Source organism: Pseudophryne corroboree, chromosome 4 (genome assembly GCF_028390025.1).
Source record: "Pseudophryne corroboree isolate aPseCor3 chromosome 4, aPseCor3.hap2, whole genome shotgun sequence".
Taxonomy (NCBI): domain Eukaryota; kingdom Metazoa; phylum Chordata; class Amphibia; order Anura; family Myobatrachidae; genus Pseudophryne; species Pseudophryne corroboree.
In genome coordinates, this window is record NC_086447.1 from 834226685 (window position 1) to 835380117 (window position 1153433).

The 1153433-nt window shown below is 46.9% G+C and overlaps 5 protein-coding genes and 1 long non-coding RNA gene across 14 annotated transcripts in view; 5 read left to right on the forward strand and 1 right to left on the reverse strand.

Annotated features, from left to right (window-relative positions):
• Positions 1–137419: 137419 nt before the first annotated feature.
• SLX4IP (SLX4 interacting protein) lies at positions 137420–618456 on the reverse strand. Of its 3 annotated transcripts, none has more exons than XM_063918550.1 (9): positions 617885–618456; positions 571272–571445; positions 393071–393240; positions 367078–367167; positions 338923–339046; positions 226017–226094; positions 213955–214034; positions 139074–139180; positions 137420–138320 (listed from the first exon to the last, which is right to left on the reverse strand). In XM_063918550.1, exons 3-9 carry the CDS (start codon positions 393098–393100, stop codon positions 137600–137602), a joined length of 1230 nt encoding a protein of 409 aa, XP_063774620.1. In that variant the 5' UTR covers positions 393101–393240; positions 571272–571445; positions 617885–618456; the 3' UTR covers positions 137420–137599. The 3 variants fall into 3 exon arrangements, with proteins under 3 accessions (XP_063774620.1, XP_063774618.1, XP_063774619.1); XM_063918548.1 differs by having other exon boundaries at positions 213955–214052; positions 617885–618453; XM_063918549.1 differs by lacking the exon at positions 393071–393240 and having other exon boundaries at positions 213955–214052; positions 617885–618451.
• Positions 618457–618773: 317 nt separating this feature from the next.
• Positions 618774–631987, forward strand: LOC134910477 (uncharacterized). 3 transcript variants are annotated; one of them, XM_063918553.1, is made up of 2 exons: positions 618774–618795; positions 631788–631987. In XM_063918553.1, the coding sequence occupies exon 2, from the start codon at positions 631802–631804 to the stop codon at positions 631985–631987; it is 186 nt and encodes a 61-aa protein (XP_063774623.1). In that variant the 5' UTR covers positions 618774–618795; positions 631788–631801. The 3 variants fall into 3 exon arrangements, with proteins under 3 accessions (XP_063774623.1, XP_063774622.1, XP_063774624.1); XM_063918552.1 differs by lacking the exon at positions 618774–618795 and adding an exon at positions 619010–619102; XM_063918554.1 differs by lacking the exon at positions 618774–618795 and adding an exon at positions 619200–619221.
• Positions 631988–632652: 665 nt separating this feature from the next.
• On the forward strand, positions 632653–632941 carry LOC134910478 (uncharacterized). The gene has a single exon (XM_063918555.1). It carries the CDS (start codon positions 632653–632655, stop codon positions 632803–632805), a length of 153 nt encoding a protein of 50 aa, XP_063774625.1. The 3' UTR covers positions 632806–632941.
• Positions 632942–632989: 48 nt separating this feature from the next.
• Positions 632990–664580, forward strand: MKKS (MKKS centrosomal shuttling protein). Its single transcript, XM_063918551.1, has 4 exons — positions 632990–633983; positions 638941–639116; positions 651363–651473; positions 664112–664580. Exons 1-4 carry the CDS (start codon positions 632993–632995, stop codon positions 664553–664555), a joined length of 1722 nt encoding a protein of 573 aa, XP_063774621.1. The 5' UTR covers positions 632990–632992; the 3' UTR covers positions 664556–664580.
• A 45323-nt stretch (positions 664581–709903) lies between these two features.
• On the forward strand, positions 709904–758226 carry LOC134910479 (uncharacterized). 2 transcript variants are annotated; one of them, XR_010176210.1, is made up of 2 exons: positions 709904–709956; positions 757617–758226. It is a non-coding gene; the product is annotated as an uncharacterized LOC134910479 (long non-coding RNA). The 2 variants fall into 2 exon arrangements; XR_010176209.1 differs by lacking the exon at positions 709904–709956 and adding an exon at positions 739083–739446.
• Positions 758227–1135757: 377531 nt separating this feature from the next.
• SNAP25 (synaptosome associated protein 25) overlaps positions 1135758–1153433 on the forward strand; it is a 195284-nt gene continuing 177608 nt past the window's right edge. Inside the window, exon 1 of one of the 4 annotated variants that reach the window (XM_063918560.1) lies at positions 1135758–1135895. The gene's annotated coding sequence lies outside the window, so the exon portion shown is untranslated. Of the gene's footprint in view, positions 1135896–1136829; positions 1136853–1137402; positions 1137502–1153433 lie in introns of those variants that run through there. The other 3 variants (XM_063918557.1, XM_063918559.1, XM_063918558.1) reach the window with 3 other exon arrangements.

The following is a 1153433-nucleotide window of genomic DNA, read 5'->3' on the forward strand; positions in this document are numbered from 1 at the left end:
TCTGATGGTGAGGTGGTTTGTTTAAGTCAGGCACCCAGGGAGACACCTGTTGTCCGTGGGAGGAATAGGGCCGTTGACATGCCTGGTGAAAATACCAAAAAAATCAGCTCTTCGGTGTGGAAGTATTTCACCAGAAATGCGGACAACAGGTGTCAAGCCGTGTGTTCCCTTTGTCAAGCTGTAATAAGTAGGGGTAAGGACGTTAACCACCTCGGAACATCCTCCCTTATACGTCACCTGCAGCGCATTCATAATAAGTCAGTGACAAGTTCAAAAACTTGGGCCGACAGCGGAAGCAGTCCACTGACCAGTAAATCCCTTCCTCTTGTAACCAAGCTCACGCAAACCACCCCACCAACTCCCTCAGTGTCAATTTCCTCCTTCCCCAGGAATGCCAATAGTCCTGCAGGCCATGTCACTGGCAATTCTGACGAGTCCTCTCCTGCCTGGGATTCCTCCGATGCATCCTTGCGTGTAACGCCTACTGCTGCTGGCGCTGCTGTTGTTGCTGCTGGGAGTCGATGGTCATCCCAGAGGGGAAGTCGTAAGCCCACTTGTACTACTTCCAGTAAGCAATTGACTGTCCAACAGTCCTTTGCGAGGAAGATGAAATATCACAGCAGTCATCCTGTTGCAAAGCGGATAACTGAGTCCTTGACAACTATGTTGGTGTTAGACGTGCGTCCGGTATCCGCCGTTAGTTCACAGGGAACTAGACAATTTATTGAGGCAGTGTGCCCCCGTTACCAAATACCATCTAGGTTCCACTTCTGTAGGCAGGCGATACCGAGAATGTACACGGACGTCAGAAAAAGACTCACCAGTGTCCTAAAAAATGCAGTTGTACCCAATGTCCACTTAACCACGGACATGTGGACAAGTGGAGCAGGGCAGGGTCAGGACTATATGACTGTGACAGCCCACTGGGTAGATGTATGGACTCCCGCCGCAAGAACAGCAGCGGCGGCACCAGTAGCAGCATCTCGCAAACGCCAACTCTTTCCTAGGCAGGCTACGCTTTGTATCACCGCTTTCCAGAATACGCACACAGCTGAAAACCTCTTACGGCAACTGAGGAAGATCATCGCAGAATGGCTTACCCCAATTGGACTCTCCTGTGGATTTGTGGCATCGGACAACGCCAGCAATATTGTGTGTGCATTAAATATGGGCAAATTCCAGCACGTCCCATGTTTTGCACATACCTTGAATTTGGTGGTGCAGAATTTTTTAAAAAACGACAGGGGCGTGCAAGAGATGCTGTCGGTGGCCAGAAGAATTGCGGGACACTTTCGGCGTACAGGCACCACGTACAGAAGACTGGAGCACCACCAAAAACTACTGAACCTGCCCTGCCATCATCTGAAGCAAGAAGTGGTAACGAGGTGGAATTCAACCCTCTATATGCTTCAGAGGTTGGAGGAGCAGCAAAAGGCCATTCAAGCCTATACAATTGAGAACGATATAGGAGGTGGAATGCACCTGTCTCAAGTGCAGTGGAGAATGATTTCAACGTTGTGCAAGGTTCTGATGCCCTTTGAACTTGCCACACGTGAAGTCAGTTCAGACACTGCCAGCCTGAGTCAGGTCATTCCCCTCATCAGGCTTTTGCAGAAGAAGCTGGAGGCATTGAAGAAGGAGCTAAAAGGGAGCGATTCCGCTAGGCATGTGGGACTTGTGGATGCAGCCCTTAATTCGCTTAACAAGGATTCACGGGTGGTCAATCTGTTGAAATCAGAGCACTACATTTTGGCCACCGTGCTCGATCCTAGATTTAAAACCTACCTTGGATCTCTCTTTCCGGCAGACACAAGTCTGCTGGGGTGCAAAGACCTGCTGGTGACAAAATTGTCAAGTCAAGCGGAACGCGACCTGTCAACATCTCCTCCTTCACATTCTCCCGCAACTGGGGGTGCGAGGAAAAGGCTCAGAATTCCGAGCCCACCCGCTGGCGGTGATGCAGGGCAGTCTGGAGCGACTGCTGATGCTGACATCTGGTCCGGACTGAAGGACCTGACAACGATTACGGACATGTCGTCTACTGTCACTGCATATGATTCTCTCAACATTGAAAGAATGGTGGAGGATTATATGAGTGACCGCATCCAAGTAGGCACGTCACACAGTCCGTACTTATACTGGCAGGAAAAAGAGGCAATTTGGAGGCCCTTGCACAAACTGGCTTTATTCTACCTAAGTTGCCCTCCCACAAGTGTGTACTCCGAAAGAGTGTTTAGTGCCGCCGCTCACCTTGTCAGCAATCGGCGTACGAGGTTACATCCAGAAAATGTGGAGAAGATGATGTTCATTAAAATGAATTATAATCAATTCCTCCGCGGAGACATTGACCAGCAGCAATTGCCTCCACAAAGTACACAGGGAGCTGAGATGGTGGATTCCAGTGGGGACGAATTGATAATCTGTGAGGAGGGGGATGTACACGGTGATATATCGGAGGATGATGATGAGGTGGACATCTTGCCTCTGAAGAGCCAGTTTGTGCAAGGAGAGATTAATTGCTTCTTTTTTGGTGGGGGTCCAAACCAACCCGTCATATCAGTCACAGTCGTGTGGCAGACCCTGTCACTGAAATGATGGGTTGGTTAAAGTGTGCATGTCCTGTTTATACAACATAAGGGTGGGTGGGAGGGCCCAAGGACAATTCCATCTTGCACCTCTTTTTTCTTTTCTTTTTCTTTGTGTCATGTGCTGTTTGGGGAGGGTTTTTTGGAAGGGACATCCTGCGTGACACTGCAGTGCCACTCCTAGATGGGCCCGGTGTTTGTGTCGGCCACTAGGGTCGCTAATCTTACTCACACAGCTACCTCATTGCGCCTCTTTTTTTCTTTGCGTCATGTGCTGTTTGGGGAGGGTTTTTTGGAAGGGACATCCTGCGTGACACTGCAGTGCCACTCCTAGATGGGCCAGGTGTTTGTGTCGGGCACTTGGGTCGCTGAGCTTAGTCACACAGCTACCTCATTGCACCTCTTTTTTTCTTTGCGTCATGTGCTGTTTGGGGAGTGTTTTTTGGAAGGGCCATCCTGCGTGACACTGCAGTGCCACTCCCAGATGGGCCAGGTGTTTGTGTCGGCCACTAGGGTCGCTTAGCTTAGTCATCCAGCGACCTCGGTGCAAATTTTAGGACTAAAAATAATATTGTGAGGTGTGAGGTATTCAGAATAGACTGAAAATGAGTGGAAATTATGGTTTTTGAGGTTAATAATAATATGGGATCAAAATGACCCCCAAATTCTATGATTTAAGCTGTTTTTTAGGGTTTTTTGAAAAAAACACCCGAATCCAAAACACACCCGAATCCGACAAAAAAAATTCGGTGAGGTTTTGCCAAAACGCGGTCGAACCCAAAACACGGCCGCGGAACCGAACCCAAAACCAAAACACAAAACCCGAAAAATTTCAGGCGCTCATCTCTAATAACTACAGGGGCTAAACTACTGGGGGCATTACTACAGGGGGCATTACTACAGGGGGCATTACTACTAGGGGCAAACTACTAGGGACAAACTACTAGGGACAAACTACAGGGGCGCATTACTACTGGGGGCATAAATACAGGGGCACATTACTACTGGGGGCATAACTACAGGGGGGCATTACTACTGGGAGCATTACTACTTGGGGGCAAACTGCTGGGGGCATTACTACAGGGGGCTTTACTACTGGGGGCAAACTACAGGGGCACATTACTACAGAGGTCATAACTACAGGGGGCATTACTAATGAGAGCATTACTACTTGGGGGCAAACTACTGGGGGCATTACTACAGGGGGGCATTATTACTGGGGGCTAAACTACTGGGGGCATTACTACTTGCGGCAAACTACATGGGGCTAAACTACAGGGGCTAACTACTGGGGGCAAACTACAGGAGCGCATTACTACTGGAGGCATAACTACATGGGCACATTACTACTGGGGGCTAAACTACTGGGGGCTTAACTACAGGGGCTAAACCACTGGGGGCATTACTACAGGGGGCCTAAACTACAAGGGGACAAACTACAGGGGGGCATAACTACAGGGGCAAGCTATATGGGGATAAACTACAGGGGCGTTACTACTGGGGGGCTAAACTACATGGGGCAAACTACATGAGGACTAAACTACAGGGGCTAAACTACTGGGGGCATTACCAATGGGAGGCTAAACTAAAGTGTGGGTAAACTACTGGGGTCATAACTGCAGGGGCATAACCACTGGGGACTAAACTACTGGGGGCATAACTACTGGGGCTAAACTACAGGGTGCTAAATGACTGGGGGCATTACTACAGGCGACATTACTCCTGGGGGCAATACTACACAGGGGCATTACTATTAAGGGCATTACTAATGGGGGCACTACTAATGAGGGCATTGTAAAGGGGGCACTTCATAAGGGGCATCACTCCTAGGGACATAAGGGGCACTACTACTGGGGGCATTGCATAAGGGGCACCACTACTATGGGCTCTATATAAAGGGCACTACCACTGTGGGCACTACCAGTACAGTGGACATTGCCTAAGGAGCACTACTACTGTGTCACGATCCTGACTGTAGTTCTCGTATTTGGTGACTTACCCCTGCCATCTGTCCTGGATCCTGTGTCTTTTTACTCACTGAGTTAAACAGCTTGTCAGCACTATGAGTTTTCCTGAGTTCTCTGCCTGAAAGGTAATAGTTAATTAGCTCCACCTGTGGTGATCTCCTGTGTGAGGCTGAATTCAGTAATCTGAAGTTTAGGCCTAAAAGCCAGCATCTCATGTTTTGCAGAAGTTCAGGCTTCAGTGTTCTCTTGGCCTGCTAGGCCTCATTCTACATCACAGCCTAGTCTAGAGTACTCATATGACAGTGACTGTTCACCTGACCCAGAGTTGTCCAATCCTCTGCCAGCCTGAGACTCTCTGCATCACCTAATCCTGCTCACCAATCACCAAGGACCAGGAAGTATAAATTGGGAGACTGAGTTGGAAACTGGGCCAGTTCCTCGTGTCACACTCAGCTCTGTGTGAGTTTTGAAGCTGAGCTCCCTAAAGGTAACCTTTGTACTTTAGTTCCTGTGAAAACTCTGTTCCTTTGTTTCCCAGTTTGGTTTACTTTTGTGTTGCCACTGATATTCACTATTTCCACGAATCTCAACGTAAGGCACAGCTGCAGTGGTTCATCTTAAAGGCACAGTACAGTATTCCATAGTCTTAACTGTAAACCACAGCTGCCGTGCTTTCATCTTTACTGCTGTTGTAGTTGTGATCTCCAGAGCTCCCGTATCCCTGTGGCTTCAGTGCCTCCGAGCACCTCCGTGCCTCCGAGCACCTCCGTGCCTCCGAGCACCTCAGTGCCTCCAAGCACCTCAGTGCCTCCAAGCACCTCAGTGTCTCCAAGCACCTCAGTGTCTCCAAGCACCTCAGTGTCTCCAAGCACTTCTGCACCTACAAGCACCTCAGTGTCTCCAAGCACCTCAGTGCCTCCAAGCACCTCAGTGCCTCCTAGCAACTCTGCACCTCCAAACACCCAGTGCTCACAAGCGTAATTGGTGTCTCCAGCATCCGGTACTCCTTCATTCATTCCCTCAGCACCTTTTCAAGTTCTGTCTTTCAGGAGACCTCCAGCATCCATACGTGCCTCCTGTCTGCCGACCAAATCCTGCATGAGGAAAACCTAGATTCGGTCATCTCAGCTGCGGTTCCTCTTCCCGGTCACCGGGAGAAACCCGGAGTCCACAACACTCCCAAACCAGGTCAGTAATAGTATTCACATTGTCCTCCAGTCGCCCGCACAGACTTCACTAACACCGAGTCCACAAAACCACAGTCCTGACAGTAGGAACTGGCCACATGGACCCGGCCGAAAGTGTTTGTCTGACGCAGGACCTCCTAAGCAATATTGCAGGACGCTTGGAGGGTTTGGAGTCGACTCCAAATCAATTGGCACAGTGTCTGCAGCGGAATTCGTTCTCCAGAGATTCTCAGACTTTCTGCACTAAGACTCCTGACCAACTGCAGGTTTTCTACCAGATGTTATTACAGTTACAAGAACTTTTGTTTAGTATTCTTTCTGTGATGCCTGATCTCTTCAGGAATACTACCAACGTTGTTGAACCTGTTTTGTCCCATCCAGTTAAAAAAGTCTCTTTCTCTGTGCAAGGAAAAGTTGTTCATCAGAGCTATCCACGGCCCAAGCTCTCTGAAGCTGAACGTCAGCAGCGTAGGGAGCTACATCTCTGTCTTTACTGTGGAAATTCCGGTCATTTTGTTAAAGACTGCATTCTTCGCAAGCCAGGGAATGGTGACAAATCTCAGTATCATGGTGCTCATGTCTTCAAGTCGTTCACAGTAGCCGATCCTGCTACTGCTGACAGGGGTATCAAGAAGGCTACTCTGAAAGAGACTCAAATTTATGACTGGGGTCCGGTGATTAAAAGACCTTATCCCAAGTTGGGTGTCCAGAGTAGAATGTTCAAGCCATAAAGAGTCACAGAGGAGTCCGTGTCTACAGCCCAAGGAGTGGCGTCCGTGTCTACAGCCCAAGGAGGGGCATCCGTGTTTTCAGCCCCAGTGAGGCGTTCAGAGCGTCCAGCCCCAGGAGGGGGGTCTTCAGAGCGTCCAGCCCAAGGAGGGGCGTCCATGTCTACAGCCCAAGGAGGGGCGTCCGTGTCTACAGCCCAAGGAGGGGTGTCCGTATCTACAGCCCAAGGAGGGGCGTCCGTGTCTTCAGCCCCAGGAGGGGGTTCTTCAGAGTGTCCAGCCCCAGGAGGGGGTTCTTCAGAGTGTCCAGCCCCAGGAGGGGGTTCTTCAGTGTCCAGCCCCAGGAGGGGGTTCTTCAGAGCGCTGCCCAGCCAGAGAGTCTTCAGAGCGCTGCCCAGCCAGAGAGTCTTCAGAGCGCTGCCCAGCCAGAGAGTCTTCAGAGCGCTGCCCAGCCAGAGAGTCTTCAGAGCGCTGCCCAGCCAGAGAGTCTTCAGAGCGCTGCCCAGCCAGAGAGTCTACAGAGCGCTGCCCAGCCAGAGAGTCTACAGAGCGCTGCCCAGCCAGAGAGTCTACAGAGCGCTGCCCAGCCAGAGAGTCTACAGAGCGCTGCCCAGCCAGAGAGTCTACAGAGCGCTGCCCAGCCAGAGAGTCTACAGAGCGCTGCCCAGCCAGAGTGTCTACAGAGCGCTGCCCAGCCAGAGAGTCTACAGAGTTCTGCCCAGCGCCGTGAAGTGGGGGCTCTTGCCTCAGCCCAGCCCCGTGAAGTGGGGGCTCTTGCCTCAGCCCAGCCCCGTGAAGAAAGGGCTCCTGCCGGTCCAGCAATATTCCAGGCTCCGCCTGGTCAGTCCGTCCCGGTTCCATCCGGTCCAGCGATACTCCAGGACCAGCCTGGTCAGTCTCCTTTGGCTCCAGCCAATTCAAGTATCCTTGGATCCAATCCAGTCCTACTCGTCCAGCCAAAGATTTCTCCAGTTTCAGTCTGTTCAAGCTCATCTGGACTCAAACCGATTCCAAGCATTGGCTTGAGTAAAGAACTGTTGACAGTTGGTCACAGTAAAGGACTTCCACCATCTAGTTCTAAAATTAGACTTCAGTCTGTCTCTGATTCTGTTTCCTCGTCTTCCAGCATTGAGTCCACAGCTTCGCAGGGAAAACTAATACCTCTTCTCATCAATGTCAGAATAATTCTGCTGTAGCCACCAAAGTCAAGAAAAATACCAAGGCTATTGACCTTATGTCTGAATGTGTACCTCAGTCTAATGTTTCAGTGGCATCGGTTTCCATGAGTCCAATTTCATCCTCCACTCAGTCTTCAGAACATTCAGCCAATGCTCCGTTTTTTTGACCCATCGCTTTCTGAGCAAGATAATGCCTTGATGAACCAATACCTTAAGAATTTCAGTGATGCCAAGAATTGGAAAACAGTACAAAGACAACAGCCTGTGGATTTAAGAATTGGTTATGTTTCCATTGATTCCACTCCAAATTCCTTGTGTTGTTCAGAACTTGTTAATGCAGCTTACAAAACGGATGTAGTTACTCCCAAAGACGACTGGTATCTTCCAATAGACTTGGACTCAGACTCTGAATTTGATCCAGTTTATGATGCTACTCCTTTCCTGGGAGGTCCCATTCATTCCTGTTATGCTTTAACGCATGAAGAGATTCCAGAATTACCAAAAAACTCTAAAGGTCTCTGTATGAAAAGTAGAAACGGCTGCGCAAAAGTGGAAGAACAACCACCAATGGCTAATGGGGAATAATGAATAATAAGAGCTGACGTAGAAAAAGAAAAGATTTATTATGTTAATAACATTAATTAAGACATTCGGAGTCTACATATAAAATGCAATAAAAAACACATGAAAATAAAATTAAATATGTCAACACCTAGATCATAAGATGTATGAGCTGTAAATTCTCAATCTGCTTATTGAGAATGGGAACCACAGAGTCCAGAATTGATGTGATTGGAATGTCCACAGTTCCAGATAAACAGCCGATCAGTGTGTGGCTGATGATAGATGTCTTGAGAGATTTTCACAGGCAGGTGGGCAAATGAATAATTAAATTATGATTACCTTCTCTTAGGGCTGGTCCGTACCGAGCGTCCTCGGTATTGCGGTCCTACAATGCCCAGTGTCCGTCTGCGCGGCGAGGAGATGACTGTGCGGTAACCAGGCAACCAGCGGTAAAGAATGTAGTTTCAGCCGCGTTATAAGAGAAGATGTCAGCAGCCGTGCACAGGGCCGATGCGTGGGGCTGAAAAACCGGATGGCTTACGGGCAATTCACTGCCTGATACATGGTGGTCTCTCCAATATAATGAAAGGAGTAGCTGACGGCCGTATAATGAGCCGGGATGTGCAGCCGGGATATCTGTGGTTCAATGAGCAGTTTGAGCCAAGATGTAGGGCCGGTGTAGAACCAGGATTTCTGTGGCTCAGTGTGCGGCTTGCTACCTAATAGGTAGAATGATCCAGGTGTGCAAAGAGGTGGGGTTCTGACGCGTTTCGTCACAGATCATGTGACTTTGTCATGATACCTTTGACAAAGTCACATGATCTGTGACGAAACGCGTCAGGACCCCGCGAGTAAAGGAGTGACTCCACGCTGGTGCATGGCCTGGAGGAAGCATGTCACCTAAGCAGCAGTTTGGATTTAGCAGGAGATGTACTAAGCAGTAAAAAGAGTGGAGAAGTGAGCCAGTGGAGATATATTGCCAAAAATCAGCTGCTCTGTATACTTTTCTAGTTGCAAATTAAAAATGTTACTTCAGTGCTGATTGGTTGCCATGGGCAACTTCTCCACTGGCTCACTTCTCCACTCTTTTCACTGCTTAGTACATCTCTCCCTTAATTCTCTCTTCTGAACGAATGGAGGCACAGTGCACCCTTTTGTTTGTCTGTTTAAAACACAGCCCAGAAGGCATCATATGGTAAAACAATAAAATAGCACCAAAGGAGCTGGTGAAGGTCATAGGGCTACTTACAGTAGGAGCTTATCTGCAAGTGATGCTGCTCTGATGCTGTAAGTGATTTATGAATAAATTGGCAACTGTACTCATTATATGCACATACCTTGATCTATAGTGGCAAAGATGGAACAACTCTCTTGTTCACCAACTGCTCAGCTGAGCACGGGTGCAGTGCAGCAATGGCCGCTCATTTGGAGGGGAGTATGGGGCCGCCTATTGTTTGTCAGTATGAAGCATACCCCGAGAAAGTGCCCTTGTCCTAATATGGCGTAGACATGCTCTAGTTGGTCATGGTCCTGTCTCCTCCATCACCTGGACTTGGCCACCCGATTCACGCATCAGAGTTTTTGGTAGGAATGCATGCACACAGCCCTCTGCTTGTTTCATTTTACTAGAAAAGAACAAGTGGTTGGAAGGAACCTGTTGGATCAAATAACAGGATTTTAATACCTACCGGTAAATCCTTTTCTCCTAGTCCGTAGAGGATGCTGGGGTCCACTTCAGTACCATGGGGTATAGAAAGTTCCGCAGGAGCCATGGGCACTTTAAGACTTTTCAAGGGTGTGAACTGGCTCCACCCTCTAAGCCCCTCCTCCAGACCTCAGTATAGGACCTGTGCCCACGGAGACGGACATTTCGAGGAAAGGCTTTACTTTTAAATTAACGGTGAGATTCATACCAGCTCACACATCAACCATGCCGCACAACATGGCATTCATCTTAACACATGCCAACAGGCATTAACAATTGCAGCAACATGCTGAAAATAATCGTAACACAACACTTGTGTAACTACAAAACTAACAACTGCAGGTAAAGTACGCACTGGGTCAGGTGCCCAGCATCCTCTACGGACTAGGAGAAAAGGATTTACCGGTAGGTATTAAAATCCTGTTTTCTCATACGTCCTAGAGGATGCTGGGGTCCACTTCAGTACCATGGGGTTATACCAAAGCTCCAGTACGGACGGGAGAGTGCGGATGACCCTGCAGCACCGATTGACCAAACTTGAGGTCCTCATCGGCCAAGGTGTCAAACTTGTAAAACTTTGCAAACGTGTTTGCCCCTGACCAAGTAGCTGCTCGGCAAAGTTGTAATGCCGAGACCTCCCAGGCAGCCGCCCAGGATGAGCCCACCTTTCTAGTAGAATGGGCATTTACCGACTTCGGTATCAGCAATCCTGCCGTGAAATGAGCGTGCTGAATCCTCCCTCTGATCCAGCGCGCAATGGTCTGCTTAGAAGCAGGACACCCAATCTTGTTGGGAGCATACAGGATAAACAGAGCCTCTGTTTTTCGTATCCTAGCTGTTCTTGCAACATAAATTTTCAAAGCTCTAACAACATCAAGAGACTTTGACCCAGTGAAGGTGTCAGTAGCCACTGGCACCACAATAGGTTGGTTTATATGGAAAGACGAAACCACCTTCGGAAGAAACTGTTGGCGAGTTCTCAATTCTGCACTATCTTCATGGAAGATCAGGTAAGGACTCTTGTGAGACAAGGCCCCCAACTCAGACACCCGCCTTGCCAAGGCCAATAGCATGACCACTTTCCAAGTGAGAAACTTCAATTCTATCTCCTGTAGAGGTTCAAACCAATCCGATTGAAGGAATTGCAACACCACATTAAGGTCCCATGGTGCCACCGGAGGCACAAATGGAGGTTGGATGTGCTGCACCCCTTTCACGAACGTCTGAACTTCTGGAAGGGAGGCCAATTGTTTTTGAAAGAAAACCGATAAGGCCGAAATCTGGACCTTGATTGAACCCAACCTTAGGCTCGCATCCACACCCGCCTGCAGAAAATGGAGAAAACGTCCAAGTGAAACTCCTCCGTAGGAGCCTTCTTGGATTCACACCAAGACACATATTTTCTCCAAATACGGTGGTAATGTCTAGACGTTACTCCTTTCCTTGCCTGAATAAGAGTGGGGATGACTTCCTTGGGAATACCCTTTCGGGCTAGGATCCGGCACTCCACAGCCATGCCGTCAAACGTAGCCGCGGTAAGTCTTGATACAAGCACGGCCCCGGCTGCAGCAGGTCCTCGCGAAGAGGAAGAGGCGGAGGATCTTCTATGAGCAACTCCTGAAGATCTGGATACCATGTCCTCCTTGGCCAGTCTGGGACAATGAGGATCGCTCGAACCTTTGTTCTTCTTATGTGCTTGAGAACTTTTGGTATCAGTGGAAGTGGAGGGAAGACATACACCGACCGAAACACCCACTGTAACACCAGTGCATCCACTGCTATTGCTTGAGGGTCTCTCGACCTGGAACAATATCGCTGAAGCTTCTTGTTGAGACGAGATGCCATCATGTCTACTTGAGGAACTCCCCAAAGACTTGTCACCTCTGCAAAGACTTCTTGGTGGAGGCCCCACTCTCCTGGATGGAGATCGTGTCTGCTGAGGAAGTCTGCTTCCCAGTTGTCCACTCCTGGAATGAAAATTGCCGACAGAGCTCTTGCATGCCTTTCTGCCCAGAGGAGGATCTTTGTCACCTCTGCCATTGCTGCTCTGCTTTTCGTTCCGCCCTGACGGTTTATGTATGCGACTGCTGTTACATTGTCCGACTGGATCTGCACGGGTTGATCTTGAAGACGATGCACCGCTTGTAGAAGGCCGTTGTAAATGGCTCTCAATTCCAGAATGTTTATGTTAAGACAGGATTCCTGACTTGACCATTTTCCTTGGAAGTTTCTTCCCTGTGTGACTGCTCCCCAGCCTCGGAGACTTGCATCCGTGGTTACTAGGACCCAGTCTTGAATCCCGAACCTGCGTCCCTCTAATAGGTGAGGCTTTGGAGGACAGGATTATCTTCTGGTGCATGTGTAGGTGTGATACGGACCACTTGTCCAACAGGTCCCACTGGAATACTCTGGCATGGAATCGGCCAAACTGTATGGCCTCATAGGCCGCTACCATCTTTCCCAACCGAATGCATTGATGGATCGACACTCTTGTTGGTTTCAAAATTTGTTTGACCATTCTCTGGATTTCCAGAGCCTTTTCTACTGGAAGAAATACTCTCTGTACTTTTGTGTCCAGTATCATCCCCAGAAAGGACAATCTTGTCGTCGGTTTCAACTGCGACTTTGGAAAATTCATGATCCAACCGTGTTGTTGGAGTACTGACAGGGAGAGTGCAATGTTCTGCACCAACCGTTCCCTGGATCTCGCTTTTATCAGGAGATCGTCCAGGTAAGGAATAATATTGACTCCTTGTTGTCGAAGAAGGACCATCATCTCTGCCATCACCTTGGTGAATACCCTCGGTGCCGTGGAGAGTCCGAACGGCAACGTCTGGAACTGGTAATGGCAATCCTGTACTGTGAATCTCAGATAAGCTTGATGAGGAGGATAAATGGGAACATGCAAGTAAGCATCTTTTATGTCTACTGACACCATGAAGTCCCCTTCCTCCAGACTGGAAATCACTGCCCTCAGAGATTTCATCTTGAACTTGAATCTTTTCAGGTAGAGATTCAGAAATTTCAGGTTTAAAATTGGTCTGACCGAGCCGTCCGGCTTCGGAACTATGAAGAGGCTTGAATAAAAACATTCTCCCTGTTGTGACAAGGGTACCAGGACAATGACTTAATCCTGACATAATTTTTGAATTCCAGATGTTACTACTTCTCTGTCCGGAAGAGAAGCTGGCAAGGTCGATTTGAAAAATCGGCATGGGGGGACGTCTTGAAACTCCAGTTTGTATCCATGGGACACTATTTGCAAGACCCATGGGTCCAGGCCAGATTGAACCCAGAGCTGACTGAAAAGTTTAAGACGTGCTCCCACCTGAGCGGACTCCCGCTCGGGAGCCCCAGCGTCATGTTGCAGATTTGGCAGAAGCAGGGGTTGATTTCTGCTCCTGTGATCCTGGAGACGCTGTGGACTTTTTTCCTCTTCCCCTCCCTCTACCTGCAAAGAAAGGGGAACCTTTACCCTTTTTGTATTTGTTGGGCCGAAAGGACTGCATCTGAGAGTGATGTGTCTTTTTTGCCGGCGCAGGAGCATAAGGCAAGAATGTCGACTTACCTGCAGTAGCCGCAGAGACTAAAGCATCCAGCCCATCTCCAAACAAGGCCTCACCTTTATACGGGAGAGCCTCCATATTTCTTTTGGAATCTGCGTCAGCATTCCATTGGCGAATCCACAACGCCCTCCGAGCTGAGACTTCCATGGTAGCGGCTTTTGAACCCAAGAGCCCAATATCTTTCATGGCTTCTAGAATGTATGCAGCAGCGTCTTTAATATGACCTAACGTTAGGAGTATCTCGTCTCTATCTATCGTGTCAATTTTTGATGACAAGTTGTCTGACCATTTTTCGATAGCACTACTCACCCACACACAAGCAATGGATGGCCTGAGCAGTGTACCATTGGCCACATAAATAGATTTTAACGTAGTCTCCAACTTGCGGTCTGCCGGCTCCTTTAGTGAAGCCGTCCCAGGTGCATAGAGAATCACCTTTTTAGTTAAACGTGACCGGGCACTGTCTAGAACGGGGGGTGACTCCCATCTTTTCCTGTCCTCTCCCGGGAAAGGATAAGCAACCTGAATTCTTTTGGGTATCTGAAATTTCTTTTCAGGGTTTGCCCAAACTCCCTCAAAGAGAGTATTTAGCTCGTCAGAAGGAGGGAACGTTACATTAATTTTCTTTTCCTTATAAAAATAAGCCTTCTCCTGAGGTAAAGGAGGGGCTTCCGTAACTTCCAAGACCTCCTTTATAGCAACAATCATATATTGAATGCTTTTTGCCAATTTAGGATCTATTCCCCTGGAATCACTAGTGTCGACACAGGAATCAGAGTCCGTGTCGGTATCAGTTTGTACTATTTGTGCAAATGGTCTCTTATGTCACCCAGAGGGGTCTCCTATGGATGAAAAGGCAGAACTATGAAAAATCACATCTTCCACTGATTTTCTCCAGTTTTCTGCATGAGACTCAGACTTATCCAATCTCTTACTGATATGATTCACACTATCACGTAATTCTTTCACCCATTCAAGCTTGTGGTGTGCCGGCGGCGCCACCACATTACAACTCTGTGTCCCTAAAATGGCTCCCTCAGGGAAAGAGCTCCCTGCCTCAGACATGTCACACACGTGCACAACCACACCACAGATACTCCGGGACTTATAGGGGACAGACCAGAGCCGGCCCTAACCAATATGATGCCCTAGGCAAGATTTTGGCTGGTGCCCCCTAGCACCGCCGCTAGTTCCACCTCTGACCCTACACCCCTTTCCCAGCACCATCACCCCCCACCCATAGCAGTCATTTTCTTTTTTTCCTACCCCCTGCAAATTAAATAAGAACAGTATGCACATTCGGCATACAGCCCAAAAAGGTATGTGTTTTTGCTGGCAAGGGGCATGGCCAAACAATAGTACCCCCAATTCAAATTATGCTTCACAGTAGTGCAACTTTATTCACAATTTATCATGCGATAGTGTCCCTTATTCACATTACATCACACAGTAGTACCACTTTACCTTATATACGTTACTCCTCACAGTAGTGCCCCTCATTCACATAACATCATACTGAATTGCTCCTTATTCACATTACACCACACCATATTGCTCTTTATTCACATTGTTAATGCCCTTATACACATAATGACACACTTAATGTCCCTTACACATATGCTGCACATTATTAGTGCCCTTATACACATAATGACACACATAGTGCCCCTTACACATATGTTACACATTATTAATGACCTTATACACATAATGACACATATAGTTCCTGGCGTGAGTTAACTGGCAGCTCTGCTAATGCCGGGTGCCTATTATTTATGAAAATGCATCTTATTTGCATTGCTAAGTGGCTAGGATGCACAAGCAGCTTCTGCTGATTAAAATGATATGCTGTATGCCTATATACTGTGTGCGACTGTGGCTGTATCTGCATACAAAATGCTACACACAGAATATAGGCATCCCGCATATCATTTTAATCAGCAAAAGCTGCCTGTGCCCCTAGGCATACCAGATGCCCTAGTTTGCCTATACCTAGGGCCGGCTCTGGGACAGACCCACAGTAAAATCTGTCAGAGGGACACAGAAGGATTTGCCAGCTCACAACCCAGTGCCAGTGATAAAAACCCTGTGTAACACAAAAATGCCCACAGACCTGTAGCGCTTTTATAATGATAAATTCACAGTACAGCACCAATTTACACTGTGCCGCCCCCCCCCCCTCCGTTTTGCACCCTGATACTTGTTCAGAAGTGGAGGAGGGCCAGCGTTCTTCTCTGCAGCTTGCTTGGAGAGAAAATGGCGCAGAGCAGTGTGCTGGCTGAGGAGGAAGCCCCGCCCCCGTAATGGCGCGTTTCTCCTCAGCAATTTCAATACTAATTTTTATACTGGCGGGGGTAGGACTGTGCCTCAGCAACTTATGTGCCATTATTAGCCAGTTTTGATTAGGTTTCATGCTGCCCAGGGCAACCCCCCCCCCCCGCGCCCTGCTGTGCCTGTGTTGAAGGGTAGCATGGCGCGCAGCATTCCCGCCCGCTGCGCGGTACCTTTTAGCCATCACAATGACTGAAGAGCCTCTCTTCTGTACACTCACCTGTCTTCTGACTTCTGGCTCTTTAAGGGGGGTGACGGCGGGCTGTGGGAGTGAGCGCATAGCCGCAGCTAGTGTTCAGTACCCTTCAGGAGCTAATGGTTTCCTGTCAGCCAGAAGCAGAGCCATGAAACTATTCAAGAAGTTGGTTTCTACTTCTGCCCCGTAAGTCCCACGAAGCAGGGAGACTGTTGCCGGCAGTCCTCCTTGAAAATAAAAAACCTAACAAAGTCTTTCAGAGAAACTCAGTAGAGCTCCCCTGGAGTGCATCTAGTCTGCCTGGGCACATTTTATAAACTGAGGTCTGGAGGAGGGGCATAGAGGGAGGAGCCAGTTCACACCCTTGAAAGTCTTAAAGTGCCCATGGCTCCTGCGGAACCGTCTATACCCCATGGTACTGAAGTGGACCCCAACATCCTCTAGGACGTATGAGAAAATAAAAAGAGTTAAAGGGGAAAAATAATCACACATAAAACCATTACTATGCTGCCCTTTCTGCAGTACTGCCATAGACGGTGTCTAGTTTGCTCATATAGCAAGCGCAGTCCACACTTGCCATCTTTTTACCTGTGCCCCTCTGGTAATGCCAGAGAAGAGGGCACAGGTGGGATGTGTGGGGTTATGACGCTGTGAATTACATCATTGTGCACCTCGATTCCCATCCACGATGGCGCGTTTCATCAGGAATTGCTTCATCAAGACCCCAAACCACCTGCTTCTCTGGGGAAGTGAGTGAATCCAGGAGGCTGACCTATTCTCTCAGGAGGCTGGGAGACCTTCCCTGAAATTTAGGGGTCTCCTGGACATTCCACAAGAGGAGGCAAGTATGGTAAAATCCCTGGTGTCACTAGCTTACAAGAAAGGATACAGTACTAGAGCATACAGTGTGTTGTGTGAGTGCAGAAAGATGTGAGCTGAAGTCAGGTGGCTTATGTTTGTTTTAGAGTAGTTAAGGCGATAAGTCTATTTCTGGAAGGCCTGTGTGTTTACAAGATCTGCTATATTTTAAATCTATAAATTACAGGTTGATCCACAGGCCTGTGAAACGTGAGACATTCTAAAAAGATCAATGCAACTCCGCAGAATCCTTTTACGTAATTTACTTCCCTCTGTGTAATACCAGCAGACGGCAAGCACCCTAAGAGTCACTCACTGTCAGAGCGTGCACTGTCATGCCACTGCGTAGGCAGCACTACACAGAGACCAGATGTAATGAACCATAGAAGTAACTTAAGAGCTCACTTTAAAGAGGAAGCTAAAACAATCAAATGAAACTCGTAATTATATAAAGAAGATACAAGATAGTAGAGCTATTACCGAAAAACTCAATTGCAAAACAAACTGTTTATACCTTCAAGGTGCCAAATAAGTATTTAGAGTATATTATCCTGTTGTCAAACATGAACTATTAGAATGCATTAATACCAGAGGTTAAAGTGAGCCAGAACGGGGCGGAACTGCGTTCCGTCAGTTCCACTTGGAGACAGAACCAGTTCCACCTCCTCCAGCTCACCTAACCCAGGAGGGAGATGTCGAGATTGTGTTACCAGCGGGCACCCGACTTCTTACCCTCAGTGGCTGCCAGCTCCGGCTTCCGGCTCAGGCAGTGTGCGGCTGGCCGGCGCTATGGGAGAGCCGTCATGACGTCTCCCCCTTAGTTCCGAGGAACAGGCGGCCAGACGGAGGACAGCGAGGTCCGGAAGCAAGAGCGGGGATGGTGAGTATAGTGGGTTGTTGTTGTTTTTTTTTTTTGGGGGGGGGGGGGGGTTGTGTATGTGTATGTTTAAGCGGCGCTACTATTGGACACATCTGCTGGGGATATAACTACAGGGGCACATCTGCTGGGGGCATAACTAGTGGGGGGCATATCTGCTGGGGGCATAACTAGTGGGGGGCATATCTGCTGGGGGCACATCTACTGGGGCATAACTACAGGGGCACATCTACTGGGGGCACATATAATAGGGCATAACTACAGGGGGCAAATCTACTCGGTCATAACTACAGGGGCACATCTACTGGGGGCATAACAAATGGGGGCACATCTACTGGGGCATAACTATAGGGGGCATAACTGCAGGGGCACATCTACTGGGGGCACATCTATTGGGGCATAACTACAGGGTGCACTGCACATCTACTGGGGGCAAATCTACTAGGGGCATAACTACTGGGGGAATTACTACACGGGGCATTATACTGGGGTCATTGAGGGCATTGCATAGGGGGCACTTAATAAGGGGCATCACTCCTGGGGACATAAGGGGCACTGCTACTGGAGGGCACTGTGTAAGGGGCATTAATACTATGGACACTATCACTACAGTGGACATTGCATAAGGGACACTACTACTGAGGGCATTGTATAAAGGGCACTACTGCTGTGGGCATTATGTGTATTTGGGGTGCTACTACTGTGGGATTTGTATATAAGGGGCACTAATGTGTGTCAAGAATAAAGGACACTACTATGTGGTGTTAGGTGAATAAGATTGTGCTACTGTGCAGCGTAATTTGAATTGGGGATACTATTGGGTGACCACGCCCCTTTTGTTTTGAGACCACACCCCTTTTGTTGCAAGTCTATACACCTTTTTTGCGGCACGTGCACTCCCTTTATTTCACAGGCGCCTTCCCCAGAACACCGCAACGACAACTTCCTTGTCAATCACATTGTGGTTGCATCCATCACGGATGTGCAGTTTTTAAACACTGCCAAATTGCACTGCGCGCCGCAACAGCGTCTGAGTCTGAATGACCCCCATAGAATTTTAACCATTTGATAACAAAGTTGCTCACATTTGTTTTCCGTATCACCTTTCTCCCTTGAACTGCCCCCCTGTAAGCTTTGAACTGTGGTAATTCAAGAGTTGAAAAGGTTTCTCTAGAAAGGACACAATAAAGAGCTGTAATGTCAGTCTGCTGTTAGGTGCCACTCTGCCCAGACAAGCTTTTCTCATTGGTTCAGTTTCTAATACCAGAATCTCTTAAGCACACATCTTAGGGACACTGCTACCTCTACTGTCATTTGTTTCTCCCTGTTTATGCACAGTGACTTAAGGTGCATACACACGGTGCGATGTGTGCTTACGATTTTGACTATATAGTCAAATTCGTAAGAAAAGTGAGCACATATCACACTGAGGGGGTCATTCCGAGTTGATCGCTCGCTACCAACTTTTTGCAGCGCTGTGATCAGGTTAAAACTTGGCAAAACTGCGCATGCATATGCACCGCAATGTGCAGGCGCGTCGTACGGGTACAAAGAGGATCGGTGCTGGGCGATGGATTTAACAAAGAATCCATTTGCATAGCCGATCGCAAGGTGATTGACAGAAAGAGGGCGTTTATGGGTGTCAACTGACCGTTTTCTGGGAGTGTTTGGGAAAACGCAGGCGTGTCCAAGCGTTTGCAGGGCGGGTGTCTGACGTCAATTCCGGGACCAAAAAGTCTGAAGTGATCGCAGCGGCTGAGTAAGTCCAGAGCTACTCAGAAACTGCAAAAAACGTTTTTGTACCGCTCAACTGCAAAAGCGTTCGCACATTTGCAAAGCGAAAATACACTCCCCCATAGGTGGCGACTATCTGATCGCAGCGCAGCAAAAAGTTGCTAGCGAGCGATCAACTCGGAATGAGGGCCTGTGTGTACACAGCTTGCGATACTGATGCATGCTCCCACGGGGTTGGTATCACAAGACATAATGCAGGCTTGACAATTTTGACTATATTGTGTACAATCTAGTTTCTAGTATAGTCAAAATTGTATATAGTCAAAATTGTACATAGCCAAAATTGCACCGAGTATATAGGGGGTCATTCCGAGTTGATCGCTAGCTGCTTTCGTTTGCTGCGCAGCGATCAAGCAAAAAAATGGCACTTCTACGCATGCGGCACAATGCGCACGCACATCGTACTATTACAACGAATGATGTAGTTTCACACAAGGTCTAGTGAAGATTTTCAGTCGCACTGCTAGCCGCAGAAAGAGGGCGTTTCTGGGTGTCAACTGACCGTTTTCAGGGAGTGTTCGAAAAAACGCAGGCGTGCCAGGAAAAAAGCAGGCGTGGCTGGGTGAACGCAGGGCGTGTTCGTGACATCAAAACAGGAACTGAACAGTCTGAAGTGATCGCAAGCACTGAGTAGGTCTGAAGCTACTCAGAAACTGCACAAAATTATTTTGTAACCGCTCTGCAATCCTTTTGTTCGCACTTCTGCTGAGCTAAAATACACTCCCAGTGGGAGGCGGCATAGCGTTTGCACGGCTGCTAAAAACTGCTAGCGAGCGAACAACTCGGAATGACCACCATAGTCAATATCGGTGGTTCTGGGCTCCGAGGAGTTCAAGGGAAATCACATAGTCAAAAATGGCATTTAGTCAAAATGTCACTGTGTGTATGCACCTTTAGTAGTCAGTAGAGAAGTTGAAACTATTCCAGTTCAACAACCAACCTTGACCTTTAATTCAGACAAAGAGGTATATTTACTAAAGTGTGGGTTTTTAGAAGTGGAGATGTTGCCCATACCAACCAATCAGATTCTACTTATTTATTTAGCACCTTCTAGAAGATAATAGCTAGAATCTAATCAGTTGCTATCGGCAACATCTACACTTCTAAAAATGTGCACTTTAGTAAATATACGGGTGTGGTATGCAAGATCGACCACACTTAGGTCGTCAGTGTCTAGGTCGACCGCTATTGTTCGACAGTAAGTAGGTCGACATGGTTTCTAGGTTGACATGTACTAGCCTAGGTCGACATGAGTTTTTGCACTTTATTTGGTGTAGTTTTCTCCGTACAGTGACCGGGCTCCCCAATTAGTGCACCGTGTCCCCTCTGCGCTTGACACAGGTTACCGTTCCCAACTGTAGTCCGTGTGGATCGTAAAGTATGAAAGAGTTCAACAAATGGAAAAAAAAAGTGAAAAACTCATGTCAACCTTTTTGTTATGTTGACCTAGTACATATCGACCTAGAGTCCCTGTCGACCTAGAAACCATGTCAACCTACTGTCGACCAATAGTGGTCGACCTAGTAGACAGTGTCGACCTAAGTGTGGTCAACATAAAGAACGGATACCGTTTGATATCAGTTTCCTGTTACATAGAAACACGGAATGTGATGGCAGATAAGAACCACTTGGCCTATCTAGTCTGCCCATGTACATGCACATACTTACACATTAGGGTTAATTTTTTGGCGGGAGCCAATTAGCCTACCAGTATATTTTTGGATTGTGGGAAGACCTCGGAGTACTCGGAGGAAACCTATGTAAGCTCATGGAGAACATACAAACTACACATAGAGGCTGTGGTGAAAACCAAACCTATGGCCTCAGTGCAGTGAGGTAGTAATGCCAACCATTACACCATCCGTACTGCAATGTCTATACTGTATGGCTAAATTTTATTAGTTTTTTTGTTAAAAAAATTCTGTGTTTTGAGTTCAAATTCAGTGAAAACTTGCATAAACATTTTTCGACGTTGCTATTCAAATTCAAACAAGCTCGAACATGTCCAAGCCATCACATACTGGCTGCACCTGTTTGCCTTGCTCAAATTTTTTAAGTCTGTAGGATGTTTGAAAATATATTCATGAGAACTACTTTAACAAACCGGCTTGAGAACATCTTTGAAATAATTTCGAATATCTTTAGTGATGAGCCGCTGTTACATTTTCCCTCAGTCTGAGTTTATTGTGCGTGGACTCAATAAGGGCATTCACAGGATGCTGGACCAAGTTGACTTAATTTGGCCTGATTCAGAGATCTGTGACTGTTTTCAAAATCCACTACAGAGTCCTTTCCCTGGTGTACATCCGTGTGTATGAATATGCAAGGACTGAGTAGCCCACTTTGAGCTACTTCAGATGCTGTAATACCACTTGGTGCATCTTTAGATGCCAGCATTGGTCGTTACATTGAAACTTGCAGCTGCCATATTTGCCATCTGAGTATGGCCTCCAGAGTGAGTGATTGCGCATCTGTGTACCCAACCACTTCAGCAACATGCCCCATAACAGACCCATAAGAAGACCCAACTCCATGCATCTGCTTAGCCACGGTTCAATCACTGCCCAGGAATGCCCAGAATTATCCAAGACATTTCTGATACCGTGCTATAGTTGTTACTCAGTATGTGGTGGCAGAGAACAGTTTATTCCATCCCATTTTATTTATTTTGGATTGGACTGAAATGTTGACTGTAGTGGCTGACAGAATTGCCTGTAATATTCCTGGAATCATTGCAGTACCATACAGTACTTAGACTTGTAGAATGATATTCAAGTACGCTGTGGGTACAATGCTCTGTTGAACAGCAACGATGGCCTTCATTCCGAGTTGTTCGCTCGCTAGCCGCTTTTCGCAGTAGTGCACACGCTAAGCCGCCGCCTTCTGGGAGTGAATCTTAGCTTAGCAGAATTGCGAACGAAAGATTCGCAAAATTGCGAATAGAAATTTCTTAGCAGTTTCTGAGTAGCTCGAGACTTACTCTGCCACTGCGATCAGTTCAGTCAGTTTCGTTCCTGGTTTGACGTCACAAACACACCCAGCGTTCGCCCAGGCACTCCCCCGTTTCTCCAGCCACTCCCGCGTTTTCCCCAGAAACGGGAGCGTTTTTTCACACACACCCATAAAACGTCCAGTTTCCGCCCAGAAACACCCACTTCCTGTCAATCACACTCGGATCACCAGAACGAAGAAAAAACCTTGTAATGCCGTGAGTAAAATACCAAACTTCTTAGCAAATTTACTTGACGCAGCCGCAGTGCGAACATTGCGCATGCGCAGTTAGCGGAAAATCGCACCGATGCGAAGGAAAATAACGAGCGAACAACTCGGAATGAGGGCCAATGTGTGGGACGTAAACATTACTCTGCCCTTCCCAAAGAACCTAATGTGTGCCGCTCATCATTATTCTGCAACCACCAGCCAGTTCCCCACCCAGCAGGATGTACAGTATCTATGGACCCATGTTTTATTTTACCATATCCTTGTCTGCAGATCAAAGCCGCAGACCAGGGAATGTTTCTCTAGTTCACCAGTTCTCAAACTCGGTCCTCATTTCCAGGTCTCCTCACAGAATTGCAAGTGAAATAATTAGCTCACCTGTGGAACTTTTTAAAATGTATCAGTGAGTAATGAATACGGGTGTGGTTCATCAAATCGACAGTGTCTAGGTCGACAATGTTTAGGTCTACCACTATAGGTCGACAGTCGCTAGGTCTACATGGATGGAAGGTCGACAGTGTTTCTAGGTCGACATGTGCTAGGTCGACAGGTCTAAAGGTCGACATGAGGATTTATTTATTTTTTGGTGTCGTTTTCTTCGTAGAGTGACCGGGATCCCAAATTAGTGCACCGCGTCCCCTCGCATGGCTCGCTTAGCTCGCCATGCTTCGGGCATGGTGCCTTCGCTCCGCTACCGCTTCACTCGGCACACTTTACCGTTCCAATCGTAGTCCACGTGGATCGTTAAGTATTAAAAAATAAAAAAAGACCTGTCGACCTAGCACATGTCGACCTAGAAACCCTGTCGACCTTCCATCCATGTCGACCTAGTGACTGTCGACCTATAGTGGTCGACCTAAACATTGTCGACCTAGACACTGTCGATCTTCAGACCGGATCCCAATGAATACATGTCAGGGAATAAATCACTAATATACCTTGCTGAACACAGAGTCCGTTAGACCAGGCATTCCCAACCACGGTCCTCAAGGCACACCAACAGTGCAGGTTTTAGTGATATCCAGGCTGCTGCACAGATGGTTAAATCAAAATAACTGAGCTACTAATTAAGTCACCTGTGCTGAAGCCTGGATATCACTAGTGATGAGCGGATTCTGTTTTGGATAGCCAATAAGATTCGGTTTTGAGAACAGAGTAAAACCAAGTAAAACCGAATCCGCTCATCACTAGATATCACTAAAACATGCACTGTTAGTGTGCCTTGAGGACCGTGGATGGGAATGCCTGCGTTAGACAAACCTTTATGTGCTTTTTTATGTTTACCAATATGAATAATACTTAGCCATCCTTTGAAGACAATTACAAGACAAGAACACTTGTTGGTAGGACCCTTAAGCTGGCTGCAGACTGCCCAATCGTGCATACAACTAGAGAACAGACGAGGGGAAGAGCAACAGGATGATAATCTGAGCCAGACTCTGTTCTCAAAGCCATGTTTTAAGCATATCCATGATTAAGCACAGGTGATTTAATTGGTACCTCACTCATTTTGATCTAAACGTATGTGCTCAGCCATGGATAACCTGGTGCCTTGAGCAGGTCCGCCATCAGGGGGTGCTGCGGGCACAGTAGTCCCGGGCCTGGCCTCTCTAACAGAGAGGAGAGGGCCCGTGCCGCTCAGGCCATCATCTGCCCGCCGCTCTGTTCCACCACCTTTTCGTGCCCGAGATCTGACAGTCACAGGAGGGAGAGAGGACACTGCAAGCATCAATTGTAAGTGTCCCTCCCAAAATGGCCGCCGCCTCAGAGTAGACAGTTATTAAAGATACTAGTGGAGGCTCCTCTAGTATCTTTAATACCTGTCTCCTCTGAGGCGGTGGCCATTTTGGGAGTGACGTTTTCAATTGAAGTTTGCAGCATTCTCTCCCCCCTCCTGTGACAGTGTCAGAACTCGGGTATGAAAAGGGGTGGGGCTACTGCAAATGGAGGGGGTGGGGCTACACGGGACCAGGCTGGCTGCTAGCACAGGTGACAGGAGAATGCTCTGCAACAGCTCCTGTGATAGGTAAGTTGAGGAAGCGTGAGTAAGAGTGAGAAAGTGTGTGTGTGTGTGTGTGTGTGTGTGTGTGTGTGGGTATGTGTGTATCTGTGTGTGTGTGTGTGTGTATGGGTATGTGTGTATCTCTGTGTGTGTGGTCATTACGTGTAAGCAGCGCTACTATTGGAGGCATGTATAAGTACCACCTCTACTGTTCAACGGATTTATTTATTTATTTTTAAAAACTATATTTATTTTTTTACCTTATATACATACATATATATATATGGGGAGGGCCTGCCTATATTTTCAGTCCTGGGCCCCACAATTTCTGATGGCAGCCCTGGCCTTGAAGACTTAGTTTGGGAACCACCAATCTAAGCACCTCCATACACAGCAAGATAGAGACGTTCTCCATTTAATGTTCAGCTTATGGCCATGTTAACTCATAGGTGATATAACCACCATGATCAATCCCACAGGTATTCTACATGGAATTCTAGTTCAGGAAATAATAAGAGTGTACAATAAATAGGGAAAGGTTGGGGAGATTACGCATGTTATTACCAGGAGTTAAATCATAACATAAAAAGGGCACATAGACACAGCAAAGGACATCAGACCAAACTGGAGCAGGAATAACACAACGATGGTTATGAGAAAGAACATGTCACCCAGAACATCACTGGAGGACCACGGTCCCAGTCTCAAAATGATCTTGGACCTACAACAGCTGTCTTTACCGTCAGCATGACCTTTGCTTACTTGGACATCCTGGAAAGCACATGCGACTTCAGGTCTGCAGCAAGGCAGCAAAATGAGGAAGATAGGACCATAATAGAGAAATACGAATAGGTAATAACAAGACAAGTCATGGGTCAGGCAAAACAGCAAACACAAGATGCAGACTAATATTAAAGCATAAGTCACAAGGAATTAGGGCTAAGACAAGGACACAGTAAGTCAATATACAAATGTTGGGAACAACGTTTGGACTAGTTAGGACACAGGAGACATACAAATAATGGAGGGACAACACACATACACACGAGGTGACTAAAGAGAAATATACAATAGAACAGTGATGCACAGAGGTCCAGAGGCCATCGGACCCTCATGCAAAAGCTACAGCTACTGACACTTACTATACCATTTCCCCAGACATAACCAGCAAAGCACCCACGGCTCAGTATGCCAAGGTTTGTAACATTGGTGTCCGTGACAAGTAGCAGATTTTCTTGTAACATTAAGTGATTATAGCATAGCAACCAGGGTATAGATGCCTGATGACACACAACTCATCAGTGTTCTCCATTGATGTTCCAGACTGAGAACTTATTTTGGATGCATAAAGCATCAAAGAAATAGAGTATTTAAAAATAAATTCTTGAAAGAAAGCGGTTCATTATTTTTGTCTGTTTTGTTAATTTCCTGCATTAATTTATTATAGAACATTATACATCTCTACCAGACTGAATTAAATTAAAGTTGCAGTGGCTCAAGGGCAGGGCAGCAGAGGATGTGGTGCATAATCCTTTTGTTCCAGACATTAAGGGTCTTCTATATGAGGAGACAAACAGTCTGGAAAAGGCTTCCACCCAATTCTCGCTCTTGATAAACCAAAAATAGATGTTGCTCCAAAAGGGAAGACATGTTCTGCGATGTGATGATTACCTGATTCCCCCAAATGGTACACATTGATAGTGAGCCAGCTCAGCCCCTAAAATGATCAATTAATATCAACCTCAGAAGATGTCAGTCAAATCAAAGTGAGCTAATTTATATATGTAATTATGAATCCTATATTATAAAAGCCAAGTCTGCTCCTCACCTCTGTTATGTGCGTTGGTGGCCACTAGAGGCCGCCACACGGACCAAATGATTCCTTTGTGTGCTGGAAGCTGACACAGCTCAAAGTAAATCTAATACTGCAGGGAGATGTTACAGCCTCCTACCCTACTGCTGCTAATATTTATAATACTAATCTGTTTCACACTTGCTGCATATGGAGAGAGGGGGCTGGGGAGAGAGAGTGGGGGTAGAAGCAGATAGGGACTGGGATGGAGAATGGAATAGGGGCAGATAGGGACGGGGGAGAAAGAAAGAGGGCAGGAGGATTGGGGACAGATATGGACTGGGTGTAGAGGGGGGGTAGGGGCAGATAGGGACTGGAGGGAGAGAGAGGGGGATGACTTGGGTTAAGATAGGGACTGGGGAGAGAGTGGCATGGTAGGGGCAGGTAGGAACAGTGGAGAGAGAGATGTAGATTTTTTCAATACAATCACCTCTGTATGACACGGACACACACACTCTCTCTATGTACACTGCACCCTCCACCGTATACAGCCCCTATATACACACTGCACCCCCATACCACTCCATACAGTACCCCTCTCCATATACTGCTCCCATCATATACCGCATACTCTGCACCCCCTCTTCCATATACTATGCTGCAACCCCAGGTTACATGCTATACCTGGACTCGGCAACAAGTAGCAGCAGTAACCAGGAAAAGGATGCAGGAACCACCAAACGGTCCCGCAGCGCTCAGAGTGGAGGTATCAGGGGACACGTGTGGCCACTTACCAGCGGTGGGAGATGGTGAATCAGTCTGGCAGGAAGAGGTGAGACCCTGTGTCAGATGAGCAGTGCGGTGAGCGGGAGGAGGTGGGGTCAGTGCTGGGGCTACAGATGATGCTGGTGAGGAGGAGGCAGATAACCAGCAGAGGGATGGGGACATGTGTTCGCTCCTCCCACACCCTGCAAAGGGCATGCCCAGACTCCTCAAGCCAGCTGCTAGTGGCTACTGCTGTCCTCTACCCCTCAGAGTCGTCGGGAGCTGTGCAGGCACTGGTGAGCTTACATGTGCCAGTACTGGTGTATATAGTGCAGCATCTTTATACACTGCCCATTACAGATTTACAGCATCTATATTTATAAAAGGTTAACGCTACACACACACATCGCATGACAGAGCCCCGGCTCCCAGCCGCAGGACTTCCAGAAATCCGGCAGCTCCTGTGTGATTAGCGACCTCCCCCCCCCATAATCCGGCCCTGATGGCCGTCATTTTGATGGGCTTTTAATTAGTATTAATATAAATTAGCACAAATCAGCAGTAAGGTGAAATAACTTAGGGGAACATTTACTAAGCAGTGATAAGAGCGGAGAAGTGAGCCAGTGGAGAAGTGGCCCCATCAACCAATCAGCAGCTCTGTATCATTTTATCGTATGCAAATTATAGATGTTACTTCAGTGCTGATTGGTTGCCATGGGCAACTTCCTCCACTGGCTCACTTCTTCGCTCTTATCACTGCTTAGTAAATTTCCCCCTTAGTTTTCAGTTAGTAAGTGCCCTCCTGCAAACTTTGCTCCATACATGACCCTAACCCTTGATTTGCATCTCTTTCAACAAGCCTTTTATATTATATAATCGTAGTTTTTGTTCATGTTTTACAGTCTATGCACTGTGGGCCTAATTCAGATGTGGCTGAAGGTACTGCTACTGCTGCAGCAATGCACTAGAATGGTAATGCAGCAGAACACGTGCTTACTCTCCCGGAACCTGTGGGAGATTCCTGATATTTTTGTGTAGTATCCCACACCCCCTGAAGAGTGGGCACCACTCCCGCATTCCACCTGCATCCTCATGAAGTCTGCAGAATAGGGAGATAAATGCTGTGACTCTGCGCTCCTTCGGGAGGGGGTGGTGCCTGGTGATGTAATACTATTAATTTTAGCTCTACCCTCTATTCAAATCTGTGCAAACTGCGTTATTTTACCATGAAGGGGTGGGGCCTGATGACGCAGCTAGCTGAATAGACGGGGAATTCCCCAGCTAGCTGAACACTGCTGACAGTGCTAAGACGTGATTTTCCGCCCATCGGAGAATCCTTGTGGCTTCTGCCATCGCCATCCTGCTTCTTGTGCCGCCCTGTCGGTTTACATGGGCGACTGCCGTGATGTTATCTGATTGGATCAGTACCGGCTGGTTTTGAAGCAGAGGCCTTGCCAGACTTAGGGCATTGTAAATGGCCCTCAGTTCCAGAATATTTATGTGTAGGGACGACTCCTGACTTGACCAAAGTCCTTGGAAATTTCTTCCCTGTGTGACTGCCCCCCAGCCTCGAAGGCTGGCATCCGTGGTTACCAGGACCCAGTCCTGTATGCCGAATCTGCGGCCCTCTTGAAGATGAGCACTCTGCAGCCACCACAGTAGAGATACCCTGGTCCTTGGAGACAGGGTTATCAGCCGATGCATCTGAAGATGCGATTCCGACCACTTGTCCAAGAGGTCCCACTGAAAGGTTCTTGCATGGAACCTGCCGAATGGAATTTTGCTTCGTAAGAAGCTACCATTTTTCCCAGGACTCGTGTGCAGTGATGCACCGATACCTGTTTTGGTTTCAGGAGGTCTCTGACTAGAGATGACAGCTCCTTGGCTTTCTCCTGCGGGAGAAACACTTTTTTCTGTTCTGTGTGCAGAACCATCCCCAGGAACAGCAGGCGTGTGGTAGGAACCAGCTGTGACTTTGGAATGTATAGAATCCATCCGTGCTGTTGTAGCACTTCCCGAGATAGTGCTACTCCGACCAACAACTGCTCCATGGACCTCGCCTTTATAAGGAGATCGTCCAAGTACGGGATAATTAAAAACTCCCTTTTTTCGAAGGAGTACAATCATCTCTGCCATTACCTTGGTAAAGACCCTCGGTGCCGTGGACAGTCCAAACGGCAGTGTTTGGAATTGGTAATGGCAATCCTGTACCACAAATCTGAGGTACTCCTGGTGAGGATGGTAAATGGGGACATGTAGGTAAGCATCCTTGATGTCCAGGGATACCATGTAATCCCCCTCCTCCAGGCTTGCAATAACCGCCCTGAGCGATTCCATCTTGAACTTGAATTTTTTTTATGTATGTGTTCAAGGACTTCAAATTTAAAATGGGTCTCACCGAACCGTCCGGTTTCGGTACCACAAACAGTGTGGAATAGTAACCCCGTCCTTGTTGAAGTAGGGGCACCTTGACTATCACCTGCTGGGAATACAGCTTGTGAATTGCCTCTAGCACAGCCTCCCTGCCTGAGGGAGTTGTCGGCAAGGCAGATTTGAGGAAACGGCAGGGGGGAGACGCCTCGAATTCCAGCCTGTACCCCTGAGATACTACTTGAAGGATCCAGGGATCCACCTGTGAGCGAGCCCACTGATCGCTGACATTTTTGAGGCGGCCCCCCACCGTACCTGGCTACGCCTGTGGAGCCCCCGCGTCATGCGGTGGACTCAGAGGAAGCGGGGGAAGAATTTTGATTCTGGGAACTGGCTGACTGGTGCAGCTTTTTCCCTCTTCCCTCGTCTCTGTGCAGAAAGGAAGCGCCTTTGACCCGCTTGCTTTTCTGAAGCCGAAAGGACTGTACCTGATAATACAGTGCTTTCTTAGGCTGTGAGGAAACCTGAGGTAAAAAATTTTCTTCCCAGCTGTTGCTGTGGATACGAGGTCCCAGAGACCATCCCCAAACAATTCCTCACCCTTATAAGGCTCTATGTGCCTTTTAAAGTCAGCATCACCTGTCCAGTGTCGGGTCTCTAATACCCTCCTGACAGAATGGCCATTGCATTAATTCTGGATGCCAGCCGGCAAAATATCCCTCTGTGCATCCCTCATATATAAGATGACGACTTATGTTCGCAAAATAGTATCCCTGTTTGACAGGGTTACAGACCACGCTGCAGCAGCACTATCTGCAGGTCTCAGTCTAGTACCTGAGTGTGTAAATACAGACTTCAGGATAGCCTCCTGCTTTTTATCAGCAGGTACCTTCAAAGTGGTCGTATCCTAAGACGGCAGTGCCACCTTTTTTGACAAACGTGTGAGCGCCTTATCCACCCTAGGGGATATCTCCCAGCGTAACTTATCCTCTGGCGGGAAAAGGTACGCCATCAGTAACTTTTTAGAAATTACCAGTTTCTTATCGGGGGAACCCACGCTTTTTCACACTTCATTCACTCATTTGATGGGGGAACAAAACACTGCCTGCTTTTTCTCCCCAAACATAAAACCCTTTTTTAGTGGTACTTGGGTTAATGTCAGAAATGTGTAACACATTTTTTATTGCCGGGATCATGTAACGGATGTTCCTAGTGGATTGTGTATATGTCTCAACCTCGTCGACACTGGAGTCAGACTCCGTGTCGACATCTGTGTCTGCCATCTGAGGGAGCGGGCGTTTTTGAGCCCCTGATGGCCTTTGAGACGCCTGGGCAGGCGCGGGCTGAGAAGCCGGCTGTCCCATAGCTGTTACGTCATCCAGCCTTTTATGTAAGGAGTTGACACTGTCGGTTAATACCTTCCACCTATCCATCCACTCTGGTATCGGCCCACAGGGGGCGACATCCCATTTATCGGCATCTGCTCCGCCTCCTCATAAGCCTCCTCATCAAACATGTCGACACAGCCGTACCGACACACCGCACACACACAGGGAATGCTCTGACTGAGGACAGGACCCCACACAGCCCTTTGGGGAGACAGAGAGAGAGTATGCCAGCACACACCAGAGCGCTATATAATGTAGGGATAAACACTATCACTGAGTGAATTTTCCCCAATAGCTGCTTGTATAAAAAATATTGCGCCTAAATTTAGTGCCCCTCCTCTCTTTTTAACCCTTTGAGCCTGAAAACTACAGGGGAGAGCCTGGGGAGCTGTCTTCCAGCTACAATGTGAAGAGAAAATGGCGCCAGTGTGCCGAGGGAGATAGCTCCGCCCCTTTTTCGCGGACTTTTCTCCCGCTTTTTTATGGATTCTGGCAGGGGTAATTATCACATATATAGCCTCTGGGGCTATATATTGTGATTATTTTGCCAGCCAAGGTGTTTTTATTGCTGCTCAGGGCGCCCCCCCCCAGCGCCCTGCACCCTCAGTGACCGGAGTGTGAAGTGTGTATGAGGAGCAATGGCGCACAGCTGCAGTGCTGTGCGCTACCTTGGTGAAGACAGAAGTCTTCTGCCGCCGATTTTCCGGACCATCTTCATGCTTCTGGCTCTGTAAGGGGGACGGCGGCGCGGCTCCGGGAACGAAAACACCAAGGACGGGTCCTGCGGTCGATCCCTCTGGAGCTAATGGTGTCCAGTAGCCTAAGAAGCCCAAGCTAGCTGCAAGCAGGTAGGTTCGCTTCTTCTCCCCTTAGTCCCTCGTTGCAGTGAGCCTGTTGCCAGCAGGTCTCACTGTAAAATAAAAAACCTAACATATACTTTCTTTCTAGGAGCTCAGGAGAGCCCCTAGTGTGCATCCAGCTCGGCCGGGCACAGAAATCTAACTGAGGTCTGGAGGAGGGGCATAGAGGGAGGAGCCAGTGCACACCAGATAGTACCTAATCTTTCTTTTAGAGTGCCCAGTCTCCTGCGGAGCCCGTCTATTCTCCACTCTATTCCAATCTCCCGAAGAGGAAACTTCAAGTGTTAGAAAGTACATGCAGCAGGAGGTTTCTGATATAAGTAGACGTGACCTACTTGCATTAGTAATCCGTGCTGCATCCCAGATGCAGCATTACCATGGGGCCACACAAGCCAGACGCCGCAGTTCCTACAAAGAGTCCAAGAAATCTCCATCTTCCAAGGAGATCCTGGCCTCTACACTTCCTCAAAACAGTGGCAAAACGGAGGCCATTGCTGCCCCCCCCCACTTCCTCCCCCAATCTAGTCACATCTGCAGCCGTAGTGCGTCCAGTGATGAAGGACATGTTATGAGCAGGCGCAGTATGTGTCCAGCGCATTCAGAAAGTACCGAAAATCGTTACACTGCGTCATGCGACTCAAATCGGATGGAATCTGAATTAAGCCCTATGTCATAGAACTGGTGTGTAGATATAATTGTACCCAAGGCACACAGCAGAGCTAGGCTGTGACATATATCGCCTGGTACTCTCTTGTGTAGATTAAACAATGCATGGTTCTGAACTCTCCTAATATTTTTGTCTCCCCAAATATGTGTCAATTCTTCACCTTTTGAGAGGATTTGTTAATAAAAATAAAGACAACTTCAAGCAAAATATATGTAAAAAATAAATGTCTATTTTTATTTTAAGTAAAATGTAGTTCTTCTTCTTCTATTATTATTATTATTATTATTATTTACTCTGCATTATAAAATAGGGAATTTCAGACTAAGATTGGTCCAGTAACCTTACAAACTCGTCCTATAAGAGGAACAAGATGGCGGAAGCCTCATGAGTCATGGAGAGTCATCCTTCAGCACTCAGGAGAGGAAAAACCCCCTTGTGGAGGAAACCTCTGGGGACCCATGGCTGAAGGACTGCCTGTCCCTCTAGGCATTAAGAGACTATTACCGCATTCAGATCGCAAATGCCGGATCCCACCCGGTAAAAGAAACGTGTACTTACCGGGTGGGATCCGGCATTTGCTCCCCTCTGCTGGCTTTCCGACCCGGCAATATACCTGGTCGGTTGCCATAGCAGCAGGGGGGGGGGCGCAGCAGCAGCAGGGGCGGGGGTGGAGGCGGCGCTGGGAGATGAGCTCATCTCCTGCGCCGCCTCTCCCTATGCTGTGAATGGGAACCGTGTCGCATCGACGCGGCTCCCATTCACACTGCACCTGACCCGGTATTCAACCCGGGTATAATCCTTCTTTTATACCGGGTTGAATTACCGGGTCAGGCGACCCGCTAATTCCGGCAGAGTGCTTTCACATCGCACACTGACCCGTGTCGACACGGCAATATGCCGTGTCGATACCGGGTTATTTGTGCGATGTGAAAGGGGTATATGCAGAGTTTGCCCACGCCACCCGCCCACCCACTAACCTTGCATAACCCAGTCATCCCTTCTGACACCTAAAATCTACTATTTTGTCCTTTTTTCCAGCCGATGAGGAACGCACCTACACATTGGTGAGAGTGAAAAAAAAGCGCAAGAGATGAACAGGGAAGGTGGGGGAGGGGGGTAGTGGGACAGTCATAACCACCTTAGCACTCATTTCTGATGCTAATAGGGGTTCAACTGTACACATATAGCCAGTCTCGTCGTGGCTACATCTCACAGCGATTTCGCCCTTGTTAGGCACGACCGTGCTGCGTACGTCTGGACGTCTAAGATGTGCATGCACCCCATTTGCATGAATGGGAGCGGCAAATATGCCGCAGCTCGGTCAATATACCGCAGCTTGGCTCGGCTAGGCGCAAGCACACATAGCTGCGCCGAGGGTTTACCGCAGATGTAGCCATGATCGGTGTGGCTACATCTGTATATAGTATTGGATAAAAACAAAAGTAATGATTAAAGCACAATATAATTCTCATACACCTCTGCACATTAATAAAAAGGGAACAGCCTGGTACACTGGGATTTAGGCAGGCAGATAGAGAGTGAAGGATTTATGCCCAGATTTATCAAGCCTTGGAGAGTGATAAATTGCACAGTGATAAAGTACCAACCAATCAGCTCCTAACTGCCATGTTACAGGCTGTGTTTGCAAAAATGTCAGTTAGGAGCTGATTGGTTGGCATTTTATCACAGTGCAATTTATTACTCTCAAAGGCTTGATAAATTTGGGTATTAAATTTGCAACATTATAGGCTCACCAAACAACCATAAGGAGATGTCATAGGTGCAGCTGCACATAAAGGATTTAAGGGTCTATTTATGAAGCAGTGAAAAGAGTGGAGAGGTGAGCCTGTGGAGAAGTTGCCCATGGCAACCAATCAGCTGTTCCGTACAATTGTATAGTATTCAAATTATAAATGTTACGTCAATGCTGATTGGTTGCCATTGGCAACTTCTCCACTGGCTCGCTTCTCCACTCTTTTCACTGTTTCATGAATAGAGCCCTTAATTAGAAACATTATAGGCCCATCTAGACAGGTCTCTTCAAATATTTCCAATGACCCATTGCAGATGCTTGTGGTTAAGTAATAGCACTGTCCCTGTAGGTGTGAGATTTTGTTTTTATCTAATACTATGCTGTCCCCAAGGGCATAAGTCATATATTATAATAGTCATGCTAAAAGTCTGCCGACGCTTCGAACTAAACTGCCCTTATGTGTGTCCAGTCACTAAACTTCTGCCGGTGTGCTGTGCCGTGCCAAGCCTCTGGAGGTATATGCGAAAGACAGCAACAGCACGGCCCTGATATAAGCAGTTGCCATTATGACATCACAGCATGACCTCACACACCCCACCAGACCGACCAAGACTGGTTATTTTATTTTTGGTTTGAGGCTCCTGTTGTCTTTTACATGAGTGACCTAAGGGAAATGTGATTTCACTTCCTATTTAAAACTATTACATTCAGAATAGAATATTATTTATTACTAGCGTTTGCCCGCGGCTTTGCTCACGTGGATGTCTGTTATTACTCAGCAGAACTAATTTTACAAAGACAATAGTATCATTTAATATTGTGATGTATATTTTATAATGTACACATTGACCACATTGATCACAAAATCTCTTTGTACACAATATTTGCAGTTTTTCTTCAGGGACTAACGCAAAAGGATGCTTGAGGCTACTAATGCGTGAGCAAGCCAAGTAAAGCTGCCCATGGGAGAAGCAGCTGATCCTAAGATTTACGCCTGCAGCCCTGAGTGTTTGCCCCTGTGACTTGTTGATCGTCATTGAGAACCAGATCCTTACAGGAACTGCAGGGGCTTGGACTGAAAAGAAAGATTGATGGGGATAAGGAGTATACGTGGTATAAACACAGTCTCACCTACACCACATCCCGTTAGAATCTCTGCCTCAATTAGGTTCCTCTGCAGAGCAGTGGGGGTTCTGTTGTATAACTTCGGCAGAGTCAAGTTCCGCAGAACCATGATCGGAACACCAACTTTCAGTGCAGTGCTGTACGCTGGAAGTCCAGCTGCACTAAGGGGCTAATTCAGACCTGATCGCTGCTGTGCGAGTTCGCACAGCAACGATCAGGTCTGAACTGCGCATGCACCGATGCCGCAGCTGCCTGAGTAGCGATGAGTAGCTCCCTGCCAGCGTGAAGGAGCTGCGCTGGCTGGGAGCTACTCTACAAGTACAAAAGCATCGCCGCTGTGCGATGCTTTTGTACTTGTGCAACGGGACAGGGCCTGAGATGCGGGGCGGACTAGCCCTGAGCTGGGGGTCCCCCTGCATGTCAGAGAAGCTGATCGTAGATGTGCTAAGTTTAGCACATGTACGATCAGGTCTGAATCACCCCCTAAGTGAGCTTAAAAATTCCGCTCATAGGGCCTAATTCTGACCTGATCGTAGCAGCAAATTTGTTAGCAGATGGGCAAAACCATGGCCCTCATTCCGAGTTGTTCGCTTGCAAGGCGATTTTAGCAGAGTTACACACGCTAAGCCGCCGCCTACTGGGAGTGAATCTTAGCTTCTTAAAATTGCGAACGATGTATTCGCAATATTGCGATTACAAACTACTTAGCAGTTTCTGAGTAGCTTCAACCTTACTCAGCATCTGCGATCAGTTCAGTGCTTGTCGTTCCTGGTTTGACGTCACAAACACACCCAGCGTTCGCCCAGACACTCCTCCGTTTCTCCAGCCACTCCCGCGTTTTTTCCGGAAACGGTAGCGTTTTTATCCACACGCCCATAAAACGCCGTGTTTCCACCCAGTAACACCCATTTCCTGTCAATCACACTAGGATCGCCGGAGCGAAGAAAAAGCCGTGAGTAAAAATACTATCTTCATAGCAAAATTACTTGGCGCAGTCGCAGTGCGAACATTGCGCATGCGTACTAAGCAGAAAAACGCTGCGATGCGAAGAAAAATACAGAGCGAACGACTCGGAATGAGGGCCCATGTGCACTGCAGGGGGGGCAGATATAACGTGCAGAGAGAGTTAGATTTGAGTGGGGGGTGTTAAAACGGAAATCTAAATTGCAGTGTAAAAATAAAGCAACCAGTATTTACCCTGCACAGAAACAATATAAGCCACCCAAATCTAACTCTCTCTGCACATGTTATATCTGCCTCCCCTGCAGTGCACATGGTTTTGCCCATCTGCTGACAAATTTGCTGCTACGATCAGGTCTGAATTAGGCCCATACTGTATAGTAATTTTGGACTTGAGGAGCCTGCACACTGCACATGCCAAGTGTCAAGCGCCTGATTTTTTCCTTTATTGCTCCTCTCCCTTATGTCACATTGAGATCATACTGTACATCATACATACCTCAGTCTGTCACTAAGCTATACAAAAGTGAAAACAGGATCCAAATCCATACAGTAGTTTTTGCGTGGAACGTAGACAAACAGACGGAAATTTCAGTAGAAGTATAATTTAAAAAACAAACACCCTTTTACTATTATAGTGTGTCAGTAATAACCTCAATTAAGGACAAATGACAAAAAAAATCAGAAGCAAATCTGTGAAAATCACAAACATATTCCAAATGGTCTGATTCTGCATATGCCATGCTGTTATAAAAACGCCAAAAGATGTGCATTGGTGGCGTTTGTTCAGCCCACAGGACTCAATATCCTGCCACAGCCATGCTGGTCAGCAGAAAGAGGGGGCTGCAGCTGATTGGCCTTTTATAAGCATCCTGATTGAGATTGTGCAAACACGATTTTTAAAACAAATACATTGATTTTGTGCATTGTGTTGCGATTTTGGTGCGGGTTCGGTCGATTTTGCAAATAAAATGACATGACACCATGCATCCCACCTGTGCCCTCACCCTGTGTACACTGGTACTGTGCATCCCACCTGTGCCCTCACCCTGTGTACACTGGTACTGTGCATCCCACCTGTGCCCTCACCCTGTGTACACTGGTACTATGCAGCCCACCTGTGCCCACTGACACCATGCATCCCACCTGTGCCCTCACCCTGTGTACACTGGTACTATGCAGCCCACCTGTGCCCACTGACACCATGCATCCCCCCTGTGCCCTCACCCTGTGTACACTGGTACTATGCAGCCCACCTGTGCCCACTGACACCATGCATCCCCCCTGTGCCCTCACCCTGTGTACACTGGTACTATGCAGCCCACCTGTGCCCACTGACACCATGCATCCCCCCTGTGCCCTCACCCTGTGTACACTGGTACTATGCAGCCCACCTGTGCCCACTGACACCATGCATCCCCCATGTGCCCTCACCCTGTGTACACTGGTACTATGCAGCCCACCTGTGCCCACTGACACCATGCATCCCCCCTGTGCCCTCACCCTGTGTACACTGGTACTATGCAGCCCACCTGTGCCCACTGACACCATGCATCCCCCATGTGCCCTCACCCTGTGTACACTGGTACTATGCAGCCCACCTGTGCCCACTGACACCATGCATCCCCCATGTGCCCTCACCCTGTGTACACTGGTACTATGCAGCCCACCTGTGCCCACTGACACCATGCATCCCACCTGTGCCCTCACCCTGTGTACACTGGTACTATGCAGCCCACCTGTGCCCACTGACACCATGCATCCCCCATGTGCCCTCACCCTGTGTACACTGGTACTATGCAGCCCACCTGTGCCCACTGACACCATGCATCCCCCCTGTGCCCTCACCCTGTGTACACTGGTACTATGCAGCCCATCTGTGCCCACTGACACCATGCATCCCCCCTGTGCCCCCACCCTGTGTACACTGTTACTATGCAGCCCACCTGTGCCCACTGACACCGTGCATTCCCCCTGTGCCCCCACCCTGTGTACACTGGTACTATGCAGCCCACCTGTGCCCACTGACACCGTGCATTCCCCCTGTGCCCCCACCCTGTGCACACTGGTACTATGCAGCCCACCTGTGCCCACTGACACCATGCATCCCCCCTGTGCCCTCACCCTGTGTACACTGGTACTATGCAGCCCACCTGTGCCCACTGACACCATGCATCCCCCTGTGCACTCACCCTGTGTACACTGTTACTATGCAGCCCACCTGTGCCACTGACACCATACATCCCCCCTGTGCCCTCACCCTGTGTACACTGGTACTATGCAGCCCACCTGTGCCCACTGACACTGTGCATTCCCCCTGTGCCCCCACCCTGTGTACACTGGTACTATGCAGCCCACCTGTGCCCACTGACACCATGCATCCCACCTGTGCCCCCACCCTGTGTACACTGGTACTATGCAGCCCACCTGTGCCCACTGACACCATGCATCCCCCTGTGCACTCACCCTGTGTACACTGTTACTATGCAGCCCACCTGTGCCACTGACACCATACATCCCCCCTGTGCCCTCACCCTGTGTACACTGGTACTATGCAGCCCACCTGTGCCCACTGACACTGTGCATTCCCCCTGTGCCCCCACCCTGTGTACACTGGTACTATGCAGCCCACCTGTGCCCACTGACACCATGCATCCCCCCTGTGCCCCCACCCTGTGTACACTGGTACTATGCAGCCCACCTGTGCCCACTGACACCATGCATCCCCCTGTGCACTCACCCTGTGTACACTGTTACTATGCAGCCCACCTGTGCCACTGACACCATACATCCCCCCTGTGCCCTCACCCTGTGTACACTGGTACTATGCAGCCCACCTGTGCCCACTGACACTGTGCATTCCCCCTGTGCCCCCACCCTGTGTACACTGGTACTATGCAGCCCACCTGTGCCAACTGACACCATGCATCCCCCCTGTGCCCTCACCCTGTGTACACTGGTACTATGCAGCCCACCTGTGCCCACTGACACCATGCATCCCCCCTGTGCCCTCACCCTGTGTACACTGGTACTATGCAGCCCACCTGTGCCCACTGACACCATGCATCTCCCCTGTGCCCCCACCCTGTGTACACTGTTACTATGCAGCCCACCTGTGCCCACTGACACCGTGCATTCCCCCTGTGCCCCCACCCTGTGCACACTGGTACTATGCAGCCCACCTGTGCCCACTGACACCGTGCATTCCCCCTGTGCCCTCACCCTGTGTACACTGTTACTATGCAGCCCACCTGTGCCCACTGACACCGTGCATTCCCCCTGTGCCCCCACCCTGTGTACACTGTTACTATGCAGCCCACCTGTGCCCACTGACACCGTGCATTCCCCCTGTGCCCCCACCCTGTGTACACTGGTACTATGCAGCCCACCTGTGCCCACTGACACCGTGCATTCCCCCTGTGCCCCCACCCTGTGTACACTGGTACTATGCAGCCCACCTGTGCCCACTGACACTGTGCATCCCCCCTGTGCACTCACCCTGTGTACACCGGTACTATGCAGCCCACCTGTGCCACTGACACCATACATCCCCCCTGTGCCCGCACCCTGTGTACACTGGTACTATGCAGCCCACCTGTGCCCACTGACACTGTGCATCCCCCCTGTGCCCTCACCCTGTGTACACTGGTACTATGCAGCCCACCTGTGCCCACTGACACCATGCATCTCCCCTGTGCCCCCACCCTGTGTACACTGGTACTATGCAGCCCACCTGTGCCCACTGACACCATGCATCTCCCCTGTGTACACTGGTACTATGCAGCCCACCTGTGCCCACTGACACCATGCATCCCCCCTGTGCCCTCACCCTGTGTACACTGGTACTATGCAGCCCACCTGTGCCCACTGACACTGTGCATCCCCCCTGTGCCCTCACCCTGTGTACACTGGTACTATGCAGCCCACCTGTGCCCACTGACACCATGCATCCCCCTGTGCACTCACCCTGTGTACACTGGTACTATGCAGCCCACCTGTGCCCACTGACACCATACATCCCCCCTGTGCCCTCACCCTGTGTACACTGGTACTATGCAGCCCACCTGTGCCCACTGACACCATGCATCCCCCCTGTGCCCTCACCCTGTGTACACTGGTACTATGCAGCCCACCTGTGCCACTGACACCATGCATCCCCCATGTGCCCTCACCCTGTGTACACTGGTACTATGCAGCCCACCTGTGCCCACTGACACCATGCATCCCCCCTGTGCCCTCACCCTGTGTACACTGGTACTATGCAGCCCACCTGTGCCCACTGACACCATGCATCCCCCCTGTGCCCCCACCCTGTGTACACTGGTACTATGCAGCCCACCTGTGCCCACTGACACCATGCATCCCCCTGTGCACTCACCCTGTGTACACTGTTACTATGCAGCCCACTGACACCATACATCCCCCCTGTGCCCTCACCCTGTGTACACTGGTACTATGCAGCCCACCTGTGCCCACTGACACCATGCATCCCCCCTGTGCCCTCACCCTGTGTACACTGGTACTATGCAGCCCACCTGTGCCCACTGACACCATGCATCCCCCCTGTGCCACCACCCTGTGTACACTGGTATTATGCAGCCCACCTGTGCCCACTGACACCATGCATCCCCCTGTGCACTCACCCTGTGTACACTGTTACTATGCAGCCCACCTGTGCCCACTGACACCGTGCATTCCCCCTGTGCCCCCACCCTGTGCACACTGGTACTATGCAGCCCACCTGTGCCCACTGACACCGTGCATTCCCCCTGTGCCCCCACCCTGTGTACACTGGTACTATGCAGCCCACCTGTGCCCACTGACACCATGCATCTCCCCTGTGCCCCCACCCTGTGTACACTGTTACTATGCAGCCCACCTGTGCCCACTGACACCATGCATCCCCCCTGTGCCCTCACCCTGTGTACACTGGTACTATGCAGCCCACCTGTGCCCACTGACACTGTGCATCCCCCCTGTGCACTCACCCTGTGTACACTGGTACTATGCAGCCCACCTGTGCCACTGACACCATACATCCCCCGTGCCCCCACCCTATGTACACTGTTACTATGCAGCCCACCTGTGCCCACTGACACCATGCATCCCCCCTGTGCCCTCACCCTGTGTACACTGGTACTATGCAGCCCACCTGTTCCCACTGACACCGTGCATTCCCCCTGTGCCCTCACCCTGTGTACACTGGTACTATGCAGCCCACCTGTGCCCACTGACACCGTGCATTCCCCCTGTGCCCCCACCCTGTGTACACTGGTACTATGCAGCCCACCTGTGCCCACTGACACCGTGCATTCCCCCTGTGCCCCCACCCTGTGTACACTGGTACTATGCAGCCCACCTGTGCCCACTGACACTGTGCATCCCCCCTGTGCACTCACCCTGTGTACACCGGTACTATGCAGCCCACCTGTGCCACTGACACCATACATCCCCCCTGTGCTCCCACCCTGTGTACACTGGTACTATGCAGCCCATCTGTGCCCACTGACACTGTGCATCCCCCCTGTGCCCTCACCCTGTGTACACTGGTACTATGCAGCCCACCTGTGCCCACTGACACCATGCATCTCCCCTGTGCCCCCACCCTGTGTACACTGGTACTATGCAGCCCACCTGTGCCCACTGACACCATGCATCTCCCCTGTGTCCTCCCCCTGTGTACACTGGTACTATGCAGCCCACCTGTGCCCACTGACACCATGCATCCCCCTGTACCCTCACCCTGTGTACACTGGTACTATGCAGCCCACCTGTGCCCACTGACACCATGCATCCCCCCTGTGCCCTCACCCTGTGTACACTGGTACTATGCAGCCCACCTGTGCCCACTGACACCATGCATCCCCCTGTGCACTCACCCTGTGTACACTGTTATTATGCAGCCCACCTGTGCCCACTGACACCATACATCCCCCCTGTGCCCTCACCCTGTGTACACTGGTACTATGCAGCCCACCTGTGCCCACTGACACCATGCATCCCCCCTGTGCCCTCACCCTGTGTACACTGGTACTATGCAGCCCACCTGTGCCACTGACACCATGCATCCCCCATGTGCCCTCACCCTGTGTACACTGGTACTATGCAGCCCACCTGTGCCCACTGACACCGTGCATCCCCCCTGTGCCCTCACCCTGTGTACACTGGTACTATGCAGCCCACCTGTGCCCACTGACACCATGCATCCCCCCTGTGCCCCCACCCTGTGTACACTGGTACTATGCAGCCCACCTGTGCCCACTGACACCATGCATCCCCCTGTGCACTCACCCTGTGTACACTGTTACTATGCAGCCCACCTGTGCCCACTGACACCATACATCCCCCCTGTGCCCTCACCCTGTGTACACTGGTACTATGCAGCCCACCTGTGCCCACTGACACCATGCATCCCCCCTGTGCCCTCACCCTGTGTACACTGGTACTATGCAGCCCACCTGTGCCCACTGACACCATGCATCCCCCCTGTGCCCTCACCCTGTGTACACTGGTACTATGCAGCCCACCTGTGCCCACTGACACCATGCATCCCCCCTGTGCCCCCACCCTGTGTACACTGGTACTATGCAGCCCACCTGTGCCCACTGACACCATGCATCCCCCTGTGCACTCACCCTGTGTACACTGTTACTATGCAGCCCACCTGTGCCCACTGACACCATACATCCCCCCTGTGCCCTCACCCTGTGTACACTGGTACTATGCAGCCCACCTGTGCCCACTGACACCATGCATCCCCCCTGTGCCCTCACCCTGTGTACACTGGTACTATGCAGCCCACCTGTGCCCACTGACACCATGCATCCCCCCTGTGCCACCACCCTGTGTACACTGGTACTATGCAGCCCACCTGTGCCCACTGACACCATGCATCCCCCTGTGCACTCACCCTGTGTACACTGTTACTATGCAGCCCACCTGTGCCCACTGACACCGTGCATTCCCCCTGTGCCCCCACCCTGTGCACACTGGTACTATGCAGCCCACCTGTGCCCACTGACACCGTGCATTCCCCCTGTGCCCCCACCCTGTGTACACTGGTACTATGCAGCCCACCTGTGCCCACTGACACCATGCATCTCCCCTGTGCCCCCACCCTGTGTACACTGTTACTATGCAGCCCACCTGTGCCCACTGACACCATGCATCCCCCCTGTGCCCTCACCCTGTGTACACTGGTACTATGCAGCCCACCTGTGCCCACTGACACTGTGCATCCCCCCTGTGCACTCACCCTGTGTACACCGGTACTATGCAGCCCACCTGTGCCACTGACACCATACATCCCCCCTGTGCCCCCACCCTGTGTACACTGGTACTATGCAGCCCACCTGTGCCCACTGACACCATGCATCCCCCCTGTGCCCTCACCCTGTGTACACTGGTACTATGCAGCCCACCTGTGCCACTGACACCATACATCCCCCCTGTGCCCCCACCCTGTGTACACTGGTACTATGCAGCCCACCTGTGCCCACTGACACCATGCATCCCCCCTGTGCCCTCACCCTGTGTACACTGGTACTATGCAGCCCACCTGTGCCACTGACACCATACATCCCCCCTGTGCCCCCACCCTGTGTACACTGGTACTATGCAGCCCACCTGTGCCCACTGACACCATGCATCTCCCCTGTGCCCCCACCCTGTGTACACTGGTACTATGCAGCCCACCTGTGCCCACTGACACCATGCATCTCCCCTGTGCCCCCACCCTGTGTACACTGGTACTATGCAGCCCACCTGTGCCCACTGACACCATGCATCCCCCCTGTGCCCTCACCCTGTGTACACTGGTACTATGCAGCCCACCTGTGCCCACTGACACCATGCATCCCCCTGTGCACTCACCCTGTGTACACTGTTACTATGCAGCCCACCTGTGCCCACTGACACCGTGCATTCCCCCTGTGCCCCCACCCTGTGCACACTGGTACTATGCAGCCCACCTGTGCCCACTGACACCGTGCATTCCCCCTGTGCCCCCACCCTGTGTACACTGGTACTATGCAGCCCACCTGTGCCCACTGACACCATGCATCTCCCCTGTGCCCCCACCCTGTGTACACTGTTACTATGCAGCCCACCTGTGCCCACTGACACCATGCATCCCCCCTGTGCCCTCACCCTGTGTACACTGGTACTATGCAGCCCACCTGTGCCCACTGACACTGTGCATCCCCCCTGTGCACTCACCCTGTGTACACCGGTACTATGCAGCCCACCTGTGCCACTGACACCATACATCCCCCCTGTGCCCCCACCCTGTGTACACTGGTACTATGCAGCCCACCTGTGCCCACTGACACCATGCATCCCCCCTGTGCCCTCACCCTGTGTACACTGGTACTATGCAGCCCACCTGTGCCACTGACACCATACATCCCCCCTGTGCCCCCACCCTGTGTACACTGGTACTATGCAGCCCACCTGTGCCCACTGACACCATGCATCCCCCCTGTGCCCTCACCCTGTGTACACTGGTACTATGCAGCCCACCTGTGCCCACTGACACTGTGCATCCCCCCTGTGCACTCACCCTGTGTACACCGGTACTATGCAGCCCACCTGTGCCACTGACACCATACATCCCCCCTGTGCCCCCACCCTGTGTACACTGGTACTATGCAGCCCACCTGTGCCCACTGACACCATGCATCCCCCCTGTGCCCTCACCCTGTGTACACTGGTACTATGCAGCCCACCTGTGCCCACTGACACTGTGCATCCCCCCTGTGCACTCACCCTGTGTACACCGGTACTATGCAGCCCACCTGTGCCACTGACACCATACATCCCCCCTGTGCCCCCACCCTGTGTACACTGGTACTATGCAGCCCACCTGTGCCCACTGACACCATGCATCCCCCCTGTGCCCTCACCCTGTGTACACTGGTACTATGCAGCCCACCTGTGCCACTGACACCATACATCCCCCCTGTGCCCCCACCCTGTGTACACTGGTACTATGCAGCCCACCTGTGCCCACTGACACCATGCATCCCCCCTGTGCCCTCACCCTGTGTACACTGGTACTATGCAGCCCACCTGTGCCCACTGACACTGTGCATCCCCCCTGTGCACTCACCCTGTGTACACCGGTACTATGCAGCCCACCTGTGCCACTGACACCATACATCCCCCCTGTGCCCCCACCCTGTGTACACTGGTACTATGCAGCCCACCTGTGCCCACTGACACCATGCATCCCCCCTGTGCCCTCACCCTGTGTACACTGGTACTATGCAGCCCACCTGTGCCACTGACACCATACATCCCCCCTGTGCCCCCACCCTGTGTACACTGGTACTATGCAGCCCACCTGTGCCCACTGACACCATGCATCCCCCCTGTGCCCTCACCCTGTGTACACTGGTACTATGCAGCCCACCTGTGCCACTGACACCATACATCCCCCCTGTGCCCCCACCCTGTGTACACTGGTACTATGCAGCCCACCTGTGCCACTGACACCATACATCCCCCCTGTGCCCCCACCCTGTGTACACTGGTACTATGCAGCCCACCTGTGCCCACTGACACCATGCATCCCCCCTGTGCCCTCACCCTGTGTACACTGGTACTATGCAGCCCACCTGTGCCACTGACACCATACATCCCCCCTGTGCCCCCACCCTGTGTACACTGGTACTATGCAGCCCACCTGTGCCCACTGACACCATGCATCTCCCCTGTGCCCCCACCCTGTGTACACTGGTACTATGCAGCCCACCTGTGCCCACTGACACCATGCATCTCCCCTGTGCCCCCACCCTGTGTACACTGGTACTATGCAGCCCACCTGTGCCCACTGACACCATGCATCCCCCCTGTGCCCTCACCCTGTGTACACTGGTACTATGCAGCCCACCTGTGCCCACTGACACCATGCATCCCCCTGTGCACTCACCCTGTGTACACTGTTACTATGCAGCCCACCTGTGCCCACTGACACCGTGCATTCCCCCTGTGCCCCCACCCTGTGCACACTGGTACTATGCAGCCCACCTGTGCCCACTGACACCGTGCATTCCCCCTGTGCCCCCACCCTGTGTACACTGGTACTATGCAGCCCACCTGTGCCCACTGACACCATGCATCTCCCCTGTGCCCCCACCCTGTGTACACTGTTACTATGCAGCCCACCTGTGCCCACTGACACCATGCATCCCCCCTGTGCCCTCACCCTGTGTACACTGGTACTATGCAGCCCACCTGTGCCCACTGACACTGTGCATCCCCCCTGTGCACTCACCCTGTGTACACCGGTACTATGCAGCCCACCTGTGCCACTGACACCATACATCCCCCCTGTGCCCCCACCCTGTGTACACTGGTACTATGCAGCCCACCTGTGCCCACTGACACCATGCATCCCCCCTGTGCCCTCACCCTGTGTACACTGGTACTATGCAGCCCACCTGTGCCACTGACACCATACATCCCCCCTGTGCCCCCACCCTGTGTACACTGGTACTATGCAGCCCACCTGTGCCCACTGACACCATGCATCCCCCCTGTGCCCTCACCCTGTGTACACTGGTACTATGCAGCCCACCTGTGCCCACTGACACTGTGCATCCCCCCTGTGCACTCACCCTGTGTACACCGGTACTATGCAGCCCACCTGTGCCACTGACACCATACATCCCCCCTGTGCCCCCACCCTGTGTACACTGGTACTATGCAGCCCACCTGTGCCCACTGACACCATGCATCCCCCCTGTGCCCTCACCCTGTGTACACTGGTACTATGCAGCCCACCTGTGCCACTGACACCATACATCCCCCCTGTGCCCCCACCCTGTGTACACTGGTACTATGCAGCCCACCTGTGCCCACTGACACCATGCATCTCCCCTGTGCCCCCACCCTGTGTACACTGTTACTATGCAGCCCACCTGTGCCCACTGACACCATGCATCCCCCCTGTGCCCTCACCCTGTGTACACTGGTACTATGCAGCCCACCTGTGCCCACTGACACTGTGCATCCCCCCTGTGCACTCACCCTGTGTACACCGGTACTATGCAGCCCACCTGTGCCACTGACACCATACATCCCCCCTGTGCCCCCACCCTGTGTACACTGGTACTATGCAGCCCACCTGTGCCCACTGACACCATGCATCCCCCCTGTGCCCTCACCCTGTGTACACTGGTACTATGCAGCCCACCTGTGCCACTGACACCATACATCCCCCCTGTGTACACTGGTACTATGCAGCCCACCTGTGCCCACTGACACCATGCATCCCCCCTGTGCCCTCACCCTGTGTACACTGGTACTATGCAGCCCACCTGTGCCCACTGACACTGTGCATCCCCCCTGTGCACTCACCCTGTGTACACCGGTACTATGCAGCCCACCTGTGCCACTGACACCATACATCCCCCCTGTGCCCCCACCCTGTGTACACTGGTACTATGCAGCCCACCTGTGCCCACTGACACCATGCATCCCCCCTGTGCCCTCACCCTGTGTACACTGGTACTATGCAGCCCACCTGTGCCACTGACACCATACATCCCCCCTGTGCCCCCACCCTGTGTACACTGGTACTATGCAGCCCACCTGTGCCCACTGACACCATGCATCCCCCCTGTGTCCTCACCCTGTGTACACTGTTACTATGCAGCCCACCTGTGCCCACTGACACCATGCATCCCCCCTGTGCCCTCACCCTGTGTACACTGGTACTATGCAGCCCACCTGTGCCACTGACACCATACATCCCCCCTGTGCCCCCACCCTGTGTACACTGGTACTATGCAGCCCACCTGTGCCCACTGACACCATGCATCCCCCCTGTGCCCTCACCCTGTGTACACTGGTACTATGCAGCCCACCTGTGCCACTGACACCATACATCCCCCCTGTGCCCCCACCCTGTGTACACTGGTACTATGCAGCCCACCTGTGCCCACTGACACCATGCATCCCCCCTGTGCCCTCACCCTGTGTACACTGGTACTATGCAGCCCACCTGTGCCCACTGACACTGTGCATCCCCCCTGTGCACTCACCCTGTGTACACCGGTACTATGCAGCCCACCTGTGCCACTGACACCATACATACCCCCTGTGCCCCCACCCTGTGTACACTGTTACTATGCAGCCCACCTGTGCCCACTGACACCATGCATCCCCCCTGTGCCCTCACCCTGTGTACACTGGTACTATGCAGCCCACCTGTGCCCACTGACACCGTGCATTCCCCCTGTGCCCTCACCCTGTGTACACTGGTACTATGCAGCCCACTGACACTGTGCATCCACCCTGTGCACTCACCCTGTGCACTCACCCTGTGCACACTGGTACTATGCAGCCCACCTGTGCCCACTGACACTGTGCATCCACCCTGTGCACTCACCCTGTGCAAACTGGTACTATGCAGCCCACCTGTGCCCACTGACACCGTGCATACCCCCTGTGCCCCCACCCTGTGTACACTGGTACTATGCAGCCCACCTGTGCCCACTGACACCATGCATCCCCCCTGTGCCCCCACCCTGTGTACACTGGTACTATGCAGCCCACCTGTGCCCACTGACACTGTGCATCCCCCCTGTGCCCTCACCCTGTGTACACTGGTACTATGCAGCCCACCTGTGCCCACTGACACCATGCATCCCCCCACCCTGTGTACACTGGTACTATGCAGCCCACCTGTGCCCACTGACACCATGCATCCCCCTGTGCACTCACCCTGTGTACACTGTTACTATGCAGCCCACCTGTGCCCACTGACACCATACATCCCCCCTGTGCCCTCACCCTGTGTACACTGGTACTATGCAGCCCACCTGTGCCCACTGACACCATGCATCCCCCCTGTGCCCTCACCCTGTGTACACTGGTACTATGCAGCCCACCTGTGCCCACTGACACCATGCATCTCCCCTGTGTCCTCCCCCTGTGTACACTGGTACTATGCAGCCCACCTGTGCCCACTGACACCATGCATCCCCCCTGTGCCCTCACCCTGTGTACACTGGTACTATGCAGCCCACCTGTGCCCACTGACACCGTGCATCCCTCCTGTGCCCTCACCCTGTGTACACTGGTACTATGCAGCCCTCCTGTGCCCACTGACACCATGCATCCCCCCTGTGCCCCCACCCTGTGTACACTGGTACTATGCAGCCCACCTGTGCCCACTGACACCATGCATCCCCCTGTGCACTTACCCTGTGTACACTGTTACTATGCAGCCCACCTGTGCCCACTGACACCATACATCCCCCCTGTGCCCTCACCCTGTGTACCCTGGTACTATGCAGCCCACCTGTGCCCACTGACACCATGCATCCCCCCTGTGCCCTCACCCTGTGTACACTGGTACTATGCAGCCCACCTGTGCCCACTGACACCATGCATCCCCCCTGTGCCACCACCCTGTGTACACTGGTACTATGCAGCCCACTGACACCATGCATCCCCCTGTGCACTCACCCTGTGTACACTGTTACTATGCAGCCCACCTGTGCCCACTGACACCGTGCATTCCCCCTGTGCCCCCACCCTGTGCACACTGGTACTATGCAGCCCACCTGTGCCCACTGACACCATGCATTCCCCCTGTGCCCCCACCCTGTGTACACTGGTACTATGCAGCCCACCTGTGCCCACTGACACCATGCATCTCCCCTGTGCCCCCACCCTGTGTACACTGTTACTATGCAGCCCACCTGTGCCCACTGACACCATGCATCCCCCCTGTGCCCTCACCCTGTGTACACTGGTACTATGCAGCCCACCTGTGCCCACTGACACTGTGCACTCACCCTGTGTACACCGGTACTATGCAGCCCACCTGTGCCACTGACACCATACATCCCCCCTGTGCCCCCACCCTGTGTACACTGTTACTATGCAGCCCACCTGTGCCCACTGACACCATGCATCCCCCCTGTGCCCTCACCCTGTGTACACTGGTACTATGCAGCCCACCTGTGCCCACTGACACCATGCATCCCCCCTGTGCCACCACCCTGTGTACACTGGTACTATGCAGCCCACCTGTGCCCACTGACACCATGCATCCCCCCTGTGTCCTCACCCTGTGTACACTGTTACTATGCAGCCCACCTGTGCCCACTGACACCATGCATCCACCCTTTTCCCCTTACCCTGTGTACACTGGTACTATGCAGCCCACCTGTGCCCACTGACACTGTGCATCCCCCCTGTGCACTCACCCTGTGTACACCGGTACTATGCAGCCCACCTGTGCCACTGACACCATACATCCCCCCTGTGCCCCCACCCTGTGTACACTGTTACTATGCAGCCCACCTGTGCCCACTGACACCATGCATCCCCCCTGTGCCCTCACCCTGTGTACACTGGTACTATGCAGCCCACCTGTGCCCACTGACACCATGCATTCCCCCTGTGCCCTCACCCTGTGTACACTGGTACTATGCAGCCCACTGACACTGTGCATCCACCCTGTGCACTCACCCTGTGCACACTGGTACTATGCAGCCCACCTGTGCCCACTGACACTGTGCATCCCCCCTGTGCGACCACCCTGTGTACACTGTTACTATGCAGCCCACCTGTGCCCACTGACACCATGCATCCCCCCTGTGTCCTCACCCTGTGTACACTGGTACTATGCAGCCCACCTGTGCCCACTGACACCGTGCATTCCCCCTGTGCCCTCACCCTGTGTACACTGGTACTATGCAGCCCACCTGTGCCCACTGACACCGTGCATTCCCCCTGTGCCCTTACCCTGTGTACACTGGTACTATGCAGCCCACTGACACTGTGCATCCACCCTGTGCACTCACCCTGTGCACACTGGTACTATGCAGCCCACCTGTGCCCACTGACACCATGCATCTCCCCTGTGCCCCCACCCTGTGCATACTGGCAGGGCTGTTTCTAGCCAATTTGGCTCCCAGTGCGAGATTTAAAAATGCGCCCCCCATGACATTAAAAAATGTGCCCCCCCCCCCCCCCCCCACACACCTAGATGGGAAAAAAAAAAAAACCTTGCGCGCACCCGAAAAGGGGGCGTGGCCTCATCTAAATGGGTGTGGCCTCATTTAAATGGGCATGGCCTCGTCTGAAAAGACTACCTCACAATCCAGTTTTTGACCCTGCTCCAACAGATCACGACCACCACAGGAAAAAAAAATTCTACCATATTAAGCCCCACACAGTAATGCCCCCTGCACCATATTATGCCACACACCGCAATGCCCTTGATACATTAAATCCCCACACTACGGCAGGCAAGAGTCCCCATTTCACACATACGGCAGGTGTCCCCATTTTACACATTGAGAGAGAGAGCGAGAGAGAGAGAGAATACTTACAGAGGCGATTACCGCTCTTCGGCCCGCCTCACCAGTCGCTCCTCACGCCGGCCTTTCCCTCTTCCTAACTTGGATCCCCCTCTGTACTCCGCTCGGGGGGTTACTCGGGGAGAAATAGGAGGGAGAAGCAGGGAGCCACAGTTAGTGCCGCGGCGGGCACTGCACTGCTCGCCTGCCCCAAGAAACGGCCCTGCATACTGGTACTATGCAGCCCACCTGTGCCCACTGACACCATGCATCTCCCCTGTGCCCCCACCCTGTGCACACTGGTACTATGCAGCCCACCTGTGCCCACTGACACCATGCATCTCCCCTGTGCCCCCACCCTGTGCATACTGCCATACTGGTACTATGCAGCCTACCTGTGCCCACTGACACCATGCACCTCCCCCCCTGTGCCTCCACCCTGTGCATACTGGTACTATGCAGCCTACCTGTGCCCAATGACACCATGCATCTCCACTGTGCCCCCACCCTGTGCACACTGGTACTATGCAGCCCACCTGTGCCCACTGACACCATGCATCTCCCCTGTGCCCCCACCCTGTGCATACTGCCATACTGGTACTATGCAGCCTACCTGTGCCCACTGACACCATGCACCTCCCCCCCTGTGCCTCCACCCTGTGCATACTGGTACTATGCAGCCTACCTGTGCCCAATGACACCATGCACCTCCCCCCCTGTGCCTCCACCCTGTGCATACTGGTACTATGCAGCCCACCTGTGCCCACTGACATCATGCAGCACCACTTGAACATCATCAGCAACTTGATAGGTGCTATAGTTTTTGGCAAAAACAGATTTGTGTACATGCATTACCTCTATACACTATAAACTGATGCTCCATACTGTGTCATCTGTATGCTGCTGGAACAGTGGTGTTCATGGTTTATTGTGATTTATGAATTGTTTATTCTAACGCCCTAGTGTTGTGAATGTGTTTGTTTTGTTCTGCACCTTTTTACTTTTTTTTGTCTTGATATAAATTTTATGTAATTTGAACACTGAAGGAGCTGATTATTGTACAGTATATTGGACCTCATTCTGATCCACTTGATGTTGCTTCTTATTATTGGTACTTTGCTCATGCACAGGACCCGCTGAGTGCATGCACAAATGGGACCTGTGATGCAGTGGTGCAAGTAAAAATATTTTCGTAGTGTTACTGAGTGCCGAAAAATGGGCTTGGTCATGTAACATAGTATCTGAGGTTGAAAAAAGACAATTGTCCATCGAGTTCAACCTATTTGTGGTGTCCTCTGCATGATGATTTGACTAAATAGTAACTATAATGCATGACTATGCACCATACCCCTGGATATCCTTATCCAATAGGAATTTATCTAACCCATTCTTAAAGGTGTTGACAGATTCCGCCATTACAACTCCCTCGGGCAGGGAATTCCAAACACGTATTGTCCTTACCGTGAAAAAGCCTTTACGCCGTATTGTGCGGAATCTCCTCTCCTCTAACCTGAGCGAGTGTCCACGAGTCCTCTGTGTTGATCTAACCAAAAACAGGTCCCGCGCAAGCTCTGAGTATTGTCCCCTTATATATTTGTAGATGTTGATCATATCCCCTCTTAGTCTCCGCTTTTCCAATGTAAACATGCCTAGTCTTTCAAGCCTTTGTAGTGAGGGGGCGTTGCCACATGCTGCTAGTGGGAGTGGCGACATGACACTAGCGGCATGGCCACACGACAGCCCCTTTTTGGGGGGGAATCTGGAGGCAAGGCAAAAAATGTATAGTAATGCCTCCAGTATAATAGAAATATATAGTGATACCTCCAGTATAATAGAAATATATAGTAATGCCTCCAGTATAATAGAAATATATAGTAATGCCCCCAGTATAATAGAAATAATAGGATTTTACACTTACCGGGAAAATCTATTTCTCGTAGTCCGTAGAGGATGCTGGGACTCCGTAAGGACCATGGGGAATAAACGGGGGTCCGCAGGAGACATGGGCACTTTAAGAAAGACTTTAGACTCTGGGGGGTAAATTTACTAAGATTCGTGTTTTCCCGTTTGAGGTCAAAGTTCAATCACGAATGACATCGAAAGTGTAAATATGCAACTTTTTGAATTGATTACGACTAATTTACTAAGCTGCCGTATTCTGCATTTTCGGGTTTTCCGATGTCGATGTCATTCGGTTTTTTTGGCAGTGTTTTACGTGAGTGACTTGTAAAACACTGCCGACTTTAATACAATGAATCTCGGCCGGATCTGAGAGATCCGTGCTGGGCTTCATTGTGCACTTTGTTTAACAAAAAAATAAAGTTTAAATGTAAAAAAAAAATTGCGTGGGGTCCCCCCTCCTAAGGCAAACCAGCCTCGGGCTCTTTGAGCCGATCCTGGTTGCAGAAATATGGGGAAAAAATGGACAGGGGTTCCCCCATATTTAAGCAACCAGCATCGGGCTCTGCGCCTGGTCCTGGTTCCAAAAATACGGGGGACAAAAAGAGTAGGGGTCCCCCGTATTTTTGAAACCAGCACCGGGCTCCACTAGCTGGACAGATAATACCACAGCCGGGGGTCACTTTTATACAGTGCCTTGCGGCCGTGGCATCAAATATCCAACTAGTCACCCCTGGCCGGGGTACCCTGGGGGAGTGGGGACCCCTTCAATCAAGGGGTCCCCCCCCCCCAGCCACCCAAGGGCCAGGGGTGAAGCCCGAGGCTGTCCCCCCCATCCAATAGGCTGCGGATGGGGGGCTGATAGCCTTTGTGAAAAGTGATTGATATTGTTTTTAGTAGCAGTACTACAAGGCACAGCAAGCCTCCCCCGCAAGCTGGTACTTGGAGAACCACAAGTACCAGCATGCGGCGGAAAAACGGGCCCGCTGGTACCTGTAGTACTACTACTAAAAAAATACCCCAATAAAGACAACACACACACACCTTGAAAGTATAACTTTAATACATCCATCCACACCTCCATATACACATACTTACCTTATGTTCCCACGCAGGTCGGTCCTCTTCTCCAGTAGAATCCATGGGGTACCTGTAGAAAAAATTATACTCACATAATCCAGTGTTTTCGGCTCCTCGGTAAATCCTTTTGTAATCCACGTACTTGAAAAAATAAAAAAACGGATACCCGACCACGAACTGAAAGGGGACCCATGTTTTCACATGGGCCCCCTTTCCCCGAATGCCAGAAACCCACTCTGACTGATGTCTAAGTGGGTTTCTTCAGCCAATCAGGGAGCGCCACGTTGTGGCACCCTCCTGATCGGCTGTGTGCTCCTGTACTGTCTGACAGGCGGCACACGGCAGTGTTACAATGTAGCGCCTATGCGCTCCATTGTAACCAATGGTGGGAACTTTCAGGTCAGCGGTTGACCGAAAGTGACCTCACCGCTGACCTCAAAGTTCCCACCATTAGTTACAATGGAGCGCATAGGCGCTACATTGTAACACTGCCGTGTGCCGCCTGTCATACAGTACAGGAGCACACAGCCGATCAGGAGGGTGTCACAACGTAGCGCTCCCTGATTGGCTGAAGAAACCCACTTAGACATCAGTTAGAGTGGGTTTCTGGCATTCGGGGAAAGGGGGCCCATGTGAAAACATGGGTCCCCTTTCAGTTCGTGGTCGGTATCCGTTTTTTTATTTTTTCAAGTACGTGGGTTACAAAAGGATTTACCGAGGAGCCGAAAACACTGGATTATGTGAGTATAATTTTTTCTACAGGTACCCCATGGATTCTACTGGAGAAGAGGACCGACCTGCGTGGGAACATAAGGTAAGTATGTGTATATGGAGGTGTGGATGGATGTATTAAAGTTATACTTTCAAGGTGTGTGTGTGTTGTCTTTATTGGGGTATTTTTTTAGTAGTAGTACTACAGGTACCAGCGGGCCCGTTTTTCCGCCGCATGCTGGTACTTGTGGTTCTCCAAGTACCAGCTTGCGGGGGAGGCTTGCTGGGCCTTGTAGTACTGCTACTAAAAACAATATCAATCACTTTTCACAAAGGCTATCAGCCCCCCATCCGCAGCCTATTGGATGGGGGGGACAGCCTCGGGCTTCACCCCTGGCCCTTGGGTGGCTGGGGGGGGACCCCTTGATTGAAGGGGTCCCCACTCCCCCAGGGTACCCCGGCCAGGGGTGACTAGTTGGATATTTGATGCCACGGCCGCAAGGCACTGTATAAAAGTGACCCCCGGCTGTGGCATTATCTGTCCAGCTAGTGGAGCCCGGTGCTGGTTTAAAAAATACGGGGGACCCCTACTCTTTTTGTCCCCCGTATTTTTGGAACCAGGACCAGGCGCAGAGCCCGATGCTGGATGCTTAAATATGGGGGAACCCCTGTCCATTTTTTCCCCATATTTCTGCAACCAGGATCGGCTCAAAGAGCCCGAGGCTGGTTTGCCTTAGGAGGGGGGACCCCACGCAATTTTTTCCCAGAAAATTTATAACATTTCCCCCCCGTTCCCACTGAAAAACATGCACGGATCTCATGGATCCGTGCATGCCTATACAAACACGGGATAAAAAAGCAGGTCTGTTTTTTTTTAGCACTTTTTCACGATTTGTATTTTATCACGGCAGTGTTTGGCTATTGTCGGCAGTGTTTGTGTTTTGCACTTTTTAGTAAATTCCCGATTTCTAGCAAATTGCAGGCGTATTTGACCGATGGTGTATTGATTCGTGATTTTTTCCTAGGACTTCCAAAATATTACGAATGCCCTCATCACTGCCGTGATTTTTGCTTAGTAAATTACCGAGATGACACTTTGATGAAAAAACGGCATCTTGGTCAAAATCGGGACCTTAGTAAATATACCCCTGGGTGTGCACTGGCTCCTCCCTCTATGCCCCTCCTCCAGACCTCAGTTAGAGAAACTGTGCCCAGAGGAGATGGACAGTACGAGGAAAGGATTTTTGTTAATCCAAGGGCAAGACTCATACTAGCCACACCAATCACACCGTATAACTTGTGATAAACTACCCAGTTAACAGTATGAACAAACAACATAGTCTCGGTCCAAACCGATGAACTACAATATAACCCTTATGTAAGCAATAACTATATACAAGTCTTGCAGAAGAAGTCCGCACTTGGGACGGGCGCCCAGCATCCTCTACGGACTACGAGAAATAGATTTACCGGTAAGTGTAAAATCCTATTTTCTCTAACGTCCTAGAGGATGCTGGGACTCCGTAAGGACCATGGGGATTATACCAAAGCTCCCAAACGGGCGGGAGAGTGTGGATGACTCTGCAGCACCGATTGAGCAAACAGGAGGTCCTCCTCAGCCAGGGTATCAAACTTATAGAACTTTGCAAAAGTGTTTGACCCTGACCAAGTAGCAGCTCGGCACAGCTGTAGTGCCGAGACCCCTCGGGCAGCCGCCCAAGTCGAGCCCACCTTCCTAGTGGAATGGGCCTTAACCAATTTCGCTAACGGCAATCCTGCTGTAGAATGCGCCTGCTGAATCGTGTCACGGATCCAGCGAGCAATAGCCTGCTTTGAAGCAGGGCCGCCAACCTTGTTGGCTGCATACAGGACAAACAGTGCTAATGTTTTTCTGATCCTAGCCGTTCTGGCCACGTAAATTTTCAAAGCCCTGACCACATCAAGGGACTCGGAATCCTCCAAGTCACGTGTAGCCACAGGCACGACAATAGGTTGGTTCATATGAAAGGATGAGACCATCTTAGGTAGGAAATGAGGACTGGTCCGCAACTCCGCTCTATCCATATGGAAAACCAGATAGGGGCTTTTATGTGATAAAGCCGCCAATTCCGAAACTCGCCTAGCCGAAGCCAAGGCTAACAACATGACCACCTTCCATGTGAGATATTTCAACTCCACTGTTTTAAGTGGTTCAAACCAATGTGACTTAAGGAAACTTAACACCACGTTAAGGTCCCAAGGCGCCACTGGAGGTACAAAAGGAGGCTGAATATGCAGTACTCCCTTCACAAAAGTCTGTACTTCAGGTAAAGAGGCCAATTCCTTTTGTGAAAATGGATAAGGCCGAAATCTGAACTTTAATGGAGCCTAATTTTAGGCCCAAATTCACTCCAGTTTGTAGGAAGTGAAGAAAACGGCCTAGATGGAATTCTTCCGTAGGAGCATTCCTGGCCTCACACCAAGAAACATATTTTCGCCATATTCGGTGATAATGTTTAGACATCACGTCCTTCCTAGCCTTTATTATCGTAGGAATGACCTCATCCGGAATACCTTTTTCCGCTAGGATCCGGCGTTCAACCGCCATGCCGTCAAACGCAGCCGCGGTCATTAGGGCGTCCACAGCTACCGCCTGAGGGTCTCTTGACCTGGCGCAATACCTTTGTAGCTTTGTGTTGAGACGGGATGCCATCATTTCTATTTGGGGTAGTCCCCACCGACTTGCAATGTGCGCGAAGACTTCCTGATGAAGTCCCCACTCTCCCGGATGCAGATCTTGTTTGCTGAGGAAGTCTGCTTCCCAGTTGTCCACTCCCGGAATGAACACTGCTGACAGAGCGCTTACATGATTCTCCGCCCAGCGAAGAATTCTGGTGGCTTCCGCCATTGCCACTCTGCTCCTTGTGCCGCCTTGGCGGTTTACATGAGCTACTGCGGTGATGTTGTCTGACTGGATCAGAACTGGTCGATTGCGAAGTAAGATCTCCGCTTGACGTAGGGCGTTGTATATGGCCCTTAGTTCCAGGATGTTGATGTGAAGACAAGTCTCTGGACTTGACCAAAGTCCTTGGAAATTTCTTCCCTGTGTGACTGCTCCCCAACCTCGGAGGCTCGCGTCCGTGGTCACCAGGATCCAGTCCTGAATGCCGAACCTGCGGCCTTCCAGGAGGTGAGCACTGTGCAGCCACCACAGGAGAGATATCCTGGCTCTGGGAGACAGGGTGATCCTTTGATGCATTTGTAAATGAGACCCGGACCATTTGTCCAGTAGGTCCCATTGAAAAGTCCTCGCATGGAACCTGCCGAAGGGGATGGCCTCGTACGATGCCACAATCTTCCCCAGGACACGGGTGCAGTGAAGCACTAAAACCTTTTTTGGCTTTAATAGGTTCCTGACCAGAGTTATGAGCTCCTGAGCCTTTTCCATCGAAAGAAAAACCTTTTTCTGTTCTGTGTCCAGAATCAGGCCCAAAAAGGTCAGACGCGTTGTAGGAACCAGCTGGGACTTCGGAATATTGAGAATCCAGCCGTGCTGTTGCAACGTCCTCACTGACAGTGTCACGCTGTCCAGTAACTTCTCTCGAGATCTCGCCTTTATGAGGAGATCGTCCAAGTATGGGATAATTGTGACACCCTGCTTGCGCAGGAGCACCATCATTTCCTCCATTACCTTGGTGAAAATTCTCGGGGCCGTGGAAAGCCCAAACGGCAACGTCTGAAATTGGTAATGACAGTCCTGTACCGCAAATCTCAGGAACGCCTGGTGAGGAAGAAAAATCGGAACATGTAGGTAAGCATCCTTTGTGTCCAGGGAAACCATCCAATCCCCCCCTCCAGGCTGGCGATGACCGCTCTGAGCGATTCCATCTTGAACTTGAACTTTTTCAAGTACAGGTTCAGGGATTTCAGATTCAAAATGGGTCTGACCGAACCGTCGGTTTCGGAACCACAAACAGGGTTGAGTAATACCCCTTTCCTTGCTGGAGAAGAGGAACCTTGACTATCACCTGTTGCAGGTACAATTTTTGAATTGCAGTTAACACTAACTCCCTTTCTGACGAAGAAGCTGGCAGAGCCGATTTGAAAAACCGGCGAGGAGGCATCTCTTCGAATTCCAGCCTGTATCCCTGAGAAACAATCTCTATTGCCCAGGGATCCACCTGTGAGTGAACCCAGACGTGGCTAAAAAATCGAAGACGTGCCCCCACTTGATCTGGCCCCCCCAGGGAAGCCCCAGCGTCATGGGGTGGATTTTGCAGACGTAGGGGGGGACTTCTGCTCCTGGGAACTAGCTGTGTGCAGCTTTTTTCCCTTGCCTTTACCTCTGGCAAGAAAGGACGATCCCCGTACCTTTTTGCTTTTATTTGAACGAAAGGACTGCATTTGGTAATGAGGTGCCTTCTTAGTATGTTGTGGGGGAACATAAGGTAAAAAATTCAATTTACCAGCCGTAGCAGTAGAGACAAGGTCCGAGAGGCCTTCTCCAAACAACTCCTCCCCCTTGTAAGGCAACGACTCCATATGCCGCTTTGAGTCGGCATCCCCCGTCCACTGTCGGGTCCACAAGAGTCGCCTAGCAGAAATAGACATAGCATTTATTCTGGAGCTTAGTAAACAAATGTCTCTTTGAGCATCCCTCATATATAACGCAGCATCCTTGATATGCTCTAGGGTCATTAGAATGGTATCCTTATCTAGGGTCTCAATCTCCGTAGACAAGGAATCTGTCCATGCTGCGACAGCACTACAAACCCAGGCTGATGCCATAGCCGGCCTAACCATAGTACCAGAATGTGTGTAAATGTACTTCATGGTAACTTCCTGCTTACGATCCGCAGGATCCTTGAGGGTAGCAGTATCCTGGGAAGGCAGTGCCACCTTCTTGGATAAGCGTGTCAACGCCTTGTCTACTTTAGGCGAAGATTCCCATCGTATCCTGTCCTTTTGTGGGAAGGGATACGCCATAAGAATCCTTTTGGGAACTTGTAGTCTACTGTCTGGAGATTCCCAAGCCTTTTCGCACAATTCGCTTAGCTCAAATGAGGACGGAAAGGTGATCTCAGGCTTTTTCTCTTTATACATGTGTACCCTCGTGTCAGGGACAGGGGGTTCCTCAGTAATATGCAAAACCTCTTTAATAACAATGATCATGTAACGAATACCTTTAGCCACTTTTGGCTGTAATTTTGCATCCTCATAGTCGACACTGGAATCTGAATCCGTGTCGGTATCTGTGTCAGTGATCTGGGATAATGTGCGTTTCTGAGACCCAGAAGGTCCCGGTGCCACTGGGACAGGCATGGTCTGACTACCTGACTGATCCCTAGCCTCAGTCTTGTCTAATCTCTTATGCAATAAATTTACATTAGCATTCAAGACATTCCACATATCCATCCAGTCCAGTGTCGGCGTTGCCGACGGCGACCTGACAATCATGCACTCCCCCTCCTCCTTAGGCGAGCCTTCATCGTCAAACATGTCGACACACGCGTACCGACACACTCCACACACACAGGGAAACTCTTTTCTGAAGACAGGTTCCCCTTTAGGCCCTTTGGAGAGACAGAGAGAGAGTATGCCAGAGTATGCCAGCACACACCCCAGCGCTATATGACCCTGGAGAAAAACACAGAATGTTTACCCAGTAGCGCTGCTGTAATGTATAATCGCCAATTATGTGCCCCCCTCTACTTTAAAACCCTCTTTCACCGTGTGTCAGGCAGGGGAGAGTCCGGGGAGCTTCCTCTCAGCAGTGCTGTGGAGAGAAAATGGCGCTGGTGAGTGCTGAGGGAGAAGCCCCGCCCCCTCGGCGGCGGGCTTCTGTCCCACTCAAACTTAATAAAATATGGCGGGGGCTCTTTTATATACATGTACAGTGCCCACCTGGCTGTGTGTGTGTGTGTATGGACTAGGGAACAGGCTTTGTGTGTGTATGTGTAGGGACTAGGGAACAGGCTGTGTGTGTGTGTGTGTGTGTGTGTGTGTGTGTATGTGTAGAGACTAGGGAACAGGCTTTGTGTGTGTGTAGGGACTAGGGAACAGGCTTTGCCTGTGTGTGTCTATGTGTGTAGGGCCTAGGGAACAGGCAGTGTGTGTGTGCGTGTGTGTAGGGACTAGGGAACAGGCTGTGTGTGTGTGTGTGTGTGTGTGTGTGTGTATGTGTGTGTAGGGACTGGGTAAACAGTTTGTGTGTGTGTGTAGGGAGTGGGTGGGGGAACAGAGTGTGTGTATGTGGTGACGTGCATGTTGGTGGGCAACGACGGACTGGGGCCTTAATTCGGCCCTGGCATTCGTGAAGGCGGGTGCGCATGAGTCACAGGGGGTGCGCCACATGACGTATGGGGGTGTGCCACGAGTCATGGGGGCGCTGACTCGTGGCACGCTCCCATTACCATGGTGACGGCTGCTGGGGGGACCGGGCGCACCACGAGTCCAGGGGCGTGGACTCACGGCACGCCTCTATTTTCATTTCTATTTGGAGACCATGGAACCAGAGAGCCAGAGGCTGTGCTGCGCGTGGCCATCCCGGCTCTCTGAGTGACCGGTTCGGCTCACCTGCCCATCGGCCCTTCTGGCATGTGCCAGAAGTGCCAGATGGCCAGTCCAGCCATGTTGGTGTGGATGGTTGCGTGCACAGACTCTGGGTTGCTCACATTGGAGGCTATGCTCAGGCAGGTGATCTACACGTATATGGACGCTCAGTCCATGTGCATTCGGCTGCACTATGTGCACTGGGAGCGGCAGCGTTGGAGTGTTGGGAGGGTCGCTGCTCGTCCAGCTCAGGGTATCCTGCCAATGGCGGTTTTAGGTACGGGCTAACAGGGCGGGCACCTGGGTCGCTGCGGCCTGAGGCCCCCGCCTCTGCCATCAGCACCCGTCTGCTGCCTGCACCACAGTGCCCCCCATCGCTTCCTGCTCCGGCCGGCCGCCCCCCATCCTGGCCACTTCACGCTGCCCGCACCCCCCCGCGGAAGTATGACAAGAACATAGAGCCGGGGGACCACAGGCGCCGAATGATGAGTGACGGCTAGCTAGTGCAATTTGTATAATGGGCTACCTGTTGCTATGTGTATATGGTGCTACCTGGTGCAGTTTGTATAACAGGCTCTACCTGGCGAAACATGTATAAAAGGGGCTCCACCTGGCATAACGTCAATAACAGAAAGAGGCTCTACCTGGCATAACGTGAATAAAAGGGGCTCTACATGGCGTATTGTGTATAAGGGACACTACCCCTAGTCACAACCCCCCTGGCCAGGAATCTCTGCAAGCTGTCCGATGGGGAGTCAGTGATCCGATGCCTGCGTCCTAGGATGCAGGTCAAATCACTACTGCAGCAGGAGGTGTCTACTTGTAACAAACGCTTCCTCCTAATTTCTCATCTTATTGTTCCCCTTTCCCTGATATTTTCATTCTTCTGTCTCTTTTTGTATTATTTCAGCCTTCTCTCTCTAAATATATATAATATAATATCTCATAAAACTTTGCATTCTATGGGAAGACTAATCAAAGCTTGGAGAGTGATAAAGTTCAAGCTAATCAGCTCCTAACTGCCATATTACAGGCTGTGTTTGAAAAATGACAGGAGCTGATTGCTTGGTACTTTATCTCCCTCCACTTTATCTCTCTCTAAACTTTGATAAATCTTCCCCTAAATGTGCAACTCATCACTAGGTTATTGTAGTTATTATACACATATTAACGTAATTCGCTTTATAATATGTAAATATGGGTGTGTATTACCGATGATAACCATCTCTTATTGATGCTACTACCAATTAGTTTCCCATCAATTAAATAAAGAAAAATATAATGCTTAAAATAAGTAAGATTATATCAAGAATGTAAAAGGAAAAACAGTTAAAATAGGATTTTAATTCCCAACCGGTAAATCCTTTTCTCGTAGTCCGTAGAGGATGCTGGGGTCCACATTAGTACCATGGGGTATAGACAAGTCCTCTAGGAGCCACTGGCACTTTAAGAGTTTGAGAGTGTGGGCTGGCTCCTCCCTCTATGCCCCTCCTACCAGACTCAGTCTAGAAACTGTGCCGAGGAGACAGACAACTTCGAGAGAAGGATATTACACAGATAGTGGCGAGATTCACCAGCTCACACACACAAGGCAAACCAAGCTAACCAGCTTGAAAAATCAACGGCTTAACAATATTACTTAACCAAGTGACAAAACAGTACTTAACCAAGAACTAAGCAGTACTGAACTAAGTAACCACTGCAGGATAACGAAGCGCTGGGCGGGCGCCCAGCATCCTCTACGAACTACGAGAAAAAGATTTACCGGTAGGTAATTAAAATCTTATTTTCTCTTACGTCCTAGAGGATGCCGGGGTCCACATTAGTACCATGGGGATGTACCAAAGCTCCCACAATGGAATGGAGAGCGCGGAGGCTCCTGCAGAACTGATTGACCAAACTTCAGGTCCTCAGAGGCCAAAGTATCGAACTTGCAAAAATTTGCAAACGTGTTCGACCCAGACCAAGTAGCCGCTCGGCAAATCTGTAAAGCCGAGACACCCCGTGCAGCCGCCCAGGAAGAACCCAACTTACGAGTAGAGTAGGCCTTAACAGACTTAGGACACGCCAATCCTGCCGTAGAATACGCATGCTGGATAGTGAACCTGATCCAGCGAGAGATCGTCTGCTTAGAAGCAGGACACCCAAGTTTCTTTGGATTATACAGGACAAACAGAGAGACCGATTTTTCGTGACGAGCAGTCCTCTTCACATAGATTTTCAGAGCCCTTACAACATCCAAGGACTTTGATGAAATTGAGGCGTCAGTAGCCATTATCACCACAATAGGTTGGTTGATATGAAATGCCGACACAACCTTCGGAAGGAACTGCTGACGTGTCCGGAGCTCAGCTCTAGCTCAAGTAGGGGCTCTTACAAGACAAAGCCCCCCAACTCCGACGCACGTCTAGCAGAAGCTAAGGCCAACAAAGTGACAGCCTTCCACATGAGAAACTTGACCTCAACCTCCGGTAGAACCAATCCGATTGGAGAAACTTTAACACCACGTTAAGATCCCAGGGCGCCGTAGGCGGCACAAAGGGAGGCTAGATGTGCAGAACCCCTTTCAAGAAAGTCTGAACCTCAGGGAGAGAAGCCAATTGTTTCTGGAAGAAAATGGATAGGGTCGAAATCTGGACCTTTACGGATCCCAACCTCAGGCCCATATCCACACCTGCTTGCAGGAAGAGGAGAAACCATCCAAGTTGAAACTCCACCATACGAAACGTCTTGGGCTCAAACCAAGATACATATTTTTTACAAATACGATGGTAATGATTAGACATTACTCCTTTCCTAGCCTATATCAGGGTAGGAATAACCTTGTTCAGAATGCCCTTCCGAGCTAATATCTGGCGTTCAAACTCCATGCCGTCAAACGTAGCCGCGGTAAGTCTTGATAAGCGAACGGCCCCTGCTGCAGCAGGTCCTCCCGAAGAGGAAGAGGCCTCGGCTCTTCCAGCAGTAGATCCAGAAGATCCGCGTACCAAGCCCTTCTTGGCCAGTCCGGCGCAATGAGGATTGCCTGAACTCTTGTTCTCATAAGGAGAGTGGATGAGTGGAAGTGGAGGAAACACGTACACCGACTGGAACACCCACGGAGTCACTAGGGTGTCCACCACGGCTTGCGGGTCCCTTGACCTGGAACAATACCTCCGAAGCTTCTTGTTGAGATGAGAGGCCATCATGTCTATTTGAGGTACACCTCAAAGATCTGTTACCTCCGTGAACACCTCCGGATGGAGTCCCCACTCTCCTGGATGGAGATCGTGTCTGCTGAGGAAGTCCGCTTCCCAGTTGTCTACTCCCGGAATGAAGATTGCAGACAGCGCCAAAGCGTGCTTTTATGCCCAAAGGATGATTCTTGTTACCTCTAACATTGCAGCTCTGCTCTTCGGTCCGCCCTGTCGGTTTATGTCCGACTACACTTGAATGCCTTGATCTCGCAGACGTTGTAGACAGCTCTTAGTTCCAGAATGTTTATTTGAAGACTTGATATCAGGCTTGACCACCTTCCTTGGAAGGTTACCCCGAGTGACTGTGCCCCAGCCCCGGAGACTTGCATCCATGGTAAGAAGGAACCAGTCCTGAATCCTGAACTTGCGGCCCTCCAGAAGGTGAGGCATTTGCAGCCACCAGAGGAGTGAAATCCTGGCTTTCGGCGACAAACGTATTCTCTGGTGCATGTGTAGGTGAGTACCTGACCATTTGTCTAGGAGATCCAGTTGGAAGGAACGAGCATGAAACCTTCCATACTGTAGAGCCTCATAGGAGGCAACCATCTTCCCCAGAAGGCGAATGCACTGATGAACCAATACCTGGGTTGGTTTCAGGACATCCCGGACCATTGTTTGAATCACCAACGCTTTCTCCTCCGGCAGAAACACCCTCTGCACTTCCTTGTCGAGGATCATCCCTAGAAAAGACAATCTCCTTGTTGGCTCCAAATGTGACTTTGGAAGGTTCAGGATCCAACCGTGTTCCCTGAGCAGATGAGTCGTGAGAACAATGGACTGCAACAACGTCTCCCGGGACGATGCCTTTATTAGCAGATAGTCCAGATATGGGATTATGTTCACCCCCTGTCTGCGGAGAACCATCATCTCAGCCATCACCTTGGTGAACACCCTCGGTGCTGTGGAGAGGCTGAATGGCAGTGCCTGAAATTGATAGTGACTGTCTCACAGTGCAAATCTGAGATAAGCCTGGTGTGACGGCCAAATCGGAATGTGGAGGTACGCATCCTTGTTATCCAGGGATACTAGGAATTCTCCCTCCTCTAGATCTGAAATCACTGCTCTGATAGACTCCATTTTGAATTTGAACACCCTCAGGTAAGGGTTCAACGATTTCAAGTTCAAAATTGGTCTGACCGAACCATCCGGTTTCGGTACCACGAAAAGGTTTGAATAATAACACTTGTTTTGCATATGTGGTGGAACTGGGACAATGACCTGTGACTTTTCCAATTTTAGGAAGGCTTCCCGTAGGATAGCCCTGTCTGTCAGCAAAGCAGGCAAGCCTGATTTGAAGAATCGGTGAGGCGGGAGTTTTTGAAACTCCAGTCTGTACCCCTGGGACACAATATCCTGCACCCAGGGATCCAGGCCGGACGACACCCAGACGTGTCTGAAACGTCTGAGTCTCGCACCCACCAGCCCGTCCTCCAGGCTGTGCGGTCCACCGTCATGCTGAGGATTTTGAGGAACCAGAAGCAGGGTTCTGGTCCTGGGAGCCTGCGGGTGCAGGCTTTTTGGATTTTGCACGATCACCTCTAATGAAAGTGGTAGGAGGCTTAGACTTTTTTGCCTTAGCGGTCCGAAAGGACTGCGACACTGCTGACGAAAATAAGAATTTACTTACCGATAATTCTATTTCTCATAGTCCGTAGTGGATGCTGGGAACTCCGTAAGGACCATGGGGAATAGCGGCTCCGCAGGAGACTGGGCACAAAAGTAAAAGCTTTATGACTAGCTGGTGTGCACTGGCTCCTCCCCCTATGACCCTCCTCCAAGCCTCAGTTAGGATACTGTGCCCGGACGAGCGTACATAATAAGGAAGGATCTTGAATCCCGGGTAAGACTCATACCAGCCACACCAATCACACCGTACAACTTGTGATCTGAACCCAGTTAACAGTATGATAAACGTAGGAGCCTCTGAAAAGATGGCTCACAACAATAAACAACCCGATTTTTGTAACAATAACTATATACAAGTATTGCAGACAATCCGCACTTGGGATGGGCGCCCAGCATCCACTACGGACTATGAGAAATAGAATGATCGGTAAGTAAATTCTTATTTTCTCTGACGTCCTAGTGGATGCTGGGAACTCCGTAAGGACCATGGGGATTATACCAAAGCTCCCAAACGGGCGGGAGAGTGCGGATGACTCTGCAGCACCGAATGAGAGAACTCCAGGTCCTCCTCAGCCAGGGTATCGAATTTGTAAAATTTAGCAAACGTGTTTGCCCCTGACCAAGTAGCTGCTCGGCAAAGTTGTAAAGCCGAGACCCCTCGGGCAGCCGCCCAAGATGAGCCCACCTTCCTTGTGGAATGGGCTTTTACAGATTTTGGCTGTGGCAGGCCTGCCACAGAATGTGCAAGCTGAATCGTACTACAAATCCAACGAGCAATCGTCTGCTTAGAAGCAGGAGCACCCAGCTTGTTGGGTGCATACAGGATAAACAGCGAGTCAGATTTTCTGACTCCAGCCGTCCTGGAAACATATATTTTCAGGGCCCTGACTACGTCCAGCAACTTGGAGTCCTCCAAGTCCCTAGTAGCCGCAGGCACCACAATAGGCTGGTTCATGTGAAACGCTGAAACCACCTTAGGGAGAAATTGAGGGCGAGTCCTCAGTTCTGCCCTGTCTGAATGAAAAATTAGGTAAGGGCTTTTATATGATAAAGCCGCCAATTCTGAGACACGCCTGGCTGAAGCCAGGGCTAACAGCATGACCACTTTCCATGTGAGATATTTTAATTCCACAGTGGTGAGTGGTTCAAACCAATGTGACTTTAGGAGACTCAACACTACATTGAGATCCCAAGGTGCCACTGGAGGCACAAAAGGAGGCTGTATATGCAGTACCCCTTTGACAAACGTCTGAACTTCAGGCACTGAAGCCAGTTCTTTTTGGAAGAATATTGACAGGGCCGAAATTTGAACCTTAATGGACCCTAATTTTAGGCCCATAGATAGTCCTGTTTGCAGGAAATGCAGGAAACGACCCAGTTGAAATTCCTCTGTAGGGGCCTTCTTGGCCTCACACCACGCAACATATTTTCGCCAAATGCGGTGATAATGTTTCGCGGTTACATCCTTCCTGGCCTTGATCAGGGTAGGGATGACTTCATCTGGAATGCCTTTTTCCTTCAGGATCCGGCGTTCAACCTCCATGCCGTCAAACGCAGCCGCGGTAAGTCTTGGAACAGACAAGGTCCCTGCTGGAGCAGGTCCTTTCTTAGAGGTAGAGGCCACGGGTCCTCCGTGAGCATCTCTTGGAGTTCCGGGTACCAAGTCCTCCTTGGCCAATCCAGAGCCACGAGTATAGTTCTTACTCCTCTCCTTCTTATGATTCTCAATACTTTGGGTATGAGAGGCAGAGGAGGGAACACATACACTGACTGGTACACCCACGGTGTTACCAGAGCGTCCACCGCTATCGCCTGAGGGTCCCTTGACCTGGCGCAATATCTGTCTAGTTTCTTGTTGAGACGAGACGCCATCATGTCCACCTTTGGTTTTTCCCAACGGTTTACAATCACGTGGAAGACTTCTGGGTGAAGTCCCCACTCCCCCGGGTGGAGGTCGTGTCTGCTGAGGAAGTCTGCTTCCCAGTTGTCCACTCCCGGAATGAACACCGCTGACAGTGCTGTCACATAATTTTCCGCCCAGCGAAGAATTCTTGCAGCTTCTGCCATTGCCCTCCTGCTTCTTGTGCCGCCCTGTCTGTTTACGTGGGCGACTGCCGTGATGTTGTCCGATTGGATCAATACCGACTGACCCTGAAGCAGAGGCCTTGCTTGACTTAGGGCATTGTAAATTGCCCTTAGTTCCAGGATATTTATGTGAAGAGACGTTTCCATGCTTGACCACAAGCCCTGGAAATTTCTTCCCTGTGTGACTGCTCCCCAGCCTCTCAGGCTGGCATCCGTGGTCACCAGAATCCAGTCCTGAATGCCGAATCTGCGGCCCTCTAGAAGATGAGCACTCTGCAACCACCACAGGAGAGACACCCTTGTCCTTGGAGATAGGGTTATCCGCTGATGCATCTGAAGATGCGATCCGGACCATTTGTCCAGCAGATCCCACTGAAAAGTTCTTGCATGGAATCTTCCGAATGGAATCGCTTCATAAGAAGCCACCATCTTTCCCAGGACCCTTGTGCATTGATGCACTGACACTTGTCCTGGTTTCAGGAGGTTCCTGACTAGCTCGGATAACTCCCTGGCCTTCTCCTCCGGGAGAAACACCTTTTTCTGGACTGTGTCCAGAATCATCCCTAGGAACAGTAGACGTGTTGTTGGAATCAGCTGCGATTTTGGAATATTTAGAATCCACCCGTGCTGACGTAGCACTACCTGAGATAGTGCTACTCCGACCTCTAACTGTTCCCTGGACCTTGCCCTTATCAGGAGATCGTCCAAGTAAGGGATAATTAAGACGCCTTTTCTTCGAAGAAGAATCATCATTTCGGCCATTACCTTGGTAAAGACCCGTGGTGCCGTGGACAATCCAAACGGCAGCGTCTGAAACTGATAATGACAGTTTTGTACCACAAACCTGAGGTACCCTTGGTGAGAAGGGTAGATTGGGACATGGAGATAAGCATCTTTGATGTCCAGAGACACCATATAGTCCCCTTCTTCCAGGTTCGCTATCACTGCTCTGAGTGACTCCATCTTGAATTTGAACCTTTTTATGTAAGTGTTCAATGATTTCAGATTTAAAATCGGTCTCACCGAGCCGTCCGGCTTCGGTACCACAAACAGCGTGGAGTAATACCCCTTTCCCTGTTGTAGGAGGGGTACCTTGATTATCACCTGCTGGGAATACAGCTTGTGAATAGCTTCCAGTACTGCCTCCCTGTCGGAGGGAGACGTTGGTAGAGCAGACTTCAGGAACCGGCGAGGGGTAGACGTCTCGAATTCCAATTTGTACCCCTGTGATACTACCTGCAGGATCCAGGGGTCCACTTGCGAGTGAGCCCACTGCGCGTTGAAATTTTTGAGACGGGCCCCCACCGTGCCTGAGTCCGCTTGTAAAGCCCCAGCGTCATGCTGAAGACTTGGCAGAAGCGGGGGAGGGCTTCTGATCCTGGGAAGAGGCTGCCTGCTGCAGTCTTTTTCCCCTTCCTCTGCCCCGGGGCAGAAATGAGTGGCCTTTTGCCCGCTTGCCCTTATGGGGACGAAAGGACTGAGTTTGAAAAGACGGTGTCTTTTTCTGCTGAGAGGTGACCTGGGGTAAAAAGGTGGATTTCCCAGCCGTCGCCGTGGCCACCAGGTCCGATAGACCGACCCCAAATAACTCCTCCCCTTTATACGGCAAAACTTCCATATGCCGTTTGGAATCCGCATCACCTGACCACTGTCGTGTCCATAAACTTCTTCTGGCAGAAATGGACAGCGCACTTACTCTTGATGCCAGGGTGCAAATATCCCTCTGTGCATTTCGCATATATAGTAATGCATCCTTTAAATGCTCTATAGTCAATAATATACTGTCCCTATCCAGGGTATCAATATTTTCAGTCAGGGAATCCGACCAAGCCACTCCAGCGCTGCACATCCAGGCTGAGGCGATTGCTGGTCGTAGTATAACACCAGTATGTGTGTATATACCCTTTAGGATATTTTCCAGCTTTCTATCAGCTGGTTCCTTGAGGGCGGCCGTATCAGGAGACGGCAACGCCACTTGTTTTGATAAGCGTGTGAGCGCCTTATCTACCCTAGGGGGTGTTTCCCAACGCGCCCTAACCTCTGGCGGGAAAGGGTATAATGCCAATAATTTATTAGAAATCAGCAGTTTTTTATCGGGGGAAACCCACGCTTTGTCACACACCTCATTTAATTTATCTGATTCAGGAAAAACTATGGGTAGTTTTTTCACACCCCACATAATACCCCTTTTTGTGGTACTTGTAGTATCAGAAATGTTCAAAGCCTCCTTCATTGCCGTGATCATGTAACGTGTGGCCCTACTGGACATTACGTTTGTCTCGTCACCGTCGACGCTGGAGTCAGTATCCGTGTCTGGGTCTGTGTCGACCATCTGAGGTAACGGGCGCTTTAGAGCCCCTGACGGTGTTTGAGACGCCTGGACAGGCACTAACTGATTTGCCGGCTGTCTCATGTCGTCAACAGTTTTTTGCAAAGTGCTGACACTGTCACGTAATTCCTTCCATACGACCATCCAGTCAGGTGTCGACTCCCTAGGGGGTGACCTCACTATTACAGGCAATTGCTCCGCCTCCACATCATTTTCCTCCTCATACATGTCGACACAATCGTACCGACACACAGCACACACACAGGGAATGCTCTGATAGAGGACAGGACCCCACGAGCCCTTTGGGGAGACAGAGGGAGAGTTTGCCAGCACACACCAGAGCGCTATATATATACAGGGATAACCTTATATAAGTGTTTCTCCCTTCTATAGCTGCTGTATTTGTATTATCTGCCAATTAGTGCCCCCCCTCTCTTGTTTTACCCTGATTCTGTAGCAGGACTGCAGGGGAGAGTCAGGGAGCCGTCCTTCCAGCGGAGCTGTGAGGGAAAATGGCGCTTGTGTGCTGAGGAGATAGGCTCCGCCCCCTTTTCGGCGGCCTTTTCTCCCGCTTTTTTTAGGAAAACTGGCAGGGGTTAAATGCATCCATATAGCCCAGGAGCTATATGTGATGCATTTCTTTAGCCATATAAGGTTTAAAACGTGTTTTATTGCGTCTCAGGGCGCTCCCCCCCAGCGCCCTGCACCCTCAGTGACCGGAGTGTGAAGTGTGCTGAGAGCAATGGCGCACAGCTGCAGTGCTGTGCGCTACCTTATTGAAGACAGGAACGTCTTCTGCCGCCGATTTTTCCGGACCTCTTCGCTCTTCTGGCTCTGTAAGGGGGCCGGCGGCGCGGCTCCGGGACCCATCCAAGCTGAGCCTGTGATCGTCCCTCTGGAGCTAATGTCCAGTAGCCAAGAAGCCCAATCCACTCTGCATGCAGGTGAGTTCGCTTCTTCTCCCCTTAGTCCCACGATGCAGTGAGCCTTTTGCCAGCAGGTCTCACTGAAAATAAAAAACCTATTTAAACTTTTACTCTAAGCAGCTCAGGAGAGCTACCTAGCATGCACCCTTCTCGGCCGGGCACAAAAATCTAACTGAGGCTTGGAGGAGGGTCATAGGGGGAGGAGCCAGTGCACACCAGCTAGTCATAAGTGCCCAGTCTCCTGCGGAGCCGCTATTCCCCATGGTCCTTACGGAGTTCCCAGCATCCACTAGGACGTCAGAGAAAATGGTTTCTTCGTAGGAGGTGCAGCAGAGGGAAGGAAAGGTGTTTACCCGCGGTTGCCGTGGAAATCCACGCATCCAACGCTTCCCCCAAAAGAGCCTGACCTGTGTAGGGTAGGTTCTCCACACTTCTCCTGGATTCCGCGTCTGCAGACCATTGGCGTAGCCAGAGTCCCCTGCGAGGTGAGACCGACATGGAAGATATCCGTGCAGTCAGAGTACCCAGGTCCTTCATGGATTCCACCATGAACCCTGCAGAATCCTGTATGTTACGTAGAAACAATTCAATGTCACTTCTATCCATTGTATCCAAATCCTCTAGTAATGTGCCTGACCACTTTACTATGGCTTTAGAAATCCATGCACAGGCAATAGTGGGCCTTAACGCCACTCCTTAAGCAGTGTATATGGATTTGAGCGTAGTGTCAATCTTACGATCAGCCGGTTCTTTTAACGCGGTAGATCCAGGGACAGGTAAAACCACCTTTTTAGACAGTCTGGAGACAGATGCGTCAACTATGGGTGGGTTTTCCCACTTTTTCCTATCCTCCTCAGGGAAGGGAAAAGCAACCAGAACCCTTTTCGGGATATGGAATTTTTTCTCTGGGTTTTCCCAGGATTTTTCAAATATAGCGTTTAATTCTTTTGACGCAGGGAAGGTTAGCGAGGCTTTCTTATTGTCAGTGAAGTAAGCCTCCTCAACCTGCTCAGGTGGCGTGTCATTAACGTTTAACACATCTCTAATGGCCTCAATCGTGAGCTGCACCCCCTTTGCAAGGGATGCCGCCACCCTCAGCACGTCCCCATCACCGTCTGCTGTATCAGAGTCGGTATCCGTGTCATCTTGCATAATCAGGGCAAGTGCACGTTTCTGTGGGAACATACTAGGGGATTTTGCAGGAATAGGAACAGTACCTGACCAAACTGCCATAGAGTTCTTTAACACCTGAGTTTCAGTCTCAGAATGAGCTACCCTGGTAGAGATCTGAGAGATCATCCCCTTAATAGAGGACAACCACTCAGGCTCATTAATTGGGATCTGAGACGAAACATTACATTCCTGTGTACATGGAATGGATTCCTCCTGAGAGGAAATATCCTCTGCAGCATATGACACAGAGTCCCTAGACATGGTTACGTGAGACAACACACACACACACGGAAATGTCAGACAGTTTCCCCCCAAGTATGCCACAGAGAGACACAGAGATTGGAGCCAACCCACACACAGCGCTTACTGAGGTAGATATAACACAACTACCTAGTGCTTACTGTGTACCTTAATAGACTACACAGTATTTACACAGATCCCCCCCCCCCACCCTTCTACAACCCCCTGGTACCGTGCAGGATAGCTGGAGTTGCTTGGAGGGACAGCTCTCCCTGTCAGCATCTCTGTATAGGATCTACAGGCAGGAAAATGGCGCTGAACGCTGCTGGGTACGCTCTGAGGAGAAGCTCCATTCCCTGAACATGGCGCTGCTTCCCGCTTTTCCATTCTTTATACTGGCCTGAGGATTTCTGCTGACAATGTAACCGAGGTCCCTGACAGGCTTGCTGACCAGTGTAGGGTATAGGCGCTGGCTCAGGGCGCCCCTCACAGCACCGCACTATGTACCGCTGAGCCTTTGGAGCAGTTAATACTGCGCTCCCACCCTGTTGCCATCTTCACACCGGCACCCCGTTTGCTGAGGGGGCTGGTGACTCACTCGCCACCAGAATTTTCTGGCTCGGTTAGGGGGTGGCGGCATGCTGCGGGAGTGAGCAGTCGCCAGGGGCGGCTAACGATCATCACCCTCAGGAGCTAATGTCCTGTCAGCGGAGATAGTGGTTTAAAACCCCTCAGGGCGGAAACTACTCCCCCCCCCTAAGTCCCACGAAGCAGGAAGGCTGTTGCCAGCAGCCTCCCTGTGCCTAACTTACTCTTAGAAAAATAATAAAACTAAAGAAGCTCTAGGAGCTCCTTTAGCTGTGACCGTCTCCTCCCGGTACATTTTCTAAACTGAGTCTGGTAGGAGGGGCATAGAGGGAGGAGCCAGCCCACACGCTCAAACTCTTAAAGTGCCAGTGGCTCCTAGTGGACCCGTCTATACCCCATGGTACTAATGTGGACCCCAGCATCCTCTAGGACGTATGAGAAATAATATATTTTAGATCACAAGGGCCTAATTTAGGGGTCTATTCATGAAGCAGTGAAAAGAGTGGATAAATAAGGCAGCTGAGAAGTTGCCCAAGGCAACCAGTGTTGAGGTAACAGTTATAAAGCATTCTATAAAACGATAAGTTGCCCATGGCTGCTGATTGGTTGCCGTGGGCAACTTCTCCTCTGGCTCACTTCACACTTTTCATTGCTTCATAAATAGACCCCTTAAAGTTGTAGGCAAACCCAATGGGTTACATACATCTCCAATGGTGTGAGATCTGAACATGCACCCATGCCGCACTGTGTATGTACAGATATTGGTGGTCATTCCGAGTTGATCGCTAGCTGCATTCGTTCGCTGTGCAGCGATGAGGCAAAAAAAATGGCACTTCTGCACGCGCAACGTACTATTACAACGAACTATGTAGTTTCACACAAGGTCTAGCGAAGCTTTTCAGTCGCACTGCTGGCCGCAGAGTGATTGACATGAAGTGGGCGTTTCTGGGTGTCAACTGACCGTTTTCAGGGAGTGTTCGAAAAAACGCAGGCGTGCCAGGAAAAATGCAGGCGTGGCAGAGTGTGTTTGTAACGGCAAAACAGGAACTGAACAGTCTGAAGTGATCGCAAGCGCTGAGTAGGTCTGAAGCTACTTTGAAACTGCACAAAAAAACTTTGCCGCCGCTCTGCGATCCTCTCGTTCGCACTTCTGCTAAGCTAACATACACTCCCAGTGGGCGGCGGCATAGCGTTTGCACGGCTGCTAAAAACTGCTAGCGAGCGAACAACTCGGAATGACCCCCATTGTTTTGAAAGATCACTCGCAGTGCCCTGGATGCTGCATCCTGACTGACAGGGGTGGAGACAGCCAACGCCCCTGAAAATGTGGGCATTGGCCCCGTATTCTGGATGTGCTGCAGCCAGCGTCTGAGTCCTTGGACACAGCTTTACTGGCTTCAGCATGGTGAATTCCCCAGTCATCCTATGTAACCTGAGGATCACTCAGATGGCCCTCTGTCACGCATATGAACCAATGCTATGTCCTCAGACACGGCAGCAGATCAGAGAAGCCGGCAGGAGGCACCATTAGTATATTATCACACAAATGCTACGTACAGAGACACAGCAGCTGTGCTGTAGTGTACATCTCTGAACAGGCTCAGAAAGCAGAACAGTCCAGGCGTATTCCGGTCGTGCGACTGATACAATGGTAATGAACAAGAAAAGGACACTTTTTTTGTATCAAGTCATATGCTAATTGTGGTCTTGGGGCCCTTAGCGTTATAAATATGTTTTCCATGATAAATGACTGTTTAATTGTGAATTGTATAGTCTCAGGCAGTACAGTATATATGTAAACTGTATAATTACCTGCATAATTCAAATGAGCTCTTCTATGTTACAATCATATGTCCACTGTTATACCCCTTTCACAATGCCGCCGGTTATTGCTGGGTTAACCCAGGTCGTAGCACAGTGTGAAAGGGTCCCCTGAAAAATTACCCAGGAGTCCAGCCCGGGTAGCTACTGAGGTAGGTCCAGGAAGGACTCTGGTTACAGAACCTTAGGAAGTGATAAACCAGTGATATGTGCAAGGTGATAAAGGCACCAGCCAATCAGATCCTAACTGTTCATTTACATATTGGAGCTAATTGGCTGATGCCTTTATCACCTTGCGCATATCACTGGTTTATCACTTCCTTATGCCTTCTCCAGGTTAATACATCTGCCCCAGTGTCCCAAATCCCGGGTCAGATCCAGGACTTCGGTGTGAAAGGGGTGTTAGATGATATTAACTGGTTATTCTAACCAAGGGGTTAATATATTTGGTACACAGCACAGACACCATATGGAGATCATATGATTATAACACATACTTCTTATTATTTTATGCTTAATATTTCACTCATCCAGTTATGCATACTCCTTAAAAAAGTTTAGCTAGTAATGAGCAGTCAGGTTAGACTGAGTCTCTCCTGTTATGCTCCAGTATACTTTAGAGTTTTGACTATAAAAATGATAAGAAAAATACAAAGAAGATATGATAAATACAGATATTTATATAAGCCTACCTTAATAATAATAATGCCCACCTTTACCCTTGGGCTCATTTATTGTGTGTAAATCTGGCTCTGGTACTAGCCAGTGCCTTCCCAGCCATTTACCTCAACGTACATCACTAGGTTTAGCCAATTAAACCAATTTAAATTGTTTTACTTTTTTGTTACAATGGGGGTTATTCAAATCTGATCTCTGCTGTGCGTTTTCGCACAGCGGACAATCAGATCCAAACTGCGCATGCGTCTGAGCCGCAATGTGCAGGCGCATCGGACGGCTACAACGGGCATCGGCGGTTAGTGACGGGATGGTGCGAAGGATCCATTTGCACGGGCGTATGCAAGGTGATTGACAGGAAGAGGCCATTTGTGGGTGGCAACTGACCGTTTTCAGGGCGTGTCCGGAAAAACGCAGGCGAGCTCAAGCGTTTTCAGGGAGGGTGTCTGACGTCAGCTCTGGCTCGATCAACAACATTCAATCGCACTGGAAGAGTAAGTCCTGAGCTGCGCAGAGACTGCACAAAGTGATTTTGAGCAGCTCTGCTACACATAGGATCGCACACTTGCACAGCGAAAATACACTCCCTGTGTAGGAGGCGACTATCTGATTGCAGGATAGCAAAAAACGCAGCCCAGCGATTAGATCTGAATTAGGCCCAATGTGAGAACAGCTTTATTTACTGAAAAAACTTTCAGTTATTTACTGAGAGCTGCCATATTTCTGTGAAGTCACTGATTTGGATGAGCAGGTGACCTGCCTTGTATATTTATCACCTATGCTACACATAGAGCTTGGCAGGTATGTGTCTATTGATAGATGCATTCTGTAACTTGTGTCACATAATGGATTTTGAAAGGGACCTTTTCTCAAGTATAAAGTGATCAACTCAAAAGAGCACAGCAATGCTTCATACCCTTGTAAAAGCTCATCTAACAAAGAACAAACAATTTTCCTTACTATTGCAATTTGTTATCTTGGACCCATCTATAGGACTCTTGGGATACTTTTCATTTGCAGAGCGTACAAAGATCTATGAACATAATACAGAGGTATACATTTACAGAAGATACAGGAGCCATAAACATAATACAGAGGTAAGGCAGCCATCTTGGGTCATTAGTTGCAAGAATTGTTCAGCATACCCAAGAGAATACCAGGAAAGGCAGCCATCTTGAGCACACAACGTAAGCTACACTGGGCAGAGATGACACAATAGAGGGTGCTGCTACAGAACACTAATGCTAGATATACTATATCCTTATAAAATCAACATTCATTCATTTGCATCCTACCCACAAGAGTACCAAGTGAGGCAACCATCTTTGGCACACATCTTATAGGATGGGATGTAGTGGACATGCCAGCGTTCGGGATCCCAGTGGTCAGAATACTGGTGCTGGAATCCCAACAGCTGGAATCCTGAATGTAAGTATGCCAGGAGGGTTAGGCTGCGGGGTGGGAGGGTTTGGGTTAGAGTAAAGATTAGGGTCCCTTTGCTCCAGCTCCCCTGTTGGGATTTCAGTCTGTCGGGATGCCGGTTTAATTATTCTGACTGCCGCCATCGTAACTGCAAGCATCCCATACCCAGGGCCGGATTGGCCATCTGGCACATGCCAGAAGGGCTGATGGGCAGGTGGACCGATCCGGTCCCCCAGAGAGCCGGGAAGTGCGCTCGCAGCCTCCGGCTCTCTGGTTCAGCCGCCCCCACCGGTGCCATGAGCCCACGCCCCCATGACTCGTGGCACGCTCCCTTACATCGCGGCAGCGCACCCCTGTGACGTACGCGCGTGCCCCCGTGACGTACACATGACCGGGCCGATTTACAGCCCCAGTCCGTCGCTACCCATACCCAACTTGTTAGGATGGGTGAGGTGATATATGATTGGGGAAATAAGAGAATAAAAGACCGGTATACATGTTAATCACACAATCAATTGAATCCATGTATCGTTCATCCCGCTAAATGACTATGCGTGTAAGCATAGGCGTTTCTATAATGGGTCCAGGGGGGCCCACAACGCACCCATATAGTATACTTACCCCTCCGGAGTCCCGCAGTATCGTCCTGCAGTGCGGGCACAAATCACCTGGAAAATGGCCACCACGCCCATTTTCCAGTGATTTGAGTATGCACACTGGAGATGTCCACGGGAACAAGGCACGGGCGCCATGTTTCCGGAGACCTGCGCATGCGCTGTAGACGCTGGCTTTATGACAGAGTCTACAAACTGCCACAGAGAAGGGTCCCCTCCTCTCTTAAAACGCCCCTGCGAGAAAGCCTTCTTGGGTGCACTACATAGATTACAGTGTAAAAGATAAGCAATACATGGATATTGGACGTACAGTGGTTAAAATCTGGGACTTCTCTATACAGCCACCTTTGCTTGTTTGAATAACTTCCTATCCTTGCAGAGCCTGCAAAGCTCAGACATTAGCCATACCAGTGATCTTCAAGAAGTATCGATGGGGGAGTACTACTTTAAGATATTTAGACATTTCCATCCCTACAAGTGCATGACAGAGCAGGGATTCTAGAGCAAGGACGTGAGAAAGTAGATGTTCTGTCCTAGCTCTGCCATTTAGTATGTCGCTGTGTGCACTGCCAGTTATTCCATAGCAATTATTTCTATCTGAGCATCTTCACTCCTCTATTCCCCTCAAAAACAGGAACATATAAGAAATGGATAGAAAACCTGAGCCCCATGAAAACATTTGCTGATATGTCTCTGCCCCAGCGGGTGCGGTCACTTAAGAAAGATCCGTTCATGAATTCAAATACGCAGTTCTTTATTGCATCGCTTTGTGTATTAATACAGAACAGGTACTGTATGGCTATAAGGGAGCCTTACATCTGCTGCCTATAACAGAGGTTCTCAAAGGCACTCCAAAGGTCCAGGTTTTCGGTATATCCATCGCTCAGCACAGATGGTTAAATCAAATTGACTTTGGTGCTAATTAAGTCAACTGTGGCTAAGCATGGATATACTTAAAACCTGGACCTTTGAGGTGCCTTAAGGATCGCATTTGGCCTACAATAATACTTCAGGGTGAGAGTTTATTTTCAGTGTAAACAATTAATTTCTGAAATATTTTTTTAGGGTGATTTGAAAGTTTTGCAGCTTACTTTTGTTATAGTTAAGATACTGAGCAGTATTATGCATTCTTTATGTTATGCATAGAAATACACATTTTGGTTGTTTTGCAGCCTCCAATGTAGTTTTAACATCAATTACTTTCTAAGCAATTAGCATTTCCCCATTAATAGGAATGTTGTGAGCTGCTAAATCATACCACCCATTGACAAAATCCAGCCCTACAGTCTATTCCACAGCCACACAAGTATACAAACCACAGACATGATACTGGGAAATGAAATGTGGTCTGTGAGAGAGATCTGACCACAGGAACAATGGCACAATAGCGCTCTGTGATCATTAAGCCATGATCCTCATTAGTGCTGCCTGTGAGAAGGAAAATAGCTTGGTAACGAGTCTGACAAGATAGGTTTCTTTCCAAGCCATTTGTACAGTATGTTACATAACTAGTTTTTGTTTTATTTTTGCATGTGACTTATTCATCTTTTAAATGTATTCACAAAGCAGAGCACTATATTTAGTGGAAAACAACTACAGATATTTGAGGCTAATATTTGGCTGAACGTAAATACATGCTATTATATAGGGCAGAGGTTCTCAAACTCGGTCCTCGGGGGCACACACAGTGCATGTTTTGCAGGTCTCCTCACAGAATCTCAAGTGAAATAATTAGCTCCACCTGTGGACCTTTTAAAATGTGTCAGTGAGTAATTAATACACCTGTGCACCTGCTGGGTTACCTGCAAAACATGCACTGTGTGCCCCCGAGGACAGAGTTTGAGAACCTCTGATATAGGGTGTTACAAAAGTCAAGCAACCGTATGGGGAAACAATTTATTTCACAGTAAGGGCTGGAAGTGGCTGCCATTCTGTGCTGCACGCAAATGGACACGGTTAAGGCATACCTTCCAACTTTTGTTCTGCATAAGGAGGGACATTGGCGCGCCGTAGAAGCGCCCCGTCGGAAAAATGGGCATGGCCGCGGGGAAGGGGGCGTGGCTTCGTGGGAGTGCCGCGATCATGAGCCACGCCCCCTGATTTTCATCAGTGAGGGGGCATGCCCAGCGCTCTGTGAGCCGCTGGCATGCCCCCTCTCCCTCTGACTACAGTCAATAGATGCTGTGCGCATGTGCACAGCGTCTATTCACCGCTGCTCTGCTAAGCAGAGCAGCGAATGACAGAGCCTCCCAACTGCCCCTCCCCCAATGCGGGACACTGTGGCCCGCGGGTGGGACAGCGGGACAGTCCCCAAAAAACGGGACAGTTGGGAGGTATGGCTAAGGGGGTAATTCAGACCTAATCGCTGGGCTGCTTGTTTTGCTGCCCTGCGATCAGATAGTCGCTGCCTACAGGGGGAGGGGAAAAGGTCTGTGCAGGTGTGCGATCGCTTTTGTAGCGGGATACGGTCATTAGGTCAACAGCCATTAGGTTGACCACTATTCTTTGACATGCATTAGGTCGACATGGTCACTAGGTCGACATAGAAAAAGGTCGACATGCGTTTTTCAATTTTTTTCTTAATTTTTTAAAACTTTTTCATACTTTACGATCCACGTGGATTATGATTGGGAATAGTAACCTGTGCCAAGCGCAGCGGAGCAAGGCACCTTGCCCAAAGCATGGCGAGGGGGCAAGGTGCACTAATTGGGGTTCCCGTCACTTTACGAAAAGGACACCAAAAAAAGTAAAAAAACCTCATGACGACCTAATGACCGTGTCAACCTATTTTAAGTGTCGACCTAGTCACTGTTGACCAATAGTGGTCGACCTAATGACTGTCGACCCTATGACCCATACCCTTTGTAGCAGAGGTGCACAAACATCAGTTTGTGCAGTCTCTGCTCAGCCCAGAACTTACTCAGCCGCTGCGTTTGCATCAAGCTGATCGGGGCCAGAGCAGACGTCACACACCCTCCCTGAAAACGGTTGATCCCGCCAGCGTTTTCCTGGACACGCCTGTAAAACGGTCAGTTGCCACCCACAAACGCCCTCTTCCTGTCAATCACCTTGCGAACACACGTGCAATCGAAATTTTAGCCCCATCCCGTCACTAGGCACCGATGCCCAATGCAGTAGTTCGGCGTGCCGGCACATTGCGGTGCATACGCATGCGCAGTTCAGATCTGATCGCCCGCTGATTCAGACCTGATCGGTGCTGTGCATTTTTTCGCACAGCAGTGATCAGGTCTGAAGTGCGCATGCACCGGCGACGCAGTGCGCCTGCCAGACAGCCGACGGCTGATTGACAGTAAGAGGCGGTCGCTGGGTGGGATGGGGCGGGCCGGTGGTGTTTGGCCGCCATTTAGGTGGCGTGGTTTGGGCAACGCAGGCGTACCCGGTCTGCGTGGGGGGGGGGGGGGGGGCGGCGCGGCGGCTGCGCTGCCAAGGAGCTACTCCTGAAGTACAAAAGCAACGCAGGTGTGCAATGCTTTTGTACTTGTGCGACGGGGCAGGGACTGACATGCGGGGTGGGCTAGCCCTGTGCTGGGCGTACCCCCGCCTGTCTGTGTGACTGAACGTAGATGTGCTAAAGGTCTGAATTAGCGCCATGGTTCTGAATGTTTGCTTGCAGTTCTGGAATACAGCGCCTGATTCATGTTTGTAAGTGAAGCAGTAAAAAAACATGTAACGTTGTATCTGGAACAAACCATGTTGCCATGCAAGGGGAGCAAATACATGTTATTGATTTCTGTGCAGGGTAAGTACTGGCTGCTTTTGCATGTAGCCCACAGATGTTAGACAGATACATTTTTACACTGCAATTTAGATTTCAGTTTGAACACACCCCACCCAAATCTCTCTGCACATGTTACATCTGCCCCACCTGCAGTGCAACATGGTTTTGCCCAGTTGCTTGCTTTTTTGCTTTACTTACAAACATGAATAAGGTTCCCTGTGCAGGCGAGTTCCTTCAAGTACCCCCACAAGAAAAAGTTGAGGGGTGTTAAATCCGGAGATTGCACTGGCCACCAGCCCTGTCAGAGGAATCATCCAGGAAAACACTCTTCCTAGTAAGCCATAGTGTTTCTGGCTGTGTGAACTTTGGCATTGTCCTGTTGAAACCACGGGTTGACTGAGATACACCTCGTTCTGATGTGTACATGGCCTTACATGCAGATACACAGAACCACGGGCAGTATGGGGTGCAATGATTAGCTGGCTGCCTTACAGCACGGAGGTCTTGGGTTTGATTCCCACCAAGGCGCTGTCTGTGTTTGTGTGCATATCATATGCCAATGATACCTCTCTGTTTGCAATTACACTATGCACTATTACTGTACTCAGCCTTTGATGATACCCCAATTCCCACCTCTTCAGTCTCAGAATCATGGCAATATGCATGTGGCTTGATTTGTAGGCATGTGCAGTACACTACGGAAACACGCATACATGTGCATACACTACGGAAACAGGCATACGTGCAAATTGGCATCAGGCCCTACTGGTATATACAGTGTAATGGGCGACCTACTGTACGTACTTTGTATATTTGTTCATTCTTGGATAGTTCGGCTCTTTATAGTCTACGTGAAGCACACAAATATTTCCTGGCTGCTGCAATGTTGTGAACAGTAAGATACCCACCAATAAATATATTAGTTGATAGGCAGTGGTATGTATGGATTGTGTGCACACTGCACATTGGGCCTGACTCAGAGTTGTACACACACGCTTTAGCAAGTGCGATTTTCTAGGCTGCTAATGTTAGCAAGTGAAGCTGCCTCCCAGGAATGAGAAGAGACGACTAGCGGAGCCACCCCAAACTCATTCGCAATTGCAAACACATTCACAGCCTACAGTGCATCCGGAAAGCATTCACAGTGCTTCACTTTGTCCACATTTTGTTATGTTACAACCTTATTCCAAACTGGAATAAATTAATTTTTTCACTCAAAATTCTACACACAATACCCTATAATGGCAACGTGAAAAAAGTGTTTTGAGATTTTTAAAATTTATAAAAAATAAAAAAACTAAGAAATCACATGTACATAAGTATTCACAGCCTTTTCTCAATACTTTGGTGATGCACCTTTGGCAGCAATTACGGCCTCAAGTCTTTTTGAATATGATGCCACAAGCTTGGCACACCTATCTTTGGGCAGTTCCGCCCATTCCTCTTTGCAGCACCTCTCAAGCTCCGGTTGGATGGGAAGCGTCGGTGCACAGCCATTTTCAGATCTCTCCAGAGATGTTCAATCGGATTCAAGACTGGGCTCTGGCTGGGCCACTCAAGGACATTCAGATAGTGGTCCTGAAGCCACTCCTTTGATATCCTGGCTGTGTGCTTAGGGTCGTTGTCCTGCTGAAAGATGAACTGTCGCCCCAGTCTGAGGTCAAGAGTGCTCTGGAGCAGGTTTTCATCCAGGAGGTCTCTGTACATTGCTGCATTCATCTTTCCCTCTATCCTGACTTGCCTCTCAGTTCCTGCCGCTGAAAAACATCATCACAGCATGATGCTGCCACCACCATGCTTCACTGTATGGAGGGTATTGGCTTGGTGATGAACAGTGCCTGGTTTCCTCCAAACATGACGCCTGGCATTCACGTCAAAGAGTTCAATCTTTGTCTCATCAGACCAGAGAATTTTGTTTCTCATGGTCTGAGAATCCTTCAGGTGCATTTTGGCAAACTCCATGCGGGCTGCTATGTGCTTATTACTAAGTAGTGTCTTCCTTCTGGTCACTCTACCATGCAGGCCTGATTGGTGGATTGCTGCAGAGATGGTTGTCCTTCTGGAAGGTTCTTCTCCACAGAGGATTGCTGTAGCTCTGACAGAGTGACCATCAAGTTCCTAGTGGAAAAGGCTGCAATTCATCCTTTCATCATGGACAAATACAACATTTTCATTTTTAATTCTACATATGACATTCCCTGACTAGGGCCCTTCTCCCCCGATTGCTCAGTTTAGACGGCCGGCCAGCTCTATGAAGAGTCCCGGTGGTTCTGAACTTCTTCCATTTATGCATGATGGAGGCCACTGTGCTCATTGGGACCTTCAAAGCAGCAGATATTTTTCTATACCCTTCCCCAGATTTGTGCCTCGAGGCAAGCCTCTCTCGGAGGTCTACAGACAATTCCTTTGACTTCATGCTTGGTTTGTGCTCAGACATGCACTGTCAAGTGTAGGACCTTATATAGACAGGTATGTGCCCTTCCAAATCATTTCCAATCAACTGAATTTACCACAGGTGGACTCAAATTAAGCTGTAGGAACATCTCAAGGATGATCAGTGGAAACAAGATGCACCTGAACTCAATTTTGAGCTTCATGGCAAAGGCTGTGAATACTTATGTGCATGTGATTTCTTCATTTTTTATTTTTAATAAATTTGCAAAAAATCTCAAAAAAAATGTTTTCGCGTTGTTTTCGTATTGTGTGTAGAATTTTGAGGGGAAAAATTAATTTAGGCTGCAACATAACAAAATGTGGAAAAAGTGAAGCAATGTGAATACTTTCCGGATGCACTGTATATGCAAAAACAAGGAACATCAACTGTAAGGGTAACCCTATAGCTACGCAAAAAAACTACAGACAGCGCTTGCAGATTTCTTATTCTAATGAATTTATTGATAAATTTTTAACTCAGTAATAAAATTTCTACTAGTATTATTATAGTACCGAAACTAATAAAAACCTTTCACTTGCTTTGACAACAAATTTACAAATAAAATTACTAAAACCACATTAATATTTCATATTGCATATAATAAAACATTCAATGCTCTGCTCCTTATAACAATTTCGCTAGCCCTTTTAATGCAAAGAAGATACAATGGTTACAATGAATCCTAGTGTTGCATTTAATTGCTACAAACGTTACAGCAGCTGAGTCCGTGGTTTGATTACTTATTTCCACTCGATTCTCTGCTATAGCATGTCTTGAAATAGTGGTAATCTTGAGCTGGATATTATGACACTAAGTGAGATATATCATGGGTGGAAAGGGTTTGCATTTACCACACACAATCCGTGTAATATCCAAATGGCTTTTTTTTTTTTTCTTTTCTCCCCCTCCTCACTTTAAAGTGACGCTGATCCAGTTAGCAATAATTTAGTAATGCATAGCTTTATGGAGCAGTAGATTAGTGAATAAAGTCACAATTTATATAAACATGGCCATCTTGGGTTTTAATTACCACTCCGCCTCAGGTTACTGATTCTGTAGTTCTCCCGGCTCTGGTGCTGATTAACCGTTCGTAGTGAGCCCTATCCGGAGATACATCCAAATGCCTCCTGATGCTCGGCGGTGGTAAGTGAAGTTGTCACTGGCAGGTGAAGTGAAGAGACGCGTTTCACTGCCTACGGGCATCGGCAGCTTCCATCAGTCTGATGACATCAGATTGAGGAAGCTGCCGATGCCCGTAGGCAGTGAAACGCGTCTCTTCACTTCACCTGCCAGTGACAACTTCACTTACCACCGCCGAGCATCAGGAGGCATTTGGATGTATCTCCGGATAGGGCTCACTACGAACGGTTAATCAGCACCAGAGCCGGGAGAACTACAGAATCAGTAACCTGAGGCGGAGTGGTAATTAAAACCCAACATGGCCATGTTTATATAAATTGTGACTTTATTCACTAATCTACTGCTCCATAAAGCTATGCATTACTAAATTATTGCTAACTGGATCAGCGTCACTTTAAAGTGAGGATGGGGAGAAAAGAAAAAAAAAAAAAAGAAAAAAAGCCATTTGGATATTACACGGATTGTGTGTGGTAAATGCAAACCCTTTCCACCCATGATATATCTCACTTAGTGTCATAATATCCAGCTCAAGATTACCACTATTTCAAGACATGCTATAGCAGAGAATCGAGTGGAAATAAGTAATCAAACCACGGACTCAGCTGCTGTAACTTTTGTAGCAATTAAATGCAACACTAGGATTCATTGTAACCATTGTATCTTCTTTGCATTAAAAGGGCTAGCGAAATTGTTATAAGGAGCAGAGCATTGAATGTTTTATTATATGCAATATGAAATATTAATGTGGTTTTAGTAATTTTATTTGTAAATTTGTTGTCAAAGCAAGTGAAAGGTTTTTATTAGTTTCGGTACTATAATAATACTAGTAGAAATTTTATTACTGAGTTAAAAATTTATCAATAAATTCATTATAATAAGAAATCTGCAAGCGCTGTCTGTAGTTTTTTTGTTTTTAGTTTCTATATCTGTAGGGGGTTGGGAATTCCCTCTTCCCTCTGTATATAGTGAGCTGCATGCAGATTTAAGACATATACATGTGATTAATTGAATAAATTTTATGTTATTGGCGCTAGGGGAGCTACTTCAGTGTAGTTGTTTTTTTTGTTTCTGTTATAGCTACGCAAACTGAACATCGCAGTAGCGATGCAGATGCCATCTTTTTGAATGTACGAGTTCGCCATGGGCGGCATCTATATATACCCTGAAAATGGCCATGACATGCCTGCATTTTTCCAACCACTGCTGGTTAACACCTCCAAACGGTCACATCCTGTCAATCACTTTGCGATGAAATCTTAATTTGGCACTTTGACGCATGCGCAAAACAATTGCAGCACATGCGCAGTCTGCAGGTAATCGCTCACTTGCGTGAACATCAGCCATAGCGTACAACTCTGAATCAGGCCCAATGTCCGTACCTCACACCGGAACACTCAGTCTTTCAGCGCATTTAATTAATCTCTAGAAAGTTTCATAGAGAAGCCCCCAGGCTGCCGCGAGTATACTTCATGTTTTGACCTAAAAAACTTTTCATGCTCCTAATGGTACTGTCGCATATAGGCCCTCATTTCGAGTTGATCGCAGCAGGAACTTTGTTAGCAGTTGGGCAAAACCATGTGCACTGCAGGGGAGGCAGATATAACATTTGCAGAGAGAGTTAGATTTGGGTGGGTTATTTTGTTTCTGTGCAGGGTAAATACTGGCTGCTTTATTTTTACACCGCAAATTAGATTGCAGATTGAACACACCACACCCAAATCTAACTCTCTCTGCACATGTTATATCTGCCTCCCCTGCAGTGCACATGGTTTTGCCCAACTGCTAACAAAGTTCCTGCTGCGATCAACTCAGAATTACCCCCATAGTGGGATGAACAGGGATTTTATTGTACAGATAATAGTGGGTGGATGCCACTGGCTGGTAGCCAGGCAGAACAGGTAGTTTGGAGGGGAAGAGGTACAGGCAACAATTGTGGATGCCCCAGACTTGAGGAACGGGTACTGTGGAAGCTGGGCACAGGGAGAGGTACAGCGAGGAAGCAGCAGAAATTGAGTACAGACTTGAGTAGCAGAGGAGCGCTGCATTGTAGGAAAAGCCTTGGGATGGCAATCGACCATGGATGGATAGTAACCATTGACGGTTTGCCAGCAATGGTCAATGGTTTGCCATCGATGGCGCAGATATGATGGTTCTCTGCCATCAATGACAGAGGCACAGTGATTATTTTATTTATTTAGACAGAACAAGAAGCATAAACATTAGCCCCCTCCAATGCAACTTCTAGGTCTCGTCCCCGATTGGCCGGCCACCCACTGTGCAGCATAAGCAGTGATGTCCATTTTGGTTGAACCGCTCATCCCAAGAGAGATACAGAGGGGACTTTGGAAACCTCAGCACAATAGCATATAGCAGTTTTTCCAAACATCAGTCCTCAGGGACCCCTAACAGTCCATGACTTACTGATCTCCTCGGTATGACTGGGTACACACTTAACAGATTTATCTGCCATGGTACCTACAGATGGGCTGATTAGGTAAGCTAAACACACTTACCAATCGGCCACTCAACATGTTGGGCCAGACATCACAACTGGGCGGACATTTACATTTTCCCGCCCAGTTGTGATATCAGTGTTGGCTGTCCCTGTAGCCCTCGGGTCTCCTGTACATACATGCAGATATATTGACATTGGCTGTGCTGCAAGGCTGACATGATATATCTGTGAACAACATTATTCATAGGCATATCGGGTGTACACACCTGCTGACCCACTACCGATATATTGTTTGTTGCTTGAACAAACTATATCTTTCTAGTTTGTTCCAAGCTTATCACATGTGAAATAATTATCACCACATGTGGGTCTTATAAAATCTGTCAGCCAGTAATGTACATCTGTGCACCAACTAGCAGACCGGTATAGCATGCACTGTTAGGGGTTCCTGAGGACTGCAGTAAAGAAACACTGCTGTAGAGGCTTCAGAGCAGTCAGAATATCCAGAAGTCACGGTTAGGGGTGCCAAAGATCAAAAAGTAAAGGAGAGCTATGGGTATTATAAGTCACCGCTGCGACTTATTCATGTTTGTATTCCGGCTGTCTCCTAGCAACTAGCATGCTGGCTGCTACATGCAGCAGCATAACTGTTTGGAATGCCTCGTTACCTGACTCCAGTCTGATTTCTCTTGTGATTGGTCTGGCTCTCTTTTATTAGGGATTCTGGCCAGTTCCTGTTGCCGGTGATATTGCCAAGTTCCTACACCTAGTGAGCTCACCACACAGTCGCTGTACCCTGTACAGTTCCCAGTCTGCCTGTCTGTTCCTGTACCTTAGTCTGTCCTAGTCCTGCATCCCGATACCCTGCCTCAGTCCTGTTATGATTCCCGTACTCCAGACCAGAGGAGATCTAATGGCAGAGGTCTGAGTACTGGGAAGATTTGCTGGTTGTGGGAGCAGGAGAGCCTAGTAACCCCTGGCGCCCTAACTCCGTTGTCTCGCCCGTGTTATCAGAAATCCCCTGCGAGACTATGGTTGCTTGAGCCCATGGCAGCCGCGTTCGAAGGGCGGATTATGTCTGCCCAACCCCGATGCCCCCTCAGGTCTTAATGGGAGACAAAGGGAAATCCGAGACAGGGTGATAACAAGGGGCCCTCTGACTAAGCAACCAGGCCAGGGGTTACAAGCTAACTAACTTAAACCAAGGTATGTGCGGACTAGCCGCCAGGGAAAAGGACAACCAAAGATCCACTGATCCGTTACTCCTATCCAGCACCGCTGGATACCAGAGTGGATCTGTGGGAGCGGAATCCTCCGCAAAAGCTCCAGAACACAAATATACAAAATAATAAACAGTAAGCGGACAAGCCGCAACACACGGCTGCGCCGCGACTCACGAACACCACAGGATGTTAAAGGTGCTCGGTCAGACTCCAGGAATAGATGACAAATATCCGAGTACAGGACCACTGAGGACAGGAACAACCGGATTGAGCAGGACTGGAAACTCTCTGCAACTGACAAAGGCAAACAGGAAGCTATCACCGGCGTCTGTGAGAAGTCCAAAGGGTGCTTATAAGTGTGAGCTCCCCAATCAGGAGCCAGACTGGGTCATCACAATTAATGCCGTGCAGCTTGCATGCTGCACGGCCAGCACACCATGATACAATCAGCACATCATGATACAATTAGAACAGACCCAGCAACGGGGAACGCGGCCCGAACGTGGCGTCCCCGTTGCTAGGGTCAGAGCGGCTCCGTGCGCCCGGCGTCTAGCGTTGCCATGGAGCCGGCGGCTGTACGCGCACGGCGTCCCTGGTTGCTAGGCGCCGGGCCGCACCGACGAGCGGACCCCGGCGCCTAACAGTACCCCCCCCTTGAGAAGGGGTCAAGGAACCCCTAAAGCCAGGTTTCTGAGGAAATTCTCGAAAAAATGCCCTTTTGAGCCTCGGGGCATGAAGATCCTCATCCAGGACCCAAGACCTTTCCTCTGGCCCATAACCTCTCCAATGTACCAAAAAATAAAGCCGACCCCGGGACAACTTGGAATCGAGAACCTTCTCCACCAAGAACTCCTGCTGACCCTGTACATTTATAGGTGATCTCCCCTGAGATATTTTACGAGGAAATCTACTGGACGAAACATATGGTTTCAGCAATGAGCAATGGAAGGTATTTCCGATCCGTAAAGTTTTTGGTAAACGTAACCGGAAAGCAACTGGATTGACTTTTTTGATAATGTGAAATGGTCCAATAAATTTGGGGCCCAATCTGGCTGAGGTTTGTCGAAGTTTAATGTTGCGAGTCGACAACCACACCTTATCTCCTACTTTAAAAGTGCACGGCCGCCGGAGCCTGTCAGAAAATCTTTTTTCCCGGAATGCCGCTTTTCTGAGAGCCAGGTGCACTTTTCTCCAAATAAGTTTAAGATGAGAGGTCAGGGCCAGTGAGGAGACAGAGGAATGTTGAAAAAATGAATTAGCTCTGGGGTGAAAACCAAAAACTGCAAAAAATGGAGACACATTGGTGGAAGAATGACAGGCATTATTATAAGCAAACTCCGCCAATGGAAGAAACTCCGACCAGTCATTTTGGAGTTTGGCCGAGTACAAACGCAAATATTGTTTTAGAGATTGATTAACTCGCTCAGTCTGCCCATTGGATTGGGGATGATAGCCGGACGTTAAAGATAACTTCATCTTTAATGAAGCACAAAAAGACTTCCAAAATTGTGCAATGAATTGTGGACCCCGATCAGAAACAATATCAGTGGGTAAGCCATGGAGTCTGAAAACATGGCGGAGGAACAAGACTGCCAATCCCTGGGCAGATGGCAATCGGGGAAGAGCAATGAAATGGGCCATTTTGCTAAAACGGTCCACTACCACCCATATGACTCGGCATCCGGCTGACAGAGGGAGGTCCACCACAAAATCCATGGAGATATGCGACCATGGCCTAAGAGGAACATTCAAGGGCATAAGTTGACCGATGGGTAAAGAACGGGGAACTTTATGCTGTGCACAGACCTGACACGAAAAAACAAACTCTTTAATGTCTTTGGAAAGACCAGGCCACCATACTGAGCGGGAGACTAATTCCAAAGTCTTAGCGATTCCCGGATGCCCGGCAACTTTGCTATCATGAAACTCCGTCAAAACAGTTGCTCTCAAAAACTCAGGGACAAAAAGACGACCAGCAGGAGTATTTCCAGGAGCTTGATGTTGAAGCAGCTTTAACTGGGTAAATACATCCTGTGTGAGGCCTGCCCGAATGGTTGAAGACGGCAGTATGGGAGTAACAGGACTGTTGTCTTGAACTGGAAGAAAACTGCGTGACAGGGCATCTGCCTTAGTATTCTTGGAACCTGGCCTGAAGGTGATAATGAATTTGAAACGAGTAAAAAATAAAGCCCAACGAGCCTGCCGGGCATTCAGTCGCTTAGCTGATTCAATGTATTGAAGATTTTTGTGATCAGTCAAAACTGAAATAGTATGAGTCGCTCCTTCAAGCCAATGTCTCCACTCCTCGAAAGCCCATTTAATAGCCAGCAATTCCCGGTTACCAACATCGTAGTTGGATTCTGCAGATGAGAATTTCCTGGACATAAAGGCACAAGGATGTAATTCAAGGGAATCCGGATCCTTCTGAGATAGGATAGCCCCCACTCCAACCTCCGAGGCATCAACCTCAACAATGAAAGGCAATTCTGGGTTGGGATGTCTGAGGACAGGGGCTGAGACAAAGGCTTGTTTCAAGGCCTGAAAAGATAACTCAGCTTCACGTGACCAATTGGTAGGATCTGCTCCCTTCTTAGTTAGTGCCACAATGGGAGCAACTAGGTCAGAGAAACAGTGAATAAATCTTCTATAGTAGTTCGCAAACCCTAAAAAGCGCTGAATTGCTTTTAAGTTGGTGGGTTGCGCCCAACTAAGGATGGCTTGGAGCTTCTTTGGTTCCATACAGAATCCCCGAGGGGAAATAATGTACCCTAAAAAGGATACCTCCGTAACATGAAATTCACACTTCTCCAGCTTGGCATACAGGTGATTTTCACGTAATTTTTTTAGAACTTGACGCACCTGGGTAACATGTTGTTCTACAGAATCAGAATATATCAAAATATCGTCTAAGTAGACTACAACGAACCTTCCAAGAAATTCACGGAGCACATCGTTAATGAGATCCTGGAAGACTGCCGGAGCGTTAGACAGGCCAAATGGCATGACCAGATATTCATAGTGGCCTGACTGAGTACTGAATGCCGTTTTCCACTCATCCCCTGACTTGATTCTGATGAGGTTATATGCTCCTCTCAGGTCAATCTTAGAAAAAATCACAGCCGAACGTAGCTGATCAAAGAGGACAGAGATCAGCGGCAGAGGGTAAGTATTCTTTACTGAGATTTTATTCAAAGCTCTAAAATCAATGCAGGGTCTGAGAGAACCATCCTTCTTCTCTACGAAGAAGAAACCTGCACTTAAAGGGGATTTGGATGGCCTGATAAATCCTTTCCCAAGGCTTTCTTTCACATACTCATTCATGGCCACAGTTTCAGGACCAGACAACGCATATAACCTTCCTTTAGGCAACGTGGCACCAGGAATTAGCTCAATGGCACAATCATAAGGCCTATGGGGAGGCAGAATATCCGCATTGCCCTTGGAAAATACATCAACAAAATCCTGGTATTCCACAGGAATGGGTGCGGGAACGGCGGCAGCTACTCGGATAGGAAGCGTAATACATTCTTTATTACAGATGGTACCCCATTGTAAGATCTCCCCCGACTGCCAATCAATGATGGGATTATGAAAGGCCAGCCAAGGGTGACCCAGAACCACAGGAACTGCTGGACAATGGGTAAGAAAAAACTTAATCTTTTCAGAATGCAGAGCTCCTACCGAAAGTAAAACAGGAGGTGTACAGAGAGAAATAACCCCATTGGACAAGGGACTCCCATCTAAACCATGCATGGTGACACACCTACCCAAGGTTAACTGAGGAATACCTAAGGCCTTGGCCCATGTTAAATCCATAAAGTTCCCTGCAGCTCCACTGTCCACAAAAGCAGAGACCGAGGAACAGAGGCTGCCAAAGGAAACTTTAGCAGGAACTAACAGTGAATTATTTGAGGAGATAAGCTGCAGACCAAAGTGAACCCCCTCACAACTCACTTGGTCGGGTAGTTTCCCGACTTGTTCGGACAACTACGGGCAAAATGTCCCTTACCTCCACAGTATAAACAAAGACCAGAATTTTGCCTCCTGGTTCTTTCTTCAGGAGACAATTTGGAGAGACCTATCTGCATAGGCTCCTCCATGTCCACAGGAATGGAAAAAACACAAGGAGTAGATCCGACAGATGCTCCTTTTTCAGCCCTCCGCTCTCTGAGCCGACGATCTATCTTAATAGAGAGCTCCATGAGTTTATCGAGAGTCTCAGGAGCGGGATACTGAAGGAGACTGTCTTTTATAGATTCAGATAAGCCGAGGCGAAACTGACTGCGTAAGGCTGGGTCATTCCATCCACAGTCGTTCGACCAACGGCGAAACTCCGTACAATAAATCTCTGCGGGATTCCTACCCTGTCTGAGAGCACGCAACTGACTCTCAGCGGACGCCTCCTATCAGGGTCGTCATACAATAGCCCTAAAGATTTTAAAAAGGCGTCTACAGACAATAAGGCCGGATCGTCTGTCTTTAAACCAAAAGCCCAGGTCTGAGGATCCCCCTGAAGCAGAGAAATAATAATTCCAACCCGCTGAGCCTCCGTACCTGAGGAGACTGGTCTTAAACGAAAATAAAGTTTACAAGACTCTTTAAAATTAAAAAACTGTTTTCTATCCCCAGAAAAACGGTCAGGCAGATGCATTTTTGGTTCAGGGATGACCCTCGGGGAAGTCCGTAACAGATCTTCCTGTGACCTCACCCGGAGGGACAGATCCTGAACCATCTGAGTAAGTTCTTGAATCTGACTAACTAGAAGTTGGCCAGGATTTGGCCCAACACCGGTGGGATTCATGAGGCCGACAAAAATCTCCCAACTGAATAAGTGAAAAAAATTAACTCCTTTTAATTTTCTTTTTTTTTGTCTGGCCGGTGATAATGTTATGATTCCCGTACTCCAGACCAGAGGAGATCTAATGGCAGAGGTCTGAGTACTGGGAAGATTTGCTGGTTGTGGGAGCAGGAGAGCCTAGTAACCCCTGGCGCCCTAACTCCGTTGTCTCGCCCGTGTTATCAGAAATCCCCTGCGAGACTATGGTTGCTTGAGCCCATGGCAGCCGCGTTCGAAGGGCGGATTATGTCTGCCCAACCCCGATGCCCCCTCAGGTCTTAATGGGAGACAAAGGGAAATCCGAGACAGGGTGATAACAAGGGGCCCTCTGACTAAGCAACCAGGCCAGGGGTTACAAGCTAACTAACTTAAACCAAGGTATGTGCGGACTAGCCGCCAGGGAAAAGGACAACCAAAGATCCACTGATCCGTTACTCCTATCCAGCACCGCTGGATACCAGAGTGGATCTGTGGGAGCGGAATCCTCCGCAAAAGCTCCAGAACACAAATATACAAAATAATAAACAGTAAGCGGACAAGCCGCAACACACGGCTGCGCCGCGACTCACGAACACCACAGGATGTTAAAGGTGCTCGGTCAGACTCCAGGAATAGATGACAAATATCCGAGTACAGGACCACTGAGGACAGGAACAACCGGATTGAGCAGGACTGGAAACTCTCTGCAACTGACAAAGGCAAACAGGAAGCTATCACCGGCGTCTGTGAGAAGTCCAAAGGGTGCTTATAAGTGTGAGCTCCCCAATCAGGAGCCAGACTGGGTCATCACAATTAATGCCGTGCAGCTTGCATGCTGCACGGCCAGCACACCATGATACAATCAGCACATCATGATACAATTAGAACAGACCCAGCAACGGGGAACGCGGCCCGAACGTGGCGTCCCCGTTGCTAGGGTCAGAGCGGCTCCGTGCGCCCGGCGTCTAGCGTTGCCAGGGAGCCGGCGGCTGTACGCGCACGGCGTCCCTGGTTGCTAGGCGCCGGGCCGCACCGACGAGCGGACCCCGGCGCCTAACAGTCCTCAGTGTGCGGTTCCTGCCAGTCCTGCTCCCGTGCCCTGCTGGATTCTGCCCTGCACCTGTGTTTATCCCAGCTCTGTGTCCTAGCCTTGCCAAGACCCTCCAGCTTACCTTCTGTGTCACCTGCAGTCTGTGTCCTGTTACAACAAGTTCCTGTGGATTCACCCTGCCGGCTCAAGTCACACCTAGTCCTGGTTCCATGCACATACAGCTTCTCTGTCTGCAATTACCATTGCTGTGTCTAGTCTGCTTACGCTTAACTCTTGCCTTGCCAGCTGCTATACTCCAGGTTACTACCTTGTGGTCTCTAGCCTATTGTGTGAGCCCCTACTGCTAGAGGTTTAAGAACAGGTGGCATCTCAAGTACCGGTGAGTGCGTTTAGCTCTATGGGAACAGGAAAGGTTGTTATTGGCAGAGGACCCTTTCCCCAGCTCTAGGGGTCTCACACAAATCGTGCTGGAGTTTCCGAACAACAGGTTAGCAACAGGTCAGCAGGTATCGGACAATAGGGACTAAAGTCTGATACTGGAAGTAATTTCTCCATCTTACGGGAGTTAATTCTGTGATGACAGCTCCTGTTAGATCCCTTTAGTACACCCTGCCATGTAAAAATCAATTTTTAAAAATAGAATTTTCCTTCACAGTTGCCAAATTCCCAATTTCATTCCTTTGTCTAGGCATGGTGGTGGACACAAGATCTGTTGTTTGGCCAGAACAAAACTATATGACCAAGTTGGTTATGGTTGACACAACAGTTATAGGCGAGTGAGCATTATCAACCAGAATCTCAACATTATGCAAATATCAAGCCATGTCTGACCATTTTAAAACAGCCTAGTTACCCCAAACAATGGATCTAATAAAAGCAGCTTGATCTCTTCTACTCTAAACAAAGATAGGCAATAATGGTAAGGTGTTTAGTCTAAATTATCTCGTTTGTACGGAAGTCCATCCCTGGATGAAATTTTGCATCCATCTCTGCTTTCAGAACAATCACAATAGTTTTTCCACTCCACGGTGTGAGGTTGCTTCCATGGCTTGCTTCACTCAGACGGTCATTTACCGAAGTTTGGCGATGTAATTCCTGCTGTGTACACTATGATCTTAGCAAAAGAATGTTATCCTAATTTTCCTTCCGCCACCGGTTACCTGCAATTGTTTTTTTCTTCTTTCTCTCTTCCACCTCCAGTCCTCCACTGATTGCACACCCTGCCATTGTGCCCTACATACAGGGCCGGTGCAAGGTTTTTCGGCACCCTAGGCAAAATGTCTTCCTACTGTCGTCCCCCCCCCCTTGCCCAAACCCACAAACTGCCCCTCCAAAAATATATGGAAGAAAAACCACACTATGTGTGACATATTGCGGTGACTCCAGGCAGGTAGTAGTGGTGTATGGGGGAGGAAAGGGGGAACACAACTCAGCAGGATATGTACTGTAGATAGATAGATAGATAGATACATGCATACATTACATACATAGACAGACAGATATGTGTGCAGGAACTGGGGGGTATATTCAGATTTTTATATGGAGATATGTGTGTGTATATATATATATATATATATATATATATATATATATAGATGTAGTTATGTGACCGGTGGTCACGAGACTGCCGATCACATTACCGACGGCTACATCCCGCCCCCCTCTAAATCCTGTCAGTCGGCATGCCGACTAGCAGGGACTATTCCCACTTGCGGCGAGTTTGTGTGTGTGTGTGTGTGTGTGTATTCAGTGGTCGAAGTGGAAATTTTGAAGTGGGGGTATGCAAAAGTCAAGGATGCAATTATGTGCGCGCCAAAGGCGCCCGCGCTCCAGGAAAAGGGGGCGTGGTCACCTAAAATGGGGCGTGTCCAGTGTAGTAGAACCCCTTATACCAGGCATGTCCAAACTGCAGCCCCCCAGCTGTTGAGAAACTACACATCCCAGCACGCCCTGACATAGCTTTAGCATTCTCTGACAACAAAACTGTGTCAGGGCATGCTGGGATATGTAGTTTCACAACAGCTGGAGGGCCGCAGTTTGGACATGCCTGCCTTATACTATCTAGTACTGGTGCCCCTTTCACCTTATAGCACACGGTACGAGCTGAAATTCACCTTATAGCACACGGTACGAGCTGAAATTCACATTATAGCACACGGTACGACCTGAAATTCACATTATAGCACACGGTACGAGCCGAAATTCACATAATAGCACACTGACTGAGCCGATAGTCACATTGTAGCACACTGACTGAGCCGAAATTCACATTATAGCACACTGACTGAGCCGATAGTCACATTGTAGCACACTGACTGAGCCGATAGTCACATTGTAGCACACTGAATGAGCCGACAGTCACATTGTAGCACACTGACTGAGCCGATAGTCACATTGTAGCACACTGACTGAGCCGACAGTCACATTGTAGCACACTGACTGAGCCGACAGTCGCATTGTAGCACACTGACTGAGCCGACAGTCACATTGTAGCACACTGACTGAGCCGACAGTCACATTGTAGCACACTGACTGAGCCGACAGTCACATTGTAGCACACTGAATGAGCCGACAGTCACATTGTAGCACACTGAATGAGCCGACATTCACATTGCAGCACACTGAATGAGCCGAAATTCACATTATAGCACGCTGAATGAGCCGAAGTTCACATTGTAGCACACTGAATGAGCCGAAATTCACATTGTAGCACACTGAATGAGCTGAAATTCACATTGTAGCACACTGAATGAGCCGACATTCACATTGTAGCACACTGAATGAGCCGAAATTCACATTGTAGCACACTGAATGAGCCGAAATTCACATCATAGCACACTGAATGAGCCGAAATTCACATTATAGCACACTGTATGAGGCGAAATTCACATTATAGCACACTGAATGAGCTGAAATTGTGACAGCCAGAGTGACAGCAGGGACAGGGAGAGAGAGAGTGACGACAGGGAGAGAGAGAGTGACGACAGGGAGAGAGAGAGTGACGACAGGGAGAGAGAGAGTGACGACAGTGACAGCAGGGAGAGAGAGAGTGACGACAGTGACAGCAGGGAGAGAGAGTGACGACAGTAATAGCAGGGAGAGAGAGAGTGACAGTAACGACAGGAAGAGAGGGTGACAGCAGGGGAACATTACCTGACTGGTCGGCGGAGGCACCCATGGGCAGCGGCAGTGATAAGGAGGCCTTTGGTGGGTTAGGTCCCTCTGACCGCCATTTGTTGCGGGTGAGCGGCTGGCGGCGGTGAGCAGCGGGCGGCTGGTGGCGGTGAGTGGCTGGTGGCGGTGAGCAGCTGGTGGCTGGCAGCGGTGAGTGGCTGGTGGCGGACGGCCAGAGACGAAAAAGATCATATTGCCCCCCCCACTCGGTCCAGTTCAGGTATACACACAAAACCACATATACACGCATACACACACTTACATATATAAAAATACACACCCAGCCACATTTACACACAGCCATATACACACACACACACACACACACACACACACACACACACACACGTACACACACACACACACACACACATTATATCACTTATACACACATAGCCACATATCTACATACTCACAGTCACACACAGCCAGATTTACACACACACACACATCACAGACACACACACACACATGTCCCCACACTGACACTCTCTTACATCAGTTCCAGACTGAGCTGGGCAGCTGCGCTGTCAGGGTGGCGGGAGCCAGGCTGGCGGCGGCTGGGCAGCTTTGAGCCGTGGAGTGTCACGCGTGAGCCGGGCTGGCGGCAGCGGGTGGAGGGCGGCTGTGAGCTACAACAGCACTCTACACAGCCGCTGGCCATCGAGCAGGGACAGGAGCACAATGTGCAGCAGGATGGCGACTTCCCTCGCCTCCTGCTGCACATTTTCATTTCCGGGTCAGTGGAAGAAGTGGCGGCATACCATACCACTGTATACTGCCCCACTTCGACCAGTGTGTGTGTGTGTGTGTGTGTGTATGTGTATATATATATATATATATATATATATATATATATATATATAGAGCTGTGGGGATATACTGTACATATATATATATATATATATATATAATGTGTGTGTACAGTATATCCCCACAGATATATATATATATATATATTACACCCAAAATCACTACAATCAGCCCATGAAAATGTATAGTGGGGGCCAGGCCAAGGAGAACAGATTGCAGGCTGCAGGAATTGGTGATCCACGCATGGAACAACAACAGCAGGAGGCCGCCTGCAGTCTCCTCTGTAGCCGCTGTCTCTCACTTACCGAGAGCAGCTGAAGCTGATCACCCCCTCCGGAGATGTTACCAGCGGGACGTAGAGACGGGCGGCAGCAGGCGAACACGGACAGCGGCACCCGGGAAAGCGTGAGTGGAGCAGCCCAGAGCAGCTTACAGGGGCTCTTAACTCACAGGGCAGAGGCGGCGCTTGAGGGACTTCCCTTCAGTTACTGCAGTAGAGCGGGAGCCGGCGGAGCTGACGGAAAATGTGACCGTCACATTTGCCGGGGAGGCCGCTCACTCATACTTAATTTTTTTTCACAGACAGCCACATGCCCCAGCGACAGCGACCAGCCCCCTCAGGTTCTGGCGCCCATAGGCAGCTGCCTAAAGCTGCCTAATGGAAGCGCCGGCCCTGCCTACATACAGGGTACATCATACTACTACACAAGTGTCAGTTTTCTCATATGTGAACTGAGCCCTTGTATGGCTCACCTCCCACAGTGTAACCTTCAAAGTGCACTCAACATGGCTGCCTCATGCAGAACGCTTGTGGATGGGATGAAAAATACATAGACCTGGTGGTTTTGTTGGAACACTACTCTGAACTGTAGGACTCTGAAATCACCCCCATTTTGTGTCATCTCTTCTAGAGGTAGATTATTCCACCCTGGACAATCCTACGCTTTGCGCCCAAGATGGCTGCCGCACCTGGTATCTTGTGAAGGTGGAATACACAACCCTTGGAAGTTATTACCCAAAATGCCTACACCAATCATGCATTATGCTTCTGTGTGCTTAAGGTTTTCTTTTATGTCTGTGTGGCTTATCTATTGCTGTAGTACTTAAATCCTCTGTATTATGTGCATTGTTTTTGATGTCTGTAAAGCGCCTTGAGTCCTGTTGGAGAAATAGTGCTATATAAATAAAATTATTATTATTATTTCACCATAAGGAGAAGCGTGGAGTCTGTGGAAGAGCTCCCTCTTCATGTACCACCATGCTATTGCTGGCTCAAACCACCTAATGATTTTGAAACAACAGTCACAGACCATCGTTAAGTAGAAACGATGGCGGATAAACTGAAACAATTTGATAGCGCCCTTCCGATGTCCATCCCTACTTGGTTGCCCTAAAGTCAGCAGAACGGATAAATACACTTTAGATTACAGTCTTGTTCTGGACAGAAAAAATAGGACTTTAATACCTACCCGTAAATCCTTATCTTGTAGTCCATAAGGGATATTGGGGGAAACAAGTAAGATGGGGTATAGACGGGGTCCAAAGGAGACAGTGCACTTTTAATTTCTTCAACTGGGTGTGCTGGCTCCTCCTCTCTATGCCCCCTCCCACAGGCAGTTATAGGTAAAAACGTGCCCGAAGGAGAAATGACAGATGAGAGAAGGAAACATGATAACAAAGGGTGGTGAGATTTACACACCAGCACACAACAAACATATAACAACCAGCAACAGCTGGTAACAACAACAGCAACAGCTGAACAGGTAACTATAGAACAAGAACCTGCAGAAATGTCAACGCACTGAGGCGGGCGCCCAATATCCCTTGTGGACTACGAGAAAAGGATTTACCGGTAGGTATTAAAATCCTATTTTCTCTAGCATCCATAAGGGATATTGGGGGAAACTAGTACGATGGGGACGTCCCAAAGTTTCCAGAACGGGCGGAGACTGCTGCAGCACCGCCTGTCCAAACTAGGTATCCTCTTTGGCCAAAGTATCAAACTTGTAGAATTTCACAAAAGTGTTCTTCCCCGACCAGGTAGCAGCACGGCATAGTTGCAAGGCCGAGACTCCACAGGCAGCTGCCCAGGAAGAGCCCACTGATCTAGTAGAGTGGGCCTTTAGAGACTTAGTAACAGGTAAGGCTGCCGACATATAGGCCTGATGGAAAGTAAGCATAATCCAATGAGCAATGGACTGCTTTGAAGCAGGGCAACCCTTCTTCTGCGCATCATAAAGCACGAACAAGGAATCAGTCTTTCTGATCCGAGCTGTACGCTTGACATAGATCTTCAAGGCACGCACAGCATTCAATGTCTCCGGAGGAGCAGAAGCGTCAGAACTGGATGGAACCACAATAAGTTGATTCAGATGAAACGTGGAGACAACCTTCGGCAGGAACTGCTGTCTAGTCCGGAGCTCCGCTCTGGCCTCATAAGAGACCAAGTAGGAACTTTTACACAATAAGGCCCCTAATTCTGAAACATGTCACGCAGAAGCCAGGGCCAGTAACATCACCGTTTTCCACTTGAGGTACTTGTGTTCTATCGTCAACGGAGGTTCAAACCAGGAGGACTGTAGAAATTTCAACACTACATCCAAATCCCAGGGTGCCGTAGGCGGCACAAAGGGAGGTTGTATGTGGAGTATCCCTTGCAAGAAGGTCTGAACTTCTGGCAACACTGCCAATTTCTTCTGAGAGAAAATGAGGAGAGCGGAAATCTGGACCTTCCACACCAGCCTGCAGAAAACTTAGGAAACGTCCCAAACTCTGCAGGCGGATACGTGCGTTCCTCGCACCAACAGACATATCTCCTCCAGATATGATGATAATGTTTTGCCATCACAGGTTTCCTGGCCTGAACCATGGTTGCAATAACCTTTTTGGAAAGGCCCTTGTGAGCTAGGATGTTCCGCTCATCCGCCATGCTGTCAAACGAAGACGCCGTAAGTCCGGGTAGACGAACGGTCCTTGTTGAAGAAGATCACTCCTGAGTGGTAGAGGCCAAGGGTCTTGGACGGACATGTCTAGAAGATCCGCGTACCACGCCCTTTGAGGCCAATCCGGGGCAATTAGAATTGCATGGACACCTTGATTTCTGATTCGCTTTAGCACTCTTGGGAGTAATGGGATCGGAAAAAACAGGTAGACCAGCCGGTAAGGCCAAGGCGACGTCAGTGCATCTACTGCCCTCGCCTGAGGGTCCCTAAGCAATACCAGGGAAGTTACTTGTTGAGACGACAAGCCATCATGTCTATTTGTGGGCAACCCCACCAGTCGATGATATGCTGGAACACCAGACATCCCCCAGGTGAATATCGTGACGACTCAGGAATTCCACCTCCCATTTGTCCACATCCGGAATGAAGATTGCTGACATGGCTCTTGCATTTCTTTCTGCCCAGAGGAGCATTTTTGACACCTCTTGCATGCAGGTTCTGCTTTTGGTCCCTCCTTGTCGATTGATACAAGCCGTGGCGTTGTCCGACTGTACCTGGATCGCATGATCCTTGAGCAGAGGAGAGGCCTGAAGCTCCAGAATGTTGATTGGCTTTCATGGGCTGACCACCTGCCCCTTGGGTGACAGCTCCCCATCCTCTCAGACTCTCATCCGTTGTGAGGAGCGTCCTATCCTGAATTCCTAAACTCTGTCCCTCCAGGAGATAGGAGGACTGTAGCCACCACAGGAGGGAAATCCTGGCCTGAGGTGACAGCTGAATCATACGGTGCATCTGGAGATGTGATCCGGACCACTTGCTCAGGAGATCCAACTGAAACGTTCTGGCATGGAACCTACCATACTGGATTGCCTCGTAGGAGGCAACCATCTTTCCCAACAATCTTGTGGAGATGTACGGACACTCAAGTAGGGCGGAGCACCATATGGACCATCTCCTAAAGTGTTGTTGCCTTGTCCTCTTGTAGACACACCTTCTGGACCACAGTATCCAGTAACATCCCCAGGAACAGGAGCCTCTGAGTTGGCTCCAGGTGGGACTTCTGTAAGTTGAGGATCCACCCATGGTCGGACAGAAAATGGATGGTGCGATTGATATGGAGCAACAAAAGCTCCCTGGATCTTGCCTTTATCAGAAGTTCCTCCAGATAAGGGACCACATTGATCACTTGGACTCGGAGTTGAGGCATCATCTCCGCCATCACCTTCATGCATATCCTCGGGGCTGTTGACAGGCCGAAGGGCAGTGCCTGGAATTGGAAGTGATCGTCCAGCAGGGCAAACCGCAGGTACGCCTGATGAGGAGACCAAATCGGAATATGGAGATAGGCATCCTTGATATCCAAGGAGACCATAAATTCCTGTTCTTCCAGGCCCGCAATCATTGCTCGCAGGGATTCCATTTTGAATTTGAACACCCTCAAGTAAGGATTCAAGGATTTCAGATTCAGAATGTGTCTGACCGAACCGTCCGGCTTTGGCACCACAAACAGGTTTGAGTAAAACCCCTTGCGCGGTGCGGTAGTGCTACTGGACCAACTTTCGGATAGCCTGTTGTGATGTAACTTGCATATCCTCCAAGGCTGGTAAGCTTGATTTGAAAATTCGTTGGGGGGGGAGTACTGTTGAATTCAAGCTTTTAGCCTTGAGAAACCAGGCATTCCGGCAGGAGATCACCCAGACGTGGCTGAAGTGACGCAGTTGAGCTGCCACCTTGATATTCCCTCGGGGTGGGTGGGCACCGTCATGCTGAGGTTTTAGTGGAAGCAGAACTGGTGGACTGTTCCTGGTACTTGCAGGTTTTCTGGACTTACCTCTGCTGCCTCTAGCCGCATTGGAGGCACCTATGGCCTTTGATCGAAATGTGCGAGACCGAAAGGACTGGACAGACTGTCCAAATAGGAACATCTCGCCGGCGGGGCCCCATAGGGGAGAAACGTGGATTTCCCAGCAGTAACCTTGGAAATCCATGCATCCAACTCAACCCCAAAAAGCCATTCCCCAGAAAAGGGCTGGGACTCCACATTACGTTTTGATTCTGCGTCCGCAATCCACTGATGCAACCACAAGGCCCTGCGCACTGACACCGCCATGGCCGGCATCCGAGCACTTACGTTCCCCATCTCCTTGAGGGAATCACAGAGGACACGGGTAGTGTCCTGAATGTGCTTCAGGAGGGTTACCATGGTAACTAAGGGCATATCCCCCGAGAGGCCCACCTGAATTGTGTGGCCCAAGAATGAATGGCATGGGTCATCCAGCAACCCGCAATGACCGGTCTTTGTGAAAGGCTGGCTGCAGTGTATATAGATTTTAGGGTAGTTTCTATCTTTCTATCCCCAGGATCCTTCATAGTAAAGGAGCCCAAGACAGGTAGCACCGCCTTCTTAGAGAGGCGAGAGACTGAGACATCCACCCCAGGGGGTTCCTCCCAAAATTTTCTATCTTGAGGAGCAAATGGGAAAGTGCGCAAAAACTTTTTAGACACTTGGAATTTTTTGTCTGGATTTTTCCAGGCCTGTTTGAATAAGTCATCTAACTGTGGAGATTCAGGGAAAAGGACATTGGGCTTGTTTTGTACAAAGAAAAACGACTGCTGTGAAGCAGCGTCCTCTAGAGGGAGCTGTAACACATCCCTTATAGCCAAAATGAGGGGTTCAATACCCTGAGTAGAATCGGGATCCCCACTAACGGGATCCAGGTCATCCCCATCATCGTGTATATCATCATCTGTATCAGATAGCAGAGCAGGTAAACCATGCTTCTGGGGTCCTGCATGAGAGAGGGGGGGCTGTGCATCAGCCCGAGCAGCTAAATCTGCAACAGCTTGTTGCAGTAGATGAGTTTTCTGCACATTAGCAGTGAGCTGGGATGACATATCTGACATAATAGTTTTAAGAGACCCTAACCAGTGGGGCTCTGTATCCTCTCCCTCAACCTCTTCACTAATTTGTGAAGATTGACTGCATTGCTCACAGGAAACAGAGTCATTATATAATGGATAGAATCTGGTGTGACAGATACTGCGCAGCTTGTGCTTACCCATATTTCACAGTAAGTGCAAAACATACACACAGACCGTTATAATGCAAGCCTGCCCTACTGTATGTGAGAGACACAGGGGGTAATTCCAACCCGTTCGCACGATGCAGTTTTTCGCAGCCATGCGAACGGGTCAGAACTGCGCATGCGCGCGGGTGGCAATGCGCAGACGCATCGCTGCCTGGCAACGGCCGTCGCCGGGCAGCGACAAAAATAACAAAGAAATCGTTTGCAGCTGCGAACGCAAGAAGATTGACAGGAAGAGGCCGGCAACTGACTGTTTTCTGGGAGTGCCGAAGAAAGCACAGGCGTGTCCGGCCGAATGCAGGGAGGGATCCTGACTTCAGCTCCAGGAAGGATCATCGCAGCGAGTGAGTAAGTCTTGAGCTGTGCAGAGACTGCACAAACTTTTTTGTTTGTGCAGCTCTCTGCACAGCGGATCGCAGCCCTGCTCAGCTAATCCCCCCTCCCCTGTAGGCGGCGACTACCTGATTGCAGTAGTGCTAAAAGTAGCCTGCTAGCGATCAGGTCGGAATGAGGGCCACAGAGAGAGGGGAGAATACCAGCACACCCTGAGCTGCACAGCCCCAGTGAGACTGTCAGCTCTGTAATCACAATAACACTAATAAATGCAGTCCTAAATAGGCTCAGAATAGTGTACACAAGCGGCTCTCCCCCTTAGCTACACCCTGTACCAGTTTCCAGCGTGTCTGTGAGGCAGGAAGCGCTGAGTGTGTGCTGTTGATGGCTGCTGTAAGCAGAGGAAGGCGCCAAAACGCAGCTGATCCCGCTCTAAAGAAGCTCCGCCCCCTCCCATGGCGCCGGAGCTGTACATATTATTTATACTGGCAAAGTCTCCAAATAAGCTTAAAACCTCACACAAGTGCTTAGTTAAGCAGTTTTGTGTCAGTGTACACACGGGGGATCCTAGCGGGACCCCCCAGAGAGGGTCCTGTACGCCTGTGAATGCCAAATTGCTTTCTCACAAATATTTAAAATGCCCACTCTAATATATACTGCAGACGCCAGGTGCATCTTATTACCATATACGATAAAAGTGCGCTGTACATCGCAAAACACTGCATCCCATAAGAGAAAATAATACACCCACACATTATCTGAGTTCCAAAGCTCATTGATGTATATATTTGTTATTAAAAGGATATGGATTCAATATATTACAATGTACAGTATACCTATAGTTACAACTAATACAGTAAGCAGTTAATATATACAGTTACATACAGTTACAGGCCAGCGATACAATTACCATATATTTCAATGCATCCTCCTCTTAATATTTCTCTCTCTCAGCAAATAAATACAGGAACTGATCTGGCAATAACTCCATCATCGTCTAGTCCAAAACAGCAACTGACCTCCTGTGTGATCAGCAATGTGTTATCTAGTTTTTTGGGGGAGGGGACTCTCATTCATGATGAGTCACTGCTTTGTTCGTGTGCTGATCAGGTTCAGCCTTGGGGATGTCTGAGGGGGCTGGCTTGAGCTTCCTGTCCACTACCTGTTTGGAATATCTATTGTTCTAATAAAAGTAATTTTAGCTTACATACATTTAATCATAACTATTTGTTGCAATGTCCTATAACTTAATAACAAGTATCAAATTAATCTACACATTAATCTGGTTGCTTTAATAGTAAATATGACAGGTCTATCTTGCTTCATTCAAATAATACACATACATGACATTACTTCATTATATAATTTTAAATCATCATGATGTCTGGCGCTTGATATTATTATAGTTATGTACTGTATGAAACAAGTGTCGAATCCATCTCTGTGGCATGTCCGTGTAAATGCGTGTGTTACCATATAATGCTGTGCTCGCTGCGCGTATTTGCAAGTATAGCGACTTATAATGTGTGTAGTTTGTATGTTCTTTTTATGTAATATTTTTGACTACTACACTTTGAATCCGGGGACCCCCTTAGCAGGGCCCCCGGTTTGTACTCACCACCGATGTCACCTTCAGGCAACGTTAGGGGTGTGCGGCGAGCTGCGGCTGTGACAGCCAAGGCGCAGTGTCCCGCTGAACAAACAGCCCCTCAGAACGGTGGTCCTGCAGCAGGGAAGCGGCTCTGCACCTCGCAAGGCTGGTGACCGAACTCCCACGCCCCCCAAATCCCACGGTGCAGGTATGCTGTTGCCCAGACAGCATACCAAAAAACATAAAAGTTTTATAATAGGATTTTGGTACTCACCGTTAAATCCTTTTCTCCTAGTCCGTAGAGGATGCTGGGGACTCCAAAAGGACCATGGGGTATAGACGGGATCCGCAGGAGCTTGGGCACACTAAAAAGACTTAAGACTGGGTGTGAACTGGCTCCTCCCTCCATGCCCCTACTCCAGACCTCAGTTAAAGGAACTGTGCCCAGGAGAGACGGACATTACAAGGAAAGATTTTTGTCATAACTAAGGGCTACCAAATTACCCGCACACACCAAAAACATACCGTACAACCGGAATAACGCCAAACCAGATAACAGTATGCATAAAACTCCAGCAACCAGCTGCAACAAACCAATACACAAGTCGTGTATAAACTAACTTAACCAGTAAGAAACTATATAATGCCAGTAATAGTCCGCACTGGGACGGGCGCCCAGCATCCTCTACGGACTAGGAGAAAAGGATTTAACGGTGAGTACCAAAATCCTATTTTCTCTTACGTCCTAGAGGATGCTGGGGACTCCAAAAGGACCAAGGGGATTATACCAAAGCTCCAGAACGGGCGGGAGAGTGCGGACGACTCTGCAGCACCGACTGAGCAAACGCCAGGTTCTCATCGGCCAGGGTATCGAACTTATAGAATTTAGCAAAAGTGTTCGAACCCGACCAAGTAGCCGCTCGGCAAAGCTGAAGTGCCGAAACACCTCGGGCAGCCGCCCAAGAAGAGCCCACCTTTCTGGTAGAATGGGCTTTAACCGACTTCGGCACCGGCAATCCCACCGAAGAATGAGGTGGCTGGATCGTACTACAAATCCAGCGTGCAATAGTCTGTTTTGACGCGGGATGACCAACCTTGTTGGCCGCATACAAAACAAACGCTTCAGTTTTCCTAGTAACAGCTGTCCTAGAAATGTAAACTTTTAACGCTCTTACAACATCCAGAGATTTTGGAATCGCCACTTCTTCCGTAGCTACCGGAACCACAATAGGTTGGTTAATGTGAAATGACGAAACCACCTTTGGTAGAAATTGTTGACGAGTCCTCAATTCCGCCCTATCCGCATGAAAAATCAAGTACGGACTCTTATGAGATAAAGCTGCCAATTCCGATACTAGCCTGGCAGATGCCAGCGCCAAAAGCATAACTACCTTCCAAGTGAGAAATTTTAATTCAACCGTCCACAAAGGTTCAAACCAGGAAGACATGAGGAGCCGCAAGACGACATCAAGGTCCCATGGCGCTACAGGCGGTACAAACGGTGGATTGATACGCATTACACCCTTCACAAAAGTCTGAACCTCTGGGAGGGCAGCTAACTCTTTTTGAAAGAAAATAGACAAAGCCGAAATTTGCACTTTGATGGAACCCAATTTCAGGCCTGCATCTACACCCGCCTGTAAAAAGTGGAGAAAACGACCCAAGTGAAAATCCTCCGCAGGAGACTTTTTAACCTCACACCAGGAAACATATTTCCTCCAGATACGGTGATAGTGTTTCGCCGTAACCTCTTTCCTAGCCTTAATGAGAGTTGGAATGACCTCCCTGGGAATACCCTTACGAGCTAAGATCTGGCGCTCAACCTCCATGCCGTCAAACGCAGCCGCGGTAAGTCCGGAAACACGCATGGACCCTGTAACAACAGATCCTCTCTTAGAGGAAGCGGCCAAGGATCTTCCACCAGTAAGTCCTGAAGATCCGGGTACCAGTAAGTCCTGAAGATCCCTTCTTGGCCAGTCTGGAACGACGAGAATCGCCTGAACCCTTGCTCGACGAATGATCCCCAGCACCTTTGGAATGAGAGGAAGAGGAGGGAACACATACACCGACTGGAAAACCCACGGAGACACCAGGGCATCCACCGCCGTGGCTTGTGGGTCCCTTGACCTGGAACAATACCTCGGGAGCTTCTTGTTGAGCCGAGACGCCATCATGTCTATCAACGGAATTCCCCAGCGTCTTGTCACTTCTGCAAAAACCTCTTGGTGCAGAGCCCACTCTCCCGGATGGAGGTCGTGTTTGCTGAGGAAATCCGCTTCCCAGTAGTCCACTCCCGGTAGGAAAACTGCTGACAGTGTGCTGACGTGTTGTTCCGCCCAGCGAAGTATCTTTGTGGCCTTTGCCATTGCCGCTCTGCTCCTCGTTCCGCCTTGCCGGTTTATATGGGCCACCGCTGTGATGTTGTCTGACTGTACCAGGACCGGTCGACCCTGAAGAAGACTTCTTGCTTGGAGCAGGCCGTTGTAAATGGCTCTTAACTCTAGAACATTTATGTGGAGACAGGCTTCCTGGAGCGACCATTTTCCCTGGAAATTTCTTCCTTGGGTGACTGCGCCCCAGCCCCGGAGACTTGCATCTGTTGTCAGAAGTACCCACTCCTGGATACCGAATCGGCGTCCCCCCAGGAGGTGATTAGTTTGTAGCCACCACAGGAGAGAAATTCTGGCTCTGGGAGATAGACTTATCTTCCGGTGAATGTGTAGATGAGACCCGGACCATTTGCTCAGCAAGTCCCACTGAAACACGCGGGCATGAAATCTGCCATATGGAATGGCTTTGTACGCCGCAACCATCTTCCCCAGAACCCGAGTACAGTGATGGATCGACACACTTGACGGCTTCAGAAGTTCTCTGACCATCGTCTGCAATTCCAGAGCCTTTTCTTCTGGAAGGAATACCTTCTGTAACTCCGTGTCCAGAATCATGCCCAGAAAAGTAAGCAGAGTGGTCGGAATCAACTGGGACTTCGGCAAATTGAGGACCCATCCGTGTTGTCGCAGAACCGATAGAGACAACTCTACACTTTTCAGCAATCGTTCCTTGGACCTCGCCTTTATCAGGGGATCGTCCAAGTACGGGATAATTGAAACCCCTTGTTTGCGAAGAAGAACCATCATTTCCGCCATGACCTTGGTGAAAATCCTCGGAGCCGTGGAAAGCCCAAACGGCAACGTCTGAAATTGGTAATGAGAATCCTGTATCGCAAACCTGAGAAAAGCCTGATGCGGAGGATATATCGGGACATGTAAGTAGGCATCCTTTATGTCGAATGACGCCATAAAATCCCCCCCTTCTAGGCTGGAGATAACATCTCGAAGGGATTCCATCTTGAACTTGAAAACTTTCAAGTATGGATTGAGGGATTTCAGATTTAGAATTGGTCTGACCGAACCGTCCGGTTTCGGCACAACAAAGAGGCTCGAGTAGAACCCCTCCCCCCGCTGAGACGAGGGAACGGGAACAATGACCCTCTGTAGACACAGTTTTTGAATCGCTGCTAGCACCACCTCCCTGTCCGGAAGAACTACTGGTAATGCCGAAATGAAGAACCGGTGAGGGGGCATCTCCTGAAACTCCAGTTTGTATCCATGAGACACGATCTCTAGTACCCAGGGATCCAGGCCTGATTGAATCCAGAGCTGACTGAAAATTCGTAGACGGCCACCCACCGTTTCGGACTCCCCCAGGGAAGCCCCAGCGTCATGCGGTGGACTTGGTAGCAGCAGGGGAGGACTTTTGGTCCTGGGCGCCCGAACCTGCAGAAGGTTTCCTTCCCCTTCCTCTACCTTTTGAAGCGAGGAAGGACGAGCCTTTTCCACGCCTGTATTTATTGTGACGAAAGGACTGCATGTGCTGATGTGGTGCCTTTTTCTGTTGTGTGGGAACATAAGGAAGAAAAGAGGACTTACCCGCAGTCACGGTCGAGACCAGGTCAGCCAAGCCGTCCCCAAACAAGAAAGTACCTTTGAAGGGTAGCGCTTCCATAGCCCTCTTGGAGTCGGCATCAGCGTTCCATTGATGGATCCACAGGGCCCTCCTGGCTGATATCAACATGGCATTGGTTCTTGAACCCAAGAGACAGACGTCCCTCGCCGCATCTTTTATGTAATCTGCCGCGTCCTTAATATAACCAAGAGTTAGAAGGACATTATCTTTATCAAGAGTATCCATATCATTAGCTAAATTCTCAGCCCATTTAGCAATAGCACTACTCACCCATACTGACGCCACAGCGGGTCTGATCAATGCACCCGAATTAGCGAAAATGGACTTCAGAGACGTCTCCAGCTTGCGGTCCGCCCGGATCTTTGAGAGCTGTCGTATCAGAAGACGGAAGTGCCACTTTCTTAGACAAACGAGATAAAGCTTTGTCAACATTTGGAGATGCCTCCCATTTTTCCCTGTCCTCAGAGGGGAAAGGATACGCCATGTAAATTCTCTTGGGAATCTGCCATTTCTTATCCGGCGACTCCCAAGCCTTTTCACAAAGAGTATTCATTTCATGAGAGGGGGGAAATTTTACCTCAGGTTTTTTTCCCTTGAACAAGCAAATCCTTGTTTCCTGAACCGCAGGTTCATCAGAAATGTGTAAAACATCTTTTATAGCCACAATCATGTACTGAATACTCTTAACTAAACGTGGATGTAACGCTGCCTCAGTGAAATCGACATCGGAATCAGAGTCCGTGTCGGTATCAGTATCTACCACTTGAGTAAATGGCCTCTTTTGCGACCCGGATGGGGTCTGTACCTGAGACAAAGCCTCTTCCATGGACTTTTTCCACACCTGTGTCTGTGCCTCAGACTTATCTAACCTCTTTGATAAGGAAGCTACATTCCAGTTTATCGTACTGAGCAATGCTAGCAAATCAGGTGTCGGCTGCGTCGACAGTCCCAACTCTAGCTCCGCATCCGCTCCCCCAATAACCTTCTCCGGTGAATAACCTTCAGCCTCAGACATGCCGACACGTAGTACCGACACGACACAACACACAGAACGTCCCTGCTAGGTGACAGGCCTACAATAAAGCCCAGATAGAGGACACAGAGGGAGTATGCCAGCTCACACCCCAGCGCCCATATATCGCAAAAAACGATAAATGTACCCAGCGCTGCCTTATGCCACTATTAAGCACCACACTGCGGCCCCACTCTGAAAATGCCCCCCCACCCCCGTTACTTGGAGAAGCGTGGAGGTCCCGCCAGCGTCTATCCCTCAGCCGCGTGTAGCAGGGAAAATGGCGCCAGTGAGCTGCGGGACGAAGCTCCGCCCCCTTCCCGGAGCGCTTCGGCCCGCCAAATTCAAAACTGTGTAAAAATGCCGGCGGGGGTCTGTACACGGTGCCGAGGCACCCACAATCTTTCTTCCGCCCCAAACAAGCTCCAGTAACATGCTGCCCAGGGCGCCCCCCCCAGCGCCCTGCACCCAGTGAATACCGTTGGTGATGTGTGTGGGAGCATGGAGCACAGCGTTACCGCTATGCTGTACCTTCCGTTACTGAAGTCTTCTGCCGTCCTAAAGTCTTCTGATCTTCTCATACTCACCCGACTTCTTTCTTCTGGCTTCTGTGAGGGGATTGACGGCGTGGCTCCGGGAACAAGCAGCTAGGCGAACCAAGTGATCGAACCCTCTGGAGCTAATGGTGTCCAGTAGCCGAGAAGCAGAGCCTTGAAACTCACAGAAGTAGGTCCTGCTTCTCTCCCCTCACTCCCACGCTGCAGGGAGCCTGTAGCCAGCAGGTCTCCCTGAAAATAAAAAACCTAACAAAAGTCTTTTCTAGAGAAACTCTGTAGAGCTCCCCTAGTGTGCATCCAGTCACTCCTGGGCACAAAGTCTAACTGAGGTCTGGAGGAGGGGCATGGAGGAAGGAGCCAGTTCACACCCAGTCTTAAGTCTTTTTAGTGTGCCCAAGCTCCTGCGGATCCCGTCTATACCCCATGGTCCTTTTGGAGTCCCCAGCATCCTCTAGGACGTAAGAGAAATGAAATTGAAGAAAACTCTCTGGATCTGGAAGAAATTTAAAGTGTACTGGCTCCTTTGGACCCCGTCTTTACCCCATCGTACTAGTTTCCCCCAATAACCTTTATGGATGCTAGAGAAAATTAATTTAAGGCATATCTTATGAAAATGTCCAACTATTTGGTGCACTATGGCCCTCATTCCGAGTTGTTCGCTCGTTCTTTTTCATCGCATCGCAGTGAAAATCCGCTTAGTACGCATGCGCAAAGTTCGCACTGCGACTGCGCCAAGTAACTTTACTATGAAGAAAGTATTTTTACTCACGGCTTTTTCTTCGCTCCGGCGATCGTAATGTGATTGACAGGAAATGGGTGTTACTGGGCGGAAACACGGCGTTTCAGGGGCGTGTGGCTGAAAACGCTACCGTTTCCGGAAAAAACGCAGGAGTGGCCGGAGAAACGGTGGGAGTGCCTGGCCGAACGCTGGGTGTGTTTGTGACGTCAACCAGGAACGACAAGCACTGAACTGATCGCACAGGCAGAGTAAGTCTGGAGCTACTCTGAAACTGCTAAGTAGTTAGTAATCGCAATATTGCGAATACATCGGTCGCAATTTTAAGAAGCTAAGATTCACTCCCAGTAGGCGGCGGCTTAGCGTGTGTAACTCTGCTAAATTCGCCTTGCGACCGATCAACTCGGAATGAGGGCCCATATACACTATATTGAAAGTAATAAAACACTGTTTTCACAGCCCACAACCCAAATTTCACAGCCCACACCCACACCATCTGCGAGTCTAAATCTAACCACTCTTCTAATGATACAGCATAAGGGTGGAGAGAACAGCTGGACCAACCATAGAGGGCAGCACTTATGCTAATGAGGTCATGGTGGTGGGATTTCATTGGAGTACGCCTCGTCTCCACAACGGCTGTGGGCATGGACATCACTTGTGACAATATGTTCGAGTGTTCCAGAACCTCGGAAAGTAGAAGTGTAGCTTTCCCCGTAACTAGTTACCTGGGCTCGTTGCAATGTCAATGCCTTGCAGAAGCCTCAGGTGCTGGCATTTACACCACACCCCTAATTCTTATGTAATCTCACTTCTAAACAATACATATCAAAGGTATAACCCCAATAGAACTGTAGGCAGGGTAGCCTGTGTTTAGAAAGGGGCAAGAGAATGCCGTTGATTTCCGGGAATGAAGCCCACCTGTTGCGGAGCTGTTGTGGTTATTCATTTACTGTAAAGGGGTCTAATAGTTTATTTACTGGCAAGCACCTGCAACACCTATTGCTGTTACACCATTCATAAGTGAAGCTGCCAACTCCTCTTATCTGTGATATGCTGTGTGTGGTTAACGTAACCCATTTGTTTTCCCTTGTTTTTTTCCACCACTTATCTCCAATAAGTAAAACGAAAAATTACAGATAAAAGAAAACCCGAGATAAACATTTACCAATAACAGTAACATGTACAATATAAGATCTTGAGGGACTAGTTCTCGCCTAATGCCTCAATAAAGGAATGTCAATCTCATCTGCATAATCGTGTGTCCCCTTATCTATAGCATTATATGATATGTTAGGGTGTGATCAATGAATACAAAGCCACAAATAAGTAACAGAACTTTTATAGTGTAACCCATAAAGGTTCAACGTAAGTTTAGACAGTGAATGGACAAACAGTCAAATCGCCTCCTTTTCAGGTGTAAAAACTGAGTCACATTTTTGGAATGCTCTACAGTTAAATGCCGTTTAGGCGTGCATGAGTGAGACACGGAGGCAGGTGTGTATGTTTATATGTATGTATATTCAATGTGCTGCAGTGAGTGCTACTGTTAGCCTCTGTTATTACCTATGACTAAGCTTGACTGCACCGTACACAGGGAAAGCAGCCTGTACTCTCTTGTCTGCAGCAGTCTACTCACTTTGAGTAACATTTCTGGAATCCTGGATTGCACAGAGCAGAGAACATTGGCTAAATTGATGGAGGTATTATAGGTCTACTAACGAAACATGAATTCCTGTAAAAGGTCCTGTTACTCCAAATTTTTCAAAAATAAAAATATATATCTATATCTATCTATCTATATATAAAATGGGGTGTGACGGGCGGCACTCCAGCATGTAGATAAATCAAACAGAAGACCAAAGTAGTAGCCAACGTTTCGGAGCTATGCTCCTTTATCAAGACTTGATAAAGGAGCATAGCTCCGAAACGTTGGCTACTACTTTGGTCTTCTGTTTGATTTATCTACATGCTGGAGTGCCGCCCGTCACACCCCATTTCATACTGCTCTTTAGAAGGGCACCCAGACCGGTTGATCACAGTTCTATTGGAGTGCCGGACACCATCCCTGTCTTTTTATATATATATATATATATATATATATATATATATATATATGTAGGAATAATGGGCCTAATTCAGACCTGATCCAGCAGCAAAATTGTTCTCTAATGGGCAAAACCATGTGCACTGCAGGTGTGGCAGATATAACCTGTGCAGAGAGAGTTCGATTTGGGTGAGTTATATTGTTTCTGTGCAGGGTAAATACTGGCTGCGTTATTTTTACATTGCAATTTAGATTTCAGTTTAAACACACCTCACCCAAATCTAATGGGCCCTACACACTGGCAGATAACACAGAACGATATGAACGTTCTCGTTCATTGTGTAGGCACCAACGATGATCGGCCCTGCGCTCGTTCATCGTTGGTACCCCGTTGCTTATGCATGCAGGCCAATATGGACAATCTCGTCCATATTAACATGCAGTGCTATGGAGCCGGGTGGGAGTGAAGAAACTTCACTCCCCCCGTCACCGGGTCGCCCGTCTCCGCCATCGAGAGTCTGTAGTGGGCATAACTCTCTCTGCACATGTTATATCTGCCCCCCCTGCAGTGCACATGGTTTTGCTCATTAAAGAACATTTTTTTCTGCTCCAATTAGGTCTGAATTAAGCCCAATATTCAGTAATAGCATACCTCCCAACTGTCCCGATTTTCACGGGACAGTCCCATTTTTTGAGGACTGTCCCGCTGTCCCACCCGCGGGCCGCAGTGTCCCGCGGTGGGGGGGGGGGGGGGCAGTTGGGAGTCTCTGTCTCTTGCTGCCCTGCTTAGCAGAGCAGCGGTGAATAGACGCTGTGCTCATGTGCACAGCGTCTATTCACTGGAGTCAGAGGGGGCATGCCAGCGGCTCACAGAGCGCTGGGCATGTCCCCTCAGTGACGAAAACGGGGCGAGGCTCGCGATCGTGGGTTCTCTGTGAAGCCACACACCCTTTTCTTAGACCACACCCCTTTTTGGGAGCACGCGTGTGTGTCCCTCTTTCAAATAATGAAAAGTTCGGAGGTATGGTAATAGTAAAATGCATAAAAGCCATTTAACAATATGCCGTTTACAAAAGTTATTTTGTGCAACCTAAAATACTGCATTCATAAAAATTATAAAAGAAACGCTTTCAAACGGGTTAAAGAAACCTGGGGGTATTATTTACTAAACATCAGTGTTTCAAAGCCGTCAATCCACAGTGGCTAGGACAGCTGGATTTAAAAGGGCAATAGTAATATATGCAAAATCAGGCTTGTTGTGCATGGATTACGATTGCCTTTTTAAAACCAGATTGGCCTCAAACAATGATGTTTAGTAACTATACCCCCTAGTGTGAGTGAGTCCTAAAGCCCCCTACACACTGAGCAATACAGTATGAACGATTTATCGTTCATTACTGAACAAGATCGTTCATATCGCCCATACACATCGCCCAGTGTGAGTGAGCCCTTACTGTTACTACATCTTTGCTACATTTCTCTTTCAAATGCTAGAAACAGAGGATAGTCACAAATAAATGTCCCAGTCATCTGCACAGTGGACACGGTCGCGTTTCCTGGAGTGAACCAACATTTTTGAAAATGCTACATTTTATTTTACTAGAACCCGAACACATTTATTTTGCTCTTTGAGCATTTAAGCCTTTATTTGGTATTGCTGCTGTGGATATACATGTTTCACAACAATAATCATATCAATGATTTAGTAGTTGGATGAGTGCACCTTAAATTTATCTGGTTTCTTTTTCTTTTCCCCTTTCTATGGGGATTTGACTCCATATCCTTGTTTAAACCAGTTGGTAGCACTTTCATGAGCCTTTAAACCTTTTCTCGTATATATATATATATATATATATATATATATATATATACATACAGCGGGTTGGTGCGGCACTCCAAGCGGCTATCACAAATAGGCAAAAGGGGTCCTCGGTGTGGACAACGTTTCAAAGCAATTTAATATAGCTTTTTCATCAGGTCATATACAGCAAACAAAGTGTACTCACCTAAATACCCAGCGTGTGCGTCGCTCACCACGCGCTACCGGAACTCAGGCACCCGCCAGGCTCGTCGGCGCTATGTGGTGACGTAATCGGCCAGTGCCCATCACCATAGAAACAACTTCAAACAACAAAAACACAAAAAGGAACATTGTGCTATGTGCATACAAATAGAGATCGGCACATAGATGAATATATATAACCGGCCAAGGCTTAATAAAATTAGCATTACATAATATTAGTCAAGACAAATTGATATAGTGGAATAAGAAACATATATGCACTTCGCGGCTAAATAAGCACTACCTACCAAGCGAGTGCTGCTCATAAATCACTGCCACCCTATATGGGTGTTGCAAATTCCACAACTATATGGTCATTAGCTAAGTTTAAATGCTAGCATATAGTAAATGTCTGGAATTCCCTTAGGAAGATTTTTTTCAAAAGGATTCCTCACAATAGTGCATGCAGACCTAGCTGTTCGTTAAGGCCCCTTGGGTGGAGAGTTCCCAACCGATGGATCCACCTTACCTCACATTCCAGTAATTTATGTCCCCGGTCACCTCCACGTATAAGGGGGGGGACATGGTCTATCATACGGTAGCGTAGTGACGTTAATGAGTGCCGCGCCAACGCAAAGTGTCGGGCGACCGGCTGGTCACTAGAACCCTTTGCGATAGCTGATTTTATTGCCGACCTGTGGGCTGCCATACGTTCCTTGAACATACGTTCGGTCTTACCAATGTATGACAGCCCACAGGGGCATAAAAGCTGGTAAACAACTAATTTCGATGAGCATGTCAAGGTAAAATTAATAGTCCGAGAGCGGCCAGTGAGGGGATGCTGGAAGGTCCTACCACCAATCATAAACTGGCAGGTGACACAAGTACAGCGGATGCATCCGCGGGGGTTAGAACACATATTGGTTTGGGGTTTAGGAGTAATATTATTATTTATTATTATTTATTTATTAGCAGTTTCTTATATAGCGCAGCATATTCCGTTGCGCTTTACAACTAGAACAACAATTTTAGAACAAAATTGGGCAAAGACAGACAGACAGACAGACAGAGGTAGGAAGGCCCTGCTCGCAAGCTTACAATCTATAGGGAAATAGGCATTGATACACAAGGATAGATGCTACCTGTCACATAATGGTTCCCCAGGTTGCTAGGTTCTTATATGATATGATCACCCAGCAATGTTGGAAGACAAAATGTGAGTTTATGTGGACTGTACAGAGGGGATGTAACTTGATAGGGAAGCTGTGAAGGTTATGTGTGTGGGTCTGAAATTTGGTAGGCTTGTCTGAAGAGATGAGTTTTCAGAGAACGTTTAAAGGTTTGGAGACTAGAGGAGAGTCTTATTGTGCGTGGGAGTGCATTCCACAGAGTGGGTGAAGCCCGGGTAAAGTCCTGTAATTTTGAGTGGGAACAGGTAATACATGTGGATGAGAGACGCAGATCTTGTGCAGAGCGGAGAGGTCTGGTAGGGAGATATTTTGAGATGAGTGAGGAGATGTATGATGGTGCAGTTTGGTTAATAGCCTTGTATGTAAGTAAAAGTATTTTATATTTGACACGGTAGAATACCGGTAACCAATGGAGGGACTGACAGAGCGGATCAGCAGATGAAGAACGTCTGGAGAGGAAGATTAGCCTCGCAGCTGCATTTAAAATGGATTGAAGTGGTGATAGCCTATGTTTGGGAAGACCAGTAAGGAAACTATTACAATAATCAATGCGGGAGATGATGAGTGCATGGATTAGAGTTTTTGCAGTGTCTTGTGTAAGATAAGGGCGTATTTTGGATATGTTTTTAAGGTGCATGTAACATGATTTAGAGACAGATTGAATGTGTGGAACAAAGGACAGTTCAGAGTCAAGGGTGACACCTAGGCAACGAGCTTGTGGGGTGGGGTGGATAGTTGCATTGTCAACAGTTATAGAGATATCAGGTTGGTAACTACTCTTAGCTGGTGGGAAAATAATTAATTCGGTTTTGGAAATGTTGAGTTTGAGGTGGCGAGATGACATCCAAGATGAAATGGCAGACAGGCATCCAGTGACACGAGCCAATACTGGTGGTGACAAATCTGGGGAGGATAGGTAGATTTGAGTATCATCAGCATACAAATGATACTGAAATCCAAAGGAGCTGATTAGTTTACCAAGAGAGGAGGTATAGATTGAGAAAAGCAGAGGACCTAAGACTGAGCCTTGCGGTACTCCAACTGATAGAGGTAGAGAAGAGGAGGTAGAATCAGAGAAGTGAACACTGAAAGAGCGATTAGATAGGTAGGATGAGAACCAAGAAAGGGCTGTGTCCTGAAGACCTAGGGATTGTAGTGTTTGTATGAGAAGAGAGTGGTCAACAGTGTCAAAAGCAGCAGAGAGATCTAGAAGAATAAGTAGTGTGTAATGGCCTTTTGATCTAGCAGTGACTAGATCATTCACTACTTTGGTCAGTGCCGTCTCTGTGGAGTGTTGGGCACGAAAGCCTGACTGAAGTGGATCCAATAAGTTGTGCGAGTTAAGAAAGTGTGTAAGGCGAGTGTAGGCAAGCCTCTCAAGTAGCTTGGAGGGACTGGGTAGCTGAGAAATGGGACGGTAGTTAGAGAGTGTGTTTGGGTCAGAGTTGTGTTTTTTTAGAATGGGAGTAATGACTGCATGTTTAAACAGAGAGGGAAAGATACCAGTAGAGAGAGAGAGATTACAGATTTTAGTTAAGGTTGGGATAAGCACAGGAGACAAAGTTTTACTGACCTGTGAGGGTATAGGATCAAGAGGAGAGGTAGTGGAGTAGGAGGATGAAAAGAGTGTTGATACTTCATCTTCACTTGTGGGATCAAATGAAGAGAAAGTGCCAGAGGGTTCAGGTAAGGAATTGAGCAGGTCACTGGCTGAGTTAGAGCATACCATTTCATCTCGGATTTTATCAATCTTATCCTTGAAGTAGGAAGCAAGTTCTTGTGCACGGATAGTAGCTAGTGGGGGAGGTGAGGGAGGGTAAAGAAGTGATTTAAATGTATTAAAAAGTCGCTTGGGGTTGTTGGCATGATAAGAGATGAGAGATTGGAAATATGTTTGTTTGGCAGTGTCCAGGGCCTGACGATAGGAGTGGTAGGTAGTCTTATATGTGAGAAAGTCACTTGGATTCTGAGATTTCCGCCACTGACGTTCTACTTTACGTGACAGCTTTTGTAGGTGTCTTGTTGATTTAGAGTGCCATGGTTGGCATCTAAGCCTACGTGGAGTGTGATGGGTAGCTGGAGCCACTTCATCAAGGGCACTCTCTAGGGTCTGGTGCAGGTGTGATACAGCAGTGTCAGGTGTAGTAAATGTCGAGATTGGTGAGAGCAGTTGTTGCAGAGAAGTGGAAAGTTGTTTAAAATGTATATTGTTAGTATTTCTGCGGGTTAGAGGAGGCTTGCTTGGTTTTAGTGTCCTAGAATTTAAAGTAATAGAAGAGATTGTGAAGGTGATCAGGTTGTGATCAGAGAGAGGGAAAGGAGTGTTAGTGAATTCGGAAACTGAGCAGAGCCTGGTGAACACAAGATCAAGGCAGTGGCCCTCATGGTGAGTAGAGGAGTCGGACCATTGGGTTAGGCCAAGAGAGGAGGTTAGAGAGAGGAGTTTGGATGCATGAACAGATTGTGGACTGTCAAGAGCTATATTGAAATCGCCCATAATGATGGTGGAGATGTCAGAGGATAAGAAGTGTGGGAGCCAGGCAGAGAAATCTTCTAGAAATTGTTGTTTAGGTTGCCCAGGAGGGCGATAGATAGCTGCAACACGCAGAGAGAAGGGGGTGAAAATCCTGATAGAGTGAACTTCAAATGAGGTGAATGCGAGTGATGGAACCTGAGGTAGAACAGTGTATGTGAAAAACTGTGACAGTAAGATTCCGACCCCACCACCTTTACTATTATTAGGCCTAGATGTGTGTGAGAAGTGGAAACCACCATGTGACAGTGCTGCAGGGGAGGCAGTGTCTGATTGTGTGAGCCATGTTTCTGTTATAGCCAGCAGATTAAAGTTGTGAGATATGAAGAGGTCATGGATGGATGTTAATTTGTTACAAACAGAGCGTGCATTCAATAAGGCACATTTTAGTGATTTGGAGGGGGATGGGAGACACGTGATATTTATGAGGTTAGATGGATTTCTATGTTGTTTTGAGACAGCAGAGTGTGAGAGGGAAAGGTGGTTGGGGCCTGGATTTGGTGATATGTCACCAGCTAATAATAGCAGAAGAGTGAGATAAATCTTGGTGGATGTTTGCGAGTGTTTGTACTGGTGGCCAATTGTGGTTGTCAAAGTACTTGCAGAGAGGAAAGTATAAATCTCATGAGTGTTTAGAAGAGGGGAGTGGAGAATAGAAGCTGTAATGTGTACAGAGGGGTGAGTTTCAGGGTGAGTGTAGAATGTGTTAAATTTGGTGAGAATTCCATGAATTGAAATTAGACACAGTAGTTTGATGAACATGCTGAGGTTGTTTGTGTTTTATGGGTTAAGTGGAGTTAGAGTAAGTTGTTAAAATAAGTTACCTTTTCTTGATGTTTTTCAATGTTTGTTCAACTGTTTTTTTTAACTGTTCGGATAACACACTTATTAATTCACACTTAAAAAATTCCAGCAAGCTACCCCCAGCAAGCTGACCCCTTAACTGACTCTAAGGAAATACTGTCTCTGATTAGGAACAGGCCTACCTCTGAACATTTGGTCACCTGATTGAAATGCAAATTGATCATAGAACAAATTGCACAGGGTGGGTCAACAGACTAAAACTACTCTAGCTATTCACAATAAATTCAATCACATACATAGGAAATTACAAGAAAAACATCACATACATTCAAATATAAGATGTGGTTTGTACGCAGCATGTGTGTCAGTCTGAGCCTGGTAGCATAGTAGCAATGAATTCACATACATTCAAATATAAGATGTGGTTTGTACGCAGCATGTGTGTCAGTCTGAGCCTGGTAGCATAGTAGCAATGAATTCACATACATTCAAATATAAGATGTGGTTTGTACGCAGCATGTGTGTCAGTCTGAGCCTGGTAGCATAGTAGCAATGAATTCACATACATTCAAATATAAGATGTGGTTTGTACGCAGCATGTGTGTCAGTCTGAGCCTGGTAGCATAGTAGCAATGAATTCACATACATTCAAATATAAGATGTGGTTTGTACGCAGCATGTGTGTCAGTCTGATCCGATTTAACCAAAATATCCCTTATGTTACGCCGCCGAGTATAGCAGGACATGAGGCGTGTGTCATGCAGATCTAAATCGGGATCCGATTGCACAATATTCCACAGTGTCTTAGACACCTGGTTGATTTCTTTACTAGCGGGGCTAAATTGGCCTACCCATGGGATGATTTTCTCGCTTTGGGACATCTAGATTCCTGTTGTAATAGTTGGGCTCGGTCTAATGCCATAACTTTCAATTTAGCTTGTTGCAGTAGCTGCATAGGGTAGCCTCTACAACGGAATTTATCAATCATAGTGGACATTTGTGCCTCAGCTTACTCAGGATCAGATGTAGGCCCTCATTCCGAGTTGTTCGCTCGGTATTTTTCATCGCATCGCAGTGAAAATCCACTTAGTACGCATGCGCAATGTTCGCACTGCGACTGCGCCAAGTAACTTTACTATGATGAAAGTAATTTTACTCACGGCTTTTTCATCGCTCCGGCGATCGTAATGTGATTGACAGGAAATGGGTGTTACTGGGCGGAAACACGGCGTTTCAGGGGCGTGTGGCTGAAAACGCTACCGTTTCCGGAAAAAACGCAGGAGTGGCCGGGGAAACGGTGGGAGTGCCTGGGCGAACGCTGGGTGTGTTTGTGACGTCAACCAGGAACGACAAGCACTGAAATGATCGCACAGGCAGAGTAAGTCTGAAGCTACTCTGAAACTGCTAAGTAGTTAGTAATCGCAATATTGCGAATACATCGGTCGCAATTTTAAGAAGCTAAGATTCACTCCCAGTAGGCGGCGGCTTAGCGTGTGTAACTCTGCTAAATTCGCCTTGCGACCGATCAACTCGGAATGAGGGCCGTAATCCGCCGAATTCGCAGTAGTTGGGAATAAGGTAAGCCCCGTTTCAATGATGGTGGGTGAAAGCTGGCAAAATGCAAGAGGTTGTTTCTATCGGTAGGTTTGCTAAATAATGATGTATAAACACGGCCGTCACTGATAGATATGTTGACATCAAGATACTGTATTGATTGTTCACTCATGGTATAAGTGAATTTCACCGGATGATTCCTACCATTATGGGTGTCGATGATCTGTTTTAGCCGTTCAGGACTACCCTTCCATATGATGAGTAAATCATCTATGTAGCGGTAGTAACTGATAATATCAGCAGCTATCGTAGGGTCATCGAAGAACACCTCCTGTTCCACTTGGAACATGAAGATGTTCGAGTACGATGGGGCCACAGGGGACCCCATCGCACACCCAGTTTGCTGTAAATAGCATCCATCATATGGAAGGGTAGTCCTGAACGGCTAAAACAGATCATCGACACCCATAATGGTAGGAATCATCCGGTGAAATTCACTTATACCATGAGTGAACAATCAATACAGTATCTTGATGTCAACATATCTATCAGTGACGGCCGTGTTTATACATCATTATTTAGCAAACCTACCGATAGAAACAACCTCTTGCATTTTGCCAGCTTTCACCCACCATCATTGAAACGGGGCTTACCTTATTCCCAACTACTGCGAATTCGGCGGATTACATCTGATCCTGAGTTAGCTGAGGCACAAATGTCCACTATGATTGATAAATTCCGTTGTAGAGGCTACCCTATGCAGCTACTGCAACAAGCTAAATTGAAAGTTATGGCATTAGACCGAGCCCAACTATTACAACAGGAATCTAGATGTCCCAAAGCGAGAAAATCATCCCATGGGTAGGCCAATTTAGCCCCGCTAGTAAAGAAATCAACCAGGTGTCTAAGACACTGTGGAATATTGTGCAATCGGATCCCGATTTAGATCTGCATGACACACGCCTCATGTCCTGCTATACTCGGCGGCGTAACATAAGGGATATTTTGGTTAAATCGGATATTACTCCTAAACCCCAAACCAATATGTGTTCTAACCCCCGCGGATGCATCCGCTGTACTTGTGTCACCTGCCAGTTTATGATTGGTGGTAGGACCTTCCAGCATCCCCTCACTGGCCGCTCTCGGACTATTAATTTTACCTTGACATGCTCATCGAAATTAGTTGTTTACCAGCTTTTATGCCCCTGTGGGCTGTCATACATTGGTAAGACCGAACGTATGTTCAAGGAACGTATGGCAGCCCACAGGTCGGCAATAAAATCAGCTATCGCAAAGGGTTCTAGTGACCAGCCGGTCGCCCGACACTTTGCGTTGGCGCGGCACTCATTAACGTCACTACGCTACCGTATGATAGACCATGTCCCCCCCCTTATACGTGGAGGTGACCGGGGACATAAATTACTGGAATGTGAGGTAAGGTGGATCCATCGGTTGGGCCTTAACGAACAGCTAGGTCTGCATGCACTATTGTGAGGAATCCTTTTGAAAAAAATCTTCCTAAGGGAATTCCAGACATTTACTATATGCTAGCATTTAAACTTAGCTAATGACCATATAGTTGTGGAATTTGCAACACCCATATAGGGTGGCAGTGATTTATGAGCAGCACTCGCTTGGTAGGTAGTGCTTATTTAGCCGCGAAGTGCATATATGTTTCTTATTCCACTATATCAATTTGTCTTGACTAATATTATGTAATGCTAATTTTATTAAGCCTTGGCCGGTTATATATATTCATCTATGTGCCGATCTCTATTTGTATGCGCATAGCACAATGTTCCTTTTTGTGTTTTTGTTGTTTGAAGTTGTTTCTATGGTGATGGGCACTGGCCGATTACGTCACCACATAGCGCCGACGAGCCTGGCGGGTGCCTGAGTTCCGGTAGCGCGTGGTGAGCGACGCACACGCTGGGTATTTAGGTGAGTACACTTTGTTTGCTGTATATGACCTGATGAAAAAGCTATATTAAATTGCTTTGAAACGTTGTCCACACCGAGGACCCCCTTTGCCTATTTGTGATAGCCGCTTGGAGTGCCGCACCAACCCGCTGTATGTATTCATTCCATGTGAGGGCACCCAGCGCTTTTGTGATCCTAATGGGAGAGCCGGACCTGCCTGCTGTATATATATATATATATATATATATACGCATCCCTAAAATAGGGTTTAATTAGATACGATAATAGGCACTCCAACTTTGTGACTTACAACATAACTTACAAATCTCGGTGCGGGTTACCCTCCAGAACTGGTGGAAGCTTTTTGCCTGACCAGTACTGGAACTTTTAGATATCTAATACTATTCAATGTTCACCACTCAGGGACCCATTTACAGTATTTTGTACTTGCTGGTGTTTACAAAGGAACAAAGATTGTCTATTTCCATAGACAAAACGGCCCAGCTGGTTTCTATTTCTTGCCAAATTTGTTTTGATATGTAGCATTAAGCGAGGGAAATGGACAAATTTTTTAAAATAGAAAATATTTCTTAGATTTCATAAATATAACTGACTGCGGGCAGGATTTGCTGGGATTCATCTCATTTTCCGAGACACTTGAAAGCAGCAGAAAGTAGGTATTTCAGTTTAATCAGAACTATGTCAAACTATGGGATTCTGAATAGACTTTTCCAAAAATATTATGAATCCCAGATTGTGCAGCTGTCGGATGGCAAAGATTCAGTTTTCAATCGGCATGTCGCAGGACTGCGTGTGGAATTCAACATATAAAGAAGCACTAGAACGGAGAGGCACAAAAGGAGCTCACGTCATTCAGAAATAGGTTAAGTATAGTTACTATAGGATACAACTGTGTTTATGTGGGTGGGCAATCAAGAGGTCTACTTGATATATATAAGCCCATAAGCCATAGAAAATGTGCGTTAGCACTGGAAATAGGTTTTCTCCCAATTTTACACACCTCCATCGGTGGCTTCTCAATCGAAGTATGGGGGAACCTGCTTATGGAAAGGAGGTCTGTGGTTGCGAAGAGGGATCCAAGCAGCTCTTCCTGCTGCCTTTCACTGCGTGACCTTTGGCTGTATGCATGCATGACCTCAGGTCACATGCGCAGCAGGCTGGCACAGGGATGGTAAGTATCACTGCTACGGTATCCGGTCTTTAGGTTGACACTCATTAGGTCGACATGGCAAAGATCGACACATGATAATGTCGACGTGCATTTTTCACATGTAAAAAAAACTTTTTCATACTTTACGATCCACGTGGACTAGGATTGGGAATAGTAACCTGAGCCGAGCGCAGCGGCACCTTGCCCGAAGGAACACGGTGCACTAATTGGGGTTCCCGGTCACTTTACGAAGAAAACGACACCCAACAAAAAACAAAACCATGTCGACCTATTTCATGTGTTGACCTAGTCACGGTCGACCCTAACGATCCACACCCCACTGCTACTGAAGCTTTTCTCAGCAGTTGTCTCCTCACCGGAGCAATGCTCAGCAATTAAGTATCCCCAGCGCAATGTGCCACAAATTGGATACTTAATCCAGCGCCCAATGGTGACTAGGCCCCTAAATGTATTAATTTTGACTACAAAATATTTGCATTGATTCTGTGATTTTTAGACATGTTCTTCTAATGTCAAGCACATCTGTGTTACCCTTGGATATGACACACCACTTCTGCGTTAAATACAATTAGAAGCAGCTACATGCTGTATTCAAGTAAATAAAAATAAACAAATGTACATGTGATACAGAGCGAATACAGCGGCAGCTGGCGTAGCACATCTTATGGTTTCTGTCTGGAATAAACCAGGTGCAGGTGTTGCTGACCGGAAAGCAGCTTAAGCTGTGAATATGGGCATAAACAGCACCTATATGTCATGATATAAATGCACAGCACAAAACACAAAAGCTACATATAGGCCCCTTTAAGGATATCTTGATGCTGTACGAGCCCAGTGTACAGGTGACTGGTCTATTATAGTATGTGTCCCTCTACTAATAGGCACATTTTACGATGTCAGGATTCCAATATTTTGGCAAACAGGACGTAACTCCTAAGCGGGTTCTCCATCTGCAGACTACAACCAGCAAATCAAATAACCAGTTTGTTTCCCTTTATATGTTATAATTTCTGAGCAGGAGGGGGGAGGGAGGGGAGGTGATTGGAGGACACAATAGTACAGCACAGTTAAACTGAAAGGAAAAATAGGATTTTAATACCTACCGGTAAATCCTTTTCTCCTAGTCCGTAGAGGATGCTGGGGACTCCAAAAGGACCATGGCGTATAGACGGGATCCGCAGGAGACATGGGCACACTAAAAGACTTGGACTGGGTGTGAACTGGCTCCTCCCTCTATGCCCCTCCTCCAGACCTCAGTTATAGGAACTGTGCCCAGGGGAGACGGACATTTTGAGGAAAAGGATATTTGTTAAACTAAGGTTGAGATACATACCAGCTCACACCACAACACACCGTACAACTGGATTAGCAAGAATACCAGATTACACTATGAACGAAAAGAACAGCAACAAGCTGAACGTAACCGATACACAACCATCGTGTAACCGAAAACAACAACCAATAATACAACTGCAAGTAACAGTACACACTGGGATGGGCGCCCAGCATCCTCTACGGACTAGGAGAAAAGGATTTACCGGTAGGCATTAAAATCCTATTTTCTCTTACGTCCTAGAGGATGCTGGGACTCCAGAAGGACCGTGGGGTTTATACCAAAGCTCCAGACCGGACGGGAGAGTGCGGACGACTCTGCAGCACCGATTGAGCAAACATGAGGTCCTCCTCAGCCAGGGTATCAAACTTATAGAACTTAGCAAAAGTGTTTGAACCCGACCACGTAGCTGCTCGGCAAAGTTGAAGTGCCGAGACCCCTCGGGCAGCCGCCCAAGATAAGTCCACCTTTCTGGTAGAATGGGCCTTTACTGACTTCGGCAACGGCAACCCAGCTGAAGAATGAGCGCGCTGAATCGTATTACAAATCCAGCGTGCAATAGTCTGCTTGGAAGCAGGATTTCCAATCTTGTTGGAAGCATACAGGACAAACAGTGTTTCCGTTTTCCTAACAAGAGCCGTTCTGGCGACATAAATTTTCAAAGCTCTTACGACATCAAGAGACTTTGGGACTGCGACAGCCTCCGTAGCCACAGGTACCACAATAGGTTGATTTATGTGAAACGAAGAAACCACCTTCGGCAGAAATTATTGACGAGTCCTCAATTCCGCTCTATCCACATGAAAAATCAAATATGGGCTCTTGTGAGACAAAGCCGCCAATTCTGACACACGTCTGGCAGACGCCAAGGCCAAAAGCATGACCACTTTCCAAGTGAGGAACTTTAACTCATCCTTTCGCAAAGGTTCAAACCAGTGAGACATAAGAAACTGTAACACCACTTCAAGATCCCACGGTGCCACGGGTGGCACAAATGGAGGATGGATATGCAGCACTCCCTTCACGAAAGTCTGAACCTCAGGAAGGGCGGCCAATTCTTTTTGAAAGAAAATAGATAAAGCCAAAATCTGCACTTTGATGGAACTCAATTTCAGGCCTGCATCCACGCCTGCCTGCAAAAAATGGAGGAAACGACCCAAGTGAAACTCCTCCGCCGGAGCTGTTTTGGTTTCATACCACGACACATATTTTCTCCAAATACAGTGATAATGTTTCGCCATGACCTCCTTTCTAGCCTTAAGGAGAGTGGGGATGACTTCCCCGGGAATACCTTTACGAGCTAGTATTTGGCGTTCAACCTCCACGCCGTCAAACGCAGCCGCGGTAAGTCCGGAAACATGCACGGCCCCTGCAGTAACAGGTCCTCTTTTAGAGGAAGCGGCCAAGGATCTTCTACGAGTAATTCCTGAAGATCCGGATACCAGGCGCTCCGTGACCAATCTGGAACGACGAGTATTGCCTGAGCCCTTGTTCGTCTTATGATCCTCAGCACTCTTGGAATGAGAGGAAGCGGGGGGGGGGGGGGGGGGGGGGGGGGACACATACACCGACTGAAACACCCACGGAGTTACCAGGGCGTCCACTGCACTGGCTTCAGGGTCCTTTGACCTGGAACAATACCTCGGAAGCTTCTTGTTGAGGCGAGACGCCATCATGTCTATTTGAGTAATTCCCCAACGTCTTGTCACTTCTGCAAACACCTCTGGATGAAGGGCCCACTCTCCTGGATGGAGATCGTGTCTGCTGAGAAAGTCTGCTTCCCAGTTGTCCACGCCCGGAAGGAAAACTGCTGACAGAGCGCTCACGTGCTGTTCCGCCCAGCGGAGAACTCTTGTGGCCTCCGCCATTGCCGCCCTGCTCTTTGTTCCACCCTGGCGGTTTATGTACGCCACCGCTGTTATGTTGTCCGACTGGATCAGGGCAGGTAGACCTTGAAGAAGGTTCTTCGCTTGCAGGAGGCCGTTGTAAATGGCTCTTAACTCCAGAACATTTATGTGGAGACAAGATTCCTGGCTTGACCATTTTCCCTGGAAACTTCTTCCTTGTGTGACTGCACCCCAGCCTCGGGGACTTGCATCTGTGGTCAGTAGGAGCCAATCCTGGATTCCGAATCGGTGTCCCTCTAGAAGGTGAGAACCTTGCAGCCACCACAGGAGAGAAATTCTGGCCCTGGAAGAAAGACTTATTTTCCGGTGCATGTGCAGGTGAGACCCGGACCATTTGTTCAGCAGATCCCACTGAAACACCCGGGCATGAAACCTGCCAAACGGAATGGCTTCGTAAGCCGCAACCATCTTCCCTAGCACTCGAGTGCATTGATTAATCGACACTCTTGCTGGTCTCAGAATCTCCTTGACCATGGTCTGGATTTCCAGAGCTTTTTCCCGCGGAAGAAACACCCTCCGTAGTTCCGTGTCGAGGATCATGCCAAAGAAGGGCAGCCGAGTTGTCGGAATCAAGTGAGACTTTGGCAAATTTAGAATCCAACCATGATGTTGCAGAACCGTCAGGGAGAGTTCCACATTTCTTAGCAACTGCTCTTTTGATCTCGCCTTTATCAGGAGATCGTCCAAGTACGGGATAATTGTGACCCCCTGCTTGCGTAGGAGTACCATCATTTCCGCCATCACCTTGGTGAAGACCCTCGGGGACGTGGAAAGCCCAAACGGCAAAGTCTGAAATTGGTAATGACAATCCTGCACCGCAAATCTTAGGAAGGCCTGATGAGGAGGATATATCGGGACGTGTAAGTAGGCATCCTTTATGTCAACTGACGCCATAAAATCCCCCCCTTCTAGGCTGGAGATCACAGCTCGAAGAGATTCCATTTTGAACTTGAAAGTTTTCAAGTATGGATTGAGGGATTTTAGGTTCAGAATCGGTCTGACCGAGCCGTCTGGCTTCGGCATGACAAAGAGGCTCGAATAGAACCATTCCCCCCGTTGGGACGGGGGAACCGGGACAATAACCCTCAGTTGACACAGCTTTCGTATCGCAGCATTTACCACTTCTCTTTCTGGAAGAGAAACTGGCAAGGCCGATTTTAAAAAACGGCGGGGGGGCATCTCCTGAAACTCCAGTTTGTACCCTTGGGACACTATGTCTAAGACCCAAGGATCCAGGGCCGATTGAAACCAGACCTGACTGAAGATTCGGAGACGGCCCCCCACCGGCATGGACTCCCGCAGAGGCGGGGGAGGACTTCTGGTCCTGGGCGCCAGACACAGCAGGCGACCTTTTTCCCCTTGCTCTACCCTTTGAAGCGAGGAAGGACGAGCCCTTTCCTTTTTTGTATTTATTAGGCCGAAAGGACTGCATCTGATAATGGGGCGCCTTTTTCTGTTGTGTGGGAACATAAGGAAGAAAAGATGACTTACCCGCAGTAGCGGTAGACACCAGGTCAGCAAGGCCGTCACCAAACAAGACACTACCTTTAAAAGGGAGACCTTCCATAGCTTTTTTGGAGTCGGCATCAGCATTCCATTGATGAATCCACAGCGCCCTCCTGGCCGAGACCGCCATGGCATTGGCCCTTGATCCCAAGAGGCCAATATCCCTCGCCGCATCCTTTAGGTAATCTGCAGCGTCCTTGATATAACCAAGAGTCAAAAGAATGTTATCCTTATCAAGGGTATCCATGTCAGAAGCTAAATTATCAGCCCACTTAGCAATAGCACTACTCACCCACGCCGACGCCACAGCAGGCCTGAGGAGTGCACCAGTAGTAACGAAAATGGCCTTCAATGTTGTCTACTGCTTGCGATCCGCCGGATCCTTGAGGGCAGCCGTGTCAGGAGACGGAAGCGCCACCTTTTTGGACAGTCGGGACAGAGCCTTGTCCACATTGGGAGACGACTCCCATTTCTCCCTGTCGTCAGAGGGGAAAGGATATGCCATAAAAATTCTGCCACCTTTTGTCAGGCGACTCCCAAGCCTTTTCACAAAGAGCGTTCAGTTCATGAGAGGGGGGAAATGTCACCTCAGGCTTTTTTCCCTTATACAAACAAACCCTCGTATCTGGAACAGCAGGCTCTTCAGAAATATGTAAAACAACTTTAATACTCTTAACCACTTTCGGATGTAAACTGGCCTCATTGAAGTCGACACTGGAATCAGAGTCTGTGTCAGTATCTGTATCCACCATCTGGGTAAATGAACGTTTTTGTGACCCTGAGGGCGTCTGTACCTGAGACAAAGCGTCCTCCGTGGATTTTCTCCATGTCGGTGTCTGAGAATCAGATTTATCTAGCCTCTTAGACAATAATGCCACATTTGCATTCAATGTACTCAACATATTCACCCAATCAGCAGTCGGCTGTGCCGACAGTGTCATTCCCAAATCCTTCTCCGCACCCCCAGTAACTTCCTCCGGGAAGGAGCACTCAGCCTAAGACATGTCGACACGCAGTACCGACACACTTACACCGGCCAAAAGGGGACAGACCCACAGGGAAGCCTGTAGAGAGAACACAGAGGGAGTATGCCAGCTCACACCCCAGCGCCCATATACTACTAAATAAATAATATATGATGGCTGCGCTGTAAATACATATACATATATAGCACCAAATTGCCTGTGCGCCCCCCCCCCCCCCCCCCAACACACCCCCCCCCCCCCCCCCCCGTTTTGCTCCCTTGTACTTGTAAGGAGAGTGGAGGTCCGGGCCAGCGTCTCTGCATGCACTGTGAAGAGATAAAATGGCGCTGGTAAGCTGTGCGGCTAAGCCCCGCCCCTTCCCGCCACGCTGTAGTCCCGCTTAAATGTAAAATTTTTTATACTTGCGGGGGTCTCGTACACAGTGCCCGGGCACTGAATATGTATTTTGCCAGTCAAAAGAATCTCAGTAACTTGCTGCCCAGGGCGCTCCCCCCCAGCGCACCCGGTGAGTGCCGTTGGTGTGTGTGTGTGGGAGCATGGAGCGCAGCGCGACCGCTGCGCTGTACCTCCGTTACTGAAGTCTTCTGCCGTCACTGAAGTCTTCTGCCTTCTGCATACTCACCCGGCTTCTTAATAAAAAAGCCTAACATAAAGTAACCTTCATAACCTTCAGTGCTTCCCTATCTAATTACATCCTCTGTAGAGTATTCATAACATCACATATCTTGTCTTTCTTTAGTCTCACACCCACCTGACACTTGGCCAACTTTGTGGGGTATCATCATACAACCCATTAAGAACCTAGCAATCTAGTGGACCATTATGCAATAGGTAGCATCTATCCTTGTGTATCTATGCCTATTTCCCTATAGATTGTAAGCTTGCGAGCAGGGCCTTCCTACCTCTATATGTTTGTTTTTACCCAGTTTTGTTCTATTACTGTTGCTCTAATTGTAAAGCGCAACGGAATATGCTGCGCTATATAAGAAACTGTTAATAAATAAATAAAGTCTTTCCAGAGAAACTCAGTAGAGCTCCCCTAGTGTGTGTCCAGTCTCTCCTAGGCACAGAATCTAACTGAGGTCTGGAGGAGGGGCATAGAGGGAGGAGCCAGTTCACACCCAGTCAAAGTCTTTTAGTGTGCCCATGTCTCCTGCGGATCCCGTCTATACCCCATGGTCCTTTTGGAGTCCTCAGCATCCTCTAGGACGTAAGAGAAATTACCAATTCGTTGCTATGGGTTACTTCTGATTTTTTTTTGTAGTCACCTGTTTCCATTAGATTTGCCCCCCAATATCTTTATTTAATGCTGTGACTAGCTACTTCCAACTGAAATGTTACTCTAACCACACTGCCTTTTATATGAAATGGTTTAACACACTGTTGTGCCCAAACTATGCATTGATTCATGCCTTCCATACCAGTAATCAGTATAATTAAGGGGCGAAGGTAAACTCAGGGAAATGCTTACGGTACTTACGAGCTATAATTATATTTTTCGTTAGCTGCTGTGATTGCATTATTTACATAATGTGTGTATATAAAATTACATTTTATTACAAAACGATTGAAGCACAAGTATTCAACTCTGGTATATCCTGCCTGCAATTGTAAGTGTCTAATTATGTCAGCGCTCAGTGCATTAGCATTGTTTGTACTGATGCATATTTATATGGATGCAGCAACTTTATGTGATTTGAGGTAGGTTCATGGTGTACTGTGCCATTAGGCAAACCACATGGAGTCTTGGATTGTTCGGAAAGCCGGCAGTCGCAGACAGCAATTAGCACAAAGACTGTGCAGCAATATCTGTCCTTGGATGACGTTCTGCTTTCCTTTTCTTTTTTCACGTTGAACAAACTTTTTTGATATTCAACAGAGAAAAAGCTTTGATGTTAGCCGATTTGTTAAAACACAAAGGAAACAAGCAAGTACATGCTTATGTTTATGTTTGCACAAACACATACAGGTGTGTCCTCAAACACCTACAGAAGCCGCCAGACGCGAGTGAGCCGTGTGAGGTCTCTTTCGCCCGAATGTGCATCTTCGTCGCAATCGGATGCGACAAAACCGCTTTATGAGACTGCATTGATTCATTTGATATGCAACACTGTATAATACTGGTATATCTGTGTGTGACGGAGCCTGAATCTATGCACAAAGCACAACGGAACGTGGCGTGAAACAGAGCCGCAGCTGCTACATCGTAGCCCTTTGTATACAGTCTCACTCGCACACAGATATACTTGTGTCGCATATCAAATGAATGAGTGCAGTCTCGTGAAGCAGTTTTGTTGCATTATTATATTGTGATTAAGATGCACATTCAGAAAAACTCAGATCGGCTCTCAGTAAATATATTCCTCGGTGCGCCAAGAAAGGGTGTTTGGTGCAACGGTAGCAATAGTGTATGAGGACACATATGCACACGGTTATGGTATAATAGGTTGACAGTCAAAAGGTCAACATGCATACAGTAAGGTCGATATGTGAAAAAGGTCAACACTGAAATGGTCGACACATGAAAAGTTTGACGCCATTTTTTCATTTTTTTGGGGTGTCAAATTTTACCTTCCAGCACATGGAACCCCAATCAGTTCACTGCTTCGCTCGCCATGCTTCGGCCAGGTTACCGTTCCCAATTGTAGTCCAAGTGGAGGGTAAAGAATGAAAAAAGTTGAAAAAATTAAAAGAATTCTAAAAAACTCATGTCGACCATATGCCATGTCGACCATTTGAACCTGTCAACCTTTTCGCCATGTCAACCATTTGGTGTCACCCTATTGACTCTCAACCTATCATCCGGAAACCATGCACACATAAATAATATATACTTAAACAATATAGAAATAATATATAACAATGTCATTTTAACAGAGTTTTATTGATAAGAGTTACAAGAACCAAACAGATACACAGGTACTTATTACAATACTGCACTGGAAATGCCATATGTGGCATAAGTAAATGAGAAATAACAGACAATGGGGGTAATTCCAAGTTGATCGCAGCAGGACATTTTTTAGCATTTGGGCAAAACCATGTGCACTGCAGGGGGGGGGGGGGCAGATATAACATTTGCAGAGAGAGTTAGATTTGGGTGGGTTATTTTGTTTCTGTGCAGGATAAATACTGGCTGCTTTATTTTTACACTGCAATTTAGATTGCAGATTGAACACACCACACCCAAATCTATCTCTCTCTGCACATGTTAAATCTGCCCCCCCTGCACTGCACATGGTTTTGACCAACTGCTAAAAAATTTCCTGCTGCGATCAACTTGGAATTACCCCCCAATGCTTTTTGAATCTCACAAGTCACCATTGAGTTTTGTAGCCAGACACTTGATACTTCTAAACAGTTTATGGAACATTAAGGTAACATATTTACATAATCTAAATTAGTGTGGGTTATATGTTCAAAGAGGGATGTAGTTAATATACCGGCTGTCGGGATCCTGGTGTTCAGGATCCCGACGCCGGAATCCCGACAACCGGCAAAATGCCGGCGGACAGAATACCGACTGCCTCCCGGTATTTCCACTCGGGTGGTGGATCCACGCCACCATCCGAGGTAGAATAGAACCTCGTGGCGAACGCGTGAAGGGACTCACTCTGCTTGCTGCCGGTATTACGGATGGCAGGATACGCAGGGATATCGTATCCAACCCGTTCAAATGTATATGTACCAGCCAGGAATGAAGTTATTTTAATTAAAATGCAAGGATGGAACTAATGTCTCAAGTAATTTAAACAACTGTAATCAATAAAGTTGTTCTGATAGGGTCTATTGTGCAGGACTGAAGGTGTGTGCGGAGCACCTGACTGGATGTGGCCAATCACACGACTGCAGCTACAGTGTGCCGAAGACTAACACACACACACACACACACACACACACACACACACACACACACACACACACACACACACACACACACACACCCCTTCTGTACCTTAACTATGGTTCTTGTAGATTCTGACCGTTCAAATTCTTAAGAGATCTCACATCTATCTTATGTTATGTTCAAAATAAAACTGGGTAACAAGATTTATGGTTTGAATGTATGATGTTCATCTTTAAGGTAGGACCATGATCAGACTTGTTTCTATTGCTCTGCCCAGTAAATTTAGAGATGTAAATGTAATGATGCTTCATTATAGTCCAATGTTGTCTGATCCCTGGTGATGTTACCTTAGCACAGGTATTTTAAGAATATACATGACTTCATCCGCCTACAGCTGTCGGATGAAGTCAAGAAACGTTCAGATGTCATCACTAGGATATTACGGAACCCTACAAACACATGAAAGTAGTTCTCCTACCAAGGTCTGTAATATCAGAAACATTCATAGTAATCTGTAGGGATCAGTTCCAGCATCATATACACATGCTGTCTCTGCTGTGACTCCTACGTGGTCTGGATAAAGCAAGTGAGAACGAGTCTTCATCAAATCTTGGAAAACAGAGATTGATTTAATACTGCCTCTAGTTAGTAACAATACCTAGAGAACATTGGGGCAGATGTATTAACCTGGAGAAAGCATAAGGAAGTGATAAACCAGTGATATATCAAGGGGATAAATAAACCAGCCAATCAGCTCCATTATGTAAATTAACAGTTAGGATCTGATTGGCTGGTGCCTTTATCACCTTGCATTTATCACTGGTTTATCACTTCCTTATGCCTTCTCCAGGTTCATACATCTGCCCCAGAGTTTGATATATAAAAATGAATAGACGTTTAACATTAGTACTTGTTTCGCTATGGGATACTCTACAGATAGCAGGAACATTATTAGGTCGATGTCTCAGTCAGTGCAGCCCGCACATTCAGGACTCAATTAATGCAATTTTTTGGACCGCTGAAGTTTTAACCTCTTTGGCTGGCCATCAGTAGGCCGCCTGGCATCTTCACGGGTTCTTTCTTCAGGTATGCTATTGGACAATAAGCCTAGCTTGTTCTCACTAGTGATTGGCTCAATTTTATTAACCTCTGCTGTCTTTCCTGCTTGCACTACTGCGCCAACGGTGACTGTTGACAGCTTCTGAATGTTACGGATCCTTAGAGCTAAAGGTATGTTCTCTACAGGTTCTGCTGCCCCCTTGTCAGCTGTGCTTAGAAACGTATCATCCCTTAAATCTGCTTTCTTACAGCCGAGCGTAGTTTTCCCTTCCGAGCTGTGCCGTCTCCTCTTCTGTTGCGTAATACTTGTTCGGAGAGTTTGTTTTTGTTTTGGCAATGCTGACTCACAGATCCAGGAAAGAGCCTTGCTCGGCTCCTGTGCCTGTAACCGCTCTGTAGGGCTGAGTCTCTGTTGGCTGCTAGCAGTGCATGGCTGGCTGTGATTAACATCATTTTCCACTTCAGTATCAGGAAACCCAGAGCTGCTCTGAGCAGTATTTATGCAGTCCTCTGCTTGCTCCGCACTCCTACTCTCTGATTCAGATTGCGGATTACTCTTGTTTCCTTTCTCGGAGTCCGCTTGCCGAAGACGAGAGCGAGCGTCACAGTCCCTGCCAAACTTGGAGCAGTCATTCTTTGTAGGTTTTACCTTCTTTACTCTGTAAAAAAAGAAAGAAAAAAACAAGATTTGTTCTTCCCTCTACCGGTAATTTATTATGAATTTAATAGGCTCGCAAAACATCTGTCCCGTAACATAACAGAGCTGCCATACATATATCACCGTGACGAGAAACATTGTTTGCAGTGGAGGAATCGTATCATACTCCATAATCTGATTTTCTCTCGACATGCGGGGATATACATATATACATATTTAGTCACTCGGCTATGGAGAAGTTCAGATTGTACTGACTAAATTTGTTACAGATGTTAAGGTCAATATTGCATACCGGGATCACGTTTCAGTAGAGGCTGAATAAAATATTATAGCACAAATAGGGCTTTTTAAGGAATGCATCCCAAGATACTTAATGATATTACTCAATACGCATTAAGACAGTGCCATAATTTTTTTCACCGTGTATGTAAGAACGGAGATGGAACCGCTAGGGGCCTAGAACAGTGTATAATCAATCTAGTTTATCAACTGTGTTTGCCACATGCCAAGCTTTTTACACAACCCGAAACGGAGCTATGCAAATGAGCGGCCCCTAAACGTGACTGGGGGCGGGGGGGTATGACATCATCGGAGAACAGCTGTCCCAACTTTGTTTCTTGATGACACAATGCAGCTTAGCAGCAATTCCACCTAGGGTTGTCTGGCAAACATTGCTACACAGTTTTGGAATGGAAGGCTGAGATTCAGACATCACAATCACCTCATGATATCGTCACCTCGGAGGAGAACTTACATGTTTTTCAGCACAGCTTGCTTCCCGGCTGCGGCGGATAATAAGTTGTTTATTTCGCTTTCCCTGTGTTCAGCAAAATACTCGGATGTTCCGCTGGAAGCCTCCTTCTATGTAATTACAGAGAGAATAAAACGGTGACATAAAAGCAGACGTTACTTTGGAAACTGACCCAGGAAAAGCTGTATTACGAGATGAAAGTTCAGCTCTTTTTGTCCAAGACTTACAGATGTTGCTTGCTGAATTATTCATATTTGAGGGATGGATGGTTTTTAAACGAGTCCTGGTGCTAATGAGGCAATAAATGGCTGTTGTGAGCTTCAATTAGGGAGTGACATGATGTTTACCAGGGTTACAGTATAGCTTAAGATTGTGAGAACATTATAGATCGCTTAGTAGTCTCATGACCATGCATATCACCAGGCCTCAGAACTCCAAGGGGACTTGTAATCTAAACAGTGCATGATACACAACTCCTTATACTACTAAACATGTATTGTGTATCATTTTACCAAACACGAATGACAAACAACCATTGGGAAGTGAATGAGAAAGTAGCGTGGGAAATTTAGATGATGAATTCACAGTTTATTATTAGCTGTCTTTTAACAAAAGCAAGAAGTTTCCTTTGTGCCTACCGGATTCCGTCCATTTATAGAGAAGAAGAATTTCCACCATTTGTACAGATGTAGCCATGTGCGATGCGGCATGGCGGTCCAGGCTGCGACTATTCGCAGCTGGCGATTGCTCCATTAATCCCCAATGGAATGAATGGAACGGTCGCTGGCTACGAATAGTCACGGACCAGCGCGCCACACCGCATCGCAGCAAGATGATCATGGCTACATCTGTACCAAACTGCTGCTTTTAAATTGTCCCATGAGTTACGGGTCTATTTATTATGTAGCAATATCACAATCTTCTCTTTCTTTTATCGCTGCTTATGGCAGCAATAGAAACACAGTAATATCCATAATATTAGCAATTCACTGAGGCAGCTGAGAGTAACCCTATGCTGCCAGTCTTGGTGGATTTGCATATGCGTGACCCGCCTTTGCTTTCACACATGTACGGTAAAAAATAGGATTTTAATATCTACCGGTAAATCCTTTTCTCTTAGTCCGTAGAGGATGCTGGGGACTCCAAAAGGACCATGGGGTATAGACGGGATCCGCAGGAGACATGGGCACACTATAAGACTTTGAATGGGTGTGAACTGGCTCCTCCTTCTATGCCCCTCCTCCAGACTCCAGTTAGAGAACTGTGCCCAGGGAGACGGACATTTCGAGGAAAGAATTTATTGTTTAAACACAGTGAGTGTCATACCAGCTCACACCTCGAACATGCCGCAGAACATTCAATAGAACACCAGCCGACGGCATGAAAAATATACAGCAATATGCTGACCGAAAATGTAACACAACCTGTGTGTAAACACGACCAATAATAACATACCGCATGCCATGGCATGAATAACGTCAGCAACAGACTTGACTGAAAAAAAACACCACATGAGTGTAACCACAACCAATAGCTGCAGATACAGTACGCACTGGGACGGGCGCTCAGCATTCTCTACGGACTAACAGAAAAGGATTTACTGGTAGGTATTAAAATCCTATTTTCTCATACGACCTAGAGGATGCTGGGGACTCCCAAAAGGACCATGGGGTTTATACCAAAGCTCCAGACCGGGCGGGAGAGTGCGAACGACTCTGCAGCACCGATTGAGCAAACGTGAGGTCCTCATCAGCCAGGGTATCAAACTTGTAGAACTTGGCAAAGGTGTTTGAACCCTACCAAGTAGCTGCTCGGCAAAGCTGAACCGCCGAGACTCCTCGGGCATCCGCCCAAGAAGAGCCCACCTTCCTGGTAGAATGGGCCTTCACCGACTTCGGTAACGGCAATCCAGCCGTAGAATGAGTATGCCGAATCGTATCCCAGAACCATCGTGCAACAGTCTGCTTAGAAGCAGGGGCCCCAAGTTTGTTGGGGGCATACAGGATAAACAGAGCCTCTGTTTTCCCAATCTGAGCCGTTCTGACGACATAAATATTCAAAGATCTGACTACATCGAGAGACTTCGAATCAGCCAAGGCTTCAGTAGCCACAGGCACCACAATAGGCTGGTTCCTGTGAAACGCAGAAACTACTTTTGGCAGAAATTGTTGCAGAGTTCTCAATTCCGCTCTATCCACCTGGAAGATCAAATAAGGGCTCTAGTGAGACCAAGCCGCTAATTTCGACCCCCGCCTTGCGGACGCCAGGGCCAATAGCATGACCACTTTCCAAGTGGGAAATTTTAACTCAACCTTTCGCAAAGGTTCCAACCAGTCTGACATAAGAAACTGCAACACCACGTTAAGGACCCATGGTGCCACTGGGGGCACAAATGGAGGGTGGATGTGCAGCACTCCTTTCACGAAAGTCTGAACTTCTGGAAGGGTGGCCAATTCTTTTTGAAAGAAAATTGATAAGGCCGAAATCTGCACTTTAACGGAGCCTAAATTTAGGCCTGCCTCCACACCTGCTTGCAAAAAATGGAGAAAACGACAAAGCTGAAAATCTTCCGTAGGAGCTTTCTTGGATTCACACCAAGACACATACTTCCTTAAAGCTTGGCCGTTACTCCTTTCCTAGCCTGAAGCAATGTGGGAATGACTTCACCGGAAATACCCTTTCGGGCTAGGATATGGCGTTCAACCGCCATGCCGTCAACCGCAGCCGCGGTAAGTCTTGATACACGCCTGGTCCTTGCTGTAACAGGTCCTCTCGTAGAGGAAGAGGCCAGGGATCTTCTATGAGTAAGCCTTGAAGATCTGGATACCAAGCCCTCCTTGGCTAGACCGGAACAATGAGGATCGCCTGAACCTTTGTTCTTCTTATGTTTATCACCTTCGGAAAGAGTGAAAGTGGAGGGAACACATAGACCGACTGAAACACCCACGGTGTCACAAGGGCGTCCCCTGCTATTGCTTGAGTGTCCCTTGACCTGGAACAATATCCTTGAAGTTTCTTGTTGAGGGGAGACGCCATCATGTCTAATTGAGGAATCCCCAAAGACTTGTCACTTCTGTGAAAACTTCTTGATGAAGACCCCACTCTCCTGGATGGAGATCGTGTCTGCTGAGGAAGTCTTCCGTTGTCTACACCCGGAACGAAGACCGCTAATAGAGCGTTTACATGCCTTTCCGCTCAGCGGAAAACTTTTTCGGCTTCTGCCATTGCCACTTTGCTCCTCGTTCCGCCCTAGCGGCTTACTTACGCCACCGCTGTTAAGTCGTCCGACAGAATTAAGACGGGCAGATCGCGAAGAAGATGTTCCGTTGTAAATAGCTCTTAATTCAAGAATGCTTATTGCAGACAAGCTTCCTGGCTTGACCTTTTCCCCTGGAAATTCTTCCCCTGGAAAGACTGCTCCCAGCCTCGGAGACTTGTATCCATGGACACCAGGATCTAATCCTGGATCCGCTGTCGCTCCGGCATATCCCAATGTTATCCTGTGGATAACCTGTGGACATAAGAGAAATTACGTTATCAACGGTAAGTTCTTACCATAACGTGTATGTTGACCCTTTAGCTAGGCTCCAGGAGCGACATAGCCTAGTGTGTCCCCTCACTGGTCGGGTCGCCCGACATGGGCGTACACACTGTACAATATCACTTTATTTATGGGTTTGTTTGTTAGTTTTCTCAAATCTGAAGACCAATAAATTAAATTTTTGTTGTTTATTTATTAATTTTTCTCATACGTCCTAGAGGATGCTGGGGACTCCAAAAGGAACATGGGGTATAGACGGGATCCGCAGGAGACATGGGCACACTATAAGACTTAGAATGGGTGTGAACTGGCTCCTCCCTCTATGCCCCTCCTCCTCCAGTTAGACTCTGTGCCCAGAGAGACTGGACACACACTAGGGGGGAGCTCTCCTGAGTTTCTCTGAAAAGACTTTGTTAGGTTTATTATTTTCAGGGATACCTGCTGGCTACAGGCTCCCTGCATCGTGGGAGTGAGGGGAGAGAAGCAGACCTACTTCTTCTGAGTTCAAGGGCTCTGCTTCTTAGGCTGCTGGACACCATTAGCTCCAGAGGGTCTAATCACTTGGTTCGCCTAGCTGCTCGTTCCCGGAGCCGTGCCGTCACCCCCCTCACAGAGCCAGAAGAAAGAAGCCAGGTGAGTATTAGAAGAACAGAAGACTTCAGTGACGGCAGAATACTTCAGAGTCTCTGAGGTACCGTGCAGCGGTCGCGCTGCGCGCCATTGCTCCCACACACAAGAGGCAATACACGGGTGCAGGGCGCAGGGGGGGGCGCCCTGGGCAGCAATTATACCTCATATATACTTCCTGGCAAAGAAGTATACAGTGCATAGGCACTGTATACAGACCCCTGCCAGTAAAAAACGGAAAAATTAGCGGGGCTGAAGCGCGCCGAGGAGGGGGCGTGGCTTAGTCCTCACAACTCTATACAGCTCCATTTTCTTCTCACAGAGACGCTGGCCCGCCAAAACACTGTGAAAAAAAACTAACAGTGTAAAACGGAGAGGGGCACAGTTGCTTAGTGCACTATGGGCTCATATAAGAAGCACTATATATGTATAAATGAGTGTGTGGGTAAGGAGTTGTTAAAAAAGTTTCTGTGTTTTCCATGTCAGAAGCTGGAATCTACCCACTATAGCGATTTAGTACACGTGTGTCGACATGTGTGAGTGCTCTGCCACAAACAGCTTTGGGAATCCCTCTGTCGGCGTTGCCGACTCCTGATGGTACTTGATTCAGTAGATGAAGTGTCAGCATGTCGGTAGTTGCAAGCTTTTCCAAAGTGAACACTGTATGGGAAGACACAGTCGTATGTGGGTGACCCTGTCGGCACCAACTATATTACTGGGTGTAAATTAACATGATAATGTAAAAAACCTGTGTGTGTGTGTGTGTGTGTGTGTATATATATATATATATATATATATATATATATATATGTATGGTACGGATACATTGAGCTGTAGCTTGAGCACAGACATGGTAGTATTTGTGGGGGAGTGATATTAACATTATTTATATATATTTCCCTCAGACCCCTCGGGGTCGCAAGAATGTTATTTTGCCCGGTTACTACTCCCTGTTGTCGACGAATACTATGTTTTATGTCGACCATAATGTTTCCTGGTTAGATCCACAACAATGGCATTCAGTACATGTTCATACACATTAAGAACACATTAATGTCACTAGGGACCCTGCTGTTCCTGACAAAATACATATACGTATGATGTATATATAGAATATGTGTATTTAAATATGTATATTCATATTACGATTTCTAATGAATGTGCTGGTCGCTCTGTTGATAAAGCTCTAGGTCAGCCATGACGAGATGGTCTTAAATCTTCTCGAGGAGTACGAGTGTTTATTCTTTTCCCGCCGTGGATAGAATAAAGTGAAAGTCAACCCCTGGTCTGCATGGGGCCCTATCACAAAGGATCGCATACAGGAAGCTAAGTGATATTATAATTTTATGTTTTGATGATATTTGCATTACATACACATGGGGAAGGGCTTGTATACTGAAATGGTCGGTTACCTTGTTATCCGATATAATTACCCTGGGGAGAGATGGGATATTCCTTAAGTTGGGACTTATCTAGAACATTGCAGCATCAGTGGCGGATTTAGCGGGGGGCGATCAGGGCGAACGCCCCCCCTACATATACCGGCAGCGGGATGGAGGCCGGGTCCTGCTGCGGTATTGGGAACGGGTTGGAGAGCTCTGCAGCGCGGCGGGGGACGAGGAGAGAGAGGAGCGTCCTGACGCGCGTACAGTGACCTCTGATCTGAGCACGCCCCCTCCTTCCTGTACGCGCGTCAGGAGGACGCTCTCTCTCTGTCTTCGTCCTCCGCCTCGCTGCACCGCTCGGCACCCGTTCCCAATATCGCGGCGGGACCCGGCCTCCATCAATGATTAGGTGTGTGTGTGTCCCATTTCTCCCCCCTCCTCTCTTCTCCCGGCATTATGTCCCTGCATTCTGTTGCCTCATTCAGCGTGCTATAATGTGCACTTCGGCTCATACAGTGTGCTATAACGTGAATTTTGGCTCATACAGTGTGCTATAACGTGAATTTTGGCTCATACAGTGTGCTATAACATTGGCTCATACAGTGTGCTATAACGTGAATTTTGGCTCATACAGTGTGCTATAACATTGGCTCATACAGTGTGCTATAAAGTGAATTTTGGCTCATACAGTGTGCTATAAAGTGAATTTTGGCTCATACAGTGTGCTATAATGTGCACTTCGGCTCATACAGTGTGCTATAACATTGGCTCATACAGTGTGCTATAACGTTGGCTCATACAGTGTGCTATAACATTGGCTCATACAGTGTGCTATAACGTTGGCTCATACAGTGTGCTATAACATTGGCTCATACAGTGTGCTATAAAGTGAATTTTGGCTCATACAGTGTGCTATAACATTAGCTCATACAGTGTGCTATAAAGTGAATTTTGGCTCATACAGTGTGCTATAAAGTGAATTTTGGCTCATACAGTGTGCTATAATGTGCACTTCGGCTCATACAGTGTGCTATAACATTGGCTCATACAGTGTGCTATAACGTTGGCTCATACAGTGTGCTATAAAGTGAATTTTGGCTCATACAGTGTGCTATAAAGTGAATTTTGGCTCATACAGTGTGCTATAATGTGCACTTCGGCTCATACAGTGTGCTATAACATTGGCTCATACAGTGTGCTATAACGTTGGCTCATACAGTGTGCTATAAAGTGAATTTTGGCTCATACAGTGTGCTATAACGTTGGCTCATACAGTGTGCTATAACGTTGGCTCATACAGTGTGCTATTAAGTGAATTTTGGCTCATACAGTGTGCTATAACGTTGGCTCATACAGTGTGCTATAACGTTGGCTCATACAGTGTGCTATAAAGTGAATTTTGGCTCATACAGTGTGCTATAACGTTGGCTCATACAGTGTGCTATAACGTTGGCTCATACAGTGTGCTATAAAGTGAATTTTGGCTCATACAGTGTGCTATAAAGTGAATTTTGGCTCATACAGTGTTGTATAAAGTGAATTTTGGCTCATACAGTGTTGTATAAAGTGAATTTTGGCTCATACAGTGTGCTATAACGTTGGCTCATACAGTGTGCTATAACGTTGGCTCATACAGTGTGCTATAAAGTGAATTTTGGCTCATACAGTGTGCTATAACGTTGGCTCATACAGTGTGCTATAATGTGAATTTCAGCTCATACAGTGTGCTTCAATGTTGAATTTCTTTGTAAGAATATCCTTATGTCTATCCCATGCATGTTTAAATTGCCCTACTGTCTTATCCTCTACCACCCCTGATGGAAGGAATGGCGATTCGCCAGTCTGTATCACCAGTGCGCAGGGTTCTCTCTACTAACTGGCAACATTTTATTAGTAATGGCAACAATAGGAAATTTTAGAAGCGAACGGGAAGGGCATTACTAAGTGGGAGGGGCTATGATTAGGGGGAGGAGTCATAATTCTTAAACCGCCCCCCCTAAAAGTTAAGTCTAGATCCGCCACTGTGCAGCATGCACTGACTCCGAGAAATACTGGAGTATCTTCCCTATGAAGGTGTAACCTGGTTTGGGGATGGCTTTGTTAAGTTGATCTCGGCAGATACCACTGGTAAGTCTACCTTCTTGAGCTATGTTCCCTCACAACGGTTGGTGACGCATTTTTTGTGGGATGCAGTAATTTTGACCGGTTGGATACCGTGTTTTCTCTGACGTCCTAGTGGATGCTGGGGACTCCGTAAGGACCATGGGGAATAGCGGCTCCGCAGGAGACTGGGCACAGCTAAGAAAGATTTAGGACTACCTGGTGTGCACTGGCTTCTCCCACTATGACCCTCCTCCAGACTTCAGTTAGAATCCTGTGCCCGGCTGAGCTGGATGCACACTAGGGGCTCTCCTGAGCTCCTAGAGAGAAAGTATATTTTAGGTTTTTTATTTTACAGTGAGATCTGCTGGCAACAGACTCACTGCAGCGAGGGACTAAGGAGAGAAGAAGCGAACCTACCTAACTGGTGGTAGCTTGGGCTTCTTAGGCTACTGGACACCATTAGCTCCAGAGGGATCGACCGCATGGAACCGGCCATTGGTGTTCGGTCCCGGAGCCGCGCCGCCGGACCCCTTACAGAGCCAGAAGCAAGAAGAATCCGGAAAATCGGCGGCAGAAGACATCAGTCTTCACCAAGGTAGCGCACAGCACTGCAGCTGTGCGCCATTGCTCCTCATACACACTTTACACTCCGGTCACTGAGGGTGCAGGGCGCTGGGGGGGGGGGGGGGGGCGCCCTGAGAAGCAATAAATACACCTTGGCTGGCAAATATATCACAATATATAGCCCCAGAGGCTATATATGTGATAAATACCACTGCCAGAATCCATAAAAAAGCGGGAGAAAAGTCTGTCGAAAAAGGGGCGGAGCTATCTCCCTCAGCACACTGGCGCCATTTCTCCCTCACAGCTCCGCTGGAAGAAAGCTTCCTGGCTCTCCCCTGCAGTCTACACTACAGAAAAGGGTAAAAAAGAGAGGGGGGGGGCACTAAATTTAGGCGCAATATACATATAGCAGCTATAAGGGGATATAATTTAGTTAATCCCTGATTTATATAGCGCTCTGGTGTGTGCTGGCATACTCTCTCTCTGTCTCCCCAAAGGGCTTTGTGGGGTCCTGTCTTCTGTCAGAGCATTCCCTGTGTGTGTGCGGTGTGTCGGTACGGCTGTGTCGACATGTTTGATGAGGAGACTTATGTGGAGGAGGAGCAGGTGCCTATAAATGTGTTGTCACCCCCTGCGGGGCAGACACCGGAGTGGATGGACTTGTGGAAGGAATTACGCGAAAGTGTCGACTCCTTACATAAAAAATTTGACGACATGCCAAATGCGGGGCAGCCGGCTTCTCAGCCTGTGCCTGCCCAGACGTCTCAAAAGTCATCAGGGGCTCTAAAACGCCCGCTACCTCAGATGGCAGACACGGATACTGATACCAGTGTCGACGACGAAGAGACTAATGTAATGTCAAATAGGGCCACTCGTTATATGATTGAGGCAATGAAAAATGTTTTACACATTTCTGAGGTGACCCCAGGTACCACAAAAAATGGTATTATGTTTGGGGAGAAAAAACTACCAGTAGTTTTTCCCCCTTCTGAAGAATTGAATGAAGTGTGTGAACTAGCGTGGGCTTCCCCCGATAAAAAATTGGTAATTTCAAAAAAATGACTAATGGCGTACCCTTTCCCGCCAGAGGATAGGTCACGTTGGGAAACACCCCCTAGGGTGGATAAAGCACTTACGCGCTTATCAAAAAAGGTGGCACTGCCGTCCCAGGATACGGCCGCCCTAAAGGAACCTGCTGACAGAAAGCAGGAGGCTCTCCAGAAAGCTATATATACACACACTGGTATTATACTGAGACCAGCTATTGCCTCAGCATGGATGTGCAGTGCTGCAGCTGCATGGTCAGACTCCCTGTCAGAAAACATTGACACCCTAGACAGGGACACTATATTGCTAAACGTAGAGCATATTAAAGACGCTGTCTTTTACATAAGAGATGCACATAGGGATATTTGCCGGCTGGCATCAAAAATAAGTGCACTGTCCATTTGTGCCAGGAGAGGGTTATGGACCCGGCAGTGGACAGGTGATGCAGATTCTAAAAGGCACATGGAAGTTTTGTCTTATAAGGGTGAGGAGTTGTTCGGGGATGGTCTTTCAGACTTCGTGTCCACAGCAACAGCTGGGAAGTCAGCATTTTTGCCACATGTCCCCTCACAACCAAAGAGAGCACCGTATTATCAGGTGCAGTCCTTTCGCCCCCAAAAGAGCAGACGGGGAAGAGGCGCGTCCTTTCTGCCCAGAGGCAGAGGTAGGGGAAAAAAGCTGCAGCATACAGCCACTTCCCAGGAACAAAAGTCCTCCCCCGCTTCTTCTGCTAAGTCTGCCGCATGACGCTGGGGCTCAGCAGGCGTAGCCAGGTACGGTGGGGGGCCGTCTCAAAAACTTCAGCAATCAGTGGGCTCGCTCACAGGTAGATCCCTGGATCCTTCAAGTGGTATCTCAGGGGTACAGGCTGGAATTCGAGACATCCCCCCCCCCCCGCCGTTTCCTCAAATCTGCCTTACCAACGACTCCTTCAGAAAGGGAGGCTGTGTTAGAGGCAATTCACAAGCTGTATTCCCAGCAGGTGATAGTCAAGGTGCCCCTACTTCAACAAGGACGGGGTTACTATTCCACAATGTTTGTGGTACCGAAACCGGACGGTTCGGTGAGACCCATTTTAAAATTGAAATCCTTGAACACATATTTAAGAAAATTCAAGTTCAAGATGGAATCGCTCAGGGCGGTTATTGCAAGCCTGGAAGAGGGAGATTACATGGTATCTCTGGACATCAAGGATGCTTACCTGCATGTCCCCATTTACCATCCTCACCAGGAGTACCTCAGATTTGTGGTACAGGATTGTCATTACCAATTCCAGACGTTGCCGTTCGGCCTGTCCACGGCACCGAGGGTATTTACCAAGGTAATGGCCGAAATGATGATACTCCTTCGGAAAAAGGGAGTTTTAATTATCCCATACTTGGACGATCTCCTGATAAGGGCGAGGTCCAGAGAGCAGTTGTTGGTCGGCGTAGCATTATCTCAGGAGGTGCTACACCAGCACGGTTGGATTCTGAATATTCCAAAGTCTCAGCTGGTTCCGGCGACACGTCTACTGTTCCTGGGGATGATTCTGGACACAGTCCAGAAAAAAGTGTTTCTCCCAGAGGAGAAAGCCAAGGAGCTGTCATCTCTAGTGAGAGTGAGAGGCCTCCTGAAACCAAAACAGGTGTCGGTGCATCATTGCACGCGAGTCCTGGGAAAGATGGTAGCTTCCTACGAAGCGATTCCATTCGGCAGGTTCCATGCCAGAACCTTTCAGTGGGACCTGTTGGACCAATGGTCCGGATCGCATTTTTAAATGCATCGGTTGATAACCCTGTCTCCAAGGACCAGGGTGTCTCTGCTGTGGTGGCTGCAGAGTGCTCATCTCAGAGAGGGCCGCAGATTCGGCATACAGGACTGGGTCCTGGTGACCACGGATGCCAGCCTTCGGGGCTGGGGTGCAGTCACAAGGGGAAGAAACTTCCAAGGACTTTGGTCAAGTCAGGAGACTTCCTACACATAAATGTTCTGGAACTGAGGGCCATTTACAATGCCCTAAGTCAAGCAAAGCCCCTGCTTCAAAACCAGCCGGTTCTGATCCAGTCAGACAACATCACGGCAGTCGCCCATGTAAATCGACAGGGCGGCACAAGAAGCAGGACGGCGATGGCAGAAGCCACAAGGATTCTCCGATGGGCGGAAAATCACGTGTTAGCACTGTCAGCTTTGTTCATTCCGGGAATGGACAACTGGGAAGCAGACTTCCTCAGCAGGCACGACTTCCACCCGGGAGAGTGGGGACTTCATCCAGAAGTCTTCCAACTGATTGTAAACCGTTGGGAAAAGCCACAGGTGGACATGATGGCGTCCCGCTTAAACAAAAAGCTAGAAAAATATTGCGCCAGGTCAAGAGACCCTCAGGCGATAGCTGTGGACGCTCTAGTGACACCGTGGGTGTACCGGTCGGTTTATGTGTTCCCTCCTCTTCCTCTCATACCCAAGGTACTGAGGATAATAAAGAAAAGAGGAGTAAGAACTATTCTCATTGTTCCAGATTGGCCAAGAAGGTCTTGGTACCCGGAACTTCAAGAATTAATCTCAGAGGACCCATGGCCTCTGCCGCTCAGACAGGACCTGCTGCACCAGGGGGCCTGTCTGTTCCAAGACTTACCGCGGCTGCGTTGGACGGCATGGCAGTTGAACGCCGGATCCTGAAGGAAAAGGGAATTCCGGAGGAAGTTATCCCTACGCTATTTAAAGCTAGGAAAGAAGTGAACGCTAACCATTATCACCGCATATGGCGGAAATATGTTGCGTACTGTGAGGCCAGGAAGGCCCCAAAGGAGGAATTCCAGCTAGGTCGATTTCTGCACTTCCTACAGTCAGGGGTGACTATGGGCCTAAAACTGGGTTCCATTAAGGTCCAGATTTCGGCTCTGTCGATTTTCTTCCAAAAAGAACTGGCTTCACTGCCTGAAGTTCAGACATTTGTCAAGGGAGTGCTGCATATTCAGCCTCCTTTTGTGCCTCCAGTGGCACCGTGGGACCTCAACGTGGTGTTGGGTTTCCTAAAGTCACATTGGTTTGAGCCACTCAAAACCGTGGATTTAAAATATCTCACGTGGAAAGTGGTCATGCTTTTGGCCTTGGCTTCGTCAAGGCGTGTGTCAGAATTGGCGGCTTTGTCATGTAAAAGCCCCTATTTGATTTTCCATATGGATAGGGCAGAATTGAGGACTCGTCCCCAGTTTCTTCCTAAGGTGGTATCAGCTTTTCACTTGAACCAACCTATCGTGGTGCCTGCGGCTACTAGGGACTTGGAGGACTCCAAGTTACTGGACGTAGTCAGGGCCTTGAAAATTTATGTTTCCAGGACGGCTGGAGTCAGGAAGACTGACTCGCTATTTATCCTGTATGCACCAAACAAGATGGGTGCTCCTGCTTCAAAGCAGACTATTGCTCGCTGGATTTGTAGCACAATTCAGCTTGCGCATTCGGTGGCTGGCCTGCCGCAGCCTAAATCTGTAAAAGCCCATTCCACGAGGAAAGTGGGCTCTTCTTGGGCGGCTGCCCGAGGGGTCTCGGCTTTACAACTTTGCCGAGCTGCTACTTGGTCAGGGGCAAACACGTTTGCAAAATTCTACAAATTTGATACCCTGGCTGAGGAGGACCTTGAGTTCTCTCATTCGGTGCTGCAGAGTCATCCGCACTCTCCCGCCCGTTTGGGAGCTTTGGTATAATCCCCATGGTCCTTACGGAGTCCCCAGCATCCACTAGGACGTCAGAGAAAATAAGATTTTACTCACCGGTAAATCTATTTCTCGTAGTCCGTAGTGGATGCTGGGCGCCCGTCCCAAGTGCGGACTGTCTGCAATACTTGTATATAGTTATTGTTAACTACAAGGGTTATTGTTGAGCCATCCTTTGAGAGGCTCTGTTGTGTTCATACTGTTAACTGGGTATATTATCACGAGTTATACGGTGTGATTGGTGTGGCTGGTATGAGTCTTACCCGGGATTCAAAATCCTTCCCTATTGTGTCAGCTCTTTCGGGCACAGTATCCTTACTGAAGTCTGGAGGAGGGTCATAGTGGGAGGAGCCAGTGCACACCAGGTAGTCCTAAATCTTTCTTAGCTGTGCCCAGTCTCCTGCGCAGCCGCTATTCCCCATGGTCCTTACGGAGTCCCCAGCATCCACTACGGACTACGAGAAATAGATTTACCGGTGAGTAAAATCTTATTTTTTTTTCCCCTTCTTTGCAGGTAGAGGAAGGTGAAAAGGTAAGAGGTCTGCGGCCTTTTCAAGTTCGCAGAAGCAGATATCGTCCTCTGTTTCTACCACATCCACCGCAGGTCGCTGGGTCTATCTTGCTGGAGCCCACACCTGTCTAATCTAATACTCTTCAGTCAGTCCTGGAATGGACTTGACATAGTGAGTTAAGAATAAAGTCCAAAGGGAGACATACTCGAATTTTCCAGATGATTCCCCTCACTGATTTTTAAAATAGATCTCACCGGTTCTCCTCGAGACGGGGAGGTAGTATGCGACGCCATACAAGGGTTGGTTCAGGATCAGGACATTGTCCTGCTGTCCCTGTCACACACAAAAAAAAATCTGTTGTTCAAGCTTTTTCGTGCTTCTGAGCCCGGACAGCTCGGTCAGCACAATCCCAAAAAGATTTCTACTTAAGAAGTTGAACTACAAGATGAAATCTCTCAGGGTAGGGAACTCCAGCCTGTAAAAGAAGAAAGAGGATTTAAATGCGGTTTCATACGCATTAAGCTTACCTGGGTTTGCTATTCAGGATTGTCATTGTCATTTCACCGGAGTGATGGCAGTATGATGGTTTTCCTTCAATAGTAAGAGCCATTATTATTCTGTACTGGGACGCTCTCCTGACTACGGTGAGGTCAAGAAACAAGTGGTACAAATAGTTGTTTCTCTCTGACAGTTCTTCGACACAGAGAATCGCTGTTGATCCCAACGACGCAGATGTCGGAGTTGGGAATAAGATTAGATACTGAACTGTTGAGAGTTTGTTTTTTCCTGTGGAAAGAGATTTGAGGATCCAGAGTCGGATCAGATTTGCAACAGTGTAAACCCATCAATACGTTCCGTTGATGAAGAAGATGGTTGCGGCCTACGAGGCCATTCAGTGAGCAGGTCACATGCCAGAGTGGTTTTTGCGGGACCAGTTGGACATGTGGTCCGGGTCTCACCTGCACATGCATCGGAAAATAATCCTATTCTCCAGGACCAGGATATCTCTCCTGTGGTGGCTTCACAGTTCTCACCTAGTACGATCTATGTAGATTCTTAATGCTCGGACTACGTCCAGCGACGCTTCTCCCGCAGAAAGTTCTGATACCTGAAAAGCTGGGACTACAATCTCTTCATTAAGGTGAAACTTTGAAACCACCTTTGGAAGATAACCAGATCTAGTTCTGAGAACTGCTCTGTCTGGAAAAAAAACTTAGGTCAGGAGACGTACACGATAACGCTCCTAAATCTGACACTCTTCTGGCTGACGCCATTGCCAGTAGAAAAAGTACTTAAGCCGTTAACCATTTAAGATCTGCTCTCTTAAGTGGTTCAAACGGAGGTCCCTGAAGGAATTTAAGAACTACATTCAAATCCCAGGGAGCTGCAGGAGGAACAAATGGAGGTTGAATATGTACAACTCCCTGAAATAAAGTACGTACATCCTGTAAATCAGCAATCTTACGCTGAAACCATACAGTTAATGCTGATACTTGATCTCTCAAGGAAGCTACTTTCAAACCTTTATCCAATCCTGCTTGAAGGAAATCCAGAATCCTGGATACTTTAAAAGAACTTGGATTCAAACTTTTTTCAGTACACCAATGAATATAGGCTTGCCATATTCTATGATACACACGAGCTGAAGAAGGCTTTTTTGCTCTAAGCATAGTTTGGATTACTTGCTTTGAAAATCCTCTAGCTTCTAAGATAGAGGTTTCAACAGCCACGCCGTCAAAGACAGACGATCCAGATGACTGTGACAACAAGGACCCTGCATTAGCAGATCTGGACGTTGAGGGAGCAGAATCGGTGCTTCCACGGACATTCTCAGTAGATCTGTGTACCAATGCCTTCTTGGCCAAGCTGGAGCTATTAGAATTATGGCTCCCTTTGCTTGCTTTATTTTTCTCACTACCCTGGGTAACAGAGATATTGGAGGGAACAGATACGCCAGACGCAATTTCCATTCTACTGACAGTGCGTCTACAAGGACCGCTCCGGGATCCTTTGTTCTCGATCCGTACTTCAGAACTTTGTTGTTTAGACGAGACGCCATGAGGTCTATCTCTGGTAGACCCCATCTGTTCACTATTGTCTGAAACACTTCTGGGTGTAATGCCCATTCGGTTTCCTGAATGGTGTGTCGACTGAGAAAATCCGCTTCCCAGTTCAGTACACCTGGGACAAATACTGCTGACAATGCTGGGAGATGGAGTTCTGCCCATCTTAGAATGGGAGTTACTTCCTCCATCAGTCTTTTGCTGTGAGTTCCTCCTTGATGATTGAGGTACACTACTGCTGTCGCATTGTCTGAGCGAATCTGGACCGGTCTTCCTTGCAGACTGTCCTTTGCCTGAACTAGAGCCATATAAATGGCCCTTATTTCCAACAGATTTATTGGCAGGCGACTTTCCCTTACGGTCCATTTTCCCTGGAACCAAAGGCTTCCGAGTACCGCACCTCAGCCTTGCAGACTGGCATCTGTTGTCAGGACTTGCCATTCTTTTATCCAAAAGGGTCTCCCCTTGTTTAAATGGTCTGTCTGTAGCCACCACGCTAGAGACCTTTTTACGTTTACTGGAAACTTTATCATCTGCTTTTTTATCGTCTGATGATTTCTGTTCCATTTGGTCAGAATAAGGTGCTGTAATGGTCTGGAGTGGAATTGCGCATATTCCACCATGTCGAAGGCTGATACCATCAGACCCAACAGTCGCATTGCTGCATGGATTGACATTGTCTGGGTGTGCAACGCTTCCTGAGTCATGACCTGCACCGTGACTGTCTTTTTCTCTGGTAAGAAAACTTTCTGCAGACCTGAATCCAATATGGCCCCCAAATGAACCATCCGCTATGACGGATTCAGAGACGACTTTTCCCAATTTATAAGCCACCCGTGTCTCTGTAAACAAACTACTGTCTGTTGAAGATGGCTCAAAAGTAACTCCTGCAAATGTACTAGCATTAACAGGTCATCTAGGTTTGGGAATATCCTAATCCCCTGCTTGCGGAGATAAGCTGCCATAACCACCATAATTTTGGTAAACACCCTGGGTGCTGTTGCTAGCCCGAAGGGCAAAGCTTGGAACTGGAAATGTTCCTGGAAGATGGCAAACCTGAGGTAACACTGATGCGACCGTGCTATAGGCACATGTAGGTAAGCATCCTGTACATCCAGAGATACCATGTAATCTCCCGGTTCGATAGCCAACATTATTGAGCGTAATGTCTCCATGTGGAACCTTGGAATCCAAATGTATTTGTTTAACATTTTCAGATTGAGAATTGGTCGAAATGACCCATTTGGTTTCTGAATCAGAAATAGATTGGAGTAAAACCCCTGTCCCCTTTGTGATGGCAGTACTGGAACAATCACACCTGGCTGCATTAATTTTTGGACTGCTTCGACTCTATACGAGACGGGCTGGTGCAAAAAAAATCTTTGAGGAGGCTGCCTCCTGAATGGGAACCCATACCCCTGAGATACCACCTTCTGCACCCAAGCATCTGTCGTCAACTGTTGCCATATGTGTGCAAAATGAAGGAGTCGGCCCCCAACCCTGGAATCCTCCAGGCGGAGGCCCGTCTCTTCAGGCTGATGGTTTCTGTTCAGGCTTGGAAGCTGATTTTCTACTAGCCCATTGCTTCCTACCCCTGGCCGATCTATTGGACTGGGGCTGCTTAGACTCCTCTTTAGCTTTCGCTTTGCCATCGAAATGGGCGAAACTTTGAACCCTTAGACTTAGGGTTATAACTAGCCGGAAATCTGACCTTCTTTGATTCAGCCTCTGATTCTAGGATATCAGATAATTGTTTTCCAAACAATATATTACCAATGAAAGGCAATGCTTCCAATTCTTTCTTGGAATCCGCATCTGCTTTCCAGGTACGTAGCCAGACTGCTCTACGAGCGGCTACTGTCAAGGCTGAAGCTTTAAAAGCAATTGTACCCATATCAATTGCTGCTTCTTCCAAGAATTGGGCAGCTTATCTTAAACGGCTTAAATGATACTCTTGCTCCCTATTAGGAGGAGAGAGGCCATTCTCTAGTTCCTCTAACCATTCGCCCATTGCCTTTGCTATCCAGGCCGAAGCCATAGCAGGTCTTATCACTGCTCCTGAGAGAGAAAATAAGAATTTACTTACCGATAATTCTATTTCTCGTAGTCCGTAGTGGATGCTGGGGACTCCGTAAGGACCATGGGGAATAGCGGCTCCGCAGGAGACAGGGCACAAAAGTAAAAGCTTTAGGATCAGGTGGTGTGCACTGGCTCCTCCCCCTATGACCCTCCTCCAAGCCTCAGTTAGGATACTGTGCCCGGACGAGCGTACACAATAAGGAAGGATTTTGAATCCCGGGTAAGACTCATACCAGCCACACCAATCACACTGTACAACCTGTGATCTGAACCCAGTTAACAGCATGATAACAGCGGAGCCTCTGAAAAGATGGCTCACAACAATAATAACCCGATTTTTGTAACAATAACTATGTACAAGTATTGCAGACAATCCGCACTTGGGATGGGCGCCCAGCATCCACTACGGACTACGAGAAATAGAATTATCGGTAAGTAAATTCTTATTTTCTCTGACGTCCTAAGTGGATGCTGGGGACTCCGTAAGGACCATGGGGATTATACCAAAGCTCCCAAACGGGCGGGAGAGTGCGGATGACTCTGCAGCACCGAATGAGAGAACTCCAGGTCCTCCTCAGCCAGGGTATCAAATTTGTAGAATTTTGCAAATGTGTTTGCCCCTGACCAAGTAGCAGCTCGGCAAAGTTGTAAAGCCGAGACCCCTCGGGCAGCCGCCCAAGATGAGCCCACCTTCCTTGTGGAATGGGCTTTTACATATTTTGGCTGTGGCAGGCCTGCCACAGAATGTGCAAGCTGAATTGTACTACACATCCAACTAGCAATCGTCTGCTTAGAAGCAAGAGCACCCAGTTTGTTGGGTGCATACAGGATAACAGCAAGTCAGTTTTCCTGACTCCAGCCGTCCTGGAAACCTATATTTTCAGGGCCCTGACAACATCTAGCAACTTGGAGTCCTCCAAGTCCCTAGTAGCCGCAGGTACCACAATAAGCTGGTTCAGTTGAAACGCTGACACCACCTTAGGGAGAAACTGGGGACGAGTCCGCAGCTCTGCACTGTCCGAATGGACAATCAGATATGTGCTTTTGTGAGACAAAGCCGCCAATTCTGACACTCGCCTGGCCGAGGCCAGGGCCAACAGCATGGTCACTTTCCATGTGAGATATTTCAAATCCACAGATTTGAGCGGTTTAAACCAATGCGATTTGAGGAATCCCAGAACTACGTTGAGATCCCACAATGCCACTGGAGGCACAAAAGGGGGTTGTATATGCAGTACTCCCTTGACAAACATCTGGACTTCAGGAACTGAAGCCAATTCTTTCTGGAAGAAAATCGACAGGGCCGAAATGTGAACCTTAATGGACCCCAATTTGAGGCCCATAGACACTCCTGTTTGTAGGAAATGCAGGAATCGACCGAGTTGAAATTCCTCCGTGGGGGCCTTCTTGGCCTCACACCATGCAACATATTTTCGCCAAATGCGGTGATAATGTTGTGCGGTCACCTCCTTCCTGGCTCTGACCAGGGTAGGGATGACCTCTTCCGGAATGCCTTTTTCCCTTAGGATCCGGCGTTCAACCGCCATGCCATCAAACGCAGCCGCGGTAAGTCTTGGAACAGACATGATCCTTGCTGAAGCAAGTCCCTTCTTAGTATCTCTTGAAGTTCCGGGTACCAAGTCCTTCTTGGCCAATCCGGAGCCACGAGTATAGTTCTTACTCCTCTCCGTCTTATAATTCTCAGTACCTTGGGTATGAGAGGCAGAGGAGGGAACACATACACCGACTGGTACACCCACGGTGTTACCAGAGCGTCCCAGCTATTGCCTGAGGTTCTCTTGACCTGGCGCAATACCTGTCCAGTTTTTTGTTCAGACGGGACGCCATCATGTCCACCTTTGGTCTTTTCCAACGGTTCACAATCATGTGGAAGACTTCCAGATGAAGTCCCCACTCTCCCGGGTGGAGGTCGTGCCTGCTGAGGAAGTCTGCTTCCCAGTTGTCCACTCCCGGAATGAACACCGCTGACAGTGTTATCACATGATTTTTCGCCCCGCGAAGAATCCTTGCTGCCATTTCCCTCCTGCTTCTTGTGCCGCCCTGTCTGTTTACGTGGGCGACTGCCGTGATGTTGTCCGACTGGATCAGCACCGGTTGACTTTGAAGCAGAGGTCTTCCTAGGCTCAGAGCATTGTAAATTGCCCTTAGCTCCAGTATATTTATGTGGAGAGAAGTCTCCAGACTTGACCACACTCCTTGGAAATTTCTTCCCTGTGTGACTGCTCCCCAGCCTCTCAGGCTTGCATCCGTGGTCACCAGGACCCAGTCCTGAATGCCGAATCTGCTGCCCTCTAGTAGATGAGCACTCTGCAGCCACCACAGAAGAGACACCCTTGTCCTTGGAGACAGGATTATCCGCTGATGCATCTGAAGATGCGATCCGGACCATTCGTCCAGCAGATCCCACTGAAAAATTCTTGCGTGAAATCTGCCGAATGGAATCGCTTCGTAAGAAGCCACCATTTTTCCCAGGACTCTTGTGCATTGATGCACTGACACTTGGCCTGGTTTTAGGAGGTTTCTGACTAGCTCGGATAACTCCCTGGCTTTCTCCTCCGGGAGAAACACCTTTTTCTGGACTGTGGCCCTCATTCCGAGTTGATCGCTCGGTATTTTTCATCGCATCGCAGTGAAATTCCGCTTAGTACGCATGCGCAATATTCGCACTGCGACTGCGCCAAGTAATTTTACAATGGAGATAGTATTTTTACTCACGGCTTTTTCATCGCTCCGGCGATCGTAATGTGATTGACAGGAAATGGGTGTTACTGGGCGGAAACAGGCCGTTTTATGGGCGTGCGGGAAAAAACGCTACCGTTTCCGGAAAAAACGCAGGAGTGGCCGGGGAAACGGGGGAGTGTCTGGGCGAACGCTGGGTGTGTTTGTGACGTCAAAACAGGAACGACAAGCACTGAACTGATCGCACAGGCAGAGTAAGTCTGAAGCTACTCTGAAACTGCTAAGTAGTTAGTAATCGCAATATTGCGAATACATCGGTCGCAATTTTAAGAAGCTAAGATTCACTCCCAGTAGGCGGCGGCTTAGCGTGTGTAACTCTGCTAAAATCGCCTTGCGAGCGATCAACTCGGAATGAGGGCCTGTGTCCAGAATCATCCCTAGGAACAGCAGACGTGTCGTCGGAATCAGCTGCGATTTTGGAATATTTAGAATCCACCCGTGCTGTCGTAGAACTACTTGAGATAGTGCTACTCCGACCTCCAACTGTTCTCTGGACCTTGCCCTTATCAGGAGATCGTCCAAGTAAGGGATAATTAAGACGCCTTTTCTTTGAAGAAGAATCATCATTTCGGCCATTACCTTGGTAAAGACCCGGGGTGCCGTGGACAATCCAAACGGCAGCGTCTGAAACCGATAGTGACAGTTCTGTACCACGAACCTGAGGTACCCTTGGTGAGAAGGGCAAATTGGGACATGGAGGTAAGCATCCTTGATGTCCAGGGACACCATATAGTCCCCTTCTTCCTGGTTCGCTATCACTGCTCTGAGTGACTCCATCTTGATTTGAACCTTTGTATGTAAGTGTTCAAAGATTTCAGATTTAGAATAGGTCTCACCGAGCCGTCTGGCTTCAGTACCACAAATAGTGTGGAATAATACCCCTTTCCTTGTTGTAGGAGGGGTACTTTGATTATCACCTGCTGGGAATACAGCTTGTGAATTGTTTCCAATACTGCCTCCCTGTCGGAGGGAGACGTTGGTAAAGCAGACTTCAGGAACCTGCGAGGGGGAGACGTCTCGAATTTCCAATCTGTACCCCTGGGATACTACTTGTAGGATCCAGGGGTCCACTTGCGAGTGAGCCCACTGCGTGCTGAAACTCTTGAGACGACCCCCCACCGCACCTGAGTCCGCTTGTACGGCCCCAGCGTCATGCTGAGGACTTGGCAGAAGCGGTGGAGGGCTTCTGTTCCTGGGAAGGGGCTGCCTGCTGCAGTCTTCTTCCCTTTCCTCTACCCCTGGGCAGATATGACTGGCCTTTGCCCGCTTGCCCTTATGGGGACGAAAGGACTGAGGCTGAAAAGACGGTGTCTTTTTCTGCTGAGATGTGACTTGGGGTAAAAAAGGTGGATTTTCCAGCTGTTGCCGTGGCCACCAGGTCCGATGGACCGACCCCAAATAACTCCTCCCCTTTATACGGCAATACTTCCATGTGCCGTTTGGAATCTGCATCACCTGACCACTGTCGTGTCCATAAACATCTTCTGGCAGACATGGACATCGCACTTACTCTTGATGCCAGAGTGCAAATATCCCTCTGTGCATCTCGCATATATAGAAATGCATCCTTTAAATGCTCTATAGTCAATAAAATACTGTCCCTGTCAAGGGTATCAATATTTTCAGTCAGGGAATCCGACCAATCCACCCCAGCGCTGCACATCCAGGCTGAGGCGATCGCTGGTCGCAGTATAACACCAGTATGTGTGTATATACTTTTTAGGATATTTTCCAGCCTCCTATCAGCTGGCTCCTTGAGGGCGGCCGTATCTGGAGACGGTAACGCCACTTGTTTTGATAAGCGTGTGAGCGCCTTATCCACCCTAGGGGGTGTTTCCCAACGCGCCCTAACTTCTGGCGGAAAAGGGTATAACGCCAATAATTTTCTATCGGGGGAAACCCACGCATCATCACACACTTCATTTAATTTATCTGATTCAGGAAAAAACTACAGGTAGTTTTTTCACACCCCACGTAATACCCTTTTTTGTGGTACTTGTAGTATCAGAAATATGTAACACCTCCTTCATTGCCCTTAACATGTAACGTGTGGCCCTAATGGAAAATACGTTTGTTTCTTCACCGTCGACACTGGAGTCAGTGTCCGTGTCTGTGTCGACCGACTGAGGTAATGAGCGTTTTAAAGCCCCTGACGGTGTTTGAGACGCCTGGACAGGTATTAATTGGTTTGCCGGCCGTCTCATGTCGTCAACCGACCTTGCAGCGTGTTGACATTATCACGTAATTCCCTAAATAAGCCATCCATTCCGGTGTCGACTCCCTAGAGAGTGACATCACCATTACAGGCAATTGCTCCGTCTCCTCACCAACATCGTCCTCATACATGTCGACACACACGTACCGACACACAGCACACACACAGGGAATGCTCTGATAGAGGACAGGACCCCACTAGCCCTTTGGGGAGACAGAGGGAGAGTTTGCCAGCACACACCAAAACGCTATAATTATACAGGGACAACCTTATATAAGTGTTTTCCCTTATAGCATCTTAATATATAATAATATCGCCACATAAAATGCCCCCCCTCTCTGTTTTAACCCTGTTTCTGTAGTGCAGTGCAGGGGAGAGCCTGGGAGCCTTCCTAGCAGCGGAGCTGTGTAGGAAAATGGCGCTGTGTGCTGAGGAGAATAGGCCCCGCCCCCTTTTCGGCGGGCTTCTTCTCCCGTTTTTCTGACAACCTGGCAGGGGTTAAATACATCCATATAGCCCCAGAGGCTATATGTGATGTATTTTTAGCCAGCATAGGTACTTTCATTGCTGCCCAGGGCGCCCCCCCCAGCGCCCTGCACCCTCAGTGACCGTTGGTGTGAAGTGTGCTGAGAGCAATGGCGCACAGCTGCAGTGCTGTGCGCTACCTCATGAAGACTGAGAAGTCTTCAGCCGCCGGTTTCTGGACCTCTTCTCTCTTCGGCATCTGCAAGGGGGTCGGCGGCGCGGCTCCGGTGACCCATCCAGGCTGTACCTGTGATCGTCCCTCTGGAGCTAGTGTCCAGTAGCCTAAGAAGCCAATCCATCCTGCACGCAGGTGAGTTCACTTCTTCTCCCCTAAGTCCCTCGTTGCAGTGAGCCTGTTGCCAGCAGGACTCACTGAAAATAAAAAACCTAACAAAACTTTTACTCTAAGCAGCTCTTTAGGAGAGCCACCTAGATTGCACCCTTCTCGGCCGGGCACAAAAACCTAACTGAGGCTTGGAGGAGGGTCATAGGGGGAGGAGCCAGTGCACACCACCTGATCCTAAAGCTTTTACTTTTGTGCCCTGTCTCCTGCGGAGCCGCTATTCCCCATGGTCCTTACGGAGTCCCCAGCATCCACTTAGGACGTCAGAGAAAAAATATTTTTCAAGAAGCTGTCTACCCTTCTGTCTGTGACATCATTTAGTGAGGTAGATGACAGTGGTAAAGCAGATTTATGCACAAGTCGCAGTACATGTGCATCTACTTTTGGAGGAACTTCTCTTTTCGAACAATCCGCAGCTGGAAATGGATAATAAGAATCCCATTTTTTCGGAATCTTATACTTTTAACTGGGCGTCGCCCAAGATTCTTCCATCATTTTCGTCAGCTCATCTGATGCTGGGAATTCAGTTTTAACTGACTTTGTTCGTTTAAACACAGGTGCTTTAGACTTTAACACTGTTTTGGCTGGCTCTTCCAAAGAGAGAACAGCCTTCACAGCATCAATAAGTTCAGCTACATCCTCTGAACTAAAATTCTGCGACTGATCATCATACAGAGTATTTGAATATACTGTATCATCATCTGTTGTATCATCTTGTGTAGTCTGCCACATAGACGCATCTGTCTTAGTCTTACCTGTCCCTTGGTTACATGTAGAGGCTACTGGAACCAAGCCGTAGGAAGGGAGCTGCATGTATGGGTTAATAGTGTAACCTAACCCCTGGGGTGGTGCTACCGGAGTTAACCTGTCCGCTATTGAAGACAAAGTCTTTGCGAACATATTCCATGGTGGCTCTGTTGGTGGTTGAACCAAATCCTGTTTTTTACTTTGCTGAAAAGCAAAACAGTTCGAACACAACCCCTCATAAGTGACCAGCTAATTCATACCAATTAACCCTGTCTTACAAGATAAGCATGTTAGGGATATAGGAGTGCCTGATAAATTCTCCTCGTCACTTTTGCCGCTCACAGACATGGTAATATTCTGTTTATGACTACACAATTTGTGACTGAAAATCACCTATATATGGATATATAGAAGTGAGATCAAGCTGACCACAACCGTGCACCTGATTTGAGGGTCAGAACAGGACTGACGACATAGAAAAGTCAGCACACATACTAGCAGTCAGTCACATGTTAAGGCATTAGACATTGTCATATGAGAATACAACCCCCATAACAACTTACAAGTAAGTAGGAAAATTGTACTTCTGTTTTTAACTGATTCTTTTCAAATATAACATGCAGAAACAACAGTAATATACAGGTCTCATATGCAATATGTACTAAAATTAATAATTCATACTAACAAGTAGAGAGAATTTTTAGTACTGTATACCCTTCCTCCATAGAGCGGGATACAGGGAGACTCACCACACTTCCATATCCAAACAAATACGCTCACAAGACGCTGAGTGGATTCAGACGCTACTGGTGTACACTGCCTTTCTGATAACTGATGCAAGACACGGACGCTCACTAACGGACACGGACGCTCAGTGAAATGCCACGTGTATGCAGACGCTAAGGCCTGCGACTCGGTCTAGGCGGATCTCTAGTGTACACAACCGCAGCGTCTAAGCTGCGACGAGTACCCCCCGTGGTAGCGTCTGAGACGGAAGTGAGGTCATTCAGTTCATGGACGGGAGACGAGCGGAAACTGGTCATGAACTTGGAGGAGGGACGGCCAGGAGAGCGTCTGATTCCCCCCGTTGACTTAAACTTTAAGGATCGCGGCCTCAACCTAGTCCTGGCGCCTATGATCCCTAAAGCGTAGCGGTGTCGCACCTGAGAGTGTTCGGCGCATCAACACACTGTTTGTAGTCTCCACCAATGTGTCCGGACCCCCCTAGTAAGAGGAAATCCATACACTTACCTTCCCCCCATGCTCCGGCCACAGCCTGGTTACGTCTGCTGGACCTGCTAGAACATCAGACACAGACGCCCGTCGAGACAGCACTGTACTGCGAAGGTAAGCGTTGTTGCGACCCGGTGGGGAGTTGTTGGAGCAACTCTTTCTAGTATGCATTTAAGACGCTGTTAAGAAAAGTCGCTCAAAAAAACATAGTAAGACTATAAAAATAACATAATAAAAGCTTCAGGCTGCTTTATTAACAGCAGCCCTGTGACAATGGTCCGGCTCCTGCTGCACCAAACAAAAAACTGATTTGACTGAGTCAGTGGGCGGGATTATATGGTGAAGCCCCGATGCATCCTGGGAGGCCAGAAAGCTCGTGACCGTTTGGTGCCATTTCCGCTGTCGCTCCGGCATATCCCAATGTTATCCTGTGGATAACCTGTGGACCCAGCCAGAGAAATGTGGAATAACTGTATTGCTGGTGAGTTTACATGTACAATTTGCCAGTCTTAGGGGTAGATGTATCAAGCCTCGGAGAGATATAAAGTGGATGGCGATAAATGGGTCTATTTACTAAGCCGTGGACAGAGCTAAAATGGAGAGATAAAGTACCAGCTCCTAACTGACCATTTTTCAAACCCAGCCTGTATCATGGCAGTTAGGAGCTGATTGGCTGGTACTTTATCTCTCTCTAAGGCTTAGTACATACAGTAGACTCCTTATATGTATTAATACAGTTACAACAGACAATGGGCACTAATATACAGAGCCGGCCCTGACCAATATGATGCCCTAGGCAACATTTTGGCTGGTGCCCCCTAGCACCACTGCTGGTTCCGCCTCTGACCTTGCACCTCTTTCCTAGCACCACCACCCCTCATCCATAGCAGTCCTTATTTTGGTGTTTGTACCCCCTACATTTTAAATAGGAACAGTTCGCACATTTGGCGCATAGCCCAAAAAGGGGTGTGTTTTTGCTGGCAAGGGGCATGGCCACACAATAGTAACCCCAATTCCAATTACGCCACACAGTACTGCAACTTTATTCACATTTGATCATGCGATAGTGTCCATAATTCATATTACATCCCACAGTAGTATCACTTTACCTCATAAACGTTACTCCTCACAGTAGTGCCCCTTATTCACATTACATCACACTGAATTGCTCCTTATTCACATTACACCACACCCTATTGCTCTTTATTCACATTAGACGACACAGTAGTGCCCTTTCTATACGCAATGCCACATAGTAGAGCACCTTATACACATAATGCCACACAGTAATGCCCCTTACACATATGAGACACATTATTAATGTCCTTATAAAAATAATGTGCCTTACACATTATGACAACCTTTATTAATATCCTTATACACATGACACACGTAGTGCCCCTTACACATATGTTGCACATTATTAATGCATTTTTACATGACACACATAATGCTCCTTACACATATTCCGAACACTACTGCACAACCAACCCACTCACATGCACACAGCACTCACACTGCCACTAACACTGTGACCTCTGCCTCTGCTTGGATACAGATGTGTCCTCATAAATCTTGCCTCAGTGCTAAAGTTGGGCATATTTTTTTTATGAAAATGCATCTTATTTGCATTGCTATGTGGCTAGGATGCACAAGAAGCTGCTGCTGATTAAAATGATATGCAGAATGCCTATATACTAAGTGTGACTGTGGCTGTATCTGCATATGAAATGCTACACACAGAATATAGGCATGCCGCATATCATTTTAATCAGCAGAAGCTGCTGATACCCCTAGGCATATCAAATGCCCTAAGCAATTGCCTAGTTTGCCTATGCCTATGGCCGGCTCTGCTAATATACAGTATGCATAAACTTATGCACACAGCTCTAAGCCATATGAATACTGATGATGTCCTAGTTTATAATCATCAGTATTTTGTCTGTTTTGATTATGTTGGTAATCAGGAACACTCATTAGAAGGGAAAGATTAATCTAGAGAGAGTAAAGTACCAACCGTCATTTTTTTAAGCACAGCCTGTAACATGTCAGGTAGGAGCTGATTGGATACAGGCTTTGATATTGTAAATCTCTCCCTCGCATGCTGGCTATTAGAAGTCACAGAGGCCCATTCAATTGTTTTGAGGTGTCTAAATTTTCCCCTCTAAACGGGAATGTTTAGATGCCCAAACAATTGTCACTATTCAATTAATGTTTGGGCGCCCATACATACCGTGCCCAAACCGATAGGGTTTAGCAGCATAATATGGCTAAACCCGTCTGAAGTCCTGCTTTGGGCATCCAAACTCCCGTTCGGATGCCTAAAGTGCACATTTTTCCTCACACCTCAGGAGGCTGCGAGCAGAAATGTCATCCCTGTGGCTACTGGGCGTCTAAACAGATCAACAATTGAATTGTTCCATTTTGCACCCCCTAGTGGTAGCCGTGGGGTAAAACAATTGAATCGGCCCGACAGTGAAGTTATTTGCATTGTGTAACAACATATGGCATGAAAGCTGTAAGTGACTATACATAGCTACGTAATATAATCTCAATAAATTCAATACATTTCTGAAGTAAGCCCTATAATCTAGCAAGCTTCGTCCCATCTAGAGTCACAGGTTCCCTGCTCAGACAAGCAGCATTTTCTGTCCATGGTTCCATTAAGCATTGGAAATTGTGGCGTTAAACCACAGGCCTAACATTTGGATGATCATGGTTTGTGCTTGTTGGCTACACTTCCTGCACAAACCACAGGAGATTTCATGTTGTCCATGCTAAGAAAGAGAATCATTGGAGAGCTTCAAAATTTGCTGAAATAAACCCAAAACATAAAACAAGGCAAAACTATAAAAACCTATGTACAAAAAGTAAAATCCAGTTTCACCCAGAGACAGATACCTAGTGGTTGCATGCAGAAACTAAATGTTGCAATCTTTTTATTAGCTTGCTCCTGCTCCATATCCTTCTTTACTTGAGAAAAAAAGTCTTCTCTTCCCTTCATTTGGTAGTACAACAATATTTATTACCAGTTATAGTATATAGAGCACACACATATCAGTGGCGCGCGGTGAGGTCAGTGGCTGGTGAGGCATTACAGCCATAATGTCCACTGAATCTGCCGATGACCCCTACCGCCGCCGAGTAAATGCCCGCTACTGACCCTGAGTCGATGCCCTGTGCCACCGCCAATGGTTTACAAACTCACCCACCATCAACTGACCCAGCCCTCCGCCACTAATTTGCATCTCAGTCCGATGCAGCCAATGTCCGCTGCCTGCCTGCTCATCATACTTGTGATATATTGTACATTTTTATAGAAAAAAAATTAGTGTTTGGGAAGGGAGTGGGAGTAGGACATGAATGCAATTTTGTTGTCCAGGGCTTCCATTAACTTAATGGAAAAGGGTCTGAATGGGTTAAAAAAAAAAAATGTGTGAGGTCCCCCCTCCTAAGTATAACCAGCCTCGGGCTCTTTGAGCCGGTCCTGGATGTTTAAATACTGGGGAAAAATTGGACAGGGGTTCCCCGTATTTAGACAACCAGCACCGGGCTCTTAGTCCGGTCCTGGTTCAAAAAAATACGGGGGACAAAAGACGTAGGGGTCCCCCGTATTTTTGAAACCAGCACCGGGCTCCACTAGCCAGGGACATAATGCCACAGCCGGGGGACACATTTATGTAGGTCCCTGCGGCCGTGGCATTACCCCCCCAACTAGTCACCCCTGGCCGGGGTTCCCTGGAGGAGTGGGGACCCCTTAAATGAAGGGGACCCCCCTCCAGGCACCCAAGGGCCAGGGGTGAAGCCCGAGGCTGTCCCCAGCACCCCTAGGCGGTGGGTGCCAGGCTGATAGCCATAAGAGTGTTAAAAAAAGAGTATTGTTTTTTATTGTGGAACTACAAGGCCCAGCAAGCCTCCCCCGCTTGCTGGTACTTGGAGAACCTCAAGTACCAGCATGCGGGGAAATAACGGGCCCGCTGGTACCTGTAGTTCTACAACAACAAAAATACCCAAATAAAACACAACTCACACAGCGTGACAGTAAAAGTTTATTAAAAACACACTTACACACTCACACATACTTACCTACATCCCACGCCGGTCACGTCCACTTGTCCAGTAGAATCCAATAGGTGGTTCCTGTAAAAATGAGAGAGAGATTACTTACCTACATCCCACGCCGATCACGTCCACTTGTCCAGTAGAATCCAATAGGGGTACCTGTAAAAATGAGAGAGAGATTACTTACCTACATCCCACGCCGATCACGTCCACTTGTCCAGTAGAATCCAATAGGGACCAGGCACCTGGAAAAAGAATGAAAATAAATACTTACAGAGGGGCTGGGGGAAGAGAGAGGGAGAGAGAGAGAGAGAGAGAGAAGACCCGGCCTCACAGACAGCTCCCGGCCCATTGCTTAGTAACGAGACGCGCCTGGCAACACAAGTCACAGTGCCGCAGGCAGGAAGGAGACGGCAGCGGCTGGAGGCGGAGGGCCAGGAGGAGAGGTGAGCACTGCGGGGACTTAGCTGCGAGACAACACAAACATAGAACTCACCCCTCACTCTTGCTTCAGGCCCGTCGCTCCCACGCCAGTCACAGCCGCCGGGTCCCGCCGCCTCTTCCCCCTCCAGCGTCGTGTGGGTGATTGGACAGCGGATCCAGCACTGGATCCGCTGCCCAATCACAGGTGCCTCGCTGACATGGGGGTGGTGTCCCTGTCAGCGAGGCACTTGTTTCAGTGCCGCTTTCCAGCTCTGTTTTAATGGGCTTTTACAGCCCCGCCCCCCGCTCTGCCCCCGTTCCCATTATCCACGGGAGGCACTGCTATCAGTGCCTACCAAAGTAATTTAAACTCATCAAATTCTTACAATTAAATAAAGAAGATACTTATGACACAGACTGTGTGTCATAAGTATCTTCTTTGTATGATTTTAATAATTAATCACAGGGGAGGCACTGCCTCCCCTGACTGCACGTCCCTGACACATATTCCGCAACGCTTTACACTAAATACTTGGCCAATCACATCAGCCCCTGCTTGAGTGGAGCTTACAATCTATATTCCCTATCACATACACACAAATGTAGGGTTCATTTTTGTCAGGAGCCAATTAACCTATCCAGTATATTTTTGGATTGTGGGAGGAAACCAGAGCACCAGAGGAAACTCATACAAGCAATATATAAAGTCCACAGTTAGGGCCGCGAGGCAGTAATGCTAACAATACCACCAACTGTGCTGTCCATTATTCTTACTGTAGTTGACCACGTTTTTGTTTCGGTAACCCCTGGTACCAGGGCTATACAGCACGTTGTAAGCAGAACATCCCCGGAGAATAGAAGGTTTTGTCAGCAAGACTCTAGGGCAGAGGTTCCCAAACTTGGTCCTCAAGGCACCCTAACAGTCCAGGTTTTCAGGTTATTATCCATGGCTGAGCAATCAAATTGATCGAGGTACTACAAAACAAACAGGGTTGAAGCTACCAAAAGGATAAAAGAAAAAAAGGCAGAGTAGATTGGCTAAAAAGTTCTTATCTGCCGTCAAACTCTATGTTACTAATTAAGTCACCTGTGCCCAAGCTTGGTTATCCTTAAAACCTGGAATGCTAGGGTGCCTTGAAGACTGCGTTTGGGAACTTCTGCTCTAGGGGCTATATTTATGAAGCGGGGACTCTTGCAAGCTGCGATTTCTTGGCCATTTGGCCCTTGAAATTTAAAGCGGCAATTAAATTCAATGTAAAGCTTGGCATGCTTTATAGTGAATGTTATCGGTGCTTTAAATTTACAGCTCCAACCCATCGAGCCGCATAAATATAGCCCTAGGATCAGGTTCTTCACAAATGTAGAGGAGGACAGTAGTCACTGGATATATTAACAAATTTAAACACTGGGCTGGGTATTGTACATCTGTTTTTGGAGGGTATTTTGGGCCTAATTCAGATTTGTACGTAAACCTGATAGTGATCCGAGGCTGCATCCTCAGACACAGCACTGGGATCTCGCAGATGCATGGAGGAGGTGTATATCTCCTCAGATACAGCACTGGAATCTCGCAGATGCATGGAGGAGGTGTATATCTCCTCAGAAACAGCACTGGGATCTCGCAGATGCATGGAGGTGTATACCTCCTCAGACACAGCACTGGGATCTCGCAGATGCATAGAGGAGGTGTATATCTCCTCAGAAACAGCACTGGGATCTCGCAGATGCATAGAGGAGGCGTCTATCTACTCAGACACAGCACTGGGATCTCGCAGATGCATGGAGGAGGTGTACAGTATATCTCCTCAGAAACAGCACTGGGATCTCCCAGATGCGTGGAGGAGGCAGCTATCTACTCTAACACAACACTGGGATCTCGCAGATGCATGGAGGAGGCGTCTATCTACTCAGACACAGCACTGGGATCTTGCAGATGCATGGAGGAGGTGTATATCTCCTCAGAAACAGCACTGGGATCTCGCAGATGCATGGAGGAGATGTATATCTCCTCAGAAACAGCACTGGGATCTCGCAGGTGTGTGAAGGAGGCGTCTATCTACTCAGACACAGCACTGGGATCTTGCAGATGCATGGAAGAGGTGTCTATCTCCTCACACACAGCACTTGGATCTAGCAAATGCATGGAGGAGGTGTCTATTTCCTCAGAAACAGCACTTGGATCTAGCAAATGCATGGAGGAGGCGTCTATCTCCTCAGACACAGCACTGGGATCTCGCAGATGCATGGAGGAGGTGTATATTTCCTCAGACACAGCACTGGGATCTCGCAGATGCATGGAGGGGGCATCTATCTACTCAGAAGCCTCGTCCTGCATTTGAATTTTAAATACATGAATTGCACAGCTGCTTCCTTGCGGCATGAAGATTGACAGCATGAAGATAGACAATTCGTACGTACCCTGTATGTACACATCAGAAGTGAAGTGTAGTGTTGGAAAGACGATTCTTCACAATGATGCTTACAGTTAAAATTCTGCCTCTAGTGTTGGAAAACACTTTGTGGGGCACAGATAAAAGCTGGAGTTAACACTAGACGTTCTCTATGGAGTACAGCAGGCCTGGCCAACCTGTGGCTCTCCAGCTGTTGTAAAACTACAAGCCCCATCATGCTTTGCCACAGTTTTGCTATTAGGGAATGCTAAAACTGTGGCAAGACATGCTGGGATGTGTAGTTTCACAACATCTGGAGAGCCACAGGTTGGCCATGCCTGGAGTACAGGATGCAATGGCTGGTGGGACACACAAGTCTTGCAAGTTTCACTGGAGTGGAGGAGATAAAAGTAGTAACTTTGCACCTGGGTGCACCATGCCACAATGCAAAGGTCACAAATGCGTTTGGATGTAGCTTACAAATATTGGACAGTTTTATTTTTACATTGCAAATTAGATTTGAACTTGGACACACCCCTCCTAGATCTAAATTGATCTGTCCATTATAATTCTGCCCTACCTGTCTGAAAGACATGGGCCCTCATTCCGAGTTGTTCGCTCGTTAATTTTCTTCGCATCGCAGCGATTTTCTGCAAACTGCGTATGCGCAATGCTCGCACTGCGGCTGCGCCAAGTAAATTTGCTAAGAAGTTTGGTATTTTACTCACGGCATTACGAGGTTTTTTCTTCGTTCTGGTGATCAGAGTGTGATTGACAGGAAGTGGGTGTTTCTGGGCGGAAACTGGCCGTTTTATGGGTGTGTGCTGAAAAACGCTGCAGTTTCTGGAAAAAACGCGGGAGTGGCTGGAGAAACGGGGGAGTGTCTGAGCGAACGTTCGGTGTGTTTGTGACGTTAAACCAGGAATGACAAGCACTGAACTGATCGCACTGGAAGAGAAACTGCACAGAAAAATCTTTTCGCAATATTGCGATTCTTTCGTTCGCAATTCTGCTAAGCTAAGATTCACTCCCAGAGGGCGGCGGCTTAGCGTGTGCACTGCTGCGAAAAGCGGCTAGCGAGCGAACAACTCGGAATGAAGGCCATGGTCTTTCTGAAGTGTAAAGTTGCTTGTTTTCGTGCGTTGCTTCCAACTTCGCACCTGCACATATATGTGTGATAATTATCTAATGCCGCATTGCTGTGATTGCCTATGTTTTTTTTGTAGATATCTTTCCTAGTAACTGTTTGGTCAGTGATCTTAAATATACCACCTGTGCTGTCCCAAAGCATTTTCCTTACCCAGGACACCAAAGTGTATTGCATAGTACATCACACTAATGTTACAGCTCTAAAAAGAATATCCCTGTTGCCCTGCCTCCCTGTCTGGTCATGGAGTATAGAAGGAAGGTGGACCAGTACTCCTGGTCCTGGCAGGGATGAAGGTCCCAGTTCACATCCTACATAACTGAACATATTGCATGTGGCATAAATTATCTATATTCTACAGATATTGTACCCATTATACACATGGACCCGACATCCAGCACTAAAGATATTGCACCCATTATCCACAGTGACCAAAAGTCCTATAATATCCTGAACTTGAGAAGATTGAGGACAATTATACTGCAATATACTGCTTTAATAAAGGAATAAGCAAACATGAATCCGTTGTATACAGAGGTGAAATCACGAGGATGATTTTTATGAGTGATTTCTTTCTATAATGCCGTTGTCTGAGCAGGGCACATCATATACAAAATTAAAGCTCTTGGTCTGTAGATGTGCAGAATTGTGTTTGGTTGCTTTGTTTCGGAGTTATGTGGCAAAATATTCGCCAGCCAATTACAATCCATCTCCACTGAGCTCTTTGAAAATGTGACAGTTGGTCAACTCTCCCTGTGAACCTGCTGGGTGACCTGGAACAAGTAACCTGCCGGGTGGACTGGAAACTGTGGGTTATGTGCAGCCACCCACTAAGGAGGGATACTACGGGGTATAAACTCTCAACCTCAGGTAATAGTACCCTCAGGGGTACTCCTCGCTGTGACATTCAGTTGTATTTGAAAACATTTCTGTAATGGTGCGGTGGGACATGCAGCAGATCACTCAGCACACATGGAAGCAGTGTCCTAGGTATCTTTAGCCCCATGTAAGACCCTGAATACAAAATTATACAAAGTAGAAAATGATTAAGAACCACTTTATTAGTGGTAATGTGAAAGTACTAGGAGGCACTAAAGTAAATATTTTGCAACAATTTACAGATCCTTCAATATGTATCCAACAACTGTTCTGATTATTTTTGATTATGGTATAAGGTACACCCAATTCATCCACATAAATGAGATTCTCCTATCAAAATGCAAAGATTTCTGTACAATTTCTTCAAATTTTGGGAGTTTGACAGAATTTTGTGAGTTTCCAGCATTTGACCTCTGGAGTCTCACAATTTTACCTCTCAATATTCCAAATGTCAAGAGACCAAGACATAAGGGGTCCAATACTAAAAAAAAGCTTTAAGGGGTGCTGCTAACACAATCTAGCTACAGGAGTAATTCCAGAGGACTGGAAAAGGGTGACTGTAGTCCCACTGCACAAAAATGGAAGCAAGGAAGAAGCAAGTAACTACAGTGAGCCTTACATCAGTAGTAGGGAAACTAATGGAAACACCATTAAATAAAAAAAAGGACACAGAATATCTCAAATCCATCAATTTACAGGATCCCAAACAGGCTGGATTTACTGGGAGATCACGTCAAACAAATCTTACTGACTTTTTTTTACTGGGTAAGTAAATTAACAGATCACAGTGGGGCAGTAGATGTAGCTTATCTAGACTTTAGTAAGTCTTTTGACACTGTCCCATATCGCAGACTGCAAAGTAAACTTAAAAGCTTGGAATTGAATTTGAAGATGGATGAATGGATATGATCTTGGTTACAGGATAGAAAACAGAAGGTTGTAGTAAATGGAGTACAATCACAGCAGGGAAAGGATACCAGTGGAGTACCCCAGGAATGCTTGGTTGTATAGAGAGAGGAATCAGCAGCAGGGAAAAAATAAGATTTTAAACCTACCGGTAAATCTTTTTCTCCTAGTCCGTAGAGGATGCTGGGGACTCCGTAAGGACCATGGGGTATAGACGGGCTCCGCAGGAGACATGGGCACTACAAAGAACTTTAGAATGGGTGTGCACTGGCTCCTCCCTCTATGCCCCTCCTCCAGACCTCAGTTAGAGAAACTGTGCCCAGAGGAGACGGACAGTACGAGGAAAGGATTTTTGTTAAACTAAGGGCAAGATTCATACCAGCCCACACCATCCACACCGTATAACCTGGACTATACGCAAACAGTTAACAGTATGAACAAAACAATATCAGCCAACGACTGATCTTAACTGTAACATAACCCTTATGTAAGCAACAACTATAAACAAGTCAAGCAGAAATATGTCCGCACTGGGACGGGCGCCCAGCATCCTCTACGACTAGGAGAGAAAGATTTACCGGTAGGTTTAAAATCTTATTTTCTCTGACGTCCTAGAGGATGCTGGGGACCCCGTAAGGACCATGGGGATTATACCAAAGCTCCAAATCGGGCGGGAGAGTGCGGATGACTCTGCAGCACCGATTGAGCAAACAAGAGGTCCTCATCAGCCAGGGTATCAAACTTGTAGAATTTTGCAAAAGTGTTTGAACCCGACAAAGTAGCCGCTCGGCAAAGTTGTAAAGCCGAGACGCCTCGGGCAGCCGCCCAAGAAGAGCCCACCTTCCTAGTGAAGTGGGCCTTTACCGAATATGGTAACGGCAATCCAGCCGTAGAATGAGCCTGCTGAGTCGTGTTACAGATCCAGCGAGCAATAGTCTGCTTAGAAGCAGGAGTGCCAACCTTATTAGCTGCATACAGGACAAACAGTGCCTCTGTTTTCCTAACCCTAGCCGTCCTGGCTACATAAATTTTTAAGGCCCTGACTACATCCAGGGACTTGGAATCCTCCAAGTCACCCATAGCCACAGGCACCACAATAGGTTGGTTCATATGAAATGAAGAAACCACCTTAGGCAAAAATTCTGGACGAGTCCTCAACTCTGCTCTATCCACATGGAAAATCAAGTAGGGGCTCTTGTGAGACAAGGCCACCAATTTGGACACCCGCCTTGCAGATGCCAAGGCCAACAACATGACCACCTTCCAAGTGAGAAATTTTAATTCAACCGTTTGAAGAGGTTCAAACCAGTGTGATTTTAGGAATTGTAACACCACGTTAAGGTCCCATGGTGCCACTGGGGGCACAAAAGGAGGCTGGATGTGTAGCACTCCCGTTACAAAAGTCTGGACTTCTGGGAGAGAAGCCAATTTCTTCTGGAAGAATATAGATAAGGCCGAAATCTGTACCTTAATGGAGCCTAACTTTAGGCCCATATCCACTCCTGTCTGTAGAAAGTGGAGAAAACGGCCCAGATGGAAATCCTCCGTAGGAGCATTCTTGGCTTCACACCAAGATACCTACTTCCTCCAGATATGGTGATAATGTTTCGCCGTCACCTCCTTCCTAGCCTTTATCAGAGTAGGGATGACTTCCTCCGGAATACCTTTCCCAGCTAGGATTCGGTGTTCAACCGCCATGCCGTCAAACGTAACCGCGGTAAGTCTTGGAATACGCAGGGCCCCTGCTGCAACAGGTCCTCCCTGAGAGGAAGAGGCCATGGATCTACTGTGAGCATCTCCTGAAGATCTGAATACCAGGCCCTTCGCAGCCAATCTGGAACAATGAGTATTGTCTGCACTCTTTTTTGTCTTATGATTCTCAATATTTTTGAGATGAGAGGAAGAGGAGGGAACACATAGACCGACTGAAACACCCATGGTGTCACCAGGGCGTCTACTGCTACTGCCTGAGGGTCCCTTGACCTGGCACAATACCTCCAAAGCTTCTTGTTGAGGCGTGACGCCATCATGTATATTTGAGGAAGTCCCCAAAGCCTTGATATTTCTGCAAAAACTTCTTGATGAAGTCCTCACTCTCCTGGATGGAGATCGTGTCTGATGAGGAAGTCTGCTTCCCAGTTGTCCACTCCCGGAATGAAGACTGCTGACAGAGCGCTTACGTGATTTTCCGCACAGTGAAGAATCCTGGTGGCTTCCGCCATTGCCACTCTGCTCCTTGTCCCGCCTTGGCGGTTTTACATGAGCCACGGCTGTGACGTTGTCTGATTGAATCAGAACCGGTAGGTCGCGAAGAAGATTCTCCGCTTGTCGTAGGCGGTTGTATATGGCCCTCAATTCCAGTACGTTGATGTGTAGACAAGTCTCCTGGCTTGACCACAGTCCCTGAAAATTTCTTCCTTGTGTGACTGCTCCCCATCCTCGGAGGCTCGCGTCCGTGGTCACCAGAACCCAGTCTTGAATGCCGAACCTGCGACCCTCTAGAACAGGCATTCCCAACCACGGTCCTCAAGGCACACTAAGGGGCCCTACACACTCGGCGATGCGCCGCCGAGGTGCCCGACGGCCGATACGGCCGACGAGCAACCCGGCGGCGGGGGGGCAGTGACGGGGGGAGTGAAGTTTCTTCACTCCCCCCGTCACCCGGCTGCATTGAAGTGCAGGCAAATATGGACGAGATCGTCCATATTGGCCTGCATGCACAGCCGACGGGAGATCAGCGATGAACGAGCGCGGGGCCGCGCATCGTTCATCGCTGGAGTCTCCACACTGAAAGATATGAACGAGTTCTCGTTCATTTATGAACGAGATCGTTCATATCTTTCAGAATATCGGCATGTGTGTAGGGCCTATAACAGTGCAGGTTTTAGTGATATCCAGGCTTCAGCACAGGTGACTTAATTAGTAGCTCAGTTATTTTGATTTAACCATCTGTGCTGCAGCCTGGATATCACTAAAACCTGCACTGTTGGTGTGCCTTGAGGACCGTGGTTGGGAATGCCTGCTCTAGAAGGTGAGCACTCTGCAGCCACCACAGGAGAGACACCCTGGCCCTGGGGGACAGGCTTATTTTCTGATGTATTTGTAGATGGGACCCCGACCACTTGTCCAGAAGGTCCCACTGAAATGTCCTCGCATGGAACCTGCCAAAGGGGATGGCCTTGTAGGCCGCCACCATTTTTCCCAGAACTCGAGTGCATTGATGAACTGACACTCTTTTTGGTTTTAGCAGGTCTCTAACCATGTTCTGGAGTTCCTGGGCTTTTTCCATTGGGAGAAAAATAAGAATTTACTTACCGATAATTCTATTTCTCATAGTCCGTAGTGGATGCTGGGGACTCCGAAAGGACCATGGGGAATAGCGGCTCCGCAGGAGACTGGGCACAAAGTAAAAAGCTTTAGGACTACCTGGTGTGCACTGGCTCCTCCCTCTATGACCCTCCTCCAAGCCTCAGTTAGGATACTGTGCCCGGACGAGCGTACACAATAAGGAAGGATTTTGAATCCCGGGTAAGACTCATACCAGCCACACCAATCACACCGTACAACTTGTGATCTGAACCCAGTTTACAGCATGATAACAGAAGGAGCCTCTGAAAAGATGGCTCACAACAACAATAACCCGATTTTTGTAACAATAACTATGTACAAGTAATGCAGACAATCCGCACTTGGGATGGGCGCCCAGCATCCACTACGGACTATGAGAAATAGAATTATCGGTAAGTAAATTCTTATTTTCTCTAACGTCCTAGTGGATGCTGGGGACTCCGAAAGGACCATGGGGATTATACCAAAGCTCCCAAACGGGCGGGAGAGTGCGGATGACTCTGCAGCACCGAATGAGAGAACTCCAGGTCCTCCTCAGCCAGGGTATCAAATTTGTAGAATTTAGCAAACGTGTTTGCCCCTGACCAAGTAGCTGCTCGGCAAAGTTGTAAAGCCGAGACCCCTCGGGCAGCCGCCCAAGATGAGCCCACTTTCCTTGTGGAATGGGCTTTTACAGATTTTGGCTGTGGCAGGCCTGCCACAGAATGTGCAAACTGAATTGTACTACAAATCCAACGAGCAATAGTCTGCTTAGAAGCAGGAGCACCCAGCTTGTTGGGTGCATACAGGATAAACAGCGAGTCAGATTTTCTGACTCCAGCCGTCCTGGAAACATATATTTTCAGGGCCCTGACTACGTCCAGTAACTTGGAATCCTCCAAGTCCCTAGTAGCCGCAGGCACCACAATAGGCTGGTTTAAGTGAAATGCTGAAACCACCTTAGGGAGAAATTGAGGACGAGTCCTCAATTCTGCCCTGTCCGTATGAAAAATTAGGTAAGGGCTTTTATAGGATAAAGCCGCCAATTCTGAAACACGCCTGGCTGAAGCCAGGGCTAACAGCATTACCACTTTCAATGTGAGATATTTTAAGTCCACAGTGGTGAGTGGTTCAAACCAATGTGATTTTAGGAACCCCAAAACTACATTGAGATCCCAAGGTGCCACTGGAGGCACAAAAGGAGGCTGTATATGCAGTACTCCCTTGACAAACGTGTGAACTTCAGGAACAGAAGCTAGTTCTTTTTGGAAGAATATTGACAGGGCCGAAATTTGAACCTTAATGGACCCTAATTTTAGGCCCATAGACAGTCCTGTTTGCAGGAAATGCAGGAATCGACCCAGTTGAAATTCCTCTGTAGGGGCCTTCCTGGCCTCGCACCACGCAACATATTTTCGCCAAATACGGTGATAATGTTGTACGGTCACATCCTTCCTGGCTTTGATCAGGGTAGGGATGACTTCATCCGGAATGCCTTTTTCCTTCAGGATCCGGCGTTCAACCGCCATGCCGTCAAACGCCGCCGCGGTAAGTCTTGGAACAGACATGGTCCCTGCTGGAGCAGGTCCTTTCTTAGAGGTAGAGGCCACGGGTCTTCCGTGAGCATCTCTTGAATTTCCGGGTACCAAGTCCTTCTTGGCCAATCCGGAGCCACTAATATAGTCTTTACTCCTCTTCTTCTTATGATTCTCAGTACTTTTGGTATGAGAGGAAGAGGAGGGAACACATACACTGACTGGTACACCCACGGTGTTACCAGAGCGTCCCCAGCTATTGCCTGAGGGTCCCTTGACCTGGCGCAATATCTGTCCAGTTTTTTGTTGAGGTGGGACGCCATCATGTCCACCTTTGGTTTTTCCCAACGGTTCACAATCATGTGGAAGACTTCTGGGTGAAGTCCCCACTCCCCCGGGTGAAGACCGTGTCTGCTGAGGAAGTCTGCTTCCCAGTTGTCCACTCCCGGAATGAACACTGCTGACAGTGCTATCACATGATTTTCCGCCCAGCGAAGAATCCTTGCCACTTCCGTCATTGCCCTCCTGCTTCTTGTGCCGCCCTGTCTGTTTACGTGGGCGACTGCCGTGATGTTGTCCGACTGGATCAACACCGGCTGACCCTGAAGCAGAGGTCTTGCCTGACTTAGGGCATTGTAAATGGCCCTGAGTTCCAGGATATTTATGTGAAGTGACGTTTCCATGCTTGACCACAAGCCCTGGAAATTTCTTCCCTGTGTGACTGCTCCCCAGCCCCTCAGGCTGGCATCCGTGGTCACCAGGACCCAATCATGAATGCCGAATCTGCGGCCCTCTAGGAGATGAGCACTCTGTAACCACCACAGGAGAGACACCCTTGTCCTTGGAGACAGGGTTATCCGCTGATGCATTTGAAGATGCGATCCGGACCATTTGTCCAGCAGATCCCACTGAAAAGTTCTTGCGTGGAATCTGCCGAATGGAATCGCTTCGTAAGAAGCCACCATCTTTCCCAGGACCCTTGTGCATTGATGTACTGACACTTGGTCTGGTCTTAGGAGGTTCCTGACTAGGTCGGATAACTCCCTGGCTTTCTCTTCCGGGAGAAACACCTTTTTCTGTACTGTGTCCAGAACCATTCCTAGGAACAGCAGACGTGTCGTCGGAATCAGCTGCGATTTTGGAATATTTAGAATCCATCCGTGCTGTCGTAGTACTACTTGAGATAGTGCTACTCCGACCTCTAACTGTTCTCTGGACCTTGCCCTTATCAGGAGATCGTCCAAGTAAGGGATAATTAAGACGCCTTTTCTTCGAAGAAGAATCATCATTTCGGCCATTACCTTGGTAAAGACCCGGGGTGCCGTGGACAATCCAAACGGCAGCGTCTGAAACTGATAGTGACAGTTCTGTGCCACAAACCTGAGGTACCCTTGGTGAGAAGGGCAAATTGGGACATGGAGGTAAGCATCCTTGATGTCCAGAGACACCATATAGTCCCCTTCTTCCAGGTTCGCTATCACTGCTCTGAGTGACTCCATCTTGAACTTGAACCTTTTTATGTAAGTGTTCAAGGATTTCAGATTTAAAATGGGTCTCACCGAGCCGTCCGGCTTCGGTATCACAAACAGCGTGGAATAATACCCCTTTCCCTGTTGTAGGAGGGGTATCTTGATTATCACTTGCTGGGAATACAGCTTGTGAATGGCTTCCAATACCGCCTCCCTGTCGGGGGGAGACGTTGGTAAAGCAGACTTCAGGAACCGGCGAGGGGGAGACGTCTCGAATTCCAATTTGTACCCCTGAGATACTACCTGCAGGATCCAGGGGTCCACTTGCGAGTGAGCCCACTGCGCGCTGAAATTCTTGAGACGGGCCTCCACCGTCTTGCCTGAGTCCGCTTGTAAGGCCCCAGCGTCATGCTGAGGACTTGGCAGAAGCGGGGGAGGGCTTCTGTTCGTGGGAAGAGGCTGTCTGCTGCAGTCTTTTTCCCCTTCCTCTGCCCCGGGGCAGATATGAGTGGCCTTTTGCCCGCTTGCCCTTATGGGGACGAAAGGACTGAGCCTGAAAAGACGGTATCTTTTTCTGCTGTGAGGTGACTTGGGGTAAAAAGGTGGATTTCCCAGCCGTTGCCGTGGCCACCAGGTCCGATAGACCGACCCCAAATAACTCCTCCCCTTTATACGGCAATACTTCCATATGCCGTTTGGAATCCGCATCACCTGACCACTGTCGCGTCCATAACCCTCTTCTGGCAGAAATGGACATCGCACTTACTCTTGATGCCAGAGTGCAAATATCCCTCTGTGCATCACGCATATATAGAAATGCATCCTTTAAATGCTCTATAGTCAATAATATATTGTCCCTGTCCAGGGTATCAATATTTTCAGTCAGGGAATCCGACCAAGCCACCCTAGCACTGCACATCCAGGCTGAGGCGATTGCTGGTCGCAGTATAATACCAGTATGTGTGTATATACTTTTTAGGATATTTTCCAGCTTCCTATCAGCTGGTTCCTTGAGGGCGGCCGTATCAGGAGACGGTAACGCCACTTGTTTTGATAAGCGTGTGAGCGCCTTATCCACTCTAGGGGGTGTTTCCCAACGCGTCCTAACCTCTGGCGGGAAAGGGTATAATGCCAATAATTTTTTAGAAATTAGCAGTTTTTTATCGGGGGAAAACCACGCTTCATCACACACCTCATTTAATTCATCTGATTCAGGAAAAACTACGGGTAGTTTTTTCACACCCCACATAATACCCTTTTTTGTGGTACTTGTAGTATCAGAAATGTTCAAAACCTCCTTCATTGCCGTGATCATATAACGTGTGGCCCTACTGGAAAATACGTTTGTTTCCTCACCGTCGACACTGGAGTCAGTGTCCGTGTCAGTGTCTGTATCGACCTGAGGTAACGGGCGTTTTATAGCCCCTGACGGTGTTTGAGACGCCTGTACAGGTATTAACTGATTTGCCGGCTGTCTCATGTCGTCAACAGTCTTTTGTAAAGTGCCGACACTATCACGTAATTCTTTCCATAAGACCATCCAGTCAGGTGTCGACTCCCTAGGGGGTGACATCACTAACACAGGCAATTTGCTCCGCCTCCACACCATTTTCCTCCTCATACATGTCGACACAGCGTACCGACACACAGCACACACACAGGGAATGCTCTGATAGAGGACAGGACCCCACTAGCCCTTTGGGGAGACAGAGGGAGAGTTTGCCAGCACACACCAGAGCGCTATATATATATACAGGGATAACCTTATATAAGTGTTTTTCCCTAATATAGCTGCTGTATATATTTATATGCCAATTTAGTGCCCCCCCTCTCTTGTTTTACCCTGTTTCTGTAGTGCAGGACTGCAGGGGAGAGTCAGGGAGCCTTCCTCCAACGGAGCTGTGAGGAAAAAATGGCGCCAGTGTGCTGAGGAGATAGGCTCCGCCCCTTTTTCGGCGGCCTTTCTCCCGCTTTTTTATGTAAAAATAGGCAGGGGTTAAATACATCCATATAGCCCAGGAGCTATATGTGATGTATTTTTTGCCAAAAAAGGTGTTTTTATTGCGTCTCAGGGCGCCCCCCCCCAGCGCCCTGCACCCTCAGTGACCGGAGTGTGAAGTGTGCTGAGAGCAATGGCGCACAGCTGCGGTGCTGTGCGCTACCTTAGTGAAGACAGGACGTCTTCTGCCGCCGATTTTCCGGACCTCTTCAGTCTTCTGGCTCTGTAAGGGGGACGGCGGCGCGGCTCCGGGACCCATCCATGGCTGGGCCTGTGATCGTCCCTCTGGAGCTAATGTCCAGTAGCCTAAGAAGCCCAATCCACTCTGCACGCAGGTGAGTTCGCTTCTTCTCCCCTTAGTCCCTCGATGCAGTGAGCCTGTTGCCAGCAGGTCTCACTGAAAATAAAAAAACCTATTTAAACTTTTACTCTAAGCAGCTCAGGAGAGCCACCTAGATTGCACCCTTCTCGTTCGGGCACAAAATCTTAACTGAGGCTTGGAGGAGGGTCATAGGGGGAGGAGCCAGTGCACACCAGGTAGTCCTAAAGCTTTTTACTTTGTGCCCAGTCTCCTGCGGAGCCGCTATTCCCCATGGTCCTTTCGGAGTCCCCAGCATCCACTAGGACGTTAGAGAAAACCCTCTTCTGTTCTGTGTCCAGAATCATGCCTAGGAATGATAGCCGAGTCGTTGGAATCAATTGTGACTTTGGTAGATTTAGAATCCAACCGTGCTGTTGCAGCACTCTCAGGGAGAGCGACACGTTTTTCAGCAATCGATCTCTCGATCTCGCTTTTATCAGGAGATCGTCCAAGTACGGGATAATTGTGACTCCCTGCCTGCGCAGGAGCACCATCATTTCCGCCATTACCTTGGTGAAAATCCTCGGGGCCGTGGAAAGGCCAAACGGCAACGTCTGAAACTGGTAATGACAGTCCTGTACAGCGAATCTCAGGTACGCCTGATGAGGAGGATATATGGGGACATGAAGGTATGCATCCTTTATGTCTAGTGACACCATAAAATCCCCCCCTTCCAGGCTGGAGATCACTGCCCGGAGCGATTCCATCTTGAATTTGAATTTTTTTAAGTACAGGTTTAGGGATTTTAGATTCAGAATGAGTCTGACCGAGCCATCCGGTTTCGGGACCACAAACAGAGTTGAATAGTACCCTTTCCCCTGTTGGACTAGGGGAACCTTGATAATTACTTGCTGTTGACACAGCTTTTGAATTGCAGCTAACACTATTTCCCTCTCTGGGGGAGAAGCTGGCAAAGCCGACATGAAAAATCGGCGAGGAGGCACCTCTTCGAATTCCAGTTTGTAGCCTTGGGATACGATTTCCATCGCCCAAGGATCCACGTCTGACAGAACCCAGACCTGGCTGAAGAGTCGAAGACGTGCCCCCACCGGTGCGGACTCCCTCAGTGGAGCCACAGCTTCATGCGGTGGATTTAGTAGAAACTGGGGAGGACTTCTGCTTCTGGGAACTAGCCGTAGCAGGCATTCTTTTCCCTCTACCCTTACCTCTGGCGAGGAAGGAAGAGTCCCGACCTCTTCTGGACTTATGCGACCGAAAGGACTGCATCTGATATTGTGGAGTTTTCTTTTGCTGTGGGGGAACATAAGGCAAAAAAGTAAATTTACCCGCTGTAGCTGTGGAAACCAGGTCCGCTAGACCTTCCCTAAATAAAACCTCACCCTTGTAAGGTAAAACCTCCATATGCCTCTTTGAGTTGGCATCACCCGTCCATTGGCGGGTCCACAGGGCTCGCCTAGCTGCAATCGCCATGGCGTTGGCTCTCGAACCTAGCAGCCCAACGTCTCTCTGAGCATCTCTCATATATAAGACTGCGTCTTTAATGTGACCTAAGGTCAATAAAATGGTATCCCTATCTAGGGTGTCAATGTCAGCTGACAAGGTATCTGTCCAAGCTGCTATAGCGCTACAAACCCAAGCCGATGCTAATGCCGGTCTGAGTAAAGCACCCGTATGTGCATAAATAGATTTTAAGGTTGTTTCCTGTCTGCGATCAGCAAGATCCTTGAGGGCTGCCGTGTCTGGAGACGGTAGCGCCACCTTCTTGGACAAGCGCGTTAAAGCCTTGTCCACCCTGGGTGAGGATTCCCACCGTACCCTGTCCTGTGCAGGGAAAGGATACGCCATAAGAATCCTCTTGGGAATCTGCAGCTTTTTGTCCGGAGTTTCCCAAGCCTTTTCAAATAACGCATTCAGCTCATGAGATGGGGGAAAGGTTACCTCAGGTTTCTTTTCCTTAAACATGTGTACCCTCGTGTCAGGGACAGAGGGGTCATCTGTGATATGCAAAACATCTTTTATTGCAATAATGATATAATGAATACTTTTTGCCACCCTTGGGTGTAACCTTGCATCATCGTAGTCGACACTGGAGTCAGAATTCGTGTCGGTATCAGTGTCTGCTATTTGGGATAGGGGACATTTTTGAGACCCTGAAGGGCCCTGTGACACAGTCAAAGCCATGGATTGACTCCCTGCTTTTTCCCTGGACTCTGCTTTGGAGACACCACAATCATCTGCTCCAGTGGCGTAACTAGAAATTTTTCTCCCCCAAGCCAAAAAATTATCCCCCCCCCATCCCCCATAATTGGCACTAGTGTGGCTTCGTTGAAATGGGCGTGGCTTCGCATAAAGGGGCGTGGCATTGCAGGAAAAGGACTACCTTATACCCTAGTTTTGCAACCTGCACGCCCAGACGTTAGCCACCACAGGAAAGAAAAAATAAGATTTTACTTACCGACAAATCTATTTCTCGTAGTCCGTAGTGGATGCTGAGAACTCCGTAAGGACCATGGGGGATAGCGGCTCCGCAGGAGACTGGGCACATCTAAAGAAAGCTTTAGGACTAGCTGGTGTGCACTGGCTCCTCCCCCTATGACCCTCCTCCAAGCCTCAGTTAGGATACTGTGCCCGGACGAGCGTACATAATAAGGAAGGATATTGAATCCCGGGTAAGACTCATACCAGCCACACCAATCACACCGTACAACTTGTGATCTGAACCCAGTTAACAGTATGATAACAACGAAGGAGCCTCTGAAAAGATGGCTCACAACAACAATAACCCGATTTAGTTAACAATAACTATGTACAAGTATTGCAGACAATCCGCACTTGGGATGGGCGCCCAGCATCCACTACGGACTACGAGAAATAGATTTATCGGTAAGTAAAATCTTATTTTCTCTGACGTCCTAGTGGATGCTGGGAACTCCGTAAGGACCATGGGGATTATACCAAAGCTCCCAAACGGGCGGGAGAGTGCGGATGACTCTGCAGCACCGAATGAGAGAACTCCAGGTCCTCCTCAGCCAGGGTATCAAATTTGTAGAATTTAGCAAACGTGTTTGCCCCTAACCAAGTAGCTGCTCGGCAAAGTTGTAAAGCCGAGACCCCTCGGGCAGCCGCCCAAGATGAGCCCACTTTCCTTGTGGAATGGGCTTTTACAGATTTTGGCTGTGGCAGGCCTGCCACAGAATGTGCAAGCTGAATTGTACTACAAATCCAACGAGCAATAGTCTGCTTTAGAAGCAGGAGCACCCAGCTTGTTGGGTGCATACAGGATAAACAGCGAGTCAGACTTTCTGACTCCAGCCGTCCTGGAAACATATATTTTCAGGGCCCTGACCACGTCAAGTAACTTGGAGTCCTCCAAGTCCCTAGTAGCCGCAGGCACCACAATAGGTTGGTTCATGTGAAAAGCAGAAACCACCTTAGGGAGAAATTGAGGACGAGTCCTCAATTCTGCCCTGTCAGAATGAAACATTAAGTAAGGGCTTTTATATGATAAAAGCCGCCAATTCTGACACACGCCTGGTTGAAACCAGGGCTAACCGCATCGTCACCTTCCATGTGAGATATTTTAAGTCCATAGTGGTGAGTGGTTCAAACCAATGTGACTTAAGGAACCTCAAAACAACATTGAGATCCCAAGGTGCCACTGGAGGCACAAAAGGAGGTTGTATATGCAGTACCCCTTTTACAAATGTCTGAACTTCAGGTACTGAAGCCAGTTCTTTCTGGAAGAAAATCGACAGGGCCGAAATTTGAACCGTAATGGACCCTAATTTTAGGCCCATAGACAGTCCTGTCTGCAGGAAATGGAGGAAACGACCTAGTTGAAATTCCTCTGTAGGGGCCTTCTTGGCCTCACACCACGCAACATATTTTTGCCAAATGCGGTGATAATGTTTTGCGGTTACATCCTTCCTGGCTTTGACCAGGGTAGGGATGACTTCATCTGGAATGCCTTTTTCCTTCAGGATCCGGCGTTCAACCGCCATGCCGTCAAACGCAGCCGCGGTAAGTCTTGGAACAGACAAGGCCCCTGCTGGAGCAGGTCCTTTCTTAGAGGTAGAGGCCACGGGTCTTCCGTGAGCATCTCTTGAAGTTCCGGGTACCAAGTCCTTCTTGGCCAATCCGGAACCACGAGTATCGTTCTTACTCCTCTCCTTCTTATGATTCTCAGTACTTTTGGTATGAGAGGCAGAGGAGGGAACACATACACTGACTGGTACACCCACGGTGTCACCAGAGCGTTCACCGCTATTGCCTGAGGGTCCCTTGACCTTGCGCAATATCTGTCCAGTTTCTTGTTAAGACGGGACGCCATCATGTCCACCTTTGGTTTTTCCCAACGGTTTACAATCAGTTGGAAGACTTCTGGGTGAAGTCCCCACTCCCCCGGGTGGAGGTCATGCTGAGGAAGTCTGCTTCCCAGTTGTCCACTCCCTGAATGAACACTGCTGACAGTGCTATCACATGATTTTCCGCCCAGCAGAGAATCCTTGCAGCTTCTGCCATTGCCCTCCTGCTTCTTGTGCCGCCCTGTCTGTTTACGTGGGCGACAGCCGTGATGTTGTCCGACTGGATCAATACCGGTTGACCCTGAAGCAGAGGCTTTTCTTGACTTAGGGCATTGTAAATGGCCCTTAGTTCCAGGATATTTTTGTCTCCAGGCTTGACCATAAGCCCTGGATATACCTTCCCAGTGTGACTGCTCCCCAGCCTCGCAGGCTGGCATCCGTGGTCACCAGGACCCAGTCCTGAATGCCGAATCTGCGGCCCTCTAGAAGATGAGCACTCTGCAACCACCACAGGAGGGACACCCTTGTCCTTGGTGACAGGGTTATCCGCTGATGCATCTGAAGATGCGACCCGGACCATTTGTCCAGTAGGTTCCACTGGAAAGTTCTTGTGTGGAATCTGCCGAATGGGATTGCTTCGTAGGAAGCCACCATTTTTACCCAGAACCCTTGTGCATTGATGCACTGAGACTTGGTTCGGTTTTAGGAGGTTCCTGACTAGCTCGGATAACTCCCTGGCTTTCTCCTCCGGGAGAAACACCTTCTTTCTGGACTGTGTCCAGGATCATCCCTAGGAACAGAAGACAAGTCGTCGGAACCAGCTGCGATTTTGGAATATTGAGAATCCACTCGTGCTGCCGCAACACTACCTGAGATAGTGCTACACCGACCTCCAACTGTTCTCTGGATCTTACCCTTATCAGGGAATCGTCCAAGTAAAGGATAACTAAAATTCCCTTCCTTCGAAGGAATATCATCATTTCGGTCATTACTTCAGTAAAGACCCGGGGTGCCGTGGACCATCCCTACGGCAGCGTCTGAACTGATAGTGACAGTTCTGTACCATAACCTGAGATACCTTTGGTGAAAAGGGTAAATTTTGACATGAAGGTAAGCATCCTTGATGTCCCGAGACATCATGTAGTCCCCTTCTTCCAGGTTTGCAATCACTGCTCTGAGTGACTCAATTTTGAATTTGAACCTCTGTATGTAAGTGTTCAAAGATTTTAGATTTTAAAATCGGTCTCACCGAGCCGTCTGGCTTCGGTACCACAATAGTGTGGAATAATACCCCGTTCCCTGTTGCAGGAGGGGTACCTTTATTATCACCTGCTGGGAATACAGCTTGTGAATGGCTTCCAAAACTGCCTCCCTGTCAGCGGGAGACGTCGGTAAAACAGACTTTTGGAAACGGCGAGGGGAATACGTCTCGAATTCCAATTTGTACCCCTGAAATATTACCTGAAGGATCCAGGGGTCTACTTGCGAGTGAGCCCACTGCGCACTGAAATTCACTGAGAACGGGCCCCCACCGTGCCTGAACTTGTAAAGCCCTAGCGTCATACTGAGGGCTTGGCAGCGGTGGAAAAGGGTTTCTGTTCCTGGGAACTGGCTGATCTCTGCAGCCATTTTCCTCTCCCTCTGTCACGAGCAGAAAAGAGGAACCCTTTTGTCCGCTTGCCAACCAGGACTGCGCCTGATAATACGGCGTCTTATTTTGAGAGGCGACCTAGGGTACATCCCCTTTTTTAAGGCAATACTTCCAAATGCCGTTTGGAATCCCTGACCACTTTACTAGAATACAAAACACTTATACTTGATGCCAGTCGGCAAATATTCCGCTGTGCATCATGCATATATAGAAAAGCATCTTTTAATTGCTCTATAGGCAATAATATACTGTATCTAGGATATCAATATTTCCAGTCAGGGAATCCGACCACGCCACCCAGCACTGCACATCCAGGCTGAGGCGATTGCTGGTCGCAGTATAACACCAGTATGTGTGTAAATACATTTTAGGATACCCTCCTGCTTTTTATCAGCAGGATCCTTAAGGGCGGCCATCTCAAGAGAGGGTAGAGCCCTTGTTCTTACAATCGTGTGAGCGCCTTATCCCCTGTAGGGGGTGTTTCCCAACGCACCCTAACCTCTGGCGGGAAAAGGTATACTGCCAATAACTTTTTAGAATTATCAATTGTTATCGGAGGAAAACCCACGCATCATCACACACCTCATTTTATTTTTCAGAGTCAGGAAAACTATAGGAAGTTTTTCCTCACCAAACATAATACCCCTTTTTTGGTGGTATTCATATTATCAGAAAAGTGTAAACATTTACCATTGCCTCAATCATGCAATGTGTGGCCCTATTGGAAATCACGGTTGTCTCTTCACCGTCGACACAGGAGCCAGTATCCGTGTCGGCGTCTGTATCTGAGGTAACGGGCGCTTTAGAGCCCCTGTATGAGACGTCTGGACAGGCACAAGCTGAGTAGCCGGCTGTCTCATGTCAACCACTGTCTTTTATACAAAGCTGACACTGTCACGCAATTTCAACAGTACATCCACTCAGGTGTCGACCCCCTAGGGGGTGACAACACTATTACAGACACTCTACTCCGTCTCCACATCATTTTTCTCCTCATACATGTCGACACAAAAGTACCGACACACAGCACACACACAGGGAATGCTCTGATAGAGGACAGGACCCACTAGCCCTTTGGGGAGACAGAGGGAGAGTTTGCCAGCACACACCAGAGCGCTATATATATACAGGGATAACCTTATATAAGTGTTTTTCCCTTTATAGCTGCTGTATTGTTTATACTGCGCCTAATTTGTGCCCCCCTCTCTTTTTTAACCCCTTTCTGTAGTGTAGTGACTGCAGGGGAGAGCCAGGGAGCTTCCCTCCAACTGAGCTGTGAGGGAAAATGGCGCCAGTGTGCCGAGGAGATAGGCTCCGCCCCTTTCTCGGCGTCCTTATCATCCGTTTTTTTATATGTTTTGGCAGGGGTTAAATGCATCCATATAGCCCAGGAGTTATATGTGATGCATTTATTTTAGCCATATAAGGTTTTATCGATTTATTGCGTCTCAGGGCGCTGCCCCCCCAGCGCCCTGCACCCTCAGTGACCGGAGTGTGAAGTGTGCTGAGAGCAATGGCGCACAGCTGCGGTGCTGTGCGCTACCTTATCTGAAGACAGGATCGTCTTCTGCCGCCGATTTTACCGGACCTCTTCGCTCTTCTGGCTCTGTAAGGGGGACGGCGGCGCGGCTCCGGTGACCCATCCAGGCTGAACCTGTGATCGTCCCTCTGGAGCTAATGTCCAGTAGCCTAAGAAACCCGATCCACTCTGCACTCAGGTGAGTCCGTTTCTTCTCCCCTTAGTCCCACGATGCAGTGAGCCTGTTGCCAGCAGGTCTCACTGAAAATAATAAACCTAAACTAAAACTTTCACAAAGAGCTCAGGAGAGCCCCTAGTGTGCACCCTTCTCGTCGGGCACAGAAATCTAACTGAGGCTTGGAGGAGGGTCATAGGGGGAGGAGCCAGTGCACACCAGCTAGTCCTAAAGCTTTCTTTAGATGTGCCCAGTCTCCTGCGGAGCCGCTATCCCCCATGGTCCTTACGGAGTTCCCAGCATCCACTAGGACGTCAGAGAAATAATCCTGATTCATGCCCCTTACATTATTTGTCATTTCTCCTCCTTATAGTAATGCCCAGTATACATTATGCCACATACTGCAATGGCCCTTAGACATTATGCCACACACAATAATGCACATGACACAATATGCACACACAGTAATGCCTGTGACACATTATGACAGGAATCGCAATGCCCGTTATACATTATGCTACACACTGCAATGCCCCTGATACATTATAGCACAATGTGTGTGACACATTATGACACACAGCGCAATGACCCTGAGACATTATACCACAATGCCCGTGATATAGTATACAACACACCGTAATGCCTGACACATTATGACACACACCGCAATGTCAGTGATACATTATGCCACACACTGCAATGACCCTGAGACATTATACCACATATCACAATGCCCGTGATATAGTATACCATACACCGTAATGCCTGTGACACATACCGCAATGCCCGTTATACCCTATGTCACACACCGCAATGCCCGTTATACATTATGCCACACTGCAATGCCCCTGAGACATTATACCACATATCACAATGCCTGTGACACATTATGACGCACACCGCAATGTCCGTGATACATTATGCCACACACCGCAATCCCCATTACACGCCACGGCAATCCCCATTACACATTAAGTCCTACAGTAAGGCTTCTAATTACTTTTAAATTACCTGCTTGTTGCCAGGGGTTTCATGCTCTTGGTTCCATGCACGGTGCCAGGGGTTTTCATGCTCAGGGTGTCATGCTCGTTGCCAGGGGTTTCATGCACTGGTGTCATGCTCGTTGCCAGGGGTTTCATGCACTGGGTGTCATGCTCGTTGCTAGGGGGTAGTGCTTGTTGCTAGGGCTGTGCTCCCAGTGCCACATATGCCCCCAGTGCCAGATATTCCCCCACAGTGCCAGGTACTCACATGCCCCAGTGCCAAATATAGCCAGCCCCCCCCATGTGCCAGGTACACATATACCCCCCCCCCCCAGTGCAACCTCCCCCTGTGCTGCATATGCTCCCCCAGTGCTCTTCCCCCCGGCTCCCCCGCTGTTTTGTGATGGAGGGACACGGAGGGCGCAGCGCGCGCCTCTCCTGTGTCCCTCCTGGGTCTCAGGCGGGTCTGTTAAAGGAAGTGCCGGTTCATGAGACAATCAGAGCTCACGAACGGCACTTCCTTTATTAGACCCGCCGGAGACCCAGGAGGGACACAGGAGAGGCGCACGCTGTGCCCTCCGTGTCCCTCCTTACAGCAGCGGAGGGTTAGTGAGAGCAGATTGACATGCGGACGCTCGTCCGCATGTCAATCTGCGCTAAAGTAGTGGCGGCGCCCCCGCAGCCCCTCGCCCCCAAGCCTCCGCGAGGGCTGCGGGGGCAGTAGTTACGCCACTGATCTGCTCCACCTCCTCCTTAGATGAGCCTTCCGCTTCAGACATGTCGACACACTCGTACCGACACCCCCCCACACACAGGGATATATTTATATGGAGACAGTTCCCCAATAAGGCCCTTTGGAGAGACAGAGAGAGAGTATGCCAGCACACACCCAGCGCCAACTGACACTGGAAACAAATTCCCAGATAAATAGCGCTTTTATATAATTATATGTATATAATACACTCACTGCGCCTTACAAGTGCCCCCCCCCCCCCCCCCTCTTTTCTGCCCTGTGTCACCGTGTTCAGCAGGGGAGAGTCCGGGGAGCCAGCTTCTCTGCAGTGCTCTGTGGAGAAAATGGCGCTGGTTAGTGCTGAGGGATCAAGCTCCGCCCCCCCAGCGGCGTGCTTCGATCCCGCTCAATTTTGTAATACTGGCGGGGGATTATAATATATACTGCCTCCGCAGCCTATATATGCCTGGTAGCCAGTCCTAGAGGTTTATTATTGCTGCCCAGGGCGCCCCTCCCTGCGCCCTGCACCCATCAGTGCCTGCCGTGTGTGTTGTGTGTGGGAGCAGTCTTCTGCCGCCTTTGAAGTCTTCTTTCTTCTTATACTCACCCGGCTTCTAACTTCCGGCTCTGTGAGGAGGACGGCGGCGCGGCTCTGGGACGAACGGCGAGGGGAGACCTGCGTTCCGACTCCCTCTGGAGCTAATGGTGTCCAGTAGCCTAAGAAGCAGAGCCTATTATTTAAGTAGGTCTGCTTCTCTCTCCTCAGTCCCACGATGCAGGGAGCCTGTCGCCAGCAGTGCTCCCTGAAAATAAAAAACCTAACAAAATTCTTTTTCAGAGAAACTCAGGAGAGCTCCCCTGTAATGCACCCATTCTCCTCTGGGCAAAGGATCTAACTGAGGTCTGGAGGAGGGGCATAGAGGGAGGAGCCAGTGCACACCCATTCTAAAGTTCTTTGTAGTGCCCATGTCTCCTGCGGAGCCAGTCTATACCCCATGGTCCTTACGGAGTCCCCAGCATCCTCTAGGACGTAAGAGAAATAAGTAATAATGCCACTGTATAGGTTATTGGTACGGCCTCATCTAAAAATTCTGGCGGAAATTTACTAAGCTCCCGTTTTTATTTGAGTTTGCACTGTCATACGAAAATGCAACTCGTAAATTTACTAAACACAAATCTCAGCAGTGTTGGGGCAATTTGTATTGAGATACACTGCCATCCACACAAATACGAATCAATAGACCATCGATCAAACATGGCAGTTTTTTCGGGATCAGTACTAAATGCCGCCGGCCGGAATCCCGGCAGTCGAAATACCGACGCCGGAATCCCGAACACACAATCCCGACAGGGGTGGCGAGCGGAATGCAGCCCCTTGCGAGCTCGCTTCGCTCGCCACGCTGCGGGCACGGTGCCTCGCTACGCTCGGCACACTATTAGATTCTCCCTCTGTGGGTGTCGTGGACACCCACGGAGGGAGAATATGTCGGGATTGTGGCGGTCGGGATTCCGGCGTCGGTATTTCGACCGCCGGGATTCCGGCCGGCGGCATCTTGACCGTATCCCGTTTTTTCACATACACCTCATACAACATAGGAATTTACTAAGGATTCGTATTCTCAATCACTGGCTACAATAGCCATACACTGCCGGAAATGGATGGAATTCATACAGAAATAGAACTTTTAAATAGACCTGCTTTTGGCTGGTGTGTTTGGAGAATCATGCATGGATCAGTGAGATCCGTGCATGATTCTCTGTATAAATACTTACCTACATCCCATGCCAACATTCACGACCACTTGTCCAGTTGAATCCTTAGGGTATTTCCAGTGAAAATTAGTCCTCTTTGTTCCCATGTTCCATCCAGGGGTAAAAAAAAAAAAAAAAAAAATGTAAATGCAAAAAACCCGGTCCACGCAATTTAAGGGGATCCATGTGTACACATGGTTCCCCTTTCCCTGAATGCTGGGACCCCTCATGACTCCTGTCACTTGGGGACCCGCCAGCCAATCAGGTAGCACCAAGTCATATCGCTCTCCTAATTGGCTGTGCGCTCCCTGCCTGCCAAAAAAAAAAAAAAAAACCGGAGCGCATAGACAGTAATAGGGAATGAAATCCCCATTATCGTCTATAGTGGAAACCTGCAGTCGGAGGTAGACCGAAAGGTTAATTGAGGTCACTCGTGAGGCTTTCCCTCCCGCTCATGCGCAGTACAGGGGAAATAGCAGGATTTTACTGTGCACGTGCACTGACTCATTACTAAGTAGTATTACTCTTTAAGGTAAGAAGACTGTAGGAAGGCTGGATTTTCAGGGCTGATCTCAGGGAGGTCCTTTACATTGTATTGCTGCAGTATAATGAGATAACAGACTGTTACTGTAAGTACCACTGAGTCCTTAATATATGGACCATCAAATGCCGATTGGAAATGGACGTTGTTTTGGGCAAACCATCTCTACAACCTACATGTACAGATTGGCCTCCCAAATTGCTGTGTGCGCGAGCTGCTCGAGTTCAATCCTTAGAACTAAAGGTCTGTAGAGATGTTCTGCACAACTGAAAGTATGAACTGGGATATCGTGGTTGAGAGCAACGTACAGCGAAATAAAACGGAAAAGCTTGCTGATTTGTAGCTCACTGTTGGCTCCTTATGAACTTGGACAATTCGCCAATCTCCGATGCTTGGAAACCTGAGGCTTGAAGGACAATGTACAGTAGCACTAATGATTGATTCAGATATGTACCTAAAAAAAGAAAAATCTCAAAATGAATGTACATCAGCTACTAATACATCCTACCTGGTGATAACATTCTGTAACATTTCTGTTTTGATAACTGTATTCACTGTTAAGAGTTAATTAAAAAACAAAACACAAAACTTAAGCTTCCTTCCAGTATACAAACAAAAATAAGAAAATTGAATTCTAAAATAAGCACAGAAACAATATGGGGCTGAGCTATCAGCTTGTGAGCCTGCAATCAGCCAGTCAGAGGCTCTTAGCTCGTGCTGGCACCCATCTCCATCATCATTATTTGCACCAATCCTCAGGCACCTGCAGGTGATAGGACTATTGACCGCTGTGTATATTTCTTAGTGCAGGTCTCCCTTATGGCACAATGACGCAAACACCCCCCTTACCGCATTTTAAGCCCGATTCGGCAGCAGACACATCTGAGATGCATTTGCATTCTCCCCTAGACTGCCGTAGTGCACACACGCAGTACCTGCACTCACTGCGTGTGTGCGGGCCGAGGAGATGCGGTCGCATCCCTGTTATGCTGCAAACACCTCTGCTTGATTGACAGACAGAGGCGTTCGTGGGGCGGTGACTCAGCGTTGCATGAATGGTGCAGGGAATCCGGGGGCGGGTTGGTGCCATCTTTTGGGCCGGCTGCATTACGTCGACCTTCACCCAAAGGTTCTTATGGAGCTTAACTCAGAACTAGCAAGGCCTTTATATTTGATTTTTCTATGACTCAATTGAAACAGGCATGATACCAAAAGGACTGGCGTATAGCAGTGGTAATCCCAATATATAAAAAGAGTAGCAAAACTCATCCTGGTAACTATAGACCGGTGAGTTTGACATCAGTTGAGGGGAGAATATTGGAAGGAATATTACAAGATAGCATACAGGAGTACTTGGATACGTCCAATGTTATTAATAGGAACCAGCATGGTTTCATGAGGGACAGGTCATGCCAAACTAACTGAATTAGCTTCTACAAGCAAGTGAGCAAAAATCTTGACCAGGGTAATGCAGTAGATGTGGTCTATTTAGATTTTGCAAAAGCCTTTGACACAGTGCCACATAGGAGGCTGATTTTCAAACTAAGAGAGCTCATCTAGGTAACACCATTTGTACTTGAGTAAGTAATTGGATAGAAAATAAGGATCAGCGAGTTGTAGTTAATGGGATGTTCTCCAACTGGGCCACTGTATTCAGTAGAATACCGCAGGGGTCAGTACTCAGGCCACTACTGTTCAATATATTTATTAATGACCTAGTAATAGGTCTGGAAAGCACAGTATAATTTTTTGCAGATGATACCAAACTATGTAGGGCAGGCATGTCCAAACTGCAGCCCTCCAGTTGTTGTGAAACTACATATACCAGCATGCCCTGACACAGTTTTGCTGTCAGAGAATGCTAAAGCTGTGTCAGGGCATGCTGGGATGTGTAGTTTCTCAACAGCTGGAGGGCACCAGTTTGGATATGCCTGATGTAGGGTAATTAACTCAGCCAAGGATTCAGAGTCCCTACAGAATGACTTACTTAAAATGGAAATTTGGGCAACTAAATGGAGAATGAGATTTAATATAGATAAATGTCAAGTCATGCAATTTGGAACTAAAAATAACAATGCAACCTACAAATTAAATGGATAGAATGGGGGTATATTTACTAAGGTTCCGATTTTGACGAGATGCCGTTTTTTCTTCAAAGTGTCATCTCGGTAATTTACTAAGCAAAAATCACGGCAGTGATGAGGGCATTCGTAATATTTTGGAAGTCCTAGGAAAAAATCACGAATCAATACACCATCGGTCAAATACGCCTGCAATTTGCTAGAAATCGTGAATTTACTAAAAAGTGCAAAACACAAACACTGCCGATAATAGCCAAACACTGCCGTGATAAAATACAAATCGTGAAAAAGTGCTAAAAAAAACCAGACCTGCTTTTTTATCCCGTGTTTGTATAGGCATGCACGGATCCATGAGATCCGTGCATGTTTTTCAGTGGGAAGGGGGGGGGAATGTTATAAATTTTCAGAAAAAAAATTGCGTGGGGTCCCCCCTCCTAAGGCAAACCAGCCTCGGGCTCTTTGAGCCGATCCTGGTTGCAGAAATATGGGGAAAAAATGGACAGGGGTTCCCCCATATTTAAGCAACCAGCATCGGGCTCTGCGCCTGGTCCTGGTTCCAAAAATACGGGGGACAAAAAGAGTAGGGGTCCCCCGTATTTTTGAAACCAGCACCGGGCTCCACTAGCTGGACAGATAATGCCACAGCCGGGGGTCACTTTTATACAGTGCCTTGCGGCCGTGGCATCAAATATCCAACTAGTCACCCCTGGCCGGGGTACCCTGGGGGAGTGGGGACCCCTTCAATCAAGGGGTCCCCCCCCCCAGCCACCCAAGGGCCAGGGGTGAAGCCCGAGGCTGTCCCCCCCCATCCAATGGGCTGCGGATGGGGGGCTGATAGCCTTTGTGATAAGTGTTTGATATTGTTTTTAGTAGCAGTACTACAAGGCCCAGCAAGCCTCCCCGCAAGCTGGTACTTGGAGAACCACAAGTACCAGCATGCGGCAGAAAAATGGGCCCGCTGGTACCTGTAGTACTACTACTAAAAAAATACCCCAATAAAGACAACACACACACACCTTGACAGTATAACTTTAATACATCCATCCACACCTCCATATACACATACTTACCGGATGTTCCCACGCAGGTCGGTTCTCTTCTCCAGTAGAATCCATGGTGTACCTGTAGAAAAAATTATACTCACATAATCCATGGTTGAAGGCTCCTCGGTAACTCCTTTTGTAATCCACGTACTTGAAAAAATAAAAAAACGAATACCCGACCACGAACTGAAAGGGGACCCATGTTTTCACATGGGCCCCGTTTCCCCGAATGCCAGAAACCCACTCTGACTGATGTCTAAATGGGTTTCCTCAGCCAATCAGGGAGCGCCACGTTGTAGCACCCTCCTGATCGGCTGTGTGCTCCTGTACTGTATGACAGGCGGCACACGGCAGTGTTACAATGTAGCGCCTATGCGCTCCATTGTAACCAATGGTGGGAACTTTCAGGTCAGCGGTGAGGTCACTTTCGGTCAACCGCAGCCCATTGGATGGGGGGGACAGCCTCGGGCTTCACCCCTGGCCCTTGGGTGGCTGGGGGGGGGGGGACCCCTTGATTGAAGGGGTGCCCACTCCCCCAGGGTACCCCGGCCAGGGGTGACTAGTTGGATATTTGATGCCACGGCCGCAAGGCACTGTATAAAAGTGACCCCCGGCTGTGGCATTATCTGTCCAGCTAGTGGAGCCCGGTGCTGGTTTCAAAAATACGGGGGACCCCTACTCTTTTTGTCCCCCGTATTTTTGGAACCAGGACCAGGCGCAGAGCTCGATGCTGGTTGCTTAAATATGGGGGAACCCCTGTCCATTTTTTTTCCATATTTCTGCAACCAGGATCGGCTCAAAGAGCCCGAGGCTGGTTTGCCTTAGGAGGGGGGACCCCACGCAATTTTTTTTTTACATTTAAACTTTAGTTTTTTTTTTTAACAAAGTGCACAATGAAGCCCAGCACGGATCTCTCAGATCCGGCCGAGATTCATTGTATTAAAGTCGGCAGTGTTTTACAAGTCACTCACGTAAAACACTGCCTAAAAAAACGAATGACATCGACATCGGAAAAACCGAAAATGCAGAATACGGCAGTTTAGTAAATTAGTCGCAATCAATTCAAAAAGTTGCATATTTACACTTTCGATGTCATTCGTGATTGAACTTTGACCTCAAACGGGAAAACACGAATCTTAGTAAATTTACCCCAATGTAGGGGAAACTGTAACAGAAAAAGATCTGGGGGTGCTCATTGATAATAGATTTAACAGCAGTACCCAATGTCAGAGTGCAGCAACGAAAGCAAATAAGATATTAGCTACAAAACTGCTAAAGGGGTTTGAGGAACTGGAAAACGAGGAAAGGCTTACTAGGTTAAATATGCTTACACTAGAAAAAAGGCGTCTAAGAGGAGACATTATTGATATGTATAAATATATAAAGGACAATACATGGAGCTATCAGGAGATTTGTATATTACGAGATCTCTACAAAGGACATGCGGACACCCTCTGAGGTTAGAGGAGAGAAAATGTCATACCAAAAGAAGGAAGGGGTTCTTCACAGTAAGGGCAGCAAGGAACTGGAATTCTTTACCAGAGAAGGTCGTAATGGCGGACTGAGTCATTCAATTTAAGAATGGGTTGGATAAATTTCTAACTGAAAAAAAAAAATCCAAGGATATAGCATTTAAAAAGATTCTATAGAAGAACAATGAGTATATCTGTTTTTATAGAATAGTATAGGACAGAGGTTCCCAAACTGTGTGCCGTGGCTCCGTGGGGTGCCTCGGGACCAGCGGTGCAAGTATGCGGGTACGGGTGGGTACGGCGTACACTTAAGAATTTCGCCGTGGGTACGCCGTACCCACACCGATGGGCCGCTGCTCGCTCGCTACCGCTGATGTGAGGGGAGGAGAGCGCAGCCTGCGCCTCTCCTGCCCCTCAATGTCTTCGTTCAAATCAGCGCCGCCCGTGAGCCAATCAGAGCTCGCGGAGCTTTGATTGGCTCACGGATCGGCGCTGAATTGAACTCACCCGCCGGAGACTGAGGGGAAGGAGAGGCGCAGGCTGCGCTCTCCTCCCCTCACACACGGGAGACAAGACAGCAGCAGCGGTGAGCAGAGGAAGGGGGGCACTGTGAGGGGCAATGTATATCTGGCACTGTGGGGGGCAATGTATACTTGGCACTGTTGTGGGCAATGTACACCTCGCACTGTGGGGGGCAATGTATACCTGGCACTGTGGGGGGCAATGTATATCTGGCACTGTTGTGGGCAATGTATATCTGGCACTGTGGGGGGCAATGTATACCTGGCACTGTATACCTGGCACTGTGGGGGGCAATGTATACCTGGCACTGTTGTGGGCAATGTATACCTGGCACTGTGGGGGGCAATGTATATCTGGCACTGTGGGGGGCAATGTATACCTGGCACTTTGGGGGGCAATGTATACCTGACACTGTGGGGGGCAATATATACCTGGCACTGTGGGGGGCAATGTATATCTGGCACTGTGGGGGCAATGTATACCTGGCACTGTTGTGGGCAATGTATACCTGGCACTGTGGGGGGCAATGTATATCTGGCACTGTGGGGTCAATGTATATCTGGCACTGTGGGGGCAATGTATATCTGGCACTGTGGGGGGCAAAGTATATCTGGCACTGTGGGGGGCAATGTATATCTGGCACTGTGGGGGGCAATGTATATCTGGCACTGTGGGGTATTCGTGTATCTGGCACTGTGGGGCATTCGTGTATCTGGCACTGTGCGGCAACGTGTATCTGGTACTGTGGGGCAACGTGTATCTGGCACTGTGGGGCAACGTGTATCTGGCACTGTGGGGCAACGTGTATCTGGCACTGTGGGGGTCATATGTGTATCTGCCCCTCCCCCATATGTGTACCACGCCCACATTTTCATTGGCCACGCCCCATATGGCATTTGGCCACACCCATTTTTGGCGCGCGCACACAGTACCTGTAAGATATTTTTTCTACTTGCACCACTGCTCGGGACAGTTGGTGGTCCAGGGCCAATTCAAATTATTCATGGTCAATATAATAGGCAAAACCAGTGCTGGTGGCTGCCAGTCATAAAATATGTGGCCAAACAGAAGCAAATCTTGTCCCTCACCACACAACTGACCCTAAGGATGACATATAAACGCGATCTACTTAATGTAATATTTCTTTCTAAATTTCTCAATAAGAAATGTTTGGCCTAGGGGTGCCGTGAAAAAAATTCTGATATTCTAGGGCGCCGTGATTCAAAAGTTTGGAAACCACTGGTATAGGATCTAAATAATGGTTGAACTCGATGGAAAACTTGTCTTTTTTCAGCCTTATTAACTATGTTACTGTTACACGCAGCCGTTGCGAGTCAAAACATGGCCGCCCTTCACCTGCCTTCGCAGCCCTGCTGCGGAGCCAGGGTGCTTCCACAATTCAGCAATGCGATTGAAATTGTACTGCGATCGCATTGCTGACGACCATTAGCATGCTGGGCGGCCTTGCCCTGTGCTGGGTGGCCCCCAGCATGCGATCGCAGCCACTTACAGTTTTGAAGCTGAATAAGGTTCTTGGTCCACACTTGCAAACCTCCCCACCTATCCAAGCATAAGTGGGCGTAAGTGCCTAGTCTGCAGAAGGACGGAAGCATACACTTTTGGGTATATTTGGTGGGCATGAGCAATACAAAATCAATCAAATTAGTATACACCCTGGCATGGACCTTTCGCAGTCTCCAAGCATGGGCAACCTGTGGATCATCAACTACCTTGGAACTTGTGGTTCCACGACGGCTGGGGAGCCACAGGATCCTGTTACACAGCTGGATCACTCTGTGTACAGCACTAGGTAAAAGCTGCAAGTACTATATAAAATTAAAAGATTACAACAGTAACTTCGGCTCCTCCACTGCAGCATTACACCTAAGGGAGCATTAAACGTTAATTCATCCCTGACAACTGGAGCACTCTGTACTGTATCTGTATCCTTCACTTCACAATACGGCTGGCTAGTCCTTGGAGACTGAACCAGCGCTCACAGCCAGCACGTGAGGAGGTAGCCGTGCAAGGTCGCTCTTTCGCTTTAAGTTGCGAGTGTGGCATTTTTAAGTGGAACAAAAACATGATTTATGTGTGAAACATTTCTGAACATGCCCTTTAAGTACAGTAGACTTTCCTCTCTGGCCACACCCTTCAAGTGCTGAATTTTGAGAACAATTAACACAGACCGTGAGTCAGTCTTTGAACAGCTCTGTGGGAACCAGAGACTCAGCTATGTGCAGTGATGTAAACTCCCTGAGGCTTTCAGAGCCTACAAGAGAATTCAGAAACAGACATAAATAAGAGAGACGGAGCACTGCGTCCAGTCACACAAACAGAACGTCTCGGCGCAGTGGGCCGTACGTTGCGTTGTACTCTTGTTTATCCCTGGCCTTCGAGCATCTTTACGGGATCTGTAACGCAGATGTGGAAATTCATTTTTATCCGGAAATAAGCATGTAAATGGAGCATGAGAAATGATGTATCATGCACGTCGATGTATTGTATCAACACTGGAAGGGGAGAACCTTGCAAGTAACAAATGCCCCCCCTTCCCCCCCCATCCTTAAATTAAAAGCACGTTTGCTGGCATATTCACGCTTGCGTAAAAAGGCTGGGTGGGCACCGCACATTACCTAGCCTTTCCAGCCCATGGACTGTCAGCTCTTATTAGGCTTTCAGCGCACTGACTCCTCGCTTCTGACCGACTCTTGGGAAGGGTTAAGGCCCTGACATCCCTTAGGGAAATGAGATTATGGGGAAAGTGAAGGTAATGCTGATACCAGGGCACTTCTAAGTGATGTAAGAAGTATGCAGTCTTTTATAAACTGTCCCCTGACAGATCCACCTATCACTCCTCTTAACATGCAAAGAATTTGGCTCTGTATAACGTAATCTAATTATTTTAGTCAGTTTATTGCCGGTGACCTATGCAAGGCTTCATATAACTAGCTTTAAGCTCTAAATAGCTAAAAAAAAGTAAAGAAAAAAAAAAGGAGAAAACAAGTTTCGATATTTAAATTAAAAAAACAAAACAAAACATAAAAGTTCATGGTCTCCAGAGAATTATTACACAGCACAACTTAAGAAAATAAGATGCAGTTGAAATGAGCTCTATTTCATAAAAAACATTTACATTTTTTATAGTGTACTAAAGCTGGTTTAAAAAAAAAAAAAAAGTTTATGCTCTAAATGATGATCAGGAGGTAGAGACACCGAGCCTGACCCGACCGTAAACTCCTATGGGGTGTATTCAATGCTTGTCAGATCCTTTTTTCAGACGGAAAGGATCCAACATTGCAGTATTCAATGAGCGGCCAAATCTGAAAGGAATTGCCCGTTCCCGACAACTATAACAAGTGCCTACCGCAAACGCTACGCGCAAGAGAATTAAGTGTATGATGTATAACTGCGCCGCGTATGATGTAATAATGCTCATTGCCTGTTTATGATGTAATAATGCCCTATTACGCACATCCTGGGTAGGCAGAAGCCGCTCATACCCCTTGCTGTCACCTATTTCTGACCTGTACGGCGGGCTGGTGTGTCCTCTAATGCTGAGCACCGGTGTCCCGTCCGTGCTGCTGCTGTCCCGGTGTTTCCCGTCACTGACCCGCTCCTCCTTTCTCCTCGCCCGACCTGCTCCTCTCCTCACCTCCTCCTCACCCGTCACCGCTCCTCTCCTCACCCGTCCGCGCTCCTCTCCTCACATGGTCCCCGTCCCCTCCTACCTGTCCCCGCCCGTCCTCCTCACCCGCCCGCCGTCTCTTCCTCCTAATCCTTCCCCATCCCCACACCCCTGAAACATGTCCCGGCCCCCCTCAGACATGTCCCCGCTCCACCATTTTATCACCTCATTCCTACTTTTTTAAAGTCAGATAGACATTGTTGGAAACGGGGCCAAAACCTGTCAGATTTGGCCGCGGAATCCGACAAAACACGTGGATCCGTGGCTAATCCCCCGATCAACTTGTCGGTATAAAAAGCAGGGGGATTGAATAGGTCGAAGCAGTTTTCCGACCTAAAAAAGTCGTAAACTGCCGGCTTTCCGTCAAGACAGCAGTTTCCGACTGCAATTGAATACACCCCTATATATGCACATTATGGACACGTGAGAAGTGCCAGAGTTTCAAAACTTAGACATTTTAAACAAAAGATATATATATATATATATATATATATATGTACACACACACACACACATATATATATATATATATATACATACATAAGCACTATATATACTGTAATATATATATCTAAAAGTGTAAGACTTGCATCTATACACAGCAATTTTTTTGAGAAATGTATTTCAGGGGACTGTTTATGGCGATGAAAAATGTTACATCAGCCCCACCTGCACATGGTTTTGCCCAATTGCTAACTTTTTTGGTTTGCTGACAAACCTGAATACGGCCGTATGTTGTTTGCCTACTCTTGTTCTTACTACCAGAGAATGTGAAGATGTATAGGGCAACTGGGAAGAGTGAATGTCTCTGCCAATCGGACCACAGCTGGCTGTTGGGTGGTCACACACACACTGTTCATCCCAATCCTTCTCAAGGCGTAGTTTATTCTGCCTGTAGGACTGGGAGGATGAGTGCGGTTTAAGGCCTGGCCTGGCTGCAGCATACAAGCAGAGCAGAGAAAAATGATCAGCTTCCCCTGAGGTCCACATCCACCCGCGGCCAAGGATTTCTGCTGTAACTCCGTACGGCTGCTCTTGAAGTTCTCCATGGCAGGAGGCCACTGGTATGTTTTTCAGTGATCATAGGATCCCAAAAGGACTGATATGGTTACATATCTTCAAGGAAACCAACTGCAATCGTTCCAGGAGGAAATAAATTGTGGAACTGGGCCAGTTCTATCCATGGAAAACACACAGTGCTAACTATAAATAAAGGTGATGACATAAACAATATAGAATTCAGATGGCCGAATTATAAAAATATTTATTTTACTGAATTATGTCAAAGGATGCTAGAGAGGCCATATTGGACTCACTGGACGACTGCACCTCTGGCGTTAATACAGCTACCTTCTTAATTGTTATTGTGTGTTGTAGGAGGCGACTCTGGCACCTGTCCCATAAACACTGCTTAATTTGTACTTTGGCACTTACGTTCCATAATTACTTGGATAACTGACAGGTTGACTTCAATGGATGTATAATTGTAACTCCTGCATACATCATGCACATTGTTTATTTTTCCTAAACTGATATTGCACCAACACACAAGGGTATCCAGGAGCCGTACTACACTTGTTGTCCTGGAACAGACCCTTTTCTCATTGCGGGTCCAAACCAGGTCATTTCCGGGTTGGAGCTAGGGTGGCCAATCCCGGGCCTTTTTTTTTCAATCCTGGGAATCGGGATACCCGGTGATTGGCTGCAGTTCAGTCGCCCACCCCCTTCCCCACCCAGCTCAGATAAAGCACAATAATCTCACCGGGCGGGTGGGAGGGTCACTTCCGCTGCATTCTTGCGGCTGGGCGGGCAGTGCGACGGTAAGGTCCTGCGGCTGCGCAGCGTGACGTAAATTCAGAGGCCACCCTGCGCAGCTGCTGGATCTCACGGGAGGTGAGCAGAAGGAGCCTGGGGACCCTCAACGCTGCCCGACATATCCAAAAATAGGTTGCCGGCCAATCCCGAAATCCCCGGCCAATTTTAGGGTGAAGTCCCGAGATCCCGGGATTGGCCACCCTAGTTGGAGCTGTTTACACTGCCTCAGATGTTACGTGTTGATGATACCCTCTCCAATCCCCGGGGTTCTGGGTCGGACCATTCACACTGCCCCGATACACGGGTCATTCCCTTGCAGTCCCCACTACAGAACACTGCTATACGCAGCAACAATGTAGCGGGACATATTCTTACAGTATACATTTTGCTGTTCCAGACTGTAATCGTGCAGGGCGTCCACCAAGGGCTGCAGCCATTACCTGTGCTCAGAGGACTCTTGATGAATACTGCTTAGCCACATTATAGAACTTAGAGAAAGTATAGGGATGTGTAAGTGCGCAGTCAACAGCAGCTGGTAAGGGGATGGTCAGATCCCCCAATATACTAAAGATAAAAAACACAGGATACCAGCGCTGGCTGTAAGGATTGTAAAAAGACGGTTTGCTGAATATAAAATAACAATTTATTAAACCATTAAAAAAACCAGGAATAGATTCCTATTACCTATTATTAATAACACTTTTGGTCATAATCTCCCCCTGGATAAAATAAGAATTTACTCACCGGTAATTCTATTTCTCGTAGTCCGTAGTGGATGCTGGGAACTCCGTAAGGACCATGGGGAATAGCGGGCTCCGAAGGAGGCTGGGCACTCTAGAAAGATCTTAGACTACCTGGTGTGCACTGGCTCCTCCCACTATGACCCTCCTCCAAGCCTCAGTTAGGTACTGTGCCCGGACGAGCGTACACAATAAGGAAGGATTTTGAATCCCGGGTAAGACTCATACCAGCCACACCAATCACACCGTACAACTCGTGATATGAAACACAGTTAACAGTATGAAACAATAGAGCATCTCAACAGATGGCTCAACAATAACCCGATTTAGTTAACAATAACTATGTACAAGTAATGCAGATAAACCGCACTTGGGATGGGCGCCCAGCATCCACTACGGACTACGAGAAATAGAATTACCGGTGAGTAAATTCTTATTTTCTCTAACGTCCTAGTGGATGCTGGGAACTCCGTAAGGACCATGGGGATTATACCAAAGCTCCCAAACGGGCGGGAGAGTGCGGATGACTCTGCAGCACCGAATGAGAGAACTCCAGGTCCTCCTCAGCCAGGGTATCAAATTTGTAGAATTTTGCAAACGTGTTTGCCCCTGACCAAGTAGCTGCTCGGCAAAGTTGTAAAGCCGAGACCCCTCGGGCAGCCGCCCAAGATGAGCCCACCTTCCTTGTGGAATGGGCATTGACAGATTTTGGCTGTGGCAGGCCTGCCACAGTATGTGCAAGCTGAATTGTACTACAAATCCAACGAGCAATAGTCTGCTTAGAAGCAGGAGCACCCAGCTTGTTGGGTGCATATAGGATAAACAGCGAGTCAGATTTTCTGACTCCAGCCGTCCTGGAAACATATATTTTCAGGGCCCTGACAACGTCTAGCAACTTGGAGTCCTCCAAATCCTTAGTAGCCGCAGGCACCAAATAGGCTGGTTCAGGTGAAACGCTGACACCACCTTAGGGAGAAACTGGGGACGAGTCCTCAATTCTGCCCTATCCATATGGAAAATCAAATAAGGGCTTTTACAAGACAAAGCCGCCAATTCTGATACTCGCCTGGCAGAAGCCAAGGCCAATAACATAACCACCTTCCATGTGAGATATTTCAGATCCACGGTTTTTAGTGGTTCAAACCAATGTGATTTTAAGAAAACTCAACACCACGTTGAGATCCCAAGGTGCCACAGGAGGCACAAACGGGGCTGACTATGCAGCACTCCTTTTATAAATGTCTGAACTTCAGGTACTGAAGAGAGTTCTTTTTTGAAAGAAAATCGACAGAGCCGAGATCTGTACCTTAATGGAACCCAATTTAAGGCCCATAGTCACTCCTGCTTGCAGGAAATGCAGAAATCGACCTAGTTGAAATTCCTCTGTTGGGGCCCTTTCGGCCTCACACCATGCAACATATTTTCGCCATATGCGGTGATAATGAGTTGCTGTAACCTCTTTCCTGGCTTTAGTAAGCGTAGGAATTACTTCCTCCGGAATGCCCTTTTCCTTCAGGATCCGGCGTTCAACCGCCATGCCGTCAAACGCAGCCGCGGTAAGTCTTGGAACAGACAGGGCCCCTGCTGCCGCAGGTCCTGACTGAGTGGCAGAGGCCATGGGTCCTCTGATATAAATTCTTGAAGTTCTGGGTACCAAGCTCTTCTTGGCCATCCACGGGTATCGTTCTTACTCCTCGCCTTCTTATTATTCTCAGTACCTTTGGTATGAGAGGCAGAGGGGAGAACACCTAAACCGACTGGTACACCCACGGTGTTACCAGAGCGTCCATAGCTATCGCCTGAGGGTCCCTTGACCTGGAGCAATATCTTTTATAGCTTTTTGTTAAGGCGGGACGCCATCATGTCCACCTGTGGCCTTTCCCAATGGTGTACAATCCTATTGGAAGACTTCTGGAGTCCCCATTCTCCCGGGTGGAGGTCGTGTCTGTTGAGAAGATCTGCTTCCCAGTTGTCCACTCCGGGAATGAACACTGCTGACAGTGCTAACACATGATTTTCCGCCTATCGGAGAATCCTTGTGGCTTCTGCCATCGCCATCCTGCTTTTTGTGCCGCCCTGTTGATTACATGGGCGACTGCCGTGATGTTGTCTGATTGGATCAGTACCGGCTGGTTTTGAAGCAGAGGCCTTGCTGGCCTCAGGGCATTTTAAATGGCCCTCAGATCCAGAATATTTATGTGTAGGGAAATAACCTGACTTGACCAAAGTCCCTGGAAGTTTCTTCCCTATGTGACTGCCCCCCAGCCTCAAAGGCTGGAATCCATGGTCACTAGGACCTAGTCCTGTATGCCGAACCTGCGGCCCTCTTGAAGATGGGCACTCTGCAGCCACCACAGTAGAGATACCCTGGTCCTTGAAGACAGGGTTATCAGCCTATGCATCGGAAGATGCGATCCGGACCACTTGTCCAACAGGTCCCTCTGAAAAGTTCTTGTATGGAACCTGCCTAATGGGATTGCTTCGTAAGAAGCTACCATTTTTCCCAGGACTCGCGTGCAATGATGCACCGCTACCTATTTTGGTTTCAGGAGGTCTCTGACTAGAGATGACAACTCCTTGGCTTTCTCCTCCGGGAGAAACACTATTTCTGGTTTATGTCCAGAACCATCCCCAGGAACAGTAGACGTGTCATAGGAACCAGCTGTGACTTTGGACTGTTTAGAATCCACCTATGCTGTTGTAGCACTTTCCAAAATAGTGCTACCCCGACTACCAACTGCTCCTTGGACCTCGCCCTTATAACGAGATTGTCCAAATACGGGATAATTACAACTCCCTTTTTTTTTTGAAGGAGTATCATCATTTCGGCCATTACCTTGATAAAACACCCTCGGTGCCATGTACAGTCCAAACGGCAGTGTCTGGACTTGGTAATGGTAATCCTGTACCACAAATCTGAGGTACTCCTGGCGAGGATGGTAAATGGGGACATGCAGGTAAGCATCCTTGATGTCCCGGGATACCATGTAATCCCCCTCGTCCAGGCTTGCAATAACCGCCCTGAGCGATTCCATCTTGAACTTGAATTTTTTTATGTTCAAGGATTTTAATATAAAATGGGTCACACCGAACCATGCGGTTTCGGTACCCCAACCCGTGTGGAATAGTAACCCCGTCCTTGTTGAAGTAGGGGCACCTTGAGTATTACCTGCTGGGAATACCGCTTATTAATTGCCTCTAGCACAGCCTCCCTGCCTGAGGGAGTTGTCAGCAAGGCATATTTTAGGAAACGGCTGGGGGGAGACATCTCTAATTCCAGCTTGTACCCCTGAAATACTACTTGGAAGAAACAGGGATCCACCTGTGAGCGAGCCCACTAATTGCTGAAATTTTTGAGGCGGCCCCCCACCGTACCTGGCTACACCTGTGGAGCACCCGCGTCATGGTGTGTACTCACAGGAGGCGGGGGAAGAATCTTGATTCTGGGAACAGGCTGACTGGTGCAGCTTTTTTCCTCTACCCTTGTCTCTGTACAGAAAGGAAGCGCCATTTGACCCGCTTGCTTTTCTGAAGCCGAAAGGACTGTACCTTTTTCTGTGAGGAAACCTGAGGTAAAATTATTTCTTCCCAGCAGTTGCTGTGGATACGAGGTCCCAGAGACCATCCCCAAATAATTCCTCACCCTTATAAGGCTCTCTATGCGCTTTTTAAGTCAGCATCACCTGTCCAGTGACAGGTCTCTAATACCCTTGGACATTACATTTATTTTGGATGCCAGCCGGCAAAATATCCCTCTGTGCATCCCCCATATATAAGACAACGTCTTTAATATGTTTTTATGTTTGCCAACTATTATCCCTGTTTGACAGGGTCACCAACCACACTGCAGCAGCACTATCTGCAGGTCTCAGTCTAGTACCTGAGTGTGTAAATACAGACTTCAGGATAGCCTCCTGTTTTTTATCAACAGGTACCTATTAAAGTGGCCGTATCCTAAGACGGCAGTGCCACCTTTTTTTGACAAACGTGTGAGCGCCTTATCCACCCTAGGGGATATCTCCCAGCGTAACTTATCCTCCTGGCGGGAAAGGGTACGCCATCAGTATTATAAATTACCAGTTTCTTAACGGGGGAACCCACGGTTTTCACACACTTCATTTATTCATCTGATGGGGGAACAAAACACTGCCTGTTTTTTCTCCCCAAACCTAAAACCCATTTATAGAGGTTAAAGTCAGAAATGTATAACACATTTTTTATTGCCGGGATCAAGTCACGGATTGGATTGTGTATATGTCTCCACCTTGTCGACACTGGAGTCAGACTCCGTGTCGACATCTGTGTCTGCCATCTGAGAGAGCGGGCGTTGAGCCCCTGATGGCCTTTGAGACGCCTGGGCAGGCGCAGGCTGCGAAGCCGGCTGTCCCACAGCTGTTACGTCATCCACCCTTTTATGTAAGGAGTTGACACTGTCGGTTAATACCTTTTACCTCTCTATCCACTCTGGTGTCGGCCCCACAGGGGGCGACATCACATATATCGGCCTCTGTTCCGTCACCATATAAGCCTCCTCATTCAACATGTCGACACAGCCGTACCGACACACCGCAGACACACAGGGAATGCTCTAAACGAGGACAGGACCCACAAAAGCCCTTTGGGGGGACAGAGTGAGAGTATGCCAGCACACACCAGAGCGCTATATACTGCAGGGACTAACTGAGTTATGTCCCCTATAGCTTTATATCTATATATATAATGTATACTGCGCCTAAATTTAGTGCCCCCTCTCTCTTTTTTTAACCCTTGTAGACTGCAGGGGAGAGCCAGGGAGCTTCCCTCCAACGGAGCTGTGAGGGAAAATGGCGCCAGTGTGCTGAGGAGATAGGCTCCGCCCCTTTTTCGCGGCCTATTCTCCCGTTTTTTATGGACTTCTGGCAGGGGTATTTACCTCATATATAGCCCCTGGGGCTATATATTGAGGTATTTTTGCCAGCCAAGGTGTTTTTATTGCTGCCTCAGAGCGCCCCCCCCCAGCGCTCTGCACCCTCAGTGACCGGAGTGTGAAGTGTGTATGAGGAGCAATGGCGCACAGCTGCAGTGCTGTGCGCTATCTTGGTGAAGACTGAGTCTTCATGCCGCCGATTTTCCGGACCATCTTCTTGCTTCTGGCTCTGTAAGGGGGACGGCGGCGCGGCTCCGGGACCGAACATCAAGGCTGGGCCTGCGGTCGATCCCTCTGGAGCTAATGGTGTCCAGTAGCCTAAGAAGCCCAATCCGGCTGCAAGCAGGCGAGTTCGCTTCTTCTCCCCTTAGTCCCTCGCTGCAGTGAGCCTGTTGCCAGCAGGTCTCACTGAAAAGAACAAATTCTAAGACTATAACTTTCTAAGAGCTCAGGAGAGCCCCTAGTGTGCATCCAACCTCGGCCGGGCACGAAATCTAACTGAGGCTTGGAGGAGGGTCATAGTGGGAGGAGCCAGTGCACACCAGGTAGTCTAAGATCTTTCTAGAGTGCCCAGCCTCCTTCGGAGCCCGCTATTCCCCATGGTCCTTACGGAGTTCCCAGCATCCACTAGGACGTTAGAGAAATCTATTTTGAATCCACTCTCCTCTGGGACATATGTTGTTACGGCTAGGACAATCTCCAGATGGCATTCACTGTAGCACAAGATAGTTACCAGTTCCACAATAGATGTATATGATGGCATTAGCTTTAGGAAGAGTCCATTGCTAGCTGTGTGTGTGGATCAGGTCCTTGTTTGTAGAAATTTCCCAGTGATAGGAGCAATGTCCAATTATGGCCGAAGATATCAAAGTCCCAATAAATATCGGAGAGTGATGTCCAGGTGGGTGAATGGGCTCAACGCGTTTCGCTGGCCACAGAGTGATCCAGCTTCCTCAGGAAGCTGGATCTACATCTATTGTGGAACTGGTAACTATCTTGTGCTACAGTGAATGCCATCTGGAGATTGTCCTAGCCGTAACAACATATGTCCCAGAGGAGAGTGGATTCAAAATAGATTTATCCAGGGGGAGATTATGACCAAAAGTGTTATTAATAATAGGTAATAGGAATCTATTCCTGTTTTTTTTAATGGTTTAATAAATTGTTATTTTATATTCAGCAAACCGTCTTTTTACAATCCTACAGCCAGCGCTGGTATCCTGTGTTTTTTAACATTATAGAACTTGTTTAAGTACAAAAGGATTCTCATGTAATTTGCCTGAAAAATCTAACGCAGGTGTGTGCGAAATCCAGTGCTGGAGTTGCTGAGTGATGTAGTGCAGCAACAGTTCTACTGTATGACTAACATGAGTTGATTGCTATGATTTAGAGATGTACACTAATGCATTCGCAGCTGCGCCTTTGTACGCAGCGACTGTGCAAAAATATGCAAATAATCCAGCTTTGCCAATACCAGCGGCTAATCCATATCATACTATGACTACTACATTGGTTTTAAGGATTATCATACTATAGATGTGTGTTTCTTATTATAAATGAAGGGTCTGAATCACATGTAAATCCAAATGAAGCCTCCCATAGATTGTGAGCTCCTTGGAACAGGGTCCTCTTCCCTCGCACTTCAATTACAGCTCTCTTCTACTCAGCAACCGTCTACACCCGCATCGCCTCTCGCTCGTTACTGTCTATCTCTTCCAATGGCTGCCCACCCCTAGTAGTATGCCAATTACTCCTTTCCTTCCTTACAGCTCAGCTGTATAGTGTACTGAGAATTGTGCTGCTACTTGTTACCTGTGCTCTGTTTTAGTGTTTCAGTTACTGTAACGTTGAGTTCTGTGTACCCTGTATTGTTCTAATGTCTGCCGCAAGTATGGCGCTGCAAAATACTTGTGGCGTGGCGCCTTATAAATAAAATGTAATAAGATTTTGTGATTATTAAATATATCTTGCGAATGATTCAGAATCAGATGTATCTCGGTTGATACTTCGATCGCAGATGGGGGTTTGAGTGGACAGCATCAGTGGTAGTGCACATAAGAGAATTGTTCTGCGGGCGTGTAGCCAGAGCTACTTCCTATTCGGTGTCATGCATATGCAAAGCCGACATCAAATTCAGATGATCTCCTGTACCTAGCATGGGGCAGGTGTAACTGCCAATGACAGCCGCTCTTGCAGACGGAGGAGTGGGGCGACCAAGCATACGGGCGCTATTAACATTCCGTTCGCAATACGTGCGTCTCAGAATCGGCCCTAACACCACAATTCCCCAAGCCTCATTTTGTTAATTCAACATTGGCCCTAGCTTTGTTGCTTGTACCTTTAAACATCTGTTGTGTATGACAACAAAGAACACAATTTTATTTTTATTTAAAAATATACAATTAAAACGGTAAAAGTGTAACGGATGATAGTGGACTTTTTGGGGTTCTCTTTGCTCTTTTGACAAAACATGTTACAGTATTTCTTGTCCACCAATCACAGGTTCACAACATGGATAATACAAATATAGATTCCCATATTTAGAAGGTTAAAGGGGCCTACACACTGGGCGATATCTTGAAAGATATGAACGATAAATCGTTCATATTTTTCTGTGTGGATGCATAAACGATGAATGATGCGCGTGCCCGCAATCGTTCATCATTGATACATGCCAGTCAATTTGGACGATGTAGATGTATGTACTCTCATACTGTCCCACTGGACCATCGATATCGTCCAGTGTGTAGGTAAAATCGGCCATCGATAATATCGTTAGTCAATAATATTGACAGTCGAAAACATCGCCAGTGTGCAGGCCCCTTTAGTGCAAAATGTATTATCTAACAATTCTATGCAAGCATGTTTCATGATTTCACCACTAGGGGTACTATTCCATTGGACTATTTGATACTCATAGCAATGCAGATATAGATATATATGACTAATCAGTATAAAAGGTGTAGATTCATGATAATGCTACAGACAAAAAAAACAACACATCCATATAGATGAGTTTCCCTATGAGCAAAGTAAGCAAGCCTAGTTTACTGTACACACTCACCATGCTGACAGGTTTGCCCGTCCCGGCTACCCACATGTTGGAATCAGGTTCTAGTTGACTCGCGCAGACCACAAATCTGTCTGGAAACACATACAGCTCTGCGTAACGACAAAGATTGAGGAAATTGCTTACTTATTCAACATGCTCTTGTTCCTATAAGCGCTGCTGGTAGTTTTTCCTATTATGCATTATTTGGATAAAATATGAAGCACAAACCATAGTTAATCATAACAAATCTCTGACTGCGAGTAAGTCCAACCAGTCCTCCAGCCCCATAATTACATATTTCATCATCGGCTTACTTGGTGAAGTGGATAATATGTGGTTGGACCACTGGCAATAGCCAACTGTGATCATGTTAGGAACTTAAGAAAATCTGTCATCCTACAGGGTGAGAGGGCGGACGGAGTTCACCACCAAAGTAAAGCACTTTTAGCGTAGAACGGCAATATTCATTTTACAGGGGAAGAGCTCAGTTCTTATGTCTGAAGCCACAAAGTACTTGTTTCAGCATCTTACCCAGACAGATAATAGGCTGCTTTTGCTAAATGGCAAAAAAACATAAAACAGCTGCAAACGAAACCTATGTTCATTTGAAACAGAATATTTTAGACGGTTAATTTTATATTCTGTGGACTAAACATTTAACATAATCAGACCACGCTTGTCATTTTTATTTCATGAACGTCTGTTCGTAAGCACAAACAACCCCTACTGAATTTAGCTATGTTGACCACATAAGCTTCGATAGCTTCACTGTCCAATTAGGGCACACAAGTGGGCGTCTATACCAGCGTATGGGCACACGCTCCTCTCTCTACGTATCCTACAAGCAGGCCGAGCAGGTAGTGGTGCTCCTTAAACATTTACTTTGACCGAGGTGCAAAGCTTAGTGAGATCAGGCCAAGGCAATTTTTCTTTAATTTTCTAGAGTCATTTGATGACATTATTTCAAACCCACCTAAAACAACATTGCGTCTTGGGTGGAGTCTTTTAAAATGTCAACAGTAGGTTGACTTATCCTTTAAGCTAACTGCTATCTCTCAGTAAAAAGGCATCAGCTGACCAGAACAATACCCCCCCATGATCCAGTGGCTTGGCATAGGAACCAACCACTGGGATGAACTCAACACCATAGGACAGTGGTTCCCAAACTTTTTTGAATCACGGCGCCCTAGAATATCAGAATTTTTTTCACGGCACCCCTAGGCCAATAATGTCTTATTGAGAAATTTAGAAAGAAATATTAAATTAAGTAGATTGTGTTTATAGGTCATCCTTAGGCTCAATTTTGTGGTGAGGGACAAGATTTGCTTCTGTTTGGCCACATATTTTATGACTGACAGCCACCAGCACTAGTTAGCCTTTTATATTGACCATAAATAATTTGAATTGGTCCTGGACCACCAACCCAGGGCACCCCTGCAAGTGTCCCGAGGCACCCCAGGGAGCCACGGCACACAGTTTGGGAACCATTGCCATAGGACCACCTCTCATGTGCTTCAGAACTCTGATGCGAAGATAAATCATGGCAGCGACACAAAAGAATTCTAGACCTGTAGAAGGCAAGAGCTATACTATCTTTGCTGCAACATCACACGGTTATGAATTCCAAGCGCTAGCCTGAGAAAAAAAAAATTCCTTTGATAATACCACCTAAAGGTTGGTTTTAGGTTACATCGGACCAATAATGAGAACAATGTGGACTCGGGTTTCACAGTCTCAGAGCTTTGCTATAAAAGGAGTTAGTTGCCGCTGTCCAGCTGATTTACCCTGAAGGGTGGAACCTATCTCAGGTGAAGCTCTTATTGCATTTTTTCATTACATAGATGCACATTCTGCTATGCTGATCTGTAAAGCTGTCAACCGCGGTTCCCACAGTAAAACATTAGCCCTACAAAGTAACATAGTAAGGAGGAAGGAGAAATTTTGTTTGCAACAAATCACTTGCGATGGCATCTTAAAAAAAAGTAAAAAAAAAAAAAAAGATTGTGTTACCTTCAGATATTTATGACAGTTAACATATGACGGATGGATGTACAGATAGCCGACGCGAGCTGTATTATGTTACAGCATATAGTACAGGTTGAGTATCCCATATCCAAATATCCGAAATACGGAATATTCCGAAATACGGACTTTTTTGAGCGAGAGTGAGAAAGTGAAACTTTTGCTTTCTGATGGCTCAATGTACACAAACTTTGTTTAATACACACAGTGATTAAAAATATTGTATTAAATGACCTTCAGACTGTGTATATAAGGTGTATATGAAACATAAATGAATTGTGTGAATGTAGACACACTTTGTTTAATGCACAAAGTTATAAAAAATATTGGCTAAAATTACCTTCAGGCTGTGTGTATAAGGTGCATATAAAACATAAATGCATTCTGTGCTTAGATTTAGGTCCCATTGCCATGATATCTCATTATGGTATGCAATTATTCCAAAATACGGAAAAATCCGATATCCAAAATACCTCTGGTCCCAAGCATTTTGGATAAGGGATACTCAACCTGTACTACAGAGCACCATTCATCATACAGAATATTGAGGGTGTCAAATATCGATTTCTTACAACATACCTAGAAAAAAATAGGTTTCCTCTAATGAACCATCGCTGTAATCAGCTATACAAATAGAAGACGAGCTGCCTCGGAAGTGTCGGACAATTGTCCATAATTATAGTTCCATTGGGGAGGGGGGTGCACAAAATGCTGTTAATGTACGTGGCAAGAGACATGGGGAACATGTATCAAGCCTTTGAAAGAGTGGTGAAGTTATCCATCAGCAAAACAATCAGCTTCTGCCTATCATTTGATAGAATGCACTTGATACAGTAATTACTAGCTAGAAAAGGACTGGTTTACGGGCAACTTCTCAACTCTTTAGAAGGCTTGATACATTGGCGTTTCTATAATGTGTGCGGTGCACACGGGCCGCACCCATTTAAATACTTACCTAACCGTAGTCCAGCGCCAGGCACAGCGTCCGCGGCGGAAATTGCTGCCAAAATGGCCGCCGCGCATTCGCGGTAGCCAAATTGGTCTCTGGATCATGGTGGGCGCCAGGTTTCCGGAGACCTGCACATGCGCAGTAGACTCCGGCACATTGCCGGAGTGTACAGTGCCGTTCAGAGGAGGGGGCCCACCCGGAGGTGCACACGGGCCCCCTCCTCTGTAGAAACGCCCCTGCCTTGATACATCTAATGGTCATTTAAAGAATCTCTCAGTAGGATTTGGGGATTTAGTAAAAGTATTTAAAACGGATTATAAATCTACATTCTCTTTTCCACGTGCCAGTTATGTCACCAGATACAGTGGGAGATGCTTCCAATGATATAAACTGCATGAACGGGAGGAGGGAGGAGGATACTTTAAAATGTGAAGACCGTATTAAACTTATGCATCTAAGAACATAACTATTCAAATGGATGATTACTTAGAAGTATGGTGGCACCACGGTTAGTATTGCTGCCTCATAGCAACACGTGCAATACCAACCAGGGACATAATCTGTTGTAGGTTATACCCATATTTGTGTGCGTTTCTAGACATTAAAATTTACTCACACTCCAAAAACATACCGGTAGGTTAAATTGGACCCTAATGTGTGTGTGTGTTGGAGGGAATTTGGATTGTAAGCTCCAATGTTTCAGGGACTGATGTGAATGATTAAATAGGTGTTCTGTACAACGATGCATAATATGGTGGCTCTATACTGTAGTTGCTATCTGCATTCCTTTCATTCATTAAAGTCTCATAAGCCTAGTTCTTTCAGGAGCCCCTTACACTGTAGGGGCCCCTCTCGATGGCACAAGTCATTTCAGAACCACTGGGTGGATCACAGGGTGGGGACAGGGCACAGGCAGAGGACCTGTCTTTGATGTGGGGAACCCTGCGCACAGATTAGATACACTGTTCTAGAGAATGTGTATAACCGATGATAAACGACAGAGGGGGTGATGTATCAAGCCTCTGAGAGAAATAAAGTACAGTACCAACCAAATATCTGCTATCGTTTTTCAAACACCGGCTGCAAAATGACAGAAGCGGATTGGTTGGTACTTTATCTCTCTCCAAGGTTTGATACATCTCCCCCAGAGTGGGCTTAACATTTATAAAATATTATGCACATTAAATGGGGGGGGGGGGGAGGGGGAGAAGTACACAAAGGTGAATTTGTCACTTAAGATTATTGGGTTGTGCTGCGCCGCTGTTGATTTGTTTCTTTCAAATAAATGTAATGAGCACAGCGCAGTCAGCCTGACATACTGTAAATACATGCATACCAGACATAAATCACATACTCACATATTGTATACTGCAATTTCTGCATTTTGAATACACTTCCAGGGGCACATACCATCTGCATAGTCATTTATTCTTTTGTTTGCAACAGCATTCTGACTTTTCCAGGTATTGTTCCAGATATGCATAAACATTGGCCCTCATTCCGAGTTGATCGGTCGCAAGGCGAATTTAGCAGAGTTACACACGCTAAGCCGCCGCCTACTGGGAGTGAATCCTAGCTTCTTAAAATTGCGACCGATGTATTCGCAATATTGCGATTACTAACTACTTAGCAGTTTCAGAGTAGCTCCAGACTTACTCTGCCTGTGCGATCAGTTCAGTGCTTGTCGTTCCTGGTTGACGTCACAAACACACCCAGCGTTCGCCCAGGCACTCCCACCGTTTCCCCGGCCACTCCTGCGTTTTTTCCGGAAACGGTAGCGTTTTCAGCCACACGCCCCTGAAACGCCGTGTTTCCGCCCAGTAACACCCATTTCCTGTCAATCACATTACGATCGCCGGAGCGAAGAAAAAGCCGTGAGTAAAAATACTTTCTTCATAGTAAAGTTACTTGGCGCAGTCGCAGTGCGAACTTTGCGCATGCGTACTAAGCGGATTTTCACTGCGATGCGATGAAAAAGAACGAGCGAACAGCTCGGAATGAGGGCCATTGTACGGAACGAAATGTATGAAAAGTAAAGCTGGCCTTTAAGATGCCTTCTCACACTTTTATAATTAGTAATTTATAGAAGTAATTATCATTTCAGGGGTCAACTCATTGGTAGGAATATTACACCCAGTTGCAGACTTATAGGTAAACAGTCTTATCTCCATGATGCCGCCTTTACCTTACTAGCGCCTGTAAGTGGAGTCAGCCAATCACAAGAAGAAAGACCAAAACCAGTGAAGAGATGGTATAGCTGATAATTAGGAAAATATGACGGTACTAAATTATTTCTCATCTCACTCATGGCTATAGCAGCTGCACGTGTATACGTTGCAGATGTCGCTCAGCATAGGTAAGCTCCTACCTTTGTATTTCCCTGCCCACAGTCCTCTACAGGTAGGCTTATCCTGTATAGAATGAGGTGCTTTGTTTTCAGATGTACAGTGTATCAATACTCCTGTCATTGTAATGGAGGACGTGCTGGGGTGGCCCTCATTAGTGAGGTAATAATAAGATTTTACTCACCGGTAAATCTATTTCTCGTAGTCCGTAGTGGATGCTGGGAACTCCGAAAGGACCATGGGGAATAGCGGCTCCGCAGGAGACTGGGCACAACTAAAGAAAGCTTTAGGTCACCTGGTGTGCACTGGCTCCTCCCACCATGACCCTCCTCCAAGCCTCAGTTAGGACACTGTGCCCGGACGAGCTGACATAATAAGGAAGGATTTTGAATCCCGGGTAAGACTCCTACCAGCCACACCAATCACACCGTATAACTCGTGATACTATACCCAGTTTAACAGTATGAAAACAACTGAGCCTCTCAACAGATGGCTCAACAATAACCCTTTAGTTAACAATAACTATGTACAAGTATTGCAGACAATCCGCACTTGGGATGGGCGCCCAGCATCCACTACGGACTACGAGAAATAGATTTACCGGTGAGTAAAATCTTATTTTCTCTGACGTCCTAGTGGATGCTGGGAACTCCGAAAGGACCATGGGGATTATACCAAAGCTCCCAAACGGGCGGGAGAGTGCGGATGACTCTGCAGCACCGAATGAGAGAACTCAAGGTCCTCCTCAGCCAGGGTATCAAATTTGTAGAATGTTGCATACGTGTTTGCCCCTGACCAAGTAGCAGCTCGGCAAAGTTGTAAAGCCGAGACCCCTCGGGCAGCCGCCCAAGATGAGCCCACCTTCCTTGTGGAATGGGCTTTTACTGATTTAGGATGCGGCAGTCCAGCCGCAGAATGCGCCAGCTGAATTGTGCTACAAATCCAGCGAGCAATAGTCTGCTTAGAAGCAGGAGCACCCAGTTTGTTGGGTGCATACAGGATAAATAGCGAGTCAGTTTTCCTGACTCTAGCCGTCCTGGAAACATAAATTTTCAAGGCCCTGACTACGTCTAGTAACTTGGAATCCTCCAAGTCCCTAGTAGCCGCAGGCACCACAATAGGTTGGTTCAAGTGAAAAGCTGATACCACCTTAGGGAGAAACTGGGGACGAGTCCTCAATTCCGCCCTATCCATATGGAAAATCAGATAAGGGCTTTTACATGACAAAGCTGCCAATTCTGACACACGCCTGGCTGAAGCCAAGGCCAATAACATGACCACTTTCCACGTGAGATATTTTAGATCCACGGTTTTAAGTGGCTCAAACCAATGTGATTTTAAGAAACTCAACACCACGTTGAGATCCCAAGGTGCCACTGGAGGCACAAACGGGGGCTGAATATGCAGCACTCCTTTCACAAACGTCTGAACTTCAGGTAGTGAAGCTAGTTCTTTCTGGAAGAAAATCGACAGAGCCGAGATCTGTACCTTAATGGAGCCTAATTTCAGGCCCATAGTCACTCCTGCTTGTAGGAAATGCAGAAATCGACCTAGTTGAAATTCCTCTGTTGGGGCCTTTTTGGCCTCACACCAAGCAACATATTTCCGCCATATGCGGTGATAATGCTTTGCAGTTACATCTTTCCTGGCTTTAATCAGCGTAGGAATGACTTCCTCCGGAATGCCCTTTTCCTTCAGGATCCGGCGTTCAACCGCCATGCCGTCAAACGCAGCCGCGGTAAGTCTTGGAACAGACAGGGCCCCTGCTGCAGCAGGTCCTGTCTGAGCGGCAGAGGCCATGGGTCCTCTGAGATCATCTCTTGAAGTTCCGGGTACCACGCTCGTCTTGGCCAATCCGGAACCACGAGTATTGTTCTTACTCCTCGTTTTCTTATTATTCTCAGTACCCTTGGTATGAGAGGCAGAGGAGGGAACACATAAACTGACTGGTACACCCACGGTGTCACTAGAGCGTCCACAGCTATCGCCTGAGAGTCCCTTGACCTGGCGCAATATCTCTCTAGTTTTTTGTTTAGGCGGGACGCCATCATGTCCACCTGTGGCCGTTCCCATCGATTTACAATCAGCGTGAAGACTTCTGGATGAAGTCCCCACTCTCCCGGGTGGAGGTCGTGCCTGCTGAGAAAGTCTGCTTCCCAGTTGTCCACTCCCGGAATGAACACTGCTGACAGTGCTAGTACGTGATTTTCCGCCCATCGGAGAATCCTTGTGGCTTCTGCCATTGCCATCCTGCTTCTTGTGCCGCCCTGTCGATTTACATGGGCGACTGCCGTGATGTTGTCTGACTGGATCAGTACCGGCTGGTGTAGAAGCAGGGAATTTGCCTGACTTAGGGCATTGTAAATGGCCCTTAGTTCCAGAATATTTATGTGTAGGGAAGTCTCCTGACTCGACCATAGTCCTTGGAAGTTTTTTCCCTGTGTGACTGCCCCCCAGCCTCGAAGGCTGGCATCCGTGGTCACCAGGACCCAGTCCTGTATGCCGAATCTGCGGCCCTCTAGAAGATGAGCACTCTGCAGCCACCACAGCAGAGACACCCTGGTTCTTGGAGACAGGGTTATTAGGTGATGCATCTGAAGATGCGATCCGGACCATTGGTCCAACAGGTCCCACTGAAAAATTCTGGCATGGAACCTGCCGAAAGGAATTGCTTCGTAAGAAGCCACCATCTTTCCCAGGACCCGCGTGCAGTGATGCACCGATACCTGTTTTGGTTTCAGGAGGTCTCTGACTAGAGATGACAGGCTCCTTGGCTTTCTCCTCCGGGAGAAACACTTTTTTCTGGACTGTATCCAGAATCATACCCAGGAACAGTAGACGTGTCGTCGGAACCAGCTGTGATTTTGGAATATTCAGATTCCAACCGTGCTGGTGTAGCACCTCCTGAGATAGTGCTACTCCCACCAACAACTGCTCCTTGGACCTCGCCTTTATTAGGAGATCGTCCAAGTACGGGATAATTAAAACTCCCTTTCTTCGAAGGAGTATCATCATTTCCGCCATTACCTTGGTAAACACCCTCGGTGCCGTGGAGAGTCCAAACGGCAGCGTCTGGAATTGGTAATGGCAATCCTGTACCACAAATCTGAGGTACTCCTGGTGAGGATAGTAAATAGGGACATGCAGGTAAGCATCCTTGATGTCCAGGGATACCATGTAATCCCCCTCGTCCAGGCTTGCAATAACCGCCCTGAGCGATTCCATCTTGAACTTGAATTTTTTTATGTATGTGTTCAAGGATTTCAAATTTAAAATGGGTCTCACCAAACCGTCCGGTTTCGGTACCACAAACAGTGTGGAATAGTAACCCCGTCCTTGTTGAAGTAGGGGCACCTTGATTATCACCTGCTGGGAATACAGCTTGTGAATTGCCGCTAGCACAGCCTCCCTGTCTGAAGGAGTAATCGGCAAGGCAGATTTTTGGAACCGGTGGGGTGGAGACGCCTCGAATTCCAGTTTGTACCCTTGAGATACTATTTGCAGGATCCAGGGATCCACCTGTGAGCGAGCCCACTGATCGCTGAAATTTTTGAGGCGGCCCCCCACCGTACCTGGCTCCGCCTGTGGAGCCCCACCGTCATGCGGCGGACTTGGAAGAAGCGGGGGAGGACTTTTGCTCCTGGGAACCTGCTGTTTGTTGCAGCCTTTTTCCCCTACCTCTGCCTCTGGACAGAAAGGACCCGCCTTTTCCACGCCTGTTTTTCTGAGTCCGAAAGGACTGTACCTGATAAAACGGCGCCTTTTTAGGCTGTGAGGGAACATGGGGTAAAAATGCTGACTTCCCAGCAGTTGCTGTGGAAACTAGGTCCGAGAGACCATCCCCAAATAACTCCTCACCCTTATAAGGCAAAACTTCCATGTGCCTTTTTGAATCTGCATCCCCTGTCCACTGGCGAGTCCATAAGCCTCTCCTAGCAGAAATGGACAATGCACTTATTTTAGATGCCAGCCGGCAGATCTCCCTCTGTGCATCTCTCATGTATAACACTGAGTCTTTTATATGCTCTATGGTTAGCAGAATAGTGTCCCTGTCAAGGGTGTCAATATTTTCTGACAGGGAATCTGACCACGCAGCGGCAGCAATGCACATTCATGCTGACGCAATAGCTGGTCTAAGTATAATGCCTAAGTGTGTATATACAGACTTCAGGATCGCCTCCTGCTTTCTATCAGCAGGTTCCTTGAGGGCGGCCGTATCCGGAGACGGTAGTGCCACCTTTTTAGACAAACGTGTGAGCGCTTTATCCACCCTAGGGGGTGTCTCCCAACGTGACCTATCCTCTGGCGGGAAAGGGAACGCCATTAGTAACTTCTTAGAGATTACCAATCTTTTATCAGGGAAAGCCCACGCTTCTTCACACACTTCATTTAATTCTTCTGATGGGGGAAAAACTACGGGTAGTTTTTTCTCCCCAAACATAATACCCTTTTTAGTGGTACCTGGGTTTATATCAGAAACTTGTAACACCTCTTTCATTGCTTCAATCATGCAACGCATTGGCCTTAGTGGACATTAGACTAGACTCATCGTCGTCGACACTGGTGTCAGTATCCGTGTCGACATCCGCGTCTGCCATCTGAGGTAGCGGGCGTTTTAGAGCCCCCGATGGCCTTTGAGACGCCTGGACAGGCACGAGCTGAGAAGCCGGCTGTCCCGCATTTGGCATGTCGTCAAATTTTTTGTGTAAGGAGTCGACACGTGCACGCAATTCCTTCCATAAGTCCATCCACTCAGGTGTCTGCCCCGCAGGGGGTGACATCCCTTCTAAAGGCATCTGCTCCGCCTCCACATCATTATCCTCATCAAACATGTCGACACAGCCGTACCGACACACCGCACACACACAGGGAATGCTCTAACAGAGGACAGGACCCACAAAAGCCCTTTGGGGAGACATAGTGAGAGTATGCCAGCACACACCATAGCGCTATATAATGCAGGGACTAACTGAATTATGTCCCCTATAGCTGCTGTTATATATACTGCGCCTAAATTTAGTGCCCCCCCCTCTCTTTTTTACCCTTTTCTGTAGTGTAGACTGCAGGGGAGAGCCAGGGAGCTTCCTTCCAGCGGAGCTGTGAGGGAGAAATGGCGCCAGTGCGCTGAAGGAGATAGCTCCGCCCCTTTTTCGCTGACTTTTCTCCCGCTTTTTTATGGATTCTGGCAGGGGTAATTATCACATATATAGCCTCTGGGGCTATATATTGTGGTATTTTTGCCAGCCAAGGTGTTTTTATTGCTGCTCAGGGCGTCCCCCCCTAGCGCCCTGCACCCTCAGTGACCGGAGTGTGAAGTGTGTATGAGGAGCAATGGCGCACAGCTGCAGTGCTGTGCGCTACCTTGGTGAAGACTGATGTCTTTTGCCGCCGATTTTCCGGACCTCTTCTTGCTTCTGGCTCTGTAAGGGGGACGGCGGCGCGGCTCCGGGACCGAACACCAAGGCCAGTTCCATGCGGTTGATCCCTCTGGAGCTAATGGTGTCCAGTAGCCTAAGAAGCCCAAGCTAGCTGCAAGCAGGTAGGTTCGCTCCTTCTCCCCTTAGTCCCTCGCTGCAGTGAGCCTGTTGCCAGCAGGTCTCACTGTAAAATAAAAAACCTAATTATATACTTTCTTTTTAGAAGCTCAGGAGAGCCCCTAGTGTGCATCCAACCTCGGCCGGGCACAAAATCTAACTGAGGCTTGGAGGAGGGTCATAGTGGGAGGAGCCAGTGCACACCAGGTGACCTAAAAGCTTTCTTTAGTTGTGCCCAGTCTCCTGCGGAGCCGCTATTCCCCATGGTCCTTTCGGAGTTCCCAGCATCCACTAGGACGTCAGAGAAATGGGATATTTCCCACAGACCAATCCACAGCATGGCTGTATTACATTACCAGTTGGTGTGAGACAAGAGTGAGCTACAGTATAGTTGGGCTAGCTAATGAGCAGAAAAGATGGTAGCTGAACAGTGTCCATCCATATATGACCTCACTCTGACAGAGAAACCTGCTGGGATTAAATGAATGGGTGAATTATTATGGGATAGCACAGTGGTTTGTTTGCTGCCTCTGAATCCTAGGGTCATGGGCTTGGTTCCCATCAAGGGCCTATCTATGCAGACTTTTTGTATTCTCATTGTGTTTGCATTGGGTTCTTCCCAAAAAGTTCAAAAATATACTGGTATACTGACATAACTGAACAGCGTGTGTGTGGGTGTTACGGAATTCAGGGGTCAATTTACTAAGTCATGTAGAGAGATAAAGTGGATGGAGGTAAAGTATCAGCCAATCAGCTCCTAAATGCCCTGTTACGGGCTGTGTTTGAAAAATGACAGGAGCTAGCTGGTTGGTACTTTATCTTCGTCCACTTTATCCCTCTCAAAGGCTTCGTAAACAGACCCCTCATATTCTAAACACCAGTGAGGCAGGGACTCATGTGAATGACCCAGAACTAAGATAGATGCTTCATCCTCTGCAAATATGTAAAGTGAATCCTACTTGGAGAAAGATGTTATATAAATAAATAAATAAACCACATTATTATTATGGAGCCTCCTTGTTAACAGCTATCTTCACTATTAATAAACTATTATAAAAAACAACATATGTCCAGTTCTTTGACTGGTTTCAAAACACAGACACCCATTAAAGAGGGTCCCTCTTATGCTCAAAGGGTCTAAAAATGTCTCTCTCACTGACTAAATATGTAGATAGGCAGAGTGTCACAGACGATACAGGAGTATAGGAAGAAAACATGCCATACCTCGATACTGATGTTTTACAACACAACGAAGGTTAACCCATCTTTTAATGAAATAGGCCGCAATCCGTATGCTGCTTCCTGCAAAATATAGATGCACATTTATTTTTAATAAGCATTTGCTATTTACCAGTTATAAACTGTGAAAATTATACAGATGTTTAAGTTACAAATGGGGGTATGCAATTAGTTCCGATCGTTTTGGAGCTAACGAATTCGCCCCACATGAGTATTCAATTAGGGCTGTTTTTGGCCATTTTGAAGGCATTTTCGTCAATACCTTTTCACCTTTTTTATTAAGTGAAAAGGTATTGGAGAAAAATGCCTCAAAATCTGCGAAAACAGCCCGAATTTTCGACGGAGAACAAGTGGATTCGCCGATCCACGTGTTTTCCGCACCTGCCACATTTTTTGCATAGGGTGAATCTCCATTCGCACTTAAAATAGCGAAAAAGCCCAGTTTTTTCACATAGGTGAAAAAAGAGCTAAATGTATACCCCCCAAATAGTATTATGCATTGCTTTAAAAAAAAAAAAAAAGTAAAACGCGTAGGTACAAATGATAAAAACTTTAAAAAATCGGTGTTACAACAATTCCACAAAGCAACGGACAAGATGCTTCATTAGAAGTTATGTTAAATATTAATTCATAATTAGAGACTGACGATCAATCATTGAGAAATCTGTTTTATAGGCAGTGTTCCAACTACAACTAAATTTAAAATGTGACATTTTTTTATGACTCAAGAGGGTGAAATTAATTTTCACTCTTACTGTGAATGTCACTGTAGCTTAGTTAGGAAAGTGCCAACATAAAAACACATAATTAGTTCATGATCTATGACTAAGAAGATGGGTCAAAAGGTTAGGAGCACACATGTCCCTTTGGACTTGAAGTGATGTTTAGTCATACCTGTAACGTCATTAGCTTCTGAGCACTTAACTTCCTCCCCATAGAAGCAGCAAATTACATTTAACACTGTGTGCTAGCCATCAGCAAAGGAACGGGACTGAGATCACGCTGGACAGTTTAGGAGAATATAAATCGACCAAGCAAATGCATTGGTATAAACAGTATTAAACAGGACTCTAGCCCAGAACTTAACAAATTTATCTAAAATCTAGGAGCCAGGATGAAAGTGTATAGCCAGAACATCGACAGTACCCCCCCCCCCCCCCCCCCAAAAGAAAAAAAAAAAAACAACAACAAAAAACTAAAAAACCTAACTGAAACTCCCCCCGCAGCCACATTAATGAGCAGCTAACCCCCTGGGATTTGTTGAGCCCTTCTCTAGCCACATATAAAAGTACGTTATAACCTAGCAGTAGTATTTAGGTCTCCCAATATTCACAAGATATTCACCCCCCAGGATCAAGTAACAGTCTGCATCACCTCCTGGTAGAGAATTTTAAATCCCTATGCTCTCCCAACCTCTTGTGTCGTGTGCACTGATTGGACGGCAGCTGCACCTACAAGCACAGTAGCGCAGGGTGGGGCGCTCGGAGAACAAAGAATTAAAACACTCCTGTAGCCAGAGAATTCTAGCGGATAAGTATCTCACAAATGCAACTTTCAGCTTATACTTTAAATAAAGCGTCCACAGTCTAGGCCGAAACATTAGCTTGACAAGTTAGTAAGGAAGCAAACCCGTATAATCGTTTGCCAGGTCACATGAGCTGCAGATGGGGTATTTGTTATACAAAAATCACTTATTATCTATGAGGACGCAAAAGAATCATTGGGGTGGCCAATATATAAGAGCAGATGGAGATTATGCCATATATTTCTGTTTAAATGACCATGGCTTTCTGCCATTAAAACGATAAATCACACTTAGTGCTCATTAGCATCACTAATTATCCACCCACACAATAATCTATGCTTTAGCTATGTGTTCCAGCAGGAACTGAAATTCCTAACATGTCAGATGATACTGTGTCTATGGTATACTGGCCTGATACACCGAAGGCCCATGTTATGTAGAATGTCTGAAACCTCCTAAATTGCACACCTGGCTAAGACATTCAGGGCCCAGGAATCGTATAAAGGGGTACAATACACTGGGGGACAACTACGTATGTATAATAAAGCAGCAAAAAGTGGCAAGAGGATGCAAGTAATCAACATAATCATAATAGCTGTAAAAAAAGGCAGCTGAATATCTCTGGTACATAGCATCTACGCCAGTGACAAGGTGACATCCCTAAGAGAAAGAGTTAGCACCGAGAAGACAGCTCGTGCCAAAGAGTGTGAAGAGAAATGGAAGAGTTGGTAAGACAGAATCCAAAGTAGGGTTGAAGTGGGGACCGGACTGAAGAATTTCCTTGAAAGGGTTCAAGGCTTGTCAGAAAAGAAAAACAAGTCAGTATAGAGGGAGGGTTGGAAAATGAAAAAGGACACCACATAAATTGATAAAATAAGATTTTACTTACCGATAAATCTATTTCTCGTAGTCCGTAGTGGATGCTGGGACTCCGTCAGGACCATGGGGAATAGCGGCTCCGCAGGAGACAGGGCACAAAATTTAAAAGTTTGACCACTAGGTGGTGTGTACTGGCTCCTCCCCCTATGACCCTCCTCCAAGTCTCAGTTAGGATACTGTGCCCGGACGAGCGTACACAATAAGGAAGGATTTTGAATCCCGGGTAAGACTCATACCAGCCACACCAATCACACCGTACAACTTGTGATCTGAACCCAGTTAACAGTATGACAAACGTAGGAGCCTCTGAACAGACGGCTCACAACAATAACAACCCGATTTTTTTGTAACAATAACTATGTACAAGTATTGCAGACAATCCGCACTTGGGATGGGCGCCCAGCATCCACTACGGACTACGAGAAATAGATTTATCGGTAAGTAAAATCTTATTTTCTCTGACGTCCTAGTGGATGCTGGGACTCCGTCAGGACCATGGGGATTATACCAAAGCTCCCAAACGGGCGGGAGAGTGCGGATGACTCTGCAGCACCGAATGAGAGAACTCCATGTCCTCCTTAGCCAGGGTATCAAATTTGTAGAATTTTACAAACGTGTTCTCCCCTGACCACGTAGCTGCTCGGCAGAGTTGTAATGCCGAGACCCCTCGGGCAGCCGCCCAAGATGAGCCCACCTTCCTTGTGGAATGGGCCTTGACAGATTTAGGCTGTGGCAGGCCTGCCACAGAATGTGCAAGTTGAATTGTGCTACAAATCCAACGAGCAATCGTCTGCTTAGAAGCAGGAGCACCCAGCTTGTTGGGTGCATACAGTATAAACAGCGAGTCAGATTTTCTGACTCCAGCCGTCCTTGAAATATATATTTTCAATGCTCTGACAACGTCCAGCAACTTGGAATCCTCCAAATCGCTAGTAGCCGCAGGCACCACAATAGGCTGGTTCAGGTGAAACGCTGAAACCACCTTAGGCAGAAAGTGAGGACGCGTCCGCAGTTCTGCCCTGTCCGAATGGAAAATCAGATATGGGCTTTTATACGATAAAGCCGCCAATTCTGACACTCTCCTGGCTGAAGCCAGGGCCAGTAGCATGGTTACTTTCCATGTAAGATATTTCAAATCCACCGATTTGAGTGGCTCAAACCAATGGGATTTGAGAAAATCCAAAACTACATTAAGATCCCACGGTGCCACTGGGGGCACAACCGGGGGCTGTATATGTAGTACTCCTTTTACAAAAGTCTGGACTTCAGGAACTGAAGCCAATTCTTTCTGGAAGAAAATCGACAGGGCCGAAATTTGAACCTTAATGGACCCTAATTTGAGGCCCATAGACAATCCTGTTTGCAGGAAATGTAGGAATCGACCCAGTTGAAATTCCTCCGTCGGGGCCTTCCTGGCCTCACACCACGCAACATATTTTCTCCAAATGCGGTGATAATGTTGTGCAGTCACCTCCTTCCTGGCTTTTACCAGGGTAGGGATGACCTCTTCCGGAATGCCTTTTTCCCTTAGGATTCGGCGTTCAACCGCCATGCCGTCAAACGCAGCCGCGGTAAGTCTTGGAATAGACACGGTCCCTGCTGAAGCAGGTCCCGTCTTAGAGGTAGAGGCCACGGATCTTCCGTGAGCATCTCCTGAAGTTCCGGGTACCAAGTTCTTCTTGGCCAATCCGGAGCCACGAGTATCGTTCTTACTCCCCTTTGCCGTATAATTCTCAGTACTTTTGGTATGAGAGGCAGAGGAGGAAACACATACACTGACTGGTACACCCATGGTGTTACCAGAGCGTCTACAGCTATTGCCTGAGGGTCTCTTGACTTGGCGCAATACCTGTCCAGTTTTTTGTTGAGGCGGGACGCCATCATGTCCACCATTGGTCTTTCCCAATGGACCACAATCATGTGGAAGACTTCTGGATGAAGTCCCCACTCTCCCGGGTGCAGATCGTGTCTGCTGAGGAAGTCTGCTTCCCAGTTGTCCACTCCCGGGATGAACACAGCTGACAGTGCTAACACATGATTTTCTGCCCAGCGGAGAATCCTTGCAGCTTCTGCCATTGCCCTCCTGCTTCTTGTGCCGCCCTGTCTGTTTACGTGGGCGACTGCCGTGATGTTGTCCGACTGAATCAACACCGGCTGACCCTGAAGCAGAGGTTTTGCCAGGCTTAGAGCATTGTAGATTGCTCTTAGCTCCAGTATATTTATGTGAAGAGACATCTCCAGGCTTGACCACACGCCCTGGAAGTTTCTTCCCTGTGTGACCGCTCCCCAGCCTCTCAGGCTGGCATCCGTGGTCACTAGGACCCAGTTCTGTATGCCGAATCTGCGGCCCTCTAACAGATGAGCACTCTGCAACCACCATAGCAGAGACACTCTTGTCCTTGTGGACAATTTTATCCGCTGATGCATCTGCAGATGCGATCCGGACCATTTGTCCAGCAGATCCCACTGAAAAGTTCGTGCATGGAATCTGCCGAATGGAATTGCTTCGTAAGAAGCTACCATTTTTCCCAGGACTCTTGTGCATTGATGCACAGATACTTTTCCTGGTTTTAGGAGGTTCCTGACTAGATCGGATAACTCCCTGGCTTTCTCCTCCGGAAGAAATACCTTTTTCTGAACAGTGTCCAGAATCATCCCTAGGAACAACAGACGTGTCGTCGGGATCAGTTGGGATTTTGGAAAATTCAGAATCCACCCGTGTTGTTGGAGCACTACTTGGGTTAGTGCTACTCCGACCTCCAGCTGTTCTCTGGATCTTGCCCTTATCAGGAGATCGTCCAAGTAAGGGATAATAAAGACGCCTTCTCTTCGAAGAAGGATCATCATTTCGGCCATTACCTTGGTAAAGACCCGGGGTGCCGTGGACAATCCAAACGGCAGCGTCTGAAACTGATAGTGACAGTTTTGGACCACGAACCTGAGGTACCCTTGGTGTGAAGGACAAATTGGAACATGAAGGTAAGCATCCTTGATGTCCAAGGACACCATAAAATCCCCTTCTTCCAGATTCGCTATCACTGCTCTGAGTGACTCCATCTTGAACTTGAATTTTTGTATGTACAGGTTCAGAGATTTTAGATTTAGAATCGGTCTTACCGAGCCGTCCGGCTTCGGTACCACAATAGCGTGGAGTAATACCCCTGTCCCTGTTGTAGGAGGGGTACCTTGACTATCACCTGCTGAGAATACAGCTTGTGAATGGCCTCCAATACCGTCGCCCTGTCGGAGGGAGACGTTGGCAAAGCAGACTTTAGGAAACGGCGAGGAGGGGACTTCTCGAATTCCAACCTGTAACCCTGAGATACTACCTGCAGGATCCAGGGGTCCACCTGCGAGTGAGCCCACTGTGCGCTGAAATGTTTGAGGCGACCCCCCACCGCCCCTGAGTCTGCTTGTAAGGTCCCAGCGTCATGCTGACGCCTTTGTAGAAGCCGGGGAGGGATTCTGCTCCTGGGAAGGAGCTGCTTGTTGCAGTCTCTTACCCTTTCCTTTGCCTCGGGGCAAATAGGAATGTCCTTTTGCTCGTTTGTTCTTATAGGAACGAAAGGACTGCGGCTGAAAAGCCTGCGGCTTTTTCTGCTGGGAGGTGACCTGGGGTAAAAAATAAGAATTTACTTACTGATAATTCTATTTCTCGTAGTCCGTAGTGGATGCTGGGGACTCCGTCAGGACCATGGGGAATAGCGGCTCCGCAGGAGACAGGGCACAAAAGTAAAAGCTTTAGGATCAGGTGGTGTGCACTGGCTCCTCCCCCTATGACCCTCCTCCAAGCCTCAGTTAGGATACTGTGCCCGGACGAGCGTACACAATAAGGAAGGATTTTGAATCCCGGGTAAGACTCATACCAGCCACACCAATCACACTGTACAACCTGTGATCTGAACCCAGTTAACAGCATGATAACAGCGGAGCCTCTGAAAAGATGGCTCACAACAATAATAACCCGATTTTTGTAACAATAACTATGTACAAATATTGCAGACAATCCGCACTTGGGATGGGCGCCCAGCATCCACTACGGACTACGAGAAATAGAATTATCGGTAAGTAAATTCTTATTTTCTCTAACGTCCTAAGTGGATGCTGGGGACTCCGTCAGGACCATGGGGATTATACCAAAGCTCCCAAACGGGCGGGAGAGTGCGGATGACTCTGCATCACCGAATGAGAGAACTCCAGGTCCTCCTCAGTCAGGGTGTGCCCCTGACCAAGTATCAGCTCGGCAAAGTTGTAAAGCCGAGACCCCTCGGGCAGCCGCCCAAGATGAGCCCACCTTCCTTGTGGAATGGGCATTTACATATTTTGGCTGTGGCAGGCCTGCCACAGAATGTGCAAGCTGAATTGTACTACACATCCAACTAGCAATCGTCTGCTTAGAAGCAAGAGCACCCAGTTTGTTGGGTGCATACAGGATAACAGCAAGTCAGTTTTCCTGACTCCAGCCGTCCTGGAAACTATATTTTCAGGGCCCTGACAACATCTAGCAACTTGGAGTCCTCCAAGTCCCTAGTAGCCGCAGGTACCACAATAAGCTGGTTCAGGTGAAACACTGACACCACCTTAGGGAGAAACTGGGGATGAGTCCGCAGCTCTGCCCTGTCCGAATGGACAATCAGATATGGGCTTTTTTGAGACAAACGCCGCCAATTCTGACACTCGCCTGGCCGAGGCCAGGGCCAACAGCATGGTCACTTTCCCTGTGAGATATTTCAAATCCACAGATTTGAGCGGTTTAAACCAATGTGATTTTAGGAATCCCAGAACTACGTTGAGATCCCACAGTGCCACTGGAGGCACAAAAGGGGGTTGTATATGCAGTACTCCCTTGACAAACTTCTGGACTTCAGGAACTGAAGCCAATTCTTTCTGGAAGAAAATCGACAGGGCCGAAATTTGAACCTTAATGGACCCCAATTTGAGGCCCATAGACACTCCTGTTTGCAGGAAATGCAGGAAACGACCGAGTTGAAATTTCTTCATGGGGCCTTCCTGGCCTCACACCACGCAACATATTTTCGCCACATGTGGTGATAATGTTGTGCGGTCACCTCCTTCCTGGCTTTGACCAGGGTAGGAATGACCTCTTCCGGAATGCCTTTTTCCCTTAGGATCCGGCGTTCAACCGCCATGCCGTCAAACGCAGCTGCGGTAAGTCTTGGAACAGACATGGTACTTGCTGAAGCAAGTCCCTTCTTAGCGGCAGAGGCCACGAGTCCTCTGTGAGCATCTCTTGAAGTTCCGGGTACCAAGTCCTTCTTGGCCAATCCGGAGCCACGAGTATAGTTCTTACTCCTCTACGTCTTATAATTCTCAATACCTTGGGTATGAGAAGCAGAGGAGGGAAGACATACACCGACTGGTACACCCACGGTGTTACCAGAAACGTCCACAGCTATTGCCTGAGGGTCTTTTGACCTGGCGCAATACTTGTCCAGTTTTTTGTTCAGGCGGGACGCCATCATGTCCACCTTTGGTCTTTTCCAACGGTTCACAATCATGTGGAAGACTTCCCGATGAAGTCCCCACTCTCCCGGGTGGAGGTTGTGCTGAGGAAGTCTGCTTCCCAGTTGTCCACTCCCGGAATGAACACTGCTGACAGTGCTATCACATGATTTTCCGCCCAGCGAAAAATCCTTGCAGTTTCTGCCATTGCCCTCCTGCTTCTTGTGCCGCCCTGTCTGTTTACGTGGGCGACTGCCGTGATGTTGTCCCACTGGATCAATACCGGCTGACCTTGAAGCAGAGGTCTTGCTAAGCTTAGAGCATTGTAAATTGCCCTTAGCTCCAGTATATTTATGTGGAGAAAAATCTCCAGACTTGATCACACTCCCTGGAAATTTTTTCCCTGTGTGACTGCTCCCCAGCCTCTCAGGCTGGCCTCCGTGGTCACCAGCATCCAATCCTGAATGCCGAATCTGCGGCCCTCTAGAAGATGAGCACTCTGTAACCACCACAGGAGAGACACCCTTGTCCTTGGAGATAGGGTTATCCGCTGATGCATCTGAAAATGCGATCCGGACCATTTGTGCAGCAGATCCCACTGAAAAGTTCTTGCGTGGAATCTGACGAATGGAATCGCTTCGTAATAAGCCACCATTTTTCCCAGGACTCTTGTGCAATGATGCACTGACACTTTTCCTGGTTTTAGGAGGTTCCTGACTAGCTCGGATAACTCCCTGGCTTTCTCCTCCGGGAGAAACACCTTTTTCTGGACTGTGTCCAGAACCATCCCTAGGAACAGCAGACGTGTCGTCGGAAACGGCTGTGATTTTGGATATTTAGAATCCACCCGTGCTGTCGTAGAACTACTTGAGATAGTGCTACTCCGACTTCCAACTGTTCTCTGGACCTTGCCCTTATCAGGAGATCGTCCAAGTAAGGGATAATTAAGACGCCTTTTCTTTGAAGAAGAATCATCATTTTGGCCATTACTTTGGTAAAGACCCGGGGTGCCGTGGACAATCCAAACGGCAGCGTCTGAAACTGATAGTGACAGTTCCGTACCACGAACCTGAGGTACCCTTGGTGAGAAGGGCAATTTTGGACATGGAGGTAAGCATCCTTGATGTCCAGGGACACCATATAGTCCCCTTCTTCCTGGTTCGCTATCACTGCTCTGAGTGACTCCATCTTGATTTGAACCTTTGTATGTAAGTGTTCAAAGATTTCCCATTTAGAATAGGTCTCACCGAGCCGTCTGGCTTCAGTACCACAATATAGTGTGGAATAATACCCCTTTCCTTGTTGTAGGAGGGGTACTTTGATTATCACCTGCTGGGAATACAGCTTGTGAATTGTTTCCAATACTGCCTCCCTGTTGGAGGAAGACGTTGGTAAAGCAGACATCAGGATCCTGCGAGGGGGAGACGTCTCGAATTTCCAGTCTGTACCCCTGGGATACTACTTGTAGGATCCAGGGGTCCACTTGCGAGTGAGCCCACTACGCGCTGAAACTCTTGAGACGACCCCCCACCGCACTTGAGTCCGCTTGTACGGCCCCAGCGTCATGCTGAGGACTTGGCAGAAGCTGTGGAGGGCTTCTGTTCCTGGGAATGGGCTGCCTGCTGCAGTCTTCTTCCCTTTCCTCTATCCCTGGGCAGATATGAGTGGCCTTTTGCCCGCTTGCCCTTATGGGGACGAAAGGACTGAGGCTGAAAAGACGGTGTCTTTTTCTGCTGAGATGTGATTTGGGGTAAAAAAAGGTGGATTTTCCAGCTGTTGCCGAGGCCACCAGGTCCGATGGACCGACCCCAAATAACTCCTCCCCTTTATACGGCAATACTTCCATGTGCCGTTTGGAATCTGCATCACCTGACCACTGTCGTGTCCATAAACATCTTCTGGCAGATATGGACATCGCACTTACTCTTGATGCCAGAGTGCAAATATCCCTCTGTGCATCTCGCATATATAGAAATGCATCCTTTAAATGCTCTATAGTCAATAAAATACTGTCCCTGTCAAGGGTATCAATATTTTCAGTCAGGAAATCCGACCAAGCCACCCCAGCGCTGCCCATCCAGGCTGAGGCGATCGCTGGTCGCAGTATAACACCAGTATGTGTGTATATACCTTTTTAGGATATTTTCCAGCCTCTCAGCTGGCTCCTTGAGGGCGGCCCTATCTGGAGACGGTACCGCCACTTGTTTTGATAAGCGTGTGAGCGCCTTATCCACCCTAAAGGGTGTTTCTCAACGCGCCCTAACTTCTGGCGGGAAAGGGTATACCGCCAATAATTTTCTATCGGGGGAAACCCACGCATCATCACACACTTCATTTAATTTATCTGATTCAGGAAAAACTACAGGTAGTTTTTTCACACCCCACATAATACCCTTCTTGTGGTACTTGTAGTATCAGAAATATGTAACACCTCCTTCATTGCCCTTAACATGTAACGTGTGGCCCTAAAGGAAAATACGTTTGTTTCTTCACCGTCGACACTGGAGTCAGTGTCCGTGTCTGTGTCGACCGACTGAGGTAAATGAGCGTTTTACAGCCCCTGACGGTGTTTTAGACGCCTGGACAGGTACTAATTTGTTTGCCGGCCGTCTCATGTCGTCAACCGACCTTGCAGCGTGTTGACATTATCACGTAATTCCTTAAATAAGCCATCCATTCCGGTGTCGACTCCCTAGAGAGTGACATCACCATTTCAGGCAATTGCTCCGCCTCCTCACCAACATCGTCCTCATACATGTCGACACACACGTACCGACACACAGCACACACACAGGGAATGCTCTGATAGAGGACAGGACCCCACTAGCCCTTTGGGGAGACAGAGGGAGAGTTTGCCAGCACACACCAAAAACGCTATAATTATACAGGGACAACCTTTATATAAGTGTTTTTCCCTTATAGCATTTTAATATATATATACATATCGCCAAATAAGTGCCCCCCCTCTCTCTGTTTTAACCCTGTTTCTGTAGTGCAGTGCAGGGGAGAGCCTGGGAGCCTTCCCACCAGCATTTCTGTGAGGGAAAATGGCGCTGTGTGCTGAGGAGAATAGGCCCCGCCCCCTTTTCGGCGGGCTTCTTCTCCCGTTTTTCTGAGACCTGGCAGGGGTTAAATACATCCATATAGCCCCCAGGGGCTATATGTGATGTATTTTTAGCCAGAATAAGGTACTATCATTGCTGCCCAGGGCGCCCCCCCCCCAGCGCCCTGCACCCTCAGTGACCGCTGCTATGAAGTGTGCTGACAACAATGGCGCACAGCTGCAGTGCTGTGCGCTACCTTATGAAGACTGAAGAGTCTTCTGCCGCCGTTTCTGGACCTCTTCACTTTTCGGCATCTGCAAGGGGGTCGGCGGCGCGGCTCCGGGACGAACCCCAGGGTGAGACCTGTGTTCCGACTCCCTCTGGAGCTAATGGTGTCCAGTAGCCTAAGAAGCCAATCCATCCTGCACGCAGGTGAGTTCACTTCTCTCCCCTAAGTCCCTCGTAGCAGTGAGCCTGTTGCCAGCAGGACTCACTGAAAATAAAAAACCTAACAAACTTTTACTCTAAGCAGCTCTTTAGGAGAGCCACCTAGATTGCACCCTTCTCGGCCGGGCACAAAAATCTAACTGAGGCTTGGAGGAGGGTCATAGGGGGAGGAGCCAGTGCACACCACCTGATCCTAAAGCTTTTACTTTTGTGCCCTGTCTCCTGCGGAGCCGCTATTCCCCATGGTCCTGACGGAGTCCCCAGCATCCACTTAGGACGTTAGAGAAAGGTGGATTTTCCGGCCGTTGCCGTGGCCACCAGATCCGATAGACCGACCCCAAATAATTCCTCCCCCTTATACGGCAATACTTCCATATGTCGTTTGGAATCCGCATCACCTGACCACTGGCGCGTCCATAAACTTCTTCTGGCAGATATGGACATCGCACTTACTCTTGATGCCAGAGTGCAAATATCTCTCTGTGCATCTCGCATATAAAGAAATGCATCCTTTAACTGCTCTATAGTCAGTAAAATACTGTCCCTATCCAGGGTATCAATATTTTCAGACAGTGACTCCGACCAAGCCACGCCAGCACTGCACATCCAGGCTGAGGCGATTGCTGGTCTCAGTATAACACCCGTATGTGTGTATATACTTTTTAATGTATTCTCCAGCCTCCTATCAGCTGGATCCTTGAGGGCGGCCGTATCAGGAGACGGTAACGCCACTTGCTTTGATAAGCGTGTGAGCGCCTTATCCACCCTAGGAGGTGTTTCCCAGCGCGCCCTAACCTCTGGCGGGAAAGGGTATAATGCCAATAACTTCTTTGAAATTAGCAGTTTTCTATCTGGGGTAACCCACGCTTCATCACACACTTCATTCAGTTCCTCTGATTCAGGAAAAACTATCGGTAGTTTTTTTCACACCCCACATAATACCCCTTTTTGTGGTACTTGCAGTATCAGAGATATGCAAAGCCTCCTTCATTGCCGTGATCATATAACGTGTGGCCCTACTGGAAAATACGTTTGTTTCTTCACCGTCGACACTGGATTCAGTGTCAGTGTCTGGGTCTGTGTCGACCGACTGAGGTAAAGGGCGTTTTACAGCCCCTGACGGTGTCTGAGACGCCTGGACAGGTACTAACTGGTTTGCCGGCTGTCTCATGTCGTCAACCGACTTTTGTAGCGTGCTGACACTATCCCGTAATTCCATAAACAAAGCCATCCATTCTGGTGTCGACTCCCTAGGGGGTGACATCACCATTACAGGCAATTGCTCCGCCTCCACGCCAACATCGTCCTCATACATGTCGACACACACGTACCGACACACAGCAGACACACAGGGAATGCTCTGATAGAAGACAGGACCCCACTAGCCCTTTGGGGAGACAGAGGGAGAGTTTGCCAGCACACACCCAAGCGCTATAAATATATATAGGGACAACCTTAATAAGTGTGTTCCCTTTATAGCAGCTCAAATATTATAAATATCGCCAATAAGTGCCCCCCCTCTCTGTTTTTACCCTGTTTCTGTAGTGCAGTGCAGGGGAGAGTCCTGGGAGCCTTCCTCGCAGCAGAGCTGGGCAGGAAAATGGCGCTGTGTGCTGAGGAGAATAGGCCCCGCCCCCTTTTCGGCGGGCTTCTTCTCCCGGTTTTTTTGGAACCTGGCAGGGGTTAAATACATCCATATAGCCCCAGGGGCTATATGTGATATATTTTAGCCAGAATAGGTATATTACATTGCTGCCCAGGGCGCCCCCCCCAGCGCCCTGCACCCTCAGTGACCGCTGGTGTGAAGTGTGCGGAGAGCAATGGCGCACAGCTGCAGTGCTGTGTGCTACCTCATGAAGACTGAGACGTCTTCTGCCGCCGGTTTCTGGACCTCTTCTCTATTCGGCATCTGCAAGGGGGTCGGCGGCGCGGCTCCGGTGACCCATCCAGGCTGTACCTGTGATCGTCCCTCTGGAGCTAGTGTCCAGTAGCCTAAGAAGCAAATCCATCCTGCACGCAGGTGAGTTCACTTCTTCTCCCCTAAGTCCCTCGTTGCAGTGAGCCTGTTGCCAGCAGGACTCACTGAAAATAAAAAACCTAACAAACTTTTTCTAAGCAGCTCTTTAGGAGAGCCACCTAGATTGCACCCTGCTCGGACGGGCACAAAAACCTAACTGAGGCTTGGAGGAGGGTCATAGGGGGAGGAGCCAGTACACACCACCTAGTGGTCAAACTTTTAAATTTTGTGCCCTGTCTCCTGCGGAGCCGCTATTCCCCATGGTCCTGACGGAGTCCCAGCATCCACTAGGACGTCAGAGAAAAGTAATAAGGTATGTGACAGTGTGTGTGTGTGTGTGTGTGGTGGGGAAGGGAGTGCATGGAGAATAAAAAGCACCAATTTAATGTAAAAAAAATACAGGTGGGGGGTTGGAAGACAGAAAATGGGTCAAAATCAATAAAACAAAAAATGTATAAGCTGGTGGACGAGAGACGAGGTTTTCTTGACACACATTCTGCCAGCATCCATCTTGTTTTTTTGCAGCCCTATACAAGTCTGAAACAGCTGTTCTACCCAGTTCTTTTTAGACAAGGAAGGAATCACTTAAGCTGATCATAATGCCATCATCTTAATACTGTCCGGGACAGGGACGGAGCTGCCACAAGCGCAGTGGACACCCCCGACAAGTATGAGGCCTTCAAGCACAAATGTTTCTTTTTCTTGACTGACTCTATTTTATTGTTCATATGTAAACAACTTCCAGGTGCATCTGTTGCAAACTGGCTCCATCACTGCGGTGGTCCAGTGCCCCATGTTGACCAGCTAGAGAACACAAGACAGTGATGACCAGTGATGCATCAGGAGCGGCAGCGGACATGGAGTGGTCTGTGTTCTCCCCAGGGCATTTTTGATGGGTTCTTCACCCAGCAACCATGGCCAGTCTGACATGTAGAGTACACTGGCACCAGCCAGAAGAGGGCGCCATGAGCAATAGTAATTCTCACTGCACAGAGCCGCCCCCCGCCATAAGGAGGATCCTGACCGCCCCCTCCAGCTTCATCCTGGTCCACCTGAGGCAAGCATTGCAGACTCATAATCTCTACCTCTCCTAGCAGGAACCCTGTCAAATCAGTAAGTGAGATGTCGGATGGGAGGGTGCACGATTGGCTGCTGTTTACCTCATAATGCCACCCAGGCTTGAAAAATATTCTGTGGGGAGAGCACTGAATATAATAATCTCAACGGTTTCTCATAGTGCCATGTGCACTAAGGGCATCATTTAACATTACAAGCAAGTCTGTCTATGCAAATGCATGTAGTGCTGCTACAATAGGAAGGGACTGTGCAGACAGATCTATAGCTGGGGTTGGGGGGTGTCGTGTCATCAGAGCTTATCTCTAATCTGCAGTATAACAATGAAGTCGCCCGGTATGTGCCTGCTACATGCAGAAGGAGGAGGTACTTTTCCTGCATGCTAGAAAAACAAGATTACAAGGGCTACCTGGACATCACTGCTGACACTGTGTGACCCCTTATTACATCATGCTATTTGTAAACGTCCTCCGCCGGTGAGCCACATGTCTATTCCCTAATTCCCTTTCCGGGGCTGAGCAATAACAGACGGGAATCCACAAAGAGGAGACATCCAAAGTAAACATCTATAGAAGCCAACTTCTAAAAATGACTGGGGGTGCTCTCTGTACCTCCCCTCATATGACTGATACATACCATGTATAGACACGGCACATGTATTGGGGGGTAACACAAGGCTGATCTAGCTCCTATAATAACAGTAACACATAACAACTACAGGTATTAGCAATAGTAGCATCTTTGCTGATCCTATGCTCAATACATATACTGTACATACATATAACTGTATGCAAGACGGATGCAGGCAGTGTTAAAATACAAAAATTAGAAACTCATTGCTTTATCGTATTGTAACAAGCTCAAAAATGCTAGATTTTTGTATACATAAAAAAAAAAAAAAAGGATTTAACTTTCTGCCCCCATCCACGATAAGTACGTACTTCATACACTCTTATATACCATGTTTAAACTTGCTACAAGTCTCGGCAGGGCTTCACAGATAAGTCTCCACAGTACAGGCCGACACTTTACAAATGTATAATAAATCTCCAATTTCACTCCACAGTTGTTTATTTATAGATTATATGATTAGGCTTGTACGAGAACCTGTGAATATATACGTGTGTGTTCTTTTCTTTATATAATGGCGAATTGTTTAGTTTAGCATTAGTGGTTTTAAATCAAGTATGGTTAGCTCCACCGGTGGAGATTAAAAAGAATACTTGACAGCTGCTCCAAACAGGAAACACCTGTCTCATCCGATATTTTTATGTATTATTGCCAAACGGGGAAAGTAGACAGTGAAACCAAAGCCGGTCTACAGCGGAGGAAGATAACCTATGACTCTCGCTCACTAGCTTGTGGAACTACAAGGTCCAGCATGTTCTGCCAACAGATGGGGAGCGACACGTTGTCTAAGCCTGGTCTTCAATAACTAGAAGAGTTTATATATAATATAATAGATGACCAAGAATCTAGAATAAGTTTCATTTATTAGAAACTAAAATATAAATTTCAGAATGCAAATAACATTTCCAGTAATCATTACAACAACGTAGCGTTTAACTAGGACGGTATGGAAACACAGTTGGCCAAGCAAGGTGAACATCAATAGCAGATCAAGGCAATTACTTCCTCTTCATATTCATGAAACACCGCTAACTAATATGTATAAATGAAGATACATTTCCTAAATGATATGGAAAGGTAAAACTGCTATAAAATAAATACAAATGGATAATTCTAACTTTAAAGTGCGAGAAAGAAAAATATTGAAAAAAAAACCATAAAGACGTATAAAACTGGCAGATTTTTTGATTTGTGGTCATTTCCTCTAATTGTGAAGGCTGTGTTAAAAAAAAAAAAGTGATTCATTGTCTGTGTATTCAGAAAGACAGATTTTCAGACTAAATACACCCAGCGCGAGGGCACCCAGACTTGTGAATCCGCTCGGAGACTAAATGTCATCGCTCCACAATTGTAATGCTGTCTTATGTCACACACTCAGACCCTGCCTGGATAAAATGGCACAGCACTGTCAAAGCGGCGGATTGTTTTATAGAAAACAAGATTCCCCTTGTGTCCACAATCTTGAATGGAATTAGAAGATTATGAATTGGCAAAGTGAGAGGGGAACACAAAGAGGCCTTGGAATTACGCTGGACATCTCAGTTCCTCCAATTTTCTTGCAGGAATAAAAACTTGCTAATTATTAATATGAAAACAGGTGAGCTTTGTTTCACGGATTCAGAGTGATTAAATGCTGATGCAGTTCTTTAATCGGAATTTCAACTATTATGGGATATATTTCCTATAGAGGAACTAAAGCCTCCCCCCAAAGAAAATAAAAAGTCTTCTTGGGAGTTAAAGGAAACCCAGACACTTCCGCCCCCCATAACCCCTCCACCCCCCTAATCCTGTTCTAGAGGCAGTGGTGCCAGTCCCAGAGCTGGCCAGTGTGCCAAGTCCATAGTGATGCAGAATGTTGGCAGCTCGAAGTATGTGAAGCCAGGATCTCTGGGATGAAACATGCTACATCCACACATAACATTACACACACAATGCACTCTGTTTGGGGCAGACTAAAGCTTGTTATGCTAATTATACATCCTTCATGGGCTGGCGACAATCACTCTAGCATCAAACATTTGAAACCCCCCAGAAATCCTACGATAGCCCCTGCCAAGTGCAGGTCACCGGGATCTCTCTGTATAAACATACTGCTTTTGCATGCTATTACGATGAAGAGTTGGGTATGAAATCAGACAGCTTCCGGGTAATTATTTTACTATTACCCCTAATCCACCCATTCTGCAGCCTAATCCTAACTCCCCTTCCGTAGCATAACCCTAACCTCCCACATCCCTGCAGCCTAACCCTGACTACCTTCTCCTGCAGCCTGATCCTAACTGCCCCTCCCCTGCATAACCCTAACCTCCCACACCCCTGCAGCCTAACTCGAACTGCTCCTCCGCAGCATAACCCTAACCTCCCACACCCCTGCAGCCTAACCCTAACTGTACCTGTGCAGCATAACCCTAACCTCCCACATCCCTGCAGCCTAACCCTGACTACCTTCTCCTGCAGCCTGATACTAACTGCCCCTCCCCTGCATAACCCTAACCTCCCACACCCCTGCAGCCTAACCCTAACTGTACCTGCGCAGCATAACCCTAACCTCCCACACCCCTGCAGCCTAACCCTAACTGCCCCTCCACAGCATAACCCTAACCTCCCACATCCCTGCAGCCTAACCCTGACTACCTTCTCCTGCAGCCTGATCCTAACTGCCCCTCCGCAGCATAACCCTAACCTCCCACACCCCTGCAGCCTAACTCGAACTGCTCCTCCGCAGCATAACCCTAACCTCCCACACCCCTGCAGCCTAACCCTAACTGTACCTGTGCAGCATAACCCTAACCTCCCACATCCCTGCAGCCTAACCCTAACTGCCCCTCCACAGCATAACCCTAACCTCCCACACCCCTGCAGCCTAATCCTAACTGCTCCTCCACAGCATAACCCTAACATCCCACATCCCTGCAGCCTAACCCTAACTACCTTCTCCTGAAGCCTGATCCTAACTGTCCCTCCGCAGCATAACCCTAACCTCCCACACCCCTGCAGCCTAACCCTGACTACCTTCTCCTGAAGCCTAATCCTAACTGCTCCTCCACAGCATAACCCTAACATCCCACATCCCTGCAGCCTAACCCTAACTACCTTCTCCTGAAGCCTGATCCTAACTGTCCCTCCGCAGCATAACCCTAACCTCCCACACCCCTGCAGCCTAACCCTGACTACCTTCTCCTGAAGCCTGATCCTAACTGTCCCTCCGCAGCATAACCCTAACCTCCCACATCCCTGCAGCCTAACCATAACTGCCCCTCCACAGCTTAACCCTAACATCCCACACCCCTGCAGTCTAACCCTAACTGCTCCTCCACAGCATAACCCTAACCTCCCACACCCCTGCAGTCTAACCCTAACTGCTCCTCCACAGCATAACCCTAACCTCCCACACCCCTGCAGTCTAACCCTAACTGCCCCTCCACAGCATAACCCTAACCTCCCACACCCCTGCAGCCTAACCCTAACTGCCCCTCCACAGCATAACCCTAACCTCCCACACCTTTTCTTTGTAGCTCCTGAGGCGGTAGGAAACATCCACCTTCAGAGGCTTAGCGCAAGGGGTTCCCACAGCTGACTGAATCGGGCAGCTCTGACCATTAGCTAGATATACCCTTCAGTGGTATTAAATAAGGAGTTGTGCAAATGATGCTCATTGAGACCATCAGAGACCACACTGGACACTAGATTTTGAAAGCTGTTGCGTGTGTTGGGAAGGCAGAATGCCAACATCTTCAGCTAAGGGCAGAACTGTGCATCGCCGCAAAATAAGGGCTATGGGATATTAAGAAGAAAACTGAAAAGGTAAAAAAAAAAAATCAAGATACCCAAAGAAACTCCTCCCCAACCCCCTAAAAAAAATAATAAGATTTTAAACCTACCGGTAAATCTTTTTCACCTAGTCCGTAGAGGATGTTGGGGACTCCGTAAGGACCATGGGGTATAGACAGGCTCCGCAGGAGATATGGGCACTCTAAAGAACTTTTAGTATGGGTGTGCACTGGCTCCTCCCTCTATGCCCCTCCTCCAGACCTCAGTTAGAGAAACTGTGCCCAGAGGAGATGGACAATACGAGGAAAGGATTTTGTAAATCTAAGGGCAAGATTCATACCAGCCCACACCAAACACACCGTATAACCTGGAATATACGCAACCAGTTAACAGTATGAACAAAAAACAGTATCAGTCAAAGACCGATCTTAACCGTAACATAACCCTTATGTAAGCAACAACTATATACAAGTCTTGCAGATTTAGACCGCACTGGGACGGGCGCCCAGCATCCTCTACGGACTAGGAGAAAAAGATTTACCGGTAGGTTTAAAATCTTATTTTCTCTTACGTCCTAGAGGATGCTGGGGATTCCGTAAGGACCATGGGGTTTATACCAAAGCTCCAAACCGGGCGGGAGAGTGCGGATGACTCTGCAGCACCGATTGAGCAAACAGGAGGTCCTCATCAGCCAGGGTATCAAACTTGTAGAATTTTGCAAAAGTGTTTGAACCCGACCAAGTAGCTGCTCGGCACAACTGTAATGCCAAGACGCCTCGGGCAGCCGCCCAAGAAGAGCCCACCTTCCTAGTGGAATGGGCCTTTACCGAATTTGGTACCGGCAATCCAGCCGTAGAATGAGCCTGCTGAATCGTGTTACAGATCCAGCGAGCAATAGTCCGCTTAGAAGCAGGTGCGCCAACCTTGTTGGCTGCATATAGGACAAACAGAGCCTCTGTTTTCCTAACCCTAGCTGTCCTGGCTACGTAAAATTTCAAGGCCCTGACCACATCCAGGGACTTGGAGTCCTCCAAGTCACCCGTAGCCACAGGCACCACAATAGGTTGGTTCAAATGAAAAAGAAGAGACCACCTTAGGCAGAAACTGAGGACGAGTCCTCAATTCTGCTCTATCCACATGAAAAATCAAGTAGGGGCTCCTGTGAGACAAGGCCGCCAACTCCGACACCCGCCGTGCAGATGCCAAGGCTAATAACATAACCACTTTCCAGGTGAGAAATTTTAATTCCACCGTTTGAAGAGGTTCAAACCAGTGTGACTTAAGGAACTGTAACACCACGTTAAGGTCCCATGGCGCCACTGGTGGCACAAAAGGAGGCTGGATGTGCAGCACTCCCTTCACGAAAGTTTGGACTTCTGGGAGAGAAGCCAATTCTTTTTGAAAAAAAATAAGATTTTACTTACCGATAAATCTATTTCTCGTAGTCCGTAGTGGATGCTGGGACTCCGTCAGGACCATGGGGATTAGCGGCTCCGCAGGAGACAGGGCACAAAAATAAAGCTTTAGGATCAGGTGGTGTGCACTGGCTCCTCCCCCTATGACCCTCCTCCAAGCCTCAGTTAGGATACTGTGCCCGGACGAGCGTACACAATAAGGAAGGATTTTGAATCCCGGGTAAGACTCATACCAGCCACACCAATCACACCGTACAACTTGTGATCTGAACCCAGTTAACAGTATGACAAACGTAGGAGCCTCTGAACAGACGGCTCACAACAATAACAACCCGATTTTTTTGTAACAATAACTATGTACAAGTATTGCAGACAATTCGCACTTGGGATGGGCGCCCAGCATCCACTACGGACTACGAGAAATAGATTTATCGGTAAGTAAAATCTTATTTTCTCTGACGTCCTAGTGGATGCTGGGACTCCGTCAGGACCATGGGGATTATACCAAAGCTCCCAAACGGGCGGGAGAGTGCGGATGACTCTGCAGCACCGAATGAGAGAACTCCAGGTCCTCTTTAGCCAGGGAATCAAATTTGTAGAATTTTACAAACGTGTTCTCCCCCGACCACGTAGCTGCTCGGCAGAGTTGTAATGCCGAGACCCCTCGGGCAGCTGCCCAGGATGAGCCCACCTTCCTTGTGGAATGGGCCTTGACAGATTTAGGCTGTGGCAGGCCTGCCACAGAATGTGCAAGTTGAATTGTGCTACAAATCCAACGAGCAATCGTCTGCTTAGAAGCAGGAGCACCCAGCTTGTTGGGTGCATACAGTATAAACAGCGAGTCAGATTTTCTGACTCCAGCCGTCCTTGAAATATATATTTTCAATGCCCGGACAACGTCCAGCAACTTGGAATCCTCCAAATCGCTAGTAGCCGCAGGCACCACAATAGGCTGGTTCAGGTGAAACGCTGACACCACCTTAGGCAGAAACTGAGGACGCGTCCGCAGTTCTGCCCTGTCCGAATGGAAAATCAGATATGGGCTTTTATACGATAAAGCCGCCAATTCTGATACTCTCCTGGCTGAAGCCAGGGCCAGTAGCATGGTTGCTTTCCACGTAAGATATTTCAAATCCACCGATTTGAGTGGCTCAAACCAATGGGATTTGAGAAAATCCAAAACTACATTAAGGTCTCACGGAGCCACTGGGGGCACAACCGGGGGCTGTATATGTAGTACTCCTTTTACAAAAGTCTGGACTTCAGGAACTGAAGCCAATTCTTTCTGGAAGAAAATCGACAGGGCCGAAATTTGAACCTTAATGGACCCCAATTTGAGGCCCATAGACAATCCTGTTTGCAGGAAATGTAGGAATCGACCCAGTTGAAATTCCTCCGTGGGGGCCTTCCTGGCCTCACACCACGCAACATATTTTCTCCAAATGCGGTGATAATGTTGTGCAGTCACCTCCTTCCTGGCTTTTACCAGTGTAGGAATGACCTCTTCCGGAATGCCTTTTTCCCTTAGAATTCGGCGTTCAACCGCCATGCCGTCAAACGCAGCCGCGGTAAGTCTTGGAATAGACACGGTCCCTGCTGAAGCAGGTCCCGTCTTAGAGGTAGAGGCCACGGATCTTCCGTGAGCATCTCCTGAAGTTCCGGGTACCAAGTTCTTCTTGGCCAATCCGGAGCCACGAGTATCGTTCTTACTCCCCTTTGCCGTATAATTCTCAGTACTTTTGGTATGAGAGGCAGAGGAGGAAACACATACACTGACTGGAACACCCACGGTGTTACCAGAGCGTCCACAGCTATTGCCTGAGGGTCTCTTGACCTGGCGCAATACCTGTCCAGTTTTTTGTTGAGGCGAGACGCCATCATATCCACCTTTGGTTTTTCCCAACGGTTCACAATCATGTGGAAGACTTCTGGATGAAGTCCCCACTCTCCCGGGTGTAGATCGTGTCTGCTGAGGAAGTCTGCTTCCCAGTTGTCCACTCCCGGAATGAACACTGCTGACAGTGCTATCACATGATCTTCCGCCCAGCGAAGAATCCTTGCAGCTTCTGCCATTGCTCTCCTGCTTCTTGTGCCGCCCTGTCTGTTTACGTGGGCGACTGCCGTGATGTTGTCCGACTGGATCAACACCGGCTGACCCTGAAGCAGGGGTTTTGCCAGGCTTAGAGCATTGTAAATCGCTCTTAGCTCCAGTATATTTATGTGAAGAGACATCTCCAGGCTTGACCATACTCCCTGGAAGTTTCTTCCCTGTGTGACCGCTCCCCAGCCTCTCAGACTGGCATCCGTGGTCACCAGGACCCAGTCCTGTATGCCGAATCTGCGGCCCTCTAACAGATGAGCACTCTGCAACCACCACAGAAGAGACACCCTTGTCCGTGGCGATAAGGTTATCCGCTGATGCATCTGCAGATGCGATCCGGACCATTTGTCCAGCAGATCCCACTGAAAAGTTCGTGCGTGGAATCTGCCGAATGGAATCGCTTCGTAAGAAGCCACCATCTTTCCCAGGACTCTTGTGCATTGATGCACAGACACTTTTCCTGGTTTTAGGAGGTTCCTGACAAGTTCGGATAACTCCCTGGCTTTCTCCTCCGGAAGAAACACCTTTTTCTGAACCGTGTCCAGAATCATTCCCAGGAACAGCAGACGTGTCGTCGGGTTCAATTGAGATTTTGGAAAATTCAGAATCCACCCGTGCTGTTGCAGCACTACTTGGGTTAGTGCTACTACGTCTTCCAGCTGTTCTCTGGACCTTGCCCTTATCAGGAGATCGTCCAAGTAAGGGATAATTAATACGCCTTTTCTTCGCAGAAGAAACATCATCTCGGCCATTACCTTGGTAAAGACCCGAGGTGCCGTGGACAATCCAAACGGCAGCGTCTGAAACGGATAATGACAGTTTTGCACCACGAACCTGAGGTACCCTTGGTGTGAAGGGCAAATTGGGACATGCAGGTAAGCATCCTTGATGTCCAGGGACACCATAAAGTCCCCTTCTTCCAGATTCGCTATCACTGCTCTGAGTGACTCCATCTTGAACTTGAATTTTTGTATGTACAGGTTCAAAGATTTCAGATTTAGAATAGGTCTTACCGAGCCGTCCGGCTTCGGTACCACAAATAGCGTGGAGTAATACCCCTTTCCCTGTTGTAGGAGGGGTACCTTGACTATCACCTGCTGAGAAAACAGCTTGTGAATGGCTTCCAATACCGTCGCCCTGTCTGAGGGAGACGTTGGCAAAGCAGACTTTAGGAACCGGCGAGGGGGAGACTTCTCGAATTCCAACCTGTAACCCTGAGATACTACCTGCAGGATCCAGGGGTCCACCTGTGAGCAAGCCCACTGCGCGCTGAAATTCTTGAGTCGACCCCCCACTGCTCCTGAGTCCGCTTGTAAAGCCCCAGCGTCATGCTGAGGGCTTTGCAGAACCCGGGGAGGGCTTCTGTTCCTGGGAAGGAGCTGCTTGCTGCCCTCTCTTACCCTTTCCTCTGCCTCGGGGCAGATATGACTGTCCTTTTGCCCGCTTGTTCTTATAGGACCGAAAGGACTGCGGCTGAAAAGACGGTGTCTTTTTCTGTTGGGAGGGGGTCTGAGGTAAAAAGGTGGATTTCCCGGCAGTTGCCGTGGCCACCAGATCCGATAGACCCACGCCAAATAATTCCTCCCCTTTATACGGCAATACTTCCATATGCCGTTTGGAATCCGCATCACCTGACCACTGTCGCGTCCATAAACTTCTTCTGGCAGATATGGACATCGCACTTACTCTCGATGCCAGAGTGCAAATATCCCTCTGAGCATCTCGCATATAAAGAAAAGCATCCTTTAATTGCTCTAAAGTCAATAAAATACTGTCCCTATCCAGGGTATCAATATTTTCAGTCAGGGAATCCGACCAGACCACCCCAGCACTGCACATCCAGGCTGAGGCGATGGCTGGTCGCAGTATAACACCAGTATGTGTGTATATACTTTTTAGGGTAGTTTCCAGCCTCCTATCAGCTGGATCCTTGAGGGCGGCCGTATCAGGAGACGGTAACGCCACTTGTTTTGATAAGCGTGTGAGCGCCTTATCCACCCTAGGGGGTGTTTCCCAGCGCGCCCTAACCTCTGGCGGGAAAGGGTATAATGCCAATAACTTTTTTGAAATTAGCACTTTTCTATCTGGGTTAACCCACGCTTCATCACATACATCATTCAATTCCTCTGATTCAGGAAAAACTACAGGTAGTTTTTTCACACCCCACATAATACCCCTTTTTGTGGTACTTGCAGTATCAGAGATATGTAAAGCCTCCTTCATTGCCGTGATCATATAACGTGTGGCCCTACTGGAAAATACGTTTGTTTCTTCACCGTCGACACTAGATTCAGTGTCCGTGTCTGGGTCTGTGTCGACCGACTGAGGTAAAGGGCGTTTTACAGCCCCTGACGGTGTCTGAGACGCCTGGGCAGGTACTAACTGGTTTGCCGGCCGTCTCATGTCGTCAACTGATTTTTGTAATGTGCTGACATTATCACGTAAATCCATAAACAAAGCCATCCATTCCGGTGTCGACTCCCTGGGGGGTGACATCACCATTACCGGCAATTGCTCTGCCTCCACACCAACATCGTCCTCATACATGTCGACACACACGTACCGACACACAGCAGACACACAGGGAATGCTCTATTGAAGACAGGACCCCACTAGCCCTTTGGGGAGACAGAGGGAGAGTTTGCCAGCACACACCCAAGCGCTATAATATATATGGGAACAACCCTATATAAGTGTTGTATCCTTATAGCAGCTTAAATATAGTAATATCGCCAAAAAAAGTGCCCCCCCTCTCTGTTTTACCCTGTTTCTGTAGTGCAGTGCAGGGGAGAGTCCTGGGAGCCTTCCTCACAGCGGAGCTGAGCAGGAAAATGGCGCTGTGTGCTGAGGAGAATAAGCCCCGCCCCCTATTTCGGCGGGCTCTTCTCCCGGAGTTTGTGAGATCTGGCAGGGGTTAAATACATCCATATAGCCTCAAGGGCTATATGTGATGTATTTTTAGCCATAAGAAAGGTATTATACATTGATGCCCAGGGCGCCCCCCCCCCAGCGCCCTGCACCCTCAGTGACCGCTGTGTGAAGTGTGCTGACAACAATGGCGCACAGCTGCAGTGCTGTGCGCTACCTCATGAAGACTGAAAAGTCTTCTGCCGCCTGTTTCTGGACCTCTTCATCTTCGGCATCTGCAAGGGGGGTCGGCGGCGCGGCTCCGGGACCGGACTCCATGGCTGGGCCTGTGTTCGATCCCTCTGGAGCTAATGGTGTCCAGTAGCCTAAGAAGCCAATCCATCCTGCACGCAGGTGAGTTCACTTCTCTCCCCTAAGTCCCTCGATGCAGTGAGCCTGTTGCCAGCAGGACTCACTGAAAATAAAAAACCTAAAAACTTTTTCTAAGCAGCTCTTTAGGAGGGCCACCTAGATTGCACCCTGCTCGGACGGGCACAAAAACCTAACTGAGGCTTGGAGGAGGGTCATAGGGGGAGGAGCCAGTGCACACCACCTGATCCTAAAGCTTTATTTTTGTGCCCTGTCTCCTGCGGAGCCGCTAATCCCCATGGTCCTGACGGAGTCCCAGCATCCACTAGGACGTCAGAGAAATATAGATAGGGCCGAAATCTGTACCTTAATTGAGCCTAATTTTAGGCCCATATCCACTCCTGTCTGTAGGAAGTGGAGAAAACGGCCCAGATGGAAATCTTCCGTAGGATCATTCTTGGTTTCACACCAAGATACATCTTTCCTCCAGATACAGTGATAATGCTTCGCTGTTACCTCCTTCCTAGCCTTTATCAGAGTAGAGATAACTTCCTCTGGAATACCTCTCTCTGCTAGGATCCGGTGTTCAACCGCCATACCATCAACCGCAACCGCGGTAAGTCATGGAACATGCAAGGCCCCTGCTGTAACAGGTCTTCCCTGAGAGGAAGAGGCCACGGATCTTACGTGAGCATTTCCTGAAGATCCGAATACCAGGCCCTTCGAGGGCAATCTGGAACCACGAGTATTGCTTGTACTCTGTTTCGTCTTAGGATTCTCAACACTTTTGAGATGAGAGGAAGAGGAGGGAACACATAGACCGACTGAAACACCCATGGTTTCACTAGGGCGTCTACCGCTACTGCCTGAGGGTCCCTTGACCTGGCACAATACCTCCGAAGCTTTTTGTTGAGGCGTGACGCCATCATGTCTATTTGAGGAAGTCCCCAAAGACTTGCTATCTCTGCAAAGACCTCTTGATGAAGTCCCCACTCTCCTGGATGGAGATCTTGTCTGCTGAGGAAGTCTGCTTCCCAGTTGTCCATTCCCGGTATGAAGACTGCTGACAGAACACTTACGTGATTTTCTGCCAAGCGCAGAATTCTTGTGGCTTCCGCCATAGCCACTCTGCTCCTTGTCCCGCCTTGGCGGTTTACATGAGCCACTGCTGTGATGTTGTCTGATTGAATCAGAACCGGTAGGTCGTGAAGAAGATACTCCGCTTGTCTAAGGCCGTTGAATATGGCCCTCAATTCCAGTATGTTGATGTGTAGACAAGCCTCCTGGCTTGACCATATCCCCCTGAAAATGAACCCAGTCCTGAACGCCGAACCTGCGACCCTCTAGAAGGTGAGCACTCTGCAGCCACCACAGGAGAGACACCCTGGCCCTGGGGGACAGGCTTATCTTTTGATGAAGGTGTAGATGGGACCCTGACCATTTGTCGAGAAGGTCCCACTGAAACGTCCTCGCATGGAACCTGCCGAAGGGAATGGCCTCGTAGGCTGCCACCATTTTTCCCAGAACACGAGTGCATTGATGCACCGACACTCTTTCTGGTTTTAGCAGGTCCCTGACCATGTTCTGGATGTCCTGGGCTTTTTCTATTGGTAGAAAAACCCTCTTCTGTTCCGTGTCCAGAATCATGCCTAGGAAAGATAGTCGAGTCGTTGGAAGCAACTGTGACTTTGGCAGATTGAGAATCCAACCGTGTTGATGTAACACTCAGGGAGAGTGACACGCTTTTCAGCAATTGATCCCTTGATCTCGCCTTTATCAGGAGATCGTCCAAGTACGGGATAATTGTGACACCCTGCTTGCGCAGGAGCACCATCATTTCTGCCATTACCTTGGTGAAAATCCTCGGGGCCGTGGAAAGCCCAAACGGCAACGTCTGAAACTGGTAATGACAGCCCTGTACCACGAAACGTAAGTATTCTTGATGAAGAGGAAATATGGGGACACGTCCAGTGACACCATAAAATCCCCTGCTTCCAGACTGGATATCACAGTCCGGAATGATTCCATCTCGAATTTGAACTTTTTCAAGTAAAGGTTTAGTGATTTTAGATTCAAAATTGGTCTGACCGAACCATCCATCTTCGGAACCACAAACATTGTTGAATAGTACCCTTTTCCCTGTTGGCCTAGGGGAACCTTGACAATCACTTGCTGTTGACACAGCTTTTGAATTGCATCTAATACCACTCCCCTCTCCGGGGAAGAAGTTGGCAAAGCCGACTTGAGAAATCGGCGAGGGAGCACCTCTTCGAACTCCAGTTTGTAACCTTGGGACACAATTAACAACGCCCAAGGATCCACGCCCGATAGGACCCAGACCTGGCTGAAGAGTCGAAGACGTGCCCCCACCGGTGCGGACTCCCTCCGTGGAGCCCCAGCGTCATGCGGCGGATTTAGCAGAAGCCGGGGAGGACTTCTGCTCCTGGGAACTAGCCAAAGCAGGTGTTCTCTTACCTCTACCCTTACCTCTGGCGAGGAAAGAGGAGCCCCGACCTCTTCTGGACTTATGCGACCGAAAGGACTGCATCTGATATTGTGGGGTTTTCTTTTGCTGTGGGGGAACAAAAGGCAAAAATGTAGATTTACCCGCGGTAGCTGTGGAAACCAGGTCCGCGAGACCATCCCCTTGCAGGGAAAGGATACGCCATAAGGATCCTCTTGGGAATCTGCAGTTTTTTGTCTGGAGTTTCCCAAGCTTTCTCAAACAATTCGTTCAGTTCATGAGATGGAGGAAACGTTACCTCACCCCTTAAACATGTGTACCCTCGTGTCAGGAACAGAGGGGTCATCTGTAATATGCAAAACATCTTTTATTGCCACAATCATATAATGAATACTTTTGGTCACCTTAGGGTGCAACCTTGCCTCATCATAGTCGACACTGGAGTCAGAATCCGTGTCGGTATCAGTGTCTACTATTTGTGATAAGGGACGCTTTTGAGACCCTGACGGGCCCTGTGACCCAGCCAATTCCGCGGATTGACTCTCTGCTGTTTCCTTGGACTCAGCTTTGTCCATTCTCTTATGTAATAAGGTCACATTAGCATTTAAAATATTTCACATATAATACCAATCATGAGTTGGCGTTGCCGACGGAGACACCACAATCATCTGCTCCACCTCCTCCTTGGATAAGCCTTCCGCTTCAGACATGTCGACACACGCGTACCGACACCCTCACACACACAGGGATCTATCTATAAGGGGACAGGTCCCCAACAAGGCCCTTTGGAGAGACAGTATGTCAGCACACACCCAGCGCCAACTGTCACTGAAAACAATTCCCAGATATAGCGCTTTTATAATATGTCAATCGTGTAATACACTCACTGCGCCAAAATGTGCCCCCCCCCCCCCCCCCCCTCTTTTTCAGCCCTGTATCACCGTTCTGCAGGGGAGAGTCCGGGGAGACAGCTTCCTTCAGCACACTGTGGAGAAAATGGTGCTGGTTAGTGCTGTGCGACCAAGCTCTGCCCCCTCTAGTGGCGGTCTTCGGTCCCGCTCAAATTTACAAATAATGGCGGGGGTAAACATATTCACTGACTCTGCAGCCCATATGTGTTTATCATGCCAAGAAAAGAAGTATATATTGCTGCCCAAGGCACCCCCCCTGCGCCCTGCACCCATCAGTGCCTGCTGTGTGTGTAACGTGTGGGAGCAATGGCGCGCAGCGTTACCGCTGCGTGCTTACCTCAGTGAAGATCAGAAGTCTTCTGCCGCCTTAGACGTCTTTTCTTCTTATACTCACCCGGCTTCTATCTTCCGGCTCTGCGAGGAGGACGGCGGCGCGGCTCTGAGACGAACGGCAGGGGGATACCTGCGTTCCGATCCCTCTGGAGCTAATGGTGTCCAGTAGCCTAAGGAGCAGAGCCTATCATGTAAGTAGGTCTGCTTCTCTCTCCTCAGTCCCACGATGCAGGGAGCCTGTTGCCAGCAGTGCTCCCTGAAAATAAAAAACCTAATAAAATTATTTTATCAGAGAAACTCAGTAGAGCTCCCCTGTAGAGCACCCATTCTCCTCTGGGCACAGAATCTAACTGAGGTCTGGAGGAGGGGCACAGAGGGAGGAGCCAGTACACACCCACACTAAAAGTTCTTTAGAGTGCCCATATCTCCTGCGGAGCCCGTCTATACCCCATGGTCCTTACGGAGTCCCCAGCATCCTCTAGGACGTAAGAGGAAAAAAAAAAAAAGAGGTCAGTCTGGATGAACCTGAAGTTGAATTGTGCCATCATATTGTGGAGAAGTGATAAAGAATCACTGCTTTATCACTACTCCAGGATTAATACATCTGCCCCAGTGTCCCCTCCCAGCTCTCTGGCAGAGAGCAGTTACATTCTAATGATGACGGAAAAGGGTCTGATTGGCATGGATGTCAATCCCCTATTGAAATAGTGAACCATACGGTCCATGCATGCGACATAATACCAGAGAGAGAAAAAGCACTTAAAGGGATCAGTATGAAATACCTACAATCAAAATCCCGACAACAACTGACCAACGGTCAAAATCCAGACAAGGTCAAAATATCGACATTTAAAATGACAACAGGTCAAAAAGTTGACACAAGTTTGTTCATTGTTTTTTGGTGTGTATGTCGACATAGGTTGACATGGACACTGTATAAGTGTACCGCGTCCCCACGCATGGCTCGCTGTGCTCGGCACACTATCATATTACCCATCCAGGTCCACTGGGATGGTGAAGTATGAACATGTCGGTTTCAATAAAAAAAATCATGAAAAACTCATGTCGACTTTTTGAACTGTCTACATTTTAAATGTTGGTATTTTGACCTTGTCGGGATTTTGGTCAGTGGTCAATGGTTGTCGGGATTTTTGCCGTCAGGATTTTAATTGTAGGTAAATTGACCGCATCCCCTTATAAACACTCTCCAATGAAAACAGCTGGCAGATAATACATACATTAAACACTTTGTGGGGTCAGACTAAGGAGTCGAATAAAATATTTCCTTATACACAGATAAGTACCAAGTGGACTACATCTTGAAGTTTTGGATTAGTACATTGCCTAGGAAAGAAGATTAGGTATGATCTGTAACAAGAATTTCACATCCCATGGCTCTACAAGCATTAGGCAAAACAGTTTGTTGCTTTAATCTCCGTTTGACACCTTCCAAACAAAGAAACAAGGCATGCTTCTCCAAGTAAAACAGACAAACACTCCACGGACAGTTAGCTAAGAGAATCGTAATACCATAACCATGAATACAAAAATGCTCTGACTGCCAAAAGTACAACAATTTGGGTGGGCAAGCTAGCTAATTGAACAAGTGACTATAAAAGGCTGATCACTTTCAGATGCTCCTGACGATGTTCCGTTCCCTGCCTTTCATGACTCATATAAGAACACTGAAAGTAGTGATTCCTTTGAGTTTACCCCACAGGATGGGAGCTAGATTTGCCCTTACCTCCACAGTAGTTTTGTAGCTTTGTACACCTCTCTCAACAGCTATTTGTTTCCATCCCTACCGCTCATCTCCCACTCCCCTTATTTCAGCCATACTTCTGTCATTTGGTCCATCTCAATATCTTTAGTTTACTGTTCATTTAATCCACATTCCATTCACCACACCTTTCTAAGTTACTAATCCCCCTTGAAGTATCGTTCAATTTATTTCCTTCAGCAACGTCACCTTTTCAGTTATTTTCCTCTTAGCTCCCCAACTTTCCCACTAATATAATCTAGATAATTTCCTCCTGTCACTGCTCGTTTAATTTGATAAAAATTCTTTCCAATGCCTTTATTACACCCATATTCAATGTACATACAAATAACCAATTACCTTTGTTCCTCAGATACAGCTGACTGTTGGTAGCTGTAACAGCCTGCCTGTACAATGGCTGTGGAAACACAGGTGGTGGATTAAACGACATTCTAGACCAGTGGTTCCCAAACTCCCTTCATGACACCCTAAAAGCTAGGTACACATAGGGACAGATAGGGACTGGAGAGAGAGAGTGGAGTGGTAGGGGCAGTGGAGAGAGATGCAGATTTTTTCATTAAAGTCACCTCTGTGTGACATGAACACATACACTCCCTAGGTACACTGCACCCCCACCATATAGTGATATATCGGTATATTCAATAACTGTCGGAAGCTGCCGTCTTGTTGGAAAGACGGCAGCTTCCGACAGTTTTAGCTCGGAAGGGGTTCCGACCTATTCATCAGTGCCCCGTTTATTCAGACAAGTCGGGAAATCCGACTTGTCGGAATGCACGCTTTTAAAAAAAGTCGGATTGAGATGAGACTAGTGGTGCTGCGGGCGGCGCGGGTAGCAGAGATTGGCGGCTGGCGAGAGGAGCAGGCTGCGGGGTGACATGTCCCCCGGCCAGGCACCTCCATCCCAACTGCATGTCGGAATGGACCCGACTCTTATTGAATATACCCCATAGTGTTCCTATAGACACTGCACCCTCATCCTCTTCCATATTCTGCACCCACCACCATATACTGCCCCGATATACAGGACACCCTCTCCTCCAAATACTGCTCTCGCCATATACCGTATACTCTGCACCCCCTTCTCCATAAACTATGCTGCAACCCCTGGTAACCTGCCATCCTGGGACTTGGCAACAAGTAGCAGCAGTAACCAGGAAACTAATGCAGAAACCACCAGATGGTCCCACTCAGACCGGAGGCATCAGGGACATGTGTGGCCACTTACTGGCAGGGGGATAATTGAATCAGTCTGGCAGGAAGAGGTGAGACCCTGTGTCGGGTGAGCAGTGCGGTGAGCGGGAGGAGGAGGGGTCAGTGCTGGGGCTGCAGATGATGCGGGTGAGGAGGAGGCAGATAACCAGGTCAGCTGCTTTATATATACTGCACACCGATGGAGGGGCGGGGTCCTGTGCTCGCCCCTCCCAGGTCATGCCCAGACCCCCCGGCCACCTTCTGGTAGCTACTGGTGTCCTCTACCCCCCAAATTGGCCGGGAGCTGTGCAGGCACTGGTGAGCTTACATGTGCCAGTACTGGTGTATATAGTGCAGCATCTTTATACACTGCCCATTACAGATATACAGCATCTATATTTATAAGAGGTTAACGCTACACACACACTCAGCATGACAGAGCCCCGGCTCCCAGCAGCAGGACTTCCAGAAACCCGGCAGCTCCTATGTGAATAGCGACCACCCTCCTAATATAATCTGGCCCCAGTGTCAAATTGACGGGCTTTTAACTAGTCTGATAATAATGACGGGAAAAGGACCTGTCCCTTCTATATGTTGAGTACAATATATTCAAAGACTATAGGAAGAAAGGAAAAACCCCCTCTCCTTGGCTCCCCTGGACATGGGTCAGGCAGAAAGAACCCAGAGAGCCGCTCACAACTATCCTATTAGACAGACTGCTTTGCATGCTGGTTGGGCTAATTAGCATATTAAATAGCCTGATTGGCATACTAATCACCTGATCTAACGGGGAATCCTTTGGGTACAACCAGTGTGGGCACTGGGTATAGAATTCGTTATAGCCCGTTACTAACAAAGCAGGATGTGACCGTTCTGCTGTCACACACGGCATACTTACAAATGTTTAATTGTCTGCCAGTACGGGGGTGGCTAAGGAATCCCTTCTGTGTTCTACTGCAGATGTCACAGGTCCTGCAGGGCTGCCATGTGGCAGGAGGGGTGTTCTCTTTCTACCGGCTGAGCTTTCCTATCATAGGATCACAGAGCTGGAAAAACGGATTTTGATGACACAGAATAGCAGAGTGATCTAATAGCAAAAGGCCCCCAGACATACTAGCTGACAAAAAGCCACAAACCCATTGATTCCTGAGCCTTCACAATTGCAATTTAATAAAACTGACTTTAAGTCATAGTGAGGGAGAGCCATCAGCGTTATTACGTTCTGCAACATCTGGTAGGATCTGTCAATCAACTTCGATATGGATACTGGAAATGCCAAAAATGTTAACAACTGCACTTCAGGGGGAACATAAGCATGTTCTCAACTAAAAAGCTTCTTAAAGTGATAAATAAATGTAACCTACTGCCTGAAGCAAGAGACACTGGATGAGAGATCCACATACACACCTGACCTACAGTAACTCCGAGCAGGGCTGATATTGGTGTTCCCTAGCAGGTGGGGAGCAGATGGCTGACTTACACTGAATGTTAAGGGTTTTTTTCTTGGGTGCACCCACAAAATCTGGCCAGTTCCTCCAAAGAGCAAAATGACTCAGCCGCCATGACAAATCAACGTCAGTAGAGAGCAGCTAATGACGACATATGTATGCTGGAGCGTGTTCAAGGAATGCTGCAGCAGGAACCAGAAACATAGTTATACGTGTGAGCGCACATATGATTAGAATATACGGTTAATTAGGCTGCTGGTTTAATAGAAAGAATCTTTTATTTCTTAAAAACAGACTAAATAGACATTACCAAAATTAAAAGAACATCACAATGGAAATCACAAAGTGAAAATATGCATATATCCCCGCTATGGCCAATTGGACTTTAAGCAATTAGTATTTTGCATGCATGCCAATAGATTTAATGATTAGTTATAACAAGACATAGTCCTTAAGCACAGTCTTAATCGATAGAACTGTTTTCTCCCTCCAGGGAGTTTTTGTTAATAGTGTTAGTATTTGGTTAAGGATTGATTATGCTGAAGAACCAAACGTCCCTTAATGCGTATTGATGGCACAGTCCGTTAGTGTGTAACAGCTTTCCTCAGATAGTATTGTGTGGTACCAGCTTGCACTGGTCAAGGGTGTGATACTGATAGATTAAATAATCAGTTAGTCCCCCGTCGTGACACTCATATGGGCAATGCTTACCCTCCCACTCTGCGGCGGTTCTCGTGTCTGCGGCTGGGCTATATCACACTGGAGGCATGTAACTTTGTCCAGCTGAGCGGTGGCACGCTCAAGGTGATCTAAGGACGTCAGGTGGAATGCAGGTGGAGCGCATCAGAAGCCGGAAGCTCCGCCTAACCCGGAAGCCGCGGTACGCGGCCGAGCGCTCCCTGCTATACTACACGCCTTGAGCGTGCCACCGCTCAGCTGGACAAAGTTACATGCCTCCAGTGTGATATAGCCCAGCCGCAGACACGAGAACCGCCGCAGAGTGGGAGGGTAAGCATTGCCCATATGAGTGTCACGACGGGGGACTAACTGATTATTTAATCTATCAGTATCACACCCTTGACCAGTGCAAGCTGGTACCACACAATACTATCTGAGGAAAGCTGTTACACACTAACGGACTGTACCATCAATACGCATTAAGGGACGTTTGGTTCTTCAGCATAATCAATCCTTAACCAAATACTAACACTATTAACAAAAACTCCCTGGAGGGAGAAAACAGTTCTATCGATTAAGACTGTGCTTAAGGACTATGTCTTGTTATAACTAATCATTAAATCTATTGGCATGCATGCAAAATACTAATTGCTTAAAGTCCAATTGGCCATAGCGGGCATATATGCATATTTTCACTTTGTGATTTCCATTGTGATGTTCTTTTAATTTTGGTAATGTCTATTTAATCTGTTTTTAAGAAATAAAAGATTCTTTCTATTAAACCAGCAGCCTAATTAACCATATATTCTAATCATATGTGCGCTCACACGTATAACTATATTTCTTAGGTGCAGTGTATCTTTTAGGAGGACATCCAGATCCTCCTTGTGTGAGCAGCCATCTAATATCTTAATTGTCAATATACCAAATTTTAGCACCCACTTTGTACTGTATATTGTTTTGAGGAACCAGAAACAACCGAAATACTGCCTCCTGGACTAACTGAGCTGGTGATTAACGCTGAGTGCACACATATATAATCAGCCGATATAGGTGTGCATGCAGAAGCGTTGGCCGGTAACCAGCTTAAACCGCTTCTGCAACGGTCAGATCAGGAGGTCGCATTTTATGTGCAGAGTAGGCTGGGTGCACACTTGGCTGACTGCGCCATTGACCGATTTTGGTAAGCATACACACTTACCAATCGACCGCATAATATGTCTGGGTAGGTATCACAACTGGACGGGCATATCAATTTGCCCGTCCAGTTGTCGAGTCATTGCCAACGGTTCCTGCAGCCAGCATACCAGATCGATCGGTCGGTCAGTCATCCATACACAGGCAGATGTAGATATATATTTTGCAAATGTATCAGCATGTGCCGTGCTGCAGGGCTGCTGCAATTGGTGTGTGAACGACACTGTACATAGACAAATCGGAGCGCGCACGAGCCAATGCAAGTGACGATACATTGCGTCAGCTGTATGAACGATTTATCGCAGAGGGTGTACCCAGCATAATATTTCAGATGCCTGACCTCCTGATCCCATAGAACGTCGTACACACTGAGCTACAGTACCTCTAGTGTTGCATCTCATCTGCCAAGTGATTGGTGATCAATTATTATAGTGTGTACCCAGAATCCTTTGTTTATTTGGCCAGGATTACTTCACCTAAACATTTCTACAATTCCCTCCTAGGAGTATATTTAATATTGTGTGGGTTCATAGAAATGGAGATGTGACCCACCACAACCAATCAGACTCTATTTATTTAGCACTTTTTAGAACATAAGAGCTATAATCTGATTGGTTGCTATAGGAAACATCTCCACTATAAACTTGCACTTTAGTAAACATATCCCCTAGAGTCCGAAACTACATGGACAGCAGCAGAGGGGAGGGAAATGAGACCGCAATCTCCGCTTTATTCAGCATTCTATCTAGATTACAAGATGGCAGCTCAGGTCACAAACCATCTCCCTGGAACCCCAATAGCAGCAGATCTCAGTGGACAATTATAGATCTTTACATACCATACACCTGATTGAACACACACTAACAGGTGCTACTTTAGTGCACACTTATGTCGTCCTAGCAGTGACTGTGAGAAAAGTCACAGGGGTCACCAGAAGGTGCTCACCAACCTGAGTGCTGCCTAGAGGAGAGGCTTTATTACAAGAACCTCACTGTCATTAATATTGGTTTGGCCTACAAACTAGTAGCCTAGACTTTGCGCAGGCAAAGATTACACATGATCATGTCATACAACTACATGGATACGGTCACTGACTCCAGAAATCCCATAAGAAGACTGCAGAACACATCACTGATTGGCCACCACTGGAGCCAATGACTGTGAAATTTTAGAAAGTTCTCATATCAATTAGCACAGACTAATCTAGTTCCAGGGAAAGCCTAAGGCGGTTTACAGAAGTTCCACTTGTGTTACAAACATGCTATTATTGTATATTACTGTTCTATGTCCCGTCATAAGGTGTCTACAGATAAATCTAATAAAGAATCAAATAATAATAATTAGAAAATGTATTTTACTATAGCTAATAGAAACGCAGTATGGTGTCATGTAAAAGTTCATCTTACAGAAACCAAATTTAGTTTATAGTGCCAATGATATCTATTCTTTGTAAACCAAGTGGCACTGGGACTTATCTAGACATCCGCGGCCACAGTTGGCTACTTACCTTCTTACGCTAATAAGGGAACCCGCCCATGTATACTAAATTACCGTACGCCTGTATGTGGAAGCCTTTCCCGCCCACTGCTTTTACAGCTACAGCGTGGTACCTGGATTTGCACCCACAGTGGGATACGTCTGAAACATGCGTCCAGTTTCCGCTCGCATGCTGCGATTGGACAGGAAAACCGGCTTACACTCCCAAGAGATGGAACAGTTCCGTGCGTTCACATGGTTGCTGCACAGTTACAGCCACTTTATGGCTAGTGCACTGCGTCGATGGCGGATCAATCACCACGCATTAGGGAACTCCATTCGTGTGTGTGTGTGTGTGTGTATATATACCTGATCCAGCACAAGCACAAATTTCTCTTTGGCGCCTGCGCGGTCCTCATTCTCACAACCCACTCAGAATCAGGCCCACTGTCTGTTAACGCTGCTCTGTATAGTAGATTCTGTATACGCCATACTTTCAAGGAGCTACAAACACGTTTAAAGTATTTAACATTTCCACAACAGATGTAGAAATTGACAGAGACCATGTTTTAATTAAAGCCTGAATTTATTCTTTAGCATTGAATGTTTGAGAATGAGTAATGGTATGAAGGGAGTGGTAATCTGCTCTGCTTGCTATAATGCATGGTCCCAGGACAGTGAGAGGAAATATCAGACACAAAGTTTTCACTGTAAAACTATCCAGCAACACTTGTTTTCCAGTGGAGTCACAGCCAAGTTGACTCGGTATTCCACATGGCTGCCAAACAGAGTCTGTGGTACACTGTAGAACAGTGGAAAGGCCTCTCCCACGGCTATTAGTGACCATTCATTTGGGAGCCTGGGAAAGTGTGTCTGAGCTGCACAGCTATCTGGAGTTGCATAGCAGGTGCCTGCTTCTCACAAAAATCTGGCACCTGCTTAACTCTCTTGTAGCATCCAGTTAAGTCTTCCCCAATCATGGCACAGACCATCTAAGATTCAATACACCAGGAAAATGCTTTACAGGGGCCACAGTCCTACAGGCAAGAAATAAATGCACAGAGGCTGCAACATATCCCTGACATGCCCCAAGATACGTCATTAGATTGTAAGCACCTGGGAGCAGATACCTCTCTGGCACTCAACCTCAGTCACCTGTATATCTTTCAATGACATTTCTTGCATGTTCCCTACCTCACATTGTCAAGTGCACATACGCCGGATCAGACTTACACTAACTGACGGGACTAATTAAGGCGTCTGTTGGCGGACCACACTCTCTGTGAAACGGGCGTTTCTAGGCAGCAACTGTTTGTTTGCAAGGAACAGCCCCATTTTTTTTTGAGGTGTCATGGGAGGGTAACTAAACTTCCGTGCTTGATCATAGCATTCATACGGAGAGATAGGATGGATATTTTGCACATATCATGGGGCTGGTGTCCGTCCAGATACGGATGACTGCGTTTTCAGATGGATACCCATTGGGTAGTCCTGTGGATTGTCTGCACACTTTGGCGGCTTTTCGCATTAGCATAGTAAAAGGAAGAAGAATGTTGTGTGGGTACGAAAAAGAGGTTTGATCTGCAAATTACTTATGTCTCATAGATATGTGTTATTATTTTTTTGTTACCATTTCATTCCTGAATCATGAATGCTCTGCATATTGATTAAAGAACAGTTTTATTTACAAAGCTCCAGTTACCTACTGCATAGAGAATAAGTAGTCAGAAGCGGAATAGTGTGTAGTGACATATGGAAAGGTACACCCATATATGTCATGCACAGTGCACCCCAGGACGACATACCGTATGGAAATACATTCCAACCGGACGGCAGCCCTGCTATGACCATTATACTGCTATATCTAAATAAGGGTTGTGTATGTGTGACAAGACCGCCACTCACATAACTAAATCCCTTAAATAACATACGTATACTGAAATTAATATCTATACACAGAACAAGAGTTGTGGCACTGAGCACCTAGACAACGGACTGCCATAGAACAGTATATTAGAGAATTAATGCAAGGATGCAATTAAATTACAGTCATGTGTAGTGTCCTGGTCTCTACACAGAGAGTTTCACACAGACAGTACATGATACAAACACACACCGAAGAATAATTTAGAACAAGAGACAACAATAAAAACAAAAATGAAAAAAGAAAACTGTAATAAGTACACAGACTACAGTTTCGGAAAACCTATTTATTTTACTGCTACAAGAATGTACGTCCACACACACATTTCTAGTTTGTGCCTAGCTTATTAACATTAAATGCAAATAATGGAATAATTAAAAGAAGTCAGGTTGCACACGTGCATTGTGGCAACTGTGCGTGCACAGTGTCCCAAAAAGTGCCTGTTTGTGATTTTCGGGACACTGCGCCCATCTCTGAATAGCCCCCTTTGTTCTCTTCACTGTACGTTGGCTGTTGAGCACCGGGCATCAAGGGATCTAGTACTGAAGCAGTGAAAAAAGTGGAGAAGCCTGCCTGTGGAGAGGTTGCCCATGGCAACCAATCAGCTGCTCCGTACAATTGTACAGTATGCAAATTATAAATGTTACTTCAATGCTGATTGATTGCCATGGCCAACTTCTCCACTGGTTACTTCTCCACACTTTTCACTGCTTCGCGAATAGACCCCCAAGTGAGGAGCCAGGTGAGAAATGCGGCTTTCCTGCAGACAATGTACTGTGCTTGGCGAAGAGGGGGAGGAAGCATCTGGGAGTGCTTGGGGTGTGGGACACCTACTGGGCAAGTGCTGTGGGGGTGTAAGACAGCGGCCGGGTAAGTGCTTCGGGGTGGGGAGGAATAATAATAATAATAAATTATCCTTTTAGTACCAAGGACAAAGTACTATTCATTTAGCAGATAACCAATAAACATCAATGTCTTCTTATTTACCATCATCTAAATAAAATGAAGAAACAGGAAGAATCATTTATTGTAATATATTGTGATAATACATTACAATAAATTATTCATCCTGTGTCACCATTTAAATAAGATTATGGTAAACTAGAAGACATTAATGTTTATTGGTCACCTGCTACATTAATAATACGTTATCTTGGTATGTAGTTATGTGACTGATGGTCAGGAGACCGCTGGTCACATAACCGACGGCTACATCCCGCCCCCCTCTAAATCTCAACAGTCGGCATGCCGACTAGCAAGGACTATTGTAAAGAGTTCTACTACTGCCTGTACATTATGTTTAAAGGAGCACTAGTACTGTGGGCATAATGTGTATAATGGGCACTACTGTGGCCATTAAGTATATAAGGGGCACTACTACTGTGGGCATGTGTATAAGGAACACTACTGTACTTTATGTGGATCTGGCTTTTTTTTTCAATGTACATTATGTGGATGTTTTTTTTTTTTTTTTTCATTAATTTATGTGGAAGTGTCTTTTTCAGTGTATTTTATGTGGACATAGCCCTTTCAATGTATTTTATGCTGGCTCTAGCTTTTTCAATGTATTTTATAACAGGGGCATGGCCTTGTACCCGCTAGGCCACACCCCATTCGCGTACTCGATGTTGGCTCTTTGATGTACCATAATATATTTTTTGCCTCTTTATTTCGACTTGTTGCCACCCCTGCCCTATTTTATGGAATTACTCTTGGTCCTATAAAAAAAAAAAAAGAGCCTGCTGGTCAACAGACCCATGCCCCATTAGGGCTGCTACCAGAAATTTCCCAGACTGGTTTTCCAGCCCAATCCGCCCCTGGTGCACAGTTGTGTTTCTGATAGTCCACATGACTTATGACTGGCAGCCACTAGAACTGGTTTTGCCTATCATTTTGACCATAAATAGTTTGATTTGGTCCTGGACCACCAACCCATGGCACCCCTGCAAGTGCCTCGCAGCAACCCAGGGTGCCTAGGTAGACAGTTTGATGCGTGGCCTGCTAGACGTACCCACCTCCAAACTGACCACCGGTCTGTGCCTTCTGCCTGTGTTGGTGTCCTGACGAGCCGTGGCGTTGTCCCATGAGCCGCTGGCGTGGTGTGAGGTCCCGGTTCCCAGTGCAGCACAGCTCTTACTGGCAGGCAGAGGTTGGAGCTTTCATTATGTATACATCATGTGGTAACCAGTCCACACGGGTGAGAACCTCGGTACGAGTCTCATTCATTTAATGTGGATTCTATGTCACAGTGATTCTATGTGTTAATTTGTATCCTTTGTTAAAGGGATTTTTTTTGTTTTAAATAAAAGTGATTTGCACTATGGGGGTCATTCTGAGTTGATCGCACGTAGCAACTTTTTGCTGCTGGTGCGATCAACTAGATGCCGCCGCGATCACTTGTACAGCCCTGCTATGCTAAAAAAGTTTTGTGCAAAAGAAGACCAGCCCTGCAGTTATTTACCCTGTGCAATGAATCCAGCGATGAAGGTCCCGGAATTGACGCCAGACATCCGCCCTCTAAACGCCTCGACACGCCTGCGTTTGGATCTCCACGCCCGGAAAATGGTGAGTAGACGCCCACGATCCACCTCCCGCCTGTCAATCTTCTTGCGATCCACGCTGCGACCGCTTTCTACGTTCCCCGCGTCGTTGCCCAGTGACTGCCGTCGCTGAGCAACGACGCACCTGCTGTGCAAGCGCAGAACCGACCCGTTTGCACCGCTGCGATGAACCGCAGCGTGTGAACGGGTCGGAATGACCCCGTATGTGCGTCCCCTACTTTTGTTTCTGTATCTAATATATATCTATCTATCTTACAATAAGGAACCAGTGTTAAAAGCATGCGCTTAAATCAGCATAATTATTATAGTTTCATTTTATGTAAATGCTCATATAGCTTTTCATGTTAGATGAGAGTTGGTTATTTGCAGCGGACATACAGCATAATCTGAATAGCATTTTGCAGATAAGGAGAAATATATTCTTAATTTAAGGAGAGAATTACCATTTGGAAGATAACATAGCGTTCAGGCCACCCTTGTTTCTGCAGTTGTAGTTACTGGGGGTTATTCAGAGATGAACGCAGATTGCTGCATACAGAGCCCGATTTGCGTTCATCTCTGCACATGCTGGGGGCCGCCCAGCACAGGGCAAGACCTCCCCAGCATGTGTAAGGCTGCCTCCCGATGCGTTCGCAACCTAACTGCAAACTCATCAGATCTAAGGTTGACCCCTAGCAGCGCGGCCTGGCTGCCATTTTTTTCCAGAGCCACTGCACGTGATGTCACGCAACCACCTCGAAAACTGTCCCAGCCCGCTCCCGTTCACCCCACCCACGCCACGTTGCCGCCCAGAAAAATGTCCGCCACATTGCAGTCGCATCCATCGGGTATGCGACCAGAATGTATGTGGCTGCTGTGCATACGCAGTTTGCCGATATTGTCAAACTGCGCTGCGAGCCGCATAAGCGGCAGGGTCTGAATGACCCTCACTGTACGCTATTGCTATATAGGACATTTGTCACTTGCTGATACGGACACACTGCAAATTTGCTCTCAGTACTTTGGGACATGTCATAACTAGGCTTATACAGCAGGAGCAGAGTTTATTATAGTCAGCTGCCACTGAATTATCTCCCTTCACTGTGATTAGGTATCACTGTAACTATTAGCAAATGAGCCAAACCCATTTTGTAACCAGCAGTTAGTAAAAAGTAAATAGCATGAGTGGGGATTGGCCAGTAGATACAGTATTGGATTACTGTACTCTGTCAGTCATGGTTACTGTGTGCCTGTCTGCACTGGATGTGTACAGCATCTACTACTGACAGCAGCTGAAAACTACAAGAACAAGACCATGCTGCTATCTAAGTGATGTATGGGGGTAATTCAGACCTGATCCCAGCATCAAATTTGTTAGCAGTTGGGCAAAACCATGTGCACTGCAGGAAGGGGGGGGGTGGGGGGTGGCAGATGTAACATGTGCAGAGAGTTAGATTTGGGTGGGGTGTGTTCAAACTGAAATCTAAATTTCAGTGTAAAAATAAAGCAGCCAGTATTTACCCTGCACAAAAACAAAATAACCCACCCAAATCTAACTCTTTCGGCACATGTTATATCTGCCACACCTGCAGTGCACATGGTTTTGCCCAAATGCTAACAAATTTGCTGCTACGATCAGGTCTTAATTACCCCCTAGGGGGGTCATTCCTAGTTGTTCGCTCGTTGCCGATTTTCGCTATGCTGCGATTTGTTGCTAAATGCGCAAGGCACGCAGGGCGCATGAGCTTAGTTATTTAACTAAAAACTTAGCAGATTTGCTGTGGATTCTGTGGCGCTTTTCAGTCGCACTGCTGATCGGCAAATGATTGACAGGAAAGGGGCGTTTCTGGGTGGTAACTGAGCGTTTTCCGGGAGTGTGCTAAAAAACGCAGGCGTGTCAGGGGAAAACGCGGGAGTGTCTGGAGAAATGGGGGAGTGGCTGGCCGAACGCAGGGCGTGTTTGTGATGTCAAACCAGGAACTAAACGGACTGAGCTCATCGCAATCTGTGAGTAAGTCTGGAGCTACTCAGAAACTGCAAAGAATTATTTATTAGCAATTCTGCTAATCTTTCGTCCGCTATTCTGCTAAGCTAAAATACACTCCCAGAGGGCGGCGGCTTAGCGTGTGCAATGCTGCTAAAAGCAGCTAGCGAGCGAACAACTCGGAATGAGGGCCTATGTACGGTCTCTCAGAGTGTGTCTGGTGGATCAAAGGCGCAAACAATGTAGGTTAAATGGTTCTAAGAAAAATATTTATTACTTATGGGGTTTTAGACCTAATAATTCTAAATTGTTATAGTCGTTTTTCGCAGCGAGAAGAAATTATTACCCTGAATCAGATTAGCGAGCTCTTCCGTACTTCTTTGAGCACCGTGCGCATGGCTGAACATACTCCGTTCAGTTCAGTGTTTGGGTAACCCCCCCCCCAAAAAAAAAAAACAACAAAACAAAACGGGATATCCTGCAAAACATTTGTCAAGGTGTATGTACGTTTGTTGCAATTAAAATTACATTGTACGTTCCACTGGGTTGCGGTCTTTAGGTCGACATGCACTAGGTCGACAGGTTCATTAGGTCGATGAGTTTTTCATGATTTTTTTAATTTTTTTACTTTTCATACGTTATGATCCACATGGACTACTAATGGGAATGGGAATCTGTGCTGAGCGCAGCGGTCGCGGAGTGAGGCACCTTGCCCGAAGCATGGCGAGCGAAGCGAGCCATGCGAGGGGATGCGGTGCACTAACTGGCGGTGCACTAACTGGCGTCCCAGTCGCAGAAAACGACACCAAAAACAGTAAAGAAAAACATGTCGACCTTTTACATGTCGACCTAACGACCCTGTCGACCTAGTGCATGTCGACCCAATGCATGTCGACCTAATGTGTGTCGACCCAACGACCCATACCTGTTCCACTGAGGTAGTTGTCCTCATACAGGTAAGGCGCTATACGGTACAGGACTCCCGGCAATGAGTGAGCCGCTCTGAGAGGTGCCGCGTACTGTCTTTATTTACATTCCACATCTTATTCGGATCACACACCCAGCAAAGCCCCCACTCTAAGTGAGACATCGGGCTGCGGCTAACCGCACAGGAATTAGTTTTAAACACGTAAAGTCCCAGATGAAGCACAGCAGAGTTTGGCGTGATAAAATGTCATAGCATCATAGCACTTTCTATAGAGAATCCGACTTATTCGCACACAGATGTACAAATGTCTCACATCAAACTGATTAGTGTAATCTAGCAATGCAGGCTTGTCACTCCCAGTTTTATTTCTGCGAATAAGATGCATATTTTCAGTGAGAAAGACACTGCACAGCCTGGCATGCTGGGTTTGGTATGCTATACCACCGCCCAGGATGCCAAACATCAGGATCCTGAGCAGTAGAATGCCAGCAGGGGGGCGAGCACAGTTCAGCCCCTTGCGGGCTCAGTGGAGAGCTGTGTTTGCCACAGGTTCTATTCTCCCTCTATGGGTGTCGTTGACACCTATAGAGGGGGAATCACCTACCTCGCCGGTATACCGGTGGCGGTATGGTGCCCTTGTTGGGATCCTGGTATTGTGACAGGCGGGATCCCGACGAGCGGTATGCTAACCGTATACCGGCGTGCAGAGAGGGGCTGTTTGGTGCGATTGCAGCTACAGTATAGGGGAACACACCTGTAAATTACAACACATTTGCTAGTTTGCAGTACATTTATAACACTGTAAACACATGCGTATCAAGTCTGTCATTTCAATATTTCCAACTTCAGAATCAAGAGTCAAGGCCATTGCCCATTCACACCTTAATGTACTTTGAAGTTACTATATACTGCAATTTTAGTTTTAGTCACACACTTTGGGGATATGTAGCAAACCTTCTGAATAGAAAAAGCGGAGAAGTTGCTCATAGCAACCAGTCTGGATCAAATTGATCTGCTGCACCCAAAAACAAGTTAAAAAAAATCAGCAAATATATGCAAAATTATATTATTTTATATATACACTCACACACATATACACACACACACACACACATTTTCCATATGTCCTTCTACAAAGGAACGTTCATTAATAATAGCCTGTTTCTGTTTGATGTGAATATTCAACAACAACATTTAGCCGAGCGTCTTAAGCCTTTAATAAAATATTCAAGTGTGAGGTCATTGCCCTTATATCCCAGGGGTCCTACTTATGTAACAGAAGGTATAGAAGATGTAACACTGCCCTCTGAAACGTGCACTGTAGTCATTTTGGGTTTTAAAAAGGTATTAGTGTAGCATTCCTATGTAAGCTCAGGGCACACCAATAACATTGATAATTCCAGAAGCCGAGCTGTTAGCTCAGAACTCAACACTAAATTAATGAAAGAATTAAGACACAATAATACCTTGAAGAATGATAGGTCCTTGGGGAATCTGCCTATTATGTCTATTGCTCAAGAGATAGTTAGAGGAGAGGTTCCACCATTGTTTTGGTATCAAAACTACGTATTACACCGTCTGCCTTATAGAGGTCTATTCAACTAAAGTCGGAACTGCTGTATAGTTGGAAAGACCTATTCAATGGTCCTGACGTTTTTCCGACTTGTCGGAAAACGCGTGGATCGTCGAATTAGCCACGGATCCATGTGTTTTATTGGATTTGCGGCCAAATCCGACAGGTTTTAGTCCCATTTTCGACAACGTCATTCCAACTTTTTTTTAAGTCGGATTGACATTGTCAAAAACAGGACTAAAACCTGTCGGCTTTGGCCGCAAATCCGACAAAACACGTGGATCCGCGGCTAATCCGACGATTGTCGAAAACCCGCAAATTGAATACTGCATTGTCGGATCCTCTCCGTCGGAGAGGATCTGACATGCATTGAATAGACCCCATAGTGAGAGCACACCCTCTGACCAGCCTGAGAGCCCTGGACATTGGGTCAGTCGGGTGTCGTAACTGCAGCAGAGTGGTGCCGGCCTATGTTGATTGCTAAGCTTCCCATACTGTAGATGTCAATTATATACTGAATGGTTTGTTGTATCTCAACCAACAGATGCTTGATTGGTTTGATATCTGGTGACTGGGGAGGCCGGAACATTAAGCTGGTGTCACGTTTTGTAGGACCACCACAGACCTTTTGCAGCCTAATAGCTAATAAATAGATGTGCATGGACAGTAATTATGTTAAGATGTCACTTTACTTTTATTAAGTAACCCAATGTGTGCAACAAAAACACCTCCAGATACCATATCCATCAGCTTTCATTGCTCACGTGTAGCAGGATTCAATTTGTAGATGACATTTTTGCCGTATTGGCGGCCTCTCACATACAGAAGTATACTGTAGATCTTACAAGGGGATGCAGTTGATTTATCAGCCGTCAGGTTCCCCGCGTTCAGGATACAGCTGCCAGAATCCAACAGCTGCCAGAAACCCGACAGTTGCCGGTCGGAATTATTATTATTATTATTACCAGTTATCTATATAGCGCACACATATTCAGCAGCGCTTTACAGAGAATATTTTGCCCATTCACATCAGTCCCTGCCCTTACATTGTCCCTTACAATCTATATTTCCTACCACATGTACACGCACACACATTCATACTAGGGTTCATTTTTGTTGGGATCCAATTGACCTACCAGTATATTTTTGGATTGTGGGAGGAAACCGGAGTACCCGGAGGAAACCCATGCAAGTACGGGGAGAATATACAAACGCTGCACAGGTAGAGCCATGGTGGGAATTGAACCCATGACCTCAGTGCTGCGATGCAGTAATGAGAACCATTACAACATCCGTACTGACCAAAGCCCAGTATTCCCATTCGGGTGGTGGTCCACACCACCATCAGGGGGGGCCCGAAGAGTGTCGAGCGCAGCCAACCCGCGAGGAGAGTCGTTGCGCTCGCCTTCGGGATTATGGCTTCGCTCTCCTAAACGCCAGGATCCCAACTTCATACCGGATCCCTTACAAGGATAGTAACCCCTAGCTGATAGCTACAAAAGGGGGCACTACTTCAGATGAATAATATCTGACGGTGAACATACTGAATGGATTTTTCATTTAATAAGAAACACATTTTGCGGGTATAACGCTTTTGCTGGGTTGGTTGTTTGATTTACACAGAACTACTTAAGTGTTTGACCTTATTGGTCCATTTATCATCAAATATTTATGGCTTTTTCACCAAAATCACTTGTGTTTGGGGGAATAGCCACATATATTTAGCATCACCTAAATGTATGAGAGAGGGACCGCAATAGATATCTCCGATACTTTCTGCGGTCCCTCCATTCCAGACAGATGCGATGCTGTGAGACTTACCAAGCTCCGGAATGTGAAGCATTCCGGAGATCGGCCCCCGCAGCTAACGCCATCTGGGGATGGCATTCGCCTATTGTAGCCTATTGGGCTGCAGATTGCAAACTTAGCCGTCAATGACATGCATGGTCAGCAGACTGCGCATACACAGGAGTCCCGCTACCACTGTGATAAATGCACCCAGATAGCAATGAGATTATTGATAAATGAGCCCCTATATTGTCTTGTGGCATCCCAACCCATTGTCTTCATGTTACCTTTTACAATTTCAAAAATATTACAAATTTATTTTGTTAAAGAAGATATGAGGAGCTTGGGTCACCTTTAAATGCTAATATGGCAGCAGGATTCCAATTAAAGTAGACAAAAACAAAAAGTTCATACCTCAGCACCTGTATTCCACGAAGACATCTTTGTTATCTGTTTTTTGTAATTATGCCCTACAGGTGTCACTGTACTGTATGTACTAAATGAATAGGTATTTGTTGGCCAAATGCATTATAGCAATACATACGACAGCAACAACAACAAATGGGCAAAAGAACAGAGCACATTATTTAAAAACCAAGGTCATAACAATATAATTAGACATTTTACAGTTTCTAATTAATTTGCAATGCAAAATAATATTTAGACTTTACACCAAATATTTACTTTTGCAAATATATACACAATAAAAATAATATATGCAACAGCAAAGAATATTGGAAACCATTGCAAGCTTTAAAAACTTAGGCGTTTCCAATATAACATTTTTGATGCTGGATTTAGAGCAGTGATTTTATCCAAAAGGCAAATTTAAAACATGCGCCAATCTTGTAGAAACCCCCCCCAACAAAATACAGAAAGCAGAAGGTTTGTTAAAGTGCTATTTGGTAAACAAACAATATGCCATCTTTGTTAAATTACAGTAGTTTACCAGACTGGACGTTGACAACAGGAATGACTGACTAAATTGTAGTTTAGTTAATTTGAAATATAGGCCCAGATTTATCAAGTCTTGATAAATTGCATGGTGATAAAGTACCAATCAACCAGCTCCTGTCATGTTACAGGCTGTGTTTGAAAAATGATAGTTAGGAGCTGATTGGTTGGTACTTTATCACCGTACAATGTATCACTCCTCAAGGCTTGATAAATCTGGTCCATAGGGCCTAATTCAGACCTGATCGCTAGGCTGCATTTTCGTACAGCCTGCGATCAGGTCTGAACTGCGCACGCACCGTAATGCACATGTACGTTGGTCCGCAGCGACGGGGATCAGCAGGCTGTGCGAGAAAAGCGATCGCAAGGTGACTGACAGGAAGAGGCCGTATGTGGGTGGCAACTGACCGTTTTTAAGGAGTGTCCAGAGAAACGCAGGAAGGACCAGGCGTTTGAAGGGAGGGTTTCTGACTTCAGCTTCGGCCCCGACCATCACACTGGAAGAGTAAGTCCTGGGCTGTGCAGAGACTGCAGAAACATCTGTTTGTGCAGCTCTCCTGCACATGCGATCGCACCTCTGCACAGCGATTTCCCCCTCCCACTGTAGGCGGCGACTACCTGATCGCAGGGATGCAAAAAACGCACCCTAGTGATCAGGTCTGAATTAGGCCCATAGTTTGTAAATATTGTGTTCTTTGCAAAAGTTCTGCATATCTATGTTATGGTGAAAAGACTCCTACAATATTTCTGAAACCAGACTGCCATAATATCACCATCTGAAAGATGTATATACTGTAGAGGAGTTTAATTTTGCTTTAACAAAGAAAATGTGAGTTTATGATGACTGAGCCACTTGGAAACAAAGCTACAAGCCCTAGTTCCTCTGCACTCTTGTTCTATCAATAATACGTTACAAGATGATGTGATTTCCTGCGTACATCAATTTGATGAAGAATTATGGATTCAGGGTATTTTATATCTGCGATAAGATAGCATTATTAAAACAGAACCGGCTAGATAAAAAAAAATGCCTGAAGTCTATAACTCCGTGACTTCTCATGCTCAGAATGCGAACGCTTTGATCTGACTGATAGCCACACACAATACAATCTGCCCTGGTGAAAAGATACAGCCAGACGTCTGGGTGGGTGTCCCGCGTTCTCACACTTTGGCTGATGCCTACACAATGCATGGAGGAAACGGTGCAGCAGAGGTCGCAACATTTCATTTCCAGGTCCCACTTCTGGTTGTAATTATGTAAATTCTTATTTTTAATAACTGTCAGGTTTCATAAACACGTAGAAGAAAATGGCCAGAATACTGCAGGCATTGTGAGCAGAGTTTCATACTCTTGGATTAGAAATGACCGAGGATCTTTAAGCATGCAGCCTCTCGTACAATGGACAGGCTGGGTATTCGTTAAGTCTGCAGAAATGGTAATAGGAAATCCAGTCTGTCACAATATTTACATCGACAACAAACTTTTCTTTTTCTTTTAATGCCCTAATGACTATCACAAACTCCCCGGCTTGGCTTGCAGTCGAACACGTCAAGTCAAAATGTTCTTTGTGAGCCAAAACGTACTCCCACATTTTTTTTCTCTTTTATGACAAATGTTCAACACAGATTTATGCGTGTTCCAGCGTGTGCAGGAGAACGGCCCTTTGTTTCGGGAATTTTCTCCTGCCCAGTGCGGATTTTCATATAAATTAAAGATTTAAGTTTAATTCTTTCTATATTTACTTGTCGTGTTTGATATTCTTGAGTTCAAGACAACGGAAAAAAGTGTTGTTCTCCCATATACTGGCTTGCCTCCAAACCAACATTTTTTTTTTTAATGGGCATCCATCTTTATAATGTTAGCTGGTGGAAAATAAAACACCCACATCGGTAATTAGACATGCAATAAAACAAAACAGAGAAGGTTAGTGAAATGTTTCTTCCACTACAAACTTTTTTTACTGTTTCCCCCCTTAATGAAGAGAACTTCTCAGATGGCTCTAAGAAAACTTTTACTCACAGCAACATCCCACCCAGCTGAACCTCAGCAAGGGGCCAAGTTCTTTTTTCCAACCAAAATCCTGCTGTTCACTACCCATATATGTCCTTGGACACGTTAGCATCCAAACATGCATTATGGTTTCTGAATTAACCATAATTATGCATAATTATATGCACTTGTAACATAAACGTACGCTTTAAGAGTTTGTGGCTGAGGATGGCTGTGCCTTATGTTCACTTCTGGAAGTTTGTCAAGGGCGCTTAAATACTTTGGGGGAAATGTTTCAAATCTTTTTCAAGAGTAGAGATCTGGACAAAGTGCAGACAGCAATCAGCTTCTAGCTAGCATTCATCAAGTAAATGATGTAAAATGATACAGAAAAGCTGATTGGCTGGTATGGGCAACTGCTACACTTCTCTACTTTTTAGAAGGTTTAATACATCCCCCTCCATGTATGTTATTTGTTAATCACAAAATGGTGAAAGGTACAGTGGCTAGCAGTGCAGCCTCACAGCACAGTATTCATGTATTAATTGACCTCTGTAAACCCGGTTGCTGTTGCAGTAATGGGGCAAAAAGCCAAGTGTTAGCTCTAAAACCATTTAGAATTCTGAGGGGGGTATCCAATTAGGTGCGATCCTTTTTCGGCCGATACAAACAACTTGATGGTCATTATCGCGCTATCCAATTAATTGCAGTTAACAGGGATTTATTAAGAGCCTGAGTAGACTCTAAAAGACATCCCCGATAAATAGTCTATTTTCAGGTGCCGCAACCATGTTGTTAAACACACAGGTCCAGGAACTTATTCCAGGTTCTGTGTGCAAATTAAGGTGCATTGTTTCAGAAACTGTCTCACGGCACTGCTAAGTCACAAAGCCCATGGCGCACCAAAGGGGGCTATTTGGCACAATTTGAGATAAAACTATTACAGAACCAATTATTCCCCTATAAGCAACACAGAACAATTACTTATTTTGGAGAACAGCATATGGCAGCTCTCATAAAGGCATGTATGTAGATGAATGCATACGACAGTCTCTGTACATAGTAAACTGCCCACACAACATTTTAGGCTACATTAATTGTGAGTGTGACGCCTAAAGCTTAAGCGTGTAATATCACATGACTCCATAAAAGTTGGGTTATAGGAAGTTAGAATTATGTTTAAGTTCTAGCTCCAGTTCTTGAACTCTCCACATTTAAATGCGGTATATTTTTCCTTTACATAAATACCACCAGACAGTTGTACCTATGCCACGGAACCATTGTGCATCTCAAATATCATTTGTTTCGTTTCACTGAATTCAGCAGTCCTTGATGCAGCCATCCTTTCCCATCCTGCTCCATGCCAGTCCAGTTCACACCACTTAATAAACTCAGTGGAATATATTCATTCAGAGGTTAATGCAGCTTGAAGGAAAATTGCTGAACGTAAGGTATTAGATTGCAACGCTATTAAATTCCCACGGGCAAATTCCTTGTAAACAAAGAAAAATGCTTAAATAGCTTCATTATATATATTTATACATTTAAACGTTCCTAACTAGTCATGTTTTCACAGTATTGTGTTTCATTTTCCTCCGAGCCGTGCTGCAGTCAGTGCTTATTACACGTCAGGTATGACAGGAGCCCAGCATACACTGTTCTTACAGTACTGACTCAGCAGTCTGACTAGTTCCTATGTGTAACACTGGGATGTGTTGAGTGAGGAGAGATTTCATTACTCAGGCTGGACCAGAATGCAGCTTCATGGCTCTGCAGGCTGTAGACCCTGTGCACGCCATCGCTGATCAATGATCTACTGCAGTACTAGGGCAGCGCTGTTTTACATGCAGTAAAAACCTCCCTTTACTATTTGCAAGGACAAAGAAAGCCTCCTATAAGAAGCAGTCAGTTACCAGGAGGGGAGCTTGTGACTTATTACAAAGTAAACACCGTGAAAAACATTGTTCCAAACAAATGTTCACATCCAGTTTTCCCACCATTGTTTAGCCTTACCCACTTTAAAACAAGTAAAAAGGACCCAGCATCTGCAGGGTCACCACAGTCTAACCCTGCCCATGCCCCACCCCATAGGCTGATGGACCCTCTCTCTCCTGCTACCTCCCCAATTCCCCCTCCCACATTCCCTATGCGCATACTTACCCTGTTCCTTGCAGTGGGTGGGTCCTCCTCCTAGGCTACAGTCTGTCATGTCTCCCTAGCAGTGGGAGTATTTGGGGCGCTCATCCCGCTTCCCACTGTGCATGCATGTTGGAGACCTACTGTAGATCTTAATAATGACTAAACCAAAAAAACACAAGCACTCCACCTAGTGGCAGTACTCTCTTTGGGCACCATGTAAAGCGTGGGTCTTCAACCTTTGGCCCCACAGCTGCTGTGAAACTACACATCCCGGCATGCCCTGCCACAGTTTTGCTATTAAGGTAAGCTAAAATGGAGACAGGGCATGCTGGGATGTGTAGTTCCACAGCAGCTGGAGGGCCGCAGGTTGAAGACCCATGATGTAAAGCCTCCAAGCCGTCACCTGCAGCCTCCCGCTTTTTCAAGCTTTACCGTCAGGTTTGTCACAGCTTGTGACACTTGCGTAGAATGCCTGCTGATGTGTTAGTACAGACAGGAGTTTATTTCCTTGACTAAATGTATAGTTTTAACTTTTTACCGAGATTAAAAGGAATGTGCGGCCCTTTTGAAGGTTACAGGGCCACCCGCTGCAGCCTCGGAAGAGTATCAGGTTGCCTATTACTGATGTACATAAGCGTAAACAAAGAGAAGTTACGCACTTACCTTATATATTATAGGTAAGTAGGTATTAATAGTTTAAAGAAACCAACATTTGACAGAATACACTCTAAGGATGAATTAGGTCAGAATCTCTCTGTTGGTGGTGCCCCCTAGAGTCATATACCTGTATTGCATACAGTAACAATGAAAAAGAGAAAAAGAAGACTCTTTTTGTTGGGGCACACTTGAAAGAAATAACAAGATATAATCAAGTATAAAATTATTTAAAGTTTATTGATATGCATTAAAAATAAGTATCCACGTGGCTACCATGTGGTTGGGCAGAGGGTGCTCTGACAAAGATCTATGAAAAAAAATCAATCACAAACAATTATGAAAACACACACCTGAGAAACATTTGTAACATTATGATAATGATTGCTTTATATATGGCATGTATTTCACAAAAGATTCAATAGCATACAGGTTTCTCAGCTGTTATTTCAACAAATATATATAGGGGTATATGCAATTGCGGTCGAATTGCCGCAAATGTCGAAAAACGGGGCATTTTCGACAAAAAAAAACCTGTCGAATTGGATTCGACAATGCAATACAGTACTTTTCGACAAAAAACCTGCCGTTTCAGATTCGACTTTTTGCAATTCGACATTTGTCAGATTCGACATGTCTGCAATGGTAAAAATGCGGCTTTTTGACAAAAGTATATTCAATTGAAGAATGTCGATTCGACATCAGTGCTTTTCGACAGTAATTTCGTCAATTTCATTCCGCCTCATTTTGCTGTCGTGATCTAATAAAAAAAATGTAAAACATTTTTTTTTGTGTTTTTTTTATTGCTAATAGCATATCTATTTATATTAGAAGGGATTATCTACTTGGTTTGTCTATTTAGGATCCACAAGTATTATTTAATATATTTTTTAAAAGAATATTTTTTTTTTTTACTGACTAAAATAATATGGAGAGCTCAGAGCATGTTTTTCAGTGGGAAGGGGTGGGAATGGGTTAAAATTTCAGAAAAAAAATGCGTGGGGTCCCCCCTCCTAAGCATAACCAAAAATACGGGGGGAAAATGACATGGGATCCCCCGTATTTTAACAACCAGCACCGGGCTCTGCGTCCGGTCCTGGTGCCAAAAATACGGGGAACAAAACACGTAGGGTGCCCCTGTATTTTTAACACCAGCACCGGGCTCCACTAGTCAGAGAGATAATGCCACAGCCGGGGGACACTTTTATATAGGTCCCTGCGGCCCTGGCATTAAATCACTAACTAGTCACCCCTGGCCGGGGTACCCTGGAGGAGTGGGGACCCCTTAAATCAAGGGGTCCCCCCTCCAGCCACCCAAGGGCCAGGGGTGAAGGCCGAGGCTGTCCCCCCATCCAAGGGCGGCAGATGGGGGACTGATAGCCATGTGTCAGAAAAAAGAATATTGTTTTTTGTAGCAGAACTACAAGTCCCAGCAAGCCTCCCCCGCAAGCTGGTACTTGGAGAATCACAAGTACCAGCATGCGAGGGAAAAACGGGCCCGCTGGTACCTGTAGTTCTACTACAAAAACCCCCAAATAAAAACAGTACACACACACCGTGACAGTATAACTTTATTACATACATGCACACCAACATACACACATACTTACCTATGTTGACACGAAGTGTCGGTCCCCTTCTCCACGTAGAATCCACGGGGTACCTGTAAATAAAACTATACTCACAACAATCCAGTGTAGATCGGTCCTCTTCTTAGTTTGTAATCCACATACTTGACAAAATAAAAAAATGGAAACCACGGACCACGCACTGAAAGGGGTCCCATGTTTACACATGGGACCCCTTTCCCCGACTGCCGGGACCCCCGGTGACTGCTGTCAAAGAGGGTCCCTTCAGACAATCAGGGAGCGCCACGTCGTGGCACTCTCCTGATTGGCTGTGCGCATCTGAGCTGTCAGGCGGCGCACTCGAGATACACTGTAGCGCATAGGCGCTCCATTGTATTCAATGGTGGGAACTTTGCAGTCAGCGGTTGACCGCGAGGTTATGTGGGGTCACTCTCGCGGTCAACCGCTGACCGCAAAGTTCCCACTATTGGATACAATGGAGCGCCTATGGAGCTCCCTGATTGTCTGAAGGGACCCTCTTTAACAGCAGTCACGGGGGGTCCCGGCAGTCGGGAAAAGGGGTCCCATGTGTAAACATGGGACCCCTTTCAGTGCGTGGTCCATGGTCTCCATTTTTTTATTTTGCCAAGTACGTGGATTACAAAGAGGACCGATCTACCCCGGATTGTTGCGAGTATAATTTTATTTACAGATACCCCGTGGATTCTACGTGGAGAAGGGGACCGACACTTCGTGTCAACATAGGTAAGTATGTGTGTATGTATGTTGGTGTGCATGTATGTAATAAAGTTATACTGTCACGGTGTGTGTGTACTGTTTTTATTTGGGTATTTTTTTTGTAGTAGAACTACAGGTACCAGCGGGCCCATTTCCCCCCCGCATGCTGGTACTTGTGGTTCTCCAAGTACCAGCTTGCGGGGAGGCTTGCTGGGACTTGTAGTTCTGCTACAAAAAAATAAGATTTTACTCACCGGTGAATCTATTTCTCGTAGTCAGTAGTGGATGCTGGGAACTCCGTAAGGACCATGGGGAATAGACGGGCTCCGCAGGAGACTGGGCACTCTAAAAGAAAGATTAGGTACTATCTGGTGTGCACTGGCTCCTCCCACTATGACCCTCCTCCAGACCTCAGTTAGGATACTGTGCCCGGAAGAGCTGACACAATAAGGAAGGATTTTGAATCCCGGGTAAGACTCATACCAGCCACACCAATCACACCGTATAACTCGTGATACTATACCCAGTTAACAGTATGAAATATAACTGAGCCTCTCAACAGATGGCTCAACAATAACCCTTAGTTAGGCAATAACTACATACAAGTATTGCAGACAATCCGCACTTGGGATGGGCGCCCAGCATCCACTACGGACTACGAGAAATAGATTTACCGGTGAGTAAAATCTTATTTTCTCTGACGTCCTAGTGGATGCTGGGAACTCCGTAAGGACCATGGGGATTATACCAAAGCTCCCAAACGGGCGGGAGAGTGCGGATGACTCTGCAGCACCGAATGAGAGAACTCAAGGTCCTCCTCAGCCAGGGTATCAAAATTTGTAGAGTTTTGCAAACGTGTTTGCCCCTGACCAAGTTGCAGCTCGGCAAAGTTGTAAAGTCGAGACTCCTCGGGCAGCTGCCCAAGATGAGCCCACTTTCCTCGTGGAATGGGCTTTTACTGATTTAGGATGCGTCAATCCAGCCGCAGAATGCTCCAGCTGAATTGTGCTACAAATTCAGCGAGCAATAGTCTGCTTAGAAGCAGGAGCACCTATTTTGTTGGGTGCCTACAGGATAAAAAGCGAGTCAGTTTTCCTGACTCCAGCCGTCCTGGAAATATAAATTTTTAAGGCCCTGACTATGTCCAGTAACTTGGAATCTTCCAAGTCCCTAGTAGCCGCAGGCACTACAATAGGTTGGTTCAAGTGAAAAGCTGATACCACCTTAGGGAGAAACTGGGGACGAGTCCTCAATTCTGCCCTATCCATATGGAAAATCAGATAAGGGCTTTTACATGACAAAGCCACCAATTCTGACACACGCCTGGCCGAAGCTAAGGCCAATAACATGACCACTTTCCACGTGAGATATTTCAAATCCACAGTTTTAAGTGGCTCAAACCAATGTGATTTTAGGAAATTCAACACCACGTTGAGATCCCACGGTGCCACAGGAGGCACAAAAGGGGGCTGAATATGTAGCACTCCCTTTACAGATGTCTGAACTCCAGGCAGTGAAGCCAGTTCTTTCTGGAAGAAAATCGACAGAGCCGAAATCTGGACCTTAATGGAACCCAAGTTTAGGCCCATAGTCACTCCTGACTGTAGGAAGTGCAGAAAACGACCCAGCTGAAATTCCTCTGTTGGGGCCTTCCTGGCCCCACACCACGCAACTATTTTCGCCAAATACGGTGATAATGGTTTGCGGTTACTGCTTTCCTGGCTTTTATTAGCGTAGGAATGACTTCCTCCAGAATGCCCTTTTCCTTTAGGATCCGGAATTCAACCGCCATGCCGTCAAACGCAGCCGCAGTAAGTCTTGGAACAGACAGGGCCCCTGCTGTAGCAGATCCTGTCTGAGCGGCCATGGGTCCTCTGATATCATTTCTTGAAGTTCTGGGTACCAAGATCTTCTTGGCCCATCCGGAACCACGAGTATCGTTCTTACTCCTCGTTTTCTTATTATTCTCAGTACCTTTGGTATGAGAGGCAGAGGAGGGAATACATAAACCGACTGGTACACCCACGGTGTCACTAGAGCGTCCACAGCTATTGCCTGAGTGTCCCTTGACCTGGCGCAATATCTAGTTTTTTGTTTAGGCGGGACGCCATCATGTCCACCTGTGGCCTTTCCCAACGGTTTACCAACAGTTGGAAGACTTCTGGATGAAGTCCCCACTCTCCCGGGTGTAGGTCGTGTCTGCTGAGGAAGTCTGCTTCCCAGTTGACCAGTCCCGGAATGAACACTGCTGACAGTGCTAAGACGTGATTTTCCGCCCATCGGAGAGTCCTTGTGGCTTCTGCCATCTCCATCCTGCTTCTTGTGCCACCCTGTCGGTTTACATGGGCGACTGCCGTGATGTTGTCTGATTGGATCAGTACCGGCTGGTTTTGAAGCAGAGGCCTTGCCAGACTTAGGGCATTGTAAATGGCCCTCAGTTCCAGAATATTTATGTGTAGGGACGACTAATGACTTGACCAAAGTCCTTGGAAATTTCTTCCCTGTGTGACTGCCCCCCAGCCTCGAAGGCTGGCATCCGTGGTTACCAGGACCCAGTCCTGTATGCCGAATCTGCGGCCCTCTTGAAGATGAGCACTCTGCAGCCACCACAGATAGAGATACCCTGGTCCTTGGAGACAGGGTTATCAGCCGATGCATCTGAAGATGCGATCACGACCACTTGTCCAAGAGGCCCCACTGAAAAGTTCTTGCATGGAACCTGCCGAATGGAATTTTGCTTCGTAAGAAGCTACCATTTTTCCCAGGACTCGTGTGCAGTGATGCACCGATACCTGTTTTGGTTTCAGGAGGTCTCTGACTAGAGATGACAGCTCCTTGGCTTTCTCCTGCGGAAGAAACACTTTTCTCTGTTCTGTGTCCAGAACCATCCCCAGGAACAGTAGGCGTGTGGTAGGAACCAGCTGTGACTTTGGAATGTATAGAATCCATCCGTGCTGTTGTAGCACTTCCCGAGATAGTGCTACTCCGACCAACAACTGCTCCTTGGACCTCGCCTTTATAAGGAGATCGTCCAAGTACGGGATAATTAAAACTCCCTTTTTTTCGAAGGAGTATCATCATTTCTGCCATTACCTTGGTAAAGACCCTCGGTGCCGTGGACAGTCCAAACGGCAGTGTTTGGAATTGGTAATGGCAATCCTGTACCACAAATCTGAGGTACTCCTGGTGAGGATGGTAAATGGGGACATGTAGGTAAGCATCCTTGATGTCCAGGGATACCATGTAATCCCCCTCCTCCAGGCTTGCAATAACCGCCCTGAGCGATTCCATCTTGAACTTGAATTTTTTTATGTATGTGTTCAAGGATTTCAAATTTAAAATGGGTCTCACCGAACCGTCCGGTTTCGGTACCACAAACAGTGTGGAATAGTAACCCCGTCCTTGTTGAAGTAGGGGCACCTTGATTATCACCTGCTGGGAATACAGCTTGTGAATTGCCTCTAGCACAGCCTCCCTGCCTGAGGGAGTTGTCGGCAAGGCAGATTTGAGGAAACGGCGGGGGGGAGACGCCTCGAATTCCAGCTTGTACCCCTGAGATACTACTTGAAGGATCCAGGGATCCACCTGTGAGCGAGCCCACTGATCGCTGACATTTTTGAGGCGGCCCCCCCACCGTACCTGGCTACGCCTGTGGAGCCCCCGCGTCATGCGGTGGACTCAGAGGAAGCGGGGGAAGAATTTTGATTCTGGGAACTGGCTGACTGGTGCAGCTTTTTCCCTCTTCCCTCGTCTCTGTGCAGAAAGGAAGCGCCTATGACCCGCTTGCTTTTCTGAAGCCGAAAGGACTGTACCTGATAATACAGTGCTTTCTAAGGCTGTGAGGAAACCTGAGGTAAAAAATTTTCTTCCCAGCTGTTGCTGTGGATACGAGGTCCCAGAGACCATCCCCAAACAATTCCTCACCCTTATAGGGCTCTATGTGCCTTTTAAAGTCAGCATCACCTGTCTAGTGTCGGGTCTCTAATATCCTCCTGACAGAATGGACATTGCATTAATTCTGGATGCCAGCCGGCAAAATATCCCTCTGTGCATCCCTCATATATAAGACGACGTCTTTAATATGCTCTTATGTTCGCAAAATAGTATCCCTGTTTGACAGGGTCACAGACCACGCTGCAGCAGCACTATCTGCAGGTCTCAGTCTAGTACCCGAGTGTGTAAATACAGACTTCAGGATAGCCTCCTGCTTTTTATCAGCAGGTACCTTCAAGTGGCCGTATCCTTAGACGGCAGTGCCACCTTTTTTGACAAACGTGTGAGCGCCTTATCCACCCTAGGGGATATCTCCCAGCGTAACTTATCCTCTGGCGGGAAAGGGTACGCCATCAGTAACTTTTTAGAAATTACCAGTTTCTTATCGGGGGAACCCACGCTTTTTCACACTTCATTCACTCATTTGATGGGGGAACAAAACACTGCCTGCTTTTTCTCCCCAAACATAAAACCCTTTTTTAGTGGTACTTGGGTTAATGTCAGAAATGTGTAACACATTTTTTATTGCCGGGATCATGTAACGGATGTTCCTAGTGGATTGTGTATATTTCTCAACCTCGTCGACACTGGAGTCAGACTCCGTGTCGACATCTGTGTCTGCGATCTGAGGGAGCGGGCGTTTTTGAGCCCCTGATGACCTTTGAGACGCCTGGGCAGGCGCGGGCTGAGAAGCCGGCTGTCCCACAGCTGTTACGTCATCCAGCCTTTTATGTAAGGAGTTGACACTGTCGGTTTATACCTTCCACCTATCCATACACTCTGGTGTCGGCCCCACAGGGGGCGACATCACATTTATCGGCATCTGCTCTGCCACCACATAAGCCTCCTCATCAAACGTGTCGACACAGCCGTACCGACATACCGCACACACACAGGGAATGCTCTGACTGAGGACAGGACCCCACACAGCCCTTTGGGGAGACAGAGAGAGAATATGCCAGCACACACCAGAGCGCTATATAATTTAGGGATCAACAATATATTGAGTGAATTTTTCCAAATAGCTGCTTGTATATACAATATTGCGCCTAAATTTAGTGCCCCCCCTCTCTTTTTAACCCTTTGAGCCTGCAAACTACAGGGGAGAGCCTGGGGAGCTGTCTTCCAGCTGCACTGTGAAGAGAAAATGGCGCCAGTGTGTTGAGGGAGATAGCTCCGCCCCTTTTTCGCGGACTTTTCTCCCGCTTTTTTATGGATTCTGGCAGGGGTATTTATCACATATATAGCCTCTGGGGCTATATATTGTGATATATTTGCCAGCCAAGGTGTTTTTATTGCTGCTCAGGGCGCCCCCCCAGCGCCCTGCACCCTCAGTGACCGGAGTGTGAAGTGTGTATGAGGAGCAATGGCGCACAGCTGCAGTGCTGTGCGCTACCTTGGTGAAGACTGATGTCTTCTGCCGCCGATTTTCCGGACCATCTTCTTGCTTCTAACTCTGTAAGGGGGACAGCGGCGCGGCTCCGGGAACGAACACCAAGGCCAGTTCCATGCGGTCGATCCCTCTGGAGCTAATGGTGTCCAGTAGCCTAAGAAGCCCAAGCTAGCTGCAAGCAGGTAGGTTCGCTTCTTCTCCCCTTAGTCCCTCGATGCAGTGAGCCTGTTGCCAGCAGGTCTCACTGTAAAATAAAAAACCTAAAATAAACTTTCTTTCTAGGAGCTCAGGAGAGCCCCTAGTGTGCATCCAGCTCGGCCGGGCACAGAAATCTAACTGAGGTCTGGAGGAGGGTCATAGTGGGAGGAGCCAGTGCACACCAGATAGTACCTAATCTTTCTTTTAGAGTGCCCAGTCTCCTGCGGAGCCCGTCTATTCCCCATGGTCCTTACGGAGTTCCCAGCATCCACTAGGACGTCAGAGAAACAATATTCTTTTTTCAGACACATAGCTATCAGCCCTTGGATGGGGGGGGGGGGGGGGGACAGCCTCGGGCTTCACCCCTGGCCCTTGGATGGCTGGAGGGGGGGACCCCTTGATTTAAGGGGTCCCCACTCCTCCAGGGTACCCCGGCCAGTGGTGACTAGTTAGTGATTTAATGCCAGGGCTGCAGGGACCTATATAAAAGTGTCCCCCGGTTGTGGCATTATCTCTCTGACTAGTGGAGCCCGGTGCTGGTGTTAAAAATACGGGGGACCCCTACGTGTTTTGTCCCCCATATTTTTGGCATCAGCACCGGACGCAGAGCCCGGTGCTGGTTGTTAAAATACGGGGGATCCCATGTAATGTCCCCCCCCCCCCCCCCCCCCCCGTATTTTTACAACCAGGACCGGCTCAAAGAGCCCGAGGCTGGTTATGCTTAGGAGGGGGAACCCCACACAATTTTTTTCAGGTTTTTTTAACACTTTTATGCCGTCCATGAAGTCGAATCCAGGACGCACACTATCGTCAATTGGTCTGTTTTCGACAGCGGGACTGTCGAATCCGTTTTTTATTGAATATGTCAAATTCGGGTCCCGGCGGCCGGGATTCGACTGTCGAATTGTATTGAATCCAAAGACGGTCGAATTCCAGCCGGAATTCGACTGCAATTGCATATACCCCATAGTGTGTGACAGCCAGTGTTGTAGGAGACTTTCAATGGTATTAGTCACTTTTTGTCACAGCTGTATTTATTAGACATGTATGTTAAATACATACAAAAGAAAAAGCTACATATAATAATAAAAAAATAATAATAATAACAACAACAACAACAACAACAGCAACAACAACAACAACATCTGGCGAAATAACTAGGTTATATATCAGAATTGAATTAACCTGTAATAGTACTAGTATTAGTCATTAATATGTGATATCCAACAAATTTGCACAGCCGCACAAGTCACAGATGTGTATATATAAAAATTATTACTATATTATCATGTAGATCTTAATATCTAATGAGTTTTTGAAAAAGTATACTATTGTGCCCTAAAGGGTAAGTAGTGGTGGTATACCTGTGATAATGTGCACTATATATGTGTGTAAGTGTCAATGACCCTCATTACGAATTGTTCGCTCGCTAGCCGCTTTTCGCAGCAGTGCACACGCTAAGCCGCCGCCCTCTGGGAATGAATCTTAGTTTAGCAGAATTGCGAACGAAAGATTTGCAAAATTGCGAATAGAAATTTCTTAGCAGTTTGAGTAGCTCGGGACTTACTCTGCCACTGCGATCAGTTCAGTCAGTTTCGTTCCTGGTTTGACATCACAAACACACCCAGCGTTCGGCCAGGCACTCCCCCGTTTCTCCAGCCACTCCCGCATTTTTCCCAGAAACGGCAGTGTTTTTTCACACACACCCATAAAACGGCCAGTTTCCGCCAAGAAACACCCACTTCCTGTCAGTCACACTCCGATCACCAGAACGAAGAAAAATCCTTGCAATGCCGTGAGTAAAATACCAAACTTCTTAGCAAATTTACTTGGCGCAGCGCGAACATTGCGCATGCGCAGTTAGCGGAAAATCACAGCGGTGCGAAGGAAAATAACGAGCGAACAACTTGGAATGAGGGCCAATGTGAACCTTCTGATATACGTATTGCCCCAGTTGTAGTTTAGTAGATTGGAAAAGAAGGCTCACTTAGCTCCTGTTCTGCATCTACTGCCTACCCGTGTGTTCCTAAAAACCTGAACGGGTAGGTGAGATTACAGAGAACCATGCTGTTGAGCCTGCGGCCCCCCCGTTGGGAATACCAGCGCAGGGGGTGTGCCCCGGTCCAGGTCCAATGAGAGTCCCCCAGAAAACAGTATGCAGAGATATAGAGGTATCAGGAGCGGTTCTTGGTGTGGGCAAGCACTGCCTTCGCCCGGGGCGCTGTGGCCTGGGGGCGTGGCCGCAGTCTCCGCCGCCTACCCGCCCCCCGCTCCATGGCTGCAGCAGACGCCGTGGACTGTGTGGGCGTCCGCTGCAGCCGGCTCCAGGGACAGACACTACAGGTCAGTTTTGACCTCTAGTGTCTGTGCGGCGCTGCTATGGGAGAGACGTCATGACGTCTCTCCCATAGAGAGGAGCCGGCGGCCAGTGACGGAGCAGCAGCAGCAGCAGCGGTCGGGAAGCAGGAGCGGGGCAGTGGGAAGTATTATTTTTTTTATTTTTGTGTGTGTTTGTAAGCAGCAACAGGGGGCACAACTACTGGGGGCAAAGAAAGAGGGGGCACAACTACTGGGGGCAAAGAAAGAGGGGGCACAACTACTGGGGGCAAAGAAAGAGGGGGCAAAGAAAGAGGGGGCACAACTACTGGGGGCAAAGAAAGAGGGGGCACAACTACTGGGGGCAAAGAAACGGGCACAACTACTGGGGGCAAAGAAAGAGGGGGCACAACTACTGGGGCACAACTACTGGGGGCAAATAAAGAGGGGGCACAACTATTGGGGGCAAAGAAAGAGGGGGCACAACTACTGGGGGCAAAGAAAGAGGGGGCACAACTACTGGGGGCAAAGAAACGGGCACAACTACTAGGGGCAAAGAAAGAGGGGGCACAACTACTGGGGGCAAAGAAATGGGGCACAACTACTGGGGGCAAATAAAGAGGGGGCACAACTACTTGGGGCAAAGAAAGAGGGGGCACAACTACTGGGGGCAAAGAAACGGGCACAACTACTGGGGGCAAAGTAAGAGGGGGCACAACTACTGGGGGCAAAGAAATGGGGCACAACTACTGGGGGCAAAGCAACAGGGGGCACAACTACTGGGGGCACAGCAACGGGCACAACTACTGGGGGCATAGCTACAGGGGGCAAAACTACTGGGGCATAGCTACAGGGTGCACAGCTACAGGGGGCATATCTACTGGGGGCACAGCTACAGGGGGCATAGCTACAGGGGGCACAGCTACAGGGGGTAAAACAACTGGGGGGCACAACTACTTGGGGCAAATCTGGGGGCACAGCCACTGGGAGCATAACTGTGGACACGCCCCTCCCCTATGAAGCCACACCCCTGTATATATTTTGCGTGCACTGTTTTGCCGCGGGGGAAGGGGGGGCACCAGTGGAAATTTTTAAACTGGGCGCCACAAGGTGTAGAACCGACCCTGAGAGGTATAATGGTGCACAAAGGTATAGGTCAGGCAAGTGGTAGCAATTCAAATATAAATATATAACTTAACAAAGGACTTGTGTTGTGTGGTGTTCCGGTCCTGTGCACAGGACCTGGAACCTCCAAACACGGTTGCGCGTTTTGCCAGGTTGGCTTGTTCACCAAGTGTATGGGCACCAGAGTGTGTTGTGCAAGACATACCAGTACTATACCATACTCAAAGTAATTTCAATGTTTTCTCTCTTACGTTCTTTATCCACAGCAAGCAATCAAGACGCAATGAAATGCTCTTACTGATCTTACTATATATGCGGGGGGGAGGGGGGGGGCTGTACACCTTAATTGTAAACATAAGGAGAGGTGCTACCATGCTGAGACTCGTAGTGCCACGCAGAAAGAGAAAAAAAGAGAAAATGCATTTGATGTCAACCTGGAAACCTATCAGGTATTGAGGCCATAGGCATCCTGTAGAATGATTGACAGCAACCATTTTAACAGTCATAATGTTAAAACCACAATGTCTCCATCAGAACGTTAGTGTTAGACACCAGTGGGAGGAAGATATTGGGGTTAGGGGGAGAAAAAATTTACTGAAAACACTGCAGCGTCACAGGTTCACACTGGAAGTGACTGTCACAGACCAGACGCTGCTGACGCCAGGACAAGGTAAGAGACCACTAGACCACCTGGGCACTTTGTGGACCGTTCATCATGTCGACATATCATCCGGGTAGACATGATGAAAGTCAACAAGGTCACTGTCAACATGCCGACATGCTGCATGTTGACATTACAACCCAGTCAATATTCTCGTGTTGACCTGATAACTGTCGACAAGTCAAACCGCACCAATGTTCAGATCAGTCAGGCAACGTTGGAAAATATTTCATGCCCGACCATCAGTGGTCGGTCGTGGTCATACACTATGCAAATATAGGCCTCTGCCAGCTTTAGATATTGGACCTGCTGCTATATTCTTCATGCTGTATTTGCAATGTAAGAGGCGTTGCCCATAGGGGTTCACTATGGTATGCCGGCGGTCGGGCTCCCGGCGACCAGCATACCGGCGCCGGGAGGCCGACCGCCGGCTTACCGACAGTGTGGCGAGCGCAAATGAACCCCTTGCGGGCTCGCTGCGCACGCCACACTACGTGCGCCACGCTATTTTATTCTCCCTCCAGGGGTGTCGTGGACACCCACGAGGGAGAATAAGTGTCGGTATGCCGGCTGTCGGGATCCCGGCGTCGGTATACTGTGCGCCGGGATCCCGTCAGTCGGCATACTGAAGACCACACACCCATAGCAACCAATCAGATCCTATTTTCTCTATCGTCCTAGTGGATGCTGGGGTTCCTGAAAGGACCATGGGGAATAGCGGCTCCGCAGGAGACAGGGCACAAAAAGTAAAGCTTTTCCAGATCAGGTGGTGTGCACTGGCTCCTCCCCCCATGACCCTCCTCCAGACTCCAGTTAGATTTTTGTGCCCGGCCGAGAAGGGTGCAATTCTAGGTGGCTCTCATAAAGAGCTGCTTAGAGAAAGTTTAGCTTAGGTTTTTTATTTTACAGTGATTCCTGCTGGCAACAGGATCACTGCAACGAGGGACAGAGGGGAGAAGAAGTGAACTCACCTGCGTGCAGGATGGATTGGCTTCTTGGCTACTGGACATCAGCTCCAGAGGGACGATCACAGGTACAGCCTGGATGGTCACCGGAGCCGCGCCGCCGGCCCCCTTGCAGATGCTGAAGACAGAAGAGGTCCAGAATCGGCGGCTGAAGACTCCTGCAGTCTTCTAAAGGTAGCGCACAGCACTGCAGCTGTGCGCCATTTTCCTCTCAGCACACTTCACACGCAGTCACTGAGGGTGCAGGGCGCTGGGGGGGGGGCGCCCTGGGAGGCAAATGAAAACCTATATAAAGGCTAAAAATACCTCACATATAGCCCCCAGAGGCTATATGGAGATATTTAACCCCTGCCTGTATTCACAAAATAGCGGGAGACGAGCCCGCCGAAAAAGGGGCGGGGCCTATCTCCTCAGCACACGGCGCCATTTCCTCTCACAGCTCCGCTGGTCAGGACGGCTCCCAGGTCTCTCCCCTGCACTGCACTACAGAAACAGGGTAAAACAGAGAGGGGGGGCAAATTAAATGGCAATATCTTGATATATATAAAGCAGCTATAAGGGAGCACTTATTATAAGGCTATCCCTGTCATATATAGCGCTTTTTGGTGTGTGCTGGCAGACTCTCCCTCTGTCTCCCCAAAGGGCTAGTGGGTCCTGTCTTCGTTTAGAGCATTCCCTGTGTGTCTGCTGTGTGTCGGTACGTGTGTGTCGACATGTATGAGGACGATATTGGTGTGGAGGCGGAGCAATTGCCAAATATGGGGATGTCACCTCCTAGGGGGTCGACACCAGAATGGATGCCTTTATTTATGGAATTACGGGATAGTGTCAACACGCTAAAGCAGTCGTTTGACGACATGAGGCGGCCGGACAATCAATTAGTGCCTGTCCAGGCGCCTCAAACACCGTCAGGGGCTGTAAAACGCCCTTTGCCTCAGTCGGTCGACACAGACCCAGACACAGGCACTGATTCCAGTGGTGACGGTGACGAATCAACCGTATTTTCCAGTAGGGCCACACGTTATATGATTTTGGCAATGAAGGAGGCGTTACATTTGGCTGATACTACAGGTACCACTAAACAGGGTATTATGTGGGGTGTGAAAAAACTACCTATAGTTTTTCCTGAATCAGAAGAATTAAATGACGTGTGTGATGAAGCGTGGGTTGCCCCTGATAAAAAGCTGATAATTTCAAAGAAATTATTGGCATTATACCCTTTCCCGCCAGAGGTTAGGGAGTGCTGGGAAACACCTCCTAGGGTGGACAAGGCGCTAACACGCTTATCAAAACAAGTGGCGTTACCTTCTCCTGAGACGGCCGCACTTAAAGATCCATCAGATAGGAGGATGGAAAATATCCAAAAAAGTATATACACACATGCAGGTGTTATACTACGACCAGCTATAGCGACTGCCTGGATGTGCAGTGCTGGGGTAGTTTGGTCAGAGTCCCTGATTGAAAATATTGATACCCTGGACAGGGACAATATTTTACTGTCGTTAGAACAAATAAAGGATGCATTTCTTTATATGCGTGATGCACAGAGGGATATCTGCACACTGGCATCACGGGTAAGTGCTATGTCCATTTCGGCCAGAAGAGCTTTATGGACGCGACAGTGGACAGGCGATGCGGATTCAAAACGGCATATGGAAGTTTTGCCGTATAAAGGGGAGGAGTTATTTGGAGTCGGTCTATCAGATTTGGTGGCCACGGCTACAGCCGGGAAATCCACCTTTCTACCTCAAGTCACTCCCCAACAGAAAAAGGCACCGACTTTTCAACCGCAGCCCTTTCGTTCCTTTAAAAATAAGAGAGCAAAGGGCTATTCATATCTGCCACGAGGCAGAGGTCGAGGGAAGAAACAGCAACAGGCAGCTCCTTCCCAGGAACAGAAGCCCTCCCCGGCTTCTACAAAAGCCTCAGCATGACACTGGGGCTTCTCAAGCGGACTCGGGGACGGTGGGAGGTCGTCTCAAAAATTACAGCGCGCAGTGGGCTCACTCGCAGGTAGATCCCTGGATCCTGCAGATAATATCTCAGGGGTACAGGTTGGAATTAGAGACAGATCCACCTCGCCGTTTCCTGAAGTCTGCTTTACCAACGTCCCCTTCCGAAAGGGAGACGGTTTTGGAAGCCATTCACAAGCTGTACTCTCAGCAGGTGATAGTCAAGGTACCTCTTCTACAACAAGGGAAGGGGTATTATTCCACTCTATTTGTGGTACCGAAGCCGGATGGCTCGGTAAGGCCTATTCTAAATCTGAAGTCCTTGAACCTGTACATAAAGAAGTTCAAGTTCAAGATGGAGTCACTCAGAGCAGTGATAGCGAACCTGGAAGAAGGGGACTTTATGGTATCCTTGGACATCAAGGATGCGTATCTCCACGTTCCAATTTACCCCTCACACCAGGGGTACCTCAGGTTCATTGTACAAAACTGTCACTATCAGTTTCAAACGCTGCCGTTTGGTTTGTCCACGGCACCTCGGGTCTTTACAAAGGTAATGGCCGAGATGATGATTCTTCTTCGAAGAAAAGGCGTATTAATTATCCCATACTTGGACGATCTCCTAATAAGGGCAAGGTCCAGAGAACAGCTAGAGATGGGATTAGCAATATCTCAAGAGGTGCTAAAGCAGCACGGATGGATTCTGAATATTCCAAAATCCCAATTAATGCCGACAACTCGTCTGCTGTTCCTAGGGATGATTCTGGACACGGTTCAGAAAAAGGTTTTTCTTCCCGAGGAAAAAGCCAAGGAGTTATCCGACCTGGTCAGGAATCTCCTAAAACCAGGAAAGGTGTCTGTACATCAATGCACGCATCTTCAGATGCACCTGCGGATAACCCTGTCTCCAAGGACAAGGGTATCTCTTCTGTGGTGGTTGCAGAGGGCTCATCTATTGGAGGGCCGCAGATTCGGCATACAGGATTGGATCCTGGTGACCACGGACGCCAGCCTGAGAGGCTGGGGAGCAGTCACACAAGGAAGAAACTTCCAGGGAGTGTGGTCGAGCCTGGAAAAGTCTCTTCACATAAACATTCTGGAACTAAGAGCAATCTACAATGCTCTAAGCCAGGCGGAACCTCTGCTTCAAGGAAGACCGGTGTTGATCCAGTCGGACAACATCACGGCAGTCGCCCATGTAAACAGACAGGGCGGCACAAGAAGCAGGAGTGCAATGGCAGAAGCTGCCAGGATCCTTCGCTGGGCGGAGAATCACGTGATAGCACTGTCAGCAGTGTTCATCCCGGGAGTGGACAACTGGGAAGCAGACTTCCTCAGCAGACACGATCTTCACCCGGGAGAGTGGGGACTTCATCCAGAAGTTTTCCACATGCTAATAAACCGTTGGGAAAGACCAATGGTGGACATGATGGCGTCTCGCCTCAACAAAAAAAAAAAACTGGACAGGTATTGCGCCAGGTCAAGAGATCCGCAGGCAATAGCTGTGGACGCGCTGGTAACACCTTGGGTGTACCAGTCGGTGTATGTGTTTCCTCCTCTGCCTCTCATACCAAAGGTATTGAGAATCATACGGCAAAGCGGAGTAAGAACGATACCAGTGGCTCCGGATTGGCCAAGAAGGTCTTGGTACCCGGAACTTCAAGAGATGGTCACGGACGATCCGTGGCCTCTACCTCTAAGACAGGACCTGCTTCAGCAGGGACCGTGTCTATTCCAAGACTTACCGCGGCTGCGTTTGACGGCATGGCGGTTGAACGCCAGATCCTAAAAGGAAAAGGCATTCCAGAAGAAGTCATTCCTACCTTGATTAAGGCAAGAAAGGAAGTCACCGCGAAGCATTATCACCGCATTTGGCGGAAATATGTTGCGTGGTGCGAGGATCGGAGTGCTCCGACGGAGGAATTTCAACTGGGTCGTTTCCTACATTTCCTGCAATCAGGATTGTCTATGGGTCTCAAATTGGGATCTATTAAGGTTCAAATTTCGGCCCTGTCAATATTCTTCCAAAAAGAATTGGCCTCAGTTCCTGAGGTCCAGACTTTTGTCAAAGGAGTACTGCATATACAGCCTCCTGTGGTGCCTCCGGTGGCACCGTGGGATCTAAATGTAGTTTTAGATTTCCTCAAATCCCATTGGTTTGAACCACTAAAAAATGTGGATTTGAAATATCTCACATGGAAAGTGACTATGTTACTGGCCCTGGCGTCCGCCAGGAGAGTATCTGAACTGGCGGCTTTATCTTATAAAAGCCCTTATTTAATTTTCCATTCAGATAGGGCAGAGCTGCGGACGCGTCCGCATTTTCTCCCTAAGGTGGTATCAGCGTTTCACCTGAACCAGCCTATTGTAGTGCCTGCGGCTACAAGCGACTTGGAGGACTCCAAGTTGTTGGACGTTGTCAGAGCTTTAAAAATATAGTCAGAAAATCTGACTCGCTGTTTATACTGTATGCACCCAACAAGTTGGGTGCGCCTGCTTCTAAGCAGTCGATTGCTCGTTGGATTTGTAACACAATTCAACTTGCACATTCTGTGGCAGGCCTGCCACAGCCTAAATCTGTTAAGGCCCATTCCACAAGGAAGGTGGGCTCATCTTGGGCGGCTGCCCGAGGGGTCTCGGCATTACAACTCTGCCGAGCAGCTACGTGGTCAGGGGAGAACACGTTTGTAAAATTCTACAAATTTGATACCCTGGCAAAGGAGGACCTGGAGTTCTCTCATTCGGTGCTGCAGAGTCATCCGCACTCTCCCGCCCGTTTGGGAGCTTTGGTATAATCCCCATGGTCCTTTCAGGAACCCCAGCATCCACTAGGACGATAGAGAAAATAAGAATTTACTTACCGATAATTCTATTTCTCGGAGTCCGTAGTGGATGCTGGGCGCCCATCCCAAGTGCGGATTATCTGCAATACTTGTACATAGTTATTGTTAACTAATTCGGGTTATTGTTTAGGGAGCCATCTTTCAGAGGCTCCTCTGTTATCATACTGTTAACTGGGTTTAGATCACAAGTTGTACGGTGTGATTGGTGTGGCTGGTATGAGTCTTACCCGGGATTCAAAATCCTCCCTTATTGTGTACGCTCGTCCGGGCACAGTACCTGGCTGGAGTCTGGAGGAGGGTCATGGGGGGAGGAGCCAGTGCACACCACCTGATCTGGAAAAGCTTTACTTTTTGTGCCCTGTCTCCTGCGGAGCCGCTATTCCCCATGGTCCTTTCAGGAACCCCAGCATCCACTACGGACTCCGAGAAATAGAATTATCGGTAAGTAAATTCTTATTATTTTTTAGATTGTACAATTGATGGCTAGAAGCTCATTACTTCCACTTTTCCTTTTCAAAAGGTTTGTTAAATCTCCTCCTGCTATGAATCCGCACAAGACCAGTTTATGTCATATCCTGCCATTGTACATTTATGTATTGCTACACACCATGATCCACTATTAATGGTGGTTTGTGCAGTATTGCAATTTCATTTTGTGACTTTTTTTGTATTATTTACTAATACTTTTCTTTCTCTAGCATGTTTCCTACACTTGTCACAGCTTCTATACATGTAAATCATAAATACAAGTCATATGCCCTGACATGAAGACTGAGTAACATCACAATTTGGACATCCCCAAGTCTCACCTTGAAGCCTGGCTCTCTACAAGCAGATGTGAGAAAATGTAAAAAGCTTTTCTAAGAGACTAACTTTTGCTTTTCAAAAACACTCCCAGTCCGGCTGATAAATGAGAAATATCATGGCAGAAAATAACAAACCCAAGACTCTTGTCAAGTCACTTCCTATACTAGAACATGAAGGATGAGGTCTCCTTCCCACTGGCTCATTGTAGATGTGCATTTCAGAATAATAAAACTTCATTTGTTCTCTTCTAGCATTGTAAAGAACTAATAATTGAACATATTATATATACACAATGTAATTAAAGCCATTTCGCAACATCAAATGGAGTGCTACCAGTCATTACACAAAAAAGGTTCCTACTACACGCATTGAAGATTTGAGGAAATTATTTAAATAATTGTTGACAAAGCCTTGCAAGGAAGTTTGGGTTTCAGACACAACAGGTCTCTATAGGATGTCTGAATGGCAGAAGGTCCTCGGTGAGGTCATCCGCATATGTAATGATCCTGGATGCCTTGGGCAACGATGCTGAACAAATGTATCAGATGTTCCAAAGCCTCCTTTTACACAGTTTACCAACAAGGCCAGACAATTCCCTTGGGTTGACTATTATATGAAACGCGTCGAGTGTCCATTTCATCGGCAAGAAAACATACTCCAATGACTTTGTAGTCTGGACTAAAGAAAGTACTTGCCTTCACTTTGAAGCTGTAGTTAAACATTTCTATAGCAAGGTCAACCAATACAAACTCCTTTTAAATTTCCCAGTAGGAAACCCAATATTAAATTTTTAATAATAGACATTTAAATCAAAGTATCACTATCCAGTTTTGTGGCATCTATTTAACTGCATTGTGCAATAAAAAAATGTTCAGTATCTACAGATACTTAAACTGAAACGTTAAAATTATGCCATTCCATGAAAACTGGTAAAAATAAATAAATCTGTAACTGTGTATCTTTAGCGTTTTCACCACAGGTTGGCAAGTTACATTATAGCTTTCCATTATAGGTTTTCATAAAAAACATGACATAGGCTCTTTGGGGTTGAGGGGAAATACCATCTGTATAGAGCAGTGGTTCTCAAATACCCCTGTAACGCTGCACAAATAACCCGGTATCGAACCGGTATATTGCCAGGTCGACACGGGGCGCTGTGCGGTGTGAAAGGGTCACTCTAGGAATCCTGGGTCGCCTGACCCGGTAATTCAACCCTGGTTGTAAGAAGGGTTATTCCCGGGGTCAGGCGCAGTGTGAACGGGTTACCCAGGCCAATGGGACCTGGTACCCGTTCACTGCATAGGGAGAGGCGGTGCGGAGATGATGTCATCTCCCTGCGCCGCCTCCGCACCTGCCCCTGATGCCGTCTCTGTCTCCGCCCCCCCCCCCCCCCCCTGATGGCAAACCGTCCCAGCATATTGGCGTGTCGGGATTGCGGTGTGTAGGGTCCAATGCCGGGTCCCACCCGGGAAGGATCAGTTTCCAATTTCCCGGTAGTACCCGGCATTGTGATGTGAAAGCGGTAAAACTGTGTGCCTAGTTGGGGTTTTTTCAGGGGTGCCTTGAAATGGTTATCCAGCACCAATTCAAAAAGTTTTATAGTCAATGTAACAGACAAAACCAGTGCTGGTGGCGGTCAATCATAAAATATGTTGACAAACAGAAGCAAATCTTGTCCCTCACCACACAACTGAACCTACAGTAAAGATGACATCTAAATACAATTTACTTAAATTTAATATTTCTTTCTAAACTTTCAATGAGAAACTTTTGGCCTAGGAGTGCCGTGATTTAAAAAGTTTGGAGAACTACTGGTATAGAGCCTCCCCCCTTATATAGAAAATGGCCAATCAGTCTTATGCATGAAAAGTTCTCTTCTGTACACCTCCCTTTCCTCAACATCCCCATAATAACTTTGCCTATTATATTCAGATATATATTGTTAGACCATACAAATGATCAATGGTTGTAATTATTCTAATAAAGTTGCCTTTGGTTAACCACAAAAAAAAAAATCGGCCTTACAAAGTTCCATTCATTTTAGTTCCACATTACGGAGTGGACCACTTACAGAGATGTTAAAACAATTACTTGTTCTGTTTTTATTTGAGAACAGTAACCTGATTATATGGAAAATGGCGAATGTAATTTTAGAAAATGTCACAATGCCTTTAAATATCCACCGTGAATAATTAATTGTCTCTCTCGCATTAACAGTTAGCTCTTTTAGCGAAATGCCATCCTGTGGCCAAACGACGTAGGAGGGTTTTCTGCAGTAGCATAAGATGCCCATTGCAAGCGGTCACATCGTATGATGCAATAATATGTGAACATGTAATTGTCCTTCGCTTCACAAACATATGTATTATGCACATACAGTATGATCAACACTAACATGCTGTTGTTTTCTCATCTCTACCTTACATTTATGGAAGGAACTGCATTGACCCTATATTGAATTAAGGTCCATCTTTTTTTTTTTTTTCCTATAAATTCATACAAATTTTGAATTCTTGAAAGGTCAAGATGAAAACAAATTTAGTAGATAGCTTTACTTTTAACTAGTGATGTGCACCGGACATTTTTTCGGGTTTTGTGTTTTGGTTTTGGATTAGGTTCCGCGGCCGTGTTTTGGATTTGGACGCGTTTTGGCAAAACCTCCCTGAAAATTTTTTGTCGGATTCGGGTGTTTTTTTACAAAAACCCCTCAAAAACAGCTTAAATCATAGAATTTGGGGGTCATTTTGATCCCATAGTATTATTAACCATAATTTCCACTCATTTCCTGTCTATTCTGAACACCTCACATTATTATTTTTAGACTTAAAATTTGCACCGAGGTCGCTGGATGACTAAGCTAAGCGACCCAAGTGGCCGACACAAACACCTGGCCCATCTAGGAGTGGCACTGCAGTGTCAGACAGGATGGCAGATTAAAAAAATAGTCCCCAAACAGCACATGATGCAAAGAAAAAAAGAGGCGCAATGAGATAGCTGTGTGACTAAGCTAAGTGACCCAAGTGGCCGACACAAACACCTGGCGCATCTAGGAGTGGCACTGCAGTGTCAGACAGGATGGCAGATTAAAAAAATAGTCCCCAAACAGCACATGATGTAAAGAAAAAAAGAGGCGCAATGAGATAGCTGTGTGACTAAGCTAAGCGACCCAAGTGGCCGACACAAACACCTGGCCCATCTAGGAGTGGCACTTCAAAAAAATAGTCCCCAAACAGCACATGATGCAAAGAAAAAAAAAAGAGGTGCACCAAGGTCGCTATATACTATATATATACTGCGCACAAAAACTTAAATGCACCACAGGTATGGATGGATAGTATACTTGATGACACAGAGGTAGGTAGAGCAGTGGCCTACTGTACCGTACTGCTATATATTATATACTGGTGGTCAGCAAAATTATGCACTGTCATACTACTGTATATATATACTGCGCAAAAAAACTTAAATGCACCACAGATATGGATGGATAGCATACTTGACGATACAGAGGTAGGTAGAGCAGTGGCCTACTGTACCGTACTGCTATATATTATATACTGGTGGTCAACAAAATTATGCACTGTCCTACTACTATATATATACTGCGCACAAAAACTTAAATGCACCACAGGTATGGATGGATAGTATACTTGACGACACAGAGGTAGGTAGAGCAGTGGACAACTGTACCGTACTGATATAATTCTGGTGGTCACTGGTCAGCAAAATTCTCCACTGTCCTCCTACTATATACTACAATGCAGCACAGATATGGAGCGTTTTTCAGGCAGAGAACGTATAATACTGGTGGTCACTGGTCAGCAAAACTCTGCACTGTCCTCCTACTATATAATACTGGTGGTCCCCAGTCCCCACAATAAAGCACACTGAGCACAGATATTTGCAGCACACTGAGCACAGATATGGAGCGTTTTTCAGGCAGAGAACGTAGATATTTGCAGCACACTGAGCACAGATATTTGCAGCACACTGAGCACAGAAACTGAGAGAACGCCAGCCACGTCCTCTCACTATCATCTCCAATGCACGAGTGAAAAATGGCGGCGACGCGCGGCTCCTTATATAGAATACGAATCTCGCGAGAATCCGACAGCGGGATGATGACGTTCGGGCGCGCTCGAGTTAACCGAGCAAGGCGGGAGGATCCGAGTCGAACCGTGCAAAAATGGATGAAGTTAGGGGGGGTTCGGATCCCGAGGAACCGAACCCGCTCATCACTACTTTTAACCACTTAACTGACGATTTACCGTGTATACGCGAGTATAAGTCGACCCGAATATAAGCCGAGGCACCTAATTTTACCACAAAAACCTGGGAAAACTTATTGACTCGAGTATAAGCCTAGGGTGGGAAATGCAGCTCTAGCCGTACACAGCCCTCATACTGCCAGATATGCCCCCACAGTGCCAGATATGCCCCACAGTGCCAGATATGCCCTCACACTGCCAGATATGCCCTCACACTGCCAGATATGCACCCAGTGCCGGATGTGCCCTCATACTGCCAGATAATCCCCCAGAGTGCCAGATATGCCCTCATAGTGCCAGATATGCCTCCACAGTGCCAGATATGCCCTCATAGTTCCAGATATGCCCACAAAGTGCCAGATATGCCCTCATAGTGCCAGATATGCCCCCACAGTGCCAGATATGCCCCCACAGTGCCATATATGCCCCCACCCCAAGTGGCAAATATGCTCCCCCAGTGCCAGGTATAACTTACCCTTCGCCGCTCCCGTGCTGTCTTGTGAAGGAGGGATACGGAGGGCACAGCGCGCGCCTCTCCTGTGTCCCTCCTGCGCCTCCGGCGGCCGCGGGTCTGTTAAATGAAGTGCCGGTTCGTGAGACAATCAGAACTCACGAACGGGTACTTCATTCAATAGACCCGCCGCTGCTGCTGGAGACGCAAGAGGGCCACAGGAGAGGCGCGCGCTGTGCCCTCCGTGTCCCTCCTTCCCACTGATTCGAGTATAAGCCATGGGGGCTTTTTCAGCACAAAAAAAAAAGAACATGAATTTAACCCTATCCCAAATGATTTTAGTTAAAAATAATAATAATAGGATTTAAAAACCTACCGGTAAATCCTTTTCTCTTAGTCCGTAGAGGATGCTGGGGACTCCATAAGGACCATGGGGTATAGACGGGATCCGCAGGAGACATGGGCACACTATAAGACTTTGAATGGGTGTGAACTGGCTCCTCCCTCTATGCCCCTCCTCCAGACCTCAGTTAGAAAACTGTGCCCAGGGAGATGGACATTCGAGGAAAGAATTTATTGTTTAAAACACGGTGAGTGTCATACCAGCTCACACCACGAACATACCGCAGAACGTGGCATTCAAAAGAATACCAGCCCACGGCATGAACAATACACAGCCACATGCTGAGAGAATACGTAACACAACCAGTGTGTCAACACAACCAAAAATAAGACACCGCATGCCATGGTATGCACAACGTCAGCAACAGCCTGACAGAAAAGAAACACCACAAGAGTGCAACCATAACCAGAACTGCGGACACAGTACGCACTGGGACGGGCGCCCAGCATCCTCTACGGACTAAGAGAAAAGGATTTACCGGTAGGTATTAAAATCCTATTTCTCTGACGTCCTAGTGGATGCTGGGGACTCCGTAAGGACCATGGGGAATAGCGGCTCCGCAGGAGACTGGGCATAGCTAAGATTTAGGACTACCTGGTGTGCACTGGCTCCTCCCACTATGACCCTCCTCCAGACCCCAGTTAGAATCATGTGCCCGGCTGAGCTGGATGCACACTAGGGGCTCTCCTGAGCTCCTAGAGAGAAAGTATATTTTAGGTTTTTTATTTTACAGTGAGATCTGCTGGCAACAGACTCACTGCAGCGAGGGACTAAGGGGAGAAGAAGCGAACCTACCTAACTGGTGGTAGCTTGGGCTTCTTAGGCTACTGGACACCATTAGCTCCAGAGGGATCGACCGCATGGAACCGGCCATTGATGTTCGGTCCCGGAGCCGCGCCGCCGGCCCCCTTACAGAGCCAGAAGCAAGAAGAATCCGGAAAATCGGCGGCAGAAGACATCAGTCTTCACCAAGGTAGCGCACAGCACTGCAGCTGTGCGCCATTGCTCCTCATACACACTTCACACTCCGGTCACTGAGGGTGCAGGGCGCAGGGCGCTGGGGGGCGCCCTGAGCAGCAATAAAAACACCTTGGCTGGCAAATATATCACAATATATAGCCCCAGAGGCTATATATGTGATAAATACCCCTGCCAGAATCCATAAAAAAGCGGGAGAAAAGTCAGCGGAAGAGGGGCGGAGCTATCTCCCTCAGCACACTGGCGCCATTTCTCCCTCACAGCTCCGCTGGAAGGAAGCTCCCTGGCTCTCCCCTGCAGTCTACACTACAGAAAGGGTAAAAAAGAGAGGGGGGGGGGGGGGGGGGGCACTAAATTTAGGCGCAATATACATATAGCAGCTATAAGGGGATATAATTTAGTTAATCCCTGTATTATATAGCGCTCTGGTGTGTGCTGGCATACTCTCTCTCTGTCTCCCCAAAGGGCTTTGTGGGGTCCTGTCTTCTGTCAGAGCATTCCCTGTGTGTGTGCGGTGTGTCGGTACGGCTGTGTCGACATGTTTGATGAGGAGACTTATGTGGAGGAGGAGCAGGTGCCTATAAATGTGTTGTCACCCCCTGCGGGGCAGACACCGGAGTGGATGGACTTGTGGAAGGAATTACGCGAAAGTGTCGACTCCTTACATAAAAAATTTGACGACATGCCAAATGCGGGGCAGCCGGCTTCTCAGCCCGTGCCTGCCCAGACGTCTCAAAGGTCATCAGGGGCTCTAAAACGCCCGCTACCTCAGATGGCAGACACAGATGTCGACACGGATACTGATACCAGTGTCGACGACGAAGAGACTAATGTAATGTCCAATAGGGCCACTCGTTATATGATTGAGGCAATGAAAAATGTTTTACACATTTCTGAGGTGACCCCAGGTACCACAAAAAAGGGTATTATGTTTGGGGAGAAAAAACTACCAGTAGTTTTTCCCCCTTCTGAAGAATTAAATGAAGTGTGTGAAGTAGCGTGGGCTTCCCCCGATAAAAAATTGGTAATTTCAAAAAAATTACTAATGGCGTACTCTTTCCCGCCAGAGGATAGGTCACGTTGGGAAACACCCCCTAGGGTGGATAAAGCACTTACGCAAAAAAAAGCGCTTATCAAAAAAGGTGGCACTGCCGTCCCAGGATACGGCCGCCCTAAAGGAACCTGCTGACAGAAAGCAGGAGGCTCTCCTGAAGGCACACTGGTATTATACTGAGACCAGCTATTGCTTCAGCATGGATGTGCAGTGCTGCAGCTGCATGGTCAGACTCCCTGTCAGAAAACATTGACACCCTAGACAGGGACACTATATTGCTAAACGTAGAGCATATTAAAGACGCTGTCTTCTACATAAGAGATGCACAGAGGGATATTTGCCGGTTGGCATCTAAAATAAGTGCACTGTCCATTTCTGCCAGGAGAGGGTTATGGACCCGGCAGTGGACAGGTGATGCAGATTCTAAAAGGCACATGGAAGTTTTGCCTTATAAGGGTGAGGAGTTGTTCGGGGATGGTCTTTCGGACCTAGTGTCCACAGCAACGGCTGGGAAGTCATCATTTTTGCCACATGTCCCCTCACAACCAAAGAGAGCACCGTATTATCAGGTACAGTCCTTTCGCCCCCAAAAGAGCAGACGGGGTAGAGGCGCGTCCTTTCTGCCCAGAGTCAGAGGTAGGGGAAAAAAGCTGCAGCATACAGCCACTTCCCAGGAACAAAAGTCCTCCCCCGCTTCTTCTGCTAAGTCCGCCGCATGACGCTGGGGCTCAACAGGCGGTGCCAGGTACGGTGGGGGCCCGTCTCAAAAACTTCAGCAATCAGTGGGCTCGCTCACAAGTAGATCCCTGGATCCTTCAAGTGGTATCTCAGGGATACAGGCTGGAATTCGAGACATCCCCCCCCCCCCCCCCGCCATTTCCTCAAATCTGCCTTACCAACGACTCCCTCAGAAAGGGAGGCTGTGTTAGAGGCAATTCACAAGCTGTATTCCCAGCAGGTGATAGTCAAGGTGCCCCTACTTCAACAAGCACGGGGTTACTATTCCACAATGTTTGTGGTACCGAAACCGGACGGTTCGGTGAGACCCATTTTAAATTTGAAATCCTTGAACACATATTTAAGAAAATTCAAGATCAAGATGGAATCGCTCAGGGCGGTTATTGCAAGCCTGGAAGAGGGGGATTACATGGTATCTCTGGACATCAAGGATGCTTACCTGCATGTCCCCATTTACCATCCTCACCAGGAGTACCTCAGATTTGTGGTACAGGATTGTCATTACCAATTCCAGACGTTGCCGTTCGGCCTGTCCACGGCACCAAGGGTATTTACCAAGGTAATGGCCGAAATGATGATACTCCTTCGGAAAAAGGGAGTTTTAATTATCCCATACTTGGACGATCTCCTGATAAGGGCGAGGTCCAGAGAGCAGTTGTTGGTCGGCGTAGCATTATCTCAGGAGGTGCTACACCAGCACGGTTGGATTCTGAATATTCCAAAGTCTCAGCTGGTTCCGGCGACACGTCTACTGTTCCTGGGGATGATTCTGGACACAGTCCAGAAAAAAGTGTTTCTCCCAGAGGAGAAAGCCAAGGAGCTGTCATCTCTAGTCAGAGGCCTCCTGAAACCAAAACAGGTGTCGGTGCATCACTGCACGCGAGTCCTGGGAAAGATGGTAGCTTCCTACGAAGCAATTTCATTCGGCAGGTTCCATGCCAGAACCTTTCAGTGGGACCTGTTGGACCAATGGTCCGGATCGCATCTTCAAATGCATCGGTTGATAACCCTGTCTCCAAGGACCAGGGTGTCTCTGCTGTGGTGGCTGCAGAGTGCTCATCTCAGAGAGGGCCGCAGATTCGGCATACAGGACTGGGTCCTGGTGACCACGGATGCCAGCCTTCGAGGCTGGGGGGCAGTCACACGGGGAAGAAACTTCCAAGGACTTTGGTCAAGTCAGGAGACTTCCCTACACATAAATGTTCTGGTACTGAGGGCCATTTACAATGCCCTAAGTCAGGCAAAGCCCCTGCTTCAAAACCAGCCGGTTCTGATCCAGTCAGACAACATCACGGCAGTCGCCCATGTAAACCGACAGGGCGGCACAAGAAGCAGGACGGCGATGGCAGAAGCCACAAGGATTCTCCGATGGGCGGAAAATCACGTGTTAGCACTGTCAGCAGTGTTCATTCCGGGAGTGGACAACTGGGAAGCAGACTTCCTCAGCAGGCACGACCTCCACCCGGGAGAGTGGGGACCATCCAGAAGTCTTCCAACTGATTGTAAACCGTTGGGAAAGGCCACAGGTGGACATGATGGCGTCCCGCTTAAACAAAAAGCTAGAAAAATATTGCGCCAGGTCAAGAGACCCTCAGGCGACAGCTGTGGACGCTCTAGTGACACCGTGGGTGTACCGGTTGGTTTATGTGTTCCCTCCTCTTCCTCTCATACCCAAGGTACTGAGGATAATAAGGAAAAGAGGAGTAAGAACTATTCTCATTGTTCCAGATTGGCCAAGAAGGTCTTGGTACCCGGAACTTCAAGAATTAATCTCAGAGAACCCATGGCCTCTGCCGCTCAGACAGGACCTGCTGCTGCAGGGGCCCTGTCTGTTCCAAGACTTACCGCGGCTGCGTTTGACGGCATGGCGGTTGAACACCGGATCCTAAAAGAAAAGGGTATTCCGGAGGAAGTCATTCCTACGCTCATTAAAGCTAGAAAAGATGTAACCGTACAACATTATCACCGCATATGGCGAAAATATGTTGCGTGGTGTGAGGCCAGGAAGGCCCCAACGGAGGAATTCCAGCTAGGTCGATTTCTGCACTTCCTACAGTCAGGGGTGACTATGGGCCTAAAACTGGGTTCCATTAAGGTCCAGATTTCGGCTCTGTCGATTTTCTTCCAAAAAGAACTGGCTTCACTGCCTGAAGTTCAGACATTTGTCAAGGGAGTGCTGCATATTCAGCCTCCTTTTGTGCCTCCAGTGGCACCGTGGGACCTCAACGTGGTGTTGGGTTTCCTAAAGTCACATTGGTTTGAGCCACTCAAAATCGTGGATTTAAAATATCTCACGTGGAAAGTGCTTTTGGCCTTGGCTTCGGCAAGGCGTGTGTCAGAATTGGCGGCTTTGTCATGTAAAAGCCCCTATTTGATTTTCCATATGGATAGGGCAGAATTGAGGACTCGTCCCCAGTTTCTTCCTAAGGTGGTATCAGCTTTTCACTTGAACCAACCTATCGTGGTGCCTGCGGCTACTAGGGACTAGGAGGACTCCAAGTTACTGGACGTAGTCAGGGCCTTGAAAATTTATGTTTCCAGGACGGCTGGAGTCAGGAAGACTGACTCGCTATTTATCCTGTATGCACCCAACAAGCTGGGTGCTCCTGCTTCAAAGCAGACTATTGCTCGCTGGATTTGTAGCACAATTCAGCTTGCGCATTCTGTGGCTGGCCTGCCGCAGCCTAAATCTGTAAAAGCCCATTTCACAAGGAAAGTGGGCTCTTCTTGGGCGGCTGCCCGAGGGGTCTCGGCTTTACAACTTTGCCGAGCTGCTACTTGGTCAGGGGCAAACACGTTTGCAAAATTCTACAAATTTGATACCCTGGCTGAGGAGGACCTTGAGTTCTCTCATTCGGTGCTGCAGAGTCAAGATGAGCCCATCTACCTAGTAGAATGGGTCACCACCGACTTCGGTAACGGCAATCCAGACGTAGAACGAGCACGCCGAATCGTATCACAGATCCAGCGTGTAACAGACTGCAGAGACGCAGGCGCCCCAATCACACTGGGGCATACCGTACAAACAGAGCCTCTGTTTCCCCAATCTGAGCCAAATTGGCGACATAAATATTCAAAGCCCTGACTACATCGAGAGGCCTTGAATCAGCCAATGCTTAAGCAACCACAGGCATCACCCAAACCACTTTTGGCAGAGCTATTATCCGAGTTCTCAATTCCGCTCTATCCATCTGGAAGATCAAACAGGGGCTCTTGTGAGACCCAGCCGCTACTTCCGACATCCGCCCTGCGGACGCCAAAGTCAAAAGCATGACCACTCTCCAAGAGAGAAACTTTAACACAACCTTTCATAAAGGTTCCAAACATTTTGACCCAAGAAAACGCAACACCACGTCAAGGTCCCACGGTTCCAATGGGGACACAAATGGAGGTTGGATGTGCCGTACTCCTTCCACGAAGGTCTGAACTTCCGGAAAGGGTGCCAATCCTTTCTCGAAAGAATATTTACAAGGCCAAAACTGCATTGAAATGGAGCCTAACACCTGCTTGCAAAGAATGGAGAAGAACAACCCAGTTGAAACTTCCGTAGTAGCCTTCTTGGATTCACACCAAGACACACATTTTCTCCAAACACAGTGGTAAGGCTTTGCCGTTACTTCTTTTCTAGCCCGAAGAAGTGTGGAAACTACTTCACTGGGAATACCCTTTCTGGTAGGATATGGCGTTCAACCGCCACGCCGTCCAACGCAGTAGCGGTAAGGTTTGATACACGCCCGGATCTTGTTGTAACAGCTCCTCACGTAGAGGAAGAGGCCAGGGATCTTCTATGAGTAAATCCTGAAGAACTGGATACCAAGCCCTCCTCGTTTAGACCGGAACAATGAGGATCACCTGAACCTTTGTGAGTGAGAACGGAGGGGACACATAGACCGACTGAAATCACCCAAGGTGTCCCGAGGACGTCCACTGCTATAGCTTGAGTGTCCTCTGACCTGGAACAATATCTCTGAGATCTCTCGTTGAGGCGAGACGCCAACAAGTCCAAATGAGGCACTCCTCAACGACTTGTCGCTTCAGTGAAAACTTCTCGATGACGACCGTATTTCTCCCGGACGGAGATCGCGTCTGCAGAGGAATCTATTTCTCCGACTTTCACATCCGGAACGAAGACTGCTAATATAGCGTTTACCAGTCTTTCCACCCAGCGGAAAACATTTTCCGGCATCTGCCATTGCCGCTTTGCTCCTTGTTCTGCCCTAGCGGCTTACTTACACCACTGCTGTCAATTCGTCCAACCGAATCAACACAGGCAAATCACAAAGCATATGTTCATTGACAATAGCCCTTAATTCAAGAAAGCTTATTGCAGACAAGCTTCCCAGCTCGACCTTTTCCTCTGGAAATACTTCCCTTGCAAGGACTGCTCCCCAGTCTCGTAGATCTGCATGCATGGACACCAGGATCTCATCCTGGATTCCGAACCTTCGTCGCTCTAGTAGGTGAGAACTGAGCCGACATCACAGGAGCGAAAACCTGGCCATTAGGATTATATTCCGGCGCATGCGCAGGTGAGACCCGGACCACATTTCCAACTGGCCCCATGAAAACCACTCTGGCATTTGACCTGCTCACCGAAAAGGCCTCTTACGCTGCACCGATCTTCTTCATCAACGGAACATATTGATGGATTGTTGCTGCAAATCTGATCCGACTCCGGATCCTCAGACCTCTTTCCACAGGAACACACAGAACTTCAACCGTTCCGTATCTACTTTGATACCCACCTCCGACGCCTGCGTCGTTGGGAATAACAGCCTTCCTCTGTGTTGAAGAACAGTCAGAGAGAAAACAACGATTTGCACCACTTGTGTCTTGGCCTCGCCTTAATCAGGAGAGTGTCCCAGTACAGAACAACAATGGCTCTTACTATTGAAAGAATACCATCCCACTGCCATCACTCCGGTGAAATGGCAAAGACAATCCTGGATATCCACCCAGGTAATCTGAATATGGAGAACAACGCATTTAAACCTCTAGTTTTGTTTTTTTTTAAACAGGGACAGCAGGACAATGCCCTGAACCTGACGCACCTCTGGTATGGCGTCGCGTACTACCTCCCCTTCCAGAGGGGAAACGGCAAGATCTATTAGAAAAATCAGTGAGGGGAAACCTCTGTAACGCCAGAATGTCCCCCTTTGGAGTCTATAATTAACTCACAGGACCTAGTCTATTCCCGGACTGATTGAAAAGTAGTAGACGAGTTCCCACCGGAGTGGGCTCCAGCCAGATAGACTCAGCGACATGTGGTGGATGTGGTAGAAACAGAAAACGACATCCGCTTCTGCGAACGTAACAAGGCTGCAGAACTCTTACCTTTTCACCTTTCACTGTCTGCACAGAAAAGAAAAAAAGAACGGTATCGAACCGGTTAAAACGACTGCATCCCACAAAAGAATGCGTCACCAACCGTTGTGAGGGAATCTAACTCACGAAGTTAGATTTACCAGCAGTATCCGCCGAGATTGACTGAATTGAGGCATCCCCAAACAGCGGTACACCGTCCCAGGGAAAAAAATAAGAATTTACTTACCGATAATTCTATTTCTCGTAGTCCGTAGTGGATGCTGGGGACTCCGTAAGGACCATGGGGAATAGCGGCTCCGCAGGAGACTGGGCACATCTAAAGAAAGCTTTAGGACTATCTGGTGTGCACTGGCTCCTCCCCCTATGACCCTCCTCCAAGCCTCAGTTAGGATACTGTGCCCGGACGAGCGTACACAATAAGGAAGGATTTTGAATCCCGGGTAAGACTCATACCAGCCACACCAATCACACTGTACAACTTGTGATCTGAACCCAGTTAACAGCATGATAACAGAGGAGCCTCTAGAAAAGATGGCTCACTACAGCAATAACCCGATTTTTTTTGGTAACAATAACTATGTACCAGTATTGCAGACAATCCGCACTTGGGATGGGCGCCCAGCATCCACTACGGACTACGAGAAATAGAATTATCGGTAAGTAAATTCTTATTTTCTCTAACGTCCTAAGTGGATGCTGGGGACTCCGTAAGGACCATGGGGATTATACCAAAGCTCCCAAACGGGCGGGAGAGTGCGGATGACTCTGCAGCACCAAATGAGAGAACTCCAGGTCCTCCTCAGCCAGGGTATCAATTTTGTAGAATTTTACAAACGTATTTGCTCCTGACCAAGTAGCTGCTCGGCAAAGTTGTAAAGCCGAGACCCCTCGGGCAGCCGCCCAAGATGAGCCCACCTTCCTTGTGGAGTGGGCATTTACAGATTTTTGGCTGTGGCAGGCCTGCCACAGAATGTGCAAGCTGAATTGTACTACAAATCCAACGAGCAATAGTCTGCTTAGAAGCAGGAGCACCCAGCTTGTTGGGTGCATACAGGATAAACAGCGAGTCAGATTTCCTGACTCCAGCCGTCCTGGAAACATATATTTTCAGGCCCTGACAACGTCTAGCAACTTGGAGTCCTCCAAGTCCCTAGTAGCCGCAGGCACCACAATAGGTTGGTTCAGGTGAAACGCTGAAACCACCTTAGAGAGAAACTGAGGACGAGTCCTCAATTCCGCCCTGTCCGAATGGAAAATCAGATAAGGGCTTTTACAGGATAAAGCCGCCAATTCTGACACGCGCCTGGCCCAGGCCAGGGCCAACAGCATGACCACTTTCCATGTGAGATATTTTAACTCCACAGATTTAAGTGGTTCAAACCAATGTGACTTTTGGAACCCAAAAACTACATTGAGATCCCAAAGTGCCACTGGAGGCACAAAAGGAGGCTGTGTATGCAGTACCCCTTTTACAAACGTCTGAACTTCAGGGACTGAAGCTAGTTCTTTTTGGAAGAAAATTGACAGAGCCGAAATTTGAACCTTAATGGACCCCAATTTCAGGCCCATAGACACTCCTGTTTGCAGGAAATGTAGGAATCGACCCAGTTGAATTTCCTCCGTCGGGCCTTACTGGCCTCGCACCACGCAACATATTTTCGCCAAATGCGGTGATAATGTTTTGCAGTTACATCCTTCCTGGCTTTGATCAGGATAGGGATGATTTCATCCGGAATGCCTTTTTTCCTTCAGGATCCGGCGTTCAACCGCCATGCCGTCAAACGCAGCCGCGGTAAGTCTTGGAACAGACAGGGTCCTTGCTGGAGCAGGTCCCTTCTTAGAGGTAGAGGCCACGGATCCTCCGTGAGCATCTCTTGAAGTTCCGGTTACCAAGTCCTTCTTGGCCAATCCGGAGCCACGAATATAGTGCTTACTCCTCTCCATCTTATCAATCTCAGTACCTTGGGTATGAGAGGCAGAGGAGGGAACACATACACTGACTGGTACACCCACGGTGTTACCAGAGCGTCTACAGCTATTGCCTGAGGGTCCCTTGACCTGGCGCAATACCTGTCGAGTTTTTCCCAACGGTTTATAATCATGTGGAAGACTTCTGGGTGAAGTCCCCACTCTCCCGGGTGGAGGTCGTGCTCAGGAAGTCTGCTTCCCAGTTGTCCACTCCCGGAATGAATACTGCTGACAGTGCTATCACATGATTTTCCGCCCAGCGAAAAATCCTTGCAGCTTCTGCCATTGCCCTCCTGCTTCTTGTGCCACCCTGTCTGTTTACGTGGGTGACTGCCGTGATGTTGTCCGACTGGATCAACACCGGCTGACCTTGAAGCAGAGGTCTTGCTAAGCTTAGAGCATTGTAAATGGCCCTTAGCTTCAGGATATTTATGTGAAGTGATGTCTCCAGGCTTGACCATAAGCCCTGGATATTCCTTCCCTGTGTGACTGCTCCCCAGCCTCGCAGGCTGGCGTCCGTGGTCACCAGGACCCAGTCCTGAATGCCGAATCTGCGGCCCTCTAGAAGATGAGCACTCTGCAACCACCACAGGAGGGATACCCTTGTCCTTGGTGACAGGGTTATCCGCTGATGCATCTGAAGATGCGACCCGGACCATTTGTCCAGCAGGTCCCACTGGAAAGATCTTGCGTGGAATCTGCCGAATGGGATTGCTTCGTAGGAAGCCACCATTTTACCCAGAACCCTTGTGCATTGATGCACTGAGACTTGGCTCGGTTTTAGGAGGTTCCTGACTAGCTCGGATAACTCCCTGGCTTTCTCCTCCGGGAGAAACACCTTTTTCTGGACTGTGTCCAGGATCATCCCTAGGAACAGAAGACAAGTCGTCGGAACCAGCTGCGATTTTGGAATATTGAGAATCCAATCGTGCTGCCGCAACACTACCTGAGATAGTGCTACACCGACCTCCAACTGTTCCCTGGATCTTACCCTTATCAGGGAATCGTCCAAGTAAGGTAACTAAAATTCCCTTCCTTCGAAGGAATATCATCATTTCGGTCATTACCTTGGTAAAGACCCGGGGTGCCGTGGACCATCCATACGGCAGCGTCTGAACTGATAGTGACAGTTCTGTACCATAAACCTGAGGTACCCTTGGTGAGAAGGGTAAATTTTGACATGAAGGTAAGCATCCTTGATGTCCCGAGACATCATGTAGTCCCCTTCTTCCAGGTTCGCAATCACTGCTCTGAGTGACTCAATCTTGAATTTGAACCTCTGTATGTAAGTGTTCAAAGATTTTAGATTTAGAATCGGTCTCACCGAGCCGTCTGGCTTCGGTACCACAACAGTGTGGAATAATACCCCGTTCCCTGTTGCAGGAGGGGTACCTTGATTATCACCTGCTGGGAATACAGCTTGTGAATGGCTTCCAAAACTGTCTCCGTGTCAGAAGGAGACATCGGTAAAGCCGACTTTAGGAAACGGCGAGGGGGAGACGTCTCGAATTCTAATTTGTACCCCTGAGATATCACCTGAAGGATCCAGGGGTCTACTTGCAAGTGAGCCCACTGCGCGCTGAAATTCATTGAGACGGGCCCACCACCGTGCATGATTTTGCTTGTAAAGCCCCAGCGTCATACTGAGGGCTTGGCAGAGGCGGGAGAGGGTTTCTGTTCCTGGGAACTGGCTGATTTCTGCAGCCTTTTTCCTCTCCCTCTGTCACGGGGCAGAAATGAGGAACCTTTTGCCCCTTGTCCACGAAAAGACTGCGCCTGATAATACGGCGTCTTCTCATGTTGAGAGGCGACCTGGGGTACAAACGTGGATTTCCCAGCTTTTGCCGTGGCCACCAGGTCTGAAAGACCGACCCCAAATAACTCCTCCCCTTAATAAGGCAATACTTCCAAATGCCGTTTGGAATACGCATCACCTGACCACTGACGTGTCCATAACCCTCTACTGGTAGAAATGGACAACGCACTTAGACTTGATGCCAGTCGGCAAATATTCCGCTGTGCATCACGCATATATAGAAATGCATCTTTTAAATGCTCTATAGGCAAAAATATACTGTCCCTATCTAGGGTATCAATATTTTCAGTCAGGGAATCCGACCACGCCAACCCAGCACTGCACATCCAGGCTGAGGCTATTGCTGGTCGCAGTATAACACCAGTATGTGTGTAAATACATTTTAGGATACCCTCCTGCTTTCTATCAGCAGGATCCTTAAGGGCGGCCATCTCAGGAGAGGGTAGAGCCCTTACAAGCGTGTGAGCGCTTTATCCCCCCTAGGGGGTGTTTCCCAACGCACCCTAACCTCTGGCGGGAAAGGATATAATGCCAATAACATTTTAGAAATTATCAGTTGTTATCGGGGGAAAACCACGCATCATCACACACCTCATTTAATTTCTCAGATTCAGGAAAACTACAGGTAGTTTATCCTCACCGAACATAATACCCCTTTTTGGTGGTACTCGTATTATCAGAAATGTGTAAAACATTTTTCATTGCCTCAATCATGTAACGTGTGGCCCTACTGGAAGTCACATTTGTCTCTTCACCGTCGACACTGGAGTCAGTATCCGTGTCGGCGTCTATATCTGCCATCTGAGGTAACGGGCGCTTTAGAGCCCCTGTCGGCCTATGAGACGTCTGGACAGGCACAAGCTGAGTAGCCGGCTGTCTCATGTCAACCACTGTCTTTTATACAGAGCTGACACTGTCACGTAATTCCTTCCAACAGTTCATCCACTCAGGTGTCGACCCCCTAGGGGGTGACATCACTATTACAGGCAATCTGCTCCGTCTCCACATCATTTTTCTCCTCATACATGTCGACACAAATGTACCGACATACAGCACACACACAGGGAATGCTCTGATAGAGGACAGGACCCCACTAGCCCTTTGGGGAGACAGAGGGAGAGTTTGCCAGCACACACCAGAGCGCTATATATATATACAGGGATAACCTTATATAAGTGTTTTTCCCCTTATAGCTGCTGTATCTTTAATACTGCGCGTAATTAGTGCCCCCCCTCTCTTTTTTTAACCCTTTCTGTAGTGTAGTGACTGCAGGGGAGAGACAGGGAGCTTCCCTCCAACGGAGCTGTGAGGGAAAATGGCGCCAGTGTGCTGAGGAGATAGGCTCCGCCCCCTTATCGGCGGCCTTATCTCCCGTTTTTCTATGTATTCTGGCAGGGGTTAAATGCATCCATATAGCCCAGGAGCTATATGTGATGCATTTTTTGCCATCCAAGGTGTTTTTTATTGCGTCTCAGGGCGCCCCCCCCCAGCGCCCTGCACCCTCAGTGACCGAAGTGTGAAGTGTGCTGAGAGCAATGGCGCACAGCTGCAGTGCTGTGCGCTACCTTGTTGAAGACAGACGTCTTCTGCCGCCGATTTTCCGGACCTCTTCTGCCTTCTGGCTCTGTAAGGGGGCCGGCGGCGCGGCTCTGGGACCCATCCAGGCTGGGCCTGTGATCGTCCCTCTGGAGCTAATGTCCAGTAGCCTAAGAAGCCCAATCCACTCTGCACGCAGGTGAGTTCGCTTCTTCTCCCCTTAGTCCCTCGATGCAGTGAGCCTGTTGCCAGCAGGTCTCACTGAAAATAAAAAACCTAAACTAAAACTTTCACTAAGAAGCTCAGGAGAGCCCCTAGTGTGCACCCTTCTCGTTCGGGCACAGAGATCTAACTGAGGCTTGGAGGAGGGTCATAGGGGGAGGAGCCAGTGCACACCAGATAGTCCTAAAGCTTTCTTTAGATGTGCCCAGTCTCCTGCGGAGCCGCTATTCCCCATGGTCCTTACGGAGTCCCCAGCATCCACTTAGGACGTTAGAGAAACTCCAGTATCTCTCTGATTCAGCCGCCGCATTCCCCCGGCCACACCTCCTGTATACGTACGGCAGCCTGATGCAATGTTATAGAGAAGAACCAACATAAGGAACATCCCCTCTCTTTTTAGGGTAATTCTATTGGATGCCTTTCCGAATATAAACACTCCCTCATGTGCATGTAAAGCAAATAAGCCCAAAGCATAGAAATAAAATATCACTTAGCTTCCTGTATACGATCCTTTGTGACAGGGCCCCGTGTCGACCAGGAGTTGACTTTCGCAGAATTCTATCCGCGGCGGGAAAAGAATAAACACTCAGACTCCTTGAGAGGATCTGAGACCAACTCGTCACGGCCGACCTAGAGCTTTACCAACAGAGCGACCAGCACATGAGAAGGAATACTATTACTTCAGCATTCATTATAAATCATAATATGAATATACATAATGTAATACACAATTGCGCACATATCCTATATAATAAGATTTTACTTACCGATCAATCTATTTCTCGTAGTCCGTAGTGGATGCTGGGGACTCCGTCAGGACCATGGGGATTAGCGGCTCCGCAGGAGACAGGGCACAAAAATAAAGCTTTAGGATCAGGTGGTGTGCACTGGCTCCTCCCCCTATGACCCTCCTCCAAGCCTCAGTTAGGATACTGTGCCCGGACGAGCGTACACAATAAGGAAGGATTTTGAATCCCGGGTAAGACTCATACCAGCCACACCAATCACACCGTACAACTTGTGATCTGAACCCAGTTAACAGTATGACAACGTAGGAGCCTCTGAACAGACGGCTCACAACAATAACAACCCGATTTTTTTGTAACAATAACTATGTACAAGTATTGCAGACAATCCGCACTTGGGATGGGCGCCCAGCATCCACTACGGACTACGAGAAATAGATTTATTGGTAAGTAAAATCTTATTTTCTCTAACGTCCTAGTGGATGCTGGGGACTCCGTCAGGACCATGGGGATTATACCAAAGCTCCCAAACGGGCGGGAGAGTGCGGATGACTCTGCAGCACCGAATGAGAGAACTCCAGGTCATCTTTAGCCAGGGTATCAAATTTGTAGAATTTTACAAACGTGTTCTCCCCCGACCACGTAGCTGCTCGGCAGAGTTGTAATGCCGAGACCCCTCGGGCAGCCGCCCAGGATGAGCCCACCTTCCTTGTGGAATGGGCCTTGACAGATTTAGGCTGTGGCAGGCCTGCCACAGAATGTGCAAGTTGAATTGTGCTACAAATCCAACGAGCAATCGTCTGCTTAGAAGCAGGAGCACCCAGCTTGTTGGGTGCATACAGTATAAACAGCGAGTCAGATTTTCTGACTCCAGCCGTCCTTGAAATATATATTTTCAATGCCCTGACAACGTCCAGCAACTTGGAATCCTCCAAATCGCTAGTAGCCGCAGGCACCACAATAGGCTGGTTCAGGTGAAACGCTGACACCACCTTAGGCAGAAAATGAGGACGCGTCCGCAGTTCTGCCCTGTCCGAATGGAAAATCAGATATGGGCTTTTATACGATAAAGCCGCCAATTCTGACACTCTCCTGGCTGAAGCCAGAGCCAGTAGCATGGTTACTTTCCAAGTAAGATATTTCAAATCCGCCGATTTGAGTGGCTCAAACCAATGGGATTTGAGAAAATCCAAAACTACATTAAGGTCCCACAGAGCCACTGGGGGCACAACCGGGGGCTGTATATGTAGTACTCCTTTTACAAAAGTCTGGACTTCAGGAACTGAAGCCAATTCTTTCTGGAAGAAAATCGACAGGGCCGAAATTTGAACCTTAATGGACCCCAACTTGAGGCCCATAGACAATCCTGTTTGCAGGAAATGTAGGAATCGACCCAATTGAAATTCCTCCGTGGGGGCCTTCCTGGCCTCACACCACGCAACATATTTTCTCCAAATGCGATGATAATGTTGTGCAGTCACCTCCTTCCTGGCTTTAACCAGTGTAGGAATGACCTCTTCTGGAATGCCGTTTTCCCTTAGAATTCGGCGTTCAACCGCCACGCCGTCAAACGCAGCCGCGGTAAGTCTTGGAATAGACACGGTCCCTGCTGAATCAGGTCCCGTCTTAGAGGTAGAGGCCACGGATTTTCCGTGAGCATCTCCTGAAGTTCCGGGTACCAAGTTCTTCTTGGCCAATCCGGAGCCACGAGTATCGTTCTTACTCCCCTTTGCCGTATAATTCTCAGTACTTTGGGTATGAGAGGCAGAGGAGGAAACACATACACTGACTGGAACACCCACGGTGTTACCAGAGCGTCCACAGCTATTGCCTGAGGGTCTCTTGACCTGGCGCAATACCTGTCCAGTTTTTTGTTGAGGCGAGACGCCATCATATCCACCTTTGGTTTTTCCCAACGGTTCACAATCATGTGGAAGACTTCTGGATGAAGTCCCCACTCTCCCGGGTGTAGATCGTGTCTGCTGAGGAAGTCTGCTTCCCAGTTGTCCACTCCCGGAATGAACACTGCTGACAGTGCTATCACATGATCTTCCGCCCAGCGAAGAATCCTTGCAGCTTCTGCCATTGCTCTCCTGCTTCTTGTGCCGCCCTGTCTGTTTACGTGGGCGACTGCCGTGATGTTGTCTGACTGGATCAACACCGGCTGACCCCGAAGCAGGGGTTTTGCCAGGCTTAGAGCATTGTAAATCGCTCTTAGCTCCAGTATATTTATGTGAAGAGACATCTCCAGGCTTGACCATACTCCCTGGAAGTTTCTTCCCTGTGTGACCGCTCCCCAGCCTCTCAGACTGGCATCCGTGGTCACCAGGACCCAGTCCTGTATGCCGAATCTGCGGCCTTCTAACAGATGAGCACTCTGCAACCACCACAGAAGAGACACCCTTGTCCGTGGCGATAAGGTTATCCGCTGATGCATCTGCAGATGCGATCCGGACCATTTGTCCAGCAGATCCCACTGAAAAGTTTGTGCGTGGAATCTGCCGAATGGGATTGCTTCGTAAGAAGCCACCATCTTTCCCAGGACTCTTGTGCATTGATGCACAGACACTTTTCCTGGTTTTAGGAGGTTCCTGACAAGTTCGGATAACTCCTTGGCTTTCTCCTCCGGAAGAAACACCTTTTTCTGAACCGTGTCCAGAATCATTCCCAGGAACAGCAGACGTGTTGTCGGGGTCAACTGAGATTTTGGGAAATTCAGAATCCACCCGTGTTGTTGCAGCACTACTTGGGTTAGTGCTACTCCGTCCTCCAGCTGTTCTCTGGACCTTGCCCTTATCAGGAGATCGTCCAAGTAAGGGATAATTAATACGCCTCTTCTTCGCAGAAGAATCATCATTTCGGCCATTACCTTGGTAAAGACCCGAGGTGCCGTGGACAATCCAAACGGCAGCGTCTGAAACTGATAATGACAGTTTTGCACCACGAACCTGAGGTACCCTTGATGTGAAGGGCAAATTGGGACATGCAGGTAAGCATCTTTTATGTCCAGGGACACCATAAAGTCCCCTTCTTCCAGATTCGCTATCACTGCTCTGAGTGATTCCATCTTGAACTTGAATTTTTGTATGTACAGGTTCAAAGATTTCAGATTTAGAATAGGTCTTACCGAGCCGTCCGGCTTCGGTACCACAAATAGCGTGGAGTAATACCCCTTTCCCTGTTGTAGGAGGGGTACCTTGACTATCACCTGCTGAGAATACAGCTTGTGAATGGCTTCCAATACCGTCGCCCTGTCTGAGGGAGACGTTGGCAAAGCAGACTTTAGGAACCGGCGAGGGGGAGACTTCTCGAATTCCAACCTGTAACCCTGAGATACTACCTGCAGGATCCAGGGGTCCACCTGTGAGCAAGCCCACTGCGCGCTGAAATTCTTGAGTCGACCCCCCACCGCTCCTGAGTCCGCTTGCAAAGCCCCAGCGTCATGCTGAGGGCTTTGCAGAACCCGCGGAGGGCTTCTGTTCCTGGGAAGGGGCTGCTTGCTGCCCTCTCTTACCCTTTCCTCTGCCTCGGGGCAGATATGACTGTCCTTTTGCCCGCTTGTTCTTATAGGACCGAAAGGACTGCGGCTGAAAAGACGGTGTCTTTTTCTGTTGGGAGGGGGTCTGAGGTAAAAAGGTGGATTTCCCGGCAGTTGCCGTGGCCACCAAATCCGATAGACCGACGCCAAATAATTCCTCCCCTTTATACGGCAATACTTCCATATGCCGTTTGGAATCCGCATCACCTGACCACTGTCGTGTCCATAAACTTCTTCTGGCAGATATGGACATCGCACTTACTCTCGATGCCAGAGTGCAAATATCCCTCTGAGCATCTCGCATAAAAAGAAAAGCATCCTTTAATTGCTCTAAAGTCTGTAAAATACTGTCCCTATCCAGGGTATCAATATTTTCAGTCAGGGAATCCGACCAGACCACTCCAGCACTGCACATCCAGGCTGAGGCGATGGCTGGTCGCAGTATAACACCAGTATGTGTGTATATACTTTTTAGAGTAGTTTCCAGCCTCCTATCAGCTGGATCCTTGAGGGCGGCCGTATCAGGAGACGGTAACGCCACTTGTTTTGATAAGCGTGTGAGCGCCTTATCCACCTTAGGGGGTGTTTCCCAGCGCGCCCTAACCTCTGGCGGGAAAGGGTATAATGCCAATAACTTTTTAGAAATTAGCCCTTTTCTATCTGGGTTAACCCACGCTTCATCACATACATCATTCAATTCCTCTGATTCAGGAAAAACTACAGGTAGTTTTTTCACCCCCCACATAATACCCCTTTTTGTGGTACTTGTAGTATCAGAGATATGCAAAGTCTCCTTCATTGCCGTGATCATATAACGTGTGGCCCTACTGGAAAATACGTTTGTTTCTTCACCGTCGACACTAGATTCAGTGTCCGTGTCTGGGTCTGTATCGACCGACTGAGGTAAAGGGCGTTTTACAGCCCCTGACGGTGTCTGAGACGCCTGGGCAGGTACCAACTGGTTTGACGGCCGTCTCATGTCGTCAACTGATTTTTGTAATGTGCTGACATTATCACGTAATTCCATAAACAAAGCCATCCATTCCGGTGTCGACTCCCTAGGGGGTGACATCACCATTACCGGCAATTGCTCTGCCTCCACACCAACATCGTCCTCATACATGTCGACACACACGTACCGACACACAGCAGACACACAGGGAATGCTCTATTGAAGACAGGACCCCACTAGCCCTTTGGGGAGACAGAGGGAGAGTTTGCCAGCACACACCCAAGCGCTATAATATACATGGGAACAACCCTATATAAGTGCTGTATCCTTATAGCAGCTTAAATATATTAATATCGCCAAAAAAAGTGCCCCCCCTCTCTGTTTTACCCTGTTTCTGTAGTGCAGTGCAGGGGAGAGTCCTGGGAGCCTTCCTCACAGCGGAGCTGAGCAGGAAAATGGCGCTGTGTGCTGAGGAGAATAAGCCCCGCCCCCTATTTCGGCGGGCTCTTCTCCGGAATCTGTGAGATCTGGCAGGGGTTAAATACATCCATATAGCCTCAAAGGGCTATATGTGATGTATTTTTAGCCATAAAAAGGTATTATATATTGCTGCCCAGGGCGCCCCCCCAACGCCCTGCACCCTCCGTGACCGCTGTGTGAAGTGTGCTGACAACAATGGCGCACAGCTGCAGTGCTGTGCGCTACCTCAGGAAGACTGAAAAGTCTTCTGCCGCCTGCTTCTGGACCTCTTCCATCTTCGGCATCTGCAAGGGGGGTCGGCGGCGCGGCTCCGGGACGAACCCCGGGGTGAGACCTGTGTTCCGACTCCCTCTGGAGCTAATGGTGTCCAGTAGCCTAAGAAGCCAATCCATCCTGCACGCAGGTGAGTTCACTTCTCTCCCCTAAGTCCCTCGATGCAGTGAGCCTGTTGCCAGCAGGACTCACTGAAAATAAAAAACCTAAAAACTTTTTCTAAGCAGCTCTTTAGGAGAGCCACCTAGATTGCACCCTGCTCGGACGGGCACAAAAACCTAACTGAGGCTTGGAGGAGGGTCATAGGGGGAGGAGCCAGTGCACACCACCTGATCCTAAAGCTTTATTTTTGTGCCCTGTCTCCTGCGGAGCCGCTAATCCCCATGGTCCTGACGGAGTCCCCAACATCCACTAGGACGTTAGAGAAATATATATATATACAGGTTGAGTATCCCTTATCCAAAATGCTTGGGACCAGAGGAATTTTGGATATCGGATTTTTCCGTATTTCGGAATAATTGCATACCATAATGAGATATCATGGTGATGAGACCTAAATCTAAGCACAGAATGCATTTATGTTACATATACACCTTATACACACAGCCTGAAGGTAATTTTAGCCAATATTTTTTATAACTTTGTGCATTAAACAAAGTGTTTGTACATTCACACAATTCATTTATGTTTCATATACACCTTATGCACACAGCCTGAAGGTCATTTAATACAATAGTTTTAATAACTTTGAGTGTTAAACAAAGTTTGTATACATTGAGCCATCAGAAAACAAAGGTTTCACTATCTCACTCTCACTCAAAAAAGTCAGTATTTCGGAATATTCCGTATTTCGGAATATTTGGATATGGGATACTCAACCTGTATATATATATATATATATATATATATATATATATATAAAAAACATACATATAAGCGGATTGTCCGGAACCATCGGGTCCCTAGTGACATTAATGTGTTCTGAATGTGTATGACCATGTACTGAATGCCCCCGTTGTGGATCTACCAGGAAATATTATAGTCGACAGAAAACCTAGTATTCGTCGACAGCAGGGAGTAGTAACCAGGCAAAATAACATTCTTGCAACCCCGAGGGGTCCGAGGGAAGTATACATAAATAATTTTAATAACACTCCCCCACGTATACTACCATGTCTGTGCTCAAGCTACAGGCCCATGGAACCGTCCCATACATATACATATATATATATATATATATATACAGGTATAAGGCAGTTACAGCATGTTAATTTACACCCAGTAATAACAGTTAGTGCCGACAGGGTCACCCACACACTACTGTGTCTCCCATAGTGTTTACTTTTTACAAGCATACTACTACCGACCTGCTGACACTGTATCTAGTAAATGAAGTACCAACAGGCGTCGGCGATGCCGACAGTAAAGACCACAGGTGTTTGTGACAGAGCACTCAGGCATGTCGACATATGTGGACTAAAAAAGATAATAAGAATTTACTCACCGGTAATTCTATTTCTCGTAGTCCGTAGTGGATGCTGGGAACTCCGTAAGGACCATGGGGAATAGCGGGCTCCGAAGGAGGCTGTGCACTCTAGAAAGATTTAGGACTACCTGGTGTGCACTGGCTCCTCACACTATGACCCTCCTCCAAGCCTCAGTTAGAGACACCGTGCCCGGACGAGCAGACATAATAAGGAAGGATTTAGAATCCCGGGTAAGACTCTTACCAGCCACACCAATCACACCGTACAACTCGTGATACTATATCCAGTTTGACAGTATGAAAAACAACTGAGCCTCTCAACAGATGGCTCAACAATCACCCTTTAGTTAACAATAACTATTTACAAGTATTGCAGACAATCCGCACTTGGGATGGGCGCCCAGCATCCACTACGGACTACGAGAAATAGAATTACCGGTGAGTAAATTCTTATTTTCTCTAACGTCCTAGTGGATGCTGGGAACTCCGTAAGGACCATGGGGATTATACCAAAGCTCCCAAACGGGCGGGAGAGTGCGGATGACTCTGTAGCACCGAATGAGAGAACTCAAGGTCCTCCTCAGCCAGGGTATCAAATTTGTAGAATTTTGCAAATGTGTTTGCCCCTGACCAAGTAGCTGCTCTGCAAAGTTGTAAAGCCGAGACGCCTCGGGCAGCCGCCCAAGATGAGCCCACCTTCCTTGTGGAATGGGCATTTACAGATTTTGGCTGTGGCATGCCTGCCACAGAATGTGCAAGCTGAATTGTACTACAAATCCAGCGAGCAATAGACTGCTTAGAAGCAGGAGCACCCAGCTTGTTGGGTGCATACAGGATAAACAGCGAGTCAGATTTTCTGACTCCAGCCGTCCTGGAAACATATATTTTCAGGGCCCTGACAACGTCTAGCAACTTGGAGTCCTCCAAATCCTTAGTAGCCGCAGGCACCACAATAGGCTGGTTCAGGTGAAACGTTGACACCACCTTAGGGAGAAACTGGGGACGAGTCCTCAATTCTGCCCTATCCATATGGAAAATCAGATAAGGGCTTTTACATGATAAAGCCGCCAATTCTGACACTCGCCTGGCTGAAGCCAAGGCCAACAACATGACCACTTTCCACGTGAGATATTTCAGATCCACGGTTTTTAGTGGCTCAAACCAATGTGATTTTAAGAAACTCAACATCACGTTGAGATCCCAAGGTGCCACAGGAGGCACAAATGGTGGCTGAATATGCAGCACTCCTTTCACAAATGTCTGAACTTCAGGTACTGAAGCTAGTTCTTTTTGAAAGAAAATCGACAGAGCCGAGATCTGGCCTTTAATGGAGCCTAGTTTTAGGCCCATATTCACTCCTGCTTGCAGGAAATGCAGAAATCGACCTAGTTGAAATTCCTCTGTTGGGGCCTTTTTGGCCTCGCACCATGCAACATATTTCCGCCATATGCGGTGATAATGCTTTGCCGTAACATCTTTCCTGGCCTTAATAAGCGTAGGAATGACTTCTTCCGGAATACCCTTTTCCTTTAGGATCCGGTGTTCAACCGCCATGCCGTCAAACGCAGCCGCGGTAAGTCTTGGAACAGACAGGGCCCCTGTTGTAGCAGGTCCTGTCTGAGCGGTAGAGGCCACGGGTCCTCTGAGAGCATCTCTTGAAGTTCCGGGTACCACGCTCGCCTTGGCCAATCCGGAACCACGAGAATGGTGTTTACTCCTCGCCTTCTTATTATTCTCAATACCTTTGGTATGAGAGGCAGAGGAGGGAACACATAAACCGACTGGAACACCCACGGTGTCACTAGAGCGTCCACAGCTATCGCCTGAGGGTCCCTTGACCTGGCGCAATATCTTTTTAACTTTTTGTTGAGGCGGGACGCCATCATGTCCACCTGTGGTTTTTCCCAACGGTTTACCAGCATCTGGAAGACTTCTGGATGAAGTCCCCACTCTCCCGGGTGGAGGTCGTGTCTGCTGAGGAAGTCTGCTTCCCAGTTGTCCACTCCCGGAATGAACACTGCTGACAGTGCTAGTACATGATTCTCCGCCCATCGGAGAATTCTTGTGGCTTCCGCCATCGCCATCCTGCTTCTTGTGCCGCCCTGTCGATTTACATGGGCGACTGCCGTGATGTTGTCTGACTGGATCAGCACCGGCTGGTGTAGGAGCAGGGATTTTGCTTGACTTAGGGCATTGTAGATGGCCCTTAGTTCCAGAATATTTATGTGAAGGGAAGTCTCCTGACTCGACCATAGTCCTTGAAAGTTTCTTCCCTGTGTGACTGCCCCCCAGCCTCGAAGGCTGGCATCCGTGGTCACCAGGACCCAGTCCTGTATGCCGAACCTGCGGCCCTCTAGAAGATGGGCACTCTGCAGCCACCACAGTAGCGACACCCTGGTTCTTGGAGACAGGGTTATCAAGCGATGCATCTGAAGATGCGATCCGGACCACTGGTCCAACAGGTCCCACTGAAAGATTCTGGCATGGAACCTGCCGAAGGGAATTGCTTCGTAAGAAGCCACCATCTTTCCCAGGACCCGCGTGCAGCGATGCACTGATACCTGTTTTGGTTTCAGGAGGTCTCTGACTAGAGATGACAACTCCCTGGCTTTCTCCTCCGGGAGAAACACTTTTTTCTGGACTGTATCCAGAATCATACCCAGGAACAGTAGTCGTGTCGTCGGAACCAGCTGTGACTTTGGGATATTCAGAATCCAGCCGTGCTGGTGCAGCACCTCCTGAGATAGTGCTACTCCCACCAACAACTGTTCCTTGGACCTCGCTTTTATTAGGAGATCGTCCAAGTACGGGATAATTAAAACTCCCTTTTTTCGAAGGAGTATCATCATTTCCGCCATCACCATGGTAAATACCCTCGGTGCCGTGGACAGTCCAAACGGCAGCGTCTGGAATTGGTAATGGCAATCCTGTACCACAAATCTGAGGTACTCCTGGTGAGGATGGTAAATGGGGACATGCAAGTAAGCATCCTTGATATCCAGGGATACCATGTAATCCCCCTCGTCCAGGCTCGCAATAACCGCCCTGAGCGATTCCATCTTGAACTTGAATTTTTTTATGTATGTGTTCAAGGATTTCAAATTTAAAATGGGTCTCACCGAACCGTCCGGTTTCGGTACCACAAATAGTGTGGAATAGTAACCCCGGCCTTTTTGAAGTAGGGGTACCTTGATTATCACCTGCTGGGAATACAGCTTGTGAATTGCCGCTAGCACCGCCTCCCTGTCTGAGGGAGCAATCGGCAAGGCAGATTTTAGGAACCGGTGGGGTGGAGACGCCTCGAATTCCAGTTTGTACCCCTGAGATACTATTTGAAGGATCCAGGGATCCACCTGTGAGCGAGCCCACTGATCGCTGAAATTCTTGAGGCGGCCCCCCACCGTACCTGGCTCCGCCTGTGGAGCCCCACCGTCATGCGGCGGACTTGGAAGAAGAAGCGGGGGAGGACTTTTGCTCCTGGGAACCTGCTGTTTGTTGCAGTCTTTTCCCCCTACCTCTGCCTCTGGACAGAAAGGACCCGCCTTTTCCACGCCTGTTTTTCTGGGTCCGAAAGGACTGAACCTGATAAAACGGCGCCTTCTTAGGCTGTGAGGGGACATGGGGTAAAAATGCTGACTTCCCAGACGTTGCTGTGGAAACTAGGTCCGAGAGACCATCCCCAAATAATTCCTCACCCTTATATGGTAACACTTCCATGTGCTTTTTTGAATCTGCATCTCCTGTCCACTGGCGAGTCCATAAGCCTCTCCTAGCAGAAATGGACAATGCACTTACTTTAGATGCCAATCGGCAGATTTCCCTTTGTGCATCTCTCATATATAAGACTGAGTCTTTTATATGGTCTATGGTTAACAGGATCGTGTCTCTGTCTAATGTGTCAATATTTTCTGACAGTTTATCTGACCACGCAGCGGCAGCACTGCACATCCAAGCTGACGCAATAGCTGGCCTAAGTATAATGCCTGTGTGTGTATATACAGACTTCAGGATCGCCTCCTGCTTTCTATCAGCAGGTTCCTTGAGGGCGGCCGTATCCGGAGACGGTAGTGCCACCTTTTTAGACAAACGTGTGAGCGCTTTATCCACTCTAGGGGGTGTTTCCCAACGTGACCTATCCTCTGGCGGGAAAGGGAACGCCATTAGTACCTTCTTAGGAATTACCAATTTTTTATCAGGGAAAGCCCACGCTTCTTCACACACTTCATTTAATTCATCTGATGGGGGAAAAACTACGGGTAGTTTTTTCTCTCCAAACATAATACCCTTTTTAGTGGTACCAGTAGTTATATCAGAAATGTTTAACACCTCTTTCATTGCCTCAATCATACAGTGAATGGCCTTAGTGGGCATCAGGTTTGACTCATCGTCGTCGACACTGGTGTCAGTATCCGTGTCGACATCTGGGTCTGCTTGAGGTAGCGGGCGTTTTAGAGCCCCTGACGACCCATGCGACGCCTGGGCAGGCACGAGCTGAGAAGTCGGCTGTCCCACATTTGGCATGTCGTCGATTTTCTTATATAAGGAGTCTATACGTGCACTCATTACTTTCCATAAGCCCATCCACTCAGGTGTCTGCCCCGCAGGGGGTGACATCCCTTCTAAAGGCATCTGCTCCGCCTCCACATCATTATCCTCATCAAACATGTCGACACAGCCGTACCGACACACCGCACACACACAAGGAATGCTCCGAATGAGGACAGGACCCACAAAAGCCCTTTGGGGGGACAGAGTGAGAGTATGCCAGCACACACCAGAGCGCTATATAATGCAGGGACTAACTAAGTTATGTCCCCTATAGCTGCTTTTTATATTATATATGTATTGCGCCCAAATTTAGTGCCCCCCCTCTCTGTTTTTACCATGTTCTGAAGTGTAGACTGCAGGGGAGAGCCAGGGAGCTTCCTTCCAGCGGATCTGTGAAGGAGAAATGGCGCCAGTGTGTCTGAGGGAGATAGCTCCGCCCCTTTTCCGCGGCCTATTCTCCCGCTTTTTTCTGGATTCTGGCAGGGGAATTTACCACATATATAGCCTCTAGGGCTATATATTGTGGTATTTTTGCCTTATTGCAGCTCAGGGCGCCCCCCCCCAAGCGCCCTGCACCCTCAGTGACCGGAGTGTGAAGTGTGCATGAGGAGCAATGGCGCACAGTTGCAGTGCTGTGCGCTATCTTGGTGAAGACTGATGTCTTCTGCCGCCGATTTTCCGGACCTCTTCTTGCTTCTGGCTCTGTAAGGGGGACGGCGGCGCGGCTCCGGGACCGAACACCAAGGACTGGGCCTGCGGTCGATCCCTCTGGAGCTAATGGTGTCCAGTAGCCTAAGAAGCCCAATCCGGCTGCAAGCAGGCGAGTTCGCTTCTTCTCCCCTTAGTCCCTCGCTGCAGTGAGCCTGTTGCCAGCAGGTCTCACTGAAAATAAAAAACCTAAAATTATACTTTCTTTCTAAGGGCTCAGGAGAGCCCCTAGTGTGCATCCAACCTCGGCCGGGCACGAAATCTAACTGAGGCTTGGAGGAGGGTCATAGTGGGAGGAGCCAGTGCACACCAGGTAGTCCTAAATCTTTCTAGAGTGCCCAGCCTCCTTCGGAGCCTGCTATTCCCCATGGTCCTTATGGAGTTCCCAGCATCCACTAGGACGTTAGAGAAATAGGGGGTATATCTGACAGGGAACACACAGAGATATATGCACAACAATGATTACATGCCCATTATCTAAAAATAGTGCTATATCTTTATATAGCGCTAAACACTGTGCCCCCCCTCGTTTGCACTGTACATTGCTTTTGGCGGGGACATGGAGAAAATGGCGCTGAATCCTGTTGTGAGAGCTAAGCCCCGCCCCTTATCGGCGCGCTTCAGCCCCTCTATCAATATAGCTTACAGTGCTGGCGGGGGTCCATATATAGTGTCTACACACTGTATACCTGTCTTACCACACTCAATGAGGTATATTTTGCTGCCCAGGGCGCCACACCCCCTGCGCCCTGCACCCTTGTAAAGCCGTTGGTGTGTGGGAGCAATGGCGCGCAGCGCGACCGCTGCTTTACACTGGCGGGGGTATCGTACACGGTGCCGGGGCACCGAATATGCTTCTCATGCCTGCTGTATTTTCTAGACCCTCAGTAACTTGCTGCCCAGGGCGCTCCCCCCCAGTGCCCTGCACCCTGTGAGTGCCGTTGGTGTGTGGGAGCATGGAGCGCAGCGCGACCGCTGCGCTGTACCTCAGTTACTGAAGTCTTCTGCCGTCACTGAAGTCTTCAGTTCTTCTATATACTCACCCGGCTTCTTTCTTCTGGCTTCTGTGAGGGGGGTGACGGCGCGGCTCCGGGAACAAGCAGTTAGGCGCACCAAGTGATCGAACCCTCTGGAGCTAATGGTGTCCAGTAGCCTAAGAAGCAGAGCCCTTGAACTAAGAAGTAGGTCTGACTTCTCCCCCCTCAGTCCCACGATGCAGGGAGCCTGTAGCCAGCAGGTCTCTCTGAAAATAAAAAACCTAACAATAAAGTATTTTAGAGAAACTCAGTAGAGCTCCCCTAGTGTGTGTCCAGTCACTCCTGGGCACAATGTCTAACTGAGGTCTGGAGGAGGGGCATAGAGGGAGGAGCCAGTTCACACCCATTCAAAGTCTTATAGTGTGCCCATGTCTCCTGCGGATCCCGTCTATACCCCATGGTCCTTACGGAGTCCCCAGCATCCTCTAGGACGTATGAGAAAGGGAAAAAAATAAAATCTATATATTTTTTTAAATAGTTTTTTCCAAACATCGATCGGGAACATCGCGACCATCGAGAACATTGCGGTTTTCATTTTGAAAGCTGGGACAGCCTGCAGGTATACAGGGGGGGTCCGGGGGTGGCTTGGGAGGGTTCATTTACACTCCCCAGCGGCTGCCATTGTCTGCAGCCGCTGGATGGGGGAGGTGCTGCCGATCAGCAGTGATCGACAGCACGGCAGACACAGGGGGAGAGTGCAGGGAGGCAGAGGGACCTTCCGGTCCCTCTGACAACAGCAGCGGAGGGAAGTTTATCTTCCTTGCCGCTGCTAATACTCTCTATCTGACTGGTCCCATCCTGTGCGACCAGGTCAGATAGAACACTTGCAGGCATGGTCGCATCTGATGTGACTATGCCAGGCAAGTGGTTAAGGCACACCTTCTACTGACTTTATTGGCATGTATACATACTTGCAAGTCTTCCAAAAAAAAAATTAAATAATAATTTTACCATATAATGGTCTAATACAGGCATATCAAACTCACAATCCCAACTGGGCCAACTTATCAAGGTCTAAGTCTTGTGTGGGCCGCAAGAAAATAAAAATAGATAATTCCCCCAATACACCCCCATCCCCTTTCCAGCATTCCCCAGAGACTTATATTAGCATGATGCGCCTTCGTGGGCATGCTGCTTCAGGTGTCTGGGCGTCAGGGCTCTCTGGCTGTAAGGGCTGCAGCTGTCTGTCAGGGCTCCCCGGCTCCCTGCTTCACCCCACGGCATGGGTGCCGGTGGACAGTGCAGGGCGGGGATGCCGTTCCACCCCAAGTTAACCCCTGCCAACGGGACACAAAAGGACCCCTGCCCCCCTCTATATGCCCCCCTCTCAATGCATACATGGCAACAGCAGCAGCCTGGCACCATGTTATCTGATCTGACTAGCACTAGAAGGCTCTGCTCTCACCCGGCCATGTGCAGGGACTATACTGGTTACATTACTCATTACAGTATAGTTATACGGTGATGGCTTGGTATGAGCATTACTGTACGGTGCTCTCTACGGGTGAATGGGGCACTGGTGCTGTCGGTATACCAGGCTGGTACTCTGGATGTGGCACAGGCACTGCAGAGACCGCAGCGCCTCATGTCTGCTCTATTCTAAACACAGCCAGCACGTGTTCCTCCATGGAAGTCTCCCCCAGGTCGAGAGCCGGAGAGAGAAGAAGGAGGAGTTGGCCCAGAACAGCAGCTGCAGCAGTGGGGAGGCGGCCATAACTGCAGCATCAAGCCGGTGAAAGAAAGATGGACGGGCATGTCTCTTCCAGCAGCCTATGGGCGCCGGGGCCGGCCTTGTGTATTGCCCGGCTGTTGTCATTCTCCGAGCTCTGCCCTTCAATAGCCCTTTGCCGGGGGAAAAGCAATTTGGCCCCGTTCTGGCCCAAGTTAACCCCTGCCAAATGGGCCACAAAAGGACCCCTGTCCGCAAAAGTATGCTGCTTTTTTTAATGATTGAATTAGGTCAAGAACATCTATTTAAAACACATCCAACAAAATAAAAAATAAGATTTTACTTACCGGTAAATCTATTTCTCGTAGTCCGTAGTGGATGCTGGGGACTCCGTAAGGACCATGGGGAATAGACGGGCTCCGCAGGAGACATGGGCACTTTAAGAAAGAATTTAGATTCTGGTGTGCTCTGGCTCCTCCCTCTATGTCCCTCCTCCAGACCTCAGTTAGAGAAACTGTGCCCGGAAGAGCTGACAGTACAAGGAAAGGATTTTGGGAATCCAGGGTAAGACTCATACCAGCCACAGCAATCACACCGTATAACTTGTGATAACTTTACCCAGTTAACAGTATGAACAATCACAGAGCATCAGATAAACTCTGATGCAACTATAACATAACCCTTATTTAAGCAATAACTATATACAAGCATTGCAGAAGAAGTCAGCACTTGGGATGAGCGCCCAGCATCCACTACGGACTACGAGAAATAGATTTACCAGTAAGTAAAATCTTATTTTCTCTAACGTCCTAGTGGATGCTGGGGACTCCGTAAGGACCATGGGGATTATACCAAAGCTCACAAACGGGCGGAGAGTGCGGATGACTCTGCAGCACCGAATGAGCAAACACAAGGTACTCCTGAGCCAGGGTATCAAACTTGTAGAATTTTGCAAAGGTGTTTGAACCTGACCAAGTAGCCGCTCGGCAAAGCTGTAATGCCGAGACCCCTCGGGCAGCCGCCCAAGAAGAGCCCACCTTCCTTGTGGAATGGGCCTTAACTGATTTAGGCAGCGGCAACCCAGCCGCAGAATGAGCCTGCTGAATCGTGTTACAGATCCAGCGAGCAATAGTTTGCTTTGAAGCAGGCGCCCCAAGCTTGTTGGAAGCATACAGGATAAACAAAGATTCTGTTTTCCTGACCCTAGCCGTTCTGGCTACATAAACCTTCAAAGCCCTGACCACATCCAGTAACTCGGAATCCTCCAAGTCAGTAGTAGCCACAGGCACCACAATAGGCTGGTTTATATGAAAGGATAAAACCACTTTTGGCAGAAATTGTGGGCGGGTCCGCAATTCTGCTCTATCCGCATGGAAAACCAGATAAGGGCTTTGATGTGACAAAGCCGCCAATTCTGACACACGCCTAGCCGAAGCCAAGGCTAGTAGCATGACCACCTTCCACGTGAGATATTTCAATTCCACCGTCTTGAGTGGTTCAAACCAGTGTGATTTCAGGAAACTCAACACCACGTTAAGATCCCAAGGTGCCACTGGAGGCACAAAAGGGGGCTGAATATGCAGCACTCCCTTTACAAACGTCTGAACTTCAGGCAGAGAAGCCAGTTCTTTTTGAAAGAAAATGGATAGGGCCGAAATCTGGACCTTAATGGAACCCAATTTTAGGCCCAAAGTCACTCCCGACTGTAGGAAGTGAAGGAAACGGCCCAGCTGGAATTCCTCCGTAGGGGCATTCCTGGCCTCACACCAAGCAACATATTTTCGCCATATACGGTGATAATGTTGAGCCGTCACGTCCTTCCTAGCCTTTATCAGCGTAGGAATTACCTCATCCGGAATGCCTTTTTCTGCTAGGATCCGGCGTTCAACCGCCATGCCGTCAAACGCAGCCGCGGTAAGTCTTGGAACAGACAGGGCCCCTGTTGCAACAAGTCCTGTCTTAGAGGCAAAGGCCACGGGTCCTCTGTGAGCATTTCTTGCAGATCTGGATACCAAGTCCTTCTTGCCAATCCGGAACAATGAGTATTGTTCTCACTTAACTTTTTCTTATGATTCTCAGCACCTTGGGTATGAGAGGAAGAGGAGGAAATACATAGACCGACTGGAACACCCACGGCGTCACCAGTGCGTCCACAGCTATCGCCTGAGGGTCTCTTGACCTGGCGCAATACTTCTGTAGCTTTTTGTTGAGGCGGGATGCCATCATGTCCACCTGTGGCAGTTCCCACCGACTTGCAACCTGCGCGAAGACTTCTTGATGAAGTCCCCATTCTCCCGGGTGGAGGTCGTGCCTGCTGAGGAAGTCTGCTTCCCAGTTGTCCACTCCCGGAATGAACACTGCTGACAGTGCGCTTACGTGATTCTCCGCCCAGCAAAGAATCATGGTGGCTTCTACCATCACCACCCTGCTCCTTGTGCCGCCTTGGCGGTTTACATGAGCCACTGCGGTGATGTTGTCTGACTGAATCAGAACTGGGTGGTCGCGAAGTAAGGACTCCGCTTGGCGTAGGGCGTTGTATATGGCCCTTAGTTCCAGGATGTTGATGTGGAGGCAAGTCTCCTGACTTGACCACAGACCTTGGAAATTTCTTCCCTGTGTGACTGCCCCCCACCCTCGGAGGCTTGCATCCGTGGTTACCAGGACCCAGTCCTGAATGCCGAATCTGCGGCCCTCGAGGAGGTGAGCACTCTGCAGCCACCACAGGAGAGACACCCTTGCCCTGGGGGATAGGGTGATTAACCGATGCATCTGAAGATGTGATCCGGACCATTTGTCCAGTATATCCCATTGAAAGGTCCTCGCATGGAACCTGCCGAAGGGAATGGCCTCGTATGATGCCACCATCTTTCCCAGGACTCGCGTGCAGTGATGCACCGACACCTGTTTTGGTTTCAATAGGTTTCTGACCAGTGACATGAGCTCTTGAGCCTTCTCCATCGGGAGATAAACCCTCTTCTGGTCTGTGTCCAGAATCATGCCCAGGAAGGGCAGACGAGTCGTAGGAATCAACTGCGACTTTGGAATATTTAGAATCCAGCCGTGTTGTCGTAACACTTCCAGAGAGCGTGATACGCTGATCAGCAACTGCTCTCTGGACCTCGCCTTTATGAGATCGTCCAAGTATGGGATAATTGTGACCCCTTGCTTCCGCAGGAGTACCATCATTTCCGCCATTACCTTGGTAAATATTCTCGGTGCCCTGGAGAGCCCAAACGGCAACGTCTGAAATTGGTAATGACAATCCTGTACCACAAACCTGAGGTACGCCTGATGAGGTGGATAAATGGGGACATGAAGGTATGCATCCTTTATGTCCAGAGACACCATAAAATTCCCCCCTTCCAGGCTTGCGATGACCGCTCTGAGCGATTCCATCTTAAACTTGAACCTTTTCAGGTATATGTTCAGGGATTTTAAATTCAATATGGGTCTGACCGAACCGTCCGGTTTCGGTACCACAAACATGGTCGAATAATAACCCTTCCTTGTTGAAGGAGGGGAACCTTGACCACCACCTGTTGAAAATACAATTTGTGAATTGCAGTTAACACTATTTCCCTCTCGTGGGGGGAAGCTGGCAGGGCCGATTTGAGGTATCGGTGAGGGGGCATCTCTTCGAATTCCAGCTTGTATCCCTGAGACACAATATCTAATGCCCAGGGATCCACCTGGGAGTGAACCCACTTGTGGCTGAAATTTCGGAGACGCGCCCCCACCGGGCCTAGCTCCGCCTGTGGAGCCCCAGCGTCATGCGGTGGATTTAGTGGAAGCCGGTGAGGACTTCTGTTTCTGGGAACTAGCTGTGTTGTGCAGCTTCCTTCCTCTGCCCCTGCCTCTGGCAAGAAAGGACGCACCTCGGACTTTCTTGCCTTTTTGTGATCGAAAGGACTGCATTTGTGAGGAAACATATGGCAAAAAATTTGACTTTCCAGCAGTAGCTGTGGAGACCAGGTCCGAGAGACCCTCCCCAAACAATTCCTCACCCTTGTAAGGTAAAACCTCCATGTGCCTTTTTGAGTCGGCATCACCTGTCCATTGCCGAGTCCACAGGACCCTTCTGGTAGAAATCGACGTTGCATTTATTCTAGAGCCCAGTAGGCTAATGTCTCTTTGAGCATCTCTCATATATAGGACAGCGTCTTTTATATGCCCCAGGGTCATTAAGATAGTATCCTTGTCTAAGGTATCAAGTTCCTCAGATAAGGTATCCGTTCATGCTGCTACAGCACTACACACCCAGGCCGACGCAATTGCCGGCCTTAGTAAGGTACCTGAATGTGTATAAATGGACTTCAGGGTACCCTCTTGCTTTCTATCCGCAGCATCTTTTATGGTGGCCGTATCCTGTGACGGCAGGGCTACCCTCTTGGATAAGCGTGTTAAAGCTTTGTCCACCCTAGGGGAGGATTCCCAGCGTAACCTGTCCGTTGGCGGGAAAGGATACGCCATAAGCATCCGTTTGGAAATCTGCAGTTTTTTATCTGGAGATTCCCAAGCCTTTTCACATAACTCATTTAGCTCGTGTGAAGGGGGGAAGGTCACCACCTGCCTTTTTTCCCCATACATATGAACCCTCTTGTCAGGGACTGGGGTTTCCTCTGTGATGTGCAACACATCCTTAATTGCTATAATCATATAACGGATGGATTTAGCCAATTTAGGTTGTAACTTTGCATCATCGTAATCGACACTGGAGTCAGAATCCATGTCGGTATCTGTGTCAACAATTTGGGATAGTGGGCGCTTCTGAGACCCTGACGGCCTCTGCGACATAGGATCAGGCATGGGTTGGGACCCTGACTGTCCTAAGGTTTCAGCTTTATCCAACCTTTTATGCAAGGAATTAACATTATCATTTAAAACCTTCCACATATCCATCCAATCAGGTGTCGGCGCCGTCGGCGGAGACACCACATTCATTTGCTCCCGCTCTGCTTCCACATAGCCTTCCCCGTCAAACATGTCGACACAAGCGTACCGACACACCACACACACAGGGATGCTCTTTTTGAAGACAGTTCCCCCACAAGGCCCTTTGGAGAGACAGAGAGAGAGTATGCCAGCACACACCCCAGCGCTATATAACCCAGGAATCACACAGTAACTTAGTGTTAACCCAGTAGTCGCTGTAATAATGATTTTTGCGCCTAATTATGTGCCCCCCCCCTCTCTTTTTTACCCTCTTCTACCGTGTATCTGCAGGGGAGAGCCTGGGGAGCTTCCTCTCAGCGGAGCTGTGGAGAAAAAATGGCGCTGGTGAGTGCTGAGGAAGAAGCCCCGCCCCCTCAGCGGGGGGCTTCTGTCCCGCGTTTATGTACAATATTATGGCGGGGGCTCATACATATATACAGTGCCCAACTGTATATATGTCCAACTTTTGCCAAGAGGTCCTAATTGCTGCCCAGGGCGCCCCCCCCCCCCTGCGCCCTGCACCCTTACAGTGACCGGAGTATGTGGGTGTAGTGTAGGAGCAATGGCGCACAGCTGCAGTGCTGTGCGCTACCTCAGTGAAGACTGGAGTCTTCTGCCGCCGATTTCGAAGTCTTCTTGCTTCTTTCACCCAGCTTCTGTCTTCCGGCTCTGCGAGGGGGACGGCGGCGCGGCTCCGGGATCGGACGACAAAGGGTGAGATCCTGTGTACGATCCCTCTGGAGCTAATGGTGTCCAGTAGCCTAAGAAGCAGGACCTATCTGCAAAGAGTAGGGCTGCTTCTCTCCCCTCAGTCCCACGATGCAGGGAGTCTGTTGCCAGCAGAGCTCCCTGAAAATAAAAAAAACTAACAAAATACTTTCGTATAGCAAGCTCAGGAGAGCTCACTAAACAGCACCCAGCTCGTCCGGGCACAGATTCAAACTGAGGTCTGGAGGAGGGACATAGAGGGAGAAGCCAGAGCACACCAGAATCCAAATTCTTTCTTAAAGTGCCCATGTCTCCTGCGGAGCCCGTCTATTCCCCCATGGAGTCCCCAGCATCCACTAGGACATTAGAGAAATAAATAAATAAAAACATTGATTTGACGATCGATGGGCGAAATATCAGACCATCGATGATTGGACCATTGCGGCTTTAGAGTTTTCCTGGTGGCTGATCCTCTGTACAGGTGTCGGATGTACACCGGCAAGCTAAGGGCTGCTTCTTTGACATGTTCCAGTGATCAGTAGCACGGCAGGCAACTGGGGAGGGAACAAAGAAGGACAGGGGCCGGGAGGTCCCTCTGAGATTGGCAGCTGCTGGTAGATTATATACCAGCAGCCGCACAGTGGGGGTACTTCAGATGTGGTCGGATTTGCTTTGTGTACCACACAGATTATTGGTACTTTGCGCATGTGCAGGACTTCATACTGTTTTGGACATCTGCCCCATACTGTTTTGGGCAAGGAGCTATATATATTTTTATTTTTTAAGGGGGAGGAATATGGGTTACAGGGGTTTTTGTTGGGTTGATTTTGCCTTTAGTAAATCTAGTTTGAAATAGCAACAAAAAAAAAAAATAATCAGTCTAAAATCACAAAATTGATCTTTAGTAAATATACCCTCTGCTCGCCTTTAAAATTGGTATGCTGAAGGTGATCGACTCTTACCTTTTAGAAACAGGGGGCTGGCCTGCGTGTATTCTTTGTGTTTCACCTGTACCTGTTGCCTGCGACTTTCAATATGCCTCTTCACTCTGGATTCAATCGCGTCTTTCAGTAATGCACAGACTTCCTGAGAACAGAAAGCCAAAATATTTATAAAACTCTGATGCGTAATACACTGTGTACCGTACGTTACATTAATTGGATAACACACACATCACAAACTAATATTTCCTTATATGGTGGGAGATGGAGAGAGATAAAGTGGAGATAAAGTACCAGCCAATCAGCTCCTAACTTCCATGTCACAGGCTGTGTTTGAAACATTACATTTCTCTTACGTCCTAGAGGATGCTGGGGTCCATTTAGTACCATGGGGTATAGACAGGTCCTTTGGGAGCCACTGGCACTTTAAGAGTTTAATAGTGTGGGCTGGCCACTCCCTCTATGCCCCTCCTAGCAGACTTCGTTTAGAAAATGTGCCCCGGAGGAGCCGGGCACAGCTAGGGGAGCTCCTAGGAGTTTTTCTAGTTTTATGATTTTCTAAGAGTTGTTAGGTACAGGAAGGCTGCTGGCAACAGCCATCCTGCTTCATGGGACTTGGGGTGGGGTGGGGAGTAGGAACCAACTCTAGAAATTAATGGTTCTCTAATTCCACAGACAGGACCCGGTTAGCGGGTCGCCGGCGGGAATGGCGGCACAAGGGTGGGAGCGCAGCACTGACAGGCTGCGCTCCATGAAGGCTCAGCACCATGTATATGTCGACGCTGCGGAGGGGCGTACTGGGCCAGCACGATCACCCTAAAACTGGTAAATACAGCTAACAGGGGCTAATCCCGCTGTTAGCATCAAAGACCTCAGACCAGTATAATCTAATTGTGCGGGAAGCCGTGTGCCATTACAGGGGGCGGGGCTTCTCCTCAGAGAGGATCCAGCACTCACCAGTGCCAATTTCTCCCTGCAGATCACTGAAGCTGGACACTGACAGGGAGCGCTGAACCCCACATAACTCCAGTTATCCTCTGCGGTACCAGGGTGTTATAGACAGGGGGGGAGAGTGTAGTAAGAACTAATTAACCTATTGTTAGTTAGTCAGCGCCGGGCTTTTATCATAATAACTGCAAACAGGGGCGCTGTGTGGCTGGCTCCTTATACTCTGTGACTCTCTGAAGGTACTCTGGTGGAAACAGTCTGACATTTTCCTGAATGTGTGTTTAAGTGTATATATTCACATTACCATGTCTAAGGGCTCTGTATCATGTGCTGCAGAGTGTGTATCTTCTCCTGAGGAGTCAATTCCATGTACTCAGGACTGCAATGTGCTTTCCCAACCTTCTGAATCCGAACCCCCATGGGTGGATTCTTTAAGGGGAATGATATCCCAGATTTCATAAAGGATGTCACATAATGAGAAAGAGACACAGTTTTTGAGAAAATCTGTAGAGGGTTTGAAGTATTCAGCTCCCACTACTTCCTCGGATACCCCACCTACATATCCGAAAAAACGTACACTTGCCCAGATAATGCAAGTTGACACTGATACCGACTTGGATACAGGGGACGGTGATGGGGATATGGAGGAAGGTGATGCATACCTTGCTGAAGGGGTGCAGCTAATGATTGAAGCCATTAGGGATGTTTTACATATTTCTGAGAAGGTACCTGAACAAGTAGAGGAATCTTATTTTACAGAAAATAGGAAATTCTCGCTTACCTTCCCTGCTTCTAAGGAGTTAAACTCTTTATTTGAAAAATCCTGGGAAAACCCAGAGAAAAAAATCCAGATCCCTAAAAGAACTCTCATTGCTTTCCCATTCCCTGAAGAGGATAGAAAGAAGTGGGAAAACACACCTATAGTAGACGCTTCTGTATCTAGGTTGTCTAAAAAGGTGGTTTTACCTGTCCCTGGTTCAACCGCCTTAAAAGAGCTGGCTGACCGCAATATTGAGACTACGCTCAAATCACTATACACTGCTACAGACGTGGCTTTAAGGTCCACTATTACTTGTGCGTGGATTTCTAAAGCCATAGTAAAGTGGTCAGGCACATTACTAGAGAAGAAATACAAAAGGGATTTTTCCCACGCACTCTGCTGGCTGTTAGTAAGAAGAGCTATATACTATGTAATAATAGGAAATTTAGAGCTCTTCGTTACATATGTTTTGCAAAAGATATGATAAGCCTCCAGGCCACTTCACGGCTGCTCTATTACTGGAGGTCCCTATCTAAGCATAGGTCCAGGGCTTGGACCCCACAAAGTCGGCTCAGGCCCGACCACCCCAGGGCAGCACACCATTGAAATACTAAAGTGTTAATATGTGTTAAGAAAGAAGCAGAAGCTATGGGTTAGAAAGTGCTACAAAAATAAGGGTGTTAATAAAATACTCAAAAGAGTAATGTTAGTGAAAAAATAGGAGTGTTACATAAGTGCTAAATAAATGATATGGCATGCTACCCCAAGGTGGCCCAGCCCCACCAGACCCGGGGGGTACCACTCCCCAAACCCATACACAGCATAATAATAATAACATCCACTATGGGTCATACAATTGCTTAATGTATGGCCACATGATAATGGCACATACAGACCATATCCAGGTTGAGAGCTAGTTTACCTGGAGGCACCCCTGTATCCTCCAAATGGCACCACAGGACCCAGCATGCCCTCCTAATGCTGGCTCCATCTATGCCTCTCTGAACTGCAATAAATAGTGGAAAACTGCTCTAATCAAGCTGGTAACAATCCCCAGGTGCTGCGGGAGGGGGTTACTCTAGACAAGAAATACAAAAGGGATTTTTCCCACGCACTCTGCTGGCTGTTAGTAAGAAGAGCTATATACTATGTAATAATAGGAAATTTAGAGCTCTTCGTTACATATGTTTTGCAAAAGATATGATAAGCCTCCAGGCCACTTCACGGCTGCTCTATTACTGGAGGTCCCTATCTAAGCATAGGTCCAGGGCTTGGACCCCACAAAGTCGGCTCAGGCCCGACCACCCCAGGGCAGCACACCATTGAAATACTAAAGTGTTAATATGTGTTAAGAAAGAAGCAGAAGCTATGGGTTAGAAAGTGCTACAAAAATAAGGGTGTTAATAAAATACTCAAAAGAGTAATGTTAGTGAAAAAATAGGAGTGTTACATAAGTGCTAAATAAATGATATGGCATGCTACCCCAAGGTGGCCCAGCCCCACCAGACTCGGGGGGTACCACTCCCCAAACCCATACACAGCATAATAATAATAACATCCACTATGGGTCATACAATTGCTTAATGTATGGCCACATGATAATGGCACATACAGACCATATCCAGGTTGAGAGCTAGTTTACCTGGAGGCACCCCTGTATCCTCCAAATGGCACCACAGGACCCAGCATGCCCTCCTAATGCTGGCTCCATCTATGCCTCTCTGAACTGCAATAAATAGTGGAAAACTGCTCTAATCAAGCTGGTAACAATCCCCAGGTGCTGCGGGAGGGGGTTACTCTAGACAAGAAATACAAAAGGGATTTTTCCCACGCACTCTGCTGGCTGTTAGTAAGAAGAGCTATATACTATGTAATAATAGGAAATTTAGAGCTCTTCGTTACATATGTTTTGCAAAAGATATGATAAGCCTCCAGGCCACTTCACGGCTGCTCTATTACTGGAGGTCCCTATCTAAGCATAGGTCCAGGGCTTGGACCCCACAAAGTCGGCTCAGGCCCGACCACCCCAGGGCAGCACACCATTGAAATACTAAAGTGTTAATATGTGTTAAGAAAGAAGCAGAAGCTATGGGTTAGAAAGTGCTACAAAAATAAGGGTGTTAATAAAATACTCAAAAGAGTATTTCTTTCTTAACACATATTAACACTTTAATATTTCAATGGTGTGCTGCCCTGGGGTGGTCGGGCCTGAGCCGACTTTGTGGGGTCCAAGCCCTGGACCTATGCTTAGATAGGGACCTCCAGTAATAGAGCAGCCGTGAAGTGGCCTGGAGGCTTATCATATCTTTTGCAAAACATATGTAACGAAGAGCTCTAAATTTCCTATTATTACATAGTATATAGCTCTTCTTACTAACAGCCAGCAGAGTGCGTGGGAAAAATCCCTTTTGTATTTCTTGTCTAGAGTAACCCCCTCCCGCAGCACCTGGGGATTGTTACCAGCTTGATTAGAGCAGTTTTCCACTATTTATTGCAGTTCAGAGAGGCATAGATGGAGCCAGCATTAGGAGGGCATGCTGGGTCCTGTGGTGCCATTTGGAGGATACAGGGGTGCCTCCAGGTAAACTAGCTCTCAACCTGGATATGGTCTGTATGTGCCATTATCATGTGGCCATACATTAAGCAATTGTATGACCCATAGTGGATGTTATTATTATTATGCTGTGTATGGGTTTGGGGAGTGGTACCCCCCGGGTCTGGTGGGGCTGGGCCACCTTGGGGTAGCATGCCATATCATTTATTTAGCACTTATGTAACACTCCTATTTTTTCACTAACATTACTCTTTTGAGTATTTTATTAACACCCTTATTTTTGTAGCACTTTCTAACCCATAGCTTCTGCTTCTTTCTTAACACATATTAACACTTTAGTATTTCAATGGTGTGCTGCCCTGGGGTGGTCGGGCCTGAGCCGACTTTGTGGGGTCCAAGCCCTGGACCTATGCTTAGATAGGGACCTCCAGTAATAGAGCAGCCGTGAAGTGGCCTGGAGGCTTATCATATCTTTTGCAAAACATATGTAACGAAGAGCTCTAAATTTCCTATTATTACATAGTATATAGCTCTTCTTACTAACAGCCAGCAGAGTGCGTGGGAAAAATCCCTTTTGTATTTCTTGTCTAGAGTAACCCCCTCCCGCAGCACCTGGGGATTGTTACCAGCTTGATTAGAGCAGTTTTCCACTATTTATTGCAGTTCAGAGAGGCATAGATGGAGCCAGCATTAGGAGGGCATGCTGGGTCCTGTGGTGCCATTTGGAGGATACAGGGGTGCCTCCAGGTAAACTAGCTCTCAACCTGGATATGGTCTGTATGTGCCATTATCATGTGGCCATACATTAAGCAATTGTATGACCCATAGTGGATGTTATTATTATTATGCTGTGTATGGGTTTGGGGAGTGGTACCCCCCGGGTCTGGTGGGGCTGGGCCACCTTGGGGTAGCATGCCATATCATTTATTTAGCACTTATGTAACACTCCTATTTTTTCACTAACATTACTCTTTTGAGTATTTTATTAACACCCTTATTTTTGTAGCACTTTCTAACCCATAGCTTCTGCTTCTTTCTTAACACATATTAACACTTTAGTATTTCAATGGTGTGCTGCCCTGGGGTGGTCGGGCCTGAGCCGACTTTGTGGGGTCCAAGCCCTGGACCTATGCTTAGATAGGAACCTCCAGTAATAGAGCAGCCGTGAAGTGGCCTGGAGGCTTATCATATCTTTTGCAAAACATATGTAACGAAGAGCTCTAAATTTCCTATTATTACATAGTATATAGCTCTTCTCACTAACAGCCAGCAGAGTGCGTGGGAAAAATCCCTTTTGTATTTCTTGTCTAGAGTAACCCCCTCCCGCAGCACCTGGGGATTGTTACCAGCTTGATTAGAGCAGTTTTCCACTATTTATTGCAGTTCAGAGAGGCATAGATGGAGCCAGCATTAGGAGGGCATGCTGGGTCCTGTGGTGCCATTTGGAGGATACAGGGGTCTCTCCAGGTAAACTAGCTCTCAACCTGGATATGGTCTGTATGTGCCATTATCATGTGGCCATACATTAAGCAATTGTATGACCCATAGTGGATGTTATTATTATTATGCTGTGTATGGGTTTGGGGAGTGGTACCCCCCGGGTCTGGTGGGGCTGGGCCACCTTGGGGTAGCATGCCATATCATTTATTTAGCACTTATGTAACACTCCTATTTTTTCACTAACATTACTCTTTTGAGTATTTTATTAACACCCTTATTTTTGTAGCACTTTCTAACCCATAGCTTCTGCTTCTTTCTTAACACATATTAACACTTTAGTATTTCAATGGTGTGCTGCCCTGGGGTGGTCGGGCCTGAGCCGACTTTGTGGGGTCCAAGCCCTGGACCTATGCTTAGATAGGGACCTCCAGTAATAGAGCAGCCGTGAAGTGGCCTGGAGGCTTATCATATCTTTTGCAAAACATATGTAACGAAGAGCTCTAAATTTCCTATTATTACATAGTATATAGCTCTTCTTACTAACAGCCAGCAGAGTGCGTGGGAAAAATCCCTTTTGTATTTCTTGTCTAGAGTAACCCCCTCCCGCAGCACCTGGGGATTGTTACCAGCTTGATTAGAGCAGTTTTCCACTATTTATTGCAGTTCAGAGAGGCATAGATGGAGCCAGCATTAGGAGGGCATGCTGGGTCCTGTGGTGCCATTTGGAGGATACAGGGGTGCCTCCAGGTAAACTAGCTCTCAACCTGGATATGGTCTGTATGTGCCATTATCATGTGGCCATACATTAAGCAATTGTATGACCCATAGTGGATGTTATTATTATTATGCTGTGTATGGGTTTGGGGAGTGGTACCCCCCGGGTCTGGTGGGGCTGGGCCACCTTGGGGTAGCATGCCATATCATTTATTTAGCACTTATGTAACACTCCTATTTTTTCACTAACATTACTCTTTTGAGTATTTTATTAACACCCTTATTTTTGTAGCACTTTCTAACCCATAGCTTCTGCTTCTTTCTTAACACATATTAACACTTTAGTATTTCAATGGTGTGCTGCCCTGGGGTGGTCGGGCCTGAGCCGACTTTGTGGGGTCCAAGCCCTGGACCTATGCTTAGATAGGGACCTCCAGTAATAGAGCAGCCGTGAAGTGGCCTGGAGGCTTATCATATCTTTTGCAAAACATATGTAACGAAGAGCTCTAAATTTCCTATTATTACATAGTATATAGCTCTTCTTACTAACAGCCAGCAGAGTGCGTGGGAAAAATCCCTTTTGTATTTCTTGTCTAGAGTAACCCCCTCCCGCAGCACCTGGGGATTGTTACCAGCTTGATTAGAGCAGTTTTCCACTATTTATTGCAGTTCAGAGAGGCATAGATGGAGCCAGCATTAGGAGGGCATGCTGGGTCCTGTGGTGCCATTTGGAGGATACAGGGGTGCCTCCAGGTAAACTAGCTCTCAACCTGGATATGGTCTGTATGTGCCATTATCATGTGGCCATACATTAAGCAATTGTATGACCCATAGTGGATGTTATTATTATTATGCTGTGTATGGGTTTGGGGAGTGGTACCCCCCGGGTCTGGTGGGGCTGGGCCACCTTGGGGTAGCATGCCATATCATTTATTTAGCACTTATGTAACACTCCTATTTTTTCACTAACATTACTCTTTTGAGTATTTTATTAACACCCTTATTTTTGTAGCACTTTCTAACCCATAGCTTCTGCTTCTTTCTTAACACATATTAACACTTTAGTATTTCAATGGTGTGCTGCCCTGGGGTGGTCGGGCCTGAGCCGACTTTGTGGGGTCCAAGCCCTGGACCTATGCTTAGATAGGGACCTCCAGTAATAGAGCAGCCGTGAAGTGGCCTGGAGGCTTATCATATCTTTTGCAAAACATATGTAACGAAGAGCTCTAAATTTCCTATTATTACATAGTATATAGCTCTTCTTACTAACAGCCAGCAGAGTGCGTGGGAAAAATCCCTTTTGTATTTCTTGTCTAGAGTAACCCCCTCCCGCAGCACCTGGGGATTGTTACCAGCTTGATTAGAGCAGTTTTCCACTATTTATTGCAGTTCAGAGAGGCATAGATGGAGCCAGCATTAGGAGGGCATGCTGGGTCCTGTGGTGCCATTTGGAGGATACAGGGGTGCCTCCAGGTAAACTAGCTCTCAACCTGGATATGGTCTGTATGTGCCATTATCATGTGGCCATACATTAAGCAATTGTATGACCCATAGTGGATGTTATTATTATTATGCTGTGTATGGGTTTGGGGAGTGGTACCCCCCGGGTCTGGTGGGGCTGGGCCACCATGGGGTAGCATGCCATATCATTTATTTAGCACTTATGTAACACTCCTATTTTTTCACTAACATTACTCTTTTGAGTATTTTATTAACACCCTTATTTTTGTAGCACTTTCTAACCCATAGCTTCTGCTTCTTTCTTAACACATATTAACACTTTAGTATTTCAATGGTGTGCTGCCCTGGGGTGGTCGGGCCTGAGCCGACTTTGTGGGGTCCAAGCCCTGGACCTATGCTTAGATAGGGACCTCCAGTAATAGAGCAGCCGTGAAGTGGCCTGGAGGCTTATCATATCTTTTGCAAAACATATGTAACGAAGAGCTCTAAATTTCCTATTATTACATAGTATATAGCTCTTCTTACTAACAGCCAGCAGAGTGCGTGGGAAAAATCCCTTTTGTATTTCTTGTCTAGAGTAACCCCCTCCCGCAGCACCTGGGGATTGTTACCAGCTTGATTAGAGCAGTTTTCCACTATTTATTGCAGTTCAGAGAGGCATAGATGGAGCCAGCATTAGGAGGGCATGCTGGGTCCTGTGGTGCCATTTGGAGGATACAGGGGTGCCTCCAGGTAAACTAGCTCTCAACCTGGATATGGTCTGTATGTGCCATTATCATGTGGCCATACATTAAGCAATTGTATGACCCATAGTGGATGTTATTATTATTATGCTGTGTATGGGTTTGGGGAGTGGTACCCCCCGGGTCTGGTGGGGCTGGGCCACCTTGGGGTAGCATGCCATATCATTTATTTAGCACTTATGTAACACTCCTATTTTTTCACTAACATTACTCTTTTGAGTATTTTATTAACACCCTTATTTTTGTAGCACTTTCTAACCCATAGCTTCTGCTTCTTTCTTAACACATATTAACACTTTAGTATTTCAATGGTGTGCTGCCCTGGGGTGGTCGGGCCTGAGCCGACTTTGTGGGGTCCAAGCCCTGGACCTATGCTTAGATAGGGACCTCCAGTAATAGAGCAGCCGTGAAGTGGCCTGGAGGCTTATCATATCTTTTGCAAAACATATGTAACGAAGAGCTCTAAATTTCCTATTATTACATAGTATATAGCTCTTCTTACTAACAGCCAGCAGAGTGCGTGGGAAAAATCCCTTTTGTATTTCTTGTCTAGAGTAACCCCCTCCCGCAGCACCTGGGGATTGTTACCAGCTTGATTAGAGCAGTTTTCCACTATTTATTGCAGTTCAGAGAGGCATAGATGGAGCCAGCATTAGGAGGGCATGCTGGGTCCTGTGGTGCCATTTGGAGGATACAGGGGTGCCTCCAGGTAAACTAGCTCTCAACCTGGATATGGTCTGTATGTGCCATTATCATGTGGCCATACATTAAGCAATTGTATGACCCATAGTGGATGTTATTATTATTATGCTGTGTATGGGTTTGGGGAGTGGTACCCCCCGGGTCTGGTGGGGCTGGGCCACCTTGGGGTAGCATGCCATATCATTTATTTAGCACTTATGTAACACTCCTATTTTTTCACTAACATTACTCTTTTGAGTATTTTATTAACACCCTTATTTTTGTAGCACTTTCTAACCCATAGCTTCTGCTTCTTTCTTAACACATATTAACACTTTAGTATTTCAATGGTGTGCTGCCCTGGGGTGGTCGGGCCTGAGCCGACTTTGTGGGGTCCAAGCCCTGGACCTATGCTTAGATAGGGACCTCCAGTAATAGAGCAGCCGTGAAGTGGCCTGGAGGCTTATCATATCTTTTGCAAAACATATGTAACGAAGAGCTCTAAATTTCCTATTATTACATAGTATATAGCTCTTCTTACTAACAGCCAGCAGAGTGCGTGGGAAAAATCCCTTTTGTATTTCTTGTCTAGAGTAACCCCCTCCCGCAGCACCTGGGGATTGTTACCAGCTTGATTAGAGCAGTTTTCCACTATTTATTACATTACTAGAGAACTTAGATACTATGGATAGGAGTGACATTGACTTGTTTTTACGTCACATACAGGATTCTGCTGGCTTCATGGTGGAGGCCAAGAAGGATCTTGGCATGCTGAATGCAAGGGCTACTTCCATGGCGGTCTCGGCACGAGGAGGGCTCTGGCTACGCCAATGGACTGCGGATGCAGAATCCCCAAAAAAGTGTGGAGAACCTTCCCTTCACACGTCTACACTGCAGTTCTTTTGGACAGCAAAATTTAAAAAATTCAAATCCCCTTTCGCCTTCTTTAGGGGTGGTCGGGGAAAAATCCAGAAAATCTGCACCAACAGGTTCTCAGGAACAGAAACCAGTTTCTGCTTCCTCAAAATCTTCAGCATGACGGTGGACCTCCCAGACTGGAGATCGGGCAGGTGGGAGCGAGACTAAAAGAATTCAGTCACATCTGGGCGTCATCATGCCTAGACCCCTGGGTAACAGACATTGCTACCCAGGGCTACAGACTGGAGTTTCAGGAACTCCCACCTCACAGATTCTTCAAATCAGGCTTACCAGTTTCGCTGACAGAAAGTGCTATCCTGCAGGAAAACATTCGAAAATTGGTCCAAACACATGTTATTGTTCCAGTTCCACCTCACCTAGAACACAAGGGTTATTACTCAAACCTGTTTGTGGTACCGAAACCGGACTGTTCGGTAAGGCCGATAGCAAACCTAAAGTCATTGAACCCCTATTTCAGGGAATTCAAATTCAAGATGGAGTCTACGAGAGCGGTGATCTCAGGTCTGGAGGAGGGGGAATTCCTGGTATACCTGGATATCAAGGATGCATACCTTCACATTCCGAACTGGCCGCCTCACCAGGCTAATCTCAGATTTGCGCTGCTGGATTGTCACGATCAGTTCCAGGCACTGCCTTTTGGCCTCTCCACAGCACCGAGAGTGTTCACCAAGGTCATGGCAGAGATGATGTTACTCCTCCGCAGGCAGGGAGTGAACATAATTCCATATCTGGACGATCTCCTTATAAAAGCATCTTCCAGGGAGAGGTGATTGCAGAGTATTGCTCTCTCAACTCGACTACTCCAGGATCATTGGTGGATCCTGAACCTTCCAAAGTCACATTTGGAGCCGACAAGGAGACTGCCCTTCCTGGGGATGATACTCGACACGGAAGTGCAGAGGGTGTTTCTACCAGTAGAGAAAGCGTTGGTGATCCAATTAATGGTTCGGGATGTCCTGAAGCCAGCCCAGGTATCGGTACATCAGTGCATTCGCCTTCTGGGGAAGATGGTAGCCTCATACGAAGCTCTACAGTACGGAAGATTCCATGCGAGGTCCTTCCAACTTGATCTCCTAGACAAATGGTCGGGATCACATCTTCACATGCACCGGCGGATACGCTTGTCGCCGAAAGCCAGAATTTCAGTCCTCTGGTGGCTGCAAACTTCTCACCTACTCGAGGGCTGCAGGTTCGGGATTCAGAATTGGATCCTTCTAACCACGGATACAAGTCTCAGAGGTTGGGGAGCGGTCACCCAAGGGGAAAACTTCCTAGGAAAGTGATCAAGTCTGGAATCCAGCAAACCGATAAACATTCTGGAACTAAGGGCCATATACAACGGTCTTCTACAAGCGGCACATCTTCTGCAAGATCAGGCCATTCAGGTTCAGTCGGACAATGTAACGGCAGTGTCCTACATAAACTGACAGGGCGGAACGAAGAGCCGAGCGGCTATGTCAGAGGTAACAAGAATCCTCCACTGGGCAGAAAAGCACGCGGTGGCGCTATCAGCAATCTTCATTCCGGGAGTGGACAACTGGGAAGCGGACTTCCTCAGCAGTCACGATCGCCAACCAGGAGAATGGGGCCTCCACCCGGAGGTGTTCGCAGAGGTGACAAGCTGATGGGGCGTACCTCAGGTAGACATGATGGCATCTCGCCTCAACAAAAAGCTTTGCAGGTACTGTTCCAGGTCGAGAGACCCACAGGCAGTGGCGGTGGACGCACTGGTAACTCTGTGGGTGTTCCAGTCGGTGTAGGTGTTCCCTCCACTTCCACTCATCCCAAGGATTATCAAATTAATAAAAAGAACAAGAGTTCAGGCAATCCTCATTGCTCCGGACTGGCCAAGGAGCGCTTGGTACGCGGATCTTCTGGAATTACTGCTGGAAGATCTGAGGCCTCTTCCTCTTCGCCAGGACCTTCTGCAACAGGGGCGGTTTGCCTATCAAGACTTACCACGGCTGCGTTTGATGGTATGGAGGTTGAGCGCCAGATCTTAGCTCGGAAGGGTATTCCGAAAAAGGTAATTCCTACGCTGATTCAAGCTAGGAAGGGGGTTACGTCTAAACATTACCATCGGATTTGGAAAAAGTATGTGTCGGTGTGAATCCAAGACGTTTCCAACGGTGGAGTTTCAACTGGGATGGTTTCTCCTATTTCTGCAAGCAGGTGTGGATGTGGGCCTACGCTTGGGCTCCATAAAGGTCCAGATTTTGGCCTTGTCCATTTTCTTCCAGAAACAATTGGCTGTCCTCCCTGAGGTTCAGACATTCTTGAATGGGGTTCTGCACATCCAACCACCCTTTGTGCCTCCTACCTTGGGATCTTAATGTGGTGCTGCAGTTCCTGCAATCGGATTGGTCTGAACCTTTGCAGGAGGTGGACGTCAAGTTTCTTACTTGGAAGATGGTCACACTGTTGGCATTGGCATCTGCTAGACGCGTGTCAGAATTGGGGGCATTGTCATGCAAGAGCCCCTACTTGATTTTCCATATATGAGCTCAGAATGCGTCAGCAGTTTCTTCCAAAGGTTGTGTCGGCTTTTCATATCAACCAACCTATTGTGGTGCCAGTGGCTACTGACTCCTCAATTACCTCAAAGTCCTTGGATGTGGTGAGGGCTTTGAAACTTTATGTGAAGAGAACTTCTCGTCATAGGAAGTCGGATGCTTTATTTGTCCTTTATGATCCCAACAAGGTTGGGTGTCCTGCTTCTAAGCAGACGATTTCTCGCTGGATCAGGTTTACTATTCAGCATGCTTATTCGACGGCAGGCTTGCAGTGTCCAAAATGTGTTAAGGCCCACTCTACTCGTAAAGTGGGTTCTTCCTGGGCGGATGCCCGGAGTATCTCGACTTTACAGCTTTGCTGAGCAGCTACTTGGTCTGGGTCGAACACGTTTGCCAAGTTCTACAAGTTCGATACTTTGGCCTCTGGGGACCTAAAGTTTGGTCAATCTGTTCTGCAGGAACCTCAGCACTCTCCCTCCCATACTGGAAGCTTTGGTACATCCCCATGGTACTAAATGGACCCCAGCATCCTCTAGGACGTAAGAGAAAATAGGATTTTAATTACCTACCAGTAAATCCTTTCTCGCAGTCCATAGAGGATGCTGGGCGCCCGCCCAGTGTTTCGTATTCCTGCATTGTTACTTGGTTCAGTATTGTTGTTTCAGCCATTGCTGAATTGTTCCAAGTTGGTTAGCGTGGCTTTCCTTTTTGTTATGTGTGAGCTGGTGTGAACTCACCACTATATGTGTATTTCCTTCTCTCAAAGTAAGAAAAGGATTTACCGGTAGGTAATTAAAATCCCAATTTAGGAGCTGGTTGATTTGTACGTTATCTCTCTTCACTTTATCTTTGTCCAAGGGTTAGTAAATCTGGTACTGATAAGAAGTGTGCTCCAAGTGTGCTCCAAGCTGTTCTATAAACCATTATTATTATTTGCTATTTTGTCCTGTCACAAATTCGTTGATCAATTATGCAGAAAATCTCATTTTGGTTTCTTAAGCCCCGTACAGACAGGGAGAGATGTGTGCTGAGCGATCTATCAGATCGATGTGTGTTGAGCTAGGGAATGGGGGGGGTCGCACTTTTCACCCAGCGGTGAAATGAGCGACCTGCTAGGCCAATCTAGCACCGGCGATAGCGATGTGCAGGGCCGCGCATCGCTATCGCTGTGGGGCATACACACGGAGAGATCTGTGCTTAACTTCTAGTCAGATTGCTTAGAATTTAAGCACAGATCTCGCCGTGTGTACTCCCCCTTTAGCCAAGGAAAAAGAAAAAAAGTGAATTTTACTTATATAACACCAACATACTCCGCAGCACCGTTCCACTTAGTCTCCAAGCAAGACTGTATAAATATTTTTTCTACCTTACTTCTTGGTAAAATGTATTGGATGTAAAACCTGCCACTGGGAAGCCTGGCTCATGTAAGGATAACACCACAACGCCAACAAGGTTTACAGAGGCTATTGATATAAACCACAGAGCATAAAGCCCGGGTGCAGTATTATAACCTAAGACAGAAGCAAGATAAAGTAAAAATAGTTCTAGTGAAAACCAAGTTTCCTCAAAACGTCAATACTAATTCCCTGAGACAAAGCCAACAAAACAGGACAAATTGCAGGCAAATAATTGTGCACCTGTGTAAAGTAGTTAATTAGCCGACGACTCAGAAAGTCTTGTCTTATCCTAAGTAAATTGACAGGTTAGAATGGATTATGGAGTAAGTCCTTGCATTACTACAGTGTCAGAGAACACTGCTTTAGGCAACACAGTGTACTGGTGTATATTGCAGTTTCTATATAACTATTGGGATACTTTGACCTCATTACAAATCCTAGTGTCAGCTACTTGTGCACGGTTCTCTCCATCTGCCGATGCCCCAGGCAGCAAACAATACTGTGATCTTAATTGCATTCATCAGGAGGTTTAAACAAAGTTGGGTAAAAGTGCTCTTCATTTTTCTAGGCTCATCAAAACTGTAGTTATTACCTTTTTTTGCATAAAATGCGTTGAGGTGCTGTTTATATTTGCACATAAAGTGGATATATTTCCATTATTAAATGCCTCTATGTCTAGTTCAACATAATAATAGGATTTTGGTTACCTACCGGTAAATCCTTTTCTTGTAGTCCGTAGAGGATGCTGGGGTCCACATTAGAACCATGGGGTATAGACGGGTCCACCAGGAGCCATTGGCACTTTAAGAGTTTGAGAGTGTGGGCTGGCTCCTCCCTTTATACCCCTCCTACCAGACTCAGTCTAGAAACTGTGCCCGAGGAGACGGACATCTTCAAGAGAAGGATTATACACAGATAGTGGCGAGATTCACACCAGCTCACACATACAAGGCACATCAAGCTAACTAGCTTGAAAACTCAGCAACAGCTGAAACATTACTTACCATGTAATAATGCAGTACGTAACCAAAACAAAGTTGTACTGAACTAGATAACAATTTGCAGGAAAACGAAGCGCTGGGCGGGCGCCCAGCATCCTCTACGGACTACGAGAAAAGGATTTACCGGTAGGTAATCAAAATCCTATTTTCTCTTACGTCCTAGAGGATGCTGGGGTCCACATTAGTACCATGGGGATGTACCAAAGCTCCCAGAATGGGAGGGAGAGTGCGGAAGCTCCTGCAGAACTGATATACCAAACCTCAGGTCCTCAGAGGCCAAAGTATCGAACTTGTAGAACTCTGCAAACGTGTTCGACCCAGACCAATTTGCTGCTCGGCAAAGTTGTAATGCCGAGACACCCCGGGCAGCCGCCAAGGAAAACCCCACCTTACAAGTAGAGTGGGCCTTAACGGACGTAGGACACAGCAATCCTGCCGTAGAATACGCATGCTGGATAGTGAACCTGATCCAGTGAGAGATAGTCTGCTTAGAAGCAGGACACCCAATATCTTGGGATTATATAAGACAAACAGAGAGTCTGATTTTCTGTGACGAGCAGTCCTCTTCACATAGATTTTAAGAGCCCTTTCAAAATCCAAGGACTTTGAAGAATTTGAAGAGTCAGTAGCCACTGGCACCACAATAGGTTGGTTGATATGAAATGCCGACACAACCTTCGGAAGAAACTGCTGACGTGTCCGGAGCTCAGCTCTATCTTCATGGAAGATCAAGTATGGGCTTTTACAGGACAAAGCCCCCAACTCCGACACACGTCTAGAAGAAGCTAAAGCCAACAAAGTGACAGCCTTCCACGTAAGAAATTTGACCTCAACCTCCTGTAGAGGCTCAAACCAGTCAGTTTGGACAAACTGCAACACCACATTAAGATCCCACGGCGCCGTAGGCGGTACAAAGGGAGGTTGGATGTGCAGAACTCTCTTCAAAAAAGTCTGAACCTCAGGAAGGGCAGCCAACTGTTTCTGGAAGAAAATGGATAGGGCCGAAATTTGGACTTTAATGGATCCTAACCTCAGGCCCATATCCACATCTGTTTGCAGGAAGAGGAGAAAACGTCCCAGTTGAAACTCCACTGCAGGAAACTTCTTGGACTCACACCAAGATACATATTTTTTCCAAATACGATGGTAATGTTTTGATGTTACTCCTTTCCTAGCCTGTATCAGGGTAGGAATAACCTTGTTTGGAATACCATTCCGAGCTAGTATCTGGCGTTCAACCTCCATGCCGTCAAACGTAGCCGTGGTAAGTCTTGATAGGCAAACGGCCCCTGCTGCCGCAGGTCCTCCCGAAGAGGAAGAGGCCTCGGCTCTTCTAGCAGTAGATCCAGAAGATCCGCGTACCAAGCCCTTCTTGGCCAGTCCGGAGCAATGAGGATTGCCTGAACTCTTGTTATCCTTATGAGTTTGAGAACTCTTGGAATGAGTGGAAGTGGAGGTAACACGCACACCGACTGGAACACCCACTGAGTCACTAGGGCGTCCACAGCCACTGCTTGCAGGTCCCTCGACCTAGAACAATACCGCCAAAGCTTCTTGTTGAGACGAGATGCCATCATGTCGATTTGGGGTACACCCCAAAGATCTGTTACCTCCTTAAACACCTCCGGATGGAGACCCCGCTCCCCTGGATGGAGATCGTGTCTGCTGAGGAAGTCCGCTTCCCAGTTGTCTACTCCCGGAATGAAGATTGCTGACAGCGCCAACACGTGTTTTTCTGCCCAGAGGATGATTCTCGTTACCTCTGACATTGCAGCTCTGCTCTTCGTTCCGCCCTGTTGGTTTATGTAAGCCACTGTTCTCACATTGTCCGACTGCACTTGAATGACCCGATTTCTCAGAAGATGGGCCGCTTGGAGAAGACCGTTGTAGACGGCTCTTAGTTCCAGAATGTTTAATCGGCAGGCCGGCTTCCAGACTTGACCACTTTCCTTGGAATGTTTCCCCTTGAGTGACTGCGCCCCAGCCCGGGAGACTTGCATCCGTGGTTAGAAGGATCCAGTACTGAATCCCGAACCTGCGGCCCTCCAGAAGGTGAGGTAAATGCAGCCACCAGAGGAGTGAAATCCTGGCCATTGGCGACAGACGAATTCTCTGGTGCATGTGTAGATGGGATCCCGACCACTTGTCCAGGAGATCCAGTTGGAAGGACCGAGCGTGAAAAATCCCCTACTGCAGAGACTCGTAAGAGGCCACCATCTTTCCCAGAAGGCGAATGCATTGATGAACCGACACCCGGGTTGGCTCCAGGACATCCCGGACCATCGTTTGATTCACCAACGCTTTTTCCTCTGGAAGAAACACCCTCTGCACTTCCGTGTCGAGGATCATTCCCAGAAAGGACAACCTCCTGGTTGGTTCCAAAAGTGATTTTGGAAGATTCAGGATCCAGCCATGTTCCCTGAGAAGCTGGGTCGTGAGAGCTATGGACCGTAACAGCTTCTCCTTGGACGATGCTTTTAACAGAAGATCGTCCAGATATGGAATTATGTTCACCTCCTGCATGCGGAGGAGAACCATCATCTCCGCCATCACCTTGGTGAATACCCTCGGTGCTGTGGAGAGGCCGAATGGCAGGGCCTGGAACTGGAAATGAAAGTCCAACAATGCGAAGCGGAGCTAAGCCTGATGCGGCAGCCAAATCGGAATGTGGAGGTACGCATCCTTGATATCCAGGGATACCAGGAATTCCCCCTCTTCCAGACCTGATATAACTGCCCTTAGAGACTCAATTTTTAACTTGAACTCCCTCAGAAAGTGGTTTAGCGATTTTAGGTTCAGAATGGGTCTGACCGAACCATCCGGTTTCGGTACCACGAAAAGGTTCGAATAGTAACCTTTGTTTTGCAGATGAGGTGGTACTGGCACAATGACCTCTGCCTCCACCAACTTCTGGACGGCTTCTTGCAGGACAGTCCTGTCTGCCAGCAGAGCTGGCAAGCCTGATTTGAAAAATCGGTGAGGAGGGAGATTTTGAAATTCCAGCCTGTACCCCTGGGACACAATAACTTGCACCCAGGGGTCCAGGCCGGATGACACCCAGATGTGACTGAAATGCCTAAGTCTCGCTCCCACCGGCCCCACATCCGGGGCGTGCAGTCCACCGTCATGCGGTGTACCTGAAGCAGGTTTCTGTTCCTGGGAACCTGCAGCAGCAGATTTCTTGGACTTGGGCCGACCTCCCCAAAAGAAGGTGTTGGATGGCTTGGCCTTTCTGGGCTTGGTAGGCCGAAAGGGCTGTGATGCAGTTGAAGAAAAGGGTTTCTTCGGAGGTGTAGCTGAGGGAAGAAAAGGTGACTTACTCGCCGTAGCCGTGGAGATCCACGCATCTAACGCTTCCCCAAAGAGAGCCTGACCTGTGTAGGGTAGAGTCTCCAAACTTCTCCTGCCTTCAGCGTCTGCAGACCACTGACGCAACCACAGTCCACGATGAGCTGAGACAGACATGGAAGAAATTCCTGCAGCCGTGGAACCCAGGTCTTTCATGGATTCTACCAGAAATCCTGCCGAATCCTGAATGTTACGTAAAAACAATTCAACATCACATTTCTCCATAGTATCCAAATCTTCAAGTAACGTGCCTGACTACTTTACTATAGCTTTGGAAATCCAAGCACTTGCAATAGTGGGACGTAGTATCGCTCCAGAAGCCGTGTACATGGATTTGAGCGTATTATCAATTTTACGATTAGCCGCCTCTTTCAAGGCAGTAGATCCTGGAACAGGTAAAACCACATTTTTTGAGAGTCTGGATACTGACACGTCAACAATAGACGAGTTTTCCCAATTTTTTTCTATCCTTTACCGGGAAAGGAAATGCCACCAGAACCCTTTTAGGTATCTGGAATTTTTTATCCGAGTTTTCCCAAGCCTTTTCAAAAATAGCATTTAATTCCTTTGACGCAGGGAAGGTTAGCGAGGCTTTCTTATTCTCAGTGAAGTAAGCCTCCTCAACCTGCTCAGGTGTTGTATCAGCAATATTCAACACATCTCTAATAGCCTCTATCATCAACTGCACCCCTTTAGCAAGAGATGCTGCCCCCCGCAAACCATCCCCATCATCGTCTGCAGTGTCAGAGTCGGTATCCGTGTCATCCTGCATGATCTGCGCAAGAGCACGTTTATGTGAATATACAGCGGGAAGCCCTGAGGTACCAGAACTGGGCCAGACTGCCATAGAGTTCTGTAAAGCCTGAGTTGCAGACTCATTTTGTGCAACCCTATTGGAAATCTAAGAAATCATAGATTTGATAGAGGATAACCACTCAGGCTCCCTTGCTGGTATCTGTGCTAAACCACTGCAATCCTGATTACATGGAATGGGATCATCCTGAGAGGACATATCCTCTGCAGCATATGAGTCCCTGGACATTGCTTAATGGAGACCACAGACACTCCACACACACACAGGGGAGGACAGACAGAGTTTCACCCCCAAGAATGGCAAGAGAGACACAGAGATTGGAGCCAACCCACACACAGCGATTATAATGTAAAGGGAGACCCCTACCAGCGCTGACTGTGCACCTTAATAGGTTACACAGTCTTTATGCAGCCTCCCCCCCCCCCCCTTCTACAATCCCCTGGTACCGTGAGAGATAGCTGGAGTTGCTGTGGAGGGACTTGCTCTTCCTGGACAGCGCTGTGCAGGCAGGAAAATGGCGCTGAACGCTGCTGGGTCCGCTCTGAGGAGAAGCTCCGCCTCCAAAATGGCGTTGTCTTTCTGCTCTCACAAGGATTATACTGGTCTGAGGTAAAATGCTGGCTGAGATCCACAGACCCCGACAGGCTTACTGAACAGTGCATGGTTCAGGCGCTGGCTCAGGGCGCCCCTCACAGCGCCGCACTAAGTACCGCTGAGCCTCCGGAGCGCAGTTAGTACTGCGCTCCCACCCTGTTGCCACCATCTGCACGCTGGCCCCCCGCTTGCTAGAGGGGTCAGTGACTCACTCGCCACTGATCTTCTGGCTCTGTAAGGGGGTGGCGGCATGCTGCTGGGGTGAGCGATTTCCTGTGGCGGGGAACGATCTATCCCCTCAGGAGCTCAGTGTCCTGTCAGCGGAGATAGTGGCTCAGACTCCGCAGGCCGGACACTACTCCCCCCCTTAGTCCCACGAAGCAGGAAGGCTGTTGCTGGCAGCCTCCCTGTAAAATAATAAACTCTAAAAAAAAAAAAACTTTACTAAAGAAGCTCTTTAGAGCTCCCCTAGCTGTGACCGGCTCCTCCGGGCACATTTTCTAAACTGAGTCTGGTAGGAGGGGCATAGAGGGAGGAGCCAGCCCACACTCTCAAACTCTTAAAGTGCCAAAGGCTCCTGGTGGACCTGTCTATACCCCATGGTACTAATGTGGACCCCAGAATCCTCTAGGACGTAAGAGAAAAAATAAGAATTTACTTACCGATAATTCTATTTCTCGTAGTCCGTAGTGGATGCTGGGGACTCCGTAAGGACCATGGGGAATAGCGGCTCCGCAGGAGACTGGGCACATCTAAAGAAAGCTTTAGGACTATCTGGTGTGCACTGGCTCCTCCCCCTATGACCCTCCTCCAAGCCTCAGTTAGGATACTGTGCCCGGACGAGCGTACACAATAAGGAAGGATTTTGAATCCCGGGTAAGACTCATACCAGCCACACCAATCACACCGTACAACTTGTGATCTGAACCCAGTTAACAGCATGATAACAGAGGAGCCTCTAGAAAAGATGGCTCACTACAGCAATAACCCGATTTTTTTTTTTTTGGTAACAATAACTATGTACCAGTATTGCAGACAATCCGCACTTGGGATGGGCGCCCAGCATCCACTACGGACTACGAGAAATAGAATTATCGGTAAGTAAATTCTTATTTTCTCTAACGTCCTAAGTGGATGCTGGGGACTCCGTAAGGACCATGGGGATTATACCAAAGCTCCCAAACGGGCGGGAGAGTGCGGATGACTCTGCAGCACCAATTGAGAGAACTCCAGGTCCTCCTCAGCCAGGGTATCAATTTTGTAGAATTTTACAAACGTATTTGCTCCTGACCAAGTAGCTGCTCGGCAAAGTTGTAAAGCCGAGACCCCTCGGGCAGCCGCCCAAGATGAGCCCACCTTCCTTGTGGAGTGGGCATTTACAGATTTTTGGCTGTGGCAGGCCTGCCACAGAATGTGCAAGCTGAATTGTACTACAAATCCAACGAGCAATAGTCTGCTTAGAAGCAGGAGCACCCAGCTTGTTGGGTGCATACAGGATAAACAGCGAGTCAGATTTTCTGACTCCAGCCGTCCTGGAAACATATATTTTCAGGGCCCTGACAACGTCTAGCAACTTGGAGTCCTCCAAGTCCCTAGTAGCCGCAGGCACCACAATAGGTTGGTTAAGGTGAAACGCTGAAACCACCTTAGGGAGAAACTGAGGACGAGTCCTCAATTCCGCCCTGTCCGAATGGAAAATCAGATAAGGGCTTTTACAGGATAAAGCCGCCAATTCTGACACGCGCCTGGCCCAGGCCAGGGCCAACAGCATGACCACTTTCCATGTGAGATATTTTAACTCCACAGATTTAAGTGGTTCAAACCAATGTGACTTTTGGAACCCAAAAAACTACATTGAGATCCCAAAGTGCCACTGGAGGCACAAAAGGAGGCTGTATATGCAGTACCCCTTTTACAAACGTCTGAACTTCAGGGACTGAAGCTAGTTCTTTTTGGAAGAAAATTGACAGGGCCGAAATTTGAACCTTAATGGACCCCAATTTCAGGCCCATAGACACTCCTGTTTGCAGGAAATGTAGGAATCGACCCAGTTGAATTTCCTCCGTCGGGCCTTACTGGCCTCGCACCACGCAACATATTTTCGCCAAATGCGGTGATAATGTTTTGCGGTTACATCCTTCCTGGCTTTGATCAGGATAGGGATGACTTCATCCGGAATGCCTTTTTTCTTTCAGGATCCGGCGTTCAACCGCCATGCCGTCAAACGCAGCCGCGGTAAGTCTTGGAACAGACAGGGTCCTTGTTGGAGCAGGTCCCTTCTTAGAGGTAGAGGCCACGGATCCTCCGTGAGCATCTCTTGAAGTTCCGGTTACCAAGTCCTTCTTGGCCAATCCGGAGCCACGAATATAGTGCTTACTCATCTCCATCTTATCAATCTCAGTACCTTGGGTATGAGAGGCAGAGGAGGGAACACATACACTGACTGGTACACCCACGGTGTTACCAGAGCGTCTACAGCTATTGCCTGAGGGTCCCTTGACCTGGCGCAATACCTGTCGAGTTTTTCCCAACGGTTTATAATCATGTGGAAGACTTCTGGGTGAAGTCCCCACTCTCCCGGGTGGAGGTCGTGCTGAGGAAGTCTGCTTCCCAGTTGTCCACTCCCGGAATGAATACTGCAGACAGTGCTATCACATGATTTTCCGCCCAGCGAAGAATCCTTGCAGCTTCTGCCATTGCCCTCCTGCTTCTTGTGCCACCCTGTCTGTTTACGTGGGTGACTGCCGTGATGTTGTCCGACTGGATCAACACCGGCTGACCTTGAAGCAGAGGTCTTGCTAAGCTTAGAGCATTGTAAATGGCCCTTAGCTTCAGGATATTTATGTGAAGTGATGTCTCCAGGCTTGACCATAAGCCCTGGATATTCCTTCCCTGTGTGACTGCTCCCCAGCCTCGCAGGCTGGCATCCGTGGTCACCAGGACCCAGTCCTGAATGCCGAATCTGCGGCCCTCTAGAAGATGAGCACTCTGCAACCACCACAGGAGGGACACCCTTGTCCTTGGTGACAGGGTTATCCGCTGATGCATCTGAAGATGCGACCCGGACCATTTGTCCAGCAGGTCCCACTGGAAAGTTCTTGCGTGGAATCTGCCGAATGGGATTGCTTCGTAGGAAGCCACCATTTTACCCAGAACCCTTGTGCATTGATGCACTGAGACTTGGCTCGGTTTTAGGAGGTTCCTGACTAGCTCGGATAACTCCCTGGCTTTCCCCTCCGGGAGAAACACCTTTTTCTGGACTGTGTCCAGGATCATCCCTAGGAACAGAAGACAAGTCGTCGGAACCAGCTGCGATTTTGGAATATTGAGAATCCAATCGTGCTGCCGCAACACTACCTGAGATAGTGCTACACCGACCTCCAACTGTTCCCTGGATCTTACCCTTATTAGGGAATCGTCCAAGTAAGGGATAACTAAAATTCCCTTCCTTCGAAGGAATATCATCATTTCGGCCATTACCTTGGTAAAGACCCGGGGTGCCGTGGACCATCCATACGGCAGCGTCTGAACTGATAGTGACAGTTCTGTACCATAAACCTGAGGTACCCTTGGTGAGAAGGGTAAATTTTGACATGAAGGTAAGCATCCTTGATGTCCCGAGACATCATGTAGTCCCCTTCTTCCAGGTTCGCAATCACTGCTCTGAGTGACTCAATCTTGAATTTGAACCTCTGTATGTAAGTGTTCAAAGATTTTAGATTTAGAATCGGTCTCACCGAGCCGTCCGGCTTCGGTACCACAACAGTGTGGAATAATACCCCGTTCCCTGTTGCAGGAGGGGTACCTTGATTATCACCCTGCTGGGAATACAGCTTGTGAATGGCTTCCAAAACTGTCTCCCTGTCAGAAGGAGACATCGGTAAAGCCGACTTTAGGAAAACGGCGAGGGGGAGACGTCTCGAATTCTAATTTGTACCCCTGAGATGTCACCTGAATGATCCAGGGGTCTACTTGCGAGTGAGCCCACTGCGCGCTGAAATTCATTGAGACGGGCCCCCCACCGTGCCTGATTCTGCTTGTAAAGCCCCAGCGTCATACTGAGGGCTTGGCAGAGGCGGGAGAGGGTTTCTGTTCCTGGGAACTGGCTGATTTCTGCAGCCTTTTTCCTCTCCCTCTGTCACGGGGCAGACATGAGGAACATTTTGCCTGCTTGTCCACGAAAAGACTGCGCCTGATAATACGGCGTCTTCTCATGTTGAGAGGTGACCTGGGGTACAAACGTGGATTTCCCAGCTGTTGCCGTGGCCACCAGGTCTGAAAGACCGACCCCAAATAACTCCTCCCCTTATTAAGGCAATACTTCCAAATGCCGTTTGGAATACGCATCACCTGACCACTGACGTGTCCATAACCCTCTACTGGTAGAAATGGACAACGCACTTAGACTTGATGCCAGTCGGCAAATATTCCGCTGTGCATCACGCATATATAGAAATGCATCTTTTAAATGCTCTATAGGCAAAATATACTGTCCCTATCTAGGGTATCGATATTTTCAGTCAGGGAATCCGACCACGCCAACCCAGCACTGCACATCCAGGCTGAGGCGATTGCTGGTCGCAGTATAACACCAGTATGTGTGTAAATACATTTTAGGATACCCTCCTGCTTTCTATCAGCAGGATCATTAAGGGCGGCTATCTCAGGAGAGGTAGAGCCCTTACAAGCGTGTGAGCGCTTTATCCACCCTAGGGGGTGTTTCCCAACGCACCCTAACCTCTGGCGGGAAAGGATATAATGCCAATAACATTTTAGAAATTATCAGTTGTTATCGGGGGAAAACCACGCATCATCACACACCTCATTTAATTTCTCAGATTCAGGAAAACTACAGGTAGTTTTTCCTCACCGAACATAATACCCCTTTTTGGTGGTACTCGTATTATCAGAAATGTGTAAAACATTTTTCATTGCCTCAATCATGTAACGTGTGGCCCTACTGGAAGTCACATTTGTCTCTTCACCGTCGACACTGGAGTCAGTATCCGTGTCGGCGTCTATATCTGCCATCTGAGGTAACGGGCGCTTTAGAGCCCCTGACGGCCTATGAGACGTCTGGACAGGCACAAGCTGAGTAGCCGGCTGTCTCATGTCAACCACTGTCTTTTATACAGAGCTGACACTGTCACGTAATTCCTTCCAACAGTTCATCCACTCAGGTGTCGACCCCCTAGGGGGTGACATCACTATTACAGGCAATCTGCTCCGTCTCCACATCATTTTTCTCCTCATACATGTCGACACAAACGTACCGACATACAGCACACACACAGGGAATGCTCTGATAGAGGACAGGACCCCACTAGCCCTTTGGGGAGACAGAGGGAGAGTTTGCCAGCACACACCAAAGCGCTATATATATACAGGGATAAACTTATATAAGTGTTTTTCCCCTTATAGCTGCTGTATTGTTAATACTGCGCCTAATTAGTGCCCCCCTCTCTTTTTTAACCCTTTCTGTAGTGTAGTGACTGCAGGGGAGAGCCAGGGGAGCTTCCCTCCAACGGAGCTGTGAGGGAAAATGGCGCCAGTGTGCTGAGGAGATAGGCTCCGCCCCTTTTTCGCAGACTTTTCTCCTGCTTTTTTATGGATTCTGGCAGGGGTTAAAATTCATCCATATAGCCCTGGGGGCTATATGTGATGTATTTTCGCCAGCCAAGGTGTTTTTATTGCTGCTCAGGGCGCCCCCCCTAACGCCCTGCACCCTCAGTGACCGAAGTGTGAAGTGTGCTGAGGAGCAATGGCGCACAGCTGCGGTGCTGTGCGCTACCTTGGTGAAGACAGGATGTCTTCTGCCGCCGATTTTCCGGACCTCTTCTGTCTTCTGGCTCTGTAAGGGGGCCGGCGGCGCGGCTCTGGGACCCATCCATGGCTGGGCCTGTGATCGTCCCTCTGGAGCTAATGTCCAGTAGCCTAAGAAGCCCAATCCACTCTGCACGCAGGTGAGTTCGCTTCTTCTCCCCTTAGTCCCTCGATGCAGTGAGCCTGTTGCCAGCAGGTCTCACTGAAAATAAAAAACCTAAACTAAAACTTTCACTAAGAAGCTCAGGAGAGCCCCTAGTGTGCACCCTCTCGTTCGGGCACAAAGATCTAACTGAGGCTTGGAGGAGGGTCATAGGGGGAGGAGCCAGTGCACACCAGATAGTCCTAAAGCTTTCTTTAGATGTGCCCAGTCTCCTGCGGAGCCGCTATTCCCCATGGTCCTTACGGAGTCCCCAGCATCCACTTAGGACGTTAGAGAAATACTTTTTTGCAATTGCCTTTTCATTACTTCAAAACCACACAGACAGAACCTTTTTCTATATTACTAGCTTTGTGGCCATAAGTTGTGTTAATGGTGCAAATGGTTGCATGCCAAACTTACAGGCTGGTTTCATTATCTTTAGGACATTACAATATGGCGTATTGGACAAATTCATTGCATTCCCGATGTGGAACACTGCTCCCATAACTTAGTATGGGGGGCCTACAGTCATCAAAATTAAAGTTTTGGAGTCTGACTGCGGGAACTGACGCTATCTTTCAACGCCATGAGTTCCCAGAGCCCAGCTCCTTACCATGGCAAGCAGGTCTGGGTTGCAAAATAGGTTCCATTTCGATAACTCTGCCCCTTTCTGTGCGCAAAATTCAGTTTACACAGCAGTGTAAGCTTTTACCGCTACTGATTAGCGGCGAAAGTAGCAGTGATGGAGCTTGTTTGGAAAGGCCAATATTAATTACCAGGTAAAAATGCTTGCATGGGAAGCTGTTAAGATACCGTCTGTCAGGATCTCGGCAGTCAGAATACAGACGCCTGAATCCCAACAACCATCAGAATGCAGACGCCAAAATCCCAACGACAGAGTCAGGAGACGGACGCCAAAATCCAGACAGTAAGTATAGCGGCCGGGTAGGGCCGGGTGGTGTTATGTTTAGGCACCATCTGGAGTTGGGTTAAGGTTATGCTGGGGGGAGGGGGAGGTTAGGCTGCGGGAAGCTGAGGTTAGGGCTAGGCACCACTAGGGGGAAATTATGTTTAGGTACTAAATGGAGGGGGGGGGGGGGGGTTAGGCTACGGGGTAGGGAGGGTTAGGGTTAGGCACCACCGGGGGGAGGTTAGGTTTAGGCACTAAGGGGGGGGGGGGTGGGGTTAGTCTGCAGGGAAGGGGGAGTTAGGGTTAGGCTGTCGGAAGCTGGGGTTAGGGTTAGGCACCACCGAGGGGAGGTTATGTTTAGACACTAAGGGCAGGGGCGGGGGTGGGGGGTTAGGCTGCGGGAAGCTGGGGTAAGGGCTAGGCACTACCGGGTGGGGGGGAGGGGGAGGTTAGGGTTAGGCACTAAGGAAGGGGGGGGGGGGGGGGTTGGGGTTAGGCTGTGGGGAAGAGGGAGTTAGGGTTAGGCTGTGGGATGCTGGGGTTAGGGTTAGGCACCACCGGGGGGAGGTTATGTTTAGGCACTAAGTGGGTGGGGGGGGGGGGTTAGGCTGTGGGATGCTGGGGTTTGGGTTAGGCACCACCGGGGGGAGGTTATGTTTAGGCACTAAGTGGGTGGGGGTGGGGGGGTTAGGCTGTGGGAAGCTGGGGTTAGGGTTAGGCACTGCCAGGGGGAGGTTAGGGTTAGGCACTAAGGGAAAGGGTGTTAGGGCTGCAGGAATGGTGGATTAGGGGAGAGAGGACCGCATACTTAACTCGTCCCTGTCTCGATTTTAAAAATCGGGATGCTTGCGTCAGCAGTGTGACTGCCGGCATCCTGTCAACCAGTCACACATACCGAACCCGCTTGCCCAATTAGTGAGCGTGTGGCACACATTTCTCCATTTTATTCAAACTCCCACTTACAACATCTCCCAGACTATACTTCAACATTTTCTACCTACAACAATTATGAGCATTACACAGAAAACCCGGTTTTACAAAATAGATTACTGCATATTACTGAGAATGATTACAGAAAAAAAAAATGTTTTACATGTTTTTTTTAGAACGGTCATTCTACATTAAACAACTGAGCGCAAAGTTAACAACGTACAATTCAGGCAGGAAAATATTGTATGTGGGAAAGGCCAGAATAAGAAGGTTAAAAAAAAAAAAAGTCATTAAATAAGGGAAACAGAACACTTGTCTAATAGTCCCCTAGGAGCTGTTAAAGGTTAGTTATAATTCACAGTAGTCTCAGCATAACAATGAAAATAAGATCTGAGCAAATCAGGCCAGTCCAATTTCTTCCCTGCAGCTATGGGCTTTTGAAGTAGAAATGGTTTTTGTTGTACCTCCTTCTCATGGTCAGAAAACCAGCTGGTGTCTTTACTGGTGCCTTGAGGCAATACATGAAGATCCACCAGAACGGCGAAGTTCCCACACTGCAAGACAAAAGATGAAATCTTTAGGATGTTGTAAGGCGCATGTACAGCACACAGGAAAGGACAGACACCACCCAGGATCGTTCCCAGCTCCCACCTCTGAAGGGGCACATCAAATTACATGATTACTTGACCCACCGCTGGAAGTGACAAATCATTTGTTTAGTGGCCCATTCAAATACTTGCTCCAACGTTTTCAATTAAAGCCATAAAATTAAGGGCACCAGGAAAACCATAAACCAGCCACGGCATGACAAACACATGTGCTGTCACGTTATATAATCTTCATTTACACATAAGGCCGGCATAAATATTTAGTAAATCCTACAACATATTTTAAGTGAATTAAAAAAACATATAATGATGGACGATAAAGAAGCTGGTTAGTAATATATCAGATATATTGTGGGAATTCTAAAACTACGAGGTATTATTTACCGTAAATCATTCACACGGTAAGGATTCACACACACGGTATTAGTGTCCACACCACACAATACTTAATATATGATATAAAGTGTAAGGCTATGCAAAGTATAAAGTGACATTATCCATGTATAGAATAACACGGTGTAGCTTTCTAAATGACATCAGAAAACACATCTCTATGCATAAAGTAAAACTGGACAAAGCAGAAACAGCCTCAAGAACACAACGTGGTACCTAACTAGATTGGCTACACAGGACCAACCTATATCTTTGGTCTAATGGGCCCTACTCACTTGGCGATGTGCCGCCGAGGTGCCCGACGGCCGATACGGCCGACGAGCGACCCGGCGGCGGGGGGGCAGTGACGGGGGGAGTGAAGTTTCTTCACTCCCCCCGTCACCCGGCTGCATTGAAGTGCAGGCAAATATGGACGAGATCGTCCATATTGGCCTGCATGCACAGCCGACGGGAGACCAGCGATGAACGAGCGCGGGGACGCGCATCGTTCATCGCTTAAGTCTCCACACTGAAAGATATGAACGAGTTCTCGTTCATTTATGAACGAGATCGTTCATATCTTTCAGAATATCGCCAAGTGTGTAGGGCCTATAAGAACGGACGATTGTGGCGGCTTCCTTCACGGTCACCTATACTTTGTATAATATCATCAATGTACTGAATGATTGATTACTCACAATGCTAAAAAGTCTTTATTGTTAGAAAAAAGGAATATGATGTACAACTTCCAGTTATAACCCCTTTGTATTATTACATATATATCTATGTACATTTTATCCTATACTGTGATGTCCATGATGTCTCAATAAAAAATTTTGTAAAAAAAAAAAAAGAAAATATATTTTTTTTCTTTTTTACAGATTTACATTTTTTTTTCATACAGGAAAAATTTAAAAAATCAAAAAGAGAAATAAATTATTGCTGCTTTTTTTATAATACACATATAATGTACGCCATGTTGTAATATATAAGAATACTAGACATCACTGGGGAATGTAACGGTAGTAGGCAGTGTCCTGCTATACAGGTTGTGGATCTGTGAGGGGACCTTTAACTATCTGACTATTGATGTCTCAATAAAAAATTTTGTAAAAAAAAAAAAAGAAAATATATTTTTTTTCTTTTTTACAGATTTACATTTTTTTTCATACAGGAAAAATTTAAAAAATCAAAAAGAGAAATAAATTATTGCTGCTTTTTTTTATAATACACATATAATGTACGCCATGTTGTAATATATAAGAATACTAGACATCACTGGGGAATGTAACGGTAGTAGGCAGTGTCCTGCTATACAGGTTGTGGATCTGTGAGGGGACCTTTAACTATCTGTAAGTATTATACTAATAAACACTGAAAAGATGACATCAGAATTAGATGATTATACGCAATGACATCACTGGTTGAACAAATAGTATTTAAGAGAATTTACACATAGTAAGTTCTTGGGGTTTACATTGTCACTACACCAGTAGCGGTTTTACCGCTATGCTACCAAGGCAGCCACTTAGGGCCCGGCGGGTCCCAGGGGGCCCGGCGACAGGGCTGAATCATGACACCTCAAGCTCATGTTCAAGTGCTGGGCTGGCCGAATACTCCCGATAGCCTGTCAGTGATCCCATCTTCTGGGTTCCGGCTCAGCCTCCATCGCTCCCCTGTGTCTCAGTGTGCTGTGCATGTGATCCGGAGCTGGCCCCGGACACGCCCAGTGTTGAGGGTGAGGAGGTAGGTGTTTGTGGTTCAGTGGATGCCTGCCCTGCATTACTGCAATGTTTGGTGGAGGGTGGAGGGGGGGGCGGGGTATCCGTTCACATGGTCGACCATGTTATGGTCGACAGTCATTAGGTCGACCACTTTTGGTCGACATTGACATGGTCGACATGGACACATGAAAAGGTCGACATGAGTTTAACTTTTTTTTCTTTTGGGGAACTTTTCCATACTTTACGATCCATGTGGACTACGATTGGAACGGTAATCTGTGCCGAGCGAAGCGAAGGCACCATGCCCGAAGCATGGCGAGCGAAGCGAGCCATGCGAGGGGACGCGGTGCACTAATTGGGGTTCCCAGTCACTTTACGAAAAAAACGACACCAAAAAAAGTAAAAAAACTCATGTCGACCTTTTCACGTGTCGACCATTTTCACGTGTCGACCATGTGTCCATGTCGACAAATAGTGGTCGACCTAATGACTGTCGACCATAACATGGTCGACCATTCATACCGGAACCGGAGGGGGGGGGAGGGGGGGGGTTCAGACCACAGCAGTACCATCTTGCTGGCTACAAATGGGTGCGAGGGTGGGGAGGACAGTGGCATACACTGACAGGGAGTAGGATGATTGAGGAAGGGGGCCCCACATCGGTGTCTTGCTTAGGGCCCCGTGAGGTCTACATCTGCTTCTGCATTACACACAGGCTTGGTCCCTGAGAGTTTCCCGAGCATCTGTCCAATATGTGTATTGCTAACGGTTCACAGTTCTTTGACACGTGATGGTGAAGTTACCAATAAAGCAGCAGTGAGTCTCTGGAATAGCTGTCATTCAGCAGCATCTATACCCTGGAAACACTCATGTGATAGCGAGCCTTCCACATAGACAGCTATTTGCTGATAAGGGACGATGATGTTTTGCAGTCTTGTAATGTGAGGTTAATTCACTAACATGGAACAGATAACACTAATGGGAGTAACCCATAGCAACTGATCATATTTAATGCGCAAGCTTTCACAAGTATCCCACCAAAGACCTATTTAAAAAAGCTTGCAAACCCTCTTATGCAGTAGCTATAGTTAGGATGGTGATAGCAGTGGTGGGGTGGGGGTTCAGCTGGCTGGGGAAAGGAGGGGGGGGGGCACATCTGTAAAAAAAGAAAAAGTATATATATTTTTTTAACAATTCTTACATATGTACTAGGCCTTGGAGAGTGATAAAGTAGAGAGAGAGAGAGAGATAAACTACCAACCAATCAACTTCTGTCATTTATCAAACACACCCTGCAACATGGCAGTTTGGAAGCTGACTGGCTGGTACTTTATCTCTCTCCATGGATTAGTACAGTACATCTCCTCCGAAATATTTATTTAAAAAAAAAAATTCAGTTCCTCCCTATGAAATCCTTTGGTGTCAGAGTTGAAATCAGAGTGGAGAATTCACATTCTTTCACACGTGAAACTCATACACTACAACCTACATGTCAGGGAGGAGTATTCCATAAGTAAATTGGGTATGCAATTACATCTCTGAATCAGTTTCAACTGCTGCATTCTTGTGGCTACAAACAAACTAGGGCTGTCCTCGTAGTGCGGCGTATTTCACACACACACACACACACAACACAAGCATTTTATTCAGTTCTGCAGTTGCAGCTTTTGTCTACAGCAATCAAGCTAACAAGATGCAATCATCGGCAAGGACAATGATTACAATTTGGAATCTGCATAAGAGAATCTGACTCTGGTATAATTATTGAAATCGATATAAATCCTTAAAACACATGTTTTCAAGTCTTAAACTGATTCTGTTGCAAAGACTGTAAGTGGCAACTGTGTACTTGCTAACTCTCCCAGAATGTCCGTCAGATGTCCAAATTTCGGAGGGCTCTCCCCCACATTCAGGAAAGTAGTCCACCATCCCAGTTGCACCCACTCTATCAGTGGAATGGGTGGTCTGGGGGGCATGAGGATGCGATTTGCAGTAAATCGAGCCTCTGTCCCCTACTGCACAAAGCCACAAATTGTGACATTGTACACCTGGAAGTGGGGCCACAATTAAACAATTAGTGGAGCCAGGCCACGTGCACCACCCACCTAGACATTAGAGATGAGCGGGTTCGGTTTCTCTGAATCCGAACCCGCCAGAACTTCATGTTTTTTTTCACGGGTCCGAGCGACTCGGATCTTCCCGCCTTGCTCGGTTAACCCGAGCGCGCCCGAACGTCATCATGACGCTGTCGGATTCTCGCGAGGCTCGGATTCTATCGCGAGACTCGGATTCTATATAAGGAGCCGCGCGTCGCCGCCATTTTCACACGTGCATTGAGATTGATAGGGAGAGGACGTGGCTGGCGTCCTCTCCGTTTAGACACTTGATTTACTAATTTTGGGGAGCATTAGGAGTACTCAGTAGTGTACAGTGCAGAGTTTTGCTGATAGTGACCAGTGACCACCACTTTTATTTATAATCCGTTCTCTGCCTGAAAAAAGCGATACACAGCACACAGTGACTCAGTCACATACCATATCTGTGTGCACTGCTCAGGCTCAGGCCAGTGTGCTGCATCATCTATATATATTATATATCTGTCTGACTGCTCAGCTCACACAGCTTATAATTGTGGGGGAGACTGGGGAGCACTACTGCAGTGCCAGTTATAGGTTATAGCAGGAGCCAGGAGTACATAATATTATATTAAAATTAAACAGTGCACACTTTTGCTGCAGGAGTGCCACTGCCAGTGTGACTAGTGACCAGTGACCTGACCACCAGTATATAATATTAGTAGTATACTATCTCTTTATCAACCAGTCTATATTAGCAGCAGACACAGTACAGTGCGGTAGTTCACGGCTGTGGCTACCTCTGTGTCGGCACTCGGCAGCCCGTCCATAATTGTATATACCACCTAACCGTGGTTTTTTTTTCTTTCTTTATACATACATACTAGTTACGAGTATACTATCTCTTTATCAACCAGTCTATATATTAGCAGCAGACACAGTACAGTGCGGTAGTTCACGGCTGTGGCTACCTCTGTGTCGGCACTCGGCAGCCCGTCCATAATTGTATATACCACCTAACCGTGGTTTTTTTTTCTTTCTTTATACATACATACTAGTTACGAGTATACTATCTCTTTATCAACCAGTCTATATATTAGCAGCAGACACAGTACAGTGCGGTAGTTCACGGCTGTGGCTACCTCTGTGTCGGCACTCGGCAGCCCGTCCATAATTGTATATACCACCTAACCGTGGTTTTTTTTTCTTTCTTTATACATACATACTAGTTACGAGTATACTATCTCTTTATCAACCAGTCTATATATTAGCAGCAGACACAGTACAGTGCGGTAGTTCACGGCTGTGGCTACCTCTGTGTCGGCACTCGGCAGCCCGTCCATAATTGTATATACCACCTAACCGTGTTTTTTTTTTCTTTCTTTATACATACATACTAGTTACGAGTATACTATCTCTTTATCAACCAGTCTATATATTAGCAGCAGACACAGTACAGTGCGGTAGTTCACGGCTGTGGCTACCTCTGTGTCGGCACTCGGCAGCCCGTCCATAATTGTATATACCACCTAACCGTGGTTTTTTTTTCTTTCTTTATACATACATACTAGTTACGAGTATACTATCTCTTTATCAACCAGTCTATATATTAGCAGCAGACACAGTACAGTGCGGTAGTTCACGGCTGTGGCTACCTCTGTGTCGGCACTCGGCAGCCCGTCCATAATTGTATATACCACCTAACCGTGGTTTTTTTTTCTTTCTTTATACATACATACTAGTTACGAGTATACTATCTCTTTATCAACCAGTCTATATATTAGCAGCAGACACAGTACAGTGCGGTAGTTCACGGCTGTGGCTACCTCTGTGTCGGCACTCGGCAGCCCGTCCATAATTGTATACTAGTATCCAATCCATCCATCTCCATTGTTTACCTGAGGTGCCTTTTAGTTGTGCCTATTAAAATATGGAGAACAAAAATGTTGAGGTTCCAAAATTAGGGAAAGATCAAGATCCACTTCCACCTCGTGCTGAAGCTGCTGCCACTAGTCATGGCCGAGACGATGAAATGCCAGCAACGTCGTCTGCCAAGGCCGATGCCCAATGGCATAGTACAAAGCATGTCAAAACCAAAACACCAAATATCAGTAAAAAAAGGACTCCAAAACCTAAAATAAAATTGTCGGAGGAGAAGCGTAAACTTGCCAATATGCCATTTACCACACGGAGTGGCAAGGAACGGCTGAGGCCCTGGCCTATGTTCATGGCTAGTGGTTCAGCTTCACATGAGGATGGAAGCACTCAGCCTCTCGCTAGAAAACTGAAAAGACTCAAGCTGGCAAAAGCACCGCAAAGAACTGTGCGTTCTTTGAAATCCCAAATCCACAAGGAGAGTCCAATTGTGTCGGTTGCGATGCCTGACCTTCCCAACACTGGACGTGAAGAGCATGCGCCTTCCACCATTTGCACGCCCCCTGCAAGTGCTGGAAGGAGCACCCGCAGTCCAGTTCCTGATAGTCAGATTGAAGATGTCAGTGTTGAAGTACACCAGGATGAGGAGGATATGGGTGTTGCTGGCGCTGGGGAGGAAATTGACCAGGAGGATTCTGATGGTGAGGTGGTTTGTTTAAGTCAGGCACCCGGGGAGACACCTGTTGTCCGTGGGAGGAATATGGCCGTTGACATGCCAGGTGAAAATACCAAAAAAATCAGCTCTTCGGTGTGGAGGTATTTCACCAGAAATGCGGACAACAGGTGTCAAGCCGTGTGTTCCCTTTGTCAAGCTGTAATAAGTAGGGGTAAGGACGTTAACCACCTCGGAACATCCTCCCTTATACGTCACCTGCAGCGCATTCATAATAAGTCAGTGACAAGTTCAAAAACTTTGGGTGACAGCGGAAGCAGTCCACTGACCAGTAAATCCCTTCCTCTTGTAACCAAGCTCACGCAAACCACCCCACCAACTCCCTCAGTGTCAATTTCCTCCTTCCCCAGGAATGCCAATAGTCCTGCAGGCCATGTCACTGGCAATTCTGACGAGTCCTCTCCTGCCTGGGATTCCTCCGATGCATCCTTGCGTGTAACGCCTACTGCTGCTGGCGCTGCTGTTGTTGCCGCTGGGAGTCGATGGTCATCCCAGAGGGGAAGTCGTAAGCCCACTTGTACTACTTCCAGTAAGCAATTGACTGTTCAACAGTCCTTTGCGAGGAAGATGAAATATCACAGCAGTCATCCTACTGCAAAGCGGATAACTGAGTCCTTGACAACTATGTTGGTGTTAGACGTGCGTCCGGTATCCGCCGTTAGTTCACAGGGAACTAGACAATTTATTGAGGCAGTGTGCCCCCGTTACCAAATACCATCTAGGTTCCACTTCTCTAGGCAGGCGATACCGAGAATGTACACGGACGTCAGAAAAAGACTCACCAGTGTCCTAAAAAATGCAGTTGTACCCAATGTCCACTTAACCACGGACATGTGGACAAGTGGAGCAGGGCAGGGTCAGGACTATATGACTGTGACAGCCCACTGGGTAGATGTATGGACTCCCGCCGCAAGAACAGCAGCGGCGGCACCAGTAGCAGCATCTCGCAAACGCCAACTCTTTCCTAGGCAGGCTACGCTTTGTATCACCGCTTTCCAGAATACGCACACAGCTGAAAACCTCTTACGGCAACTGAGGAAGATCATCGCGGAATGGCTTACCTCAATTGGACTCTCCTGTGGATTTGTGGCATCGGACAACGCCAGCAATATTGTGTGTGCATTAAATATGGGCAAATTCCAGCACGTCCCATGTTTTGCACATACCTTGAATTTGGTGGTGCAGAATTTTTTAAAAAACGACAGGGGCGTGCAAGAGATGCTGTCGGTGGCCAGAAAAATTGCGGGACACTTTCGGCGTACAGGCACCACGTACAGAAGACTGGAGCACCACCAAAAACTACTGAACCTGCCCTGCCATCATCTGAAGCAAGAAGTGGTAACGAGGTGGAATTCAACCCTCTATATGCTTCAGAGGTTGGAGGAGCAGCAAAAGGCCATTCAAGCCTATACAATTGAGCACGATATAGTAGGTGGAATGCACCTGTCTCAAGTGCAGTGGAGAATGATTTCAACGTTGTGCAAGGTTCTGATGCCCTTTGAACTTGCCACACGTGAAGTCAGTTCAGACACTGCCAGCCTGAGTCAGGTCATTCCCCTCATCAGGCTTTTGCAGAAGAAGCTGGAGGCATTGAAGAAGGAGCTAAAAGGGAGCGATTCCGCTAGGCATGTGGGACTTGTGGATGCAGCCCTTAATTCGCTTAACAAGGATTCACGGGTGGTCAATCTGTTGAAATCAGAGCACTACATTTTGGCCACCGTGCTCGATCCTAGATTTAAAGCCTACCTTGGATCTCTCTTTCCGGCAGACACAGGTCTGCTGGGGTTGAAAGACCTGCTGGTGACAAAATTGTCAAGTCAAGCGGAACGCGACCTGTCAACATCTCCTTCACATTCTCCCGCAACTGGGGGTGCGAGGAAAAGGCTCAGAATTCCGAGCCCACCCGCTGGCGGTGATGCAGGGCAGTCTGGAGCGACTGCTGATGCTGACATCTGGTCCGGACTGAAGGACCTGACAACGATTACGGACATGTCGTCTACTGTCACTGCATATGATTCTCTCAACATTGATAGAATGGTGGAGGATTATATGAGTGACCGCATCCAAGTAGGCACGTCACACAGTCCGTACTTATACTGGCAGGAAAAAGAGGCAATTTGGAGGCCCTTGCACAAACTGGCTTTATTCTACCTAAGTTGCCCTCCCACAAGTGTGTACTCCGAAAGAGTGTTTAGTGCCGCCGCTCACCTTGTCAGCAATCGGCGTACGAGGTTACATCCAGAAAATGTGGAGAAGATGATGTTCATTAAAATGAATTATAATCAATTCCTCCGCGGAGACATTGACCAGCAGCAATTGCCTCCACAAAGTACACAGGGAGCTGAGATGGTGGATTCCAGTGGGGACGAATTGATAATCTGTGAGGAGGGGGATGTACACGGTGATATATCGGAGGGTGAAGATGAGGTGGACATCTTGCCTCTGTAGAGCCAGTTTGTGCAAGGAGAGATTAATTGCTTCTTTTTTGGGGGGGGTCCAAACCAACCCGTCATATCAGTCACAGTCGTGTGGCAGACCCTGTCACTGAAATGATGGGTTGGTTAAAGTGTGCATGTCCTGTTTTGTTTACACAACATAAGGGTGGGTGGGAGGGCCCAAGGACAATTCCATCTTGCACCTCTTTTTTCTTTTCTTTTTCTTTGCATCATGTGCTGATTGGGGAGGGTTTTTTGGAAGGGACATCCTGCGTGACACTGCAGTGCCACTCCTAGATGGGCCCGGTGTTTGTGTCGGCCACTAGGGTCGCTAATCTTACTCACACAGTCAGCTACCTCATTGCGCCTCTTTTTTTCTTTGCATCATGTGCTGTTTGGGGAGGGTTTTTTGGAAGGGACATCCTGCGTGACACTGCAGTGCCACTCCTAGATGGGCCCGGTGTTTGTGTCGGCCACTAGGGTCGCTAATCTTACTCACACAGTCAGCTACCTCATTGCGCCTCTTTTTTTCTTTGCGTCATGTGCTGTTTGGGGAGGGTTTTTTGGAAGGGACATCCTGCGTGACACTGCAGTGCCACTCCTAGATGGGCCCGGTGTTTGTGTCGGCCACTAGGGTCGCTAATCTTACTCACACAGTCAGCTACCTCATTGCGCCTCTTTTTTTCTTTGCGTCATGTGCTGTTTGGGGAGGGTTTTTTGGAAGGGACATCCTGCGTGACACTGCAGTGCCACTCCTAGATGGGCCCGGTGTTTGTGTCGGCCACTAGGGTCGCTAATCTTACTCACACAGTCAGCTACCTCATTGCGCCTCTTTTTTTCTTTGCGTCATGTGCTGTTTGGGGAGGGTTTTTTGGAAGGGACATCCTGCGTGACACTGCAGTGCCACTCCTAGATGGGCCCGGTGTTTGTGTCGGCCACTAGGGTCGCTAATCTTACTCACACAGTCAGCTACCTCATTGCGCCTCTTTTTTTCTTTGCGTCATGTGCTGTTTGGGGAGGGTTTTTTGGAAGGGACATCCTGCGTGACACTGCAGTGCCGCTCCTAGATGGGCCCGGTGTTTGTGTCGGCCACTAGGGTCGCTAATCTTACTCACACAGTCAGCTACCTCATTGCGCCTCTTTTTTTCTTTGCGTCATGTGCTGTTTGGGGAGGGTTTTTTGGAAGGGACATCCTGCGTGACACTGCAGTGCCACTCCTAGATGGGCCCGGTGTTTGTGTCGGCCACTAGGGTCGCTAATCTTACTCACACAGCTACCTCATTGCGCCTCTTTTTTTCTTTGCGTCATGTGCTGTTTGGGGAGGGTTTTTTGGAAGGGACATCCTGCGTGACACTGCAGTGCCACTCCTAGATGGGCCCGGTGTTTGTGTCGGCCACTAGGGTCGCTAATCTTACTCACACAGCTACCTCATTGCGCCTCTTTTTTTCTTTGCGTCATGTGCTGTTTGGGGAGGGTTTTTTGGAAGGGCCATCCTGCGTGACACTGCAGTGCCACTCCTAGATGGGCCCGGTGTTTGTGTCGGCCACTAGGGTCGCTAATCTTACTCACACAGCTACCTCATTGCGCCTCTTTTTTTCTTTGCGTCATGTGCTGTTTGGGGAGGGTTTTTTGGAAGGGCCATCCTGCGTGACACTGCAGTGCCACTCCTAGATGGGCCCGGAGTTTGTGTCGGCCACTAGGGTCGCTAATCTTACTCACACAGCTACCTCATTGCGCCTCTTTTTTTCTTTGCGTCATGTGCTGTTTGGGGAGGGTTTTTTGGAAGGGACATCCTGCGTGACACTGCAGTGCCACTCCTAGATGGGCCCGGTGTTTGTGTCGGCCACTAGGGTCGCTTATCTTACTCACACAGCGACCTCGGTGCAAATTTTAGGACTAAAAATAATATTGTGAGGTGTGAGGTATTCAGAATAGACTGAAAATGAGTGTAAATTATGGTTTTTGAGGTTAATAATACTTTGGGATCAAAATGACCCCCAAATTCTATGATTTAAGCTGTTTTTTAGTGTTTTTTGAAAAAAACACCCGAATCCAAAACACACCCGAATCCGACAAAAAAAATTCGGTGAGGTTTTGCCAAAACGCGGTCGAACCCAAAACACGGCCGCGGAACCGAACCCAAAACCAAAACACAAAACCCGAAAAATTTCAGGCGCTCATCTCTACTAGACATCCCTCTTGGATCTCCCCCAGTGGGGACATGTAATGCAGGGTGCTACACCTGCAGATAAATTTGGCATATCTGGTACACTCGGTAACCCCAGACAGCGATTATCAGATCGGTGTGCACCCATACATGCGGAGCAATTTCTAGCTCACAGTGTACTTCCTTCAGATTTCTACCAGGATCAGGAGTCTGGGAACCAGATATGGTGTGCAGCAACATCAAGTCCTGATCTGACCATTGCAGGAGCACTCTCCAATTATCAAGTCAATCATGTAATTATCGGTCAGATAACTGTATAATATGTGCTCGGCTGAAGTAGTAAATAAGTATGCAATGAAAGTAGAAAGAGCCTGGAACCTACATACGATGCTTAATAAATCCTGGCCACCTCTTCATGTGAGTGATCGTATTATAACACACACAAATATAGAGAATTTGTACATGTATTGTACACCTGAGTGTACAGACAGCACATCTCAAGGGGATGTAGTCATTAGGTCGACACCAGAATGTTGACAGTTATAATGTTGACATTGTTAAAGTGTCAACAGGCAATGTGTCAACATTCTCAGGCTGTTGACAGCTAACATGTAAAATAATGTTAACGTTGTAAAATGTCAACATTAGGGTTGGGCACTGTGGGAAGTTAGTGTTACACTATTGGGGGGGGGGGGGGCGTTAAGCACTGTGGGAAGTTAGTGTTAGGCTATGGGGGAGGGGGGGAGTTAGACACTACAGGGAAGTTAGTGTTAGGCTATGGGGGAGGGGGGGAGTTAGACACTACAGGGAAGTTAGTGTTAGGTTATGGGGGAGGAGGGGAGTTAGACACTACAGGGAAGTTAGTGAAAGGCTATTGGGAGGGTGAGGAGTTAGGCACTACGGGGAAATTTGTGTTAGGCTATGAGGTGTTGGTTTAGGCAGTAGATGGAGTGTTAAGGCAGAGACATTCACTGGAAAGCCGCTTCAACAGACGACTCCACCAGAAGCGATACTCACATGACCACCAGGACCTGGAAGACGCCGCTGGAGCAGGTAGGTCACTGCTGGACCACCTGGGATGATGTGTAGAAATTCTAACATGTTGACATTTCATTAGTATCTACATGAGCGTCGACATGGTCAATGTCAACATTATGACCCTGTTGACAGTCTCATGTCGACATTACAACCATTTGACATATCATACAGCACCCCATCAGGAGATCTTTGCTAGAGGGACTGCAGTTAGCAATGTCAGGATAATCGCAGTATAGAGTGATGTTAGAACAGCTGTGGATAGTCCGCACAGCATCAGTCCGTAGTAAGACATGTTGGAGGATATCTGTCCGGATCTGTCCTTGGTAAGACATGTTGGAGGGTCGTTTGAGGATTCTAATCTCCGTGAATCTGGCTTTGAATGGAAGATCAATTGGGATGAGTAAAACGACTTTAGGACTTTTTATTTTGAATGGGAAGAACCCCATAGATTCTGACTAGCCACTGCATGCAGTAACAGACTTCACTTGTCTGATCAATAACAACAATGTCGTAAAATAGACAATCTAGACAATCACAACAAAGCAAAACAAAGCCATTGTTACACAATGTTCTGTACACAAGGAACAGGATCGGCTGCTTTGAGAGAACTCGGTATTGCAAGTCCCAGTCAGGTGAAGATGAGACTGTGAAAGTAACATGAGGCAAACAGCTTTCATTTCTTCATTCCAGTTTCACAATACGACTAATTAAAGGCTAATGTCTAATGATAGCACCCTTAAGAGGACAACCAAATATTACATATTTTTATTTTTCTATATATGAAGCATTAAAACTGGTGTTCATTCTAGCACCCTGCACCTAAACAGTGAGGAGGACATATTTTCATTTTAAAGGGCAAAATTTTAGATGTGATGTATTACTACAGCTACTGTAGGTGTAGTAACACATCACATATACAATTTTGCCCTTAAAAATTCAAATATGCCCTCCTCACTGATTAAGTACAGGGTGCAAGAATGAACAGCAAAAACGCACATATCCATTATCCCAATACAGCTATTTTAAAAACTAAAGTGATTATGGATAAATACAACAACATGGGAATGAAGGCAATCCGTTACTTATGACTGATGCCACTTACCACATGTTGATGATACTGCTGGAATGGTATGTATAAAAAACAAAATTATAATGGAAAGCATAACAACATTATTTAATAACCATTATACTTAAGGCCGATTCCATTCCACAGCCTGTACGGGGCATTCCTGTTACCATGGATACCATAACCAAACTCTGAGTTTCTACTGCTACAAGATAGAGAAGCACCATCCTCTTAAGCAATTGGCAAACTAGGTATAACGTAGAGAGCAACTCCATATTTAAACCACAGATAATAATCTAACCGCGCTAGCCTGAAACAACGAGATTTATGGTAAGAACTTAACGTTGTTAAATCTCTTTCTGCGAGGTACACTGGGCTCCACAAGGATTAACATCGGGGTGTAGAGTAGGATCTTGATCCGAGGCAGCAACAGGCTCAAAGCTTTGACTGTTCCCAAGATGCACAGTGCCGCCTCCTCTATAACCCCGCCTCCCTGCACAGGAGCTCAGTTTCGTTAACCAGCCCAATGCAGTAGCAGGTAGTAGAGACCACAATCACTCGTAGCCAAGTACACCACACACTCACCACAGGAGAGGGTGTCAGCGGCTATGCCACACCAACCCTAAGAAGCTAAGTGCGTCAGGGTGTGCGTCTTGTGGAGCCCAGTGTACCTCGCAGAAAGAGATTTAACAACGGTAAGTTCTTACCATAAATCTAATTTTCTGCTGCGGGGTACACTGGGCTCCACAAGTATTAACATCGGGGATGTCCTAAAGCAGTTCCTTATGAGAGGGGATGCACTGTAGCGGGCACAAGAACCCAGCGTCCAAAAGGAAGCATCCTGGGAAGCGGAAGTATCAAAGGCATAGAACCTTATAAACGTGTTCCCTGAGGACCACGTAGCCGCCTTGCACAATTGTTCAAGGGTCGCACCACGGTGGGCTGCCCAAGAAGGTCCAACCGACCGAGTAGAATGGGCTTTGATTGTAGCAGGAGCTGGACGACCAGCCTGTACATAAGCATGTGCAATCACCATTCTAATCCATCTGGCCAGAGTCTGCTTGGAAGCAGGCCAGCCACGTTTGTGAAAACCAAAGCGTACAAACAGAGAATCAGATTTTCTAATGGACGATGTTCTGTTCACATAGATACGGAGAGCCCGTACCACATCCAAAGACCGCTCTTTGGAAGACAACTCAGGAGAATTAAAGGCCGGAACAACAATCTCCTGGTTAAGGTGGAATGAAGACACCACTGTGGGTAAATAACCTGGTTGCATTCTAAGAACCGCCCGGTCCCGATGAAAAATCAAATGGGGGGACTTTCAGGATAAGGCACCCAAGTCCGAGACCCTTCTCGCTGAAGCAATACCCAGCAGAAATGTGAACCTTGAGGGAGGCCAGACGCAGGCCTAAGTCCAGGCCCTGCTGTAGGAAGGCCAATAGTTTGGCAATGCTAAACTTGAAAATGTCATGATTGTGAGACGCACACCAAGTAAAGTAAGCATTCCAGACCCTATAGTAAATCCGAGTAGAAGCCGGCTTACGGGCCTTCAACATAGTTTTAACGACAGCCTCAGAAAAACCCTTGTCCCTCAGGACGGAAGCTTCAAGAGCCATGCCGTCAAAGCCAGACGGGCCAAGTCCTGGTAAACACAAGGGCACTGAACAAGGAGGTCTGGTCATTGTGGAAGTAGAAGGGGATGATCTAGCAAGAGGCCCAGTAGATTGGAGAACTAGTGCCGTCTAGACCACGCTGGAGCGATCAGAAGTAGGTTTCCTCCCTCTTGCTTGAACTTCCGTATTACTCTGGGCAGGAGTGACACCGGAGGGAACACATACGGCAGCCGAAAGTTCCATAGAATTGACAGAGCATTCACGAACGCTGCTTGAGGATCCCTTGTCCTTGCTCCGAAGACCGGAACCTTGTGATTGTGTTGAGACACCATCAGGTCCACATCTGGAAGGCCCCACTTGTCCACAAGAAGTTGAAACACCTCTGGATGGAGGCTTCATTCTCCGGCGTGTACGTCCTGACGACTGAGATAGTCCGCTTCCCAGTTTAGGAGCCCCGGAATGAACACTGCGGATATGGCCGGCAGATGGCGTTCTGCCCACTGAAGAATCTGTGATACTTCCCTCATTGCCATGCGGCTTTGAGTGCCGCCTTGATGATCGATGTACGCCACCATGGTGGCGTTGTCCGATTGTACTTGAACAGGTCTGTTCTGTATAGATGCTGGACCACGGTCAACGCATTGAACACTGCCCGCAGTTCCAGAATATTTATCGGGAGTAGAGACTCCTCCTTTGTCCACCCACCCTGATGAGAGTGCTGTTCCAACACCGCGCCCCAACCTCTCAGACTGGCATCCGTCGTCAGCAGGACCCAACTGGATATCCAGAAGGGACGGCCCCTGCTCAATTGTTGGTCCTGAAGCCACCAGCTCAGTGACAGGCGGACCTCTGGAGACAAGGAGATCATGTGAGATCTGATCCGGTGAGGCAGGCCGTCCCACTTGTCTTCTTTCTTCAAATAAGCTATGAAATGGGCTGCAAAGGCAGCCCTCCTGTTAAGTGCCTGCTTACTGCATGGCACCAATTTACAAACTGAGCTCCTGTGCACAGAGGCTGGGAACAGTCAAAGCTTTGAGCCTGTTGGTGCCTCGGATCAAGATCCTACTCTACACCCCCGATGTTAATACTTGTGGAGCCCAGTGTACCCCGCAGCAGAAATAAAAGTTTATGGGTAGTTGCAACAACTCTGTACTTTTTCCATAGAAACTTTTTCCTGTGGTATCCGGACCAGTACGATCGCTATTTTATTATGCCACACTTAATTTTATCCTGAAATCCGACTGATAGGTCTGAACGTCATGAGCCCCACCAAGGGATGGTAATCGACAGGTAAAGGATGAAGTTGCCATGGCAGATTAATGTGGTGGCTTCTGTGGTGTTATTTTATACGGAAGGCGCCAAGATGAAGCTGGAGAATCATGAGAAATGAATTTTGATGATAAAACCAGATAAGGAATGAAACGTGGACATATTTTTGGTTTTTAGTAATGTTTATTTTTTCTATGAAAGGTTTATCCTGCATAACCACAACATACACATTCTTCAGAAGGGTTCCTGATATAACTTTACTTTTTTAAATAAAAGCACAAATGTATACTTTATTAGCTGGTAGCAACTAGTATATTTATTAATACATACGTAATCAGAAGAATTAAAGGGCTCGATACAATTCAGCACAGTATAAATAACGCTGGGAAGGAGGTCCCGGAGCTATTAATTGACAGCGCCATTATGCCCGACAAGCTGATTTCTACTTGCATCCCTCCTGTGGTGCAAGTAGAAATCCAACTAAACTACTGCTGTAATGCCGATTCTTATGACTTAATACATGGTTTAAGGCGTGAGAAATGACATCTCCCGACTAACGATAAGGACAACTGAATAGCTCCAGGACCTCCTTCCCGGCACTACACATATCACGTTGGAACCAAATTACTTGGCGCTTGATCAAAAACACCTATTTATATACCTGTTTTCCCTGTTGCTGCTACCCAAGGGATACTCAGCCCGTATAAAGTCATACGTAACCACAGAGAAATGAGTAGAGCAGTGCATATGATCTAGAATTACAGGTGAGAGTAAAATTGATATACATGGTACATCCCGATAGTGGATGCTGAAATGTATTTCCACTAGGATTAGCCTATTAGAGTTGTGATGTAAGCTATTTTGCGGATTTAATTAGTGGCAAACATGCATTTCTAGAATGTTGTCTTTACTATGCTTATCAGTGCATATGTACATGTTGTCATGGTGATGGTTACCAGTGAATGACGCAACTCACGTTGACGTCATTGGAATTCGCCAAAGGAAGCGGGCGTGTGATCCGACTTCCGTCAGCGTGTGGTACTTCGGGGTGGGCACTTGGCATATAGGTAAGTTTTTTTTATCTGATATTTTTACCTGATGAAAATGCCAAAATAAAGGCATTGAAACGTTGTCTACATTAATATATCACCATCTCTGAATTATGTGTCGCTTGTAGTGCCGCACCTCTACGTTGTTTATAATACCCTATCAGTGAGGACACCCAGCACAGTAATGTGTCGTTAATGGGAGAGCCGGACGTCCAAATGTCTGTGTATGTATAATATATAGATATATATCACTGGATTTTGAGAGAGGTGGCAGCATTGAAGCACTCAAACATCATGATTTGAGGCCAACTATTTTTTATCTATCCAGTGTTGTGTATAAACACACAGTATATGGGTCTGGTATAAATTTATAGACCTATCCTTCTCCTTTTTGACCGTTTTTAAAAAAATTGTTAAAAAGAATTGTCACCTTGATATCTGTCTATAAGTCTGATCGGTCCAATATTGGTGTAGGTTTATCTTGATCTTATAAATATGGATTTCGTCTGGAGTTATTAGCCTCAGACATTTATTGATCTAATACCCCTGAGGAAGTCCTAAGGGACGAAACGCGTCGGGTTCTACATCTGATCAAACCTAATTGGTGCATATTGGAATTGGGTTCTGCATCTGATCAAACCTAATTGGTGCATATTGGAATCTAAACATGTCTGATTGAATATCCATCCTGTATGGTGATAATGTTATTGACACTATGAAATGGAGATAGCATTCTGTTTTATGAATACATTTTTAAATCATTGTGATTGTCTGTAATAGATTAATAAGTCATTAGCGCCCTCAGATTTGTTATGTATAGATATATATATAAGAACACTTCCCCCACAGTAAAAAAATTAAAAAAAATAAAAAGAAGCCACAACGAAAAATAAGATTTTACTCACCGGTAAATCTATTTCTCGTAGTCCGTAGTGGATGCTGGGAACTCCGTAAGGACCATGGGGGATAGACGGGCTCCGCAGGAGACTGGGCACACTATAAGAAAGATTTGGTACTACCTGGTGTGCACTGGCTCCTCCCTCTATGCCCCTCCTCCAGACCTCAGTTAGGATACTGTGCCCGGAAGAGCTGACACAATAAGGAAGGATTTTGAATCCCGGATAAGACTCATACCAGCCACACCAATCACACCGTATAACTCGTGATATTAAACCCAGTTAACAGTATGAAATATAACTGAGCCTCTCAACAGATGGCTCAACAATAACCCTTTAGTTAGGCAATAACTATATACAAGTATTGCAGACAATCCGCACTTGGGATGGGCGCCCAGCATCCACTACGGACTACGAGAAATAGATTTACCGGTGAGTAAAATCTTATTTTCTCTGACGTCCTATTGGATGCTGGGAACTCCGTAAGGACCATGGGTATTATACCAAAGCTCCCAAACGGGCGGGAGAGTGCGGATGACTCTGCAGCACCGAATGAGAGAACTCAAGGTCCTCCTCAGCCAGGGTATCAAATTTGTAGAATTTAGCAAACGTGTTTGCCCCTGACCAAGTTGCAGCTCGGCAAAGTTGTAAAGCCGAGACCCCTCGGGCAGCCGCCCAAGATGAGCCCACCTTCCTTGTGGAATGGGCTTTCACTGATTTAGGATGCGGCAATCCAGCCGCAGAATGCGCCAGCTGAATTGTGCTACAAATCCAGCGAGCAATAGTCTGCTTAGAAGCAGGAGCACCTATTTTGTTGGGTGCATACAGGATAAAAAGCGAGTCAGTTTTCCTGACTCCAGTCGTCCTGGAAACATGCATTTTCAAGGCCCTGACTACGTCCAGTAACTTGGAATCCTCCAAGTCCCTAGTAGCCGCAGGCACCACAATAGGTTGGTTCAAGTGAAAAGCTGATACCACCTTAGGGAGAAACTGGGGACGAGTCCTCAATTCTGCCCTATCCATATGGAAAATTAAATAAGGGCTTTTACATGACAAAGCCGCCAACTCTGACACACGCCTGGCCGAAGCCAAGGCCAATAACATGACCACTTTCCACGTGAGATATTTCAGATCCACGGTTTTAAGTGGTTCAAACCAATGTGATTTTAGGAAACTCAACACCACATTGAGATCCCAAGGTGCCACAGGAGGCACAAAAGGGGGCTGAATATGAAGCACTCCCTTTACAAAAGTCTGAACTTCAGGCAGTGAAGCCAGTTCTTTCTGGAAGAAAATCGACAGAGCCGAAATCTGGACCTTAATGGAACCCAATTTTAGGCCCATAGTCACTCCTGACTGTAGGAAGTGCAGAAAACGACCCAGCTGAAATTCCTCTGTAGGGGCCTTCCTGGCCTCACACCACGCAACATATTTTCGCCAAATGCGGTGATAATGGTTTGCGGTTACTTCTTTCCTGGCTTTTATCAGCGTAGGAATGACTTCCTCCGGAATGCCCTTTTCCTTTAGGATCCGGAATTCAACCGCCATGCCGTCAAACGCAGCCGCGGTAAGTCTTGGAACAGACGGGGCCCCTGCTGTAGCAGATCCTGTCTGAGCGGTAGAGGCCATGGGTCCTCTGATAACATTTCTTGAAGTTCCGGGTACCAAGCTCTTCTTGGCCAATCCGGAACCACGAGTATCGTTCTTACTCCTCGCCTTCTTATTATTCTCAGTACCTTTGGTATGAGAGGCAGAGGAGGGAACACATAAACCGACTGGTACACCCACGGTGTCACTAGAGCGTCCACAGCTATCGCCTGAGGGTCCCTTGACCTGGCGCAATATCTCTTTAGCTTTTTGTTGAGGCGGGACGCCATCATGTCCACCTGTGGCCTTTCCCAACGGTTTACCAATAGTAGGAAGACTTCTGGATGAAGTCCCCACTCTCCCGGGTGTAGGTCGTGTCTGCTGAGGAAGTCTGCTTCCCAGTTGTCCACTCCCGGAATGAACACTGCTGACAGTGCTAGTACGTGATTTTCCGCCCAACGGAGAATCCTTGTGGCTTCTGCCATCGCCACCCTGCTTCTTGTGCCGCCCTATCGGTTTACATGGGCGACTGCCGTGATGTTGCCTGATTGGATCAGAACCGGCTGGTTTTGAAGCAGGGGCCTTGCCTGACTTAGGGCATTGTAAATGGCCCTCAGTTCCAAATGTTTATGTGTAGGGACGACTCCTGACTTGACCAAAGTCCCTGGAAATTTCTTCCCTGTGTGACTGCGCCCCAGCCCCGAAGGCTGGCATCCGTGGTCACCAGGACCCAGTCCTGTATGCCGAATCTGCGGCCCTCTAGAAGATGAGCACTCTGCAGCCACCACAGTAGAGATACCCTGGTCCTTCGAGACAGGATTATCAGTTGATGCATCTGAAGATGCGATCCCGACCACTTGTCCAAGAGGTCCCACTGGAAGGTCCTTGCATGGAACCTGCCGAACGGAATTGCTTCGTATGAAGCCACCATTTTTCCCAGGACTCGTGTGCAGTGATGCACCGATACCCGTTTTGGTTTTAGGAGGTCTCTGACTAGAGATGACAGCTCCTTGGCTTTCTCCTGCGGGAGAAACACTTTTTTCTGTTCTGTGTCCAGAATCATCCCCAGGAACAGTAAGCGTGTGGAAGGAACCAGTTGTGACTTTGGAATGTTTAGAATCCAGCCATGCTGTTGTAGCACTTGCCGAGATAGTGCTACTCCGACCAGTAACTGCTCCCTGGACCTCGCCTTTATTAGGAGATCGTCCAAGTACGGGATAATTAAAACTCCCTTTTTTCGAAGGAGTATCATCATTTCTGCCATTACCTTGGTAAACACCCTCGGTGCCGTGGACAGTCCAAACGGTAGTGTCTGGAATTGGTAATGGCAATCCTGTACCACAAATCTGAGGTACTCCTGGTGAGGAAGGTAAATTGGGACATGCAGGTAAGCATCCTTGATGTCCAGGGATACCATGTAATCCCCCTCGTCCAGGCTTGCAATAACCGCCCTGAGCGATTCCATCTTGAACTTGAATCTTTTTATGTATGTGTTCAAGGATTTCAAATTTAAAATGGGTCTCACCGAACCGTCCGGTTTCGGTACCACAAACAGTGTGGAATAGTAACCCCGTCCTTGTTGAGGTAGGGGTACTTTGACTATCACCTGCTGGGAATACAGCTTGTGAATTGCCTCTAGTACAGCCTCCCTGCCCGAGGGAGTTGTCGGTAAGGCCGATTTGAGGAAACGGCGGGGGGGAGGCGCCTCGAATTCCAGCTTGTACCCCTGAGATACTACTTGAAGGATCCAGGGATCCACCCATGAGCGAACCCACTGATCGCTGAAATTTTTGAGGCGGCCCCCCACCGTACCTGGCTCCGCCTGTGGAGCCCCACCGTCATGCGGCGGATTTGGAAGAAGCGGGGGAGGACTTTTGTTCCTGGGAACCTGCTGCGTGGTGCAGCTTTTTTCCCCTTCCTCTGCCTCTAGACAGAAAGGACCCGCCTTTTCCCCGCCTGTTTTTCTGGGGTCGAAAGGACTGTACCTGATAATACGGCGCTTTCTTAGGCTGTGAGGGGACATGGGGCAAAAATGCTGACTTCCCAGCTGTTGCTGTGGAAACAAGGTCTGAGAGACCATCCCCGAATAACTCCTCACCCTTATAAGGCAAAACTTCCATGTGCCTTTTAGAATCTGCATCCCCTGTCCACTGCCGAGTCCATAAGCCTCTCCTAGCAGAAATGGACAATACACTTATTCTAGATGCCAGCCGGCAGATCTCCCTCTGTGCATCTCTCATGTACAAGACTGAGTATTTTATATGCTCTATGGTTAGCAATATAGTGTCCCTGTCCAGGGTGTCAATATTTTCTGACAGGGAATCTGACCAAGCAGCAGCAGCACTGCACATCCACGCTGAAGCAATAGCTGGTCTCAGTATAACACCAGTGTGTGTATATACAGACTTTAGGATAGCCTCCTGCTTTCTATCAGCAGGTTCCTTTAGGGCGGCCGTATCCGGAGACGGTAGTGCCACCTTTTTAGACAAACGTGTGAGCGCTTTATCCACCCTAGGGGGAGTTTCCCAACGTGACCTATCCTCTGGCGAGAAAGGGAACGCCATTAGTAATTTTTTTGAAATCACCAATTTTTTATCAGGGAAAGCCCACGCTTCTTCACACACTTCATTTAATTCTTCAGATGGGGGAAAAACTATTGGTAGTTTTTTCTCCCCAAACATAATACCCTTTTTTGAGGTACCTGGGTTTATATCAGAAATGTGTAAAACCTCTTTCATTGCCTCAATCATGCAACGAATGGCCCTAGTGGACATTAAATTTGACTCATCGTCGTCGACACTGGTATCAGTATCCGTGTCGACATCTGTGTCAGCCATCTGAGGTAGTGGGCGTTTCAGAGCCCCTGATGGCCTTTGAATTTCCTGGGCAGGCACGAGCTGAGAAGCCGGCTGTCCCGCATTTGGCATGTCGTCAAATTTTTTATGTAAGGAGTCGACACCTGCACGTAATTCCTTCCATAAGTCCATCCACTCAGGTGTCTGCCCCGCAGGGGGTGACATCACATTTATAGGCATCTGCTCCGCCTCCACATAAGTCTCCTCATCAAACATGTCGACACAGCCGTACCGACACACCGCACACACACACAGGGAATGCTCTTAAAGGAGACAGGACCCCACAAAAGCCCTTTGGGGAGACAGAGAGAGAGTATGCCAGCACACACCAGAGCGCTATATAATGCAGGGACTAACTGAATTATGTCCCCTATAGCTGCTATAATATTTACTGCGCCTCAAATATGTGCCCCCCCCTCTCTTTTTTACCCTTTTCTGTAGTGTAGACTGCAGGGGAGAGTCAGGGAGCTTCCTTCCAGCGGAACTGTGAGGGAGAAATGGCGCCAGTGTGCTGAGGGAGATGGCTCCGCCCCTTTTTCGGCGGACTTTTCTCCCGCTTTTTTCTGTATTCTGGCAGGGGTAATTACCACATATATAGCCTCTGGGGCTATATATTGTGGTTATTTTGCCAGCCAAGGTGATTTTATTGCTGCTCAGGGCGCCCCCCCCCCAGCGCCCTGCACCCTCAGTGACCGGAGTGTGAAGTGTGTATGAGGCGCAATGGCGCACAGCTGCAGTGCTGTGCGCTACCTTGGTGAAGACTGAAGTCTTCTGCCGCCGATTTTCCGGACCATCTTCTTGCTTCTGGCTCTGTAAGGGGGACGGCGGCGCGGCTCCGGGAACGAACACCAAGGACGGGTCCTGCGGTCGATCCCTCTGGAGCTAATGGTGTCCAGTAGCCTAAGAAGCCCAAGCTAGCTGCAAGCAGGTAGGTTCGCTTCTTCTCCCCTTAGTCCCTCGTTGCAGTGAGCCTGTTGCCAGCAGGTCTCACTGTAAAATAAAAAACCTAACATATACTTTCTTTCTAGGAGCTCAGGAGAGCCCCTAGTGTGCATCCAGCTCGGCCGGGCACAGAAATCGAACTGAGGTCTGGAGGAGGGGCATAGAGGGAGGAGCCAGTGCACACCAGGTAGTACCAAATCTTTCTTATAGTGTGCCCAGTCTCCTGCGGAGCCCGTCTATCCCCCATGGTCTTTACGGAGTTCCCAGCCCACTAGGACGTCAGAGAAAAAAAGTTTTACATTGTTTGGCAATACTTGAACAGATATATATGTTGTTTGTATGTTAATACTGGCCGGTGTATGTATATTGTATACCTTTTTAAATTAAATGTGGATTTGAAAATTACTTGTTCCCATGCGCTGACCTACTCATGTCTCTGTGGTTTCATGTCATGCTGAATCGAATCGAGCACAATGACTACAACAAAATAAAAAATACTACTATGTAAAATTTTCAGATGAAATGATTGCATACTAATACATGCACAAACATTGGGTGGGTAAGTACATACCAAAACATTTGTCTTGTATAAACAATAATTTGGCGGAAAACTGTATTAACAGTGGGTGTGAACAAGCCCCTAATGTCATTATTATATTATCATCACACACAGGACATGTAGAGAATATCACAGTCACAGCTGATAGACCCAATGAGGGCTTACTAATACTGCAGCTGAATGGGGATCTATTTTAAGCTCAGCTCTCAAGCAAAGTTTCGCATTTCCCAAGTGCCTCATAAACCACAAGCTAGGGTTACAGAGAACAATTAATTAGCATGCAGTTCAAACCTATACAGAATACAAGCATATAATTGCAGTATGCTAATATTCATTTACCAAACTTTGTGGCAAATCTCCTGTTGGGGGAGCTAATACCTACAAGTTACTAACTAGTATATAAAATGACTTCCTGCATCCATTTCTGTATACATAAATGAAACATATCAAATTATATAAAGCAGACAGATCATACAAATGAGTCATTTATTGGGAAGGCTTGTACCATTCCCCTATCTTTCTCTGTAGTGGACTGATAATCCACTAGCCAGGCAAGCTACTAAAAACAGCAAATTTGCTTATCAAACGGAAACGTCATTACTTGTTTCTTGTATCAAAATCAAATCAATAGGATACATTTAGCCTACTTATATTGCTTGATTCACATGCATTCAGGCCACACAAATCATAATTACTTATAAGAAAGGAACAAAAATACAGGTCGAGTCTCCCTTATCCAAAATGCTTGGGACCAGAGGTAATTTGGATATGGGATTTTTCCGTATTTTGGAATAATTGCATACCATAATGAGATATCATGGTGATGGGACCTAAATATAAGCACAGAATACATTTATGTTACATATACACCTTATACACACAGCCTGAAGGTCATTTTAGCCAATATTTTTAATAACTTTGTGTATTAAACAAAGTTTGTGTACATTGAGCCATCAGAAAACAAAGTTTTCACTATCTCACTCTCACTCAAAAAAGTCTGTATTTCGGAATATTCCGCATTTCGGAATATTTGGATATGGGATACTCAACCTGTATATAATTTTATCCTTTTAAAAAAAAGGTAGGCAACATGAACACACCACCTCCACTAAAATTCTAATAAAAAGTGCTCGCAATAGCCAAATTAATGTAATGCTGGCCATACTAGGGCAACTTGCATTAGATGCGAGCAGTTCCCCGGCGTACCATAAATTTTGCACTGTACGATCTATCATTCGACCAGCAATGGACACCTACCCGGATAGACTGATCATATGTGCAGCACATATGATCAGTTGATGAGACGTGCGACCCGAGGGGCAGCGCATCGTATCATAATCACACCCAAAACATGCACGATCTGCATGCGAGAGGTCGAATGACGCGTTGATATTGTGTATTCGCATAAAAGTCAGGAGTTTTGTTTATTTGTTAACAATTGTTTATATTGCACCAACATACTATGTTGCACTTTATAATTGGGAACAAAACAGTCATAAAATGAGACTATGTAATAGCAGAGAGACAGAGAGGTTAGTGGGTCCTGTGGGAAAACCTAGTCTAGGGAAAAGGAGATTTACAGTAGACTTACCATGGTTAAATCTCTTTTTGCGAGGTACATTGGTTCCACAGGGAAACATCGGGGTGTAGAGATGGATCTTGATCCAGGCACCAACAACTAAAGCTTTAGACTGTCCCAGGATGCATTGGGGTCTCCTCTATAACCCTGCCTCCAGGCACTGTGACCTCAGTTTCGTTAACCTGTACAATGCAGGAGCAGGTAAAAGAGAAGGCAGATGTTAGTCACATAGAACCACATTCTCACGACAGGAGAAGGGACTAGCGGCTTATGCCATACAAACCCATAGAGGCTAGGGCGCCCTGTGGAACCAATGTAACATCGGGGATATCCTAAAGCAGTTCCTCATGGGAGGGGACGTGCTGTAGCGGGTATGAGAACCCGGCGTCCAAAGGAAGCAACCTGGGAGGCGGAAGTATCGAAGGCATAGAACCTAATGAACGTGTTCACTGATGATCATGTAGCCGCCCTGCACAATTGTTTAGCGGACGCTCCTCGGTGGGCCGCCATGAAGGTCTAACAGACCGAGTAGAATGGGCTTTGATAGCAGCAGGAGATGGGAGTCCAGTCTGCGCATAGGCTTGTGCAATCATCATTCTAATCCATCTGGCCAAGGTTTGCTTATTCGCAGGCCAGCCACGTTTGTTTAAACCAAAAAGTACAAAAAGGGTGTCTGACCTCCTGATAGAGGCAGTCCTCTCCACATAAATACGGAGAGCCCTTACCACATCCAAAGACCGCTCTTTGGAGGACAAATCAGAAGAGATAAAGGCCGGAACCACAATCTCTTGGTTAAGGTGAAAAATAACACCACCTTAGGCAAATAACCAGGACGAGTTCTAAGAACTGCCTGGTCACGGTGAAATATCAGAAAGGGTGGAAGACAGGACAGAGTGCCTAGGTCTGACACGCTCCTAGCAGAGGCAATAGCCAATAGGAACAGGACCTTCACTGTGAGCCTTTTAAGGTCCACTGACTCAAGAGGCTCAAATGGAGACTCTTGCAGAGCATTCAAGACAACAGACACATCCCATGGAGCCACAGGAGGGACATAGGGAGGCTGAACCCGTATAACACCCTGAGTGAAAGTATGAACGTCAGAAATAGACGCAAGTTTTCTCTGAAACCACACCGGCAAGACAGAGATATGAACCTTGAGGGAGGCCAGACGAAGGCCTAAATCCAGGCCTTGTTGTAGACAAGTCAGAAGTCTAGAAGTATTAAATTTGTAAGCATCGTAATTCTTAGCAGCACACCAGGTGAAGTAAGAGTTCCAGACCCTGTAATAAATCCGCGCAGATGCCAGTTTGCGGGCCTTCAGCATAGTTTGGACAACCGCCTCAGAAAATCCTTTGGCCCGTAGGAGTGAAGCTTCAAGAGCCACGCCATCAAAGCCAGTCTGGCCAGGTCCGGGTAGACACAAGGGCCCTGAATGAGGATGTCTGGGGGTTGAGGAAGTAGAAGAGGACGCTCTATCGATAGACCCTGCAGGTCTGAGAACCAATGCCGTCTTGGCCACGCTGCAGCGACTAGAAGTAGTATTCCTCATTCTTGTTTGAACTTCCGCAGTACCCTGGGCAAGAGTGACACTGGAGGGAACACGTATGGCAGCCGAAAGTTCCATGGAATTGCCAGTGCATCCACGAATGCTGTTTGCGGATCCCTGGTTCTTGATCTGAAGACCGGAACTTTGTGATTGTGTCGAGACGCCATCAGGTCTACATCTGGTAGGCCCCATTTGTCTACTAGGAGTTGAAAGAGTTTGTGATGAAGACTCCTGACGACTGAGGAAATCCGCTTTCCAGTTGAGGACTCCCGGAATGAACACTGTCGATATTGCTGGCAGATGGCATTCCGCCCAACAAAGAATTTTTGACACTTCCATCATTGCCATGCGGCTTCTAGTGCCGCCTTGATGGTTTATGTATGCCACCGTGGTGCGTTGTCTGACTGTACTTGAACAGGCCTGTTCTGTATCAGAGGCAGGGTGAGAGACAAAGCATTGAACACTGCCCGCAATTCCAGAATGTTTATCGGGAGGAGTGATTCCTCCATGGTCCACCGACCATGGAAAGAGTGTTGCTCCAAAACCGCGCCCCAACCCCTCAGACTGGCGTCCGTAGTCAGTAGGACCCAGTTGGGTATCCAGAAGGGACGGCCCCTGCTCAACTGCTGGTCCTGTAGCCACCAGTTGTGCGACAGACGAACCTCCGGAGTCAAGGAGATCATGTGAGACCTGATACAATGAAGTATGCCGTCCCACTTGGAAAGGATTAACCTCTGCAGAGGGCGGGAATGAAATTGAGCGTACTCTACCATGTCGAACGCCGACACCATGAGGCCTAGTACTTGCATCGCCGAGTGTATCGACACTCTTGAGCGAGAGAGGAAGTATCTGATCCTGTCCTGAAGTTTCAGGACCTTCTCTGGAGACAGAAACAGCCATTGACTGTGTGTGTCCACAGTGCCCCCAGGTGCACCATGCTCCAAGCAGGAACCAGCGAGGACTTCTTCCAGTTGATGAGCCACCCGTGGGCTTGTAGGAAGTTTACCGTCAGTTGTAGATGACTGAGTAGGACATCGTGGGAGTTTGCCAGAATCAGCAAGTCGTCCAGAGACGGCAGGATCCTGACTCCCTGGCAACGGATATGAGCCATCATCACGGCCATAACCTTGGTGAAGATCCGAGGGGCTGTGGCCCGTCCAAACGGCAGAGCCTGGAATTGATAGTGAAGATTGCCAATAGCAAACCACAGATATTGCTGAAGCGATATGGCAATAGGTATATGCAGGTAAGCATTTTGTATATCCAGGGATACCATATAGTCTCCGGGTTCCATGGCCATTACAACTGAGCGCAGTGTTTCCATACGGAACAAACTTGTTCAGTGATTTGAGGTTGAGTATAGGCCGGAAAGACCCATTTGGTTTCGGGACTAGAAACAGGGTCGAGTAGTATCCTCTGCCTCTCTGGGACAGAGGTACCGGCACCACCTCTTCTGTATCCAGGAGAGAACGCACAACCAGTTGGAGAGCTTGCACCTTCAACGAATCAGAAGGGATAACCGTTGTGCAGAACTGGTGAGGGGGACGTCTCTTGAAAGAGACTGTGTACCCATGAGAGACAACTTCTCGCACCCATGCGTCTGAAGTGGTCTTCAACCAGACCTGGGTGAATCGCAGAAGTCGGCCTCCCACCCTGGGGTCGTCCAGGGGGAGGCCCGCCTCGTCATGCAGCAAGTTTGTTGTGTTTAGAAGCAGGCTGACGGGCTGCCCAGGATTGTTTTGCCTCTGGCTTAGTGGTTTTGGGAGCACGAGATTGTCTCGGGTATGCCTGACCTTTTGCTTTCCCTTAAGTTCGAAAGGAGCGAAAAGTGGTACCTTTTGAGTTTTGTGCATAAGGATTAGTATTTGGGAGAAATGCAGTCTTAGCAGCCGCTAAGTCAGTCACAATTTTATTGAGATCTTCCCCAAATAGAATGTCCCCCTTAAAAGGGAGTACCTCCCAGGTCTTTTTGCAGTCCAGGTTCACCTTCCATGACCTCAACCACAGAATATGGCGAGCCAGGATGGATGTAGTCGATGATTTGGCCGCCAACACACCTGCCTCAGAGGACGCCTCCTGAATGTAATAGGCGGCGGTGGTAATATGAGACAGGTATTGTCTGCCAGTTTCAGAGATATCCCGAGGCAGCTTTTCCTTTAATGCCTGAATCCATGCTTCAATTCCTTTTGCAGCCAAGGAGGCTGCTATAGTGGGTCTATGTGCAGCACCTGTAAGGGAGTAAATAGACTTCAGGCAAACCCTCCACACGCTTATCTGTCGGTTCCATCAGTGAGGTGACAGTGCTGACAGGCAGAGTAGATGACACCACGAGACGGGTGACATGGGAATTTACCGGCTGTGAATTTTCCCACTTGTTACATAACTCTGAAGGGAGAGGATAGCGAGCTACCATCCTTTTAGACAGGGAGAATTTCTTTCCTGGAGAAGACCAGGGTTCTTTACGTATATCTACTAAATGGTCAGAATGTGGTAATAAGATTTTAGTTACCTTCTGACGTTTAAACTTATCAGGTTTCTTAGACACCGTAGTGGAATCCTCGTCATCATCAGTGATTTGTAGGATCTGTTTAATAGCAACCACTAAGCCATGGACATCAACCTGAGTAGTAGATTCCTCGTCAGAAGCTGCTGTGTCAGTGTCTGACGGGGCAGTATACTCCCCATCCTCATCAGAAGACTCTTCTGAGAGATTAGTGGATTGTGAGGAGGAAGTAGCCCGCTTAGATGACCCTGTGACACGAGTGTGACTTGGGGCAGTTTTATGTCTAACCAAGGATTGATTCAATTGCTGCAACTGGGTAGATAAATTATCAGCCCAAGGCAGATTTACCATAGGGACAATATGTGGCTGCAATGGCACAGGAAGTCCCATAGGGGTCGTAAGGTGGGTCACAAGCGTATTTAACATAGATGAGAACGCCACCCAAGGTGGATCCTGATTGGTTACAGGAGCTGCGGACTGACTGGGAGATGTATGGCACATAGTACACAAGCCGTCATACAAAGCTTTCCCCTCGGGCAAATCCTTGGCGCATGCTCTGCATGATACAGGAGCGTCCGCGGATTGCCCGCCCTTTTGAGTTAGACATTTTCAGTGAATGTAACTGCAGAGTGTATGAGTACGATACAGCCAGACAGAGTACAATACTTGCGAATAAATCCCCTAGTATGTGACAGCGCACACAGTACACAACACCAGCGACTAAGTCCGTTACAATGCGACTGCGTACACCGTAAACAACACCAGCGAATAAATCCGGCAGTATGTGACTGAGTACACATTAGAATACACGTAACGGTAAATACTATGACGCACTATATATGGATCCAGACGCACCTAGTCCCGTAGGGTACAGAATACAGTGATAGCTAAAGCTGGGATACACTGAAAGTGAAATCCACACAGCAGATACAGGCACACACAGTCACCGTGACAATGCAGATAATTATTTTGGTCAGACAATAAAACTGCACACCTTATGCAGCAATAGATAATTTACTGAGTTTTCATTTTAAAGTGTACCGTGTAAATAATAATACAAAGCGAATACTTAGCAGTTCAATGCATATTGGCAACTCCGCATATTGGCAACTCCAACAGCTGTTTCGGTGCAGCAGCACCTTCGTCAGGGAAAGCCAGCAGTATAACTAACCATCACCAAACACCACCTTTATATACACAGAATCAAATACAAACAATTACATACACCTGTTAATTCTAATCAAGTTGCAAGTCATGTGATTCTGTGGTCCAATCACGGACCAGGGTACTACCCACTTCCAATGCACGGTCTGAGACCAGATGTATATATCAGAACACTCGTACAATATTTTCTGGCACAGGTACACTTGTTCTTAACTAACACTGTCTTAATATCAACATGTAGAATACTTAAGTGTGTGTAAAATCACGGCATTGATACACAGGCGGATTTACAGAGGAGACCTTGCCCTGCAGTCCCGGAGACCAGTCGCAGCTGCTATTAGAAGATGGTGCCCAGCGTCTCAGTCAAGGAGTGAGGGAGAGTGTGAGGCAGCTCCAGGGCGGGAACACCAGCTGTAGAGGATGCCCGGAGCTGGGGGAGGGGCTACAGGTCAAGCGCCTTCTCCCCTATGCTGGTCCTCACCACCTGGTACTACGGAGTCTTAATAAAGTGGGCATTAGTACACCCGACCTGTACTCCTATGCCCTGGTGGATATAGTGGGGTCCCTGCTCCGTTACAGTGTCCACGCCAGGGTTGCAGTCAGTCTCCTTAGACTGCAATCGGAACACGATTTAATGGTGGGTCCCACCTGGGGGACCCTCTTACCTCCTTCCTTCTGTAGCAGCCACGCGAACCAGAAGAGCGTCTGCGACCATGTGTCTAAGCCAGGGCGTCTCCGCCGCAAGTAATCGGGAACAGAGCCAGCGGGAGTATGCGACACCGCTGGGGAGGTGACGGAGCCGCAGCACAGAATGTCACCCTGACATGTAAGTGCTGCAGCTCTTGAAGTCTTCTAAAAACTTTTTCAGGGCTGCCCAGTGGAGCCCCCCTGTTAAGTGACCTGCTCTGCAGGGCACCAACTCGACAACTGAGCTCACAGTGCCTGGAGGCGGGATTATAGAGGAGGCCCTAATGCATCCTGGGACAGTCTAAAGCTTTAGCCTGTTGGTGCCTGGATCAAGATCCATCTCTACACCCCGATGTTTCCCTGTGGAAACCAATGTACCCCGCTGCAGAAATAGGCATTTCATACATAAGAACAAGTGCTACAGTACATGTTGCATATTTGCAGAGGTTCTTGGTGGGCTGTAAAGATCATACTAACCTACTTTTAAAAACTCCTCTCCGGGTGAAGTCTGGAAAGGAGAAGCATTTGGGCACTTCGGGGGAGCGGGGCCGGACTGTGACATCATTAAGTCTTGTCTGATGCAGCGTTTGATGGGTCCTTGCTGAAGTAGCTGTGCTTAATAGGGAATTTGCACCATTTAGCCCCAACCCCCTCTACTCAGAGCCGCGATTCCATCAATGGTCTCCTCATTCTGCCAGCTTCACTATGAAGAGGGCAGAATGCGAGAGGAGCACCCTCTATTCTAGAGGTGCAGGGAACTACCAGAAAAATCGCTCAAGTCTCCCACAACTTCCGGAAGAGAGTAGGCAAGTATGTCTAACATCCAGTCACAGCAGCGTTGGCCTGCGGTCAGCGGGTTTTGCAAGTGCAGAAAGAGAACATACAGTATGCAAAGTTATGTATGGACTGCATAAATGGGTGGTAATTGGGAAGTTTATGTGGCTGGTTCTGGAATTTGGTAAGATGCCTGAAGAGATGCGTTTGCAGGGAATGTTTGCATTTTTTTTAATGAGATTTAATTACACTTATTAAATTTTTAGCACTATAAATGTTTTATTACCATGATTTATAAAACATGTGGGTACTAGCAGGTTTTATAACAAGCTGCATGAAAACTAAAATGTTTGACTTATGATTACGGGAAAAGATTGGAGGTCATGACCATGGCATGGACACTGAACTGGCTCATTTTCCAGATCAATATGCGGAAGCAACATATCATGTACTGTTAAACCTGGAAGGAGTCTATGGAAGTGGTATGAGACAGCTTGGAGCCAAATGGCCCAGAGTGGATGATTGCGTGACTGTTCTCCAGAGACATTAGCTATGGTATATCAGCAGGAGCAAGCTCAGCCACCACAATGGAGTGTTGGAAAAAGCTAAGTAATGGGCGGCAGTACTGGTGGTAGGGGAGAGTTCCCAGTACTATTTGAATCCCCATTAGCCAATATTGCTATATTAGAACAAACAAGCCTCTCCCAAGTGGCTGGATGTCTAACACACCAGGTGAAGTGCCTGCTTTAAGTAATGTGTCAGAGGCCCCAGATGTTGAACCAAAGCATGAGGTGGAAGACTGTCCACATTGATCTAAACCACAGGTAAATACTGGGATCAGTAAAAAGATAAAGGGAATGGAAGTGGCAGTCTCTGATCGGGAATGTGGAACCAGCTTGATTAAACCACATAGGAGAAGAGTTAGATCACCAGAACACTGGAATCTTGAAGGAGTCATGCCCCCTGTAGGTAGAAGGCAGATTGCAGGTTCACAGAATATACGAGGATAGATCGGTAAGATGGGTAAAGTGCTAGAAAGTAGTATGTGCACATTATCTTTTATCTTTACAAAATTAATTCTAGTTGATACACAGATGCAACATTGCTGGTTGTGAGAAACGTAGATCGCCTACTAGTGGACTGATTGAGTGAAGTAGGCACAGCGGCAGCCACAAGCAAGAGCTAATGTGGTATATATGGAGAGGCATGTGGTGGATCCTAATGGTCAAAGAATTGTCAACCATAGACAATATGGAGATCTGATTATTTTTCAAGTAAGAGCAACAATATGGGTCACATTAAAGCATTAGCGTGTCCACTGTTATTTGCAAGGACAAAGAATAAGTGAGATATTTGATTGGATATACTGTATGACAGAGTTAGAGTTATGGTCATCAACGTGTGCTTACCGAAAACAAAAGGCTGGCTTATTATTGACAACGGTGCAGACATTAACCATCAGACAACATGAGTTGGAAGACTTTACACCTGAGTTGAGTGCATTAGTGTTATATTGGTCTGGAAATATTGAAATATACATATGCAAGAATCAGAATTCAAGGTGTAAAACTGCCCTCTTGTGGTGGGAGGTGGCTTATTCATTTTACTCCAGTTATAATGGGTCAATAGGGATACACCAAGACCTGGTGTGACAGCGGTCCTACTATGGGCTTTCTGGTCTTGGTTATGGTTATTAAACAAGGGTTTTGATTTGTCACTAGGTTGGGAATGAGGTGAGCAAATTGGATTATGAAATGACAAAGTGACCCTGTGACTATGTGGTTTATCGGACACTGCATACATAAATCGGGATGCATTCAATAATCGCTCAGCATACCGGGATCCCGACTGCCGGGATAGAGACACCTATTTACCCTCTTGGGGTGTCCACGACACCCCTCTAGGGAGGATAAATAGCGTGGACTTTCAGGTCTTCCCTCACTTGTCTGTGTAGGAACAGCCAGATTGTTACATGTCCCTGCGGTTGGGACTGTATTGGGGACTAATGGGTAAATGTACTTAAGTTTTTGGTGGTTTTATGAGATTGTTTTAGACGTGGGTCTGACTGTACAGACAGCACTGCACCCTACTGCAGCTATCTGGCATAAGAGGAGACAGACACCCCCCCCCCCCCCCCCCAGCAAATATAAGGCAAGTATTTATTGTGGAGACATCTATTTAATAATTATCAGGGCAATAAGATTATTTATTAAGGAGCCAATACTAATTTATTATTTTTATATGGAGATAAAACTATTTGGTTTATAACAGAGGCAAAAGTAATTCATTTATTACAGGGACAAAATGTATTGTTTCATGGTGGGGGTACCGCTTAAGGAGCCCTGGTGCCTACATGCATTCTGCCACATGCGAATGAGGCGGTTTGCAAACCACAATAAACACTTATGCATCTTTCAAGGGTGATGCTACACGTGTCTGGTGAAGCTATGCCAAAAATACTTGTAAACACGTGAATGCTTTCACATGGATTGGTGGTGCAGTAGGCACACTGTCACAGGCCATAAAAATGGGCAGAGGTGAAGTAAAGGGGCATGCTACAGGTGAATTCAAGGGGCATGCTACAGGTGCCTGGTGAAGCCATGCCAGCAATACTTGAATGCAGGTGACTGCACTCACACAATGTGTGTGCGTTGGGTGGTGTATAAGTAGGATTACCATACTATCCCTTTAAAGCAGGACACTATTGAATTACACAGGTTATGTGGCTGACTGATGTCCAATTTGCATTTTACCTAGTTTTAATCGGCCACAGAACCTGTGTAATCCATGTAGCTTCCCTGATTAAAGGGATAGTACAGTAAGCCTATATAAAAGGCACATTGTTATCACTCCTGGCAACAGCAAGGGTGGGGTTCACAACATGTGGCACTCCACCTTCTGAGGAACTGCACATCCCAGTATGCCCTGCCACAAGTACATGTTGCTGTTAAAGGCATGTTCAGATGTGAAATTCCACGGCAGATGGCGTGTCGCTCGCTGCCTTCCCCTGCGCTACTGATAAAACACTCACTCCTATACGGACTAGCTGAGGGAAAGAACGACATAGCCGATTTAAATAAAACCACCCACAAAAGGTGATGTTTTGGAAGATGCGTACACTCTACACTGTAAGAACGACGCCTTTCCAACAGGTTCAACTTAGCTAGCGCAGAACGCAGATCCTACTGGCTTTAGGCTGACCATTTTGGGCCCTGGTGCTGCGAACACACTAAACAATTCTCAGGCCGAGCTGGCAGCTACAGCCATTGTGGGCTGAGAATTCTATAGTGTATACCCAACTTAAGTTGAACAGCGTTTCCCGTTCATCGCAAGGTGGCTGTAACCAATCTTTAATGCTGAACAATTCAGTCTACTGGTGGAATTTTCGGTCACAGACGCCCAAAGTATGCCTTCATTATCTCATTAAAGTCGTTTCCCCTGGTTCTAATTATACAACAAATAATAAAAATAAGGTTACTTTATAAAATCCAAGCAAAACAAAAAACAACAAATATCTGAAAATCTGCTAATTTCTTTTTAAATCCATTTGCTCACCAAGACACCCAACAATACTAAGACAAGTGCAAGTGAGCAGCTAGTGAAAGAGGGATCCGGTCTCTAGGTTGACAAGACCTAGGTCGACGGTAAGTAGTTCGACATGGTTTCTAGGTCGACAGGGACTCTAGGTCAACATGACAAAAGATCGACATGAGTTTTTCAAAAAATGTTAAATTTTTTTAACTTTTTCATACTTTACAATCCACGTGGACTACAATTGGGAACGGTAACCTGTGCCGAGCACAGCGAGGCACCTTGCTTCGCTCGTCATGTGAGGGGACACGGTGCACTAATTGGGGTTCCCGGTCACTCTACGAAGAAAACGGCACCAATTTTTTTTTAAACTCATATCGACCTAGTACCTGTCGACATAGAAACCATGTCGACCTACTTACTGTCGACCAATAGTGGTCAACCTAGACACTGTCGACCTAAGTCTAGTCTATCTAACATACCACACCCATAGAAAGTTAGTATGGGTGCACTAAGCCACGGAGGGTTCCTTGATGAAAACTTTATGGACTGAGCAATAAGTCAAATGATATTCCATATCCAAGTTAGAAGAGGTGCCAAGGTAAGCAAGGCTGATCTGCCTAAACCACCACTCTAATGAATGAATGATGCATGGCTGCGGAAATTCTATTTTTATTTCTAATCGCTAAACAAATAATTTTGGTACTTTATTACTACAAGGTTCCTTCTCTCTTAATTTCCTGATTACAACTCTGGTCTACATCAGTCTCAGCTCCCAAGTGGCTTCTCACAGGTCCCTTATCTTAAGTTTCCCACTGTCAGACTCTGTTTTTCTAGTAAGACAGCAGCAGCCGAGATGAGAAATGTTGCTTAACACCTCCTTGCCCTTTAGCACTACTGTCACCTCTGGATTTCCCTTGACATAAGAATTTGTGAATCTATTTGTGATACAGCTAGTGGTGACAGCTACAGTAAATCAAACTCCATTCCCTGCCTATTCTTGTTTGGATAAGTCATTTACTAAATGCCCATGCAAAAATATTGTGAAGGCAGAGCCTAGCATTAACCGGTTGTGGATATTCCTGACCCTAAGTGACTCTCGCAAGGAGAAGACATTTACATTTTTCTTGCAAAGAGATCAGTCACAGACGTCTTTCAATGCTTCCTCTATGATGCCATTGGAGAGGACGCTCAAGGTTGACATGCTCCTTGCAGTAGCTACAATTCCTTTGAAAGCTGCCAGCACAGATAACCACATGTACAGTACGCTCATTGTCAATAAGACAACGCAATAAAAGAAGAGATAAACTAACTCATAGTAGCGGACTTGAGTTATTCAAAGCAGAATATCTTTGATTCTGTATTCCACTCCAAAGGAGAACTGCTGTCTCTGTGATGTCCAAATGGACCAGATGCATAGTACTGCATAATGAGGCAGAGCGGGATAGAACACCCAAATCTCATAGCATTCAGCCAGGCTAATTTTCTGAATAGTGCAACCAACAATATAAATTGCAGGGCGTTTTTAGAAGTGGGACATCAAATTTGTCAGTACTTTAATAATGAGCTACAGCTATTCTGTTGATATGCAGATAATAAGATTTTACTCACCGGTAAATCTATTTCTCGTAGTCCGTAGTGGATGCTGGGAACTCCGTAAGGACCATGGGGAATAGACGGGCTCCGCAGGAGACTGGGCACTCTAAAAGAAAGATTAGGTACTATCTGGTGTGCACTGGCTCCTCGCTCTATGCCCCTCCTCCAGACCTCAGTTAGGATACTGTGCCCGGAAGAGCTGACACAATAAGGAAGGATTTTGAATCCCGGGTATGACTCATACCAGCCACACCAAACACACCGTATAACTCGTGATACTATACCCAGTTAACAGTATGAAATATAACTGAGCCTCTCAACAGATGGCTCAACAATAACCCTTTAGTTAGGCAATAACTATATACAAGTATTGCAGACAATCCGCACTTGGGATGGGCGCCCAGCATCCACTACGGACTACGAGAAATAGATTTACCGGTGAGTAAAATCTTATTTTCTCTGACGTCCTAGTGGATGCTGGGAACTCCGTAAGGACCATGGGGATTATACCAAAGCTCCCAAACGGGCGGGAGAGTGCGGATGACTCTGCAGCACCGAATGAGAGAACTCAAGGTCCTCCTCAGCCAGGGTATCAAATTTGTAGAATATAGCAAACGTGTTTGCCTCTGACCAAGTTGCAGCTCGGCAAAGTTGTAAAGCCGAGACCCCTCGGGCAGCCGCCCAAGATGAGCCCACTTTCCTCGTGGAATGGGCTGTTACTGATTTAGGATGCGGCAATCCAGCCGCAGAATGCTCCAGCTGAATTGTGCTACAAATCCAGCGAGCAATAGTCTGCTTAGAAGCAGGAGCACCTATTTTGTTGGGTGCCTACAGGATAAAAAACGAGTCAGTTTTCCTGACTCCAGCCGTCCTGGAAATATACATTTTTAAGGCCCTGACTACGTCCAGTAACTTGGAATCTTCCAAGTCCCTAGTAGCCGCAGGCACTACAATAGGTTGGTTCAAGTGAAAAGCTGATACCACCTTAGGGAGAAACTGGGGACGAGTCCTCAATTCTGCCCTATCCATATGGAAAATCAGATAAGGGCTTTTACATGACAAAGCCGCCAATTCTGACACACGCCTAGCCGAAGCCAAGGCCAATAACATGACCACTTTCCACGTGAGATATTTCAAATCCCCAGTTTTAAGTGGCTCAAACCAATGCGATTTTAAGAAACTCAACACCACGTTGAGATCCCAAGGTGCCACAGAAGGCACAAAAAAGGGGCTGAATATGTAGCACTCCCTTTACAAATGTCTGAACTCCAGGCAGTGAAGCCAGTTCTTTCTGGAAAAAAATCGACAGAGCCGAAATCTGGACCTTAATGGAACCCAATTTTAGGCCCATAGTCACTCCTGACTGTAGGAAGTGCAGAAAACGACCCAGCTGAAATTCCTCTGTTGGGGCCTTCCTGGCCTCACACCACGCAACATATTTTCGCCAAATACGGTGATAATGGTTTGCGGTTACTTCTTTCCTGGCTTTTATCAGCGTAGGAATGACTTCCTCCGGAATGCCCTTTTGCTTTAGGATCCGGAATTCAACCGCCATGCCGTCCAACGCAGCCGCGGTAAGTCTTGGAACAGACAGGGCCCCTGCTGTAGCAGATCCTGTCTGAGCGGTAGAGGCCATGGGTCCTCTGATATTATTTCTTGAAGTTCTGGGTACCAAGCTCTTCTTGGCCCATCCGGAACCACGAGTATCGTTCTTACTCCTCGTTTTCTTATTATTCTCAGTACCTTTGGTATGAGAGGCAGAGGAGGGAATACATAAACCGACTGGTATACCCACGGTGTCACTAGAGCGTCCACAGCTATTGCCTGAGGGTCCCTTGACCTGGCGCAATATCTAGTTTTTTGTTTAGGCGGGACGCCATCATGTCCACCTGTGGCCTTTCCCAACGGTTTACCAACAGTTGGAAGACTTCTGGATGAAGTCCCCACTCTCCCGGGTGTCGGTCGTGTCTGCTGAGGAAGTCTGCTTCCCAGTTGTCCACTCCCGGAATGAACACTGCTGACAGTGCTAAGACGTGATTTTCCGCCCATCGGAGAATCCTTGTGGCTTCTGCCATCGCCATCCTGCTTCTTGTGCCGCCCTGTCGGTTTACATGGGCGACTGCCGTGATGTTGTCTGATTGGATCAGTACCGGCTGGTTTTGAAGCAGAGGCCTTGCCAGACTTAGGGCATTGTAAATGGCCCTCAGTTCCAGAATATTTATGTGTAGGGACGACTCCTGACTTGACCAAAGTCCTTGGAAATTTCTTCCCTGTGTGACTGCCCCCCAGCCTCGAAGGCTGGCATCCGTGGTTACCAGGACCCAGTCCTGTATGCCGAATCTGCGGCCCTCTTGAAGATGAGCACTCTGCAGCCACCACAGTAGAGATACCCTGGTCCTTGGAGACAGGGTTATCAGCCGATGCATCTGAAGATGCGATTCCGACCACTTGTCCAAGAGGTCCCACTGAAAGGTTCTTGCATGGAACCTGCCGAATGGAATTTTGCTTCGTAAGAAGCTACCATTTTTCCCAGGACTCGTGTGCAGTGATGCACCGATACCTGTTTTGGTTTCAGGAGGTCTCTGACTAGAGATGACAGCTCCTTGGCTTTCTCCTGCGGGAGAAACACTTTTTTTCTGTTCTGTGTCCAGAACCATCCCCAGCAACAGCAGGCGTGTGGTAGGAACCAGCTGTGACTTTGGAATGTATAGAATCCATCCGTGCTGTTGTAGCACTTCCCGAGATAGTGCTACTCCGACCAACAACTGCTCCATGGACCTCGCCTTTATAAGGAGATCGTCCAAGTACGGGATAATTAAAAAATCCCTTTTTTCGAAGGAGTACAATCATCTCTGCCATTACCTTGGTAAAGACCCTCGGTGCCGTGGACAGTCCAAACGGCAGTGTTTGGAATTGGTAATGGCAATCCTGTACCACAAATCTGAGGTACTCCTGGTGAGGATGGTAAATGGGGACATGTAGGTAAGCATCCTTGATGTCCAGGGATACCATGTAATCCCCCTCCTCCAGGCTTGCAATAACCGCCCTGAGCGATTCCATCTTGAACTTGAATTTTTTTATGTATGTGTTCAAGGACTTCAAATTTAAAATGGGTCTCACCGAACCGTCCGGTTTCGGTACCACAAACAGTGTGGAATAGTAACCCCGTCCTTGTTGAAGTAGGGGCACCTTGACTATCACCTGCTGGGAATACAGCTTGTGAATTGCCTCTAGCACAGCCTCCCTGCCTGAGGGAGTTGTCGGCAAGACAGATTTGAGGAAACGGCAGGGGGGAGACGCCTCGAATTCCAGCCTGTACCCCTGAGATACTACTTGAAGGATCCAGGGATCCACCTGTGAGCGAGCCCACTGATCGCTGACATTTTTGAGGCGGCCCCCCACCGTACCTGGCTACGCCTGTGGAGCCCCCGCGTCATGCGGTGGACTCAGAGGAAGCGGGGGAAGAATTTTGATTCTGGGAACTGGCTGACTGGTGCAGCTTTTTCCCTCTTCCCTGTGCAGAAAGGAAGCGCCTTTGACCCGCTTGCTTTTCTGAAGCCGAAAGGACTGTACCTGATAATACAGTGCTTTCTTAGGCTGTGAGGAAACCTGAGGTAAAAATTTTTCTTCCCAGCTGTTGCTGTGGATACGAGGTCCCAGAGACCATCCCCAAACAATTCCTCACCCTTATAAGGCTCTATGTGCCTTTTAAAGTCAGCATCACCTGTCCAGTGTCGGGTCTCTAATACCCTCCTGACAGAATGGCCATTGCATTAATTCTGGATGCCAGCCGGCAAAATATCCCTCTGTGCATCCCTCATATATAAGATGACGACTTATGTTCGCAAAATAGTATCCCTGTTTGACAGGGTTACAGACCACGCTGCAGCAGCACTATCTGCAGGTCTCAGTCTAGTACCTGAGTGTGTAAATACAGACTTCAGGATAGCCTCCTGCTTTTTATCAGCAGGTACCTTCAAAGTGGTCGTATCCTAAGACGGCAGTGCCACCTTTTTTGACAAACGTGTGAGCGCCTTATCCACCCTAGGGGATATCTCCCAGCGTAACTTATCCTCTGGCGGGAAAAGGTACGCCATCAGTAACTTTTTAGAAATTACCAGTTTCTTATCGGGGGAACCCACGCTTTTTCACACTTCATTCACTCATTTGATGGGGGAACAAAACACTGCCTGCTTTTTCTCCCCAAACATAAAACCCTTTTTTAGTGGTACTTGGGTTAATGTCAGAAATGTGTAACACATTTTTTATTGCCGGGATCATGTAACGGATGTAACTCCTTGTCGACATCTGTGTCTGCCATCTTAGGGAGCGGGCGTTTTTGAGCCCCTGATGGCCTTTGAGACGCCTGGGCAGGCGCGGGCTGAGAAGCCGGCTGTCCCATAGCTGTTACGTCATCCAGCCTTTTATGTAAGGAGTTGACACTGTCGGTTAATACCTTCCACCTATCCATCCACTCTGGTGTCGGCCCACAGGGGGCGACATCCCATTTATCGGCATCTGCTCCGCCTCCACATAAGCCTCCTCATCAAACATGTCGACACAGCCGTACTGACACACCGCACACACACAGGGAATGCTCTGACTGAGGACAGGACCCCACACAGCCCTTTGGGGAGACAGAGAGAGAGTATGCCAGCACACACCAGAGCGCTATATAATGTAGGGATAAACACTATCACTGAGTGAATTTTCCCCAATAGCTGCTTGTATAAACAATATTGCGCCTAAATTGAGTGCCCCCCCTCTCTTTTTAACCCTTTGAGCCTGAAAACTACAGGGGAGAGCCTGGGGAGCTGTCTTCCAGCTACACTGTGAAGAGAAAATGGCGCCAGTGTGCCGAGGGAGATAGCTCCGCCCCTTTTTCGCAGACTTTTCTCCCGCTTTTTTATGGATTCTGGCAGGGGTAATTATCACATATATAGCCTCTGGGGCTATATATTGTGATTATTTTGCCAGCCAAGGTGTTTTTATTGCTGCTCAGGGCGCCCCCCCCCCCCAGCGCCCTGCACCCTCAGTGACCGGAGTGTGAAGTGTGTATGAGGAGCAATGGCGCACAGCTGCAGTGCTGTGCGCTACCTTGGTGATGACTGCAGTCTTCTGCCGCCGATTTTCCGGACCATCTTCATGCTTCTGGCTCTGTAAGGGGGACGGCGGCGCGGCTCCGGGAACGAACACCAAGGACGGGTCCTGCGGTCGATCCCTCTGGAGCTAATGGTGTCCAGTAGCCTAAGAAGCCCAAGCTAGCTGCAAGCAGGTAGGTTCGCTTCTTCTCCCCTTAGTCCCTCGTTGCAGTGAGCCTGTTGCCAGCAGGTCTCACTGTAAAATAAAAAACCTAACATATACTTTCTTTCTAGGAGCTCAGGAAAGCCCCTAGTGTGCATCCAGCTCGGCCGGGCACAGAAATCTAACTGAGGTCTGGAGGAGGGGCATAGAGGGAGGAGCCAGTGCACACCAGATAGTACCTAATCTTTCTTTTAGAGTGCCCAGTCTCCTGCGGAGCCCGTCTATTCCCCATGGTCCTTACGGAGTTCCCAGCATCCACTAGGACGTCAGAGAAAAATTAGGACGGCTCCAATGAGGCCCCGCCGGAAGCATCTAGTAGGAAGCGTCTATCAGTGCAGTGTCACTGTTGCGTTTTACAGCGCTGTCCTCATACAACTAGCCTCAAGACGCCTTGTATGAGTAAGCCACCAAAAATACATCTTAATCGCAATGCGATGCGACTAGGATACACCAGGAGACTGTGCCAATTTATTTGATATGCAACACTGTATATCTGTGTGACTGAGGGGTGTATTCAATTCATGTCAGATCAAAGTCGGATTGACATTGTCGGAAACGGGACTAAAACCTGTCGGGTTTGGCTGCGCTTCCGACAATACACATGGATCAGCGGCTTAAGCCACCGGATCCGCATGCTTTTCGACAGATTTCCGACAAGTCGGATTTCCTGACTTGTCGGAAAAAAGGGGGCAGCATTGAATAGGTCGGAACCCCTTCCGACCTAAAACAGTTGGAAACTGCTGTCTTTCCGACAAGACGGCAGTTTCCGACTCCAATTGAATACCCCCTGTGTCTGTATACGCAGCACAACCAGGGCCATTTTAACAGCAAAGCAAATGCTTCCATACAGTGAATGGCCGTCCACTCTGATTGGTGAATAGCCCCAGCCATCCACCAATCAGCATGCTGACAGCCATTCACTGTTTGGCTGCAGGCTGGTGGCAGGTAGAGAATGCTGCCTAGCCGCTCTCACTGTGTGACCACCACCCACCCCTGCTCAAAAGGCCCCTGGAAGTGTGGGGCCCTGGGCAGCTGCCTAGTGTGCCTATACGTTAAGACGGCCCTGAGCACAAAAGAATTTGGCATTGAAAAAAGCAGCAGCTGCTGCATTGTAGCGCTTTGTATACAGATTCAGACACAGTTGCACATAGATATACAAGTGTCACATATCAAATTAATTAGCACAGTCCCTTGATGCGCACTAGTTGTATTGCATTGTGACTAAGACGCATTTTCAGGTAAAGATATGAGGAAAAAGGTGCCCAGCGCTTGCAGCGTGACATGGGACTTGACGAGGGGGTCTGCTTGACGCGACTGCAGCATTAATGTATGAGGGCACATCTGTACTACTTTATGGCACAGCATTTGAATGTTCCAAACTGAAATAGGACATATCATTGGGTGAAACAGAGTGTGTTACTAGAGTAAATGTAAGCAGAATTTTGGATGTGTGTGCAATGAGATCGATACAATTTTTCAGTCGCAACCCATTGTATATGAGCAGACCCTATTGCACAGAGAATTTTAAGCTCTCATCACAAGCTGTGAGCCGTAAAAGGTATTCTTCCTCTCCAGCAATGAAAAAAGACCCTATACGAATGAGGTATGAGTGCTTGTGAAGCTGCAATAGAGCTAGAGGTGTGAAACGCCTAAGTCTTATGAAATACTCATAAGGAAATGGCTAATTTTGAAATTATGTATTTTTCGTTGGAATCTTTTGGCATAGTTCTTCTTTAACACATAATTATATTTAATAGTATGAACATGTGGCTGCAATATTACATTAGCCATAACCTACACATCAGCTTACATATTTACATTATAGTAGATTATCCAAACTAACTGGGACCCAGAGTGGTTCGGATAATCAGGTACTGTAACTGGACATGTATTTAACTATGCAGATATGTTTTTATTTATCCAATACAATCTAGTATTTTATCAGGGCTGGATTAACAATGGAGCAGATGAAGCTACAATCTCCAGGCCTCCACATAAAAATAGGCCCACCATCATGGCAGCACGAGGATGACGAGCCACCAGCTTTATTCTATTTTCCTCACAAAATGAGGCAGTTTTTATACTTTTACATATTTAAGTAGTCATTGGTGCGGATAGTTTAAAGGTAAATAAGTACACGCCCAAATGGCACTGGCCACACCTCTTCTGGCTTCAGCTCCAGGCCCTGGGTTTTATGAACTAAGATGAAGGTGTTCCCAGCGCTGCCCATCGTTTTGCTCCTCCTTTTTCTCTCCTTTCACTCCATCTCTCTCTTTCCCCTCATCTATTTCTTTTATCAGCATTCTTATTAACCAATATTTAAAGATGAACAATTCGGTCTGTTTGTGGAGTTTTCAGTCACAGACGCCTGAAGGTCTGTATGCTTTCGTTCTGTTATTAAACTTGTTTCCTTTTAAAACCAATTACAGAACAAAGTAATTACCAAAATAATAATAATTGATAATAAGAATTTACTTACCGATAATTCTATTTCTCATAGTCCGTAGTGGATGCTGGGGACTCCGTAAGGACCATGGGGAATAGCGGCTCCGCAGGAGACTGGGCACATCTAAAGAAAGCTTTAGGACTATCTGGTGTGCACTGGCTCCTCCCCCTATGACCCTCCTCCAAGCCTCAGTTAGGATACTGTGCCCGGACGAGCGTACACAATAAGGAAGGATTTTGAATCCCGGGTAAGACTCATACCAGCCACACCAATCACACCGTATAACCTGTGATCTGAACCCAGTTAACAGCATGATAACAGAGGAGCCTCTGAAAGATGGCTCACAACAATAATAACCCGATTTTTGTAACAATAACTATGTACAAGTATTGCAGACAATCCGCACTTGGGATGGGCGCCCAGCACCCACTACGGACTATGAGAAATAGAATTATCGGTAAGTAAATTCTTATTTTCTCTAACGTCCTAAGTGGATGCTGGGGACTCCGTAAGGACCATGGGGATTATACCAAAGCTCCCAAACGGGCGGGAGAGTGCGGATGACTCTGCAGCACCAAATGAGAGAACTCCAGGTCCTCCTCAGCCAGGATATCAATTTTGTAGAATTTTACAAACGTATTTGCTCCTGACCAAGTAGCTGCTCGGCAAAGTTGTAAAGCCGAGACCCCTCGGGCAGCCGCCCAAGATGAGCCCACCTTCCTTGTGGAGTGGGCATTTACAGATTTTTGGCTGTGGCAGGCCTGCCACAGAATGTGCAAGCTGAATTGTACTACAAATCCAACGAGCAATAGTCTGCTTAGAAGCAGGAGCACCCAGCTTGTTGGGTGCATACAGGATAAACAGCGAGTCAGATTTCCTGACTCCAGCCGTCCTGGAAACATATATTTTCAGGGCACTGACAACGTCTAGCAACTTGGAGGCCTCCAAGTCCCTAGTAGCCGCAGGCACCACAAATAGGTTGGTTCAGGTGAAACGCTGAAACCACCTTGGGGAGAAACTGAGGACGAGTCCTCAATTCCGCCCTGTCCGAATGGAAAATCAGATAAGGGCTTTTTCAGGATAAAGCCGCCAATTCTGACACGCGCCTGGCCCAGGCCAGGGCCAACAGCATGACCACTTTTCATGTGAGATATTTTAACTCCACAGATTTAAGTGGTTCAAACCAATATGACTTTTGGAACCCAAAACTACATTGAGATCCCAAAGTGCCACTGGAGGCACAAAAGGAGGCTGTATATGCAGTACCCCTTTTACAAACGTCTGAACTTCAGGGACTGAAGCTAGTTCTTTTTGGAAGAAAATTGACAGGGCCGAAATTTGAACCTTAATGGACCCCAATTTAAGGCCCATAGACACTCCTGTTTGCAGGAAATGTAGGAATCGACCCAGTTGAATTTCCTCCGTCGGGCCTTACTGGCCTCGCACCACGCAACATATTTTCGCCAATTGCGGTGATAATGTTTTTGCGGTTACATCCTTCCTGGCTTTGATCAGGATAGGGATGACTTCATCCGGAATGCCTTTTTTCCTTCAGGATCCGGCGTTCAACCGCCATGCCGTCAAACGCAGCCGCGGTAAGTCTTGGAACAGACAGGGTCCTTGCTGGAGCAGGTCCCTTCTTAGAGGTAGAGGCCACGGATCCTCCGTGAGCATCTCTTGAAGTTCCGGTTACCAAGTCCTTCTTGGCCAATCCGGAACCACGAATATAGTGCTTACTCCTCTCCATCTTATCAATCTCAGTACCTTGGGTATGAGAGGCAGAGGAGGGAACACATACACTGACTGGTACACCCACGGTGTTACCAGAGCGTCTACAGCTATTGCCTGAGGGTCCCTGGACCTGGCGCAATACCTGTTGAGTTTTTAATCATGTGGAAGACTTCTGGGTGAAGTCCCCACTCTCCCGGGTGGAGGTCGTGCTGAGGAAGTCTGCTTCCCAGTTGTCCACTCCCGGAATGAATACTGCTGACAGTGCTATCACATGATTTTCCGCCCAGCAAAAAATCCTTGCAGCTTCTATCATTGCCCTCCTGCTTCTTGTGCCACCCTGTCTGTTTACGTGGGTGACTGCCGTGATGTTGTCCGACTGGATCAACACCGGCTGACCTTGAAGCAGAGGTCTTGCTAAGCTTAGAGCATTGTAAATGTCCCTTAGCTTCAGGATATTTATGTGAAGTGATGTCTCCAGGCTTGACCATAAGCCCTGGATATTCCTTCCCTGTGTGACTGCTCCCCAGCCTCGCAGGCTGGCATCCGTGGTCACCAGGACCCAGTCCTGAATGCCTAATCTGCGGCCCTCTAGAAGATGAGCACTCTGCAACCACCACAGGAGGGACACCCTTGACCTTGGTGACAGGGTTATCCGCTGATGCATCTGAAGATGCGACCCGGACCATTTGTCCAGCAGGTCCCACTGGAAAGTTCTTGCGTGGAATCTGCCGAATGGGATTGCTTCGTAGGAAGCTACCATTTTACCCAGAACCCTTGTGCATTGATGCACTGAGACTTGGCTCGGTTTTAGGAGGTTCCTGACTAGCTCGGATAACTCCCTGGCTTTCTCCTCCGAGAGAAACACCTTTTTCTGGACTGTGTCCAGGATCATCCCTAGGAACAGAAGACACGTCGTTGGAACCAGGTGCGATTTTGGAATATTGAGAATCCAATCGTGCTGCCGCAACACTACCTGAGATAGTGCTACACCGACCTCCAACTGTTCCCTGGATCTTACCCTTATCAGGGAATTGTCCAAGTAAGGGATAACTAAAATTCACTTCCTTCGAAGGAATATCATCATTTCGGCCATTACCTTGGTAAAGACCCGGGGTGCCGTGGACCATCCATACGGCAGCGTCTGAACTGATAGTGACAGTTCTGTACCATAAACCTGAGGTACCCTTGGTGAGAAGGGTAAATTTTGACATGAAGGTAAGCATCCTTGATGTCCCGAGACATCATGTAGTCCCCTTCGTCCAGGTTCGCAATCACTGCTCTGAGTGACTCAATCTTGAATTTGAACCTCTGTATGTAAGTGTTCAAAGATTTTAGATTTAGAATCGGTCTCACCGAGCCGTCCGGCTTCGGTACCACAACAGTGTGGAATAATACCCCGTTCCCTGTTGCAGGAGGGGTATCTTGATTATCACCTGCTGGGAATACAGCTTGTGAATGGCTTCCAAAACTGTCTCCCTGTCAGAAGGAGACATCGGTAAAGCCGACTTTAGGAAACGGCGAGGGGGAGACGTCTCGAATTCTAATTTGTACCCCTGAGATATCACCTGAAGGATCCAGGGGTCTACTTGCGAGTGAGCCCACTGCGCGCTGAAATTCATTGAGACGGGCCCCCCACCGTGCCCGATTCTGCTTGTAAAGCCCCAGCGTATACTGAGGGCTTGGCAGAGGCGGGAGAGGGTTTCTGTTCCTGGGAACTGGCTGATTTCTGCAGCCTTTTTCCTCTCCCTCTGTCACGGGGCAGAAATGAGGAACCTTTTGCCCGCTTGTCCACGAAAAGACTGCGCCTGATAATACGGCGTCTTCTCATGTTGAGAGGCGACCTGGGGTACAAACGTGGAATTCCCAGCTGTTGCCGTGGCCACCAGGTCTGAAAGACCGACCCCAAATAACTCCTCCCCTTAATAAAGCAATACTTCCAAATGCCGTTTGGAATACGCATCACCTGATCACTGACGTGTCCATAACCCTCTACTGGTAGAAATGGACAACGCGCTTAGACTTGATGCCAGTCGGCAAATATTCCGCTGTGCATCACGCATATATAGAAATGCATCTTTTAAATGCTCTATAGGCAAAAATATACTGTCCCTATCTAGGGTATCAATATTTTCAGTCAGGGAATCCGACCACGCCAACCCAGCACTGCACATCCAGGCTGAGGCGATTGCTGGTCGCAGTATAACACCAGTATGTGTGTAAGTACCTTTTAGGATACCCTCCTGCTTTCTATCAGCAGGATCCTTAAGGGCGGCCATCTCAGGCGAAGGTAGAGCCCTTACAAGCGTGTGAGCGCTTTATCCACCCTAGGGGGTGTTTCCCAACGCACCCTAACCTCTGGCGGGAAAGGATATAATGCCAATAACATTTTAGAAATTATCAGTTGTTATCGGGGGAAACCCACGCATCATCACACACCTCATTTAATTTCTCAGATTCAGGAAAACTACAGGTAGTTTTTCCTCACCGAACATAATACCCCTTTTTTGGTGGTACTCGTATTATCAGAAATGTGTAAAACATTTTTCATTGCCTCAATCATGTAACGTGTGGCCCTACTGGAAGTCACATTCGTCTCTTCACCGTCGACACTGGAGTCAGTATCCGTGTCGGCGTCTATATCTGCCATCTGAGGTAACGGGCGCTTTAGAGCCCCTGACGGCCTATGAGACGTCTGGACAGGCACAAGCTGAGTAGCCGGCTGTCTCATGTCAACCACTGTCTTTTATACAGAGCTGACACTGTCACGTAATTCCTTCCAACAGTTCATCCACTCAGGTGTCGACCCCCTAGGGGGTGACATCACTATTACAGGCAATCTGCTCCGTCTCCACATCATTTTTCTCCTCATACATGTCGACACAAAAGTACCGACATACAGCACACACACAGGGAATGCTCTGATAGAGGACAGGACCCCACTAGCCCTTTGGGGAGACAGAGGGAGAGTTTGCCAGCACACACCAGAGCGCTATATATATACAGGGATAACCTTATATAAGTGTTTTTCCCCTTATAGCTGCTGTATAGTTAATACTGCGCCTAATTAGTGCCCCCCTCTCTTTTTTAACCCTTTCTGTAGTGTAGTGACTGCAGGGGAGAGCCAGGGGAGCTTCCCTCCAACGGAGCTGTGAGGGAAAATGGCGCCAGTGTGCTGAGGAGATAGGCTCCGCCCCTTTTTCGCGGACTTTTCTCCTGCTTTTTTATGGATTCTGGCAGGGGTTAAAATTCATCCATATAGCCCTGGGGGCTATATGTGATGTATTTTCGCCAGCCAAGGTGTTTTTATTGCGTCTCAGGGCGCCCCCCCCCAGGCGCCCTCCACCCTCAGTGACCGAAGTGTGAAGTGTGCTGAGAGCAATGGCGCACAGCTGCAGTGCTGTGCGCTACCTTGTTGAAGACAGGACGTCTTCTGCCGCCGATTTTCCGGACCTCTTCTGCCTTCTGGCTCTGTAAGGGGGCCGGCGGCGCGGCTCTGGGACCCATCCAAGCTGGGCCTGTGATCGTCCCTCTGGAGCTAATGTCCAGTAGCCTAAGAAGCCCAATCCACTCTGCACGCAGGTGAGTTCGCTTCTTCTCCCCTTAGTCCCTCGATGCAGTGAGCCTGTTGCCAGCAGGTCTCACTGAAAATAAAAAACCTAAACTAAAACTTTCACTAAGAAGCTCAGGAGAGCCCCTAGTGTGCACCCTTCTCGTTCGGGCACAGAGATCTAACTGAGGCTTGGAGGAGGGTCATAGGGGGAGGAGCCAGTGCACACCAGATAGTCCTAAAGCTTTCTTTAGATGTGCCCAGTCTCCTGCGGAGCCGCTATTCCCCATGGTCCTTACGGAGTCCCCAGCATCCACTTAGGACGTTAGAGAAAATAAGTTCACTAAACATCTGCCAATCTGTGAATTATTTTTTTAAAATTCATATTCCTTATCAAAGTAGCATAAACGTAGTGCCAATGTAAGGAAGGCCGAGCTGCCTAAATCACCACTAATGAATGAGTGATGCGCAGCTGCAGAAATTCTATTTTTTATTTATAATTACTCCTTCGGCCCCTTATCGCGTATTATGCTTTGGGTGCCTGAGGCGTCCACAGCATAATCCCCATCGGGTAACAGGATAGCCCCTGGCGATCCTATTAGCAGTGGTAAAGTACCGCTGATAATAGGATACCGCTTTAGTGTAATGTGTATGGCTGCATAGGTTTTGAAAATGGATAGATGCACTGGCTAGTGTCTTTCGAAATTCAATTTAAAGGGCACCTGTTAACTAGATATGAATATATTAACCAGTGCTCACGAGGCTAGGCCAATATGTATCCCGAATGGCTTCTCAGTGAATTCATCCTCTGCATTCTTATTAATACTGGAGCAGCAAACAAAAGACCTGCCTCGATCATGTGACTAACAGAGGTGTTCTTTAAATGTTGTCAACATGAAAAAATATAGTAAAAAAAAAAAACATTAAAAAAAGATAAAAAAATTTTTGTCTAAATCGCCTTTGAGCCGTTTTTTTTTTTAAACCAACAAACTGAAGACTGTAACAGAGCTAAAATGTAGCCTTAGTAGTCAAGACAACATGTAAACTCATTATGATGTGATAAGGAAGACGTTTTATTGAGCGCAATATTAATGATATGTTCCCTAGACTGCTCTTTCCCTTAATATTTTTACCAGACCTTTTTGAAGCAAGCCAAACACATGTTGACACAGTTGCACACCAAACTACGCTGAACCATCTTGATATGCTGATCACGCCAGCACACACACAAAAACATTTTCTTTTTTACTCTGTAAGGAAGCCAGACTGTTTACATGCTTAAGTGGCTGGAGACTATACTGTGTGTGTGTGGTCGTATAACTCAATATCACAACTGTGAGCTGAAGAAAACACAGCAAAATGCCACATTATAACTGCAGCAGCACAGTATGGAAGCCGTCCGCGTGCATGACAGCGCCGACCAGCACTACTTCCATAAATAGAAATTTCACAAAGACAGATTTTTATACAATACCATATTGTACTCGGACACAACACTGGAAGTCAGCGATTGCTCTGATAATGATTTGGATGAATTTACTATCATTGCCAACTGTTAATTTGTAGTTAATGTTCACTGAATAACCCTCGAGTCAGGGGACCCCTAAGTGGTGTAGGAAGTGGTATACACACACAAATTATAGGCCTATAGACACATACAAATATACACACACACACACACACACAAAACCATGGGCCTAATTCTGAGTTGATCGCAGCAGCAAATTTGTTAGCAGTTGGGCAAAACCATGTGCACTGCAGGGGAGTCAGATATAACATGTGCAGAGAGAGTTATGCGCCCTACACATTAGGCGATGTGCCGCCGAGGTGCCCGGCGGCCGATACGGGCGACCCGGCGGCGGGGGTGCAGTGACGGGGGGAGTTAAGTTTCTTCACTCCCCCCGTCACCCAGCTCCATAGACGTGCAGGCAAATATGGACGATCTCGTCCATATTGGCCTGCATGCACAGCCGACATGTCACCAGCGATGAACGAGCGCGGGGCCGCGCATCGTTCATCGCTGGTGACTCCACACTGCACGATATGAACGTTATCTCGTTCATTAATAAACGAGATCGTTCATATCGTGCAGTAATATTGGCATGTGTGTAGGGCCCATTAGATTTGGGTGGGGTGTATTCAAACTGGAATCTAAATTGCAGTGTAAAAAAAAGCAGCCAGTATTTACCCTGCACAGAAACAAAATAACCCACCCAAATCTAACTCTCTCTTCACGTTATATCTGTCCCCCCCCCCTGCAGTGCATATGGTTTTGCCCAATTGCCAACAAACTTGCTGCTGCGATCAACTCAGAATTAACCCTCATATTCACCAGATAAAGGCAGCCACACAATGGAGCATTACATCTTGGTCCTTGGCCCGAGTGATCGCATCAATGTTCAGCTGGGGGGAGATCTGACGGGTTTAGTATGAAATACCTACAATCAAAATCCTGACAATTGATCGACGGTCAAAATCCCGACATTTAAAATACAGACAAGGTCAAAATACAGACATTTAAAATGCCGACAGGTCAAAAAGTCGACAAGAGTTTTTCAGGGTTTTATGTGTATGTCGACATAGGCACCGTATAAGTGTACCGCTGCGCTCGCCATGCTTCAGACACGGTGCCTCGCTGCGCTTGGCACACTATTATATTCCCCCTCCAGGTCCTGTTACGTGTGCTGTCTGCAGCTCTGTTCTGTCAGTCATATTGCAGCATGCACTAGAACCCAGTCTGAAGGGACTGTCATTTTTGGAAATCCACTTTCTTTAACACTTGCTGCAGGACTCTATCTAGTCCTATTCAACAGAGTAGACTACAGTAGTTCTTCTGTGCTCCTTTGAAGTGGGCATCAGGACATACTGGGAGACTGTCCAAAAGTCAAAATATTATTTTTTGATTCATTCCAGAATGTGTCACTAGAATTCCTGGAAGTTAAAGTAAATGAAACATAAATATACACCACTTATTAACAAGTCTTCAAATTATGATAAATACTCCCCACATCTAGCAGGCATTAACAAGAGCCACACTGAGAAATCATAGCTGCTGGGACAGGAGGTGTGTACTAAAGGCAGCACGTGATTGGATGGCTGCAGCACTCTTCCAATCAGGTCTAACGTTTTCTATACATAACCTGCTTTAGCAGAATCATTTCACACCCAGTCCAACTTCCAGCACTGAATGCTGTGCTTTCCTGCCCTTTAATTGTAACATCATCTGTTCGTTTGAATGATTTCCCTTGAGTTAATACTGTAATACTGTTAATGCTGTATCACCCATACAACCCTAGAATTAAACCCGCTTTGAAGAAAAGTTTTTTTTGGTTTTGTTTTTTTAAAGTGTCTCATACCCCTTTTCTACCAAAATGCCAACTCTGACCCAGGTTTTTGAACACTGTTCCAACCAGTGTCACAGCTGGATCAGACCATGTTCACACTGCAGGCTGGACCCGGGATATTGGCCGTTAGACCCCTTTCAGATTGCACCAGTGTGCGTTCTACCTGTACATGGAGATCACATCATCTTCACATGTCTGTGATCCAGCTCTCTGTATACTTTTAGCGTGACCCGTGTTGGATGACCTGGGTTGCGCTGTTCACACCGCTTTGTTACCCGGTGTTGGGTTCAACCCTGGTAGCTACCAGGGTCAGATTCCCAGTTGCGCAACCTTAGTAATTTTTATCAGACCCTTTCACTCCAAACCTCGACCCAGGTTCCCCCCCCCCCCCCCCCCCACACACACAATAACCCGGGATAAAAGTTTGGTGGAAAAGGGGTATCACAGTAAGTGCATTCCTTTGGCATATTAAACGGAATTTTCCACTCCCATAATTATGTGCAGTGATGTGGCGCATGGAACCAATTTGAAAATGTTTGGTATGTAATATTCATTGCTTTTGCTACCCAGGATTGGCATCCCAATATAGAACATTCACAATGTACACATACAAGAACCGTTACGCACACACCAGACCTCCAGAGTGACTGCGTCAGTCAAACTCAGCAGAGCATGTGAGCCTGGCAAGTGGCTGTTATGTATTACTGCGAGCTGCATCGGTCACACGTCTCAGAGTTTCTGCTGCAACTCAGCATTGTGGTACTGATATATACAGATGAACAGATAGTGAAGTGGATGACAGATGAGATGCCGGCGGTCAAAATACCGATGCCGGAATCCCGAAAGTAGAAATCCTGACAGGGATGACTATGCTATGCTAAACCCCCTCCCCTACCTTCTAACCCTAACCTTCCCTTCCCGCAGCCTATCCTCCCTCCTTTGAGCCTAACCCTAACTCCCCCCCCCCTCCCGTGGTGCCTAAACCTTACCACCCCCCTTTCCCCGCACCCTAACCCTAATTCCCCCCCTGGTGGTGCCTAACCCTAACCTCCCTGCCACTGCAGTCTAACCCCCCTGGAGTTGGCTAAACCTAACCCCCCTGCCCCGGCACTATCCCGCCGGTGCGCTACTTACAACGGTCGGGTTCCCAACTGTCAGAGTTCCGGCCTCTGTCTTCTGACGGGTGTCAGAAACCCGACGTTGGTATTTCGACTGCCGGGATCTTAAGTGCATACCAGTGAAGTATGTCTCTAGCAATTACCTTTGGCACCAGTAACGCTGTACAATTACTCCTCTTAATATATTTAAAGGAGTACGGCGTATCTTTGGTGAGTGTGGTTAACCTATACAAAACATTCATAATGAAAATCACGTGTAATAGGATGTGTCAATTATACTTTTGGGTGACAGAGGTTGATCAACGCAAGTCTACACTGTACGAGAAACACTGGCTGATCCAGTTTCTTATCAGCGATGTACGAGTATGGAGTATCATCCGCCAATCAAACACAATGATCACAAAAGAAGAACTGGCAGGCTTAGCATGTATTACTCATAAACCAGTTTCACTTGTCTCCATTTATCCATCTCCTCCATAGTCATCTGTTTTCCTCACAAACTTGGATAGTTTATCTTGCAGAAGTCAGCCATCCATTCCATAGTCACATAACTGTCCAGTAGCTGCAGAACCCACCGGGCACCTTATAGTACACAAGTATCTGCAGCTCCGCCATTATCAAAAACTGAATTCACGACCTCAGGGCTAGGAGTTAAGGTGGGTGCACACTTAGCAATATAGTGAACTATGGGCCCGATTCAGGTTGGATCGCAAAACGGATCCAACCGCAAAAATTGCTAAAAGGATTATCGCAAATGCGCTCCGCCTGTCCTGAAATGCATACGCCTCTGCCTGTCAGTCAGGCAGAGGCGGTTGCGGGGTTGGAGGGCGGTAACACTCCGTTTCCTAGCTGGAGATGGAGCATTGCGGGGGTGGGCGTAGGAAAGATGATGGCGGGCCTCCTGCGGGCGCAGCCAAGCTGCGCCAGCAGGAGGCAACCTTAATCTCTACTTTGAAGCAAAAATTGCGATGCGATCGCAATTTTTGCTTCATCAAGGGGGGGAGGCGGCGGTCAGCATGCTAGGCGGCCTTGCCCTGTGATGGGCGGCCCCACAGCATGCGTTCACATGGATTGCAAATTATGGTACTTAGCAGAATTTGCAATCCAACCTGCATGGGCCTAATTAAGACCTGATCGCAGCAGCAAAATCTAACTTTCTCTGCACGTTATATCTGCCCCACCTGCAGTGCACATGGTTTTCCCATTAGAGAAAAATTTTGCTGCTGCAATCAGTTCTGAATTAGGCCCTATATTACTCATTTTCTCCATCCTGAGCGATATAATGTATGCCGCCGACGAGCGATGCGTGGCCCCGCGGGTCGTTAATGACCCTTGGTCTCTGCTGTGCATGCCGCTCAATTTGGACTCCTTGTCCAAAGCTGCATGCTTCTGCTGGCCGCGGCATGACGTCACCGTGCGATATCATTAGTGATATTGCAAGTGTGTATGCCCACCGTCAGGCGGCCCGGGAGGGGAAACACTAGGCGATGTCGCTCACATCGACTAGTGTGTACCCACCTTTGGTGCTTTTAGAAGACACCTTGTTTTGTTCTACATTCCGTAAGGCGCATACACACAGTGAGATTTTAACTTAGCGATTTCCCCTGAACCACCTTGACTATACTGTGTACTAGACAGTACACAATATACTCAAGATTGACTTGCCTGCACAGTATCTTTTCTTGTGATACCGACCCCACGGGAGCGCACATCGGTATTGCAAGCTGTAGTGTTCACTCTAGGAGTGAAAAGGGGCAGGGCGCCGGACTCCGGGGGCACATGTCCGCGCGCGCACCGAAGCCGCGCACGCGTCCGAAACGGGGCGCGGCCACGCCTACGTCATTTTAGGGGGCGGTGCGGCCCACAGACGCTACTATAGAGAGCGTCTGTGGCCGGCGACGTCACTGTTGGGGGCGTGCCCAGCACATCCGTCGGTGCTGGGCTTCCCCCAGCCCTCTCCCAATGCGTGAATGGATGCCGTATACATGTGCACGGCATCTATACACGCCGGGAGGGCAGGAAGCGGGCGGCTGTTCTAGCAGGGCGCCGCAAAAGGGGCAGGGCGGGTTTTGCCTGCTAAAAAACGGGCAGGGCGCGGCGCCCTGCTAAAACAGCCTAGAGTGAACACTAAAGCTGTGTATACATGGTGCAATTTGCAGTAACTTTCCTTACAATTTTGACTATATACAGTAATCAAAATTGTAAGGTTACATTGCACAGTTTATATGCACCTTTAGTTTTACTCTTCATACTCCTATTAAATACTGTAACCTACAGTTTGCTAAGTGTTAGGCGATTGCCATGGCAACTACTCATATTACATGACTTAGTAAGCATGTAAGCTTTGCAATACTCCTCTTAGAAGCATGCTTATTAGAACAGATACAGGGGGGAATTTGATTACTGGTGACGTGCCCCCAGGCATTGCTGCCAAGCTGGCTGTGCACATATCAGCCAATTACAGTAGCTCTGACATTGCAAGTTTTCCTGCTCACCTCTATGGGGTAAGATGTAGATGGACGAGCTGGTGCAGCACAACACTTTCACAGCGCTGAATTGAAGCCACTCCCCTATATGAGTATGAGTAGATTCATGACTGATTGGCTCTGATTACACAGTCCTCAGGAACGAGCTTGAGCGGGGCTTTGGTAAATAAGTCCTTAATTTATTTTCTGATTGGGTGCAGTTAAAAATCCGCTACTGCAAAGAACCAATATGTGTATAGCACTTGTGTTTTCGGATTTTACTTTAGTTATTTATTTAGGCAAAGATTTAGAACATAAAAATTTAAAAAAGATAAAAGCAGAAGTACAGGGGAAAAATGTAAAGAAGCTAAATGAATATTTACCGTTTAATAGACATTTGCCCATTAGTAGGACAGCGGCTCTTCGTACATCTTAATATCACATAAATTAATGTATCTGTAAAGAACGGGTAATCACACAAATTTCTAATTTTTGTCAAGTACACGGAAAATCAAAATAAACAAGAAAAATTCCAAACATAAAAAATGTAAGGACTGACTTTTCCCATGGTGCCGGGAATAGCAGCTCAGTAACAGGATAATGTCATCTGACATCTGAGGATAATAATTATCCCTGGTTAAAATTTAGTGAGCTGGAAAAGACTTTGAGGCTTTAGAAAAATGCCTGAGTCCTCCTGAGAGAGACAAATGGGAGCTGGTACTGATAACAATGCCTTTAATAAAGTATGTATGGTATTTTTCAAGGTAGCAGCTTATAAGGGAAAAAAAAAACACAACACACAGCTACATCATACAAAGATATTCACAGCTACAGATAATCTTACAATTTATGTGTCTGAAGGTGGTATACCCTTTTAATCTGTGCTACATGTAACATCTACTAAACAAAAAGATAAAATAAAATAAAAATAATAACTTTTTTTTATAAAAACTGCAGTCCCTGTTTCAGCGGGACCCATTTTGTAATTTTAAAATCAGGCAGGAAACAGCCTAGAGGTAACACACACATTTTATGTAAAAAAATTTTTTTTCATATTATATATATATATATATACACACACACATACATTCACACACAGATTTTATATATATATATATATATATATATATATAAAAAATGTAATATATACACACACACATACCACAATCAAATTCTCATTCTTTCACCTGAGAAACATAGCCAGATTCAAGCACTTAATTCCCTCAGATGATCTGCCAAAAGTCATACATGCATTTGTATCATCTCGATTAGACTACTGTAATGCCCTCTACCTTGGTCTCCCAGCAAAAGAATTGCACCGCTTACAGCTGGTACAAAACACAGCTGCCAGAATTTTAACCAACCAGCCCCGTTCTAGCCACATAACATCCATCCTCTACTCCCTTCACTGGCTGCCTGTAAGATGGCGAATCATCTTCAAGATTGGCTTACTGAGTTTCAAAGCACTACATGACCAGGGCCCAAGGTACCTGAAGCAGCTTCTGACCCCATACTGCCCCACTCGATCACTGAGATATGTAGATGAAGGACTTTTAGCAGTACCTAGAATCTACCGTAATTCATCTGGGGGTCGAGCTTTTAGTGATGCGGCTCTGACTCTATGGAACTCACTTCCCCGCACAGTGCGAGAGGCCCCAACTATAGAATACTTCAAAAGTAGACTCAAGCATTTCCATAATGTCCCTTTAGTATCTTCATGCTTCTGTATTGTATGAAAAGCTGCTCTGTACTATATTATGCTATGTATCTGTTAAGCGCCTTGAGTCCTATTGTAGAAAGAGCGCTATATAAATAAATGTATTATTATTATTATTATTATTAGGCACGCCCCCAACAGTGATGCTGCCGGCCGCCCACGCCCCCTTTAGTGACATCTGTGGGGGGCCGCACCGCCCCTTTTAATGACGATTTAAGTCACACTCCCTATTTACATAACCACACCCCTTTTCAGGCACGAGCGGACCGGCACCCTGCCTTCAGATAGAAATCACAACAACAACAAAAAACAAAGTAGGAAGATGCTCATAGTTGTAGTAGTTATAATCGAACAGTAAAATAATAGCAACTTGTGTGTACTTCAGAGTTATTAGAGCAGGGTTTTCGGCTATTGCTCCAAATGAATAGTGGTTGTCACAGCAATGGAAACGCATTGGCTGTCTCCTGTATTCTGCCATTTCCCACAATGGAATTTTCACAACACTCAATCGCTTCCTCTTGGGACTTTGTGAATTATATTTGATGCACATTTGTTACTATTTAAGTATGGGTTTTTAATCCCTTTTTACTATTAACTATTTAAAAAAAAAAAACCCACAAAGAATGACACACGAGTTTGTCGTCATTACTTAAACTTGTAACTGTAGATTATACGGGAACGTTTCCGCAAAACTCTCCGTTTGTGGAATCTGTCATTCTAAACTTGCTCATGTTGTCGATTATTAAGGCCTGCATGTGTAGATCTCACGGACACGAGCCACTTGTTCCTCTGATACAGATGGCCTCCCAGAACTTTTCACTTTGCAGAAATAAACAGTGTTCATAAATTTCTTGTTCCAGTCGTAGATGGGCTGTCCTGTAGTTAGAGGTTTCCCATATTGTGTTCTACAATGCCGCTGTACAACTTTAAGTTTGTTTTCACCAATTCTAGCACACAAAAACCTCTCTCTACCAGTATAGCAGCCATTTTGCTTACATGACGCAATTGCCTCTGCTACGATGCTGACGCCATGAACAGCTGTAGTTGTAAAAACGTTCATTCTAGCCGTGATATTTTTTTCTTGTTAGGACAAAACCTGATCAAAAATAAAAGACCTAAAATCAATATTGAAAAAGTGATCTCCATTAAAAATAATCTTATCAACTCAGAAATAAATGCTCTTAAATATTTAAAAATGAGGATAATTTAGTATTTAAACCTACAGATAGAGGTGGTGGCTCAATGATTCACAATAGAGAGGACTACTTAAAAGAAGCATACAAACTCCTTGATGATGCCAAATCATATAAACCACAAGCCAAAGATCCACCTGAAGATTTTGTTTCAGAATTTAGAGAAATATCTTAGTCCAAGGACATCACAATAACATTATAATGAAAATGGAATACCAGTATGTTTTAAATATCAATTAAATTACCCTTATATTTGATTATCTTCTTAAGATTACCAAATGCTTGGAAGCTTCATCACCCAGCAGAGCAATTCTAATTGGTATTGATTCCCTAACAGCACATATTTCAGATTACGTGGATGCCTTTCTCCATACATATATGTTAAGGAGCTTCCCTCCTATTTAACGCCACAAGTGTATTGAACTATATGGAAAATATCAAATGGATAGACAACTTCCTATGGACTACAATTAACGTGAAACCCTTATATACGTCAATACAGCATGATAAAAGGTATTCAAGAATGTAGAGAAGCTCTTGAAAGGGATAGTCTAACAGATCCTCAAATAATTCATCTATACACTAAAATAACTACATTTTAATACATAACTAGTCAAACCTGAGGCACAGCAATGGGTACAGTTTTTGCTCCCAGGCATGCAAATATTTTGATGGGTATGTGTGAACAGAATCATGTCTGCACCAATAACCCTTTTGTGGAAAATACTTCTACCAAAGATATATAGATTTACTCATATGAGGTGGTGATGTTGGCAATTTTGGCAAATTCATGGATATATTAACGGTCAATGATTTTATTTTGAAAATTACTTTTAAATTAAAGTTGAACCTAAGTTGGGGGGGCGTGGCCTGACTGGATATGGAGTAGGACGTGCATTCCTAGCTCCCCAGCCTATCTAATCCTGTTTAATATTCTGCTGCACCTGTATCTGCCCACCTGGCCTTGCCTGGCTGTCTTAACGGCTGCTGACCGTCCTGGGCTGTGCTCTGGTGCTCTCCTGTGCCCTGTGTCCCTGCAAGAACTACTTTTAGGTGCCATGCTGCTCCCGCCCTGCAAGTGCCGGCGCCATCTTGGAATTTCCTGCTGGGATCCTGCGCCCTCCCAGCGCCGCCTGGCCGCTTTCCCCAGCCGTACCTTTGACCGGGGGACTGCCTCTAGAGCCCGGCCGCTCTGCCAGCTCTGGCGATCGGCTCCTCTCTCTCCTCTGCTGCCCGGGAGACGGCTGTGCTGGCCGCGGGTCGCTGCCGGGCGCCATCTTGGGGTTGGCGGTGCGCGCAGACGGAGCTCTGCCGCCCGTCCCCGCCTGGTCCTGTGCCACTCCACCGCTGTCTGCACGGCGGGTGAGGGATCCCCGCCGCTGAGAGTGACCCGTGGACCCCCTCCTCCTGTATATTTACCTGGCGGCTGGGTTTGTGTGGGATCAGGGGCTCTGTCGGGCGCCATCTTGGGGTTGGCGGCCTGGGATACTCTGCTCCTGTGGATCCCTCCTACTGCCTGAGCTTCTGGGACCTGGATGTTAGTGGATACTGTGCCTATGCTCTGATGGAAAGCACTGTGCTGACTGTTTGTAAGTCCCTGTAGTGGAATCACTCCTGTGTTACTTTTGAATTATCCCCCCTGGTGCCTGCTGGGAAGTCAGCTGAACATCTCTCCCTGCTGCAGTGGTGATTGTCTCTGATATTGGGGGCACCGCCGCACCTGAGCCTCTCCCTACTGCCTGTCCTGTGATTTATAACAAAACCCCTGTTTATCTGGTTCTGATTCTACAACCTGATGGTCCGCAGGCGCCGTGCCTCTGCTGCGGCCCGTTTAGCGCAATTTGCCCACGTGGAACGGACTCCGGCCTCTTCTCCGTCCTCCTCACCATCTTCAGCTGCCTCCTCTCCCTCCACTCTTAATATGGCGGGGGTTGCGGAGGTTACCATGTCCCAGCTTTTGCAGGCCATCACCGATTCTGAGAAGCGGCTCGCGGATAAGGTGGCTGAAGTGCATTCAGATATTTTGCTTATACGTCAAGATATGCAGAAACTCAGGGACAGGGTTGGGGAGACGGAGAACCGCATTTCCTCGTTGGAGGACTCCTGCACACCTATCCCTGCCCGTCTCACCTCCCTGGAAACAGAGATGTCTGCTTGCAAGCTCAAATTGACGGATATCGAGGGACGCCTCCGGCGAAATAATGTCCGCTTCGTGGGTCTCCCTGAAAAGGCGGAGGGGTCTCAACCGGAACAATTTCTGGAATCCTGGCTACTGTCGGTGTTTGGAAAAGATTCGTTCACCCCACAGTTTGCCGTTGAGAGGGCTCATCGAGTTCCTACTCGTCCTCTCCCTCCGGGTGCGCAGCCACGGACCTTCATAGCCAAAATTCTTCATTACAAGGACAGGGATACTATTCTACGTCTTGCCAGGGTCGAGGGCCCGCTGGAACATCATGGGGGTCAGAGGGTGGCTGTTTTTCAGGACTTCTCGGCTGAGGTCCAGAAATCTCGCTCCCAGTTTACGCAGGTTAAGCAGCGGCTTCGTGCTCTACAGCTCCAATATTCTATGCTATATCCTGCAAGACTTCGGGTGGTGTCTGGGAACCGCACACACTTCTTTGATACTCCAAGGGAAGCACCTGCCTGGATTGATCTACAGCCCCGGCCTCCTGTTGCCCCACCCTGAGGGACTCTTATATATACGCATATGTGTTTCAAGTTTGGATGTACCGTTTTCTGCAAATGCTTTTTGCCGGGGTTGGTGAATGTTGGGCACTGGCAGGTTTCTTCTGATAATGGGCTGGGGACTTCATGTCCTCAAGGTTATGGGGTATAGTTGCCCCACTGATAGTTTATTTTAGGTTCCATGACTCTCTTCTAGAGTCAATCTAATGTTTGGGAATAGGTATACCTCTGTTCGGGTTGGTATGCGGGCATGGGGTGGTTGGGATTTGTTTTTTTTCTTATCATTGTTCTTTATATTTTTAGGTGTTTTTTTCTGTGCTATTCTGCTCTGAACGTGCTAAATTATGGTTATTCTGTATTTGTGCGGGGATGACGGATACCGTGCTAATGTGCTGTTGGCCTACTGCTGTCTTACTTAACTACTGTGTCCCACTAGGGTAAATGTTTTCTCATGGAACGTTAGAGGCCTTAATGATAAGGTTAAACGTTCACTAGTTTTGAAATATATTAAGTCCCAAAATCCTGGATTGGTTTGTCTTATGGAGACACATCTTACTGGTAGTCGGGTTCTTTCACTCAAAAGGCCTTGGGTGGGGTGGGTGTTTCACTCCACTTTCCATTCTCACTCCAGGGGGGTTTCACTGCTGATCCATAAAAACCTGAATTTCGTTTGTACTAAGGTCCAAATTGATCCACTAGGTTGCTATGTCTTTTTAGCTGGTACTATACACGGCTCCGCATTTGTGTTACTTGCTATATATATTCCTCCTCCTTATAACTCTGAAATTTTGGTGAAGGCCTGTGCTTTTATGCAAGACTTTCCCTCCACCACAGCTATATGTATCAGTGATTTTAACGCTGTTTTGGATAAGGCGGCTGATAGATGGAGGCCTGTTACCCAACAGGCGGCCCCTAGACCCACTACCTTTGCTCGGTCTAGTGGATGTCTGGCGTTTACGTAACCCCACTGATAGTTGTTTTTCCTGTTTCTCAAGCTCGTATGGGGTGTTTTCACGTATTGATATGGCACTACTTACACGTTCCCTACTCCCCTGTGTTTCCTCGGTGAGATACTTATCACGTGGGATTTCTGATCACTCCCCTATATTGTTATCTATAGGTTTTTATATACCCAGGGGAGCGTCATTCTGGAGGTTGAACCCTTTCTGGCTGACCCAGATGGGTGCAGCCTCCGAATTAATTGCGCTTTGGGAGGAGTTTTTTGCTAATAATCCTGTTTGTGATAATGCTTTGTTGATATGGGATGCTTATAAGGCTTTTCTCCGGGGTTCCTTGATATCCAGAGTTGCCCAGTTGAAGATATCTAGTAGACAGCTTGAGGGGGAGTTGGAGAGGAGGAGTGCGGAGCTTGAGCAGACCTATTTAGGTAGTGGCTTCGCTGCGGACCGGGTGGAATGGCTGATTGTCCATAAGCAGTTGACGGACTTACTCCTTGATAAATCGAGGAGGAATCTGCTTTTTCGTGCCCATGATTTTTATATTCAGGGTGACCGCTCGGGAAAATTTCTGGCTTACCTGGCAAGGCAGGAGTTGCCCCCCGTCACTGTGCATGGCATAAGGAGTGTGTCTGGTGTTGTATGCACTGACCCACCTTCTATAGCTTCTAGTTTCTATTCACATTTTTCGGATGTTTATAGGTCCAGGGTACAGTATACATACTCAACACTGTCTAATTACTTTGATAAAATAGAGGTTCCCTCTTTAAGTCCTGAGTCACGAGAATTTTTGGATGCCCCATTTACACTGGAGGAGGTTAAAAATGCCATTATGTCCTTTCCCAATAATAAGGCCCCAGGGGTTGATGGTCTCCCTATCGAACTGTATAAGACTCATTTGGATTTTTTTTGCCCCTAAACTCCTGCTGTTTTTGGAGTTGTTGTTACAGGGTGGCACTCTTCCCCCATCTATGGCGGAGGCACTGGTAGTACTGATACCGAAGCCGGGTAAAGACCCCCTTCTTTTAGACTCATACCGTCCTATCTCCCTACTGTCAACTGACATAAAAATTCTTGCTAAACTTTTAGCGCTCCGACTTAATACTGTCGTTTTGGAGCTAGTACACTGTGATCAAACTGGCTTTATGCCGGGCAGATCTACCACCATCAATCTCAGACGACTATTTACGTATATTCAGTTGGCAGGGGATGATTTGGACGGTGCGATTGTGGTTTCTCTCGATGCTGCCCGTGCCTTTGACTCCGTGGAGTGGGTTTTCCTCTGGGAGTCCCTTACCAGATTTGGGGTAGGCCCGAGCTTTTTATCCTGGGTTAAACTTTTATACTCCTGTCCTGCTGCGAGGGTAATGGTCAATGGTTTTACTACTGAATCTTTTTTGTTGCAGAGAGGTACCCGTCAAGGGTGTCCTCTGTCCCCGCTGCTTTTTGCTCTCGCGGTGGAGCCCCTGGCCTGCGCAGTTAGGGCCGCAGCGAATATAGCGGGGCTCTGGGTTGCGGGCCAGGAGGAAAAAATTGGGTTGTATGCAGATGATATGATATTATTCCTAAGGGATGTATCCCCCTCATTACCTGCCCTTTTGGAGCTATTACGGGAATTTGGGTTTTTTTCAGGTATCTGTATTAACTGGGACAAATCGGTGGTGTTTCCATTAAGTCCCTCTGCATCACCTCCACCCTCTTACGATCTTCCCCTCCAATGGTGCACCCAATTTAAATACCTTGGTATTCAAATTTCCCATTGCCCTAAAGATTTTATTACCCTGAATTTGACCCCTCTGATTGATAATCTGCGTATGAAGGTACGCACCTGGCAGAAACTCCCTTTAACTGTGACGGGTCGTGTAAACCTTACCAAAATGATTATTCAACCCAAATTTCTTTATATACTACAGAATTCTCCAGTTTATATCCCTGCCTCACAATTTTCGTTGATTTCCCATTTTATTACTTCCTTTATCTGGGATGCCAAGCGGGCACGTATTGCATACAAAACACTTAGTAGACCCAGAGCCGAAGGTGGCTTGGCCTTACCGGATATACGTTTATACTATTTGGCTGCCCAACTAGTACAACTTTATGAATGGGTTACCCCCGGGGATTATGGGAGCCTTCCTGTGGCTCTTTTAGATAGGTCTGGCCTCTTATTTTCTCCGTTGCAGTTTTTATTAGCAAATACTCCACTGACCTCTCTCTCCCCATTATTACAACAGGCTCGTAGAGTATGGTTGGCGGCTGAGTAGCTGCTAGGTGATCCCACGGTGGACCCCTGCTCTCCGCTTTGGAATAATATGAATTTCTCCGAGCTCTTTAAAATGGAGGGTGGTTCGATTTGGATTGCATATGAGGTGACTGCAGTGGGGCAACTTTACCAGGACGGGGTACTCCATAGTTATGAGTATCTGTCCACTACGTATAGTATCCCTAGACAATATTTTTTCCGCTATTTACAGCTCCGACATGCTATGACGGCACAGTGGTGGGGCTCTGCTCCACAACTTTCTGAATCCTCCGCTCATAAACTGATTCGTACTCTGCCTGCTCGTGGGAGGGTTTCGGCTTCGTACTCCTCTTCTCTCCTCCTCTGGATTGGATGGGTTGCCCGCCCTCAGGACTAAATGGGTGCTAGATATAGGTGAAATTGATGAGGAGGATTGGAGTTATATATTGGCTTCCCCACGTGCGGCCTCGGCGAGTGCTAGATTCCAGCAAATACAGCTATATATTTTACATAGGGTCTACTGGACTCCTTCTCGTCTATTTAGATTCGGAGGCTCGACCTCTGATAATTGCCTGAAATGCTCTGCTCCGGATGCTGGGTTCTGGCGGTGCCCGTGGGTGTACGCTTTTTGGGAGGATGTTGTGGTGTCTGTTGCCCGTACGGGTATTAGGATCCCGTTGCTGACTCCGCGTATTTGCATATTCGGCCTAGACTTGAGGGACCGCCTCCCACTTCACTCCTGTCTCTATGTGACTATTGTTATGGCACTGGGCCGGGTGTGTATTGCTCGCACCTGGATGGCTCATGCTCCTCCGTCATCTGCTGAATGGGTTGCCCTTGTAAATTCTACCCTTTCCCATGAGAGCTTTATGTATACTAAGCGTAATTCCTTATTGAAATATGATAAGATTTGGGCTCCTTGGAAGAACTCTTTGTACTCTATTGACCCCCTACTTTAAATAATGTATCCATGTATCAACTGACCCTGTGCATTGCTTCTGATACGGGCCGGCTCGCCTTCTTTCAGTATCTCCCCTTGATTTCTAGCACGCCATCTGATTCTCTTGTTTTCTTTTCTATATCTGTGGATGTGACTATGTCCTATATTCACATAACGCAATAGTTTGAAGAACCACCTATGAAGCACGTCTTTGATTTTGTAGATTTTTTTTTAACTTTGTAATGTTTATTGTAATGTTCTATTTTTTGTTCTTTTCTCATGCAAAACAATAAAAAAATACATGATTAAAAAAAAAGTTGAACCTAAGTTAGATTTTTAGACCTGGTTTTATCTAATGAAAAGGGTACAATTATTGTAAAAAATTATAGTAAAGTGGTTGATACGAAGTTATTTACACTATAAAAGTGGACGTTACTAATTGGAAGAATAATATCCCTTATTCACAATTCTACAGAATCAAAAGAAATGACAGTAATTCTACTTCATGTCAAGAGCAATTGGAAATTTCCGTCAATGGAAGAAAGGAAATACCTAAGGAAAGTTATTTCTGATGCAATAAACAAGAGTCATACTCTAACAAGAGAACAATTACTTAAATATAACCATATAAAAATAGAAAAAAGGATATTCTTACATTTATTACACAATATAATTGCTGTGAAAGAAGTATTAGACATGGTCAGCTAAATGTAATAGCCTCCAAGTTCTGGATGTGCAGGACTTTTGTGAGAGTCTGGCCGTTTTTCTAAGGCAGCAATCATTTAGAAGGCAAACCCATGTTCATTTTGCCTTTTAAATGTTTGCAGTTTTAAAAAAAAAAGTCCAGCACCTCCAGCAACTCAGAGGCTATTACATTTAGCTGATAATCTCTAAACATTGGAATATCCTCATAATGGATCCAATTTTAGGAGAAATACTTCCCGCTAAATCTGACATAATTTTCAAGAAAGCTGGAAATTTGAAGGAAATCCTAACTCCAAGTTGTCTAAAGGAAATGTTTTCCCTCTACCAACACTTACCCAAGCAAGTGCATGGGTTCATATAAACGCAGTCATGTTCAAAATTGCTCATCCAAACAAAAAAAAGTTTTCATCACCATGACAATTTGAAAGCGTTTTAAATAAAAAGTTTTAAGAACTGTACCACCACTTCAGTTACAGTATCTACCCGATTGAATGCAGTTGTGTAGCGGGATGTAATGGAGTCCGAGATCGCTGCATGCTGGCCGATCTCGGACATTTTTTTAAAGGGGCAATCACTTACAAGGCAAAACCATACCTTGTAAATGATTGCCCTTTTTAAAAAAAAATGCCCAAGGTCGTCCGGCATCTCGCACTCCGGCGATCTTGGCCTCCCTTACATCCCGCCACTGCTCTCAAATATATGTGAAAAATAAAAAAAAGACAACTCAAACTAAGAATATAAGAACACAAGCAACATCAAGAAAACAACAGAAAGTCATTCTGTGTCTACTCCAGACATTTTCTTAGACATCACTGCTTCCACAGAAGACATCACTGAACATGTTCAATTGGGCCAACGAGGAGGACATTTAATAAAGAAAAGGGTGTATTACATGTCAAGATAGGGGAAATTTGTACCCAGCATAACAGAGTTACAAAATTGCACCTTCTATTTTTAAAACGCACATCAACTATTAGCCTATATTCTTCACCTGCTGTATCAATCACTTGTAATAAGCTTATTATATTCTATTTAGAAAGACTCACCATTATATTTATATCCGGATTATATTCATTGCTAATATTTAACATTATGGGCGATATTTAATTGTTTTGCGCCTCAAACTCCCGTCTAAAGTGAGGGGAGATCGCGGGGTGCAATTAAATTGTTTGTTTTTTCATAATCATAAAGGTCGGGATAAGCCGCGAAAAGAAGCTAAACCTGCCCAAAGTACTGGGCGCGTTCGCGAAAAGCACCATTTGGCCGCCCATATAGATCACTTTTCACAAATTCAGTTAGCCACCCCCAGGAGGTGCGAGCTGAAATGCAGACACCGTCAGCCATCGCGCCCGAACAGAGCTCTGTTTCGGCACCATCTAGTGGCTGCCAGCAGACAAACAACTGAATTCCACCCTTTAAGTATTTAAATATTTTACTATACTATATATAGCACAAACACTTCATTTTCATATCTTTGATCCCCATTACTACAACTATAAATCACTATTTATTTATTTATTAGCAATTTCTTATATAGCGCAGCAAATTCAGTTGCGTTTTACAATTGCACTATGTGGATTCTAATATATATTTATTGTAAGTTCCCAAACAACAAAATGGCAATAGCCATGTAAGAGTCACATAATACCAAGTGAGGAAACCCAGGAACAAAATGTCTGGGACATTTATCAGATTATATGTACTTCCAGTTCCGGTTACAGCGCATATTGCGACTTCTAGTTTTCCGTCCTCTGGTTCCAATTCCAGCACAAATCAGGACTTCCAGTTTTCAGTCTTCCAGTTCCAGTTTCAGCGCAGATCATGACTTCTGGGTTTTCAAATTCACTAACTGAACTGAGTATTTAATGTCAAATGGTGCAATCCCCTTGGACACCCCTGGGGAAGTCATACTTTGGACAAAACGCGTCAGACCAGTTAATATTCACCTACCTCTATTTGGACTGTAATTCCACTCTTTGAGGAAATGTTTTCTCATGGACTTTTAAAATTTCCAACGGACAGCTCATATTCCTAAATCCAGATGAACATATTCTCCCTGTACACATTCTTTATAAATGTAGTGTAACAGAATTAAAAAATATACTACACTAATGTGATATAGACGTTATGGTAAGAACTTACCGTTGATAACGTGATTTCTCTTATGTCCACAGGTATCCACAGGATAACATTGGGATATTGTCGCGCGACAGCGAAAATGGCACCAACACGGTCACGAGCTTTCTGGCCTCCCAGGATGCATTGGGGCCTTCACCATATAGTCCCGCCCACTGAGTCAGTCAAATCCGTTCTTTCCACAGCGATTTTAGGCAAGAACATCAGGTAACGACCTGTTTAGGCGATAAGAACACACATGTACACCCTTCCATACAAGAAGGAAGAGGTTTTAGTGATTGTCTAGATCCTCAAATCAGATGCGTCAGGGTGGGATCCCTGTGGACATAAGAGAAATCACGTTATCAACGGTAAGTTCTTACCATAACGTCTATTTCTCTGGCTGGGTCCACAGGATTATCCACAGGATAACATTGGGATTCCCAAAGCCATTTTAGTGGTGGGGATGCTCCTGATTGCACAGGAGGACCTTTTGCCCAAAGTCTGCGTCATGAGAGGCAAAAGTATCCAAGGCATAATGTCTAACGAATGTGTTTATGGAAGTCCATGTGGCTGCCCTACATATCTGTTCTGCTGAAGCACCCTGTTGTGCTGCCCAAGAAGGACCTACCTTACGTGTAGAGTGTGCAGAGACATTAGCCGGAATAGGGAGATCTGCATGAGAATAAGCTTCTGATATTACCATTCGGAGCCATCTCGCCAGCGTCTGTTTACTAGCAGGCCATCCTCTTCTATGGAATCCGTAGAGGATGAAAAGAAAATCTGTTTTTCTGATGGCACTAGTATGATCTATGTAGATTCTTAAAGCCCGGACCACGTCCAGCTACGCTTCTCCCGCAGAAAGTCCCGATACCTGAAAAGCTGGGACTACAATCTCTTCATTCAGGTGAAACTTTGATACCACCTTTGGAAGATAACTAGATCTCGTTCTGAGAACTGCTCTGTCTGGAAAAATAACTTAGGAAAGGAGACTTACACAATAATACTCCTAAATCTGACACTCTTCTGGCTGACGCCATTGCCAGTAAAAAAAGAAATTTAGCCGTTAACCACTTAAGATCTGCTCTCTTAAGTGGTTCAAACAGAGGACCCTGGAGAAATTTAAGAACTAAATTTAAATCCCAGGGAGCTGCAGGAGGAACAAATGGAGGTTGAATATGTACTACTCCTTGAAAAAACGTACGTACATCCTGTAAATCAGCAATCTTTCGCTGAAACCATACAGTTAACGCTGATACTTGAACCCTCAAGGAAGCAACTTTCAAACCTTTATCTAATCCTGCTTGAAGGAAATCCAAAATCCTGGACACTTTAAAAGATCTCGGATTGAAATTTTTTCCAGTACACCAATGAATATAGGCTTGCCATATTCTATGATACACACGGGCCGAAGGAGGCTTTCTTGCTCTGAGCATAGTTTGGATTACTTGTTTCGAAAATCCTTTAGCCTCTAAGATACAGGTTTCAACAGCCATGCCGTCAAAGACAGGCGATCCAGATGACTGTGACAACAAGGACCCTGCATTAGTAGATCTGGACGTTGAGGGAGCAGTATCGGTGCTTCCACGGACATTCTCAACAGATCTGTGTACCAATGCCTTCTTGGCCAAGCTGGAGCTATTAGAATCATTGCTCCTTTTGCTTGTTTTATCTTTCTCACTACTCTGGGTAACAGAGATATTGGAGGGAACAGATACGCCAGCTGAAACCTCCACTCTACTGACAGTGCGTCTACAAGGACCGCTCCTGGGTCCCTTGTTCTCGATCCGTACCTTGGAACTTTGTTGTTTAGATGAGACGCCATAAGGTCTATCTCTGGTAGACCCCATCTGTTCACCAGTGTCTGAAACACTTCTGGGTGTAGTGCCCATTCGGTTTCCTGAATGGTGTGTCGACTGAGAAAATCCGCTTCCCAGTTTAGTACACCCGGGACAAATACTGCTGACAATGCTGGGAGATGGAGTTCTGCCCATCTCAGAATGGGAGTTACTTCCTCCATCAGTCTCATGCTGTGAGTACCTCCCTGATGATTGAGGTATGCTACTGCTGTCGCATTGTCTGAGTGAATCTGGACTGGTCTTCCCTGCAGACTGTCCTTTGCCTGAACTAGAACCAAGTAAATGGCCCTTATTTCTTACAGATTTATCGGCAGGCGACTTTCCCTTGCGGTCCATTTTCCCTGGAACCATAGGCTTTCAAATACCGCACCCCAGCCCTGCAGGCTGGAATCTGTTGTCAGGACTTGCCACTCTTTTATCCAAAAGGGTCTCCCTTGTTTAAATGGTCTGTCTGTAGCCACCACGCTAGAGACCTTTTTACGCTTACTGGAAACTTTATCATCTGCTTTTTTATCATCTGATGATTTCCGTTCCATTTGGTCAGAATAGGGTGCTGCAATGGTCTGGAATGGAATTGCGCATATTCCACCATGTCGAAGGTTGATACCATCAGACCCAACAGTGCATTGCTGCATGGACTGACATTGTCTGGGCGTGCAACGCTTCCTGAGCTATGACCTGCACCTTGACTATCTTCTTCTCTGGTAGGAGAACTTTCTGTAGGTCTGAATTCAATATGGCCCCCAAATGAACCATTCGCTGTGACGGATTCAGGGACGACTTTTCCCAATTTATGAGCCACCAGTGTCTCTGTAAACAAACTATCGTCTGTTGAAGATGGCTCAACAGTAAATCTTGCGACTGTGCTAAGATTAACAGGTCGTCCAGGTAAGGGAATATTCTTATCCCGTTTGCGCAGACAAGCTGCAATAACCACCATGATCTTGGTAAACACCCTGGGTGCTGTAGCTAGCCCGAAGGGCAGAGCTTGGAACTGAAAATATTCTTGGAGGATGGCAAACCTGAGGTAACACTGATGCGACAGTGCTATAGGCACATGTAGGTAAGCATCCCGTACATCCAGAGATACCATGTAGTCTCCCGGTTCCATAGCCAACATTATGGACTGTAACGTCTCCATGTGGAACTTTGGGATCCATATGTATTTGTTCAACATTTTCAGATTGAGAATTGGTCGATATGACCCATTTGGTTTCTGGATTAGAAATAGATTGGAGTAAAACCCCTGTCCCCTTTGTGATGGAGGTACTGGGACAATCACACCTGACTGCAGTAATTTTTGGACAGCTTCTTGCAGGGCATTGGCCTTCGACTCTATACGAGACGGGCTGGTGCAAAAAAATCTTTGAGGAGGCTGCCTCCTGAATGGGAACCCATACCCCTGAGATACTACCTTCTGCACCCAAGCATCTGCTGTTGACTGTTGCCATATGTGTGCAAAATGAAGGAGTCGGCCCCCAACCCTGGAATCCTCCAGGCGGAGGCCCGTCTCTTCAGGCTGACGGTTTCTGTTCAGGATTGGAAGCTGGGTTTTTGCTAGCCCACTGCTTCCTACCCCTGGATTTAAACTGGGGTTGCTTAGGCTCCTCTTTAGCTTTCGCTTTACTTTGCCAACGAAATGAGCGAAACTTTAAACCCTTGGAATTAGGGTTATAGCCGGAAATCTGACCTTCTTCGATTCAGCCTCTGATTCTAGGATATCCGATAAAGGTTTTCCAAACAATATATTACCGACAAAAGGCAATGCTTCCAATTCTTTCTTGGATTCCGCATCTGCCTTCCAGGTCCGTAGCCAAACTGCTCTGCGAAGCTTTAGAAGCAACTGTACCTACATCAATTGCTGCTTCTTCCAAATACTGGGCAGATCGTTTTTGCCATTTAAGACAATCGTCTTGCTCCCTAGTAGGAGACGGCATGTCATTCTCTAGTTCCTCTATCCATTCGCCCATTGCCTTTGCTACCCAGGCTGAAGCCATAGCAGGTCTTACCACTGCTCCTACTAGAGAAAATATATTTTTCAAAAGGCTCTCTACCCTTCTGTCTGTGACATCATTTAGTGAGGTAGATGACAGTGGTAAAGCAGATTTATGCACGAGTCGCAGAACATGTGCATCTACTTTTGGAGGAACTTCTCTTTTCGAACAATCCACAGCTGGAAATGGATAATAAGAATCCCATCTTTTAGGAATCTTATACTTTTTACTAGGCGCTGCCCAAGACTCATCCATCATTTCCGTCAGCTCATCTGATGCTGGGAATTCAGCTTTCACTGATTTTGTTCGTTTAAATACAGGTGCTTTAGCTTTTAACACTGTCTTGGCTGGCTCTTCCAACGAGAGAACAGCCTTCACAGCATTAATAAGTTCAGCTACATCTTCAGAACTAAAACTCTGCGACTGATCATCATATGGAGTATTCGAATCTATCGTATCATCATCCGATGTATCATCTTGTGTAGTCTGCCACACAGACGTATCTGTCTTAGTCTTACCTGTCCCTTGGTTGCTTGTAGAGGCTACTGGAACCAAACCATAGGAAGGGAGCTGCATGTATGGGTTCATAGTGTAACCTAACCCTTGAGGTGGTGCTACCGGAGTTAACCTGCCCGCTATTGAAGATAAAGTTTTGCGAACATATTCCATGGTGGCTCTGTTGGTGGTTGAACCAACTCCTGTTTTTTACTTCGCTGAAAAGCGAAACAGTTTGCACACAAACCCTCATAAGTGACCAATTGATTAATATATATATTACCCCTGACTTACAAGATAAGCATGTTAGGGCTGTAGGAGTGCTTGATAAATTCTCCTCATCACTCTTGCCGCTCACAGACATGGTAATTGTGATGTTAGTGTATTAGAATGCTTAATATTTGTAGACACTCCCTTACTAATCTGTGTAAGCCTGAATCTTCAGTGATGGTCCCTGGGACCAGGGGGATGCTGGGAAGTGGGTGGTCCACTGTGCCTGGAATTGATGAGGGAATAAACAGCACAGCAGTGAACTCACATGTCTCTGTGTCCTGATGACTTGATTTACAAACGTATGAACAAAACATGGTGTCAGAAGAAGTTTAACTTGGACTGCTAGTGCTCTCAGAGTGTGAAAGAATCCTGCAGCAGTCTGTAAGGCTGTGATACTCAGTGTCTGCAAAGCCTGCCGTGTGCTCCTCTCTTCAAACAGTGAGTAATCATGGATAAACTAGCTCCTCCAACCGGCATGCTGATGTCTGATAACTTGTCTGAAAACTGTAAAAGATTTAAGCAAAGGTTTAATATATATCTTGCTGCATGTGGAGCTGATTCAGAGGCTGACAAAACGAAGGCATCCATTTTCCTCCATGTGATAGGAGAGGATGTGCTGGACATTTATAATAGTTTTCAGTTTGATGAGGGGCAGAATATGGTGCTATCTTCTATAATGCAAAAGTTTGAAGATTACTTTGTGCCAAGGAAAAATGTGACATATGAAAGATATAAGTTTTTCACATGTGATCAGAAGTCTGTAGATGGATTTGATCAGTATGTTAAAGAGCTGCAATCACTCAGTAAAACCTGTGAGTTTGTCGATTTAAAGGATTCACTGATTAGAGATCGTATTGTCTGTGGAATACCTGATAATTGACTCAGAGAGATATTGCTGAGAGAGCAAGACCTAACACTAGAAAAGGCATTGACTATGTGTAGATCTGCAGAAATAACTAGATTTCAAGCCAAAAAGTTACACAAGGAAGCTGATGTGCATGTAGTGCAGAAAATAGAGCCATGCAAACCTCCATTCTCAAGAATGAAGCAGTCTAAGCCACAGTCTAATAAGGAAATATGTAGTAGATGTGGAAATGCTCACAATCCTAAAATGTGCCCTGCTTATGGTAAAACCTGCATGAAATGTGGTAGACAATCACTTTGCCAAATGCTGTAAAATTAATAGTAAAACAACCAAAGTGTATGCTGTTAAACAGATGAATTCTTTGTGGATTGCATTGAACTTTGCAGTGCAGATAAGAAAGAATGGATTGTCCCTTTAACTGTGAACGAGATTGTCATTCACTTTAAGCTGGATACTGGTGCGCAGGTGAATTTAATATAATTTCAAGACTATAAGACTTTTAGAGTAAAACCTAAAATTCACCCAGCCAAAGTGAAAGTTACAGGGTACACTGGGGAGGAAATTCCTGTGAAAGGTACATGCTTAGTGACACTGAAATATAAGGGACAACAGTTTAAAACATCTCTACTGATTGTGGATAAAAATGTGCAACCGATTCTAGGATTAAGTTCCTGTGAGAAACTAAGCTTGCTAAAGAAAGTTTTTATGGTGACATCACAAGTAGAAGATGACTGCAAATCGATGTTTACAAAATACAGAGACTTGTTTGAAGGTCTAGGTTGTTTGCCTGGAGAGGATAAAATAAATATAGACACGCAAGTTTCTTCAGTGATACACCCCTGTAGAAAAGTGCCGTTTGCGCTGAGAGAAAAACAAACAAGAGTTAAATCGCATGGAAGCCTTGGGTGTGATACAGAAAGTTGATGAGCCTACTGAATGGGTAAGCTCCTTAGTAATTGTTGAAAAGAAAAATGGACAACTCAGAATATGTCTAGACCCCAGAGATTTAAACAAAGCTAATAAACGAGAACATTTCAAATTACCAACCAGAGATGAAATCATGTCGCAATTTGCGGGAGCAAAATGGTTCAGTAAATTGGACGCGTCTTCAGGATTCTGGCAAATGAAGCTAGATGAGGCCAGCTCAAGGCTTTGTACATTTAATAGACCAGAAGGTCGATACAGATTTCTTCGATTACTATATGGAATATTGTCTGCTCCAGAAGTATATCACAAAAAGATACACATGATTTTTGAACATATTCCAGGTGTTGAAACAATGATGGATGACATTGTCTGGGGATCTACAAAGGAAGAACATGATTCTAGATTGAGACAAGTAATGGAACTTGTCAAGAAAGTGAATCTAAAGCTAAACAAGGACAAATGTGAATTTGGGGTGAATACACTTTCCTTTATGGGCGACGTGGTCTCGGATCAAGGTGTAAAACCAGACCCAAGGAAAATATCAGCCATAGTGAACATGGAACGTCCTAACAACAAAGACGACGTCAGAAGATTCCTAGGAATGATTACTTACTTAGGAAAGTTTATTTCTCAACTCTCTGAACGATCAGCCTCTCTTAGATGGTTGCTGGACAAAGATAACGAGTGGATGTGGTCACATGAACAAGAAGAAAGTTGTCAAAACTTGAAACAGATCATTACAGAGCAACCAATGCTAAAATTCTTTGATCCTGCGAAAAGAATAAGAATTTCAGCAGATGCTTCGCAATTTGGCCTAGGCTCAGTGCTGTTACAAGAACATGAGGATACATGGCAACCAGTAATCTATGCATCAAGAGCACTGACAAGTGCTGAAACAAGGTAAGCTCAGATAGAAAAAGAACTTCTAGCGATCACATATGCATGTGAGCGATTTTATCAGTTTGTGTATGGTCAAACATTTACAGTGGAAACTGACCACAAGCCATTGGTAGCTATCATGACTAAATCATTACATGACTGTCCCATGAGAATTCAACGAATGCTTATCAGACTACAGAAATATGATGTACACTTGCTGTACTGTCCCGGCAAATACATGTACATTGCTGATACACTTTCTCGTGCTGTGGACAAAAGTGAAGGTTCCAAAAGTCTGATGGATGAAGAGATAGAAGCCTATGTTAATTTGATCGTAGCTTCTCTACCAGTGTCTCTTGCACGACAAGAACAGATTAGGAAAGAAACTGAGACAGATGACACAATGAAAGTGTTGAAAGATATCATTCTGAAATGTTGGCCAGCAGAAAAACATGCGTGCCCGCTGTCTATCCATGATTATTGGATGTACCGCAGTGACCTTACAGTTGTCGATGGTATTATTTACAAAGGCAATAGGTTTGTCATACCTGCACAACTACGAAAAACTATGCTGTGCAAGATACATGAAGGCCACTTAGGAGTAGAAAAATGTAAGCGGAGAGCGCATGAAGTTATGTATTGGCCAAGAATGAACCAAGACATAGCACAGACTACAGCTACATGTGAATTATGTCTTACGTATAGACCGAAACAACAAGTTGAGCCACTGAGTCCTCACGCAGTGCCAGAGAGACCGTTCCAGAAAGTTAAAGCAGATTTGTTTGATTGTAATGGGAAAATGTACATTGTCGTGACTGATTATTACTCTAACTACCCTGAGGTGAAGACACTACATACAACTACTAGTAAAGCCGTAATCAATTGCATGAAGTCAATCTTTGCAAGGCATGGTGTTCCTATGGAAGTGTTCACTGACAATGGTCCTCAGTTTTCCAGTGCTGAATTTAGACAATTTGCTGATGAGTGGGAATTAGTCCATACCACGTCAAGTCCCCACAATCCACGCTCAAATGGGTTGGTGGAAAGTTCAGTAAAAACTGTAAAGAGTCTCATGAAAAAAGCTCAAGAAGGTAAAGAAGATTTCTACAAAAGTCTTTTAATCTACCGCAGTACACCTTTACAGAATGGACTTTCTCCTGTACAAATGCTGATGGGAAGGAGGATTAGAGCAAATCTCCCGATACATGATGAACTGCTTAATACACATAACTCAGCGTTGGTCAGACTGAGTAAGGAACGTCAACAGGCGAAACAGAAACTGTTCCATGACAGGCGAGCAAAAAGCTTATCTGATCTAAAATCGGGTGACCAAGTCCGTCTCAGAGATCACGAGAAAGGTATTTGGGTGCAGAAAGGTATTGTGCAAGCACAAGTAGCACCAAGATCTTAAACTATACGTACAGAGCGTGGAACGGAAGTAAGAAGAAATCGGGTGGATTTAAGATCTCAACCTAACCATAATGAAGACAACATGACTGAAGAATACCCTTCATCTGACATGTATGATGATCCTGATAATGGTGAACAAACCACGATTCTAGAAAGGTCCAAAATGGTCGATGAAACACAGACTGTGTATGAAAGACCCAAAAGGGAAATACGCAGACCTGAGAGACTCATTGAAACGTGTTAGATGATGTTCTTAATATGACGTTGTTAATTGTTGCATTGAAGCGTACAGGGCTTATCTTTAGAGAAAAGAGGATGTGATGTTAGTGTATTAGAATGCTTAATATTTGTAGACACTCCCATACTAATCTGTGTAAGCCTGAATCTTCAGTGATGGTCCCTGGGACCTGAGGGATGCTGGGAAGTGGGTTGTCCAGTGTGCAGTGTGCCTGGAGTTGGTGAGGGAATAAACAGCACAGCAGTGAACTCACATGTCTCTGTGTCCTGATGACTCGATTTACAAACATATGAACAAAACAGTAATAATCTGTTATTGACTACACAATTTGTGACTGCAAAGCACCCTATATGTCAGTATATAGAGGTGAGATCAATCTGACCACAGTGCACCTGATTTGGGGGTCAGAAAAGGACTGACATTACACAGAAAAGTCAGCACACATACTAGCAGTTAGTCACATGTTAAAGCATTAGAGATTGCCATATGAGAATACAACCTCCATAACAACTTATACATAAGTAGGAAAATTGTACTTCTGTTTTTTAACTGGTTCTTTTTTCCAACATAACATGCAGAAAACACAGTAATATATAGGTCTCATATGCAATAGGTACTAAAAATTAACTATTCATACTAAGAAGTAGAGAGAATTTTTAGTACTGTATACCCTGCCTCCGGAGAGCGGGATACAGGGACCCTCACCACACTTCCATATCCAAGCAAATACGCTCGTAAGACACTGAGTGGAATCAGACGCTACTGATGTATACTACCGCACTTGATAACTGATAACGGACACGGTCGCTCACTGACGGACACGGACACTGAGCGGCTTCCACGTGTATGCAGACGCTAAGGCCTGCGACTCGGTCTGGGCGGGAACTCTAGTGTACACAACCGCAGCGTCTAAGCTGCGACCGAGTACCCTCGTGGTAGCGTCTGAGCCCGGAAGTGAGGTCATTCAGTTCATGAAATGAGAGACACGCGGAAACTGGCCATGAACTCGGAGGAGGGGCGGCCAGGAGAGCGTCTAAATCCCCCTGTTGACAAACTCCCAGGATCGCGGCTCTACCTAGTCCTGGCGCCTATGATCCCCGGAGCGTAGCGCTGTCGCACTCAAGATGTTCGGCGCATCAACACACTGTTTGTAGTCTCCACCAAATCAGTGTAGCTGTGTCCTGACCCCTCTAGTAAGAGGAAGTCCATAGACTCATCGTCTCCCCATGCTCCGGCCATAGCCTGGTTACGTCTGCTGGACCTGCTAGAACATCCGACACAGATGCCCGTTGAGACAGCACTAATACCCAAAGGTAAGCGTTGTTGCGACCCGGTGGGGAGTTGTTGGAGCGACTCTTTCTAGTATGCGTTTAAGACGCTGTTAAGAGAAGTCGCTCAAAAAAAACAATATAGTAAGTCTATAAAAATAAAATAACAAAAAGCTTGAGGCTGCTATATCAGCAGCCCTGCGACCATGCGGCTTCCTGCCGCACCAAGCAAAAAACTGATTTGACTGAGTCAGTGGGCGGGACTATATGGTGAAGGCCACAATGCATCCTGGGAGGCCAGAAAGCTCGTGACCGTGTTGGTGCCATTTTCGCTGTCGCTCGACAATATCCCAATGTTATCCTGTGGATAATCCTGTGGACCCAGCCAGAGAAATGTCTTTTGTTTATATAACCTATTGAGACGTGTGGCTGGTTGTAATCACCTGATGAACAGAGCAGTATCCAGCAGATAAGCTGTATAGACCCAACATTTGGTATGAGTCCGCACAATTTATTAATGCACAGCATTACACTATTGTGGTTTTCCATTTCTATGAAATATTTTCACATCGCAACGAGATTTTGTCATCCAGAATATATATTCTAACATACTACACTATCAGACGTTTGTCTATCTCCACCTTCTACAGCACTAATTTTCAAAAATTGCTCAAATATCTCAGTACCGTCGTAATATGTAAACAAACGCAGATCAGTTACAGAAAAGAACTCATGCGGCACTCATTTTAGGCTTCAGCACTTTTTGACCTGCATGCAGCCTTGAAACAAAGGACATCCAAACGTCCTGAAACGTTGGCCAGCTGGTGGTGAGAAGCATTTCCCATGTCTGTTGATAAAATATTTGGCATGTTACCTGTGGCAACATCAAGCTAAGTTCTGCAGTTGCTTAGTTAAATGATGTGATATGGTGATTCTTTGTGGTGTATTTTAACAACATTAACTGCAAAAGTTAGAGTGAAACAATTTAGTATTGCAATCGGTATGTAGTGTTACTGGAACAACACTTTAATACACAGTGTAACTACAGGTCGAGTATCCCAAATCTAATCTAAACATATATACCTTATACACATAGTCTGAAGAGATTATGTATAATAATATACATATTCTCTTCAGACTATGTGTACACGGCATATATGTGTGTGTATATATACAGGGGATACTCAACCTGTATATATATATATATATATATATATATCTATCTATATATATATATATATATATATATATATACACACACACACATACACACACACTGTATATATACAGGTTGAGTATCCCTTATCCAATATTCAAAATCCCACATTTTTGGGTCCTCTACTGAGACAGACATATGTATTAATAAGGGATACTCAACATACACACACATTATAATAAGATTTTACTCACCGGTAAATCTATTTCTCGTAGTCCGTAGTGGATGCTGGGACTTCGTAAGGACCATGGGGAATAGCGGCTCCGCAGGAGACTGGGCACAACTAAAGAAAGCTTTAGGACTACCTGGTGTGCACTGGCTCCTCCCACTATGACCCTCCTCCAGACCTCAGTTAGGATACTGTGCCCGGAAGAGCTGACACAATAAGGAAGGATTTTGAATCCTGGGTAAGACTCATACCAGCCACACCAATCACACCGTATAACTCGTGATACTATACCCAGTTAACAGTATGAAATATAACTGAGCCTCTCCACAGATGGCTCAACAATAACCCTTTAGTTAACAATAACTATATACAAGTATTGCAGACAATCCGCACTTGGGATGGGCGCCCAGCATCCACTACGGACTACGAGAAATAGATTTACCGGTGAGTAAAATCTTATTTTCTCTGACGTCCTAAGTGGATGCTGGGACTCCGTAAGGACCATGGGGATTATACCAAAGCTCCCAAACGGGCGGGAGAGTGCGGATGACTCTGCAGCACCGAATGGGCAAACTCTAGGTCCTCCTCAGCCAGGGTGTCAAACTTGTAGAATTTAGCAAATGTGTTTGACCCCGACCAAGTAGCTGCCCGGCAAAGTTGTAAAGCCGAGACCCCTCGGGCAGCCGCCCAAGAAGAGCCCACTTTCCTCGTGGAATGGGCTTTTACAGATTTAGGGTGCGGCAGTCCAGCCGCAGAATGTGCAAGTTGAATCGTGCTACAGATCCAGCGAGCAATAGTCTGCTTAGAAGCAGGAGCACCCAGCTTGTTGGGTGCATACAGGATAAATAGCGAGTCAGTTTTCCTGACTCCAGCCGTCCTGAAAACATATATTTTCAGGGCCCTGACTACGTCCAGTAACTTGGAGTCCTCCAAGTCCCAAGTAGCCGCAGGCACCACAATAGGTTGGTTCACATGAAAAGCTGATACCACCTTAGGAAGGAATTGGGAACGAGTCCTCAATTCCGCCCTATCCATATGAAAAATCAGATAAGGGCTTTTGCATGACAAAGCCGCCCATTCTGATACACGCCTGGCCGACGCCAAGGCCAACAGCATAACCACTTTCCACGTGAGGTATTTAAGTGGCTCAACCCAATGCGACTTCAGGAAATCCAACACCACGTTGAGATCCCACGGTGCCACTGGAGGCACAAACGGGGGCTGAATATGCAGCACTCCCTTAACACAAGTCTGAACTTCAGGCAGTGAAGCCAGTTCTTTTTGGAAGAAAATGTACAGAGCCGAAATCTGGACCTTAATGGAACCCAATTTTAGGCCCATAGTCACTCCTGACTGTAGGAAGTGCAGAAATCGACCCAGTTGAAATTCCTCCGTTGGGGCCTTCCTGGCCTCACACCAAGCAACATATTTTTGCCATATGCGGTGATAATGTTTTGCGATCACATCTTTCCTAGCCTTAATCAGCGTAGGAATGACTTCCTCCGGAATGCCTTTTTCCTTTAGGATCCGGTGTTCAACCGCCATGCCGTCAAACGCAGCCGCGGTAAGTCTTGGAACAGACAGGGCCCATGCTGCAGCAGGTCCTGTCTGAGCGGCAGAGGCCATGGGTCCTCTGAGATCATTTCTTGAAGTTCTGGGTACCAAGCTCTTCTTGGCCAATCCGGAACCACGAGTATAGTTCTCACTCCTCTCCTTCTTATTATTCTCAGTACCTTGGGTATGAGAGGCAGAGGAGGGAACACATACACCGACTGGTACACCCACGGAGTTACCAGAGCGTCCACAGCTATCGCCTGAGGGTCCCTTGACCTGGCACAATATCTTTTTAGCTTTTTGTTGAGGCGGGACGCCATCATGTCCACCTGTGGCCTTTCCCAATGGTGTACAATCATTTTGAAGACTTCTGGATGAAGTCCCCACTCTCCCGGGTGGAGGTCGTGCCTGCTGAGAAAGTCTGCTTCCCAGTTGTCCACTCCGGGAATGAACACTGCTGACAGTGCTAACACATGATTTTCCGCCCATCGGAAAATCCTTGTGGCTACTGCCATCGCCATCCTGCTTCTTGTGCCGCCCTGTTGGTTTACATGGGCGACCGCCGTGATGTTGTCTGACTGGATCAGCACCGGCTGGTGTTGAAGCAGGGGTCTAGCCTGGCTTAGGGCATTGTAAATGGCCCTTAGTTCCAGAATATTTATGTGTAGGGAAGTCTCCTGACTCGACCATAGTCCTTGGAAGTTTCTTCCCTGTGTGACTGCCCCCCAGCCTCGAAGGCTGGCATCCGTGGTCACCAGGACCCAGTCCTGTATGCCGAATCTGCGGCCCTCTAGAAGATGAGCACTCTGCAGCCACCACAACAGCGACACCCTGGCCCTTGGAGACAGGGTTAACAGCCGATGCATCTGAAGATGCGACCCGGACCACCAGTCCAACAGATCCCACTGGAAGATCCTCGCATGGAACCTGCCGAATGGAATTTCTTCGTAAGAAGCTACCATCTTTCCCAGGACTCGCGTGCATTGATGCACCGACACCTGTATTTGTTTTAGGAGGTCTCTGACTAGAGATGACAACTCCTTGGCCTTCTCCTCCGGGAGAAACACTTTTTTCTGTTCTGTGCCCAGAACCATACCCAGGAACAGTAGACGCGTCGTAGGAACCAGCTGCGACTTTGGAAAATTCAGAATCCAGCCGTGCTGTTGTAGCACTTCCCGAGATAGTGCTACTCCGACCAACAACTGCTCCCTGGACCTCGCCTTTATAAGGAGATCGTCCAAGTACGGGATAATTATAACTCCCTTTTTCCGAAGAAGTATCATCATTTCAGCCATTACCTTGGTAAAAACCCTCGGTGCCGGGGACAGACCAACGGCAACGTCTGGAATTGGTAATGACAGTCCTGTACCACAATTTTGAGGTACTCCTGGTGAGAAGGGTAAATGGGGACATGCAGGTAAGCATCCTTGATGTCCAGTGATACCATGTAATCCCCTTCGTCCAGGCTTGCAATAACCGCCCTGAGCGATTCCATTTTGAACTTGAACCTTCGTATATAAGTGTTCAAGTATTTTAATTTTAGAATGGGTCTCACCGAACCATCTGGTTTCGGTACCACAACATTGTGGAATAGTAACCCCGGCCTTGTTGAAGGAGGGGTACCTTGATTATTACCTGCTGGAAGTACAGCTTGTGAATTGCCGCCAGTACTACCTCCCCTTTCTCCGAGGGCAGCAGGCAAGGCTGATTTGAGGTAACGGCGAGGGGGAGTCGCCTCGAACCCCAGCTTGTATCCCTGTGATACTACTTGCAGAACCCAGGGATCCACCTGTGAGCGAGCCCACTGGTCGCTGAAGTTCCCGAGACGTGCCCCCACCGCACCTGGCTCCACCTGTGGAGCCCCAGCGTCATGCGGTGGACTCAGAGGAAGCGGGGGAAGATTTTTGATCCTGGGAACTGGCTGTCTGGTGCAGCTTTTTCCCTCTTCCCTTGTCTCTGTGCAGAAAGGAAGCGCCTTTGACCCGCTTGCTTTTCTGGAGCCGAAAGGACTGTACCTGATAATACGGTGCTTTCTTGGGCTGTGAGGAAACCTGAGGTAAAAAAATTTCTTCCCAGCTGTTGCTGTGGATACGAGGTCCCAGAGACCATCCCCAACAATTCCTCACCCTCATAAGGCAGAACCTGCCTTTTAAAGTCAGCATCACCTTTCCACTGCCGGGTCCCTAATACCCTCCTGGCAGAATGGACATTGCATTAATTCTGGATGCCAGCCGGCAAATATCCCTCTGTGCATCCCTCATATATAAGACGACGTCTTTAATATGCTCTATGGTTAGCCAAATAGTATCCCTGTCCTGACAGGGTAACAGACCACGCCGCAGCAGCACTATCCATGCTGAGGCAATTGCAGGTCTCAGTATAGTACCTGAGTGTGTATATACAGACTTCAGGATAGCCTCCTGCTTTTTTATCAGCAGGCTCCTTCAAAGTGGCCGTATCCTAAGACGGCAGTGCCACCTTTTTTGACAAACGTGTGAGCGCCTTATCCACCCCTAGGGGATATCTCCCAACGTGACCTATCCTCTGGCGGGAAAGGGTACGCCATCAGTAACTTTTTAGAAATTACCAGTTTCTTATCGGGGGAACCCACGCTTCTTCACACACTTCATTCACTCATCTGATGGGGGAACAAAACACTGGCTGCTTTTTCTCCCCAAACATAAAACCCCTTTTTTTTGGTACTTGGGTTAATGTCAGAAATGTGTAACACATTTTTCATTGCCGAGATCATGCAACGGATGTTCCTAGTGGATTGTGTATATGTCTCAACCTCGTCGACACTGGAGTCAGACTCCGTGTCGACATCTGTGTCTGCCATCTAAGGTAGCGGGCGTTTTTGAGCCCCTGATGGCCTTTGAGACGCCTGGGCAGGCGCGGGCTGAGAAGCCGGCTGTCCCACAGCTATTACGTCATCCAGCCTTTTATGTAAGGAGTTGACACTGTCGGTTAATACCTTCCACCTCTCCATACACTCTGGTGTCGGCCCCACAGGGGGCGACATCACATTTATCGGCATCTGCTCCGCCTCCACGTAACCTTCCTCATCAAACATGTCGACACAGCCGTACCGACACACCGCACACACACAGGGAATGCTCTGACTGAGGACAGGACCCCACAAAGTCCTTTGGGGAGACAGAGAGAGAGTATGCCAGCACACACCAGAGCGCTATATAATGCAGGGATTAACACTATAACTGAGTGATTTTTCCCAATAGCGGCTTGTGTACACAATATTGCGCCTAAATTTAGTGCCCCCCCTCTCTTTTTAACCCTTTGAGCCTGAAAACTACAGGGGAGGGCCTGGGGAGCTGTCTTCCAGCTGCACTGTGAAGAGAAAATGGCGCCAGTGTGCTGAGGGAGATAGCCCCTCCCCTTTTTCGGTGGACTTCTCCCGCTTTTTTGAGGAATTCTGGCAGGGGTATTTTTCACATATATAGCCTCTGGGACTATATATTGTGATATTTAGCCAGCCAAGGTGTTAATATTGCTGCCCAGGGGGCCCCCCCCCCTCAGCGCCCTGCACCCATCAGTGACCGGAGTGTGAGGTGTGCATGAGGAGCAATGGCGCACAGCTGCAGTGCTGTGCGCTACCTTGTTGAAGACCGAAGTCTTCTGCCGCCGATTTTCCGGACCACTTCTTGCTTCTGGCTCTGTAAGGGGGACAGCGGCGCGGCTCCGGGACCGAACGATCGAGGTCGGGTCCTGTGTTCGATCCCTCTGGAGCTAATGGTGTCCAGTAGCCTAAGAAGCCCAAGCTAGCTGCAAGCAGGTAGGTTCGCTTCTTCTCCCCTTAGTTCCTCGTAGCAGTGAGTCTGTTGCCAGCAGATCTCACTGTAAAATAAAAAAACTAAAATTATACTTTCTTTCAGGAGAGCCCCTAGTGTGCATCCAGCTCAGCCGGGCACAAGATTCTAACTGAGGTCTGGAGGAGGGTCAGTGGGAGGAGCCAGTGCACACCAGGTAGTCCTAAAGCTTTCTTTAGTTGTGCCCAGTCTCCTGCGGAGCCGCTATTCCCCATGGTCCTTACGGAGTCCCAGCATCCACTTAGGACGTCAGAGAATATATATATATATATATATATATATATATATATATATAGAACAAAAGACTGGTGTAATATCAGTATATTAGTCAAAAAATTACACCCATCAACGGTTCGGGGGATTTAACCTCTTACATCTTGATAAAGGGGTTAAATCCCCCGAAACGTCGATGGGTGTAATTTTTTGACTAATATACTAGTATTACACCAGTCCCTGAGTGCCGCAGTCCTTTGTTCTTTCTGTATCCAAGTCTTACTGAGGGCACGTTGCTGTTTAAGGGAGTGCCGGGCTATATACACACACACACACACACACACACACACACACACACACACACACACACACACAATTTCAATACACAAACTGTCAGTGTGTATGTCTGTAATACATCCTTGCACATGATGTTATTCTAATCACAGTTGCATAGCTGCATTTTAATAGCTTACAAACCATACTCCTTTTTATTATATAGAATCAGCATAAGGTAATCCACCTAAAAGGCTTGGTACATGCAGAAAGCCATTACACTACACCATTAGCTGGTTTATAGACGCTTAAAAGAGTTTTATTATGTGCAAGAGTTTTAAGGAATCCATCACTCCTTTTTGTCACAATTGTCATCTTATTAGCGGACATTAACTCTTCATGTAACACCGATAAGGCTGCACATAAAACAGCACTGTCCTCCAAGTGACTTCCAATTATCACGTTTATAGATAAGCGAAACGCGGAAAGCAGGATGCCTTCATACTTCCTTTGACTACTGAGATCTGACTCAATCCACCACAAGAAAGCAACCAAAAGCCACAAGTTGGCATTTCCAGCTATACTGGAACACTTATAAACCATTCACCAACGACTGACAAAAGTTTAATATAAAACAGAAGCAATAACATTTTTTTTTATTTTATTTTTTTAATCTATTTTTACCGTGATTAGAGAGTTCACGGAACACATGCGATGTATGGGAGTAGCTATGTGCTCCATAGCACAAGACAGGAAGGTAAGAAACCTAGTGGAGGAAAACACAGTAAGCATCTAGGTTTATTCTATAGCATACAGTAGGCTTTAGGTTATTTGTGTGTCTCATGAATAAGATGCAAACACGATTTACACTATTTTTCAAATAATTTGTTGGCATATAAGGAACATTGGGGCAGATGTATTAATCCTGGAGAAGGCATAAAGCAGTGATAAGTGCAAGGTGATAACATACTAGTCAATCAACTCCTAACTGCCATTTTTCAAACCTGTAATGATTGGCAGGTGCATTATCCCCTTCCACTTATCACTTCTCCAGGCTTAATACATCTGCCCCAGTGTGTCTGTAGACTGGATCCTGTTAAAACATCAGTACATTATGCATAAGTGTTTTTGGGGACTATTTATAACCAATGGGACAGTTTTCGCATGTTTTATTTAAGGGTGGCCACACACCACGTGACATGTGCGGCCGATGCGAGGGAGCGTCAGAGGGCCAATATATCAGGCGGTCCCCACACGCGGGGCGCTCCGGTGCCTGACCACCCACTATGCCGGCCCTCCTCTGCATATTAAGAACCTAGCAATCTGGTGGACCATTATGCAATAGATAGGCATTGATACACAAGGATAGATGCTATTTCCCTATAGATTGTAAGCTTGCGAGCAGGGCCTTCCTGCCTCTATGTCTGTCTGTTTTTGCCCAGTTCTGTTCTAATACTGTTGTTCTAATTGTAAAGCGCAACGGAATATGCTGCGCCATATAAGAAACTGCTAATTCGTCAGATCGGTAGTAATATCGTAGTGTGTGTGGCCCATTTGTGCAATATTCACCACGATCGCAGCACTGGCTCTCCTATGGAAAGGATAGGAGCGTATATCTCTCCGCCGCCGCACATCGTGACCTTTGGCTGTGTGCAAGCCTTTGTGCCCTTACTGTATATTATATCCAGCCTACACGTTACTGAGCTGCTAAAACGAGTGCGCACCTGGTAGAGAATCTACACTGCAATTTTTCCATTGAACAATTACATCTGTATGTTATTTTGTATGGGCTTATTCCCACCATGGTGTCTATGGGGGAGATTCAATTGTTTGAGAGAATTAGCTCCCATCTAAAGTGGCCGGGAGCTAATTCAAATTGTTTGCATGACCAGTTTAGCACTGCTTGCAACAGCCACATTCTGGGACCCTAGGGATCCCTGGAATTAGCCGCATTAAGGGGCTTCTCCCGCACCAAGCATGCTGTAGCTTAGGTGCACCCAGCCTCAAGGCCCTCCTTTACGTGGATTTCTGCTCACACCTCAGGAGGGTACGATCAGAAATTTGCAATAAGTGCAGCCTTGTGGTAGCTAATGCTTTCAAACAATTGAATCGCCCCCTATAATTTTAAAATCACTTTAGATTTAGTAATGTGCCAATTAAATGCTTTTCAAACATGTACAGGCTGAGCATCCCATATCCAAATATTCCGAAATACAGAATTTTTTGAGTGAGACTGATGCTGCTTTCAGATCGCAAATGCCGGATCCCACCCGGTAAGAGAAACGTGTCCCTACCGGGTGGGATCCGGCATTTGCGCTCCTTTGCTGGGGGGCGCAGCAGCAGCAGGGGCGGAGGCGGCGCTGGGAGATGAGCTCATCTCCTGCGCCGCCTCTCCCTATGCTGTGAATGGGAGCTGTGTCGCATCGGAACGGCTCCCATTCACACTGCACCTGACCCGGTATTCAACCCGGTAATAACCCTTTTTTTTTACCAGGTTGAATTACCGGGTCAAGCGACCCGCTAATTCAGCAAAGGAGCTTTCACATCACACATTTACCCGTTTCGACACGGCAATGTGCCGTGTCGATACCGGGTTATTTGTGCGATGTGAAAGGGGTATTAGATAGTGAAACCTTTGTTTTCTGATGGCTCAATGTACACAAACTTTTTTTAATACAGAAAAATATTGTATTAAATTACCATCAGGCTGTGTATATAAGGGTGTATATGAAACATAAATGAATTGTGTGCATGTACACAAACTTTGTTTAATGCACAAAGTTATTAAAACTATTGGCTAGAATGACCTTCAGGCTGTGTGCATAAGGTGTACATGAAACATAAATGCATTCTGTGCTTAGACTTAGGTCCCATCGCCATGATCTCATTATGGTATGCAATTATTACAAAATACGGAAAAATCCGCTAGCCAAAATACTTCTGGTCCCAAGCATTTTGGATATGGGATACTCAACCTGTATTACCTAATTTCCCAGCTTCAATGAGTATTTGCCATTATGCATGACTGCAGAATTCAGTTCAGATAAAATGTCAAGTTAACGGTGGTACATATAGGGTGAAAATGGTACTTTGTATGGGACGTGCAAAGGAACAATATGTCGCTGAAATACAGTGATGTTGCCATGTAAAGAAGAAAAAAAAAAGATTTTACTTACCGGTAAATCTATTTCTCGTAGTCCGTAGAGGATGCTGGGACTCCGTAAGGACCATGGGGAATAGACGGGCTCCGCAGGAGATAGGGCACTTTAAGAAAGCTTTGGACTCTGGGTGTGCACTGGCTCCTCCCTCTATGCCCCTCCTCCAGACCTCAGTTAGGGAAACTGTGCCCAGAGTAGATGGACAGAACGAGGAAGGATTTTTGTAAATCTAAGGGCGAGATCCATACCAGCCACACCAATCACACCATATAACTTGTGATAAACAACCCAGTTAACAGTATGAACAACAACATAGCCACGGTTCAACCGATAAACTATAACATAACCCTTATGTAAGCAATAACTATATACAAGTCTTGCAAAAGAAGTCCGCACCTGGGACGGGCGCCCAGCATCCTCTACGGACTACGAGAAATAGATTTACCGGTAAGTAAAATCTTATTTTCTCTAACGTCCTTGAGGATGCTGGGACTCCGTAAGGACCATGGGGATTATACCAAAGCTCCCAAACGGGCGGGAGAGTGCGGATGACTCTGCAGCACCGATTGAGCAAACAGGAGGTCCTCCTCAGCCAGGGTATCAAACTTATAGAACTTTGCAAAGGTGTTAGACCCCGACCAAGTAGCTGCTCGGCACAACTGTAATGCCGAGACCCCTCGGGCAGCCGCCCAAGAAGAGCCCACTTTCCTAGCGGAATGGGCCTTAACCGATTTCGGTAACGGCAATCCTGCCGTAGAATGCGCCTGCTGAATCGTGTTACAGATCCAGCGAGCAATAGTCTGCTTTGAAGCAGGAGCGCCAACCTTGTTGGCCGCATACAGAACAAACAGAGCTTCAGTCTTCCTGATTCTAGCCGTTCTGGTCACATTAATTTTCAAAGCCCTGACCACATCCAGGGACTCGGAATCCTCCAAGTCCCGTGTAGCCACAGGCACGACAATAGGTTGGTTCATATGAAAAGATGAGACCACCTTTGGCATAAATTGAGGACGAGTCCTCAACTCTGCCCTATCCACGTGAAAAACCAAGTATGGGCTTTTATGTGATAAAGCCGCCAATTCCGAAACACGTCTAGCCGAAGCTAATGCCAACAACATGACCACTTCCCACGTGAGGTATTTCAACTCCACTGTTTTCAGTGGTTCAAACCAAGGTGACTTGAGGAAACGTAACACCATGTTAAGATCCCAAGGCGCCACCGGAGGCACAAAGGGAGGCTGAATATGCAGCACCCCCTTCACAAAAGTCTGTACTTCAGGAAGAGAGGCTAATTCTCTTTGAAAGAAAATGGATAAGGCCGAAATTTGGACCTTTATGGAGCCTAATTTTAGGCCCAAAGTCACTCCTGTTTGAAGGAAGTGAAGGAGATGGCGCAAATGGAACTCCTCCGTAGGAGCAGCTCTGGCCCATCAATGTTTTAACTTGATCAGGGTAGGAATGACTTCCTCCGGAATTCCTTTTTCCGCTAGGATCCGGCGTTCAACCGCCATGCCGTCAAACGCAGCCGTGGTAAGTCTTGGAACAGACAGGGCCCCTGCCGCAGCAGGTCCTGCCTTAGAGGAAGAGGCCACGGATCTTCTGTGAGCAACTCTTGCAGCTCCGGATACCAAGTCCTCCGTGGCCAATCTGGAACAATGAGGATTGTTCTGACCCTGCTCATTCTTATTATTCTCAACACTTTGGGTATGAGAGGAAGAGGAGGAAACACACAGACCGATCTGAACACCCAAGGTGTCACCAGAGCGTCTACCGCTACCGCCTGAGGGTCCCTTGACCTGGCGCAATACCGCTTTAGCTTTCTGTTGAGACGGGATGCCATCATGTCGATTTGAGGCAGTCCCCATCGATCCGTGATCTGTGCGAAGACTTCTTGATCAAGTCCCCACTCTCCCGGATGCAGGTCGTGCCTGCTGAGGAAGTCCGCCTCCCAGTTGTCCACCCCCGGGATGAACACTGCTGATAGCGCGCTTACATGGCCTTCCGCCCAGCGTAGAATCCTGGTCGCTTCTGCCATGGCCACTCTGCTCCTTGTTCCGCCTTGCCGGTTTATATGATCCACTGCCGTGACGTTGTCCGACTGAATCAGAACCGGTTTTCTCCGAAGCAATTCCTCCGCTTGGCACAGGGCGTTGTATATGGCCCTCAACTCCAGGACGTTGATGTGGAGACAAGTCTCTAGGTTTGACCAGAGACCTTGGAAATTTCTTCCCAGTGTGACTGCTCCCCAGCCTCGGAGGCTTGCGTCCGTGGTCACCAGGACCCAGTCCTGAATGCCGAACCTGCGACCCTCTAGCAGGTGAGCACTGTTCAGCCACCACAGGAGAGATACCCTGGTCCTGGGAGACAGGGTGATCCTTTGATTCATTCGTAAATGGGACCCGGACCACTTGTCCAAGAGGTCCCATTGAAAGGTCCTCGCATGGATCCTGCCGAAAGGGATGGCCTCGTATGAACCATCTTCCCCAGGACCCGCGTGCAATGATGCACTGAAACCTTTTTTGGTTTTAATAGGTTCCTGACCATGGCTATGAGCTCCTGAACCTTTTCGATCGGAAGAAAAACCTTTTTCTGGCCTGTGTCTAGAATCAGGCCCAAAAAGGTCCGACGCGTTGTAGGCACTAGCTGGGACTTCGGTATATTGAGAATCCAGCCGTGTATCTGCAACGTCTTCATGGACAGAGACACGCTGTACAGCAACTTCTCCCGAGATCTCGCCTTTATGAGGAGATCGTCCAAGTATGGGATAATTGTGACCCCCTGTCTGCGCAGGAGCACCATCATTTCCGCCATTACCTTGGTGAAAAGCCTCGGGGCTGTGGAAAGCCCAAACGGCAACGTCTGAAATTGGTAGTGACAGTCCTGCACTGCAAATCTCAGGAACGCTTGATGAGGGGGGAATATCGGAACATGAAGGTATGCATCCTTTATGTCCAGGGACACCATCCAATCCCCCCCCCCCTCCAGGCTGGCGATGACCGCCCTGAGTGATTCCATCTTGAACTTGAACCTCTTCAAGTACAGGTTCAGAGATTTTAGGTTTAAAATGGGTCTGACCGAACCGTCCGGTTTCGGAACCACAAACAGGGTTGAGTAATATCCCTCTCCTTGCTGGAGATGAGGAACTGTGACAATCACCTGTTGAATATACAATTTTTGGATTGCCGCCAACACTAGCTCCCTCTCTGACGGGGAAGCCGGCAGAGCCGATTTAAAACACCGGCGAGGAGGCAAGTCTTCGAATTCCAGCCTGTATCCCTGAGAAACAATCTCTAATGCCCAGGAATCCACCTGCGAGTGAACCCAGACGTGGCTGAAAAACCGAAGACGAGCCCCCACTAGATCTGCCTCCCCCCGGGAAGCCCCAGCGTCATGCAGTGGACTTTGCAGAGGCAGGGGAGGACTTTTGCTCTTGGGAACTAGCTGTGTGCAGCTTCTTTCCCCTGCCTTTCCCTCTGGCACCAAAGGACGATCCCCGTACCTTTTTGTTTTTATTGGAACTAAAGGACTGCATTTGATAATGAGGTGCCTTTTTTGTATGCTGCGGGGGGACATAAGGTAAGAAATTAGACTTCCCAGCCATAGCCGTAGAGACAAGGTCAGAGAGGCCGTCTCCAAACAACTCCTCCCCTTTGTAAGGCAAGGACTCCATATGCCGATTTGAATCGGCATCTCCCGTCCACTGTCGGGTCCACAAGAGCCGCCTAGCAGAAATAGACATAGCATTTATTCTGGAGCTTAATAAACAAATGTCTCTCTGAGCATCTCTCATATACAAGGCAGCATCTCTGATATGCTCTATGGTCATTTGAATAGCATCCCTATCTAAGGTGTCAATCTCCGTAGATAAGGAATCTGCCCATGCCACAACCGCACTACAAACCCAGGCTGACGCCATAGCCGGTCTAGCAATAGTACCTGAATGAGTGTAAATGTGCTTCAAGGTAATTTCCTGCCTGCGGTCAGTAGGTTCCTTGAGGGAAGCCGTATCCTGAGAAGGCAGTGCCACCTTTTTGGACAAGCGTGTCAGCGCCTTGTCTACTTTAGGCGAAGATTCCCAGCGTATCCTATCAGTTTGTGGAAAAGGATACGCCATAAGAACCCTTTTGGGAACTTGTGGTCTCCTATCCGGAGATTCCCAAGCCTTTTCGCACAATTCACTTAGTTCAAATGATGATGGAAAGGTGACTTCAGGCTTTTTCCCTTTATACATGTGTACCCTCGTGTCAGGGACCGGGGGTTCTTCAGTAATATGCAAAACCTCTTTAATGGCAATAATCATGTACCGAATACCTTTTGCCACCTTCGGCTGTAATTTTGCATCTTCATAGTCGACAATAGAGTCAGTATCTGTGTCGGTATCTGTGTCATCGATCTGGGATATGGTGCGCTTCTGAGACCCCGAAGGGCCTGGCGCCACAGGGACAGGCATGGACTGGCTACCTGACTGATCCCTAGCTTCTGCCTTGTCTAACCTTTTATGCAATAGATTGACATTTGCATTCAAGACATTCAGCATATCCACCCATTCCGGTGTCGGCTTTGCAGACGGCGACATGACATTCAAGCACTCTCCCTCCACATTAAGCGAGCTTTCCTCGTCAAACATGTCGACACACGCCTACCGACACACTTCACACACACAGGGAACCCCTTACCTGGAGACAGTATCCCTGTCAAGGCCCTTTGGAGAGACAGAGAGAGAGTATGCCAGCACACACCCCAGCGCAATGATCCTGGAGACCAACACAAAATGTTTTTCCCCAGCAGCGCTGTATAATATGTTATCCGCCAATTATGTGCCCCCCCTATCTTTTAAACACCCCTTCACCGTGTATAAGCAGGGGAGAGTCTGGGGAGCTTCCTCTCAGCGGTGCTGTGGAGAGAAAATGGCGCTGGTGAGTGCTGAGGGAGAAGCCCCGCCCCCTCGGCGGCGGGCTTCTGTCCCGCTCAAACTTACAAAAATATGGCGGGGGCTCTTTTATATACATTTACAGTGCCCACCTGTACATGTATATTGTCTTTTGCCATAAGAGGTGTTTATATTGCTGCCCAGGGCGCCCCCCCCTGCGCCCTGCACCCTTACAGTGACCGGAGTGTGTGAGGTGTATGGGAGCAATGACGCACAGCTGCAGTGCTGTGCGTTACCTCCGTGAAGCTGAAGGCTTCTGCCGCCTGACGACTTCTGTCTTCTGTTCTTCTAGCTCTGTGAGGAGAACGGCGGCGCGACTTCGGGGGTGGACGCCCAGTAAGAACCTGCGTTCACCCCCTCTGGAGCTAATGGTGTCCAGTAGCCGAGGAAGCAGAGCCTATCTTAGACAAGAAGGTCTGCTCCTCTCTCCTCAGTCCCTCGATGCAGGGAGCCTGTTGCATGCAGTGCTCCCTGTGAAAAGGTAGAAAAAGTAGAGAAAAAAATCCAAACAAAAATGCTTTTAGGCAGAGAACTCAGGAGAGCTCTCTGCAGTGCACCCATCCTGCTCTGGGCACAGTGTAAAACTGAGGTCTGGAGGAGGGGCATAGAGGGAGGAGCCAGTGCACACCCAGAGTCCAAAGCTTTCTTAAAGTGCCCTATCTCCTGCGGAGCCCGTCTATTCCCCATGGTCCTTACGGAGTCCCAGCATCCTCAAGGACGTTAGAGAGAAAAAAAAAAAAAGAGTTCCAGAGGTAACATACAAGCCATGTGTGATTAAAGATGTTTCTGAACCATAGTGTTGGAATAGAATGGTTTAAAATGTAAAATCGGCGCTATCTAAACCTGAGCACTAATTACGTAAAAGAGTTTAGGGCCTGGTTCAGAGATTGTAATGAAGCCATGTCCGCAGCCGATCTCTCAATAGCGGTTGCCGAAATATACAAATGCTGATCTCAGCCTTCCCCTTGTGCTCCAACATGCTATGGAGTGTACAATCGCGGAGATGCCCAGTTACTGGTCTGTACCATTGCAAACATGCCAACATCGATGCGTCATTGGTCATACCATTGGAACTTGTGGTAGATTGGGGTCTATCCTAGCTACAGTAATCTCCTCAAATCCAACTAAACCAAGCCACTGAGGCAGTTGATTTGCAGCAGCGTTCCAAGACACTGCCTTAGCATGCCTATGAAACGCCCCTTTTTACGACCACTTTAGGTCACCTCCCAGTCCACCAAAGGCTTGCAAAACCATTTGCCAGTGTCAAATATTCTGTACCCAATTGCAAACGACATCAGATACTAGGGTTGGCGCAGTAGCATCATCAAAGAAAAAGCTGTAAAGCCGAGACAGCCCGGGCAGCCGCCCAGGAAGAACCCACTTTACTAGTAGAGTGGGCCTTAACAGACTTTGGACACGGCAAGCCTGCCATAGAATAAGCATGCTGGATAGTGAACCTAATCCAGCGAGAAATTGCCTGCTTAGAAGCAGGACAACCAACCTTGTTGGGATCATAAAGGACAAAGAGCGTCCGACTTCCTGTGACAAGAAGTTCACTTCACATATATTTTCAAAGCCCTCACAACATCCAAGGACTGTGAGGTAATTGAGGAGTCAGTAGCCTCTGGCACCACAATAGGTTGGTTGATATGAAAAGCAGACACAACCCTTGGAAGAAATTGCTGACGCAATCTGAGCTCAGCTCTATCCTCACGGAAAATCAAGTAGGGACTCTTGCATGACAATGCCCCCAATTCCGACACCCATCGAGCAGTTGCCAATGCCTACAGAGTGACTGCCTTCCAAGTAAGAAACGTGACGTCCACATCCTGTAAAGGCTCGAACCAATCCGATTGCAGGAACTGCAGCACCACATTAAGATCCCAAGGTGCCGTAGGAGGCACAAAGGGTGGTTGAATATGCAAAACCCCTTTCAAGAACGTCAGGAAGAGCCGCCAATTGCTTCGTAAATGGACAAGGCCAAAATCTGGACCTTGATGGAGCCCAAGCGTAGGCCTACATCCACACCTGTTTGCAGAAAGAGAAACCATCCAAGTTGAAACTTCTTGGATTCACACCAAGACACATACTTTTCCCAAATCCGATGGTAATATTTGGACGTTACTCCCTTCCTAGCCTGTATCAGGGTAGGAATTACCTTTTTCGGAATGCCTTTCCAAGCCAAGATCTGGCGTTCAACCTCCATGCCGTCAAACGTAGCCGCGGTAAATCTTGATAGGCGAACGGTCCCTGTTGGAGAAGGTCCTCGCGAAGAGGAAGAGGCCTTGGATCCTCCAGCAGTAATTCCAGAAGATCAAAGTACCAAGCCCTTCTTGGCCAGTCTGGAGCAATGAGGATCGCCTGAACTCTTGTTCTTTTTATTAGTTTGAGAATACTTGGGATGAGTGGAAGTGGAAGGAACACATACACTTACTGGAACACCCACAGAGTTACCAGGGCATCCACCGCCACTGCCTGTGGGTCCCTTCACCTGGAACAGTACCTCCGAAGCTTCTTGTTGAGGCTAAAGGCCATCATGTCTATCTGAGGTACACCCCATTGGGTTGTTACCTCTGCGAATACCTCGGGTGGAGGCCCCATTCTCCTGGATGGACATCATGTCTGCTGAGGAAGTCCGCTTCCCAGTTGTCCACTAACCAGAATGAAGATTGCTGACAGCACCATCGCGTGCCTTTCTGCCCAGAGGAGGATTCTTGTTACCTCTGACATTGCCGCTCTGCTCTTCGTTCCGCCCTGTCGGTTTATGTAGCATGTTACATTGTCCGACTGAACCTGAATGGCCTGATCTTGCAGAAGATGAGCCGCTTGTAGAAGGCCATTGTATATGGCCCTTAGTTCCAGAATGTGTATCGGAAGGATGGATTCCAGACTTGACCACTTTCCTTGGAAGTTTTCCCCTTGGGTGACTGCTCCCCAACCTCTGAGATTTGCATCTGTGGTTAGAAGGATCCAATTCTGAATCCTGAACCTGCGGCCCTCGAGTAGGTGAGAAGTTTGCAGCCACAAGAGGAGAGAAATTCTGGCTTTCGGCGACAGGAGTATCCGCTGGTGCATGTGAAGATGTGATCCCGACCATTTGTCTAGGAGATCTAGTTGGAAGAATCTCGCATGGAATCTTCCGTACTGTACAGCCTTGTAGGAGGCAACCATCTTACCCAGAAGGTGAATGCACTGATGAACCGATACCCGGGCTGGCTTCAGTACATCCCGGACCATTGATTTGATCACCAACGCTTTCTCCACCGGTAGAAATGCCCTCTGCACTTCCGTGTCAAGTATCATCCCCAGGAAGGGCAGTCTCCTTGTCGGCTCCAAATGTGACTTTGGGAGGTTCAGGATCCACCCATGATCCTGGAGTAGTTGAGTTGAGAGAGCAATACTCTGCAACAACTTCTCCTTGGAAAATGCTTTTATCAGCAGATCATCCAAATGTGGAAATATGTTCACACCCTGTTTTCGGAGGAGTAAAGTCATCTCCGCCATGACCTTGGTGAATACCCTCGGTGCTGTGGAGAGGCCAAATGGCAGTGCCTGGAACTGACAGTCCAGCAGCACAAATCTGAGATAAGCCTGGTGAGGCGGCCAGATACCAGGAATTCCCCCTCCTCCAGACCAGAGATCACCGTTCTCAGAGACTCCATCTTGAATTGAATTCCCTCAAGTAGGGGTTCAATTACTTTAGGTTTAATATTGGCCTTACCGAACCGTCCGGTTTCGGCACCACAAACAGGTTTAAGTAATAACCCTTGTGTTGTAGGTGGAGTGGAACAGGAACAATGACATGTGTTTGAACCAATTTTTTTATGGCTTTCTGTAGAATAGCGCTGTCTGTCAGCGAAACTGGTAAGCCCGATTTGAAGAATCTGTGAGGTGGGAGTTTTTGAAACTCCAGTCTGTATCCCTGGGCCACAATATCCTTTTTACCCAGGGGTCTAGACATGATGACGCCCAAACGTGACTGAAATATTTTAGTCTCCCTCCCACCTGCCCGATCTCCAGGCTGGTAGGTCCACCGTCATGCTGAAGATATTTAGGAAGCAGAACCTGGTTTCTGTTCCTGGGAAACTGATGGTGCAGGTTTTCTGGACTTTCCCCGAATTCCTATAAAGAAGGTGGGAGGGGGTTTGGATTTCTTACATTTTGCAGTCAAAGGACTGCAGTGTAGGCGAAGGATAAGATTTCCTAGCCATTGGCGCTGCTGAGGGAAGAAAGGTTGGCTTAATCGCAGTTGCCGTCGAGATCCATGCATCCAAAGCATTCCCAAACAGAGCCTGACCTGTGAAGGGTAGGTTCTCCACACTTCTCTTGGATTCCGCATCCGCAGTCCATTGGCGTAGCCAGAGTCCTCTGCGTGCCGAGACCGCCAGAAAAGTAGCCCGTGCATTCAGCATGCCAAGGTCTTTCATGGCTTCCACCATGAACCCTGCAGAGTCCTGTATGTGACGTAAGAACAATCAATGTCACTTCTATCCATAGTATCTAAGTACTCTAGCAATGTGCCTGACCACTTTTTACTACGTCTTTTGAAATCCACACACAAGCAATAGTGGGCCGTAAAGCAACGCCATTAGCTGTGTATAGTGATTTGAGTGTAGTCTCAATCTTGCGGTCAGCCGGTTCTTTTAAAGCAGTTGAACTAGGAACAGGTAAAATCACCTTTTTTGACAACCTAGATACAGAAGAGTCAAGTATAGGTGGGTTTTCCTACTTTTTCCAAACCTCTTCAGGAAAAGGAAAAGCAATGAGAACCCTCTTTGGGATCTGGAATTTTTTCTCTGGGATTTCCCAGGATTTTTCAAACAAAGAGTTTAACTCCTTGGAAGCCGGAAAGGTAAGCGAGGATTTCTTACTTTCTGTAAAATAAGATTCATCCACCTGTTCAGGTACCTTCTCAGAAATGTGTAAAACATCCCTAATGGCTTCAATCATTAGTTGCACCCCTTTAGCAAGGGAGTCATCCCCCCCTCCCTGCATATCCCAATCACCGTCCCCTGTATCAGAGTCGGCATCAGTGCCAGCTTGCATTATCTGGTACGCTTTTGTGGGTATGTAAGTGGGGTTTTATGATGTAGTGGGGGCCAAATATCGTAACCCCTCCACAGATTTCTTCAAAAACAGTCTCTTTCTCAGTATGTGACATCCTTGTAGAAATCTGGTACAGGGTATATCATTTCCCGTAAAGAATCCAGCCATGGGGGTTCGGATTCCAAAGGCTGAGACAGTATATTGCAGTCCTGAGTACATGGGATAGACTCCTCAGGAGAAGATAAACACTCTGCAGCACAGGACACAGAGTCCTTAGACATGGTAATGTGGGATATACACACACACACACACACACACACACACACACACACACACACACACACACACACAGAGGAAAATGTCAGATACAGTTTCCCCCAGAGTACCTTCAGAGAGTCACAGAGCCTAAGGAGACAGCCACACAGCGCCCTTGTGAGAAATTATTATTATAAAAGCCCAGCGCTAAGTAATCAATTGATTACTAACAATGCACTCCCCCCCTGTCTATAACACCCTGGTACCGCAATAACTGGAGTTATCTGGAGGTTCAGGGCTCCCTGTCAGCATCCTCTTGTATGTCTGCAGGGAGGAAAATGGCGCTGGTGAATGCTGGATCCGCTCTAAGGAGAAGCCCCACCCCCTGTAATGGCGCGGGGCTTCCCGCACAAATTTGATTGTACTGGCCGCATTAGCCCCTGTTAGCGTCTGTGACCAGTTTAGGGTGACTGCGCTGGCCTCTCCAAGCGCCTACACTTCTGCATTCACATGCCCTTCAGAGAGCTGTAAGCATGTGTGTGTCTGGCAACCACACGGAATGCCCCCTCCAGAGAGATTTTGTAAAGGAGATCATGAATTTAGGAAAAACAGAAAAATCAGATGCATGCCACTTAACTGGCATGGTCAGATTTCATGCAACTGCGCCGTCCCACCCTGTCCCCCCGTTTTTGACAAGGAGATCCATTCTGCAGATGTGCATAATAATAAGAATTTACTTACCGATAATTCTATTTCTCGTAGTCCGTAGTGGATGCTGGGAACTCCGTAAGGACCATGGGGAATAGCGGCTCTGCAGGAGACTGGGCACAAAAGTAAAAGCTTTAGGACTACCTGGTGTGCACTGGCTCCTCCCCCTATGACCCTCCTCCAAGCCTCAGTTAGGATACTGTGCCCGGACGAGCGTACACAATAAGGAAGGATTTTGAATCCCGGGTAAGACTCATACCAGCCACACCAATCACACCGTACAACCTGTGATCTGAACCCAGTTAACAGCATGATAACAGAGGAGCCTCTGAAAAGATGGCTCACAACAATAATAACCCGATTTTTGTAACAATAACTATGTACAAGTATTGCAGACAATCCGCACTTGGGATGGGCGCCCAGCATCCACTACGGACTACGAGAAATAGAATTATCGGTAAGTAAATTCTTATTTTCTCTGACGTCCTAGTGGATGCTGGGAACTCCGTAAGGACCATGGGGATTATACCAAAGCTCCCAAACGGGCGGGAGAGTGCGGATGACTCTGCAGCACCGAATGAGAGAACTCCAGGTCCTCCTCAGCCAGGGTATCAAATTTGTAGAATTTGCAAACGTGTTTGCCCCTGACCAAGTAGCTGCTCGGCAAAGTTGTAAAGCCGAGACCCCTCGGGCAGCCGCCCAAGATGAGCCCACTTTCCTTGTGGAATGGGCTTTTACAGATTTTGGCTGTGGCAGGCCTGCCACAGAATGTGCAAGCTGAATTGAACTACAAATCCAACGAGCAATAGTCTGCTTAGAAGCAGGAGCACCCAGCTTGTTGGGTGCATACAGGATAAACAGCGAGTCAGATTTTCTGACTCCAGCCGTCCTGGAAACATATATTTTCAGGGCCCTGACTACGTCCAGCAACTTGGAGTCCTCCAAGTCCCTAGTAGCCGCAGGTACCACAATAGGCTGGTTCAAGTGAAACGCTGAAACCACCTTAGGGAGAAATTGAGGACGAGTCCTCAATTCTGCCCTGTCCGTATTAAAAATTAGGTAAGGGCTTTTATAGGATAAAGCCGCCAATTCTGAGACACGCCTGGCTGAAGCCAGGGCTAACAGCATTACCACTTTCCATGTGAGATATTTTAAGTCCACAGTGGTGAGTGGTTCAAACCAATGTGATTTTAGGAACCCCAAAACTACATTGAGATCCCAAGGTGCCACTGGAGGCACAAAAGGAGGCTGTATATGCAGTACCCCCTTGACAAACGTCTGAACTTCAGGAACTGAAGCCAGTTCTTTCTGGAAGAAAATTGACAGGGCCGAAATTTGAACCTTAATGGACCCTAATTTTAGGCCCATAGACAGTCCTGTTTGCAGGAAATGCAGGAAACGACCCAGTTGAAATTCCTCTGTAGGGGCCTTCCTGGCCTCACACCACGCAACATATTTACGCCAAATACGGTGATAATGTTGCACGGTAACATCCTTCCTGGCTTTGATCAGGGTAGGGATGACTTCATCCGGAATGCCTTTTTCCTTCAGGATCCGGCGTTCAACCGCCATGCCGTCAAACGCAGCCGCGGTAAGTCTTGGAACAGACAGGGTCCCTGCTGGAGCAGGTCCTTTCTTAGAGGTAGAGGCCACGGGTCCTCCGTGAGCATCTCTTGAAGTTCCGGGTACCAAGTCCTTCTTGGCCAAACCGGAGCCACGAGTATAGTCCTTACTCCTCTCCTTCTTATGATTCTCAGTACCTTGGGTATGAGAGGCAGAGGAGGGAACACATACACTGACTGGTACACCCACGGTGTTACCAGAGCGTCCACAGCTATTGCCTGAGGGTCCCTTGACCTGGCGCAATATCTGTCTAGTTTTTTGTTGAGGCGGGACGCCATCATGTCCACCTTTGGTTTTTCCCAACGGTTCACAATCATGTGGAAGACTTCTGGGTGAAGTCCCCACTCCCCCGGGTGGAGGTCGTGTCTGCTGAGGAAGTCTGCTTCCCAGTTGTCCACTCCCGGAATGAACACTGCTGACAGTGCTATCACATGATTTTCCGCCCAGCGAAGAATCCTTGTAACTTCTGCCATTGCCCTCCTGCTTCTTGTGCCGCCCTGTCTGTTTACGTGGGCGACTGCCGTGATGTTGTCCGATTGGATCAACACCGGCTGACCCTGAAGCAGAGGCCTTGCTTGACTTAGGGCATTGTAAATGGCCCTTAGTTCCAAGATATTTATGTGAAATTACGTTTCCATGCTTGACCACAAGCCCTGGAAATTTTTTCCCTGTGTGACTGCTCCCCAGCCTCTCAGGCTGGCATCCGTGGTCACCAGGACCCAGTCCTGAATGCCGAATCTGCGGCCCTCTTGAAGATGAGCACTCTGCAACCACCACAGGAGAGACACCCTTGTCCTTGGAGACAGGGTTATCCGCTGATGCATCTGAAGATGCGATCCGGACCATTTGTCCAGCAGATCCCACTGAAAAGTTCTTGCGTGGAATCTGCCGAATGGAATCGCTTCGTAAGAAGCCACCATTTTTCCCAGGACCCTTGTGCATTGATGCACTGACACTTGGCCTGGTTTTAGGAGGTTCCTGACTAGCTCGGATAACTCCCTGGCTTTCTCCTCCGGGAGAAACACCTTTTTCTGGACTGTGTCCAGAATCATCCCTAGGAACAGCAGACGTGTCGTCGGAATCAGCTGCGATTTTGGAATATTTAGAATCCACCCGTGCTGTCGTAGTACTACTTGAGATAGTGCTACTCCGACCTCTAACTGTTCCCTGGACCTTGCCCTTATCAGGAGATCGTCCAAGTAAGGGATAATTAAGACGCCTTTTCTTCGAAGAAGAATCATCATTTCGGCCATTACCTTGGTAAAGACCCGGGGTGCCGTGGACAATCCAAACGGCAGCGTCTGAAACGGATAGTGACAGTTCTGTACCACAAACCTGAGGTACCCTTGGTGAGAAGGGCAAATTGGGACATGGAGGTAAGCATCCTTGATGTCCAGAGACACCATATAGTCCCCTTCTTCCAGGTTCGCTATCACTGCTCTGAGTGACTCCATCTTGAATTTGAACCTTTGTATGTAAGTGTTCAAGGATTTCAGAATTAAAATAGGTCTCACCGAGCCGTCCGGCTTCGGTACCACAAACAGCGTGGAATAATACCCCTTTCCCTGTTGTAGGAGGGGTACCTTGATTATCACCTGCTGGGAATACAGCTTGTGAATGGCTTCCAATACCGCCTCCCTGTCGGAGGGAGACGTTGGTAAAGCAGACTTCAGGAACCGGCGAGGGGGAGACGTCTCGAATTCCAATTTGTACCCCTGAGATACTACCTGCAGGATCCAGGGGTCCACTTGCGAGTGAGCCCACTGCGCGCTGAAATTCTTGAGACGACCCCCCACTGTACCTGAGTCCGCTTGTAAGGCCCCAGCGTCATGCTGAGGACTTGGCAGAAGCGGGGGAGGGCTTCTGTTCCTGGGAAGAGGCTGCCTGCTGCAGTCTTTTTCCCCTTCCTCTGCCCCGGGGCAGATATGAGTGGCCTTTTGCCCGCTTGCCCTTATGGGGACGAAAGGACTGAGCCTGAAAAGACAATGTCTTTTTCTGCTGAGAGGTGACCTGGGGTAAAAAGGTGGATTTCCCAGCCGTTGCCGTGGCCACCAGGTCCGATAGACCGACCCCAAATAACTCCTCCCCTTTATACGGCAATACTTCCATATGCCGTTTGGAATCCGCATCACCTGACCACTGTCGCGTCCATAACCCTCTTCTGGCAGAAATGGACAGCGCACTTACTCTTGATGCCAGAGTGCAAATATCCCTCTGTGCATCTCGCATATATAGAAATGCATCCTTTAAATGCTCTATAGTCAATAATATACTGTCCCTGTCCAGGGTATCAATATTTTCAGTCAGGGAATCCGACCAAGCCACCCCAGCACTGCACATCCAGGCTGAGGCGATTGCTGGTCGCAGTATAACACCAGTATGTGTGTATATACTTTTTAGGATATTTTCCAGCTTCCTATCAGCTGGCTCCTTGAGGGCGGCCGTATCAGGAGACGGTAACGCCACTTGTTTTGATAAGCGTGTGAGCGCCTTATCTACCCTAGGGGGTGTTTCCCAACGCGCCCTAACCTCTGGCGGGAAAGGGTATAATGCCAATAATTTTTTAGAAATTAGCAGTTTTTTATCGGGGGAAACCCACGCTTCATCACACACCTCATTTAATTAATCTGATTCAGGAAAAACTACGGGTAGTTTTTTCACACCCCACATAATACCCTTTTTTGTGGTACTTGTAGTATCAGAAATGTTCAAAACCTCCTTCATTGCCGTTATCATGTAACGTGTGGCCCTACTGGAAAACACGTTTGTTTCCTCACCGTCGACACTGGAGTCAGTGTCCGTGTCGACCATCTGAGGTAACGGGCGCCTTAGAGCCCCTGACGGTGTTTGAGACGCCTGGACAGGTACTAACTGACTTGCCGGCTGTCTCATGTCGTCAACAGTCTTTTGTAAAGTGCTGACGCTATCACGTAATTCCTTCCATAAGACCATCCAGTCAGGTGTCGACTCCCTAGGGAGTGACATCACTATTACAGGCAATTGCACCGCCTCCATACCATTTTCCTCCTCATACATGTCGACACAACGTACCGACACACAGCACACACACAGGGAATGCTCTGATAGAGGACAGGACCCCACTAGCCCTTTGGGGAGACAGAGGGAGAGTTTGCCAGCACACACCAGAGCGCTATATATATACAGGGATAACCTTATATAAGTGTTTTTCCCTTATATAGCTGCTGTATTGATTAATCTGCCAAATAAGTGCCCCCCCTCTCTTGTTTTACCCTGTTTCTGTAGTGCAGGACTGCAGGGGAGAGTCAGGGAGACGTCCTTCCAGCGGAGCTGTGAGGGAAAATGGCGCTTGTGTGCTGAGGAGATAGGCTCCGCCCCCTTCTCGGCGGCCTTTCTCCCGCTTTTTTAAGGAAAAACTGGCAGGGGTTAAATGCATCCATATAGCCCAGGAGCTATATGTGATGTATTTTTCGCCATCTAAGGTGTTTTTATTGCGTCTCAGGGCGCGCCCCCCCCCCCCCCCCCCCCCAGCGCCCTGCACCCTCAGTGACCGGAGTGTGAAGTGTGCTGAGAGCAATGGCGCACAGCTGCGGTGCTGTGCGCTACCTTATCGAAGACAGGACGTCTTCTGCCGCCGATTTCCCGGACCTCTTCTGTCTTCTGGCTCTGTAAGGGGGCCGGCGGCGCGGCTCTGGGACCCATCCATGGCTGGGCCTGTGATCGTCCCTCTGGAGCTAATGTCCAGTAGCCTAAGAAGCCCAATCCACACTGCACGCAGGTGAGTTCGCTTCTTCTCCCCTTAGTCCCTCGGTGCAGTGAACCTGTTGCCAGCAGGACTCACTGAAAATAAAAAACCTATACTTGAACTTTTTTCACTAAGCAGCTCAGGAGAGCCACCTAGTGTGCACCCTTCTCGTTCGGGCACAAAAATCTAACTGAGGCTTGGAGGAGGGTCATAGGGGGAGGAGCCAGTGCACACCAGGTAGTCCTAAAGCTTTTACTTTTGTGCCCAGTCTCCTGCGGAGCCGCTATTCCCCATGGTCCTTTCGGAGTTCCCAGCATCCACTAGGACGTCAGAGAAATAATGTTTAAATATTTTAAAAAATACTTTTTCAACTTTATTAAATAAAATTAATATTTAAAAAACAATGTTGTTAACGCTTTTGAAGGGAAAATCGTCAGTTAAGTGGTTTTTAAAAAAAGTACTTTATTCTGTAAAGAGAAATAAAATAAAAAATTGTTCTATAACTGCGCTAAAGTGTGCATATAAAATCCATCTAAAAGAGTACAATTAAGTGTCAGTGTTACCATTGGAAACATTACAATTTTATAATGTGTTATCAGTACAACAGGGTTGGGATTTAAATGCCAGTGCTTGGGATGCCAGCGGTCAGAATACAGACCGCGTCATCCCAATGATCAGAATCCCGACAGGGAAAGGTAAGCATACCTACCTTCCCCCCACTGGTTCCCTAACCCCCCCCCCCCTTCTAGCAGCCTAACCCTAAACGCCCCCCCCCCCTTCCTCACGGCCTAACCCTAACACCCTGGGGGTGCCTAAACCTAACCCCCCCCCCACCCCTCTCCGCAGCCTTAACCTAACCAACCAGGTTGCAGCCTAAACCTAACATCCACCGCCTTGCGGCTTACCTCTCCAGCGGATGCTCGTTCAGGACCCCGGCATTCGGAATTCTGACCCTATTCAGGATGCCGGTTTTGGCATTCCGAGTAGAGTCGGTATTCCAGCGTCGGTATTCTGAATGCTGCACAACAGAATTGAATAGTTAAATCACAAGGCATGAAAAGCGCATGGAACATGTGTAAATCACATAAATGCGTCTAAATCGCAATAGTTTTCGTTGTTTTTTTTTATAATGTGAATAACCCCTAAATAATACATAATGAATAAAATACATTATACAATTACTTGCCAGAAACCCGAAACGATGATCCATACCATTGTTTTAAAAATAATGTTTGTTTGTACAGATTTGATAACGAATATCAGACTATACGATTAGATAGAAACGTGCGGTACAACATCCCTTTCTGTATGTGTACATTGACTAAGTGCGGTTACCATCAGATGTACTTGACAAATATATATTTTTTTTAACCACATTTTAACAACGGACTGATATGGTTTTTGTTTTATTAGCTACAAAACGGATTACTTTACACAACGTAAGTTCAACTTCCTGTAAAATCCAACTCTGTTTGTATTACCAGTCAGCAAATGAAAATAAAAGTCCTTGGGAACTTTATGAGAATAGATACACAAACCTTCATTATCATAAAAATCACAAACACAGTACTGTACACAAACAGGCACTAAACCATGAGACAAAGGAATGGAACACATTTACGCAATTCCCCAAGAGTCTGCAACGCTTTTCTCTGCAATGTCCCTTGGGTCTTTTTGGTAGCAAATCAGTTTACTGTCAACTCTTCTGATCCTAATAAGCACCGTTCTGAGAGCTAAAAGTGGGACTTTATGACTTAAACTAATGTATAAAAAGTTTCTGTGACTCTCCTGCATATGAGCTGTGATCATTAAACATCACTTTAGGTGTGTAGGGTACATACTTTCTAGAATTAGAGAGGTGTCATATCAATGTGTTTGTTTTACTAGTGTTATAATATGTTTTTTGTAGCCTTTTACAAATGACTGTATTGAAACATCACAGACTTACGGAAATACTGTAAAACAGTGTTGAAAAACAAAAGCACAATGTAACAGCATACAGTGCTACATTATGAGAGTCCCCTAACTAGAACCTTTCATTTAATCAAACCCAGGCCTGACGTGGCATAGAACAATGACAAAGATCATAGGGGTCGATTCAATTCGGCAACTTATGAATAGCGCCGGGAATTAGCTCCCGACGCTATTCAATTCAGCTAAAGTTAAGTCGGCGAATGCTCGTTCTCGCCGACTTAACAGGTAGTTTTGTCGGGAGAACGGGCATTCTCCGACTTAACTACCCGCGGCGATGCTGATTCCCCACAGAATCAGCCTCGCGCCGGGCGCGCGGCAGCACTTTTGTCGGTTTTCTTCTCTCACCCCCCGGGGATGAGAGAAGAATTCCCGACAATTGCGGGTATCTAGCAGCTGAATTGAATAGAGTCGGGAGCTAATTCCCGGCGCTATTCATAAGTTGCCGAATTGAATCGACCCTATAGTAAGTTTTTATTTTTTTGGTTTCTTTTAAATGAAAACTATATTTAACTTTAAGCTCCCTATCATCTGATGCCCGTCTATGGGGTCTGTTTACTAAGCCTTTGATGGAGGTAACGTACCAGCCAATCAGCTCCTAACTGCCATGTTACAGGCTATGTTTGAAAAATGAAAGTTAGGAGCTGATTGGCTGGTACTTTATCTCCGTCCACTTTACCTCCATCCAAGGCTTAGTAAATAGACTCCTATATTTCTAAGCAGACGAGCAGATACATACTGCTGGAGACAAGTGTCAGCTTTATGTATAATAAGACATGAGGAGGATGGAAAGTTATGGTGGTGTAGAAAGAACGGCCCCACACAGCAGTGTTGTCATCTGCTCACCACCACAGCAAGGCCTAGATTGGGGGGGCGGGGGCCTCCTGCCAGTCCATCACACACACACACTCAAGGTATTCAAACTTCTGTTCTCATAGATACCTACCAGGGACCGGACCAATGGTGTTGCTAAATCCAGTAGGGTAGAATAAGCCTAACCCTTGTATTGGCTGGGGTAGCGCACTCAAGACCTAATGCAAGACAGACACTGTTACCGTTCTTTCCCCACACATAAACCAAAACATAATATCTGGAGGGTTGGACATTTCCAGAAAGCAAGAGATTTCTCCTACCCAGGTAAAACACCAGTATAACTCCACAAACTGCAACCCATCCCCCAAACACTTGATAGCACTGGCTGATTTAGAGGTCAGGCTGCAAATAGGCACAAATAATTGGCCACTTCCCCCCTCAAAAAAACAAAAATCAAACCTATGCTCCCCAATAGCAGTCATACTATGTACCTCCTCCACACAGTATAGAATATACTCCTCCTCTGTATAGAATGTAATGTGCCTCTACCCCATAGTATAGAATATTATGTGCCCCTCCCCGATCTCACCATTGGTCGCGAAAAAAAATGAACAGCAGCTGTTCTGATGCAAGGGGCAAGGGTGAATCACAGCTGCAAAGGGCCCAAGTAGCTGTGACAGGGGGCTGTGTATACACAGATTCCTTGTGTCTCTCTAGCTCCAGGCCCCTTCTGTCTTCTCCAGCCCTCTTCTGTATCTCCAGCTCCAGACCCTAGTGTCTCTCCAGCTCCCTTCTGTCATAGGAGTTGAAGCATAGTTGCAGGTGCAGGTCCCCCCCCACTTCCTTCATGATGCTCCCTACATCATTGCAGTGACAAGAGGTGACTGCACCATTTTCTTATTTCTCTCCCTGTAACATCTCAGCTGGGACCTCAGGGTTTCAGTCTCTAACCAGGAACTTGGTTGTGGTCAGCGCCTCCTGATCCTCACTTGTTCTTTGTGATAACTACTCTGCTTTCTACCCAAGGAGTCCCTCGGCCATCATGGTACCTGAATACAGAAAAGCCTGATGAGGCAGATATACAGATTACCATGACAGCAGGACTGAGGGAGGACTGAACTCCAGGGTAGCGGAGCACAGAGGAAAAACCATTCCTCCACACTTTCATCTATATCCCCCTGTGTACTGAACCTTCTAACCCCCTCTATATCGCTCCTCATACCATCATGCATAACTTACATGACCTGAAAACAAGCACAAAATGGCTTCCAGCTGCATTGCCTTTTAAAGTCACTCTATTTTTGGTCTAAGTCATTTATCAAGAAATTACTTCACAGTGACTTAGCAGTATGGAAGCTGACGTAAATTAAGGCACTTGGTCCCATAGAAACGTATCAATTATTTTGAGGAAACTGAACTCTGTCATCCATGTAAATGTAACACCCTACCCTGCATTACAACACTAGAGTGCCCAAGCTCAGTTCCCCTTCCGGAACACACAGCATGTATGAGAAAAGAGACACAGATTAATTTCCAGAAATAATAATATTTCATTTTGTAATATTCCAAAAACTACAACAGTTAGTCATTATGCAGTACATGAGAATGTACCGCCTGTTCCTCAGACAACTAAAAATATAGTAATTACCAAAATAGAGAAGTTAAAGTACATGGAAAAATGCAGAGTCACTGTGACACCATAACGGAGATTAATTTGTATTATTTAACATTAATGACTCATAATCACAAGTCTGGCTCCTCGTTATCAATGTATTTTTATAAACCGCTTTGTATGGGAGTGGAGTGAGCATTATAATGCATATCAATGAAATAAAATTATTTTCTCTTGTTCTACCCTCATGAGTGCCTCCATTTTGAATGCTCTTCTACGGTTGTCTGATGGGTACCTTTCTATTCTGGGGTACACGCAGCCCAATTGATTATCATAGAATCTACTCACAAAGTTACTGTAATTATCGTAGTAGCTTGTTATTAATGGGTATGCGTGGAACATGTTTTTATTGCCTAGTGTGTATATAATCTTTGGAGGTGGAAACTAGCAACATGCGGCGAAAGAAAAAAACAGTCACTGACCATAGGGTCTAAAGCTAGGTACACACTATACAATTATCTGGCTGGTTGGATTGAAAATCTGCTAATGTATCCAAGTAAATGACAATGGACCATTTGCTTCCCAACAATGAAAAATGGAAAAAACCCAGTAATTCAGACAAATTGGTAAAATCCATTTGATTTAACCAATTTATCTTAACGACCATTTTTGTTCATTTTCCAGTGTTTGAGAGCAAATGATCGATTGTCATTTACTCCCATACATTACCAGATTTTCATTCCAACCAGCCAGATTGGACAGATAATTGTATCATGTGTACTTAGCTTTAGGCTACGCTTTAGAAAAATCCAGAATATAATACACAAATTATGCTAACACACTCTTATAAACTCTTCATTAGGGGTTCTTACCGCCACTCTTCAAGTAAACATAGAACGTGACAGCAGCTAAGAACCACGTGGCCCATCCAGTCTGCCCTTTGGGGTTAAGGTATTAGGGGTTATAGTATTAGGATTAGTATAGGGGTTTGGGTCAAGGAATTAAGTACCGCCAACAGGTCAAGTTTTGTGGCTTTCTTTATCCATGCACAGGTGAGCTAACCTATTTTACCGGGTTAGTAATTACCACACCTGCATCCACAGACAGAAATCCTCAAAGCATGACCTGTTGGGAAAGACTGAGGTTGAGAACCATTATTGCTTTACATAATAGCTGTATGAACAGGTCATTCTTATTCTTATTTAAAAGAAATAATGCATTTGATACTGTAAATGACTACAGATATTCAGTCACCTGAAACTTTTATGACCTGTACGAATGGCACAGAGATAAAAATCACCATACACCTTTTCCGCATTAATATAAATCACTATTCCAACCTCTATATGTACCTTACAGCCTAAAGTCAGTAACGAACAAGATATGTATGTGTATGTGTTTATATTTTATATATATATATATATATATATATATATATATATATATATATATAATTTTTCTTTATTTTTTTAGGTTGCCAATCCAAATAGGCATGAAATACAGTATTACTGTATCTGTTTGAATAAATGCAGCATTGAGAGAAGACTGCAAAAAGGCTGTAAATTCCCCCCAAAAGTTATTAGAAAGACTGCATATATTGTACACAATGCACCCACTATAAATCCTCATAAATACCATTGAACAGGAAGAGGGGGAGTAGGAAAGTCTGTACAAATGGCAGAGGTGATTGTGAGCAGGTAAAGATGGAATGCATGTGGTGGCACAGTAACAGAGCATTGAGTAAGTACAGGGGAAGCAGGATAGCAGGAGGCAGCAGAGGGCAGAGGTCCCCGAGAAGGTACAGGGAGAGCAGGAGGCAGCACAGGGCAGAGGTCACTGTGAGTAGGTACTGGGGGAGCAGGATAGCAGGAGGCAGCACAGGGCAGAGGTCACTGTGAGCAGGTACAGAGGGAGTAGGATAGCAGGAGGCAGCACAGGGCAGAGGTCACTGTGAGTAGGTACTGGGGGAGCAGGATAGCAGGAGGCGGCACAGGGCAGAGGTCACTATGAGCAAGTACAGGAGGTATAGGATAGCAGGAGGTAGCACAGGGCAGAGGTTACTGAACGGGTACAGGGAGAGAAGGAAATGAGGAGAAGTGAATTCTGCACTTGTGTAAACACCTCTGAGGTGGACAATCCCTCTTTAAACACGTATAATGATGTGGCATATAAGCAGGAAACTACTGTATTCCAATAATAACTAATCAAACTAATGTGGATATTAAACTACAGCCTATGGTGACCCCGATGTCCGACCTCCTCACCACCTTCAGCATTTACCAGACACAAGATAAAGTTGCAGCAATTATCATTCACTAGTGGACGACATCCTCTTAAAATGTCAAATTTCCTGCATATACTGTACACATGTACATGCAAACATGGGAAATGATACTTCCTGAATCTGCAAGGAATACAGTGCAACATAAAGAATAAATAGGAATTTAATACCTACCGGTAATTCCTTTTCTCGTAGTCCGTAGTGGATACTGGGGATCTGTACTTTAGTACCATGGGGTATAGATCGGGTCCACTGGAGCCTGGCACTTTAAAAACCTTTAGTGTGTGTATCTGTGTGCTGGCTCCTCCCCTCTATGCCCCTCCTACCAGACTCAGTCTAGGAAACTGTGCTCAAGGAGACGGACATACCACGAGAGAAGAAAACAGGTACAACAGCAGTGAGACACAAAGCCAACACACAACCATAACCAAAAAGGAAGGCGCTAACCAGCACAGAGGATAGCAACACCAACCTAACAAGGATAGCACAGCTATCCCAACAACATAAAGTGACCGCAACGGCAGGCCAACCAAATACTTACTCAGGTAAGCAGGAATCGAAGCACTGAGGCGGGCACCCAGTATCCACTATGAGAAAAGGAATTACATGTAGGTATTAAATTCCTATTTTCTCTTATGTCCTAGCGGATACAGGGGATCTGTACTTTAGTACCATTGGGAAGTCCCAAAGCTCCCAAACGGGTGGGAGTGTCGAGACACCTGTAAAACCGCCTGACCAAACTGAAGGTCATCACTGGCCAAGGTGTCGAACCAGACCAAGTAGCAGCTCAGCACAACTGTAAGCCCGAGACAACCACGGCAGCCGCCCAGAAAGAGCCCACAGACATCTTCAAGTGGGCCTGAATACATGTCGGCAAAGGCAGAGCCGCCGAAGTATAGGCCTGTTGAATGGTCAACCTGATCCAACAAGCAACTGATTGCTTAGAAGCCGGCTGACCAATCTTGGTGGCATTATAAAGGACAAACAGCGAATCAGATTTCCGATGACGAGCCGTCCTCGCGACATAAATCTTCAGAGCCCTCACTACATCCAAGGACACTAGTCCAAAGGAAGCGTCAGACAACACCGGAAACCACAATGGGTTGATTGACATGAAAAGCTGAAACCACTTAGGCAAAAACACAGGACGGGTCCTGAGTTCCGCCCTGTCTTCATGAAAAATCAAATAAAGGCTCTTACAGGATAAGGCCCCCAATTCAGAGACACGTCTGGCAGACGGCAATGCTAATAACATCCACGTCTTCCAAGTAAGAAATGTAAACTCCACCCTATGTAAGGGTTCAAACCAGTCCGATTGAAGGCCAGAACCACATTGAGGTCCCACGGAGTCGTGGGAGTTACGAAGGGTGGCTACATATGAAGAACTCCTGTTAGGAAAGTTTGTACTTCCGGCAACATGGCAAGTTGTTTCTGGAAGAAAATAGAGAGCGCCGAAATCTGGACTTTGATGGAGCCTAAACGTAGGCCTATATCCACTCCCGCTTACAGAAAAAGAAGAAAACGACATATTCTAAATTCCACGGGAGACACCTTTCTACTTTCACACTAGGAAACATACTTTTTCCAGATACAATGATAATGTTTTGACGTAACCATCTTCCTGGCCTGGACCATGGTGGAAATAACCCGCAAGGGAAGACCCTTTCTTGCTAGAATCTCCCTCTCAACTTCCAAGCCGTCAAACGTAGCCGCTGTAAATCTGGATAGACTAACGGACCTTGTTGAAGAAGATTCGCTTGGTGCGGTAGAGGCTAGGGATCCTCCAGAGTCATGCTTAGGAGGTCCGAGTACCACGCCCGTCAAGGCAAATCCGGGGCAATTAGAATTGCTTGAACGCTTTCCCTTCTTAGTCTTTTGAGAACCGTTGGGATTAGCGGTAGAGGAGGGAACAGGTACACAAACTGGTACGTCCATGGTGTCGTCAGTGCTGAGGTCCTGCAGAACTGATTGACCAAACTGAAGGTCCTCAGAGGCCAAAGCATCGTACTTGTAGAATTTAACAAACGTGTTCGAACATGACCAAGTAGCTGCTCGGCAGAGCTGTAAAGCCGAGACACCATGGGCAGCCGCCCAGGAAGAACCCACTGACCTAGTAGAGTGGGTCTGTACAGATTTTGGACATGGCAAACCTGCCATGGAATAAGCATGCTGGATAGTAAGCCTGATCCAGCGTGCAATTGTCTGTTTTGAAGCAGGACACCCAATTTTATTGGGATCATAAAGAACAAACAGCGCGTCCGATTTTCTGTAACGAGCTGTTCGCTTTACATACACCTTCAAAGCCCTCACAACATCCAAAGACTTTGAAGTAGCAGACGTGACGGTAACAACCGGAACCACAATAGGTTAGTTGATGTGAAACACAGACACCACTTTAAGAAATTGCTGACGAGTTCTGAGTTCAGCCCTGTCCTCATGGAAATTTAAATAGGGACTTTTGTGAGACAAAGCCCCTAGCTCCGACACACGTCTTGAAGAAGTCAAGGCCAACAGTGCGACGGACTTCCACGTAAGATATTTTACGTCCACCTCCTGTAACGGTTCAAAACAGTCCGATTGGAGGAACTGCAGCACCACATTGAGATCCCAAGGTGCCGTGGGAGGCACAAAGGGAGGTTGTATGTGCAGAACACATTTCAATATAAAGTCTGGACCTCAAGGAGAGAAGAAAATTGTCTTTGAAAGAAAATGGACAAGGCCGAAATCTGTACTTTTATGGAGCCCAGACATAGGCCCACATCCACACCTGCCTGCAGAAAAAGCAGGAAACGTCCCAGATGAAAAGAGATTTATGATAAAAACTTACAGTTGTTAAATCTCTTTCTGTGAGGTACACTGAGCTCCACAAGGATTCACATCGGGGTGTAGAGTAGGATCTTGATCCGAGGCACCAACAGGCTCAACGTTTTTGACTGTTCCCAAGATGCACAGCGCCGCCTCCTTTATAACCCCGCCTCCATGCCAGTGAGCTCAGTTTCGTTAACCAGCCCAATGCAGTAGCAGGTACCATAGACGACAACCGCTCGTAGCCAATTACACCACACACTCACCGCAGGAGAGGGTGTCAGCTGCTATGCCAATACCAACCCAAAGAAGCTAAGTGCGTCAGGGTGGGCGCCTTGTGGAGCCCAGTGTACCTCGCAGAAAGAGATTTAACAACAGTAAGTTCTTACCATAAATCTCGTTTTCTGCTGCGGGGTACACTGGGCTCCACAAGGATTCACATCAGGCAAGTCAGATGCTTGGTTGCATAGGGAGAGGAATCAGTAGCAGGAAAAAAGAAGTGATAATGCCGCTGTATAGGTCATTGGTACGGCCCCATCTGGAATACTGTGTCCAGTTCTGGAGACCCTATCTCCAGAAGGATATAAATACATTAGAGAGTGTACAAAGAAGGGCAACTAAAATGGTGCATGGCCTACATCACAAAACTTACCCGGAAAGGCTAAAAGATCTTAACATGTATAGTTTGGAGGAGAGAAGGGAAAGGGGGGACATGATAGAAACTTTCAAATATACCAAGGGTCTTAACAAAGTTCAGGAGGGAAACATTCTTCAAAGGAAAAGAAGTATTAGAACTCGAGGGCATACATTGAGACTGGAGGGGGGGAGGTTCAGGGGAAATTTAAGGAAAAATTACTTCACAGAAAGGGTAGTGGATAAGTGGAATAGCCTCCCATCAGAGGTGGTAGGGGCTAAGACTGTAGGGCAATTTAAACATGCTTGGGACAGGCATATGAATATCCTTACAAAGAATTAAGGTTAAAAAAGGGTTGAGATTGCCTAAAGGATAAAATAAAAAAGGGGCAGACTAGATGGGCCAAGTGGTTCTTATCTGCCGTCAAATTCTATGTTTCTATGTCCTAAAGCAGTTCCTATTGGGAGGGGACGCACTGTAGTGGGCACAAGAACCCGGTGTCCAAAGAAAGCATCCTGGGAAGCGGCGGTATCGAAGGCATAGAACCTAATGAACGTGTTCCCAGAGGACCAAGTAGCTGCCTTGCACAATTGTTCAAGGGTCGCACCACGGTGGGCTGCCCAAGAAGGTCCAACCGACTGAGTAGAATGGGCTTTGATGGTAGCAGGAACCGGACAACCAGCCTGTTCATAAGCATGTGCAATCACCATTCTAATCCAACTGGCCAGAGTCTGCTTGGACGCAGGCCAGCCACGTTTGTGAAAACCAAACAACACAAAAAGAGAATCGGATTTCCTAATGGAGGAAGTTCTCTTCACATAGATACGGAGAGCCCGTACCACATCCAAAGATCGCTCTTTGGAAGACAACTCAGGAGAATTAAAGGTCGGAACCACAATCTCCTGGTTAAGGTGGAAGGAAGACACCACCTTGGGTAAATAACCTGGGCGTGTTCGAAGCACCACCCGGTCACGGTGAAAAATCAAATAGGGAGACTTATAGAATAAGGCACCCAAGTCCGGGACCCTTCTAGCTGAAGCAATAGCCAGCAAAAACAACACCTTAAGGGAAAGCCACTTAAGGTCAGCAGAGGCAAGAGGCTCAAACAGAGATTCTTGTAAGGCCTCCAAGACCACCAACAGATCCCAAGGGGCCACAGGTGGCACATAAGGAGGCTGAATCCTCAACACACCCTGAGTGAATGTATGGACATCAGGTAGGGTAGCAATTTTTCTCTGAAACCAAACCGACAAGGCAGAGATGTGAACCTTGAGGGAGGCCAGACGCAGGCCTAAGTCCAGGCCCTGTTGTAAAAAGGCCAACAGTCTGGCCCTACTAAACTTGAAAACGTCATGATTGTGAGACGCACACCAAGTAAAGTAAGCATTCCAGACCCTATGGTAGATCCGAGCAGAAGCCGGCTTACGGGCCTTCAACATAGTTTGAACGACCGCCTCAGAAAAACCCTTGGCCCTCAGGACGGAAGCCTCCAGGGCCATGCCGTCAAAGCCAGATGGGCTAAATCCTGGTAAACACAAGGGCCCTGAAAGAGGAGGTCTGGTTGTTGTGGAAGTAGAAGGGGACGATCGCACGAGAGACCCAGTAGATCGGAGAAACAGTGCCGACTGGGCCACGCTGGAGCGACCAGAAGCAGGTTAACTCCTTCTTGCTTGAAAACGTGTTAACTCCTTCTTGCTTGAAAAAATGTGTCCGTATTACTCTGGGCAGGAGTGGCACTGGAGGGAACACATACGGTAGCTGAAAGTTCCATGGAATCGCCAGAGCGTCCACGAACGCAGCTTGAGGATCCCCTTGTCCTTGCTCCGAAGACCGGAACCTTGTGATTGTGTCGAGACGCCATCAGACCCACATCTGGAAGGCCCCATGTGTCCATGAGAAGTTGAAACACCTCCGGATGGAGGCTCCACTCTCCTGTGTGTACGTCCTGACGACTGAGATAGTCCGCTACCCAGTTCAGGACACCCGGAATGAACACAGCGGATATGGCCGACAGATGGTGTTCTGCACACTGAAGAATCCTTGATACTTTCTTCATTGCCATACAGCTTCGAGTGCCGCCTTGATGACTGCTGTACGCCACCGTGGTGGCATTGTCCGATTGTACTTGATCAGGTCTGTTCTGTATGAGATGCTGGGCCATTGTCAACGCACTGAACACTGCCCGCAGTTCCAGAATATTTATCGGGAGTAGAGATTGGTCCACCGACCCTGAAGAGAGTGTTGTTCCAACACCGCGCCCCAACCTCTCAGACTGGCATCCGTTGTCAGGAGGACCCAGTCGGATATCCAGAATGGACGGCGCCTGCTCAATTGATGGTCCTGCAGCCACCAGCTCAGTGATGGGCGGACCTCCGGAGACAAGAGATCATGTGAGATCTTATCCGGTGAGGCAGGCCGTCCCACTTGCTCAGAAATAACTTCTGCAGAGGGCGAGAGTGGAACTGAGCATACTTCACCATGTCGAAAGCCGACACCATGAGACCTAGCACTTGCATCGCCGAATGTATCGACACTTGCAGACGAGATAGGAAGCATCGAATCCTGTCTTGAAGCTTCAGGACTTTCTCCTGAGACAGGGACAACCGTTGGTTGTGAGTGTCCAATAACGCTCCCAGGTGTAACATGCTCCGAGCAGGAATCAGGGAGGATTTCTTCCAGTTGATCAGCCACCCGTGGGCTGTCATGCACTGGACCGTCAGATCGAGATGACACAGGAGAAGTTCTGGGGAATTTGGCAGGATCAACAAATCGTCCAAATACGGTAGGATCCTAACCCCTTGATGGCGGAGTGTAGCCGTCATGACCGCCATTACTTTGGTGAAAACTCGGGGAGCCGTTGTCAAACCAAAGGGTAATGCCCGAAATTGGTAATGAAGGTTGCCCACCGCAAACCGCAGGTACTGTTGATGAGACACCGCAATAGGGATATGCAGGTAGGCATCCTGTATGTCCAGAGAGACCATATAGTACCCAGGCTCCATGGCCACAACAATAGAGCGCAGAGTTTCCATAAGAAACTTGGAGACCCGCACATGCTTGTTCAAATTTAGAATGGGCCGCGAGGACCTGTTCGGTTTTGGGACTAGAAACAGCGGTGAATAGTACCCCTTGCCTCTCTGAGCCAGAGTCACCTGTAGCACCACTCCTGTGATCAGGAGGGAATGTACCACTGAGTGCAACGTGTTTGCTTTTGCCGGATCCAGAGGCACATCTGTTAGGCAAAATCTATGAGGGGGGGCGATTCTTGAAGGGTATGGCGTAACCTCGAGCAACGACTTCCCTCACCCAGGTATCTGAAGTGGTCTTCAACCATTCCAGGGCAAAACCTAGAAGTCGGCCCCCCCACCCTGGGATCCCCCAGAGGAAGGCCCGCCCAGTCATGCGGCTGGCTTGTCAGTTTTGGAAGCTGGCTGACGGGCGACCCAGGCACGCTTCGGTCTGGGCTTGGCAGGTCTGGAAGAACAAGCTTGCTTTGGGTACGCCTGACCTTTTGCTTTACCTGGAGTACGAAAGGGCCGAGAGAAAGTACCTTTAGCCTTCTGTGCGGAAGGAGCCGTACTAAGTAGGCAAGCTGTTTTAGCAGTAGCCAGATCAGCCACAATCTTATTGAGGTCTTCTCCAAAGAGAATGTCTCCTTTGAAAGGAAGCACCTCCAGGGTCTTCTTGGAATCCAAATCCACCGACCAGGCTCTCAACCAAAGGATACGTCTGGCCAAGACGGACGCAGTAGCAGCCTTGGCCGCGAGCACCCCGGCATCGGAGGCCGTCTCCTTAAGGTACAGAGAAGCTGTTGCAATATACGAGAGACATTGTCGAGCATGCTCAGACGCGTCGGAAGGCAGTTCCGCCTTGAGTTCATGAGCCCACGCCTCAACAGCTTCAGCAGCCCAAGTCACTGCAATAGTTGGCCTTTGTACAGCCCCCGTAAGGGTATAAATCGATTTTAAACAGCCCTCCACAGGACGATCCGTCGGTTCCTTCAGAGAGGTGACGGTAGTTACTGGGAGAGCAGAGGAAACAACCATGCGCGCCACATGAGAATCTACAGGCGGTGGGGTTTCCCAATTTTTACACACCTCCGCAGAGAGAGAATAGCGAGCCAACAGTCTCTTATTCAGTGTAAATTTTGTCCCTAGATATTCCCAGGATTCCTGACGTATGCCAACCAGGTGTTAGAGTAGGGTAAAACTTGTTTAACCACCTTTCTAACGCTTAAACCTATCCGGTTTCTTGGAGACAGTTTCAGGCTCAGAATCATCAGACACTTGAAGAATGAGCTTTATCGCCTCAATCAAATCAGAGACATCCACGGATGACTTCCCTTCCCCATCTGAAACATCAGCGTCCGTGTCAGAGGGGTCAGCATATGCACCGTCCTCCTCAGAGGACGTGTCGGTTAAAGCCGTGGATTGGGAGGAGGTAATGGCCCGTTTAGAAGAAGACTTAGTCTTAGGCGGGCGAGAGTGACACTTAGATTTAGTCATAGATCGGTTCAAATGCTGTAACTGAGTGGAAAGCTGATCCGCCCATGGCGGGTTCACAGCAGGGACCATAAACTGTTGCAGTGGCACAGGTGGTCCCACAGGGGGCGTCAATTTAGTCACAAGCGTGTTTAAAAATGTGGAGAATGTAGCCCAAGGTGGGTCCTGTGATGCCCCACGCGCTACCGACCCACTGGGGGTAAGGTACCCTCTGAACCTGAACTCTCAGCTGCTAAATTATCTTCCATTACGTCTGCGGCCTCACTACCACGCAGTGTGGGAGAGGCCCCAACGTCGTTGCCACGTGTAGCAGACATAACTATGTGCACAATAATGGGCAACCCGGTACAAGGTGTAGCAGCACTATACCTAGCAAGAACTCTCAGAACAGAAGCCTAAGATGGCACAGCCCGTGAGTTCAATAGATATAGAATATATGGTGACTACAAATCACAACTAAAAATACCCCATCAGTATATCTTGTGATACAATCCTATAAAAAAACCTGAAACACTTGCCCCCTTCAGGTATAGCAATATAGGAATAGCACGCTGATGAAATACCCTGCAATAAGGCAACCACGCAGCAGCTACATGCACACACACATATATAGTCACAAGTGTACCATGCAGAAATTATGTACCATAAACTGCACTGGACTAGCCATACTCAGTATGGCTATATGTGATAACTATAGATATAACAAACACAGTAAGCACTGGATGTATATCACAGGGTGTTTGTACCACACAACCCTGAATGTATGCACACTTTCTTAACTAACACAGTCCCAGTGACAGGCAGAATACTCAAGTGTCCTGTAGGAAGCACAGCACTGTCAGCAAGGCTCTATCTGTAATGGCTGCTGACCGGGAGTGAGGGAGAAGGAAGCAGCTCCAGGGTGGAAACATTGTAGAAATGGTGCCCTGGGGCTGGGGGGAGGGGCCTCAGGTCCGGCCTGCTCCCTCTGGTGGGTCCGGGTGTGCGGGCAGAAAACAAAACGGGGGAACTTGGTACAAAATCCCCCTGACCTGTGCCCAAAATATGACCCTGGTGGCTAGTGGAGCAGCTGCCCAGTACTCCGTGTCCACGCCAGCGCACGCGCGGCCCACCTCCTACAGCCGCGCTGGATCGCGGTAAAGTGCAGCACAGGAGCCCCTTACCTCCCCCTTGTCTGCGGCCCCGCGATCCAGGAGACGGCAGCGTGTGTGTGACTCACTTTAGGAAGAAGGCGGCGCCTCCGCTGCAGTTACCCGGCAACCCCGGCGCGGGAGTATACAGCGCCGCTGGGGGTGATGGAGCTGCATGCAGAAAAGTCTGAGACTTTGCCTGCAGCAGCCCTTGTAGTCTTCTTACATTCTTCTGTCAGTCTTTGAAAAATGAAGCTCTGAAAAGGCTGCTTAAGGCAGCCTCCTGTAAAGTGCCTGCATGCTGCATGGCACAAACTTACAAACTGAGCTCACTGGCATGGAGGCGGGGTTATAGGGGAGGCGGCACTGTGCATCTTGGGAACAGTCAGAAGCTTTGAGCCTGTTGGTGCCTCGGATCAAGATCCTACTCTACACCCCGATGTGAATCCTTGTCGAGCCCAGCAGAAATTCCACTGCAGAATAATTTCTGCTCTCACACCAAGAGACGTATTTCTTCCATATACGATGGTAATGCTTAGACGTTACCCCCTTCCTGGCTTGGATCATAGTCAGGATAACCTTGTTAGGGATCACTTTCCTGGCTAGAATCAGTCGTTCAACTTCCATGCCGTTCAACGTAGCCACGGTAAGTCCTGATAGACGAACAGGTCCTGTTGCAGAAGACCATCGCGAAGGGGGAGAGGCCACAGATCTTCGAGGAGCATCTCCAGAAGGTCCACATACCAGGCCCTTCTTGGCCAGTCCGGAGCAATGAGTATTGCTTGAACCTTTTCCCTTTTTATTCGCTTTAGAATTCTTGGGATCAGAGGAAGTGGAGGAAACACATACACCATCTGATAGACCCATGGAGTCGTCAGGGCATCTACCGCCACTGCCTGTGGGTCTCTCGACCTGGAACAATACCGCCTAAGCTTCTAGTTGAGACAAGAGGCCATCATGTCGATCTGTGGATATCCCCATCGACATGTCAAGCACCTGAACACTTCCGGGTGAAGGCCCCACTCCCCCGGGTGCAGGTCGTGTCTGCTTCCCAGTTGCCTACTTCCGAAAAGAAGACCGCTAACAATGGCACAGTGTTTTTTTCTGCCCAGAGGAGAATTCTTGACAACTCCGATATTGCTTCTCTGCTTTTCAATCCACCCTGTCGGTTTATGTACATTACCGCCGTCACATCGTCCGACTGGACCTGAATGACCCGATCTTGAAGAAGATGCGAGGCCTGCAGAAGGGCATTGTATATGGCCCTGAGTTCCAGAATGTTGATTGAAAGGATGACTTCCTGACTTGACCATCTTCCTTGAAACTGCACCCCCTGGGTGACTACTCCCCAACCTCTGAGGCTTGCATCTGTGGTTAACAGAATCCAGTTCTGAATTCCAAACCTGCGACCCTCGATGAGGTGAGAAGTCTGTAGCCACCACAGAAGGGAGATCCTGGCTTCTGGCGACAGGCGGATCCTCCGGTGCACGTGAAGATGCGATCCGGACCATTTATCCAATAGATCGAGCTGGAAGGGTCTTGCGTGAAACCTTCCCTATTGAAGCGCCTCGTAAGCGGCCACCCTTTTCCCCAGAAGGCGAATTCATAGATGCACAGATATCCGGGTTGGCTTTAGGATATCCCGAACCATCGACTGGATTACCAATGCCTTTTCCAACGGTAGGAACACTTTCTGTTACTCTGTGTCCAGTATCATTCCCAGTAATGGAAGCCTCCGTGTTGGATCCAGGTGAGATTTTGTAAGATTCAGAATCCACCCGTGATCCTGGAGGAGTTTGGTTGAGAGACCAATGCTGTCCAGCAACCTTTCCCTGGACGGTGCTTTTATCAGGAGATCGTCCAGGTACGGAATTATGTTCACTCCCTGTTTGCGGAGTAGAAACATCATCTCTGCCATCACCTTGGTGAACACCCTCGGTGCCGTGGAGAGACCAAATGGCAGGGCCTGGAACTGGTAGTGACAGGCCTGCAGTGCAAACCATTGGTAAGCCTGATGAGGCGGGCAGATCGAAGCGTGAAGGTACGCATCCTTGATAGCCAGAGACACCAGGAATTCCCCCCTCCTCCAGAATTGAGATTACCGCTCTCAGAGACTCCATCTTGAATTTGAACACTTGTAAGTATGGGTTCAACGACTTGAGGTTCAGAATCGGCCTTACCGAACCGTCAGGCTTCAGTACTACAAACAGGTTGGAATAGTACCCTGTGTTTTGCAGATGAGGTGGAACTGGAACAATGACTTGAGCCTGTACCAGTTTTTGGATGGCATGCTGTAAAGTTATACTTGGCTCTTGTGAAACTGGTGAGCCTGATTTGAAGAATCTGTGAGGTGGGAGCTCTTGGACCTCCAGTCTGTAGCCCTGGGAAATAAGATCCATGAACCAGGGATCCTGGCACGAACTTGACCAGATCTGACTGAAGAATCGTAGTCGGACTCCCACCTGACAGCCTTCAAGGCATTGCGGTCCAACGTAATGCTGAAAGCTTTGAGGAAGCAGAGCCTGAGCTCTGTTCCTGAGCGCCTGCAGTTGCTGGTTTGCGTGGTTTACCTCTTGCGCCGCTGGAGGACGTAGAAACACCTCTGGATTTGCCCTTGAACTTGGCAGTCCGAAAGGACTGCAACTTAGAAGCTGAATAAGTCTTCTTGGTTGGGGGGCTGCGGAAGGAAGATACGTAGACTTACCCGCAGTCGCTTTGGAGATCCATTTGTCTAGTTCATCTCCAAACAAGGCCTCTCCCGTGAATGGTACACCTTCCACGCCTTTCCTGGAGTCTGCGTCAGCAGTCCACTGGCATAGCCACAAGCCTCTGCGTGCCGACACTGCCATAGCGGTGGTGCTTGCGTTAAGCAAGACTATCTCTTTTATGGCCTCCACCATAAAGTTTGCAGAGTCCTGTATATGCTGCAGGAGTAAAACAATATCCCGCCTAGGGAAGGAATCCAACCCCTCAATTAGGTTACCTGACCATTTAGCAATGGATTTTGTGATCCACGCACATCCAATAGTGGGTCTCTGGGCCACCCCAGCAGCTGTGTACAATGATTTAAGTGTAGTCTCAATTTTACGATCAGCCGTGTCTTTTAGGGAGGCTGCACCAGGGACAGGCAATACAATCTTTTGTGAAAGCCTAGAGACTGATGCGTCCACTATGGGTGGATTTCCCCATTTTTTCCTAGAGAGCAACCTTTTAGGTATTTTACATTTCTTATCAGGATTATCCCATGGTTCTTCAAACAGGGTATTCAATTCATTTGACAGTTGCTGACAGCGCCAACGCGTGTTTTTCTGCCCAGGGGATGATTCTGGTTACCTCTGACATTGCCGCTCTGCTCTTCGTTCCACCCTGTCGGTTTATGTAAGCCACTGTCGTTACATTGTCCGACTGCACTTGAATGGCCTGATTTCTCAGAAGATGGGCCGCTTGGAGAAGACCGTTGTAGAAGTCTCTTAGTTCCAGAATGTTTATCGGTAGGCCGGCTTCCAGACTTGACGACCTACCTTGGAAGGTTTCCCCTTGAGTGACTGCACCCCAGCCCCGGAGGTATCCGTTCACATGGTCGACTATGTTATGGTCGACAGTCATTAGGTCGACCACTATTGGTCGACATTGACATGGTCGACATGGACACATGGTCGACACATGAAAATGGTCGACGCATGAAGGTCGACACATGAAAAGGTCGACATGAGTTTTTTAACTTTTTTTTCTTTTGGGGAACTTTTCCATACTTTACGATCCACGTGGACTACGATTGGAACGGTAATCTGTGCCGAGCGAAGCGGTAGCGGAGCAAAGGCACCATGCCCGAAGCATGGAGAGCGAAGCGAGCCATGCGAGAGGACGCGGTGCACTAATTGGGGTTCCCAGTCACTTTACGCAAAAAACGACACCAAAAAAAGTAAAAAAACTCATGTCCACCTTTTCATGTGTCGACCATTTTCATGTGTCGACCATGTGTCCATGTCAATGTCGACCAATAGTGGTCGACCTAATGACTGTCGACCATTCATACCGGAACCAGCCCCGGAGGCGTGCATCTGTGGTTATAAGGATCTAGTTCTGAATCCCGAACCTGCGGCCCTCTAGAAGGTGAGGTAATTGGAGCCACCAGAGGAGTGAAATCCTGGCCTTTGGCGACAGACGTATTCTCTGGTGCATGTGTAAATGAGATCCCGACCACTTGTCCACGAGATCCAGTTGGAAGAGCCGAGCATGAAACCTCCCGTACTGCAGGGCCTCGTAAGACGCCACCATCTTCTCCAGAAGACGAATGCACTGATGAACAGAGACCCGGGCTGGCTTCAGGACATCCCGGACCATTGCTTGTATCACCAACGCTTTCTCCTCCGGAAGAAACATCCTCTGCACCTCTGTGTCGAGGATCATTCCCAGAAAAGACCACCACCTGGTCAGTTCCAAATGTGATTTTGGAAGATTCAGGATCAAACAGTGTTCCTTTAATTCTTTAGAAGCAGGGAAGGTTAGCAAGGCTTTCTTATTGTCAGTGAAGTAAGCCTCCTCAACCTGCTCAGGTGTTGTATCAGCAATATTCAACACATCCCTAATAGCCTCTATCATCAGCTGCACCCCTTTTGCAAGAGATGCCACCCCCCACAGCACATCCTCCTCACCGTCTGCAGTGTCAGAGTCGGTATCCGTGTTATCTTGCATAATCTGGGCAAGAGCACGTTTGTGGGAACATACAGTAGGGAGTCCTGAGGTAACAGAACCGGACCAAACTGCCATAGAGTTCTGTAAAACCTGAGTTGCAGATTCATTCTGTGCAACCCTAGTAGAATTCTGAGAAATCACAGTTTTAATAGAGGATAACCGCTCAGGCTCCCTTGCAGGTATCTGCGCTAAGACAGTGCAATCCTGATTGCATGGAATGGGATCATCCTGAGAGGACATATCCTCTGCAGCATATGACACAGAGTCCCTGGACATAGCTTAATGGAGACTACAGACATTCCACACACACACACGGAAGGACAGACAGCGTTTCCCCCCTAAGAATGGCAAGAGTGACACAGAGATTGGAGCCAACCCACACACAGCGCTTTTAAAGTATAGGGAGACCCCAAATCAGCGCTGACTGTGCACCTTAATAGGTTACACAGTCTGTACACAGCCTCCCCCCCCCCCCCCTTCTACAACCCCCTGTCACCGTAAAAGATAGCTGGAGTTGAATTGGAGGGACAGCTCTCACTGACAGCGCTTCTGCAGGCAGGAAAATGGTGCTGAACGCTGCTGGGTCCGCTCTGAGGAGAAGCTCCGCCTCCTTTCATGGCGCTGTCTTCCCGCTCTTCTGAAGATTATTCTGGCCTGAGGAATTTTGCTGGCAGCGATCCGGGGACCCTGACAGGCTTGGAGGTCAGTTTAGGGTGTAGACGCTGGCTCAGGGCGTCCCCCACAGCGCCGCACTATGTGCCGCTGAGCCCCAGAGCGGTTAGTACTGCGCTCCATACCCTGTTGCCGCCATCTTCACACCGACTCCCCGCTTGCCAGGGGGGGCAGTGAATAACTCGCCACTGATCTTCTGGCTCTGTAAGGGGGTGGCGACATGCTGCCTGGGTGAGCGATCCCCTGTGGCGGGGAACGTTCAATCCCCTCAGGAGCTCAGTGTCCTGTCAGCGGAGTTAGTGGCTCAGACCCCGCAGCGCAGACACTACTCCCCCCCTTAGTCCCTCGAAGCAGGGAGGCTGTTGCCAGCAGCCTCCCTGTAAATAATAAACTCTTAAAAAAAAAAAAAAAAACTTTACTAGAGAAACTCTGGAGAGCTCCCCTAGCTGTGACCGGCTCCTCCGGGCACATTTTCTAAACTGAGTCTGGTAGGAGGGGCATAGAGGGAGGAGCCAACCCACACTCTCAAACTCTTAAAGTGCCAATGGCTCCTAGTGAAGCCTTCTATATCCCATGGTATCAATGTGCACCCCAGTATCCTCTAGAACGTAAGAGAAATTAGGGGTTAAAAGGTGGGTGGTGCATTTAGATTACTGTTTGTCTCTTCCCCAGGGGAGGACCTGGTCTCCATCTCAGCGAGGGGCCAGTGCTGTGCTAATTGAGGGGGGAGTGGTACTACCCAATTCTGTTTGTGCTGGGGTGGGTTCCATCCAGGGTTGGAGGCCCCTACTGTCTGAGAGCTCAGCCCTTTCTCTAGGGATCAGGTTCCAGACTGTACACTTGAATTATACATTATGCTGCACAGAACTATGGTGTATTTTCTACAGTGCATTGCTATTATTAATGCAGTGCATTATCATGCATTAGCCGGGGATGCTTTTAAGTTGCCGGCTGTCGGGATTCCAGCGGTCAGGATACCGACGCCAGACTCCCGCCAGCCAGAATACCAGCGCTACAAGACTATTCCCACTCATCGGTGTCCATGACACCCACAGAGTGGGAATAAATACTGTGCCAAGAGCAGCGAGCCACTGAGCGCGCATCATGGTGAGCGCAGAGAGCCCACAAGGGGACTCTTAGCGCTCTCCCCGGTCTCCGGTAAATCATACTGAACACATTAGCAGTATTTACTACTTGTATGTATATTTATAAAGAGGGTCAGATCATGCACTACCGATTTTTTTTTATCCAAGCCTCTCTGGAGCCTGGCCACACCCCTTAGCATGGGCCCCTACCACTGCATTCCCCCGACGAGCCAGACACTGGCATCCCATTTATTTAATTATCTTTTTATTACTGTGGCCGAGGCTTGCGCTGTTTTTTTCTTGCCCCCCTACGCAGGGCCAGATTAACAATGGGGCGGATGGAGCTGCAGCTCCAGGCCCCCCATTGAAAATAGGCCCACAGAGCTCCCAGCAGTGCAGCCAGTGATGACAGGAAAAAAATAATCCTGTCATCAGCAGCAGCAGCAGCAGCACACTCACCTCCTTGCCGCCCAGTCACATCCACCCCGAACCGGCCGGCTGAAGTCCCAACCCCAACCACCCGTGGGCTTACATATCCAAAACTAGCTGCCACTGTCTGAATGTGCCCGAGGCTCCGCCCCCGGGTCCGTCCGAGGCCCCGCCCCCATCACGGGCCGAAGCTCCGCCCCCCGCATCCGATGTTACACTGTCTTGTATGGAGCAGCACAAACTGTACAACAGTACAGTAGAAGAGCAAGGTAGGTGCTGCAGTGGTCACGATGTCAATACATTAGTTAACTACAATACATACATTTATTAAGTAAGAGGAATGGGAGCATAGCTTAATTATATTATAAAAGGGGGGGGGGGGGCAAGCAGCTCATGTCATAGAAATATATAAGGGGGGTGGTTAGTGGGCATACGGTACATACACATGTAAGGAGGAACAGGGCCAAAAGTTCAATACAAAGGGGGTCAGGAGGCACAACTTAAATATAAAAGAGAGGATATAGGTACAATGTAAATAATAAGAATTTACTTACCGATAATTCTATTTCTCATAGTCCGTAGTGGATGCTGGGGACTCCGTAAGGACCATGGGGAATAGCGGCTCCGCAGGAGACTGGGCACATCTAAAGAAAGCTTTAGGACTATCTGGTGTGCACTGGCCCCTCCCCCTATGACCCTCCTCCAAGCCTCAGTTAGGATACTGTGCCCGGACGAGCGTACACAATAAGGAAGGATTTTGAATCCCGGGTAAGACTCATACCAGCCACACCAATCACACCGTATAACCTGTGATCTGAACCCAGTTAACAGCATGATAACAGAGGAGCCTCTGAAAGATGGCTCACAACAATAATAACCCGATTTTTGTAACAATAACTATGTACAAGTATTGCAGACAATCCGCACTTGGGATGGGCGCCCAGCATCCACTACGGACTATGAGAAATAGAATTATCGGTAAGTAAATTCTTATTTTCTCTAACGTCCTAAGTTGATGCTGGGGACTCCGTAAGGACCATGGGGATTATACCAAAGCTCCCAAACGGGCGGGAGAGTGCGGATGACTCTGCAGCACCAAATGAGAGAACTCCAGGTCCTCCTCAGCCAGGATATCAATTTTGTAGAATTTTACAAACGTATTTGCTCCTGACCAAGTAGCTGCTCGGCAAAGTTGTAAAGCCGAGACCCCTCGGGCAGCCGCCCAAGATGAGCCCACCTTTCTTGTGGAGTGGGCATTTACAGATTTTTGGCTGTGGCAGGCCTGCCACAGAATGTGCAAGCTGAATTGTACTACAAATCCAACGAGCAATAGTCTGCTTAGAAGCAGGAGCACCCAGCTTTTTGGGTGCATACAGGATAAACAGCGAGTCAGATTTCCTGACTCCAGCCGTCCTGGAAACATATATTTTCAGGGCACTGACAACGTCTAGCAACTTGGAGGCCTCCAAGTCCCTAGTAGCCGCAGGCACCACCAATAGGTTGGTTCAGGTGAAACGCTGAAACCACCTTGGGGAGAAACTGAGGACGAGTCCTCAATTCCGCCCTGTCCGAATGGAAAATCAGATAAGGGCTTTTTCAGGATAAAGCCGCCAATTCTGACACGCGCCTGGCCCAGGCCAGGGCCAACAGCATGACCACTTTCCATGTGAGATATTTTAACTCCACAGATTTAAGTGGTTCAAACCAATGTGACTTTTGGAACCCAAAACTACATTGAGATCCCAAAGTGCCACTGGAGGCACAAAAGGAGGCTGTATATGCAGTACCCCTTTTACAAACGTCTGAACTTCAGGGACTGAAGCTAGTTCTTTTTGGAAGAAAATTGACAGGGCCGAAATTTGAACCTTAATGGACCCCAATTTCAGGCCCATAGACACTCCTGTTTGCAGGAAATGTAGGAATCGACCCAGTTGAATTTCCTCCGTCGGGCCTTACTGGCCTCGCACCACGCAACATATTTTCGCCAATTGCGGTGATAATGTTTTTGCGGTTACATCCTTCCTGGCTTTGATCAGGATAGGGATGACTTCATCCGGAATGCCTTTTTTCCTTCAGGATCCGGCGTTCAACCGCCATGCCGTCAAACGCAGCCGCGGTAAGTCTTGGAACAGACAGGGTCCTTGCTGGAGCAGGTCCCTTCTTAGAGGTAGAGGCCACGGATCCTCCGTGAGCATCTCTTGAAGTTCCGGTTACCAAGTCCTTCTTGGCCAATCCGGAACCACGAATATAGTGCTTACTCCTCTCCATCTTATCAATCTCAGTACCTTGGGTATGAGAGGCAGAGGAGGGAACACATACCCTGACTGGTACACCCACGGTGTTACCAGAGCGTCTACAGCTTATTGCCTGAGGTTCCCTGGACCTGGCGCAATACCTGTCGAGTTTTTAATCATGTGGAAGACTTCTGGGTGAAGTCCCCACTCTCCCGGGTGGAGGTCGTGCTGAGGAAGTCTGCTTCCCAGTTGTCCACTCCCGGAATGAATACTGCTGACAGTGCTATCACATGATTTTCCGCCCAGCGAAGAATCCTTGCAGCTTCTGCCATTGCCCTCCTGCTTCTTGTGCCACCGTCTGTTTACGTGGGTGACTGCCGTGATGTTGTCCGACTGGATCAACACCGGCTGACCTTGAAGCAGAGGTCTTGCTAAGCTTAGAGCATTGTAAATGTCCCTTAGCTTCAGGATATTTATGTAAAGTGATGTCTCCAGGCTTGACCATAAGCCCTGGATATTCCTTCCCTGTGTGACTGCTCCCCAGCCTCGCAGGCTGGCATCCGTGGTCACCCGGACCCAGTCCTGAATGCCTAATCTGCGGCCCTCTAGAAGATGAGCACTCTGCAACCACCACAGGAGGGACACCCTTGTCCTTGGTGACAGGGTTATCCGCTGATGCATCTGAAGATGCGACCCGGACCATTTGTTCAGCAGGTCCCACTGGAAAGTTCTTGCGTGGAATCTGCCGAATGGGATTGCTTCGTAGGAAGCCACCATTTTACCCAGAACCCTTGTGCATTGATGCACTGAGACTTGGCTCGGTTTTAGGAGGTTCCTGACTAGCTCGGATAACTCCCTGGCTTTCTCCTCCGGGAGAAACACCTTTTTCTGGACTGTGTCCAGGATCATCCCTAGGAACAGAAGACACGTCGTCGGAACCAGGTGCGATTTTGGAATATTGAGAATCCAATCGTGCTGCCGCCACACTACCTGAGATAGTGCTACACCGACCTCCAACTGTTCCCTGGATCTTACCCTTATCAGGGAATTGTCCAAGTAAGGGATAACTAAAATTCACTTCCTTCGAAGGAATATCATCATTTCGGCCATTACCTTGGTAAAGACCCGGGGTGCCGTGTACCATCCATACGGCAGCGTCTGAACTGATAGTGACAGTTCTGTACCATAAACCTGAGGTACCCTTGGTGAGAAGGGTAAATTTTGACATGAAGGTAAGCATCCTTGATGTCCCGAGACATCATGTAGTCCCCTTCTTCCAGGTTCGCAATCACTGCTCTGAGTGACTCAATCTTGAATTTGAACCTCTGTACGTAAGTGTTCAAAGATTTTAGATTTAGAATCGGTCTCACCGAGCCGTCCGGCTTCGGTACCACAACAGTGTGGAATAATACCCCGTTCCTTGCAGGAGGGGTATCTTGATTATCACCTGCTGGGAATACAGCTTGTGAATGGCTTCCAAAACTGTCTCCCTGTCAGAAGGAGACATCGGTAAAGCCGACTTTAGGAAACGGCGAGGGGGAGACGTCTCGAATTCTAATTTGTACCCCTGAGATATCATCTGAAGGATCCAGGGGTCCACTTGCGAGTGAGCCCACTGCGCGCTGAAATTCATTGAGACGGGCCCCCCACCGTGCCTGATTCTGCTTGTAAAGCCCCAGCGTATACTGAGGGCTTGGCAGAGGCGGGAGAGGGTTTCTGTTCCTGGGAACTGGCTGATTTCTGCAGCCTTTTTCCTCTCCCTCTGTCACGGGGCAGAAAAGAGGAACCTTTTGCCCGCTTGTCCACGAAAAGACTGCGCCTGATAATACGGCGTCTTCTCATGTTGAGAGGCGACCTGGGGTACAAACGTGGAATTCCCAGCTGTTGCCGTGGCCACCAGGTCTGAAAGACCGACCCCAAATAACTCCTCCCTTAATAAAGCAATACTTCCAAATGCCGTTTGGAATACGCATCACCTGACCACTGACGTGTCCATAACCCTCTACTGGTAGAAATGGACAACGCGCTTAGACTTGATGCCAGTCGGCAAATATTCCGCTAGGCATCACGCATATATAGAAATGCATCTTTTAAATGCTCTATAGGCAAAAATATACTGTCCCTATCTAGGGTATCAATATTTTCAGTCAGGGAATCCGACCACGCCAACCCAGCACTGCACATCCAGGCTGAGGCGATTGCTGGTCGCAGTATAACACCAGTATGTGTGTAAATACCTTTTAGGATACCCTCCTGCTTTCTATCAGCAGGATCCTTAAGGGCGGCCATCTCAGGCGAAGGTAGAGCCCTTACAAGCGTGTGAGCGCTTTATCCACCCTAGGGGGTGTTTCCCAACGCACCCTAACCTCTGGCGGGAAAGGATATAATGCCAATAACATTTTAGAAATTATCAGTTGTTATCGGGGGAAACCCACGCATCATCACACACCTCATTTAATTTCTCAGATTCAGGAAAACTACAGGTAGTTTTTCCTCACCGAACATAATACCCCTTTTTTGGTGGTACTCGTATTATCAGAAATGTGTAAAACATTTTTCATTGCCTCAATCATGTAACGTGTGGCCCTACTGGAAGTCACATTCGTCTCTTCACCGTCGACACTGGAGTCAGTATCCGCGTCGGCGTCTATATCTGCCATCTGAGGTAACGGGCGCTTTAGAGCCCCTGACGGCCTATGAGACGTCTGGACAGGCACAAGCTGAGTAGCCGGCTGTCTCATGTCAACCACTGTCTTTTATACAGAGCTGACACTGTCACGTAATTCCTTCCAACAGTTCATCCACTCAGGTGTCGACCCCCTAGGGGGTGACATCACTATTACAGGCAATCTGCTCCGTCTCCACATCATTTTTCTCCTCATACATGTCGACACAAAAGTACCGACATACAGCACACACACAGGGAATGCTCTGATAGAGGACAGGACCCCACTAGCCCTTTGGGGAGACAGAGGGAGAGTTTGCCAGCACACACCAGAGCGCTATATAAATACAGGGATAACCTTATATAAGTGTTTTTCCCCTTATAGCTGCTGTATAGTTAATACTGCGCCTAATTAGTGCCCCCCTCTCTTTTTTAACCCTTTCTGTAGTGTAGTGACTGCAGGGGAGAGCCAGGGAGCTTCCCTCCAACTGAGATGTGAGGGAAAATGGCGCCAGTGTGCTGAGGAGATAGGCTCCGCCCCTTTTTCGCGGACTTTTCTCCTGCTTTTTTATGGATTCTGGCAGGGGTTAAATGCATCCATATAGCCCAGGAGCTATATGTGATGCATTTTTTTTGCCATCCAAGGTGTTTTTATTGCGTCTCAGGGCGCCCCCCCCCCAGCGCCCTGCACCTTCAGTGACCGAAGTGTGAAGTGTGCTGAGAGCAATGGCGCACAGCTGCAGTGCTGTGCGCTACCTTGTTGAAGACAGGACGTCTTCTGCCGCCGATTTTCCGGACCTCTTCTGCCTTCTGGCTCTGTAAGGGGGCCGGCGGCGCGGCTCTGGGACCCATCCAAGCTGGGCCTGTGATCGTCCCTCTGGAGCTAATGTCCAGTAGCCTAAGAAGCCCAATCCACTCTGCACGCAGGTGAGTTCGCTTCTTTTCCCCTTAGTCCCTCGATGCAGTGAGCCTGTTGCCAGCAGGTCTCACTGAAAATAAAAAACCTAAACTAAAACTTTCACTAAGAAGCTCAGGAGAGCCCCTAGTGTGCACCCTTCTCGTTCGGGCACAGAGATCTAACTGAGGCTTGGAGGAGGGTCATAGGGGGAGGGGCCAGTGCACACCAGATAGTCCTAAAGCTTTCTTTAGATGTGCCCAGTCTCCTGCGGAGCCGCTATTCCCCATGGTCCTTACGGAGTCCCCAGCATCCACTTAGGACGTTAGAGAAAATATATATAATGGGGGTAGGTGATATCATAACTAAATATGTAAGGGGGCATGTCGCATAACTGAATAAAAGAACATATTACCATCAGTATAAACCGCTGCACCTGTGTATAATGGCCACATGTATATACCGCTGCAAATGTGTATGATGCCCACATGTATATACTGCTGCCCCTGTGTATAATGCCCACATGTACAGTATATACCGCTGCACCTGCGTATAATGCCCACATGTATATACTGCTGCACCTGTGTATAATGCCCACATGTATATACTGCTGCACCTGTGTACAATGCCCACATGTATATACTGCTGCGCCTGTGTATAATGCCCACATGTATATACTACTGCGCCTATATATAACAACCACATGTATATACTGCTGTGCCTGTGTATAACACCCACATGTATATACTGCTGCACCTGTGTATAATGCCCACATGTATATACTGCTGCACCTGTGTATAATGTCCACATGTATATACTGCTGCGCCTGTGTATAACACCCACATGTATATACTGCTGCACCTGTGTATAATGCCCACATGTATATACTGCTGCGCCTGTGTATAATGGGGGTCATTCTGACCCGTTCGCATGCAGCGGTTTCTCGCTGCGGTGTGAACGGGTACGGAATGTGCATGCGTGGCGGGCGCAGTGCGCATGCGTGACATTGCCCAGTGACGGGTTGCCGGGTTACCACGCATCTACCGAAGGAAGCGGTCGCAGAGCCGACCGCAAAGAAGATTGACAGGAAGAAGGCGTTCCATGGTGGATCCGGACCGTTTGCTGACGTTTTCGGGAAGTGGTAAGGAAAACGCAGGTGTGTCCAGCAGAACGGAGGGCGGATGTCTGACGTCAGAGGCGGCTTCAGCATCGCAGGGATTGTCGCACAGGGTAAGTATGTACAGGTCTGGTCAACTTCTGCTTGAAATTTTTTTAGCTTAGCAGGGCTGCACAAATAAACTCCCTAATAGGCGTGGACTATTGATCGTAGCAGCAGCAAAAAGTTGCTGGCTGCGATCAACTCAGAATGATCACCTATGCCCACATGTATATACTGCTGTTTCTGTGTATAATGCCCACATGTGTATATATACTGCTGCACCTGTGTATAATGCCCACATGTATATACTGCTGCTTCTGTGTATAATGCCCACATGTATATACTGCTGCTTCTGTGTATAATGCCCACATGTATATACTGCTGCATCTGTGCCCACATGAACCCTTGGGCTCATTTATTGTGTGTAAATCTGCTCTGGTACTAGCCAGTGCCTCCTCAGCCATTTTTCTCACCTCACATCCCTGGTGGTAGGGCACATACTGTAGATTATAAGCTTCCCTGGGGCAGGGACTGATGTGAATGGGCAAACACTCTCTGCAAAGCGTTGTGGAATATGTGTGAGCTATGTAAATAACTGGTAATAATGTTAATAATAATTTTTCTTGGCCTGCATTGAGCAGGAAAAAACACCAAAGTGCAAGGAGTGTGTGTTGTGTATGACGACGGGGAGCACTGGCTATGGATTGATAGCTACTCCCCCAACCCCACACTTGTTGCTCAAAGAGTCATAAACTGCTCACGTCTAGATGCCTGGGCGTAGAAAAAGTGAATTACCAGAGAGAGGCCAATGTTACTTTATTAACCTAATTTGTGTTTCCAGAGCGAGCTTATTTAATAACCAATATTAGCATTCCGGCAGACTTTGAAAAAATAGTTTTCAAGGAGCACCATTTTCTTATTTCTCTTATTTTTCACAGTGGCTGCGCTGCCTGCAGGGGTAGTGGGGGCAGGCATGGATACGTGAGGAGGAGCGGCTGCAACACTGTAGACCTGTTCTCTCTGACATTTACTGAGCATCACGGCTGTAAAGTAAGGAGGGTGATGAAGGAAAGGTCGGTCCAGAATGTGAGGGATGGAGCAGAGTAATGGAGGAGAGGAGGTGACGGTGTGTGATGGATGGAGCAGAGTGATGGAAGAGAGGACAGGGCCGGAGTGTTAGTGATGGAGGAGAGGAGGTGCCGGAGTGTTAGTGATGGAGCAGAGTGATGGAGGAGAGGAAGGGCCAGAGTGTGAGGCATGGAGCAACGTGATGGAGAAGAGGAGGGGCCAGAGTGTGAGGGATGGAGCAGAGTAATGGAGGAGAGGAGGTGACGGTGTGTGATGGATGGAGCAGAGTGATAGAATAGAGGACAGGGCCGGAGTGTTAGTGATGGAGCAGAGTGATGGAGGAGAGGAAGGGCCAGAGTGTGAGAGATGGAGCAGAGTGATGGAGGAGAGGAGGGTCTGGAGTGTGAGGGATGGAGCAGAGTGATGGAGGAGAGTAGGTGCCGGAGTGTGAGGGAAGGAGCAGAGTGATGGAGGAGAGGAGGTGCCGTAGTGTGAGGGATGGAGCAGAGTGATGGAGGAGAGGAGGTGCTGGAGTGTGATGGATGGAGCAGAGTGATGGAGGAGAGGAGGTGCTGGAGTGTGAGGGATGGCGCAGAGTGATGGAGGAGAGGAGGGGGTCGGAGTGTGAGGGAAGGAGCAGAGTGATGGAGGAGAGGAGGAGCCGTAGTGTGAGGGATGGAGCAGAGTGATGGAGGAGAGGAGGTGCTGGTGTGTGAGGGATGGAGCAGAGTGATGGAGGAGAGGAGGTGCTGGTGTGTGAGGGATGGAGCAGAGTGATGGAGGAGAGGAGGTGCTGGTGTGTGAGGGATGGAGCAGAGTGATGGAGGAGAGGAGGGGCCATAGTGTGAGAGATGGAGCAGAGTGATGGAGGAGAGGAGGTGCTGGAGTGTGATGGATGGAGCAGAGTGATGGAGGAGAGGAGGTGCTAGAGTGTGAGGGAAGGAGCAGAGTGATGGAGGAGAGGAGGGGCCAGAGTGTGAGGGATGGAGCAGAGTGATGGAGGAGATGAGGTGCTGGAGTGTGATGGATGGAGCAGAGTGATGGAGGAGAGGAGGGGCCATAGTGTGAGAGATGGAGCAGAGTGATGGAGGAGAGGAGGTGCTGGAGTGTGATGGATGGAGCAGAGTGATGGAGGAGAGGAGGGTCCAGAGTGTGAGGGATGGAGCAGAGTGATGGAGGAGAGGAGGGGCCGGAGTGTGAGGGATGGAGCAGAGTGATGGAGGAGAGGAGGGTCCAGAGTGTGAGGGATGGAGGAGAGGAGGGGCCGGAGTGTGAGGGAAGGAGCAGAGTGATGGAGGAGAGGAGGCTCCGGAGTGTGAGGGATGGAGCAGAGTGATGGAGGAGAGGAGGGGCCGGAGTGTGAGGGAAGGAGCAGAGTGATGGAGGAGAGGAGGCTCCGGAGTGTGAGGGATGGAGCAGAGTGATGGAGGAGAGGAGGGGCCGGAGTGTGAGGGAAGGAGCAGAGTGATGGAGGAGAGGAGGGGCCGGAGTGTGAGGGATGGAGGAGAGGAGATGCCGGAGTGTTAGTGATGGAGCAGAGAGTGATGGAGGAGAGTAGGGGCCGTAGTGTGAGGAATGGAGGTGACGGAGTGTGAGGAATGCAGCAGAGTGCTGGAGGAGAGGAAGGGCCGGAGTGTGAGGGATGGAGCAGAGTGATGGAGGAGAGGAGGGTCCAGAGTGTAAGTGATGGAGCAGAGTGATGGGGGAGAGGAGGGAATGGAGTGTGAGGGATGGAGCAGAGTGATGGAGGAGGGTCCAGAGTGTGAGTGATGGAGCAGAGTGATGAAGGAGAGGAAGGGTCGGAGTGTGAGTGATGGAGCAGAGTGATGAAGGAGAGGAAGGGTCGGAGTGTGAGTGATGGAGCAGAGGGATGAAGGAGAGGAGGGTCCAGAGTGTGAGGGATAGAGCAGAGTGATGTGGGAGAGGAGGGGATGGAGTATGAGGGAAGGAGCAGAGTGATAGAGGAGAGGAGGGGCCGGAGTGTGAGGGATGGAGAAGAGGATGTGCCGTAGTGCGAGGGATGGAGCAGAGTGATGGAGGAGAGGAGGTGCCGGAGTGAGAGGGATGGAGGAGAGGAGGTGCCGTAGTGTGATGGATGGAGCAGAGTGATGGAGGAGAGGAGGGTCTGGAGTGGGAGGAATGTCATTGTAGAGAAGCTGGAAGGGGGCAGTCACCAGCACTGTAAAAGCACTGTAAAGAAGATTGAGAGCACAGTTTGAAGTTATGTAGCTAATGCTAATAATAAGGTGTGATCCGGTATTGGTTTCGAGGGTTGCTTTTCTGGAGTAGATGGGAGTGGTGGGGGGGAGGGGGGGGGATGTGGGTCACAAGGCAAAGTATGAGTTTGCCCCCACCCCAAGCACATTTTATATGCCATCAGACCATTCAGATGCCCCCAATATGCCTTCAGACTCCTTCATATGCCTATATGTCATTACACTCTTCCACATGCTCCTTATATACCATTAGATCCAGTTAAATATGCCATCATAGGCTCTACCCCCCTATTTAGGTCTGCTTTAGAAATTTCCCCGACTGGTTTTCCATCCCAATCTGTCCCTGCCTCCATGGATGTCAGAGCAGAGCTGGAGTTCAAAACCCGTCAAGTTGCAGCACACACCAGGCTGGGGGGTTTCCTCTCCCATATTTAAATGGTGTCTGTGTCAGTAAGTTTATCTGTGTTGTCTGTGTCAGTAAGTAACATCTGTCAGTAACTGTGTGTTGTGTTTGTCAGTAGGTGGTGTCTGAGTCAGTATGTGTGTCAGTAAGTGTGTCTGTATTAGTAGGTGTGACTCAGTATGTTTATCAGTAAGTGGAATATGTGTCAGTAAGGGATATCTGTGTAAGTGGTATCTGTAAGGGGTGTTTATGTCAGTAAATGTGCTTGTGTCATTAAGTGTGTTTGTGTCAGTAAGGAGTGTCTGTTTATGTAAGTGTGTTTGTGTCAGTAAGTGTGTGTCAGTAAGTGTGTCTGTGTCAGAAAGGAGTGTATGTGTCAGTCAGTGGTATCTGTCAGTAAGGGCTGTTTGTGTCAGTACATGTGTTTGTGTCAGTATGTGTGTTTGTATGAGTAAGGGGGATCAGTAAGTGTGTCTGTATCATAGCATTTGTGTCAGTAAGTGGAATCTGTATTAGTCTGGGGTGTCTGTGTCAGTAAGTGGTGTTTGTGCCTGTGTATTTGTATCAGTAAGTTGTATCTGCGTCAGTAAGGGGTGTCTGTCATTAAGTATGTATGTGCCAATAAGTTATGTCTGTGTCTGTAAGGGGTATCTTTCAGTAAGTGGTGTTTGTGTCGTTAAATGTGTGCATCAGTAATACCACTTTCATGTCATCTGAGGCGGGTAGCAACCCGGGAGCCTGACACGGGAGCTCCCACTGTGCGACCCGCCTCAATACCCCTTTTCACACCGGAGACTGCAACTCGGCAATATGCTGGGTTGGTGACGTCGGCGGTGACGGTGCTGGGAGATCACATGATCTCCAAGAGCCGCCCGTCCACACACTGTGAATGGGAAACGGGTCGCACTGACCTGGCTTCCGTTCACACCGCACAGCGAGCCGGGTTGAACACGTGTTCAACCCTGCTCGCTAGCAGGGTTGAAATACCGGGTCGCTGAACCCGGTATATTGCCCCTGGTACCTTTCACACCGCACAGGAACACAGGTTATGCGCGCTCATGTGCCAATAACCCGTGTTCAAAGCTGCTGGTGTGAAAGAGTTTTGCCAGTAGGCTGTCAGTGGTGTGTGTGTGTGTCAATAAGTTGTGTGTGTGTGTGTGTGTGTGTGTGTGTGTGTGTGTGTGTGTGTGTGTGTGTGTGTGTGTGTGTGTGTGTGTGTGTGTGTGTGTCTGTCTTTCTAGCAGTGTGTTTGTGTCAGTAAGTGGAATCTGTATTAGTAAGGGTTGTATGTGTTGCTAAGTGGTGTCTGTCAGTAAGTGTGTAAGCAAGTGGTGTCTGTGCTGGTAAGTGTGTCCCAGGAGCCCTCTCTTCCCTGTCTGCTCTGTATTACCCCCATCTTTTCTACTCTTTCCACATCTGTTCTGTTTTGCCTCATCATTGCTCCTCTTTAGACCTCTCCATCTTTCCAGCTCTCTCTATGACATGGGGGTCACTGTGATGCTCCCTGTATATGGTGGTCACTAATGCTCTGTATTACATGGTGGTCACACATTTTTTCTTGTTATAGTTAACTATTAAGTGGTTGAAGGTAGGCACTAGCTATGACCTCCATGGAGATAGCCACACTCATGGCACAGGCCACACCCACTATTTAGACCACAGACATACTGTACCACACATATCACATCACTAGTCACACCACTGCAGCGCTGGTCACACCTCCTTCCGGGGCACACAATAGGCCCTTCATAAATGTCAGCTCCAGGCCCATATGGACCTTAATCTGGCACTGCCCCTACGTAACTACAACTCTCATTCATTAAATTTGGATGTGACCTCTTTAATCGGCAATACAGTTGTGTGTTTATTCCTAGTTAATTTGAGAAGTTAGACTATGGAATAATAAAACCACTGGGTGATTTACCGCTTTAAAAAAATAAATAAAATAAAAAAACATCTTTTCCTCCTCTTGTCGTGACAAAATCCAAAGGGAAATGGACAGCTGGCATTATTATTACTGTCATTGATCTATAAGGCACCACACACAGCGGTGGACAGTGGAGAGATTGGGACAGCTCCAAGTGTGTGCCTATGCGCTATTTTAATACGCACCCCCAAGGGACCCCAAACTAATATATGCAATTTAGAGGCTAATTAGTCGTGAAATCAGAGTGAGCGATTCAGGGTGCACCAACAGCACGACACAAGCACCACCAGCAATTCATCCCTAATTGAATTGAGCCTATGTATTTTTACGTGTTTGTAAACACTGTACTTTGTTAAAGACGTGAATCAAATTCAGTGCTAGAACAACACTGTATGACTTAAGGGTATGCAAAGACTGGGGACACTGTAGGAGAGCTGACCTGATTTGTGCAAGATGAATGATTTGAAAGATGAACGATTTTTTGTATACACACTGAACGAGGTCTACGGTCGATTTGGACAATATGACATTACATACATCAATATCGTCCAAATTTGCTTGCATGTTTAAATGATGATCGATCAACAATGAACGATTGTGGGGACGCGCATCGCTCATCGTTGTTGCATACACACTGAAAGATATGAACGATTTATCGTTAATTTTTGAACGATATATTTCAAAGAAATCGCCAAGTGTGTAGGGCCCTTTACTAGACCCAGAATATCTCCCTCTCCCGCTGTAAATACTTGGTAATCACATCCCTGGGGTTTCACACAACACTAGAGTATCTGAATTGATGCACGGCATCTCCGAGGTCCTAGTACCCACCTGCAATCCCAGCTCACAGACATTTCTTGTGTGTCGATGCCGACCTCTGTAGTATTTAAGGACATGGCATCCCCATAAATGTTACAATGGTGGCAATGAAAAGGTCAGACTGAGTCTGCTTACCAGCCAGACAGCCACAGCTAGAAAGCCAAAGGTTATCTACCTCTGTACAAAGCATGTGTAAAGTGCATAGGTGCTAGTCCTGAAACGCCATGCTTTATGATGTGTTAGGGTAACCATAAGATGCAGCTGTAGAAATCTGACGACTGGACCTATAACAAATATTGGGTGCAGATAGTTTTGCATCAAACTCTTAAAGAAGCCTGTTATTCATTCTTTCATCTATCAGACGACAACCTCAATTCTCTGGTTCACTGTGGGAATATCAGCTCTAAATAGCTGGAAGAAAATAGATTAAAACCTTCTTTTCTTCAGAGAGTTCATGCTGTATTACATGCAGTGGAAGGCTTGTCAACACTTTTTGTAGCTCACCATAACCTATTAGGCTTCATCTAATAAAGGAATGCAGCAGTTTCTATTGTGTCAGCTATTTTCATTCCAGAGACCAAGGTCTCTTAAACGCTACAAAATAAGAACTCAAAAGTAGAGGAATCCTGCCATCTAGTGGATCATTCACATTCAGCTGGCACATGCACATCATTATTATCATCATCATGATTATCATCATTTATGTATATGGCGCAACAAGAGGTTCGTAGCGCCTTCCAAAGTACATAAACAGAAAACAATGAACACAAGCAAAAGTCTCTTCCAGTATAGAACATGGAGAGTGAAAAAGTACCAGCCAATCAAGTCCTAACTGCCATGTCACAGGCTGTGTTTAAAAAATGGCAGTTAAGAGCTGATTGGCTGGTACTTTTTCACTCTCCATTTTATCACTTTCCAAGCGATGATGCATCTGGCCCATAGACATGGGGGTATATTTACTAAGATTCGTGTTTTGGCCGTTTTGAAGGGTGTTTGAACTCGAATGGTATCGGGTGCATTTTACTGCAACTTTTTGAATCCTGATACGATCATTCACTAAGCTGCCGAGTTTTGCACAATCGTTTTTTCCTTTGTCGATGCGATTTGTAATATCAGGCAGTGTTTTACGGAAGTGATGAGTAAAACACTGCCTGACAAAACACAAGGAATCCCGGCCGGATCTGTGAGATCCGTGCAGGGCTTCATTGTGTACCTTAAAAAGTTGATTAAAGTCTTAAAAATTCTGAAAAAAATTGCGTGGGGTCCCCCCTCCTAAGCACAACCAGCCTCGGGCTCTTTGAGCCGGTCCTGGTTGAAAAAATATGGGGGGGGGGAAATGACAGGTGTTCCCCCATATTTAATCAACCAGCACCGGGCTCTGCGCCTGGTCCTGGTTCCAAAAATACGGGGGACAAAAAGCGTAGAGGTCCCCCGTATTTTTTAAACCAGCACCGGGCTCCACTAGCCAGGTACATAATGCCACAGCCGGGGGACACTTTTATACTGGTCCCTGCGGCCCTGGCATTACATACCCAACTAGTCACTCCTGGCCGGGGTACCCTGGAGGAGTGGGAACCCCTTAAATCAAGGGGTCCCCCCCTCCAGCCACCCAAGGGCCAGGGGTGAAGCCCGAGGCTGTCCCCCCCATCCAAAGTCTGCGGATGGGGGGCTGATAGCCTTGTGAAAAAATGTGAATATTGTTTTTAGTAGCAGTACTACAAGTCCCAGCAAGCCTCCCCCGCAAGCTGGTACTTGGAGAACCACAAGTACCAGCATGCGGTGGAAAACCGGGCCCGCTGGTACCTGTAGTACTACTACTAAAAAAATACCCCCCAAAAAAACAGGACACACACACCGTGACAGTATAAGTTTATTACATACGTGCACACCTCCATACACACATACTTACCTATGTTCCCACGAGGCTCGGTCCTCTTCTCCATGTAGAATCCTCGGGGTACCTGTGAAAAAGATTATACTCACACAATCCAGTGTAGAATCAGACCTTTGAATAATCCACGTACTTGGCAAAATAATAAAACGGAAACCCGACCACGCACTGAAAGGGGTCCCATGTTTACACATGGGACCCCTTTCCCCGACTGCCAGGACCCCCCTGACTCCTGTCAAAGAGGGTCCCTTCTGCCAATCAGGGAGCGCCACGTCGTGGCACCCTCCTGATTGGCTGTGTGCTCCTGTAGTGTCTGTCAGGCAGCACACGGCAGTGATACAATGTAGCGCCTATGCGCTCCATTGTAGCCAATGGTGAGAACTTTGCGGTCAGCAGTGAGGTTACTTTCGGTTAACCGCTGAAACTCAACATGTCTAAGACTGAGCTGATCACATCCCACGATCTAATGATGGCACTACTATCTCCTCTAGCCCCCAAGTCCGCTGTCTTGGAGTAATCCTTGACTCCTCCCTCTCCTTCAAACCACACATTCAGCATCTCTCACAAACCTTCCATTTTCATCTAAAAAATATCTCCAGGGTTATATCCTTTCTCACCCAGGATGCTACTAAGACCATAATCCATTCACTGGTCATTTCCAGACTAGACTACTGTAATCGCCTCCTAACTGGCATCCAGAGCCGGCCATAGGCATAGGCAAACTAGGCAATTGCCTAGGGCATTTGATATGCCTAGGGGCATCAGCAGCTTCTGCTGATTAAAATGATATGCAGCATGCCTATATTCTGTGTGTAGCATTTCATATGCAGATACAGCCACAGTCTCACATAGTATATAGGCATGCTGCATATCATTTTAATCAGCAGAAGCTGCTTGTGCATCCTAGTCACATAGCAATGCAAATAAGATGCATTTTCATAAAAAAAGGTGCCCGGCATTAGCATTGAGGCAGAGGTCACAGTGTTAGTGGCAGTGTGAGTGCTGTGTGCATGCGAGTGGGTTGGTTGTGCAGTAGTGTTCGGAATATGTGTAAGGATCATTATGTGTGTCATGTAAAAATGCATTAATAATGTGCAACATATGTGTAAGGCGCACTGTGTGTGTCATTATGTGTATAAGGTTATTAATAATGTGCGGCATATGTGTAACAGGGTACTACTGTATGTGTGTCATTATGTGTATAGGGGCACTAATAATGTGCAACAAATGTGTAGGGGGGACTATGTGTGTCATTATCTGTATAAGGGCATTAATTATGTGCGGCATATGTGTAAGGGACATTATGTGTATAAGGGCATTAATAAAGGATGTCATAATGTGTAAGGCGCATTATGTTTATAAGGACATTAATAATGTGTCTCATATGTGTAAGGGGCATTACTGTGTGGAATTATGTGTATAAATGCATTACTAATGTGTGGCATTATGTGTATAAGGTGCTCTACTATGTGGCGTTGCGTATAGAAAGGGCACTACTGTGTCGTCTAATGTGAATAAAGAGCAATATGGTGTGGTGTAATGTGAATAAGGAGCAATTCAGTGTGATGTAATGTGAATAAGGGGCTCTACTGTGAGGAGTAATGTTTAAGGTAAAGTGATACTACTGTGGGATGTAATATGAATTATGGACACTATCGCATGATCAAATGTGAATAAAGTTGCAGTACTCTGTGGCGTAATTGGAATTGGGGTTACTATTGTGTGGCCATGCCCCTTGCCAGCAAAAACACACCCCTTTTTGGTCTGTGCGCCAAATGTGCAAACTGTTCCTAATTAAAATATAGGGGGTACAAACACCAAAATAAGGACTGCTATGGGCGAGGGGTGATGGTGCTGGGAAAGAGGTGCAAGGTCAGAGGCGGAACCAGCGGTTGTGCTAGGGGTCACCAGCCAAAATCTTGCCTAGGGCATCGTATTGGTTAGGGCCGGCTCTGCTGGCATCCCTGACAAATGCCTCTCTCCACCCCAATCTATCCTCAACGCTGCAGCCCGGCTCATCTTCATCACCAAACGCACTACGTCCACCTCCCCTCTTCTAAAAGCCCTTCATTGGCTTCCCTTTCCTTTCGAAATCGAATTCAAACTTCTCACACTCACAAATCCCTCACCCACTCCTCTCCCATTTACATCTCTGACCTTATCTCCCCCTACACTCCCACCAGTCCTCTTTGCTCCGGTAATGCACGCCGCCTGCCTACTGATTACTTTCTCCCACTCCTACCACACGCTTATCTGTCTGTTCCTACTGTGAGGGGACAGTGGTGAGAGGCAGAGTGGACGACACCCGATGGGTGACACATGAGTTCACTAGCAGTGAATTACCTTCTAGTTATGTAACTCTGCAGGGGGAGGATATCGAGCTAATGCCCGTTGTAAACAGGAGGAATGTCTTCCCTGGATTTGAGGATTATAATTTTAAAATCTTCAAACCAACCCCGGGTTTGAAAAAAAGGCTCGGGATTGGCCTCCCTAGTCCTAGATTGTCTCCAACTGTCAATCACTATTTTCCTGTTTTGATTATTTTGTTTATGTACTCTGTAATTGGGTGCTGCGGATCCCTTGTCACGCCATATAAATAAAGGCTAAACATAATATTATTATTATTATAATAATAATAATAATACTGTTTCCACTGATACAGCAATGTTTATAGACCAGGGCCAGTATTTACTAAAAATCCGAGTTTGTCCGATTTGTGGTTTTTTTTCTAAGTCCCAATCCGGGAATTCACTAAGCACCAATCTCAGCAGTGTTTGGACTATTCGTAATGGTTTGAATGACAACGTTCAGAAATACGAATGAATAGACCATCGGTCAAACGCGGCTGTTATTTCATAGAATACGGGAATTCACTATTCATTCGTATTTGGGTGTTAGTTTCTGAGTGCTCAAGTGCGGGTCTGTTTTTTTTCGATTCGTTAAAAAAAGCAGCAAAAAAATAGACCTGCTTTTTCCAGTCGAGTTTGGATAACCATGCACGGATCAGTGAGATCTGTGCATGGTTATCTATGGGAAAAGGTCTGTTTAGTGTAAAATCTGTTAAAAAAAGAAGATATAGCAGAGAGACAGTTGGAGAAACGAGTGAGTAGAGCCGGGGAGAGGTCAGGGGATGAAAGGTGGATTTGAATATCATCAGTATAGAAGATGGTATTGGAAGTTTAAAGAGCTGATGAGTTCACCTAAACAGGATGTAAGGAGAGAGAAGAGGACCAAAAACAGAAACTTGGGTGACACCTACAGTTTGTAGAAGTCTGTGGGGGGGGGGAGAGAGAAGTGGAGTCATGAGAGGAGACAGAGAAGGAACGCTTAGAGAGGTAGGAGGATAGCCAGGAGAGGGCAGTATAACGCAGACCAATGGAGTGAAGGATTTGCAGAAGGAGGGGGAGGTCCTCAGTGGCAAAAGCAGCAGAGAGGTCAAGAAGAATAAAGTAGAGAGTAGTTGCCCTTAGATTTGGAAGCATGGAGGTCATTGCAGACTTTTGTAAGGGCAGTTTCAGTGGAGTGGAGAGAACGGAAGGCAGGGTCAAGCAGTGAGTGGGAGGAAAGAAAGGCAGTAAGGCGATTGTAGACAATACGCTCAAGGAGTTTGGTGGCAAAAGGGAGGAGAGAGATGGGTTGGTAGTTGGAGAGGGTGTTTGGATCAAGGGAAGGTTTTTTTAAGAATACGGGAGATGAGTGAATGCTTGAAGGCAGAGGGGACAGTGCCTGATGAGAGGGAGAGATTGAGAAGGTGGGCAAGATGGGAACAGACAGAAGGAGAGAGGAAGCGGAGGAGGCAAGAGGGGATAGGGTCAAGTGGCAAGGTGGTGTGGGGGGAGGAACGGATGAGTGCCATGACTTCCTCAACAGATACGTGGGAGAAAGATGTCAGAGTTGGGGGGCGTGGACTGGCGTAGTATGGAGTAGCAGCTTGCTGTTGCAGCTCCCTATACATATCCTGCTAACTATCCTGTTCCCTGGTGGATTTCGGTTACCTGTGTGTCTGCAGCGGGGGGGGGGGGAATACTCCCTGCACCCTCCGGTTTAAGCAGCAGTGGTCCGGTGGGGAGTTCTCCCCTGTTAAACCATCTACTACACGGCACTGGCCTGTGACCGGGAGGACGCAGCTGGCCTGGATCCTGCACTGACGCGCTGCTGCGCTTCTGGCCGCAGCTCTCTCCGCTTCTGTCTCCCCTGACGCTTGTTGTGAGCCGGCTGTGAGGGGCTGGATCTCCGTGGGGGTTGTGGCAGCTGCTCTTCCCCTGGCATCTGATCGCACCATAGTAGTGGTTCTGCCCTGTACGGGGACGCCATTTCCTGTTCCCTGCAAAGGACGCCTGCCCAGAGAGGAGACAGGTGAGGTATGTGATCTGCAGCCTGCTCTCCATGCTAGTTATTAGGGGAGGCTTTATATGACTGTGGGCTCTCTGGCTGATCTGAGTGGCTCTATCTGTCAGGGGTGAGGCTACTGACCGACAGCCTTCCAGGTTACATGTGTGGACGCCATTTTGGGCTAGGATTTGGTTGCCTTCAGTAAGTGTGCAGCCCAGTCTGGATCTGGATGATTGTTTTAGTCCATAATCAGTGATAAAGCTCTGTGATACTGGTGTTCTCCTGTTATATTCTACTAAAGGCATTATCCTGTTATACTCTCCCAGAGCTGCTGTTCCTGTGACGATGCGGGTGCTCTTCTGTTATATTATATTGACACTGCTGACCTCATTACGGGCGATCTCCTGTTGTATTCCCTCTGTGCTGTTGCTCACGTGACACCACTGGAATTATCCTGCTATATTATATCAGCACTGCTGCTCTCCTGGACACTACAGAGGCTTTCCTGTTATATTTCCTCAGAGCTGCTGCTCCTGTGTCACCACAGTTGTTAACCTGTTATATCAACACTGCTACCCTCCTGGACGTTACGGGCGTTATCCTGTTATATTATCTAGTGATGAGCGGATTCGGTTTTACTCGGTTTCACTCGGTTCTCAAAACGGCATCTTATTGGCTCACGGATGTCACGTGTTTTGGATGGTCAATAAGATGCCGTTTTGAGAACCGAGTAAAACCGAATCCGCTCATCACTAATATTATCTCAGTACTGCTGTCTTTGCGTCACCACGGACACTCTCCGATTGTAGTATTTTCGTGCTGGTGTATTGTGGCCATTTGCTGTCTTTGAATAAGAATAAAAATGGTGAAGGGTGGCCAAGTGGCGAGAGCTGTGGCACAGTTGGAAAAATTTGCTAGGTCTTTGCAGCCTTCTCAATCTGCTAAGCATGGAGACTCTAACCCACCTTCACCGGCACAGGACGAGGATATCTCTGCTTCGGCTGACCCTGCACAATCTACCCAACAAATACTACAGGCAATCTCTACGTCTGAACAGAGGGTCACTGATAAAATTGGACAAGTGCAAGTGGACGTCTCCCTGCTGCGCCAGGATTTGCAGAAAATAAGAGAGAGAGTGGGTGAGACTGAGCACCGTATATCGGCCCTTGAGGATACTACAGCTCCACTGACACATAAAGTGGACGACTTGTCGTCCCAGATGGTATCTATGCAGGCGAAGCTGTCTGATATAGAGGGGAGACTTCAGTGCAACAACATTAGATTTGTCGGCCTCCCTGAAAGGTCTGAAGGTGCGTCCCCGGAGACGTTCCTTGAAAACTGGCTGATTGAGCCATTTGGTCGGCCTGCACCAGCTAGGACCTTCATCGCACGTTTATTACACTTCAAGGATCAGGATGCTGTTCTCCGCTTGACTCGGACACAAGGTTCCTTGCAATTTGAAAATCACCCTGTATCGGTCTTCCCGGACTTTGCTCTGGAAGTGCAGAAAAGCCGTTCGCAGTTCATTCAAGTCAAAAGAAGGCTTCGGGATCGCAGCATTCAGTATTCAATGCTTTTTCCAGCACAGTTGTGAGTGGTGTTTAATGGTACTACTCATTTCTTCACCCATCCAAAAGATGCTGAGGATTGGCTGGAGAGACAGCCGCGTGCTCCCCGCTGAGAGACTTGTTTTGTGTCTATCCTTTTCTTTCATTGGCAACCCTTTGTTTATGTTTCATGTTATGTTTTGCCAGCGAGTGATAGCTGGCTGTACAGTAAGCTTTCAATATGTCTGTGGTAATACATGCTCATTTAACTGTGGGGATTTGCTGCGCGGACTACTCCATTTATATACATGTAATATTGTACTGGGGAACTGTATCTCCTGCGGTATTATTTAGGGAGTTCCTGCTATATATAGTGTAGGGATCGTGTCCCTATCCCCTAGAGTTGGTTTTCATTAGACTAGTTTGTTTAACTTTTTTTCTTTTTCTCTTTTACTATGGGAATTAGGTATGCCTTAAATTCTCAAGGTTGTTCAGGGTGGGTACAGGAGGGGTTAGTTTGTTTGTTTTTTTCATGCCATCACTATATGATACTGTGTGTTTTTCTTAGGATTATGCTCTCTGTATTGGGAATCAGGGAGTTGATCTTTGGTCTTAGATATGTAATGATATACATCGCACCTCTTAACAATATTTTTTTTACGCACTGTGCATTTTGCTTTTCTTTTTTTATCTATCCTTCTGTTTCCTTCCTCATCTCTTTCTATGCCTGCTGATACTGGAGGGCTTCGCCTGCTCAGCTGGAATGTTAGAGGTTTAAATGATAAGATTAAGAGGTCTTCGGTTTTATCCCAGGTTAAAAAAATATCAGGCCGATGTAATCTGTTTGTCGGAAACTCATTTAATGGGGAGCAAGGTTATGGCGCTTAAGAAACCCTGGATAGGCCACATGTTCCACTCTACATTATCCTGTAATGCAAGGGGTGTGTCGGTGCTTGTTAGAAAAACTGTACAATTCCATTTAGAGTCCAGTGAAGTGGATACTAATGGTAGATATGTCTTTTTGCGTGCTCACGTTAATCGTAGGTTGTTACATATATTGTCCGTTTATGTTCCTCCTCCATATAACAATGAAGTCATTCAGCAGGCTGCCAGGTTTGTAGCTCAGTCCCCAGCGACCCCTACAGTCTGTTTGGGAGATTTTAATAATGTGATGGATAAGCACCTTGACCGGTGGAGAGAGGTTATTGTGCCCACTCCTCAGTCTCCCTCTCCTACTCCGCTTGCACAACTAGTTGCGGAGATGGGATGGGTAGATATATGGAGAATTCGTAATATAGGTATTAGTCAATACTCATGTCACTCTGCCTCTTTCCACACATTATCTAACATAGATCTGGCTTTAATTTCTTCTGATTTGTCTCTGAATGTGTTGGGGGTAGAGTATCTTACTAGGGGAATCTCTGACCATTCTCCTGTGTCTCTCATTTTAAGTGTAGATCAGAATAGGGGAGCAAGAATGTGGAAACTTAACCCATTTTGGCTGAATTTGCTGGGAGCAGGCTCGGACTTGGGAGGACTTTCAATTTGCTAACTCCGCCCACTTTGATCCTGTGGTTAGGCATGATGCCTTCAAGGTTTTTCTCCAAGGCTCGTTTATTAAAAGAATCTCTGAACTCAAATTGTTTAGTCGGAGAGAGGAGACTCGCCTGGAGGTTTCATGCCGACAGCTGGAGGCTCAGTATATTTTGTCTCAGCTGCAGTCTGAGAGTAATATGGCAGGATGCACAGAGAAGTCTAAACGTAGGTTGCTGTTTTCCAGGCATGAGCAATACTTTCAGGCTGAGGTGCAGGGCAGTTATTTGGTCTTTTAAGCTCGAGGAGAGTCTGGTAGTAATGTTGTTCAGTGTGTGCGAAACTCTCAGGGTCAAATGTGCTACTCTGCGGATGTGGCAGACGTTTTTCGTGGCTACTATTCGCTATTGTATGCCTCTCGGGTTTCGTACTCTACTGACCAGCTTCAGGAATACCTGGCACGGGTTACATTGCCGTGTTTGTCTCAGGAGGCTGTCGACTTATTGGATGCTCCATTTTCATTGGAGGAGATAGAAGCGGCAGTCTCTTCTCTGCCTACTTCAAAGGCCCCTGGATGTGATGGTGTTCCTGTGGAGGTTTACAAAAATGTAAAGAGTTCTTTACCCCTTTATATTAGACCTGTTTAATTCGCTATCTGAGTGGGGAACTATTTCTCACTCCATGTCAGAGGCTAATATATTGTTTTGGCTAAGCCAGGGAAGGATCCTACATTACCGGAATTCTATCGACCCATTTCTCTTTTGACTACAGACATTAAAGTCTTAGTGAAGGCACTGGCAACTCGTTTAAACTCTGCCATCACGTTCATCATTCATCCGGACCAGACGGGGTTCATGCCTGGCAAGTCCACCGCCCAAAATTTATGCATACTGTTCTGTCACTTGCAGAGGAGTGATTTAGTAGAGTCGGGAGCAGTGGTAGTGTCACTTGACGCTGCTAAGGCCTTCGACTCCGTAGAGTGGATATATCTTTGGGGTGTGCTTACGAAATTTGCCTTAGGGTCGTAGTTTATAAGTTTAATCCAACTACTATACTCCTCTCCCATGGCTCGTGTGTCGGTTAATGGGTATACGTCAGCCAAGTTCCCGCTTGAGAGAGGAACTCGTCAAGGGTGTCCTCTGTCACCAGCGCTATTTGCGATCGCTATAGAGCCATTGGCTAGTCTATTGCGTACAACCACAGCTGTGTGTGGAATTAAGGTTGGAGAGGTTATGGACGTGATGGCTTTGTATGCGGACGATATGCTCTTATTTTTGCAAGACTCAAATGGATCCTTACACTCTATGTTGCAAATAGTTAATACTTTTGGTACTTATTCAGGTTTATTAATTAATTGAGATAAGTCCAGTATTTTGCCTATTTCGGGACATATTCCTGAGGATGCATGTGCGGTGCACCCTCTACAATGGACTTTGCGGTTTAAATACCTAGGTATTTGGATTACACCGCAGGCCTCAGAGTATGTGGCTCAAAATATTGATCCTATTGTGGCACTATTTAAGGTGAAAGCTCATGCCTGGAGAAGACTGATCCTATTGTGGCACAATTTAAGGTGAAAGCTCATGCCTGGAGAAGACTGATCCTATTGTGGCACAATTTAAGGTGAAAGCTCATGCCTGGAGAAGACTGATCCTATTGTGGCACAATTTAAGGTGAAAGCTCATGCCTGGAGAAGACTACCCTTATCAGTACTGGGACGTATTAATTTGTTTAAAATGTCTATCCAACCTAAATTCTTATATGTACTTCAAAATTCTCCTGTCTATGTCCCGAAGAAAGTATTTAGTGTAATTGAGAGTATTCTATCATCTTTTGTCTGGGGAAATAAGCCGGCTAGAGTATCTATTAAAATACTGTATAAATCTAAACTTGCAGGGGGATTGAGTCTCCCCAACCTTAGGTTTTATTATATTGCTGCTCAGTTGGATCATCTATCTAGCTGGATAAATGGTACGGTGGACCGGACTATGATGGGTTTCTTGGCCGAGTGGGTGGAGTCCTCTTTTTCCTTTTCTCCTTTATTATTTCTGCTTTCCGGTCTGTCGGTTGTTGGCCTTCCCCAGCTGCTGCGTCAGGCCTTACCGATTTGGCGTTTTGCGCATACACTTTATGATTGGTCGCATCATGATGACAACTCTCCATTATGGTTTAATGCTCAATATCCTGAACTTTTTAAACTGTCGATGGATAATATTTGGCTTATGAAGGGTGTATTATCGGATAGGTCAATTATATGGCGAGGGAGTGTTTAAGTCCTTTCAGCAGTTGAAAGTTGAATTTGATATACAGTACCTAATACTGCTTTATTTAGGTACCTACAATTGCGACATGCCATTCAGGCTCAGTTTCCCCAGGGAGCCCAGTCTGTGTCAGCTTCACCTATTAGGGTGTTGCTGGCTGATGTGGGTTCGAAGGGGAAGGTGTCCCATATATATTAGTGATGAGCGGATTCGGTTTTACTCGGTTTTACTCGGTTCTCAAAACGGCATCTTATTGGCTCACGGATGTCACGTGTTTTGGATAGCCAATAAGATGCCGTTTTGAGAACCGAGTAAAACCGAGTAAAACCGAGTAAAACCGAACCTCGCTCATCACTAATATATATGCCGCTATTAATGGTAAACTGCATCCAGTGCAACTAAATGCCCTTAAATTAAAGTGGGAGGCCGACCTGGGGCAGCTTTCTAACGAGCAATGGATCCAAATTTTGGGATCCATCAAGTGTACCACTCCCTGTATTAGATATCAGCAAGTGTTTTTTTATGTGCTCCATAGAGCGTATCGTACACCTGTCTCCCTGCAGCGAGCTGGACTTAGAACCGGCTCTCTTTGCCCTAAGTGTCGGGCTGAGAATGCTGACTTCTGGCATATGATATGAGATTGCCCATTAGTTTATTCCTTCTGGGAAGCAGTTTGGGAAGATGTGCTATTAACTACTCCTTCCCTTCCAGGTATAGATTCAAGAGTCCGTTTGTTTGGCTTAGATCTTGAGGAGACACACTCCTTGTTATTATATAAATATGTACTGTGTCTCACTACATTGGCTAAAGTTATGGTGGCAAGAGTGTGGTTCTCAGGAGACTCTCCTGATGTACACAAGTGGAGAGCATTGGTTAATGATGTGGCTCGACATGAAAAGCAAATGTTTAAAGCACGTAACTCTGAGCCCAGGTTTCACGATAAGTGGGATAGGTGGTGTTGCTCAAGACTAGGTAGAGAGAGAGAGGGGCTACCGAGATTTAGTGGTAATAAGGGGTGGTAGAATATATTGAGGGTAGCACCTACATGTCTTTTCGTTTTTCCTTTGCTCAATTTGTGATATGGCTTCCCTGGGATCCGGTCGACAGTCACTAGGTCGACATGGATGGAAGGTCGACAGGGTTTCTAGGTCGACATGTGCTAGGTCGACAGGTCTAAAGGTCGACATGAGTTTTTCACATTTTTTTCTTTTTTTTTCTTTTTTCATACTTAAGGATCCACGTGGACTACGATTGGAACGGTAATCTGTGCCGAGCGAAGGCACCATGCCCGAAGCATGGCGAGTGAAGCGAGCCATGCGAGGGGACGCGGTGCACTAATTTGGGATCCCGGTCACTCTACGAAGAAAACGACACCAAAAAAAATATATATCGACCTTTAGACCTGTCATCCTAGCACATGTCGACCTTCCATCCATGTCGACCTAGTGACTGTCGACCTATAGTGGTCGACCTAAACATTGTCGACCTAGATACTGTCGATTTGATGAACCACACCCGGCTTCCCTATCTATTATGTTTTGGTTTACTTGTATAATTGTCGACTAGCACATTTGATTATGTCTACTCCCAATGTATGGGCAACAAGGAGAAAAAGTTCGAAATAAGGCACACATATAGACTCACTTTTGAATGTTTATGTTTATTGATGGCATTTTCTTTTCTTTTATGTTATGTTATTGTTGTTGACAGGGTTTTTTTTTATTGAAATTTGTGAAACCTTTCAATAAAAAATACCGGATTTAAAAAAAAAATAAAAAAAAAATGCCAGAGTTGGTGAGAGGGATGGGGAGTGGAGGTAAGGGATAGAAGGTGGCTGGTTGCTGATTGTCTGGTGTGATGTGATGTCCTGACGTATAGAGTCAAGAGCAAACAGTGAGGAGGGGAGAAGAGGTGGGGGTGGGCAGAGGAGGGAGTTGACAGTGGCAAAGAGGCACCGGGGGTTGGAAGACTGGGAGGAAATAAGATTCTTGAAGTATGATTGTTTAGCAAGAGAAAGAGCAGCACTGAAGGACAAGAGCAAAAGTTTGAAATGGAGGAAGTCTGCCTTAGAGTGCGATTTCCTCCACTGTCGCTCGGCAGCGCGTGAGCATTTTTGAAGATACCTGGTGAATTTTGTGTGCCAGGGTTGAGGTTGTAATCTGCGAGGGTGAATAGTGGTTGGTGGAGCAACAGTCAAGAGCAAAAGAAAGGGATGCATTATATAGAGAAGTGGCTTGTTCATGGCATGAGAGAGAGAGCGAGAATAGGAGAGAGAAGCGAGTCATACAGGGAGGACAGGGATGTGGTGTCAACAGCCTCAATGTTACGCTTGGTGATGTTAGCCTTTGGAGGTAGAGATGGGGAAGCAGAGAGAGATAAGTTAAAAGAGAGAAGGTGGTGGTCAGAGAAGGGAAAAGGGAGTTTTTAAAAAATCAGAGATGTTACAAGGTGAGTGATAACCAGATCCAGTGATCTCCCATTCACATGGGAGGGTGAGGATGTGAGGTTAAGGAGTTTAGAGGCAGGGTATTTATTGTGGATACCGATAGGGAAGCCTAGGATAATGCAGGGGATGTCCTAAGAGAGGAAGTGTGGAAGCCAGGAAGCAAAGTTGTCGAGGAATTTGTAGGAAATGCCAGGGGGGCAGTAAATGACAGGTCCTCAAAGATTAGCAGGTTGGCAGAGGCGTAAAGCATAGACCTCAAATGCAGAGAATGTGAGGGACGGTTCTGGAGGTATAGCTAGAGAGTAATAGGACCCCAACACAACCACCATGGCGATCTCCTGGTCGGGGTACTTAAATAAGTGACAGAATTCAAGGGTTAGTTGACATTGGAGGCTGCAGGGAGAAGATGATGGTATAAGTGAAGGAAGGAAAAATAAGATTTTACTCACCGGTAAATCTATTTCTCGTAGTCCGTAGTGGATGCTGGGGACTCCGTAAGGACCATGGGGAATAGAGGCTCCGCAGGAGACTGGGCACAGCTAAGAAAGATTTAGGACTACCTGGTGTGCACTGGCTCCTCCCACCATGACCCTCCTCCAGACTTCAGTAAGGATACTGTGCCCGGAAGAGCTGACACAATAAGGAAGGATTTTGAATCCCGGGTAAGACTCATACCAGCCACACCAATCACACCGTATAACTCGTGATAATATACCCAGTTAACAGTATAAACATAACAGAGCCTCTCAAAAGATGGCTCAACAATAACCCTTGTAGTTAACAATAACTATATACAAGTATTGCAGACAGTCCGCACTTGGGACGGGCGCCCAGCATCCACTACGGACTACGAGAAATAGATTTACCGGTGAGTAAAATCTTATTTTCTCTGACGTCCTAGTGGATGCTGGGGACTCCGTAAGGACCATGGGGATTATACCAAAGCTCCCAAACGGGCGGGAGAGTGCGGATGACTCTGCAGCACCGAATGAGAGAACTCAAGGTCCTCCTCAGCCAGGGTATCAAATTTGTAGAATTTTGTAAAAGTGTTTGCCCCTGACCAAGTAGCAGCTCGGCAAAGTTGTAAAGCCGAGACCCCTCGGGCAGCCGCCCAAGAAGAGCCCACTTTCCTCGTGGAATGGGCTTTTACAGATTTAGGCTGCGGCAGGCCAGCCACAGAATGCGCAAGCTGAATTGTGCTACAAATCCAGCGAGCAATAGTCTGCTTTGAAGCAGGAGCACCCATCTTGTTGGGTGCATACAGGATAAATAGCGAGTCAGTCTTCCTGACTCCAGCCGTCCTGGAAACATAAATTTTCAAGGCCCTGACTACGTCCAGTAACTTGGAGTCCTCCAAGTCCCTAGTAGCCGCAGGCACCACGATAGGTTGGTTCAAGTGTAAAGCTGATACCACCTTAGGAAGAAACTGGGGACGAGTCCTCAATTCTGCCCTATCCATATGGAAAATCAAATAGGGGCTTTTACATGACAAAGCCGCCAATTCTGACACACGCCTTGCCGAAGCCAAGGCCAAAAGCATGACCACTTTCCACGTGAGATATTTTAAATCCACAGTTTTGAGTGGCTCCAACCAATGTGACTTTAGGAAACCCAACACCACGTTGAGGTCCCACGGTGCCACTGGAGGCACAAAAGGAGGCTGAATATGCAGCACTCCCATGACAAATGTCTGAACTTCAGGCAGTGAAGCCAGTTCTTTTTGGAAGAAAATCGACAGAGCCGAAATCTGGACCTTAATGGAACCCAGTTTTAGGCCCATAGTCACCCCTGACTGTAGGAAGTGCAGAAATCGACCTAGCTGGAATTCCTCCGTTGGGGCCTTCCTGGCCTCACACCACGCAACATATTTTCGCCATATGCGGTGATAATGTTGTACGGTTACATCTTTTCTAGCTTTAATGAGCGTAGGAATGACTTCCTCCGGAATACCCTTTTCTTTTAGGATCCGGTGTTCAACCGCCATGCCGTCAAACGCAGCCGCGGTAAGTCTTGGAACAGACAGGGCCCCTGCAGCATCAGGTACTGTCTGAGCGGCAGAGGCCATGGGTCCTCTGAGATTAATTCTTGAAGTTCCGGGTACCAAGACCTTCTTGGCCAATCTGGAACAATGAGAATAGTTCTTACTCCTCTTTTCCTTATTATCCTCAGTACCTTGGGTATGAGAGGAAGAGGAGGGAACACATAAACCGACCGGTACACCCACGGTGTCACTAGAGCGTCCACAGCTATCGCCTGAGGGTCTCTTGACCTGGCGCAATATTTTTCTAGCTTTTTGTTTAAGCGGGATGCCATCATGTCCACCTGTGGCCTTTCCCAACGGTTTACAATCAGTTGGAAGACTTCTGGATGAAGTCCCCACTCTCCCGGGTGGAGGTCGTGCCTGCTGAGGAAGTCTGCTTCCCAGTTGTCTACTCCCGGAATGAACACTGCTGACAGTGCTAACACGTGATTTTCCGCCCATCGGAGAATCCTTGTGGCTTCTGCCATCGCCGTCCTGCTTCTCGTGCCGCCCTGTCGATTTACATGGGCGACTACCGTGATGTTGTCTGACTGGATCAGAACCGGCTGGTTTTGAAGCAGGGGCTTTGCCTGACTTAGGGCATTGTAAATGGCCCTCAGTTCCAGAACATTTATGTGTAGGGAAGTCTCCTGACTTGACCAAAGTCCTTGGAAGTTTCTTCCCCGTGTGACTGCTCCCCAGCCCCGAAGGCTGGCATCCGTGGTCACCAGGACCCAGTCCTGTATGCCGAATCTGCGGCCCTCTCTGAGATGAGCACTCTGCAGCCACCACAGCAGAGACACCCTGGTCCTTGGAGACAGGGTTATCAATCGATGCATTTGAAGATGCGATCCGGACCATTGGTCCAACAGGTCCCACTGAAAGGTTCTGGCATGGAACCTGCCGAATGGAATCGCTTCGTAGGAAGCTACCATCTTTCCCAGGACTCGCGTGCAATGATGCACCGACACCTGTTTTGGTTTCAGGAGGCCTCTGACTAGAGATGACAGCTCCTTGGCTTTCTCCTCTGGGAGAAACACTTTTTTTCTGGACTGTGTCCAGAATCATCCCCAGGAAAAGTAGACGTGTCGCAGGAACCAGCTGAGACTTTGGAATATTCAGAAACCAACCGTGCTGGTGTAGCACCTCCTGAGATAATGCTACGCCGACCAACAACTGCTCTCTGGACCTCGCCCTTATCAGGAGATCGTCCAAGTATGGGATAATTAAAACTCCCTTCTTCCGAAGGAGTATCATCATTTCGGCCATTACCTTTGTAAATACCCTCGGTGCCGTGGACAGGCCGAACGGCAACGTCTGGAATTGGTAATGACAATCCTGTACCACAAATCTGAGGTACTCCTGGTGAGGATGGTAAATGGGGACATGCAGGTAAGCATCCTTGATGTCCAGAGATACCATGTAATCTCCCTCTTCCAGGCTTGCAATAACCGCCCTGAGCGATTCCATCTTGAACTTGAATTTTCTTAAATATGTGTTCAAGGATTTCAAATTTAAAATGGGTCTCACCGAACCGTCCGGTTTCGGTACCACAAACATTGTGGAATAGTAAACCCGTCCTTGTTGAAGTAGGGGCACCTTGACTATCACCTGCTGGGAATACAGCTTGTGAATTGCCTCTAACACAGCCTCCCTTTCTGAGGGAGTCGTTGGTAAGGCAGATTTGAGGAAACAGCGGGGGGGGATGTCTCGAATTCCAGCCTGTACCCCTGAGATACCACTTGAGGGATCCAGGGATCTACCTGTGAGCGAGCCCACTGATTGCTGAAGTTTTTGAGACGGCCCCCCACCGTACCTGGCTCCGCCTGTTGAGCCCCAGCGTCATGCGGCGGACTTAGCAGAAGAAGCGGGGGAGGACTTTTGTTCCTGGGAAGTGGCTGTATGCTGCAGCTTTTTTCCCCTACCTCTGCCTCTGGGCAGAAAGGACGCGCCTCTACCCCGTCTGCTCTTTTGGGGGCGAAAGGACTGTACCTGATAATACGGTGCTCTCTTTGGTTGTGAGGGGACATGTGGCAAAAATGATGACTTCCCAGCCGTTGCTGTGGACACTAGGTCCGAAAGACCATCCCCGAACAACTCCTCACCCTTATGAGGCAAAACTTCCATGTGCCTTTTAGAATCTGCATCACCTGTCCACTGCCGGGTCCATAACCCTCTCCTGGCAGAAATGGACAGTGCACTTATTTTAGATGCCAGCCGGCAAATATCCCTCTGTGCATCTCTTATGTAGAAGACAGCGTCTTTAATATGCTCTACGTTCAGCAATATAGTGTCCCTGTCTAGGGTGTCAATGTTTTCTGACAGGGAGTCTGACCATGCAGCTGCAGCACTGCACATCCATGCTGAGGCAATAGCTGGTCTCAGTATAATACCAGTGTGTGTATATATAGCTTTCTGGAGAGCCTCCTGCTTTCTGTCAGCAGGTTCCTTTAAGGCGGCCGTATCCTGGGACGGCAGTGCCACCTTTTTTGATAAGCGCGTAAGTGCTTTATCCACCCTAGGGTGTGTTTCCCAACGTGACCTATCCTAAGGCGGGAAAGGGTACGCCATTAGTAATTTTTTTGAAATTACCAATTTTTTATCGGGGGAAGCCCACGCTACTTCACACACTTCATTTAATTCTTCAGAAGGGGGAAAAACTACTGGTAGTTTTTTCTCCCCAAACATAATACCCTTTTTTGTGGTACCTGGGGTCACCTCAGAAATGTGTAAAACATTTTTCATTGCCTCAATCATATAACGAGTGGCCCTATTGGACATTACATTAGTCTCTTCGTCGTCGACACTGGTATCAGTATCCGTGTCGACATCCGTGTCTGCCATCTGAGGTAGCGGGCGTTTTAGAGCCCCTGATGACCTTTGAGACGTCTGGGCAGGCACGGGCTGAGAAGCCGGCTGCCCCGCATTTGGCATGTCGTCAAATTTTTTATGTAAGGAGTCGACACTTTCGCGTAAATCCTTCCACAAGTCCATCCACTCCGGTGTCTGCCCCGCAGGGGGTGACAACACATTTATAGGCACCTGCTCCTCCTCCACATAAGTCTCCTCATCAAACATGTCGACACAGCCGTACCGACACACCGCACACACACCGGGAATGCTCTGACAGAAGACAGGACCCCACAAAGCCCTTTGGGGAGACAGAGAGAGTATGCCAGCACACACCAGAGCGCTATATAATACAGGGATTAACTAAATTATAACCCCTTATAGCTGCTATATGTATATTGCGCCTAAATTTAGTGCCCCCCCCCTCTCTTTTTTACCCTTTCTGTAGTGTAGACTGCAGGGGAGAGCCAGGGAGCTTCCTTCCAGCGGAGCTGTGAGGGAGAAATGGCGCCAGTGTGCTGAGGGAGATAGCTCCGCCCCTTTTTCGGCGGACTTTTCTCCCGCTTTTTTATGGATTCTGGCAGGGGTATTTATCACATATATAGCCTCTGGGGCTATATATTGTGATATATTTGCCAGCCAAGGTGTTTTTATTGCTTCTCAGGGCGCCCCCCCCCAGCGCCCTGCACCCTCAGTGACCGGAGTGTGAAGTGTGTATGAGGAGCAATGGCGCACAGCTGCAGTGCTGTGCGCTACCTTGGTGAAGACTGATGTCTTCTGCCGCCGATTTTCCGGACTCTTCTTGCTTCTGGCTCTGTAAGGGGGCCGGCGGCGCGGCTCTGGGACCGAACATCAATGGCCGGTTCCATGCGGTCGATCCCTCTGGAGCTAATGGTGTCCAGTAGCCTAAGAAGCCCAAGCTACCACCAGTTAGGTAGGTTCGCTTCTTCTCCCCTTAGTCCCTCGCTGCAGTGAGTCTGTTGCCAGCAGATCTCACTGTAAAATAAAAAACCTAAAATATACTTTCTCTCTAGGAGCTCAGGAGAGCCCCTAGTGTGCATCCAGCTCAGCCGGGCACAGGATTCTAACTGAAGTCTGGAGGAGGGTCATGGTGGGAGGAGCCAGTGCACACCAGGTAGTCCTAAATCTTTCTTAGCTGTGCCCAGTCTCCTGCGGAGCCGCTATTCACCATGGTCCTTACGGAGTCCCCAGCATCCACTAGGACGTCAGAGAAAGTACATGAGGGTAGAGAGTCCTTGCTTACATTCTAAAGGAGAGGTGCAGACAGACAGGGGTGACACACAGATAGGGAGACTGAGTATTGAACATGGGTCAGTGGATTAGGATGAGAGCTGGAAGGTTTTAACAAAAAAGTGGGTCTTGAGAGTCCTTTAGAGGATTTGTAGAGAGGTGGAGAGTCTGATAGGGAGAGTGAGAGAATTCAAGTGGTAAGGTGCAGCATAAGAGGGAGGCAGGAGAAAGTAATAAGTTTGGAGGAGAGCAGCATTCATTTGTGGAGCGAAGAGGGCAGGTGAAGAGAGATAAGGTCAAAGATGTAAATGGGAGCGGAATGGATAAGGGCTTTGCAAGAGAGTGTGAAACCGTGAATTGGGTTCTGAAGGTGTAGGGGAGCCAGTATAGGGCTTGTAGGAGAAGGGAGGCAGACATAGTATGTATGGAGAGGAAGATGAGCTGGGCATTGAGGACAGATTGGAGTGGAGAGAGGTGGGAGTCCGGGAGGCCAGATAGGAGGTGGTTATAGTAGTCAAAACTGGAGATGACCAGTAAATGGAAGAGGGTCTTCGTAGAATCCAAAAAGTGAGAAAGTGTCTGATCCTGGAAATATTTTTGAGATAGAAACGGCAAGACTGCGAAAGGTAGTGAATGTGAGGTTTGAAGGAGAGGAAAGAGACAAGTACAACTTCAAGACGGTGCAAGAGTAGATGATAGTGCTGTCAATACACAATTAAATTGTGGTAGGTAAGGTTATGCGGGAGGGTGGGAAGATGATCAGCTCAATCTTAAGCCCCGTACACCTTGGGTGATACACTAGACAATATGAAAACGAGTTTTATGGTAAAAACTCTTTCTGCGAGGTACACTGGGCTCCACAAGGCTAGTGTCAAAGTCGAAAAATATCATGATACATATCCCTTGTACTAACCCCTCATGCACATGCACGCTGCTCGTGCACCTGTTTCCCCGTGCGTACACATACCCGCAAGTTGCGTAGGGGACGCTCCAGCGTCTCGTGCGCATAAGATGTGTATTTACGGCGGAGTTTGTGAGCGTGTAGCGTGCGACTCGATCGTAGCATATTTAACCCAAATAGTGCATTTTGTAGTTAATATTCCCCTAGACCATGTCAGCAAGTATGATTAGTTTAAACTGTTCCTGGACAGAGAGAATCCTCTTTGCATGATAGGAAGGGTCAGATAAAGGTTGAAAGGTGGTGTCTAGTACCCAGCTGTAGGGTATTTTAAGGGTAACATTCCGATGTTAGTTAGGAAAGGATCGCTCACTCCTGCATATAGTTATGTACAGAAGTAGATTATGAACATTAACTATATTTGCTGTAAATTACACATGCGGCGGGAATCCTGAGGATACCTCCCACCAGAGCAGTTGGGGAAAGACACAGCCCACCTGTTCAAATCCACCTATGACCTTTGCTGTAATGTAGAGACACATCCCTGTGTCCAATGAACAATGAGATTACAGGTACCATTGTATTGTGAATGTATGTTGTGTATATAAAGACCACTGTTGCCTGGCCAGCCTCATGTCTCTGAAGGCTTTCTAAATGAATAGCGGAGGACTGGATTCCAGGTCGCGCTTGCGAAAGATTCCCCACGTATGTATATTCTCTGTATCCATTGTTCGTCTTATTCTCTGTTATTCTGTTAGATTTCTGTGTTAGCTTGTAGTGTATAACTTGTACGGTTTTCCCCTTTTTCTCTGAATAATCCACGGCAGTGTTAGAGCTGCTGTGGTTTTAACCAAACCCGGTGTTGTGTTTTCACTTTCCTGCAAAGGGCTCTCTTAGCGTTTCAATCGCTCAAACAGCATACATATTGTTAAGGTTTTTAAGCGTTACATCATTACAGTATTTGACTACTAAGGTTTAGAGTATAAGCATATTCTTACTGTATTTTATTAACAAGGTTTAAAGGTTATCAACTGTGTGTGCGCCCGCCGTGTGTATTCCGTACACTCAGCGCAGCGTGTGTACGCCAAGTGCGTACCACGTGCGGGACTCTGTACGCAAATAGCGTACAAAGTGCGTAGCACGTGCACGTGGTCTAGCGGCCATAGCGGCTCCACGGAAATAGTGTATAGCTTTATGTTTGAAGATAATAATTGACATTATCACTAGACATAGGGGTGTAGAGTAAGATCTTGATCCAAGGCACCAACAGGCTGAAAAGCTGTGACTGTTCCCAGAATGCATAGCGCCACCTCCTCTATAACCCCGCCTCCCTGCACAGGAGCTCAGTTTTTAGTTAACCAGCCCAATGCAGTAGCAGGAAAAGAGACAACAACGGTTAGTAGCCACATACACCACACTCTCCCGACAGGAGAAGTGTCAGCGGCTAATGCCATACCAACCCAAAGAAGCTAAGTGCGTCATAGTGGGCGCCTTGTGTAGCCCAGTGTACCTCGCAGAAAGAGTTTTAACAAAGGTAAGTTCTTACCATAAAACTCGTTTTCTGCTGCGGGGTACACTGGGCTCCACAAGGATAGACATAGGGGATGTCCTAAAGCAGTTCCTTATGGGAGGGGACGCACTGTAGCGGGCACAAGAACCCTGCGTCCAAAGGAAGCATCCTGGGAAGCGGCAGTACCGAAGGCATAGAACCTTATGAACGTGTTCACAGAGGACCACGTAGCCGCCTTGCAAAATTGTTCAAGGGTCGCACCACGGCGGGCCGCCCAAGAAGGTCCAACAGACTGAGTAAAATGGGCCGTAATGTGAGCAGAAGCTGACAGACCAGCCCTCTCATAAGCATGTGCAATCACCATTCTAATCCATCTGGCCAAAGTTTGCTTGTGAGCAGGCCAGCCCCGTTTGTGAAATCCAAACAGCACAAAGAGAGAATCAGATTTCCAAATAGAAGCAGTTCTCTTCACATAGATACGGAGAGCCCGTACCACATCCAAAGACCGCTCTTTGGGAGACAGATCAGGAGAAACAAGTGCTAGAACCACAATCTCCTGGTTAAGGTGGAACGAAGAAACCACCTTAGGTAAATATCCGGGCCGAGTCCGAAGAACCGCCCGGTCACGGTGAAATATCAGATATAGGGAACTACAGGAGAAGGCACCTAAATCCGACACTCTACTAGCTGAAGCAATAGCCAGTAGAAACACCACCTTAAGGGAAAGCCACTTAAGATCAGCTGAACCAAGAGGTTCAAAAGGAGACTCTTGTAGCGCCTCCAAAACCACCGACAAGTCCCAAGGAGCCACAGGTGGTACATAGGGAGGTTGGATACGCAACACACCCTGAGTAAAGATATGCACATCGGGTAAGGTAGCAATTTTTCTCTGAAACCACACCGACAAGGCAGATATTTGAACCTTGAGGGAGGCCAGACGCAGGCCTAAGTCCAGGCCCTGCTGAAGAAAAGCCAACAACTTGGCTATACTAAACTTGGAAGCGTCATAATCGTTAGATGCGCACCAAACAAATTAAGAATGCCAGACCCTATAGTAAATCCGAGCCGAAGCCGGTTTCCGGGCCCGCAACATAGTTTGAATGACCGCCTCAGAAAACCCTTTAGCCCTTAAGACGGAAGCTTCAAGAACCACGCCATCAAAGACAGCCGGGCTAGGTCCTGGTAGACACAGGGGCCCTGAACGAGGAGGGCTGGGCATTGTGGAAGTAGAATTGGACGCTCTGACGATAGGCCCTGTAGGTCTGAGAACTAGTTCCGTCTGGGCCACGCTGGAGCTATGAGAAGCAGAATTCCTTTTTCTTGCTTGAACTTCCGAATCACCCTGGGCAGGAGTGACACCGGAGGGAACACGTACGGCAGCCGAAACCTCCACGGCACCGCCAGCGCATCCACGAATGCTGCTTGAGTATCCCTTGTCCTTGCTCCGAAGACCGGAACCTTGTGATTGTGTCGAGACGCCATCAGATCCACGTCTGGAAGGCCCCACCTTTCCACTAGGAGTTGAAACACTTCTGGGTGGAAGCCCCACTCGCCGGCATGCACGTCCTGACGACTGAGAAAGTCCGCTTCCCAATTCAGGACTCCCGGAATGAATATTGCCGATATGGCCGGTAGATGGCGTTCTGCCCAATGTAGAATCCGTGAGACTTTCTTCATTGCCAAGCGGTTTCGAGTGCCGCCTTCATGATTTATGTATGCCAATGTGGTGGCGTTGTCCGACTGTGCTTGAATAGGATGGTTCTGAATTAAATGCTGGGCCAGGTTCAACGCATTGAAGACCGCCCGCAATTCCAGAATGTTGATCGAGAGGAGAGATTCCTCCTTGGTCCACCGACCCTGAAGGGGGTGTTGCTCCAGCACCGCGCCCCAACCCCTTAGACTGGCATCTGTCGTCAACAGTACCCAGTTGGATATCCAGAATGGATGGCCCCTGCACAACTGTCGGTCCTGGAGCCACCATAGCAGCGACAGATGGACCTCCGGAGTCAATGAGATCATGTGAGACCTGATCCGGTGAGGCAGGCCGTCCCACTTGGCTAGAATCATCTTCTGGAGGGGGCGAGAATGGAATTGAGCATACTCCACCATGTCGCATGCCGATACCATGAGGCCCAGCACCTGCATCACCGAATGTATCGACACTTGCGGACGAGAAAGGAAGTAATTAATCCTGTCCTGAAGTTTCAGGACTTTCTCCTGAGACAAGAACAACCGCTGGTTGTGAGTGTCCAATAGCGCTCCCAGGTGCACCATGCTCTGAGCAGGGACTAGGGAGGATTTCTTCCAGTTGATGAGCCACCCGTGGGCTTGTAGAAACTGAACAGTCATATCCAGATGACATGGGAGAATTTCTGGGGCATTTGCCAGGATTAACAAGTCATCCAGATACGGCAGTATTCTGACCCCTTGACGGCGGAGTACCACCGTCATTACCACCATAACTTTGGTGAAGACTCGCGGAGCCGTAGTTAAACCAAAAGGTAACGCCCAAAACTGGTAATGGAGGTTGCCAATCGCAAACCTCAGGTATTGCTGATGTGACGCTGCTATAGGAACATGCAGGTAAGCATCCTGTATATCCAGGGAGACCATGTAGTCCCCAGGTTCCAAGGCCAGAACTATAGAGCGAAGGGTTTCCATACGGAACTTGGAAACCTTCACAAACCTGTTCAATGCCTTGAGGTTGAGAGTTGGCCGGGAGGACCCATTCGGTTTCGGGACTAGAAACAGCGGAGAATAGTACCCCCGGACTCTCTGCGCAAGAGGCACCTGTACTACGACTCTTGTAACCAGGAGGGTCTGTACCACCGAATGTAGAGTGTTTGCCTTAGTCTGGTCCAACGGGACGTCTGTCTGGCAAAATCGATGAGGGGGTCGGTTTTTGAAGGCTATGGCGTACCCAGGCATCTGAAGTGGTCTTCAACCATTCCTGGGTATACCCTAGAAGCCGGCCCCCCACCCTGGGATCCCCCAGGGGGAGGCCCGCCCCGTCATGCGGTAGGCTTATCGGTCTTGGAAGCTGTCTGACGGGCCGCCCAGGCTCTTTTGGGCTTAGGCTTACCAGGTTTGGAAGTGCAGGCCTGCTTGTTGTACGCCTGACCTTTTGCTTTACCTGAAGGACGAAAGGAAGTACCCTTAGCCTTCGAGACAGAAGGAGAGGTACTTGGCAGAAAGGCGGTTTTGGCAGTAGCCAAGTCAGCCACATTCTTATTTAAGTCCTCCCCAAACAGAATATCTTCCTTGAAAGGGAGTACCTCCAGGGTTTTTCTAGAGTCCAGATCCACAGACCAGGATCTCAGCCACAAATTCCGGCGAGCCAGGACTGATGTAGTAGAGGCCTTGGCTGCTAGGATACCGGCATCGGAAGCCGCCTCTTTAATATAGCGAGGAGCTGTGACAATATATGACAAGCATTGTCTAGCATGGTCAGAAGAGATTTCAGCTTCTAACTCCAAGGCCCATGCTTCAATAGCCTCTGCAGCCCAAGTAGCTGCAATAGTGGGCCTTTGTGCAGCACCCGTGAGGGTGTAAACCGCTTTCAGACAACCCTCCACACGTTTATACGTAGGCTCTTTTAGAGACGCGACGGTAGTGACAGGTAGAGCTGAAGAAACCACCATCCTAGCCACACGCGAGTCTACTGGAGGAGGCGTTTCCCAATTTTTAGACAGCTCTGGTGCGAGGGGATAGCGAGCCAGCATCTTCTTTTGAGGCACAAACTTCTTACCCGGGTTTTCCCAGGGTTCCTGACGTATATCCACTTGGTGGTCAGAGTGAGGTAAAACTTGTTTAACCACCTTCTGACGCTTGAACCTATCTGGTTTCTTAGTAGGGACGGATGGCTCTGGATCATCCGTAATCTGTAAAATCAACTTAATAGCCTCCAAGAGATCAGGAACATCCACATGTGAACGACCCTCCCCATCAGCAGTATCTGAGTCAGAATCTGTGGGGTCAGTGTAAGTGCCATTTTCATCAGATGAGGTGTCAGTGACAGCAGTGGATTGTGAGGAGATAAGAGCTCGCTTAGAGGACCCCTTGGGCTTAGGCGAGCGAGGGTCAGACTTTTTAGTAGACAGGGACTGGTTCAACTTCTTCAACTGAGCAGGTAAATTGTCCGCCCACGGCGGATTAGCTGGAGGGACCCCATACATTTGCATCGGCATAGGGGGTCCCATAGGGGGTGTTAGTTTATTAACTAGCGTATGCAGAAGCGTGGAAAAAGCAGCCCACGGTGGGTCACTATGGACCTCCGTTGCCACAGTCCCACTGGGGGGCAAGGAGCCCCTAGAACCCACAGCTGCTATATTCTCCTGATATGGATCTGTGGCTTCAGCAACACCGGCAGTGTGTTCCGCCCGAGAACTGTTACCGTCAGAAGCAGACATGATATAACTTGCAGTATCAGGTAACACAGTACAATTGGCAGCAGCACAATACCTCTTACCCAAACCCCTGCGCAGTGTAGTCAGCACAAGCAGGGACACAGGAGAGATATGGTAAGTAAAATCACAAAGAAAAATACGTATTAGAGTATATCTTGTGAATATCCTATATTATTATAAAACCTGACGCACCAAGCCCCCTCAGGTTATAGAATATAGGGATAGCAAGTTGAGTGAGAGACACGAAATAGAAACCACCCAGCAAGCTAATGCACACACATATAGTCACAGTTGTACAATGCAGAGGTTATTACTAACAATAATACTGCACTGGACCAGCTTATATAGCTATATAGTCAATAGATATAACACTGCACAGTAAGAACTGGATGTATATCACAGGGTAATTGTACTAGAAAACCCTGACTAAATGCACTCTTTCTTAACTAACACTGTCTAAAAGGCAGGTAGAATACTTAAGTGTCATGTAAAGGCACAGCGCTGTCAACCAGGCGGCTTTACACAGGAGGATTTGCCCAAGCAGTTCCAGGAACAGTGTAGCTGAGAGAAATGGCACCCAGACACTGACAGGGAGTGAGGAAGAAACAGATATGCAGCTCCAGGGCGGGAACATTTGCGGGAAATGGCTGGGGGAGGGGCTCCAGGTCTAAGCCTTATCCCCCTGCTTGCAAAACCACCAGGTACTGTGGGCTACTTTTAAAATGGTTTAAAGAGAAAACCTGACCTGCACCCATGCCCTGGTGATCTAGTGGGATCGCCTGTACTGCCACAGTGTCCACCGCCAGCGCGCGCGGCCCACCTCCCACTGACCGCGCCAGATCGCGATTAAGTACGGGTCCCGCAAGCGGGACCCACTTGCCACCGCTCCAAGCGCGGCTACGCGATCTTGGAGAGCCCCCGTCGTGTGTGCCTGACCAAGGAAGAAAACCGGAGCCTCCTGCTGTAGTTACCCGGCAACCAGGGCTCGGGAGTGTACATCGCTGCTGGGGAGAGATGGAGCTGCAGCAGTGAATGTCAGAAGACTGCTGCCCTTGAAGTCTTCACTTTTCTTCTAAAAAGCTCTTCTTAGGGCTGCCTAGCGCAGCCACTCTGTTATGTGCCTGCCATCTGCGGCACCAACTACAAAACTGAGCTCCTGTGCAGGGAGGCGGGGTTATAGAGGAGGCGGCGCTATGCATTCTGGGAACAGTCAAAGCTTTTCAGCCTGTTTGTGCCTCGGATCAAGATCCTACTCTACACCCCTATGTCTATCCTTGTGGAGCCCAGTGTACCCCGCAGCAGAAAGATAATATTTTTTCTCTTACGTCCTAGAGGATGCTGGGGTCCACATTAGTACCATGGGGTATAGACTGGTCCACTAGGAGCCACTGGCACTTGAAGAGTTTAATAGTGTGGGCTGGCTCCTCCCTCTATGCGTCTCCTATCAGACTCAGTTTAGAAAAATAAGAATTTACTCACCGGTAATTCTGTTTCTCGTAGTCCGTAGTGGATGCTGGGAACTCCGTAAGGACCATGGGGAATAGCGGGCTCCGAAGGAGGCTGGGCACTCTAGAAAGATCTTAGACTACCTGGTGTGCATTGGCTCCTCCCACTATGACCCTCCTCCAAGCCTCAGTTAGGTACTGTGCCCGGACGAGCGTACACAATAAGGAAGGATTTTGAATCCCGGGTAAGACTCATACCAGCCACACCAATCACACCGTACAACTCGTGATATGAAACACAGTTAACAGTATGAAACAATAAAGCCTCTCAACAGATGGCTCAACAATAACCCGATTTAGTTAACAATAACTATGTACAAGTATTGCAGATAAACCGCACTTGGGATGGGCGCCCAGCATCCACTACGGACTACGAGAAACAGAATTACCGGTGAGTAAATTCTTATTTTCTCTAACGTCCTAGTGGATGCTGGGAACTCCGTAAGGACCATGGGGATTATACCAAAGCTCCCAAACGGGCGGGAGAGTGCGGATGACTCTGCAGCACCGAATGAGAGAACTCCAGGTCCTCCTCAGCCAGGGTATCAAATTTGTAGAATTTTGCAAACGTGTTTGCCCCTGACCAAGTAGCTGCTCGGCAAAGTTGTAAAGCCGAGACCCCTCGGGCAGCCGCCCAAGATGAGCCCACCTTCCTTGTGGAATGGGCATTGACAGATTTTGGCTGTGGCAGGCTTGCCACAGTATGTGCAAGCTGAATTGTACTACAAATCCAACGAGCAATAGTCTGCTTAGAAGCAGGAGCACCCAGCTTGTTGGGTGCATACAGGATAAACAGCGAGTCAGATTTTCTGACTCCAGCCGTCCTGGAAACATATATTTTCAGGGCCCTGACAACGTCTAGCAACTTGGAGTCCTCCAAATCCTTAGTAGCCGCAGGCACCACAATAGGCTGGTTCAGGTGAAACGCTGACACCACCTTAGGGAGAAACTGGGGACGAGTCCTCAATTCTGCCCTATCCATATGGAAAATCAGATAAGGGGTTTTACATGATAAAGCCGCCAACTCTGACACTCGCCTGGCTGAAGCCAAGGCCAATAACATGACCACTTTCCACGTGAGATATTTCAGATCCACGGTTTTTAGTGGCTCAAACCAATGTGATTTTAAGAAACTCAACATCACGTTGAGATCCCAAGGTGCCACAGGAGGCACAAATGGGGGCTGAATATGCAGCACTCCTTTCACAAATGTCTGAACTTCAGGTACTGAAGCTAGTTCTTTTTGAAAGAAAATCGACAGAGCCGAGATCTGTACCTTAATGGAGCCCAGTTTTAGGCCCATATTCACTCCTGCTTGCAGGAAATGCAGAAATCGACCTAGTTGAAATTCCTCTGTTGGGGCCTTTTTGGCCTCGCACCATGCAACATATTTCCGCCATATGCGGTGATAATGCTTTGCCGTAACATCTTTCCTGGCTTTAATAAGCGTAGGAATGACTTCCTCCGATATGCCCTTTTCCTTCAGGGTCCGGCGTTCAACCGCCATGCCGTCAAACGCAGCCGCGGTAAGTCTTGGAACAGACAGGGGCCCTGCTGCAGCAGGTCCTGTCTGAGCGGCAGAGACCACGGGTCCTCTGAGATCATCTCTTGAAGTTCCGGGTACCACGCTCTTCTCGGCCAATCCGGAACCACGAGAATTGTGTTTACACCTCGCTTTCTTATTATTCTCAATACCTTTGGTATGAGAGGTAGAGGAGGGAACACATAAACTGACCGGTACACCCACGGTGTCACTAGAGCGTCCACAGCTATCGCCTGAGGGTCTCTTGACCTGGCGCAATACTTCTCTAGTTTTTTGTTTAGGCGGGACGCCATCATGTCCACCTGTGGACGACCCCATTGATTTACAATCATTTGGAAGACTTCTGGATGAAGTCCCCACTCTCCCGGGTGGAGGTCGTGCCTGCTGAGAAAGTCTGCTTCCCAGTTGTCCACTCCCGGGATGAACACTGCTGACAGTGCTAGTACATGATTCTCCGCCCATCGGAGAATTTTTGTGGCTTCTGCCATCGCCGTCCTGCTTCTTGTGCCGCCCTGTCGATTCACATGGGCGACTGCCGTGATGTTGTCTGACTGGATCAGCACCGGCTGGTGTAGGAGCAGGGATTTTGCTTGACTTAGGGCATTGTAAATGGCCCTTAGTTCCAGAATATTTATGTGAAGGGCAGTCTCCTGACTTGGCCATAGTCCTTGGAAATTTCTTCCCTTTGTGACTGCCCCCCAGCCTCGTAGGCTGGCATCCGTGGTCACCAGGACCCAGTCCTGTATGCCGAATCTGCGGCCCCCCAGAAGATGAGCACTGTGCAGCCACCACAGAAGAGACACCCTGGTTCGTGGAGACAGGGTTATTAAACGATGCATCTCAAGATGCGATCCGGACCACTTGTCCAACAGGTCCCACTGAAAAATCCTGGCATGGAACCTGCCGAATGGAATTGCTTCGTAAGAAGCTACCATCTTTCCCAGGACCCGCGTGCAGTGATGCACCGATACCTGTTTTGGTTTTAGGAGGTCTCTGACTAGAGAAGACAACTCCCTGGCTTTCTCCTCCGGGAGAAACACTTTTTTCTGGGCCGTGTCCAGAATCATTCCCAGGAACATTAGACGTGTCGTGGGGACCAGCTGTGACTTTGGGATATTCAGAATCCAGCCGTGCTGGCTCAGCACTTCCTGAGATAGTGCTACTCCCACTAACAACTGTTCCTTGGATCGTGCCTTTATTAGGAGATCGTCCAAGTATGGGATAATTAAAACTCCCTTTTTTCGAAGGAGTATCATCATTTCCGCCATAACCTTGGTAAATACCCTCGGTGCCGTGGAGAGTCCAAACGGCAGCGTCTGGAATTGGTAATGGCAGTCCTGTACCACAAATCTGAGGTACTCCTGGTGAGAATTGTAAATGGGGACATGCAGGTAAGCATCCTTGATGTCCAGGGATACCATGTAATCCCCCTCGTCCAGGCTTGCAATAACCGCCCTGAGCGATTCCATCTTGAACTTGAATTTTTTTATGTATGTGTTCAAGGATTTCAAATTTAAAATGGGTCTCACCGAACCGTCCGGTTTCGGCACCACAAATAGTGTGGAATAGTAACCCCGGCCTTGTTGAAGTAGGGGTACCTTGATTATCACCTGCTGGGAATACAGCTTGTGAATCGCTGCTAGCACCGCCTCCCTGTCTGAGGGAGCAATCGGCAAGGCGGATTTTAGGAAACGGCGGGGTGGAGTCGCCTCGAATTCCAGCCTGTATCCCTGAGATACTATTTGAAGGATCCAGGGATCCACCTGTGAGCGGGCCCACTGATCGCTGAAATTCCTGAGGCGGGCCCCCACCGTACCTGGCTCCGCCTGTGAAGCCCCACCGTCATGCGGCGGACTTGGAAGAGGAAGCGGGGGAGGACTTTTGTTCCTGGGAACCTGCTGTTTGCTGCAGCCTTTTTCCCCTGCCTCTGCCTCTTGACAGAAAAGACCCTCCTTTTCCCAGCTTGTTTTTCTGGGACCGAAAGGACTGAACCTGATAAAATGGCGCCTTCTTAGGCTGTGAGGGGACATGGGGTAAAAATGCTGACTTCCCAGACGTTGCTGTGGAAACTAGGTCGGAGAGACCATCCCCAAATAATTCCTCTCCCTTATAAGGCAAGACTTCCATGTGCCTTTTGGAATCTGCATCTCCAGTCCACTGGCGAGTCCATAAGCATCTCCTAGCAGAGATAGATAATGCACTTATTTTAGATGCCAGCCGGCAGATTTCCCTCTGTGCATCTCTCATGTATAAGACTGAGTCTTTTATATGGTCAATTGTTAGCAGGATCGTGTCTCTGTCTAATGTGTCAATATTTTCTGACAGTTTATCTGACCACGCAGCGGCAGCACTGCACATCCATGCTGACGCAATAGCTGGTCTGAGTATAATGCCTGAGTGTGTATATACAGACTTCAGGATCGCCTCCTGCTTTCTATCAGCAGGTTCCTTAAGGGCGGCCGTATCCTGGGACGGTAGTGCCACCTTTTTAGACAAACGTGTGAGCGCTTTATCCACCCTCGGGGGTGTTTCCCAACGTAACCTATCCTCTGGCGGGAAAGGGAACGCCATTAGTAGCTTCTTAGGAATTACCAATTTCTTATCAGGGGAAGCCCACGCTTCTTCACACACTTCATTTAATTCATCTGACGGGGGAAAAACTACAGGTAGTTTTTTCTCCCCAAACATAATACCCTTTTTTGTGGTACCTGGATGTAAATCAGAAATATTTAACACCTCTTTCATTGCCTCAATCATGCAGTGAATGGCCTTAACGGGCATTAAATTTGACTCATCGTCGTCGACACTGGTGTCAGTATCCGTGTCGACATCTACTTGTGCCACCTGAGATAACGGGCGTTTCAGAGCCCCTGATGACTTTTGAGACACCTGGACAGGCACGAGCTGAAGACTCGGCTGTCCCACAGTCGGCATGTCGTCAAATTTTTTATGTAAGGAGTCTATACGTGCACTCATTTCCTGCCATAATACCATCCACTCAGGTGTCTGACCCCCAGGGGGTGACATCCCTGCTAAAGGCATCTGCTCCCCCTCCACATCATTATCCTCCTCAAACATGTCGACACAGCCGTACCGACACACTCCACACACACAGGGAATGCTCAAATAGAGGACAGGACCCACAAAAGCCCTTTGGGGGGACAGAGTAAGAGTATGCCAGCACACACCAGAGCGCTATATATATACAGGGACTAACTGAGTTATGTCCCTAATAGCTGCTTTTTATATAATATACTGTATACAGTGCCAATTTTAATGCCCCCCCTCTCTTTTCCCTCTTACTGTAGAATTGCAGAGAAGAGCCAGGGAGCTTCCTTCCAGCCGAGCTGTGAGGGAAAAATGGCGCCAGTGTGCTGAGGAGATAGGCTCCGCCCCTTTTTCGCGGCCTATTCTCCCGCTTTTTATGGGATTCTGGCAGGGGTATTTACCTCATATATAGCCCCAGGGGCTATATATTGAGGTATTTTAGCCAGCCAAGGTGTTTTTATTGCTGCCTCAGGGCGCCCCCCCCCAGCGCCCTGCACCCTCAGTGACCGGAGCGTGAAGTGTGTATGAGGAGCAATGGCGCACAGCTGCAGTGCTGTGCGCTACCTTGGTGAAGACAGGATGTCTTCATGCCGCCGATTTTCCGGACCATCTTCTTGCTTCTGGCTCTGTAAGCGGGACGGCGGCGCGGCTCCGGGACCGAACATCAAGGCTGGGCCTGCGGTCGATCCCTCTGGAGCCAATGGTGTCCAGTAGCCTAAGAAGCCCAATCCGGCTGCAAGCAGGCGAGTTCGCTTCTTCTCCCCTTAGTCCCTCGCTGCAGTGAGCCTGTTGCCAGCAGGTCTCACTGAAAATAACAAATTCTAAGACTATAACTTTCTAAGAGCTCAGGAGAGCCCCTAGTGTGCATCCAACCTCGGCCGGGCACGAAATCTAACTGAGGCTTGGAGGAGGGTCATAGTGGGAGGAGCCAGTGCACACCAGGTAGTCTAAGATCTTTCTAGAGTGCCCAGCCTCCTTCGGAGCCCGCTATTCCCCATGGTCCTTACGGAGTTCCCAGCATCCACTAGGACGTTAGAGAAATGTGCCCGGAGGAGCCGGCCACAGCTAGGGGAGCTCTCCAGAGTTTCTCTAGTAAAAGTTTTCTTAGAGTTTATTATTTTACAGGCAGGCTGCTGGCAACAGCCTCCCTGCTTCGTGGGACTAAGGGGGGGGGGGGGGGGGGGGGGCTTGGGGAGGGGGGGGGGGGAGTAGTGTCCGCCCTGCGGGATCTGAGCCACTATCTCCGCTAACTCCCGCAGCATGCCGCCACCCCCTTACAGAGACAGAAGACTTCGGTGGCGAGTGAGTCACCGGCCCCCCTGACAAGCGGGGAGCCGGTGTGAAGATGGCAGCAACAGGGTATGGAGCGCAGTACTAACTGCGCTCCGGGGCTCAGCGGTACATGGTGCGGCGCTGTGAGGGGCGCACTGAGCTAGCGCCTATACCCTACACTCGTTGGCAAGCCTGTCAGGGTACCTGGATTGCTGCCAGCAGAAATCCTCAGGCCAGTATAATATAATGAAGCGTGGGAAGCAGCGCCATGTTCGGGGGCGGAGCTTCTCCTCAGAGCGGACCCAGCAGTGTTCAGCGCCATTTTCCTGCCTGCAGTTCCTGTATAACAGACGCTGACAGGGAGAGCTGTCCCTCCAAGCAACTCCAGCTATCCTGTGCGGTACCAGGGGGTTGTAGAAGGGGGAAGGAGGCTGTGTAAAGTCTGTGTAGTCTATTAAGGTACACAGACAGCACTGGTAGTTTTATTATTTCTACCTCAAATAGCGCTGTATGTGGGTTGGCTCCAATCTCTGTGTCTCTCTGTGGCATACTTGGGGGGGGGGGAAACGGTGTCTGACATTTCCCTGTGTGAGTGTTTAATATATCTCACATAGCCATGTTTAGGGACTCTGTGTCATATGCTGCAGAAGAGGTTTCTTCTCAGGAAGGATCCATTCCATGTACACAGGATTGTAATGCTTTGTCTCAGATGCCTATTGTTGAGCCTGAGTGGTTAACTTCTATCAAAGGAATGATCTCTCAGACTCTACTAGGGTAGCTAATACGGAGACTCAGGTATTAAAGAACTCTATGGCAGTTTGGTCAGGCTCTGTCCCTATTCCTGCAAAATCTCCTAGCATGTTCCCACAGAAATGTGCACTTGCCCAAATTATGCAAGATGACACGGATACACGGATATATTTGAGAAATCCTGGGAAAACCCAGAGGAAAAAAATTCCAGATCCCAAAAACGGTTCTGGTTGCTTTTCCCTTCCCTGAGGAAGATAGGAAAAAATGGAAAAACCCACCCATTGTTGACGCATCTGTCTCCAGACTGTCTAAAAAGGTGGTTTTACCTGTACCTGGTTCTACCGCGTTAAAAGAACCAGCTGATCGTAAGATTAACACTATGCTCAAATCCATTTACACTGCTTCAGGAGTGGCGTTAAGGGCCACTATTGCCTGTGCATGGATTTCTAAAGCCATAGTAAAGTGGTCAGGCACATTACTAGAGGATTTGGATACAATGGATAGAAGTGACATTGAATTGTTTTTACGTAACATACAGGATTCTGCGGGCTTCATGATGGAATCCATGAAGTACCTGGGTACGCTGACTGCAGGGACATCTTCCATGTCGGTCTGAGCCCGCAGGGGACTCTGGCTACGCCATTGGTCTGCAGACACGGAATCCAGGAGAAGTGTGGAGAACCTACCCTACACAGGTCAGGCTCTATTTGGGGAAGTGTTGGATGCATGGATTTCCACGGCAACCACGGGTAGGTCACCTTTCCTTCCCTCTGCTACACCTTCTACAAAGAAACCATTTTTCTTCAGCTGTGCTGCAGTCCTTTCGGACCGCTAAGGCAAAAAAGGCGAAGCCTCCTACCACTTTCTTTAGAGGTGATTGTAGAAAATCCCAAAAGCATGCACACGCAGGTTCCTAGGACCAGAGACCTGCTTCTGGTTCCTCAAAATCCTCAGCATGATGGTGGACCACAAAGCCTGGAGGACTGGTGGGTGAGAGGCTCAGACGTTTTTCAGGCATGTATCCCGTGGTACAGGATATTGTGTCCCAGGGGTACAGACTGGAGTTTCAAGAACTCCCACCTCACTGATTCTTCAAATCAGGCTTGCCAGCTTTGCTGACAGACAGGGCTATCCTACAGGAAGCCATCCTAAAATCGGAAAGTCACAGGTCATTGTCCCAGTTCCACCTCATATGCAAAACAAGGGTTATTATTCAAAACTTTTCGTGGTACCGATACCGGATGGTTTGGTCAGACCAATTTTGAACTTGAAATCGTTGAACCCTTACATGAGAGGGTGTTCAAATTCAAAATGGAGTCTCCCAGAGCAGTGATTTCAGGTCTGGCGGGGGGAGAGATTCTGGTGTCCCTGGATATCAAGGATGCGTACCTCCACATTCCGATTTGGCTGCCTCACCAGGCTTATCTCAGATTTGCACTATTAGATAGTCACTATCAATTCCAGGCACTGCCATTCGGCCTCTCCACAGCACCGAGGGTGTTCACGAAGGTGATGGCAGAGATGATGGTTATCCTCCGCAGACAGGGGGTGAACATAGGGGGTCATTCCGATTTGATAGCTCGCTAGCTAGTTTGAGCAGCCGTGCAAACGCTATGCCGACGCCCACTGGGACAGTGCATTTTAGCTTAGCAGAAGTGCGAACGCATGTGCAACCGAGCTCTGCAAAAACAGTTTGTGCAGTTTCAGAGTAGCTCTGAGCCTACTCAGCACTTGCGATCACTTCAGCCTATTCGTGTCCGGATTTGACATCATACACCCGCCGAGCGAACGCCCAGCCACGCCTGCGTTTTTTCAGACCCGCCTGCGTTTTTGCAAACACTCACTGAAAACGGTCAGGTGACACCCAGAAACGCCCCCTTCCTGTCAATCTTCTTGCGGCCGTCAGTGCGACTGAAAACTTCGCTAGAACCTGTGCACAACCACAACGGGCTTTGTACCCGTATGACGCGCGTGCGCATTGCGGTACATACGCATGCGCAGAAACGCCGATTTTTAGCCTGGCGTCCAAAGGAAGCATCCTGGGAAGCGGCGGTATCGAAGGCATAGAACCTAATGAACGTGTTCACTGAGAACCACTTAGCCACCATGCACAATTGTTCAAGGGTCGCACCACGGCGGGCCGCCCTAGAAGGTCCAACAGACCGAGTAGAATGGGCCGTAATGTGAGCAGGAGCAGACAGACCAGCCCTCACATAAGCATGTGCAATCACCATTCTAATCCATCTGGCCAAAGTCTGCTTGTGAGCAGGCCAGCCCCGTTTGTGAAATCCAAACAGAATAAAGAGAGAATCAGATTTCCTAACAGAAGCAGTTCTCTTCACATAGATACGGAAAGCCCGTACCACATCCAAAGACCGCTCTTTGGGAGACAGATCAGGAGAAAAGTGCCGTAACCACAATCTCCTGGGTAAGGTGGAACGAAGAAACCACCTTAGGCAAATAAATGGGACGAGTCCTAAGAACCGCCCAGTCACGGTGAAATATCAGATATGGGAAACTACAAGACAAGGCACCCAAATCCGACACTTTTCTAGCTGAAGCAATAGCCAGCAGAAACACCACCTTAAGGGAAATCAGCTGAACCAAGAATTTCAAACGGAGACTCTTGTAACGCCTCCAAAACCACCGACAAGTCCCAAGGAGCCACAGGCGGGACATAGGGAGGTTGGATACGCAACACACCCCGAGTAAAGGTATGCACATCAGATAAGGTCGCAATTTTTCTCTGAAACCACTCCGACAAGGCAGATATTTGAACCTTGAGGGAGGCCAGACGCAGGCCTAAGTCCAGGCCCTGCTGAAGAAAAGCCAACAACTTGGCTATACTAACCTTGGAAGCGTCATAATTGTTAGATGCGCACCAAACAAAGTAAGAATGCCAGACCCTATAGTAAATCTGAGCCGAAGCCGGTTTCCGGGCCAGCAACATAGTTTGAATGACCGCCTCAGAAAACCCTTTAGCCCTTAAGACGGAAGCTTCAGGAGCCATGCCGTCAAAGACAGCCGGGTTAGGTCCTGGTAGATGTAAAAAAAGAAACCAAAAACAATTGCGCAAAAACCTCACGTGCAGCCCAGGTCAGCTCGGAGCAGGTTCACCACACCACAACAATAGTACAATAGAAAGAAGAGAGACCCAGTGGCGCAGAAGGAATAACTAAATAACAATAAAAACAATACAATTCCCTGTCCTTATAGGAAAAAAGTTCGATCCAGGTTTTTCGTTTTCCTTTCAATGTTTCCACATCAGGAAAAGTACCTCAAGGGGAAGAGAGAATATTCTTAGTGCAACACTGTTTGAAATACTTGGTCACACTCTCTAGATCTATGAGTCATACACTCACATTAGATAAATGAATTAAAGGCTCATCATCCTCCACATTTGTTTTCCTTCCTTCACCGCAATATATAGAACTCAGAAAGAAAATATATTTAGTGCAACACTGTTTTCTTAAAAGCAGGAAGATTTATTACAAAATAACACTCACAATATTTAAAAGAAAACAAGGCATGTAGGACCTCCTCAGAGGACAAACTGACTCTCACAGACAGAAGGATTTGGATCCAGCCGGTCCAACCGCAACAAGATGTCGACGTCCCCACGATGTTTACCAGGAAAGGTCCAAAAGTCCAAGAACAAAGTCCACCAGCTTTACGCGTTTCGGACACTCTGGTCCTTCATCAGAAGCTTGGTGGCATATAGTCCTATAGGGCTTTTTATACCCTCACTAATCCAAAAAGACCACCCCCACCCCACCTGAGAATGGGCGCCAAACAACATTCATCAACCAATCAGATAGAGGCGATGATCCTTAATTTTCTATTACATCACTTCCAGAATAGTCGGAAGCCACAGTTGCGTGTCACCGCGTTTGAAGTTCCGTTGCGCAACTTCCGGTATTACCGGAAGTTACGTCTGCGTGTCACCGCGTCTCACAGGATGATGTTCTAAGCGTCACTTCCGGTAATCCCGGAATGACAGGTGCGTTCCACACCAACAGACTATTACTCTCGTAGATGTCTTGGTAATGGAGAAGCTCACAATTAAGCAGTGGATATCACCATGGTAGCGCGGTCATATTTAAAAAACGGCACATATTATCGTGGGGTGGCGGTGATCTATAATAAATAAAAACATTCAAATTAATCATAAATACAAAAATAGAGAAAAGAGAAGAGACATTTTATATGATGGATAAAGCGATATTAAATGGAGACAGCACTTAGAGGAAATGTTTTAGTTCAAAGTCCCCATTTAAACCTTTAGGAACAAGAGTTTTAAGGACATAGATCCATTTCATCTCTGCCTTAGATAGTCTGAGATCCATGTCCCTAGTCTTCCAGTTATGCTGTATTGATTGGATACCCCAGAAAGATTTGATATGGCATTCATTTGAATGATGTTTCTCTTTGAAATGAGCAGATAAAGTATGTGACTCCAAGCCTTTTTTGATGTTGTAGACATGTTCAGCTAGTCTGATTTTTAGATTTCTTGTAGTTTTACCCACATATAAGAAATTGCAGTTACACTGTACTACATAGATGACGTTCTTAGAATTACATGTGATAAAATCCCTTATCGGGTAGGTTTTACCATTTACAGTAAACTCTCTTATTTTCGAAGGATTATTTTTGGTAGTGATCTTGCACATCAGGCAAGATCCACACCGATGAAAACCCTGTATCCTCAGACTGCACCGTTTTGTTTCATCTACACTACTCCGCACCAATTTATTTTTAAGATTTGGGGCTTTTCTGTATATAAAGGATGGTTTAAAGGGGAGTTCCTTCCCAAGAACCGGATCTTTACGAAGTAAAAACCAGTTCTTCTTAATACATTTTTCTATTTCTTTTGAATTAGAGCTGAATCTACTAATAAATGCCCATCTATAATTTTCATCATTCGAAGACTTGGTCTTATCCTTTAATAATTCACTTCTTTCTATCTTTTCAAGTCGATCTTCTGCTTTAATCAAATCCTCCATCTTATATCCCTTTTCCCAAAAAACGTCCCTTTGTTTCATCAATAAGTTCTTTACAGATTATAGGTTCTGAGCAGTTCCTCTTAATGCGACTATACTGTCCAAACGGTATGCCCCTCAACCAATTTTCGTGATGTAAACTATCCCTATAAATATAACTATTGCAATCAGTAGGTTTTCGATAATTCTTTGTCTGAATTTCACAATTTTTTATATATATCAATAAGTCTAAGAAGACTATCTCACTTCTACTGGTCTGAAACGTCAAATTGATGTTAAAATTATTGACGTTAAGAGAATTGCAAAAAATGAGGAGATCTTCCTCTGTTCCATTCCAAACGAAATATATATCGTCAATAAATCTCTGCCAGGATACCAGGCCCGCCCCCAGAAAGCCATCATGCCATATGGCATTTTCCTCCCAGAATGACATAAAGAGGTTGGCATAACTGGGGGCGAACCTGGTACCCATGGCGGTTCCGATGGACTGCAAATAATAGGATCCATCAAAGAAAAAATAATTGTTTTTTAAAATAAATTCTATTCCCCTTAGTATAAAAGCTGAAGTATTCTCATCAAGGTCACTTTGGTTAAGAAAAAAAGACACCGATTCTAATCCCTTTTCACAATCTATAACCGTGTATAAAGTACTAACGTCAGCACTACATAGAATATACTTCTCATCCCATATTATTTCATTAACCCTATTAAGGACATCCTTTGTGTCTTTGAGATAAGCTCGTGTTTTTTTAACCAACGGTTGTAAATAGCCATCTATAACAGCTGAAAGGTTACTGGTGGCGCTATTAATTCCCGAAATTATTGGACGTCCAGGTGGGTGCACAGGGTTTTTATGTAGTTTTGGCAAAACATATATGGTAGGGGTGTTTGGGGATTGAATATTAATAAATTCATATTCTTTTTGCGTTAAAACTCCATTATCTACTGCAATCCGAGTCAGTTCCATAAGACCTTTAAGAACTATCTGTGGGATCATTCTTTAATTTTTTGTATGTATTCCCACTATTTAACTGTTTATGAATTTCTGCCATATATGCGTCTTTATCCATTAATACTACGCTTCCCCCTTTGTCTGCAGGCTTAATTATCAAGTTCTTATCGTCCTGAAGATATTTAAGCGCTGCATATTCCTTCATGGTTAAATTACATCTAGATTGCTTTTTGGGGGCTGTGGTTATTTGTTCAAGTTCCTCACTAACAATTTTATTGAAACAATCTATAAAGCTACCTCTACAGAAAGTGGGGTAGAATGTGGATTTATTCCCATATTGGGGTCTGGAGGAACCTTCATTATTCCCCTCTGAAATATCCCCTTCATTCCCTTTACTCATAAAAAACTTTTTCACGGTAAGCTTCCGGACATACTTTTGTAGATCAATAAACGTATCAAATGGATCAGCCTTCGTACTGGGGGCATATTTAAGACCTTTCATTAAAACATTCTCCTCTTCCTTAGTTAGAGATTTAAAGGAGAGGAAAATTCGCAAATTTAATAGGGATCTGAAACAGCTTAATAAACCATCCATTATTCAAATAGGGGAAAAAATTGATACAACCAATCAAAAAACCTCTGATGTTAGGAAGGAAATTCTTCCTTTCAGAAATTCTGAAAGAACTGTAGAGGTAGCTTTATAGATTGCTTCAATAAAATTGTTAGGGAGGAACTTGAACAAATAACTACAGCCCCCAAAAAGCAATCTAGATGTAATTTAACCATGAAGGAATATGCAGCACTTAAAAATCTTCAGGACGATAAGAACTTGATAATTAAACCTGCAGACAAAGGGGGAAGCGTAGTATTAATGGATAAAGACGCATATATGGCAGAAATTCATAAACAGTTAAATAGTGGGAATACATATAAAAAATGAAAGAATGATCCCACAGATAAAGTTCTTAAAGGTCTTATGGAGCTGACTCGGATTGCAGTAGACAATGGAGTTTTAACGCAAAAAGAATATGAATTTATTAATATTCAATCCCCAAACACCCCTACCATATACGTTTTGCCAAAACTACATAAAAACCCTGTGCACCCACCTGGACGTCCAATAATTTCGGGAATTAATAGCGCCACCAGTAACCTTTCAGCTGTTATAGATGGCTATTTACAACCGTTGGTTAAAAAAACACGAGCTTATCTCAAAGACACAAAGGATGTTCTTAATAGGGTTAATGAAATAATATGGGATGAGAAGTATATTCTATGTAGTGCTGACGTTAGTACTTTATACACGGTTATAGATTGTGAAAAGGGATTAGAATCGGTGTCTTTTTTTCTTAACCAAAGTGACCTTGATGAGAATACTTCAGCTTTTATACTAGGGGGCATAGAATTTATTTTAAAAAACAATTATTTTTTCTTTGATGGATCCTATTATTTGCAGTCCATCGGAACCGCCATGGGTACCAGGTTCGCCCCCAGTTATGCCAACCTCTTTATGTCATTCTGAGAGGAAAATGCCATATGGCATGATGACTTTCTGGGGGCGGGCCTGGTATCCTGGCAGAGATTTATTGACAATATATTTTTCGTTTGGAAGGGAACAGAGGAAGATCTCCTCATTTTTTGCAATTCTCTTAACGTCAATAATTTTAACATCAATTTGACGTTTCAGACCAGTAGAAGTGAGATAGTCTTTTTAGACTTATTGATATATATAAAAAATGGTGAAATTCAGACAAAGAATTATCGAAAACCTACTGATTGCAATAGTTATATTTATAGGAATAGTTTACATCACGAAAATTGGTTGAGGGGCATACCGTTTGGACAGTATAGTCGCATTAAGAGGAACTGCTCAGAACCTATAATCTGTAAAGAACTTATTGATGAAACAAAGGGACGTTTTTTGGGAAAAGGGATATAAGATGGAGGATTTGATTAAAGCAGAAGATCGACTTGAAAAGATAGAAAGAAGTGAATTATTAAAGGATAAGACCAAGTCTTCGAATGATGAAAATTATAGATGGGCATTTATTAGTTGATTCAGCTCTAATTCAAAAGAAATAGAAAAATGTATTAAGAAGAACTGGTTTTTACTTCGTAAAGATCCGGTTATTGGGAAGGAACTCCCCTTTAAACCATCCTTTATATACAGAAAAGCCCCAAATCTTAAAAATAAATTGGTGCGGAGTAGTGTAGATGAAACAAAACGGAGCAGTCTGAGGATACAGGGTTTTCATCGGTGTGGATCTTGCCTGATGTGTAAGATCACTACCAAAAATAATCCTTCGAAAATAAGAGAGTTTACTGTAAATGGTAAAACCTACCCGATAAGGGATTTTATCACATGTAATTCTAAGAACGTCATCTATGTAGTACAGTGTAACTGCAATTTCTTATATGTGGGTAAAACTACAAGAAATCTAAAAATCAGACTAGCTGAACATGTCTACAACATCAAAAAAGGCTTGGAGTCACATACTTTATCTGCTCATTTCAAAGAGAAACATCATTCAAATGAATGCCATATCAAATCTTTCTGGGGTATCCAATCAATACAGCATAACTGGAAGACTAGGGACATGGATCTCAGACTATCTAAGGCAGAGATGAAATGGATCTATGTCCTTAAAACTCTTGTTCCTAAAGGTTTAAATGGGGACTTTGAACTAAAACATTTCCTCTAAGTGCTGTCTCCATTTAATATCGCTTTATCCATCATATAAAATGTCTCTTCTCTTTTCTCTATTTTTGTATTTATGATTAATTTGAATGTTTTTATTTATAATAGATCACCGCCACCCCACGATAATATGTGCCGTTTTTGAAATATGACCGCGCTACCATGGTGATATCCACTGCTTAGTTGTGAGCTTCTCCATTACCAAGACATCTACGAGAGTAATAGAGTCTGTTGGTGTGGAACGCGGTGGAACGCACCTGTCATTCCGGGATTACCGGAAGTGACGCTTAGAACATCATCCTGTGAGACGCGGTGACACGCAGACGTAACTTCCGGTAATACCGGAAGTTGCGCGACGGAACTTCAAACGCGGTGACATGCAACTGTGGCTTCCGACTATTCTGGAAGTGATGTAATAGAAAATTAAGGATCATCGCCTCTATCTGATTGGTTGATGAATGTTGTTTGGCGCCCATTCTCAGGTGGGGTGGGGGTGGTCTTTTTGGATTAGTGAGGGTATAAAAAGCCCTATAGGACTATATGCCACCAAGCTTCTGATGAAGGACCAGAGTGTCCGAAACGCGTAAAGCTGGTGGACTTTGTTCTTGGACTTTTGGACCTTTCCTGGTAAACATCGTGGGGACGTCGACATCTTGTTGCGGTTGGACCGGCTGGATCCGAATCCTTCTGTCTGTGAGAGTCAGTTTGTCCTCTGAGGAGGTCCTACATGCCTTGTTTTCTTTTAAATATTGTGAGTGTTATTTTGTAATAAATCTTCCTGCTTTTAAGAAAACAGTGTTGCACTAAATATATTTTCTTTCTGAGTTCTATATACTGCGGTGAAGAAAGGAAAACAAATGTGGAGGATGATGAGCCTTTAATTCATTTATCTAATGTGAGTGTATGACTCATAGATCTAGAGAGTGTGACCAAGTATTTCAAACAGTGTTGCACTAAGGATATTCTCTCTTCCCCTTGAGGTACTTTTCCTGATGTGGAAACATTGAAAGGAGAACGAAAAACCTGGATCGAATTTTTTTCCTATAAAGACAGGGAATTGTATTGTTTTTATTGTTATTTAGTTATTTCTTCTGCGCCACTGGGTCTCTCTTCTTTCTATTGTAGGTCCTGGTAGACACAGGGGCCCTGAACGAGGAGGTCTGGGCATTGTGGAAGTAGAATTGGACGCTCTGACGATAGGCCTTGCAGGTCTGAGAACCAGTGCCGTCTGGGCCACGCTGGAGCTATGAGAAGCAGAATTCCTTTTTCTTGCTTGAACTTCCGAATTACCCTGGGCAGGAGTGACACTGGAGGGAACACGTACGGCAGCCAAAACCTCCACGGTACTGCCAGCGCATCCACGAATGCTGCTTGAGGATCCCTTGTCCTTGCTCCGAAGACCAGAACCTTGTGATTGCGTCGAGACGCCATCAGATCTACGTCTGGAAGGCCCCACCTTTCCACTAGGAGTTGAAACACTTCTGGATGGAGGCCCCACTCGCCGGCATGCACGTCCTGGCGACTGAGAAAGTCCGCTTCCCAATTCAGGACTCCCGGAATGAATATTGCCGATATGGCCGGTAGATGGCGTTCTGCCCACTGTAGAATCCGTGAGACTTCCTTCATTGCTAGGCGGCTTCGAGTGCCGCCTTGATGATTTATGTAAGCCACTGTGGTGGCGTTGTCAGACTGTACTTGAACAGGACGGTTCTGAATTAAATGCTGGGCTAGGTTCAAGGCATTAAAGACCGCCCGCAACTCCAGAATATTGATCGAGAGGAGGGACTCCTCCTTGGTCCACCGCCCCTGAAGGGAGTGTTGCTCCAGCACCACACCCCAACCTCTTAGACTGGCATCTGTCGTCAACAGGACCCAGTCGGATATCCAGCACAGACGGCCCCTGCACAGTTGTTGGTCCCGGAGTCACCAGAGCAGCGACAGACGGACCTCCGGAGTCAATAAGATCATTTGAGACCTGATCCGGTGAGGCAGGCCGACCCATTTGGCTAGAATCAGCCTCTGGAGAGGGCGAGAGTGAAATTGAGCGTACTCCACCATGTCGAATGCTGACACCATGAGGCCCAGCACCTGCATCGCCAAATGTATCGACACTTGCGGACGAGATAGGAAGCAACGAATCCTGTCCTGAAGTTTCATGACTTTCTCCCGAGACAGGAACAACCGCTGGTTGCGAGTGTCCAATAGTGCTCCTAGATGCACCATGCTCTGAGCAGGGATCAGGGATGACTTCTTCCAGTTGATGAGCCACCCGTGGGATTCAGAAACCGGACCGTCACATCTAGATGACGCAGGAGAAGTTCTGGGGAATTTACCAGGATTACAAGTCGTCCAAATACGGCAGTATCCTGACTCCTTGACGGCGGAGTACCACCGTCATCACCGCCATGACTTTTGTAAAGACTAGCGGAGACGTTGTTAAACCAAAAGGTAACACCCGTAACTGGTAATGGCAGTTGCCAATCGCAAATCTGAGGTATTGCTGATGAGACACTGCTATAGGAATATGCAGGTAAGCATCCTGTATATCCAGGGAGACCATGAAGTCCCCAGGTTCCAAGGCCAGAACTATAGAGCGAAGGGTTTCCATACGGAACCTGGAAACCTTCACAAACCTGTTCAATGCCTTGAGGTTGAGAATGGGCCGGGAGGACCCATTCGGTTTCGGGACTAGAAACAGCGGAGAACAGTACCCCCGGCCCCTCTGCACAAGAGGCACCTGTACTACGACTGCTGTATCCAGGAGGGTCTGTACCACTGAATGTAGAGTGTTTGCCTTTGTCTTGTCCAACGGGACATCTGTCTGGCAAAATCGATGAGGGGGTCGGTTTTTGAAGGCTATGGCGTAACCTCGCGTGACGACTTCCCGTACCCAGGCATCTGAAGTGGTCTTCAACCATTCCTGGGTATACCCTAGAAGCCGGCCCCCCACCCTGGGATCCCCCAGAGGGAGGCCCGCCCCGTCATGCAGCAGGCATATCTGTCTTGGAAGCTGACGGGCCACCCAGGCTCTTTTGGGCTTAGGCTTACCAGGTTTGGAAGTGCGGGCCTGCTTGTTGTACGCCTGACCTTTTGTTTTACCTGAAGGACGAAAGGGGTGAAAGGAAGTACCTTTAGCCTTCGACACAAAAGGAGCAGTACTTGGCAGACAGGCAGTTTTGGCAGTATCCAAGTCAGACACAATCTTATTTAAATCCTCCCCAAACAGAATATCTCCCTTAAAAGGGAGTACCGCCAGGGTTTTTCTAGAGTCCAGATCCACAGACCAGGATCTCAGCCACAATATCCGGCGAGCCAGGACTGACGTAGTAGAGGCCTTGGCTGCCAGGATACCGGCATCAGAAGCCGCCTCTTTAATATAACGAGAAGCTGTGACAATATAAGACAAGCATTGTCTAGCATGGTCAGAGGAGATTTTAGCATCTAACTCCAAGGCCCATGCTTCAATGGCCTCTGCAGCCCAAGTAGCTGCAATTGTGGGCCTTTGTGCAGCACCCGTGAGGGTGTAAATCGGTTTCAAACAACCCTCCACACGTTTATCCGTAGGCTCTTTTAGAGACGCGATGGTGGTGACCGGTAGAGCTCAGGAAACCACCATCCTAGCCACATACGAGTCCACTGGAGGAGGCGGTTCCCAATTCTTAGACAGCTTCGGCGCGAGGGGATAGCGAGCCAGCATCTTCTTTTGAGGTACAAACTTCGTACCCGGGTTTTCCCAGGATTCCTGACGTATATCAATTAGGTGGTCAGAGTGAGGTAAAACTTGTTTAATCACCTTCTTGAACCTATCTGGTTTCTTAGGAGGAACGGATGGCTCGGGATCATCCGTAATCTGTAAAATTAACTTAATAGCCTCCAAAAGATCAGGAACATCCACATGTGAACCACCCTCCCCATCAGCCGTATCTGAGTCAGAACCTGTGGGGTCAGTGTAAGTTCCGTCTTCATCCGACGAGGTGTCAGTGACAGCAGTGGATTGTGAGGAGACAAGCACTCGCTTAGAGGACCCCTTGGACGTAGGCGAGCGACGGTCAGACTTTTTAGTAGACAGGGACCGGTTCAACTTCTTTATTTGAGCAGATAAATCGTCCGCCCACGGCGGGTTATCTGCAGGGACCACAAACGGTTGCACCGGCATTGGGGGTCCCATAGGGGGTGTTAGTTTATGAACTAGCGTATGCAGATGCGTGAAAAAAGCGGCCCACGACGGGTCATTATTTGCCCCTGTTGCCACAGTCCCACTGGGGGGCAAAGAGCCCCCGGAACCAGAGCCCAAAGCTGCTATATTCTCCTCATAGGTATCTGCGGCTTCAGCAACACCGGCAGTGTGTTCAGCCCCAGAACCGTTACCCTCAGAAGCAGACATGATATAACTTGCAGTATCAGGTAACACAGTACAATTTGTCAGCAGCACGATACCTCTAGCCCAAACCCCTGCGCAATGTAGTCAGCACCAGCAGAGATAAAGGAGAGATATGGTGACTAAATCACAGAGAAAATAAGATTTTACTCACCGGTAAATCTATTTCTCGTAGTCCGTAGTGGATGCTGGGGCCTCCGTAAGGACCATGGGGAATAGACGGGCTCCGCAGGAGACTGGGCACTCCAAGAAAGAATTAGGACTACTGGTGTGCACTGGCTCCTCCCTCTATGCCCCTCCTCCAGACCTCAGTTAAGGAAACTGTGCCCGGAAGAGCTTACATTTCAAGGAAAGGATTTTGAAATCCAGGGTAAGACTCATACCAGCCACACCAATCACACCGTATAACTTGTGATAACATACCCAGTTAACAGTATGAACAACAATAGAGCATCAACCAACGGATGCCAACATAACATAACCCTTTATTAAGCAATAACTATATACAAGTAATGCAGAAGAAGTCCGCACTTGGGACGGGCGCCCAGCATCCACTACGGACTACGAGAAATAGATTTACCGGTGAGTGAAAACTTATTTTCTCTAACGTCCTAGTGGATGCTGGGGACTCCGTAAGGACCATGGGGATTATACCAAAGCTCCCAAACGGGCGGGAGAGTGCGGATGACTCTGCAGCACCGAATGGGCAAACACAAGGTCCTCCTCAGCCAGGGTATCAAACTTGTAGAATTTTGCAAAAGTGTTTGAATCCGACCAAGTAGCAGCTCGGCAAAGCTGCAATGCCGAGACCCCTCGGGCAGCCGCCCAAGAAGAGCCCACCTTCCTTGTGGAATGGGCTTTTACTGATTTTGGATGCGGCAATCCAGCCGCAGAATGAGCCTGCTGAATCGTGTTACAGATCCAGCGAGCAATAGTTTGCTTTGAAGCAGGAGCACCCAGCTTGTTGGATGCATACAGGATAAACAGCGAGTCAGTTTTCCTGACTCCAGCAGTTCTGGCTACATAAATCTTCAAAGCCCTGACTACATCAAGTAACTTAGAATCCTCCAAGTCACGAGTAGCCGCAGGCACCACAATAGGTTGGTTCAAATGAATAGATGATACCACCTTCGGCAGAAATTGCGGACGAGTCCGCAATTCTGCCCTGTCCATATGGAAAACCAGATAGGGGCTTTTACATGACAAAGCCGCCAATTCTGACACACGCCTAGCCGAAGCGAAGGCCAATAGCATGACCACTTTCCACGTGAGATACTTTAGCTCCACAGTCTTAAGTGGCTCAAACCAGTGAGATTTCAGGAAACTCAACACCACGTTAAGATCCCAAGGTGCCACTGGTGGCACAAAAGGGGCCTGAATATGCAGCACTCCCTTTACAAACGTCTGAACCTCAGGAAGAGAAGCCAGTTCCTTTTGAAAGAAAATGGATAGGGCCGAAATCTGGACCTTTATGGACCCTAATTTTAAGCCCATAGTCACTTCTGACTGTAGGAAGTGCAGGAACCGGCCCAGCTGGAATTCCTCCGTAGGGGCCTTCCTGGCCTCACACCAAGCAACATATTTCCGCCATATACGGTGATAATGTTTTGCTGTCACGTCCTTCCTAGCCTTTATCAGCGTAGGAATAACTTCATCCGGAATGCCTTTTTCCGCTAAGATCCGGCGTTCAACCGCCATGCCGTCAAACGCAGCCGCGGTAAGTCTTGGAACAGACAGGGCTCCTGTTGCAACAGATCCTGTCTGAGAGGCAGAGGCCATGGGTCCTCTGTGAGCATTTCTTGCAGTTCCGGGTACCAAGTCATTCTTGGCCAATCCGGAACAATGAGTATTGTTCTCACTCCTCTTTTTCTTACTATTCTCAGCACCTTGGGTATGAGAGGAAGAGGAGGAAACACATAGACCGACTGGAACACCCACGGTGTTACTAGTGCGTCCACAGCTATCGCCTGAGGGTCTCTTGACCTGGCGCAATACCTTTGTAGCTTTTTGTTGAGGCGGGATGCCATCATGTCCACCTGTGGCAGTTCCCATCGATTTGTAATCTGTGTGAAGACTTCCTGATGAAGTCCCCACTCTCCCGGGTGGAGGTCGTGCCTGCTGAGGAAGTCTGCTTCCCAGTTGTCCACTCCCGGAATGAACACTGCTGACAGTGCTTGCACGTGATTCTCCTCCCAACGAAGAATTCTGGTGGCTTCCGCCATCGCCACCCTGCTTCTTGTGCCGCCCTGGCGGTTTACATGGGCCACTGCGGTGATGTTGTCTGACTGAATCAGCACCGGTTGGTTTCGAAGCAGAGGTTCCGCTTGACTCAGGGCATTGTATATGGCCCTTAGTTCCAGGATATTTATGTGCAGACAAGTCTCCTGACTTGACTACAGCCCCTGGAAGTTTCTTCCCTGAGTGACTGCCCCCCATCCTCGGAGGCTTGCATCCGTGGTCACCAGGACCCAGTCCTGTATGCCGAACCTGCGGCCCTCGAGAAGGTGAGCACTCTGCAGCCACCACAGAAGAGACACCCTGGCCCTGGGGGATAGGGTGATCAGCCGATGCATCTGAAGATGCGATCCAGACCACTTGTCCAACAGATCCCATTGAAAGGTCCTCGCATGGAACCTGCCGAAGGGAATGGCCTCGTACGATGCCACCATCTTTCCCAGGACTCGCGTGCAGTGATGCACCGACACCTGTTTTGGTTTTAAGAGGTCTCTGACCAGAGTCACGAGTTCCTGAGCCTTCTCCGCCGGGAGAAACACCTTTTTCTGGTCCGTGTCCAGAATCATGCCCAGGAAGGGCAGACGCGTCGTAGGAATCAGCTGCGACTTGGGAATATTCAGAATCCAGCCGTGCTGTTGCAACACTTCCTGAGAGTGTGCTACGCTGATCAGCAACTGCTCTCTGGACCTCGCCTTTATGAGGAGATCGTCCAAGTATGGGATAATTGTGACTCCTTGCTTTCGTAGGAGCACCATCATTTTCGCCATTACCTTGGTAAATATTCTCGGTGCCGTGGACAGACCAAACGGCAACGTCTGGAATTGGTAATGACAGTCCTGTACCACAAATCTGAGGTACTCCTGATGAGGTGGATAAATGGGGACATGCAGGTAAGCATCCTTTATGTCCAGAGACACCATAAAATCCCCCTCTTCCAGGCTTGCAATGACCGCTCTGAGCGATTCCATCTTGAACTTGAACCTTTTCAGGTAAATGTTCAGGGATTTTAAATTCAAACTGGGTCTGACCGAACCATCCGGTTTCGGTACCACAAACATTGTGGAATAGTAACCCCTTCCCTGTTGAAGGAGGGGAACCTTTACCACCACCTGCTGGAGATATAACTTGTGAATTGGCGCTAACACTACCTCCCTTTCTATGGGGGAAGCTGGCAGGGCCGATTTGAGGTAACGGTGAGGGGGCATCACTTCGAATTCCAGCTTGTATCCCTGAGACACAATCTGTATAGCCCAGGGATCCACCTGTGAGCGAACCCACTGGTGGCTGAAATTTCGGAGACGCGCCCCCACTGCTCCCGGCTCCACTTGTGGAGCCCCAGCGTCATGCGGTGGATTTAGTGGAAGCCGGCGAGTACTTCTGTTCCTGGGAACTAGCTGTATTGTGCAGCTTCTTTCCTCTACCCCTGCCTCTGGCAAGAAAGGACGCACCTCTGACTTTCTTGCCTTTTTGTGATCGAAAAGGACTGCATTTGGTAATACGGTGCTTTCTTAGGCTGTGAGGGAATATATGGCAAAAAATTTGATTTTCCAGCCGTAGCTGTGGAAACTAGGTCCGAGAGACCGTCCCCAAACAATTCCTCACCCTTATAAGGTAAAACCTCCATGTGCTTTTTTGAGTCGGCATCACCTGTCCATTGCCGAGTCCACAGGACCCTTCTGGCAGAAATTGACATTGCATTTATTCTAGAGCCTAGTAGGCAAATGTCCCTCTGGGCATCCCTCATATATAGGACAGCGTCTTTTATATGCCCCAGGGTTAGTAAAATAGTATCCTTGTCCAAGGTATCCAGTTTCTCAGACAGAGTATCTGTCCATGCTGCTACAGCACTACACATCCAGGCCGACGCAATTGCCGGCCTCAGTATGGTACCGCAATGTGTATAAACAGACTTCAGGATACCTTCCTGCTTCCTATCCGCAGGATCCTTTAGGGAGGCCGTATCCTGTGACGGCAGGGCCACCTTCTTAGATAAGCGTGTCAAAGCTTTGTCTACCTTAGGGGATGACTCCCAGCGTAACCTGTCCGTTGGCGGGAAAGGATACGCCATAAGTAACCGTTTGGGAATCTACACTTTCCTATCTGGAGATTCCCAAGCTTTTTCACATAACTCATTTAACTCATGTGAAAGGGGAAAAGTCACTTCTTGCCTTTTTTCCCCAAACATATAAACCCTCTTGTGAGGGACAGGGTTTACCTCTGAAATGTGCAATACATCCTTCATTGCTATAATCATGTAGCGGATGGCTTAAGCCATTTTAGGCTGCAGCTTTGCATCATCGCCATCGACACTGGAGTCAGAATCCATGTCGATATCTGTGTCAACCATTTGTGATAGTGGGCGCTTCTGAGACCCTGACGGCCTCTGCGCTGTGGGATCAGGCATGGGTTGAGACCCTGACTGTCCCAAGGCTTCAGCTTTATCCAACCTTTTATGCAAGGAGTTAACATTATCATTTAACACCTTCCACATATCCATCCAATCAGGTGTCGGCGCCGTCGGCGGAGACACCACATTCAACTGCACCTGCTCTGCTTCCACATAGCCTTCCTCGTCAAACATGTCGACACAATCGTACCGACACACCACACACACAGGGGATGCTCTATTTGAGGACAGAATCCCCACAAGGCCTTTTGGAGAGACAGAGAGAGAGTATGCAAGCACACACCCCAGCGCTATATGACCCAGGAATCACACAGTAACTTAGTGTTTACCCAGTAGCTGCTGTATTAGTGAATTTGCGCTAAATTTATGTGCCCCCCCTCTCTTTTCACCCTCTTTCTACCGTGATTCTGCAGGGGAGAGCCTGGGGAGCTTCCTCTCAGCGGAGCTGTGGAGAGAAAATGGCGCTGGTGAGTGCTGAGGAAGAAGCCCCGCCCCCTCAGCGGTGGGCTTCTGTCCCGCGATTTTGTGAAAAATAATGGCAGGGGCTCGTGCATATATACAGTGCCCAGCTGTATATATGCTCTATTTGCCAGGAGGTACTCAATTGCTGCCCAGGGCGCCCCCCCCCCCCCCCTGTGCCCTGCACCCTACAGTGACCGGAGTGTGTGGGTTAGTGTGGGCGCAATGGCGCACAGCTGCAGTGCTGTGCGCTACCTCATCTGAAGACAGGAGTCTTCTGCCGCCGATTTTGATGTCTTCTTGCTTCACTCGCCGGCTTCTGTCTTCTGGCTCTGCGAGGGGGACGGCGGCGTGGCTCCGGGAACGGACGACCAAGGGTGAGTTCCTGTGTTTGATCCCTCTGGAGCTAATGGTGTCCAGTAGCTTAAGAAGCGCAACCTATCTGCAGTTGGTAGGTTTGCTTCTCTCCCCTCAGTCCCACGTAGCAGAGAGTCTGTTGCCAGCAGATCTCTCTGAAAATAAAAAAACCTAACAAAATATTTTCTTATTAGCAAGCTCAGGAGAGCTCACTAAAATGCACCCAGCTCTGTCCGGGCACAGATTCTAACTGAGGTCTGGAGGAGGGGCATAGAGGGAGGAGCCAGTGCACACCAGAAGTCCTAATTCTTTCTTGGAGTGCCCAGTCTCCTGCGGAGCCCGTCTATTCCCCATGGTCCTTACGGAGTCCCCAGCATCCACTAGGACGTTAGAGAAAAATACGTAATACAGTATATCTTTGTGAAAATCCTATATTAGATAAAACCTGACGCATCAAGCCCCCTCAGGTTATAGAATATAGGGATAGCAGGTTGAGTGAAAGACACGAAATGGACACCACTCAGCTATCAAATGCACACACAAATAGTCACAGTCTGTACAATGCAGAGGTTATTACTAACAATAATACTGCACTGGACTAGCTTACACAGCTATATAACAATAGTTGGATGTATATCACAGGGTAATTGTACTAGGAAACCCTGACTAAGTGCACTCTTTCTTAACTAACACTGACTAAAAAAGGAAGGTAGAATACTTAAGTGTCTTGTAAAGGCACAGCGCTGACAACCAGGCGGCTTTACATAGGAGGATTTGCCCAAGCAGTTCCAGGAACAGTGAGCTGAGGGATAATGGCGCCGCAGACACTGACAGGGAGTGAGGGAGAGACAGATATGCAGCTCCAGGGCGGGAACATTTGCAGAAAATGGCACCCTGGGGCTGGGGGAGGGGCTCCAGGTCTAAGCCTTATCCCCTCTGCTGGCAAAACCACCGGGTACTGCGGGCTATTTGTAAAAAAAAAAGGTTTAGAGAGAAAACCTGACCTGCACCCATGCCCTGGTGATCGCTTTTAAAACAGGAAAGAGCGACGCAAATAACAGATGGCATACAAAGCATACAGTGTAATAAGTATGAAGTCACATACAGCTCATTAATCATACTAGCTGAAGAAAAAGGTTGCAGACCACAGCCTTTCTATAGCTATATGGTCAAGTGCAGTGCACTGTGGGCCTGATTCAGAGATGGACGAAGCGATTGCACGAAAATAGGTAAAAGCAGCAGGAGGCATCTTCAGTACATAGACCGCAGGTACGTGTGATCTGTTGCTGTGTCTGAAGAGGCAGCATCCGATCACTTGAGTGGACATTGGCCATCTGAGTAATTCACACTGCTGGGGCCAGGAAATCCGTGTCCAAGGCCCAGACCCAGGTCTCGCCACTCTCAGAAAATAAGATTTTACTTACCGATAAATCTATTTCTCGGAGTCCGTAGTGGATGCTGGGGTTCCTGAAAGGACCATGGGGAATAGCGGCTCCGCAGGAGACAGGGCACAAAAAGTAAAGCTTTTTCCGATCAGGTGGTGTGCACTGGCTCCTCCCCCTATGACCCTCCTCCAGACTCCAGTTAGGTACTGTGCCCGGACGAGCGTACACAATAAGGGAGGATTTTGAATCCCGGGTAAGACTCATACCAGCCACACCAATCACACCGTACAACTTGTGATCTAAACCCAGTTAACAGTATGATAACAGCGGAGCCTCTGAAAGATGGCTTCCTTCAACAATAACCCGAATTAGTTAACAATAACTATGTACAATTTATGCAGATAATCCGCACTTGGGATGGGCGCCCAGCATCCACTACGGACTCCGAGAAATAGATTTATCGGTAAGTAAAATCTTATTTTCTCTATCGTCCTAGCGGATGCTGGGGTTCCTGAAAGGACCATGGGGATTATACCAAAGCTCCCAAACGGGCGGGAGAGTGCGGATGACTCTGCAGCACCGAATGAGAGAACTCCAGGTCCTCCTTAGCCAGAGTATCAAATTTGTAAAATTTTACAAACGTGTTCTCCCCTGACCACGTAGCTGCTCGGCAAAGTTGTAATGCCGAGACCCCTCGGGCAGCCGCCCAAGATGAGCCCACCTTCCTTGTGGAGTGGGCCTTTACAGATTTAGGCTGTGGCAGGCCTGCCACAGAATGTGCAAGTTGGATTGTGCTACAGATCCAACGAGCAATCGTCTGCTTAGACGCCGGAGCACCCATCTTGTTGGGTGCATACAATATAAACAACGAGTCAGATTTTCTGACTCCAGCTGTCCTTGCAATATATATTTTTAATGCTCTGACAACGTCCAGTAACTTGGAGTCCTCCAAGTCACTTGTAGCCGCAGGCACTACAATAGGCTGGTTCAGATGAAATGCTGACACCACCTTAGGGAGAAAATGCGGACGAGTCCGCAGTTCTGCCCTGTCCGAATGGAAAATCAGATATGGGCTTTTGTAAGATAAAGCTGCCAATTCTGACACTCTCCTGGCAGAAGCCAGGGCTATAAGCATGGTCACTTTCCATGTGAGATATTTCAAATCCACCTTTTTTAGTGGTTCAAACCAATGAGATTTTAGGAAATCCAAAACCACATTGAGATCCCACGGTGCCACTGGAGGCACCACAGGAGGCTGTATATGCAGCACTCCCTTAACAAAGGTCTGGACTTCAGGGACTGAAGCCAATTCTTTTTGAAAGAAAATCGACAGGGCCGAAATTTGAACCTTAATAGATCCCAATTTGAGACCCATTGACAATCCTGATTGCAGGAAATGTAGGAATCGACCCAGTTGAAATTCCTTCGTCGGAGCACTCCGATCTTCGCACCACGCAACATATTTTCGCCAAATTCGGTGATAATGTTGCACGGTTACTTCCTTCCTTGCTTTAATCAAAGTAGGAATGACTTCTTCCGGCATGCCTTTTTCCTTTAGGATCCGGCGTTCAACCGCCATGCCGTCAAACGCAGCCGCGGTAAGTCTTGAAACAGACAGGGACCCTGCTGAAGCAAGTCCCTCCTTAGAGGTAGAGGCCACGGATCTTCCGTGATCATCTCTTGAAGTTCCGGGTACCAAGTCCTTCTTGGCCAATCCGGAACCACTAGTATCGTTCTTACGCCTCTTTGCCGTATAATTCTCAATACTTTTGGTATGAGAGGCAGAGGAGGAAACACATACACCGACTGGTACACCCAAGGCGTTACCAGCGCGTCCACAGCTATTGCCTGCGGATCTCTTGACCTGGCGCAATACCTGTCCAGTTTTTTGTTGAGGCGAGACGCCATCATGTCCACCATTGGTCTTTCCCAACGGGTTACCAGCATGTGGAAGACTTCTGGATGAAGTCCCCACTCTCCCGGGTGAAGATCGTGTCTGCTGAGGAAGTCTGCTTCCCAGTTGTCCACTCCCGGGATGAACACTGCTGACAGTGCTATCACATGATTCTCTGCCCAGCGAAGAATCCTTGCAGCTTCTGCCATTGCACTCCTGCTTCTTGTGCCGCCCTGTCTGTTCACATGGGCGACTGCCGTGATGTTGTCCGACTGGATCAACACCGGTTTTCCCTGAAGCAGAGGTTCTGCCTGGCTTAGAGCATTGTATATTGCTCTTAGTTCCAGAATGTTTATGTGAAGAGACGTTTCCAGGCTCGTCCATACTCCCTGGAAGTTTCTTCCTTGTGTGACTGCTCCCCAGCCTCTCAGGCTGGCGTCCGTGGTCACCAGGATCCAATCCTGTATGCCGAATCTGCGGCCCTCCAATAGATGAGCACTCTGCAACCACCACAGAAGAGACACCCTTGTCCTTGGAGACAGGGTTATCCGCAGGTGCATCTGAAGATGCGACCCTGACCATTTGTTCAACAGATCCCTTTGGAAAATTCTTGCGTGGAATCTGCCGAATGGAATTGCTTCGTAAGAAGCCACCATTTTTCCCAGGACTCTTGTGCATTGATGTACAGACACCTTTCCTGGTTTTAGGAGGTTCCTGACAAGCTCGGATAACTCCTTGGCTTTTTCCTCCGGGAGAAAAACCTTTTTCTGAACCGTGTCCAGAATCATCCCTAGGAACAGCAGACGAGTTGTCGGCATTAACTGGGATTTTGGAATATTCAGAATCCACCCGTGCTGTTTTAGCACTTCCTGAGACAGTGCTAATCCCATCTCTAGCTGTTCTCTGGACCTCGCCCTTATTAGGAGATCGTCCAAGTATGGGATAATTAATACGCCTTTTCTTCGAAGAAGAATCATCATCTCGGCCATTACCTTTGTAAAGATCCGAGGTGCCGTGGACAATCCGAACGGCAGCGTCTGAAACTGATAGTGACAGTTTTGTACAACGAACCTGAGGTACCCCTGGTGTGAGGGGTAAATTGGAACGTGGAGATACGCATCCTTGATGTCCAAGGATACCATAAAGTCCCCCTCTTCCAGGTTCGCTATCACTGCTCTGAGTGACTCCATTTTGAACTTGAACTTCTTTATGTACAGGTTCAAGGACTTCAGATTTAGAATAGGCCTTACCGAGCCATCCGGCTTCGGTACCACAAAAAGAGTGGAATAATACCCCTTCCCTTGTTGCAGAAGAGGTACCTTGACTATCACCTGCTGAGAGTACAGCTTGTGAATGGCTTCCAACACCGTCTCCCTTTCGGAGGGGGACGTTGGTAAAGCAGACTTCAGGAAACGGCGAGGTGGATCTGTCTCTAATTCCAACCTGTATCCCTGAGATATTATCTGCAGGATCCAGGGATCTACTTGCGAGTGAGCCCACTGCGCGCTGTAATTTTTGAGACGACCCCCCACGGTCCCCGAGTCCGCTTGAGAAGCCCCAGCGTCATGCTGAGGCTTTTGTAGAAGCCGGGGAGGGCTTCTGATCCTGGGAAGGAGCTGCGTGTTGCTGTCTCTTCCCTCGACCTTTGCCTCGTGGCAGATATGAATAGCCCTTTGCTCTCTTATTTTTAAAGGAACGAAAGGGCTGCGGTTGAAAAGTCGGTGCCTTTTTCTGTTGGGGAGTGACTTGAGGTAGAAAGGTGGATTTCCCGGCTGTAGCCGTGGCCACCAAATCTGATAGACCGACTCCAAATAACTCCTCCCCTTTATACGGCAAAACTTCCATATGCCGTTTTGAATCCGCATCGCCTGTCCACTGTCGCGTCCATAAAGCTCTTCTGGCCGAAATGGACATAGCACTTACCCGTGATGCCAGTGTGCATATATCCCTCTGTGCATCACGCATATAAAGAAATGCATCCTTTATTTGTTCTAACGACAGTAAAATATTGTCCCTGTCCAGGGTATCAATATTTTCAATCAGGGATTCTGACCAAACTACCCCCGCACTGCCCATCCAGGCAGTCGCTACAGCTGGTCGTAGTATAACACCTGCATGTGTGTATATACTTTTTTGGATATTTTCCATCCTCCTATCTGATGGATCTTTAAGTGCGGCCGTCTCAGGAGAGGGTAACGCCACTTGTTTAGATAAGCGTGTTAGCGCCTTGTCCACCCTAGGAGGTGTTTCCCAGCGCTCCCTAACCTCTGGCGGGAAAGGGTATAATGCCAATAATTTCTTTGAAATTATCAGCTTTTTATCAGGGGCAACCCACGCTTCATTACACACGTCATTTAGTTCTTCTGATTCAGGAAAAACTATAGGTAGTTTTTTCATACCCCACATAATACCCTGTTTAGTGGTACCTGTAGTATCAGCTAAATGTAACGCCTCCTTCATTGCCAAAATCATATAACGTGTGGCCCTACTGGAAAATACGGTTGATTCGTCACCGTCACCACTGGAGTCATCGCCTGTGTCTGGGTCGACCGACTGAGGCAAAGGGCGTTTCACAGCCCCTGACGGTGTTTGAGTCGCCTGGACAGGCACTAATTGATTGTCCGGCCGTCTCATGTCGTCAAACGACTGCTTTAGCGTGTTGACACTATCCCGTAGTTCCATAAATAAAGGCATCCATTCTGGTGTCGACTCCCTAGGGGGTGACATCCTCATATTTGGCAATTGCTCCGCCTCCACACCAATATCGTCCTCATACATGTCGACACACACGTACCGACACACAGCAGACACACAGGGAATGCTCCTAACGAAGACAGGACCCACTAGCCCTTTGGGGAGACAGAGGGAGAGTTTGCCAGCACACACCAAAAGCGCTATATATATATCAGGGATAGCCTTATAATAAGTGCTCCCTTATAGCTGCTTTGTTATATCAAAATATCGCCATAAATGTGCCCCCCCCTCTCTGTTTTACCCTGTTTCTGTAGTGCAGTGCAGGGGAGAGACTTGGGAGCCGTCCTGACCAGCGGAGCTGTGAGAGGAAATGGCGCCGTGTGCTGAGGAGATAGGCCCCGCCCCTTTTCCGGCGGGCTCGTCTCCCGCTATTTAGAAAAATTAGGCAGGGGTTAAATATCTCCATATAGCCTCTAGGGCTATATGTGAGGTATTTTTAGCCTTTATAGGTACTCATTTGCCTCCCAGGGCGCCCCCCTCCCAGCGCCCTGCACCCTCAGTGACTGCCGTGTGAAGTGTGCTGAGAGGAAAATGGCGCACAGCTGCAGTGCTGTGCGCTACCTTTAGAAGACTGCAGGAGTCTTCAGCCGCCGATTCTGGACCTCTTCTGATTTCAGCATCTGCAAGGGGGCCGGCGGCGTGGCTCCGGTGACCATCCAGGCTGTACCTGTGATCGTCCCTCTGGAGCTTGATGTCCAGTAGCCAAGAAACCAATCCATCCTGCACGCAGGTGAGTTGACTCCTTCTCCCCTCAGTCCCTCGCTGCAGTGATCCTGTTGCCAGCAGGAATCACTGTAAAATAAAAAACCTAGCTAAACTTTCTCTAAGCAGCTCTTTAGGAGAGCCACCTAGATTGCACCCTTCTCGGCCGGGCACAAAATTCTAACTGGAGTCTGGAGGAGGGTCATAGGGGGAGGAGCCAGTGCACACCACCTGATCGGAAAAAGCTTTACTTTTTGTGCCCTGTCTCCTGCGGAGCCGCTATTCCCCATGGTCCTTTCAGGAACCCCAGCATCCACTAGGACGATAGAGAAACTGGGGGGAGACACGTCCCTGTTTTCAGGAATGCTGCCCAGCTCCGACCACCCCGGCAGCCTTTTAGTCAGGCTGGACTCAAGGGGCACTGCATGCATGCATCCATGCAGCGGCCGTTGTGCACATGCGCAGGTGCCCCACCATGTACATAAACTATCTCCTAATCAGGTCCTGTGTGTATTTATTATGGAAACCATCATGAAATGCTTTTAATTCTTTGTAAATTACCTTTTTTTCAAAACATCATAGGAATACTGTACATCAATCATTGTCACCTACAAACAGTATGTAACGCATAAAAGACACCATGAACAAGATAATACAGACAAAGATTTCCTAAACATAGCGATTGCTTAATAACCGGTTCTTACCTTGACAACAAGTTTGTTAGACATCATGTCAGTCAGTCCAGACACGAGACCTGTAATTAGTGCGATCAGCTCCAGTCAGAAAATTCACATTCTATTACTCAGCAAAACATGGTGGGACAGGCAGACAAACACCTGAGGGGTCCTCACGCCGGCTGTCAGGATGTATAGGTGTCTCTATAGGAAAAAGGAAGATGTTTTACAAGCATAAGGACTTTAACTCCCCAGAGAAGAGACAGGCATTAGGTCTAGTGTCACACTAGTGAGCCATACACCTACTTGTTACAAATGTGCCAAATGTAAGAGGGTGCGGGATTCAGAAACTGCTGAGACTTCAAAGTCAAATTTAAAGTGGCAACCTGGTTTTGATTAAACGGGATGCGGTCAGGATCCCAGCGTTCGGAATGCTGACACAGCATGGATTACAATTCCGATGCTGGTATTCCGAACGAGGAATTGCTGCCACTCAGGATAGGTAAGTCGCGGGGGGAGGGTTAGGCTCAGGCTGCAGGGGGAGGGTCAGGGTTAGGCTGCAGGGAGATAATAAATATGCAGGTGCGCGACCAACAGCAGCAGGTAGGAGGAAGGTCAATTCCTCAAAACTAAATAGTATAGAAAATGTTATACCAGCGCTGGCTGAATATATGAATCAATTAGAATTTGTGTTAATACTATAATAATATTAAAAATGATAATAAGGATGGTTTACTCTGTATAAAAAAGTCACAATTTATTTCACATAACATCTGTAACAGATCTAAAAGAAAGGAATTCCTATAGCCACTAGGTGGCGATAAAATTTCAATAAATCTTGTCTGGATAGAGTTTCATAGGTTCTCCTGTGTTAGAATTGTCCATTCCTAAAGGCTAGGACGACTTCCCTTTATGCATTCACTGTATGGGTAAATAATTACCAGATCCCCACGATGAGGAAGCTGGATCTTACCAGTGAAACGCGTTGAGCCTATCCTGTCCATTGGGACTTGAGCCTACTTGTCTGCCTGGATCCTGTTCTCCAAACCGGCCCGCTAAGCTGTGTCATTCCTCGGTACAATTTGGACGTTTTTCCCATCACTGGACCTTATCATCAAATCGGTCTACGCTACCCCTACAGCGATCAAAGGACTTGTTCCAACGCTGCTGCATACCAACGTGGGGATCTGGTAATTACAAAGGGGGGTACACACGTAGAGATGTGTGCTGAGCGATCATAGACCGCTCAGCACACATCTCTCCCCCCGCTCAGCACTCTGCGAGATGTATGCGGAGTGGAAGGGGGAGGGAAGAGCGCTCACATCACACAGCGGTGAAGTAAGCGACCTGACTAGATTTGGCATGCGTGCCAAATCTAGAGCCGGCGATAGCAACGCTCGGGACCACGCATCACTGTCGTCGGCACCCTACACACGGAACGATGTGTGCTTAATTTCTAAGCAATCAAGTCAGATTGCTTACAAATTAAGTAAAAATCGGTACGTGTGTACCCCCCTGTAGCGACGTGTGCTTAGATTCTAAGCAATCTGTCTAGATTGCTTAGAAAAGGAACACACGTCTCTCCGTGTGTATGCCCATGACTCTAGATTGTACCTGCATGCAGGCCAATCTGGTTACATCGCTCACTTCACCGCTGGGTGAAGTGAGCGCCCCCCCCCCCCTTCCCCCCCTTCGCTCAGCACACATCGCGGGGGAGACAGAGCAGAATGGCTGACACATGGTTCTTCATTATTTTTCAGGTTAGGTACTTAGCGGTGGGTTAGGATTAGTGTCAAAAAAATAAAAATAAAGGAATCACATGATGACTATTTAATTGCCGACCTTTTAACAGTCTATCTATATACTGGTAATCTTTTAATCCACATCAGCCTGACAATTCCATAACACACAACAGTCATTAGCAATCTGTTGTATAACAAAAGTACAAAGAACGCAAGATGCCTGAAGTTGTGCTAAGAGGGCATATTCCATATTCCCCAGTGGAGGATAAAAATAGAGGTGCTTAATTACTTGTATAATAGTAGATGTTATTATTATTATGGCGCCACAAGGGATCCACAGTGCCCAATTACAGAGTAAATAAATTAAAAATCAAAACCGGACAGTAGTTATTTACAGTTGAAGACAATATAGGACATGTACAGGGTAAATAAACACTAACATAAGTATCAGGGTGGCAGAAAACCACGGGATTAGGTGCAGTCGAGGATGATTTAAGTAAGAGAAGGACAACAACATGAGGATTGCCCCTCCCCTTTACATTCTAAAGGGGAGGGGTGACACAGATGGGGTAGACAGTGAGCGTGTAACAGAGTGTTAGGATGAGATTGGGCCGAGTTTGGTGAAGAAGTGGGTCTTGAGAGTCCGTTTGAAATTTTGTAGAGAGGTGGAAAGTCTGAGGGGGAGAGGTAGGGAATTCCAGAGAAAGGGAGCAGCACATGAGAAATCTTGAAGGTAGGATAGGGAGGAAATAATCAGTCAGCAGGAGAGGCGGCGTGTATTAGCAGAGCGAAGAGGACGGGTGGGATAATAAAGAGAAAGAGAGAGATGAGGTCAGAGATGTAAATGGGAGAGGAGTAGGTGAGTGGATTCTGAAAGGGAAGGGAGCCAGTGTGGGGCTTGTAGGAGAGGGGAGGTGGATGTACTGTGGGCCTAATTCAGACCTGATCGCTCGCTAGGGGTTTTTGCACTGCTGCGAGCAGATAGTCGCCGCCCATAGGAGAGTGTATGTTTGCTTTGCAAGTGTGCGATCGCATGTGCAGCCTGACGGTACAAAAAAGTTTTGTGCAGTTTCTGAGTTGCCCAGGACTTACTCAGCCGCTGCGATCACTTCAGCCTGTCTGAGGCCGGAATTGACGCCAGGCACCCGCCCTGCAAACGCTTAGACACACCTGCGTTTCTCCAAACACTCCCAGAAAACAGTCAGTTGACACCCACAAACGCCCTCTTCCTGTCAATCTCCTTGCGATCGGCTGTGCGAACAGATTCTTCATACAAATACATCGCTGGGCAACGATCCGCTTTGTACCAGTACGACGCATCTGCACATTGCGGTGCATACGCATGCGCAGTTCTGACCTGATCACAGCGCAGCGAAAAAAAAACAGCGTGCGATCAGGTCTGAATGACCCCCTGTGTTTGGTAAGCAAGATGAGCCGGGCAGCAGCATTGAGGATAGATTAGAGGTGAGAGGTGTAATTTTCAGGGATGCCAGTTAGGAGGAGATTGCAATAGTCCAGTCTGCAGATGACCAGTGAGTGGTAAAAGTATTCTGTGTTTACCAGACATTCGCCTCCATTTTACTACTACAGGTGCTCATCTTTTTGATGCGATGCAACATGCTACAACACGGCTTTCTCTTACGTCCTAGAGGATGCTGGGGTCCATTTAGTACCATGGGGTATAGACGGATCCTTTGGGAGCCACTGGCACTTTAAGAGTTTAATAGTGTGGGCTGGCCCCTCCCTCTATGCCCCTCCTACCAGACTCAGTTTAGAAAATGTGCCCGGAGGAGCCGGTCACAGCTAGGGGAGCTCTTAGGAGTTTTTCTGGTTTTATTATATTCTGAGTTTAGTTAGGTACAGGCAGGCTGCTGGCAACAGCCACCCTGCTTCGTGGGACTTGGGGGGGGGGGGGGGGGGGGGGTTTGAGAGAGTAGGAACCAACTCCAGAAGTTACTGGTTCTCTGTCTCCGCTGACAGGACACAGAGCTCCGGAGGGTGCTGATCGCAAGCCCACGAGGCGACCGCTCACTCCCGCAGCACAGCCGCCACCCCCTATCAGAGCCGGAAGAGAGAAGAGTGCTGAGTACAGTGCCGGTGGCCCGGTTAGCGGGTCACCGGCGGGAATGGTGGCACAAGGGTGGGAGCGCAGCTCTGACAGGCTGCGCTCCATAAAGGCTCAGCAACATGTGCATGTAGACGCTGCTGAGGGCTGTCCTGGGCCAGCAAGAACACCCTAACACTGGTGTATATAGCTAACATGGGATAATCCCGCTGTTAGCACCATGAGACCTCAGACCAGTATAATCATTGTGTGGGAAGCCGCGTGCCATTACAGGGGGCAGGCTTCTCCTCAGAGTGGATCCAGCACTCACCAGTGCCATTTTCTCGCTGCAGAACAGGATGCTGACAGGGAGCGCTGAACCCCACATAAACTCCAGTTACTGCGGTACCAGGGTGTTATAGCAGGGGGGGTGGGGGGACATTACCATGTCTAAGGGCTCTGTATCATGTGCTGCAGAGTGTGTATCTTCTCCAGAGGAGTCTATTCCATGTACTCAGGACTGCAATGTGCTTTCTCAGACTTCTGAATCTGAACCCCCCATGGATGGATTCTTTAAGAGGAATGATATCCCAAATTTCATCAAGGATGTCCCATGATGAGAAAGAGATGCAGTTTTTGAGAAAATCTGTAGAGGCGTTGCAGCATTCAGCTCCCACTACTTCCTCTACTAACCCACCTACATACCCAGAGAAGCGTACACTTGCCCAGATAATACAAGTTGATACTGATACCGACTCTGATACAGGGGACGGTGATGGAGACATGCAGGGAGGTGATGCAACCCTTGCTAAGGGGGTGCAGCTAATGGGGGTAATTCCAAGTTGATCGCAACAGGAACATTTTTAGCAGTGGGGCAAAACCATGTGCACTGCAGGGGGGCAGATATAACATTTGCAGAAAGAGTTAGATCTGGGTGGGTTATTTTATTTCTGTGCAGGGTAAATACTGGCTGCTTTATTTTTACACTGCAATTTAGATTGCAGATTGAACACACCACACCCAAATCTGACTCTCTGTACATGTTACATCTGCCCCCCCCCTGCAGTGCACATGGTTTTGCCCAACTGCTAACAAAATTCCTGCTGCGATCAACTTGGAATTGCCCCCAATGATTGAAGCCATTAGGGATGTTTTACATATTTCTGAGAAGGTACCTGAACAAGTAGAGGAATCTTATTTTACGGAAAATAGGAAATCCTCGCTCACCTTCCCGGCTTCTATGGAGTTAAATTCTTTATTTGAAAAATCCTGGGAAAACCCAGAGAAAAAATTCCAGATCCCTAAAAGAATTTTAATTGCTTTCCCATTCACTGAGGAGGATAGAAAGAAGTGGGAAAACCCACGTAGACGCTTCTGTTTCTAGGTTGTCTAAAAGAGCCGGCTGACAGCAAGATTGAGACTACACTCAAATCACTATACACTGCTACAGGTGTGGCGTTAAGGGCCACTATTGCTTGTGCGTGGATCTCTAAAGCCATAGTAAAGTGGTCAGGCACATTACTAGAGGACTTAGATACTATGGATAGGAGTGACATTGAATTATTTTTGCGTCACACACAGGATTCTGCTGGGTTCATGGTGGAGGCCATGAAGGACCTTGGCATGCTGAATGCGAGGGCTACTTCCATGGAGGTTTCGGCGCGCAGAGGACTCTGGCTACGCCAATGGACTGCGGATGCAGAATCCAAGAAAAGTGTGGAGAACCTACCCTTCACAGGTCAAGCTCTGTTTGGGGACGCATTGGATGCATTGATCTCCACGGCAACTGCGAGTATGTCGACCTTTCTCCCATTAGCAGCACCACCGACTAGGAAATCTAATCCTACGTCTAAACTGCATTCCTTTCGGACCGCAAAATTTAAAAAACCCAAATCCCCTTCCACCTTCTTTAGGGGGTGGTCGGGAAAAATCCAGAAAACCTGCACCGACAGGTTCTCAGGAACAGAAACCAGGTTCTGCTTACTCAAAATCTTCAGCATGACGGTGGACCTCCCAGCCTGGAAATCAGACAGGTGGGAGCGAGACTAAAAAATTTCAGTCACATCTGGGCGTCATCATGCCTAGACCCCTGGGTGACAGACATTGTTACCCAGGGCTACAGACTGGAGTTTCAGGAACTCCCACCTCACAGATTCTTCAAATCAGGATTACCAGTTTCGCTGACAGAAAGTGCTATCCTGCAGGAAGCCATTCAAAAACTGGTCTGAACACATGTTATTTTTCCAGTTCCACCTCACCTAAAACACAAGGGTTATTACTCAAACCTGTTTGCGGTGCCAAAACCGGACGGTTTGGTAAGGTCGATATTAAACCTAAAGTCATTGAACCCCTACTTGAGGGAATTCAAATTCAAGATGGAGTCTCTGAGAGCGGTGATCTCAGGTCTGGAAGAGGGGGAATTCCGAGTATCCATGGATATCAAGGATGCGTACCTTCACATTCCGATCTGGCCGCCTCACCAGGCTTATCTCCGATTGGCCTTTTGGCCTGTCCACAGCACCGAGGGTGTTCACCAAGGTCATGGCATAGATGATGCTACTCCTTCGCAGGCAAGGAGTGAACATAATTCCATATCTGGCCGATCTGCTGATAAAATCATCTTCCAGGGAGAGGTTGTTGCAGAGTATTGCTCTCTCAACTCGACTACTCCAGGATCATGGGTGGTGTCACAATCCTGACTGTAGGTTTCTTATTTGGTGACTTACCCCTGTCATCTGCCCCGGATCCTGTGTCTTTTTCTCACTGAGTTAAACAGCTTGTCAGCACTATGAGTTTTCCTGTGTTCTCTGCCTGAAAGGTAATAGTTAATTAGCTCCACCTGTGGTGATCTCCTGTGTGAGGCTGAATTCAGTAATCTGAAGTTTGGGCCTAAAAGCCAGCATCCTATGTTTTGCAGAAGTTCAGGCTTCAGTGTTCTCTCGGCCTGCTAGGCCTCATTCTACATCACAGCCTTGGCTAGAGTAGTCACATGACAGTGACTGTTCACCTGACCCAGAGTGGTCCAATCCTCTGCCAGCCTGAGACTCTCTGCATCACCTAATCCTGCTCACCAATCACCAAGGACCAGGAAGTATAAATTGGGAGACTGAGTTGGAAACTGGGCCAGTTCCTCGTGTCACACACAGCTATGTGTGAGCTTTAATGCTGAGCTCCCTAAAGTTGTGATCTCCAGAGCTCCCGTATCCCTGTGGCCTCCGTGCCTCTGCACCTCGTGCCTCCAGTACCTCCGTGCCTCAGCATCTCTGTGCTTTCAGCACCTCGTGCCTTAGTACCTCTGTGCCTCCAGTACCTCCGTGCCTCCGTGCCTCAGAATCTCCGTGCCTCAGAATCTCCGTGCCTCTGCACCACCGAGCCTCGGCACCACCGAGCCTCTGCACCTCCGAGCCTCTGCATCTGTGCCTCCAGCACCTCGTGCCTCAGCACCTCGTGCTTCCAGCATCTCCGTGCCTCCAGCACCTCGTGCCTCCAGCACCTCGTGCCTCCAGTATCTCTGTGCCTCCAGCACCCCGTGCCTCCAGTATCCCGTGCCTCAGCACCTCCGTGCTTCCAGCATCTCCGTGACTCAGCACCTCGTGCCTCCAGTACCTCCGTGCTTTCAGTACCTCCGTGCCTCAGCACCTCCGTGCTTCCAGTATCTCCGTGACTCAGCACCTCGTGCCTCCAGCACCCCGTGCCTCAGCACCTCCGTGCCTCCAGCATCTCCGTGCCTCCAGCATCTCCGTGCCTCCAGCACCTCGTGCCTCCAGTACCTCCGTGCCTCAGCACCTCCGTGCTTCCAGCACCCCAGTGTCTCTACGCACCCCAGTGTCTCTACGCACCCCAGTACCTCCAAGCACCTCAGTGCGTCCAAGCACTTCCGTGCCTCCTAGTACCTCAGTGTCTCCAAGCGCCTCCGCGCCTCCTAGCATCTCAGTGTCTCCAAGCACCCAGTGCACTTTAGCGCAGTTGTACCTGGTATCTTCACTGATTCATCAGCGCCTTTCCAGTTCTGTCTTTCAGGAGACCTTCAGCGTGCCTCCTGTCTGCCGACCTAATCCTGCATGAGGAGAACCTAGATTCGGCCATCTCTGCTGCGGTTCCTCTTCCCAGTCACCAGAAGAAACCCCGAGTCCACAACACTCCCAAACCAGGTCAGTGGTAGTATTCATATAATCCTCCAGTCGCCCGCACAGACTTCACTAACACCGGGTTCACAAAACCTCAGTCATGACAGGTGGATCCTGAACCTTCCAAAGTCACATTTGGAGCCGACAAGGAGACTGCCCTTCCTGGGGTTGATATTCGACACGGAAGTGCAGCGGGTGTTTCTGCCAGTGGAGAAAGCGTTGGTGATCCAATCAATGGTTCGGGATGTCTTGAAGCCAGCCCGGGTGTCGGTTCATCAGTGCATTCGCCTTCTGGGGAAGATGGTTGCCTTCTATGAGGCTCTACAATACGGAAGATTCCGTGCAAGGTTCTTCCAGCTGGATCTCCTGGACAGGTGGTCAGGATCACACCTTCACATGCACCGGCGGATACGCCTGTCGCCGAAAGCCAGAATTTCACTCCTCTGGTGGCTGCAAACTTCTCACCTACTCGAGGGCCGCAGGTTCGGGATTCAGAATTGGATCCTTCTAACCACGGATTCAAGTCTCAGAGGTTGGGGAGCGGTCACCCAAGGGGAAAATGTCCAAGGAAGGTGGTCAAGTCTGGAATCCATCCTTTCCGATAAACATTCTGGAGCTAAGGGCCATATACAACGGCCTTCTTCAAGTAGCGCATCTTCTGCAAGATTGGGCCATTTAGGTTGAGTCAGACAATGTAACGGCAGTGTCCTACATAAACCGACATGGCGGAGCGAAGAGCAGAGCGGCAATGTCAGAGGTAACAAGAATCCTCCTCTGGGCAGAAAAGCACACGGTGGCGCTATCAGCAATCTTCATTCCGGGAGTGGACAACTGGGAAGTGGACTTCCTCAGCAAATACGATCTCCATCCAGGAGAATGGTGGACTCCACCCGGAGGTGTTCGCAGAGGTGACAAGTCGATGGAGTTTACTTCAGGTAGATATGATGGCCTCTCGCCTCAACAAGAAGCTTCGGAGGTACTGTTACAGGTCAAGAGACCCACAGGCAGTGGATGCACTGGTAACTCCGTGGGTGTTCCAATCAGTGTATGTTTTCCCTCCACTTCCACTTATCACAAGGATTATCAAACTAATAAAAAGAACAAGAGTTCAGGCGATCCTCATTGCTCCTGACTGGCCAAGGAGGGCTTGGTACGCGGATCTTCTGGAATTACTGCTGGAGGATCCGAGGCCTCTTCTGCAACAGGGGCCATTCGCCTATCCAGACTTACCGCGGCTACGTTTGGTGGCATGGAGGTTGAACGCCAGATCTTAGCTCGGAAGGGCATTCCAAAAAAGGTCATTCCTACCCCGATTCAAGCTAGGAAGGGAATTACGTCTAAACATTACCATCGGATTTGAAAAAAGTATGTGTCTTGGTGTGAATCCAAGAAGTTTCCAACAATGGAGTTTCAACTGGGTCGGTTTCTCCTCTTTCTGCAAGCAGGTGTGGACGTGGGCCTCCGCTTTGGCTCCATAAAGGTTCAGATTTCGGCCTTGTCCATTTTCTTCCAGAAACAATTGGTTGTGGTGCTGCAGTTCCTGCAATCGGATTGGTTCGAGCCTTTGCAGGAGGTGGACGTCAAGTTTCTTACGTGGAAGTTGGTCACACTGTTGGCATTGACATCTGCTAGACGCGTGTCAGAATTGGGGGCATTGTCATGCAAGAGCCCCTACTTGATTTTCCATGAAGATAGGGCTGAGCTCAGAACCCGTCAGCAATTTCATCCGAAGGTTATATCAGCCTTTCATACCAACCTACCTATTGTGGTGCAAGTGGCTACTGACTCCTCAATTACCTCAAAGTCCTTGGATGTGGTGAGGGCTTTGAAAAATTATGTGAAGAGAACTTCTTGTCACAGGAAGTCGGACGCTTTATTTGTCCTTTATGATCCCAACAAGGGCCCTCATTCAGAGTTGTTCGCTCGTTCTTTTTCATCGCATCGCAGCGATTTTCCACAAACTGCACATGCGCAATGTTCGCACTGCGACTGCGCCAAGTAAATTTGCTAAGAAGTTTGGTATTTTACTCACGGCATTACGAAGTTTTTTCTTCGTTCTGGTGATCGTTGTGTGATTGACAGGAAGTGGGTGTTTCTGGGCGGAAACTGGCCGTTTTATGGGAGTGTGTGAAAAAACGCTGCCGTTTCTGGGAAAAACGCGGGAGTGGCTGGAGAAACGGGGGAGTGTCTGGGCGAACGCTGGGTGTGTTTGTGACGTCAAACCAGGAACGAAACTGACTGAACTGATCGCAGTGGCAGAGTAAGTGTCGAGCTACTCAGAAACTGCTTAGAAATTTCTATTCGCAATTTTGAGAATCTTTCGTTCGCATATTTGCTGAGCTAAGATTCACTCCCAGTAGGCGGCGGCTTAGCGTGTGTAATGCTGCTAAAAGCAGCTTGCGAGCAAACAACTCGGAATGAGGGCCAAGGTTTGGTGTCCTACTTCTAAGCAGACGATTTCTCGCTGGATCAGGTTTACTATCCAGCATGCTTATTTGACGGCAGGCTTGCCGTGTCCAAAATCTGTTATGGCCCACTCTAGTCGTAAAGTGGGTTCTTCCAGGGCGGCTGCCCGGGTGTCTCGGCTTTACAGCTTTGCCGAGAAGCTACTTGGTCTGGTTCGAAAACGTTTGCTAAGTTCTACAAGTTCGATACTTTGGCCTCTGAGGACCTAAAGTTTGGTCAATCTGTTCTGCAGGAACCTCAGCACTCTCCCTCCCATACTGGGAGCTTTGCTACATCCCCATGGTAATAAATGGACCCCAGCATCCTCTAGGACGTAAGAGAAAAATAAGAATTTACTTACCGATAATTCTATTTCTCATAGTCCGTAGTGGATGCTGGGAACTCCGTAAGGACCATGGGGAATAGCGGCTCCGCAGGAGACTGGGCACAAAAGTAAAAGCTTTATGACTAGCTGGTGTGCACTGGCTCCTCCCCCTATGACCCTCCTCCAAGCCTCAGTTAGGATACTGTGCCCGGACGAGCGTACATAATAAGGAAGGATCTTGAATCCCGGGTAAGACTCATACCAGCCACACCAATCACACCGTACAACCTGTGATCTGAACCCAGTTAACAGTATGATAAACGTAGGAGCCTCTGAAAAGATGGCTCACAACAATAAACAACCCGATTTTTGTAACAATAACTATATACAAGTATTGCAGACGGATTGCACTTGGGATGGGCGCCCAGCATCCACTACGGACTATGAGAAATAGAATTATCGGTAAGTAAATTCTTATTTTCTCTGACGTCCTAGTGGATGCTAGGAACTCCGTAAGGACCATGGGGATTATACCAAAGCTCCCAAACGGGCGGGAGAGTGCGGATGACTCTGCAGCACCGAATGAGAGAACTCCAGGTCCTCCTCAGCCAGGGTATCGAATTTGTAAAATTTAGCAAACGTGTTTGCCCCTGACCAAGTAGCTGCTCTGCAAAGTTGTAAAGCCGAGACCCCTCGGGCAGCCGCCCAAGATGAGCCCACCTTCCTTGTGGAATGGGCTTTTACAGATTTTGGCTGTGGCAGGCCTGCCACAGAATGTGCAAGCTGAATCGTACTACAAATCCAACGAGCAATCGTCTGCTTAGAAGCAGGAGCACCCAGCTTGTTGGGTGCATACAGGATAAACAGCGAGTCAGATTTTCTGACTCCAGCCGTCCTGGAAACATATATTTTCAGGGCCCTGACTACGTCCAGCAACTTGGAGTCCTCCAAGTCCCTAGTAGCCGCAGGCACCACAATAGGCTGGTTCATGTGAAACGCTGAAACCACCTTAGGGAGAAATTGAGGGCGAGTCCTCAGTTCTGCCCTGTCCGAATGAAAAATTAGGTAAGGGCTTTTATATGATAAAGCCGCCAATTCTGAGACACGCCTGGCTGAAGCCAGGGCTAACAGCATGACCACTTTCCATGTGAGATATTTTAATTCCACAGTGGTGAGTGGTTCAAACCAATGTGACTTTAGGAGACTCAACACTACATTGAGATCCCAAGGTGCCACTGGAGGCACAAAAGGAGGCTGTATATGCAGTACCCCTTTGACAAACGTCTGAACTTCAGGCACTGAAGCCAGTTCTTTTTGGAAGAATATTGACAGGGCCGAAATTTGAACCTTAATGGACCCTAATTTTAGGCCCATAGATAGTCCTGTTTGCAGGAAATGCAGGAAACGACCCAGTTGAAATTCCTCTGTAGGGGCCTTCTTGGTCTCACACCACGCAACATATTTTCGCCAAATGCGGTGATAATGTTTCGCGGTTACATCCTTCCTGGCCTTGATCAGGGTAGGGATGACTTCATCTGGAATGCCTTTTTCCTTCAGGATCCGGCGTTCAACCTCCATGCCGTCAAACGCAGCCGCGGTAAGTCTTGGAACAGACAAGGTCCCTGCTGGAGCAGGTCCTTTCTTAGAGGTAGAGGCCACGGGTCCTCCGTGAGCATCTCTTGAAGTTCCGGGTACCAAGTCCTCCTTGGCCAATCCGGAGCCACGAGTATAGTTCTTACTCCTCTCCTTCTTATGATTCTCAATACTTTGGGTATGAGAGGCAGAGGAGGGAACACATACACTGACTGGTACACCCACGGTGTTACCAGAGCGTCCACCGCTATCGCCTGAGGGTCCCTTGACCTGGCGCAATATCTGTCTAGTTTCTTGTTGAGACGAGACGCCATCATGTCCACCTTTGGTTTTTCCCAACGGTTTACAATCACGTGGAAGACTTCTGGGTGAAGTCCCCACTCCCCCGGGTGGAGGTCGTGTCTGCTGAGGAAGTCTGCTTCCCAGTTGTCCACTCCCGGAATGAACACCGCTGACAGTGCTGTCACATAATTTTCCGCCCAGCGAAGAATTCTTGCAGCTTCTGCCATTGCCCTCCTGCTTCTTGTGCCGCCCTGTCTGTTTACGTGGGCGACTGCCGTGATGTTGTCCGATTGGATCAATACCGACTGACCCTGAAGCAGAGGCCTTGCTTGACTTAGGGCATTGTAAATTGCCCTTAGTTCCAGGATATTTATGTGAAGAGACGTTTCCATGCTTGACCACAAGCCCTGGAAATTTCTTCCCTGTGTGACTGCTCCCCAGCCTCTCAGGCTGGCATCCGTGGTCACCAGAATCAAGTCCTGAATGCCGAATCTGCGGCCCTCTAGAAGATGAGCACTCTGCAACCACCACAGGAGAGACACCCTTGTCCTTGGAGATAGGGTTATCCGCTGATGCATCTGAAGATGCGATCCGGACCATTTGTCCAGCAGATCCCACTGAAAAGTTCTTGCATGGAATCTTCCGAATGGAATCGCTTCGTAAGAAGCCACCATCTTTCCCAGGACCCTTGTGCATTGATGCACTGACACTTGTCCTGGTTTCAGGAGGTTCCTGACTAGCTCGGATAACTCCCTGGCCTTCTCCTCCGGGAGAAACACCTTTTTCTGGACTGTGTCCAGAATCATCCCTAGGAACAGTAGACGTGTTGTTGGAATCAGCTGCGATTTTGGAATATTTAGAATCCACCCGTGCTGACGTAGCACTACCTGAGATAGTGCTACTCCGACCTCTAACTGTTCCCTGGACCTTGCCCTTATCAGGAGATCGTCCAAGTAAGGGATAATTAAGACGCCTTTTCTTCGAAGAAGAATCATCATTTCGGCCATTACCTTGGTAAAGACCCGTGGTGCCGTGGACAATCCAAACGGCAGCGTCTGAAACTGATGACAGTTTTGTACCACAAACCTGAGGTACCCTTGGTGAGAAGGGTAGATTGGGACATGGAGATAAGCATCTTTGATGTCCAGAGACACCATATAGTCCCCTTCTTCCAGGTTCGCTATCACTGCTCTGAGTGACTCCATCTTGAATTTGAACCTTTTTATGTAAGTGTTCAATGATTTCAGATTTAAAATCGGTCTCACCGAGCCGTCCGGCTTCGGTACCACAAACAGCGTGGAGTAATACCCCTTTCCCTGTTGTAGGAGGGGTACCTTGATTATCACCTGCTGGGAATACAGCTTGTGAATAGCTTCCAGTACTGCCTCCCTGTCGGAGGGAGACGTTGGTAGAGCAGACTTCAGGAACCGGCGAGGGGGAGACGTCTCGAATTCCAATTTGTACCCCTGTGATACTACCTGCAGGATCCAGGGGTCCACTTGCGAGTGAGCCCACTGCGCGTTGAAATTTTTGAGACGGGCCCCCACCGTGCCTGAGTCCGCTTGTAAAGCCCCAGCGTCATGCTGAAGACTTGGCAGAAGCGGGGGAGGGCTTCTGATCCTGGGAAGAGGCTGCCTGCTGCAGTCTTTTTCCCCTTCCTCTGCCCCGGGGCAGAAATGAGTGGCCTTTTGCCCGCTTGCCCTTATGGGGACGAAAGGACTGAGTTTGAAAAGACGGTGTCTTTTTCTGCTGAGAGGTGACCTGGGGTAAAAAGGTGGATTTCCCAGCCGTCGCCGTGGCCACCAGGTCCGATAGACCGACCCCAAATAACTCCTCCCCTTTATACGGCAAAACTTCCATATGCCGTTTGGAATCCGCATCACCTGACCACTGTCGTGTCCATAAACTTCTTCTGGCAGAAATGGACAGCGCACTTACTCTTGATGCCAGGGTGCAAATATCCCTCTGTGCATCTCGCATATATAGTAATGCATCCTTTAAATGCTCTATAGTCAATAATATACTGTCCCTATCCAGGGTATCAATATTTTCAGTCAGGGAATCCGACCAAGCCACTCCAGCGCTGCACATCCAGGCTGAGGCGATTGCTGGTCGTAGTATAACACCAGTATGTGTGTATATACCCTTTAGGATATTTTCCAGCTTTCTATCAGCTGGTTCCTTGAGGGCGGCCGTATCAGGAGACGGCAACGCCACTTGTTTTGATAAGCGTGTGAGCGCCTTATCTACCCTAGGGGGTGTTTCCCAACGCGCCCTAACCTCTGGCGGGAAAGGGTATAATGCCAATAATTTATTAGAAATCAGCAGTTTTTTTATCGGGGGAAACCCACGCTTTGTCACACACCTCATTTAATTCATCTGATTCAGGAAAAACTATGGGTAGTTTTTTCACACCCCACATAATACCCCTTTTTGTGGTACTTGTAGTATCAGAAATGTTCAAAGCCTCCTTCATTGCCGTGATCATGTAACGTGTGGCCCTACTGGACATTACGTTTGTCTCGTCACCGTCGACGCTGGAGTCAGTATCCGTGTCTGGGTCTGTGTCGACCATCTGAGGTAACGGGCGCTTTAGAGCCCCTGACGGTGTTTGAGACGCCTGGACAGGCACTAACTGATTTGCCGGCTGTCTCATGTCGTCAACAGTTTTTTGCAAAGTGCTGACACTGTCACGTAATTCCTTCCATACGACCATCCAGTCAGGTGTCGACTCCCTAGGGGGTGACATCACTATTACAGGCAATTGCTCCGCCTCCACATCATTTTCCTCCTCATACATGTCGACACAATCGTACCGACACACAGCACACACACAGGGAATGCTCTGATAGAGGACAGGACCCCACGAGCCCCTTGGGGAGACAGAGGGAGAGTTTGCCAGCACACACCAGAGCGCTATATATATACAGGGATAACCTTATATAAGTGTTTCTCCCTTCTATAGCTGCTGTATTTGTATTATCTGCCAATTAGTGCCCCCCCTCTCTTGTTTTACCCTGATTCTGTAGCAGGACTGCAGGGGAGAGTCAGGGAGCCGTCCTTCCAGCGGAGCTGTGAGGGAAAATGGCGCTTGTGTGCTGAGGAGATAGGCTTCGCCCCCTTTTCGGCGGCCTTTTCTCCCGCTTTTTTTAGGAAAACTGGCAGGGGTTAAATGCATCCATATAGCCCAGGAGCTATATGTGATGCATTTCTTTAGCCATATAAGGTTTAAAACGTGTTTTATTGCGTCTCAGGGCGCTCCCCCCCAGCGCCCTGCACCCTCAGTGACCGGAGTGTGAAGTGTGCTGAGAGCAATGGCGCACAGCTGCAGTGCTGTGCGCTACCTTATTGAAGACAGGAACGTCTTCTGCCGCCGATTTTTCCGGACCTCTTCGCTCTTCTGGCTCTGTAAGGGGGCCGGCGGCGCGGCTTCGGGACCCATCCAAGCTGAGCCTGTGATCGTCCCTCTGGAGCTAATGTCCAGTAGCCAAGAAGCCCAATCCACTCTGCATGCAGGTGAGTTCGCTTCTTCTCCCCTTAGTCCCACGATGCAGTGAGCCTGTTGCCAGCAGGTCTCACTGAAAATAAAAAACCTATTTAAACTTTTACTCTAAGCAGCTCAGGAGAGCTACCTAGCATGCACCCTTCTCGGCCGGGCACAAAAATCTAACTGAGGCTTGGAGGAGGGTCATAGGGGGAGGAGCCAGTGCACACCAGCTAGTCATAAAGCTTTTACTTTTGTGCCCAGTCTCCTGCGGAGCCGCTATTCCCCATGGTCCTTACGGAGTTCCCAGCATCCACTAGGACGTCAGAGAAATAAGAATTTACTCACCGGTAATTCTATTTCTCGTAGTCCGTAGTGGATGCTGGGTACTCCGTAAGGACCATGGGGAATAGACGGGCTCCGCAGGAGACTGGGCACTCTTTAAAGAAAGATTAGGTACTACATCTGGTGTGCACTGGCTCCTCCCTCTATGCCCCTCCTCCAGACCTCAGTTAGGGAAACTGTGCCCGGAAGAGCTGACATTACTAGGAAAGGATTTCGAATCCAGGGTAAGACTCATACCAGCCACACCAATCACACCGTACAACTCGTGATAACTATACCCAGTTAACAGTATGAACAACAGCTGAGCCTCGTTAAACAGATGGCTCAGAACAAAAACCCTATAGTTAAGCAATAACTATATACAAGTATTGCAGAAGTCCGCACTTGGGACGGGCTCCCAGCATCCACTACGGACTACGAGAAAATAAGATTTTACTTACCGATAAATCTATTTCTCGTAGTCCGTAGTGGATGCTGGGACTCCGTCAGGACCATGGGGATTAGCGGCTCCGCAGGAGACAGGGCACAAAAATAAAAGCTTTAGGACTAGGTGGTGTGCACTGGCTCCTCCCCCTATGACCCTCCTCCAAGCCTCAGTTAGGATACTGTGCCCGGACGAGCGTACACAATAAGGAAGGATTTTGAATCCCGGGTAAGACTCATACCAGCCACACCAATCACACCGTACAACTTGTGATCTGAACCCAGTTAACAGTATGACAAACGTAGGAGCCTCTGAACAGACGGCTCACAACAATAACAACCCGATTTTTTTGTAACAATAACTATGTACAAGTATTGCAGACAATCCGCACTTGGGATGGGCGCCCAGCATCCACTACGGACTACGAGAAATAGATTTATCGGTAAGTAAAATCTTATTTTCTCTGACGTCCTAGTGGATGCTGGGACTCCGTCAGGACCATGGGGATTATACCAAAGCTCCCAAACGGGCGGGAGAGTGCGGATGACTCTGCAGCACCGAATGAGAGAACTCCAGGTCCTCTTTAGCCAGGGTATCAAATTTGTAGAATTTTACAAACGTGTTCTCCCCCGACCACGTAGCTGCTCGGCAGAGTTGTAATGCCGAGACCCCTCGGGCAGCCGCCCAAGATGAGCCCACCTTCCTTGTGGAATGGGCCTTGATAGATTTAGGCTGTGGCAGGCCTGCCACAGAATGTGCAAGTTGAATTGTGCTACAAATCCAACGAGCAATCGTCTGCTTAGAAGCAGGAGCACCCAGCTTGTTGGGTGCATACAGTATAAACAGCGAGTCAGATTTTCTGACTCCAGCCGTCCTTGAAATATATATTTTCAATGCCCTGACAACGTCCAGCAACTTGGAATCCTCCAAATCGCTAGTAGCCGCAGGCACCACAATAGGCTGGTTCAGGTGAAACGCTGAAACCACCTTAGGCAGAAACTGAGGACGCGTCCGCAGTTCTGCCCTGTCCGAATGGAAAATCAGATATGGGCTTTTATACGATAAAGCCGCCAATTCTGACACTCTCCTGGCTGAAGCCAGGGCCAGTAGCATGGTTACTTTCCATGTAAGATATTTCAAATCCACCGATTTGAGTGGCTCAAACCAATGGGATTTGAGAAAATCCAAAACTACATTAAGATCCCACGGAGCCACTGGGGGCACAACCGGGGGCTGTATATGTAGTACTCCTTTTACAAAAGTCTGGACTTCAGGAACTGAAGCCAATTCTTTCTGGAAGAAAATCGACAGGGCCGAAATTTGAACCTTAATGGACCCTAATTTGAGGCCCATAGACAATCCTGTTTGCAGGAAATGTAGGCATCGACCCAGTTGAAATTCCTCCGTCGGGGCCTTCCTGGCCTCACACCACGCACATATTTTCTCCAAATGCGGTGATAATGTTGTGCAGTCACCTCCTTCCTGGCTTTTACCAGGGTAGGAATGACCTCTTCCGGAATGCCTTTTTCCCTTAGAATTCGGCGTTCAACCGCCATGCCGTCAAACGCAGCCGCGGTAAGTCTTGGAATAGACACGGTCCCTGCTGAAGCAGGTCCCGTCTTAGAGGTAGAGGCCACGGATCTTCCGTGAGCATCTCCTGAAGTTCCGGGTACCAAGTTCTTCTTGGCCAATCCGGAGCCACGAGTATCGTTCTTACTCCCCTTTGCCGTATAATTCTCAGTACTTTTGGTATGAGAGGCAGAGGAGGAAACACATACACTGACTGGAACACCCACGGTGTTACCAGAGCGTCCACAGCTATTGCCTGAGGGTCTCTTGACCTGGCGCAATACCTGTCCAGTTTTTTGTTGAGGCGGGACGCCATCATATCCACCTTTGGTTTTTCCCAACGGTTCACAATCATGTGGAAGACTTCTGGATGAAGTCCCCACTCTCCCGGGTGTAGATCGTGTCTGCTGAGGAAGTCCGCTTCCCAGTTGTCCACTCCCGGAATGAACACTGCTGACAGTGCTATCACATGATCTTCCGCCCAGCGAAGAATCCTTGCAGCTTCTGCCATTGCCCTCCTGCTTCTTGTGCCGCCCTGTCTGTTTACGTGGGCGACTGCCGTGACGTTGTCCGACTGGATCAACACCGGCTGACCCTGAAGCAGGGGTTTTGCCAGGCTTAGAGCATTGTAAATCGCTCTTAGCTCCAGTATATTTATGTGAAGAGACATCTCCAGGCTTGACCACACTCCCTGGAAGTTTCTTCCCTGTGTGACCGCTCCCCAGCCTCTCAGACTGGCATCCGTGGTCACCAGGACCCAGTCCTGTATGCCGAATCTGCGGCCCTCTAACAGATGAGCACTCTGCAACCACCACAGAAGAGACACCCTTGTCCGTGGAGACAAAGTTATCCGCTGATGCATCTGCAGATGCGATCCGGACCATTTGTCCAGCAGATCCCACTGAAAAGTTCGTGCGTGGAATCTGCCGAATGGAATCGCTTCGTAAGAAGCCACCATTTTTCCCAGGACTCTTGTGCATTGATGCACAGACACTTTTCCTGGTTTTAGGAGGTTCCTGACAAGTTCGGATTACTCCCTGGCTTTCTCCTCCGGAAGAAACACCTTTTTCTGAACCGTGTCCAGAATCATTCCCAGGAACAGCAGACGTGTCGTCAGGGTCAATTGAGATTTTGGAAAATTCAGAATCCACCCGTGCTGTTGCAGCACTACTTGGGTTAGTGCTACTACGTCCCCCAGCTGTTCTCTGGACCTTGCCCTTATCAGGAGATCATCCAAGTAAGGGATAATTAATACGCCTTTTCTTCGCAGAAGAAACATCATTTCGGCCATTACCTTGGTAAAGACCCGAGGTGCCGTGGACAATCCAAACGGCAGCGTCTGAAACTGATAATGACAGTTTTGCACCACGAACCTGAGGTACCCTTGATGTGAAGGGCAAATTGGGACATGCAGGTAAGCATCCTTGATGTCCAGGGACACCATAAAGTCCCCTTCTTCCAGATTCGCTATCACTGCTCTGAGTGACTCCATCTTGAACTTGAATTTTTGTATGTACAGGTTCAAAGATTTCAGATTTAGAATAGGTCTTACCGAGCCGTCCGGCTTCGGTACCACAAATAGTGTGGAATAATACCCCTTTCCCTGTTGTAGGAGGGGTACCTTGACTATCACCTGCTGAGAATACAGCTTGTGAATGGCTTCCAATACCGTCGCCCTGTCTGAGGGAGACGTTGGCAGAGCAGACTTTAGGAACCGGCGAGGGGGAGACTTCTCGAATTCCAACCTGTAACCCTGAGATACTACCTGCAGGATCCAGGGGTCCACCTGTGAGTGAGCCCACTGTGCGCTGAAATTCTTGAGTCGACCCCCCACCGCCCCTGAGTCCGCTTGTAAAGCCCCAACGTCATGCTGAGGGCTTTGCAGAAGCCGGGGAGGGCTTCTGCTCCTGGGAGGGAGCTGCTTGGTGCACTCTCTTACCCTTTCCTTTGCCTCGGGGCAGATATGACTGTCCTTTTGCCCGCTTGTTCTTATAGGAACGAAAGGACTGCGGCTGAAAAGACGGTGTCTTTTTCTGTTGGGAGGGGACCTGAGGTAAAAAGGTGGATTTCCCGGCTGTTGCCGTGGCCACCAAATCCGATAGACCGACCCCAAATAATTCCTCCCCTTTATACGGCAATACTTCCATATGCCGTTTGGAATCCGCATCACCTGACCACTGTCGCGTCCATAAACTTCTTCTGGCAGATATGGACATCGCACTTACTCTCGATGCCAGAGTGCAAATATCCCTCTGAGCATCTCGCATATAAAGAAAAGCATCCTTTAATTGCTCTATAGTCAATAAAATACTGTCCCTATCCAGGGTATCAATATTTTCAATCAGGGAATCCGACCAAACCACCCCAGCACTGCACATCCATGCAGAGGCGATGGCTGGTCGCAGTATAACACCCGTATGAGTGTATATACTTTTCAGGGTAGTTTCCAGCCTCCTATCAGCTGGATCCTTGAGGGCGGCCGTTTCAGGAGACGGTAACGCCACTTGTTTTGATAAGCGTGTGAGTGCCTTATCCACCCTAGGGGGTGTTTCCCAGCGCGCCCTAACCTCTGGCGGGAAAGGATATAATGCCAATAACTTCTTTGAAATTAGCAGTTTTCTATCGGGGTTAACCCACGCTTCATCACACACTTCATTCAATTCCTCTGATTCAGGAAAAACTACAGGTAGTTTTTTCAGACCCCACATAATACCCCTTTTTGTGGTACTTGCAGTATCAGAGATATGCAAAGCCTCCTTCATTGCCGTGATCATATAACGTGTGGCCCTACTGGAAAATACGTTTGTTTCTTCACCGTCGACACTAGATTCGGTGTCCGTGTCTGGGTCTGTGTCGACCGACTGAGGTAAAGGGCGTTTTACAGCCCCTGACGGTGTCTGAGACGCCTGGACAGGTACTAACTGGTTTGCCGGCCGTCTCATGTCGTCAACTGATTTTTGTAACGTGCTGACATTATCACGTAATTCCATAAACAAAGCCATCCATTCCGGTGTCGACTCCCTAGGGGGTGACATCACCATTACCGGCAATTGCTCCGCCTCCACACCAGCATCGTCCTCATACATGTCGACACACACGTACCGACACACAGCAGACACACAGGGAATGCTCTTATCGAAGACAGGACCCCACTAGCCCTTTGGGGAGACAGAGGGAGAGTTTGCCAGCACACACCCAAGCGCTATAAATATATAGGAACAACCCTACAGAAGTGTTGTTTCCTTTATAGCAGCTTAATATATCAATATCGCCAAAAAAGTGCCCCCCCTCTCTGTTTTTTTACCCTGTTTCTGTAGTGCAGTGCAGGGGAGAGTCCTGGGAGCCTTCCTCGCAGCGGAGCTGTGCAGGAAAATGGCGCTGTGTGCTGAGGAGATAGGCCCCGCCCCCTATTTCGGCGGGCTCTTCTCCCGGTGTTTGTGAGACCTGGCAGGGGTTAAATACATCCATATAGCCCCAGGGGCTATATGTGATGTATTTTTAGCCAGAACAAGGTATTATCATTGCTGCCCAGGGCGCCCCCCCCCCAGCGCCCTGCACCCTCAGTGACCGCTGGTGTGAAGTGTGCTGACAACAATGGCGCACAGCTGCAGTGCTGTGCGCTACCTCATGAAGACTGAAAAGTCTTCTGCCGCCGGTTTCTGGACCTCTTCACTTTTCGGCATCTGCAAGGGGGTCGGCGGCGCGGCTCCGGGACCGGACTCCATGGCTGGGCCTGTGTTCGATCCCTCTGGAGCTAATGGTGTCCAGTAGCCTAAGAAGCCAATCCATCCTGCACGCAGGTGAGTTCACTTCTTCTCCCCTAAGTCCCTCGTTGCAGTGAGCCTGTTGCCAGCAGGACTCACTGAAAATAAAAAACCTAATAACTTTTTCTAAGCAGCTCTTTAGGAGAGCCACCTAGATTGCACCCTGCTCGGACGGGCACAAAAACCTAACTGAGGCTTGGAGGAGGGTCATAGGGGGAGGAGCCAGTGCACACCACCTAGTCCTAAAGCTTTTATTTTTGTGCCCTGTCTCCTGCGGAGCCGCTAATCCCCATGGTCCTGACGGAGTCCCAGCATCCACTAGGACGTCAGAGAAATAGAATTACCGGTGAGTAAATTCTTATTTTCTCTGACGTCCTAGTGGATGCTGGGTACTCCGTAAGGACCATGGGGATTATATCAAAGCTCCCAAACGGGCGGGAGAGTGCGGATGACTCTGCAGCACCGAATGAGCAAACTCAAGGTCCTCTTCAGCCAGGGTATCAAACTTGTAGAATTTTGCAAACGTGTTTGATCCCGACCAGGTAGCAGCGCGGCAAAGTTGTAAAGCCGAGACCCCTCGGGCAGCCGCCCAAGAAGAGCCCACCTTCCTCGTGGAATGGGCTTTGACTGATTTAGGATGCGGCAGTCCAGCCGCAGAATGTGCAAGTTGAATCGTGCTACAGATCCAGTGAGCAATAGTCTGCTTAGAAGCGGGAGCACCCAGCTTCTTGGGTGCATGCAGGATAAACAGCGAGTCAGTTTTTCTGACTCTAGCCGTCCTGGAAACATAGATTTTCAGGGCCCGGACTACATCCAGCAACTTGGAAGCCTCCAAGTCCCGAGTAGCCGCAGGCACCACAATAGGTTGGTTCAAATGAAACGCTGATACCACCTTAGGGAGAAATTGGGGACGAGTCCTCAATTCTGCCCTGTCCATATGGAAGATCAGATAGGGGCTTTTACATGCAAAGCCGCCAATTCTGACACACGCCTAGCCGAAGCCAAGGCCAAAAGCATGACCACTTTCCACGTGAAATACTTCAACTCCACGGTCTTAAGTGGCTCAAACCAATGTGATTTCAGGAAATCCAACACAACGTTGAGATCCCAAGGTGCCACTGGAGGCACAAAAGGGGGCTGAATATGCAGCACTCCCTTAACAAACGTCTGAACTTCAGGCACTGAAGCCAGTTCTTTTTGAAAGAAAATAGACAGGGCCGAAATCTGGACTTTAATGGATCCCAATTTTAGGCCCATAGTCACTCCTGACTGTAGGAAGTGCAGAAATCGACCCAGCTGAAATTCCTCTGTTGGGGCCTTCATAGCCTCACACCAAGCAACATATTTTCGCCATATGCGGTGATAATGTTTTGCCGTCACATCCTTCCTAGCTTTTATCAGCGCAGGAATGACTTCAACTGGAATGCCCTTTTCCATCAGGATCCGGCGTTCAACCGCCATGCCGTCAAACGCAGCCGCGGTAAGTCTTGGAACAGACTGGGCCCCTGCTGCAGCAGGTCCTGTCGGAGCGGCAGAGGCCAAGGGTCCTCTGAGATCATTTCTTGTAGTTCCGGGTACCAAGTCCTTCTTGGCCAATCCGGAACGATGAGTATAGTTCTTACTCCTCTCTTTCTTATTATCCTCAGTACCTTTGGTATGAGAGGAAGAGGAGGGAACACATAAACCGACTGGTACACCCACGGTGTCACTAGAGCGTCCACAGCTATCGCCTGAGGGTCCCTTGACCTGGCGCAATATCTTCTTAGCTTTTTGTTGAGGCGGGACGCCATCATGTCCACCTGTGGCCTTTCCCAACAATTTACAATCAGCTGGAAGACTTCTGGATGAAGTCCCCACTCTCCCGGGTGGAGGTCATGCCTGCTGAGGAAGTCTGCTTCCCAGTTGTCCACTCCCGGAATGAACACTGCTGACAGTGCTATCACGTGATTTTCCGCCCATCGGAGAATCCTTGTGGCTTCTGCCATCGCCATCCTGCTTCTTGTGCCGCCCTGTCGGTTTACATGGGCGACCGCCGTGATGTTGTCTGACTGAATCAGCACCGGCTGGTTTTGAAGCAGGGGTTTTGCTTGACTTAGGGCATTGTAAATGGCCCTTAGTTCGAGAATATTTATGTGTAGGGAAGCCTCCTGACTCGACCATTGTCCTTGGAAGTTTCTTCCCTGAGTGACTGCCTTCCAACCTCGGAGGCTTGCATCCGTGGTCACCAGGACCCAGTCCTGTATGCCGAATCTGCGGCCCTCGAGAAGTTGAGCACTCTGCAGCCACCACAGCAGAGACACCCTGGCCCTCGGGGACAGGGTGATCAGCCGATGCATCTGAAGATGCGATCCGGACCACTTGTCTAACAGATCCCACTGAAAGATCCTTGCATGGAACCGGCCGAAGGGAATCGCTTCGTAAGAAGCTACCATCTTTCCCAGGACTCGCGTGCAGTGATGCACCGACACCTGTTTTGGTTTCAGGAGGACTCTGACCAGAGATGACAACTCCGTGGCCTTCTCCTCCGGGAGAAACACCTTCTTCTGTTCTGTATCCAGAATCATACCCAAGAACAGCAGACGCGTCGTAGGAACCAGCTGCGCCTTTGGGATATTCAGAATCCAGCCGTGCTGTTGTAGCACTTCCTGAGATAGTGCTACTCCGACCAACAACTGCTCCATGGACCTCGCCTTTATAAGGAGATCGTCCAAGTACGGGATAATTATAACTCCCTTCTTTCGAAGGAGTATCATCATTTCGGCCATTACCTTGGTAAATACCCTCGGTGCCGTGGACAGACCAAACGGCAACGTCTGGAATTGGTAATGGCAGTCCTGTACCACAAAACGGAGGTACTCCTGGTGAGGTGGGTAAATGGAGACATGTAGGTAAGCATCCTTGATGTCCAGTGATACCATATAATCCCCCTCTTCCAGGCTTGCAATAACCGCCCTGAGCGATTTCCATTTTGAACTTGAACTTTCTTATGTAAGTGTTCAAGGATTTCAAATTTAGAATGGGTCTCACCGAACCGTCTGGTTTCGGTACCACAAACATTGTGGAATAGTAACCCCGTCCCTGTTGAAGGAGGGGAACTTTGATTATCACCTGCTGGAGGTACAGCTTGTGAATTGCCGCCAGTACTACCTCCCTGTCCTGGGGAGTAGCTGGCAAGGCTGATTTGAGGTAACGGCGAGGGGGAGACATCTCGAACTCCAGCTTGTATCCCTGAGATACCACTTGTAGAACCCAGAGATCCACTTGTGAGCGAACCCACTGGTCGCTAAAGTTCCGGAGACGGGCCCCCACCGCACCTGGCTCCACCTGTGGAGCCCCAGCGTCATGCGGTGGACTTAGTGGAAGCAGGGGAGGATTTTGTTCCTGGGAACTGGCTGTCTGGTGCAGCTTTTTCCCTCTACCCCTGCCTCTGGGCAGAAAGGACGCGCCTCTAACCCGCTTGCCTTTCTGAGGCCGAAAGGACTGTACTTGATAATACGGTGCTTTCTTAGGCTGTGAGGGAACCTGAGGTAAAAAAGTCGACTTCCCAGCTGTTGCTGTGGATACGAGGTCCGAGAGACCGTCCCCAAACAATTCCTCACCCTTATAAGGAAAAACTTCCATGTGCCTTTTAGAATCAGCATCACCTGTCCACTGCCGAGTCCATAATACTCTCCTGGCAGAAATGGACATTGCATTAATTCTAGATGCCAGCCGGCAAATGTCCCTCTGTGCATCCCTCATATATAAGACTACGTCTTTTATATGCTCTATGGTTAGCAAAATAGTGTCCCTGTCAAGGGAATCAATGTTATCAGACAGGGAATCAGACCATGCGGCTGCAGCACTACACATCCATGCTGAAGCAATAGCAGGTCTCAGTATAGTACCTGAGTGTGTATACACAGACTTCAGGATAGCCTCCTGCTTTCTATCTGCAGGCTCCTTTAAGGCGGCCGTATCCTGAGAAGGCAGTGCCACCTTTTTTGATAAGCGTGTGAGCGCCTTGTCCACTTTAGGGGATGTCTCCCAGCGTAACCTATCCGTTGGCGGGAAAGGGTACGCCATTAGTAACCGCTTAGAAATCACTAGTTTCTTATCTGGGGAACCCCACGCTTCTTCACACAATTCATTTAACTCATCAGATGGGGGAAAAGTCACTGGCTGCTTTTTCTCCCCAAACATAATACCCTTTTTTTGTGGTAACCGGGTTAATGTCAGAAATGTGCAACACATTTTTCATTGCCGTAATCATGCATCGGATGGCCCTTGTGGATTGTACATTTGTCTCATCCTCGTCGACACTGGAGTCAGACTCCGTGTCGACATCTGTGTCTGCCATCTGAGGTAGCGGGCGTTTTTGAGCCCCTGATGGCCTCTGAGATGCCTGGGCAGGCGCGGGCTGAGATGCCGGCTGTCCCAAAGCTGCGTCATCGAACCTTTTATGCAAGGAGTTGACACTGTCGGTTAATACCTTCCACATATCCATCCACTCAGGTGTCGGCCCCGCAGGGGGCGACATCACACTTATTGGCACCTGCTCCGCCTCCACGTAAGCGTCCTCATCAAACATGTCGACACAGCCGTACCGACACACCGCACACACACACACAGGGAATGCTCTGACTGAGGACAGGACCCCACAAAGTCCTTTGGGGAGACAGAGAGAGAGTATGCCAGCACACACCAGAGCGCTATATAACAGAGGGATTTACACTATACACAAGTGAATTTTCCCCCAATAGCTGCTTATATCACAATATGCGCCTAAATTTATGTGCCCCCCCCTCTCTTTTTTACCCTTTCTGTAGTGTATACTGCAGGGGAGAGCCTGGGGAGCGTCCTTCCAGTGGAGCTGTGAAGAGAGAATGGCGCTGGCTGTGCTGAGGAAGATAGCCCCGCCCCTTCAGCGGCGGGCTTCTCCCGCTTTTTTAATGAAAATTATGGTGGGGGATTAGGCACATATACAGTTTAGAACTGTATTATGTGCAGTTTGCCACCTTAAGGTATACTAATTGCAGCCCAGGGCGCCCCCCCCAGCGCCCTGCACCCACCAGTGACCGGAGCGTGTGGTGTGCTGTGGGAGCAATGGCGCACAGCTGCAGTGCTGTGCGCTACCTTATTGAAGACCGGAGTCTTCAGCCGCCGATTTTCTCCGGTATCTTCCGTCTTCTGGCTCTGCAAGGGGGACGGCGGCGCGGCTCCGGGAACGGACGATCGAGGTCGGGCCCTGTGTTCGATCCCTCTCGAGCTAATGGTGTCCAGTAGCCTTAGAAGCACAAGCTAGCTGCAAGCAGGTAGGTTTGCTTCTCTCCCCTAAGTCCCACGTAGCAGTGAGTCTGTTGCCAGCAGATCTCACTGAAAATATAAAACCTAACAAATACTTTCTTTATAGTGAACTCAGGAGAGCCCACTAAGTGCATCCAGCTCTGGCCGGGCACAGATTCTAACTGAGGTCTGGAGGAGGGGCATAGAGGGAGGAGCCAGTGCACACCAGATGTAGTACCTAATCTTTCTTTAAAGAGTGCCCAGTCTCCTGCGGAGCCCGTCTATTCCCCATGGTCCTTACGGAGTACCCAGCATCCACTAGGACGTCAGAGAAAATAGGATTTTAATTACCTACCGGTAAATCCTTTTCTCATAGTAAGTAGAGGATGCTGGGTGCCCGCCCAGTGCTTCGTAGTCCTCATTGTTACTTGGTTCAGTATTGTTGTTTCAGCCGTTGCTGAATTGTTCCAAGTTGGTTAGCTTGGCTTTCCTTTTTGCTATGTGTGAGCTGGTGTGAATCTCACCACTATCTGTGTATTTCCTTCTCTCGAAGTATGTCCGTCTCCTCAGGCACAGAGTCTGGTAGGAGGGGCATAGAGGGAGGAGCCATCCCACACTATTAAACTCTTAAAGTGTCAGTGGCTCCCAAAAGACCCATCCATACCCCATGGTACTAAATGGACCCCAGCATCCTCTACGGCAGGCTTTTTCAACTAGTGTGCCGTGGCACACTAGTGTGCCGCGACCAGTTGCAAGGTGTGCTGCGGAGCCAGAGCAGCATCCTGCACCTTCAGAGTGAACTGTTGGACCAGGCTCTTCTTAGAGGATTAGTCGTGCTCCGGCCGTGACCTATGCCTTGAAGACGCGGCGATGTGATATCACAGGTCACGGCCGCCGCATCTCACCACCCAGCCATCCCACCCACCTGCATACACATCTTCCAGTTCTTGCCTGCATACACAGCTTTCCTTGCCCAACCACATCCACACCTGCCTGCCTGACCGCCCGCTGCTCAGTATTCGCAGCACTTCACTATGAACAACCCCCGCCACTGAGGGTCAGGAAGGAGGACAGCTGACCGGTAGGGGCTAATAATAAGAATTTACTTACCGATAATTCTATTTCTCGTAGTCCGTAGTGGATGCTGGGGACTCCGTCAGGACCATGGGGAATAGCGGCTCCACAGGAGACAGGGCACAAAAGTAAAAGCTTTAGGATCAGGTGGTGTGCACTGGCTCCTCCCCCTATGACCCTCCTCCAAGCCTCAGTTAGGATACTGTGCCCGGACGAGCGTACACAATAAGGAAGGATTTTGAATCCCGGGTAAGACTCATACCAGCCACACCAATCACACTGTACAACCTGTGATCTGAACCCAGTTAACAGCATGATAACAGCGGAGCCTCTGAAAAGATGGCTCACAACAATAATAACCCGATTTTTGTAACAATAACTATGTACAAGTATTGCAGACAATCCGCACTTGGGATGGGCGCCCAGCATCCACTACGGACTACGAGAAATAGAATTATCGGTAAGTAAATTCTTATTTTCTCTGACGTCCTAAGTGGATGCTGGGGACTCCGTCAGGACCATGGGGATTATACCAAAGCTCCCAAACGGGCGGGAGAGTGCGGATGACTCTGCAGCACCGAATGAGAGAACTCCAGGTCCTCCTCAGCCAGGGTGTGCCCCTGACCAAGTAGCAGCTCGGCAAAGTTGTAAAGCCGAGACCCCTCGGGCAGCCGCCCAAGATGAGCCCACCTTCCTTGTGGAATGGGCATTTACATATTTTGGCTGTGGCAGGCCTGCCACAGAATGTGCAAGCTGAATTGTACTACACATCCAACTAGCAATCGTCTGCTTAGAAGCAAGAGCACCCAGTTTTTTGGGTGCCTACAGGATAACAGCAAGTCAGTTTTCCTGACTCCAGCCGTCCTGGAAACCTATATTTTCAGGGCCCTGACAACATCTAGCAACTTGGAGTCCTCCAAGTCCCTAGTAGCCGCAGGTACCACAATAAGCTGGTGCAGGTGAAACGCTGACACCACCTTAGGGAGAAACTGGGGACGAGTCCGCAGCTCTGCCCTGTCCGAATGGACAATCAGATATGGGCTTTGTGAGACAAAGCCGCCAATTCTGACACTCGCCTGGCCGAGGCCAGGGCCAACAGCATGGTCACTTTCCATGTGAGATATTTCAAATCCACAGATTTGAGCGGTTTAAACCAATGTGATTTGAGGAATCCCAGAACTACGTTGAAATCCCACAGTGCCACTGGAGGCACAAAAGGGGGTTGTATATGCAGTACTCCCTTGACAAACTTCTGGACTTCAGGAACTGAAGCCAATTTTTTCTGGAAGAAATTTGACAGGGCCGAAATTTGAACCTTAATGGACCCCAATTTGAGGCCCATAGACACTCCTGTTTGCAGGAAATGCAGGAATCGACCGAGTTGAAATTTCTTCGTGGGGCCTTCCTGGCCTCACACCACGCAACATATTTTCGCCACATGTGGTGATAATGTTGTGCGGTCACCTCCTTCCTGGCTTTGACCAGGGTAGGAATGACCTCTTCCGGAATGCCTTTTTCCCTTAGGATCCGGCGTTCCACCGCCATGCCGTCAAACGCAGCCGCGGTAAGTCTTGGAATAGACACGGTCCCTGCTGAAGCAGGTCCCGTCTTAGAGGTAGAGGCCACGGATCTTCCGTGAGCATCTCCTGAAGTTCCGGGTACCAAGTTCTTCTTGGCCAATCCGGAGCCACGAGTATCGTTCTTACTCCCCTTTGCCGTATAATTCTCAGTACTTTTGGTATGAGAGGCAGAGGAGGAAACACATACACTGACTGGAACACCCACGGTGTTACCAGAGCGTCCACAGCTATTGCCTGAGGGTCTCTTGACCTGGCGCAATACCTGTCCAGTTTTTTGTTGAGGCGGGACGCCATCATATCCACCTTTGGTTTTTCCCAACGGTTCACAATCATGTGGAAGACTTCCCGATGAAGTCCCCACTCTCCCGGGTGGAGGTCCTGCCTGCTGAGGAAGTCTGCTTCCCAGTTGTCCACTCCCGGAATGAACACTGCTGACAGTGTTATCACATGATTTTCCGCCCAGCGAAGAATCCTTGCAGTTTCTGCCATTGCCCTCCTGCTTCTTGTGCCGCCCTGTCTGTTTACGTGGGCGACTGCCGTGGTGTTGTCCCACTGGATCAATACCGGCTGACCTTGAAGCAGAGGTCTTGCTAAGCTTAGAGCATTGTAAATTGCCCTTAGCTCCAGTATATTTATGTGGAGAGAAGTCTCCAGACTATATCACACTCCCTGGAAATTTTTTCCCTGTGTGACTGCTCCCCAGCCTCTCAGGCTGGCATCCGTGGTCACCAGGACCCAGTCCTGAATGCCGAATCTGCGGCCCTTTAATAGATGAGCACTCTGCAGCCACCGCAGAAGAAACACCCTTGTCCTTGGAGACAGGGTTATCCGCTGATGCATCTGAAGATGCGATCCGGACCATTTTTCCAGCAGATCCCACTGAAAAGTTCTTGCGTGAAATCTGCCGAATGGAATCGCTTCGTAAGAAGCCACCATTTTTCCCAGGACCCTTGTGCAATAATGCACTGACACTTTTCCTGGTTTTAGGAGGTTCCTGACTAGCTCGGATAACTCCCTGGCTTTCTTCTCCGGGAGAAACACCCTTTTCTGGACTGTGTCCAGAATCATCCCTAGGAACAGCAGACGTGTCGTCGGAAACAGCTGCGATTTTGGAATATTTAGAATCCACCCGTGCTGTCGTAGAACTACTTGAGATAGTGCTACTCCGACCTCCAACTGTTCTCTGGACCTTGCCCTTATCAGGAGATCGTCCATTTTCTTTGAAGAAGAATCATCATTTCGGCCATTACCTTGGTAAAGACCCGGGGTGCCGTGGACAATCCAAACGGCAGCGTCTGAAACTGATAGTGACAGTTCTGTACCACGAACCTGAGGTACCCTTGGTCCTGGTTCGCTATCACTGCTCTGAGTGACTCCATCTTGATTTGAACCTTTGTATGTAAGTGTTCAAATATTTCAGATTTAGAATAGGTCTCACCGAGCCGTCTGGCTTCAGTACCACAATATAGTGTGGAATAATACCCCTTTCCTTGTTGTAGGAGGGGTACTTTGATTATCACCTGCTGGGAATACAGCTTGTGAATTGTTTCCAATACTGCCTCCCTGTCGGAGGGAGACGTTGGTAAAGCAGACTTCAGGAACCTGCGAGGGGGAGACGTCTCGAATTTCCAATCTGTACCCCTGGGATACTACTTGTAGGCTCCAGGGGTCCACTTGCGAGTGAGCCCACTGCGTGCTGAAACTCTTGAGACGACCCCCCACCGCACCTGAGTCCGCTTGTACGGCCCCAGCGTCATGCTGAGGACTTGGTAGAAGCGGTGGAGGGCTTCTGTTCCTGGGAATGGGCTGCCTGCTGCAGTCTTCTTCCCTTTCCTCTATCCCTGGGCAGATATGACTGGCCTTTTGCCCGCTTGCCCTTATGGGGACGAAAGGACTGAGGCTGAAAAGACGGTGTCTTTTTCTGCTGAGATGTGACTTGGGGTAAAAAAGGTGGATTTTCCAGCTGTTGCCGTGGCCACCAGGTCCGATGGACCGACCCCAAATAACTCCTCCCTTTTATACGGCAATACTTCCATGTGCCGTTTGGAATCTGCATCACCTGACCACTGTCGTGTCTATAAACATCTTCTGGCAGATATGGACATCGCACTTACTCTTGATGCCAGAGTGCAAATATCCCTCTGTGCATCTCGCATATATAGAAATGCATCCTTTTAATGCTCTATAGTCAATAAAATACTGTCCCTGTCAAGGGTATCAATATTTTCAGTCAGGGAATCCGACCAAGCCACCCCAGCGCTGCACATCCAGGCTGAGGCGATCGCTGGTCGCAGTATAACACCAGTATGTGTGTATATACTTTTTAGGATATTTTCCAGCCTCCTATCAGCTGGCTCCTTGAGGGCGGCCGTATCTGGAGACGGTAACGCCACTTGTGATAAGCGTGTGAGCGCCTTATCCACCCTAAGGGGTGTTTCCCAACGCGCCCTAACTTCTGGCGGGAAAAGGTATACCGCCAATAATTTTCTATCGGGGGAAACCCACGCATCATCACACACTTCATTTAATTTATCTGATTCAGGAAAAACTACAGGTAGTTTTTTCACACCCCACATAATACCCTTTTTTGTGGTACTTGTAGTATCAGAAATATGTAACACCTCCTTCATTGCCCTTAACATGTAACGTGTGGCCCTAAAGGAAAATACGTTTGTTTCTTCACCGTCGACCCTGGAGTCAGTGTCCGTGTCTGTGTCGACCGACTGAGGTAAATGGGCGTTTTAAAGCCCCTGACGGTGTTTGAGACGCCTGGACAGGTACTAATTTGTTTGCCGGCCGTCTCATGTCGTCAACCGACCTTGCAGCGTGTTGACATTATCACGTAATTCCCTAAATAAGCCATCCATTCCGGTGTCGACTCCCTAGAGAGTGACATCACCATTACAGGCAATTGCTCCGTCTCCTCACCAACATCGTCCTCATACATGTCGACACACACGTACCGACACACAGCACACACATAGGGAATGCTCTGATAGAGGACAGGACCCCACTAGCCCTTTGGGGAGACAGAGGGAGAGTTTGCCAGCACACACCAAAACGCTATAATTATACAGGGACAACCTTTATATAAGTGTTTTCCCTTATAGCATCTTAATATATAATCATATCGCCAAATAAGTGCCCCCCCTCTCTGTTTTAACCCTGTTTCTGTAGTGCAGTGCAGGGGAGAGCCTGGGAGCCTTCCCACCAGCAGTTCTGTGAGGGAAAATGGCGCTGTGTGCTGAGGAGAATAGGCCCCGCCCCCTTTTCGGCGGGCTTCTTCTCCCGTTTTTCTGACAACCTGGCAGGGGTTAAATACTAGTGATGAGCGAGGTTCGGTTTTACTCGGTTTTACTCGGTTTTACTCGGTTCTCAAAACGGCATCTTATTGGCTATCCAAAACACGTGACATCCGTGAGCCAATAAGATGCCGTTTTGAGAACCGAGTAAAACCGAGTAAAACAGAGTAAAACCGAATCCGCTCATCACTATTAAATACATCCATATAGCCCCAGAGGCTATATGTGATGTATTTTTAGCCAGTATAGGTACTTTCATTGCTGCCCAGGGCGCCCCCCCCAGCGCCCTGCACCCTCAGTGACCGTTGGTGTGAAGTGTGCTGAGAGCAATGATGCACAGCTGCGGTGCTGTGCGCTACCTCATGAAGACTGAGAAGTCTTCAGCCGCCGATTTCTGGACCTCTTCTCTCTTCAGCATCTGCAAGGGGGTCGGCGGCGCGGCTCCGGTGACCCATCCAGGCTGTACCTGTGATCGTCCCTCTGGAGCTAGTGTCCAGTAGCCTAAGAAGCCAATCCATCCTGCACGCAGGTGAGTTCACTTCTCTCCCCTAAGTCCCTCGATGCAGTGAGCCTGTTGCCAGCAGGACTCACTGAAAATAAAAAACCTAATAAAACTTTTACTCTAAGCAGCTCTTTAGGAGAGCCACCTAGATTGCACCCTTCTCGGCCGGGCACAAAAACCTAACTGAGGCTTGGAGGAGGGTCATAGGGGCAGGAGCCAGTGCACACCACCTGATCCTAAAGCTTTTACTTTTGTGCCCTGTCTCCTGCGGAGCCGCTATTCCCCATGGTCCTGACGGAGTCCCCAGCATCCACTTAGGACGTCAGAGAAATTTGTTATTTTAGTTCTCCTGTGGGGAACAATAGGATTTATGTGGGGAGAATAAGGATTTATGGGGGGAACAATGTGAATAATTCATGTGGGGAGCAATAGGATTTATGTGGGGAGAAATGTGATTGATTTATGTGGGGAGCAACATGATTTATGTGGGGAGCAATGTGATTGATTTATGTGGGGGGCAATAGGATTTATGTATTGAGCAACATGATTTATGTGGGGAGCAATGTGATTGTTTTTTCTGTGTAGGCCAATGTGTTTGTTTGTTTGTTTTACTGTGAGGGCCAATGTGCGTGTTTTGTTTTTTTCTGTGGGGAACTGATGGTGTGCCTTGGCAATTTTAAAATATTGTTTGGTGTGCCGCGAGTAAAAAAAAAAGGTTGAAAATCACTGCTCTACGGACTACGAGAAAAGGATTTACCGGTAGGTAATTAAAATCCTATTTTCTGCATGGCAGGTTGGGCTGCGACTATTTGCAGCCGGAGATCGCTCCATTAATTCCTAATGGTAATCGGTGAGCAATCGCCGTCTGCAAATAGTCACAGCCTGGAATGCCATGCAGTATGCCGCATCGCAGTAAGAGCACCATGGTTACATCTGTAACTGCTGCTATATTTTTGGTAGAATATAGAAGCTATTCAGAACGATTTTACCAACTGTGTCTCCCAAGATACCTGTGCTTTTACATACATAATTGTCACAAGTACACTGTCATATTAGCAGTAGCGCACGTGTCTGAGTAGCTATGTACACAATTCCTCCGCCCTTTACGTTACTTTTATTACTAGTCTTATATAAGACCCTGCCAACCTTCACTGTCATCATTTACTGCTGCACTATATATTCTAAAGAGGTTATTTTCTAGTCTTCCCGGGATATTACATCAATGTATTTTACACTGGATTTGCTGATTACAGAGCCAGATGCTAAAATAATTATAAAAATATGAATTATTCATAATTTTTATATGCAGCTAATAAACCAGACACCTCAAAATATATGGGTCAAAACAGGTGCAAACTGTGGGCGCTGCTCATGATCCTCCATTGCGACGACACTGGAATACCTGCAAGGGCAGCCGAAAGCTGGGTGTACACAGGACCAATGTCACACCAAAATGCCGTATTGGTGCGACATATCTCTTACATTGCGCAGTGTGTACCCAGGACGCCGCAGTCACATGTGATGGACGCTTGGTTTGATGTGCTGCACATCAAACCTAGCGTCCGTCACTAGCGTCCTGTGTTATGTTAATGAAAGACGAAACCCGGTCGTTAAGTCCTTCATTAATGTCGCCCCAGAGTGTAGGGGCAATTCGGGCTGACGCAGATTTGTTACTATGGGCCTAATTCAGACCTGATCGCAGCAGAAAAAAATTGTTCTCTAATCGGCAAAACCATGTGCACTGCAGGGGGGGGGGGGGGGGGCAGATATAACATGTACAGAGAAGTTTAGATTTGGGTGGGTTATATTGTTTCTGTGCAGGATAAATACTGGCTGCTTTATTTTTACACTGCAATTTAGATTTCAGTTTAAACACATCCTACCCATATCTATCTCTCTCTGCACATGTTATATCTGCCCCCCCTGCAGTGCACATGGGCCCTCATTCCGAGTCGTTCGCTCTGTATTTTTCATCGCATCGCAGTGAAATTCCGCTTAGTACGCATGCGCAATATTCGCACTGCGACTGCGCCAAGTAATTTTACAATGGAGATAGTATTTTTACTCACTGCTTTTTCATCGCTCCGGCGATCGTAGTGTGATTGACAGGAAATGGGTGTTACTGGGCGGAAACAGGCCGTTTTATGGGCGTGCGGGAAAAACGCTACCGTTTCCGGAAAAAACGCAGGAGTGGCCGGGGAAACGGAGGAGTGTCTGGGCGAACGCTGGGTGTGTTTGTGACGTCAAACCAGGAACGACAAGCACTGAACTGATCGCAGATGCCGAGTAAGTGTGGAGCTACTCTGAAACTGCTAAGTAGTTTGTAATCGCAATATTGCGAATACATCGTTCGCAATTTTAAGATGCTAAGATACACTCCCAGTAGGCGGCGGCTTAGCGTGAGCAACTCTGCTAAAATCGCCTTGCGAACGATCAACTCGGAATGAGGGCCATGGTTTTCCCATTAGAGAACAATTTTGATGATGCAATCAGGTCTGAATTAGGCTGTCTGTCGTAACGAATACCCGTCGCTTCAGTGTGTAGGGGCAATTCGGGCTGACAATTCAATCCTATGTCGGGATGAATCCCTGTCTCTCCGGTGTGTACCGAGCTCAGCTTTAATCTTCACGATTTTGCCCATTTTAAATTGCAACCTCATAGGGTGCCCATAGGAATACGCGTCTGATGTGCATACTGCATCCCTCCTAACAAACAACCGCACGGAAATAAAACACCTCAGGGTAAATGTGATAGGGCTGTAACACACACTCCGGTTTTTCCCAGATGGCAAAAAGCCGGACACATTTTTGCCATCTGGGAGGGTTTTTCACACACAACGGCTTTGAGCCGTGTGTAATGCTGAGCGCATGCGCAGCAGCAGCAGACACGGCTTGAAAAAAAAATGTTGTGTGTGAAAGATCCCCTTCACACACACGGTTCTCTGCCTTCAAAGACGGCACGGGCCCAGCAGCCGGACCTTCCAGTGGATATTTCTGCCTGCAACCCGGCAGCCGGGCCGGGGCCGTGCAGTGTGAAAGGACCCTACCCCTCACACTGTTCATTACAATACCGGCACGGGAAAAAGCCATCCAGCTTTTTCCCGGCCGGCAAAAGCCGGCGCGTGTGTTACAGCCCATAAGGTGCAAGAATTGCCGGATTTTTAAAGCGCCAATCATTTACAAGGCAAAACCAGGTTAAACCAACTTTAAGTTTTGGGAATCAATACATTACTACTGTACATGTACATACCATTCTGCCAACCCGATGTAACTTCCACATTGCCTGTCGTATGTGTTAGGGTTCAACACCCAGGAGATATTTAAATCCATTACTTACGGCATTACTTTTTACAGTGATCAATAACGACTACTAAATGGACGTTTCCAAGCCATGGCATACATCATTATAAAAACAATGCTTTATACCCTGTATGTACTTCCAGGATGTAACGCCCTGGACAATTTACAATTATTCGTGCCACCAGGGGTGAGATAGTAATGACCCACGTAAATTGGTAGGAGACCAGGAGTTCTTTATTGCAATGATGGTTTTAATTGGACTGTTCTTCCTTACACCTTTGTTCTAGTATAGTATTCAGCATTGTTTGGTTCACTATATTTAAAAAAATAAAATAAATGTATCTATTCTAAAAGAATTACACTATTTTAAACACTGATTATTCTATTGGGTAATATAGTTTTTTCAAAACAAATGTCTAACTCTATACGTGCACCAGATTTGAGAATTAGCTCTCTCTCGCTAGCTAATCTAAGCTAGGGGGGGTGGTGTTGGGGTCCTTTTACCTTCTAGTTACTTCTACCAACTCATACCACCAGAACCATCCCTTACATTCTCTACATTTGAGGTCCATACTATACGCCTCTTCCAACCAGTCCATCTTAGAGTAGCTGTCATTTACCGCCCCCCTGGCGTTGCTTCTAAATTCATGGACAACTTTGCTTCCTGGCTTCCTCACTTCTGACATTCCCTCCATTATCCTAGGTGATTAAAACATCCCTATTGACATCCCCACACAATCCCCTGCCTCTAAACTCCTTAACCTCACCTCTTCACTTGGTCTCTCCCAGTGGACCTCCTCACCCTCCCATGTGAATGGGAGCTCACTGGATCTGGTCTTCACTCACCGCTGTGATATTTCTGATTTTTCCAATTCCCCATTTCCCCTCTCTGACCACCACCTGCTCTCCTTTAACCTATCTCTCTCGACTTCCTCATCTCTACCTCCCAAGGCTACAATCACTAAGCGTAACATTGAGGCTATTGACACCACATTCCTTTCCTTCCTGTTTGACTCACTTCTCTCTCCTATTCTCTCTCTCTCTCATGCCCTGAACAAGCCACTTCCATATAAAATGCATCCCTTACTTCTGCTCTTGACTCTGTTGCTCCACCAACCACTATTCACCCTCGCAAATTAACACCTCAACCCTGGCACACCAAATGCACCATATATCTGCAAAAATGCTCACGTACTACTGAGCGACACTGGAGGAAATCACGATGTAAGACTTCCTCCATTTCAAACTTATGCTCTCATCCTTCAGTGCTGCCCTTTCTCTTGCTAAACAGTCATACTTCAAGAACCTTATCTCCTCCCAGTCTTCCAACCCCCGGCGCCTCTTTGCCACTCTCAACTCACTCCTCTGCCCACCTCGTCCCCCTTTTTCACTCTCTGCTCTTGACTTTGCCAATTACTTCACATCCAAAATTGACTCCATACGTAAGGACATCACATCACACCAGACCATCAGTAACCAGCTTTCTCCCGTCCCTTACCAACCCTCCTCATCCCTCCCACCAACTCTGACATCTTTCTGCCATGCATCTGGAGAGGAAGTCATGGCCCTAATTTGTTCCTGTCCTCTCACCACCTCCCCACTTGACCCTAGCCCCTCCCGCCTCCTCCCTCCTTCTGCTTGTTCCCATCTTTCCCACCTTCTCAATCTCTCCCTCTCATCAGGCACTGCCCCCTCTGCCTTCAAGCATGCACTCATCTCTCCTATTCTTAAAAAACCTACCCTTGATCCAAACACTCTCTCCAACTACCGACCCATCTCTCTCCTCCCTTTTGGCTACAAACTCCTTGAGCGTATTGTCTACAACCGCCTTACTTCCTTTCTTTCCTCACACTCACTACTTGACCCGTTCCAGTCTGGCTTCCGTCTTCTCCACTCCACTGAAACTGCCCTTACAAAAGTATGCAATTACCTCCATGCTGCTAAATCTAAGGGACACTACTCTCTACTTATTCTACTTGATCTATCTGCTGCTTTTGACACTGTGGACCATCCTCTCCTACTGCAAATCCTTCACTCCATTGGTCTGCGTGACACTGCCCTCTCTTGGCTGTCTTCCTACCTCTCTGACCGTTCATTCTCTATCTCCTCTCATGACTCCACCTCCCCCTCACTTCCACTAACTGTAGGTGTACCCCAAGGTTCTGTCCTTGGTCCTCTTCTCTCTCTATACATCCTCACTAGGTAAGCTCATTAGTTCTTTTGGTTTCCAATGCTGATGACAACCAAATCTATCTTTCCTCTCCAGACCTCTCCCCCGCTCTCCTCACTCGTATCTCCAACTGTCTCTCTGCTACCTCTTCCTGGATGTCCCAGCGCTTTCTTAAACTTAACATGTCTAAGACCGAGCTGATCATCTTCCCTCCCTCCCGCATAACCTCACCTCCTACAATCTCGCTATCTATTGATGGCACTACTATCTCCTCTAGCCCCCAAGTGCGCTGTCTTGGAGTAATCCTTGACTCCTCCCTCTCATTCAAACCACACATTCAACACCTCTCACAAACCTGCCGTTTTCATCTAAAAAATATTTCCAGGATCAGACCCTTTCTGATCCAGGATGCTACTAAGACTCTTATCCACTCACTGGTCATCTCCAGACTGGACTACTGTAATCTCCTCCTGACTGGCATTCCTGACAAACATCTCTCTCCACTCCAATCTATCCTCAATGCTGCTGCCCGGCTCATTTTCCTCACCAAACGCACTATGTCTACCTCTCCTCTCTTACTAGACTTTAACTGGCTCCCCTTCCCTTTCAGAATCCATTTCAAGCTTCCTGCCTACGGATTACTTCCTCCCACTCCTACCTCCAAGATTTTTTACGTGCTGCTCCAGTTCTCTGGAATTCCCTACCTCTCCCCCTCAGACTCTCCACAAAACTTCAAACGGGCTCTCAAGACCCACTTCTTCACCAAACCCAGCCAAATCTCATCCTACCCCTCTGTTCCACTTTCTCTATGTACACCATCTGTGTCACCCCAGTCTGTCTACCCCTCCCCTATAGATTGTAAGCTCTCACGAGCAGGGCCCTCTTCCGTCATGTGCTTATACTTTGTCTTACTTTAATAATCTTCAACTGTACCACATCAAGCAGTCTTCTGCCACCTGATACTTATTCCAGTGTCATCTGCTGATGTAACTATGTTTATTTACCCTGTACTTGTCCTATACTCTCATCAACTGTAAGTTGCTGTTTTCCTGTTTGATTATTTATGTACTCTGTAATTGGGCGCTGTGGAGCCCTTGTGGCGCCATATAAATAAAGGATAATAATAATAATAATAATAATAATAATAATAATAATAATAATCTGCCAGCTGTGGCCTTTCCGGCTTTTTTTTTTTTTTTTTTGCTTTTTTTAGACATAAATTTGTGAATTTTACATTTATGTTTTTAGAGTAAATGAACTTTATTATTATTATTTTATTTTTTTTTGCAATTTATGCTGGTGAATTTTTTTTCAGGACGGTACCAGCGCTCTCACTGATTTTCTGTTATCTAATTCAGAGACAAAGTTGATCATGTCGCCTCTGTATATCACATGGCCTCTCCTATCTGGCGCGTAAGATCATATGTTATTGTAATAATAAGATTTTACTCACCGGTAAATCTATTTCTCGTAGTCCGTAGTGGATGCTGGGCACTCCGTAAGGACCATGGGGAATAGACGGGCTCCGCAGGAGACTGGGCACTCTAAAAGAAAGATTAGGTACTATCTGGTGTGCACTGACTCCTCCCACTATGACCCTCCTCCAGACCTCAGTTAGGATACTGTGCCCGGAAGAGCTGACACAATAAGGAAGGATTTTGAATCCCGGGTAAGACTCATACCAGCCACACCAATCACACCGTATAACTTGCGATACTATACCCAGTTAACAGTATGAAATATAACTGAGCCTCTCAACAGATGGCTCAACAATAACCCTTAGTTAGGCAATAACTACATACAAGTATTGCAGACAATCCGCACTTGGGATGGGCGCCCAGCATCCACTACGGACTACGAGAAATAGATTTACCGGTGAGTAAAATCTTATTTTCTCTGACGTCCTAGTGGATGCTGGGAACTCCGTAAGGACCATGGGGATTATACCAAAGCTCCCAAACGGGCGGGAGAGTGCGGATGACTCTGCAGCACCGAATGAGAGAACTCAAGGTCCTCCTCAGCCAGGATATCAATTTTGTAGAATTTAGCAAACGTGTTTGCCCCTGACCAAGTTGCAGCTCGGCAAAATTGTAAAGCCGAGACCCCTCGGGCAGCCGCCCAAGATGAGCCCACTTTCCTCGTGAAATGGGCTTTTACTGATTTAGGATGCGGCAATCCAGCCGCAGAATGCTCCAGCTGAATTGTGCTACAAATTCAGCGAGCAATAGTCTGCTTAGAAGCAGGAGCACCTATTTTGTTGGGTGCCTACAGGATAAAAAGCGAGTCAGTTTTCCTGACTTGAGCCGTCCTGGAAATATAAATTTTTAAGGCCCTGACTACGTCCAGTAACTTGGAATCTTCCAAGTCCCTAGTAGCCGCAGGCACTACAATAGGTTGGTTCAAGTGAAAAGCTGATACCACCTTAGGGAGAAACTGGGGACGAGTCCTCAATTCTGCCCTATCCATATGGAAAATCAGATAAGGGCTTTTACATGACAAAGCCGCCAATTCTGACACACGCCTGGCCGAAGCCAAGGCCAATAACATGACCACTTTCCACGTGAGATATTTAAAATCCACAGTTTTAAGTGGCTCAAACCAATGTGATTTTAAGAAACTCAACACCACGTTGAGATCCCAAGGTGCCACAGGAGGCACAAAAGGGGGCTGAATATGTAGCACTCCCTTTACAAATGTCTGAACTCCAGGCAGTGAAGCCAGTTCTTTCTGGAAGAAAATCGACAGAGCCGAAATCTGTACCTTAATGGAACCCAATTTTAGGCCCATAGTCACCCCTGACTGTAGGAAGTGCAGAAAACGACCCAGCTGAAATTCCTCTGTTGGGGCCTTCCTGGCCTCACACCACGCAACATATTTTCGCCAAATACGGTGATAATGGTTTGCGGTTACTTCTTTCCTGGCTTTTATCAGCGTAGGAATGACTTCTTCCGGAATGCCCTTTTCCTTTAGGATCCGGAATTCAACCGCCATGCCGTCAAACGCAGCCACGGTAAGTCTTGGAACAGACAGGGCCCCTGCTGTAGCAGATCCTGTCTGAGCGGTAGAGGCCATGGGTCCTCTGATATAATTTCTTGAAGTTCTGGGTACCAAGCTCTTCTTGGCCCATCCGGAACCACGAGTATCGTTCGTACTCCTCGTTTTCTTATTATTCTCAGTACCTTTGGTATGAGAGGCAGAGGAGGGAATACATAAACCGACTGGTACACCCACGGTGTCACTAGAGCGTCCACAGCTATTGCCTGAGGGTCCCTTGACCTGGCGCAATATCTAGTTTTTTGTTTAGGCGGGACGCCATCATGTCCACCTGTGGCCTTTCCCAACGGTTTACCAACAGTTGGAAGACTTCTGGATGAAGTCCCCACTCTCCCGGGTGTAGGTCGTGTCTGCTGAGGAAGTCTGCTTCCCAGTTGTCCACTCCCGGAATGAACACTGCTGACAGTGCTAAGACGTGATTTTCCGCCCATCGGAGAATCCTTGTGGCTTCTGCCATCGCCATCTTGCTTCTTGTGCCGCCCTGTCGGTTTACATGGGCGACTGCCGTGATGTTGTCTGATTGGATCAGTACCGGCTGGTTTTGAAGCAGAGGCCTTGCCAGACTTAGGGCATTGTAAATGGCCCTCAGTTCCAAAATATTTATGTGTAGGGACGACTCCTGACTTGACCAAAGTCCTTGGAAATTTCTTCCCTGTGTGACTGCCCCCCAGCCTCGAAGGCTGGCATCCGTGGTTACCAGGACCCAGTCCTGTATGCCGAATCTGCGGCCCTCTTGAAGATGAGCACTCTGCAGCCACCACAGTAGAGATACCCTGGTCCTTGGAGACAGGGTTATCAGCCGATGCATCTGAAGATGCGATCCCGACCACTTGTCCAAGCGGTCCCACTGAAAGGTTCTTGCATGGAACCTGCCGAATGGAATTTTGCTTCGTAAGAAGCTACCATTTTTCCCAGGACTCGTGTGCAGTGATGCACCGACACCTGTTTTGGTTTCAGGAGGTCTCTGACTAGAGATGACAGCTCCTTGGCTTTCTCCTGCGGGAGAAACACTTTTTTCTGTTCTGTGTCCAGAACCATCCCCAGGAACAGTAGGCGTGTGGTAGGAACCAGCTGTGACTTTGGAATGTATAGAATCCATCCGTGCTGTTGTAGCACTTCCCGAGATAGTGCTACTCCGACCAACAACTGCTCCTTGGACCTCGCCTTTATAAGGAGATCGTCCAAGTACGGGATAATTAAAACTCCCTTTTTTCGAAGGAGTATCATCATTTCTGCCATTACCTTGGTAAAGACCCTCGGTGCCGTGGACAGTCCAAACGGCAGTGTTTGGAATTGGTAATGGCAATCCTGTACCACAAATCTGAGGTACTCCTGGTGAGGATGGTAAATGGGGACATGTAGGTAAGCATCCTTGATGTCCAGGGATACCATGTAATCCCCCTCCTCCAGGCTTGCAATAACCGCCCTGAGCGATTCCATCTTGAACTTGAATTTTTTTATGTATGTGTTCAAGGATTTAAAATTTAAAATGGGTCTCACCGAACCGTCCGGTTTCGGTACCACAAACAGTGTGGAATAGTAACCCCGTCCTTGTTGAAGTAGGGGCACCTTGACTATCACCTGCTGAGAATACAGCTTGTGAACTGCCTCTAGCACAGCCTCCCTGCCTGAGGGAGTTGTCGGCAAGGCAGATTTGAGGAAACGGCGGGGGGGAGACGCCTCGAATTCCAGCTTGTACCCCTGAGATACTACTTGAAGGATCCAGGGATCCACCTGTGAGCGAGCCCACTGATCGCTGAAATTTTTGAGGCGGCCCCCCACCGTACCTGGCTACGCCTGTGGAGCCCCCGCGTCATGCGGTGGACTCAGAGGAAGCGGGGGAAGAATTTTGATTCTGGGAACTGGCTGACTGGTGCAGCTTTTTCCCTCTTCCCTCGTCTCTGTGCAGAAAGGAAGCGCCTTTGACCCGCTTGCTTTTCTGAAGCCGAAAGGACTGTACCTGATAATACAGTGCTTTCTTAGGCTGTGAGGAAACCTGAGGTAAAAAAATTTCTTCCCAGCTGTTGCTGTGGATACGAGGTCCCAGAGACCATCTCCAAACAATTCCTCACCCTTATAAGGCTCTATGTGCCTTTTAAAGTCAGCATCACCTGTCCAGTGTCGGGTCTCTAATACCCTCCTGACAGAATGGACATTGCATTAATTCTGGATGCCAGCCGGCAAAATATCCCTCTGTGCATCCCTCATATATAAGACGACGTCTTATGTTCGCAAAATAGTATCCCTGTTTGACAGGGTTACAGACCACGCTGCAGCAGCACTATCTGCAGGTCTCAGTCTAGTACCTGAGTGTGTAAATACAGACTTCAGGATAGCCTCCTGCTTTTTATCAGCAGGTACCTTCAAAGTGGCCGTATCCTAAGACGGCAGTGCCACCTTTTTTGACAAACGTGTGAGCGCCTTATCCACCCTAGGGGATATCTCCCAGCGTAACTTATCCTCTGGCGGGAAAGGGGACGCCATCAGTAACTTTTTAGAAATTACCAGTTTCTTATCGGGGGAACCCACGCTTTTTCACACTTCATTCACTCATTTGATGGGGGAACAAAACACTGCCTGCTTTTTCTCCCCAAACATAAAACCCTTTTTTAGTGGTACTTGGGTTAATGTCAGAAATGTGTAACATTTTTTATTGCCGGGATCATGTAACGGATGTTCCTAGTGGATTGTGTATATGTCTCAACCTCGTCGACACTGGAGTCAGACTCCGTGTCGACATCTGTGTCTGCCATCTGAGGGAGCGGGCGTTTTTGAGCCCCTGATGGCCTTTGAGACGCCTGGGCAGGCGCGGGCTGAGAAGCCGGCTGTCCCACAGCTGTTACGTCATCCAGCCTTTTATGTAAGGAGTTGACACTGTCGGTTTATACCTTCCACCTATCCATCCACTCTGGTGTCGGCCCCACAGGGGGCGACATCACATTTATCGGCATCTGCTCTGCCATCACATAAGCCTCCTCATCAAACGTGTCGACACAGCCGTACCGACACACCGCACACACACACAGGGAATGCTCTGACTGAGGACAGGACCCCACACAGCCCTTTGGGGAGACAGAGAGAGAGTATGCCAGCACACACCAGAGCGCTATATAATGCAGGGATTAACACTATATTGAGTGAATTTTTCCCAATAGCTGCTTGTATATACAATATTGCACCTAAATTTTGTGCCCCCCCCTCTCTTTTTAACCCTTTGAGCCTGAAAACTACAGGGGAGAGCCTGGGGAGCTGTCTTCCAGCTGCACTGTGAAGAGAAAATGGCGCGAGTGTGCTGAGGGAGAAGCCCCGCCCCTTTTTCAACTGACTTTCTCCCGCTTTTTCTGGAATACTGGCAGGGGTAATTTTACATCTATATAGCCTCTAGGACTATATATGATGTAGATTTGCCAGCCAAGGTGTCATATATTGCCCTCAGGGCGCCCCCCCCAGCGCCCTGCACCCTCAGTGACCGGAGTGTGAAGTGTGCATGAGGAGCAATGGCGCACAGCTGCAGTGCTGTGCGCTACCTTGGTGAAGACCGAAGTCTTCTGCCGACGATTTTCCGGACCTCTTCTTGCTTCTGGCTCTGTAAGGGGGACGGCGGCACGGCTCCGGGAACGAACACCAAGGCCAGTTCCATGCGGTCGATCCCTCTGGAGCTAATGGTGTCCAGTAGCCTAAGAAGCCCAAGCTAGCTGCAAGCAGGTAGGTTCGCTTCTTCTCCCCTTAGTCCCTCGATGCAGTGAGCCTGTTGCCAGCAGGTCTCACTGTAAAATAAAAAACCTAAAATAAACTTTCTTTCTAGGAGCTCAGGAGAGCCCCTAGTGTGCATCCAGCTAGGCCGGGCACAGAAATCCAACTGAGGTCTGGAGGAGGGTCATAGTGGGAGGAGCCAGTGCACACCAGATAGTACCTAATCTTTCTTTTAGAGTGCCCAGTCTCCTGCGGAGCCCGTCTATTCCCCATGGTCCTTACGGAGTGTCCAGCATCCACTAGGACGTCAGAGAAATAAAAAAAAGTTGTCAGACAACTGCCATATTCTAAATTTTACAGCTTTCAGTAATAGGCAATTCATTGACAACAACCAAAAAAAAATATTATTTATGGAGCTAATCAGAAATAGTTTACTTCCTAAAACTGACCACTAGGTGGCAGTATAAGCACAGGATTATATTATCATGGTCACACTCGTACACAGTTCTGTTTATAGATCATGCCTGAGCTACGTACTGTTGTGTCTATAGCGCCATTACCTGGATCTAACAGCCGGGACTCCTGCCTTTACAGCCTCACTCAGAACCCCATGTGAATTACACTCAGTAGCACCTCCTCTCAGAACAAACTGAATTCGGCGGGCAGGAAATGGATACCGGCTGGGAAGGGAAAAGATGGTAGCGTCTAGATTCTCTTCGCGCTAAGGACCTTTCCCATAACCCCCTGGGTCCATGTCACAATCTGTTTGGAATAGAAAAGTGTGGTGTTTGGAATAGAAAAGTGTGGCGAGCGAAGCGAGACACTCTGCCCGATGCGTGGCGAGCGAAGCGAGCCCGCGAGGGGTCCAATGCTGCATAGAATTAAAATACCCTAAACGAACGGAGAACGAAGGAAACATTTAGGAGCTGTAAGGGCGGAAGTTGTCTCCTGCCCACTCGTTTTGTCACGTCCAGGTCCTTTGCTCGAAGGCAACATAGACACAACCAAGGGAAGATCACATTGCTGAAGCCTTTTGACCTAATTAAAGATGGCGGCTAAAAACTACGATATCCGTTTTGGGACAAAAAGAGAAGGGAATCATTTTGTTCTATAGTCCTGTTCAGCATATGTATATTAGAAGTGGGGTTCAACTCATACTTGCCTACCTGACCCTCTCCATGAGGGAGAAAATGCTCTGTTCCTGGACTTTCCTGGTAATGTATGATTGCCATCACCTGTGGTGAGCTAGATAATTGATAAGAAAGGTGTTTCACCACAGGTGATGGCAATCATACATTACCAGGAAAGTCCAGGAACAGAGCATTTTCTCCCTCATGGAGAGGGTCAGGTAGGCAAGTATGGTTCAACTACAACTGACACCCCATGAATAGGAGTAGGCAACCCGTGGCACTCCAGCTTCTGTAGACTACACGTCCCAGCAGGCCATGCAACAAGTTTGTCACACCCTGTGGTATGTAGTGCAACTCATGTGCTTCCAGTATACAAAATGTCCGCCCAGGTCTCCTCCAGCCCTGCCCTCCCATTTAGCGTATCTCTCCGTATCACGCGGCTTAAAGTGACAGTTGCCCAATCGCAGCTCCTGTTCTATGTGAGTTGGGGGAGATTGCAGGTGAAAGGCGCTACGCTATTGGTGCGTTACTCGCCGCTCGCTTGCCCGCACTGGGGGACAAGGTGACCGGAGCAATGTCTCTGCTTCCGGCCCTGAGTTTCTTCCTGTGGCAGTAGACGAGGACTGCTGCCTGCTGTGGCTGCTCCAGGTGCGTACACACGTACAGTGTCCGCGCTTCATCGTGACTTTCCTCTCATCCCGGCTTCCTTTCATTTGTGATGGCAGAACGTAATTTGCGTAAACTTTGCGCAGTTTGCGTCGTCCATGGTAACTATAGGCAGAGTCGCAGAGACTCTGTGTGCTGCAACTGTCCAGCTGGTGTGTAACTACAAATCCCAGCAGGGGCTGACCAGCATGTTGTGTAACGTCGTGTTTCGCAGAGCTGGCGAGCCATAGCTTAACTCTCAAGTACAGTAAGGCAGGGAGGGCATGCTGGGTGTAGTAGTGTCAAACCAGCTTGACAGTCGTAAACAGCACAGGTTTGAGCCAAAGAAATCCGAAAGGTCGATTCAGTATGGGACGATGCCCACAATATAGTACATTTTTATACTGCACATACGCCAGCATCTAGATCGCATATTTATAATGTACGCCTTTATTGTGACTGCAAGTGTGCGATTAAAGGGACTGTGTATTATGCTAATTATTGGGGATCGGGCAGACCCATGTAATTAAAGTCTTTTTACTAAGCTTTGGACGGAGATAAAGTGGACAGTGATAAAGTACCAACCAACCAGCTCCTAGCTGTCATTTCTCCTTCATCCACTAGGGGACACTGGAGCGCAGTTACAATGGGGAAATAGTAGGCAGTAACTGGGAGCTGGCACTTTAAAACTCAAACACTGTGGCTAGCTCCTCCCCTACTATATCCCCCCTCCAAGGCAGTCTTTGTTTTGTGCCCAGAGGGAGCTGGTCACTCTTGGGTTTACTCTGAAGATTTTTTTTTTCTTTTCTTTCTTGCACTCACAGACTGGCAGCTCTGCCACTGCCAGTGTGCACCGCGGGAGGCTGGCGGCGGGGTCCCATCGCAGCTGCGTGCGGCTCGGAATGGGCCCCCGGCTGAAGTAGACACTGAGCTGGCCAGACACCGCGTCGCGTGTCGGAGCCACCCCGTCGGCAGAAGATCCTGGCAGCGGTAAGTATGTGCAGCCGTCCCACCGAGAGCAAACACAGCGGTGAGTAAATAGCTTTTCTTTATGAGGTGGCTATTTTATTTTATTTGAATGTGACCGTTCTTGTGTTACACAGACTCCTCCCCCCCCACTCTTAGTGCTCCCCCCGTTCTTAGCGCCGATTCCCGGTGGCCGCGGCTCGCTCCCCCCGATTCCCCCGCACGGATCCCCGTTCAGCTGGAGGCGCTAAGCAAGTTTGAATTTGGCGCCTTTGCGGGGGGGGGTGGAGCTTAGTCCCGCTCTGCTCCGCCAGGCTCAGCGCGCGCTGGCGGCCATTTTCTGAGGCTGCAGCGCAGGGGGAAGAAGCAAATCGGATCCTCTGGACACAGTGAGCCGGTTGCAGTGGGGACGGGGGGCACGGGGGCACCTATACTTTATTAGATACATTGGGACTGTGGCTGCGCTTCTCCCTGCTTCACCCCCCCCCCCTTCTTCCCTTTCTGCATATTGCTGTGATTAGGGGAGGGTGACAGGTGCTAGGTCAGGCCATGGCATCTAAAGGCTCCAAGGCAGCACAAAAACAGGGCCAGTTATGTGAGGATGATGGGTCAGAACCATTTGCCCAGAACCCCAGAGCACCCCTGCATGGACAGCACAGCTCACAGAAGTTATGTCCCTGCTGACTAGGGAACTGAAGGCCTCTAGGGAAGACAGAGAGGCGGCCTGGGTCCGACAGCCGGTCTCGGAGCCAGAACCAGCATGGGCTGTTTCCCTGGCAAAATCAGTGGAAGGGCTCTCTAGGGCTGTAATCCCTTCCCAAGCCCCGTCCTTTAGTCCTCCCCCACAGGCTTCTAAAAAGAGATTGCTAGCCTCTGTGTTGCAGGAATCTGACGATGATATGCCTCAGTTAGGCGGTGGTAGATAAACAGGATACTGATGAAGATCAGGTGTACGAGGACTCTTAACTAGTAGCTCAGGGTATAGAGGCTCTTATTACTGCTATTCGCTCAGTATTACAGGTGGAGGAGACGGAGCAGGACACCTTACGCCCTTCAAGGTTTGGCACCAACCAATGCTTGCCGGTGACTTTTCCAGTTTCGGAGGAGCTAGATGCGCTCATCACGGCAGGCTTAAAACATCCAGACGCGAAGTTTCAGGTATCAATCAAAATGTTGTTTTCCTATCCTTTTCCCGCAGATAGCAGGACGCGTTATGAGACCTCTCCGATTGTGGATCCTTCGGTGTCTCATCTGTCCGAGAAGACGGTTCTGCCGGTTCCTGGAGCGACTTCGCTTAAGGAGGCATCGGATAGGAAGTTGGACTCCACCTTGAAGACTATTTACTCGGCGGCGGGGGTATTACATCGCCCGGCGCAGGTAGGTTGTTGGGTCAACAAGGCGATGGAAGCTTGGGCGGAGCAATTGTTCTCTGGAATTCGGGACGATTTGCCGGCGGATCAGCTGATACAGTTGGCAGAACACATCTGTGAATCAGCCCTTTATCTTTGCAAGGCTTCCAAGGACATCTGTATTCACGGTGCTAGGATTTCCGCTTTAGCAATTTCGGCCCGCAGAGCTCTCTGGCTGCGGCAGTGGCAAGCGGATACGGAGTCCAAACGTGCTGCAGAAGCATTGCCCTTTACAGGAGAGGTCCTCTTTGGTAAGGGTCTGGATGCCTGGATTTCTCAGGCCACCGGAGGTAAGTCGACTTATCTTCCTTCTGCTGCTCCAGCCCCTCGCAGGCCCTATAGGGGTCCCTCCTTTCGATCCTTTCGTGCCCCTTCCAGATTTTGTGGCCAGGGGAGGAGCTTCCGCCTCCCGTGGCCATAGGGGTAGGGGCAGAGGCAGAGGTTCCACAGCCTCAACCCAGTCAGAGGTTAAGTCCTCCACCACTACCACCGCATGACGGGCTCCCCTCCCACCTGGGAGACCACAGGGTGGGAGCTCGTCTGTGGGACTTCAGGGAGGTCTGGGTACAGTCCTGTCCAGATGCTTGGGTCAGGGATCTCATCATTTGCGGTTACAAGCTCAATTTTCAAACCCGACCGCCCCAGCGTTTTTTTACCACGGGTTTACCAATTTCCGACGACAAAAGAGTTGCCTTACAGGCAGCGGTCCAGAAGCTTCTATCCTCAAAAGTACTGATCCCTGTTCCCGCTCATCATCAGAAACATGGCTATTACTCAAGCCTGTTTCTCGTACCGAAGCCGGACGGCTCGGTCAGACCAATCCTGAACTTGAAGGATCTCAATCCGTATTTGAGGGTATTCAAGTTCAAGATGGAGTCCCTCCAGTCTGTTATTGCGGGTTTGGAGCAAAACGAGTTTCTGGCGTCCTTAGACATCAAGGATGCATACTTACATGTTCCCATTTGGCCTCCTCATCAGGCTTTTCTCCAGTTCGGGATTCAGGATGCTCCGTTTCAATTCCAGGCCCTGCCGTTCGGTCTCTTTTCTGCTCCCAGAGTGTTCACAAAGGTCATGGCAGTCATGATGGCCCTCCTTCGGAAGCAGGGTGTGACGATTGTTCCCTATCTGGACGATCTGCTCATAAAGGCGCGCTCGGCAGACCTGTTACTTCGGAATATCCGGATAATGCAGGCCCTTCTGATTCGGCACGGGTGGATCCTGAACTTCTCGAAGTCTCACTTATGCCCCTCACAACGGTTGCTGTTTTTGGGGATGATTCTCGACACGGTCCGTCAGAAGGTTTTCCTTCCTCAGGACAAGATCCTGTCTCTGCAGGCGCTGGTAAGGTCGGTACTTCGACACCGTCGGGTGTCGGTGTATCTGTGCATTCGTCTTCTGGGAAAGATGGTAGCGGCGTTCGAAGCTCTTCCGTACGGTCGCTTCCACTCTCGACCGTTTCAGCTGTGTCTTCTACATCAGTGGTCAGGATCTCATCTGTTCCTTCATCAGCGGGTGACGCTATCTCCAAAGGCAAGGTCGTCACTTCTCTGGTGGCTCCAGTCGGCACATCTATTGGAAGGAAGGCGGTTCGGAGTGTGGGATTGGACTCTCCTAACCACGGACGCAAGTCTGCGAGGCTGGGGGGCAGTGACCCTCGAACATCGGTTTCACAGGCGCTGGTCGATCCACGAATCCATTCTCCCCATAAACATTCTCGAATTACGGGCGGTATACAACGCCCTACTTCAGGCACATCACCTGCTGCGCGGTCGAGCGGTCAGAGTTCAGTCCGACAACGCCACAACGGTAGCGTACATCAACCGTCAGGGCGGCAGTCGCAGCCGTGCGGCGATGAGGGAGGTCACCAACATCCTTCTTTGGGCGGAGGAGTATGCTCTGTCCTTCTCGGCGATATTCATTCCAGGAGTGGACAATTGGGAAGCCGATTACCTCAGCGGACAGGATATGCACCCGGGAGAATGGTCACTTCATCCCCAGGTGTTTTGGCAGTTGGTCCGCCGGTGGGGAAGACCATAGATCGACCTCATGGCGTCCCGCCTGAACCATCAGCTGCCTCTTTATTACTCTGGAACGAGAGACCCGGTGGGTGTGGATGCCCTCACGGCTCCTTGGAATTTCCAGTTCGTTTACCATTTTCCTCCCTTTCCCGCTGTTGCCTCTGGTTCTGCAACGCATCAACAGAGAAAACGCTCTGGTCCTCCTGGTGGCTCCAGATTGGCCACACAGGGCTTGGTACTCCACCCTACACCGGGTGTCAGTGGCTGAGCCATGGCCCCTGCCACTGCGGGACGATCTTCTACAACAGGATCCTTTTCTTTATCCAGACTTACGCAGGCTTCGTTTGATGGTGTGGCTGTTGAGAAGGCCATCTTGAAACAGAAGGGGATTCCTCGTACGGTGTTACCAACTATGCTTCGGGCTAGAAAGTCAGTCACATCGTCTCACTACTACCGTATTTGGAAGGCCTATGTGGACTGTTGTGAACGTTGAGAGTTTTCTCCTTCAGTTTTTCGCTTAGCACGCCTTCTCAGTTTTTTGCAGGTGGGTTTCTCGGCAGGCTTAAGACTGGGTTTACTAAAGGTGCAGGTCTCTGCTCTTTCGGTTTTCTTCCAGAAGAAGTTAGCCTTGTTGCCGGAAGTTCAGACTTTCTTTCAGGGGGTCTACGAATACAGCCGCCCTTTCGCCCTCCGACAGCACCATGGGACCTCAATCTGGTCCTCCCTCTTTTTTGCAATCTTCGTTATTTGAGCCTCTGGAATCAGTGGAGATGAAATATCTCACCTGGAACGTGGTGGTTATCCTAGCTCTCACTTCGGCCAGATGGGTGTCGGAACTTGGGGCTCTCTTTTGTCGACCTCCTTACCTGGTGTTTCATGCTGATAGGGCCGAGCTCCGTACTCGCATGTCTTTTCTACCTAAGGTGGTGTCCGATTTTCACATCAATCAACCACTTGTGGTTCCGGCCCTCTCGGTGGACTCTCTGGATTCGAGATCATTGGATGTTGTCAGGGAGCTCAAGATCTATGTGGATAGGACTTCAACTATTCGGAAGTCTGACTCCTTATTTGTTCTATACGATGCTGCCCGCCGTGGTTGGCCAGCTTCTAAGCAGACCTTGTCTCGATGGATTCGGCTGACCATCAGACAAGCTTATTTGGCAGCTTCTCGGGAACCTCCGTCTTCAATTTCAGCGCACTCTACGCGTTCTGTGGGGCCTTCATGGGCGGCTGCTCGTGGGGTATCCATGACTACTTTATGTCGGGCGGCTACTTGGTCGGGCCGACATACGTTTGTCAAATTCTACAGATTTGACACTTTTGCGGCCTATGCATCACAGTTTGGCAGAGCGGTTTTACAGGACTCTCAGCGCTCTCCCACCCGTATTGGGAGCTCTGGGACGTCCCCATTGTAACTGCGCTTCAGTGTCCCCTAGTGGATGAAGGAGAAATCAGGATTTTGGTACTTACCGATAAATCCCTTTCTCCGATTCCACAGGGGACACTGGACGCCCACCCAGCGCTGTTTCCTCCTTTTTCGCTTAACGGTTCGCAGATCACTATGTGACTGCTTGTTTGGTTCAGGTTAACCTTTTGTTAGGTTAGGTTCCGAGTTGGTTTTTCGTGTTATCTTGGTTTACATGGCGGCGTTGATATCCTCTACTTTAACATTAGTTTATTCCAGCTCTCCTCGGGCACAGTTTTACGTAGACTGGCTAGGAGGGGGGGCATAGTAGGGGAGGAGCTAGCCACAGTGTTTGAGTTTTAAAGTGCCAGCTCCCAGTTACTGCCTACTATTTCCCCATTGTAACTGCGCTCCAGTGTCCCCTGTGGAATCGGAGAAAGGGATTTATCGGTAAGTACCAAAATCCTGATTTTTCAAACACAGCCTGTGACATGGAGCTGATTAGATGGTACTTTATCTCTGTCCACTTTATCTCAGAATCATCCTTATTGCCAAGAATATTAGTACATAATACACAAAGAAATTGTTTTCGATAACCACAGCTCTCAGACAGAAAAAAGAAAAGAGAAAAGGATGAAAAAGAAAACAACAATGTGACATAAACATAGAGAAGGGAACATAATTGATGCTTGAATACATAGACGTCGAGTTGACCAAGATAGTCGCTTGGGGAAAGAAACTGTTCCTGTGTCTAGCAGTTCTCACGAGCGGCAGGCTGTACCATCTTCCTGATGGCAGCCGCCGGAACAGGTCATGAGCGGGGTGGGAGTGGTCATCGATGATCCTTTCCGTCCATTTCCTAACCCTAGCCCGGTAAATATCCTCGATTGCAGGGAGATTTGTCCCTATGATTTATTCCGCTGCCCTTACTATTCATTGTAGTCTATTCCTGTCGTGAGTTGAGGCCGAGCCAAACCACACTATGATACCCATTTTACACCAAAATCCCGGGTCTGACCCAGGATTTGGAACACTGTTCCAAGCCGGGTCAGACCCGGGACTCCCCCCATTTCACTGCAGTGCCGATCCGGGATATTCCCGGATCGGCACCGTTTACACTGTACCCAGGTGCAGTGTCTTGTGGGCCGGCGCTTAGAGATGATGTCATCTCCAAGCGCCGGCTCACACTGCAGATCGGGACTCCGGAGCGTCTCGCCGGGGGCAAGCACAGCAATCTGGAAGCTGCTGTGCTGCCCCCAGCCTCCGGCGCTTCCAGGCACCAGACATGGCGCTGCTGTCTGCATAAACAGCATGTGCCATGTCTCCAGCCGCAGCATGGCAACCAGCACGGCGTACGCTGTGTCCCGCCCGCCGGACACTGCGGTACGGGAGGTTTGCCATACTGTAAATGGGTGCTGGGTCGGCTGACCCTGCTTACCCATTTACACCGCCTCCTTCCCGGGTCTTACCCGTGTCCAACCCTGCGTATGTGCCGGGTTGGATTCCCGGGAAAGTGGACCCGAGGTGACCCTTTTACACCAGCTGCAGTCCCGGGATTTTGCGCGCTCCCGTGCAAAATCCCGGGATATTTCAAGTGGTGTAAAAGGGGCATTATTGAGGTGCAGAGAACAGATTGAATGATTGCAGAGTAGAAGAGGATCAGAAGTTCCTGCGGCAGATTGAGCTTCCTTAGTTGGCGTAGGAAGTACCGTCTTTGTTGGGCCTTTCCCGCAATGCACTCTGTTAGTCTTCCACCTCAGATCCTTGGCGATCGTGGAGCCTAAAAATCTGAAGGATTCTACCACATCTACTGCACTGTCTGCAATTGTGAGTGGGGAAGGTGTAGGGAGAAGCTTCCTAAAATCAACGATCATCTCAACCGTTTCTGATGCATTTAGCTGAAGATTGTTTGTACCGCATCAGGTAGTTAGCCGCTCGACCCCCCCCTTCTACAAGCGGACTCCTCTCCATCCGTAATAAGTGTAATCAGCATGGTGTCGTCTGCGACTTTAAGGCGTTTCACGGAGGAGTCTGCAGAAGTGCAGTCGTTGGTGTAGAGAGAGAAGAGGAAGGGAGAAAGAACACACCCTTGGGGAGCACCCGTGCTAGTTGTCCTGACGCCGGAGATGAATTTCCTGTACTTAGTAAATAGACCCCTAAGTTTTGAACTTGTCGCAGATGCAGCAGCTATTCATCATTTCTCCAGTGCGGAGACAGCTGATCCAAAAATCTGAAGTCCCCATGAAACTTTGCGGATTCGGCAGTGCTTCTGCGCATGTGTGAACTCTCCTTCTGGTGGAAGGAGACAGGCAGTGGCAAATTCGAATCCCCCTTTGCAACTAGAGCTTCTTCCAATAGGGAAGCAGCGGAGGTCTGGGAACAAACGCCAACTGGAGATGGCAAATATTGTATTTTCAGAGCCTGATGAATTTAGGTCACTATACAAGTAAATAGGGATAGCGGGCCATATTGGAGGTGAGCGGTAAACAGGAGCTATCGATGATATTATTCTGTGTTACCTTTATAATGAATGGCACTGAGTGTCTATACAAAAGTAAGTTAAAATGTTAATTTTCACCTGCTTTTGTATAAATGAAGTGATGAGGAGTAGACCACTTGGGGTGCCGCTGCTGTAGTCTCAACACCATGGTTATGGCACGTGACAGGTACGTGCCCATGGGTGTACTATGATTGGCCGGCTGTCGGGATCCCGGTGCCCAGCATACCCCTTGCGGGCACAGTGGCGTGCCACATGCGCCACGCTATTTATTCTCCCTCCATGGGTGTCGTGGACACTCAAAGCGTGAGAATAGTTGTCGGTATCCCTGCGCCGGGATCCGAACAGCCGGTATATCGAGTTCCACCCCTGCCCACAACTCGAACCTAATTGTATTGACCTCAGAGCATCAACTGGGACCTTTGTATTGTTCAGGAGCCTTAAATTGCATGCGTAAATTAGAACGTATTTCTCACAATTCCAGGTGACTGCATGGATTAATAGTTTTATTACTGTTCAGCTTAATTTTATACAAAATATCTAGGTTTCATATTTAGAAGTACTTTCAGTGATGCTCTTCTTGCTCTTTTATATTACATTTGGTTGGTGAAAGCGGATGTCTTGGTAGCGTGTCACACCTGAAGTAACCGCATTGTTTTTCCTTCAGTGTTCAGAAGCGTATTAGGAGCTGGATGGTGCACACATTACCTGACACAAATGCTGTAGAAATACTACAGGCCTGATTCAGATTTATACGCTGTCCCGATTTGTACGTAGTATCATTGCGCCATGCGTCCCGATGCCTCTGCAATGTCGCTTTCAGATAGGATTAGGAAGCAGATGTGTGGGTAGTAACTGGGTGGTGGTGGGGGTCAGAAAATTGTGGCCATATGTAGACCACTTTATAGGCAGGTTGGAGGCAGTGACTTCGTCTTTGTATTCTGAGTAGCCATAGTAGCAAATCCGCCTATAGATGTGTTATATTACAAATCCTGGCAGCTGAGACATTTGCATACTTTAACACATTATCTGCGTACAAAGACTCAGCTGCGTCAGGATTAGCGTACATCTGTGAATCAGGCCCTACATGTGCTCTTGTGTGACAGGTAATGAGCAGTATTCCTACTGACTATTGTGTGGCTTCTGATGCATATTTAAATGCTAATTGTACAATTGCACTCTGCTTCTCCAGCGCTGCCTCTACACCTGCACTTCACACTGGACATTGATTAAACCTTCTAGAGAGCACAAATGCAGTTGTTGTCCATAGCAACCAAACAAACTCAAGTTATTAGTTGTTTTGTACATTCTGATAGATAAAATCTGATTGGTTGCTATGGGCAACACCTCTAGTCCACTTTACAAAGTTTGATCCATCTCACCCTAAATGTTGAGGGGCAAATGTGTGGGATGTGCTAACGTTTGTGGACATATAGGGGGTCATTCCGAGTTGATCGCTAGCTGCAGTTGTTCGCAGCGATCAGGCTATAAAACGGCTGTTCTGCGTATGCGGTGCAATGCGCACGCGCTTCGTACGAGCACAACGAACGATGTCGTTTTGCACAGGGTCTAGTGATGCATTTCAGTCGCACTGCTGGCCGCAGAGTGATTGACATGAAGTGGGCGTTTCTGGGTGTCAACTGACCGTTTCAGGGAGTGTTCGGAAAAACGCAGGAGTGCCAGGAAAAACGCAGGCGTGGCTGGCTGAACGCAGGGCGTGTTTGTGACGTCAAAACAGGAACTGAACAGTCTGAAGTGATCGCAAGCGCTGAGTAGGTTTTGAGCTACTCTGAAACTGCACAAAAAAACTTTGTAGCCGCTCTGCGATCCTTTCGTTCGCACTTCTGCTAAGCTAAAATACACTCCCAGTGGGCGGCGGCTATGCCGTAGACTTGAATGGGATCCGGTGTGCGCATGCGCCCGCCTCCCATTCACTTGTAAGGGACCCGGCATCGATGTGAAAGAGCGCAGCATGCTGATTTTGCAACGTGGTCCCACTACAGCACGCTGCTAAGAGAAGCAAAGCTGTAGCGGGACAGATCCTTACAAACTTTTGCTATGGGGCCTACAAATACCTAGCTATGCCCTGATCCACATTGATGATAAATGATGAAGGTGTTGCATAAAAATGGGGGGGGGGGGGGGGGGGACATGTCGACCTTTTGAACCTGTCGACCTTATGCACTGTCTACCTTTTACATGTCGACCTTTTGTATTTGTCTACCTAATGCAGGTTGACCATATGGGGAATACCACAAGGGTCCGTACTTGGCCCGCTACTGTTCAATATATTAATGATCTAGGAATAGGCCTAGGAAGCACAGTGTCAATCTTTGCAGATGATACCAAACTATGTAGGGTAATTAACTCAGCCAAGGAATCAGAGTCCCTATAGAATGATAGTGTTCACGCTAGGCTGGCGCAGCACCCTGCCCGATTTTTTAAGGGCAAAATCCGCCCTGCCCTTTCTGCGGCGCCCTGCTATGACAGCCGCCCGCTTCCTGCCCTCCCAGCGTGTAAAGATGCCGTGCGCATGCGCGCAGCATCCATTCATGCTGTGTAAGAGCTTAGGGGAAGCCCAGCACCTCCGTAGGTGCTGGGCACGCCCCCAACAGTGACGCCGCCCACGCCCCCTGTTTTAACGTCCCACTTTTATTACGCTAAATGACCACGCCCCCTATTTTGCGTGGCCGCGCCCCTTTTGCGCACACGCTTGTGCCCCTCTCAGTCCGGCGCCATGCCCTGCTTAAATGCTGGAGTGTACACTAGAATTATTTACTTAAAATGGAAATTTGGGCAACTAAATGGAGAATGAGATTTAATATAGATAAATGTCAAGTCATGCAATTTGGAACTAAAAATAACAATGCAACCTACAAATTAAATGGAGAGAATATAGGGGAAACGGTAACAGAAAAAGATTTGGGGGTGCTCATTGATAATAGATTTAACAACAGTACCCAGTGTCAGAGTGCAGCAACGAAAGCAAATACTAAACTGTGTAAGGTAATTAGTTCAGAAATCGATGTGGAGTCTCTACAGAATGACTTTCTTAAACTTGAAACCTGGGCGTCTAAATGGGGAATGAGGTTCAGTATTGAAAAATGCAAAGTTATGCACTTTGGGATTAAAAACAAACTTGCATCCTACACACTTAATGGGGAAAATATAGGGGTAGCAGTAGTGGAAAAAGATTTGGGGGTGCTCATAGATAATAGGCTTAATAACAGCATCCAATGTCAAAATACAGCAAAGAAGGCAAGTAAAGTCTTTGCATGCATTAAACGGGTTATTGAGACAAGGGACGAGGATGTAATCCTGCTTCTGTATAAATCATTGGTACTATATGTCCGCATCTGGAATATTGTGTTCAATTTTGGGCACCATAGTATAAAAAAGATATCGGGGAACTCGAAAGAGTTCAAAGGCGAGCTACTAAACTGATTAAAGGGTTAGAGACACTGGAGTATGAGGAAATGCTTACTAGTTTAAATATGTATTCCCTTGAAAAGAGGAGACTAAGAGGTGACATTATTAATATCTTCAAATATGTAAAGGGTCAATACAAAGAGCAGGGGATTTGTTTATTAATAGAACTCTGTATAGGACAGGTGGGCACTCACTGAGGCTAGAGGAGAGAAAACGCTGTACAAAACGTAGGAAAGGCTTCTTCACTGTAAGGGCAATAAGTATTTGAACTCCCTGCCGGAAAAGATAATAATCGCGGACTCTGTAAATGCATTTAAAAATGGATTGGACAGTTTTCTAGCTGAAAAAGGCATCCAAGGCTATAGAATTTAATATATTGACATTATGTAGGTATATGGGAGTGATACGAAATATAGTTGTCAATCGGTACGAAACCTTATTTCGGCTGGAGCATTATAATGTGCACTGCTTAATACAGAATACAGGTTGAACCAAATTGGCTTTTTGCCTCTTTTCAACCTCATTAACTATGTTACTATGTATCATACAGATCCCGGTCAGACAGTGCCTCAGTGATGTTACTGGTTGTCCACAAAACCTCCACCATGTGTAGACAAACTTTCCTACTCTACCAGGATTTTGTGATGCTCCCATATTTGAGGGTTTGTCCCCATTTTCTGGAAGGGTAGAAAACCCTTCCACTAATTATCCACTTGTGTATCACATTATGTTGTCCCCCATTAGTCACGGCATTGCTTTGCAAAGAGGGGGGACACGATGATATAATAGATGTCGCCAAACCCCTGCCACTCCCACCCAGAACACAACAAGCAAGAGTAGGTAAGTATCTGTGTAGGGGATCTGTCCTCTTTAATAAATTCTATGCCCACATCCTTTTTTTTATATGTTTTCAGTCCCATTGTATGCAATCTGCCATTTATAGCATTATTTCTCTTTTGTTTAGATTGATGCAAAGTAATGGGACTAAAGTCAGTATGGAAGAACTACAAAGTTTTGATTGTTATGGGAACAGGTCTTGGAATTACTCATTGGGGCTGGTATAACATGCAATCAAACCCAGTCTTTCATCCAGAGGGCGAAGGTCGATTGCCATACGTTGTTCGGTATCTTACCGGCAAAGAAACTGACACCAAGGCCAAATAGTCATCTCTTAATGGTAATTTAGGTAGGTGTCCATTGCAGCAGTGTAAATACACAACTGAGAAACATTCAACTTACAATGCAGGAATTCAGTCACTGACACCAACATGATACGCTTCTCCGCTGCAGAACATTGTGTCCTGCCGGCATTGCAAGTTTTCTCTTCACTCCTCATAGAGGTGTGAGGGGAAACTTGCGATATCGGCATGACCTTAATTGGCCGCTATGTGTTTAGCCAACATCCTGCCGATTTCCAATGACACTTCCCACATAATTAAATTCCCTCAATGAACCAACTTACCAAAACCATAAATGATGACAGCTATTGTCATATATTCATTACCCAAGCTATACCTGACTGGTGAGAATAACTGCGGAATAGGCTATCTCAATTACTATCCAGTGGACTTCACTGTCACCCAAATAAATACCATTTATAGCTATATAATATTTACACTTCCAGGTAATGAGGTCATTTAAATAAATGGTATACCATTCACAGATTAACTTTATATTAATTTGAAGACCATTCAATTCACCGATATGTGTGAGATGACTTGAAGTAATGTGCACAAAAATAAATATTTCATTTCTAATGTGGTTTTTTTTTTGTGTTTTTTTTTTAAGATCAGACCTTGGAGACCTGTTTTCTTACCCAACAGGGAGACATGAAAGCTAAATCATTTTTGAGAAGAAACATTCTCTGGATAGCCGGGATATCGTTTCTAGGCTTTCACTTTGGGACGTATGTTCTTCAGAAGGTAGCAAAAAGTTCTGCTAGAGAAACTGTGGCCGTTAAAGACTCTAAGGACAGCAGCTGAATGCACCGGATGTCCTACTTCCCTCACCTCATCTAAATGTCCATCCATCGACACCATTGTAAATGTTTACCCAAAGCTGTAATCTTTCCCTATTGATATGTAATAAATAAATTCTATTAAGTTTTGAGCCCTAAAAGCATAACCTGAATTATTTTCTTGACCAGAGAAGAATCCTAAATCTATAATAATGACCAGAGTAGAACAGAAGAAGCCATCGTTGTGTACAGCCGGGCCGTTGACTAGTGCCTCAATCAGGGAACCGCTAAGTGTGCTTCAGATGATTGTGACATCGTGCTATGGTCCGTCTGGGAGACTTAAACAGATTCATAACGGTAACGGAGGATATGTTATCACGACGTCGCAGTCCTCTGTGCTACTCAGAGGCATGTCCATCAGCCATCCAGCGCTACAGTTAATTGTCGCCTCTCTCCGTAACCATATTTCTAGCTTTATCGACTGTGGACTCTTTGCCGCAATTCTTTGCTGTAGTTTGATTGACAGGTGCCTGAGCTTGCCTCTATCAAACCACAAGGTGATTCAATTAAACAAGAGTATATTGGACATGTGTTTGAGTTACCTACAGTCTGAAGACTGCGCATGCAAGACAAGGGTAGATTTCACCTGTAGCAAGTCACTTATTGATTTAGCTCGATCGGTACTCTGTAGCAAGCCAGCCTGCATGTTGCTAATGAAAGAAGTAGAATATCTCAGTGTTTTAATAGTTAAAGCCTTTCTCTACAAAGTCCCAAATGAGAGCAGTCCTCATGTGGTTTTAGGAAGAACGGTGGTCATCCCTGTTAAAGGCCTGAGTGTAATGGAATCCACTTTTGTTCCCGGAATCCTCATTGAAATGCCGGGGAGCAGCTGGAGTAGAGCGATTCCTTCGTCAGGACTACCCACAGCGACCGTAAAACTGGCCTTGTTTTCTGCCTCGTTATCTGGAGACTTTAGCGATGCAGGTGATGGCACTGTGGATGTGTCGGATGGTGTAGACACTTGGCAAGTTATGCTGGATCAGCTGATTGTTTTAGGGAAACAGTTGGTGGATGACCGTGTGCACATGCTTTTGTGCCAAAAAGTGATTCACCCATCTCTGAAACAATATCTTAAAGAGCATAAGGTCCTTGCCGTGGAAAGGTTAGGAGCACATCTCATGGAACCGTTATGTCAAATGACAGGTAACAGTATATACTCTGGTTTCTTCTTATTATGCCTAAAATCTAAAATTATGCATGTTCACCATTATGGTTAAAAATTATGCTTGGATTGCCCGAAGGACGGACTATGATCCAGTTTGTCATTACCCCTTTATAAAGACTCTGGTCTGCTGACCATAGTGCCTCCATGCGACCTTCAGTCCTGTTTGTACATATTAAAGATGTTTCTTACTTAACTACATGTGAGCTGGCAATTTCAGCTGTTCTCTCAACTCTTCCTTCCCTAATCCTCTACAGTAGAACATCACAGAAATCCAAGAGGCCAATTCAGGCAAGTTGTTGCCTGATCGGTTTCACCGACTGTGGGAGGTATGCAATTAGCTCCGATCATTTCGGAGCTAATAATTCGCCCCACTGAGTATTCAATTAGGGACGTTTTTAAGGCATTTTCACCAATGCCTTTTCACCTTGTTTTGTAAGTGAAAAGGGATTGGCGAAAAATGCCTTAAAATCGTCAAAAATGGCCTGCGTTTTCTACGAAAAACACGTGGATTTGCCAATCCACGTGCTTTCAGCCCCTGACGCATTTTTCGCCTAGGCGAAAATCCGGCCCTGCTATTGCATTGGGCGAATCGCCCTAACAATAGCAAAACTCTGTTTTTTCACCTAGGCGAAAATAACGGAGCAAATTGTATACCCCTCAGAATCGTTCACTCATTTGTGCTCATAGCCCATGGATGTGTGAGCAGCAGTGAGCTGCGGTAGTTGCTGCTATGTGCTCGTCACACATCACTCAAGCTGCTTGCGTGAAATTGAATTTACCTCCCAACAGTTTCGGGGGGGAAGGGGCGGGGCTTTAAATTATTATTTTTATTTATACTGTTGCAATGTATTCTCTGCAGAATTGCTCACATGGGCATTTTCTCAGCTTCCGTGTTAATCCGGTCTGAGCTGCATTCACCGCTTAGTGGCCTTGCCTTACCCGTCAGTGCAAACAAGATCCTATGAAGAATGTGCAGCATTCAGAATATGTAGCATTGATGTGTGCCAGCGTTCAGTGATCACTTGTGTGCCATCTCTGCAATAAAACCTATTTCTGCTGATGGTTAAGTTACATCCACAGAGCAGTGAAAACGGCTTAGACCAACCGTACTACAAACGTGCGTGTGTGTAAAACCCCTTTACCCTGCAGAAAAACTGTTTATTTTACAGCTATCAACACAAAAAATAATAAAATAAAATACAAATCATCTTACCATCGATTGGCAGGATGTGACTAAAGAAAAAAAACACTGATTGGAGATCTTCTTAGCTGGCTATATAAAAGGGTAAACTGTGAGTCAGAGTGTCCTCTGCAAAAGTAAAATAGTTTCAGCACAGTCCTATCACTTCAACATATGTGTCCCATATGCTGTTCGCCTCAGGACACTTGCAGGGATGCCCTAGGTTCGTGGTCCAGCACCAATTCAAATTATTTGTGGTCAGTTTAATAGACAAAACCAGTGCTGGTGGCTTCCAATCATACAATATGTGCACAAACAGAAGCAAATCCTGGGGGTAATTCTGAGTTGATTGCAGCAGCAAGTTTGTTAGCAATTGGGCAAAACCATGTGCACTGCAGGTGGGCAGATATAACATTTGCAGAGAGAGTTAGATTTAGGTGGGTTATTTTGTTTCTGTGCAGGGTAAATACTGGCTGCTTTATTTTTACACTGCAGTTTAGATTTCAGTTTGAATACACCCCACCCAAATCTAACTCTCTCTGCACATGTTATATCTGCCCCTCCTGCAGTGCACATGGGGGGTAATTCCAAGTTGATCGCAGCAGGAATTTTTTTAGCAGTTGGGCAAAACCATGTGCACTGCAGGGGGAGCAGATATAACATGTGCAGAGAGAGTTAGATTTGGGTGGGTTATTTTGTTTCTGTGCGGGGTAAATACTGGCTGCTTTATTTTTACACTGCAATTTAGATTGCAGATTGAACTCACCACACCCAAATCTAACTCTCTCTGCACATGTTATATCTGCTCCCCCTGCAGTGTACATGGTTTTGCCCAACTGCTAAAAAATTTCCTGCTGTGATCAACTTGGAATTACCCCCATGGTTTTGCCCAACTGCTAACAAATTTGCTGCTGCGATCAACTCAGAATTAGGCCCCCTGTCCATCACTACATAACTGACCCTAAGGATGTCATATAAACACAATTTACTTCATTTAATAATTTTATTCTGAATTTCTCAATAAGAAAATTTGGCCTAGGGGTGCTGGGAAAATAATTCTGATCCTTTCGGGTGCCATGACTCAAAGTTTAGGAAGCACTGGCCTACATATTGGTAACTATGTGCAAGTACAAACAGCCAAATCATACAATATTGGACCTAATTCAAACCTGATCACAACAGCAAACTTTTTATCTAATGGGCAAAACCACGTGCAGTGCAGGTGGGGCAGATATATCATGCAGAGAGAGTTATATTTGGGTGGGGTGTTCTCAAACTGAAATCTAAATTGCAGTGTAAAAATAAAGCAGCCAGTATTTACCCTGCACAGAAACAATACAGGTTGAGTGTATCCCATAATACACTTCATTCCAAAATGCTTGGGACCAGAAGTATTTTGGATATTGGAATTTTCCAGATTTTGGAATAATTGCATACCATAATGAGAAATCATGGCAATGGGACCCAGGTCTAAGCACAGAATGCATTTATGTTTCATATACACACAGGGGGGTCATTCAGTCCTGATCGCACGCTAGTTTTTTTCACTGCGCTGCGATCAGGTCAGAACTGCGTATGCACCGTAATGTGTAGGCGCGTCGTACAAGTACAAAGTGGATCGTTGCCCAGCGATGGATTGTACGAAGAATCCGTTCGCACAGCCGATCGCAAGGAGATTGACAGGAAGAGGGCGTTTGTGGGCGTCAACTGACCGTTTTCTGGGAGTGGTTGGAGAAATGCAGGCGTGTCCAAGCGTTTGCAGGGCGGGTGTCTGACGTCAATTCCGGCCCCTGGCAGGCTGAAGTGATCGCAGCGGCTGAGTAAGTTCTGGGCAACTCAGAAACTGCACAAAACTTTATTGTACCGGCCGGCTGCACATGCGATCGCACACTTGCAAAGCGAAAATACACTTCCCTATAGGCGGCAACTAACCTAGCGAGCGATCAGGTCTGAATTAGGCCCACAGTCTGAAGGTAATTTTAGCCAATATTTTTAATAACTTAGTGCATTATACGAAGTGTGTGTACATACACACAATTCATTTATGTTTCATATACACCTTAGGGTGTGTACACACGGTTAGATCCTTGCTATGCCCGATTTTCACTTGCGATTTCCCTTGAACTCCCCGGAGCCCAGCACCATTTTCGTGAGATATGGACTATGTGTGCTTACGATTTTGGCTTATGTGAGATGTCATTGACATGTGAGATGAACTAGATAGTACACCGATCTAACAAGGATTGACTTGCCTGCACAGTCTATCTTTTCTTGCGATGCCGACCTGGCGGGATCGCGCATCGGGAACGAATCGGTATCGCAAGGTGACTTTCACGTTTCGATCTGCACTAACTTTTCTTGCGATTTTAACTATATAGTCAAAATCGAAAGAAAATATCTCACCGTGTGTACACACCTTAATACACACAGCCTGGAGGTCATTTAATACAATATTTTGAATAACTTTGTGTATTAAACAAAGTTTGTTTACATTGAGGCATCAGAAAACAAACGTTTTACTACCTCACTCTCACTCAAAAAATTCAGTATTTCGGAATATTCCGTATTTCGGAATATGTGGATATGGGATACTCAACCTTTATAACCCACTCAAATCTAACTCTCTCTGCATATGTTATCTGCCCCCTCTGCAGTGCACATGGTTTTTCCCATTAGAGAAAGATTTTGCTTTTGCGATCAGGTCTGAATTAGGCCCATTGTCTCTTCCTTTAGCTACAGATCATTTTGGTACTGTGTGAAAGTGTTTAGATAAAAATAGCACATATTAACATAAACTGGCAAAATGTTTCTTAAAAAAGCTGCAGACACAGAAATATGTTCCAAATCTACCTCATTGGGGAACTCGATCTGCCTTCAAGGCCTTGAAGCACCATTTTTATGGCAGGTTCATACTATTTTTTTTTTTGTGGTTGTACATTAGCTGTATGGAGTGTTAATGTTGTACACCATCGACATCAGAATTGCACCACCTCCTGTGGAGAGGGAGGAGTGTTGTGGAAGTGGGGGACAATAGAGCTTAAAGTCCATCTAAAATACCTTTACCACAGAGGCATTTTTATAAAGCGGGTCATTCAGAGTTGATCGCTAGCTACCGTTGTTCGTAGCGCAGCGATCAGACTAAAAATCGGCATTTCTGAGCATGCGTATGGACCGCAATGCGCATGCGCGACGTACGGGTACAAAGGCCTTTGTGGTTTTGCACAGGTTCTAGCAACGTTTTCATTCGCACTGGTGGCCGCAAGAAGATTGACAGGAAAGAGGCGTTTCTGGGTGTCAACTGACCGTTTTCAGGGAGTGCTAAGAAAAACGCAGGCGTGCCAGGGAAAACGCAAGCGTGGCTGGGCGAACGCTGGGTGGGTGTGTGACATCAAAAGCCAACCCACCAACGTTAGAATCAACGCACACGAAGAGTAAGTCCAGGGCTGGTCTTGTTTTGCACAAAATGTTTTTGCAGGCGCTCTGCTGCACAGGTGTTCGCACTTCTGCAAAGCGAAAATACACTCCCCGGTGGGCGGCGACAATGCGTTTGCACAGCTGCTAAAAACTGCTAGCGAGCGAAAAACTTGGAATGACCATCAAAGGCTCCTCACTGAGTCTATTTTAGAAATTGTTAAACCAAACATTTTTAGTTCTATTGTACAGTGCCGGTAACCGTGTTGATGCCTAATTATTTGCTTCTTTAACAGAAATGTATTGCTGTAGATTAAATAAAATGTTTTGTTTTTCAATCACAGGCGCACAGTCAGTAGCTTCTCTGTCCTCTGTTCCTTCCACTTGTTATGGAAGGCTCAGACAAATCAGTAAAATGTCCTATGGAAACAAGCAGTACTTACATCTTATTCCTTGTGAGACGTCCGTCTGCAGCCTTGTGCTCTGCAACCGAAATGAGACTTCATTAAAAGAGCTTGTGGTAAGCAACATTTATTTAATATACATATATATTCCAGCCTGCGGCAAATCACGAGACGCGCCCACATTTACGCTTGCGTCCAAATAAGTCCCATAGTGTGTTCTTGAATGCTGCATATGAAGGTGAGGCACAGTAGAGAGACTAGAAGAGAAAAACGTTGATTCGGGAGAAAAACGAAAACTAGAACACAGTTCTGTGTTGGAGTGGGACACGGCGCCGTACACCAGTTTCAATACCTATCTTTGCTGCTACTAATAGAATGTCTTCATGTGGCTCTTACAATGTGGAGTACCATGGATCTAGTCTTCCAACTGTTCCCTTTAATTCTTCCATTTGGCCTGATTCAAAGGTGCAAGCAATGGCTAAGCTGGACGCAGTGGAGCATTTTTTGGCCAAAGCTGCACTGCGCACGCTTTGCGATTGACCAGAGAGAGCGCACGCAGTGAGAATTTATTTGCAAAGTGAGTGACAAGTAGTCAGTGTTTTTGGAGGCAACTTGGGGTGGAAGGTCCATTTTGTGAGAATCATAGTCGGCCACTACAAATTAGTTTGCAGCTGGAGAGGCCCCGGCGTCTTAGTAAAGCTTCTCAGTCTGAGGCAGCATAGTCTGAGGCAGCATAGGACTAATGATACTGCCAATGTGCATCTTGTGTTCCTGATTATGTACAATAGCTGCAGATGTGAGACGCTGGCAGCGGGCATCTTTGATCACAAGCCGGCAGCTGAGTCATTACCATATTTTGCCTTGCAATTGCAGATGCATGTGCACTTCTGAATCAGACCCTGTGTTGGGGTTACCTATCAATAAATGCAGTAGTTTATTGCCATACAGGCATTAAATTGCCTTATGGACATAGAAACATGCGACCGACACAACAAAGCTGTCTGTGGATCCTGTTAAATTGTCGCCCTCAGAAGAGAAGAGAGCAGAAAAAAATAGATGCACGGAGGGGAAGCGTTTTGTGGGATGCCTTTTGGAGTTTCACACTAGTCTAATATCGTATAGTATTTTCATTGCATATTTAAGACTAAACATTTTTCAAAAATGTTTGGCGATACTTCCAAAGCCCGTTGAAAACCCAACTAATGTTAGGCAATACTGCCAAGGCCCATTGAGAACCTAGCTAATGTTTTTCTATATTGCCAAGTCCTTTTGAGAACCCAGCTAATGTTTGACGATACTGCCATGGCCCGTTGAGAACCAAACTAATGTTAGGCTATACTGCCAAGGTTAGTTGAGAACCCAAATAATGTTAGGGGATAATGCCAAGGCCCATTCTGAACCAACTAATGTTAGGGGATACTGCCAAGGCCCGTTGAGAACCCAACTAATGTTTGGGAATAATGCCAAGGCCGGTTGAGAACCCAGCTAATGTTAGGCGATACTGCCAAGGCCTGTTGAGAATTCAACTAATGTTAGGAGATAATGCCAAGGCCCGTTGAGAACCCAACTAATGTTAGGGGATACTGCCAAGGCCCATTGTGAACCCAACTAATGTTAGGGGATAATGCCAAGGCCAGTTGGGAACCCAACTAATGTTAGGTAATACTGCCAAGGCCCGTTGAGAACCCAACTAATGTTAGGCGATACTGCCAAGGCCCATTGAGAACCCAGCTAATGTTTGTATATAGTGCCAGGGCCCGTTGAGAACCCAGCTAATCTTAGACTATACTGCCAAGGCTACTTGAGAACCCAACTAATGCTAGGCGATACTGTCAAGGCCCTTTGAGAACCCAACCAATTTTAGGGGATAATGCCAAGGCCCGTTGAGAACCCAACTAATGTTAGGCGATACTGCCAAGGCCCGTTGAGAACCCAACTAATGTTAGGCCATACTGCCAAGGCCCGTTGAGAACCCAACCATCATTCCCAGTTTAGCATTGGAGTAGTTATTTTTTTAGTTTTAGTACTTTTGAAAGAAATGAGCTCTAGTAATGTTGTATGTGTACGTCCATTAAACCTCAAGCAAAGATAAAACTAAGAATTTGACTAATAAGCACAATTCTTTTGTTGTTTTTCTGTAGCTCTCTATGGTTTTGTTGCCAATATGGCTTTTAGTATGCTTTTTCTAACTACCTTCTGCTTTTGTGTATGGCTATTTTCACACATCTGGTGGTCAAGTTTTACTGTACGATCACATGTTTGAATATACAGTACTTGTGTTTCTTATCTTTATTTCCATTTAATTTTCATTTTTATTTGAACTTCTTATTTCCATTGTCACTTCAGTCCTCCTAAAATAATAAAACCGTTTTTATTTTAAATTCTTAACTTCTGTTAATGAAGTCATCACTGGCAATCATTTTTATACGTTTCAAATTGATTGACCAGTCATAAAGGATTCATCCTTTTTAAATGTCTATACTCCTGCATTGCTGTGCTTACTTGAATCAATCTGAAAATAGACGAAACGCGTTAGTGATTTTGTCATCTGACAATTCCCAAAAGGTCCTGCGTTCCTCTACAATAGCAACACTGCAATGATTTTATGCCTCTGTTGCTAGCGGTTTTGGCTAATATAGGCAACATTAAATGGAAGCTCTGTCCACATACTGTTGGTCATATTGTGCATCTTCAGATTTGCCTTTTTAGGTGCATTTTGTTGCTTTGAGATCTCGTTTTTATTAATTTGTTTTAGACCTCAAGCCCATTAAGAGCTTGTTGATGTTTGTGACTCTACATCTGTCATTTGATCATCCAAGGCGTTTAGTGTCCCCTATAAGATCTCTCCATATGAATGTTTTCAAAGTTCTTGAAAGTCCTGGTTAGTGAATGCCATAATGGTTTCTGTATATCTTTGTCATTTTGTATTTAAATCTGAAGAAGGCTTCAACAGTGTCCTGCTTGTCTGTTTTAATACTTCCCATGATAGTCTAATTACAGATTTTACCTTTAACTATGGTGAGCATAGACCAAATATTCATTCATTTGTAAGACTTCCATCTTTCCAGTACACTGTTCACTTTTATTTGTTGACCAGATGCACATTTCAAAGAGGCATAAGGGTTTCAGCTAATGGGACATTACCAACCTTTCCAGCATTTATACATCAGCTTAAGTGACCAGACGGAACAGTTTTGTTCCTGACTTTCGCTTGTGTATGCCTTAAAAATTGTACATTACAATTAGGCTTTATTCAAGTTTTTCTATTAATGTTAGATTATTTTGTCATGGATTTTTTTTTACATTATTATTTCTCTGACGTCCTAAGTGGATGCTGGGACTCCGTAAGGACCATGGGGAATAGCGGCTCCGCAGGAGACTGGGCACAACTAAAGAAAGCTTTAGGACTACCTGGTGTGCACTGGCTCCTCCCTCTATGACCCTCCTCCAGACCTCAGTTAGAATCTTGTGCCCGGCTGAGCTGGATGCACACTAGGGGCTCTCCTGAGCTCCTAGAAAAGAAAGTATAATTTTAGGTTTTTTATTTTCAGTGAGATCTGCTGGCAACAGACTCACTGCTACGAGGGACTAAGGGGAGAAGAAGCGAACCTACCTGCTTGCAGCTAGCTTGGGCTTCTTAGGCTACTGGACACCATTAGCTCCAGAGGGATCGAACACAGGGCCCGACCTCGATCGTCCGGTCCCGGAGCCGCGCCGCCGTCCCCCTTACAGAGCCAGAAGCAAGAAGATGGTCCTGAAAATCGGCGGCAGAAGACTTCGGTCTTCAACAAGGTAGCGCATAGCACTGCAGCTGTGCGCCATTGCTCCTCATGCACACCTCACACTCCGGTCACTGATGGGTGCAGGGCGCTGGGGGGGGGGGCGCCCTGAGCAGCAATATTAACACCTTGGCTGGCAAAAAAATCACAATATATAGTCCTAGAGGCTATATATGTGAAAAATACCCCTGCCAGAGATCCATAAAAAAGCGGGAGAAGCCCGCCAAAAAAGGGGCGGGGCTATCTCCCTCAGCACACTGGCGCCATTTTTCCCTCACAGCTCCGCTGGAGGGATCGCTCCCAGGCTCTCCCCTGCAGTTTTCAAGACTACAAAGGGTAAAAAAGAGGGGGGGGGGGGCACTAAATTTAGGCGCAGCAGTATATATATAAGCAGCTATTGGGAAAATCACTCAGTTACAGTGTTAATCCCTGTGTATATATAGCGCTCTGGTGTGTGCTGGCATACTCTCTCTCTGTCTCCCCAAAGGGCTTTGTGGGGTCCTGTCCTCAGTCAGAGCATTCCCTGTGTGTGTGCGGTGTGTCGGTACGGCTGTGTCGACATGTTTGATGAGGAGGCTTATGTGGAGGCGGAGCAGATGCCGATAAATATGATGTCATCCTCTGCGGGGCCGACACCTGAGTGGATGGATAGGTGGAAGGTATTAACCGACAGTCTCAACTCCTTACATAAAAGGCTGGATGACGTAACAGCTGTGGGACAGCCGGCTTCTCAGCCCGCGCCTGCCCAGGCGTCTCAAAGGCCATCAGGGGCTCAAAAACGCCCGCTACCTCAGATGGCAGACACAGATGTCGACACGGAGTCTGACTCCAGTGTCGACGAGGTTGAGACATATACACAATCCACTAGGTACATCCGTTGCATGATCTCGGCAATTAAAAATGTGTTACACATTTCTGACATTAACCAAAGTACCACAAAAAAAGGGGTTTTATGTTTGGGGAGAAAAAGCAGCCAGTGTTTTGTTCCCCCATCAGATGAGTGAATGAAGTGTGTGAAGAAGCGTGGGTTCCCCCGATAAGAAACTGGTAATTTCTAAAAAGTTACTGATGGCGTAACCCTTTCCCGCCAGAGGATAGGTCACGTTGGGAGATATCCCCTAGGGTGGATAAGGCGCTCACACGTTTGTCAAAAAAGGTGGCACTGCCGTCTTAGGATATGGCCACTTTGAAGGAGCCTGCTGATAAAAAGCAGGAGGCTATCCTGAAGTCTGTATATACACACTCAGGTACTATATTGAGACCTGCAATTGCCTCAGCATGGATAGTGCTTCTACAGCGTGGTCTATTACCCTGTCAGGACAGGGATACTATTTTGCTAACCATAGAGCATATTAAAGATGTCGTCTTATATATGAGGGATGCACAGAGGGATATTTGTCGGCTGGCATCCAGCATTAATGCAATGTCCATTCTGCCAGGAGGGTATTAGGGACCCGGCAGTGGACAGGCGATGCTGACTTTCGAAGGCACATGAAGATTCTGCCTTATAAGGGTGAGGAATTGTTTGGGGATGGTCTCTGGGACCTCGTATCCACAGCAACAGCTGGGAAAGAAAAATTTTTACCTCAGGTTTCCTCACAGCCTAAGAAAGCACCGTATTATCAGGTACAATCCTTTCGGCTTCAGAAAAGCAAGCGGGTCAAAGGCGCTTCCTTTCTGCACAGAGACAAGGGAAGAGGGAAAAAGCTGCACCAGACAGCCAGTTCCCAGGATCAAAAATCTTCCCCCGCTTCCTCTGAGTCCACCGCATGACGCTGGGGCTCCACAGGTGGAGCCAGGTGCGGTGGGTGCGTGTCTCGGGAACTTCAGCGACCAGTGGGCTCGCTCACAGTTGGATCCCTGGGTTCTGCAAGTAGTATCACTGGGATACAAGCTGGAGTTCGAGGCGACTCCCCCTCGCCGTTACCTCAAATCAGCCTTGCCTGCTGCCCTCGAGGGGAGGTAGTACTGGCGGCAATTCACAAGCTGTACTCCAGCAGGTGATGATCAAGGTACCCCTCCTTCAACAAGGCCGGGGTTACTATTCCACAATGGTTGTGGTACCGAAACCAGACGGTTCGGTGAGACCCATTCTAAAATTGAAATCCTTGAACACTTATGTACGAAGGTTCAAGTTCAAAATTGAATCGCTCAGGGCGGTTATTGCAAGCCTGGATGAATGGGATTACATGGTATCACTGGACATCAAGGATGCTTACCTGCATGTCCCCATTTACCCTCCTCACCAGGAGTACCTCAAAATTGTGGTACAGGACTGTCATTACCAATTCCAGACGTTACCGTTGGTCTGTCCCTGGCACCGAGGGTATTTACCAAGGTAATGGCCGAAATGATGATACTCCTTCGAAAAAAGGGAGTTATAATTATCCCGTACTTGGACGATCTCCTTATAAAGGCGAGGTCCAGGGAGCAGTTGTTGGTCGGAGTAGCACTATCTCGTGAAGTGCTACAACAGCACGGCTGGATTCTGAATATTCCAAAGTCGCAGCTGGTTCCTACGACGCGTCTACTGTTCCTGGGTATAGTTCTGGATACAGAACAGGAAAAAGTGTTTCTCCAGGAGGAGAAGGCCAAGGAGTTGTCATCTCTAGTCAGAGACCTCCTAAAACAAATACAGGTGTCGGTGCATCAATTATTTCTCTGACGTCCTAAGTGGATGCTGGGACTCCGTAAGGACCATGGGGAATAGCGGCTCCGCAGGAGACTGGGCACAACTAAAGAAAGCTTTAGGACTACCTGGTGTGCACTGGCTCCTCCCTCTATGACCCTCCTCCAGACCTCAGTTAGAATCTTGTGCCCGGCTGAGCTGGATGCACACTAGGGGCTCTCCTGAGCTCCTAGAAAAGAAAGTATAATTTTAGGTTTTTTATTTTCAGTGAGATCTGCTGGCAACAGACTCACTGCTACGAGGGACTAAGGGGAGAAGAAGCGAACCTACCTGCTTGCAGCTAGCTTGGGCTTCTTAGGCTACTGGACACCATTAGCTCCAGAGGGATCGAACACAGGGCCCGACCTCGATCGTCCGGTCCCGGAGCCGCGCCGCCGTCCCCCTTACAGAGCCAGAAGCAAGAAGATGGTCCTGAAAATCGGCGGCAGAAGACTTCGGTCTTCAACAAGGTAGCGCATAGCACTGCAGCTGTGCGCCATTGCTCCTCATGCACACCTCACACTCCGGTCACTGATGGGTGCAGGGCGCTGGGGGGGGGGGCGCCCTGAGCAGCAATATTAACACCTTGGCTGGCAAAAAAATCACAATATATAGTCCTAGAGGCTATATATGTGAAAAATACCCCTGCCTGAGATCCATAAAAAAGCGGGAGAAGCCCGCCAAAAAAGCGGCGGGGCTATCTCCCTCAGCACACTGGCGCCATTTTTCCCTCACAGCTCCGCTGGAGGGATCGCTCCCAGGCTCTCCCCTGCAGTTTTCAAGACTACAAAGGGTAAAAAAGAGGGGGGGGGGGGGCACTAAATTTAGGCGCAGCAGTATATATATAAGCAGCTATTGGGAAAATCACTCAGTTACAGTGTTAATCCCTGTGTATATATAGCGCTCTGGTGTGTGCTGGCATACTCTCTCTCTGTCTCCCCAAAGGGCTTTGTGGGGTCCTGTCCTCAGTCAGAGCATTCCCTGTGTGTGTGCGGTGTGTCGGTACGGCTGTGTCGACATGTTTGATGAGGAGGCTTATGTGGAGGCGGAGCAGATGCCGATAAATATGATGTCATCCCCTGCGGGGCCGACACCTGAGTGGATGGATAGGTGGAAGGTATTAACCGACAGTCTCAACTCCTTACATAAAAGGCTGGATGACGTAACAGCTGTGGGACAGCCGGCTTCTCAGCCCGCGCCTGCCCAGGCGTCTCAAAGGCCATCAGGGGCTCAAAAACGCCCGCTACCTCAGATGGCAGACACAGATGTCGACACGGAGTCTGACTCCAGTGTCGACGAGGTTGAGACATATACACAATCCACTAGGTACATCCGTTGCATGATCTCGGCAATTAAAAATGTGTTACACATTTCTGACATTAACCCAAGTACCACAAAAAAAGGGGTTTTATGTTTGGGGAGAAAAAGCAGCCAGTGTTTTGTTCCCCCATCAGATGAGTGAATGAAGTGTGTGAAGAAGCGTGGGTTCCCCCGATAAGAAACTGGTAATTTCTAAAAAGTTACTGATGGCGTAACCCTTTCCCGCCAGAGGATAGGTCACGTTGGGAGATATCCCCTAGGGTGGATAAGGCGCTCACACGTTTGTCAAAAAAGGTGGCACTGCCGTCTTAGGATATGGCCACTTTGAAGGAGCCTGCTGATAAAAAGCAGGAGGCTATCCTGAAGTCTGTATATACACACTCAGGTACTATATTGAGACCTGCAATTGCCTCAGCATGGATAGTGCTTCTACAGCGTGGTCTATTACCCTGTCAGGACAGGGATACTATTTTGCTAACCATAGAGCATATTAAAGATGTCGTCTTATATATGAGGGATGCACAGAGGGATATTTGTCGGCTGGCATCCAGCATTAATGCAATGTCCATTCTGCCAGGAGGGTATTAGGGACCCGGCAGTGGACAGGCGATGCTGACTTTCGAAGGCACATGAAGATTCTGCCTTATAAGGGTGAGGAATTGTTTGGGGATGGTCTCTGGGACCTCGTATCCACAGCAACAGCTGGGAAAGAAAATTTTTTACCTCAGGTTTCCTCACAGCCTAAGAAAGCACCGTATTATCAGGTACAATCCTTTCGGCTTCAGAAAAGCAAGCGGGTCAAAGGCGCTTCCTTTCTGCACAGAGACAAGGGAAGAGGGAAAAAGCTGCACCAGACAGCCAGTTCCCAGGATCAAAAATCTTCCCCCGCTTCCTCTGAGTCCACCGCATGACGCTGGGGCTCCACAGGTGGAGCCAGGTGCGGTGGGTGCGTGTCTCGGGAACTTCAGCGACCAGTGGGCTCGCTCACAGTTGGATCCCTGGGTTCTGCAAGTAGTATCACTGGGATACAAGCTGGAGTTCGAGGCGACTCCCCCTCGCCGTTACCTCAAATCAGCCTTGCCTGCTGCCCTCGAGGGGAGGTAGTACTGGCGGCAATTCACAAGCTGTACTCCAGCAGGTGATGATCAAGGTACCCCTCCTTCAACAAGGCCGGGGTTACTATTCCACAATGGTTGTGGTACCGAAACCAGACGGTTCGGTGAGACCCATTCTAAAATTGAAATCCTTGAACACTTATGTACGAAGGTTCAAGTTCAAAATTGAATCGCTCAGGGCGGTTATTGCAAGCCTGGATGAATGGGATTACATGGTATCACTGGACATCAAGGATGCTTACCTGCATGTCCCCATTTACCCTCCTCACCAGGAGTACCTCAAAATTGTGGTACAGGACTGTCATTACCAATTCCAGACGTTACCGTTGGTCTGTCCCCGGCACCGAGGGTATTTACCAAGGTAATGGCCGAAATGATGATACTCCTTCGAAAAAAGGGAGTTATAATTATCCCGTACTTGGACGATCTCCTTATAAAGGCGAGGTCCAGGGAGCAGTTGTTGGTCGGAGTAGCACTATCTCGTGAAGTGCTACAACAGCACGGCTGGATTCTGAATATTCCAAAGTCGCAGCTGGTTCCTACGACGCGTCTACTGTTCCTGGGTATAGTTCTGGATACAGAACAGGAAAAAGTGTTTCTCCAGGAGGAGAAGGCCAAGGAGTTGTCATCTCTAGTCAGAGACCTCCTAAAACAAATACAGGTGTCGGTGCATCAATGCACGCGAGTCCTGGGAAAGATGGTAGCTTCTTACGAAGAAATTCCATTCGGCAGATTCCATGCAAGGATCTTCCAGTGGGATCTGTTGGACAAGTGGTCCGGGTCGCATCTTCAGATGCATCGGCTGATAACCCTGTCTCCAAGGGCCAGGGTGTCGCTGTTGTGGTGGCTGCAGAGTGCTCATCTTCTAGAGGGCCGCAGATTCGGCATACAGGACTGGGTCCTGGTGACCACGGATGCCAGCCTTCGAGGCTGGGGGGCAGTCACACAGGGAAGAAACTTCCAAGGACTATGGTCGAGTCAGGAGACTTCCCTACACATAAATATTCTGGAACTAAGGGCCATGCACAATGCCCCAAGTCAGGCTAGGCCCCTGCTTCAACACCAGCCGGTGCTGATCCAGTCAGACAACATCACGGCGGTCACCCATGTAAACCAACAGGGCAGCACAAGAAGCAGGATGGCGATGGCAGAAGCCACAAGGATTTTCCGATGGGCGGAAAATCGTGTGTTAGCACTGCCAGCAGTGTTCATTCCCGGAGTGGACAACTGGGAAGCAGACTTTCTCAGCAGGCACGACCTCCACCCGGGAGAGTGGGGACTTCATCCAGAAGTCTTCCAAATGATTGTACACCATTGGGAAAGGCCACAGGTGGACATGATGGCGTCCCGCCTCAACAAAAAGCTGAAAAGATATTGCGCCAGGTCAAGGGACCCTCAGGCGATAGCTGTGGACGCTCTGGTAACACCGTGGGGGTACCAGTAGGTGTATGTGTTCCCTCCTCTGCCTCTCATACCCAAGGTACTGAGAATAATAAGAAGGAGAGGAGTAAGAACTATACTCGTCGTTCCGGATTGGCCAAGAAGAGCTTGGTACCCAGAACTTCAAAAAATGATCTCAGAGGACCCATGGCCTCTGCCGCTCAGACAGGACCTGCTGCAGCAGGGGCCCTGTCTGTTCCAAGACTTAACGTGGCTGCGTTTGACGGCATGGCGGTTGAACGCCGGATCCTGAAGGAAAAGGGCATTCCGGAGGAAGTCATCCCTACGCTGATTAAAGCTAGGAAAGAAGTGACCGCAAACCATTATCACCGCATATGGCGAAAATATGTTGCGTGGTGTGAGGCCAGGAAGGCCCAACGGAGGATTTCAGTTGGGCCGTTTTCTGCACTTCCTACAGTCAGGGGTGACTATGGGTCTAAAATTGGGTTCCATTAAGGTCCAGATTTCGGCTCTGTCGATTTTCTTTCAGAAAGAACTGGCTTCACTGCCTGATGTTCAGACAATTGTTAAGGGAGTGCTGCATATTCAGCCCCCTTTTGTGCCTCCAGTGGCACCTTGGGATCACAACGTGGTGTTGGATTTCCTAAAGTCACATTGGTTTGAGCCACTAAAAACCGTGGATTTGAAATATCTCACGTGGAAAGTGGTCATGCTGTTGGCCTTGGCTTCGGCCAGGCGTGTGTCAGAATTGGCGGCTTTGTCATATAAAAGCCCTTATCTGATTTTCCATATGGATAGGGCAGAATTGAGTACTCGTCCCCAGTTTCTCCCTAAGGTGGTATCAGCTTTTCATTTGAACCAACCTATTGTAGTGCCTGCGGCTACTAAGGACTTGGAGGATTCCAAGTTGTTGGACGTAGTCAGGGCCCTGAAAAATTATGTTTCCAGGACAGCTAGTGTCAGGAAAACTGACTCGCTATTAATCCTGTATGCACCCAACACGCTGGGTGCTCCTGCTTCAAAGCAGACTATTGCTCGCTGGATTTGTAGTACGATTCAGCTTGCATATTCTGCGGCTGGACTGCCGCATCCTAGATCAGTGAAAGCCCATTCCACAAGGAAGGTGGGCTCTTCTTGGGCGGCTGCCCGAGGGGTCTCGGCTTTACAACTTTGCCGAGCAGCTACTTGGTCGGGGTCAAACACATTTGCTAAATTTTACAAGTTTGATACCCTGGCTGAGGAGGACCTAGAGTTTGCTCATTCGGTGCTGCAGAGTCATCCGCACTCTCCCGCCCGTTTGGGAGCTTTGGTATAATCCCCATGGTCCTTACGGAGTCCCCAGCATCCACTTAGGACGTCAGAGAAAATAAGATTTTACTCACCGGTAAATCTATTTCTCGTAGTCCGTAGTGGATGCTGGGCGCCCATCCCAAGTGCGGATTGTCTGCAATACTTGTATATAGTTATTGTTAACTAAAGGGTTATTGTTGAGCCATCCGTTGAGAGGCTCAGTTATATTTCATACTGTTAACTGGGTATAGTATCACGAGTTATACGGTGTGATTGGTGTGGCTGGTATGAGTCTTACCCGGGATTCAAAATCCTTCCTTATTGTGTCAGCTCTTCCGGGCACAGTATCCTAACTGAGGTCTGGAGGAGGGTCATAGAGGGAGGAGCCAGTGCACACCAGGTAGTCCTAAAGCTTTCTTTAGTTGTGCCCAGTCTCCTGCGGAGCCGCTATTCCCCATGGTCCTTACGGAGTCCCAGCATCCACTACGGACTACGAGAAATAGATTTACCGGTGAGTAAAATCTTATTTTATTAATGCGCGTAACTACATAAGATCCACTTGAAGTAAACAACATATAGTTTTCATTTGTAAAGATGGTAAATAAATGTTAATTTTGAAGTAGCAATTATCATGGTCCATAACTCACCTCCAGATCAGAAGTAAATGTGTTCCTTAGTTATTCAGTAGTAGTATATAAACTCTATACTGCCTGATAATATCATACTATTATCTACACAAACCAGCCATCAAGCTACTGTTTTGTTTGTCTTTCTGTTTTATAATTTCAGCAAACTTGTCAGACAGCAGAACATACTTTAAATCTTCTACTTAAGGAACCTTGGCTCCTGCTGGGTGGAGGCTGCACTGAAGCACATATGGCCGCTTATGTCCGATATAAGGTATGTCCCAAAAAGTCATGTGGTATGTGTGGGAGTGCAGGAGTTAGTTAATACATAGCCATCTGATATGTCCAAAAATCAATAAAATTCCTGTAAAAAAGTAGCATTGATAAAAAAAAAAAAAAAACGCACAAAAAAAGAACAAGTCTGATGTAAATTTAAGGACATAAAGACAGAACATTAATAAAAATAGTTTAATATGGCAAAATAAAATGTTCCTAGTGCTTATTGTAGGTAAACAAGGATAACAAATTAACATATAGAAAATGTAAATGCAAAACATTTAAAAAAAAAAAAAAAAACAGGCTAAATTCATGTGGTTAAATAAAGTTCTGTTTCAGGGAGATGATTCATATGATTTTGTATTTATTCCATCTTAAACTTTAATGCAAAAAGACTTAAGACCCCCATGCATCTGTCCCAAAAAATCAGCAATGTATAGGGTTCACCAATTGGTGATTCTGATTAAAAAAAAAAAAATGATGAGAATCACAAAATCAGGTTGCCCGACATGTTTAATTTGAACTTCCGATGAGGGCTTTAGATTTGTAGTGTATGGCATCGATTGGCTGTCTGTTTTCCGATAGAGCAATTGAGAGACTGCTATCTGTTATTGTTGTGGACGGGGCCTATCTAGGATCTCCTGTTGCAGCAGGGCCAGATCCAGAGGGATCCTGGCACTGTTTGCCGATGTGGCGGTACCAGGTGGAGGCCGCAGGCAAGGCGATGGACCTGGATCCTGGAGGTTAAGTGGTGGTGGGTTTCCACCGCTGCCTTACATGCGCAATAATGGTGTGGCCCATTTTAAAAATGCAATAGAGCTTAAACTGGCTGTCGCCCACCAGGTGCAGATTTGTTCAATAAAGTACAAAACATTTGGTGTCCTGTCTTTATTTTAATATTTTCTTTACTGGCAGACTACAGGTGCCAGCAAGCTTTTAATGTCTAGCATGCTTTCACTTGTGATTCCAGGGCAAACTTGCTGCTACCAGTAGTCCCCCTGTAAAGAACAATATTAACTATTTCATCACCAATAATCCCACACCCACTGCCACCAAAAGTGCGAGGAGCAATTCTGGGCTTTCAGACCAGGGCTGTTTGTTCCTCAGGCGGGGGACCCCACTTTATTTTTGGGGTCCTTACTTTCCAAGTAATTCCAGCCCTGGGCTAACCGGTTTGCTGTTGGTTAATGTAATGGCAAAGGAACCCCATGCTGCAAGCCCACCCCTGCTTTGGCATTAGTCTCCTGGTTGGTTCAGCCCGGTTCTTGTTATAGGTGGAACCCCACGTTGTTTTTCAATACCAGACCAGACCCAGAGGTCCAGGACTGGTCATTGATTTGGTGGGACTCCAAATTAACCTTTTCCTTTAGCCTGCACAGATCATAGAGTGCAGTGCAGATTTGCCTATTATTATGTACAAAGGGGCAGATGTATTAACCTGGAGATGGCATAAGTGATAAACCAGTGATATGTGCAAGGTGATAAACGGACCAGCCAATCACCTCCTAACTGTTCATTTACATATTGGAGCTGATTGGCTGGTGTATCACCTTGCATTTATCACTTCCTTATGCCATCTCCAGGTTAATACATCTGCCCCAAAGTGTGGTAAATTTTCTAAGACTTAAGTTCTATAATACCTGGAATCTGATTGGTTGCTATGGGCAACATCCCATCTTAAATAGATCCCCCATCTTAGTAAATTTACCCCAGTGTGTGTTGTAGTACAGCCCTTTTATTTACATTTTCTATATATGACTTTTAAAATGCAGATCCTTTATTATCCATTTAAAAGAGATGAGACGAGTGATTTATGATATCAGTGGGTGTGATTACGTCAGAGAAGGTTTTAAAATGTAACAGAAAAACTTGAAATCTTGGCAGACACAACTCTAAGGGGTCTATTTACTAAGCCTTGGACGAAGTTAAAGTACCAGACAATCAGCTCCTAACTGCTGTCAAAGTCAAAAATATTACATAGAGAGACCATATAAACTGCACACATATAAGTCGCTATACTTGCAAATATGCGCAGCGAGCACAGCAATATATGGAAACACACGCATTTGCTCGGACATGGCACAGAGATGGATTCGGCACTTGTTTCATACAGTACATGGTTATAATAATGAACAGCACCAGACATCATGGAGATTTAGAATTGGCTAATGAATTAATGTCATGGATGTGTATCATTCGAACCGAACCAGATAAACACATCATGTTTGGTATTGAAGCAAGCAGAATAAGGTGTGGTTTAGTTTGAGACCTATTGTGTTGTCGTGGGACATTGCAGCGGATAGATATGATTATATGTATAAAAGTTAAGATCAGCTTTGTTGGGAACAATGGATGATCAACTAAGTTTTCAGGGCTGAACCTGATTAGCATATACAAAGAGAATGGTGACTCAATACAAAGGAGAAAGAAAGACCCCTCCCCCAGGTACTGGTCAAACAGGAAGGTAGTGGTCAGGTGTGGCCTCAGAGAACAGATGTAATGTAGCTACACTCACAGACACACACACAGCTACCTGGCACCAAGCAGCATGGCGGCTGAATCCCCAGGACATCTTCCAAACTAAAGGCTAAGTATTGAACTTCACATGGCTAGATAAGGAAACAGACGGATTGCTTTCTGGTTTAAATAGGATATTGTAACTTGGTTGTGTGATTGTTGGGTGTTTGTGGATACTCTGTGAAGTCTGTGATAAATTGGAACAGTATACAATCTGTAGCATAATATTTGTGGTATTTGTTTGCCAATGGAGATTTAAAATAGATTGTGCTGGTTAGTTATAATATATATATCCTGTTAATCATAAATACCACCATGCAGTTACGTTTGTGTTAATTACATTGTGATCTGGTCTTGTGATGAATATGCTCTGGTTATTGAGATACTGAAGTTGTTTGGGATGTGAAATTATGAGATGGTTCTAGGAAGTTGGATTACATTGTGAAAGGTGTTTTAGATGGTTTGGAATTGTAAAATCAGAACATATGCATTGTTTTGAGGCTTGGACATTTTGGAAGAAAATGGAGTCTTGTGTTTTCTGCTATGTGATTGTGGTTTAGTATAGAGTGCCATGTTTTTGGACCTGCAAATCTAAAATGGCTGCTGCTGGATGTCTTCCCCTCCCCCCTTTCAGCCATGTGGTGTGGTCTTTGGAATCAAGTGGAGGTTTCTCAAAATGGAGTCTAGCTTCCATCCCATGCTGTATTCAGCATTGACTAACTGCGCAGCGATTGTCTCTCACATGTGTAGTTTTATCTGCAACCATGTTGTCTCTTATTTAATGTAATCATTGTCTTTCTGTGAGCCAATTTCTTTCTCTCTCTCTCTCTCTCTCTATCTCTCTCTCCTCTTTTCTCTTATATATCTCATAGTATTATAGCATTGTATTGTATTGCATTTAGGTCAGTGTAGTATTGTCTTTTTGTATTTATTGTTTAGTTCTGTGGTTAGGAAGTCTTTGTTATACTGTAGTGTATCATATGTACTGTTATCCCCTTTTACAAGTATATTAGATATAATACAGTTAATAGGCCTTGGAACCTAAACCAGTATCTGTGTATTTACTATAGTGTTAAGTGTTCACTTGAGCGTCGGTGACGCACAAGCAGCTTTGTAGATAGTCAGGTTACACAAGGTTGCACTTACACCCTGTATTCACATTAAGGTATTCTGTGTATTTCATTGGTATAAGGTTTTAACATAAAGGTATAGCGTTGTAAGCGTCTGCATCGCTGGTGACCTCCTCGTGGTCTCGAGCGTAAGCTACGCTACAGCGAATCTTTCCCCTAGACATAACCAATAACGTGTCCTGTGATCACTGGGCCGTGAGCGAACGTGACGCTTGAGCGTCTCGCCTACGGCTGAGCGATCGCTACGCCAATAGCGTACCATTACGGTACTTCTTGAGCAAACAGCGTACAGTGTTCTTAGCTTCATAAAGGGTTGTTTATACGACAAGGAATTTAGCATTGTCAATTGCGGGCTCGTCCTATACTTCTCATATCTGCACTAGGTAGATCAGCAGACATTATCCCTCCAGCAAAGGGTGGGAGGTTGTCTCACAGTGCTGACGGGATAAGCGTCTGCTTCGCTTAGATAAAGAGTGCTGAAGGAACCCGGTAACCGGAGGTAAGAACAGTACGCTATTGTCTTTGAAAATCTGGTTTTTATTTCAATTTGGTGCCAACTACACACTCAGGCCTAGAATAACTTTAGGAGTTTTGAATGATGACTTTCTTTGTGACAAGAGGCCGCATGGTCTGTCCACCATTTTGTGTGACCCTCATGGAGGTGGAAGGGGGAGGAGCAGCGGCCATTTTGGGAAGGTCAAAAAAAAATAAAAAATAAAAATTTTTTTTGTTTTTTTGAGCGGCTGGTTTTCAGTTGACTCAGGAAACAATCAGCCATCCACTGTCAAAAAGAAATCATCATTTAATGAGGTTTTTTTTTTATGCATTTATTTAATCTATATCATAGTCAATCATAAGTAATAGTGATTGGTACTTATATGTAATTTCATATGCGTGTGCTTACATCAATGTATGTTATTAGATTAAATTTAGAATTGCATTTTCATCTGTGTAAGTTTCACATCTCACATTCCTGTTTGCCAAATTTTATAGTTGATAGAAAGTGCTAAAAAGAGATTTGCTGTTATTTAATAGTAGAGGTAATAGTTAAAGTATAGAACAACACACGATTTGTCTAGGAGATAAGGCAGTCAGTGTGGATTGCGGTAGATGATCAGGGATCATCTACATTGATAAAATATATATTGTGTTACGGTGGATCCTTTGCATTGCGTACACGTGTCACTAACAAAGACTAGCGTACGCAATCCGAAAGGCAGGACGCACGCAGCGTACATTACGCAACGTAGCGTCTGGTTACGCCCATGTAGCCCAAGTCACGAAAAGTTGAATTAGCGCAAAGCGATAATTAGCGCAAAAGCGATAGATAACGCGAAGCGGTAAATAACGCAAATCTATTTTTGGAAAATCTGAAATTTAGTTTAACAGATCCTGCTCCTAATTGGTAACACTCTTGGCCTGAAGACAATTTCTGCGCAGAAATAGATATAGAAACAAAGTGTACATGTGTTGAGTGAGTGTGTTTTGTATACAAAAGTTTATATAACTTTAAGGTGGAACCAAAAAGAAAGCCGGGTACTCGTCAAGGGACATACGTGTAAGTGACATATACGGTGGCCAGGGAGGCATCCCTGGTTAAATAATATTTGAGCATTAGAGTATAGCGGACCATAAGGTAACAAGACCAGGAGGTCATAAGGAACAAGACCAGGAGGTCATAAGGAACAAGACCAGGAGGTCATAAGGAACAAGACCAGGAGGTCGTAAGGTAAAAGGTCCGCTATAAAAGTCCAGTGGCACAACGCCTGGGGTGTTGGTGCAGAACCCATATAGGCCATAAGCTCTTGCTGAAGGAATCGCGGCCGGAAACATCGATTCCATTGGTCTTTCAGTACATGACAAGTAGTGCTCGTGTACTGAACGATTGGACCGCACGTAATTGTGTGCAGTAGTTAGTAATCTGACCTAATACCATTAGAGTAAAGTGGTCACAAACGCTATTTGTACATTCTGACGTGATTTGTGTAATTTTTTATTTTTGGAAGGGAAGTTCGCTGGTCACTCAGGAACTATCTAACAACCCCACCTTTACTGGAAAGAGTAAGTGTCCTGCGGGTAACCCTCATATGTTCCAGTAAACTGAAGGTTCCATAGGGGCCCTGTATCGAGTACGCCAGCACCACGTCGGTGTGATCAGGTCGTATTGGTCGAGGTGGGCGAGTGAGTGGGGTACTCGGTAAACCGCCACCGCCGGCCTACTGTGGAGTAATTTGGTTGTCTGAAAAGGCTTGCTGAAAACCTTGATACAGAGATCCAAGGAGGACTAAGCAACACCTGCAGACTATGGGGGCCAGTTGCTCAGGTAGGGGGCGATCAACCCTGGTTCAGGTTGATTCTGTGAACCGACCAGTTGGGTCGGCACGATATGTAATGTGTGAAAAATATGGAATTCACACCGAATCTTTATGTGATGAATGGGAGAGAATGACTGTACAAGACAGGGACAAGTTCCCAAGAATAGGTAGCTTCAGTCCAGAGGTGTTACAAAATTTAAGGAGGAGGATATGTCTCGTAAAATCATCAAAGAGACGAATTCAACATTATGAATATTTACAGTTATGGCACCAGGAAGGTGAGATACAGAGAGGTTTGGCTCTGGCGGCAGGATCTGGGGCAGTCAGGAAGTTGATTGCCACAGCTCCTCCTCCACCATACATCTTGAGAGGAGAGACATGGCATTGAAGAGGATTATGGTTGGAGAGAAAAGCACAAAAGTGGAACAATAAAAATGCTCTTAGCAACTGTAGTATAGATAATAAGAATAAGTGTAATGAATGTAACAATGATTATTGTAATACTGTTGAATGTACAACTATTAACCCATGCAAGTCGCACCCCATGTTAAACTTTCCTCAGGAATACAAACAAGAAAGTGAGCCCAGAACGATGTCGGCACCTCTTCCAGAAGCCATCCTACAAGACATCCAGGTGGACACGACCAAATTGGTAAAGGCAATAATCAAACCCCCTAACGGAGGGTCAGGTGAGGTCGTGTCCACAGGTACGTACAATGTTTTATATCACGCACAAACAAATGTACCCCATATTGTAAGACCAAAACAAGGTGATGTAATTGAGTTTAGTCCTGTCAGGGTGATCACAGTCCCCAATGGGAAGACTGACGATCAGGGAACCATTCCCGTCAAGGACAGTGCAATGCGCCATCCCTGGTCCCGGACAGAATTGAGATCAATCATGTCTGATTACCCAGATCCTAGGAAAGATCTAACTGTATGATCAAAGATTCACAGAAGGTATATCAACTCCCTAGACAACGACATAATCATGGTATCCAAGGAATCAGGTAGGTACAGGGAAAGCGGTTGATGGTGATGAGCATCCAAGCGTTTGAGGAGGCATCAAATCAACCAAAACCCCAGGCCATTGGCACATGGAGGAACTTCAAAAGTTATGACACACCATTATAATCAAGGATCACATAGGCAGGAAAGGTGATTATTAGGAATGGAGGCAAGCCTGAGGTAACGGTTAATAAATTGGGAGGTCATTCACTGAAGACACAGGAATGACCAGGTTAAACGTTGTAAATGTATTTGTGAAAAATGTTTTTTCTTTCTCTCTCTATCCCCATCTCTGACGATTATTGGTAAGAATTCAAACATTGCATATTCGCTTGGTCCTTGCAGAAGTCTACCAAACCCCAGCATGACCTCCGCCACAATGTATTTCTGGCCAGATACAGACAGTGGAGTAATGCAGGTGCTGGTGGGGAGGGACTGCTCAAGGAGACCAGTAGACACATAGATATGACAGCCAAATAGTCTGACAATGTTTTCTTAATGTTGACAATGTTTAAAAATGCTTTGTTTCTCTTTTCTTATTGATGGTTATTGTCGAGTTAGGTAATGTATATATGCACATGAATTGTTCTCTATCTCTTTTGTTTTTTTTGTTGTCTCTCTCTTCCCACTCATGTTTCCATGATTTAAAGATGGTATGTCACCCCTCAGTTGGACCAATGGTAATGCCAGATTTTTGCTCCTTACAGAAAGATCGTCGGTTAGGAAGGAATATTGCATCACCAGAATGATCGTTTTTGAAGACTGAGAGACAACACCTTTGAGAGGACAGCAGAACAAGAAGAACAACAAGACGAGAGAACTTATTATCGTAACGAGTTCTCTCCCCCTCAAACTGATTTTCTTATACCCCATTTACAAATTTCTTCTTTTCTCCTCCTGTAAGATGGACTTGCCCCAAGAGACTGTGATATGGATTTTTCCCGTTAACCATGATGTTGACCAGAGCAGTCTGTTTCGGTGAGAGTACCAGTGAGGTCGAGAAAGGATCCAGAAAGGTCCTGATGACTGAGACGGAGGTGTAAATTTCCAATAGCAACCCAATCACCAAGCAAAGGCGAGTACCGGGCACGATCTAACAACCATGTTATTCGTAAACAACTGTGAAGGAATGTTAGTTCAAAAAGAAAGTTGTATCTGTAGGCTCTGTAACAAAGTAATGCCAATCCAGTTTTAATATCCATATGGACCGGCATCCATTGAGTGACTATCACTCCTTAGTGGGTAATGTGTTAAATAAGACCGATTGTTGGGTATGCTCTCAAGTACCTCAGGGACACAGCAAATCAGGGCTAGTACCATTTCCTTTAACGTTAGGGGAGGTACTTGAGCTAAGTGGTGGGAGACCGGTGGACCGGAGGTTTAACATCTCCAGCCCTCCTAGTTTGAAGCTCCACCAATACCATGTGGATAGGTCCCTCATATGTTTTAACATCTCCAATCCCAGAAAACCGGGAAATTGGGAAGTGTCATGGAGCAACCTTACCATGACCTTTTCACACAGAGCAGATAGAATGCCTACAGATACAGAGCTCGTACGCCACATAGCCAGTAGAGGAAAATCTTTCCGGTATCGATATACCTTAGGGAATAGGATTACTAGAGTTGGAGAGGTATCACCAGGATACTGTGCACATATCGTACAAACTGATACGTGTATTAAGCAGATGGAAGAATTAGGGTCAGGAGATTTCACCTGGAAGGTTTGTAACATGGTCATGTCCTTCTCCGTCCCTTATGTTCTCCCCGATGACGCATATTTCATATGCGGGAGAAAGGCGTATGAGCGGCTTGCCCCAAACTCTGAAGGGTTGTGTTGTATTGGAAAAGTATTGCCTGAAGTGATGACTGTTACACATGACAAAATGAAGGACATACACCGTGGTGCCCAAGCTCCTTATACTCACACTCACTACGAGCACCGGGTTAAAAGACAACTGTCAGAAAGGTTAGAGCATCCGGCCTCTGATCTTATCCATGAATCCACCGGGATTCAGGTTCTGGTAGCGTTAGATTTCACTCGTACCGCTCGAGGAGTGATGAATTATAGATACATTTCCGCACTCGCCAATTTGTTAGATAATATCACTGAAATGTATGATGACACGTTTAGATACACTGGAAGAGAACTTCAAGCTTATAAAACAGAACTAGTTCAGCATAGAATGGTTCTTAATTACCTTACAGCAGTAACAGGCGGATATTGTGTTACATTGGCAACACAGTACGGCATAAAGTGTTGCACGTATATCACAAATAGCACCGAGGATCCGGTAGAGGTCATAGACCAAAAGATGGACGATATTCTCCAATTGAAGTGGGAATTTCGTCGAAAACACAATCTCACCCTTGCTGCTGTAGGTAATGAGCTGACTGGTTGGGTGTCATGGTTGAACCCGCGAAATTGGTTCTCCGGTTTGGGAGAGTGGGCTCAAGGAGTCATAATGGATGTTGGAAAGTTTCTACTATGTATCTTAGGTGTCGTTATATCGATTGGATTGATATTTAGATGCGGGCAGGCTTTAATGAGGTGCAAACAAAGTACAAAAGTGATGAGCTTGAGGAGTGAGGAAACTGTAATTAACCTGGATTTGATTTATGACCCAATGATAGAAACCAGAATGTGATGAAAATGCGATTATACGGTCCGTTTCTTTCACCTGTTTTTCTGCTTTTCTCCAAGATACAAAGACCCCCTTGGACGAGGAAGCTGACGAGACGAGATGTATACAGACAACGGATTGACCAAAGAAGAAGATTTGACAACTTTAAATATGGACACTTGATGAACTTTGCCATAGATCCCCAGTTTCCCTAGTATCTTTAAACTCACGCTAGCCCAACATTTTTGTAAATCTGATGGCTCAGACAAAGCTTGTTGCTCATGCCTAAGGAGCAATACAGCGCAAAGAAGACGACTCTCAACAGATACCGAAAACAACTTCGACGACAGATGTACATTTCCCTGACATAGAATATCATTGCATTTTCCATAAGTGTTCTTTATCTTCATCTCTACAACCCTCAGGTAACGACACACATAGACGATAGGGAATACAGGCACAGATATCAGCAACCACATACCTCCCCCATTCATGTATCATCAACTAAAATGTGCATCCCCATTTTGTTACAACTGAAAGCCGAAATGAGCTCGGTAAAGTTTGACAGCCCATCCACAGACCTGTACCACAGGATAAGAAGGAATTCAAATGTATACTTCGCAATACCTCGAAGCTTGATTTACCACACGTACGGCACGATGATACATGACCCCCCAAACATGGATTCATACACACATGCTTCTGCTTTCTCACTAGGTCATACCCTCTTCACACCTTCTCCTCTCTCCTCCCTTACCCAACCATTGAAATGTATTAACCCCTGACATATATTTTTCTCTTTTTGAAATGTTTTAGGAAGTGGCAGTTATTGGTGACTGCCAAAGGGTGGACTGTCAAAGTCAAAAATATTACATAGAGAGACCATATAAACTGCACACATATAAGTCGCTATACTTGCAAATATGCGCAGCGAGCACAGCAATATATGGAAACACACGCATTTGCTCGGACATGGCACAGAGATGGATTCGGCACTTGTTTCATACAGTACATGGTTATAATAATGAACAGCACCAGACATCATGGAGATTTAGAATTGGCTAATGAATTAATGTCATGGATGTGTATCATTCGAACCGAACCAGATAAACACATCATGTTTGGTATTGAAGCAAGCAGAATAAGGTGTGGTTTAGTTTGAGACCTATTGTGTTGTCGTGGGACATTGCAGCGGATAGATATGATTATATGTATAAAAGTTAAGATCAGCTTTGTTGGGAACAATGGATGATCAACTAAGTTTTCAGGGCTGAACCTGATTAGCATATACAAAGAGAATGGTGACTCAATACAAAGGAGAAAGAAAGACCCCTCCCCCAGGTACTGGTCAAACAGGAAGGTAGTGGTCAGGTGTGGCCTCAGAGAACAGATGTAATGTAGCTACACTCACAGACACACACACAGCTACCTGGCACCAAGCAGCATGGCGGCTGAATCCCCAGGACATCTTCCAAACTAAAGGCTAAGTATTGAACTTCACATGGCTAGATAAGGAAACAGACGGATTGCTTTCTGGTTTAAATAGGATATTGTAACTTGGTTGTGTGATTGTTGGGTGTTTGTGGATACTCTGTGAAGTCTGTGATAAATTGGAACAGTATACAATCTGTAGCATAATATTTGTGGTATTTGTTTGCCAATGGAGATTTAAAATAGATTGTGCTGGTTAGTTATAATATATATATCCTGTTAATCATAAATACCACCATGCAGTTACGTTTGTGTTAATTACATTGTGATCTGGTCTTGTGATGAATATGCTCTGGTTATTGAGATACTGAAGTTGTTTGGGATGTGAAATTATGAGATGGTTCTAGGAAGTTGGATTACATTGTGAAAGGTGTTTTAGATGGTTTGGAATTGTAAAATCAGAACATATGCATTGTTTTGAGGCTTGGACATTTTGGAAGAAAATGGAGTCTTGTGTTTTCTGCTATGTGATTGTGGTTTAGTATAGAGTGCCATGTTTTTGGACCTGCAAATCTAAAATGGCTGCTGCTGGATGTCTTCCCCTCCCCCCTTTCAGCCATGTGGTGTGGTCTTTGGAATCAAGTGGAGGTTTCTCAAAATGGAGTCTAGCTTCCATCCCATGCTGTATTCAGCATTGACTAACTGCGCAGCGATTGTCTCTCACATGTGTAGTTTTATCTGCAACCATGTTGTCTCTTATTTAATGTAATCATTGTCTTTCTGTGAGCCAATTTCTTTCTCTCTCTCTCTCTCTCTCTCTATCTCTCTCTCCTCTTTTCTCTTATATATCTCATAGTATTATAGCATTGTATTGTATTGCATTTAGGTCAGTGTAGTATTGTCTTTTTGTATTTATTGTTTAGTTCTGTGGTTAGGAAGTCTTTGTTATACTGTAGTTGTATCATATGTACTGTTATCCCCTTTTACAAGTATATTAGATATAATACAGTTAATAGGCCTTGGAACCTAAACCAGTATCTGTGTATTTACTATAGTGTTAAGTGTTCACTTGAGCGTCGGTGACGCACAAGCAGCTTTGTAGATAGTCAGGTTACACAAGGTTGCACTTACACCCTGTATTCACATTAAGGTATTCTGTGTATTTCATTGGTATAAGGTTTTAACATAAAGGTATAGCGTTGTAAGCGTCTGCATCGCTGGTGACCTCCTCGTGGTCTCGAGCGTAAGCTACGCTACAGCGAATCTTTCCCCTAGACATAACCAATAACGTGTCCTGTGATCACTGGGCCGTGAGCGAACGTGACGCTTGAGCGTCTCGCCTACGGCTGAGCGATCGCTACGCCAATAGCGTACCATTACGGTACTTCTTGAGCAAACAGCGTACAGTGTTCTTAGCTTCATAAAGGGTTGTTTATACGACAAGGAATTTAGCATTGTCACTGCCATGTTACAGGCTGGGTTTGAAAAATTACAGTTAAGAGCTGGTTCGCTGGTACTGTATCACTCTCCACTTTATCAACATCCAAGGCTTAGTAAATAGACCAAACTTTTTTAACTTTTTGTAAATAGCTCATATTTTATTTTTTGATTCAGAGTGGCAATATCCACAGGGACCATCTGAAGGAACTAAACTGTTCAGCGACAGAGTACAAACTGGTAGCCGACTGCTTTTGCTCCGCATTAGAGTCTGTGGCACGAAGTCTGGAACATGATGGCGGGGAAATTCTTACTGACCTACAGGATGGTCACCTCTGGTCCGTAGCACCCGATGCCAATTTGGATCTTCACTCTGCAGAAACTGTCCACCATTGTGGCTGTCAGTTGCTGAAAAGGAGTGACGATTTACAGTGGAGTGTTCTAGGAAGCACATGCCAACCATTCAGACCACGGCATCGTACAGAAGTCTTCCCGTTATTAATGTCAAACGAACCACGGATTGTTGATAGTTTCACTGCAAAGTATAATGGCCTGAAGGTGGCTGTTGACACAACTGGCTTGATTTTGGATCTGGCGTACATTATTAAAGATGCTAATTAGTTGAAATAAACAAAATTAATATACAGCTACCTGGACTTCTTTGATATAAGTTAAAGGACAATGGTTTGTACAGCGTTGGTGGTATGAGGGGATGTTTGAAAGAATCGTTTCGAAAAAATTGCACAAGAATCTTTTTTTGTGTTTGGTTTTTGTAGTGATCATCTAAATTTTAGTTATATATGGGTAAAGACATCGTAAATATAAAATACAGTTTTTATTTAGAAATTCACATTCTATTTGCTGCACCACAGTCACAGTTCAGCCTCTTCTTTAATTAAATTAAATAAAAAAGTGCACCCCATGGTATAATATGGCGTTCATTATTAACCCTTCACGAATGTGATGTGATCACTGGTTCAGAAAACATTATTTCCCCAATAACTATGGTTTGCAAACAGAACATTGTTCTTTAGAAGTAGGAAAACATCTGTTAATTGAGTTGTCTGATTTTGGAAACCCCCCCTCACTATAAATATCCCCACTCCTCATTTATTGTCCCATGTTACAGGCACTGGAATATTAACATGTACTGTTTAGAGTGCTAGAGCAATTTTGCATGTACTGAATTTGCGACGTATGAATGAATAGTCTGCAGCGGAAAGATTAAACAGAATCAGTGGACAGCTTTAGTTATAATCGTGTTTTAAATAAATGATGCATTATAAGTGAGTAAACGGGGATCCCAGCGCTGCGCTGAACAGTAAAATGCAGTGGATGACTGATGGAAAGTGTCAGTAGTAGTACCCTAAGAAATGTTCAACTTCATACAAGTTGTGAATGAAAGAAAATCCATAGGTCCTTCAACAAGGTAACTCTGCATTTCCCTGAGGCGCCATTAGGTGGGGTTAGGAGTCACGGACCTTTTGAGTAAAAATAAAAAATTCTTCCAAGTATTACCTAAACGTGAATAAGTCCCTCACAAATTACCTTACAAAAGTCCATTTAGGTGTAAGTTATATAGCAATTCAAGAAGCAAGAAATCTTTAAAGTACGCCATTGCCCAGTTTCCCAGCCCTATAGTCTATGATTAAATAACATCATTAAAAGCCAGACAAGAGATTCAGAAATGTGAAGTTTAAAGACCAATGGTATATAAATGTCACGCAGATTATAGTGGTTTCTTTGGATGTATATATACCTTTAGAATACAAGCTCTTTCAGAACCTGATCACAATTATCGCTCCACCAGAACATAAAGAAAAGAAGTGAATATCGTAGATTCAGCAGATGTAACTACGCCTATCTGCATGATATGGCTTCGGGCGTCTCAGGTTATCTGGTAGCTATCCAAAGTGGGGAATTATAATAAAACCTCAATGACTGCACACATAAATAGATACATACAATATCATGGGGCATGTTCACAGAGAAGGCAGATTTATATAGCGTTTACTCTAAACGTGATAATATACTTTGGCACTCTGATGATTAAGTACATATTATTTTGTATGTCAAACATGGGGACTCTTGACGCCCGGTTGCAAGCAGAAATGTTTTCTTCAAAATATAAACGAACACCAAAACTTTTATTTAGATAGAGATTTGTAATAGTAAGGCTAAGGGCTGGTAACTGTGTTTTTGGTTCATATCCATATACAGTAGGGTATTGATGTCGCCATGGACAGAATAGATTTAACTGAGCGCCCTCTTATTTCCTTATTCTGAATAAATCATAGATTTGATGATCCGTTGTTGGTTGGAGACCGGTGTATTAAAAAAGTGCCTAAGACAGAAGACCAGTGCTTTGTGAGTGAATCCAGAATGCCAAGTTTCTTTCTGCACAACAATACAGGGACTGAAGGGAGAGATGCACCACCAATTCCATGGAGGTTACAGATAACCTGTGTTTTCTCGCTGATCTTTTAAAAGTTGAGAAGGATCAAAAAAGAAAAATTCTTCCATTTTGGCCAAGATGCCAGGGGTTCCCAGTAGTTTGGGAAATGCTTCATGAAGGACCATGGCATCTACCTCCTTGTATACAAAGAAAGAAAACAGAGTTGCCTTGAAATGGTGCACATTACTTCATATAAAACATAGCTTTTAATTCATATAACATTTAAAAAAAACTTGCGAAATAAACAAAGGACACATACATGTGAAAAGATCAGAAAGAGTGTTTAAAATATGACTCCCTGCGCACAGGGCGTTCGCCGGGCAAAAAGTTTATATAGCTGATTATTGTGACATATCGGCATATGTAAATCCGTATTGATGAGTGCTATGCAGTATCAATATAGTCTAGTTAGCAAAAAGCATGTGCCAATATTGCAGTTGCAGATCCTCCTAAGGATATCTATGTATACAGATACACTGTAGTGATCTTATAGGTCTTCAACAGGAAACAGATCTGTGTGATCAGAAAAGGTCTCACACTGTGCGCCCCTTGGGTATGTCAGTTGGTTTATATCATTAAAGTGAATGGAGGGAGTGTTGGTATCTCTATATTCGTTAGGATTCCCACAATGGACCAATCACATTATCAGTATAAATATTTCTCTTACGTCCTAGAGGATGCTGGGGACTCCGTAAGGACCATGGGGATAGACGGGCTCCGCAGGAGACATGGGCACTAAAAAAGAACTTTAGGTATGGGTGTGCACTGGCTCCTCCCTCTATGCCCCTCCTCCAGACCTCAGTTTATTACTGTGCCCAGAGGAGACTGGGTGCATTACAGGAAGCTCTCCTGAGTTTCCTGAAAAGAAAGTATTTTGTTAGGTTTTTTTATTTTCAAGGAGCCTGCTGGCAACAGACTCCCTGCATCGAGGGACTGAGGGGAGAGAAGCAGACCTACTTTAATGTTAGGCTCTGTTTCTTAGGCTACTGGACACCATTAGCTCCAGAGGGAACGGAACGCAGGTCTCACCCTCGCCGTTCGTCCCAGAGCCGCGCCGCCGTCCTCGCAGAGCCGGAAGATAGAAGCCGTGTGAGTATGTGAAGAAAGAAGACTTCAGAGGCGGCAGAAGACTTCAGATCTTCATAGAAGTAACGTACAGCGGTAACGCTGTGCGCCATTGCTCCCACACAGCACACACACGGCAGTCACTGTAAGGGTGCAGGGCGCAGGGGGGGGCGCCCTGGGCAGCAATAAGGACCTCCAAATCTGGCTTAAATAGTGATATACAGGCTAGGCACTGTATATATGAGACCCCCGCCAGTTTTTTTACATTTTTCAGCGGGACCGAAGCCCGCCGCTGAGGGGGCGGAGCTTGTTCCTCAGCACTCACCAGCGCCATTTTCTCCACAGCACACCGCTGAGAGGAAGCTCCCCGGACTCTCCCCTGCTTACCACGGTGAAAGGGTTTTTAAGAAGGGGGGGCACATAATTTGGCGCAAAATAGATGATAACAGCGCTATCTGGGTAAACATATTGTGTTTTTTCCCTGGGTCATTAGCGCTGGGTGTGTGCTGGCATACTCTCTCTCTGTCTCTCCAAAGGGCCTTAAGGGGGAACTGTCTTCAGATAAGAGGATTCCCTGAGTGTGTGGTGTGTCGGTATGTCTGAGGTAGAAGGCTCTCCTAGGGAGGAGGTAGAGCAAATGACTGTGGTGTCTCCGTCGGCAACACCGACACCTGACTGGTTGGATATGTGGAATGTTTTAAGTGCTAATGTGAATTTATTGCACAAAAGGTTGGACAAAGCTGAGTCCAAGGGATGTACAGGGTGTCGAGCCCTGCCTGCCCCTATGTCACAGGGACCTTCGGGGTCTCAAAAGCGCCCACTATCCCAAATAGTAGACACGGATACCGACACGGATTCTGACTCCAGTGTCGACTACGATGATGCAAAGTTACAGCCAAAATTGGCTAAAAGTATTCAATATATGATTATTGCAATAAAAGATGTTTTGCATATCACAGAGGACCCCCCTGTCCCTGACACGAGGGTTCACATGTATAAGGAGAAGAAACCTGAGGTAACCTTTCCCTCGTCTCATGAGCTGAACGAGTTATTTGAAAAGGCTTGGGAATCTTCAGACAAAAAACTGCAGATTCCCAAAAGGATTCTTATGGCGCATCCTTTCCCGAATAAGGACAGGATACAGTGGGAATCTGCCCCAAGGGTGAACAAAGCGTTGACACGCTTATCCAAAAAGGTAGTGCTGCCATCCCAAGATACGGCTACCCTCAGGGATCCTGCTGATTGCAAGCAGGAGACTACCTCGAAGTCCATTTACACACATTCTGGTACCTTACTCAGACCGGCGATAGCGTCGGCTTGGGTTTGTAGCGCTGTAATAGCGTGGACAGATACCTTATCGGCGGAAATTGATACCCTGGATAAGGATACCATGTTATTGACCCTGGGTCATATTAAAGATGCTGTCTTATATATGAGAGATGCTCAAAGAGACATTGGCCTACTGGGTTCTAGAGTCAACGCTATGGCGATTTCTGCTAGACGAGTCCTATGGACCCGGCAATGGACAGGTGATGCCGACTCAAAGAGGCATATGGAGGTTTTACCTTACAGGGGTGAGGAGTTGTTTGGGGAAGGTCTTTCGGATCTGGTTTCCACAGCTACGGCAGGTAAATCAAATTTTTTGCCTTATATTCCCTCACAGCCTAAGAAAGCGCCACATTATCAGATGCAGTCCTTTCGGTCAAATAGAAACAAGAGAGTACGAGGATCGTCCTTTCTTGCCAGAGGTAAGGGCAGAGGGAAAAAGCTGCCTACCACAGCTAGTTCCCAGGAGCAGAAGTCCTCCCCGGCCTCTACAAAATCCACCGCATGACGCTGGGGCTCCACTGAGGGAGTCCGCCCCAGTGGGGGCACGTCTTCGACTTTTCAGCCACATCTGGGTTCACTCACAGGTGGATCCCTGGGCAATAGAAATTGTTTCCCAGGGGTACAAGCTGGAATTCGAAGAGGTGCCTCCTCGCCGGGTTTTCAAATCGGCCCTGCCAGCTTCTCCCCCAGAAAGGGAGATAGTTTTAAATGCGATTCACAAATTGTGTCTTCAACAGGTGGTGGTCAAAGTTCCCCTGCTTCAACAAGGGAAGGGGTATTACTCAACCCTGTTTGTAGTCCCAAAACCGGACGGTTCGGTCAGACCCATTCTAAATTTAAAATCCTTGAACCTATACTTGAGAAGGTTCAAGTTCAAGATGGAATCGCTCAGAGCGATCATCGCCAGCCTAGAAGGGGGGGATTTTATGGTATCACTGGACATAAAGGATGCATACCTTCATGTTCCCATTTATCCACCTCATCAGGCGTACCTGAGATTTGCGGTACAGGAGTGTCATTACCAATTTCAGACGTTGCCATTTGGGCTTACCACAGCCCCGAGGATTTTCACCAAGGTAATGGCGGAGATGATGGTGCTCCTGCGCAAGCAGGGTGTCACAATTATCCCGTACTTGGACGATCTCCTCATAAAAGCGAGATCACGAGAGCAGTTGTTGAACAGCGTGTCACTTTCAATGAAGGTGTTGCAGCAACACGGCTGGATTCTCAATATCCCAAAGTCATAGTTGATTCCTACGACTCGTTTGACCTTCTGAGGCATGATTCTGGATACGGACCAGAAAAGGCTTTATCTTCCGATAGAAAAGGCCCAGGAACTCATGACTCTGGTCAGGGATCTATTGAAGCTAAAACAGGTGTCAGTGCATCACTGCACTCAAGTCCTGGGAAAGATGGTGGCGTCTTACGAGGCCATTCTCTTCGGCAGGTTCCATGCGAGGACTTTCCAATGGAACCTACTGGACAAGTGGTCCGGGTCACATCTACAGATTCATCAGTTGATCACCCTGTCCCCCAGGGCCAGGGTATCTCTCCTGTGGTGGCTGCAGAGTGCTCACCTTCTAGAGGGTCGCAGGTTCGGCATTCAGGATTGGATTCTGGTAACCACGGACGCGAGCCTCCGAGGTTGGGGAGCAGTCACACAGGGAAGAAACTTCCAAGGTGTTTGGTCAAGCCAGGAGACTTGTCTTCACATCAGCGTCCTGGAGCTGAGGGCCATATACAACGCCCTTCGTCAAGCGGAGACTTTGCTTTGCGATCTACCGGTACTGATTCAGTCAGACAACATCACCGCAGTGGCTTCTGTAAACCGCCAAGGCGGCACAAGGAGCAGAGTGGCAATGACTGAAGCCACCAGGATTCTTCGCTGGGCGGAAAATCATGTCAGCGCACTGTCAGCAGTGTTCATTCCGGGGGTGGACAACTGGGAAGCAGACTTCCTCAGCAGACACGATCTACATCCAGGAGAGTGGGGACTTCATCAGGAAGTCTTCGCACAGATTGCAAGTCGGTGGGGACTGCCCCAAATAGACATGATGGCGTCCCGCCTCAACAAAAAACTACAGAGGTATTGCGCCAGGTCAAGAGACCCTCAGGCGGCGGCAGTGGACGCCCTGGTGACACCGTGGGTGTTCCAGTCGGTCTATGTGTTTCCTCCTCTTCCTCTCATCCCCAAGGTGTTGAGAATCATAAGAAAAAGAGGAGTACAGACAATTCTCATGGTTCCAGACTGGCCGCGAAGGGCCTGGTATCCGGATCTGCAGGAAATGCTCACAGAAGATCCGTGGCCCCTTCCGCTAGGACAGGACTTGTTGCAACAGGGGCCCTGTCTGTTCCAAGACTTACCGCAGCTGCGTTTGACAGCATGGCGGTTGAACGCCGGATCCTAGCGGAAAAGGGTATTCTGGATGAGGTCATTCCTACTCTGATAAAGGCTAGGAAGGACGTGACAGCTAAACATTATCACCGTATATGGCGGAAGTATGTTTCTAGGTGTGAGGCCAGGAAGGCTCCTAAGGAAGAATTCCATCTGGGCCGTTTCTTTCACTTCCTACAAACTGGAGTGAATTTGGGCCTAAAATTAGGCTCCATTAAGGTTCAGATTTCGGCCCTGTCCATTTTCTTTCAGAAGGAATTAGCTTCTCTCCCAGAAGTACAGACTTTTGTGAAGGGAGTGCGGCATATTCAGCCTCCTTTTGTAGTGGTGGCGCCTTGGGACCTTAAGGTGGTGTTGAGTTTCCTTAAGTCCCACTGGTTTGAACCACTTAAAACGGTGGAATTAAAGTATCTCACTTGGAAAGTGGTTATGTTGTTAGCCTTGGCTTCAGCTAGGCACGTGTCGGAATTGGCGGCTTTGTCTCACAAAAGCCCCTATCTGGTTTTCCATGTGGATAAAGCAGAATTGCGGACTCGTCCTCAATTCTTGCCCAAAGTGGTTTCATCTTTTCATATGAACCAACCTATTGTGGTGCCTGTGGCTACGCGAGACTTGGAGGATTCCGAGTACCTTGATGTAGTCAGGGCTTTGAAAATTTACGTGGCCAGAATGGCTCAGGTCAGAAAAACAGAGGCACTGTTTGTCCTGTATGCAGCCAACAAGGTTGGCGCTCCTGCTTCTAAGCAGACTATTGCTCGCTGGATCTGTAACACAATTCAGCAGGCTCATTCTACGGCTGGATTGCCGTTACCAAAATCGGTTAAGGCCCATTCCACTAGGAAGGTGGGCTCTTCTTGGGCGGCTGCCCGAGGCGTCTCGGCATTACAGTTGTACCGAGCAGCTACCTGGTCGGGTTCAAACACCGTTGCAAAGTTTTACAAGTTTGATACCCTGGCTGAGGAGGACCTCATGTTTGCTCAATCGGTGCTGCAGAGTCATCCGCACTCTCCCGCCCGTTTGGGAGCTTTGGTATAATCCCCATGGTCCTTATGGAGTCCCCAGCATCCTCTAGGACGTAAGAGAAAATAAGATTTTAAACCTACCGGTAAATCTTTTTCTCCTAGTCCGTAGAGGATGCTGGGCACCCGTCCCAGTGCGGACTGCTTCTGCAAGACTTGTATATAGTTATTGCTTACATAAGGGTTATGTTACAGTTTGTTCAGTCTCTGACTGAGGCTGTGTTGTTTCATGCTGTTAACTGGTTCGTATTACCCGAGTTATACGGTGTGAATGGTGTGGGCTGGTATGAATCTTGCCCTTGGATTAACAAAAATCCTTTCCTCGTACTGTCCGTCTCCTCTGGGAACAGTTTCTCTAACTGAGGTCTGGAGGAGGGGCATAGAGGGAGGAGCCAGTGCACACCCATACCTAAAGTTCTTTTTTAGTGCCCTACTCTCCTGCGGAGCCCGTCTATCCCCATGGTCCTTACGGAGTCCCCAGCATCCTCTACGGACTAGGAAAAAAAGATTTACCGGTAGGTTTAAAATCTTATTTAAACCACTACCTCCATATAGGTCTATGTAATATGTGGTATCTAATATAAAAAACACTTTTCTAATCCTATGGGATTTAATATTCGTTTCTATCACCAATTGTGGCCATGTAAATCTGCTCCTCTCTAAACAAAAAATAATAAGATCACACTCATGGGGGTATATTTACTAACATTCGTAATTCTCCCGATTTGGTGGGAGAATAATCACGAATGACATCGAAAGTGTAAAACTGCAACTTTTTGAATTTATTACGACTAATTTACTAAGCTGCCGTATTCTGCATTTTCGGGTTTTCCGATGTCGATGTCATTCGTTTTTTTAGGCAGTGTTTTACGTAAGTGACTTGTAAAACACTGCCGACTTTAATACAATGAATCTCGGCCGGATCTGAGAGATCCGTGCTGGGCTTCATTGTGCACTTTGTTTAAAAAAAAAAAAAAGTTTAAATGTTAAAAAAAAATTGCGTGGGGTCCCCCCTCCTAAGGCAAACCAGCCTCGGGCTCTTTGAGCCGATCCTGGTTGCAGAAATATGGGAAACAAATGGACAGGGGTTCCCCCATATTTAAGCAACCAGCATCGGGCTCTGCGCCTGGTCCTGGTTCCAAAAATACGGGGGACAAAAAGCGTAGGGGTCCCCCGTATTTTTAAAACCAGCACCGGGCTCCACTAGCTGGACAGATAATGCCACAGCCGGGGGTCACTTTTATACCGTGCCCTGCGGCCGTGGCATCAAATATCCAACTAGTCACCCCTGGCCGGGGTACCCTGGGGGAGTGGGGACCCCTTCAATCAAGGGGTCCCCCCCCAGCCACCCAAGGGCCAGGGGTGAAGCCCGAGGCTGTCCCCCCCATCCAATGGGCTGCGGATGGGGGGCTGATAGCCTTTGTTGATAGTTATGAATATTGTTTTTAGTAGCAGTACTACAAGTCCCAGCAAGCCTCCCCCGCAAGCTGGTACTTGGAGAACCACAAGTACCAGCATGCGGCGGAAAAACAGGCCCGCTGGTACCTGTAGTACTACTACTAAAAAAATACCCCAAAAAAGACAATACACACACACCTTGAAAGTAAAGTTTTATTACATCCATCCACACAAACATACATACATACTTACCTTATGTTCACACGCAGGTCGGTCCTCTTCTCCAGTAGAATCCATGGGGTACCTGTTGAATAAATTATACTCACCAGATCCAGGGTACCAGGCTCCTCGGATAATCCTTTTGTAATCCACGTACTTGATTAAAAAAATAAAACGGAGACCCGAGCCACGCACTGAAAGGGGATCCATGTTTTCACATGGGTCCCCTTTCCCCGAATGCCAGAAACCCACTCTGACTGATGTCTAAGTGGGTTTCTTCAGCCAATCAGGGAGCGCCACGTTGTAGCACCCTCCTGATCGGCTGTGTGCTCCTGTACTGTCTGACAGGCGGCACACGGCAGTGTTACAATGTAGCGCCTATGCGCTCCATTGTAACCAATGGTGGGAACTTTCTGCTCAGCGGTTGACCGAAAGTGACCTCACCGCTGACCACAAAGTTCCCACCATTGGTTACAATGGAGCGCATAGGCGCTACATTGTAACACTGCCGTGTGCCGCCTGTCAGACAGTACAGGAGCACACAGCCGATCAGGAGGGTGCTACAACGTGGCGCTCCCTGATTGGCTGAAGAAACCCACTTAGACATCAGTCAGAGTGGGTTTCTGGCATTCGGGGAAAGGGGACCCATGTGAAAACATGGGTCCCCTTTCAGTGCGTGGCTCGGGTCTCCGTTTTATTTTTTTAATCAAGTACGTGGATTACAAAAGGATTATCCGAGGAGCCTGGTACCCTGGATCTGGTGAGTATAATTTATTCAACAAGTACCCCATGGATTCTACTGGAGAAGAGGACCGACCTGCGTGTGAACATAAGGTAAGTATGTATGTATGTTTGTGTGGATGGATGTAATAAAACTTTACTTTCAAGGTGTGTGTGTATTGTCTTTTTTTGGGTATTTTTTTAGTAGTAGTACTACAGGTACCAGCGGGCCCGTTTTTCCGCCGCATGCTGGTACTTGTGGTTCTCCAAGTACCAGCATGTGGGGGAGGCTTGCTGGGCCTTGTAGTACTGCTACTAAAAACAATATCTTACACTTTTACAAAAAGGCTATCAGCCCCCCATCCGCAGCCCATTGGATGGGGGGGGCAGCCTCGGGCTTCACCCCTGGCCCTTGGGTGGCTGGGGGGGGACGACCCCTTGATTGAAGGGGTCCCCACTCCCCCAGGGTACCCCGGCCAGGGGTGACTAGTTGGATATTTGATGCCACGGCCGCAGGGCACTGTATAAAAGTGACCCCCGGCTCTGGCATTATCTGTCCAGCTAGTGGAGCCCGGTGCTGGTTTTAAAAATACGGGGGACCCCTACGCTTTTTGTCCCCCGTATTTTTGGAACCAGGACCAGGCGCAGAGCCCGATGCTGGTTGCTTAAATATGGGGGAACCCCTGTCATTTTTTTCCCATATTTCTGCAACCAGGATCGGCTCAAAGAGCCCGAGGCTGGTTATGCTTAGGAGGGGGGACCCCACGCAATTTTTTTTCAACAAATTAACACTTTCCCACCCCTTCCCACTGACATACATGCACGGATCTCATGGATCCGTGCATGCCTATCCAATCACGGCTCAAAAAAGCAGGTCTGTTTTTTTTTAGCACTTTTTTACGAGTTGTATTTTTTCACGGCAGTGTTTTATTTTTTTTTTGCTTTGCACTTCTTAGTAAATGACCGAGATTCATACTTAAACAGCCGCGTTTTGACCGATGGTGTATTCATTCGTATTTTTTTTGTTGGACTTGCAAAAAAATACGAATGGCCTCATCACTGCCGTGATTTCTGCTTAGTAAATTACCGAGATGACACTTTGATGAAAAAACGGCATCTCTGTCAAAATCGGGACCTTAGTAAATATACCCCATGGTGTTATTTAATCAGAATTTCATGTGATTATCCATGTGGATCAAGTAGTCGCCTGTATAATGTATTCTCAAATAAATATTATCCGGTAAATCCCAGACCTCTCTCACACTATTTAGTGAACTAGACAAAGTCAGGCATGTGTAACTGTAAATATTAACAAATATTTACTATGTATCGGTAGCTGTATGTGACTGATATAGTATCCCCAGTAAAGAATGTGTTGTTACAACATATCAATATTTCCTGCTAACAGGCTGTTATATAACTTTGCTATGAACTGCTGGGAATTAGATGTTTGTCATTGCCACAGCAGATAATGTTAACAAGTATTTACTTTGTATCAGTAGCTGTATGTAACTGCTACAGTATCCCCAGGGAAGAATGTATTATTACAAAGTATCAGTACTTCCTGCTAACAGCGCTATTGAATAACTTTGCTATGACTCGTATAGAACTGCTGGGGATTAGGGCCCTCATTCCGAGTTGATCGCTCGCTAGCTACTTTTAGCAGCCGTGCAAACGCATAGTCGCCGCCCAAGGGGGAGTGTATTTTCACTTTGCAAGTGTGCGAACGCGTATGCAGTCGAGCAGGACGAAAAAGTTTTTTGCAGTTTCTGAGTAGCTCTGGACTTACTCAGCCCATTGCGATCACTTCAGTCTTTTTGGTCCCGGAATTGACGTCAGACACCCGCCCTGCAAACACTTGGACACGCCTGCGTTTTTACAAACACTCTCTGAAAACGGTCAGTTGCCACCCACAAACGCCCTCTACCTGTCAATCTCCTTGCGAGCGACTGTGCGAATGGATTCTTCGTTAAATCCATCGCCCAGCAACGATCCGCTTTGTACCCATGCGACGCGCCTGCGCATTGCAGTGCATATGCATGCGCAGTAGTAACCTGTTCAGCAGCGAGCGATCAACTCAGAATGACCCCCTAGGTGTTTATTATTGCCACAGCAGATCCTATCACTTATTCTTTGCCCAGCATAATAGTGATGAGTTTTTTAACTGTTAAAACACACACTGGTATGTTAATTGTTATACCAGCGTGTAATTTCTAAAGTTATTTGTACAGCATATGATGCTACAGATAGTGCTAACTAAACAAACATTTTATTAAATAATGCCCTCCCGGGATTGCATATTGAAAATTCTACTGCATATACATTGTGCTACACGGCGGATAACGTGCGCAGGGATGCTTGACGCACGTTTCGCAAAAGCTTTTGCACTGCTGGTGGGGCAGATATAACGGGATGCGGTCAAGATCCCGCCGGACGGAATCTCGGCGGTCGGAATACCGACACCAGGATCCCGACCGGCACAATCCCGACATATTCTAACTCTGTGGGTGTCCACGACACCCATAGAGGGAGAATAAATTTGTGTGCCGAGCGTAGTGAGGCACCGTGCCCGCAACGTGGCGAGCGCAGCGAGCCCACAAGGGGCTGTGTTGCGCTCGCTACCCTGTCAGGATTGTGCCGGTCGGGATTCCGACTGCCGGGATCCTGTCCGGCGGGATTACGTACTGATCCCGATATAACATGTGCAGAGAGAGTTGGATTTGGGTGGGGTGCATTCAAACTGAAATCTAAATTGCAGTGTAAAAATAAAGCAGCCATTATTTAACCCGCACAGAAACAAAATAACCCCCCCAAATCTAATTCTCTCTGCACATGTTATATGAACAATTTTGCTGCTCCGATCAGGTCTGAATTAGGCCCTGAGTCTCTTCTATAGTGTATTACAGAATTTAGAAGGTTTTTATTGTGTCAAATTGAAATTATTCCAGTTAAATCTGCTATTCCAAATATCTTTGAGTTGTTACAGGATGGACTCTAAAGGGTTTATTTGTTAAGCGTCAGGTTTTTAATCCCGGCGCTTCTGTTGGAGTTTAGGTCCAAAATTTAAAAGGGCAATGCTTTTACTAGCTATGTGTTACTAGTAAAAACATTGCCATTTTAATTTTGCGGTATAAACACCATCATAAGCTTTGTGTGTTAAATCAACCCCTAAAAGTCTTGCCTTAGTCATGCTCAAAAATGGCTATTACCTCTAGGTTTGGAGAGTTACAGGCACCATGGAAACCCTTTTCTCAGTATTTTTGAAGATGAAGTGGTCCAAAAATTCAATAAATTGTTTTTGTAAAGGTGTTTTCAACATTTCACATTAACCAGGAGATTATGTTACCAAGGGGGTAATTCCAAGTTGATCGCAGCAGGAATTTTGTTAGCAGTTGGGCAAAACCATGTGCACTGCAGGGGAGGCAGATTTAACATGTGCAGAGAGAGTTAGATTTGGGTGTGGTGTGTTCAATCTGCAATCTAAATTGCAGTGTAAAAATAAAGCAGCCAGTATTTACCCTGCACAGAAACAAAATAACCCACCCAAACCTAACTCTCTCTGCAAATGTTATATCTGCCTCCCCTGCAGTGCACATGGTTTTGCCCAACTGCTAAAAAATTTCCTGCTGCGATCAACTTGGAATTACCCCCTATGTGCACTGCAGGGGAGGCAGATTTAACATGTGCAGAGAGAGTTAGATTTGGGTTTGGTGTGTTCAATCTGCAATCTAATTTGCAGTGTAAAAATAAAGCAGCCAGTATTTACCCTGCACAGAAACAAAATAACCCACCCAAATCTAACTCTTTCTGCACATGTTATATCTGCCTCCCCTGCAGTGCACATGGTTTTGCCCAACTGCTAACAAAATTCCTGCTGCGATCAACTTGGAATTACCCCCCATATTTGGACCCATAATTGGTAGAGAGCAAAGAAAAGAAACTGCATTCATTGGATGTAGCAACATCAATTATTGTGTATTTGTCCAGGACAAAGGGGGAGATGTATCAAACTTTTGATAGAGATAAAGAGGAGAAGTTGCCCATGGCAACCAATTTACTTCTAACTCATGTTATAGATTGTGCTAGATAAATGATAGCTATAAGCTAATTGTCCACTGTGGGCAACTTCTCCAGTTTTTCTCCCTTGAAGCTTTGATACTTCTCGCCTACAGAGTCTTAGGAAAAAAAGTTCTTTGTGATTCAACATGGACCTCAGAAACTTTATCCCTTTCCAATTTAGCCATTTATAAAGGGATCATACAGGAATGCAAGTGGAAATAAAGGTCTGATTCAGAATGGTCAGTTTTTTTGGATGAATTGCTCCATAGTCAAATATGCGCAAATTGTAGCAACTATGGGTGATTCAGAGTCGTTATGCATTTCATTCGCATCTCCACTTGCTGCTGAGTGCGTGTAACTGGGCGCCCTCTGAATGGCGGGCTATTCCAAATCTGACATATGACGACACTTTTGCACCATTTTATTATATGATATATAGCTGTTGAAATTTCACTGTATGATTTATATTATTGCGAGATAATTTTAAAGGGGGGTTCTGACTAGAGAGATGTGTGCTGAGCGATCTTAACACAGACCGCTCAGCACACATCTCCCCCCCCCCCCGCTCAGCACAGCGCAATGTGCTGAGCGAGGGGACGGACGGACGGGGGGCGCTCACTTCACACAGCGATGAAGTGAGCGACCCGCTAGATTCAGGCTCAATCTAGCACCAGCGATAGCGATGCGCATCGCTATCGCTGGGGGGCATACACACGGCAGATCCGTGCAAAAAATCTAAGCAATCAAGTCAGATTGCTTAGATTTTAAACACGGATCTCTCCGTGTGTACCCCCCTTAACATTTAGGGCCAAATGTAATAGAGTGAGAGTTTCAGAAAGTGAGAGATTTGGTAAGGTTTTTCATTTTTTTTTAAAGTGGCAAGTATTTACCAGGTTTATCTAGCTGTGTAAATGATTGCCACTTTAAAAAAAAACTGCAAAATCTTACCAAATCTCTAACTTTTTGAAACTCTCACTCTATTACATTTGGCCCTTAGGGTCTGATTCATTGACAGATGAAGTAGCGCAGTAGCTGCATCTTTGTGTGTGTAAACCGATGTCTCCTGGCTGCTTCTGTGATTCGCTACTCTGTCCAAGGATGCTGGACCATCAGTCATCTGAGTAACCTTAAGGTTAATCCAGATGGCCGTCGCGGCTCCATAGCTGAAGCCAGGATACCTGCATTGTAAGACGCAGAGCCTGGCCTCAGTACTCTCACAAAACGAAGGCACAATGCCTCGTTTTGTGAAACGGAAACCATCGCCATGTCCTCCCCATCCCCAGTCGGCTGCAGACTGTCATTCAGCTGACGTCTGCAGTCGCACTGAGTGTGAGGGCGCAGGACCTGAGCCGTACATGCCCAGTACAGGTCCTGCGCTTGCAGTTTTCCAATCATCAGAAAACTGCAAAAAAAAAATCGTTACTGCTTCCATCCATGAGCCAGGACCTTAGCACTGAGATCTCACAGGATCTGTTATGTGATGTTTGTTTATTTTTAAGTTACATTTAACAACTCCTTCCGTTTGTACAGTATCTGCTTAGTGACGCCATTTAATTTTACATTTTAATGAAGTTTGATGTGTTTGTGCAATATTTATATATTAAATATTTTTAGTGTTGGTGGGAATTAAAGTAAATGGAAGTGCCAGAATGGTGACAGATACAAACTCTACCAGACTGCAGTTGTTACTTTTAGAAGAAAAAAAAAGGTCAATTATGGTATGTCATTTATTTGAAGGTTAAGTGATAGAGGGTTCTATTTACTAAGCTTTGGATGGAGATAACGTACCAGCCAACCGGCTCCTAACTGTCATTTTTAAAACGCAGCCCGTAACATGGCAGTTAGGAGCTGATTGGCTGGTACTTTATCTCCGTCCACTTTATCTACGTACAAGGCTTAGTAATTAGACCCCAGATGTACTAAAGCTTCTAAAACAGACAAGTGGTGATGTTGCAACCCAACAGATTATAGCATTTTCTAGACTGTAATAGAGGAATGATATCTGGAATCTATAGGCAACACCAGTGCCGGGTTTAGGGGGAGCCCTAGGGGGTAAGTACCCCTGTGCCCCCCAATTTCAATGAGACCCCAGTCGGAGCTGTTGTCCACAGACAATTCTGCCTGTCTTCGGGCTCTACCACCGGCAGCAGCACTCCCAGCAGCGGCATCTGCTTGGAGAACTACTGCTCGCGGAAGAGCCTGGAGAGAAGTAGAATCATCCCCGACTCCTGCACCCTTGTGCCCGCATGCTTGCTCACCTCCATCTGCAGCGCTGGTGTCAAGTAGACGGCACTGCGCAAAAGACACTGGGGGTTGAAACATCATAAAGTTTTGTCCTCCAAGAAGGCAATCAAGAGCCTTGGGAGGCTGCTGGACTCTGAAGCTGCATGTCAGCAGAGATCAGTGAGTATATAAAGATATGGGGGGTGGGGGAATAATTAACTATAGAGGTTATTAAATATACACTGGGTGAGGGGGGGGCTCAGTAAATATTTAAGGGCTGGGAGAATCATTAAATATTTATGGAGTGGGGGGATCATTAAATATATATATATATATATATATATATATGAGGGGTGGAGATAATGAGTTATGGGAAGGAGTATGGACATTTGCCACACACTAGATAGATAGATAGATAGATAGATAGATAGATGTAATGTATGTATACAGGACCTGCCACAGGGAGAGGAGACAGCCAGGGATGGGTGCTGACATGGAAGGGGGGGGGGGGCTGTCTTTAGTGCCGCGGGCCCCTTTAAGGCTTAATCCAGCCCTGGGCAACACCCCACGTGTCTGTTTTACAAGCTTTATAAAATTTACCAGTAAGTCTTTATTGTTTCCTTTTAGTTATCATAGTAAAGCATTGCATTATAATACAGTAAATAACACTTCAGCATTTTAATTTCTTCATGCCTGTATATTTGTCTTGTGATCCTGAATTAAAGCAATGTTATAATTCCTAAATGGACTTTGTTATCAAATACAGATTGTTAATAACTACCTGGAAACACGTGTGTGTGTAGTTAGATGAATGAGTAGTGCAGACACTAATTGCAAGTTACTTGTACATTAGATCCCCTTTCATGCAAACTATTTTGCTAATTAGGGGGGAATTACTGCTTATGGCTCTTTCGCATAGCCTGTTATAATTTCTTACATTGAATAAAGAATAATACCTATTATGGAGGCAATTACGTGTAAAAAAATCCTTCACCTCCAAAAAAAATAAATAGAAAAATAGATTGCAACCATGCAATTAGAGATGCTGGACGTATGTCTGTAGATTGACAAATTAAACTCTGAAGAATGGTGCCTCAACAGGCAATGGTCATTCCAACAGGCATTACAGTATATCTGTATAGAAAAATAAACAGGAGAGTCTAGATAACATGCAGGGGGGCCATCAGTGGGTGCTCCAGTAACCATTGTGGTTCTTAATGCCAATGAAGAGCTAAATCCCTGCCACATCTGGCCACCCCTGCTCACATAGTAATCAAGGTTCAACTCAAATTCATTGTAATTTTGCTCTTAATTTTAAAATTTGTTTGTTTAAGCTATATATGAGGGGTGTACACAATAAGTTTCCGGCTGTGCAGTGCATAGGTAGAGTAGATCAATCTGACTGGTTGTGATCTGTAATCTCTGACCTAAAGTTCTTGTGAAATGTCCAGGCACAAAACCGTACATAAGCAGCACTGCACACCGAAGAAGTCAGCATGTTCACTTCCTTCAGGAATTCGTTATGGAACTCAACAAAGGCCACCGGAGACACATGATCTTCTATGACTACAAGAGCGGTCTGCAACAGCAGGAGTGTTTTGACCGACTGCGAGCTGCTCTTGGGGGTGGAAGCACTGTCTCATGCTGAATTTTGGCACATTAGATGGCCCCTGGAAGACAAGGAGCACTTCAGCTAACCTCTCTTTCCGCCGTCACTGAGGACAGTGTTGCTGCTGTGCAGGCCATGGGTGGGAAGTAATGAACTTCAAGTCCGGTGGCTGTGCAGGATGCCGGCCGCACTTAGGCGTTTTTGTAAAGGGGCAATGATGTACAAGACATGGTTTAACACACACATTTACATACATTATAAACACACACATATAGAGTACTAGCTGAATACCCGTGCTTTGCTAGGGATGAGGATGGTAAATTAGATTTATAGTTGTTTGTTAATTTACGTTGGTTGGAGATCTGGTATATAGGCATATCTTGCTTCCCTGACCCACTTTGTGTTTGTTCCCAGAGTGTAAGTAATATGTGTACCAAGTTTAGTGTAAATTGGTCCGGGCGTTCTGGAGTTATGCTGTCTCCTGAAATACTCTGTGCTGCTGTCCCACCCCTAGGGGTGTTTTCCCCCCACAGTGTTTGTTCCCAGATTGTAAGTCATATGTGTACCAAGTTTAGTGTAAATTGGTCCGGGCGTTCTGGAGTTATGCTGTCTCTTGATATACTCTGTGCTGCTGTCCCCCCTTATGATTGCTAGTGGTGTGTTACCCCCACAGTGTTTGCTCCCAGATTGTAAGTCATATGTGTACCAAGTTTGGTGAAAATTGCTGCAGGCATTCCAGAATTAGCCTGGAACATACATGTACACACACACACACACACACACACACACACACACACGTCATGACTCTGCGGCCAGAGAGGAGGATGCTGCGAGGGGGTGGATCCATGCGGGCGGTCAGCTGCATTGCTGTCTGGTTATTTGTAGTTAACAGTGCGAAAAGAAGCTGGAAGCAAACCACACCCACCCCACAAACACACCCAGCGCGGGCAGCGTTGCAACTAGCTAGCGGCAAATAGTGTGGCACACCCTTGCGGGTGCTGTTGGCAGTTCTCTGCAAACAGAGCGTATGCACTGTGTGCAAGGCTACCTGCAGCATCCACCCTAGCTATGTCCCTGCCTTTAGGCGAATACTGCGCGAGAATTGACTCCCTGTACAGTTTAACAGATTAGTCTCCCTTTTGTTAAACCCTTCACATTCTCACTCGCTGAAAGGTGTTAAATGCCAGTTTATACATACTACATACATATAGTGCATATTTATTTGAAGAATATTTGTGGGACATCCCCCAAAAACACTATTTTTCAGGAATATCCACAGATATTAAGGATCCCAGGCAGCGCTGGCTCCGACCCCTGGGTCCCAGGTGGCTTGCTGGTCTGAATGTGCGCATGCACGGGATTGTGATGCAGCACATGCACACAGATTGACAAGCTGTGCAGGCTTCTAGGGACTGCATCAGCTGCAGCCCTTAGAAGCCAGATAGGACTTGTAAGAAATGAATTGTGCTACTGCGCAGTTGCCAAGAAAATGACTTCTTTGGGGATGCTTTATTCCCTAACCTATATGGCCAGTCATAGTGTATCTGCTCATGCACAGCATCTTTTTACTGTGTATGAGCGACATGGTGTCACCCGGCTTCATCTAATGTTCCAGAGTCCTGCTCCGTTACGCTGACAGAGGACAGTCACCGGCTTTTGAGCTTTCTGCACCCGTGCTCACCTAGAGGCTCTCTGTAACAGTGAGTACGGCTATACATTCATATCCACAAATAAACCACAGAGCCAGATAAAGCTACCTGTCTGAAAATATCCTACACAATTTAACCGCTGGTGCGTACAGTACTCTACTTACCCTCTGGAAATGCTCTCCCAGGGGCGCTGACAGCTATCGGGCCCCGGTAATGAGATGGGGCGAGGCCAATGCAGCAGGTGTGGCCACACCCCTTCGTTTAAAAACAGTTAAATGGGTATATAATGTGTGGCCGCACGGTCCGCATAGGGAAGCGCTTGGTGGCAGCAAGAGAGGACTGACTGCAGCTGCTTCCCTCCCCAGTCAGACTCAGCACACAGCCACATATGCTCCGTTGGGGAGAGAGGCTGCTGCTTTGGCAGCAATCAGTATTCACTTCAATGAATGGGTGGCGACAAGCAGGACTCAGACCCCTCCCTCTGGGCCCCTTTACCATGCCAGGGTCAAGAGTTACCCCCCCGTCTCCCAACCACGTCTTGGCGCCACTGGCTCTATCTGCTAATTGCTGTCCCAACTGGCAGACCCAGGCCAATATGGCCTGTCTGGCTGTAAATAGCAGAGAGAGCTTTGCCAGGCAATCCCATTCCCTCCAACATGACCCTCCCCACTAGGCACAAAATGCTCTGTTTCTGGACTTCCCTCTTAATTTATTATTGCCATCACCTGTGAAGAAACAGCTTTCTTATCATTTAACTAGTTCAACACAGGTGATGGAACTCATAAATTAAGAGGGAAGTCCAGGAACAGAGCATTTTGTATCTAATGGGGCGGGTCATGTTGGAGGGTCTGCAATCCCTGTAGGTGTTGAATTTAACTCCCACTCTAATATCTACAACTGATAATAACCTGCTAAGTCCCTGCAGGACTTGCTGCATAGCAAAATTTCGGAAGAGATGATTCACACTCCCATCCATGAAAGTAGGTTTTATCCCGACTCGATTGAGGGAGGCCACAAATGCATCTTCGACCATGACAGACGGAGTCACCATGCGTTTGTCTCAGTACATGCCCATACCTCCCAATTTTGTAATGTGAAGCAGTGGTGAAGCCGCTCCCACCCAAAAAGGGGGCGTGGCTTCATGGAAATGCCACGACCGCCTGCCACGCCCCCGTTTTCTGTCACTGAGAGGGCATGGCCAGCGATCTGTGGGCTGCTGGCATGCCCCCTCTCCCTCTGTCTCATGTGAATAAATGCACGCACAGCCTCTATTCAGCGCTGCTCTGTTAAGCAGAGCAGTGACTACAGGAGCCCCCAACTTCCCCCCACCCCCCATCGCGGGACACTGTGGCCCGCGGGTGGGACAGCGGGACAGTCCCAAAAAAACGGGACTGTCCTGCGAAAAATCGGGACAGTTGGGAGGTATGCATGCCTACAAGTGAAAGTTATAACTTATTATGGTTAGAAAAATCCCCTAATTTGGTTAACAAAGCCTTTTAGGAAAACTTCCGTTTTCAATACTTCAAAATAATAGATCCCATAATACTATTCTGCAACACACCTAATAATGATGTGCTATTAAAGAATGCTATAATATCATATCTGTCCAGAAGGTGGCGGGCTTGAGACTTGCATGCTCTTTCCTGTTTTCTGGAAACCATTTTAATAACCATAGTTTGCTGTACCTTCTTCATGTAGGGTGACCATATTATCCCATTTACCTGGGACGCTCATGAATTACACAGGTTCTGTGGCTGGCTGACTTCAAGCCTACATTTCAGCTGGTTTTAATCAGCCACAGAACCTGTGTCATCCATGAGCGTCCCAGGTAAAAGGGATAATATGGTCACCCTACTTCATGGTACTAAGTATGGCCCGGGCCACTATTAGGACAATAATTTTTCATTTACGTGAGAGTTTGGCTAATGTCATCTCCTCAATACTTTAGCAAGGCACTGTATGTAGAGTTACTGTAGGTGGTGTAAAATGTTCTGATGATGGGGCTTTGGCCCTGAAAACGCTTGATTCTATTACACAGAAATTTGTACTTTTCCTGTCTCCGAGTGCCATCATTATTTGGATGTGTGTGTGTTATGTTATGGATAGGAACCAGAGCACATTGAACTATTGAATTGAGTGCCAGCAGACTGTGGATTTTTACAGTATATGTAGAGTTGTGAGATTGTCTATATCAGTTTGTATTTATGCTATTCGATGTTAGGGGTTTATTCAGGTTTGTTAGCAAACCAAAAAAGCACACTAATGGGCAAAGCCATGCTGCACTGCAGGTGGGGCACATGTAACGTGTGCAGAGAGAGTTAAAGTTGGGTGGGGTATATTGTTTCTGTGCAGGGTAAATACTGGCTGCTTTGTTTTTACACTGCAATTTAGATTTCAGTTTGAACACACCCCACCCAAATCTAACTCTCTCTCTGCACATGTTACATCTGCCCCACCTGCAGTGCACATAGGACCTCATTCCGAGTTGATCGGTCGCAAGGCGAATTTAGCAGAGTTACACACGCTAAGCCTACGCCTACTGGGAGTGTATCTTAGCTTCTTAAAATTGCGACCGATGTATTCGCAATATTGCGATTACAAACTACTTTGCAGTTTCTGAGTAACTTCAACCTTACTCTGCCTGTGCGATCAGTTCAGTGCTTGTCGTTCCTGGTTTGACGTCACAAACACACCCAGCGTTCGCCCAGACACTCCCCCGTTTCTCCAGCCACTCCTGCGTTTTTTCCGGAAACGGTAGCGTTTTCAACCACACGCCCATAAAATGCAGTGTTTCCGCCCAGTAACACCCATTTCCTGTCAATCACATTACGATCACCGGAGCGAAGAAAAAGCCGTGAGTAAAAATACTATCTTCATTGTTAAATTACTTGGCGCAGTCGCAGTGCGAATATTGCGCATGCGTACTAAGCGGATTTTCATTGCGATGCGATGAAAAATACCGAGCGAACGACTCGGAATGAGGGCCATAGTTTTGCCCATTAGTGTGCTCTTTTGGTTTGCTAACAAACCTGAATAAGGCCCTTAGTTCTTTCACCTATTTACAGGGCTATGGTACCTTAGAAATATAATAATAATAATAATAATAAGTCAATGGATCAAGGACATGCAAACAGGAAGGACAAGAGCACAGACAAATGCAATTTGTATTATGTTGGAAGATTATCACTAAGTGGTCTATTTCCTAAGCCTTGGAAAGAGAGAAAGTGGACGGAGATAACCACCAACCAACCAGCTGCTAACTGTCATTTTTCAAACCCAGCCTGTAACATGGCAGGTAGGAGCTGGTACTTTATCTCTCTCCAAGGCTTAGTATATAGACACCAGGGCCGGTTCTATGATTTGTGGCGCCCCGGGCAAAATATGGGGGGCGTGGCTTCGATTGGGGGCGTGGTCAGCGCACTGAAAGAAAAAATAAAAATAAATAAAAAGTATACTTACCATCCCCGTTCCTGATCCAGACCCCCTCCGCCGGCGGCGCCGCTCTTCTCCTCTCCTCCTCTCTTCTGTTCTCTTCGATCTATGGGAGAGACGTTATTACGTCTCTCCCATAGAACAGCATAGACACTAGAGGTCAATTATGACCCCTAGTGTCTGTGCCACTATGCTGTGCGGTGAGCGATGACGTCATCGCGCATCGCACAGCAAAGGTCCTCTAGACGAAGGGAAACTAGACCGTAGCGTCTAGTTTCCCTTCATGGGAACCGCACCGCACAACTAAGGTCCTCTACATGAAGGGAAACTAGACGCTACGCGTCTGGTTCCCTTCAAAGCGGGGGGGCACAGCAGGGCACTACGGGGGGCACAGTGGCGGATCTTGCCCTGGTGCGGCGCCCTCCGGATGGCGCCGGCGCCCTCCGGAAGGCGGCGCCCCGGGCAAAAGTACTGCTTGCCCGTGGCAAGAACCGCCACTGATAGACACTTATATTTTTATAAAGAAATGTTCATACTATTTGCATTGAGATTAAATTGTATTTTCTAAGGGCCTGGTAATCACAGCAACTGGATCTTTGGTTGCAGCTGCTGTGCAATAATATGCTAAATTATAGTTGCCAATGCGGGAGGCTCCCGTTTCAGTCATAAATCTCCTGCTTCCCTGCTTTGTAGGTCAAATCTCCCGGATTCTTCAGATTCTGCCAGGGGTGACACTAGGGAGTTTCTTTACAAGAACAGTGAATTGCTGTAGCTGCTCAGGAGTCACTGTTGAAGATTCTCATTATCCCCACTCTTGGGTACCCCTGAGTGGAGAGAGAGACAGCAGCACATGATCATACACAGCCTCTTATTTGTGCTGGGCACTGGGCACTCATCCATAGTGTGCTGCTGCTGCTGAGAGTTGTTAGGGTAAGAATTGTTGTTAGGAATCTTTCATTACTTAAACACTATTGTTTAATTAGAATATCTGGTGTCTGTAATGATTTGGTTAATGCAGTAATGGTATGGAAAACAGCGCATCAAATAAATATAGGTAGTTGCAGGCAGTACAGTGTTCACAATAAAATGGCATTTAATACACCAAATCATAGTTTACTTAGGCATGAATTCACACAAGGTCAAATTGCAATTGGAATTTATTGCATAGACGTCACATTTATCATGTATATTTTGCTGAGTGAGAAGAAAAAAATATCACAGCAAATATATATTGCAAACAAGAAACCCCGTATATCTCTTACGTCTAGAGGATGCTGGGGTCCATATTAGTACCATGGGGTATAGACGGGTCCACCAGGAGCCATTGGCACTTTAAGAGTTTAACAGTGTGGGCTGGCTCCTCCCTCTATGCCCCCTTACCAGACTCAGTTTAGAAAATGTGCCCGAAGGAGTCGATCACAGCTAGGGGAGCTCTACAGAGCTTTCTTAGTAAAAGTTTATTTTAGAGTTTTTTATTTTACAGGGAGGCTGCTGGAAACAGCCTCCCTGCATCGAGGGACTGAGGGGGGGGGAGCAGTGTCTGCCCTGCGGGGTCTGAGCCACTGTCTCCGCTGACTGGACACTGAGCTCCAGAGGGGATAGATCGCTCCCCGCCGCAGGGGATCGCTCACCCCAGCAGCATGCCGCCACCCCCTTGCAGAGCTGAAGTTTGTGGCGTGTGAATCACCGACCCCCCTAGCAAGCAGGGGGTCGGTGTGAAGATGCGGCATCAGGGTAGGAGCGCAGTACTAACTGTGCTCCAGGGGCTCAGCGGTTCTTGGGTGCGGCGCTGTGAGGGGCGCCCTGAGCCGGTGCCTTAACCCTACACTGACCAGAAGGCCTGTCGGGGTCTGCGGATCTCAGCCAGCACAAAATCCTCAGGCCAGTATAATCTTGGAAGAGCGGGAAGACAGCGCCATTATGGGGGTGGAGCTTCTCCTCAGAGCAGACCCAGCAGCGTTCAGCGCCATTTTCCTGCCTGCAGACACGCTGCCAGTGGAAGAGCAGTCCCTCCAGAGCACCTCCAGCTATCTGTACGGTACCAGGGGATTGTAGAAGGGAGTGGAGGCTGTGTAAGACTGTGTCACCTATTAAGGGACACAGTCGGCGCTGGTTAAGGGTCTCCCTATACCTGTATAGCGCTGTGTGTGGGTTGGCTCCAATCTCTGTGTCTCTCTGCCATTCTTGGGGGGAAAACTCTGTCTGCCCTGTACCCTGTGTGTATGTGGGGTGTGTGGGGTGTACAAGCAAACATGTCTAGAGACTCTGTCTCATATGCTGCAGAGGATTTATCTTCTCAGGAAGATCCCATCCCATGTAATCAGGATTGCACTGTTGTAGCGCAGATCCCAGCTAGAGAACCAGAGCGGTTAGCCTCTCTTAGGGGGGCTATTTCTCAGATTTCTGAAAGGGTTGCAAGGACTGAGCATGCAACTCACATATTGCAATCCTCTATGGCAGTATGGTCTGATACTGCTCCCTCGGGGCCCCCTGCGGTACATTTTCACAAACGTGCTCTTGCCCAAATTATGCAGGATGACGCGGAAACCGATTCCAAAACAGCAAGCGGTGATGGGGATGTGTCGAGGGGGATGGCATCACTTGCTAAGGGGGTGCAGTTGATGATTGAGGCCATGCGGGATGTGTTACATATTTCTGACACACCTCCTGAGCAGGTTGAAGAGGCCTTTTTCACGGACAATAAGACAGCCCCTCTCACCTTCCCGGCATCTAAGGAATTAAATGCTATATTTGAAAAAGCCTGGGAAAACCCGGAGAAAAAATCCAGATCCCTAAAAGGGTCCTGGTTGCTTTTCCCTTCCCGGAAGACGATAGAAAAAAATGGGAGTCTCCGCCTATAGTTGACGCCTCTGTCTCCAGGCTGTCAAAACAGGTGGTCTTACCAGTCCCGTGATCTACCGCGTTGAAGGACCCGGCAGAACGCAAAGTGGATGCTACACTCAAATCCATATATACGGCTTCAGGGGCTATACTGCGGCCTACTATTGCCTGTGCATGGATTTCTAAAGCTATAGCCAAGTGGTCAATCACTCTGCAGGAGGACTTGACTACGATGGATAAAGGTGACGTTGATTTGTTTTTACGTAACATTCAGGATTCTGCAGGGTTCCTGGTAGAATCCATGAAGGATCTGGGTTCCATGGCTGCGGGGATCTCCTCCATGTCCATCTCGGCTCGCTGGGGTCTCTGGCTGCGCCAATGGTCTGCGGATGCGGAATCCAGGAAAAGTGTGGAGAGCCTACCCTATACAGGTCAGGCTCTGTTTGGGGAGGCACTGGATGCGTGGATTGCCACGGCTACCACGGGTAAGTCTCCTTTTCTCCCCTCAGCTGCACCGGCTACGAAGAAGCCTTTTACTTCCACCACGTCACAGTCCTTTTGGCCCGCTAGGCCTAGAAAGAACAAGCCTTCTCACACCTTCTTTAGAAGTGGTCGTGCCAAAGCCAAAAAGCCTGTTCCTACAGGTTCCCAGGACCAGAAGCCTGCTTCTGGTGCCTCAAAGTCCTCAGCATGACGGTGGACCGCACAGCCTGGAGGTAGGTCAGGTGGGCGCAAGACTCCGCCATTTCAGCCACGTCTGGGTGTCGTCTGGCCTGGACCCTTGGATACAAGATATAGTGTCATGGGGTACAGGCTAGAGTTTCAAACTCTCCCACCTCACCATTTTTTCAAATCAGGCTTGCCAGCTTTGCCGGCAGACAGAGCAATTCTTCTGAACCCTATCCGAAAATTGGTAGTGTCCGAGGTCATTGTTCCAGTTCCGCCTCATCAGTTGAACAAAGGTTACTATTCGAACCTTTTTGTGGTAACGAAGCCGGATGGTTCGGTAAGGCCAATTCTGAACTTGAAATCTTTGAACCCTTATCTCAGGGACTTCAAATTCAAGATGGAGTCTCTGAGAGCAGTTATCTCAGGACTGACCGAGGGGGAGTTCCTGGTGTCCCTGGACATCAAGGATGCGTACCTCCACATTCCCATTTGGTCGCCGCATCAGGCCTATCTCAGGTTTGCACTGTTAGACGATCACTATCAGTTTCAGGCACTGCCTTCGGTTTCTCCACGGCACCGAGGGTCTTCACCAAGGTGATGGCAGAGATGATGGTTCTCCTCCGCAAGCAGGGGGTGAACATAATTCCGTATCTGGACGATCTGCTGATCAAGGCATCGTCCAGAGAGAAGTTGTTAAGATCCATTGCTCTCACAACGCATCTGCTCAAGGAGCACGGTTGGATCCTGAACCTTCCAAAGTCTCATCTGGAGCTGACAAGGAGGCTGTCTTTCCTGGGGAACACGGAGGTGCAGAGGGTGTTTCTACCGGTGGAGAAAGCGTTGGTGATTTAAACAATGGTCTGGGATGTCTTGAAGCCTACCCGGGTATCTGTTCATCAGTGCATCCTCCTTCTGGGGAAGATGGTTGCCTCCTACGAGGCTCTGCAGTATGGAAGGTTTCATGCTCGATCCTTTCAGCTGGATCTCTTGGACCAGTGGTCAGGATCTCACCTACATATGCACCAGAGGATACGTCTGTCACCGAAAGCCAGGATTTCGCTCCTCTGGTGGCTACAACTACCACACCTTCTGGACGGCCAAAGGTTCGGAGTTCAGGACTGGGTCCTTCTAACCACGGATGCAAGTCTAAGAGGTTGGGGAGCAGTCACTCAGGGGGATACCTTCCAAGGAAGGTGGTCAAGTCAAGAATCCCTTCTCCCGATAAACATCCTGGAGCTAAGAGCCGTATACAACGGGCTTCTTCAAGCAGCACACCTTCTGCAGGATCGAGCTGTTCAGGTGCAGTCGGACAACGTGACCACAGTGGCCTACATAAACCGACAAGGCAGAACAAAGAGCAGGGCTGCAATGTCAGAGGTGTCAAGAATCCTCCTCTGGGCAGAAAGGCACGTGGTGGCGATGTCCGCAATCTTCATTTCGGGAGTAGACAACTGGGAAGCGGTCTTCCTCAGCACGATCTCCATCCAGGAGAGTGGGGCCTCCACCCGGAGGTGTTCGAGGAGGTAACCGGTTGGTGGGGGGTTCCTCACATAGACATGATGGCCTCCCGCCTCAACAAGAAGCTGCGGAGGTACTGTTCCAGGTTGAGAGACCCACAGGCAGTGGCGGTGGACACACTAGTAGCACCGTGGGTGTTCACGTCAGTGTATGTGTTCCCTCCACTTCCTCTAATTCCAAAAGTTCTACAACTTATAAAAAGAACAAAGGTTCTGGCATTCCTCATTGCTCCAGACTGGCCAAGGAGGGCTTGCTACGCGGATCTGATGGATCTACTGCTGGTAGATCCAAGGACCCTACCTCTTCGAGAGGATCTTCTACTGCAGGGGCCATTCGCTTATCAAGACTTACCACGGCTGCATTTGACAGGGTGGCGGTTGAGCGCCAGATCTTAGCTCCGAAGGGTATTCCGAGCCAGGTTATTCCTACCCTGATACAGGCAAGGAAGGGGGTAACGTCTAAACATTACCATCAAATTTGGAAAAAATATGTGTCTTAGTGTGAATCCAAGAAATTTCCTGCGATGGAGTTTCAACTTGGACGTTTTCTCCTTTTCCTGCAAGCAGGTGTGGGTATGGGCCTGAGATTGGGCTCCATCAAGGTCCAGATCTCAGCTTTATCCATTTACTTCCAAAAACAATTGGCTGTCCTCCCTGAGGTTCAGACCTTTTTGAAAGGGGTTCTGCACATCCTGCCTCCCTTTGTGGCGCCAACGGCACCCTGGGATCTTAATGTGGTATTACAGTTCCTGCAATTGGATTGGTTTGAGCCTCTGCAGGAAGCTAAAATCAAATTTCTCACATGGAAGGCAGTCACTTTGTTGGCCTTTGCTTCTGCTCGACGCATGTCGGAATTGGGGGCTTTGTCCTGTGACAGTCCCTATCTGGTCTTCCATGAAGATAGGGCAGAACTCAGGACTCGTCCGTAGATCCTTCCTAAGGTTGTGTCAGCTTTTCATATCAACCAACCTATTGTGGTGCCAGTGGCTACTGACTCCTCAATTGCTTCAAATGCCTTGGATGTTGTGAGGGCTTTGAAGATTTATGTGAAGAGGACGGCTCATCATAGAAAATCTGACTCTTTGTTTGTCCTCTATGATCCCAAGAAAATTGGGTGTCCTGCTTCTAAGCAGTCGATTTCACGCTAGATCAGGTTCACCATCCAGCATGCATATTCTACGGCAGGATTGCCGTGTCCAAAATCTGTTAAGGCCCACTCTACTCGTACAAGTTCGATACTTTGGCCTCTGATGACCTCAAGTTTGGTCAAGCAGTTTTGCTGGAACCTCCGCGCTCTCCCTCCCATTCTGGGAGCTTTGGTACATCCCCATGGTACTAATATGGATCCCAGCATCCTCTAGGACGTAAGAGAAAATAGGATTTTAATTACCTACCGGTAAATCCTTTTCTCGTAGTCCGTAGAGGATGCTGGGCGCCCACCCAGCACTTCGTTTTCTTGCAGTGGTTATTTAGTTCAGTACTGCCTGGTTCCTAGGTAAGTTCTGCGTTCTTTACTTCTTCAGTACTGTTTCAGCTGTTGCTGAGTTTTCCGGCATGTTGGCCGGATTTGCCTTGTTGTGTGAGCTGGTATGAATCTCACCACTATCTGTGTATTTCCTTCTCTCGAAGTATGTCATCTCCTCGGGCACAGTTTCTAGACTGAGTCTGGTAGGAGGGGCATAGAGGGAGGAGCCAGCCCACACTGTTAAACTCTTAAAGTGCCAATGGATCCTAGTGGACCCGTCTATACCCCATGGTACTAATATGGACCCCAGCATCCTCTACGGACTACGAAAAAAGGATTTACCGGTAGGTAATTAAAATCCTATTTGCAGACAGCAATGTTAGTATCGATACTTGTAAAACTTCCCAAAATATATTATTACTTATGCTACTGTATATAGAAATATCTTGCAACAACATGCATTTAAGCATAGACATGCCCATTTGTGGAACTAGATACACCCTTTGGGCCAGAGGCGGATTTAGACCTCATGGGGCCCTAAGCAAGACACCGATTTGGGGCCCCTCTTCCTCAAAAAATCCTCAGTATGCCCCCCCACCAATTGAAGCAGATAGGTCCTGCTGCCCCCCAGTCAGTGTATGCTCCCAATCTGCTCCCAGACGATTATAGCAGGCAGATGGTGGTTGTATTAGCGTATTGATTATTATTTATTACCAGTTATTTATATAGTGCACACATATTCCTCAGTTCTTTACAGAGAATATTTGGCCATTCACATCAGTCCCTTCCCCAGTGGAGTCTACAAACTATATTCCCTACCACATATACACATTCACACTAGGGTTAATTTTGTTGGGAGCCAATTAACCTATCAGTATATTGTTGGATTGTGGGAGGAAACCGGAGTACCCGGAGGAAACCCACGCAAGTACAAATTCCACACAGTTAGGGCCATGGTGAGAACTGAATCCCCATCCCTTATAATACCCATTATTACACCATACTTGCCTACCTGCCCCTCTCCATGAGGGAGAAAATGCTCTGTTCCTGGACTTTCCTGGTAATGTATGATTGCCATCACCTGTGGTGAAACACCTTTCTTATCAATTACCTAGCTCACCACAGGTGCTGGCAATCATACATTACCAGGAAAGTTGATAAAGCTAAATATTTATCTTACTTAAAACCCTTTAAGAGGTCAAAGAACACAGTACGCTATTGGCGTACGGAATATCGTAAGGGTACGCACGTTGCGTAACAATCGCTTAGCCGTAGTCGAGACGCTCAAGCGTCACGTTCGCTCACGGCCAAGAGATCACAGGCAGGCACGCTATTGGCTGCCGACTAACGTAATGATACGCTATTAGCGTATCGGACGCTCGGGACCACGAGGAGATCACAAGCGGCGCTGACGCTCACAGTGTAAAACCTTTCTAACTATACCATAAAACAGTGTATTATGCAGTAAACCTTGGTGTAGTGGTAGGGTGTAAATGTAACACAGTGTAACCTTATTAACTTAAAAGCTGTACGAGCGTCTCCGACGCTCAGAGAATACTTAGAAATATAAGAAATACACAGATACCGATCTTAGGTTCTAACACCTTATATAAACGTTCTATTTGCAAAAGAATAATACAATACAAGTCATACACTACCAATATAACATAGACTAACTAACCAGATAACTACACTTAAAATACAATATCAGTACAATAACACTTTAAGAGGAAACGAGAGAGAAAGAGGAGAAGAGAGAGAGAGAGAGAGAGAGAGAGAGAGATATGGCTCACAATAACAATAAAGACAATATGATTGCGGAGAAAACTTACGCACAAAGGAAACAATCGCATGCGCCTCTGGATATCCAGCTCCCGATTATCAGTGGTGAGAACCGTTGAAGAGAATAGAGAGCTGGATCAGATCGGCTTGTCCTTTTATACACTACACACAATACAGTACAATGGTCCCTACAATCTCATTGTTCATTGGACACAGGAATTCGTCTTCGCATTATAACAAAAGGTCATAGGTTGATTCATACAGGTGGGCTGTGACTATTTCCAACTGCTCAGGTGGGTGGGAAACTAGGTTTCCCGCCGCATGGATAATAAAGTGCAAATAATAGTAAAAGTCCATAAACTTCTTATGTCCATAATTATTCGCACGAGCGATTAATCCGCTTCAAACCAACACCGGAATATTGCTAATTAAATACTCTTCCGATGGATACTAAACACCACTGTATAACCCTTGTCTGACCCTTCGTATCAAACAAAGAGGGATCTCTTTGTCTATGAACATGCTACATTAACTAAACTTTCAGATTCTATCAAAGGGACCATAATCTACAAAATACATTATATGGTTAAAATATGTAACGATCGAGTCGCCCACTAGACGCACACAAACTCTACCGTAAATGCGCATACCGTGCGCCTGCGGGTGCACGCACCAGCGGGTATGCGTACGCACGGGAGAGCGTGGGCACGCGCAGCGGGGACACGCATGAGGTGCAAATATGGTAGTGTGCATCATGATATTTTTCTGACTTTGACAGTCCACCCTTTGGCAGTCACCAATAACTGCCACTTCCTAAAACATTTCAAAAAGAGAAAAATATATGTCATGTGTAAATATTTCTATGGTTGGGTAGGGGAGGAGAGGAGAAGGTGGGAAAAGGGTATGACCTAGTGAGATAGCAGAAGCATGTGTGTATGAATCCACGTTTGGGGGGTCATGTATCATCGTGCCGTACGTGTCTTAAATCAAGCTTCGAGGTATTGCGAAGTATACATTTGAATTCCTTCTTATCCCGTGGTACGGGTCTGTGGATGGGCTGTCAAACTTTACCGAGCTCTTTTCGGCTTTTGGTTGCAACAAAATGGGGGAGCACATTTTAGTTGATGATACATGAAGGGGGGGATATGTGATTGCTGATATCTGTGACTGTATTCCCTATCGGCTATGTGTGTCATTACCTGAAGGTTGTAGAGATGAAGATAAAGAACATTTATGGTAAATGCAGTGGTATTCTATGTCAGGTTAATGAACATTTGTCGGATGAAGTCTTGTCTGGTGTCTGTTGAATGCAGTCTTCTTTGGGCTTTTGCCAAAAAGTGCGAGCAAAAAGCTTTGTCAATGTCCATAGACTTACAAAAGTGTTGGGCTAGCGTAAATTTAAAATTTCTAGGGAAACTGGGGGTCTATGGCATAGTTCATCAATTATCTGTGTACAAGGTTGTCAAAACTTCTTCTTTAATCCATCTGTTGTCTGTATACAGGATCGTCAAATTCCTCGTCCAAGTGGGTCTTTTTACCTTGGAGAAAACGGAGAAACAGGTGAAAGAAACGGACCGTATAATCGCATTTTCATCACATCATTGTCTCTACCGTTGGGTCATAAATCAAATCCATTGGAATTACAATTTCTTCACTCCTTAGACTCATTACCCTGGTACTACGTTTGCACTTCGTTAAAGCCTGAACGCATCTAAATATCAAGCCAATCGATATGACAACACCTAAGATACATAATAGAAACTTCCCTACATCCATTATGACTCCTTGAGCCCATTCTCCTAAACCAGAGAACCAATTTCGCGGGTTCAACCATGACACCCAACCAGTCAGCTCATTACCCACAGCAGCAAGGGTGAGATTGTGTCTCCTGCGAAATTCCCACTTTAATTGGAGAATATCGTCCATCTTTTGGTCTATGACCTCGACCGGATCCTCGGTACTATTCGTAATATAAGTGCAGCATTTCACGCCGTACTGCGTTGCCAGTGTGACACAATATCCACCTGTCACTGCTGTGAGATAATTGAGAATCATCCTATGCTGAACCAGTTCTGTTTTATAAGCTTGAAGCTCCCTTCCAGTATACCTAAAAGTGTCGTCATACATTTCAGTGATATTGTCTAATAAATTTGCAAGCGCAGATATATATCTATAGTTCAGCACTCCTCTAGCGGTGCGAGTGAAATCTAACGCAAGTAGAACCTGAATCCCGGTGGATTCATGGATCAGATCAGAGGCCGGGTGCTCTGTCCTTTCTGTCAGTTGCCTTTTAATGACGTGCTCGTAATGAGTGTGAGTATAAGGAGCTTGGGCACCACGGTGTATATCTTTCATTTTGGCATGTGATACAGTCATTACCTCAGGCAGTACTTTTCCAATATAACACAATCCTTCAGAGTTTGGGGCAAGCCACTTATACGCCTTCCTCCCGCATATGAAATATGCATCATCGGGGAGAACATATGGGACGGAGTAGGACATTACCATATTACACATCTTCCATGTGAAACCTCCTAACCCTAATTCTCCCATCTGTCTAGTACACGTATCTGTTTGTATGATATGTGCACAGTATCCTGGTGATACCTCTCCAACTCTCATGGACCTACTTCCTAGGGTATACCTATATCGGAAATATTTTCCACTACCGGCTATGTGGCGTATAAGCTCTGTATCTGTTGGCATTCTATCGGCTCTGTATGAAAAGGTCATGGTTTGGTTATTCCATGACACTTCCCAATTTCCCGGCTTTCGGGGATTGGAAATGTTAAAACATACTAGGGATCTATCCACATGATATTGGTGGAGCTTCAAACTAGGAGGACTGGAGATATTAAACCTCCTGTCCACCGGCCTCCCACCACTTAGCTCAAGTACCTCCCCTATCGTTAAAGGAAATGGTACTAGCCCTGATTTGCTATGGCCTTGAGGTACTTGAGGGCATACCCAACAATCTGTCTGATTTAACACATTACCCACTAAGGAGTGATAGTCACTCAATGGATGCCGGTCCATGTTAATGTTAAAACTGGACTGACATTTCTTGATGCACCCATCCTCTACTACACTGTCACAGAGTCTACAGATACAGTTTTCTTCAGCTAACAATCCTTCACAATGTTTACAAATAACATGGCTGCTAGATCGTTTCCGGTACTCGCCTTTGCTTGGTGATTGTGTTGCTATTGGAAATTTACACCTCCGTCTCAGTCATCAGAACCTTTCTGGATCCTTTCTCGACCTCACTGGTACTCTCGCCGGAACAGACTGCTCTGGTCAACATCATGGTCAACAGGAAAATCCGTATCACAGTCTCTTGGGGCAAGTCCATCTTACAGGAGGAGAAAAGGAGAAATTTGTAATGGGGGTACAGGAAAACAGTTTGAGGGGGAGAGAAACTTGTTACGATAATTAGTTCTCTAGTCTTGTTGTTCTTCTTGTTCTGCTGTCATCTCAAAGGTGCTGTCTCTCAGTCTTCCAACCGAACATTCCGGTGATGCAATATTCCTTCCAAACCAGCGATCTTTCTGTAAGGAGCAAAAATCTTGCATTACCATTTGTCTAACTGAGGGGTGACATACCATCTTTAAAACATGAAAACATGAGTGAGAAGAGAGAAAACACAAAAAAAACAAAAGAGAGAGAGAACCGTTCATATATGTATATATCACATAAATCAACAATAAACAACAACAGAAAAAAAAAATTTTTCAAACATTGTAAAACATTGTTCATCAAGCTGTCATATCTACATGTCCAATGGTATCCTTGCACAGTCCCTCCCACCAGCACCTCCATACTCCACCCTCTGTATCTGGCCAGGATACATTGATGCGGATAGGTCATGCTGGGGTTTGGTAGACTTCTGCAAAGACCAAGCAGATATGCAATGTTTGAGTCCTACCAATAATCATCAGAGATGGGGAGAGAAAAAGAAACATTTCACAGATACATTTACAACGTTTCACCCGGTCATTCCTGTGTCTTCAGGGAATGACCTCCCAATTTATTAACCGTTACCTCAGGCTTACCATCAGTCCTAATGATCAATTTTTCTAATCATAAATTATGGGTGTGGCCCAAAATTCTTCCTATATGATCCCTGATTATAATTTGGTGTGTCATAACTCTGCTCACATCTTTGTCTAGGGGGTTTATATGAATTTGGTCTACTTTTTGATCTACAATCTCTTGCAAAATGACCTTCCTTCTGGCAATTATAACACCTTATCACCTTTGACTTACCCACAGGGATCTGAGGCTTCTTTGTTTCCCCGTGCTTGATGCTGTTTTGCTCATGCCCAACAGCAGAGTCCCTTAATGCAGTTACTGATTTATCTCTCCAGTATGGATTGGTGATCTGTATCCTTGCTCTCAATACTTCCTTTAAACCATCCATTAGCACAGATACTGCTACTTCTCTGTGCGGTGCACTTGTTTCGATGTTTTCTATACCCGTATACCTAGTCATGTCCTGTAATGCCCGGTGGAAATAATTAGAAGTACTTTCCCCTTCGTTTTGTCTTATGGAGAAGATTTTGTTCCACTCGACAATGGCTGGGAAATATACTTCTAACTGTTGGTTGATCTGCTTAATACATTCCTGATTGTATTCCTCCGTACAAGGTACCTCCGTGTCTAATTTACAATCAGCAATAAATTTCGCAGGGTCAACACTGGAGGGCAAACATGCCCTCAGCACTGTCCGCCACTCTTTGTTGGTGGGTTCTGTGGAGTTTCCTAGTTCTTTAATAAATCTTTGACATGTGACTAGATTTTTCCTAGGATCAGGAAATTCAGACATAATTGATCTTAATTCGGTCCGGGACCAGGGACAGCGCATTGCACTGTCCTTGACGGGAATGATTCCCTGATCGTCAGTCTTCCCATTGGGGACTGTGATCACCCTGACAGGACTAAACTCAATTACATCACCTTGTTTTGGTCTTACAATATGGGGTACATTTGTTTGTGCGTGATATAAATCATTGTACGTACCTGTGGACACGACCTCACCTGACCCTCCGTTAGGGGGTTTGATTATTGCCTTTACCGATTTGGTCGCGTCCACCTGGATGTCTTGTGTGATGGCTGCTGGTAAAGGTGCCGACATCGTGCTGGGCTCACTCTCTTGCTTGTAGTCCTGAGGGAAGTTTAACATGGGGTGCAACTTGCATAGGTTAATAGTTGTACATTTAACAGTATTACAATTATCATGGTTATGTTTATTACAATTAATACAGTTGCTAAGTGCATTTTTATTGTACAACCTTGTGCCTTTCTCCGCAACCATAATCCTCTCCATTGCCATGTCTCTCCTCCCAAGATGAGAGTCAGATATGTCAGTTAACTCTCTTTGCATTTCACTTTCCTGTTGCCACAATTTTAAACAATCATAATGTTTGATCCGTCTCTTTGCTGATTTAATAAGACCTATCCTTCTCCTTAGATTCAGTAACACATCTGGGCTAAAGCTGCCTACTCTTGGGAACTTCTCCCCGTCATGTACAGTCATTCTTTCCCATTCATCACATAAAACCTCTGTGTGTGAACCGTATTTTTCACACATTACATACCTTGCCGACCCGATTGGTCGGTTTACTAAATCAACCCGAACCGAGGTTGATCGCCCCCTACCTGAACAACTGGCCCCCATAGTTTGCAGGTGTTGCTTGCACTACCTCTGACCTTTATATCAGGGTCTTCAGCGAACCCTTACAAAAACCAAGATGTTCAAGATAGGCTGACGGTGGTGGTTTACCGAGTACCCCACTCACTCGCCCACGCCGACCAATACGCCCACACACTGCCTTAGCGCTGGCGTACTCGACCGAGGGCCCCTGCGACCTGAACCTCTATTTACTGGAACATGTGAGGGTGATCCGAAGAGCACTTACTCTTTCCAGTAACTATTGGTTGCTGGATAGTTCCTTATTGACCAGCGAACTTCCCTTAAAATAAAAAATTACACAAATCACGTTAGAATGTACAAATAGCGTTTATGACCCCTTCCGTACGCAAATGGTACTGGGTCAAATTACTAACTAATGCACACAATTACGTGCGGTACAATCGTTCAGCACATAAGCAACTAATCTTATGTGCGGAGCGACCAGTGGAATCGACATTCAGCAGCTGCGAATTCCTTCAGCCTGAGCTTTATGGCCTATATGGGTCTCGCACCCACCCTTCCTGGTGTTGTGCTACTTGTCTCTATAGCGGACTTCTTTGTCTGCTGTACCTAGACCTCCTGGTCTATTATAAGACCTCCTGGTCTGACCTCCTGGTCTGCTACAGTATGACCTCCTGGTCTGCTACACTCTAATGCTCAAATTTTATATGTTTAACAAGGGATGCCTCCCTAGCCACCGTGCATGTCACTTACACGTATGTACCTCACGAGAACTCGATGATTTCCTGTGGTTCAATCCCAAAAATTGTATAAACTTATATATGCAAACACTCACCACATGTACACTTTTACTTTTGTTTCTATTTCTTTCTATTTCTGCGCAGAAATTTCTTCCCTTTAGACCAGATGAGTCGTAAATTGGAGAAGGATCTATTAACTTAAATTTCGAACACTAAAATCGATTTGCGCTATTTATCGCGTTGCCACCTTTTCGCCTGTTTAAAATAACACTATCGTGTGATTTGTTACGTGGGCGTACCCAGACGCTCCGTTGCGTAATATACGCTGCATGCGTCGGCCTTTGGGTTGCGCACGCGGGTCTCAGCCTTTTGTTAGAGACACGTGTACGCAAAGCAGATATCCACCGTAACACAATTAACACGTTTATCAATGTAGGTGATCCTTGATCATCTACCGAGCACCACACCGGTCTCTCCTTGTATCCTTAGGCAGAGCTGTGTGCGTGCTTTACAATTTACCCCTTAATGTATTACTTTTACTCTTTAACTATTAAATAGCGACAAATCTTTCTCAGCACGTTTATCAATTATAATATGGCAAACAGGAGAGTGATATGAAGATACACGAATGAAAAGAAATGCAGATATATGCGTGCGTGCGTACGCAAGACAGAAAAAAAACAGTTTTAAAAGACACTAGCGTGTTGTTCTTACCTCCGGTTCCGGATTCCTTCAGCACCCTTTACTAAGCAAAGCAGACGCTTATCCAGGCAGCACTACGAGGAATATGATCTCCCGCCCTTTGCTGATGGATAATGTCTGCTGAAATTACCTAGTACAGATATGTGAAGGACGGACGAGCCGCCAATTGATAAAGCTAAATATTTATCTTACTTAAAACCCTTTAAGAGGTCAAAGAACACAGTACGCTATTGGCGTACGGAATACCGTAAGGGTACGCACGTTGCGTAACAATCACTTAGCCGTAGTCGAGACGCTCAAGTGTCACGTTCGCTCACGGCCAAGAGATCACAGGCAGGCACGCTATTGGCTGCCGACTAACGTAATGATACTGTTAGGAATATTTGTGTTTTGTTTTGCCTTGCATTACCTCATTCCTGCCTCTAGGGGTCTCACTTGTTGCCTCAGGTCTGAATGGCAGTTGCACACTGCCTCTGCAGGGTAATTACCTGATTGTGTGCACCTGGAGCCCAACACCCTGCTGCTATTTAACTCCAGCTCACAGGCACTTAGTTGCAGATCATTGCGGTTCCGTATGGAGTGAGACTGGGCTCTCTCCAGTAACCCTGTCCAGATTCTGCCTTATTTGCTTCTTGGAGACTTCCCTGCAGTTTGCTAAAACGCATGTGCCTTGCTTCTGGACTTCTTACCCTGCCAGTTCAACATCTACATTTCTGGACTATTATTTGCAGTTTGTTTCCATTCCTGCCTGATCACTTCATTTTTGGTATGTTATTTTTCCCCTGCTTGATTTAAACCCGGATTTCTTCATGTTTATTTTGCATCTATGTTTAACCTGAAATATTCCATTTATCGTGTTTTGTTCCATGTAATCAAGCATCCAGTTTATATTTATTTTTACCACCACTTTTTCCACAATAAACTTTACTTAATTTTCACCTGGCTTCAGCTGACATCTTTCCAAGCACGCACACACAGAGAACTCTAGAAATCGTTACAGAATGATCTGCCAAAATAAACGTGTGCAGGAGTTTTGTTTTGATTCAGCTGAATCTCATAAAATGGCTTCACTTCAGAAAGGTTCCCTGCCTCTCAAGTTTTTGCCGTTTTTGAGTTCTGCATTGCTGGTGGATTTCAGAGAGAAACTGGAGGGTATTCAAATCCTATCTTCAGAGATACTGTCTGCTCTGCCTGAAGATTCAGTAAGGTTACCTGCTCCCTTTAAGGAGACGCAGGAAAAAAGGGGAAAAGATCAGTCTGGTACTCTCAATTCTGGCTGCTGTTTTTCTAGCGTAAGCAAAGGCAAGTTTTGGAGTTTTCCACGACCCAGTCTCTCTGAGGAAGAAAGGAGACATAGAAGGGATAAGAAGCTCTGTTTTTATTGCGGCAGGTCGGGACATTTTATTCAGTTATGTCCTGCTCGCAAACATAAAAAGAGCTTTCCTCATTCTGCCATAGTGCCAAATTCTGCTCAGTTATGCCACTGTGGTGGTCAAATTTCGAAAGGAGGGGTGTACGGCCAAGCGACCCCAGGAGGGGTGTCCGGCCCAGCGACTCCAGGAGGGGTGTCCGGCCCAGCGACTCCAGGAGGGGTGTCCGGCCCAGCGACTCCAGGAGGGGTGTCCGGCCCAGCGACTCCAGGAGGGGTGTCCGGCCCTGCGACCCCAGGAGGGGTGTCCGGCCCTGCGACCCCAGGAGGGGTGTCCGGCCCTGCGACCCCAGGAGGGGTGTCCGGCCCTGCGACCCCAGGAGGGGTGTCCGGCCCTGCGACCCCAGGAGGGGTGTCCTTCGGGCATGAGGTCCCTGCTGCCCTTGCCTTTGGGCATGAGGTCCCTGCTGCCCTTGCCTTCGGGCATGAGGTCCCTGCTGCCCTTGCCTTCGGGCATGAGGTCCCTGCTGCCCTTGCCTCACGGCATGAGGTCCCTGCTGCCCTTGCCTCACGGCATGAGGTCCCTGCTGCCCTTGCCTCACGGCATGAGGTCCCTGCTGCCCTTGCCTCACGGCATGAGGTCCCTGCTGCCCTTGCCTCACGGCATGAGGTCCCTGCTGCCCTTGCCTCACGGCATGAGGTCCCCGCTGCCCTTGCCTCACGGCATGAGGTCCCCGCTGCCCTTGCCTCACGGCATGAGGTCCCCGCTGCCCTTGCCTCACGGCATGAGGTCCCCGCTGCCCTTGCCTCACGGCATGAGGTCCCCGTTGCCCTTGCCTCACGGCATGAGGTCCCCGTTGCCCTTGCCTCACGGCATGAGGTCCCCGTTGCCCTTGCCTCACGGCATGAGGTCCCCGTTGCCCTTGCCTCACGGCATGAGGTCCCCGTTGCCCTTGCCTCACGGCATGAGGTCCGAGAGGTGCCCGCTTCGCCAGAGGTCCGAGAGGTGCCCGCTTCGCCAGAGGTCCGAGAGGTGCCCGCTTCGCCAGAGGTCCGAGAGGTGCCCGCTTCGCCAGAGGTCCGAGAGGTGCCCGCTTCGCCAGAGGTCCGAGAGGTGCCCGCTTCGCCAGAGGTCCGAGAGGTGCCCGCCTTGCCAGAGGTCCGAGAGGTGCCCGCCTTGCCAGAGGTCCGAGAGGTGCCCGCCTTGCCAGAGGTCCGAGAGGTGCCCGCCTTGCCAGAGGTCCACGCCTTGCCAGAGGTCCGAGAGGTGCTCGCCTTGCCAGAGGTCCGAGAGGTGCCCGCCTTGCCAGAGGTCCACGCCTTGCCAGAGGTCCGAGAGGTGCCCGCCTTGCCAGAGGTCCGAGAGGTGTCCACCTTGCCAGAGGTCCGGCCAAGGCCTGTCCAGCCCCAGGAGGGGGCTCTGCCTGTCCAGCCCCAGGAGGGGGTTCTGCCTGTCCAGCCCCAGGAGGGGGTTCTGCCTGTCCAGCCCCAGGAGGGGGTTCTGCCTGTCCAGCCCCAGGAGGGGGTTCCGCCTGTCCAGCCCCAGGAGGGGGTTCCGCCTGCCCAGCCCCAGGAGGGGGTTCCGCCTGCCCAGCCCCAGGAGGGGGTTCCGCCTGCCCAGCCCCAGGAGGGGGTTCCGCCTGCCCAGCCCCAGGAGGGGGTTCCGCCTGCCCAGCCCCAGGAGGGGGTTCTGCCTGTCCAGCCCCAGGAGGGGGTTCCGCCTGTCCAACACCAGATAGAGGTGCCTGCCATGCCCGAGATCCAAGATTTGCCCGAGGATCTGCCTTACTTTTATGGAAATATCTCTCACTGTTTAGCTCTCTTCAGATATTATCTGAGTTTTGATGACTTGTCCCCTATTGATATCATTGCTAACGTATGTATGAGATTCAGAGGGAGGGCCTTGAAGTGGGTAAATGGTCTTATAGATAAGGGAGATCCAGTGTTACAAGATTTGCCCGGTTTCCTCAAGGCTGTGACCGAAAGATTCAGTCCACCAACTGTCCTCACGCTCCTAGATGAATCTACTAAGGTGTGCCCCTCTGAGAACCTGCCTTTGCAGTCTGGGGAGCACCCTCAGTTTTTCAGATGTGGGCAGGTATCTCTAGGTGTTCACGCAGATTGCTCGGCAAGTTTAACATCTACAAGTTTACCATCCGCTCTTGATTCCATCCAGGAAAATAAGAGGTCAGTTCTACCGCTGGGTGGTGGCTCCGACTCTGAGAGTGAGCTTCTGGATGATCCGAGACTCGTTTTTGATGGACCTGTATTGCCTAATAGTGTCTTTGTGACACCTTCAAATAGGGTTAGGCAACCCAGAAAGAAAAAAGGAAAAAAGAAGAGAAGGTGAACTTTGAGGCGTCTGGAATCCGCCTGTTTAAGGGGGGGATAATGTTAGGAATATTTGTGTTTTGTTTTGCCTTGCATTACCTCATTCCTGCCTCTAGGGGTCTCACTTGTTGCCTCAGGTCTGAATGGCAGTTGCACACTGCCTCTGCAGGGTAATTACCTGATTGTGTGCACCTGGAGCCCAACACCCTGCTGCTATTTAACTCCAGCTCACAGGCACTTAGTTGCAGATCATTGCGGTTCCGTATGGAGTGAGACTGGGCTCTCTCCAGTAACCCTGTCCAGATTCTGCCTTATTTGCTTCTTGGAGACTTCCCTGCAGTTTGCTAAAACGCATGTGCCTTGCTTCTGGACTTCTTACCCTGCCAGTTCAACATCTACATTTCTGGACTATTATTTGCAGTTTGTTTCCATTCCTGCCTGATCACTTCATTTTTGGTATGTTATTTTTCCCCTGCTTGATTTAAACCCGGATTTCTTCATGTTTATTTTGCATCTATGTTTAACCTGAAATATTCCATTTATCGTGTTTTGTTCCATGTAATCAAGCATCCAGTTTATATTTATTTTTACCACCACTTTTTCCACAATAAACTTTACTTAATTTTCACCTGGCTTCAGCTGACATCTTTCCAAGCACGCACACACAGAGAACTCTAGAAATCGTTACAGATACGCTATTAGCGTAGCGGACGCTCGGGACCACGAGGAGATCACAAGCGGCGCTGACGCTCACAGTGTAAAACCTTTCTAACTATACCATAAAACAGTGTATTATGCAGTAAACCTTGGTGTAGTGGTAGGGTGTAAATGTAACACAGTGTAACCTTATTAACTTAAAAGCTGTACGAGCGTCTCCGACGCTCAGAGAATACTTAGAAATATAAGAAATACACAGATACCGATCTTAGGTTCTAACACCTTATATAAACGTTCTATTTGCAAAAGAATAATACAATACAAGTCATACACTACCAATATAACATAGACTAACTAACCAGATAACTACACTTAAAATACAATATCAGTACAATAACACTTTAAGAGGAAACGAGAGAGAAAGAGGAGAAGAGAGAGAGAGAGAGAGATATGGCTCACAATAACAATAAAGACAATATGATTGCGGAGAAAACTTACGCACAAAGGAAACAATCGCATGCGCCTCTGGATATCCAGCTCCCGATTATCAGTGGTGAGAACCGTTGAAGAGAATAGAGAGCTGGATCAGATCGGCTTGTCCTTTTATACACTACACACAATACAGTACAATGGTCCCTACAATCTCATTGTTCATTGGACACAGGAATTCGTCTTCGCATTATAACAAAAGGTCATAGGTTGATTCATACAGGTGGGCTGTGACTATTTCCAACTGCTCAGGTGGGTGGGAAACTAGGTTTCCCGCCGCATGGATAATAAAGTGCAAATAATAGTAAAAGTCCATAAACTTCTTATGTCCATAACTATTCGCACGAGCGATTAATCCGCTTCAAACCAACACCGGAATATTGCTAATTAAATACTCTTCCGATGGATACTAAACACCACTGTATAACCCTTGTCTGACCCTTCGTATCAAACAAAGAGGGATCTCTTTGTCTATGAACATGCTACATTAACTAAACTTTCAGATTCTATCAAAGGGACCATAATCTACAAAATACATTATATGGTTAAAATATGTAACGATCGAGTCGCCCACTAGACGCACACAAACTCTACCGTAAATGCGCATACCGTGCGCCTGCGGGTGCACGCACCAGCGGGTATGCGTACGCACGGGAGAGCGTGGGCACGCGCAGCGGGGACACGCATGAGGTGCAAATATGGTAGTGTGCATCATGATATTTTTCTGACTTTGACAAAGTCCAGGAACAGAGCATTTTCTCCCTCATGGAGAGGGTCAGGTAGGCAAGTATGAATAAACTACACTTATGTTTTTTTCTGTGCACATCCCGGCTCCTCTCTCTAAGCATCTGACGTCATAAACAGGTGTATCATGACTGGTCACATGCACAGTTCTGCAGGACTGGAGACACAGCCATGCGCTGGAGCCGGCACCTAACAGCTGCCCAATCACTGACAGTCTACTGGGAGTAATCAGCCAGCCCAGCTTTTAGACAATTTCAGTGAAGCTCATGGTCCACCAGAAATGCCCTTTAATACAGCCTTGTTGGCGGGCCCCCTGAGACCAACAGGGCCCTAAGTAGCCACTTTGGTTGCCTTGTGGTAAATCCTCCTCTGCTTTGGCCAGAGTATGACAAGCCTCCCTCGGTGGTGCGGGGCTGTAATCTCCCTGATTCTAGTTTTCAAAAGTAGGCAAGTATTTGCTTAATGCTGCAGGCCTCCTGTCTTGTATAGAGAGACGTCTCCTGCCGGCTTCTGTGCTCTTGTGTAAATAGACGGCTTGTGTAAATAGATTGCTCCTTTGATCCACTGCTGCATCTAAAGACTGCTGCAGCAGCTAACTCTGCGTGAACATCGCCCATCTGAGTAAGCCTCAGGTTTCGCAGGATAACCAGTATTTTCACGCTGCTGGTGCCAGGAAATCTGTATCACAACACACAGATACTGGCCTCGCACTCCCAGAAAATAGGTGACACCCCATCCATTTTCAGCAACGCTACCCAGCGCCGCCTCCAAAGGGATTGACAGACTCCGGTTTAGGGGCCACTGCATGTGACAACGCAGGACCTGTTCTTCACAAGCACATCAGAGTTGTACGCAAACCCTGGCCTAACTTCTTGTTCCCAAGTGGGTCAACACAACTGGTGCCACATTGCTTTATTGTTTTTTCCATAAAAAAACTTAAAAAAAAAAAAAGTTAAGTGCTATTTTTAGAGTTGTACAATTGTGAGAGCGTTGGCACATACCTCTTACACTATTACAATTCTTTTCTGCAGTATTGACCTATCCGCGATAAAGGCGTCAGTGCACATTGTATGAAGGACTACATACAGAGACTGTGAATAGAAACTTGAATGCCTTCTCTTTTATTTTCTATGCTTTGTTTGTGTAGCAACATTGACTGCTGTTTTTTACTCTTTGATTTTACCCTCCGTGAAGCAGCACAATTACAGCATATCACAGTATTAAGAATAGAAAAACTTGTATGCATTTCTAAGCAAAATACGTTTCTTTCTAGCATTCTTCGCTGAGGAACAGCAGTCATTTCTGAAATGTATCACTGTTTGCAAAGCATTGCTTCAGATTCTCCCCTTAAATGTTACAGTAGTGATAGGATCTTTGATAATGTAACTGCGTGATGTAGTTAAAAGGTAACTGCACTGACATTTTTTTTTCTATCAACAGTTGTGACCTCTGAAACACACTGGTGCCAAAACTCGCCAGAGTTGACAGCAAGTTAGTTTTGCATGTCTTTGCTAGGCGCATGCTCCAAGTCAGGAATCAGTATTTAGCGCAACGGATCTTACCTGCGCGCTGATGTGCTAACTTGCGGAAGTCAGGTGTCCATGCTGGCTGTCTGTCTCCTTCACTTAGTTGCTGTGGTCAGTGTACCCCACTCTGTGTACCGCATTGTTTTTTTAGCCGCCTTCCCGGACTCTGGACGCTGCCATGACACCTGCGATCAGCTGACTCCGGAAACCTCCAATCCCGGCATCCACTGTGGTCAGGTGATTCTGCAGACCAATTGCTGCAAGCCAAGGGTGATATAAGTAAGGCACTGACTAGCTGTCAGTTTCTGGAACAGTCAGGGACGTACTGTGAGGTAAATAGCTCAGGAGGCACTGGCTAGTACGGGTATGGGTCGACCCAACTTAGGTCGACACTCATTAGGTCGACCACTGAATGTCGATATTGCTATTAGGTCGACATGCATTAGGTCAACATAGGCGTTAGGTCGACATATACTAGGTCGACAGGTCAAAAGGTTGACATGAGGTTTTTTACTGTTTTTGGTGTTGTTTTCTCTGTAAAGTGACGGGGAACCCAAATTAGTGCACCGTGTCCCCTCACATGGCTCACTTCGCTGGCCATGCAGATTACTGTTCCAATCATAGTCCACGTGGATCGTTAAGTATGAAAAAAATCCAAAAAATGAATGTAAAGAAAAACAACTCATGTCGACCTTTTGACCTGTCAACCTAGTACATGTCGACCTAATGCATGTCGACCTAATGACATTGTCGACCTTCAGTGGTCAAATTAAGTTGTGTGGACCTAACGACCGTAACCTGGCTAGTACCAAAGCCAGATTTACACACAATATAAGAGCGGAAGGGTGCATGTGGGCATTATGCAAAAAGGCAAACAGGCAAAAACTCCAGTAAATTTGGTGAGTTTTGATCAGAGAAGTGGGGAAAATGAAGGCTGCCTCCCCTGCCATAGATTTTTCACTCCAGAGTTTTGACTATAAAAATGTTTAGAATAATAGAAAGAAGATATTTCTAACATATTCTTTGTCTTTTTCATATACTTTATATAGTCAAAACTCTTTTGCAAATGTTAGTATGACAAGAAAGGCTCTTCCTCGCCTGCCTCACCCCACCGCACGTCACTGGTCAGATCATAGATGTTTTCTGTTCCCAGTAGTGGCTCTGGTGGACCAGTGATGGAAGTCTGATGAAGGAAGGAAGGAAGCTTGGATGTTTAAGATAGTTCTTGAGCATGGACAGAATGAGAGAAGTAACGAATACCAGTCAGTTGACAAATACCCAAACCAGAGGTGTGGGGTCTAACATGCCAGTGGTCTTCACTAGGGACCCTCGCAAGGAGTTATAGACTCAGCTGCATCCGACGTACAGGTTGCGGCTCTCTGGATGGGTCTACTGGTACCGAGACACTCCATGGTAGAACTGGCAGAGCAGTATGAGCTTGAATATGAGACTAGAACCAAAGGTGCAGATATCAGACTGGATCTAACTGGAACTAAAGGTGTTAGTATCAGATTAGATTCAATGTTACTTGAATCGTGCTGGAACCAAAGATGCTGGTATCGGACCGGAACCAATTGTACTTGTATCAAGCTGGAACTGAAAATACTTCTAATATCAGGCTGGAACCAATGATGCTTAAAGTGGTCTGAAACTGATGATGCTTTTAATATCGGGCTGGAATCAATGATGCTTGTATCGGACTGGAACTGATGATGACAACTGGACTAGAACTAATTACGTGAAAATCAGACTGGAACCAATGATGTGCCAACAGCATTGGAACCGATGATGACAATCGGATTGGAACCAATGATGACAATCGGACTAAGGGGGTGATTCCGACCTGATCGCTAGCATGGCTGCGATTAAGTAGTCACCGCCCACAGGGGAGGGGGGATTCGCTGTGCAGGGCTGCGAACCGCAAAAGTATGTGCAGTTTCTGCACAGTTCAGTACTTACCCGCTGCGATGATATTGTCTGGAGCTGACGTCAGGATCCCTCCCTGGAGACGACTGGACATGCCTGTGTTCGCCTGGACACACCTTCAAAATGGTGAGTAGACACCCCCCGCCGGCATCTTCCTGTCAATCTTCTAGTGTTTGCCACGCTTTCTTTGTCCATTTCGTCGCTGCATGGCGCATTGCCACCCACGCGCATGCGTAGTTCTAACCCGTTCACAAAAATTGCAGCGTGCAAACGGGTCGGAATGACCCCCTGAAACCGATGATAACAATCAGATTGGAATTGATGATGTGACAATCATACTGGAACCAATGATGTAGCTTTAGAACAGAGCTGATATCGAATAGTAAACACAGTAAGGCAAGGACAGAGGACTATACTGTGTAAAGATGGAATCACAAGTGCACTTGAGTCAGACTTGTATTAAATTAAGTTCTGTGCAGGGCTGAACGCAGCAGATGTGACAAGTTAAGCTGAACGCAGCAGGTCTTGGTTAGTCAGACTGGAACTGACAGATGTGTCAAGTGAATGCAGACACAGTGGTTGTTCAATAGTCAGGCTGGAGCTGACAGTGCTACAGATAGTGTAACAGGAGTCAGGCTACACCTGACAGAAATAGCAGACAACTATAGAAATAGCTCGCAGAGATATGGAGCCAGAACATTGCTCAGTTTGTTCAAGGCCTTCTTTATATATACCTTGGCTTGCGGCGACTGGATAGCATAATCACCTAACCACAGAGTGGATGCTGGGATTGGAAGATCCTGAGTCAGGTGATCGCAGGTGTCATGGCGGCGCCCAGCATCCAGAAAGGTGGCCAACCAATGGGGTACACAGAGTGGGATACTCTGAGCACAGCAATGGAGCAAAGGAGACAGACAGCCAGCATGGACACCTGACTTCCGCAAGTAACCTCACCACTGCTCAGGTAAGATCCGTTGCGCTAAATACCGATTCCTGACAGTAACCCCCTTGTGGGTGGACACTGAAAGCCCACGAGGCTTCTGAGGATTCTGCTTATGGAAGACTCAAATTAATCTAGGAGCATTAACGTCAGCGGCATAACCACTCCAATTGATGAGGTACTGAAGATGTCCAAACCGACACTGAGAATCCAAGATCTTTTCTACCTCAAATTCAACTCCTCAAGGAGGCTGTACTTTTGGAGTCTCTGGCAGTACTGTCTGGAAATGGTCCAGTATGAATGATTTAAGGAGCAAAATATGGAAACAGTTGGGAATCCTCAAATACGGAGGAGATTTTAATTTTTTGGAAACAGGGTTAATAACCCAATCCACAGGAAAGGGCCCAATGAATCATGGAGCGAATTTCATTCTCTTACGCTCCGCAAACATCTTGTAGCGACTAGATGCTTTCTTGAGTGCCACGTGAATTTTCTTCCAAAATTTATACATATACTGTACATATACATTATAGCAGCTGCAGCATGTCAACATATATATATATACATTATATCAGCCACAGTATGTCACCATACACACACATTATAGCTGCAGCAGCAGCATGTCACCATATACACACATTAAAGCAGCCAGCTGTGGGATATAGTTAATATCCCGGCTGTCAGGATCCCAGTGTTTAGGATCCCGATGCCGGAATCCTGACAGCCGAGAAGGCCGACATCCTCACCAGGGCTATTCCCACTCGTGGGTGTCCACGACACCCATAGAGTGGGAACAGAACCTGTGGCGAGTGCAGCGAGCCACAGTGCCCACAGTGTGGTGAGCACAGCGAGCCCTCAAGAGGCCTCCATGTGGTCACCCCGCTGCCGGCATACCGGCGGGTGGAATACCGTTGTCAGGATATTGAAAGCCGGTATTCCGTCCGCTGGGATTTCATATCCAACCTGCCAGCTGCACGTCCCCAATATACATACATTATAGCAGCCAAATGTACGATAAAATCTAACTTGGTATGCGCTGAGTCCATTATAGAGCTTATTATAGTAGCCAGCATGTCACCACAGGAGCCGGGATCCAGAAAGAGGGGATGCTGAATTTTAAAAAAGGGGGACAGAAAGAATCCAAAACCTGCGAGAGCCAAGATCCAACAGTGGGAAGATGACATTTTGCCTCATTTTGGGATCCGAGGCAGGCCGAGAGATCCGAGTCCCGTTCCAGATCTCCTTAAGTCCCCTAAGTGTGGATGGGCTCGACTCTCCGATCCCACTCATCTCTAATTTTTTTGCAGTTGATCAATTATCCGATGACTACGCATGTCACAATGCACATGTGCCACAATAATCTTGCTAAGAGGATTTATTTTCAAAGTGATGGACATTTGGGGACCGTTTGGCGGAGGAAGCGTGGAGGGGTGTGTCGGAACAGTTTTTGGGCTACGTATCAGTCTCTATGGTCCTGTACGCAGTAACCATGGCTCCTGCGTCTGTGCTGTGCGACCATAGCATACTTGCCTACCCTCCTGGAAGTTGCGGGAGACTCGTGATTCTTCATGTAGTTCCTGCAACCCCAGAAGAGTAGGTGGCTCTACTGCATGCTGCCCGCTTCAGGCAGGGGGCGGGGCCAAATTATGAAACTAGCATAATTTAGCCCAGCCCCTCCCTGCATAACTATGTATTGTGTGCATTTCCCCATGTTGGGGCAGGGCCTAGTGACATGACAGTCCGGCTCTGAACCCCTAAGTGGCCTGCAATCACGAACGACAAAACAACAAAAAAAGTAGGTCGGTATGGACCCATGGGCTAGTCAGACATTCACTGATCTGTGACTGACGCTGCTTCTTTGTATGCTACCGCTAGGGCTTGCAATGCCGCCGCTGGGCATCTCAACACAAATCCAGGCGGCTGCAGCATTTGCATGGTTTTGCACAGTATCTCAGAACACATTTGCAGCTGCAGTGGAATTAGCGTACAACTATGAATCAGTCCCATAACCACTGCGGTGGGTATTGCTTGGGATCCTCACGTGATCCCGCCGCATGGGATGCCGAATGTTAGCATGCCGACACCGGCATCCATGCATCAGAATTCCGGCAGGAAGGAGGGGGGGTGGCGCAATGATGCCCCTTGCGGGCTCACTGCGCTCGCCACGCTGCGGGCTCGGTAGCAAGCTTTGCTCACCACAGGTTCTATTCCCCCTCTATGGGCGTTGTGAACACCCATACAGGTTGAATCACCTACCTCGCCAGTATTCCGGCAGCGGTATGGTGACTCTGTCGGGATACCAGCGTCGGTATTAAGACAGCCAGGATCCCGACGAGCAGTATGCTAACCGCATACCTATTGCTCTTGCCATTTCCCCAGAAAATTACAAATAGACCGGGATGTAGTTATGTGACCGGCGGTCAGGAAACTGCTGGTCACAATACCACCCCCAACATCCCACCACCTTAGAATCCCGGCAGTCGGCATGCCGACTTTCAGGGACTATTCCCATGACACCCATAGAGTAGAAATAGAACCAGTGGTGAGCACAGAGAGCCCGCAAGAAGCTTGTTGCGCTCGCCAACCCCCCCCCCCCCCCCCCGACGGCCATCTCGATGCTGGGATACTGGCGTCGGTAAGCTGACGGTCACGCATACCCACCCCATGCAGTAGCTGCTCTATGACTGTGTACATGTCCTTAGAAACTTTACTTTATTTGTCCTATTATGCCAAATAATGTTCAAATGATTGACCTTGTTAGATGAATAATATTGCATCACAGTGGAAACAATTATTCAGAGAAACCGAATTGTAATATCAGTCCTCCGAAGAATATGGGGATGGATAATATATTTTTTATTATTTTTATTATGTTGTAGATAAGATTTGAGTACAAGGTACTTCGTGCATCAGAAATTCAGTCCTACTTCTGTGTTCTATTATTCATCAGTGTTTGACAGAACAAAGACAAATGGGGAAATCTGCATTAGATTGTATGAAATGAAACACTAATATTTCTCAGCCTCTGAAGGTAGAAATGGGTCACAAAGTTCTTTTTCATCGCTTAAAATACTTGACAGAGTTCCTTTACAGCAGGAACAGCACTGAATATCAATGAACAGAAAATAATCTGCAGGCAAATGAAAATAATCTATGATAGAACTCGTCATGCGGTTTTGAAAAATCTAATAACACAGAGACTGGTTGTAATTTATAATTATTAGCCCACATACAGTACTACTCTATGGAAAACAAGTATGTGCCATGTCCCACCAGTCATGTATTTCCTGCCATAACTCCTAATGATTTATTTAGACTAGCCATTGGTGCGGGCTGTTCTGTGGGCTGGAATTCTTGTGACAAAAACCTTCTGATCATTCAGAGCCAATGTGGTGAAAGCTGGGAGACTGCTGATGGTTTAATTACAGTATGTCATAGAATGTTTCAATTATGTTATACCGCTTTAAGACCAAAGCCGCTGGTACAGCCAGGGTCAATGAACACGTGTCACAGCCGCTTGAAACCCATTCACACCGCATGCTGGACCAGGGTTATTGCCGGGCTTCTCCTCTGCTTGGAGATGACATCAGCTCCAAGTGCCGGTGAGCTGACACTTTATACAGTATGAATAGGACCCGGATCGGATGACCTGGGTTACCCGTTCACACTACCCCATAACCAGGTCGCAACGCAGATTGGATTTCCAGGTCAACCCAGCATTCGGGTCGAAGTGGCTGTGTTAAAGGGGTATTACAGAATGTTTCTTATTAGCTCACTGTGTATGCTTCTACTGATACTGGGGTTCTTCACACTCTTTAATATTCATGGCGTTTTCATATGTGTCCATAAGATGGTTACCATCAAGGATGGGATGCGGTCAAGATCCCATCAATACTGAAAGTGGGGTCCTGATGGTCAGAATCCTGCCGGATTTCAGTGGTAAGTACTGGATATGGGGTTAGGATAAGGTTCTAGGGAAAGGGTTAGGTCATGGGGGGAAGTGGTTAGGGTTAGTATGCGGGAGGGGGAGGTTAGGGTTAGGCACAGTGGTGGGAGGTTATGGTTAGGCTGCGGGGATGGGGGAGGTTAGAGTTAGGCTGCGGGGATGGGGGAGGATAGAGTTAGGCTGCCGGGATGGGGGAGGTTAGAGTTAGGCTGCAGGGATGGGGGAGGTTAGGGTTAGGTTGCAGAAAGGAATGGTTAGGTTTAGTCTGCAGGAGGGTACAGTTATGGCTAGGCTGCAGAAGGGGGAGGCTAAGGCTAGGCTGCGGGAGGCTTGAGTTGGATTATGGGTAAGGTAAAAATACCACGATTCATCAGGATTTTTACAGTCGGGATCCTGCTCTCTGTATTCTGACTGTCAGGCTCCCGACTGCAAGGATATCATACACAATCCAAAAGAATGTATAAAAAGTGGTTTCCAGTCAGATGGTGAACAGTAATCATGTCAGAAGTAATCATGTAATCACCACATGTCGATATTAGAATGTTAACATGGTTCAACATGTCAACAAGCACTATGTTGACATCCTCATTGTCACGTCTGGCAGGGTTTGAGGATCCGGCAGCTGAGATTTGCCCGAGGAGGTAGCAGGCTGTGAATGAACCAGATGAGGGGGCTGGATATAGTTCCTTCGCATGGGACACGGAGCAATGAAGAACGTAGGCGGGGTTTGAGAGTCAATGGAAAGTATTTATTATGTACAGGGCTGAGGTAGGGAACTGAGGCTGAAGCACAATGGTTAAAGACATGGCTGGAGGTGAAGAATTGCGGACTGTGATTTGAAAGACGAGACTGTAGATGATGAACTGTGGAACTGTGGATGGTAGTTGAAAATGTGGCTGGAGACAAGGACTGTGGACTGTGGTTTGGAAAACGAGGCTTGAAGATAATAATCTGCAGGCTGTGGTCAGTGGTACAAAGGCATGGCTGGTGAAGGAGATCTGTGGAGTGTGGCTTGAAAGACGAGGCAGAAGACCCGGGGCCGGCTGTGCCCAAAGAGTCTTACTGGACCGGGTTTTCCAGGAGCGCTTCCACAGGCAGTAGCAGGCAAGAAACGGCAGGGCTGCAGCAGCAACAGAGAACCGACCAAGCAGGATCAGGAGGAACCAAGATACAGCAGGAATCCTGGGAGCACAGGCTAAAGCACCTATAACAGGGTTGTAACTTGAAGCACTGGCATCCCTGTCCTAAACCAGCCCGCTTTTATAGGGAGAGCTTCCCCTGGATTGGCTGGAAGAAACAGGAAACAGGAACTATGCTTAAAACTTGGTCTCCAACATGGCGGCGCCCAGTAATGCAGACCTTTTTGCAAAGCCACATTGCTCACTGCCCCTGGTCTCCAAGCAAAGGTTCAGCGAGAGCGACCCACTGTAGCGGCGTCCCGCCGCCACGAGTGGACCCCCTCACCGCCGCTACTGCTGCCCACGGATCCGGCGCAGCAGCCCACCTCCGCCGCTGCCCGTACAACGCCAGAGAAGCCAGCCCCGCGGCCCCAGCGTACCGGTAAGACTCCGGACGCTGACAGTACCCCCCCCTTTGCGGGTGGACTCCGGACACCTATGTGGTTTAGTTGGAAACTTGGCATGAAATGTCCGAAGAAGTCTTGGAGCATGGACATCCTCTGCATCTACCCAAGATCTCTCCTCTGGCCCATACCCCTTCCAATCAACAAGGTACTGGATGCGACCATAACGTCTGCGAGAATCGAGGATCTTGTGAATCTCAAATTCATCTCCATGTGCTGATTGGATCTTGGGTGATTTAGGCAGAGCGGCTCTGAACCGATTAAGTACCAGTGATTTTAAGAGAGAAATATGAAATGCGTTAGGAATCCTTAACTGCGGAGGTAATTTCACTTTGTAAGCGCTACCAATGAACAGTCTAATAAATTTATTTATTAAAAATAATTAATACAATCTCAATAGAATAATCCGCTTATCCTGAAATGTTCAACATACAATACACACCAAACATTCAATGATTCCAAATGATCACCTTTAAAAAGAACATAACCTCTTAATTCCCAATAAATGCTGCAGCAATTATAATGTACTAGTACTTATAGGGTTAAGCTCCATGCATGGGCTAATTAATTCACATGGGTTCCTTAGATGCTGTTTAGGAAGTCCATCCACAGTGAAGTATTTATATGGTATTAATCAGCTTGTATATTGCAGTCTTATCCAGATCACGTAGACTTTCTATGGGTAGCTTAATTTGTGCAAATTTCCATATATGTGCAGTGATAATTTAGCCAAATCACTGATTGTGCAGTCTCATATAATGAAGCTTACCCACTTTTAAATGATGGAAGTTTCCCTTTGGTATCTTTTCCTGTAGTGGGCGCCGGCTGCCCACACCGCTAAACAGCGGCACAGCAAAGGTGTCGGTGTCACTGTTGAAGACTGCGCTTCACGGGGACCACTTCAGAGCGCGGCTACCTGAGACCAGAGAGCCGTTCGCGGCTGATGAAGTCAGGAGCCGTTCGCTCGTGCATCCGTAGCAGGAACCGCTGAATGTGCTGTGGGTGTGCTGAATGCTGAACACCCAGGATACCGGGCAAGACGTCGGGCGGAATGCTGGGTGTTCAGCATTCAGCACACCCACAGCAAATTCAGCGGTTCCTGCTACGGATGCACGAGCGAACGGCTCCTGACTTCATCAGCCGCGAACGGCTCTCTGGTCTCAGGTAGCCGCGCTCTGAAGTGGTCCCCGTGAAGCGCAGTCTTCAACAGTGACACCGACACCTTTGCTGTGCCGCTGTTTAGCGGTGTGGGCAGCCGGCGCCCACTACAGGAAAAGATACCAAAGGGAAACTTCCATCATTTAAAAGTGGGTAAGCTTCATTATATGAGACTGCACAATCAGTGATTTGGCTAAATTATCACTGCACATATATGGAAATTTGCACAAATTAAGCTACCCATAGAAAGTCTACGTGATCTGGATAAGACTGCAATATACAAGCTGATTAATACCATATAAATACTTCACTGTGGATGGACTTCCTAAACAGCATCTAAGGAACCCATGTGAATTAATTAGCCCATGCATGGAGCTTAACCCTATAAGTACTAGTACATTATAATTGCTGCAGCATTTATTGGGAATTAAGAGGTTATGTTCTTTTTAAAGGTGATCATTTGGAATCATTGAATGTTTGGTGTGTATTGTATGTTGAACATTTCAGGATAAGCGGATTATTCTATTGAGATTGTATTAATTATTTTTAATAAATAAATTTATTAGACTGTTCATTGGTAGCGCTTCTCTGAGTATTTATTGTTCTGCATTTTTTTGGGTTGAGGATCAGCATCTCGCCCTTGAGAGGCTGCAGCCAGTGAACAGCTATAATATTTTAGGTGTCCTTTAGCCATATCTCCTAGCGCCCACACACTTTCTCTTTTTTTCACTTTGTAAGCCACAGGATTCAACACTCTTTCGATTGGGTAAGGCCCAATAAATCTGGGAGCAAACTTTTTTGTAGGAACCTTTAATCTTAGGTTACGTGTGGAAACCCAAACTCGATCTCCTACCTTAAGGCTTGGTACAGCTTTTCGTTTCAGATCTGCATAGGTCTTATATCTCTTGGATGTCTTGAGCAAAGTCTTGTGAACTTGTTTCCAGGCTTCAGTAAATTGACGAAGTGTTGACTCTGCGGCCGGAACCTCGAGCATAGGCAGAAGTTGGAAGTCAGGAACTCTTGGATGGTAACCATAATTAATGAAGAATGGAGAAGATTTTGTGGCAGAGTGATAAAGATTGTTATGGGCAAATTCTGCGAACGGGAGGAAGTCCAGCCAGTCGTCCTGTGAGGAGGACATGAATAACCGCAGAAAAGTCTCCAGATCCTGGTTCACTCTCTCTGTTTGACCATCCGTTTGAGGATGATATCCTGAGGAGAAGTTTAATTTCACGCCAAGAGCAGAACATAGGGATCTTTAAAACCTGGCCACAAATTGAGGACCTCTATCAGACACAATTTTCTGGGGTAGACCATGGAGTCGAAAGATCTCTGTTATAAACAATTTTGCCAACTGGGATGCAGATGGAAGATTAGCCAGAGGAACAAAGTGTGCCATTTTAGAGAATCGGTCAACTATGACCCATACGGTGTTCCGCCCACCAGACATAGGTAAATCTGTAATAAAGTCCATAGAAATATGCGTCCATGGTCTTAGTGGTACCGGCAAAGGATGGAGTAACCCGGCTGGTGGACCTTTGGGACTTTTATGCTGGGCACATTTTGGACAGGCAGCTACGAATTCCTGAACGTCAGTCCTGAGATGAGGCCACTAGTAGGAGCGCTGAATGAATTTAAGTGTCTTATGACCGCCCGCATCGCCCATAAAGGAGGAGGAGTGAGCTCATGTAAGAAGTGTTTTGCGAAGATTTGGTGCAACGAAGATCTTCCCTGGAGGAGGAAGTGGAGAGGTATTAGTTGCAGAAAAAGAGGTGGATTCCAGGATAAATTGCTCTTTTGAACGGTCAGAGGGTTCTTCTGAACTTAGGGAGCGAGATAATGCATCTGCCTTTTTGTTGAGGGAACCTGGTCGGTAACTGAGTTTAAAATTAAAACGGGTAAAGAAGAGTGCCCATCTTGCTTGGCGTGGGTTCAGACATCGGGCTGACTGTAGATACAGGAGGTTCTTGTGATCCGTGGTCACCGAAATTGGATGCTGAGCTCCCTCCAACAAATACCTCCACTCCTCAAAAACCAACTTAATTGCCAGTAATTCCTGTTCCCCAATAGCGTAATTCTGTTCAGCGGGGGAGAATCTTCGCGAGAAGAACGCACAAGGATGGACCTTCTTGTCCTCGAAAATCTGGGATAATACTGCTCCTACTCCTACAGTAGAGAAAAAAACAACAAAGAAACAAAACCACAGCGCCGTCAGCATAAATTATTGTTCCTCTTGTTTGTAGCGACCATCCAAACTCAGTTCAGGAACATTGATTTTTAGGATCACACAGCCCTAAGGTATCTTCACTGCACCAGTAGGGGAATTGTACCCAAAGAAATGAAAATATGAGGTTAGTGAGGGACAATCCTTTCCACCAATATATGATGAGATATAGGCTCCTTTCCAGGCACTGACCTTGAAAGAGTTCCCTATATGCACCAAAAGGTTTCTTTATAGGTTTGTCAAACACTCCTCCTCCTCTCCTATTACTTTGTGCGGGATAAAGGATCAAGGGCAAAGATAACCTGTCAAGCACTGACCTTCAATAAATGCCCTATGTGCATTGAAAGGTATCTTTGTCCATCGTTTCCAAAATGTCTCCTTTTATCTCCAGATATATACAACCAATATATGATCAAACACGATAGACTGACCTTCAGATAATCCCCTATGTTCACATAAAGGTTTCTTTTTGTGCTGGGGTCAACAATTCATGTAGTAATGATATCCTCAATAGGGTCTTATAATCACGATCCTCAATTATTGTCCCAGAAATAATGTTAAAAAAAGGATATTTTATTGGTACAAAAGACCATAAAAACAGACATAAAACAAATGTATCAACCTTTGACCAAAAACACCGCCACCGGCTGAACAGGCAAGGAATGATTGATGGCAATCCTCCTAGGTCCGGAATCATAGGAGAGACTTATATATTATAAGCATCATACTATACCCTACAGCCAATGGAGATGTCCTTAGTCAGAAGGCCACAGCACACTAACGCGTTTCGGATCCTTGTCCTTTTTCAAAGTGTGCTGAAATATCACCCGGAAGTTATATTTATACCTCCTCAATCCCGGTCACATGATGCATATTAACAAGTAAATAAAAACCTTTATCTTACATAAAAATAATTATATAAATCTATATGAGAGTAAAACATTAAGAAAGAGTCTCTATTAATACAGTGTATTAAATATAATACATTCCATTCATAAGCGATCGTTTGTATGACGACAATAATAAGACGTCATCAAAGAGCGCATATCACACTTAACGTCTATCTGGACCATATATTATACAGAAGATCTTATGTCATCGTTCAGAACACCAATATACACAATTCCAGTTATAAATAACTCCGAAAGAGAGTCCGTAATATGTATTAAAATTCTCCATCCGGTATTTGGCCCGCACGCCACCAAGAAGGCCGGGACGCTTCGTCCGTGACAACTTCCTGCAAGAGTCACTGGCACAGGAAGTAATTCGACTCTGTATCCCGGTTCAGTCTCTCAATGGTGGGTTGCTAGGCAATCTCGAAGCGTCATATCACGCTCTCCTTATTAGTGGCTCATGTGTATATAAAGATCCTCTTATTGGTCCAAAATAGAGCGTCATCAGATCCATTATTACCGATACTAAAAAAAAAAAAAGAAGAAGAAGGGATATATATTAGGATTCAATTATTCTTACCCATACATCCTACAAGAACCACTTAAGCTCAAATTCTGCATTTAACCCATTCGGCATCATTGTTTTCATTTTATATATATTGCGCATCTCCGCCTTAGCCAAATCCTCCTCCCTTGTGTCAGTACGCCAATTAGATTTGATACTCTGTATACCACAAAAAAATACTAAGTCCTTTGTATTGCATGCATGAATATCTTTAAAATGAGAAGACACATTATGTGTAGATAAAGCCTTTCGTATATTTCTAACATGTTCTGCTAAACGCTCCTTAAGTTTGCGTTTAGTCTTTCCGACATATTGTCGTCCACAACTACATTCCAACAAATACATGACCCATTGACCAAGACAAGTGATGAAATCTTTTATTTCATACATCTTGCTAGTCTGGTTAGATTTATATTCAGTAATTTTCGATGTACCGTGTTTACAGGCTTTGCACATACTACATGTGCCACACCTGTAGAAACCTTTAGAGGTAATTTTCCCTGTATTAATGTTTAAAGGTATTACACTTTTAACCAAATTATTTTTCAGGTTTTTGGCCCTCCGATAAATAAATTTAGGTCGCCCCGATATATGTTCTTTCAACATGGGGTCTTTGGTGAGTACTCCCCAATGTTTCCTGAAAATGGTCTCTACTTGTTTGTATTGGCTATTAAAACCCATAATAATAGCTACATCGTCAGGTGTATCCTTATTTTTTTATCTTGGAGGAAAGTAATTGGGTTCGATCTAAATTAAGAAAAGATTGACGAGTCTGTTCAATGTGATCAGGGTTAAACCCTTTAGCAATGAAATTTTTCTTTAACGACTCTGATTGACATAAGTAAGTCTCCTTTTTAATACAATTCCGTCTTATACGTTGGAATTGACTGGTTGGTATGCTCTTTAACCAGTTCTTATGATGATTGCTTTCATAATGAATAAAAGAATTGCAATCGGTCGGTTTAGTAAAATTCTTTGTTAGAAGTCTCTCATCTTCTACATATATTGTTAGGTCTAAAAAATTCACCTGAGAGTTACTTATATCAAAATAAAAAACAATATTACATTCATTTTGATTTAATTCATTACAGAATATGTCAAGGGACTGCCGAACACCCTTCCATATAAACAAAACATCGTCTATATAGCGATGCCAGGACACAAGGCCTGCGCCCAGGGACAGATGTTTCCAGATGTTAAACTCCTCCCAATACACCATAAACAAATTGGCGTAACTGGGCGCAAACCTGGTGCCCATGGCAGTCCCTTTTAATTGTAAATAGAAGGAATCCTCAAATTTGAAAAAATTATTATTTAAAATGAGACTAATCCCTTCCAGGACAAAATTTTTCCTCTCAACAGAGTATTCTTCTTGATCTAAGAAGAAACCAATCGATTCCAAGCCTTTGCTGTGATCAATAATAGTATATAGTGACATGACATCAGCAGTCACTAACCAACATTGACATAAATGAAATAGGTCCACACTCTGTATTTAAGCGTAGGTCCACTTTCTATCCTGCCCATAAAAAGGGGTGTTTTGAGGAGTCCTTTGAAAAATTAGTTAAAGAAGATTTAGAGAGGACGGTTTAAAAAAAAAACAAACATGTCAATATGTCCAAAAGTGAAAGATTGGCTATTTCTTCCTTACAAACTAACCCCACTATAGTTATTAAACCCACCGATAAGGGCGGCGGGGTTGTTATAATGAATAGAGATGATTACAATGCAGAAATCTTGAGACAGTTAGCAGAGACCAACACATATAAAAAACTAAGGGCAGACCCTTCGGATAAAGTAAAACAAAAATTAAATGTGTTATTATCCCTTTACACTTCCAAAAATGTTATCACTGATAAGGAACAATTATATATGATTGTTGAGAAACCCTCCATACCTGTTCTTTATGTCCTACCTAAGATCCACAAGTCTTTAATCAAACCACCCGGCAGGCCTATAGTCGCTGGTACTAATTCGGTATTGGCCAATTTATCACACTTTATTGACCATATGTTACAGCCAATAGTTATTAAAACTCGAGCATATTTGAAAGATACCATCGATGTTATTAGAAAAATAGATAATATGACTTGGGCATCAGACTTGTGGTTAGTGACTGCTGATGTCATGTCACTATATACTATTATTGATCACAGCAAAGGCTTGGAATCGATTGGTTTCTTCTTAGATCAAGAAGAATACTCTGTTGAGAGGAAAAATTTTGTCCTGGAAGGGATTAGTCTCATTTTAAATAATAATTTTTTCAAATTTGAGGATTCCTTCTATTTACAATTAAAAGGGACTGCCATGGGCACCAGGTTTGCGCCCAGTTACGACAATTTGTTTATGGCGTATTGAGAGGAGTTTAACATCTGGAAACATCTGTCCCTGGGTGCAGGCCTGGTGTCCTGGCATCGCTATATAGACGATGTTTTGTTTATATGGAAGGGTGATCGGCAGTCCCTTGACATATTCTGTAATGAATTAAATCAAAATGAATGTAATATTGTTTTTTCTTTTGATATAAGTAACTCTCAGGTGAATTTTTTAGACCTAACAATATATGTAGAAGATGAGAGACTTCTAACAAAGAATTTTACCAAACCGACCGATTGCAATTCTTTTATTCATTATGAAAGCAATCATCATAAGAACTGGTTAAAGAGCATACCAACCAGTCAATTCCAACGTATAAGACGGAATTGTACTAAAAAGGAGACTTACTTATGTCAATCAGAGTCGTTAAAGAAAAATTTCATTGCTAAAGGGTTTAACCCTGATCACATTGAACAGACTCGTCAATCTTGTCTAAATTTAGATCGAACCCAATTACTTTCCTCCAAGATAAAAAATAAGGATACACCCGACGATGTAGCTATTATTATGGGTTTTAATAGCCAATACAAACAAGTAGAGACCATTTTCAGGAAACATTGGGGAGTACTCACCAAAGACCCCATGTTGAAAGAACATATATCGGGGCGACCCAAAATTTATTTATCGGAGGGCCAAAAACCTGAAAAATAATTTGGTTAAAAGTGTAATACCTTTAAACATTAATACAGGGAAAATTACCTCTAAAGGTTTCTACAGGTGTGGCACATGTAGTATGTGCAAAGCCTGTAAACACGGTACATTGAAAATTACTGAATATAAATCTAACCAGACTAGCAAGATGTATGAAATAAAAGATTTCATCACTTGTCATAGTCAATGGGTCGTGTATTTGTTGGAATGTAGTTGTGGACGACAATATGTCGGAAAGACTAAACGCAAACTTAAGGAGCGTTTAGCAGAACATGTTAGAAATATACGAAAGGGTTTATCTACACATAATGTGTCTTCTCATTTTAAAGATATTCATGCATGCAATACAAAGGACTTAGTATTTTTTTGTGGGATACAGAGTATCAAATCTAATTGGCGTACTGACACAAGGGAGGAGGATTTGGCTAAGGCGGAGATGCGCAATATATATAAAATGAAAACAATGATGCCAAATGGGTTAAATGCAGAATTTGAGCTTAAGTGGTTCTTGTAGGATGTATGGGTAAGAATAATTGAATCCTAATATATATCCCTTCTTTTTTTTTTTTTTTGAGTATCGGTAATAATGGATCTGATGACGCTCTATTTTGGACCAATAAGAGGATCTTTATATACACATGAGCCACTAATAAGGAGAGCGTGATATGACGCTTCGAGATTGCCTAGCAACCCACCATTGAGAGACTGAACCGGGATACAAAGTCGAATTACTTCCTGTGCCAGTGACTCTTGCCGGAAGTTGTCACGGACGAAGCGTCCCGGCTATCTTGGTGGCGTGCGGGCCAAATACCGGATGGTGAATTTTAATACATATTACGGACTCTCTTTCGGAGTTATTTATAACTGGAATTGTGTATATTGGTGTTCTGAACGATGACATAAGATCTTCTGTATAATATATGGTCCAGATAGACGTTAAGTGTGATATGCGCTCTTTGATGACGTCTTATTATTGTCGTCATACAAACGATCGCTTATGAATGGAATGTATTATATTTAATACACTGTATTAATAGAGACTCTTTCTTAATGTTTTACTCTCATATAGATTTATATAATTATTTTTATGTAAGATAAAGGTTTTTATTTACTTGTTAATATACATCATGTGACTGGGATTGAGGAGGTATAAATATGACTTCCGGGTGATATTTCAGCACACTTTGAAAAAGGACATGGATCCGAAACGCGTTAGTGTGCTGTGGCCTTCTGACTAAGGACATCTCCATTGGCTGTAGGGTATAGTATGATGCTTATAATATATAAGTCTCTCCTATGATTCCGGACCTAGGAGGATTGCCATCAATCATTCCTTGCCTGTTCAGCCGGTGGCGGTGTTTTTGGTCAAAGGTTGATACATTTGTTTTATGTCTGTTTTTATGGTCTTTTGTACCAATAAAATATCCTTTTTTTAACATTATTTCTGGGACAATAATTGAGGATCGTGATTATAAGACCCTATTGAGGATATCATTACTACATGAATTGTTGACCCCAGCACAAAAAGAAACCTTTATGTGAACATAGGGGATTATCTGAAGGTCAGTCTATCCTGTTTGATCATATATTGGTTGTATATATCTGGAGATAAAAGGAGACATTTTGGAAACGATGGACAAAGATACCTTTCAATGCACATAGGGCATTTATTGAAGGTCAGTGCTTGACAGGTTATCTTTGCCCTTGATCCTTTATCCCACACGAAGTAATAGGAGAGGAGGAGGAGTGTTTGACAAACCTATAAAGAAACCTTTTGGTGCATATAGGGCACTCTTTCAAGGTCAGTGCCTGAAAAGGAGCCTATATCTCATCATATATTGGTGGGAAGGATTGTCCCTCACTAACCTCATATTTTCATTTCTTTGGGTACAATTCCCCTACTGGTGCAGTGAAGATACCTTAGGGCTGTGTGATCCTAAAAATCAATGTTCCTGAACTGAGTTTGGATGGTCGCTACAAACAAGAGGAACAAAAATTTATGCTGACGGCACTGTGGTTTTGTTTCTTTGTTGTTTTTATCTAATTGTATGTGGGCTAGGTGAGCTCTGAAACAAAACTTAGCTGCAGTCTTTGGTTGGCGCAAGTAGAGAACTACTTTTTCTGTATATCTCAGTAATTCACCTTTTGTTTTCGACTTGCGCCTCCCTAAAATGTTCTCACATAGGAACAATAGAAAATCACAATTACGTCATGTTTTTGGTAATAAGGATGGGAATGAGGTTGTTTTAGAAGATAATGATTTAGAAACAGCCATGTGGAAATTAGAAAAATTACTAATAAAAGAAGGGAAAATATGGTGGGAGATAGCCACCCTTGAGAGGTATCTAAAAGATAACATTATACCCAGGGGTTTAAGGTTAGATAAAATCCCATCATTTGATAATGAGACAGGGGATTTTAAAAAAGAGTGGTTTCGTATATTAGATTCCTGTTCGTTTGCATTAATGCAGTTAATCATTGGAGAAAAAAATAGGGAACTCAATAAAATAGAAGAAGAAATTCTGCTGACCAAAGCCTTGGTGGATCCATTTTCGGAACTCCAAGATTTTAAAGATTTGGAAAGAGAAATTATTAGGAAAGTAGAAAAAAATGTGAGAGAAATTAAATCAAAGAAACAAAAGAAATTTCAGAGGGATAGACATGATTATCAGCAGGGAGAGGAACATATGAGAACAAAAAAAAGAACGTAATTTTCTAGTTGGTAAGGACCCATCAAGTACAATAGAAACCCCACACAAATCCTCCACCTCATTTGATAAATATAAAAATCAGAAGAAAACCCAGAGGAGAGAGGAGAATATTATTCCATATAAACGAAGGTTTGGGAATAGAGATCTTGAGAAAAATCGAAATCAGAGAAGGACAGAAAGAGAAGACAGCTCATCAAGGTATAAAAACACCTTTAGAGAAAGGAACCAAAATCAGAATTGGGGTCTGCAAAATAGAGATAGGTACAGAGAAAGAGATTTCGATAAAAATAGATATGAGAGAGAAGACATCGGTTATAACTATAGAAAAAACCAATATGAATTAATAAGAGAACAGGAACATTTTTTAGACCAGATATCAACCCACCCCTCAAGGTGGCGTTAAAGCGTAAACACCGAGGTAAAAGGGCTGGCCAATATCAAGGACCAAATAAGAAGAAAAAAAGGACTAGACGTAGGATGCACCTAATAGAAAGTACTCAATCAATAGAAAATCAATCAATTGTGAACGATAATAAAACTAAAGTATATAATTTGAGTGATTACATTTGTAGCAAGGAAGAACAAATTGTTTTGGAGAAAGGATTAACATTTGCTCCCTCTAACCATGTGGATGATTTTGAGGTCTTTATTGATCTGCAAAGATTCATCAGAAAATTAGCATTAAAAAGGTTCTTTGCAGAAAAAAAAGAGGGCCCCAACATTGACATAAATTAAATAGGTCCACACTCTGTATTCAAGCGTAGGTCCACTTTCTATCCTGCCCATAAAAAGGGGTGTTTTGTGGAGTCCTTTGAAAAATTAGTTAAAGAAGATTTAGAGAGGACGGTTTTCAAAAAAACCAAACATGTCAATATGTCCAAAAGTGAAAGATTGGCTATTTCTTCCTTACAAGCTAACCCCACTATAGTTATTAAACCCGCCGATAAGGGCGGCGGAGTTGTTATAATGAATAGAGATGATTACAATGCAGAAATCTTGAGACAGTTAGCAGAGACCAACACATATAAAAAACTAAGGGCAGACCCTTCGGATAAAGTAAAACAAAAATTAAATGTGTTATTATCCCTTTACACTTCCAAAAATGTTATCACTGATATGGAACAATTATATATGATTGTTGAGAAACCCTCCATACCTGTTCTTTATGTCCTACCTAAGACCCACAAGTCTTTAATCAAACCACCCGGCAGGCCTATAGTCGCTGGTACTAATTCGGTATTGGCCAATTTATCACACTTTATTGACCATATGTTACAGCCAATAGTTATTAAAACTCGAGCATATTTGAAGGATACCATCGATGTTATTAGAAAAATAGATAATATGACTTGGGCATCAGACTTGTGGTTAGTGACTGCTGATGTCATGTCACTATATACTATTATTGATCGCAGCAAAGGCTTGGAATCGATTGGTTTCTTCTTAGATCAAAAAGAATACTCTGTTGAGAGGAAAAATTTTGTCCTGGAAGGGATTAGTCTCATTTTAAATAATAATTTTTTCAAATTTGAGGATTCCTTCTATTTACAATTAAAAGGGACTGCCATGGGCACCAGGTTTGCGCCCAGTTATGCCAATTTGTTTATGGCGTATTGGGAGGAGTTTAACATCTGGAAACATCTGTCCCTGGGTGCAGGCCTGGTGTCCTGGCATCGCTATATAGACGATGTTTTGTTTATATGGAAGGGTGATCGGCAGTCCCTTGACATATTCTGTAATGAATTAAATCAAAATGAATGTAATATTGTTTTTTCTTTTGATATAAGTAACTCTCAGGTGAATTTTTTAGACCTAACAATATATGTAGAAGATGAGAGACTTCTAACAAAGAATTTTACCAAACCGACCGATTGCAATTCTTTTATTCATTATGAAAGCAATCATCATAAGAACTGGTTAAAGAGCATACCAACCAGTCAATTCCAACGTATAAGACGGAATTGTACTAAAAAGGAGACTTACTTATGTCAATCAGAGTCGTTAAAGAAAAATTTCATTGCTAAAGGGTTTAACCCTGATCACATTGAACAGACTCATCAATCTTGACTTAATTTAGATCGAACCCAATTACTTTCCTCCAAGATAAAAAATAAGGATACACCCGACGATGTAGCTATTATTATGGGTTTTAATAGCCAATACAAACAAGTAGAGACCATTTTCAGGAAACATTGGGGAGTACTCACCAAAGACCCCATGTTGAAAGAACATATATCGGGGCGACCTAAATTTATTTATCGGAGGGCCAAAAACCTGAAAAATAATTTGGTTAAAAGTGTAATACCTTTAAACATTAATACAGGGAAAATTACCTCTAAAGGTTTCTTCAGGTGTGGCACATGTAGTATGTGCAAAGCCTGTAAACACGGTACATCGAAAATTACTGAATATAAATCTAACCAGACTAGCAAGATGTATGAAATAAAAGATTTCATCACTTGTCATAGTCAATGGGTCGTGTATTTGTTGGAATGTAGTTGTGGACGACAATATGTCGGAAAGACTAAACGCAAACTTAAGGAGCGTTTAGCAGAACATGTTAGAAATATACGAAAGGCTTTATCTACACATAATGTGTCTTCTCATTTTAAAGATATTCATGCATGCAATACAAAGGACTTAGTATTTTTTTGTGGGATACAGAGTATCAAATCTAATTGGCGTACTGACACAAGGGAGGAGGATTTGGCTAAGGCGGAGATGCGCAATATATATAAAATGAAAACAATGATGCCGAATGGGTTAAATGCAGAATTTGAGCTTAAGTGGTTCTTGTAGGATGTATGGGTAAGAATAATTGAATCCTAATATATATCCCTTCTTTTTTTTTTTTTTTTGAGTATCGGTAATAATGGATCTGATGACGCTCTATTTTGGACCAATAAGAGGATCTTTATATACACATGAGCCACTAATAAGGAGAGCGTGATATGACGCTTTGAGATTGCCTAGCAACCCACCATTGAGAGACTGAACCGGGATACAGAGTCGAATTACTTCCTGTGCCAGTGACTCTTGCCGGAAGTTGTCACGGATGAAGCGTCCCGGCTATCTTGGTGGCGTGCGGGCCAAATACCGGATGGAGAATTTTAATACATATTACGGACTCTCTTTCGGAGTTATTTATAACTGGAATTGTGTATATTGGTGTTCTGAACGATGACATAAGATCTTCTGTATAATATATGGTCCAGATAGACGTTAAGTGTGATATGCACTCTTTGATGACGTCTTATTATTGTCGTCATACAAACGATCGCTTATGAATGGAATGTATTATATTTAATACACTGTATTAATAGAGACTCTTTCTTAATGTTTTACTCTCATATAGATTTATATAATTATTTTTATGTAAGATAAAGGTTTTTATTTACTTGTTAATATACATCATGTGACCGGGATTGAGGAGGTATAAATATGACTTCCAGGTGATATTTCAGCACACTTTGAAAAAGGACAAGGATCCGAAACGCGTTAGTGTGCTGTGGCCTTCTGACTAAGGACATCTCCATTGGCTGTAGGGTATAGTATGATGCTTATAATATATAAGTCTCTCCTATGATTCCGGACCTAGGAGGATTGCCATCAATCATTCCTTGCCTGTTCAGCCGGTGGCAGTGTTTTTGGTCAAAGGTTGATACATTTGTTTTATGTCTGTTTTTATGGTCTTTTGTACCAATAAAATATCCTTTTTTTAACATTATTTCTGGGACAATAATTGAGGATCGTGATTATAATACCCTATTGAGGATATCATTACTACATGAATTGTTGACCCCAGCACAAAAAGAAACCTTTATGTGAACATAGGGGATTATCTGAAGGTCAGTCTATCCTGTTTGATCATATATTGGTTGTATATATCTGGAGATAAAAGGAGACATTTTGGAAACGATGGACAAAGATACCTTTCAATGCACATAGGGCATTTATTGAAGGTCAGTGCTTGACAGGTTATCTTTGCCCTTGATCCTTTACCCCGCACGAAGTAATAGGAGAGGAGGAGGAGTGTTTGACAAACCTATAAAGAAACCTTTTGGTGCATATAGGGCACTCTTTCAAGGTCAGTGCCTGGAAAGGAGCCTATATCTCATCATATATTGGTGGGAAGGATTGTCCCTCACTAACCTCATATTTTCATTTCTTTGGTTACAATTCCCCTACTGGTGTAGTGAAGATACCTTAGGGCTGTGTGATCCTAAAAATCAATGTTCCTGAACTGAGTTTGGATGGTCGCTACAAACAAGAGGAACAATAATTTATGCTGACGGCGCTGTGGTTTTGTTTCTTTGTTGTTTTTATCTAATTGTATGTGGGCTAGGTGAGCTCCGAAACAAAACTTAGCTGCAGTCTTTGGTTGGCGCAAGTAGAGAACTACTTTTTCTGTATATCGTACAGTAGAGGCATCAACCTCCACCAAGAACGGACGGCTGAGATCGGGTTGTCGAAGAACTGGAGCAGTCGTGAAGGCCTCCTTTAAAGATGAAAAAGCTTCCAAAGCCTCCAGAGACCACTTGGCAGGATCAGCTCCCTTCCTAGTTAATGCGGTTATAGGAGCTATGACAGAAGAATCATTTTGAATGAATCTTCGGTAGAAGTTAGCAAACCCCAGGAAACGTTGAATTCCTTTAAGGGTAGCTGGAAGTGCCCAATCCTGAATCGCCTGGACTTTAGCGGGGTCCATCTGTAACCTCTGCCCTGAAAGAATGTAACCGAGGAATGGAATCGTGGGTACTTCAAAGGTGCACTTCTCTAATTTACAGAATAACTGATTCCTTCGTAAATGAGTTAACACTTCTTTGACTTGTTCCCGGTGGGTCTTCAGATCCCTGGAAAAAATGAGGATGTCATCCAGATACACTACCAAGCAGTCATAGAGGAGATCTCTGAAGATTTCGTTAACGAACTCTTGAAAGACGGCTGGGGCGTTACATAGGCCAAAAGGCATTACCAGGTATTCGTAATGGCCGTTGCGGGTATTAAATGCCGTCTTCCATTCGTCCCCTGGGCGAATACGTATAAGATTGTAGGCCTCCCGTAAGTCCAACTTAGTAAATACAGTAGCTCCTTTAACACGGTCGAACAGTTCTGGAATCAGAGGTAACGGATATCTGTTCTTAATTGTTATGTCATTGAGACCTCTATAGTCAATACAGGGCTGCAACCCCCCATCCTTCTTTTTGACGAAGAAAAACCCTGCTCCGGCCGGAGATGTAGAAGACCTGATGAACCCTTTCTCCAAGTTCTCCCGTATATACTCCGACATGGCCTGTGTCTCGGGAAGTGAGAGAGGGTAAATTCGACCTCGGGGAGGAGTCTTACCGGGTACTAGCTCAATGGGACAATCCCAAGTACGATGCGGAGGTAAGGTGTCCGCCCCATGCTTACTGAAAACATCTTGAAAAGATTGGTACTCCACAGGAAGGCTGGAAGGGTTGGAAGAACAGAGAGGTCTATCTGAAGGTAAACAGTTCTGAAAGCAGTCTTGTCCCCAAGAGAGAACATCCATAGTTTGCCAATCAATGTGGGGATTGTGTCTGATTAACCATGGAAACCCTAGGATTAGTTCATGAGAGGCTTTAGGAATTACAAGGAAAGAGATTTCTTCTGAATGGAGAACTCTGACCTTCATCTTGAGAGGAATAGTACGAAAGGATATAATACCCTCTGGGATATAACTTCCATCCACTGCGGTAACAGAAATGGTACGATCCAAAGGAACCGTTTGTATTCCAGATCGTTTGACCAGAGCTGACGTAATGAAGCTTTCGGTGGCTCCGGAGTCGAGTAGTGCAGGGATGAGAAGAGAAGAAGAAGGGAGCTCCAATTGGGTTAACAGGACAGACTCTTTCTTGGTATGTAATTCTGAGAATTCTCCTAGCTTGACCTCTCCAGCACAAACTAGGAGCGGGCGTTTCCCGGACGTAGACTGCAAGTTTTAACAAAGTGATCAGATGCACCACAATACAGGCAGAGGTTCCCTTGTCGCCGTCTCTGACGTTCTTCATTGGAGAGGTGGGAGCGATTAATCTGCATGGGTTCTTCCACAGTTGGTGATGATGGTATTGGTGGAAGAACAACTCTAGGATTAGGGCGATCTGACCGCAACCTCTCCATACAGCGTTCTCTGTACCTCAGATCTAACTTATTGCATAAAGAAATTAGTTTATCCAACTTATCAGGTACGTCCTGAGTTGCGAGGTCATCTTTGATCTTTTCGGAGAGACCGCTCCAGAAAGCTGCAATGAGAGCCTCCTCGTTCCAGTTCAGTTCTGAGGAAAGGGTGCGAAACTGGATCACGTACTGACTGACCGTACGCGTGCCCTGACGCAGGCGCAGGATCTCCAATGAGGCGGCAGAAGTCCTGCCCGGTTCGTCGAAGATTCTTCGAAAGGTGGCCATGAATTCTGGATAGTTAGATAAGATGGGATCCATCCTCTCCCACAAAGGTGAAGCCCATTCCAACGCTTGCCTGGTAAGTAAAGAAATTATATAGGCTACTTTGGTTCGTGCTGATGGGAAGTTGGCCGACTGTATTTCGAACTGGATTTCGCACTGGTTAAGAAACCCGCGGCATTGTTTTGGATTCCCATCAAATTTACTAGAAGGAGGCAAATGCAAACGTGGAAGTGGTACTGGTACAGGAGGAAGCGGGACCGGAAGTGCCAATGTGGGAGCAGCTGTAGATACTTGAGGGGCCGTCATGGCAACACAGAGAGAATCGAGACGTTCGGACATACTCTGCATGAACTGCATGATTTGAGATTGTGTTGCCTCCTGCTTACTTAATCGAGACCAGATATCTGCAGTTGAATCCCCTCCTGAGGCCTGATCACCCGTCAAATCCATTGGGCCAGTGCTTACTGTCACGTCTGGCAGGGTTTGAGGATCCGGCAGCTGAGATTTGCCCGAGGAGGTAGCAGGCTGTGAATGAACCAGATGAGGGGGCTGGATATAGTTCCTTCGCATGGGACACAGAGCAATGAAGAACGTAGGCGGGGTTTGAGAGTCAATGGAAAGTATTTATTATGTACAGGGCTGAGGTAGGGAACTGAGGCTGAAGCACAATGGTTAAAGACGTGGCTGGAGGTGAAGAACTGCGGACTGTGATTTGAAAGACGAGACTGTAGATGATGAACTGTGGAACTGTGGATGGTAGTTGAAAACGTGGCTGGAGACAAGGACTGTGGACTGTGGTTTGGAAAACGAGGCTTGAAGATAATAATCTGCAGGCTGTGGTCAGTGGTACAAAGGCGTGGCTGGTGAAGGAGATCTGTGGAGTGTGGCTTGAAAGACGAGGCAGAAGACCCGGGGCCGACTGTGCCCAAAGAGTCTTACTGGACCGGGTTTTCCAGGAGCGCTTCCACAGGCAGTAGCAGGCAAGAAACTGCAGGGCTGCAGCAGCAACAGAGAACCGACCAAGCAGGATCAGGAGGAACCAAGATACAGCAGGAATCCTGGGAGCACAGGCTAAAGCACCTATAACAGGGTTGTAACTTGAAGCACTGGCATCCCTGTCCTAAACCAGCCCCCTTTTATAGGGAGAGCTTCCCCTGGATTGGCTGGAAGAAACAGGAAACAGGAACAATGCTTAAAACTTGGTCTCCAACATGGCGGCGCCCAGTAATGCAGACCTTTTTGCAAAGCCACATTGCTCACTGCCCCTGGTCTCCAAGCAACGGTTCAGCGAGAGCGACCCGCTGTAGTGGCGTCCCGCCACCACGAGCGGACCCCATCACCGCCGCTACTGCTGCCCACGGATCCGGCGCAGCAGCCCACCTCCGCCGCTGCCCGCACAACACCAAGGAAGCCAGCCCCGCGGCCCCAGCGTACCGGTAAGACTCCGGACGCTGACACTCATAATGTTGATATGTTCACAATGTCATCATGTGAAATATCAGCATTCTGAGGATGGCAATGGCTAGAGGTATCCGCCACCAGGAAGGTTAGGGTTAGGCTTCAGGGGGAGATTAGGGTTAGCTGTGGTGGTGGGGAGGGTAGGTGTAGGGATTAGGCTTTAGCATAGGGGACAGAAAACTCAGTATAAAGCTAAAATGGTTATCCTGCACTGGATATTGAATATCTATTAAACGTTTTTATGTTGAAAACCAGCTACTCTTATTATTGAAGATAATCTTATCTAAGTCATAAACAGGCTGGAGGTGCTCCTGGAATTATGAAAAAACTCATGTTCCAAAATATTGTGAGGACTAGCCTCAAAGACAATTCCTGTTTTGGAGCACTCTTTTGAAATGATAAGTGATATAATATATAGAGAATAGATGAATGATATTAAAACTTAACTTTTATTTCTTACCAATCTAAAATAAAAAGGAGAGTGTTCAAACACATTGCATATCAGACACTATCATAGGTATCACATGTGTTCAATAATTATCCATGTCTCCCAATGTCAAATCCAGAAATAAATAAATAAACAGTTGCGTTATTACTAATGTTATATCATAAATAATAAGATCTCGGCATATAACTTATATGTCTCTAGGACTGATTGTCCTAATTCAAACGCACTCACTATGTGAACATGCATGAATTGCCTACTTGATTGATAGAGGAAAGACGTTGATGCACTTATATTGGCATCTAATTGTAATCCACTCCTTGGCTATTATTTACATGAGAGCTATCAATTCCACTGGCTCAGCAATATTACTAACCACATGTTCAGTATGATTGAAACTTAGTAACCATATCATAAATTGTTACACATTGGATGTTTTCAAAATACTGTGGTTACAGACAAATAAACTGTGTGTTGAATATTCAATCTTACTGATTTTCACTTATCCTTGGGTGGATACCATGCTTATGTCGTATAATTCTAGTAACATGCAGGTCAATAATAACATCCAATTAAAATAACTCAGGACGTTTTTAACAGACTCTTCTTATATTACCTTGCTTGCATCAACCCTGCAATATCACTAAGCTCACATTGGAACTATGTTGCAAATTGGCAGACATATGCCTATGAAGATTTCTCCCCAATAAAATTTGGCATTAGACCACACTCGGCCTCACAATTTTAAAGATATTTAACCCTTACTTGCTTGCATCAACCCTGCAATATCACTAAGCTCACATTGGAACTATGTTGCAGTTTGGCAGACATATGCCTATGAAGATTTCTCCCCAATGAAATTTGGCATCAGACCACACTCGGCCTCACAATTTTACAGACACTTAACCCTTTGACCTGTAATGCATGGCACTTGGACATATCAACGCCCCTTTATATTGTAAAATACCATCTTTCTCACAGACATTTATCACCTTATCAAATTACAATAAAGGCATCACAACTCGTAAATAACCACATGGGAGATCGTGTACCTGGACTGGATCACATACAGTATGCGGTGAGGGACAATATGTCTCCTTAACATTCACCATTATGCTGGTATGATCAGTCTGAAAAACATTTGGTCAATTAGGACCATGGGTGCACCTCTATTGAATAATTTATTTTGAGGCCTCAAACTTGAATTTCTATGTATGGATTAAGTAGATTATCTTAGTATGTAAGGTGAAGAAAAAAGATGAAGTACGATCCAATATACAGATACCCCCATCTGCTGCCCATCCTCATCAAAAAAGAGCGGAGGAAGGGTGAGAGTAGGGGTACTGATGGATTGATGGAAAAATAGCAACAATATCTCCTGGTATCTCCGTCTCCAGTGTTAGAGCAGACCTGTTGCTTTAAGCATTGCAGGACTTGCAAGTCTCCGCGGCGCATTGCAAGAAACTAAATTAATTTACCATATGGGTACGTTAACACCCAAAGGTTTAAACATTGATTTTGACCTCAATCCCTTCCTAACGTAAAGTACCAAGTGCATAAGTCAATATATGGGAAGGAAAATCTTTTAGGATCTATATCCCTTTTAGGTTAATTTTATTGGCTTTTACATAACTATTCATTTATTAATTGTTTGATAATTTCCACTTAAATATAAAAAATATACATATTTTATATTGAATAGGCAATTCTTTTTATATTATGAATTTAAAATAAACTAATATTATTAATGTGTTTTATGTTCACTTTGTTTTGTTTTATATGTATATAGTATAGACCGTGCACATAGTATCCACTAAAAGTATATCCATACCAGAACGCTATATTCAGGAAAAAGCACTATGGCGGTGGAACGCATACGTCACCAGAAGTTGCATACGGGCACTGGAACGCAAACCCAGGAAGAGGTCCGATCGGAGAGCACAAACGCAACCGGAAGCTCATTATGGACATAACACACGCTACCCTAATAAATAGATGAGTGAATGCCGGGTGGATGGATCTGCAATCCTGAGGAAGCCTTACCAAAGGCGAAACGCGTCGATCCCAGATTTCATCGATCCTGAACTGTGCCGCTCAGCGCTGAGAACGGCTCGTACAGGATATCCGCCAGCGGACCCTGGACTCACCCGTCACAAGGTATGTGACTGTATTGGACACTTCCAAACATTGAAAGGACGTCAGACACAGGAGATACAAAGGTATTTCACCTAATCTACACCCATATCTAATAGTGATATACAGAGCACATCTGGACAGAAGTGTGCCTAAGAACTGACTCTCATAAACCTGAACTTGCAAATTTCTTCCCCAATCACTGGTATTGTGGAGATACCCTCTTTTAATTAAAACCTCTTGCCAATACCTACAGAGTGGATAAGACGCTGACCAGCGCACCCCTCTGTTTGGGAATACGTTTTTTTTTAAATAAAAAATTATTTCTTTTTCCTCAAGTATATGGTACTAGACAACATCTGAACGGACATATATATCTTACGTGCACATTAGTGACCCAGTTTGTCTGTATGTTATATGTAGTTTGTCTTTTTGTTTACCGGTAATAGGTGTCAATTATCCTACATTTATACAAAATACTGGCTAGAACCTACATATTAGAAATATATATTGTCCCATTTAGCATTTTTTAGAGGACCCCTATATGTATGAATTCATTTAATATCAGAAATCCCTTTTAGAATTCATAGAGCAATATCCACATTTATTTCTCCTTTGAAATCGATTAATTCATCATTCCTAGAGGACCCATATTGATTTTTTCTTATGAAATTAATTTTATTGTATATTTTACATGAATTAGAATTTTCAACTCAGAAACTGCACAAAACTTTTTTGTACCGCTCGGCTGCTCATGCGTTCGCACACTTGCAAAGCAAAAATACACTTCTCTATGGGCGGCGACTATCTGCTCGCAGCAGTGCAAAAAAACCTAGCGAGCGATCAGGTCTGAATTAGGCCCATAGTATGTATAGTGATTAATTGCACAAATTGACAAATATGTCTAATGCATTGTGGATGTATTCTGGTTGTGTTAGGACTCTGGGGGTCATTCAGACCTGATCGCACGCTACTTTTTTTTGCAGCGCTGCGATCAGGTCAGAACTGCGATCAGGTCAGAACTGCGATCAGGTCAGAACTGCGCATGCGTATGCTCCACAATGCGCAGGGACGTCGCCCCCTGGTGACGGGATCGCGGGACAGCGACAGGTTTAACGAAGAAAGCGATCGCACGGGCGATCGCAAGAAGATTGACAGGAAGAGGCTATTTGTGGGTGTAAACTGACCGTTTCTAGGGAGTGTCTGAAAAAAACGCAGGCGAGCCCAGCCGTTTGGAGGGAGGATTCCAGACGTCAGCTCCTGCCCAGATCATCGCAGATGCTAAGTCCTGAGCTGTGCAGAGACTGCACAAACTTTTAGTTGTGCAGCTCTCTGCACAAGTGTTCGCACCCCTGCACATCAACTACCCCCTCCCCCTGTAGGCGGCAACTACCTGATCGCAGGACTGCAAAAAAAAAAAAAAACGCCTGCGTGCGATCAGGTATGAATTACCCCCTTTGGGGGTCATTCCGAGTTGTTCGCTCGCAAGCTGCTTTTAGCAGCTTTGCACACGCTAAGCCGCCGCCTACTGGGAGTGAACCTTAGCTTATCAAAATTGCGAACGAAAGATTTGCAATATTGCGAAAAGACTTCTCTGTGCAGTTTCTGAGTAGCTCGAGACTTACTCTGCCAGTGCGATCAGTTCAGTGCTTGTCGTTCCTGGTTTGACGTCACAAACACACCCAGCGTTCGCCCAGACACTCCTCCGTTTCTCCAGCCACTCCCGCGTTTTTCCCAGAAATGGTAGCGTTTTTTCACACACTCCCATAAAACGTCCAGTTTCCGCCCAGAAACACCCACTTCCTGTCAATCACATTACGATCACCAGAACGAAGAAAAAACCTCGTAATGCCGTGAGTAAAATACCTAACTGCATAGCAAATTTACTTGGCGCAGTCGCACTGCGGACATTGCGCATGCACATTAGCGACTAATCGCTCCGTTGCGAGAAAAAAATAACGAGCGAACAACTCGGAATGACCCCCTTTGTTCTGTCATGTTACATGGCAGTATCCATTCCTCGCCACTAGGGGTCGCCAGGCCTTTTGTTATGTGAGCTACATTTGTTACTAAGTTATTCAGGGCTTTGATTTGCTCTGCTACTGTGACCACTCTGCATTAAATTGAGTGCATATTCTGGAGTTTCTGCATCACCAAGTGTCTCTTCATCAAGTGTTTTTGTACTGTCAAGTATATCTGCCTTATTATATTTGTCATGCCAAGAATATCTGCTCGCCAAGTTTATCTGCATTCTCAAGTATATCTACATTCTTAAATGTACCCTCATACTCATATTCCAGTAGTTTCCAGTAACCTGCGTTTAAAGTATTCCCAGAGGCTTCACAAGGAGGGGGGGGGGGGGGGGGGGGTGTCACTAAAATGCTGACTCCACCACAATGAAAGGGGAAGGGTGCTGCAGTGTGACATTATCCTGCAGCACTCGGCTCCTGTCACTGAGTAGAAGCCAGCAGTGCCGGAAGAGTTTCCGGGGCAGCCCCCCCCCCCCCCCCAGAATTAAGTAATCGGGGGTTTCCTGCACGGCTATGCCCCCTTTAGTGATGTCAGCCTGGCTTCTGCCAGACCATGCCCCTGTCCAAGAAGCCACACCCTCTTTTCAGCAGGCATGCCATATGCGAGCGTAAGGGGGTCTGGCTGCATAATGTGTTACCAACCGCGGTACTGCCACTGAGTATACCTGTACTTCCCTGCCATTGTATTACTATATTCTTTGACTAGTGGTTAAGCTGCTTCTATGGGGTTCATAACAAAATTATCCAGCCCAGTAAAACAGGGAATGCTGTCATTTACTCTGGCTTCCCACAAACATCTTTTCATTGCAGAACTTCCAGAAGTGCTTCATTGTTTTGCGTCAGAACAAAATGCTTCTGCGAGTTCTTTTAGCACAGTCTCCTGATCAGAGGCGTATCTAGGGTAGGGCGAGTGGGGCACGTGCCCAGGGCGCCTTGGCAGGCCCAGGAGAGGGGGGCGCCGCCGGCGGCCAGGGCATCATGCCCCACTTGCCCCCATCACGCCGAAAGCCGAAATGTGAGGGGAGGAGAGCGCACCGTCTCTCCCTCCCCTCACCGCCGCTGAAAGCCATAGCAGCGCTGCCAGCAGCGCTGCTGTGTCCGGCCTCTGGCGGCGTTAGCCAATCACAGCTTGCGGACCGGCTCCTGATTGGCTGCCGGTCCGCGAGCTCTGATTGGCTAGTGAACCGGCGCCACACAGCCGCCGGAGACCTGTCCTGGAGCGGTGAGGGGAAGAAGAGGCGCTCTCCTCCGCTCACATAGAACACGCCGGTGACTCGGTAAGTGACCGGGGGGGGGGGGGAGAGCACAGAGGGGCATGTAACTGGCACAGTGGGGCATGTAGCTGGCACAGTGGGGCATGTATCAGGCACAGTGTGGGGCATGTATCTGGCACAGTGAGGTATGTAACTGGCACAGTGGGGCATTGTATCTGGCACTGTGGGACAATGTAACTGGCACTGTGGGGCATGTATCTGGCACTGTGGGGCATTGTATCTGGCACTGTGGGACAATGTAACTGGCACTGTGGGGCATGTATCTGGCACTGTGGCGCAATGTAACTGGCACTGTGGGGCATGTATCCGGCACTGTGGGGCATTGTATCTGGCACTGTGGGGCATTGTATCTGGCACTGTGGGGCATTGTATCTGGCACTGTGGGGCAATGTAACTGGCACTGTGGGGCATGTATCCGGCACTGTGGGGCATTGTATCTGGCACTGTGGGACAATGTAACTGGCACTGTGGGGCATGTATCTGGCACTGTGGGGCAATGTAACTGGCACTGTGGGGCATTGTATCTGGCACTGTGGGGCATGTATCTGGCACTGTGGGGCATTGTATCTAGCACTGGGGGGCAATGCAATTGGCACTGTGGGGCATGTATCCGGCACTGTGGGGCAATGAAACTGGCACTGTGGGGCATGTATCCGGCACTGTGGGCCATTTTCAGTGGCCACACCCCTTCTGGAGCGTGGTCACACCCCTTCTGGAGTGTGGCCACACCCATTTTTTTTCACCGCGCGCCTTTGGCGCGTGCACATGCTTCTTTTGCTATGTTTTTTTCCCCCTTGGGGGGGGGGGGGGGGGGGGGAGGCGCCATTTCACATTTTCCCCTGGGCTCCAAAAACCCTAGTTACGCCTCTGCTCCTGATTTCTGGTCAGAATTCTGCCTGAAAATGTCTGTTACAGTTCTGGGACTGTTGGAAGGTAGGTCTGCCACCCCAGGAGAGGGTTCTGAGTTTGCCAATCCAGGAGGGGGTTCTAGGTCTGCAGCCCCAGTAGGGGGCCCTGAATCTGCCATCCACCAAAGGAGTCTTTTGTCCTTGGAGAAGTTTCTGAGTCTGCTGCCCAGCCTGAGTTGCCTCACAGTGCTGCCCAGCCTAAATTGCTTCATAGTGCCACATCCTCAGGAGGGTTCTCTAGAGCCACTTCCCTGGGTGGGATCTCTAGTGCCATATTCCCAGGAGGGGTATCCAGTGTCACAACCCCAGAAGGAGACTCTAGTAACAGCCCAAGGAAGGACCTCTAGTGAAAAAGCCCAATGAGGGGGGTTCCTAGTCCACAGCCTCAGGATGCGACTCAGGTGCTACTGCCCCAGATGGGGGTTTGGAGATCACAGCTTCAGGAGGGTACTCACATGCCACAACAGTCCATAGTCTCAGGAGCGATTCTCATCTGCGTGTCTCAGCAAGGGACTTCTGTTGTTTAATCTCAGTCAGGGACTCATGTCTGCAAGTTTGTGAGAGGGTGATATCTTCCCAGCCTGCTGCTGTGCCCGATTTGCTTCACAGTGCTGCACAACCCAAGCTGTCTCTGAGTGCTGCCCAGCCAGTGGCCAACCTGAGTACCACCCAACCAGACACCATACCAAGTGCTCTTGACTTAGGACATGATGTTCCATTTGCTCTTGCCTCCAGGCATGAGGTCCCATCTGCCCTTGACTCTAGGCATGAGGTCCCATATGTCCTTACCTCCCGGCATGAGGTTCCATCTGCCCAAGCCTCTGAGCACAAGGTTTTGTCTTACCAAGCCAACAGGCATGAGTGTGTCTGTCTGTCTGCCTGCACTTCTGATCTGATTGACAGTGCTTCAAGAGGTGTTTGGAACCTTGCCAGAGGTCCGAGTTTTGTCTGTCACCTTGTCAGAAGTTTGAGAGGTGCGTACCTTGCCAGAGGTCCAAGGTGTGTCTGTTGTGTCAGAGGTCCAAAAGGTGCCCAGCTTACAAGAAGTGTCTATTGGGGGTGATCTCTGCTTTGCTAGGAGACCACAATGTTTTATTTCCCACATGTTTGGGCGTGAGGGTCTGTCTATCCACAACTCTAGGCGCTAGGTTCTGTCTGTCTATGATTTCCAGGTGCAAGGTTGCATCTGCTCATTCTGGTGTCCACTGTCAAGCCAATGGTTTTCATCTTGTCTGCTGCCAGGCATATTTCTTGTGTTCAGCTAAGTAATGGGGAAGTGATTACGGTCTTCCCCATTACTTAGCTGAACACAAGAAATATGCCTGGCAGCAGACAAGACGAAAACCATTGGCTTTACAGTAAACATGCTTTGGACACCAGGCTGAGCAACAGACAACACTAGGATCTCTGGGAAGCATTATTCTCAGTGGTGACTGTGGTCAATTTACCAAATTCCATAAAGCTCAGCTTTCCGAGCTTGGCCCCAACAGATAATGCTATTTGAAAATGTTGTTAGCCATTTTGTTCCTATGAGGAAAGCATTGCTGGAGGGGAATTTTCTGATCCCTGCCCAGGAATCTCCATAACTCTACCCTCCCTTCTATGACCTAATGGCAGCGCATGCACTGTAACAGAACTGAATATTACAGCATTAATATATTGTTTCATTCAATGTGCAGGAATATGTTCCATTCATACCAATACTCCATCTATTTGTAATGTACATATTAATTTGACAATATAGCTATAGAAAACACAAACATTTTGTCTAGACACAGCTAAGGATATATGCTCATGCCTATCTAATGGGTTCACTATGGTATGCCGGCGGTCGGGCTCCCGGTGACCAGCATACCGGCGCCGGGAGGCCGACCGCCGGCTTACCGACAGTTTGGCGAGCGCAAATGAACCCCTTGCGGGCTCGGTGGCGCACTACGCGCGTCACGCTATTTTATTCTCCCTCCAGGGGGGTCATGGACCCCCACGAGGGAGAATAAGTGTCGGTATGCCGGCTGTCGGGATCCCGGCGCCGGTATACTGTGCGCCGGGATCCCGTCAGTCGGCATACTGAAGACCACCCTATCTAATATCTCTAACTTCCCAACTATTCTTGTAAACTCAATTCACAAATAAATCATGTTACAGAGAATCAGGGGCAATTGTACTAAAGTTTGATAACGTGGAGAGAGATAAACTACCAATCAATCAACTCTTAACTGTCATCTTTCAAACACACCCTGTAACATGACAGCTAGGAGCTGATTGGCTGGTACTTTATCTTACTACACTTTATCTCTCTCCAAGGGGTATATTTACTGTAAGTCGATTTGGGTCGATTTTTATTGATTTTTTGTCAATGTTTGATTAATTTTGTGTTTCAGGGTCTAAAATCACAAAGTTACTAACAGATGATTTTTGACAACCTTTTTAAAGAATATGTCAAAAATGATCTGTTAGTAAATGTGGGAGTTAGGGGTATATTTACTAAACGTTGATCTGGGCCGATGTTTGGTCGATTTTGTATTTCAGGGTCTAAATTCCATATTTACTAACATGATTTTTTACATATTTTTTTCTAAAAGGTTGTCAAAAATCATCTGTTAGTAAATGTGAGATTTAGATCCTGAAACACAAAATCATTCAAAAATCGACTACACATCGACCAAAAAGCAACCTAAATCGACTTTTAGTAAATATGCTGTACCCCCAATGCTTAGGACAGTACATCTCACCACTAATCAGATATATAACAAATTATTGCTCTTTTACCCAGTATGTGGTATCTATCCCCTTCATAAAATATTACTAAGCTAGCTCAAATACAGTACATATCCCATTGTAAATCTACAGAACACTTCCTACCAAAGAGCCAACACTACTATGTTTGTGCAGCACAGAGTCAGAGCCGGCCCTAACCAATATGATGCCCTAGGCAAGATTTTGGCTGGTGCCCCCTAGCACCGCCGCTAGTTCTGCAAGAGATGCCTGGCATGCAGAGCCGGTCATAGGCATAGGCAAACTAGGCAATTGGCTAGGGGCATCATCAGCTTCTGCTGATTAAAATGATATGCGGCATGCCTATATTCTGTATTTAACATTTCATATGAAGATACAGCCACAGTCTCACACAGTATATAGGCATGCTGCATATCATTTTAATCAGCAGAAGCTGCTTGTGCATCCTAGCCACATAGCAATGCAAATAAGATGCATTTTCATTAAAAAAAAGGTGCCCGACATTAGCATTGATGCAAGATTTGTGAGGACACATCTGTATCCAAGCAGAGGCAGAGGTCACAGTGTTAGTGGAAGTGTGAGTGCTGTGTGCATATGAGTGGGTTGGTTGTGCAGTAGTGTTCGGAATATGTGTAAGGAGCATTATGTGTGTCATGTAAAAATGCATTAATAATGTGCAACATATGTGTAAAGGGCCACTATGTGTGTCATTATGTGTATAAGGGCATTAATAATGTGCGGCATATGTGTAGCAGGGTACTACTGTATGTGTGTCATTATGTGTATAGGGGCACTAATAATGTGCAGCAAATGTGTAGGGGGCACTATGTGTGTCATTATGTGTATAAGGGCATGAATAATGTGCCGCATATGTGTAAGGGACATTATGTGTAAAAGGGCATTAATAAAGGTTGTCATAATGTGTAAGGTGCATTATGTTTAAGAGGACATTAAAGTGTCTCATATGTGTAAGGTGCATTACTGTGTGGAATTAGAAAGGGCACTACTGTGTCGTCTAATGTGAATAAAGAGCAATAAGGTGTGGTGTAATGTGAATAAGGAGCAATTCAGTGTGATGTAATGTGAATAAGGGGCTCTACGGTGAGGAGTAACGTTTATAAGGTAAAGTGATACTACTGTGGAATGTAATATGAATTATGAACACTATCGCAAGATAAAATGTGAATAAAGTTGCAGTACTGTGTGACGTAATTGGAATTGGGGTTACTATTGTGTGGCCATGCCCCTTCCCAGCAAGAAGATGCCCCTTTTTGGGCTGTGCGTCAAATGTGCGAACTGTTCCTATTTAAAATATAGGGGGTACAAGGACTGCTATGGGTGAGGGGTGATGGTTCTGGGAAAGAGGTGCAAGGTCAGAGGCAGAACCAGCGGTGGTGCTAGGGGGCACCAGCTAAAATCTTGCCAAGGGCATCATATTGGTTAGGGCCGGCTCTGCTGGCATGAGTCAGCTGGCAGGTCTACTAACGTCGGGCGCCTTTTGTTTATGAAAATGCATCTTATTTGCATTACTATGTGGCTAGGATGCACAAGCAGCTTCTGCTGATTAAAATGATATGCAGCGTGCCTATATTCTGTGTGCGACTGCGGCTGTATCTGTATACGAAATGCTACATTACAGTGATTTCCAGGAATACACACAGAATATAGGCATGCCACATATCATTTTAATCAGCAGAAGCTGCTGGTGCCCCTAAGCATACCAAATGCCCTAGGCATTTGTCTAGTTTGCCTATGCCTAAGGCCGGCTTTGCACAGAATATATACCCTTCACCCAGGACCGACCATTGTCGCTGTATGTGCGACTCTTTCCCTCTTAAGCCCATCTGACTGCACCATCTTTCCGGAGATATACTGGTAAAGATGGTTCAGCACTATGCCAGAGATATTGCTCTCTTCTGCACATCATACTTGCCATCTCTCCCAAAAGGTCTTTGGAATTTGGAGGAGCTTTCCTGGCCTCCCAAAAGACATAAGGACCTATTTATCATCATCCGCATCCAAAGATGCAGATGTGAAGTGATAAAATCACCCGAATCCGCCCTGCTGTGATTGATTACATTGCACGTAGGCAGTGGCGTCGGAACGGGGGGTGGGAGGGGCAAGGGGTCAGCATGCCCTCCCTCCAAACATAAAGGAGGCATAGGCGCTGGGGAGAGGGAGTACTTACCTCCGGATCCACACTGAGAAAAAAGTCTGCCGCCAGCGCCGCAGTGTGCTGCCCCCTGTCCTGTACCAGCTGGTTCTTCACCACTGATGCATTACTGGGAGGAGGCGAGGATGTTCCAGCATCGCCACGCCTCCTCCCAGTAACGCATCCCTGAAGAGCAAAGAGCCAACCAGGATCGGACAGGACGTGTGGCAGCAGGATGCGGCGCCGGTAGCTTTTTTAAAGTAGGAGTCACCGCGGGGAGCCGGAGGTAAGCTTGCAAGTAAGCTTTGTCCCTGTGATGCCTGTCCGCAGCAAAAATACCCCAATGTCCTGCTGCGCATGCGCCGGCATCGCCCATACCGCCACAGGTTAGATCCCCCCATTGCAACTACCCCCCACGCTGCGGACCCCCCCGCATGATAAATGTATTCGCCAGTCCAGGGAGCCGGTCATCGCTGGACCTGCTGGGCTGCCAGGCGCTGGATCCTGTGCGCTGCTGTGATTCCCGTTGCTGTAGAGTGAGCTGCCGCTTTGCAGTGTCACTTAACTGAACCGGGGGTTACAGCGCAGCACATGGAGGACCCGGTGCCTGGCAGCCCGCACCAGAGCACCGATCACCAGCTCCTGGGCTGGTAAGTATGTTTTTTGAATTTTTTTTAAACTTTTTTTTTCTTTGTACAAGTGATCAGCTTATGTGTCCATCGGACACACAGAGCTGAGCACACTGCCGGATCCCTGCACAGCTTTCTCTGCCAGGGGTCACAGGGCTCCCTGGATGATGCGATTTGCATTGAACTGCATTATCCTACCGCCCCCATTATAAAATGCAGCAAATCATGGTTTAAGCAGTTGGGGTGGGACCATGATTATAATTAGTCCATGTAAACAGCAGGGGAGTGGGCCAGGATTAGGAGAATGTGGTGCACGGTCCCCACCCTCTGGGACCAGATGTGGGAGGGCCTGCTGCTTAGTTAGCAGTACTGCACACTAACACCAAAACCCCATCCCTCCAAGATCTTACAATGCCCCCTGGCATAGTGCTGTGAAGTGCACTTTTGCAGACTGTTCCCTGTTGTACAATACCCCAAATGCTGGGCTATAACATTCTGAGACAGTTTTCAAGTGCAAGTGCACTGTAAATACTTACATATGTTATCTAATGGCTAATCTGGGCTTGTTGATAGATAACCATGGACAATATCAGTAGCAAGTTTCTGAATGCGTTTTGTATCTCACAGAAATATAATAGGGAAAGTATATGCTGTGTAGACTATGCAGATGAGTAAATGGATGATGAGCAATAAAAAAAGTCCTGTAATGTTTCTCAGTGCAGAGCATCAATGCTGAGATAGGGAAAAGTTCTAGAAAAGCAATCTTACATGATGCAGATCTCTCTCCTGCAGCGGCTGGGGAATAGCACAGCAGTAAGAATATTGGTCTAGTTTTTGACAAATTATGAGTCATGTGCTTCCTCGACCTTGAGATCCGGACAGCCAAACATCACATAAATGTGCAGTAAACAGTATCAGAGTACACTACAACTGGGAAACAAGTGGCACACCATTGTGATCAATGCACATTAAAGGGAAACAGCTGATATAACAACATATATGAAAAATACATTTTATTCAACCATATTTTGACTTGAATAATGATATTAGTGATTTATCTGCTTGTTATTATGAAGCCTGACCTCTTCAATATAATGCATACCTCCCAACTTTGGTCCGGGCAAGGGAGGGACAGTAGCGTGCGCCGAAGGTTCGTGCCCGAAATTGTGCCCGAAATTAGGGGGCATAGCCTATTAGAAAGGGGCCGTGGCCTCGCGGAGCGTGGCCTCGCTCAGAGAGCTGCTGGTCATGCCCCCTGTCCCTCTCTGCCGTGAACAGACACTGGGGGTCATTCCGAGTTGTTCGCTCGTTATTTTTTTCTCGCAAGGGAGCGATTAGTCGCTAATGCGCATGCGCAATGTCCGCAGTGCGACTGCGCCAAGTAAATTTGCTATGCAGTTATGTATTTTACTCACGGCATTACGAGGTTTTTTCTTCGTTCTGGTGATCGTAATGTGATTGACAGGAAGTGGGTGTTTCTGGGCGGAAACTGGCCGTTTTATGGGTGTGTGTGAAAAAACGCTGGCGTTTCTGGGAAAAACGCGGGAGTGGCTGGAGAAACGGAGGAGTGTCTGGGCGAACGCTGGGTGTGTTTGTGACGTCAAACCAGGAACGAAACTGACTGAACTGATCGCAGATGCCGAGTAAGTGTGGAGCTACTCAGAAACTGCTAAGAAGTGTCTATTCGCAATTCTGCTAATCTTTCGTTCGCAATTTTGATAAGCTAAGATTCACTCCCAGTAGGCGGCGGCTTAGCGTGTGCAAAGCTGCTAAAAGCAGCTAGCGAGCGAACAACTCGGAATGAGGGCCCCTGAGCGCATGCGCACATCATCTATTCACCGCTGCTCTACTCAGAGCAGCGAGTGGCAGGGGGGAAACTCCCAACTGCCCCCCCCCCCACACACACACACAGCGGGACACTGCGACCCGCGGGTGAGACAGCGGGACGGACCGTAAAAAACAGGGCTGTCCCGCCAATATCGGGACAGTTAAGAGGTATGATAATGAAATCCTGAAAATTTGGATTCAGGAAGTGTCATAAAAAAAACCCCCATATAACCATTGCCTTATAAAAGGGGCAGCACTATTTATTATTCACAGAGGGCACCGCTGCTTATTTATTATTGTACAGTGGGTATACTGTAGATGTATGCTGTATGTGGATTGTATTACTGCTATCCAAACGTCATACAGGAAGTGTTTGTTATTCAGGAAGTTTTTTTTTTTATCAGGAAGTGCTTCTGCAGCCATTGTTCAGTATGACTTGCAGGTAGAAAAGACACACGTTTGCAGCTTTCCAGAATCCAGTGGTGATTTGTACACAGACCACTTTACGTGGTGTCAGAAGTCTGGCTGTGATGGATCAAGGTACATAGAGCCTCTGGTTTTTTGATGACACCATTGCATACATTTACTGCCCTGACGAAGCCCGACACCGGAGCGAAATGCGCATTGGTGGACAGGGTGTCATGTCTATCAATTTTCATTGATTAATATATCCCACTGTTACTTTACAGCATCCCGCTGCAATCTTTTTCAAGAAAGCGGTGGTGGTGATTGTTATATCACTGAGCGGTTATTCGAACACGTGTATCAACTAAGATCATCCCACTGTTAATTGTTTTAGCACTCCGCTGCAGTCTTTTTTAAGATAGCAGCGGTAGTAATTTACGGAGAACCGAGCGGTGTGTGGAAGATCCGAATATCACGGCCACACACAGCGGGGACACCCGCCGCCAGTTACAAGCATATAACACGCATGCTATAGCATGCTGCACTAATATTGTAAAACACAATAAAGTGATTATTCCTATCAAGAATTCATTATACTTTAAAAATTATATTCAATGTGATGACTCACCATAGTGAAGTGTATGTTACACAATGCCGCAATATGCTATTATTATATTATTTAAAAAATGACACAAAAATGAGGGCTACTTATAATAACTTACATTAATGGGGGTAATTCCAAGTTGATCGCAGCAGGAATTCTGTTAGCAATTGGGCAAAACCATGTGCACTGCAGGGGAGGCAGATATAACATGTGCAGAGAGAGTTAGAGTTGGGTGTGGTGTGTTCAATCTGCAATCTAATTTGCAGTGTAAAAATAAAGCAGCCAGTATTTACCCTGCACAGAAATAAAATAACCCACCCAAATCTAACTCTCTCTGCAAATGTTATATCTGCCACACCTGCAGTGCACATGGTTTTGCCCAACTGCTAAAAAATTTCCTGCTGCGATCAACTTGGAATTACCCCCCATGTTACAAGTATTACTACCTATATGAAGTTAATAATATTATCTGCTATTCTGATATTTTAGGCTCTATAAATCACTGAGCCATTTAAATTTGTTTATCACAAACAGGCAGATAAATATACTTTTTTTGTTGTGTAGGTATTCATTTATACTCACCGTCCTACCAGCAACATTATAGGTAGCACCAGTGTCTTTAATAAAAAGATCACAAGGGGACCTGGCATTCGGGATAGGGTAAATTCGTGTGTACACATGTATCCCCTTACGTCAGGACTGAAGAGGACCGATCTACACTGGAAATGGGTGAGTATATATGCATTTTTTTACAGGTACCCTATGATTTCTACTGGACAAGTGGACATGAATGGCTGCGTGGGATGTAGGTAAGTATATGTGAGTTTCAGTGTGCAAGTATAATGTATTAAAGTTTTACTATGTACGGTGTTTGTGTCATGTCTTTATTGGAATATTTCTATTACAGGTGGAACTACAGGTACCAGCAGGCCCTTTAATGCCCCGCATGCTATTACTTATGGTTCCCCAAGTACCAGCATGCAGAGGAGGCTTGCTGGGACCTGTAATTCCACAGGTAAAAGGCAATATTTATTCAAATGTTTACAGTTAATGGCTATCAGCCCCCCGTCCACAGCCCACGGATAGCGGGCACAGCCCCAGGCTTCATCCCTGGACCTTAGGTGCATAGAGGGGGGACCCCTTTATTGGGGAGTTCCCACTCCCCCAGGGAACCACGGCCAGGGGTAACTAGTTCAGGGGGTAATGCCACGGCCACAGGGATCTATATAAATGTGTCCACCGGGTGTGGCATTATCTCCTTGACTAGTGGAGCCCGGTGCTGGTTTAAATAATACCGGGAACCCCTATATCCTTTTTTCCCCATATTTTTGGAACCAGGACCAGTCCAAGAGCTTGGTACTGATTATTAAAATAGGGGGAACCCCTACACAATTTTTCCCCATCTTTAAGCAACCAAGACCGTCTCAAAGAGCCCGGGGCTGGTTATGCTTTTGGGGGGGACCTGCACGTCTTTTTTTTTTATCATTTAAACACTTTTACAGACAGAAGAATACATGTATCTCACAAATCTGTGCATGCTTCCTTCAAATTCGCACAATGTAATAAAACGCACATTACATTGTGCAAGTTTTCATTCTAGAAAACTCCCCCTCCATCGCACAATGGGGGTCATTCCGAGTTGTTTGCTCGTTGCTGATTTTCGCAACGGAGCGATTAAGGCAAAAATGCACATGCGCATGGTTCGCAGTGCGCATGCGGTTAGTATTTTAACTCAAAACTTAGTAGATTTACTCACGCTCGAACAAAGATTTTTCATCGTTGAAGTGATTGTAGTGTGATTGACAGGAAGTGGGTGTTTCTGGGCGGAAACTGGACGTTTTCTGGGAGTGTGCGGAAAAACGCAGGCATGTCAGGGAAAAACGCGGGAGTGTCTGGAGAAACGGGGGAGTTGCTGGCCGAACGCTGGGCGTGTGTGTGACATCAAACCAGGAACGAAACTGACTGAACTGATCGCTATTTGTGAGTAAGTCTCGAGCTACTCAGAAACTGCTAAGAAATTTCTTTTCGCAATTCTGCTAATCTTTCGTTCGCAATTCTGCTATGCTAAGATACACTCCCAGAGGGCGGTGGCTTAGCGTGTGCAATGCTGCTAAAAGCAGCTAGCGAGCGAACAACTAGGAATCACCCCCAATGTAATATGGGTGAGTTTTGGGACAAACCCGCATCTTCTATTGTTCGAGAATGAACAGGTTTGTCCCACAAAAAAAACCTCACACTCCATTACATCCCGCCTCAAATGTTACCCATCTTTCTATCGAAATTTGACTCTTCCAAATGCACTTCTGCTTTCCAACGTTGTTTGTGGTGGTGTAAAACTCCTAGAATAGCGAGACATTGGCCCTCATTCCGAGTTGTTCGCTCGGTATTTTTCATCGCATCGCAGTGAAAATCCGCTTAGTACGCATGCGCAATGTTCGCACTGCGACTGCGCCAAGTAACTTTACTATGAAGAAAGTAATTTTACTCACGGCTTTTTCTTCGCTCCGGCGATCGTAATGTGATTGACAGGAAATGGGTGTTACTGGGCGGAAACACGGCGTTTCAGGGGCGTGTGGCTGAAAACGCTACCGTTTCCGGAAAAAACGCAGGAGTGGCCGGGGAAACGGTGGGAGTGCCTGGGCGAACGCTGGGTGTGTTTGTGACGTCAACCAGGAACGACAAGCACTGAAATGATCGCACAGGCAGAGTAAGTCTGAAGCTACTCTGAAACTGCTAAGTAGTTAGTAATCGCAATATTGCGAATACATCGGTCGCAATTTTAAGAAGCTAAGATTCACTCCCAGTAGGCGGCGGCTTAGCGTGTGTAACTCTGCTAAATTCGCCTTGCGACCGATCAACTCGGAATGAGGGCCATTGTCCAATTTTACCAAAGGATAAAGTGGTCTTGGGTGTCCCTGATATTCACACTTATTCATATGCTGCTGCCTTCAGATCTTTTTCTTCTAACTAGTGCTTAAATCCATCTAATCTAGTACTTGAGGAAGCGCTGTTTGTGCCTTTTGCTCCGGCTGCGTTACTTTACATACCACCTTGTAAATTGCCAGTGGGGATAAGACGGAAAATATGTTTTTGGGATACATATAGAGCATGGACTGTAATCCAAAAACGTTTGGCATCTGTTCCTTGTAGATCGAAATGAATACCTCTATGGGGTTACCCTGACTTTGAGCCCTCACTAACAATTACCCACTACTACATGGAAACAGAAGAGGATTGTTGCTATCCAAAACATTTTTAAACAAGGAGGCAAGCTATACTCATTTCGAGAAGTTAGAGAATTATACTCACTCCCTAACTCACACTTCTTTTTATATCTACAGGTATGTCACTATATTAAGGTTTCACATGGTTCTTATGACTCATTATTACATCTGGCCACCACCGTTCCCATAAATTCCTTATTTACATTAGTATATAACATCAAGTAGAAACTAAGGTACCTGTATAGACTATAGAGACATATTGCCTTCAAATACAGAGCCGATTTGGAAAAAGGTATGGGATTCGTGGATGCAAGATTTCCCTGATTATACGTCACCTTCTTGAGTTCTCAAACAAGTTCCTTATGTTTTCAAATGGGTAAAATCTGCCCAAATGCAATAACTACACATTACATTTTTGAACAGAGCATACATTTCACAGTCTCAGTGGAACCGTATCACACAGGGCGAATCTGCCCACTGTCCTAAATGTTTGTTCTCTTCTCCTAGAGATTGTAAGCTTGCGAGCAGGGCCTTCCTACCTCTATATCTGTCTGTTTTTGCCCAGTTTAGTCTATAACTGTTGTTCTAATTGTAAAGCATAACGGAATATGCGGCGCTATATAAGAAACCGGTAATAAAATAATAAATAATTCTACCTATTCTGTACACAATGTATGGCATTGCTCCAAGATTAACAACTTCTGGTACAATATTCATAATTTTATACAACTCCTCAAGATTCGGTTACCTTTTCCTGGGAACCTGACTTTATAAAATGGTCCCCCACTATTTGGATACCCAATACTGGATTGTCCTTCCTGACTGTTCTGTCCACTGTAGCCAGAAAACTGATTCTACAAATTGGTTGTCAAAATCAGCTCTTACTTTGGAGAAATTAAAAACCATTTTATATTTTGACAGACGTTCCACTACCTATAATATAGAAAAAGGAGTTAGTAAATTTCATTTTAAATGGAAAATATACCTCACCTATTTGCCTAAAGAAACCTCTGACAGTATCAGGCTGGTGTTTGAGAATACTACTTTGTCGCTTTTAAGGCGTGTCAGCTAAATGAGTGGATACCAATTGAATATACCTTTCCTATTGTTGCTTTATGAAGATTATTGGACAATAACCTATTCTTTTCCTTTCCCTGTTCTCCCCTTTCTCCGCTCTTTGGCTTCTATTATGCTGATCTCCCAGTTTCCCTTAACCTCAACCCATTACTTACCTTTTTCGTTCCTTTACCCTTCTAAAATAACATGAGAAAAGTCTTGTTCAACCCACCAATGTTACTTAGGATAACCAATAACTACATAGACAATGGAAATGTTTCATTCTTTTTAGTTTAATGAATGATATTACATAATCTATATAATTGCTTTATAGTTACAGAACTCTTATTTTTCCATTTTGTTCTAATGTGCATATTTGTCTTTCCTCATCTTGTAACATAATGGTCAAATTGCATCTAAACTCTGTCTCTTGGATATTCTGTACCATCAAATTCGATAAAATTTTTTACTAAAAAATAAAAAAATAAATTACCAAAAGGAAATAAAATAATCATTCGGAAAAGTCAATGTATAATGGGGCTAATTCAGACCTGATCGTAGATGTGCTAAATTGAGCACATCTACGATCAGTCACACTGACATGTGGGGGGACGCCCAGCACAGGGCTAGCCCGCCACGCATGTCAGTCCCTGCCCCGTCGTACAAGTACAAAAGCATCGCACAGCGGCAATGCTTTTGTACTGTAGGAGTAGCTCCCAGCTAGCACAGCTCCTGTGATGTCACGCAGCCGCCGCGGTCCACCCCCTCCACGATCCGGGTACGCCTGCAATGCCCGGACTGCGCCCCCGAGAGACCACCTCTACCTGTCAATCAGGCAGGGGCGATCGCAGGGCTACAACAGCTGTTGGCTGTCTGGCCTGCTCCGGCGCACTGCGCACCGGCACATACGCAGTTCAGACCTGATCGCTGTTGTGCGAAAATGCACAGCACCGATCAGGTCTGAATCAGCCCCAATGTTAGCACATATTATTCAGCTGCTAGGAAATAACTTTACTACATATGCAAATAGATAAGGAGTACAGATACTTGTAAAAAAAAAAAAAGCCCAATTTCAGTATTGTGTTTCTGTTTAATTGATTATTGGTATCAACCTCATATAACTACTGTAATACATCACACTAACCCAGAGATTCCCAAACGCTGCCCTCAAGGCACCCTAACAGTACACTATATCCATGATTGGTCACAGGTGACTTAATTAGTCTTAGTCAATTTAATTTAACCTTCTGTGCTGTGCTATGGATATACTTAAAACCTGGACTGTTAGTATTTAGACACTGTTAGATCAACACCGAGGTATAAACAATATTGTTTGTTTTTCCCATTAGGAGCCAGAATGAAAAGACTGTTGGAAGCTCCCACTCTTGAACATGCCACTTACAACTGCCCATGGGAGAAGCAGGCAGTTTACAGGTCAATGGTATACCTGCTTCCTTCAAGGACTGGCTTTGGGCCTTACTGATGGTTATTGCAATCTTTTGAAATCAAATGGCATATCTGTTGGTATGAGCGGATGCGGTTGTGCTTTAACAGTGAATTGTCATGAAAAGGACAACACTTTTGAAGGCTGAGACGTGAAAAGAAGTAAACTTAGTTTGAATGTGTTTTACTAAAGGGGGAAATCTTTGAGAAGGAACACAGAAGTCATTCACACCTGGATAACAATGCAAATTAGGAGTACATGATATGGCAGCCACCTCCTTAACTCCTGTTGAAATAAAGAGTCCATATACAATAGCCCTCACCTTTGTATCAGAACCTGGGGCTTAAGAAAAGTGTCTGTTCATCATTGATTAGTTCCAGGCATCAAAAAACAGAAGGAGCTCCCTGGAAACTATCCCTATGTTATGAAGATGATTAACCTGTATCACCTAATTACCTAGACAAAGCTGAGTATTTACTTTGTTTGTTACTTCTAATAAAGTTGGTTGGTCTCAATCCACTTGTCACGTGTAATACTCTCTCACTTCGATCAGAAGATCCACCATGAACAGTTGTTATATTAACTTTGTAACCCAAGACTACACTGAAGTCAGACAAATCTCTAAATTGGGCAAGGAAGTGACAGGTTTAGTGAGGGCCACAAGGACAATGGGCCTAATTCAGACCTGATTGTAGATGAGCTAAATTTAGCACATCCACGATCAGTTACACAGACATGGGCTAGTCTGCCCCGCATGTCAGCCCCCCCCCCCCCCCCCCGCATAAGTACTAAAGCATCATACAGCCGCAATAATTTTGTACTTTAGGACTATTTCCCTATCAGCGCAGCTCCTGTGCGCTGGCAGGGAGCAACTTGTGGCTGCGTGTGATGTCACGCAGCCGCCGCGGCCCCCCCCCCCCACGGACCGCTCCCCCTAAACGGCCGGCAAACGCCACCGGCCCGCCCCCTGCCGCCCAGTGACCGCCTATGCCTGTCAATCAGGCAGAGGCGATCACAGGGCTGAGACGCCTGTTGGCTGTCTCGCATGCGCCGGCACACTGCGGCGTCGCCCATGCCCAGTTCAGACATGATCGGCTGCTGTGCAAAAATGCACAACACCGATCAGGACTGAATTAGGCTCAATGTCTACAAATTATGCAATTTTATAAGTGTATTTGGCAGTGGTTATGCCCAAGATGTCTGGGTTGCACCTAATATGGTTAGCTGAAGTTTCTTTGATCAATGCTAATATATATTAGTGGAGAGAGGGATATCATTGCCTGGTTCTATTAGCTAGGCAAGCCAGTAGCGGGGGGTTGTGATAATGTGCACTGATAGCCTGCATGAAAACTTTATTGCTTAAGCATCGAGACCATAAAAGCCCATGGGGCTCTATAAATGGCTTTCTACGCATCCAGGGCAAGTAATACAGACAGCACTTTTTTTCTGGAATTCACCTTTATGTCACTATTTAACATAGAATGCAGAGGCTGACATTAAAGTCTTGGGGTAAAAAGAAATGTGTTTTGCTGACATATATAACTGATATTTGTGGTTGGAGTGGCGGTCACTTCCTTGGAAGCGGCAGTGATAGCGCTGTATGGTGATGCAGCAGGAGGCGTCTATTACAAGCAGACGCCTCCTGCTGCAGTAGTGATCTGACCTGCATCCTAGGACACAGCATCGGAGCCACCATAGGTCAGCTTGCGGCACCCATGGTGACACGCAAGCACCCGTCTCAGAGGCCAGGAAATTTCCTTGCAACCACGGAGATCCCTGGCCTCTTCCTTCACCCTAAACGTCAGTGACACGCCTCCATTTGGAGAATAGGAGGCCAATGCCTCCCTCGCCCCAAAATGGCATCAGACTGTCAGTCACTAATAGTCTGATGCTTGACTGAGGGCTATGAATAGGTCCTGCCTGTGCATGTGCAAAATACCAGATCCTTCATGATCTGAATAACCCCCACTGTGCATTTAAATCCATTTCATCCTTTCATCAATCTTATTTATTCATGCTCCTCCTTTTTCATTGGGTACATTGATTCATCTACAATCAGCCTTAATGTCCTGTGCTTACATGGCTGGGAACATCACATTACGGAAGCAACAGAACACAAAAGATCAGACCAGACTGAATAATCTCGGATTCTCAGTGCATCTCATCAAGCATATTCCCATGTTATCTTCTTGCACTATAGGAGATAAAAGCCATTACAAAGAAAACAACTTTATTTTATTATCACTGAAATCTTATTTCCATTATACACGTTTCAACCCGGCGGTTGTAAAAACAGTGCTTCTCGTATTTATTAAGCACCTTTTTTTTTTTCTCTTTAAATCAACTTTATTTGCTAAACAGCATAATGATTTCTTTCAACGTGTGACTGTGACCGCTGCTTTTTGACCTCACTCTGATAGGCAAAAGTATGTATTACAATTACAATGAGCCAAGTTTTGCATGCTGATCACTGCAGCAGAGAAGAAAAAAAAGGCACTTTCTGTGCCAAGTGAATGCTGCAATGAATCGATTCTGCCACATAGAAGTGATTTGTTAAATTCTCTGCTCTGTAGGTTACAGTTTCATTGCAGTACAGATCAGCTCCTATTTCCAGCAGAGCATTTACAGGCTCTACAGTCTGCAGCGGTGACAAATATTTCCTTTTTAATTAACATGCTTTATGAGACTTACCAAGCACGGTGACATGAGCACAGATACACAAGCTGAATATTACCCACAATATCTCATTTTTAATGTAAAAGAATACAAGCAGGGGAAAATGTGCATGTGCCAGTTTTCCTGAGCCTGATTGGCTGGATCTGCGTGTTAGGTTTCCTATTGGCTGAAGGGTGCCAACCGTGTAGGCCATTTTATAAATTTTAACACAAAATAACAAAATAAAATAAAGAAATGGATGCAGTGATTTTGGATTCAAAATATAGGTCAGTTATATATTTTTTTATAAAAGTGTATATTAAAGAATGTATTAAAGAAAGAATGGTGGCAAAGAAAATACATCCAGAACACAGCAAAACCATACAGTGCACCACAAACCTAAACAAACACGCATTGTAAGCCAAGACCACCAAGGTGCTCAACAACAGAACACAGGGTATCCAACTCCTGCTTGTAAACTTGACTATCAATCCAATAGGGAAGATGTTTGCTGCCTCTGTAAAGGTGGGTACACTACACACTAGAAAGATATATCTGTAGATCAATTGATCTGCAGATATATCTATGGATGGATCGGGCAGTGTGTTGAGCGTACACACTGCCCGATCCGTCGGGGACTGACGTCATGAACTGGGCGTGCGTGAACACACGCCCGCCCAGTTCAGCTGTCAATCACCACCGGCCGCCGCAGCATGTGTACGGGTGGTCGGCCGACCGCCCCGTACTCACACAGCGACGCGCCAATATATCGGTAGATATATTGGCCGTCGGCTGTGCTGCGGGGCCGACGTGCAGGGCCGGATTAACAATGGGGCGGATGGAGCTGCAGCTCCAGGCCCACTCTCCAAAATAGGCCCACTGCATCCGCCCATAGATGTCCATGCTGCTGTAGACAGGAAAAACAAATTTCCTCCTACTGCAGCCTACAGCGTCAGACCCGTCCCCTCCAGCATCACACCCTTCTTGTGCACATTCGGGGAGGGGGGGGGGGCACCAAGGCACGTATAGTGCACCAAGGCACGTATAGTGCGCCATTGTAAGTTCCGGGATATAGCCCCGCCCCCTGTACTCAAGCCACGCCGCTCAGTGATGAGCGTTTAAGCTCCGCCTCCCGGTGATGTCATCTGTCAGTCACCGGGAGGGCAAGGGGAAGCGGACTGTGACAAGGGGGTGTGGCCTAACAGAACGTGATATCCGCGGCTGCCGCTGTAGCGGCAGCCCATGATGAACCTACTCAGGTACCCGGCGTCCACGGCTGAGGAGGTGGCTATTTTTTGTAGCTGGGACCGCGGGACGGGAGGAGGTAGGTAGTAGGTACCCTGGATCTGGAAATGTGTGTGTGTAGGGGTGTGTGTGTGGAGGGGGGATGCGTGATTAAAAGGGGAAAGCCCTGTATGTCCAGGGCTCCCCTACAAATTGCCCCTATATATGGTATATACAAAAGGGGTTTCCCCCCACCCACCGCATCACACTGCAAAGAAGCCCCTGTTTATATACAAGAGGGGGAGTTGTTGCTCCCTCTCACAGCAAAAAGTCCCTGCTGTCAACCCATGGGTAGTGTTTGCAAAGAGAGGGTGCAGGGTTAGGGGTAGTGTGTGCAGGGAGCGGGTGCAGGGTTAGGGGTAGTGTGTGCAGGGAGCGGGTGCAGGGTTAGGGGTAGTGTGTGCAGGGAGCGGGTGCAGGGTTAGGGGTAGTGTGTGCAGGGAGCGGGTGCAGGGTTAGGGGTAGTGTGTGCAGGGAGCGGGTGTATGGTTAGGGGTAGTGTGTGCAGGGAGCGGGTGTAGGGTTAGGGGTAGTGGGTGTAGGGTTAGCGGTAGTGTGTGCAGGGAGCGGGTGTAGGGTTAGCGGTAGTGTAGTGTGTGCAGGGAGCGGGTGCAGGGTTAGCGGTAGTATAGTGTTTGCTGGGAGCGGGTGTAGGGTTAGGGGTAGTGTGTGCAGGGAGCGGGTGTAGGGTTAGCGGTAGTGTAGTGTGTGCAGGGAGCGGGTGCATGGTTAGCGGTAGTGTAGTGTGTGCGGGGAGCGGGTGTAGGGTTAGGGGTAGTGTGTGCAGGGAGCGGGTGCAGGGTTAGGGGTAGTGTGTGCAGGGAGCGGGTGCAGGCTTAGGGGTAGTGTGTGCAGGGAGCGGGTGCAGGGTTAGGGGTAGTGTGTGCAGGGAGCGGGTGTAGGGTTAGGGGTAGTGTGTGCAGGGAGCGGGTGTAGGGTTAGGGGTAGTGTGTGCAGGGAGCGGGTGTAGGGTTAGGGGTAGTGTGTGCAGGGAGCGGGTGTAGGGTTAGGGTTAGTGTGTGCAGGGAGCGGGTGTAGGGTTAGTGGTAGTATAGTGTGCATGCGGAGCGTGTGTAGGGTTAGCGGTAGTATAGTGTGCGTGTGTAGGGTTAGCGGTAGTATAGCGTGCGTGCGGAGCGTGTGTAGGGTTAGCGGTAGTATAGTGTGCGTGCAGAGCGTGTGTAGGGTTAGCGGTAGTACAGTGTGCGTGCGGAGCGTGTGTAGGGTTAGCGGTAGTATAGTGTTTGCTGGGAGCGGGTGCAGGGTTAGCGGTAGTGTAGTTGTGCAGGGAGCGGGTGCAGGGAAAGTGTAGTGTGTGCGGGGAGCGGGTGCAGGGGAAGTGTAGTGTGTGCAAGGAGCGGGTGCAGGGAAAGTGTAGTGTGTGCGGGGAACGGGTGCAGGGAAAGTGTAGTGTGTGCAGGGAGCGGGTGCAGGGGGAAGTGTAGTGTGTCCGGGGAGCGGGTGCAGGGGAAGTGTAGTGTGTGCTGGGAGCGGGTGCAGGGTAAGTAGTGTAGTATAGTGTGTGCTGGGAACGGGTGCAGGGTTAGTAGTGTAGTATAGTGTGTGCAGGGAGCGGGTGCAGGGTAGTATACGGTATGCGGGGAGCATGTGTAGGGTTAGCGGTAGTATAGTGTTTGCTGGGAACTGGTGCACGGTTAGCGGTAGTGTAGTGTGTGCAGAGAGCAGGTGCAGGGGAAGTGTAGTGTGTGCGGGGAGCGGGTGCAGGGTTAGCGGTGGTGTAGTGTGTGCAGAGAAAGTGTAGTGTGTGCGGGGAGCGGGTGCAGGGTTAGCGGTAGTGTGTGTGGGGAGCGGGTGCAGGGGAAGTGTAGTGTGTGCAGAGAGCGGGTGCAGGGTTGGCAGTAGTGTAGTGTGTGCGGGGAGCAGGTGCAGAGTTAGCGGTGGTGTAGTGTGTGCAGATAGCGGGTGCAGGGGAAGTGTAGTGCGTGCGGGGAGCGGGTGCAGGGTTAGCGGTAGTGTAGTGTGTGGGGAGCGGGTGCAGGGGAAGTGTAGTGTGTGCAGAGAGCGGGTGCAGGGTTGGCAGTAGTGTAGTGTGTGCAGGGAGCGGGTGCAGGGTTAGAGGTAGTGTGTGCGGGGGGCGGGTGCAGGGGAAGTGTAGTGTATGCGGGGATGGGTGCAGGGGAAGTGTAGTGTGTGCAGGGAGCGGGTGCAGGGGAAGTGTAGTGTGTGCAGGAGAAATGTAGTGTGTGCGGGGAGCGGGTGCAGGGTTAGCGGTAGTGTAGTGTGTGCAGAGAGCGGGTGCAGGAGAAGTGTAGTGTGTGCGGGGAGCGGGTGCAGGGGAAGTGTAGTGTGTGCGGGAAGTAGGTGCAGGGGAAGTGTAGTGGGTGCAGGGGAAGTGTAGTGTGTGCGGGGTGCAGGGGTAGTGTAGTGTGTGCGGGGAGCGGGTGTAGGGTTAGCGGTAGTGCAGTGTGTGTGTGAGGAGTTTGTGCATGGGTAGTGTAATGTGTGCGGGTGTAGGGTTAGCGGTAGAATATTTTTTACATGGTTGTGGCATGTTAAAAAAAACTGAAAATGCATATTCGAAAAAACCATAGCAGTAGATGCTCATTGATGAGTTTAGTCATAGGATAGCATTATATAAATGTATTTTTTAAATGTTCTGGGGAAAAAATTCCCATGTGGCTTGGATATAAGACACTCTGTTAGATGTCAGTAAATGAAAAACCCATCTAGGTTTAGCGTGTAAAATGGATCCAGAAAAAAAAATTTGAAGCAACGTTCCAATAAAATGATTTTTCCAGTAAAATTAATTTTACTGGAAAAATCATTTTATTGGAACGTTGCTTCAAATTATCGGCCTGATCTTCTATATTTTAAGGAGATCAGTAAAAGAACTGACTGTAGTATTTTTGAACATTAATTGTCTCTGAAATTGACCTTACTGAGACTTTTTTTTTTTCTTGGTCCATTTTACACGCTAAACCTAGATGGGTTTTTCATTTACTGACATCTAACAGAGTGTCTTATACCCTTGATCAGTGCGCAGGAATTTTTTTTTAAATTATTATTATTTTTTTTTCTGTATTTATATTGTGTTTTAGTGATTGGTGTAAGTCACGTTTAATTTCTGCAGCCTGACTTTAAGCAAGGAGCGCAGGTGATTATTCATTCTTTGCATTCCCATGTGGCTTGGACTGCCACCACTAACAGGTCTACGGATGGTGTAATGGTTAGCTTTTACTGCCTTACAGCAGTTAGGTCATGGGTTTGATTCCCACCACGGCCCTAACTGTGTGGAGTTTGTATATTCTCCCCATACTTGCATGGGTTTCCTACTGCCACAATCCAAATATATACTGGTAGGTTAATTGGCTCGTAACACAAAAATAAACCATAGTTAGGTAGTGGATAGCTATGCTCTCCATGGTGCTAGCCAGACCACACTGCACAGACCACACCCCCATATCAGTAGTCACACCCTCACCATGCTGGTCCTACCCCCTGCAGCGGCGCCCAGTAAGCCCTTTATAAATTACAGCTCCAAGCCCATGAGGACCTTAATCTGGCACTGCCGACGTGATACGTCTGTGAACAACAGAGTTCACAGACGTATCGGCTGTACACACTGGCCAACGGTACCGCGATATATTGGCCGTTCAAGAGAGTGGTGACCTTAAGAGTGGTGACGCTTGCAACATAGTCACAAAGTTCAATGCACCCAAAAACAAATATATAAGTATATTCTGTCAACATTAAACATGCTTGGCATGTCAACAATGATGAAATGCTGACATGATTAGAATGTTGACAAACCACCTCTCATTTAGTCTGATGGCTCCGACGGTGTCATTTGGGTATGACGATGACGTCAAGATGACATCCAGCAGATCCTGCGTCGCTTCCAGCAGTAAGTATGACTAATCCTAACCCTCCCTCTAGGACCTAACCCTAACCTCTCCTGCTGTAGTCTAACCCTAACCCTCCCCCTAGTGCCTTACCCTAACTCTCCACCTAGTACCTAACCCTCACCCTCCTTTACCGTAGCTTAACTCATACCCTCTGCTAATGGTCTGTACAGATTGTCACCATTTCCCATGTCAACATTTCATAAGTTGACATTGCGAATATGTCAGCATGCTCAAATGCCGACATGTTCAATGTCAACATAACTATTGACACTGTTGTGTCAACATTGTAAATATTGACATTATGACTTAATTCCCAAATAAAAATTAAACTTTGAATTTGTAACTCAAACATGCACCTCATCTGCTGTTCCACTGTACTTAACCGCCCACAAAAATAGCTATTATCAAATTTTATTTATAAGGCTCAACAAATATTTTGCAGCACTGTTCATACGGCACAAATTAGAACAATACAGGGTGCACAGAAGTTAAAATTACAGTAACTGAAAACCTGACAGAGCACAGGTAACATTTGGCGCCACAATTCTCAGTACACAATACATCTGAGATGTAAGTAAGCAAAAGAGTAATCTGCGCAGTGGCGCACGCAGGGGGGGTTTCCAAGTACCTGGAAACCCCCCCTGATGAGCCGAGTATTCTTTTTGAGACGGAGACAGCTGTGTCTCCGTCTCAGCAAAAAAGCCGCGATCGCGGGTGCGGAGCTGCAGCAACTACAGAGAGCTAAGTATGCAGCTCTCTGCTTACAGTCACGAATGTCCCGGGGGCCTCCTTCCGTACTCACACGTCCGCCCCTCTGCTCCCAGCCCACTGTGTACTGTATATGTAAGTGTAAAATCTTTGTTTCTGTGTGTATTTGTTGAGAACCGAGTAAAACCGAGTAAAACCGAATCCGCTCATCTCTAGTATGTATGTGGGTTTGTTTGTGCTTGTGTATGTATATATGTGTGTTATATATATATGTATGTATATATGTATATGTATATATATATATATATATATACAGGGCCGGTTCTTGCCCTTGTGGCACCCCGAGCAAAAGTCCTGCTTGCCCGTGGCAAGATTCGCTACTGTATATATATATATATATATATATACACACACACACAACCACACACACATATACAGTTCAGATATGCGAGTGGCTCTGTCGGGACTTAATCTGCAGCAAAACAGATCCAGTAGACGGCGGTGCTTACTATTTTCAAACTGTTTTTAAAGATACAAAAAGACAACCATACATGTTCTTACGTCTATAGGATAACATCCAGTGATTTCTATGCCGCTGTACCTGCAAACGTCGTCCACTCCCGATGACGTCAGAGATCACTGGGTGTTATCCTATAGAGGTAAGAACATGTATGGTTGCTTTTTTTGTATGAAAACGGCTTGAAAAGAAATTGAAACGTTGGAGTAAGCACCGCCGTCTACTGGATTTATTTTGCTGTAAATTACGTCCCGAGAGTGCCACGCGCATATCTGAACTGTATTCTAGCCGACACCTGGGTATTTATTTATGTATGGATGGAGTGCAGATTGTCCAGGACTATACATATATATATATATATTTATATATATATAAAAAGTCATATATTGCCGGCACTCACTTGTCCATTACAGCATGCCCCGGTGCAGCGTCATTAGATTCACAGCTCCATATAAGAGACGGCACTCAGAGTCGAGATAATCAGCAAAGTACAAAACTGTATTGTGGTCGAGTACTTTTGGGGACAGTACCTCGTCCTCCGGACCTTACAGCAAAAGAGACATCTTGCTGATTATCTCGACTCTGAGTGCCGTTTCTTATATGGAGCTATATATATATATATATATATATATATATATATATATATATACAGCTCCAATGGTGGACAATAAGGCACTCCAGAGGCTTGATATAAACAGTAGAATGTATTGACAAAAACCGACGTTTCGGAGCAGAGCCCCTTCCTCAAGGCATACCAATACAAAGTGAACAACAGACACTTACCCACTAAAGTACCCCACAGGGCCCGGTGCGCCGTCCTCCATGTCTCCCGCCGCGTCTCCGTCTCTGCTCACCGCCGCCTACTGCTTCCGGGTCCCAGCTTGACCTGGTTACCGTGGTAACCAAGGCTGCATGCGTTCCACCACAGAAGATGCTACGTGCGGTTCACGTCGCGTAGCGCCGGCCAGGGGGGGCGGAGAGGACATGCATCACTGAATGGCCCTGAAACATGAAACACACATGTATATAAACAATGCAAATGGATTAAAAACATAGCGACCATGTCAGAACATGTAAAGAGCATACTAAGCAACACAGTTGATTACAGAGCATAACACATTAGCAAAGATCAACTAACATTAGTGAAAGTACAGCATTAGCAAAGATAAAGCTTTAAGCTAAGGTATAACCTAGACTGTACTACATTACATTATACTATTCCAGTTGATCTTATCGTTCAATCCCAAAGGGGACATAGTATTGAGGCGGAAAATCCACCGGGATTCTGCCAGAAGGAGTGCTTTATGACGATCACCACCCCTTAGCGATGATGGGATGTGATCAATCATAAAGTATCGGAGCATGGACAGAGTGTGGCCCTTTTCTCTGAAATGACGGGCCACTGGTTGTTCTAGATTCCTACCCGATAAATGGATGGCCGACCGATGAAGAGCCATCCGGTCCCTAAAAGGTCTGGAGGTTTGTCCTACGTAGTACAACCCGCAAGGACAACATATAATGTATACCACAAAATCTGACCTACATGTTAAAATATGTCTAATCTCGTACATTTTATCAGAATGTGGATGTTTGAACTTGCGACAAGGTTGCATATATTTACAAGTAGTGCAATTGTGGCAGCTGTAGCAGCCCGGAGGTTTATAATACACATTTGGAATCACACCTTTCCCCAGATATCCGTTTTCACTAGCCTATCACGAAGGTTGCGGCCTCGCTTAAAGGCCGCTAAGGGTCTAGTATCTTTAAAGGATGGCAGTTCATTGTCTGATTTAATAATAGGCCACAAAGCTAATGACGCTTGCTGAATGATTGGGCTGGCTGTCGTAAACTGACTAACCCACGGAATACAGTTATCTTGGGCTCTTACTTTTGGTTGTAGAAGGCAGGCGCGTGATGTTTGTAATACTTGCTCTTTCTGTAAATATAAATTCTTTGGGTCATAGCCCCGGGCTATAAACTTCAAAATCAATTCATCCAATCTATCAGGTAGTATAGTCGGATCACTCACTATCCTGGCGATTCTCATCATTTGGGATAGCGGTAAGCCTTTCTTAAGGGCTAAAGGATGATAGCTCTCTGCTCTGAGAAAAGTGTTGCGGTCAACATCCTTATGGTAAATATCAGTGCTGATAGTGCCTTCCCTGATCATGACTTTCACATCCAGAAAGTGCATCATCGTGGCACTACAAGAGTAGGTGTATTTGATGGAAGAATCAAATTGATTAGCCTTCAACATCAGTGCATCCAAACTATCCTGACCCCCGGTCCACAGAATGAAAATATCATCTATGTACCGGGAGTAGAGTAAAAGGTGTTGACTCACTTCTGGACAATTTAGGAACAGATGTTCTTCCTGCGAAAACATAAACACATTTGCACATGAGGGGGCCACAGCCGACCCCATGGCACATCCCCTCAATTGCAAAAAGAACTGACTGTCGTACAGAAAATAGTTTCTGCGGAGAGTCAGCTCCAAAAGACGAATAAATAAATCATGATCAAATATATCAGGATCTAAATAGTCGCGTAAGAACCTCCGCATAGCCGCCACACCGTCCACATGTTTAATGGAGGTGTATAGGCTACACACATCCAAGCAACACATAATAGTACCCTCAGGTACCACCTGTAAATCAAGTAAAAGGTTAATGAAGCTGGTGGTGTCCTTCAAAAAAGATTTTTTTAGTGGGAGTAAGGGCTGCAAAAGAAAATCAAGCATCTGGGCTATGGATTGTAATAATGAGTTCCGGGCGGATATAATAGGCCGACCTGGCGGAGTTACACTGTCCTTGTGAAGTTTCGGTAGCGTGTATAATACCGGAGTTACCGGATGCTCATTAATGAGGATCTTCTGTAAGGCAGGAGTAAGCAGGCCATCCTGTACAGCTGTGTCCAATATAGCACGGACTTCGCACTGATATTCATTGGTAGGATCAGACTGTAACTTTTCTAAGACACCAGGTTCCCGTAATTGTCGTTCGATCTCACTTCTATAATCCGTGATGTTCTGTACCACAATGGCCCCGCCTTTATCAGCCGGCCTGATGATGATGTCATCATAACCGGCTAGATTCTTCAATGCGATGGTTTCGCTGTGTGATAGATTTTTACGTATGCGGCCAGGTGCTGCAACAAATCTGGAGATGGAGTCATCGAGCAGTCTATTAAAGGTTTTTAATGACGGGTTCATTGACGTCGGATCAAAACTGGATTTGGAGTGGGTTCGCAGAAAGCCATCAAGTTGAGATTGTCCAACCTGGGTAGGACGTGTATGGAAAAATTCTTTGAGGCGTAATTTACGTGCTAACTTATGATGATCTCGTTGCCACTCAAAGCCATCATACATATTGGTGGGTACGAATGATAACCCTTTCTGTAGAACCCTTAGTTCATCCTCCGATAGACTCCTGTTAGCTAGGTTAAATACTAACGTATCTTCTTTTTGTCTGCACTTTTGACGCCTCTGGTTTTGGCCCCCTCGGCGGGTGGAAGATCGCTTGTACGTTGGGGGCCCGAGCCTAAAGGGGCATTAGAGCTGAGGGCACAGTCATCGGAATCCGAGATCAGAAAGTCACTGTCACTTTGGCTGTTAGTGGTGACTTGATTAGACTGTTTCTTTTGCCAGGGTCTCCTCTTTTGGAAACGAGGTTTACTCCGGGACTCGTTATCATTGCCCGACAGCCACCGGTAGACCTTGTTCTCCTCGTAGTCATTGTCCACCGTGGATCACTTGTTTCTTTTAAACTTCAGGAGATCCCTCCTATATTGGTCACAGTTCTGCTCCAATTTGCCCACCCAGCTGTTATTCGCAGGATCACTCAATAGTTTCTTAGATTCTTTTTCCAGGGCTTCAATTTTACTTCTGGTGTTGTCTAGCTCCCGACGTGATTCTTCGATCACCAGGACCATAAGGTCTAGAGCACATCGATTAAGGATGCCCACCCATTTTCTAATAAATTCGGGATTGTTCCTCCCTATGGTGGGGGAGTTTCTGCACCGAAAACCCCTGGGAATTTTCCTGTCTTTATAATACTCTGTGAGCGAGGAGGCATGTAGCAAAAAGTCAATTTCTCTGCGCTTCAATTTGAAAAGCTGAAAATAGACATCCTCCATGGTGTGTTTTGTATCATGACCAGGTACTTTCTCTTTAAGTAGAATCCCCTCAATTTGCTCAGGGGTAAAAGAGAAGGTCTCACCAGGAGGTGTAATGAAATTGTGACACCCAGTAGAGTCCTGCGATGCTGATGCACTTGATGCTCCTTCCATAGTCACTGATTAAACATACATACCTCTCACCGTGATTTTAAAAACAATGGCAAGCACTGCCAATAATATCCAGGGTATGAATAGTGGTAGTCCCAGTAATAAATAATTAAAGAGTCAATTAGGTGCCATGCTACACGGAATCCACCAAGATGAAATTCCCATACGCAGAGATACAACTCAGCCGGCACTCAGATTCAATAGACAACACGCCCCGGTGCCATAATCCTGAAAACATGCACAGCTCCAATGGTGGACAATAAGGCACTCCAGAGGCTTGATATAAACAGTAGAATGTATTGACAAAAACCGACGTTTCGGAGCAGAGCCCCTTCCTCAAGGCATACCAATACAAAGTGAACAACAGACACTACCTTAGCTTAAAGCTTTATCTTTGCTAATGCTGTACTTTCACTAATGTTAGTTGATCTTTGCTAATGTGTTATGCTCTGTAATCAACTGTGCTGCTTTGTATGCTCTTTACATGTTCTGACATGGTCGCTATGTTTTTAATCCATTTGCATTGTTTATATACATGTGTGTTTCATGTTTCAGGGCCATTCAGTGATGCATGTCCTCTCCGCCCCCCCTGGCCGGCGCTACGTGACGTGAACCGCACGCAGCATCTTCTGTGGTGGAACGCATGCAGCCTTGGTTACCACGGTAACCAGGTCAAGCTGGAACCCGGAAGCAGTAGGCGGCGGTGAGCAGAGACGGAGACGCGGCGGGAGACGTGGAGGACGGCGCACCGGGCCCTGTGGGGTACTTTAGTGGGTAAGTGTCTGTTGTTCACTTTGTATTGGTATGCCTTGAGGTAGAGATGAGCGGGTTCGGTTTCTCTGAATCCGAACCCGCCAGAACTTCATGTTTTTTTTCACGAGTCCGAGCGACTCGGATCTTCCCGCCTTGCTCGGTTAACCCGAGCGCGCCCGAACGTCATCATGACGCTGTCGGATTCTCGCGAGGCTCGGATTCTATCGCGAGACTCGGATTCTATATAAGGAGCCGCGCGTCGCCGCCATTTTCACACGTGCATTGAGATTGATAGGGAGAGGACGTGGCTGGCGTCCTCTCCGTTTAGACACTTGATTTACTAATTTTGGGGAGCATTAGGAGTACTCAGTAGTGTACAGTGCAGAGTTTTGCTGATAGTGACCAGTGACCACCACTTTTATTTATAATCCGTTCTCTGCCTGAAAAAAGCGATACACAGCACACAGTGACTCAGTCACATACATACCATATCTGTGTGCACTGCTCAGGCTCAGGCCAGTGTGCTGCATCATCTATATATATTATATATCTGTCTGACTGCTCAGCTCACACAGCTTATAATTGTGGGGGAGACTGGGGAGCACTACTGCAGTGCCAGTTATAGGTTATAGCAGGAGCCAGGAGTACATAATATTATATTAAAATTAAACAGTGCACACTTTTGCTGCAGGAGTGCCACTGCCAGTGTGACTAGTGACCAGTGACCTGACCACCAGTATATAATATTAGTAGTATACTATCTCTTTATCAACCAGTCTATATTAGCAGCAGACACAGTACAGTGCGGTAGTTCACGGCTGTGGCTACCTCTGTGTCGGCACTCGGCAGCCCGTCCATAATTGTATATACCAGTGACCTAACCGTGGTTTTTTTTTCTTTCTTTATACATACATACTAGTTACGAGTATACTATCTCTTTATCAACCAGTCTATATATTAGCAGCAGACACAGTACAGTGCGGTAGTTCACGGCTGTGGCTACCTCTGTGTCGGCACTCGGCAGCCCGTCCATAATTGTATATACCAGTGACCTAACCGTGGTTTTTTTTTCTTTCTTTATACATACATACTAGTTACGAGTATACTATCTCTTTATCAACCAGTCTATATATTAGCAGCAGACACAGTACAGTGCGGTAGTTCACGGCTGTGGCTACCTCTGTGTCGGCACTCGGCAGCCCGTCCATAATTGTATATACCACCTAACCGTGGTTTTTTTTTCTTTCTTTATACATACATACTAGTTACGAGTATACTATCTCTTTATCAACCAGTCTATATATTAGCAGCAGACACAGTACAGTGCGGTAGTTCACGGCTGTGGCTACCTCTGTGTCGGCACTCCGCAGCCCGTCCATAATTGTATATACCAGTGACCTAACCGTGGTTTTTTTTTCTTTCTTTATACATACATACTAGTTACGAGTATACTATCTCTTTATCAACCAGTCTATATATTAGCAGCAGACACAGTACAGTGCGGTAGTTCACGGCTGTGGCTACCTCTGTGTCGGCACTCGGCAGCCCGTCCATAATTGTATATACCACCTAACCGTGGTTTTTTTTTCTTTCTTTATACATACATACTAGTTACGAGTATACTATCTCTTTATCAACCAGTCTATATATTAGCAGCAGACACAGTACAGTGCGGTAGTTCACGGCTGTGGCTACCTCTGTGTCGGCACTCGGCAGCCCGTCCATAATTGTATATACCAGTGACCTAACCGTGGTTTTTTTTTCTTTCTTTATACATACATACTAGTTACGAGTATACTATCTCTTTATCAACCAGTCTATATATTAGCAGCAGACACAGTACAGTGCGGTAGTTCACGGCTGTGGCTACCTCTGTGTCGGCACTCGGCAGCCCGTCCATAATTGTATATACCAGTGACCTAACCGTGGTTTTTTTTTCTTTCTTTATACATACATACTAGTTACGAGTATACTATCTCTTTATCAACCAGTCTATATATTAGCAGCAGACACAGTACAGTGCGGTAGTTCACGGCTGTGGCTACCTCTGTGTCGGCACTCGGCAGCCCGTCCATAATTGTATATACCAGTGACCTAACCGTGGTTTTTTTTTCTTTCTTTATACATACATACTAGTTACGAGTATACTATCTCTTTATCAACCAGTCTATATATTAGCAGCAGACACAGTACAGTGCGGTAGTTCACGGCTGTGGCTACCTCTGTGTCGGCACTTGGCAGCCCGTCCATAATTGTATATACCAGTGACCTAACCGTGGTTTTTTTTTCTTTCTTTATACATACATACTAGTTACGAGTATACTATCTCTTTATCAACCAGTCTATATATTAGCAGCAGACACAGTACAGTGCGGTAGTTCACGGCTGTGGCTACCTCTGTGTCGGCACTCGGCAGCCCGTCCATAATTGTATATACCAGTGACCTAACCGTGGTTTTTTTTTCTTTCTTTATACATACATACTAGTTACGAGTATACTATCTCTTTATCAACCAGTCTATATATTAGCAGCAGACACAGTACAGTGCGGTAGTTCACGGCTGTGGCTACCTCTGTGTCGGCACTCGGCAGCCCGTCCATAATTGTATATACCACCTAACCGTGGTTTTTTTTTCTTTCTTTATACATACATACTAGTTACGAGTATACTATCTCTTTATCAACCAGTCTATATATTAGCAGCAGACACAGTACAGTGCGGTAGTTCACGGCTGTGGCTACCTCTGTGTCGGCACTCGGCAGCCCGTCCATAATTGTATACTAGTATCCAATCCATCCATCTCCATTGTTTACCTGAGGTGCCTTTTAGTTGTGCCTATTAAAATATGGAGAACAAAAATGTTGAGGTTCCAAAATTAGGGAAAGATCAAGATCCACTTCCACCTCGTGCTGAAGCTGCTGCCACTAGTCATGGCCGAGACGATGAAATGCCAGCAACGTCGTCTGCCAAGGCCGATGCCCAATGGCATAGTACAGAGCATGTCAAAACCAAAACACCAAATATCAGTAAAAAAAGGACTCCAAAACCTAAAATAAAATTGTCGGAGGAGAAGCGTAAACTTGCCAATATGCCATTTACCACACGGAGTGGCAAGGAACGGCTGAGGCCCTGGCCTATGTTCATGACTAGTGGTTCAGCTTCACATGAGGATGGAAGCACTCAGCCTCTCGCTAGAAAACTGAAAAGACTCAAGCTGGCAAAAGCACCGCAAAGAACTGTGCGTTCTTTGAAATCCCAAATCCACAAGGAGAGTCCAATTGTGTCGGTTGCGATGCCTGACCTTCCCAACACTGGACGTGAAGAGCATGCGCCTTCCACCATTTGCACGCCCCCTGCAAGTGCTGGAAGGAGCACCCGCAGTCCAGTTCCTGATAGTCAGATTGAAGATGTCAGTGTTGAAGTACACCAGGATGAGGAGGATATGGGTGTTGCTGGCGCTGGGGAGGAAATTGACCAGGAGGATTCTGATGGTGAGGTGGTTTGTTTAAGTCAGGCACCCGGGGAGACACCTGTTGTCCGTGGGAGGAATATGGCCGTTGACATGCCAGGTGAAAATACCAAAAAAATCAGCTCTTCGGTGTGGAGGTATTTCACCAGAAATGCGGACAACAGGTGTCAAGCCGTGTGTTCCCTTTGTCAAGCTGTAATAAGTAGGGGTAAGGACGTTAACCACCTCGGAACATCCTCCCTTATACGTCACCTGCAGCGCATTCATAATAAGTCAGTGACAAGTTCAAAAACTTTGGGTGACAGCGGAAGCAGTCCACTGACCAGTAAATCCCTTCCTCTTGTAACCAAGCTCACGCAAACCACCCCACCAACTCCCTCAGTGTCAATTTCCTCCTTCCCCAGGAATGCCAATAGTCCTGCAGGCCATGTCACTGGCAAGTCTGTCGAGTCCTCTCCTGCCTGGGATTCCTCCGATGCATCCTTGCGTGTAACGCCTACTGCTGCTGGCGCTGCTGTTGTTGCCGCTGGGAGTCGATGGTCATCCCAGAGGGGAAGTCGTAAGCCCACTTGTACTACTTCCAGTAAGCAATTGACTGTTCAACAGTCCTTTGCGAGGAAGATGAAATATCACAGCAGTCATCCTACTGCAAAGCGGATAACTGAGTCCTTGACAACTATGTTGGTGTTAGACGTGCGTCCGGTATCCGCCGTTAGTTCACAGGGAACTAGACAATTTATTGAGGCAGTGTGCCCCCGTTACCAAATACCATCTAGGTTCCACTTCTCTAGGCAGGCGATACCGAGAATGTACACGGACGTCAGAAAAAGACTCACCAGTCTCCTAAAAAATGCAGTTGTACCCAATGTCCACTTAACCACGGACATGTGGACAAGTGGAGCAGGGCAGGGTCAGGACTATATGACTGTGACAGCCCACTGGGTAGATGTATGGACTCCCGCCGCAAGAACAGCAGCGGCGGCACCAGTAGCAGCATCTCGCAAACGCCAACTCTTTCCTAGGCAGGCTACGCTTTGTATCACCGCTTTCCAGAATACGCACACAGCTGAAAACCTCTTACGGCAACTGAGGAAGATCATCGCGGAATGGCTTACCCCAATTGGACTCTCCTGTGGATTTGTGGCATCGGACAACGCCAGCAATATTGTGTGTGCATTAAATATGGGCAAATTCCAGCACGTCCCATGTTTTGCACATACCTTGAATTTGGTGGTGCAGAATTTTTTTAAAAACGACAGGGGCGTGCAAGAGATGCTGTCGGTGGCCAGAAAAATTGCGGGACACTTTCGGCGTACAGGCACCACGTACAGAAGACTGGAGCACCACCAAAAACTACTGAACCTGCCCTGCCATCATCTGAAGCAAGAAGTGGTAACGAGGTGGAATTCAACCCTCTATATGCTTCAGAGGTTGGAGGAGCAGCAAAAGGCCATTCAAGCCTATACAATTGAGCACGATATAGGAGATGGAATGCACCTGTCTCAAGTGCAGTGGAGAATGATTTCAACGTTGTGCAAGGTTCTGATGCCCTTTGAACTTGCCACACGTGAAGTCAGTTCAGACACTGCCAGCCTGAGTCAGGTCATTCCCCTCATCAGGCTTTTGCAGAAGAAGCTGGAGGCATTGAAGAAGGAGCTAAAAGGGAGCGATTCCGCTAGGCATGTGGGACTTGTGGATGCAGCCCTTAATTCGCTTAACAAGGATTCACGGGTGGTCAATCTGTTGAAATCAGAGCACTACATTTTGGCCACCGTGCTCGATCCTAGATTTAAAGCCTACCTTGGATCTCTCTTTCCGGCAGACACAGGTCTGCTGGGGTTGAAAGACCTGCTGGTGACAAAATTGTCAAGTCAAGCGGAACGCGACCTGTCAACATCTCCTCCTTCACATTCTCCCGCAACTGGGGGTGCGAGGAAAAGGCTCAGAATTCCGAGCCCACCCGCTGGCAGTGATGCAGGGCAGTCTGGAGCGACTGCTGATGCTGACATCTGGTCCGGACTGAAGGACCTGACAACGATTACGGACATGTCGTCTACTGTCACTGCATATGATTCTCTCAACATTGATAGAATGGTGGAGGATTATATGAGTGACCGCATCCAAGTAGGCACGTCACACAGTCCGTACTTATACTGGCAGGAAAAAGAGGCAATTTGGAGGCCCTTGCACAAACTGGCTTTATTCTACCTAAGTTGCCCTCCCACAAGTGTGTACTCCGAAAGAGTGTTTAGTGCCGCCGCTCACCTTGTCAGCAATCGGCGTACGAGGTTACATCCAGAAAATGTGGAGAAGATGATGTTCATTAAAATGAATTATAATCAATTCCTCCGCGGAGACATTGACCAGCAGCAATTGCCTCCACAAAGTACACAGGGAGCTGAGATGGTGGATTCCAGTGGGGACGAATTGATAATCTGTGAGGAGGGGGATGTACACGGTGATATATCGGAGGGTGAAGATGAGGTGGACATCTTGCCTCTGTAGAGCCAGTTTGTGCAAGGAGAGATTAATTGCTTCTTTTTTGGGGGGGGTCCAAACCAACCCGTCATATCAGTCACAGTCGTGTGGCAGACCCTGTCACTGAAATGATGGGTTGGTTAAAGTGTGCATGTCCTGTTTTGTTTATACAACATAAGGGTGGGTGGGAGGGCCCAAGGATAATTCCATCTTGCACCTCTTTTTTCTTTTCTTTTTCTTTGCATCATGTGCTGATTGGGGAGGTTTTTTTGGAAGGGACATCCTGCGTGACACTGCAGTGCCACTCCTAGATGGGCCCGGTGTTTGTGTCGGCCACTAGGGTCGCTAATCTTACTCACACAGCTACCTCATTGCGCCTCTTTTTTTCTTTGCGTCATGTGCTGTTTGGGGAGGGTTTTTTGGAAGGGACATCCTGCGTGACACTGCAGTGCCACTCCTAGATGTGCCCGGTGTTTGTGTCGGCCACTAGGGTCGCTAATCTTACTCACACAGCTACCTCATTGCGCCTCTTTTTTTCTTTGCGTCATGTGCTGTTTGGGGAGGGTTTTTTGGAAGGGACATCCTGCGTGACACTGCAGTGCCACTCCTAGATGGGCCCGGTGTTTGTGTCGGCCACTAGGGTCGCTAATCTTACTCACACAGTCAGCTACCTCATTGCGCCTCTTTTTTTCTTTGCGTCATATGCTGTTTGGGGAGGGTTTTTTGGAAGGGCCATCCTGCGTGACACTGCAGTGCCACTCCTAGATGGGCCCGGTGTTTGTGTCGGCCACTAGGGTCGCTAATCTTACTCACACAGCTACCTCATTGCGCCTCTTTTTTTCTTTGCGTCATGTGCTGTTTGGGGAGGGTTTTTTGGAAGGGCCATCCTGCGTGACACTGCAGTGCCACTCCTAGATGGGCCCGGTGTTTGTGTCGGCCACTAGGGTCGCTAATCTTACTCACACAGCTACCTCATTGCGCCTCTTTTTTTCTTTGCGTCATGTGCTGTTTGGGGAGGGTTTTTTGGAAGGGACATCCTGCGTGACACTGCAGTGCCACTCCTAGATGGGCCCGGTGTTTGTGTCGGCCACTAGGGTCGCTTATCTTACTCACACAGCGACCTCGGTGCAAATTTTAGGACTAAAAATAATATTGTGAGGTGTGAGGTATTCAGAATAGACTGAAAATGAGTGTAAATTATGGTTTTTGAGGTTAATAATACTTTGGGATCAAAATGACCCCCAAATTCTATGATTTAAGCTGTTTTTTAGTGTTTTTGGAAAAAAACACCCGAATCCAAAACACACCCGAATCCGACAAAAATAATTCGGTGAGGTTTTGCCAAAACGCGTTCGAACCCAAAACACGACGGCGGAACCGAACCCAAAACCAAAACACAAAACCCGAAAAATTTCAGGCGCTCATCTCTACCTTGAGGAAGGGGCTCTGCTCCGAAACGTCGTTTTTTGTCAATACATTCTACTGTTTATATCAAGCCTCTGGAGTGCCTTATTGTCCACCATTGGAGCTGTGCATGTTTTCAGGATTATGGCACCGGGGCGTGTTGTCTATTGAATCTGAGTGCCGGCTGAGTTGTATCTCTATATATATATATATATATATATATATATAATGAATGGCACTCCTGACTAATACCGCAGAACCAGATATGTACGGAGGCAGGACGGCACTCATAGTGACTGGTAAACCATAGAGAATCAGCACAGGACGCTGTCGCTGTTTGACAACGTTTCAGAGTTACTGTAGACTCTGTATATGTATGTGTGTGTGTGTGTATGTATATATATATATATATATATATAAGTGTGGCTCGGATCGGCACTCTCCATAAGAACTTTAATATTGCTCCGGTGCCTTCTGGAAACAAGTATCCATAAATATTCGATAAATCAATCAGCGGCACTCAGAGACTAGAAACAGCGGTAAGTAAAGTGCTGGTGCTTTTAATCCATATAGGCAAAAATTAGTGGTCCAACGTTTCGGGGCGCGGACGCCCCTTTGTCAAGGTGAACAAATACAGAGTGAGTCACGCCCCGAAACGTTGGACCACTCATTTTTGCCTATATGGATTAAAAGCACCAGCACTTTACTTACCGCTGTTTCTAGTCTCTGAGTGCCGCTGATTGATTTATCGAATATTTATATATATATATATATAGATATATATATAGATATATATATATTACACATACATATACATACATACACACCCACCCACGGAACCCCCCCTCGCTAAATCCTGCGTTTGCCCCTGCTGCGTACTACTAGGGGCGGGCAGCCATTGGAAGAGATAAACCGCAACGAGTGAGAGGAGATGCGGTTATAGACAGTCGCTGAGTAGGAAAGAGCTGTAATTAAAGTGTGCACCTCTGGTCAAATCAGACGACATTACACCTGGCCCCATGTGACTGACATGAAAGCCCACTCAGCCTTGTGGCTTAAGCCATTACCTGCATCTTCTGTTCTTTATTTCAACTGTTTGTATTTAAGGATCTGCTACATTCACGTGTTTAAAACTAAATTGCATCTTTATAGTTGAATAACAGAGGTAAACCAAAAACAATTTATTTTTATAAAGGCTAAATCAAATAGATGGGGTTACTAAAGAAGCATGTTGCAAAGTTTCAAATCTAGATTGTGTGGGAGGGGGATACAGTGTCAGCTGGTTGTTCCGTTATTTCTTGTAATTGTACTGCCCCTTTCAATGTGCTGGTTTAACCAATGGCAGCGTTGGTGCTGATTGCCAGCTCCCCACTAAACATGCTATAAATAGAAACTAAAAGTCAAAAATTAATGATTAAAATAAAGATTACCTAAATATAAAAAAACATACAACTTGTGGACCTTACTATTGGTTCTGCCCGCCTCCACAAATACAGAAATAGGGGTGAAATGATTTATTGTTATTAAACAAGTTGTTTCCTTTCTTCTCTAGATAGAGAAATTACTTGATGATGATGATGATGATGATGATGATGATGCCTCAGGCCTGAGTTCTGCTGTCCCACTCATGACTCCTACACAATGGGGGTCATTCCGAGTTGTTCGCTCGCTAGCTGCTTTTAGCAGCATTGCACACGCTAGGCCGCCGCCCTCTGGGAGTGAATCTTAGCTTAGCAGAATTGCGAATGAAAGATCAGAAAAATTGCGAATGGAAAATTCTTAGCAGTTTCTGAGTAGCTCCAGACTTACTCCTACATTGCGATCAGCTTAGCCCGTTTCGTTCCTGGTTTGACGTCACAAACACGCCCTGCGTTCGGTCAGCCACTCCCCCGTTTCTCCAGACACTCCCACGTTTTATCCTGGCACGCCTGCGTTTTTCCGCACACTCCCAGAAAACGGTCAGTTTCCGCCCAGAAACACCCACTTCCTGTCAATCACACTCCGATCACATCAACCATGAAAATTCTTAGTTTGGACGTGAGTAAATCTACTAAGTTTTGTGCTAAAATACTAACCGCATGCGCACTGCTTACCATGCGCATGCGCATTTTTGCCTTAATCGCTCCGTTGCGAAGGTCGGCAACGAGCGAACAACTCGGGATGACCCCCCATGACTGATATCCACTGGCTGCTGGCCTGTTGCCAAATATAAGATTCTGAATTGTTCTTTACAATAGACAACTAAAGTCTGAGCTCATGGAGCGGCCAAAAATGCAAGCTCCAATGTATCTTTATTGTAAGCATGAATGGCTTTCCCTGAATGACTACTAATAGTATACATTTGTACACTTATGCCCTTATTTATCAATGAGTGATACATTTCACTGTGAGTGATAAATTGCACCAGCCAATCAGCTCCTAACTTCCATGTCACAGGCTGGGTTTGAAAAATGACAGTTATGGTGCCCATACACTTGTGCGATTGCATTCGATGAGATATCAGGCCCGATTTCCCTTGAAGCTGACCTTGAGATAAATCACATCGAAAGTGCTTTTTTTGTGCATTCGATGCGCATACATCCTGCAATTTATCTCATGCCCCTTACGACTGGAAATCGGGTGGTATCGGATGATCGAATGTGAGCGCATCGCATACTGACCAAAAGCACACCAGATTTATCTGCAAGATTTCTAAAAATTTAAATAGTGGGCTGGCCTATCTGGGGGATATATAAAAAAGCAGCCATTTTGTAGTCTGTGCACTTCTGTCTGCTCTGTGACTAGAGAAGTTTGGTTTATACCTGCTGCTCGTTCCACATTGCCAGCTACTGTGCACTGCTTTGTTCTGCTTGCATTACAAAGTGTTTCTATACTGCTGTGTGTGTGTGTAGAGATGGATTCTACTCGCTATCAGGCTCTCATGTGCTACTCTGTGCTGAAGATGAGGGGAGACAGGGAGAGGGCCCAGCAAAGGTGGAGGGAGAGATCTTGCTGGTCCAAGGAGTGGCTGCTTAAGCGCCCCTCTCGCTCCTACATGCCCCTCCTGGATAAGATCAGGGAGAACAACCCGGATGACTACCTCAATTTCCTGCGCATGAATGATGACACCTTCCAGGAGTTGCTGCGTCTGGTGACCCCCCTCATACAGAAGCGGGATACCAAATGGCGGGTTCCTATCTCTGCTGAGGAGAGGCTCGTGGCTACCCTGCGGTTCCTTGCTACTGGACAGTCGTTTGAGGACCTGAAGTATGGGATCCGTATCTCTGCGCAGGCTTTGGGACACATCATACCTGAAACCTGCAAGGCTATCATCAAAGTGCTTCAGTATAAGTACTGCAAGGTAAGAAAATTACACCACACATTGTCGTATGACAAAATGTTTTATTTTGCAAACTAAAATTGCGTAGAAAAAATATGTGCTTTTCATTTCAAGACATAATTGTATATGTGGCCAACATGGCTAAACGTCAGCAAACAATATAAAGTTTACATGATGCAGCACATCTGCATCATTACATTTATGAGATGATAAAAACATGCTATATATAGCAACAAATGTGGTGCATTTTGATACTACAACATTGAGTGGCAACGCAGCCAGGGGCACAATGCACACATGCAACTTGGGGTAGGAAGATGGGTCCCCGGTACCATCAACCTGCACCAAGTTGCATGTGTGCATTGTGCCCCTGGCTGTGGTGCCACTCAATGCTGTAGTATCACAATGCACCACATCTGTTTCTATATATAGCAAGGGCAGCATTTACATTTGTGAAAATGTAAAAAAAATGCCATATATATCAAAATGTAACTTTTTATGAATATGCAGCCAACTTGGCTGAACTTTTTCAAACAGTATATTTATGGTAGCATCTTGTGCAGTATGACAAATGGTGGTAGTGGCACATGATTTCAGACTGTACCATGAGGAAGAGTGCCTGTGAGTGACTGAACAAACAGAAGAGAGAGACTGCCTATAACCACCTGGTGGAGTAGTCAAAGCCCACCTTCAAAGCGGATACTGTGGCCTGGGTCTGGAAAAATATTGCAAATTTACGGACTGTCAATACACACATGAAGGTAGGTGCAGACTGAGGTTCCCTGGAATAATAATAATCATTGGTGGCCAGTGGTGCAGTTTAGGACGCGGACGCCTGGGGGTTGCAGTGGTGCAGCATTTTGGGCAGTGGGCCAGTAAAATGCTGTGTGCAGTAGCATAATGGTGGGTAGTAGAGGTAAAACAGCATAATAATAATTGGTGGCCAGTGGTATAGCCTGCCTACCTTGTCTGGTGTTTGGAGCTCAGCAGCGTGCTTGCAGCCTCCTCTCCAGTCATGTGCGCAGTGAGGGGAAGAGGAGTGTCCAGGAAGTTGGCTCCTGTCTTCACATATCGCACATCGTAGTGTGATGAATCGAAAGAGGTAAAAAACAGCATGCGATCACGTCGCGATTCGATAAATATTAAGTGCAGCACATACTATCTTGAGACGCGAGATTCGATTGGCGTGCTCGCGCATCACGTCGTAAGGTACCTAAAATGTGCATACAATCCTTCGATTTCTCGCACAGATCCAGTCAAAATCGAAGGTTAGCACCGATTATCTCACAAGTGTATGGGCACCATTATGAGCGGATTGGCTGGTGTAATTTATCACTCACAGTGAAATGTATCACTCATTGATAAATAAGGGCATTAGTTATACTTGGTATATTTGCATACCTCCCAACTTTTGAAAGAGGGACACACGCGCGGCTTCGCCGCGCGCTACCGAAAAAGGGGCATGGCCTAATAAAAGGGGTGTGGCTTCGCTGGAGGACCCGCGATCGCGAGCTACGCCCCCATTTTCGGCACTGAGGGGGCATGCCCGGCGCTCTGTGAGCGGCTGGCATGCCCCCTCTCCCTCTGAGTGCAGTGAATAGACACTGTGCACATGCGCACAGCGTCTATTCTCCGCTGCTCTGCTAAGCAGGGCAGCGAGTGCATGAGCCTCCCAACTGCCCCCCCACCGCGGGACACTGCGGCCTGCGGGTGGGACAGCGGGACAGTCCCCAAAAAACGGGATCGACCCGTGAAAATCGGGACAGTTGGGAGGTATGTATTTATATCCCCCACAATCTGTTGCCTTTTTTGGGCATATTGTGGCAATAAAGAATGTGTCGGGGCAATTTATTAATAAAATCTTGGAGGGATGCGGGCTCCCAGCTTGGAAAGTCTTGCAATGACACTGGCTTATGCGATCCCTTTACTTCCATGTTCAGATCTAGCGGCGCTACTGCTCATAAAGAACTCCCTAAAGAAGATGCATGTTGCCCCCTATTGGCTACAATGGCTAATGCCCAGGGCAGTGTTATCCAGCATTGATTCTCAAGGCACACCAACAATCCATGTTTTAGTGCTAGCCATGCCTCAGCACAGATGGTTAAATCAAAATAACGGTGGTACTGTACTAATTAAATCACCAGTGCTGAAGTTTGGCTATCCTTAGAACCTGGACTGTTAGTGTGCCTCGAGGACCAAGGCCGGAAACACTGTATTAGAAGCAGTGTCGGACTGGGGCATATAGGGCCCACTGGGGGAATGCAGAGGTAGGGGCCCATGCTTTGGGGTGTGGCCAGCTTCCAGAGGGGGGTGTGGCCAGCTGCCACAGAGGCTTGGCTAACCATTAGAGAGTGCATGGTCTGGGCCTTTTAATAAATATATATAGTAAATACTGTTAGCAAATGCATGATACTGTACCAGATTAAGAACAGCAATGCACTGTAGAGACTACACCATAGTCCTGTGCAGTATAGGGTAACATATGTATAATGCAGTAGTTCGCAAACTTTTTGGAATTACGGCACCCTAGAGTACCAGAATTTTTTTCACTGCACCCCTAGGCCAAAAATCTCTAATTAGGAAGTTTAGAAAGAGACATTAAATTAACTAAATTGTGTTTATATGTCATCATGTCATCCTTAGTTTGGGATGCTGTCAAGATCCCGCCGGACGGGATCCCGACGGTCAGAATACCGACACCGGGATCCCGACCGGCACAATCCCGACATATTCTCCCTCTGTGGGTGTCCACGACACCCATAGAGGGAGAATAAATTAGTGTGCCAAGCGTAGCGTGGCACCTTGCCCGCAGCGTGGAAGCACAGCAAGCCCGCAAGGGGCTGAGTTGCGCTCGCCCCCCTGTCGGGATTGTGCTGGTCGGGATCCTGGTGTCGGTATTCCGACCGCCGGGATCCCGTCCGGCGGGATCTCGTATGATCCCCTTAGTTTATGCGGTAAGGGACAAAATTTGCTTCTGATTGTCAACATATTTTATGATTGACAGCCACCAGCACTGGTTTTGCCTATTACATTGACCATTAGTCATTTGAACCCAAGGCACTCTTTCAAGTGTCCCGAGGCACCCCAGGGTGCTACTTCACACAGAATGAGAACCACTGGTATAATGTATAATTCAAATGCACAGTCTAAAACCTGATCCCTAGAGGAGAAGGTGGGGGGCCCAGGCAGTGGAGCCCACCAAGGGAGGGGCTGGGGGGCGGTGGGGTGTCTGTACCCCTGTGGGCCAATCCAACCCTGATTAGAGGTATACTAAATAAATATAAAAATCCTCCAAATAACAAAACACTGAAGCTTTCAGAGGATTTTCTGTAAAATGTGTTTAATAAATATGTAATCCTGTAATGGTAGGTAATGGTATCAGTAACCTATACCCAGATAATCAGCAAAGTGAAGCGATATATAAAATTCTGCCAAGGTAAAATTGGAACACGTGTCTTTTACCCTTATGGTATAATTGGTCTAGCTAATGTGTGTTTAATTCCTTCATCCAATGTATCAGTCATTTTACGTATTAGATCCATTGCAGTAAACGTCTTGGACACCAGATTGTGCATTAAAGAAATGCAGTGTTTTATTTAATGCAGTAGCAGTACTGGATAATACATCACTATATCTGACTTGTAATTTAAGGAACTGCTACTGAATGATGTGTTTAAAAGCAGAGATCTCAATACTGTCAGACTCTACAATAGTACTGTACTGCATGCAGTGTAATATTATACTCTATATTAGGGTTAGCACCTCATTCCTTTAATTCTGGACACATTAATTACACATGTTCTGTGGCTGGTTGACTTCAATACTCCATTTCACCTGGTTTTAATCAGCCACTGAACCTGTGTAATTAATATTTCTCCAGAATTAAAGGGATAAGGTAGTAACCCTACTCTATATCCAGGGCCGATGTGTGAGTTGTGAAAGCCCCGGCCCCTGGGTGACCCCTCTTCAGGTACTTCATTGAATATTACCCCTGAGGCGCTTTTTGCCCCCAATCCCCCCTTGTTTCTTAAGTTGTGTGGAGTAGGGTCATATTCTATTCTTGGGAGTTTGGTGCTGGTATATTACATCAAAGCTAAGTACAGAGGCAGGCTGGGACGGTAGGTTGGGCAGGCAGCTCTGGTGACAGTGCTGGCAGTGACATGGTCATGGATTTTGTGGACCTATTTTAAAAGGAGGGGCCTAGAGCTGCAGCTCCTCCCACCTCATTGTTAACCCAGCCTATTTACTTTCATAGCTGGCTAGGATACAGTCTGTGTTGTCAGCCTTCTTATCTTATGATTGATTGATTGAATCATTGCTGGGTATTAGTTACTTTGTTTAATAGAAGCTCATTTACATTGCTGGAACCATTGGTTCAAGCTTGGAGAGTTGCAATCGTAGGGATTTTATTCTCACTTGAGGCAATGCTTGTGAAAATGGCAGTTGCCCTATGGTTCTCCCTTACTATTTGAGTGGGGGATGTATAAGGAAAAGTTGTACTGCCGGGTATGGGTCATTAGGTCAACAAGATTTAGGTCGACAGTCATTAGGTCAATCACTATTGATCGACATGCATTATGTTGACATGGTCAAAAGGCCAACATGGTCATTAGGTTGACCTGAACAAGGTCGACCTGGAAAAAAGGTCGATATGAGTTTTTTTACTTTTTTGGTGTTGTTTTCTTCGTAAAGTTACGGGGAACCCCAATTAGTGCACCGTGTCCCCTCGCATGGCTCGCTTCACTCGCCATGCTTTGGGCAAGGTGCCTCGCTCCGCTACCGCTGAGCTTGGCACAGGTTACCGTTCCCAATCCTAGTCCACGTGAATCGTAAAGTATGAAAAAGTAAAAAAAGAAAAAGTTAAAAACTCATGTCGACCTAATGACCATGTCAACCTTTTGACCATGTCGACCTAATGCTTGTCGACCAATAGTGGTCAACCTAATGACTGTCGACCTAAGTCTTGTCGACCTAATGACCGTAATCTGCCTAGACTCCACTATTGTCCAGGTGATCTTGTCTATGTTCTTTTCTGTAGGACACTGCCTTTGCGGGGTGTAGTATGGTATGCCGGCGGCCGGGCTCCCGGCGACCAGCATACCGACAGCATGGCGGGCGCAAATGAGCCCCTTGCGGGCACGGTATTTATTCTCCCTCCAGGGGGGTCGTGGACCCCCACGAGGGAGAATATCTGTCGGTATGCTGGGTGTCGGGATTCCGGCGCCGGTATACTGTGCACCGGGATCCCGGCATTCGGCAACCTGAAGACCACCCCCTTTGCGGTATTAGCAAAAGTGAGAACTGTTCATACTAATGTCAATATCAAGGAGCACTCATAAGTAAGAGGTCCAGGACACAGGGGGGATATCCACCGAGCACCATGTCTATTTGTGACTTGATGCATATGTGAAGCTGAATAGATGACGTGCCATGCCATGCAGCCTTAAATAATAATAACAAACTAAGCTTACAAGGCTACATAGCTATCTGTGGTAGGAAAGGTGTCTCTCTATGCGGGGCAGCCAAGCAGAGGGCCAGAAGGCTAAGCTGCTGGGCTAGCCTTGGTCTCTAAGCGTGGCTGGACCGGCCCATCAGTCCATAGGCCATTCTGGAAGTGCCGGATGGGTAGTCCGCCCCTGGCAACAGGGGATGTAGTGTCAGAAAACGTAAGCCAGTATTTCTCTAATGTCCTTCGTGGATACTGGCAACTGAAGTTTACTGTGGGGTTATAGAGCGGTCCGCAGGAGCACTGGCACATAAAAAAAAAAATCTCTGCTGTGTGCTGACTCCTCCCTCTTTGCCCCTCCCAATGACTCAGTCTTAGAAAATGTGCCCAAGGAGCCGGGTGCACATTCTAAGAGCTGCAAGAATGTTTTCTTCAGATTTTCTTTTAGTTTGTTATTTTACAGGTACACTGACTGGCATTCAGTGTACCTGCTTTGTGGGACTCAGGGAGGGAAACGAACCAACTTAATAGAGAGTTAATGGTTCGTTTCCCTGCTGACAGGACACTGAGCTCCTGAGGTGCTGATCTCACTCTGATGATGGAGAGAGTGAGCCCACGCCAGCAGCATGTGCCGCCACCCTGAGCATAATGCCGAAGATCACAGATTCCAATGGTGTGGTGCGTGAACTCCGGGGATACGATTAGCGGGTCCTCGGTGATATGTGGCGGCATGACAGGACGGCGGTCCCGGCTCCGGCGCGCGCCGGTACCTACACACTGGCCAGTGAGATTTCCTGTTGCACACACGGGCCCTCAGAGAGAGGATTTAGACTGTCAGGGCTGAAATACAAAGCTTTTAATCTTCGCAGGGGTCAGTATAATATTGTGGGACCGCGCGCCATTATGGGGGCGGGGCTTCCCAGAGAGCGGGACCAGAGCCGCAAGAAGAGCCATTTCCTCAGTGAGACTGCAGCTGCTGCCACTACCAGGTTCCCTCATCATAACCACTATCCACCACTGCAAACTGGTAACATAGTGGGGTGTTAGACCGGCTGGGGAGCACTGTAAACAGCAACGGAGGCTGCACAAAGCACCAGAGGTATATATATATATATATATATATATAGTCAGTGAACGGAAGATACGGCACTCCAAGACTATTACAACATACCCTCAGGCAGCAAAAGACCAAAGCTGACAGCGCAGCATGATGAAGTCAACGTTTCATTTAATAGAATAAATTTCGTCAGGACAGAATCAAAGGACAAAGTGAACAAAGCTTACCTTAAATAGTAACCACATACCACCACCACATACAGATTATTCCTTACACGTGCGGGTCCTGGACGGGGACTGATGACGTCACGGTCAAGCGACGCGCGCCCTCCGGCGCCGTAGTCATAGCAACCCGTCTGGTAGCCGCACCAATGCTGAGAGTAAAAATAAAAATAAACACACATTAGACAAAAAGCATGTAACAATCCCCAAGAAAGGAATAATTGTAACAATATGTAAAAGGGCTGAGCATAAAAGGAATACTAAATGATTGAGTACAGTCCTGGGAATTGTAACCCTAAACAAATATCTTTTATATGTTTAATTGGAGATATCCCAAAAACCTGGAACGGACCATAGGAGTATTTACAGAAAAATATATGCAAAAAATTAGGTCTGAGGATTACCTCAGCCAGAAAGGGCCGATGCTGGTATGCCAGATTATGACCTATAAATATAGGCAATGATAGTGCACAGCACTATCATAAGGTGTGCGTGTTGTAAAAAATGTATCAAGTATGGCTATGAAAAAAGAGCTTAAGTATAGCTGTGTGAAAAAAACTAAATGTATAAAGCAAAAAAATATACATATACAGAATCTGGAAAAGGAAAGAGAAAATTATAAAAAACAGCCTAAATTGTTAGATTCATTGAGTCCATAAGGGGCCAGGGTGCGTAGCTCAAAGATCCAACGAGCTTCCTTACGGAGTAGTGCTGTTCCACGGTCGCCCCCTCGGATGTCGTTGGGAATGTGATCGATGATTTTGTGTCGCATGCTGGCCAGAGAATGTTTTGCCTCACGGAAATGCCGAGCTACGGGCTGTTCTTGATGGGTGCCTTCTAGAGCTGCACGGATAGCCTGACGGTGTAGTGCCATTCTTTCTCTGAATTGGCGTATGGTTTTGCCAATGTATAGCAATCCGCAAGGGCATTTAATGTAATAAATTACAAAAGTACTTTGACATGACAGAATGTGAGTGATGCGAATTTTCTTTCCGGAATGTGGGTGGTTGAAGGTAGAGCCGCATTCCATAGACCTACAAGTGGTGCAGCCCAAGCACTTGTAGCACCCCGGCTGTCGGGACAAAAAGGTCTTTTGAACGGTGCTTTGCATATTTGAAATGTCATTTCTGACTAAAATGTCCCTGAGATTTCGTTTGCGTTTATAGCTGGGCATAAGTTTGCAGTGTTTGATGGATTTAAGATCAGGGTCAGCGGTTAGTACAGGCCATAGAGTTTTACTCACCTCCATGTTTCTTTGATTGAAGGGATGATATTCTTGCACAAATGGAATTCTGTTATCCTTAATTTGACCAGATGTTTTGATGGCCAAAGTGTGCTGTCTTGGAGTGTCCAATACTTGTTTTTTGGTTATCTGTAATTGGGCAACATCATAACCACGGGCCACAAAATCCTGTATCATCATGTCAATTCGTTTTTCCGCCTTGACCGGAGTATCGCAAGTGCGGACTGCACGTAAGAACTGAGATTTCGGTAGACTACTTATGACGAACCCAGGATGTTGGCTGTCCGCCCTCAAGATTGTGTTGCGGTCAGTAGGTTTTTTATAAAGATCAGTGGTCACGAGTCCATCTTGTATGGATACTTCCACATCCAGATACTGAACCACTGAGTCACTGATCTGATAGGTAAAATGTATATCAGCATCCATCTCATTAATTTCTTGCATCGCTGATTGGAATTCCGAACTGGTACCCGACCAGATGATGAACAAGTCATCTATGTATCTGGTTAAGTATAAAATTTTGGATTGCATGGTTGGGTTCAAAAGAAAAAAGTCACGGTCCAGCTCAAACATGAAAATATTAGCTAGCGACGGCCCCACACAGGATCCCATCGCACAACCTCTTTGCTGGATGTACCACTGCCGGTCAAATAGAAAATAGTTCCTTGTTAAGGATAGCATTAACAACTCACAGAAAAAATTGATGTCAGGACCTTTATAAGCCAAATTGCCCATGAGGAATCTACGAACTGCCTGTACTCCTCGGTTGTGGGGAATATTGGTGTATAATGATATAACATCCAGTGTGCATAAAAAGCAGCCTGCCGGTAAGGTAGGTAAATTGGTCAGTTTCCTTAGGAAGGTTGATGAATCCTTGAGATAGGTAGGTTGATCTTGGATGAGTTCTTGTAAAAAACTGTCCAAATATTGTGAAATGATGTAATAGATGGAGTCCCGGGCACTAATGATGGGGCGTCCAGGTGGATGTGTAGAGTTTTTGTGAAGTTTAGGGATTGAATACAGGACTGGAGTTCTTGGATGATCTGTGGTTAGTGCTTGGCAGACTTTATCCGTAATAACCCCACTTAGGGTAGCTTCCTGCAAAATGACATCCAATTCTTTCTTGAATGTTGCAGTGGGGTCCGACCTTAAAAGTCTGTAAACTTCGGTGTCATTCAACTGTTGGAGAATGTCTTGTCGGTAGTATTCTAAGTCTAACACCACAACCCCCCCACCTTTGTCGGCGGGGCGAATGATTATGTCGTTATAACTTTGTAAATTTTTTAGTGCTATGCGTTCACCTTTAGTTAAGTTGTTCCTGGGTGGCGGAGAATTGGTAACGTGTTCAGTGACACATTGATTGAGAGTTCTCGTGAATACTTTTAGAGAACTATTGGATGAAGAAGGATCAAACAGTGATTTAGGCTTGAACCTTTGTGTCTGTGAAGATGGAAGTTGGACTGGTTGTTTATCAAAAAATTCTTTCAGACGTATCTGTCGAGAGAACTTATGGAGGTCTACTGTCCAATTAAAAAGGTCAAATTTTGATGTGGGGATGAACGAAAGTCCCCTGTCAAGTACACTCATCTCGTCATCAGTTAGAGTCCTGTTGGACTTTGTCCTTTGATTCTGTCCTGACGAAATTTATTCTATTAAATGAAACGTTGACTTCATCATGCTGCGCTGTCAGCTTTGGTCTTTTGCTGCCTGAGGGTATGTTGTAATAGTCTTGGAGTGCCGTATCTTCCGTTCACTGACTGTATTACCATTTACCGGCACCTGGGCACTACACACCTCTTTGGATTATAGGAGTGCCAGTCCTTGTTTGTTTCTTATATATATATATATATATATATACATATACATATCATATCCAGCTTAGGCTGTGTGAGTGTGCTGGTCCCCTTTTCTCTCCTTCACTCTCCCTTCCCTGGGTCCGGGTCACTGCTATAGGGGCTGGAATTAGGCTGTAGCTGGGTATTATTATTAATCTGTAATTGTATTTTCTGTTGTTATAGGTGTAATGTATGCTACCATCATCTCCAGATTCCCTGCGGTGTACCCAATGTTCAGTACCCTCACAGGGTGCAAGTAGTGGCCCAGAGTGGGTAGAGTCTTTTAGAACATTATTTACAAATATTAATACCGAATTAGCCACTGCTAGGCAGGACCATCAAGCCCTAAAACAGTCTATATACGCTGGAAGGTCTGCTCCTACTGATCTCAGACAGGCCAATCAGGCTCCTCTGAGGATCCCCCACAAGCGTACCCTCCCTCAGGTGCAATCAGACTCTGATTCAGAGTTGCAGGATTGGGACGAGGGAGAGGTAGATATGGAACAGGAAGGTTCCTTAACTCCAGGTGTTGAGGCCCTCATTTACGCTATACGTGAAGTGCATCATATGCCTGACAAGGAAGCAGACATGCAGGAGGAATTACACTTTAATGTATTACCCAAATCCTCCGCCACGTACCCAGTGTCAAAGGAATTGGACACTTTAGCTAAGCAAGCATGGGTGAACCCAGACAAGAAATTCCTTATCTTTAAAAGGGTGCTGAGTACCTTTCCTTTCCATACAGAGGAAAGGAAGGTGTGGGAGAATCCGCCTATGGTTGATACTCCTGTTTCCAGATTATCACAAAAATTGGTACTCCCAGTACCAGGGGCTATTTCTTTGAAAGAGCCAGCTGACCGCAAAATTGAGAATACTCTCAAGTCATTATATACGGCAGCAGGGGTAGCCCAACGTCCTACAGTGGTCTGTGGGTGGATTGCTAAGGCCATAGTAAAATGGTCGGAAGCTGCTATTACAGGTTTTGATACTCTTCCTCAGGAAGATATAATTACACTGACACAGCACATGCAAGATTCAGCAAAATTTATGTGCGAGGCTGTGAAGTAACTCAGTCTCATTCATGGTCGTACTACGGCTTTAGCGGTCTCAGCTCGTAGAGATTTATGGTTGCCACAATGGTCGGCTGATTCAGATTCAAAGAATTGAGTGGAAAACCTCCATTTCACAGAGGCGGCCTTATTCGGTGAAGAACTCAACAAATTAATATCTCAGGCTGCGGCAGGAAAATCCACATACTTGCCGTCAGAGCCTCCCCCTACTAGGCGTACCTTTCCAGGGCCTGCTCTGCAATCCTTTTGTGACAAATTCAGAGGCAGAGGTGTCTCTACAGCAGCCAGAGGAACCCGTGGTAGGTTTCATAAAACAGCAGCTGCTACCAGCACGGCCCAGCCTGCAAGTGCTACCGCCACTAAACCCACTGCATGACTGGCGGCCCCTTTTGAGAGGCGAAATCCAGGTGGGTGCTCGGTTGCTACACTTCGCCCAAGAGTGGGTGCAGACATGCGGAGATCCTTGGGTGAGGGATCTAATTTCGCAAGGGTATCGCCTGGAATTCCAAGAGCTTACCCCTCACAGATATTTCAAGTTGGGCTTACCAGCTTCACCTGCAGCAAAAGTTATCGTGCAAGAGGCCATTCGAAGACGTCTTTCAGCAGAAGTAATTGCACCAGAACCCCCACAGCTAAAAATGCAGGGGTTCTACTCAAGTCTTTTTGTGGTTCCCAAACCAGATGGTTCAGGGCGCCCAATTTTGAACCTCAAAAACCTGAACCCTTATTTACGGGTCTTCAAATTCAAAATAGGATCACTGAGGTCAGTGATATCCAGTCTGGAGGAAGGGGAGTTTTTAGTCTCAATAGACATCAAGGATGGTGGCCTCATACGAGGCGATACAGTAAGGCAGGTTCCATGCCAGGCCATTTCAACTAGATCTGCTAGACAAGTGGTCAGGATCGCATCTCCAGATGCAACAGCGGATAAAACTATCTCCAAGAGCAAGAATTGCTTTGCTATGGTGGCTTCAGATGCCACACTTGCTGGAAGGCCGTAGCTTTAATGTCCATCCCTGGACTCTACTGACAACGGATGCCAGCCTCAGGAGCAGGGGTGCAGTGACCAAGAGGCGACTCTCCTGATCAACATCCTGGAACTCAGAGCAATTTACTATGCACTTCTTCAGGCTTTCCCATTGCTGCAGAATTACGCAATTCAAGTGCAGTTGAACAACGCCACAGCAGTGGCTTACATAAACCGACAAGGAGGAACGAGAAGCAGGCCTGCAATGCGGGAGGTGTCAAAGATACTCCATTGGGCGGAGTTACACGTAAGGGCAATCTCGGCCATATTCATTCCAGGAATGGACAATTGGGAAGCAGACTTCCTCAGCAGACATGGCCTTCATCCAGGAGAGTGGGGTCTTCACCATTAAGTGATGCAAATGTTGATCCACAATGGGGTTGCCCACAGATAGATTTGATGGCATCACGCCTCAACAGAAAACTCAGCCGTTATTGCTCCAGAACAAAAGATCCACAGGCAATGGCAGTGGACGCTCTCACGGCCCCGTGGTCATACAGGTTGGTGTATCTGTTTCCTCCAAACCCTCTTATTCCAAGAGTGCTAAAAAGACAAAAAAAGGAGAGAGTTCAAGCGATTCTGGTCGCCCCAGATTGGCCCAGAAGGACCTCCTGGAACTGTCTCTGGAGGATCCCTGGCCGCTCCCTTTGAACAGAGACCTGCTACAACAAGGTCCATTTGTCTATCCAAACTTACAGCGGCTACGTTTGACGGCATGGAGGTTGAGAAGGAGATATTGAAAAATAAGGGTTTTCATTCCTCAGTGGTTTCCACCCTGATACGAGCTCGTAAAGGGGTCACGTCAATACATTATCACCGCATTTGGAAGAAATATGTTGCGTGGTGTGAGAATAAAGGTTATCCTCCTGTGGAGTTCAGCCTGAGCAGGTTTCTCCTTTTTCTGTAAGCAGGGGTTGATCTTGGCCTACGCTTAGGTTCCATTAAGGTTCAAATCTCAGCTCTCTCCAATTTCTTTCAGAAACAATTGGCATTGTTGCCCGAAGTGCAGACCTTTTTACAGGGTGTTCTGCGCATTCAGTCTCCATTTGTTTTTCCCATGGCTCTGTGGGATTTGAACGTGATTTTGGCTTTTCTCCAGTCGGACTGGTTTGAACTGTTGCATACGATTGAGTTCAAATACTTGACATGGAAGATGGTCACGCTGTTGGCCCTGGCTTCCACTAGACGTGTGTCAGAGTTGGGTGCTTTATCCTGTAAGAACCCGTATTTGGTATTTCACGGGGATAGGGCTGGGCTTCGGACTCGCCCACAATTTTTACCAAAAGTGGTGTCGGCTTTCCATGTGAATAGGTCTATTGTGGTTCCGGTTTTAGGTGACACCTCCATTGCCCCGTGTTCCTTGGACGCGGTGAGGGCGTTGAAAGTTTCTGTCAGCAGGAACTGCTAGTACCAGAAAGACGGACTCGTTGATTGTCCTCTATGATGCGACCAAAATTGGTTGACCTGCATCTAAGCAGTCTATTGTTAGATGGCTTCAGTTGACTATTCGCCAAGCCTATACTTCGGCGGATTTGCCGGTTCCGAAGTCTATTCAAGCCCACTCAACAAAATCGGCGGGTTCCTCTCTTGGCCGGCTGCCCAGGGTGTCTCGGCTTTGCAATTGTGCCGAGCGGCTACTTGGTCTGGTTCGAACACTTTTGTCAAGTTTTATAAGTTCGATACTTTGGCCAGTGATGCCCCACGGTTTGGTCAGGCAGTTTTGAAGGGGTCTCAGCACTCTCCCACCCATTCTGGGAGCTTTGGGACTTCCCCACAGTAAACTTCAGAAAATGGGAATTTGTTACCTACCGGTAATTCCTTTTCTCGTAGTCCGAAGTGGATACTGGGCGCCCACCACAGTGCTTCGTTCCTGCCAGCCGGTTAATGTGTTAGGGAGTGCTTGTTGTTATCCCTATTTTTCAGTGGTTAATTTAATTATCTGGGTTACATCAACATTTTCCTGGGATGGTTCTGTTTGATGTTTTGCATTATGGTTAAGCTGTTGTGTGTTGCTATGTTGCCACACCTGTTACATTAATCATATGCCTTCTTCGAAGTATGTTCCGTCTCCTAGGGCACAGTTTCCTGGATGAGTCATGGGGAGGGGCAGAGAGGGAGGAGTCAGCGCACAGCAGAGTTTTATACCCTCCACAGTAAACTTCAATTCCCAGCATCCACTCCGGACTACGAGAAAAGGAATTACCGGTAGGTAACAAATTCCTATTTTCCTTCGCTAAGGAGGTTGAGGGATTTTTAAATGACTATGGACAGTTGTAAGTTTGTAACAAATACCTCTTATATTCCACAGTACGCAGGAAAAAGGGGAAGAAGAGTAGATGAGAGAAGTGAATAAAGCTGGAAGAATGAGTGGTACCAAGTGTATGGGAAGTTTTACAATGGAACAAAGAGCGCTAGCAAATAGTTGGGGCACAGGGTTCAGTAACATGTCACCATGAGTCATGAAAAGTAGGAGGACGAGAAAGATGACATACAAGATAACAATACAGTTTATAGGGTCAATTCAATTAGGGGCGAAGAGGGTGAATTGCTGTTACAATGGTGCATAAATAACAGCAATGGCAGCGGAACACGGCCCCTCACAGCCCAATCAAACCCCGGACTTGCAGATTTTTTTATTTTTTACGCAGCCTGCAAACAAGGATCTGAGAATCCATCGGTACGATTAGTGCGGCATATAGCAACACTTACTCACTGGGTGAGTGATATATGAGGAGGACACTGGGCTGGATGGGGGAACTGTGCAATGGGGGGGGGGGGGACACTGGGCTGGATGGAAAGAAGGGGCAGTTATTTGATTGATTATTATTATTATTTATTGAGTGAGGAAGTGTACAGAAAAAATGGGGGCAGGGGGATAGGGGTACATATTCCAGACCTGAGATCATTGATGTAAAATACCCTACCAATCAGTGCACTCTCTGCTGACCCCACCCCCTAAATGCATGTCATCATGATGTCATTCCAAGGGAGCAGCGCTGCTTTGAGCATCCTCAGGATGCTGCAGGCAGATGTACAGGCTACAGAGTGCGTGCCCGCAGCGCCCCCTCTTCACATTCTCAGATTCGGAAGCTGAACTCATTGGAGTAAAAATAAAATAGATTAAATGAAGCTTATGAGATTGCATTATTTCTATACACTACACAGACACTGAAACACAAACCTACATAATATTTTGCTAATATTACAATTGTTTCAGCAACAAACAATATATTTTACAATTACTCACTTCTTTCAAACAATTATTACTGTGGCAGTGTGACTAACTCCAGTCTGCAGTCTTTAGATGAGTCACTCACATATGCAGCTTAGAAGTGTAGAAAGTCGCCATAGTCAGTCTGTGCACATATCTCTATTTACTTGTTCTACTCTGATCCTGGCTGTCTAAAGAGGGATGTAGTCAATATCCCTGCGGTTGGGATCCCGATGGTCAGAATGCCGATGGTAAGTACTGGGGTTAGGGTTAGGCACTAGGGGGAAGGTTAGGGTTAGGCTGCAGTAGGGGATGCGTTTAGCATTAGGCTGGGGGAGGGGATGTTAGGGTTACCCTGCAAGAAGGGATGGTTAGGGTTAGGCTGTGGGAGGGGACTGTTAAGAGTTAGGCTATGGGAGGGGATGGTTAGGGTTAGGCTGCGGGTGGCAGGGTTAGAGTTAGCCTGAGGGAGGGGATGTAAGGGTTAGGCTGAAGGAGAGGATGGTTAAGGTTAGGCTGTGGGAGGGGCTGGTTAGGGTTAGGCTGCGGGAGGGGACGGTTAGAGTTAGGCTGAGGGAGAGGATGTTAGGGTTAAGCTGTGGGAGGGGATGGTTAGGGTTAGACTGTGGGAGGGGATGGTTAGAGTTAGGCTGTGGGAGGGGATGGTTAGGGTTAGGCTGTGGTTTGGGATGTTAGGGTAAGGCTGCAGGAGGGGACAGTTACAGTTAGGCTGCGGGAGGGAATGTTAGGGTTAGGCTGCGGGAGGGGACGGTTAGAGTTAGGCTGAGGGAGAGGATGTTAGGGTTAAGCTGTGAGAGGGGATGGTTAGGGTTAGACTGTGGGAGGGGATGGTTAGAGTTAGGCTGTGGGAGGGGATGGTTAGGGGTTATGTTGTGGGAGGGGATGGTTAGGGTTATGTTGTGGGAGGGGATGGTTAGGGTTATGCTGTGGGAGGGGATGGTTAGGGTTAGGCTGTGGGAGGGGATGGTTAGGGTTATGTTGTGGGAGGAGATGGTTAGGGTTATGCTGTGGGTGGGGATGGTTAGGGGTTAGGTTGTGGGACGGGATGGTTAGGGTTATGTTGTGGGAGGGGATGGTTAGGGTTAGGCTGTGGGAGGGGATGGTTAGTGTTAGGCTGTGGGAGGGGATGGTTAGGGTTAGGCTGTGGGAGGGGATGGTTAGGGTTATGTTTTGGGAGGGGATTGTTAGGGTTAGGCTGTGGGAGGGGATGGTTAGGGTTAGGCTGTGGGAGGGGATGGTTAGGCTGTGGGAGGGGAGGTTAGGGTTATGCTGTGGGAGGGGATGATTAGGGTTAGGCTGTGGGAGGGGATGGTGAGGGTTATGCTGTGGGAGGGGAGGGTTAAGGTTAGGCTGCAGTAGGGTACAGTTAGGGTTAGGCTTTGGGGGGGGATGTTAGGGTAAGGCTGTGGGAGGGGTGGGTTAGGGTAAAAATACTCACCGGGAGCCATCGGGATTGTGAACGTCATGATGCTGCTGTCAGCATTCTGATCAACAGGATCCCGGCTGCTGGATTCCCATCTATTGATGGCTTTTCTTCTTCTCACTGCAATTTTTCAGCACTTTAGAATGTCTCTATTCCCCTGTGCATCCTTTTCCCTTACAGAGTTCGCAGTCTCTGGCTAGTGCCATGCAGAGCTGCAACCAAAGAAGGGGAGTAACAGGTACAGCTGTGTTTGGCCCCATGTCTAAGTCCTGGAAAGAACGGCACTGCTGTCACAGTCTTTCTAAAGTAGATTTATTTAGATAGAACAAGATATATCTGCACACTTGAGAAATAATTTGACTACTTAAGCCATCATTTACTAGTGAACCCCAATATTATTATTATATATCTGTTAGTAGATCTTATTGAGTGGGGGTGCAGCCCTATTGCAACTGGAGTTTAAGACAGAAACAAGTAGAACCAGGAAGTAGTTGCCTAGTTGGGCGCACAAAGTAGATTTATACCTTGGCGTGACTAGGAGTGTCCGATCAGTAGTTTCATCCCAAGGGTGCAGGACACTGACGCATCCCCACGAACCTGCAACTCACAATGCTCCAGCACTATGTTTATATATATTGTTTGAGCCAGGCCTTATCATCCCTGGACTGACATGATAGCATGTCCTAAGGAGACACTCCAACAGTTCTTACCCTACTACCATTTTCCCTGAAAGAGAAATTTGAACACGTCATGGCCCAAATGTAATAGCCTCTAATTTGCTGGTCACGGCCTGATAGTTTTAAAGCAAAAGCTGTTTTTGCCTTAAAACGAATTGCCGCTTTAAATCTAGAGACTATATTGCTGACATTGGCAAATCTGTGGCTATTACATTAGGTTCATGTGTGCATTTTGTGCCGGTGTGTATATAATACTACAGTACAATAGTCCATTGCTGTATCTTGCTGCTCCGTGTCAGTTCTAGTATCCTCATCAGTGCTCAATATCTGCCCTCAGTATCAGTGCTGCATTGTGGTGACCAGTATATAATACTACAGTACAATAGTCCATTGCTGTATCTTGCTGCTCCGTGTCAGTTCTAGTATCCTCATCAGTGCTCAATATCTGTCCTCAGTATCACTGCTGCATTGTGGTGACCAGTATATAATACTACAGTACAATAGTCCATTGCTGTATCTTGCTGCTCTGTGTCAGTTCTAGTATCCTCACCAGTGCTCAATATCTGTGCTCAGTATCAGTGCTGCATTGTGGTGACCAGTATACTACAGTACAATAGTCCAGTGCTGTTCTTGCTGCCCAGTGTCATTTCTAGTATCCTCATCAGTGCTCAGTATCACTACTCATTGTCTTGTGCTGCATTGTGGTGACCAGTACTACAGTACAATAGTCCAGTGCTGTTCTCGCTGCCCAGTGTCAGTTCTAGTATCCTCATCAGTGCTCAGTATCACTGCTCATTGTCTTGTGCTGCATTGTGGTGACCAGTATACTACAGTACAACAGTCCAGTGCTGTTCTCGCTGCCCAGTGTCAGTTCTAGTATCCTCATCAGTGCTCAGTATCACTGCTCATTGTCTTGCTGCTGCATTGTGGTGACCAGTATACTACAGTACATTACTAAAAGTCCAGTGTCTTGTGCTGCATCTTGCTACTGTAGGAAGCTGTGGTAGTGTGCATAGGTCATCATCATTCCAGTCTCAGTGGTATCTGGTATCTATCTAGTGGTATCTAATTCCAGACATTACTGCCGTCTAATTCCAGATATATTACTGGCATATAATTCCACACATTAAAAAATGGAGAAAACAAATTTGGAGGGTAAAATAGGGAAAGATCAAGATCCACTTCCACCTAGTGCTGAAGCTGCTGCCACTAGTCATGGCAGAGACGATGAAATGCCATCAACGTCGTCTGCCAAGGCCGATGCCCAATGTCATAGTAGAGAGCATGTAAAATAAAAAAAACAAAAGTTCAGTAAAATGACCCAAAAATCTAAATTAAAAGCGTCTGAGGAGAAGCGTAAACTTGCCAATATGGCATTTACGACACGGTGTGGCAAGGAATGGCTAAGGCCCTCTCCTATGTTCCTCATGACTAATGCTTCAGCTTCACATGAGGATGGAAGCACTCATCCTCCCGCTAGAAAAATGAAAAGAGTTAAGCTGGCAAAAGCACAGCAAAGAACTGTGCGTTCTAAATCACAAATCCCCAAGGAGAGTCCAATTGTGTCGGTTGCGATGCCTGACCTTCCCAACACTGGACGGGAAGAGGTGGCTCCTTCCACCATTTGCACGTCCCCTGCAAGTGCTGGAAGGAGCACCCACAGTCCAGTTCCTGATATTCAAATTGAAGATGTCACTGTTGAAGTACACCAGGATGAGGAGATGGGTGTTGCTGGCGCTGAGGAGGAAATTGACAAGGAGGATTCTGATAGTGAGGTGGTTTGTTTAAGTCAGCACCCGGGGAGACACCTGTTGTCCGTGGGATGAATAAGGCCATTGACATGCCTGGTCAAAAAAATAAATAAATCACCTCTTCGGTGTGGAATTAATTCAACAGAAGTGCGGACAACTGGTGTCAAGCCGTGTGTTGCCTTTATCAAGCTGTAATAAGTAGGGGTAAGGACGTTAAGCACCTAGGAACATTCTCCATTATACGTCACCTGGAGCGCATTCATCAGAAGTCATTGACAAGTTCAAAAACTTTGGGTGACAGCGAAGCAGTCCACTGATAACTAAATCCCTTCTCCCTCTTGTACCCAAGCTCCTGCAAACCACCCCACCAACTCCCTCAATGTTAATTTCCTCCTTAGACAGGAACGCCAATAGTCCTGCAGGCCATGTCACTGGCAAGTCTGGGATTCCTCCGATGAATCCTTGAGTGTAACACCTACTGCTGCTGGTGCTGCTGTTGTTGCTGCTGCTGGGAGTCGATCATCATCCCAGAGGGGAAGTCGGAGAACACTTGTACTACTTCCAGTAAGCAATTGACTGTCCAACAGTCCTTTGCGAGGAAGATGAAATATCACAGCAGTCATCCTATTGCAAAGCGAATAACTCAGGCCTTGACAACTATGTTGGTGTTAGACGTGCATCCGGTATCCGTCGTTAGTTCACAGGGACTTAGAGAATTGCTTGAGGTAGTGTGTCCCCAGTACAAAATACCATCTATGTTCCACTTCTCTAGGCAGGCGATACCGAGAATGTACACAGACGTCAGAAAAAGAGTCACCAGTGTCCTAAAAAATGCAGTTGTACCCACTGTCCACTTAACCACGGACATGTGGACAAGTGGAGCAGGGCAGACTAAGGACTATATGACTGTGACAGCCCACTGGGTAGATGTATTGCCTCCCGCAGCAACAACAGCAGCAGCGGCACCAGAAGCAGCATCTCGTTCCTAGGCAGGCTACGCTTTGTATCACCGCTTTCCATAGGAGGCACACAGCTGACAACCGCTTACGGAAACTGAGGAACATCATCGCAGATTGGCTTACCCCAATTGGACTCTCCTGGGGATTTGTGACATCGGACAACGCCATCAATATTGTGCGTGCATGACATCTGGGCAAATTCTAGCACGTCCCATGTTTTGCACATACAATGAATTTGGTGGTGCAGATTTTTTTTTAAAAATGACAGGGGCATGCAGGAGATGCTGTCGGTGGCCCGAAGAATTGCGGACCACTTTCGGCATTCAGCCACCGCGTGCCGAAGACTGAAGCACCAGCAAACACTCCTGAACATGCCCTGCCATCAGCTGAAGCAAGAGGTGGTAACGAGGTGGAATTCAACCCTCTATATGCTTCAGAGGATGGAGGAGCAGCAAAAGGTCATTCAAGCCTACACATCTGCCTATGATATAGGCAAAGGAGGGGGAATGCACCTGACTCAAGCGCAGTGGAGAATGATTTCAACGTTGTGCAAGGTTCTGCAACCCTTTGAACTTACCACACGTGAAGTCAGTTCAGACACTGCCAGCCTGAGTCAGGTCATTCCCCTCATCAGGCTTTTGCAGAAGCAGCTGGAGAGATTGAAGGAGGAGCTAAAACGGAGCGATTCCGCTAGGCATGTGGGACATGTGGATGGAGCCCTTCATTCGCTTAATCAGGATTCACGGGTGGTCAATCTGTTGAAATCAGAGCACTACATTTTGGCCACCGTGCTCAATCCTAGGTTTAAAGCCTACGTTGTATCTCTCTTTCTGGCAGACACAAGTCTGCAGATGTTCAAAGACCTGCTGGTGAGACAATTGTCAAGTCAAGCGGAACGTGACCTGTCAACCTCTCCTCCTTCATTTTCTCACGCCACTGGAGCTGCCAGGAAAAGGATAACATTTCCAAAACCACCCACTGGCGGTTATGCAGGGCAGTCAGGAGCAAGTGCTGACATCTGGTCCCGACTGAAGGACCTGCCAACGATTACTGACATGTTGTCTACTGTCACTGCATATGATTCTGTTACCATTGAAAGAATGGTGGAGGATTATATAAGTGAGAGAATCCAAGTAGGCATGTCAGACAGTCCGTACATATACTGGCAGGAAAAAGAGGCAATTTGGAGGCCCTTGCACAAACTGGCTTTATTTTACCTAAGTTGCCCCCCCTCCAGTGTGTACTCCGAAAGAGTGTTTAGTGCAGCCGGTAACCTTGTCAGCGATCGGTGTAGGAGGTCACTTCCAGAAAATGTGGAGAAGATGATGTTCATCAAAATTAATTATAATCAATTCCTCCGTGGGTGGAGACATTTACCAACAATTGCCTCCAGAAAGTACACAGGGACCTATGATGGTGGATTCCATTGGGGACGAATTATTACTCTGTGAGGAGGGGGATGTACACAGTGAAAGGGGTGAGGAATTGGATGATGAGGAGGATGTGGACATCCTGCCTCTGAAGAGCCAGTTTGTGCAAGGAGAGATTGATTGCTTCTTTTTTGGTGGGGGCCCAAACAAACCAGTCATTTCAGCCACAGTCGTGTGGCAGACCCTGTGGCTGAAATGATGGGTTTGTTAAAGTGTGCATGTCCTGTTTATACAACATAAGGGTGGATGGGAGGGCCCAAGGACAATTCCATCTTGCACCTCTTTTTTTATTATTTATCTTTGCATCATGTGCTGTTTGGGGACTATTTTTTTAAGTGCCATCCTGTCTGACACTGCAGTGCCACTCCTAGATGGGCCAGGTGTTTGTGCCACCCACTTGGGTCACTTAGCTTAGTCATCCAGCGACCTCGGTGCAAATTTTAGGACTAAAAATAATATTGTGAGATGTGAGGTGTTCAGAATAGACTGGAAATGAGTGGAAATTATGGTTATTGAGGTTAATAATACTATAGGATTAAAATTACCCACAAATTCTATGATTTGAGCTGTTTTTGAGGTTTTTTTGAAAAAAAAACACCCGAATCCAAAACACACCTGAATCCGACAAAAATTCTTAAGGGAGGTTTTGCCAAAACGCGTCCGAATCCAAAACACGACCGCGGAACCGAATCCAAAACCAAAACACAAAACCCGAAAAATGCCCGCTGCACATCTCTAATTTCAACAACTGATGAGTCACATTGTACCTGTAGTTAAGGGGAATAGAACATAGCTCTTGTTTATCAATGGAATTGCCAGTACCTTCTGGACAGTTTTTTGTTAAACTCTATGTATTATTAACTTTATTTTTTTTAGAATACTGATTCCTCTTAACAAGTTACCAATGCTTGGAAAGATTTGGGGCGGGAGGTAATGCTTTCCAAGTTTTCAGGAGGTGCTGGTTGCAGGCCAAACTCTGACTTTTTTTTAAAAGTGGCAATCATCAAAACCATGCCTTGTAAATCACTGTCACTTTAAAATAACAACCTAGTTTGGCCGGCAACCCGCACCTCTGGCCAACCCGGATGGCATTACACCCCGCCCTTAGTCTCTGTATATTGATTGGTGCCAATTAGAGATGTGCACTTGAAATTTTTCGGGTTTTGTGTTTTGGTTTTGGGTTCGGTTCCGCGGCCGTGTTTTGGGTTCGACCGCGTTTTGGCAAAACCTCACCGAATTTTTTTTGTCGGATTCGGGTGTGTTTTGGATTCGGGGTGTTTTTTTCAAAAAACACTAAAAAACAGCTTAAATCATAGAATTTGGGGGTCATTTTGATCCCAAAGTATTATTAACCTCAAAAACCATAATTTCCACTAATTTTCAGTCTATTCTGAACACCTCACACCTCACAATATTATTTTTAGTCCTAAAATTTGCACCGAGGTCGCTGGATGACTAAGCTAAGCGACCCTAGTGGCCGACACAAACACCTGGCCCATCTAGGAGTGGCACTGCAGTGTCACGCAGTATGGCCCTTCCAAAAAACACTCCCCAAACAGCACATGACGCAAAGAAAAAAAGAGGCGCAATGAGGTAGCTGTGTGAGTAAGCTAAGCGACCCTAGTGGCCGACACAAACACCTGGCCCATCTAGGCGTGGCACTGCAGTGTCACGCAGGATGGCCCTTCCAAAAAACACTCCCCAAACAGCACATGACGCAAAGAAAAAAAGAGGCGCAATGAGTTAGCTGTGTGAGTAAGCTAAGCGACCCTAGTGGCCGACACAAACACCTGGCCCATCTAGGAGTGGCACTGCAGTGTCACGCAGGATGGCCCTTCCAAAAAACACTCCCCAAACAGCACATGACGCAAAGAAAAAAAGAGGCGCAATGAGGTAGCTGTGTGAGTAAGCTAAGCGACCCTAGTGGCCGACACAAACACCTGGCCCATCTAGGAGTGGCACTGCAGTGTCACGCAGGATGGCCCTTCCAAAAAACACTCCCCAAACAGCACATGACGCAAAGAAAAAAAGAGGCGCAATGAGGTAGCTGTGTGACTAAGCTAAGCGACCCTAGTGGCCGACACAAACACCTGGCCCATCTAGGAGTGGCACTGCAGTGTCACGCAGGATGGCCCTTCCAAAAAACACTCCCCAAACAGCACATGACGCAAAGAAAAAAAGAGGCGCAATGAGGTAGCTGTGTGAGTAAGCTAAGCGACCCTAGTGGCCGACACAAACACCTGGCCCATCTAGGAGTGGCACTGCAGTGTCACGCAGGATGGCCCTTCCAAAAAACACTCCCCAAACAGCACATGACGCAAAGAAAAAAAGAGGCGCAATGAGGTAGCTGTGTGAGTAAGCTAAGCGACCCTAGTGGCCGACACAAACACCTGGCCCATCTAGGAGTGGCACTGCAGTGTCACGCAGGATGGCCCTTCCAAAAAACACTCCCCAAACAGCACATGACGCAAAGAAAAAAAGAGGCGCAATGAGGTAGCTGTGTGAGTAAGCTAAGCGACCCTAGTGGCCGACACAAACACCTGGCCCATCTAGGAGTGGCACTGCAGTGTCACGCAGGATGGCCCTTCAAAAAAATACTCCCCAAACAGCACATGACGCAAAGAAAAATTAAAGAAAAAAGAGGTGCAAGATGGAATTGTCCTTGGGCCCTCCCACCCACCCTTATGTTGTATAAACAGGACATGCACACTTTAACCAACCCATCATTTCAGTGACAGGGTCTGCCACACGACTGTGACTGAAATGACGGGTTGGTTTGGACCCCCACCAAAAAAGAAGCAATTAATCTCTCCTTGCACAAACTGGCTCTACAGAGGCAAGATGTCCACCTCATCATCATCCTCCGATATATCACCGTGTACATCCCCCTCCTCACAGATTATCAATTCGTCCCCACTGGAATCCACCATCTCAGCTCCCTGTGTACTTTGTGGAGGCAATTGCTGCTGGTCAATGTCTCCACGGAGGAATTGATTATAATTCATTTTAATGAACATCATCTTCTCCACATTTTCTGGAAGTAACCTCGTACGCCGATTGCTGACAAGGTGAGCGGCGGCACTAAACACTCTTTCGGAGTACACACTTGTGGGAGGGCAACTTAGGTAGAATAAAGCCAGTTTGTGCAAGGGCCTCCAAATTGCCTCTTTTTCCTGCCAGTATAAGTACGGACTGTCTGACATGCCTACTTGGATGCGGTCACTCATATAATTCTCCACCATTCTTTCAATGGGGAGAGAATCATATGCAGTGACAGTAGACGACATGTCCGTAATCGTTGTCAGGTCCTTCAGTCCGGACCAGATGTCAGCATCAGCAGTCGCTCCAGACTGCCCTGCATCACCGCCAGCGGGTGGGCTCGGAATTCTGAGCCTTTTCCTCGCACCCCCAGTTGCGGGAGAATGTGAAGGAGGAGATGTTGACAGGTCGCGTTCCGCTTGACTTGACAATTTTCTCACCAGCAGGTCTTTGAACCCCAGCAGACTTGTGTCTGCCGGAAAGAGAGATCCAAGGTAGGTTTTAAATCTAGGATCGAGCACGGTGGCCAAAATGTAGTGCTCTGATTTCAACAGATTGACCACCCGTGAATCCTTGTTAAGCGAATTAAGGGCTCCATCCACAAGTCCCACATGCCTAGCGGAATCGCTCCGTGTTAGCTCCTCCTTCAATGTCTCCAGCTTCTTCTGCAAAAGCCTGATGAGGGGAATGACCTGACTCAGGCTGGCAGTGTCTGAACTGACTTCACGTGTGGCAAGTTCAAAGGGCAGCAGAACCTTGCACAACGTTGAAATCATTCTCCACTGCGCTTGAGACAGGTGCATTCCACCTCCTATATCGTGCTCAATTGTATAGGCTTGAATGGCCTTTTGCTGCTCCTCCAACCTCTGAAGCATATATAGGGTTGAATTCCACCTCGTTACCACTTCTTGCTTCAGATGATGGCAGGGCAGGTTCAGGCATTTTTGGTGTTGCTCCAGTCTTCTGTACGTGGTGCCTGTACGCCGAAAGTGTCCCGCAATTCTTCTGGCCACCGACAGCATCTCTTGCACGCCCCTGTCGTTTTTTAAAAAATTCTGCACCACCAAATTCAAGGTATGTGCAAAACATGGGACGTGCTGGAATTTGCCCATATTTAATGCACACACAATATTGCTGGCGTTGTCCGATGCCACAAATCCACAGGAGAGTCCAATTGGGGTAAGCCATTCCGTGATGATCTTCCTCAGTTGCCGTAAGAGGTTTTCAGCTGTGTGCGTATTCTGGAAACCGGTGATACAAAGCGTAGCCTGCCTAGGAAAGAGTTGGCGTTTGCGAGATGCTGCTACTGGTGCCGCCGCTGCTGTTCTTGCGGCGGGAGTCCATACATCTACCCAGTGGGCTGTCACAGTCATATAGTCCTGACCCTGCCCTGCTCCACTTGTCCACATGTCCGTGGTTAAGTGGACATTGGGTACAACTGCATTTTTTAGGACACTGGTGAGTCTTTTTCTGACGTCCGTGTACATTCTCGGTATCGCCTGCCTAGAGAAGTGGAACCTAGATGGTATTTGGTAACGGGGGCACACTACCTCAAGAAATTGTCTAGTTCCCTGTGAACTAACGGCGGATACCGGACGCACGTCTAACACCAACATAGTTGTCATGGCCTCAGTTATCCGCTTTGCAACAGGATGACTGCTGTGATATTTCATCTTCCTCGCAAAGGACTGTTGGACAGTCAATTGCTTGGTGGTAGTAGTAAAAGTGGGCTTACGACTTCCCCTCTGGGATGACCATCGACTCCCAGCAGCAACAACAGCAGCGCCAGCAGCAGTAGGCGTTACACGCAAGGATGCATCGGAGGAATCCCAGGCAGGAGAGGACTCGTCAGAATTGCCAGTGACATGGCCTGCAGGACTATTGGCATTCCTGGGGAAGGAGGAAATTGACACTGAGGGAGTTGGTGGGGTGGTTTGCATGAGCTTGGTTACAAGAGGAAGGGATTTACTGGTCAGTGGACTGCTTCCGCTGTCGCCCAAAGTTTTTGAACTTGTCACTGACTTATTATGAATGCGCTGCAGGTGACGTATAAGGGAGGATGTTCCGAGGTGGTTAACGACCTTACCCCTACTTATTACAGCTTGACAAAGGCAACACACGGCTTGACAAATGTTGTCCGCATTTCTGTTGAAATACTTCCACACCGAAGAGCTGATTTTTTTGGTATTTTGACCAGGCATGTCAATGGCCATATTCCTCCCACGGACAACAGGTGTCTCCCCGGGTGCCTGACTTAAACAAACTACCTCACCATCAGAATCCTCCTTGTCAATTTCCTCCCCAGCGCCAGCAACACCCATATCCTCCTCATCCTGGTGTACTTCAACACTGACATCTTCAATCTGACTATCAGGAACTGGACTGCGGGTGCTCCTTCCAGCACTTGCAGGGGGCGTGCAAATGGTGGAAGGCGTATGCTCTTCACGTCCAGTGTTGGGAAGGTCAGGCATCGCAACCGACACAATTGGACTCTCCTTGTGGATTTGGGATTTCGAAGAACGCACAGTTCTTTGCGGTGCTTTTGCCAGCTTGAGTCTTTTCATTTTTCTAGCGAGAGGCTGAGTGCTTCCATCCTCCTGTGAAGCTGAACCACTAGCCATGAACATAGGCCAGGGCCTCAGCCGTTCCTTGCCACTCCGTGTGGTAAATGGCATATTGGCAAGTTTACGCTTCTCCTCCGACAATTTAATTTTAGATTTTTGAGTCCTTTTTTTACTGATATTTGGTGTTTTGGATTTTACATGCTCTGTACTATGACATTGGGCATCGGCCTTGGCAGACGACGTTGCTGGCATTTCATCATCTCGGCCATGACTAGTGGCAGCAGCTTCAGCACGAGGTGGAAGTCGATCTTGATCTTTCCCTAATTTTGGAACCTCAACATTTTTGTTCTCCATATTTTAATAGGCACAACTAAAAGGCACCTCAGGTAAACAATGGAGATGGATGGATACTAGTATACTTATGGATGGACGAGCGACTGCCGACACAGAGGTAGCTACAGCCGTGGACTACCGTACTGTGTCTGCTGCTAATATAGACTGGATGATAATGAGATAAAATTAAAATATATATATATATCACACTAGTACTGCAGCCGGACAGGTATATATATTATGTAATGACGGACCTGCTGGACACTGTCTGTCAGACTCAGCACTGCAGACTCCTAAAGTAAGCTACTAGTATCAAGAAGATAGAAAAAAAAAAACCACGGGTAGGTGGTATACAATTATGGATGGACGAGCGACTGCCGACACAGAGGTAGCTACAGCCGTGGACTACCGTACTGTGTCTGCTGCTAATATAGACTGGATGATAATGAGATAAAATTAAAATATATATATATATATCACACTAGTACTGCAGCCGGACAGGTATATATATTATGTAATGACGGACCTGCTGGACACTGTCTGTCAGACTCAGCACTGCAGACTCCTAAAGTAAGCTACTAGTATCAAGAAGATAGAAAAAAAAAAACACGGGTAGGTGGTATACAATTATGGATGGACGAGCGACTGCCGACACAGAGGTAGCTACAGCCGTGCACTACCGTACTGTGTCTGCTGCTAATATAGACTGGATGATAATGAGATAAAATTAAAATATATATATATATCACACTAGTACTGCAGCCGGACAGGTATATATATTATGTAATGACGGACCTGCTGGACACTGTCTGTCAGACTCAGCACTGCAGACTCCTAAAGTAAGCTACTAGTATCAAGAAGATAGAAAAAAAAAAACCTTGGGTAGGTGGTATACAATTATGGATGGACGAGCGACTGCCGACACAGAGGTAGCTACAGCCGTGGACTACCGTACTGTGTCTGCTGCTAATATAGACTGGATGATAATGAGATAAAATTAAAATATATATCACACTAGTACTGCAGCCGGACAGGTATATATATTATGTAATGATGGACCTGCTGGACACTGTCTGTCAGACTCAGCACTGCAGACTCCTAAAGTAAGCTACTAGTATCAAGAAGATAGGAAAAAAAAAACCACGGGTAGGTGGTATACAATTATGGATGGACGAGCGACTGCCGACACAGAGGTAGCTACAGCCGTGGACTACCGTACTGTGTCTGCTGCTAATATAGACTGGATGATAATGAGATAAAAATAAAATATATATATATATCACACTAGTACTGCAGCCGGACAGGTATATATATTATGTAATGATGGACCTGCTGGACACTGTCTGTCAGACTCAGCACTGCAGACTCCTAAAGTAAGCTACTAGTATCAAGAAGATAGAAAAAAAAAAAAAACACGGGTAGGTGGTATACAATTATGGATGGACGAGCGACTGCCGACACAGAGGTAGCTACAGCCGTGGACTACCGTACTGTGTCTGCTGCTAATATAGACTGGATGATAATGAGATAAAATTAAAATATATATATATATCACACTAGTACTGCAGCCGGACAGGTATATATATTATGTAATGACGGACCTGATGGACACTGTCTGTCAGACTCAGCACTGCAGACTCCTAAAGTAAGCTACTAGTATCAAGAAGATAGAAAAAAAAAAACCACGGGTAGGTGGTATACAATTATGGATGGACGAGCGACTGCCGACACAGAGGAAGCTACAGCCGTGGACTACCGTACTGTGTCTGCTGCTAATATAGACTGGATGATAATGAGATAAAATTAAAATATATATATATATCACACTAGTACTGCAGCCGGACAGGTATATATATTATGTAATGACGGACCTGCTGGACACTGTCTGTCAGACTCAGCACTGCAGACTCCTAAAGTAAGCTACTAGTATCAAGAAGATAGAGAAAAAAAAAACCACGGGTAGGTGGTATACAATTATGGATGGACGAGCGACTGCCGACACAGAGGTAGCTACAGCCGTGGACTACCGTACTGTGTCTGCTGCTAATATAGACTGGATGATAATGAGATAAAATTAAAATATATATATATATATATATCACACTAGTACTGCAGCCGGACAGGTATATATATTATGTAATGACGGACCTGCTGGACACTGTCTGTCAGACTCAGCACTGCAGACTCCTAAAGTAAGCTACTAGTATCAAGAAGATAGAAAAAAAAAAACACGGGTAGGTGGTATACAATTATGGATGGACGAGCGACTGCCGACACAGAGGTAGCTACAGCCGTGGACTACCGTACTGTGTCTGCTGCTAATATAGACTGGATGATAATGAGATAAAATTAAAATATATATATATATATCACACTAGTACTGCAGCTGGACAGGTATATATTATGTAATGACGGACCTGCTGGACACTGTCTGCAGAATGCGTTTATAAAAAAAAACACCACACGACGAGTGTTTAACTTTTTCAGGCAGACAATCACAATATACTGGTGGTCAGCAGACAATCACAATACTGGTGGTCAGTGGTCACTGGTCAGTCACACTGGCAGTGGCACTCTGGCAGCAAAAGTGTGCACTGTACTTAAGTGCAGTCAGATAATGATATACAGTATATGATGCAGCACACTGGGCTGAGCACAGATATGGTATGTGTGTGTGACTGTGTCACACTGTGTATCGTTTTTTTTCAGGCAGAGAACGGATTAATTAAACTGGTGGCACTGGTCACTGGTCACACTATCAGCAGCAAGTAGTACTCCTCCTATATGCTCCCCAAAATTTGTGTCTCTCTCTAGTACTCTAGTCACTCTAAACGGAGAGGACGCCAGCCACGTCCTCTCCCTATCAATCTCAATGCACGTGTGAAAATGGCGGCGACGCGTGGCTCCTTATATAGAATCCGAGTCTCGCGATAGAATCCGAGCCTCGCGAGAATCCGACAGCGGGATGATGACGTTCGGGCGCGCTCGGGTTAACCGAGCAAGGCGGGAAGATCCGAGTCGCTCGGCCCCGTGTAAAAAAAACTGAAGTTCGGGCGGGTTCGGATTCCGAGGAACCGAACCCGCTCATCTCTAGTGCCACTGCCAATGCCCCAATTTCACAGATAAGTGCTCTGTAACTTTTATGAGTAATACGCAAGTGATAAACGCAAACACATTTACAAATTATGGAGCCATTACTCAAAGGTATTAAAACAGCATAGACCTTTCTCTGTGTAAGAACCTCTTCAATCATTGTTCAGAGAGTACATTTTTACCACTGTATTATTTGGCAACAAAGGCCGCAATTTTTTTAAAATTAACGTTTTGATGAATTGTTCAGAGAGTACATTTTTACTAGAGATGTGCACTTGAAATTTTTCGGGTTTTGTGTTTTGGTTTTGGGTTCGGTTCCGCGGCCGTGTTTTGGGTTCGACCGCGTTTTGGCAAAACCTCACCGAATTTTTTTTGTCGGATTCGGGTGTGTTTTGGATTCGGGTGTTTTTTTCAAAAAACACTAAAAAACAGCTTAAATCATAGAATTTGGGGGTCATTTTGATCCCAAAGTATTATTAACCTCAAAAACCATAATTTCCACTCATTTTCAGTCTATTCTGAATACCTCACACCTCACAATATTATTTTTAGTCCTAAAATTTGCACCGAGGTCGCTGGATGACTAAGCTAAGCGACCCTAGTGGCCGACACAAACACCTGGCCCATCTAGGAGTGGCACTGCAGTGTCACGCAGGATGGCCCTTCCAAAAAACACTCCCCAAACAGCACATGACGCAAAGAAAAAAAGAGGCGCAATGAGGTAGCTGTGTGAGTAAGATAAGCGACCCTAGTGGCCGACACAAACACCTGGCCCATCTAGGAGTGGCACTGCAGTGTCACGCAGGATGGCCCTTCCAAAAAACACTCCCCAAACAGCACATGACGCAAAGAAAAAAAGAGGCGCAATGAGGTAGCTGTGTGAGTAAGATAAGCGACCCTAGTGGCCGACACAAACACCTGGCCCATCTAGGAGTGGCACTGCAGTGTCACGCAGGATGGCCCTTCCAAAAAACACTCCCCAAACAGCACATGACGCAAAGAAAAAAAGAGGCGCAATGAGGTAGCTGTGTGAGTAAGATAAGCGACCCTAGTGGCCGACACAAACACCTGGCCCATCTAGGAGTGGCACTGCAGTGTCACGCAGGATGGCCCTTCCAAAAAACACTCCCCAAACAGCACATGACGCAAAGAAAAAAAGGCGCAATGAGGTAGCTGTGTGAGTAAGATAAGCGACCCTAGTGGCCGACACAAACACCGGGCCCATCTAGGAGTGGCACTGCAGTGTCACGCAGGATGGCCCTTCCAAAAAACACTCCCCAAACAGCACATGACGCAAAGAAAAATTAAAGAAAAAAGAGGTGCAAGATGGAATTGTCCTTAGGCCCTCCCACCCACCCTTATGTTGTATAAACAGGACATGCACACTTTAACCAACCCATCATTTCAGTGACAGGGTCTGCCACACGACTGTGACTGAAATGACGGGTTGGTTTGGACCCCCACCAAAAAAGAAGCAGTTAATCTCTCCTTGCATAAACTGGCTCTACAGAGGCAAGATGTCCACCTCATCATCATCCTCCGATATATCACCGTGTACATCCCCCTCCTCACAGATTATCAATTCGTCCCCACTGGAATCCACCATCTCAGCTCCCTGTGTACTTTGTGGAGGCAATTGCTGCTGGTCAATGTCTCCACGGAGGAATTGATTATAATTCATTTTAATGAACATCATCTTCTCCACATTTTCTGGAAGTAACCTCGTACGCCGATTGCTGACAAGGTGAGCGGCGGCACTAAACACTCTTTCGGAGTACACACTTGTGGGAGGGCAACTTAGGTAGAATAAAGCCAGTTTGTGCAAGGGCCTCCAAATTGCCTCTTTTTCCTGCCAGTATAAGTACGGACTGTGTGACGTGCCTACTTGGATGCGGTCACTCATATAATCCTCCACCATTCTTTCAATGGGGAGAGAATCATATGCAGTGACAGTAGACGACATGTCCATAATCGTTGTCAGGTCCTTCAGTCCGGACCAGATGTCAGCATCAGCAGTCGCTCCAGACTGCCCTGCATCACCGCCAGCGGGTGGGCTCGGAATTCGGAGCCTTTTCCTCGCACCCCCAGTTGCGGGAGAATGTGAAGGAGGAGATGTTGACAGGTCGCGTTCCGCTTGACTTGACAATTTTCTCACCAGCAGGTCTTTGAACCCCAGCAGACTTGTGTCTGCCGGAAAGAGAGATCCAAGGTAGGTTTTAAATCTAGGATCGAGCACGGTGGCCAAAATGTAGTGCTCTGATTTCAACAGATTGACCACCCGTGAATCCTTGTTAAGCGAATTAAGGGCTCCATCCACAAGTCCCACATGCCTAGCGGAATCGCTCCGTGTTAGCTCCTCCTTCAATGTCTCCAGCTTCTTCTGCAAAAGCCTGATGAGGGGAATGACCTGACTCAGGCTGGCAGTGTCTGAACTGACTTCACGTGTGGCAAGTTCAAAGGGCAGCAGAACCTTGCACAACGTTGAAATCATTCTCCACTGCGCTTGAGACAGGTGCATTCCACCTCCTATATCGTGCTCAATTGTATAGGCTTGAATGGCCATTTGCTGCTCCTCCAACCTCTGAAGCATATATAGGGTTGAATTCCACCTCGTTACCACTTCTTGCTTCAGATGATGGCAGGGCAGGTTCAGGCGTTTTTGGTGTTGCTCCAGTCTTCTGTACGTGGTGCCTGTACGCCGAAAGTGTCCCGCAATTCTTCTGGCCACCGACAGCATCTCTTGCACGCCCCTGTCGTTTTTTAAAAAATTCTGCACCACCAAATTCAAGGTATGTGCAAAACATGGGACGTGCTGGAATTTGCCCATATTTAATGCACACACAATATTGCTGGCGTTGTCCGATGCCACAAATCCACAGGAGAGTCCAATTGGGGTAAGCCATTCCGCGATGATCTTCCTCAGTTGCCGTAAGAGGTTTTCAGCTGTGTGCGTATTCTGGAAACCGGTGATACAAAGCGTAGCCTGCCTAGGAAAGAGTTGGCGTTTGCGAGATGCTGCTACTGGTGCCGCCGCTGCTGTTCTTGCGGCGGGAGTCCATACATCTACCCAGTGGGCTGTCACAGTCATATAGTCCTGACCCTGCCCTGCTCCACTTGTCCACATGTCCGTGGTTAAGTGGACATTGGGTAGAACTGCATTTTTTAGGACACTGGTGAGTCTTTTTCTGACGTCCGTGTACATTCTCGGTATCGCCTGCCTAGAGAAGTGGAACCTAGATGGTATTTGGTAACGGGGGCACACTACCTCAAGAAATTGTCTAGTTCCCTGTGAACTAACGGCGGATACCGGACGCACGTCTAACACCAACATAGTTGTCAAGGCCTCAGTTATCCGCTTTGCAACAGGATGACTGCTGTGATATTTCATCTTCCTCGCAAAGGACTGTTGGACAGTCAATTGCTTACTGGAAGTAGTACAAGTGGGCTTACGTATTCCCCTCTGGGATGACCATCGACTCCCAGCAGCAACAACAGCAGCGCCAGCAGCAGTAGGCGTTACACGCAAGGATGCATCGGAGGAATCCCAGGCAGGAGAGGACTCGTCAGAATTGCCAGTGACATGGCCTGCAGGACTATTGGCATTCCTGGGGAAGGAGGAAATTGACACTGAGGGAGTTGGTGGGGTGGTTTGCGTGAGCTTGGTTACAAGAAGAAGGGATTTACTGGTCAGTGGACTGCTTCCGCTGTCACCCAAAGTTTTTGAACTTGTCACTGACTTATTATGAATGCGCTGCAGGTGACGTATAAGGGAGGATGTTCCGAGGTGGTTAACGTCCTTACCCCTACTTATTACAGCTTGACAAAGGCAACACACGGCTTGACACCTGTTGTCCGCATTTCTGTTGAAATACTTCCACACCGAAGAGCTGATTTTTTTGGTATTTTGACCAGGCATGTCAATGGCCATATTCCTCCCACGGACAACAGGTGTCTCCCCGGGTGCCTGACTTAAACAAACCACCTCACCATCAGAATCTTCCTGGTCAATTTCCTCCCCAGCGCCAGCAACACCCATATCCTCCTCATCCTGGTGTACTTCAACACTGACATCTTCAATCTGACTATCAGGAACTGGACTGCGGGTGCTCCTTCCAGCACTTGCAGGGGGCGTGCAAATGGTGGAAGGCGCATGCTCTTCACGTCCAGTGTTGGGAAGGTCAGGCATCGCAACCGACACAATTGGACTCTCCTTGTGGATTTGGGATTTCGAAGAACGCACAGTTCTTTGCGGTGCTACTGCTTTTGCCAGCTTGAGTCTTTTCATTTTTCTAGCGAGAGGCTGAGTGCTTCCATCCTCATGTGAAGCTGAACCACTAGCCATGAACATAGGCCAGGGCCTCAGCCGTTCCTTGCCACTCCGTGTGGTAAATGGCATATTGGCAAGTTTACGCTTCTCCTCCGACAATTTTATTTTAGATTTTGGAGTCCTTTTTTTACTGATATTTGGTGTTTTGGATTTTACATGCTCTGTACTATGACATTGGGCATCGGCCTTGGCAGACGACGTTGCTGGCATTTCATCGTCTCGGCCATGACTAGTGGCAGCAGCTTCAGCACGAGGTGGAAGTGGATCTTGATCTTTCCCTAATTTTGGAACCTCAACATTTTTGTTCTCCATATTTTAATAGGCACAACTAAAAGGCACCTCAGGTAAACAATGGAGATGGATGGATACTAGTATACAATTATGGACGGACTGCCGAGTGCCGACACAGAGGTAGCTACAGCCGTGAACTACCGTACTGTACTGTGTCTGCTGCTAATATAGACTGGTTGATAAAGAGATGTAGTAGTATGTATGTATAAAGAAGAAAGAAAAAAAAACCACGGGTAGGTGGTATACAATTATGGACGGACTGCCGAGTGCCGACACAGAGGTAGCTACAGCCGTGAACTACCGTACTGTGTCTGCTGCTAATATAGACTGGATGATAATGAGATGAAATCAATATATATTATATCACACTAGTACTGCAGCCGGACAGGTAGATATATTTATTATGTAATGACTGATGACGGACCTGCTGGACACTGTCAGCTCAGCAGCACCGCAGACTGCTACAGTAAGCTACTATAGTAGTATGTATAAAGAAGAAAGAAAAAAAAAAAAACCACGGGTAGGTGGTATACAATTATGGATGGACGAGCGACTGCCGAGTGCCGACACAGAGGTAGCTACAGCCGTGGACTACCGTACTGTGTCTGCTGCTAATATAGACTGGATGATAATGAGATGAAATCAATATATATTATATCACACTAGTACTGCAGCCGGACAGGTAGATATATTTATTATGTAATGACTGATGACGGACCTGCTGGACACTGTCAGCTCAGCAGCACCGCAGACTGCTACAGTAAGCTACTATAGTAGTATGTATAAAGAAGAAAAAAAAAAAACCACGGGTAGGTGGTATACAATTATGGATGGACGAGCGACTGCCGAGTGCCGACACAGAGGTAGCTACAGCCGTGGACTACCGTACTGTGTCTGCTGCTAATATAGACTGGATGATAATGAGATGAAATCAATATATATTATATCACACTAGTACTGCAGCCGGACAGGTAGATATATTTATTATGTAATGACTGATGACGGACCTGCTGGACACTGTCAGCTCAGCAGCACCGCAGACTGCTACAGTAAGCTACTATAGTAGTATGTATAAAGAAGAAAAAAAAAAAAAACCACGGGTAGGTGGTATACAATTATGGATGGACGAGCGACTGCCGAGTGCCGACACAGAGGTAGCTACAGCCGTGGACTACCGTACTGTGTCTGCTGCTAATATAGACTGGATGATAATGAGATGAAATCAATATATATTATATCACACTAGTACTGCAGCCGGACAGGTAGATATATTTATTATGTAATGACTGATGACGGACCTGCTGGACACTGTCAGCTCAGCAGCACCGCAGACTGCTACAGTAAGCTACTATAGTAGTATGTATAAAGAAGAAAGAAAAAAAAAAACCACGGGTAGGTGGTATACAATTATGGATGGACGAGCGACTGCCGAAACAGAGGTAGCTACAGCCGTGGACTACCGTACTGTGTCTGCTGCTAATATAGACTGGATGATAATGAGATGAAATCAATATATATTATATCACACTAGTACTGCAGCCGGACAGGTAGATATATTTATTATGTAATGACTGATGACGGACCTGCTGGACACTGTCAGCTCAGCAGCACCGCAGACTGCTACAGTAAGCTACTATAGTAGTATGTATAAAGAAGAAAGAAAAAAAAAAACCACGGGTAGGTGGTATACAATTATGGATGGACGAGCGACTGCCGACACAGAGGTAGCTACAGCCGTGGACTACCGTACTGTGTCTGCTGCTAATATAGACTGGATGATAATGAGATGAAATCAATATATATTATATCACACTAGTACTGCAGCCGGACAGGTAGATATATTTATTATGTAATGACTGATGACGGACCTGCTGGACACTGTCAGCTCAGCAGCACCGCAGACTGCTACAGTAAGCTACTATAGTAGTATGTATAAAGAAGAAAGAAAAAAAAAACCATGGGTAGGTGGTATACAATTATGGATGGACGAGCGACTGCCGACACAGAGGTAGCTACAGCCGTGGACTACCGTACTGTGTCTGCTGCTAATATAGACTGGATGATAATGAGATGAAATCAATATATATTATATCACACTAGTACTGCAGCCGGACAGGTAGATATATTTATTATGTAATGACTGATGACGGACCTGCTGGACACTGTCAGCTCAGCAGCACCGCAGACTGCTACAGTAAGCTACTATAGTAGTATGTATAAAGAAGAAAAAAAAAAAACCACGGGTAGGTGGTATACAATTATGGATGGACGAGCGACTGCCGACACAGAGGTAGCTACAGCCGTGGACTACCGTACTGTGTCTGCTGCTAATATAGACTGGATGATAATGAGATGAAATCAATATATATTATATCACACTAGTACTGCAGCCAGACAGGTAGATATATTTATTATGTAATGACTGATGACGGACCTGCTGGACACTGTCAGCTCAGCAGCACCGCAGACTGCTACAGTAAGCTACTATAGTAGTATGTATAAAGAAGAAAAAAAAAACCACGGGTAGGTGGTATACAATTATGGATGGACGAGCGACTGCCAAGTGCCGACACAGAGGTAGCTACAGCCGTGGACTACCGTACTGTGTCTGCTGCTAATATAGACTGGATGATAATGAGATGAAATCAATATATATTATATCACACTAGTACTGCAGCCGGACAGGTAGATATATTTATTATGTAATGACTGATGACGGACCTGCTGGACACTGTCAGCTCAGCAGCACCGCAGACTGCTACAGTAAGCTACTATAGTAGTATGTATAAAGAAGAAAGAAAAAAAAAACCACGGGTAGGTGGTATACAATTATGGATGGACGAGCGACTGCCGAGTGCCGACACAGAGGTAGCTACAGCCGTGGACTACCATACTGTGTCTGCTGCTAATATAGACTGGATGATAATGAGATGAAATCAATATATATTATATCACACTAGTACTGCAGCCGGACAGGTAGATATATTTATTATGTAATGACTGATGACGGACCTGCTGGACACTGTCAGCTCAGCAGCACCGCAGACTGCTACAGTAAGCTACTATAGTAGTATGTATAAAGAAGAAAGAAAAAAAAAAACCACGGGTAGGTGGTATACAATTATGGATGGACGAGCGACTGCCGAGTGCCGACACAGAGGTAGCTACAGCCGTGGACTACCGTACTGTGTCTGCTGCTAATATAGACTGGATGATAATGAGATGAAATCAATATATATTATATCACACTAGTACTGCAGCCGGACAGGTAGATATATTTATTATGTAATGACTGATGACGGACCTGCTGGACACTGTCAGCTCAGCAGCACCGCAGACTGCTACAGTAAGCTACTATAGTAGTATGTATAAAGAAAAAAAAAAACCACGGGTAGGTGGTATACAATTATGGATGGACGAGCGACTGCCGACACAGAGGTAGCTACAGCCGTGGACTACCGTACTGTGTCTGCTGCTAATATAGACTGGATGATAATGAGATGAAATCAATATATATTATATCACACTAGTACTGCAGCCGGACAGGTATATATATTTATTATGTAATGACTGATGACGGACCTGCTGGACACTGTCAGCTCAGCAGCACCACAGACTGCTACAGTAAGCTACTATAGTAGTATGTATAAAGAAGAAAGAAAAAAAAAACCACGGGTAGGTGGAATACAATTATGGATGGACGAGCGACTGCCGAGTGCCGACACAGAGGTAGCTACAGCCGTGGACTACCGTACTGTGTCTGCTGCTAATATAGACTGGATGATAATGAGATGAAATCAATATATATTATATCACACTAGTACTGCAGCCGGACAGGTAGATATATTTATTATGTAATGACTGATGACGGACCTGCTGGACACTGTCAGCTCAGCAGCACCGCAGACTGCTACAGTAAGCTACTATAGTAGTATGTATAAAGAAGAAAGAAAAAAAAAACCACGGGTAGGTGGTATACAATTATGGATGGACGAGCGACTGCCGAGTGCCGACACAGAGGTAGCTACAGCCGTGGACTACCGTACTGTGTCTGCTGCTAATATAGACTGGATGATAATGAGATGACACTAGTACTGCAGCCGGACAGGTAGATATATTTATTATGTAATGACTGATGACGGACCTGCTGGACACTGTCAGCTCAGCAGCACCGCAGACTGCTACAGTAAGCTACTACAGTAGTATGTATAAAGAAGAAAGAAAAAAAAAAAACACGGGTAGGTGGTATACAATATTATATATATATTATATACAATTATATATATATATATATATATATATATATGTATATATATATATTAAACGTGGTGATTATTAAACTGGTGGTCAGGTCACTGGTCACACTATCAGCAACTTGCAAGTAGTACTCCTAAGCAGACAATCACAATATATATTATACTGGTGGTCAGTGTGGTCACAATGGCAGTGTGGCACTCTGGCAGCAAAAGTGTGCACTGTACGTTATATGTACTCCTGAGTCCTGCTCTCAGACTCTAACTGCTCCCCACTGTCAGTGTCTCCCCCACAAGTCAGATAATACAGTCACACTCACACTATCTATCACTTCAGCAAGTAACTAGTCTAGTACTCCTCCTAATGCTCCCCAAAATTACTACTGTGTCTCTCTCTACTGTGTCTCTCTCTTCTCTATAAACGGAGAGGACGCCAGCCACGTCCTCTCCCTATGAATCTCAATGCACGTGTGAAAATGGCGGCGACGCGCGGCTCCTTATATAGAATCCGAGTCTCGCGATAGAATCCGAGCCTCGCGAGAATCCGACAGCGGGATGATGACGTTCGGGCGGGCTCGGGTTAACCGAGCAAGGCGGGAAGATCCGAGTCGCTCGGACCCGTGTAAAAAAACATGAAGTTCGGGCGGGTTCGGATTCCGAGGAACCGAACCCGCTCATCTCTAATTTTTACCACTGTATTATTTGGCAACAAAGGCCGCAATTTTTTTAAAATTAACGTTTTGATGAATGATTGTAACAGCGAAGTTCATGGAGCAGAGGAAGCCAGCATTGCTACTCAGTAGATGGGTAATGCCAGTCTTCAATTCATCATTTTTTGCCTGAAACTGACAAATCATAAATCTCTCCACTCAAATGGGTTTTGAATGTTACTATTTTCAGTACTGACGAGCTGCACTCCCTGCATCTATGGTAGCTAGTTACACCATACTTGCTTACCTGACCCTCTCCATGAGGGAGAAAATGCTCTGTTCCTGGACTTTCCTGGTAATGTATGATTGCCTTCACCTGTGGTGAGCTAGTTAATTGATAAGAAAGGTGTTTCACCACAGGGGATGGCAATCATACATTACCAGGAAAGTCCAGGAACAGAGCATTTTCTCCCTCATGGAGAGGGTCAGGTAGGCAAGTATGAGCTACACCCTTGTATATATAACACATGTAACTGTGACAGGGAAGGTGGCCCCTCTCAGCTGTGGGTCCCATAGCAGCTGCACCTATGGTAGCTACACTCTGCATATAACACATGTAACTGTGACAGGGAAGCTTGCCCCTCTCAGCTCTGCATAGCAGCTGCACTCCCTGCACTTACGATAGCTACATCCTTGTATATAATACATGTAACTGTGACAGGGAAGGTGGCCCTCTCAGCTCTGGGCCCCATAGCAGCTACACTCCCGGCACCTATGGTAGCTACGCCCTTGGCAAGCCCGCATGGGGCTCTGTTGCACTCGTACCCCCACCGGCAATCTAGCGGCCAGGATCCTGGCATCAGGATGCTGACCGCTGGGATCCCAACCGCCGGTTACACGATCCCAACGCGTGATAGAGCATATGGTACTTGCCTATTCTCCCACAATGTCTTGGAGACTCCAGGATAGCAGGCACCAAGGTGTAGGCATATCTTCATCTTCAGTAATGCCTCAGTTCCACACGCTGATGCCCACTTACCGTGTGAAGTGACCAGTCCAGGCGAGCTGATGACGCTATTCCTGCTGAATTCCATCATCATGGCCCCTTCCCCTGCTTTACAATGATGTAATCGTGGCTTTATGTACTGTGCCTTGATGATGTGATTCTGCTGTCATGCCCCTGCACTGCCCACATGGTTGCGTCATACCCCTCCCAACTGGGAGCCAAGAACTTGGTAAGTGTGTGATATCTGGGCCCTGTAGCTCACCAGCAAAAAAGTATCTATTTTTTAACCATTTCATCACCCCCACATCCACTGCATACAAAGGGGTCTATGTACTAAGACTTGGAGAGAGATAAAGTGGATGGAAATAAAGTACCAGCCAATCAGCTCCTGTCATTTTTCAAACCCAGCCTATAATATGACAGTTAGCAGCTAACTGGCTGGTACTTATCACCGTCCACTATATCTCTCTCCAAGGCTTAGTAAATAGACTCCAGTATTTGTAACGAGCCCCAGTGCTTTAGCCTACCAAACACCCACCACCACCACCACCACCACCTATTTTGCAACTAAACACTGTAAAGCATGAGAGGGCATAGGTGGTCATTCCGAGTTGATCGCTCGCTAGCAGTTTTTAGCAGCCGTGTAAACGCTATGCGCCTCCCACTGGGAGTATATTTTAGCTTATCAGAAGTGCGAACGAAGGGATCGCAGAGCGGCTACAAAATAATTTTGTGCAGTTTCTGAGTAGCTTCAACCTACTCAGCGCTTGCGATCACTTCAGACCATTCAGTTCCTGATTTCACGTCACAAACACGCCCTGCGTTCGCCCAGCCAGGCCTGCGTTTTTCCTGGCACGCCTGCGTTTTTCCGATCACTCCATGAAAAGGGTCAGTTGACACCCAGAAACGTCCTCTTCCTGTCAATCACTCTGCCTGTGCGACTGAAAAGCATCGCTAGACCCTGTGTAAAACTACATCGTTCGTTGTAATAGTACGCAGCGCGTGCGCATTGCGCTGCATACGCATGCGCAGAAGTGCCTTTTTTTGCATCATCGCTGCACAGCGAACGAATGCAGCTAGCGAACAACTTGGAATGACCACCATAGGCTGTTATCCGATGTCTCCACTGTACAGCTGGCCACTCGCAGGCCCATCCCGCCTCTTGAGCTGCGGCCCAGGATTACTGATCAATTTGACCTCACACTCACACCAGAGCAACAAACCGCTTTGTACCTGTGCGACGTGCCTACACATTGCGGTGCATACGCATGGACAGTTCTGACCTGATGGCAGCGCTTCAAAAAACGCTAGCGAGCGATCAGGTTTGAATTAGGCCCTATAAACACTGTGTTATGTGCACATTAAGTGGTATAAATGAAAATGTATGGAACATGAGTAATTAACATGAATTAAAAACAAATCATCACATTATAATGAAGTCCAGTAAACATGACACGATGGGAGTTGTAGTGCACAAAGGTCCTCCTAGACAGATACGCACATGACATTCCACCGTACACTGGGCTCAGCCACCAAGCATCCCTAGAACTTGTTATAAAATGTTACCAAGTATGACAGTCACATATCAAAGTAACTCTAAGTGTATTTACTATATAAAAGCGAAAATCCGTCCTTCTGTCTTTCTATACAAATCCACAGTTTACAAGCGACGATCGTGAAATTTTACACAAGAGCGTATTAAAACACGGCGGATGCAACTACAACAATTAGAAATCCCTAACACCTCTAGGGAGGCAGACAGCAGCACAGAGTATAGCAGGAGACAGGATAACTCCGGATTTGCTGGAGCAATGTACTCAAAACTTGGTACACATATACCTTACAATCTGGGAACAAACACTGTGGGAGGAAGGCACCCCTGGGACCCCTAGGGGTGAGGCAGCAGCACTGAGTATTTCAGCAGACAGCATAACTCTGGAATGCCTGCAGCAATTTACAACAAACTTGGTACACATAGGACTTTCACTGTGGAAACAAACACTGTGGGGGGTCAGACACCCCTAGCACCCCTAGGGGTGGGACAGCAACACAGAGTATGTCAGCAGACATTATAACTGTGGAAGGCCTGGAGCAATTTACACCAAACTTGGTACACATCTGATTTACAATCTGCAAACAAACTCTGCGGGGATTAGACACCCCTAGGGGTGGGACAGCAGCACAGAGTATGTCAGGAGACAGCATACAGATGGGTCCATGTTTATCTTGACCTTTAATAGGATTAACTGAGACTGGGCAGTCGGACTTAATCCCCTGCTGTAATGACTTAATCCCCTGCTGTATTGTTCTCTGTATTGTATTGCAGCTGAGAACAATAGATGAAGGGTTTATGTTAATAAACCATGGTGTGCCTAGGTGCAGCATAGAAGCCAAGATGAGCGTGGACCCATCTGTAACTCCTGAATGCCTGGACCAATTTACAACAAACTTGGTACACATATAACTTGCAAGCTGGGAATAAACAGTGTGGAGGTAAGACACCCCTAGGGGTGAGGCAGCAGCACAGAGTTTTTCAGCAGTCAGCATAACTCTGGAATGCCTGGAGCAATTTACACCAAACTTGCTACACATATGACTTATTATACCCCTTTTCCACTTACGAGCACGGGTCGCAGCCGGGAGCCTGACACGGGAGCTGCCCCCTGCTGCGACCCGTGCTCGGCCCCTTTCCCATCAGCAGTCACAACCCGGCATATGCCGGGTTGGTGACGCTTCTAGTGATGCGGCAGGGGCGGCGCAGGGAGATCACATGATCTCCCAGCGCCGCCCTTCCATACAGTGTAAACGGGAGCCGTGTCGCATCGACACGGCTCCCGTTTACACTACATCCCCACCCGGATCATTCCCGTGTCCTACCCAGGTAAATAGCCGGGTAGGATTCACGGGTCACTTGATCCGGGTTTACCCTTTTCCACTTGCAGAAAACATGGGTAAATGCGCGCCCCCGTGCATTTACCCGTGTTTTTTGAGCTAGTGGAAAAGGGGTACACTCTGGGAACAAACACTGTGAGGGTAACACACCACTAGCACCCCTAGGGGTGGGCCAGCAGCACACACTATATCAGGACATGCATGATATCTCAGTGATGACAGGGCTGCATGTGACAGGGCCAGTGACATGATGCGAGGAGGGTAATGGAGGCAGCAGGAAGCCAAAGACTGGATGTTGTATAGTGGGAAAAGCAGGGTCCATTGGGGGACCAAAGAGGGGTGCGGTCACTACACAAAGTGCATCGGGGAAGCAAGATATGCCAATATACTAGATCTCCAATCAACGTAAAGTAACAAACTATCATTCTAATTTACCATAGGCAAACGCGGGGGGGGGGGGGGGGTTCCGGTTGCCCAGAAACCCCCCTTCTCTTAGCCTCAAATTATGACAATAGCAATGGTATATAATACAAGAGCTGCAGCCACATTATGTAGTTTAAGGGACAGAGCAGAGCTGCTGCACATGCCCAGTGGTAGCAGCTTTTTCTACCAAGTTTGCTGTGTAAACAATCATAGATCCACAGTGTACTACATCAACTTTGTGGCCATCTCTGAATCGGGCCCATTGTAATGTACTGCTATGCCGCTTTCCCCCTACATGTACAGCTCAGATATCTCTCCCCTATCAGGGCCGAAACTAGGATTTTTGTCACCCGGGGCAAGGTAGTCATTTGACCCCCCCCCCCCCCCCCCCCGCAAAAAAATAATAATTTCTTTTACAATAAATAAATAAAAATAATAAAAAAAAAATTAAATAAATAAATAAATAAATAAAAATATTATATATATATATATATATATATATATCTCTTTCAGAACTTCTTTACCTGAAAAATTGCCTTTTCTAACATAAATTTCATATCCAGGAAAAAGTGTCCCCATTTTACACAGTACGACAGGCAAGTGTCCCCATTCCCCATTTTACACATTGCGGCAGACAGGTGACCCCATTTTACACATTGCGGCAGACAGGTGTCCCCATTTTACACATTGCGGCAGGAAAAAGTGTCCCCATTTTACACATTGCGGCAGACAGGTGACCCCATTTTACACATTGCGGCAGACAGGTGTCCCCATTTTACACATTGCGGCAGGAAAAAGTGTCCCCATTTTACACATTGCGGCAGACAGGTGACCCCATTTTACACATTGCGGCAGACAGGTGTCCCCATTTTACACATTGCGGCAGGAAAAAGTGTCCCCATTTTACACATTGCGGCAGGCACGTGTCCCCATTTTACACAGTACGCTGGCAAGTGTCCCCATTTTACACATTGCGGCAGGAAAAAGTGTCCCCATTTTACACAGTACGCTGGCAAGTGTCCCCATTTTACACATTGCGGCAGACACGTGTCCCCATTTTACACAGTACGCTGGCAAGTGTCCCCATTTTACACATTGCGGCAGGAAAAAGTGTCCCCAATTTACACATTGCGGCAGGAAAAAGTGTCACCATTTTACACATTGCGGCAGGAAAAAGTGTCCCCATTTTACACATTGCGGCAGGCACAGGTCCCCATTTTACACAGTACGCTGGCAAGTGTCCCCATTTTACACATTGCGGCAGGCACAGGTCCCCATTTTACACATAGCGGCAGGCACAGGTCCCCATTTTACACAGTACGCTGGCAAGTGTCCCCATTTTACACATTGCGGCAGGAAAAAGTGTCCCCATTTTACACATTGCGGCAGGCACAGGTCCCCATTTTACACAGTACGCTGGCAAGTGTCCCCATTTTACACATTGCGGCAGGCACAGGTCCCCATTTTACACAGTACGCTGGCAAGTGTCCCCATTTTACACATTGCGGCAGGAAAAAGTGTCCCCATTTTACACATTGCGGCAGGAAAAAGTGTCACCATTTTACACATTGCGGCAGGAAAAAGTGTCCCCATTTTACACATTGCGGCAGGCACAGGTCCCCATTTTACACAGTACGCTGGCAAGTGTCCCCATTTTACACATTGCGGCAGGCACAGGTCCCCATTTTACACAGTACGCTGGCAAGTGTCCCCATTTTACACATTGCGGCAGGAAAAAGTGTCCCCATTTTACACATTGCGGCAGGCACAGGTCCCCATTTTACACATTGCGGCAGGTGGTGGAGGGAGAGAGAGAGAGAGGAAGGGAGAGGGGCTGACTTACATTTGAAGCGGTTCTCGACGCTCTTCAGCCGCCTCTCCCTCCTCGTCTGCGCGGCTCCCCCTTCTCCCTCCTCCGGCGGGATTTCGTGGAATGACGCGTTTGCGCCGTGACGTCACAACGCAATCGCGTCATTCCGCGAAACCTTGCCCCCCGAGCTGGGCACTTGGGAGAAGGGGGTTTCAAAGTCTAAAAGTGCCGCGGCGGGTGTTAGGGGGTCTCGGCGCCCCCTCCAATCCGGCGCCCAGGTCGCCTGCCCCCCTAGCCCCCCCCTAGTTTCGGCCCTGCCCCTATCCGAGAAACTGGTTTCTTTCATAACAGAGTTGTAGTCACTCATGTGTTTGAGCCATTAGTCTAGTGGGCCCTACACACTGGCAGATAATACTGAAAGATATGAACGATCTCATTCATTAATGAACGAGATACAGTTGATATCTTTCAGTGTGGAGGCACCAGCGATGAACGATGCGCAGCCCCGAGCTCGTTCATCGCTGGTGCCCCGTTGCTTGTGCATGCAGGCCAATATGGACGAGATCGTCTATATTTGCCTGCACTGCTATGGAGCCGGGTGACGAGGGGAGTCCCCGTCACTGCCCCCCCCCCCCCCCCGGGTCGCCTGTCGGCCGTATCCGCCGTCGGGCAGTCGGCAGGGGATCGCGCTGTGTGTAGGGCCCGTTACACACTATACAGTGGCATTCTACAATCCAGGTACTTCCATGTGTTTCTGTGACACTTGTTCAGTGCTGCTGTCTGACCTAATGCAAAGTGAGATTAGTGAAGAGTAACTACGGCCATCTCCCTTCCCTATGTATATAGGAAATAATAGTTCAAGCACTCTGGAGGGATACTACTATAGTAGTACAATGAAAAAAGGGTGAATGGTATGATCTCGAATTTTCTTGAATGCAGCTACATTTCCTGAGAAAACCAATCAGACTTTCCCTAATTCTTACAAAGTACTGTATGCGCCAACATTGCAAGTCGGTGACTTGGATCAGTAAATAGCAATAATGACTTTGGGCAGCAGAGAGCCTAGGTACTTTTCAGGGGGAGTGGCCTAATCACAGAAGGTGTGGCCATGCACCCTTAGAAAAAATAAAGAAAAATTGTATTTTAAGCGCCTCCCTGGCCGCACTGCAGCCCAGCACATAGCAGCATCTGCTAGGTTAAGGGGAAAAGCTGAAGCTGCTGCTGCCAGGGAGGAGGGGGACCTGGGTCCGGGTAATTAGTACTCTCACCCCTGGCACAACTATGTATAGAAGACATACATTTTTCACTCCAAGGCACTCAGTTATTCAAATGGCATTCTAAATACTTCATATCATTTTCTGTGACCTCATGGAAAGAAACGTTTGCTCAAACTGGTTTTCGTTTTTCTGGGCATGCACTTACTGTATGTATACATAGGCAAACGCAGGGAGGGTTTCCGGTTGCCCAGAAACCCCCCTTCTCTTAGCAAGTGCCTCAAATTATGACAATAGCAATGGTATATAATACAAGAGCTGCAGCCACATTATGCAATTTAAGGGACAGAGCAGAGCTGCTGCACATACCCAGTGGGAGCAGCTTTTTCTACCAAGTTTGCTGTGTGTGTGGATCTGAGTCCTCAGTCAGTGCACTGGACCAGAGAGCAGCTACTAGGAAGAAGAAACAGGAGCCTTACCGTGAGGTGGGAGAATGTGTGCTTAGAAAGTGCAGTACTGGTTCTATTATGTTTTTATATTCATTTATTATGTTATGTTTATCCTTTTCCTGACCACTTATTTATATTATTTAAATTTGATACAGCCTATACTAGAGACCACCTATAGTTAGAGACCATCTATAGTGTTAAATATTAATACTGTATTCCATTCAGTTTCCAGTGTATAAAAATACGATTTTAAACCTACCGGTAAATCTTTTTCTCGTAGTCCGTAGAGGATGCTGGGGACTCCGTAAGGACCATGGGGATAGACGGGCTCCGCAGGAGACATGGGCACTTTAAGAAAGACTTTAGTTCTGGGTGTGCACTGGCTCCTCCCTCTATGCCCCTCCTCCAGACCTCAGTTAGAGAAACTGTGCCCAGAGGAGACGGACAGTACGAGGAAAGGATTTTGTTAATCTAGGGCAAGATTCATACCAGCCACACCAATCACACCTTATAACTTGTGATAACTACTCAGTTAACAGTATGAAAAAACAACATAGCATCAGTTCAGGACCGATGCAACTATAACATAACCCTTATTGAAGCAATAACTATGTACAAGTATTGCAGAAGTTGTCTGCACTTGGGACGGGCGCCCAGCATCCTCTACGGACTACGAGAAAAAGATTTACCGGTAGGTTTAAAATCTTATTTTCTCTAACGTCCTAGAGGATGCTGGGGACTCTGTAAGGACCATGGGGATTATACCAAAGCTCCCAAACGGGCGGGAGAGTGCGAATGACTCTGCAGCACCTATTGAGCAAACATGAGGTCCTCCTCAGCCAGGGTATCAAACTTATAGAATTTTGCAAAGGTGTTTGAACCCGACCAAGTAGCAGCTCGACACAGCTGTAGTGCCGAGACCCCTCGGGCAGCCGCCCAAGAAGAGCCCACTTTCCTGGTGGAATGGGCCTTGACCGATTTCGGTAACGGCAATCCAGCCGTAGAATGCGCTTGCTGAATCGTGTTACAGATCCAGCGAGCAATAGTCTGCCTTGAAGCAGGTGCACCAATCTTGTTGGTTGCGTACAGGACAAACAGCGCTTCAGTTTTCCTGACTCTAGCCGTTCTGGCCACGTAAATTTTAGTGATGAGCGGATTCGGTTTTACTCGGTTTTACTCGGTTCTCAAAACGGCATCTTATTGGCTCACGGATGTCACGTGTTTTGGATAGCCAATAAGATGCCGTTTTGAGAACCGAGTAAAACCGAGTAAAACCGAGTAAAACCGAACCTCGCTCATCACTAGTAAATTTTCAAAGCCCTGACTACATCAAGTAACTCGGAATCCTCCAAGTCACGCGTAGCCACAGGCACCACAATAGGTTGGTTCATATGAAAAGATGAGACCACTTTTGGCAGGAATTGAGGACGGATCCGCAATTCCGCTCTATCCATATGGAAAACCAGATAGGGGCTTTTAAGTGACAAAGCCGCTAATTCCGACACTCGCCTAGCCGAAGCCAAGGCTAATAACATGACCACCTTCCACGTGAGATATTTCAACTCCACCGTTTTAAGTGGTTCAAACCACTTGTGTGACTTTAGGAAACTTAACACCACGTTATGGTCCCAAGGTGCCACCGGAGGCACAAAAGGAGGCTGAATATGCAGAACTCCCTTTACAAAAGTCTGAACTTCTGGGAGAGAAGCCAATTCTTTTTGAAAGAAAATGGATAGGGCCGAAATCTGGACCTTAATGGAGCCTAATTTTAGGCCCAAATTCACTCCAGTTTGTAGGAAGTGAAGGAAACTGCCCAGATGGAATTCTTCCGTAGGAGCATTCCTGGCCTCACACCAAGAAACATACTTTCGCCATATACGGTGATAATGTTTTGACGTTACGTCCTTCCTAGCCTTTATCAGCGTAGGGATGACCTCAACCGGAATGCCTTTCTCTGCTAGGATCCGGCGTTCAACCGCCATGCCGTCAAACGCAGCCGCGGTAAGTCTTGGAACAGACAGGGCCCTTGCTGCAACAGGTCCTGTCTTAGAGGAAGACGCCACGGATCTTCTGTGAGCATTTCCTGCAGATCCGGATACCAGGTCCTCCGTGGCCAATCTGGAACAATGAGGATTGTTCTCAGTCCTCTTTTTCTTATTATCCTCAACACCTGGGCCAGTATTTACTAAGAATCCGAGTTTGTCCGATTTGTGCGCCTATGTGCTCCATTGTAGCCAATGGTTTGAACTTTGCGGTCAGCGGTTGACCGAAAGTAACCTCACCGCTGACCGCAAAGTTCCCACCATTGGCTACAATGGAGCGCATAGGCGCTACATTGTATCTGTGCCGTGTGCTGCCTGACAGACACTACAGGAGCACACAGCCAATCAGGAGAGTGCCACGACGAGTGCCACTGACTCTTTGACAGGAGTCAGGGGGAGTCCTGGCAGTCGGGGAAAGGGGTCCCATGTGTAAACATGAGGCCCCTTTCAGTGCGTGGTCGGGTTTCCGTTTTATTATTTTGCCAAGTACGTGGATTATACAAAGAACAGAAGGTACACTGGATTATGTGAGTATAATTTTTTTCACAGGTACCCCTAGGATTCTACATGGAGAAGAGGACCGAGCCTCGTGGGAACATAGGTAACTATATATGTTTGGAGGTGTGCATGTATGTAATAAACTTATACTGTCACGGTGTGTGTGTCCTGTTTTTTTTGGGGTATTTTTTTAGTAGTAGTACTACAGGTACCAGCGGGCCCGGTTTTCCACCGCATGCTGGTACTTGTGGTTCTCCAAGTACCAGCTTGCGGGGGAGGCTTGCTGGGACTTGTAGTACTGCTACTAAAAACAATATTCACAATTTCTCACAAGGCTATCAGCCCCCCATCCGCCGCCCTTGGATGGGGGGGACAGCCTCGGGCTTCACCCCTGGCCCTTGGGTGGCTGGAGGGGGGGACCCCTTGATTGAAGGGGTCCCCACTCCTCCAGGGTACCCCGGCCAGGGGTGATTAGTTGGGGTTTTAATGGCACGGCCGCAGGGACCGATATCAAAGTGTCCCCCGGCTGTGGCATTATCTCCCCAGCTAGTGGAGCCCGGTGCTGGTTTAAAAAATACGGGGGACCCCTACGCTTTTTGTCCCCCGTATTTTTGGAACCAGGACCAGGCGCAGAGCCCGGTGCTGGTTGATTAAATATGGGGGAACCCCTGTCATTTCCCCCCCCATATTTTTTCTACCAGGACCGGCTCAAAGAGCCCGAGGCTGGTTGTGCTTAGGAGGGGGGACCCCACGCATTTTTTTTCAGAATTTTTTAGACTTTAAACAACTTTTTAAGGTACACAATGAAGCCCTGCACGGATCTCACAGATCCGGCCGGAATTCCTTGTGTTTTGTCAGGCAGTGTTTTACTCATCACTCCCGTAAAACACTGCCTGATATTACGAATCACATCGACATCGGAAAAAACGATTGTGCAAAACTCGGTAGCTTAGTGAATGATCATATCAGGATTCAAAAAGTTGCAGTAAAATGCACCCGATACCATTCGAGTTCAAACACCCTTCAAAACGGCCAAAACACGAATCTTTGTAAATATACCCCCTTGTGTATGAGAGGAAGAGGAGGAAATACATAGACCGACTGGAACACCCACGGTGTCACTAGGGCATCTACAGCTACTGCCTGAGGGTCTCTTGACCTTGCGCAATACCTCTGTAGCTTTTTGTTGAGGCGGGACGCCATCATGTCTATCTGTGGCAGTTACCACCGACTTGTAATCTGTGTGAAGACTTCCTGATGAAGTCCCCACTCTCCCGGATGTAGGTCGTGTCTGCTGAGGAAGTCTGCTTCGCAGTTGTCCACTCCCGGAATGAACACTGCTGACAGTGCGCTTACGTGATTCTCCGCCCAGCGAAGAATTCTGGTGGCTTCTGCCATCGCCACACTGCTCCTTGTGCCGCCTTGGCGGTTTACATGAGCCACTGCAGTGACGTTGTCTGACTGGATCAGAACCGGTTGGTCGCGAAGAAAGGTCTCCGCTTGACGTAGGGCGTTGTATATGGCCCTTAGTTCCAGGACGTTGATGTGAAGACAAGACTCTTGACTTGACCAAAGACCTTGGAAATTTCTTCCCTGTGTGACTGCTCCCCAACCTCGGAGGCTTGCGGCTGTGGTCACCAGGATCCAGTCCTGAATGCCGAATCTGCGGCCCTCGAGAAGGTGAGCACTCTGCAGCCACCACAGGACTGATACCCTGGCCCTGGGGGACAGGGTGATCAATCGATGAATCTGTAAATGTGACCCGGACCACTTGTCCAGTAGGTCCCATTGAAAAGTCCTCGCATGTAACCTGCCGAAGGGAATGGCCTCGTATGATGCCACCATCTTTCCCAGGACTCGAGTGCAGTGATGCACTGACACCTGTTTTGGTTTCAATAGGTTCCTGACAAGAGTCATAAGTTCCTGGGCCTTTTCTGTCAGGAGATAAACCCTCTTCTGGTCCGTGTCCAGAATCATGCCCAAGAAAGACAGACGAGTCGTAGGAACCAACTGCGACTTCGGGATATTGAGAATCCAGCCGTGTTCCTGTAACACTTTCAGTGAAAGTGATACGCTGTTCAGCAACTGCTCTCTTGCTCTCGCTTTTATGAGGAGATCGTCCAAGTACGGGATAATTGTGACACCTTGCTTGCGCAGGAGCACCATCATTTCCGCCATTACCTTGGTGAAAATTCTCGGGGCCGTGGAGAGACCAAACGACAACGTCTGAAATTGGTAATGACAATCCTGTACCGCAAATCTGAGGTACGCCTGATGAGGTGGATAAATGGGGACATGAAGGTATGCATCCTTTATGTCCAGAGGCACCATAAAATCCCCCCCTTCCAGGCTTGCGATGACCGCTCTTAGCGATTCCATCTTGAACTTGAACCTTTTCAAGTATAGGTTCAGGGATTTTAAATTTAAAATGGGTCCGACCGAACCGTCCGGTTTCGGACCTACAACCATGGTCGAGTAATATCCCCTTCCCTGTTGAAGGAGGGGAACCTTGACCACCACCTGTTGAAGATACAATTTTTGTATTGCAAAGGAAGAAGTATTTAGGCAATGAATCCCTACGCAAGCAAGTACAGGCAGCCTAATAGAGCATAAATCAGAGAAAAGTGACTCTTCAAACACTTTAAAAGATACAGAAAGACGAGAAAGTCTGATCCTGCTCAAATGGGCGCCACCTAATACAGTGCTAACATCACACAAGAGAAATTAATAAAAATATATACATTCCTTAAGGTTGTTCCATAAATATTTTCATCCACATCGAGTTATTGCAGATTATCCACTCCACATGTGGGAAAAAAACATAAACTTTCATGTGTAGCACAGTAAAATTTAATAACAATTCACACAAATAAAAACAACATGAAATCTGATGTTCCACGGTGATGTCCCTAGGGGACTGAACAATTACCAGATACGATGGAGTACTGGTAGTTAACAGTTCTCAAATACAGCTCTTATTTTTAATCCGAAGAGAGTCCACCCGGGTAGGCAAAACTCCGGAAAAAAGAAATCGATCTGGCCTCCGCCCAGCACCTCAGGGTCAGCTCCGGAAATCTGAATCCTCTGACACAATAGACCGACGCGTTTCAACCCTTTTAAATTTGGGTCTTTTTCAAGGCAGTGTGTCAGAGTATAGTCCTTACAGTCCTTATAAATGTGGTTTGTCCAATCACCATCTCCCGTCGGTGACGTAAATTTCCCGCCTTTTTCCCCCCCTATCTCCACTCATTGACAGGAAGTCCGTCTAGTCCCCCTTAGATGACGCTGTCAAAAGGTACATCCTCAATATGCCTCCTACCGGAAGCGCGTCATCCGCGGTGCCTGCTGATCCTAATCGGAAATGCGTCATCTGTAGTGTCCGCTCGTCATAACCGGAAGTAGCCCGGCGACGCGTACTTCCCTTCTATAATACGTCCTGGCGGAAGTGTCCCATAGTTCATTTAAACAGCCTGGCGGAAGTAGGCAACAAATGTAAACATAACTCTTTTGCTCATTCAAGTCCACATTTAGTCCTTTGATAAAACCTGAATGTGAAGAAATATATAATAAAACGGGGCATCAATACAGGAATAGCAGCATAAAATGGACAGTACATACAGGGGCGTATCTACCCATTGGCCAGGATGGCACTTGCCAGGGGCGCCAGCTGAGGAGGGGCGCCACCAGGCAGTGTCATCCGCGGCCAGGGGTAAAACCTAGTGTGCCCCAATCCCCCTGAGCAGTGCCTGGCCAGGACAGAGACTCGCACCGCATCTACTTACTGTTAACAGCGCTGGTGCTCAGTACCGCACTACAGTAAGGACGCTCTAAAACTACAGCTCCCAGCAGCCCTTGCTGCTGGGAGCTCCCGGCAGCAAGGGGTGCTGGGAGCTGTAGTTTATTTAGTGCTTTATCACGGTAGTGCGGTAACGGGCACCGGCGCTGTTAACAGTAAGTACATGCGGTGACACCCGTCCCGTTCCAGCTGACCAGTGTGCCACAGTGCTTGATGAGTGGAGGGCGGTGCAGCAGCTCCTGCAGGTCCAGCTGGAGGGGTGAGGAGCGGCCGGGAGGTGACAAGCATCAGCCCCCCTGCCCATGGAAAACGCGCTGTTCAAACAGATCCTTTTGTGAGTAGGAGCACACTGCACACTGTGGAGAGAGGGAGGATGTACAGTGGAGCACACTGCACGGGGTAATAGAAAAGAGAACACTGTGTGTGTGTGTGTGTGTGTGTGTGTGTGTGTGTGTGTGTGTGTGTGTGTGTGTGTGTGTGTGTGTGTGTGTGTAGGGGGGGGGGGCAATATGGAGACGAACACACTACCCCAGTGGATCCCAAACTTTTTTTAATCACTGCGCCCTAGGGAATCAGAAAAAAAAATTCACGCCACCGCTAGACCAAAAGTTTATTATTCAGAAATTTAGAAGAAATATTACATTAAGTAAATTGTGTTTATCTGTCATCCTTAGGGTCAGTTGTGTGGTGAGGGACAGGATTTGCTTCTGTTTGTTCACATATTGTATGATTGGCAGCCACCAGCGCTGGTTTTCCCTACTACATTGACCATAAATACTTTCCCGGGCAGGTTAATAAATCATGGTAAATTGCTGCTGCTAAATACTGGCCACAGGGCCTGATTCAGACTGATCGCTGCTGTGGGCACAGCGGGCAATTATCGATTGACTGTGCATGGGTATGCACCACAATGCACACAACGTGTCACCAAACAGCAACAGGCTGGTGCGAAAATTTTGATTGCACAGCCATTCACAAGCTGATTGACAGGAAGAGACCTTTTGTGGGTGGTAACTGGTGGTTTTCTGGGAGTGTCAGGGAAAACACAGGCGTTCCCAAGCGTTTTCTGGGAGGGTGTCTGACGTTAGCATCTAACCCAATCAACCTGTTCTTTTCGCGCTATAGGAGTTAGTCCTGGACTGCACACACTGGAAAAAACATTCAGTGGTGAGTGAGTTGTAAACGAATTTGCAGCTGTCTGCTGACAGACGGATGTTTTACACATGCAATCACACACTTGCACGGGCGAATTAACACTCTCCCTTGGGTGGCGACTTCCTGATCGCAGGACGACCAAATTTGTAGCACAGCGATCGGGTCTGAATTAGGCTCACACTATAAGGAGCACTACTGTGTGGCATAATGTGTATAAGGGGTACTACTGTGTAGCATAACATGAGTAAGGGGCACTAATGTGTGTTGTAATAATTTGAATTTGTGGTACTATTTTGTGGCCATGCCCTGTTTTCAGCACACACGCCTTCCCTATTTCAAATATCGGGGGAGGGGGGCGGGGGGGGAATCCTCTTAATTTGCCAGGGGCGCTCGGACTCCTAGATACACCCCTGAGTACATATTCACTAAAATCTCATTTTTTTAAAAACAAAACAGTTGATATAGAAATAACAGCATCAGGTGGACACACAATAACATACTTAAACGCCTATTTATAAAAACCACTTCAGTTCAAAGTCGCTATTTAAACCATGCGGTTGCAGCGTGTTGCATTCATAAATCAATTGCATCTCACTCTTCGCCAAACGGGATGCAATATCCCGTTGGCGGAGATTACATTTTAAAAGTTTGATACCTGCAAATCGGATGATATGTTTTGGGGAACAATTGTGTACCTTCTTAAAATGGGTCGATAGCGCATGTGTTTCTAGACCCCTTTTTATATTACGACAATGCTCCCCAATCCTGACTTTGAGTGCTCGAGAGGTGCGTCCTATATAAAACAGGTGGCATGTGCATTCAATACAATAAATAATGTTACTTGTATTGCATGTGATAAAGTCCCTAACGTACACACTTTTCTCATTAATTTGAATTTTATCCAACTTTTTAGTGCCATCACTTTTTATCTCACGGCAACCGATACACATTCCACAACGATGGTACCCCTTGGTAATGATTCTTGGTTCTCTTTTTGTCGGTGGGAGGTAGCTGTTTACCAAGGCATTCCTAAGATTTGGAGCTTTTCGATAAATAAAAGTCGGGCGATCTGGGATCTTATTCCCCAATACCGGATCTTTTTTTAAAATATCGCTGCAACCGCATGGTTTAAATAGCGACTTTGAACTGAAGTGGTTTTTATAAATAGGCGTTTAAGTATGTTATTGTGTGTCCACCTGATGTTGTTATTTCTATATCAACTGTTTTGTTTTTAAAAAAAATGAGATTTTAGTGAATATGTACTGTCCATTTTATGCTGCTATTCCTGTATTGATGCCCCATTTTATTATATATTTCTCCACATTAAGGTTTTATCAAAGGACTAAATGTGGACTTGAATGAGCAAAAGAGTTATGTTTACATTTGTTGCCCACTTCCGCCAGGCTGTTTAAATGAACTATGGGACACTTCCGCCAGGACGTATTATAGAACGGAAGTACGCGTCGCCGGGCTACTTCCGGTTATGATGAGCGGACACTACAGATGAAGCATTTCCGATTAGGATCAGCAGGCACCGCGGATGACGCGCTTCCGGTAGGAGGCATATTGAGGATGTACCTTTTGACAGCGTCATCGAAGGGGGACTAGACGGAGTTCCTGTCAATGAGTGGAGATAGGGGGGGGGAAAAGGTGGTAAATTTACGTCACCGACGGGAGATGGTGATTGGACAAACCACATTTATAAGGACTGTAAGGACTATACTCTGACACACTGCCTTGAAAAAGACCCAAATTTAAAAGGGTTGAAACGCGTCGGTCTATTGTGTCAGAGGATTCAGATTTCCGGAGCTGACCCTGAGGTGCTGGGCGGAGGCCAGATCGATTTCTTTTTTCCGGAGTTTTGCCTCTCTTTGGATTAAAAATAAGAGCTGTATTTGAGAACTGTTAACTACCAGTACTCCATCGTATCTGGTAATTGTTCAGTCCCCTAGGGACATCACCGTGGAACATCAGATTTCATGTTGTTTTTATTTGTGTGAATTGTTATTAAATTTTACTGTGCTACACATGAAAGTTTATGTTTTTTTCCCACATGTGGAGTGGATAATCTGCAATAACTCGATGTGGATGAAAATATTTATGGAACAACCTTAAGGAATGTATATATTTTTATTCATTTCTCTTGTGTGATGTTAGCACTGTATTAGGTGGCGCCCATTTGAGCAGGATCAGACTTTCTCGTCTTTCTGAATTTTTGTATTGCATTTAACACTATCTCCCTTTCTTGGGGAGAAGCTGGTAGGGCCGATTTGAAAAATCGGCGAGGAGGCACCTCTTCGAATTCCAGCTTGTGACCCTGAGAAACAATTTCTATTGCCCAGGGATCCACCTGGGAGTGAACCCAGATGTGGCTGAATATCCGAAGACGTGCCCCCCCTGGGCCGGACTCCGCCAGTGGAGCCCCAGCGTCATGCGGTGGATTTTGTAGAGGCTGGGGAGGACTTGTGTTCCTGGGAACTAGCTGTGTTGTGCAGCTTCTTTCCTCTGCCCCTACCTCTGGCAAGAAAGGACGCACCTTTCTTGTTTCTTTGTGATCGAAAGGACTGCATTTGATAATGCGGCGCTCTCTTAGGCTGTGATTTTCCAGCTGTAGCTGTGGAGACTAGGTCCGAGAGACCTTCCCCAAACAATCCCTCACCCCTGTAAGGTAAAAACTCCATATGCCGTTTTGAGTCGGCATCACCTGTCCATTGCCGTGTCCATAGGACTTATCTGGCAGAAATCGACATAGCGTTTATTCTAGAACCCAGTAGACTAATGTCTCTTTGAGCATCTCTCATATATAGGACAGCATCTTTTATATGCCCCAGGGTCAATAAAATAGTACCCTTATCTAGGGTATCAATCTCCTCAGATAAGGTATCCGTCCATGCCGCTACAGCACTACACACCCAGGCTGACGCAATTGCCGGTCTGAGTAGTGTACCAGAATGTGTGTAAATGGACTTCATAGTACTTTTACTGCATGCTATCTGCAGGATCCCTGAGGATAGCTGTTAAGTCAGCTCTACCATTTGGGTAAACGTGTCAATCCACCCTAGGGGAAGATTCCCATCGTATCCTGGCCCTGGTAGGGAAAGGATACTCCCTGAGAAATCTTTGTGGGAATCTGCAGTTTCTTGTCTAGAGATTCCCGCTCTTTTTCTTCATGAGAGGAGGGAAATTTACATCAGCTTTCTTCCCCTTAAACATGTGTACCCTCGTGTCAGGGACAGATGAGTCATCAGTGATATGCAAAACATATTTTATTACAATAATCATATATTGAATACTTTTCTGCCAGTCTTGGCTGTACTTTGCATTATCGTAGTCGACACTGGAGTCAGACTCCGTGTCGATAACAGTGTCTATTATTTTGGATAGTGAGCATTGTGAGACTCTGAAGGTCTCTGTGACATAGGGGCAGACATGGGTAGATTCCCTGTCTGTTCTCTAATCTTTTGTAATAAGTTCATCAAGGCACTTAATTTCACATATCCAATCAGGTGTCGGCGTTTGTCGATGGAGACACCACACACACACACACACACACACACACACACACACACACACACACACATTTGCTCCATCTCTTACTCAGGAGAGCCTTTTACCGCAGACATGTCGACACACACGTACCGACACACTCCACACACACAGGGAATCTCTTATCTGAAGACAGGTTACCCCCTAGGCCCTTTGGAGAGACAGAGAGAGAGTATGCCAGCACACACCCCAGCACTATATGACCCAGGAAAAAACACAGAATGTTTACCCAGTAGCGCTGCTGTAATGTATAATCGCCAAATATGTGCCCCCCCTCTACTTTAAAACCCTCTTCACCGTGTGTCAAGCAGGGGAGAGTCTGGGGAGCTTCCTCTCAGCGGTGCTGTGGAGAGAAAATGGCGCTGGTGAGTGCTGAGGGAGAAGCCCCGCCCCCTCGGCGGCGGGCTTCTGTCCCGCTCAAACTTACTAAAATATGGCGGGGGCTCTTTTATATACATGTACAGTGCCCACCTGTACATGTGTACCCTCGTGTCAGGGACAGATGAGTCATCAGTGATATGCAAAACATCTTTTATTACAATAATCATATATTGAATACTTTGCTGCCAGTTTTGGCTGTACTTTGCATTATCGTAGTCGACACCGGAGTCAGACTCCGTGTCGATACTCGATATCGGTGTCAATTATTTTGGATAGTGAGCGTTGTGAGACTCTGAAGGTCTCAGCGACATAGGGACAGACATGGGTAGATTCCCTGTCTGTTCTCTAATCTTTTGTGCAATAAATTTACCTTAGCACTTAATTTCACATATCCATTCAGGTGTCTGCGTTGTCGACGGAGACACCACACACACACACATTTGCTCCATCTCCTCCTTAGGAGAGCCTTTTACCTCAGACATGTCGACACACACGTACCGACACACCACACACTCAGGGAATGCTCTTTCTGAAGACAGTTACCCCACAAGGCCCTTTGGAGAGACAGAGAGAGAGTATGCCAGCACACACCCCAGCGCTATATGACCCAGGAAAAAACACAGCAATTTAATGTTTACCCAGTAGCGCTGTTATTATTATCTGCGCCGAATTATGTGCCCCCCCTCTTCTTTAAAACCCTCTCATCTACCGTGGTATAAGCAGGGGAGAGTCCGGGGAGCTTCCTCTCAGCGGTGCTGTGGAGAAAAACATGGCGCTGGTGAGTGCTGAGGGAGAAGCCCCGCTCCTTCGGCGGCAGGCTTCAGTCCCGCTAAAAGTGTAAAATTGGCGGGGGCTCATGCATATATACAGTGTCCAGCTGTATATATGCTCTCTTTTGCCAAATAAGAGGTTTATATTGCTGCCCAGGGCGCCCCTCCCCCCCCTGCGCCCTGCGCCCTGCACCCTTACAGTGACCGGAGTATGTGAGGTGTATGGGAGCAATGGCGCACAGCTGCAGTGCTGTGCTTTACCTCAGTGAAGATCATGAAGTCTTCTGCCACCTCTGAAGTCTTCTTTTCTTCTCATACTCACCCGGCTTCTATCTTCCAGCTCTGCGAGGGGGACGGCGGCGCAGCTCTGGGACGGACGGCTCGGGTGAGATCCTGCGTACCAATCCCTCTGGAGCTAATGGTGTCCAGTAGCCTAAGAAGCAGGACCTTGCACTCAGAGAGTAGGGCTGCTTCTCTCCCCTTAGTCCCTCGATGCAGGGAGTCTGTTGCCAGCAGTGCTCCCTGAAAATAAAAAACCTAACAAAATACTTTCTGTCAGAAAGCTCAGGAGAGCTCCTGAAAAGCACCCAGTCTCCACTGGGCACTGTATCAAACTGAGGTCTGGAGGAGGGGCATAGAGGGAGGAGCCAGTGCACACCCAGAATTAAAGTCTTTCTTAAAGTGCCCATGTCTCTTGCGGAGCCCGTCTATCCCCATGGTCCTTACGGAGTCCCCAGCATCCTCTAGGACGTTAGAGAAAAGACCTATGTGTACATTAATGTCCAGGGTCGTTACTAGGTTCTGCTTCTGCTCCCCCAGACTCCTGCATTTGCTCTAATGTTCCGCAGAGTGGGAGATTGTAGACTTCATTTGGAAATCCCCCTCTAGAAATCCTGCGTTTGCCACTGCATCCTCATCCCGTGCCAAAGCACGGGTATTCAGCTATCTACAATGTTATTTATACTGTGTGTTTAATATTTACATTTATTTTTGTAAACAGACAATCTTAAAATCCGGGGCAACACCGGGTACTCCAGCTAGTATATACTAAATCATCTGTCACAGTACCAATATTCTGAGCATATTGGAAGTCTCGCAACAGAACATTTATAGATGGAGTTTAAGATCATACATGTTAACATTCAACAATATGCTATGTCGGCATGCCCTCTTATGGAGTCTATATTAGAGATGAGCGCCGGAAATTTTTCGGGTTTTGTGTTTTGGTTTTGGGTTCGGTTCCGCGGCCGTGTTTTGGGTTCGACCGCGTTTTGGCAAAACCTCACCGAATTTTTTTTGTCGGATTCGGGTGTGTTTTGGATTCGGGTGTTTTTTTCAAAAAACACTAAAAAACAGCTTAAATCATAGAATTTGGGGGTCATTTTGATCCCAAAGTATTATTAACCTCAAAAACCATAATTTACACTCATTTTCAGTCTATTCTGAATACCTCACACCTCACAATATTATTTTTAGTCCTAAAATTTGCACCTAGGTCGCTGGATGACTAAGCTAAGCGACCCTAGTGGCCGACACAAACACCGGGCCCATCTAGGAGTGTCACTGCAGTGTCACGCAGGATGTCCCTTCCAAAAAACCCTCCCCAAACAGCACATGACGCAAAGAAAAAAAGAGGCGCAATGAGGTAGCTGTGTGAGTAAGATAAGCGACCCTAGTGGCCGACACAAACACCGGGCCCATCTAGGAGTGTCACTGCAGTGTCACGCAGGATGTCCCTTCCAAAAAACCCTCCCCAAACAGCACATGACGTAAAGAAAAAAAGAGGCGCAATGAGGTAGCTGTGTGAGTAAGATAAGCGACCCTAGTGGCCGACACAAACACCGGGCCCATCTAGGAGTGTCACTGCAGTGTCACGCAGGATGTCCCTTCCAAAAAACCCTCCCCAAACAGCACATGACGCAAAGAAAAAAAGAGGCGCAATGAGGTAGCTGTGTGAGTAAGATAAGCGACCCTAGTGGCCGACACAAACACCGGGCCCATCTAGGAGTGTCACTGCAGTGTCACGCAGGATGTCCCTTCCAAAAAACCCTCCCCAAACAGCACATGACGCAAAGAAAAAAAGAGGCGCAATGAGGTAGCTGTGTGAGTAAGATAAGCGACCCTAGTGGCCGACACAAACACCGGGCCCATCTAGGAGTGTCACTGCAGTGTCACGCAGGATGTCCCTTCCAAAAAACCCTCCCCAAACAGCACATGACGCAAAGAAAAAAAGAGGCGCAATGAGGTAGCTGTGTGAGTAAGATAAGCGACCCTAGTGGCCGACACAAACACCGGGCCCATCTAGGAGTGTCACTGCAGTGTCACGCAGGATGTCCCTTCCAAAAAACCCTCCCCAAACAGCACATGACGCAAAGAAAAAAAGAGGCGCAATGAGGTAGCTGTGTGAGTAAGATAAGCGACCCTAGTGGCCGACACAAACACCGGGCCCATCTAGGAGTGTCACTGCAGTGTCACGCAGGATGTCCCTTCCAAAAAACCCTCCCCAAACAGCACATGACGCAAAGAAAAAAAGAGGCGCAATGAGGTAGCTGTGTGAGTAAGATAAGCGACCCTAGTGGCCGACACAAACACCGGGCCCATCTAGGAGTGTCACTGCAGTGTCACGCAGGATGTCCCTTCCAAAAAACCCTCCCCAAACAGCACATGACGCAAAGAAAAAAAGAGGCGCAATGAGGTAGCTGTGTGAGTAAGATAAGCGACCCTTGTGGCCGACACAAACACCGGGCCCATCTAGGAGTGTCACTGCAGTGTCACGCAGGATGTCCCTTCCAAAAAACCCTCCCCAAACAGCACATGACGCAAAGAAAAAAAGAGGCGCAATGAGGTAGCTGTGTGAGTAAGATAAGCGACCCTAGTGGCCGACACAAACACCGGGCCCATCTAGGAGTGGCACTGCAGTGTCACGCAGGATGTCCCTTCCAAAAAACCCTCCCCAAACAGCACATGACGCAAAGAAAAAAAGAGGCGTAATGAGGTAGCTGTGTGAGTAAGATAAGCGACCCTAGTGGCCGATACAAACACCGGGCCCATCTAGGAGTGTCACTGCAGTGTCACGCAGGATGTCCCTTCCAAAAAACCCTCCCCAAACAGCACATGACGCAAAGAAAAAAAGAGGCGCAATGAGGTAGCTGTGTGAGTAAGATAAGCGACCCTAGTGGCCGACACAAACACCGGGCCCATCTAGGAGTGGCACTGCAGTGTCACGCAGGATGTCCCTTCCAAAAAACCCTCCCCAAACAGCACATGACGCAAAGAAAAAAAGAGGCGCAATGAGGTAGCTGTGTGAGTAAGATAAGCGACCCTAGTGGCCGACACAAACACCGGGCCCATCTAGGAGTGTCACTGCAGTGTCACGCAGGATGTCCCTTCCAAAAAACCCTCCCCAAACAGCACATGACGCAAAGAAAAAAAGAGGCGCAATGAGGTAGCTGTGTGAGTAAGATAAGCGACCCTAGTGGCCGACACAAACACCGGGCCCATCTAGGAGTGGCACTGCAGTGTCACGCAGGATGTCCCTTCCAAAAAACCCTCCCCAAACAGCACATGACGCAAAGAAAAATTAAAGAAAAAAGAGGTGCAAGATGGAATTGTCCTTGGGCCCTCCCACCCACCCTTATGTTGTATAAACAGGACATGCACACTTTAACCAACCCATCATTTCAGTGACAGGGTCTGCCACACGACTGTGACTGAAATGACGGGTTGGTTTGGACCCCCACCAAAAAAGAAGCAATTAATCTCTGCTTGCACAAACTGGCTCTACAGAGGCAAGATGTCCACCTCATCATCATCCTCCGATATATCACCGTGTACATCCCCCTCCTCACAGATTATCAATTCGTCCCCACTGGAATCCACCATCTCAGCTCCCTGTGTACTTTGTGGAGGCAATTGCTGCTGGTCAATGTCTCCACGGAGGAATTGATTATAATTCATTTTAATGAACATCATCTTCTCCACATTTTCTGGATGTAACCTCGTACGCCGATTGCTGACAAGGTGAGCGGCGGCACTAAACACTCTTTCGGAGTACACACTTGTGGGAGGGCAACTTAGGTAGAATAAAGCCAGTTTGTGCAAGGGCCTCCAAATTGCCTCTTTTTCCTGCCAGTATAAGTACGGACTGTGTGACGTGCCTACTTGGATGCGGTCACTCATATAATCCTCCACCATTCTTTCAATGGTGAGAGAATCATATGCAGTGACAGTAGACGACATGTCCGTAATCGTTGTCAGGTCCTTCAGTCCGGACCAGATGTCAGCATCAGCAGTCGCTCCAGACTGCCCTGCATCACCGCCAGCGGGTGGGCTCGGAATTCTGAGCCTTTTCCTCGCACCCCCAGTTGCGGGAGAATGTGAAGGAGGAGATGTTGACAGGTCGCGTTCCGCTTGACTTGACAATTTTCTCACCAGCAGGTCTTTCAACCCCAACAGACTTGTGTCTGCCGGAAAGAGAGATCCAAGGTAGGCTTTAAATCTAGGATCGAGCACGGTGGCCAAAATGTAGTGCTCTGATTTCAACAGATTGACCACCCGTGAATCCTTGTTAAGCGAATTAAGGGCTCCATCCACAAGTCCCACATTCCTAGCGGAATCGCTCCGTGTTAGCTCCTCCTTCAATGTCTCCAGCTTCTTCTGCAAAAGCCTGATGAGGGGAATGACCTGACTCAGGCTGGCAGTGTCTGAACTGACTTCACGTGTGGCAAGTTCAAAGGGCAGCAGAACCTTGCACAACGTTGAAATCATTCTCCACTGCGCTTGAGACAGGTGCATTCCACCTCCTATATCGTGCTCAATTGTATAGGCTTGAATGGCCTTTTGCTGCTCCTCCAACCTCTGAAGCATATAGAGGGTTGAATTCCACCTCGTTACCACTTCTTGCTTCAGATGATGGCAGGGCAGGTTCAGTAGTTTTTGGTGGTGCTCCAGTCTTCTGTACGTGGTGCCTGTATGCCGAAAGTGTCCCGCAATTCTTCTGGCCACCGACAGCATCTCTTGCACGCCCCTGTCGTTTTTAAAAAAATTCTGCACCACCAAATTCAAGGTATGTGCAAAACATGGGACGTGCTGGAATTTGCCCATATTTAATGCACACACAATATTGCTAGCGTTGTCCGATGCCACAAATCCACAGGAGAGTCCAATTGGGGTAAGCCATTCCGCGATGATCTTCCTCAGTTGCCGTAAGAGGTTTTCAGCTGTGTGCGTATTCTGGAAAGCGGTGATACAAAGCGTAGCCTGCCTAGGAAAGAGTTGGCGTTTGCGAGATGCTGCTACTGGTGCCGTCGCTGCTGTTCTTGCGGCGGGAGTCCATACATCTACCCAGTGGGCTGTCACAGTCATATAGTCCTCAGTCTGCCCTGCTCCACTTGTCCACATGTCCGTGGTTAAGTGGACATTGGGTACAGCTGCATTTTTTAGGACACTGGTGAGTCTTTTTCTGAGGTCTGTGTACATTTTCGGTATCGCCTGCCTAGAGAAGTGGAACCTAGATGGTATTTGGTAACGGGGGCACACTACCTCAAGAAATTGTGTAGTTCCCTGTGAACTAACGGCGGATACCAGACGCACGTCTAACACCAACATAGTTGTCAAGGCCTCAGTTATCCGCTTTGCAGCAGGATGACTGCTGTGATATTTCATCTTCCTCGCAAAGGACTGTTGGACAGTCAATTGCTTACTGGAAGTAGTACAAGTGGTCTTCCGACTTCCCCTCTGGGATGACCATCGACTCCCAGCAGCAACAACAGCAGCGCCAGCAGCAGTAGGCGTTACACGCAAGGATGCATCGGAGGAATCCCAGGCAGGAGAGGAATCGTCAGAATTGCCAGTGACATGGCCTGCAGGACTATTGGCATTCCTGGGGAAGGAGGAAATTGACACTGAGGGAGTTGGTGGGGTGGTTTGCGTGAGCTTGGTTACAAGAGGAAGGGATTTACTGGTCAGTGGACTGCTTCCGCTGTCACCCAAAGTTTTTGAACTTGTCACTGACTTATTATGAATGCGCTGCAGGTGACGTATAAGGGAGGATGTTCCGAGGTGGTTAACGTCCTTACCCCTACTTATTACAGCTTGACAAAGGCAACACACGGCTTGACACCTGTTGTCCGCTTTTCTGTTGAAATACCTCCACACTGAAGAGCTGATTTTTTTGGTATTTTCACCAGGCATGTCAACGGCCATATTCCTCCCACGGACAACAGGTGTCTCCCCGGGTGCCTGACTTAAACAAACCACCTCACCATCAGAATCCTCCTGGTCAATTTCCTCCCCAGCGCCAGCAACACCCATATCCTCCTCATCCTGGTGTACGTCAACACTGACATCTTCAATCTGACTATCAGGAACTGGACTGCGGGTGCTCCTTCCAGCACTTGCAGGGGGCGTGCAAATGGTGGAAGGCACATGCTCTTCACGTCCAGTGTTGGGAAGGTTAGGCATCGCAACCGACACAATTGGACTCTCCTTGTAGATTTGGGATTTCGAAGAACGCACAGTTCTTTGCGGTGCTTTTGCCAGCTTGAGTCTTTTCAGTTTTCTAGCGAGAGGCTGAGTGCTTCCATCCTCATGTGAAGCTGAACCACTAGCCATGAACATAGGCCAGGGCCTCAGCCGTTCCTTGCCACTCCGTGTGGTAAATGGCATATTGGCAAGTTTACGCTTCTCCTCCGACAATTTTATTTTAGGTTTTGGAGTCCTTTTTTTACTGATATTTGGTGTTTTGGATTTGACATGCTCTGTACTATGACATTGGGCATCGGCCTTGGCAGACGACGTTGCTGGCATTTCATCGTCTCGGCCATGACTAGTGGCAGCAGCTTCAGCACGAGGTGGAAGTGGATCTTGATCTTTCCCTAATTTTGGAACCTCAACATTTTTGTTCTCCATATTTTAATAGGCACAACTAAAAGGCACCTCAGGTAAACAATGGAGATGGATGGATACTAGTATACTTATGGATGGACTGCCGAGTGCCGACACAGAGGTAGCTACAGCCGTGGACTACCGTACTGTGTCTGCTGCTAATATAGACTGGATGATTGATAATGAGATGAAATCAATATATATATGTATGTATATATAATATCACTAGTACTGCAGCCGGACAGGTAGATAATATATTTATTAGGTAATGATGACTGATGACGGACCTGCTGGACACTGTCAGCTCAGCAGCACCGCAGACTGCTACAGTAAGCTACTATACTATAGTAGTATGTACAAAGAAGAAAGAAAAAAAAAAAACCACGGGTAGGTGGTATACAATTATGGATGGACTGCTGAGTGCCGACACAGAGGTAGCTACAGCCGTGGACTAACGTACTGTGTCTGCTGCTAATATAGACTGGATGATTGATAATGAGATGAAATCAATATATATATGTATGTATATATAATATCACTAGTACTGCAGCCGGACAGGTAGATAATATATTTATTAGGTAATGATGACTGATGACGGACCTGCTGGACACTGTCAGCTCAGCAGCACCGCAGACTGCTACAGTAAGCTACTATACTATAGTAGTATGTACAAAGAAGAAAGAAAAAAAAAAAACCACGGGTAGGTGGTATACAATTATGGATGGACTGCTGAGTGCCGACACAGAGGTAGCTACAGCCGTGGACTAACGTACTGTGTCTGCTGCTAATATAGACTGGATGATTGATAATGAGATTAAATCAATATATATATGTATGTATATATAATATCACTAGTACTGCAGCCGGACAGGTAGATAATATATTTATTAGGTAATGATGACTGATGACGGACCTGCTGGACACTGTCAGCTCAGCAGCACCGCAGACTGCTACAGTAAGCTACTATACTCTATAGTAGTATGTACAAAGAAGAAAGAAAAAAAAAACCACGGGTAGGTGGTATACAATTATGGATGGACTGCCGAGTGCCGACACAGAGGTAGCTACAGCCGTGGACTAACGTACTGTGTCTGCTGCTAATATAGAGTCTAGACTGGATGATAAATTATTGATAATGAGATGAAATCAATATAATATCACTAGTACTGCAGCCGGACAGGTACTATATATATTTATTATGTAATGACTGATGACGGACCTGCTGGACACTGTCAGGTCAGCACAGCACCGCAGACTGCTACAGTAAGCTACTATAGTAGTATGTATAAAGAAGAATGAAAAAAAAAAAAAACCACGGGTAGGTGGTATACAATATTATATATATATATATTATATACAATTTTATATATATATATATATATATTAAACTGGTGGTGATTGATTATTAAACTGGTGGTCACTTCAGGTCACGTTGCAACTTGCAACTAGTACTCCGAGGCCTAAGCAGACAATCACAAAATATATTATTATACTGGTGGTCAGTGTGGTCACAACAATGGCAGTGTGGCACTGACTCTGGCAGCAAAAGTGTGCACTGTACGTTATATGTACTCCTGAGTCCTGCTCTCAGACTCTAACTGCTCCCCACTGTCAGTGTCTCCCCCACAAGTCAGATAATACACTTACAGTCACACTATCTAATCTATAAATATCACTTCAGCAAGTAGTATAGTAGTATACAGTATAGTAGTACTCCTCCTAATAATGCTCCCCAAAATACTGTGTCTCTCTCTTCTCTAAACGGAGAGGACGCCAGCCACGTCCTCTCCCTATGACTCTCAATGCACGTGTGAAAATGGCGGCGACGCGCGGCTCCTTATATAGAATCCGAGTCTCGCGATAGAATCCGAGCCTCGCGAGAATCCGACAGCGTGATGATGACGTTCGGGCGCGCTCGGGTTAGCCGAGCAAGGCGGGAAGATCCGAGCCTGCTCGGACCCGTGTAAAAAACCTGAAGTTTGGGCGGGTTCGGATTCAGAGGAACCGAACCCGCTCATCTCTAGTCTATATAAGTCATTAGCAAAACCAAATGCTCCGTCTACATACAGTACAGCGCAGGCACAAGGTCGTCATGCAATAAGTGATATGCCGGCCAGACTCTTATACCTAAGTTTCCTTTTGATGCTTTATCCAAATAATGTATCAGTAACAATGACATTACTGTGAAGTGAAGGAGAGATGATTAGTATGGTTACCTGTAACACACACGCAATGTTTCTGTGACAATGGAAGAAATGTTATGGAGTCACCTTCATTGTTGTCATAGTTGATAGGATTTCCAGAAGAGTAGCTTTGGGTGGAATGTCATGAGATGAAATGAAAAAAAAAAACTTATGTACCCTCCAGGTTCCGTTCTCAGCAGTCCGGCTGTCGGTACAATGGTGCCACGTGGTGCCACAGGGCACAGATACGCTCACTGTCCACTCAACCTCTTTCCAACACATCCAGCGGGTGTGAACAAGTCGAGTGGATGTCATTACCTATTCCCTGTGAAAATCACCTTGAGGGCCTGCTTTACAGTTTTATATATGCAGGTTCTGTGGCTGATGAAACCAGGTGAAATGCAAACTTGAGGTCAACCAGCCACAGAAACTGTGTAATTCGTGAGTTTTCTGGTTTAATGGGATAGTATAGCTAGTATAGCTATCTCTCTCTCTCTCTCTCTCTCTCTCTCTCTCTATATATATACATATATACACACACACACACACACACACACACACACACACACACACACACAACGGAAAATGATTAATTCAGCCTCTTAAAGAGCTTTATTTCCTTATAAAATATAACCAGTGATTTAGTCTAGAAATTCCATTCACTTATAATTTCCCTTTACCTACATGTTGAGGCACTCTGTACAACATTTCCTTATACTTCATTTTCTACGCTATTCTAATTTTTTTTAACTAGAAACTCATGTATATCCAGTTGTAATTTATGTAGAAAATGCATATGTAAGATCAGAGCCGGCCCTAACCAATATGATGCCCTAGGCAAGATTTTGGCTGGTGCCCCCTAGCACCACCGCTGGTACCGCCTCTGACCTTGTACCTCTTTCCCAGCACCATCACCCCTCATCCATAACAGTCCTTATTTTGGTGTTTGTACCCCTATATTTTAAATAGGAACAGGTCGCACATTTGGTGCACAGTACAAAAAGGTGTGTGTTTTTGCTGGCAAGGGGCATGGCCACACAATAGTACATCCAATTCAAATTATGCCACACTGTACTGCAACTTTATTCACATTTGATCATGCGATAGTGTCCATAATTCACATTACATCCCACAGTAGTATCACTTTACCTTATAAACTTTACTCCTCACAGAAGAGCTCCTTATTCACATTACATCACACTGAATTGCTCCTTACTCACATTACACCACACCCTATTGCTCTTTATTCACATTAGACGAAACAGTAATGCCCTTTCTATATGCAACGTCACATAGTAGAGTACCTTATACACATAATGCCACACATTAGTAATGTATTTATACACATACAGTACCACACAATAATGCCCCTTACACATATGAGACACATTATTAATGTCCTTATAAACATAATGCGCCTTACACATTATGACAACCTTTATTAATGCCCATTTACACATAATGTCCCCTACACATATGCCGCACATTATTAATTCCCTTATACACATGACACACATAGTGCCCCTACACATTTGCTGCACATTATTAGTGCCCCTATACACTTAATGACGCACATACAATAGTACCCTGTTACACATATGCCGCACATTATTAATGCCCTTATACACATAATGACACACATAGTGCCCCTTACACATATGTTGCACATTATTAATGCATTTTTACATGACACACATAATGCTCCTTACACATATTCTGAACACTACTGCACAACGAACCCACTCACAAGCACACAGCACTCACACCGCCACTAACACTGTGACCTCTGCCTCTGCTTGGATACAGATGTATCCTCATAAATCTTGCCTCAATGCTAACGTTGGGCACCTTTTTTTATGAAAATGCATCTTATTTGCATTGCTATGTGGCTAGGATGCACAAGCAGCTTCTGCTGATTGAAATGATATGCAGCATGCCTATATAGTATGTGAGACTGTGGCTGTATCTGCATATGAAATGCTACACACAGAATATAGGCATGCCACATATCATTTTAATCAGCAGAAGCTGCTGATGCCCGTAGGCATATCAAATGCCCTAGACAATTGCCTAGTTTGCCTATGCCTATGGCCGGCTCTGTGTAAGATAGCTGTAACTCTGTAGCTTTGCTGCTGGTTACTGTGACATCACACCTAGCTTGTGACATCACTAGCCCATAACATCACAATGCTTCTTCCTGTAACATTCTATCTACAGCTGCTGACGTTTCCAGTTACCATGCAGGAAGACAGGTAGGAGGAGGTGAGTCCTACGTAGCAGGGTATAATGGAGGGGGGTAAGGAAGACAGAGTGCAGTATAGAAAGGCAAGACAAGATAGATAGATCAGGGAATACAGGTACAAGGACACATAAATAGGAGACACGCAGGAAGGAACCACATATTTAGGAATAAAAATGTAGCGTTACAGGAATAAAGAGGGCAGTATGGGGGATAAGCACATATACAGGGGATGCAGATAACCTGGGTCTCTATGAAGCAGGATCGTGGCTTTGGGATGAAAAAGTTAATAAAATAGATAAATGGAATATTGATAACTTTGAAAGTATCTTGTTTGGTTTAAGGAAAATTGGGAAACTGGTTGACTCATGGACATTTTATTGTACTTAATCTAGTACTATGCTTAATGATAGTCTTTTGTGTTTTTTAGATCATCTGGCAAAGAGATTTGCAGAGTGTCGGGTGACCGGCAAAGAGATCTGCAAAGTGTCAGTTGAAGACGACGGGAGGGGTCGTAGAGGAATTAGTGACTGGAGAATAGCATGCAGGAGGTAAGTTACCTTACTTGTGTAATTGTGTGTGTAGTGGGGGGTATTGAGAGCACAGTACAAAACATAGGGTCTATGGTGGGGGAGAGCGGACAATACAAAACATGCAGAAGGGGGCAACTTGGTATAGCACATACAGATGGTGTGGGGGGCACAATAAAAAAACATAGAAATTGCGGCGTACTCTATAGGACATATAGAGGAAGGACATACACTTTTGGGGGTTGCGAGATATAGGGGGTCATTCCGAGTTGTTCGCTCGCAAGCCGGTTTTAGCAGCTTTGCACACGCTAAGCCTACGCCTACTGGGAGTGAATCTTAGCATAGTAAAATTGCGAACGAAAGATTCGCAATATTGCGAAAAGACATCTCTGTGCAGTTTCTGAGTAGCTCCAGACTTACTCGGCATCTGCGATCAGTTCAGTGCTTATCGTTCCTGGTTTGACGTCACAAACACACCCAGCGTTCGCCCAGCCACTCCTCCGTTTCTCCAGCAACTCCCGCGTTTTTCCCAGAAACGGTAGCGTTTTTTCCCACACGCCCATAAAACGGCCTGTTTCCGCCCAGAAACACCCACTTCCTGTCAATCACACTACGATCGCCTGAACGAAGAAAAAGCCGTGAGTAAAATTCCTAACTTCATAGCAAATTTACTTGGCGCAGTCGCAGTGCGAACATTGCGCATGCGCACTAAGCGGAAAATCGCTGCGATGCGATGAAATTTACCGCGCGAACAACTCGGAATGACCCCCATAGTACATACTATAATACAGAAAAACGAGGGGTGGTGAGAGCATGATACAGAACATACAGATCGGGGGAGATAGTGAAATAGCTGATATTTACAGTATATCAATGAACTGGGGGCAGGTGTACAAAGCCTGGGAGAGTGATAACGTGGAGAGAGATAAACTAACAACCAATCAGCTCTTAGTTGTCATTTTTCAAACACAGCCTGTAACATGGCAGTTAGGAGCTGGTTGGCTGGTACTTTACCTCTCTCCACTTCATCACTCTGCAGGGCTTAATACATCTCCCCCATAGAATAACCACATGATGAAATGGTACAGAATGGTATAAATGATGTGAATTGGAGGTGTAAGTTTCCCTATCTTTACATATAATAAGGGTGACATAGTCCTTTCCCTAGAGTCCTTCTCCTTACCGCTCAGGGGGCCTGATTCAGATGCGGACGCAGAGCTGCTGTTGCACCAAGTGTCTCAATGCTTTTTCACTGTGCATGTGTGTAAGCTGCACTGCGCACAAAATGAAATCAAGCGCACATAGAGGATCCCATTGCAAAGTGACTGACAGGAAGTCAGCGTTTGAGGTGGTAACGGGGGTGGCTAACTGTATACAGGCGTGTCAGGTCCGTTCAGACGCCGTTCCATGTGCGTGCATATATTACACATTGCGACCCGTGTTGCTGCTGGAGAGCCCCCTGTGTCTAGGAGACTTGCTTAGCCTACGACTACTCAGACTCACGATGCAATTGTGAATGGCAAGATTGCAGCAGCGATCGCTTCAACAACCACAACTGAATCAGGCCCACAATTACACCATTATATTTTACTATTTTATCACATTTAACAACTAAGGGGTCAGTTTAATTAGGTGCAAGTTTATCTTACAACAGCCGCACTTTCCAGTAGCCCCGTAGGCTGAATCTGGCCACGAAGGGTGTGAGTTTGGATGCTGTTGAAACATCGCAGCAATGATAACTCGTACCTAATTGGATTGACCCCTAAATGTTAGCAATTTATAGCTTTTATTATTTACTGGTCAAATTTCTTTTCTGAAGGCTCCCACTAATTACTATAAGAGAGAACTTATCCCCCCAATGTGTGTATTGTATAAAAAAAAATGGGCCCTTAGGGATAATTGTCCTTATTTTAGGTATTTCCATGTCCTCAGTAGTTAGAGTAACATATGTACATAGAGAGATTTTTCTCTCTACACAACTACACCACTGTTTGCAGTTTGTCTCTCTGCTTGTTCATCCACTAACAATGATTTTTCATCTCTTCCTCTTCGTCTACACGCAGTGGGTGATCCGTGAATAGCTGCCCTGGGAGGAGAGCTGCGGACACATGCTCCAAATGTTGGGACATATGCATTACCTATCAGGAGGTGCGGTAAAGATGCCGGCTGTCGGGTTTACGGCAGTCAGAATACTGACACTGGGATCCCGACACTCTTCAGAATCCCGACGTTGGAAATCCGAATGGCCAAGGATACCGACGCCCGTATCCCCATGATCTTAGGTTTAGGGATGGGCAAGGGGGGATTAGGTTTAGGCATCAGGCACTGGGTTAGGTTTAGGCTGCGGGTAGGGTGGGTTAGGCACCCCCGAGAGTGGTTAGGCTGCGAGGGAGGGAGGGTTAGTTTTAGGCAACAGGGACGGAGGGGGGTGGTTACGCTGTGGGAGAGGGAGGGTTAGGTTTAGGCAGCAGGGACGGAGGTTAGGATTAGGCACCTCCGCAGGAGGGTTAGGCACAAAGGGGGAGGTTAGGGTTAGACTGCGGACAGGCAGGGTTAGGGGGGTGGGAAGAGGTAGAGGGTTAGGCATCAGGTGGAGGGGTTAGGGTTAGGCTGCGGGTGGGGGGAGGATAGGGTTAGGCTGCGGGTAGGGTGGGTTAGGGACCCCCGGGGGTGGTTAGGCTGTGGGGGAGGATAGGGTTAGGTTTAGGCATCAGGTGGGGAGATTAGGTTCAGGCATCAGGCGGGGTGTTAGGTTTAGGCTGTGGGTGGGGGGAGGTTAGGATTAGGCAGCAGGTAGGGTTGGTTGGGGTTAGGCACCCCCGGGGGTGGTTAGGCTGCTGGGAAGGAAGGGTTAGGTTCAGGCATCAGGTGGGGGTTAGGTTTAGGCATCAGGCGGGGTGTTAGGTTTAGGCTGTGGGTGGGGGGAGGTTAGGATTAGGCAGCAGGTAGGGTTGGTTAGGGTTAGGCACCCCCGGGGGTGGTTAGGCTGCTGGGAAGGAAGGGTTAGGTTTAGGCATCAGGTGGGGGTTAGGTTTAGGCATCAGGCGGGGGTTAGGTTTAGGCATCAGGCGGGGGTTAGGATTAGGCTGCGGGTGGGGGGAGGATAGGGTTAGGCTGCGGGTGGGGGAAGTTAGGGTTAGGCTGTGGGTAGGGTGGGTTAGACATCCCCGGGAGTGGTTAGGCTGTGGGGAAGGGAGGGTTAGGTTTAGGCAGCAGGGAGGTTAGGATTAGGCACCTCCGCAGGAGGGTTAGGCACAAAGGGGGGAGGTTAGGGTTAGACTGCGGACAGGCAGGGTTAGGGGGGGTGGGGAGAACACCCTTTACTCACCCCTGTCGGTCTTTTCTGTACTGGGGTCCCGACACTCGGTATGACAACCACCGGGATCCCATGTGCTGGGATAGCATACTGACCCTCTATTAGTACACCTCTTAATGCCCAGAGGGAAGGGCGATCCTGAGGCCATGGTTCCCCAGAGGTTTCCCCCCAAGGGGGTTTTCCTCTCCTGAGTGCTGAAGGATGACTCTTTGTGAGTCCAGAGGTGTAGCTTTTATGCCATAATGAGTTCCAATCTCATGTCCGTCCCTGCAATGTATAAGAAGTAAAATAATTGCTAATGCGATCACTTTACTTCTGAGTTTAGACCCCGACTGCGCTAATACACATGTGCAATCCCATACTGCGCATGTGAGAGCAGAGAGCAATGCAGAGGGATCCCAAGGATCCTTCTCCTGGGAATTATTGCACAATGTAGCCCACAGGCTACAAAAGCCATTTAGAAATGGCATTAGGTGCCGGGCCAAGCTCAGAAATGCTTTGCATTCTGGAGCTTGGTGAGTTTCACAGTTTACCATCTGCTGTAGAAACGTTTGGTGGCTGCTTTTGTGTTCAAAATAGGAGGAACGCAATAGATATCTCAAATATCCATTGCAGTCCCCAATACATACATTCAGGTGCTGGTTAATATTTGTGGGCAGCCCCCAAAACCGACTGTTTTTGGAGATGTCTCGCAAATATTATTTATTAAATATTCCACTTAATAAACTTTTTATATTTTAACATAAACTAAAAATGTTTTTATGTATTCATTGACTGAGTCTCCCGTCTTTAGTGAATGCTAATTTCACAGGGTCCGCAAATTATTACTGATATGACTGTTACTCTACTGTCCTGCTGGTGCTCCTGGCCTGCTGTATAGCAGCCAGACATATATTTTATATATAGCACTCTTGGGGAGATGTATCAAGCCTTGGACAGAGATAAAGTGCAGATGTCCAAACCACCCAATCATCTTCTGTCACTTATCTAGCACAGTACATGAAATGATACCTGTAGTTAGAAGCTTCATTTGATTTGGGAAAATACTCAACTTTATCTCTCTCCATGGCTTGATACATCTCCCGGAAAATATCATGTCTTCCTTTCACTTAATTAACAAGGTAAATTAATTAATTGTCTTGGAAACAGGGTAAGAAATTCACAGTATAAGATAATGTTGTATTTATAGGCTTGTCAATACCTCCTGGTATATTTACATTGATTTATCATTCACATTTCTTCCATGCCAGACGGGGGTGGATTGGGAACGTAAAGTGGCCCTGGAAATATATGAAAAGTGGCCTCATGTAGGTTGGAGTAAGTCAGCTATAAGCGGGGCCCAACACAAATTGGGCTTAAGCAAACTGTTAGTATTACCCACAGTGGTAGTAAGCAAGGCTAATGCAGCATAGTAGGCGGTTGAGATCACACCGGTGGGTGAGGCATTGTACTGGTAGGCAGTCACATCACCTGCAGGATGATTGTGTCACAGGAGGTGGAGATCACACCAGTAGGTGAGGCATTGTACTGGTATGCAGTCACAGCACCAGCAGGAGGATCTTGTCACAGGAGGTATAGATCACACCAGTAGGTGAGGCATTACACTGGTAGGCAGTCACATCACCTGCAGGAGGATCATGTCACAGGAGGTGGAGATCACACCAGTAGGTGAGGTAGGCAGTCACAGTACCTATGGTAGCTACACCCCTATATATAACACATGTAACTGTGACAGGGAAGGTGGCCTCTCTCAGTTCTGGGCCCCATAGTAGCTGCCAGGGCTGGATTGGGATCGAACACCAGCCCAGGAAATTTATGGAAGCAGCCCTAATGAGGGCGGAGTCTGTTGAGGGGGAGGGGCCTGTCAAGAGGGCGGGGTCACTCCTCAGAGATCCTGATTCTGAGATAGACACAGTTGGGGCCTCCTTTGCTTTATGTTATGCTATTGTTTACCTGTGACTGTGGCCCTCATTCTGAGTTGATCGCTTGCTAGCTACTTTTAGCAGCCGTGCAAACGCATTGTCGCCACCCACGGGGGAGTGTATTTTTGCTTTGCAAGTGTGCGATCGCAGGTGCAGCCGAGCGACACAAACACATTTTGTGCAAAACAAAACCAGCCCTGTAGTTACTTATCCTGTGCGATGATTCTAGCAACGGAGGTCCCAGAATTGACGTCAGATATCCCTGCAAATGCCTGGACACGCCTGCGTTTTCCCAAACACTCCCAGAAAACGGTCAGTTGCCACCTACAAACGCCCTCTTCCTGTCAATCTCCTTGCGATCGGCTATGCGAATGGATTCGTCGCTAAAAGCATTGCACAACAATGATGCTCTTTGCACCTGTATGACGTGCATGCGCATTGCGGCGCATACGCATGCGCAGTTTTGGCATTTTTACCTGATCGCAGCGCTGTGAAAATCGGCAGCGAGCGATCAACTCAGAATGACCCCCTTAATGCATATGCTGCTACAATACCCTTCCCTGATACACATCTGTACGTCTGAATATACAAGGACTGATATACCCACTTTCAGTGTCTACTGACACTGCAGCCATGCCTTTAATCTACTTATGATTTTATTGATTTTTCATTCTACAAACCTTATATGTTTCAAAGTACAGGGAGGAGGAGCACACACTACATACCGCACAGTACAGGGAGGGAGCACACACTACATACCGCACAGTACAGGGAGGGAGCACACACTACATACAGCACAGTACAGGGAGGGTGCGCACACACTACATACAGCACAGTACAGGACGGGAGCACACACTACATACAGCACAGTACAGGGAGGAGGAGCACGCACTACATACAGCACAGTACAGGGAGGAAGTACACACTACATACAGCACAGTACAGGGAGGGAGCACACACTACATACAGCACAGTACAGGGAGGAGGAGCACACACTACATACAGCACAGTACAGGGAGGGTGCGCACACACTACATACAGCACAGTACAGGGAGGGAGCACACACTACATACAGCACAGTACAGGGAGGGAGTACACACTACATACAGCACAGTACAGGGAGGAGGAGCACACACTACATACCGCACAGTATAGGGAAGGAGCACACACTACATACAGCACAGTACAGGGAGGGTGCGCACACACTACATACAGCACAGTACAGGGAGGGAGCACACACTACATACAGCACAGTACATCGAGGAGCAGCACATACTACATACAGCACAGTACAGGGAGGGGGAGCACACACTACATACAGCACAGTACAGGGAGGGAGCACACACTACATACAGCACAGTACAGGGAGGGAGCACACACTACATACAGCACAGTACAGGGAGGGGAGCACACACTACATACAGCACAGTACAGGGAGGGAGCACACACTACATACAGCACAGTACAGGGAGGGGGAGCACACACTACATACAGCACAGTACAGGGAGGGGGAGCACATACTACATACAGCACAGTACAGGGAGGGGGAGCACACACTACATACAGCACAGTACAGGGAGGGAGCACACACTACATACAGCACAGTACAGGGAGGGAGCACACACTACATACAGCACAGTACAGGAAGGGAGCACACACTACATACAGCACAGTACAGGGAGGGGGAGCACACACTACATACAGCACAGTACAGGGAGGGAGTACACACAAGTAGTGAAACGCAGACACAGGGGACCAGCGCAGCAGAATCTGTCCCAGTGACAAATCCGCCCCTGATTACATACATAGCCACCATATTACATACATAGCCACCACATTATTACATGAATAGCACCACATTATACAAATAGCACTGCATTACACGTATAGCACCACATTACACGTATAGCACCGCATTACATGTATAGCACTACACGTATAGCATGCATTACACAAATAGCGCCACATAACACGAATAGCACAACATTACAGGTATAGCACCGCACTACACGTATAGCACCGCATTATGGGGTCATTCCGACCCGTTCGCACGCAGCGGTTTGTCGCTGCAGTGCGAACAGGTCTGGAATGTGCATGCACAGCGGCTGCACTGCGCATGCACATCATTGTCCGGCGACAGGCGTTACCGGGTTTCGTCGCGGTTAACAAAGAAAGCGGTCGCAGAGGCGACCGCAAAAAGATTGACAGAAAGAAGGCGTTCATGGGCGTCGCCAGACCGTTGCCTGCCGTTTTTGGAGAGTGGCGAAGAAAACACAGGAAGTCCAGAAGAACGGAGGGCGGATGTCTGACGTCAAAGCCGGCCTCAGCATCGCAGAGATCCTCGCACAAAGTTGCTGGCTGCGATCAACTGGGAATGACCACCTAAATGACTAGCACCACATTACATACGTAGCCACCGCATTACATACGTAGACACCACATAAATAGGCCCATCATCATGGACAGACATTGGGCAGCTATAGGGCTGAAAGACGTTTCATTAGAAATTGTCCCAGGGCTGGCTGTGAGTGCTGCCTGGTCAGCTGGCATCCTGAGAACAAAGTACATCCTGCTCCTGTCCAGTCCCCAAACCAAACACTGTGACCGGGGACACCCTATCCTTTACACCATCATGATAATGCAAATAATGTAATTAAAAATAACCTCTCTGCCGGGTCCCCTTCAGTGCTCAGTCGCCGCTCTGCCCAGTTCAGTGAGAGTGCGGGAGCTGGAGTGGCAGCGGGTGTAGTGAACCCGGCTCCGACCATCGCTTTGCTGCTGCTCCTGGGCCGAGATCGTTGCAGAGACCTTTGGCCGGGGCCAGGGAGAGGATGCTGCCGGGCTGGTTAACTTTTTCAAGGTTCCCATCGGTAGAAAAGCTTCACCGCTTTTCACGGCTAGCGGCACTTGGAAGTGCCCGCTAGCCTAACTTCCGGATTGCATTTCAATGAAACACGAGTACTGGAAGCAGTGTGAGCCAGCCCAGCCTGAGTGTGAATCGGCCTGGCTAGGGGGATATGGGACCAGTCCATCGAAATCTGTCATGGTGTCCTGATAGGCCAATCCGCCCCTGCTGATGTATCTAAAATAACTGCCCCTCTATTGTTATGATTTTGATGACTTGATACTTGGGCATTAATAGGCAGTGGTTACTGGCTTCATTCAGGACAAATTCAAGGCTTTTACATTTACTCGAAAAATAAATAAATTGCCCCTATAGGTGTATATATCATTTGTTCTACAGAATAATATCTATCTATCTATCTATCTATCTATCTATCTATCTATCTATCTATCTATCTGTCTGTCTGTCTGTCTGTCTGTCTGTCTGTCTGTCTGTCTGTCTATCTATTTAACTAAATGTACAGTAAATGCATATACATGGTAGGAATGCTGCCCCCATACTGTACATATACACACACACTTTCAATTTCACTTACACTTTGGGACTCGGAACCCAAGATGCCATAGGTCTTGAGGTTGTTGATGGGGGTTGAGCCAGACACCTTGCATCCATGTGATTTTGCTTGATTCACGGGCCTGATGCAATTCTAAGAAAATTGCATCTAATTGGCTCCACCCACTCCCCACTGGCCTATGAGTAGCGGCAAAATGCTACATGGGGCTGGGCTATGATTGTGGGGCACCCCCATCTGGTGGGTCCATAACACAAAGGTTTATGAGTTAGGGACCCACCAGATGAGGTCACCTGGTTGCGGTTGGTGGGCCCATATTTTTTGAACAAAAATTATGCTAAGCACCTCAATTTTGTATTACAATTATTCTAATTAGCAGTGCTTAGTATTATAGAGTTTGCATCTGCATTTTTTGCTTACACAAATCTATATAGCTGCATATGGTCCAAAGTCAAGAGACTATTGAGAAGCCACCTGTTTTGCAGTTTGTGTCAGAAAAAGTTTAGGAGCATGTATGTCCTCATAAAAACACTTGACAATAAAATCTTGGATCACCCCAGTTGTTTCAAGACCATTTGTATTTTACAGTATTTCATTCCATCTGGTGGTCTTCCCTCAGATAAAGACACTAGGGATTTTGTAATGGCTTACCAGACATTTACCCATCATAACAAAAGTGTAGAAGGTCATCCCTTTGAACCTCTCATCCTCCTGCCTATTCCAAACAAACCTAATTCACTCATCGTTCAACACAGGGGCAGCCAGACTTTTATACTCGGTAATCTATTCTGAAGGCTTAAAAGCTTTTGTGATCTACCATGATGGCACATTTGTGTGCACCTATGGTGTATGCTCAAAAAAAGGAGGCATGGTGTACAAAAAAGGGACATGGTCTTGCTGAATGGCATGTGGGGACGGTCTCACCAAAATCACACATTGGCCTACACAGGAAGAAACTGAAACACATCGGCCCCTGCAATAATAAACACATTGTTCCTCACAGCAAATACATAACCATATTGTCCACCACAGGAAAAACCCAAACACATTGTCAGCCACAGGAAAATAATAAAACATTTCTCCCCACCAAAAAATGTGACAGCCTCAACCAATGAGACAATGAGAAGCAGCCTGATTCCTATTGGCTACTGCTGTCACAGTGCCAACCTAAAGAGGCAGCCACGACTTCAGTCTGCTACATCTAGCCAATAAGAGTTAGCCTGATTTTATATATATATATATATATATATATACAGTGACCGGCACTCAGCACAAATATACAGCCACCTCGGTGCCATCCAGGTATGTAGATGCAGCATATAGAGCGTAGGTAGGTGGCACTCACAGGGATTTGTAAAACAAAATAACACACTGTGGCAACAGGTGTGTATTTCTAAAATAAATCCCTGTGAGTCTCACCTACCTACGCACTCTCTCTCTCTCTATATATATATTTATATGCAAAAGTTGTATAGATCAGTGTGCTACTCCTAATCCAGTGTCTGTGTCACACCATGTGGTCTGTTGATGTCACAAAGCAGAAAGTCAGTTATATGGTGTCCTTCCTATTTCCAAATTTTTTGGAATCCACAGGCTCTCAGGTCATCAACGATAGGTTCAATAGCCCAAAAAACACTTCCCCACGTTTTATGGTGGCTGCTCAGTTCTTCAGGGTGCCACTGGATATAGTAGTGGCGCTATTATTAGGGTGTTATTCACTTTTTCATTGTATCAATATATGTTTTTTATATTGGAACTGTGAGGAATATTGGTATTTATTTTGTCAGAGATTTCAAATATCCTGGTCCTCCGGTGAACACCCCGACATAGGATTCTATGTGATATGCATATTCTGATCTGTCATTTGACTACATCTGGACTGAAGAGCAGGGATTTGATGTGTTTTGAGATAATCCATAATTTGGTACGCAATTATATTACTAGTGTGACTGACCACCTTAGCAAAAATACTACACCATGGGGGTCATTCCGAGTTGATCGTAGCTGTGATGCCCAGCACAGGGCTAGTCCACCCCACATGTCACTGATGCTGCCCCCCCCCCCCATTTCACGCCATTTCGCTCTGAACAAGCATGCTGTGTCCTCTCTGCGTTACAAAATAGTGGATCAGGTCCCAGCATCACTACGTAGGGGCAATAGAGCTAAAAAGCTCTTACAATTGGAATCCAGGTGGATCTACAAACTAAACACCATTTACCCGAAAGGATTAAATGATAGTCTGGGGTTGAACTATTTTCTATAGGTTTGTCATATATGCAGTTTAGATGACATGCCTAGATGGCTTTGCAGTAAAGCATATTGTGTGAGGCTCATTGATTAAGAGACACTGCTTGACGTGGAGGGTTCCATAATGAGATTCCGTAGATGTTAGGGTCTCCTGCCCTGTGCTGCCACGTCGTCATGGCAACCGGGAGACAAGTGCTAGCGGAGTAACCTGAGCGCAGCTGATACTCCGGTTCGGGTCTTTTGCTATGCAGTGGTTACAGGCAGGGGATCCGTTGCTGGTTTTTGTGCTCACAGTCTGTGAGGTCTGAGGGGGGCGTGGACAGCACCTGCTTTATAAGGCCTCTTCTCAGGTTAAGCAGATGCTGCTGAATCTTTGTTGGTTAGTCAGTTCCTGAAAGTTAGCCAGTACTGTGTAGCTTTGTATTTGTTGTTGCTTACTGCAAATAGGCCTGGGGATTTGGTACTACACTCTGCCAATCCAGACCTAGCAGTAAGACTGGAGTCAGTCATTTAGCCTTCTGAGGTTCTTTTGCTCTTCTGTGAACCCAGCAGGTTTGTGGCTGTACTTTCAGACCTGCCTGCATAATCCTCTCTCACTGTGCAGGGCGTCCATGTGTCAGTTTAGTGGCAGTAAGCTGAACCTGGGCCCTGCAAGTGAGAATTAGGATTGTGGAGACTCTCCTTGTGTCTATTATTCCATCTCTGACCAAGGAGTTTACTGCCACACCCGTTGGTAACCCTTTAGGGTTTTGCTGTTGCCCTTAGCAACAGCATTTCGGGTTCTCTACGTATTAAAACACAACATCTTGCTTTTTCCATCTGAGCATTTCTAATACTAGGGAGACACCCAGTTTCTTAGCCTCTGGGCTTCTCTGTTCACTCTGTGTTGGTTTTGTTACCCTATCACCTTCTGTGTACGTTATGTCATATTTCCCAGTCTGTCTGTGAGTTCATTTGTTTTGCATCCCTCTCTGTTCAGACACCAGTACATTCCTGCAGGCACTGGTGTGCATAACAGTTCAAACACCAGTACATTCCTGCAGGCACTGGTGTGCATAACATATTCAGCAGCCCAATACTCCTATTGAAATTTTGTGGGAATATGGAGCATACCCCTCAAAATACGTTGCAACAGGTGGTCGATCAGGTGCAGGTCCTGACTCGTCAATTTAATGATTTGTCCATTAAAATGCACACCTCCCAGGCCGCTGGCGGAGCTCCCGCAGCAGCAGCACCTTCAGGGGTTAAGGAGCCGAAAGTAAATCTTCCGGATCGTTTTTCTGGAGATCGCTCGCAGTTCTTTTGTTTCAAGGAGAGCTGCAAGTTATATTTCCAGCTTAGGCCTCAGTCTTCTGGGTCAGAGATTCAGCGGGTGGGTATAGTGATTTCCTTGCTACAAGGAGACCCACAGGTCTGGGCATATGGGTTGCAGCCTGACTGTCCGTCGCTTAAAAGTGTTGATGCTTTTTTTACGGCACTGGGCATGTTGTATGATGACCCTGACAAGACGGCCTCAGCCGAGGCTCAGATTTCGATCCTTAAGCAAGGGCGAAGGCCAGTTGAGGTTTACTGTACGGAGTTTCGGAGGTTGGCCCATGATACCCAGTGGAATGGCCCAGCCCTGAGACACCAGTACCGAAGAGGTCTTTCTAACCAGATAAAAGACCAACTGGTACAATATCCCTTGCCTGATAGCTTGGATCAGCTCATGCAGTTATCCATCCGGGTGGATAGACGGCTGAGAGAGCGTAGGCTTGAAAGGGAGACCGAGGTTTCCTTCTTTCCCAAGGGAACCTCAGACTCTGAGGAATTTTCCGAGGAGCCTATGCAGATTGGGGCTACCCGCCTCTCCTCGCGTGAGAAGACGCGGAGGAGACAGCAGGGGTTGTGTTTGTACTGTGGGAATAAGGGTCATGTGGTAGTATCATGCCCAGAAAAGCCGAAAAACTTCAGGGCCTGAGGGTGATGGGAAATATCCTGTCAGGCCAGAAGTCAGAATTTCCCAAGAAGACTTTTATCATTCCGGTGACCTTGAAGATCCTCGGTCAAACTGTCAAGACTGAGGCCTTTGTGGACATTGGGGCCGACGGGGTTTTTATGGACCGCCAATTCGCCCTGAAACACTCTGTTTCCTTAGTACCCTTGGCGTCGGAAATTGAGATTTGTGGGTTAAACGGGGAACCATTATCCCAGGGTAAAATTACCTCTTGCACTAGCCAGATTTCTTTGTTTATTGGAGCCACACACTCTGAAAAATTGTCCTTTTATGTGACTGTCTGTACTTTTGCCCCATTGGTGTTGGGGTTACCCTGGTTAAGGGCCCACAATCCTCAATTTGACTGGGTCTCTGGGGAGAGTCTTAGTTGGGGTACTGATTGTTTCAGGAGTTGCTTGAGCCTTCCAGTCAGGCTCTCACAGCTAAGTTTGCCAGGATTGCCAGGGTGTTATGCAGATTTTGCGGATGTGTTCTCCAAAAAAGTTGCAGAGGTACTACCTCCCCATCGCCCCTATGACTGTGCCATTGATTTGTTGCCGAATGCTAAGCTTCCCAAGAGCAGGTTGTACTCCCTGTCACGTCCTGAGACTCAGGCTATGGCAGAGTACATTCAGGAGAACTTGGCTAAAGGATTTATCAGACCTTCACAGTCTCCAGTTGGGTCGGGGTTCTTCTTCGTGGGTAAAAAGGACGGTTCATTGCGACCCTGCATCGACTTCAGGGAATTGAACCGTATCACGATTAAAAACTCATACCCACTGCCTCTCATTTCGGTCTTGTTTGACCAGCTTCGTACTGCCACCATTTTTTCTAAGATTGACCTACGCGGTGCGTACAATCTAATCCGAATAAGAGAGGGGGATGAATGGAAGACTGCCTTTAATACCCACTCAGGGCATTATGAATATTTGGTGATGCCTTTTGGGCTCTGTAATGCCCCGGCAGTCTTCCAGGATTTCATGAACGATGTGCTCAGGGAATATTTGGATAGATTCTTAGTTGTATACTTAGATGACATCCTAATCTTCTCCCATTCCCTGGAGGAACATCGGAAGCATGTACGCTTAGTCCTCCAGAAACTCAGAGACCACCGGCTTGGGGCGAAGCTGGAGAAGTGCGAATTTGAAGTTCAACAAATCGCATTTCTAGGATATATTATCTCCCCAGAAGGTTTCCAAATGGAGGGTTCCAAGGTACAGGCAGTCCTGGATTGGGTGCAGCCCACTAGTTTGAAGGCGCTTCAGCGTTTCCTGGGCTTTGCAAATTTTTATAGACGATTTATCGCTGGATTTTCGTCTATAGTGGCGCCCTTGGTGGCACTCACTAAGAAAGGGGCGGATGTTGCTCACTGGTCCCGTGAGGCCAAAGCGGCTTTTGCCCGTCTCAAAAGGGCATTTGTCTCGGCCAAGGTGCTGCGACACCCAGATCCAGAGCGTCCTTTTGTGGTGGAGGTGGATGCCTCTGAGATGGGTATTGGGGCAGTGCTCTCTCAGATGGGAGTGTCTGATAATCGCCTTCATCCCTGTGCTTACTTTTCCCGTAAATTTTCGCCTGCCGAGATGAATTATGACGTGGGTAACCGGGAATTGTTGGCTATTAAGGATGCACTCGAGGAGTGGAGACACTGGCTTGAGGGGGCTAAGTTTGTGGTCTCAATTCTCACCGACCATAAGAATTTGGCATATTTAGAGTCAGCGAAGCGTCTCAATGCCAGGCAGGCACGATGGGCTTTGTTTTTTGCTCGCTTTAATTTTTTGATAACATATCGCCCTGGGTCAAAAAACATCAAGGCTGATGCGCTCTCGCGGAGTTTTGCTCCAATCCAGGAGACCACCGAGGAGCCGTTGCCCATTGTGTCCCCATCATGTATTAAAGTGGGCATTACCCAGGACCTCTTGTCATTAGTCCTTAGAGCACAGGAGCAGGCTCCTCCAGACATTCCGGTAGGTCTTTTGTTTGTGCCTCCTAGGTTAAGACAGCGAGTGTTCCTGGAATTCCATGCCAAGAAGTCGGCAGGTCACCCGGGTATTGCCAGAACTCGGGAGTTGCTATCTAGGGCGGTGTGGTGGCCCTCGGTGGCTAAGGATGTGGATCAGTGGGTTCGGGCATGTGACATCTGTGCCCGAAATAAGACTCCTAGAGGGGTTCCTGTTGGCCCATTACATCCACTCTCTATTCCATCTAAGCCATGGACCCACATTTCAATGGATTTTGTTGTGGACTTGCCCAAATCCTCGGGGATGACAGCCATCTGGGTTGTCGTTGACAGGTTTTCGAAGATGGCGCACTTCGTTCCACTGGTTGGGCTGCCATCGGCCAGATGCCTGTCTGAATTATTTATGCTGCATGTTGTGCGTCTCCACGGGTTGCCACTTGATGTGGTCTCTGACCGCGGATCCCAGTTTGTGGCCAAATTCTGGAGGGCATTTTGTTCCGATCTCCAGATTTCTGTCAGCTTGTCGTCAGGCTACCATCCGCAGTCTAATGGGCAGACTGAAAGGGTGAACCAGTCCTTGGAGCAGTTCCTCAGGTGTTATGTCTCCAAGTGTCAGACTGACTGGGTTGCTCATCTGTCAATGGCGGAGTTTGCCTATAACAACGCGGCTCACTCTGCTACAGGGATCTCTCCCTTCCTTTGTGTGTATGGGCATCATCCTAAGGCCAATTCTTTTGACCCCCTGGACTCCACGCCTGGTGGTTCCTCTGTCGTTTCGGTCCTTAGAGGTATTTGGAGGAAAGTGAAGAAAGCCCTTGTGTCTGTGTCATTAGTGACCAAAAGGGTTTTTGATAAGCGGAAAAGACCCTGCAGCTTCAAATTAGGAGACTTCGTCTGGTTGTCTACCAAGAATTTGAAGTTGAGACAGCCATCTCATAAGTTAGGCCCCCGGTTCATCGGCCCTTATAAGATCACCAGGGTTATCAATCCGGTGGCATTTCAGTTAGATCTGCCCCGTTCTTTGGGTATCAATAAAACATTTCATTGTTCCCTTTTAAAACGGGCGATTAGTAATCCTTCTTCCAGAGGAAGACCTTCCCCTCTTCTGATACGTGGCCAGAGGGAGTTTGTTGTTGAAAGGATTCTTGACTCCAAGATGGTTCGGGGTTGGCTGTCATTTTTGGTGCACTGGAAGGGGTATGGCCCGGAGGAGCGGTCGTGGGTGCGCAGTTGTGATCTTCATGCCCCCAGACTGATACGCTCTTTCTTCTCGCAGTTCCCCGATAAACCCGGTGGTAGGGGTTCTTTGACCCCTCGTCAGAGGGGGGGTACTGTTAGGGTCTCCTGCCCTGTGCTGCCACGTCGTCATGGCAACCGGGAGACAAGTGCTAGCGGAGTAACCTGAGCGCAGCTGATACTCCGGTTCGGGTCTTTTGCTATGCAGTGGTTACAGGCAGGGGATCCGGTGCTGGTTTTTGTGCTCACAGGGGTATATTTACTAAGCTCCCGATTTTGACCGAGATGCCGTTTTTTCTTCAAAGTGTCATCTCGGTTAATCTCGGTAATTTACTAAACACTAATCACGGCAGTGATGAGGGCATTCGTAATTTTTTGCAAGTTCAGGTAAAAAATTACGAATGAATACACCATCGGTCAAAACGCGGCTGTTTAAGTATGAATCTCGGTCATTTACTAAGAAGTGCAAAGCCAAAAAAGAACAAACACTGCCGTGAAAAATTACAACTCGTAAAAAAGTGCTAAAAAAAACCAGACCTTTTTTTTTTTATTCGTGATTGGATAGGCATGCACGGATCCATGAGATCCGTGCATGTATATCAGTGGGAAGGGGTGGGAAAGTGCTTATTTTTTCAAAAAATATTGCGTGGGGTCCCCCCTCCTAAGCATAACCAGCCTCGGGCTCTTTGAGCCGATCCTGGTTGCAGAAATATGGTGAAAAAAATGACAGGGGTTCCCCCATATTTAAGCAACCAGCATCGGGCTCTGCGCCTGGTCCTGGTTCCAAAAATACGGGGGGAAAAAAGAGTAGGGGTCCCCCGTATTTTTAAAACCAGCACCGGGCTCCACTAGCTGGACAGATAATGCCACAGCCGGGGGTCACTTTTATACAGCGCCCTGCGGCCGTGGCATCAAAAATCCAACTAGTCACCCCTGGCCGGGGTACCCTGGGGGAGTGGGAACCCCTTCAATCAAGGGGTCCCCCCCCCCCAGCCACCCAAGGGCCAGGGGTGAAGCCCGAGGCTGTCCCCCCCCCATCCAATGGGCTGCGGATGGGAGGGCTGATAGCCTTTGTTGTAAAATAAAAGATATTGTTTTTAGTAGCAGTACTACAAGTCCCAGCAAGCCTCCCCCGCATGCTGGTACTTGGAGAACCACAAGTACCAGCATGCGGCGGAAAAACGGGCCCGCTGGTACCTGTAGTACTACCACTAAAAAAATACCCAAAAAAACACAAGACACACACACACCGTGAAAGTATAATTTTATTACATACATACACACATACATACATACATACTTACCTTATGTTCCCACGCAGGTCGGTCCTCTTCTCCAGTAGAATCCAAGGGGTACCTGTTGAATAAATTCTACTCACGAGATCCAGGGGTCCAGGCTCCTCGGCAAATCCAGGGATAATCCACGTACTTGAATAAAACAAAAAAACGGTTGCCCGACCACGAACTGAAAGGTGACCCATGTTTGCACATGGGTCACCTTCCCACGAATGCCAGAAACCCACTTTGCCTTCTGGCTAAGTGGGTTTCTTCAGCCAATCAGGGAGTGCCACGTTGTAGCACTCTCCTGATCAGCTGTGTGCTCCTGTCCTCACTGACAGGCGGCACACGGCAGTGTTACAATGTAGCGCCTATGCGCTACATTGTAACCAATGATGGGAACTTTCTGCCCTGCGGTTGACCTAAAGTGACGTCACCGCTGAGCAGAAAGTTCCCATCATTGGTTACAATGTAGCGCATAGGCGCTACATTGTAACACTGCCGCGTGCTGCCTGTCAGTGAGGACAGCAGCACACAGCTGATCAGGAGAGTGCTACAACGTGGCGCTCCCTGATTGGCTGAAGAAACCCACTTAGCCAGAAGGCAAAGTGGGTTTCTGGCATTCGTGGGAAGGTGACCCATGTGCAAACATGGGTCACCTTTCAGTTCGTGGTCGGGCAACCGTTTTTTTGTTTTATTCAAGTACGTGGATTATCCCTGGATTTGCCGAGGAGCCTGGACCCCTGGATCTCGTGAGTAGAATTTATTCAACAGGTACCCCTTGGATTCTACTGGAGAAGAGGACCGACCTGCGTGGGAACATAAGGTAAGTATGTATGTATGTATGTGTGTATGTATGTAATAAAATTATACTTTCACGGTGTGTGTGTCTTGTGTTTTTTTGGGTATTTTTTTAGTGGTAGTACTACAGGTACCAGCGGGCCCGTTTTTCCGCCGCATGCTGGTACTTGTGGTTCTCCAAGTACCAGCATGCGGGGGAGGCTTGCTGGGACTTGTAGTACTGCTACTAAAAACAATATCTTTTATTTTACAACAAAGGCTATCAGCCCTCCCATCCGCAGCCCATTGGATGGGGGGGGACAGCCTCGGGCTTCACCCCTGGCCCTTGGGTGGCTGGGGGGGGGGGGGACCCCTTGATTGAAGGGGTCCCCACTCCCCCAGGGTACCCCGGCCAGGGGTGACTAGTTGGATTTTTGATGCCACGGCCGCAGGGCACTATATAAAAGTGACCCCCGGCTGTGGCATTATCTGTCCAGCTAGTGGAGCCCGGTGCTGGTTTTAAAAATACGGGGGACCCCTACTCTTTTTGTCCCCCGTATTTTTGGGACCAGGACCAGGCGCAGAGCCCGATGCTGGTTGCTTAAATATGGGGGAACCCCTGTCATTTTTTTCCCCATATTTCTGCAACCAGGATCGGCTCAAAGAGCCCGAGGCTGGTTATGCTTAGGAGGGGGGACCCCACGCATTTTTTGGGGGGATTTTACATTGTTTAATTAAAAATAAAAAATAAAAAGAACCCCAGCACGGATCACACAGATCCGGCCGAGATTGATTGTAAAAAAAAACGGCAGTGTTTTGCTAATCACTGCCGTAAAATTAGGTAAAAAAAAACGAATGACATCGACATCGGAAGAAAAGAAAAACACGAATACGACAGCTTAGTAAATCCATCGTAATAAATTCAAAAAGTTGCAGTTTTACACTCTCGATGTCATTCGTGATTGAACTTTGACCTATTTTCGGAAATTACGAATGTTAGTAAATATACCCCACAGTCTGTGAGGTCTGAGGGGGGCGTGGACAGCACCTGCTTTATAAGGCCTCTTCTCAGGTTAAGCAGATGCTGCTGAATCTTTGTTGGTTAGTCAGTTCCTGAAAGTTAGCCAGTACTGTGTAGCTTTGTATTTGTTGTTGCTTACTGCAAATAGGCCTGGGGATTTGGTACTACACTCTGCCAATCCAGACCTAGCAGTAAGACTGGAGTCAGTCATTTAGCCTTCTGAGGTTCTTTTGCTATTCTGTGAACCCAGCAGGTTTGTGGCTGTACTTTCAGACCTGCCTGCATAATCCTCTCTCACTGTGCAGGGCGTCCATGTGTCAGTTTAGTGGCAGTAAGCTGAACCTGGGCCCTGCAAGTGAGAATTAGGATTGTGGAGACTCTCCTTGTGTCTATTATTCCATCTCTGACCAAGGAGTTTACTGCCACACCCGTTGGTAACCCTTTAGGGTTTTGCTGTTGCCCTTAGCAACAGCATTTCGGGTTCTCTACGTATTAAAACACAACATCTTGCTTTTTCCATCTGAGCATTTCTAATACTAGGGAGACACCCAGTTTCTTAGCCTCTGGGCTTCTCTGTTCACTCTGTGTTGGTTTTGTTACCCTATCACCTTCTGTGTACGTTATGTCATATTTCCCAGTCTGTCTGTGAGTTCATTTGTTTTGCATCCCTCTCTGTTCAGACACCAGTACATTCCTGCAGGCACTGGTGTGCATAACAGTTCAAACACCAGTACATTCCTGCAGGCACTGGTGTGCATAACAGTAGAATACATTATGCACTGTATTAAGATTTTTTTTTAATTTAACACGGTAGTTTGTAGTGTGTCTAAATGGTTTATAGCATATTATTAGTTAGATGTTAAGATATATGCAGGTAGGACTTGAAATGGATGCATTTGCATGTTTTTTATTTACTATGTATCACACCTGTTATTTATAAACAAAGTAAGTTCAGGTGTGTCTTAATAGTTAATTAGCACTTCATACATATTCAATTGTGATTTATTATACATTTGTCTTAAATAGCACCAGGGATGTCCGCAGGCGGGATCCCGTTGTTTTCCAGGGTGATGTTTTGTTTTTGTATATGGTTACCATAGTGATGTGTAAACTGTTGTCTTGCCAACAGCCGCTGCGGGGCGCCGCCGGGCTGCGTGTTGACGTGGCTTCCTGCAGGACGACTTCCTGTGACGAGAGGGAGCCGGAGCCGGAAGTTCGGGACCCGGAGCCGCAGGCTGGCGTTTCTTGGGGGGGTGAGTTATTTAAAGGTTGTCACATGTATTGTCACTGTTGTAGTGTGTTTTCCTGAAGATGGGGGCTTGACCCCCGAAACGTTGAAATAAAGCACTGGACGTTTTCACCATTTATCCAGCCTCTGAGTGCCGCCTGATTGTGGAGGTTATAGAAGGGTACCCATTCCCTGAGGAGGGCACCGGAGCCAGTACCCAGTGGGAGAGGAGAGTGCCGGACCAGTGTGAGGAGTATATATATATATATATATATTTATATATATATACATACACTGCTCAAATAAATAAAGGGAACACTTAAACAACACAATGTAACTCCAAGTCAATCACACTTCTGTGAAATCAAACTGTCCACTTAGGAAGCAACACTGATTGACAATCAATTTCACATGCTGTTGTGCAAATGGAATAGACAACAGGTGGAAATTATAGGCAATTAGCAAGACACCCCCAATAAAGGAGTTGTTCTGCAGGTGGTGACCACAGACCACTTCTCAGCTCCTATGCTTTCTGACTGATGTTTTGGTCACTTTTGAAAGCTGACGGTGCTAGTGGTAGCATGAGACGGAGTCTACAACCCACACAAGTGGCTCAGGTAGTGCAGCTCATCCAGGATGGCACATCAATGCGAGCTGTGGCAAGAAGGTTTGCTGTGTCTGTCAGCCTAGTGTCCAGAGCATGGAGGCGCTACCAGGAGACAGGCCAGTACATCAGGAGACGTGGAGGAGGCCGTAGGAGGGCAACAACCCAGCAGCAGGACCTCTACCTCCGCCTTTGTGCAAGGAGGAACAGGAGGAGCACTGCCAGAGCCCTGCAAAATTACCTCCAGCAAGCCACAAATGTGAATGTGTCTACTCAAACGATCAGAAACAGACTCCATGAGGGTGGTATGAGGGCCCGACGTCCACAGGCGGGGGTTGTGCTTACAGCCCAACACCGTGCAGGACGTTTGGCATTTGCCAGCGAACACCAAGATTGGCAAATTCGCCAGTGGCGCCCTGTGCTCTTCACAGATGAAAGCAGGTTCTCACTGAGCACATGGCACATGTGACAGACGTGACAGAGTCTGGAGACACCAAGGAGAACGTTCTGCTGCCTGCAACATCCTCAAGCATGATCGGTTTGGCAGTGGGTCAGTAATGGTGTGGGGTGGCATTTCTTTGGGGGGGGCCGCACAGCCCTCCATGTGCTCGCCAGAGGTAGCCTGACTGCCATTAGGTACCGAGATGAGATCCTCAGACCCCTTGTGAGACCATATGCTGGTGCAGTTGGCCCTGGGTTCCTCCTAGTGCAAGACAATGCTAGACCTCATGTGGCTGGAGTGTGTCAGCAGTTCCTGCAAGACGAAGGCATTGATGCTATGGACTGGCCCGCCCGTTCCCCACACCTGAATCCAATTGAGCACATCTGGGACATCATGTCTCACTCCATCCACCAACGCCACGTTGCACCACAAACTGTCCAGGAGTTGGCGGATGCTTTAGTCCAGGTCTGGGAGGAGATCCCTCAGGAGACCATCCGCCACCTCATCAGGAGCATGCCCAGGCATTGTGGGGAGGTCATACAGGCACGTGGAGGCCACACACACTACTGAGCCTCATTTTGACTTGTTTTAAGGACATTACATCAAAGTTGGATCAAAATGTAGTGTGTTTTTCCACTTTAATTTTGAGTGTGACTCCAAATCCAGACCTCCATGGGTTAATAAATTTGATTTCCATTGATAATTTTTGTGTGATTTTGTTGTCAGCACATTCAACTATGTAAAGAACAAAGTATTTAATAAGAATATTTAATTCATTCAGATCTAGGATGTGTTGTTTAAGTGTTCCCTTTATTTTTTTGAGCAGTGTATATATATATATATATATATATATATATATATATGTTGTCAAAGTCAGAAAAATATCTCTATGCACACTACCATATTTGCACCTCACACAGGTCCGTGCTGCGCATGCGTACGCTCTCCCGTACGTGCGCATACTCACAGTCGCGGGCACCCGCAGGCGCACGGTATGCGTATTTACGGTAGAGTTTATGTGATCGTAGCGTGTGACTCAATCGTTACATATTTTCACTATATAATGTATTTTGTAGATCATGGTCCCTTTGATAGATTCTGAAAGTTTGGTTAATATAGAATGTTCATGAACAGAGAAATCCCTCTTTGTTTGATACGAAGGGTCAGACAGGAGTAATACAGTGGTGTTTAGTATCCATCGGAAGAATATTTAATTAGAAATATTCCGGTGTTGGTTTGAAGCAGATCAATCGCTCGTGCGAATAGTTATGGACATAAGAAGTTTATGAACATTTACTTTATTTGCACTTTATTACCCATGCGGCGGGAAACCCAGTTTCCCTCCCACCTGAGCTGTTGGAAATAGTCACAGCCCACCTGTATGAATCAACCTATGACCTTTTGTTATAATGCGAAGCCGAATTCCTGTGTCCAATGAACAATGAGATTGTAGGGACCATTGAATTGCATTGTGTGTGGGGCATAAATAGGAAGGCCGATCACATCCAGCTCTTACTCTTCAACGGTTATCATTGCTGAAAATCGGGAGCTGGATGTCCAGAGGCGCATGCGATCGTTTCCTTTGTGCGTAAGTTTTTCTCCGTAATCATACTGTTTCTCTCTTGTTATTATGGGCCATATCTTTCTCTCTCTTCTCTTTCTCTCATTCTTCTCTTAAACTTAATTGTATTGTATTTACTGTGTAGTTACCTGGTTAGTTAGTCTATGTTATATTGTAGTGTATGATTTGTATTTGTATTAATTCTTTTGCAAGTATATCATTCATAATATATATATATTAGGCGTTGGACCCTAAGCCCAGGTATCTGTGTATTTCTTATAGTGTCTAGTATTCTCAGAGCGTCGGTGACGCTCAAACAGCTTTTAAGTTAATCAGGTTACACAAGGTTGCATCTACACACTATCACTACACTAGGGTTTTACTGCATAATATACTGTTTATGGTTTAGATTTAAAGGTTTAACATTGTGAGCGTCAGCGCCGCTGGTGATCTCCTCGTGGTCCCGAGCGGTCGCTACGCTATAGCGAATCATTACGTTAGTCAGCAGCCAATAGCGTGCCTGCCTGTGATCTCTTGGCCGTGAGCGAACGTGACGCTTGAGCGTCTCGACTACGGCTAAGCGATTGTTACGCAGCGAGCGTACCCTTACGGTACTTCATACGTAAATAGCGTACAGTGTTCTTAGACCTCACAAAGGGTTTTATATACGATAAATATTCAGCTTTATCAATTGCGGGCTCGTCCTGTCCTTCACATATCTACACTAGGCAATTTCAGCAGACATTATCCAGCAGCAAAGGGCGGGAGATCATATTCCTCGTAGTGCTGTTTGGATAAGCGTCTGCTTCTCTTAGTAAAGGGTGCTGAAGGAATCCGGGAACCGGAGGTAAGAACAAAACAATAGTGTCTTTTTAAACCTGTTTATTTTTCTGCCTTGCGTACACACGCACGCACACATATATATCTGCATTTATTTTCATTCGTGTATTTTCGTATATCACTCTTCTGTTTGCCAGTTTTATAGTTGATAAAAGTGCTAAGAAAGATTTGTCACTATTTTATAGTTTAAGAGTAACGGTAACATAGTTAAAGTATAGACAAACGCACAGTTTTGCCTGGGAGATAAGGCGAAGTCAGTGTGGTGTGCGGTAGATGATCAAGGATCATCTACATTGATAAACGTATAAATTGTGTTACGGTGGATCTTTGCTTTGCGTACACGTGTCTCTAACAAAAGACTGAGACTTGCGTACGCAATCCAAGGGCCGACGCACGCAGCGTATATTACGCAACGGAGCGTACGAGTACGCCCACGTAACTCAAATCACAAGTTTTTTTTCTCTCCTCTCAACGCGATTAGTAGCGCCACGCGGTAAATAACGCCAGGCGATAAATCGCGCAAATCTATTTTTTTTTTTTAAATTCGAAATTTAAATTAATAGATCCTTCTCCTAATTTGTAACACATCTGGTCTAAAGAGAAATTTCTGCGCAGAAATAGAAATAGAAACAAAAGTGTACATGTGGTGAGTGAGTGTTTGCAATTATACAATTTTGAGGTTGAACCACAAGAAAAGTATCGAGTTCTCGTGAAGGTACATACATGTAAGTGACGTGCATGGTGGCTAGGGAGGCATCTCTGGTTAAACATAAAAAAATTTGAGCATTAGAGTGTAGCAGATCAGGAGGTCATACTGTAACAGACCAGGAGGTCGCATAACAGACCAGGAGGTCCAGGTACAGCAGACAAGGAAGTCCGCTATAGAGACAAGTAGCACAACACCAAGAAGGGTTGGTGCGGAACCCATATAGGCCATACAAGCTCTTGCTGAAGGAATTCGCAGCCGCAATTTTCGATTCCACTGGTCGCCCCGTACATAAGATTAGTTGCTTATGTGCTGAACGACTGTACCGCACGTAATTGTGTACATTAGTAAACCTGACCGGTACTATTTGTGTACAAAGGTCATAAACGCTATTTGTACATTTTAACGTGATTTGTGTAATTTTTTTTTATTTTAAGGGAAGTTCGCTGGTCACTCAGGAACTATCCAACAACCGATACTTGCTGGGGAACGCGCCCCTGTAAATAAAGGTTCACAGGGGCCCTAGGTTGGGTACAACAGCTCTGGATACAGTGATTGTGTTACTGGCCAACGTGGGCGAGAAGTGAGTGGAGTACTCGGTAAACTTCACCGCCAGCCTGCCCCGGACATCTTGGTTTTTGTAAGGGTTCGCTGAAGAAAAGCAACACCTGCAAGTTATGGGGGCCAGTTGTTCAGGTAGGGGGCGATCAACCTCGGTTCGGGTTGATTTAGTAAACCGACCAATAGGGTCGGCCAGGTATGTAATGTGTGAAAAATACGGTTCACACACAGAGGTTTTATGTGATGAATGGGAAAGAATGACTGTACATGACGGGGAGAAATTCCCAAGAATAGGTAGCTTTAGCCCAGAAGTGTTACTAAATCTAAAGAGAAGGATAGGTCTTATTGAACCAGCAAAGAGACGGATCAAACATTATGACTGTTTAAAGTTATGGCAACAGGAAAGTGAAATGCAAAAAGAGCTAACTGACATACCTGACTCTCATCTTGGGAGGAGAGATGTGGCAATGGAGAGGATTATGGTTGCGGAGAAAGGCACAATGTTGAACAATAAAAACGCACTTAGCAACTGTAGTATAGATGATAAGAATAAGTGTAATAAACATAACGATGATAATTGTAATGCTGTTAAATGTACAACTATTAACCCGTGCAAGTTGCACCCCATGTCAAACTTCCCTCAGGAATACGAGCAAGAAAGTGAACTCAACACGATGTCGGCACCACTTCCAGCAGCCATCACACAAGACATCCAGGTGGACGCGACCAAATCGGTAAAGGCAATAATCAAACCCCCTAACGGAGGGTCAGGTGAGGTCGTGTCCACAGGTACGTACAATGTTTTATATCACACACAAACAAATGTACCCCATATTGTAAGACCAAAACAAGGTGATGTAATTGAGTTTAGTCCTGTCAGGGTGATCACAGTCCCCAATGGGAAGACTGACGATCAGGGAACCATTCCCGTCCTGGACAGTGCAATGCGCTGTCCCTGGTCCCGGACCGAATTGAGATCAATTATGTCCGAATTTCCTGATCCAAGGAAAAATCTAGTCGCATGTCAAAGGTTCATTAAAGAACTAGGAAACTCAACAGAACCCACCAACAAAGATTGGCGGACAGTGCTGAGGGCATGTTTGCCCTCCAGTGTTGACCCTGCGAAATTTATTACTGATTGTCAATTAGACACAGAAGTACCTCAAACGGAGGAACACAATCAGGAATGTATTAAGCAGATAAACCAACAGTTGGAAGTATATTTCCCTGCCGTTGTCAAGTGGAATGAAATCTTCTCCATAAGACAAAACGAAGGGGAAAGTATTTCCAATTATTTCAATCGAGCACTGCAAGTAATGGCTAGGAACACTGGGATCACAGACATCAAAACATGCGCACAGCATGAAGAAATAGCGGTTAAGGTATTAATGAATGGTTTAAAGGAGGTATTGAGAACAAGGGTACAGACCACCAACCCAAACTGGAGAAATATCTCAGTGGCCGCATTAAGAGAGGCCGCTATTGATATTGATCGAAATATCACCAGATACAGAGAGTCACAAAGTGATAAATTAATGGCCGCAAGTATACAGGCCCTAACCACAAGACCACTCCAGCATAAGCCCCAAACCCCTGCGAGAAATTCAAATGTGGAAGTCTGTTACAATTGCCAGAAGGAAGGTCATTTTGCAAGAGATTGTAGATCAGGAAGTAGACAAAAGTCACATCAGCCCCCTAGACAACGACATAATCATAATATCCAAGAAATCAGGGAAGCACAGGGAAAACGGTTGATGGCGATGAGCATCCGAGCGTTTGAGGAGGCATCAAATCAAGCAAGACCTCAGGTCATTGACACTTGGAGGAAACCCAGGGTTTGTTATCATTGTAGAAGAGAAGGGCATTATGCCAGCGACTGTAATAACCCACATAAAGCCAGACCCCCTAGACCCAGAAATGAGCAAAATTAAAACACACAATTATAAACAGGGACCATATAGGAAGAATTTTGGGCCACACCCATGATATGTGGTCAGGAAAGTTGATCATTAGAACTGATGGTAAGCCTGAGGTAACGGTTAATAAATTGGGAGGTCATTCCCTGAAGACACAGGAATGACCGGGTGAAACGTTGTAAATGTATCTGTGAAATGTTTTCTTTTTCTCTCTCCCCACCTCTGACGATTATTGGTAGGATTCAAACATTGCATATATACTTGGTCTTTGCAGAAGTCTACCAAACCCCAGCATGACCTATCCGCACCAACGTATTCTGGCCAGATACAGACAATGGAATATGGAAGTGCTGGGGGGAGGGACTGCGCAAGGAAACCATGGGACATGTAGATATGACAGCCTGATGATCTGACAATGTTTTAGAAAATGTTTATGTTTGAAAAATGTTTCTTTTTTTTCTGTTGTTTATTGATGTGTTATGTTATATATGCATATAAATTGTTCTCTCTCTCTTTGTTTTTTTTTTTTTGTTTCCTCTCTCTTCTCACTCATGCTTTCATGTTTTAAAGATGGTATGTCACCCATCAGTTAGACAAATGGTAATGCAAGATTTTTGCTCCTTACAGAAAGATCGCTGGTTTGGAGGGAATTACAAATTTCTTCTTTTCTCCTCCTGTAAGATGGACTTGCCCCGAGAGACTGTGATATGGATTTTCCTGTTGACCATGACGTTGACCCGAGCAGTCTGTTTCGGTGAGAGTACCAGTGAGGTCGAGAAAGGATCCAGAAAGGTTCCAATGACTAAGACGGAGGTGTAAATTTCCAATAGCAACACAAGCACCGAGCAAAGGCGAGTACCGGAAACGATCTAACAGCCATGTTATTTGTAAACATTGTTAGCTGAAAAGAAAACTGTATCTGTCGGCTTTGTAACAATGTAGTTGAGGATGGGTGCATTAAGAAATGCCAATCCAGTTTTAATATCCATATGGACCGGCATCCCTTGAGTGACTATCACTCTTTAGTGGGTAGTGTGTTAAATAAAACAGATTGTTGGGTATGCTCTCAAGTACCTCAAGGTCATAGTGTTACGATTCCTGTACTCCAGACTGGAGAAGATCTTATGGCAGAGATCTGAGTACAGGAATGAAATACAGGTTGTGGGAGCTGGAGAGCCTAGTAACCCCTGGCGCCCTAACTCCGTTGTCTCGCCCGTGTTATCAGAAATCCCCTGCGAGACTATGGTTGCTTGAGCCCATGGCAGCCGCGTTCGAAGGGCGGATTATGTCTGCCCAACCCCGATGCCCCCGCAGGTCTTAATGGGAGACAAGGGGAAGTCCGAGACAGGGAGATAACAAGGGGCCCTCTGACTAAGCAACCAAGCCAGGGGTTACAAGCTAACTTAACTAAATCAAAAGGTATGTGCGGACTAGCCGCCAGGGAAAAGGACAACCAAGGATCCACGGATCCGACACTCCTATCCGGCACCGCTGGACACCAGAGTGGATCTTGTGGAAGCGGAATCCTCCGCAAAGCACCAGAACTCAAAATAAACACAATAATAAATAGTAGCGGACAAGCCGCAACACACGGCTGCGCCGCGACTCACGAACACCACCAGATGTTAAAGGTGCTCGGTCAGACTCCAGGAACAGATGGTAACTTCCGAGTACTGGATCACTGAGAACAGGAACAAACGAACAGACCGGGACTGGGAACTCTCTCTGCAGCAGAATCAGGCAAACAGGAAGCTATCACCGGCGTCTGTGAGGAGTCCTGGGAGTGCTTTTAACAGAGAGTCTTCCAATCAGCTGTTTGGAGGCTGATTGGATTAAATGCCATGCAGCTGACAAGCTGCATGGCCAGGGAAACAGATGAGTGATAATTACAACATGCCGTGCAGCTGCATGCTACACAGCCAGGAAACCAGTGATGATATAAACTTAGACCCAGCAACGGGGAACACGATCCGACAGTGGCGTCCCCGTTGCTAGGCGCCGGCCGCACTGACGAGCGGACCCTCGGCGCCTAACAGTACCCCCCCCTTGAGGAGGGGTCAAGGAACCCCTAAATCCGGGTTTCTGAGGAAATTCTTGAAAAAATGCCCTTTTGAGCCTTGGGGCATGAAGGTCCTCATCTAGGACCCACGACCTTTCCTCAGGACCATAACCTGTCCAATGCACCAAAAAATAAAGCCGACCCCGGGACAGCTTGGAATCGAGAACCTTCTCAACCACGAACTCCTGCTGACCCTGTACATTAACTGGTGATCTCCCCTGAGGTTTTTTACGAGGAAATCTGCTAGATGAAACATATGGTTTGAGCAAAGAGCAATGGAAGGTATTTCCGATTCGTAACGTTTTTGGTAGCTGTAACCGGAAAGCAACTGGATTGACTTTTTTGATAATGAGAAATGGTCCAATAAATCTAGGACCCAATCTGGCTGAGGTTTGTCGAAGTTTGATATTGCGAGTCGACAGCCACACCCTGTCTCCTACTCTAAAAGTGCACGGCCGCCGGAACCTGTCCGAAAAATCTTTTTCCTTGAAAGCTGCTTTTCTGAGAGCTATGTGCACTTTTTTCCAAATAAGTTTAAGATGAGAGGTCAGGGCCAGAGAGGAGACAGAGGAATGTTGGAAAAATGAATTAGCTCTGGGGTGGAAACCAAAAACTGCAAAAAATGGAGACACATTGGTAGAGGAATGACAGGCATTATTATAAGCAAACTCTGCCAATGGAAGAAACTCAGACCAGTCATTTTGGAGTTTGGCCGAGTACAAACGCAAATATTGTTTTAAGGATTGGTTCACTCGCTCAGTCTGTCCATTTGATTGTGGATGATAACCGGAGGTTAATGATAATTTCATTTTTAACGAAGCACAAAAAGACTTCCAAAACTGTGCAATGAATTGTGGACCCCTGTCAGAAACAATATCAGTGGGTAACCCATGGAGTCTGAAAACATGACGGAGGAACAAGACTGCCAATCCCTGGGCAGATGGCAATCGGGGAAGACCAATAAAATGAGCCATCTTACTAAAACGGTCCACTACCACCCATATGACTGTGCATCCAGCTGACAGAGGGAGATCCACCACAAAATCCATGGAGATATGCGACCATGGTCTAAGAGGAACATTCAATGGCATAAGTTGACCAATAGGCAAAGAACGGGGAACTTTATGCTGTGCACAGACCTGACACGAAAAAACAAACTCTTTAATGTCTTTAGAAAGACCAGGCCACCACACTGCGCGGGATACCAATTCAAAAGTTTTAGCGACTCCCAGATGCCCTGCAACTTTGCTATCATGAAATTCCTCCAAAACAGTTGCTCTCAAAAACTCAGGAACAAAAAGACGACCAGCAGGAGTATTTCCCGGAGCTTGATGTTGAAGCAGCTTCAATTGAGAAAAAACATCCTGTGTGAGACCTGCCTGAATGACTGAAGGCGGAAGTATGAGAGTAACAGGACTGTTGTCTTGAGCGGGAAGAAAACTGCGTGAGAGGGCATCTGCCTTGGTATTCTTGGAACCAGGTCTGAAGGTGATAATGAATTTGAAACGAGTGAAAAATAAAGCCCAACGAGCCTGTCGGGCATTCAGTCGCTTAGCTGATTCAATGTATTGAAGATTTTTGTGATCTGTCAAAACAGAAATGGTATGGGTCGCTCCTTCAAGCCAATGTCTCCACTCCTCAAAAGCCCATTTAATAGCCAGCAACTCCCGATTACCAACATCGTAGTTGGATTCAGCAGATGAGAATTTCCTGGACATAAAGGCACAAGGATGTAACTCAAGGGAATCTGGATCCTTCTGAGAAAGGATAGCCCCTACACCAACCTCCGAGGCATCTACCTCAACGATGAAAGGCAATTCTGGGTTGGGATGTCTAAGGACAGGGGCTGAGACAAAGGCTTGTTTCAAGGCCTGAAAAGATACTTTAGCTTCACATGACCAATTGGTAGGATCTGCTCCCTTCTTAGTGAGTGCCACAATGGGAGCAACTATGTCAGAGAAAGAGTGAATAAACCTTCTGTAGTAGTTCGCAAACCCTAAAAAGCGCTGAATTGCTTTTAAGTTGGTGGGTTGCGCCCAACTCAGGATGGCTTGGAGCTTCTTAGGTTCCATTCGGAATCCCCGAGGGGAAATAATGTACCCTAAAAAGGATACCTCCGTGACGTGAAATTCACACTTCTCCGGTTTGGCATACAAGTGATTTTCACGTAATTTCTTAAGTACCTGACGCACCTGGGTAACATGTTGTTCTATAGAGTCAGAATAAATCAAAATGTCGTCTAAATAGACCACAACGAATCTTCCCAGAAACTCACGGAGCACATCATTAATGAGATCCTGAAAGACTGCCGGAGCGTTAGATAGGCCGAAAGGCATGACCAGATACTCATAGTGACCTGATTGAGTACTGAATGCCGTTTTCCACTCATCCCCCGATCTGATTCTAATGAGATTATATGCTCCTCTCAGGTCAATCTTGGAAAAAATAACAGCCGAACGTAGCTGATCAAAGAGGACAGAGATCAGAGGCAGAGGGTAAGTATTCTTTACTGAGATTTTATTCAGGGCTCGAAAGTCAATGCAGGGTCTGAGGGAACCATCCTTCTTCTCTACGAAGAAAAAACCTGCACTTAAAGGGGATTTAGATGGCCTGATAAACCCTTTCTCAAGACTTTCTTTCACATACTCATTCATGGCCACAGTTTCAGGACCAGACAATGCATATAACCTTCCTTTAGGCAACGTGGCACCAGGAATTAACTCTATGGTACAATCATAAGGCCTATGGGGAGGCAAAATATCCGCATTGCCCTTGGAAAACACATCCAAAAAATCTTGGTACTCTCCAGGAATATGTGCGGGCCTGGCAGCAGCTACTCGGATAGGAAGTGTAATACATTCTTTATCACAGATGGTACTCCATTGTAGAATCTCCCCAGACTGCCAATCTATGATGGGATTATGAAAGGCCAGCCAAGGGTGACCCAGAACCACAGGAACTGCTGGACAATGGGTAAGAAAAAACTCAATCTTTTCAGAATGTAGAGCTCCCACCGAGAGCAAAACAGGAGGTGTACATAGAGAAATAACCCCATTGGATAAGGGACTCCCATCTAAACCATGCATGGTGATACACCTACTTAAGGTTAACTGAGGAATACCTAAGGCCTTGGCCCATGTTAAGTCCATAAAGTTTCCTGCAGCTCCACTGTCCACAAAAGCAGAGACCGAGGAACAGAGGCTGTCATAAGAAACTTTAGCAGGAACCAATAGTGAATTATTTGAGGAGATGAGCTGTAGACCAAAGTGAACCCCCTCACTATTCACTTGGTCAGGAAGTTTCCCGACTTGTTTGGGCAACTACGGGCAAAATGTCCCTTACCTCCGCAGTACAAACACAGACCAGAATTTTGCCTCCTGGTTCTTTCTTCCGGAGACAATTTGGAGAGACCAATCTGCATAGGCTCCTCCATGTCTATCGGAACGGAAGAAACACAGGGAAAAGAAACTACAGATGCCCCTTTCTCAGTCCTCCGCTCTCTGAGCCGACGATCTATTTTAATAGAGAGCTCCATGAGTTTATCAAGGTTCTCAGGAGCGGGATACTGAAGGAGGCTGTCTTTTATAGATTCAGATAAGCCAAGGCGAAACTGACTGCGCAGGGCAGGATCATTCCAGCCACAGTCGTTCGACCAACGGCGAAACTCCGTACAATAATTCTCTGCAGGATTCCTACCCTGTCTTAGAGCACGCAACTGACTTTCTGCGGATGCCTCTCTATCAGGGTCGTCATACAATAGCCCTAAAGATTTCAAAAAAGCGTCTACAGACGATAAGGCCGGATCGTCTGTCTTTAAACCAAAAGCCCAGGTCTGAGGATCCCCCTGAAGCAGAGAAATTATAATTCCAACCCGCTGAGCCTCCGTACCTGAGGAAACTGGTCTTAAACGAAAATACAGTTTACAAGACTCTTTAAAATTAAAAAACTGTTTTCTATCCCCAGAAAAACGGTCAGGCAGATGCATTTTTGGTTCAGGGATGACCCTCGGGGAAGTCCGTAACAGATCTTCCTGTGAGCTCACCCGGAGGGACAGATCCTGAACCATCTGGGTAAGTTCCTGAATCTGACTAACCAAAAACTGGCCAGGATTTGGCCCAACACCGGTGGGATTCATGAGGCCGACAAAATTCTCCCTACTGGATAAGTGAAAAAATTAACTCCTGTTGAAATTTTTTCTTTTGTCTGGCCGGTGATAATGTTACGATTCCTGTACTCCAGACTGGAGAAGATCTTATGGCAGAGATCTGAGTACAGGAATGAAATACAGGTTGTGGGAGCTGGAGAGCCTAGTAACCCCTGGCGCCCTAACTCCGTTGTCTCGCCCGTGTTATCAGAAATCCCCTGCGAGACTATGGTTGCTTGAGCCCATGGCAGCCGCGTTCGAAGGGCGGATTATGTCTGCCCAACCCCGATGCCCCCGCAGGTCTTAATGGGAGACAAGGGGAAGTCCGAGACAGGGAGATAACAAGGGGCCCTCTGACTAAGCAACCAAGCCAGGGGTTACAAGCTAACTTAACTAAATCAAAAGGTATGTGCGGACTAGCCGCCAGGGAAAAGGACAACCAAGGATCCACGGATCCGACACTCCTATCCGGCACCGCTGGACACCAGAGTGGATCTTGTGGAAGCGGAATCCTCCGCAAAGCACCAGAACTCAAAATAAACACAATAATAAATAGTAGCGGACAAGCCGCAACACACGGCTGCGCCGCGACTCACGAACACCACCAGATGTTAAAGGTGCTCGGTCAGACTCCAGGAACAGATGGTAACTTCCGAGTACTGGATCACTGAGAACAGGAACAAACGAACAGACCGGGACTGGGAACTCTCTCTGCAGCAGAATCAGGCAAACAGGAAGCTATCACCGGCGTCTGTGAGGAGTCCTGGGAGTGCTTTTAACAGAGAGTCTTCCAATCAGCTGTTTGGAGGCTGATTGGATTAAATGCCATGCAGCTGACAAGCTGCATGGCCAGGGAAACAGATGAGTGATAATTACAACATGCCGTGCAGCTGCATGCTACACAGCCAGGAAACCAGTGATGATATAAACTTAGACCCAGCAACGGGGAACACGATCCGACAGTGGCGTCCCCGTTGCTAGGCGCCGGCCGCACTGACGAGCGGACCCTCGGCGCCTAACACATAGCAAATCAGGGCTAGTACCATTTCCTTTAACGTTAGGGGAGGTACTTGAGTTAAGTGGTGGGAGACCGGTGGACAGGAGGTTTAATATCTCCAGCCCTCCTAGTTTGAAGCTCCACCAATACCAATCCCTATTATGTTTTAACATCTCCAATCCCCGAAAGCCGGGAAATTGGGAAGTGTCATGGAGTAACCAAACCATGACCTTTTCGCATAGAGCAGATAGAATGCCTACAGATACAGAGCTTGTACGCCACATAGCCAGTAGAGGAAAATCTTTCCGGTATAGGTATACCTTAGGAAATAGGATTACTAGAGTTGGAGAGGTATCACCAGGATACTGTGCACATATCGTACAACCTGGTACGTGTACTAAGCAGATGGAAGAATTAGGGTTAGGAGATTTCACATGGAAGGTGTGTAATATGGTTATGTCCTACTCCGTCCCATATGTTCTCCCCGATGATGCATATTTCATATGCGGGAGAAAGGCGTACAAGTGGCTTGCCCCAAACTCTGAAGGATTGTGTTATATTGGAAAAGTACTGCCTGAAGTAATGACTGTATCACATGACAAAATGAAAGACATACACCGTGGTGCCCAAGCTCCTTATACTCACACCCATTACGAGCACGTTGTTAAAAGGCACCTGATAGAGAAGACAGAGCATCCGGCCTCTGATCTGATAAGTGAATCCACCGGGATTCAATTCTTAATCGCGTTAGATTTCACCCGCACCGCTAGAGGAGTGCTGAATTATAAATACATATCGGCGCTCGCCAATTTGTTAGATAATATCACTGAAATGTATGATGACACGTTTAGGTATACTGGAAGGGAACTTCAGGCTTACAAAACAGAACTAGTCCAGCATAGAATGGTTCTTAATTACCTCACAGCAGTAACAGGCGGATATTGTGTCACACTGGCAACACAATACGGCGTGAAATGTTGCACATATATTACGAATAGCACCGAGGACCCGGTCGAGGTCATAGACCAAAAGATGGACGATATTCTCCAATTGAAGTGGGAATTTCGCAGGAGACACAATCTCACTCTTGCTGCTGTAGGTAATGAGCTGACTGGTTGGGTGTCATGGTTGAACCCGCGAAATTGGTTTTCTGGTTTAGGAGACTGGGCTCAAGGAGTCATAATGGATGTTGGGAAGTTTCTCCTATGTATCTTAGGTGTTGTCATATCGATTGGATTGATATTTAGATGCGGTCAGGCTTTAATGAAGTGCAATCATCGTACTAGTGTAATGAATTTAAGGAGTGAGGAAACTGTAATTCCAATGGACTTGATTTATGACCCAAATGTAGAAAAATGATGTGATGAAAATGCGATTTCTACGGTCCGTTTCTTTCACCTGGTTTTCCGTTTTCTCCAAGGTAACAAGACCCACTTGGACGAGGAATTTGATGAGCCGATATACAGACAACAGAGGGATTAAAGAAGAAGTTTGACAACCTGATACACAGATTTTTGATGAACTATGCCATGGATCCCCAGTTTCCCTAGAAATTTTTAAATTACGCTAGCCCAACACTTTTGTAAATCTATGGACATTGACAGCTTTTGCTCGCACCTTATGGGCAAAAGCACAAAGAAGACTGCATTCAACAGACACCAAACAAGACCTCAATCGACGAATGTACATTTACCTGACATAGAATACCACCGCATTTACCGTAATTATGTCTTTTCTTCATTTCTACAACCCTCAGGTAATGACACACATAGTCGATAGGGAATACAGGCACAGATATCAGCAATCACATATCTCCCCCATTCATGTATCATCAACTAAAATGTGCTCCCCCATTTTGTTACAACCAAAGCCGAAAAGAGCTCGGTAAAGTTTGACAGCCCATCCACAGACCCGTACCACGGGATAAGAAGGAATTCAAATGTATACTTCGCAATACCTCGAAGCTTGATTTAAAACACGTACGGCACGATGATACATGACCCCCAAGCACGGATTCATACACACATGCTTCTGCTATCTCACTAGGTCATACCCTTTTCCTACCATCTCCTCTCCTTCCTTACCCAACCATGTAAATGTATTAACCCCTAACATATATTTTTCTCTTTTTGAAATGTTTTCAGGAAGTGGCAGTTATTGTTGACTGCCAAAGGGTGGACTGTCAAAGTCAGAAAAATATCTCTATGCACACTACCATATTTGCACCTCACACAGGTCCGTGCTGCGCATGCGTACGCTCTCCCGTACGTGCGCATACTCACAGTCGCGGGCACCCGCAGGCGCACGGTATGCGTATTTACGGTAGAGTTTATGTGATCGTAGCGTGCGACTCAATCGTTACATATTTTCACTATATAATGTATTTTGTAGATCATGGTCCCTTTGATAGATTCTGAAAGTTTGGTTAATATAGAATGTTCATGAACAGAGAAATCCCTCTTTGTTTGATACGAAGGGTCAGACAGGAGTAATACAGTGGTGTTTAGTATCCATCGGAAGAATATTTAATTAGAAATATTCCAGTGTTGGTTTGAAGCAGATCAATCGCTCGTGCGAATAGTTATGGACATAAGAAGTTTATGAACATTTACTTTATTTGCACTTTATTACCCATGCGGCGGGAAACCCAGTTTCCCTCCCACCTGAGCTGTTGGAAATAGTCACAGCCCACCTGTATGAATCAACCTATGACCTTTTGTTATAATGCGAAGCCGAATTCCTGTGTCCAATGAACAATGAGATTGTAGGGACCATTGAATTGCATTGTGTGTGGGGTATAAATAGGAAGGCCGATCACATCCAGCTCTTACTCTTCAACGGTTATCATTGCTGAAAATCGGGAGCTGGATGTCCAGAGGCGCATGCGATCGTTTCCTTTGTGCGTAAGTTTTTCTCCGTAATCATACTGTTTCTCTCTTGTTATTATGGGCCATATCTTTCTCTCTCTTCTCTTTCTCTCATTCTTCTCTTAAACTTAATTGTATTGTATTTACTGTGTAGTTACCTGGTTAGTTAGTCTATGTTATATTGTAGTGTATGATTTGTATTTGTATTAATTCTTTTGCAAGTATATCATTCATAATATATATATATATTAGGCGTTGGACCCTAAGCCCAGGTATCTGTGTATTTCTTATAGTGTCTAGTATTCTCAGAGCGTCGGTGACGCTCAAACAGCTTTTAAGTTAATCAGGTTACACAAGGTTGCATCTACACACTATCACTACACTAGGGTTTTACTGCATAATATACTGTTTATGGTTTAGATTTAAAGGTTTAACATTGTGAGCGTCAGCGCCGCTGGTGATCTCCTCGTGGTCCCGAGCGGTCGCTACGCTATAGCGAATCATTACGTTAGTCAGCAGCCAATAGCGTGCCTGCCTGTGATCTCTTGGCCGTGAGCGAACGTGACGCTTGAGCGTCTCGACTACGGCTAAGCGATTGTTACGCAGCAAGCGTACCCTTACGGTACTTCATACGTAAATAGCGTACAGTGTTCTTAGACCTCACAAAGGGTTTTATATACGATAAATATTCAGCTTTATCAATGTACACACACACACACACACACACACACACACACACACACACACACACACACTGGACAGCAGTTTTAGGCAGGTGTGGAAAAAAATGCTGCAAGGTAGTTTTGAGGACTAATTTTTCTTCTTTATGCTGAAGATGGTTCTTAATGACATTGACTGTATGTTTGGGGTTGTTGTCCTGCTGTAGAATAAATGTGGAGACAATCTTTCAGCTCCCTGATGGTACTGCATTATGGATAAGTACCTGCCTGTATTTCTCAGTCTTCACTACATGCAGGGCCATCTTAACAGCAGTGTAGACACCTGGGCAAAGCAATGCACTGGGGTCCCTACCCATCCTCCAGTGGTAGGGGTGGGGGGTGCTATCAGTGGCAACATTGATGTCCCGCTGGTGGTAGGGGGTGTTCTATCTTCCACTCAGGGACCTGGAGCATTAATTTCTGCTAATTACTCATTTACTGCACAGATGGTGGGAGATGGGGATGGAGGGAGAACACTAAACTGTACAAGGGGGCATTAGGATGAATGAAAGAGCCTTGGTACATGACTTCCAGGGTGGTACGGGGAGGGGTTGATAGTGGAGTGGGCTTAATATCCATCATTTCACGGTGGGAGGACAACTTGCTTGAAAGCAGATATCTCCAGTTCCTGGAAATAGATTTCTTAGCGTTCCATTGGCATAATTAAACTAGAGAGTGCCATCTTTCAGGAGGTACTGGAGACTTGGGAATCAGAGTTCAGGAGCCAGAGCAATCCACCAACAAAATTATAGAAACTGCATACAAGGCGTGTCTTACTGGGTCAAGGACCAGCTACTTGAAGGATGATATCTCTGGTTCTGAGCATAGTAGAGACCAGCTGCCAGTGTCCACCGAAAGGGGAGAGTCCCAGCTTTTGGAGTATACCCTCTGATAAACTCTACTTCATAACGCGTGATATCTGGCTGGGAAGAGCAATTAACAGGTTTGAATGGGGACCACGGCTTTGAACTCAGATATCTCCGGTTCCCCAGAGTTGATTTTCAAAAATCTGGTACCCCTGGAAAAAGAGGACCATGCCAAAAATTTTGAGAATGACACAAATATGAATTTTTACAAAGTCTGCTGCCTGTTTTTATGATGGCAATTTGCACATACTCCAGAATGTCATGAAGGTCATGAATTGCAATTAATTGCAAAGTCCCTCTTTGCCATGACAATGAACTTAATCTCATAAACAAAATTTCCACTGTATTTTAGCAATGCCACAAAAGCAGCAGCTGACATCATGTCAGTGATTCTCTCGTTAACACAGGGGAGAGTGTTGACGAGGATAAGGCTGGAGATCACTTTGTCATGCTGATTGAGTTAGAATAACAGACTGGAAGCTTTAAAAGGAGGGTGGTGCTTGAAATCAGTGTTCTTCCTCTGTTAACCATAGATACCTGCAAGGAAAGATGTGCAGTTATCATTGCTTTGCACAAAAGGGCTTCACAGGCAAGGATATTGCTACTAGTAAGATTGCACCTAAATCAACCATTTATCGGATCATCAAGAACTTCAAGAAGAGAGGTTCAGTAGTTTTGAAGAAGGCTTCACGGCACCCAAGAAAGTCCAGCAAGCACCAGGATGTCTCCTAAAGTTGATTCAGCTGTGGGATCGGGGCACCACCAGTGCAGAGCTTGCTCAGGAATGGCAGCAGGCAGGTGTGAGTGCATCTGCACGCACAGTGAGGCGAAGACTTTTGGAGGATGGCCTGGTGTCAAGAAAGGCAGCAAAGAAGCCACTGCTCTCCAGGAAAAACATCAGGAACAGACTGATATTCCAGAAAAGTTACAGGGATTTGACTGCTGAGGACTGGGGTAAAGTTATTTTGTCTGATGAATCTCCTTTCAGATTGTTTGGGGCATCTGGAAAAATAGCAAAAAATGAGGCGCTAATGTTTAAATTGGATATTAGCCGCACGTTCCTGGGGCTTGTTTTCTCTGCCACCACTTAAATAGAACAAGACAAAACAGATAGGAACCGCGCTTAGTATCCAATATAAAAGATTTTTTTATTTCTAATACAATTTAATATAATTGAACAGTTACCGGCCGGATTTCATAAAACAATATATACTATGGCATATATATGCTAATATAGATTTCTAACACTATTATAGTGCTGAATTTATATATACGAAACACAAATTTAAAAACTAAATGCACACATGGTAAATATATCCGTATTGCTGATTATGATACTGCTTCAAATAAATCATATAACATTGCAGGCGTCCCTGCAATGCGCAAAATGATTATAGAATATATGTCGATGAGGGATTCAAATATTTCTTCTAGTCCCTTATAACTATATGCTTATGTTATATATTCATTATCAATTATAACAGTCCCATAAGTCAGCAAATATAGTATTGTTTTGTGGGTTTTAGCAAGCAAGTAAATTAGCCGTCTCCTCCACCATACGATCCCAAGGCTATCTCTGGATGTAGTATTGGCTGTAATATAATTCAGGTCTGGGAGCACTCTCCCTGTTCCCCCTTAGCACTGGGGTCCGGATGTCCGGGATATCGAGCTGAATATTGAACTAGTAAGCCTTATTACAGAGTATGCCTGATGATCGGTAAAGTTTGCTTTAGCCGGCCGGCTAGTAAAGAACTCACTCACTTTTCTTCTCCTCCACATACGCGTTTCTCCGCCTCAATATGCCGTCGGCGGCTTCCTCAGTGTGAGACACACTGAGGAAGCCGCCGACGGCATATTGAGGAGAACGCGTATGTGGAGGAGAAGAAAAGTGAGTGAGTTCTTTACTAGCCGGCCGGCTAAAGCAAACTTTACCGATCATCAGGCATACTCTGTAATAAGGCTTACTAGTTCAATATTCAGCTCGATATCCCGGACATCCGGACCCCAGTGCTAAGGGGGAACAGGGAGAGTGCTCCCAGACCTGAATTATATTACAGCCAATACTACATCCAGAGATAGCCTTGGGATCGTATGGTGGAGGAGACGGCTAATTTACTGCCTTGCTAAAAACCACAAAACAATACTATATTTGCTGACTTATGGGACTGTTATAATTGATAATGAATATATAACATAAGCATATAGTTATAAGGGACTAGAAGAAATATTTGAATCCCTCATCGACATATATTCTATAATCATTTTGCGCATTGCAGGGACGCCTGCAATGTTATATGATTTATTTGAAGCAGTATCATAATCAGCAATACGGATATATTTACCATGTGTGCATTTAGTTTTTAAATTTGTGTTTCGTATATATAAATTCAGCACTATAATAGTGTTAGAAATCTATATTAGCATATATATGCCATATTATATATTGTTTTATGAAATCCGGCCGGTAACTGTTCAATTATATTAAATTGTATTAGAAATAAAAAAATCTTTTATATTGGATACTAAGCGCGGTTCCTATCTGTTTCATCTGGAAAAATACTTGTCCGGAGAAGGAAAAGTTAGCGCTACCATCAGTCCTGTGTCATGTCACAGTAAAACATCCTGAGACTATTCATGTGTGGGGTTGCTTCTCAGCCTAGGGACTGAGCTCACTCACAAGAATGGTGCCAAAACATAATCTAAGAGCAACTTCTCCCAACCATCCAAGAACAGTTTGGTGATGCACAATGCCTTTTTCCAGCATGATGGAGCACCATGCCATGAGGCACAAGTGATAACTACTGTAAGTGACTTGGGGAACAAAACATAAAAATTTTAGGTCCATGGCCACGAAACTCCCCAGACCTTAATCCCACTGGTAACTTGTGGTCAATCCTCAAGAGGCAGAGGAACAAACAAAAACCCACAAATTCGGACAAACTCCAAGCACTGATTAGGCAAGAATGGGCACTCATCAGTCAGTATGTGGCCCAGAAGTTGATTGACAGCATGCCAGGGTGAATTGCAGAGGTCTTCAAAAATAAGGGTCAACACTGCAAATATTGACTCTTTGCATAAACTTAATGTAATTGTCAATAAAAGCCTTTGACACTTATGAAATGTTTGTCATTTTACTTCAGTATATCATATTAATATTTGCCAAAAAGGTCTAAAAACACTGAATCAACAAACTGTGAAAACCAATACATGTGTCATTCTCAAAACTTTTGTCCATGGCTGTACTCCTGGGTCCCTTGTGCAACTGACCATTGAGCCCATAAGAAAAGACATCCCTGGCCGCACGCAGGAGTTCCAATCTTTAATCATGAAAGTTGGGAGGTGAGTTTATGGCCTAACAGGAAGACTGAGATGCTGGGCTGTGTCTAAATAATGAAATTAATGTTGTATAGATGGGGATATTCCCTCTTTTGGACATATTCATACACTTTGTACTGAGAATGAGGTTGGACAGGTTTTACCATATTTGCTATCAGTGCCGTTTCTTGTGGCGGGCGAGCCGTGCAACCGCACGGGGCGCCCGCCGCGGCACTTCCTGAGTGCACAGCACTTCCTGAGTGCCCAGCTCGGGGGGAGGGATTTCGCGGAATGACACGTTTGCAGTGTGACGTCACGACGCAATTGCGTCATTCCGCGAAACCCCGCCCTTCGAGCTGGGCACTCGGGAGGAGGGAGAAGGGGGAGCCAAGACTTCCAGCGCTGCGCAGACGAGGGAGAGGCGGCTGAAGAGCGGGAAGAACCGCTTCAAATGTAAGTCAGCCCCTCTCCCTCTCTCTCTCTCTCTCTCCCTCCCCCCCTCCCCACCACCTGCCGTACTGTGTAAAATGGGGACACTTGTCTGCCGGAATGTGTAAAATAGGGACACTTGTCTGCTGGAATGTGTAAAATGGGGACACCTGTCTGCCGGAATGTGTAAAATGCGGACATTTGCCTGCCGGAATGTGTAAAATGGGGACACCTGTCTGCCGGAATGTGTAACATGGGGACACTTGCCTGCCGGAATGTGTAAAATAGGGACACTTGTCTGCCAGAATGTGTAAAATGGTGACACCTGTCTGCTGGAATGTGTAAAATGGGGACACTTGCTTGCTGGAATGTGTAAAATGGGGACACTTGCCTGCCGGAATGTGTAAAATGGGGGCACGTGCCTGCCGCAATGTGTAAAATGGGGACACTTTCCTGCCGCAATGTGTAAAATGTTAACACTTGCCTGCCGTACTGTGTAAAATGGGGGCACGTGCCTGCCGCAATGTGTAAAATGGGGACTTTCCTGTCGCAATGTGTAAAATGGGGACACTTTCCTGCCACAATGTGTAAAATGTGAACACTTACCTGCCGTACTGTGTAAAATGGGGGCACGTGCCTGCCGCAATGTGTAAAATGGGGACACTTTCCTGCCGCAATGTGTAAAATGGGGACACTTTCCTGCCGCAATGTGTAAAATGGGGACACTTTCCTGCCACAATGTGTAAAATGTGAACTCTTGCCTGCCGCAATGTGTAAAATGGGGACACTTTCCTGCCGCAATGTGTAAAATGGGGACACTTTCCTGCCGCAATGTGTAAAATGGGGGAACGTGCCTGTCGCAATGTGTAAAATGGGGACACTTGCCTACCGTGCTGTGTAAAATGGGGACACTTGCCTGCCGTGCTGTGTAAACTGGGGTCGCGTGCCTGCTGTAATGTGTAAAATGAGAACTTTTTTTTTTATCGTGTGGTGGCCGTGATGATGAGATCAGATGAGGCCACACCCATCTTAACAAAGCCACGCCCATGCTAACGAGGTCACGCCCCCTTGCCTGGAGAGCGCATACTTTTCTTCTTTATATCTATGGGGGGGGGGGGCATTTTTTCTTATGTGAATGGGGGGGGGGGGGGCATTTTTAAATCTCGCACTGGGAGCCAAATTGGCTAGAAACGGCCCTGTGTGCTATACCTGTGGCTCTCCTGCTTTTGTGATGCTTCAAGTCTCAGCATGCTTTACCAGCTGACCGGTGGGAGGCTATGCTGGGACTTGTAGTTTCACAAAACTTGGAGAGCCACAGGTTGGCTAAGCCTGTGCTAAAGCAACGTGTTAAGTGTTTGCCTATAGGTTTAAATATAATGATATGTTAAATCATGCAACATTCAAAGTGTACAAATCAGAGGCACGGGAGTGGTATTTTCTGTAGTCCATTGAGACTGCTAAGGGCAAGTGGTAACTCTGAAATGTCAAGAAAAATTTAATTTTCACTTAATATAGATTAACGTTACACCCTTATAAAGTAAATGATACTTTGGTCAAATGTTAACAGAATAGGATATTAAAATATGATGAAAGAACATTCTCTGAAAGCAATTCTGCATGATTAAGTCAGAACACGAGAATACTTCAGCTTCATCCCCCGCAGAAGAGTCTCTCTCTTCAGACTGTTTAGTATTCAGCGCCTCTCGTACTTATTTATTACTTAGAAATCCCAGTGTATGGGAAACACACAGGTGCATCATTGGAATGACTGAAGCTGAGGCGTTAGAGGAGATTGTCTGATACATTTCAACCACTCTGTATTCATAATTCACATGATTTCACTGTTGCAGTAGCTTGTTGTAAATTAATTAATTGATGACGAAGTGTTGTTTTGTTTCTTTATAACTTCAATGAATTTATTCAGCACCAATAACTGCAACTGAATATTATAAGGAAACAATGCAGAAAATATGAATAGACAATTAAATGGGCATTGAAAGGCTTTATGCAGCCATGTATCTCAAAGGAGACTCTTTTTTTTTTATGAAGTGTTTCTGTAGTGATGACATCACAACTCTCCAATTGTTATTGATTAAAAAGTCTGTTTATCATTAGTGGGCAGTAAAATGGGGCAAGTATCATATGTCACTCCATATTGCAGCAATTAGTAATGAAGGGTATCGGGTCAACTAGTGGGCAAGGTTAAGAAGTCGACACATTCAGAATTTCAGTATTTAACATTATGGCACCGTAATGTCGACATATGGGTTTTTGTTTATTTTGAGGGTTGAGACTAGGTTTAGAGTTCGGTTTAGGATTAGGATTAATTATAGATTTAGGGTTAGAGCTAGGCTAAAAAATAGCAAAAAACATATGTCAACATTCTGGTGCCAACATTTTAAACATGTGGACCTAAGTGTATGTCGACACTTTGGCTGCCAACATAATGTCTATGTCGACACTCCAACTGTCAACATTCAGAACCTGTCAACATTCCGGACATTTTGCATATCGGCCTTCTGAATGCCGACTAGTCATACCACACCCTTACTAAAGTAGCGCCACAAATTACTAAGCCAAGGAAACCCTGCCAAAAATCTCCCTATTCGGTACTGATCAAGGTGGCCAATCACGGGATCGGCGGGATTCTGGGATTTAAGGCCAAAAATGCTGGGATTTGAATCCCGGGACTGGAGCCTCCAATCCTGGGATTCACTGAATTAAACTGCTCATCTGCAGTTACCGCCCAGCACATTGCCAATACATTTCTTATACTGTGCGTCTAAATCGCAATTGCTCCTCATTGTGTACACACAGTGTAACGCATTCACTGTAGGAGTTTTTAGGGATTTTTACGCACATGCAGCAGAAAAAAAATCACTGAACTCCGTGAACATCAGCATCGCATGTGATCAGTGAGGAATATTATTTAGGGGCTGCAGGATTGCAGCCCTCTCAGTAAAATTTGCCACCTGCAGGGACTGACTGGCAGTGGCAGTGACTTCCCACAGGTAGTGCTCCCTGCAAATCACATTCAGCAGGCAGTACCAGCAGAATGTATTTTCTTCACCTGGTACTGCCAGTCTGCCTGTGATAGCAGAAAAAGCGATTCCCATTGGAAGCCACTCCCCTGCATAACGTCAGCCCTATCTGGCTTCTATGGGCTGCCGCTGATGCAGTCCCTAGAAGCCAGCCTGTTTAGCAACACCAGAGTTGAGCCCTGCCTCTGGACTGAAGCCCTGCCCCTGGTGACGTCAGCCATCAATCACCGGAAGAGCAGGAAGGAGAGGGCTGAAGACCTCCCAGTCAGATAGGTAATGAGACGCCACTGCATGCGGTCACGGTATGTCCTATCTCCTGAAAAATATGAAAATGGTTAATGTGCAAAAGTCACATAAAACATCATATAAACTCGTCACATAAAAAGCCCAGCCTCCTGTCATTTTAGAACTATCCTATCTTTAAATAAAATGTTCCTGTACCGATAAGATTTGATTCCAGACCTGGTGTTGGTCTTCTTTTATATATGACGCTTGGTCACAACACAGATATGTGATGTAATTATACGATGCTTGTAGTATTATTCTTTTTGGAAAAAACAGAAAAGGGGGTTATCCCCCAGCACACTAAGTAGTACTTGCAACAATACTTGAAAAACTGTAATGGTACTTGAAATTCAGAGATATTTGTTACATGCATTTGCAAATACATGGTAAGCCACCGGGCCAACTTTAAGGCTTCTCTGATACCGTTGGTCCCTACACTACATGATAACAGTACCCACTCTAGGCCAATGTACAGTACATTGCTTTTGTCTTTATTTTTGTCATACTAATGCTTCAAATAAAGATGTTTATAAAAAAAATAAAAAAAAAATGGGGCAGATGTATTAAGCCTGGAGAAGTGATAAAGCAGTGACAAAGCAGTGATAAGTGATAATGCCCAAGCCAATCAGCTGCAATATGTAAACTGACAGTTTAAATATTTTTTCACATTGTGTAAAGTGCGCTTCTCTATCAAAGTGTAAAGGAGAAAAATGTGTCTCATTAGAAGTTATAGACCTTGTGGCACCCACGGTGAACGTGTCCTTTGGTGCCCCCCCTACCCCACTGAAAACAGGGACCGTGCGCGCAGAAGGCACATATCATAAAGATAGTGGCGTGGCTATAGAATAGTACCAAATCTCATTACACCACACAGTAGTGTCCATCAGTCACATTACACACACAGTACCCCTTCAACACATTATGCTATGTTAGAGCCCCTTACACCACAGTAGAGCAACGCCCCTTATACGCATTTCGCCAGGTAGAGCTCCTTTTATACAGAATACTCCACGTAGAGACCCTTTTACACACGTTACGCCAGGTAGAGCATCTTAGAGACATTACGCCAGGTAGAGCTCCTTATACACATTGCACCAGGTAGAGTTCTGTATACACGTTTCGCCAGGTAGAGCCTATTATACCTATTGTGCCAGGTAGATCCCCTCTGTAGCAATGGCAGTAGGTCCCCCGGCTACCGACCATGTCTTACCTGAGTCAAATGAGTTGCATCGGGGAGTAGGCAGCAGGAGGCGGCCAGTGCAGTGCAGGCAGCAGGCAAGTGCACGCAATTCAGATTTCTCTGGCAGTGTGACTGCAGTTGTGGCCTCAGGCCACAGCATCCCAGATGTCTGCCCTGCTAGCCCGCACCTAAAACCGCCAGTGCTCTGGGGGTTATTCAGATGTGGAAGCAAACCAAAAGAGGAAGCAACTGGGAACAAACCATGCTGCACTGCAGGTGGGGCAAATGTAACATGGGCGGAGAGATTTAGATTTGGGTGGGGTGCGTCCAAGCTGAAATCTAAATTGCAGTGTAAAATTAAACCTGTCCAACATTTGTGGGCTACATGCGAAAGCAACCAGTATTTACCCTGCACAGAAAAAGAAAATATAAATATATTTCCTCCCCTTGCATGGCAACATGATTACTCCAGATACAAACTTATATTCTTTTTCTGCTTTGCTTTCAAATCCGAATCAGGCCCCCTGTGCTGATGCATAGTGGATATGGCAAGGTGCCCCTAACAAACAGCATGGAACTTCCCCAAAGAACACATCAGTCGATTAAGATGAGAAATTAGTTAGACGTTCTGTTTACAGAATGCTACTTATTGGCTGTAGAGGTGTGAATGCCTCTAGTTACTCAGCACCATCCCATCTGTCTACAGAAAAGATTGGATACTATACGACTAATAATCAAAATTAACAGTCACGTTTTTGTAACTCATTTGATGTAGCCCTTTTTTTCAACATCTTTGGAGTGTTAATTTCAGCATGGTGTATTCTAGAGCCAATTTTCTTGAGTCTTGTTGTGTCTGGAGGGTTAATTGTGATTAAGGGGTCTACAGTACTAAGGGGTATATTTAGTTACTAATGTTTGATTTTGGGTTCTGGGTGATTTTGCATTCGATTTTGTATTTAAAGATTTACTAAAAGAAAAATTAAATGTAAAATCGAATATAAAACCAAATCCTACTCAAACATTGATGTTTTGCTATAGACAAATATAGGATCCCCTGATTTACTAACTAAAACAACTAGAAAATCAAACACAAATCAAATTCAAAATCAAACTTCAAATCCCCCAAATAATAGACTAATAACAGACAGTGCATAATATGTGAAACCATATTCTTCAAGCTATATCCTTAAGTGGCTTCTAAACGGTGACTTCAATTCTTTGTAATGAGTTGCTGGGCATGATTCAGAATAGTAATAAGGCTACGATGTGAAGTTTTCTCTTGTTGGTTTTTATTTCCAAATTTCTCAGTATTATTGTCTGCATCTAGAGATTATACTATTTATAATTTCTTTTTTGCTACATTCAGTACTTTATTACTTTTATAGCTTACTGCTGCATCAAAGCATAATGGGTTAGAGAAAGTCACTAATCTTTCATATTAAGCTGCTTCTATTCCACTGAAAACGTAAAGATACTGTATCAGTAAGCAACAACTACTGAATGATAAAAAGCTATTAAAGAAGTATTTATTATTAATAACCTTTTCAGATAGAAATGTCTGAATTGCCCAGCTTTTAGCTGGCCTTTCAGTGCCGGGTAAGTTTTCTGGTCCCAGCATGACCCCCCTTTCACACAGACAAGCAAATTACCGGGTCAAGAATTTCTACCCGGTAATTTGCAGAACAAAACAGGTATTTTGTCTGTGTGAAAGGGTCAACCCAGGTCGAAAATCCTGGGTCTCCAACTCTGGTAAATTCCTGGGTTGAAGTCCCGGGCATTTCAACCCGGGTTGACCCTTTTACACAGAAAAAGGACCCGTATTTATTGGCAAATTACCAGTTAGAACTTCTTCGCCTGAGAATTTGCCTTTCAATGTGAAAGGGATATATTGTTGTAAAAAAAAAAAAAAAGTTTCAGTCCATCTGGTTTCTTACAATGTTTAAAACAGATGAACTTTTTATATCATGTACATTTTGCTGTGTGCTATTATTAAATGAAACCACTATACTACACTATGAGGGGTATCAAAATACCTGCAGTAATTTACTGTAGCTAATTGGTTCGCTGGTGGCTTACCTACTAACTCCAATAGCTGGCGCTTATTGGGGATTGTTTTTGCCTGCATCAGTACCCAATAAGTGACGATATTTGCCACAATAAATGCAGCAAAAATACGTCTGTGGCATTATCGCAGCCAACTGGGTACCCCCCTATGATGTGCACTCTTTCTTAAACATATATATATATATATATATATATATATATTGCAAGAATTGGTGAATACAAGCGCCCAAGAGTGTGGTAAGTATATCAAGGGCAGAGAAGGTATTAAGAAAGGGATGATAAAAAATTGGCTTAAATCACTTATCTGGTAAAAGAGAAGCTTTGCTCAAGCAGCACTCTTTTGTGGCTTAATACATGCAAATAAAAAAAGAGGAGAGCAAACATAGTGTATACCGTTTACAATTTCATATTGTATCACTGCGTAATTTCACAGTCCTAATTAGGGAACCAGCTTATTCCCGAATGGAATCAATATGCAGCCTGAGCAGTATATATTAAAAACACATAAGTTTAATACACATAATAACATAAAAGTACATAAGAATAGCTGAATAACATGCGTACAGAATAAAAATTATATAAAGCTTATCTGTCCATAAATGGTTGGAAGGCATGTGTACAGAATTGAAATTTGTATGAGGCTTATCTGTCCATAAAAGGAGATGTCTGCAGGTAGTCCCAACGCGTTTCGTCCGTCAGCAACAGGACTTCATCAAGGGGATAGACACACTGAGCAAGCATGCTCTATTTATACCCAAAAATGGTGATTAATGATGACATCACTTCCTGTGATTATCATGTATTTTGCTAGAGCACTAGAGAAAAATGATTCTTAATATTCTAAATGGCACTCAAAAAAGGTGACAAATAGATTTAGATAAAGATAAACTAAGAAAGAAATAAAGAAGCAGTAAAGAAAACATAACAGCCCCACCGCCGGAAATAGCGGTGGAACGCATGTGAAACGCATGCGTCATTTCCTGTTGGCATCATGTGGTGTTATTGTGGTAAAGCAAAGTACGAGCTATGACTAACATTCAAGTGAGAAGCAAATATTATAGCACCTGACAGCTATATTATGGTAAGGTGGGAAGAGAGAGAATTTGAGAAGATAGTTGCGGTGACACGCACCGCCATAGTGGTAACGTTACTTCCGTCCTAGACGCAGAAGTGAACAACCGGGTGCAAGTTATATAGCTATTACTGCGATGACACGCACCGCCATAGTGGTAACATCACTTCCGTCCTAGACGCGGAAGTGAACAACTGGGTGCAAGTGATGTAGCTATTACTGCAGTGACCCGCACCGCCATTAGCTTCCGGCTAAAATAGAAGTGGATGTGCTCAGGCTAGAGCCACGGTGACATGCACCGCCATTATTTTGATGTGATACTACGGAAGTGCATAGATATTTTGAAGGCCAATGCATAACTTTAATAACCTATTATCAGTGACTATTTATCAGGTGTTTTGACCTTATTATAAAGAACTGGTGTAATCCAGTAACACACCGCCGTTTTTGTAGTGAAACGCACTTAGTGGTGATGTTTTTAAAGTGACAGTGCTATTATTTTGAGTGCAGTTAGATATTATCAAAAAATGGTGCTAATGATTTTACGGGATCGGTATGAAATCCCGCCAATCATAATGCCGACGGTCTATATACCGACACCCATTGACCGATGGTCGAAATCCCGACAAGGTCTAAATACCGACACGGACTAAATACCGCCATGTAAAATACCGACAAGGTCTAAATACCGACATGTAAAATGCCGACAGGTCGAAATACCGACATGCATTTTTTGATGTTTTTTTGTGTGTATGTCAACATAAATCAACATGGACACCATATAAAGTGTACCGCGTCCCCTCGCATGGCTCGCTGCGCTCGCCATGCTTCGGGCACGGTGCCTCGCTGCGCTCGGCACACTATTATATTCCCCCTCCAGGTCCACTGGGACGGTAAAGTATGAACAAGTCGGTTTTAATGAAAAAAATCATGAAAAACTTGTGTCGGTATTTCGGCCTGTCGGCATTTTACATGTCGGTATTTAGACCTTGTCGGTATTTTACATGTCGGTATTTAGTCCGTGTCGGTATTTAGACCTTGTCGGGATTTCGACCATCGGTCAATGGGTGTCGGTATATAGTCCGTCGGGATTATGATTGGAGGTAAAGTGACTGCATCCCGATTTTACATATATAAAAATTAAAAATATTAAAATTGGGATCTAGACCAAATAACTTTTCAAAAGGAAGCACAGTGTGTCGGATCCAATAATGGGATCTCATTCTTTCTTTGTCCTTTTGATGTCCACTGTTTAAATGTTCATCAAGCATGTCCTTAAATATTTGTCCTTGTACATCACTTAGAGCCATATTATACTTCTTTCCACATTCATCTGGTGAAGAATTTATAAATATTTGCTGAAAAAGAACCATAAAATGTCTTATGACATCTATCCTGAACTATATGTGAAATTATATTTTAATAAGAGAAGAAGAAAAAAACAAATTTTCTACATAATTTTGTGCAAGAGGAATAGATAGTGTGTAAAAGAATAAGGTGTCAACGGAATAGAGCGATTTCAAAAGCTTCATTTAATCCTAAAGGTGATAAGGTCTTCAATTCATGGATCCAGAAAATTTCTCGTTTGGGAGCTTATTTAAAATATCTCCAGTTCAATTGCTTTAAATGAAATATCTTCAGGGTTCGATTTATGTTTCTCTGTAAAATGTTTGCAGACTGTATGGTTATCTATCTTGTTTTTGATGTTTCTAATATGCTCTTGAATTCGTAGCTTTAAGACTCTTTTCGTCTTTCAGACATATTTTAATCCACATGTGCACTCCAGAAGGTATATTACCATTGTTGAATTACAGTTTAGGTAGGCTTTAATACTGTATTCCTTAGTATTGTCGTGATTAGTAAATATTTTCCTATTTGGGTGAAGATATTTGCAGATATTGCAGTTTTCGCATTTATAGCACCCTTTACAGTTTATAAAGGTGCTGTTTCCAGATTTATTCTTACTTTGTAGATGACTTGGTGTCAAAATGTCCTTCAAATTACTGGTTTTCCGGAATACGATATCTGGTTTGGATGGGAGAATTTCTTTTAATATTGGATCCATTAATAAGATGTTCCAGTGCTTGTTGATGGATTTTCTGATGATCTGTTCTTGATTGCTGAATGTAGTGATGAAAGGAGTAAAGTTCTCAGATTTCTTCTGTACTTGTTTGTTGAATAATTCTGTTCTTTGTTTATTAGCTGTTTTTTCCAATGCTTTGTTTATGACATGTTCTGGGTATTTTCTTTCTTTAAATCTGTTAGCATATGTTGTTAACTGATTTTGGCAATCTTGTTCGATACTGCAGTTGCGTTTAATACGATTGAAGTGAGAATAAGGGATGTTGGTTTTCCAATTCCGAGCGTGGCAACTTTTGAAATGAAGGCAACTATTGTTATCAACTTCTTTTATATGATTACTTGTGATGATCTTTGATTCGGTACTTGAGAGAGTTAGATCCAGATAATGTACACTTTCTTTACTACTCTCATAAGTAAACTTCAAGTTGTATTGATTTGTAGTAATTAGTTGAAAAAACTTCTGAATAGTTCCTCCTCTCCTTCCCAGATAATCAAAATATCGTCTATATATCGTTTGTAGACAATCAGATTTTTCAGGTATGGGTTGTTGTTGTAAATGCAATCTTCTTCCCATGCACCCATTAGTAGATTAGCAAAACTGGGTGCAAATGACGTACCCATAGCCGTTCCGCAAATTTGTAGGAATAAGATCCGCTGAAATATGAAGTAGTTATTACCCAAGATGAATTTCATGAAATCACAAATTGCATTCTTGTGAGTTGTTGATATCTCTGGGTCCTTATCCAAAAATCTTCTGCAGGCTTCTATTCCCTTCTCATGAACAATGGAGGTGTATAGACTTTGTACGTCTATAGTAATCCAGAGATAAGAGTCCTTCCATTCAACTGAGGACAGTATGTTGATTACACTATTGGTATCTTTCAAGAAGGATGGTAAATTGATTACGTATTTACACAAAAAGATGTCTACATATTCCGATAGGTGGCTAGTAAGGGAGTCAATCCCTGCGATGATAGGTCTGCCTGGTGGCCTTGAGAGGTTTTTGTGTATCTTTGGAAGATAGCAGAATGTTGGAATTACAGGTGTTGTCATCATAAGATACTGGAATTAATTTTTGTCCAAAATGTTGTTATGAAAATAATGTACCAGTAAAATTCTGAGTTCATGTCACCGCAGTAATAGCTACATCACTTGCACCCAGTTATTCACTTCCGCATCTAGGACGGAAGTGACGTTACCACTATGGCGGTGCGTGTCACCACAACTATCTTCGTCAAATTCTCTCTCTTCCCACCTTACCATAATATAGCTGTCAGGTGCTATAATATTTGCTTCTCACTTGAATGTTCGTAATAGCTCGTACTTTTCTTTACCACAATAACACCACATGACGCCAACCGGAAATGACCACTATTTCCGGCGGCGGGGCCGTTATTACGTGTTCTTTACTGCTTCTTTGGTTTCTTAGTTTATCTTTATCTAAATCTATTTGTCACCTTTTTTGAGTGCCATTTAGAATATTAAGAATTGTTTTTCTCTAGTGCTCTAGCAAAATACATGATAATCACAGGAAGTGATGTCATCATTAATCACAATTTTTGGGTATAAATAGAGTATGCTTGCTCAGTGTGTCTATCCCCTTGATGAAGTCCTGTTGCTGACGGACGAAACGAATTGGGACTACCTGCAGACATCTCCTTTTATGGACAGATAAGCCTCATACAATCTTCAATTCTGTACGCATGCCTTCCAGCCATTTATGGACAGATAAGCTTTATATAATTTTTATTCTGTACGCATGTTATTCAGCTATTTTTATGTACTTTTATGTTATTATGTGTATTAAACTTATGTGTTTTTAGTATATATACTGCTCAGGCTGCATATTGATTCCATTTGGGAATAAGCTGGTTCCCTAATTAGGCCTGTGAAATTACGCAGTGATACAATATGAAATTGTAAACGGTATACACTATGTTTGCTCTCCTCCTTTTTATTTGCATGTATTAAGCCACAAAAGAGTGCTGCTTAAGCAAAGTTTCTCTTTTACCAGATAAGTGATCTAAGCCAATTTTTTAACATCCCTTTCTTTATATCTTCTCTCCCCTTGATATACTTACCACACTCTTGGGCTCTTGTATTCACCAATTCTTGCAACAGATTATATGTGCATGCCAAGCACATGTCTATGTATTATAAGCTGCCGCTCATATAATATACTGAGAAGTGTTTTAATTCTTACAAGGGTTTTATATATTTATGGTATAGATATCACAAAGTTGCACCTAAGCTCTGTAGTCTCTCTCTCTCTCTCTCTCTCTCTCTGTATATATATATATACAAATACATATACAGTATGATCTAATATTAATATTGTATTCATGCTTTAGTTTGTAATTATTAATAATATTATTATTATTATTATTATCATCATCATCATCATCATCATTATTATCATTGTTGTCCTCTTGTTGACCTTCATGCAATATATATAGTTTTTCACAAGTTTGTTATTTGGGTTCTTCATCTCGTCCTCTCATTTCAGGCTTTGCTCACTCTCAGTGTACTTAGTATTTGATGCATTCTAATAAAACAGTTTTATTCATTGCACTTTAAAGTAAATAGTCGCTGTTATTGTGTTATTATGTGAATATATATTTTTTTTAAGTGGGTTTGAATCTAATTGAACTTTGTAAACAAATGTGACTACAAATGTTTAGAGCAGGAAAAGCGTACAATATTAGTGTACTACACTTAGCTTTTGCAGACCTGGCAGAGCTAAATTGATTGGATACAGTAGATACATCACTCCTAATGCAGCATCACTGTGATAAGGGAAAGCTTGGATGACATACGTGCAGCATTGGTACAGTGATGCACATAAATGCTCACAAAGTTATTACATTATACACTTACCTAATATCAGGGGTTTATCTACGGATCCGAGCGCCCCTGGCAAAGTAAAGGAGTGTCACTAGCCCCCCGCCCATTTTTTAGAGTGAAGGCTTGTATGCTGAAAAATTTAATTTATGGCACACAATTGTGCCCCATACACATTATGCCACACAGGAGTAGTGCCCCTTACACATTATGCCTACAGTAGTAGTACCCCTAACACATCATGCCCACAGTAGTAGTGCCCCTTACATGTTATGCCACACAGTCGTTGTGCCCCTTACACGTTATGCCATACAGTAGTAGTGTCCCTTACATATTATGTCACTCAGTAGTAATGCCCCTTACACATGCCCACAGTAGTAATGCCCCTTATGTGTTATGCCATATAGTAGTACTGCCCTTTACACATTATGCCACACAGTAGTAGTGCCCCTTACACATTATGCCACACAGTAGTAGTGCCCCTTACACATTATGCCACACAGTAGTAGTGCCCCTTACACATTATGGGGGTAATTCCAAGTTGATCGCAGCAGGATTTTTTTTAGCAATTGGGCAAAACCATGCGCACTGCAATGGAGGCAGATATAACATGTGCAGAAAGAGTTAGATTTGGGTGGGTTATTTTGTTTCTGTGCAGGGTAAATACTGACTGCTTTATTTTTACACTGCAAATTAGATTGCAGATTGAACACACCCCACCCAAATCTAACTCTCTCTGCACATGTTATATCTGCCTCCCCTGCAGTGCACATGGTTTTGCCCAATTGCTAACAAAAATCCTGCTGCGATCAACTTGGAATTACCCCCTATGCCCACACAGTAGTGCCCCTTACACATTATGCCCACACAGTAGTAGTGCACCTTACACATTATGCCTTGTAATAACAGTGCCCCTTATACATTATACCCAAACAGTAATTAATATGCCCACAAAATAAGAATTAAACTTAACCTGTCCCTGACTCCCCTTTCCAGCTCACTTTACCTTACAGATCTGTTCTGTCTTCAGTGCTGCTGATATCTGGCTTCCTGGACTTGGCTCTGCCCCTTGATAGCACAGCTGCAGAATAAGCACTGTTACTGGTGCCAGTGTCTGGCATCACACTACAGTGATTCAAGCTCAAAATAAACTACAGGGGGTACACACAGGGAGATTTCTCCCAGAGATGTGTGCTGAGCGAACTAGCAGAGACCACTCAGCACACATCTCTCCCCCGCTCAGCACTCAGCGCGATGTGTGCTGAGCAAGGGGGAAGGGGGAGGTGGAGAACACTCATTTCAGCCAGCGGTGAAATGAGCGATCTACTAGATTTGGCATTCATGCATGCCAAATCTAGAGCCTGCGATAGCAAAGCTGGCATCCCTACACACGGAGCAATGTGTTCTTAATTTCTAAAAAATCTAGTCAGATCACTTAGAAATTAAGTGAACATAGCTACGTGTGTACCCTCCTTACCACTCCCGACAGCCCTTGATGCAGGGAGCTCCCGGCAGCAAGGGCTTATAAGAGCTGTAGTTTATCTTGAGCTTCAACACTGTAGTGCAGTATGGTGCTGGACACTGGCACAAGTAACAGTGGCTGCTGTGTGAGTCTCCTGGCCAAGCACTGCTCAGAGGAGCACACCAGGTACTGCCATTGTGATTCTACCCCCTGGCCACGGGTGGCACCACTGGGCAGCACCCCTTCTCATCTGTTGCCCCTGCCAAAGATCCATCTCTGTTCACCTTGTCTCTCAGATAATAATCTTTGCCATATTCTTTATGGCCTCATTATAGAGAAGTTATGGGTATGTTTTGGAAATTTGACAACCAGACTGAAGATAAGGAGAGGTGCATCTCATATATTCTGTACACTGATGAAATTGCATTGTCTCTTGTTTTCAAGATAATCATTAGTTTCATATCGGTGGTACAAAAACTAAATGTGTACATCAACTGTCCCTATGCAAGACTGTAGCTACCATAGGTGCATGGAGTGCAGCTGCCATGGGGCCCAGCTAAGAGGGGCCCACCGTCCCTCCTGTCACAGCTACGTGTGTTATGTACATTTTTCTCTTGCAGTATTAGCATATTTTAGCACAGCAGCTGCATATAAAGTCACAGCAGCTGTGCTACTGCATCTATCTTTGAATCAGGCCCATTGTTACTAGTAAAGTCACATTACCCCATGAGATGTGCGGCGGGCACTTTTCGTGTTTTGTGTTTTGGTTTTGGTTCTAATTCCACTTTTGTGTTTTGGTTTTGGCTTAGTTTTGCCAAAATCACCCTTTCGTGTTTTGGTTTTGGATCTGGATGATTTTTGGAAAAAACATAAAAACAGCAAAATCACAGAATTTGGGGTTGTTTTGCTCCTACGGTATTATTAACCTCAATAACATTCATTTCCACCCATTTCCAGTCTATTCTGAACACCTCACACCTCACAATATTGTTTTTATGCCTAAAAGTTGCACCGAGGTGGCTGTATGACTAAGGTGGTCATTCCGATTTGATCGCTAGCTGCATTCGTTCGCTGTGCAGCGATGAGGCAAAAAAAGGCACTTCTGCGCATGCGTATGCGGCTCAATGCGCATGCGCGACGTACTATAACAACGGCCGATGTAGTTTCACACAGGGTCTAGCGAAGCTTTTCAGTCGCACTGCTGGCCGCAGAGTGATTGACATGAAGTGGACGTTTCTGGGTGTCAACTGACCGTTTTCAGGGAGTATTTGTTAAAACGCAGGCGTGCCAGGAAAAACGCAGGCATGGCTGGGCGAACGCAGGGCGTGTTTGTGACGTCAAAACAGGTACTGAATAGTCTGAAGTGATCGCAAGCGCTGAGTACGTTTTGAGCTACTCAGAAACTGCACAAAAAACTTTGTAGCCGCTCTGTGATCCTTCCGTTCACACTTCTGCTAAGCTAAAATACACTCCCAGTGGGCGGCAGCATAGTGTTTGCACGGCTGCTAAAAACTGCTAGCGAGCGAACAACTCGGAATGACCCCCAAAGCTAAGCTACAGAAGTGTGCGGCACAAACACCTGGCCCATCTGGGAGTGGCACTGCAGTTGCAGACAAGATGGCACTATTCAAAAACTAGTCCCCAAACAGCACATGATGCAAAGAAGAAAAAGAGGTGCAATGAGGTAGCTGGATGGCCAAGCTAAGTGACACAAGTGTGCGGCACAAACACCTGGCCCATCTAGGAGTGGCACTGCAGTTACCAACAGGATGGCACAAAAAAAATAGTCCCCAAACAGCACAGGATGCAAAGAAGAAAAAGAGGTGCAAGATGGATTTGTCCTTGGGCCCTCCCACCCACCCTTATGTTGTATAAACAGGACATGCACACTTTAACAAACCAATCATTTCAGCGACAGGGTCTGCCACATGACTGTGGCTGAAATGACCGGTTTGTTTGGGCCTCCACCACAAAAGAAGCAATCAATCTCTCCTTGCACAAACTGGCTCTACAGAGGCAAGATGTCCACCTCATCCTCGTCCTCCGATTCCTCACCCCTTTCACTGTGTACATCCTCCTCACAGAGTATTAATTTGTCCCCACTGGAATCCACCATCACAGGTCCCTGTGTACTTTCTGGAGGCAATTGCTGGTAAAGGTCTTCCCGGAGGAATTTATAATTCATTTTGATGAACATCATTTTCTCCACATTTAGTGGAAGTAACCTCCTACGCCGATCGCTGACAAGGTTACCGGCTGCACTAAACACTCTTTCGGAGTGCACACTGGAGGTGGGGCGGGGGGGGGGGGGGGCAACTTAGGTAAAATAAAGCCAGTTTGTGCAAGGGCCTCCAAATTGCATTTTTTTTCCTGCCAGTATACATACGGACTGTCTGACATGCCTACTTGGATGCTGTCACTCATATAATCCTCCACCATTCTTTCAATGGTAATACAAATAAAGAAGAAGTTCCTGCGCACTTAAGAAGGTATCTGATACTCCTTTTTCGGTGTCTTATGGATATGAAGCCAATCCTTCTAGTTATCAGTGGATGGGATCATATTAGAAATAAATTCTTCCAGACACTTTTCTCAAAGCAGAAATCTCTCAATTATAGAGCATAAATGTCCAAATAAAGTCAATCAGTCAAAAAGTCAAGAATAGGATAAATCTCTTATCTGCTCTCCTCCTGAATACTCCAACCACTGGAAATATCCGATGGTGATAAAACTTGTAATAAGTCGTCCCCATTGTTTGCAATTCTCTGTCAAGGTCCTCAATTAAGGTACATGCAAGACAAATAATGGGGAATCATAGTGCAGACTTATACAAGTTTATTCTTGAAACAATATTTTTACCCTTAAAATGCGTACCCAAAATGACCTTCCAGGAAGGCACAGTAAATAGCATACTGGGGTATTTATAAAGCCCCCCCTATTGAGCTGTACCTTCACCGAATCCTGGGCAGCAGTGAACACCAACGCGTTTCAACCGATAGGGTCTTTGTCAAGGTGTAAATAATGTTTGGAGGACCAGATATTTATAGTTAAAGCTAAAACACACCCACTTCCTGCTCCAGTGGGCGTGATTACATCATAAAAAACATTACATACATATTTCAGTAATGGAAAGACACTTGTTAGATCCAGATTATATAACAAGACATCATACATTAATTTCGGGCTCTTTACAGCATTAAAAAATAAGGAATACCGCATTTTTTAACATGCGTTCCAACCTGTGGAACGCATGGCATCACTTCCGGTTCTGCCGGAAATAGCGTCGTTATCTAAAACTCGCGGTCGGGGAGCAGTGAAGGTTTAACAAACTGCTCCTCCTTCCGCTGGATGTGATGCACGTTGCCCGCCAGCCAGAATGGATAGTATGGAATGATGCGTTCCAAATGAGTGGAGCGCATATTCCGACTTCCGGTTCCGCCGGAAATAACACGGCCGCTGGTGGGGGGAGTAATAGTTTGATTATTTAACTGTCGTCAGGTCTTATAAATGATGTTAGCTACCTGACACAAGGAATTAGAATATAAAGAGCTTTCTTTAAGTTACCATTGTTAATTAAAAATAATTTTTAAAAACGGAGTTAGAATAAATATGCGTTCCAACTCCCGGAAATTCATATTCACACTTCAGCTTCCGCCGGAAATCCACATAATAAATATAAATAATGAATTAAAAATGATAATTGAAAACACATAAAAAATACTAATAATATGCATTTAAACATTAAAAATAAAATGTTGTTATAAAAAGGATGTGCATTCTGGATCCCGTAATGCATATTAACACTTCCAATCCCGCCGGAAGTGCACATAATGAATTAAAAGTAATGAAGTGAAAATAATGAATTACAAATGATATAACTGCAGGTGAAATTAACACATCATGAATACACAAAAGGACTAATACATGGACAAAACATGAAAAGTGGAGTAATATTTACCCAAACATACTTTTGACTTATAAAAGACTAAAAATCACACGAGTCATATTGTTAAAGAGAATATAATGAATAATGAATGGGAAAGGAGGGGATTTAATAAATATGGCCCCATGATAATTTATAAGAACCATTTTAGTTCGAAGTTGGCATTGAGGCCCCATGGTTCAAGTGTTTTAACTTCATGAATGGCTCTCATCTCTGCTTTGGCCAGAAAAGTTTCTGTTGCTTTTGTTCTCCAATGACCTTCTATCTTTTTGATCCCTATAATGCTCTTAATATGTAAAATAGAACAATTATGTTTTAACGAAAAGTGTTGAGAGAGGGAATGATTAGAAAAGCCCTTTTTGTTATTTCTCAAATGTTCGGCCCATCTTTCTCTATGTTTCCTTGAGGTTTTTCCTATGTATTGTAGACCGCAAATACATTCTATGAGGTAGATACAGTTAGGGCTATTGCAGGTGATAAATTCCTTGATTTTAAAAACTTTATTGGTGGTATTAGAAATATATTCGACCCTTTTGGCGGGTTGTTTGGTATGAGATGTACACACAATGCTACCGGTTCTTTTCTCTGGTATAGCACTTTTAACTAGTCTATTTTTCAAATTAGGTGCTCTCCTATACACGAATCTTGCTTTTAAAGGTATGATGTCTTTTAGAATGGGATCTTGCTGTAATATATACCAATTCTTCCTAACAATGTGCTCGATGGTTTTATATTCATTATTGAAAGTGGTGATGAACGGAATTTTAGGTTTCTCCTCAGGTTGAGATTTCTCCTTATATTTCAAAAGGGACTCTTGTGGTGTTTCCTCGAAGTCTTCTATAGCTTTCTCAATGACATTCTTTTCATATCCTTTAACTAGAAGTTTCTCTTTCATTTCCTCAATTTGATTAATGAAGACTTCCCTTTTCATGCAGTTTCTGTAAAAAGTAATCGAGATAATCTATCGGAGTATATCGATTACTTTTTACAGCCGCTGGTTCTAAGAAATGTCTTCCATCTTAAAGACACAAAGGACCTTTTAAACTCCATTTCCATGGTCCCATGGGAAGAGAATTTAATCCTGGTCACAGAAGATGTGAAATCATTGTATTTATTATTAAACATGAAGACTGTATTAAGGCTATCACTTCTGCACTTTATACCAGCACTTTAGAGGGCGAGTTGCAAAATTTCATTTTAGAAGGGATCCATTTTATTTTAAATAACAACTATATTACAGTAGAAAGGGATTTTTATATACAAAAAGTTTGTACAGCCATGGGCACCAGGTTCGCTCCAAGTTATGCCAATATTTTTATGGGGCAATGGGAAGCAGATTTTATTTGGAATAATAACCCATTTGGAGCGGACCTGGTGTCTTGGAGGAGGTATATTGATGACATTTTATTTATATGGAGAGGGAGTAGGGAAGCACTGGATGTCTTTTGCACGTATTTGAATAACAATGATCGTAACATTCAACTCACTTTTAATATAGATACATCACAAGTTGATTTTTTAGATATTACCCTCTCCCAAGAAAATGGTAAATTCTGTACCAAAACGTTCATAAAAGAAACAGATTCACAAGCATTTATCAATATTTCCAGCTGCCACCATCACAACTGGCTAGACTCCATCCCACAAGGGCAATTAAAAAGGTTCAAAAGAAACTGCACCAACAATGAGGTCTATGAACAACAAGCGAATCAACTGAAAAGTAGATTTGAAAGGAGTGGTTACGATAGTGAAAAGATAGATAAGGCCATACAGGAGGTAGGATTGATAGAAAGAAAGGCTTTACTATGTGATAAACAACATGTTGAATCTAAAATTAATAATAAAGGGGAAAACTGAATGGGCATTCATCACTAGTTTTAATGCACAGCATAGATCCATGGAGAAATCATTTAGAAGAAATTGGGATATCCTTAAGAGAGATCCAATTATTGGGAAGATGATTCCGGCCCAACCAGTTTTTATTTACAGAAAAGCCCCCAATCTGAAAGATTCTCTAGTAAAAAGTTATCTGCCTCCCAAAAAAAGGGAGGGTAGAATTTTAACGAAGGGTTTTCACCGGTGCGGGGACTGTATTGGATGCAAAGAAATAAAGAGTGATGGGTCAAAAAAATTGGAGGCAGTTAACATCAATGGGAAGATGGCTAAGATACAGGATTTTATTTCTTGCAATGCTAAGAATGTTGTTCATTTTATAGAGTGCTCATGTCACTTACTTTATATTGGACGCACTACAAGACCGTTGAAAGTGCGCATAAGTGAACATTGCAGAAATATCAAAAAGGGTTTAGCCACTCATGCTTTGTCAAATCACTTCAAGTTGCATCATAATAGCTCAACGAAGAATATTGTAAAGTTTGCTGGTTTTAAATTGATTAAGTCTACATGTAGACAAAAGGATATTATGACAGTTCTAGCAAAAAGTGAAATGAAATCTATATATGAGTTCAATACATTACACCCATTTGGGTTAAATAATGATTTCGAATTAAAGTGGTTTTTATAGAGGTTATTTATTGTATTTTAAGTAGCTTACTCTGTTTTATCTTTTTAGGTCGATTGGTAGCTTTTGAAGATGTCTGGTCTTTCTGATTTAGAAATTTTAAACATTGTTTTTAATCCGTTGCCATGGAGACGCAGCCAGATGGGACGACACTTCCGGGTGGATAATTTATTAATAGCCTGGGTTTCCAAACATTATACAATGAGAGGCGGTCCCGAAAGGAAGGGATAACACCAGTGATTAGCAAAACGTGACTTTCACGGCTGACGGATGTTCGGCAGACTCCCGGAAGTGACACACCGGGAGATGGACCAAGATTAAACTGGTGACGCCTTTGGTTGGCAAAGTGAGGTGCTATGGTTGGAGGATATGACGTTCCTCCCGAGTCCGTGGCTGGCAGGTGTAAAGGTTGTAAAGATATGATTGGTTGGGTTGCGTTCCCATTGCAATAAGGGGGAGTGCTTGAAATTAAATTTGAACGAACAGCTGGACTTAATGAACTTCCTGGATTCCGATTGGTGGATACTGAAATAAATGCATGGTTCAGATGACTGTCCTTTATCCTACCTTGAGAAAGACCCGTAGCATCACAGGTAGAAACGCGTCGGTATTTAAAGGACAGACTCCGGATCCCAAGGTGTCTGTTGGTGGAACATCTGGACAGCCGAGACTTTTACCCATTACTTCAGTTCCAGTGGTCTTTTCCGGAGAGACGTTTTTGGTAACTGATAAACCAACTGCTGTTGTTGAGAACTGTCTAACACCAGTTCTCTCACATGCTGGTAATTATTCTGGCTGTCTACTTTCAACAGTCCCTTTGGGGGAATTTTTATGTAACTTTATGCATTTGTGTGTTATGTGTTAGTGTGCACTATTAAATTGTGATTATACTACACATGAATTTATTTTTCTCTTGCATATTGTTCTACACTTGTGAGAAATTTATAAGGAAAGACGGACTTCATTTGTCATCTGGATTCCACCTGTGAATTAAGGAATGTATTATTCTTTTTTTCTTTTTTATTATATTGGTTTAATATGATGAGCGCCTGAGGGAATACCCTTTTCCGTTATCCAGTTTTCCTTGTCTTAAATTTTTTGGGTGCTTTTGGAGGGGCACCTTTGGAAATTGTGGTTATCTTCAGGCTGCCGTGTGTTAATTGCGCTATTTGAAGGTCCCGCAAGAATTTTACTGTATACAACATCATTTATAATACCTGACGACAGTTAAATAATCAAACTATTACTCCAGCGGAACCGGAAGTCGGAATATGCGCTCCACTCATTTGGAATGCATCATTCCATACTATCCATTCTGGCTGGCGGGCAACGTGCATCACATCCAGCGGAAGGAGGAGCGGTGTGTAACACCTTCACTGCTCCCCGACCGCGAGTTTTAGATAACGACGCTATTTCCGGCGGAACCGGAAGTGACACCATGCGTTCCAAAGGTTGGAACGCATGTTAATAAATGCGGTATTCCTTATTTTGTAATGCTGTAAAGAGCCCGAAATTAATGTATGATGTCTTGTTATATAATCTGGATCTAACAAGTGTCTTTCCATTACTGAAATATGTATGTAATGTTTTTTTATGATGTAATCACGCCCACTGGAGCAGGAAGTGGGTGTGTTTTAGCTTTAACTATAAATATCTGGTCCTCCAAACATTATTTACACCTTGACAAAGACCCTATCGGTTGAAACGCGTTGGTGTTCACTGCTGCCCAGGATTCGGTGAAGGCACAGCTCAATAGGGGGGGGGGGGGCTTTATAAATACCCCAGTATGTTATTTACTGTGCCTTCCTGGAAGGTCATTTTGGGTACGCATTTTAAGTGTAAAAATATTGTTTCAAGAATAAACTTGTATAAGTCTGCACTATGATTCCCCATTATTTGTCTTGCATGTACCTTAATTGAGGACCTTGACTGAGAATTGCAAATGGTGGGGACGACTTATTACAAGTTTTATCACCATCGGATATTTCCAGTGGTTGGAGAATTCAGGAGGAGACCAGATAAGAAATTTACCATATTCTTGACTTTTTGACTAATTGACTTTATTTGGACATTCATGCTCTATAATTGAGAGATTTCTGCTTTGAGAAAAGTGTCTGGAAGAATTTATTTCTAATATGATCCCATCCACTGATAACTAGAAGGATTGGCTTCATATCCATAAGACACCAAAAAAGGAGTGTCATATACCTTCTTAAGTGCGCAGGAACTTCTTTTTTATTTGTATTGTATTCTTGTGATTGGTGCAGTCACTTCTAGTTCCAGCAGCTGGTTTACCAGCAAGGAGCGCAGGTGATAACTTTGTTTCTTTTCATTCTTTCAGTGGTGACAGAATCATATGCAGTGACAGTAGACATATCAGTAATCGTTGGCAGGTTCTTCAGGCCGGACCAGATGTCAGCTTTCACTCCTGACTGCCCTGCATCACCGCCAGCGGGTGGGCTAGGAAATCTTATACTTTTCCTTGCAGCCCCAGTGGCAGGAGAAATTGAAGGATGAGCTGTTGACGGGTCACGTTCCGCTTGAGTTGACAATTTACTAACCAGCAGGTATTTGCACCTCTACACACTTGTGTCTGCTGGAAAGAGAGATACAACATAGGCTTTAAACCTAGGATTGAGCACAGTGGCCAAAATGTAGTGCTCTGATTTCAACAGATTGACCACCCTTGAATCCTGGCAAAGCGAATGAAGAGCTCCATCCACAAGTCCCACATACTTTGCAGAATCGCTCCATCTTAGCTCCTCCTTCAATTTCTTCAGCTTCTGCAAAAGCCTGATGAGGGGAATGAAGAAAGAAAAAGAAGACCAATTATTTCAGGTGTTGGGTCCCTCACTGCTAATTTATCACATTTTGTTGATTTCTTTTTGCAACCACATGTAACCTCATTACGTTCACATATCAGAGATACTACTGCTTTCTTAAATTCAATTTAAAAAATCAAATGGAAAAATACATATTTTTTTGTCACGTGATGTAAGCTCATTATATTCCAATATCCCCCATGCCAAGGGGGTTGCGGTAATTGAGCAACAATTAATTGATTCAGAAACTATGTCAGAGAGATTGCACAAATTCATTGTGGATTCAATATCGTTTATTTTGTCACATAATTATTTTTTCTTCAACAATACATTTTATTTACAGACACTTGGGATGGCCATGGGGATGAGGTTCGCACCTAGTTTCGCCAACATATATATGGGCGCGTTTGAAAATGCGCACATATGGGGGCGGGACTTGGGCGTGGACCTCGTCTTCTATGGCCGTTTCATAGATGATTTGTTCTTTCTTTTTGATGGGGATTATTCACAGTTCACTAATTTCACTTCACTTCTTAATCACAATGATTTTAATTTACAGTTCACAGGCACAGTAAATAATATGTTTGTTTCTTTTCTTGATAATGCAATCACCATCATTGATGATACCACTACCACTAAAACTTTCAGAAAGGAAGTGGACAACTAAAACTTTCTCCACTTTGATAGTATGCATTCCAAACCATGGATGGAAAATATTCCATTAGGGCAACTGCGTCGGTTACGACGTAATTGCAGTAATCAGAACGATTACAATATACAAGCGCTTGAACTCACCAGTGCTCTGAGGGTTAGAGGTTATCCTTCAGATCTGATTAGTTCTGCACTGGTGAAGGCTAACACATTTGATCGGGGAAAACTTCATTATAAAGTTGAGAATGCATCCTTCAAAGAAGATTTGCCACACTGTGCTTCTGGGAAGATTAAAAAGATTCTAAACAATAATTTTCCTATATTACTAACGGACAAGATTCTCAAATCAGAAATTGGTCATTTTCCTTCCATCATTTTTTAAAAATCGAAGAATCTGACACAACATCTTGCCCCCAGCCTATTCATTGATAAGAGAACTGCAGGTGTTGAGATTCAGAATACATCAGTTTCCTAGCTTAAATGGTTGTTATAGATGTGGTTCAGGGAATTGTATTACCTGTTCTCACATCCAGAACAACTCACATGTCTTTATATCCTCCACAGGAGAGGAATTTATAATCAAATAATTTATCAACTGTAATAGTGAATATATTATCTATATGTTAATCTGCCCCTGCGATCTCCATTATATTGGTAAGACCACACGCAAGCTCAGAGTTCGCTTTTTAGAGCATAGACGTAACATCATAAAGGGGTACCTGAATCATGGAGTTTCAAAGCATTTTTCTCAATTTCATAATAGAGATCCTAAGGATCTAAAACTAATAGGCATTGAGACCATCAGCCTCACCCATAGAGGCGGAGATAGATATAGCAGGCTGTGTCACAGGGAGAATTTCTGGATACACAAACTGAGGACCCTCGTTCCTGAGGGTCTCAATTAGTGTATTGAAATTGACCCTTGACACTGTCTGTTCAGCAACATTTTCTCTCCTTCATTACTTAATTTTTTCCTTCCTCTTAAATATAAATCAGCTTGCCTCTTTTCTTGGATCTCTTTCAGAAACACAGGAGATGTCTGTTTCCCTATTTGGGTCTGTTCCTCCATGTTCTCCCTCAATAATATAATGAAAAATTAAATTAGTAATATATAAATGTAGTAGTATCTGATCTCAGTCATATATCTATATGACATAATTATAGCGGAGGTTGAAAAATTCATCACACTTTAATTTTTGGTTTCTTAGTTTTTAATTATTAATTAATTTTTCATGCACATATTTACAATTATTCTGGAAATATCGCTAAGAGCTTTTTCATGAAATGAAAAATTTATGGGATCATTATTTTTATGTTTAATGTATATATTTTTATTATTATTATTATTATTATTATTATTTCTTTTTTTGTTTTGCCTCTGTCCTTCTGTTTCACTTGACAAATCATGTATTTATTAAATAGTGTGTTCAGGGTTACTGAATCCATAAAGTGGATTGATGATTGAAGTGGATAATAATAGTATTATCCAATCTATTCTCTATTACTTTACTATAAATTCCTCATTGAGGATTATTTAATTATTATCGGTAAGCTCTGCCAGTAATTCATTAAGTGTTTTATCTGTAGATAGAAAGTTATTTGGTTTATGTATTTGCTCAGTTAATATACTTAAAAAAAAACAAAGGTGTCATAGTTAATTGGCTCTTAACAAGATGTATTATCAATTTTATTAAATGCACATGTGAGTGTTTTATTGTGAGCTCTTTAAATAGAGCACATTTGGCCTTAGGAGTCATCTTTGAAAAAGTCACGGGTCACGTGACGAAACGCATCAGGACTCCTCCCCTTTGGTCACTGAACTGACTATACGGCCTGGGACGCATCTGCAATTGCCCCGCTCCATTGGATCTAGCAGCGGGTGACACGCGTCCCAAGACAGCAGACGGCCGGTATACGGGATTTCTGCGACATCCCCAAGTCATTCACCTCAGCCTTCCCCCCTCACCATCAACGGACGATGCACGTCCAGGGAACACAGGAGGAGACCCACGTGCAGTGGGACCCCCTGCGGCTGAACCTAGTTGGCTGGCCGCATACCTTCCTCCTTCCCGTGATTCTGCAGCGGGCGGCGCTCGCCCGGGGAAATTGAGGACATTATCGGTAACAGGACACCTGTGGCTCACACGAACATACAAGTTACCTACCCTCCAGCCCTATATCAGACTGGGCACACGTTGGATATACCCGAGGATGCTCGGGTACACCAGCCCTATTGGAGAGGTAAAAAAATATTATGATCATTGTTTACACACCGGCTCTCTGAACTTTGAGTTTTTTTCACAAACGGTTAAATATACCTCTAAGAGCCTACATTTGCAATCAGCAATTATTGCATACAAAAGTAACTGTGCTCAATATAACAGGAATATTTATATAGGAAAAAACCTTGGCGCACCAGGGGTGAAGAAAGGAAAGCCAAGAAGGAGTGGTCAGATGAATTCTAAATTTATTTATACACTTTAAAACATATATTAAAATTTCATTTAAAAAAATGACACATTTTAGTTTGACATAGAAAAAGAAAAAATTTTTTTGATATAACAATGAGGTAGTGATCTATTGTTTTCCACAATTGTCAATACTTGTGAATAAGAATAAAATTTAATGCTCGCTCCAAGCAGTACTGTTACCGGATATACATTATTTATATGTGTTTCGTACAAAAAGGAAAAGTCCTGGAAACTATCACTACAACACAAACAGCCACAGTGGGTGAAGGGTGCAACAGACCGTGATACTATAAAAACACCATCAGCCACTTAACCTAGCCTGGTGGAATTGGGTAATACACGGCAGCACTATTATACAGGAAGACCCTGACAAACATAAATTAAAAAACTGCCTTTTTCTAAAGGACAGTAAATACTATCCACGTGGGAGAAACAGGTCTCGGGACTTTATTTCTCATGCTGCTTGGAGCGAGCATTAAATTTTATTCTTATTCACAAGTATTGACAATTGTGGAAAACAATAGATCACTACCTCATTGTTATATCAAAAAAATTTTTTCTTTTTTTATGTCAAACTAAAATGTGTCATTTTTTTAAATGAAATTTTAATATATGTTTTAAAGTGTATAAATAAATTTAGAATTCATCTGACCACTCCTTCTTGGCTTTCCTTTCTTCACCCCTGGTGCGCCAAGGTTTTTTCCTATATAAATAATCCACACTAGTAAGGGTACTAGTTTACCGATTGGCGGCACCATTCTTCACTAACTACACCCTATACCATTCATATCTCCTTCTCTGTTTTTGAACACCTTCAATTTCCCCCATCCTTTTAACATCACACCTAAAGGGGTTGCGCAGATAGTATTTGCCCTTTTCAATATAACAGGAATAACCACTCCACAGCAGTACTTGTTACAGTGTTGCACGTTTTTTGAAAAACAGCCTGTTACATTTGGATTATAAGTAGCTACTTATTTTATCCTACGGTTTTAGCTAGCTATTGGATTATTATATACTTAATCCGTGTGAGTCTCCTATATCCACATATCGTGGCTTTTCAGTGATAATAAGGTTAGCATATTATGTATATTTAATAGTTTGTTCTAAAGAAAGTGTTTTTATTTTTATTTTTTATTTTTATTATATTAATAAATATACATTTCTAATTTTTACTGACTCTTTGGTTGTATTCAGGGTAGTATAATGTCATAATGACATGAGCGCTTCTATTTTTTCTTTCTTCTTGCTCTAATAATTTATATAGGAGTTCACACATCTTATAGAGGTGCACATGCATTTAACATTATTCAGTCCCTGGTTTAAGATAATAGATTGGTCTGTTGAGCAAATAAAGACACAGGCGCAGCATTATTTCTTTGTTGTTTTTGTGATAAGTGAAATGACCTGACTCAAGCTGGCAGTGTCTGAACTGACTTCACGTGTGGCAAGTTCGAAGGGTTGGAGAACCTTGCACAAGATGGAAATCATTTTCCACTGCGCTTGAGTCAGGTGCATCCCCCCTCCTTTGCCTATATCGTATGTGGATGTATAGGCTTGAATGTCCTTTTGCTGCTCCTCCATCCTCTAAAGCATATAGAGTGTTGAATTCCACCTCATTACCACCTCTTGCTTCAGTTGATGGTGGGGCAGATTCAGGAGTGTTTGCTGGCGCTCCAGTCTTCGGCACGCAGTGGCAGAATGCCGAAAGTGACCCACAATTTTTTGGGCCACCGACAGCATCTCCTGTACACCCCTGTCATTTAAAAAAAAATTCTGCACCACCAAATTAATTGTATGTGCAAAACATGGGACATGCTGGAATTTGCCCAGATGTAATGCCCGCACAATATTGGTGGCATTGTCCGATATCAAAAATCCCCAGGAGATTCCAATTGGGGTAAGCCATTCTGCGATGATGTTCCTCAGTTTCCATAAGAGGTTGTCAGCTGTGTGACTCTTAAGGAAAGTGGTGATACATAGCGTAGCCTGCCTAGGAACGAGTTGGTGTTTGCGAGATGCTGCTACTGGTGCCGCTGCTATTGTTGCTGTGGGAGGCCATACATCTCCCCAGTGGGCTGTTACAGTCATATATTTCTTAGTCTGCCCTGTTCCACTTGTCCACATGTCCGTGGTTAAGTGGACACTGGATACAACTGCATTTTGTAGGACACTGGTGACTCTTTTTCTGACTTCTGTGTACATTCTCAGTATCGCCTGCCTAGAGAAGTGGACCTAGATGAGATTTGATACCGGGGACACAGTAACTCAAACAATTCTCTAAGTCCCACTGAATTAATGGTGGATATCGGACGCACGTCTAACACCAACATAGCTGTCAAGGCCTCAGTTATCCGCTTTGCAAAAGGATGACTGCTGTCATATTTCATCTTCCTCACAAAGGACTGTTGGACAGTCAATTGCTTACTGGAAGTAGTACAAGTGGTCTTCCGACTTCTCCTCTGGGATGACGATCGACTCCCAGCAGCAACAACAGCAGCAGCGGCAGCAACAGCAGGCGTACCACTCAAGGATCCTACGGAGGAATCCCGGTTAGGAGAGGACTCCTCAGTCTTGACAGTGACATGGCCTGCAGGACTACTGACGTTACTGACTGAGGAGGAAGTTGACACTGAGGGAGTTGGTGGTGTGGCTTGCAGGAGCTTGGGTACAGGAGTAAGAAGGGATTTAGGTGTCAGTGGACTGCTTACGCTCTTACCCAAAGTTTCACAACTTGACACTGACTTCTGATGAATGCGCAGCAGGTGACGTATAAGGGAGGATGTTCCTAGGTGGTTAACATCCTTACCCCTACTTATTACAGATTGACAGAGGCAACAGATGGCTTGACACGTGTTGTCCGGATTTGTGGAGAAATAATTCCACACCGAAGAGGTGGCTTTTTTGGTAGTTTGCCCAGGCATCACAATAGGCTTCTTTATCCCACAGACAACAGGTGTCTCCCCCGGTGCCTGACTTAAACAAACCACATCACCATCAGAATCCTCATCGTCAACTTCCTCCTCAGCGCCAGCAACACCCATATCCTCATCCTGGTGTACTTCAACAGTGACATCTTCAATTTGAATATCAGGAACTGGACTGTGGGTGCTCCTTCCAGCACTTGCAGGGGGCGTGCAAATGGTGGAAGGAGCCACCTCTTCCCATCCAGTGTTGGGAAGGTCAGGCATCGCAACCGCCGACACACTTGGACTCTCCTTGGGGATTTGTGATACCATCTCAGAACGCACAGTTCTTTTCTGTGCTCTTTCCAGCTTACCTCTTTTAATTTTTCTAATGGGAGGATGAGGGCTTCCATCATCATGTGAAGCCAGGGCCTCAGCCGTTCCTTGCCACTTTGTGTCGTAAATGGCATATTGGCAAGTTTACGTTTCTCTTCAGACCATTGAAATTTTTTTGGGTGGTTATTTTTACTGAACTTTGGCTTTTTGAATTTTACATGCCCTCTATGGGCATCGGCCTTGGCAGACGACGTTGATGGCATTTCATCGTCTATGTCATGGCTAGTGGCAGCAGCTTCAGCACTTGGAGGAAGTGGTTCTTCTTGATCTTTCCCTATTTTATCCTCAAATTTTTTGTTCTCCATTATTTTTTGGGAGTTATATAAGACAATATGCGGCACAGGAATGACTGGAATGACTGCTGGACAGGACACTACCACTGGTCTGATGCAGCACAACATGACAACACTGTAAGGGACTTGTGGTTGTTGGTATAATTATTATACGGCAGCAGTGGACATATAGCAGCAGCGTATATCGTCACTGGAATGACTGATGGACAGGACACTACCACTGGTCTGATAAGGGCCGGACTGGGACTAAAAATAGGCCCTGGCATTTTTGAAGCACACAGGCCCACCTCTGTGACTCCTCCCCTTACTATTCCTGACTCCTCCCACTTATTAGTCTATGTTCTTACAAATATAATTAATATTCTAACAACATACAGGAGTACATCATTCTCTATTAAAATATACACAACCAGTGGTTGAAGTGGAAATTTTTAAGTGGGGGTATGGAAATGTGATGTTTGTAATTAAGCGCGCGCCGAAGGCACGCGCGCTCCGGAAAAGGGGGCGTGGCCACTCAAAGGGGGTGTGGCCTTCAGTGTAGTTTACCACACCATACACCCCTTATACGCATTATGCACCACAATAGTAGGACCCCTTATACTATCTAGTACTGCTGCCCCTTTCACATTATACCACACAGTATGAGCCAAAATTCACATTACAGCACCCGGTATGAGCCGAAATTTACATTATATGCCCCCGATAGTGCAGTGCCAGGTATACAAATGCCCCCAAAGTGCCAGGTATACAAATGCCCCCACAGTGCCAGGTATACAGATGCCCCCACAGTGCCAGGTATACAGATGCCCCCACAGTGCCAGGTAAACAATTGCCCCCACAGTGACAGGTAAACAATTGCCCCCACAGTGCCAGATCCACAAATGCCCCCACAGTGCCAGGTATACAAATGCCCCCACAGTGCCAGGTATACAGATGCCCCCACAGTGCAAGGTATACAGATGCCCCCACAGTGCCATGTATACAGATGCCCCCACAGTGCCAGGTAAACAATTGCCCCCACAGTGCAAGGTATACAAATGCCCCACAGTGCCAGCCAATTGCCCCCACAGTGCAAGGTATACAAATGCCCCCACAGTGCCAGGTATACAGATGCCCCCACAGTGCAAGGTATACAGATGCCCCCACAGTGCCATGTATACAGATGCCCCCACAGTGCCATGTATACAGATGCCCCCACAGTGCCAGGTAAACAATTGCCCCCACAGTGCCAGGTATACAAATGCCCCCACAGTGCCATGTATACAGATGCCCCCACAGTGCCAGGTATACAAATGCCCCACAGTGCCAGGTATACAAATGCCCCACAGTGCCAGCAAATTGCCCCCACAGTGCCAGGTATACAATTGCCCCCACAGCAGCCAGTGCTGCAGCTGCTTACCGCTGCTGCACTGCTGCTGCTCCTCCTCCTCCGGGCTGTGAGGGACGGGGGTGAGAGTGCCGGGCGCCCGCCAGCACGGCTGTGTCTGGCGCGGCAGCGTATAGCGTTCAAACCAGCCGCCGGTTCGTGAGCCAATCAGAGCTCGCGGACCGGCGGCCTCTGATTGGCTGCCGGTCCGCGAGCTCTGATTGGCTCACGAACCGGCGGCTGCTTTGAAGTCCGCTATACGCGCCGCGCCAGACACAGGTGTGCTGGCGGGCGCCCGGCGCTCTCACCCCCGTCCCTCACAGCTCTCCAATCCTGACAGCTGAGACGCGCTGCCGCCGGACTGAGTGGCAGCGCGTCTCAGTGACCGCTGGACCGGCCCACGTGGCCATCGGCCCTTCTGGCATTTGCCAGAAGTGCCAGATGGCCAGTCCGGCCCTGGGTCTGATGCAGCACAACACAACAACACTGTAAGGGACTTGTGGTTGTTGTTGTTATTATTATACGGCAGCAGTGGACATATAGCAGCAGCGTATATCGTCACTGGAATGACTGATGGACAGGACACTACCATTGGTCTGATGCAGCACAACACAACAACACTGTAAGGGACTTGTGGTTGTTATTATTATTATTATACGGCAGCAGTGGACATATAGCAGCAGCGTATATTGTCACTGGAATGACTGATGTACAGGACACTACCACTGGTCTGATGCAGCACAACACAACAACACTGTAAGGGACTTGTGGTTGTTGTTGTTGTTATTATTATTATACGGCAGCAGTGGATATATAGCAGCAGCGTATATCATCACTGGAATGACTGATGAACAGGACACTACCACTGGTCTTATGCAGCACAACACAGCACCACTTTATGCAGCTACATTGGATATATGGCAACAGAGGACACCAACACTGTGACTAGCTGGACTGATGCAGCACAATACACTGAGTACACTGGACTGGACAGCACAACACTGCACCACTTTATACAGCTACACTGGATATATGGCAGCAGAGGACACCAACACTGTGACTGGCTGGACTGATGCAGCACAATACACTGACTACACTGGACTGGACTGAGCAGCACAACACAGCACAAGACTCGCCACTCCACTTTCCCGCCCCCACACAGACACTGAACACTAAGGACACGTCCTCTCAATACACTCTCCGAGACTGGAGTGTAAATGGCCGCGACGTGCGTCTCCTTATATGGAATCCAAATCCCGCGAGAATCCGACAGCGGGATGATGACGTTTTGCGGCGTTCGGGTTTCCGAGTCAGGCAGGAAAATCCGAGCCTGACTCGGATCCTGGCTCAAGACGTGAAGTTTGGTAGGGTTCGGTCAGTGGTGCAAGTAGAAATATTTTCTTAGTGGTACTGAGTGCCAAAAATTGGCGTGGTCATGTGTTGTGAGAGGGCATGGCCACATGCTGCTAGTGGGAGTGGCTACATGACACTAGCGGCGTGGCCACACGACAGTCCCCCTTTTTTTTTATCTGGAGGCAAGGCTAAAAATATATAGTAATGCCTCCAGTATAACAGAAATATATAGTGTAGGGAAGCCAATCCCGGGCCATTTTTTCAATCCCGGGTATCGGGATTGAAAAATGGCCAATCCCGGGATTCCCGGGATACCCGGAATTGGCTTTTACCTAGGTGGCCGCCCCTTCGCCCCACCCCGCCCCGCACATATAACTCACCATGTACTGTGGGCGGGCGGGAGGGGAACACCGTGTGAACGCTGCTGGCGTCTCCCAGCAACAGCTAACAGCGGAGTGTGACCTCTCACGCTGCGCTGGGGACCTGGAAGCAGGAAGCCGGGCAGCGTTTGAGTGTCCTGTGGACGCTCAACGCTGATCCCTCAATCCCCGGGATTGGAGCTTCCAATCCCGGGATTGAATCCCGGCCATTTTTGGGCCTAAATCCAGGGATCCCGCAGATCCCGATCCTGGGATTGGCCACCATAATATAGTGATACCTCCAGTACAATAGAATTATATAGTAATGCCCCCAATTTAATAACAATATATAGTAATGCCTCCATTATACCAGGAAAATACAGCCACTGTCACACTCCCAGTAACCCTGACAAAGTGGGTGGAGCCGTCATGCTGCCAAGCACCATGGTCTTTGTTGCTTTGTGGCACATTATAATTGTGGTAATGGTAAAGTGTGGGGCAGGTGGTACTGAGTACCCACTGCCAAATTCTTATGGGTACTCCGTACCCGAGCGTAACCACATGCTTGCACCTCTGGGCTCGGTTCTCTGAGAACCGAACCCGCTCATCTGTAATTTGAATACAATACAATAATGTAATGAAGTGTCATCTACACAAGAGGGTATATAGTATTGTCTTGATATATTTTAATGGTTGCGTATATTGCATTTTCCAAATACAATGTAATTCAGTACAATTGCAAAATGCAAAAGACAAATTAAATTAATTTAAATACAAATATTTGTTGTTTTCCCCTATAAAAATCCAATGAATATTTTTTTTTATGCATTCATCATAAAGTAAATGTTAATGATTAAATGGTAAGTAATATAAACATATATCTGTATATAATAGAACTGTGACGCTAATGCTTTAAGTATTTTCATCTGGAGGGGTCCATACACAGTCACATAGTGCTGATGATAACTATCAGTCCTAGGGCATGAACATGAACTTTCTAAGAGGCATACAGTATCTGCAGATGCATTTAAATCAAATTGTGTTGCAATTACATGAGCACATCTTTACTAAACTGAAATTACACTTGCCAAGCCTGCCTCCCTCTGTGCTGCATCTTCAAGTGTATTGGAAAGTAAGATGTGTATATATATATATATATATATATATGTATAAAACACGTGCACGGCGGCACTCAGAGAAGAAAGACACTGCACAACATGTTGTAGCCAACCTTTCAAAGCGAACAGCTTTTTCGTCAGGGCATATACACAAAGTTTTAACACTCACCCATTTATGTGCTCACCTTCACCACTACCCCGTCTCCTGCCTCCAGCCTCCTCCGTTCAGCCGTGATGGTTGATGACGTCACCGTGCAGCCCGTCACCATAGTAACAACTATACAAACAATATCATAAAATACAGCAGCATTTTAGTGTATTGACAAACACTATTACTAACAAATGTGTTCTGCAGCGATTATATCAATGCTTAATATATATAAATATGTTAAATGCCTAATCTGAATATAACAACAGGGGAACAGACTATATCCACTTGCAAGTGTATCAAAAACAACAAAGAGTCAACAATGTATATCACGGATGAAAGAAAACTATGCAATCCACTACTTTCATTAAGCCCTCTAGGGCTAAGAGTGTAACAAAAATATCCACTTTGCCTCCCGCTGCCTAAGTAATTTAGAACGATTACCACCCCTAGGTAATATTGGAATGTGATCAATAATTTTGTGTTTTAATGATGTGGGAGAATGACCAGCCAGGACAAAATGCTAAGCAACCGGCTGTTCACTCTTACCCGAAAGAACAGCCTACCTAATAGCAAATCTATGCTGACCCATCCTAACTTTAAACTCACTCTCGGTCTTGCCGATATAATACTTGCCACATGGGCATATCAGCACATAAACTACAAACTTAGAGGAGCAGGTAAGGTGATGATAAATCTTAAATGATTTGTTAGAATAGGGATGTTTAATAGTATCTCCCGGGAGCATATAGCTACACGTTACACACCCCAAACATTTGAAACAACCTGCCGTTCTACTGCCCAAAAAGGTGGATGGGGGGCTACGTTTACCAAAATCAGTTATGTCCGTATGTACAACAAAATCACGAATATTTCTACCCCTTGAATGGCAGCACATAATGCTCTTATCACCGAGACCAGGAAGATTCTTATCTGTAAATACAATGGGCCAATATGTATTAACTGCCTTCCTAACCTTGTCACTGGCCACATTGAATCTATTGGGCCAGATGATCTTATTGGCAGTAGACTTAGGCCCTTTAGTACTTAAGGTGCTTACTCTTGGTGTTGCCAACACTTTACGTTTGACCTCCAGTAAAGCATTCCTATCATAACCTCTGGCCACAAATTTGTCAACCATCAAGTCAAGCATCATTATCGTCACTACAAATGCACCGTACCTGCAAGAATTGCGAAAAGGGTAAGCTCCTGCGAACCGGCATACGATGGTGACTTGTAGCCTGTAACAATGTGTTGTGGTCTGTTGGTTTAAAAAAAAGGAAAAAATTAACATCAGGTCCCTTATACAATATATTGTTGGTAATCAATTGTCTAGTAGCCTCAATACCTTCTGCATGTGGGAAGGTATTTATACCTGCATCCTACATGCGGAAGGTATTGCGGCTACTAGACAATTGATTACCAACAATATATGGTATAAGGGACCTGATGTTAATTTTTTCTGTGATTTACTTGAAATGGTATTATGTAAAAATTACTTTTACTATGATGGTAATTATTACCTCCAGTTAGAGGGTTGTGCGATGGGGTCCTCAGTGGCCCCATTGTATGCAAATGCTTACATGATATAAGTAGAAAGGGACATTTTTTTTAATGATCCTAATATTCCCAGCAAAGTTTTTTACTATTCACGCTATAGTATATTGACGATATGCTAATGTTATGGTTGGGAGGTTCAGAGAATCTCAACGCTGTAATTGATTCGCATAATCAGAGCAGTAGTCTGGTCAAATTGGTTTGCAAATCAGACCCTACTAGCATTGAATTTTTGGATGTTAGAATTGAGAGGTGTGATAATAAAATAAAAACGTCCCTTTTTGTAAAACCAACAGACCGCAACACATTGTTACAGGCTACAAGTCACCATCGTATGCCTGTTCGCAGGAGCTTACCCTTTTCGCAATTCTTGCGGGTACGTCGCATTTGTAGTGACGAAAATGATGCTAAGTTGTCCCTTGACTTGATGGTTGACAAATTTGTGGCCAGAGGTTATGATAGGAATGCTTTACTGGAGGTCAAACGTAAAGTGTTGGCAACACCAAGAGTAAGCACCTTAAGTACTAAAGAGCCTAAGTCTACTGCCAATAAGATCATCTGGCCCAATAGATTCAATGTGGCCAGTGACAAGGTTAGGAAGGCAGTTAATACATATTGGCCCATTGTATCTACAGATAAGAATCTTCCTGGTCTCAGTGATAAGAGCATTATGTGCTGCCATTCAAGGGGTAGAAATATTCGTGATTTTGTTGTACATACGGACATAACTGATTTTGGTAAACGTAGCCCCCCATCCACCTTTTTGGGCAGTAGAACGGCAGGTTGTTTCAAATGTTTGGGGTGTGTAACGTGTAGCTATATGCTCACGGGCAGGGGCGGACTGGGATGGAAAACCAGCCAGGGAAATTTATGGATGCAGCCCTAATGGGGGTGTGGCCTGATGAGGCGGTGGGGTCTGTTGAGGGGGACAGGATCCCTCTTCATAGGGCCTGATTGTACGCAATTGTGGCTTTCCTTGCGTCTTTTGCAGTAGTTGTATCTGAGACCAGGGGCGGATTGGAAACTAAAAGTGGCCCCGTAAAATTACGTAGAACTGGCCCAACATGGGCATTACAAGAGGTATAACATACCGTGTAACCATGGCAGCATCACAGAATGGCAGAGCTGCTGCACTGAAGAGATAGAATAATAGGATTTTGATAACCTACCGGTAAATCCTTTTCTCCTAGTCCGTAGAGAATGCTGGGGACGTCATCAAGACCATGGGTTATAGCCGGGATCCGCAGGAGACATGGGCACTCTAAAGATTTTTCATTGGGTGTGAACTGGCTCCTCCCTCTATGCCCCTCCTCCAGACCTCAGTTGTAGGAACTGTGCCCAGGGAGACTGACATTTCGAGGAAAGGAATTACTTAACTAGTGGTGAGATATCTACCAACTCACACCCTCAACCATGCCGCACACATGGCATTCAACATAACACACGCCAACAGGCATGAACTAATTGCAGCAACATGCTGAAAGCAAGATAACACAACTTGTGTAACTGTAATAACTAAACTGCAGGTAAAGTACGCACTGGTACGGGCGCCCAGCATCCTCTACAGACTAGGAGAAAAGGATTTACCGGTAGGTTATCAAAATCCTACTTTCTCATACGTCCTAGAGGATGCTGGGGACGACATCAAGACCATGGGGGCTATACCAAAGCTCCAGTATGGGCGGGAGAGTGCGGATGACCCTGCAGCACCGATTGACCGAACTTGAGGTCCTCATCGGCCAAGGTGTCAAACTTGTAGATTTTTGCAAATGTGTTTGACCCTGACCAAGTAGCTGCTCGGCAAAGTTGTAATGCCGAGACCCCCCGGGCAGCCGCCCAGGAGGAGCCCACCTTCCTAGTAGAATGGGCCTTCACCGATATCGGTAACGGTAATCCAGCCGTAGAATGAGCTTGCTGAATCGTACCTCTGATCCAGCGCACAATAGTCTGCTTGGAAGCAGGACACCCAATCTTGTTGGGAGCATACAGGACAAACAAAACCTCTGTTTTCCGTATTCGAGCTGTTCTAGTGACATAAATCTTCAAAGCTCTAACCACATCTAGAGACTTTGACTCAGCTAATGTGTCAGTAGCAACTGGCACCACAATAGGTTGGCTTATGTGGAAAGAGGAAACCACCTTTGGAAGAAAATGTTGACGAGTTCTCAACTCTGCCCTATCTTCATGGAAGATCAGGTAAGGGCTCTTGTGGGACAAGGCCCCCAATTCAGACATCCGCCTTGCGGATGCCAACGCCAAAAGCATTACCACTTTCCAAGTGAGAAACTTCAACTCTATTTCTTGTAGAGGCTCAAACCAACCCAATTGAAGGATCTGCAACACCACATTAAGGTCCCATGGTGCCACTGGAGGCACGAATGGAGGCTGGATGTGCAGAACCCCTTTCACGAACATCTGAACTTCTGGAAAGGAGGCCTATTGTTTTTGAAAGAAAACTGATAAGTCCGAAATCTGGACCTTGATTGACCCCAATCTAAGGCCCGCATCCACACGGGCCTGCAGAAAATGGAGAAAACATCCCAACTCAAACTCTTCCGTTGGAGCCTTCTTGGATTCACACCAAGACACATATTTTCTCCAAATACGGTGGTAATGTTTAGATGTTACTCCTTTTCTGGCCTGAATAAGAGTGGGGATGACTTCCTTGGGAATACCCTTTCAGGCTAGGATCCGACGCTCAACAGCCATGCCGTTAAATGTAGCCGCGGTAAGTCTTGATACACACATGGCCCCTGCTGTAGTAGGTCCTCTCGAGCAGGAAGAGGCTGAGGATCTTCTATGAGCAACTCCTGAAGATCTGGATACCAAGCCCTTCTTGGCCCGTCTGGGGCAATGAAGATTGCTCAAACTCTTGTTCTTCTTATTATTTTGAGAACTTTTGGAATCAGTGGAAGTGGAGGGAAAACATATACCGACCGAAACACCCACTGGGTCACCAGTGCATCCACTGCTATTGCTTGAGGGTCTCTCGTCCTGGAACAATATCTCTGAAGCTTCTTGTTTAGACGAGATGCCATCATGTCTACTTGAGGAACTCCCCAAAAACTTGTCACCTCTGCGAAGACTTCTTGGTGGAGGCCCCACTCTCCTGGATGGAGATCGTGTCTGCTGAGGAAGTCTTCTTCCCAGATGTCCACTCCTGAAATGAAAATTGCTGACAGAGCTCTAACATGTCTTTCTGCCCAGAGGAGAATCCTTGTCACCTCTGCCATTGCCGCTCTGCTTTTCGTTCCGCCTTGCCTGTTTATGTACTCGACTGTTGTTACATTGTCCAACTGGATCTGCACGGGTGTTATGCACACCAGTGCCTGCAGGAAAGTACTGGTGTCAGAACTGTTATGCACTCCAGTGTCTGCAGGAATGTACTGGTGTTTGAACTGTTATGCAAAACAAATGGACTCACAGACAAACTGGGGAATATGACATAACGTACACAGTAGGTAATAGGGTAACAAAATACACACAAAGTGAACAGAGAAGCCCAGAGGCTAAGGAACTGGGTATCTCCCTTGTATTAGAACTGCACAGATGGAAAAAGCAAGATGTTGTGTTTTAATACGTAGAGAACCCGAAATGCTGTTGCTAAGGGCAACAGCAAAACCCTAAAGGGTTGCCAACGGGTGTGGCAGTAAACTCCTTGGTCAGAGATGGAATGATAGACACAAGGAGAGTCTCCACAATCCTATTTCTCACTTGCAGTGCACAGGTTTTAGCTTACTGCCACTAAACTGACCCCTGACACCTAGCACAGTGAGACAGGATTAGACAGGCAAGTCTTAGAATACAGCCGCAAACTTGCTAAGTTCACAGAGTAGTAACAGAACCCCAGCAAGCTAAACGACTGACTCCAGTCTTACTGCTAGGTCTGGATTGGCAGAGTGTAATACCAAATCCCCAGGCCTATTTGCAGTAAGCAACAAACAAATACAAAGCTACACAGTACTGGCTAACTTTCATGAACTGACTAACCAACAAAGATTCAGCAGCATCTGCTTACCCTGAAAAGAGGCCTTATAAAGCAGGTGCTGTCCACGCCCCACTCAGACCTCACAGACTGTGAGCACAAAAACCAGCACCGGATCCCCTGCCGTGCACAGAGCCTATAACCACTGCACAGCAAAAGACCCGAACCGGAGTATCAGCTGCGCTCAGGTTACTCCACTAGCACTTGTCTCCCGGTTGCCATGACGACGTGGCAGCACAGGGCAGGAGACCCTAACAGTACCCCCCCTCTGACGAGGGGTCAAAGAACCCCTACCACCGGGTTTATCGGGGAACTGCGAGAAGAAAGAGCGTATCAGTCTGGGGGCATGAAGATCACAACTGCGCACCCACGACCGCTCCTCCGGGCCATACCCCTTCCAGTGCACCAAAAATGACAGCCGACCCCGAACCACCTTGGAGTCAAGAATCCTTTCAACAACAAACTCTCTCTGGCCACGTATCAGAAGAGGGGAAGGTCTTCCACTGGAAGAAGGATTACTAATCGCCCGTTTTAAAAGGGAACAATGAAATGTTTTATTGATACCCAAAGAACGGGGCAGAACTAACTGAAATGCCACCGGATTGATAACCCTGGTGATCTTATAAGGGCCGATGAACCGGGGCCCTAACTTATGAGATGGCTGTCTCAACTTCAAATTCTTGGTAGACAACCAGACGAAGTCTCCTAATTTGAAGCTGCAGGGTCTTTTCCGCTTATCAAAAACCCTTTTGGTCACTAATGACACAGACACAAGGGCTTTCTTCACTTTCCGCCAAATACCTCTAAGGACCGAAACCACAAAGGAACCACCAGGCGTGGAGTCCAGGGGGTCAAAAGAATTGGCCTTAGGATGATGCCCATACACACAAAGGAAGGGAGAGATCCCTGTAGCAGAGTGAGCCGCGTTGTTATAGGCAAACTCCGCCATGGACAGATGAGCAACCCAGTCAGTCTGACACTTGGAGACATAACACCTGAGGAACTGCTCCAAGGACTGGTTCACCCTTTCAGTCTGCCCATTAGACTGCGGATGGTAGCCTGACGACAAGCTGACAGAAATCTGGAGATCGGAACAAAATGCCCTCCAGAATTTGGCCACAAACTGGGATCCGCGGTCAGAGACCACATCAAGTGGCAACCCGTGGAGACGCACAACATGCAGCATAAATAATTCAGACAGGCGTCTGGCTGATGGCAGCCCAACCAGTGGAACGAAGTGCGCCATCTTCGAAAACCTGTCAACGACAACCCAGATGGCTGTCATCCCCGAGGATTTGGGCAAGTCCACCACAAAATCCATTGAAATGTGGGTCCATGGCTTAGATGGGATAGAGAGTGGATGTAATGGGCCAACAGGAACCCCTCTAGGAGTCTTATTTCGGGCACAGATGTCACATGCCCGAACCCACTGATCCACATCCTTAGCCACCGAGGGCCACCACACCGCCCTAGATAGCAACTCCCGAGTTCTGGCAATACCCGGGTGACCTGCCGACTTCTTGGCATGGAATTCCAGGAACACTCGCTGTCTTAACCTAGGAGGCACAAACAAAAGACCTACCGGAAGGTCTGGAGGAGCCTGCTCCTGTGCTCTAAGGACTAATGATAAGAGGTCCTGGGTAATGCCCACTTTAATACATGATGGGGAAACAATGGGCAACGGCTCCTCGGTGGTCTCCTGGATTGGAGCAAAACTCCGCGAGAGCGCATCAGCCTTGATGTTTTTTGACCCAGGGTGATATGTTATCAAAAAATTAAAGCGAGCAAAAAACAAAGCCCATCGTGCCTGCCTGGCATTGAGACGCTTCGCTGACTCTAAATATGCCAGATTCTTATGGTCAGTGAGAATTGAGACCACAAACTTAGCCCCCTCAAGCCAGTGTCTCCACTCCTCGAGTGCATCCTTAATAGCCAACAATTCCCGGTTACCCACGTCATAATTCATCTCGGCAGGCGAAAATTTACGGGAAAAGTAAGCACAGGGATGAAGGCGATTATCAGACACTCCCATCTGAGAAAGCACTGCCCCAATACCCATCTCAGAGGCATCCACCTCCACCACAAAAGGACGCTCTGGATCTGGGTGTCGCAGCACCTTGGCCGAAACAAATGCCCTTTTGAGACGGGCAAAAGCCGCTTTAGCCTCACAAGACCAGTGAGCAACATCCGCCCCTTTCTTAGTGAGTGCCACCAAGGGCGCCACTATAGACGAAAATCCAGCGATAAATCGTCTATAAAAATTCGCAAAGCCCAGGAAACGCTGAAGCGCCTTCAAACTAGTGGGCTGCACCCAATCCAGGACTGCCTGTACCTTGGAACCCTCCATTTGGAAACCTTCTGGGGAGATAATATATCCTAGAAATGCGATTTGCTGAACTTCAAATTCGCACTTCTCCAGCTTCGCCCCAAGCCGGTGGTCTCTGAGTTTCTGGAGGACTAAGCGTACATGCTTCCGATGTTCCTCCAGGGAATGGGAGAAGATTAGGATGTCATCTAAGTATACAACTAAGAATCTATCCAAATATTCCCTGAGCACATCATTCATGAAATCCTGGAAGACTGCCGGGGCATTACAGAGCCCAAAAGGCATCACCAAATATTCATAATGCCCTGAGTGGGTATTAAAGGCAGTCTTCCATTCATCCCCCTCTCTTATTCGGATTAGATTGTACGCACCGCGTAGGTCAATCTTAGAAAAAATGGTGGCAGTACGAAGCTGGTCAAACAAGACCGAAATGAGAGGCAGTGGGTATGAGTTTTTAATCGTGATACGGTTCAATTCCCTGAAGTCGATGCAGGGTCGCAACGAACCGTCCTTTTTACCCACGAAGAAGAACCCCGACCCAACTGGAGACTGTGAAGGTCTGATAAATCCCTTAGCCAAGTTCTCCTGAATGTACTCTGCCATAGCCTGAGTCTCAGGACGTGACAGGGAGTACAACCTGCTCTTGGGAAGCTTAGCATTTGGCAACAAATCAATGGCACAGTCATAGGGGCGATGGGGAGGTAGTACCTCTGCAACTTTTTTGGAGAACACGTCCGCAAAATCTGCATAACACCCTGGCAATCCTGGCAAACTTAGCTGCGAGAGCCTGACTGGAAGGCTCAAGCAACTCCTGAAACAATCAGTACCCCAACTAAGAATCTCCCCAGAGACCCAGTCAAATTGAGGATTGTGGGCCCTTAACCAGGGTAACCCCAACACCAATGGGGCAAAAGTACAGACAGTCACATAAAAGGACAATTTTTCAGAGTGTGTGGCTCCAATAAACAAAGAAATCTGGCTAGTGCAAGAGGTAATTTTACCTTGGGATAATGGTTCCCCGTTTAACCCACAAATCTCAATTTCCGATGCCAAGGGTACTAAGGGAACAGAGTGTTTCAGGGCGAATTGGCGGTCCATAAAAACCCCGTCGGCCCCACTGTCCACAAAGGCCTCAGTCTTGACAGTTTGACCGAGGATCTTCAAGGTCACCGGAATGATAAAAGTCTTCTTGGGAAATTCTGACTTCTGGCCTGACAGGATATTTCCCATCACCCTCAGGCCCTGAAGTTTTCCGGCTTTTCTGGGCATGATACTACCACATGACCTTTATTCCCACAGTACAAACACAACCCCTGCTGTCTCCTCCGCGTCTTCTCACGCGAGGAGAGGCGGGTAGCCCCAATCTGCATAGGCTCCTCAGAAAATTCCTCAGAGTCTGAGGTTCCCTTGGGAAGGAAGGAAATCTCAGTCTCCCTTTCAAGCCTACGCTCTCTCAGCCGTCTATCCACCCGGATGGATAACTGCATGAGCTGATCCAAGCTATCAGGCAAGGGATATTGTACCAGTTGGTCCTTTATCTGGTTAGAAAGACCTCTTCGGTACTGGTGTCTCAGGGCTGGGTCATTCCACTGGGTATCATGGGCCAACCTCCGAAACTCCGTACAGTAAACCTCAACTGGCCTTCGCCCTTGCTTAAGGATCGAAATCTGAGCCTCGGCTGAGGCCGTCTTGTCAGGGTCATCATACAACATGCCCAGTGCCGTAAAAAAAAGCATCAACACTTTTAAGCGACGGACAGTCAGGCTGCAACCCATATGCCCAGACCTGTGGGTCTCCTTGTAGCAAGGAAATCACTATGCCCACCCGCTGAATCTCCGACCCAGAAGACTGAGGCCTAAGCCGGAAGTATAGCTTGCAGCTCTCCTTGAAACAAAAGAACTGCGAGCGATCTCCAGAAAAACGATCCGGGAGATTTACTTTCGGCTCCTTAACCCCTGCAGGTGCTGCTGCTGCGGGAGCTCCGCCAGCAGCCTGGGAGGTGTGCATTTTAATGGACAAATCATTAAATTGTCGAGTCAGGACCTGCACCTGATCGACCACCTGTTGCAACGTATTTTGAGGGGTATGCTCCATATTCCCACAAAATTTCAACAGGAGTATTAGGCTGCTGAATATGTTATGCACACCAGTGCCTGCAGGAAAGTACTGGTGTCAGAACTGTTATGCACTCCAGTGTCTGCAGGAATGTACTGGTGTTTGAACTGTTATGCAAAACAAATGGACTCACAGACAAACTGGGGAATATGACATAACGTACACAGTAGGTAATAGGGTAACAAAATACACACAAAGTGAACAGAGAAGCCCAGAGGCTAAGGAACTGGGTATCTCCCTTGTATTAGAACTGCACAGATGGAAAAAGCAAGATGTTGTGTTTTAATACGTAGAGAACCCGAAATGCTGTTGCTAAGGGCAACAGCAAAACCCTAAAGGGTTACCAACGGGTGTGGCAGTAAACTCCTTGGTCAGAGATGGAATGATAGACACAAGGAGAGTCTCCACAATCCTATTTCTCACTTGCAGTGCACAGGTTTTAGCTTACTGCCACTAAACTGACCCCTGACACCTAGCACAGTGAGACAGGATTAGACAGGCAAGTCTTAGAATACAGCCGCAAACTTGCTAAGTTCACAGAGTAGTAACAGAACCCCAGCAAGCTAAACGACTGACTCCAGTCTTACTGCTAGGTCTGGATTGGCAGAGTGTAATACCAAATCCCCAGGCCTATTTGCAGTAAGCAACAAACAAATACAAAGCTACACAGTACTGGCTAACTTTCATGAACTGACTAACCAACAAAGATTCAGCAGCATCTGCTTACCCTGAAAAGAGGCCTTATAAAGCAGGTGCTGTCCACGCCCCACTCAGACCTCACAGACTGTGAGCACAAAAACCAGCACCGGATCCCCTGCCGTGCACAGAGCCTATAACCACTGCACAGCAAAAGACCCGAACCGGAGTATCAGCTGCGCTCAGGTTACTCCACTAGCACTTGTCTCCCGGTTGCCATGATGACGTGGCAGCACAGGGCAGGAGACCCTAACAACGGGATCTTGAAGAAGATGTACCGCTTGTAGAAGGATGTTGTAAATGGCTCTCAATTCCAGAACGTTTATGTGAAGGCAGGGTTCCTGACTTGACCATTTTCCTTGGAAGCTTTCCCCCTGTGTGACAGCTCTCCAGCTCTCCAGCCTCGGAGACTTGCATCCGTGGTTATTAGGACCCAGTCGTGAATCCCAAACCTGCATCCCTCTAGTAGGTGAGAACTGTGTAGCCACCACAGGAGCGAAATCCTTTGGGGGACAGGATTATTTTCCGGTGTATGTGTAGGTGGGATCCGGACCACTTGTCCAACAGGTCCCACTGGAATACTCTGGCATGAAATCGGCCAAACTGTATGGCCTCGTAGGCCGCTACCATTTTCCCCAACAACCGAATGCATTGATGGATCGACACGCTTGTTGGTTTCAATATTTGTTTGACCATTTTCTGGATTTCCAGAGCCTTTTCCACTGGAAGAAAATAGGATTTTGGTACTTACCAGGTAAATCCTTTTCTTTGAATCCATAGGGGGCACTGGAGTACTCTTGGGATATGGACGGCTTCCACAGGAAGTAGGCACTGAATAAATTAATTTTGAAACTACACCTCCCCTCCATATCCCTGAGTACCTCAGTGTTTTTTACTGAGCCGAACAGGAGCGATAGAGAGGTTGACAATGTAGAATTACATATAACATAACGGACAACAATAAAGTTGACACAACATTACTGACAACTAAACAGTTGACACCATAACTTGTTAATCTGAACCAGTCGGTGAAAATGTGTTACCATAAGATCTACTGAACCTACCCCAAACCAGGTAAACTGCTCTGGGTGGGCGTCCAGTGCCCCCTATGGATTCAAAGAAAAGGATTTACCTGGTAAGTACCAAAATCCTATTTTCTTTTTCATCCACTAGGGGTCACTGGAGTACTCTTGGGACGTACCAAAGTTTCCCCCGTGGGCGGGAGAGCTGTTTGGCACCTGTAACACTAGGCGACCAAAGCTAGATGCTGATGCCGCCAACGTATCAAACTTGTAGAGGCGCACAAACGTGTGCACCGAAGACCATGTAGCCGCCCAGCAAAGCTGTGTCGTAGAAGCTCCACGACTCGCTGCCCATGATGTTCCCACAGCCCATGTGGAATGAGCTGTTACTGATGTAGGCGGCTGTAACCTAGCATGAAGGTAAGCCTGACGTATGGTCAGTTTAATCCAACTGGATAAGGTCTGCCTAGAAGCTGGCCAACTCATCTTGGCAGCATCATAGAGAGCAAACAACGTATCCGTCTTACGAACGGTCGACGTTCGGGATACATAAATGCGTAATGCGCGTACCACATCCAACCTACCAGAGTCTCCTGTAACACAGGAACTACTATTGGTTGATTGATGTGAAAAGATGACACTACCTTTGGTAGAAAAGCGGAATTCGTCCGGAGTTCCGCTCTGTCATCATGAAACACTAAATACGGTGGCTTGCACGACAAAGCACCCAAATCTGAAACACGCCTTGCTGACGCTAAGGCTAAAAGAAAAATTGTTTTCCCTATTGAGAAATTAAATATCCACTTGTTGTAAGGGTTCATAATAAAAAGACTGTAAGAAATCTAAAAACCAGATTCAAGTCTTATGGCGCAGTAGGTGGAGTGAATGGAGGCTGAACTCTGAGGACACCCTGCATAAAGGTGTGAACCGACGGCAATAGAGCTAATCTACTATGAAAATAAATGGACAACGCCGATATCTGCACTTTAAGTATGGATAAACTCAGACCTCTATCTAACCCCATCTGTAGAAATTAGAGATGAGCGGGTTCGGTTCCTCGGAATCCGAACCCGCCCGAACTTCAGGTTTTTTTACACGGGGCCGAGCGACTCGGATCTTCCCGCCTTGCTCGGTTAACCCGAGCGCGCCCGAACGTCATCATCCCGCTGTCGGATTCTCGCGAGTCTCGTATTCTATCGCGAGACTCGGATTCTATATAAGGAGCCGCGCGTCGCCGCCATTTTCACACGTGCATTGAGATTGATAGGGAGAGGACGTGGCTGGCGTCCTCTCCGTTTAGACTAGAGTACTAGAGAGAGACACAAATTTTGGGGAGCATATTATTAGGAGGAGTACTACTTGCTGCTGATAGTGTGACCAGTGACCACCAGTTTAATTAATCCGTTCTCTGCCTGAAAAAAAACGATACACAGTGTGACACAGTCACATACCATATCTGTGCTCAGCCCAGTGTGCTGCATCATATGTAATACTGTATATCATTATCTGACTGTGCTGAGTGCTCACTGCTCACACAGCTTAATGGTGGGGGAGACTGGGGAGCAGTTATAGCAGGAGTACATATTTTAAGTACAGTGCACACTTTTGCTGCCAGAGTGCCACTGCCAGTGTGACTGACCAGTGACCACTGACCACCAGTATTGTGATTGTCTGCTGACCACCAGTATATTGTGATTGTCTGCCTGAAAAAGTTAAACACTCGTCGTGTGGTGTTTTTATAAACGCATTCTGCAGACAGTGTCCAGCAGGTCCGTCATTACATAATATATACCTGTCCGGCTGCAGTACTAGTGTGATATATATATATTTTAATTTTATCTCATTATCATCCAGTCTATATTAGCAGCAGACACAGTACCGTAGTCCACGGCTGTAGCTACCTCTGTGTCGGCAGTCGCTCGTCCATCCATAATTGTATACCACCTACCCGTGGGTTTTTTTTTTTCTATCTTCTTGATACTAGTAGCTTACTTTAGGAGTCTGCAGTGCTGAGTCTGACAGACAGTGTCCAGCAGGTCCGTCATTACATAATATATACCTGTCCGGCTGCAGTACTAGTGTGATATATATATACATATATATTTTAATTTTATCTCATTATCATCCAGTCTATATTAGCAGCAGACACAGTACGGTAGTCCACGGCTGTAGCTACCTCTGTGTCGGCAGTCGCTCGTCCATCCATAATTGTATACCACCTACCCGTGGTTTTTTTTTTTTCTATCTTCTTGATACTAGTAGCTTACTTTAGGAGTCTGCAGTGCTGAGTCTGACAGACAGTGTCCAGCAGGTCCGTCATTACATAATATATACCTGTCCGGCTGCAGTACTAGTGTGATATATATATATATTTTAATTTTATCTCATTATCATCCAGTCTATATTAGCAGCAGACACAGTACGGTAGTCCACGGCTGTAGCTACCTCTGTGTCGGCAGTCGCTCGTCCATCCATAATTGTATACCACCTACCCGTGGTTTTTTTTTTTCTATCGTCTTGACACTAGTAGCTTACTTTAGGAGTCTGCAGTGCTGAGTCTGACAGACAGTGTCCAGCAGGTCCGTCATTACATAATATATACCTGTCCGGCTGCAGTACTAGTGTGATATATATATATATATATTTTAATTTTATCTCATTATCATCCAGTCTATATTAGCAGCAGACACAGTACGGTAGTCCACGGCTGTAGCTACCTCTGTGTCGGCAGTCGCTCGTCATCCATAAGTATACTAGTATCCATCCATCTCCATTGTTTACCTGAGGTGCCTTTTAGTTGTGCCTATTAAAATATGGAGAACAAAAATGTTGAGGTTCCAAAAATAGGGAAAGATCAAGATCCACTTCCACCTCGTGCTGAAGCTGCTGCCACTAGTCATGGCCGAGACGATGAAATGCCAGCAACGTCGTCTGCCAAGGCCGATGCCCAATGTCATAGTACAGAGCATGTAAAATCCAAAACACCAAATATCAGTAAAAAAAGGACTCAAAAATCTAAAATAAAATTGTCGGAGGAGAAGCGTAAACTTGCCAATATGCCATTTACCACACGGAGTGGCAAGGAACGGCTGAGGCCCTGGCCTATGTTCATGGCTAGTGGTTCAGCTTCACATGAGGATGGAAGCACTCAGCCTCTCGCTAGAAAAATGAAAAGACTCAAGCTGGCAAAAGCACCGCAAAGAACTGTGCGTTCTTCGAAATCCCAAATCCACAAGGAGAGTCCAATTGTGTCGGTTGCGATGCCTGACCTTCCCAACACTGGACGTGAAGAGCATGCGCCTTCCACCATTTGCACGCCCCCTGCAAGTGCTGGAAGGAGCACCCGCAGTCCAGTTCCTGATAGTCAGATTGAAGATGTCAGTGTTGAAGTACACCAGGATGAGGAGGATATGGGTGTTGCTGGCGCTGGGGAGGAAATTGACAAGGAGGATTCTGATGGTGAGGTGGTTTGTTTAAGTCAGGCACCCGGGGAGACACCTGTTGTCCGTGGGAGGAATATGGCCATTGACATGCCTGGTGAAAATACCAAAAAAATCAGCTCTTCGGTGTGGAAGTATTTCAACAGAAATGCGGACAACATTTGTCAAGCCGTGTGTTGCCTTTGTCAAGCTGTAATAAGTAGGGGTAAGGACGTTAACCACCTCGGAACATCCTCCCTTATACGTCACCTGCAGCGCATTCATAATAAGTCAGTGACAAGTTCAAAAACTTTGGGCGACAGCGGAAGCAGTCCACTGACCAGTAAATCCCTTCCTCTTGTAACCAAGCTCACGCAAACCACCCCACCAACTCCCTCAGTGTCAATTTCCTCCTTCCCCAGGAATGCCAATAGTCCTGCAGGCCATGTCACTGGCAATTCTGACGAGTCCTCTCCTGCCTGGGATTCCTCCGATGCATCCTTGCGTGTAACGCCTACTGCTGCTGGCGCTGCTGTTGTTGCTGCTGGGAGTCGATGGTCATCCCAGAGGGGAAGTCGTAAGCCCACTTTTACTACTTCCACCAAGCAATTGACTGTCCAACAGTCCTTTGCGAGGAAGATGAAATATCACAGCAGTCATCCTGTTGCAAAGCGGATAACTGAGGCCTTGACAACTATGTTGGTGTTAGACGTGCGTCCGGTATCCGCCATTAGTTCACAGGGAACTAGACAATTTCTTGAGGTAGTGTGCCCCCGTTACCAAATACCATCTAGGTTCCACTTCTCTAGGCAGGCGATACCGAGAATGTACACGGACGTCAGAAAAAGACTCACCAGTGTCCTAAAAAATGCAGTTGTACCCAATGTCCACTTAACCACGGACATGTGGACAAGTGGAGCAGGGCAGGGTCAGGACTATATGACTGTGACAGCCCACTGGGTAGATGTATGGACTCCCGCCGCAAGAACAGCAGCAGCGGCACCAGTAGCAGCATCTCGCAAACGCCAACTCTTTCCTAGGCAGGCTACGCTTTGTATCACCGGTTTCCAGAATACGCACACAGCTGAAAACCTCTTACGGCAACTGAGGAAGATCATCGCGGAATGGCTTACCCCAATTGGACTCTCCTGTGGATTTGTGGCATCGGACAACGCCAGCAATATTGTGTGTGCATTAAATATGGGCAAATTCCAGCACGTCCCATGTTTTGCACATACCTTGAATTTGGTGGTGCAGAATTATTTAAAAAACGAGAGGGGCGTGCAAGAGATGCTGTCGGTGGCCAGAAGAATTGCGGGACACTTTCGGCGTACAGGCACCACGTACAGAAGACTGGAGCACCAGCAAAAACGCCTGAACCTGCCCTGCCATCATCTGAAGCAAGAAGTGGTAACGAGGTGGAATTCAACCCTATATATGCTTCAGAGGTTGGAGGAGCAGCAAAAGGCCATTCAAGCCTATACAATTGAGCACGATATAGAAGGTGGAATGCACCTGTCTCAAGCGCAGTGGAGAATGATTTCAACGTTGTGCAAGGTTCTGCTGCCCTTTGAACTTGCCACACGTGAAGTCAGTTCAGACACTGCCAGCCTGAGTCAGGTCATTCCCCTCATCAGGCTTTTGCAGAAGAAGCTGGAGACATTGAAGGAGGAGCTAACACAGAGCGATTCCGCTAGGCATGTGGGACTTGTGGATGGAGCCCTTAATTCGCTTAACAAGGATTCACGGGTGGTCAATCTGTTGAAATCAGAGCACTACATTTTGGCCACCGTGCTCGATCCTAGATTTAAAACCTACCTTGGATCTCTCTTTCCGGCACACACAAGTCTGCTGGGGTTCAAAGACCTGCTGGTGAGAAAATTGTCAAGTCAAGCGAAACGCGACCTGTCAACATCTCCTCCTTCACATTCTCCCGCAACTGGGGGTGCGAGGAAAAGGCTCAGAATTCCGAGCCCACCTGCTGGCGGTGATGCAGGGTAGTCTGGAGCGACTGCTGATGCGGACATCTGGTCCGGACTGAAGGACCTGCCAACCAGAGCCGGCCCTAACCAATATGATGCCCTAGGCAAGATTTTGTCTGGTGCCCCCTAGCACCACCGCTGGTTCTGCCTCTGACCTTGCACCTCTTTCCCTGCACCATCACCCCTCACCCATAGCAGTCCTTGTACCCCCTATATTTTAAATAGGAACAGTTCGCACATTTGACGCACAGCCCAAAAAGCGGCATCTTCTTGCTGGGAAGAGGCATGGCCACACAATAGTAACCCCAATTCCAATTACGCCACACAGTACTGCAACTTTATTCACATTTTATCTTGCGATAGTGTCCATAATTCATATTACATCCCACAGTAGTATCACTTTACCGTATAAACATTACTCCTCACAGCAGAGCCCCTTATTCACATTACATCACACTGAATTGCTCCTAATTCATATTACACCACACCTTATTGCTCTTTATTCACATTAGATGACACAGTAGTGCCCTTTCTATATGCAACGCCACATAGTAGAGCACCTTATACACATAATGCTACACATTAGTAATGCATTTATACACAATTCCACACAGTAATGATCCTTACACATGAGACACATTAATGTCCTTATAAACATAATGTACCTTACACATTATGACAACCTTTATTAATGCCCTTATACACATAATTACACACATAGTGCCCCCTACACATTTGCTGCACATTATTAGTGCCCCTATACACATAATGACACACATACAGTAGTACCCTGTTACACATATGCCGCATATTATTAATGCCCTTATACACATAATGACACACATAGTGGCCCTTTACACATATGTTGCACATTATTAATGCATTTTTACATGACACACATAATGCTCCTTACACATATTCTGAACACTACTGCACAACCAACCCACTCACATGTACACAGCACTCACACTTCCACTAACACTGTGACCTCTGCCTCTGCTTGGATACAGATGTGTCCTCACAAATCTTGCATCAATGCTAATGTCGGGCACCTTTTTTTAATGAAAATGCATCTTATTTGCATTGCTATGTGGCTAGGATGCACAAGCAGCTTCTGCTGATTAAACTGATATGCAGCATGCCTATATACTGTGTGAGACTGTGGCTGTATCTGCATATGAAATGCTACATACAGAATATAGGCATGCCGCATATCATTTTAATCAGCAGAAGCTGATGATGCCCCTAGGCATATCAAATGCCCTAGGCAATTGCCTAGTTTGCCTATGCCTATGGCCGGCTCTGCTGCCAACGATTACGGACATGTCGTCTACTGGCACTGCATATGATTCTCTCCCCATTGAAAGAATGGTGGAGGATTATATGAGTGACCGCATCCAAGTAGGCACGTCAGACAGTCCGTACTTATACTGGCAGGAAAAAGAGGCAATTTGGAGGCCCTTGCACAAACTGGCTTTATTCTACCTAAGTTGCCCTCCCACAAGTGTGTACTCCGAAAGAGTGTTTAGTGCCGCCGCTCACCTTGTCAGCAATCGGCGTACGAGGTTACTTCCAGAAAATGTGGAGAAGATGATGTTCATTAAAATGAATTATAATCAATTCCTCCGTGGAGACATTGACCAGCAGCAATTGCCTCCACAAAGTACACAGGGAGCTGAGATGGTGGATTCCAGTGGGGACGAATTGATAATCTGTGAGGAGGGGGATGTACACGGTGATATATCGGAGGATGATGATGAGGTGGACATCTTGCCTCTGTAGAGCCAGTTTGTGCAAGGAGAGATTAATTGCTTCTTTTTTGGTGGGGGTCCAAACCAACCCGTCATTTCAGTCACAGTCGTGTGGCAGACCCTGTCACTGAAATGATGGGTTGGTTAAAGTGTGCATGTCCTGTTTATACAACATAAGGGTGGGTGGGAGGGCCCAAGGACAATTCCATCTTGCACCTCTTTTTTCTTTCATTTTTCTTTGCGTCATGTGCTGTTTGGGGAGTATTTTTTTGAAGGGCCATCCTGCGTGACACTGCAGTGCCACTCCTAGATGGGCCAGGTGTTTGTGTCGGCCACTAGGGTCGCTTATCTTACTCACACAGCTACCTCATTGCGCCTCTTTTTTTCTTTGCGTCATGTGCTGTTTGGGGAGTGTTTTTTGGAAGGGCCATCCTGCGTGACACTGCAGTGCCACTCCTAGATGGGCCAGGTGTTTGTGTTGGCCACTAGGGTCGCTTAGCTTACTCACACAGCTACCTCATTGCGCCTCTTTTTTTCTTTGCGTCATGTGCTGTTTGGGGAGTGTTTTTTGGAAGGGCCATCCTGCGTGACACTGCAGTGCCACTCCTAGATGGGCCAGGTGTTTGTGTCGGCCACTAGGGTCGCTTAGCTTACTCACACAGCTACCTCATTGCGCCTCTTTTTTTCTTTGCGTCATGTGCTGTTTGGGGAGTGTTTTTTGGAAGGGCCATCCTGCGTGACACTGCAGTGCCACTCCTAGATGGGCCAGGTGTTTGTGTCGGCCACTAGTGTCGCTTAGCTTAGTCATCCAGCGACCTCGGTGCAAATTTTAGGACTAAAAATAATATTGTGAGGTGTGAGGTGTTCAGAATAGACTGAAAATGAGGATAAATTATGGTTTTTGAGGTTAATAATACTTTGGGATCAAAATGACCCCCAAATTCTATGATTTAAGCTGTTTTTTAGTGTTTTTTGAAAAAAACACCCGAATCCAAAACACACCCGAATCCGACAAAAAAAATTCGGTGAGGTTTTGCCAAAACGCGGTCGAACCCAAAACACGGCAGCGGAACCGAACCCAAAACCAAAACACAAAACCCGAAAAATTTCAAGTGCACATCTCTAGTAGAAATAACAAAAGACGGGATAACTTAAAAGATGATGTCGGAAACTTCCGTGCTTCACACCAACCTACATAGGCACGCCAAATTCTGTAATAATGAGCTGCCGTAACCGGCTTCCTAGCTCGTAACATGGTTGGTATAACCGATTCTGGAATGCCCTCTCTTCTTACGAGGGCTGTCTCAACAGCCACCCCGTCAAACGCAGCCGCGCTAAATCGGGGTAAAGGAACGGACCCTGCTGTAACAGGTCAGAACGTAGTGGGAGCGGCCAAAGACCGACTGCGAGTAGACCGCGGAGATCCGAGAACCAAGCTCTCCGAGGCCAAAGAAGCGCCACTAGTATAACTGTGACGGACTCTCCTTTGATCCGTTTTAGCCACAGAGGGAGCAGTGGAAACGGTGGAAACAGATACACGAGACTGTATGGCCACGTGATTGTGAGAGCATCCACCGCCACTGCCTTTGGATCTCTCGTTCTGGACACGACCTGGGGCGTTTGATGATTGTGGCGAGATGCCATCAGGTCCACCTGCGGGTAACTCCATTTCTGGACCAGCATGTGAAATACTTCTGGATTTAATGCCCATTCTCCTGGATGAAAATTCACAGTTGTCCACTCCCGGAATGACTACTGCCGACAATATCATTTGGTGATACTCGGCCCAATAGAGGATTCAAGCTACTTCCCGCATTGCCATACGGCTTTTCGTTCCTTCTTGTTTGTTGATGTATGCGACCGCCGTCGCATTGTCTGACTGCACCTGAACAGCCTGAGCCTGCAGCCTGTGCACTGCTTGTCGTAGCGCATTGTAAATTGCCCGGAGTTCCAGGACATTTATAGACAGCAATCTTTCGTGAACCGCCCAGAGACCCTGGAGCTGATAATTTTGAACTACAGCTCCCCAACCTCTGAGACTCGCGTCCGCCATGAGAATTATCCAATTCCAGGCACCGAACCGTTTCCCTGCGGTTAGATTCTGTACTTTGAGCCACCAGAGTAGAGACACTCTGGCCCTTGGAGACAACCTCACCCTGCGGTAAATCTGCAGATGCGAGCCCGACCACTGTGCGAGCACATCCAATTGAAAAGGACGTGAGTGAAGTCCTCCGAACTGAAGCGCTTCGAAAGCCGCCACTATTGTGTCTAATAGGCGAATGCACAAATGAACCGAGACTGTGCGTGGCTTGAGCACTAATTGTACCAGATGACGAATGACCTGTACTTTCTGTTCGGGTAGGTAAATTCTTTGATTTACCGTATCGAGAATCATGCCTAGGAATTGAAGTCGTTGAGACGGAATCATTCAGGAATTCGCGTAGACAATGGTAGGAAATCAGATTCCCCCCCCCCCCACTTGGTCTGCGATCTATCTCGTTTGGAATCCGACTCCGCCTGTTAGGAACGTAGCCAAAGTGGACGTTATGCGCCACTAGCGAAGCTGAAAACGCAAGAACCAACTGCCAAAGTCCAAAGAAGCTGTAGGTAGCAAGAAGTGTAAGGTGGTCTTTATTTAGGGCAAACCTGAACTGGAGTGCCCTGCCACTGCAGCCTTGTTACCTCAAAACCCTTACCAAAGCAGGGCGAAGCAACAGCCCTACTGCTGTGTAGGGTACACTCCGATAGGTAGTAAAACACCCAATAATTGTAATTGTCTCTCATTGGAAATCGTTCAGCCTTCGCTGAGAACCTGGCGTACTGGCCTGGTGCTATGAGGGCTGGCGGCAAATCGACCGCAACAATCTAACTGAAACAGTAATTTTTTTTTTTTTTTCCCTCAGGCAGTACATGCCCCCGCATTCCCCCAAAAGAGGACCGGTAAGGGTCTGTCTGTGCAGTTTTTACGCAAAGTACTAACCACTATACGATCACGACAACTTAAATGAGCCAGGTAGGAGACGAACCTACAATCTTGTTATCTATAGTCAGATGCGTTATACATTGCGCCACTGGCCCAGATTCGTATTTGTCCGACACACTGTGTGACCGACTTTGCAGCGAAGCTGCTTGTTTGACTATGCATTAGACTTAGTGATCATGTACTCCAACCAGTAAGTACACCACGGAAGTAACGTGTGTATTAACCTGCATTACCGTGCATGTGGTTACCAGCAATAGTGAATCTTCCTGTAGAGTCATGCTGTACAAAAAACAATTAATAAATTAAACTCCTAACAACACCCCGCTCCTCCAGATGCTAAGTGTTGTAGAGCAGCAACCTCCGGGAAAGAACCAGGAAGTAACGTTAAAAGAAAATGGTGTCCTACCATGTTTTTTTTTTTTTTTTTAAACACCTGTTAAACCAGGATCTGAACCAGTGTCCATTCAATCACAATGTTCACTGTGGCCGGAAAGCCTAACCACTTAGCTACAGAGCCACCTGTAAAAACAATAAGCAAAGCTGCTGCAGATGAGGCCTGAACTCACCATGTTTGCCATGCTCAACAGATACTGTTTAATAAGCACTGTGTGCTGACCAATTAGTCTTGCTTACTGCAAAATAGATTTTAATGTCAGCATTTTATATATATATATATATATATATATATATATATCTACACATACATACAACAATGTATATTCACACATACTCAGACCTTAATAAATATATATATATTCCATATATGCATACATACACATATATATTATATACCCATATACAAATATCCAGATATATCCTGATACAGAGGTATAATACATTTTTAGAAGTCTGAAACTAAATGTGACCTCACACAGGCTTAAAACCTGAGATGACTGCTGCTTAACCACAGCTTAGTTAATGGGCCCTATCTAGTGGCCGGCGCCGGGAGCGCGCTCTTGGGAGCGGCCTCTGGAGAGCTATCCTGACTGTTAAACCTATGGTAGGTTTATATTGATAGTGTAAGCCCCAACTGAGCTATTTTTAACAGTTTAAACTAGCATGTATTAGTATGCAATCTAGTTGGATCACCAGTTTCCCCCAGATGGCAAAACAATATGCAACACTGCTTAGCTTCCAAGCTCAGATGAGTTTGGGCGTATCTAGTGTGGTGTGGTTGTAGATTAAAAATACCTACAGCACCTTGTACTCCCAGGTGGCTAATCAGGCCCAACACTGCTTAGTTTCCAAAATCAGATGAGATTGGGCGTATCCAGTGTGGTGTGGCCAAGTGAATTAAGCCAAAGCTGCTGCAGGCTTTGCAGTGCTCCACAGATACTATTTTATAAGCACCATGTGCTGACCAGTTGATATAACATATCTTACTTTACAACAGTGAACAAAGCCAGTATTTGGCTGCCACAGCCATGATTCAGATTTGCAGTCTTTAGGATCATTATAAACAGTTTATGAAATAAATAATTAGTAAGAGAAGTCAGTGTATACCCATGTTTTAGACATGGCAGGGAAACTGCTTATTAGTAATTGCTGGTGTCTTACTCATGCAGACAGACAATACAAAAAAAAAACAAAGACAGACAACTTGCACGACTCAGTAAATAGCACTAAGGTGTCTCTATAAATATATATCTGGCCAAGTGCAGTGCACGCCAGCAATATGCCTGATCCCAAATTCCCCTTAACACCCCTGCGCCTTCAATGGAGGAGAGATGTAACACAGGAAATTCTGGAAATACAACAGGAAACATGGTTAATCTTGTTTTAACAAAGACTTCATAGCCTATTGTAATACATATGCAGCGCTGCTGTATTCCCTTTATCAATAAGAGTTGAATCATGGAGATTATATCCAGTGACCCTGAAATTTCTGTGTACAGGGAACATCACTGTGGCAGCAAAGTTACTCACTAGGCTAAGGAGCCTGCCCTTTGTCTCTCATTTGTGTGCCCCCCCCGTGCTCCGTGTACCTCGAGGGCCTGGGAGCGCGCTGCATAGAGCCGTGAAGCGGCCTATGCATAAAACCACGTGGCCGACGCGGCTCAGAGCGGCGGGGGAGACAGCTTAAACAGCGGCGCTGGAAGCGGCGGCGGCGGGCGGCTGAAGGCGGCGGGCGGCCACACACACACAGTATCCCACACAGCAGGGCGGCAGCGTGAGCTGACCGCCCCGTTCAACATACCTGGACCCTGTGGTGAGGGCTATGACGGGGCTTCTCTGTAAGTTCCGTCCAGCCTTTACTGCAGGTTTTAGTCCTGCACGTGGTAGTGAGGGAGCTCTTTTTAGAGAGGTCCGACACCCACAGCTGCTATAGCAGCCTTCACTATCCCGGACCCACGCCTATTGGAAGGGGGGACGGGATGTGGTAAATCGTTGAAAAAAGAAAAAACTTAGAAAAAATTCCAATGAAATGTGGACCTCCACAAGCCTACTAACTCTGTCGAGCACAGAAAAAACACTGAGGTACTCAGGGATATGGAGGGGAGGTGTAGTTTCAAAATTAATTTATTCAGTGCCTACTTCCTGTGGAAGCCGTCCATATCCCAAGAGTACTCCAGTGACCCCTAGTGGATGAAAAAGAAATACTCTCCGTACTTCTGTGTCCAGAATCATCCCTAAAAAGGACAAATCTTGTTGTCGGTGCCAACTGCGACTTTGGAAAATTCATGATCCAACCGTGTTGTTGGAGTATTGACAGGGAGAGTGCGATGTTCTGCACCAACTGTTCCCTGGATCTTTTATTAGAAGATCGTCCAGATAAGGAATTATATTGACTGCTTTTTAACGAAGGAGGACCATCATCTCCGCCATCACCTTGGTGAATACCCTCGGTGCCGTGGAGAGTCCGAACGGCAACGTTTGAAACTGGTAATGGCAATCCTGTACTGCGAATCTCAGATAAGCTTGGTGAGGAGGATAAATGGGAACATGCAAGTAAGCATCTTTTATGTCTACTGACACCATGAAGTCCCCCTCTTACAGACTGGAAATCACTACCCTCAGGGATTCCATCTTGAACTTGAACCTTTTCAGGTAGAGATTCAGATTTTTCAGGTTTAAAATCGGTCCGACCGAGCCGTCCGGCTTCGGAACTACGAAGAGGCTTGAATAAAAAACCTTCTCCTTACTGTGCCAAGGGTACCAGGACAATGACCTGATCCTGACATAATTTTTGAATTGCCGTTGTTACTGCCTCTCTTCCCGGAAGCTGGCAAGGTCGATTTGAAAAATCGGCATGGGGGGACGTCTTGAAACTCTAGTTTGTACCCATGGGACATTATTTGTAAGACCCATTGGTCCAGGCCAGATTGAATCCAGATTTTGCTGAAAAGTTTCAGACGTGCTCCCACCCGAGCGGACTCCCGCAAGGGAGCCCCAACGTTATGCTGGAGATTTGGCAGAAGCAGGGGTGGACTTCTGCTCCTGCGAGCCGGGAGACGCTGCGGATTTCTTTCTTTTTCCCCTACCTGCAAAAAAAGGGGAGACCTTTGGCCTTTTTGTATTTGTTGGGCCGAAAGGACTGTATGTGAGAGTGATGTGTCTTTTTCGCCGGTGTAGGAGCATAAGGCAAGAATGTCGACTTACCTGCGGTAGCAGCCGAGACTAACGCATCCAGCCCATCATCAAACAAGGCCTCACCTTTATATGGGAGAGCCTCCATATTTCTTTTGGAATCTGCATCAGCATTTCACTGGCGAATCCACAACGCCCTCCGAGATGATACTGCCATGGTAGCGGTTCTTGATCCCAAGAAACCAATATATTTAATGGATTCTAGTACGTACGCAGCAGCGTCTTTGATATGACCTAATGTTAGGAGTATCTCGTCTCCATCTATTGTGTCAATGTCTAATGACAAGTTTTCTGACCACTTTTCAATAGCACTACTCACCCACTCACAGACAATGGTAGGCCTGAGTAGTGTCCCATTGGCCACATCAATAAATCACCCCACTCACTTGCGGTCTGTCGGCTCCTTAAGTGAAGCCATTCCAGGCGTAGGGAGAAACACCTTTTCTCTTTTATGACAGGGCCCTGTCTAAAATGCGGGGTGACTCCCACCTTTTTTGGAAAAAGGTAAGCAGCCTGATATCCTTTTGGGAATCAGAAATTTCTTTTCAGGTTAAATCAGACCTGAGGTGGAGGGAAAATTACATTACTTCTTTACTAAAGTAAACCCTCTCCTTGTGGTAAAAGAGGGGGCTTCATAACTTCTAACACCTCCTTTATGTCACAACTGCGGGCTGGTGCTGACCAGGGGAAGCCTCAATTGTAGGGGCTGAGGTATGTGTGAACCTGGGAGGCAGTACAGGGTTCTTAGACATGCAGGGAACCTTTACCACAGGTGCCCGAAGGCGTGACCACGACAACAAAGGAAAGTTCAAAGGTTTTATTGAAACTCAGCTCACAAGCATATCTCGGCAGTTAGCAATATTAAGAACAGCATATAAGTCACAGTTCCCAGGAGTGCATATAGGCAGTCTCTAGGTGTGGTATAATTAAGCACAGTCTTGAAGGACTTGGAGATGATATGTCCTTACCAACACTGATGCACTGGGTAGCTGATGGGAAACAGAAGCTGATGACTGAACTGCCAGGAAATGCCGGATAGAACCGACACAGGTGGTGAGCTGTGAAATGGTGTCAGATACCAGTGTAATGGAAGATCAGATGCAGAAACACTGGTGATGCTAGAGATCGATGACAGAGCATCGATGGTGACTTGGGATCGATGACGGAACACCGATGGTGACTTGGGATCGATGACGGACCACCGATGGTGACTCTGGATCGATGGCAGAACACCGATGGTGACTTGGGATCGATGGCAGAACACCGATGGTGACTTGGGATCGATGACGGAACACCGTTGGTAACTTGGAATCGATGACGGAACACCGATGGTGACTTGGAACGATGGCGGAACACCGATGGTGACTTGGGATCGATGTCGGAACACCGATGGTGACTTGGGATCGATGGCAGAACACCGATGGTTACTGGCAGGGCAGAGCACCGCTGGAAGCTGGTGTCTGGTAACTGCCAGTCACGGTGCAATGATGAGACACTGCAGAGTCAGGCTGTACTGCAGAGAAAGTCCATGGGAGAACTGCACACTGGAATCACTGAAGACAATTGAAGCACTGACAACTTTCCAGCCCAGGAACAAGATATTTATACCAGCTGGGAAACAGGGATTGGCTGGCTGATTAAGCAGAGTCTAGAGTGCAGCTGCTGGATAATTAGGTAGAAACCAGAGTGCAGCTGATAGGCTGAAAAGAAACACGTGATGAAAACAAACATGGCTGCGCCCATGTTTGAACTTGGAGGGAAAGACTGTTTGTAACTTGCATGTGAGTTTTAACCATGAAGCTGCCAGAATCACAGTGAAGAGATTTGAGACAATGAGATGCAGCGTGCTGCATGCAGACAGTGCAGATGGAATCCAGGCTAGGAACGCTGGGACAGTCTCAGGAGGCATTTGGAAGGTAAATACTGATAAGGAATTACCTGGATCGTGACACTTTATAGCTAAAACATGTTTTGAATGCTTTTTTTTAACTTAGGACCTATTCCCCTGGAATCACTAGTGTCGACACAGGAATCAGAGTCCGTGTCAGTATCAGTTTGTACTACTTGTGCAAATTTGTATGTGACCCAGAAAGGTCCCTGTGGATGAAAGGCAGAACTATTAAAAATCACATCTTCAACAGATTATTTTCATTTTCTGTATGAGATTCAGTCCAACCTCTTACTGATATGATTCACACTATCATGTAACCTTTCACTCAGTCAGGCTCTTGGTGTCATATTACACCTCTGTGTCCCTAACATGTCTCCACAGAGTTCCATGCCACAGACATGTCACACACGTGCAGAACCACACCACAGACACTCCGGGATTTATAGGGGACAGACCCACAGTAAAATCTGTCAGAGGGACACCGATAGGATTTTGCCAGTTCACAACCCAGCGCCAGTAACATAATGTCTGTGAACACAAAATTCCCACTGACATTCAGCGCTTTTATAATGTTAATCACACATTTATATAGCACCAAATTCACTGTGGCCCCCCCTGTTTTGCACCCTGATACTTGTTCAGTAGTGGAGGAGGACCAGTGTTATCTCTGCAGCCTGAGGAGAGAGAGAAAATGGCGCTGAGCAGTGTGCTGGCTGACTGAGGAGGAAGCTCCACTCTTCAATGGTGTGTTTCTCCTCAGCTTTTATGAGGTCATTTTTTATTCTGGCGGGAGCAGGACTGTGCCTCAGCAACTTATGCCCCTTATTTATGCCAGTTTCCATAGGTTTCATGCTGCCCAGGATGCCCCCCGCGCTCTGCACCCTGCAGTGCCTGTGTATGTGTGGGCAACATGGCGGGCTGCGCTCCCGCCAGCCAAGCTGTAACTTTAGCCATCACTTTCTTGATTGAAGATCTGTCTTCTAACACTCACCTGTCTTCTGACTTCTGGCTCTGTGAGGGGGGTGACGGCATGCTGTGGGAGTAAGCATCTAGGCACGGCTAGCGTTCAGTTCCCTTCAGGAGCTAATGGTGTCCTGTCAGCCAGAAGCAGAGCCATGAAACTCTTTAGGAAGTTGGTTCTTACTTCTGCCCCCTCAGCATAGGTGTGCGCAGGGGGGGTGCCTGGTACGCACAGGCACCCCCTAATGTCCGACAATCCGATCTCACATGCCTGATGCAGCGATCGCCGAGCAGGCTGATTACTGCACCCTGTCAGGACTGCATTACTGACTGGCCGCCTGGGTTAATCAAGGGTGCCACTGCCACCGGCTTTCAAACTCCCGGCTCCACCTCAATGTACAAAAACAGCGTGATGCGATGTGATGACATCATGCTGCTCGCACGCCCACCCGTCACACGCCCATCTCGCTCCTTCTATGCTATGCCAACTACATCCACCGATGAGGAGCAGCATGCAGCCAGCGTTCCTCTTAGGAAGACAAATTCAATACTGGCAGGCGGTATGCAGCAGCATTGACAAGTCACTCGTTTTTCCGGCAGCAGCAGTACTAGTCTGCGACTGTCAGTGTCAGTGAGTGACTGCAGCTTGCAGGGGGGAGCCAGACCAGGCTGAGGAGGAGCAGTGTAATTGAAGTGAGTGCCATCAGGGGTGTTTGTTTGGTGCACACCACAACATCTGACAATCAGGGCCGGCGCTACCACTAGGCAGCTTTAGGCAGCTGCCTAGGGGCGGTGACCACTGGAGGGCGGAACGAAAGTGAAAGAGAACACACACACACACACACTCCTCCTATTCTTTAAGAGGAGCAGCTCGTTGGCGCCTGGCCCACCACGTCTGACTGTCTGCCAGTGCCGTGCCTTCAAACGTGAGTTGACTGTGTCTGTGTGTGCCTGCCAGTGCCCTACTTAAGTTCTTCTTCAACCCGGCCTGCCGTCAGTGCCGTGCAGCCGCCCCCCCCCCCCCGGGCCCCCACCTCTGCGATCATAGCCCACAGCTGAGCCGCCCACAGAGGAATCATAACGTGGGACTCAGGAGCGCAGGCGGCAGCAGCAGCAGGCTGCGCATTATAACTCATTCCTGAGGTACTTCCTGTATCATGTAAACATACTTAAACAGCGCTGATCATTATATATATATATATATATATATAGACTAAATAAGACTTAATACAAGATTTCCAAATGTTATCCCACAGAAATGCATAGCGAAATTCAATAAACAATGATCCATATCTATAAATCTAATCCGGCACTGGCTAATGATATATAATAATTAATAGGGAGTGAAATATCTGTATATTTTAATATTTTGAACCCCTATATGTATGCACACATTAATGACCTCTGAGCTAATTTAGCAAGTTAAAGAAAACAGGAAAACGAGACGGATTCATTTAGCCCTTTTGGGGCCAATACATCAAGTTTAGAGATCCAATAGGCTTCCCTTTGTAATAGCTTTTTGTTTCGATCTCCACCACGGCTGTTCGGAGGAATAAAATCAATCATTCTGTATCTTAAGGTAGTTAGCGGATGATTTTTCTCAGCAAAATGTCTTGCTACAGGTTGTTCGCTAGTACCTTTAATCAATGCAGTTCTAATAGCATGGCGATGATTCGCCATCCTTTCTTTAAATTTAGTTTGTGTTTTTCCAACATAAGATAATGCACAAGGGCATGTCAATTGATAAATTACAAAGCAGCTATTGCAAGCCAAATGATGTTTTATTTTAATGGGCTTGCCTGTCTGTGGATGATTAAAGGTATCACCAGAAATCATAAACCCACATGTTACACATCTACACCGAAAGCATCCAGGTTTTCTAACAGACAGAAATTGACTCTTCTCACTGGGTGTAACAAAATTGGTTTTCACTAAGATGTCCCGTAGGTTCCTCCCCCTTGAATAACATGGCATCAACTGGGAGTTGGTTAAACCAATCTCAGGATCCGTTTTAATTAAAGGCCAGAGTTTTTTGGAACTCTTCTGTATATTGGATGACATGGTAGTAAATTGGGATACCCAAGGGATCCGATGTTTATTATCTTTATCTTTTATTTTGCGTTTAAGTAAATCAGCTCTATTAATATATATATACATTAGAGATGAGCGGGTTCGGTTCCTCGGAATCCGAACCCGCCCGAACTTCAGCTTTTTTTACACGGATCCGAGCGACTCGGATCTTCCCGCCTTGCTCGGTTAACCCGAGCGCGCCCGAACGTCATCATGACGCTGTCGGATTCTCGCGAGGCTCGGATTCTATCGCGAGACTCGGATTCTATATAAGGAGCCGCGCGTCGCCGCCATTTTCACACGTGCATTGAGATTGATAGGGAGAGGACGTGGCTGGCGTCCTCTCCATTTAGATTAGAAGAGAGAGAGTGAGATTGAGACAGAGACACTTGATTTACTGGAGCTTAGGAGTACTAGAGAGTGCAGAGTTTACTAGTGACTGACCACTGACCAGTGACCACCAGTGCAGTTTTATTTAATATAATCCATTCTCTGCCTGAAAAAAACGATACACAGTGACTCAGTCACATACCATATCTGTGCTCAGCCCAGTGTGCTGCATCATCTATGTATAATATCTGACTGTGCTCACACAGCTTAATTGTGGGGGAGACTGGGGAGCAGTTATAGGTTATAGCAGGAGCCAGGAGTACATATTATTAAAATTAAACAGTGCACACTTTTGCTGCAGGAGTGCCACTGCCAGTGTGACTGACCAGTGACCTGACCACACTGACCACCAGTATAGTATACTATATTGTGATTGCCTGAAAAAGTTAAACACTCGTCGTGTGACTTGTGTGGTGTTTTTTTATTCTATAAAAAACTCATTCTGCTGACAGACAGTGTCCAGCAGGTCCGTCATTATATAATATATACCTGTCCGGCTGCAGTAGTGATATATATATATTTTTTATATCATTATTTATCATCCAGTCGCAGCAGACACAGTACGGTAGTTCACGGCTGTAGCTACCTCTGTGTCGGCACTCGGCAGTCCATCCATAATTGTATACCACCTACCCGTGGTTTTTTTTTTCTTTCTTCTTTATACATACTACATCTCATTATCATCCAGTCTATATTAGCAGCAGACACAGTACAGTACGGTAGTCCATGGCTGTAGCTACCTCTGTGTCGGCACTCGGCAGTCCATCCATAATTGTATACCACCTACCCGTGGTTTTTTTTTTCTTCTTTATACATACTACATCTCATTATCATCCAGTCTATATTAGCAGCAGACACAGTACAGTACGGTAGTCCACGGCTGTAGCTACCTCTGTGTCGGCACTCGGCAGTCCATCCATAATTGTATACCACCTACCCGTGGTTTTTTTTTCTTTCTTCTTTATACATACTACATCTCATTATCATCCAGTCTATATTAGCAGCAGACACAGTACAGTACGGTAGTCCACGGCTGTAGCTACCTCTGTGTCGGCACTCGGCAGTCCGTCCATAATTGTATACCACCTACCCATGGTTTTTTTTTCTTTCTTCTTTATACATACTACATCTCATTATCATCCAGTCTATATTAGCAGCAGACACAGTACAGTACGGTAGTCCACGGCTGTAGCTACCTCTGTGTCGGCACTCGGCAGTCCGTCCATAATTGTATACCACCTACCCGTGGTTTTTTTTTCTTTCTTCTTTATACATACATACTACATCTCATTATCAACCAGTCTATATTAGCAGCAGACACAGTACAGTATGGTAGTCCACGGCTGTAGCTACCTCTGTGTCGGCACTCGGCAGTCCATCCATAATTGTATACCACCTACCCGTGGTTTTTTTTTTCTTTCTTCTTTATACATACTACATCTCATTATAATCCAGTCTATATTAGCAGCAGACACAGTACAGTACGGTAGTCCACGGCTGTAGCTACCTCTGTGTCGGCACTCGGCAGTCCGTCCATAATTGTATACCACCTACCCGTGGTTTTTCTTTCTTTCTTCTTTATACATACTACATCTCATTATCATCCAGTCTATATTAGCAGCAGACACAGTACAGTACGGTAGTCCACGGCTGTAGCTACCTCTGTGTCGGCACTTGGCAGTCCATCCATAATTGTATACCACCTACCCGTGGTTTTTTTTCCCTTCTTTATACATACTACATCTCATTATCATCCAGTCTATATTAGCAGCAGACACAGTACAGTACGGTAGTCCACGGCTGTAGCTACCTCTGTGTCGGCACTCGGCAGTCCATCCATAATTGTATACCACCTACCCGTGGTTTTTTTTTCTTTCTTCTTTATACATACTACATCTCATTATCATCCAGTCTATATTAGCAGCAGACACAGTACAGTACGGTAGTCCACGGCTGTAGCTACCTCTGTGTCGGCACTCGGCAGTCCGTCCATAATTGTATACCACCTACCCGTGGTTTTTTTTTCTTTCTTCTTTATACATACTACATCTCATTATCATCCAGTCTATATTAGCAGCAGACACAGTACAGTACGGTAGTCCATGGCTGTAGCTACCTCTGTGTCGGCACTCGGCAGTCCGTCCATAATTGTATACCACCTACCCGTGGTTTTTTTTTCTTTCTTCTTTATACATACATACTACATCTCATTATCAACCAGTCTATATTAGCAGCAGACACAGTACAGTACGGTAGTCCACGGCTGTAGCTACCTCTGTGTCGGCACTCGGCAGTCCATCCATAATTGTATACCACCTACCCGTGGTTTTTTTTTTCTTCTTTATACATACTACATCTCATTATCATCCAGTCTATATTAGCAGCAGACACAGTACAGTACGGTAGTCCACGGCTGTAGCTACCTCTGTGTCGGCACTCGGCAGTCCGTCCATAATTGTATACCACCTACCGTGGTTTTTTTTTCTTTCTTCTTTATACATACATACTACATCTCATTATCAACCAGTCTATATTAGCAGCAGACACAGTACAGTACGGTAGTCCACGGCTGTAGCTACCTCTGTGTCGGCACTCGGCAGTCCATCCATAATTGTATACTAGTATCCATCCATCTCCATTGTTTACCTGAGGTGCCTTTTAGTTGTGCCTATTAAAATATGGAGAACAAAAATGTTGAGGTTCCAAAATTAGGGAAAGATCAAGATCCACTTCCACCTCGTGCTGAAGCTGCTGCCACTAGTCATGGCCGAGACGATGAAATGCCAGCAACGTCGTCTGCCAAGGCCGATGCCCAATGTCATAGTACAGAGCATGTCAAATCCAAAACACCAAATATCAGTAAAAAAAGGACTCCAAAACCTAAAATAAAATTGTCGGAGGAGAAGCGTAAACTTGCCAATATGCCATTTACCACACGGAGTGGCAAGGAACGGCTGAGGCCCTGGCCTATGTTCATGGCTAGTGGTTCAGCTTCACATGAGGATGGAAGCACTCAGCCTCTCGCTAGAAAAATGAAAAGACTCAAACTGGAAAAAGCACAGCAAAGAACTGTGCGTTCTTCGAAATCCCAAATCCACAAGGAGAGTCCAATTGTGTCGGTTGCGATGCCTGACCTTCCCAACACTGGACGTGAAGAGCATGCGCCTTCCACCATTTGCACGCCCCCTGCAAGTGCTGGAAGGAGCACCCGCAGTCCAGTTCCTGATAGTCAGATTGAAGATGTCAGTGTTGAAGTACACCAGGATGAGGAGGATATGGGTGTTGCTGGCGCTGGGGAGGAAATTGACCAGGAGGATTCTGATGGTGAGGTGGTTTGTTTAAGTCAGGCACCCGGGGAGACACCTGTTGTCCGTGGGAGGAATATGGCCGTTGACATGCCTGGTGAAAATACCAAAAAAATCAGCTCTTCGTGTGGAAGTATTTCACCAGAAATGTGGACAACATTTGTCAAGCCGTGTGTTCCCTTTGTCAAGCTGTAATAAGTAGGGGTAAGGACGTTAACCACCTCGGAACATCCTCCCTTATACGTCACCTGCAGCGCATTCATAATAAGTCAGTGACAAGTTCAAAAACTTTGGCCGACAGCGGAAGCAGTCCACTGACCAGTAAATCCCTTCCTCTTGTAACCAAGCTCACGCAAACCACCCCACCAACTCCCTCAGTGTCAATTTCCTCCTTCCCCAGGAATGCCAATAGTCCTGCAGGCCATGTCACTGGCAATTCTGATGATTCCTCTCCTGCCTGGGATTCCTCCGATGCATCCTTGCGTGTAACGCCTACTGCTGCTGGCGCTGCTGTTGTTGCTGCTGGGAGTCGATGGTCATCCCAGAGGGGATGTCAGAAGCCCACTTGTACTACTTCCAGTAAGCAATTGACTGTTCAACAGTCCTTTGCGAGGAAGATGAAATATCACAGCAGTCATCCTGCTGCAAAGCGGATAACTGAGGCCTTGACAACTATGTTGGTGTTAGACGTGCGTCCGGTATCCGCCGTTAGTTCACAGGGAACTAGACAATTTATTGAGGCAGTGTGCCCCCGTTACCAAATACCATCTAGGTTCCACTTCTCTAGGCAGGCGATACCGAGAATGTACACGGACGTCAGAAAAAGACTCACCAGTGTCCTAAAAAATGCAGTTGTACCCAATGTCCACTTAACCACGGACATGTGGACAAGTGGAGCAGGGCAGGGTCAGGACTATATGACTGTGACAGCCCACTGGGTAGATGTATGGACTCCCGCCGCAAGAACAGCAGCGGCGGCACCAGTAGCAGCATCTCGCAAACGCCAACTCTTTCCTAGGCAGGCTACGCTTTGTATCACCGGTTTCCAGAATACGCACACAGCTGAAAACCTCTTACGGCAACTGAGGAAGATCATCGCGGAATGGCTTACCCCAATTGGACTCTCCTGTGGATTTGTGGCATCGGACAACGCCAGCAATATTGTGTGTGCATTAAATATGGGCAAATTCCAGCACGTCCCATGTTTTGCACATACCTTGAATTTGGTGGTGCAGAATTTTTTAAAAAACGACGGGGGCGTGCAAGAGATGCTGTCGGTGGCCAGAAGAATTGCGGGACACTTTCGGCGTACAGGCACCACGTACAGAAGACTGGAGCACCACCAAAAACTACTGAACCTGCCCTGCCATCATCTGAAGCAAGAAGTGGTAACGAGGTGGAATTCAACCCTCTATATGCTTCAGAGGTTGGAGGAGCAGCAAAAGGCCATTCAAGCCTATACAATTGAGCACGATATAGGAGGTGGAATGCACCTGTCTCAAGCGCAGTGTAGAATGATTTCAACGTTGTGCAAGGTTCTGATGCCCTTTGAACTTGCCACACGTGAAGTCAGTTCAGACACTGCCAGCCTGAGTCAGGTCATTCCCCTCATCAGGCTTTTGCAGAAGAAGCTGGAGACATTGAAGGAGGAGCTAACACGGAGCGATTCCGCTAGGCATGTGGGACTTGTGGATGGAGCCCTTAATTCGCTTAACAAGGATTCACGGGTGGTCAATCTGTTGAAATCAGAGCACTACATTTTGGCCACCGTGCTCGATCCTAGATTTAAAGCCTACCTTGGATCTCTCTTTCCGGCAGACACAAGTCTGCTGGGGTTGAAAGACCTGCTGGTGAGAAAATTGTCAAGTCAAGCGGAACGCGACCTGTCAACATCTCCTCCTTCACATTCTCCCGCAACTGGGGGTGCGAGGAAAAGGCTCAGAATTCCGAGCCCACCCGCTGGCGGTGATGCAGGGCAGTCTGGAGCGACTGCTGATGCTGACATCTGGTCCGGACTGAAGGACCTGACAACGATTAGGGATACGGACATGTCGTCTACTGGCACTGCATATGATTCTCTCCCCATTGAAAGAATGGTGGAGGATTATATGAGTGACCGCATCCAAGTAGGCACGTCACACAGTCCGTACTTATACTGGCAGGAAAAAGAGGCAATTTGGAGGCCCTTGCACAAACTGGCTTTATTCTACGTAAGTTGCCCTCCCACAAGTGTGTACTCCGAAAGAGTGTTTAGTGCCGCCGCTCACCTTGTCAGCAATCGGCGTACGAGGTTACATCCAGAAAATGTGGAGAAGATGATGTTCATTAAAATGAATTATAATCAATTCCTCCGCGGAGACATTGACCAGCAGCAATTGCCTCCACAAAGTACACAGGGAGCTGAGATGGTGGATTCCAGTGGGGACGAATTGATAATCTGTGAGGAGGGGGATGTACACGGTGATATATCGGAGGATGATGATGAGGTGGACATCTTGCCTCTGTAGAGCCAGTTTGTGCAAGGAGAGATTAATTGCTTCTTTTTTGGGGGGGGTCCAAACCAACCCGTCATATCAGTCACAGTCGTGTGGCAGACCCTGTCACTGAAATGATGGGTTGGTTAAAGTGTGCATGTCCTGTTTTGTTTATACAACATAAGGGTGGGTGGGAGGGCCCAAGGACAATTCCATCTTGCACCTCTTTTTTCTTTTATTTTTCTTTGCGTCATGTGCTGTTTGGGGAGGGTTTTTTGGAAGGGCCATCCTGCGTGACACTGCAGTGCCACTCCTAGATGGGCCCGGTGTTTGTGTCGGCCACTAGGGTCGCTTATCTTACTCACACAGTCAGCTACCTCATTGCGCCTCTTTTTTTCTTTGCGTCATGTGCTGTTTGGGGAGGGTTTTTTGGAAGGGACATCCTGCGTGACACTGCAGTGCCACTCCTAGATGGGCCCGGTGTTTGTGTCGGCCACTAGGGTCGCTTATCTTACTCACACAGTCAGCTACCTCATTGCGCCTCTTTTTTTCTTTGCGTCATGTGCTGTTTGGGGAGGGTTTTTTGGAAGGGACATCCTGCGTGACACTGCAGTGCCACTCCTAGATGGGCCCGGTGTTTGTGTCGGCCACTAGGGTCGCTTATCTTACTCACACAGCTACCTCATTGCGCCTCTTTTTTTCTTTGCGTCATGTGCTGTTTGGGGAGGGTTTTTTGGAAGGGTCATCCTGCGTGACACTGCAGTGCCACTCCTAGATGGGCCCGGTGTTTGTGTCGGCCACTAGGGTCGCTTATCTTACTCACACAGTCAGCTACCTCATTGCGCCTCTTTTTTTCTTTGCGTCATGTGCTGTTTGGGGAGGGTTTTTTGGAAGGGACATCCTGCGTGACACTGCAGTGCCACTCCTAGATGGGCCCGGTGTTTGTGTCGGCCACTAGGGTCGCTTATCTTACTCACACAGCTACCTCATTGCGCCTCTTTTTTTCTTTGCGTCATGTGCTGTTTGGGGAGGGTTTTTTGGAAGGGCCATCCTGCGTGACACTGCAGTGCCACTCCTAGATGGGCCCGGTGTTTGTGTCGGCCACTAGGGTCGCTTATCTTACTCACACAGCGACCTCGGTGCAAATTTTAGGACTAAAAATAATATTGTGAGGTGTGAGGTATTCAGAATAGACTGAAAATGAGTGGAAATTATGGTTTTTGAGGTTAATAATACTTTGGGATCAAAATGACCCCCAAATTCTATGATTTAAGCTGTTTTTTAGGGTTTTTTGAAAAAAACACCCGAATCCAAAACACACCCGAATCCGACAAAAAAAATTCGGTGAGGTTTTGCCAAAACGCGGTCGAACCCAAAACACGGCCGCGGAACCGAACCCAAAACCAAAACACAAAACCCGAAAAATTTCCGGCGCTCATCTCTAATATACATACACATGCATCATATATGGGTATATATATATATATATATATATATATAATATATATATACACATTTCTCCATATAAAAATCTTTATATACCCCCCAGTTCCTGCACACATATCTGTCTATCTATGTATGTAGTGTATGCGTGTATGTATCTACAGTACATATCCTGCTGAGTTGTGTTCCCCCTTTCCTCCCCCATACACCACTACTACCTGCCTGGGGTCACCGCAATATGTCACACATAGTGTGTTTTTTTTCACCATATATTTTTGGAGGGGCAGTTTGTGGGTTCGGGGGGGGGGGGGGGGGGTCGGCGGGGAGTTGCAGTAGGAAGACATTTTGCCTAGGGTGCCGAAAAACCTTGCACCGGCCCTGCTGACAATGTATCTGCTTTATTAGGATTGGTACAAGGGTGGATATTTTATATTACGTTGACCGTCAATAGATGGTGCTAGACACGCCCAAAAGGCGGTGCTAGACACACCCCTCCAACAGTACACCCCCTAATAAAATGTGCTGCGCACGCCTATGCCCCTCAGTCCCACGAAGCAGGGAGTCTGTTGCCAGCAGTTCTCCCTGAAAATAAAAAACCTAACATAAGTCTTTTCAGAGAAACTCAGTAGAGCTCCTTAGAGTGCATCCAGTCTACCTGGGCACATTTCTAAAACTGAGGTCTGGAGGAGGGGCATAGAGGGAGGAACCAGTTCACACCCAATGAAAAATCTTTAGAGTGCCCATGTCTCCTGCGGAGCCCGTCTATACCCAATGGTCTTGATGTCGTCCCCAGCATCCTCTAGGACGTATGAGAAAACAGAATGAATGGGAACAATGCAGTGTACTGAGTGCGGTGGGCTGCCTGTCATGTGGGGGGTGGGGCCACATGACAACACACAAAACAGGCCCCTCAGACACATCAGCCTACCAGGATTCTTCCTGGTGATCCCTATGGCCAATCCGCCCCTGCTCACGGGAGATACTATTAAACATCCCTATTCTAACAAATCATTTAAGATTTATCATCACCTTACCTGCTCCTCTAAGTTTGTAGTTTATGTGCTGATATGCCCATGTGGCAAGTATTATATCGGCAAGACCGAGAGTGAGTTTAAAGTTAGGATGGGTCAGCATAGATTTGTTATTAGGTAGGCTGTTCTCAGGGCCGGTGCAAGATTTCTCAGCACCCTAGGCAAATAGTTAGCGCCAACCCCCCCCCCCCCCCCCCGCCCCTGCCAAAACCCTCAGGTAAAATTTAGGGATAGGATAATAGGGTTGTTTTAGCAGTTTGGGTTAAGGCAGAGGTTCCCAACAGTCCAGGTTTTAGGTATATCCATGGCTCAGCACAGATGGTTAAATCAAATTGACTAAGGTGCTAATTAAATCACCTGTGGCCAAGCATGGATACATTTAAAACCAGGACCATTGGGGTGCCTTGAGGATTGCGTTTCGGAGCCTCTGGGTTAAGGTGTTCAGATTAGGGGTTATTAGGGAGAGGTGTGTGTGTGTGTGTGTGTGTGTGTGTGTGTGTGTGTGTGTGTGTGTGTGTGTGTATATACACACACACACACATATACATACATACATACACACACACACACACAGTGGTCGAAGTGGAAATTTTGAAGTGGGGGTATGGAAAAGTGAAGGTTGTAATTAATCGCGCACTGCTCCGAAAAAGGGTGCGTGGCCACTCAAAAGGGGGCATGCCCTTCAGTGTAGTTTACCACCCCTTATACACATTTTGCACCACAATAGTAGGACCCCTTATACTTTCTAGTACTGGTGCCCCTTTCACATTATACCACACAGTATGAGCCGCAAATCACATTATAGCACACGGTATGAGCCGAAAATCACATTGCAGCACACAGTATGAGCCGCAAATCACATTATAGCACACGGTATGAGCTGAAAATCACATTATAGCACACAGTATGAGGCAAAATTCACATTAGAGCACACGGTATGAGGCGAAATTCACATTATAGCACATAATGAACCAAAATTCACATTATAGCACACGGTATGAGGCGAAATTCGCATTAGAGCACACGGTATGAGGCAAAATTCACATTCTAGCACATAATGAGCCAAAATTCACATTATAGCACACGGTATGAGGCGAAATTCGCATTATAGCACACGGTATGAGGCGAAATTCACATTAGAGCACATGGTATGAGCCGAAATTCACATTATACCACACGGTATCAGCCGAAAATCACATTATAGCACACGGTATGAGCCGAACTTCACATTAGAGCACACGATATTAGCCGAAATTCACATTAGAGCACATGGTATGAGCCGAAATTCACATTAGAGCACACAGTATGAGCCGAAATTCACATTAGAGCACACGGTATTAGCCAAAATTCACATTAGAGCACACGATATGAGCCGAAATTCACATTAGATCACATGGTATTAGCCAAAATTCACATTAGAGCACACAGAATGAGCCGAAATTCACATTTGAGCACACAGTATGAGCCGAAATTCACATTAGAGCACACAGTATGAGCCAAAACTCACATTATAGCACACGGTATTAGCCAAAATTCACATTAGAGCACACGATATGAGCCGAAATTCACATTAGAGCACACGGTATTAGCCAAAATTCACATTAGAGCACACGATATGAGCCGAAATTCACATTAGAGCACACAGTATGAGCCAAAATTCACATTATAGCACACACATAGCCACATATCTACATACTCACAGCCACATACAGTATACACACACACACATATATACAAATACACACATATATACACACACACAGCCACATATATATATACACACACACACACACACACACACACATATATACATTTACACAAACAGCCACATATACACACACACAGCCACATTTACACACACACACACACACACACACACACACACACACACACACACACACACACACACACACACACACACACACTGTCCCCACCCTGACACTCTCCTCCATGAATTCCCTTCTGCTCACCTGTTGCCAGGTAGCCGGGGTATCAGCATACATGAGCCGGAGCCGGGCAGCTGTGCTGTGGAGCGGGAGCCGGACACCCGAGTTGTCATCAGGAGAAAGCCAGAGCTAGGCAGCGGAGCTGTCAGGGGGGTGGGAGCCAGAGCTAGGCAGCGGAGCTGTCAGCGGGGCGGGAGCTGGAGCCTTGGCGTAATCATGCTGCATGCGGGAGCCGAACCTTGCAGCCGCACTTGTCAGGGGTCAGGGACGGGAGCCGGGCACTGTACTATTTAAAATCTGCTGCGGACTGGCAGCAAATCAGGAGCGGCTGCCGCTGATTGGCTGCCGGTCCGCGGCATATTTGAAATAGTAGCACCGAGGTCAGCATGATACGGTGGCGGACTGGCGGGGGACAGTGCTCGAAGAAGTGCTAGTCCACTTCAGGCACTGGTATATATATATATATATATATATATATAGATATATATAGATATAAATATAGATATATATAGATAGATATATTTATATATATATATATATATATATATATATATATATATATAATTGATACTGCGGCACTTGGAGTTGTTTATAGAGAGCAAAGTGTAGTCAAACATTTTTACATCACATCGCCCCCAGCCTAACCATCCCCAGGTGTGCCTAACCCTGACCCTCCCCCTATCTGCATTTTAATCCTAACCCTCCCCCCGCCGCACAGTTTACACCTAACCGTCCGACACGGCCGTCACGGTGTAGGAGGATGTGGCTCAATCCCCGGCTGCACGGAGCACACAGGTGCAGGCGAGGGAGAGCAGACGCTGAACACTGCCATGGAGCAGTGTATGGTGCGGCGCCCGCACGTCCCGGCGCTGCTACTCACCTCTCGACAGGATGAGGTGGGGATAGGCATGAGGTGGGGGGGCAGCCGGAGCTCCCGGTGAAGACAACCACGAGGGTCACTTTCCCCGTACTGCCAGTAAGAAAAGTGTTGTAAATGGCAGGGGTATCTACCAGTGGTTGGGGAAGCCCTCTCCGCATCGGGTGTAGGTCCCGCCCCCTGCCTCCTCCACGGGCTCCAGCAGCTTCTTTGTTTCCTCCTTAGCTGGTTTGTAGACCCGGCGCCGGCGGAGGGAGCAGTCTCAGATCATCTAGATACATGGTCATCCGCTCGGGAGGGTGGGGGGCGCAGAGCAGTCAATTCCATTCCATCTCCTTTTTTTTTTTTTTTTTGCTGCACTCAGCGCCGCCCTTCAAGTACTTCCGCCCATAGGCAGCTGCCTAAAGCTGCCTAATGGTGGCGCCGGCCCTGGCTGTTCTTTCGGGCAAGAGAGAACAGCCGGTTGCTTAGCATTTTGCCCTGGCTGGTAATTCTCCCACATCATTAAAACACAAAATTATTGATCACATTCCAATATTACCTAGGGGTGGTAATCGTTCTAAATTACTTAGGCAGCGGGAGGCAAAGTGGATATTTTTGTTACACTCTTAGCCCTAGAGGGCTTAATGAAAGTAGTGGATTGCATAGTTTTCTTTCATCCGTGATATACATTGTTGACTCTTTGTTGTTTTTGATACACTTGCAAGTGGATATAGTCTGTTCCCCTGTTGTTATATTCAGATTAGGCATTTAACATATTTATATATATTAAGCATTGATATAATGGCTGCAGAACACATTTGTTAGTAATAGTGTTTGTCAATACACTAAAATGCTGCTGTATTTTATGATATTGTTTGTATAGTTGTCACTATGGTGACGGGCTGCACGGTGACGTCATCAACCAGGGCTGTTTCTAGCCAATTTGGCTCCCAGTGCGAGATTTAAAAATGCGCCCCCCCATGACATAAAAAATGTGCCCCCCCCCCCACACACACACACCTAGATAAAAAAAATAAAACTTGCGCGCACACCCGGCAAGGGGGCATGGCCTCATCTAAATGGGTGTGGTCTCATTTAAATGGGCATGGCCTCGTCTGAAAAGACTACCTCACAATCCAGTTTTTGACCCTGCTCCAACAGATCACGACCACCACAGAAAAAAAAATTCTACCATATTAAGCCCCACACAGTAATGCCCCCTGCACCATATTATGCCACACACCGCAATGCCCCTGATACATTAAATCCCCACACTACGGCAGGCAAGAGTCCCCATTTCACACATTGAGAGAGAGAGAGAATACTTACAGAGGCGATTACCGCTCCTCGCGCCGGCCTTTCCCTCTTCCTAACTTGGATCCCCCTCTGTACTCCGCTCGGGAGGGGGGGGGGGAGTTTCGCGGAGTGACGGGGTTGCGTCATGACGTAACGACGCAACCGCGTCATTCCGTGAAACTCCGCCCCCCGAGCGGGTTACTCGGGGAGAAATAGGAGGGGGAAGCAGGGAGCCACAGTTGCACTGTTGCACTGTTGCACTGCTCACCTGCCCCAAGAAACGGCCCTGTTATCAACCATCACGGCTGAACGGAGGAGGCTGGAGGCAGGAGATGGGGTAGTGGTGAAGGTGAGCACATAAATGGGTGAGTGTTAAAACTTTGTGTATATGCCCTGACGAAAAAGCTGTTCACTTTGAAACGTTGGCTACAACATGTTGTGCAGTGTCTTTCTTCTCTGAGTGACGCCGTCCACGTGTTTATTATATTGGGGAGCTGCAGAGCCCTCTAAATACGGAAGGCAACAGTAAAGGTATCCCTGTTTATGCGGAGAGTGCCGGGCTTCACGTTGTGTGTGTGTATATATATGTGTGTATATATATATATATATATATATATACATACATACATATATATATTACAAACACATTTACTGAAGTATATTGCTCACATACATATCAGTTAATAGTGGCATGGCTTGGAGGATGCAACAGACGCACTTATGTTATGCGTCGGGTCCGTTGAGCACAGGACTGTGCTGGATACAGTTTAACACAGCACCATGGATGATATAATTGGTGGCTATCCTGAAGCACCATTGGACTGGTTTCTATGCTGATTACTTTTAACTGAGATGTATGTGAGCAACATTGGCGTTTCTACCATGGGTGCAATCCGGGCCGGATTTAGACCTTGTGGTGCCCAGGGTGAAAAAATAGGGGCGTGGCATCATGGAGAAGGGGCTTGGTCAGTCATGCCCCCCTGTAGCTGTGCCCTCAGAAGTTGTGCCCCCAGTACTGTGCCCCCTGTAGAGTTGTGCCCCCTGGAGTATTGCCCCCAGTACTGTGCCCCCTGTAGAGTTGTGTCCCCTAGTTGCACCGCTTACAAAAAAAAAAATTATAATAAATTAATACTCACAATCCCCGCTCCTGCTTCCCGACGTCTCTCCCATAGCACCGCATAGACACTAGAGGTCAATTATGACCTCTAGCGTCTATGTGCCGCTCCCACAATGCAATGCGGTGCACCACATCTACACAGCACCTGGCGGCACCAGTAGCGGATCTTGCCACGGTGGCGGCGCCCTCCGGATGGTGGCAGCACCCTCCGGATGGTGGTGGCGCCCTCCGGAAGGCAGCGCCTCGGGCAACAATCCTGCTTGCCCGTAGCAAGATCCGCTACTGGGTGTAATGTGTGCGGTGCACACTGGCCTCTGGGTCCAGGGGGTGCCCACAATGCACCCTTGTTGTTTAAATACTTACCTTTCTGGAGTCCTGTGACTGGCACTGCAGCCGCTGCATCCACTGCAAAAATCCAACCAAAAATGGCTGTCGCGCATGCATAGTTCGAAATTTGTCTCCGGACCATGGCGGGCCCCATGTTTCAGGAGACCTGCGCATGTGCAATAGACTCTGGTACAATGCCGGAGTGTACAGCGCTGTGAAGAGGAGGTAGCCCTCCCGGAGTCTGCACACAGGCCCCCTCCTCTCTTAAAATGCCCCTGGCGAGCGATATACTTTAGTGAATGTGTTTGTGAATTTTTACTCATTGAGTGCACCCTTCATTTTTTTTTATAAGCTCGGAAGATACAGCTGGTGGTAAAGGCTGCTGGGAGGTGCCTGCACTTGCATCTTGCAATCATCGGAAACTGACTATATTTGTTCAAGAACTCTAAGCATTGGTTGCACATTCATATCATTGTGCACATATATATTCCTTGGAATCCGGTACCACTCTGAACATTGGGGTTCAGACTCGGATCCCACGTCGAGGCCAAACGTCATTCACCCGGCACTGGATTCTCGCAAGACTCCGATTCTATATAAGGAGCCACGGCCGGAATTCTACGCCAGTCCAGTGTAGAGCATGCTGCCATTTGCTGTGCTATACTCTGCTGTAGTGGGTGTGCTGTGTCCAGGGTCTCACAAGTGGCTGGTGTAGGATAGTGACTGTGTATGGGGGCAGAGCCGGCCCTAACTAATATAATGCCCTAGGCAAGATTTCGGCTGGTGCCCCCTAGCACCGCCGCTAGTTCTGCAGGAGATGCCTGGCATGAGTCAGCTGGCAGCTCTGCTAATGTCGGGCGCCTTTTGTTAATGAAAATGCATATTATTTGCATTACTATATGGCTAGGATGCCTATATTCTGTGTGCGACTGCGGCTGTATCTGCATACGAAATGCTACATTACAGTGATTTCCAGGAATACACGCAACGTAGCATTTTGTATGCAGATACAGCCGCAGTCACACACAGAATATAGGCATGCCGCATATTATTTTAATCAGGAGAAGCTGCTGGTGCCCCTAAGGCATTTGCCTTGCCTAAGGCCGGCTCTGTATGGGGGTACACTGCACGCTACTGTGTTTAAAAAAAACCCAGTAAATAAAACTAAAATATATATTTCTATTGATTGTGCTGTGTGGCTGCGCTTTACTCTAGTGCACTATGGGCCTAAATTAGACCTGATCGCTCGCTAGGTTTTTTTTGCACTGCTGCGAGCGGATAGTTCTCTGCCCATAGGGGAGTGTATTTTTGCTTTGCAAATGTGCGATCGTATGTGCAGCCGGGCGGTACAAAAAAGTTTTGTGCAGTTTCAGAGTTGTCCAGAACTTACTCAGCCGCTGCGATCACTTCAGCCTGTCAGGTCCTGGAATTAACGTCAGACACCCGCCCTGCAAATGCTTGGACACGCCTGCGTTTTTCCAAATACTCCCAGAAAACGGTCAGTTGCCACCCACAAACGCCTTCTTCCTGTCAATCTCTTTGTGATCGGCTGTGAGAATGGATTCTTCGCACAATCCATCGCACAGCAACGATCCGTTTTGTACCCGTGCGATGCGCCTGTGCATTGCAGTGCATACGCATGCGCAGTAATGACCTGATCGCAGCGCAGCGAAAAAACCTAGCGTGCGATCAGGTCTGAATGGCCTCCTATGTTCACGTACATCTATAAGCCTTATGACTCAAAGCAGTTTGAACCAAGCTGCAAGTTAAAAACAGAAAAAAAATATTTATATTGTTTGTGCTGGTTGGTGCGCTTACCCTAGTGCGCTTTGTTCACGTGCATCTATAAGCCTGTGACTCCACGCAGTTTTAACCAAGCTGTAATTCAAAAAAGAAAATATATATATATTTCTATAGTTTGCACTGTTCTGTGCACTGTACCCCAGTACGCTGTGGCAAGGTTTCATAGATGTGCTACAGTATAAACTGCCGCGCGCTTGTGCTGCCGCTCTGTCACTTAGTAACCTACCAGCTTGCTACAGCCTTTGGTCAATATTGGTGAAAACAATATTGTGAGCTATGATGTGGTCAAACCTTACTGGAAATGAGTGGAAATTAGTAATTGAGCTTAATAATACTCTAGGAACAAAAAAGGCCCAAATTATGTGATTTTAGCTTTTTTGGTCAGTTTTTGAAAAAAAAAAATGCAAATCCAAATCAAATCCAAAACCAGTCACGGCGGTTTGGCAAATCCAAATCCAAACCCAGACGATGAATCAGAGCCAAATCCAAAACCAGCAAAAATGATCCGGCCCACATCTCTCGTATACACTCTGTGGCTGGTGAGCAGTATGGGAACCCCACTTCGTTCAATGCTTCGATCAATTACCAGTGTGTATACAACAGTGAGTACGGCTGTACTTATTATACTTCAATAAACCAATACCACTGGTTAAGCAACTGGGCTGTTCATAGTTTGAGTAATCCTCTGGTGACATCATTTCCAATAGTATTTACCCTGGATGCAAAATACATACATGTATTTGCACCCCTAGCATTACAGCACAGTCTGGGTGCACAGTTATTTACTTACTTTGTTTAGTTTACTACTACCTAAGAATTGGGCCCGGAGTGGCTTAAATGACAGTAACTGTGTAATACAAATCTTGTATATAAAAGACAATGGCACAATAAATAATGGAGAAGTGGACAAGTGGAGAAGTTATCCATCGAACCAAATTAGTTTCTAGTTAGCATTTAGGGAGTGTATTATATAAAATTATTTGTAGAATCTGATTGGTTGCTATGGGCAACTTCTTCACCTGTCCACTTCTATACACTTTAAGTGACTTGATACATCTCCCCCAATATTACAAATTCTTTGCAAAAGACAAATTAACACAACGTATAGGAACAACTAAAGATTACAGTAATGTAAGGGGTTCAGTATTGACACAGAATCAGAATCAACATTGCTGACAAGGGTATCTGAATTATAGGTCGACAGCAAATAAGTCAACATGCATTAGGTTGACAGATAAAAAAGGTCGACAAGTACAAAAGGTCGACAGTGGAAAGGTTGACAGGAACAAGCGGTCAACAGGTTCAAAAGGTCGACAAGACAATGTCAACACGGTTGACACATGTTTTGGGTTTTTTTTACATGTTTTTCCAACATTTGCTTAATCCATGTGGACTTTGGGGGTAATTCCAAGTTGATCGCAGCAGGAAATTTGTTAGCAGTTGGGCAAAACCATGGTGGTCATTCCGGGTTGTTCGCTCGTTGCCGATTTTCTCTATATTGCGATTAGTCGCTTACTGCGCATGCGCAAGGTTCGCAGAGGCATGTGCTTAGTTATTTTACACAAAAGTTAGGTATTTTACTCACGGCATAACAAGGATTTTTCATCAATCTGGTGATCGGAGTGTGATTGACAGGAAGTGGGTGTTTATGGGCGGAAACTGGCCGTTTTATGGGAGTGTGCGACAAAACGCTGGCGTTTCTGGGAAAAACGCGTGAGTGTCTGAAGAAACGGGGGAGTGTCTGGGCGAACGCTGGGTGTGTTTGTGACGTCAAACCAGGAACGAAACTGACTGAACTGATCGCAATGGCTGAGTAAGTCTGGAGCTACTCAGAAACTGCTAAGAATTTTCTATTTGCAAATCTGCTAATCTTTCATTCGCAATTCTGCTATGCTAAGATACACTCCCAGAGGGCAGCGGCTTAGCGTGTGCAATGCTGCTAAAAGCAGCTAGCGAGCGAACAACTCGGAATGAGGGCCCATGTGCACTGCAGGGGAGGCAGATATAACATGTGCAGAGAGAGTTAGATTTGGGTGTGGTGTGTTCAATCTGCAATCTAAATTGCAGTATAAAAATAAAGCAGACAGTATTTACCCTGCACAGAAACAAAATAACCCACCCAAATCTAACTCTCTCTGCACATGTTATATCTGCCTCCCCTGCAGTGCACATGGTTTTGCCCAACTGCTAAAAAATGTCCTGCTGCGATCAACTTGGAATTACCCCCTATGATTGGGAATAATAACCTTGGCCCTCATTCCGAGTTGTTTGCTCGCTAGCTGCTTTTAGGAGCAGTGCAAACACTAAGCCGTCGCCCTCTGGGAGTGTATCTTAGCTTAGCAGAAGTGCGAATGAAAGGATCGCAGCGCCGCTACACAAAAAGATTGTGTCGTTTCTGAGCAGCTCCAGACCTACTCCTAGCTTGCGATCACTTCAGACTATTTAGTTCCTGTTTTGACGTCATGAACACGCCCTGCGTTCAGCCAGCCACGTCTGCGTTTCCCCCGGCACGCCTGCGTTTGTATCTGACACGCCTGCGTTTTTCCACACACTCCCCGAAAACGGTCAGTTACCTCCCAGAAACGCCTACTTCATGTCACTCACTCTGCGGCGAGCAGTGCAACTGAAAAGCATCGCTAGACCTTGTGTGAAACTACTTTGGCTTTTGTGAAAGTACGTCACACATGCGCATTGCGCCCCATACACATGCGCAGAAGTGCCGTTTTTTTGCCTGATCGCTGCGCTGCGAACGAAAGCAGCTAGCGATCAACTCGGAATGACATCCCTCGCCCGAAGCACGACAAGCAAAGCAAGTCCACGAGAGTATGCGCGTCTACTGATGGTGGTCACATATTACAAAACACACAAGACTTGACCTAAAAAAACCTGTAAAATAACTTGTGTTAACCATTTGTGTGTCGACCATTGTCATGCCAACCTTTTCAACATGTCGACCTTTTGTATCTGTCGACCTTAACCACTGTCGACCTTTTGTACCTGTCAACCTATTGTACCTGTTGACCTAATTCATGTCAACCATTTGGTGTCATCCAATTGACTGTCGACCTAAATACTGTAGATCTGCTATACCATGCCCAATGACACGTGCATTAGATAACAATAACAATGACTACCAGGTTTTACCCATCACCACTGCTGGTTGTACTATAAGAAATGCCACATTCTAAGTAAGGGGCAGATTCAGGTAGCTCTGAGGCTCCATCTGGACCTTCTGTGATGTGTGGATGTGCACATTTCTAGGTACTGCAATAGATAAAACCTTTATTTTCACTCACACCTCTAGTGGTGCAAATAATAATAAATGAGGTTTTACTACCCTATTATCCAATGGTATTCTGACCAATCAGCTGTGAGGGAGTATTTATCAAGTATATTCTATAAAATGATAGGTACAGATGGGTCCACCTTTATCTTGAGTTATTTGCTGGGCCTAGGCACACCACCATGGTTTATTAACTTAAACCCTTCATCTATTGTTCTCAGCTGCAATACAATGCAGAGAACAATACATCAGGGGATTTAGGGGGTCATTCCGAGTTGATTGCTCGCTAGCAGTTTTTAGCAGCCGTGCAAACGCTATGCCGCCTCCGACTGGGAGTGTATTTTAGCTTAGCAGAAGTGCGAACGAAAGGATCGCACAGCGGCTGCAAAATAATTTTGTGCAGTTTCAGAGTAGCTTCAGACCCACTCAGCGCTTGCGATGACTTCAGACTGTTCAGTTCCTGTTTTGACGTCACAATCACGCCCTGCGTTCGCCCAGCCACGCCTGCGTTTTTCAGAGCACTCCCTGAAAACGGTCAATTGACACCCAGAAACGCCCACTTCATGTCAATTACTCTGCGGCCAGCAGTGCGGCTGAAAAGCTTCGCTAGACCTTGTGTGAAACTACATTGGACATTGTGAAAGTACGTTGCGCGTGCGCATTGCGCCGCATGCGCAGAAGTGCCGTTTTTTTTTGCATCATCGCTGCGCATCGAACATTTTCAGCTAACGATCAACTCGGAATGACCCCCTAAGTCATTACAGCAGGGGATTAAGTCTGACTGACCTGGCTCAGTTAATCCTATTAAAGGCCAAGATAAACGCAGACCTATCTGTAGCATCTGGTTGGTTGCTGTGGCTAACGTCTCCACTCTTCTTACTGCTTAATTCACTCCCACGGGTTCACTACGATCTGCCGGCGGCCGGCCTCCCGGCGACCAGCATACCGGCGCCGGGAGGCCAGCCGCCGGCTTACCGACAGTGTGGCGAGCGCAAATGAGCCCCTTGCGAGCTCGCTGCGCTCGCCACGCTACGGGCACGGTGGCGCGCTACGCGTGCCACACTATTTTATTCTCCCTCCAGGGGGGTCGTGGGCCCCCACGAGGGAGAATAAGTGTCGGTATGCCGGCGGTCGGGCTCCCGGCGCCGGTATGCTGGTCGCCGGGAGCCCGACCGCCGGCATACTGAAGACCACCCCACTCCCACTAATAGACCTCTTCATTGCATTCAGCCTCTCAGTAATGGTGTTACAATAACTCATAGTTTGGAGAGCCCCCAGTTGCCGATTTATTTTAAATCAAGATTTACCTGCAGCACACTCTGGTCCAGGTGAAGTAATTTTCAATGTTGGACCAAATTAATGGCTCTGCCCATTCACAGGGGTCATATATTGCGCTGCTCTGAGAGGAGAAAGTCTGTAAACAAGTCTCAGTGAAGACAGAAGACCCCTCCAGAGCTTTCGGGATGATGGCAGGTGGCATATTAAATTCAGAAGATGCTGAGAATCAAACTGGGAAGAATGTTGCAGTCAAGCAGAAGATTGGCCATAAGAAAAGCAGATAGAAAGGCACAAAAAGGAAAGTATTGGCCAGGCATTCGGTAAGTGTTTCCTATCTGGCACTAGGCCTATTCTGCTTTAGGTGGGCACTAGCCCCGGACTCAATATAGGGGTTGCCCCAAATCATTAGGCATGTTCCCCATACAGCCGCTGGGCCCATGCTTACATTAGTACTCAGACAGTAGGCATGAGCCTCTGCACTGCTTTCCACTGCACATATAGGCACAATAGCAGAATCCAGGAATAAGGCCTTGCCCTAGGTAAGATGGTCTGCCTTTATTACTGCGGTTATCCAGATGGGGAATGTGTTCTCAACTCTCTGCCCTTTCCAATAGCCACAGGGGTAGTGCTAAAAATCCATCTTTCTCCACCAATTGGTTTACTTCCTTATCCTGCAGAGTGTCTCGCATAGGATGATTCCCCTGAGGTCAGGTCCCCATTTAAAGCAGACTTGTGGTATTTTCTTGCATTGTGTTGGTTGCCTGCATATTAAAATTACTGGCTTTTCATTTCTCCTGTCCAGGAGAGGTCGGAGAAGAGATGCAGATGACCACTCCGGGAGTGGGGCTCTTCCCATCATTAGACCCTGGGGCTTTCAGAATCTTATCATATTGACCCCGCTCCCACCATACAGACCTGTGATTCCTGGTATTGTATCCTCATCCTGCTAACTTTACTAGGAAGTGTGTGGGATGCAGGAGATCCACTCATTCTTCCTGGGATCCTTTCTTAAACTTAACATGTCTAAAACTGAGGTGATCATCTTCCCACCCTCCCATATAACCTTACCTCCCACAATTTCATTATCTATTGGCAACATTAACATAACCTCTAGCCGCCAAGTGTGCTGTCTTGGGGTTATCCTTGACTCCTCCCTCTCCTTCAAACCATACATTAAGTACCTTTCGCAGTCCTGCTGCTTCCATCTCAAAAATATTTCTAGGACCAGACCCTTTCTCACCCTGGATGCTACAAAGATCCTTATCCACTCACTGGTCAGCTCCAGATTTTACTACTATAGCCTCTTTCGATCAGAGCTCCCAGACTCTCACCTCTCTCCACTCCAATCTGTCCTCATGCTGCTGCTGGCTCATCTTTCTCTCCAAACATACTACATCTGCCTCCTCTCTCCTACAAGCCCCACACTGGCTCGCCTTCCCCTTCAGAACCTAATTTAAGCTTCTCAGGGGATCAGTATGATTTGCCGATGGACGGGATGCCGGCGGTCAGTATATCAATAGTGGCATGCCGTCCATCAAAATCCAAACAGCCCCCCAGGAAGCCCCCTAACCCTCACCATTTCCTTACCCTAACCCTAACCCTCCCCTTGTGGGTGCCTAACCCTAACCCTCCCGGGTGATGCCTAACCCTAACCCTCCCCGCTTGGTGCCTTACCCTAACCCTCCCTTCTCCTCTGCCTAAACCTAACCCTCCCTACTTGGTGCCTAACCCTAACCTTTCCTTCTATGTGCCTAACTGCAGCCTAAACCTAACCTCCCCCCTCCCGCCCCCCCCCCCCCCCCCCTTCACGGGAGGACGGCAGAGTGTCCCACTCTCAGGGCGATCGGGATGCCAGCTGTCTGTATTTTTATGCCGGCATCTCCTTTGGTGTCAGTATAGTGACGCCAGGTTTCTGTCTTGCATCGGGAAGCTAACTGCTTCCCCTTCTCACACTCACTTACAAAGCCCTCCCCCATTCCTCTCACATTTACAAATCTGACCTCATCTTCCTTAAAACTCCCATCCTCCTTCACTCCTCCCTCTTCACTCTACAAATGAATACCGCCTCTTCTATCAACTGATTACTTTCTTCCACTCCTGCCTTCAAGATTTTGCCCCTTGCTGCTCCAAACCTCTGAAATTGTCTCCCTCACCTACTCAGACTTTCCACATCCCTACAAAACATCAAATGGGCTCTCAAGACCCATTTCTATCAAAGTCATCAAGCTCTCATTCTAACTCTCTGTGTTGTGCTCGCTGTCTACCCCATTTGTGTAACCCGTCTGTTTGGCCCCTCCCCTTTAGAATCTAAGCGTCCATGAGCTGGGAACTTTTCCAAGTGGTGTCATAAGGGGGTAGCGGGGGGGTGCGGCCCACACCCGGGTGTCACCCTCAGAGGGGCTGTGTCATGGTCTGGGTAATTAAACAAACATTCTTACCTCTCAAGTGCCTGTCCAAGCTGTCACTACGCTCCAGACCCAGTTGCTATCAGCATGGTCTACGTCCACTGCATAGTGTGACATATTTGCAGCCACATGTGACACAAACATAGTTTGCCTCCTAAACCAAACATGGGGGCTGCCATGTTTGATCCGGTAATCTGATTCCAGTGAGCCTATCCTGAGCATCCTGCTGTCCATCTGATCATCCCAGCCAATCCCTGCACTGGCTGCTATAAGAATGCTGGGTAAGGACTGCCTAGACACCAGTGCTATGATTGTCATTCCCTGTATGGTTGTTTGCTCTCAGCTGCTTCCAGGTTACCTTGCTCCAGGAGATTCCACTGTGTCTTGAGACCTGAGTTCCATCCAGCTTGCAGCTTTGCCTGGCTCATTGGTGTTCCGCCATCGATACTCAGCTCCATCGGTGTTCTGCCATCGATTCTCAGCTCCATCGGTGTTTCTCCATCGATCTCTAGCTCAATCGATGTTCTGCCATAGATATTCAGCTCCATCAGTGTTCCGCCATTGATCTCTAGCTTCATCGGTGTACCGCCATCGATCTCAAGCTACAGTGGTTCTCCGCACCAATATCCATTATCATCAGTATCCATTTCAGCTCCAGTCACTGTCGTAACTAGGGATCCACAGCCATTGCGAGCGCTTGGAGGCGCACAGGGCTGCGGGGCACCCTAGCTGCCACTGATTCTGTTTTGTGAAGGAGGGACACGGAGGGCACAGCGCGCGCCTCACCTGTGTGTCCCTCCTGGGTCTCCGGCGGCGGCGGCGTGTTTGTTTAATGAAGTGCCCATTCATGAGCCAATCAGAGCTCACGAACGGGCACTTCATTAAACAGGCACGCCGCTGCCGCCGGAGATGCAGGAGGGACACACAGGAGAGGCGCGCTCTGTGCCCTCAGTGTCCCTCCTTCACAAAATAAACAGCACAGCAGCGGGGGAGCCCTGAGAGGAGGGAAGGGGGTGGACCTGGCACTGAGGGGGAGCATATTTGGGCACTGGGGGGAGAGCATATTTGGCACTGGGGGAAAGCATATTTGGGCACTGGGGGAGAGCATATTTGGCACTGGGGGACAGCATATTTGGCACTGGGGGGAGCATAATTGGCACTGGGGGGGCATATTTGGCACTGGGGGAGCATATATGGCTCTGGAGGAGCATATTTGGCACTGGGGGGGGCATATTTGGCACTGGGGTTATATGTGTACCTGGCACTGGGGGGGGGGCATAGTTGGCACTGGGGGTATATGTGTACCTGCACTGGGGGCATATGTGTACCTGGCACTGTGGGGGAATATCTGGCACTAGGAGCACAGCCCTAGCAATAAGCATTACCCCCTGGTTACAAGCACAACACCCAGCTCATAAAATCCCCTGGCAACAAGCATTACCCCCTAGCAACGAGCACGACACCCAGTGCATGAAACCCCTGGCAACGAATATTACCACCTGGCAACAAGGTTGAACCCCAGCACATGATACCTCTGGCAACAAGCATAACACCTACCGCATGAAACCCCTGGTAACGAGCATGACACCCTGAGCATGAAAACCCCTGGCACCGTGCATGGAACCAAGAGCATGAAACCCCTGGCAACGAGCAGGTAATTTAAAAGTAATTAGAAGCCTTACTGTAGGACTTAATGTGTAATGGGCATTGCGGTGTGTGGCATAATGTATCACGGACATTGCGGTGTGTGTCATAATTTGTCAAAGGCATTACAGTGTGTGGCATACTATATCACAGGCATTGTGGTATGTGGTATAATGTCTCAGGGACATTGCAGTGTGTGGCATAATATATCACGGACATTGCGGTGTGTGGCATAGGGTATAACGGGCATAGCGGTATGTGTCACAGGCATTACGGTGTGTGGTATACTATATCACGGGCATTGTGGTATGTGGTATAATGTCTCAGGTTCATTGCAGTGTGTGGCATAATGTATCACGGACATTGCGGTGTGTGTCATAATCTGTCACAGGCATTGCGGTATGTGCTATAATGTATCAGGGGCATTGCAGTGTGTAGCATAATGTATAACGGGCATTGCGATGCCTGTCATAATGTGTCACAGGCATTACGGTGTGTGGCATAATGTGTCGGGGGCATTATGGTGTGTGGCATATTGTGTCATGGGCATTATTGTGTGTGGCATAATGTCTAAGGGCCATTGCAGTATGTGGCATAATGTATACTGGGCATTACTATACGGAGGAAAAATGTCAAATAATGTAAGGGGCATGAATCAGGATTCTTTTTTTTTCATGTGGTGGCCAACGTCTGGGCGTGCAGTTTGCAAACTGGGGTATAAGGTAGTATTTCCCTGCAATGCCACGCCCCTTTATGCAAACCCACGCCCTTTTAAGCAAGGCCACTCCCCCTTTTTTGTGCCCCACGCCTTCAGCACGCGCAGATTCACCACTTTACTTGTGCCAATTATGGGGGAAGGAGGGGGCGCCAGAGAATTTTTGGATTGGGGGAGAAAAAATTTCTAGTTACGCCACTGCCTCCAGTGGTCAGTAACCTTGTGCTCATTCATATTGGGACTTCATCAGTGGTTTACATTGCATCTAAGTCTGCTGTTGTATGCTTATTTATGTTGGGACTTCTTCAGTGGTTTACACTGCATCTAAAGTCCATTGTTTGTGTGCTCCCCATATTGAGACTTCATTAGTGGTTCACACTACATCCGAAATGACATCTTGCCATCGATGTTACATCAGCTAAAGCATTGCCTCAGTTCCTCTGCTTAAGTTACTGCATTATCTGTGATACCGATTATCTGAGTCTATTACCAACTGCTGCTATATGTACCATCTATCTGTGCTGAATAAAAATACTTATTTTATTTCTCTGACGTCCTAGTGGATGCTGGGTACTCCGTAAGGACCATGGGGGGGATATAGACGGGCTCCGCAGGAGACTGGGCACTCTTAAAAGAAAGATTAGGTACTATATCTGGTGTGCACTGGCTCCTCCCTCTATGCCCCTCCTCCAGACCTCAGTTAGTATCTGTGCCCGGCCAGAGCTGGATGCACCCTAGGGGCTCTCCTGAGCTTCCTAGAAAAGAAAGTATTTGTTAGGTTTTTTATTTTCAGTGAGATCTGCTGGCAACAGACTCACTGCTACGTGGGACTGAGGGGGAGAGAAGCGAACCTACCTGCTTGCAGCTAGCTTGGGCTTCTAAGGCTACTAGACACCATTAGCTCCAGAGGGATCGAACACAGGCCCAGTCCTCGGTCGTCCGGTCCCGGAGCCGCGCCGCCGTCCCCCTTGCAGAGCCAGAAGAACGAAGAAAAGTTGAAAATCGGCGGCTGAAGACTCCGGTCTTCATTAAGGTAGCGCACAGCACTGCAGCTGTGCGCCATTGCTCCCTTAGCACACCACACACTCCGGTCACTGATGGGTGCAGGGCGCTGGGGGAGGGGCGCCCTGGGCAGCAATTAGATTACCTTACTTGGCGAAAAGCACATAATACAGTCTGATAAACTGTATATGTGCATTAACCCCCGCCATTAAAGTACATAAAAGGACAGAAGCCCGCCGCTGAGGGGGCCGGGCCTTCTTCCTCAGCACACCGGCGCAATTTTCTCTTCACAGCTCAGCTGGAAGGAAGCTCCCCAGGCTCTCCCCTGCAGTATCCTGGTACACAAAGGGTAAAAAAGAGAGGGGGGGCACATAAATTTAGGCGCAAAACTGTGTATATAAGCTGCTATAGGGGAAAAATCACTCAGTATAGTGTACATCCCTGTATTATATAGCGCTGTGGTGTGTGCTGGCATACTCTCTCTCTGTCTCTCCAAAGGGCCTGGTGGGGGAACTGTCTTCAAATAGAGCATCCCCTGTGTGTGTGGTGTGTCGGTACGCGTGTGTCGACATGTCTGAGGTAAAAGGAGGTGATAGAGGCTCTAAGGAGGTGATAGAGCGGATAAGTGTGTGGGAGGGTGTCTCCGTCAACAACGCCGACACCTGTTTGGATATGTGTAAGTGCTGAGGTAAAATTATTGCACAAAAGGTTAGGGAACAGAAAGGAAATCTACCCTGGTCTGTCCCTATGTCACAGAGTCCTTCAGAGTCTCTCTATGCTCACTATCCAAAATAACAAAGTATCGACACGGAGTTTAACTCCACTGTCGACTACGATAATGCAAAGTTTCAGCCAAGGGGGCTAAAAGATATTCAATATATGATTATTTGAATAAAAGATGATTTGCATATCACTGATGACTCATCTGTCTCTGACACGAGAGTACACATGTTAAGGGGAAGAATGCTGAGGTAAATTTCCCTCCTCTCATGAGGAAAAAGAGCGGGAATCTCCAGACAAGAGACGGCAGCTTCCCACAAGAGAATTCTCAGGCTGTATCCTTTCCCCACTAGGGCCAGGATGTGTTGAGAATCTTCCCCTTGGGTGTCCTGTTTGCACTAGCTATTCTCAGGGATCCTGCAGATAGTGTGCACATTCTAGTATACTATCCAGACCGGCGATTGTGTCGGCATGGGTTTATAGCGCTGTGGCAGCGTGGACAGGTACCTTATCAGCAGAGATTGATGCATATAAATATTTTAAGATGCTGTCTTAAGTGATAGATATATAATTACTAGGTGCTTCATCGCGCCCTACGGGCGCTCTTCACACCGTCGCAAGGGGCTACGCCCCCTTAACCCTTGCATGCCTTTCTGGGGTTTAATATTTGTATTATATGGAGTATTACCTGCATTCCTTTGTTAGTGGTTAAATATTGCACAATGAAAGGGCGTGCGATGGTGAAGGAGGTGCAGCCCCTTGCGACGGCGGTGAACAGCACCTGCAGGGCACGATGTACAGAATGTAGCGGGTGCGGGGGGGGACTGCGGATGGTGTCTGTAGATGCTGCGGGTGGAGGGGAGGCAGAAAGTGGGGGTGGGGGCCCGGATGGGGAAGGTTCGGGAGGTGCTGCGCGTGGGGGGAGGGGCAGAGGAGTGGGGGATGCAGATGGGGGAGGGGTCCGGAGGCACTGCAGGTGGGGGAGGGGCAGGGGTGCCACGGGTGGGGGAGGGGCAGGTGTGGGGATGTTGTGGATGGGTGAAGGGTTCCGGAGGTGCTGTGGGATGGGTGTGCCGGGGGTTGGGTAGGGGACCGCAGGCACCATGGGTAGGGTAGGGGCAGGTACGGGTGTTGCGGCGGATGGGAAAGGAGGTCCGGAGGTGCTGCAGGTGGTGGAGGGGCAGGTGCGGGGGTGCCATTGGTGGGGGAGGGGTGGGGGGGGGGGGACCGCTGATGGAGGAGGGTGTCTGCAGATGCTGCGGGTGGAGGGGGGCAGGTGTGGGGGGGAGACGTATAAGGGGGGTGAATGGTGGAAGGGGCCTGGAGGTGCTGTGGGTGGTGAAGGGGTGGAGGAGTGGGAGCCACGGGTGGTGTAGGGGGTCTGGAGGCACAGCATGTGGGGGAGGGGTGGAGTGCCGCATGTAGTGGAGGGGAAGGTGCGGAGGTGTAGTGCATTGGGGAGAGGTCTGGAGGCGCTGCGGGTACTGTCAAATATAACAACAATAAGGCTGCGCTTAGAGATTAATTGTCATAACAACTAATAAAATTTATTATACTTAAAATCTGTCAGTTAAATCATTAAAAATATTACTTATATTAACCTCTGATCATCATTTTGATAATGCATAAGCCTGTGCAGATTTTGCCGTGAGACCTTCTATACTTGAAACCAAATGGATCCTGGGGCTATAGCATAGTCCCTGGGCTGGAAAGTATGTCCCAACGCTGGAGGATTAGCAGTTCCAATAAAGATGCAAGATTTATGGAAAGTCCTCACCAGTGTGCGTGTGGATGAACAAAGTCCAGTCCTTAATTGCGGATGTGGTTCCAATAGAGCAGTCTGTAGGGTCCACGGTAGTCCAAGCTGAGGTGATAGGCTGTAGTAAGATGATCAGAGGGCTCACACCTGACGCGTTTCACAGCTCTCTGCTGCTTTCTCAAAGGTGACTGTGGTTCACAACTGACAGTGTATTTATACTATAGTTAATTACTTCATTCAAAACATGTGTATGAACAATTCATCTCTTTATATGTACCAAAATTTAAAAGTAAACATTTTTTCTTCAATCTAGTTAGACTCAGAGGCATAATTATTAAAACATGATTACATTTGTTTATTAGGAATGGTTTAAATTCATCATATATCGGAGCCGCGGGTGTTGGAACGCACGCGGCTCCTTTTACTTCCGGTATATGGAACGCACTTGTTGCTATAGTACCACCAATCTTAACCTGATTATACAGTCATGTGACCTACATTTCTTAGTGGAATATCCGTGTAATGAGCCGCACGATGGCTGTGCTGTTTCCGGTCTGTGACCCGCAATCGTTACCGTGGTGATGAAGTGTGTTTCCACCCCCTCGTCACGGTTCCATGCGGTCACGTGATCGGACTCTCCGGAGAATTTAAAAATAGCCGACAAATTCGTTTTGATGTCGTTCTACCTTTATAACAAAGTGAGCACTACCTAGCTGTTACACTTTAAAAAGAACAATACAGAGCTTACATGCTATATATATTTTTTTATCTTTATCGTGCACCTTTTCAAAGGTTCATCCTTATTATATGAACTTCACGATACTACTTATATCAATACCTATATCTACATCATTAGGCTTATAAGAGAGACATTATGACTATAATTCATATCCAATAAAAGTATTAATACTACGCCATAATTAATTTATTATTAAATAGATTCATATGTATATTACCTCTATGTACAAATAGGTAAGAGGGATGTATTCATTCTTGATGTAGTTTGAGAATAATTTGTAGAGATATAGAATTCAATAGGAATAATACCCAACACTACACCGAGGGGCTATTATATTCCTATATAATGGTGATTTTAACGACTTATCTTTTTACATTGTCATAAAGAAAAATATCTACGCTCATACATACATCCATCTCTACTCCTATACTCTCAATTTTTATTTTTATAATTATTATTATTGTTATTAGTATTTCCTACATTCAAAAGGATTTTTTAATGTACTTAATATTAATTAACACAAAAATAATTCACTTAGATGACACAATTAAGTTCTACTGATTCATTTAGGCCTGCTGGAAATATACTGTTCATTTTCAGCATCCAGTAAACCTCCTGTCTACATAAAGTTTTGTAACGGTCTCCACCACGTGGAGTTCTGGGTATGAATTCTAAACCTAGTACCTTGAGGCAGTTTGGATTACCATGATGATTATCAGCATAGTGTTTTGATACACTATGTGTATGAATTCTCTTAATAATATTTCTGCGGTGCTCAAGAAATCTCGTTCTCAGGGGGCGGGTGGTTCTGCTAATATACTTCAGACCACAACCGCATGTTAACATGTAGATTATATAAGAGGTATTACAGTTCATGTATGTTTTTAGCTCATAGAAATTCTCTCCTTCATCATTATTAACCCTAAGTGTATGATCAGCTGTATATTTGCAGGTCAAACATCTGTTTCCTCCACATTTATAGAATCCCTTTATTTTCATATTATGTTGTGATAGCCAATTGGTATTTACAGAGCTGTCTTTATCTTTAATTCCTTTTAAATAGCTTGGTGCTAATATGTTTTTAAAAGACCTATTTTTCCGGAAAATGAAATTTGGTTCTTTAGGGAGAAGGTTTATCAATATATTATCCTGTTTTAAGATGTCGTAGTTCTTGGTGACAATCTTCTTGATATCTGTATAACAACTATTATAGGTGGAAATAAATGACATATCAGTCTTCATATCTCCATCATTTTTATTTAGTTTCTTTTTGGATGGATTGAGGAGTTCATCTCTGTTTAGTTCCCTAACTTCTTTTAACGCTTTTTGTACTAAATGATTTGGATACCCTCTGTCTACAAATGAATCTATCATGGTTTTAGCTTGATTATCAAAAGTGTGTAAATCTGAGCAGTTTCTCCTAATGCGGAGCAGTTGACTCTTGGGAATACTTCTTTTCCATGCTGAGTGATGTGCACTGTTAAAGTGTAAATAGGAATTTGTGCCTGTTTCTTTAATGTAATTACGTGTAGTAAGTTCCTGATCAATAATTTCTAACGAAATATCCAAAAAATTTGTGTGGGAAGTGTTATAAGAGTGAGTGAAAGTGAGATTGAAAGAATTTTTGTTCAAGTGGGATACAAATGAAAGGGCAGAAGTGTGATCCCCATCCCAAATTATAAACAAATCATCTATGTAGCGCCCGTAGAGGACCAGGTTGGCGCCGAACCCGCCCCCCCACACGAGCTGGTCTTCGACCTCGCCCATGTAGAGGTTGGCGTAGCTCGGTGCGAACCTGGTCCCCATCGCTGTTCCCATCACCTGGAGATAAAAAGTGTCCAAAAATAAAAAATAATTGTGTGTAAGTATAAAGGAAATAGAATCCAAAAGAAATTGTTTGTGTCTCTCCCTGAGGTCCCCATCTTTTGTTAATCTATTTGCAATAATACATGTCCCTAGATCATGGGGTATATTAGAGTACAAACTTTGTACATCAAGTGTTAGGAATGCGTAAGACTCCTTCCACTTAATTTCACTGATTAAGTTTAGAAAGTGGGTGGTATCTTTGATGTGTGACCTCAGGGTAGAGACACGTGGCTGTAAAAAGGAATCAACATAATGGGATAAATTAGATGTGAGAGAGTCAACACCAGAGATGATAGGGCGACCAGGGGGTGATGTGAGGGACTTGTGTATCTTGGGGAGGTGATAATAAATGGGTACCGTTGGATGAGGACAAAATCTTGCATCTTTATTGGAACTGCTAATCCTCCAGCGTTGGGACATACTTTCCAGCCCAGGGACTATGCTATAGCCCCAGGATCCATTTGGTTTCAAGTATAGAAGGTCTCACGGCAAAATCTGCACAGGCTTATGCATTATCAAAATGATGATCAGAGGTTAATATAAGTAATATATACGTATTTTTAATGATTTAACTGACAGATTTTAAGTATAATAAATTTTATTAGTTGTTATGACAATTCATCTCTAAGCGCAGCCTTATTGTTGTTATATTTGGTTTGTATTTCTATATAGGTGTAACTGACCTATCCAGGCAGCTGCTGTACACACGTTTAATTGGGATTACACCCGCAGCGCCCTTTCCAACCTAGGTTGGCTTGTTCCATTATTTTGCTGCGGGTACTGTACATGTCATAAAAGGTAGTTGGAGGGTATGCAGTAACAGGGCCATGACAGGGGTGACAGGGTCAGTACAGGGTTGATGGGGCCAGGACAGGGGTGACGGTGCCAGGACAGGGGTGACGGGGCCAGGACAGGGGTGACAGGGCCAGGACAGAAATGATAGGGACAGGATAGGGGTGACAGGGCCAGGGTAGGGGCGGCAGGACCAGGACAGGGGTGACGGGGCCAGTATAGGGTTGACAGGGCAAGCACAGGGGTGACAGGGCCAGGATAGGGGTAACAGGGCCAGCATAAGGGTGACAGGGCCAGGATAAGGGTGAAAGGGCCAGGATAAGGGTGAAAGGGCCAGAATAAGGGTGGCAGGGCAAGGCCAGGGGTGACAGGGACATGACAGAACACAGGGCACGGGAGAGATTGGTATTAGGGACAAAACAGTGGTGACAGACAGATGTGTCTTACCGGAGTCACTGCTGCTGGCTGCTGCTGTTCCATTCCAACCTGTTGGGATCTGCTGCTGCTGGAGACTTGGCATGGCTGACTCTCTCAGGCTGGAGTCCTGCTTTCTCTGCCAGTCCGCATCCCTCCCCCCCTCCTCAGTCACACACTGCAGACCTCGCGCAGCTGCCGGGCACTGTGGTAAGGTGAGACTGGAAATGACTGGTTAGCCCCCAGGAGATGCTGTGGCTGGAGGGAGGAGGGGGTCATAGCATGCACATGGCGCAGACCTCACGGCTTCCGGGCACTGTGGTAAGGGGAGACTGGGAGTGACTGGTTAGCTCCCAGGAGACGCTGCGGCTGGAGGGAGGAGTGGGTCAGAGCCTGCAAGCAGCTCGGATTTCTGCAGCGCTACCCGCCAGCTAAAGTGTGTGAATGAGCTGGGCGCACTCCACTGCGGGTGGCAGCGCTGCAGCTAGCGGTGGGGTTGCCGGGGCTGGAGATAACAGAGGCAGTATGGAACCTGCACAGCGGCAGGTGCCCCACTAAACTGCAGCTAAGAAGCGTGGAGTGTGTCAGAAAGTGACGCTCCTCCGCACCAGAGAGACCCTGCTGAGTATGCCGATGTGGGGGGTCAAGCACACAGTGAGCCGGTGCCCGTCTGTCTGTATGACATACCCCTCACACACCCCCATACCTCCCAAATGTCCCGATTTTCGCGGGACAGTCCCATTTTTTTGGGTCTGTCCCGCTGTCCCACCCGCGGGTCGCAGTGTCCGGCGGTGGGGGGGGCAGTTGGAAAGCTCATGTACTCGCTGTTCTGCTTAGCAGAGCAGCGGTGAATAGTGGAGACAGAGGGAGAGGGGGCATCAGGGGGTACGGATTACGGGGGGGGGGTTCCAGCAGCAGAGCCGGATTAAGGGGGGGGGGGGTGGCCAGGGGATACGTACCGTTGGCCCCACAGTTTTAGGGGGCCCCCTGGCTGGAGTAGCTCTGTCCCAGCTCAGAAGCTCCCCCCGTCCTGCCAGCAACAGCGGCAGCATTGTGCTACAGTCAGCACACGCTGCTGCATATTGGCAGGTCTGTGGTGTTGCAGGGAGGCAGCAGTCTCCCTGCTTTCTTCTCCCTGTGCGGGTGTGTAGGGGGAGCGACCACCTCCTCTGGATTTAGCCCTAGCTGAGGGGCCAAAATCCCATAAAAAAAATAAAAATAAAAATCGGAATTTGCATAAGGGGGCGTGGCCGCGAGGGCCGCGATTAGGCCACGCCCCCAACCCACAGCAGGCACAGCAATGAGATAGGGCTCCCCTGTCTCAAGTGCCCTGTGCCCCCCGGACTCATAATCAACCCTGGGGGCATGCCAGCAGCTCACAGAGCGCTGGGCAAGCCCCCTCACTGACGAAAAAACGGGGGCCCTCCCGTGAAGCCACGCCCCCTTTTCGCCGAGTGTGTTTCCCTCCTTCTGCCTGGAGAAAGCTCCTGCAGAAAGCTGGGAGGTACTATGTACCCCTGCCTGTGACATGCCCAATGCCCATGCTATCTGCTTCTGCTCCTAGTCTCCTGTAGATTTGGCCAGATCTCTGTGACTCATTTGAATAACTCCGCCCACTGTTGTGACTCCGCCCAGCGTTAGCAAATGAATCACAAGGTCACAGAATAGGGCTATTATATAGGAGATAAAGCATGCCCAAAGGGACATGAGTATACTGGGTCCTAGAGACAAAAGCTATGTCGATTTCTGCTTGACGTGTCCTGTAGAATATACATTGGACAGATGATGCCGACTTAAGAGGCATATGGAAGGCTGAGGATTGTGTGGAGAAAGGTTCTCGGGCCTGGTCTCCACAGCTATAGCTGGTAATTCTGATATTTTGCCTTATATTCCTGCACAGCCTAGGAAAGCACGACATTATTAAATGCAGCTTTTCGAATAAAGAAACAAGAAAGTCTGAGGTGCGTCCTTTCTTGTCAGAGCCGGGGGCAGAGGACAGAAGCTGTACAACACAGCTAGTCCCCAGGAACAGAAGTCCTCCCCGGCCTCTACAAAAATCCACCGCATGTCGCTGGGGCTCCACAGGCGGAGCTAGGCCCGGTGGGGACACGCCTTCGTAAGTTCAGCCACAAGTGGGTTCACTCCCTGTTAGATCCCTGTGCAATAGAAATTGTATCGCAGGGATACAGGCTGGACTGTGAGAAGATGCCCCCTCACCGAGGACCCGGCGGGCTTCCCCCCAAGAGAGGGAGCCAGTGTTAACTGCAATTCGTAAATTGTATCTTCAACAGGTGGTGGTCAAGGGTCCCCTCCTTCAACAAGAGGGTGTTATTATTCGACCATGTTATAATCCCGAAACCAGACGGTTCGGTTAGACCCATATTGAATTAAAATCCCTGAACATATACCTGAAAAGGTTCAGGTTCAAGATGGAATCGCTAAGAGCGGTCATTGCAAGCCTGAAATGAATCGGGACATAAGGGATGCATACCTTCGTGTCCCCATTTATCCACCTCATCAGGCGTACCTCAGAATTGCGGTAAGGGATTGTAATTACCAATTTCCACAAAGGTAATGGCGGATATGATGGTGCTCCTGCGGAAGCAAGGTGTCACTATTATCGAATACTTGGATGATCTCCTCATAAAAGCGAGATCAAGAGAGCAGTTGCTGGACAGCGTATCACCTTCTCTGGAAGTGAAACGGCAACACGACTGGATTCTATATATTCCGAAGTCGCAGTTGGTTCCTACAGCTCATCTGCCTCGCCTAGGCATGATCCTAGACACAGACCAGAAGAGGGTTTATCTCCCGATAGAGAGAGCTCAGGAGCTCATGACACTGGTCAGGAATCTATTGAAAACCAAAACAGATGTCAGTGCATCACTGCACTCGAGTCCTGGGAAGGATGATGGCATCATACGAGGCCATCCCCTTCGGCTGGTTCCATGCAAGGACAATGGAACTTACTGGACAAGTGGTCCGGATCACATCTTCAGATGCATCGGTTAATCACCCTATCCCCCAGGGCCAGGGTGTCTCTCCTGTGGTGGCTGCGGAGTGCTCACCTTCTCGAGGGCCGCAGATTCGGCATTCAGGACTGGGTCCTGGTGACCACGGATGCAAGCCTCCGAGGGTGGGGGGCAGTTACACGGGGAAGAAAATTCCAAGGTTTGTGGTCAAGCCAATAGACTTGCCTTCACATCAATATCCTGGAACTAAGGGCCATATACAACGCCCTAAGTCAAGCGGAGTTCCTGCTTCGCGACCAACCGGTTCTGATCCAGTCAGACCGCAGGGGCTCATGTAAACCGCCAGGGCGGCACAAGGAGCAGGGTGGCGAGGGTAGAAGCCACCAGAATTCTTCGCTGGGCGGCGAATCAAGTAAGCACACTGTCAGCAGTGTTCATTCCGGGAGTGGACACGACCTCCACCCGGGAAAGTGGTGACTTCATCAGGAAGTCTTCACGCAGTTTTGCAAATTGATGGAAACTGCCTCAGGTGGACTACATGGCGTCCCACCTCAATAAAAAGATAAAAAAGGTTTTACGCTGGGTCAAGGGACTCTCAGGCGATAGCTGTGGTCGCACTAGTAACACCGTGGGTGTTCCAGTCGGTCTATATATTCCCTCCTCTTCCTCTCAGACCCAAGGGCTGAGAATTGTAATAAACGGAGGAGTGTGAACAATATTCTTTGCTCCGGATTGGCCAAGAAGTACTCGGTACCCGGAGCTGCAAGAAATGCTCTCAGAGGACCCATAGCCTCTGCCTCTCAGTCAGGACATGTTGCAACAGGGACCCTGTCTGATCCAAGACTTACCGCGGCTGCATTGGACGGCATGGCGGTTGAACGCCAGATCCTAGCGGAAAAGGGCATTCCGGATGCAGTTATTCCTACGCTGATAAAGGCTAGGAAAGACGTGACAGCAAGATTTTTTCACTGTATATGGCGAAAATAGGTTGCTTGGTGTGTGGCCGGGAAGGCCCTACAGAGGAATTCCAGGGGGGTCGATTCCTGCACTTCCTACAGTCAGGAGTGACTATGGGCCTAAAATTAGGATCCATAAAGGCCAAGATTTTGTCCCTATCCCTTTTTCTCTCAAAAAAAGAACTGGCTTCACTGCCTGAAGTTCGGACGTTGTTACAGGGGTGCTGCATATTCAGCCCCTTTTGTGCCTCCAGTGGCACCTTGGGATCTTAACGTGTGTTGGATTCCTAAAATCCCACTGGTTTGAGCCACTTCAGACCGTGGAGCTAAAATATCTCATGTGGAAAGTGGTCATGCTTTTGGCCTTAGCTTGGACTAGGCGTGTGTCAGAATTGGCGGCTTTGTCATGTAAAAGCCCATATCTGATCTTCCATATGGAAAGGGCAGAATGGAGGACTCGTCCCCAATTTCTCCCTAAGGTGGTATCATCGTTTCATTTGAACCAACCTATTGTGGTGCCTGCGGCTACTAGGGACTTGGAGGATTCCAAATTGCTGGACGTAGTCCGGGCCCTGAAACTTTATGTTTCCAGGACGGCTAGAGTCAGAAAAACTGACTCGCTATTTATCCTGCATGCACCCAACAAGCTGGGTGCTCCTGCTTAAAAGCAGAATATTGCTCGCTGGATCTGTAGCACGATTCAGCTTGCACATTCTGCGGCTGGACTGCCGCATCCTAAATCAGTAAAAGCCCATTCCACGAGGAAGGTGGGCTCTTCTTGGGCGGCTGCCCGAGGGGTCTCGGCTTTACAACTTTGCCGAGCTGCTACTTGGTCGGGTTCAAACACTTTTGCAAAATTCTACAAGTTTGATACCCTGGCTGAGGAGGACCTTGAGTTTGCTCATTCGGTGCTGCAGAGTCATCCGCACTCTCCCGCCCGTTTGGGAGCTTTGGTATAATCCCCATGGTCCTTACGGAGTACCCAGCATCCACTAGGACGTCTGAGAAAATAAGAATTTACTCACCGGTAATTCTATTTCTCGTAGTTCGTAGTGGATGCTGGGAGCCCGTCCCAAGTGCGGACTCTCTGCAATACATGTATATAGTTATTGCTTAACTAAAGGGTTATTGTATGAGCCATCTGTTGAGAGAGGCTCAGTTATTGTTCATACTGTTAACTGGGTATAGTTATCACGAGTTGTACAGTGTGATTGGTGTGGCTGGTATGAGTCTTACCCTGGATTCCAAATCCTTTCCTAGTAATGTCAGCTCTTCCGGGCACAGTTTCCCTAACTGAGGTTTGGAGGAGGGGCATAGAGGGAGGAGCCAGTGCACACCAGATATAGTACCTAATCTTTCTTTTAAGAGTGCCCAGTCTCCTGCGGAGCCCGTCTATAACCCCCCCCCCCCCCCCCCCATGGTCCTTACGGAGTAACCAGCATGCACTACGGACTACGAGAAATAGAATTACCGGTGAGTAAATTCTTATTTTTACAGTCTCCGTTGTTTGGGTCACGCCTTTGGACCTACGCTCTGGTACACCACATCATGGTTAATATACAAGAACTTAATCAAAGCTCCCAGGTTCACATACCATTCTGCCCCTATGCCTGAGATCTCTACTGTCCAGAGTCAGACCTCAGGCGTGACAGGGTGACACCAAAATGCCGGCTCCTCTCAGTGACAGGAGCCAGGTGCTGCAGTGTGACATTCTCCTGCTTCACCCAGCTCCTGTCATAGATGAGGAGCTAACAGTACAGGAAGACTGTTTCCGGGGGCAACCCAGCATCCCCAGAGATGCTGGGCACGCCTCCAGAGTGATGATCTCGGGATTCTAGTGAGGCCACACACCCTCTTTTACGGCCATGCCCCCTTTATGTACTTGTACTGTCATGCCCCCTTTTCCCCGCAAGTGTGGGAGATTCAGAGTGCACACCAGGTGTCACCACACCCGGTGACACCTATGCCTCTTCCCTCGTGTGCTTTTCCTTCCCTTACTTATACTCTAGTTTCCCTAAAAATGCACCTAACCCTTGATTTCTGCCACCCTGATGCTTATTCGATTGTTATGACTGCTGATGCAGCAATGTTTATAGGGGGTAATTCTGAGTTGATCGCAGCAGCAACTTTGTTAGCAATTGGGTAAAACCAAGGCCCTCATTCCGAGTCGTTCGCTCGGTATTTTTCATCGCATCGCAATGAAAATCCGCTTAGTACGCATGCGCAATATTCGCACTGCGACTGCGCCAAGTAATTTAACAATGAAGATAGTATTTTTACTCACGGCTTTTTCATCGCTCCGGCGATCGTAATGTGATTGACAGGAAATGGGTGTTACTGGGCGGAAACACGGCGTTTTATGGGCGTGTGGATGAAAACGCTACCGTTTCCGGAAAAAACGCAGGAGTGGCTGGAGAAACGGGGGAGTGTCTGAGCGAACGCTGGGTGTGTTTGTGACGTCAAACCAGGAACGACAAACACTGAACTGATCGCACAGGCAGAGTAAGGTTGAAGTTACTCAGAAACTGCAAAGTAGTTTGTAATCGCAATATTGCGAATACATCGGTCGCAATTTTAAGAAGCTAAGATACACTCCCAGTAGGCGTAGGCTTAGCGTGTGTAACTCTGCTAAATTCGCCTTGCGACCGATCAACTCGGAATGAGGGCCCATGTGCACTGCAGGGGGGGGGGGCAGATATAACATTTGCAGAGAGATTTAGATTTGGGTGGGTTATTTTGTTTCTGTGCAGGGTAAATACTGGCTGCTTTATTTTTACACTGCAATTTATATTTCAGTTTGAAAACACCCCACCCAAATCTAACTCTCTCTGCACATGTTATATCTGTCTCCCTGCAGTGCACATGGTTTTGCCCAACTGCTAACAAATTTGATGCTGCGATCAACTCAGAATTAGGCCCATAAACCAACTACTTCTTCTACAATGTCTTGTACTGTAAGTCACTGTTTTCTTTTTTTGCTTATTTGTATATGTACATTTGGAGTGATTCAGACCTGAACGTAGATGTGCTAAATTTAGCACGTACACGATCAGTCACACTGACATGCTGGGGGACGCCCAGCACAGGGCTAGTCCGCCCCGCATGTCAGGCCCTGCCCCATTGCACAAGTACAAAAGCATCACACAGCGGCAATGCTTTTGTACTGGAAGAGTAGCTCCCAGCCAGCGCAGCTCCTACGCGCTGGCACGGAGCTACTCGTCGCTGCCTGGGTTGCAGTGCTATGTGTGACTCCGGCCCGCCCCCTGCCACCCAGCAACCGCCTCTGCCTGTCAATCAGGCAGAGGCGATTGCAAGGCTAAGACAGCCGACGGCATGTGCAGTTCAGACCTGATCGCTACTGATCGAAAACACACAGCACCGATCAGGTCTGAATCAGCCCCATTGTTAGGTGCTACGGAACCCTTGTGTGCGCCATATAAATAAAGGATAATAACAACAACAACATAATAATAATAATAATAATAAATCACTAAACCTAGTTTGTCGTGTTTTATAGCTGTCCACATAGGTTGATCTTGGGGTCAGTGGTCTGAATGATGTTGTTATTAGAAACGGGTCAATTCAGTTATCCATGATGGGGGACAAGTTGCTGTGTAAAGGCATGGAAACGCCACCAACAGCACTGCAACTAGCCCCCTCTCATGGCCAGATCTCTACCCGTGGATTTATGTATGCAGCCCCCCCTATATAGCCACACTAACTAGTGCTGCAAGGTGACTCTTGGCTAATTGAATTGACCACATAAGAGTTATTTGCATATACTCCTAGAGGAGTAGGTCAGCTCTGCGTATGAGGGTTTTAGTTATCACCCTTGTGCAGGTATCACTGGTGATAGCAGCAGACAATGATAAAGGGCAGGCAGTTTAATTTCCCTTGCGTAATCCCTTGCATTCCTTCCTGATTGTATCCTCACCCTAGGTGATGAAAGGGCAAATGTAACAAACCTCTGAGTAGCTTCTAGCCAGGGGCGGATTGGGAACAAAAAGCGGCCCTGGAAAATTTGTACTAGTGGCCCAACATGGGCAGCACCAGAGGTGTAAGGCCTAGCCATGGGCCATGGCAGCAGCACCCTCCCCCCAAGACTTTGCAGATAGTGGGCATGTCCAGCATCAAGGGGGAAGTTAAAAGGAAATAAAATTAAATATTATGAGCACATTATATGATACACCTTTAGAATTTAGGAAACTATATAATTCTTTAGAAAGATATATTTTCTTGCTTATTACACCAACCGCGTATCCCAATCACTATTCACTCAATCTTATATGTCAGCCAAGCAGACAGACAGAGCATACACTAGATCAGTGGTTCTCAAACTCGGTCCTCAGGACCCCACACAGTGCATGTTTTGCAGGTAACCCAGCAGGTGCACAGGTGTATTAATTAGTCACTGACACATTTTAAAAGATCCACAGGTGGAGCTAATTATTTCACTTGTGATCTGTGAGGAGACCTGCAAAACATGCACCGTGTGGGGTCCTGAGGGCCGAGTTTGAGAACCTGTGCACTAGATCATCTGCAATCACAGCCTAAGTGGCAAAGAAATTTTCATATATGCAAATTATTTTGCATCTTATTCATTATGTCTATAAATAGGACCACATGTCCTCAAACAAAACAGGCCCCACGGGTGCGTCGGCCCACCGGGGATCTTCCCTGTAAGCCCTATGGCCAATCCGCCTCTACTTCTAACTATCATTTATCTAGCACATGCTATAAAATGACCTAAGCTGATTGGTTGCTATGGGCAACCTTTCCACTTTATCTCTCTGGAAGGTTTGAATCTCCTCCTGAGTTTGTACAGGAACCCTTTGTGTCCGAAGTGCTCATAGTCCTCTGGTCATTCCCAGCAGTAGCGGATCTTGCCACGGGCAAGCAAGACTTTTGCCCGGGGCGCCGCCTTCCAGAGGGTGCCGGCGCCATCCGGAGGGCGCCGCACCATGGCAAGATCCGCTGCTGCTGTGCCGTGTGCCCCCCGCTGCCGCTGTCCCCTGCCGTGAAGGGAACTAGACGCGTAGCGTCTAGTTTCCCTTCGTGGAGAGGGCCTTTACTGTGCGGTGCGCAATGACGTCATCGCGCACCGCACATCATTTCATCGGCGCTACTACTGTACAGGGGGCGTGAGTGACCACGCCCCCTGTATGAAGCCACGACCCCATCGCCCGCCCGGGGCGCTCAAAACCCTCGAGCCGGCCCTGATTCCCAGACCAGGGCTTAATCAAGGTATCATAGGTGGGTGGGGAACAAAGTCCTTATTGCAGCTTAGCACCATGTTACTCCCTGTTCCCATTTTCATTCCTGCTTCTCAGTTGTGTCTTTTCGCGAGTCCTGGGGTCAGTGGTGTCGGCTTGCTCAGGGGAGGTCAGTGTGTCCACAACATTTGGGTTCAACCACAGCTGGAACAGAGCCAGTTCTAGACCTTGTGGCGCCGAGGGCAAAAGTTTCCTTTGGCGCGCCCCCCCACAGGTAAAACAGGGTTAGTGCGCGCCTGAAGCGCACAGTAAAAAATAGGGGGGTGGCTTCATAGGGAAGGGGCATGGCCCCTGTAATTGTCCCCCCTGTAGATTTGCCCCCAGTAGATGCGCCCCAGTAGAGATGCCCCTGTAGTTATGCCCCCTTAGATGTGTCCCAAGTAGAGATCCCCTGTAGTTATGCCCCCTTAGCTGTGCCCCCAGTAGAGATGCCCCTGTAGATTTGCCCCCAATAGATGTGCTTCCAGTAGAGATGCCCCTGTAGTTATGACCATTTAGATGTGCCCCCATTAGATGTGCTGCCAGTAGAGATGCCCCTGTAGTTATGCTCCCTTAGATGTGCCCCCAGTAGAGATGCCCCCATTAGATGTGGCCACAGTAGAGATCCCCTGTAGTTATGCCCCCTTAGATGTGCCCCCAGTAGAGATGCCCCCATTAGATGTGCTGCCAGTAGAGATGCTCCCTTGTAGCGCCACTTACAAACACTAAAACCCCCCCAAAAAACAATACTCACCAGCCCCGCTCCTGCTTCCCGACCGCTGCTGCTCCGTCTCTGCCCGCTGAGGGCTCCTCTCCATGGGATGTCTCTCCCATAGCAGTGCCGCACAGACACTAGAGGTCAATTATGACCTCTAGTGTCTGTCTGAAAATGGAGCCGGCTGCAGAGGGCGCCCACAATGCCCACAGCGCTTGCTGCCGGAATGCAGGGTGCGGGTGGGCAGCGGGCGCCTGTGGGGTGACTGTGGCCGTGCCGGCGGGTCTCAGCGCCCCGTGCCCCCCTGCTGCTCGCTCGTTCCTAGATCCACTCCTGAGCTGGAAGAATGTTGCTACAACTGTGCCTCTCTCTACAGCTTCCTTAACATTTTATTTAAAAAAAAAGAAAAAAGAAAAAGGGGATGGGGGGGCAGGGGGGGGGGGTAGACAATAATAATTTATGTTTTGTCGTGGTTACTGTCACCTTTTTTTACTTGCAAATCGTAATTATATTTCTTTGCAATATTACACAGAAATAAGTTGTTTTCATTAAAAAAAATGCACAATGATGTGTTGTTATTATTATTATTATTATTATTATCAATAAGTAATATACTGTATGAAATATTTGTGACAAATATTTGATTGTATACAAAGACTTTGTTTATTTTTTTTTCAATTCATGATAAATGCAGCCTGAAATAAATGAGTCACGGTTTCCTTACTCTCTGAAGCTGATATGGTAATAGGACAGCTACTGCACCAATATATTATTCATCAAATTATAGACTTTGTTCTAGTTGTCAATCAAGATAAAGGAGGGTATATGCCAGAAAAAAACGCAGGCCATTGTTTTCTGTGTGTATCTTCTTATGCTCAGCATAAATTGTCAGTATACTTTAAAAACCATTTCAACAAAGACGTTCGACTTATTGCATAATTTGTTCCTCTAAATACAGAACACCAGCATTGAGTCTCCTTTTAGTGGCAGTGTGTGGGAGGAATCCCTCCTTACCGTATGCTGTGCTCAATGCTTACATTTCGTGTTGTCAGAGATAAGAATATCATACAAACTGCTTCAGAACTATCAGTGTAATAGTCTGCAAAGATTTGCTAATTTTCATATTTTCTTCGAGGTGAGTTGAGCACCCAAACTCAAGATGTATATTCCAGAGGGCAGCACGGGAGTCTTCAATCATCCTATATTTAAGCCACACAACCTTAACTAATACCATACTGGCTGCCGTCTTTCGGAGGGGCGGCCAGGCCGGCGGGGGGCACAGTGTGGCCTAGGGGTTCCAGAAAATAGATTGATAGTTAATAGGTTGACATCAAATAATCAACATGTTTTAGGCACACTTGCCTACTTTCCTGGAAAGGCCAGAAGGCACTCAAAAAATTAATGTGACACTCATGGCCACCTGGAAAAGAGGGCAACTCTCCCACATCCAAGGGCGTAGCTACCGCAGGTGCAGGCAGTGCAGCTGCTATGGGGCCCAGAGCTGAAAGGGGCCCACCTTCCCTGCCAAAGTTACATGTGTTATATACATTTTTCGCCATTGGGTGGTACGTAGGGGTTCTTTCAAACTTTTTCCTTGCCTTGGGGCCTGCAATATATCTAAGTATGTCCCTGGGCCTGCTCATTGTAGTGTGGTATATAATGAACTGGAGGGCATTTTAATGTTATATAATATGAACTTGGGCACTGTAATGAGGCACTATATATCATAATGTGAATTGGGGGTACTGTGCGGCATAATGTGTACTGGCAGCTCTGAAATGTGACATAGGGTGAACTTAAGCACTACTACGATTCATAAAAGAAACTAGTGCACTACTATGGGGCATAACATTAATTAAGGCTTGACTATGGTTCAGAAAATGAACTAGGGCACTATTATAGGGCATAAAATTAACAACTGCTGCAGGAAGGTGTCTGTCTAGAAGCATTGGGAAGGGGGCTCCTTCAAAATGTTGCTATGGGGCCCACAAAGTTCCTGCTACACCCCTGTCCGCATCCCACACTCTCTGCTCTCCCCGGCTCATGGAGGAAAAGTGGGTGGGGGGGTGATGCAATTTACGCTGAATCGTGCCATCATAGCCCCATCTCTGCTTTACAATGCCCGTAATGTGGCCATTGTAAAGCAGGGGAGAGGAGCCATGATGACATGATCATGTCTTCATGCCCTTAGACAATCCCCAATTCTGGACCACTCCTCACTGTTTTGCAACCTGGCTGCTCCATTCTGGTTAAGCAGCCATAAAGTCAGCAAGTATGACATTAGGTCGACATGTACAAAAGGTCGAGAGATGAAATGTAGACAGTGTTAAAGGTTGACAGGTACAACAGGTTGGCAGGTTCAAAAGGTCAACATGACAATGGTTGACATACATACAGTATGGTCGACGCATGTTTCGTTTTTGTGGACTAGGATTCGGAACAGTAACCTTGCCCAAAGTGTGGCGAGCAAGCGAGCCCACTAGGGTAACACTTTCCATTAATTTGGCTTGGATATGGTTAAACATACAAAATGACACACAAAAAACTTGTGTCGACCATTTCCATGTCATCATGGCCCCTACTCTACAATGCAGAGATTATTGGCTTTGTAAAGTGGTAGGCTTGGACAATGATTCAGGGTGAAATGCATAATTGCTGCCCAGACAGCCCACTTCGCTCAGAACACATTGCAGGATCGGAAGACTCAAAGCTCTTCTGGGCGGCCAAAGCAGCACCCGAGATTTGGGAATCTCCGGTCTGTTTTGTAGGCAAGTATGACTTATATACCCCGGCGGGTGTGATAAAGAAGATAGACATTGTAAAGGTCAACAGTTAAAAGGTCAATATTGAAAAGGAAGACAGGGTCAAAAGGTTGACAAAAAAAAAGTCGATTTTTTTGTAATACTGTTTTGTATTTCTAAACACATTTCACCCAAATTTGTGAAATGTGTCCGCTCGCCACGCTTTGGGCTCGGTGGCTCACTTCGCTCGCCACATGGTTGCTAAGTGTAATAAATTATAACATGAATAGTAAATGCAACGAAAGTTGTCAAAACATGAAAATACCCTAAAAAACATCTGCCGACCATATATCTGTCAATATTTTTTCACGTCGACCTTTTGACCCTGTCAACCTTTTGAATGTCAACATTTTGATCATGTCAACCTTTTGACTTTCGACCTATTGAAGGTTGACCTTGTAACTGTCTATCTATCAACCACCTCCCACCCCATCAAGTGATTCCCCTTGGACACTGACAGGATCTTTGTACATTTTAGCAATTGATATAAAAGAAGTGAATCAGTGAAGGAAATAGATTCATTACCTTATTCCTACTCTCACAATGATGATACTAGAAACTGATAGGTTGCTTTAGGCAACTTCTCCATGTTATCTATCTCCAAGGCTTGATCCATCTACTCCGCAGTCGTTTACTGATGTATCATCACCCACTTCCTTTTGCCAGGAAGAAAAGGAAATTGCACTGGACTGTTCTATTTATTTCACCTCTATCTTCCATATGTGGTCAAACAGACCTCAAGAGTTTTCTTTTTTACTCCTGCACCAATTTTGTTTTTCAAACCAGCAATATTCTAAGAAAATTATACGGTCTTATGAATAATATCTGGACCTGCAGACAACATTTGCTGGTCAATGTTGACCACTTTAAAACATTGCAGTCTGGAAGAAATATTGGGGTTACTTCCAGGTTGTATGTGCTGGGGGAGTGGGCCACGATTGCAATTTGCGTTGTTCAGAGGTAGTGTGGCCACAATACTGCCCACTTTACTGGGAAAATGAGTGGTCTACTCTATTGGAAGCCACCAAAATTCATAAACCTCCTGGACATTCCGGGGGAGCGGTTGGACTTGAGTAGGATGTTATAGAAAGTGGTCATGTGATTACAGATTTTTATTTTAAGGTCAGTATATCTGAAATCTTTAACAAACAATGAATGATCCTACTCATCGTACCCTGATGTAGATCACTCTAGTACAGTGATTCTCAAACTCGACCATAGGCGGATCCGGAAGAGGGGGGGGGGGTCACTCGGGCTCGTGCCCCCCTGTCATTTCTGACTTCTTCTTTTTTTCAAAAGGAGAACAGCAGCAGCACTACTGCTATTTCCGTCAGTCAGATTTGATAAAAGAGCCGGCAGGCACTAGGACCCGCCGCAGCTCTAACAGCAAGTCCGTGTGGTAAACAATGGGGAGGCCTCCCCCTGCTCACACCGCAACCTATCTCCCCCACTGCCAGCCGGCCAGAGTCCAGCCCAGGCACGGGGTTCAAATGCCAGCATCGAGTAAGACTGTTACTTATGATGGCACAGAAGGCTTCATTAGCCCTCACTGCACCGCACAATAATTCCAGCGCTTCCTCCTCCACTTCCTTTACCACCGTGCTAGGTGCAGTCACACTCAGCTTTGAGAAGGCGGCCCGTGTGATTGTGACAGGGCTGTCCTGCATATGCTGCTTGTTGGAGATCCAGCTGGCTGTTTCTGCTAATCAAAGATGGGCAGTTCGTGTCCTGCAGTCTGAGTCTCACTGCAGTGACCAAAACAAGGTATGCGAATCTTGCCACCACCAACTAAATGGAACAGGTGACCAACATTTCAAGGCCCAATCAACCTTTTCATCAGGGTGAAACATTGTCAATAAACTAGGATGCGCTCCTACAGCCAATCATTACCTGATGGCGTATTCTGTGAGGCCACGCCCCATGTGATACCACACCCCTTATCTGGGAGCACGCGTGCCTTAGGTGCATGTAAATATAACTATTACCGTTCCCCTATCATGGTGCCCCCCCTTTCATTTTCTTCTGGATCCGCCCCTGAATTCGGCCCTCAGGATCACACAAAGTTCACGTTTTCCAGATCATTTAGCAGGTGCACAGGTGTATTCATTACTCACTGATACATTTTAAAAGATCCACAGGTGGAGCTGATAATTTCACTTGTGATTCCGTGAGGAGACCTGGAAAACGTGAACTGTTTGAGGTCCTAAGGACAGAGTCTGAGAACCTGTGGTCTAGTATAATCAATGCACAATACCAGACTGGGCCATGCATCCATCACAGTAATCTATTTGTGTTGCATACAGACTAGATTAAAAAAACACACAACACTCTACACTTTGGATATAGTTATTTAATCAGTTATATAACATCAGTCTTTTTCCACATATCAAACATGCAGGAAGAGCAGAGATAGATCCGGGAATAACTCTAGGACCATCTGGTAAAGCTAATGTGTCCTTCTGTAGCTGCGTACATGTGTACTTACAATTTTAGCTTTATTCCAGCAGGAATACTTGAAGATACGGGGAAACTGGACACGAAAGACGGCTACTGGGCTGTTTATTTCTGTGTTTGTAATGCTTCCTCGCTATTCCCTCCATTGGTTACCAGTATTTTACCGTGTTAAATATAAAATACTTTTTAATTACATACAAGGCTATTAACCAAACTGCACCAACATACATCTCTTCACTCATCTCAAAATATCTCCCTACTCGACCTCTCCGCTCTGCACAAGATCTGCGTCTCTCATCCACACGTATTACTTGTTCCCACCCAAAGTTTCAGGACTTTATCCAGTCTTCCCCCACTCTGTGGAATGCCCTCATACGCACAATAAGATTCACTTCTAGCATACCCTCCAGGTGTACCTTTTTAGCAGGTATAGTACCTTTTTTTTATGGTCTGTACCGATTTTTGGCTCTCCAAACTTCCATTGAAAGTTTAAGAAAAGGGACGTGACCACGCTCATTTACCCGTGGCCACGCCCCCTTTTCGAATTTGGACCAATTTTTATGTGTAAAATGTTGGAGGGTATGTTCCAGTCTCCAAACCTTTAAACATTCCCTGAAAACTCGCCTCTTCAGACAAGCCTATCAAATTCCAGTCCCGCCCACCAGAGCCGGCCATAGGCATAGGCAAACTAGGCAATTGCCTAGGGCATTTGTAATGCCTAGGGGCATCAGCAGCTTCTGCATTGAGGCAAGATTTATGAGGACACATCTGTATCCAAGCAGAGGCAGAGGTCACTGTGTTAGCGGCTGTGTGAGTGCTGTGTGCATGTGAGTGGGTTGGTTGTGCAGTAGTGTTCGAAATACGTGTAAGGAGCATTATGTGTGTCATGTAAAAATGCATTAATAATGTGCAACATATGTGTAAGGGGCACTATGTGTGTCATTATGTGTATAAGGGCATTAATAATGTGCAGCATATATGTAACAGGGTACTACTGTATGTGTCATTATGTGTACAGGGGTACTAATAATGTGCAGCAAATGTGTAGAGGGCACTATGTGTCATTATGTGAATAAGGGCATTAATAATGTGCGGCATATGTGTAAGGGACATTATGTGTAAAAGGGCATTAATAAAGGTTGTCATAATGTGTAAGGCACATTATGTTTAGAAGGACATTAATAATGTGTCTCATATGTGTTAGGGGCATTACTGTATGTCATTATGTATTTAAGGTGCTCTACTATGTGGTGTTGCGTATAGAAAGGACACTACTGTGTCGTCTAATGTGAATAAAGAGCAATAAGGTGTGGTGTAATGTGAATAAGGAGCAATTCAGTGTGATGGAATGTGAATAAGGGGCTCTACTGTGAGGAGTAACGTTTATAAGGTAAAGTGATACTACTGTGGGATGTAATATGAATTATGGAAACTATCGCATGATCAAATGTGAATAAAGTTGCAGTACTGTGTGGCGTAATTGGAATTGGGGTTACTATTGTGTGGCCATGCCCCTTGCCAGCAAAAACACACCCCTCTTTGGGTAGTGCGCCAAGTGTGCGAACTGTTCCTATTTAAAATATAGGGGGTACAAACACCAAAATAAAGGACTGCTATGGATGAGGGGTGATGGTGCTGGGAAAGAAGTGCAAGGTCAGAGGCGGAACCAGCGGTGGTGCTAGGGGGCACCAGATAAAATCTTGCCTAGGGCATCATATTGGTTAAGGCCGGCTCTGCCGCCCACATAACCTTCAATGCTTCCCTATCTATTTACATCTTCTCTGTACAGTATACATAACCTCACATAGTTTGTCTTCCAACATTGCTGTGTGACCATATCATACAACTTATTAAGAACCTAGCAATCTTGTGGACCATTATGCAATAGATAGCATCTATCCTTGTGTATCTATGCCTATTTCCCTATAGATTGTAAGCTTGCGAGCAGGGCCTTCCTACCTCTATGTCTGTCTGTTATTACCCAGTTTTGTTCTATTACTGTTGTTCTAATTGTGAAGCGCAACGGAATATGCTGCACTATATAAGAAACTGTTAATAAATAATAGATAAAATGCTGAATCTTACTTTCCCATAGAGATCTGGAGGCAATGTCTGTGGCTGCCAGGATAGCCGCAATAGCCAGATAAAGGTTAGCAATAGCAGCAGAGCAAGAGCTGACACAAAAGCAGGAGCCAGATGCAGAAATATAGGGCTGATTCAGACCTGATCGCTGTTGTGTAAAATCGCACAGTGGCCAATTATCGAATGACTGCACATGCACCGCAATGCACCCGCGCGTCGCTAAACAGCAACAGGATGGTGCGAAAATTTCGATCGCACGGGCGTTCGCAAGGACAGGAAGCGGACATTTGTGGGTGGTAACTGCCCGTTTTCAGGGAGTGTCTGGAAAAACGCAGGCGTTCCCAATCGTTTTCAGGGCGGGTGTGTGACGTCAGCTCCAGCCCCAATCAGCCTAACATCTTCGCATGAAGGAGTAAGTATTGAACTACGCACAGACTGCACACACTGCACAGAATGGGAAAAACATTCGATGGTGTGATGCGAACGGTTTTGCAGCTGTCCGCTGACTGAGGGGAAATTTCGCACAGCATACACATGCAATCGCACACTTGGACAGGGCAAATTTTCACTCCCCCTGGGCGGCGACTACCTGATTGCAGGACAGTATAATTTGCAGCACAGCAATCAGCTCTGAATTAGGCCCATAATAGGAAACATATATAAAACATTAAAAATAAAGAATTCAGAATATAGCACCAGTGTAAAAATAAAGGTCTAAAACAATGCCACTCCATGCCATTCTGGTCTACCCTCTCCAGGGGCAAATGCTAAATTTGTAAGGGTGTGGGGGGGGGTTGCACTGAGAGGGTGGAGCAATAAAAAGTCATGCGGTCAGAAAGAATGAGCCAGGCTTTCTTCCATAGAGTGCCATCATATGGTGGTTTGGATTTGCACATGTCTCCCCCATTAGGAACCTTGTTTGAATTCACCCGCATTAGTTATTTTACAGGTACCCTATGAGGAGTGCTGCTTGCATGAAGTGCTCTATATATAGATATAAAACACGAAATGTTAGTACGCAATTAATTTCATCCTTACTAGTCCACCATGGAAACCACAAGTCCCAGAAAGGAAATGTCCACTTTAAAAAACAAATATCCTTCTTTTATCAAGGAATCCACAGCGTTGGTTCTTATTGCACTAAAACCATCTCATCAAGTAGGCGTCCTCCCCTTACAATGTCCATATCCAAGCACCGGGTGATTATCTACAAACAATTAGAAAAAGAGGGATGCTCCATATACCACATGACATCACCTTGACAGGAAACCTCGTTACCCTTTTGAACGTTAGGGCAAGCCCCAAGGCGTTTCGTTGCTTGAACTTCGTCAGAGCTGTCTGATGAAGTCCAAGCAATGAAACGCTGAACACTGAAACAGACTCTGGCACTGCAAGTCCCAGCCAATCTTTTGCCGTAGCTTGTTTCCTCTGCTACTGTTCAGGCAGCAGTCCTTCATCTCGCCTCTCTTTTTTTTTTTAAATCAACTTTATAAAGCAATGCCACTGACCTATAGAACATTTTCCAAAATGGCCTTATTGCAGTGAGATCTCAATTCTTATGAGATGGCCATCACCTGTATAGTAACAGTCTGCAATAGTGGAGTCTTTCTCTGACACTGCGCAACGGAGCCTAGGCCGGATTTCCTGGGGTCTGCCCACGGTCCCCTTGCGAACTGCAGGGCCCTAGGCAGGCGTCTAGGTTTCTGTCCTGACGCCTGTTTGTTTCTTAGACTTGGAAGTTTCGGCCTCTGCCTACTTGTTTCGGCACATTGGTCACTAGATTGTGAGGCCACAGGTTACCCCTGGCACCAGTTTCGGCCTCCGCCTGCTTGTTTCGGCACACTCACACTGCGCCCTAGAAACCAAGGCCCCAGTTTCAGCACACTGGGCACTAGATTGTGAGGCCCCAGGTCACCCCTGGCACCAGTTTCGGCACACTGGACACTAGAGTGTGAGGCCGCGGGTTGCCCCTGTCACCAGTTTAGGCACACTGGGCACTAGACTGTGAGTCCGTGGGTCGCCACTGGCACCAGTTTCGGCACACTGGGCACTAGAGTATGAGGCCACGGGTCGCCCCTTGCACCAGTTAAGGCACACTGGGCACTAGATTGTGAGGCAACGGGTCACCCCTGGCACCAGTTTCAGCACACTGGGCACAAGATTTTGCCCAGTGTGCCGAAACTGGGCACAATCATAATATGGAGAGCCTGATGTGTCCCATAGGCTGAGCTCTACATGATTATCCTCTGTTTCCAGGCTAGCTGTGTAGTTTTCAAAAGAAGTGTGAGGTTGCGTGTCCCTAGCACCAGTTTCAGCACACTGGGAACTAGAGTGTGAGGCCCCAGGTCATCCCTGGCACCAGTTAAGACACACTGGGCACTAAAGTGTGAGGCTGCAGGTCGCCCCTGTCACCAGTTTTAGCACACTGGGCACTAGAGTGTGAGGCCACGGGTCGCCTCTGGCACAAGTTTCAGCACACTGGGTGTGAGGTCCCGGGTCACCCCTGGCACCAGTTAAGGCACACTGGGCACTAGAGTGTGAGGCCACGGGTCACCCCTTGCACCAGTTTTGGCACACTGGGCACTAGAGTGTTAGGCCGCGGGTCGCCCCTGGCACCAGTTTCGGCACAATGGGCACTAGAGTGTGAGGCCCTGGGTGCCCCCTAGTGCCAGTTTCGGCACACTGGGCACTAGAGTGTAAGGCCATCGGTCGCCCCTGGCACCAGTTCAGCACACTGGGCACTAGATTGTGAGGCTGCGGGTCGCTCCTGGCACCAGTTTCGGCACACTGGACACTAGAGTGTGAGGCCGCGGGTCGCCCCTGGCCGCAGTTAAGGCACACTGGGCACTAGATTGTGAGGCTGCGGGTTGCCCCTGCCACCAGTTTAGGCACACTGGGCACTAGACTATGAGGCCACGGGTCACCCCTGCCACCAGTTTCGGTACACTGGGCACTAGACTGTGAGTCTGCAAATCGCCCCTGGCACCAGTTTCGTCACACTGAGCACTAGAGTGAGAGGCCGTGAGTCGCCCTGGCACCAGTTTCAGCACACTGGGCACGAAAGTTTGAGGACGCGAGTCGCTCCTGGAACCAGTATCAGCACACTGGGCACGAAAGTTTGAGGACGCGAGTCGCTCCTGGAACCAGTTTCGGCACACTGGGCACTAAAGTTTGAGGACGCGAGTCGCCCCTGGAACCAGTTTTGGCACACTGGGTACTAGGTTGTGAGGCAGAGGGTCGCCGCTGGCATCAGTTATGGCTCTTCCTTATAGGCCATGAGAAGTATAAAATGACAGTGAATGCAGTCAAGTCAGGTTAAAGAGCTTGATGGGTTTCCTGTGAATTTTGAAGATGTCTTTTCTGTTTATTGCTAAATATTTGGAATATAGGGGGTAATTCCAAGTTGATCGCAGCAAGAATTTTTTTAGCAGTTGGGCAAAACCATGTGCACTGCAGGGGAGGCAGATATAACATGTGCAGAGAGAGTTAGATTTGGCTGGGGTGTGTTCAATCTGCAATCTAATTTGCAGTGTAAAAATAAAGCAGCCAGTATTACCCTGCACAGAAATAAAATAACCCACCAAAATCTAACTCTTTCTGCACATGTTATATCTGCCTCCCCTGCAGTGCACATGGTTTTGCCCAACTGCTAAAAAAATTCCTGCTGCGATCAACTTGAAATTACCCCCATAATGTTTATATTACTAATACAGTTGTTAGTGTTTAGTAGTGATGTGCACCGGACATTTTTCGGGTTTTGTGTTTTGGTTTTGGATTCGGTTCCGCGGCCGTGTTTTGGATTCGGACGCGTTTTGGCAAAACCTCCCTGAAAATTTTTTGTCGGATTCGGGTGTGTTTTGGATTCGGGTGTTTTTTTACAAAAAACCCTCAAAAACAGCTTAAATCATAGAATTTAGGGGTCATTTTGATCCCATAGTATTATTAACCTCAATAACCATAATTTACACTAATTTTCAGTCTATTCTGAACACCTCACACCTCACAATATTATTTTTAGTCTTAAAATTTGCACCGAGGTCGCTGGATGGCTAAGCTAAGCGACCCAAGTGGCCGACACAAACACCTGGCCCATCTAGGAGTGGCACTGCAGTGTCAGGCAGGATGGCCCTTCAAAAAAATTGTCCCCAAACAGCACATGATGCAAAGAAAAAAAGAGGCGCACCAAGGTCGCTGTGTGACTAAGCTAAGCGACCCAAGTGGCCGACACAAACACCTGGCCCATCTAGGAGTGGCACTGCAGTGTCAGGCAGGATGGCACTTCAAAAAAATTGTCCCCAAACAGCACATGATGCAAAGAAAAATGAAAGAAAAAAGAGGTGCAAGATGGAATTGTCCTTGGGCCCTCCCACCCACCCTTATGTTGTATAAACAGGACATGCACACTTTAACAAACCGATCATTTCAGCGACAGGGTCTGCCACACGACTGTGACTGAAATGACTGGTTGGTTTGGGCCCCCACCAAAAAAAGAAGCAATCAATCTCTCCTTGCACAAACTGGCTCTTCAGAGGCAAGATGTCCACCTCATCATCATCCTCCGATTCCTCACCCCTTTCACTGTGTACATCCCCCTCCTCACAGATTATTAATTCGTCCCCACTGGAATCCACCATCTCAGGTCCCTGTGTACTTTCTGGAGGCAATTGCTGCTGGTGAATGTCTCCACGGAGGAATTGATTATAATTCATTTTGATGAACATCATCTTCTCCACATTTTCTGGAAGTAACCTCGTACGCCGATTGCTGACAAGGTGAGCGGCTGCACTAAACACTCTTTCGGAGTACACACTGGAGGGAGGGCAACTTAGGTAGAATAAAGCCAGTTTATGCAAGGGCCTCCAAATTGCCTCTTTTTCCTGCCAGTATACGTACGGACTGTCTGACGTGCCTACTTGGATGCGGTCACTCATATAATCCTCCACCATTCTTTCAATGGTGAGAGAATCATATGCAGTGACAGTAGATGACATGTCAGTAATCGTTGGCAGGTCCTTCAGTCCGGACCAGATGTCAGCACTCGCTCCAGACTGCCCTGCATCACCGCCAGCTAGTGGGCTCAGAATTCTTAGCCTTTTCCTCGCACCCCCAGTTGCGGGAGAATGTGAAGGAGGAGATGTTGACGGGTCACGTTCCGTTTGACTTGACAATTTTCTCACCAGCAGGTCTTTGAACCTCTGCAGACTTGTGTCTGCCGGAAAGAGAGATACAACGTAGGTTTTAAATCTAGGATCGAGCACGGTGGCCAAAATGTAGTGCTCTGATTTCAACAGATTGACCACCCGTGAATCCTGGTTATGCGAATTAAGGGCTCCATCCACAAGTCCCACATGCCTAGCGGAATCGCTCTGTTTTAGCTCCTCCTTCAATGTCTCAAGCTTCTTCTGCAAAAGCCTGATGAGGGGAATGACCTGACTCAGGCTGGCAGTGTCTGAACTGACTTCACGTGTGGCAAGTTCAAAGGGTTGCAGAACCTTGCACAACGTTGAAATCATCCTCCACTGCGCTTGATTCAGGTGCATTCCCCCTCCTTTGCCTATATCGTGGGCAGATGTATAGGCTTGAATGGCCTTTTGCTGCTCCTCCATCCTCTGAAGCATATAGAGGGTTGAATTCCACCTCTTTACCACCTCTTGCTTCAGATGATGGCAGGGCAGGTTCAGGAATGTTTGGTGGTGCTCCAGTCTTCGGCACACGGTGGCTGAATGCCGAAAGTGGCCCGCAATTCTTCGGGCCACCGACAGCATCTCTTGCACGCCCCTGTCGTTTTTTAAATAATTCTGCACCACCAAATTCAATGTATGTGCAAAACATGGGACGTGCTGGAATTTGCCCACATGTAATGCACACACAATATTGGTGGCGTTGTCCGATGTCACAAATCCCCAGGAGAGTCCAATTGGGGTAAGCCATTCTGCGATTATGTTCCTCAGTTTCCGTAAGAGGTTGTCAGCTGTGTGCCTCTTATGGAAAGCGGTGATACAAAGCGTAGCCTGCCTAGGAACGAGTTGGCGTTTGCGAGATGCTGCTACTGCTGCCGCCGCTGCTGTTCTTGCTGCGGGAGGCAATACATCTACCCAGAGGGCTGTCACAGTCATATAGTCCTGAGTCTGCCCTGCTCCACTTGTCCACATGTCCGTGGTTAAGTGGACATTGGGTACAACTGCATTTTTTAGGACACTGGTTACTCTTTTTCTGAGGTCTGTGTACAGTTTCGGTATCGCCTGCCTAGAGAAATGGAACCTAGATGGTATTTGGTACCGGGGACACAGTACCTCAATCTAGTCTCTAGTTGCCTCTGAATTAACGGTGGATACCGGAACCACGTTTCTCACCGCCCAGGCTGCCAAGGCCTCAGTTATCCGCTTTGCAGCAGGATCACTGCTGTGATATTTCATCTTCCTCGCAAACGACTGTTGGACAGTCAATTGCTTACTGGAAGTAGTACAAGTGGTCTTCTGACTTCCCCTCTGGGATGACGATCGACTCCCAGCAGCAACAACAGCAGCGCCAGCAGCAGTAGGCGTTACACTCAAGGATGCATCGGAGGAATCCCAGGCAGGAGAGGACTCGTCAGACTTGCCAGTGACATGGCCTGCAGGACTATTGGCTTTCCTGTGTAAGGAGGAAATTGACACTGAGGGAGTTGGTGGGGTGGTTTGCAGGAGCTTGGTTACAAGAGGAAGGGATTTAGTTGTCAGTGGACTGCTTCCGCTGTCACCCAAAGTTTTTGAACTTGTCACTGACTTCTGATGAATGCGGTCCAGATGACGTATAAGGGAGGATGTTCCTAGGTGGTTAACGTTCTTACCCCTACTTATTACAGCTTGACAAAGGCAACACACGGCTTGACACCTGTTGTCCGCATTTGTGTTGAAATAATTCCACACCGAAGAGGTGATTTTTTTTGTATTTTGACCAGGCATGTCAATGGCCATATTCGTCCCACGGACAACAGGTGTCTCGCCTGGTGCCTGACTTAAACAAACCACCTCACCATCAGAATCCTCCTTGTCAATTTCCTCCCCAGCACCAGCAACACCCATATCCTCATCCTGGTGTACTTCAACAGTGACATCTTCAATTTGACTATCAGGAACTGGACTGCGGGTGCTCCTTCCAGCACTTGCAGGGGGCGTGCAAATGGTGGAAGGCGCAAGCTCTTCCCGTCCAGTGTTGGGAAGGTCAGGCATCGCAACCGACACAATTGGACTCTCCTTGGGGATTTGTGATTTAGAAGAACGCACAGTTCTTTGCTGTGCTTTTGCCAGCTTAAGTCTTTTCATTTTTCTAGCGAGAGGATGAGTGCTTCCATCCTCATGTGGAGCTGAACCACTAGCCATGAACATAGGCCAGGGCCTCAGCCGTTCCTTGCCACTCCGTGTCGTAAATGGCATATTGGCAAGTTTACGCTTCTCCTCAGACGCTTTCAATTTAGATTTTTGGGTCATTTTACTGAGCTTTTGTTTTTTGGATTTTACATGCTCTCTACTATGACATTGGGCATCGGCCTTGGCAGACGACGTTGATGGCATTTCATCGTATCGGCCATGACTAGTGGCAGCAGCTTCAGCACGAGGTGGAAGTGGATCTTGATCTTTCCCTATTTTAACCTCCACATTTTTGTTCTCCATTTTTTAATGTGTGGAATTATATGCCAGTATCAATAGCAATGGCCTACTACTATATATACTGCGCACAACTGAAATGCACCACAGGTATGGATGGATAGTATACTTGACGACACAGAGGTAGGTACAGCAGTGGCCTACTGTACCGTAATGCTATATATTATATACTGGTGGTCAGCAAACTGTACAAAACTGAAATGCACCACAGGTATGGATGGATAGTATACTTGACGACACAGAGGTAGGTACAGCAGTGGCCTACTGTACCGTAATGCTATATATTATATACTGGTGGTCAGCAAACTGTGCAAAACTGAAATGCACCACAGGTATGGATGGATAGTATACTTGACGACACAGAGGTAGGTACAGCAGTGGCCTACTGTACCGTAATGCTATATATTATATACTGGTGGTCAGCAAACTGTGCAAAACTGAAATGCACCACAGGTATGGATGGATAGTATACTTGACGACACAGAGGTAGGTACAGCAGTGGCCTACTGTACCGTAATGCTATATATTATATACTGGTGGTCAGCAAACTGTGCAAAACTGAAATGCACCACAGGTATGGATGAATAGTATACTTGACGACACAAAGGTAGGTACAGCAGTGGCCTACTGTACCGTAATGCTATATATAATATACTGGTGGTCAGCAAACTGTGCAAAACTGAAATGCACCACACGTATGGATGGATAGTATACTTGACGACACAGAGGTAGGTACAGCAGTGGCCTACTGTACCGTAATGCTATATATTATATACTGGTGGTCAGCAAACTGTGCAAAACTGAAATGCACCACAGGTATGGATGGATAGTATACTTGATGACACAGAGGTAGGTACAGCAGTGGCCTACTGTACCATAATGCTATATATTATTTACTGGTGGTCAGCAAACTGTGCAAAACTGAAATGCACCACAGGTATGGATGGATAGTATACTTGGCGACACAGAGGTAGGTACAGCAGTGGCCTACTGTACCGTAATGCTATATATTATATACTGGTGGTCAGCAAACTGTACAAAACTGAAATGCACCACAGGTATGGATGGATAGTATACTTGACGACACAGAGGTAGGTACAGCAGTGGCCTACTGTACCGTAATGCTATATATTATATACTGGTGGTCAGCAAACTGTGCAAAACTGAAATGCACCACAGGTATGGATGGATAGTATACTTGACGACACAGAGGTAGGTACAGCAGTGGCCTACTGTACCGTAATGCTATATATTATATACTGGTGGTCAGCAAACTGTGCAAAACTGAAATGCACCACAGGTATGGATGGATAGTATACTTGACGACACAAAGGTAGGTACAGCAGTGGCCTACTGTACCGTAATGCTATATATAATATACTGGTGGTCAGCAAACTGTGCAAAACTGAAATGCACCACAGGTATGGATGGATAGTATACTTGACGACACAGAGGTAGGTACAGCAGTGGCCTACTGTACCGTAATGCTATATATTATATACTGGTGGTCAGCAAACTGTGCAAAACTGAAATGCACCACAGGTATGGATGGATAGTATACTTGATGACACAGAGGTAGGTACAGCAGTGGCCTACTGTACCATAATGCTATATATTATTCTATATATTATTTACTGGTGGTCAGCAAACTGTGCAAAACTGAAATGCACCACAGGTATGGATGGATAGTATACTTGACGACACAGAGGTAGGTACAGCAGTGGCCTACTGTACCGTAATGCTATATATTATATACTGGTGGTCAGCAAACTGTGCAAAACTGAAATGCACCACAGGTATGGATGGATAGTATACTTAACGACACAGAGGTAGGTACAGCAGTGGCCTACTGTACCGTAATGCTATATAATATATACTGGTGGTCAGCAAACTGTGCAAAACTGAAATGCACCACATATATGGATGGATAGTATACTTGGCGACACAGAGTTAGGTACAGCAGTGGCCTTCTGTACCGTACTCCTATATATTATATACTGGTGGTCAGCAAAATTATGCACTGTACTCCTACTATATACTACAATGCAGCACATATATGGAGTGTTTTTCAGGCAGACAACGTATACTGGTGGTCACTGTCAGCAAAACTCTGCACTGTACTCCTCCTATATAATACTGCTGCTCCCCAGTCCCCACAATTAAGCAGTGTGAGCACAGATATATGCAGCACACTGAGCACAGATATGGAGTGTTTTTCAGGCAGACAACGTATACTGGTGGTCACTGTCAGCAAAACTCTGCACTGTACTCCTCCTATATAATACTGCTGCTCCCCAGTCCCCACAATTAAGCAGTGTGAGCACAGATATATGCAGCACACTGAGCACAGATATGGAGTGTTTTTCAGGCAGACAACGTATACTGGTGGTCACTGTCAGCAAAACTCTGCACTGTACTCCCCCTATACTGCTGCTCCCCAGTCCCCACAATTAAGCAGTGTGAGCACAGATATATGCAGCACACTGAGCACAGATAACGGATAAGGAGTGTTTTTTTCAGGCAGAGAACGGATAACTGGTGGTTACTGATCAGCAAAACTCTGCACTGTATTCCTCCTATATTATACAGCTGCTCCCCAGTCCTCCCCACAATGAATTAAGCAATAATGCACAATCAAATTCAACAATAACGGAGAGGATGCCAGCCACGTCCTCTCCCTAACATTTCCAATGCATGAGTGAAAATGGCGGCGACGCGCGGCTGCTTATATAGAATCCGAATCTCGCGAGAATCCGACAGCGGGATGATGACGTTCAGGCGCGCTTGGGTTAACCGAGCCAAACGGGAGAATCCGAGTATGCCTCGGACCCGTGTAAAATGGGTGAAGTTGGGGGGGGGTTCGGTTTCCGAGGAACCGAACCCGCTCATCACTAGTTTTTAGTATGTGATTAGCTACAGGTAAGTACAGTACATAGGTGGAGATCATACAAAAATGGTAACTTTAGCCCTATTACTAGTGCAGAGCATATCTTACGTCCATCGCACTCCACATAGTCTAGAACTGTGCTCACAGAAGTTTGGGCAATATCTGCACTTGCAACTGAGAAGGTGTAACTGGGCTGTATGGGGCATTACTACTGGGGCAAAGCTTAGTGAGGCCATGCCCATACAATTGTGGTCTATGCAGCATTGGAACTAAGCGTAAATACACCTGTTTTCAGGCATTACATTTGCTGGCTACTACAAGTCTGCACTGAGGATGATTACAGGTATCAAACCAAGGGTAAGATTTACTAAGCCATGGAGCGAGTTAAAGTGGAGAGAGATAAAGTTCCAGCCAATCGGCTCCTGTCTATTTTCAAACACAGCTTTTAAGATAGCAGTTATGAGCTGATTGATGGTACTTTATCTCTCTCCAAGGCTTAGTACATCTTACCTTAAGTGTAGGAATTACGGGGGTCATTCCAAGTTGTTCGCTCGCAAGCTGCTTTTAGCAGCTTTGCACACGCTAAGCCGCCGCCTACTGGGAGTGAATCTTAGCATATTAAAATTGCGAACGAAAGATTAGCAGAATTGCGATTACAAACTTCTTAGCAGTTTCTGAGTAGCTCCAGACTTACTCGGCATCTGCGATCAGTTCAGTGCTTGTCGTTCCTGGTTTGACGTCACAAACACACCCAGCGTTCGCCCAGACACTCCCCCGTTTCTCCAGCCACTCCCGCGTTTTTCCCGGAAACGGTAGCGTTTTTTCGCACACTCCCATAAAACGGCCTGTTTCCGCCCAGAAACACCCACTTCCTGTCAATCACATTACGATCACCAGAACGAAGAAAAAACCTCGTAATGCCGTGAGTAAAATTCCTAACTGCATAGCAAATTTACTTGGCGCAGTCGCACTGCGGACATTACGCATGCGCATTAGCGACTATTCGCTCCGTTGCGACAGAAAAATAACGAGCGAACAACTCAGAATGACCCCCTACGTTCACAACTATTGGTATACGAGTGGTGCCATTGCACAGGGTGCATGGCACTATTAATACCCCATGACACCTGCATGTGGCTTGCAGGGTGCCTTCTAGCACTGCTGCTAAACTGCCTGGAGAATCTAAGCTGCTAAACCGCCTGGAGACTTCTTGACAAAGAGGAGGGTGCTCCTTGAAACGCGTTGGCGCTGCTGGAGAGACCACTTGATGCAGGAGGAAACCGGTAACATCCACAAACATCGGAAGAGGCAAGTGTAACATCGCATCCAGTCACTGCAGCACAGGACATTTGCACCACCTGCACTATCCGAGAACTGTGTGTTTCCCCACAACAAGCAAGTGATATACCAAATTGCTATTTTTTAAATTGACAGTGTATTTTAAATAAATACTTTTTTAACCTCTATTGGGATGCAAGACTTGTTTGGAGTGAAGGTCGTTCTGCACAGGTGAAAGATACCTTTATATGAATGAACACGAGAAAGAAATTTAATGTAAGTTTCATTCTAATTTTGAATGAAGAAAAGCCTTGTTTGATGTGTGTAAAGAAACTGCTACTTGCACTCGAGGCAGAATTTCAATGTAAGTTCTGTTCTTGAGAGAGCCAGAGATTGTCCAGATTTGAGAAGAGACCAATATATTAGAGAAACATAGCGCTGGTTCATTCCTTTCTTTTTATTTAAATGTAACATTGGTTGGAGGTGTAAACCATAGGAAACAACAAGCAGCTGTGTAGAGCGAGGGATAAAACTCCTTTCTGCTTTGTGAACACTAATCATCTCTGGGCATGCACCCTGCAGCCTTTGGAGTTGCCGGGAGCATTCTTAGGATGCTCTGCCTAGAGCCCGAGGCCACTCTCCCTAGGTGGGATGTCATGACATCACAGGTTTAGGGGGCGTGGTCGGTATAAGAAAGAATAGAGACCTGTTCTGGCCCTGGTAGGGGATGGTATCGGAATCCCTGCGCTTGGGATGCCAGTGGTCAGAATACCGACACCTGGTAAGTATTCTAAGCCTAACCCTCTACCCCTCCCCCCCCCCAGGCTAACCCTAACTCTCCCTGCTTAGTACCTAACCCTAACCCTCCCTCTCCGCAGCCTAACTCCCTCCTCTTAATGCCTAACCCTTCCTTTTTTGTGCCTAACCCTAACCCCCCTCTACCTCCTAACCCTCCCTCTAGTGCCTAAACCTGAGCTTCCCTTCCCCCCATGCAGTCTAACCTTATCCCTCCCCGTCATTGTTACAATCAGGATGCTGGCAGTCAGTATTCCGTCACCATCATTGTCATTGATATCGGTATCCCGGTGTCGGTCTTGTGACCAGTTTCAAGATTCCAGCGTCGGTATTGTGACTGCTGGCATCCACAAAGCCAGTGTGCTAACCAGATCCCCTGGTAGGAATAGGTACGGGGTGCACCGCAAGATTCTCTCCTGTAATTGATGCGTCTTCTCCTGCAAAATCAAATCTGTTTTTTGCTGATCAGTCAAATAGCTACAGTACCCATGCCCTGGGTTGGATTAATAATTGGGGGATGGAGCTGCAGCTCCAGGCCTCCCCATCAAACACTGCCATCTTCCATGATACAGTATAATATGCAAAAAACAACAATAGGTAGGTACTCAAATGCGCACACTGCCAAAGCTGCCTGTAAAGAGGACACACATAAGGAGAACCTAACTCAGTGGTTGCCAAACTTTTTTGAATCACGGCGCCCTAGAGTATCAGAATTTATTTCACAGCACCCCTAGGCCAAAAGTTTTTTTATTGAGAGATTTAGAATAAATATTAAATTAAGTAAATTATGTTTATATGTCATCCTTAGGTTCAATTGTGTGGTGTGGGACAGGAATTGCTTCTGTTTGTCCACATATTTTATGATTAGCAGCCACCAGCGCTGGTTTTGCCTATTACATTGATCATAAATAATTTAAATTGGTCCTGGATCACCAATCCAAGGCACCCCTGCAAGTGTCCTGAGGCACCCCAGGGAGCCATGGTACACAGTTTGGGAACCACTGACCTAACTCCTTAACTAAACAACTAATGCAACCAAATTTTTAATGTCCTTTCTATTGGCACTTATTATTGAAATCAGTCAATATATACAGGTTGAGTATCCCATATCCAAATATTCCGAAATACGGAATATTCCGAAATACGGACTTTTTTGAGCGAGAGTGAGATAGTGAAACCTTTGTTTTTTGATGGCTCAATGTACACAAACTTTGTTTAATACGCAAACTTATTAAAAATATTGTATTAACTGACCTCTAGGCTGTGTGTATAAGGTGTATACGAAACATAAATGAATTGTGTGAATGTACACACACTTTGTTTAATGCACAAAGTTATAAAAAAATATTGGCTAAAATTACCTTCAGGCTGTGTGTATAAGGTGTATATGTAACATAAATGCATTCTGTGCTTAGACTTGGGTCCCATCACCATGATATCTCATTATGGTATGCAATTATTCCGAAATACGGAAAAATCCCATATCCAAAATACCTCTGGTCCCAAGCATTTTGGATAAGGGATACTCAACCTGTAATAGAATTATACATCCCTTATTGTATAAGGATGCCTCCTCTTCTCCGACCATAGTGCAATTGTGGGTTTGTCAGAGCATATGGAGCATGTTAATCTCTCCTTCATCACAATCTCCCAGAAGACGTTATAGTCAGATGCATAAAATAGGTGAGAGACAAAAACGTATTTTGGACATTATTCTGCTTCAATTGTAGATTTGCTAAATTAGTACGGGGCAAGGCCGCCCAGCATGCAAATGGCCACCAGTGATGCGTTTGCAATTCAATTGCAATCGCACCGCTGAATTAGGGATGCCCCCTGCCTGTGCAGCCTGGCTGCGAAGGCAGGCGCATGGGATCCATGTTTGCCGTTGCAGCGGCCATGTGTGGCGTCACGTGGCCACTCCGAAAATTGGCCAGACCCTTCCCTGTTTAAACTTCACCACCCCCGCAATGCCGCCTCATGGAAAATTAAGTAGGGTCTCTTGTAAGACAATGCCCTACCTCCGACACACGTCTTGCTGAAGCCAAGGCCAGCAGTGTGACGGCCTTCCATGTAAGGTACTTTACGTCCACCTCCTGTAACGGTTCAAACCAGTCTGACTGGAGGAAGTGCAGAACCAAATTGAGATCCCAAGGTGCCGTGGGAGGCACAAAGGGAGGTTGGATGTGCAAAACACCTTTCAAGAACGTCTGGACCTCAGGGAGAGAAGCCAATTGTTTCTGAAAGTACATAGACAAGGCAGAAATCTGGACTTTAAAGGGGCCTAAATGTAGGCCCACATCCACTCCCGACTGCAGAAAAAGCAGGAAACGTCCCAGATGAAATTCCACCGCAGAATATTGTCTGTTTTCATACCAAGAGACATATTTCTTCCAGATACAATGGTAATGTTTAGAGGTTACCCCTTCCTGGCTTGGATCATAGTCGGGATGACCTTGTCAGGAATCCCTGTTCCAGCTAGAATCAGCCATTCAACTTACATGCAGTTAAACGTAGCTGCGGTAAGTCTTGATAAACGAACGGGCCCTGTTGCTGAAGATCCTCGCAAAGAGGTAGAGGCCACGGATCTTCGATCAGCATCTCGAGAAGATCTGAGTACCAGGCCCTTCGAGGCCAGTTCGGAGCAACGAGGATTGCTTGAACCTTTTACCTTTTTATTCTCTTTAGAATTCTTGGGATCAGAGGAAGTGGAGGAAACACATACACCAGCTGGGAGAACCACCCAGTTGTCAGAGCGTCTACTGCCACTGCTTGTGGGTGTCTCAACCTGGAACAATACCGCTTGAACTTCTTGTTGATTCAAGATGCCATCATATCGATCTGTGTGTATCCCCACTGACGTGTCAACCACTGGAACACCTCCAAGTGAAGGCCCCACTCCCCCGAGTGCAGGTCGTATCTGCTGAGGAAGTCTGCTTCCCAGTTGTCTACTCCTGGAATTAAGTCCGCCGACAACGCCACAGCGTGTTTTTCTGCCCAGAGGAGAATTCTTGACACCTCTGACATTGCTGCTCTGCTTTTCGTTCCGCCCTGTCAGTTTATGTACGTTACCACCATCACATTGTCCGATTGGACTTGAATGGCCTGATTCCGAAGTAGAGATGAGGCCTACAGAAGGGCACTGTAAATAGCCCTGAGTTCCAGGATGTTTATTGGAAGGACGACTTCCTAACTTGACCATCTTTCTTGAAACTGCACCCCCTGGGTGACTGCTCCCCAACCTCTGAGGCTTGTGTCTGTGGTTAGCAGAATCCAATTCTGAATCCCGAACCTCCGACCCGCGACGAGGTGAGAAGTCTGTAGCCACCACAGAAGGGAGATCCTGGCTCTTGATGACAGACGGATCTTCTGGTGCATGTAAAGATATGATCCGAACCATTTGTCCAATAGATCTAGCTGGAAGGGCCTTGCATGAAACCTTCCGTACTGAATCACCTCGTAGGAGGCCACCATTTTCCCCAGAAGGCGAATGCACAGATGCACTGAGATCCGGGTTGGTTTGAGTACAGCCCGAACCATTGACTGGATTACCATAGCCTTTTTCAAAGGAAGGAACACTCTCTGAGACTCTGTGTCCAGTATCATTACCAGGAAAGGAAGCCGCTGTGTCGGTTCCAGGTAAGATTTTGGTAAGTTCAGAATCCACCCGTGATCCAGGAGTATATGTACAGTATATACCAGCGCTGGCTGTCAGGAAAAAATAATACAACTGGACGGTTTGTCTGTTAAAAAAAGTAAACACACTTTAATATATAGAACACAATAAAATAATTATGTATCATAAATAGAAAGGATTTTTTCTTTAAGAATTGTTGTGCAATATTGCAAATGAACACCTCTGCAAATAATTCTTGTTGTGAATGTCCACTGATAGTGTTAATGAGATATCCAAAACCTTGGCTAGGACATTTTTCCAATTTTCTACAGTCACTGTATTGCAGTAATGTTTACCGGATGATGGTGTGCAGAAATCCCTTACAGATGTCTCAGCCTAGGATTGTTCCATGCGTGGCTGGAGGGAATACCCTGCTGCTGTGCTGCTGTTCTTATGCTGGAACAAATGTCCAAAGATTGCCAAGAAAAAGCGAAGATTCAGATGATGGAAATAAATAGTGATCAATTCAGGATGGAGAGGTGTGTCTGGCTCAACACGTTTCGCTGGTTAAACGTCTGCCAGCTTCATCAGGAGAATATAGTGTGAATGGAGCTAAATGCTCTTTATATACCCTTTGAGTGGTATGAGTGGTAACACATGTGACAAATCACATACATCATAAAACAAACCGTCCAGAATATGAATGAAACTAAGTTACTGAATGGATCTTACACCTTCTTTTAATTGTTTTTAATGCATTTCAGTTAAAAACGAATATTAGAAACCTTTTAGACTGATAAAGGATGATTTATTCTCTCCATTATTTAATCACATGACCGCATTCGATCATGTGACCTGCCTCTTACAGTCCTATTGGTCCACATCATGTTTTTGTTCTATATCAGGAAGCCCTGTGCGTTCCACAGCACTTCCTATCCTATCTCTAAAGAATACTTCCTCCTCGTCCTCCGGAGTCACGTGATGCGAGGTGGCCAATGGGCGACCGCGGACACCGGTCACATGAATCTTGTCACGCGATCAGGTCCAGCGGCGCCCACCAGCCGACGCGTGCCACGTGCCGGAGGGGCATCGCCATGGATACGTGGACGCTTCTCTCCTGGTGCCTAGGTGGTATCACATGCACCAACACGTGATCCTAACACAAACCCGGAAGTTAGCAACATTCGTGATTACCAACTTGTAACCATGGGAACAAGAGATACATTTAATTTGTGGCCGAACCGTGCCGGGGGCTGGCCACGGCGGCTGCCTGACGTCACACGCAGCCACTCCACTGCAATCCTGGCAGCGACAAGCAGCTCCCGGCCAGTGTGCAGAAGCTGCGCTGGCAGGGAGCTATTCCTGAAGTACAAAAGCATCGCCGCTGTACGATGCTTTTGTACTTCTGCGACATGGCAGGGACTGACATGCAGGGTGGGCTAGCCCTGTGCTGGGCGTCCCCCGCATGTCAGTGTGCCTGATCGTAGCTGTGCTAAATTTAGCATGGCTACGATCAACTCTGAATCACCCCCTAGGGCACTACCATGGGGCATAACATTAAATAAGACACTACTATGGTTCAGAAAATTAATTAGGGCACTTTTATAGGACATAAAATTAATAACTGTCGCAGAGAAGTGTCTCTCTAGAAGCATTGGGACTGGAGCCCCTTCCAAATGTTGCTATGGGGCCCACAAAGTTCTGGCTACACCCCTGGTTGGGATCCACAAAATTCGGATGAATATGGATTTCTGGAGAATGGAACCACACATCTCTAATTATAATATAATGAATTGTACACAACAAAAAAATCTTGTGGTACATGCGTTACATTGTGACACTGTGTGCTCACAGAGACGCAGCTGTGATTCAGACACGTGGTATCAGGAATGTAATGGAAATGTGGTGGCCATTCCTGGGCGGTGAATGTGAGCTGGCTATTCACACACACAGAGATTGTCCGGGATGTACTAAACAGAAAATGCGGTAAACCCACGTTTACCATATTTTCTGATTGTACTAACCCTCGGCGCCAGGCAGTGCAGCGGAAGGGTTCGCCAGCTTTTGCTGGCGATACACCATAGAAGCCTATGGGCTTTCCCCCCCGCAGCCGCCCCCGTCACTCTGCCCATGCGCAGACTGACTCCTGGGGCTGAAACCCAGAAGTCAGGGAGCCGCCGGGGATCGCGAAGGACAGCTCTTATCGGAAGAGCTGTCCTTCGTAATGCTAATCGCATATGTAAGTACATATGCAATTAGCATCGGGGCGATGTGCGGCAATGTCTCTTAGTACATCCCGCCGACAGACTCTTAAATTGCTCACACTAGAGGCCATACTAAGACAGAAAGTCTGCACATCCCTTAGGGTTGGAACAAGTTTTGATGGTGCAACCAATAGTTGTGCCTAAGGAGGCACCAGGTGGTATTACAGCACTTGGAGATGCTCAAAGTGGGCGTCCCAGTCCTTGAACAGGCAGACACACGCTTGTACACCAGGGGAAGGGGTGACGGCCTCCGTTTGGGATAACAGAGGCGTGTCACCACCATTTAGGGGGAGGGCAGGGGCCAGGGATCTCTATCCATTGGATGGAGATTTCCTGGCCTCTACGACAAGTGGCTTGCGTGGCACCATGGGTGCGGCAAGCCGCCCAATGATAAGTCAGTGATCTTTTGTTGCATCCTAGGACACACATCTGATCACCATTGCAGCAGTGATAGCACCTCCAACCACATCTGAATTACAAACTAAAGTTGTCACAGCAGCGTGCGACACAGAATCAGCCCCAACGGTGTCTACTTTACAGTGCTATTATTAGTGTGTAAGTCCCATTTTCCATATAAAAAGGAGATTTATGTAGACTTATCATTGTTAAATCTCTTTCTGCGAGGTACATTGGTTTCCACAGGGAAACATTGGGGATGTCCTAAAGCAGTTCCTCATGGGAGGGGAGGTGCCATAGCGGGTATAAGATCCCGGCGTCCAAAGGAAGCATCCTGGGAGGCGGAAGTATCAAAGGCATAAAACCTAATGAACGTGTTCACTGAGGACCACATAGCCGTCTTGCACAATTGTTCAGCGGAAGCGCCTCCGCGGGCCACCCAAGAAGGTCCAATAGACCGAGTAGAATGGGCTTTAATAGCAACAAGAGCTGGGAGTCCTGCCTGTGCATAGGCTTGTGTAATCACCATTCTAATCGATGTGGCCAAGGTTTGCTTATTTGCAGGCCAGCCACGTTTGTAAAAACCAAAAATTTAAAATATGTATCTGACCTCCTGATAGAGGCAGTCCTCTCCACGTATATACAGAAAGCCTGTACCACATCCAAAGACCGCTCTTTGGAGGACAAACCAGAAGAGATGAAATCCGGAACCACAATCTCTTGGTTAAGGTGAAAAGATGACACCACCTTAAGTAACCCGGGCGAGTTCTAAGAACTGCCCGGTCATGGTGAAATATCAGGAAGGGTGGACAACAGGACAAAGCGCCTAAGTCTGACACCCTCCTAGCAGAGGCGATAGCCAGTAGGAACAGGACCTTGACTGTAAGCCATTTAAGGACCTTGACCGTAAGCCATTTAAGGTCCACTGTCTGTTGTCCTGAATGCAGGGCATTCAGGACAACAGACAGTTCCCATGGAGCCACAGGAGGGACATAGGGAGGCTGAATCCGTAATACACCCTGAGTGAAAGTATGAACGTCAGGAATAGACGCAATTTTCCTCTGAAACCACACTGACAAGGCAGAAATATGAACCTTGTGGGAGGCCAGACGAAGGCCTAAGTCCAGGCCTTGTTGCAGAAAAGCCAGAAGTCTGGAAGTTCTGAAAGTGTATACATCGTAATTCTTAGCAGCACACCAGGTGAAGTAAGAATGCCAGACCATATAATAAATTCGCGCAGATGGCAGTTTGCGGGCCTTCAGCATAGTTTGATTAACCACCTTGGAGAATCCTTTTGCCTTCAGGAGTGATGCTTCAAGAGCCACGCCGTCAAAGCCAGTCTAGCCAGGTCTGGGTAGACACAAGGGCCCTGAACGAGGAGGTCTGGGCGTTGAGGAAGAAGAAGAGGACGCTTTATCGATAGACCCCGCAGGTCTGAGAACCAATGCCTTCTGGGCCACGCTGGAGCGACTAGAAGTAGTATTCCTCCTTCTTGTTTGAACTTCCTTGGTTCTTGATTCGAAGACCGGAACTTTGTGATTGTGTCGAGACGCCATCAGGTCTACATCTGGTAGGCCCCACTTGTCCACTAGGAGTTGAAAGATTTTGGGATGAAGACTCCACTCTCCGGCACGTACATCCTGATGACTGAGGAAATCTGCTTCCCAGTTGAGGACTCCTGGAATGAACACTGCCGATATTGCTGGCAGATGACGTTCCGCCCAACTAAGGATTTTTGATACTTCCATCATTGCCATGCAGCTTCGAGTGCCTCCTTCATGGTTGATGTATGCCACCGTGGTGGCGTTGCCTGACCAAACTTGAACAGTCCTGTTCTATAACAGAGGTAGGGCGAGAGACAAAGCATTGAACACCGCCTGCAATTCCAGAATGTTTATCAGGAGGAGTGACTCCTCCTTGGTCCACCGACCATGGAAGGAGTATTACTCCAACACTGCACCCCAACCCCTCAGACTGGCATCCATCGTCAGTAGGACCCAGTTGGGGAACCAGAAGGGATGGCCTCTTCTCAACTGTTGGTCCTGTAGCCACCAGGTCAGAGACAAACAAACCTCCAGAGTTAAGGAGATCATATGAGACCTGATCCGATGAGGCAGGCCATCCCACTTGGAAAGGATTAACCTCTGCAGAGGGCGGGAATGAAATTGAGCGTACTCCACCATGTCGAAAGCCGTCACCATCAGGCCTAGTACTTGCATCGCCAAGTGTATCGACACTCTTGAGTGAGAGAGGAAGTATCTGATCCTATCCTGAAGTTTCAGGACCCTCTCTGGAGACAGAAACAGCCGTTAACTGTGTGTGTCCAGAAGTGCCCGCAGGTGCACCATGCTCCGAGCAGGGATCAGCGAGGACTTCTTCCAGTTGATTAGCCACCCGTTGGCTTGTAGGAAGTTTACCGTCAGTTGTAGATGACTGAGGAGGACATCTTGGGAGTTTGCCAGAATCAGCAAGTCGTCCAGATGCAGCAGGATCCTGACTCCCTGGTGACGGAGATGAGCCGTCATCACGGCCATAACTTTGGTGATCCGAGGGGCCGCTGCCAGTCCAAACGACAGAGCCTGAAATTGATAATGGAGATCGCCAATAGCAAACCGCAGATATTGCTGATGCAATATGGCAATAGGAATAGCAGGTAAGCATCTTGTATATCCAGGGATACCATATAGTCTCCAGGTTCCATGGCCAGAACAATTGAGCGCAGTGTTTCCATGCGGAACTTGGACACTCTTACAAACTTGTTCAGTGATTTGAGGTTGAGTATAGGACGGAAAGATCCATTGGGTTTTGGGACTAGAAACAGGGTCGAGTAGTATCCTCTGCCTCTCTGGGACAGAGGTACCGGCACTACCACTCCTGTATCCAGAAGGGAACGCACAACCAGTTGTAGAGTTTGCGCCTTCAACGGATCTGAAGGGATAACCGTTGTGCAGAACTGGCGAGGGGGGCGTCTCTTGAAAGAAACTGCGTACCCGTGAGAGACAACATCTCGCACCCATGCATCTGAAGTGGTCTTCAACCAGACCTGGGTGAATCGCAGAAGTCGGCCTCCCACCCTGGGTCCACCCCGTCATGTAGCAGGCTTGTCGTGTTTAAAAGCAGGCTAACGGGATGCCCAGGATTCTTTTGCCTTGGGGTTGGTGGTTTTGGGAACATGAGATTGTCTCGGGAATGCCTGACCTTTTGCTTTCCCTTGAGGCTGAAAGGAGCGAAAAGTGGTACCTTTTGCCTTCTGTACAAAAGGATTAGTATTCGGGAGAAATGTAGCTTTAGCAGCCGCTAAGTCAGTCACAATCTTATTGAGATCTTCCCCAAATAGGATGTCTCCTAAAAAGGGAGTACCTCCAAGGTCTTTTTGAAGTCCAGGTCCACCTTCCACGACCTCAACTTCAGAATACGGCGAGCCAGGATGGACGTAGTTGATGCCTTGGCTGCCAACACTCCTGCCTCAGAGGACGCCTCCTGATTGTAATAGGCGGCGGTGGAAATATTAGACAGGTATTGTCTGGCAGTGTCAGATATATCTTGAGGCAGCTGTTAGGTGCCGCGGTCCGCGGCGCCGCTTGGTCTGCTTCCGGGCGACGCTCACGGCCGCCGCACCTCCCTCGCTGCCCGCCCGGCGCCTAGCAACGCCAGGACGCCGTGCGTACTGTAGCCGCCGGGTCCCTGGCAACGCTAGGACGCCGGGCGTCCTCAGCCGCTGGGTCCATGGCAACGGGGACGCCATTGGCGGACCGTGTTCCCCGTTGCCAGATAAGACGGATTAGTTGTTCGTGCTGCAGGGAAGCTGCACGACAACTATTAATTAGTGTCTGGGGATGGTCTTGCTGGCCCTCCTGTCATTGGCCAGCAGGGCCTTTTTATGGGACCCAGCACACTGCAGCCTCGCCGGTGATAGCTTCCTGTACGCTGCTCCTGCCTTGCTGAGTTTGCTCCTGGTCTGCTGTATCTGGTCGATTCTGTTCCTCGTGCTCCTGAGTCCTGGAGTTCTGAAGCCGGTCCTGGGAATCCTTCCAGTCCAAGTGAACCTGTTGCAGTCATCTGGGGGTTCTGGTTGATTGGGGTTCTCTCCCGGTTCCGTGAGTAGCGGCTTCTGCCGTGTGTTGCGGCCTAGGCCGTTTAATCCTAGCGTTTGTTTTGTACTGGTGTTTTTGCGGAGGTTTCCGCTTTTCACTGTCCTCCCCGGTACACGGCGGTGCCGTGTGGGGTGTGGACAGTGGTATCTTCTGTTGTTTTTTTCCTTTGGCGGCGTGCCGCACATATATTTAGTTTTAGGGTAGTTAGTAGCCCCTAGCCTTCTGTTGCTTTAGTTAGAGGTCCCCTTGTTATTATCCTGTCTCGGTTCACGCCTTGTCTCACTCTAAGATCTGGGGGCATCGGAGTTGGGCAGACCTAATCCGCCCTTCAAACGCGGCTGCCGTGGGCCCAAGAAACCATAGTCACGCAGACGTGAACTGACCACACGGGTAAAACAATGGAGGTAGGGTGCTAGGGGCTATTTCCACACCACACCTTATTTCAGCGTCACGTCCTGGTGCTCTGGACTCACTACGCAACATCTCTCCTGTTCTGAGCACCAGGAACGTAACATTATCACCGGCCCAGAAAAGAATAAAGAGTTATTTGTATTTGGCGGGCCTTGAGATTCGGCCTCATGAATCCGGCAGTATTAGGACCGAATCCCAGCCAGCTTTTGGCCAACCAGATTCAGGAACTAACTCAGATAGTTCAGGATCTTACTCTTCGGGTGAGATCGCAGGAAGATCTTTTGCGAGCCTCCCCGAGTATGATTCCAGAACCAAAGATGCATCTTCCTGACCGTTTTTCGGGTAACCGAAAGGATTTTTAAAATTTTAAGGAAGCTTGTAAACTTTATTTTCGGTTAAGGCCCCGATCCTCTGGTACTGAGTCTCAACGGGTCGGGATTGTGATGTCTTTGCTTCAAGGCGACCCGCAAACCTAGGCTTTTGGGTTAAAAGCCGATGACGCAGCCTTGCTATCGGTAGATGCCTTTTTTAAGTCCTTAGGCCTTTTGTATGATGACCCTGATAGAGAAGCTTCGGCTGAAAGCCACCTGCGTGCACTAAAGCAAGGGAAAAATCCAGCAGAAGCGTATTGTACCGAGTTTCGCCGTTGGTCGAACGACTGTGGCTGGAATGACCCGGCCCTGCGCAGTCAGTTTCGCCTCGGTTTGTCTGAAGTTATTAAAGACAGTCTCCTTCAGTACCCCGCTCCAGAGACTTTAGACAAACTCATGGAGCTTGCTATTAAAATTGATCGTCGTCTCCGGGAGCGGAGGGCTGAAAGAGGAGCTAGTTTCAGGCCTAGTCCATGTGTGTATACTTTCCCTGAGGACGTCGAGGAGCCCATGCAAATGGGTCTCTCTCGGCTGTCCCCAGAGGAAAGAACCAGAAGGCTAAATTCTGGTCTCTGCTTGTATTGTGGTGGCAAGGGACATGTCGCACGCAATTGCCCGAATAAGCAGGGAAACGCTCTGACCAAGTGAATTGTGAGGGGGTTCACTTGGGTCTACAATTGATCTCCTCTAATGATTCCTTATTAGTTCCTGTAAAAATTTCCTTTGGTAGTTTCAGTTCGTTGGTGTCGGCTTTTGTCGACAGTGGAGCTGCGGGAAATTTCATGGATCTTGGTTGGGCTCAGGCATTGGGCGTTCCACAGATACCTTTGGATAAGCGTATCACCATGCACGGCTTGGATGGTGGTCCGCTTTCTAATGGGGTAATCACTCACCACACACCTCCAGTACAACTGACAGTGGGGGCCCTACATTCGGAGAAAATCGAGTTTTACCTTACCCATTGTCCGGCAGTCCCCGTAGTTTTGGGTCACCCCTGGCTTGCCTTTCATAATCCCACCATAGATTGGCAGTCTGGGGAGATTTCCCGATGGGGTCCCTTTTGTGTTAAGGAATGTATTTCCCGTCCAGTCCAGGTTGCGGCAGTCACCCCAGATCTTATTCCTTTGGAATATCAGGACTTTGCCTCTCCAAGGGTAATGCGGATATTCTGCCCCCTCATCGGTCCTATGACTGCGCCATTGACTTAGTTCCCGGTGCCTCTTTGCCTAAAGGGAGACTCTATGCCCTGTCTGGGCCGGAAACTATGGCAATGGATGAGTATGTACAGGAGAGTCTGAAGAAGGGCTTCATTAGGCCCTCAAGATCTCCATTGAGTGCAGGATTCTTTTTTGTTGAGAAGAAAGACGGGTCGCTCAGACCATGTATTGATTATCGGGCTCTGAATAAGATCTCTGTTAAAAACACCTACCCCTTGCCACTGATTTCGGTACTATTTGATCTGCTCCGTACTGCCATTATCTTCTCCAAAATAGATCTTAGAGGGGCTTACAACCTCATCCGTATAAAATCTGGGGATGAGTGGAAGACGGCTTTCAGCACACAGTCGGGACATTATGAGTACCTGGTGATGCCGTTTGGGCTGTCTAATGCTCCTGCTGTATTTCAAGATCTTATTAACGACGTCCTTCGCGACTTTCTAGGAAAGTTCGTAGTCGTTTATTTAGATGACATTTTGATTTACTCTGAGTCCTTCGAACAACATATTACCCATGTGCGACTGGTCCTTCAGAGGTTACGGGAAAATCATTTGTACGCCAAACTGGAAAAGTGTGATTTCCTCATCACAGAAGTGTCCTTCCTGGGGTATATTATTTCTCCAAAGGGGTTTTTCATGGAACCAAAAAAACTCCAGGCAATCCTAAATTGGGCACAACCCACGAACTTAAAAGCAATCCAGCGCTTTTTAGGGTTTGCAAATTATTATAGGCGTTTTATTCATACCTTCTCAGATTTGGTTGCTCCTATTGTGGCATTGACTAAAAAAGGAGCGGACCCTTCCAATTGGTCGCCTAAAGCCAAGTCTGCCTTTCTGGCCTTGAAACAGGCCTTTGTCTCAGCTCCAGTACTCAGACACCCTAACCCGGATCTCCCCTTTATTGTCGAGGTAGATGCCTCAGAGGTTGGAGTGGGTGCTATCCTTTCGCAGGAAGACCCGGAGTCTCGGGAATTACACCCATGTGCCTTCATGTCCAGAAAATTCTCCTCCGCAGAATCCAACTATGATGTTGGTAATCGAGAATTGTTGGCAGTAAAATGGGCTTTCGAGGAGTGGAGGCACTGGTTGGAAGGAGCAAGGCATACCATTACTGTGTTCACTGACCACGAGAACCTGCAGTATATTGAGTCAGCTAAACGGCTTAATGCTCGACAGGCACGTTGGGCGCTGTTTTTTACTCGTTTCAGGTTTATCATCACCTTCAGGCCCAGTTCCAAGAATACGAAAGCTGATGCCCTGTCACGTTGTTTTCTTCCGGTTCACAATAACCACTCGGCTACTACCCCCATAGTCCCATCGTCTGTCATCCGGGCTGGCCTTACTCAGGATTTATTTACACAGCTAGTCCAGCTTCAGCAGCAGGCTCCCAGTGTCACTCCTGCAGATCGTCTCTTCGTCCCTGAATTTCTGAGAGGCACTGTTCTAGCTGAGTTTCATGATAATAAGGTTTCTGGTCATCCGGGTATCTCTAAGACCTTGGAATTAATCTCTTGCTCAGTGTGGTGGCCTAATCTTTCTAAAGATGTGAGGGAATTTGTCCGTTCCTGTCAGGTTTGTGCTCAGTACAAGGTATCTCGATCGTTGCCGGTCGGGCAACTCTTGCCTCTAGCCATTCCTCTCAGGCCATGGTCACATATATCCATGGATTTCGTGGTGGACCTTCCGCTTTCAGCTGGGTTCCGAGTCATTTGGGTGGTAGTAGACCGTTTTAGTAAGATGGCCCACTTCATTGCTCTTCCCTGATTACCCTCCGCTCAAGAGTTGGCAGTTTTGTTTCTCCGCCATGTCTTCAGGCTCCATGGTTTACCCATGGATATTGTCTCTGATCGGGGACCACAATTCATTGCCCATTTCTGGAAACGTTTTTGTGCCTCTTTAAATATGAAACTCTCTTTAACATCTGGGTACCATCCACAGTCTAACGGACAAACTGAACGTGTTAATCAGTCATTAAAACAGTATTTACGACTATACTCGGCCAAACTTCAGAATGATTGGTCTGAATTTCTTCCTTTGGCCGAGTTTGCCTATAATAACTCTTGTCATTCTTCCACCAAGAAGTCGCCATTCTTTTCGGTCCTGGGCTTTCATCCTAGAGCCAATTCTTTTTACCATCATTTTCCAGTCTCTTCGTTGACCTTAACTTCCCGTCTCAGAATGATTTGGAAAAAGGTGCACCTTGCCCTTAAGAAGGCTGCCTTCCGAGGAAAGATTTTTTCAGATAGGTTCCGACGCCCATGCACTTTTAAGGTGGGAGATAAAGTGTGGTTGTCAACCCGCAACATCAAGCTCTGACAGGCCCTCGGCTAGATTGGGACCCAAATTTATTGGACCGTTCCTTATCGTAAAGAAGGTCAATCCAGTTGCTTTTCGGCTACGCTTGCCTAAATCACTCAAAATTGGCAATACTTTTCATTGTTCCCTTCTGAAGCAATATATTTCTTCCAGGAGATTCCCTCGGAAAACTTCTCAGGGTAGACCTCCGGTGGATGTTCTGGGGCAACAAGAGTTTTTGGTAGAGAAGGTTTTAGATTCCAAAGTCTCTCGAGGCCGGCTGTATTTTTTAGTTCACTGGAAAGACTATGGCCCGGAGGAAAGGTCTTGGGTCCTGGATAAGGATCTACATGCCCCTAAACTTAAGAAATTATTCTTTCAGGAATTTCCTCAGAAACCCGGCTTTAGGGGTTCTTTAACCCCTCCTCAAGGGGGGGGGGGGGGTACTGTTAGGTGCTGCGGTCCGCGGCGCCGCTCGGTCTGCTTCCGGGCGACGCTCACGGCCGCCGCACCTCCCTCGCTGCCCGCCTGGCGCCTAGCAACGCCAGGACGCCGTGCGTACTGTAGCCGCTGGGTCCCTGGCAACGCTAGGATGCCGGGCGTCCTCAGCCGCGGGTCCATGGCAACAGGGACGCCATTGGCGGACCGCGTTCCCCGTTGCCAGATAAGACGGATTAGTTGTTCGTGCAGCAGGGCAGCTGCACGACAACTATTAATTAGTGTCTGGGGCTGGTCTTGCTGGCCCTCCTGTCATTGGCCAGCAGGGCCTTTTTATGGGACCCAGCACACTGCAGCCTCGCCGGTGATAGCTTCCTGTATGCTGTTCCTGCCTTGCTGAGTTTGCTCCTGGTCTGCTGTATCTGGTCGATTCTGTTCCTCGTGCTCCTGAGTCCTGGAGTTCTGAAGCCGGTCCTGGGAATCCTTCCAGTCCAAGTGAACCTGTTGCAGTCATCTGGGGGTTCTGGTTGATTGGGGTTCTCTCCCGGTTCCGTGAGTAGCGGCTTCTGCCGTGTGTTGCGGCCTAGGCCGTTTAATCCTAGCGTTTGTTTTGTACTGGTGTTTTTGCAGAGGTTTCCGCTTTTCACTGTCCTCCCCGGTACACAGCGGTGCCGTGTGGGGTGTGGACAGTGGTATCTTCTGTTGTTCTTTTCCTTTGGCGGCGTGCCGCACATATATTTAGTTTTAGGGTAGTTAGTAGCCCCTAGCCTTCTGTTGCTTTAGTTAGAGGTCCCCTTGTTATTATCCTGTCTCGGTTCACGCCTTGTCTCACTTTAAGACCTGGGGGCATCGGAGTTGGGCAGACCTAATCCGCCCTTCAAACGCGGCTGCCGTGGGCCCAAGAAACCATAGTCACGCAGGCGTGAACTGACCACACGGGTAAAACAATGGAGGTAGGGTGCTAGGGGCTATTTCCACACCACACCTTATTTCAGCGTCACGTCCTGGTGCTCTGGACTCACTACACAACATCTCTCCTGTTCTGAGCACCAGGAACGTAACAGCAGCTCTTCCTCTAATGCCTGAATGCATGCTTCATTTCCTTCGCAGCCCAGGAGGCTGCTATAGTGGGTTTATGTACAGCACATGTAAGGGAGTAAATAAACCGCAGGGTTTTGGTATTCAATCTGGGAACAGAAAATGAGATGCAGTGAAATCACTGCTTTTTGGTTTTTCACACCACCAGAGCAAGTTCTGAATTTTAGAAAGAATCAGCTGGACTTGCTCTGGCACCCCGGCGACACCAAGAGACTAATTAAGCCCCTCTGCACTGTGCGGTATCATCTTCCCTGGAGCCAGCTGCTGGGATAACTACATCTGCCAGCAGCCCTTCCAATACTCACAGAGCCTCCCAGCAGTCCCTCACTAGTGGGAAGATGGATGGAGAGAGACCACCAGTGCCCAGTGCCAGATTAAGGTCCACATGGGCCTGGAGCTGAAATTGCTGAAAGGCCTATTGTGTGTCCCCACAGGGGTGTGACCAGGGTGTGACCTCTATGTCCAAATGTGTTACTCTATGTCTGTATGTGCTCCTGTATGTCCGTATGTACTCGTAGTATGCCTATATGTGCTCTGTTATGTCTTTATGTGCTCCTATATGTTTTGTATGTGCCTATATACGTATGTCCTCTTGTGTCTGTAGTATACCTATATGTGCTCTGCTTTGTCTTTATGTGCTCCTATATGTTCGTATGTGCCTATATACATATGTCCTCTTGTGTCTGTAGTATACCTATATGTGCTCTGCTATGTCTTTATGTGCCTATGTCTGAATGTGCTCCTGTATGTACGTATGTGAATATGTCTATATGTGCCCCGCTATTGGGTTGGGTACGGGATCCCAACAGTGAGTATGCCGGCGGTCAAAATGCACACACGTCTTGGTAAGTAAACTAACCCTACCCTTTACCCTCTCCCTAACCCTCTCCTCATGCAGTCTAACCCTAACCTTCCCCTTGCACAGCCAAATTCTAACCTCCCCCTCCTGCAGCCTAACACTAACCTTCACCCTAGTGCCTCACCCTAACTTCCCATCCCACAGCCTAACCCTAACCTTCCCTGCCATACTTACTGTATATCAGTGAAAGGAGAGAGAGAGAGAGAGAGAGAGAGAGAGAGAAGGGGAGACAGAGAGAGAAGGGGGTTAGACATAGAGAGAGAGAGAGAGAGAGAGAGAGAGAGAGAGAGAGAGAGAGAGAAGGGGTGGAGAGAGAGAGAGGGAAGAAGTGGGAGAGAGAAAAAGGGTAGATACAGAGAGAGAGACACAGAAAGAGTGAATGGGGAGACACAAAGAAAGAAGGGGTAGGCAGAGAGAAAGAAGGGGGTGACAGAGAGAGAAAAGGGGGAGATAGAAAGAGACAGAGAGACAGAGGGGGATGAAGGAGACAGAGAGGAAGTGAAAGGGAGAGAGAAAGGGGAGACAGAGAAAGAGGGGGAGTAACAGAGAGAAGGGGGTGAGACACAGAGGGAGAAGGGAGAGACACACGAGAAGGGGGGAGACAGAGAGTGAGAAGGGGGAAGATACAGAGAGAGAGAGAGAGAGAAAGAGAGAGAGAGAGAGAGAGAGAGGGGATGAGGAGAGAGAGTAGGGGGGAGAAAGAAAGAAAGAAAATAAGATTTTACTTACCGATAAATCTATTTCTCGTAGTCCGTAGTGGATGCTGGGGACTCCGTCAGGACCATGGGGAATAGCGGCTCCGCAGGAGACAGGGCACAAAAAGTAAGCTTTTAGGATCACATGGTGTGTACTGGCTCCTCCCCCTATGACCCTCCTCCAAGCCTCAGTTAGGTACTGTGCCCGGACGAGCGTACACAATAAGGAAGGATCTTGAATCCCGGGTAAGACTCATACCAGCCACACCAATCACACCGTACAACCTGTGATTTGAACCCAGTTAACAGTATGATAACAACGAAGGAGCCTCTGAAAAGATGGCCCACAACAATAACAACCCGATTTTTGTAACAATAATTATGTACAAGTAATGCAGACAATCCGCACTTGGGATGGGCGCCCAGCATCCACTACGGACTACGAGAAATAGATTTATCGGTAAGTAAAATCTTATTTTCTCTAACGTCCTAGTGGATGCTGGGGACTCCGTCAGGACCATGGGGATTATACCAAAGCTCCCAAACGGGCGGGAGAGTGCGGATGACTCTGCAGCACCGAATGAGAGAAACTCCAGGTCCTCCTCAGCCAGGGTATCAAATTTGTAGAATTTTACAAACGTGTTCCCCCCTGACCACGTAGCTGCTCGGCAAAGTTGTAAAGCCGAGACCCCTCGGGCAGCCGCCCAAGATGAGCCCACCTTCCTTGTGGAATGGGCATTTACAGATTTTGGCTGTGGCAGGCCTGCCACAGAATGTGCAAGCTGAATTGTACTACAAATCCAACGAGCAATAGTCTGCTTAGAAGCAGGAGCACCCAGCTTTTTGGGTGCATACAATATAAACAGCAAGTCAGACTTTCTGACTCCAGCCGTCCTGGAATTATATATATATATATATATATATATATATTCAGGGCCCTGACAACGTCTAGCAACTTGGAGTCCTCCAAGTCCCTAGTAGCCGCAGGCACCACAATAGGTTGTTTCAGGTGAAACGCTGACACCACCTTAGGAAGAAACTGGGGACAAGTCCGCAGTTCTGCCCTGTCCGAATGGAAAATTAAATATGGGTTTTTTTAAGACAAAGCCGCCAATTCTGACAATCGCCTGGCCGAGGCCAGGGCCAACAGCATGGTCACTTTCCATGTGAGATATTTCAAATCCACAGATTTGAGCGGTTCAAACCAATATGATTTGAGGAATCCCAACACTACGTTGAGATCCCACGGTGCCACTGGAGGCACAAAAGGGGCTGTATATGCAATACTCCCTTGACAAACGTCTGGACTTCAGGAACCGAAGCCAATTCTTTCTGGAAGAAAATCTACAGGGCCGAAACTTGAACCTTAATGGACCCCAATTTGAGGCTCATAGACACTCCTGTTTGCAGGAAGTGCAGAAATCGACCTAGTTGAAATTTCTTCGTGGGGCCTTCCTGGCCTCACCCACGCAACATATTTTCACCACATGTGGTGATAACGTTGTGCGGTCACCTCCTTCCTGGCTTTGACCAGGGTAGGTATGACCTCTTCCGAAATGCCTTTTCCCTTAGGATCCGGCGTTCAACCGCCCTGCCGTCAAACGCAGCCGCGGTAAGTCTTGGAACAGACATGGTACTTGCTGAAGCAAGTCCCTTCTTAGCTCCCGAGGCCATTAGTCCTCTGTGAGCATCTCTTGAAGTTCCGGGTACCAAGTCCCTCTTGGCCAATCCGGAGCCACGAGTATAGTTCTTACTCCTCTACGTCTTATAATTCTCAATACCTTGGTTATGAGAAGCAGAGGAGGGAACACATACACCGACTGTTACACCCACGGTGTTACCAGGACGTCCACAGCTATCGCCTGAAGGTCTCGTGACCTGGCGCAATACCTGTCCCGTTTTTGTTCGGGCGGGACGCCATCATGTCCACCTTTGGTCTTTCCCAATGGTTCACAATCATGCGGAAAACTTCCCGATGAAGTTCCCACTCTCCCGGGTGGAGGTCGTGCCTGCTGAGGAAGTCTGCTTCCCAGTCGTCCACTCCCGGAATGAACACTGCTGACAGTGCTATCACATGATTTTCCGCCTAGCGAAAAATCCTTGCAGTTTTGCCACTGCCCTCCTGCTTCTTGTGCCGCCCTTTCTGTTTACGTGGGCGACTGCCGTGATGTTATCCCACTGGATCAATACCGGCTGACCTTGAAGCAGAGGTCTTGCTAAGCTTAGAGCATTATAAATTTGCTCTTAGCTCCAGTATATTTATGTGGAGAGAATTCTCCAGACTTGATCACACTCCCTGGAAATTTTTTCCCTGTGTGACTGCTCCCCAGCCTCTCAGGCTGGCCTCCGTGGTCACCAGCATCCAATCCTGAATGCCGAATCTGCGGCCCTCTAGAAGATGAGCACTCTGTAATCACCACAGGAGAGACACCCTTGTCCTTGGATATAGGGTTATCCGCTGATGCATCTGAAGATGCGATCCGGACCATTTGTCCAGCAGATCCCACTGAAGAGTTCTTGCGTGAAATCTGCCGAATGGAATCGCTTCGTAATAAGCCACCATTTTTACCAGGACTCTTGTGCAATGATGCACTGACACTTTTCCTGGTTTTAGGAGGATCCCGATTAGCTCGGATAACTCCCTGGCTTTCTCCTCTGGGAGAAACACCTTTTTCTGGACTGTGTCCAGAATCATCCCTAGGACCAGCAGACGTGTCGTCGGAACAACTGCGGTTTTGGAATATTTAGAATCCACCCGTGCTGTCGTAGAACTACTTGAGATAGTGCTACTCCGACCTCCAACTGTTCTCTGGACCTTGTTCTTATCAGGAGGTCGTCCATTTTCTTTGAAGACGAATCCTCATTTCGGTCATTACCTTGGTAAGGACCCGGGGTGCCTTGGACAATCCAACGGCATCGTCTGAAACTGATAGTGACAGTTCTGTACCACGAACCTGAGGTACCCTTGGTGAGAAAGGCAAATTTTGGGACATGGAGGTAAGCATCCCTGATGTCCCGGGACACCATATAGTCCCCTTCTTCCCGGTTCGCTATCACTGCTCTGAGTGACTGCATCTGGATTTGAACCTTTGTAAGTGTTCAAATATTTCAGATTTAGAATAGGTCTCACCTAGCCTTCTGGCTTCAGTACCACCATATAGTGTGGAATAATACCCCTTTCCTTGTTGTAGGAGGGGTAATTTTATTATCACCTGCTGGGAATACAGCTTGTGAATTGTTTTCAATACTGCCTCCCTGTCGGAGGGAGACATTGGTACAGCAGACTACAGGAACCTGCGAGGGGGGAAACGTCTCGACATTCCAATCTGTACCCCTTGGATACTACTTGTAGGATCCAGGGGTCCTGTACAGTCCCAGCGTCATGCTGAGAACTTGGTAGAAGCGGTGGAGGGCTTCTGTTCCTGGGAATGGGCTGCCTGCTGCAGTCTTCTTCCCTTTCCTCTATCCCTGGGCAGATATGACTCTTATAGGGACGAAAGGACTGAGGCTGAAAAGACGGTGTCTTTTTCTGCAGAGATGTGACTTAGGGTAAAAAACGGTGGCTTTTCCAGCAGTTGCCGTGGCTACCAGGTCCCATGGACCGACCCCAAATAATTCCTCCCCTTTATACGGCAATACATCTTTGTGCCGTTTGGAATCTGCATCACCTGACCACTGTCGTGTCCATAAACATCTTCTTGCAGATATGGACATCGCATTTACTCTTGATGCCAGAGTGCAAATATCCCTCTGCGCATCTCGCATATATAGAAATGCATCCTTTAAATGCTCTATAGTCAATAAAATACTGTCCCTGTCAAGGGTATCAATATTTTTAGTCAGGGAATCCGACCAAGCCACCTCAGCTCTGCACATCCAGGCTGAGGCAATCGCTGGTCGCAGTATAACACCAGCCTGTGTGTGTATACTTTTTAGGATATTTTCCAGCCTCCTATCAGCTGGCTCCTTAAGTACGGTCCTATCTGTAGATGGTACCGCCACTTGTTCTGATAAGCATGTGAGCGCCTTATCCACCCTAAGGGGTGTTTCCCAACGCGCCCTAACTTCTGGCGGGAAAGGGTATACCGCCAATAATTTTCTATCGGGGGAAACCCACGCATCATCACACACTTCATTTAATTTATCTGATTCAGGAAAAACTACAGGTAGTTTTTTCACATCCCACATAATACCCTTTTTTGTGGTACTTGTAGTATCAGAAATATGTAACACCTCCTTCATTGCCCTTAACGTGTGGCCCTAAAGGAAAATACGTTTGTTTCTTCACCGTCGACACTGAAATCAGTGTCCATGTCTGGGTCTGTGTCGACCGACTGAGGTAAATGGGCGTTTTACAGCCCCTGACGGTGTTTGAGACGCCTGGACAGGTACTAATTTGTTCGCCGGCCGTCTCATGTCGTCAACCGGCTTGCAGCGTGTTGACATTATCACGTAATTCCATAAATAAGCCATCCATTCCGGTGTCGACTCCCTAGAGAGTGACATCACCATTACAGGCAATTTGCTCCGCCTCCTCACCAACATTTTCCTCATACATGTCGACACACACGTACCGACATACAGCACACACATAGGGAATGCTCTGATAGAGGACAGGACCCACTAGCCCTTTGGGGAGACAGAGGGAGAGTTTGCCAGCACACACCAAAACGCTATAATTATACAGGGACAACCTTTATATAAGTGTTCCTCCCTTATAGCATTGTAATATATATTCATATCGCCAAATCAGTGCCCCCCCTCTCTGTTTTAACCCTGTTTCTGTAGTGCAGTGCAGGGGAGAGCATGGGAGCCTTCCCACCAGCATTTCTGTGAGGGAAAATGGCGCTGTGTGCTGAGGAGAATAGGCCCCGCCCCCTTTTCGGCGGGCTTCTTCTCCGGAGTCTGTGATATCTGGCAGGGGTTAAATACATCCATATAGCCTCAAGGGCTATATGTGATGTATTTTTCGCCATACAGGTATTATACATTGCTGCCCAGGGCGCCCCCCCCCCGCGCCCTGCACCCTCCGTGACCGCTGTGTGAAGTGTGCTGACAACAATGGCGCACAGCTGCAGTGCTGTGCGCTACCTGATGAAGACTGAAAGTCTTCTGCCGCCTGGTTCCGGACCTCTTCAATCTTCAGCATCTGCAAGGGGGGTCGGCGGCGCGGCTCCGGGACGAACCCCAGGGCGAGACCTGTGTTCCGACTCCCTCTGGAGCTAATGGTGTCCAGTAGCCTAAGAAGCCAATCCATCCTGCACGCAGGTGAGTTCACTTCTCTCCCCTAAGTCCCTCGATGCAGTGAGCCTGTTGCCAGCAGGACTCACTGAAAATAAAGAACCTAAAAACTTTTTCTAAGCAACTCTTTAAGAGAGCCACCTAGATTGCACCCTGCTCGGACGGGCACAAAAACCTAACTGAGGCTTGGAGGAGGGTCATAGGGGGAGGAGCCAGTACACACCATGTGATCCTAAAAGCTTACTTTTTGTGCCCTGTCTCCTGCGGAGCCGCTATTCCCCATGGTCCTGACGGAGTCCCCAGCATCCACTAGGACGTTAGAGAAAGAAAGAAAGAAAGAAAGAAAGAAAAAGAAAGAAAGAAAGAGAGAGAAAGAAAGAAAGAAGAGACAAGGAGAGAGAGAGAGAGAGAGAGAGAGAGAGAGATGGGGAAGATAGAGAGAGAGGTGAGAGGGATGAGGGGGAGAGGAGAGAGAAGGGGAAACAGAGGGAAAGAAAAAAGGGGGGAAACATGGAGAGAGAGAAGGGGAAGACAGAGGAGAGGGAGAAGTGGGAGACGGAGAGAGGGGGGGAGAAGTGGTAGAGATAGGAAGGGAGAGAGTGGTGATGAGAGACAGAGGGGAGAGAGAGAAGGGAGAGAGAGAGAGAAGGGGATACATATATAGAGAGACGTGGGGAGACACAGGGACAGAAAGGGGGAGACAGAGAGAGAGAGAAGACAGAGGGGATGAGGGAGAGAAGGAGAGAGAAAGGGGGGATAGAGAGAGAATAGGAGGAGACAGAGGGAGAAGGGAAAGACACACAGAGATTAGGGGGAGACGGAGAGAGAGAGAGAGAGAGAAGGGGGAAGATACAGAGAGGGTGAGAGGGAGCGGAGAGAGCGAGAAGGGGGAGACCGAGTGAAAGAAAGAAGTGGGAGACATGGAGAGAAATGAGGGGGGAGAAGTGCTAGAGATAGAGAAGGGGGATAGACACAGGGAGAGAGAAGTGGGGAGACACACTGGGAGAGAAGTGGGGAGACACACACTGGGAGAGAAGTGGGGAGACACACACTGGGAGAGAAGGGGGAGACACACACTGGGAGATCCCCACACTGGGAGAGAAGGGGGAGACCCACACGGGGAGAGACCCACATGGGGGGAGAAGGGGGAGACCCACACGGGGAGAGTAGGGGGAGACTCACACGGGGAGAGTAAGGGGAGACCCACACGGGGAGAGAAGGGGGACACCCACACTGGGAGAGAAGGGGGACACCCACACTGGGAGAGAAGGGGGACACCCACACTGGGAGAGAAGGGGGACACCCACACTGGGATAGAAGGGGGACACCCACACTGGGAGAGAAGGGGGACACCCACACTGGGAGAGAAGGAGGAGACACACAGAGAGAGACAGGGGATACAGAGAGATAGACAAAGAGAAGGGGGGAGAGAGGGAGGGACAGAGAGAGAGAGGGAGAGAAGGGGGGAGACAGTGAGAGAGAGGGGGGGAGACACAGAAAGAGAAGACGAGAGAGAGAGAGAGAGAGAGGGAGAGAGAGAGAGAGGTGATGACAGGGTAATGGGTTGAGACAGGCATCCCCTAACCCCGTACAGGTGACACTTTGTTAACAGGTCACCAGGCATCCCCTCCCTCTTCCTCTCCCTGTACAGGCAGCACTTTGCACCTTCGATAACAGCCGGTCCCCATCGTTGGCGGCAGCGGGTTTCCATCAATGGCGCTGGCAGCAGCGGCTCCCCGTCATTTGCACAACCAACAGCGGGCCCCGGTCATTTGCGCCGGCAGCAGCGTCTCCCCGTATTTGCGCAGGCAGCAGCGGGTCCCGGTCATATGAGCCGGCAACAGCGGCTCCCGGTCATTCAGATCTCGCGGCTTTGAGCCGTGCCAACAGCAATGGCAGCGTCCAAGAGGAGGGGAAGAAACATAAGTGGAGGGGAGAGGCCGGACCACCTCAGCCCGCGGCCAGCCTCATAGCACTTCAGTGCATCCACACAGAGAGGCCATTCAGCTGTGCCGCACTAGTGAAGAAATGAAGTGGAGTCGGACACCAGGTGGGGTGGAGGGGTGAGGGACATAGTGGGCGGGGCCTCGGATGGCCACTGACAGTGGTGACAGTAAGAAAATTATTATTTTTTTGCTAGTCACCGATGTCTACTAGCACCATCTGGGCCTATTTTCATGGGGGGGGGGGGGGGGGGGGGGGGGCTGGAGCTGCAGCTCCACTTGCCCCATTGTTAATCCGGCCCTGCCAGTGCCTCCTGAGCCATTTAGCTCACTGCACGTCCCTGCCGGAGACCACCAGAAGGGTGAGTATCTTTTTTTTTTTATGCACCACAGGATTTTCAGTGCTGACTACTTATTTTTTTAACTGGATACCGCGGGTATTGCAGGGGGGGGGTGCATACCCACGATAATCCAAAAATTGGGTGCAAGGTAAGCGAGCCTTTTTACCTCACTATACATCATGCCCAGGTATGGAGAAGTTTCCTCCCACTGAGACTACTGTGCCATTGCACAGCCAGCTGCTCTTCATGCAGGGCAGGTCTACACAGGGAATAGGACTGGGACAGTCTCCTAGGGGGGGTGCAGTGTTGTTTAGTAGGGTGATGGACGGTAGCGGATTTTTACTGGGAGTTAAATCCAACACTGGTGTGGACCGTGCTCTCGAATTATACATTGTTACTCTACTACAGGGTCAGTTACCTGGTAGAGCTGAAAAATGGATGAACATCGGTGCTTGGCTTGTTTCTGCAGAATAAAAAAAAAAAAAGTAGCCAACACTTATGTCATCCCAGTGGTAATAACTTGGATAATTTAACTTTTTTATTTTTATCATGTGTTATTCTTATCCATCTGTTACGTTATACTGCATTTCCATGACTATGGTGCATGAGCAATATTTATATATTTACAATGGGGCCCAGACCATGCACTGTAGTATCCCTGTTGCCTGCAGGCTATGTGCTCTCTAGTGGTTAGCTAAGCCTATGTGGTGACTGGCTACGTCCTTTACGCACAGACCCACCACCGCTTTCATATGATCCTGTTAATGGAGATGCCCTTTACGTCTTTATTATCCCTTTTCCTTGACATATACAGCTTTCACATCACTAAAGCCGAGTCGCACCCGGGATTCGTACATGGGCCCTTCCCGGGTGTGACCCCCTTTCAGACAGGCGGCCCGATGTGGCTTATTGTAGGGTTGGTGACGTCACCGCCATTGCGCCTGGAGATGGCACTCGTGGATGAGATGATCTCCAAGTGCAGCCTCTTCCTATTATGTGAACAGGTTCCGGGTCGCATTGACCCGGATTACCCATTCACACAACACCGCAAGCTGAGTTGAACCCGTGTTCAACCCTGCTCACTACCCAAGTTGAAATACCGGGTCGACCCAGATTATTTCAACTGACCTTTTTCAGACTGTGCTACAACCCGGGTTCACGTGCCATAATCGGCGTTATTGCTGGCGGTCTGAAAGTGGTATTACAGTTTATTCAAGAATCATGTGACCATCCCTTGTGATTCCATCAATCCTTCTACCATTGACATACACATCGTGGCTGCAATGCACAAAGCTCAACAGTTAAGGGGCTTTCATGTTGGCACATTGACTTATAAGCAAAGTTGCCCGCCTTCATATAGCCAGATACCTCTCCAGTGGCAGGACTGTGTTGACTGAAGGGCTGTCATGAATGGCACTGCATTGTCCTAGCTGCAGTTGGTTAATTAGGAGCACTTTGCTGGCCCTAGCCACCTCCTGTTACCTGTCATTATTCACAGCTCAACCTGAGAGTGCATCAGCGTGCATGATTACATCCACTCAGTGCATGTTTACGATATTCCCTATCTATCTATCTATCTATCTATCTATCTATCTATCTATCTATCTGTCACTGACCTAGGTTGGGGGTGTTGTGAACTCGGGGGTTCTTCCAATGGTAGGGAAGAGGAACCACAGTTGGGTCGGAACAGGGATGGCCTGATATAGGTCTTCCTCATACAGGACTCTGACAGTAAGGCTTGGTGAAAATATTGAAGAACTTTATTGCAGGAAGGGAGCAACACAATGTCACATAGCAGAGAAGGAACGTATGGGGAAATGTCCAGGCCTATAGAAGAACTTGTAAGCAATGTTAAAGATACTAGTAAATGAAGTACTTGTGAATGATGGTAAAAGATACTGGAGACTGAAGAACTTGTGAGTGATGTTTTTAAAGACACTGATGATTTGAAGAACTTGTGAACGGTGTTTAAAGACACTGATGATTTGTAGAACTTGAGAGCGGTGATTAAAGACACTGATGATTTGTATAACTTGAGAGCGATGATTAAAGACACTGATGATTTGTAGAACTTGTGAGCGGTGGTTAAAGACAATGATGATTTGTAGAACTTGAGAGCGGTTGTTAAAGACACTGACGATTTGTATAACTTGAGAGCGGTGTTTAAAGACACTGATAACTTGCAAAACTTGAGAGCGGTGTTTAAAGACACTGATAACTTGTGGAACTTGAGAGCGGTGTTTAAAGACACAGGTAACTTGCAAAACTTGACAGCGGTGTTTAAAGATACTGATAACTTGTGGAACTTGAGAGCGGTGTTTAAAGACACTGGTAACTTGCAAAACTTGAGAGCGGTGTTTAAAGACACTGATAACTTGTGGAACTTGAGAGCGGTGTTTAAAGACACAGGTAACTTGCAAAACTTGAGAGTGGTGTTTAAAGACACTGATGACTTGTAGAACTTGAGAGCGGCGTTTAGCCCGCAGCCCACGCTGACTCCAAGAAGCACTGGTGACTGGACCGCAGAGGAACACACCAGCCGCTGGGAACGCTGGAAACTGTGCAGCAACTGGCACCTGGAAATGCCGGAGACACTGGGGTACAACTGCAGAGAGATTCGTCGGGAACAAGAGCACTGGCATCCACTTCAGGAGAAAAGACGATACTCAGGCGCCGAGGCTCTGCCCGGCGTCTGACTTTGAATCTCCCGCCTCCGCTGGATTGGCGGAACAGTCTGATGACGTCACCTGCTCCCCGCCCACGTAATGCCGGGTGTCATGGCGGCGCCCCTGCCCCGGGGAACTGCCGGGAGCCGCGCCTGTTATGATTCCCGTACTCCAGACCAGAGGAGATCTTATGGCAGAGGTCTGAGTACTGGAAAGATATACTGGTTGTGGGAGCAGGAGAGCCTAGTAACCCCTGGCGCCCTAACTCCGTTGTCTCGCCCGTGTTATCAGAAATCCCCTGCGAGACTATGGTTGCTTGAGCCCATGGCAGCCGCGTTCGAAGGGCGGATTATGTCTGCCCAACCCCGATGCCCCCTCAGGTCTTAATGGGAGACAAAGGGAAATCCGAGACAGGGTGATAACAAGGGGCCCTCTGACTAAGCAACCAGGCCAGGGGTTACAAGCTAACTAACTAAACCAAAAAGTATGTGCGGACTAGCCGCCAGGGAAAAGGACAACCAAAGATCCACTGATCCGTAACTCCTATCCAGCACCGCTGGATACCAGAGTGGATCAGGGGGAGCGGAATCCTCCGCAAAAGCTCCAGAACACAAAGATACAAAATAATAAACAGTAAGCGGTCAAGCCGCAACACACGGCTACGCCGCGACTCACGAACACCACAGGATGTTAAAGGTGCTCGGTCAGACTCCAGGAACAGATGACAACTTCCGAGTACAGGATCACTGAGGACAGGAACAACCGGATTGAGCAGGACTGGAACTCTCTGTAACCGACACAGGCAAACAGGAAGCTATCACCGGCGTCTGTGAGAAGTCCAAAGGGTGCTTATAACTGTGAGCTCCCCAATCAGGAGCCAGACCGGGTAATCACAAGTAATGCCGTGCAGCTTGCATGCTGCACGGCCAGCACACCATTATACAATTAGAAAAGACCCAGCAACGGGGAACGCGGCCCGAACGTGGCGTCCCCGTTGCTAGGGTCTGAGCGGCTCCGTGCGCCCGGCGTCTAGCGTTGCCAGGGAGCCGGCGGCTGTACGCGCACGGCGTCCCTGGTTGCTAGGCGCCGGGCCGCACCGACGAGCGGACTCCGGCGCCTAACAGTACCCCCCCCCTTGAGGAGGGGTCAAGGAACCCCTAAAGCCAGGTTTCCGAGGAAATTCTCGAAAAAAATGCCCTCTTGAGCCTCGGGGCATGGAGATCCTTATCCAGGACCCAAGACCTTTCTTCTGGACCATAACCTCTCCAATGCACCAAAAAATAAAGCCGACCCCGGGACAACTTGGAATCGAGAACCTTCTCCACCAAGAACTCCTGCTGACCCTGTACAACTATTGGTGATCTCTCCTGAGATATCTTACGAGGAAATCTACTGGACGAAACATATGGTTTCAGCAATGAGCAATGGAAGGTATTTCCGATCCGTAAAGTTTTTGGTAAACGTAACCGGAAGGCAACTGGATTGACTTTTTTGATAATGTGAAATGGTCCAATAAATTTAGGACCCAATCTGGCTGAGGTTTGTCGAAGTTTAATGTTGCGAGTCGACAACCACACCCTATCTCCTACTTTAAAAGTGCACGGCCGCCGGAGCCTGTCAGAAAATCTCTTTTCCTGAAATGCCGCTTTTCTGAGAGCCAGGTGCACTTTTCTCCAAATGAGCCTAAGATGAGAGGTCAAGGTCAGTGAGGAGACAGAGGAATGTTGAAGAAAGGAATTAGCTCTGGGGTGAAAACCAAAAACTGCAAAAAATGGAGACACATTGGTGGAGGAATGACAGGCATTATTGTAAGCGAACTCCGCCAATGGAAGAAACTCAGACCAGTCATTTTGGAGTTTGGCCGAGTACAACCGCAAATATTGTTTTAGTGATTGGTTAACTCGCTCAGTCTGCCCGTTGGATTGGGGATGGTAGCCTGACGTTAAAGATAATTTCATCTTCAATGAGACACAAAAAGATTTCCAAAACTGTGCAATGAATTGTGGACCCCGATCGGAAACAATATCAGTGGGTAACCCATGGAGTCTGAAAACATGGCGGAGGAACAAGACTGCCAATCCCTGGGCAGATGGCAATCGGGGAAGAGCAATGAAATGGGCCATTTTACTAAAACGGTCCACTACCACCCATATGACTCGGCATCCGGCTGACAGAGGGAGGTCCACCACAAAATCCATGGAGATATGAGACCATGGCCTAAGAGGAACATTCAAGGGCATAAGCTGACCGATAGGCAAAGAACGGGGAACTTTATGCTGTGCACAGACCTGACATGAAAAAACAAACTCCTTAATGTCTTTGGAAAGACCAGGCCACCATACTGAGCGGGAGACTAATTCCAAAGTCTTAGCGATTCCCGGATGCCCGGCAACTTTGCTATCATGAAACTCCGTCAAAACAGTTGCTCTCAAAAACTCAGGGACAAAAAGACGACCAGCAGGAGTATTTCCAGGAGCCTGATGTTGAAGCAGCTTTAACTGGGTAAATAAATCCTGTGTGAGGCCTGCCCGAATGACTGAAGACGGAAGTATGGGAGTAACAGGACTGTTGTCTTGAACTGGAAGAAAACTGCGTGACAGGGCATCTGCCTTGGTATTCTTGGAACCTGGCCTGAAGGTGATAATGAATTTGAAACGAGTAAAAAATAAAGCCCAACGAGCCTGCCGGGCATTCAGTCGTTTAGCTGATTCAATGTATTGAAGATTTTTGTGATCAGTCAAAACTGAAATGATATGAGTCGCTCCCTCAAGCCAATGCCTCCACTCCTCGAAAGCCCATTTAATAGCCAGCAATTCCCGGTTACCAACATCGTAGTTGGATTCAGCAGAAGAGAATTTCCTGGACATAAAGGCACAAGGGTGTAATTCAAGGGAATCCGGATCCTTCTGAGATAGGATAGCCCCTACTCCAACCTCTGAGGCATCAACCTCAACAATGAAAGGCAATTCTGGGTTGGGGTGTCTGAGGACAGGGGCTGAGACAAAGGCTTGTTTCAAGGCCTGAAAAGATAGCTCGGCTTCACGTGACCAATTGGTAGGATCCGCTCCCTTCTTAGTCAGTGCCACAATGGGAGCAACTAGGTCAGAGAAAGAGTGAATAAATCTTCTATAGTAGTTCGCAAACCCTAAAAAGCGCTGAATTGCTTTTAAGTTGGTGGGTTGCGCCCAACTAAGAATGGCTTGGAGCTTCTTTGGTTCCATACGGAATCCCCGAGGGGAAATAATGTATCCTAAAAAGGATACCTCCGTGACATGAAATTCACACTTCTCCAGCTTGGCATATAGGTGATTTTCACGTAATTTTTTTAGAACCTGACGCACCTGGGTAACATGTTGTTCTACAGAGTCAGAATAAATCAAAATATCGTCTAAGTAGACTACAACGAATTTTCCAAGAAATTCACGGAGCACATCGTTAATGAGATCCTGGAAAACTGCCGGAGCGTTAGACAGGCCGAATGGCATAACCAGATACTCATAGTGGCCTGACTGAGTACTGAATGCCGTTTTCCACTCATCCCCTGACTTGATTCTGATGAGGTTATATGCTCCTCTCAGGTCAATCTTGGAAAAAATCACAGCCGAACGTAGCTGATCAAAGAGGACAGAGATCAGTGGCAGAGGGTAAGTATTTTTTACTGAGATTTTATTCAAGGCTCTAAAGTCAATGCAGGGTCTGAGTGAACCATCCTTCTTCTCTACGAAGAAGAAGCCTGCACTTAAAGGGGATTTAGATGGCCTGATAAATCCTTTCCCTAGGCTTTCTTTAACATACTCATTCATGGCCACAGTTTCAGGTCCGGACAATGCATATAACCTTCCCTTAGGCAAAGTGGCACCAGGAATTAGCTCAATAGCACAATCATAAGGCCTATGGGGAGGCAGAATATCCGCATTGCCCTTGGAAAAAACATCAACAAAATCCTGGTATTCCACAGGAATGGGTGCGGGAATGGCAGCAGCTATTCTGATGGGAAGCGTAATACATTCCTTATTACAGATGGTACCCCATTGTGAGATCTCCCCCGACTGCCAATCAATGATGGGATTATGAAAGGCCAGCCAAGGGTGACCCAGAACCACTGGAACTGCTGGGCAATGGGTGAGGAAAAACTCAATTTTTTCAGAATGCAGAGCTCCTACCGAGAGTAGAACAGGAGGTGTACAGAGAGAAATAACCCCATTGGACAAGGGACTCCCATCTAAACCATGCATGGTGATACACCTACCCAAGGCTAACTGAGGAATACCTAAGGTCTTGGCCCATGTTAAATCCATAAAGTTCCCTGCAGCTCCACTGTCCACAAAAACAGAGACCGAGGAACAGAGGCTGCCAAAGGAAACTTTAGCTGGGACTAACAGTGAATTAGTTGAGGAGATAAGCTGCAGACCAAAGTGAACCCCCTCACAATTCACTTGGTCGAGACATTTCCCGACTTGTTCGGACAACTACGGGCAAAATGTCCCTTACCTCCACAGTATAAACAAAGACCAGAATTTTGCCTTCTGGTTCTTTCTTCAGGAGACAGTTTGGAGAGACCTATCTGCATAGGCTCCTCTATGTCCACAGGGATGAAAAAAACACAAGGAGTTGACCCGACAGATGCTCCTTTTTCAGCCCTCCGCTCTCTGAGCCGACGATCAATCTTAATAGAGAGCTCCATGAGTTTATCGAGAGTCTCAGGAGCGGGATACTGAAGGAGACTGTCTTTTATAGACTCAGATAAGCCGAGGCGAAACTGACTGCGCAGGGCTGGGTCATTCCATCCACAGTCGTTCGACCAACGGCGAAACTCCGTACAATAAATCTCTGCGGGATTCCTACCCTGTCTGAGAGCACGCAACTGACTCTCGGCGGATGCCTCTCTATCAGGGTCGTCATACAATAGCCCTAAAGACTTTAGAAAGGCGTCTACAGAAAATAAAGCCGGATCGTCTGTCTTTAAACCAAAAGCCCAGGTCTGAGGATCCCCCTGAAGCAGAGAAATAATAATTCCAACCCGCTGAGCCTCCGTACCTGAGGAGACTGGTCTCAAACGAAAATAAAGTTTACAAGACTCTTTAAAATTAAAAAACTGTTTTCTATCCCCAGAAAAACGGTCAGGCAGATGCATTTTTGGTTCAGGAATGACCCTCGGGGAAGTCCGTAACAGATCTTCCTGTGACCTCACCCGAAGGGACAGATCCTGAACCATCTGAGTAAGTTCTTGAATCTGGCTAACTAGAAGCTGGCCAGGATTTGGCCCGACACCGGTGGGATTCATGAGGCCGACAAATCTCCCAACTGAACAAGGGAAAAATTAACTCCTGTTTAATTTTAAATTTTAGTCTGGCCGGTGATAATGTTATGATTCCCGTACTCCAGACCAGAGGAGATCTTATGGCAGAGGTCTGAGTACTGGAAAGATATACTGGTTGTGGGAGCAGGAGAGCCTAGTAACCCCTGGCGCCCTAACTCCGTTGTCTCGCCCGTGTTATCAGAAATCCCCTGCGAGACTATGGTTGCTTGAGCCCATGGCAGCCGCGTTCGAAGGGCGGATTATGTCTGCCCAACCCCGATGCCCCCTCAGGTCTAAATGGGAGACAAAGGGAAATCCGAGACAGGGTGATAACAAGGGGCCCTCTGACTAAGCAACCAGGCCAGGGGTTACAAGCTAACTAACTAAACCAAAAAGTATGTGCGGACTAGCCGCCAGGGAAAAGGACAACCAAAGATCCACTGATCCGTAACTCCTATCCAGCACCGCTGGATACCAGAGTGGATCAGGGGGAGCGGAATCCTCCGCAAAAGCTCCAGAACACAAAGATACAAAATAATAAACAGTAAGCGGTCAAGCCGCAACACACGGCTACGCCGCGACTCACGAACACCACAGGATGTTAAAGGTGCTCGGTCAGACTCCAGGAACAGATGACAACTTCCGAGTACAGGATCACTGAGGACAGGAACAACCGGATTGAGCAGGACTGGAACTCTCTGTAACCGACACAGGCAAACAGGAAGCTATCACCGGCGTCTGTGAGAAGTCCAAAGGGTGCTTATAACTGTGAGCTCCCCAATCAGGAGCCAGACCGGGTAATCACAAGTAATGCCGTGCAGCTTGCATGCTGCACGGCCAGCACACCATTATACAATTAGAAAAGACCCAGCAACGGGGAACGCGGCCCGAACGTGGCGTCCCCGTTGCTAGGGTCTGAGCGGCTCCGTGCGCCCGGCGTCTAGCGTTGCCAGGGAGCCGGCGGCTGTACGCGCACGGCGTCCCTGGTTGCTAGGCGCCGGGCCGCACCGACGAGCGGACCCCGGCGCCTAACAGCGCCAGCCAGACGCCGGAGCCCGTGGACCACCGAAGGCGGAGGCCGCAACACAGACCAGCAGGCACGCAGGGGTGAGCGCGGTGAACGCCGCCTCTGGCGTGTGACAGTACCCCCTCCTCCAGGAGTGGCCCCCGGACACTTTCCAGGTTTTGTTGGATGTCTGGAATGGAAAATCCGCAGCAGTCGGGGAGCCATAACTTCAGTAGCCTTGACCCAGCTCCTCTCCTCGGGGCCAAAACCTTTCCACTCCACCAAATACTGTAGATTCTTGTGAAGATAACGAGAGTCAAGAATAGCTTTGATTTCAAAGTCCGTTCCAGCTTCAGTCTCTGCAGAGGTTGGCCTCGGGGACTTTGAATGGAACCGGTTTAAAATAAGGGGGCGAAGGAGAGAGACATGGAAGGAATTTGGTATCTGGAGGTGGGAAGGCAATCCCAATTTGCAGACAACCGGGTTCAGGACTTGTAACACGGGGTAAGGACCAATAAACCTCGGAGCGAACTTCATAGTGGGCACCCTTAACCGAAGATTGCAGGTAGAGAGCCATACCCTGTCACCAACCTTGTATTGGGGAGCTGCTCGTCGCTTCCTATCCGCAAAGAACTTATAGCGGCCGGAGACTCTCTTGAGGTTAGCATGAACTCGACTCCAAATTTGACTGAAGTGCCGGAGCTCCGTGCCCGTGCCCGAAATGATGAAACCAAGAAATGGAATAGAAGGGACCTCAAAGGTACATTTGGAAATCTTGCCATAAAGATGATTCTCTCGCAATCAAAGAAGTACCTCTTTGACCTGTATTCTGTGCTCTGTGAGATTCTTAGAAAATATCAGAATGTCATCCAAATATACCACTACACTTAGGTATAGCATATCCCGAAAGACTTCATTAATGAATCCCTGGAAGACGGCAGGGGCGTTGCTGAGGCCAAACGGCATTACCAGATACTCGTAATGCCCGTCCCTGGTATTTGAGGCCGTCTTCCATTCGTCCCCCTGTCGGATACGTATCAAATTATAAGCTCCCCTTAAATCGAGCTTGGTGAAAACTCGGGCTCCGCGAACTCTATCAAAAAGCTCCGTGATGAGCGGCAAAGGATACTTATTCTTAATGGTGACATCATTTAGACCACGATAGTCAATACATGGTCTCAGCCCTCCGTCCTTCTTCTTCACAAAAAAGAAACCCGCCCCCGCCGGGGAGGTAGAGGGGCGGATGAATCCTTTCTGCAGATTAGACTTGATATAGTCCGACATAGCTTGGGTCTCGGGTAATGATAAGGGATAAGTGCGACCCCGAGGTGGCATTTTCCCCGGAATGAGCTCAATGGGGCAGTCCCAGGGTCTATGCGGTGGTAACTGATCGGCCGCCTGTTCCGAGAACACGTCTGAAAACTCCCGATAGGCCTCCGGAATGAGCCCTTCATCTGACTTGGAAGATACACGGAGTGGGTAGACAGGAGTGAGACAATTTGAATGACAAAATGGACTCCAAGATGTTTTTTGTGTCAAACTCCAGTCGACGTGAGGGTTGTGAAGTTTAAGCCAAGGAAGGCCAAGAACCAGATCGTGGGGCATCTCCCGAATCACTAGGAACTCCAGGTGTTCTTGATGCAGAGCTCCCACTTGCAGCTTGATTGGTACTGTACAACTTGAAATCAGACCGTTAGAAATTTGGGTACCATTGATAGCAGTCAACGTAATAGGTCGTTCGACCGACCGTAACTGTAAACCCAGATTCTGGGCACAGGAAAGGGAAATAAAATTCCCTGCAGCCCCTGAGTCCAGCAGAGCCTTAACGGGTTTGGCTATAGACTCAGAAAGCAGAGACACGGAGAGTAAACAGTCCACTGTAGGAGAAGGTTTAGAAGAAACCCCTAGCTCGACTCCTCCGGAACAAGCTAGGACTGCCCGTTTCCCGGGCGAAACTTGCAAAACTTGAGAAAATGATCCGCGGCTCCACAGTAGAGGCAGAGTCTACCCTCACGACGACACTGACGTTCTTCTGGGGACAGCCGAGATCGATTAATATGCATGGGTTCGTCAGGACTCGGAATAACCGTTTGCTTAGACGGAAGAGATCGGACCCTTGATCGATCTGACCGACTACGTTCGCCACCTCGTTCCTGCATGCGAAGATCCACCTTTACACAGAGCGAGATCAACTGTTCTAAGGAATCTGGCAAATCTCTAGTGGTCAACTCGTCCTTTAGACGATCGAAGAGCCCGTTCCAAAAGGCAGCCCGGGGGCATCATTATTCCAGTGCAGTTCTGAGGCTATGGTCTGAAAATTAATCACATACTGTCCCACTGAACGAGAGCCTTGTCGGACACGGAGCAAGTCTGCAGAGGCAGCGATCGTCCTGCCGGGCTCATCAAAGATCCTCCGGAATGACGTAATGAAATTGGTGTAACTAGAAACCAATGGATCAGATCGCTTCCATAACGGAGACACCCAATCCAACGCTGAACCCTCGAGCAAAGAAATAATGTATGCCACCTTGGACCGATCAGTAGGGAAGTTATGTGAAAGGAGTTCAAAATGTACCTCGCACTGATTGAGAAAACCACGGCAATTCTTTGGATTCCCATTATAGCGAGAAGGAGTAGGGAGCTGAAGGCGTGACCTGGTACCAGAGAAGGATGGAACATTACTAGAGACAACCACTGGAGCGGGTACTGGAACTGGGGCCGGCACTACTGAAGCCAGAGAAGTCTGAATTTGATCCAGCCGGCCAGATAATTCCTAGAGATAATGCATCACCTGGTCCTGTGCTGCTTCCTGACTTTGAACTCGGGAAACCAAGTCCTGGATGGTACTTGCCTCTGGGCTCCGATCTCCCGGGTCCATGAGGCCTGAGTATACTGTCACTGACCTAGGTTGGGGGTGTTGTGAACTCGGGGGTTCTTCCGATGGTAGGGAAGAGGAACCACAGTCGGGTCGGAACAGGGATGGCCTGATATAGGTCTTCCTCATACAGGACTCTGACAGTAAGGCTTGGTGAAAATATTGAAGAACTTTATTGCAGGAAGGGAGCAACACAATGTCACATAGCAGAGAAGGAACGTATGGGGAAATGTCCAGGCCTATAGAAGAACTTGTAAGCAATGTTAAAGATACTAGTAAATGAAGTACTTGTGAATGATGGTAAAAGATACTGGAGACTGAAGAACTTGTGAGTGATGTTTTTAAAGACACTGATGATTTGAAGAACTTGTGAACGGTGTTTAAAGACACTGATGATTTGTAGAACTTGAGAGCGGTGATTAAAGACACTGATGATTTGTATAACTTGAGAGCGATGATTAAAGACACTGATGATTTGTAGAACTTGAGAGCGGTTGTTAAAGACACTGACGATTTGTATAACTTGAGAGCGGTGTTTAAAGACACTGGTAACTTGTGGAACTTGAGAGCGGTGTTTAAAGACACTGGTAACTTGCAAAACTTGAGAGCGGTGTTTAAAGACACTGATAACTTGTGGAACTTGAGAGCGGTGTTTAAAGACACAGGTAACTTGCAAAACTTGAGAGCGGTGTTTAAAGACACTGATAACTTGTGGAACTTGAGAGCGGTGTTTAAAGACACAGGTAACTTGCAAAACTTGAGAGCGGTGTTTAAAGACACTGATAACTTGTGGAACTTGAGAGCAATGTTTAAAGACACAGGTAACTTGCAAAACTTGAGAGCGGTGTTTAAAGACACTGATAACTTGTGGAACTTGAGAGCGGTGTTTAAAGACACTGGTAGCTTGCAAAACTTGAGAGCGGTGTTTAAAGACACTGATGACTTGTAGAACTTGAGAGCGGCGTTTAGCCCGCAGCCCACGCTGACTCCAAGAAGCACTGGTGACTGGACCGCAGAGGAACACACCAGCCGCTGGGAACGCTGGAAACTGTGCAGCAACTGGCACCTGGAAATGCCAGAGACACTGGGGTACAACTGCAGAGAGATTCGCCGGGATTGGCTTCTGACAAAATTAACCCCTGTGTGTGTGTACATGTGGTAGGAAATATAGATTGTAAGCTCCACTGTGGCAGGGACTGATGTGAATGGCCAAATGTTCTCTGTAAAGTGTGCGCTATAGAAATAAGTGTTACTAAAGAAATAAAGATAAAGTATACAAAGTTTTCCAACCTTTTTCTAAGGCTTTGGGACCTATTTATCACCATGTGATAAAATCACCCAAACTGCAATAACTGATTATATCCAGAGCCAGCCCTAACCAATATGATGCCCTAGGCAAGATTTTGGCTGGTGCCCCCTAGCACCACCGCTGGTTCCACCGCTGACCTTGCACCTCTTTCCCAGCACCATAACCCCTCACCCATAGCAGTCCTTATTTTGGTGTTTGTACCCCTTATATTTTAAATAGGAACAGTTCGCAGATTTGGCACACAACCCAAAAATGGGTGTGTTTTTGCTGGCAAGGGGCAAGGCCACACAATAGTAACCCCAATTCCAATTACGCCACCCAGTACTGCAACTTTATTCACATTTGATCATGCGATAGTGTCCATAATTCATATTACATCCTACAGTAGTATCACTTTACCTTATAAACGTTACTCCTCACAGTAGAGCCCCTTATTCACATTACATCACACTGAATTGCTCCTTATTCACATTATACCACACCCTGTTGCTCTTTATTCACATTAGACGACACAGTAGTGCCCTTTCTATATGCAACGCCACATAGTAGAGCACCTTATACACATAATGCCACACATTAGTAATGCATTTATACACATAATTTCACACAGTAATGCCCCTTACACATATGAGACACATTATTAATGTCCTTATAAACATAATGCGCCTTACACATTATGACAAACTTTATTAATGCCCTTTTACACATAATGTCCCTTACACATATGCCGCACATTATTAATGCCCTTATATACATAATGACACACATAGCGCCCCCTACACATCTGCTGCACATTTTTAGTGCCCCTATACACATGACACACATAAAGTAGTACCCTGTTACACATTGCCGTGCATTATTAATGCCCTTATACACATAATGACAGTGACACACATAGTAGCCCTTACACATATGTTGCACATTATTAATGCATTTTTACTAGTGCTGGGCAAGATAACGCGTTATTAATGCGTTAACGCCATAAGGCAATAACGGCGATAATATTGTTAACGCCGTTAATGCTGCTGCGCCGGAAGAAGCCGCCGGAAGCAGTTATTCATCTGACCCCCTTGATGGAGAAGCCGCTGGATGCCACCGGAGAAGAGGAAGCCACCGGATGCCGTCGGAGAGGAGGAAGCCGCCAGCCGCCATAACCTCTTGAGACCGAGACATCTTCACAATATCTCTGTGAGTACTGGTTTTTATACAGAGCCTAAGCTCTAAGAGTTCTAAGCTAGAACACAAGCAGTGACCTGGGTGAGTGGGATCCCGTAGCGCGCGCTGGCCGGAACTGGGTAACTTAGTTACGCGGCTGAGGAGAAACCTCAGTCGCGTGGGTTGCAGCGAGCAGGGCAGCCCTTCTCTTCTCTGGTGGGTGCCGCTGTGGGACTGGATGAGAATGGTTCCGCAGCGTGCGCGCAAGTTCTATCAACGCCGCTGTGGGACTGGATGTGACGGGTTTATGTACATTGGGGCTGATATTGCTTATATTAACAGGAGAGTTAGTGGAAGTTTGGGCCTCCTTCGTTCATTAAGGTCTCCCTGCTGAGCTATTATACTCCCTTTTATTGCTGGGGTGCCTAATCTGCTATAAACAAAAAATACAGTTTGTTTTACTTTTTTAAAATAAATTTTATTTTATTTATTTAAAAATGTTTTCACAGAAAATGGAGAAAGGAACCGAAATCTTACATGGACATTTTCATTTTAAATCTCTACCAGATGGCACAGTTGATAAAACCAAAGTTATTTGTAAACACTGCAAAGCTGAATTTTCTTATCACCGGAGTACTTCGAGTCTGAAGTATCACTTAAATGCAATACACACCGTTGATGCCAACAACTCACCCACTCAAACAAACAGTGGAGGCAAGCTTCGGCAGACTACATTGGATACAGCGTATGGGAGAAGTATAGATAAACAAAAGCAAGAAAAGCTAACAAATACCATAGCGAAGTGGATAGCTACAAACTGCAGGCCAATTAGTATTGTCGAAGATGTCGGTCTGAGGAATGTTCTTAGGATCGCAACGAATGACAGCACGTATGAGCCTCCCTCAAGACGCACCATCACAAGAAGAATACATGACTTGTATGAAAAGGAGAGTACTACAAAAGCGATGGCGTTACAATGTGTACCACATGTTGCTCTCACTGGAGATTACTGGACATCGCTGGGTAACCATAATTACCTCGGAGTTACAGTGCATTATATTGATGAACACTGGGAGCTACATTCACATGCTCTGACTGTAATGAAAACAGAAGAGAGACATTTTGCTGAAACGTGCGCTGAACATTTTATTCATGTTGCACAGGAGTGGAACATTTCAGATAAAGTCGGCACACTTAGCACAGATAGTGCAAGAAATATGATTGCTGCTGCAAGACACCTGCCTTTTGAACATGTCCCCTGCACTGCGCACAGTCTCCAGCGTTCTGTCACAGTATCTCTGCAGAACAGTGCGTTTGACAATGTCCTGGCCAAATGCAGAAAAGTTGTAGGCCACTTTAAACACAGTCCAGCAAGTGCTGCAGAATTACAAAAACAACAATTTCAACATAGACAAAATAAGGAGTCGCTTATACAAGATATTCCAACCAGATGGAATTCGACTCTGGACATGATAAAAAGTGTCTGTAGAAATGAACAGGCACTGAGGGATGTCCTCACCACACACAACACCAAGATTGCCATGCCAACTACAGCTGAAATGGACAAACTGCAGAGGTTGGAAACGCTACTGGAGCCCTGCAGGTATATTTTACATACTTCATATATTTAATTTTTCCACTGTCCTGTCTGTAAAAAATATAGCATGAATGGGATGTAGTTAGGTAGGTTTAGGCACTTACTGGTGGTGGGTAGGAAGCAGGGAGGGTTAGGGTTAGTAGGGAGCAGGGATGGTTAGGGTTAGTAGGGAGCAGGGAGGGTTAGGGTTAGTAGGGAGCAGGGAGGGTTAAGGGTAGGGAGGGTTAGTATACTTACCGGGGACTTTTGGGTATCTGGATTCCAGGATGCCGCTGTCGGTCTTCTGACCACCAGCATTCTCCCGTACTCAAAGAAATGGGTTTGATTTTTTTTTACTGTTGCAGGTATGTGACTGAACTTCTGGGAGGAGAAAAGTATGTTTCATGCTCTGTGGTTCTGCCTGCTTTTTGCCATCTCTCTCGGGTCATGTAGAGTTCAGATGATGACCCAGCCTACGTGGTCAAATTTAAGTCTACATTCAGAACAGACCTGGAGACACGCAAAGAAAATGCCAACATTGCATATCTGAAGATTGCTACCGCATTGGACCCTAGATTCAAGGACCTCAAGTGTATACCCAGAGCTGAGAGGGGTGAGGTGTGGGCCTTAGTCACCAACTTACTAAAGGAACAGAGGTTTGTTGCAGAGAAACCTGTGGAAGCAACAACATCAGAGCCACCAAATAAAAAGTTAGCCCTATTGGCTGCTTCATCAGAGTCTGATTCTGAACAGGAGGAAGATTCAGTTGAGAACAGTGTGCGTCGATTCAGAGCGGAGCCCACCATCAGTACAGAGTCCTGTCCATTAGAGTGGTGGTCCAAACATGCAGGCTCACACAGCAGGCTGGCCTCCATTGCACAGAAGTACTTGGCCACACCTGCAACATCAGTACCCTGTGAAAGGTTGTTTTCTCTTGCTGGTCATATTGTACAGAAGAAGAGAGTTTCTTTATCATCTGAAAATGTAAATAACCTTGTGTGTCTTAGCAACTGGCTTGGTGCAGAGGAGTAAATAGGTTACACACCTAAAATATATCTGTCCAATCTGGTGGGAAGAAAAATCTGGGTAAGAAAACAGATTTAGATTCTCAGAAAACATATTTTATTTTTTTATTTTAATTTTTAAAGTTTTTTAAATGCTACTGTGTTAAGGGAAAACTGCAAACCAAATGTTTTTGCTGTGTAGTTCATATAGAAGTACTAAAAGTGCGCAATACACTACTTTTGAATTCATTATTGTCTTTAGTCGGCTAACAATACGATTAATCGCTATTAATCGCATAAAATCCTGCGATTAATTGCGATTAAAAATTGTAATCGTTGCCCAGCACTAATTTTTACATGACACACATAATGCTCCTTACACATATTCCAAACACTACTTAACAACCAACCCACTCACATGCACACAGCACTCACACTGCTACTAACACTGTGACCTCTGCCTCTGCTTGGATACATGTGTCCTCATAAATCTTGCCTCAATGCTAACGTCGGGCACCTTTTTTTATGAAAATGCATCTTATCTGCATTGCTATGTGGCTAGGATGCACAAACAGCTTCTGCTGATTAAAATGATATGCAGCATGCCTATATACTGTGTGAGACTTTGGCTGTATCTGCATATGAAATGCTACACACAGAATATAGGCGGGCCGCATATCATTTTAATCAGCAGAAGCTGCTGATGCCCCTAGGCATATCAAATGCCCTAGGCAATTGCCTAGTTTGCCTATGCCTATGGCCGGCTCTGATTATATCACAGGGATGTATCAATTATCACATGCAGGGACAGAGCTTGTGGTCAAGCTCTGTCCCTGTGATGCCTCTTCGCAGCATCACCAGGTATTTTTCGTAAAAAATACCCCGACGTCTTGCTGTGCATGCGCCGCCCCCGCCAACATTACCGCTACCACCCCCGCCCAGTCAACCCCCCCCCCCCCCCCGACCGTCGTGACTACCCCCGCACACCGCGGACCCCAGCAGGATAATATACTCACCTGTCCAGGGAGCCGGTCTGCGCTGCTTCTGCTGAGCTGCCGGGTGGTGGACCCTGTGTGCTGCGGTGACCCCCGGTGCTGTAGAGTACGCTGCCGCTTTGCAGCGTCACTTTACTGCACCGGGGTCACATTGTAGCATATAAGGGACCCGGCGCCCGGCAGCCAGCGCTCAGCGGAGCAGCGGACACTGGCTCCCTGGACAGATGAGTATGATTTTTTATTTTATTTTTTACTTTTTTTTTTTCATATTTTTTACACTTCGGACACACAGAGCTAAACACTGGAGCTGCGTCCCACTCTGCTTTCTCTGCTAGGGGCAGAGAAAGCTAGGCAAATGCCTCCCTATCGCAGTGCTGCCCCATGATCTCGCCAGCCTGAGCTGGTGAGATTATCACAGGGCACACTGCGATATTTTTTTCACATTTTTTTTTTTTTTGTAAATCTGGTCAGATGGGGAATGCGATGTGTCTTACTAAAAAAAAGTGAATTAAAGGGTTTGGAGCAGTTTTTCATGAAAACACCCTATTTCACATTATTTTAGTAAAAATAATGTTAATAAATAGACCTCTTTCTCTCTGTGGGACTTAAAAAAAGAAAAAGAAGATTAATAGTGCAATATATGAAACTGAAATCTCAGCAGAGGGGAAGCTTTGGTTCATACTGTACCTTCTTTTTTTCATTACTAACTGATTTATTATAATGTTACTGAAACCATCCTTCCCGGCCAGAGCTTTAACAGCAGCAAAGCACTTCACTCCGATGCAGGGCATGCTGCCACGTAGCTGTCAGGGTTCCGATACTACTCGGCGGCAGATGTCAGGGTCTGGAAACACAGGTGCTCCGCTTATTTTGCTTCAAGGGCTTTACTGCAGCATGTACCGGGAGACGGTGTCCTGTAGGTGCAGGACAGGCCAGGTTATCTGTAATGCTGCGTTCTCCTATACCACCTTAGAACTGTACAATTACTGAAGAAACACTGTACAGCAACTGAGCAAGCTAAGAGGCTGAGAACACTACATCAACAGGGCCAAAAGCAAATCACCGGGGAGAGCACTGTCATGCTGTCCATCCTGCTGTAGCCCGCTCTCTGCTCTTCTAAGCATGGTGCCCGAGAGCCTGCACATGCTCAGTAATGCTGTGTTTCAGCTTGGGTGCACTTGTGCACAGATTATAGTGGGCTCAAGCAGTGACAATACTGTTGATAGAGAAGTGTGCTACTGTGCAGACTCCAGTCTTGCTGTTCTCAAGGTAGAATTCCTACCCTATCCCATACTTCCCAATAACTGGAGATGGCAACGCTGGACTCCCTGGTGAAGTTTCGGCATGCACTGCCAAAAAGGGTGAGTGGCCTATTAAAAGGGGGTAATGGCTTTGTGGGGGTGCCACAATCATGAGCCACGACCCCATTTTCTATCACTATGGGGGCATGCCCAGTGCTCTGTGAGCAGCTGACATGCCCCCAGACCCTCTGACTCTCATGAATAGACCCTAACATGTGCACAGCGTCTATTCACCACTGCTATGCTTAGCAAAGTGACAGGAGCCTCCAAACTGCCCCCCAGCCTCCGCCTCAGCGGGACTGTCCCAAAAAACGGTACTGTCCTGCGAAAATCAGGACAGTTTGGAGGTGTGTTATCCCAAGATGGCCACTGATCATGTTGAGACAGTGTGAGACTGTAGATTGAAATCAGGAGCAGCTCTTGCCGCGGGCAAGCAGGATTTTTTCCCTAGGCACCGCATCCTGGAGGGTGCTGCCGCCGCTGCGCTGCATGACCCTCCCAGCTCCCACACGCTGCCCTATCGTGCGATGCGCCTGACAACATCACGCACCATTGTGAGAGCGGCTGCAGACGCTAGAGGTCCTAATTGACCTCTAATGTCTGTGTAGCGCTGCGGGAGAGACCTCCCATAGATCCAAGGAGTGGCGGCAGAGACAGCAGCAGCAATCGGGAAGCAGGAACTGGGCTGGTATTGTTTTTTTTATTATTATTATACATTTCTCATACGTCCTAGAGGATGCTGGGGACTCCAAAAGGACCATGGGGTGACTTTGAATGGGTGTGAACTGGCTCCTCCCTCTATGCCCCTCCTCCAGACTTCAGTTAGACTCTGTGCCCAGAGAAACTGGACACACACTAGGGAGCTCTCCTGAGTTTCTCTGAAAAGACTTTATGTTAGGTTTATTATTTTCAGGGAGACCTGCTGGCTACAGGCTCCCTGCATCGTGGGAGTGAGGGGAGAGAAGCAGACCTACTTCTTTTGAGATCAAGGGCTCTGCTTCTTAGGCTACTGGACAGCATTAGCTCCAGAGGGTCTGATCACTTGGTTCGCCTAGCTGCTCGTTCCCGAAGCCGCGCCGTCACCTTCTTCACAGAGCCAGAAGAAAGAAGCCGGGTGAGTATAGGAAGAACAGAAGACTTCAGTGATGGCAGAAGACTTCAGAGTCTCGGAGGTACCGCGCAGCGGTCGCACTGCGCGCCACTGCTCCCACACACAAGCGGCACTACAAGGGTGCAGGGCGCAGGGGGGGGGCGTCTTGGGCAGCAATATACCTCATAAATAAAGCCTGGCAAAGATGTATACAGTAGAGATGAGCGCCGGAAATTTTTCGGGTTTTGTGTTTTGGTTTTGGGTTCGGTTCCGCGGCCGTGTTTTGGGTTCGACCGCGTTTTGGCAAAACCTCACCGAATTTTTTTTGTCGGATTCGGGTGTGTTTTGGATTCGGGTGTTTTTTTCAAAAAACCCTAAAAAACAGCTTAAATCATAGAATTTGGGGGTCATTTTGATCCCAAAGTATTATTAACCTCAAAAACCATAATTTCCACTCATTTTCAGTCTATTCTGAATACCTCACACCTCACAATATTATTTTTAGTCCTAAAATTTGCACCGAGGTCGCTGTGTGAGTAAGATAAGCGACCCTAGTGGCCGACACAAACACCGGGCCCATCTAGGAGTGGCACTGCAGTGTCACGCAGGATGTCCCTTCCAAAAAACCCTCCCCAAACAGCACATGACGCAAAGAAAAAAAGAGGCGCAATGAGGTAGCTGTGTGAGTAAGATAAGCGACCCTAGTGGCCGACACAAACACCGGGCCCATCTAGGAGTGGCACTGCAGTGTCACGCAGGATGGCCCTTCCAAAAAACCCTCCCCAAACAGCACATGACGCAAAGAAAAATAAAAGAAAAAAGAGGTGCAAGATGGAATTGTCCTTGGGCCCTCCCACCCACCCTTATGTTGTATAAACAAAACAGGACATGCACACTTTAACCAACCCATCATTTCAGTGACAGGGTCTGCCACACGACTGTGACTGATATGACGGGTTGGTTTGGACCCCCCCCAAAAAAGAAGCAATTAATCTCTCCTTGCACAAACTGGCTCTACAGAGGCAAGATGTCCACCTCATCATCATCCTCCGATATATCACCGTGTACATCCCCCTCCTCACAGATTATCAATTCGTCCCCACTGGAATCCACCATCTCAGCTCCCTGTGTACTTTGTGGAGGCAATTGCTGCTGGTCAATGTCTCCGCGGAGGAATTGATTATAATTCATTTTAATGAACATCATCTTCTCCACATTTTCTGGATGTAACCTCGTACGCCGATTGCTGACAAGGTGAGCGGCGGCACTAAACACTCTTTCGGAGTACACACTTGTGGGAGGGCAACTTAGGTAGAATAAAGCCAGTTTGTGCAAGGGCCTCCAAATTGCCTCTTTTTCCTGCCAGTATAAGTACGGACTGTGTGACGTGCCTACTTGGATGCGGTCACTCATATAATCCTCCACCATTCTTTCAATGTTGAGAGAATCATATGCAGTGACAGTAGACGACATGTCCGTAATCGTTGTCAGGTCCTTCAGTCCGGACCAGATGTCAGCATCAGCAGTCGCTCCAGACTGCCCTGCATCACCGCCAGCGGGTGGGCTCGGAATTCTGAGCCTTTTCCTCGCACCCCCAGTTGCGGGAGAATGTGAAGAAGGAGATGTTGACAGGTCGCGTTCCGCTTGACTTGACAATTTTCTCACCAGCAGGTCTTTCAACCCCAGCAGACTTGTGTCTGCCGGAAAGAGAGATCCAAGGTAGGCTTTAAATCTAGGATCGAGCATGGTGGCCAAAATGTAGTGCTCTGATTTCAACAGATTGACCACCCGTGAATCCTTGTTAAGCGAATTAAGGGCTCCATCCACAAGTCCCACATGCCTAGCGGAATCGCTCCGTGTTAGCTCCTCCTACAATGTCTCCAGCTTCTTCTGCAAAAGCCTGATGAGGGGAATGACCTGACTCAGGCTGGCAGTGTCTGAACTGACTTCACGTGTGGCAAGTTCAAAGGGCATCAGAACCTTGCACAACGTTGAAATCATTCTCCACTGCGCTTGAGACAGGTGCATTCCACCTCCTATATCGTGCTCAATTGTATAGGCTTGAATGGCCTTTTGCTGCTCCTCCAACCTCTGAAGCATATAGAGGGTTGAATTCCACCTCGTTACCACTTCTTGCTTCAGATGATGGCAGGGCAGGTTCAGTAGTTTTTGGTGGTGCTCCAGTCTTCTGTACGTGGTGCCTGTACGCCGAAAGTGTCCCGCAATTCTTCTGGCCACCGACAGCATCTCTTGCACGCCCCTGTCGTTTTTTAAAAAATTCTGCACCACCAAATTCAAGGTATGTGCAAAACATGGGACGTGCTGGAATTTGCCCATATTTAATGCACACACAATATTGCTGGCGTTGTCCGATGCCACAAATCCACAGGAGAGTCCAATTGGGGTAAGCCATTCCGCGATGATCTTCCTCAGTTGCCGTAAGAGGTTTTCAGCTGTGTGCATATTCTGGAAACCGGTGATACAAAGCGTAGCCTGCCTAGGAAAGAGTTGGCGTTTGCAAGATGCTGCTACTGGTGCCGCCGCTGCTGTTCTTGCGGCGGGAGTCCATACATCTACCCAGTGGACTGTCACAGTCATATAGTCCTGACCCTGCCCTGCTCCACTTGTCCACATGTCCGTGGTTAAGTGGACATTGGGTACAACTGCATTTTTTAGGACACTGGTGAGTCTTTTTCTGACGTCCGTGTACATTCTCGGTATCGCCTGTCTAGAGAAGTGGAACCTAGATGGTATTTGGTAACGGGGGCACACTGCCTCAATAAATTGTCTAGTTCCCTGTGAACTAACGGCAGATACCGGACGCACGTCTAACACCAACATAGTTGTCAAGGCCTCAGTTATCCGCTTTGCAGCAGGATGACTGCTGTGATATTTCATCTTCCTCGCAAAGGACTGTTGAACAGTCAATTGCTTACTGGAAGTAGTACAAGTGGGCTTACGACTTCCCCTCTGGGATGACCATCGACTCCCAGCAGCAACAACAGCAGCGCCAGCAGCAGTAGGCGTTACACGCAAGGATGCATCGGAGGAATCCCAGGCAGGAGAGGAATCATCAGAATTGCCAGTGACATGGCCTGCAGGACTATTGGCATTCCTGGGGAAGGAGGAAATTGACACTGAGGGAGTTGGTGGGGTGGTTTGCGTGAGCTTGGTTACAAGAGGAAGGGATTTACTGGTCAGTGGACTGCTTCCGCTGTCGGCCAAAGTTTTTGAACTTGTCACTGACTTATTATGAATGCGCTGCAGGTGACGTATAAGGGAGGATGTTCCGAGGTGGTTAACGTCCTTACCCCTACTTATTACAGCTTGACAAAGGGAACACACGGCTTGACAAATGTTGTCCGCATTTCTGGTGAAATACTTCCACACCGAAGAGCTGATTTTTTTGGCATTTTCACCAGGCATGTCAACGGCCATATTCCTCCCACGGACAACAGGTGTCTCCCCGGGTGCCTGACTTAAACAAACCACCTCACCATCAGAATCCTCCTGGTCAATTTCCTCCCCAGCGCCAGCAACACCCATATCCTCCTCATCCTGGTGTACTTCAACACTGACATCTTCAATCTGACTATCAGGAACTGGACTGCGGGTGCTCCTTCCAGCACTTGCAGGGGGCGTGCAAATGGTGGAAGGCGCATGCTCTTCACGTCCAGTGTTGGGAAGGTCAGGCATCGCAACCGACACAATTGGACTCTCCTTGTGGATTTGGGATTTCGAAGAACGCACAGTTCTTTGCTGTGCTTTTTCCAGCTTGAGTCTTTTCATTTTTCTAGCGAGAGGCTGAGTGCTTCCATCCTCATGTGAAGCTGAACCACTAGCCATGAACATAGGCCAGGGCCTCAGCCGTTCCTTGCCACTCCGTGTGGTAAATGGCATATTGGCAAGTTTACGCTTCTCCTCCGACAATTTTATTTTAGGTTTTGGAGTCCTTTTTTTACTGATATTTGGTGTTTTGGATTTGACATGCTCTGTACTATGACATTGGGCATCGGCCTTGGCAGACGACGTTGCTGGCATTTCATCGTCTCGGCCATGACTAGTGGCAGCAGCTTCAGCACGAGGTGGAAGTGGATCTTGATCTTTCCCTAATTTTGGAACCTCAACATTTTTGTTCTCCATATTTTAATAGGCACAACTAAAAGGCACCTCAGGTAAACAATGGAGATGGATGGATACTAGTATACAATTATGGATGGACTGCCGAGTGCCGACACAGAGGTAGCTACAGCCGTGGACTACTGTACTGTACTGTGTCTGCTGCTAATATAGACTGGTTGATAATGAGATGTAGTATGTATGTATAAAGAAGAAAGAAAAAAAAACCACGGGTAGGTGGTATACAATTATGGACGGACTGCCGAGTGCCGACACAGAGGTAGCTACAGCCGTGGACTACCGTACTGTACTGTGTCTGCTGCTAATATAGACTGGATGATAATGAGATGTAGTATGTATAAAGAAGAAAGAAAAAAAAACCACGGGTAGGTGGTATACAATTATGGATGGACTGCCGAGTGCCGACACAGAGGTAGCTACAGCCGTGGACTACCGTACTGTACTGTGTCTGCTGCTAATATAGACTGGATGATAATGAGATGTAGTATGTATAAAGAAGAAAAAAAAAACCACGGGTAGGTGGTATACAATTATGGACGGACTGCCGAGTGCCGACACAGAGGTAGCTACAGCCGTGGACTACCGTACTGTACTGTGTCTGCTGCTAATATAGACTGGATGATAATGAGATGTAGTATGTATAAAGAAGAAAGAAAAAAAAACCACGGGTAGGTGGTATACAATTATGGATGGACTGCCGAGTGCCGACACAGAGGTAGCTACAGCCGTGGACTACCGTACTGTACTGTGTCTGCTGCTAATATAGACTGGATGATAATGAGATGTAGTATGTATAAAGAAGAAAAAAAAAACCACGGGTAGGTGGTATACAATTATGGATGGACTGCCGAGTGCCGACACAGAGGTAGCTACAGCCGTGGACTACCGTACTGTACTGTGTCTGCTGCTAATATAGACTGGATGATAATGAGATGTAGTATGTATAAAGAAGGGAAAAAAAACCACGGGTAGGTGGTATACAATTATGGACGGACTGCCGAGTGCCGACACAGAGGTAGCTACAGCCGTGGACTACCGTACTGTACTGTGTCTGCTGCTAATATAGACTGGATGATAATGAGATGTAGTATGTATAAAGAAGAAAGAAAAAAAAAACACGGGTAGGTGGTATACAATTATGGATGGACTGCCGAGTGCCGACACAGAGGTAGCTACAGCCGTGGACTACCGTACTGTACTGTGTCTGCTGCTAATATAGACTGGATGATAATGAGCTGTAGTATGTATAAAGAAGAAAAGAAAAACCACGGGTAGGTGGTATACAATTATGGATGGACTGCCGAGTGCCGACACAGAGGTAGCTACAGCCGTGGACTACCGTACTGTACTGTGTCTGCTGCTAATGTAGACTGGATGATAATGAGATGTAGTATGTATAAAGAAGAAAGAAAAAAAAAAACCACGGGTAGGTGGTATACAATTATGGATGGACTGCCGAGTGCCGACACAGAGGTAGCTACAGCCGTGAACTACCGTACTGTGTCTGCTGCGACTGGATGATAAATAATGATATAAAAAATATATATATATCACTACTGCAGCCGGACAGGTATATATTATATAATGACGGACCTGCTGGACACTGTCTGTCAGCAGAATGAGTTTTTTATAGAATAAAAAAACACCACACAAGTCACACGACGAGTGTTTAACTTTTTCAGGCAATCACAATATAGTATACTATACTGGTGGTCAGTGTGGTCAGGTCACTGGTCAGTCACACTGGCAGTGGCACTCCTGCAGCAAAAGTGTGCACTGTTTAATTTTAATAATATGTACTCCTGGCTCCTGCTATAACCTATAACTGCTCCCCAGTCTCCCCCACAATTAAGCTGTGTGAGCACAGTCAGATATTATACATAGATGATGCAGCACACTGGGCTGAGCACAGATATGGTATGTGACTGAGTCACTGTGTATCGTTTTTTTCAGGCAGAGAACGGATTATATTAAATAAAACTGCACTGGTGGTCACTGGTCAGTGGTCAGTCACTAGTAAACTCTGCACTCTCTAGTACTCCTAAGCTCCAGTAAATCAAGTGTCTCTGTCTCAATCTCACTCTCTCTCTTCTAATCTAAATGGAGAGGACGCCAGCCACGTCCTCTCCCTATCAATCTCAATGCATGTGTGAAAATGGCGGCGACGCGCAGCTCCTTATATAGAATCCGAGTCTCGCGATAGAATCCGAGCCTCGCGAGAATCCGACAGCGTCATGATGACGTTCGGGCGCGCTCGGGTTAACCGAGCAAGGCGGGAAGATCCGAGTCGCTCGGATCCGTGTAAAAAAAGCTGAAGTTCGGGCGGGTTCGGATTCCGAGGAACTGAACCCGCTCATCTCTAGTATACAGTGCATAGACACTGTATACGGACCCCCGCCAGTATAAAATGTAAAAAAATAGCGGGACTGAAGCGCGCCGAGAAGGGGGCGTGGCTTAGCCCTCACAACTCTATACAGCTCCATTTTCTCCTCACAGAGATGCTGGGCCCGCCATGTCAGTAGTTGTAAGCTTTTCCAAAGTAAACACTGTTTGGGGGACACAGACGTATGTGGGTGACCCCGTCGGCACCAACTATTATGACTGGGTGTAAAGTAATATAAAAAACCTATACCTGTATGTATATATATGTATGGTACGTTTGCATTGAGCTGTAGCTCGAGCACAGACGTGGTAGTATTTGTTGGGACGTCCTAGTGAAATTAGGTATATATTTCCCTCAGACCCCTCGGGGGTCACAAAAATGTTATTTTGCCCAGTTGCTACTCCCTGTTGTCGATACGAATACTATGTTTTATGTCGCCATAATGTTTCCTGTTTAGATCCACAACTTTGGCATTCAGTAAATGTCCATACACATTCAGAACACATTAATGTCACTAGGGACCCTGCTGTTCCTGACAGATTATATATATATATATATATAATTATATATATATATATATGAGATGTATATATAGATATATGTGTATATATGTGTATTTAAATGTGTATATTTGTATTACAATTTATTATGAATGCTGAAGTAAAGTTATTCCTTCTCATGTGCTGGTCGCTCTGTTAATGAAGCTCTAGGTCAGCCGTGACAAGATGGTCTTGAATCCTCACGAGGAGTCCGAGTGTTTATTCTTTATCTGCCGTGGATAGAATAATTGAAAGTCAACCCCTGGTCTGCAGGAGGCCCTGTCACAAAGGATCGTATACAGGAAGCTAAGTGATATTTTAATTATGTGCTTTGATGATATTTGCATTACATACGTATGGGGGAGTGCTTGTATTCAGAAATGGTCGGTTACCTTGTTATCCGATATAATTACCCTGGGGAGAAATGGGATATTCCTTGGGTCTTATCTAGAACATTGCAGCTTGCTGCTGTGCGACTAAAAGAGGTATGCACTGACTCCGAGAAATCCTGGAGTATCTTCCCTATGAAGGGATAATCTGGTTTGGGGATGGCTTGGTTAAGTTGATCTCGGCAGATACCACTGGTAAGTCTACCTTCTTGTGCTATGTTCCATCACAACGGTTGGTGACACATTTTTTGTGGGATGCATTCCTTTTGACCGGTTGGATACCGTTTTTATTCCTCTTCTTTGCAGGTAGAGGAAGGTGAAAAGGTAAGAGGTCTGCAGCCTTTTTCAACTTCGCAGAACCAGATATCGTCCTCTGTTTCTACCACATCCACCGCAGGTCGCTGGGTCTATCTTGCTGGAGCCCACACCGGTGGGAACTTGTCTAATACTCTTCAGTCAGTCCTGGAATGGACTTGACACAGTGACTTAAGAATAGAGTCCAAATGGGGACATACTCGAGTTTTCCAGATGATTCCCCTCACTGATTTTTCAAATAGATCTTACCGATTCTCCTCTGGACGGGGAGGTAGTATGCGACACCATACAAGAGTTTGTTCAGGATCAGGACATGGTCCGGCTGTCCCTGTCACAAAAAAAAAGAAGCTGTTATTCAAGCTTTTTCGTGCTTCTGAGCCCGGACAGCTCGGTCAGAACAATCCCAAAAGGATTTCTACTTAGGAAGTTGACCTGCAAGATGGAATCTCTCAGGGCAGGGATCTCCAGCCTGTAAAAGAAGAAAGAGGGTTTAAATGCGGTTTCATCTGCATTAAGCTTACCTGGGTTTGCTATTCAGGATTGTCATTGTCATTTCACCGGAGTGATGGCAGTATGATGGTTTGCCTTCAATAGTAAGAGCCATTATTATTCTGTACTGGGACACTCTCCTGACTACGGCGAGGTCTAGAAACAAGTGGTAAGAATCGTTGTTTCTCTCTGACAGTTCTTCAACACAGAGTATCACTGTTGATCCCAACGACGCAGATGTCGGAGTTGGGAATAAGATTAGATACTGAACTGTTGAGAGTTTGTTTTTTCCTGTGGAAAGAGATTTGAGGATCCAGAGTCGGATATGGTTTGCAACAGTGTAAACCCATCAATACGTTCCGTTGATGAAGAAGATGGTTGCGGCCTATGAGGCCATTCGGTGAGCAGGACAAAAGCCAGAGTGGTTTTTGCGGGACCAGTTGGACATGATATCTCTCCTGGGGTGACTTCACAGTTCTCACCTCCTAGAGGGACGAAGGTTCGGGATGCAGGATTAGATCCTGGTGTCCATGGATACAAGTCTCCGAGGCTGGGGAGCAGTCTTTCCAGGGGAAGAATTTCCAGGGGAAAAGGTCAAGCCGGGAAGCTTGTCTGCAATAAGCATTCTTGAATTAAGAGCTATTTACAATGGAACAACTTGTTCGCGATCTGCCCGTCTTAATTCTGTCGGACGACTTAACAGCAGTGGCGTAAGTAAGCCGCTAGGGGGGAACGAGGAGCAAAGCGGCATTGGCAGAAGCCGCAAAAGTTTTCCACTGGGCAGAAAGGCATGTAAACGCTCTATTAGTGGTCTTCGTTCCGGGTGTAGACAACGTAGAAATAGACTTCCTCAGCAGACACAATCTCAATGCAGGAGAGGGGGTCTTCATCAAGAAGTTTTCACAGAAGTGACAAGTCTTTGGGGAATTCCTCAATTAGACATGATGGCGTCTCGCCTCAACAAGAAACTTCAGGGATATTGTTCGAGGTCATGGGACACTCAGGCAATAACAGTGGATGCCCTCGTGATACCATGTATGTTTCAGTCGGTCTATGTGTTCCCTCCACTTTCACTCTTTCCGAAGGTGATAAGCATAAGAAGAACAAAGGTTCAGGCGATCCTCTTTGTTCCGGTCTAGCCAAGGAGGGCTTGGTATCCAGATCTTCAAGACTTACTCATGGAAGATACCTGGCCTCTTCCTCTACGAGAGGACCTGTTACAGCAAGGACCGGGCGTGTATCAAGACTTACCGCGGCTGCGTTTGACGGCATGGCGGTTGAACGCCATATCCTAGCCCGAAAGGGTATTTCCGGTGAAGTCTACACCACCGTAGTTGGAGAAAGTATGTGTCTTGGTGTGAATCCAAGAAGGCTCCTACGGAAGAATTTCAGCTGGGTCGTTTTCTACATTTTTTTTGCAAGCAAAGGTGGATGCAGGTCTAAAGTTAGGCTCCATTAAAGTGTAGATTTCGGCCTTATCAATTTTCTTTCAAAAAGATTTGTCCGCCTTTCCAGAAGTTCAGACTTTCGTGAAAGGAGTGCTGCACATCCAACCTCCATTTGTGCCCCCAGTGGCACCATGGGACCTTAACGTGGTGTTGCAGCTTCTTATGTCACACTGGTTGGAACCTTTACGAGAGGTTGAGTTAAAATGTCTCACTTGGAAAGTGGTCATGCTATTGGCCTTGGCGTCCGCAAGGCGGGTGTTGGAATTAGCGGCTTTCTCTCACAAGAGCCCCTATTTGATCTTCCAGGTGGATAGAATTGAGAACTCGGCAACAATTTCTGCCAAAAGTGGTTTCCACATTTCACAGGAACCAGCCTATTGTGGTACCTGTGGCTACTTAAGCCTTGGCTGATTCGAAGTCTCTCAATGTAGTCAGAGCTTTGAATATTTGTGTCGCCAGAAAGGCTCGTATTGGAGAAACAGAGGCTCTGTTTATCCTGTATGCTCCCAACAAAATTGGGGCCCCTGCTTCTAAGCAGACTGTTACACGCTGGATCTGTGATACGATTCGGCATGGTCTTTCTACGGCTGGATTGCCGTTACCGAAGTCGGTGAAGGCCCATTCTACCAGGAAGGTGGGCTCTTCTTGGGCGGATGCCCAAGGAGTCTCGGCGGTTCAACTTTGCCGAGCAGCTACTTGGTCGGATTCAAACACTTTGCAAAGTTCTACAAGTTTGATACCCTGACTGATGAGGACCTCATGTTTGCTCAATCTGTGCTGCAGAGTCGTCCGCACTCTCCCGCCCGGTATGGAGCTTTGGTATAAACCCCATGGTCCTTTTGGAGTCCCCAGCATCCTCTAGGACGTATGAGAAAATAGGATTTTATTACCTACCGGTAAATCCTTTTCTCTTAGTCCGTAGAGGATGCTGGGCGCCCGTCCCGGTGCGTACTGTATCTGCAGTTATTGGTTATGGTTACACTCATGTGGTGTTTCTTTTCAGTCAGTTTGTTGCTAACGTTATTCCTGCCATGGCAGGCGGTATATTATTATTGGTCGTGTTTACACACAGGTTGTGTTACATTTTCGGTCAGCATATTGCTGTATGTTTTTTCATGCCGTCGGCTGGTGTTCTATTGAATGCCACGTTCTGCGGCATGTTTGAGGTGTGAGCTGGTATGACACTCACCGTGTTTAAACAATAAATTCTTTCCTCGAAATGTCCGTCTCCCTGGGCACAGTTCTCTAACTGAAGTTTGGAGGAGGGGCATAGAGGGAGGAGCCAGTTCACACCTATTCAAAGTCACCCCATGGTCCTTTTGGAGTCCCCAGCATCCTCTACGGACTAAGAGAAAAGGATTTACCGGTAGGTATTAAAATCCTATTTTTTTTGTAAGCAACGCTATTAAGGGCATAACTACAGGGGCACAGCTACAGGGGGCAAAACACCACAGGGGGCACAGCTACAGTGGGCAAAACTACAGGGGACACAACTCTACTGGGGGCACAGCTACAGGGTGCAAAACTACAGGGGACACAACTCTACTGGGGGCACAGCTACAGGGTGCAAAACTATAGGGGGCACAATTCTACTGGGGCACAGCTACAGGACGCACAATTCTACTGGGGGCACAGCTACAGGGTGCAAAACTACAGGGGGCACAACTCTATTGGGGACACAGCTAAAGGGGGGAAAACTCTACAGGGGCACAGCCCTACTGGGGGTACAGCTACAGAGGGCAAAACTACAGAGGGCATAACGCTACTGAGGGCACAGCTACAGGGTGCAAATCTACAGGGGGCACAACTCTACTGGGGGTACAGCTACAGGGGGCAAAATGCTATAGGGGCACAACTACAGGGGCACAACTCTACTGGGGGCACAACTACAGAGGGCATAACTGTGGCCACACCCTTTCCCTATGAAGCCACGCCCCTAATTTTTTGAGTGCGCCTACGGCTCGCACTAACCCTGTTTTGCCTTTCAGGGGCGGGGCGCCAAAGGAAAATTTCACCCTGGGCGCCCCAAGGTCTAGAATCGTCCCTGATTAAAATGTTGGGAGACAGTAGTCCCCTGCTTAGCTCGTATAAGAACCTGGTTTACACCTGCCATAAATCTTTTGAATTATACACTCACCGATTTGTGAACTGTGTGAAACCCCGCTCTGCTCCAGCTCCGCTCCATCACCAGTGTACGTGTAATGGTGATTATGACTGTACTTGCCACCTATCATTCAACCAACACTACTGGTTAAGTAGCTAGACTGTTCATAGTTTGAGTCATCCTCTAGTGTGTGCCTCTATAACTCTGCAATATTAACAGCTACACACACATCCACACATATCATTTCCAACAAAAGCCACCATTGTTGCAGAGATTGGCGTTGTTAATGCTCCCCCTCACCTCTGGGCCCTGTAGTCTCTGCATCCTGGCAACAAAGGTAGGTTTGCCACTGATAAGCACTCTAGCAGTCCCTGAATTCATGTGGATACCCCACTTGCTCTCGTTTATGAGATCCAGGCCAAAATATACAGTAGTTCCGCTGGTCAGACCTTAATCTTAAAACTAACTTTTTAACCAGCTTCCCCCATTGTAAGTTTCCACAGACAGGGGGCGGGCCTAAACAATGCAATTTGTCATTTAGCCCCACCCCCTCTACACAGATTTGCAAATACCGGGTATAGAGGCCAATTTACATGGTCACATTATTCTAATCACCAGCTAATAGCTACAGTAATCGCCATGTGCAGCACGGACAGCAGCTAGATGGGCTGAACTGTTGTTTTAGATACACGACCCTAGGTTGATTTTGGCCATGAGCTGCTCCACTGTAGCGCATCAGTCGGCCCTCACGCACCTTCGTAGCCGACGTTCACCTCTCACATCCATGGCACACGGTGCGCCAGAGTTTCCACGTCGGTCATTCGCAATGGTGCCATTTGTCCAGTTACAATACACCTTCATCACAGCAGCACGCGGACACAAACTGCGCTGTGTCAGAAATACGGCCTCCCTTGGCCCAAAAGCCGATAATCATCTCTTTTTGCAACTCGGATAAATCGCTCTTTTACCAATGGCAGCAACGAGTGATATGTGTGCAGAAGGCCTATCACACACCTTATACACCCACCAAGACAGAGCATGGCACGTGACGTACTTCATGGGCTACGCACTGCCAACGTAAAATATAGGAGGTGGTCATAATAATGTGACTTGACTGTATATTATTAATCACATATTTAATGCGATCTGGGCAGGAAATTTGTGCCCAGGTCCACGTCCGCATTGCAATATGCGATGGTACCTGGCCAATGTACCAATGAGCGCCTGTACTGTGATCTGTATCATATAGGCTACAGGAGAGTACCGCTGTCAATCTCTGGAAAGCATTACATTCCAGAAACTGATAAATCTGCCAGCATCACATCCTTCATAGAAACCTATGGGGATTATGGCTGCCGGCTGGAATGGAGAGATTGCAGCAGGTATCGGAGCTACATACATTCATGTGATACTAAATACACTGCTCAAAAAAATAAAGGGAACACTTAAACAACACAATGTAACTCCAAGTCAATCACACTTCTGTGAAATCAAACTGTCCACTTAGGAAGCAACACTGATTGACAATCAATTTCACATGCTGTTGTGAAAATGGAATAGACAACAGGTGGAAATTATAGGCAATTAGCAAGACACCCCCAATAAAGGAGTTGTTCTGCAGGTGGTGACCACAGACCACTTCTCAGCTCCTATGCTTTCTGGCTGATGTTTTGGTCACTTTTGAAAGCTGACGGTGCTTTCACTCTAGTGGTAGCATGAGACGGAGTCTACAACCCACACAAGTGGCTCAGGTAGTGCAGCTCATCCAGGATGGCACATCAATGCGAGCTGTGGCAAGAAGGTATGCTGTGTCTGTCAGCGTAGTGTTCAGAGCATGGAGGCGCTACCAGGAGACAGGCCAGTACATCAGGAGACGTGGAGGAGGCCGTAGGAGGGCAACAACCCAGCAGCAGGACCGGTACCTCCGCCTTTGTGCAAGGAGGAACAGGAGGAGCACTGCCAGAGCCCTGCAAAATGACCTCCAGCAAGCCACAAATGTGCATGTGTCTACTCAAACGATCAGAAACAGACTCCATGAGGGTGGTATGAGGGCCCGACGTCCACAGGTGGGGGTTGTGCTTACAGCCCAACACCGTGCAGGACGTTTGGCATTTGCCAGAGAACACCAAAATTGGCAAATTCACCACTGGCACCCTGTGTTCTTCACAGATTAAAGCAGGTTCTCACTGAGCACATGTGACAGACGTGACAGAGTCTGGAGACACCAAGGAGAACGTTCTGCTGCCTGCAACATCCTCCAGCAAGACTGGTTTGTCAGTGGGTCAGTAATGGTGTGGGGTGGCATTTCTTTGGGGGGCCGCACAGCCCTCCATGTGCTCGCCAGAGGTAGCCTGACTGCCATTAGATGAGATCCTCAGACCCCTTGTGAGACCATATGCTGGTGCGGTTTGCCCTGGGTTCCTCCTAATGCAAGACAATGCTAGACCTCATGTGGCTGCAGTGTGTCAGCAGTTCCTGCAAGACGAAGGCATTGATGCTATGGACTGGCCCGCCCGTTCCCCAGACCTGAATCCAATTGAGCACATCTGGGACATCATGTCTCGCTCCATCCACCAACGCCACGTTGGACCACAGACTGTCCAGGAGTTGGCGGATGCTTTAGTCCAGGTCTGGGAGGAGATCCCTCAGGAGACCATCTGCCACCTCATAAGGAGCATGCCCAGGCATTGTAGGGAGGTCATACAGGCACGTGGAGGCCACACACACTACTGAGCATCATTTTGACTTGTTTTAAGGACATTACATCAAAGTTGGATCAGCCTGTAGTGTGTTTTTCCACTTTAATTTTGAGTGTGACTCCAAATCCAGACCTCCATGGGTTAATAAATTTGATTTCCATTGATAATTTTTGTGTCATTTTGTTGTCAGCACATTCAACTATGTAAAGAACAAAGTATAAAATAAGAATATTTCATTCATTCAGATCTAGGATGTGTTATTTTAGTGTTCCCTTTATTTTTTTTTGAGCAGTGTATTTGCAGCTAACCTGCTTGCAGGAGAAAAGGCAAGTGTAATGTAACTGTGTATGGAAATTGCACCTTTACATGGCAGGTGTGAGAGTACTTAAGAGAAGACATGAATACCTGTAGGTTTCAAATTTGACTTTTAGAAGTTATAGTTTAGGGAATTGAAAGAAATAAACAAGTTCATAGATCATTGGAAACTGAAAATAATAAAGTGTACAGATTGATAAGTGTGCGGATCCCCACCTGAATAATCTCGGAGACTCACATTAACATATGGTAGTAAGGAGGGACGTGCGATTAGGTAAATGGCTCAGGGGGCACTGGCTAGCACCAGATCCAGATTTACATGCAATATATGAGCTAAAGGGGCCGGGTGAGTGGGCTCCCCCCCGCCTGTGCAATATACACAGGTGCAGCAGACATTTATTGAGTTTTGATCAGAGATGAGCAGAATAGGTAGGCGCCATAGACTTTTTACTATAGAGTTTTAGCTATAAAAATGATTAAAATAATGCAAATAATAAGATTTTACTCACCGGTAAATCTATTTCTCGTAGTCCGTAGTGGATGCTGGGGACTCCGTAAGGACCATGGGGAATAGCGGCTCCGCAGGAGACTGGGCACAGCTAAGAAAGATTTAGGACTACCTGGTGTACACTGGCTCCTCCCTCTATGACCCTCCTCCAGACTTCAGTAAGGCTACTGTGCCCGGAAGAGCTGACACAATAAGGAAGGATTTTGAATCCCGGGTAAGACTCATACCAGCCACACCAATCACACCGTATAACTCGTGATACTATACCCAGTTAACAGTATGAACACAACAGAGCCTCTCAAAAGATGGCTCAACAATAACCCTTGTAGTTAACAATAACTATATACAAGTATTGCAGACAGTCCGCACTTGGGACGGGCGCCCAGCATCCACTACGGACTACGAGAAATAGAATTACCGGTGAGTAAAATCTTATTTTCTCTGACGTCCTAGTGGATGCTGGGGACTCCGTAAGGACCATGGGGATTATACCAAAGCTCCCAAACGGGCGGGAGAGTGGTGATGACTCTGCAGCACCGAATGAGAGAACTCAAGGTCCTCCTCAGCCAGGGTATCAAATTTGTAGAATTTTGCAAACGTGTTTGCCCCTGACCAAGTAGCAGCTCGGCAAAGTTGTAAAGCCGAGACCCCTCGGGCAGCCGCCCAAGAAGAGCCCACTTTCCTCGTGGAATGGGCTTTTTAGATTTAGGCTGCGGCAGGCCAGCCACAGAATGCGCAAGCTGAATTGTGCTACAAATCCAGCAAGCAATAGTCTGCTTTGAAGCAGGAGCACCCATCTTGTTTGGTGCATACAGGATAAATAGCGAGTCAGTCTTCCTGACTCCAGCCGTCCTGGAAACATAAATTTTCAAGGCCCTGACTACGTCCAGTAACTTGGAGTCCTCCAAGTCCCTAGTAGCCGCAGGCACCACGATAGGTTGGTTCAAGTGAAAAGCTGATACCACCTTAGGAAGAAACTGGGGACGAGTCCTCAATTCTGCCCTATCCATATGGAAAATCAAATAGGGGCTTTTACATGACAAAGCCGCCAATTCTGACACCCGCCTTGCCGAAGCCAAGGCCAAAAGCATGACCACTTTCCACGTGAGATATTTTAAATCCACGGTTTTGAGTGGCTCAAACCAATGTGACTTTGGGAAACCCAACACCACGTTGAGGTCCCACGGTGCCACTGGAGGCACAAAAGGAGGCTGAATATGCAGCACTCCCTTGACAAATGTCTGAACTTCAGGCAGTGAAGCCAGTTCCATTTTGGAAGAAATTTGATAGAGCCGAAATCTGGACCTTAATGGAACCCAATTGTAGGCCCATAGTCACCTCTGACTGTAGGAAGTGCAGAAATCGACCTAGCTGAAATTTCTCCTTTGGCGCCTTCCTGGCCTCACAGTACGCAACATATTTTCGCCATATGCGGTGATAATGGTTAGCGTTCACTTCTTTCCTAGCTTTAAATAGCGTAGGGATAACTTCCTCCGGAATTCCCTTTTCCTTCAGGATCCGGCGTTCAACCGCCATGCCGTCAACGCAGCCGCGGTATGTCTTGAAATAGACAGGCCCCCTGCCGCAGCAGGTCCTGTCTGAGCGGCAGAGGCCATAGGTCCTCTGAGATAATTTCTTGGAGTTCTGGTTACCAAGCTCTTCTTGGCCAACCCGGAACAATGAGTATAGTTCTTACTCCTCTCCTTCTTATTATTCTCATTACCCTGGGTAAGAGAGGCAGAGAAGGGAACACATACACCGACTGGTACACCCACGGTGTTACCAGAGCGTCCACAGCTATCGCCTGAGGGTCCTTGACCTGGCGCAATATCTTTGTAACTTTTAGTTGAGGCGGGACGCCATCATGTCCACCTGTGGCCTTTCCCAACGGTGTACAATCATTTGGAAGACTTCTGGATGAAGTCCCCACTCTCCCGGGTGGAGGTCGTGTCTTCTGAGAAAGTCTGCTTCTCAGTTGTCCACTCCGGGAATGAACACTGCTGACAGTGCTAACACATGATTTTCCGCCCATCGGAGAATCCTTGTGGCTTCTGCCATTGCCATCCTGCTTCTTGTGCCGCCCTGTCGTGTACATGAGCGACCGCCGTGATGTTGTCTGACTGGATCAGCACCGGCCGGTGTTGAAGCAGGGGTCTAGCCTGACTTAGGGCATTGTAAATGGCCCTTAGTTCCAGAATATTTATGTGTAGGGAAGTCTCCTGACTTTCCATAGCCTTGGAAGTTTCTTCCCTGTGTGACTGCCCCCCAGCCTCGAAGGCTGGCATCCGTGGTCACCAGGACCCAGTCCTGTATGCCGAATCTGCGGCCCCCTAGAAGATGAGCACTCTGCAGCCACCACAACAACGACACCCTGGCCCTTGGAGACAGGGTTATCCGCCGATGCATCTGAAGATGCGACCCGGACCACATGTCCAACAGATCCCACTGGAAAATCTTTGTATGGGACCTGGCGAATGGAATTTCTTCGTAAGAAGCTACCATCCTTCCCAGGGCTCGCGTGCATTGATGCACCGACACCTGTATACGTATTAGGAGGTCTCTGTCTAGAGACGACAACTCCTTGGACTTCTCCTCCGGGAGAAACCCTTTTTATCCTGTTCTGTGTCCAGAACCATACTCAGGAACAGTAGACGCGTCGTAGGAACCAGCTGCGACTTTGGAATATTCAGAATTCAGCCGTGCAGAATTCAGCACTTCCGAACAACTGCTCCCTGGACCTCGCCTTTATAAGGAGATCGTCCAAGTACGGGATAATTATTTCGGCCATTACCTTGGTAAATACCTCGGTGCCGGGGACAGACCAACGGCAACGTCTGGAATTGGTAATGACAATCCTGTACCACAATTTTGAGGTACTCCTGGTGAAGAGGGTAAATAGGGACATGCAGGTAAGCATCCTTGATGTCCAGTGATACCATGAAATTCTCCAGGCTTGCAATAATCGCCCTGAGCTATTCCATTTCGAACTTGAACCTTCGTATATAAGTGTTCAAGGCTTTCAATTTTAGAATGGGTCTCACCGAACCGTCTGGTTTCGGTACCACAACATTTTGGAATAGTAACCCCGGCCTTGTTGAAGGAGGAGTACCTAGATTTCACCTGCTGGAAGTGCATCTTGTGAATTGCCGCCAGTACTACCTTTCTCCGAGGGCAGCAGGCAAGGCTGAGGTGAGGTAACGGCGAGGGGGAGTCGCCTCGAACTCCAGCCTGTATCCCTGTGATACTATTTGCAGAACCTAGGGATCCACCTGTGGGCAAACCCACTGGTCCCTGAAGTTCCCGAGACGCGCCCCTACCGCACCTGTCTCCACCTGTGGAGCCCCAACGTCAAGCGGTGGACTCAGAGGAAGCGGGGGAAGATTTTTGATCCTGGGAACTGGCTGCTGGTGCAGCTTTTTCCTTCTTCCCTTGTCTCTGTGCAGAAAGGAAGCGCCTTTGACCCGCTTGCTTTTCTGAAGCCGAAAGGACTGTACCTGAAAATACGGTGCTTTCTTAGGCTGTGAGGAAACCTGAGGTAAAATGTTTTTTTTTTCTTTTCTTCCCAGCTGTTGCTGTGGATACGAGGTCCCAGAGACCATCCCCAAACAATTCCTCACCCTTATAAGGCAGAATCTCCATGTGCCTTTTATAGGCAGCATCACCTGTCCACTGCCGGGTTTCTAATACCCTCCTGGCAGAATGGACATTGTATTAATTCTGGATGCCAGCCGGCAAATACTCCTCTGTGCATCCTTTATATATAAGACGACGTCTTTAATATGCTCTATGTTAGCAAACTATTTTCCCTGTCTTAGAGTATTAATATTATCTGACAGGGTATCAGACCACGCTGCAGCAGCACTATTTATGCTGAGGCGATTGCAGGTCTCAGTATATAACCTGAGTGTGTATATACAGACTTCAGGATAGTCTCCTGCTTTTTATCAGCAGGCTCCTTCAAGGTGGCCGTATCCTAAGACGGCAGTGCCACCTTTTTTGACAAACGTGTGAGCGCCTTATCCACCCTAAGGGATATCTCCCAACGTGACCTATCCTCTGGCGGGAAAGGGTACGCCATCAGTAACTTTTTAGAAATTACCAGTTTCTTATTGGGGGAACCCACGCTACTTTTACACACTTCATTCATTCATCTGATGGGGGAACAAAACACTGGCTGCTTTTTCTCCCCAAAAATAAAACCCCTTTTATGTGGTACTTGGGTTCATGTCAGACATGCGTAACACATTTTTTATTGCCGAGATCATGTAACGGATGTTCCTAGTGGATTGTGTATATATCTCAAACTCGTCGACACTGGAGTCAGACTCCGTGTCGACATCTGTGTCTGCCATCTGAGGTAACGGGCGTTTTTTGAGCCCCTGATGGCCTTTGAGACGCCTGGGCAGGCGCGGGCTGAGAAGCCGGCTGTCCCACAGCTGTTTTACGTCATCCAGCCTTGTAAGGAGTTGACATTGTCGTTTAATACCTTCCACCTATCCATCCACTCTGGTGTCGGCCCCACAGGGGACGACATCCCATTTATCGGCCTCTGTTCCACCTCCACGTAACCTTCCTCATCCCACATGTCGACACAGCCGTACCGACACACAGCACACACACAGGGAATGCTCTGACTGAGGACAGGACCCCACAAAGTCCTTTGGGGAGACAGAGAGAGAGTATGCTAGCACACACCAGAGCGCTATATAATGCAGGGATTAACACTATAACTGAGTGATTTTTCCCCCAATAGCTGCTTGTATAAACAATATTGCGCCTAAATTTAGTGCCCCCCCTCTCTTTTTAACCCTTTGAGCCTGAAAACTACAGGGGAGAGCCTGGGGAGCTGTCTTCCAGCTGCACTGTGAAGAGAAAATGGCGCCAGTGTGCTGAGGGAGATAGCTCCGCCCCTTTTTCGCGGACTTTTCTCCCGCTTTTTTATGATTCTGGCAGGGGTATCTATCACATATATAGCCTCTGGGGCTATATATTGTGATATATTTGCCAGCCAAGGTGTATTTATTGCTTCTCAGGGCACCCCCCCCCCCCCAGCGCCCTGCACCCTCAGTGACCGGAGTGTGAAGTGTGTATGAGGAGCAATGGCGCACAGCTGCAGTTCTGTGCGCTACCTTGGTGAAGACTGATGTCTTCTGCCGCCGATTTTCCGGATTCTTCTTGCTTCTGGCTCTGTAAGGGGGCCGGCGGCGCGGCTCCGGGACCGAACACCAATGGCCGGTTCCATGCGGTCGATCCCTCTGGAGCTAATGGTGTCCAGTAGCCTAAGAAGCCCAAGCTACCACCAGTTAGGTAGATTCGCTTCTTCTCCCCTTAGTCCCTTGCTGCAGTGAGTCTGTTGCCAGCAGGTCTTACTGTAAAATAAAAAACCTAAATATATACTTTCTCTCTAGGAGCTCAGGAGAGCCCCTAGTGTGCATCCAGCTCAGCCGGGCACAGGATTCTAACTGAAGTCTGGAGGAGGGTCATAGTGGGAGGAGAAAGTGCACACCAGGTAGTCCTAAATCTTTCTTAGCTGTGCCCAGTCTCCTGCGGAGCCGCTATTCCCCATGGTCCTTACGGAGTCCCCAGCATCCACTAGGACGTCAGAGAAAAGATATTTCTAATATATTCTTTTTATTTTTCATATACTTTGTATAGACAAAACTCTGGCACAAATGTTAGTAGGAAAGGATCTGCCTCACCCCACTGCACTGGTAGTAAGACGCTTCTGCAGCAGCCACTTTGCGTCCGACTCAGAATTATAAATCAGTCATAATCCTAAATGGTTCCTTGACTATACATACACAACATATTATGCACAACACATATAAATACTGAGAAGTAGATGCAGCATGCAGTAATTTTACTCTGCAGTTCTCCCGTATTAATAATGGTAAATAATGTCAGACCAACGACCATGGAAATGACAAGATACAGCTGGTAGACAGACACAACAGGCCTGATTCTGAGTCACAGACAGCTGCATCTTTGTGCTAATGTCGTGGTTGACTTTATGCGCAGCGAGACAGCCACTTGCAGTGGTGCAAATCTGTCTGAATGCATCTTTAGACGCACCATTGGTGCACCTCGGGCTTGAGCCAATCCTACCGCAGGTGCTGTTTCTCTAAACACGCCTATGTCTGCCTAGCCACGCCGCTGTTACCTCCTTGGAATACCCATGAAAATCCACACTCCCTGTGTCCAAATTTATTCTGCATCTCCATGGTGTAACCACCTGGACACATGCACAGTGTGACTCGGACGCATGTGACTTACACATAAGTCAGCTGCGTGCACATTGGCATTGCGTGCTGTTCCGATTCAGAATAAGGCCCTTTATCAGATAGGCTGGTCTCCCCCAACATTGCAGCATATAAAATTGCTAGAAACACATAGAGAAGCGGTAAATTTTTTTATATTAGGACTGATGAGCAGAGAGATAAGATCAGTGTCTTCTCTTTAATTGTGTTCTGTTATTTGGGGGATGAAAGGGTGCCAATCCTTATTTGTACATTCATTTGGTCTATTATTATTACTAAAACTAGGTGCTTCATCGCGCCCTACGGGCGCTCTTCACACCGTCGCAAGGGGCTACGCCCCCTTAACCCTTGCATGCCTTTCTTGGGTTTAATATTTGTATTATATGGAGTATTACCTGCATTCCTTTGTTAGTGGTTAAATATTGCACAATGAAAGGGCGAGCGATGGTGAAGGAGGTGCAGCCCCTTGCGACGGCGTGAACAGCACCTGCAGGGCACGATGTACAGAATGTAGCGGGTGCGGGGGGGACTGCGGATGGTGTCTGTAGATGCTGCGGGTGGAGGGGAGGCAGAAGTGGGGGTGGGGCCCGGATGGGGAAGGTTCGGGAGGTGCTGCGCGTGGGGGAGGGGCAGAGGAGTGGGGGATGCAGATGGGGGAGGGGTCCGGAGGCACTGCAGGTGGGGGAGGGGCAGGGGTGCCACGGGTGGGAGAGGGGCAGGTGTGGGGATGTTGTGGATGGGTAAAGGGTTCCGGAGGTACTGTGGGATGGGTGTGCCGGGGGTTGGGTAGGGGACCGCAGGCACCATGGGTAGGGTAGGGGCAGGTACGGGTGTTGCGGCGGATGGGAAAGGAGGTCCGGAGGTGCTGCAGGTGGTGGAGGGGCAGGTGCGGGGGTGCCATTGGTGGGGGAGGGGTGGGTGAGGGGGGGACCGCTGATGGAGGAGGGTGTCTGCAGATGCTGCGGGTGGAGGGGGGCAGGTGTGGGGGGAGACGTATAAGGGGGGTGGAAGGGGCCTGGAGGTGCTGTGGGTGGTGAAGGGGTGGAGGAGTGGGAGCCACGGGTGGTGTAGGGGGTCTGGAGGCACAGCATGTGGGGGAGGGGTGGAGTGCCGCATGTGGTGGAGGGGAAGGTGCGGAGGTGTAGTGCATTGGGGAGAGGTCTGGAGGCGCTGCGGGTACTGTACATGCCATAAAAGGTAGTTGGAGGGTATGCAGTAACAGGGCCAGGACAGGGGTGACAGGGTCAGTACAGGGTTGACGGGGCCAGGACAGGGGTGACGGTGCCAGGACAGGGGTGACGGGGCCAGGACAGGGGTGACAGGGCCAGGACAGAAATGATAGGGACAGGATAGGGGTGACAGGGCCAGGGTAGGGGCGGCAGGACCAGGACAGGGGTGACGGGGCCAGTATAGGGTTGACAGGGCAAGCACAGGGGTGACAGGGCCAGGATAGGGGTAACAGGGCCAGCATAAGCGTGACAGGGCCAGGATAAGGGTGAAAGGGCCAGGATAAGGGTGAAAGGGCCAGAATAAGGGTGGCAGGGCAAGGCCAGGGGTGACAGGGACATGACAGAACACAGGGCACGGGAGAGATTGGTATTAGGGACAAAACAGTGGTGACAGACAGATGTGTCTTACCGGAGTCACTGCTGCTGGCTGCTGCTGTTCCATTCCAACCTGTTGGGATCTGCTGCTGCTGGAGACTTGGCATGGCTGACTCTCTCAGGCTGGAGTCCTGCTTTCTCTGCCAGTCCGCATCCCTCCCCCCCTCCTCAGTCACACACTGCAGACCTCGCGCAGCTGCCGGGCACTGTGGTAAGGTGAGACTGGAAATGACTGGTTAGCCCCCAGGAGATGCTGTGGCTGGAGGGAGGAGGGGGTCATAGCATGCACGTGGCGCGGACCTCACGGCTTCCGGGCACTGTGGTAAGGGGAGACTGGGAGTGACTGGTTAGCTCCCAGGAGACGCTGCGGCTGGAGGGAGGAGTGGGTCAGAGCCTGCAAGCAGCTCGGATTTCTGCAGCGCTACCCGCCAGCTAAAGTGTGTGAATGAGCTGGGCGCACTCCACTGCGGGTGGCAGCGCTGCAGCTAGCGGTGGGGTTGCCGGGGCTGGAGATAACAGAGGCAGTATGGAACCTGCACAGCGGCAGGTGCCCCACTAAACTGCAGCTAAGAAGCGTGGAGTGTGTCAGAAAGTGACGCTCCTCCGCACCAGAGAGACCCTGCTGAGTATGCCGATGTGGGGGGTCAAGCACACAGTGAGCCGGTGCCCGTCTGTCTGTATGACATACCCCTCACACACCCCCATACCTCCCAAATGTCCCGATTTTCGCGGGACAGTCCCATTTTTTTGGGTCTGTCCCGCTGTCCCACCCGCGGGTCGCAGTGTCCGGCGGTGGGGGGGGCAGTTGGAAAGCTCATGTACTCGCTGTTCTGCTTAGCAGAGCAGCGGTGAACAGTGGAGACAGAGGGAGAGGGGGCATCAGGGGGTACGGATTACGGGGGGGGGGGTTCCAGCAGCAGAGCCGGATTAAGGGGGGGGGGGTGGCCAGGGGATACGTACCGTTGGCCCCACAGTTTTAGGGGGCCCCCTGGCTGGAGTAGCTCTGTCCCAGCTCAGAAGCTCCCCCCCGTCCTGCCAGCAACAGCGGCAGCATTGTGCTACAGTCAGCACACGCTGCTGCATATTGGCAGGTCTGTGGTGTTGCAGGGAGGCAGCAGTCTCCCTGCTTTCTTCTGCCTGTGCGGGTGTGTAGGGGGAGCGACCACCTCCTCTGGATTTACCTCTAGCTGAGGGGCCAAAATACCATAAAAAAATAAAAATAAAAATAAAATCCCGGAATTTGCATAATGGGGCGTGGCCTCGCGTCCCGCGATTAGGCCACGCCCCCAACCCACAGCAGGCACAGCAATGAGATAGGGCTCCCCTGTCTCAAGTGCCCTGTGCCCCCCGGACTCATAATCAACCCTGGGGGCATGCCAGCAGCTCACAGAGCGCTGGGCAAGCCCCCTCACTGACGAAAACGGGGGCCCTCCCGTGAAGCCACGCCCCCTTTTCGCCGAGTGTGTTTCCCTCCTTCTGCCTGGAGAAAGCTCCTGCAGAAAGCTGGGAGGTATGCACCCCTGCCTGTGACATGCCCAATGCCCATGCTATCTGCTTCTGCTCCTAGTCTCCTGTAGATTTGGCCAGATCTCTGTGACTCATTTGAATAACTCCGCCCACTGTTGTGACTCCGCCCAGCGTTAGCAAATGAATCACAAGGTCACAGAATAGGGCTATTATATAGGAGATAATGTGAAAGGTCTGTCTCTGCATGGTAAGGATTGGGGGAAGGTCCTACAGAGGTGTCAGAGATGTGCCCTGCATTAGGTGAACGAACGCTGCAGACCAAAGTTTGACAAGCTCAGTAATAGCTTTACTAACGACATATATAGATAGCATTAGCAGCTATGTCCCTTTGGAGGAGAACATCACCTGAGATGGATCAGATGATCCTTCTGCAACAACTCCTACATTCACCACCCGTACTTTGTGGGCCCCATAGCAAAATATTTGAGGAGCCCCCCAACTCAGATATCCAGAGAGAGCAGCAGGGACATAAGCAGCAGGGATGTAGGGACATAGGGAGGCAGCAGGGATGTAGGGACATAGGGAGACAGCAGGGGCATATGGTATGGACAGAGAGACAGCAGGGAGTTGGGACAGAGAGAGGCATCAGTTACATACTGCACCTCCATAGTGCAGACTTGGATCCCCATGGGAAGCACCCCTGTACCCCTCCCCGTCCCGTGTACCTGCATAGGGAGCAACCCCAGGTCCCCCGTGGACAGCCTCTTCATGTGATCCGCCATCAGCTGTGGAGTCAGTCTGCCCGGGCAGGTGTCCAGGGAGCAAAGATTGAGAGCAGGCGGGGGGCAGCCCACTCACCCGGCCCCATGGCTCTCTACACCCGAACTACTGCAGCTCCGGCATGGGGGGGGGGCTCCTGTGGGCCGGGGACACTGCTGGGCAGGGAGTGTGGTTCATACCCACTACTTCTGGGTGGGGGTGCACCTGCGGCAGTACTTCGCAGGGGGGGAGCCACAGGCCTTAAAGTTGACTGGGTGCAGGGGAAGCTACGGGCCCTGGAAGCATCTCAGGCCCCATAGCAGCTGCACCCTCGGTAGTTACGCTACTATATCCACCCCTTTCAGCGATTCGCAAAATGGTACTGCATATGAGTGGCCTGATGGCTCTTCATGCAAAGAATAGGCGGCAAAGTGATAGTGATATCTAACATTATACTGAAAACCTCCAAAGCCAGACAGTAGCAAATCTGAGCCACTGTCCGTATGGTTGGGATATGCGTATATAAGTGGTATATGTGGGTATGGCAGAGTGATGGCACACACCAGTGGATGCCCTCTGTCAGTGACCAGCCCAGGACTTGGGGTCAGGGGCGTATCTAGAGAGGAGGGGACCCATGTGCAGTCTCCGGGTGTGGGCCCCCTCCTTTCCCATCCTATAGCCGGCAGCACTGTTAGCGCTCTGTCTGAGCACTAGAGACTCTGGCAGTGCCAGAGGCTACAGAGCATGCGCAGGTCTCCGGTGACGGGAGAGGAGGGGGTCCACGTACGGACCCCAGAAAGGTAAGTATGAGTATGGGGCAGAGTGTTCGGTGTGGGCCCTCCCTGGACTCTGGGGCCCGTGTGCACCACACACACTGCACCCATTATAGATAAGCCACTGTGTGGGGTGATTTATTCATCAGTGATTTGTACAGCCGAACTCACAGTTATGCATACACAGACTCTCACCATGAAGCGTAGCGCGAGCGGATAATGCAGATCACAAGCTGATGACTGTATGTGGGTAGCGGTGCAGGATGCAAGCGGCACAAGCGGTAATAGCGGGGTCTCTCTGGAGCTAATGGAACACATCAATGGCCCATTGTGGCGCTCCTACACAGTAAGAGGATGGCGTAGAAGCAAAAACGCTTTAAGAGAGGAGGGGGCCCGTGTCAGACTCCAATTGGGCCCCCTCCTCTTCGGCGATGCAGTAGACTGGCATTGTACTACATTCACGGGTCTCCGGGTACATGGTGGCCGTGCTGCATTCCCAGGGACGTCTCTATTGTGCATGCACGAATCACCGGAAAATGCCTGTGACGGCCATTTTCCCAGTGATTTTAGCAGCTCTACAGCCAGCACCGGGCCAATGGAGTGGTAAGTATAATTAAATGGGTGCAGGATGTGCAGTGTGTGGGCCCCCCTGCACCCATTATACATACGCCAGTGCATAGAAGTACCTATTGGTTAGAAGTTGAAGCCTCCATAAAAGGAGCCAATACGGCGTTTGCACAGTAGCACTCTCCGGCTTCAATACTTACAAGGGTTTTTTCGATATGGGACAATATGAACTGATTTTAGTTTACTTGCCCTCGCTGCCACCCATGACCCCTAAATGCACTTGTAATCATAAAAATAAGCTATATGTTTTGCTTGTCTTCACAAGCCTGGTAAAGAGAATGCAGGGAGATGCTGTACTCCTGTTAGAGCAAGGGATCTTTATATTGGGCCTAATTCTGAGTTGATCGCAGCATCAAATTTGTTAGCAGTTGGGCAAAACCATGTGCACTGCAGGGGGGCAGATATAACATGTGCAGAGAGAGATAGATTTGGGTGGGGTGTGTTCAAACTGAAATCTAAATTGCAGTGTAAAAATAAAGCAGCCAGTATTTACCCTGCACAGAAACAAAATTACCCACCCAAATCTAACTCTCTCTGCACATGTTATATCTTCTCTCTTCTCATACAAACACTACAATCCCTAGGTCTTCAGGACACAGCCCTTTCTTGGTTCTCATCCTACCTATCTAATCGCTCTTTCAGTGTTCACTTCTCTGATTCTACCTCCTCTTCTCTACCTCTATCAGTTGGAGTACCGCAAGGCTCAGTCTTAGGTCCTCTGCTTTTCTCAATCTACACCTCCTCTCTTGGTAAACTAATCAGCTCCTTTGGATTTCAGTATCATTTGTATGCTGATGATACTCAAATCTACCTATCCTCCCCAGATTTGTCACCACCAGTATTGGCTCGTGTCACTGAATGCCTCTCTGCCATTTCATCTTGGATGTCATCTCGCCACCTCAAACTCAAGATTTCCAAAACCGAATTAATTATTTTCCCACCAGCTAAGAGTAGTTACCAACCTGATATCTCTATAACTGTTGACAATGCAACTATCCACCCCACCCCACAAGCTCGTTGCCTAGGTGTCACCCTTTACTCTGAACTGTCCTTTGTTCCACACATTCAATCTGTCTCTAAATCATGTTACATGCACCTTAAAAACATATCCAAAATACGCCCTTATCTTACACAAGACACTGCAAAAACTCTAATCCATGCACTCATCATCTCCCGCATTGATTATTGTAATAGTCTCCTTACTGGTCTTCCCAAACATAGGCTATCACCACTTCAATCCATTTTAAATTCAGCTGCGAGGCTAATCTTTCTCGCCAGACGTTCTTCATCTGCTGATCCGCTCTGTCAGTCCCTCCATTGGTTACCGGTATTCTACCATGTCAAATATAAAATACTTTTACTTACATACAAGGCTATTAACCAAACTGCACCATCATACATCTCCTCACTCATCTCAAAATATCTCCCTACCCGACCTCTCCGCTCTGCACAAGATCTGCGTCTCTCATCCACATGTATTACCTGTTCCCACTCAAAATTACAGGACTTTACCCGGGCTTCACCCACTCTGTGGAATGCACTCCCACGCACAATAAGACTCTCCTCTAGTCTCCAAACCTTTAAACGTTCTCTGAAAACTCATCTCTTCAGACAAGCCTACCAAATTTCAGACCCACACACATAACCTTCAATGCTTCCCTATCCAGTTACATCCTCTCTGTACAGTCCACATAAACTCACATTTTGTCTTCCAACATTGCTGGGTTATCATATCATACAACCCATTAAGAACCTAGCAACCTGGGGAACCATTATGTAACAGGTAGCATCTATCCTTGTGTATCAATGCCTATTTCCCTATAGATTGTAAGCTTGCGAGCAGGGCCATCCTACCTCTGTCTGTATGTCTGTCTGTCTTTGCCCAGTTTTGTTCTATAATTGTTCTAATTGTAAAGCGCAACGGAATATGCTGCGCTATATAAGAAACTGCTAATAAATAAATAAATAATAAATCAATAAATCTGCCCCCCCCCCTGCAGTGCACATGGTTTTGCCCAATTGCTAACAAACTTGCTGCTGCGATCAACTCAGAATTACCCCCATAGAGTAGACATTAACCATGAATTGTGAATAACAGATAGACAGAGCCTAGTTAGACAGTCAATAGACAGACACTACATGTTAGATAGACATTAAGTTGACAGGGTCAGAAGGTCGACAGGGACAAAAGGTTGATATGAACAAGGTAGACAGTACAAAAGGTTGACAGGGTCAAAAGGTAAACAGGGTCAAAAGGTCAACATGAAAATGGTCGACACCTAAAAGGTAGACACCTTTTTTTTTTCATTTTTGTGGTTTGTTTGGATAGCTTTGTCATCTGGGACCCATAATTGTAGAAAGGCATCCCCTTGGCACGCTTCGGGCTTGGTGGCTCGCTGCGCTCGCCACAAGGTTTATACCCAGCTCTATGACGATATGGATAGAGAAGGTAAGAAAAAGTCCAAAAACATGTAAAAATAAAAAAAACCTGTGTCTACCTTTTTTATGTCGACCATTTTCATGTTGACCTTTTGACCCTGTCGATCTTTTATACTGTCCATCTTTTTCACATCAAGCTTTTGACCCTGTCGACCTAATGTCTCTCTATCATATGGGCCCTCATTCAAAGTTGATCGCTCGCTAGCTACTTTTTGCAGCCGTGCAAACGCATAGTCGCCGCCCATGGGGGAGTGTATTTTCACTTTGCAAGTGTGCGATCGCATGTGCAGCCAAGCGGTCCGAAAAAGTTTTTTTGCAGTTTCTGAGTAGCTCTGAACTTATTCAGCACTTGCGATCACTGCAGCCTGTCCGGTCCCGGAATTGATGTCAGACACCCGTCCGGCAAACGCCTGGACACGCCTGCGTTTTCCCTACCCCTCCCAGAAAATGGTCAGTTGACACCCATAAACGCCCTCTTCCTGTCAATCTCCTTGCGATCGGTTGTGCGAATGGATTCGTTGCTAGAAGCATTGCACAGCAACGATGCTGTTTGTACCCGTACGACACGCGTGCGCATTGCGGTGCATGCGCATGCGCAGTAGTAACCTGATCGCTGCACTGCGAAAAATGTCAGCGAGCGATCAACTCGGAATGAGGGCCACGGTGCCTATCTATTGACTGTCTAACTAGACACTATCTATCATCCGGATACCGCTGCAAGATGCTCCTTTATATTGAATTAATTTGTATTGTAGATTGATTTGTCCATCCGATGAACAAGTATAATTTGATCCTCTTCGTGAACTCTACAAATAATTTATCATTATTTCTCCTTTAAATGTATTAGTATGAAAGCAGAATAAGACACTTTATTGAAGACCATTAAGACATCACTGGGAATTGGCAGTGTTCGAGCACTGCTTTTGTGCCTGCCATCTCAGCCTCTAAGGAAAGGTACAAGGTATAATTACCTGCAGTTCTTTAATAGAATAACACACAAAAATTTGCCCATGTTCCTCATTTACTTCATTTTGCATAATTACATCTAACATTTGTCTATTACCTTTGAAAGGCATGAAACAATGCCCGGGGCTGATCTGTGCTTGAGCCTTGCCTTCCAAACCAGCCAAATGTCCCTATTTAATTCTGCATTACTTTCCTCCCCGCTAAAATCTGGAGCCACTGCTGTGAGTCTCTGCAGCAGCTTTCTCTCCTTATTCCCTGACAAGCAGCATTTATGTGTTTTCCAATACATCCTCCTACAACCAAACATTGCTCTGTTTGAAACTTGACTGCTGTTTTCTTTCTGCCCACGACTTGTAGTCGCTGCCACCGTTGTCCTGATTAAGTGGCTTCTAACTCCTACACAATTACATGCAAATTGTGTTTTGTGTTTCTCCTTCAGGTTTGCACTTGTTCTAATGTACCTATGAAAAAAGTCAATGTATTATTTATAGCAAGAATCAAGGGCGTAGGGTTGGGGTATAGTGAAACGCTGCTCGTGATGCTGTTAAGTGATGGGAATTCTGAGGTCTACACCAGTTTGTTGATGCATTCTTCTTCTTCCCTGCACTATGAATTCTTATGTCCCTGGGCCAAATTGTTGTTGGTGCATATGTCAAATTGCTGACTAATTCAAGAACACTTGAGTCATCCAGGCACAAGCTGTGGGCTCAGAAACTGGCTGGATGTACTGTAAGACAAAAGACAACAAGGAATGCAGCAGTAGCCTTTATTTTTCATACCCCCTCCCTCACAGAGAATTAATACTTGGGCCAATTCACATTTTTCATTATGTCTATGCACTTATAAAACCATTTATTTTCTTGTGTATAGAGACGAGAGGAGAGCCTTAGGAGAGAAAACTGGTCTCTTACAATTTCCAGCTATTCACAGGTCTGAAGTCAATCCAAATTGTTCCTAAGCCTAAAAGAACACCTCTTGCTCATTAATTCTATTTAAAGGAGGATCTCTCCCACAGATAATGTTTAATATGGAAAGGAAAATAATAATGTGTTCATTTCATAATAAACCCAATGCTGAGGGATTTACTAAAGGTCATTTTTCATGAATTTTTATTGATTTTAAATCGATGCAAATAGATCTAAATCGATATTGTGTTTCATGGGCTGTAAAACACACGTACTAACAGATGATTTTTTTTACCCACCCGCTTTCTTACCCACCCACTTTCTAAGCTGACAATTGCCTCTACAGTATGTAAATAAAGCATGTATTAGTTGCTGGCCAAAAGCTCCAGGGAGTAGACAATGGGCCTATATCAGATGTGGGTGAAGTTTCTATTGCTGATGCTTACATAGGGCCTAATTCAGACCTGATCACTGTGCTGCAATCAGGTAGTCGCCGCCCAGGGAGAGGGAAAACCCGCCCTGTGCAAGTGTGCAAATGCATGTGTACGCCGTGCAAAAATTACGCCAGATAGCGTACATCTGCAAATCCGTTTGCAACTCACTCACCATCGAATGATTTTTCCAGTTTGTGCAGTCTCTGCGCAGCCCTGGACTTACTCCTACAGTGCGATACACACAGGCTGATCGGGGCCGGAGCTGACGTCACACACCCACCCTGAAAATGCTTGGGAACGCCTGCGTTTTCCTGACACTCCCTGAAAATGTATGGCGATACACACAGGCTGATCGGGGCCGGAGCTGACGTCACACACCCACCCTGAAAATGCTTGGGAACGCCTGCGTTTTCCTGACACTCCCTGAAAATGTATGGCTTTTGGGGGGACGGGAGAATGGGAAAACTTGACAACAGGTCAAATGAACATTGTGGTTCGGTTAGAATAACCAACAGTATGATTTTCCACAATTGTTCACTGTGATATCTGGGATACGGTTGTTAGGTTGACACAGCTTAGGTCGACAGTCATTAGGTCGACCACTGAAAGTCGGCATGCATTAGGTCGACATGGTTAATAGGTCGACATGAGTTTTCACTTTTTTTTTTTATTTTTTGGATTATTCCATCCACGTGGACTACAATTGGGAACGGTAACCTGTGCTGAGCACAGCGGTAGCGGTGCACTAATTGGGGTTCCCCGTCACTTTACGAAGAAAACGACACCAAAAACACTGAAAAAACTCATGTCGACCTTTTCACCTGTTGACCTAGTACATGTCGACCTAATTCCCATGTCGACCTAGTGCATGTCGACCTAATGCCCATTTCAACCTTCAGTGATCGATCTAATGACTGTCGACCTAAGTTGAGTCGACCCAACGACCCATACCCTGTCATCCTCCTAAAAGGATGTCTGGAGAAATATCTCGAGTGGAGGTGCACCCCTGAGAGTCAAGTATTCAGTTTGTATGGGGAGAAGGGGAAAGGGACTCTCGTTTTTTGGGGGGGCACTCTTAGAAGAAAGAATTTTTTATAAAATGTAACTTTTATTTCAGCAATATTAAAATGTATTCACAGACTAATGGGCCCTACACACTTTCCGACCCGCCGCCGAGCTGCCTGACGACCGATACGGGCGGTGAGCGACCCCGTGGCAGGAAGGGAAGTGACAGGAAGGGGGGTGAAGTTTTTTCACTCACCCCGTCACTCGGCTCCATAGCAGTGCATGCTAATATGGTCGAGATTGTCCATAGTGGCCTGCATGCATAAGCAACCTGGCACCAACGATGAACGTGCGCGGAGGGGGGTGGGTGGGGGGGGGGCTGACCATTAATCAGTATTTTGCATCATGAGATGCACCTTCAACCAGAACTGAATAAGGCCCGCAGACACTGTGATGACATCAGACACTGTGCGGAAAGCAGACACTCGGGGTTATTCAGAAATGTATGCAGATCTTGCTTCCCGCAGCAAGATCTGTGTCCATCTCTTCACATGCTGGGGGCCACCCAGCACAGTGCAAGACCACCCAGCATCATGTGTGGCGCTGTCTGATGATGCGTCTGCAATTTAACTGCGAATGCAATGGTCGGTGGCCCATGACCCTACACACTAAGGGTGGGTAGTACTAAAGAGAGCTGTCCTTTGTGTTACTAATCACATGTTAGTACATATGCGATTAGTAAAGTTGCTGTAAGTGGGGGGATGTACCACATCGTGGAAGTGATGCTTAGTACATCCCGCACCTAACGTCTTACCCCACCCAAAGTGGCCCATGTAGTATGCGCTCTGCTTCCCTCACATGACAGACAGGACAGCAGCGGGCAGTGGTGAGCAGGGAAGGGGGGGGGGCATGTTATACCTGGCACTGGGGGATATCTGGCACTGGGGGGGGGGGGGGGGGGGCATTTCTATCTGGCACTGGGGGATATCTGGCACTGGGGAGGGCATTTCTATCTGGCACTGGGGGCATATCTGGCACAGGGGGGCATATATACCTGGCACTGGGGGATATCTGGCACAGGGGGGCATGTATACCTGGCACTGGGGAATATCTGGCACTGGGGGGGCATGTATACCTGGCACTGGGGGATATCTGGCACTGGGGGCATATCTGGCACAGGGGGGCATATATACCTGGCACTGGGGGATATCTGGCACAGGGGGGCATGTATACCTGGCACTGGGGGATATCTGGCACTGGGGGGGCATGTATACCTGGCACTGGGGGATATCTGGCACAGGGGGGCATATATACCTGGCACTGGGGGATATCTGGCACAGGGGGGCATGTATACCTGGCACTGGGGGATATCTGGCACTGGGGGGGCATGTATACCTGGCACTGGGGGCATATCTGGCACTGTAGGGGCATTTCTGTATCTGGTACGGGGGGCAATGTATATCTGACACAGTGGAGGCATTTGTGTATTTGGCACTGTGGGGCAATGTGTATCTGACACTGTGAGGCAATGTATATCTGGCACTCTGGGGGCATTTATGTATCTGGCACTGTGGGGCAATGTGTATCTGGCACTGTGGGGCAATGTATATCTGGCACTGTGGGGCAACGTGTATCTGGCACTATTGGGGTCATACGTGTATCTGCCCCTCCCCCCCATATGTGTACCACGCCCCCATTTTCATTGACCACGCCCCATGTGGCATTTGGCCACACCCATTTTTTTGCGCGCGCGCGCCTTCGGCGCGCGCACACAGTACCCGTATGACATTTTTTCTACTTGCACCACTGGTCCTCCCACAATCCATATACTGTACATACTGCTACGTTCATTTTCATGTTTGTGGTTTTATTGTAGAGAAGATAGTAAGTAAGCTCCTCTGGTGCATGATACCATTGATTAAACATTCTCTGTAAAGAGATGCACAATGTTGGCATTATTTATAAATACTAGATTAAGGACCAGATTTATCAAGCCCTGAAGAGTACTAACCAACCAGCTCCTAACTGCCATATTACAGGCTGTGCTTGAAAAATGACAGTTAGGAGCTGATTGGTTGGTACTTTATCACCGTGAAATGTATCACTCGCCAAGGCTCGATAAATATAGGCCTAAAAATGATCAAATTATTAACCTGTTGGTTATAGCAGTTTTAGCTATGAATAAGTTTTAAGTCAGTATTGTTATGTGTCGTTAAAAGTATTAAGCTATGTATGATCAATCTTCCTGAGCTCTACTGTATGATCAAACAATATTTGTTCACCATCGTCACTTTCATCTCATTATGTTCCAAGTTTCAGTGAGATTTAGTAGATTAACCACTTAATTGGCATGGTCAGACCACATGCGACTGCACCACCCCACAGTGTCCACCTATATTTGACGTGGAGATCCGTTCTGCTGATGTGCATAATATAATATTTTAAATAAAAAAAAACACTTTTAAAACTATATTGATTTTTTTTTTTTTTTTTTAAGAAACAATGTTATGAACAGTTTTGAAGGGAAAATCGTCAGTTAAGTGGTTTTTAATATAGTAATGTTGTTATTCTTGGATAGGCCAGCACATAAGTACTGTAATTAACACTGTAAAAGATTAAAAGCACTACATCAATGTTGTGGAAGTTCTAGATCTAGTTTAGAGGCAACAACCATACAATTGTACCATATATTACTAAAGAAAGCCTATTTAGGAAGGTACAGTCCATTTACTTAATCTTTGGCATCTGTCTTTTGCAAACCAATGGAGAGCAGCAGTGAACATGGCATGTATTCCAACCTTCTGGCCTGATCTGCAAAGACAGATTAAGACCCCATGTGGCCCTAGTCAAGATGACAATTTGGGATACCCTAGTCAATACATTATATATATATATATATATATATATATAAAATCCAGGCAAGAAGTGGCTCTCAGAGACAAAGGTAAATGCAAAAAAATTGTATTATAGATCCATAAAGGTCAACGATCGTTTCGAGGCACACAGCCCCGTCGTCAGGACATGGACAGGACACACATATAACAGGACAATACAGAACTCACCACCTAAATACCTGAGCAAACCACTGGCGCCATCCCGCACCTGTCCGTCGCGGCGTGAGCTCCCGGCCAGCTTCAGCTCCCGAACTTCCGGTCCCGGCGCTATGTGTTGCCTAGGAGACGCTTGTTTGCGTCTCAATTCACAGCAGCATGCGTTCCAGGGCAAGATGCAGGACCCAGCGGCTCTGGAAGTACAGCCACCTTACGGCAGGGGAATGCAGCATCTGTGGAGAAAATAAAACAAATATAACAACCATCAAACAAAATACACACATATACATATGATAAAAACATACATGGAAGTGGCAAACATACATTAACACAGGATCAAGTAGATCCAAATCTCTGTAGGTATACAGCATATAACCATAAACATATCAAGTAAACGGAACATACTACCCAGTACCTATAGGATGCAAAATCACAACTAGCAGGATTACCAACCATCATTTAAGTCAAAGAATTCCAATTAACTTTTTCATTTAACCCCCCGGGGGCAGTCGTCCCCAGACGGGTGATCCAACGGGCCTCTTTTAGCAGAAGGGTCTTGGCTCTATTGCCACCCCGTAATGAGAGTGGTACATGGTCAAACATAAAGTATCGTAATGATGCAAGTGAATGTCCAGCCTGTTTGAAATGTTTAGCTACAGGCAGAGCCGGCCTTAGCTATAGGCAGGCTAGGCATTTGCCTAGGGCATTCAAGCATGTCTAGGGGCATCCAAGCATGTCCCTGCAGCATCTCATGCTGAGAGGGACAGTCCGCAAACTAACTGTTACTTTCCAAATGTATTCAATCAGTACTTGTATACACTGCTGTTTACATTTGTCAAAAAAAAATGCACACTGTGCCTTAAACTTCCTCTGACATGCTTGAATGCCCCTGACTTGTGAGACCTCAGACAGACAGCAGAAGCCCAGTAAATGCAATTCCTGGACCTGTGACTTTTTTACTGACTATATAAGGTTATTACTGGATGGCTTCTTATGATAACACATGTGTATTTTGAAAGACTGCTTCACAGAAAACTGACATCACCTATACTGCTTGTGCACATGGGGGAGGGGGACCCTGCCATCCTGTGTGTGTCCCTTATCCCTGTGCAAACCCCAGGTGTCTTCAGGGACATAACATGGGCAGTGTTCTCCCCACACTTTATTTCCTAGTCAGTCCATACCGTAAAATTCCCCTGCCATCTAGCACAGTAACGTGGTCAGTAAGTTGCGTTGTGCTATTTCTATATGAAACATCAGTGCAGCGTGACTTTTGGACACATCAGACTGGAGGGCAGAGCATTTAGCTCCCACAGTATAAAGTAAAGTGCATGCAGTTAACGGGAGTAACAGACACCAGCAAACACACTGAATAGTGAAGAGAATGGACAGTTTCTACATGTTTGATACTGATCTTTTTGTATAACCAGCAAGTGTGGCAGTATCTGTGGCAGTATATGTGTATTATGGGCATTACTAATGTGGGGCATATGTGTAAGGTGCATTACTGTGTGGCATTACGTGTATTATGGGCATTACTAATGTGGGGCATATGTGTAAGGTTCCTTTACTGTGTGGAATTATATGTATTATGGTCATTACTGTGTGGCATTGTGCAGAGTTGAACTGGCCCACAGGGTAACTCCCCGGTTGCAGGTACAGATGCAGAACTAGCGGCGGAGCTAGGGGGCACCAGACAAAATTTTGCCTAGGGCAATAAATTGGCTAGGGCCGGCTCTGGCTACAGGTTGCTCAACCGGGTTCCCTTCTAGAATCAATTTGATGGCAGATCTATGGGCCGCCATTCGCTCGGAAAATTTACGTGTAGTTTGACCAACATAAAATAAACCACAGGGACAAATAATAGCATAAATCACAAAGGATGAAGAACAGGATAACACAAATCTAATATCATACCTTCTGTCACAATGTGGATGTTGAAACGCCTTACACGCAAACATATAAAAAGTAATTCCTGCTGAGTGTTAGCTCTAACAGGGACAAAAACAATTGGTGATCAAACAGAGTAGAAGACAATTCAGCTTCCAAAAAGTTTTTCATTGCCCGTAGGGTGGCCCGCATTGCCACGAAGGCCCTGTGGCCTATTGTGTCCTCTGACCCTGACCTTAAAGCCTTACACAAGACTACTCCATTGCTTTAATTTCGTAGGGGTAGAAATATACGGGATAGGGTGGTTAGGACTGACATTACGGGTATGGGATGTTCCCGTACTCCTAATGTCTATTACAAACCCCCTGGTTGCTATTGCTGCAGTGGTTGTACCACTTGCAAATATATGTTTGCGTGTAAGGCGTTTCAACATCCACATTGTGACAGAAGGTATGATATTAGATTTGTGTTATCCTGTTCTTCTTTCTTTGTGATTTATGCTATTATTTGTCCCTGTGGTTTATTTTATGTTGGTCAAACTACACGTAAATTTTCCGAGCGAATGGCGGCCCATAGATCTGCCATCAAATTGATTCTAGAAGGGAACCCGGTTGAGCAACCTGTAGCTAAACATTTCAAACAGGCTGGACATTCACTTGCATCATTACGATACTTTATGTTTGACCATGTACCACTCTCCTTACGGGGTGGCAATAGAGCCAAGACCCTTCTGCTAAAAGAGGCCCGTTGGATCACCCGTCTGGGGACGACTGCCCCCGGGGGGTTAAATGAAAAAGTTAATTGGAATTCTTTGACTTAAATGATGGTTGGTAATCCTGCTAGTTGTGATTTTGCATCCTATAGGTACTGGGTAGTATGTTCCGTTTACTTCATATGTTTATGGTTATATGCTGTATACCTACAGAGATTTGGATCTACTTGACCCTGTGTTAATGTATGTTTGCCACTTCCATGTATGCTTTTATCATATGTATATGTGTGTATTTTGTTTGATGGTTGTTATATTTGTTTTATTTTCTCCACAGATGCTGCATTCCCCTGCCGTGAGGTGGCTGTACTTCCAGAGCCGCTGGGTCCTGCATCTTGCCCTGGAACGCATGCTGCTGTGAAGTGAGACGCAAACAAGCGTCTCCTAGGCAACACATAGCGCCGGGACCGGAAGTTCGGAGCTGAAGCTGGCCGGGAGCTCACGCCGCGACGGACAGGTGCGGGATGGCGCCAGTGGTTTGCTCAGGTATCTAGGTGGTGAGTTCTGTATTGTCCTGTTATATGTGTGTCCTGTCCATGTCCTGACGACGGGGCTGTGTGCCTCGAAACGATCGTTGACCTTTATGGATCTATAATACAATTTTTTTGCATTTACCTCTGTCTCTGAGTGCCGCTTTCTTGCCTGGACTTTTGTATTACCGTAATAGCGAGCACCAGAGCACGTTGTTCCTTTACTGGGAGTGCCGGCTGCTGCTGGAAGTTTACATATATATATATATATATATATATATATTTAGTTAGTTAGCACCCTGTGGATGTTATGCATTTGAAGAATAAAATGTGTGTTCTGCCTGCTTGGTGAAAATGCAGTGTCATCCTGCAATTTGGCAGCCTGTCTGGCAAAATCAGAACACCTATGAAAGTCCATCTTTTAAAGTCACGGGTCGGGGGGGGGGGGGTGACTCTGAATTGTGGAGAGGAAGGAGGAATCTGGGTTATGGACCCTATTCAGGTTGGATCGCTAACCTTGCTCAAAAGCAGTTACTGCTTTCAAATAGTTGCCGCCAAGAAATAGAGCAAAAACGCTCATTGCAGATATTGTGACTGCATCACAATGCGAGATGATCACATAACCATATGCAAATACCGGAACATCAAAGAGTTTTACCATCTGCAGCAGGCAAGGGTGTCCATAATTCGGCATATGCAAGAGGCTGGAAGTGGTCATCACTGACGTCAGACACCCACCCAATAAACACATTGCTACATCTACGTTTTTACAAACACATCCTCAAAATGCCATGTTCCCCCCCCCCCTAAACGCTGGCTTCCTGTCAATCAACATGCAATTGCGTTGAAGCACAATGCTTGTGCAGAAATATTCGCTAATCACGGGCGCGCATGCACAATGCTAATGATGCGCATGCGCAGTCATTCGATAATCGGACGGATTGCATTTTCTCAAATTTTGCGATCCAACCTAAATAGGGTCCTATATACTGTAAGGCCTCCTTGGGCTATTTTGGGGAAATGTAATAGGGTGTGAGAATCAGAAAGTGAGAGATTTTGGTAAAATTCTCCTGTTTTTTTTTAAGTGGCAATCATTTGCATGGCAAAATCAGGTTGATTTTGCCATGTAAATGATTGCTACTTTAAAAAAAAATAGGAGAATTTTACCAAAATCTCTCACTTTCTGAGTCTCACACCCTATTACATTTCCCCCTTTATCTTTGATGACTAATGCCAGTAGTGGTGACTAGGGAGTAGATCTATGTTATACCACTTTTACGCCAAAAACCCAGGTTTGACTAAGGTTTCCAAAGTTCAACCTGGGCCAGACCAGGGTCAGACCCTGTTTACACTACACATTGGACCCCAAAAATGTTAAAATATTGTGTGTGTTCAGGGCCAGGCCATGCCACCGCGTTAATAATATAAGCGATTTGAGGTAATATGGATCACGATCAGTCAATGGAAGAGCAGGAGCAGCAACGAAGTACTAGTGCTGTTGCTGTTGAAGTAATGATGATCACAATATTAGTACTTCCAACATCTAATAAAGCTGGTGCTCAAGGACATAGAGGGTTTAAGAGAGGGAACCTGAAATCAAAACTATATTTCACAATACATGAAAAGTTTACAGCTGAAACCATAAAATTGCCAGTATGCCATTCACCACACACAGTGGCAAGGAAAGGCTCAGGCAGTGGCCTTCATTTGCAATTTGTGGTTTTTGGAACTGCTGTCAGTCAAACATCTTCTTTAACATTACATGATGATGCAATACCGTCTCACTCGAAGAGATGTCAAATGTAAACAAGCAAATCAGTGCAGAAAAAAACAATAAAGCTAAAGAACAAACTGTGTGTTCAGAACGTCTCAAATCCCTGAGTCTAAGGGCATTCATGTTAGCTGTGTGTGAGTCTGACATTTGTGACACTGAACTCATAAATTAGCCTCCTTCCACCATTTCTGCACCTTCTGCAAATGTAGGGATGAGCAACACAAATTAGCTGGTAACATAGAAAATGAAGATGCCACTGTGGAAGTGCAACAGAATGAGGGGAATATTTATGTAGCTGATGAGGTAATAAGGATGTTGATGATGAGGATGTTGTTTGTGTAAATCAGGCACCAGTGGCAGTAGTTCTTGTCTGTTATAAGAAGGCCATAGTCATGCCTGGACATAAGTCCAAAAAATGTACCTCATCATTGTGGACTTATTTTACTCAAATCCTGACAACAATTGTTAAGCCATCTGTAATGTTTGTAAAGCCAAAGTAAGTAGAGGTATTGACGTTAACCATCTTGGAACCTCCTAGCTTTTTACATAGATTTCAGTGAGTTTATGAAGTTTTTTGTCAAAATCTGAAAAATCTGCTAAAATAATACCATACAGTCCAGCATCAACTATCAATGTAATCTCCGCCACCACATCTTTATCATTAATATCCTCATTAATGATCAAATGTAGTCCTCATGCATCCATTTTGCAAAGGCCAACTGACTCCTCCCTTATCCAGGATTCCTTAGGTGCCATGCCTGCTGCTGCTGCTGCTGATGGGGATGACTCTTCATCCCAGAAGGGGACCAATAAGACTGCTAGTAGTTTCAAATAACAATTGATTGTAAAACAATCCTTTGCAAGAGGAAGTATGAAAGCTACCATCCAATTGCACAGCGGCTCACTGAAGCCATGATGGCTAAACTATTATTAGATCTGCAGCCAATATCCACCATTAATGCATCTGGTTTTAAACAGTTAATTGCAATCCTGTGTCCCCGCTACCAAATTCCAATTCTTGTTTCATTTTACTCTAAAGCAATTCCTCGTCTGTACCAGGATGTTAAGAAACAAATAATTCTTGGCCTACAAAATGACGTTTACCCACTGTTCATTTAACAACAGATATTTAGATAAGCAGTACTGATCAAACTAAAGATTACATGACTGTAACAGCCCACTGGGTGGGTGTATTGTAACAGCCCACTGGGTGGGTGTATTGCCTTCAGAAGCAGCAGTATGTAACACAAAACATTAGCTAATTTACAGGCAGGCTACTCTCTGTATCACCGGCTTCACTAATAGACATACCAGTGTCACCTTGTTTGAAAAGCTAATGGAAGTCATAGCAAAATTGCTTACCCTGCTAGGACTCTCCTCGGGATTTTAATTTCTGATAATGCCAGTAATATTGTGAAAACATAACAACTGGGTGAAGTTGGACATGTCCCATGTTTTGCACACACAATCAACTTGGTGGTATAGAACTAAAAAAAAAATGAACAAGAACACACAAAAATCCATGTCATAAGGAGAGGAGCGGGATTATACCTTAGTCCAGTGGAGAATACTTTCCATTTCATGCAAGGGACTGAAACCATTTGAAATAGTATCCTATAAAGGCAGTTTCCGATAGTGCCAGCTTGAGTCAGGTGATTCCCTTAATTAGAGTAATTGAAAGTCAGCTCAGAAAACTGAAACAGGAGATGAAAAGAAGCAATTCCACTAAGTATGTTGGACTTGTAGAGTTCTTTATTCGCTTCACCGGGACCAAAAGGTTGTCAACATCTTGAAATTGGATCACTTCATTTTGGCGACCATACTTGATCTTAGGTTTATGTCATACTTAATATCTTTCTTTCCTAAAAAATGCAAAGAGATCCTTGTCAGCAAATTGGCATATAACACAATGACATATCCTCCTTAAGTTTCACTTGCAACTGCTGCTGCTAAAAAGAGACCCACTGGTGTTGAGTCAACTCAGTGCACCAGAATGATACAACATTTTGACATTTGGTCAGGATTTAAAGAATTGCCCAACATGAGTGACACCTCTACCATGACTCACTCTGATACAGTAATCATTAATAGAATGGTGGAAGATGGAAGATGAGCATGTAAGACAGTCCCTTTGACTGAAAAAAAAGGCTATTTGGAGCTCATTTTTTCAAACTCACTATGCTCCACCCTCCAGTGTGTACTCTTAAAGTGTTTTCAGCAAAGCACAGAACCTTGTGAGCGATTGGCATAGAAGGCTACTTCTTCAAAATGTGGAAAAGATGATGTTCATAAAAATGAACTACAAATTTCATGAGGAAGACCTTACCAACCAATTACGTCAAAGTACAGAGACTTTTGTAATGGTGGTTTCCAGCCGGGAAGAGTTAATATCGTGTGAGGATGATGTTAACACTGATGAGAGTGAGAATTAGGCTGATAATGACGACATCTCCCCAGTGTAAAGTAGAAATTATTAACAAAACAACACTGTTAGCTGTTAAGCCCATTGGTAGCTTGTTTTGTGGGGACCCAAACAAACTAAATGCTTATTTGTTAAACTGTGCATGTTCTTTTTAATATCCAACATAAAGGTGGGTGGGAGGTTCCAAGGACAATTTCATCTTGCACCACTTTTATTTTCTGCCCCTGCTGTGTGGCATCAATAGATGTGCAATAAACTTACGTGTGTTTGTGCCGCTGTACTGTCACTTAGTAACCAGCCAGCTCACTGAAGCCTTTGGTCAATATTGGTGAAAACAATATTATAGCTGTGACGTAGTCAAAACTGACTGCAAATGACTGGAAATTTATGTTATTAAGGTTAATAATACCGTTGGAACAAAAAAAGTCCCACATTACATGATTTTAGCAGTTTTTAGCATTTAAAAATAAGAATTTACTTACCGATAATTCTATTTCTCATAGTCCGTAGTGGATGCTGGGAACTCCGTAAGGACCATGGGGAATAGTGGCTCCGCAGGAGACTGGGCACAAAAAGTAAAAGCTTTAGACTAGCTGGTGTGCACTGGCTCCTCCCCCTATGACCCTCCTCCAAGCCTCAGTTAAGATACTGTGCCCGGACGAGCGTACATAATAAGGAAGGATCTTGAATCCCGGGTAAGACTCATACCAGCCACACCAATCACACCGTACAACTCGTGATCTGAACCCAGTTAACAGTATGATAACCGTAGGAGCCTCTGAAAAGATGGCTTCCAACAATAAACAACCCGATTTGTTTGTAACAATAACTATATACAAGTATTGCAGACAATCCGCACTTGGGATGGGCGCCCAGCATCCACTACGGACTATGAGAAATAGAATTATCGGTAAGTAAATTCTTATTTTCTCTGACGTCCTAGTGGATGCTGGGAACTCCGTAAGGACCATGGGGATTATACCAAAGCTCCCAAACGGGCGGGAGAGTGCGGATGACTCTGCAGCACCGAATGAGAGAACTCCAGGTCCTCCTCAGCCAGGGTATCAAATTTGTAGAATTTAGCAAACGTGTTTGCCCCTGACCAAGTAGCTGCTCGGCAAAGTTGTAAAGCCGAGACCCCTCGGGCAGCCGCCCAAGATGAGCCCACCTTCCTTGTGGAATGGGCTTTTACAGATTTTGGCTGTGGCAGGCCTGCCACAGAATGTGCAAGTTGAATTGTACTACAAATCCAACGAGCAATCGTCTGCTTAGAAGCAGGAGCACCCAGCTTGTTGGGTGCATACAGTATAAACAGCGAGTCAGATTTTCTGACTCCAGCCGTCCTGGAAACATATATTTTCAGGGCCCTGACTACGTCCAGCAACTTGGAGTCCTCCAAGTCCCTAGTAGCCACAGGTACCACAATAGGTTGATTCATGTGAAACGCTGAAACCACCTTAGGGAGAAATTGAGGACGAGTCCTCAATTCCGCCCTATCCGAATGAAATATCAGGTAAGGGCTTTTATAGGATAAAGCCGCCAATTCTGATACGCGCCTGGCTGAAGCCAGGGCCAACAGCATTACCACTTTCCATGTGAGATATTTCAAATCCACTGTGGCAAGTGGTTCAAACCAATGTGATTTTAGGAACCCTAAAACTACATTGAGATCCCAAGGTGCCACTGGAGGCACAAAAGGAGGCTGTATATGCAGTACCCCTTTGACAAACGTCTGAACTTCAGGCACTGAAGCCAGTTCTTTCTGGAAGAAGATCGACAGGGCCGAAATTTGAACCTTAATGGATCCTAATTTTAGGCCCATAGACAATCCTGCTTGCAGGAAATGTAGGAAACGACCCAGTTGAAATTCCTCCGTAGGGGCCTTCTTGGCCTCACACCACGCAACATATTTTCGCCAAATGCGATGATAATGTTTTGCAGTTACATCCTTCCTGGCCTTGATCAGGGTAGGGATGACTTCATCTGGAATGCCTTTTTCCTTCAGGATCCGGCGTTCAACCGCCATGCCGTCAAACGCAGCCGCGGTAAGTCTTGGAACAGACAAGGTCCCTGCTGGAGCAGGTCCTTCCTTAGAGGTAGAGGCCACGGGTCCTCCGTGAGCATCTCTTGCAGCTCCGGGTACCAAGTTCTTCTTGGCCAATCCGGAGCCACGAGTATCGTTCTTACTCCTCTCCTTCTTATGATTCTCAGTACTTTTGGTATGAGAGAAAGAGGAGGGAACACATATACCGACTGGAACACCCACGGAGTTACCAGAGCGTTCACCGCTATTGCCTGAGGGTCCCTTGACCTGGCGCAATATCTGTCCAGTTTCTTGTTGAGACGGGACGCCATCATGTCCACCTTTGGTTTTTCCCAACGGTTTACAATCACTTGGAAGACTTCTGGATGAAGTCCCCACTCCCCCGGGTGGAGGTCGTGTCTGCTGAGGAAGTCTGCTTCCCAGTTGTCCACTCCCGGAATGAACACTGCTGACAGTGCTATCACATGATTTTCCGCCCAGCGGAGAATCCTTGCAGCTTCTGCCATTGCCCTCCTGCTTCTTGTGCCGCCCTGTCTGTTTACGTGGGCGACAGCCGTGATGTTGTCCGACTGGATCAATACCGGTTGACCCTGAAGCAGAGGCCTTGCTTGACTTAGGGCATTGTAAATGGCCCTTAGCTCTAGGATATTTATGTGAAAAGACGTTTCCATGCTTGACCACAAGCCCTGGAAATTTCTTCCCTGTGTGACTGCTCCCCAGCCTCTCAGGCTGGCATCCGTGGTTACCAGCATCCAATCCTGAATGCCGAATCTGCGGCCCTCTAGAAGATGAGCCTTCTGTAACCACCACAGGAGAGATACCTTTGTCCTTGGAGATAGGGTTATCCGCTGATGCATCTGAAGATGCGATCCGGACCATTTGTCCAGCAGATCCCACTGAAAAGTTCTTGCATGGAATCTTCCGAATGGAATCGCTTCGTAAGAAGCCACCATTTTTCCCAGGACTCTCGTGCACTGATGCACTGACACTTGTCCTGGTTTTAGGAGGTTCCTGACTAGCTCGGATAACTCCCTGGCCTTCTCCTCCGGGAGAAACACCTTTTTCTGGACTGTGTCCAGAATCATCCCTAGGAACAGTAGACGTGTTGTTGGAATCAGCTGTGATTTTGGGATATTTAGAATCCACCCGTGCTGACGTAGCACTACCTGAGATAGTGCTACTCCGACCTCTAACTGTTCCCTGGACCTTGCCCTTATCAGGAGATCGTCCAAGTAAGGGATAATTAATACGCCTTTTCTTCGAAGAAGAATCATCATTTCGCCCATTACCTTGGTAAAGACCCGTGGTGCCGTGGACAATCCAAACGGCAGCGTCTGAAACTGATAATGACAGTTTTGTATCACAAACCTGAGGTACCCTTGGTGAGAAGGGTAGATTGGGACATGGAGATAAGCATCCTTGATGTCTAGAGATACCATATAGTCCCCTTCTTCCAGGTTCGCTATCACTGCTCTGAGTGACTCCATCTTGAATTTGAACCTTTTTATGTAAGTGTTCAAAGATTTTAGATTTAAAATTGGTCTCACCGAGCCGTCCGGCTTCGGTACCACAAACAGCGTGGAATAATACCCCTTTCCCTGTTGTAGGAGGCGTACCTTGATTATCACCTGCTGGGAATACAGCTTGTGAATAGCTTCCAATACTGCCTCCCTGACGGAGGGAGACGTTGGTAGAGCAGACTTCAGGAACCGGCGAGCGGGAGACGTCTCGAATTCCAATTTGTACCCCTGTGATACTACCTGCAGGATCCAGGGGTCCACTTGCGAGTGAGCCCACTGCGCGCTGAAATTCTTGAGACGGCCCCCCACCGTGCCCGAGTCTGCTTGCAGAGCCCCAGCGTCATGCTGAGGACTTGGCAGAAGCGGGGGAGGGCTTCTGCTCCTGGGAAGAGGCTGCATGGTGCAGTCTTTTTCCCCTTCCTCTGCCCCGGGGCAGGAACGAGCGGCCTTTTTCCCTCTTGCCCTTATAGGGACGAAAGGACTGGGTTTGAAAAGATGGTGTCTTTTTTTGCTGAGAGGTGACCTGGGGTAAAAAGGTGGATTTTCCAGCCGTTGCTGTGGCCACCAGGTCCGATAGACCGACCCCAAATAACTCCTCCCCTTTATACGGCAATACTTCCATATTCTGGCAGAAATGGACATTGCACTTACTCTAGATGCCAGGGTGCAAATATCCCTCTGTGCATCTCGCATATATAGTAATGCATCCTTTAAATGCTCTATAGTTAATAATATACTGTCCCTATCCAGGGTATCAATATTTTCAGTCAGGGAATCCGACCAAGCCACTCCAGCGCTGCACATCCAGGCTGAGGCGATCGCTGGTCGCAGTATAACACCGGTATGTGTGTATATACCTTTTAAGATATTTTCCAGCCTTCTATCAGCTGGTTCCTTGAGAGCGGCCGTATCAGGAGACGGTAACGCCACTTGTTTTGATAAGCGTGTGAGCGCCTTATCTACCCTAGGGGGTGTTTCCCAACGTGCCCTAACCTCTGGCGGGAAAGGGTATAGTGCCAATAATTTATTAGAAATCAGCAGTTTTTTATCGGGGAAACCCACGCTTTATCACACACCTCATTTAATTCATCTGACTCAGGAAAAACCACTGGTAGTTTTTTTCACACCCCACATAATACCCTTTTTTGTGGTACTTGTAGTGTCAGAAATGTTCAATGCCTCCTTCATTGCCGTGATCATGTAACGTGTGGCCCTACTGGACATTACGTTTGTCTCGTCACCGTCGACACTGGATTCAGTATCTGTGTCGGGGTCTGTGTCGACCATCTGAGGTAACGGGCGTTTTAGCGCCCCTGACGGTGTCTGAGACGCCTGAACAGGCACTAATTGATTTGTCGGCTGTCTCATGTCGTCAACAGTTTTTTGCAAAGTGCTGACATTGTCACGTAATTCTTTAATTACTACCATCCAGTCAGGTGTCGACTCCCTAGGGGGTGACATCACTAACACAGGCAATTGCTCTGCTTCCACATCATTTTTCTCCTCATACATGTCGACACAATCGTACCGACACCCAGCACACACACAGGAATGCTCTGATAGAGGACAGGACCCCACTAGCCCTTTGGGGAGACAGAGGGAGAGTTTGCCAGCACACACCAGAGCGCTATATATATATATACAGGGATAACCTTATATAAGTGTTACTCCCTGTTATAGCTGCTGTATTTATATATTAGCTGCCAATAGTGCCCCCCTCTCTGTTTTACCCTGTTTCTGTAGTGCAGGACTGCAGGGGAGAGTCAGGGAGCCGTCCTTCCAGCGGAGCTGTGAAAGAAAATGGCGCTTGTGTGCTGAGGAGAAAGGCTCCGCCCCCTTCACGGCGGCCTTTTCTCCTGCTTTTTTCAGGAAACTGGCAGGGGATAAATGCATCCATATAGCCCAGGAGCTATATGTGATGCATTTTTTTTTAGCCATATAAGGTTTTTATATCGTTTTTATTGCGTCTCAGGGCGCTCCCCCCCAGCGCCCTGCACCCTCAGTGACCGGAGTGTGAAGTGTGCTGAGAGCAATGGCGCACAGCTGCAGTGCTGTGCGCTACCTTATTTGAAGACAGGAACGTCTTCTGCCGCCGCTTTCTCCGGACCTCTTCGCTCTTCTGGCTCTGTAAGGGGGCCGGCGGCGCGGCTCCGGGACCCATCCAGGCTGAACCTGTGATCGTCCCTCTGGAGCTAATGTCCAGTAGCCAAGAAGCCCAATCCACTCTGCAGTCAGGTGAGTTCGCTTCTTCTCCCCTTAGTCCCACGATGCAGTGAGCCTGTTGCCAGCAGGACTCACTGAAAATAAAAAACCTATTTAAACTTTTACTTCTAAGCAGCTCAGGAGAGCCACCTAGCTTGCACCCTTCTCGTTCGGGCACAAAAATCTAACTGAGGCTTGGAGGAGGGTCATAGGGGGAGGAGCCAGTGCACACCAGCTAGTCTAAAGCTTTTACTTTTTGTGCCCAGTCTCCTGCGGAGCCGCTATTCCCCATGGTCCTTACGGAGTTCCCAGCATCCACTAGGACGTCAGAGAAAAAAAAAATACAGATCTAAAACCAAAACACATGAGAGTGGTTTTGCCAAATTAGAACCAAAACCAAAATTATTACAGATCCAAAACCAAAACACGGAGGTCCACGCACATCTCTACTTTGGACTTGATACTTCATATAACATTTTTCTACACTTAACTTGCGAGCTATCAGTAACAGAGTGATTAATGCAGGGCCGTAACTACATGTGTGCCAGCGGTGCCTGGCACACAGTGCAGTCGCGCTGGGGGTGCAACGGCCAGCATCCCCGTTGTGCCACTAACAGCTGCTGAGCCAGTGGCTGAACTTGCACCGGTGCATTGTTCCAGTGCCTGGTACTATCAAGGGGCCCAAAGTCTGCAGCATTGTAATGAGTCAGATTGACTCATTACAAGCTGCCTGCCCTGTGTGCTGCTGCCGGAGCAAGGAGAGGAGCAGAAACGCAGTTCCGGGTCAGGGGAGGAACCTACTGTATATCTATCTGTCTATCTACCTACTGTACATCGGTCTATCTATTTATCCAGGGCCGTAACTAGGTGGCACACAGCGCATATGCCTGCCGTAATGTGTAAAAGGGGACTCTGCTGTCATAATGTGTAAAAGGGGCTGTACATGCCTAAATGTGTAATAGGGGGACTCTGCCTGCCGTAATGTGTAAAAGGCGACTCTACCTCCCCTAATGTGTAAAAGGGGACTGTGCCTGCCGTAATGGATAAAAAGGGGACTCTACCTAGCATAATGTGTAAAAGGGGCTCGACTTGCCATAATGTGTAAAATGAGGACTCTACCTGGTTTAATGTGTGTAAGTGGCGCTACTGTGCGGTGTAATTTGAATAAGGGAAGGTGCCAATGATGTTTCTTGCACACAGCACTAAACTGTCTAGTTACAGCACTGGATTAATGTGCACCTTAGCATCAGTATGGCTAAGTGAGTGTGCACACCAGCTGATGTCCTGAGACAGCCCGGTTCTTAACCAGTGAGATGGTTTAATAAAGTAGCAATGAACCTGATTTTGTTTTGGAAGTAAAGCCAAAAAAAACAAATAACTGCACCAGGGCAAAACCATGTTGCACTGCAGGTAGGGCATATGTAAAATGTGCAGAGAGATTAAGCTACGGCACCCAAAAGTGGGCCATTTATTTGGGATTTCTTTTTGAGCCTACTAAAAAAAAATCCCTTTTAACAGCAGCCTGCGGCCTGCAGTTGGGGCTAATTCAATTAGCCTGCGGTAAATTCCCCTCTTATATTTGGGTGGGGTGGGTCCAAACTGAAATCTAAATTGCAGTGTACAAATAAAGCTATCTAACATTTCTGGGATACATGCAAAAGTAGCCAGTATTTACCTTGCACAGAAAAAATATAATTGTATTTGCTCCCCTTGCACGGCAACATGGTTTGTTCCAGATGCAAAATTACTTGCTTGTTTTGCTGTATTTCCAAATCAGAATCAGACCCTATGAGAAGTACAGCATTACTCACAGTTATGTGTACACAGACAAGTAGCAATTCTATGAAGGCGTTTGCACTGCGGCACTTGTTGTACATGAGACATTTGGTGTGCAACCACAATTCGCACAGTGGTGTTCTTGCTGTACTCAATATTGGAGTGGTATCTAAAGTCAGTCCATTTTCTTGTAGAAGGTGAGAGCTTCTGATATTATTACTAGTTTGTCTGTATTGACTCACCAGTAAGGGCAACATAGTCACATTTTAGTGCTAACAGTTTTAAGGGGGAATTCAATTAGCTGCGGCAAATTACCATGGGCTGATTGATTCCCCATGGCTATCCAATTAACCGCCGAAGTCAGGAGTTATCTGGGGGGTGGGGTGTTCACCAGCCTCAGCAGCTTGAAAAAAATCCCTGATAACTAGCGGGGTAATGCATGCCACAGCACTGTTTCCATGCAAATCTGTGAACTTTTCACGGATTCTGTGTGTTAACATCAGCTAACCTGTGTTAGCATCCGTTAACACACTAATTTAGTGGGTGTTAATAGAACTATTGGGTGAAAAAGGAACTAAAATAGCCACGGACATTAAAGCTGAGAGCCTACCTCCCTTTTTCACTGTCAATTGAATTCCCCCCATAGCATTCATTGCCACATAAGCGCCCCCCATTTTCTGAGAGGGGCGAGTCCAGGGTCTGCGTGTTACCATGCAGACTTCCTGGCCTCGCAGCCCCCGCTTCTGCCGGTTATCTGAGTACGCTGGAGTTTGCTCATCTGGCCCTCTGCATGGAACATCCAATATTGGATCCCAGCTTCGGGGTGTAGTATGGTATGCCGGCGGCCGGGCTTCCGGCGGCCAGCATATCAGCGCGGGAATCCCGACTGCCGGCATACCGACAGCTGGGCGAGTGCAAATGTGCCCCTTGCGGGCTCGCAGTGGGCACGGTGGTGCGCTACACACGCCACGCTATCTATTCTCCCTCCGGGGGGTTCATGGACCCCCAAGATGGAGAAAAGGTGTCGGTGTGCCGGGTGTCGGGATTCCGGCACCGGTATACTGTGTGCCGGGATCCCGACAGCCGGCAAACTGAAGACCACCGCAGCTTGGTTGTTAGTACAGGGAAATAGTAAGTAACCCTTAATTCTTTTAGATTTCTGACTATCAATCAGTGAAAAGTCTAAACTCCCCCAAAACTGACTGGTTATGCCAGAGAAAGGCACATTTTTCAGTTCATTCTATTTATGAAACGGTTAACGACACCAGAGTAATCACTAATTTCCCCGGCATTGACCTAGTTTTTGACAATAATTGCTGACCCCTTAGAGATCTACTGCATGGGGACTTTAATTACTTTCTACTGAAAAGTTAACATCATCAGTGGATGGTGTTAACATTGTACCCTGGATATACTTACATGTATTTCATTCCCACTAGGGAGGAGGGATTCAGTATGATTTACCGGCGGATGGGATGCCGGCTGTCCATATCCCGACAGCGGCATCCCGCCCACCAGAATGTCAGCAGCGGGGTGAGTGCAAACAGTCCCCTTGTGGGCTCGCTGTACTCGTCGCGCTGCACTCACTCAGTGTGGATACCCACGAGTGGGAATAGCCCTGTTGCACTGGGATTCCAGCTGGCGGCATTGTTGGCTGTAGGGATTCCGGCATCCGTGTCCTGACCGCCGGGAACCTGACAGCTGGCAAATTGAACACATCCTGAGAGGTGAGCCAGTGAAGGAACAGCAATCAATCAGCTTCTTATCATCAGGCATGTCCATTGAACATACTGACCAGGACCATCAAGACAGAGCTTTCCCCATAGCATGAAGGCAACAGCAAAAGTTTACGCTAGGGATGTGCAACCATTGATGCTTTGGTGGATGGTTTGCCATCAATGGCTACAAGCTGATGTTTTACCACCTGTGATGGCTAAAAGGTGGCAATGTGTTGTATTTCCCCTTTGATGGCCCACTAAGCCCCACCCTCATTCCTGATTAGCCACTGTCTGACATTCCCTAAACAACAGAGATGGCCATCGATTGGTATAAACCAGTGGTTCTCAAACTCAGGACCCCACACAGGTCACATTTTCCATGTCACCCAGCAGGTGCACTGAGTATCATCAACTGTCACATTTTAAAAATGCACAGGTGAACTGGAAAACATGAACTGTTTGGGGTCCTGAGGACAGAGATTGAGAACCTGTGATGCAAAGCATAATTTTTCCCTCCTCAGCAATGGAGCTCCAGCTTACAGACAAAAAAAAAGCGGTGCAGCTGCGGCAATGGATCGGCAGGTGACGGTGGTGGGGGGTCCAGGTACTCAGAACCCCCCCCCCCTTCCTGCATGCACTACAGCTATCCTCCCATAGTCTAACCCTCCGATTAGAGCCTAACCCTAACCTCCCCTCCCATTGCCTAACCCAAGCCTCCCTAATTCTAACCTCCCCTTTCATAGCCAAACCTTTACTCTCCTCTTCCGTAGCTTAACCCTGCTGCCTTGATGAAGTGGTATCTGCGCATTTTAGGTGCACTGACACCGCTTCTCCCCCATATATTACTGTGGCAGTCAGTGCCAGATTAAGGTCCAAATGGGCCTGGAGCTGAAATTTATGAAGGGCCTATTGTGTGCCGCTGCAGTGGATGTGATCAGCGCTGCAGGGCTGTTACTAGTGATATGGGGGCTGTAGCCAATGTTGTGGGGGTGTGGCCTGCATAGGGGGTGTGGCCTGTGCCAAAGGGTGTGACTAGCACCTACCTTTAAAAGCCACAAACCCCCCTTCCCCCCTTCCCAATCCATTCTGCCTTTAAACTGGTGTAGTATGGTATGCTGGCTGCCGGGATCCCGGCGGCAAGCATACCGGCGACGGGATCCCGACTGGCGGCATACCGACAGTTGGGTGAGTGCAAATGAGCCCTCTCTCCAGGGGATCGTGGACCCCCCAAGAGGGAGAATTGATGTCGGGTGTCAGGATTCCGGCGCCAGTATACTGAACGCCGGGATCCGAACAGCAGGCATACTGAATACTACCCCTTTAAACATGTGGAAATAGCAGTTTCAGCATATTTTAAGGGCAGAATTGGTTAATAAATATGCACCAAAGTAAGAACCAGTGGAAGATTTTACTTGTGAACTGCAGACCCCCCAGTAAAATACGCCACCTCAGCTCATGTCAGTGAGTAAGATGCAGTCTGTGAGACTGCACTGGCTACACTGTGAATGGCAGCGACTTCCCACTGGAAGTCCTACCTGTCAGTCATCCGCAGGACAGGAAGTCCCATTGGGAGGTGTTTTCTCCCTCTGGGACTGCCAGTACAGGCTGCAATTAGCGGAGAGCTGGCTTCCTATAGGAAGCCACTCCCTTCCCAGATGGCTTCTATAAGCTGCTGCTGTTGCTGAAGTCTACAGAAACCAGGGTTTTGCGCACGCGCAGTACCGTCGCCGCTAGTGCATATGCGCCGGTCCTGGTGCCTAACAGGTACATTTAGTAGGTGCCGTGACCTGGCTAGCTGTGGGGACAAAGCGGCAGGGACCAAGCAGCATGGCCAAGCTGTTGGGGGTGGGGGTGGGGGGGGGGGTGTTGGAAAGGAGTGGGCTAGAGGAAAGGGAATGGCACCAGCATATATATTTATATTTATTTATACTGTATAACCACACACACTAATAATATATGATACATGTGCACATACCTATATATATATATATATATATATATATATATATATATATAGACAAATCACAGAACAATGATGGACATGTGGATGGACATGTGTTGATATATAATATATATATATATATATATATATATATATATATATATCAGTTTGATTAGAAGGTGTGCAGGTGCTGGCAGTCCTTTTTCTCTCAACAGTAGATAAAATTACAAGCACCAGAAACCTCTGAGTTGTTGCACAGGTATAGGATAAATACCGCAGCACTTTCCCAATGAAGGCTCCGGACTCCTGGAGCAGGATTGATTTCTAGGAATAAAACATAATGGAAAAGGCGCTCATAGTAAACAGTAACAGGTCCACGGACAAATTGTATAGGACTCGTACCATATAGCACACACTGTGGGCTGGTTACCACACGGTTCAAAGAAAATCCACTGGCACAAACTGCATACCCGCTGGCTGCCACCCGGGACCACACACCGCGCCGCCGGCTATGGTATAGCCGTGACTCGTCGGGAAACCTCTCTGGATCAGACAGTGGGAGCAGCTGCACAGGTGGACAACGCCCCAACGCGTTTCGTATCACACTTCGTCAGGAGGCTGGCCTGTCTGACGCTGAGCTCATGTTTTATGTCCCTGGGCTGTGTGTGCGCATCAGCCCACACTGCTCAATTAGTGGCAAGCACAGCTGAGCACTATTATTACTCCAGGTAAAAGTGTTTAAGACATGCCAATAAAGCACTTTTTTTCTAAAAACATAACAACAGAACATTTTTAACATTTTTAACACTTTTTAGCCTAATAGCAGCAACTTTTAGCTTAAAAGACCATACATAGATCACAGGCAATGAATAGCAAATACTAATGAACATTTCATGACATGTACACAAAACACATACATATAATGCAATATAAAATATATCTATAAAAAATCTTTACTTATAGGAGGGAGATCACAGTAGTTAGATTCAGGGAGTGCACACAGAGAGAAGGTACCAGAAGATACTTCAGAACACTAAACTCTACACAACTGACAGGAGAACTTTCTCTTAAGCATTTCTCTCAGTTAATCACAGCTAGATCCCTTGTTACATGTTGCTTAAAGCAACAGTAACCATTATTCGTTGTATCACTTAAGATCGTTTCCAGCTATTTTGTTACCTACTGCACATATTTGTAACAGTATTGCTAATATTGTTCAAAACTGCTAGCAGACACAGAAAGACTGATCTTTATCATTCTGGCCTCAAGGGTGTCAGTAATATAAACTATATGTCCTGAATAGCAGCTGTCACAATCAAGGAGAATAGAGAAAATATCAGGTAGCTAGATTAGACATAAAGGTACTAGTAATAATAAAAAGTAAAATGATGGAAACAGAAAAAACAGCAGAACGAACAGAGGAATTTATCAGTGACTACCAAATCATGTCTTGATAATTCTGCAGTACAGAGATAGGAATTTTCTTCATATTTTTCTCCCTACCCCTATATTCTCATATTGGTGTACTAGAAGCAGGGAGAAAGTAACTATCCAATTATTTAACCCTACCACGCTTATCTCTGTCTGATGAATGGGGTGATCTCATATGTTTCATTTAACCCATTAGGAATCAGAGTGTCTAGAGACAGGATCCAGAAAGTTTCTCGTCTCAGCAGTTGTTCCTCTCTGTTTCCTCCGTCCTTATTTTGAGCAACATGTTCAATCCCCATAAACTTCAATAAACTAGGGTCAGCATTGTGGCATTCTGTAAAGTGTCGGGGGACACTATGATTTAGAACCCGGTTTTTTATGTTCCGGGTATGCTCTAAAATTCTAATCTTCAAGACTCTCTTGGTTTTTCCCACGTATCTTAGTCCACATGGGCAACTCAATACATATATGCAAAAAGGTGTATTTCAGTTAATAAAAGACCTGATGTTATTGGGAGAACTCTGCTTATTATTTCCAGAAAACGTCTTTTTTCCATTTTCTGCATTATTACATACCTTACATTTCCCACAACTAAAGAAGCCTTTTAGACCATCCAGGAATTTTTTTTTCCATATTTCCATGAACCTTTTTTAGTTTACTCTTAGATATCATGGATTTGATGGTTTTAGCCTTTTTGTAAATGATCTCTGGTTTGCTGGTAAGTTCAGGTCCCAGTACTGGGTCTAGCTGGAGGATATGACAATTTTTTCGGACTATCTTTTCCAGCTCTCGGAATCCTGCACTGAATTGTGTGACTAAGGGGCAAAATAATTTCTTTTGATTCTCCCTTTTCTTATACTGAAGTAGGACAGTCCTTTCTTTTAGCCTAGCTTTTTCTCTAGCTGTTGACACAAGTTTTTCTGGGTAGCCCCTTTCAGTAAATCTATCAGTATACACATGAGCTTGTTCATCAAACTTAGATACATGAGTGCAATTCCTACGAAGTCTATTGTATTGGGACAGGGGAATGTTTTCCTTCCATTGCGGAAGGTGACAGCTAGTGTATTCTAAGTAGCTGTTACTGTCTACCTGTTTGAAATGTGTGGAGGTTTCAATAACACCAGAGCTTTGAAAATTTTCTGTTGATAATACCAGGTCAAGGAACTCAAGACGGTTTCTACTAAAAGTACCCGTAAATTAAATTACATTTTAAATAATCATACCTGATTTTTTAGATAGTCATTTCTATCTCTTTGATATTTCTTAGATTTAGTGTCCATTACTTTCTGTTCTATAGTGGATACTTTGGCATCAATTTCTCTTTTGATTTGATGGAATTTTTCACTGTCCTTTATGGACTCAAATTCCTTATTCAAAACCTCTAATTCACTTTCCACCTCTTTTAAACACCCATTATTAGTGGGATTGGGTCCGTGACATCGAGAATATCTGAATATGTTGATAGCTATATAAATAAATATGTTCCCCTTCTTGAGTCATATATTCAAGACTCCACGTATGTGCTACAACTGATTAGTGATCTTAAGTGGCAAGATACATTTAAATGGTGTTCTGTGGATGTGCAGTCCCTGTACATCTCTATTCCTCACGACAAAGGTGTACATGCAGTTGAGAACAAACTTAGGCAAGATCCTGAAATCAGTGATGTGAAGCTTGAATTTATTTCTAAGTGTTTATATTTTGTACTTGGATATAATTACTTGACATTTCAAGATGACTGGTATAAACAAGTCTGTGGCTCAGCAATGGGCAGTATTTGTGCTCCAAGCCTAGCCAATATATATATTAGAACATAAAGTAATGGACACTAAATCTAAGAAATATCAAAGAGATAGAAATGACTATCTAAATAATCAGGTATGATTATTTAAAATGTAATTTAATTTACGGGTACTTTTAGTAGTAACCGTCTTGAGTTCCTTGACCTGGTATTATCAACAGAAAATTTTCAAAGCTCTGGTGTTATTGAAACCTCCACACATTTCAAACAGGTAGACAGTAACAGCTACTTAGAATACACTAGCTGTCACCTTCCGCAATGGAAGGAAAACATTCCCCTGTCCCAATACACTAGACTTCGTAGGAATTGCACCCATGTATCTAAGTTTGATGAACAAGCTCATGTGTATACTGATAGATTTACTGAAAGGGGCTACCCAGAAAAACTTGTGTCAACAGCTAGAGAAAAAGCTAGGCTAAAAGAAAGGACTGGCCTACTTCAGTATAAGAAAAGGGAGAATCAAAAGAAATTATTTTGCCCCTTAGTCACACAATTCAGTGCAGGATTCCGAGAGCTGGAAAAGATAGTCCAAAAAAATTGGCATATCCTCCAGCTAGACCCAGTCCTGGGACCTGAACTTACCAGCAAACCAGAGATCATTTACAAAAAGGCTAAAACCATCAAATCCATGATATCTAAGAGTAAACTAAAAAAGGTTCATGGAAATATGGAAAAAAATTTCCTGGATGGTCTAAAAGGCTTCTTTAGTTGTGGGAAATGTAAGGTATGTAATAATGCAGAAAATGGAAAAAAGACGTTTTCTGGAAATAATAAACAGAGTTCTCCCAATAACATCAGGTCTTTTATTAACTGCAATACACCTTTTTGCATATATGTATTGAGTTGCCCATGTGGACTAAGATACGTGGGAAAAACCAAAAGAGTCTTGAAGATTTGAATTTTAGAGCATACCCGGAACATAAAAAACCGGGTTCTAAATCATAGTGTCCCCCGACACTTTACAGAATGCCACAATGCTGACCCTAGTTTATTGAAGTTTATGGGGATATAACATGTTGCTCAAAATAAGGACGGAGGAAACAGAGAGGAACAACTGCTGAGACGAGAAACGTTCTGGATCCTGTCTCTAGACACTCTGATTCCTAATGGGTTAAATGAAACATATGAGATCACCCCATTCATCAGACAGAGATAAGCGTGCTAGGGTTAAATAATTGGATAGTTACTTTCTCCCTGCTTCTAGTACACCAATATGAGAATATAGGGGTAGAGAGAAAAATATGAAGACAATTCCTATCTCTGTACTGCAGAATTATCAAGACATGATTTGGTAGTCACTGATAAATTCCTCTGTTCGTTCTGCTGTTTTTTTCTGTTTCCATCATTTTACTTTTTATTATTACTAGTACCTTTATGTCTAATCTAGCTACCTGATATTTTCTCTATTCTCCTTGATTGTGACAGCTGCTATTCGGGACATATAGTTTATATTACTGACACCCTTGAGGCCAGAATGATAAAGATCAGTCTTTCTGTGTCTGCTAGCAGTTTTGAACAATATTAGCAATACTGTTACAAATATGTGCAGTAGGTAACAAAATAGCTGGAAACGATCTTAAGTGATACAACGAATAATGGTTACTGTTGCTTTAAGCAACATGTAACAAGGGATCTAGCTGTGATTAACTGAGAGAAATGCTTAAGAGAAAGTTCTCCTGTCAGTTGTGTAGAGTTTAGTGTTCTGAAGTTTCTTCTGGTACCTTCTCTCTGTGTGCAATCCCTGAATCTAACTACTGTGATCTCCCTCCTATAAGTAAAGATTTTTTATAGATATATTTTATATTGCATTATATGTATGTGTTTTGTGTACATGTCATGAAATGTTCATTAGTATTTGCTATTCATTGCCTGTGATCTATGTATGGTCTTTTAAGCTAAAAGTTGCTGCTATTAGGCTAAAAAGTGTTAAAAATGTTAAAAATGTTCTGTTGTTATGTTTTTAGAAAAAAAGTGCTTTATTGGCATGTCTTAAACACTTTTACCTGGAGCCATAATAGTGCTCAGCTGTGCTTGCCACTAATTGAGCAGTGTGGGCTGATGCGCACACACAGCCCAGGGACATAAAACATGAGCTCAGCGTCAGACAGGCCAGCCTCCTGACGAAGTGTGATACGAAACGCGTTGGGGCGTGGCCTGTCTGACGCACTGTGTCCACCTGTGCAGCTGCTCCCACTGTCTGATCCAGAGAGGTTTCCCGACGAGTCACGGCTATACCATAGCCGGCGGCGCGGTGTGTGGTCCCGGGTGGCAGCCAGCGGTTATGCAGTTTGTGCCAGTGGATTTTCTTTGAACTGTGTGGTAACCAGCCCACAGTGTGTGCTATATGGTACGAGTCCTATACAATTTGTCCGTGGACCTGTTACTATTTTTAAATTGAATAAACAGTCTGCACTGTGAGCGCCTTTTCCATTATGTTTTATTCCTATATATCTATATATATATATATCTATCTATATATATATATATGTGTACAGTATATGCTAAGACTTGGCAAAAAATTACAAGCAGGGCAGCAATATGTTTTTATATACCTTCTGGTACCACTAGGTATTATTTTGCCTCTTATACACTTAATCTTTTTATTTATTATATTTTATATATTCACTTGCTATTGTTATTCATGCTTCTACATTTATCTTGTTTCTGTACAAATCACCACTACACTATGCGATTCACACTACTATAAATATGAATATCTTACATAAGTTTTAATAATATATTTCTGATGATCTCACTTCTCTTTATCAAAATGGCTGTGCGTTCCAGTGCATTTAAAAGTAATATATGGCCTGAGGAGAACCGTAGAACAATGGGCGTGCGTTTCACAGTATACAGAAAATGACTCTAACACTGTCCAAGCGTCTACATTAAAGCCGGACCGGAAGTGACGTTCCGTCACCGCAGGCTACAGCGGAAGTGATGTAATGCGGCTCACAGTGCGTTCCAGCACTGTTTTCCCGCGAGGACCGGCCCTGCTCCTGACATCAACATCCGGCGGAAGTGACGTGGCGCAACTCACGATGCGCCTCAAAGCCAGGAGAGAGGACTCCCGGCTTCCTGGTTCCGGCGGAAATGACGTTATCGCGGCTCAATACCGCATTTTAAGACAAATTTAAAACTCGTTTCCACACCATGCTATCCCTATTAGACTACTGGGCTATATACCTTCTGGACTTTTATTTTAGATCATTCTTATTGGTCTCCTTTATCCCCATACTAATTCAGTTCTCAGTCACCTGACAGGAAGTGATGTCACACTTCCTGTCCCATGTGATCAATGTATGTTTGCTATTTAAACTCCTGCTTTGCTCTCAGTCTGCATCCCCTTGATGAAGTCCTTTACCATAGGACGAAACGCGTTGGGATTGGGACTTGCTGCTTAACCCTGAACTTCCCAGAGTGGACAGATAAGCTGTTTTTATTCTATTATCCTGTACGTTTGTTACCTGCATTTGCGTCACAAATTTTTACTTATTCGCCATAATGTTATGAAACTGGGATTTACTGCTTAACCATGAATGGTCCCAGAGTGGACTGATAAGCTGATTTTATCCATTTATCCTGTACGTTTGTTACCTGCATTTGCTTCAGGACTGCATATTAAATCTATATATTTTTTTATGTTACCATACTCTTATTCGGTTATTGGGACCAGCTAGGTTCCTAATTAAGAGTTACTGGTTTTATACAGTACACACTATGTTTCTCTTTCTGTTTTTACTAGAGATGAGCGCCTGAAATTTTTCGGGTTTTGTGTTTTGGTTTTGGGTTCGGTTCCGCGGCCGTGTTTTGGGTTCGAACGCGTTTTGGCAAAACCTCACCGAATTTTTTTTGTCGGATTCGGGTGTGTTTTGGATTCGGGTGTTTTTTTCCAAAAACACTAAAAAACAGCTTAAATCATAGAATTTGGGGGTCATTTTGATCCCAAAGTATTATTAACCTCAAAAACCATAATTTACACTCATTTTCAGTCTATTCTGAATACCTCACACCTCACAATATTATTTTTAGTCCTAAAATTTGCACCGAGGTCGCTGTGTGAGTAAGATAAGCGACCCTAGTGGCCGACACAAACACCGGGCCCATCTAGGAGTGGCACTGCAGTGTCACGCAGGATGTCCCTTCCAAAAAACCCTCCCCAAACAGCACATGACGCAAAGAAAAAAAGAGGCGCAATGAGGTAGCTGTGTGAGTAAGATTAGCGACCCTAGTGGCCGACACAAACACCGGGCCCATCTAGGAGTGGCATTTTTGTTCTCCATATTTTAATAGGCACAACTAAAAGGCACCTCAGGTAAACAATGGAGATGGATGGATTGGATACTAGTATACAATTATGGACGGGCTGCCGAGTGCCGACACAGAGGTAGCCACAGCCGTGAACTACCGCACTGTACTGTGTCTGCTGCTAATATATAGACTGGTTGATAAAGAGATAGTATACTCGTAACTAGTATGTATGTATAAAGAAAGAAAAAAAAACCACGGTTAGGTGGTATATACAATTATGGACGGGCTGCCGAGTGCCGACACAGAGGTAGCCACAGCCGTGAACTACCGCACTGTACTGTGTCTGCTGCTAATATATAGACTGGTTGATAAAGAGATAGTATACTCGTAACTAGTATGTATGTATAAAGAAAGAAAAAAAAACCACGGCTAGGTCACTGGTATATACAATTATGGACGGGCTGCCGAGTGCCGACACAGAGGTAGCCACAGCCGTGAACTACCGCACTGTACTGTGTCTGCTGCTAATATAGACTGGTTGATAAAGAGATAGTATACTACTAATATTATATACTGGTGGTCAGGTCACTGGTCACTAGTCACACTGGCAGTGGCACTCCTGCAGCAAAAGTGTGCACTGTTTAATTTTAATATAATATTATGTACTCCTGGCTCCTGCTATAACCTATAACTGGCACTGCAGTAGTGCTCCCCAGTCTCCCCCACAATTATAAGCTGTGTGAGCTGAGCAGTCAGACAGATATATAATATATATAGATGATGCAGCACACTGGCCTGAGCCTGAGCAGTGCACACAGATATGGTATGTGACTGAGTCACTGTGTGCTGTGTATCGCTTTTTTCAGGCAGAGAACGGATTATAAATAAAAGTGGTGGTCACTGGTCACTATCAGCAAAACTCTGCACTGTACACTACTGAGTACTCCTAATGCTCCCCAAAATTAGTAAATCAAGTGTCTCTCTAATCTATTCTAATTCTAAACGGAGAGGACGCCAGCCACGTCCTCTCCCTATCAATCTCAATGCACGTGTGAAAATGGCGGCTCCTTATATAGAATCCGAGTCTCGCGATAGAATCCGAGCCTCGCGAGAATCCGACAGCGTCATGATGACGTTCGGGCGCGCTCGGGTTAACCGAGCAAGGCGGGAAGATCCGAGTCGCTCGGACCCGTGAAAAAAAACATGAAGTTCTGGCGGGTTCGGATTCAGAGAAACCGAACCCGCTCATCTCTAGTTTTTACATGCACCAAAGTGTCATCAGAACTGAAGACGTGTAAAGAGATAAGTTATACTTTGTAATTCTACACTTTCTCACGTTCCACAGGGTGATTTATCACCTTTCGCTCTAAACACCATTAGGCGCTCCTTTGCACTTCATTTTTGTTTATCTTCAACCCACCTCTGGGCAGGAGCTGCCACCCACTAAGAGTTGGGGGTTGTTTTAATATTATTAGAGCCACATATTCAGTATACACCGTTGTTTATATTAGGATCGTCCTAGGCGCTATTCTCTATTTTTTTTCCATATATATATATATATATATACTGTATTTAAACAAAATATAATTATTCCCATGTTCACTCAGAAATACTGCAATACCTTTTACACAGGCACTGCAGGACACTGACACCCCTTCCTTGATCACCCATTCACTGACAGCTGAAGCCTGTCGCCGATGATCAGCAGCCAGGTAGCTCAGGCAGAGGCAGCAATCAAGGCCACCTTCACGGAGCTGATGCTGAGCTGGCTGTTGCAGTTGTACACGGTGGTGGGTGGCGCCTGGTGTCATGTCTCATGTCGGGGTTTGATGCAACATCACGGCGTTGCCCCGCTGGATAGGCAGGTACTGTGCGGTGCAGGGAGGGGTGTGAAGCTTTCCGCTGCGCCTCTATGAGCAGAATTCTTATGTCCGGTTTTCAACCTCGGGAAAGTGTGGAAGGGGGTTTTGCGGCTTTAGTAGACGGGCCTTAGGCGACTGCGGTAACAGGAAAGAAAAATGTTCCTGTGTACAGCAGCGCAGCAGATCTTGAGGGCCTATTTTGATGGGGCAGCCTGGAGCTGCAGCTCCATCCGCCCCATTGTTAATCCGGCCATGGTGGCAGTGTGGGCACACTGATGTGCAGGCAATGTATGAACGGTCAGCGGCACTGACCATTCCGTCATCTGCAGCTATCGATTTCGTCAGCTTCAGATGTCGTTTCCCCATTCACAACCACTGTATAAGAGATCTTGCGACATTAGCACCCAGTGAAGCCGGCCAGGCAGTGGGACACAGTTACTTTCTGGCTGCTACATGCACTTTGCACTTTATGTTGCTGTCTTGAAAATTGTCCTTATGGGACCAAAATGTCAACCCTGCATTATGTTATCTGCGAGTTTGGAATAGATAGATAGATAGATAGATAGATAGATAGATAGATAGATAGATAGATAGATAGATAGATAGATAGATAGATAGATAGATAGATAGATAAATATGTGCATATATATATATATATATATATATATATATACATACATACACACAATATACATAGCTTTTTGTGTGTATTTTACATGGATCTGCCTTCTACAGTGGATCCATCTTTTCCATTGTACTTAGTATGGATGCAGCACTTTTGTTGGGTCTGCCTTTTTCAATGCACTTAGGGCCTTATTCAGACTCTGTCGCAGACGGCTGAAAATCGAAAACAGTTGATTTCCGCCCATCTGTCTGCGCACGTGCTGCTGCCACAGTGCTCGTGTTAGCATGATACGATCACATCCCGGAAGGATGCATTCGCATCACGATCGACAGGCAACAGGCATCCGGGGGCGGCGACACAGCATTGGGGGGGGAGTATTGCAGTAAACGCAGGTGTGTCATGGCAGTTTTGGGGCCCATGCGATAATGTTGCCTGCATTCCTGCGATCTCAAACATGTCGGCAGTACCACTGTTTGCGCAGCCGTGCTGCGTAGGCAGGGGTCAACCTCTATTTCAGGTTTTTGTGATACGAACACAATTGAATTGTGATCGCATCGTGGGGCGGCGCCACATATGCTGGCCGGCCTTGCCCTGTGCTGGGCGACCCCTCAGCATTGATTTTAGTGGTCGCAGATTGTGCTATCAACTCTGAAAACCCCCCCTTAGTGTGGATCTTTTTTACCTACATCCGTTTAATAATGGTATGTTGTAAAACACTGCGCAATAATTGAAATATCAAGTAATCACGTGACTGCTTGTACGATAGTGTAAGGGTCATTTACAATAAAACAACCGAACAATCTTATCGGTTGTTGAACAATCTGGGCAGTACGGATGGTGTAATGGTTAGCATTACTGCCTCACAGCACTGAGGTCTTGGGTTTGATTCCCACCATGGCCATAACTGTGTGGAGTTTGTATATTCTCCCTGTACTTGCGTTGGTTTCCTCCAGGTACTCTGATTTCCTCCTACAAACCAAAAATACACTGGTAGGTTAATTGGATCCCAACAAAATTAACCCTAGCGTGAATGTGTGTACATGTGGTAGGGAACATAGATTGTAAGCTCCACTGGGTTAGGAACGGTTCCGGTATGAATGGTCGACCATGTTATGGTCGACAGTCATTAGGTCGACCACTATTGGTCGACATGAACACATGGTCGACACATGAAAATGGTCGACATATGAAAAGGTCAACATGAGTTTTTTAACTTTTTTTGGTGTCGTTTTTTGCGTAAAGTGACTGGTAACCCCAATTAGTGCACCGCGTCCCCTCGCATGGCTCGCTTCGCTCGCCATGCTTCGGGCATGCTGCCTTCGCTCCGCTACCGCTTCGCTCGGCACACTTTACCGTTCCAATCGTAGTCCATGTGGATCGTAAAGTATGGAAAAGTTCCCCAAAAGAAAAAAAAGTAAAAAAACTCATGTCGACCTTTTCACGTGTCGACCTTTCACGTGTCGACCATTTTCATGTGTCGACCATGTGTCCATGTCGACCATGTCAATGTCGACCAATAGTGGTCGACCTAATGACTGTCGACCATAACATGGTCAACCATGTGAACGGATACCGTTAGGGACTGATGTGAATGGCCAAATATACTCTGTAAAGCGCTGCGGAATATGTGTGTGCTATATAAATAAATAATAATAAATAATCTTATAACTGCTGACAAATGACATGACACATCTTGCTGTAATCCTGTGCACACCTATGATACTGCAACAACCTCTTTGAAAGAATATTTTCTATAGCATTGAACAATATTCAGCTTGCTTTTCTCTCCAATCTAGATTGTTGTGCATCCTCTGCACAGCCCCAAGGATGACTACTGCATTTTCCTTACGGATAGATTTTTTTTTCAGCATATTAAATCCTTAGGGAAATAGAATTCACTTAAAGAGCCTGTGTATATTAGCTGTACACGTAGGTTATCCATATATGGAGCAGACACAAGAGAGGGATATCCCTTCAGACCACCCCTTTGGCGAAAATAAATCAGTGCAGCAGCTTTAGCTCAATTTAATTCATCATAAATCTCCCTGCAGCCAACTAAAAAAAAAAAAACCAACACTAGTTTCTAATGCATTTCAGAATAATGCAACTCACCCAGCCTAGCAGTCTGCATCCTCAGGGTTTGTTTTTTTAAAGGTATTATCAAAATACACACATTTTTTTTTACAAAAAAAAAAATGTATTGCAGCATTGCACGGGCAGACGGTGTGACTCAAACCTCTCCAGCAGGCTGTCCCCTCCCCACACACCCTCCGCCCCATGATAGATGTCTATTATAAGCTGCTGACGTCAAGAAGGACGGCCATCTTTGATAAGGGCAGAGCTCCTTTTATTTCCCATTGAAGAAGAAGACTGGAGGAGGTCAGGAACGGTGGTTCTTGCCTCCCCTGCAGCTACATCCTCCATAAGGAGACAGATTCCTCTTCAGCACCTACTTCTGCTGGATAAACATTACACAAGGTAAGGCAAATGCATTGTAACCCCGCTGTTTAGTGCATTCGTGGGTTATAGGTTCCTGCAGCTGCATTAAGGGGCAGGAGGGAAGTCATCTTAGCAGGCAGCTGACGATGTAGCCAACAAATCTGGTCTTGCTGTTTAACCTGAATGGCTGCACTGTAGCCCTCTCTCTGCAGTGGCTTGTAAGCCCTGCTGCCTGGTAATCAGACATGCTGCAGTGATTTCTACAAGACCCGAGCCGGACTGCAACCAGAGAGGCTGCCTGGTGCATCCTAGGTGCCCTGCGTTGTGATCTGTAGGCTGTGTGTGCTGGTGTGGGTGGTTTCAGCACCGCAGCGAGGTGGACAGCTCCACTGCAGAGCTATAAGTGCAGAGCTCTCCTGCAGTATCTCCCAGCCAGCTCCCACCCATACAGTGCATCTCCCTGCACATACTGTACATCCAGGTTCTGCAACAAAGTATCTCCCAGCCAGCTCCCACCCATACAGTGCATCTCCCTGCAGATACATCCACATCCTAGTTCTGTAACAAAGTATCTCCCATTGCTCCCACCCATACAGTGCATTACCCTTCAGATGTATCCACATCCTAGTCCTGTAGCAACAGTATCACCCACATTGCCCTGGTGCTAAAGGGCAGGTTTGGAGAATTTCTGTAAATAACCTGACCACTATAATATACTGTACAACATCCGACTGGGATTACGTTTATAGGCATTGTTCAACTGACCGTCTGGAACAGTCTCTGCAAATGTGATGAGTAATGTGTGCGCTATAGCAATAATTCTGTAGGACATAAATAAATATTCTTATTACAGAGCCCCCCTCAGCTTGGGCGATCACTGAGGGAGGGTTTGCTGGCTGCACGTTCAGACATTTCTGCGTAGTTGCGTCAAAAAAGAAAAAAAAAAGAAAAGAAAAGCCACCTCTGAGGCTGACAGATCTACGTGCTGGGGCATTGGTAATTACTGCTGGTTTTGTTACCCACTAGTGAGAAAGCAAAGCAAGAAGGAATGGGGGGAGGGCAGGGGATCTGCATTCTATAGCTCAGATTCAGGCACACCAGATCACCTCCAGAGACCCAATGCCAGAGATGCAGCAGATTTGTTTATAAAGATGTGGCTTGCTTCCCATGTGGTTGGCACTAAGATAATAAGATCTGTACATGATTGTTAGGCAGAGGTAAATGTCGTTATAGCTCCAGCACAATGATGATGATATTTTTAGTACATCGATGTCCCAACCTTGGCCAATTTTTCTTTATTAACGAATGACTTTTTAACAGATGGCTTGGTAGGTTGCGATATAAAATCAAACGACAGGGCACTCATTATAGCAGCGCATACTTAATTGTGCGTCAGTTGTTAAAGGGCAGTTTACTAATCGTATTGAAAAACAGGCATTAACCAGCAGGTACACATTAAACAGATTGCTTTAATTACAAGGTGGGGGGTGAGAAGGGGAAAAAAGCAATCCAGCGTGTGGAATTTTCTGGGAAGGCTGTAGAAGACCCCACCCGATCACAGGCTCAGCCCTGTGCGGTGATGAGAATGAGGCAGTCTACGGGGATATACTGTATTTTTGCATATATTGGAGAAACAGATGCAACGGTAATTTACTCATACTCATATACGTGTGTGTGTGTGTGTGTGTGTGTGTGTGTGTGTGTGTGTGTGTGTGTGTGTGTGTGTGTGTGTGTATACATATATATATATGTAGATATCTATCTACCTACATATATATATATATATACACATCAGATTTATAGTGGGCGCAGGCTCTTTATCAATATACAGATATAATGCAAAATACAGCTCCACCTTTGGGTCTTAAAATTATGTTGAAATGCATTATATGTCTTTGACTTACTGCACTGTATGTGTAGGAGAAGCAGCAGTATGGGCAGTACAAAATCATTGTTACTGTATGTAGACTTTCACTGGTATATCTTGTAGTTGTAGATTTTAGTTAATATATGATTATATTGTAAATTAATTATGTCTAGATAAATATTATGATAGGATGAGATGCATTTTAAATGATGTATTATTGTACATCAAAGAGTTTAAAATAACTGGTTATTAACAACATGCTAAAGTAAATTATTGATTGGAATTGGAACAGATTACAATAAATGCAGAAATATCTAGTGACAATAATGGGTTTGCATACATAAATATGATCGGGCCGGGGAATATAGGGCATTTATGTACGTCAGGAGAAAATGGTTATTCCTTATTAGAATGAGGAAGATGTAGAGTATTTTCAGTGCATCACAGGGTGCATCATTGCAGATATGCAAAATGTTACTAAAGTGAAATGCACACGCTGATAAAAAAAATGATGGTTATAATAAGTGCAGTGTCATAGATTATTTTCTTGTGTCTGTTGAAATCAATAGGTCAACACCCTATGCAAAATGAGTACCCTTGGGACACTCAATGAATTAATATAACTAAATATCAGGAATACTAAGCACTTTATGTGCATATAATTCCAATATTATTCATTCGGTAATTATAAGAAACTAATGTCATGTAATATATTTTATAGTCAGGTAAATGTGTTATATTTTTTTTTTTTTTACAATCACAATGGTATTATTTGCTGAATTGGAATAAAGTGGGTCAATGCCATCAATAGTTTATGTAATCAATAGTTTCTGCCAATATTGGAATTACAGGGTGAGTCAAAAAAACTCCCAGATTTTAAAGGTTTATAAAAAAGGCAGTACATGGAATACAGTTTATTTTCAATTGGTTTGAATATGATATTGTCCAGATGGTGGCCTTCATTCGTGATGCACATTTGTAGTCAATTTCTGTAAGTTAGCTACGTCACTTGTGGGTAGAACAGCGTTTGCAGGAACATCGTGAAGGATATCCTCACAACGTGCCATTCGTTTCCATCAAATGATAGTTGTTTAAGAACTTAATGAATGAGACTGGGAGAACCGAATGGCATATTGTGAGGCTATCCTTCACCATGTTCTTGCAAATACCATTATGCTCACAAGTGACGACAAATTGACTACATGTGTATCGCGAATGAAGGCCACCACCTGGAAGATATCCTATCCAAAACCAATAAAAAATAAACTGTACATGCACTTTTTCATTGTGTACTATAATATTGAACAGCATTTACCATGCCTTTACTCACCCTGCATTACGTATAAAAAGTAGTTGTGCCATTTAGTCGAAGTGCTGGACACAATTAGGGTACTAATAAATGTATGCATGGGATTGGCGCCTTACCAATTTATTCTTTAGGTCTGCTTTGTTTGTAAAATGTAATTAGTGGGAAATGCTGTGTAGTTATTTTCCTAGAAATTTTTATTAAATAAGATTAGATGTATTTGCTTAGTCTGCAAATCAATAAGCCCTCAATGAAGTTAGACATTTCAGCATTGTATATGTATTACTTAATTGTAACTCAAGCTAAAAGCAATAAAGTATCAGGGTAATTTAAGGAAGCAGATACAGCTATTATTCTTGATTTACGCACAGTATGAAAATGTCAACTAGACAACATCTTCTTACATATTTAATGGCATGGGATGAAGGTCAGAATGTTTCTGAAGGAGAATATGTGTAAATGGTGACAAAAATGTTCAGTTATATTTAATTATGTAGCTCATTTATATTAATGCTGTTTAGAAGGACATTTACGCAACAGTGTTGCATTTCCATTAAAAAATGCAAGCACAAACCACATGTAAAGAGGCTTACAAATATCAGTTTTGTTCACTTGCTGTATATCTGCTGTTGTATGCACTAGATCTGTTCGCATGTGCTTGAAAATGTGTCCAGATGCAAGCAGCAAGATGTTTTCCCATTCATTTCAATAGGCCATTCATTTCAATGGGGCTTACAGCATGTAGAAATTTTAATCAGGTTAGGTTATTAATGTAAGAACCTGCAGTGTTGGGTCCCTCTGTCATAGTGGATCCAGGCCCAGTCTGGCCAGTTTCGAGCAGCTTCTCTGTTGGGAAGGTGCAAAAACAGCACCAAAGTCCCAGATATTACAAACACCCACAGAAAAGTGCTATGGCTCTTACTGACACCATTAGCTTGTAAGTACCAGGTAAATATGGAGTATTTGGGACCCCTGGCTTTGCAACTTTGTCAGCCCAGTGGAGCTCAGTAAAATGGTGAGGTGTCCATTAGAACTCTACCTGCTATACAATATAGCACAAATAAGACAAAAAACACCCACTCATTTATAAAAAATAATAATAATTATATAAATATATCCTTATTTAAAAAAATATTTTCATCCAGTAGGTATTGTTTCATTTTAAAGCAGTGGTACATTTTTTGTGTTTTATTCCAAAGGGAAATCCTTTTTTATCCAATAGAAAATGTCCTTTATATGTAATCCAATCCAAACCAGATTATTGTATTTAATCCAAAGAGAAATCCAAGTCAAATCTTGAGTTTTAAATCCAGACCAAGCAAATCTACTTTTAATCCACTGGAAAAATATATATACTGTATGAGAAACAAAGTGAACTACTCCACTTCGAGTCTCAGTGAAGAATAACAGAAGACTCAATTGACTGGGACTCCCCTTAGCTGCTCAGCCAATCACAAGCAGCTTTTTGATGGTAAAGGGAGTCCCAGGGATTCTATGCTTTGAAATTGTATCAATAAATTACATGCTCACATGAATACCTGCAGATATGGGCAAAAACAGTTAAAGGCCCTACACACTGGCCGATTGGCCGACGAGGTGCCCAAAGGGGCGACCCGGCAGCAGAGTGGGGGAAGGGGGGTAATGGGGGAAGTTAAGTTTCTCCCGTCACCCGGCCCCATAGCCATGCATGCTAATATGGACGATATTGTCCATATTGGCTTGCGAGCATAAACGAGCTAGCTGCTGCGCATCGTTCATCGTTGGTGCATACACACTGAAAGATATGAACGATATCTTGTTCATTAATCAACGAGATCGTTCATATCTTTCAGTGTAATCAACCAGTGTGTAGGGCTCTTTACCAGTGCAGTGCTACAACATTCATTTGTGTTGTATCACAAAACCACACTGAGATGAATGGGCTATAGACATGAATGAGAAAAAATGCAACACAACACTGGATAAACCATTCACACATTAACTTCCAGTGGATTTGTATGAAATGCACTCCCCACAGAGTTCAATGAACATTGACAATGGAGGTGGCATGCTTTAGGCACAGACATGGAACAGACAAAATGCAAAAAAACTCACCACAACACAAACACATCTTGACTGAAGTATGAATATTTGACATATGGTAATCTATTTATAATGCCGGGTTAAGTATGTGCGACCGGGGGTCAGGAGACCGGTCACAATACCGAAAGCAGTATCCCGGCATTTAGATGCCTGGGAGGGGGGGGGGGGGGAGAGGGGGGGGAGAGGTGAGTGCAACGAAGCTCGCCACAGGTTCTATTCCCATTCTATGGGAATAGTCCCTGATGGTTGGCATGCCGACCGTCAGGATAGTCAGGGTCCGGGATGTAGGTGCCGGTATTGTGACTGGTGGTCTCCTGACCACCGGTCACATAACTAGGAGACTGCCGGTCACATAATTACATCCCATCAGAGATACAGTATATTCTGCATTAGGCTAAATAATGCTGCAGATCATAGTCCGCATTATTCCCATTGTGGTCTGGAATTGTTTACCTAAGCTCTTTGGCGCATGGCCCATTTGCTAATGCTATTTTTAGATAATTAATGCATAGACACATAGAATATAATTGATTTTTTATCTTCACATGATTTGCTTGCATTTTTTTTAAAAGTAGATCGTGGGGATTAATCCACATATTGCTTGTGCTGCAATATCCAAAGGTGTGGGTTCTTTGTTGCAATTTGTATTACTGTATACAGGGTGTAATACCATATACAGTCCTGCTCGTGCTAATGTACTGTAACTAAAAATGTATCATTGTCTTGCATGTTGTAGTACTGTATACTGGGGGTTATTCAGAGATGAACGCAGATGGCTGCATACGCAACCAGATCTGCGTTCATCTCTGCACATGATGACGGCCGCCCAGCATGTGTTAAGCCGCCTCCTGATGTGTCCGCAATCTAATTGTGAACGCATTAGATCTAAGGTTGACCCCTGGCGCGCTGCCAGGCAGTCGGCAGCCATTTTTCTGTTTGGGGCGGCTGCGTGTGATGTCACGCAGCTGTCCCGAAAATGGGCATGGTCCGCCCCATTCACCCCCCCAATGCCACGTCGCCACCCCCAAAATATGCAATTTATGCGGCCGCTGCGCATGTGCAGTTTGCCAAACTGTGCTGCAAGCTGCATTAGAGGTAGGGTCTGAATGACCCTCACTGTCCTATGATATTATATAATGTAATGTAATGTCCACTATCATTATATAAAATTGAGGACATGAAGTCAGGTGTGGCTATAGGGCAGTTGCACTGCATTGTGTAATCCTTCCATACATTATTACACATAAGGGAGGGGTTGCATTTGTTGCATTTGTTCTCTATATATCGTTCCATTTACCCACTAATCAGTGTAATTTGTGATAATGGTATCTTCAAATAGGATTAATGTAATTAATACAATACAATACAATCAAAAGTGCTATGCTAAGAATAAAAAGTAATAGGACATGATGATATAACAATTAACAGCGTATGATGATATAACAGTCTGTCTTTCCATCCCACAGCTAATAAGCACAGTTCTGTAGCTTGGACTCATAACATATACACAGCTGAGGCAGACATTTTCTTGGTGGAGCTATTACAGTATATATGACAATGTGACCATACACCGGCCTCATAACGTATACACAGCTGAGGCAGACATTTTGTTGGTGGAGCTATTACAGTATATATGACAATGTGACCATACACTGGCCTTATAACGTATACACAGTTGAGGCAGACATTTTCTTGGTGGAGCTATTACCGTATATATGACAATGGGACCATACACTGCCACATTCACAGCTTTGAATAATCTAGTGGGGGTTTTTTTGTTTTGTTTTTTAAGTAGATGAAAATGTGCATAAAACCTTACATTATATTTTCATTCTCGGAATAACCTTCTTAATGGATAATTTTCAACCGTTGCAGTTCTTGTAATTTAATTTATATACACTTTACTTTAGATTTTGTCTTAATTTTTTATTTTGTTAATTATGACTTTATTACTTCTGAAGTTAGCAGACTAATATTTGAATTTCTCAAAATCACAGAAATGGCTCAAATCATTTCACTTCTTCTGGCTTGAAGGCAACTTGCCAAGCGTCTACTCTAAAAACCCATATCTTTACAAAACAGCAAACGATGTGATTTCAGGCCGCTTATTGCAGCATAAGAGTCCAAATTGTGGATTGGATGCAGTAGGAAATCCCCTAAGACTTTGTTGTGGCCTGACAGTCATGATATTTGCAGAAAGATTTGAAGAATTCCTGCTGCAGTAGCGCTTAGTATAGCTGTCCTAGATGGCTTATCTCCCTGAGATGTCACCATACGTCACAATACAAAATAGAAAAGAAACACAGTGAGAGAAATGCCACCCTAGGCGCTTAAATTTCAGTGAAAATTTTAAATTAAAAGTGTGGTATACAATACGTTCCTTTTTATGGAGAAACTCTGGTGTTTGTCGTAGAGTCCATACAATGCTTCATTCCCATGCAGGGTGTCGTGAAACGTGTGAAAAAACAAATACATATAGTGTAATACAATTTCTACAGTGCAATGTAATAATTCTTTGTGAAACTTTTTTTATCCTGTAAAATAAACTAAACAAAAATTATTTGCTATATTAAGAGTGTTCTACAGCTATATGGACACACTCCTTTTTGTCCTTTAGGTAAGTATGGTGCTTCTGGGTCAAAGTACAATAAGTGGTGTATTTGACACAAAAGGGCAGGGTACCCCACTCACTGCGATTGAGGAATGGCTGACGCTCATAAATGTATCTTTGACTTCTATGGTGTTACAAATGAAGGGCGTACCCCACTCACAATGTTACAGAGAGCTTGAAGCACATCAAAGTAGTGATGTGCACCGGACATTTTTTGGGTTTTGTGTTTTGGTTTTGGATTCGGTTCCGCGGCCGTGTTTTGGATTCGAACGCGTTTTGGCAAAACCTCCCTGAATTTTTTTTGTCGGATTCGGGTGTGTTTTGGATTCGGGTGTTTTTTACAAAAAACCCTCAAAAACAGCTTAAATCATAGAATTTGGAGGTCATTTTGATCCCATAGTATTATTAACCTCAATAACCATAATTTCCACAAATTTTCAGTCTATTCTGAACACCTCACAATATTATTTTTAGTCCTAAAATTTGCACCGAGGTCGCTGGATGGCTAAGCTAAGCGACACAAGTGGCCGACACAAACACCTGGCCCATCTAGGAGTGGCACTGCAGTGTCAGGCAGGATGGCACTTCAAAAAAATTGTCCCCAAACAGCACATGATGCAAAGAAAAAAAGAGGCGCACCAAGGTCGCTGTGTGACTAAGCTAAGCAACACAAGTGGCCGACACAAACACCTGGCCCATCTAGGAGTGGCACTGCAGTGTCAGGCAGGATGGCACTTCAAAAAAATTGTCCCCAAACAGCACATGATGCAAAGAAAAATGAAAGAAAAAAGAGGTGCAAGATGGAATTGTCCTTGGTCCCTTCCACCCACCCTTATGTTGTATAAACAGGACATGCACACTTTAACGAACCCATAATTTCAGCGACAGGGTCTGCCACACGACTGTGACTGAAATGACTGGTTGGTTTGGGCCCCCACCAAAAAAGAAGCAATCAATCTCTCCTTGCACAAACTGGCTCTACAGAGGCAAGATGTCCACCTCATCATCATCATCCGATTCCTCACCCCTTTCACTGTGTACATCCCCCTCCTCACACATCATTAATTCGTCCCCACTGGAATCCACCATCTCAGGTCCCTGTGTACTTTCTGGGGGCAATTGCTGGTGAATGTCTCCACGGAGGAATTGATTATAATTCATTTTGATGAACATCATCTTCTCCACATTTTCTGGAAGTAACCTCGTACGCCGATTGCTGACAAGGTGAGCGGCTGCACTAAACACTCTTTCGGAGTACACACTGGAGGGAGGGCAACTTAGGTAGAATAAAGCCAGTTTGTGCAAGGGCCTCCAATTTGCCTCTTTTTCCTGCCAGTATACGTATGGACTGTCTGACGTGCCTACTTGGATGCGGTCACTCATATAATACTCCACCATTCTTTTAATGGTGACAGAATCATATGCAGTGACAGTAGACGACATGTCAGTAATCGTTGGCAGGTCCTTCAGTCCGGACCAGATGTCAGCACTCGCTCCAGACTGCCCTGCATCACCGCCAGCGGGTGGGCTCGGAATTCTTAGCCTTTTCCTCGCACCCCCAGTTGCGGGAGAATGTGAAGGAGGAGCTGTTGACAGGTCACGTTCCGCTTGACTTGACAATTTTCTCACCAGCAGGTCTTTGAACCTCTGCAGACTTGTGTCTGCCAGAAAGAGAGATACAACAAAGGTTTTAAATCTAGGATCGAGCACGGTGGCCAAAATGTAGTGCTCTGATTTCAACAGATTGACCACCCGTGAATCCTGGTTAAGCGAATTAAGGGCTCCATCCACAAGTCCCACATGCCTAGCGGAATCGCTCTGTTTTAGCTCCTCCTTCAATGTCTCCAGCTTCTTCTGCAAAAGCCTGATGAGGGGAATGACCTGACTCAGGCTGGCAGTGTCTGAACTGACTTCACATGTGGCAAGTTCAAAGGGTTGCAGAACCTTGCACAACGTTGAAATCAATCTCCACTGCGCTTGAGTCAGGTGCATTCCCCCTCCTTTGCCTATATCGTGGGCAGATGTATAGGCTTGAATGGCCTTTTGCTGCTCCTCCATCCTCTGAAGCATATAGAGGGTTGAATTCTACCTCGTTACCACCTCTTGCTTCAGATGATGGCAGGGCAGGTTCAGGAGTGTTTGCTGGTGCTCCAGTCTTCGACAAGCAGTGGCTGAATGCCGAAAGTGGCCCGCAATTCTTCGGGCCACCGACAGCATCTCTTGCACGCCCCTGTCATTTTTTAAATAATTCTGCACCACCAAATTCAATGTATGTGCAAAACATGGGACGTGCTGGAATTTGCCCAGATGTAATGCATGCACAATATTGGTGGCGTTGTCCGATGTCACAAATCCCCAGGAGAGTCCAATTGGGGTAAGCCATTCTGCGATGATGTTCCTCAGTTTCCGTAAGAGGTTTTCAGCTGTGTGCCTCTTATGGAAAGCGGTGATACAAAGCATAGCCTGCCTAGGAACGAGTTGGCGTTTGCGAGATGCTGCTACTGGTGCCGCCGCTGCTGTTCTTGCTGCGGGAGGCAATACATCTACCCAGTGGACTGTCACAGTCATATAGTCCTGAGTCTGCCCTGCTCCACTTGTCCACATGTCCGTGGTTAAGTGGACATTGGGTACAACTGCATTTTTTAGGACACTGGTGACTCTTTTTCTGACGTCTGTGTACATTTTCGGTATCGCCTGCCTAGAGAAATGGAACCTAGATGGTATTTGGTACTGGGGACACAGTACCTCAAACAAGTCTCTAGTTGCCTGTGAATTAACGGTGGCTACCGGAACCACGTTTCTCACCACCCAGGCTGACAAGACCTGAGTTATCCGCTTTGCAGCAGGATGACTGCTGTGATATTTCATCTTCCTCGCAAAGGACTGTTGGACAGTCAATTGCTTACTGGAAGTAGTACAAGTGGTCTTCCGACTTCCACTCTGGGATGACGATCGACTCCCAGCAGCAACAACAGCAGCGCCAGCAGCAGTAGGCGTTACACTCAAGGATGCATCGGAGGAATCCCAGGCAGGAGAGGATTCGTCAGACTTGCCAGTGACATGGCCTGCAGGACTATTGGCTTTCCTGTCTAAGGTGGAAATTGACACTGAGGGAGTTGGTGGTGTGGTTTGCAGGAGCTTGGTTACAAGAGGAAGGGATTTAGTGGTCAGTGGACTGCTTCCGCTGTCATCCAAAGTTTTTGAACTTGTCACTGACTTCTGATGAATGCGGACCAGGTGACGTATAAGGGAGGATGTTCCTAGGTGGTTAACGTCCTTACCCCTACTTATTACAGCTTGACAAAGGCAACACATGGCTTGACAGCTGTTGTCCGCATTTGTGTTGAAATAATTCCACACCGAAGAGGTGATTTTTTTTGTATTTTGACCAGGCATGTCAATGGCCATATTCGTCCCACGGACAACAGGTGTCTCCCCGGGTGCCTAACTTAAACAAACCACCTCACCATCAGAATCCTCCTTGTCAATTTCCTCCCCAGCGCCAGCAACACCCATATCCTCATCCTGGTGTACTTCAACAGTGACATCTTCAATTTGACTATCAGGAACTGGACTGCGGGTGCTCCTTCCAGCACTTGCAGGGGGCGTACAAATGGTGGAAGGCGCAAGCTCTTCCCGTCAAGTGTTGGGAAGGTCAGGCATCGCAACCGACACAATTGGACTCTCCTTGGGGATTTGTGATTTAGAAGAACGCACAGTTCTTTTCTGTGCTTTTACCAGCTTAAGTCTTTTCATTTTGCTAGCGAGAGGATGAGTGCTTCCATCCTCATGTGAAGCTGAACCACTAGCCATGAACATAGGCCAGGGCCTCAGCCGTTCCTTGCCACTCCGTGTCGTAAATGGCATATTGGCAAGTTTACGCTTCTCATCAGACGCTTTCAATTTAGATTTTTGGGTCATTTTACTGAACTTTTTTTTTTAGATTTTACATGCTCTCTACTATGACATTGGGCATCGGCCTTGGCAGACGACGTTGATGGCATTTCATCGTCTCGGCCATGACTAGTGGCAGCAGCTTCAGCACGAGGTGGAAGTGGATCTTGATCTTTCCCTATTTTAACCTCCACATTTTTGTTCTCCATTTTTTAATGTGTGGAATTATATGCCAGTATCAATAGCAATGGCCTACTACTATATATACTGCGCACAACTGAAATGCACCACAGGTATGGATGGATAGTATACTTGACGACACAGAGGTAGGTAGAGCAGTGGCCTTCCGTACCGTACTGCTATATATACTGGTGATCACTGTCAGCAAACTGCAAAACTAAAATGCACCACAGGTATAGAATCTAGATGGATAGTATACTTGACGACACAGAGGTAGGTAGAGCAGTGGCCTTCCGTACCGTACTGCTATATATACTGGTGGTCACTGTCAGCAAACTGCAAAACTAAAATGCACCACAGGTATAGAATCTAGATGGATAGTATACTTGACGACACAGAGGTAGGTAGAGCAGTGGCCTTCCGTACCGTACTGCTATATATACTGGTGGTCACTGTCAGCAAACTGCAAAACTAAAATGCACCACAGGTATAGAATCTAGATGGATAGTATACTTGACGACACAGAGGTAGGTAGAGCAGTGGCCTTCCGTACCGTACTGCTATATATACTGGTGGTCACTGTCAGCAAAACTCTGCACTGTACTCCTCCTATATAATACTGCTGGTCCCCAGTCCCCACAATAAAGCAGTGTGAGCACAGATATATGCAGCACACTGAACACAGATATGGAGTGTTTTTCAGGCAGACAACGTATACTGGTGGTCACTGTCAGCAAAACTCTGCACTGTACTCCTCCTATATAATATACTGGTGGTCCCCAGTCCCCACAATAAAGCAGTGTGAGCACAGATATATGCAGCACACTGAGCACAGATATGGAGTGTTTTTCAGGCAGACAACGTATACTGGTGGTCACTGTCAGCAAAACTCTGCACTGTACTCCTCCTATATAATACAGCTGCTCCCCAGTCCCCACAATGAAGCAGTGTGAGCACAGATATATGCAGCACACTGAGCACAGATATGGAGTGTTTTTCAGGCAGACAACGTATACTGGTGGTCACTGTCAGCAAAACTCTGCACTGTACTCCTCCTATATAATACAGCTGCTCCCCAGTCCCCACAATTAAGCAATAAGCACAAATATTTTTGCATCAAGAATTCAAGATTAATAAACGGAGAGGACGCCAGCCACTTCCTCTCCCTAACATTTCCAATGCACGAGTGAAAATGGCGGCGACGCGCGGCTGCTTATATAGAAACCGAATCTCGCGAGAATCCGACAGCGGGATGATGACGTTCGGGCGCGCTCAGATTAACCGAGCCATACGGGAGAATCCGAGTATGCCTCGGACCCGTGTAAAATGGGTGAAGTTCGGGGGGGTTAGGTTTCCGAGGAACCGAACCCGCTCATCACTACATCAAAGTATCTTTTGGGTGTCTCCTGGACGAGGAACTTCAATCCACTTCAATCAACATGCAAGTTTCATATGTATGTGGAAAAACCGGAGAAAACAACCAATGTGTAATATTTTCAATAAATTCAAAGTATCACCACTATTTTGAATATAGATATATGGGCGTACCCCACTCACTATTGGTTAATAGATCAACAGCATATCAAGGTATCTTTATGAACCGGCTAGTAGATATAGTAAGCGTACCCAACTCACAATGTTGTGCAAGTTTCAAAGGGGGTAATTCTGAGTTGATCGCTCGCTAGCAGTTTTTAGCAGCCGTGCAAACGCTATGCCGCCGCCCACTGGGAGTGTATTTTAGCTTAGCAGAAGTGCAAACGGTTGTATCGCAGAGCGGCTACAATAAATTTTTGTGTAGTTTCAGAGTAGCTCAAAACCTACTCAGCGCTTGCGATCACTTCAGACTATTCAGTTCCGGATTTGACATCACAAACCCGCCCAGCGTTCACCCAGCCACGCCTGCGTTTTTCCTGGCACACCTGCGTTTTTCCGCAAACTCCCTGAAAACGGTCAGTTGCCACCCAGAAACGCCCACTTCATGTCAATCAGTCTGCGGCAAGCAGTACGACTGAAATGCATAGCTAGACTCTGTGCAAAACTACATCGTTCATTGTGCCCGTACGTCACGCGTGCGCATTGCGTCACATACGCATGTGCAGAACTGCCGTTTTTTAACCTGATCGCTGCGCTGCGAACAAATGCAGCTAGCGATCAACTCGGAATGACCCCAAAAAGCACATCAAGATATCTTTTCCTTTAAATCTTCAGGGGATCCTTAAGAAGGTATAAGATCCACAGAACCACGTAAAGTCCATAAAAAAAATTATTGTACACAATTCCCCAAACAGAAGGGGCTGTATCCAATGCACAGGTAAAAAAAAATACAATACTTTAAAAAAAAGGCCACATACAAAAACCAAAAATTAGCAGCAGATAAAAAATAAAGATAATAGCAGCAAAACAAAACATCCGATATGCCACCTCCAAGGTATTTTCCAAACAAAGTCCACACATATGGAGTTTACCTTGTAGGAGGTGAAGATGTTCCTGGGATGGTGTGTAAAAGAAGCAAAAAAAGGTCTGGCTGTCTACACTCCTCCTATCAATGCATTTCGGTCATCCAGTGACCTTTATTTATTTGATTAAGGCCAGAGGGCCTATTGCATTCATTGCCAGTAACATGTGACATATGAACTTGCTGGATCGGAAGGGGAGGGGTTGAATCTCAGATGATTTAATTACCTGTAGCCAATCAGCATGAAAATGTTAAAATTATGATTGCATAGAGAGGTAACTTAATGTTTTCACATGTTCCAAGACAATGCTATGATGGATTGTCATATAGTTATGTTTTGAAAATAAAATGATTGGGGCCAGATTTCTCTGTTAACTGAAGATGTTGGTGTTTAATCTGACTGCACCCTCTTATTTGCATACTGCAGCCACTGGCATTAGAAACACCATTTTAGCAGAAAAGACAGGAGGCAGATTAAATAGTCCCATTTTTTTTCTGGAAAAATAACAGCTATGAGGCTGGGACGTTGCAAGCAATGCAGATGTACAACATGTAAATTGTTGATATTTCTACAACTGCAAATGTGTCTAAATCCCTCAAAAGCTGCACAGCGCATGCATCCCACGTTGTCTTTGCACATGGTCTCAGAACCAATTGACTCACACGGATTCTGGAATGTATTGGGCATTCCTGGGAGGTGACCGGGAGGGGGTTATGCAGAAGAATATAGTCCGTATTATGGTTGTGTTATATGTGAGTGTCACAGGTGTGTGGCAGAAGTGGTTTCAGACTCAGACACTTAATTGAGTACATTGGAGGTCGTACTGTGACAGAGCTTCTGGTCCTAGCATGAGGTCCTTATTTATTGTGACGGGCCTTACTATTTTCAGAAGTGTCACCATTTTGGCCTAACACCTAAGGATGACTGGATAAATCAGGATGGTGAGGTCTACACGTCCTCGGGAGTAACAGTGAATGCATTTCTGCATTACACACTAAAACCTGAACAAGATGGAAGACTGAAAGTGCTGCCTGTCCTATGCAGTCCTTGCACTAATGTATTTTGCACTGCCTTTTATTTAATCAATTTGATGATCACATCTTACAATATAGCACCTTACAATAAGTAGGTCTGATCATTTGTTTGGATATGACTGATGGCTAATTCTTCTGCAGTATAGTCCAGTGGCGCACACAGGGGGGGTTTCCGAGTACATGGAAACCCCCCCCCCCCCCAAAGAGTTGAATTTTCTATTTTGAGACGGAGACAGCTGTGTCTCCGTCTCAACAAAAGTCGCGACCGCGTTCACGACCGCCTCGGCGGAGCAGCCACAGCAGCTCCCTCCATCCTCTCACACTGCTCTCAGCGCCTGGTGGATTACATATAACGCTGTATATGTAAGTGTGAAGTCTTTGTTCATGTGTGACTGTATTTGTATGTTTGTATGTATGTGGTTGTGTGTGTGCTTGTGTATGTACGGTATGTATGTATCTATCATGTGTGTTTGTGTATGTACTGTATATATGAATGTGTGCTATATATGTATGTGCATGTGTGTGTGTATATATATATATATATATATATATATACATACACAGATGGAGCCACGCTAATTGTGGCTCCATCTGCGACTGAGTGCGCCCAGTGAATGGGAGCGTCTCTGTGCGCTCGCCAGCGTGCCTGGGCGGAGGCACGCCCAGGCGCGCCGGGTACCCCCTCCTGCAATGTAGCCACGCTCAATGAGCATGGCTCCATCTGTATAAATATTTGTGTGTGTATATATATATATATATATATATAAACGATACTCGGACCGGCACTCCAATGCATAAAGTAATCAGCTGGTGCCCTCACATATACCTCCGTATATACATACAATCACTGCTGGTGCGGCACTCGGCTTAAGAAAGATTCCAGTAGACTGGCGTGTATAACAACGTTTCAGTGCTCCTTTTTATTGCACTATCATCAGGATAGTGCAATAAAAAGGAGCACTGAAACGTTGTTATACACGCCAGTCTACTGGAATCTTTCTTAAGCCGAGTGCCGCACCAGCAGTGATTGTATATATATATATATATATATATATATATATATATATATATATTACAAATACATGGCTGTATGCATACACACCCACCCACGGAAACCCCTTTTGCTAAATCCTGCGTTTGCCCCTGTAGTCTAACCATGTGGATTTATGTATAGTATAGCTTTAGAGCTCATTAAATAAAGTGAAGACGCTACCTGTGTTTCTCTAATAAAGGTGTAAGTCTAACCCTGTGTGGATTTACGTGAAATTATGTTACTCCAGATACTTCTGAAATATATGTTATTTACTTATTCATACTTTCATTGCATTTCCAACTGCACCTTTCATTATATAAGCTGAGAATATGAAAGCATCTATCATAGACACAAAGGTAATGACCTGACCTATAAAGTCTGTATTATTTTAAATGTACTTATTTATACAGTACAGTGTCATCAGTTTATATTAATAGTAAGAGGTTGGGAACATGCTCTGTGCTTCTGTGAAGTATGTGTGAGGAATATTGATAGGGTAGGCATTCCCAGACATTTGGGAAAGTAATCCTGGCCTGAATAATTTGTCATCTATCTTATTATGTACACTGTGTAATCTAAATCCTCATTCACTTTTGAATCATATGCTCCTGGTTTTAGGAGAAGACCTGTCAGGTACCATTGAGAGAAAGGAGACAAATAAACATAGTACACAATCTAGGAGGAGTTAGCCAGGTGCAGGGCCGTAACTAGGGGGGGCTAAGGGGGCATGCGCCCCGGGTGCAGGATTTGAGGTGGCGCCAAGGAGTTACAGATGAGCAGGGTTTTGTTTTTTTATCGTCAGTGCTGTGCTGCTCCATTGAGACAGCAGACAGCTCCAAGGGCAATGTATCTGAACCACCTGTCTGCTCGCAGCTGGCTCCGACGCTGTGCGAGTGAGCTCCAGTACCTGGGATCTCTCCTATGTCGGCTACTGTCTTAAACTCTCTTCTTTGCCATGTGGTGCTGCGACTAGCGTGCGGTGCACCATGCAAGCTATAGAAGCGCAGTGTGCTCCCAGTTAGCAGTATCAACCTCCGCTTTGTCTCCCAGATAGGGGAATTTGGTGTAGCTTATAGGGGGGTGTAGTGCAGTGATGTAGTGTACCATATAGGGT

What these genes read in the sequence shown, in the direction of transcription:
- MKKS (XM_063918551.1), top strand. Translation starts at nt 632,993, where the DNA reads ATGACCAGAGTAGAACAGAAGAAGCCATCGTTGTGTACAGCCGGGCCG. An exon ending in ACCGTTATGTCAAATGACAG is followed by an intron (nt 633,984 to 638,940) that starts GTAACAGTATAT and finishes TTTCAATCACAG; the next exon opens with GCGCACAGTCAGTAGCTTCT. An exon ending in CCGCTTATGTCCGATATAAG is followed by an intron (nt 651,474 to 664,111) that starts GTATGTCCCAAA and finishes TTTTTGATTCAG; the next exon opens with AGTGGCAATATCCACAGGGA.
- LOC134910478 (XM_063918555.1), top strand. Translation starts at nt 632,653, where the DNA reads ATGAAAGCTAAATCATTTTTGAGAAGAAACATTCTCTGGATAGCCGGG.
- LOC134910477 (XM_063918553.1), top strand. Translation starts at nt 631,802, where the DNA reads ATGGGACTAAAGTCAGTATGGAAGAACTACAAAGTTTTGATTGTTATG.
- SLX4IP (XM_063918548.1), bottom strand. Translation starts at nt 393,100, where the DNA reads ATGTACCTCGCAAAAAGAGATTTAACCATG. An exon ending in CAGCCCCCTGTTTCTAAAAG is followed by an intron (nt 226,095 to 338,922) that starts GTAAGAGTCGAT and finishes TATATTTTGCAG; the next exon opens with GAAGCAGCATACGGATTGCG. An exon ending in CGGGCAAACCTGTCAGCATG is followed by an intron (nt 139,181 to 213,954) that starts GTGAGTGTGTAC and finishes GTAATTACATAG; the next exon opens with AAGGAGGCTTCCAGCGGAAC.